Source organism: Sylvia atricapilla, chromosome 2, assembly GCF_009819655.1.
Source record: "Sylvia atricapilla isolate bSylAtr1 chromosome 2, bSylAtr1.pri, whole genome shotgun sequence".
Lineage (NCBI taxonomy): Eukaryota > Metazoa > Chordata > Aves > Passeriformes > Sylviidae > Sylvia > Sylvia atricapilla.
This window is the reverse complement of record NC_089141.1, coordinates 58,617,363-59,770,795: the sequence shown is the minus strand read 5'-3', so window position 1 is coordinate 59,770,795 and position 1,153,433 is coordinate 58,617,363. Positions and strand designations below refer to the sequence as shown.

The 1,153,433-nt window shown below is 36.6% G+C and overlaps 3 protein-coding genes and 1 long non-coding RNA gene across 7 annotated transcripts; 3 read left to right on the top strand and 1 right to left on the bottom strand.

The window, feature by feature from the left end:
- The first annotated feature begins 208,081 nt into the window (after positions 1-208,081).
- LOC136357797 (uncharacterized) lies at positions 208,082-626,311 on the top strand. Its single transcript, XR_010742956.1, has 2 exons — positions 208,082-208,369; positions 626,234-626,311. It is a non-coding gene; the product is annotated as an uncharacterized lncRNA (long non-coding RNA).
- On the top strand, positions 315,203-319,459 carry PCDH20 (protocadherin 20). The gene has a single exon (XM_066338241.1). The coding sequence runs from the start codon at positions 315,203-315,205 to the stop codon at positions 318,005-318,007; it is 2,805 nt and encodes a 934-aa protein (XP_066194338.1). The 3' UTR covers positions 318,008-319,459.
- TDRD3 (tudor domain containing 3) lies at positions 602,303-696,140 on the bottom strand. 4 transcript variants are annotated; one of them, XM_066313365.1, is made up of 14 exons: positions 695,938-696,138; positions 653,915-653,999; positions 650,115-650,180; positions 646,966-647,126; positions 644,717-644,858; positions 639,389-639,460; positions 638,767-638,916; positions 637,941-638,081; positions 636,844-637,000; positions 636,116-636,241; positions 627,208-628,046; positions 625,100-625,225; positions 605,904-606,040; positions 602,303-602,566 (listed from the first exon to the last, which is right to left on the bottom strand). In XM_066313365.1, exons 1-13 carry the CDS (start codon positions 695,976-695,978, stop codon positions 605,921-605,923), a joined length of 2,226 nt encoding a protein of 741 aa, XP_066169462.1. In that variant the 5' UTR covers positions 695,979-696,138; the 3' UTR covers positions 602,303-602,566; positions 605,904-605,920. The 4 variants fall into 4 exon arrangements, with proteins under 4 accessions (XP_066169462.1, XP_066169463.1, XP_066169465.1 ...); XM_066313366.1 differs by having other exon boundaries at positions 602,303-602,553; XM_066313368.1 differs by lacking the exon at positions 695,938-696,138 and having other exon boundaries at positions 650,115-650,176; positions 653,915-654,000.
- Positions 696,141-770,608: 74,468 nt separating this feature from the next.
- Positions 770,609-976,272, top strand: DIAPH3 (diaphanous related formin 3). The gene is made up of 28 exons (XM_066313364.1): positions 770,609-770,758; positions 782,567-782,599; positions 793,765-793,938; positions 797,463-797,567; positions 803,114-803,244; positions 805,303-805,377; positions 805,458-805,527; positions 805,913-806,049; positions 806,497-806,602; positions 815,921-816,031; positions 816,460-816,578; positions 817,300-817,416; positions 818,610-818,728; positions 818,847-818,911; positions 819,467-819,571; positions 821,826-822,161; positions 823,109-823,223; positions 859,078-859,173; positions 860,096-860,190; positions 866,322-866,423; positions 878,414-878,653; positions 881,203-881,332; positions 892,453-892,577; positions 901,189-901,353; positions 905,305-905,440; positions 918,811-918,906; positions 919,341-919,400; positions 974,773-976,272. Exons 1-28 carry the CDS (start codon positions 770,609-770,611, stop codon positions 975,027-975,029), a joined length of 3,570 nt encoding a protein of 1,189 aa, XP_066169461.1. The 3' UTR covers positions 975,030-976,272.
- The last annotated feature ends 177,161 nt before the right edge of the window (positions 976,273-1,153,433 follow it).

Below are 1,153,433 nucleotides of genomic sequence, written 5' to 3'. Positions count from 1 at the left end.
CAGAACAAAGCCTTAAGCTTAATTCAACTGTGGTGCTAGTATTTGTAATAAGTTTTTTTTTTTTTTTCCTATATTTATTTAAACTATTAAGCACATATGCACAGGAGTTGCTCTTATGAGTGGGATGCCTTAGCATTTTAGCATTTATATTTTTCAAATCCTGTACTGCACTGGTGTATAGACTCTATATAGATCGTTAGCTAACTGTCTTCACATTTTGGTCAGACAAAACAATCCCTCTAGGCCTGAGATCCAAGCCCACCCTACTGTCTCAGGCCCCAAAAAGTATAAACAAAAGCAAATTAGAGGGGGAAAAACTGAGGGCATATGACTTCATAACCTGAAGGTGTAATTGGAGGGTTAACTCCTGGTATATAAATGGACCAAACTTATATCTGTCTGAAAAACTTGTGACTCTCATTCATCTTGGGTGTAGTCCCTCTTTGGAGGCTTTTGACTGCCCAAGGTGTACCTTTTGAAGGCCTTTAATAAATATCTTCATTTATTCTCTTAATCTTGTCTAGCCTGTGTTCTAGGTAGCCACTCCAAGGCATCAAGTGAATATTATCAATGTTTCTTTTGCTTCCAGAAGATAGTGGACATTAGCAACAAGTGTGAAGACATTTCTTATCACAAAAACCCTTTTGTTTCGTATTTTGTTTTGTAAACATATTGCTTGGAGAGGTACAGGTGTAACAGGGTAAGATTACCTAGCAGGTAATACTTAGCTGACTGATACAAGTAGGTGCGCAGACAGGCTGAAGAACTTAGTCCCACTTTGTTCTTCCTTGAAAATATTATATAAGAAATATTTTAGAACTATTTTTGGGTTAGGACAGCATGCTTTTGAAGATGTTTTTTTCCAAAAAATACAAAAGCATCACACACTTGAAATACTTTTGCGTGAGAGTATCTACTGTGATAAGTGGACTGATGGCTTTTAGTGCAGAAAATCCTAAAACACTGCTATTTGTTAAAAATGTCTGTAATTCAACACAAACAGGATGGAATTTTTGAGCTGCGAACATCTCCTTTAGATAGATCATTTTCTGTATTTTAAACTTATTGTTGGATAGATAAATTCAAAATAGTTTCTTATTTATCACAAACCTGTCATTGTGAAATAAAAAAAGAAAAAAATTAAAAGGAATAATAGCATCATAGCATAGCATCCACATTTTTTCCTTAAACACTCTCTTGTAAAAAGCTAGTTCCTCTGGGTAATAATAATCATAATAATAACTACAAAATAGCCCCAGAAAACAACTTTTCCATGCTCAACTTCCATTGTGAAAGAGGAGCACACATGGTAAGAGCTTGCTTTGATGGAGTTGAGAACAAAAAGACAGCATATTACCAATAGTTCCCACAATACAATGTTTTTTTCACCATTAAGATACTTGCAACTCACAGAAATGGAAACAGGAATCTTTACATTCATATATATTGAACAATTCAGAATATTTCATCTTTATCTTAGTTACTTTCCTAAATAGACTAGTTATTATTATTACCAATCCATCACAAAAAATCATGCAGAATCTTAGTTTCATGTTGCAAAATGCATTTGCAGGTCACTGTCCTTGCAATCCAGAGAGGGAAGCAATTGACACTTTTTCCCATAATAATTTGATATACAAGGAATTATTTATACAGAGATAATGCCTTTAGAGTTGGCCTTAGTTCTCCATATCCAGATATTTGAGCTAAATCTCTTCCTTCAGAAGAGGACAAAGGAAGAAGATTATGTCTGGTATTGCTTCCTTTTGAACACCAATAATAACACTATTAATCTCTTTTTAATTGTAGCAAGAACAAAGTCAAAGGAGACACGTCTTTATATCCTTCTTTTTCCTTCTATTTCTTTGAATTGAGAGCATGTTCATAATTCACATTCCTGAATTTTAAAGAATAATAGCCTGTGTATGGTATACAAACTTACTTTTTATTTTTCTGCATTGTTTCGTAATGGTCAGTTTCAATATTACTTTATGTTTGTTTATATACAAAGGCTACAAAACAAAAACAGAAAAAGAAAGAAGCTTTTTCTCATGAGAATATTTTACAATAAACATAATAGTAAACATTGACTGCACCCTTGAACCATATGGGGCACTGACTTTAGACGTCCAATTGTAAATGCTATATGTAGAACTGACCAGTGTGTTACAGCACTACTGACTTCACTCTGAACCATCAGGTAGACATAATGTTCAAATATCCTGATGAAGATTTTCACTGCAAATGCAGGCTCTTTCTATTGTGACTTACTTGGCCTTAACAGCTTTCTTAAACAAAAAACCTCTCTATTATTATTAAAACAGAAACAGGCAAACAACACCTAGTAAGGTTCAAAGCTAAATGTGAATTAATAGTGACACCCAGTGGTCAGGCAAAATTGCTTTTAAATTGCTCTAATATTCCCCATGGAAGGCGCTGAGATTTGCTAGTTAGAGGATGAAGTTCTCAATGTATTTAGTCATCATTATCTCAAGGCCAGTCTGTTGCTAATTTTGACAACATGGCATTAATTAGACCTAAGGTCATTGAATGTTATGTTCACTGTTTGTTTCTTGATATTGTTTACTTTTGCTGACATTCCAGATAGTAATCATATCAGTAGACTATTACAGTCAGTATTAGAGATTACAAAACAGACTCAAACATTAATAAAGAGCATTTTTACACCAGAGAATAAATCAAATGCCTTACAATATAAAGAGTATGGGGAAAAATTTAATTTCTCTAAATTTTTTAGTGTGTTTTCTATAACACTCATTTCACTAGACTGCTGTCCAAAGCAAGATGTTTCCAGTATGTGAAAAATCAAAGTTTAGTCTTGAAATAGATAAAATTTAACAATGTATTGATAATTACAGTACAATGAAATTCTGAAGAAATCTCTACAAATGGTGTTTCTGAACTGATTAATATTCTGAGATGTGTTCTAAGATATGCACTGATTTCACTCTGCGGCTGAAGATCCCCCAGTGTCCTGTTGCAGCTAGAGTTAATGCTTCCAGACACTGCTGTCACAGCTCCAACTGCAGCAAGTGGCTCTTCCCTGGCCTGACTTGCTGTACAAACTGGGACCCTGAATATTAATTGCTCACTTTGGCAAAAGCTATAGTATGAACTTCTTATATATGAAGATGCCAGAGGTACTGGCAGCTCAACCAGCATCCAGAGAAGATATCAGACTTATTCCTTAAAGTCTAGAAAACTCGTCAAAACCATCACGTTTTGGAAAAAAACATTTGTGACTCAGTTATCCCTTTTGTGAACATGTGCATGTAAAATAGAAGTGTGTCTTTTCTGATCTGCAAAAGGACAATAAGGGCTTTACATAAAAACTAACTGCACTGAATAACTTGCCTTATCAAGGTGTGTTCTATTGAGTTATATGACAAGGCTTTGGTCGTGGTGGGGCTGCAGGGTTGACTTGTGTGAGAAGCTGCCAGAAGCCTCCCGTTTCTGACAGAGACAGTTTCAGCCAGCTCCAATACAGACCTTCAGCTGGCAAATCTGAGTCCATCAGTGATATTTGTTGGACATCTGTGAGAGCAAAAATCTATTTCAGCTTAAAAAAAAAATCTGCAAGTCAGCATTTGAGAAAGGAATGAGAATATGCAAGAAAAACAGCTCTGCAGACACCATGGTAAATAAATAAGGAGAGAGAGGACATGCTGTAGGAACTGGCATAGGCATTACCTTGCACCCTGTGATGAAGATTATGGTGAGGCAAGCTGTTCCCCTGCTGCCCATGGAGTACCCCACAGTGCTTTGATCTATAGAGAGCCCATGAAACAGAAGGCTCCTGGTGAGAGATGTGGCCCATGAAGAGGAGCCCATGCAAGATCAAGAATTTTGACAGGACTCGTTGAACCTGCAGAGAGCCCACACTAGGGCAGTCTGCTCCTGAAGGAGGGCAGTCCATGGGAATAACACATGCTGGAGCAGTCAGTTAAGGAGTGCCATGTGGATGGGACCCCCCACTGGAATAGGAAAAGAGCATGAAAAGGAATCAGCAGCAGAGGTAAAGCATTATCAGCTGAACATAACCCCCAATCTCCATCTGCCTGCACCACTCATGGGGAGAAGGTGAGTGATTCAGGGGCAAACTTTAGTCTCAGAAGAGGCAGGGTGAGAGGAAGGTGCCTTTTGTTTCTTTTTATTTCTCACTTTTCTACTCTGTGATTAATTAACAACAAATTAAATCAAATTTCCTCACAATTACTCTGTTTTTTTTGTGATGACAACTGATGAGTGCTCTTCTTATCTTGACCCATGAGCTTTTCATTGCTGTTTTCTTCCCTGTCTTGATGAGGAGAGGGAATGAGAGAGCACCTTGGTGGACACCTGGCAGCCAGTCAAGGTCAATCCACCCTAAGTATTCACATAAGTTTACCTCCTCAGCACTTCTATCAAAGGAGAGGAGCTGTTAATGCAGAATCCCTGCTCCAGTTGGGTTTAACACACAGCACTTAGCTTGCTTGAAAGACAGGTCAAGAACAGAGCAGCTTTCAGTCAAATATAGTAGCAGTCCTAAGAGCACTGAAAGTGATTTTTGAGAGGCTGCCATTGCAATTTGCAGTCATTATGCAGGTGAAGTGAATCTCACTCCCAGAAAATAATGGGTGTTTCACTCAGAAGCATTATCCTAACTGTGTGTGTGGTAGAAAAATGATTAAAGCAGATTTTGTATCCTGTTATTAGTACTATAACTAAGCATTATATTACCATACAAAAAGTAGTCCTCACAGCAACTATACTCCTGTGCAATTTCACGGAACTGAAACTACCATTTTGCTGAAGATCTATTGTTTATCATCCAGTACTATGAAGCTGAGCACTAGATCAGGATTTTCCATTGATTTTTAAAGTAGAATAACAGAATGAATGTTCAAAAGACAGCTCAAGTGAAAAGGCAACAGAGAGAAAAATTAAATTAAAAAATTAATTAAATAAAATATTCTTTGTCTAAGAGCCAAAGATCATGATATAAAACAAAAAGCATTGCAAAAAAGTATGTGAGATTGCAGCAGCTATTACTCAATAATGTAATTCTCTTTTGATTTTCTTCATTTTAATGTCTTAGCCACTTGGTTGTAGAGCTTACAATTAAAATACAAATCTCTCCTTACAATTAGTATCTTAGAATCATACAATTATTAGTGTTGAAAAGGACCTCTAATATCATCAAGTCTAGCCATCAACAAAGCACCAACACTACGTTCACTACTAAACCATGACGTCAAATGCCTTATCCACACATTCTTTTAACAGTTACAGGGATGGTGACTCAACCACTTAGCTGGGTAAATCCTAGACCATGCTTGATAAACCTTTATGTGAATACATTTGGGATTTTTTTAATATCTGATCTAAACCTTCCCTGGTGAACCCTGAGATCATCTCCTCTCCTTCTGTCACAGGTTACCTGTGAGAGGATATCAACCACCACCTGGCTACAAGCTCCTTTCAGGGAGTCATGGAGAGCAATATGGTCCCTCCTGAGTCTCCTTTTCTCCAGGCTAAACAACCCCAACTCCCTCAGCCATTCCTCATTAGACTTATGTTCCAGACCTTCTCCATCTATGTTTCCCTTCTCTAGACTTCCTCCTAGGTGTTTTGAGGTCCTTCTTGTAGTGGGTGTCCCAAAACTGAAGACAGGATTTGAGGTGCCAAGTATAGGGAGAATGAACAATATGCAGCAGAAGTCATAGAAATGCCTCTGTGACATCAAGTTCATGTAGTCTTCTTTCTGAAAAGATTGAACAGGTAACTGCGTATTGTTGGTCTTCCACAGTGTTTAGTGAGAAACGAGCACCTGAGCTTCATTCATTAGGAGATGCAGCTTCTGAATTTACACTTTTTATCAAAAATTCTTAGAGTCCCTAAGTCTTCAAAGAAAATGTTCCTAACTCAGGATATCAGGCATTTTTGAAGGGTCCCATGTTAGATAGCCAAAAATATTTGAGACCTCTCACCATTTGGGAAATGTCTGATTTTCCTTCTTGCAGTGGCACCCTGAAGGCCCTCTTGTGCATGGTTTACAAAAATAAGAGAACAAATATGAGAGGAGCATCACTTATAGAAAGCTGCAGACAGAAGTCAAATAAAGGAGTTCAGAAACACCTTTCCAGTTTGGTGCCAAGAAAGGTCAGGATAATAATTGTGCTTTTGAGGAAATGGCACTGCCCTACTTACTTCCCTGCCAATGAAACTGAGAAATTCAAAGGCAAAAGAATCACAGAGTATATTTATTGAAAGAGTATTGAACAGTCCTTTTCACTGGGAGCTCTCCCAGGGGACACAAAAAGAGCTGCTACTTTTCCAGTCATACTACTATGATTGTTACTTTTTTTGGGGTAGCTTGGGCAATTCCACAATTACACCTCCTAAAGTGAATCTGCAAAGCAAAGTTTCCAGTGCTGTCTGGCTGTCTATATGTGATTCCAACACTTTTTCCAACTTAATATCATGGCTGAACATAAGGATGATAGGTGGTGATATAACTTTTGATTTTCTTAATGATTAAGGCTTTAGCAATTTTTCACATCCAAGTCAGTTCTTGGTAAGAATTAAAACTTATTTCTCAAAGCAACATATAAATTAAAACCACTAACTGATAGAGAGATGGATAGATTGCTATAGCTGGTAGGAAACAGATCTTTTGATTGTAATGTACTTTTCTCAAGCTGTTCTGATAACTATACTGACAGTTCTGCTTTTATTTAATTCACAGTATCTGTGCAATATTGTAGATTGAAATCAAATTATTAAACAGTTGACCAAGCCTTTAAAAAGTGAAAAAATTCTAATACAAGAGTTGTAATTAAGATAATGGAGGAAAATGAAAGAATCATCTTTGATAATCAGAGTATAGCAGTTAAACCCAGCATCTGAAATCCTTAAAACAGAGGTGCACAATTCAATACCATTTGTTTGATAATCGTCAAATTGTGCCTTTGAAGAACAATAAAAGATTGCAGGCTAGTTATTCACTAAATCCCACATGAGTATAGTTCACAAGTCAGAAAGGTCAAGGTGTATTCTCCCTAACCTATCGATATGTTTCTCGGCTGTTTGAACTGGAAAAGTATAGATTTTTTGTTTCTTTCTTTTTAATCTTTTCTTCCCAGTAACCTACATTTTACAGTGTGGGCTAAGGCTTCTTGTAATTTGCTATTGCAGTGAAACTGTGAGCAAAATAATAACTGATGGGTTCTCAATTGGAAGTTAAGACAGTTACCTAAATATTCACTAGGAGCATTTTGCCTCTAGTCTTTGCACTACCCACCTATAGTCCAGTTCTGTAATGTTCTGTAGTTCAGAGTAATGCAAAATTTTTCATCTCCACTTGCTGGAAATGTATCTTGGGAAGCCAACCTGAAAGAGAAAAAAGGGACTAAAGAATCATACTATAGATATTGAAATGGACTTAAGATGGGGTTTGGTTTTGGTTCTTTTTTTTTCCCCTAGTATTTTTTAAGGCCTGAATTCTGGTACAGACTGCTGAAATAAGTGATTTGTTTGAATTCAATGACAATCTCAGAATAGTTCTTCTGAATAGGAATTGATGGCTTGGGCTCTTAATCTATCAGGCATTACCATGCCTTTATGCATATAAAATGGCCAAAGCCTATTTTACTCAAAAAGCACTTATATTTAAAATATACCATGTAATCTCTAGAAGCAGAATTAACTGAAAGTATTACAGACTGTTAAGGTGATTTATTTGCAAAGCCGACAATTATGCAGCCATTTAATTTTGCTCTTACCTATTAGCACTAATATCATGGAAATGCATGCTAAGTTTCATTCTAACAAAGAGCACAAAATCTATTGTAAAACATATTTATTCATGGTAATCAAACTTTGCCTTTGTCATAGTTTAACCCCAGCCAACAGACAAGCTCCATGTAGCCCTTCACTCACTCGCCCGGCAACAGGACTGGAGAGAGAATCAAAAGGGTAAAAGCTGGAAAACCTGTGGTCTGAGATAAAGACATTTTAATAGGGTAAGTAAAATTCCTGCATACAAGCAAAGCAAAACAGGGAATTAATACACTGCTTCCACGGGCAGGCAGGTGTTCAGTTATCTCCAGGAGAGCAGGGCCCCATCACATGTAATAGTTACTTGGGAAGACAAACATCATCACTCCAAACATTCCACGTTCCCTCTTTCATCCCTCCACTTTATATACTGAGCATGATGCCAAGTGGTCTGGAATATCCCTTTAGTCATTGTGAGTAATTTGTCCTGGCTGTGTCTCCTCCCAGCTTCCCATGTACCTTAAGCTCCCCTGTTGTTAGAGCAGTACAAGAAGTGGAAAAGGCCTTGGCTCTTTACAAGCCCTGCTCACCAATAAAAATACATCTATAAATTATCAACCCTGTGTTCAGCACAAATCTAAAACACAGCCCCATACCAGGATCTATGAAGAAGATTAACTCTAGCCCAGCCAGAATCAGCAGGACCTTTCAGAGAGCCTGGCACTGAGGTAATGGACCAAAACATATCCTTGCAATTGTTGCAAAGTTTATAAAATATAATACTAGCGGTCATTATTGATTCACCTTGTTTCTAACTGCTTATAAGTTTGAACAGCATCTCACTTTTATCTCATACTTATGTTCCAGAAGATGGAAATGTAAAGTAACAAACTCCATATCCAACAAACAAAAAAAGAAAAAAACAAAAAGACTTGTGATTTAAAAGCTGAGCTTAGTGAATTTTTTTTTTGTAAAAAATATTTAAGAGGCAAACATTTCCTATGTAGTTGAAAATTATAGACAAGGATTTGAAGATGATTAATTGAGAACTGAGACCAAGAACAGTAGCTCAGTTACCTTACCTCTTTCCTATAGTGTCATGACTGAACCACATGTTCAAGTTGAATAGAGGCTGTTGACTGGAAACTCAATCCCAAGAACTAAAAATTGTCCTTTAGCCCTGGTTTAGGACACCAATCTGGGACAAGACAGCTGTTGACTTATCTTTAAGAGTTTACTTAAGAGCTTTCCTGGATCTTGTCTAATGTCAAAGAAATTGCCTAAAGTAATACAATAGACATTTGAAAGAGGAATGGCAACAACTGGAAGAATGAAGGACCAATGAGGATATACCTGTAAGGTGCCATGAAAGTTGTTGGAACAACACACAATATTCAACTTACAGATCATTGCAAAATAGAAATAGTAAAGGGATTTATATTTATTAGCACTGTGTGCTGAAGGATAGTTTGATTCGCTGAAAAGAAGCTATTTGTGAAAAGTTTTGGGAGTTTCACATAATGGTCAAAAACTTTCTTAACTAAAGACATTGTAGTGGAGCCCAGAGTAAGGAATAATGGATACCGCTCAGAAGTCTTTACTTTCTCTAGCAGAAAAAGGCAATGGTGCCCCTTTTTGCCCTCCCTTTTTACCATAATTCTGGGACAAATCAGTCAAAGAATCCAACACAATAATAGAGTCGAAGGTATAAAGATATTGGACATCCTGGATAGAATTTCATTATATGCCGTTGTTGTCATTCTTTTCTTACCCAATCCGTATTAATCCCTTGGGGGCAGCAGCCAATGAATTAAAAAGTTTGAAGAAGTCTTACTATAAAATTTTAATCAAAGAAGTTGAAGATTCAGTGTATCAAACTTTCAATAACAATATATGAAACCATACTAAATATGGCTTCATTTGGACTAAACATTCAATTGGGTACTTTTGAGTGCAATTATCGCATTGTGCTGATGGTCATATGATCTCATTTCTGTTCAGCTATATAGGTCTATTGACCTTGAATAGTGTAACTATATAATGGATATAATAATAAAACTACCCTGCTTTTAGGAAGAACTTTTCACCCAAGAATGTCAAAGCATTTTAGAAAAGAGGTCAGGATCATTATATGCATTGGCTGGGGGAACAGGAGCCAAAGAAGAAAACTGACTTGACCAAAGTTGTCTAGAAGACCTGTAATATAGCCAAAAAGAAAAGGACTCTTTTGTGTTTAGGTGCCAGCAACAGGAGATGAGACAAAGTATAAGATTAAAGTTTTTCCCAATCTTGCTTTATTGCTCCATTATTGTGATATGTGAAAGTGTTCCAGATATGGATGTATATATTGAGCAAGAAAATGAAAGCATCTTAGCTTTCAAAGCTTTCCCCATCAAAACCAACTTCATTTCAATGAACTAATAATATCACATTCAAAACCATGTATATATGCAGAGAAAATCACTGCAGTTGCAAATATCAGCAAACCCCAAGATTTTAAGAGTTTAAAGTGTAGATGAAGGAATTATGAGAACAGATGTGCTGGTCAACATTAGTGTAGAGGTATGGGCTAGCCTAAGTAGGCTTAGGATAAGGCCTTGGCAGTAGGACCGGGTTCATCAGTGTTTGCACATGGAGTATAGATTTGAAGGGAAAAGTGAGACACCGTCTGACTCCAAAATCTTTTTATTGAAATGTTAATGGCATTAATCAGCTATATTTATACCTCCTGTAAAGTTAAACTGTAAATCAGCACTCTTTCTCCCCTAACAGTTTTGTAAAGTCCTTTGCAGAAGATATTATGGAAGAATTGGAAGAAATTACTATTATACACTGAAGACATCTTTGCTGATTACAAGCTCTGGTCTCAGAAAGAGCATCAGGAAAAAGATTTGTTGGAGGAAATCTAGGCAGGCAATTATTTGAGGTGGTTCTGCCTTATTGTATTTTCCTCAGTGAAGATCAATTTGCCTAAAACTAGAGAAGTCAAAGTTCATTAGATTGTAGACTATGGTATTCAACTTTTCGGACAGTGGAAACCTGAAGATTCTGGCCATGCCCACTATGTCTTTGCAATATAGTTTCTCTTTTCCATTCTGAAATCCAAACAGCTCATATGACATCTGAGTAGTCACAAACTCTGCAAGACTTCCCTGTATCCTAAAAAGCTTCTGTTTCTGCTGCCTCTGAAATAAGACTTTCTGTTTCTTGTTGCTCAGTGAAGATGTTTGTCCTCTATATAACTAGTCTTCTCCCTGGCTCAGTGCTGTGACTCACTTTTACCCCTATTTTGTTTCTGTCATATAAAATTTTTCACCTTGAAGAGGTACAGCTACTTCCCACATAAAGGGGAAGAATCCTCCTCAATTCAGAGGGTTTTGGCCTGGTAACTGCCCCTCAAAGAACTTTTTATACAAATGAAAAAAGATCAAATCAAAAGCTACTATCTGGTGTGAGAGTTCCAGTCTCTCAGTCTTCACCTAGATGCTCCTAAAAAAGGATTATCATTCTCCCAATATTTAAAATAGCTACTAAGACAATCAAGTTTTTCGATCTTAATTTAAAAGCCTATAATTTATTTGCCTCATCACTTTCATTTAAAGAATCGTCAATTTTTAATACAGTGAAGATGTGTAAGAGCTAAGTTGACTGACATCCAGTCATTGACCCACAGACATAAATAACTACCATAACGAGGAATAGAGTAAATATCGACTAAGGATTTGTTCAGTATTGCTCCCATAGAAGAAATAAATGTCAAGACATTATTTTTCAGTGAAAAATATGTATATACGTGTTTTTTTCTGTCTCCTTGTCACACAGTATCCAGTGTGATATTTACAAAACAATTTAGATAGCTCAATACATTAAAGCCAACTTTTGGAAATATGTTACAGACACAATTCCCAAAGGCAACACAAGAAAGTTAGATGTTTCATCTGCAGCTGCTTTAATAACAAAATGAAAAACTGCAATCCACTTTTATTAAAAAGTCTTAGAATGCCTCAGGGAAAAGTGGGATCAGAGTTTTAAATTTCTTTAGGTGACACAAAAAGTCATTATCTTTTACCCAAGACTGAATTGTGCATGGTTCTATAAAATGCAATGAAGGCACATCTGCAGCAACCTTTAAAAAATATACAAGAAGGCACATACGATGACATTTTTTACACTTGTAATGTTCCAAAGTAGCAGCAATTATGAATTTTCGCATGAAATCTTGAAGCAAGTGCAACTTGATCAGTTTTGGAAAAAAAAAAAACAACTCCAACAAAACAGAAAAAGAAAAAGGAAAACAAAGAAAACAAAGCACCAGGTTTTTAACAACTTTAGTGAGCCTTATGATATCCAGGCTATGCTATATAACCTGATTTTTATTTTATTCCACAGAACACTCAAATACCTTAATTTCTAAGTTTATTTGTGTTTGTGGATGTTTCCATACATGTCTTTCTGTGCCTTTGTATATGAAATGGAAGTTGTGATTTCCAGTTGTTCCTTATTTTCAGTTAAATTCAGAATTAAAATTTACATCACTCTTAAAATACAAAATGCACACACACACAAAGCTAAAATAAAAAAGTCTAATTTTTATCAGGCATATAAGCCATGCAAATAGGTGACTTATGTTGTAGAGCACATTTGTACTATGCAAAACAATCTTTCTATGTGTATGACTGGACTTTTAGTTTTAGTTTGTTGGGGGTTTTTTTTATAGATTTAATATACTGGACCAGTCCTCTACAGATGTTTACATTCTTACCAAACTTCAAACAGCAATTTCATTTCTTTGTTTGACAATTCTTGAAAAAAAAAGTATCAACTTATGTTTTGTTATTAAATTTTATAATTAGAATAACATTTTTGCTATCTAATCACAGAATGTCAGAATCATAGAATGGTTTAGGTTGGAAGAGACTTTGCAGATCATTTAGTCCAACACCCCGTCTAAGGGCAGGGACATTTTCCACTAGACCAGGTTTCTCAATGCCTCATTCAACCTGGCCTTGAACATTACCAGAGAGAGGGCATCCACAGCTTCTCTGGGGAACTTATATGCATAATTCACCACCCACCAAGTAGAGAATTTGTTCCTAATATCTGATCTAAATCTACCTTCTTCCAGGTTAAAATCATTACTCTTCATCTTATCTCTACGTTCCATGATAGAGACCATCTTTCCTGTGGGCCCACTTTAGACAATGGAAGGATGCTATAAATTTTCTCTGGAATCTTTTTTCCATGTTAAACAAGCCTGCCTCTCATAGCCTGATCTCCAACCTTCTGATTGTTATTATGGCCCTCCTCTGGACCAGGTCCAAAAGGTGCGCATCCTTCTTTTGTTGGGGGCCTCGGAGCTGGATACAGCACTCCAGGTGGGGTCTCACAGAAGCAGAGTAAAGGGGGAGAATCACCTCCTTGACCTTCTGGTTATGCTTCTTTTGATGCACCACATGATACTGTTGGCTGTCTGGGCTGTGTACAGAGATTGCTGGGTCATGTTGAGTTTCTCATCAACCAGTCTCCCTAAGTCCTTCTCCACAGGACCTCTCTCAATCCCCTCATCACCCAGTCTGAATTCATGTTTGGGATTACCCCAACCCAGCTATAGGACCATGCATTTGGCCTTATTGAACTTCATGATGTTCTCATGGGCCAATCCTTTAGCCATCAAAGCACCTCTATAGGACATTCCTTTTGTCTAGAGTGTCAGTCACACCACACAGGTTGGTGTCATCTGCAATCCTGGTGTGGCTGCACTCAGTCACACTGTCCACCTTTCCAATAGGTGTGTTAAACCGTGTCAGTCCTGACACCAGCTCTCTGAGGAACATCCCTCTTTACTGCTTGGACACCAAGCCAGTGACCACAACTCTTTGAATGCAAACACACAGCCCATTTCAGAGTCAAGTCTCTCCAGTTCAGACACAAGGATGTCTTGTTGAACGGTGTCAGATGTTTTGAAAAAATCCAGGTAGATTATATCAGTCACTCTTGTTATTCATTGGCACTAAAAGTCCACCATAAAAGGACAGAAAGTGTGTCAGGTAAATTTGCACTTAGTGCAGCCAGGTTGACTTAGCACCACTCACCACCTTGCTTTCCATTTGCCTCAGAATGGCTTCCAGGAGGATTTCCCTAATGAAGTTTTTGAGCACCTATATTAGACTGACCAGCCGCTAGCAACCCCTGTTCTTCCTTTTTCCTGTTTTAAAAATGAAGGCAGTATTTCCACTTTTCCAGTCAGTGGGTGTTACAGCAGCCTTCTTATCAGAGGGTAAAAATGAGACAAAGCACAGTTTTTTTTCAAACACAGCATAAAAAAGGGTCCTAGTTTATTCCTGTTTATAGCTTAGCCATCCTGACTCCAACCATTCACTGACTCTGGCTGCAGTAAGCTCCTGCTGTAGGTTTCCCTTGCAGCCTCTGACTGCTGGTTATTTCCTGCTCAACTATGACTGTATGCATTGGTTTGCAGACTCTGACCGCAGGCTTTTACTCAGCTAGATTGTGGCTGCAGGTTCTAACAACAAGCTCTGACTGCAGACCCAGACTGACCTCACAGCAGTGATTATCTCTCCCCAAGCTTCTACCTCATAACTCTCTTTTCCATACTCCTCAAGGTTCCTCCTCCATGATAATATTCCCTGTAACAGGTAACCCCCTCTTTTATCTCACTTATCTTTATTGGATACAGCTGTTACTCATGAGAGGTGAGGCTGTATTGGTTAATTAATACAGCTGTTATTTATCAAGGGTGAGATCACCTATAGTCCCTTCAATTGGTAATTTCCAAGTGGTAATTACACTGGGGTACCACAAATTTTTAATTACAATGGGTAGTATCTAGTGATAGATTTCAAAGGAAATAACAAAGCTGTTATAACCACTGAAATAACCACTTTATTTATAAAGGCTTCTTCTACATATTTAATGCATTTTATATATTCTTAAATCTGCTTTAGTTCTTTATAATACTTTGGAGAATTTATTTTAAACTGGGACCTGTGCCTTGTTTGAGACATTTAATAAGCATTGGCAATTACAAGTTCTGGCTGTTGCCAAAAGTGAAAGATTATAATGAGAGGAAGATCTTAGTCATAACCAAACAATCACAGATTTCTTCAAAGGGCAAGACCTTTTAAATAGTACACTTTTATTATATAGACATGATCTATAGTTCAGAATCCTTTCTTCAACAAATCTCTTTAAGATTTGATCAATGGCAAAGAGTGGAGACATTAAATGGATTTAAGGATGTCCTGTCTAAAAAATGAGGAATGTTAGAATGAACTGTCAGACCCATAAACTATGTCACAGTTCAAGTATCTGTTTGACCCTACTTAAATGAATTTTTCATTGAAAATTATTTCTTCTAGAGGTACTTATAGGCAAAAAATACTCTTGATGAGAGACTGTTCTGCAAAAAAACTCTGAAGTCCTTACTAAATTCCCCCACCTCACAGAGTGAAGAATACGAGTACATCTTAGATGCTTGGATAGCTCTTTAAAGTGGAATAGGATGTGCCCTTATGACACTCTATTATGTGATTAATTAAAAGTTTTGTGAATATTGTGACCCTGAAATAGCTATTTGGTATGACAAAAAACTCAATCAAGCAAAAAAAAAAAAAACAAACAAACAAACAAAAAAAAAAAAAACAAAACAAAAAAAAAAAAAAAACCAACATTATAAACACTGATCATAAGTGTTACTGAAAGTGTGATGTATGCTCTTAGAAATGGAAATAGAATGTCTAGACATGTACCCAGAAAACCTATAAGTACCTTAAAATGGTAAATATTTAAGGCATTGTAACTTTGGGAAAACTTGATCATTGTCTAATTTGAAACCTCTGAAAGACATTGAATCTGTAGGAAAATAAGCTATGTTATATAAAAGAAGTAAATAAGTCTGGAGGTCCAATTGTTAACTGAATGTTGTACCATCTGGATGAGACAAAGAGGAAACTGAAACGTGTATTAATACTAATATACCTGTAGAGAAAATATGAACCACACAAAGATTTTAATGAAAAGTTGAAATGCAAGCTATTGATAGAGTCTAGAGAACTTGAGACATGCACAGACAACAGATATTAATATCAAAGCATGTTGGAAAATGACCAGACGGATTTCTTCAGGCAATCAATCAATCCACAGGGATAAAAATATTATTGTAAGAAATACACAAACTGTGATTGATTTTTAAAAAAAAGATCTATGGAAAAATAAGGCATCATGTAATCCAAGGTAACCTGAAAACAAACTAGTGAGCAGGAAGAGGTTATTAATCAGTCATTAAAATTTACAAATTGGACTGAGAAAATTAGCTAATTGGTAAACTCTAGAAAGGAATAGAATTTATAATCATTGCTTGAAGAGTGGAGATAATTTATATTATGTGTTTTAAGTATATTTATCATCAAAAAAAGGTACAAATAATTATATATGCACAATTAGTTAAGCATTGGAACAGGGTCTCCAGGGAAATGGTGGAGCTTCCTGGTAAAAGTGCTCAGAAAAAAAACCAACAACCAAGTATCTCGCAGACACACCCTGCCTCTTCCCCCACTGGTGGGATCCAGAGAATTGGAATGGTAAAAGGTTGAAAAGTCATGGGTTGAGATCAAGACAGTTTAATAGGGTAAACAAAAACCACACACACAAGCAAAGCAAAACAAGGAATTAATTCTCTGCTTCCCATGGGCAGGAGGTGTTCAGCCATCTCTAGGAGGGCCCATAACATGTTACACTTGGGAAGACAAGCACTGTCACTCCAAACAATGCCTCCTCCCGCCTTTTCCCCCCATTTGATAAACTGAGCATGATATGAGCTGGAATATCCCTTTGGTCAGTTGAGGTCACCTGTCCTGTCTGTGTCCCCTCCCTACCTCCCAAGCAACCCCAGTTTCCTTGTCAGCCCAGCAGTATGAAAAGCAGAAAAGGCCTTGACTTTGTGTAAGCCCAGCTCAACAATGACAAAAATCTCTATTTTTTCAACCCTGTGAAGAACACAAACCCTAAACACAGGCCCATATCAGTACATATCTTTCATATGTAGATGTGATATTTTGTGATATGGTTAATGCATATGATGGTATTCTGCTGAAGGATGGACTTGGTGATCTTCAAGGTCTTTTCCAACTTTAATGGTTCTGTGAAAGCTGAAAGGCAGATTTTCATTCTTCAGGAAAAGGAAGTGTGAGTTCCTAAAACTGGACCCATGGATTTGCCTGTAGTCTGGTATATACTCTCTGAAATTATGTCAATTAAATGTATTAAACTAATTTTTGGCTTTCTCATGTGAAGAAATAATTTTACAGTTCTGGGAGGTCTACCTGATGACTGATACCTGCACTTAAATTTTCAGCATGTAAACTGACTTGGATATCAAAACTGACAACAATAAACCTGGGCAACATTCCTGGATTATGAATGTACTTAAATTTATAAAATGCCATCCACTGTTGGAAGAAATACTATTGAGTAGATTAGGAAGGTGCATGTTATGCTGTAACTACCAGCTTAAAAGTGTATCAAAAAGAATCAGACAGGATGGGATTTTTTTGAAAGGTTTTATGTCATCTTTGTTCTATCATTCTCTGCAATGCTAAGCTATTCAAAGAGAAAGGTATATAACCTAAAATAGCCATTTAGATTTTTTTTTGCAAATATGTTTCATATCCATGACATGAAATTATTAATTTTTCAAATGTGTGGATTTTCAGAAAGATATGAGAATGACATTCAAATAAAAGTTAGTGATTTTTGTTTGTGGTTGTGTGAATTTTTTATCTGGGTTTTGGTGTACATTTTCTTTGGCAGGGGGTGGGGGGGGGGAATGTGTTAATAAACCAAAAGTAACAGAGGAGAAGGATATTATTACATACAGTAAAATCTCATGGAAAAGTTTTTCTTTCCAGATCAGGTGGATATAAAAATATTAAGAGAATTTAAAAAAAAAAAAAAAAAAAAAAAAAAAAGAGTTTTTTATGTTTGCTTCTGTGAAAGATGAGGGTACACTTCACCAGACCAAATATAACTACTCAGCTTATAGATCAGTTTTAGCTCCCTTAGTCAAAAAATATGCATTTTGGAGGGAGTGACTCATTGCACACTAAAGAAGTACACATGTGTTCTGATTAATTCCCTAAATATTTTTTTCTCCCTTTGTCTATGAACAGGGGAAACTGGATGACTACTTCATCTGCAGATATTTCAGAATTTTAAATGAGAGCCTCTTATCCAGACCGATTAGATGTTGAAGCAAAATTAAATGAAAAATATAATTTTATTCAAAGTGAACCATCATACAAAGAGGACAAAGTATTGTATAGAGATTTAAAGAAGAAAAAGTTTATCTGGATTTTTTTTATTTTTAGATAAACAATCATTTAGGAAAGTGACAAATGCCTTACAAAATTATAACAAAAGAAAAGGAAAATAAGCTGATCATTTTATTGCTGAAAGCTGTATTATACTAAATATATTAATGAAAATATAAGTGATAGAAAATATATAAGCCTCAAATGAAGGATATCTAGCCAGATCTCAGAGAAGTTTAATTATGGGTATGTGCTAAATTGGCCTGGGATAAGTTTATACTCATTACTCAAAATATTATATCATGACAAAGGTGTTAAAATTATTTGGTACTAGCCATACAAAAAATAGAGACTACAGGTCAGAGAAAGGATCAATGTCACAGGCAAAGTTCCAGAAAGAATACAAAGATACAGTAGGATTTTAAAAAATATTATGAGAAGCATGAACTAGGAGGACTATGCCTTCAGGCGACAAGGAAGGTGGATCTTTCCCTGCAGACCCTTCCTGATATTAGGAGCTCAGGAAAATTGACATAAAAGGAAATTCAGTATGCATGTTTATTTATAACCAAACTGTAGCATGCTAACATTAAAAAAATTTACAACAACAGTAAAAATATAACAAGAATAATAGCTGATCATTGCAATGAAAAGACTCTTATTATTGAATAACAGAAAGACCATTTTTTTGTATTAGAATTAATTAAGGCAATAGAAAATTTAGAAAGAAACAGTAAACACCCTCCAAACAGTGAGGTGGAAAAATTCCAGCATTACTATAACTTCCATCTGAGGTAGGTTTGCCTTGGTGATTGCATCCCTTTTGCCTCTTTCTCTCTTTTTAAGTGTTTAGGAACCATCAAAATGAAAGTGTAATAATTGCAATTTTAATAGCAACTGTAATTACAAGAATTGTGGTTGTTATTGTTATTATATGCAAGCAAGGAACAGAATTTTAGTAAGGGTTGGATGCTGACCAGTCAGGCATAGGATTACTGAAACACCAAGCTGCATCAGCCTGCACAGTATTTCTTTCAAAATCTCTGCTAACATATAACAGTACTTTTGAAGTTATCGAGATAACTGATCAGTTTATCAGCTTTCTGCCAAAAAATTATCTTATAGATTCTATTATTGCTTGCCTTATAATGAATCACCTCTAAGGTTTAAATAATTAAACTGACTAATTTTAAGGTGAAATATGAACAGGAGCTGTCAGTCATTAACAGACATTCTCATAAATTATTTTACTCACTGGCCTTTTTTGTAAGCAGAACTTACATGTAAAAATAACATCTTCAATAAACCTTTGGTAGCTATATGTCTTCCATTCTCCACAAGTGCCTTCATAACTACAATTTTCTTGGCAGTGAAGTTCTAATGACAGCTGTCATCGATGGACTTTCATGAAATGTACCCTGACCATCTGATGGTATATGTTACAATTACTGTTGTAAAGCCTTTGGGGCCTTGAATTGGGATTTCATACTTCAGTGTAGTTGCATATTGTTAACACTTCTTAAATCCATCCAAGAAAATAGAAGGGCTTTTCTTGGTGGGTTTGTTTGGTTGGTTGGTTTTTGTTTGTTTGGGGTTTTTTGTTTGTTTGTTTGTTTTGTTTTGTTTTTTTAGATATGGGATCTCACACACAAAGATGATAATTTGCTGTTGAAATGCAAATATTGCCTGGGAGACAACAATTTCATGAAGTGGGTTCTGAAAATAAGACATTTCATCATAGAGGTCATGCACTTAGAAAATAAAAGTTAATCTCCTCTTAACTACAAGAAAAAAAAAATGAAACTGACAAGTTCTTAAAAGAGGTTGTCTGAAAACCACAGCCACATAGCTTTTTCTTCTATGCTACTGAAATGCATGAGTTTCTAGAACATTTAAAAGTAGCAAGAACCTTAGTAAGATAAAGAGGATAACAACAGAAAACTCATTAAAAGCCTAATACCTGATAAACAATTCTACCAAAAGAATCAAAGCTGACATACAAAACTGCTTTCTAAAAATGATGGTCTAGAATTTACTTTTCTGTGACGGTCATGTCATTTGCTTAAATGAATGAATAAAATTAATATTACACATTTTAGACAAGATCTTGCCTCTTATGTCAACACAAAAACACCCTGCATTCTTCTGTCTGAGGAATTCTGATACTAGCTGTGAATATAGAATGTTGATACTTGGTAAAATCTGTATTGATGGAGAAAAAAGATGTTTTTTTGCATATATCTAAAATAAAAATAAAGCAAAGATGATTATATGTAGATAAACAAGAAATCTACTTTGGATATTTAATTTTTTTACAATGTTTTGCTAAGTGTTTCATCTGTCAAAAAATAGAGGAATTGTAACATTCTGTAGTTATAAACTTCCAGTGGTAAGGACAGCTCTCAATAAACAGCCTATTGTAGACTTCAATGTTTCCTTAGCATAAAATCATGGTAATTTTCCTGTTTTGTCTTAGTAGAATATATCTTGTAAGAAACACAAACACGGGCTGATTTTTTTTGGCTAAGAATATAGATTTTAAACCCATTTATTTTACCATATATGTCTTTGATGAATGTATACATCAAATAGTTTTCCCATGTAACTTCCCAAACAACAGTGGCCTGTTGAAGCTAAAATCTATGAAGATCTCAATGGGAATGGCATGTTATTTCAAATTTATCAGATTAACTTCAAGTTGCTTAAGAAAGTTTCACCAGCTGTAAGCTTAGTCTTCATTATCCTCCTGTTCTATGGGATTAGTATAAAGTAGCTAAGAAAATCTTTATTCATGGCTTTTTGGGTTGTTTTTTTTGTTTTTATGGTTTTGTTTTGTTTCTTTTAATAGCTTACAAATGACAATAAAATCTTCCAGGAAAATGAAAAGTGTTTTGAGTTTGACTGTTTATGTCAGAAAAATCAAGGAGTGTATGGCATTCACAATAGCTCACAGATTTTCAAGATTTTACTAACTTTTTTAAGGGACTAGCATATTTTACCATACAAGTAATAGACATATTTTTCAATGTTTTTTTTTATTTTTTAGGTTAACATCTATAAAAAGATAACCACTAAGTTAAAGTGGCTATTAAGGAGACTGTAGTGAAAAGTGAGTTGGGTTCTTGATGTTAAAAAATTCGAGCACAGTTTCCCTATTTGTTCTGTACAACTTAAAGTCCCCTAACCTCTACAACATTGCCTACTAAGACTGTGAAACCACTGCTGAGATATTTTCAGTTGTGGGAAGGAGCAACATAGCTTTTAAGTTTTTTAAAATTTGAAATGCCACTCAGGGGTTAAACTCTCAATATCCTTGAAAAGTAGCATATGGTTGAAGGTACAAAAATACAAACGAAAACCAGAAAAAACTTAGATGTTGCTCTTCCTTTTTTTTTTTTTTTAATCCCCTGAATTATCATGACACTGAAATAAAAGATGAACTGTGTGTCTTCTCAGTGGGCTAAAAGTACAGAAGCTTCTGTTCAGGTAGAAAACGATCTGAAAGCTCCTTTCAGAATTATGATGACTACAAGACAGCGTTTCTGGGACCTGCATGTGAGTTTTAAGCACAACCCTATTAGAAACCCCAAGATCTTCCCCAGACTTCATCAAGGAATGCCCTAAAGTCTTCCAGACAGACTATGTAGAAAGGCATTCAGTGCAAGCACTAGTAATTTTTTAAGATTTACTTGGTATAGATAGTTAATAAGCATATCTTTGTTATGACGATATATTATGTGTGTCTTGTAGTTTGTCATAAATCAGGTATAGCTGTTCTGTCTCGCCGCAAGACTTGTCCAGTACAAAAGGGAACTGCCAGATTTTTATTCAAGATAATTAATGGTCATCTGAAATTTTTATTCAGAGTGATGAGTCTGGAGAGGCTTATTCCAGAAACAATGCAGCTGTTAGGTTTAAGAGAATATCATAAATTGAAGTAATTTGGATGTACCTGATTTGAAAACATTTATGTAATATTCAAAAGTAGTCCCTAAAGAATTTTGCATACCAAATGTTACACAGCTATAATTTTCCATTCATTCCCCATTAACACATTTAATCTGTGGTAATTAATTATCTACCTGTGAAAAATTATATCTAAATATTTACTTCAAAGTTTGGAAACTAAAATAACCATGATTTTCTTTGTAAAAGGAATACATAAAAAAGTTTTCTCTTTCTTTACACTGCAGCTTACAGAATGCTCTCAAAGATGAAGCAAAGATATAAAAGAAAATTTTTTTAGTGAAAGAATATCTTTAAACCTTGTCTGACTAGACATATTTTACAACTTTGCCCCAACAGCAGTGATTAACACATCAACAAAGCAATATTTTCCACAGAGAAGTCCTGGAAGTTCAAGGACATGTAGTTCATCTTCATAATCAGCAGAACACAAGTAATTGCATAAAATGCTTCAGAATTTTTCAGAATATAGTGTCTGTTGATACAGCTTTCAATAAAAGTTTTAACATATACGTAAATATTTAAGAATAAAATGCAAGCTAATATATTTATGTACAATATTTGCTTCATCAAAATATTATAATAGGGAGCATAATAGAGAAAATATTCTAAGCAGTTCTATCACATTTCTCTTGGCAAATTGGAATTTTTTGAGTGTTGCCCCTGTTTTTATAGGGACTACTATTGAAAAAAGAGATTGATGAATAAATCTCAGGCTCCTTGATAAGCCTACACATTACATGTACTGCAGCATGGTCAACAGTTTTGAAATTTGCTGAAATTTCACTGCAACAATTTTAGAGTTTTCAATTAAAAATCTCAATTCTTGACAGAAAAAATGGCATCCATTTTCCTGCTTTCACCAATTTTCCTCTTTTTCAATGTAAGGGAGAACCACATTCAGCCAGTAATGTTTTGTCTTTGCTTTCATTGAACTTTCTGTGGTTAGAAATTGTGTGAATTTTAAAATATATTTAATAATCAAGGGTTTCTTCCAAAAGATTCCATGCCTCTTTTTTGTAGCAATCAATAATGATTCAAAACAATAGTGTTACATGAACTTACTATTGCATTTGTCAGTAAGAACAGCATGAAGCAGGAGAAAAGGGTAATGGACAGGAAAAGGAAATTACTGTTTCTTCCATACCATACCTATGTAATCATTAAATATAAGGCCAAAAAAAAGAAAAAAATAATTGCTAACGTTGCTTTCTGTAGAAAGCAAGCTTTGCCTTAGATCTGTTTATTGAGAGAATTAAGTTGGTCATTTCACAAATCACTGTGGTATTCAGACAAATGCCACCAAATCTTTGGCCACGGGGGGCCTCCAGGCTATAAAACCCTACCTAGCATGTGTGAATCTTGTTATTTCCACTACATGGCTTTATGAATTCAGAGTATGAAAAACTCTGTACCCCTTGGGAACAAGAGTGTCTCACCTTCATTGTGCTATCACTAAGCACATAATAATTCTCCCTTTTCTCATTTTATAACAAAGTGTGTAAAAGCCTCTTTTAGCATAGTATATTTCTTTCATATATTTTGGACTCAATGCTATATAACGTGTAAGATTCAAGAGTGCAAAGTAAGTGAAAAATATCATATGACATCTGATTATTAAATCCACACCTGTATGCATGTTTCCCCTCAGAGCAGCTAATACTTGCAGAAGAAAAACCACTAACAGAAGTTACACACAGATCAACTGAGATTTCAATTCAGTGTTTCTTGCATCCCAAATTCAGCCACAATTATTTTTACAAAGAAAATGTATTATGATTCAATATCTCCCAGGAATTACAGGAAGTAAAAGGATTTTTGCAAGAGAAAAACATTTTTCTAAATCTCTCAAAAAGAGACAGGCAGCCATTTTGGTAAATTATACATGCGAAAGGTGTCGGTGAGCAATTGATCAGGTGCATACATTTAAGTATTTCCCCTTTTATTTATGAGAAGAAAAGTATTTACCTCATTTTCTGAATCAATATATTCTTCTTTGAATGTTTAAGTTCATCTGAAGAGAAAGTTTTCAACTGCTTACAAGATTGTCCTTTTGAGAATGAAGAAATACTTTTTATAATTTCAATGGCAGAAATTTATGTCATATATAGCTAATTTAGAAATACTATAAAAAGCCACCGATTTCTTTATTTTAATAATTTCTTCCTTTTAAGGTATGTTCTAAATAGTTGCAAGTTAATAGTGAATAGTTCTCTGTTGCAGCAAAATGGAAAAACTGGCTTTATATATGTCAAGGGATTGACAAAATTGCTGTTATTGCAGTTAATAGAGAAGCAAATATTTTTAATACCAGTGCTTGCACATTTGTATTCCACAAATTATTTTCAGTGAATGCAATAAAGTAGATTTTACTTTTTTTATTTATCAAATTATGTTTATAAATGTCACTATAAAGATATTTGCCATCCATTCCCACTGAAAAAAATAAAACATATTGCTGAAAGAATGAGGATAATAAAGATGTTGAATACTAATTCTCCTTTCTTTCAAGTACAGCATCTCAGCTCATATTACTACCCTAGCAAACAGTCTCTGGTCTCTCTCAAATAAACCTTTTTCTAATACTAAATATTTTTTTTTAATCTTACATGTATTTTATGTAAATACAAAGTGTATTTTTGTGTTAGTTCCTACTTTGAGATCAGCCTTAGAGAATCCTCGCCACCTGAGGATAAAAGCGCAGCAAAAATAAAATATATATAATATTGCATGCAGCTTATTCCCTGGCAGCAGCTAGCTACTCTTAATCCTATACCACTCTATAGACTTGTATTAGAATACCAAAGGTGAAAGCAATTTTATCATAGTTTTGTATCATAGTTTACAAAATCAGCCAAAATTACATGCCTAATTTAAATTAGTCCTAGGAGTGCCTTTACTTCTAGGCACTCCAGAAGATGATTTATCCCATCACAAAGTGCTGAACTATATCATTTCAGTTATCTTAGGAGAGAATGAGTTTCCATTTGGAAGTGGTTCTTCTCTTTTTGTAGAAAGAGGCCACATAAGTAGACCTTGGCATTTAGCTATCCAGCATTACGACATATTGCATATCAAATACATTTAATTTCAATGATTTATGCCTTTACAGTCATTTTAGGTACTACAAAATTTCTAACAAGCCTTTAGATGCTATTTAGTAAGGGTAAAGTTCTTTCTTTTCTCCATCAAGTGCAGAAATACAAAATGCAGACAAGGACCCAGGTGCAAGCCAGCAAATAACTCCTCTCTGGTCTAATTTAGATTCCAGCTTTTGTTGTGGGGACTCCTCGGAGGACTCAGATGGCTCTATGATGTGATATTTAGTGATTTTTAAGGAAACAATGTCCAGTTAAGATGAGACACTTCATAACTGTAATATTGAAGTTAAGATTTAACTATAATCACACCCCAATTTTATATATTTTAGGTACACAAAGTTATGTGAGGTAAATCTGAATCCTACAAAAATAAGCAGCAATAAATTCTTGTACCATTTTTTACAAATGGGACTGAGGTGGTTGTCCCAGAATTTCAGATTTGCCATGGTTTATTGTTTTACTGTGAAGATAGCAAATAGGAGATATTGTAGCATCGAAACATTTGTCTTATAAAACATTTTCTCAGCAATGTCACATCAGATTTTTCCCTCTTCTTCCTTCGTCTCTCAAACTTCTAACATATTTATCATATCTGAATTGCTTGCCCTGAATTTTCAATTGTAAAATTTATCACTGGAATGTAAAAATCATAGCAGCACTTAAAATAATAAAAACATTTTGATACTTATACAAAGGTGGAGATTTTTTTAAAGTTGTAGTTTTGGTGGGGTTTTTTTTGCTTTCTGATTTGCTTTAGGCTTTCCAAGCACATGGATATATTGCAACTTCTAGCAATTTTTTTTATATCTTTTCTTGGTTCATGTCCAGCATTTGGGGGTTTTGCTTTTTTTCTTTATTCTAGGTCAATCTTCCAACTGAAAAAAAAAAAAATCCCTACTATATGAGCAATTAGGAACAAATTTTCAGCAGAGCTTGAACAGCTATAATACATATCTCTTGTCTACGATCTTTAACTTGTTAAAAAAAAAAAAAAAAGCAGCTTCAAAAAAAATCTTTATCTGAAATAAAATTTAGGGAATGCCTTTGGCACAAAATAAGGTTTTTTCCTCTATTTATATTTTGTAATATTGTGGCTGTTAAATATGTCCTTAAAATACTTAGTATCTTATGAATACTGTTTTCCAGGAAAAAAATATTTCAAAGACGTAACACTCCAGGAAAAGAAAATCCAACAAAACACAGCAAAACCCCAAATTCTAATAAAATGTAAAGGCTATATGCTTATACAAACAGATTTTATTCCAGATGATTAAACAGATAATACTGATTGAAGGGTTAAAAATTTGTTTCTATCCTGTCACTTTAAAACTCCTGCTAAAATGACACAAAATATTGTCTAAAAAACAACAAAAAACACAGCAAAATGCAACTATAAAGTTTATGGCACTTGTGAGTGCCTTGCTTTAGTCTGCTCTGAAGGATGATGTCCTTGCAAAATGTTTATGTTTCTAGTCACTTTGGAAGAGCAAGACAGAACAGCCTAGCACAATTGAGGACTGTCAAACAGTGGAACAAAGGGATTTGCTGCAGGTAAACCTAATGCAACCCAAGTAAACATCAATTTAGCTAGCAGAGGAATTGGAGCTTGAGAGGAAGGATAAGAGAAGAATAACCTTTTTTTCATGGCTTGTTTGCTGTAAGTGTAGTTTGATCTCTAGTGGCTTGCCAAGTAGGTCAACAAAAGTATTTGCAGTAATTGGCAGTGAGTTTCTGGAATCCACTGTCAGAAAATATAGTGTAACTTCTGAAGAATACTTGTTCCTAAGGGAAAATAACTTCACGGAATGGATTAGAATAATTTTTGCACTGCTTGGTGAGCCAGTTGGTTAAATTGGTGTTTTGTTTTACTACGGTTGTTCCTGAGTACTTCCATACATTTCACTGAGAAGCCGGAGAGAAAAAATTACATTTGCATATTATAATAAGATGCTGCAAAGGACATAAAATGGGCACATTTTTTATATTGCATGTGGAAAACAAACTGTTATACCATTATGTATGTTTGCTCTTGATAGAGGGGTATTGCCAGTATCCTTTACAAAGTTATAGCCAGAACTGTGTGAGAACAGGGCTCATCCTGGTCATTCTTCTTCTATGCAGCTGCAAAAGGAGGGGGAAACCTTTTTGAGTCCTATAGGGCTATAGAGGGACTGTTGTCATATAAACTACGTCAAAGAAAAAAAAAAACAAGGGTGAAAGCTAAGGAGAAGGGGGAAATATTTATCTCCACTGCCATCCCCAATTGTGCTCTTCACTCTTCTATATTTAAATCAGGATTGATTCTATTGCAATTCCAAGAGAAAGAAGGGAAATGGATACATTATGGCTTAAAAGTTAGAGTCTTAATTAATCCCTGGGTTTTGGTTCACTTCAAATAAGTATTAGCTCATTAACAAAAATTTAAAAAAAAAAAAACAAACACCCTGTAGGATGACTTCTGGGGAAATTTTAGTCCAGCAGGTATTTTCAAAGGATGGGACAAGAGAGCCCCTTTAGAAGTCATTGGGATTCTTCCAAAACCATTCAGCAGGCATTGTGTTCTTAAAATTCTCACATATCCTTCCTGAAAACTCCAGGACTTCCAGTATTTCTCATCTGATTTCTCTTATAAGATAAGTGTTCTGGTAGCTTGCAGATCAATGCATTCTCCTCCATGTGACAGTGCTCATATCTGTTATCATCCATAGGTTTGCCACGAATGTTGTCATCTCGACTGCCATGTACTGACAACAATATCAGCTCAGGCCTTGATTTTGTGCTACTCTGCTTGTTATCAGTCACCAACTGGATATCCAACCATGGAGTTTTACCTCTCGGACTTGCCAGTCCAGATAATTTTCATTCCATCTGACAGTACACTGATATAACTTACAATTCCTTAGTTTTCAAGAGATAATGCTGTGGCAAAGTTTATGAAAATATTTCAGGATTTAAGATATATCACATCCATTTTCCTACTATCATCTGTATGGCCTTGATAGATCACTGTAAAAGGCAATCAGGCGTGGTGTCACCTCAGTAATACGAATTGATTGCTCGTGACTATCTTCTTGTCTTTCAAATGTCTGGAGAGGAATGCATTAGTTTGCATTCTCTGTTCCAAGGGCCTCCATCCCAGTTTTTCTGTTTGAATTCTCAGTAGTGACATCACCTACCAGCAGCAATTGCTGGGCTGTAGGCTGGTGACAGAGACCTTGCAAACACTCCACTGAGGTGAGTTTCGGCATCAAGATTTCAGTAGATTTCTACTGCAAATTCATTCACAGAGATTTCAGAAAACCTTATCATTTGATCAGTTTAAGACACTTTTTTTGCAGTTTATAGAACATGGGATTTACAATGGCAATAACATAGAAACAGTGTCATCATCTATTCCTCTCTATCACTGTGAAGTGAGAAAGTGTAACACTGTTCCAGAGCAAAATAAAGACAGTTTAAATAAAATATCAATCAAAGCGATTCATTAATGTATTAGTGACATGATATTGACTAGTACATATGCTGTCAAGGAATCATCCCTAAGGATGTATAATACCCCTGAGGTGCAGTTACCTCCATTCACCTTCATTGTCACCCCACTGCAGTGTGGCAGCTCACAGCTCCTGGCAGGGATCTGCTCCATCCTGTGTGTGCAAGGACACCTCTGGCAGCCTCAGAACAGCTCTGGTACTTCTGGGTTTTTAATCAGTCCTGGACCTTAATATTTTGATTTAAGTCATTGCCTGTATTATTTCATGTACCTCAGACATTAATTGATTTTGGATTCATATGCATTTCTGCTCTTTTCATTTATTTCTGCTAGTTAACTAGGTAAGTTTCTAATCAGAGCCTCTTACAAACTCAGAAACTGGATGAAGCTGCATATATTTGTTTGAAACTTGCCTAATTACAAAGAATATATAATTTTTTTTCCCTAAATGGAAGCAGGCATTTTGTAAATACTGATCTGCAGTGTCAAGTAACATACAGGAGAATTTGCTTCTTATTAAAAGTCCTGTGGCTCTGAAAACCATTACATATTATTTGTTTGATATCTGCTTTGCATAACTTCCACAAATTGAAATTGTTTAGAATAAAAGAACATCACAAGACAATAGTAGGAGGTAATTCATGTGCTGTCAGTATTTCAGTTTTTTGTCACTAATACTTAAGAAATTGATTATCTCTAGAATGCCAAGTTTAACAAGTTTTTGTTGTTAAAAGCTACACTTTCAATTGTAGAACTTGAATTTCTTGGCTTCTGATATCTGTCTTCTCTTGTGATGTACATCTGTAGACTATTTTAAATTGTTGATTATATAGGCAATCAAATAGATGCACTGTCTACATCTAGGAAAGGAGGAAATATTTCAAGTTGACAGTGGGAAAAATTCGATGGAAGAAATGGAAATGGTTACTTCTGTTCGTGAAGTGATAGCAAGTGGTTTAACTGGAGAATGAAACAAACTACAAGGTTCATGGTAATCAGGAATATGAATTCTTACTTTCTTATTGATCTTTAATGTTTGTGTGTGTCTGTGTGTGTGTGCCTATATATAAAACACAATTTAGTGTGGGGTCTGTTGTATGAATATCTTTAGGAATGCATGTGTCTTTGTCTTAAGGAAAAGCAGAAAGACTATGCTCCTGAAGATATTTCCTTCAATATTCATAAAGTCAAAAACAAATTTATGTTGCATTCAGCAGAAGTAGGATTTCCCCCACATATAGTCCCAAAATAAAAAACATTGCTTGATTAAAGGTATTATAAGGTATATTGACCTGCAATTTGCACAGTTCCATACATATCACTTAGCCAGCCGTAAATGCAATTTCCCAAATAACAAAATTACACCAAAAAGCTGCATGTAAAATTTGATCCACCTAAATTTTCTGCACTGGGCTTTTACTAACTATCGTTAGTTAGTAAAAGTAGTTAGTATCGTTAGAGTGGCACATTTAAACTCATTAAATTCTTTCCTTGTATCCTGAAAATTCTCTGCGCAGCAGTCCTGCAGACATGTACAAATATCTCACAGAAACAAGTATCTGAGGTTTAGATTTTCTTCCAGAACCTTCTGCCCAAGGTCTGGCTGATATTTCAGAGGTTTCCCTAGGTTCTGTATTAGCTCTGACAGTCACATGCAGATGGCCCATGTACTTTACAGCATCTAAGGGAGGATTTTACTACTTGTAACTTTAAATGGAATAAGAGATTGAAATATTGTATAAGCAAAATAAGCAGTTATATATATTACAATTTGAAGCACAAAACCCCACAAACATCAAGTGATTTACTCTGAGTGCTTAAGGTGCACTCCAGCTATGAATATATACTCAGTTCTCTTTGTGAGAGTCGCTATATAATACCATGGATTTTGTAGCAACATTGATGGAATTCATGTTATATAGAGAAGAAAAAAGCAAAGAAATCACAAAACAGCAAGAACCCTTTGTCTTAATTAATGTAAAAAAAGTTTAAACCAGTGTGAAACAAACCAGGTATTTTCATCTGACTATTTCAAATCATGTAGAAAATATTACAATGAGCTTTATGCATTCTGGAAATATGATGTTTTACTAGGACCTCGAGACTCAAAAAAGAAAAGAGGAGTTAGATATCTAAATGTACCTTCAGTTAAGTTTCAATATATGAGTGGAGAAATGGAAGAATGTGAATTATTATGTTGTGCTATTTTAGAATGGCAAATTTGAGCTTCAGATACTGAGGCAAAGTCTGAAGGACAAATCCTCAATGTCTATTCTCATCATCCTGTCCATCACGGGGAGGAATGACAATTTGCACCAGCTGCTGAATTGCCCTCTGAGTCTGGGCACAAAAAAAACAAACAAAAAAAAAAGCTGTAGAAACAGAGTCCTGCCATAGCACTGCAATGCAGAAAGTTTTAGAGAAAATCAATCATAACCAACTTGATAGATGGTTCAGATTTGAAAGAGAGGCATAGCTACACATGCCTGCTCTGCTTTTGCTGACTTAGTCACAGTATATATGTACTGAACATTCACATGATTTTGATAATTTTTAAGAGCCAAGGGAATTGTTAAAATGTCCATAAAAATAAATGTTTTGTAAGTCCCATTAGCCTGAGTAGTCACAGCAATCATTGTGGCTCAGAGATAAAAACTTTTAATTTCCTATACAAATAAGCTCTGTTTTCAGTAGATTTAGGTTTGTATTCAGATGAAAAGATTGAATTACATAGAACAGATTATATAATAGGGCAAATACTAAGGTCAGCAGATATTATTTCACTGATCATTTTATGAGCTAAAAATTAGTTGTTTTCTTCTTACAAATCTGAAACAAACAAAGAAACAAAAAAACCAACCAAACAAAAAAAAAATCCAACCCAAACCAATTTAAAAAAAAAAAACAAAAAAAAACAAAACAAAAAAAAAAAAAAAAAAAAACACTTGCATCTTAAAATATATATATAAAAAATGCTTGGTTTTGTTTCTTTCATTTATGCTGACCTTTTAAAATGTTTCTTATGCTATGGGAGGGGTTTCTGTTCTATATTAAAAATCTGTGAAAAGGCATTTCTATACATATGAAAAGCCAAAATAGAAAAACTAAAAAATTTTGTCAATACAATTAAACATTTTTTAAAGCAGCAACTGAAGGGAAGGAAGGAGAGCAGACAATTGAGAAGGAAGGAAGGAAGGAAGGAAGGAAGGAAGGAAGGAAGGAAGGAAGGAAGGAACGAACGAACGAACGAACGAACGAACGAACGAACGAACGAACGAACGAACGAACGAACGAACGAAAGAAGGATTCCAAATAAGATATCAATATAATTAATTAAAAAATAAGTTTCTATTTTAAAGTGGTAGCATTTACTGATAAAAAATACTTTTCTGTAAAATTCGACTACCTGCAGATGCAATCAAGTATATCAAGTATAATAATATAGTTGTATGTATGGATATACATATTATTTATATGATTATCTATATGATGAGGATAAACACATCTTAGATGGAGTGATCTTCCTGTACTTTAGACTGTAGATGTATAAGTCTGACTTTACAAACTATCATTTTACAAGCTGCAGAGAGGGCATGAGTCATTCAATGTGTCGGATGAATGCACTAGAGGGTGGTTGTCCCTTAACAGTGTATGTTCTGTCCTTTGCCAGAGAAAGGAGGCTGAGAGGACTAGGGAAAGTTACACTGAGGCTGTGTAGGGATGAACAAGCCCTCTTTGCCATAGTTGCATCTCCTATTTCTCTTCTGAGTATTAAAAAATTTAATATATTTAATATCGCCTTCGGAAGGTTACACTGAGGCTGTGTAGGGATGAACAAGTCCTCTTTGCCATAGTTGCATCTCCTATTTCTCTTCTGATTGTTAAAAAAAATTAATATATTTAATATCACCTTCTGATATACAAAACTTTTGTATTCATTAATTTATTTTCACTTATAAGTGGAACTTATAAATAATGAAAAATAAGCACATGTGTAAGCAATGTAGCAATGATGCCAAAAGTACTTAATGATTAACCTTAAGTTAGAGTGAGGCTTTCCTAAAAGTTAATGAGGTGGTTATTAGATTAATTAGGGCCCAAGAAGGAAATTATAACTTAGATTATATAAAAATACTACATGACAAATGGCACACCACATGGTCTTTTAACGCACTATTAAATTGGAACTGTCCTTGGTAAAAGAAATATATACAAAGACTCTCAGGCAAACTTCATGTAATATATCATTTTCTTCCTCATAATAGTTACCTGTCAGCATAGAAACATAGTCTGAGAAATAATCCAAATTCCATAGTAGTTTTTCAGTTTTAGAGCTACTACACAGCTCCTAAGACTTTCTAGAATTATATTTTATTACATTGCATGAAATAAACATACCCAGTGGTCAAATTCACAAAATACTTATGTCCTTGATAATTATTAAAAGTTCCATATAGGGTGAATGTCCATTGCAGAAAATTAAAATGATGAAAAGATCACAGTATTGTTATGATTTACCATGTTAAAATTCCAGCTGACCACCTCCTACATTCTGCAACTATTTATATCATATTATTTGGTCCATCAGCAAATAATTATAATTGGATAACCCAGCCATTCAAAGTCCCAATCACTATTTCTCATTAATGGAAGTGTTCTACCAATGTGTTTATGCATCCTTCAAGTTGTCTAGTAAACATGGGACAATCACTGTCCAATATCCAATTATTTTAAGAAGGAGGAGGACTACTGGGACCTTTTGAAGAATAAAGGACACAAAATGAACATAACTTGTTTTGTCTGGGAAAATTAAGGATGAGAGAGAATATAATTGCTGCCTACAAATAAACCAGTGGTAAACCCAAGGGACACGAAAGAGTTATTTAGCTAACAGACAATGTTGGCAGAAGAATAGATGGGTATAGAATAGCTGTACATAATCAATGGAGCCCTGAAGAGAACATATGTGTCTGAGATGGGGAATCAATCCTGGAGAAAGTGCTTAACAGAAGTAATAAAAACAAAACCAAACCAAGAAGGAAACACAAGCTCCTAAACAAAAGAAAAGAAACACCAAAAAAAGATTTAAAAAGCCTGGGTACTGCTACGAAAGAAATCGGTTAATTTATGAAGTGAATTTTGCTAAGTGAATAAATGCGAAGAGGAAGAAAGGACTGATGACCTACAAGTCCCCTTCAAGTTCAATATTCTATCATATTTTTTTTAATTTGATTTCTGAAAACAAAGCTGGACAAAGTAGAGTGTAATGCAGAAACAGCTAGACAATGCTTACTGTTGTAAAAGAAGGCTGAGGAGTACAACCATAATAAAAAAAAAAACTTGAAGTGATTTTTAAAAATGTGTTGAATGGCAGAAAACACAGCAGTTGATTAACATTGGGTCTCAGATAGTATCCAGATTTTGCATTGATAATATTCTCAGTTGAGTAAAAAATTATCAAGAAAGGTGATTTTTTTGGGGGGGTGGGGCACTTCGGGGATCAAAACCTACAAATCATATTGAACAATTTTTTGATAACACTGAAAAAATCATCAGAAAGTTTACCATATAGATCCATATAGGTCTGAGTTCTGGATTGTATTTTGAGGGTGTTAAAAATAAGATAATTCTAGTCTCAAAATGGCAACCATATCAGTGACATATTGTGGTGGAACTCATTAGATTCTTGCTTTTCAGAATTTATAAGCTTGGATGTAGAACACACTATTTTATTTATATGAGTTCAGGTACAGCAAAGCTTAAATCAGATTTTCCTGCTCTTGCTCAAGTAGATATGCCTAAAATACTATCCAAGATTTGAAAGAAAGTACAATGGAATAAAATTTGCTCTAATAATAAAAAATCAAAGTATATATTTTTGTCTTCATGTATTGGCCTGTTTTATACTATAAATTTGGAAAATATGAATTATGATTTATAATCATAATGGACCCATACCTATTATGCATGTGATCTGTGGATGACTATATCATATATTAAGAAATCTTTTTATAATAGAATACACCTTTTTTATTGTTTTACTCTTTCCATCATGTTGTCTTACTTTCCTTGGCTGCCAATAGTTCTTAACTCTCGCATGCAGATGCTTCTTTATCAGGGCATTTCAGTTTTAGGTCACTGGCTGAGTTCCAGAACACACTCAAGATGAAGATGTGCAGTAGGCATCAATTCAGCTCCAAGCAGGTGTCCCTACTGCTAGCATTCCAACAAGTACTCACTGACACCCGCCTTACAGATCTCATTGGACAGACCAGGGACCGCACAGAAATAGTTTCTTTCCATCTGAGTTGATGATGATTCTTCTGAGCCAAGATTGAGCCCTGCTGGTAGAACAGTGTGAAACAGATTGCATAGGCTGCTGATGCTCCATGCAGACAGAAGACTTTGCTCTAATGATGCCTGTTCTGATGTTGTTGCTTGTGAGTCTGTGTTTTTATATGATACCTGCTATTTTCTCTTAACCTGCATCATACCTTAATTCTTTTCATCTGTGTTTTCCCTTTGTTGCCAGAAGGAAAATAAATAGTTTAGGCCCTGATTTCGTTACCAGAAAACAGATCCTTTAACAAATTTTCATGCAGTGATTCTGGAGTGAGAGTGCTCTCGCTTGAAGTCTCAGTTACTAAAATTCTGGTAATCAAGTGTTCAAAGTTATGTCTCAAAACAGAAAATATTTGTCTGGAAGGATATACTAGCAAAATAGAAAAAAACATCTGTGAAGTTGTCAGATTTATTTCTTTTCATTCATGTATATTACTTCTAAAAAGACATTACAGTATGCCCATGAATTGAAATTATAACCAATCTGTAAAAAAAATGTTTTGTCTCAAATTGCATATTTCCAAAGACTATGTTACAAAAATATGTTCCAGGAAATAATACTGTTTTGGTAGAAGGCATTGCATTATAGTTGGTACTTTAGTGAGCCAGCAAACACACAGTCACTAGATAAATCACTGAGACAGAGATATAGAGATTCTTTCTAGAGTAAAAAAGCAATCTGCCAGCTGTGGAGGATCATTCCACGAGCCCATAAATGCAATTTTTTATTCATTTCTCTTGAGTGTCCCATCTAAAGATTACTTGCAAAAATGTATAAAATGGTGCTACCAGGAGTTCCACTTTTCTAATTCTTCCAAGTTTGGAAGGATTACAGGATACTGAAATATTATACCATAATTATTAATCCAAAATAATTTATTATGTCACATGTAATGCTTTGATTAATTATTTTTTTATACAGCTTGAAATGCTTTGGAAATTCTGTAATAATTTGAAATGCTCAATGGTGTTTAGAAGCCCTAATGCAATTTATCTTGTGGTATATCAACTGTTCCCATCTTTTATTCCTGTGCCTTACTGATGTAAAACCACTCAACAGTATTGAGGTTTCATCCCAAACACTGTATGACAGAGTCATGTTATTTGTTCTAGTTCTTCGGGTTTCTTGAGATTTTCTTTCCTGACTACAGAATGGTGCATCTGAATAGAAATAATAGAATCAGGTTCCTGCTTATTCCATAAGTAATTAAAAAACAGAGCTGATGTCCAGGATATAAGAATTGTAGATGCAATTTTCAATGCAGGTGTTAGTGCAGAACCTATTTCCTGAGTTAATGTCCCCGTAAACAAACAAACAAAAAATTCTAACTTTTGCAGTTTACAGATTCTGGAACCATTTGCATGCAAGTGCAGGATTTTGCACTAGGAAATTTAGTCATGGATAATAATATTGCTTTTCTTGATAATTTTGTTTTGGACTATTTAGGAAACATTTTGTGCCTGCAGCAGTTTATGGACCACAAATTATAATCCTTGAACTAAACTATTGTGCACTGTCACTCAAAAACTTCTTTACAGGAGTGATTTTCTTTCTGTAGAAAATCCATCTGAGGAACAGCAAACGCTAGATCCAATGAGCATAGAACAACCTTAAATCCATGAGCTTCAATGAGCTTTCCCAGAGTTCAAGCATATCTACTGTAAAGCAGAAGATTGTTTACATTCCAAAAGATTTCTTGACTTTTCTCAGAGGCACTTTCTTGGCGACTGTGGAGACTATATGGGAGACCTAAAGGCCTTGTTTTGGCAGTCTGATTTCCCCACTGCTGCAGGTGTTTCAGCACCTAGGGGGGATAACGTCATAGGTATATCGATTCAAAGCTTGAGACAGTCTCACATCAAAAGGCATTTAATATTGATAAAATTGAATAAATAGACTAATAAAGAGCCTACCAAAAAGGAAATGTTTTGTGGTTATTATTTTTTGGTGTGTCCCTCAAAGTTAGTCCCTGCAGGTACAACAGTAAAAGACTACCTACTCTGGCCAAAAACTGAGTTTACACACTGCAAGAAAATTAGTCCTGCAGCAACTACTACCAAATATAATTTATGAGCAATCAGTCTGAGAAAGATCGCTCCTACAGTCATACTGCTGACAGAGACAATGAGACAGTGGATAGGTTTGAGACAAAGGACTGGAATGAAGTGTATGATGGAGATTTGAATAATTAGTTCTGTAACTCTCCAGGGGAACTTTGCACTGGCCCAAAAGTTTCCACCTGTTTTCTTCAGAGCAGAGAGAATGAGTAATTTTATAATGACAGCAAACCACAGTGCAGTGATCTGCGGATTCACAGGTGTTGGTGAGTCAGAGGGCTGCTTAGTTCCACATGCTAGGAGATGTAGACAGGCATGCTCATGCTTGGAAAATCAGATGTTATGCGTGTATATTGGGCAGAGAGAGGGGGATGTAAGTAAAACATGTAATTAGAGAATTTCTTTGATGTGTTAGGTTGTTTTTGGTTTTTTTTTAAATGTGTGTTATATAAATGGTTATGTCTGGGGTCTTGATTTAGACTGGTACTAACCTAATAGTTTAACCGGCACTAGAGTACATTAGCTACCTCAGTAATCCTAGCTTGGTTCAGGCTCTGAAGTGTAAGACATTTCTCCTGACAGAGAGGGATATTAATGCAATTTTTGCAAAGTCACAATTTTAAAATTGATTTGGATGGACTTTTACAGAAAGAACAGTTTATTATTTGTGCATTCTGAGAATTACAGACAGTAAAGTGGTTCTGTAAATCGTTGAACTTAGTCCCATAGTTCCTGACATGACTTCTTTATAGATGTGTTCTTTGAGCCTTATTAAAAACATTTCATTATAAATTCTCTCTATTTGAATCATTGTTTCACAGACATATTTGAACAATTAATTTTGCTAATACTTAAGTTTGCAAGATAGTTATCTGGAGACTGGTGGCAAATCTTTCTCTCAGCTTCTGTTTTTTGTCACAACTTTTTCCACTTGGTTTTAGTTTTATTTGTTAACTTGCTTACAGTTTAGTACAACATTTTATTAATTAATGGTTAATTAAATTTACTATTATAATATTAATATTGGATTACTAATTAGCCTACTTAGCATCCTCAAAATTCATATTAATATAATGGTAAAATGTTTGGATCTCTCTATTCTTGAGATTTCAAGTATTTGAGTGTTTTAATACATCTTCTGCAGTTTTTACATCTTGATTTTAATGTGGAAATACTGTCTGGAGAAATTTAGTGGTGATTCTGAAGTTCAGAAATTCTATACCATGACACAAAATTTTATTCACAAATTGCAAGTAAATGCTAAGCAAAACACACATATATCTGAAATTATACAGCTATTCTGTTTTGTCTGTAATGGGGTTGTGGGGAAGAGTATGTATGACTGGCTGAAGGAAAATTAATGGAATGTCTTCCCTATTCTCATAGTTCTAATGAACCCCTTTGTAGTGTGTCCTAAAAGCAGCGACTTGCCAACACCTTGGAATCTAAAGCAGAGTGGAAATTATTGCTACACTTCCAAAGTGACAGAGAAATTGTTCAGCTCCAAATGGAAGTTGTAGAACACAGGACATGGGATACTAAATCATCCAGCAGCAGAGAGGAATTCAGCCACATGATTGATGCCAGATTTCTGCTGGGGGATCAAAATCCATCAAGCAAAGTAGCTATTGCCATTAATCATGTCTCTGAAGTGTTTGGTATTTCTGTGACTTAACGACATGCAGCAGCCCCTCTGGTGGCAGGAAGTGGGAAGGGAGAAAGAGGTTTGTGCCTCTAAATGGTGAGGAAGCAACAACTGCAGGGAGGTTAAAAAAGGAGAGGAGAGGAGAGGAGAGGAGAGGAGAGGAGAGGAGAGGAGAGGAGAGGAGAGGAGAGGAGAGGAGAGGAGAGGAGAGGAGAGGAGAGGAGAGGAGAGGAGAGGAGAGGAGAGGAGAGGAGAGGAGAGGAGAGGAGAGGAGAGGAGAGGAGAGGAGAGGAGAGGAGAGGAGAGGAGAGGAGAGGAGAGGAGAGGAGAGGAGAGGAGAGGAGAGGAGAGGAGAGGAGAGGAGAGGAGAGGAGAGGAGAGGAGAGGAGAGGAGAGGAGACTACAGGCAAGATTTTCTCTAAACATACAATGCAAGCTGGATGCAATGAGACAACCCTAGCTTTCTAAACTTACACGGGGGTTGGATACAGCATAATTCTAATAATGAAACGGCACAATTTTAAATTCAATATTATGAAAAGTATTATCATAGTACCTTTCATGATTAAAGGGAAAGGAATGCTGCCTAAATCTGGGTGAATATTTTTTATAAAAGAGCAAAATTATGATTGTCCTGACATTTTCTAATGTTTTCTGAGGCTATAATATAGGTTGACTGATATATTCAGAGCATGAACCATCACTGGGAAACCTGCGATTTTAGAATTTGGGATACTGTAATATACTTTTGAAAAAACCAACAACCGTCACTTTCTCAATATTCTCACATTTCAAATATTAGTTTCTCTCCTGTCAATGAGCCCCTGATAAGTATTATCTTAGCTTCATAGTAGGCAGCAAGTGCCCACTAATCACTTTGTTTCATCTACCAAATATACCTCTTTCTAAACAATTCATTTTCCCTTAATCCTTTATCACAGCTGTGAAAGAGAGATTAAAACCAAAAATTTTTTAGAAATCTGAGGATGCATTCAAATAAAACAATGTTATAGAGAGAAAGATATTAAATAAAATGGGGTATATCTGTGCCTCCACTTGCTTCTCCTCCAAATTTCTTAATGATTTTATTAAATAGTTTTTAGCAATTATTCAGCTGTAGACTGGGTCTGTAAATACATGCTATAAGTGTTCCTAGGTCTTCCTACCATATTACCTGCTCACAGCAGAACTGTGAAGGAAGATTGTTGTTCCTCTCAGACTCTTTATCCCAGCTGACTGACTCTCGGCAAGTAAGGGAAATTCAGTGCCCTCCAATGGCTGCTGCAATGCCACTGGTCATCAGGTTAGCACAAGACTTTTAGGCATAAATTTGAGTACAGTAGTGCACAAATATGAAGTTGATTTGAACAAAAAAACAAATTCACACTACAGATATGTGCCTGTGCCACATTTGCAAATGATACTGCCTTAGAAAGCACATGCAATGCAGTCAAACTATCATGGCAGTCACTGAGAAACTTATAAGGCAGCAGGAGTGGGTTAGCAGGAACTTTATGAACCTCATCAAGGACAAATAAGAAGCTCTCCACCTAGAAAGGAGGAATCCCTTATGGCAGTAAGCTGGAGAGTGAGTGGTCAGGGATGTCTGCAGAAAGGACAGGGAGACTTGCAACCTGACACTGGGGAAGCCCAAAAGCCTCCTGAGCTGTTTGAAGGGGAACACAGCCACTTGACAATTTTTTTTTTTTCTCCTTTACTTACACCTTTTAGGATTATGTGTAGAATATTTGTATCCTCAAAGTAAGGAAGATGTGTCAGCTGCATGAGTTCACCACAATAGTCTGTGGTGGAGCACGGGGCCTATGAGGAAAGGCTGAGGAAATGCAGTTTATGTAGCCTGGAAAAAAAAATGGAGAAAGCCCATTCATAATGTCTTTTGATGCAGAACTGAGGAAATGCCATTAACCAGATGCAGACCCAGTATCAGGTTTTGCTTTGAGGAAACATTAGTTCATTTGAGTTTGGATCCCAAAGGTGAGTTAAAATTTATGCATCAGACTGGGGATTTGAGTCTTACAAAGACCTAAGTTGTTGTGTAGTGCAGATATACCCATAATGGTGGGAAAGAGGCAGAATAGAAACAAAGCCTATGCATCTTGTGGCTGCCATTTCTGCAATTATACTAGTTATGTCACACATTGAGGTTTAAATTGAAGTACAATAGAAGAAATAAGAGTTTTGCTGTTCATTTCAGTGATGTTAGGTTTTAAAAATTCCAATAAGCAATAGAAAACATATTAAAGAAAGAGATATCTTTTAAACCTTTCCTTTTTGAGAGACTGCTGTGGGATGTACAGGTTGAGATATTGGTTTATAGTGACAGATTTGTTTGATTTATGATAGCTTCTTCAGACATCTGTGGTGCAGTCATTTGCCTCTGAACTAATCACCTCATTTGCATTAAACAGAAAACACAATTCTGTAGAGCCTTTGGTCTTTTGTACTGGTTTTGGCTGGGATAAACTTAATTTTCTTCATAATAGCTAGTATGAGGCCATGTTTTGCATTATGCTGGACACAATGGTGATAACATAGGGATGTTTCATTATTCCTGATAAGTGCTTGCACAATGTCAAGGGCTTTTCTGAAATATCTCAGCCCACCCCACCAGTGAGGAAGCTGGGAGTGCAGAAGAAGTTGTGGGGGGACACAGGTGGAATAGCTGACCCCAGCTGACCAAAGGGATAGCCCAGACCATGTGACATCATCCTCAGGGTGTCAAAGCAGGAGAAGAAAGAGGAAGGGAGGGACATTCAAAGTGATGGTGTTTTCTTCCCAAGTCACCACTACACGCAATGGAGCCCTGCTCTCCTGGAGATGGCTGAACACCTGCCTGCCCACGGGAGGTGGTGAAGGAATTCCTTGTTTTGCTTTGCTTGTGTGTACAGCTTTTGCTTACCCTATTAAACTGCCTTTATCTCAACACATGAGTTTTCTATCTTTTACTCTTCTAATTCTCTCTTGTCCCACCAGAGGAGAGTGAGTGAGCATCTGTGTGGTGTTTGGTTTAGGACAAGAAGAATGCTTTTCTTTATTGATGATATAAGGAAGCTGGAGTTATGAGACAATTCCTAGTCACTAAAACAAATTTAAGAATGTAAATATTTATTTTTCTGAGATTTATTTCCACATACTCTGAAAATGAGAGATGGGAATGCATATAAACAAATAAAATAATTAGTATACCTTACCCTAACAAGGTACATCTGAATGCTCCTTCTGTCCCCAGCACTGTAAAAATTTTAGAAATTGTTCCACCCAGATTATCTCACTTCTTCTTATGCATTTTCACGAATTAGGAAGTGTACACAAATAAAGCATTTTACCTTCACAATGGAGCTCAAAATTTTTCTTATTTTTTTTCCTTCATAAAATATCAACTAAATAAATAACTAGTTATAGTCACCCTAGGCTATGTTGTAATTTAATTTCAAATACTCCCTAACAAAGACAGAAGAACACAGGGAAAAAAAATAAAACCAAAAGACAAATGCAGACATAGAACAGCATATTTTCTTTTTTGGATGCTGTTTTAAAATCAATTATATGTGAGCAAGGGAGGCCTGAAGGTTACAAGTCAGTCAATGTTGTTTTATTAGCACTGGACTGTCTTTACAACTGAAATACATTTTAGCCACATGTCGATCATATTCTGACATCAGTCTTTTATTAGTTTTCCACGAATTATTGCTTTCTTCTCAGTTTAAATGAAATGGGAAATTGAAATGCTCTTTTACTTTTTTATATTCTCCATGAGAAAATTTAGAACTAATCTAAAATAAAGCAACCAGCAATCTATCTGCTTTGTCAGTCTGTATTGACATACTGTCCAATTCCATCTGTATGCTAATATAAAGATTCAGCTCTGAAAATGTATTCTTCAAATTAAACACAGGCCAAAAATGTAGTTCTGGTGTAATTCCAGTGGATAAATATGTATCATTCATAGCTTCATGAAGAGTCTTCATATTTCAGTAAGATTTTGAATTTAAAAAAACCCAAAAGCCAACAAAATCTCTGCAAAAGCTGAAGGCTGCATTTATATAGATTTTTATTCCAAGTTCAGATTTAATAATAAAGACACAGCTACTGCATTCAATATCTGACTGAGTTTCAACAGAATATTCAGAAGTCATATCCTATTTTTAAAAATTAATTTATAATAAATATCTATGTCTAGATCACAAAGCTCTTGGATTTCCTTTTAAAGCAGAATGAAAAAAAACCAAACAATAGGCATCTAATGTTGAAGCTGTTGCAATTATTTTTTTCTTGTTAACTAGAAAGCAACACTAAAAGGAATATTACTAAATCTCTTTCACCAACAGCAGTTTCCTTACAGGAAGCTAATTTTCCTGCAATGAACATAGAGGAGAAAAACACATTAAGTACACACTATCAGTTTACTTAGATATAGATCTTAGGGGGTTTTTACCAGCTACATTCCACACAAAACAGATTGATCACACTGAAGTTTTTAATGGACTTCATGGAATGTCTGGCTCTTCTGCCTTTCCAGATTTATAGGGGTGGCTGCTGGAAGTTGACTACATCCTGGGGAAGCCAGAGAGGAACAGCTGATGACATGAACGCTGTTCTTGTGAGGGTACTCTCCAGGAAATACACTCACATATTTTTCTCTTGTCTGTTTATGGCATCTCTTAGTGCAATATGACTTTCCCTTTTACAGAAAAAAAGTGTGGTTTTGTTTTTATAACCTATATGCCATTATACTAAATTGTTATGGAAAAAATGTTTAAATTCTCCTGGATGTTAGTCTTTTGAAATAAATATTCTGTGAGCAGGCCTAAAAACTCAATCAATACTGCTACTGTCTCCTTGTTAGCAATTCATAGGAAAACTGAACAAACAAAAAGTAAATAATTTTATCCCTATTCTTAAAAACAATGTTTAAAACACCTGCTGTGTTAAAAAAAAAAAAAAAAAAAAAAAAAAAGAAAAAAAAAAAAGATCTATTTTTCCATAAAATTAGCATTTAAAAGGTCTAATTAAGAGGTGGGTGTGGGGGGACAGGGTAGTTTTACTTTGTGTGTGTGTCTGGTTCTCTGTGTGTCTTCTAAGGTAGGGATACTCACCGCTCTTTAATAAAGTTGCTTCCAGAGGGAAAGCAAGGTGGGTTTATACCAATCTATAGTGCTGCTAAGTGCATAGTCAGAATGCAGAGACTGGCACCTTGAACACCAAAAGGGAAGATATTTCACACCTCAGTGGTTCTGAAAGGGTTTACACAGGCTTGAGGTGATTATAGAAGCATTAAATGAGCAAGGAACTGATGAACATGATCGAGATCATCAATAAGCAACCCAGATGTGCAGCACAAGTGTGTACAGAGATTGATGAATCCTTTGAATTGGGTAAGGGAAGCAGTAGGAATTTGACAGGTTATTTACTGACTGCCATAACCTTTATTACTGCTCCATGAATCAGCTAGCACAAAGTTACAGCAATGGCAGGCTTCATCTTAGGGCAGAGGCACTACTGCTCCTGCAATGCCCTCCTGAGCTCATCTCTACACCTGCACTCCACTCACAGATATAAATGCAACTGTTTGTTGACCTTGCTATAACAGAGTTTCTACCAGAGCAGCTGAAGAAGAAAAAAAAAAAAGGTTAAAGAATGCATTCAAGACAACATTGAAAAAATCAGGGAACATGGGGCCTTAACACTTCACTCCATGCTTAAAACAGGATTATGAAGTCAAAGCTCAGATATCTATTAAGTCATTTATTTCAAAGATATTGATAAGGGTAGTTTGTACAACATTCTAAACACTATCATTACCCAAGACAGTTTAGACTCACTCCTCTGAATCTAACTGATGAGTTTAAAGAAATTGCCTTCTTCAGTCAGATACTCACTGCCACCTCTCTACTGGAGGTTATAGCCCTCCCATGAGATCAAATGAGGTGAGCACATCTCGTGCTTCAATGCAAACTCAGCACAGGAATAGCAATAATATATGGTCTTCTGGCTGTGGTGCAGGATTATGAAGGTTGAGTATGGGGCTAGTACTCATTTACACAGACTCATGGTCTGTAGACATTGTAGACTATGCTACAATTTTTATTGTATCATACTTATCAAAGCAAAGTATGAAACCTTTTCTAAGAGAGGAAAATTGTTCATGTTAAAATGAACAAGGGACATAATTCAGGATGAGAAGGAAAAATGTCCCAAAGGAGTGAGAGGTCTGCAAGCAATGTGGTGTAGTAGACAACAGAAGGCCACTAAGACCAGCATGGTATGGACACACAGAGCTACACATCACAGTATCATAAAAAGGGGTTACTTTTCCTCTAGTCACTGAAAGTCTTCTCTATAGTCTATAACACCAAAAAATCCTTGAAATAATATCCCTTTATAAAGATTGTAAATGCTACATGGCAATATTCAGAACAGAATATTAAAAATGCACTTGCATATTGCTGTGCATCAAGGAGGGCATAGTTGCAAGGCTGCATGACTAATCACATCAGAACAGGCTTTTGTATTCCTAAGAATATCTGTGCCACATTCAGCACTACATCTGGGAGTGCCTTCCAAGTAGTTCTACATACATTTCAGTGGAGGGTTTGCATCCTTCTGCTGTCCTGCACTACGAGACATCTCTCATCTGTACTGAGAGATGGAATTTTTTTGAATACACAAGAGATAAAGATCAGCTCAATCTCATTGTGTGGTATTTTCCTCTTATTCTTTTTTTTCCATTCTGCTATACCATATGTATAAGGCTATCTGGTTTTCATTGAAGGATAAATTCTTCCATAAACATGTAGCATACTAAGCATATTCCAAGATAAAATAATGTCTGATATTAAGTGTAACCACTGAGAAATACAGCATTATAAAAATATAGATTACAAGGAGTTGCAGACTGTCTTACCTTAGGTACAATCAGCAAACCGTTTGCTATGGAGATTAAATGATCAATACTAAAATAGATTTTATGGTATGTAAAAAGGTTCAAAGAATTTCTTTGACATTCTCTTATGCAGAGAGAGTTGAAAAACAGTATGGGCGGGGAGAAAAAGAATTCGAAAAACTATGCTACAGTAGATATTTGGTAAAACCAATATATGAACAAAAAAAAATATTTTAAACTAAAAATTACTGTGATTCATCTAGTCATATGAAAAACAAATCCCATGTATAAAATGATAATAAGGAGACCATAATATTTATGCATGCTAAAAATCTTCTGAAATTTCTGCCAATGTTACTACAAAAAGTCTTTCTATATGAAACAGAATATAGCAAAACTAAGAACCAGTTCAAAATGTCTTCAGTAATAGCAAGAGTGATTAAACATGTTAATACAGGATAGAAAGGAGTCATGACTCAAACTTTGAGTTGGTGCTATCAGAGAACCTACTATCACATATTTGAATATTGGACTCAGGATGCAGTATTTCTCTTTTTTCTTCAAGTTCTCCAAGTATGAGAGGCTGTTCCCAGTTTGTATTGGAGAACTTACATCAGATTTTGTAGAATACAGTTAGGCTAATTCACCTTTCCATTTCTGCTGTGGAAAGAGTAGCTCTTGAATGTTACTTTTTGCTAATTAGTAAATTTAATTTCATATTTTAAGCTTTATTATGTAAGATAGTAGTGCTGGATCCCACATAATTCCTGGGCGACTTAAACTACTTCCTACTGCAACCACATATGCCTGGGTGGTTGCAGTTTTCACGTGTTCTGTGTCAAGTGTCAAAAAGAGAGTTAATCTATGCCAAAAGAGATTTAATCCCACACAGAGGACAAGAAGGAAATAAAAGGGAGAGAAAGTGATTTGCTGGGAAGGACAGGAGGGAAAGCTTTTTTTATCTCATTTGACTTGTCACGCAGGGCTGACTTGGCAAAGGGAAAACAGAGCAGTGGGAAGTCCTTAGACAAGGAACCCTTGGTTGATGTGTAAGCAGTTCTAAAATTCATCAGGAAAAGAAAGCAATTACAACTAGAAAGCAGAATGTCAGTGACCAAGCTGTGCATCCAATGCCTGGAGGTGGGTAGGAGATCAGGTGTTGTGTAACTGAGAGGGTAAAAGTGGGTAAGTAAGACTTTCCATAACCTTCTCTGGGCCGAATCCTTTCCCATCCATGGTGTGCTTACAGCCATGCCCTGACTGCATTCGAGTCTAGGGCCTACAGGGAGCCAGCTGGATCTTCCCCACCATCAAGCTTCAAGGCCAGTTGACTAGGAAGGCAGGCTGGTTTATGTTTCCCTCTTGTCTGCTACATTCTGGTTCCAGTAGTAGTACCACAGGTGCAGAGAAATGAAGGCTCAAAGTAGTCATTAGCCAGCCAGCCTGGATTTGTGTGTCTTAGACATTTTAAATTTCACATAATATTTTAAGAGCCAAGAATTCATTTGTACTTGACTAAAACAGTCTTTCAGAAGAAGAACCAAGCTGAAGAGATGGAGAAACCAAATTTATTGATCCTTATTCTAATAGAAACATTACTACTTTTCCTTAAAATGAAGTCCCTGAATTTTTCTAGATTTCAGTGAGTTTTTCATGTTGTTCCTTACAGAACAGAAGCCAGACAGTACTTAATTTAGGCTTTTCTTTCTTCTTTTGAAGTGATACACCTTAAGTAGGTCCCTTTCAGTCCTCTCTTCATTACCTAAACACATACCTCTCCTTAAGTATTTGTCTTTATGTCATGGACCCCATTTGAGAGACTTTACTTTGTCTGTACTTTATAAGTTCTAAATTCTGTATCTTGCTGCCTACTAAAACTCTTTCCTTAGTCTTTCTAAATTCTGATATATATTAATGATAGATATATCTCTCTCTACCGTAGGTCTAGAGGCCATTTATTTAATATGAACTTTGGTTTGGACAGGTAAAACCACTCTTTAAATATTGATAACTTTCTTTCTGTCTAGCCCTTTCACTGGACTGATTGCAGAGAGAAAGGTAAAAATAAAAAGCAGAATTCTCACCTTCCAAATAAAAGGAAACAGTCAATGTACAATTAAATCAAAGAAGAATGTAAATAAATCTAACATTAAACAAAGAAAAAAGAGCAGTATATTAAAGCACATCTATTGACTATGGACTGTAAATCTTCTCCCAGCAGGTTTGCATAGATTCCTTTCTTCCACAGAAAAGTTAATCATCTTATGAGATTTAAGTAAGGTTAAAATATGGAAAAAAATGAAAAATGTATAACAAAAACTGATTACAAAATGGTTATTATCAAAGAAAAGTAATTCTGATGGGGGAAAAAAGTAAAAGTTGATGTATTAAGTTTCATGGTACTCCAACATGTCATAATATTTTAACTTAATTTTCAAGTCATTTATAGAAGCCTCAGTCCCAGAGCACCCCACAATCTTTTCCTGATCCTATCTCAATTACCATCTAACAGTTCTCCCAGATATGGCAAATGATGTTTTGCCATCAGAGCAGAAGTGGTAGCTAAGGTGGAACCTCCATCAGAGGCAGGTGTGAGAAGGAGGCCCCAGAGATGCCAACAGCTGTCAGGGTTCAAAGGCAGGAGATGACTGTGAGCACAGGTCCAGCAGAAAATGGAAGATATCCCTAAACAGAAACATTTAGGCTCAAAAATTTTCAAGAGACAGAAATCATGAAGAAAGGGATGACCATATCCTGACATCATCAAAGAGGGTGCTATAGTCTTTCCAGCTGAAAAAGTGGGAAGAATAAGACACTAAATCAAAAATTAGACAGCTTAGACAGAGCACAGCTACAAGACACAGACTTTGAAAGAAATTATATGTCTTTAGAAACATGTTAGGTTTTGTTCCTTTAAAGAATTGAAAATAGAGGTGAAGAAAGGAAATTTATAATATCTCTGCGTTCTGAGAGTGTTTGACATACATCAGCATCAAAGATAAATCCACAGGGTCAGCAGTAAGGTGCAATCCCAGGGATTTCAACCAAAGACAAACGGCACTGTGATTTTGAGATGGAGAGAGAGGACAGCCAGAAACAAGCCTCAGTACAATGGCCAGTTTATTCACTGCAGTAGAGACATAAAGTAATATAAAGACAATGGCATGTTGCTGTAAAGCATGCATAAAAGCTTGAAATAAGATGGAAAAGGAAGTAGAAAATAAAATATGATAGTAAAATATCTGACTAAAGAGCTGAAATCTACTGAGTTCCCGATTGAAATTTCCAGATTGAAATTTTCAAGAAATATTTTTCTCATTACACAATTAAAAAGTACATTCTTGGAAGTGTTTCAATTACATTGCCCTCAGAGGCCAGAGACCACTGCACCTTGGCTTAAGCTAAGAAATTTTACTTCACTTCACCTGATCTGCATTTTCAGGTGATAACTGTGTAGTGACCTTCTCAAATGGAACTAAATTATCTTATAACATCCCATGTGACTGCTTGAATTTCTCTTAACGCTCTAAAACGGCAATTTGCTCAGAATAGCAAAAGCTAGGAAAAAAATTCAATGATGAAACATGGGATTTTTTTGTGGGTGGTTTTTGGGGGTTTTTTTGGTTGGTTGGTTTGGGGCATTGTTTTTTTGTGTGGGGTTTTTGCTTGTTTTTTATTTTGTTTGGTTGGTTTTTCTTTTGGTTTTTTGTTGGTTTTGGGTTTGTGGGGTTTTTTTGTAATGAGGGTGTTGTTGAAAGGTTTACTGGAAATTGAAGTGACTGTAAAACAAATTATGTTACCTATTGACACAACAAACAATTAAAAATCATCAGGATTATATGGAATCCTTACAGTAAAGGAACTGAGGGGTGAAATAGCATAGTTACTCTAAGCAGATTGTAACCTCTCATTTCAAAGTCTTTTTTGGTAACTTCAAATTGAAAGACAGTATGAAAGACACATACTAGAATTTTAGGACAGACCTGGAGACCTTCAAAACTTAAGGCATTAATAACCATGCCAAGCTAAAATGTAAAAATTGTCTTTCAAATAGCCTTTTGAGATGGTCTCTTGCCTGATGACTTATAAGAAATTAAGCAGCTATAGCATAAAAGGGAAGGATGTCATTTTTGTTCTAGTTCTGTTTTTATTTCTTTTTATCTATTTATAATTAGCTACTGCTGATGACATGATTTTGAGCTACATGTAGAAATGGCCGTACTCTTTTTTTCATGTGTTTCTCTGCCATTACTTGTTTTGTTAACTTTGTCAGGTCTCTTAACATCCCTGTACCTGCCCTGCTAAATTGTACAGCATGTATAAAGGAGTTACTTATTGTTTCTATTGATCTAAAGGAATAGAAAGTATCTAAGTGAGGTGAACATATACTATCTGGGCCATATTAAGATTTCCTCACACACTATCCCAACTTAAATTTACAAATCTGAAAATGGGTGCCTGAAGATTAACACTTGAAAAGACTATTTTCTCTTTCAGAAATCTAGATAATTTCCCAGTGAAACAGGAGATGTCATAGAGGGGCTTAAATATGTTGGACCATTCACAAGGAAATTCTTTTGAGAAGTTTTGCAATTATGTGATTTTAAGGTAGAGGTAAACTTCTAAATTCTCTTTATGACTTGTAGATGAGAGGTTCAGCAAAGGTGAGGTTTGCCCTTCAGTCACTCATTCATATTCATTCAATGTGCATAATACTGAATGGACTCCTGAAGACTAAGAAAAAGAAATCTCAGTTTCACATGTTAACTGAGAATAATTTTTTGGTTTAGTATGCGTAAATTAAATCACATGGGTTTTTTTCCTTAGGTAGATACTTCTATATGCATTAATGAATGTGTTTTTCCTGTTCACCATAACTCTTTACATACTTAGTAGGAGGATATCAAAGTTCAGCTATTAACTCTCAACATTGCTTCCTTTATCTTTGACCCTCACTCTCTTTCTCGTGTTCACTACAAGTTTACTGTCTCACATGGGCAAAAGTTCCCAACAGTTTTTCTCCTTTTTTTTTTTTTTGCTTTTGCCTCTCATGTTTTTGGCAGGGTTCACATTTCCAAAGTTCCCTTGTTCAGTCCAGTGACTCAAAATTTGCTACAGTGCTCTCTCCTATTATAAATGTAAACTTAATCTTTTCCATTAACAAAGCCAGGTGATTCATTAAGCTCATCATGATGGAACACACAAGTGTCTCTTCTTTCAAATGGCTTTTTAACACTTTGTTTCTCTTAAATTATACTTTTTTGCAATGCCCTAATTTTTTGTGTGTTATGGTTTAACCCCAGGCAGCCCCTCACTCAGTCCCTTGCCAGCAGGAGAGAGAATTGGAAGGGTAAAAGCCAGAAAAGTCATGGGTTGAGACAAAGACAAGCTAAAGTAAGGGAAAGCAAAAGTCAAACACAAAGCAAAACAAGAAATTCACTGCTTCCCATGGGCAGGCAGGAGTTCAGCCATGTCCATCAGAGCATGGCCTCATCAAACATAACCATGAGTTGGGAACACAAACTCCATTGTTCCAAACATTCACCCCTTTTCCTCCATCTTTGCCCCACTTTAGAAACTGAGCTTGATGCCATATGGGCTGGAATCCCTTTCAGCTGGGGTCAGCTGTCCTGGTTGTCCCATGCTTCTCCAGCCTCCTTAGCAGCGTGGAAGTATGTAAGGCAGAAAAAGCTTTGGGTCTGTGTAAATGCTGCTCAGTAATAACAAAAATATCTCTATATTACTATCACTGTGTTCAGCACAAATCCAAAACATAGCCTCATACTAGCCATCATGAAGAAAATTAACTCTGTCTCAGCCAAACAAAGCAAAAAATGTTTTAACATTTGCCTTTCTCTTATGCTTTTTCCATTCTCAAAACTTTGATTTAACCTCATTTTCATTGTCTAGTAAATTTTTATCTGTTTTTGGTTTTTTTTTTTTAAACCTGCAAATGTTCAAAATCAAGTGATTTGTGTTTCAGTAACTGAGCTTGGAAACCTCAGGACAAAGTCCAGGCTGCAGCCTTTGGAAAAGCAGAATTGTAAGATGCTATCACTGTATTGTTTCTTTGAATTAGTTAGGGCAGTACTTTGTTCATTATAAACATAATTCTGATGCCCTGAACCTCCTTAGATATTGCAGAACAGACTTATGATATTTAATCCTAGACTATAGTGACTGTTACAGCAAAAGAAAATCCTTTGTTTCATACTGCTGCACTGGAGCTTTTTCTCGAGGTGTTTTTTCAGAAAGTTGCAAAGTCATTGATGATGTTACACAACTAATCTTTGTTAGAGAAGCAGCCACCAAGGAGAGCATATGAAAAATGCGAAGAATCAGGGCAAATCCCACACCAGTCATCTCTTGGTTGTCAGCATCAATTGTAGAAATAGAAGGGAGGGAAGTATAAATTGTCCATGATTTCACAAACGAGTAATTGTGGACTTCCTGACAACACATTGGATGTCAAAGTCATACAGCATTCTGACAAAGTGGTGGGGATTATTACAACCACACAGCTGTAAATTGGCTGATAAAGGTAACCCAGAAAGGTAAATAATCCCCCTGCTCCAATGTAGAATTAAATCACAGCAGTATCAGGTTGTTTCCTGATAGAAAAACATGGGTTTTATTAGGTATAGAACTACGAGAGCACTTCAAAAATCCTTACTGGAAGTCACAAGCAAAATAAACGTATGTGCCTTATGGACTAAATTTGAAGACTGCAGTACTATTGCCCAAAATGTTTTTTGATTTATCTATTCATTGTCGTTCTTTTCTGTGTTTTTTTCTGCTCCTGAACATTTCTTAATATTCTTTGAACTGATAATAAAATAAATAATTATTAGGTGCAAGGAATCATGGGTTTTTCAAAGCAAGATGTTTCAAAAGAGAGGTGTGGATAAAAAAAGAAACAGGTTGGAGAATATTGAGAATATTTACAAATTTAGGGAGTCTTCAGCTTAGAAGGCCTAATGGATTCATAAGATATTACCAAGGAAACTAGTAGAAGTACATAAAATGGACTTTATAGACCAAAATTCTTACTGGGAAATGGATTATGAGGTTCAGATGTGATGCATTAATTAATTTGAATGAATTACTGGGCTGAGTCCAAGAAGAGAAGAGAAAGACTGAAGATACTGTATGTTAAAAATTAAATTCTGTTCTACATGGGAACTTTTTTCCACTTAAAAACAATGAATTTAACAGCTCAATGAGATTTTCCATCTCTCATGTTTATGATTCAGCACATGAAATATGACCTAATTTTGATGATATACAAGACATACAGGAGGCATATGAGATCCTCTAAATAAAAAAAAAAAAAAAAAAAATGGGTTGACAGGTGGGGATAGAATCCTTAAAGGGCAGTGAAATCTAACCAGAGAATCCTCAAGGTGTCATGGAGAGAAATGGGATTTCTTGAATTGAATTTTGAAAACCACCTTTGCCATATTACCACACATTGTCTTTCCCTGTTCATCAGTGCAAAAGAGTAAGTTCTCTCTGTGCATCACTGAAATGAAGTCTTCCACTTCAAGGAAATCTGGCCAAATGATGTGCATGGCTGCAAAGGTGCACAAGGGTCTGCAGAATGGATAACAAGTGCCCAAGACCCTCCTTTTTTCATTCGTTCATCCAAACAGCAGCAATTCTGAACAAGTTTACAAAAGGTACCAGAGGCAGCAGCCAGAGACCCTGAAGATAAAGCTCATCCATAAATAAACAGAGTAGAGAAACAAGAACACAGCCAGACTCCCACATTAGGAGAAGTTTTTTTTACTTATCTGTTGAAAACGCAGGAGTAATGGCCACCCTGGAAATAAAAACCTGCTGAAACACACAGGTGGGGAATATAAGAGAGGGGCAATTAAAGCTGACCAATGACATGAGAGAATACATCATCCAATTGTGAGAGATTCTACCCAGAAAGGTGGAGCCAAAACATTTCCATACACATAAAAAGGACCGGCAAGTAAGAGGAGACATCCAATACTCCCATAGAGATCATGTGGTTGTGGTTCTCTGCCTCCTCCAAACTTGACCGGCACAGCACAAATACATTTGTCCTCTCCAGTTGATACAGGCTGTAGCTCACTAGCAAGTGAGTACCTACACTTCCTGTCTTGATCCACAGTCACACGCATATCCTCAGGTCTCTTGAACTCTAGATCAGATCTGAACTACATCCAAAATCCTTGTCAACATCCCATTTCTCATGTATTATTATCATTTCAAGGTCTTCTGATCCATGGTTATATCTTATTATCTGCTGTTTATGTCTCATGTAACTGTGTGTTTAGTTATCTACTTTTTAGCCAATAAACTGGCAGAGACATATGTCCATATTTTCTAGGTACCTTCAAGTTATTTACCAAACATATATTTTTACAGTTTCTCGCTTGACTTCCAGTCTTTCAAGGCTTTTAGGCTTATACGTTTAGCAACTCTGTCATTCAGCTTCAGTCCTAGAACCAACAGAGCAAATTGCAGTGATTTACTTACTTAGTAAGTTTGAGGGTTTTTTTATAAAATACTGATAATATTTAAAGTTGGATGTAAATTTAGTTACTTACACTTTTAGACGTCAGTATCCTTCTCTTATACGTACTGTGACTTCAAAATCTTAACATAATTTTTGTCTTCAAGGTAGAGAGTTCACAGACAATGATGATTTAAGTTAGGAAAGTAGAAGAGTTGAAAGACATATTTAAATATTTATATTAACTAGCAGGTTGCAAATTAGGTATTTGCCCATGCAATTTATCAGATAATTACATGCTTAGTTTGCATAGGTGTAACACTGTTATTTGTGGATTCAGCTAATGATAATTTTTAGTTCCCTCTTGTGACCAGTGAATGTGGAAGAGTTGTTATGGCACATTTTGCTGGGTAGGTTCTGTTACATGCAGCCTTTCATGTTCAGTCTTCTGAATATGGTGAAAATTACTGATCTTGGGAAATCTGGTGTGGGAAATACTAAAGGTGCTAAAGGTGAGAAGGCTTTCAGAACACTGTGAAAGCAGGACCCAGAAACAGAAAGAGCAGAAGAACTTGGAATTAGCTGCAACTGCAAAGCTTGAAAGTAGGTAAAGTTACAGTAGTACAAGCCAGCAAGGACATGAAACAATAGTTTGAGTTTTAGGTTTGGCTAGGATAGATCTTAGGACAGCAGAAAAATATGCTTAGCAAGACAGTAGAAAGTTTTAAACTTAATAATGGAATATTATTTATTGTTAATAGAAAGCATACAAAGAAGCATTACTTGAACCAGGTGGACATGTGCTTTTAGTGATTGGCAAGAACAATTGTCTGTAAGGTTTAGCAATATGCTGTTGGCTGGAATGTGTTTTAAATGCCCTTAAGAAAGAAATCTTTGGCAGATGTTAGCTGTTGCCATCTTTCAATTGTCTCAAACCCTATTATGAGGCTGATACTGCAATAAAGGCTCGAGGAACATCTCCAAGGGCCTCCATCCCATTCATGCATATACCTCCAGCACAGTCCAGCATTGATGCTTCATTTTGCTTTTACATGAAAAGTGACAAAAGTAGTAAAGCATGCATGAAATTTAAGAGGGTTTTAGTATTAGCTTAGGTGTCTTATTGCAATTATTTCTTGTGTTCAGGTTGCTTCTTGGAAAACAGACATGCAAGCTGGACTGAAAACTGTGATAGCCTGAATTCTCTTTATCCATCTATATGACAACTGTGTATGCACAGGTTAATTTATGCTTATAACCTGATTCCTTGTCACAGATTAACCTTTGACTGCATTTTGCTGACTTGTTTGAGCTAATTACAGTTAAGCCATTAGCAGCTCCTAATGCTGTGATTTGGCTCCTGAAATGGAAAATAAAATCCAGTCCTGAGTTTAGAGATGGCTGTCTCTGAATGCATTTGGGACAGAAAATTCAACAAGACTGTTGTCTTGTGAGTCTAGATTTATTTACAAAAGCTGGATGGAATTAATCTGCATCCCACAGCTAGCTTTTCTCAGGTAAAATTCAATTCTGCAAAGGCCTTGGAAACCCTTGACTGTTTATGAACAACTTGGCAGTAGTATCAAAAACCTTTTAGTATAAATGTGTCTTTGGAATCGCTGTTCAAGGACAAAAAAGAACCAAACAAACCAGAGTTCATTGTGTAAACTTTTGCAGGTGACCTAATAAAACCTATAGAATTGTGGGGGTTCTTTGAGGAGGGAGGCTATTATTAGACTATGACATTCGCTGTCTGTTTGAAGCAGAGCTGTCAAAACAAATGTGTCAGGTCATGCAGCAAGTGGTTTATCTCTGTGGAAAACATTAGAATAGAGAGGACTGTGGTCTCAGAGATAGGCTCGTAATTAGGTATTGATTGCTTTCGCTAACACATTGTGTACAATTCCAAACAAATGCAAGATCATTTCTGACTTCTTTCTTTTAAACCTAGATATTTGTCAGTGCATTCGTTTGAAAGATTACAAAATATGAAGCAATTTTTACAGCTGATTCACTTGGGCTTCAATTGATTTTGCTTTTATAAAAATCCTCCATTTGAAGGGAATGTCAGCATTCCCTTCAATAAACATATCTCAGCTCCAGTCCATAACCAGGACTTTTACTTTAGATTACAGAAAAATAAAAACTGTCTTGCAAGAGAGTAGAGAAACTGCCCCTCCTTAAAGCTGCAACAAAATTTTTGGAGCTAAGGTGGTTGTATCCTGAGTTTGGCTTATTGTAATGTGAAGATCTAATCAACCCTAACTCCTATTCTCCCTGCTTTCTCCATATAGTTACAACTAATGGAGGCAGTCAAAGGGTGTTTTGTGGTGTAAGTGCTAACTGTATTCTCTGAATGCACAAATGGCCCAATAAATGACATCTATGAGTGCAACTGCTCCCTTTACCGAGAAGAATTTTTATTCTAGGTCTTCTGAGATGAGCCAAGTTACAGACAATTTATGAGAAACTCAGATCAGAAAGAGCAATAGTCTCCAACCAAAGTTTAAGCACAGTGAGGACAATTGCTCTCTAATCTTCTCCAATCATATGTACAGAGAGTATCTCAGAAGAGGAGGTTCAATACAGTTAAAATTCAAGTTTTGTTTTGTGTTTGCGGAGGGGGGTTGGGTTTGGTTTTCTTCATCTGTGTTTTTTTCACTTCAAAAGAGGCAAATATATGTGTTTCATAACTGTGCACCATGGCAAACAAGTCCCCTGAAACTCCTACTCCACCAGCTTTCTTAACTGATGGGCTGTCTTGAGGACCAGCATACACCTCACCTTTCAGCACTGACTCGTAAGACTGTAAGAGTGGTACAGACTGCACCATTTGCCGCCCATAACCCTACCTACATAAAGATAGTAGCAGAACAAAGGTTTCACTAGGAGCCCACAGGTAAGAATGTTGCTGGAATCTATTATTCCAACAGAATAATAGTGTGTATAATAATGTGTAGTCCACCAGAGAAAAAATATTATATTAAGGTGAAAGGTATGTGAGCATGCTAAAAACAGGATTATAGGAAAAGGTGGACAAGATATACAGATTATTTTAATTTCCCTCTAGTTACTTCTTCTGTGATCTTTACCTGTGGAAATTTGTAAACCTTTTTCAAGTATTGTTGTGGTTTAACCCCAGCTGATAACTAAGCACCACACAACATGTTCAATCACCCCTGGTGGGAGAGAGGAGAGAACAGAAAGCATAAAAGTGAGAAAACTGGTGGGTTGAGATAAAGGCAGCTTAATAGATAAAATAAAACCCATGGATGTAAAAAGCAAAACAAGGAATACATTCTTCAGTTTCCCTTGGGGAGGTGAGTGTTCAGCCATCTCCAGGAATGCAGGACTCCATCACATGTAACTGTGGCCCGAGAAGACAAATATTATCATTCTCAATGTATCTCTCTTCCTCCTTTTTCCCTAGCTTTATAGGCTGAGCATGATGTCATGTGGCCTCACATATCCCTGTGTGTGGGAGTGGGCAGAGCCCCAGCTGCTTTACCCTGGAGGGACCCAAGCTGAGGAGTTAAGAAAGAATTTCACTTCACCCTGAGCCCTTAAGACAAAAGACCTTCTAGTCACGGCGACCTGTCCGGAGACCCACAAGCCCCCTCGGGATTTTATGTAGATCTGTTACAATTGATTGGTTCTGTACCCTTTTCCTCCCACCCTGGTGTCCCATAAAAAACCCTGGGTTTCCTCTGGTCGGAAGAGGTTCCTCGTCCTTGGATCCCTTTCGCTGGTACCCTTACAATAAAGTACCACCTGCAGAAATTCCATACGAGACCTCTCTCTCTCTCACCACGGCCGGCTAAAAGAGGGGCTAACTCGCAAGGGCATGAGCTAAGAGCACTGAGCTGAAAAATCACTGCTCTGCCCGATGCTGAGAAGCCCCTCTGCCAGCTGAGGAGCGCCTTGACCCCCCAAGGAGCTGTTCCTAGCGAGACATCCTTTGGGGTGGCTGTGGCTCTCTGGGTCCCAAGCAGCGGACCCCATCTACCAGCTGGAATACTTGTGGTCAGTCAAGGTCAGCTGGCCTGGCTGTGTTGCCCCCCAGCTTTTTGTGTACTCTGAGTCTCCTCTCAGGTTGCATGCAGTGAGATGCCTTGACACTGAGTAAACCCTGCTCAGCAAAAATGGAAACATCTCTGTATTATCAACTCTTTTTTCAGCACAAATCTGAACGAGCCCCATATCAGCACAGGCATATTCCTCTTTATTTCTTTGCTCTTTTATGGAGACAAATGGATGCTGAAGGTTTTGGCTATCTTACTGTTTGCATTCAGAGAAGGTTGACACTCCAAAACAATGCACTGATTGGGGATCAATCAGGTTTAGGAGTCTTTAAAAACAAATGAAGCAGTTGTGAATTTGTTATCAACATGTGGTTTTCTATGACACCTTGAAGTACAAAGGACTCAGTTCAGCTTCCGACTAAGTCAATAGCAAAACTCTCATTGACTTAAAGGTCTGAAAGATCAGGCCCTAATTTACCAACATTTGTAATTCCCTGATTAAATTTTAAAAGTCCAGATGCTAAAATGTTTTGCAAGGCTTTGATATTCTGCTGAAGTCAGTGTACAGGTTGAAAAACTGGATTTTTTGCTCTTCATTAGGATCGTGAAAATTCTCTAGCTGATCATATCATCTTTTTGCCTTATGCAGCAGAGAATTCCAGTCTGTGGTTCCCAGATTGTCATGTAACCTTTTTTCATCTCACTTCCATCTCTTCTCCTTGCAGATAAAAGTAATTTCTGAATATCACAAAGTTCTAGTTAAAGAACAGAACTTCAAATATATATTCCTAGGTGTAAAACACTTAAATCACCACAAAGGAATGCAGAAAACAAATTAACTGCATGAAGTACCTATTAAAGAGAAACTGAGATCTCTGAACATCTTGATTATCCTTAATAAAAAAATTGGTGTTGTGCATTACGTGAAAACACAAGCAAATAATTTACAACTATATATATTAATAATACTAATATAATAATAATGGTGTTGCTGCCTGCTTTAATCAGCTTACTTATCTACTTTCACATGCACTTTCCCATCAGAACAAGTAATTAGGTACAAATTTGCAAGATTTCATTGCAAATGTTTAAGAAACTTGAGGCATCAGTACAAGAACTGATATTTTCTAGAAGTTGATATTAAGTGAGGAGGGGTTTTTGAAGTTCTAGTTCAAGAGAACAAAGTTTCTTTGCTCACAAACCCATTTCACTCTTATATAGAGATATTCACATTTCCATACCTGTATGTATTAATCTGGCCTGTGTCTGGAATAGAAAGTGACTCTGTGGCACAAAGAGTGGGCTCCATGATCACAGAACCACTGAATCAAAGATTCTCAAAATCACAGAATATTAAGAGTTGGAAGTGACCTCTGGAGATTATTTAGTCCAACCCCCCTGCTAAAGCAGGTTCACCCAGAGTATCTTCTACAGGATTGAATTCAGGTAGGTTTTGAATATCTCCTGGAAAGGAAATCCTACACTTCTCTGAATAGCCTACTCCAGTGCTCTGACACTCCCAAAGTAAAGAAGCTTTTCCTCATATTCAGATGAGACTTACTGCAGTTCTATTTCTGAATATTAAAGAGCAAATCTGGCCCACATTCAAAGAATTTCTGGCTATAAGAAACAAGGAAAAGAGTCTTATAGACAAAGTAAAAGAATAGCGTGAGGGAGTGGTCTTGTTCTACAAGCACCAACAAAGTGCCAATCTAAACATGCAGGAATCTCTGCAGACTGGAACACCTCTTTGAGGAAAGAAATCTCTTATTAGTCCACACAATGACAGGAGCCTCTGTTGCAAACATCTTCACAGGTTGCATTAGACAGAATGGATGACAGTCCAAAACCAATATCCTACCAATTCCTGATACCCATCTGCCCTGTGTACCCCACAGCAAGTATGAATCCATCACTGTTGAGCATCTTAAACAATATACAAAACATCTCCTAACTTTCTGTCTTACATGACTCTATCTGCATCTCCAGCAAAGCTTTTACTGAGTTGTTAAAAGTGTTCCAAGTTAGCTCTGTTTTACAGTAGAAACATCTTGGACATATCTCTCTGCTCCACCCAGCTCTTGGAAGAACATAAACAGTGTCTATTAATTGCTCTGGACAAAACAGGGGCTACCTGAGACTACCTCCAGGCCTGCCCAAGATTCTTACTTGAAGAATTTTTATGGCCACTAGTCAAATGCTTTGTTGTGACAGTGGCTATGAACTCAGTCTCACACTCATTGTCTGTGCACAGATTAACAGGGAGTTCCCAGACCACCCAGAGGATTGTGACTTTCCTGATCTACATATAAAGAAATCAGTCTCTTAGGTCTAGGTTACGTTTGTTCAAGAATTTAGATGACAGTATTCCTGAACTTCCCCCAATTTTCCTTTTACTTCTACCACTAAGACAAACTGTCTTACTGCTCAAGACCAAAGAAAAGCCAGCAAATTACTTTATAATTTCTAAATATTTGAAGGCCTGAATTCTTCATCCTCCTCTGAGGTTGCTTTGCCTGGAGCTGTCCATAGTCCCATGACCAAGGTTTCTCCTGTATCCATACACGGTTGCAGTCTGATAGAATGGTTAGCTTTTGATTGGTTTGGCAAGCCACCTGTTGTTATATGCGTCTCTGTATCAGCTTCCTATGAAACAGAACAGAAGTAAAGTTTGGGGTAAACAGAAACCCAGCAATGAAGCCCAAAAGGGTACAAACTCAGGAGAAAAAATTGCTGCAAGTCTCCTTGATAGTAACCTGTCATACTGTGTTTTAAAGTTAGAAGACTATCCACATGGTTGTCCTCTGCTCCATTCTGTTCCATGTGGTAAAATGAACCAAACAAAACGTTTAAAAATAAAATAAACAAACAAACAAACAAGATCTCACAAAAATCTCCAGTGCATTTTCCTTTATATACCTAGTAACTCTAGATCATATCTTTAGGGTGATAAGTTAAGAAAAAATAAAATTCTTTCCTGTATTTCTAATTAACCTGTTTTCTGTCAGAAAATGCTCATCCCAGGAAATTAAAATATTTTGCTGTAACATTTTATCTTAATTTCTAGGGAGATAATATCAAAGTTTTATTACAACAGTATTGTTCCAATATATATCAAATATAGTATAATTATTTGATTAATACAAACAAAAAATTTAAGAAAATCCAAACAAAATCCCCTGTCAAGATAAACTGAGTATTTCCATCACAGAAAAATAATAAATAAATAATTTTAACATTCTATCCCAGTTTAAAATGAAAAAGCATCTAAATACCTCATACTGTAGTGCTGAATGTAAATTTTGTATTCCAGTCAGGTCTACCATGGCATTTCTTTTAAAGGCCTATAGATTGTCTAACTAGGACTGCTCTATAGAGAATCTAAGCTTTTACATTTGGAAAAAGGAGAATAAATCAAACTGAGAGAGCACCTGACAATGCTTTTTTATCTCCTTTCAAGTTACAAGCGATAGCATTTTTTTAGAACAGCTGGAATAAACCAGTTTTAGTTTTTGGCATCAAGAGTCATACACTTTAAATAACTCTGTTTCAGTTTTCCACGACTTAAAGGTAATCTAACACACTTGCAGCTGTAGAATGTAGATGGAATCATTAAACAATCATGCATTTTTTCAAACTGTGACCTTGAAATCAGTGGGAATTTGATTATGCCCTTAATCAAGCCAAAAAAATTTACAAACATTTCAGAGGATGCTGCAGTGTAGTGTAGCATTTTGTAAAATAAGTGGAAACTCTAACTTCAAGATTTCAGTTTGGAAGTTGAAAGTTTGAATAAAATTAGGAACTTTCAGCTAAGTATTTTTTGCTGGGGTAATTCAGCAGTTAGCATCACTGTTGAAGAGCTCCATGAAACACTTTTGACTTTGTAATATCCTTTTATTTCATGTGATTAAAAGGGAGTCTATAATTTGTGACATCTCAGGAGTATAGTATTTACCTACTTAAGGTCGAATAGATAATTCCATGTATGAGAAGGGTGAAAAGGAAAGGATTTGTGGGTTTTTTCTTCCTTTCTTTTCTATAATCTTCCTACTGCAGGAACTCTGCTTGATTCAATAATGACATTTGGTGGTAATCTCAGAGGAGTAATAATTTTGCCTGAAGACTAAACCGAGTGACTGGTGTTCTCCCTTGCTGTCAATGACCTATAGATGACATTTTGTACCTAATTAAATAGATGTCTTTCTTTTGAAAGAAATGGCGAATCATGCATAATTAGAAAAGGCATCAAAGTTGGAGCTGTTGGCTCATTAATCTAATGGAGCTATCCTGTGGCACTTAAAGACCATTTGTATTGCTCTTGATGTTTGTGCTACTTTATGAGCAATTAGCACTCCATATAGGATGGATTCTCTTGATAGTTTTAATTTTTCTCACATTCAAAGAAAATATTTAGATTAGTTTAGGATATAGTACGAGCTATAACCTCTAACACTTGTAAACATTCGGATGTTAATGATTTACAACATGGGTAAAGTTACCTGGAATCTAACACTGACTTTTCATTTCTTTAGGCTAAACAAAGAATGGGGAAAAAAACCCTTCACAGAACTGTAGAACTCATAAACAATAAATTTTCAAAAATTCACACATTCAAGGAAATTACAAGGTCTGTGATGCATTTTTGGTGATTTTTTTTTCCAGGATGAGGACTAATGATATTAATATTGTGTACACAAGTCCTTCTGTGTAAGAGTAAAGAGTACTGTGTTTATTTATCTTTCTTCTAAGTTGTTTAATAATAATTACATTTTCTATTTTAACAATATTTTAAAATATATCTGAAGATTTAAGACATACTGAAATTTTATAAAGGAGATTCATTTGCAAGCTTTTTGGAGCCAGTCCATTCTCAATGCAAGTGTTCCAGAAGTTTAAATTTCACTTTCCAACTACAACTTGCCAGATTGGTCTATAATCCCTGTTAATTGTTTCTCTAGAGAGTCTGATTACTTCAGCTTTCCTAGAATTTGTTCCTGTAGAGTGCCTGGTTATTTTTTACTATGACCATGTCTCACAGAAAATAATCCATGAAAGCTGAAGTGTACACTATTGTGCTATTTAACATGCTTAAAAAACATCCATCAACAGTTTGAGAAAATTAGACACCACTGACAGTTTCTTGTTCTAATTTATACTAAACCATTTATCACATGCCTGGGCTGTTCAACATATATATATGGATATGAGCATGAACATGTTTTTGTGTGGACATCTTACATATGCTATAACCAAACAAGCATATGCTTTCATCAAAAAAGGGCTAGCCCTATTCATTTTAATTAAAACTTAAAATGCCTCTTTTGTCATTCATCTCTTTTGTACAATTTTCCTTCACCACAAATGCAAAGTCTACTAAGAGGCTTTACAAGTTCTCACTGAATCAGATCGTATTTTGGAAATCTTGTGGTTTATGAATTTGTTTTTAAATCTTAATGATGTCACCCAAAATTCCCCCAGGCTACATAACAACCATATAACTATATAGAATGGCAGAATTTTTAAGGTTGGAAAAGACCTTTAAGATTAACCAAGTCCAACTGTTAACTCTTAACACTGCCAAGTCCACCACTGGGTGATGTCCCTAAGTGCCACATCCACATGTCACCTGAGCAGTGGGGACTCAACTTCCCTGGACAGCCTATTCCAAAGCTAGGCAAACTTTAGAAATTTATCCTAATATTCAATCTAAACCTCCCTTGGAGCAACTTGAGGTAATTTCCTTGTCCTGGCACTTGTCACCTGAAAGAGGAGGCCAACTCACCCCCACCCCCCCACCCCCCCTCCCCCATCAGGCAGTTATAGAGAATTATAATGTCTCCCCTGAGCCTCCTTTCCTCCAGAGCTAACAAGCCCAGCCCCCTCAGCTGTTGCTCATGAGACTTGTGCTCCAGACCCTTCACTGGCTTTGCTGCCCTTCTCTGGACAAGTTCTATCCCCTCAATGTTCTTCTTGTAGTGATGGGCCCAAATCTGAGCACAGGATTCGAGGCACAGCCATGCCAGTGTGGATTACAAGAGAGGGAGTTATTACTGCCCTAGTCCTGCTGGCCACGCTATTTGTGTTATAATCTATTTTTGCATGATGATAATTTGTTCTGGGCTATACATGATAGTCATAAAAGAATTAGATGTTAACCTTTGTTTTCCACTAAGACTGTAGTTTATAAATCATAACCCAGACTCTTCCTGCTTGAGCTAGCAGAGATTCTAAGACCAATGTGGAATAGTCTTTCCTCCATGTTACCTTAGCCAGTCCTCATTGGTTCATTTATGCTAATTTACTGGCTCTCAATTCATCTACTTTCACCAAGGTCAATGAAGAAGAGGAGGAGCAGGAGGTTCTCCAGTCATGGGAGCAGGGGTTCCCTGTGGTGCAGACCATGGTGAGTCAGCTGTGCCCCTACAGCCCACGGAGGTTCACTGGGGTGTAGAGATCTACCTGCAGCACACAGGAGACCCACACCAGAACAGGTGGATGCACAAAAGAAGGCTGTGACACCATGGGAAGCTCGTGCTGGAGCAGGGTCCTGGGAGGGACCAGCTGACCCATGGAGAGAGTAGCCCATTCTAGAGCAGGCTCCCTGGTAGGACTTTTGACCCTGCGGGAGGCTCACACTGGGGAAACTTGCTCCTTTAGGACTGCATCCCATGGAAAACATCCATGTTGGAATAGTATATGCAGAACTGTAGCCTGTAGAAAGAACTCACAGTGAGGGATTTTTTGGAGAACTGCATCCTGTGGGAAAGATGCCGTGATGGATCAGGGGAAGGAACTCCTCTTCCTGCATAGTGAAAGAAATAACCTGTGATGAACTGACCATAACCCTCATTCCCTGTCTCCCTGCAAGGCTAAGAGAGAGAATGCAGAGCCCAGGAATGGAGGGGGTGGGCAGAAGGTGTTTACAAGATTTGTTTACTTCTCATTATCTTGCTCTGATTTTGATTGGTAGTAAATCCATTTAATACCCCCAAGGTGAGTCTGTTTTGTCCACAGTAACTGGTGAGTGATCTCTCCATGCTTGTATCTCAACTTATGAACATTTTGTTATATTTTCTCACCCATTTCCAGTTGTGGAGGGGATTGCTAGAGTGGCTTTGGTGGGTACTACAAGCCCATTCTTTGTTCCTTCATACTGTTCCTTCAGTTTCTTTCAAATGCTTTTATTCTATTAAATAATAGCTATTCATCAAGTTTCTCTCTATAAATAAATGACTAATCATCAAGTTTCTCTCTTGTTCTTGCTCAAAGGTTTTCTGAGAGCATTGGCAAAACTAGAAGAAAATTTAAAAACATGCACACCTTTGTCTTCTTGCACTTCAGTATTTAATATTTCCCATTCCCTCTTTCCTTTTCTTCTTTTTCCCCCATTCTTCCTTTTTTCTCCTCATCTTTTTTTTTTTCCCTTTTTTATTTTTCTTCTTCCTTTTCCCTTCCCTTTTTCCCTACCTTTCTCTGTTCACAAGCAAAAAAATCTGTTTTCTGTCTAAAAGTGGTTTCTCAGTCTGATTTGAATGCCTGGTAACATGAAATAGTGCTCAGTAGTTAGAGACTACTTATTTTAATGCAACGGTAAAATAAATTGGTATATAAAATGTATATGTAGTAAACTGGCAGCAGTATTTGTTTCCTTTAGGCTGCAATAACTCCTGTTGAAATTGTCTTTTGTCCCAAATCTCTCTTCAGTCTTTGAGCTGCTCTGGAGCATCAGTCTCTTGTGGATGTAAATAAATGATGACCCATTAACAGCCTGGTACAAACAACTGTATTTTACAAAGGAACAGAACTGAAAACTTCGCTCCTTCTTCCTGACATATACATATAGCAGTAATGATATTGAAATAGGCCAAGATATTTTTGGAGTGAACAGATCTTTATGCCGTAGTTCATTCTGTGTTCCTACTGCAAACTTCTTAAATGTACATTTTACCAGTGTTTTTGAGTGACATCTCCTGGAGAAAGTTAACATGGTTGTTCCCAGTAATTTGCTAGTGAACTTTGACAGGAGATTTGTAGATTCTATTCCTGTAGTTCTGCTTTTGGAAATGGGAGATTTATGCAGCAAATTTATTTCGTTTTCAAGTAAAACTGAATCAAGATACACAGATTGTTCCCCTCTCACAATAGTGCTGGCTGAGTTGACTCGAAGCTCTTGTCTGGTGACATAGTAACAACCATAAAATAGTGTAACAATTTGTCCTTACAATTACATCTTTGACTAGATGTCTCAGGAGAACTATGTAACCTTGCCATTCTTCAATGGCACTGGGCTAAATCAAAGCGACTACAGAAACGCACAGTGCAGAGCTTGACAAAACTTTCCAAGGAAAAATCAGGCCAACGCTCTATGAAGAATGAACAGATGATACTAATGTAATCTGGAAGAAAGGGGTGATTTATCCTCATGCTTTGATCTGCCGAACTCTCTGGCTGTGCCTTTCTGAATTCTGCAGTGCACAGTAAAACTATTGCAGCATGGTTTAGAGCTAGAAACTAGATTAAACAAACATTCTCCCAGGAATAATGTATATTCCATCAACCAGGCTGGCTAAACTAAAACAAACTTTGACATTTCACTACTGTGCACCAAGGACATGCACATAAGGTGAGAATAGGTAACAGGAGAGTTCTTCAATTTCATGTGCTCGCAGAAGGCAAAAGAAGGCCTAAAAAATGCATCATTAATCTCTCAACTCATCTCTTAGATTTCAATTTTATTTTATTGATCATGAACTTGAAGATAAATTATTTCAAGAAAAATATGATTGATTGTTTTATTTAACTGTTTCTATTTTTTTCAGAGAGCTGTTCTCTACTGCTACTGAAGGACTAGATGATCTCCAGATGTCCTTTCCAGTTTTAAGAATTCTGTGATTTTGGTGGGGGGCTGGTGGGGGGGGGCGGGAGGGGGGGTGGGGAAATCCTAGGCAAACCTGAGATATGAAGACAATATATATGGTTATATTAGAAAGTAGGTGGAACTGAAGGAGGAAGAAAATATTAGTGCAATAACCCTTAAATTATCGAGAGAATTCTGTAATAAAATCTTTCTTCCCCTCCCGTAAATGAAACCATAGTGATTATTCATAATCACTGGGCTATCACAAAGGAAAACTGGTTCCAGCCTATGTTTTGAACCCTTACTTCACTATACTCAGAGTAAATGCTCTCACGCAATAAACAGACCAAAGAGGAGTTAGAAATTAAATCTTCATTATGAGTCTCCATAACATGCATAGACACATCATTGAAATGAATCACACATATATAGGTAACTTTATATAGTTGACAATATTCCTAAAAAAATCTAATAATTTTACTGAATAATTTCTAAGACAAATTATTCCTTTGTTCCTTCCATAATTATCCAGACAGAATTACATATTTGAAATTAAAGAATTTTACATGCAGTGAAAAATTTCCACTGTGTTTCAAGTGATGTAAAAAAAGCCCAATTTTCTTTTATGCTGTGTCTGCTCCATTTATGTTACTGTGCAGCAACAGGATCAAGCCTGGGCATGGGGTTTGATGTAGAAATGGATCATCTTTCATTTAAATGTGGCTCATTTCTTGTAAAGTTTTTCAGATTATTGAGTAGAAGATGAACCAGTGAAATGAATTATTATTTAAAGCTATTCTATTAGTTAAGTTCAGCATTTTAAAACAAGTCTGTGTTACCACTGTCTTCTATAATTTTTACTTTTGTTGTTGTCATGCCACTCTGAGAGCACAATACAGACACGTTAAATTGTTTCAGACACAGACAGCATAAATTGCCTGCAAAAAACCTTGCTGGGCAAGTGTAGTGTCAAAGCATACTATATTACAGCTTACTGCAATACAGTATTTATTTCTGAAAGCATATCAGAAAAAAAATAGACATAAGTCTAAAATGCTAATTTATGTAGAGATAAAATATTAATAGAAAATTTAGAGGTAAAGTTGCAATTTCAATTATGATTAAATGAAGTGCATAACTTCAGGTTTTTAACTGAGCTTAACATCTTGAAAATGATGGTCCATCTACATCTCTCCATCTTCTACACTAAGAACAAAAGATAAAATTGTATCTCTCCATTCTAGGTCCTTTAAATCAATCCTATGTTGTTCAGATTTGGCTATAGAAGGAAAATATTAGATTGCGTGAGTATGTCTGTTCCCACACTGTTTCTCCCTGTTCCCAGTCAGTTATTTTTGAAAGTGTAATTTGAAGGATCGTTAGGGTGATTCAAGATTTTACTTAAATAACAGTTTGTTTAAGCCATAGCAGGTTGGCTGAAAATTATCAAAAGCCTTAGAAAGTCAGGTACACAAGTTTAAACAGAAAGCAAAAGATTTGGAGGCTAATAGCTATGACTGACTTAGAAATTTCCAAGCATGATACTGGCAATCCACTCAGCAATATACATGAAGGACTGTGCCAGTGTACTGGCCTTCCTGGGACAGGATTGGTTTCCCCATACATGTCATATGGTTCCATGTTTTGGATCTGAGACCAAAACAGTCCTCATAACATACCGATGTTCTAGTGTTTGCTGACCATGCACAGCATGAAGGCCTTTTCTCTGTCCCCCAGGGGATGCACAGTCTGTTGGGATGAGCCACAACCTGGCGGGTGACCTGAACTGACTAAAGAGATGTTCCATATTGTATTATGTCATGTTACGCAATAAAACGGAAAATAAAGGGCTTTGAGGGTTAATCATCTTTTGTTAGGGAACAGGATGGGCATCAATCTACTCGTGGGAGCTGGTGAATGATTGTTTTTGCACCAATTATGTTTATTTCTCTTTTCTTCCACTTACAATTCACTTATTAATTTTCTTCTTTCTTGACTTTTTAGTTCCTTGCTTTTACTCTTCTTTTACTATACCCTTGCTCCAGGGGGGGGCAGGAGGGGAAAGTGAGCAACAGGCTGTGTGGTGCTTAATTGGCCATTGGGATTAACCCAAACCAGCCAGCAAGTCTGAAGAACTACACTGGCTTAAAAATCAGAGATTTTTTAAAAAGATACAGTTTTGTGTAATTATTTTTCCTAATTTCAGAATTGATAAAATGTTAAGGTTGGTTGGGTTTTTTTGTGTTGTTTATTTGCTGCTGTTTTAGAGAATGGAATCAGATTTACAGGTGGAACAATAGTTTTTCAATTCACGGAAACCGAGCATCAGATAGTCATGTGAATCTTTATAAACTATACCATGTATCAACAGATGTGCAACAAAACTACACGATCTGACAAAGCTGCAGCACCAACTGCTGTCAGAATTATCAGTAAGAATAGAAATTCTCTTCTTATCTGAACAAATAGCTGGTCAGGAGTCTGAGAAATAACACAGTTTTAAATCATGCTGCCAAATGCACCTTCCCACTGGGCTGCAGGATCCTCTTGAAAGCCTCTCTCCACAGCAAATTGCTACTGAAGTACAGAGTAGGACTTTTCTTCCACCTATCTACTGTAAAGTATTCAAGACCCTTGCTGCCTTCAAAGAGCATTGCAGGCATTCAGCAAATGATCATCCCCAGCATGCTTTGTCCAATTTCTATTGCTAGCTCTCAAACAATAAAACAGATGTTGCAAGACAAGGAGTTCAGTGAAGGCTGAGAAGTAGGAGCTGCACTCATACTGGTTCTTTCAGCATGTCACAGTTTAATCCCAGCTACCAACTAAGCACCACACAGCCACACACAATCACCCCTAGTGGGATGCAGAAAGAAGCAGAAGAGTAAAAGTGAGAAAACTCATGAGCTGAAATAAAGACAATTCAATAAGTAAAGAAAGAGCTACTCATGTAAGCAAAACAAAACAAGGAACCAATTCGCCACTTCCCATGGGCAGGAAAGGGGTTCAGGCATCTCGAGGAAGGCAGAGCTTCATCACATGTAGGAGTCACCTGGGAAGACAAGCACCATCAATCCGAGCACCCCCTTCCTCCTTCCTTCTTCCCCTTGCTCTTTAAATGCTGAGCATGACACCACATGGTCTGGAGTATCCTTTTGGTGGCATCTTCCACTGCTTACAGAATACTTTAAAAATTCCCACTGTCACCTGAAAAATTTATTATGCAAACTTAGATGATGTCACACCCTGGATTGTGTGATAATGATAATAATGAATTCTCTAATAATGACATCCTATTCTTACAAGAAAATAATTGAATTTTGTTGCATCTATTTGTTATTCTCAAAATCCAAGATTTTTCTTAAGCATTTTGGAAACAGTATCTCCTTTTGGTTCTAAAAATAGAGGAAGTTCTTATGCCCAGTGATTCAAATATTTCTACAGATTTTGTGAGTGGATGTAGGAGCTCAGTTCAGTTGCTTAAATGACTATGTGAGAAATATCTCATCCAGGTTTAAGGAGCCAGCCAAGAGCAGTGTGAGTTTCTCATAGGTTTGGCACAATATTTATCTCTTTAAAGTGAAGTTTCCTGGATGTGAGATGTCTCAGATAATTTGAAATAAGGTGTTTAAGGTAATGGGTAGCCACCTGGCCTGCTACAAAACCATCTATATATGCTCTGTATCACTAGAGCAGACAGAAACAAATACAGGATTTAGAAAACAAGCATACATTTTTAAGCAAATATTTTCTTTTCAGAAATACCAATCATTCTCTAATAGTACTGGAAAACTCTCAGATTTAAAAAAAACACATTAATTCTAGACAGAACTGATCATTTGTATCTAGCAGATATGTTTTGCAGCTGAGTAATTTCAAGAGTTTTCCTTTTTTCTTCTTTTTCTTTGATTTTTTAGTAGACATGATTCATTTTAAACTTCAAAACATTGTAATCTCTATAAATAGTGCTAGAACCATAAATTTCAAAAATTCTCAAGATTATGGCTGCTGAATATTTCTCTTTTATTCCATCAGACTTTTATATAGGTGTCATATAATATACTGCACTATTTTAATATACTTATTTCACAATATGTTTATGAGGTAATAAAAGAACTTTTCTGATTGAGAAATCAGAGTACAGAGAGAAATTTACATAGAGATTAATTAGTGATACTAATAAAATTATAAAATCATAGTAATCATTAATTTTAGGTTTCCTTCATTATGTATATGAAGAATTGGATTTTTGAGGGAATAATCTTCAAAATAAGCTGTTTATACAGCCACCCCAAGTCTTGAAATGAAATATAAGAGACAAGGGAAAAGTTCTGCTTAAGACTGATTTGCAAAAGCTACTTGTACCAAAGGCTTATTCACTTTTTTCCTTCAGATTTGCTGATGAGGAAGAATTCACAATGTAAATTTTACAGGATTCAGGATACTCATGAAAATAAATTACTATAGGCAATCTTCTGCTGATTCATTACAGTGATTTGCTATGGTCTTTTCCTTTTTGAGCAATAGAACAACAATAGAGAACTTTGCAAAACTTTATCAAAGAAGTATCTCAATATTTTCAGGAAAGAAAAAATTAATCAGTTGTAAGACAATAATCTCTCTGAAATACAAATTTAGAATCATAGGATAAAATCATCACAAGCAGATAAAGTGCTGGAACTCTAATGTTTTTACAGCACTTATCCAAAATGTCATGATTTATTAAAGCCTTTTTTAATTTCTTTTACATTCTCTGTGAAATATTTAATTGGCTATTCACTGGAATGTCATGTGAGAATTTGAATCTATGCTTCTATATAATTGTACAGGCTTATATGTGATGGTGAAATGGTTGCTATATTTTTATTCTTGTTCTATGTCAAAGATTGTTCCAAAAGCAATTTATTTCAATGAATTATATATTCTTGAGACTTAACTTTTGACTAAGAAATTGACACCTATTGATTTGGTGGATTCTAAAAGACTGTGTTTTATTTATAAGATGATATTTTATTTGGAGTCACATCAGTTTATCTACTGAGCTATCAGTTCATCCTTACCTTCATTGGATTTTTTTTGTTTGTTTGTTTCTTTATGGAATAACTTTTAGATTTCCAGCTTTGTTTATTGTGACTGTAAAACATATTTATTTGAAATTATGTGGAATCACCAACAGGAATATAAAAAATGCAGATCTTTGATAATATCTATATATTTTCTCATTTTAGCCCATCAAGATAAAGTTGCGAACATAAAGGGAGCCTTTCCAGCTTGCATTTATCAGATCTCACTAAACATAAGGAGAACAACAACAAATATGTACAATTTACTGTGCAGGCAAAACTAAAACAATAAAAAAAAGCTAACAAAGACAATATTTCTTTTTTGGTTTTTTTGCTGTCAAGCTATAAACATAAAAGTTGGGGTTTTTTAAACATACATGCCATCTGTATGGAGTATGGAAATTCTGGCTCCTTTTTGCCTTTTTTATTATCATAAATACAAAAAAAATAAAAAAAAAAAATAAAAAAAAAGACAATCAACAAAGTAACACCCTCCTTCCAAACACATGAAGACTTACATCACACTGCTCAAGTTTTTAGTATTTAAGTTAATCAAACATTTAAAATTACAAGGAGGCATCTAAATATCAACATTAAAACATTAGTTTCTTAAGCTGTACTTGCATCTTATGTTTGAGATAGAAGAGAATAAATCTTATCTGTGAGGAATCTTTCTTATCTTATATTTCCAGGTTTCTTTTGTACAAACTCTACACAGTCCTAACTGCATTCTGAATATTTTCAGAGTTTTATTTTATTATATGGATAATTTATAATTATATAATTAAAAATTAATAAAAATAAGTATTTAATTAATATAATTCAACCGTTCAGGTGAAAACAATCAGAATGTGGCTTGTAGAAAATGGGTAAGCAATCTAGTTTTTCCAGTCCAGTATCTAAGTAGAACTCTCAGTTTTGTTCATGGGTTTGTCCTATGGAGAGGTAGGTATGATTTTGTTCTTGCTTTTGTTCTTTTGTTTCCCTGGAAAGCTGTTCCAGAAAACTGGTTGTTTCTGGAATCTTTTTAATATGATGAGAGCACTGAAAGTCAAACAATACAGCAAGCTGGAAGAGGAAGTGTACACAAAATGATATGCCAATGTATTTTCTGTCCAGTCAATGCCTTTGCACTGTCCTTTGCCAGTTCTATCACAGAGCTGTAGATTACAGCCCTGTTGATATTTTCTTTTCTTGGCCAAGGGCACAAGCTGGCAGATGAGGATGACCCCAGCACGCCCCGATGGGTCACAGTCCCACAGGGTCTGAGCACAGCAGGCAGTGCCAGGTTCTGGTAAAATCTTCAGCACACTACACAGAGCTCAGGCGGGGCTGGATGCCTGACTCAGGGCTGTCACAACTCCTGGTGCAGGGAGGGGAAGCCCTGGGGGAAGCTTGTCAGGGACACTAAGGTGTACTGATGTCTCCAGGGCTCTGATGTCTCTATATGAAACAGAAGGCATTATCTATCTGGAAACGCTGAGTAGCCTGCCCCTGATCCCCAAGGGGATGGTGGGCATTTTATGCTTCTCTAGTACTTACAAGAGATTGATGTACCCTCATTTTTTCTACAGCATTAGTTCCTCAGACCTAAGCTTGTTGGATCAATTGCTTTCTGGATGACTGGAATGGAAGGATTGTAAGTCACAGCTTTTATTTATGTCCTTTGGTATGGATTTGTCTCATATTTAACTGACATAGACTCTGCTTAGCTTGCAGGTTTCTGAAAAAATCCATTCCTTAGGCTCTTGGCTCTTCTTTATACCTTATTGGGAGCCAAAACATCTATTGGCTGCTGAATTTTCCAGGAAGTTAGCTGGCAGCAGATGAGGTGTTGCTTCTCTAGTTTAGTGGAACTGTGCCTAAGCATCTTTAAAAAACCCTGGCTTTATATACACTGCTTTTCATCCATAAATCAGAGAACAAAGAAGAAAAACCCTGAATTCATAAGCTGTAAATGTAAGCACATTCAAGTTTGTAAGGTCTTCAGATATTGTGATATAGAGACCACAAAGAGATGTTTGATAAGAAACTATAGACGAGTTAAAGATCAGAAATAGCTTTTTAATTGCCAGCCAAGCTGAAAACTGAACAACATACAGGTACTTTGAACTGTTCCCAGCCACTCATTCAATTCAACTAAGTGAAAAGCTTTTGAGCAAATCTGAATGCTGAATTAATATGAAGGTCATTGGTTTTGTTGTTAAAGTAGGTGCAGATTATGAAAAAAAAAATTGCATCAAATAGCTAGCCTAGGTTGCTGCTAGATACAAGAATGTAAAAGACTGGAATTTTTTAACAAGGCAAAAAAAGAATCTAAGCAAATTGATTAAAGGAAAATTAAAACATCTACATAGCTGATGTACATTTTCTATATGGAAGGGTCTGGTTTGTATCTGTTAGGATATTTTCTAAGGGCAAGTTTTAAGAAAACTGTGCTTTGAAATCCAGTGAGTTCCAAAAAGTTCCATGTGACTACAGCAAGGTGCAGTCATGCAAAAGGACACCTTTGGAGAATAGAAAAGGAGAAAAAATAATGAGACAGACTCACCAGGGCTGTGAACCTTGACAGGGGAACAAACGACCCAAGCTCAGCAGAAAGTCTTGGAGGACCAGTAGATTTATGGTAGGCTCCCTACTTAAATGACAGGAGGTTGTAGCCATCAGTGGCACGAGAGGGACACAAAGACAGGAACAAAGCATTATCATGGGGAGTGGCAGGAAAAAACATGCAAAAAGGGCTTGAAGGTGGCCATGTCATCATGGTGACAATGGTATTGTCCTAGGAAAAATAGTGCCTTGCCCTGACTAATTCAGGTACCTCCAGGGATAGCAACCTCCTCAGCCAAAATAGACTTCTCAGGGCTTTTTCTGCCTGAGGCTGCAGGGAATGTCAGAAAATGCCTTTAAGTGAAAGTTTATGTCAATGTCTTCTATGATACACTTAAAGGTGTGGAGTGAGAAGTAATTGTTATAAAAACCAAAATAAAGAAACCAAACTAACGAAAACTGAAGAATGTGTGGAGGTATAATGTGTTGCCACAATGTAATGTGCTACTGAACCACAAGCACAGATCCATGCAGAGCATTAGAAGTGGACTGAACCTGTCCAAGGTCTCCAGCACACACCATCATCAGCAGTGAAGGTTATGCCTTGGAGCAGCTCCAAGACAGCAGTGGCTTTTCTAGGCAGACAAAGATTAAAAGATTATTTGTCAACATTTGCTAACCCAAAGATCCCTTAAGGGATTACCAAACACCTGCCCAGAAGACACACTCGTGCCTCCATATGAGCCACTGTTCCTGATTAAACAACTGTGCTTTGTGTCCCAGCTATGCCCAGAGAAGCTGTGGAAAACCCTGGGAAAACTGCTCTAGCTCTAACAAAAGCTTTGAGCAGGAGTTGGACCACCTAAGGTCTAGTGGTTGATTCCAACAAAAATCTTTCAGCTGTGCTTTCAGCAATCTGAATTGAGCTTTTGCTGACAGATTAAGATTTTCCAAGTTTATAGTGGAAAATTCTTTATTTCTTAGCATTCATACAAACATTTAAGTGCTGGGATCCCAGTCATCTCCGATGTGACTTTCTTAAAATAACAACTGATTATTTTGGCTGTTTGAAGGTGAAACATGGATGAGGAAGCTAAACTCATTTTTCCTAGTCTGAAAGAACAGAGGCTGTTTCACACACATGCATCCTTTTATTCCTATTCCAGCATGTGTAGGCTAAGCTCTCCAGTTTCTTCATCTCTAAAGCCAGGACACAGATATTAGATGTTGTAAAGAGCTTTTATGCTGGGCTTTTGCACAAAAAAAATATTAAATTTTCACAACATGCAAGCGTACATGAGAACTGTAAAATATTGGTGACTTTATTCCCTAGTTAGAGAGAAATTATACCAATCTATTCACTGATGAAGTCAGTTGGAGACCTTTGCTAGCTAATGAAATGCCAGTGTTGATATTGTAATAAAAAATGCACTTACGGGTTTATGTTGTGGTTTTTTTCACTTACGAATGCTAATGAAAATTGAAGATGCTATAGGCCAGAATTTTTTTGTAACTAAATAAAAATAGCAAGTCAAGTGAACTGCAAAAGATTTAAGTAAGTTATGATTAGCTGTATATTAGAACACTATTTTATACCAATCAATAAGGTAATTTAATTAAACCATAAACTTTCTAATAATATACATAAGGAAGTAGAAATTTACTCAAAAAGTAAAAGCTTCATCAATGAATGCAAAACCTGATATTGAACTAAGAGAAAAAGTATATTTTTTAAACATATAGGGTTTAAAAAATATGGTAGAATTTCATTTCTATTATATGTGTTCTAACCACAACTTTTACATTTCTGGAGAAAAAAATCATGCTTATTGTGACTTTACATTCATACATTTTATCAAAAAAATTTAAATCTTTAATAGAAAGAGGTTTATGAATTAGTATCAGTATCATGGTTCGTATCAAATTATTTGATACCTTTTGCAGTGCTATATATTTTCTTTCCCACTTTTCTATCTCTACCTTAATTAAAATAAATTTTATAATTACCTATTTCGTAAAGCTGTGAGATGGAAGACTATAGATATAATCATATTTTATTCCATTTATTCCAAGAAAATGAAAACAAAATTGAAAATTTTTCTTTAAGGAAAATTTCCCATGTTTGTCTGATTTGTTCACAATACATGAGTTGATAAATTATGTTTCATTATAGGAGCTCAGCTGGAAGGATGCAAAATAAATCTAGTCTGCAACCATGTTACAGTTATGTCCTAGCCATGACTCAGAAAAAGCAGTATTTTAGTGGTGTGTGTTATCTTAGAAAACAACAAGCCAACTTTTTCATTGATAATTCATATAGTGTGGAACTGTATTCTTCAGGGTTTTCAAGTCAGATAGAAGCTTATCAAGAATAATAACATATTCCTGAGTATCAAGTATCACACATATTTGGGTTTAACTGTGTGTCATCTCCAATTTATTGCAAGTTGTTGTATATGTTTGAACAGTATTCAAAGGCAACTAATATGATTAGAAACAATCAGAACGGTTTGTCTTTCAGCTGAAGACCTTGAAATCTTCAAATCATGGATAATAACATCATAAAACCCCCTTCTCTATTCTCTTGCATCATTTCTTGCATTCTGTACATTTAGAGGAGCTGAGAAGGAGAAGAAAAGAGACTGAAGAAGGGAGGGAGCTTGTGAAGAATGGTCAGGTTGAAATTCCTCTGGAAAACTACTAAACACATAAGGTTTCAGCTCTGTTAAACTTGTTAAGAGATTAAACCGATTTTTTGAAATTAAAAGACATTTAAAGTTTCAGTGTCTCTATAAGATGAAATAAAGGGTCATTGTCACTAAAGATATATCCCTCATTACCTCTGTTACTCACCTCTAGCTCCTACCACTTTCTAAATGCCAAAAGCATGAAGCTCCTATAGGTAGCTGCATGATGAACTGGTCTGGTTAAAAATATTTTTGTCTCTGGGGATCACTTCTCTCAACAGCAGCTAAAATTCAGGAAATGAAAGGTGCATATCCATAATCATTTTAACAAATCTAAATTGAGACTGCTGTGATCTCAGCTGCTTTTTCCATCCCCAGCTGTGCACTCTCCTGCCTAGCACTGGCACTATGTCTTGTGTAATCATGTATTGAAACATCATGGGAGCTGAACGGATGAAAATTCACTAAGTAAAACAAACCAAAAGAAAAAAAATAAAAGGGGGAAAAAAAAGCACTAAGTCACTTATTCCTTAGCTGGATCAAATCCCTGAAACAGCTTATTATGTGGGTGCCTAACCCCTCTGACAGTAGAAGCTAGGGAAAAGGGATAAATAGGAAAAAATTAGGACCCTGACAGGCCAAGGAGTTCAGTGATAACCTTACTGAAGCAAGATACGGAGACATTATTTTTAGATTTGTTGCTAAAAGAAAGGCAAAGTTCAGATAAATATACTACAGCATAAATACAGAGGTATTTTTCTTTATGTTCTGTTACAGTTCTGCATAAAACGGAAAAATGGAGGTGAGATACTGGGCATCAGCTGATACAAGCATATTAGAGGGGATATGAACCATTTTGAGAGGGTGGCATAAGGCTCTGTGTTGAATCAGAGCATCATGATACTCCTTTGTCTTACACTAGCAGCAAAATTCTCCACTAACAAGGACTTGGATTATCAATTCAGTTTTGATGTTGCTATTTTTAAACTAGGACCCCTATAGAAACCTAAACACCTTCAGTCTTCATTTCAACAAAATGACAAAAAGGAAGTGATTTTGAACTCTCTTCTATTCCCTTGCAAGGTAAAATACTCCTGGAAAAATGATACACCGACCATTTGTGTTTTCTTAGAGTAAAGCCACTATTTCCCAGCTTCAGGCATGAGATAGAGAGAAAAATCTCTGCTCACTTTTAGTTTTGGATAACCACTGCACTGTAATGGACTTGCCAGGCTGTTTACAGCAGCTTTGGGGCTAGTTTGCACTTGGTGTGGGAACAGCATCACAAAAACCTGGCCCTCCATCTTCTAGAAAACTAAATCTCTGTGATGAAGCTTTTCAGTTGCAGTGGCTGCATCAAGACAACAGAGCAGAAAGAAAATGAAGTGTAGAAAAAAGACATGGAAGTATCACCCGTGTTCTTTAGTGAATTTCTACTACCCATTATCTGCTTAATTATCAATTCCTTTCTGCTCACTTCAGTAACGATATCAGCTGCCTAGCATGGTAGGAGACACGAGCATCCCAAAATGATGTTAAGAAAGCAAGCTAAACTGTAATACTGCATTAAATACTTCCTATTTAGGCAAGAATATGGCTGCATTTGATCTCACTGAAATCCCCAAACTCTCACTTCACAGAGGTTTACCCAGGCCCTAAATCAACAAAGCTGAGGACATGGTGCTTTCTAGCAATCTGTTCCTTCAAGTTAAAAACAGCTGAACATGATCTTGCTAGCTCCCAGTGTGATGCTGTGGCTGAGAGGGGTAATGTGGCTGCATAATCAGGGGAATACTCAGCTGGAGTGAGGAGGTTATTACTGACATAACAGCATAAATGTTTATGTTTACTCTGAGACTCGAGGTGCAAGCTGCAGTGTACACATTCCCTAGAGAGGCAGCTATTCTCCATGACTACAATGTTTAAGAGAATGGTAAGGAAACGAGACTGTTTACCACAGCAGGAAGAAAACAACCCACGCAGATTTAGACACCAAACAATAAGATGCTAGGAACTGAAAATACTGATGACTGCGATGTTTTTGTTAGTCTCATGTCACATGTAAAAGCTTTTCCTACAGCAGATTGAATAATGGATGAGGAACAAAAAATACGTGTACAGCGAGAAATGTATATTTCTGAATTGTATCTGGACTTACTGCTCTCTTTACCCTTCTCTGAAAAGGTTTTTATCCACAACAGTTAGCTTAGAAATACTTAGTAATACAAAAGAAGAACACAGAAAAGACACAGAAAGAAGAAAAAGACAAAATATTGCTATATTTAGGATACAAATGTGTGTAAAGAAATACAGAGTTTTCATGCTTATTTCAAGCTTCTCCTCATGTTCCTTTACCCTGACATAAAGAAGCACTACCTTCTTCTGAATGTGGTAACAATGCCAAACTTTGACATCAGCCTTTCATCAACCATTTCTATTTACAGACAGGAACAAACAAAAAAATAACCGAACAAACAAAAAAATAACCAAACAAACCACCAAAGCCACAGTGAGGGAAACACTTGCTGCAGGTAATTCAGCAAGGTAATGAATGATGATGGAAGTACCCAGAAATTCCAACCTTGTTTTCCCAGGTTAATACTTACCCAGCAGACCATGCTGGTTCTGTGAGATCACAAGTGCATTTTGTCTTTGAAGCATGTTATCCATTACCTTTGAAGGAGCTGCTTCTAGTAAAATACAAATCAAACACATCTAAAATAAATCAAACACAGCAAGGCTTTGAACCAGATCCCAAGCGGTCCTGATAACCTACTCTGCATTTAAAAATGTGCTGATAACATAATTTACATTTATAAATTCTGCTAGTCTCAATGGGAATTAAGGGTAGTCAGGATCTCACTCAGGGTTTCAATCAAAGTAAGATAAAAATTGAAACCCTCCCTCATAAAACTACACATCGGCATGAAGGTGAAAGGTGGAAATAAACTGTAAGATTACTCTGCCTCTCATATTGGAAAAAGCAGTTTGCCACAGGAATAGTCTGAGTACTTCATCTTTTAAGTACAGGGGTAAAATTTAGACCCTCAGACTTCCTATTCTTGTAAGTCAAAGATGTTAATGATGTGTCTGCCTACCAATGTCCCAAAGAATGCAACTGCTGAGACCCTTTCTTCAAAGCGAAGTATAATTAATAAACTTTCATTTTGCCATTGAAAATCCCTGGTAAAGCTCTGACATATTTTCTGACCTCACATAGAGTGCTATAATGTAATCCTACTGAGAGCACCAGAAGTGCAAAATCCACTAAACCTGATAAAAGAGTTAACGTAACAATAACTTCCATAATTAAAATGTAATTTCAGTACAATATCTCACACCCAAAATTTGTCACTACCTGCTGCTTTATCAATAGGAAAGATATAATTAATCTATTTAACAATTTTAAAATTGGATATCTCCACATTCTTCCAGAGATACTGAAAGATCCCATGGTGCTCTGCTGAAATTTTCCTTACCTTTAGCTTGAACCATGATAAGCACAGACGATTGTCAAATCGAAGACTTTGTTTACAGCTACTGCACTGAACGTATTTTTAGAATAAAGGACATTTTTGAAGAAAAATTGTAAATTAGATGATGCAAGGTTCTGAATGTGCAGTTCAATGTCAAGATGCTACATCAGCCAAAGCAATTTGAGCTAGTATTATTTTTTTTTCAAAATATGCCATTTATATCTAGTAAACAAGGTTATTGGCTTAGTGAAATACTTGTTGAATAGAAAATATATTGAATCATCCAATGATTTAGGCATTCACCTTATATTATAAAAGGTTTTAAAAGATGAAGAATAAAATCTGCACTGAAAAAATGTCAGTAAGAGATGTGAAACCACCAGTTTTATGTCCCACATTTGGCCAATTTAAAAATGAAAATAATAGCCTCATTAACTGTCAGTCTTCAGGGGTATGAAGTTCATGTTAAAGATCTGTATCTACTGTTCGAGTTATCAAAAGTACAAGCCAGAGGAATAAAGATTCTGCCTAATTTAAAATCTTTGTGTCAAAAGAAGAAATGAAAGATTTGACATGACAGAGGTGAATGAAGCTGTCGTTCTTTTAATTTTATTTAACCCACCATAAAAATCTTTGTTATTTCTCCAGATTTTTTCTTATCCAACAGCACCACCTTGTGACAGTACTGATTTTAGAATTTGGGTTTCCACACACGCACCCTCAACAAAACCTTTCTTTAGTAACTGAGGTAGATAAAATGCTGAAAATTTATTATTAAGGATGCAAATAAACACCACACCGGTGAATCAGTAGTCTCTAGATCTTCATTCCATAGTCTTTGGAAAAGTTTTCTGATATGAAAATATCTTTTTTAATATGAACATACGAGAATATACCTACCTACATTTAAATCAATATGCTTGTATATTTATATTTACATATTTAACTGGCATTTAGTGCTGTTAAAAATGCTTAATCTCTAGCTGATTCTTTAAATGAATTATTGCTTTGGAGATGAGACACAGGTGCCCTGTGGAAGGCAAGCTCTATGTAGCATTTCTCATTGGCAAGCTAATAGCGGCATCTCACCTAAGGAGCACCATTTTGGACCACCACTCTGAGGTACCATATTCTGTAAATCCCCTGTTCAGGGGCCCCAAGACTGTGTTTTCAGTCTATTAGCCAAGAGCCAAAATCTTTTACTGGGGCTTTTGCATGTTCTCTCTCTCCAGCCTAATGAACATTCTCCCAGACTAGGCACAGTGGAACTGATTGAGCAGGGTGGACTGAAATTACACCGTCGCAGAACGTGTCCTTAGTGCATTCCCATCGGAAATGGTGAGGCAAAGAATGAAATTGAGTCTTGGTTTCCCATATCCTAAATGGATTACTTAATCACTGAGAAGTCAAAGAGGAGCTGGGCTGAGGCCTGTGTTGGCTTCAATCCAGCAGATATTTTGTGAAAGTATCTATGAAATGAGACCAGGAAGCAGAGATTATTTGTGGATGTGTCGGGTACAAAAAAAGAACTAAAAGTCTCTGAGTGCTTCCAAGACAAAGGCATTTCTACACATGCTTGTTAGAACCTTTTTCAGCAAATACATATGAACAAGGGGTGTTAGGAGTAAAATAGCTATCCGCATAGAATTTTGGCCTCTAGTTGTAAAATCTAAAATGTCAGCAAAGAAAGCAAAAAGGCAACCAAATAACTTTATGATTTCTGTTGGGTTTTATACATATTAGAAGTATTAGTACAAAATAAATATCAGGGAAAGCATTCAATGCTGTAATGATAAATTTAGCTTCTTCTAATTCTGGGAATTTTATAAATATCTTGCTTTCGTGCTTTTTTTTTTTTTTTTTTTTTTTTTTTTTTTTTTTTTTTTTTTTTTCCCCATTTGTAAAAAAGATAGTTCAGGGCAATTTATTATGATTTTTATATTTTCAAAAGTTTAAGTGTTGGTATGCCATAGAATTTTATTATAAGAAATCATAATGGACAAAACAACACAAAATAAACTTCCTATGTTTAGTCATGTTTCATAAAAAGATCTTATAAACTGTGTGGCTCGAGATAACATACTTTTGGTCAGGACCTCTGGAGAACTTGCTAACTGTGTCACAACTGTCCTTATTTAACAGCTTCATCAGACCACTTAGGAGGGAACAACCATTATGTTAAGAGTATTTTTAGATTACAGTTATTCAAGGGACCTTTGAAACTCTACCAAGGACATAAATGTAACAAATGTCAAGCTAAAAAATTCAGTAAATGGATATACAAACTAAAATGATATTATGAAAGAAAAAATGTAAGCCACACATTAAAGAAAGATGAAGGTCTGGAACTCTTCCTTTGCAATCAACAGGAGGGCTAAAACATGAAAGTTAAAAAGATCAGGGAGTGCTGTTAGGCAAAAATTTGAAATCGACTTATAACACAAGATGACAAAAAGCAAATGTAGTGTGATTTATAACAGTATACAAAAGAAGCATTGAGTCACAGAAGACAGAAATGACAGTGTGTCTCTGACATTTCATTTGAGAGACCACCTCTGAGTCTGAGGCAAGAAATTCCATATGAAAAAATGCTAGAGTAAAAAAATTGAATAAGCAATAGATGTGCGATTCATTTTTCATGAAACCTTATGATGAAAAGAAATTTGTGTTGTATTAATAAACAGCCTTTCTTGAACTTCTTGGCTCTAGGCACTGTCTGCTCACATCCATTGCACTTGGACCAGCTGTGGTCTCCCAGATGATCTTTGACACTGCTCATGGAAAAGCAGTAGCCATAGGCTGCTCCCTCTAGACCCTGTGGATGTGATTTCTGGCTTAGTGATGTGGATACATTGTAGACATTGGCACTTGACTGCAGGGAATGCGAGCAGGCCCTGGCCTCCTGCAAAATAGACTTAGCACTATATGACCTAAGTCTTTTGCCTTTTCTCATTCACCATTAAAGACATAACTTTAGCTGAATGTGCATTGCTAAGTGCATTGGTCCCAGGGAGTGAAACTTAGTCTTAGGAGAAGTCATGAGGAGTAGCTTGCCGTGACACTCTTCAAGGCTTTCTGTAGCAAGGAAAGAGATTTTTTTTCTTCCATAGAAAATTATATTAGATATGTATGAACTCTATAGCACTGGGTCTTCTGCCTTCATCAACCATTTCTGTGACAGTAAGACATAATTTTTTTGTGTATTTTTTATCTTTTTATGATTTTTTCCCCTCCAGCTTAATGTCTACAAAACACTGCAAAAGCAGTGCTGCATGCACCAAAGTATTTTATTTTATATGTTTTGTACTCATGTTATATGATATGAGTCTTTTGCGTGTGCTGCATACCTGTGGTGTGATTGAGGGAGGAGTATGTGTGCCAAACCTGCTGGGACAGCTTTGGAGCACTCTGTCATGTGCGGGTCAAATCACATATTTGTGTTATCTAGTTTGCATTGCATTTTGTGGCTCTTCCCTTGACTTAGAGCTTGACCTATACATTATTTAGCAACACTAGTTTCATGAATCCTATAGAGACCCCAGGAGTGAAATAAAATGTTTATGGCTTAGGCAATCACAAGAGCAGATCCCAGTCTAGTAGAGGATATCTAAATTATTTCACATTATATCAATACCTACTTTGATATATAATCTTTAATAAGAATTAAGTCAAACCTACTAGTAAAATGCTATATAAAGAAAGTTTTTGAAGAAGCTAGTAGTGGTTCTACCTTGACAAACCCAGTAAGAATGCCTGAGCATATCTATAAATAGAGTCAGATGGCACAAAAGCTTTACCCTCGAATTTGGGGATATACAACATGTGCACAACCTAGGAGCACTGCAGACATTCTCCTCAGTCAGCTGTTAAAGAGAGATCACCTCTTCAAAGAGTCAAGGTGCAAAAACGCAGATGTGTTATCTGGAATGGTAAAAGAAGATGAGACTCAGAGTAATAGTCTTACACTTTTAAATGAAAATATAGATCAAATGTCTCTATTCTCTCAAAACAAATCAAACAACAAAATCAAAACTGAAAAGCCCCTTGCTGAAGGATTCCAATAGCAAATTGAATAGGAATTGAAATTTGATTTTTTTAAGCCCCTTAATATTACCACTGCAAGCTACAGTCATTCTACTTTTATTTAAAAAATATTAAAGTTTATTCTATTAAAAGTGAGCAGCCTGTTTACCAACATTTTTTTCGTAAAAACAGCTTACTCATTAAAAATATCAAGATATATCTGAAATTAAACCTATTGTTTTAATGAGAATCCTGCTTAAAAGACAGTGTAAGTATGCTTTTTATATTTCTCTATCCCTTTCAGGACATATACACACAAATATGTTTATGTATCTATATATAAATGTTATCTCTGAAAGTGAGACTTATTATTCGACTAATGCCAAGAGATGTTATTAAAATGTAGGTTTTCAAAACAATCCATAAAACTCTCTTTAGATTTTCAATCATCTCAACTCCATAAAAAGTTAATTAACAAACTGCCATTGGAAACAAACAAACCCCTCCTTCAAATTGTGAGTCATTTTTTTCTTTAAAGCTATTTAGGAAGGAAATTAACCTACAGTTAATAGGCCGTGATGTGCAGATTGTTTCCAGATCTTTAAGGCTAGAATTAAGTAAATTAATCAAACTCAAACTTCATTTTTTTCATTCTGTCATAGGTCAAATCAGAATAAGACATATTATTTTATAAATGTACTAACAATAAATAGGGTTGTGCCAGAAACATTATGCTTGTGAAAGCTGGGTTGTTGGTTTTTTGGTTTTTTTTTTTTTTTTCACAAACAGACAAATAATAAATGTGGGATAAAAGCTGAAAATTTTCTTTGATTGCAGCAATTTTTGTGTTTTAAGCTTTGAAAATTATTTTTTACAAATTTTTTTTTTAGAGCAACTAATGTTTTCTTTATCTCTACTGTAACTGAAATCCTAACTATTTTTTTTCTGCATTGTCATGAACTGTGTTAATTCACTTGCATCATATTGATATTTAATATATCAATATTTAAGCAGTTAGAGTCACAAGTCTTTCTATTTTAATATACAGATATGTAGGTATTATATTTTCTTCAATATTTGCATACATTATAACTATTTTAATTACTCATTATAAAGAAAAAGGTTATAAAAATTATCATCATCATAATAATTTGTTATTGCGACATAACAAAAAAAAATTGTTTTGAAAGGTGTTTAAAAGAACTATGTGTAGTGTCAGACAGATAGGAAGGTCCTGCTACATTCCTTTTTGCAAAGACATTCACCCTTTCAAGGAAGAAATTTTTCCTCATATCCAACCTAAACCTCACCTGGCACAACTTAAGGCCATTTCCCCTTGTCCCATCTCTTATTACCATGGAGAAGATACCGACCTCCACTTTGTTACAACCCCTTTTTAAGAAGATGTAGAAAGCAATAAGGTCCCAAATGAGCCCCTGTCCCTCTCTTAGTTAATTAATAGCTAATAGTTAATATCTGGCATATTCCATAGTTTGAGTTGGAATATATGGCATACTCCATAGTTAGTAACAAATTCCATAGGTAAGTTAGTAACAAATTCCATATCTAGTTGGTTAAAGGTCGTTGGGTGTTTGGATCTCTAGATAGAGGTGGGATAAATCACATTCTAAGGATGTTGTTTGCTTTGTTAAGGATGAGAAGCAGCCAGGTAAGATGCTCTGTCTTTGTCACACAGATTTTTCTCTTAGGCGAAAGCCTTTATCATCCTTTAACCTCCTATTCTTAGTCTTTACTGTCCTACAAGTCCTAGTGTGGGGCTGACTGCACTCTAGAAATGAACCAGGGAAGATTATGCAATATTTTAAACATAGGCTCCAAAACTGAGGCTATCTATTTTGAATGCTAAAAAGCATTCAACTTTATTCTGAGCTCCTCTGTGCCAGGATGTTCTCCATGGTAACAGGAAATTCTGGTCCGATTAAAGGATACCTTAATAGGGTAGTAGTAACAGTGTAATGCCTTAATAGTGTAGTATGTTGAGAGTTATCAATACAAAACTGAATAGGGTGCTTTTTGTCTTAGTTTGAACTGTCTCTGGACAACCACTGAATTTTAAGTGATTTGCAACAACAGACATGAAGCAGATCAGTTTTACTTAAGAATGAGTCAGGCTCACCCAGATTTTCTTGACTCTTCATTCAGGCATCATGGAATTGGTCAGATTTTATCATCAAGTTTGCCACTAAACCCAAATTGTAGCATTTGGCAGGCTGTTAAAGGTGCAAGCTGGAAGGCACCAAACTTTTATGAATTGCACAAGCCAGCTCAGTGGGAAAATATTCTAATTGCAGAAAATGCTGACTTCACACAGGATGTATTTAGAGGTTTGACACACTTATTAACAAAATGACTCCTCAATTAACATTGTCTCTACTAATCAACAAAAACACCAACAGACTAGTAATGAGACACCCACACTTACAACAAGCAGGCGAGAATTGTAAGAAAAAAAAATGTGAGTTGCTGCCAGGGTGAAGAGGAGTCATGGGAATGCAGCTGCAAATCCTCACAGAACAGCTATGAAGGCAATGAAAAATCACTGCTGAAGTAAAGGGATGAAAGAAAGAGAGATGTTTTTTCCCTGCTATAAAAGAGAAAGATAAAGATATAAAAGAAAAAAAAAATCAGAAGATAGAAGGAAACATTTAGAGAAGAGAAATGGAAGGCAGAAAATCAACACAGTCTTAGGACAAGTATATTATTTCTAATTGATTCAAATTATTCCATTCCTTATGTTTCAGATGGAAGAAAATTGAAAGGTGAGGAAGAGATGCTAGGCGGTTAGTGGAAGGGAGAAAAAATTAAACATTTTCATGATCTGAACAGAAGAAAAATAATTTCTTGGTAATATTAACTGTTGGCATTCATGGGGGATGAATACTGATTATGGCTTCAGATGTATCACCATTGCTTATTGCTATGAAAATGGGTAAGATGCTATCATTTCAAGATATTAACTTGGATGGACCAAATGTATGACAAATCGGGAATAGAAGAATATTTTCTTTAAGTTCAAATAATTTTACCCTTGTATTTTAACTGTAAAAATAAATAAACAAAACTATTTTGAAAGTCTATAAAGTTTAAGGAGTGGCCAATTAGAACTGAGCAATTTTCCTTCCTGTTTTACTTTAGCAAAATTTCACTGAATAAATTAAACATAAAAAATTACATTATACTGAGGCATACAATTCTGATGTCAGATCTAATTGTTTGCATCTCCTTCACTTTTGCCAAAGTTGTGCAAAAAGTATTTTTTCATTCAAAAAGCAGAAAACCACTGGAGAAGAAAGAAATAGGGGTAGATGCAAAATCAGACTGAGGAATCAGACCTCTGTCAGAATAAAATTCTTAATTACATATTCAACCACCCCATGTAAAGCACAGGGAAAAATACAAGTCTCAGATTTCAGTTTTCAAACCGGTGTACTGAGTGCCAATTTGTCTAAGCTGTCCATCAAAAAGTGCTGAGTATATGCTGCTTTCTAAGTTTTTCTTTACTTCAGTCCTTAAGGTCCCACTGCATTGAACAATTTGTAGTTTCAGATCATTATATGTAGTCATTTCGAAGTCAGAGGAGACGCTACAGCATGTTTCTTTCCAAGTTCAGAGACAATGGCAATCAAGCAGGTTTCTTGTCTTCCTTCCTGTTTATGATAGCCAAAGTTAGCCATTTCAACACTTATGTAGATAAAAAGAGACGTAGCACCAATTTTTTTCTTTAAAAGATTCAAACTTAGATCCAAGAGCTCTCAGATTGCACTGCTACAGAGGGAAGATAAAAACTGACATTCTCATTCCTTTTTGCAGAAGACCTCTGCATCTGTAATTAAAATTAATTAGCCCACAGAGATAACAAGGCCGAAAATCACTTCTCCCTAAGTGTTTATTTATAAACTAGGAGATATTCAAGATTACTCACCTAGTGTGTGTCATTTGAGATGACTCATATAACTCATCAAGACTGCAGCTGCTACTTCAAACAGAAGTGGATTTCTTGTAGGTCCTGTGCCATATTTCCAATTATGTATAGATGACTCAAATGTGCATTCCAAACAACACCTGACAACAGCAATTAACAGGCAGTAATTTCTAGCCGTAACTAAACCATTGTACCAAATACATCTCAAAAATTCTATTCATCTACTTGAGATCCACAGCCTGTAATTTTCCTTTTGGGAACAAGGGTGGGATTCATCATAGCTAAATGTAGATATCTAAAAATTAAGCCTAATCTAAGACAGCCTCCTGGATTCCCTCCACATCCAGTTGTGCTTCATGGTAGCCAGGAATCACTGCTTTCTGGAATGGCTTGTCTCCATGAAATGTAAGCAGAGTAAGACATCTTTGAGGTTAAAACAAGAAACTAAATTAAGTGAAACTCAACCATTCCTTTAAAGACCAGAATTAGATTTTCATTTCTACCATTTCAAATAGAACCAGGAGTTACAAGTTTTCATCCTGAAGCAGGAAAGCTTAATCCTCATGTCTTACACTCGTAATCAGGTATAGAACAAATGGAAGAGGGAAATCGCAGGTCTTGCAGAGCTAAGGCTCTGTGCAGGAAATAATAAAAAAATCACAAGACTAAATAGAAAACCAACAACAAATCTATATAAAGAATGTGGCTGCAGAGAAGTTGTTATGAGGGAAGGATGAGTTTACTATAAAACAGCTAACTGTTTTTAGACCCAGAGACTCTTGAATTTAATCTTTAAAGTAATATTTCTTTTCCCAATTATTCTCTGAGATATTGTGACTTTTCATGCTATTGCAAGATGAATCTTGTTTTATGCAAAGAACCCCAAAAATGTATACTGTTAGCTGAAAATTATCACTCTGTTCCAAAGTTAGACAGATTCTCTCTGGTTGCTTATGGCATATTATTGTCAAAGGCTTTATAGCTGTCTTCTAATGTTAAATGGTCTTCTCCAATAATAACAAAAAGAATTTGACATGAACAGCTGCAAGATTCATTTTGGGAATACCAGTAGATAGTTTCTGATATATATTTCTGCTGCTTTAACCTTTCACAAAACAAGTTTGCATCTGAGTGCACATCAAGGCAGTCCTTGGAGTACACAGATGGTTCTGTTAACCGTATGGCTCCAAAACCTCTTCACCGTACATAGTTGACGTGGAAAATTCCAGGCATTATTGAAAAAGTGAAAAGTATTGTGGGTAAAATGTCTGTTACTAATGTTCCATTGAGAAAATTTTATTTGTATCTGAGGACCATGATTAACAACAAATGGATAAAATTTTGCAGTGTCTCATTAGATCAGTTTGTTCGTGGTTAAAAGCGAATTAAAGTATTTCAGCTGGTGTTGCCTTGACTGAACAGGGGAAACTGACCTGGTGTTCTCAACTGAATAAGAAGTGTTCAGCATCTGGGAAGCAATGATTTTTGTGACACATTCAGCTTGATTTTCACTGTACACCATGGTTATGATGTGCCAGGGATTTGAGATCAAATTTCTAATTTGAGTTCATACTTTCAAATTCAAAGATGAAAACGTTAATGAAATATCAAAATCTGCTTTGGTTTGCTCATAGAAGAACAAAAATCAGTTTATTTGTATCCATGTCAGCAATTTCTGACAATGATGGCATATATTCAGATGCTAAATTCATCAGAATATAAACCACATACCAAATGATTGATAGAGGATCTTATTTTTAATTATGCTTTCTGCAAAACATTACTCCTACATTCTAACCTCAATGCATGAAAAAATTATCTTCAAGAGGAATGGCTATCTAAAATAGTGTAGTTTGCTGCTGTGCAATATGCTCTTAGGGTTTTTTTCATATAAATCAGAATTATTGAAGCTTACTCTTACTTATACTTCTTACTTACTCTTCTTATAATCAATTTAGAAAATTATTCTATGCTAATTTGCTTAGTAGTGGTATGCTCTATGTACCTTCTCTAGGAGTCAGTGATTAAGCTATACACAAGATGAATCTCAATGTAAATTCTTCTTTTGTTTTAGAAAGGATAAAGCAAAAATAATTTACTTCATATGCATGGTAGTTATATTTCAGGATTGCCAGTATTCATGTATTTTTAAAAATCCAGTTCTACTGCCTATGACTATTCCAAAATTTATCTATTTCGAGCTAACTGTTATGGAGTAGAACAAGGAAGCTCTTGGTGGGAGACACGTAGAAAATAATTACTTTTGCTTACATTAAAAAGAAAAAATCTAATGACTTTCAAGGAAAAAAATCTACTTACCCTAAGCTGACAAAGAACACCTTTGAAATATGATATAGTCATATAGTTAATTGCCCTAGATATGTATCAGTATAATCATCTATATATTAAAAATCATTAAGCTTTAAAAGAAGCAGGGTGCACACTTAATTAAGATCTTGTGAGTTATCACCTCAGTTTTCCACAGGTTTCATCTGTGCTAGACCTGCTCTATCATAGGACAGCAGAAGCTCAGTGAGACTCTCCCTGAAATTATTCTTATCTTCAATAATTCCCAGAACTCTTAAAAGATAATTTGCATCTGGGGCACATGCAATCCGTTTCTAGTATCTTCTTTTTTTTCCCTTCTCAATGTGTCGTGTGATTGCTCACTTCTTCTCCAAGTTAGCATCCCTGTCATAGAATTCCACCAAACCCTTATGGCTGCAAAAGCAGCATATGCTAAATCTTAGCCATAATTGCAGTTCCCCTTATACATGTCATGCCCTTGGAATTTGCTCGCTAGTATCTGCATGGTAGATTGAGGTAGGAATTACAAGACAAGCAGAGAAGACCAAAAAGCTGGACCTGAGAATGAGGGGAATGAGAAGAGTAAATGGTGCAAGGCAGAGACAGTAGAGGTGAAAAGCATGGGATGTATTAGAGAGGCAAGAGGGTCACTGTGATCCATCCAAAATCAGTGGGAATAGAAGCCAGAGTGGAGGAGGATGATGTGCTCTGGGGCAGATGAGTGTGAAATTAGGTAACTGATGAACACAGTGCTTCATGTAACACCTACACATCAAGAAAGTGGACTGCTCAAATTCTAATATTTGGGGAACATGCTTTAGAGGGAAAAACATAAAACATGAAATATACCATTTACTGAGAGTATTCAAAGAAAGAAGAAAAAAGACCGTACATTTGCCTGTAAGAGTCAACTTGTATGTGCATGCTTCCCTGATGGTACTAATCTCTTGGACTCCTTTCCACCCCTACATTTCCAGGCTATAGACCGATATAAAAACCTAGCTTGACTTTATTAAGGTCGGTGAAAACTGCATCAGTCTCTGTGTGTGAGTCCAGTGCCCAAGAACTTTACAAATCATGCTGAATTTTTAGCATTTCTGTGCATAAAACTGAAATGTATTGGAATTATCCAGTACTGCTGAACAAGTCATCATCAGATAATATTTCTTCATTTTCTTCCCATACTTTTATGGGTAGAAATTTTCAAGTTCAGGTGAAACTGCCTTCACTGAAAGATAACTATAAAATCTCGTTGAGCAGCAGTCATTTAAAAATGAGAGAGCAATAATATAAATGTAAACTTCTGGGAATGAGTTTAAATGTTATTTTTATTGGGTTTATAGGTTTGCTTTCCTTTCCTTTTAATTTTGTTTGTTTATTTTGTTTTGGTTTTTTTCTAGGTAAACTGTGTTCTCTGAGTGGCTCTTTTTGACAGATGCTTTGTTGCATATCTCTGCTGACTAGGGCTACATGAGAGGGATAAAATAAGCAGGAAGTGTTATTTAGAAAAGTGTTTTACAAAGACAGTCTTCATGCACAATACAGAGTACACCTCTTACAACATTGATTTCACTTAAATAAATGGGATATAGCAAAGAAAAAGTAATGGCAAATAGCAAATTGACTTTCTCAGAAGTTTAAATTAATGATGCAGAGAATCAGTGCTTCATGGTAAGACAAACTGCACAGCCTTAGCTAACACAAAACTCCCCACATTGTCTCCTCTATTCTCATCCTTCCTGGATAGGAGCTGACAGTAACTTAAATGCAGTAGACCTTCCACTCATGTAAAATTCATGTGTCTGGTTTAGGACAACATGCTTAAAGCTAAGAAAATGTCCAAACAGCATTCTTGGACCAGAGCACAGTGGTCAACAGCTTAAAGGATGTGTCATAGAAAGAGAAGTGACATTGTGTCCTTTTTTATGGTTTCTTGCTATGACATTTTATTACCCCAGTGTTCTACCCTCAGTAACGGTAAGCTATGGGTAAAGAAACCAGATGTAAATCTTCTAAAATCACAGTATTTGTTTTAATGCATATGTTCCATCCATCTTTATGACAGAGAATAAGGAGTATGTAATGATTCTCAACCTGACAAAATGCTAGATATTAACAAATTCTTACCATTTTCCATGCTTAGAATAAATCACTTTCATGCTTCTGTGGGTCTGTTCTACTTTGTTTGGACCCATTCCTCAGGACACCTGTGGTGTCTCAGACTCATTAATCTCCTTGAACTCATCTGGGAGGTTAATTTTAGTCTTTTGATGTAGTTTTATTAAAACATTTTTAAAGAAACTCTTAAATGTATGGATCCATCAATATGATCAAAAGAGATATTTTTCACATATCTTAATTTCTACATGTATGTATATATATATATTTAATAAAACACAATAGAAAATACCAATTAAATACAAAACAAATAATAGAATAAAATTAACTATCTTACTTGTTTTCTTTTTCCTGTTGAGCAGTAACCTGGCCAAACATCTACCACATATTATGTAGATTTTTGACATCAGAACATAATTTTTGTTATACAGACAGTAGGAAAGATATTTTACTAATCTGAAAAATTAACAGATATGCTTTCAGCCTTTTCTCTCCAAAACATTTGTCCTCATACCAATAAGGTGTAATACTAATTTCAAGCACTATATGTAGTGATAACTCCTGTCTTCCTAAAGTATATTCATTCCAACTCACAAGCCACACTCAAAATAGAAACAATATAAAATTTTAGTTCAAAATATAAGTAATTTATGTCATGTAGCAGGTAAAACATTGAAATGTATTTATCTCTTTAAATCTCCTTTCTGTTTTGATGCTTGGAGAAGGCTGCCATTTTAACATTTACCAGTTTACTGGTAGAAGTAGCCCAGTAGAGTTAAAAGGCTGTTAAAAGTAATTTATTTTTTTAACATAGTATCACAGATATATTTTCCATGGAGTGCAGATGATAGTACAAGGAGATTCTAGATTTTCCCAAAATATCAGTTAATTTATTTCATAGATCTCTATGCTCATATTGACTATCTCTCAGCCTCTCATGTTAATTAATTCTGTACACATCAGTCTCATATCAATTAATCTCACGCTCATGTACCTTTGGAGCATTTGTCCCAAACACCAATAGCAGGGACCAAAAGTCCTGTAGTCTGTGGAGAAATTCTGAGTATCCAGCTTTGCATTTTAACAAAATCTGATTGTGAGTGCTGAGCTGATTTTTTAATGATGAATTTTCCACATTGATATTCTTATCCCTAATAGCCCACTTGGGCTCTTATGAAAATTTTCTGTCTTCAATCTCATGTTGCAAAGGAAGCATACAATGCAGGTCCAGGGCATCTGATTGCACAGGATACTACCAAAATTAAAAAAAAAAAAAAATATGGAATTAGCATACCTGTTTCAAAACAAATGAAAACATTGCAACAACAGAAACAAATAAAATATTTCTAGTTTCTTTTGAATGCTAGGAGAGAATGAACAAAACCAAAAGATTTTACCTTCTGCAGTAGATTACAGAGTTCACACTATAATTTCCTAGCAAGCCAATGAGTTTTTGAAGACAAAAGGATTTTAAAAAACACCCAAAACAATAAAACCTTGTATTGTGCTACAAATATTGAACAGCCAAACAATAATGGAAGCTAATATGCAAGCAAAGGGAAGTAAAATAGTGCACATTAAATGTCTGATTTGTTTTTCAGTCTTAAAGAATGAGAGTAAAAGCAATGTTTTATATCAGGTATCTGAAGCTGAGGAAGGTACCTAGTTGTTAATTTCATGTGTACCTCTGCCTGTGCATCTCTTTGGCAGATGCAAAATTAAGCCCACAGACCAAAGACTTCATTAAATTACATCATTAGAAACAGAAGTTTTGTTTGGTCAAAGGACTTTAAAAAATAATTTAAAAAATAACATTTACATCCAAATTAATGATAACAGAAACATTATCTGGTAGTGAGACTTGGCTTTCAGCTTATCCTAAGGGATGAAGACAGAAAATTTAGCCAAGGATCGGTCAGAACAAGCAAATAAATTAAAAAATATACATAGCAAAATGCTTGACCCATTTCTAGCCTGGAAGATAATCATGGGGAAGTTTTTAATGCCTGAAGAGGGCCAGATTAGGCTGACAGGAGCCCTGTGGAGCAGAACAATACCATTCTGTCCTCCACCTGCACCTTTTATTAATTCAACTACTAATTTTACATAGTGCTTGTAACCTGTTTGCTTGCACTTAAACCAACAATCTCCTCCAGGAGAAGAGAGAAAATTAATCTACCTGTTTTGGTTTCTTTCACTGTACTGAAAAAAAAGTAATTGTCAGTTGTTTTTACAAGATGGAAGAAAACAAACCATTTTTCTGCCAAGCTTCCACTGATTTAATACAGTGAATAACATTCATCTTATAAATTATTTTTTGGGCCCCAGTGGCATTCCAAGCTCTCAATAGATTTATGTACAATTTTATTAGTTTGGTTTAATGAAAGATGTAAAATCAGATGGTATTCTTCACTTGTATTATGGGCTATACCTATATAAAGGGCTCTTTCTTTAAACAAAGATAAACCATGCAGAGAGATTGGGCTCTTTAACTACTTAACTATTGCCTCAGAACCTCTCATGCTTTTAGATTATTTCAGCAAGTTCTTCCCAAGGAAATTATGACATGAAGGGAGCTTATTCAAATCAGTGCTTGTGTGAGGTGGCCCATGTTGCTTGGTCATGAGCTCTTTCTTTGTTTGTCTGACAAGTTATCTCAAGTCTCTCCCTACCATGTCATTAAAATCTGACACCTCCTTAAAATGGGGTAGCTTCACCTATACTGTCACCTGGAAATATTTTGTACTCTCTATCCATACCAAGTTTTGCTAGACATGCAGCAGAACTGTTCCAGAAAATATTTCCAGAAAATAAATCTTATTGAAAGCCAGTTTTTAAGCCAGTTTAGTTTAAAAAGCTAATTTAGTCTCCTACTTCATCACAGTTTGTGCATTGAAAAATTAAATATTCTCTCTTGTATTTTGTGCAGCAAGTGACCAAAAGGTTTTGACCAAATGTAGTTGAACAGGGAAGTTGTCAAAATGCATATGTCATTATATTTGTGTGTATATGCACATATATATATATATATTCACTAGTTCCATAGATCTCTTACACTCAGGGGAACTTCTAAACTTCCTCTTTTAGTTCATGTGCATCTCTGCAGAGTAATTTTAAAAAAATATGTATCATAATGGCATATTAAATGCTTAGGGTTTGATATATAATTTCTGCTTTCATCTGTCCTTCATCTGACTTAATTCTAAAATAACTGCTCATTTTAGATCTATCTAAAGTAAAGAGCAGACGGCAAAATTTTCCATCTTGCTAGTAAGATGTAATCTGTTACAAGGAGGATAGAATGCAGAAGATTTAGAAAAATAAGTCAATTTTATCATTCAGGAATGTAAATCATAGAAGTGTAAAATTCTTTCTGAAACTTCTTAATGATCAGTTACTAAAATAGCCAAACTAAGAATGTCAGCCTTACAGCTGCAGCTTCTTAAAATTGATCAAAGCTCAACCGTGTGCTTTACGAAATTTTATTCTAATCCTCTGCATCCTGCCTGTCACCTGCTTCTCTTTGCACAGCAAAATTCGATCACAGAATAAGGAAGCTCTGTGTACACACTAGTAATTGATTCCTTCTGCCCAGTACTTTCAGTGAGCCACAGAAGCCAGAAGAGGTTTCTAAAAATTCATACTTAGAACAAAATGACAACAAACACTCAAAGAACATCTGATCACAGTAGCTCAAGCTTTTCTCTGAAAATATGGTAAGCTTAATCATGCCCACTGATCACCCAGTGATGAGCCAAATATGACTCTACACTGATATCCACTCTACTGTGGATAATACACTGACAAACAGTGTATTATCCACAACCTTACATAAAATGAAAATCCATATCCATATCCATACTTACATAAAATGAAAATATTAACCTCAAGTTACTGGGGTACTTAGCCCCCACTACATCCTTCACAAGTCATTGTCAGAGTCAGAAAATTTTTCTCCTTGAGATATCATGACTTAAATTTAAGGAATATAAAATATTGTTGTGCTTTATTAGTTATCATGTCTGAGGTGATGATAACCCAATAGCTGAAAGGAAGGCTCTCAACAATCTATCAACATTATTTCAGTTCTGCTTTATTTCAGAACCCATTGTCCCTACTGGTTTGTTTTACAGATCCTCCTCTGACAGATCATCTCATGAGATAGAATTTAGCACACTGTCTCTTCTCTTGAAAAGAGATTGTATTAGGAAAGATTGTGTAACTTTGGCACTGATGGTAATAAAACTTCTTTCAGCAATGCTTCTAAGTAAGCCTCCTCTACCTTACTCTGAGGATTGCATATGAAGCAGATTCATACTGACCACATGATCTGGTTCTTTTCTTACTACAGTTCCAAGTATAAATGTATCATATCTGCAGTGTTAAAATTCAGCAACTTTGAATTTATATAAAAAATGTTTTCTAACCAGCATGAAAATAAAATTTAGCTAATTTAATTGAGTTCCCCTGCAAACACCCTGAGAGGAGGCCTTTTTGTTAGAGTCCCTCGGGAAAGGACTCCATTACAGGTGCCAGAAGTGGGCACCCTACTCATTGAGAAGGGGAGCAATGTGCTTTGCAGCCCAATAAAATGGTTACCCCTTAGTTCATTTAAAAAATACGAACACAAAATAAAAATGAAATAAGAAATATTAATTTACTTACAGTGTAAGTATACCTGATAAGTACACATGTTCTGTTTCAATAAATCATACTTTAATATATTCATATGCATGCCTAATTCAATTCTAAAGTGTTTTGTATGTTTGTTTTCAATAATAGACCTTGAAAGTACTTACTCAAAGGCAAATCTTTGTAGTTCTTTTTGTTCATAAAAGTCACTTAAAGAGGGAACTTGAAAACATCATTAACTTCAATTCCTCCTTGATCCTTTCATCCCCTCAGAGCTTATTTAAACTTCAAAGTCTTGACCCATTCAAATGATTTAAACAAGTTCTCTGAAGTTGCTTAAGATACATGACAACCAATAAAACTTCTCATAATGCGATCTTTCTTTGTCAAATTTCTAGAGAGGAATAATGAAGAAAGTCTGCAATATTTGAATGAAGTCATGTTAAGATCAATGGTATGGAAGAGTATGAGGTACTTTAAACATGGAAACACTCTCATAACATTTTAATTTTAGTCTTATAAGCACATATTTATCAGGTTGACTGCATTTGGGCTACTGTGATTTTTTTTACAGCATCATCATATACAAACACTATCTTCAATGGCCAAATTCATAACATCAGCATGAAAGGTAAAACACTGACATGGTTTATCATGCCTGGATTAATTATTTTTGGCTTAATTCTAAGGAAACAAAAAGTATAAGCATCTAATTTTGTAGCCTCACTCTGCTGTGTCTTTTACAGTCCATTATTTACTTTAAAATTATTCCTTGCTTATCTACTGTTGTCACCTGCCATTTTCACTAGTAAAATATAAATGTGACATAAGGTATTTAAATAAAACCCCCTATATTTTATAATTAATTAAGAGGTTCTGAAATCACATTCTCATCTTAGAATTTAATTTTCATTACATTTAAATTATTTGATTTACTCTTCTTCATGACCAAGAAAAGCTTAGAAATTGAATCACAGGATACCTTAACAACTAAAATTGGCTCCAGTGTAAAAAAGGTTACAAAATGTCAATAGTAGGATACTCTTAGCTGAGATTAGTACTGCAATAGAAGTGAGATGATCCCTAATAACATCAATATCAACCGGCTTCACAGTGGTCCTGGAAGAGAATGGGAGCTTTCCCTTCTTGCACAGCCTGCTTAGGGGACAGCCACTGTAACCAGCTTGAGGAGCCAGGAGGCTGACTTTGAGGCACTACTAGTCCTATTTTTCTTCAAGTACTCTAGAAGAGTCTGGGAGGGGATGCAGCATACATCATGCCTGGCAAATTTTTTGTATTATTTTTTCTCTTGGGGAACTTATGGGAACTTGGCGTGCGGAACAAGTAAATGGGGTGAATATGTGACAGCCTTTGAAAGGACATTATAAGCTACTTTTTCCCCAGAGTAGAATTGAAGTTCAAATTAATATTTTTAATGTTATATTATACAATCTCTTAGTGTATGAGAATGTACTTCCATTGTATGTACATTTTCTATCATTTTATCCCTAAAAACATCAGTGCAACCACTCCCTCTTTACTTAAGGGAATTACAATTAGCTGTCATTAGAGTTGCTGATTGTGACAGACTGAGCTCCAATCATACTCTTGACTAAGAAGGAAAGAAAAGGGGCAAACTAGAATGGACCGGTTTTGTCAGTGTGCAAACCCTAACTGTGACAAACAGCTACCTTCCATCTTCTGTTTAGTCTCATTTTTTTCACAATGATGTAGATTAAAAGGCTCTCAAAAAACTTTCAAGGTCACCCTAAGACACTTGTATCTTTCTCTTGTTCTTATTTTTAAAGCAGTTGCTGCACTGGCTAGTGATAATTACATATTTCACTCCTGAATTGTTACAATTGTTGAACATTCTTGTTATCTGCTCTGTAATTTCATTTATTAAAATATGCGTATAGATATAGCATTGTGTCATGTGAGCTGCTTCATATCAGTGAACCCTTCAGAATTCTTTCACTGAGTTGAGGGGGAGCAGGACCAGGCTACCACTAACAGAGGAGTAGACACAGAGGAACATAAATCAAAAGCTCCCCATTTCTATACTCCTTTTGAAGCTGTGATATGGCCCTAGGATCAATAATAGACTTTGTCAGTGACATACAACTGTGCAAGAAGTTTCTCACGCTCTAGCCTAAACTTGTCAGGTTATTCCTTCAGCCCAGTGGAAGTGTTGTTGCCATCTTTGCAGAGGATATTGTTGCTTCCTTGTTTCAGATAAATACTAAGATCTGAGGCCTTTTTCTCAGCAGAATATATTTTAGTATCTTACATCTAACTCACTAGTTGCAAGTGCAGAAAAACAGGGCTTGCTTAAAATTACCATAAAAGAGTAGCATGTCAGTTACAGAGCACCTGGTTTTTTGTTCAAATCACCATGCAAAACAGCCGTTTCTCCCATTGTAATGTCTTAATACCATGGAGCTTAGACAGCATCCTCGTTTTTATTTTCTAATACTCTGCTGACACCTTCTGGAATACAACACTATTTTTGACTTTACAGCTGACTTGTGTAGTGGTAATAACATAGTCAATTAAAAAAAAAATCTGATGCTACCACATGTCCCAAACCACAAATATCAGCATACCTTTTACATTCACAGTGCCAGTTTTCACCGATTTTGAAGTATCAAAACCATACAGCAATCAGGAAAACATAACAAAGAGAACATGTCTAGATTGAGATAATCTGATTTCACAGGGAAAACTAGCCTGTATTGCTGCTGCTAATGTCTATGATATTTGTTGCTATTTATAAAAGTCTATCTACTGAAGGCCAGCAATTATGGCAAAATCTCTGATTCTGTTTTAGAAATGTGTAGAGGTTAAAATTAAGAGCAGGACATTCTTTCCAGCTCTATCTCGTATGCACATTTAATTCCTCAGTTCTCTTTATTCCCCATCAATGCAGCTGAAGGGGGAAATCTTGAAGCACATAAAGTTTCAGCACTTGAGTGTGAGAATGACCCAGTTATCCATGACCTCTATGTGAGACCAGCAGGTACAGCACGAGATTTATGAGATACATTCATCCTTCTGGAGGACATGCATCCAGTGTCTAAAATGACAACAAATGCTTAGATTTAGGCTACTGAATCCCCTAGTCGCCATATTCAAAGACAATTTCAAGGACAGCTAGTTGACTCTCATTCTTAATGACAGAAAAGATAAAAAAACTCCAATTGTTTCTTCTTTTCATAGAAATAATAAAAACTACATGTGATTCATAAAGGAAATATCACAGGTTCCTGTCTTTGATGTAGTCACTATAATAATGCAGTGCAACTATGCCAAGAAATCTTTTAGGGGTTTTGGGTTTGTTTTTTTTTTTTAAAAAAGGGTTGTTTGATTCAAAGAATTTTATTTTATGGAGTTTCCTATTTATTTTTTTTTTACGTATTGTTGTCTCTTTTTGTAGTGAAATTCTGACAGAACAGATTTTCATTAAAGACATTCAATAAAATGACAGTAACTTTTAAAAGTTATTGTGGGCTGATTCATGTGAATACACAGAAAATTCTCAGATTTTTATTTTTGACTTTGTAATAAAAATTCATTTTTGTTATAATTCACTGGATCCAGTTCTATATTGAACAAAAAAACCACCTACATAATTAAACAGGACTTCGAGAACATAGGGGATGAAGCAAAGAGGAAAGTTCCTCAGGCTATTTTCTACTATAAATAATAAATACAACCTTCCAGACAGAAGGAAGGACAAGCAGAAGCAGGTATATCACACATATCACATCTGGCTGCACAAATGTTGTTTCCAGCAAGATTTTGGCCTCCTTGACTATTCAGATGCTGCTCTAAGTCTGTGGGTTACTGCGAAGTGATAGCACCTATCAGAAAGGTGCATTGACATCTTTTTAATAGGTTAACCAAGTTACAGAAGTGGCTTTCAGCTGAGTTACTTAGGGAGTGGTGCTCAAAATTTGGAGAAAAGCAAAGACCCAGGGACAAGCTGAGAGTAGCTTGGGAGAAGGAGTAAAGGGTCAAATGGCAAGTCACTCAAGCACCTTTCTGCCAGCACTCATATTCTGGGAAATAAAAAAGAGGAAACTTGCAATCTCCATGTGCAGCCTCAGAATTACACTATCTTTGGAAGTACACAGATATTTGGTGGGATAACTCATGTGACTCAGTTACTGCAATGGAGAGTTGCAGGCTCAAGACAGACAGATAAAAGTAAAAGGGGAGGGCTTGTGCTCCACAAAAAAGATCAACCTGATACTCTGGAGATTAGCTGTAGACAAGACGACATCTGTAAATCTGATGGTCTAATTTTAGACGACTGGAGAAGTTGATTTCAGAGAAATCTAGATTCTCTAGAAACCCTGTCCAACCCACATTTCTGTATGACTCCATCATGACTTGATAAGAATGTCCCTCACTGCGGATAGCTTGGTCTCACGAGTGATGCAGGATTTTTCCCCAGAGTAACTTCTTTAACTAGATTCACACATCTTACTAACATAGATAATTTGAGAAATTATGCATAGCAGCCTATTGTATTTTAATAGTTGAAGGAAATAAAAAAAAATAGTTCAGAGAAAACTGAAGACTCGTTTTTTTCTGATTAATAATTTGTGTGAAATGAACTGGTGCTATATGAAGCCAAGAAATACTGTGCATTTTTTTTCTTAACACAAAATATCCATGAAGCTCACTTTGTTATTTAGCAATTTGACAAGATAATTTTACAGTACCTATGAAATTGCATGTTTGAATCCTTAAAACTGTTATACAAAAGGACTATATGGACTCAAATACTGCTCCATTCATTTATTTCTACTTTTCTGAGTTATTTAAAATATGAAATAGCCTAGAATGGATTAATCTTTTCCCTTTGCAGTGATTATATGTTCTGAAAAATATTTTATCGCTTTTACATTTGAGTGAAGTTTTATTAGTTACTAAAGTATATTCTTCACAGAATTTAGTGAAAAAAATTAGTATGTGACAGACTGTAGCCTTCATAATACCATGTAATTCCTAGAAAAAAGAACAGAACAAATCCCAAAGTTAAAACTAAATTTTACCATCAATCTTAGCATGATTAAGCAGGGACACAAACAGGTAATAAAGTCTGAAACTGCAGATGATTTCAAATTAAAATAATGCAAAATCTTTAATTTCTGACTTTCTCTATCATGTAGAATGGATAAGACATTAAAAGATTTTTTTTTTCCTTTCAACTAGACAGTCCTTTTAATTTTATTATAGTTTTGGTTTGGTTTGTTGTTTGACTGTTTTGGGGGACGGGAAGGTGGGAGGATGTGAGTTTTGGTTGGTTGGTTAGGTTGTTTTGTTTTCCTCGAAAGTATACCCTAAGCTTAGCAGATGTGTTGTACCCTAAGTATAATAACCTTGTTGGTGCAAGAGACAGTTCACGCCCCTCAGCATATCTGTCTGCAGAGATACTAGTGCTTTGAAGCTTTTTAATTTGAAGTCTACAAATCCTAGTTCTCCATTAGCTGCATTTGACTCTACCTCCCTATCAGATGCAGAAAAAATATTTTCTTGATGTGGTAGGCATTTAATTAATAAAGTTTTATGAAAACACTGGGCAAGGTAACCAAAAAAACATATCCAGTATATTCAGTTAAGTACAGTTTTATAGCTGCAGAAGAAAAAATCAGCAAAAGCCTTTGAGGCCAATTTCTAGGTAGCATAAAGGCATTTTTCCTCATAATGTCTCAAAATTCATTGTTTCCTTATTTTTCAGCCAAACGAGAACTTCTGAAGTTATTCCTCTGCATGAGGAAATAAATCCAATGTTAGCATAAAACTGAACTGATTCTCTGACTTCCAGAAAAAAAGTTACAAGAGACATGTAATGAACATCTATCTCTAGTACAACCTCTGGCACCCCCTGAGATGCATCTGAGATCCTCTCCCACTCTTCTAAATCCCTTGGATTCATACGATGAATGTTGGCCTTTTAGCGGTAATGAATCTTTTATCTCTGAACAACTGTCCTGTGAAAGCTATTGGCAGAGGCCATTGTCCACAGGACAAGCCAGATACATCTCTCAGCCAAAACTGAGAGGCCAGATTCCCTGGCTGGAGGTACCAAACGCCCGCAATGAAGCACTTGCACCACTCGATGGAGCCATTATCAAGTGGCCTGCTGACAGGCACAGCCTGAAAATTAATGAGTGCAGCTGTAGCTGCCAAGAGAAGATGGAATCCACTCAATTTTCTAGACATTCAATAAACAGTAAGACTGGCCCACTTAAAAGTGGGTTACATCAACCTGCCAAATTTGGGATAAATCCTTATACTACTACCATGATAAACAGCACTTCCTTTTCCTATGTGAGAGTGGTCTGGGAGCAGACTCTCCCCATAGATGGTTTTGTGGTAGGTTTTTTTTCCTGCTCAACAGCCATATTTTGCCCATAATTAGTGGTTTATTTCAAATTATAATGAAGTGGTGGGGTTTAAACTTCTTACCTCCTTTACTGAGTATATTGTTAGGGTGGGGTTTTTTTTTGTTTTTTTTTTTTTTCTTCCCAGGGAGAAAATTAAACAAGCTTCTCCATCCTAAAATAAATACAATGTGTGAACAGCTCTGGGAATAGTCTAGGGAAATGTTACCTCTGAATGCCCTTGTCAAGCTTCTTATCCTGTTTTCACAAGCCAGTTCTTTCCCTTAGGACTTGTGAATATCTTAGATAAAGTTGAATGCAAGCAGATATGCATGAGGTTCCACTCCTTTCTGAAAGAGACACTTAAAACACCAAAACACATTGTGAACATTTGATTAGTATTGCCTACATGCCAATAAATTACTGGTAATCATTTTCAGGATTTGTGGAGGGGGATCTAATGAATATAAACAGAATATGAGTAATTCAAAAATAATGAGAAAATTTTCCATCAGCTGCAGGCTCTTCACATACAGAGAAAACACCAAAAGACTCATTTCAATTTGTTGTGTGCTTATAAAACCAATTTTCCACATTCTCCACTCTAAGGCAGTCACTGATTGGAAGCACTTCTTATTTTAAGTTGAAAGTTAGTGCAAAATTCCATCCAAGGCTAATGTTAACTGACACTTGAGACCATGCGTGGTAGGTCAAAATAGAAACACAGCATATTCACATTTTTTCCTCATTCAGGGGTAAGAAACTGGGTGGGAACATGCTTTCTACTTCCAGACAGTAAGTGCTTTGGGAGGAGGGTGATGAAAGGAAAGAACTCGAGTAGAATAATTGCTTTTCACATAGGGATTGTAATTTCTCTGCCCAAAGGAAAACACAAGCATGAGCAGAGAGACTTTAAATATAAAGATCCACATAAATTAAGTACAAAACACTGATTCGAAGATTGGACTGCTTCCTCGTGTGGTATAAAGCTTTAGACTGAGTTGAGCTGCAGTCCTTTACACCAAAATAATCCAACAAGTTTGAAGATGAGAGACCAATAGATCAACTATATCTAGCTCTTTATAAAAAGATTTCTCATAGTTTTATTAATTTCTTTTTCCATTTACTCATGCTTTTGTAGCACTTTCTAAAGACATTTTTTAACAATTCAGGGGTTTAAAAGATTATGAGCAGCTATTTAAACTCCCATTCACCTTATAGGAATGGTGAACATTCAGTACTTCTGATAATCCAGGTTTCCTATTTCTGCTTCCAGATTGGCAACACTCAAAGCTCTGGCCAAAGAATTCATTGGCTTTTCTGGCTGCAGCATTTTGTTCCTTCATGCTGGACATGCATGATTAAAGATTTTTTAATACAGTAGACTGCAGTAGTGTCTCTTCCTTTGATACTTTGTTTTTGACAATTTTATGTTTTATTAAAAACAATAAATAATTCACATTCTCAAATGTCTAAACCAGTGGGTATTGTGATTTCCTCTGCAGAAAAAGATGCAAAACATAGATTTCATGACAACTTCCAAGATTTAAAAGAAACTCATACTGCTGTACAGCCTAATACACGTATCCAGCCAATAATAATACGACAGTCTCATATCTTGTCCTAGTCTTGTCTCCAGTCTTGAGTATTTCCTCTTCCTCCCTCCATCATTCTTCTTCCACAGTACATGAACTTTCTCATTCTCCTTAAAATTATGGATAAGAGAGTGGTTCTCCTACTCAGTTTGTAGATCACTTTGCTAGCTAAGTCTTGGTCAGACTCAGCATAGGACCAACATTCACAATGAGGTAGTTTGCTGACAACCTTCCTGGATGGGCTCTTTTCCTTGGTTTGATGACATCCTTTACCTGAAGCACTTATTTGCAAACAGAGGATTGGCGAAATTCACTCCTGCTGCCTTATGGATCACATGCGTGTCGCTTTTCTGGAACTGCACCTGAAGTAGAAAGTGGGGAAAAGAAAGAAAAACAAAAGCAAAGGAAGTAGTCAAGCCTCAGGCTCATGATAAAATTTTTACTTTCACATAATCCCCAGTATCAAATGGAATATGCTTGTGCACAGATTCTATTTGTCAGCACAGAATATATCTGAAACCTCTTGGGGAAAAGCTTCTTCTAAAGCACAAAGTGGGTAACAGACAAAGGGAGATAAAGCCTTGACCATCTGAAATTATTCTCTCATTAAAATGAATGAGAGCTGGAGGCATACGGTCCATCACAAAAGCAGATCAAATGACAAACTAGCCCAAAAGGCATCACTGCAGTGTAGAAATTATCATATTTTGATTTACTGTTTCCTAATTGGAGACAGGCTCCTGGAATAGGATTAGCTTGGATTTACATGATGAAAAGCAATCCAGTGTTAATTGTATCAGTTGACTCTCACCGTTACACATGATGACAAGTGACAAAATAAAGTTCTTGTTTCTTCATAACATAAATTATTTTTATGCTGCTCATTCCAGAACTATCAAGACAGGATGCTAATTACACAAAACATCTGTATATCAGCAAAGAACTGCCTTTCATCTCAGCAGTTGGAGCTTCATTAATAACAAGGAAGCAAGAGAGAAGCCCACTGCTTTGTAAGTGTGTGAATCAATAACAGGATTTTTAAGGATTTTAAGGGTTTTATCAAGGCATGGCTTTGATAACTGTAAGTAGACAACTGTCCAGCATGGCTGGCAGCAAATTCACAGGTTAATGGCAGCTCTTGATGCATCAGCTACTCAGCCTCTATTTCCAATAGACATACAGGAGTCATTGGCATGAAAAATATCTCATCCTATGAAAACTGTAACAGTTCTGCTAAGCATCTTGTTTTGTTTTGCATTTTCAATGCCAAAAACAAGCTGTTTCTTTCTTTCTGTGGTATCATACTGTTCATGATTTCCTTGGCAGGCAAACACAAGTTAATTTTGGGCACAGATGCTTTGTTTGTGCTCCAAGCTCATTCTTACCTTAGGCTCAGCTTTGTTCTACCCACAGCTATACAGCTTCCCCTTAAGTGTGAAGAGAGATCAAGTGAGTTTGCAAGAGGCCAAGCACACAGTTCATCAGTAATTTACAATCCTAATTTTTTAGCTATGGGGTCAGATTACTGAATGCATTTTGTACACAGAGGATGCAGCAGGAGCTATCCTGTGTTACAAAAAGAAGTGGCAGTAAGGGAACAGGGAAAGCTGGGCTGTGGGACGTGGTTTTGAGTCACTTAGAAAGAAAAGTCATTCATGTGTTTTCATCTACACTAGTTCTTCTTTCATGCTGCATGATGCCCCTTTTCTAGCTTTATCACACTGCTGGCTACCCTACATTTTATTACACAATCTTCTGTTTTGGATGCCTTTAGTCACAGCAAGGTAAGACCCAGTCAGGGTAAACTCTGCAACCTACCTGACTCAGAGCTTAAAACTGCAAATAAATGGAAATCATCACCTTTGTAAGAAAAAATATACTGTACAATGCCCAGGCTATACTGCAAATACACAAACTAAATTCTACATATTCCAGCCTCCAGTGGCAGATTTTGTCTAAAAGACAACAAGAATGTGTCAATCCTCCACTCTCATGGCGGGACCACAACAGGCCTCTGCAGACAGGAATCTAAACAAATCCTGGACCTGCAAAAGAGCAAAGACATCTCAGCACTGACTGACCAGAGATCAGCAAAGCAAAGTCTCAAATTCATATTCTCACCTGAAGTGCCAAGAAATCATTCTTGAAAGCATTTTCTGACCTGATTTTATTAAAAAGCTTTTGCCCCTGCTTCTGGCTGAGCAGCTGAGTCAACATGTGCAGTATTTAACTTTAGATATCCAAGTTTGCTGTAATAGTGTCCTCTGTATGGATAAGAGTTAATCTATGCTCTAGGATTCAACAGTTACAGATAACTTACTCACTGAAGATGCCATCTGTTTTTAACTACATTACACTCCATAATATATTTTTCCGGTTATTAACAGGTGGAAGAATATTAACTTTTACAGGCACAAGACAAATATTCAAGCATTTGGCTTGAATATTTTCCAGTGACCATTGTGACTATTCTCAGAAATTAATTTGATTCCAAAAAACGAATATATTTGACATTATGGAATGAGTGGCAAAACAGATGAACATCTTGCTGTCAGCCAAACACCAAGACAATGTAAAGAGATTATTTGTTTCTTTGGCGAAATTTTTAAGATTTGATTCCTGTTTTGTGATCATATCGACCTGAAGAAGTCCCAGGTACCATTCCTGTTTATGGAGATCTCAGAGCAGAGAGTCATCTCTGAAATCTCTTTATCAATATATCAAAGCAAGCATAACTACCACAAGAGAAATTTGAAGCTTCATTCATAACCAGTTAAAAAAACACACTGAAGTGTATTTTCACACAAAAAATTAATTATACACTTTCTGTATATTTGATTGCAATACTGTACTTGTTTTTCATTCCTTGTAAGAGCTTAAAATGTGAGGGGTTTTTGTAGAATTTGTGAGCCTTTAAAGTACTTAAATAATTTTGAAAGCCAACTGCAACTAATTTCTATTATTTAAAAAGAAAAAAAAAAAACAACCTTCAGTACATGAGTGTGCTTCTTAAAGTAATATTCCAAGAGCTAAAATCTTGTATTGATAAAATTTGGTTGCATCTTTCAGTCAAAATGGTTTTCATTACAAAATAAATATAATTTTTAAAAGATCAAAAACAAAACAACAACAAAAAAACAAACAAACAAACAAAAAACACCAACAGAATCACATCAACAGGTTTAATGCCTTTATTTTTTGTTTGCTTTTCTAATTTGCTGAGTCTCTTGCAATAAAGCAATATATTCACATAGGCTAAATTCAGAGCCCTTACTTAACAGTGATGTTTTGTTCATCCTTTGAAATTAGGCCAACCCTCTCTGAAAGTAAGTCAACAGTAATTTGTTACCCAAATATCCACTGTAAGTATCAAAATCTTCCCATACATGAATAGATTCTGTTTCCAAGCTGGCCATAGGATGACTGGGTCTGTCTTTATCTTCCTCTCCTTGCTTGCTATCCTCTGATAGGCATCACCCTTTGTACACCTCTGAGAAACAGTCAGCCCAGACTTAATGAAGGTTAAAAAGTAAATGGTGCATCCTTACTGCCCACTTAACTTGAATAATTGGCTGCCATTGCTTATTTTGCAGTTTTCTGAGGGAAATCTTAGGCTCCAAAAAGTTAAATGAGCTTGAACAAAAGATGGCTAAGCTTTTCTTGCCATTGACTGGCAAGTAACCTACATGATATTAACCTTCTGAAGATAACTATTCACTCAAAATGTGTCAGAGGTGAGGCATAATTATAATCAAAGTTGTGGGTCTGAAGAAGTACTTAAAAAAACACATCTTCCTCAGAAACTTAAATGTTTTACTTTTTTTTTATAGTCTCCTGTTGCTGTGACCTCCCCGAACTGGGAAAAATTAGAATTTATTCCTACCCCTTATTTTTTGTCTTCCCAAGAGTTTTCCCTTAATTTGATGACCTTTCCTTGTATCCCATTACTCACCAGTGTTTTTAAGAGCCTTTTAAAAGCCTTTTGGGGAAGAACCATAAAATATTTTGATCTTCGAAATATTTTCCCCTTTAAAACATCTATGAAGTACAGATTGGAACAGGCAGAACAATCAACAATATAGAGACATTTCAAATACTTCTGTACTCTGCGACACTTCTGCTGGAGGGGGACATGTCTATAGCATGCCATGACATCATTTTGCTCACTATGACTTTATTTCCTGAAGACCCTACCATGTAAGCCAGTTTGGTGTGCATCCAGGTCTTCACAGTGCTAGGATATTGTTGGAGATATGCCTGAACACAAGAGCTTATGAGGACTTTAGAGTTCAACAATTTGCAAGTGCTTGAGAAGATGGAGATCTGCCTGCAGGACTAGAAACCAAAGCTTAGATGTCTGCACTGAAGTTACTTCAACTACAAAAACCTCTGAAAGTGCCTGGGCTGGAAAGAAATACTTAAGAGAAGGGGACAACATGGTAGGCAAAAGGGATATTTACTTTAAAGGCTTGCATTTTGGGTATGTCATAGAGGAAATAAGCATTACTTTATTTAGAGATATAGTTCTCTACATTCTTTTGTGTATATATGTATTCTACTCTCCACTTTAGAGAGCAGAAGTATGCCAGCTGGTGGATGGGGTCTGCTGCTTGGGACCCAGAGAGCCACAGCCACCCCAAAGGATGTCTCGCTAGAAACAGCTCCTTGGGGGGTCAGGGCGCTCCTCAGCTGGACAGAGGGGCTTCTCAGCATCAGGCAGAGCAGTGATTTTTCAGCTCAGTGTTTTCATCTTTCAGTGATTTCAGCTCAGTGCTCTTAGCTCATGCCCTTGTGAGTTAGCCCCTCTTTTAGCCGGCCGTGGTGAGAGAGAGAGAAGTCTCGTATGGAATTTCCGCAGGTGGTAACTTTATTGAGAGGGTACCAGCGAAAGGGATCCAGGGACGAGGAACCTCTCCCGACCAGGAGGAAACCCAGGGGTTTTTATGGGACACCAGGGTGGGAGGAAAAGGGTACAGAACCAATCAATTGTAACAGATCTACATAAAATCCCGAGGGGGCTTGTGGGTCTCCAGACAGGTCGCTGTGGCTAGGATGTTTGCCTTTTTTGTCCTAGGGGCTCAGGGTGAAGTTGCGAAATTCTTCCTTGACTCCTCAGCTTGGCTCCCTCCAGGGCAGAGCAGCTGGGGCTCCACCCACCTCCACACAGAAGTTGCCATTGTCCTTCGGGAACATCAAGAAAAAGGTGGGAAATATTCTGCTTCCAGCCCCTGGGAGACTCAAGGATCAGTGACAGCCATACAGATACCTCTAATCACTTCAACAGCATCTCAAAAAATGATCAGCAGTGACAATCTCAAATAAAATATTTGCAATCATAATATTCATACACTTAGAAATCTCTTCCTTGAACCCTGCTTTTATTTCAAACTAGAAGAATATGAATATTACATTGTTAATTAATTGATAATTTTTCTATAGTTAGTTAAAAGAGACAGAAGTAGACCCTAATGATTTTCTTTAATTTTACCAGGAAAATATATGTATGGAAATTAACACTCTTTGATCATGATTCACCTTGATCCTTAACTGAGTATAAGCAAAATTTATTTGTTTTCCTAATTGAATAGGCTTAGTTCATAATAAAATTGTTTCAGTGAATTAAGCTGAGTATTCAAAGTGTTGTCTTTGAATATTGTGAACAACTTAAAATAGGATGTCTGGATGATGGGATGCCTGGAAAATAGGATGATGGAGTCCTATTCTGAATTGATTTGCTTTGTCCCTGGATGTTGAGACAGACTGGGGAATGAGATGCTGGTGAGCAACATCATAGAAAGGCATCTGGGACCCCTGGTCGATGGCAAGTTGAACAGGAGTCAGCAGTGTCCTGGCAGCCAGGAGAGCCAACCCTGTCCTGGGGTACATCAGTCACAGCATCACCAGCTGGGCAAGGGAGGGGATTGTCCTGCTCTGCTCTGAGCTGGGGCAGCCTCACCTCCAGTGCTGGGGGCAGGTTTGGAAGCTACAATGTGAGAAAGATATTAAGCTGTTAGAGAGCATCCAAATGAGAGAGAGAGAAAAAAAAAAAAAAAAAAAAAAAAAAAAAAAGGTGGTGAAGGGCCTTGAGAGGAAGCCATATGAGGAGTGGCTCAGTGGCTCAGAACACTTGGTCTGTTCAGCCTGGAGAAGACTGAGGGGAGAGCTCACTGCAGTTACAACTTCCTCCTGAGGAAAAGAGGAGGAATAGACATTGATCTCATCTCTATGGTGACCAGTGAGAGGATCCAAGGGAATGAATGGCCTGAAGTTGTATAAAGGGAGGTTTAGGTTGGATATTAGGAAAAGGTTCTTCAACCAGAGAGTGGCTGAGCACTGGAACAGGCTCCTCAGGGAAGTGGCAACAGCACCAAGCCTGACAGAATTTAAGTTTGAACAGATGGTGGGATTCTTGAGAATGCTCCTGTGCAGCACCAAGAGTTGGACTTGATGAACCTTGTGGGTCTATTCCAATTCAGCACATTCTGTAATTCTTTCATAATGTAGTCCTGCATTTTTGTGGGGTTTGCTTTGGTCTTTGCTTTATTTAGTTCTGACGTCTCCTGACTCCTTCCTGATTTGAATGACAGACCCAGGACTAGCTGCATTGAGTGTGATGTGTGTGTCTGTTTACTTCTAGGCAGGACGTGAAGAGTTTCTGTGTTATCAGTTTGCCCATGAGAGAGTGACACTATTACTAGCAAAGTCTCTTTGCTAAGGTACCTTTTTGTAATCATCTCTTAACAAAATCAAACTCAAAATGCCTCACCAGCTATGCTGTAACTTTCCTTCTTATGACTGAGAGCAATACTGAAGTTGCGTAGGCTAGAAAAGAAAAAGAACAGTGAAGCCAAATTCCATTTGCCTTAAACCAGCAATGTTGAACATTTGAGCCCCTGAAGGTTACTGAAAAACTGTACACCAGACTGATTTATTCTCATAGACATCTGTCTGTAGCTACCATGGCGATCAGCATTCAGTCTGTGGCTTGTATATCAGGAAATGACAGCTCTTTAACAGAAGCCAAAGAAAGCAGCAAAGTAAATAATAAGGTCCCATGTTTTGGACTGTGTAGCACTTTGCCTAGTCTTTCTTTTTCCTCTGCTTCAGAGAAGACAATAGCTGTTATGATCCAAAGGACAAGGGAGGAAGAGGTCTGGGGAAAGAAAAATGTGTAATTTGGAGGAAAACATGAGTACAGTTTTTATTCTTTCCTTTCTTGCCTTACGGACCACAAACGTATTTTTTTCTCTCTAGTTGAGCTTAATTTTGAAATGGTCACATAGGACTCCAGTCTGTGCAATTATTTTCTCTATGTCCTTTCTTGACAAGGGTGTAAATGGAAAAAAATCTTTGCATGAAAAATTACAGCATAGTTTGGTTGATAAGAGTTCAAGTGGGAAAATTCTTCTCTTCAGAGATGTAGACCAGTAACCATGCATTAAAATTCCAAATAAAATAAACAAAACAGCAAGAAAAAACAGGTGAATGATTGTACAAATTATGGAACAAAATCTGACATCTCAATTTTTTTTAGGAAGAAAAACTAATATAAATTGGCAGTAGCACCTCTTGCCCAAGAAAAATTTCCCAGAGAGGAACAGAGGGCAGAAAAAAACCAAATCAACCAACTAAAAAAAAACCTGCAAAAAAAAACCCAAAACAACAACCCAAACTTAATAATATCTTGGAACTAACTGAAGAACAAAAGTTGAGTAAATGGAAGTATCTGAACAAATGCAGCAAGGAACAAAATTAACAGAGAAAGCTGAAAAAACACAGAGATTACTTTGTTTTTTGCAAATACATTCGATTTTTTCCTAGTATGTAAGCTAAAATGGTTTTTCCCTATATGTTGGTTCTGTGTAATCTATTACACTTATAATATACTGGGTAAGTTAGAAGAACTGAGGTACTCCTGTCTCCTGAGGTCATTACTGGCTGCTTTGGGACACACATTTCATATAGTGAGGCTTCTGAAAAGTTCATGAGGGAAGTTTCCAAAAGACCAAACTCTGGTATCTCTGATAATCATTGGAGGGCTCTGGTGGATCTGATGTGCACCATAACACAAGGCACATAAATGAAACAGCAAAGTGCAACATTCGCTCCTAACAGGGTAAAACCCCCAACTGATTCCCAGTGTTAATGCCTAAAAGGGAAGAGGGAAACACTGATTGATTTTAGAAAGATAACTCTGTGAAATATTCCTGTTCATTACATACCAATTGCTGGTCTAGCAGTTATTGTTCTGCACATAATTTTCAGTATAACTTTAAAGAGAAAGACATAAAAAGTTAGGATACAGGAACTGAAATTCTATGTGTGACTTATCTGAAAAACATTTGCCTAATGTTAGGCCAGACACTTCTCCTTCATATGATCATTTTGTGGAGAAAGAACCTCTGTGCAGTAGAACATAAAAAATAGAGATGGGTTTTCATAAAACAGACTTCAGCCTAGCTGAATCTGAAAGGGTCATTTGCAAAATTGGGTTCTTTCAAAATTTAGGCAAAACCCTAAATAAGCAGAGCATATTGCCATTTGACATTTTATTTTTCCTACCTCTCTAGTCAAGCTCCACTTAAATTCCACAATTCACTTACATGAATAGAAGATTTTTTCCAGAAAATAATGACTTTACTGGTACACATAAAAAAACGTTTCTGAGTGTTTCATGAATCTCTCCATTTGAAATGTTGTTGTCTTTTAAATATTGTAATTGTTAAAAAATAGAAATACTTTCTGAGTTTCATCGCTCCTTAGTAGATAATGAGGTCAAATCCAACACGACACATGTCAATGTTAAAGCTTCCCTCTAAGTTTAAGCAAAAAGTTTAATCCATATTTTTATTTCAGCTTGACATACCAGGTTCTTTAGGAAAACACAAAGGACACAAGGTGGAGCCAAAGATCCTTGAAGAAAACTATTCATAAGGTTTTTTTAAACTGAGTGTTGTTTTGAAAAGGACAAGTGAGACAAAGCTTCAAATCCCACATTTGAAGTAAGTCGTTGAAATAACTAGAAGCAGAACCTAGCTATTACTGTCTAAAATTCAACCATAAGGAAGTCTATACACTATAATAAATAAATAAATAAATAAATAAATAAAAAAGTTTATTTTTCTGCCCATATTTTGCTTTTAAATAACACATCCAAATTTAATGAGCTTCAAAAGGCATATTAAAAAATCCCAACATATTTTGCATTTTTTCTAAAAAAATATGAAAAAAAATAAAAGCTTGTTCTTTACTCTTATTTCACTAGTTTTTTGATTGACTGACTGAATATTTTATTGTTTGGATTTTTATTTGTTTTTAGTTTTCTGGTAACTTTTTGATAGGTGTAAAAACCCAGAAATTATAGTCTAGATTACATGTACTATTCGGTTTTGTTTGTATAAGACACTTTGGAAACTCAAGAATAGCGTGAGTGGGAAATTAAAGCTACTCTTATTCTAATGTGAAACGATTAATCTTTAATCCTCTGAATTGGGTTGATAAGGATTTTCATTACTGCAATCAGTAAGTATATTTTATATCAAGTCATCTACAGTTTCAGTGGCAAGGCTCATCAGACTATTCCATGTCCCTTGAAACTTGAGAATATTTATTTTCTCTCTATTTTCTGACAGAACACTAGAAGGATGAGATGACTGATAATATTTCACAGCTGTCATCATCTTCTGGTTTCACCCACATACACATGCCGTCACAAAGCAAATGAAAGAAGCTGGAAATTAGGACCACAATCCTACTCGTTATGTCTAGAATTTAGTTAATTAAAAGGACTAGACATGAAAACTAAGCATGTTAGAACTGAAACTGATGAATTATATATCTGAATTCTCTGTTTCCCTCTTAGTTTAACAATACCATTCCTATGATTACACAAAAGACCTTTCCAAGGGTTGATGTCTTCCTTGAGCAGCAGCCTCAATTAACACCTTTGCTTTTGAACATTCATCATGCTGCTGTTAAAAGAGAGGCAGGAAGAATTTGTAGCACACAAAACTAGACTCAATCACAGAAACATTCCCGTGCAGGTATGTTTAGATGCTAATATTTAAATGGCCAGTATTAAAATGTTGATTTGAAAATTATATGCATATTTAAGTATATAGAAATATTGTCTTTCACATAGGTTCAGTGTAAAACCAGCTAGGAATGAAGTATTTGTTGTTCTCTGCTCAAGTAAAAAGGAAAAAAAAGAACCTCAGAGCTGACAGTGTGACAGAACAAAATAAGGAATGTTTTCATTCCCATAACTGCTGTCACATGCTTGCACAGTGATGGATGAAGGTGTCAATCTTATCTCCTAGCTGCTTAAGAAAAATCATGTACAAGCAACAAGCATATTCAAAATAATTTCAAAAACTGCTTGTTGCATGCTACTGCTTCTCTGCTTTTCCATTAACAGGCCAATTTTCCCATAATTCTCTCTCAGAAGTAAAAATAAATAAATTATTTCAGGGTTTGTGTGGTTTTTTATATCTTTAAGATCACTGTCTTCAAAAAAGAGACCTAGTACTCTTAAGTAATATGAAGCTAAGAGTAGAAGTGCCAGAGGAAACTGGAAATTTACATTTCATTCTTCCTGTTTCCTCTATTTTTAATTTTTATCTACTGAAAATAAAGCTCACTGACTGCTACAGCTTATGTCTAAAACTGGACAGTAGCTCTAAGCATAAAAGAGAATATTCTGATACATAATCAGCTTAAAAATCCAGAACTGAAACACTGAATAGCCAGGCTGCAAACTGCCAGTTGTTTTCAAAGCCGTTCCTTTCAGGGGGGAGGCAGGGGGAGAAACATGAAAGCTGTGTACTTGGCAAAAGAAAAACATACACAAAACGCTGTGACAGATTGTTTCAGTGAAAATAAATCTGACTTCTCAGCCACATTCAAAGTCAAGCTGCCACGAAATTCTGAAAGGAATCATACAAGTCAAGAGTTGTATTAAGCATGGGAGCATAAAGTAGTTCAAGCATTATAGTCAAGTGAAACCATTACATTCATTCTGTAGTGTAGCTTTTTAAGTGAAGGACAATATATTGCTATAAATTAACTTAATCTGACTGCACACTACAAAGGAAAAAGATAATGAACACAAATAAGGAAGCATTTATGGCTAAATCAATTGACAAAAGTACTAAACATCTAAAAACCAAATTTTACAGGGGCTATATTTAAAGGCAGGAAAGCTAGAAATGCATATATGGCATCCGGATTTCTTTTTCCCTATACTTAGGCCAACTGAGAACTCCTGGCCTCTCTGTCTCACCTCTTTGCCAGTTTAGATCACAGAACATTCATTAAAGCTTTCTAGAAGCTTTGATGTGATTCAGGATAGTCAGCACTGCTTTACTGAGGTCACAACCTGCTTGACCAACCCAGTGGCCTTCTATGATGGAATGACTGCATCAGTGGATGAGGGAAGGGCTGCGGATGTCATTTATCTGGACATCTGTAAAGCCTTTGATATGGGCCCCCACAACAGCCTTCTCTCAAACTGGAGAGACATGCATTTGATAGGTGGACTCTTAGGTGATAAGAAATTGGTTGGATGGTCACATGCAGAGGCTTTTGGTCACTGCCAATACAGTGACCAGTGGTGTCAAAATGTCAGTGCTGGGATCTGTTCTGTTTGTTACATTCATTGGCGTAATGCACAGTGGAGCACTCTCAGTAAGTTTTTAAATACCAAGCTGAGTAGTGCACCTGATGCACCTGAAGGATGGAATGCCATCCAGAGGGGTCTGGAAAAGCCTGGAAAATATACCCCATGGGAAATTCCTGAGGTTCAACAAGGCCAAATGCAAGGTCCTACACCTGGGTCAGAGCAACCCCTGTTATCAATCCAACAGATAAACACATTGAGAGAAGCCCTGATGAGAAGAATCTGGAGGTTTTGATGGATGAAAAACTGCACATAATTCATAAGCCAGAATTATGCACTTGCAGACCAGAAAACAAATTGCATCCTGGACTGCATCCAAAGAGGGGCCAACAGGTTATGGGATGTGGTTCTGCCCATCTATTCCGCTCTCATGGGACCCCACCTGGGGTACTGTGGCCAGCTCCGGGGCCCCCAGCACAGGAGGCACATGCACCTGTTGAAAATACAGCTTTCAGTAATTTTGCTTTAATATGAACCAAACACTATTGGGTAAGAATGCAAAAATTCTCTTCACTTGCAGAAATGCAAGACACATCAGCCTTCAAGACACTGCTAACACAACCTCCTTAAAGACATTGCTTGCAAAATTACGGCAACATTGTGAGGCTTTAAGGCTGATAAGCAAAATCATAACTAACCATGGGTATAATGTGTAATACCACAGAGATCAGAAATTAAACGCCTTATTAGAGTAAAGGAAATATTTTTTACGTAAGAATGTTGTCTTGTAACTTTGGCAATTATGCAGCTAGAAATTAGATAGCAAAAGTTCTTGTCTTTGTCTTTGAAGACAAATTTTTTCCAGTTTCTCAGAGTGATTTAATATTCAGGTTTTGTAACTAACAGTGTCAAAGATGCTGCCTAAACATCCTCATCAGTGCTTTCATTCCTTCTTGCCCTGTAAGTATTTAACTGTGTTGCACTTTGTTGCATTTATACAACTCCTTTTTCTGACTCTGAGCAAGAAGTGAAAAAAAGCCCAAAAAAATATACAAACAAACCAACAAACCAACCAAAACAGTAAGAAGAAGCAAAGAGGAGAAAAAAAAGGTTGACATAAAGACAAAAAAAGAAATGTATCTGTCTAAAGAACCCTAAAATCCCTCTTCTCTTTCAAATAATTTCTTATTGCAAAAAAAAACTTCCAGTAGAAAAAAAAAATCAGTTCTCATTATGCAAAATAATCCCTCTCTATGGAAATTTATAGACTATTAAGTGTCTAAGATCTGTATACACAAACATATCTGTATCCATAGCTGCACAAACAGATGTAGAAATCTCATTTGCTTGAATCTTGATCAAACAGCCTGTAAATTAAAATTTACAAAATACCTTTTTTTGAAACAATAATGGTGTTTGTAAAGCCTGTAGCTCAAGTGGACCCAAATATTTTTATTATTTATCTTTGTCTTGGGTTTTGTAACAAAAAACCCCAACGTTTATTCTATTCCATTTGTTGTGATGGGGACATTTTTTTTTTTTTTCTGCTGTAACTCCCGAAGGGAGGGAGTAACTGCCTTCTCTGATAACAAAGCAGCTCTTAAAACCAGGTGGGGCATTGTTTCTTATCTCTGTTCACTCTTCCACTACCCCCATGGGGATGTCTTCTGTTAATGGGCCATTAAAGCTCACCAATGAATGGCACATTACATCATCCCATTGTGAGATCCCCTATCCAGAGAGGAGGAGCCAAACCAACTTCACCTGGATAAAAGGAGCCACAAGTGTCACCAGACATCCAGGGTTCCCATGGGACTTGCAAAGGAAGACTGGACCCACCTCTGGACCCATTTGGTCTACAGGACTATCAGTACTTCCAACAGGACCACATCTGCCACTCCAGGAGGGCTTACTTTTGGGCTGTTTCCAACACCCTGACCAACAGGGCGTCAGGTTGTATTCTGATTCTGTCAGGGTTTTCCAGGATTTCTTGTTTGTTTGCTTATTCTTTTGTATTGCAACATTGGTATTTTTAATATTCCTAGTAAAGAACTGCTATACCTGTTGCCAAAATCTTTGTCTGACAACTTTTTAATTGCAAATTTATAATAATTCGGAAAGGCAAAGAGGGGGGCTTACATTCCAAGGGACACTCCGATCTTCCCTGGCAGATATCTGTCTATCTAAATCAAGACAATCTCTAATGGATTGAGGAAAATATGCCAGTCTTTCTCAGCTGAAATCTATTTAGCAAAAATGCTGCCTGATTCCATTCTAGTTGAGTAAAAGAGGGAACTATTAGTATTCCATCTTTCTGATCTCCTAATGTCTTGCAGTAAGGAATTAGAAAATCTCTTAATGTATTTCACTAAAATATCTTTCCCCTTCAAACATTTTAAAAATTATTTTTTTTTGTTTTCAGTTAAAATTCTGGATTTATTTTTGAAAACAGCAAATTTTAGCAAGATCTTATAACCACACACCATCTCTGTCCAATGCCTCAGCATTTTTTTGGTACAAAAACATTAAACAAACCCCCAAAAACCTAAAAAAAAAAACAACAAAGGAAAATAAAAAACCCAACCAACCAAACAAAAAAGCCAACCAACCAAACAAAAATACCCTAACCAAACAAGAAAAAAAAAAAAAAAAAACACAAAAAAACTTTTGAAAGCTTCTTATACATAAGGTTTTTTATTTGTCCAGAAGTTTCAGAATTCCAGAATATATTAAGACTCTTGCTGAATCACACACAACACTCTTAAGATTTGCTCTTTTAAATCATCTATTTTTGAAAATAAGGTGTGGGATTTGCCTGCCTTTATTGTAGATGTTTGAAAGCCAAAATTTTTCATCCTATTCTGCCCTTAAGTTAATGGATAGAAATCCCCTCTAGAGCATGGTCTGATTCTTCTGAAGGAGGGCAAGTATTCCAGTTAAATGGGTCTTTGTTAGACATGTCCATAACTTCTCATTTGATAACAGAGGGATCTTTCTGTCTCACTTCAGGTATTTAAGATTTAAACATATGCACATAAAAGAAAGGAATCTAATAATCTCATCCAGTATGGCATAGTCAATATTCACTACATATTCAATGGATAGAAAAAATACAAAAAACTTGCAGCTTTTCATAAAAAAAAAGGCAAAAATTAAAAGATATTCCAGAGTGTATTTTTGGTACAGTCTATTTTTTATATAACAAAAGTCTACTTTCTCAGAAAATGATGTGTCAAATACTTGTCTTATTTCTTCAGAAGTAGCAAACTGGTCATATTTCTAAGAAGTGTTAAACACTTACTCATGTGTTGCATCTTACTCCATGTATTTACTGCTGTCATTTATAACTGCCTAATCTGTGAGGCAGCAGATCACAATGTAGTCTGACAAAAACAGTCTTTGCAACATTCAGTTGTAAAATGTTCTTTCACCTAATGCAGCCTTCACATCATGACTTCAAGGATCTTTAAAACAGCAGATGCTGAACAGTGATGGAAGAGCACATTACGTTGTAAGCAGCAAATTGCATTAATTTTCTGCCAATGAGCTACACAGACAATCCAGTTCAGAAAGAGTATTTGTCTAAATGTTTCTAAGATTTATTAATAAGTCTATCCCTCAGCCCATGTGGTCTGCTGTCCCATGAATCTGCTCAAAAGTTATGACAAATTAGAAACAGCACCTTCAAGAAGCTGTTCTCACACAATAGGTTTGGTCATAAACAGCAAAAAGCATGCTCCCATCTGAGGTACACCTCTCCCCATTAATGTAACAGTAACTTCCAACCTGATATTTTAAATTGTGTCACAGGTATTATGTTTTATTTTTCAGAAGATGAACTTACATTTAAAGTAAATATGCGTGGATGTGTGTGTACGTGTGTAAATGTCTATAGAAGTACATAAATACCTACATGTGTGTACCTTTCCATACCCATGTGTTTGTAATACAGTGGGAATGGGATGAACAATAGGGAATATATTAGCAGATATCTCATTGACATCCTCAGCAGGAAAGAGTCACGAAGGTATCTCTTCTTTGCTGAGGGACATCTTCAAAATATATTCTAACACTGTTCTGCAACTTCCAGGTTTCTCTAATATTTCCAGTCATGACTAATAAATGGATGATCACCTCCCTCTGTTGTGCTATCACCCTGCAATATTTGTCAATGGCTCTAACCTTCCATTTGAATCTTTTTTATCATATTCAGTTTTTTCCTTAATACTTATTTATATTCTTCTCTGGCTGGTCCTTCTCCCAGTCTTAGAACTTCATGTTGCTTGGTTGACAATCTAAATGAATCTTCAGTGAAAACAACAGCTGATTTCACATATGTGTGTGAGTGAATCAAATTATTATTTGCTTTATGGTTGGATGCAGTTGGTGTTGGCATTTTGTGAGTCTTCAAAGAACCAAAATGACTTCTTAAACAGTCAGCCAACGTGCAGTAATCACAAATCCTACAGCTTTTGGCATCAGAACTCTACTTTTTGAACACTGATGGGAAGAACACTCTCCACTGTTACCATATACTTCATCACAGAATGTGAATGCAAATTTGTGTGAATTTCCAGTGAAACAATCTTCCACGAAAAAAGCACTGCAGCTGTTGTGGGGATATGAAGGTAGTGCAATGAGAAATTGAGTCAAATTTAGTTTTCTGTAAGGGACACATATGGTGACTGAATGATGAGTCAATAACTCAACATCTGTTATTTTTCTGTTAGTACACACCATTGTCTTTTATACCTGGTTGTGAACGCTGCCAGCCTCCAATACGCATAGGTAGGAAAAACATGCCAGACTTCTACTTCTTTCTAGAGTTATTAAAATCAGCTGATTCAATTGCAAGTGTCACCACTGATCCCATCTAGCAGTATTGACAAATATTTAAAAAAATTTTATGAGCTGTATAAAGCCCTAATAATCAAAATTTGAAGGAAATTTCACGAGACAGGACAGGCTAGATCTTGCAGCTCTCATACTATACAAGGAATCCCATTGGATTGCTTGCAGACCTGGCCAGTATGAACAAAAACCGTGTGAGAAAACATAAAAAGAAATTCTGTATTTCTGAGCTACATCCATATGCCAAGGATCAGATCAATATTTACACTCCTTTCTGAGTTGCAGTTTACACCCCTGACATTCTCAACTCATTCTTTTCACAAGGAATTAAGAGTATAAAAGGATGAAAGCAGTAAAGTTCTGCTCGGAGGAGCCAGACAGCCCAGGGGCAGAGACTTTTTAGATCCACTGCACTCTGCAACCAAGTAAGGAAGCCTGAATCAAATGCTGATACTGGCAGCATTGCACTTTCTCTTATGCACTTATCAATAAGGAGTAACGTCTTTATATTCAGTATGGTCCCTCCAGATTAACACTGGACTCACTGGAAAGAGAAAAGCACCAAAATTTACTGGTTGAAAAGGAGGAATTTTCCTGGTGTAAGGTTTTTTATTAAATTGCCTCTTGATAGGTCCATTCTATATTAGAATCAGATTTCAGCAAAACTTGTATTATCCACTCATCTCTAACAAATTCATCATTTTAGCCATTTTTTCCCAGAAAATATATTTTCTTGTGCTTAGATGGAATTTAAGTTGTGTCTACTGTTTCATACCCTTTTCTTGAGAACGAGTGAGAAGATTCCATCTCTCTCTTTTTTTTTTTTTTTTTTTTTTTTTTTTTTAATTCTTTCATCGGGTGTTTACATACATTGCTAAAATCATTCTGACTCAGCTATTCTTCAGGCTTAACAGTCAAAGGTTCTCTGACTCTCCCAACATAACAGGTGCTCCAATTCTTTAATAATCTTTGTTGCCTTTCACTGGGCTTGTTCCTCTTTATCTTTTGTAATGGGGAGCCCAGAACTGGGCACAACACTAGAGAGGTGGTTCCACCAATGTTGAGTAGAGATGAAGGATCATGTCCCCCGACCGACTGGCATTCTCCCTGATGTATTCCCAAAATTCTGTTGATGACTTCCTTGGCTGCAAGGGTGCTTTGACATGTTGTTCAGCTTGTTGGTCACCAAACCATAGAACGTCTTGAACAAGGTATTTCCAATGTAGTCTAGCCCTGATCTGAACTGGGACGTAGGGTTATTCCTTTCCAGGTGAAGGTCTTGGTATCTTGCTTTCCTCCAATCAGCATCAGTCCTCAAATAGATGGTTCCTTCCTCCCAAAAAAACCATGAAGGAGACCTGATCCCCAGTGTCTTCAATCACCCTCTCAGAAGCCATGTAGTCATGGTCCATGCTATCCAGTTTTCCCCTGGCAATTCTGTCAGTGCCCACACAAAAGAGCAGCAGGTCTGAGTGACAGAGAAACCTTGGCGGCACCTCCACAAATTTAAACATATGGCAGATATGGAAAGTAGTAAACTTTCCTATATGACAGATCAGGTCAGCAGATGGGGACCTCTGCTGTTCTCCCCAGGGAGTCTCCCACTGCTATAATTCACCTTTTTCTCTTGGTTCTGCTGCATGGCTCAGGGCCAGATAGCATGAATGTTTCCATTGGTCAACACTCGCTGCTACTCATCAGCTCAGAGAGCAGTCGATCTACTGTGTAACTGCAAATTTTAGTCTCTACCTTCCTCCTGGTTGAAGTCACCAGCTTTCAGTCTTTGCCATCAAAGGAATTTCCTCTTTCCAACCTGACAAGCACAGACTCTTCTGAAACAGTGGGCAGTTTGGCTTCTTGAAACAGCAGGGTCTCAGAGAAGAACTGTGTGTTTTCTTTCTCATCTTCTCTGATGAGACACAGACTGTTGGTCTCCACCTGGAGCTCCTTCACTAGGCAGAACAACTCTTCAACAACTGCAGACCTCCTGGAGGCAAATTAATCTTTCCGAGCCTCAGAGAGACTCCACGGCTTCCTGTAGCTTGAGCCTTGCACGACTGCACTCTCCTTCTGAAGCTTCAGCTAGGTCAAGGCTTGAACATCTCAGGAACTGATGCTCCACTGCCTGCTGGGGATCATGTTCTATGTCATCACCACAGCTGAGGATATATATGGGGCTATATATGGTCCATTTTCCCCACAGCAGCCCTGACAGTGCTGTGCTCTGCACTGGTAGCTGGAAAGGTGCTGATAACACACCAGGGTTTTGGCTCCTGCTGAGCAGGCTGGCACAGCCTCAGAGCTGTCTCACCAACCAGCAGGCTTCTACCCTCACCAGCAGTCTGGGGGTGAGCAAGATCTTGGGAGTGGATATAGACAGGGCAGCTAACCCCAACTGCAAAAAGGATATTCCATACACTATTACATCTGCTCAGATATAAAAGCTAAGAGAAAGGAAAAGGAACGAAGACATTCATTACTCGTGATGTTTGCCCTCTCAAGCAACTGCTATGTATGCCAAAGCCCTGATTCCCTGGAAGAGGCTGGACATCACCTGTTGATGAGAAGTGGGGAATAAAATATTAATTTTTTAGATTTTTTTTTCATCCTTTGCTTTCATGTGCACAACCTTCACTTCTTCTTTAGTAAAAATGCCTATATCTCAACGTAATGATTTTTTAGCTTACTTGTTTTATTTTGGTGTTTTTCTCTTATTTCCTTCCCCTGTACAGCTGTGAAGGGAAGTGATAACAATAATATTGTGGTTTGGCATGTACCTGGCATCCAGTCAAGGTCAACCCACCACAGGTGTTCTTAGAAGGTGTGTGGGGGTGTTGTCTTCATCTTTGTAGCCTTCATCTTCATCTTTAACTGCTGCTCTGCTGCTCTAAAGAGCATCATCTGTTGACTGCCTCAGCACATTCACACTTGCAGAAGTGACACCCTGTCTCCATGTCTGGGAGTGATCTATGATGATAGTCTCTTCCATGATTCTCGCCTTTATGCCCAAAAAATGGTCACTGTATCCTTAAGGCTCAGGACTGGGTGTGTGTGGGGCCAGGGAGTGGGAGAGCTTTGGGCTCTTTTGCGGGCCTTTCTCAAAGCCTCCCTGCCCAGGCGTTCCATGGAGCTGTGTGATTTGTCTTTGCTTGGCTTAGCTTAGTTTTATTGGCCCAAGGAGAAAAGCTTTTGCCTTCTCTGGCTTGAAGGAGCTGCAGTAGCAATCTTTGGGCTGCCTTGAGGTGAAACGAAGAGCTGTTGATCCAGGACCAGAGAAGTAGGACCAGCAGGAGGAAGGTCACCCCACTCCAGCCCCAAGCCTTGAGCAGCCAAGCAGGCGAGAGAAAGCACACAAGAGGCTCCAGCCCAGCTGCTTCATCTGCTGTGGAGAAGAGGTTGACATCAGACAGTCACCAGTTTTTGCCTCCTGCTGGAACTTCTTCATGGCAGCTCCACTTTTGTCAGCGTGAAAGCTGGCATCATCTCACACTGTCAGGAAGCGGAATTTCTTCAACATTTGCCCCATTTTTTAGTCTTTGTTCCTGTGTGTGTGTGTCTGTCTGGGGCAGGTGGTGAGCCTTGTGGGCATTCTGTTATTAATAAACTTGTTTTGGGATTTTTTCACTTTTCTCTATTAGCACCTAATTTTCTATTTTTCGAGGGGGATTACTGAAACCCTTCAGAAGAGACTACTCATTGCAGAGTGCTGTCTCTTAAATCTAATTCAAAACTGAGACATACCAACATGCTGAATAGTGCTTTGGCTAAAAATTTGATATCTAAAATGTACATATTTTCAATAGAGGGCTTGGAAAGAAACCTATCTTTTGAATCATTTTAATAGTATAAAATATTGATAGTTTTCCTACAATGAACACCAGGTCTTCCTCAGCCTTTTCTTCAAAGGGATGGTAAAATCAAATGAGATGTGATCTAACTACAGGTAAAAGTGAACGAGTCTTCAAATGGTAAATGAAACAAAAATCCTCTGTACTTTTCCTATTTTTTAAAAAATATTTCCATTGTCTGAAGATTAATTTAAACTAAATTGTGTTACTCATGCCCAGGAGGAAAGGGAAACACTCTCTTTTCCATGATTATGCATTTTCTAGAGCTTAACCTAGCAAAAATCTTCCTTTTCTTCAAGAAGCTACAACTATTTTATAGGCTGTTACTCGTATTTCTGAGCTACATTTAAGGATAGGCAGGCAGCAGACAGAGATTGTGGTAGGTTCTTCCTGTCGTTCTATTCACATCCTGTGAATCATATAGATTTATCTGTAAAGAGTGTAAATTTTTGCAGAAAAAAAGGAAGAAAACACTGGGTTTGGAAAACACTTTCTGTGAATGTGATGTAACTTAAAATTAGATCAAAGAATTATGTTTACAAAGGCAGTAGGTATACTAAAGCCATCCCTGATGTTCTCCCATCTGCTGCATTAAAGCAGGCTTTCATCCTCCCCAAAGCTGATTATTAAAGGAAGTAGAAATATTCCAAATAATAATGAAGAAATTAAAAGATGTCTGTGTGACTAATACATCGACTTTTAACACCTTCCTTATGAATATCTGACACCCAATACAACGTTAGTATGTTGCTGCAGATGATATTCGAGATCCTTGCCTCCATATACTCCCAAAGCATCTGACTGAAAAGGCTGAAGTAGCACTGTTTTTAATGCTGTGGGAAGTACAGAAGTACAGTTAAAGGCATGAGGAGCCTTTCACCAGATGTGACCTTACAAAAAAAGGAAAAAGATAAAATCTCTGCTCTATTCTACACAGAACTCTGTAAGGAGATTTTGTGAGTTTGCTGTTACAGAATTTATCTGTTATATTAGAATTTGCTTTTAGATATGCCTAAATTTGCCTCTTATCACAGAGTTCTGTTTCAAGATACTCACAATAAAATGATAGTTTGAAGCACATGAAAATTAATCTGAAATCCTGATGCAAGCAAGACACAGTAGACAGAATATGTGCATATCTGCCAGAGCATGCTGTTCCTGTGAAAAAAAAAGCTCATCAATGAAACACAGGCAATATAATGTCTGGAAAGGTATTACTGGATGTGAAAACTTGCTCTGAGAACTAAAGCTTTGGGAAGTTCACAACACTGAATGAACTTAGTATCCATCAAATTAATTTAACAAGGATACAGTGTTGATTTTTTCTCATGCAATTCAATAAAATATTTTTATTCCAAAATGTATCTGGATATGCTTCCCAATTCCAGGAGGTCTTGGAAGTAGACACCACAGCTTAAAAAAAAAATCACCTAGTCAGGTAAATCCAGCACAGAGCAACTTCAAAAATCAACACCAAAAGTAATAAGGGTGAGAAGAAGCTGCCTCAAATTGCACCAGGGGAAGTTAAGATTGAATATTACGGAAAAATTTTCTACACCAAAATGCTTGTCAAGTATTGGAACAGAGTGTCTAGGGATGTGATTGGGTCACCAGCCCTGGAGATATGTGAAAGATGTGTAGATGTGGCACTTTGGGACAAGTGGAAATGTTAGGTTTGAAGATGGAGTTGATACTGAAGGTCTATTCCAAATGAAATTATTCTATTTTTCTATGAACTACTCTTTTCCCTCCAAAGGGCATGGTATTAAACATGTCACATGTCCAGCTGTCCTATCAACTCTCAGTCACTACGGTATGTGCTCATCCTGTTAGGCATCCTGTGATGCTGTCAGCAAACTGGCTCAGCATAAGCCAGGAGAGCTGGCAAATCCTGGTTGTTTCAATGTGGGGCATGTATGTGCAGATAAGACATTTGTGGCACCAGCTGGTGCAGCCACATGGCCCTTTACTTTTCTACATGGATTTTTCAGCTCAGTGAAGATTAAGCCAAGGATCTCTGTGCTCCACAGGCATGTCAGTGTCAATGACTTTTTTCCATCCTTTACCCTCACGGTATTTCACTAGAGAAAAACCCCACATCTGCTCTGTGCCTTATGCAATTTCAAATGCTTACCATTGCTCTCTGTATTTGACACAGGATTCACATGCTCACGTTTGTACATCTTTGTAACCTGCTGTTTCAGTCATTGCACATATTATAGCCTACAAATATTTCAATCCTTTTAAGAAGTTCATAAGGATGTGTATTGGATTTATGTGGCAAGATTTTGCTGGGAGGCAGTGGAGACTGCAGGGATGGTTACTGCACAAAGAGGCCAAGGAATGCCCCAACATTAGACAGAGACAGTTCCAGCTGTCTCCAAGATGGGCCTACTGCTGCCCAAAGCTGAGTCAATCAGGGACAACCCTGCAGACACCAAGGTCAGTGAAGAAGAAGGGGGAGGAGGTGCTCCAAGCACTAGGGTAGATTCTCCTGCAACCCATGGAGGAGGAAAACAAAGCAGATATCCATCTAGAGCCTATAAAAAGCCCCACAGTAGGGCTGTGGACATGCCCTGAAAGAAGCTGCATGCCATGGAGAGCACTGAAGCAGGATCCTGACAACACCTGTGGACCTGTGGGAAGCAGATCCCATGCTGGAGTAGGTTTTCTGATAGAACCCATGACCCTGTGGGGAACCCACACCAGAGCAGTCTGTTCCTGAAGGACTGGATCCCATGGAAGGAAAGCATGCTGGACTAGTCCATGAAAAATGCAGCCTGTGGGAGGGGAAGCAGATGAAGAGTGTAAGTAGCAATGAGTTGTAGAGAGGAAGTATTATGAACTGACTGCAACTCCTATTCCTCATCTCCCTGCATTGCCTGGACGAAGGAGAAAAGAGAGGAGTCATGAATGGAAAATTAAAGCTATGCTTGGGAAGAAACAGGGCAGATTTAGTTTTAGTTCTGTCTTTGTTTCTATTCTATTCTATTTTTTCAGTTGGCAATAAATTAATCTTCCCCAAGACAAGGTTGTTTTGCCTCTGAAAGTGACTCGTGAGTGATCTCCCTGTCCTTGTCTTGATTCACCAATTATTTCTTATACTTTCCCCTGTTGTGCTGAGGAGGTGGAATGAGAGTGACCTATGGGTGTTTGACAGCCAGACAACATCAGTATACCACAGGATAACATGAGAGTGCCTCACAAAATGGCTAATTTAAAATTAAATACTGATAATACTGAAAAATCACTAATTAGTCTATAGATTTCAACATCGTTATTAGAGAATTCTGCATAGTGGAGGAATTTGTTGTGAAAATTATCTTTAGTTCACATAAGTAAGTTTATAAATCTTCTGACAAAAATAATTGTGTGTAGCAAATTGCCATGTGTGTAACATTACTTAACATTTTCCTAATTCTTAAAAAATCAAGGTTAAGAGAAAAATACCAAGAGCAATTTATGTAGTTCTCAGCTCACAGTACTATTAACAGGTTAACAAATTTTTATACAGCTGAGTAATTAAAGTTCCCACTGCATGGATTAATTTAAACTTACCACCTTTATTTGTATTAACACCATTAGGCCCTAGTACATATAATTGCACTCATAAACCAGAATTGCCAGAGATGATATAAGATTTGTTGTTTCTGCTGTGGAACAAGCAGGCTCAGGATGATATAGGCAATCACAGCAGACTGATTAGTGTGGGGTGTTTCAGCCCCACTAAGATTTGCTGTGAGATAATATTTTATTACAAGGATGAATTATATTCACAAAGTACAGGGATAATATGCTGAGGACCGTGTCTACTGATACTCATTAAGCAACATGCCTTTGCTGATGCTTATATCCTTGCCAGTTTACCCATTATAGGAAGGAATATAAAAGCAGGTCATTATAAAAATCTTGGAGGCTTTTCCAAGACTGTCAGAAAACGCTGTTCATAAACAATAAATACAAGTTGAAAAAATGCCTCATTTGCAGAACAACCGCAGTGTTCCATTCAGCATGGCACAGTGCAGCACTCTACTGACAATTTAGCAGTGGTTTTGTGTTGAGCTCCAGTCAGCTGCTGTGCCTCCAATCTTAAGCATCAGTTTCAGGCACTCAGGGAATAAGCACAGCTTGTATTTTCTGTATTAGAGGGGAGGTATGGGGCACTTTGAACGCCACCAAGTTTTGCCCACCTAAGTTTAAACAAGTATTGTGGAGATAAGATCCTGCTTCTGCAGGCATGCTGTACCTAGATTTTCCCTGGGAATTTCAGGTTTTTAATGGGGATTTCTCTAGTCTGTTCAATGAAAGTGTATAGCTCTCCTTGGGTTTTTATCCCCATGAATAAACACTGATTTCACAATGTCATGTATTTATTCCAGCTAGATTGGTTCTTGGGGAACTGTATGACAAGAAAATAGCTTATACTGATAGCTTTGGGTTCTTTCCACAACAATTACTTCAGTGTAGGAATTAATAATGTATGTAAAGACCTTCTTGTGATTTTGTTAAACAGAATGTTGATCAAGATAAATATTTAAAGTTAGCTGCTTATTTCTTGGATAGTATTTTAAGGTATATACTATGAGATTGATCTGACCTGGTAGATTTTAACAGTGTAGAATAAAGTAGTCTAGATATATATCTGAAAAATAGCACTGAATTTCATCAGAGGATTGGAAATTAAAAGGCATCAGCTTCATAGGAGACCCTTTCCTAGTATCAGATGGCTTGTTTCATTGTAAAGGCAGCAGAGGGAAATTTCTGTAGATATTCTTTGGTTTTAAATACCATTGGAAAGGCAATCTGATGTATTTGATGGTACCTCTAATTCATTTAAGTGATTTTTATCAGCATTTACTTCTGTTTACATAAAGTTACACTTTTATTCAAGGTTGTAACAGAGCCAGTGGATTTTGGTGAGATGACTCAATGACTCCTGAGATTTTTAACAGAACTCCCAAGTTAACTTGCCAAGATTTACTTTCCCACTAAGACAACAGACAATATACAGTGATAACCTAACTGCACTGGCAAACTAGAAGGAAACACATTTCAACAGAGATAGAAAAGGAGATGAAAAACACTCAAAGACAACAGAAAAAAAAATCACAAAAACAGACTGAGGGTTCAACAGACTTATTGTTGACTTTATTTGTACTGGATCAATGCCAAAAAACCCTCAGACTTACAGAAACAAAAACAAGAAGTGGCTTCAGCTAGGAATATCAGCAATCCGTAGTGCCAGGCTGCTTTCTGCAGTACAATTCTGAATATTTTTTCTCCTCCATTTGTCACTGACCTTCAGCTCTTGAATTTTTTGTAATATTCACCTGAGCCACTTTACGGATGTAATCAGCCTCATCTGCTTCTCCTTAACTCTGTCATCAAAGGCGCCACCATCACTCAATAATTCCCTATCTAGAAGAATTTATGTTGGCTTTTTGATTTTCTTATAAGCAATAGAAACTAAGCAACCACATCCACATACATTTAGTGGGGGTTGAGAAGGAAAATTAGAGTCCTTCCACAACTAACAAATATACTTGCTCTTGCATAATATGTCTCTTTCACTGACATAATATTTACTTTTTCTATTCAATTTGGCTTTAGGGTATCATCTTTATTTTTACATACCTTACATCCAAAAAGGGAAGGAGGAGGTGAAGGATAATGCTATATTATTCGTGACTATGGGTTGAATTGAAATATAAATATAAAGATAATGATGATGAAAAAAAAGACAGCAAATATTCTAAGATGACTAAAGGTAAATGTAAATGGATGTGACAAAAGTCCTAGTCTTGTGTAATGCAAAGATTCCAAAAGAATTTACTTCAGGCAGATAAGCAATATTGGTATTTTAGTCAAAATATATATATTAAAAAAGGCATTAATTAAAAAAAAAGAATCAATTTATTCAATTATTACCTTCCATGAAGTGTGTGTTTAAAATGCAAACATGGCTGATGAAAAAACGAAGTGGAAAAATACTCCAAAATAAGAGTATTCTTTCTTCCCACAGAAGAATTCTATGTTCAGAAATGCTGGAAAAGGATAACAAAAGCCGTTAGATGCAGCAGAGGTTTCAGAAATATGGGCCAAGAAAAATATATGCATAATGATGTTGATTTTTTAAACATTGCCTAGGATTTTCATGACAGAAATGTCATGAAAGAAATGTTTACCTCAAAAACTGACTGTCTAAACAACTGAAGTAAGTTTGAACATTGATACTGATGCTTATGTCTAAAATACTAAGAATGGCATCAACACCATGAAATCATTGATGACTCACTCTAGTATGATTCTGTCTAGTAACTATTTCTTCTTTTGACCTTAATCCAGAGCTCAGATAAAGGAAATAAACAAACAAATGCAAACTCAACTGCAGCCAACAGATAAGAGTATTTAAATTCTGATTGGTGGTTTCTTCAATGGATTTCTGGAAAGACAGGACAGATCTCCTTTACAGTCAGTGCTCTAAATTCAATGGGATGTGTCACCACATTTCACTTACCTCTGCTCTCCAAAATTATCATAACAAACTTCTTAAGTCAAAAGGTTGGAATGCTTTCAAGAATTCAGAAAGGTTCACTATCTTGAACAAACACAATTTTTTACCTGACAGAAATTACTACAACAGAGTCTTTGAAACGGGGGGGTGGAAACTCTGGGCATTTTTGATTCCAAGCCACCTGCTCAAAGGAAAGTTGGCTACAACAGGTTGATCAAGGCCGTGCACAGTTGAACTTTGAATGTTACCAAGTACAGGAACTTTGTAACATCTTTGGGTAAGCTGTTCCAGTATCTAACCACACTCACGGTAAAAACATGTTTTCTAATATTAAAGTGGAATTTCCCGTGTTTCAATTTGTTTCAACCTCTTCCTTCTTGATCTGTCACTGAACACTACTGAGAAGACAGGAGGTAGCTGCATGACTTATGAGTTGCTGACTTCTATAGACCCACACAGGCATTTATCTATGGCATTTACTGAATTTTAAACTTCTTAGGAGACAATAGTACTTGGTACTCAGTTTCCCCAGCAAGGAATGGGGTTTTCTGGTTTACAGTTACAGATGAGTTTTCTTACACAGAGGAGCTCCTTTGCAGGGATACTAAGCTTGTATCTTGATTCTGCAAGGTGGAAACCATCAGCCTATGCAGAGTTCAGAACTCTAACCTCCAATTTTATAAAAATCTTTCTTTCTCTTCTGGTAGCATCAAAATAGGGCTCCCTCAAGTACTTATTTGGTAAAAACAAAGATAATTCATCAGCCTGAATTAGCTTGACTAGAACAAGTTTAGAAATTAGTGCAGACAAACGAAGAGACAGTAGAATGCATGTCAGCATAGTTTTCACAGCTAATGAGAACCCACAGTCCAAGGCACAGCTTTACCACTTGCTCAGAGGCTGGTGTTACCCCACCTTCACACTGCTGCTACCCTGAACTGCCTGAGGAGTAACACAAGCCATTTGACAAAGCCAGGGAAGCAAGTCTTTGCAAAGTGGTTTGTTACTTCGCTGAGGTGGGCTTTTAAAAAGGCTGCTGGAAAAACTGAAAATACCTGAAGAGAAATGGAGGCCTGAGGGGAAATGGAGAGGCACATAGGAAAAAACATATAGATGGAGGCACTGTTGTTACTGCTATGGAACCTTGAGACTCATTGCAAGTGCCTGCACATTGCATGAGAAATAAGCTGGAAAAATTAGAGACTGCCTGTGAGCAATTCCAGAGCTGTGGTCTTATTAGGATCACAGATATATGATGGGGTATGACTTATGAATGGAGTCGTACAACAGATGGATACAGGCCCTTTAGCATGGACGGGACAGGAAGACCAGCAGGAGGGGCTGAATTTAGTGCAATGGAGCAGTAAACATGCATAGAACTTTACCTTGGCGCAAAGAGCAAGCTGGTCAAAGACAGACCAATATTGGGGATGTCAAAGTGAACATCTGCTACAGACCATCTGATGTACAAACCTTCTAAAGCCTCACAAAGGCTTCTTCAAAAAACTAAAAATCAGTTGAATAGAGGAAGTACAGATCCTGACTTCAAACATATCAGGTTTTAGCTTCTTCTGGAATCTGATTGGTGGGGGTACATGAAAAAAAAAAAAAAAAAAAAAAAAAAAAAAAGCTCTATTTAGCCTAGAAAACTAGCTAATCTTCAAGCAGTCCTTTCCAATGTGCAGAAAGACTAGTAATCATGGGAGATGGCCAATGTAGATGAAGAGGGAACACATGACTGAGCTTAAATGCAAAAATGAAATACGAAGAAGGTAGATGGGAAGCAGTGACTTAAGAGGGCCACAGAGAATATTGCTCAAGCATACTGGTTTGAAATGAAAGCCAGGAGTTGAACTGGAACTGGAATTAGAAAAGAATGCAAAAGGCAACAAGTGAGATTTCTGCAGGTACCCATGCAGCAAAAAGAAGACAGACAAAAATGTAATCTCACTTTTCAATAGGCAAGGGATCTAGTGATAAATAATGCAGAAAAGACTTAATGCCACTTCTGTCTCAGTTTTACTGACAAGGTCTGCCCTGAGGCTCACCAGGTCCCTAAACCTGGCAGCAGACTAGGAGTTAAGCCATTACCCCCAGCAGAGAGAAACAGATTTAGAAATCAAACACTCCAAATTTTGAAACACCAAAGTCAGTGTGAAGATATCAAAGCATCTAAATATACTGAGAGAGTTAAACAGGATCATTACGGGACTATTCTTTATATTCAAAGGCCCATGATTACTGAAAAATGTTTCTGATGATTAAAAAAGAACAAAAATAAAAAGCCATACACATCCTAAAAAAAAAATTCGGCAAGAAAGTACAGACAAAATTAATTCAGCTACAGAGAGTTCACAGTATTATGTATCACATGAAATGAGCTTCAGGACAGTATTCAGGATCTTATCTAAAACTTATTAATCTCAGTAAAGCTAAGAGTCTGGAAAACTAATGCCAAGATCTGAATATAAGGCATAGATTCACATCCATTCTGCCACACAAAACCCAGCTCCTCCCCTTGCCTCAGATCTGAGCTTCCCCAACTGGGAACCACATGCTTTGTTCAGCATCAGACCACAGAAGAAATGAACACATGAACAACAAAGAGGTTTGAACTCAAGTTTGGATTCAAATCCAAGCTGACATCACATATAGAGATAATCATATCTTTAGACATTTACTTGCTCTTCACTGAAAGAGTCTCCATCTCTTCTGATATATGCCATTAGTGGGATATGTGCCACAGATGTGCTTAACCTTCATTGGTTGAGTCCCACAGAGACAGAGTTAATGCTTGCCTAGATAAATTCCACATCAAATTGCCTTCCCTGACAGTTCTTTGTACTCCATAAAGTCATAATGAAATGTTAATCCTCTACATATTCTCTGTGCTGACAGATTTTGAACTGTAGCATGAAAATCATATGATGGACTTGGATTTCACCATGTACAAGACATTCTTCCTTTACATAGCTTTCGGTCTAGTTGGCAGCTTATTCCCCTCATGCCTAGAAGGTTTTGCATTGCTCCTTGGCTGCCTGAACTCCTGGGCTGATTTTACCCAGAAGGTTGGGTTGCTTATATGGGTAAATTATTTTTTTTAAAAAAACTATGTAAAATGCAAATCCCATTTTTTTTTCTTCTACCAGTAACAGAAAGAAAAGCTACACCCAATAACTGAATCTTACAAGACTGTTATTTCCTAAAAACAAAAGTGTTACTTATGTATGTAAGTAAAACTTCACATATTTGCTAACACTTCATTAAGATGGAAATATTAGATTTATTTAGTCATCCAAATCTTATTTTATAATTATTTTAATGAATCTGTTCTTTTATTTATGTTGCTTAACTTAAGGTTACCATCTGCTCTACTTTCTTGACTGAAACAAGGTTTATCTTGCCTTCCCAGGGGGAAAAATAATTTGCTGCATTGTATGCAGTTTACTAAAGCATCAGGATAACTTGATTCCTTGTGTTTGCATGTAAAGGTTTCCTGAGAAAATGTTTAGACTTCTCTCCAGTTCTAAGCACAGTACTACATATCCCTCAGATTCCCTTTGAGATCTAAACATGTTTATATAGTTTGTTCAAGTTTGTTCATACTCAATTTCTGAAATAAAATGGGGACAAGTCTTCTAGAAGTCATGAATCATCTGTCAAAATCCTTAGAAGTTCATATCTGTATCCTGAAGGGAATAATAATGTGCCTTATCTCAACTTCAGAACAAGTAACAACACCATCTCAATGGCTTGTTTTCTTTTTTTCATCTATTATGTTACACATTATGAAAATGAAGGCATGCAGGTAATTTGGTGGTGTAATACATAAAACAGGAGAATGAAATTTCAGTGACTTCTGAGTCCATCGATGGCTTAGTCAAGAAAAAGTGAATTCAGGAGCCTATTTTAGTTAGATAATTCCTTATGCCAGTCTACTGCAGAAACACTAAATCATGATTCTTGCATTATTTGTAGTATGAAGGGCTGTATTTTTTTTTAAGCAGTTCAATCAGGCTTCATGCTTGCCAAATCAAAGTTGCATTTCATAGTCAAACTCAGATTAGCTCATATGAGGAGAAAGCATTTTAAAAAATGATAAATAAATTAGTGTGACAGATTTAAAATATTGTTATCTTTTCCTTTCTTCCCTCAAGAAAGAGAAAATAATTCTCTCCAAGACTTAAGAAACAAAAGTATATTTTCTGTGTAATACAATCATAGCTAATAAGAATTTTTCAGTTATAGAACAACTCTTTACAAATATGTATTACCAAAAAATTAGTCCATGACATTGGCTTTGAACAGAAAACTTCTACATGCTTTGATCAGAAGAGGGCTGCCTTCCTCCAAGAGTGAAACCCTGACCCTGGGAGCACTGTATGTGACTGCTACTTCTACGTACTCCCCCTACCTTCATTATAACTTGTAGGCTATCTAGACATTATATAAAGGTACAAGGATTAAACTTTGTTTTCTCATGTCCCAGATCAAGCATTTGAAGAAAAATAAAAAAAACCCAAACATATCACATCCTGAAATGTACTGTTAATTCGACGTGTAATCCTTGCCGTCCTCTTGCATAGATTCTGTGGAGACAGAGCAGCATGGCACAAAAAATCATTGCAAGATCAGTGAGTTTAATGAAGCAATTGTTTGTTTTGAAACTTCACTCCTGTCATATGTTTCGGATAGAGGAGACAAAAGATTTCTGTTAGACATAGCTGTTTCTTTGAGTTGTGATGTGGTCTATCACGGCAATCAGTTTCTGTGTCAAAATACATGCTGCGTCTTCACCACTCTGTCAAGGTTTGAAGACAAGAGGTTTAGCCAAGTATTAGCTCTCTGGCTGCTTTCTGGAAGACATGCTGCCCCCAGGGAATTTTCATTTACACTATTACAAGGTTTCAGTCCAGGCTCTACTGAGGAGCATGGGGTGGAGCAGAAAGTTATGGAAATGAGAATTTGACCTTTAACATATAATCACAATTTTAATAGGTGGTTTCACCTCAGACATACATTGACAAGCATTTTCATTATAACAAACCTGCTTGTAGTCAATTCAGCAATCTTGAACTCTGTTCCTTAATTATGATGGGGAATTTTTTGTTTGTTTTGTGGTTTGTTTGTTGGTTTGTTGTTTTGGTTTGGTCTGTTTGGAATTCTTTTACATTTTATTATAGTTACTCAGCGGAAACACAGTTTTTTAGCTACACCTGAAATCTATTCAGATGGGAAACATGCATTCTGACAGGGAGTTCTGCAATTAGCCTTACTTCACTCTTGCAGTTTCCGCTGAAAATAAGCTAGAACTTCTACCTCTTGGTAATCTTTTTATGGTAAAGAACTGGAATGTGAGCAAGGACATTTTCTTTCATTAATTAATATATTTTGTCACTTGAAATTGTTGTACATTATTTCACACTTACCAACTTAAGAAATTTATACACTGCTATCATTATTCAGGCTCATATGACCCTCATCAGTTCACTTTTTATGGAGACCCTTGTTGAGATTTTTCTGTGGTCAGTTTTGGTAACTACGTTATTTATGGCAATGACACATGGGAAGGAATAAAATAAACCTGTGTAATAAAAAAACAAAATTTCACTCGTGCAGTAATGTATTCCTGGATGGAAAAAAAAAAAAAAAAAAAAAAAAAAAAAAAGAAGAAGCTGTAGTGTTTGTTCTAATTATAGAATTTATGGATAGAAGAATCAGAAAACATTTTCTATTAAGTCGTGGTTATAGTGAACAGAAGATATTAAAATTCCATAAACTAAATATTATTTGAACTGTAACAAAAACCCAAATTAAAAATTAAGATATAAAACATCAGTGTAGCATGTGAGTAGCAGAGGCTTACTATTTCAGCATGAGAGTTTACAAGGTACACATGGATCTTCTATGCATGCCAGAGCCAGTCTAACCAAAGGAACTCAGGATCTATTTCCAGAAACTAAAAATGTTACCTAGCTTCTCCAATGGACTCGATGCAGGAGATCTAGCCATACATACCCTTTGTAAACACTGAAGATAAAGACATTTGAATGAAGTGCATGAAAATGAAGTGTTCATTCATGAAGAAAGAAACCAGCTCCAGATCCAACATTTCAGCATTATCTCTCCAGATACATTTACCCTAAGACTATCAGCTAATTTAATTATGGAGTATTTCAACTTCTTCCATTGAAGTTGGTCCTACATACAGAAAGAAATAAAAAGATCAGGGGCACAAAAGAAAAGCATAAAAGCACATATCTGAATTACATGGTCAAATTTGTGCTGAGTTTTTTGTAAAAGGGAATTGAAACACTGTATTTAAAAAGAAAACTAGCATTTAATACACCTTTCCAAAAGTAGAAATTAAATTAACAAATATTAGATAATTTGCCTATTCACTTGTCTACAGGGGTGTAATGTATAACAACTACTGCAAAATTTATTGTTTAAATTCTCATTACAACAGTGTACAAAGCAAAATAATATATTTACTGTCTCTGATAGACATCTGAAGCTCAGTTATCAAATTTCTTAAATTAAAATACCTGGAAACATATAAAACTTAGTCTTGATGTCTTGGATGAGAAAAAACCTTCAAATAAAATCTATTGGATTTAAGCAGGTACGTTAAATATTATTGCCTTAAGTTAATATAACCTAAAAAAATACAATTCATATATTTGTATGAAGCTTAGGAACTGGAATATACGGAATATACTGAATGGATTATATGAAGTTTTTTGTCATGTTTTACTAATTTACCTCACACAACTGGCTTGACCCAATTTCTGACAAACTCATATTTGAAATGTAATTGCTTTACAAGGCAAATCATCAGGCAGTTACCTTTGAATCATTATTCAGTTACAATAACAAAACCTCTGCACTTCTAATTTGCCCAAGAGAAAGAGTACAGAGTTTCAAGCACTCAGGAAAGTACTTTAAATGTAGTGAAAAAGTAAAAGCAAAGGTAGGACGATAGGAAAAAACAAAAAAGCTTGATTAAAAAACTCGTTTAATATTGCTTACCGTTAAACCATATATATCTAGCCCACTAGCTACCTGAGAGTCTTATCACAAGCTGATTTGATCACATTTGAATAATTTTCAATAAAGAAATGGTTTAGCAGCAGCAAAGACTGTACAGGTCATAGTCATTGCCCCTTCTTTGTGAAGAGAATTAACATCAATAAAAATGCCACTGTCAAAATTATGCTTTACCTCATGTTAATCATCACATTTTCAACGGCTTTATACTTTTTACTTATAGTCTGGATCCTGAAGACTGAAACATTTTGCAAGAATTCATCTATTTTCAAGAGGAAATCATAAAAGTATGGAAGAGAGGTACTGTGCTTTTCATCCACCCTTCCTAGAGCTGCTGCCTTCTAAACCAGCCCGTTTTACCAGTCAATGTACCTTTCCCTGATCTCCTCTGACATCAAGCCTTGATGCCCTTGAGAATATAAAACATCATCATTATTTGAAGAGGTGCTATTTTCCTCTTTCCTTCTCTAGTCAGAGTGTCTGGAGTAATGTCAAGACTGTAAAGAAGTCCAGAATTACATATTATGTCTAATAACATAAAACTTATGGCACTTATTTTACACTCTAGGATTTGGTATTGGGGGTGTGCGGACCCTCTTTTCTAATGGATGCTGATCTATCACAGCAGGGATAGAGCACAGACAGTGCCAGAGCAGGGAAGTTTAACCTTTCTGTCTACAAAGAAACACAGGATTATTTAAAGGCCTGCAGAAGACAATTAGCCTTTCTTTGAGTTCTCTTTCTGTTTTAAAGGAACCTACTCACCTGATGCAGTCTTTTACATATGACATGACACAGACTCATGAAAACATATGTATTTTTCAGGTGGATACATATGCATTCCCAGGAACACTGTATACAATTTAAATATGTATTTTTTGTCACAAATTCTGCTAGGATTTGTCTGTGTTTAAGACACTGTTCCTACTAGGAATCCTTTAGGAACAGCTGCAATTATCAAATGTACCAATTTATAAGCAAATAGTAGAATGTTTGAAATATTTACCATATAGATTAAATATCTTTTCATGGACTAATATTCCATTCCTTTTACCACAAATCCTCACTATGGTTCTATTGTATTTTCCAGACACAGAACAGTGGAAAAGAATCAAGTTGTGTGTATACTTGTGACCTAGAAACACAACATTGCAAAACACTTTCCTTTAAAAGCATTCTCCACTTTTACATCCATTGAAATATAACAAAATGATGAGTGATTTGGTCAAGCTAACCCCTTTTCCTCCATGAAACATTTGTTATTCTAGTCTACTTATAGAATGTGAATATATTTAGTGAGTCTTTGTACCTACCAGCCCCTGGAATAAAAAGAATGATTTCTGCCTGTTTGGAAAGCAAATTTATATTGAACTAAAATATTCCAAATCTTCAGCACAATATCAAAAAGTGACGCAAGGAATTTCATAGTTATAACACCAACTTTTATGAGTCAACATGAAACACACTGAATCCAATTCAGGAAAAATACACCAAAGTAGTTTACATATTTACACTGTCCTCTTGATTTGGATAGTTATTATCAAAATACCATATTTTTTCTCTGTCATCAACTTCTTTCATGGCTCATCATAAGTTTAGTGAATTCTTTAGCCATATCAGAGTCTAAAATTTAAGCAGTGCGATGCTGATCAATATACCTTGTGTCTCATGATTCCCATTCCCAGTAGACAAATACACATTCTTTTTGATGGAACTGATTTCAAGTTTAACATTTCTAATCTATCTTCTGTTTTATATGTAATCTTTTTTTTCCCCTATTCTTTAGTTTTCCTTTATATAAATCATTGCCTTACCTTTACTCCATCTACAGCAGATCATTTTTTTTTTCTGGCATCCAAGCAAAGGAGATGAACCACTGCTATTTTCATTTTACAGATGGAAAAATAAAAGAACCTGCCTGAAACCACAAAGTAAGCTGGTAGCACTGTATGGATTGCCTCCTAGCTCTGTGATATAGCCTCCAGTCCCTCAGTGATACTAATTTTATTTGAATGGTCACTGCCAAGCAGCAGTCCTGAGAGCAGGAAATTATGACCTGCCAACTGTGACCACCAGACAGACCCAAATGTATCAGAACACAAGTATAAAACCATTCATATTGTTATAAATGGAGACCACCACAAAAAGAATGCTTGTTATGCATTGTAAATCACACAGCTGTATAGGCTGGGACAGACAAAATTAGAAATATGTGTGGACTTGGTAGTTTCTGGATAGCTTTAATTAAACTCATGAGTGCAGCTGACCCAGATTTTTCCAGCTGCATTCAACGATTTGTCACAGATTTATAATTTTGGTTTTACAGTTTAAGTCTTGCTCAAGAGTTGCAATGAAAAAATCCCAGCAAAGAATCTGTAATGCAGACAGTTCTAAAGACATTTTATTATTCTCATATATTAAATTATCTGAAAGACTGGGTGTTTGATTGATATCTTAGAGATTGAATTGCAAATTATCTTATTTTTCTGTGGTGCATATGTCTTACATACTTATGATGGCACTGAAAAATGGAAAAGTACAGGAACTTGAGAAATAATAGTTTTAAGATCTTTTGCACATTTTATCACCTTCATGTTCATTTTCAAAGTCTGCAGATGTTGGAGTCAAAGTGTAAATTTTCTTGTTTGTATATATAATGTAAATTGTAATAGTTCAACAGTTGCTTTCAAGTAATATACTAAGTGTGCTCAAGAAACAAAGTATTCATAATCATGAAGAATTACAATATTGGGCTTTTGGGGTTGGCTTTTCTTTTTCTGTTTTGTTGGTTGTAGATTTTTCTGAGAGGAACTGGACAAGTAATATTGTTAAATCACTGGTAAATATAGTTCTTAGTAAATAGTTTCTCTGCTAGCAACTCAAGGACTGAAGGCTGTGCTGCAGTAGAATTAGAGGGTATTTTCAATTGGTTTCAAATGTGCCTTGGTTTTATCCCAGGAATTTTAAATCTGATTAAAATACATTGAGATGAAATCTATTAAACTATATCAAACACTCATACAACTTCCTGTATAGCTGATGGAAGCATAGGGATTGCAGTTTTTTTTTTTCTTCATTCATTTTTAGAATGACCTTAGGCTGATTAGGTTCTTAGATATTTCAGCTAAGGGCCTGAAGACAAGTTTTCCATGAAAGTGACTCACTTTACCCTTAGGAACAGAAAAGATAAAGGAGACTTGTGGATTGTCAAAGAGAGGAAAGCATTTCAGTTGCTTGTTTGAAGCTTGTCTTAGAATCCTTGGAGTACTTTTGTTACTTCAAGAAACATCAACTTTAAAAAATAAAACTTTAATAAGTGCATATTTTGTAGTTAATGTTTTGTTCACATGCCAGCTGATGGCTGGGCATTTGAATATGGAACTGTAGAAGACTGTTGGAATGCCAGCTGATAAAAGTATGCTTTGAAGAAAAAGACCATGTTAACTATGATGTGATACTTGTGTAAATGGACTGAGTGGCCACTTAGAGAGGCATCCTGAATTGAAAGAATGTTTGCAGGGACATGTTTGGCTGGATATACAACATTTGCTTCTTTGTGTAACAGTAGGGAATTCATCTCACTTCACATAAGTCTCAAATAGAATATAGACCAAAGTGTATTACTGTTTATTCAATCTTGCTTTGCAAGAAGAAACATTCCTATTTTCAGTATTTTGACCAAATCTGTGTATGTGTGTGAGTAAGGGTATTATTTTTTGTTTTTCATAAATAAACTTCTGGAATTTCAGTTGGGTAGACAAGAATCTCTCTGGCAACCTGTATTCCAGAAGCTATGATGGTATGTCACAGGTTATGTCTACAGATGAAGTTAAACAGATCTTGAAGTGCTTTTTATTTTCTTGCTTAAACTCCAAAGGTAAATAGTGCCATAGAAATTTTCTTTAAATTGTCATAATTTCACTATGAAACCTCCACTAATGACACAGTTAGGATCTTGCAGTGACTTGAATCCTGCAGTGTCTGTAGTTCCTTATCTGTGGAGGAAAACTGAAAGAGAAAGAAGCAGCTAATCCAAAAGAATATTTTTCCCCATCCAGACAGACAATTGACTTATTTCTGTGCTCTTTTACTTTGCATGACAGAGAGAAACATAGACTTACATGGGTAAGTGGGAATAATTTAAATCTAAATATCTGAAAAATTAGATACATAAACTTTATTTTAATTTCTGAAAGAGAAATAAGTGTATCAAAATAGAAATTAATATGTCCTTGGGCACATATTTTATGATAAATTGCATTGTCGTTTAAGAATTCACTTTTCATTGAGTAAAGATGAACCAAAACCCAAGATCTTAAATATTAAAGACAAATTTCAAATTATTATGGTAGGAAAAATTAATCTTCCCCAAGAACTTCTCTATTCATTGTCACTGATTTCCTGCCCCCTAACAAATAGCTGATAGAGCCTTCAGCTGACTACTTGTACCATTTGCCTGTGGACCTATTATCTCTAAAGTTATCATTTTTCTAGAAGTGAAGAGGATGTGAGAGTCAGAGGAATCTGCAGCTACATTCCAAAGCCAATTACGAGCAGTGGCTGCAGGATTACTGGATAATCACGCCAGAAGAAAATCTGCTCATGTGTGTTATTAACAGACTACATATAAGGAAGTTAGATAAATTATACTTCCTTATTAAAACAAGCAAACAATATCCTCAAACAAGCAAAAAAATAACCCAATCTCTAAACAGGTTATAAACTTATTTGAAGAAGGGGAAAATTCCTATGAAAAATCTCACTATCTGTAGTAAGCCCTGAGAGCTCGCAATACATACAGTGCAACCCATTTCATATTCAGAAAGGTGAGTCCAGAAATAAAAGTTATTATAATAATATATTCCTATGTATGCTTTTCAGCTCCAGACAAGTTTAATCAGTCTTTTATTTGTATTCTCAGAAAAGACCACGAATAATCAAAAAGAGAAGGAGAAATCACAAGGAGAAACAAAACCTGAAGGTCCTAGGAGATATGCTGAAAATTACAGTTTTCTGAAAATACAGCTCAGATTTCAGTATAACGAGAATAGGAGTGAGAGATGCTCTCACTGGATAACACTACAGTCAGGACAAGATGCAACTGAGTAACTTTTGAAGATGAGCTATCTCAAGGCATTATAAATGATAAGCAGTAAAGTGATTAGAAACAAGTCTCAGTGTCGTTTTCTGATTTTACTGGGTTGAGATTGCATTTACTGATTTCTTTTTGATCTTATTTCAAAGGTTACAATCAAGAAGTGAACTTTGCATTCTATTGTACAGCTGAATGTCTTGGGTGTTTTTTTTTTTTTTTTTTTCTTTTAAAACCCCTCTGTATTTTAAAGTGAACTCATAGCTAACCGATAACCCAGAGTTTTTTTTGTATCCATTGAGCCTCTTGCAGTCAGGGATAGCATGGTTGGGGTTTGGATATTGCAGGTTCTCTCAGGGAAAGCTTTTCTACACATGTGAAAACTAGCTGAACTGTATTTCTTGCTAAGCCTTGTGTTGTTTCAGACTCTTGATAATATTTGTCCTAGATATAAAAGAGAAGTTCCTCCCAGTGAACCTGTTCTAACAAACATCTGGTAGTTGAGAGACAGCCTGTGATATCTAGAAATATCAATAGTTTTGCAAAGTCATCAGCTATATTAGAAACATTAAAAAAAAAAAAAAAGGTAAATTTAAAGCTAGCTAAAAGATCAGAAAGCTGATCAAGATAGAATTCTAGATGGTATGTTAAAAAAAGAGGTAGGGTATTAGAAAAAGAGGGTTGAAGCCAAAATAAAATGCTTAAGAAATGAAAAAAAAAACATAATTAAGTTAAAACCTGTAAAACAAACCCTAGGACAATAAATGTAATCTGATCAGATAAAAAGGGGGAATAACTGTAGTATATGATTGCTTAAAAATACTATGTGGAACAGGTTTATTACAAGTAGATTTACAAAAATAGCTTCCTGTTTCCTTAGACCTTGAGAATGCATTCTCTGGGGAATGTTTTGTATTTCACACTTGCCAACAATTATTAAGGTAAAGAAAAAATGGAAGCAAGAGATGATTCTACTCATGTTTAGGTTTAGAAAAAAGTTTCCATTCTTCATGAAATAAAATGATATCTGAAAAAAACTAGATTCTGGTACTGCACAGCATTAAGATGTAAAATATTGTATATCAAGCTTTCCAAAAAACCACCAAATTCTGTAGTCAGACAAGAGACTTTGATATAGATATTCCAGGCAGTAGCCCTAAATATAAGGCAGATAGTTCTACTGTAATTGATAAGCAACGCTAGTTTTGCCAGAAATTGCATCACTCTTACAACTGAAAAACTACAGAATAGTTTAGGTTAGGAAAAAAATGGAGGTACGTACCTCTCTCTCTGATCAAAATACACCTAATTAAATCAAGATACTCTGGTCTATGGTAGTTGAGTCTTGGATACCTTTAAGGATATCCATCCTGCAATTCCTCTGAGTAACCTGTTCCAATTTTTGAGCCTCCTTGGGGTGGCTTTTTTTCTTTAATATCTTTAATCTTTAATCAATATTTCCCATGTTCCAACTACTACCACAGTATTATACGAGGAGGAGTCCCAGAAGTTGGGTCCATCCCAGACTATGTTTAATCACTGTAAAATTGCATCATATAAGTATGAAGGATCTATTTTGTTGCTTTGTTATCTTATTTTATTTGTTTGTTAAAGAAAAATAATTTAACTTTACTGATATAGTGCTTAATTTTGACAAATCAATATTTCCTAGGGAAAAAAAAAGAAGATTCAAAAGATTATGACCAAATCTAATCAGCATTCAGTGTTGCCTCCTTTGATTAGCACTGGAATAAGAAATTATCTGAATAGTCATTTAACTGATGATTTGATGTTCTAAGAACTCTTAAGGTCTTTATATAGATTATTTCTTTCCTATTGCATTTTAAAACCCAAATAACTCCACAGGGATAATGGAAGAGCATAGATTTCAATGGAAAAACTACTGTTCTTTGTGGTTTTTTCACTAAGAAATAGGCAGAATTTCCTGTACATGGATATTGCTCAAGAATGGAAAGAAAGACCCATGAGGGATGATGGCAAAAATAAACAGTAGCATTTAAATAAACAAATTATTTTGAATTACCAGAATTTACTGTTACAATAAGCATTTTCTTATTGGTATTGTCTCTTAGGTACTGAATGTACTTGTGAGCTGAAAAATACTGATTCCTTTTTTGACATCTCATAGCCTAGGAAAGGTTCAGGAAATGTTCAGTAGCTTAGGAAAAAGAAACCAGTAGAAATTCTAATGTATAAATTTCTAAAGTAACTTTATTATGTTTTCTGCATTATGACCAAAATATATGTAGATTTTATAAAGTACAGACTACTTTACAACTGTATTTATTAGAAGTTAAAATAAATTAAGGTTAAATAAAGAGGAAAAATATTTAAAATATTTTTAAAATATTTACCAATATAAATAAGATACATTTACTTTCAAATCTGAGTACTTCAGGATGGAAGTAAACAGTCAATTTATTCTCTTTTTGTTTAAAAAGAGAACAACATGCCTAAAGTGCTTTTTAATATTTTCCTGATTCTTGCATTTCAGATATGTTAAGACTAAGAAAGAAGTGGTATTACATAGAAATTAGAAGAAATTTTTAATTCAGAAGTGCTATTTCTTACAAGCAATTTGCTTTGCTGTTTGAAGATACAGCTACATCCTTGCTTCAGTATTTCAGTATTAATTCTGAACATTCAGATAGATGTTAGTGCAAAAGTAATGCATATATCATCCAAAATCAATTTTTAGGAAGTAGAAAGGGTTAGGTACTCCTTAAGAGCACCAGGAGCTGAGGGTTCCAAGAGAGCTGGCAGAACAGATCCTCGTATCATGAATGTAGTAATGCACTTCAATCTTAATAGAGAAACAACAATAGACCTTATTGATACGAAAGAGTGAGCTATCAAAATTCAGTGGTAAATGTGACAGTGGTTGAGCAGGACTCCACTACAAGATAGACTCGATCGATATCTGCATAGAGGACAGGGTTGGATAAAGCAGGGAGAGCCTCCTGTTGAGTCATGATGGCTGGAAAGGACTCCCTTGTGCTCTTAACTCGATCTCAGAGGGGAGTTTTGGTGTAACTGGATGCAGTCCTAGTCCTACCTTTGGTCAACAGTTTACTTCTAAATTATTATATGCACACAATCAATCCTTATATCACTCAGCTAACATTTCAAAGTTTAATACACTATTAATCATTACCATTGACCTGTTTCAGCAAGGAACATGTCAACCTCGAGGAGTAATCTTCAAAGGTGCCCTTACTCAAGGGGAGATCCTGGCATGCAGCCCATTGCTGTGCAGGAGATCTCAAGGGCTCTGGGCTGTCTGCTATTTATGGAGTAGGATGATGGATTTATATTCATATTAGCACACTAGCAAGACATCTGGGTCACCATTCCTGACAGCCCTTGGCTACCCTGTTGCCATCTGTCCCCCAAAATCCAGAGTGAACTGAATAGAGCCATCGTAATCGCTGCTGTTGGTTCTGGTTTAAGCAGGCAGGGGGATGTAGGGGCCTGAGAGTCGCTCAGGGTGGGAACAGAATTCTGATTATGGGGCTCCATGCGCAGGCAAGGCAATGCCTGTTTCTGAGCAGAGTTCAATGCTCTTCCAGCATAGTTCAATGCTCTTCCACCTCCTCCATCAGGAGGTGCCTGATGAGCCCACTGAGGAACTGAGCTGGGGCCTTTGGACACATTGATGTGTCTGGGAGCTTCAGGTAAGGCAGATCAGGCCTGTTTAATCTTATTAATTCCCTAACATCAGCTTTAAAATGTTAATGCATCATGATGACAGTTTGCTATTTGTTTGAAACTACTTCAATTATGATAGACTTTGAAGGCAGAAGATCCCTGAACTAGCTGAGAAAGTCAAAAAGAATCATTGCTCTTCACTAGCCAAGCATAAAACTGATATTAATACCCACCCTTATTACATAGCAAAAAAATGTTAAAATATGTCTGATCATTTCCCTGCTTAATAAATTTGATAAAACCTATAGAAAATTATTTTATGTTGGTGAACAATTGCAATTTTACTCTATGATCTCCATAGAATAAACTGTGCAGGAAATTCTAAATAAAATATAGGGTAAATGCATAATTTAATCTTTTTTTCTCTCTGCTTGGTTGTAAGACAAATCTCCAAGGTCCTAGATAAGCATAATTTATTTCTTATGGCAAAAAGATAAAAAGTACTCTTAAAAGATTTGTTAAAATTCAAAGGATTGATCAGTTACATGATTCAGGTACATGATCAGTTTTAACTGATCAAGGGAGCCTTAAAAGTCATTAAGTAGGAGTTAAAAATGTAGGATTTTTTACCCAGGTGTGCACTTTTCCTTATCCATAATTTTCATAACTGTAACCATGATCTCAACTTTTTGCCCCTAAGCCTTCAGAAGTTTTTTGAATAAAATAAAATTTTTCCTCAGAATAAAAAGTATCTAGAGGCAACCTGATATGTTTGACAATATTTAAATGAAATAAAGTCAGGTGACTCTTTGCAGGCAAAAGTATGTTTGCAGACTTGTACAGTGAACTACTTCAACAAGAATAATTTTTTTTTCTGCAAATAGTGCATAAAAGTATCTTTTGTCCTATTATTTTTTTTGGGAAGGTTAGTTAGACTGGGGAGCTTATGAATGAGGGGAGTTTTTTCAGAGAAAAAGTATCTTTGTGGTCTGGGCTACCTTTACTGACAGTATGACTTGTAGGACAGAGACAAGGGTTCACTTCAGAAAAAGTTAATTTATGGGTACTGACATGGACTGTTAAAGCTGTTTAAAACAGTTGGGGCATGAAGTCAAAATTGGAACATGTTCAAAAGAAAAAAGAGAAAGGAAAGAATGGGAAGAAATCTGAAGTGTTTCCATTTGGGAAAATAGAGTGATATCTGATGGCGTAAGTTAATAGTGACAGCTTGTCAAACTGACCAAAAAGAATGTGGATGCTGTTTGATTCCAAAGTAGATGGCATTAATAAAATATATAATCTTGCTGAGTCAAGCACACAGAGGAGCACAGTAGCAGATCTCAGCTGTTATCCTCTAGATTTCTCTCTCTCCTGGTACTATTATATGCAACAGCTTTTTTTAATGTTTCTGTGTTACTATATAAAATATTTATATTTTTTAAATATTTCTGAAAGGTATATAATTCAAAAGCTAGAATTACTCATTTAATAGTAATAATGGGAACTAGTAGATGACAACTGCCATGGTAAAACTAGAATTCTAAAGAGATTTAAATTTTTTAGCAGGAACTTCTGAAGAAAAGAGCACAGTAAAAAAAAGGGGCATTGAGACATGGAGAAATTAAAATCGGGATTTATTTTAACTAAAGCCTAACTTTGTCAGTTATCATTATCCAAATGGTGATTTTTGTCCTCATGCTTTAGTTATCTGAAGAAGAGAATTAGCTTTGGAGATACATGTACCTTGTCATTGACTAAGCAGATACGAAAGATAAGGTACATAACATTAAATGACCCTAAATCTGATATTCAGTGGTTTTTCCTATTTACACAGGAAATCAGTGGAGTGACTGAAAAGGGGTGGGTACCTTTCTCATGTGTTTTGACACAGAATACATCATTAATTATACTTTTTATTTGCAATAATACCTGTGCATTGAAATCTTGACTGCTTCATAGAATGAGGTCATTCTTGAACTGTCACAGAAATGAAATTATGTATATGAAAGGACATTACTTCCTGACAATTCAGTCTGTCTGCCTGTCAATGAAAAAGTTTTCACAGACATCAGATTAACAAACTACTGGGTAATCCTATATGTTTTAAATAACGATAAATAGACCTAGAAGGGATGTACACCGTTCTGGCCGGATATATCAAGCACTGAAAGATAACAAAAGTTTTAGACACAAAAGAAACTTTTTTGCAAGTTCAATAAATTGTGTTTTGTTGTTACTATTATTATTCATCTGGCTTTCCTCTACGCTTTTTAATCTGACCAAGAGAGGAAGTGGTAAATTAAGATAAGGAAAGCTATTTTCACTGCTTCTAAAACCAGCTGACACCAGAAGAAAAGCCTGGATTCTCAAGTTTTTGAGTCTCAGGTTTTTTGGACCTCAGGGATTCAGACAGCTCCAATAGCCCAGTTTAGTCACAGAATCACAGAATATTGTGAGTTGCAATGGACCCACAAGGATCAAGTCCAACTCTCCAGTGAACGGTCCATCCAGGGCTCAAAGCCATGAACTTGGCATTACAAACACTATGTATGCATGTGAATTTAAGTCAAAGCCTTTAACCTCTTAAAATTTTGCCTATTACAAACTCCTATTAATATTTGTAAGTCCATTTTCTATGTACAATCAAGCATTGCTTTTTTTTTGTCTTAAAGATTTGTTAAAAAAATTTAAAGTAGTACAAGTTTTGCAAAAAAAACCCAATATATGTATCAACTTTAGTAATAAATAGAAAAAAATTAATTAAGAGGTTTTATTGTCCAGCTTATAGACAGAGGAAAAAAAAAATAAAAAACTGCTCGTATACAAAAGTAAGCAAAAACTAAGTAGTGAAGTATGATAAAATAGCACAGAGTAATCTTTCTCAAAACAGATGTAGTTTACAAACAAAACCTCAACACAATTGTTATCATCTTTTATTTTTTATTAGAATACATAAAAAACAGTTCATAAACCTTGAGTTGATGTTATATAAAGCAGTTTATAAATTGGTGGAAAATGCGTCCAAGTTAATGACAGGAAATCCATTATCAAACCATTCTCTAAAACTTTAATATTGCTAAAAAATTCCAGCAGTTCTTTAAAGTTAGATATAGAATGATTAAACTTGTAAAAAGACAGTCAGAAAGCCAGCAATTACAATCTGACTAAATTCTCAATCCAAGTATCCTCTTGTAGATAATGAGACATAATCATCTGTGATGCCAAGGTTGAACTTTCTGGTCATATCTGACAGCTACCTGTAGAAAGAATGCAATTAAAGACACTAGCAGCTGGGTAGATTAAGCTAGATCATAAAAGAAAATACAAATTATTCTTGAAAATGAGAATTAAAATAGACTTCTTTTTTTAGACTCTGTTTCGACATCAGAAAATCTTGAGATCCAAAGCTGTTGATCTTCTTTTACCTTGGAATACAAACATGAGTTCATGCCATAAGAGCAGTTCAGAAGGTAAGTTACATATAAAAATGTTGGGGTTTTTTGTTTGTTTTCTAAATCTTAGATTCATGTATTTTGATACACAAGTGCTATTACATATAAGTTGTAATTTTAATAACTCACAATTTCATCCTCACTTCTATTCGTCTTTGAAATACTCAGTGATAAACATTCTTTCAAAAAACACTTAAACTGATAATTGAATGCCGATGTATTTGGCTGGGTTTTTTTACAAGAAGCCCACGTTGATTAAAGAAATGCTGAAGAAACCTCTGGTTTCTCATAATAAGTAACAAGCCTGAAATCCTTCAGAAGTAATGCCTCACATCCGTAAATCTGTAATAAACACAACCACCTCTTAGTTCTTTAGAGCTGCTTCTGGTCAAGAATTTTATTTTAAACTCAGTTTAAAAACTACAACAGAATGTTAGTTCTTTTAATATTTGGGGTGCTTATAGTATTTAATTGTTCTTAAAGTTTTTAAAAGTGTATGAAACTCTGCAGCTTTTTTTCATAGCAGTTTTCATCACGAGTTGTATGTAGGTAGCATAAACTTCAAATCAGCTTGTTAGGAAAGTAATCAGCCTTTAAGAATATATTCCATGACAGTATGATGAATCATTATTCTTGAGCTTCATAGAGATATATTGTGTAGGCATAGGGAGTCTAAAAAGCTTATGGATTGAGTCACATCATTAACTTTAAATGTTTTATTGAGATATTTAGGTTGCTCTTGGCTTCTTAGCGAAAATGGATAGGTACTCTGGGAAATTATGAAGCACAGATAAAACATAAACCTCTTTCCAAATTAATTTATCTATCTCCATTGCTATCTTACAACTGGATACTCTTCTTTCTAATGACACAGGTATTTGTGGAGTCCTCTTATAAACTGGATGGGTTTAGGTATCAATATGGAATACAAACAATAATTGGTTAGCAAAACAAATGGCTATTTGGATATTTTTGAATGATGGAGAAATTAATTCTCAGAACACTAGATAAAGCCAGATGAAAAACACTTTTCCAAGGTGAATTGCAAAGAAAAAATTACTATTCATTGACCAAGAAAATTTTACACTAATTTTCATTGTCAAAGACAATTATGAATTATCTGAAATGGAAAAGTTTTCTAGATTTACATGATAAAATCTGTCATCTTTGCAAAGATTTCCTGAAGTAAAAAATTTACTTTGAAAATGTACTAAGGCATAACACAGTGTGATTATTCAGACTAAAAGTCAAAGACTAGGTGTTTGAGTTCCCATTTATAATTTTTCTTTACTCTGTTTTTCATTCTTTTGTAAGAATCTGGCTGCCATCCTGACACAAAACAAATTAAACTCACAGCCTCTGGGTGGCTAAACCCAGGGTCTGGACACAGAAATTCAGCCTGATACCTCTCACATGTACAGTCACAACAATCTATGCCTTTTCCTGTGGCATGATTCCTCTGACCCTTTCTAGACCATCAGCATGTGCCTTCATATGGTCATAGGCATCATTGACACACGAAGAAAACGCTTTACCATCTCTACACCCATCTGACTAAGCATTAAAAGGGATATTTGCTGTGATTTTTCTGTCTGCTTGATCAACCCAGCATATGGCATGACTCCAAACTAGCACCAGACTCTGTCCAAGACCTTGGAAAAGTTCCAACTCTGGAAATGAGCATAGTGCACCTTTTCCATTTCACCATATACCTTCAAGGTAATTTCATAGGAAGCACTAGGGGCAGATATAATGAAACAGTAAAATTGTACAGAAAAGCCTGGAGTTATGGAGGGCAAGTATGACCAAGCTGATTTTTGTCTTTCTTAAATGAAGTATTGCTCTGTAGTTAAGTGTAGAATTCTCAGTGATCTGACTGACAACTAAGCTGAATGTAAAGTTTGCATGTGTGTAAATGAAGGAATAAGGAATTCAGTCCAGTTGTCCAGACACAGCATAATAGTGTAACTTGAGATACAATAGGATGTCTTCACTGTATTTCAACTGATAATACAGAAGGGCACGCATCTTTCTGTCTGTCAGCCTTGTGAGGGTGATATCTTGAACAATAAGGGCATTTCAAATGGCATGAGATACCTATGTGTGGATGATTGGCCCAAATTAAAAATAACTGTTCTGGGGCAAGATCCTAAAATGGAAGAAATTACCATCTTTATAGATATGCTTTTGGCCAGTCTGCAATGACTTCACCAAAAATTGATGAAAATCTTCATGCAAGGCATTTGAGGTATCTAAATTACAGTATCAAAATTAAGCTTACATATACAACTGCTACTTGTTCTCCAGTTCAGTCACTTGAGTCATTCTTGGGTAATGTTGGAAAGCATCACTGGAGATCATCTGGTCCAACCTCCCTCTTCAAACAGGGTCATCCTAGAATACGTGGCATGAGATTATAGGTTTTGAACATCTCCAGTGAGGGGGACTCCACAGCCCCTCTGGGCAATCCCTTCCAGAATGCTTTCACCCACAGAGAAAACAAACTCTTTCTCAGATTCATGTGATAATTGTTGTGCATCAGTTTCTGTCTGTTGCTCCTTGTCCTGTTGTCTGGAACGACCAAGAAAACCCTCTTGACACCCTCCCTTTAGGTAGCTACAGACATGGATGAGGTGCCCTATCAGTTGTCTCTTCTTCTCATAAGAAAGATGTTCCAGTCCCCTAATCATCTATATGGCCCTCTTCTGGACCCACTCCAGGGTCTTCATGTCTCCCTTGACTGAGGAGGCCAGAATTTGACATAGGACTCTGAGGTCTCACCAGGGCTGAGTAGAGAGGGAGGTTCACCTCTCTCGACCTGCTAGCAATGCTCTTGCTATTACATCACAGAACACCACTGACCTTCTTGGGCACCAGAGCACACTTCTGGTTCATGGACAGCTTGTGGCCTGCCCTGATCCCCAGGTCCTTTTCTGCAGAGCTGCTTTCCAGCAGATAATCCCCCAGCCTGTGCTGGAGCATGGGGTTATTTTTCCTCAGTGCAGGACCCTGCATTTGTCCTTGTTGAATTTCAGACAGCTCTTCTCTGTCCATCTCTCCAGTCTGTTTTAGTCCTTCTGAAGAGCTGCACAGCCCTACGGGATATTGACCACTCTTTCCAGCTTTATGTTATCAGCAAAATTGATTGAGAGGCATCTGCCCCTTCACCCAAGCCATTGATGAGTTCAGCAATTCTGGGCCCAGTATTGAGCACTGGGGGACACCACTACTGACAGGCATCCAACTAAACCCCGTGCCATTGATTGCAACCCTCCGAGATCTGCTGTTCATCCAGTTCTCAATCCACTCACTTCCACTCACTCTTCACACATCCAGTCCTTCCTGAGTTTGCCTACAAGCATGCTGGGAGAAATAGTGACAAAAGATTTTCTGAGGTGGGGGTAGACAATACCCACTTCTCTCCCCTCGTCTGTTGAGGCAGTTTTTCCATTGTAGAGGACAACCAGGTTGGTCAAACGTGATTTACCTTTAGTGAATCCATGCTGGGTAAAAAAACAGTATGCCAAATCCATTGAAAAGATGCCCATCACATATGGAATCTGCCATCAGACTGCCCTTTTCAATTTCCTTGCAACTTTGATTGTCTCATTTCTTGCCCTTCTACTACATGTGGATTCTCAATACATCTGAAATATGAGGCACATTTCTCTCCAAACTGGCTATTCCAGCCTGCACAACCTGCATGGCATATCAGCTCTTCATTGCCTCTCTATGCTGCCTATAACTTGTGATATCAATTCTGTTATGTGAGAGCAGAGAAACAAGTGGTGCATCTCAAGATATAGGCCAATACACTCCATAGAGTTTTTTTCTGTCCAGGGAATTGGAAAAAATAGGATTAGCTGAAATGCCTCAGTGGATGCACTAACATGATTCCATTTGTTCCACTGATTTCTTGCCAAAGGACTGCACCCTGATAAATGAGAAGAGAACAGTGATAGAGACCTTGCTAAAGAGGCAGAGAGATGGGGCATGTGGATAGAGAGAAGATCATTATATTGAGGGTAATTAAAAAAAATATAAGAACAACTGCTCTACAAAAATCTACAGATAACTTTCTGTGGGACACTAGCTCACACAGCATTGAAATTATATTGAGACACCATTATTGCATTTAGCCTTTCATTTTTCATCTCTCTGGACTATGAATTTCAAGTAATATTGGGAATAAAAAATTTGATGCTCAACATTTAATACATCTGGTTCTTTTCCACAGGAAAATTTGTTCAAAGAACCTAAAAATATTCCCTTTTCTCAAATGAACTTTGTGAGGACAAATTTATTAATATATATGAAAAGCTCAGAATGTAGAGTTGGAAGCCATAAAAACAGTTTAGGAGAATCTGTTTGTTTTATTCTCTGCTTTGATGGTGTAGTTGTAAAGCCTATGACTCTAATTCTAGGCTTGCTCACATGCTCATAAATCATCCCACTTTCACCGCCATGAAGTGCAAATCAAGATTGGAATTCGGTGTTACCAGCTAAATAATCAGCTACTATAAACTGTTGCTGATCAATTCCACACTTCAGACACAAGTGAAACACTACAGTTCATAACAAACAAAAAAAATATTTTCTTTTAAATCACAGATAGCAAAACTTCCCAATGGGAGTAGGGGAACACTCCCCTTTCCCATATTTAAACTTGATTTTATGGTATGATACACAGTTTATGTCATGACCAGGAGTTGTGCCACCACACACTTTTTTTTACATGTTAAAATAGTGGTGACATAGATAAAGAACAGATTCCTTTTGCATCACAAATATCAGATAACCTGAGATGCATCACTACAGTGACAAGTCTTGATTTCAAGTTATTTTAAGTCAGTAGGAGTATTACATTGATTTCAGATTAATTTTGCACCATAGCATATCATGACAAATCCAGGAGTTCAATCTGATTGCACACACTTTGAATAGCCAATAAAGTGTAGAGCAATTTTTAATAATATTTACTATGTATGGGGTGCCTGTGAGGACTGACAGTAGCTTTGATGGAATCTTGGAATTGGTATCAACTTAACATGAAGCAAAGATTATTGCTGTCTGTAATCTCACCATAGAATAGCATCTCTCTACTGATAATTTTATTATTGCCTAATGGAAAATTCAACATTTAGACACGAAAAGTATACTCAAATGACTTAAGATAAATATAATTTAAACTTGAATTTTCTTATTTTAAAACAACATGGGCAATCACTTGTAAAATATATACTTTCCAGTGACTGTGATCTTCATAGATATTGCATTCTGTGACACATTTGTTTTTCTGCTTAGATCATGTCTGTAAAGAGCACTTTGGCTGTACTTTAGAAAACAACAACAACAACAAAATCAGTGACTTAGCAACAACTTGTCAATGAGAAATAATGATAGAATCAGAATGGTAGCAGTATTTATGCCCAGTTACAATAGGTAACTATGCTCCAGCCTTTATCTGTAGGAAATATATACAGATTTTTAGTTTGTGTTTTGTTCCTTTAGTTCTTTGGCAATATACCATGAGTAAGATATTTCACTACGTTATGCAGTACAAATAATAATAATGGTAAATTCTTTAAGGTGGAGCATCTTAAGTGTGAGAAACTTTGATTGTTCAGGATACCAAGGAAGCTGAAATTCATTATATTCACAATATTTTTTTAAAATATTGTTTTCCTTTTGATGTCTCCCTGGGCAAAGTGAAATTTCAAATTAATGAGCTTCAAGATTGTCCTTTCAGTAAAATTATTCTTTAAACTCCTCAGCATTTCAATGCATGAAAATGTAACTCCCTTTTCTCTCTCTGATGCCTTTACTTTTCTCTACTACATGCCAGAAGTTGAAGTAGAAATTGAAGTAATATATCTGAGTTCTTTCACACAAAGGAGGACATTGTATTCTCACCTTTGTAAAAATTGAAAATGAGAAGAGTGTGTAGTAATCACCAGACATCTTTACTGAAATAAAGCTTGTATTTTATATATACTTTTAAAAAGTAGAATTTTTCCAGTCTCTGAAAGAAATTATGAAACTAATAATGGTTCAAGTCCATACACATTCAAATTTAAATGTTTTCTCTAAGCCCTGTTGCATATCCAAGATGAGATTTTTGATCCCTGTCTGTATCTAGCCTTTCTGTATGGGCCAGTGTCTTATGACTTTTTTCATGTTGTAGTTTCAATATGCCAATTCTTTCTGTATCTTGCTGTGCTACTTACTTCCTTCTGTTTCTACTAATCCTAAACACCCAAGACATATTCTGGATTTCACATTGCATGTCAATTATAACAATCTTGTCACATTCTGTTGTTCAAAGCACTTATGTCGTGTGGTTTTCTCTCTTCAGCCAATTTTTCAAAATACTTAACCTTCAAATAATTTTCAGTCCTTCAATACAGAAATACCAATGTTAATAAATAATTTTCTTTATTTTTGAATGCTCCTGTCCTAGACCTTCTGCATTTCTAAACATCTATAATTTAAGCTACTAGAGACATTATAAAAAAGTTCCACTTATTTATAAATTCCATATATGAAACTTGAAATTTGTTGTGTATTGCCATTTTAGTCATTCTGTAACTTCCAACCCAGAAATACAGTCAGTACCACTGACTAGAGGGAGGATATAGATGTAAATATTGTGTGTAGACAACTAGGTATGTATATGTACAAAGTTGAACATGATTCCCACATCAACCACAAAGTATAAATCATTTACTCATGCAATTCTGTTTCTCAAAGCCAGTATTTATCAGGAATTATTCTAAAATAAGATAGTCAATAAAAACAGAGAATGAAAGTAAGATAACTGCAAAAATTAAACAAAAGAAATGCTGAGATTAGTACCTACCCAGGATAGATTAGGCTTCATTCTTTCCACACTGGCATCTTCTTTGGAATTAGGAATTGAAAATTCATAGCAAAAGAGGCTATTTTTTGTAGCAATAATCCATCATTCCTACGGGAGATTTTGTCCAAGGCAGCATACATCTTCACCAGTTAACAGAAACAACAGGCAGATTTAAAAAAATGTTGGTCTCTGTTCCCTGTTGAAAGAATCATCTTTCACAGGGACATTTTCAGTGAATAACAATCCAGAATAAACAGGTAAAAAAAAAAAGATGAAAAAAGAGATAAAGTATATGACAATATATATAAAATACATGAAAAAAATATAAAATATTATTAGAGAGATAACCTGATGTAACTGAGATAAGAAATACAAAAAAACCCAAAAACTTTAGGAAGTGAGAAAGTATAAAAAATAAGGGCTGAAAATAATAAAAAATAATAAGCACGTGTAAGAGCGAATTTTTTTGTCTTCAGGGTTTGTATATAAGCTGTCAGTTTCTGTAAAGATTGCTCAATTATATTTTCAAAAGATAAAGCATGAAAACAAATTTATTCATCTATATTAATAGAAATATGCATAGTCAACACTCTGGTACTTGATAATCTTTGCTTGACTCATCTGCCCACAGAAAAACAAAAAGATGAAAAGATTAAACTCAAAAATCTTCCCAGTTGGTAGAGAAGATGGCATATTTAGAAAACGTCTTATCTCAGAAATTTTAGACTTTATTACTAAATCTAGAACTTAGAGGAGCATGTTGATCAAACAAGAAAAGCAGTGATTGTTTAATGATGTTTTGAATTCATTAAAGGGCAAAAAAGCCCTTTCAAGTGGATTTGAAGAGCAGGATAGAATGAATGCTTTTGGGAAAGACAGACACTCCTAAGAAATGTGTGGCTGTTCCAAGTCTGTTTCTCACTGTTGGTTCCATTCACAAAGGAGTGAGCCTTCAGGCATTCAAATGCTTTGCAGTAATTATTCCCGAATGTTTGATATTTATGAAAAATGCAATTTACTCTAGGGGATGCTTCACTAGCTTCACTACAAAGGCAAGTCACAACAGTACATTCAAACATTGCTATAATTATCAGCCTATCACTGATTCTTGTTTGTCACAGGCTAGTCTTTTCTTAAAAAAAACTTGCTCAAGGCTGAAGTTTAGCATCAGGACCATAGTGGGAATTTTTCCCCACATTGAAGAAAGCTGATCTTATTTAAAAATTCAAGGAATAAGCTCAGAGCTGCCTCTTTGAAGATGAAGACTAGATCCAGCCCACACTATCTTTTAATGTCACCACCTCAATATACCAACTCTGATATAATGCCCAAGAGTTAAGAGGCAAAGTACTTAGTGTAGCTGCTTCAGAAAACGCCACAGAAAATGGATTTCATCATGAATAATACAACCCTAGACAGGAGGCAGCCTTCTCATGTAAAGCCTAAAGCCTTCTCAAGAATTGCATAAGCTGCTGTTGTTACAAAATGATGGAGGGAAGGAGACAGACCCATGCACAAGCAGCAAATGTGTTAGGTCTGGCAAGGGTCTGCATGCCTTTTGGTGGGTATTATCCTTTGATTTGTATGGAGGAGCTCCATGGAGACAATTCCACATCACACAAATCTAAAGGGAGTCAGCACTGTAGTTACATTGCAAAATCACAAATATTTTGTCTGATAGTTTTTAATTACAGAAACAAATTTTTATCTGAAGATTCACATAAGAAATTTGCTAAGCTATTAGTCCTCCTAAACAGTAAGTCTTACTCAACAGAGAATAAAGCAAGTTGATAAAATTTGCTTCTTCCATCATGTAATTAGCATTGAGCAATAGTGACTTCGAAGATTTTTTCCTTTCTTTTGTAACACTAGGGAAATAAAATATTGATTTGAGGGAACGGATGGCTATTAAGCATTGCAATTACTTCACACAGTAGTTCAGTTTAACAGATGGAAGAAGTTTAGTCCCATATGCTAAAATCTAAAACCTTAAGAATAATGGAGAAAAGTTCTTTCGTAGGAATATTTTGTTAATTCAAATGAAGTTAGTTCACAGATGTCTCCTTGTGAACACCTTTGATTTCAATGTCCTAGAACTTTAAATGATTAAATTTAACCGGTAGGCCTTAGATAAAGAATCACCTTTTGAAGATGATTCTGTCAGATCATCTAGATTGTAATTGAGAAGCCTGAGAGAGGATCTTACCACGGAAGGGGAGGGAGTGAGGAGTATGGAGTCATCATCTTGTTGATGGTGCCATGAAATAGGACAAACAGAAGCTGTGACCACCAAGGTCACCCCTCCCTCAATAAGCCTCCTGACTGGAACTTTACCTAAAGGAACCAGAGATAACATCAAGGTGACAGAGTTGTCCAATTATCACAGGTCTAGGAAGAAGTAAACAAATCTGAAAGAGAAGAATATGTCCTCATGAAAACCAAACCTGGGAACTGTCCTGAAAATCAGCTCTGGCAAGGCTAAAAGTGGGGGAGGCCACAGCCCACAGGCTCATCTGCTGAGCCCAGGTTTGCACACACTATAAAAAAGAAGGAGGAGAGTTTTTAGACTGTGGTGTAACCCCTGATCAGAGGGAGTGAACAGCCACCCTCCTTCACACAAACTGGTTCATTTGCAAACCCCCCTCCCCAGGAAGGCCACATCCACAGGACATTCACATGGGGGCAGCTCAGGGAGTGTCATCATCCATCAAAGACCCCGAGGTGCTCCCCAGGCTCATTGCTGAGGGCTTGCAGCAGAGAACTGCACCTGATGCAGTGACACAACAGTCTACTGCAAGAGACTGTGTCCAGCTACCCAGGGGAGGTGCCTGAGCATTCCCAGCTGGCCCAAACATATATTTACCCACGGAACTCTGTCTTTTGCAGGACCATTATCACCAAGAAACCAGGGGAAGAGGATCTTCCCATTCAATGGTATGCCACTGGGATTCACAGGGAGGTGATACTTTCTATTTAATCTGTCTCACTGTCATTCTCTTTCTCTCCCACCTTTCCATGTTCTATTCCTTTCTGTTTCTCTACCTCACATTTACTGTTACATAAAATCCATACTATTGACTTTGGAATATGGTCTTGTTTGCACCCTAATTTAGGCAGACCCGTCTTTCTTACAATTTTCATAACCAGATCATAACAACATCTCAGCAAACACATTTGAACAGAGGCAACAACAATGTAAAATATGAAGATTCAAAATTTGTTAAGCTCCAAATCAGTTTAAATTGAAAATGCTGTGTAGGGAATAAAACTGGCTACCGGTATGGCACCTAATTTTAGAGACAGGGTTTTGGGTTTTCAGTCCATTTATAAAGAATTAATATATATTTCAGTCATAGATATATATCTAGTCCTTACATTTAAGCAGCTAAAAAGCTCTTTTTTCCTTGAATAGAGACTCTTATGGAAATGTGGTTTTTTTCCGAGACTTCACAGTCAGCATCAACTTTGCTTTTAACCTGTTTTCTAGAGTGGGACTCCTTCCTCCTGAGTGCTGTTAGAGATGCAAGAGACTCTTCTGCAGTGTCAATAAGGTGACTTAAGAACAGACTGTGGACTTATTGTTTTGGCTGTAAATCTGGTTGTTTGCTTCCATTAGACTTCATCTAAACCATTCAAAACATTCTATTGTGAAAGCCAACTGAACACGTATCGTAGGTGTCTGAAAACTTTCAAATGCTTCAGTCATAAATTGTGTGTTTAAATGAACATTGCCCTCAGACTGTCTCCAGCTAAAATATTAAGCATGATACTTACAACAGTAGTAGATAGATGTGGGCAAGAAGTGATTTTCTGTTCTTAAAAGGATTTACTGTTACTCATCTGGAAGTTTGAAGGTGTCAAAACACCACATTTCAACAGTCTGATATTTTGTCTCTCAAAATAGATGAAGTTAGTCTTTTCCCTTCCACCCTTTTGCTCCTTGTCTTCAAATTCATTAATTTTTATTCTCAACAAAACAAAAATATTTCAAAAATGTGTGAAGTGTTCTATGCAGCATTCCTCTTGGCTCATCCTTCAAGTTCAGGTCTGAGTACTTAGCAGCTCTCAAGATGAATAGAGTATGTGTACTTACAATCCTACCATATGGTCCCTTTAGCTGAGGCTCATTCATCCAAAGCTGTCCTTTGGATGAAGGTACTAACTTTTTATCCACTCAATTAACTGAGAGTTTATTTATTTCCCTCTGCATCCATAATTTTCTGAACAGAACTATGATCTAGCATTTTAGACCAGTGTCACAAGAGCCTCAGAAATTCATTTAAAAAGTGTTTTTCTTTGATGTTATGAACCTAATTATAGGCAGAATTATTGTCCTGAAGCCACTGTTGTATTTTATATCAGTGCCATACAAAAGTGTTCTGCTTATTCCCAAATTAACAAAGCAAATGGGTGTCTCACAGGGTCAAATAATATCAGTTCTCTACAGATTTAGTGACCTCCAAACATGCAAAACATGTCCCTCCTATGCCAATTTGCAAATGAAAAATCAGCTTTTTTTGTTCTTTCTACAGGTGATTTTTCATAAGGCATTTTAAAATAATACAGCACAGGACCCATGGTAGATGCTAAAGATGATGCCAGCTAGCTCTAGACATCATGTTATTTGTCCCCATTTGAGACAGACACTTGATGCCTCTTTTATTGAGTGTAGAGAATCAGGCAAAATGAAGAGTAATTCTCATCAGGATTTTGAAGAAATAGATCACAACCTGAAAGCTGTTATTTTTCTCAGTTGACCACACAGGGAATTGGGCTGAATAGCTCAGATGCATACATTATTAACATCTACATCTGGTCAGAGGTAACTAAAATTCAGTAACTTTTGCATCATCTAGAAGCAGCTATCCATGCTGTAGCTAAATCATGCCAGAGGTATAAAAATTTCCCAGATGATCTAAGCAGGCCAGTGCAAATGCTGCACAGATTGCTGCCCAAGTATAGAGCCACATGAGTGCAATGGCATCTATCCTTGGCTCAGAAGATTTAACTGCTTCCATGCTGTGCTGAGCCCTTGCCAGTGACCAAGAGCTGTTCCAGCTGACTTCAAACCATGCTCTCTGTCATATCTGGAAGGCTTATTGTTTTAGATGCTGGACACAGCTTCAGACCCAGAGTGGCTCCATGCATTTGGACAGCATAGCATCTTTCATAAAACAAAAGGGGCAGTTGATGAAGCTGATCCTGACCAAGTTAGCTCAGTATGGAAACCATAGCACTAATTCTGTTTTCAAAACTCTGTGAGGCTCCAATTAGCATTGGTAACAGAGAGCTGACTTTATTGTGATGGCATGAGTGGAAGGAATAAGCTCATGCTGAACTCAGTGCTGTTGGGACACCACTGTATTTGGCATGTGTGCTGGTTCAGGTGTCTCTTCATTCCACTGCAGGCTGTGCTGTAAACACACGCAGTGGGTATATAGATGCTAGTAATTCACAAAGCACTGTGGCAAATAGCTCTCCAAAAATCCAGGCGAAAGCACATAAAATACAATATTTAATTCTCACTTGGATTTCATGTGCTATGAGCCATATTTCTAGTTTGAAGATTGCATAAAATTATTTTTATAAGTTGTTTAATCAAAACAATATATATTTATCTGCATATCATAAAGTTTTTACCAGCCTCTATGCCTAAGATTCTTAAACTGATGTGTCCCTTTAATAAATCTTTCTGCTTTTTTTCTCACTTTACAGCTGACTTTACAGCAGCCAAAGAAAAAGAGGTGTTTTTTTAATTTATCACAAAAAAATAGCAAGTACTCCTAAGTGCAATAAAGTGTTAATTAATATTGATAATTAATTGTAGTAAATTATAAGATTTAATTATTTTGGTGAGTTATTCATTCAAGAAACTGAGACGAAACATAATTCAAAATTCAGAAAGAAAACCCTAAATTTTCTCTGGATGGGTTAAGATTTTTCTGATCTTTTTAAATTTTATTTTCCTTTCTTGTAAATTTGTTTGTAAATTGAAGTAGATCTGAGAGATTTTATGAAAATATAAACAAGATTCTGATTTATTATACAAGATCCTATGATAGTTATTACCTTTAAAATACTATCAAAGTAGGAATAAAAAAAAAAATTACAGCAGTGGGTCCTTCTAAAGAAAAACAAATAAAGGAATTATCTTCAGGTTGCCTAAATATGATCTTAGAATAGGAAAGAAAGCTAGGAAAGTTATTTAATTATTTTCTGGCCTAAAATCAACACTAACTTCTAACACAATATTGGAAACATCTGAAGAATAAACTAAATTATACAGGAAAAAACTGGTTAACCTAAAAATGCAAAATTTTGCAGAGGGCAAGCAAACAGGAATGACTTTATAAAAAATACCCACAAATGGAGATAAGTATACAAAATTTTCTAAATATTGGAATATTTTAGAAATAATGTACATTATTACTGAATTCTAAGCATTGGAACCAGAAATTCTAGTGAAATTATAATGAATAGTTTTATTTTTCAATTTTTTTGGTAGTACACATAGTTATATTTTACCAATACTACGTAAGAACAGGGTAAGCACGGGTTAAATCATCATGTCTTAGGGGTGTCCATCCCAGGCTGATGGACATAGGTGCTGTTTTCCAATTTGCCTATTCAGGGCACTGCCCTCAACAGCTCCCAGATACAACACATAAGACAGGACTCTCATCAGGTATAGGCACAGATGGCCAAACCCTGTTCCTTCTCCCTGACTGTGGTTGATGTTCACTACTGAAATCATGCGTGCTCTCACTCTCCACATTCACAAGAGCACCCATATTCTTAGATCTCTTGAACATTCAGCCAACACTCCCATCTGAATGTCAGGCCCTTTCCTCTCCAAATCGGTCTTCTCTTGTTCACTGGCTTGTCCAGCTTGATGTTTACTATCAAACAGGTTCATGAAATCACCCACCTGTCTCACGGTCTCTCCCACTCCCACAGATCCCTTAAATATTAACATGGTTTTCTCAGCCTAGCTAATATCCATGATCAGACCTTGGGCTCCATGGCCACCATTGACTTCACATCTGGAGATTTCTCCTATTCACCAGATAGTCTGACTTGGTTTGTTACTGAATTTAGCATAAACAAACATGCACACAGGATTAAATTACCCAGGGAAACAATAAATACAGCTCTATCACCTTCTCAGGTCTGTATATATATGTGTCAATCTATAACTTCCCATGTTCCTTTTTATATTTTCTATAGCAAATAGTCCTTAGCAAGGTAGCTAAATGAATCAGGTTTGGCCATATTCCACATGATCTTAGTGAACTAACATTTCCAAAATGCTCCATCTGCAATGCCTCTATACATGGCCACAGCTTAGTGGAAATACAATTTCCTTGCTCATGCTCCTCTGGTTTAGAATGTTCCCAAAGTCTGAAGTGTAATTACAGCATTCAACAGACATACACTAAAATTTAAAGTCACTCTTTCTGCCCTAAACAGACATTCTCCTGAGGAAGTAAATCCTTAGGACTCTTCCCTCCATTGAGTAGCAGACGTTTAAGATTATACCTCAGAAGAAAACACAAAGATATGATTGAAGAGTGCACACACTGGGCAAAGAATCTATGTTTGCAAAAACAGACTGAACAAACAACAGGTTACAGCCTCAACTTCACATGACAGACTTTTCAGGGTCCTCGGACATTTTCTTTGCCATAATCCCACAGAGTAAAACCTGTTCTGAATGATAGTCTGTAGTGTGCATTTATGGACATTTGTAGATAAGTCCTCTACTGATGGTACTATATTGACACCTGCAGCTGGAATACCATGCATGATCTCCAAAATTCTTTCCCAAAAAAAATCTTGGTAATGAGAATTAGAAAATCAGTCCAGTTCATTGTACTTCTTCCCAACTTTTGTTTGAAAGAAAAATATAACTTATTTCAAGCAGATTCCACTACTGTTTTACAAACAGTTTTTTCAAATTAGTACCTCAGCATCATCTAGGACTGTTGCACATGCTACAAATAATAGCATTTAGAGTATTCATTAACAATTGTCTCTTTTATCAGAAAGCTTTCACCTAGAAATTCTGTCATTATGCAATACAGTGATACTTTGGTTTAGAAAGCTTATGATAAAGCCAACATCATTCTGCAGAATGCAGCAGTATATTAACCAGCCCAGCAGACTAAATTTGAATACTTTTTGTGTGTTCATGTGTATCTTGTACCCACAAGTCTCTTCCTGATGCATCTTTTAAACTCGGACTTGCAGTCAGAGATCTTGCTTGGCTGCCTGATGAAAAAATCCTCTTCTGCGATGGGACTTCATTCCATTTTACAACACCTTGTTATCTGAGATTGACAGGATGATCTGGAAAAGGCACCACTGGCAAACACATCTAGTACTGAATTAAAGAATATTGTCAAACCTCTTGTAATCCTGAAATACTGTTTTGAAGTCTATGCAGAGATACATGATCAATATGTTATCTCAGATGCTGGAATCACTCCATCCATGGTGCTGTGAAGAACCTCAATAAAGATAATTAACCTCTATATTGCTGAATATGTGCTACTAATACTACTGCACTACTTTAGATAAAATGGAAAAAAAGAATAAGCCACTTAAAAAAAAATCACTCCATATTTAAAGCCAAACCTGTTTCAAGGGATTTCTATAGCATTGGAAAATTACTTACGTGATTGATTTTCAAATATATTTTTCCATCTTATCATACATCTCTGCAGATTTGGGCTCTATTAAGACAAGGAACAGAATTTTTGAAATATCAAAACAAAATCTGTTCACACAAGATTTCCAGTGGACGTTGACAGTTAACAAACGAGCCTCAATATAGAAACTTTTAAAGTTTTTCCATCCTTATTGATGGTGTTATAGTGACTCTATTGTTCCTGGTGTTGTGTCTCCTCTTTCTAAATTCCATTTCCTTTTATTTTTTTTCCTCTGGGACATTTAATGGAAGCTACTGCTTGTTCTTCTGACTCATCCGCAGTCTTCTGGTTCTGAGAACTGAAAAGTGTCATTATATTCAGATTCAGAAACTGAAAAAAGTATTCTGTCAAACACTGTAATTATATAGTCTGTCAATGTCCTTTTTCAGACTCATCTTCAATATTAGAATTATAGACAATTTTGCCTGTTGTATATTAGATGAAATTTTACTGCTTAACTTTCTTTCTACTTTTGCAGTTCTTTGATATTTAATAGCTGAATAGAAATGCTAATAGAGATATGACTAGACAGGTCAACATTCATAATATTCATAACACCTCTGCATCTCTTTTCCAACTGCAGTGAAATAGTCTAAGCGAAATTTAACACATTGCATAAAATTCAAATGAGAAGGATTGTCTTACTCCCTGTAAAAGTTTTAAAAAATGCCTATTTTTTTCCTAGGTTTAGGAAAAAAGCATCAATTTAGAATAATTTACAATGAGACAGCCCCAAAGCAGTGTATCCTCTGTCTCAAGTAGAAAATGCTTTCCTATTCCATGGGTGACCTGATACAAATCTGCTTTGCTTAAGTGAAAGAACTTCTGCTGAGGTTTTCTTCTCCCACATAAACGTCACAACCTCTGTCACGTAGAGTTATTTTTGCACCCTCTGTTCCTATAAATATTTAATTAGTTATACAAAGTGAAGCTATTCCAGCAAAGATGATAAATTCACACATGCAGTAGCATGCCTATGAAAGTTTTTGTATACGCCATAAAAGAAAGATTCTGAGCTATTTTTTTTCTTTAATTCAAGTGAAAGCTGTGACACTTTACCTACTTAATTATTAAGGGAAGATCTGTGTTTTGTCTGGCAGATAAGGTGACTGCACTGCTAATGGTTTCCTTGAAGTTTGCATATTACTGCTTAGAAGTCATAACCTAACATTTGATATTTTATCAGAAAGTCCCAATAATGTTTAATGTTTAGTTGCCATTACCTGCTCATTCTATGCTCCTGATGTAGTCTCACCTGGCTGCCTGGAACATTATTTAGCAGGCAATGTGACTATGCAGGATCTCCCTAAGTAGTGTAAGAAAATATGATGAAGGTGTTTATTTTTGTCTGGTTTAGATTTGCAGAACATGGTATAAATGTAGGGATTGGTGACAAAAAAAAAACCCTAGGACAACACCACCTGAACTTAAAGTTATCTTAAAGAAATTCAATCATTTTTTACAGTCTGACTGCTTCTCTTAATGGCTAGGCCACTCTTGGGAAATAGATTTGCATATAAATCTTCATGCACAAAAAACAGCCACACACTTCTAACTTGAATGATTTTCTTCTCATAGAGCAGAAGGAAGTAGAGGAGATTCTGCAGAGTCTTGTGGCTTTTCCTTTCATTCTGCAGACACATGTAGCAACTTTAAAGGATGGTATTAAATAAATAAATTTATTGTAGCTATAAAAAGTTGCATAAGCTACTTCTCTGCATCTTATCATTTGAATGTAGGTTAAACCTCTCTAAAACTTGTCCTTTTAATGTGAAATATTTGTTTATCTGGTTTACTTCTGTGGCATGAAATCCCCCTTTTTAGATCATATACATAATTGCAGTGGACTTTGCTGAATTAATATGCCATGGGTTTGTGTATAGCCAAGATGAAGGGTTCTAAGCTAGTCAACACCATATGCTTAGAAACTTTTTATAGCATCATCTACCTTGCAGTGATCCTGGTAGATTTCTTAACACTTTAATACATATAAGGAGATTAATGGAGCATTTTGATGCAGTATTTTGACCTCTCAAATCTACCAGACACAGGATACATAGTGCAAGAGAAAATGTGATTCTTTCCTTGGTATAATTTTTTTATTTTTTATTAAAAAATAATTTTTTTTTATTAAAATGAATTCTATGCATTTCCTGTAGTGTTTGGGGTTGCTTTAATTTTTTCTTGATTCCAGGTACACGTAAATAGTGATGCCCACTATGGCACCTTGAAATGCATAACAGATATTTGAACTAAACATCTCTCCTGAACTATACTGGAAACTAATCAGACCATTTATTCTGTTAGACATGGAACAAAGGATGACAGCTGCAGGTTTTGGGGCAGTTGGTTTTTATTCTTCAATCTTTTCTGCTATGCAAATTAAAAAAAAAAAAATCTGACTGCCAGAGTAGACCACAATTCATGACTATAAATCTGAAAGCAAGGACTGTGTTTTTTTCACAGCCTGCTTTCATGTGTCTTAATATAACAAATTTTAAGCTCAAGTAATTTATAACACTGAATAAGTAAATATTTAGTGCTGTTAGATGTTGATCTTTACCTTTTTGTGCCTTCTGTCAGTAAAGCTACTAGGTTTTTTTTATTTTTTCACTTGTATCCAGTTGCATTGGTATTGAAATATGTCTTCACTGAAAGCAAATACGTCTATTGCATTGATTTCTCAACACCATGTAGCTGCATGGAAGCCTTTGAGGAATCAAAGGATAATGAAAAGTCATAAACTGTTCTTTGAGATGTAGAGCTTTATCCCAAATCAGGAAGTCTAGTCTTCCACTGGTACCTCCCTAACTCAGATGCACATACATTCAGATCACTTGTAGAAAGCAGGTACATTAAGGTAGCTATAAAATATCTGCCAATGTAATTAATGTTCAAACCAAAATTTTTGCTACAGCTACATTAGAACGAAAAACCATGGATACATCATATATATTGTCAAGCATCTACACTGGGACATTTATACTCTATATTTTAGAAAAAAAAAATTCATAAATGTAATAATCTGGATAAAAAGGCTTTTGAACATAGTATAAGAAAAGAAAACCAGCCAAGCCAACAAAAGCAAAGCCTGACATGCATTTCCTGTATTTTTTAAAGTTTTTATAGAGTATTATGACTGAACTTTTATTTCTGGTAATAGTATGCGCAACATATGCCTGCATTCAGCAACAGTTGCTATTAACATTAGTTATTTAAATCACCCAATTTGGATCTTAGTCCACATACACTGCACTGAAAATTTACTCCATATATATCCATCCAAATTTTTACAGCTCTGAAAAGACTTTCTAACTGTTACTAATGGGTTTTCAATAATATTTAAATCCTTCCCTGCACAACAAAAGCATAGGCTGTCTCCAAGGCTGCAAAAATCCAAATGGATTGGAAAATTGAATAGGTTAAAATTCATTGTATCTATCCCTCTCGACTTTCTCTGTCCAGTTATATTTTCTAAGTTTAGAAAAGAGGGTAATCTGAAATATCGAGGCAAAGTATTGAAATCTGCTGTAGAAGAGAAAAAAAAAATCGTTTCCTGTCAAGGTTTTCTGCTTCATGACTGAAAGTTTTAGTGTCACATTTTCCAGAACTGACATTTCTTCTATTTAAAGGAGAATTTCTATGGTGTTGAAATAGACAAAACAATAAATGGCCTTTTTGAGACTGAGACATTTAATCAACTGCACAGATTGTTTGCTGCAAGTATTGTCCTGCACCACATGCATTATTATTATCAAGAGGACAGTTTCTAATGTCAACATCCTACAGAAGATGCAATTTTGGCTTTGTGAAGGTTTGGATGGAATGTGGTGTGCTTCTTTCACTCATTTCCTGACACTTTGAAATGACAGTAACATCAGGAATGTGTCTCACCCTGAATAAACGAGAAACCACATGGTCCATAAACCAGTAAGGGTAAATTTCTGATATTAGGAGAGGAATAGTCATCTTCTAGAAGTGTTATTCCCAGTGAAATGGACACTGATATAGAAAAGGGAAAATTCACAATGGTTATTCAATGCTCCTTTTACAAAAAGCCACAAAATGAATAGCAAAATAAGCCACAAGTACGTCTTTCTGAAATGCTTGCTTTAATTTCTAAATATCTTGTAGTAGGAGTTCCAAATCAACATGTTTGCAACACATTTACTGTAGACATTCCTAAACTAGACATGATGGAAGTTGATTAAACCCCTACACTATACACAAACTTCAATTCTGAGAATCCTGTCTCTTTTGTTCAAGCTTTTCCTTAAACTAGCCAAATTTTCAGGGCACCTAGCCTTTGGTAATTATCAGGAAAGGAAGTCCTAAGACAAAGAATCTGTGAGCAATTTCCTTACAATTAGATTGAGCTAAAGCATCTCTCTGCAGCATTATTCTTTTGAACTGAAAGTTGTTTTATGACTCATTCTGTTAAAGGCAAATATCAAACATTTCAGAAATGTCTCACCCTAGACTTTTAACCAGTAAGTGTAAGTCAAAAGCCTATTTTGAGACATTCACAAGTTGATGCATGAACAGGTTATAGCAGAAGAAGTAAAGAGAGTAGAACTCTCAACTGATAGAACCAGAAATATAAATGACAATTGAGTAATTGCCTATGACCAAGGTCTTCAGGTCAAGATCACTCCTGACCCTCATTGGAGATGTAGCCCTGAGTTACCTGAGGGTAAAAGAGTAGACCAGTGGGGGTGACACAGTTGTGGATGTTTGCTACTGACTGCCTGATCAAGAGGAGGAAGGGGGTGAGACATTCTATAGACAGTTCAAAGCAGCCCCAAAGCCACAGGCACTGGCCCTTGTGGGTGAATTTAACTATCCTGACATCTACTAGAGAAGCAACATAGCAAAGCACAAAAAATTCAGGAGGTTCCTGGAAAGCATTGATGACAACTTCATGCCAGAGGAAGGAGGATCTCACGCACAGGGAGTGGTATGCTGCCTGATGTTATACTAAGAAAATAGGCAGGCCTTGTTGGAAACAAGGTGAAGACTGAGGACAGCTGTAGCAGGGTCATGGCAGTCTTGGCTGTAGAACCCATGAGACTCTGGAGTTCAGCATCTGGTAAGAAGGAAGTAGGCAACATGTCAGGTTACAGCCATGCATGGTGGTTTTATCCAGGCTGGGTGCCAGATATCCTCAAAAGCCACTCTCCCATTTCCTTCACAACTGGACAGGAGGAGAAAATATAATGAAAATCTCATGAATTAAGGGAAGGGAGAGATCACTCATTACTGTCATGGGCAAAACAGACATGACTTGGGGAAATTAATTGAATTTACTGCTATTTAAAATCAGAGCAGGATAATGAAAACTAAACAAAAAAATCTTAAAAATCTTAAAAACCTTCTGCCCACTCCTCCACCCTTCCTGGGCTCTACCTTCTCTCCTGCCAGGGGTACAGGGAGACAGGGAATAGGGGCTGTGGTCAGTTCATCACAGCAGATGATGTTGTTTCTGCCACTGCTTTCTCCTCAAGGAGAGGAGTCCTTCTCCCACTCCAGTGCGGGGTTCCTCCCATGGGAAAAACTCCTTCATGAGCTTCTCCAACATGAGCCTTTCCCACAGGCTACAGTCCTTCATTAACTTCTCCAGAGTGAGTGCCTCCCATGGGGTGCAGTCCTTCAGGAACAGTGTGCACCACTGTGGGTCCAGTATTGCCAGCAGTCAAGGGAGCTGATCCTGCCCCTCTACTCAGCCCTAAGGAGGCCACACGTGGAGCTCAGTGCTCAGTTCTGGGCTCCTCAGCACAAGAGAGACAAGGAGCTCCTGGAGCAGGCCCACCAGAGGGTAACAAAGATGATTAAGGGACAAGCATTTCTTGTATGAGAGCCTGTTCAGTCTTGAGAAGAGGTGGCTGAGAGGGGAGCTCACCAGTGTACAAAGGTGAGGTTGGTGGGTGTCTGGAGGATGGAGCCAGGCTGTGCTCAGGGGTGAGGAGCAATAGGGCAAGAAGCAATAGGTACGAACTGGAGCACAGAACCAGTGCATCTGAACATGAGGAAGAACGTCACCATGCAGTGACTGAGCACTGGAACAGATTGTCCAGAGAGGTAATGGAGTCTTCCTCACTGGAGAATTCAAGAATTGTCTGGACATAATCCTGTGCTGTGTGCTCTAGGATACCCTGCCTGAGCAGGGGGATTGGACCAGATGACCCCCTGTGATCTCTTCCAATCTAATCCACTCTGGGATTCTGTGAAAGTTGTATCCATGACAGCGCCCTCAGGCTGAATCCAGTAAACTTTGTTCATTAGAGTATGAGGGCAATGCATTTGCTTAATTCGCATTTTTGCCTACTTTTTTCAGTATTTTTAAAGCAAGCATTTCATTATTACAAGATGCATTTCTGCTTTTTAGGTTCATATTTCAGTTTAAAATAAAACATTTTACTATTCACAGTGAATGCTTCTACTTCAAAGGACATTTCTTTTAAATAGGAGATTTGGTTTTTTCTTTTTTTTTTAATCATTGTAATTATCAATACATGGATAAGGCAGTATGTTTTCATCATTATTAAAGTTAGCCAACACATCTATTTTCAGTTATTTTTATTTTTCCTAATCTTTCTTCTTTGTACTGAAATTTTCCATGCCATGTATTTGCATTACGCTGGAGTACTATTTTGAAACATTTATATCACGTGGAATCAGAGAAAAAGGGGAAAACATACTGTTCAAAAATCTCTTCTAACTGTTTCAAGGGAATGCTCATAGCCAAGAAACTAATGTAAAGAAGTCCAGGGGAGGAAACAATCAGTTCAGGAGTGGTTGGGATAGCAACATTAGTACTGGGTCAATATGTGTGGGCGACTGAGAACTTCCTAACTTTTTGAAATATGCTTTTGCATATATAAAATATCTTTAGGGTTTGTGTGCTTGCTTGCTTTGCTTGTTCTTTGTGTTTGATTGTTTCCTTTTTAATGAGTTTCCTGAAAATGCATTAAGACTGGCAGTCACAGGAGTATGAAATTGCTTGAGAGAATAGACTGGTTATTTTAAGTAATTAAAGTATTTTGTTTTGTCAGCAGGACACAAGTGAGAAAAAAAATATTATTTTGCATACTTAAATCGATAAATATCCTTAACCCAGAACAGCCAAACATGGGGCATCGATTGTCATAGACAGTGACTTGAAGTTGGTTTATATGGCAGATTGATATAACAAAACACATTAAATGTGACTATGATAATATTATCACAGTAAGTGTTAGCATGCTGGAATTTATTGTTCCTTAAAATATCTCTGAAGCTGCCCTGACAATATTTAAATTCAGTAAAAGTGAAAGCAAGAGTGAATTATTCTTATAATTTACCAAGATACTATTCCAAGATAATTTTCCATGGATCATGTACATATGCTATATTTCAGAAGAAGTGAAATGTATTCATAATAATTACTAGGGAACATCAACCTTAAAGAACATGGAAGAATTCTTATCTGATAAAATGAAGTGGTTAATGTGATTTCATTAAAAACATAATACCAATATCAAAGTTGGATAGTAGAGACTGGACTTTAGCTAACAGAGATATATTGTCTCCTCTGTTTAGTTTTCAGATTCAGAGATTTTTTCACTGCTTGTACAATGCCTTGATATAGAAAACTGACTGGATTATAGAATTAGGCTCCTCATATGAGAAACTGGAACTAACACAAAAAATCAAATCTCATTCTCATTCTTAACAGATTTATTACTAAAGTTGCAATCTTTCATATTTTTACTACAGTTAATTTGTACAGCTGAAAACATTCTCTATTCATTTGGTATCAGAACCACATCTGCCTTGAAATTAATGAACCAGAGTAAAACTCAGACTATACAAGGTTAATTTAAGCTTGTCCTACTCCATGTTTTCCTGTAGTTTTACATTATGCAAATTGCAGGTGGTGATCTGAAGCTGACAGAGAGCCCTAAAGTCATGAACCTGGGTCACAGCTATGAAACAGAAATTAGAATAGCTGATGATCAGAAGAAATGACCCTACCTTTTATTTCTCAGCAACTGAAGAAACTTTCCTTCCTTCTAATGCAGGCTTTTGGAGAGCTTCTGCTTTTATCTCCTCAATGAGATTATTTGACACATAAGCTCCTTTAGAGCTAAAAAGTTAAAAAAAAAAAAATCAAATCAGGGTTAAGAATTCCCCAGAAAGATAGGAAAAAAATGGGAAAACGAAAGAAAGAAAGAAAGAAAGAAAGAAAGAAAGAAAGAAAGAAAGAAAGAAAGAAAGAAAGAAAGAAAGAAAGAAAGAAAGAAGGAAAGAAGGAAAGAAGGAAAGAAGGAAAGAAGGAAAGAAGGAAAGAAGGAAAGAAGGAAAGAAAGAAAGAAAGAAAGAAAGAAAGAAAGAAAGAAAGAAAGAAAGAAAGAAAGAAAGAAAGAAAGAAAGAAAAGAGTAAACTTTATAGTGGTTTAAATTCTCAATTGGATTCTGTCTGACTGAAGTGAGGTGCTTTAATATACTTTATTCTCTGTACAGATGATTCATTACATAATCACATTCCATTTGGAAAAAGGTATTTTAACGGTAATTATTCTGTCATTTTGCATTACCACTAACTTCACAGACAAAAAACCCCTATGGAGAAAAAAACAGCACCAAAACCACAGGTCTCAAGGCTTAGCAGTTCAGGGAGAAGACCTTTCATTTCACTAGAAACGTTCCTACTTTTACCAGGAAAGAACAGACCAGTACACTTCTCTTAAATTTCACAACTCGTTGAAGATATGTCTACCTCATCATGTGCAGGTTGGATAGTTGCCAATAATATTTTTAATGTGATTTTGAAAGGCGGTCCAATTTTAACCATTCTATGTAATATACTGGCATTATGTATATATGTAAAATATATAGCTGTACCTATAAATCAGTGTAGTTGGTGACATAGTTAATAAATACTATTATAAATTAATATTATATGCTATATAATAATTCCAATATTAAAGTAAAATTAGGAATTATTCCTGAATTTTTTGTCATACCTGGAAATTCGATGTCTAAGCAGACTACTAAAACATGGAGGAAAACTGACATTCTTTACACTGTTCAGACCACAATGATACTGGTTTGGCTATATCTGTCGTATTTAAATATTACATTTAAATACTATCAATTTGTGTGAAAAATGCTATAGGGACTAAGATGTGTTGATGAACCTTTTTCACATTTTGTGCCAGTTTTTCTCCCTCCACTTTTTCTTTAATCTCTTTTATCTCCTTTTGCTCCTTACAACCTCTAAGTAATATCCTTATCTTTTAGCTGATGCTTTGAATGTTTCCTATAACCAGCCACTGCTTGCCAGAGAATGTGAGAGGCAAAAGTTCCAAGGCAGTCAGAAAACAGCAGATATCTCAAGCCCTACTTGCACCCCATTAGCAATCATGATCCCTGCCTAAATTCATCACACCTGTTGTATGATCAGTTCTAGAAAATTTCTGCCACTGCAAGCCTAAAACCTTTAAGGCCTTTCCTTCTGTTTTACAGATACATAATCCCTTTCCTTCATCAGCATGGAAGAAATGCTTACCCCTGATGGACTACTTCTCATCCCTGGGCCAGCTCAGGGGATGAGAGATGGTTTCAGTCTTCATGGTACGCTGCTGCTGGATGTTGAGATTAGTAGGTCGGGTGAAGCGGTGTGTGGGAAAGACAAATCTTCTGTAAGTCTGCCTTCTGAAAAGCATATTTAAACAACAGTTTCATGAGCAAGGCTCATGGACTTGAACCATGCATAAGCAGGAATGGCTTAGGTGAAAATGTAGTGTGCATATATTCTACATCGGCTATAGCTCTTATACGTGTATCCTGGAAGTGTCTCTTACTCTTGGGACTGCCTATTCCAAACTCAGAGTTTCTACCTCCATCACCTTTTTCCACAGGTGTTGGGGGAGTTTTGGTACTGCTATTATTCAGTTCTGTGCATGCCAGAGCTCTCTGACATCCCACAATAGGTCTCTGTAGCAGGAAAGACCAGCTTTCTCTTTCACATAGATAAAAATAACTTCTCAGTACAAGCCAGGGTGCTCTCATCAGACTTGCTCTAAAAGCAAAATCCCTTTCTTTCTCTCTGGCTTCTCCACTCATACTAGAAAGTGTCATCATCAGAATACAGCAAGGGACTGGAATCCTATTATTTGTTATTAATTATTGAAGCATAGGCTAGAGAAAATATTGTCTCACTATCTCTCCTTCTCCCACTGGAGTTTCCTGTCTGAGCTGTGTTACATGCCGTAGGCTTGACACAGTTTCTCTGGCTGCCGTGCCACAGGAGAGAGAGGAGAGAGACCTAGAGATTTGTAGAGATGGGGAAGCAGATCTGCCACACAGCCTACTTGTGCAGTCACTGTGCGTTTGCCATGAGTGGATCTGTGTGCCAAACTGTGCAGGAGGTCACCTGGAAGAACCAGGCAGTGCATATTTCAATAGCCATATGACAGAAGGCTCTGTGTTGTAGTCAGTACTTAAGCACTCTTTGAAGCTAATTTTATTTTCTATTCTATGAACCCACAAAATATTTGTTTATTTTTTTTTCCAGATGAGGTTGGAGGAACATTTGGAAATGATCTCCCAAATGTCTGGCAGCTCTGCAGATTTTTTCCATGAGCAAATGCATTGTTGGATGATCTTTTTATTTTAAAAACTGATTTGTTTTGTTGCTGTTAGTCCCAGAGGGATTGTACAGACATCCTCTTTCACAGGTGATCTTATTTCTTAATGAAAACACAGGGTTTCTATGTCCCTAAAGATTTCCTATAGTTGAGGCATGGCTTTTATTCAGTGTACCAGTTTGCGTTTTGACGCTGGGCTTGGTATTCCCTGTGCACACAAAGATTTTCTTACATAGCCCTCTGTACAAAATATTTAAGTGATTTTTTTTTGTTGCTCTTCTGGATTTCATGCATAGAAATGTTTCTCATTGAAAAGGACATCACTTCAAGACCTAACTGATACTTTTATGCCAGGAGATATTTCCTGTGAGCAATTATGGAAGCAATTAAATTTAAGAAAAGGAGCCATGAAAGTTTGGGGAAACTTACATGGCAGCAAGGAATTTTTAAAGCAGAAAAATAATTTGTTAAGTATTCCACAAGTAGTATTCCAATAATATATGATGATGGAGCTTAATTAAAGTCAAATGGGAAGAAAAGTACATAAAGTAAGGCATTTGGAGTCTATGGATCTGCAAAGAATAGATTCAGACATGAAATAAGAGTGATTGTATCATAAGCAGCACCACCTCATAGAAAAAAATAAGCCTTTAACTCAACATAGAAGTCTACCTAATTATAAGGAAACTTTTATATGTTAAAGAACTCATTTTCCATGTACAAGTGCTGACAAAAAAATTATTTGTTAGGAGACTATGCTAGAGAGTGGCTTAGACCTGTGTATGAAAGTCCTGCAGTAGTCTTCAAGTTGCAGAAATCAGTTGCTAAATGAATACTTGCCAAATTTTTGGCCTCACAGATAGCTTGTGTCTTTTAAGGAAAAGCAAAGGCCAAATTTACAGGAATTTTTCATAGGTTTAAATGAAAAATTAATCAATCTTATTAAGCTTTTTTACTTAATCTGATCTTAGATCTGTTTTTGTAACTGTTCTACACTTTACACAATTTCTTCTTGTTACTAACATACCCCACTTCTCATGGTTATAGATTATATGCATTCAAGGACATATTTTCACTTTCCTAAAAGCCCCCAAAGATACTGCATCCTCACATACTCATTTGGACTAAAATATAGTCTCTGTCTACTCCTTCTTTCTAGGCCCCAGAGACTTCCATCACTTTTATCACTGAATTTAGTTACAGACTGACTCTAAACCTGGGTTTGCTCACCTGTCTTCATGGTGTACTGATTTATTTCTGGATGTACCGAGAGAAACACTAGTAGTATACTAAAGTAGTATACCCTAGTAGTATACTATAATAGTGTTTCTACTATAGTATGCAGAATTCTTCAGCATGAGATATGATGGCAAACTGATAAGAAACTTATTTGTCTTCTTACTTTGTTTTCTTACTTAACAGTATTCATTTATTCCTTGAATTCTTGTTCTAACTGAGACCAGCGTGGAGAAAATGAAATAAAATTGCAACTTATAACCAGAGCATATTTTACTGTGCTTGTTTGGTTTGGTCATTCATTTCACTAGCACAGAATCACATTTCATTGAAATCTAGTTAATGGCATTATGATTTTTATGGTAGTGAAAAAAAATTATCTCCTTTGTAATACCCACCTCCAAATTTATCACAATAAATAACCATCACAGTCTGTTAACTTTAATTCTTCACTTTTTTACAGTACACTAATCAATATTGGACTGTATTCAATCAGCTTTATGAGGTTGTACTCTTCTCTGCATTCAGATTCCACTAATCATAGAAAACCATAACTTTATTTCATATATCTTATTTCATCTGAATTATTATTATCACAAGACCATATCTGGGAAAAATAAATACATTCATGCAAACATACGAAAAAGAAAGAAAGAAAGAAAGAAAGAAAGAAAGAAGGAAAGAAGGAAAGAAGGAAAGAAGGAAAGAAGGAAAGAAGGAAAGAAGGAAAGAAAGAAAGAAAGAAAGAAAGAAAGAGAAAGAAAGGAAGGAAGAAAGAAAGGAAGAGAAAGAAAGATTCAATAAATATGATTTAGCTTCACAACTAAACAGATGAATGACAACTACATTTAAATAAGAAGAAAAATATTGTTTATGTCTTCACCAGTAAGTATTAGGAGTAAAATCTCAGTATTTCTCCCAATTTATAAGTGTGCTGGCACTGGCCATATCAGGTTTTGGACAAAATAATTTGATATCTCTTATATGCAAATCTGGCTGGGAGTAAGTTGATCATTAGCTGACTGCAGCTTTGTATCTGCACTCCCATATGAAAGAGGGAAAGGAAAAGTATCAAAGAAAACACTGTACAATTTCCAATCATTATTTAGGAACATGTCAGGTTCAAACACCAAGAGGCATACTGTCTCTGGAGAACAAAGGCAGAACAAATAGCTTTCCTATAAACTCTCCCTTCTCCACATTGATTATGCAAAAAATTCTAGTTTTAAACATAATATTTCTGAGCTAATAACAATTTTCTCCTTACTAATGCAGGAGTAAATTATTATACTGGAGGTGTAATATGCAGGACTTCATTAAGAATAGATATGCATAGCTGCAAGTGAATATATATTTCTTTCCTTTTCTTTCCTGATTTCATCAACTAAAGCAGAATTGGCTTTAAACCGATAAACCCTCGTGCAACAATAGCTTCAGTGCAAGTGATGGAAATAAGCATCTACAAAAGAGAACAAATACACATCCCAGGATAAAAGCAGCAGATAACTTCTCTCTGTGCTGATAAAATCTGGCAAATAGGCTGCAAAAAGTCCTCAGAACTCATAAACTGATTGGATCTTGTCCCACAAAGTCACTTAGCATTACAAGTTTCATTGTGTTCACTAGGGCTTGTATAAAAACAAATTTGGAAACAGCACACTAGAAACTGGTAGAAAATTAAAACTTAGTGTTGCCATGGGAGCCTTAAGAACTGCTGAAATGAATGGAAATGTTAGCTTTAGAGCTCCATGTCTACACCTCTTCTTGAACCTGTTTGTACAGTGTGTGAGTGTCTTGTGAGGCGCTCAAGGACAGCTGGAAGGCCACATGAAGGGGTGAGATGTATGAAGGGTTGGGAGGGAGAAAAAATTGAAAACAGAACTGAGTACTATATAAAGTGGTCTGACACAACTTCTTTTAAAGTAAGTTGTAAAGTAAAATTTGAACAATCTTTTCTCCTTTTAACATGCTTTCATTTGAGCAGCACTACATAGAGTCACAAAAAGAAAGAATAAAATCAAGAAAAATCCTGAGTTCTTATTGATTGGAAGGTTCTGATTGAATAGAAGGTTTGTGTCTCTACAGAAAAAGAGAAACAGAAGAAACTTTTGCTCTTTTCCAAAGAACTTGGTCAGACTGAGCATACAGACACTCAGGTAAGCACAGCAAGATGAGTATTGGAATAAAAAAATCTCCCAACTTATGGCCTTCTGTAAGAAAAGCGTCTTTCTAAATCCAAAGAACTAAAACACCTTGTCAGAACAGGTTGGAAAGGGAAAAATTCCATTCTACTGGAGGAGAATTCTACTTCTTTCTGCCTTCTATTCCCTGGCAGTAGTATGGGTTTGACCCACACTTCTGAGCGCCAGCCTGGTAGAAACGTGGCTGTAATAATGAGACGGCTGATCGAGTGTCTTGAAAAATCAAAAAGGTTTTAATGAAGAAGGAAAATAATACAAAAAACAAAAACTAAGCCAAGCCTAGCACAGAGACAAATCTCTTGCTTGCTACAACACCTCAAAAAAGGTGGAGATTCTTTGTTCTCTCTCTTTAGTACTTAACAGCTTAGATGGGGTTTTTTGCCCTTGGCCAATGAGAGTAACAACAGTCTTTGAGTTACATTCTGAGTCCAATTCACACCCCTGTGTTGACACTGAGCCAATTACAATGAGAAACCCACAAAAGCTTCCAGCTAAACTTCCTAACATGTTTAAAGGTAAACTGAAACTCTCTCTATTTGGAAACACCTGCTGGGGGTGTAGGAGATGTTTTCCTACACAGTAGCATAACAGAAGATGCATATCTCATAAACCACAAACTGTGAAGTTCTGTGTGCTTATGTAAAAATTGGCAAAGAGGAGTGTACTGGGGTGCATCAGGCACAGCATCACCAGCCAGACAAGGGAAGGGATTGTCCTGCTCTGCTTTGCACTGGGGTGGCCTCTCTTCGAGTTCTGGGGGCATTTTTGGGAGACACAATGTAAGAAATACATTAAACCGTTGGAGAGCATCCAAAGGAGGGCCATGAGGATGATGAAGGTCCTTGAAGGGAAGCCATATGAGGAAAGGCTGGGATCGCTTGGTCTGTTCAGCCTGGAGAAGAGGAGATAGACAGGAGACCTCATTGCAGTCTGCAACTTCCTTGTGAGGGGAAGAGGAGGGGTAGACACTGATCTCTTCTCTGTGGAGATCCAGTGATGGAATCCCAGAGGATGGCCTGCAGTGGTGTCAGGTAGGTTGAGGTTGGATAATAGAAAAAAAATTCTTCATCCAGAGCAGGGTTGTGCAGTGGACCATGGAACTGATCACTGCAACAAGCCTGAGATAGTTTAGGAAATATTTGGACAATGCTCCAGACACAGGGTGTGACTCTTGGGAATGGTGCTGTGCAGGGCCAGGAGCTGAAGTCAACGATCCTTGCGGGTTCCTTCCAGTTCAGCTTATTGTGTGATTCTGTGATATCATGAAGTCTTGTGTAGAGCAGTCAGGTTTAAAGTTTAAGACCTTAGTATCAGAATTTATAGGACTTTCTAACTTTAATGGAATTGCTAGTTTTTCTTGGTTGGAGTTACTGTTGTTTGTTTGAAATTTTTGGTTTGCCACTGTGCTAAGTTTAAAATCTGGCAAGAAGTAGAAGTTCTTGTGATCTGACTAAATGGCTGAATTTTCATCCATGTAGAAGAAAGCTGTCATTAATAGACAGTTTTCATTGTTTATTCTTTTCCATGGTATTGATTTCTATTATCCTCTCTACTGTGAATTCAGCTCAGTGTCTGAGTAGTAACTACAGCACATGTAATGAAAAAGAACAAGTCATAAACCACTAGGCTGGGCAAAAAGCCACCAACCTCCCAAATGCCCTATCCCAGTTCTATTTCAATCCTCTTTGGTTATTTTGGTTCATGAAGCTAACCTTAGTTAAAGGACCATAAAAACCATTTCATATTAGTCTCTGCTCTAACTTCTGTTCTTATTATGGACGCTTTATTGCCAAGAAAAAGAGTTACATAAAACTTAGGGAAAGAAAACATGACAAGACTCAAGTTTTTTTCATATGATTTTGAGAGAGCGGTCAGCCCATAACAAGTTTAGACACCTGGAAAGCTATAAAACCTCTTAAGATCTTTTAGATTTTCAACTCTAAAAAAAAAAAAAAAAAAAAATCAGGCCCGTATTTTCTGCATTTTTCCATTTCTTTTCTTTTTATTTTATAAAGAATATTGTTTCTGAATAAAGCCAAACATTTTTAATTAAAAAACGAACTTAAAACTAAGGCTATTCCCAAATAAGTACACTTTCTTTGTACTTTTTTGTTACAGACAACACTCTAAAAAAAACTTCAGAGATTCATGGCCAAATATGCTTCCATCTTAATTGTAACAAATTAAAAAACCCTATGCCTTGCTAAAATTATCTATCCCTCATCAGGCTTACAAGCAATTTTAATTGAAAATTAAAATTGCTTCATTTGGCAGCTGAATCATGTCTGAGGACAACTGATTTTAACCCAGGACTAGCACCATCGAACTACTGCTATTGTATAACATAAAAAGTTTTGACATGAGATGATGACAATATCCTATCTTTTCTTTCTATATCCAAGAAATAAAACTTGCAAACTATTGTTGGTCTGCATTCAGTTTAATAGCCAGGACAGTGTTCTTGTACTCCAAAATGAAGGAAATGGCATTCATCATTGTGTACATATAATCAGTGTTTACTTCATAAACAAATAAGATTTTTTTTTATGTTTCTTATGAAAGATTGATAGTTGGGACAGTTTTAACACAGATGTTGATGTGTAACCACTACATTATTGGTTGTAATATAATTTTTTTTGAGTTTGCAACAGAGACAATATAAAAATGATTAAAGCTATAAATGTTTATATGAAGATAACATACTGCATGACAATTAAAAGGGATTTTTTAAAAATGCAAAATAAAGTCATGCATTAAAGTAGGAGAAAATTTGAAAATGAAATTCTATTTATAAGGTTAGCAGCTAATTAAATGACATTGTGTCTACATCCAATGCACTTTTTGAAAAGTGTCTACAAGTTTGAGTAAGACTGTAAACAAAAAAACCTGATTTTCAAATTTCATCTGAACTCCTCTGTTTGTTGCCACATGCACTTCATGTTTTTCTCTTTATAACCAAATGCATTTCATCATGAAGAAAAGCATAACAAATTTACATGAGCCACTGATGTAAAACAGAAAGTTCCAGCTCATCCAGGTATGTTGTACTGGTACATAGGAAACACAGACAAATATAAGAAAATAATATTTTAATGAAATAATTTAACTGATTTAAGATTATATCTATTCATTTGTTTCCAGAAAAATAATTAATATAAGAACAAGAAGATTAATGGTTTGTTTCTCCTTTTATTTGTGTATTCTTACATACAACTTTTGAATTTTACCTTTCACAGAATCACAGAATGATTTGGATTGAAAGGGACCACTGGAGATTATCTAGCCCAATGTCACTCTGAAAGGAGGGACATCCTAGAGTAGGATTAACTCCAGGTAGGTTTTGTATATCTCCAGAGCAGAAGATTTCACAACCTTTATGGGCAGCCTATCCCAGTGCTCTGTCATCCTCAAGTTCTTCCTCTGGTTCAGGTCAAACTTCCTCTGTTTTAGTTTGTTATTCACTGTCTTGTCACTGAAGACTGTCTGGCCCCACACTGTATATAATGCATAGGCATTGACAAGATCCTCTCATTCATCTCTTCTCGAGGCTGAACAAACACAACTCTCAGAGTTTCCTCATGAGATAGGTGCTCCACTCCCCGAATTATTTTCATAGCCCTTTAGTGAGCCCTTCCAGTAGTGCCTTGTCTTTGCTGTACTGGGGAGCCCAGAACTGTACACAGCACTCCAGATGTGGCCTCTCAAGGGCGAAACATAGGGGAAGAATCACTTCTTGACCTGCTGGCAGTGTTCTTCCTAATGCAGCCCAGCCTACCAGACCACAAGGCTACACTGATGGCCCATGGCTTACTTTTTGTACCACCATGATCCCCAGGTCCTTCTGTGCAGAGCTGATTTCCTGTGCTGGTGAAGGGGATTATTCCTCCCCAGGGGCAGGATTACACACTTGCCTCTGTCAAATTCATTAGGGTCTCCAGCCTGTCCAGGTCTCACTGAATAGCAGCAGAACAGGCTTCTGGCGTGTCAGCCACTCCAACAAGTCCTGAATCAACTGCAAACTTGTTGAGGGTGCACTCTGTCCCTCCATCTGGGTCTTTGACAAGCTGAATGGGACTAGACTTGGCCCCTGTAGTAACATCATCGGCTATAGGCCTCCAACATAAATTTTGTTTGTTTCAATTACTAAAACATAGTGGCATTTAAAAATCCACAGGAGAGCATTAAAGCCCCAAAACACTGAAACAGAAGAGCAAGTAGGTTGAAGCACTATTCTCTGAACAATGGAGGCTTCATAAGAAGTATTACATAAATAAGTAAGTGAATAAATAAAGTAGATATAAATAAATAGGACAGGAAAAACTAATAACTACCCCTTCATGTGCATAGATTTTTATAGATCATCCTTGGGGATATGCAGGATATTGTCAGATAATATAAAGGGTTATACTGTATGAAAAGTGTCAATTAAAACAGACAGAACAATTGTGTGAATGAGCAAGAGCAATATAGATTAAATATTTCCTGATTCCTGCATTGCAAGTTTACTAATGATCACTAGTGGCTATGGTAAAATACAGTTATAACTTGTCAAAATCTCCTGGGTTAATTAATTGGTTTCAATTAAGTGTCTTTAGGGTATATTTAGGGTTGGATTTTTTTTACTCTTAGTAATAAAAGTAATTTTTAAAAATTTTTTTTAAAAGTAACAATTCCCAAAAATGTCAAAGCTAATTATTCTATTTTTATTGTTGTTTTTTGTTGTACTTCCTACAACAATTCCCCTACAATTTCAATGGAGAACAATGAACTCTTCAATATCAACAAAACTAGGTGAATTGCTTTCTCATATGTGTGGTACATACCCACTGATGGTATAAAACGGCATCTCATGTTCTGTATTTGCTGCTTTTAAATGTATTCATATATTTTAAATCTTATTTTTATTGCTCTTTTTGCTAGCTTTACACATTAATAAAGTTGCCATTTGGCCTGCAAAGCTGCTCCTATCTTTGTCTTGATTACAGCAATTTGGGGATTTTATTGAAGTAATTTAGAAAAGTTGAGGCTATTATAACACAACTTAATATTTGTTTTAGACAGTTTGCCTTTATTGCTTTAAGAAACCAGTTATCTTTTTATTCCCTAAGGGAGACATAGGAAGATGGATAAAGTATCAAATATAATTAAGGAAAATGCTTTTGCCTCATGCAGTGCACAAAATACAGATTTTCCTATTAAAAACATCTACCAAGAATTTAAAAGAAGAGTTTGATCAGAAAATTAAATACCCAGGGATATTCCTCTCTCTGTCTTCCTCTCTGCCTCTGTTTCTCCTTCCATTTCTTGGAAAACTTAGGCAGAGCTGACAAGTATATCAAAATGTGATATTGTTTTTAAGTCCAGTTTGCCTAATTATTTTGCCTGAAGCTTTAGAAGGCTTGAAAGGTCATAAACCTTTTGCTAAGTCTATTCCCAGTAATGAGTTTCACCTTTTCACCTGGGAAATACATGTGAGAATTAAAACCTGAAGTTAGTAAATACAATTTGATAGATTTCAATGCATCCCTGAGATTCAGAATACAAGCAGCCTAGATAGTGTTGAGATTGTTTATACCACCAGTCAGTTTAGGACATGGAGTATTAATATATCTGGAACGTTTATTCTGGCAATTTAATTTGGTATTTGTGTTTAAAGAGACCCCTTAACCATTTGCAAATGTTTAAGCAGTGTCATGTAAAACCTCCAGATGGTAGTAGCAGTTGTGTGTCTGACAAAAAAATCATGACTGTCTTAACATAGGAAAAATCTGTAGCTGCAGTAGCTGCAGTACTTCTACTTCCAGTTTCCTTTGAAAACTCTTTGTAGATACAGAAACTTGCATTTTCTTTTGAAAAAAAGGAAAAAAACATACACTCTTTAAAAATTTCTATCCCTTTGACGATCTCCTTTGAAGCCAATATAGGAAAGGAAAAAGTTTTTTCTCATATTCTTTCCCAAAGTATGATTTTATGCTTTTCTTTTTTTCCTACCTGCTCCTTTCTAAACCTAAAAGATCTTAGATCATCCAGTCTGCTATGCCAGAGATCCTAAAAAAACACCAAAACTTGATGTCTTGACTGAAATCATCTGCCCTGTTCTGTGCAAAACAAGGTTATCCCAGTGAACTAATGAGATCCCATTCTTGTATTTCATTTCTGTCACAGACAAGGGGATGTGCATAAAATGCTAAGTTTGAGTACAGGAGTTCAGGCTGCCTTTTTTCTGAGGCATTGCTTTTAATGGTAGACTTTTCTCCATACTTGACAGAAGCCTAATTCTCTTTCCATTAAAGTTAATCAGAGACTTCCATTTCGATGAATGAGCTGTGGAGCAAACTGTCTGCTGGGCAAATTACATCTTCTATAAGGAGTTATCTTCTGTTACATAAATATTTTTTGTTTATTCCCCTCAACTTTTCATAACCTGATTAATGTCAGTCACCCTGCAGAACAACACAGCTACAGCCTGCAAACATGAACATATTGCTACAGTGATGCACATCCACAGTCTGGAGCTCTAGACTACAACTACTGGTGACAGGAGCAATACAAGTAATTATCACATACCCATCATTACCTAGACCATGGAAAAGGCCTGATAAGTTTTAACCACAATTCAACTACACAGAAATTTGATATAAACTGTACTTGCCCAAGACCTCCAAAGCAGAATCCTTACAAAGGATTGAAGTGTTTTACATATTTAGTATGTCTCACATGGGCAGTGTGGGAGACAGTTGCATTTTTTTCTTCAACTTTATGATTATACTAGTCAAGGAAGGTAAAAAATGTTCATTTTCCTGCTTGACCTCATCTCCAGCATCCTGGAATCTCCAGCATGCCTGGGGAAGGACCTAAAGAGATTATAGTTCATCTCTGTGGTGTTACCATCTTTACAAAGTGTCTATAGATCATAACTCTGTATTAGGCATCTCAGTCTGGGTTGATACAGGTAGTCCCCCACCCACGAAGCTTACCATGAATTTATAGTAATGTGCAATAGGGTAGGGATGGTGTCTATGAGTCTGAAATGGGGAAAAATGTATACATAGAGAAGGGCTTACTTTCAGAAATGCCATACATCTGTGTGAAGATCAGAATAATTTCTCATAATGTCCTGGTTTCATTTCAGCAAACCTTTAAACCAGGGTTCTGTGGAAATATTTGCAATTCTCACCATTTTTATGAGACTTTTTAGTACAAGCATAAATTCAAAAGTGTAAAATGAATGAAAAGGAATTGGAAATCATTTTGACAAACAAGAGACTGTGCCCACTGAAGAGGGACAGAAACTGTTAGGCTTTTTTTTCTCAAAGCTAATGTAGAGATTAATAATAATTTTAAATTTATTTATCTAGACTTTTCTTATTATAGGATATGAGTTCAGAACTCTTGAACAGATGTCACATTCTGCATGTTGTTCTAAAAGGAGAAAGAAGGGTGAATAGTCTTCCCAGATTTTTCTTACAGGTTCTAGGCTTAGGGGTCTTTTTGTGTAGAGAAGTGGCATGTATTCTATTTTCTTCAGAATAACACATCTCTGATATACATCATACTTAACAGCCAACTGTGGGTTCTAGATCTTTCTTTCAAGTTAATGAAACATCAATAAGTGCTTCAGTGAATGTGTTCTTTCTGTTGCCATCAAGCACAGAATTTAACAGTCCCATTTCCTGGAAACATTTTCCCTCTCTATCATTTCATGCTGCCTTGGAGGTTAAAAAGAAATTAAATTATATTATCAGGTAAAATTGAAAAATGAAAAGTCCTAACAGTTATGTAAATAGAATAAACCATTACACTGATCCTGGTTTATTTGCTTTAGCCCTCAGGAAGCCTGTATCAACAATGAAAGCTTATTCCTTAACACTATTTCGCAAAGGAAACTATGCATTCAGACTATGTCTAGCCATGCACTGTGCTTAATAGCTTCTAGATTAGGAAAGGAAACAATTTAACAATTCAGTTTGAAGAAAAAGAACTAAAGAATAAAATGCAGTTTATCATGTATGCCAGGAGTGCTGGGCAAAAACTGCATGAAGATAACAATTCTGTTTCAGATATTTGTTCATTTTATGCAACATCTGAATTAACAAGTAAATGTCCTCTTTGGAAAATAAACCTTTAAAATTGTATTTTACAACTCTGGCCACATTTTTCTACTGAACTATACTTGAAATAGAGAAGTCATTTTGAAAATTCCAGTTATACAGTATCAGAATATGGCAGCATATCAGGGATTATTTCAAAATTGCTATGCACTAGCTCACTCTATTTCATGTATTGACAGCAAGGCAGAATAGGATAAACCAAAGTTTCCTAGACTAGGACACTGAATATTTGCAATGGGGATGCAAACCTACGCACTGTAAATATATTTCATATTCAGTGCTTAAAATCTCCTACTGTCAATTTCATTCCTCTTCCTCACACAGAGCATCACCTGACATCATAAATAGATATTTCTAGAGTGAAGCATATGTGAATCTTAGCCTTTTACAGTGCTGCTCTCTAAGAAGCAATGAGCAATCTGCAGCTCCAGTTAATAAAAATAGAGATGCAGCTCAGAGAGCAAGCAAGATACATTGAAGCTCTGTGCAGGTTTACACATCTAAGGAGAATTATTTGTACCCTAGGAAACAGTGGTGGAGATTATATATATATATATATCCGAAAATAAAAACCAAACCAAAACAATAGAAATCTGTCAGTGCAACCAGATTCCTTACCCCTTCCAAAAAGCAGATAGCTCTTAATTAGATCTGCATCTAATGGATTTATTTTGAAAATAAAATGAGGACTGAAAAAAACCTGAGGCAATACTGTCAGAGTCCCCATCCTGGAAGGTTAGAAGTAACATTAGAGAAATTCAAAGTACAAATAAACTATATACTTAATGGTTCTACCTGGTAATACAGCTCATTCTGTTTCTATTGGCAACCTGTTGAGTAGTTCTACAATTCTGGAACCAGTAGTCAAATATTAAAACATATTTTTGAGCAGAACATCCTAAACTGAACTCTTGGTATCTATGTCACTAACTCTTCTGTTTGTATCAGGAAATTCTTGAAACTTTCAACTTAGTTATAATTTTTGGCATGAGAAGCTAGTTATCTCCTAAGAATAAGAATTACTTTGAAAATACTTCTTTTCATTTTAAGAAAAATTTTTAAAATTTCTCTGTGCACCTGTTTGCAGACACATCTATAAATGGAAACTAAATATATCTCAAAGAGTCATTCAAGAAAAAGAAAATAGAATAAATCCCTGGTAATCTAACTATGGCATATTACAGTTTTTAAACCAGTGAATGAGCTTATTTATTTATTTATTTAAAATAGGTAGAAATGTGAAGTGTTTTAAACTTATTTTGACATATCAGAACATAGGTTTATTTTCAAGACCAATGATTTTTCTTCAGCTCCTTTCTGTATTGCTGGGACTCGTAAATTTCCTGAACCATTGAGGCAACTTTCTTAAATCCCATAAATTTGCCAAATATCTTTCCAAACCTAAACTTAGTTTTTAAAGAACACACCATCAATCTAATCTGTTATTTTGTTAGCTTGTTCTGACACTGGTTTTCTGACTGGATCAGCACAGAGACTGTGATATTCTACATAATATAACAGGCCAAAGCAAATTTTTCATTAATTATTTAATTCTATTTAATTTAATAATAATTAAACCCCATATTTTCAAAACAAAATTACTTTCTTATTTTAATATGAATAGCCTAATATGTTAATTCAGTATTTAAGAAACTTTATATTAATTAAATATATTTTGAAATGGATAATTTATATTAAAACCCTCAACAAAACAAAGAAAAAAAGTCAAGTTAAAAATCTTTTGTATTTTGTTCAGCTGAAGTACTGTTGCTTAATCAAGAACTACATTGTTCTCTCTGAACTGGAAAATTTCAAAATCAATCAGATTCAGTTTTGGAGGAGATATTTTATTTTTCATTATAGTTTTCTAGTTTTATCTAAGATATAGAAGAAATGGAAGTTATCAAAAATTGTTTGAAATTATTTTTTTGGTTTAATTACTTTGTACCCCAAATGCTGGATTTACAGAAATGGGACTAGAAAAAAGAGAAGAGATCCGTTTATAATGTAATTTTGATACTGTAGATGCAAATTATATTTATAACCACAAGTGTATATAAGGTGTTAACGGATTAAAAACCATTCTAGGAAAAAAAAAACAGATATTCTTCAAGAAAAAAATAAATTCAAAAGTTGTAATATGAAAAATTGCTTATGACTTAGGCATAATATTATGTTTACCTTTAAAGCTCTCCAGAAAAGTTGAGAGAAGCAGTCAGAAAATCAACAGGTTCCTTCCCATATGACTTGAACAATAGTATATGATTCTAAAGGAATATAATGACATTTTATCATGGAATAAATCTTATATTTTAATAAATTTTAATCATATTATTATTAGCGAGATCTTGAACTTGAAGAAATCTAGGTAGGAATAATGCACTGTAAAGTGAGATAAACTATAAAATTATTCCTACGCTTAAAGGAAAAAAAAAAAAAAAAAAAAAAAAAAAACAAAAAAAAAAACAACCACACCCCATATATCCACCTCAGGGTGGCAAAGGTCTCAAATTTAATATGACATACATGCAATTTTAAATGACATCAGCCTCAGACAATAATTCACAGAGCATAGATAAGATATCAGATAGAAATTCAACAACTTAAAATGAATAAGGCCAAAGAAAGAGAAAGGTAGAAGGGAATTGTATCTTCCAGATAATTTTGCAGTCTGGAATTACCAGAATAGAAGAGCTGCCAATGAAACAAAATGACTGTAATATGTCATTGGAAAAAGAAGAGAAAAGAAGAACATAAAATGTTCAAATTGGTCTTTAAAATTGATTTGTCTCTTTTTTCCCACTGATCTTTTAGCTCTGAAAGCCAGTGTGTGCACTTGGCATGTAAGAAATTAAATCCAGGTGGCTTAATGAAGGGAACATCCATAATGATTTGAACCAAATTTTATACTTTTCAACAGGAGGACTTTTTAGCAGCTCTTCAGTACCTAAAGGGGCAAAATGGAAAATAACGTTTTCCTAGGATATGTAGAGATAAGGTGAGGGAGAATGGCTTTAACCTGAAAGAAGTTAGATTTAGATTAGATATTGGGAGAAAATTCTTTCTTGTGAGTGTGCTGAGGCACTTGAAAGGGTGGAAAAGTTATGGGTGCCCCGTCCCTGGAAGTGTTCAGTGCCAGGCTGGATGGGGCTTTAAGCCATCTGAACTAGTGGAAAGTGTCTTTGTGTATGGCAGTGGGATTGGAATTAGAAGAATTTTTTTTGATGTCTTTGAAATGCATGACAGTTTGTAATTAAGAGCTATGTTTATGTTCTGCTGTGATGGGAACCAAAAAATGCAACAGGTGCACAAGATATTAAGATCTAATTAGCGGAATTCTCTAGTTACCAAGGAGGAAGCTTCCTCCTCCAAACTGCATAACTTCAACTTTAAAAAGGCAAAGGACTCAAGAAGATAAATATCTACTTGAATGAGCTCTACTAAGAATCTATACAAAGGTCAAGATGAGGGAGCAAAAGAAAAACAGTATGTCCTAAATAAAAATTTGTATTTCACCTCAGAACAAAAGATATATTTTTATGTTTGTTTACAAAACAGCAGCAGAAAAAGTCTTTTTGAACTGAAGAAACAACCTAAGTTTATTCTCAGAATCATTCTAGTGTGTCACTTCATAGAATGACACACAGAATACAGTGCATCCAAAACGTTTTGTGTTCTGTGGCAGTGAAGGAATTGACAACTAAGGCCAACTGCCTGTGGCTGTGACTGTCAGAGGAGACTGTGCTCATTTAATGAGTTTCATATGAACATCTGAGTTCAGTATTTAGGCTTAAAGGAAGAGATGTTGCCACAGCTGCACCACTGGAGATTTTTGTAAATCTTAGTTTAATAAATATGAAAGGCAAAAAAGGAAAAGAGTATATCAAATTGAGAATAAAGAATTAAAAAGCAAGGTTAGGTACCAATTAGCTCTTATTTCTACTGCAAGGCAAAAATATTTTAAAAATTCAGTTAAAACATGCAGGGTAGTTGTGGGTTTTTTCCTTTGCCAGATGTAAGGAGCTATTTCTGACTTTGAGTAGCCACTGAATGCAGTATGTCATAGTTTCCATTACTCTGAGTAGAGACTAAGAAAAGGATCCAAAATCATGGGGAAAGAAAAAAACCTCAATAAGCTTCTTTGCTTTCATGTTTTTGCTTCTCCTTCTGTTTTCTTTAAGTTGCAAAAGAGTATTACATCCTGACTGCTCCAATTTTTCCCTGATGTTTGGATTAAAAAGGAGCCAAAAAAACAAAATACACAATTTTCACAAGTGAAAGGCAGCCAAAAACTCAGTTCCCTGATATTTCTCAAAACTAAAAACAATTCTATGAATTATTTTCATTATCTGTCATTTTTACATACATAAAGTATCCACAAATTTATTCTAAAGACCTTTGGAGCTCAAGAGATAAGGGCATAAAACTCACACTCATGTCCCTTACTCTTCTTAACATTACTTTAAAACCTGTAAACACTTCATGCAAAACTGCCACAGGTCAAAGCTGGAATTCTAATTTGATAAAATACTAGAATCTGGCCAGATCCCACACAGAATATATTTTACTCCCTAAAACACAGTCACAGCATAAACAGTGTTGCAAGGTCAGGTTTGCTGATGGAACTTGTCCCTTCTGCTCTGTTTAGTGTTGCACATGCATGATCAAACACACATCCTGCTCATTCATGAGGATGTCTTTACCGGAGCTCAGAAAGATAACAAATACAGCACGTCTGCATCATCACCAGATGAAATTTTCCATGACACACTTGACCGGGTGATTTATTCGTACCTGCTCTTTGGCAGTGATGAGACCCACTAAACACACTCTTCCTTATGACGACCGTTCCCTGAACTACTTCAGAAATGCTCCAGCTATCACAGCTACTCCAAGAACAAAGTGTGCAATTTCATAGGGCTTGATGGCTTTTCAAAAAGCACTGCCTACATATTAAAGTAAGGTTCCTAGAGCTTTTGAAACTATAAAGATTTTATTGTTCTCTTGGCATTATGTGAAAGCTGCTCCATGTTCTTTGGTTGATGCTGTGTTTCTCAAGGATACTACCAGACATAAATCTAACTTTTGCAAAAGGCAGACAATTCAGGGTTTTCTGAAAAACAATAGCTATGAGCACTACTTTGCTTTTTGTGTCAGAGGCAGGTTTGTTTGGGGTTTTGTTTGGTTTTTTGTGGTTTAGGTTTTCGGGATTTTTTTAAGGAAGCAATTACCTTCTGAGAAATGTTCACATTTTGTGTTGGTTAGTAACAAAAAATATAAATATTTCCTAATCCTTGAATTTTTAAGAAGTTTGTGTATGGTCTGCCATCTGAAAAATTCCTTTAGCAGACTTCTCTATCAAGCAGGGAGCCTGGCCACCATGACATAAATAGACTCATTATTCACTCTTAATTCATTGCAGTAAACACCAGAAAAACAATTTCTAAGTATCTCATTTGTGGCTATTTATAGCTCTGTGCAGCTTTTTCCTTCTTATTTATTTTTCTTCAAAGCAATCTTCTTTACCCTGTTCCAAATCTTTTTGAACTCACAGGCATGTCTGCTTTGTTGGCACTGCAATTTTATTGCAATACCCTTTAAAAATGCATGTAAAATGATACACTTTTCTAAGGTTATTGAATCATTAAACTTATATTGCCAGCCATCATCCTGTTTGCCTGTGAGATAAAAACACAATAATTATTTTTTCACTCAAAAATTGGAAAATATTTATTATATAATTGAATAGAGTTGCTAATTATCATCAGTATATTTACTTACTGAATCCCTTAGGAAATGCAAACGTTTTTAAATGAAATTATAAAAGTCCAAATAAATTTTAATGGACAAGAGATAGATGTGCTAGTCTTACTGAACAAAAAGGAAGGCATATTTCATCTTAATGATGGTGACTCATTTAAATGTTTCAATTATATGAATATTGTTCAGTCAGCTCTTAGACACTTGAATTAAATCCAATTGCATGTCATGTGTATGAGGATATGGGCATAGAGAGCCATAGAGAAAAAAAAAAAAAAAAAGATGAGGCAGAAAACAATATGAAACAGCTGCAAAGATAAGCACAGATATAAGGCAGATTGTTTTGCTGGTAACATTCAACAGCTCTATAAAGTAGAACTTAATTTTGCAAATAAAAAAAATTAATATCATATCATTACCAATCACTTGTGAGCAGTTTCTTTGGAGTGATTATCAAGCATTATATAAGGACTACATGGAAAAGGGCAAGAAAGAGTCCAGTTCATCAAAATAATAATCACATGCAGTAAGGATAAGACCACATTGTTTTTCTGCTATTTTATGTCTTGTTCACAACACATACATAAATAAATTCTGTGTTTCTCCCTGTGCAACACATAAATGAGATCCACAGAGCAGAGATCCTGCAGAACTGCTTAAAACAGAACACTGATTCATAATCAAAAGACGTTTATCATTTGAATATTTTTAGATGTCCTATAAGTGTGAGGATATATATCTCACCAGTGATTGAATACTGGACTGGGAATATCCACATGGCTGGCACTGATAGCAGCAGTACTGGCTCAGGCACTGCAAGCTAAAATACTCCTGAAAAAGAGGACCTATGGGAGATCAAGTTAGAAGTGTATCATCAAATATCCAAAATAGGTATTTAGAATAATATGGTTAGCCATAGGAAACGTCAAAACAGGTTGCCTAAGGGGGCTGCATTATCTCCACCCCTGAAGATACCCAGATCCAGATGTCCAAGCCCCAAACAAGGCCTCCAGGAGCCTGCATCGTACTCACTCCTTTGATCATGGAGATATATTAGGTTAGCTCCAGTGCTCTCTTCTGATATAAATCACTCTAAGATTTTCTAACTTAGATTATTTTTAACTGTGTGTAGGTGCCATCATGGGGTGTTTGTAGTTATACAAGAGAGTGTTCTATAGATCGAGCCTTTTTCTTTCTCCTGGTACCAAAAGAAGGTCTATGACAGCAGATACTGTGCTGAAGAAGAAGAAGGGTCATCACTCTCAACCGTAAAGAGAAACATCAACATGCACACCTACACAGGATCACTAGTCCTCATGAAGAATGTTCTAAGCAATACCTTTTGGCTAAAATAGATATAAAGAAAGGAAAAAAAACAGTTCTGAGTACAAGATATGGAAGAACTAAAGGCATTTTATGCCCAGAAACTTTTCATAGTATTCATCATTCAAAGAGCTGTCTCTTAACTATGGGTCATTTAAGCATATAGATAGATAATTTTCTCCAGAAAGAGAATATATTAAATTATTTCTTTTTCTTTCATCAAGAGATAATCATCCAAATTTTTGCCATACCTAAAAAAAAATTAATCAAACATCAATATATACAGAACCATGTGTAAGTATATTTAGTTTGAGAAGGATAATTCTTTTTTCATATTGTCCTTTCTCTATGATTAAAAATAAAAAAATAATATCAATCATAATTTCTCATGAATTTTTAATTGACTGAGTACAAGAAAATCTTTACATTTTAAGGAGAATTTTTAAGAGGCTTTAAGTTAGAAAAAAGACACTTGAATTAGATAATCATAAGAAAATCGAGCACTCAGAGTACAAAAAATTGGTAGAAGAATGGACAAAATGAACAAATGACTGTCAGATGAATGAACAAAACTTTCTTCATATACTGATTTTTGTTATAGCTTTGACTGAAGATTTTCAGCCAGCCCTGCTGTCAACTCACTGCTGATTACTGCTGGGTTTGTAATTTTTCAAAGAAAACAAATTAAATAGAAAGAGGATATCTGTGCTTATGGAAAAAAATATCACATATGTAATACAGATACTGCTTTTAATGTTGCTTTGTCTGTTACTGTGGGACATAGGAAATAATGAGGGTTGTATGTGTACGAGTGTGTGTTGCTGCAACACAGTGATTAAGTTTCCACGGTTTATGATTAATCACATTCATTAAAATTCTAAATCATGACCTGCAACTGGATGACAAAATGTTTCAGTAAGTGCACTCAGCAAAAGGCTTTATAAATTAAGAAACACAAAATCATTTGATCTGTATTGCAGTAAGATTCCAGAAAAGACATAATGACTTACTCTCACCCAGGGACAGGAAGATATAGAAAGAAAGAAAAAGGACAAAAATACTTAAACTGCTGACTGATAGGGTGATCATCTAGGTAACTGTGCCCAAATTGCTTGTGCATTTTGTTAAAAAAAAGCCCTGCTTTGGCAAAAAAACCCTGTCATTTGTTTGCAGCACCAAAACCCCTGCTTAGGTCCTTGAGTTCACTCCCTGGCATTCTCTCCACAAGTAAAACAAGAACAACCTTGAGATGTGATGTTCCATGCTCATTGTTTGTGACTGTATGTCACAAAGAAGAAGAAAATGCTTTGTTTACCAAGGCAGGGACAGAGAACAATGATGGTCACATGGAAATAATATCCCTGTTCTCCCAGAAGGATGTTAACAGTTATTATATTGCACCACAAGTATGTGTCATCTCTAACCCAGCAATTCATTTACTGTTCTCTCAAAAATGAATGTACTGTAGCAGGAAATTTATAATGAGAATTTGAGGGGAAAGTAAATCAATCTTATCTTCAGCCAGCAAGCAATAATACATACTAACAGGGGCAGACAGGACTTGTCCAACACTGTGGCTCCCTAAAGAGGAAGGTATTGATTTGTGTTTGCCTTTTTCTATTAACAGTAAAGTGTCTACAACACTTTCACACATCATAGGATAAGGCTTAAGGGTGTCAAAAAGCAATATACAAAGCTCAAAATGTTTTTAGCTTTGATTTGTGGAAGCTATGATCATTTTGAATGCTTATTTAAAGGGTTTTTTTTGCATCACCATCTTCCTTCAAACTAAAAGAACTTTTCTTCTGTCATTGACCTTCTAATAATCTGTTCTCAACAGATCAGTTTTCACTATGTAACTATTCCCATTCCTGCTATTCCTGCTGCTTTGTGATACCAGGATACACTGAAGTTATTACACATACCTTTTTCTTTATACAACCAATTTTATGTTTGATGTCCTTGGGCTTTCAGGTATTGGCTTCCGTTTGCAGAACAAAATATAAAAAATACCAGTAAGTTTGATTACAAAAGGGTTCCTAAAGCAACACATTTTAGTGTAAATTTTTAGAATATCATAAAATATCAGGTTTATTTAATGTGCTATATTTGTCAATTATAGAGTCTCACTTATAATAATAAGTCAAGATAAAGGAAACATTAGTCTTCTGAAATGTGATTGGCCATGGACATCTACTGTCTTGCTAAATAAAAAATCCTTTTATTATTCCTAATAAACTCTTACATGTCTTCATGAACATTTCTTATGTACACCTCAGGTCTCATATTAAGATGAAAACTATTTAGTAGGTATTGCATGCTGAATTACATGATATGGTCATGGAATAAGAAAATCATTAAGCAGATTTTCAAAATTCACCAATATACTTTACATTGTATACGACGAAAGAAGATGTCTCCAAATAAATACTGCAGCTCAAAGACTAATAGGCAAGGTGACATTTTGACTAATAAGTAAATAGAAAAATGCATCTTTTAGTAACCAGTTTTTAAACAAAAAGACAAATCTGTTAATTAACAGATTAGCTATGGGATAGTCATGTCTGTGTTGATATATTAACATCTCAAACTTTTTGAAAACTTTATATTCTAGTGGAATTGATATTCAAACATCTCTAATAGTAGGAACAAATGGAATAAAGAAATACAGAGGGTATTAGTTCATATCTTCAGACATAGAATCAACCAGAAGGAGCTGTTTATGTAGCTGAGAAATACTAAAATGCAAAACATTTAAATTACAATTTAATTCTTTGGCTTAATTGACGCAAAAATTTCGGTTTTATTTTCTTTATTTCCCTGTCACCTGATAGATAGTGATGGACATTTTAGACATTAGATTACTCTGTCTAGCTTTCTGGTGACCAGGCTGCCTCATTTTCCTAGAAATTCAGAAGCTTGACAAGAATATCAAGGGATTTAAGGGAAAACCACTTGTGCAGCAAATGAATGCTGAATGTCATACTGTAAGACACTGAAAATAACATTGAAAAATTATGTTTAAAACCTGAATCCTACCCTAGGTGAGTAATTTAATGTGAGATTTCTTCTTCTTTAAGCTGGGGCAAAATTCAAACTCCCCATGCTCTCCTAGTGTTATTTTAATATTGTGAAGTGTTTTACTCGGTCTCTAGCAGCCACTCCAGAGAGTTAATGTGTCTCTTGTCTTCTGTCACAATTGAAAGACTGTGCAGATGCCTGTCTTATAATATCACTCTGGCCTGTTTCACCTGAATCTAGTCACCCGCATTAAGATAAGTGAATCCTAACCTTGCTCTTCTGGGCTGGCAGCTAAGTCAGACATGTTCTTCCAGGTGTGCCAAATCATAACAGACTCCTACCTCTGGTCAAGGGAATTAAACTTCTGTATATCTTCTGCTCATTCTTTCTTTTTACTATCAGGAAACTGCAGCACTGTTCTCAAGGGTTTTGCAAGCTAATACCATACCTAACTACATCTCTGATACAGTAAATGAAAGCCAAGGCTCAGTCTGTTTGTAAATGCAAAACTAAGACATGGGGAGTGAGGGTGGGATTTTATGAACAGAAACAAAGCAGAAAATTGGAATTGTTGGTCATGTATCCCATTAGCACATGATTTACTCCAGCAAACGTTTATTCCACTGTCCCAAAGGGAATATTTTTGTTGATGTCTGTAGAAAACACAAGTGAGTTGCATATAGAGTATTTCGGGAATATTTTTCAGGCTCACATTGAAATCACACTCCAAATAATCAAAGTCAAGAAGACTTCATATAAATGAAATTTGAAATTTTCAGCTAATGAGACTAGCATAATTCAATTCAACTGATCTGATCTTTGCACCTGAATCTTGAAAATCCGACTAATGCACAAATGCTGTAGATCTCAGTGGTATAAAGCACAGGAGTAAGAACTTTAGACTCCTGTTTTGACTGACTCACATTTCTCCTAAGTGGGAAAGAAACTGAAAATATGTTATCACTCTTTATAATTGTAGCCTCTGACCCTGAGAACACCTAGGCAAATGTATGCATAGTCCTTTATGTTGTCTCATAGAAGACATAAAAATTAGGCTAAAAAGAAGTCTTTACTTGTTTATATAATTTCCAGCTATATATTCACCCTGTACAGACTTTACTAACTTTTTGTGAGTTGTGAGGCATCTAGTACACCTCACTATATCCTCCAAGCTCAGAATCTGTGTGTGCTTCAGATCAGGAATGCTTGCCTTTGATTTGTCTGCATTTCTGCAAAGGTGACTGGGAAGAGACATTTTGATCTTGAATTTTGATAAAGTGAGCTGGTCTACGTTTGACTTATACCTCATTTAGAAGCACTAGGGTAAGTCATAGTTCTTTCAGCCTGAGCTGGTATTGCTACAGCTGCTGGAACTTCTTTAGTGTTCCATTAAATCTATAAAAGACAGGCTTGCTCTAGAGTCACACCTACACACACACATAAAACTGAACTAAACAATAAAAGAACCCCCACCACTCTGACTGATTGTGATGATGCAATTACACTTTAACAGGGAAAATCCATTTTATATTATTAATTCTCATTTAAAATTTATGTGTTTGATGCTATTTTAGTATGTCTGTTTTAAACAATCCATCTTATAAGGTTGCGATGTTAGCTGTCTAAGCACTTTATAAGGCAGGGAACTATTATTCCCCCCATTTTACAGATTTGTAGACTGCAGTAAAGATTGGTGCACTGACTTGCCTTGTGGGGGGTCAGTTCTCTCAATATTGCTGCAGTAATCCATTCTGAAGCATTGGTGAATTTCTGTGTTGGACTTGCCTGCGGCCTTTAGATGTGAAAATGGTCCACTAATAGAGTTTTTATCAGCTTGAGACAGCCAAAGTGCTCCCTCTGCCAGTGTTCTCGAAGCAATTTAATAGGTAACTCTTCATGACTGTGACAGGAAAAGGTAAATCCCATGTGGGAGTTCTGTTTTCCTTACTTTCTGCGGCAGTACAAACACGAGTAATCAAAGAAAGGTTAGTAAAACTGGATGATGGTTCAGAAAGTGTCTTGCAGTAGCCCTCATGATTTGGTGTGTCAATAACAAGCCATATACCCATTAAATTCCTGTTGTAAAACTCTAAACGTGTCAGGGAAAATCTGTCATATTAAATCTAAAAAACATGGGGTTTCATGGCTTTTGGTACTTTTTCTGAATGCTGACTTGGTATTTTAATGCGATCCCATGTCATTACAGTGCCAGAATTGAATACTGAGCAATGCATCCCATCAAAAAATTATACCTATTCATAGAGGTCAGCAAAATCATACAATGACTAATATGCACCATATTCTCTTGTTCTCTAAGTCTAGGAATACATAGAGTGACTGTAGTGCTTTTGTAGCAATATTAAAATAAGAGAACTAGTAATGTTTACCATCATGAGCAAAGATAAAACTTGCGATCCAAATACCTTCAAAGAAATGGAAACATTTATCACCCAACCCAAAACTTAAGGCCTAAATCACATGGAACAACATTAGCTGAGAACTGGTTCCTTTTAAAGCTGAATAAAAATTGAGAGGCTAACTGTCCTCCTGGACTTTTGGCCAAAAATGGGGAAAGAGTTTCTGAAGACAATTGTTATATAACTAGTAATCTATTTTGGCATTTCAGTTCAGCAGAATTCAATTCTTCACTCTTTTTCAGCCCCTGGACTACATAATTGACCCCAAAAATACTGTGTTAGACTAATCTAAATAGGGATTCTTTCAGAGTGCTTGAACTATGAAATATTTAATTCATTAGGCATAAACCATGCTGTCTTAAATAATACACTAGATATCTCTAGAATATCACTGAGAAAATATATTATTTCTGATATACAGTGATTTGCATTTGTCTTCTGAACTTAGGATATCAATTTGTTTGCAGTTTCCACTGTTTCTGTACTTTGTCATTTAGAAATATAATAGAGAGTGCTAATTTCACTAATGAGAATATCAATGTCTGTCTGATTTGATCTAAAATGTAATGAAGATATCTGTAGCTCTGGTTATAATTTTAAATTAATTTGGCCTTGATGAAGAAATTGGTCCTAGTTGCAGTAGCTTAAGGCAGGGCAAAATTTGATCAAGAGAAATGAAAACCACCTCTTGCTTAAAAACAGCTGTTCATTGTTGATATCTTCTCCCTGGAATCCAGTCACAGGATCGATGGGAATGCCTCAAAATTCTGTCAGAGAAGGTTCAAACCAGACATTAGAAAGCAATTCTTTACCCTGAGGGTGATAAAACACTGCAACTGGCATCCAGAAGAGCTATTTGAGGATCCTTGTTGGCTTCTTAAAAAATTTAAAATATTCTACTCTACTCTACTCTACTCTACTCTACTCTACTTCACTCCACTTCACTCCACTCCACTCCATTCCATTCCATACTACTTGAGTCAACATTTTTTCCTTTGTTTATTAGTTGAATCCTATCAGTTTCTAGTCATTAAAAAAAAAAGGCATTAAAAAAAAAGTCATTAAAAAATATGACATAAATTTTCAAAGCAATAATAATTATAAGTCAAGTCACAGGGTCATATTTCAACGTAGAAAAATAAATTGGAACAAGAAAACTGGAGATAATTTTTCACAAAAAAAACTTTTGCACAAATATTTATTTGCTGTAGATATAACAATACTATAAAATGTTATGCTGCAGACTTTCAATAAGTTACTTTGATGTGCACAACTTTTTCTCTTTTTCTATGTTATTATTTCCTTTTTCATATTACCAAGTAATAAAAAGAAAGTAACAAAAACACTGGGTTTTGTTTTGTTTTGTTTTGTTTTTTTAGATCTGTACAAGATCTTCAACTGCTTTAACTCAATGGCATTTGCAACTGCAAGTGCTGAGTTGAATACAATGAGATTTTAAACTTTTTCCAGAAACCAGATTTAACAAATATGCTGTATGGAGTTAGATTAAAAGGTTGTGTTCTTATTTGCCTTGTTTAAATAATAGGAAAAATAAAATTTGTCCACATTCTATTTTCTTTTATACTCATTTAAACATAGAATAACTTTGGAATATCAAGAATAAAGCTTGCCAGAGCCAAAGCCACACAGTCCTCACCTCCAGACCTTATTATTTCAACTGATTATGTCTGGGAATGGATCCAAGCAGTGTTGAAAAAGAAGTTTTGAAATTCATCAACCCATCTTTTTAGTGACACATAGGTCTCTGAATACACCACCCCACATTATAGTTTATCTTAATATTCAGAGTCTTCCACAGCAAAGGGCCAAGCTTTTCTTTTCAGAAATCATGACCTCCCTTGACAGCTGTTATAATTGAAAGAAACCATAAAGTTTTCTGTCAAGAAGAAAAGACTTTCAAGCATAGGAGATAGAACTTTTGCAAGAGCTGCACAGAGATTGAGGAGCTCTCTTTCACGTGTGATATGAGCTTGTGAAATGAGCTCAGATTTAACAGCTTTCAGATTTAAATGCAAAATCCATTTCTTTCACTTATCCTCCTCTAAATAGTTTTCTCCCATAGTGTTTTTTGTTTGTGGGGTTTTTTTGTTTTTTTTGTTTTTTTTGTTTTCTGACCTAGCTTAGTTTTCTTGGCATCAAAGTGATGCCAAGAAAACAAGTACCCTGACAGACTCTTGGAACAGTTGCTCATCTTTTTCTCATCTCATCCACAGCCTTGAAGATTTTCTCAGCATAAGAACACAGAAAGTTTGTGACATTTTTCCCCTTCTCTCCTGTCTTTAGTGCAAAATTTCGTAGAGGTGTCCAAGATGACTTTCAAATTATCTGTCTCTGTCTGTGCTAGTCCCAGATCCATAAATCACATGGGTCTAGGAGGCTTAGGATGGCTGGACGCAAATCTACCCTGATATGGAGTCAGTATGACTCTGTTCACGTGCAGTGGCTGCTGAAGACTGTAGAGCAGGACCTATTAGTTTTGGTGCAGAGACACATAACTAACATCTCTGGATCTAACCTGGTTGTTGTATCTGCTGCTGTGATGAGCCAAGTAGATTAAGTGTTTGATAATTCATTCTTCTTTATTCCAAATTCAGTGTTGGAGACTAGTTATTGGTTACCATGAGCAACTTCTTTTTGATCTTGCTGAACAGTCAGTATATTTTACTGTTGTATCGTGTTATATCTTAATGGTATGTTCCTTTCTCCCTCTTTTTTTGGAACAATGTTACAGCCCAAGTTTATCCCTGTCTCTCTTTGTTGTCAATCCTCCTGTATCCTTCCCAGTCTTCTCCTCTGGGTCCTGTCTGTCATCCGATTGCTCCCCTTGTTTCTAGAAAGATCATGGGAGGGTGTCGAGTGATAGAATAGGAACAAAGGAAGTTCCTCCCCTTGTTCTTACTGGATGCCCTGACAGTCCCTCTAGCCCTAATCCGCTCTCACTTTGTTTTTTATTGATTGATGGTTTGATCCCACCTCATAATTTATAAGTTGCTGTTTCCCTGTCTCACTGCTCAGCCGGAGTAGCTCCCCTGAGGTTTGCAGCCGCATCTGGGACCAAATAAAGGTCTTGGACTTTGCCCTTTAGCTGAGTCAGACTCCTTCCTCTGCCATCGTCGTAGGCTCTCCTGCAGCAAAGGGAAGGTTCTGGAGATCCAGAGAAGTGTTCCCTGCATGTCTGCGGTGTCAGGCTAGCTTGGGTGGATGGAGACACTGCTCTGTGAGGGACACCATGACATTTAACCACTAGAGAAAAATAAAAAAAGGGGTAATTTCATTAATTAATTCACAGTGATTTCATTCCAACCCTATATTCCTTTCAGTCTTGCAGCCCTGTCCACTTGTGTTTGCATTCTTTTCCATATAGTTCAATTCCAGTTACATTCCTCTAACTTACGAAAAAATAAAATTAAATAATACAGCTAAGCTTTTTCTGCTTTTGTAAAAAATTATTATTATATAGGGTATTTACGTTTCATTTTTCAACTCTAGAATATTCATATATTGACCATAAGCTCTTGAAAACCTGGATCATCAAGTAGCCTGTGTTCATACAATGCTGATCTCAGAGTAGTTCTTTTCTTGTTTAGCCTTTGGGTAGTGCAACAACAAATACGATCAATAGTAATAATAATAATAATAAATACAGATCATCACAGCTCACTTTGAACATACATCAACACAAGATGAAATTTAATGGTCCCAAATATATGACAGGCTTGACAAAATGATCCTATTAATTCTTAAGTCTTAACCTCTATGAATCTTTGAAGATAATTATCTAGCTCTTCTCAATTTAGTTTCTTGAAATAGCTTCAAGACAACAGATAGGGAGATTAGATACAGATACAGAATAAAATTGATAACTGTGCATAAAGAACATGGGCTTAAGAACATGCTATAAAATATTGATAAAATTCTGAAGGAAAAAAAATCCAAAACAAACCCCAAAATATACTACCTCTGCTTGTATTTTGAAATAATGTACGTGCAAGAAGACATGTGTAGCACTGTCGCAGTGCCTGTGTGTCCCAGCTTGGCCAGCCCTGGCACCACGATGACATTGGGGGTTCTTGGCTGACCAAAAGCAGGGATGTGGTGAAGGCAGGAGATAAAAGGCAGGACTCTTCAGAGACAGGGCTACAGAGTTTATTGGACCAGGGAGATCCTCACCCCAGGGCTCTGTGTCAGACGAGACCCCGAGAATGTGAGGGGAGCAACTTTTAAAGTGGGGTGGGTCTCAGGGATGGGTACATCAACAAACCAATAACAGAAAAGTAAGGAGTGACTCTTAACATGACATACAAGTGCAACATCAAATCATAACCAAATGGGAGGGGATCCCCTTGATCCTGCCCAATCACTCGATGCCTCTCTTGGAACTTTCTGGATGCAGCGAGAGGTGACTGACAGGACCAGAGGGTTTTGTAACTAATGATTGACACTTAATGAATATCTGACAAACAACTTGGGGATGAACAAAGGGAAAGGAACAGGAGTGGGGGTAAAAAGAACAAACCATTTTACATTAAACGTTCTAGAAATAATTAATAGAACAAGCAAACTAAAATCCAAAACATGCACCAACACATAGCACTCACTACACTGCTGAATCCTTAACTCACCAATTATTTCAGAATTAATATTTAAAAGAGACCTCTATAACTCCTACTTATTGAAGTGGACAGAGACTCAAATTAGTTGCTAGCTTTATTCCAGTACTAACCTTAAAATAATAGAACTGGATGTATACCAGTCAATGCATGTAGCAGAAGGTGAAATTAAGGTTTACTTTACTGCTGCCTAAATAGCAGTTGCCTGCCTACCTTGTTGACTTTGTTCACAGTAAATGATGATGTCAATGGAATAATCCCAGCAGAATCAAACAAATGGAGAAGAGCAAACATAATATGTTTATTTAACAGGATGGGAGAGTGATCAGTGCTATCACACAATTTGTAATCTGCTGTCAGTGGTTTGAAAATATTCAGCAAATGCTTTAACAGTAAACTAAAGGCACAAACAGGATTAACAAATAGGTGTGAAATTTAGATTGTGATAGACTAATTTGATAACAGTTTTCAGAAGGAGTACTATTGATTTTCTAGGCAACAGGAATGTAAATTGGCTTAATCTATCTGTACTTAACAAAGTATTTAATATGGTTCCATTGGAAAATCTATTTTCCAAATGGGGCACAGAGGTATACAATAACTGACTTTTAAAGCAAGGAAGTGAACAGTGCTGAGAGAGAAAACATAATTGTAGAAGGAAGTTACTAGTATAATTTTTCAGGGACAGGTTTTAAGAGTAGTCTTATTTTGTAATATTATTCATTTTTTTATGTGAAAAATAGATTTTTAGAGTGAAATTTCATATTGAAAGACAAGAGGTTTCTGTTCATCTGGGGCAGGAATAACTGCAAAGGAAACAAGAACTTCTTTATCGTAAAATCCATTCCCCTAGATAAATTGAGAAAAAAATGTTGAGTCACAGAGTCTCAGATTTCTTTTTCTTTATATAGGTCACTTGAGTTGAATAGAGTTCCAGGACAGAGCCAGTGTAGAAAGCTATTCCTTTTGGAGGGAATGCACCAAGGAATGGTAGACATGAGCTCAGACTTGCTGGAGAGCTGGAATTCCAGCTGGAAGTCAGATGGAGTATTTTAAAAAAGAACTGATAACTACATATGGAGTAATGAAGTCTCATATTGCATTTCTTACTGCTACAAATCCATAGCTCACCTAATTATATGATAGATCCTTCCATTTAAACAAAATTGAGTTTGTGTGTCTGGAATATGAAAATGAATCCTTGTCTTTGGGCTTGTTTCAGCTGCCCACATACAGGCATCTGGAGTGATCAGAGAAACCTGTCTCAGAATGTCCCATGTGATGCCCGAGATAACCAATAGTATTTGACTCCATCTCTCTACTACATGATGTTCATATCCCAAGTAGCATTATAGGGATCTTCATATACTTTAGCTCTAGATTAATAAAGAGGTGGAAATAACAAATAAATTATGGTGATGGAATATATTCTGTCTCCTATTTACAAGCAGTATAAAAAAAATAAACTTACATGACGTTTCTTGTTTTTCCTGGTATTTGAGAATATTTCCTCCTGCAGCAACATAGCTTGTGCAAAAAAAACCAAAAAAAAAAAAAACGAAAAAAAAAAAAAAAAAAAACCACAAAAAAAAAAAAAAAAAAAGTAACAACAAACAAACAAACAAAACCCCCACAACTTTTTGGATCTTGCGACTTTCAGATGAAATTCTAGTTCAACAGATATAGATGATACTCATATAAAAATTTTATCTCCTTACATAATAACATCACTGCCAAAATTTCCTCCTTAGTCTTGTATAAAGAATTCATTTAAATGCTGTCCATACTAGACATATATAGAGTATATGTTCAGTTTTGGGTGTTTTATCTCACACTTATATTTCAAATTATTTTCTATTTAATTTCTTTTTAGTTTAATAGGATATCAATTATTGAAATGTCATCTCAGTAGTGGGCTTTTTTACAAAGTGGCACATTTCTCTTCCTTTCCCCTTTAATTTTGAGAAAAAAATCTCCACTCTGCACTTCCATCAGAAGAGTTATTATTCTTGCTGCTATTAATCTGTTGTTTTGAGCCTGAGTTTGAGTTCCTTCCTATTTTTCACTGGTTTGGTTTTTCCTGATGCATTATAAAGTATCACCATACTTTATTTCTTACATACATTATCTCTCTGGGGTTAATACACAAAATCTATTTATCTCTAATAATATGAGATAGAAATTGATTATTTTCTATCATAAACAGTATTTACTGAAAGCAGAAAATTATAAATTAACTCCACACACTTTAAACCGTGTCTGGCAGAGAGTAAATAAAGCTATATTTTGTGTTCTGGTTTGGCCAGGCTTAGTGTCAGGCTTGCTTTTGTTTGTCTTTTAGAGATCAGGAAAAGAAAATTAGAGAACTCAACTTATAAAAATATTCCTGGCTTGGCTGACACCACTGCATTTGATTAGTGTTGGCTTTGTCTACCTAAGGGAAATTCAACAATCATTTCACAGGTAGGTCTAGATTCAGGTTAATTGTTATTCTTGGATAATTCATAGCTTAGTTTACATTAATTGACATAATGGATGCTACCTAAAAACTCTTCATCATCACAACAAGCCCCTTCATAAAGCACAGTTTTTGCATAGAATGCAGAGATCTTTTCCCATTTTGTTGTCTATCCATCCCGGAATAGGATCCACCAAAGCACATGGGAGGAAGCATGCATCAACAAGAGTATAAAGCTCCTTATTTATCTTAACTGATGAAAATGCAATATTTAAAAATTTGTTTGAGCTCATATAATTAGTAAGGGAGATAGAAAGGAATGAAACCGGAATAAAATAGGATTTTTATGAGTAGTAAATTTACAAAGGTTTTGTGGATTTGAAATTGGCCTCACAGCTAGTAGGCTAGGAAAAAATTCAGAGCTGCTGCAAATCGTCTTTTCTTCAGATCAAAACCCATTGCTCATTCAGTGGAGGGAAATTATATTTTTATTTAGTTTTTTGCCACTTAAGAGTTCTCTGCAGAGCTCCAGGAAAGCTAGAGGGTGACATAGGAGTTTTTTGAAAATCTCTCTCCTAAATCCTTACTTCAGGAAACATTGGCACAGCTTGAGAAGAGCAGAGTAGATGGAGGCAACAGGGGCTGCCCCAGCCCCAGGCATCAGCTATGTCCATGGGATGGGTGCAGGCCAAGGCTGGGCTGGGATATGGTCCCCAGGTAATCAGACTTGCAGGGACTGTGGCTAGGCAGGAGAGATGTGGGGAGCTGCACAGGTCCTTCTGCAGTGTCATTGTTCCAGGGAGCTGAAATGGGGCCCTGGGCCATAAGCAGGGTTGGGGAAGCCATGGAAAAAAAAATCTGCATCTTCAACTGAGGAATTCTATCAAAATATAAATATGCGTGAGAGGCAGAACTAAATGACCCTTTGGATGTTGGTGATTGCCTTCCATCAGAACCAGTAGGAAACTAGTTGAATAGAGCTAGATTGATTAAGTTTCATTTTATCAATTTATAGGAGATATGGATGGACTAATTTCAAAGGCAAACCACCACTATTAATTTTAAATATTTATTGTGGATGTTTTAACTTCAAAGAAATGAGGTGTTTCATACTGATTGTAGGATGTAACATGGAATTTATTGCTGCCTTCACTATTGTTATGAGAAATGCTGCTGCTAATGGTTTCTATGCCACTTTTAAAAAATATAAAGAAACAAGCGCAAGTAAAAAAATATTTGCTTTGCAAGCTGAAGCAGCAGAGATCATTCTAGCTTCTTTGCTTTATGGAATCTTAATAGGATCCTATTCATCCTAAAATAAAATTTTAAAGGGTATTTTTAAAAGGGTACACTATTTTCACAAGGACTCTGTGCCTAGATGTGAAAATAATCCATGGCACCAGGGAAGCAAGGATTGAATATCCAGGCAGGCTACACAATTTTGGGAAAGGTTGGCAGCAAAAGTGCCCTCTTCTAATTGCTTTGACTTTTAAACTGTTTTAAACTATTTACCAAACTATAATCTCAGTGATTTCAGTATCTATCTGAAGATATTCCAGGAACTTTGATAGAGTTAATTTGTTTGAAAAATGTCTGAAGAAAATATGGCATCTAAAAAGTACAAGTTTGCTTCCTCTTTCTATACAAATAATTAGTAAAAGCAGTGTTGCATCTCCGTCTCCTCCTAATCAGATTAGCATTCTTTGCAATGAAAGCCTCTAGGCAAAATCCTGAATTCACATTTGAAAAGCATTAGAAATTTGCTGACTTCATGAAATGGTGAAAAGACTATAAAGTTTCATGAATTTTTCAGTTCAAGTTAATGCTTATTCCATTCCTATGACTGTGTATAAATTCCAAGGCCAAGTTGAAGTCTTCCAAATGGTCATAGAAGGTCACAAACTGAATCATTTTGTGTCCTTTCTTTTATCAGTAAGAAGTTTTCTTCTTTGCATGCGTGTATGTGAGTGTGGTTTAAGCATTCACACAGATAAAGGCAAGATGGGCAAACAGAAGCAACCACGGCTCAAACACTTCCTTGTTTCATTTTCTAAATTTTTTGCACAATGGAAAGCCAGTGGTTGAAAAGAACCTGGCAACAGATCCATGGGTGAAGATGAATTACAGAATCACATAATCACCTGGGTTGGAAAAGACCTTTGAGGCCATCAAGTCCTACCTATGACCTAGCACCATGCTGTCAATCAGACCATGGCACCAAGTGCCACATCCAGTCTTCCTTAAACACGTCCAGGGATAGTAACTTCACCAACTCCCTGGGCAGCTCATTCCAATGTCTAATTACTCTTTCTTAAAACACATTCTTCCTAATGTCCAGCCTCAACCTGCCCTGGCTCAGCTTAAGACTGCGTCCTCTTGATGTATCGCTGGTTGCCTGGGAGAAGAGATCGATCCCCAGCTGGCTGCAGCCTCCTTTCAGGCAGGTGCAGAGAGTGGAAAAGACTCTCCTGAGCCTCTGGAGGGAGCTGATACCTGATGTCCTCAAACAGTGAATACAGTGGAGGGCTCTGAGCCGATGCCCTGTGGACATTGGCAATTATGCCACATACAAACTCTTGCCTTTACATTAAAGTGAAGCAGAAGCTGTTTACATGGTAACATCCTTTTCCTCACCACTAGAACTGATGGACAGAATTGTTTTCTGCTAAGAAAACCTTATAAGAGGTGCAAAAAAACAATGTATCTGCAAACCTCTCCATGAGTGGTTTCTGCACAGCATGATCTACATTGCTAGGAGGTTCATCTAGTGCTGTAGAGCCTGGGGTTCCCTGAAAGCTGAAGAGGCATAAGGTTAAACTATCTAATCTATCATAAACTACTCACTTTTTATTTCTCCTCATAGCTGCAGTATATGGTGTTTTAAGCAATACCTTAAGAGGTCTGAGTGCCTTTCTCATCGGGATTATAATAAGCACTAATACTAATTCATTAATTTGCCTTTTCAGATCATGGAAACTAGTGGCACTCACAAATTCTAGAGTAGAATTAAGAGATTTTACTGCATGGCAATGGACTGACGGTGCAGATGGCAAGAAGACCTCTTTTCTTAGTGACAGCGAGCAGAGACAAGCAGAGAATCACCAAAAACAGTATCAAAAGCAGCTAGATAGAAAAACTGTTTAGAGCCAATGTGACTCCCTACAATTTCAAAGCTAGGAGGAGCAGATTTATTATAGTTTAAAGGGTAACCACTGCATAACTCCACTGATCTTTCTGCAGGGCTCACAGAGAACATGAGGGCAAAATGAAGCCCTTTTAGCTTTTGTTTGACAGATTTTGCCTTCCTCCATAAAGAAAAGAGATGTCATTAAGTGAGTTCAGTATTGACCTTCCCAATAGTTCATTCAAGTAAAATAAAGTCCAAAGTATTCAAATAAGTTTGAATATTTTTTATAATAATAGGAAGTTATTTTTTTTTCTTTAGCTTCATTTTCATGGAAAAACTGAACTATTATCTCAAATTTTGTTTAATTTTCTATGAATACTTGCTTACAAAATCTCTTCACCTTGTCACAGCAAGAATTTTCACAAACACAGCAAAACTTACTTATAATTTGGGTATTAAAATTTGTCAGAAATTTACAAAAAGAAATACAGAATAACAGATAGTGTGAATTGCCAGTATAGCAAGTGGTAAGTTGTATATTAGGTAAACATCATTTGATAATCCAAAATTTAAAGATAAGTTTGAGAAACATAAGTACACTATCTGACTGGGACAAAGTTAATCTATTCCATAGCAGCCCATATAGTCCTGTGTTTTGGATTTGTGCTTAAAGCCATTGGCAGCATATTGTTGAACAATGCTTGCAGCACAGCATCAAGTCTTTCTTTTTTCACCACTCCGTCCTCTGAAAAAATAGTCTGAGGGTTAGCAAGAAGTGGGGCAGCTGACCCAAACTGGTAAAAGGGATATTCTATACCCTACAGTATCATGCTCAGCAATTAAAATTAAGGGTAGATGAAGAAAATGTGGGTAAATGGGGGAGGGAGTGTTGTTTGTCTTCCAAGGTGGCTGTTGCTCAGAGATTGGGTGAGGACTTGTCAGCTTGGGGCAGAGAGTGTGTGATGGCACACTTAGCTGCTTGCCTGGTAAAACCGTTTTGGAAGGCTGAATTCTAGATTTTGAGAAAGCATATCTTGGTTTTAGTAAGGCTGATGAGCAGATTTTGGACAACTGAGAATGTGCCAATTGATGACCCTATAGGTTTATTTTGAAAAAGTATTTTTACCATTAACCTGTATTTTCTGAGGTACTTATGGCTATTAATATCCATGTCATTTACAAGACATTATTTTCTTCTAAAGTCCATGAATGCTGCATAGTAATATACCTGTGAAAGGCATAATTTGTGGGGCTTTGTTTTGTATTGATTTCAGAATCACAGAACATTCTGAATTGGAAGGAACCCACACAGACCATCAAGTCCAGCTCTTAAAGTGAATAGCCTTTACAGGGATCAAACCCATGACATTGGCATTATCAGCACCATGATTTAAACAACTGACACCTTGTTGTTGGATATCCCCAAAATAAAAAAGGAAAAAACAGCTGTAGAAAATGGACAAATAATCCTAGCCTTGAGAAGACTGGAAAATAGGAGGAAGAGCTCAGAACAATTGTAACTCATGAAAACAGTCAGAAGAACAATATGCAAAGAGGTTAAAGAAATTCAATGCTAGCAAATGCTCACCACTTAATAAAAGCAAAGGTTATGTACAGCACAGTACAGTTAACTCAAATTAATCAAATCAAGCAAGTGCTTCCTAAAGAAAATTAATAGTATCTGTAATCTCTTCAAAAATGTAATAGAGGTGCATGCACATATTGTGATAAGCTCTTAGCATCAAACCTTCCGTCCATGTAATGCCTTTATGGAGTTTGATGATTTTTGCTGCAAAGTAAATAGTAGAAAAAAGCTGAAAGTGTTTAATATTCCTTTCCAGACAATAAGTATTTGTATTTCCATTTTGCACAATGTTTCATCTTCCTTGTGCCCTGTGTTTATCTGAACTGCAGTACTCAGACATATGAGACTACAAAAACATTATAAAGGAAAGGTAACTACTGAGCTATTTTAGGGATAGACGACTATCTGAAAAAGATAGGAAGGCAGAAGAATACCAGATGCATTCAGAAGCAAAGGAATTGAGGAAAGGTAAGGAAAAATCACCCACAAAAGGTCAGATTTTATGAAGGAGGAAGTAAATTTAAAAAGGAATAAAGGATTTGGAGTTGACATTGAAAGGTAGTATAGGCAAAGCAATGTCTGCCCTTACAAAAGGTCTTATGTTTATTAAAATTAGTATATTTAGGCATGCCTTTCAACTGATGTACCTACAAGTCTGTAAAATATTGCTTTCTATATTTCTAGGTTTTTTTAAAACACACTTGATCATTTTCAGCAGAAGTTTACAGTTCTTTCTGAATTGAATTACATTATACTACTGATTATCCGACAAAACAGGCAGGAACGAATAAAATGTATCATGAAAGTGTTTTTGAGAATCCTTTATGTCTCTGTTATTGACATACTAGTGTTTACCCCAGTGATGGTAGGAAATCTGAGGTTAGTTTGGTTTCTGATGATGCAGTGATCACGTAATGATTTTTCTACTGGTGATGACACAGATTTTTCTTTGGGTACTAGCATTGATTTGTGGTGTTCTTTTTCTCTTTAATGAAACAAGAAAAAGTTAAAAAATTACTAAAAAAAAAAAAAAAAAAAAAGCCCAGCAACAACAGAAACAACCTCCAAAACCAGGAACTAAATAGTAGAAACTTGAATATTAATAGGCATGACAGATGGAGCAATTTCTCCTAGATAATCAGCTCTAATAAGCATGGACGTACTGAGAAAGTGCAGGAAGTATGACTACCTCATGGGCATGGTAGCAGAAAAATTGACAACAGCTCAACTATAGAATAAAGGATTCACAAGGTAGGAAAGGTGCCAGCCACGCTAGGGTGCAAAGTAATCTGCAACAGCGTGTCTGACAAGAGAGATGCTCCATGTGAGAAAGAAAAAAAGTGCATTCTATAATAAGATCTTGAAATAATTTCCTGTGATTTCTCCTGTGACTTATTATTCCTGCCCACGTATGCCTTTGAAGTCTAGTTTTATCTTTTTAATGAGTGAGGGGGCAATTAAAGAATTGCCTGGGTGTTTTGGTTCTGTAGGTATTGAGTACCTCACCTTAAAGCACCCATGCAAAGGGCAGGAGCACAATAGAGCAACCACATTTGTGTGTGTTTTTTTTCTCATATTTAGTAAACAATAAGTCCTAATGAAGAAGGGGAAGGAAATTAATGTCTTCATTACAAGTAGAGCAGAGAAATATTGGTGGTCTGTCGCCGACCACCCAGTTCCCTGGCTGGGATGGTCTGGGTGCCATGACCTTCCCAAGTGAGTTGCCCACGGAGAGACGGCCTCAGCTCAGGCGGCACAGGCACTCCTATAGAGTGATCAGCTCTTTTTGTGAGATCACCGCAGTGATCAAGCTTGCCAGCTCTATCCAGGCCGCAGCTGCTGATGCAGCTGTCTTCTAGGCAGGGGTGACCCAGGTGGCGCGGGAGAAATCACAGGAGCCGGGGGTCTTCTCCAGGAGCCTTCTTTATTCCTCGCCGACTCTCCGAAGAAGGACCCAAAGGTCCGGAGAGCCTGGTTTTTATTCATAATTTAGGGGGTGGGGTTTGCTAAACCAACCAATAGGGATGCGGATTGAAAAACTATCCAATAAGGACGCGGATTGAAAAGTTAACCAATAGGGGTGCAGATTGAAAAGTCAACCAATAGGGGAAAGGATCCAAAACGAACCAATCAGAGTACAGAATTGAGGAGAAGACACAACAACCAATCAGGGGTAAGGTAACCAACATATCAGGAAGTAAACTTCAAACAGTACAGGGTTAAATAACTTGGATAGAAAAACTCAAGGGTTAGGCTCCCTCCATGGGAGTGCCTGGAGCGTTGCTCCCTCCACATAGCCCTTAGGAGCCTCCACAGTGGTCGAATGCCTGAAGGTGTGAATAGGCTGAACATAGAGCCTCTAAAGATGGGATTTACTTACTTCAAATGTAGAGCCCTTATTGATATATGCATAAAGAGTAGGATCCAGGTATATGCAACAGTATCAATATTAACATAATTATATTCACCTTTCTAATATTTTTTTTTTACACTGTACTATAACAGAAGATTTGATTCATAGCCTTCCTTACCTCCCCATCTGATCCTCTCAGGCTCCAGCTGCCCTTTTCTGTTCTCCCTGCCATAGAAAGTGTGCCTTTATCCAGTGTGGGGGTAAGAATAGCTTGTGAATCTTTGCTTATTTACATTTAAACTCAGAAAGAAACAGCCAGGATGAATTCCCTTGGTTCTCTCTGGAGCTCCTGTTTTAAAAAAGTGTAAGCCTTATACAGGTTGCTAAATAAAGTGTGTGAAAACTCATTAGAGCTACTCCAAACAATGCAGGTGATAGTTGTGTAGCTCATTAGTCAACAGTTTGGAGTTTTCAGTCCTTTCACCTCTGAAGAAAAGGTAAATTAAGTGTGCACTTGTGTTTCCAGTTAGAAAAAGGATTGCATTAGCTGTATGCTATCAACACCCCAGGTACGGCAGAGAGAAACCTGACCACAAGGAACAAGAAAATTCTGAGTAAAAAAAAGCTTAAATACTTATATCTGTATCTACATTTTATTAGATCTAACTACTCTCAGTAAATAAAGACTACCAAAATTATAAAGAATAATAGTCAAAGCACTGAGCTGCAGGGCAATCTGAAGCAGCTGCATTCTTTTAGTATAACAAATCTTGCTCAGTATGGCTTTACTAGCACAGGTGGTACTGTACATTATTCTTCCTAGAAAAGAGTTATGATATTTCCTTGCACCCATCGTTCAGAGTTACAGCATTCTTCTTTCCAAAGGAGGCAGCTGAGATGAGGTCTGTAACGTGAACTGGAAGAGTGTTTGTTGGTACCTGGAAGATGATTAACAGTAATTCGATGCAACATGCAACATTTGCAAAAGTGAGAATAATAAAATCCGTGAGCCAAACAAATGAGCCATATGTTGAGTTATCTATCACCCAGGAGGTGTACTAGGAAAAGGGTGCTGATCATCTCACTGGGCATTTTCTGAATAGACACATTATCAATTTAAGGCTAGGAGCTTTATATGTGATGATAGCTGATGGTTAGCTTACACAATTATTTTGAGATTTTTTTAAATTATTATTTCTTATAACTTATATGATAGAACATGAGTATTTCTCACCAATCTATTAACTATTAGCAAAGTAAGGAAATTTGACTTGAAGGAAATAAGGTTTTACTTTAATGTTCAAGAGTTTATTTTGTACTAAGAGAAATACAGTCTTGTTTTAACAGTTATAAATAGATACTCTGAATCGGTTAGAAATCAGCAAAAAAACCTGTAAACTAAATGTGTGAAATTACTTTCTATTTGATTTCTCATTGCTGATCCTTGAAACAAGCAGCAGCTAAAGAAAAGTTTAACAATTTTTGAATGCTTATGTTATTCATAGCAAAGTTGCAGTACAATATATATTGTATATAGCATACATCTATATTATTTATATATATAAATGTTTCTCATTTTGTCAAATCTAAACAGTTTGAACTAGCTGTAACGATTCTGCTTTGATAAAGTGACAGCTTTTCTTTTCTATTTTTTCCTGTGTCCATCTGTGACATTATTTTCTCTGAAAAAAAGGGTTTTTTCCTTCTTTTATTACTGTACAAATGCAAAGGTTTTTTATGAATAAAAAAATTTCAAATAAACATTTTTCTGCAGACAGTCAACAGCTTCCCTGCTTATAATGATTTTGCATAATAATCTAACAGAAATTCATTCACATTAGATGAAAATATTATTCCTTGTGACATATCAAAGGTATTTGTCAGGATTTATGACTTTGAAGCTGGAAACACTAAAAATTGAAAACCCTCAAATTTCAAGCATCTTTGTTTCAATAGGTTCTTCTGGATTCACAAATTCCAGCAAAAGAAAGATTTGCTTTCACTTTATAAAATGCATAATTAAACTGCCTATATATTGATTGCCTGTTGATTTTTTTCACTTAGACAACAGTCACTTATAAAGATTATAAACCTCTTCCTTTGTAAATACTGCTCTAAATCCCTTTTCCATAGCGTTCCACAGCCAAGAGTTCAAGACCCAAATATGAACTGGCCCAGCAGCATAACCTGGTATTTGACTTCTGAAAAAGTTCTTGGTTTAGAGACATGGGAGAAAAGAGGACAGAAAAATAAGAGAGACAAAATGATAGCCAGAGACAGCTCTGTTGAGACTAGATAAATAGTGGCTCAAGCATCCAAGAAAAGCATTAACATGAAAAAATATAAAATAATAAAACATAAGTTGTACAGATAGTTAGGTAGTTAGGAATCACTGGGTCTTCAAATTGAGATTATCAGTGTCACCAGTGGTAACTGAGTGGGTGACATCTGGCAATTCAGAGCTGCCTCACTGAGAATATTTTCAAGGAGCGATTAGAGGTTACTCTGAGCCTTCTGACTGACAACTATGAGGGCAGCAGAAACTCTTACTGTGCCTTAAGAGTACTGGTGAGGAGACCAACGCTTAGCCTAATTGCTCATTAAATCATCAAATCTTAGCTATGTTCTGAGAATACCGAACTGGTAAATAATTGTTTCTTACTTTTCAAGATAAGAATATATCTTGTGGTGGTGCATTTTGTTTAGGTTCACCTTTATATTCATTTTGTAAAGCTATATGCAATGGTTTGTTCTATGTACCCTCCTATCTTCTTCCCCTTATGGTTTGCCCCCACTTACAGTTGTCTGTCAGTCATCTGTTATATAACTCCCTGGTCCTGTCAGTCACTCAGGGGCCTCTCCCTGCATCCAGAATATTCCAGGGAGAGCGTCGAGTGACTGGACAGGATCCAGGCTTCCCCCTCCCATTATTTTCTGTATGGTTATTGCACCTGTCTATTGTATGTTGAGCCACACCCTTACTGTATCCATTGGTGATCTGACTGAACCCATCCCTGTGTTACACCCCCCTTAAAAGTCGTTGCAAAGTCCTACTTGGGGTCATTCTGAGGTTGGTACCCTGAGGTGAGGACTCACGTCGGAGCCAAATAAACCGCTCTTGGATTTACCCCCTCGAGAGTCCCTCCTTTATTCTCTCTGTCACCTCCACGCTCCGCTCCTGACTAGCCAAGACCCAGATATTGCTGTGGTGCCAGGGCTGGCCGGACTCAGCGATATGGGCACCGCCACAATATCTCATACAGAGTTTCTTTACACTGTATAAATGATGACTCAATAAACTGAACCTAAAGAGAGGTAGCAGGATTCAGTGAAAAATAATCCCACACCATGTATTCCTCATTGAGAACTACATACGGAAATCAGTAATCCACTTATCAAAATAAGTCTAAATAGCCAAAGTATCAGAGGTTTGGCCTACTGTGGAAGAATTCTGTACTTTCTAAAACCTGCTTTCTACATACAGTTTTGAGTCTTCTTCCTTAGCTACTTTACAGAGGAAAGATAAAAATAGGAGAAGTTGATGCAAAAGAAAATTTAAATCTCTTGCATGTTTTCTCCCCATCTACACCATCCCCTGGGGTTTCTAAGAGCTACGGTTTTAGCAGAAATGCTGGCAGCTAAAAGCAACATGAACATTAGCTTTCTTACCACAACTAGCTGAATAGTAAAGAGAACAGAAATGGAACTTGAGAAATGAGTTTTGAGATTCTAGACCAAATTTCAGCTCAGCCACATTCGTTACCTTTTCATGTTTATTTTCCATGAATGTTTGAGTAGCTGAGATCGATTTTATCAGACAGGCAGAAAAGCAAAATTTCATAGGAAAGATTATCAATGAATTTTTATAGGATTGCAATATTTGTAATTCATGTCCAGTTCAGTAGTTACTGTTCTGAGAACACATGAAGTGACCCACAAAGTGAGGTTTTCTGCTGTACTCTGAGACTGCAATACAATACTCCTCTGTGTAAGGAGGAGACAGATATAACCTCAATTTAAGCTCAGTATGCTACACAGCCAAAAAACAAACAGTAATGAAGGAGCAAAAAGCACCAGCCCCCAGAAGTCAACATTTCTTCCTCCCTACACACTTATATTGGTTAAAATTTGTGTGGAAGGTAGGGGCACATTCTGGAGGCTTGCAGTTACCTCTCCACTCACAATTCTTATCTTTTGTCGATTATTTAATTCACAAGTATAAATTATAAAAGCTGCAAGGGCTATAGGCAGAGTTATTTGCAGGCCATCAAACACCTAAGAAGGGAGAGAGTCCACATGCAGCACTTGTAGTTGTTGCCTCTGTTTACAGAGAATTTCTTGTAAGACAAGGCTCATTTCTGAGTTTTCCATGTTGATCATGAAATAAACATACAGAATAGAAAAGGAAGGGCAGTGATAAGAGTCTTCTCCATACTAAATATTTTTGTGACCATTTATGTACATGATAATTTCATTTATGGAGCTAATTCCATTAATTTTTTGGCAATAAAATTCAAGACTATAACCACAATATGACCTTTGCAATCCAATGTCACGATCTTTCAGATTTAATTTGTAAGTGTGATATTACCTAAAATGTAGTTTCTGCCACCTAAATTTATTTTCAGAAGCTTTTGCTGTGTTCCAAATTTCCAAACTGTTCATGAAAAAATATTTGCCATGGAGGTATTCACATCTATCAGAGTATGGTTGCACCCCAACACCCCAATGACTTAGTCTGTGCTTCTTAGGAGGTACTTGCTGACATTAATCTCTCTTCTCTTCTGGAGAAGTGGCACAGCATTACAGAGAAGCACTGAAAGAGGATTTGGTTTTTTTGTTGTTTTGTTTGAGGTTCAGTTGTTTCTGTACTGGTGACCAACATAGATGTAATATTTGCAAGAGGCATTGTGGGGATTGACACCACAGAGGAAAAATTCAGTAACGTGATAGACTGCTAATCCACTGAGCACCAACAATTTTTTTCTTTTATTTAGATTCTAGATAAAGTTTGAAATTATTCTTCCAAATTTTCTCCCTTCAAACATATTCATAGCATTTTCTTAGAAGATGCAGTTTAGGATTGGGCAGAACAAGAATTTACCTTGGATCTCATCTCCCAAATGTATTATTCTCAGCAGTCAGCCATTCTGGTAAAGCTGACAGCAGCATCAAAGCCTCTATTTTAGTTCTTAGCAAAAAAAAGTAGTGATAACAACTAAGTTTGATGGCCTCAAGCTCTTATATATGGATATTACCTATCCATAAACCCCTGCCAAGGCTTTAGACCTTTATTCCCTGTTCCCACACAGATAAAAGTGCATAAAGAATCTTTTTTTTTGTCATTGTGCTTGGCTCAACTTATCTAAGTTTTTGTGTATATATATTTATCTGTATCTGTCCTTCAATTTCATCTCACAGGTTTCTCTGCTTTAGATCTAGTAGCTCCTTCCCAGTTGATATATGGTGCATAGAGAATATTTTTGAGAAGCTAAAAATGAATAAATTAATACATTCTTCTGCTTAGAATAGTCTCTTGGCTATTAGTTCCCTCACTGACATGTGGAAACCATGAAAGTGTCTGACACTATTAAACTTGTCAGCTAAGAAAAGAAAAGAATAAACATACTTTTAGATAACTGAATTATTCTTGCAAGCAACAGGGTTTGACTTTTTTTTTTCCTTACCTAGGCCATTGTTCTCCTCATATATTAGTAACCTAAGAAAACCATGTCAATTGAATGCCAGTCCCTCCTACGTTAGTCAACAAATACTCTCTTCATTTCAAATTTCTACTGAGACTAACAAGGGCATCTTTCAGCTTTCCAAGAAATTTAAAGCCATTCCATGTTCATCTACATCAGTTCAATAGAGGAAATCAACTTGTCAAAGAATAATTCCAGGTGACAAATTGTTACAAAATCCCTGGAACAGACAATATTTTCTGAGCCTTACCCCAGAAATAGCAAGAGGTATTGGCAGTGTCATTCTATGACAAGCTCTCTTCTGATTTCACAAGTCCGTCTTTTAGGCCATGCACTTTAGACCTTCAGCAAGCAACAGCCAACATGAATTATTCAAGAGCAAATCATACCAAACCAGTTAAATTCTTCCCAGGATAACATAATAGGCCTTACAGACAAAAAAGGAACCAATATTCTAGAATTTTATATTTAAAAAGCAGTAATGTTTTTTATAAGTTTTTAGTGCCAGCATCATATGGACGCAAAAGAAAATTGTTTAAATGCATTTATGATAAGTGGATTGCAAAACTATTTGGGAATATGCAGTCAGAGAACATTAATGGTTCACTGTCCAAGTAGAAGAATCCATTAAATTAAATCCTTATGGCACTGTTGTCCCAGGACAGCTGTTTTTCAGTATTCTACTTAATGACCTGAAGCCATAATTATGACTATTATTTTTTCAAGCTGATATCAAAGTAGGATAAGTTTCAAGTACATTAAAGGACAGAAATAGCATTCAGGGGTGTTGTAGTGTGTTTGAATTTTCATTACCTCCATGTTTTCCCCTCCTGGATTAATGGTTTGTCCCAGAGGTCGTTTCCTCCCTCTAAGTTATCAGTTTCACCTAACCCTGCCCACTTTTCTTGTATGTTCTACATCAATCTTTCCCTTGGGCCAACCCTTGCTTAAATTCCTCCTTGGAATTCCACTAAAACCTGGGTCCCCATTGGTCCATGTGACCTGTCCTCTTCCTACTGTTTTCCCATTGGTTCCTGAAGTATAAAACTCCTCCTTGTTCTCCTCCTCTATCCTCTTCCTATTGGTTAAGGATTGGTACCTGCCCCTTGCATCTCCCTAATTTATAAGCTGTTGCACCCTGCATTTGGTGTTTTTCTGCCCCTGAACCTTAAGAAGGTGCCTTTTGGGATTACAAACAGAAGACTTCCTTCTCATTCTTTATTCTCAACCTACACTGCCCTGAAGGTCCTATTGCTGTAGAGTAAGAGGCTCTAAGCCGTGTCTCTCATCATCTGTCTGGGAGAATTGTCCTGTTCTCAGCATAGTGTCGTGGTGGCTGAGCTAACTAAAGACTCAAGCACTGCATCACAGGGGGATGTTTAGGTACTGAAAGAATGAAGAAGAGGGTGAAATGTTGCATGACTCTATATGTTTCATAAGGTACACTAAGTTTAGGCAGAAATAATCGCTATCTATCAACAGCAAACAACCCACTAACTAGAAGTAGACGTGAGGATACAGTAAATCATAAATAGTCTTGAGTCTTCATTGTCACTGGTAAAATATGACAAGATAATAAAATGTGGTTTTAGTGTATCTGGGAAGGTTTGATTGCACTGTTGTGGAAGTGTTTAGGAATTGACTAATAGAGATGCAGGTATTACTTTGAAGCAGAAAGATGGGGTAAGCACCTATTTTAGGTCTTTCCCAGTTTAAAATCTCTATGAAAGCTAATTTTAATGCACTATGGTTTGTCTATGTAAGAGGGAGACAGAGACCCTGTTGCTGTGAACCTCTGTTCTGCTCTGTCTCTGTGATATGATTAATTTCATGGGTACGACTAAATTCCATCATTTCAGGATCTTGTCCCAAAGATGGAAAAATTGTTGACTGAAAAAAAAAATCTGTTTCTAAAAGTGAATCCCATTTCATACAGAGGCAAATGCCACAGAGCCAGAGGAAAGAAAACAAACCCAAAGCATCAACTAAACTGACATCTTTTGAAACACTACATAAATAACCCATCTTGTCCTTAATAATAACATAAAATTAACTTCATATGTTCTGAATATGCATAAATGTTGGAACACATTTCATTTAAGGAAAATAAATTTGTGAATTTATCAGCTCATTTTAACTTCATAGATTTTTATTAATATGTGGCTTTGCCAAATAATTATAAACTATGATTGATACTCAATCTTTGAGTAGCTAAAAATACAATCATTTTCTTTAGAACAAATTCCAAAGCTTTTAAAGTAGACCTTTCTTTCACCTTTCCAATCGCTTGTTTTTAATTTCAGACGATTTACAAATATCTTCCATAAAAATGAAAAAGCAAGTATTTTTAGTGAGGATAAATTTTAGTCCCATTAAGTTGTATTTGAATGTACTTTGCTCTAAGAAGTCACAGACCAAATCAGCTTTTAGTATCCTAATAGTATTGCATTGCAACACAATTTCCCAGCCTACTGATCCAGTTCCAGAAATGTTATGAACACATAGCCTTCAATTCACAAACAGCACCAAGCAAAACAAAAAAGTGTCAAGTGAAGTCATTGATATTTTATAACCAGAAACACTATTCTGTAAATATATACTGTATTCAATTAGTGGAGGATTTCCATGTTGGTATATTTGCCTAAATAATTTATTGTAATATTTTCTAGCATAGACTTTATAGTTTTTTATTTTCAACATCTTATCAACTTTTAAATTAAATTTCTCAAAGAAAATCTGCTTTAAAATGTATAAAAATTAGAATTTGCTACAAGATTGAGGTACTGCAATTCAGGCATCTACATGTGCAGTGCCTGCCTAGGAACTAGCCCAACAATGTCCCCTTTTTATGCTAAAACCAAGTCAGTCCCTTAGTTAAGTAAAAGTTTTCTATGCAATTATGGGACCAAGGAAGATATTGGGACTTGTTTTAATTGTCTTATGCTGACTGGTATGCACCCAACATCCATGGCTGGCAGGTATTACATAAAAGTGAAGCGTAAATGCTTTTCTTGGAATGGAACTTAGAGATGCAATGGACACTCATGTGTCCTACCCCCAGGCAAGTACACACTTCCACTCAAGTTAGTATCGTCTGCCTGCCGACAGAGGAAGCACTTGATCTCCAGGATAGGACAAGAGGCAATGGTCTAGCATAACCTCCCTGCAGTAACCATGAATATATTCCACCAGATGAGGTTTCTTAGAGACCCATCCAACCTGATCTTGAATATTTCCAGGAATGGAGCATCCATCACCTCTCCAAGCAACTGTTCTTCTGTTTCACCAGCACCACTGTAAAAACCTTCCTTATTTCTAGTCTAAATTTGCCATCCTGCAGTGTAAAACCACTACCTGTTGTATTTGCATGAGAGGACTGCTGCAGCAGCCCTCTTGTTAGAGGATAAAAATGAGCCAAGACACAGACTTCTCGTTTATCAAAGTATAAAAAGGGTCTTCGTTTATTGCTCTTTACAGCTCAGCCATCCTGGCTCCAGCTATTCACTGACTCTGGCTGCAGCAAGCTCCTGCTGTAGGTTTCCCTCGCAGCCTCTGACTGCTGGTTATTTCCTGCTAAACTGCAGGATTCTGTGACTGCAGATACCAGTTTGCAGACTCTGACTGCAGGCTTTTACCCAGCCAGACTGTGACTGCAGGTTCCAACAACAGGCTCTAACTGCAGACCCAGACTGACCTCACAACAGTGATATTCTCTCTCTCTCCAGGATCCTTCTTCTTCATGAGCCTCTTGTTCCCTCTTCCTCAAGGTTCCTCCTCCACGATTTCCTCCTCTACTACCTACCCCTCCATCAGTTAACTCACTCCCTTTTATCACACATACCTATTTTGGATATAGCTCCATCAGGGCAGAGGCTGTGTTGGGTAATTAACACAGCTGTTGCATGTCAGGGACCAGGTCACCTGTATTTCCTTCTCCTACAAGGACCTGCTAAAAAGTTTTCCACATCTTTCTTATAGGTCCTCTTCAAGTACTGCAAGGCCATGACAGTGTTGAGTACCTCAGTCTTCTCATCCACTGTTACCAGCTTGCCAGTCCTGCTTATGAGAGGGAAGCTTTGTTTGACCTTTGTAGAGGTAATGTTTGTAATAACATAAAGCCTTATTTCCTTTACATCACTTCATTGTGAACTTACAGTGCAGTGTTCTTAAAGAAATGGCTGAAATGAGGTTTCTCTCAAGAGGAGGAAAAACAATGTTGGGAAAAGATATTTGCAGGTAAATAAGTCTCTTTGGATACAGAGCATTCGAGATTCATGAAATGATTGCACTCTCTCTTGATTAAGCAGGAGAGAAAAGTGGGAGTCTCTGGGCACATTACAAGATGCACTTGTTCCGCTGGCTTCTCTTGGCAGCAGGAGGTTGATTTGAGAGTGTAAAAAATGCTGACCATGAATATTCATTTACCTTATAAATCAACTTGCTTGACTATACTTACATCTGAGTTCATGTCTCAGAAGCATTTTAATAAATAACTTTACTTAAAAAAAGTTTTTTGAAACAGTGAATTGTTACTGACCATTTCAGGAATGATCTAGAAGCTGAGCTGCAGATCTGTAATCTAAATCTTTGAGCAGAACACTAATCAAGAAATCTACCATGTATGTGATATACTGAAGGAGAACTTACTGAATGCTAAATACTTGTCAACAAAACAGGGTTAAGAAAGTGATTCATCAAAATAAATATTTTACAGTAAATAGATCAAGATGTTTTAAAATTTGCTCCTATATAGAGATATAGTGGAAAAATCAATGTGAGTTGCTAGAAAGCAAAGAAACAAATAATAAGACAAATACTAAGGTTCTGCTACTCTTTAAAGTTATCTTACTGCAAATGGGATTAGTTCAACGTAGAGATATTGTAAATAGTGAATTTGATATGAAGTTTTCAAATGAATACTTGAGATCTACAAAACACAATGGGGAGCACATTTAGATTTTGAGTAGTTCATTGAATGTAGTAAAATAGTTGTGCTCTTACTAAGTACAAAACCTTCTATAAGACCTGTACATTTTGTAAAATACTAATATGAACCAAAATTTTTTGGAAAACCTAGTATCTAAAGAGATTCTTTTCTTACTTTATAATTCCATAAGATCTAAGTCAATTGAATAAACATCTTCATGCAAATCTTCAGCTTGTGTATCAAGACTCAGCTTGTTTACTTTTACAAAGTATTGACAGCATAGACAGGGAGACACAATATTGCCTATACATCTGTGGTCCACAGTATTTTAATAACATTTCTGTACCTGTATTTTCATTATAACTAAAATTATTGAAGCAGAAAGGGGGAAAAAAGATGAAAAAAACAAGGAAACAAAGCTTCTCAAATACCAGAAATTACATGAAACTGGGGTTTATTACATTGCTAAATTAAGCTTGAAGAGCTATTGTTTTAATTATTGTACAGAAAAACAGATATTAGCACAGAAAATATGAGGGAGTAGAGACTTGCAGAGGTAATGTGTGTTACATCTTCTTTAGGCTCAAATGTTCAGGAAATGAAAGAGGTGAAGGTTTCTACCTCTTCATAAAGACAGCAAAAAACTGTATTAAATTAATAATTTATGTTGTTTGCAGGGTGTGATCACATTTGGGCTTTCCTAAGAAAACAGAGATATTCTCAAAAACAACGTTACCATGGAATCATAAAATCGAAGACAATTATTACTTTGAGAAGAACCCAGATTTGTATTTTTCACTGAAGTAAAATACATATAAGAATTTAATAGATGATTTTCCTTCAAAAATCTTTGTATTATCATTTTAAAGTATCAGCAAAGAAGCAGATATCTAACAAATTTAATGTTCTTCGTTTTTCTCATTAAGAAGAAATTTACTGGACATAATAAGAGCCATATAATTTATATCAGTCTCTCTACCAAGCGTCAGAAGTCCAGGGATGGGCTGTTCTACCAGGAAAAAAAAAAAAAAAAAAAAAAAAAAAAAAGAGCAGAGAACTGATTTAATTTATTTGGGATCCAGTTTTCCTAGACACAAATTTTGTGTTGACCTCCTGCAGAATTCCCTTGCCAGACCATATTATCCAGGTATTATAAACTGAAAAAGATACTGGCTCAGTTCTCGCTTCAGAAAATACTCAGTTTATGTGGAAACTAACCACCCACTTAGCAGAATTCAGAGAACTGCTGAGACTTGTAAAATCGTTTATCAATTTTTTGTAAATACAGTCTACTTTTGGTGCATTTGTCTTTGTATGATCCCCCAGAAAGAAATCTTCTCCTCTCTAATAGCTCATGCCTAAACCCAAGATCAATCCAAATCATGCATATAATGTTTTACACTATGAAAAACAATCCAATTATCACAAAAGTGAGATGGGGATGACAGTGTTAATTACTGATAAATTAACAGTAATTAATTAGCTTGCAAGCATGGTTTCAGTAAGCTAACAGTAACTGAAGATGTTTGTCTCTCCTCTGGAGAAACTGAACTGCTCCTTTATCAAAAAGATTAAATCTTTCTGTATATGCGTGCTTTTTCTGTAATTTTCAACTATTTGCAGAATCAATTACCTAAACTTTGTCAATCACATCACTGCTATGTAAGTTGCAAATGCATAAAATGATATTATGATATGTACATGTAAATTATACTTACTTTTTTTGGAAACTTTTCATCCATTTCCATAACTGTCACCAACAGGGTGCCAGCAGACCTGACAGAATTTCAATGAGCTTATATTTTACCTTTCTACCTCTTATAATCTGTACCAAACTGATGTGAGAATAAATTGCCTGTACTATCCAGAGGCAGAAGAAAGATAAATGAGTGATGCTAAAAACTGCATGTAGCGTAAAACTTTTTTTATAATATTTTCTACTGCTAAAATTCTTCTAATGATTATTAAGCTGCCTGAATGGAATTCCTCTCTCTGTTTGCACTCCTTTTTATTTTATTTTTTTTCTTCACATCCTGAGATCATCACTAACTGCCACCTTCAGGCATTCTTAGATCAAACCTCTTATTATAGTGTGTTGGGGGTTAGGTTTGTCCCTTTTTCACTCTAAAGAATTTTTTCCCCACAAGTTACCAAGCAGATCAAGTTGGATACTTAAGAGTACTTAATTAAAGCAAAGAGGTGGCCTAAACCCGGTTGGAGAGAGGTTAACTGCCTTCTTTGATAAGAAGCCAGCTGTTAAAAACCATATGGGTCAATGTTGCTCAGATGGATCAGTGTTGCTCAAATGGGTCAATGCTGCTTATCTTTCTGCTCAGATGAGTCAGTGTTTCTTATCTCTGTTCATTGTTCCACCACCCCCACGGGAATATCTTCTGTTAATGGACTATTAAAGCTCACCAATGACATGACACATTACATCATACTATTGTAAGATGCTCTACCCAGGGAGGAGTAGCCAAACCATCTTCACCCAGATAAAAGGACCCACCAGTGTCAGTAGTGATTCAATTTTCCATCGGATTCCTGGAGGAAGGCCAGACCCATCTCGCTATTACTGGACCCTTTTTCTACAGGACCGTCTGTGCTTCCAACAGAACCACATCTGCCACTCCAGGAGAGCTTGCTTTGGACAGCTTCCAACACCCTGACCACTTGGCATCTGGTTGTATTTCTGACTCTGTCAGGGTTTTTTAGAATTTCTTGTTTGTTTGTTTGCTTGCTTATTCTTCCATACTACAACATTTGTATTTTGTTTTATATCCCTAGTAAAGAGCTGCTATACCGATTCCCAGAAGTCTTTGCCTGACAGCCTTTTAATTGCAAATTTATAGTAATTTGGAAAGAGGAGGAGGAGCTTACATTCCAAGGGAGACTCCAATCTTCCCTGGCAGATATCTGTCTATCTAAACGCAGACATGGTGTCAAAGTTCAGATTACAGAATGGGAGCGGAACTGAATTTTACAGGTGATACCTATTTGTTTCAGACCAGAAACAGCCAAGGTTATCCTTAGTTAACCCAGTAACATTAAAACAGCACCTGTGAATATTTTGAAGACCATTATGAAACAAAATGCAGGGATACAAGAGGCCTCAGAGCACAGATTCCTACTGTTTCAACAAATTAGAACCTTGTTAGACTATAGTTTTCCCTGAAAGGCTGTTCATAGCATATCAACTTCATGGATGTCACAATGCTGGTTTGGCTTGTCTTTAGGTCACCTTAGCAGTAGTATGTGGATAACCACATGTAAGTGAATTAAAGGCTTTTTCATATCTTCAGTTGTGCATATTGCTTGCGTCTTACACAGTTTTGTTAATGTTCCACAGAAGACACATCACTGAGATTATGAACATTAGTTTTTCAAATTATTTATTCTATCTGATTTTCTTCTACTGCAATTCTTTTGAGAAGAGAAAATTGGAAATATTTTTCTATAATCTCATGTACTGATTGCAAGACGCATAAAAAAGAATGAAGTACAGATACAGGCATGACCTTTCCTACTCCTCTTCTACTTGCCAAAAACATTCTGAGGTCCTAAAGATCAAAAGCTTCTCTTTGAAAATATAGTTTTAGCTATTCATTCAGCCATTATCACCATTTGTATAAGTGTGGGATATTGTTTTTTGTCAAAGAATGACAGTCTCTTTTATTGTTATTATGCTAAACAGACTGAACTCTGAAACAGTTTCCTGTGAGTCAGCTTGCACTGGCTCCCTTCCTAATTCGTGCCATAAAGATCTCATTACGATTAACTGATTTTATGAAAAAAATTAAAAAGCTTCTTCTGTGGTATATCTTAATTCTACCAGCTATGTGTTACATCTGTAGACAAAATTATCTCAAAAATTTTTTATGAAGCACCAAAGTGATACTTAGTCTCACAAAATCAATGATCAAATTGTTGCAGCTGCAGGATTTGACCCTGCTCTGCCTGCCACACCAGACTGTTTTCAACTCAAATGAAGTTTACATTTCTGCAAAAGTCTTTTTGTACTAACCTATCTTTTAGTCTGATAGAAGTGGTTTCAAGCCATGCACGAAGTTTTGTTTCATGATAGCATCTATCAAGAAAAAAAAAAAAACAAAGCACAAATCCACCCAAAAAACCCCAAAACACCAACAGAAACAAAATCCTTGCATGAAAATCTGAGGATTTATTCAAACTCACTATGGAAATGAGTTTCTATATAAAATCTTAATATCTGAATTTTAACTTGACAGTTGCTTGCATGCAAATTAGCTCATTTTGATAATCTGTTCTACTCGTTGTGTGTTTAGGGGGGTATCTTGTATTTTAAACAAAAACAGACCTAAAGAAGGAAAAGTAGAAGGTGAATTCCCTTTTTCCCTTTGTTTTGTTTCTTTTCTAAGTACGATTACTAAAGTGTGCAACGTTGCTCCAAAGAGTGAATAGTTACAGAACTGTTACTGACCATGCCTTTTAAAGAAATACATGTCAACTGAGTGTAAGAGATTAATTTGATGTGAAAATCTTCATTACTCATCATTATTTTATGTAAATAAGGAAGGACATTTCAGTGATTAAGGCTCTGAGCAACTGAGGATAAGAGGCTTACATTTCTTCTTTATTAAAATCAATTTATTTTGTGATCTTTAGCTCCTCAGAGAAATGTGTGAGGGTTGATTTTAAAAACCATTCTCAGTAATTTATCTGAATTTTTTGTATGATTAAGTACATTTAAGACCCTGAGTGCAAGACTTTCAGGGTGTATATAGATTTTGCAGTAAGGCGTCTAGATCTATACCTGGGAAGATTACAGCCATATGAGCATAAAAGTCACTTGGATGGATGCAGTCAGCAACAAGGTACCACAGCTGGGTTACCAGCTGGTATTTTCACATAGTGACGTGTGATTCCGGTCATACATGTTTCCTTGGAGAGAGAATTGACATTTTGATTAAATAGAATGTAGTAATACTCCAAATATCTGTTTGCCACATGTGAAACAGTAACAGTAAAACTTGTGAATTCAAAAGGTTATTTTAGTAATGAGCAGCATAAAGAGTTTCAAGGATAAGTTATACTTAATGCAAAGGAAACCATATAAATATTTGAATATATGACTGTACAGGAAAAGAAGCTAGTTAAAGAAAGGTGAATATAACTGGTTTGTGTCATAACTAGCCTCATAGACATGATTCTGCTAGTGCCTGAACTTTGTCTACAGGAGAGACAGATTCTCATTAAACACACAGAATGTGATAGCACCTCCTGTGTGTTTTGTGTGAGCTGAAGAAATTCAGAATATAAGCACAATTAAGAATTTGTATCATTAAATTATATTTACACCAATCTGTTAGCATTATAATCAAGAAATTACTAATTTTCTAACTATACATTCTTATAACTGTAGAATTCTAACTAACATAATTCTTAGTATTCTAGTAATTACTAACATTAATAAACAAAATTACTACTGCAGCTAATTCTCATTAATAAAAAAACAAGAGTTATTTGGGCAAATCATTAGTCTAAATAGTTTTCCAGGAGGAATATAATGTGGTTTTGGGGAGCTGTGGGGTGTCTTCCTCTATACTCTTAGGTTTCTGGGATATTTTCATGTGTTTTCTAACAGCACCTCCTAAATTGGTCTTTGATTCCAGCTTTTGTGAGATCTACTCTATGTGGTACATTTCCATTCGTTGGGTACTTATTCTTTGTTTCCTATTTTCATCTGTAAAACCAATCTTACAGGTTACACTCCAGAGGTGGCCAGTAATTGGTCACTGCTGTAGCATTTTTAGCCCTGGGCCTCTGACATCATCCTATCCTGATCTCAAGCCCTCTGCCACCCTCTCATGCTCATACTTCTTCTATGCTGCATTTTTATTGCAGGTTCATAGACGCTTCACACTTCACAATATGGCACAGTCAATCCAGACAAAAATGTCTGAAGTTCTAATTCTGAGGTTTTGTGTTAGAATAGGCCTTTGTCACATAAATGCAACATAAAGACCACTCAACCTCACCAGAGTGAATTTAGATCAATGTACTCTAAAAGATGGCTAATTCAGCCACAAAATATTGATGTTCTAGGTATCGACATCATCCTAAAACTGTAGATAACTCATATTGCCATGTGTACAATTATTTCAAGTCTAAATTCTCTGCTGAGCTCAATGGCAAAATGATACTAAAATCAGTGGGATCTGTGCTGTCATACACTCCCCTTGGAATAAAATACCTCTTTGACATTCACAATGAGCACCAGTATGCTGCAGTCATGAAGTACCACTCCACAGCCTGAAAATTCTACTACAGCTTGCACCATAGAATGCAAGAAATTTTGTAGTCCATGTCTCCCACTGCCTCTGTAGATGGATAGATTTCAACAATAACAATGGCTTTAATTCTTGCAAAAATCCTTTGGGATTCTTTTTCAGGCTATTCATGTTTTTACAGCTGTCTCTGCTGATTTCAAATGGAAATAATTTACTTGAATCTTTTTACTAATATGTTAATTTTCAATTTGATTCAATTTCACTACACAGCATTAGCTTCTGTGGCCTCTACATGTATGAGTTTATGTAAACTCCACAGAACATTTTTCATTATTGTTTCTAATGCTGAATGTAGTATGCCATAGTACCCTTTATTTTTCATTCAAATTGAAGTAATGAAAATAAGCCTAGATACCATTAGCTGATGTGTTTTTAGAGTAGATGGCATAAATTACACCTCAAATCGATTTTACTAGCAATTTGTTACTCTACAGACAGAATTAGGATGTTCCCTCATTTTATGTCATAATATGCATTTCTGTTTGACCCATAGTGTGAAAATACCTTTTTGAAAACAGCAAAATGAAAAGATAGGCAGACATCTTTTATTAACACAGTTTTTTCTCTTACAAGTCTGCATAAATTTTCATAACCAAAACAATGTGCTTTTTTTCACAGCAATTATCTTCTGTCATTTTGTGAATAACTTGAGAGAGGTTAATTCATATGCAACAAAGCTAACATTTTTTAATGCAGAAAAATATTTTACCAAAGAATCCTGAGCTTAGTTCCTAGCACAGATACCTAATGAAATAGGTTTTATGTTTTAGGAAAAAAAAAATCAGTGTGGCAGCATGATTTTTTTTTTCTCAGCAGAAGAAGCTATGCTTACCTACATGCAGTTATTGAAATATTCACTCACTGTTATACTGGTGTTTTCCAAAAGGCTATTTTACTTTTTGTAGAATACCATAAAAAGATGATTTTTACATGTGTGCCTATACTGGGTTTCATTTTCTGAACCTTAGTTATATTATAGAAATTGTCAGCTACTGAAGTATGTTTTTCACATAGTGTTAACTGTTTTTGGAGTACTGAGTAATCTGCACAGCTATGATGCAAAACAGCAGAGGATTTGTATCTCCTTAATTATTAGTAGTCTTGTGTTTTCAATTAGTTCTTGAAAATTTCAGTCTAAGGTTGATATAGAAAATGCATTTCTGATAAACATTCAATTCTAGCAGGTCCCTAAAAAGAAAAATCTAAGAAATCTCCATGCAAAATCCAATTGCGTGACTAAGTAGTGACTTTAACTGTCACCTCTAGAAGTTGCTATACTTTTTGACAGTTTTTCCGCTGCATTTATAAGTTACTTTGAAATCAGATGCCAAACTGATTGGGGAAAAATAAGGAAGGAGGTGCATAAATCCTCAAAATAATTTCACAGGAGATAATTGTGTTATTCATATCTATAGGCATTTATGGCAATAATAGTCATCTTCCTGAAGGGCTGGAAGCTCCAGTAAGGGCCAGTTCTCTCCTTTTTTTTTTGTCCCCTTTAAGTTTAAATTACTTTTCCATTTGTATACCTAATTAATTTTGGCTGATATGTATCTTATCAACATGTAATATGTAATGCCACTTCTCATATTTAGTTTCCTATCTTGAATTATATTAGTCTCATTGCTTTTGTAATCTGTTCTAGTCAAAGGACTGGTCTAAGCAACAGAGAAATATCCATGAATAAGTATCTTTTTCCTGGGTTGAGGCATTTGAATCTTTTCCATCTGCAGTTGTAGATATGCTTCTGTCACCAGCCTAAATGCCTGAGGATAACAGTGGAGAAAAGATTTAGTTAAAGAAAGGTTTGTAAACTTTGTATGCTAAAGTCAGTCCTCATGATACTTTTATCGCTTCAGTGCTGACTCGGAAGTCAGGAGATAAGGGCCACGTGGGTAAGAAATACATACCAATAGAAAGGTGAGCATGCAGAGGTGCTAAATACTTTCAGAGCACTTCAGAAGCATCTCTAATGAAGACACAGTATGGATTAAAATCACTCACAGGGCAAATCTTCAGAGTGTACTAGAACTCCACCAAGTATGAAATTGTCTCCTTGCCCTGCCACTGCAAAATATTCTCTTGCACAGCAAATAGACTTATCAAATCTGTGTCAAATGCTCCAATTCTCTCAAGTGTTGCAGAGCCTTAATGAGACAAAAGCATTATTTTCTGTGTTTCTCTGTGTAAAAAATCCATATGGATGTTGACATTGGACCCATTGTTACTAATACTGGTATTATGGTATTTCTGGGAATGTTTTTATGAAGGGCAAAATAGATATCCAAATGTCTTCCTTCAGATTACAGGGGATTAGTATTATTTGTGTTAGAAAGTGACAAGCAATACATAAATATCTTTTACAAGAATTTAATAACCCATCTAAATTTGTAATGCTGAAACTAATGGCCCCATTTTATTAGCTTATTTTGTGGTTTTAATCCCATCTGGAGATGAAGCACCTCATAACTGCTCACTCAACTCCTTCTCTTCTCTGCCACCTAAGTGGACTGAGGAGAATTGAAGCAGAACTCGTACGCTGAGATAAGAAGTTTAACAATTGAAAATAAAATAAAATACAATAATAATGGTAAAGGATAATAATAAATCATAGTGAAAGAAAAAAAATAAGTGATGCACAATGCACTTGCTCACCAAAACACAGCACGGTAACAGCCACCGAGAAGGAATTAACTCTACCCTAGTTGAAACCAGGACAGCTTAGTACATGACCTTTCATATGTACTTTTCATATATCTAGCAAAGGATCATGCTGCTCTTTTCTTCAGTGCATTGACTAGACAAATAAAATAACTCAGAGGAAGCTATGTTCTCTGTTCAATTGAAATAAATATGCATGTTATGAGACTATAAAAAAGAACTTTTTTACCTTTCAGCTTTTGATATTATGAAGAATTGGCTTGGCACAAGCAAGATAGAGGTGAGGGCAAAAAAATAGTTACTGAAATCATTACAAAATGCCACCACCCCATTTACAAATTGTGCATTTGTGCTTTCCTGTAAGTGATGCAGGCTGGCCACTCAACTTGGTTTAAAATGACACGATAACTAATATGTAAAGTGACTAGTAACTAGGATTTACGGTTACTACTAGAGACCATCTGAGTACTAACAACTGAAAGATTGCAATCTTACCTAAATAATAGCAAATATTATCTTATAAAATATTCCTATTTGAAACACCTTAAAAATAATGAATATGACGGTTTCCATAAGGAATTTTAAATATCCTAAATTCTCCTAACTTCTAGAAATTTCATCTTGCTATAGACATGGTTTTAATTTTCCTGATCTTCCTGAAACCAGGTAAGGTTTGATACATTTTCCCAGTGACTTATGAAGATTAAACTATTAGCAATGATTCATCCTGATATTAAGGCATGAGAGAATATATTTTATTTTATCTATTTGGCTCATCATAATGATACAATTCAGTGTATCATAATCTTATTCAATACCCAACAAGAGAAAGATATTTTTTAATAACTCAATTTCTGATCTTTCTGAGTGAACCTGTAGATGTAATGTTGAATTGCAATTTGCCATTTAATAATATTTCTATTTACAGAAAAATGAATGTTGAAATTCCTTTTACATTCTTAATAATTTCTGGTCCATAGCAACTGAAGACCTACATTTTTTAAAATTAATTTCATAAGTTAAATGATTTAAGTACAGAATCTTTCGTGGTTGTTTTGTACAGAAACAATCAAAATAATTGGATAATTTCTATTTCAAATTGCTAATTAAACTGAAAAGAAGATGAAAATTTTCTGACTCTCAAGAACTAAATTTGTTCTGAGAGATAAAAACTTATTAATCACTTGTAAGATCAGGTCTTCTTTATCAAACTTGAAGAAGAAATGCCACAGGTATAGCTCTTCAGTATTTTAATAACCAAAACCAAACTCCCCTGTCTCAGTAATTAAAGAATATACAAATGGATTAGGCAAAGTGCGTTGCAAGCATTTTTTTTCAGCCACAGAGCCTAAGGGAATCCGCTGTCTGGTGTATGAGAATCATGCAAGATCAGCCACAGCTGAGACTGCTTAAACTTAGCTTTAAGATCCTTTCCAGTTAACAGATAGAAGAATTTCCATGACAACATCCTGCAAAATTTACCAGCACTTTACTCCCAGCCTTTTTTTCAAGAACAATGCTCTGGTTTCTCTAGCTATTTATACCAAAGCTTATTTAGAGGGCATTTTTAGGGTTATTCATGGAAAAAAAAAGAAAAACAGATGTGACAGTTGAAACTGAATTTGATATAAGGAAGTCTAAATGTTGTTTTCTGACAACTGCAGGTTATATTCCTGGTTATGGTTAGATCACAGGATCCAAGTATGTGCTTCTGTTCCTATTCAGAAACTAAATTTTGGAAGAAGTTTAATCTCACAAGGGGAATGTGAATGGAAAATAGATGATGTTCACAGAAAGAAATGTAATCTTCATATATTTCAGAAAATTACTATGTAAATTAGTTTCTTGTGGCCTTGTTTTATCAGGGACACTGTAATTATGTTTTCATTACTAAATATCTTTCTCCTTGCTACTCCCTTTCAAGACTTCAATTTTGTTGGTTTTGACATCTACTATCAGGAAAAGTTGCTGAATGTGTTCACTACTTTCTTTGAGGAGAGCAAATATTCTAGAAAATTTGCCCTAAGGATGGATATTGTATAAACATCCAAAATGTTTTGTGTTACCATGGCTTGAGAAGAATATGGGAAGTCCATCAGTTTCCATTTCAAGGCTAGAGCAGCTATATACAGCATTTGGCTCATAAAGGCAGTGCATCTCAAAAACACATTTGTATTCTTGTCCTTTCCAAGTTCATCCTCCTGCATCTCTTTGTCTGTCCTCTCCCTGTAAGTCTTGCCTAATTAATGAGGGAATTTGGGAAGCAGTGCAGCTTATCAAGCACTATATTTTGACTTCCTTAGATAGAAGGAGTTCTGGAGAGTATTAATGTGTCTTCTTATATCTTGTGCCTTCCAGAAACACAGCAAAATAGTAGTTCCCAGAGTACTGAAGGAACAGGATTTGAAAGCAATAAGATAGCTTAGTTCCACCTTTTCAGAACTATTTGACTGGATCATGCTCGCGGTAGATATAAGCCTAAGCTTATTACATCAGAGACTTAGCAAAGTGAAAGTTTAGCAAAATGGCTTTGAGGCAGCAAGGTTGGATATGACCAGTAAAAAGGAAAGTGAGTCCATTGAGAGAAGCTGAATAAAAATGGATTGATTGGAATAATTCACATATATTCTGATGGCCAGTATGGAAATGCATTGGGATTGATGGAGAAGAGGTTACTCATCTGCTAAGAGCTTGTGGCTTGTGTCACATAGACTCTCATCAGAGAGGTTGGCTATTCCTATATTACACTTCTTGTGGTTTCATTTTACACCATAAGTAAGCTATGGCTTCTAAATCAAATCTTCCAAATTTAACCTGTTTCCTGAAGAGTTGGTTCAGCTTTTACAGAAGATATATTTTTTCAATACATATTTTAAAATATTTACTTTTATTACTGCCTAAGTCTCACAGGATCCCTAACAAAAGTTTATGGCTGACACTTCAAAAACATGTAGTAAGAAACTAGCCTCAGTGCCACAATCATGTGTTATGTGCCCTATCAGTGACATGGGGAAATATGGTCTGAAGAAAATCTTATTTTTTGTTGGTTGATTGGCAAAGATTTCTATATAGACTGCTTATTCAGAAACAGACTTTTTTTAAATTCAGAAATAGAAATTCAGAAAAATAGACTGTTTATTTTATTCAGAAAAAAATAGAAAATTGGTACACAGAAATAGCCAGAAATGTTCTAAAATCCTCGTATTTCTGTGTATTTTGAGTATTAAAGCCACATAAAAGTTCAGTCATCTCCTCTAGCTCTACCTATTTGCTGTAAGATTTATAATGCATATATAAAATGAAGACCAGATTTACTAAAGTTTTTTTTGTCATCTTTATGAGACAATGTCATGTCAAATGTTATATGTGGTAACATTTTAATTTTTCAAAAAAATTTTTTTCCTATTTCAGATTTATGAATGGATTTAAATAGTTTCAATTTTTCCAGTTCTCACTTAATTTTGGTCTTCATATAAGTCATAAGTCGTGTTTGAATAGTTTACTAAGTAGGAGAGAGAGTTTGGGCATATACATACTTCCTAACAAAATAGCTATATTTAGAAGAATGAATTCCACATAAAAAAAGTGTAGTGGCCTGTGTACCTCTTTTTTTCAACACAAAAGAAAGAACACTCCAATGCTCAGTTCACTAATTTAAACTGCGATCAGCTCTTCAAATCAAAATTTGTTAGCAAAAACTTTTTGTCTAATTGTTTTTCCTTTTTGGTACATATAGAGGGATATGTATGGAGTAATTTCAGCTGTTGGTTGTATGATCTTCCCATGGGGATTTAAGAATTTGCATATAAGCTTCTTATTTAAGTGTCACAAAGGTATGGACCAAACAAGACAAGAAAATGAGTGAGTAGAGGGCTTAAGTGGAAAGGGAAATATGAATGAGTCAGTGAAAACTTCAAAAAACAAAAAAATGTCAATTTTTTTCTGGACAAGAAAAGAGCAGAAAAATAGAGAAAGGCACTTAAGTAACCATTTTGCTTTATAATCTGTGTTTATGTTAGGTTAGCAATCTCAGTTTGCCTTCATCTGTGAAAATCTCTGAATCCTGAAATTTCTACAGAATTTATGATTGTGAACAGCATTGATGCAGGACCTGAGGAAACAGTTTGCCACCATAGCACAGAAATTTCCCAGAGTCTCAACTGAACTATGGGACTATATTATCTTCAACCCTGATTAGAGGGAACTGTTAGTAGTGTTGTGGGCAAGTGACTCAGGGGAGTGAAAGTTGAAGAGATCACATTATAAACCTTATAGCTAGGTAATGACTTGTGATTTCCTCTATTAAAAGGAAGTGGAGTTACTTAAATTATTAACTTTCTATATTTGGGATAAAACAAAGGAAAGAAAAAGGTAATAAAAAGAACAACATATTTTCTTTCTTTGTGGAATTTGTACTCAGTTATTTCAGAGCAAAAGCATTGTGCACTTTTGATATTCTCATCCTTCCCAACAAGAACAATGATGAGAATGATGAGAATGCTCATGACAATGAACAAATATGAATTTAGAATGCCTTCTTTTATCTTATTATCCTGAGAAAAAAACTCCAAAGATTTCCTATAGTAGGCAGTATATTTGTATAAATATTTTTCTTTATGTTCTTTCGAATAGGAAAACACATGCAGAAGCTAAAACCACAGGATATTGAGTGTGTAGGGATCCAGACCTCAAAACCAGAAAGTGTAAAGAAATATCGGTGTTTGGGTTGAAGTGTCCACTAATCCAATCAGAAATTTCCAAAGCTTTATTCCTCTATTGGCTAGAAACTTATTTCTGTCTACAATTCTTTCCACAAACATTATATATTTTTACTATTTTCTTTTCTTACTCCCTGATCTTATTTTTTTCAATATACTTATAAAGAATATACATTTTTCTAAAATTATTGGGTTTTTTTCCTTCTGATCTTGCCTGTCTGAACAATGGTTTTTGCAGGTTTGAAGTCTGACTTAGTTTTTCTTAAACAAATAGGATCATATTTTAACTCTATATACATGTGTATAGTGGCTAACATGACATTAACAATTTCTTGCTTCTACTGGAAATATGTATTCTCATTGAAGATTGAAGAATATTTGCTTTTCCATTGTCATACCCTGCTAGTGAACCAAAATCACCCTGTGTTCAGACAATCCTTTTCGTCCTTTGATGTCTTCAAATGATGATTTCTGGGCCAATACCAGAAATTATACTAACTGCTCCTCAATTGTATGACCAGCTATTTTGCACTATTTTACTCCACTCTATTCCTAATATTTCAGTTCTTCTTTAGGTCATCTAAAAGGCCACATAGAATTCTTAGGATGTTCTCTTAATTTATTGTATTACCTATCTCCATTAGCAAATATTTAAAGGTCATTACTACAATTCTCCAGTAAAATTTAGGTCAGAATTTTTTTTTTTTTTTTTTTTTTTTTTTTTTTTTTTTTTTTTTTTTTTTTTTTTTTTTTTTTTTTTTTTGTAAAGTAGATCTATTGATTTCTCTTTCCTTTCTTGGTTTTACATAAAGCAGATCAATATTCCCCTAAAAAGAAAAATAGAAAAATGAAGTCCTAGTTAATACAGGTAGTGGAGCTTAAGGGCAGAGTTTATACACTTTAAGGCAGGCAAGAAAAATGAGATTTGGTTATTAAATGCCTAACAATACTTTGAGGCTTTATCGTATCCACCTCATCCCCAGATGTCACTCCAAGGAAGCGTATATCTCCCATAGGTTTGATGCTATTGCAACCAGTTCCAGATTAATGTCTTGGATGCCCTATGGATTCCAGAAGAGAATGAGGCACTTGAGCTCTGCCCCTTCACAAGTACACCTGGAATGGATTATTTGAACTTTAAAACAGCTGCCACCCTCTATGTGATGTTTCACTGACTACATTTCCAATATACAAATCAATGAGGTTTCCTTCATTTAATTAACCTAGGAAATCATCCAACTTGTTTGGTAAAAATATCAAATTGTACTGGAATTGTCAATTTTGCATGTCCATGCTATATTTTAATTCATTTTACTTAGGAATACATGTGTTCAAATATGACTAATATGAAAACTACTGCTTACATGTTGTTAAGGGAAGCTTGAGGAGACTTTAGTTGCTCAGAGTCTCTAAACCTGCAGTACAGCCTCCTACTTGCCTTCTGTAACCAGAAGTCCTGCTGCCAGAAAGTGTTTTCCAGATGGAAGATGTGATCTAGACCTAATTAGAGATCATAAAGTAGAGCGGCCAAAGAGGCTTAAAGGCCATCTGTCACAGCCTCATCATTAGAAGTTTATAGGAAAGAGAATGGAAAATCAAGGAATTTTTTTTATTATTTCTATGGTTTTCCTTTTTTTATTTAAATCAATTTTTGAAATAATGAAAAAGACCATTTGTTTCCATATTCAAAAGAATATCTGATTATTATGCTCTATCTCAATATATTTTTTTACAGGTATGGTTATATGTGATCCATCTATTATGCTTAGTGTAATTTGAAGTCAATTTAAACCCATTGCAAATCCTTTGAAGTCATCCAATGCACTTACAAATATCCCAAAAGGAGCAAAATTCTCTTTCTTCATTCTGAATTTCTACCATAAAATTTCTTCTGTTTCGTTCCTACTTCTGTGTCAAGTAATATTCTTGAAGATTAGAACACCCTGCTTGTGACATTGAAGGTAATAAATATCTCCTTCTGCATTTTCTTATGAAGGACATTTCATTCAAATCTCTAGATAAATTAATGAGAGCATTTGTTCCAGTACTTCATATGCTGTGTGCCTAGATCACAGATAGCAATTAAGATTTCAATTTGTTCCATTAATTTAAGGTAGTTTCTCATATAAAGGTTCTTAATAATCAGGCTTAACATTATAGCATAATGAAAACTTTTGCTGCATTTCATGACAGCAATGAATTAAGTGCTTTCAGTCAAGGATACTCTGCTGTGAAGCAGGTTAGAGAAGACAAAATATTAAGGCAAAGGTTGTCTTATCTTTGAAACATGTTGCAAAATCTTGTTCCATACCATTCTCATTTTCATTAAAGTAGATGGACGTTGCCCCAGTGAACAATAGTAACACAGGAATTTTTACACCAACGTGTACATAAGACTTTCTTGTTTGGTGTCCTATTTCTGATATGCGTGACATGAGGCATGCTACAGAAAAATAGAAATGATTCATAGCCTGAATAATTAAGTTACAGTAAACACTTCTTAGATTCTGCCAATAAAATTAACCAGAAAAATATAGCAATCAGTCAAAATGTAAACATTTATCCCTCTGAATATTATGTAGCATTTTACTGGAACTTTTCCTTAGAGGCTGGCTTCAAATTCTGACTGGTTTTCCATCCACTCATTCAAGTGAATGCTTGACAATGAAATTCAGTAATGTGTAACACGCTGAAATGTTGCAGAGACAGAAATTTCAATACTTCCTAGTGTTGTTACAGGAGACTGAGAAATTCTTGGACTTTACTCCTAACTAACTGGAAGGGGGGCAGGGGAGGAAAGCACTATAAAACTTCATTTCTTTATTGCAAACTACTCTGTACAAAAGTATGAGAGTTTATCTATTTACTTTCTAATATAACAGGGTAAGCTTTGTGATTATCTATATAAATGTTCAATTAGCCTTAATGATATTTTATGGTGATTAGATTCACAGGGTGAAAATTATTATTGTTAGTGATACTCAGGGGGAAAAATAATGGGAAAATCAATTTTAACTTTGTATGCACAGTGAAGGACTTTGCAGTATCTCGCACTACAGAGGAAAGATATTTCAGGCTTATAATACATTATTCTATGAAAATAGAGTAATCATCTTAATGTTCAGAAGCAGTCAAACAAGCAAATTTAGTATTACAATTTATTAGGTAAGGAATGGAGAACTAATCAGAAAGGAATATTGTGACACTGTAGAATACACAATGTTCCTGGAACAGGAATATTTGGTCAAAAAGAAACCAAATCACTTTGTAGAAACAAAAACTCCAAGAAAAACAGCAAAACAAAAACTTTGAAGAAATAAAGGGAAAGGTAACATGATGACCAAAAGAAGAAGAGTGATAACTAGTGATTGAAAGAATGCCATTTTCATCATCCTAAGAGAAACTTAAATATTTTTTAACACATTAAAGATTTATCAAACCACAGATGTTCAAGAAAGTTGAAACAGGTTAGGGTTTTTGTTTGGTTGATTATTTTTTGGGTTTTATTATTTGTTATTTTTCAGAGTCTCAGAAAGCATAAAACAGGAGGCAGCAGATGAAATAGTTAGATGTCAGAGTCTGAAAAACACTCTTCCACATAAAACATAGTTAAATGATGGAACTCACTTCAATGAGACATTGTGCATGAAAAATTGTATATAAAATCAAGAGCAATTACTAAAATTTGTGGAAAAGTTAATAAACACAGTTAAGCTACTCATATCAGTCTCAGATGAACCACTCAGTACAGTCTAGAAAAGTACAACAGCAGAACATTTCAGAACACTTGCTCTGATATTTTTTATAAAATGTTCTTTTATTAATTCTTGGTGGCAGTCGGATCAGCATATGTGAGGATGATATATTATTGCAGAGGAAAGAGGATGAGAAGGAAATAGTTCTACAAATATTATGTAATAATTGTATGCAATGCTATTTCTTTTACTTAATTATATAATAAATATGACAATACCATTGATGAATATACTAAACTGGGGTGTGCTGATGATTTTGTCATGGAATAAGAGGTTTTGCAGCATGTTCTGGTACATTGGAGCACTGGGAAACTATCAGCGATATGACATGACAATGACCAAAGGGTGGACTCTACACCTGGAGAAACACCAGGGGCAAATATAAAATGGGAGAGGAGTGGCTGGAGAACAGACCTACAGAAAGTGATATGGGGGTTGTCCTGGGGTGACCAAGATGCCTGTATCCCCAATCATCTATTCTGTGTGTGCTCTATGTGTTGTTCTGTGCCTTTAAGACTGGTTCTGAAAGTGAAGCAGGGAAAGAAGCACACCGTTTGTTTTGAAAATAGTGTTCACTCCTCCACATTCTTTTTTCTCTCTTCCTCAGGACTGTGTGTTCATGGGATACACAGAGAGTGGCCAGAGAGAGGGTTTTTTTTTTCCCCTTTTAGTTAGTTTAGCTAGCTGAGGTAAAGAAGCTTCCTGCACTGTTTTTCTTCTTTTTCTTGGGATTGTTTAAATCTGCTCTGGACTGAAAACCCAAAGAAGGACGAGGATCTGTTACCCGTGGCCCACCAGTGCCTGGATCTTGGCATTTTCCAGCACCAAAGGGACTGGGACTGATAAGAGACTGAGAGAGCTGAGCTAACTCCTGACAAGGACTTCCTCAGTTTTGCCATCTCTCTTCGGAGCGGTGAGAGGTTTTATTGGTTTGTTGTTGTTGGTTTTTTTGTGGGTTTTTTTTGTTTGTTTGTTTGTTTGTTTGTTTGTTTGTTGTTTTTTTTTTTTTTTTAATTCCTCATGCTTGTGGGCATTTTGTTTGTTAAATAAATAGTTTTTCCACTTTTCTCTGAGGAACTGCTTTTTCCCAGACCGGCTGGGGAGAGGGGCCATTTGGGTTTTGCTCTCCAGAGGAACCCCATTCAGAGGTTTCCTCCCAAATTTGCCCTAAACCAGGACAGGGGTGCTCCTCAATATAAGCCAGCAGTGTGCCCTGGCAGCCAAGAGGACAAATCCCATCCTTGGGTGCATCAAACACAGCATAACAAACTAGATAAATGAGTTGATGACCCCGCTGTATTCAGCCCTGATATGGTCTCACCTGGAGTACTGTGTGGACTGCACAGTTCAAGAAGCAGATGAAGGTCCACGCATCCAGAAGAAGAAACAAACCTAGTGAAAGAGCCTGAAAGAATGTCCTATGAAGAGCAGCTGAGGACTTCAGACTTGTATACTTCAAGGAAAAGGAGGCTGAGGGGTGACATCATTGCTCTTTACAACTTCTTGAGGAGGGCAAGTGGAGTGGGAGGTGCTGAGCTCTACCACCTGGGCTCCAGAGACAGGACACATGGATATGGTTCAAAGCACATCAGCGGATGTTTAGACTGGTCTTTTGGAAGCATTTCTTTACTGAGAGCATGGTAAAACACTGAAACAGGTTTCCTAGAGAGGTGGTCAATGCCCAAAGCCAGTCAAATGTTTAGGAGGAATTTGGACAATGCACTTAACATTCTCTAACCTTTGGTCAGCCCTGAAGTGGTCAGGGAGTTGGTTTAGATGATCATTGGAGGTTCCTTCTAACTGGAACTATTGTGCTCATCTTTGATCACACAGCTGTTAAAGCTGTGGTCATATTTAAACTATGCATTCTCCTACCTACACTTTCATAAAATATTATAGTTAAGAAAAAGCATATGCATCTTCCTAAATGCCATAGAGGAAACTTAATAATTTAAAGTTTTTTCAAGGCCTTATCTTCCTCAGATTAATGTGCATATCTTTAGAGACTTGTATTGAAAGTCTGGGAACTTATTTATTGATTTATAGAAAGCAATAATCAACTAACTTGCAAAAATTGTCTTCAAGACAAGTGGGAATATATAGTGTACAATTACAGCTTTTAAAAAGACTGTTTTCCCTCACTTCAGACTTTTTTCTTTTTAGCTTCTCAAAATTGTCAGTATATGCCAGCAGATGTTGTCCATACTTCATTTTACATATTCACATCTGTTAAATTTTGTCTAATTTTGAATTAAAAAACAGAGAAGTCAAATAATGGCAACCATACAAATCAAGTCAAAAGTCTCTGTTTCTAAATGAGTGAAATAAAAAGAGCCAGCCATGAGTAAGACAGGTGAATGATGATGTGTCCAGACAGGTGAATCATGGAGATATATGTTCAGTGTGGGAGGTTAGGGAGAAGGAGCAGGAAATGTGATTCATTACCAGCCAAAGCATTCACAAGCAGTGTCCAGGCATTGCAAGGAAACTTGTGTTCCCATCTTCTGCTTTCTGCTACTGACTAATATTACCAATCCCTCAGAGATGAGTAGCTGCAAAAATAAAATCCCAGTCCCAAAACAAGCCTATGCCATTTAATTCCACACAACAAACTTGAAGCTGACCTTGCCTACTCATGTCAGAGTTTGTCTCTTCAGCCTTGATACTCACTGTGTGCTTCAGTCAACATTTGCTTTCAGAGCTAACTCATTTCATGAGACAGATGGATTGAGGGTAAAACTGACTAAAAATTTTAGCCTCCAGGTATACTGTTTCAGGTCACTGAAAAAATACTTTTTAATCACTCTAAAACTGCAAAGCCAAAAACAGAATGTGAAATTTCTGGGATGAAAAGAAAGAAAAAATGGCAGATTGGACACTATGATTAAAAACTAGAAAAGAAACTGGAAATATCAATAATTGGAAGTAATTATTTATGGTACCTGCAACAATCTCTCTATGACTGATGCAATTCAAGGAGGATTCTCCAAAAATAAAAGCTGCTTTGCCTCTGATTTTTAAAAGACTTTCATGTCCATAACATAATTTACATGCAATAGCATGTGTTTTTTTCAAATGATTGCTTAAATGTATAAGCTTCATTTATCATAGATTTCCTCAAAAGTTTTAGTTATTTCATGCTATAGAGAAAATATGTGAAGAACAGAAAGTGCAAATATTACAGGACATAATCTAATGCAATTTTTAACAGTTGTAATAAATGAGCTTGCAAACCACTAGGCAATGTAAAACTTGCAGTGAATTGTTTATCATAAAACCTCTTTTCAATGCTTTGCAGTTTTTCCATGATAAATCAGCTAGGGTGAGTGAATTAAACAACACCAGAAGGAATTTCTATCAGAGCCAATGGTAGAACTCATGAACATAGAGCTGTGTACTGAGGCTGTTAGGCTATAAATTTTAATTATGCTCTATGCTGTCTCTTTAGACACTTTTCAAATGACATTTGAAAAAAATTCTATTTAATAATTTTACCTCAATTTTACTCTTTTGTATTCCAAATGTAAGTTACTGTTGCAATCAGAAAAGGGATTAGCAACCAACCTACCTCAAATCCTGACAGCAACAAAGCTGTCCTGATTCAAGGAAATGTGCACATATAATGTCCAGAGGTATACACATTTTTTCAATTCTTCAGCTGGCAGTAAAAGACAACTTTAATATTCTTACATGTGTCAAAACTACCTCCTCTGTGAGGAGATTAATATGGTCAGGAGCAGTTCATTAGGGAACAGTTTATTAAATAGGGAAAACCTACTAGAGTAACTTGTAAATTTGGCATAATGAAAGATCTCTCAACAAAATCATGGTGCGTCTACTGTCCACTTGGCAAACTGTCTTCTCTTCCAAAATAGCTAACTTGTTATTCCTGTGTCACCCCTCAGCTAGGCTCAGGCAATGTCTTGGAAGAATATTTCCTTTACAGGTCAAACCTGCATCAATGAACTCATGGAGAGCTGTGCTTGAGACAGTGCTATAATTCATTGGTATTGTTCATTTAATTTGAATAGACATTGTACAAGTGCTGGATGGCCAATAGTTTATCATCAGTTTGTTCCTCTGGTGGTATTCTCCCAGCACTAGTTAACCATGCCTTTTGGGTATACCTAGACCCACATCAGCACAGCCAGGAGAAAGCAAGACACTCAGAATCAGGACACTACAGAGCATATGAGATTTGCTAGCAGAGCAGTGAGGAGATGGGTGAACACACATGTGAGAACTTGGGCACTGTTGATGAAATAGAACTGAACTGCACTGAGACGTGCTACAAATCTGGTAAATCATTGTTATTTAGTGGAAAAGTGCTTAGAAGGGGATTTTCTGGCCAGCTTTGTCTCTGAACCAAATCTCACAACTCTCTCTCACCAGCCCTCCCCTTTTCTGCTTTTCTGCATCTCTGCAGCAGCAAAGAGACAGAGAGCTGCCACTACCCATTGGGCAGACTGTGACCTCAGTCCAGTACTTAATCCATACTAACTTTCCTGATGACAGTGAAGAAAGGAGAAAGCTACATTTGGTCCATGACTTACGGAGAACCATGGACACACAGTAGTTCCTGCTGCACTAGGTGGATGTTAAGGCAGCATAAAAGCATTGAGAGCTTTCTGAGCTGAGGAGAACTGAGCCCTCCTGCTGATGGTATAAGCTGCTTCTCACAAAACTCAGGGAGGGCTAAGGGTGGTGATATTATGTCCTCAAGTTCTGTTGAACATTCTTGAAAAACATGTTTCAAGATCTTCTAAATAGTAAATTCTAGAAACTCGCTATTTCATCATTATTATCAAACATTAATTTGTATTTTTACTCTTACTGCTCTTACGTGAGCTTTGCTTAAATAGGTCAATGCTGCTATACATAGGACCTGATAAACAAATGTGTGTGTACTTCTTATTCCTACATGATATATCCACTAATTATTTTCTGTTTTCTTTTGGAGAAAGTATTTCCTGTTTGCTTTCTTGCCTGCTTCCTTGTTATGTGTACATATATGCTGTGTTCTCATTATAAATTACTTGGAATTCTAAATTCTACAAAAGAAACTTTTTTAATATCTCAAATATAAATCCAGATATAATTGTAATTTAATGAAAAATAGGAAAAAAAACCCACCTGATTTTCGAGCTTATAAAGACCCCTGCAACACTAGCCTTCTCTATTTCAATTAACATGCAATCACAATAATTTTCTTAACATATCAGCAGCAGTGGAAAATTTTTGTGTTAGGGCATACATGGATTAAAGCTGATGTTTTGATGTGTAAACAAGTATTCTTTTACCAGAAATTTCAAATTAAGAAAGACAGAGTCCTTAGACATCAAATCCACTCCTGAAAAATACAAACTGAAATCCGTGGAAACACCTGGATATGCATGTATGCCTTTAGGGATCAACAGATTTCACCTGTTGGAATCATTTACAACAAATCTTTAGGAGATTAGAAGTGTCCTAAAATGGTAGAAATTGCATTAACATTTGAAGAAAGATAAACTTAACCCTTTATTTTTACATGCACACCAAGAAATGTGGCTACATAGTAGCCTACTACAAAGACTACTTGATATGGTGATAGAATATTGGCTTCCTGAAATTTAGGCCACCTTTATGTCTATGTTTTGGGAACATAAGAATTTTGTTACATATTACCTGTACGCACACATTGGCTCACATACAGCACATGATTAAACAGAGAAAAGTGAGTAACATATATTGTGATAACATAAACTTATGATTTCATTTTTAAATCACTAAAGAAAGTTCCTGCTTAACAAAACTGCAACAGCCTGTCATAAATGAACTTACATAATAAACCAGAAATTTAAATAATAAAACAAAGTATAACATTTTCCATACTTCAGAGGCAACAAACTGTAAAAGTCCAGGTAATGAAATAATTTTAAGATTATAAAAATAACAAAAAAACCCCAAAATAAAGTAAAACATTAAATGAAAAGTTGAAATATTCTTAGATTAAAACATTGAAGAGAAAATAATAGAAAATAAAATGTACATTAAAAATCAAGTACATTTCCAATATATCCATTTCAACAAAAGCAAAAAATTTATTTTGGAAAACCCTAGTTAGACAAAGCCTTCCTGGCATCTTCATTCTGCTTTGGAAAAAGAAAAAGGCCTAGTTCTTGAAGATAGCTGAATATCTTTTAATGAAGAAAGGAGATATTAACTTGTGGAAAATCCCTCCATGCACAGAGCTCTGGAACACACTCTAGCTTTCTCTTTCCATTAGTTCAAGACAAAACTGCCAGATCCTGCTAAGGCATTGATTTAGTGTGCACAAGGGAGGTTCCTCTTTCTCCTAGTGGAATTATTTTTTTCATCTGTGCTGTTTTTGGATTGCTCAATTCTTGCAGTAAATAGAATAATAGCTACTGGGACCTTACAAAATTCCTGGAAATTCAGACCATGCAGTTACAAATGTATACATTAAAATTTGTTCTTAATTCCCTAATTTCTTTAACTATTGTATGTTACTGAACTAGAATATATAAAGCAAGCTAGTTTGGGAAAAACCTAAATTAAGAAAACTTTTAATGCCTGTCTTTTTGTGTGTGATTTTTCTGTTAAAATAAATGATAATAATTAGAACAGTCTTTCAGAACTAAATAAACCCAAGAATTTGTACTACATTTATCCTACTGTAAGTGCTATTTTTTATTTTCTTCTCCCTTTGCAGTAAATGCAGATGTTACAGAAAAATAGATTCCTATTTAAAAAAAGATATCTGTGCAACAGATGAAGAACAGTATTTCATAATGTAATGTATCTTGTAGTTTACTTTTCTTTACATTATTCATATTTTTATTTCATTGCTTAAAATAATGACATTTCTGTTAGATATCAAAACACAGAGGTGATATAACCTGCAAACAATGGGATATGAAACAAATAAGATAATTTAGTAATAGTACTATATTCTTTAGAACTACTCTGCCACAAGATAGTAGATTAAATTATTCTAACTACAATACAAAATAGAGTGAAAGTAAAGAATGTAGATGAATAATAGTCTTCCATATCTTTTTATGACCTTCCTGGGAAAGAATGAATGTAATTTGGCTAGCAAAACTGCTTTGGCAATACAGAGAAAAATGAGGAGAAAATAAGACTTTATGTTCTGCTTCACAAATAGCAACTAACAAGTAGATGAATATTAAGCAATATTCTTATAAATACTGAAATTGTTGCATAACATTTTTGCTAACTCAGAGGAAGTGAATTACCCACAATGTAAGACACCTAGATTTAAACATTAGCACTAAGCTTCACCAAGGGCAAAACAAAATTACTGCAGATCACCAAGAGCAATTCAGATTCACTTCAATATCAATATTCAGAGTTAGACATAGGACACCCCAACTGTAAGCAAAAGAAAAAAGTATGTGGCACATGTTTTTCTGATCAATTAAGTAGGTCAGTGAAAAAAGAGACAGAACAGTTTCTAAGTTATAGATTTAAAAAATGAAAGCACAGATCAGAGAAATTGTAGTGAACAACTGCAATACTCATGTCAAGAAATACAGGTAAGAACCGGCCTCCTTTGGATCACTTCACTGAGCAGAAACCCTTTGTTCACGCTCTTGATGATTTCTAACTCTCTAATGGGCTGGTCAGAATTCTCAAAAGCCTTGCAGTAGGAAGATAGGGTGAAAGGTCTGTTGATAAGCTGACCTTGGAAGGAACTTCACGAGCAAGGAGCATGAGAGGACTCTTACTCAATGACCACAAAGTGTACATTTTGGTATCTGGCATGTTCAGGAAGTGCCACTAGTTGCGTTCCTGGGAATAGAAAATCTGTTCCAGAGCCCTCAATAACAGTTACCTCTTCATCAAGGGCTATGAATCTCATCAACTGCACAGAGTGCTTCCAAGACACCCAAACTGCTTCTTATCTCTGTCCCATCCTAAGACTGTGTTAAGGTTTAGGACTGGTACTCCTTGATTTAGTGGTGCCACTGAAAATCTTCCAACCATGTTCTGTTTGCTTGTGTCCCCCCTCCTCTTCGCCCTCCCCTGCAGCTTGAGAGGAGAATCGGAAGCACAAAAACATAAAGATAAAAGGCTGTGATGAGAACAATTCATTTGAAACAGTAACGAGACAACCCTACCATGCTGACCCAGAAGTGAGCCCCTCCCTCACGCCTGGAAAGCAACATGAGGTGGTATCAATTAATCTCTAGGTCTTGGCCCTCCCGGCTCCTTGCTACTGCAAAAATTAATTGCCCTGGACAGAACCAGGACAACTTGTTGCTTTTTTCGTCAGGAAGAAATCTCTTTGGGAACCATCCAAATGAAGGAAATAGGTATACAAGAGGGAATCAGGACTTTCTTCAACAGACCCATGAGAGGTCTGAAAGCAGCACAACTAAATGGAGCTAGTAATCCTTCCTCTCTTCCCATCTCCCCCGTGCCAGTAGAGCATCACACATACATAAGAAATTCTTTTAGTTTTAAAGATGCTGGTTCATATCAGGTTTTCTGCTATCAAGGATTTAAAGTTTAATAATTTAATTTTTTGTAACAAATGTGATAAGAGAAGCAGTTTTAAATAGAACGTTAAATTCTGTATATTATGTCTTTAAAAAAAAAAAAAAAAAAAGAGCCTTAGTTTATTATTTGCAATTCTATTACAGCACAGCTTCATTTCCTGGGTCTTTTCCTTTTGCATTTCTTCCTGACTCTTTTCAAGCAGTTCCTTAACTAACTGTACAAGTTCACAGATGTTTTCAAATCTATGCCCCTAGTTTTCATCAGCTCATGTTCTGTTTCTTAAGTTTGCTCTTTCCTTATTTTATGTCTCAACTTGCAATAAATTATGGAAAGCATATATGGCGTACCTTTTTTATTTTGATGTTCTCTCACAAGCAAAGTGCCAACATCATCTTAATTTTATAAAAAAAGACCATTTGTCTTAATCAATATCAGGGGCACAAAATGCACCCTTCAAATATCTTCATTTCAGATAACAGGTAGATGTTAATTTTCTTTTAAAAATTACATCAGCATTAAGCTTAGAGTAATAGCTCATTGCTTCCTAAGCACTAATCAGAATAACACTGGAGTATATGAAGCAAATAATGGCTGCTGAGCTCTTGTTAATGCCAAGGACTTCTCTCAGAATCTCTGATTTTGTTCAATAGTGAGTGACTTGACATTAATTGACACTGCAGGAACCAGAAGTAATAATTATTACTTTGCATTTATATTTTGATTTGTAGATTGCTGCAAAATCTTGAAAAGAAAAAAACTGGCATAAAATAGTCTAACTATATATAGAAACTTACATTAGCTGTGATTAAACTGTGCAGTATATGAGCTATATAATTTAATCTGAAAAGTTTGTTACCTCTGGGGAGAAAGTGTTCTGAATCATTCCAAAGCTGTAAAGTTTGCTTTCCAAAATATTTTCTGTAGGGTCCAAAGCTACAGAGTTATGCACTTACAGAAGTTTTTTATTATTTATTTGTACTCTAAAGATATACTGGTAATATATGTATCTTTATTGAATGAGTCTAAGAGCTTTGGCCACGAAATATGGCCATCTGAACTGAGAAATCCATCAAAATGCTGCTAGAACTCCAAAGCAAATGGAGCTGATGTTATGATGACTGCACCTCAGATCAGTCAGTTGAAATTAATGTTTTTGATTAGGTTTTAAATGCTACACTTTTTAGTCTGTGTATTTTATGAGAAATTATTTAAAGAAATGCCCTAAAACAAATTAGGTGTCTGTACAAATTATATTTTTGTATATGATACTACTGTGTAGAAGGGTAGACAACAGTTATATTAGAGACTATGTGAAGACATTTTGTAGGAAATTACATCTGTAATGGATAATCCTCCCAGCTGTCTGCACACAGCCATTCTGGAAAATACCAGTATATATAAAATATGTAACAAATCACATAACCAGCAGAGGACATGGGGGAGCCAGGAAATAAGATCTTACAGTGTCAGCAAACATAACTAGGCTAGAGTTTGGTAAAACTCAATGCTACATCACAGCTGCTTGAAATATCCTCCATATTCTGTAATGTCTATCAGAGAGCACTCAAAATATTTTCTCTAGTTAGCAGCAAGGATCAGTCTATAGGAAGGATCAATCTATAGGAGCCAATGCTGGTTTTTTTACTAAAATGAGGGGCCTGGAATGGTTTCACTATGCATATACACTCAAGAGCTCACAATGTTTCTTGTAGAAATTCATACAAGCCACTAGCTTCTGAAGCCTTTTTTTTCCTTTCCCAGAGACCAATATGCATCTTCTCTTCAGCCAGAGATTGAATGCAGCCTTACAGACACATTTCAAAATCTTTGTACATATCAAGCAGATTTTAATTTTAATTTTCTATTTTATAAGCTAAAAGAGACAAGAAGAAGAAGTAGAAATAGATAGAGTTTTCTGTAATAGGATGAAGTCATATCATATTCTTACATTTATTGAAGGAAATAATTCTCCAACAGCCTGACTATAAACTGCATGACTAGAATTTCATGACCTAATAGGACTGATATGGGCAAAGTGCCTTTTCCATATGCAAATATGTATAAACCATTACCATTTTCTTGTACAGAATGTAATAAGGGAAATAGCTAGTGATGGAGAGCTTCCATAACCAGAAACAGTTATGTAAACTTGTTCCTGGAAGTTCCCACTTCAAGAGAGCACAGAGGAAAATAATTAGAGGAATAGGCTGAGTTTATACTTTCTAGTGATTAGGGCACTATCTACAAGAAATCTGGCTTCCAAGCTCTGCTCCAAAAAGTACTAGTAAGTTAACTTTAAGTTCCAGTGCAAATACAGAAGCAGTCTTGGGATCAGTCTGGAAAGGTAGCACAGCTATATGAGAAGAAACATAGATAACACAAGGTATCTAGCAGCGAGACTACTAAAAGAATAAATAAAAATCGCAGACTCACAGAATGCACTGAGTTGGAAGAGACCCACAGGGATCATCAAGTACAATTCCTGGCCCTGCACCAGACACACCAAGAATTGCACCATATGTCAGAGAGTATTGTCCAAACATTTCTTGAACTTGTCAGGCTTGGTCTTGTGACCAATTCCCTGGGGAGCCTCTTCCAGTGCCCAACCACCTCCTCAGTGAAAATCCTTTTCTTGATATCCAACCTAAAACTCCCTAGACACAGCTTCAGGCCATATTCTTGGGTCACCTGTCACTACAGAGCAGAGATCAGTGCCTGCTCCTCCTCTTCCCCTCGCAAGAAAGTTCTAACTGCAATTAGGTGTCCCCTAGGTGCCTTCTCCAGTCTGAACAGACCCAGTGACTTCAGCTGCTCCTCATATGGCTTCCCCACAAGACCCTTCACCATCTCTCCATTGTCCTTCTTTGGACACTCTACCAGTTTAATGTCTTTGTTACATTGTGGTGCCCAAACCAGCCCCCAGCACTGGAGGTGAGGCTGCCCCAGCTCAGAGCAGAGCAGGATAATCCCCTCCCTTGCCTGGCTGGTGATGCTGTTCCCAGTGCCCCCAGGACAGGGTTGGCTCTTCTGTCTGCCAGGGCGCTGCTGGCTCCTCTTCAGTTTGCCACTGACCAGGACCCCCAGGTCTCTTTTGCAGCACTGCTCTCCAGCATCTCATTCCCCAGTCTGTGTGCCTGTGTTGGTTGTGAACACCTGATGGCTAATTCGAATCTAGCTTGTCTCTTCTTACATCAGCCCTACATACCTAATGCTTCCAGTTCACTTAAGTTGCATCTTCCAGTAAGATAATGGGGACTTACACAGAAGAGCTCCTGTAGACCAAATATTTTCGGAGCCTGAGCACTTCCCAAGGGAAAATTTTCAACAGTTTTCTTTTCCCCAAAACAACCTTGTGTAAACAATATTCCTTTCCCATAACAATAGGTGTTGTTTGCTATTTCTGTTACTTAGCCAATGGGAGAGGTGTCAGTCCTATGGACCAATAATGTGCCTTCTTAGCACAGCACATTATAAAAGGGGTGAATGAACTGAAAATAAAGTTTCTGGTTTCTACAGCCTTCTGACTGGAGTCAAGCATCTTCACTTTGTGTCCTATTGCAACAAGCTCCCATTTCCTCAGTGCAGGTCAGGCACAGCAGGGAGAGAGGTCGAGAGATACTTGCCTTGAGTACTGCCCTGTGCCTGCTTAAGAGCACAGTGTTCCTAGAGATTCTTAATGTCAAAGGGTTCTTTTATTATTTATTTATTTATCTTGGTTTGCAAGCTTTTTTGTCTTAGTTTTGCCTGAATTTGGATTTCTGATTCTTCTTGCCTCTTGTCTTATATGCTTTACTGGATCATGACATGGCTTTTACACAAATTAAATGGATTTATGCTGTTTGAATTAACAATAAAATGAGGCAATTTTCATTCACCATAACTGACTATTGAAATCTGATTTCTGTAACCATTTTAGAAAATTTCCTGAAACTGGACTAGTAGTGGGGAAAAAAAGGTGAAGAAGATTTTCAGTTCAGTCTGGATAATAATAAAAACGTTTGTGTCTTCTTTGACAGAATTAAAATAGAATAATAAAACAAATGCAGTAAAGTGGTAAGTTCCATCCTTGAGTATCTTAAAGACAAACCTCTACATTTCATATGTAGATGGAGTCTTAATTGGTGAATGTACTTCATCACACAAGAAGTTCCTGGCCATGAAAATTCTGGTTAGTGAGAGAGAGTCAAGAAAAAACCAAACCAAACCAAACCAAACCAAAAAAAAAAAAAAAAAAAAAAAAAAAAAAAAAAAAAAAAAAAAAAAAAAAAAAAAAACACCACACACACACACACACAAAAACAAACAAACAAACAAACAAACAAACAAACAAACAAAAACAAAAAAAAAAAGAGAAAGAGAGAGAGAAAGAAGAATTCTCAAACAATTTTTTGAGCCAAAATTTGTGCGGGTTCAATTTTCCAAAAAATGGTTGTGGATGTCCTCGATGAAGACTCTTCTACCCATTTGAAAATCTCTTGTAGCACAGAAATGTACTGTATTGCTGCATTTCTCTTCCTTAAACTTCACTAAAGGACAGTGCAGAATCACAAAAATTTCTGTGTAGGAAATGACCCCTGGAGAGCATTTTTTCCTACCCTTTACTGAAAGCAGACTTAGCTGAGGATTTCAGGGCCCTGTAACTACAAACTATTGCTCTTAATATGGATGCAATTACTAAGTGAGGTATGAGTTGTACTAAAGAGCAAGGAAAGCACTGCTTTGCAGATGTACCATTGCTAGCATATGTATCTTAGTGAGTTATTAAAGACCAACTGCTATTAGTAAGACCAAAAATTTCTTCACAGTTTGTCCTCTTCAGTTGTTTACAGTCACAGTTGGGCATAACCTGAATTTTAAGCTTTGATTTTCTGAAATAAGTATTATCCTAATGAGATATATTTGGGCAAAATGTAGGTATGTATGCAAATTGTATGCATTATCCCTGAGAGAAAATCCTTATATTTTTTCATGTGCATATAAAGTGGGATTAATTTTTTACATACTTTTTCAAAGCATATTTATAAGAATTCTTTTTTCACTTTAAAAGTAATATAGAAAAATAAAATAATAAAAAAAATCGGAAGACTGAAAAAAGTAATAATGCTTATAGTTTGGAGTTTACAATGACTGTTTAACAGGAAAGCGATAGGAAAAGTTTGAAAATATAGCTGTGCTTGCAAAACACAAATGTTCACTATTTGATTGTTGAGCAGAAAGTTAATGTATGTTGTATTGTAGTAAAATTCAAGCTGCTTGCTCCTGGAGGGCAGAAAACCAATGGAATAATCTTCATTTTAACGCAACCCTTATCAGAAGAGTAGTATGCGCCCTTCAAGTCACAAAACTTAAAGACTTACAAATATTACAGTAAGCCTTGTTGTTTTCATCTCAGTAGGTTAACAAAGTCTTTTAAATCTAGTATTAGTCAAAACAGACTACAATATATTAAAGACATAATTTTTTTTAGACCCAGGTCTCAGGTGAAATGATGTGACATCAAAATCCTGAAACATGGCATGGCCTCATTCTAAAATGTCTATCCATTATATTGGTAAAAACATTGAAATAGGACAAGCTGATGCATTACATGGAAAAAATTTCTTCTGAATTCAGTTGGAAAATAGTCATGGTAATGCAGAAGTGGAAATTATATTTTGTAATTAACGTAAAATTAAGAAAAAATTAACGTAAAGTTAAGAAATTGTTTTGGTATGCATACAGAAAATGTACAGAACAAATGTAGTCATCTAATTTTCAAAATAACTTTAACATTGCTTTCATTCACATACAAAAAAACCCAAAAAACCCTGGAGTGTATTCTGATGGATTTTTCAAATCCGATTTGTTAGTAATGGTGGAGTAATTCCTAAAAATAATCATAACATTTTTCTTTTCAGTCAAAAATGTAATATGCAATACTAGAAAATTAAATTTCAGAAAAGTGTCCATTTCAGCTCATAAAATATCTTCCACCCTCTCTAGAAAACTGTTAAAGCCATCCAGTAGTTGAGGATCTATAACCAAGTGTGGAAGCACTTTGTATAAGGTTTCACAGATTGGGGCAGGTGAAGTTATGAAAAAAGAAAAGGAACAAATATTAAGGAGTAATGCCTTTGAGTTTAGGCAGTCAAGACTGAAACTCTTTGGGACTGCAACCCACTTTTGAAACTTCCATCTTTTCTGTTATTCCCAAACTTTTCCCAGCAAATTAATTTGAGAGTCAGAAATGAATTTTAATAACTCTAACTCCTCAATGTGAGAGTGAAATTAGCTGAAATTCAAAACTCAGCTGGTTTTGAATTTTTGTAGTAAATCACCATAAACCCTTCTTAATTATCTGAGTTAGTTAGATTTGTGTTTTCCATCGTAGAAGCAGCACAAAATATCAAAAAGTATTTCTGAAGTCTAAAGTTTTTGAGCTTCTGAAAGCAAGAATCTATGTTTGAGCAAGTGGAAGTTTAAAAAACTAGAGGTAATTTAATAATATCCTTTATTATCAGACTCTCAACATGTGATGAGAAGCATGCTTTCCCTATTCATCCACTTCTGTAGAGCATATATAATCATATAGCTATAATTTATATTTCAACTCGTTTAAAGAATCCTTGAAAACAAAACAAACCCCAGAAAGCAGAAAAAAAAATTAAAAAAAAAAAAAAAAAAAACAAAACAAAAAAAAAAAAAAACCACAACAAACCTCTAAACAGATGTGATATTTTGTAAGATGGCAATGAAATACAAATAAAGAATGAGTCCTTGATGTGCTCCACAGACCAGTATTACAGTATTTGAATTAATGTCACAGAACAGCTGTCAAACAAATGACAGTTTATGGCAGCCAGGAAGCTCTGAAAGCTGCTGATATGAGCAGGACTGAAGAAAAGGGCACAGAGAACACATGGTGGGCTTCATGTTCAGTGTCCTTTAGTTTTATCCTGTCTGCCTAGCAAAATTCTTCTACTTAGAAGATCACTGTCCTAAATTGTGTCCTAACAAAACTGAACATTTCAGTTCAGGAGTTCCTTTTTTCCAGAGGATGCATTCTTAGAGGAAAACACACAATCACATCCACCTCAGTGCACTGGCCACAGTGGAGGGGCCTGTAACTCATGTCTATACAAAACTGGTATTGTAGGGTCACATTCAGGTTACCTTTCATAGGCACATGCCCTGGAGATTCCCTTCAGCTTCCTTTACAGTCATCAGTCCCAAACATAAAAAATTCCTTAGACCATTTCTCTACACTTCTAGTAGTAAACCTTCCTTGAACATGCTGAAATATTAAGAAATTTAGGGTTGATTTTTTTGATTGCTTTCTGTTTGGTTTTGTTTGCCTGTTTTTGTTAGTTGTAAGCTGTAATTTCAGAAGCACATTTCCTTCATTTTAGTCTCCAGACCACTCTTATTTTTATAAGTACGACTTCTGTAAAATGGTTGCTTAGTTTTCACAGCTTTTCACTCCGAAAATTATTTGAAATTCTTCTTATATACTCTCATACTCTTTATAAAACACCTCTTTTGAAAATTGCTAGAAAGTTACTTAAATGACTTTCTTGTTTCACTTCAGCCTTGTCTCTCCCTGCCTCCAGCTCTCTCCATGTGGTTCATCTACTTGTTCACCCTTGTCAAAGCCAGGCTATGAGTACTTCTGGGTACTTTTTATTTCATGTCTGTTTTCTAGCTACCACAATGAGGTGTTTTATCTTGATTTGATCTTCTGTTGCAGTAAAATGGTGAGGTGTAATGACAGAAGAATCCTGCAGCTGGTCTCCTATTCAAAAGAAGCCAAAATAATGTCTTCAGGGCTCTATGACAACTTGAAGAACAATGCCTATCATATCCAGAGATTAAAGCCTACAGATGTCCAACCTTAATAGATGGAATCCAGTAATGCAATATCTTGAAGCACAAATTTAGCATTAAAAAAAACCCCACAAAAACCAAAATCATTGGTATGGTGGCCTTTGTTAGTTGTTCCATCACATGTGTAGAGTTAAAACAGGTTGTAAAGAATAATCTTTAATTAAAAATATAACACATTCTATATATATGAAATAAAAGCACCAATAAGGAACTATTTGAAGTTTGGCACAAAGTGTGGCCAGGGTTCTGCACTTTTTGCTTGAGTAAATCCATTCTCCATCTAGAATCAATTTCCATCTTTCTTTCTGCATTTGCCTTCAGTAATTTTAACCCATTTAGGGGATACTATGGTAACTTTTCCTTCAATTTTTTTTACAAATACAAAATAAATCAACCACTGTAAAATCATAAGAACATTATTGGGTAGGTTAAGCAGTAACGTTTTTCAAGCTGAGCAAGCAGATGGCACTATTTTCATTCTTACTCATTTCTTTTAAAGTATTTTGTCTAATATTTATGAGGAAAAAATGTTTTCTGCATTACTGAGGGTAAAACTATAGCAGTCAAACATTTTAGGAAGAGATTTATAATTTTTCATCAGCATTTTAATACATATACAAAAAATCCAGTTTAAAGCCAACAGAAGCCCCTTATTATTTGAAAAATATCCTTATGTAAAAGACAAAATTTTAGTCTCAAATTAAAACTTTGCTGCTTAAACGAAGTAAAATTCAGAATTCCACTTTCATATAGGTGAAACTCAAACAAAATTCAGTGTGAAAATCAGAGCTTCTGTACTAGGAGGTAATATTGCATAGCATAAGAAGTTTTTGTTTATTCAGTCTCTCATACTCTTATTGACATTTACTGCTTACTATGTGTAAGAGAAGAATGCTCCCTACCTTTTGAGCACTGAGTATCCCTACTAAAATATGTGTTCCTTAAATTTTAACAAAATCTTTCCAGACAGAAGCATAAGAAGAAAAGGCAGGTGACACACAAAAAACTGTCTCATATGCAAGCCCAGGTCATATTATACTCAACAATCAAGGGCAGTCATCCAATCCCACTACTAAGTGACAGAAAAATTCCTAAATCCACTGCAATCCTCTAGTAACTTTTGTTCCTTTAGTCACACTTCTTCAAGGTTAATGGCTTTAGTAACAAACCTTTGAATAGGTAGAATAGGTGCAAATAAGTAGAATAGGTCTCAAAATCTTCATGTCTTGTATGTGACCCATCCCACAGACAGATTTCAATCATTTACCTGTTTTTCACATACCAATATGTTCAAGTTGAGATTTGTAGGTAACAGGTAACTTAGCAACATCCTTTTAAAACTATTGAATAGACTTGTTGTGACTCTAAAGGAGAGATCATCTGATCATGCTGGTGCATACCCAGAAATACCAACTTAGAGAGGTTCAATACTGCTTCCAAGAAAATAATAGATGCCAATTAATTGTACAGTAATTAAATAGCCACTGTAGATAATTATAAAGGTGGAAGAAAATGTATATTTCCACAATTAATTTCTGGGGCTGCTGAAGAGAATGGATGAGACTTAATTCTGTAGTTAGTGTGGAAGGGTTCTCCTGGAGATCAATATCACCTGCATATCTGGTCACACTTGGCTGAATCATGAAGATGATAAGGCTCTTCTGTTTTTTTTACTTTTATGAAATAAATTTTATACATTCATGTTAGTGCACAATGAGGGTTTTTTAGTTATTATTTTTAAATCTATAAGCAAAACAATTTTAATTGGTTTATAATTTAAGTAATCTCAAATTTTTATATATACGCATGCATATATATAAATCTCTTTATATAATCTTGATTTCTTATAGGTTTATTTTTAATTAAAATTAACGACATATTAATGCCTACTAATATTTGTTGTTTTCTACAGTGATAGTCTTTAATTGTTAAAAAAACTTCTGTATATTTTCTACTCAAACTTCAGAGATTTTGGTATGCAAAACTTCATTTGGGTGTCAATTCCACAGCAACTGGTGTCCTTATTTCCAAAGAACATCCATTTCCACTTTTTACTGTATTATGACAAAATAGCATTAGATACCATACTGATGTTAAAACTGAAACCAGATTTATTTTTTCTACTGCAGATTATTATGCATCAATACATTCCAGTTAAGAAACTTATTTTTCATTTCCTCCTTTGATGTTTTTTTTTCTCAGTGAAGCCTGTCTTTCAAGCAACTGAAAGAGATTCTGTATCTTGATAGGTGCTTTGACTAATCTTGTTAGCTATCAGAAGAGCCAGGGCCTGCTGCTCTTTGAAATTTTCTGCACAATTCCAATTATACAATTCTCTGAAATCACCATACGTCCAGCATATTCTCTGAGCTCCTAGAGGTCAAAATACTACAGCTTTGCAATATTATCCAGTATTTCCACATGATCTATATGCAAGAACAGTTTCCTTGTTATATTTGCACTTCATATTGTCTTCCTTCCATAATTCATTAGAAAATTCCCTACATAAATCATCTAGAAGTAACTTTTTCTACCTGGAAGCATTTACTTCCAGCACTCTGTTTATACAACAGGCTAAGAATTAATCTTTCCAACTTGTGGTTCATTAAGAAAACCACATCTGTGTGCACATATATAGGTGTGAATATGGGTATATGCAGTTTTTAAATATGTTTGCTCACAGGTTATGGAATAGTTCTGAATCAAAAACTTCCATTTCACTAGTACTGAAAAGGAAGCAGATAATTTTTGACTATCACATATAGCTAATACTGTCAACACATGTATAGAGTTATTTATAGGAAGCATACATTATCTATTTTTCTGTCTCATATGTCATTAATTTTCCTAGTGCTACAAAGCCAATAAAAATAATAATTTACTTCTATGTGTTGAAACATAATTATTTAGTGCAAAATATTAAACTCACTTTGATCTGCAGACACATGGGTAGAAGTATCACTCGGTATCTTTAATTACTCTGGAAAAAGGTTCAGTCATATGTTTTCTAACTCCCTTCCTAGTCAGCAAAAAGGAATAAGCAGCTTTAAAGGACTACTCACACTATCTCATAGTAGGTACATATGACCCAGTCAGTGGATGAGGGAAAGTCTGAGAAAGTTGTCTACCTGCATTTTAGTAAAGCCTTTGACACTCCTTCCACAGCATTCTCCTGGAATAACTGGCTGCTCATGGCTTGGATGGGTGCAGTGCTCACTGATGGCTGGGCACAGAGTGCTGAGGAAGGGAACTAAATCCAGCCAGCAGCCAGTTACAAGCATAGCAACCCAGCCCTCAGTACTGGGGCCATTTCTTTATCAATGGTCTGGGTGAGAGGACTGAGAGGACCCTCAGTAAGTTCACTGACAACACTAACTTGGGCTGGAGTTTTGACCTGCTGGAAGGGACAGAGACTCTGCAGAGGGATCTGGATGGGCTGCATCAACAAGTCGGGACCCTTTGAATAAGATCAGGTACTGGGTCCTGCACTTGGGTCACAGCAACCCCCTGCAGTGCTACAGACTTAATGAAGTGCCTAGGAAAAGATTAGTTCATTGGATATTTGGATTGTTATTAGATATTGGAGTATAGAATAAGTGGGTAAGGTATTATTGGGGTAGAAAAGGAGGGAAGGTAGAGGTTTGCAATTTTGCTGTGACACAACCTGTCTTAAAGAATCAAGACATTTTTCCTGCCCTGCTCCACAGGATATTGATGAAATAAAGTAATTTTCTACAGTCCTACATTCTGTTAGCACTTCTGTGAGGCAGGTCACCAGAGACCTTGCAATTGACAGAAGGAATATTTGCCAGTTTCTTTCATTTTTTGAATCACAAGGGAGGTAATTATTCTAAATAATACGAATAATTATTTTTGTTGGGTGTTTTAAATATTTTGGAAATCTGCATTTCCTGAGGTTCGGAGGGGGTAGTGTGACAGTTTATTGTGTTTTGGTTTTCAGAAGGGGGGGGGGGGGGTGTTTCCCTTTTGTTCTATATTTTTGTGACTCTTAATGTTCAAACAGAATGGCACAACAGGGTGTGCACTGTGGTGTTCTAGTGATATATTCTGGTGATTATTAGACAGAAAGAGGAGGACAAAATGCTGGCAACCTCACAGACATTTCATTGCTAGTTCATAATCAAAATTCATTACCTGGAGTATGTCATCATGTTCATGAGCTCTTTAAAAAAGACAAAGAATTAGAAGAAAAATACCTGCAAAATTGGCAGTATTCTTTTTTCAGTTGGTCAAAATACAGTTCTAGAAAAAATAATCACTGATACTTTCCAAGTTTTCATGATAAGATTCTATGATTTCAGCAAATTTTTGCATATTGTACATAATAGTTGAATGGAAATATCTGTCATTTTTTAAAATGTGCAAATGAGACAATATATATTCACAGGGGATACAAACCAACAGGACTCTCCACTTTTAGAAATAATTAATACTGAAATAAAGAGCTGTCTTATTGCAAAAAGGGAATACGATCTGTCTTCCTCAGGTTACTACAATTTCTTCCAGAAACTTCTGCCCAGAGCTGATGTTTGATATTGCAATATCACATATGCCAAACTGAACAGTGTGCTCATTCCCAGAAAAGAAAAACCTCTTTGTTCCAGGGCAACCAACACGACTGAACCCACACTGGCTGCCTCTACACTGTTGAATGTACTGCTCCAAGAAGCCATTCCTGGCTCTAGGCTTAATGAAGTAATGCCTCTCACTCTTTAGTGTAGGGTACCTGTTACACTGACTTTAGCTGGGCAGCCACTTCCAGATTTTATAGCACTTGGTCTTAGGCTTTCTTTGGTATCTGAATCCTCAGACATTTTCCCATAATTTTCATTGCTGTGGTTTTTTGAGTTCTCAGTGGTTGGAAAAATGTGGTGACTGAGCCACAGCTCAGTTCCTTCTTTTTTTAGAATGTGAAATGGCATTACATATTTCTTTCCAATCAACAAAAATTAGGCTAAAGCTGACCCAAACAGGCTCTTTTGAAAAGATTGCAAAAGCCATTATTATAAGATGTATTTTAATCAAGACAGTGCAATTATACCGTTCCTCATGCATATGTGTGTTACTGTGTCTGCCTGTGTACAGAAGTAAAAAGGGCCTCTTATTTTGCAATTATAGGAATATATAAAATAAAACAGAAAAAATACTTCTCCAAGATTTTCTTTTTCCTGTGAATTTCCTTCTTCCTTTTTCCTTTGGATGTTTACCCCAGTGTTTTGGAACTTCTGTTGACCATACATATAGTTTAGCTATTCTCAATATATGTATAACAGAGTTAAAATGTATTATTTGAGTCACAGTGTTTATTCTGTTCTCTACGGTCAGAAAAAGTTCTAGTAGCATGATAAATGTATGGATTTTGTGGTAACAAGAAATATTCCATTTCCAACCTATCACTTGTGGGTTTTGTCTACTCAGAGGTGAAGGATTGTGAAGACAGATGCCACCTAGGGATCTTAGTTTCCTATTTTCAAAGCATCACAGGTTGTTCATATAACCACAATGCTGGTTGTCTGTTTACAAAAGAATTTTTGACTGATTTTTGTTATAACTGCTATTTTCAACGGATTGTTCTGTTTTTCTCAAGCCCAAGGTTATTTCTCTCTAAATTTTCTATTGGGATGTTTCCAGCACTACTAGATATGTTTGTCTCACTTAAAGAGCAGCACATGTCTGATCCCTGGGATCATAACTTCAGCCTCCATGTCACTGAAACCTTGCAGCTTTTTTGCCCGTCTCCATCCACAATGTTTTCGTTTATGAATAAAGAAAATGAAGATATCGTAAGCAATATTTTTTACAGAATTGCAGAATCACAGAATATGCTGAGTTGGAAGGGACCCACAAGGATCCTCAAAGTCCAGCTCCTGGTACCTCACAGCACCATCCCCAAGAGTCATATCATGTGCCTGAGAGCATTGTCCAAGTACTTCCTGGACTCTGTCAGGCTGGTGCTGTGACCACTTCCCTGAGGAGGCTGTTCCAGAGCTCAACCATCCTCTGAGTGAAGAACCTTTTCCTGATATCAAACATAAACCTCCCCTGACACAGCTTCAGACTCTTCCCTCGAGTCCTGTCAGAGCCTTTTCTAGGTGTATCACTAGCTCTAATGAGTTTCCCACTGGTCACAAAGTGAAGAGATCAGTGCCTGCCCCTTTGCTTCCCCTCATGAGGAAGCTGTAACTGCAATGAGGGCTCTCCTCAGCCTCCTCTTTTGTTGGATGTAGTAGCAGCTTTTGGACACCTATATGCATAACTTGAGCATCTACAGAAACTGAGTTACTGAAAACTGAACCTAGCTTTTCAAATTTGAAAAAGCTAGATTGTTTATTACCCAAAGAGTTGAAATAATTTTGACCTTTAAGCACAAAAAGCCCTCATATCAATTATTTTCAATGCTGGAGTATTCCACAAACTTGTAACTAGGAATGTTGAAACATAAAGTTTTGGCAGTTATGATCAAAGAGAGCTTGGACTTACTGAAATGACTGTTTCCACTGTAAATTCCTCAGAATTCAGAACTCTTGATTTGAAAACTCAAACTGTGTTAGTTTGCTTTGATTTTTTTAGATCAAAATACCATTCAGATATATAGTTGTAAGAGAATTTTTATTTCCCATTTTCCCACTGGGTTTTTTTAGTGCAGAAAGCTTCAGCAAACCCTAGTTTTCACTGTAGAGGAAATCAAGGCTTCCATAAAGGTCAGTAAAATGTTCCTTATGAACATAGGAAATACAGTGATAATAAGTCATGAAGTTGTCGCAGCCTGTTTGCATTGGGAGAAATGAGCGACATAACTAGATTTAACACCTAACCCCACAACAATCCATCCTTTTTTTGCCTTTCCTCTGTCATCCCCTTTCTTTGCACAAACAAGTACAGGAACCCCCAGGGGCCTGGACTTGCAGGAGTACATTATCCCATGGGTAGTGGTGGTGTGGGGGGGCCCTTGCCCACTTCTCATTCTACAAACTAATGAAGCAGAGGATTGAGAATAAGAACACACCTATTTTTTTTCTCTTAAGTCAGCGACTTAAAAAAAAAATTTTTCTTCTCTTAAGTCAGCAGAGAAAGAAACAAACAGGAGTGTGGGGAAAGGAAGAAAAAGGACGATTTTCATTTCCACATGGAAATAATTTAGCAATATAAATATTGCAATACTTAAAGTTGTCCAGTATCTGTTGAACTGATGGACATGTATGTACAGACTTGTTTTCTCTGTTTGTGCATGTTTGTCTTTCTTTTTAAAGGAATGGAATGTTTCAATAAAGCTTTTTTTTTTAAGTATTTAGATTATAAAGTAGATTACCAGTTTAAAATATCTACCTGTGATTAAACAAATTGGTTTAGCTCATAATATTAGTTTTCCTCCTAAGCCTTGAAATCCAAACATCTTTTGAACTTCCAGTGTTTATAGCCTGTTGTTCTCCTGCGTAACATAAAACAAAAACCACCTGATTAAAAACACTGTTTCAATAGATCCCACATCAAATAATCCTTATGACAGTGATATGACATTAACTTGGGACACACATTCTATTATAAAACGTATATAGGAAAATATTTGGGTTTAAATGCGTCTCATATTTTCTGTCTCTTTTTGAAAGTCACTTTAAATCTCATTCTTTGATAGGACACTGGGAAATACAGATGATGTCAGAAAAAAAAATCCACACTGTCCAGACATGTCCTTCATTCTGAAACTGGTAGATACAGACAGTTCCAATAAACAAGAACTTTTACATATATTCATGTACATAGTCCTATTTCAGAGAAAGAATATTTAGCAACTAGATTCTCAAAAAGTTTGAGATAAAGGACAGACTGATTAAAGAGCCCGTGGGTAGCATCCCAGCTATAACTGTATGTTCAGCTGCTTCACTAGTTGCCATTGAACTTATCAGCCCTTTGATGAAGTCAAAAATGAGCTCTCTATGAGAGCTCTCTCATAGATTTCTGACTGTTCTCCTCTGACATCCTCTCACTGTCTACCCATCTCTTCATCGATTATATGGGGAATCTATGACAACTTACTTAATGCATCTCAATTTAGAGTGGCAAAGTAGGGATAGTTAATGAATATTCTAATGACAGCAGCTCATCTGGTATTTCCTTGGAAAGTTTTGCAGTTCTTTAGAAAAGCTTTTGTGCCATTGCTGTTGTTCTTTGATTTAGGACACTAACCAGTCAGCATATGAATATATAATTTCTGGTTTTCTTCATTTCTTCATTACATGAAGCTGCCTGCAAACTTTCAAAGGCTGTTAAAATGATAAAATATTAGACCAAGCTGTGGTTTAAAGAAAGTATTCAGCAGTGAAATGACATATGATTTTCTAAAATATCATTGCTAATGACTGGGATTGCAGATTGCAGGTGTAAAAGAGAAACTCCAATACAGCAATAGAAGCAATTAGATTATTCAGCTTTGAAAGCACTCCGAGCACAGAGATATAATGCAACAGAGTGCAGGTCAAAATCTGCAGAGTTATTTTGGCATCAAGTTTCCACAGCTTTAGTGAGCAGATAAACACCCAAATATCTGATAACAGTCAATTAATTGAATAGGTAATAGCACAGCTCTATCTCACAGTAATAATTATGAAGGTCCTGTGTAGCCTTTACTTTAAGAAATTCCAATGATAATAAATAAGAAATTTATTTCAATAAACTAAGTAGGGATCTTATCAATCTGTAGAGGATAAGAGAATTCAATCTTTAGTAAGACCAGCTAATCCACTTGAGGAAAAAGAAGCAAACCCACAAGACAATACAAAAAATTTCAAACAGCTGAACAGCTATTCAATAAAATGTGAAGGATTAAAAAAAAGCAGTAGTGTCTATAAATCTTTAAGAATATTGAAGAACTAGTGCAGCATCAATGCACTGAGACAGATCACTAGGACATGTGATCCATATGCCATTGGAGAAACTGCATGTATGTCATTCTGCAGATATCTAAGTACTCTTATCCCATGACTAATTTAGAAAAAGACCAGTGTTTTTTCTAGATTTTGATAAAATATTAGTAAGAATTATTAGGATCTGGAAAAGAAAAATGATATGAAAAGACTAAAATATGGAAAAGGTGTACCAGTAGCTCTTTTCTATATACATATTGGTGAGTTTTATCTTCATATGCATGTTTTATCATGGATTAAATCCTTTATATCAGACAAAAGACAGCTCTGCTTTGAGTATGACAAAGTTATATGGACTGAATGTATGTATGAAACACAACAGAAAAAAGTGAAAAGATTGCATAGGACAATCTGAGAAACTAAAACCAAATTATAAGAGATCAAACAAAGAATTTTTAATATGTTTATAGAAGAAATCATCAGCAGGTGTCATATGGCAATTCTCCATTAATTTTAATGATACTTTTAATGTCTATAAGTTTATACTGAATTTTCCCATGTAGCTAAAAAAAACATCTGCTGAGGCTGAACAGACTCTTAAGAAGAAACTCCAACTAATTTCATCAACAAAATAATATTCATCTGGTTTTATCTGGTCCTTTAAACATCCTCTACTGAAAAAAAAATCATAAATTAATTCAGCTGTTCTTCACTATGAATCTTAAGATGGGATTTCTGCATTGTTTATAAAAGATGTAAAGACAATTAATGCAGTAGTTTGCATTAATGGACTTGAAATGAAAAACAGTATCATAATGGCAGTCAGGAATATGAGCACCAGAAAAAATGTATCAGAACTTCTGCACAATTTATGAGTTTCCTAGCTATTATTTCAGGAAAGAGACCACATTTTCTCAATACTTCTTATCCACTTTCACTGTGAATATACTTTGCAAGCTTAGCATTGACTGTGGATTGTTTTCAATATTTGCAGTCATACAGCTTTATATAGTTTGTCATATACTTGTTTTATAATTTCTCTCTCAGGAACACAAAATAAAACACCGTTTTCTATATTATAGGTTGTGGAAGCTCTGAGTCACACAGAGAGAGAGAGCAATGACTGGAGAAAGAAATCATCTCTTTCCTTCATTTCACAAGACTGATGATTACACAGAAGTGAGAAAAGTACAATCCACACTATGAATAGAAAGGCTCAATCCATGGAAATAATACATCTCAATTATTTTATATACAATTTTTGCTTCTTACAACCACACATTAAATTGACTTGGCAATCATGAGAGCAATATGTGAAGGACATGATAATGTTTTTTATTTCATGAGATTATTTACATTTCTATTAAGAATGATAGTAATTTATTGTAATTATTTTCAGAAAATTAGAAGCTACTTAACATTTTGTTTAGGCTGAAGTTTGCCCAAACCTTGATTCTCAGTTCTTGAATAATTTTCTAATTGACACACTTTTTATAACCTTGATTTTTCCCCCTTTTATTCCTTTTGCAGTACTCTGAGAGTTAATAATGTTCTAACTAGTTTACATTCTCCTTTTTGAAGAGTCCGAATTTCTATGCAGAAAATGCTGTTCTCTGCAGATAACGAAACCATTAAAAAACATTCTGTTGTACCCAGTCCACTACTGCCTTATGTGCAAGATGAATACTAAAAGCACCATCAGCAGCAGAGACAGTTACCAATCACTTATTGACAATTACGTAATTAATTAAGTAGCTGCTTCACATTAACATTTTCAATCCGAGTGTATATTTTCTGTTATGTATCTAGAACAAATATTTGTTGAACTGGAGGACAGGACCAATCTTAGTTGCTTCCTAACCAGAGATCTGCAGAAAACAAGAAGCAAGCATTATGCAGCACATGGCTTTGGTCTGCATTCATGACTCACAATCATGCCACGCTTCTCATACAGCAAAGGAACAGCACGTACTTAGCCATGCACAAGAGACTACTGTCTTTGTCCTCGTGCTAATGCTTCTTGCTGCTTCTGTGGATAAAATGGCACTCAAATTATCTTAGGAGGAAAAGATGTAAGAACATCAATAAATATATATATCAATCAGCTACACTTCTCGCAAGGGAAGACCCAAAGTTTTTTATATGTGTGTTTGTTTCTGTTTCTTGAGACTCTACAAAATGAACTGCCTATTTAACTAAGCCTTCAATCTACAGTCTTTCTTCGGGAAAACATGGCTAGCAATGGCATCTGAAAAGTTTTCAAAGAAGAAATACCATGTATAAAATCTTGTGCCAGTAGGATAAGCACCATATACTTCCCTCAAACTTCCTTCCTATTGATCTTACAAGCAGATAACAGAAATGAACAGTTGACTCTTTTGTTTATAACAGTGTTGATACTTCACTGTTCTGCAGCTTAAGAAAAACAGTGATTTGGGAGATGGTGTGTGTGCTAAGATTACAGTGTAACAATATTTCATAGATTGGTACTTACAAAGTACTATGAATGTAATGAATATATTTTAACTTTTTTGTATAGAAAGGCTCTGTAATATTGATTAAAAGGGAAAAAAAGTTTCATTATAACACATTTTTACATAAGCAGCTCTAGAATACCACTCAACATAGGAATACAACCAGGTACATCAATGACTGCCTAATTCTTCACTTTCAGTGCTGACTTGACATCAAGAAAAAGCTCTCTCCGAAATAAACTGAAATGTTTCTCTGCTGCATTTACAAGCTCCTGGAAAAATTGCCTGAAGGCTCAAAGATTTAAAGTTTTATGTCTAATAAACATTTTAAATAATCCTATTAATTTAGTAAATCAAATACAAATTAATTTAGTAAATCAAATACAAAATAAACAATGAAGACTTCTTTACATAATTTCAGATGGAAAGCTACTCTTTAAGCTTATACTTTATTGTATTCTCACTGTCAGACAGTTATGAATATATCTGTTGCTAAAAATCCCTACTGGCAAATGGAAAGCTAAAAGAAGACAATGAATCTAATGATTTATGATGGAGAACCTATCAAGGTAACTACACAGACAGGAAAGGGGGGAAGCCGATGTATTTAAAATGTTTATACTACTGAAACTCATGGAAGAAGATCTTTTAATTGAAGAACAAGTTTTTAAATAAATGAAACCATTTGTGTTCAGATCAGTGGTCATGTTGTCAATAAGCATCACTCATGAAGGCTGACTTACCTCTAACTGCCCATCTCTCCTCCAGTCACCTCTCATTTCTCCCTCACATTTCCACACAATGCATTGCTGTGTCTGCAACATTCCCCTTCTTCATGCCTCTTGCTACACAACTGCTCTCCTTAAGCTAAATTATATTCTTGGGCACACGATGATATTAATAGGAGATAGACTGGATAGCTTTTATCTCTTTTATTTTCACCTCCTTCAGTCAATGAATAACAATTTTTTTTTCTTTTTTTTTTTCTTTTTTTTTTTTTTTTCTTTAACTTAGAGGTGTTCTCCAGCTCACAATGTCAGAAAATGAAAAGGATTAGATGGCAAACGTGTTACCTCCTCTATATTGCACACTCTCCTTCATAGTTCTCTATTCTCACATAGCCTTTAGAAGGTACTCAGCATGGCACAGGTCTCACAAGCAGCCTGTGTTCTGTGCACCATGCCATGTGCACCATGCCAGAGTGTGTGAAATGGAAATGGGAGCTTTTATTTAGCAAACTAAACTTATATTTTGAGATGCTTAGAGAAGTTTTCAGATGATCACCATAGGTGTCTCACTTGCATGGAAGTATAGGGACAAAGAGGCCTGGAAACTTTTGGCTGTATTGACTCACTTTTCAGTGACTGACCAAAATTCAATTTATGCTTCTAATGTAAAGCTGTAATTAGGACGAAGTTCTAACTTTCTCCTTTCCAAGATGGCTTGGGTTTGTGAAAAGAATATTCCCTGATACTCAGGCCTGTGCTGTGGCTTTGGAGAGGTATACAAGCTTAGTGCCTTTGATGATCTTCATTGGGTCCTCAGACTGGAATGCCATATGTAAGGGCTGTATAAAGCCATAACACAGATATCAATTATCTAAACAAAAACATGAGCAAAGCCTTTTGTAGCTTGTGTTTTCTTAAGAAAATCCTCTTTTTATGTTGGGCACTGGTAGCAGGGTGCAAGCATGTGCCACTAACATTTTTTACTATGTCTGTGGGCACTCATAATGCTATAAAATATTTAGATTCAATTCTTAACAGGTACCATAATGGAACTAATTGTGATACTCTGTTTTGATACAGATTTATCTTTGTTCTGAGAATCAGAAGAATGCTGCTCAGAATAATGTGGTGTGCAACAGCAGAAACAAAGAAAAGAGGAAAACTGAAGAGAGCTTTACCACAGAAAAAAATCTGAACAAGTCTTGGGAATCTAAAAATGCTACAGCAGTGTTGCATTGCTGCATGAACAACAATTCTGAATTAGTATTTTGCAAAAGAAAAGGCTTATAGGTAAAGGAACTGAAGACAAAAAATACTAATGTAAAGGACCAGGTTTATACTACTTACAATTATTTAGCTTATTCCCTTCAAGCCATTTCAGAGAAGATGTGAGAACATACTCCCTTTGTACAATTTAGTTATTCCATAAAGCTCAAGTCAAAACGTTTCACACCCTGCTGTTAAAACCATGACTGTTATGCCACTTTTATTTCTACCAGCTCATTTACTCTAAAAGCATTTCTAAAATATTAAAACATCAACATCACAAGATGCACTGATAATGAAGGAATTACAAGCTACTTTCATGACAAGACTTGAGGGGTCTGAGTTCCTTTTTTGTCACAACATCAGATGAAACACATCTGTTAATCACTACTTCTCAGCTGAACCCATCGTTGCCTGCATGAGTGCTTCTTTCCCATTTCCCTGGAAAGTAAAACTGCATTGCTAAATCTCAGGTGAGCCAAGCCACCCTCTGCCTTTGCAGCGAACCAGAAAGGAGTAATATTTTCTGAATCAAACAGCTGTTTCAGCAAGGCAACTTTCAGCTTACACCACCACCAAACAGTTGAGTTACTGAGTCAAGACTTAAAACACAACTGGGAGCAGAACAAGCAACCTCCCAGGCTGAGGACTGAGGTGCAAGGTGGGATTAAATCCTGCAAGTGAAAGATCTGTTCTGGCTGAGCAGATTCTGGGACTCTGGTCCCAGGTTAACACCTGGGTTAACACACTTTGTAAAGGAATATCTGAACACATTCCTGATGTGCTTCATATGGTAACAGATGAAAAAGCAAAGTGAAGCCTATGGAGAATCAACATCTTGAATCTGCTTTATTTAGGCAATAATCAAATTAAAATCAGACATTTTTGAAACTTCTTTTATTTTAATGCAATAAAATGCAATTAAGTGATTCAAAAGATGCTCTAGCCTTTAGTAGTTGAAAAGCCTCCAAGATGGCATGTTGCTACAGTTTAAAATATATCACCACCATTCATTATAAATTAGGTTTTCACAAGTTTGTGAAAAAACTTACTCAAGCTTGTACTATACATTCAGTACAAGAACATGTTTGGGGGAAAAACATAGTAGAAATCTTTATTCTACTTCTGGGCTATATATATGAAGGAAAAAAAATAAACCAAAATAACCAGACCAAACAGCAGTTTATCACTGAGAATAAAAGAAAACCACTACATCAATTAGAGTGTGTCATCTGTGAAGTCCATGATTTCCATATGCATATTTGCACATTCAGCCCAGGGAGGTGGCAGTGTCACCATCCCTGGATGTGCTTAAAAAAAAGTGGACGTGGCACTTGGTGCCATGGTTTAGTTGAGATGTTAGGGTTGGACTTGATGGTCTTGAAGGTCTCTTCCAACCTTGTGATTCTGTGATACACCTAAGCAAAGCCTTCTTCCTTTAGCTGAATTTTTCAAGCCTGTACAATAACAGATGACTTTGAGCAGTGCACTTTGGCCAGGGAAGGAAATTAATGAGACATAAGCTTTACTGTTTACAGATATGTTTTCTATGTAAATACAGCTTCCTCTTTCTTTCCCATAAAAATTTAACAGGGAACTTTAGTTTGTGGCCTAACAGTGACTGCATGGTACCTTCACCAGTAAGTATAAAACACAACAGCTCTTGAATATGAAAAAAAGTCTCCAAACAAACCTAATTCAAAGTGCTGATCCTTAAGTCTTAATTAATACAGTTTTCTTGGCAGGCTATAGGTTTTTAATGGCACTCATTCCATATGTTCTTTTGGTGATCATCTGAGGAAGGCAAGTGGTGGAAATATCAGGTGCAATTCTCTCATAATCTGTAGATAAAATGTTATTAAATATCACCTGAATCCAGTTATTCGCCATGTGCATTTGGGTCTATTATGATTACATTTCTTTTTCAGACTAAATTCTTGATCTAGTATTTGTTTTGATAGAGTCTACAGCGAAATTATTTTAATATCCAGATTTATATTAAACCAGAGGAGAAAACGTGTAAAAAAAAACGCCTTGTAAATGTAACAAAAAGTCCTCTACTTGTATTGTTAACTTTAATTAAAGCAAAATAAAATTTAAAAGCCGGCAAGCTAAGGCCTGCTCTTCTAGTCAGTTCCATGTAGATGGGTCTTCTAATCTTTTTGGGATCTGTATTGATTTTGAGGTTGCTCAAACAGATGATGAAACATGCAATGCACTGAATAATATAATAAGGCAAAACTGTAAAAAAATTCCATGGTAAGAATATTAGAAAAATAATCACTACCATTTAACATATAACTAGTTTATTTACCTTAAAAAATTGCTTATCTTTTATAAAGTAGTAGTTAAATGTAATTACTATGCACTGCTTAAATTGAAATTATTGTTACTCTTAAAGATCAGCAACTCCTGAAGAAATTACACTGCTTTATATTTATTATTCTTAGTTAATTTCCAGCTTTCTGTAGTTTCAAAAGTAATTTTACCTACCTGCTGATAAAATCCAGTTTTTACAAATTTTCCTTTAATTCTTTCCTACTAATTTTCCCTTACTTTGTTTGTGTTTGCCCACCTTCAAAGAGTCTGTACTAATAGAATCAGTCCTATTTGACAATGTTTAAAGCAAAATAACTAAGATGTTTATCCTATAGATTTTACTGAACATTAGAGAGAAAATGTAGTGTTCAGGAGACAATTTAAATAATGTCCATTACAACCTCTTACAGTCTCACACTTCACTGAATATGTCATAATTTCTTCTAATTTCTATAGGAACATAGCTGAGAAAGGTGCCATTCAGAAGTTAAGTCCAGGCAAAAGCTTCAGAGACACTCAATACGTGAAAAGCAAACTCAGATCTCTTTTATTCACTGTTTGTATTTTCTGTTTACATCCTTCAGTACTCCTTTGCTATTTTGAACAAAGTTGGCAAATTTTCATCATCCATTATTTTGATGGCATGACATTTAGTGTCTTTCCAGATCACCCATAAAAGCTTTAAATGCTAAATATACTAGGGTGATTAATGACTCTTCTTTTTGTACCGTTGTATCTATCTGAAAGCATTACCCTTCAGCACAGTCTTCATTTATAGTTCACAGCTTGTTCTCTATACACAGGAAATTCTAAGTTAACATTTTCTTTATATGCATGAAACTCTGAGTTAATGTTTTCAGAAATAGAGGTTGTCCTTATCTACTCCTCTCTCCTTTCATGAATATTTTTAATGTTCTTTAGTCTTGTAATTAATACATTGAGTGAATTTCTTAGTGGTTGGATGTTGTTCACACACCACAGTCATCACTTCTTGAAGTAACTTTGAAGACTTAAATCAGCAGAATGTATCAAGACTTTGTGTATTGTAACCAGCATTGTTAATAAAGTCAGGGTACCTTTTAGTTATTGCAATCTTGAAGGGCGTTTTAATTCTCTAGCAGAGTCTAGTTATCAACGTTTCTATGGGATAAATAAAAATCCAAACCAATCGCAATGTTCTGAATGCCATGATGAGCACTAAGTGCAATTTCAGGTGAAATCTGATCTAGACCATTTAGAGTTTATTTACCCTAAAAACTACTTATTTGCTTATAGAGTTGTAGTTAACCATAATTATCACGCACAGTTTAATTTTAATTTCTTTAAAGATCAGAAAGAAATTACTCATGAAGAAATTACACTGATTTATTATTTACATGTTTTATGTGATTTATTAATTATGTGCCTTTTGCAACATTTGAGTCAGGGCACAGATTTCAACTCCTGTAATAGAAAAAAATTTGACATATATTGGCAGATAATTTTCATGTTTTACCCTTAATTCTGAATTGTTCCATTTGGAGTTATAAAAGAATATGGGAATTGTAACTTTCCAGATATAAAGCATGTGTCTTTGCGCTGATATTTCCTTGACGGTGTGTTTGCTATCCATTCAAGTCCTGATATTTAGCTTTTGGGGAGAGTTAGCTGCAATCAGAGTCTTTATTATAATTCTTCGACATATATATTATGATCCTGCCATGGGAGGTATTTCATAGTAGCCACAACTGCATGGCATGTCATCTCAAAGCCAAATTACACTCTTTAATTATGGACAGGTAATAGAAATATTGGGTTCTGGAGATATGAACCCCAGGATAGACCCCCATCTGCCAACTAACCCACATCATAAATTATAAAATATTCCTAATTTATGTACTTCTGTGGATCTTATGTAAACATTTCCACCATAAGTCTGTGTTCTCATATAAAATAAGCCATACAACCAACACTGTATTGTTGATCCATTCAAGTGTAGGTTATGGAAAAACATGAAGTGTTTATAAATAAATAAAGGATTGCATTATCTGATTTTATTGCAGGGTTATGACATACTTAAATTCCACATGCTGAAGAAAAAAATCTAACCCTTCTTTCTCAATTAATTTGCAAGTCTTGATGGAAGAGTGCACGAATTCCAGCTCCTCAGATACTTTGTCAGTTTTTCACAGTGAAAAATCTAAAGTCAATCATTTTAGACACATTCTTGAATGTTACTATGAATATTTGGTAAACATTTCATGCAAAATTAAGACACATAGATATTTGTTATTGTTTGATATTTGTATTGATTTTTGTATTTGTATGGGTTATATACGTTGATATTTGTATTGATTTTTAAGGATGTTATAGTCCCTTCCTTCAGCTATAGAATAAATAACCATTTAAAAGACATAAAATGATGAATGTCATGGTCATTATCTTTGCTAGAATACCTGTAAATATGTATATTACGTTTAGAGTAAGTGCATTAATTTTATAGTTTATAGGTTAACTTTTACTGAAGTTATAAAATCACTGAATAAGAAAGCAAATATTTCCTATAAAATACTGCTTAAAGAAACTCATGCAAACCATGCAAAGTTTAATTACTAAAGAAAATGGTAGCTTTCTGTGAAAAATAACTAGAAGCATACTATATTATTATACTATAATATTTTCCCTGGGCATTACATTTAAGAAAATATTAGTTGTGATATAAGAAGTTGAAGTCTCCAAAAATGTATCAAAGTATGTGATCAATTGTCAACACAAGCTTATAACTTATTAGATAAATTTCAAGCCAAGAGAACCTCAGGGTGACAAGGTGGTTATGGTTACAGTGTTATTTCAGGGTTCAGGTATTGAACTGACAAAACCAAAAGGATAAATGCCTATTTATGGCTCCACCCCAAAATATACTTAACCAATCTCCAAGGAAAACATGCAAGAGATAGGTTTGCAGCCCTTCCCTGAGCCTTATTGCATTTAGTCCTTGAACTCCTTTCTGACACTTTTTTATTTAACTGCAGAAATATCCATATTACAAGAGAGGGAAGGCAAGTGTTTATTATGCACCTTAAACTCAGCTTGGAAGTGTAAGTTCAGCATTGCGCCAGAAAATAATTCTGATTTTGTGCTTGAGTTTGATAAAGCAATTGGCAAAAAATTCCCTCAAGGATATGAAGTACTGATACTGCACATCTTTGGAAGCACTGTCAGTTTATCTGAGCTGAGTGTTGAGCACATTCTTATCAAAGCTTATTTGGGATCCAGGGAAAATAAAAAGGGTATCCTTATGCCTAGACACCACAGAGGACTCAACTGGCTAGATGCACGCAGAGTGTCCCTACCAGCTTGCAGCATAGCTGGTGTATCCACCTTCTACAGAATAATGCTCTAATTAGGGTATTTGCTCTGAATTTTAGGCATGAGTGAACCTAAGGAGATTTGCCTCTACAGCATTGTCTTCCAAGAACTGTGTTCTAGATGCAAAAAAACCCAGAGCCCCAAAACACCAAAAATCTCTCCTGTGTCAGAGTGCTGTGTTGTCTTGAAATTATATTACACTTCTGTTAAGACTGAAAATGTGTAGATACAGAATAAGTGAACCTGCCTTGGTATCCTAGTGGATATGCAGTGATATGAAATACTCCTCTACTTTATTGTGTCATATTCTATTATTTTATTTCCATGAAAATATTTCCTGTAAGAAAAAAAAAAAATGAAATTTGAGAATACAGGTCATCCCAATGTTCTTCTGTTTTAAATAGTTTTCTGGGACTATGAACGAAAGCCGATGAAAAATCACATCTCAGTCTTGAAGATAGTTTATATTTTTGAGGTGAATGCAAATGGATACTTTCCCAGATTCCAGCCCGGGAAAGTGTAAGGAAAAGCAGTCTGTTTTCCAGTATTTAATATTTGAATGTTCCATGGGCCACTGAATAGATTACACAAAAAAAGTGCTCAAATAAACTCTGTTTACCAAGTTTCAAAAAGTGTTTGCAATTTGGAGAAAAAAGCTTTATCTTAGGAAAATTCCAAGGAAAAACTTCAAGAAAAAAAAATTAAGAAAGCTGCAAAAGTGCATCATAACACTGCTAATGCAGCTCTGCAGAGGTGGAAGTTTAAGTCACCCTTGCATTCTGATTATCTTTGAGTCTGGTTTGACTTCTGATGAAAAATGAGCTGTGTCAGAGTTATTTTAGTCAGTATTAACAATTAAGTCATATGCCTTCTAATTCTTCCCTTTTTATGGAACTTGTCAGATTATAGAAGTACACCTCCATGTGTATTTCCAGTGCCCCACATAAAATTCCTGACAAGAGGAAGCTAGGTGTTCCACAGGAAAAAAAAAAAATTGATTTCACATTTTCACAAAGGGAAACTCAGCAAAAAGTAGGTAAAGAACTACTGCAGTAATGCAAAGGCATAGAAGAACACAACAGGTCCTGGATGTGTAATATTCAGGGAAATCTTTTTGGACGTGTTTGAAGCATGCATGTTTATTAATTTCAAATAGCTTGGGGTTTTGCCCAAAGACAAGAATGAAATAAGGACTGTTATTTTTCTCTGTATCATAATCTGACTCAAATTAAAACATTTACAAGAGTATTAGAGAAAGATCAAGCAAAACTGACTACACTTTGCTTTTGAGCCAAGGAAAAAAGTGTTTTCTACTTTTAATCTCTGTCTTCTGTAAAATCTTTCATAGAGAACAACTACTAATGGTCTGAACTCTTCAGCCTCCCAGTGATGGGCACGTAGAGGTGAAAAGCAAATACCCAGCTCCAGTGTGAAAGTGTTTACTTCTCTTCTAGCAAAGGTACTTCAGAGGAAAAGAAGCCTGATCTCAGTAATGTCTGTTTGGGGGTTGTATAACAATATGGCTTGATAGCTACAAATGGGTTTTGCTTTAATTTAAGAAAACATTTTATTCTTGTTCAGACAAATGGAGACCTAGATGACAGATGACATGCAATGACATGAAATTCTGAAGAGACATCATTGAAAAGTTTGATCTAAATCAATCATCCATCTTTAGATGATCAGTGATTTTAATGAAGTCTTTTAATATGAACAAGAGAAATCTAAAATTGATTTGAGGAATGTTTTTATCAGACACACAAAGAACTCAAAAATTCAAAGACTGATTCTATAAATAAAGAAACACACACACACACACACAAAAAAAAAAAAAAAAAAAAAGGCTGACTAAAAAAATGAGCTATTGAACTGACCCACAGAAGAGACCTCTGAAAAAAACACAGCCTGCACTGAGAAGTAATGAAAACATATGCTAAACGAGATGATTGAACAATTGAGCATAAAAAAGATCAATCTTCTGGGTTTTTCCCTAGGGTTTAGGTACCTTAGATCCAATCTTTAATAAATATTCTTTCTGTATTAATTTTCATAAATGTCTACCAACTTAACCAATACTTGTGTTCAAAGATTTCAGGTCTTGTAACTACCATTGCTCTAGGGTTACCTTTGTTGTACTAATTAAAGGAGACCTAGAAATTCATACAAGAGCAATTAATGACACAGGCCAGCTAAGTGCTTGCTCCACCTATATATACATGATCTTTGTAGGAAATAGCCACTTGAAAGGATCCAAGGCAGCTGAGGATCAGGGGTCAGGACTACTCAAGCTCTCCATCCTATTTTCATTTGTCAGTGAATATTTATTCTCAAATATACCCAGAAACCTTTCCCAGTGCCTGGGAAGATACAATAGTTTTGGCATAAAATAATAAAGCCCTCATCAGACAGGGGTAAATAAAAATAGTGCACATCCAATACACATTTACTACACACTGGGCAGGGGAGCCTCCAGCCATCCCACTGATACCAGTCTGATGTAATGAACAGCAAGAGATGTCCAGAGCCTGGAGAGGGGTCACAGGTCAGCAGAACACCTGGACAGCTGCACAAAGGAATTACAGCTGCTCCAGCCAGTGAGTCAGCTTCATCAGGAGCCCAACATAAATGCCTCTATGCAGACACATGTAGTGTGGGAAATAAAAAAAGAGGAGTTACGAAGTATGCACTACCCTGGCTTTTGTGAGAGCAGACCTTGGCATCTTCAGGAACCTGCTTATTAGAATACCATGGGATAAAGCTCTGGAGGGAAGAGTGGCACCAGAAAGCTGGTTAATATTCAGGGATCACCTCCTCCAAGCTCAGCAGCAATGCATCCAGTGAAGAGAGTCAGGCAAAAACACCAAGAGGGCTGTGTGAATCAGCAAGGAGATCCTGGACAGACTCAAACACAAAAGGGAAAGAATGACAGTAGCCTTGGAGGAATATAGACTTTTACAAGGGCATGTAGTGGTAGAATAAGGAGGAAGGGCATTAAACTGAGTGGGTTTAGATGAGTTATTAGGAATAAATTCGTTATTCTGAGGGCAGAGAGGCACTTGGAACAACACTGGAGGTTGCCAAGGTAAGTGGTGGATGCCCCATCCCTGGAAGTGTTCAAGGCTGGAGGGTCTCTGAGCAACCTGGTCTAATTGAAGATGTCCCTGCCTGTGGCAGTGGGAATTGGAAAAATATGATCTTTAGGTTACATTCCAAACCAAACCATTATATGATTCAATGATCTTTGGAAGAATCCCAAGTACTGGGTCAAAACATACTTGAGTATATTTGAGTACTTAAGGTCGCTTAGTTTCAAACAAATATGGAATTCATTTAAGAAATACCTTGTCAGAAAGTTTGACCTTGATGAAGCACATTGAAAAGAATAAGCACTAGCTTTTTGATGGTAAAGGAATGAGCTGCAACCCAGAAAACCCAGTTCAATTTTTGGCCCTGGAGACTCATTTGAACTCAGAGAAAGTCTATTCCCCTTACAGTCTGATTGCACATGCTAACCAACAAATTTTAAATAAACCCTTTCTATTTCTTCCTGGCTCAATGGTTATTTAACTATATAAACAATGCTGATGAGCTTTCCTGGAAGAAATTAGCAGATTTCTATTCTGAATAGTGTATGCCCAAATGTTTCAGATTCCTTCTCTAGATTAGTCAGAATAAGAACCTGAAATCAGATTGTATCTGTCCATGGCAAGCATCTCACCATCTGGCCCAGCTGGCCACATCCAATTAATGAATACTGGTGGATCATTTTTTCACAGACATTTTTCAGACACATACCATTTGTGTAGCATTACGGAATCCTAGCTTGTTGCTTTTTCTTCTCCCACAAAATCGTAAGTTTGCTGTTAGGCCAGGACTAATTGTGGTAGCCATGATCTGTTTGTGACAGTTTCCTAGTGGACAATTATTTACCATCAGGTAAATACCATGAAGTTTATCTCATATTAACCTTTAACCTATATAGACAAATTAAGTAGGTTTTTCCTAACTTCAGCAGTAAGGATGCTCCTGATGATGAGCAGCTCGGAAGTAATATTTGTTCGGTTTTTAGAGTGAATCTGTTTCCTGTCCAAACACAGATAAATATTAGACTTAAAATCCTTCTTGAATTCATACAAAAAGTATACAGTGAGTAGTACATGCCTGTCTTTACCACTCAAGCAAGCAAACTACTTTTCCAGTGTACAAAAGGAAGTTAATTTCCTGAAACCTGACTAAAATAACCTCGACAATAGCAGTAGTATTTGCACTGAAAAAAAAAATTATCAGATGTGACTATCTGCATTGTGAAACTCTAATAGTTCTCATCTGGGGCTCTGCCTCTTGCTACTTCATTATGACAAAGCAGCCCAAAATTAGAGAAAATTTGGCTCTGCTCAAAAGTGCCCATTTCACAGCTTTCAGTGCCTAGGACAGAGTGCTCTTCCAGGGACAAACAACAGGACAGGATTTATCTGACAGACTTAAGGTTAATTTAATTCATGATAGGTCATAGCTGGCTGGGGTATTTACAAGCTCAGAAAAGCATGAAAAGATTTCTAAGTCTCATTAGTCCACACTGTTCTTTCCATGCTGCTCTGTAACTCAACATAGCTAGAACAGATGATCCCTTGATCATCTTAAGGTTGTCTTAATGTTCACAGTAGTGAATATATAAAAACCACAAAGAAACACCACAAAGCTGCTATGTTTTTTCTCATCTGACTGAAAAGCTATACATCTATTAGCTGTATTCAGATATTAAAAACCTGCTCATGAGAATGTCTTAAAAGGCTTATTAGTTTGGGTGGTTGACTCAGCTGAAAACATAGTGATTCACATCCTGGTAATTATCTTTTGCAGACAAAACTAAGCAAGCTGAACTGCATACTTCTGAGTGAAATGAAGACCAATATTAAATGAGGGATTATTTAAAATTAATTTGGAATGGCAGAGAATGAGTGAGATATATTGCAGCTAATATTTAGCATCAACAGTGTAAAAGATATGAATGTTACTTCTGATAAGAATTCCCAGTAAATAACTCTGTTCTATTCCTGAAGATCTGCAATTCACTTTTCTCTTTAAAAGGGATATACATTCAGAATTTATGAATGGGCCCTAGATCTTCAGAATGTTATAGTTAATTTCCCTCCTCACTCTCACACTTTTGATCATACATGCCTGTATAACTCAATCAGTTTGTCCCTGTATTAGCTTTAAGATTTTCTTAGCATAACCCTGCACTCTGCACTTGCAGCCAGGAAATCCAACCGTGTCTTGGGCTGTATTCAAAAGCAGTGGGGCCAAAAGGGCTTCTCTGCTCTGCTGAGACCCCACCTGAGTACTCCCTTCAGCTCTGGGGCTCCCAGCCTAACAAGAACATGGTCCTGTTGAAATGAGCCTAGAGGAGGGCCATGAAGACAATTCTCCAGAGAGCTGGAGGGAGCACCTCTTCTTACAAAGACAGACTGAGAGCTGGAGCTGCTCAGCCTGGGGAAGAGGAGGCTTCAGGGAGACCTTATAGACCCTTCCAGTGCCTAAAGGGGACTTATACTAGAGAGATGGAAAGGGACCTTTTACAAGTGTATATAGTGATAGAACAAGGGGAATGGTTTTAATCTCAGATAATAGGTTTAGATCAGTTATCAGGAAGAGATTTTTTTACTCTGAGGATGGTGAAAAACTGGCACAGGAGCCCCAGAGAAGCTGTGGATGCCTCATGCCTGGAAGTGTTCAATACCAGCTTGGATGGTGCTTTGAGCAGCCTGGTCTGGTGGAAGGTGTCCCTGCCCATGGCAGGGGGTTTGGAACTAGATTGTCTATAAGGTCCCTTCAATTCACAGCATTCTGCTATTCTATGATTTTTATAAATTATACTCAACTTTTTGCAAATAATAAGTGTAATAAGCATGAGTAATGTTACAATAGCAAAAGACATTTGGACACTGTCCATAAAAAGTTGCCAGTCTGATAGAAAAATTTTATAAAATAAATACATAAATAAATAAATAAATAAATAAATAAATGAAACCAGGAAAAATGTCTTGTTTAGATTTCTCCCATCCTAAATAAAAATGCTTCAATGCGAGCAAGATAAAGAGCTAATATCACCTACTCAGGAAATGAATTTTTACACGGAAAGAGGAAACAAGATAGGATTTAACTCAAGAAACCTAGGAAAACTGGATATGTATTAAGTGCATGCTTATAAGTCCTTACCAGACTTTTTCACATCTGGAAATGTGTCATGTCACTCTATGGTCCTGTATGGCCATACAGAAGAGAAAAGGGCAGAGTTTATACTGAACCCACTTACATGCAGTTAAACATCTGCTGTAGGATGAGATTAATTCCAATCTATGTCAATGTTTTTACTGTAGAATAAAAGTCTGGGCAGCAATCCTAAGTGACATCAAGCAATCCTTTGCTGGAGGCATACATAATGATGTATGTGTATATGGATATATATTATTTATTTGCACAAACATATATGCATGTTATTTGCACCTGTCTTCCCAACTGAATAATTTTGGTTGTTTAGGGAAATTAGAAAAAATGAATCCTATCTGTGTCCAAGTTATTAAGAAAAAAATACAATTTCTACCCAAGACAAGAGAATCTTTTTCACTCAGAATTTAATACCTGCATGCAGAGATGATATGAATATGCTGTGCATATATCAAATCTCTTAGAGGTTTATAAATATCATTAGCAAATATAAATTGTGATTTTGTGATTCAGAAAATGAGAAGTAGCGTGGAAAAGACCTCTGAAAAGCATCAATAACATAGTCAGTAAACCAGAGACCAAATGCTGGGAGTGCTTAAAACCGATGGCACATGAAAATAAGCATTGACGGAAAAGGTCTACAACTAAACCACTTTCTCCAACAGTAGTTTGTAGATTGTTGGTCTTTTCTATTGATTTTTCTGTTTCTTTGCTGTTAAACAAGGACTGAAAGTTTCATTTGTATGTCCCATTAAATACTATCTCCAGGTGTCTTTCAAATCAGAGTGCCTTCAGAAACACATTATTCCAAGTTTTCAAGAGTACTGGGGTTTTACAATCTGAATGAAACTTACTTGAAAGAGACATAAGAATACTAAGCTTGTAAATTTGTTATTCTGACAATTGCTGATTATAATTCAGGAGAACTATAATGTTCAGGTCTGTCCTATAAAGGAAGACTGTGGTCTCAACAGCTAGTCTTCATATTCAATACAGCATTGATTTGGAATGGTGATCAGAGAAAACACTTTTATACAGAAGTTTTTCTTATCTATCTATTTATCTGTCTGTCTGTCTGTCTGTCTCCTGGGTTTTTTACTTTGACTTTGGCTAATAGAAGCAATAAACTCTGACTTATCTGACAGCTTTACCCAGAAAATTCCATCTGAAAATGAATCATTCAGGTGCTCACATGATGTGAGTCTCATCATCAGGCTGGAAATTCCATTCCATGAGTCATGTTGACCTGTTCAAGGAAAAGGAATATAATGCATAACATTTCCAGGTATTCAAAGTAACAGTGCTTCTTCACATGAGACAGCTACAAATGATTGCTTATCGGCAAAAACCAAGCCAGCTGTTATCCATGTTAATTGCTAACATCATTCCAAACAATAAATACATTTGAGTAAATCATAATGATTTTCTGGAAAAATCATTTATGTAAGAACAGGTGAGGATTTCATGATATTTCTATCCAGTTTCTCAAGGCTGTACAGTGCACCAGAAGAGTACTAATATGTTGGGTATTTTGTCCTGATCTCTTGAATGTTAGTAGAAGACTACTCAAAAAAAAACAAAAACAAAAACAAACAAAAGAAACCCCAGCACATAACTCGTTTGCCAACATAGCTCAGATCATATACACTTTTGGCATATTGTTTTCATATATAAATGAAAAATAATGTTAAAACTAATTTTAAAAGCCACAAGACCCACTCTTTAAATACCAAAGAACTTCTACTATAACTTTGACCTAATTTTATCATTCATCTGCAAAAAATTTCCCTTTCCTACTATTTGTTTATTCAGAGTTTATCTTCAGGGACAGAGCATGGAATCAATGTGCTGTGCAATAACTAGATGACTGCATGATCTAATTAACACTAATTTGTTATTTCCTTCCTTCTATTTTTGTCATCGTCATTCCTAATATTTCCACTTTCTGCAGATGAACTCCTCAGAGCAGGATCTGTGGTATCTTCAGTGTTCATGATTCATCTATTAAATGCAGCTGTCAAACCTTGTAGGACATCTTTTTCTTTAACTATTTCATTTTTTAGAAAACACTATTTAATTAGCTGTCATTGATTTGAGTAGTAAAAAACTAAAAAAGTCCATCTAAGTATCAAATCAAAATAATCAGACATGAGAAAGAAGTAAAAAAGGGGGGAAAAAAGAGACATTCATTCATTTATGCCTTGAAGTCACAAAATCATCCTATAAACAGATGTAACTGATGCTATAGATACAGTATAAAGCCTTGTTGCTTTTTATCTTTTTCTGGAAAATGATGCATTTTTCCTACTATGTTTAGTCCATCAAATAACCTATATCAGAAGAAACCAAATATAAGTGCTTCAGTGCTGAAAGATCTTTGTTAATTCATTGATAACCAAATGTGGAAGACAGAAGACATTAAGGACTATAATTTAAAATGTTCTAATGTGTCTTTTTATAGAAAAAGTAATTGCATGGATGTTAAATATTCACACTACAAAGCAGTTTTGAAAAATTGTCCATCCTAAATTTGTCCCCCACCAAATTTCTATTTTCTAACATTACAACACAGTCCAAGAAATACTTTAGTTTGACTTTTTCTTTTGATATTAATGCAGGCTATAAAGAAAACCATCTCAAAGAATCATCAAGTTTATCTTTCAGTCTTGTGACAAGATGATCACTCTATTGAGACTGTGCTGACCTCACTGTGACTGTTCAATGAGTCTGTAATGCTTCACAGTGAAGCTTTTTACTTCATGCTAATCAGCATTCTTAATTTGGAATTAAAAACATGTGCTTTTATCATTTCACAAACATATGATTGTGACAGCTAATTCAATGCTGGCTTTGTCTTCAGTTTAAAAGAAGTGTAGATCAATTGAATCAGAGATATTGTGATAACATAAAATTACTGTTACAGCTATAGACAATTATCCTGTTGCAGTGTTAAGGGATCCATGTAGGTCACACTTTTAAGGGGGTTTAGATCTTGGCACAATAATGTCATATAACTCTGTTAATCTACAAACTCTGGTATCTTTTATCTAAGCTGTCTCTGTAGTGATCTGTCATGCCGATGTTAAGCTTCTTATAGTTTTTCAAAGAAAAGCACTTATTCATCTAATTACATCATTATGCTTTGAGAACATGAAAAAGCTGTATTAAATAATTTCTATATTTTATTTAAAGAAAACATTAGGAGTTAAAAATATTGGACATATTTAAAATATTTCTTTGCTGGAACAATTGGTTCATGGGATTCTATTTTCTTTGTAGACATTTATAATTTCTTTCCAGTATTTCTATTTCATTTATAAAACTAAATCTTAGGCATAAAATGTCATTTTTTGGTGTCCTTATGTTCTTTACTGCCAGTGGGTGATGCCAGAAAGTTTCTAAAATGTTCAATATTGACACAAGCTCTATGATATTCCTCTTTATCTCTTGGTATTCATGTGAATGTAATAATGCCTACAAGATATTTTAAATTTCAAGTTCGTCTGTCACCTAGTTGAAGTAACCAAATAGTTTTTCAAAGATTACCTTCTGCTTCATTGAATTTGAAGTCTACAATCTCCCTTTTTTCTAGTGTTTTGCAAAGATACTAGCATGGCTAAAAATCACTGAGATAAACAATATAGATTATTCCAATCACTTGAAGAGGCTTCAGGTAGGCATATTTTACAGACCAAGGCAATTTCCTATTTCTACATGCAGTGTTCATGCAGTCAATATCACATCAATCTGTACTTAGCTGAATAAAAATCAGCACAAATACATACATTTGCTTTTATTTATGGACAATTCTAATGTTGAAACTGGTATACACAATTTGAAATAAAATGCCTATCATTTTGAAAAGGAGGATGCTTATACACATCTTTGTTGTCAGACATGCCAGAAAAGAAAAGGCATGTCCTTTGCTAATGAGTCTTTCAGGCTTTTTTAAAGGCCAAGAGGGACCTTGTGGTACAATCCTCTGTGAGCTATAACAAGCTGTTGGGTGAATACCTGCTTGACACAAAATTCCAGGATCTTAGTAAAAATATTCTGCTGTGGCAGCACTGAAAGGCATATTCTCACTCAAAATAAAAATTCAGATTCTCCTTTGTTCTTTTTTACTTGAATGTAACAAACTGTTTATTGCCCTAAGGCAAATTAAAGTCACCTAGTGAGACTCTGCAAAGTGATTGTTTTGAGGTGGACATAAACTGCTACCCACAAGTGTTCCCTAAACTTCTGCCAATATTTGAGAATAAGTGCCATCTGGTAATCATCCCATTTCATCAGTCTAAATATTCTTTCAATTAATTTGTTAAATACTACTAATATTGGCTTCATGAAATCTAATATAGTTTCAATGATTCTCTGAAAATAGTGTGTCCTAAGAACAGTGGAAAAACTGACCATCTTTTTTCATTGACATATATGTGTTTCACAAGTGATCTTACAAGATCTTTAATAATATTTAATTTGTACATAGAACTTACACTAATAATTTTTCGTTATTTCTTTTTCTTAAGAAGAAAATACAGTGAAAGAATAATGTAAGAATAGAGAAAATCATTGAGAAGGGTTAATATATTGGCGTAGGAATATATGACTGCCTAGGCCAAATCATTAGATGAAAAAAAATTTGAGAAAAGCACAATTTAGGAAAAACATGGATTTATTTACTAAGTTCTATTGATTACAAAAAGCATTTTCTGACAAAAAGAGATCTCATAAATATTATTTAATTAATCAAAAAATATTTGCGTTTCTTCCATCTTTCCCAAATTTCTCTCAGCTAGTAGCTAATCAAATTCCAAAAATTACACCAGTGGTTTTCCAGAAGATTTTGTTCCATCATTTCAGTTGCTGATTCATGCTTTTATGACCCCCACACTGGATGAATGGGCTTCAGAGCTACCAGGGGTCTCTCTCATCATAGCAGAGTGAAATGATTTTCTTCATCATCAGAGTTGTCTATGGCAAATAATCACAAGAGTCTTCTACTCAGTCCTCTTCCACAGAACCCTGAGTCAAATTCAAAGTCTTACTGTCATTCTCTAAGGAAGTTCATGTAACTTATAAGGTATCTTTCATCATATTAATCTTTCTTTAGATTCTAAAAAAAAAAAAAAAAAAATCTAAATACTGCACTTAATTTAATTTTCTATAGTCACAACAGATACTATAGTCATGAGGAAAAAAGAAGAAGATAGAAAAAAGGAATCAAGTAATCCCCTCACTATTTCAGAGTAAAGAAAAATCAAACTACATCATAAGGAAAAATTTGAAACTTAGATGGTAATAAGGAGCTACTGTGAAAAAACTCTGAGGATCCTGTCAGAGGAAGAAATACATATTACTAGTAGCTTTTCCACAGAGACAGTACAATCATAGTGGCACTGCAGATGACTGCTGCTTGGAGACTTCTTCAAGCCTGAAAAATGTCACTGGCAGCAGATTTTCTAACTGCATTGTGTGAAGATGATTGTTTCTATTTTGTTTTCCTAATAGTTGATCTGGAAGGAAGGGGTTTGATTTTAAAAGGGTAAATTTTAATAAATTATGGATAACGATTAGGATATTGTGATGATATTTCTGGTGAGTTTCTCAGGCCTTGTACCCTCTATCTTGAGCTGTTTCTAAGCAGAGTGAAGAGTGGATATTGTAAGGATCTATATACATGAACTATACCCCACAATTAAGGGAGCTGGATTTTTTTAATCTTTTGTATATCACATGTCAGAAAGTATTATCAATTGCTGGGTATGCCTGCATACCTGTGACACTCTCAGAGCACAAAGTTCACAATTTAGTCTGACTACTGAGTCTCCAGGAGTCTGTGAAGCAAGAAGCAGCCTTCCTATGAAGCTATGATTAGTGGTTTGGAAGGCTCTTAACAAAAGGCGTCCTTTCTGGCCTGATTTTCCAGGAAAAAATTAGTGACTGCCAGATGCTCTCTTTGCAGTGCCTGATGTTGAACATATTACTTTTTGCCTTAAAATACATGTGGGAAAGGGGACTCTACTCAAGTACAAGCAGGAATGAACAGAACATAGTGCACAGAAAAGGTAAAGGAGATGGAAAGGAGTCAACAGCAGGAATGAAATGACAGCATTTTAGCAGCCCACAGCTAACCACCCAGCTTAGGCATGTTAAAAGGCAACACTCAGGCAGACCATCAACTCATCCAAACATAGTCCCTCAAGCGTAAAGAATGAGTTTACATTTGGCCTGTGGGAAGTGAGCTGCTGCAAAAAGGCAAGCAATTCTTTTGAAAATATACGTAAATGTACATTAGGTAATTCACTTAGGAAAGAGGAGTCTGGGTCTAAAAATTATCTGCTGGCCTCTATAGAAGGTGGTGTCTTCAAGGTATAAGAACTTACTTCTGGTGTTTTCCTGTGAACTTTAGTGCTGTTTTAAAAGAACAACAGACATATATTTTGCCACCTCTTTGTCACTAAAGAGGCAACAATGATTTGGAGGGTTTTTTAACTAAAGGATGGCAGAATGGAGAAAGTGTTATCAGCCCAATGTCATCTGTCCATTTCAACTGAATTTTATAGTGGAAAACATTTTTTGCTCCCAGTGAAACCCCTTCTGTACCACTTTCTCTTCATAGTTCATAAGCTGATAGTTGCAAAATGTATTAATCTTGAAATAATTTGGGGGAAAAAATGGAAAAGCCTAACATAAGGGGCATAGCTCCTTACAGTCTATAAAATATAGTTGCTTGCGCTGCCTGGGCAGTGGAGTCAAGAGTCCCATAGGTTTCTTCCAAAACTTTCCTCTTGAGGAATCACTTTGCTAGCACACAAAGATCCCAGACCTAAATAGGACCTGGGATGCTCTCATTCCCTAGCCATACCTTGGTTTCCCTTGTCATGTGCATTCTTTCCAGGTAAGCCAGAACTACGCCTGTTGCTCAAAATAGAGTTTTATATTATATACCTCTTAATAAATACATGTTGTTGTTGTAAATGCTTGCTGTTTTGCTGTTTTCACCTGTGGAGACAATGGCCCAGATAAAACTCAAAAGACTATCCTATATATCCTCTTCTCAAGGGGAAAAAATATTGGAGCTAATACAACCAACTTGGAAAAGAAGTATGTTTGAAATTAAAAAAATTCAGAAACAAACATTTCATTTTTCTTTTTTTCCCCTCTCACAAATAAACTCTAGATTTGGTTTACTGGATGAGTGAAAAACAGATGGGAGACTTATTGTCACCACTAAAAAATGTCTCTTCCACTGACTTTTGTTTTCATTATTGTTAGCAAGATCAGGCAATTTTGTAGGCTTTTTGGAATTGCCTTAATCACATCTGTGAAACCAATAGAAACATTTTAATTTGGGTCTCATTGTTAGTTATTCTTTCTTTATGTTCTGGGAGTCAAGTACTACATGCCTTTCTTCTTTCTATTTAACATATTTTTTTAAAAAATTATCTCTTAATCAATTATCTCTTTTTTAAGTCATAATCAAAGCTTCATGAATTCTCCTATCTGGAAGAATTAAATCTCAGGTTACAAAGAATAATTAGCTAAATTTTGTCACACATACGTGAAATCCCAAAGCATCAATTATCTTCTGTCTCCTGAAATATGCTGAAACATCACACGTACAAGCTGCCATTAACACCTCCTGCTGTTGCTGTGAATTGCTTCAGCCTCACCATATGCAGTATGTTAAAAGTTTTGAACTAAGATCTACATGAGCAGTACAAGCTTACTACTACAAAATTTCTTAATAAGAATACACACCATACATACAAGTCAGGATCCAAAATCCTGATTACATGAATATGAAAATATACATATGCATATACCTGCATGCTGTCTATCATTCCAGAGCTGCCACAGTACTGGCAGCTAGGTTCAGAATTTCCTGCAAAATACAAAGAAGATATTCACTGATACTACTTGTATCAGCCACACTGTGTACAGGAGTGGATTTTTTTTACTTCAACAACAATTACACAACATGTAACAGACATATTATATATATAAGATTGCATGTGTGAAAAGCATACGCCTGTTCCTGCTGTGGTATGTACCATGTGAAGTGATCTAAGTACAACTTCTCTGGTTGTACTTATTCCATTACTTATCTCTAAGTAATACATCTCGTTATTTAGAAAAAAAGAAAAATTTTCTTTCTTTGCACTGGTGCATGGAATTATGATGTTGAAAGTTGTGCAGAGTTAGCCATCTTTGCACAAAATATTGATGCTGAAAGTCATGCAGTTCTAAACTACCAAGACAAATCCCATATGTTTTCTGATCCTTTTCTTGTCATGTTTTCCCCTTCCTAGCATTGCTGCAACTGTATTAGCACTTGACTGTCTCAAAACATCTGATGTAAATACAAAAATAGGACTCTCTTCCTGTGTCTGATACTATATTAATAGTTGCTTCAGGAAAGTCAACGGGGAAAGAGAGATTCCTACTGGATGATTCACAAGAAGACTCAACTCTGTCCTGCAGAAACAGATGGTTCCAATTAACTCTTTGCATGTATGATTAAATACACAAGGGCTCACAATCTTACATTTCCCAAAATCTGAAACACATAGTACAGTTTTCCACACAATAAAGAAGCTTGAAGCAGGTCTAGATATTTTTAGAATGGAGAAAAAATTATGATGTAGGGTATATACCATTTACTTTTCTACTTGAAAATATTTCATGGATATATTTCGATGTGTAGTACATTTTCACACAATGCAGCCAATAAGGAATAAAATATCTCTGTAAGGCTCATGCATTACAAAACTCTCTCCAACTTAGACACAAGTATGTCCAAGGTGACATTGGCCAAAAATACTGAACATCAGAGTCTGAAAGGTATCTGGGCTCTTAGCTGACACTTCAGAGGGATTTAAAAGCCTTTATAATTGTAAGCATCTGGGCATTAATGAATTAGAGATTCAATTTTCAAAAGTAACTTAGGCAATTAGAAGCCCAGGCTGAACTGAATTGTAATTAGTCTGAGGTTCCAAAGGGCCATATTTTGAAGATATTAAAGTATTTTGAATTGCAGCTTATTGGTTAGTGAGATTTTTAAGTGAATAGAGGTGTAAGTGCATATGACTACTGTAATACCAATCCAATTTTCACTTCTGAAAGCGGACCTGTGTCCTATATTTATAAAACATTTTTGAAAGTATTATTACCAAGCTAGTCAAAGGTGTGTTGTTCAGCAATAGAAAAGTTGAAAAATAGAAAATGGTGTTGTTCTGCAGCTTTATAATACTGGTTCTTTAACCTTTATATTTAAATATTCTGTTTATGTTTTTCTTATGACACAAAATGGTTTAAAATTCCAAACATAAAGATATCAATTTAAAAGAAAAATGTGTGGGACTGGTAAAGCGCACACTGTTATACAGGGAGCCGGTGAAGTGTAATTGCAATTACTTGTAAAATTCTTTGTGATCTCAGTTAAAAGGAGATACAGAATTGCAGCACATCATGATGATGCTGTTGACAGTGATCATTATTGATTCTCAGAGCTACTTGTGTTTTCATATAAATTGCACAGTTTACAAGGTCTATGAAGTAGGCCTCCCAATAAATTTCTTCTCTTGTATTCAGGCAATTTTTTTAATGAAAGCTACATGTGACATAATGCTCCAAACCTATTCAGTTACTGTCTACAGTCCCTGGAGAAGTCAGAAACAAACCCAAATGTGCCGTTTTACTTAAGACATAGACCAGAAAACATTCTTTTTGTCGCCCACAGAATTTATGACATTTTCTTGACAAGACAACATCTGCTTTTTCATCCTATAAATGACTGAAACATTTAAATGTTCATTAGTTGGTAAACCATTGAGAGGTGTATTCCTATCACTTCATCAAGAATCACAGAATCAGAACAGGTAAGGTTGGAAGGGACCATCTGGTTTAACTTCCCTTGTCAAGCAGGGTCATCCCAGAGCACAAGGCACAGGATTGTGTCCAGACAGTTCTTGAATATCTCCAGTGAGGGAGACTCAGCACCCTCTCTGGACAATATGTTCCAGTCCATGGTTACATGCACAGTAAAGAAGTTCTTCCTGATATTCAGGTGGAACTTTCTGTACTTCAATTTGTGTCCACTGTCTCTTGTCCTATTGCTTGGCACCACGGAGCACAGCCTGGCTCCATCCTCTGGACACCCTCCCTACAGATACTGATAGACATTGATGAGATTCCCTCTCAGTTGCCTCTTCTCGAGGCTGAACAGGTCCAGCTTCCTCAGCCTTTCCTCATAGAAGAGAGATGCTCCTGTCCCTTAATCATTTTTGTACCCCTCCACTGTACCTAATCCAAGAGTTCCGTGTCTCTCCTGTATTGAGGAACCCAGAACTGGACACAGCACTCAAGATATGGCCTTCCCAGGCCTGAGTAGAGGGGCACCCTCAACCTGCTGGCAATGCTTTTCAAAATGCAGCCCAGGATACCACTGGTCTTGGATCAAAGACAAATAGTTGTAACATATTTTTACGCTGCTTTCCACGGGAATTATCTGTCATCTTACTCTAAGGTTTGAAAAACACTATGTTGCAACAGCAAAAGTAGCTGTGCATTAAAGAATCAAAGCTTCTTTATAGCTCACAAGTACTTTAGATTTTATCTTTATTTGCATTTATGTAATTATATACATTGCTTCAGGTATGATACAATTTTCTGGAAAACCAGAAGACAGGCTTGTATATCAACAAAAATACCCAAAAAATTTGCCTTTCAAATTTCATGGATAAATGCTAGGTGAAGATACAATCAGCTGACTGTGGTCCACAGCTTCAAGGAAAATGTGATGTCTACAGACAGCTGGACTAACTTCTAAAATAAAAAAAATTAGAGAAAGGGCCAATACAGCAGAGTTTTAGATTCCTTCCCCTTTACTTAATTTCCTGCAACATTTACTAATTTTTTGAAGCAGAGCAAGGCACATTTGTCACAACCACAAAATTTCCAAGGACCAGAAAAAGCAAAGCAAGGGCAATGACCCCCCTGACTGAAGTCTCCCATCTAAGCCTTGTAAGCTAGAGTGCCTCATTCTCTGTTGCTGGTCCACCTGGTCTGATACTCTGCAAAATTAGTACCTACAGATGAAAAACAGATAGAAGGAAAACCTCCTTATGTCAAAGAATCAATGGTTGACTGACTACTTGACTCAAAAAGAGGATATATACATTTATATACATTAAATTTCTCCTCCTGCTTCTAGGAATTTGTGAACTACTGTGACCAGAAGGCAATAGGTATTTAGCATAAGGCTGAACCTTTTATGATCAAATCAAAATGTCATCAAATTAGACAAAATCTTACGTACAGTCTCATGGCTTGGGCATTGAGCTGAGCAAACATGAAGTTTATAATCAATTATTCTATCCCATAGTTTCAGTTTCAGAATAATTTTCATCAATTTTTCCCCTGATTTTTCTTTCTCTCCTTCATTATGCTGTCCAGCATAAGCTTACAGAGGAGAAACAGAAAATACCTTGATATCAAGTAACATTTTAAGTCACTATCTCAATTGCATAAAGCAGGAAACAAATAAAAAGGCATAATGGGACCAATCTTTCTCAAATTTCTCTTCTGTCTCAATACTAGATTGCAAACTAGGTGGAAAGGTATAAAAACAGACTTAGAAATTAATATATTACTCCCTTGCAATGTTCTGAAAGAAAAAGGCTGAAAGGATGCCAAGGAAGAATGAAAAATTTTCTTATGAGTGTGCAAAAAGCTAGGTACTTTTTAAATAGACATTGAATAGCCCGATTATTCTGGGATAATGTAAGTATTTTCCTAGCGCTTCTCACCGGATAATGCAACTGGAACCCCTAAAAATCTTTTGTACCTTTTCAGTGCCTACACACCTCAAAGGTCAAGCTGTAGAGCCCACCTGGTCACAAAATGCATGAAACACATAATTTAAAGGGTACCATAAGACTCAGCACTGATCCAGTCCTACATTGCCAATGTCACATTTTTCTTTGACAAGGCAAGCAGACATGAAAATCACAGAATACAAATAATGTATTATGTATTTAAAGTAAATGGAAATAATGTAGATGACTGAAATTCAGCTTCTGTCTGAGAAAAGAGTCCTCAGCCTATAAATCATTGGCTCTCTGGGGCAAAATGCTGCCTTTGATTGCCTGTGATCAAGTGCTATTTAATGTGAACTGCAGGAAACAGTCTACGTTGCAGTACATTGGAATAGAAGAGATACATAAAGACACCTTTTCACTGAAAGACAAAAGAACCAAGGCAATTATTATTACATTACTGTGATACCAGATAAAGATTGATTTCTGCAAACAAGAAAGAGTCTGGAAAATGTAAAATACAGGACTACACAGAACTCTCAACAAACTACCTGATGTTGGACAATGAATCAAGTAAGAGGAAATTTTTTTAAAACCAAATGTATAAATACAATAAACTTTGTCCAAAAATATGCCCGGTATTCACTTGATTTTTTTTTTTTTCTCTAACTCATAGATAGTTATCAAACTGGATCATTAAGGCTCATATGATATTCATAGCTATTATTGTGATCTGTAATGGGAAATGAGAAAAAACCAAATTAGTCAATTTACTGGAATTTTCTATTCAGTGATCCAGTTAAAAGTACCTTGAGTCCTGAGTGATTCAGTAAATTATATACTATACTATTCACTACTGAACATAGCTTTGCCAATATAATCTACCATGGAAGGCATAATTTTCAGTATTATCTACATCTCTACAAATCTCTTCCACCTGAAGCATTGATGCTGCAAATGGATGGAGAAAATTCCCAAAGGATAAAAAAAGAGTCGTTCATGTAGGAAATGTTAATAACAACATAACTACTGCGTAAGTAAAAGTACTCTTAGAAAATAATGAAATCAAAGTAAACAAAAAATGTAGATAATTTTTTCATCTCCCAAAATATACATAAATATTAACATGTTTTAGCACTGTCTTAGTTAAACTGACTCTGACATGAAAAAGTAATAATTTTTAGGAAGAATTCATTAAAAAGCTTTTAGGGCAGGAGAATAATATGAAATAGAATGACTATCTATGCTAGCTTTGGCCAGGGTAGAGTTGACTTTCTTCACAGTGGCTGGCATGCGGATGTGTTTTGGATTTGTGCTGAACATAGAGCTGATAATACAGCATTTTTTTTTGTTATTGCCAAGCAGGGCTTACACAGGGCCAAGGCCTTTTCTGCCTTTCCTGCTGGCAGGGAAGATTGGGGTGCCTGGAAGGTTGAGAGGGGACAAAGCCAAGACAGGGGACCCAAACTGACCTAAAAACAAAGAGGAGAACATTTGGAGTGATAGCTGTTGTCTTTCCAAGTCACCGTTATGGGACATAGTGACTGGTCTCCTGGAGATGGCTGAACAACTGCCTGCCCATGGGAAGAACTGAATGAATTCCTGGCTTTATTTTGCTTGTGTGTGCTGCGTTTGCTTTTCCTATTAAACTGCCTTCACCTCAAACCATGATTTTTCTGGCTTTTGCACTTCTGATTTTTTTTCCAATTCTGCTGGTGGGGGAGTGATCGAGTGGTGGTGTTGGGTTTAATGGCTGGCTGTGGTTAAACCACAACACCAACTAAAACGATCTTGAAGTGGAGAATAAAAATAAAAGAACAAAAGTGTAAAATTTTCTGTAAGTAATCTAAAAAAGGATGAAATTCAAAAGGCACTATATTTAAGAGAAGAAAAAAACCCATAAATATATAGGTATCCAGTTGAAGTATCAAAGTATAATAATATAAAACATTATTCTTGTTAGAAACTGGTACAGTAAAAATAATGTCCTTAAATGAGAAGCAGAAAAAAAAAGAAAAAGAAAAGAAAAATTGATAGAGAGAAGAAAGAAGCAAAAGGAAAAAAAAAAAAAAAGGAAATAAAAGGAAAAAAAAAAAAAAACAAATAGACTAGATAGCAAAACAATCCCTGACAGCAAAAGTAACTGCTACTAATTAAAATTACATTGATGTCTGCATAATCATCAAATATCATCCATGCATCCTATAATGAAAAATAAGCATGGCATCAATTTGTCTCACTGAAGAGGAATATTTGCATCCCATAGGTACCTCTATGGCATAACTTGATATGTGCAGAATGTGGTCAGAAAAGAGCCTTAGCCTCACACTTCTACATGGGTTAGAGCAAACTTTCAATTGATATTTTGCCAGAAGAAGAGTTCAGTGAGAGCATTTATCACTTTAATAATCAAAATAGCCAATACTAAAGCAAGAAAAATCCGTAAATCCAAATTACTATGCCACAGCTGGGGTCATCCAGCAGTATAAACTGAGATATTATGCTGAAGATTTATGAGGAAAACATTATGCAATGCATTTCTGGACCTTTTAAAAAACATTATACAAAAATTAGAATGTAAAAGAGGAAGAGTGTGAATTTCAATCTCTGCATTGAAATATGACTGGACATTTGGGAAAAGAAAAAAGAAATAAAAAACTTTCAAAGTAAATCTATGCTACCATAACCAACCATTGTTAACAGTAGTAAATTGGAATGACATCATTATCTTTATTTTTTCTCTTCCTTTCTGAGAGCATTGGTAGAAGGAATTTCTGGAGCACTGAATTGTGATAGAAACCAAACTTCAATGTTCTGTTTCTGTATATTTAAACATGAAAACTATCACATATACATGGCTTCGTATTTGACATATTTATTCCTTAGCATGGCTCAAGCAAAAGCAATTCTGAGAAATTCTTTGTCTTTTTTAAAAGCTTACCTACACATTTGATTTTAGCATATGTTAAAATGAGCTATTTTACAGAGGTAGTGGAGGGAGTTATAAGTGTTTCCACCAAAGTAATTATGAAGTTTTCATGGTCTTGTCACAAACAACAGTCCCCAAAGTGCATGTAGAAGACTACTAATGACAATAGCAAACAAATAAATTTAATGAAAATGGCATCATGGGACAGCAGTTCATTAGTTGAACTCAGCTTTAATGCTGGGGAAGAAAATTAATTTGATGAATATATATGTTTTGATTTAATAGCCAGTGCATTGCTACTTAGGCCACTAAATCCTCAGTGTTCAAATGGGTAGCACTGGCATCAATTTTTTATCACTTATGGACTCATGAAGTTGACTAAACTCACAAGGACTTAATTGGAAATAATGTTCATATCTTGTAAACCTCCATGGTTTTTCATATGAAACATTTTGCAGAGTTTGAAAAAACTTGAGAGATAAGCCATAGGCAATACTGTTTAAAGGGCAAATGGAGATGTCAAGACTCTGTATCAGCCCAAATGCAAAGTGAAGGAGAGGAAGAGAGAACAGCTTTGGTTATATGTAAATTGTCACATCTTTCAGGAGTTTTCAAGCTTTAAGGGAGGTTATTACTTGGGTTTTGGTTGCTGCTGCAGCATCCTAAATAAATAATAACTTTTCATTCTGAACAAGCTGTTCTCTCCATTGAAATCTGCTGCTGTCATAATATGTCTAAAGGAAGACTAAACAGGTACAAAAATACCAAGCCAAAAGTGCAATGAATAATCATAAGTATGGTAACCTGATAAGCCAGAGTGAGGATAACTAATATGATCCCCTTATAACAGTGTACAGCCATGGATTCACCTCTTGGAATAAACACATACAAAGTCAAGGGAAGAAGCACAACTCACAGAATAATATATCACTGTTGGAATAATTAATGCGCTAAAGCTCTTCCAGCATGAAGATGCTGTAAAAAGTAGAATATTATTAATTGTCTTTATAAATATTAAAGAATATAAATCTTTCTTTAGCCTATCAAGCTCTTAGCCTTGTAGCTGCCTTATACCTACTGTACAAATACCATAAGAAAACGGTTGTGGAATGTAATCAAAAAACAATAGGATGCTAGGTGAGTCAAAATATCAGTACTTAGCCACTGACTCATCATTCAGTAATCTCATTAAGTACACTGTTAAACTCATGTTGCATGTCAGTAAAAACATCTAAAATTAACTAATTTTTTGGAGCTTCTGCTATGATTTGCAGTGATATTTGAGATATGAAATGTACTAACTTTGATGAATACGTGGAATAAAAAATGTAAGAAAAATATATAAGCATGTTCAGGTAAGGACTGACAAAAATATGGTGGACACTAAAAATTATCTTTTACTTTAAGAAACTGAATGAATTATAGAACAATCTTGTTATATAAATATAAAACATATTTGTTTGATTTTTTACAAGTGAAATCTGAGGTCAGGAATCACGAGAGCAATTTCTGTAACTTTTTAATGCAAAATAAGGTGAACCCTAGAGACACACACAAAAATGTAAAAGGCTATTACATTAAATTTATCATAGATATGATCACTTTAACTCAGAGATATTTTTTAAGATGGATTGATCCTCTGCTCCAAGTTGTCTGAGTAAAGTGGAAGCAGCAAACCATTTTTGAATCATAACCTCCAAAGCTATTTTTATCTTGGATGTCTATAAATAAACACACCAGTACTGTAAGAGTCACGATCTTTCTCTGAAAGTCACAATATTTTCCTACATATAACTCAAAAAAGTTTAATTTACTCGTGTATGCAGGTAGTATAAGTTTATCCACCACAGTCCTTCACCTCAGTGCAAAGAGGAATAGATTTCTCCTTCTGGTGTACAGCATGAGTGTAACAGATAAATATGTTGTTTATCTTCATATTTATTTTCAAGAAACATTGTATATGAGGCTTTACATTATCTGGAAAATGAATTATGCATGTGACAATATGGCACATTCCTCAGTCAGCCAGTTTCTAATATCTACTCTGCCTCTTCTGACATCCCATGCTGTGATCAAAAATAATCTTGTTTTTGTGGAGTTGCTTTGTTTTGGCCTTTTTCCTATTATCCCTGTGAAGGAATTACTTTAACTTTCTCCCTAAAAAATACTATTTGCAAACACAACGAAGTTATATTTAAATCACCAAAGATTAAATGAAGCAAGCAGGAGGCCAAGGAAGGTGCTATCTCTTCAGAAAGCAAAATAACAGCTTGAGAAAGATGAAGAATTTGCAGGGTTTGGATTTCTTTTTAAATTTTTGTTTAAGTGCACCAAAGGCCAGAAATTAGTAATGTAAAGATATTTTTTAGTGCCTATCTTTCTCTGCTTGACTCCTGTGTTAGTTATGGTGTTTATTTCATACTGCCAATTGTCTTTATGGATGAGGTAATATTGAAGTTGGTCAGCTTCAGCCAACTCATACTACAGCAAGATAGTAAGTTGGCTCTTTTCAGATCAGGCATTTTAACATTAGAGGAAATTCTTCAGCTCACCTGACACCAAACCCCATTCTTTCTCCTGAAGCTTTCTAGGTAGGGCCAGAGTACTTTGTAACACAGAATATCATACTGGCAAAGATGGCAGCCTTTTTAGTTGAAGATCATTGGCCTCCTCTTGCTTCTAATGAGGGAAGTTTCTCTGCCTGTTTCCCAACATATGAAGTTTCCATCTCTGTATATGGAGGTCTGTGGAATAGCAGATAAGCTGCTTTGAGTCAGCTTAGAACCACTCTTCCTCCCACATGCCCAGTCTTTTGAAGAGGAAGCGAACTGAGTGCCTCCATCTGTGCTGATAAATGAAGGCCAGGGAACAATCAATGTTCTATTCACCATCATGCAGCAGCAACTTTACATTAATTAGCCCCAGCAACATCAGAGCTATCTTTTCAGTTCCAGTAGTCCAAATCAGAGCCAAGATGTTGATTGCAGGGTGCAGTGCTAAATTCACCCACTGAACCTCCTGGGAACCCAGTAACACCCAGCTCTGATACTGAATGCACAGCCCTGTGAGGTGGTGTACTGGGTTTGCATAGAAAGATTTTGGGAGTGGGCATCTACAGAGGTAACTTCCATTAAAGCTGCCAGAAGTTTCCTCCGTGTGTAACAGGGACAATGCCAGTCAGCTTTAAGACAGACTCACTGCTGGCTGTCGGTGATGGTGGTCAGTACCTCTGGGATAATAGAGTTAACAAGAAGGGGAAAAACCTGCCCAACAGCAACTTCAGCCAGCAGGAAATAGAATGATCAGGAGAAACAGCCCTGCAGAAACCAAGGTTGTTGCAGAAGTGGGAGGAGGTGCCCCAGCCTCTGGAGCAGAGATTCTCCTGCAACCACTGGTGCAGACCATGGTGAGTCAGGCTGTGTCCTGCAGGCCAGGGAAGGGACCCACTCTGGAGCAGCTCATGAAGAACTGCAGCCTGTGGGAGGGACTCACACTGAGGTTCATGGAGGACTGTCTCCTGTGGGAGGGCCCCCCACAATGGAGCAGTGGAAATGTGTGATGAGTTCTCCCATAGAGAAGGAAGGAGTGGTAGAGACAACATGTAATGAACTGAGTGCAGCCCCCATTTCCCATGCCCTGGGCTGCTGGAGGGGAGAAGTTAGAAAATTCTGAAGTTGAACCCAAAGAAGAAGGAAGGGGTTGGGGAAAGATGTTTTAAGATTTAGCTTCTATTTTTCATTACCCTAGTCTGATTTGATTGGTAATATATTAAATTAATTTTCCCCAAGCTGAATCTCTTTTGCACATGATGGCAATTGGTAAGTGACCTCTCCCTGTCAATATCTTGACTCACAAACCTTTTGTTACATACGTTTTCCCCTGTCCAGCTGAGGAGGGGAGAGATAGTGCAGTTTTGGTAGGCACCTGGCATTGAGACAAGGTAAACTCACCATAGTTGCTTAGGTCTTGATCAAGAAAAGTAATAATTAGGTGTCTGCCCAGACCATGTGTGAAGAATACATGGGCTGCCAGTAGAAAGCCAGGAAACTCAGAAACTGTCTAATCTGACAAGTGCACTGAGAAGCAAATCACGTAAATTCTACATAAAATGTGGAACCAGCCAAATATAACTAAACAGTAATAGTTAAGACTTTGCTAACTCTTAGGCACTCAGCCTCATACATCCTCAATACACTCCTATGAATTTTCTCTTGGTTTTAATAGCTTTCTCAGAAGAAAGTCCTGAAAGTATATTCCTTAGTAAAGCTCTAACATCAACCAATTTTACAAAAATGGATTGACAACTCATTTGCTAACACCAGAATCTTAAAAATAAATAAATAAATAAAAATATTCCTATTCCTTGATCCCTCAGGTAAAGTTGAACCCTCTTTGCTGAGTCAAATGCTCTTTTGATATGTCAATGTCCAGTCATGGCAATCTGTGGCTTTAAGCAAATGAAGCCAGTTGCAAGACATATTTGGTAAATAAAATTATGTGATACTTCCTCTCAAGTAAACTCTGGATACTTTACAGAGACCCCATGAAAATTTCAACTGACTCCCTGATCAACCAACAAGCTGTTTTGAATCCTACCCCTTGGCATGAACTTCTCAAGTACAGTAAAGGAAGAAAAATCATCCATTTTAAGTTGGTGGGAGGTCTTGATGCTGGTAGGGCTCTCCCTGCAGCTTTCCCTTTAAAATTACAACAACCTTGATCCTTGCAATGGGTACAAGTTACTGAAGAAAATAGTCCATGAACTTGAGCTTCTTTCAGAAATTTTAAAAATAGTTCTGAGGAGTGCAAAGCCACTGATGTTATAAAGTTCAGTGACCTGTAATAGCTATTATTATTTCCATTGACTCATAATAATGATTGACCTGCACTAGAACTAGCAACACTCAATAGCACATTTTCAATTTTATTTTTCTTTTTTTATGTTCCATTTTCCAAGATACACACACAAATACCAGTTTACAACAGACAGGCCAGATTTTAATCTGTTTATGCTTTTGGTGACAATAAAGCTATAATCATAAAGCCAGAAAGTAATGGATGAATGCTTAATAACTAAATACAAATCAATAGTCCGTTGTGAAGAAAAAACAAAGATAATTTTATATCTTTAAAAAAACCCCAAAAGATCAATATTCATTACACTATGACATACAGAAACAACTGTGTTTATGTTTATAAAAGCCAGTATCAGGTTGTGCCAAAAGGTGAGAGATGGATGCTACCGTTGCAGGTCAAATATGGCAATCCAGGTCTGAGGACAAAAATTTCTCACTAAAATTAGTAACATATATGCTGGATATATATATAGCATACTTATCAGACATTTTAACACTTCAGGAACTTAATACATACACATAATGGTTTCAATATAAAAGAATTTATATTTAACTCAGTGATTACCATGTTTTTTTAGAAGCTGATCTTTCTACACCAACTCAGTAAAAAGTAGACATAATCCTCAAAATTTCAGACTGATCAGAATGAGACCTGAGTTAATATTGAATAGGGGGAAAATGTTTTTTTTCAATAGTTCACTTTCCAAGTATCTCCTCCTGCATTGACTGTTGCTTAATATTTTAAAAAGTTATACAAACCACTTATTATCAAATGAAGGATTAATTCAAGAAAAGCATTATATTTTCAATGACCCAATGTAGACAACTACCTTGAAAAACATGCAGACAATACAAGTGAAAAAATTTATTTTTTCGGTCTTTGCAGCACAATGCACACAATTCAAATCAGGATATTTTCAATTCCCGTTACTGTAGGGTTCCATGGATTTTTCCGTGCATTTTTGCTCTGTTTTAAGATCTTCTCAGTCAATTTACTTACAATACATATTCTATACATAGGTGTACTATTTATGCACATATCAATTTTTGAAGAGATGTACCAGACGAGCAATCTGCCATGTAAAAGTTATTCCAGGTAGCAGTTCTATGCTCTTGTTCATTAGGTAGACAATTGAAATTGAGCTTTTTATATCCCTGAGAACTAGAGAAAACACTAACATGTTGGTCATGTTTTTGGCACTGCCACATTAGACAGTACCTTACTACAATAAAATTGGAAATAGAAATTTGCATTAATTGGTATTTCCTTCACAATCCCACATTACCATAAATAAAGAGAAAAAGATTTTACCCATACACAGAGCTGCACATTTTCCCACAAACTATGCATTTTCATTTTTCAAAAAAAAACAAATAAATTGCTTACTTCCCTGAAGAAAGCCACTATGAAGTCAGTATGAAGAAGTAAAACACTAGATAATTTTATTCTATGTTGAAGGAATCGCCTTTTGACTTTTACTGAACTGCTTGCTGAGTTTTCGATTTCTTGAACCAAATGTTTATTACATGGAGTCGTAGACATGTGCAGAACTAGGAATAGAGAAATTGTCAAACATTTGATATTTCAGTGTTGCTTAAAGAAACATAATCTCAAATTTTTCAAATGAAAGTGCTATCTTATTGTGGATAAAAACTTCAAACATCAAATTTCTACAAATCGTTTTCTACACTATCTGAGCTACACTCTATAAATACGAAGAAAAAGTAATGTCTGGTAAATAAAGCTAGTACTTAAAAAATAATGCCTATAACAATTTTTACTTTCTGAAACTCTGTTTGGGATAGATCACCTTTTATTTCTCTGTCAGATGCAATTATTGTGTAAGATCTGTAGCATCTGTAAATGTATTGTGTAAGATTGTAGCATCTGTAAATACTTCTTGATTGATAATTTGTGAGAAGTGAGGTGCTAGTGTCGTACATTTAGGCTTTGTTGACTTAACAGTGGTCTCAAAGAATAGCGCTGATTATTTTAAGTGTATGGTTTAAAGTCACATCTCCAATATAACTACTGTGCCTGCACACTCAGCATTCTCTTTCTCCATAATCTACTTCTACACAGATAAAATTTAAATATCTGTATCTAAGCTTCTCACTCTAGGCTGAATTTTTAGTTGAAAGAGAAACACCAAAAAAATTGTCTCCCTTGTTTTAGACAACTCTGCTTTTCACTTATGTACCCTGGAAATAACTATATCTCAGGAATTAAAAAAAGGCCCAGACTGGATGATTTTGAGACAGCAAAGTTAGAGAAGGCAAATCCCACTTTTTTAATGAATAATATTCTCTTTGCACCACATACTGGAGTTGAACAAGACAGAAGTATGGTTTTGATCTGACCAAAGGCTTTTATGAACAAGAAAAGAAAAATGCAAGAAAATCCATATTTGGATGAACCTCAGAACAGGTTTAATTCCAACCATTTGTTCAGCTCTGCCAAGCGAAACCAGGGTCTCTGCAGAGAAAACACTATTGTCTCTTATCTCAGTATGGGACCTGAGTGATCAGAGTGACAACAGGAATAATAAAGCTTCTATCAGCTGCAAGATTTCTGAAACATACAGCCAGAATTTTTTCCTATTATCTAAAATGTAGCTTAGGAATTAAGTTGTTTGGTTTCACTATCTTAATTTCATCACAGACACAAAAAATTTGTTAAGTCCCACTGGGAGTTGGTCAATCTACTGGTCTAAATAAAAGATGCAATTCAGCCCAAATCCCAGAACATGTAGAAATTATCCTGTATTCGATAAAAAACTTTTTTGGGTTACTGAAGAATTTTGGTGAGCAAAGAATAAGCTAACATTAGGGAATCACAGCTAACAGATAATTAAGAATTTTTACCTGAATATAGACTGAGGGAATATGACAGAATCTCATCCTTGGAAAATTCATGTAATAATTTATTGTCAAGGAAGCAAATGTCCATCCTCCATGGACAAAGAGCTCAGGTTAAGCTACAATACATTGTATGTTTTCCAGAGCAGAGCTAAGCAGTCCTACTGACAAGGAAAAAATATATACAACTGTCTGTTCAGAGGAATAAAGAAAGGTTGAAATATCATTTGAGTTGCTGTAATCAGAGGAAAAATGCTCTGTATTGCTGTACTATATCCACTGCCTAACCATTTCCATCACAGAAAACTGAATGGGATTGCAGGTTGTTGGTAGCTGGCTTAGAAGAACTATCTGACACTCATGTCTTGACGTCTTGGCTACCTGGCATATCACAGGGCTGCTTCAGTGCATTGTCGTCCATTGCTTTGAGCAGTGTTCTCTCCTCAGAGGTGGCTTCTGGCACTAAAAGGTTGTCACTTCAGCTCAGAAGCCATAGCTTAATGTCAATGAGAAGTCAATTAAGAAGTACCTACATATTCATGACACTCCATAACTTAGAGACATTATGTACACAGAGAGTTGGCAAAAGATGAAATGCTGTCCCTGAACTAATGTGATAAGGACTGTAAGGAAACACTTATGGTATTAATAATTTTTAGGAGTGTCATATTAGTACTATAGTTCAGCTTGTGCTCTGGCTTTTACTAAACAAGAGTTGTTTCATTATTATTTCAAGCCTTACACAAGAAGTCAGTGAAAGCAAATGTTCATATGCTGTGTAACACAGTATAAAAAACTCTAGTAAAAAGATGTGCTGGGATATAACCTGAGTTAAAGCCCTCCTCCTTCTTATATTTTCAGAAAATTGTACTTAGTTAATAAATTTTAAATTGAGTTTTCTTTCAAAAATAAAGTTGTGATTAGACTAAAAACATATTGAAGGTAATCTTTCTCACTGCTGGACTATGCTGGCATTTTTCCAGATAAGAAGAAATACACAAAATGCATGGAGACATATAAAAAACATCATAACCAAAGAACACGTACTTCTATGAAACCTCAAAAGAACCTGAGAAAGAAGTTGGTCAAATGTGTCAAATACTTGGTTTAGAGACTGTAGGAGGCATTTTTTTTCCCAAGTCTCTTTTCTCTGCCAGTATTTATCAGCTCTGATTTGTGATACTTCAACACAGCAGTCCCCAACAGGCACTAAGCTAACCAGACGGGAAAATCTCATCCACCTTTGTCAGCCTTCCTATCAAACACCGCTTTGCCTCATGGGGCATTCCTTCATAAGCTTAGAAACCACTTTCACATGTTAGCTACTTTTTTGTAAGGTTGTCATGACTGCAGCAGAGTTTTGTTCACAAAAAGCTGCTGAGCAGAACCTTGCAGGCTCACCTTGCAAGAGCTTGCAAGAAACAGCCCTTTGAAAAAGTAGCTGGAGATTTGAGTGATATAAACCCCAAAGAGTCGTCCACTTTCCAGCTTGGCTGTTGCTTTAATCAAGCTGGACCCAGAGTTTCTGCTGTCTTGCAGTGACACAAGGGAAAGCAGTGCCAAGGCCCCTCTCCTGTTCTGTGCCGAGAACAGAATGATCATGCTAGGTCTGATCTACAGTGACACAGAATGATCACAGCTTTCAGTAAAGCGCGAGCACCAGATGCTCAGTACTTCTGCAAGAAAGGTCACTATCTAATATTCATAGAGTCTTTCACACTGTAACCCACCATCCTGCACAGGAAGTTCAGCATGTAAGGCATTTTCCTTACTAAGTAGTAAAACAATAAAAAAGTGGATATTGCTAAAAGTTAAAAGGATCTCTTTTACTTTCCCTGTATCTCCTGCAGTTTAAAATCTTCAGTGAAGTGGCAGTCTGTTAGTCATGTGCCTTTCTTAGTTTTCCTGTGACTAGAAATCAATACTCACACCAGGGCTTTCACTGCAAAATGTGACTATTTCCCCACTGAAAAGCACCTGTCTCAAAGTATCACACTGTCTGGAGTCTTACAAAGTTTGTCATCTGAATCAGTTGAATTTCACTGATGGGGAAATCTCACACCACAATCTTCAACCACAGGTTGTAACAGAGAGCTTTTTGATAGATTGAGAGGGAAACGTGTACCTTGTTTCCTATGTCTTGTAAAAAATGGCCACAGTTTCCAGCCATGCCAAAAGAGACTACTTGATCTTCTCTTTCAGAAGAGATGGTCCTGAATGAATCACCTGGGAAGGCTCCCATCTGCCACTGGAACTCTGCCCACAAAAGCATGGCACTTCAATTGAGTATCAATACCTATGTTCTTTATTCAGGAATAAAGTAAAATAAGTACTCTATTCTACCATATCAATAATGTAATTTTTCTGATCTATTTATCAATAATTATAACACTTCTTGGAGAGCTTGTCACCAGATCTCAGACTGGCAGTTTGTGGCATACTTGAGGAATCCCACAGAAATGCCCTTCTTGCTCCTTGTTCCTTCTCAATGACTAATGACAACATGAATCCTGAATGCAGTGATAATCAGATTTTATGTAGTAAAATGCAAGTTAAAAAGATATGTTTAACTACATGTGGTTGAATGTAATTAGGCTCATAAATTGCTAACATCTATGTCCCAGAAAACATAACTCAGTACAGAAATATAATTAAATCACTTCAATGCTTTCCTATAACTTTGGAAGGGGTTCTTCCAAAAAAAAAAATGAGTGAAGGAGCCAATTTGGTATCTTTTCCATACTGCTGCTTCTCTCGCACCCCTCATTCCATATCCCACACACAACTGGAGTACTTCTCCTTAAAGAGGCTGGAGTACTTCTTAACCAGGAGATTTATTAGACACATTAGTCTTTAAGGAGTCTTTAAGACTTACTAGATGTTTCTGATGTCTAACAAAATAAAATATTATACAGGTACCAGATGCTCCAAAAAACTTTTAATTTGGCTGTTACACCTGTGCTTTAATAAAACAAAAGTCATCAAGTGTAATGAAAACCTGAATACTATAACAGTTAAGTCATCAGTTACCCTATCAGCCACCCAAGGGAAATGCGGTGGCTGTGATGGTATGAAAAATGGTGTAGGAATAGGTCAGTAATTCCAAAAGCATAAGAGAAAGAAATAACATAAGAGGAAACTGTGACATCAGAGAAACGAAAAACAGAACTTAAAGGTACAATTTTCTAGGGACTTCAGACTCACTCATGAGAAGACTACTGATTAACTAAAACTAAAATTATAATGTCTATGAAACTCAATCTCCACATAAATCAGTGTCAAAATCTGACTGAAATCCAAATGAGTCAATATTTCTGTTGAAATGAATAAATTAGAGCAGATGTGAGTCAACTAAAGGCATCTGCTGTGCATGTCCAGTCAAACTAACTTAAACAGGATTGAGTTTATGGGCACCTTTAACACCAAGCAGTGTTCAGAACAGTGCACATGGATGAGAATTTAGTAAAGGACTTGGGTAGTTTGATTTCTTTCTTAAATTATACATGTTTGCTCTGAACTGTATACACCGCATTGTCTGTTCTATTTGTGCTAGAAATGAATGGCAAAGATATAAACAATTTATAAGGGCGGTACATACTGAGTGGTTTCAAAACCCTAGAGATTAATGAATAATAAATAAAGCCAGGCCTTTTGTTAGTACCGTAATGCTTCACTGTTTAGGTCACATATGATTATTGTGCTAATGCCATTTTTGCAATGAAATGGTTATTAAAATCACAGCATATTTCCAAGAGTTTCACTGACTAAAGCAGAGCCTGATTCCACTGCCACTGACTTTAGCAAGAATGGGGTAAAGCCATAATTCAGACAAATAGTATTGCACTATTTATATTTTAAGGATGGAGAACAAGGGACAAAGGAATTAATATGATTAGTTTACAGTCCCAGAGAAAGCCAGTCTTGGAAGATTTAGTTTCTATTCTGTTCTGTCTTACTCTATGCTATTCTATTCTACACAGCTTTGACACTGCTTTCATCCTCATAACACCCGAGAACATCCCAAGAGTTGCTAAACAATGCATTTTGCATGTTTCACTTATTATTTGCTTTTGAAAGACAAAGTTTCACAAAAGACTCGAGCATTAAGTTGGTTTTGGATAGGGATTCTAATTACAGGGATTTTTGCTTCTTTGCTTTGGATTGGACATGCAGTTTGTCTCACTGAATTGTAAAAGGAAAAGGGAGGAGTAATTTTTGTTTTAACTGAAGGAAAATGTTTTGCCGGCCTCTGTGTTTTAGTTCCTAGCTGAGATCAAATGCCTGCACACTGTGCTTGCCACAGAGCATGGAGACACTTAAGGTGGTCTTCAGGCCCTGTGATTTATTAAGTTCCAACTGCCACACAAACTTTACCTCTGTGAAGGGCAGCTCCACCGTGCTTGAGAGTCCCAACAGCTGAGCTTTCAGCAGTAGCCTAGATCTAGACCACTGAGCTTAAAGATGGACATCTAAAATTCTATTTGAGATGTTGCAGACAGACAGTGGAAGTAATCCTGGGGAGGTTAGCAATCCTTTTGATAGTCCAACATGTTAAATAAATGTTCAATTGGTCTTGGGCTGTCTAAAGTTTCCTGAGTTCTGATAATTTCACATCTAGTTCTATGGCAGGCTTATAGTCTATGGCTGGAGACTATAAAAAGAAAACACACAATTTTCCGCCGCAGAGGACCTTTGTGCTCTTAGCCAGCAGCAAATCGTAGTTGCTGCTCTAATTCAGCAGGACATTCTTCCCACCAATCAAATGCTCACAATCTCTTCAAAAACATGACTTCCATTTCGTGCAGACACAAGCTGCTCAATCCACCAAGGCTCCGCAATGCCAATGCAGCTGTTAATTCGTGTTTTGCCTGCTGACACTCATGCCACAATATAGAATCTCAGAATGGTTTGGGTTGGCAGCAAACTTGAAGATCATCTTACTTCCAACCCCCTGGTGGAGAGCAGGGATGCCACCCAGTAGATCAGGTTGCTAAGGTCCCATCCAATCTGGGCTTGAACATTTCCAGAGATGGGACACCCACAGTCTCTTTGGGGAGCTGGTTCCAGTGCCTCATCACCCTCGGAGTAAAGAATTTCTTCCTAAACACCTAATTTAAACCTGTCCTCTTTTAGTTTAAAACTGCTCCTCTTGTCCGATGACTAGCGACCCCTGCAAAAAGTCGTTTTCTGTCTTTCCACAGAGGAAGAACAAGACGAGTTTATTTTATTTTTTAGTATCTTCTTCCCGCCTTAGTTTCCAAACCTTCTTTCTCTGGTCCCAGCGCTGCCTGGGCGAGCACACTTACTCCCAATGTCCCCGCTCTCCGCGGTGGCCGCCCGCTGGGCTAAGCACCGCTTCCCTCCCCGCCTGCTGCCCGCTCCGCTCGCTGCCCGCGGCGCTGCCGCAGCCTCCGCGGACGCACCCGCGCGTCTCGCCCGCCCGCCCCCTCCCAGCCGAGCCCGTGGCCGCTCCCCCGCTCCGGCCCTTCCCGCGGCGGCGGAGGGGGAGTGTCCTGGGCGGCGCGCACGTCCCAGCCCAGCCCAGCGCGGCGGCGGCGGGGGAATGGGCAGCCGCCGGGAGGAGAAGCGCCGGGCGGGCGGCGGAGCGGGCGGGCTGCCGGGGCGCAGCCGGCGGCGGCAGCGGTGGCCGGGCATGGGGCCCCCGGGCGGTCGCGGCAGCTCCGGCGCCCGCGGCAGCCTGCAGGTGAGGGCCGGGCGGCGGGAGGGGGGGACGCGCCGCGTCCGGACACCTGAGCCCGACTTCGCACGCAGCAGCGAAATCGGCGACAAATTGGCAAAAGAAGCACAAAAAAAAAAAAAAAAAAAAAAAAAACGAAAAAACAACCAAACAAAACAGACCGTGTGTACGTGGATATGTTTGTTGGGTCTTTTTCTCTCCAAAGATCAGGGCAGCCGCGAAAAGTTTATATTTGTTGCTGCTGCCGACGCGGGTTGTGGCAGTGAGACGCGGAAAAGCGAATGGGTGATTAAAAAGAGGAAAAGGAGGAAAAATTTCCTACGTATAGACGATGCCTGAAGTTACTTTCGGGGAGCTCCTTTCTATCCGTGTGTAGAGAGCGACCGCACTGGCCGGCGCGGGCAACTTGCTCCGCGCAGCCCCTCCGCTCCGCGGCTCCTCGGCGCGGCTCGCGTTGTCCGCCGGCGGCAGAGGGACCCTGCGGGGTGCCGGGGGGTGGCCGGGCACCCCCGGAGGGGCTGGAGCCGGCCGCAGGAGGCAGGGACCCGCTCGGAGCGCGGCAGCTCCGCCGGGAGCCCCGCGGGCTGCACGGAGCGGGCCGCCTCCCGCTGCACCGCGGGACCCGTGAACATGCGAGAAAAACAGCTTTCGGGACGGGGCTGGGGTTCGGAGCAGCCAGGGATGCGTTTCGCATTGCTGCTGAGGAAGGGGAGGAGTACGAGCAAATGTTTGAGGATGTGCAAAAGGAGATGCCCCGGTTTGGGATGCGCTTGTGGTTGGGAGGAAAGATGCCGCTGGTGAGACCGAGGCGAGCTTGGGGAGGGGGCAAGAGAGAAAATGGCACGTCGGGGCGCAGGGTCTGCTGGGGGGAGGCAGGGTGCCCCCGGGCCATCCTGGCAGTGCGTATTTGCTGTGAGGGATGCAGCTGGTGTTGCCTGGAGGGTACAGATGGTGATGCCCTGGAAGTAGCTGCTCTAGTGGGAGGATGGTGGGGAGAGGGAGGATGGCTTTATGTTGCAGATGCAGCACTCGCTGCTCGAAGTGGCTGTGGGGGGAGGTGGTGGGGGGAGGCAGTGGGTGGGGGAGGTGCCAGCCCTTCCTCACACCCCTGTGTTTCTTTCTTCTCAGCACTTGCTCCTCTTCCTGCTCTTCGTTGGGCCTTTCAACTGCTTTGCCAGTTACAGCCGCGCCACTGAGCTCTTCTACAGCCTCAACGAGGGGCTGCCTGCTGGGGTGCTCATCGGCAGCCTGGCCCATGACCTGCGGCTCCCAACGGCTGGTGGCCAGAACCCTGAGTCTCTGCAGCCCCCACTCTCCTTCACCCTGGCCTCCCATGGCTTGGGGGGACAGTATGTGCAGCTGGACAACCGCTCTGGGGAGCTGCACACCTCAGCTGTGGAGATAGACCGGGAAGCTCTATGCGTGGAAAGCAGTGGAGCCACCATCTTCGGGGGATCAGCTGCTGTCTCCTCTTCCTCCGCCTCACCAGAGTCATGCCTACTGCTGCTGGATGTGCTGATACTGCCACAGGAGTACTTTCGCCTGGTGAAGGTAAAAATTGCTATCCGTGATGTCAATGACAATGCACCCCGCTTCCCTGTGCCCCACATCCGTCTCTTGGTGCCTGAGAATGCACCTGTGAACACCCGCTTGGCCATCGAGCACCCTGCCCTTGACCCTGACATGGGCACCAATGGCGTTCAGACCTACCGCCTGCGAGATAACTATGGTGTCTTCACCCTGGATGTGGAGGAGAATGAGAACGGTGAGAGGACTCCCTACCTGATTGTTATGGGGGCGCTGGACAGGGAGACACAGGACGAGTATGTCACAGTCATCATCGCTGAGGATGGGGGGACTCCTCCGCTCGTGGGCAGCGCCACCCTCACTGTTGGCATCAGTGACATCAATGACAACTGCCCCCAGTTCAACGACTCCCAGCTCAACGTCACCCTTTATGGGAATTCCAGCCTAGGGACACACGTGGCTACTGTCCATGCAGTGGACATGGACCTTGGATCCAATGCCCAGATCACCTACTCCTACAGCCAGAAGGTGCCCCAGCCATCCAGAGACTTGTTCCATCTGAATGAAAGCACAGGAGCCATCACACTCTCCAGTAAAGTTGATGGGGACACTCCAAGGCTACACAGGCTGATCATACTGGCCAATGGTCCTGGCTGTATTCCTGCCGTGATCACAGTGCTAGTGACCATCATCAAAGTCATGATGAGGCCACCTGAAGTTGTTCCTCGTTTCATAGCTAACGAAGTGGAAGGGGTGGTCTACTTAAAGGAGCTCGAGCCTATCAACACACCTGTAGCATTTTTTACCATCAAAGACCCGGACGAAAAATACAAAGTCAGTTGCTATTTGGATGGCGATGGGCCTTTCAGACTTTCACCATACAAGCCATACAACAATGAATATCTGTTGGAGACCACGAAGCCTTTGGACTTTGAGACACAGCAACTGTATGAAATCTCCGTAGTTGCATGGAACTCCGAAGGATTTCATGTCAAGAAAGTTGTCAAAATACAGATTCTGGATGACAATGACAATTCACCAGTTTTCTCTGAACAACTGATAGAATTGTCCATTGAGGAGAACAATGTTCCGAATGCTTTTTTGACCAAACTGCATGCTACTGATGCTGACAGCGGAGAAAGAGGGCAAGTGTCCTATTTTTTAGGTCCTGATGCCCCTTCCTATTTTGCTTTAGATAAAACCACAGGAGTTCTTACAGTTTCCACCCAACTGGACAGAGAAGAAAAAGAGAAATACAGATACACTGTCAAAGCAGTAGATTCTGGATTCCCTCCAAGAGAATCAATAGCAACTGTCACCATCACTGTATTGGATAAAAATGATAACAGTCCAAGATTTATCAATAAGGATTTCAGCTTTTTTGTGCCAGAAAACTTTCCAGGTTTTGGTGAAATTGGAGTTATAAGTGTCACAGATGCTGATGCAGGGCAAAATGGATGGGTTGCCCTTTCAGTTCTGAATGGAAGTGATATTTTTGTTATAGATACTGGGAAAGGAGTTTTGAGAGCTAAAGTCTCCCTGGACAGGGAGCAGCAAAGCTCCTACATTCTGTGGATTGAAGCAGTTGATGGCGGTGATCCTGCCCTGTCTTCTACAGCAAAAATAACTATCCTTCTTCTGGACATAAATGACAACCCTCCTTTAGTCTTGTTTCCTCAGTCTAATATGTCTTACTTGTTAGTCCTTCCTTCTACCCTTCCTGGCTCTCCCATCACCGAGGTCTATGCTGTCGATAAGGACACCGGCATGAATGCAGTCATAGCTTACAGTATCATAGGAAGAAGAGGCCCTCGACCCGAGTCATTTAGGATTGACCCCAAAACTGGAAATATCACCTTGGAAGAGTCACTGATGCAAAATGACTATGGCCTCTATCGGCTGCTTGTAAAAGTTAGTGACCACGGCTACCCAGAACCTCTCCATTCCACTGTCATGGTGAACCTCTTTGTCAATGATACCGTCAGCAATGAGAGCTACATTGAAAGTTTGTTGAGGAAGGAGCCTGATATCAGTGTAGAAGAAAAGCAGCCACAAATATCCATAGAGCCTACACATAAAAGAATGGAGTCAGCATCCTGCATGCCTACCTTGGTAGCTCTTTCAATAATAAGCTTGGGTTCAATTGCTTTAGTAACAGGGATGGGAATTTACATTTGTCTAAGAAAAGGGAAAAAGCATCACAGAGCAGATGAAAACTTGGAAGTACAAATCCCATTAAATGGAAGAATTAACCTGCACATGTTGGAGAAGAAACCGGTGGAGATTTCTAACATTTGATGTTTCTTTGTGTATAAGTCCGACATCTGAAAAACCCCGGATGACACTAAAACACCTAGCTGTAGGTTGTATTGACAGAGGTTGCAATGAAGGACTGCTAATTTATAACTTAATAATATTATAATTGTAAATAGCTGTTTACAGTTTTTTAAATTCAATTTCAGTGTACAGCTTTTTTATGAAACGTTAGTAACTAACAGCTAGCACCCTGACTATAAAACCATGGACATCATTTCCAGCTTTCATAAATCAATAAGATCAGTGAACATAAAAAGGGTGAAGGTAAGATGATTCTTTTAAACTCGTTTTAAAAGTCTTTTTAACCACGAGAGGGCATCAGATGCTCCTGAGCAGGGAACTGTTCGAGGTACTGTCCATGAGATAAACAGAATATATTTTAAATATATTGATTTTAATATAAAATACCTATTGGCATACAGACATTTAACCACTACCAAAAAAAAAAAAAAAAAAAAGAAAAAAAAAGTCCGTCCCAATGTATGTATAATAAAAAGAATAAATATGTTAAAATGCACTAGTAATGAAAACCAGAATGTTTATTACCTCACAAGTAAAGCTTATACAGTAGGATAGAAGAGGCATTAACAAGAAGTGCAATTCCTGTTGAGCAAGAATGCAAGATATTATAATAAGAATCTGAACTGCTGTGACATAATCATTTTTCTCCAGATTCCACTCTCATTATCATTCGCTCCAGCAATCTGCTGGTCATTTTTATGGAAAAATTATATTTAATATTTCCTAAAGCAAATAATGACAGAGCCCCATCCTCATCCTCATGAACATGCCAGATGCAAGGAAGCAAGGGAATGGCTAAATCCTTAGTTGTCACAAAAGTGGTGGTATTTTTTGTACTTTGAGCAATCTGTCAGTAGTACTCCATCAGTTTGGTTGTGCTGTAGATTTTTGTTCCGTGTTACTTCTGAATCTAATTTGCCAGATTAAAACAAAAATGACTTCACATTCTAAGGAATTGTAGGACGTTTTTTATTCTGCTCCTTTCTGGATTGGTATTACATGTGAAAGATCTTGTTTCTGACTTTTGGCAACCATTCCTGGCTCCTTTTCATTGGCTTTGATTTTGGATTAGATCCAAAATCTAACTTGTAAGACTGGTGGCATATTTTTCTTGATAATTTATTCTTTGCTGTATCCTCTGCAACAAAGCAGCAATTTTATCAGTGATGTATTACTTTCACTTCATTTTTAGAGCTGAGAACTATATTTTGTATGATGATTGCATCAAATTTCTCTGTGTGAACAAGATAAATTAGTGTTATGCTTAAAAATTATTATTTTGATTTCTCGCATCATATGTCTGTAATGTACCAAAAGTGTTTATATGTCTGCAAATTAAAGCTATATATTTTCATAATAACTTATTCTCTCTCTCCTAGAATTTTAATTATAAAGCTAAATATTATTTCAGTTATAAGAAATGCATTTTTCACAAGTTCTTAGGTGCTGGCTATCTTGTCTGACATGTCCTAATACTTTCACAAATTAGTACGTTTTAAAATCATTAATGACAGTTTGTGCTGTGCTTCTTGAAATTACCAGCAAAGACAACTGTATGTGGCTGATATAAGTGGTGAGGCAGCTTGTACCTGTTTTAAAAGAAGGGAATGCAATTTGAGGCAGTTTTAGATTTTTCTCTCTGTGACTGGCACGTTACTTTACCTTGAACCTGCTGAAATGTTAGGGTTTCTAATAGATACTGGTTGTACTTAGTCAAAGTAACAGTTATTAGCATAATACCCATAATTTTGCTATCGTGGCTATAATAAAAAGACTTTTATTTTCAGGTTAGAATATTTTCTGTTTGGACATGATTTGGTAGCTGTGTTTCATGAAATTTAATTCAGCCTGTCAGAGCTTTGTGGTCAATCATCTCTTTTCCTTTATTTCTGTCTTATCAAAATAGAAAAACGGTATGCATCCCTGAAATGCATTTGCTACAAAAAGGCATTGTTTCTTATCTCTGAAGAAAAATTACATTATATCTTCAGAAACAGCTTCAGTATCACAGTGCTGTGTAGTGCTGTGGTGATGAATCTAGATGCTCTGCATTTTTATTTTCAGTAAGGAGGCAAGGTAACTGAAAGACAGGATTCTTTTCATTGCTCTTCTCTTATTTCAATTAGCAGTCCAATATATTCTTAAGACAGTTTAAACAGGAGCAATCCCAAGACTTAAGAAACACAAGAAAAAATAATCCTGATGCTTCAGTGTGTGTTCATATAGCACTGGGCAGATACTTTTATTCAGGTTCAACAAAGACATAGTCTTGACGTTGTTTGATTAAGCTTTGGTTAAACATGCTGTTCTTGTTCCCATTTTGTTTGTTAGTTTAGACGAAGCATGTTCCTAATGCACAATAAAATGTAATGTTACGAGCCTGTTAAAGCCAAAGTACTGCTTATGAAGCATTTTACTCATGATTTTCTACACATTTAAAGAAAATGGTTTTAAAATCACACCTTCAGCTCTACCAACACTTGCTTGTGCAAAGGAATTTATACTGAATTAGTCCTTATAGAGCACATTTTTTGCCTTCAGTGAGTAGCCTTTCTGTGGGTAATGTCACTGAAAATACACAGTGAGCTGGGTTTTTTTTACTCCATATTTTGTGTTACTTAAAAAACATGCAGCTGTTCACACTAAGCATAATAGGTAAACCTGCAATGTTGAGCATAACAATGATTAAGAAACCAACAAAACAGGAGTCTTAAGTTCATAGAACCTGGGAATTTCTTCCTAAAAAAAAAATACTCTTTTCGGCCGTAAAATTGTTGATACTGTGTGTACAGCAAACATTTCTGTGATGTTTCTGTTTCCAAAGTATCCCTTACTGAAATTCCTTTCACATGAAAACACATTTTTAATGAGTACAACTGAAGTAAATTAGACTGATATAAAAGGCCTATTTTATTACCACCTTGTGCAGCGCACTTGCCAAAATATATGCAAATCTTGTTGACACTGGTCTTTGAGCTGGCACAAAAATAAATGTCTCATTCATTTACAGTATCCACTGATCAATCTTAGAATGGGTGCCCTTTGTTCGTTTTTATAAAAAATGAGATTGTCCTAAGTTTTGTATTGCCAAAGTCTCTTGAACTTGCTATGCAAACACTTTTTCATTAGAATTAACAAATTAAAAAATGAAAGACAAGAAATGGGCAGTGAGCCCAGTGGCAGTGGACAGAGAAAATCAGTCTTCTCTTTCTCCTTCATTTTATTTTATTTAAAAGAACTCTTTGAAGTTACTGTTTTGATGCAATACTAACCTAACACCTGGCTGAATATCAATAAAGGATGAGATGTAAAAGTGTGGAAAGGGAATTGGAGCTATTTGCGGGTTCTTGTCTCAAAACTCAGAAAACAATCTTATGGTCATTTATTTTCATTTTGCAGTTTCAGGGTTCAAACATGCAACTGTGCCACAGTCCACTAAAAAGAATGTTAAAAGCTGCCACTATCTTAGCCAGACATCCAAGGAGAGGTGCAGTATCAGCAAAATTTGGCCTCCCTGACAGGAGTGACAAACCTTTGATTACTGGCTGGGGTTTCATTGCAAGTTTTCTGCCCCTGACTGCTGCTTTGGGAAGATAGCATTAAAATACTCAAACACAGGAGTCCATGCTTAATATTTCATGTCCTGGTTCAAAGCAATGAACTTTCTGGGAGCAGTGGCCCACATCACAAAAATACCTTGCAGTTGGGTGTAAGTGGAGATACAAAGCACCTCTGCCACAAAGAAATCATCAGCTTAATATGTGGTGCTTCTTTTCATGATTCACGTGCATCATCAGAGCCATGCTGAAAGCTGACTGCCACCTTCCCTGTACTGTGCTTCTCTGCAACTTCTCAGCAGACATTAGTTTCTTTGTACATTCCTCTCACCTGTGTAATGGAGAAAAACAATGCAAAACAATTAGTTATTAAATATTAGCCAGCTGACACTAAACTTTGATAGTTTGAGGAGCTAAGCATGTTTATCTCCATTACCAAAATGAATCTGAGTTTTAAGGAGATATCTAGGGAAACTTAAACTGGAAATAAACATATTTGGCACCTTCATTTCCTATTGATTGGGTTCATATAGTTTTTATATGAGTAGTAGTTGATCAGTGAGATAAAAATTGAGGAAATTAGTTTTATGCTTTGTTTTAATAGTGTGGGAAATACTTTGAGGGAACTATTTGAAAGTTATTTGCATCGTGTCATAATTTATAGTTTTCATGCAAAAGTACTTGTGCAGGAAGCATTTCTATTTCCTTTTCTCTCTGTACCAGACTGAACCAGCAGATAGATAAAAACTGTCATCTGCATGCTGAAATGCTGGGATTCAAGGATTTCAGCTCACAAACAAAAATATATAGCTCTGTTTTTCACATTATGGATGAGAAAGATACTTTTATTCCTATACCACACATTTGCATAATCTTTCTGGTATGTTCTATCTGAATGTTTCAGTGATTTCTGCTATATTTGCATTTTAGTTTCATTACAGAATGAATTTTAAAGGCCAACTTTCAACTTTTTTTTTTTTTTTTTCTGATTAGAGTACTTCGAACAGGTGCTAAGAAAACATTGTTCTGAATGAAAAAATGTTGAATCATTTATAATGCATTCAGTCATTTATTCCACTGCTTGTAAAAACAAATATAGGCTTATGTGTTGAAGTTGCAGATCTTCACATTGCTAGCTAACACTGCTGGTAAGTAGCAAACACTTAAATGAAATACATTGTAAGGAATTATTTCAACTGTTCAAATCAAGAGGACTTGAATTTTAAGCATCAAGTTGGATGCTTGTCTATTCCCAGCAGCTTTGGGATAGACACAGACAGATCTGGCAGTATCAATTTAATGTAGTATACTATTTTGTTCTATTTTCCATCTTCAGAGTTTGGCTTAAGTAATCATCCTCAGATCAAGCCAGTGAGATGAGAACTGCTATCTCTTTGTGCATAACAGGAGGGACAGCTTGATTTCTCTATCTGTGTGTCAGCATCTGATGCTGCCTGCGATGCCTTACGGTATCCCCCCTGGCCTTGAGCTGCTCCCTGGGAGAAGTGCAGACTTTCTCTCAATGAGCCATCATATATGCCAGCTCAGTGCAGATGCTTTGGCTATTTTAGGTGGTGTTCAGTAAATGCAAATGTGTGTTGAATTGAGTCTTTGATTTGATTCATCTCCATATTTACTCCTCTGTGTTGGCATAGGTACAGACAGGTAGTGACCCCTGAGTTCAGAGTCTGAGCTTCCACTATAATCTCTGAGTTTCATCAGCGCAGGCAATGGAACTAGAGAGTGCTTCACTTTTCTCTTAAGTGGGAATTCAGGCAAGGTTTAGTATCTGAAAATTTGTATCAAGTGCTGTCTAGATTGCCCTTGAGTGTCACAAGATTCTGCACAGTGCTGTCAGGAAGTCTTGTGCCTTTCTAGAACAGTAGCTAGGTGCCAGGAGAGCAGAGCAGCTAAGATGACGTGAGAAATTGATGGATAGGAATGCATATCCCACATATGGTGGTGGCACGAGTGTATCAACCTTTCGACTCCACTGAGCAGAGCTTGACAGACCATAATGGGAACATAAAACATAGATCCGAGACATTTGATACTTAGAATTAGAGAAAAAAAAAAAAAAAAACCTGCAAGCCTAAAATATAGCCACTATCATAACTGAAAATAAGCTCTGAAATCTAAATTCATTCCATGTAGTATTGCATGCAAGTCACTCCTACAGGACACAGTAAGAGAAGGTGTACCTTTGATTTATATGATGGCAGAGCACTCACTGCTGAGGAGGTAAGAAAATTTTGTTATTTTTCAAGTGGTTTCAGTTGTGTATTTGGAGCTGATGCTAAAGACATCTCTTGGTAAGGACACTCTTTAGCCTTCTTTTGGAAACTGAACTATTGTTTTTAATTTAACGACTCAAATGTCAGAATTTTCCAAGGCTGAAGAGACACAATCATGTTTGTCTCTTGAGGTGCATTACATGGAAATGGAGATACTTGGCATTGAAACACTTTCAAATTTTTTCTTTAAACAATCAGTGACAGTTGAAGGGTCAACATTCTTCTGAAGAAGAAAATCAGGAAAAAAAAAAAAAAAAGAACAAACACAGTTCTGTGCTTTTTCGTCCTTCATGGGCAGATTCTGATATTCACATGCACATACACAAAATTGAGACAATTATCTGAGATATTTTTCTGACGAAATAGTCTCCTCAAAGTTCAGAATTATTTCAAACCTATTACTTTTATTTGTGCTGTAATCCTATTAAAATTATAGCCTCAAGACATTTATGGGATAAAGGTTGGTCATCCTTTGTAGAAGGCACTATTTTCTGAGGAATGTATTTATAAAGGGTCTGGCTAACGGTACAAAGCAGAACTGCTCAGGATGTGTCAGGACAGATGAAAATAAAAAAGAACAGAAGAGAGCAAGGATAAATAAATACAGTCAAAATGAAAGGGTGCTTTCCTAAGATTGCATATGGGAAACAAAACTAAGTGGTCAGAAAAAATAAAAAATTTTTCTGGATCTACTGGATTTTCTGTGTATCATCATCAGTGTTAAGTGCCTCCTTTCAGCAATCACTCATGCTTTTTCTTAACCTTTAAAGATGAGAGCTTGTTGCAGAGCTTTAGGACCTCCTGACACAATCTACAAACACAAAAACATTAAAAACTGATTTATATTGTCATCAGGTCACAATTTTATAGAGAAACCAAGGCTTTGAGTATAATATTTTTAAAGTGTCTGTTTTGTTATTATAACAGCATTCTCTTTTCGTGGTGCTTTTCTGTAGTGTTATTATATTGGGTGTATTAGTTTTTGTTAACCCAGGACTAAATCATATTATTACAACCATTTGCATCTTCTCTGCCAGAATAGAAGCTGATACTGTGACATATTTTTTCCTGTGAATGCTGTTAAAGTAATGAGAACTTTTTTTTTTTTTTTTTTTTTTTTTTTTATCAATGCACAAATAGCAGAGGTACTTCTGTCCTCACTTTGCTAAAGTGCATAATGATAGGTTAACCTTCCTCTTTATGAATAGAATAAACATCATTAGAGTAGGACAAGAGGGTTCTGATATAATAACCCTGTGGTAATATGGTGTACATCCTGCAGATGTTTTCTCACATGTCTCCTTTGCATATCTCTGTAGAAGTTCTATAAGTCATCTACTCATTTTGAGAGTGTCTTTTATTTTTTTGTTTTAATTCATAAGAGAAAAGCAAAGGCCACATAGTTTTACTGGTGTTCTCTTTTATTCATTTCTGTTTACCAAGGTAAGTTTAGCTGAATTGAAAATACAAGGATGCTTGTCTTTAACTGGCTCTTCTTTGAATTTGAATTTTGAAACATCATATATAAAGTTAGGCACCTAAAAAGTAGATGTGCAAATATCTGAAAAAGCGGTAAAGGAAGGAAGCATGCAAGAAAAAGAAATGTTTTGGAGTAACATTCAGTCTTGAATGTTCAACATAAGGTAAATAATGTATTAAGCTCCTCAAGGATGCTTTTCAGTTTGCTCATACACAGTGAAAACAATTCAGTCCCTTCAGCTGTATGTACATGAGGCACACCCTCAGGCTCCTTGCTGCAGTCCTTTCAGGAGGTGAGTAGCCTCATCTCTCACTAAGGTAAATCCAGTTTAAAAGTGTTCAAGTATTCATATTAAACTATAGTTTAATATGTAAAAAATCAAATAAACTGGTACTGTCTATTCTCATTACAACTATTTTGAAGGCATCAAAAATTAAATATTACAGGGTCAGAGTGTTTGTATTGGTTGTAAATTCCATTTGCTATTGTCTTTGATATTGACTATCAACATACACCCACTAGTAGTTTGCTGAATGCATTCAACAAATGTATTCAGCAAATAACTTAATCAGCAATATTTTTATTACTTATGAAATATTGTAACAAAATCCACAGGATTTTTTTGCCTATTTTATCTTCTGGAATAAAAATTGACATTATTAAAAAGCAATGCCTTTTTTTTTTTCTGTTATTGTCATCTATGACACAGAATTGTAAGACCATTATGGAACATTCAAAAATTTTTCTCTTAAATTTCTTTTTTAGAGCCTGGTAGTATTTTGTCATTTTCCAAATAAGCTTTTAGACTTTGACTTGTAATATAATGAAATTAAAAACTGCTAAAGGCTGGGATTTCACCATTACAGTATAACGACATCTGGAAATGCCAAGTCATGAGTGATTCCCAACACAGATTCATGTAATCCAAACTTCATAGATCTGTACAGGCAGTTTGGGAGTACACACATCTCATATTGCTTCTCTGATTGAGGTGACTCTACAAGTCTTTTATTCCAATGTGGGTGGCTTATGACAGACATATCCCTGCTCTCAGTTCACTGTAGAAAGACATTGCAGCAGAGCCCTCCAAAGGCACCTTGGTTAAATATCTGAAATTAAACAGAGTGAATCTAGATTGTGTAATAGAACAAGAGAGAACCAAGAATCATATTTCTGTTCCCCAGTTACAGGGGATGGGAAAAATTCCCAGAGTGGTGTCACACATAAAATCTCTATACATGCTGAGACAACTTCCTTTTCTAATTACAGAAGTTTTTGTGTTAACTGTTTGCTTGGTTTTTTATTTAATCTTTGTAAGTGTGGAAGTAAATTTCTTTGAATTTGAGGACAGCTGAATTTAATGCAACTGACAGGTTTTTTGCCATGTCACTTGCTGTTTGAAAAAATGAAAACCCACAAATCATAAAAAGAATGAAATATAGCAGGCATAGAGGCAAGGAGGAAAGGCGTCTCTTTCCTACTCTGTCTTCTCAAGTCTGCAGGTGATAGATGGCAGTGTGCTGAGTATGCAGTTCTTCAATGGAAGTTGTACGTGTGGTAAGAAATACTGTGTGGGAATTACAAAACCAATATGTATAAATCTGCTCAAGGGGAGTGAAAAAAATACTTTTAGCCTAATAAAGATGCACAGATTGCTGGTAAGATTTTGACATGTTGCATGAGTCAAATAGAGCACAACAGCTTATACATCATTGTCTCTTGTGTATCCAAAAGCAATTGTCAAAACTAGGTGAACCATTTTACTTTTATAGCAAAACAGTGTTCAGAAATAATTTACTTGAGTTCAGGCTACTTTTGAATTGAGTGTTCTACAAGGTGATCTTGGTGGAAAAACCCAATTTGATATGTGAAACCAGTCTTCAAAAGCCATGCAATTTTTACAGATTTTTTTTCAGATAATGGTTAACAATAAGCTACTGTAAAATTGAAAGCTTTTTCACGGTGTTATGGGGATTTAGTCACTTTCCATCAACTTTCATGAACTAAAAAATAAAAAAATAGGAATTGTAAACAATTCAAGCAGCCTGAAATTTATTAAAGACAATAACAAAAAGAGCAATAACAAGAAGTTCCACTGAAACTCAAACTAAAATTATTTATTAGAAATAGTAATATGCACCAGGCAAAACTTCATTAAAATTTGGATGCATGGGTACTTCACGGATGTTTTAAAGGAGCTGTTAATAATTTTTATTGAGCCAGATACACCTCCCTATCCTCCCCTCCTCCCCTCACCCCCCCCCCGCAAAAAAAAAAAAAAAAAAAAAAAAAAAAAAAAGGAAAATAAGGAAAATATTTAAAAGAATATAAAGAAATTAGATGTACCTGGGAGCAATAAAAAAAGTTGCTGTATTTGCCATAAAAAAATAGAGGAAAAATTATCAGCAGAAATTAATGTAGAGAAGGTACCTAAACCTCTCAGATGAAAAATTGTGGGTGAAATGAAACACCAAAGAAAAAAAACTTGAGGTTTTAAGAATTCACATGTAAATAAAAGTGAAAAAAGTCCAAAATTATACAACCAGATGCATGTGGATTTGTTCTTTTTTCTTTAGTGTATAGATCTGCTGCCTATGACTCTGCATGAATATCACCTCAGGTCCAAGTGTTGTACATATTAGTTAATTTATATGTTCAGCCTCCTTTGATTTCAAAGAAAGTTTTTTTCTTTGATTTATAGAGGTACGATCACTCATAATTTCTGAATGATTGTGACCTTTTGCCAGCAACAAACATAGAAGATAGAAAGGTAAGTATGTGTTTGAGTGAAGCTTCTGGCATATGCTTAAGAACTGAAGAAGAGAAGGCAATATATGAGAGAGTTAGCACAGGTAGAGATGAGACATGTAATAAGAACAGAATAAAGACTCTGCTGTAAGAAATCAATTAATTAATATTAATGTTAATAATTAATAAAATTGCAGTAGACTATGAAATGAAAACACAAAAATGGTGGTAGAAAATTGCTAAGTCCAGCAAGATGCATTTTCCTTTGAGAATACAACTACTAAGTGGTGAGTTTGGACACCCAACTATTTGTTCAAACTTGGTAACTTCAATTTAGCTCAAATTTGTACAACAAATTCATGTGAAAATAGTTTTTTAAGGCACAGATACAAAAAAAAAAACTTCTGGACGACCAACTGGTTCTCCTTTCCACCTTAGAGCACAGAGATACTCCAGGGTACTCTTGTAGCTTTTTTAATAACATGTCTCAATTTCATTTTTGTCTCTGAACATAGTCTCTATATCAGGGATTTAAACCTCTGCTTTTCCATAAAATAATACTTTATCTATTGAAGTGTACTGAAGTGGAGAGAGAAGTCCTCATTCATCTGGTAATGAGTGAGTGGGAAAGAAATTATATTCTTTATTTCATAAGAATTAGACTTTATTTCTCATATCAAACAGAATACTAAACATCAAAAACCAGAGTTGAACTTCTTTTCTAGATTCATTGGTGGTTAATTTGTTAAAATCACAGAGTAACTAGAATATAGATGTTATACCAATATTTAGAAAGGTTAGATGTGATGACCCAAGTATTTAAAAGTAAAATAATATATAAAGCTTAGGTAAAATAAAGAAAAAGCTGGTTTGCAACTAACATGGTAGCGAACTGGGGCCTCTAGTATAAGGACATGGACCTATTAGAGTGAGTCCAGAGGAGAGCCACTAAGTTGATCACAGGGCTTGAGCACCTCTCCTATGAATGCAGGCTGAGAGCTGTGGTTGGTAAGCCTGGAAGAGAGGAGGCTTTGGGGAGACCTAAGACAACCTTCCAGTACCTCTAATGGGGCCTACAAGAGGGTTGGAGAGTGATGTTTTACCATGAAATGAAGTGATAGTACAAGAAGGAATGGCTTCAACCCGAAATAGAGTAAGGCTAGATTTGAAATTAGGAAGAAATTCTTTACTGTGAGGCTGGTGAGGCACTGGAGCAGGCTGCCCAGTGCAGTTGTGGAATCTCCATGCCCAGAAGTATTCAAGGCCAGGTTGGATGGGGCTTTCAGCAGCGTGGTCTAGTGACAGGTGTCCCTGCCTGTGCCAGAGGGGGTCGGGGCTAGATGACCTTTAGGGTCCTTTTCAACCCAAACCATTCTAGGATTCTGTGAATTAAAAGATAAGAATACATAACAACTAGTTAAAGTGGAAATGATCCTATGCAAAGCTCATCTTTTCAATGTAGTGAACCTGAATTTACTCTTTGATTAAATTATAAATTTTGTGAAGTCAAGGTTGTAAGCATCAAACAAGTATAAGATATTTGACTTTTAAATTAATTGCATACGTCAAAAGTTAGCATCATATGGTTTCAAAAAAACAAGTTTAGCAGTTTCTAAAGTTAGTGCAGTTACTACCCCTTAATTACACATATCAGAGAAAAAGTCTTAAGTGGGAAATTGTCCTTTAATGATGGATTTTATGGACAGATTCTATGGATGTATGTTTTAATTATTTTATTCCTTAATAAAAACAGAATCAGTAAGTCTACTTTTACTCCAATGTAATGCTATAAAGATATGAAATAGAAAAAGAAAAATCAAGAAAAAACCCTAGATTTTAGGGTTTACAGAAAAATAAAAACAGAAATAGAGAAGTAATATTATTCTGTACAAGGTATTAGTCAGAACAGTGCTGAAACATTGCGTCCAATTTTTTGTTATATTTTAAAATGTCATTTAAAAATGGGGGATATGTACATAAGTCACAAATTTATTTTGAAATTGAGTGAAAATTAATTAATTTGAGAGACTGGAGAGTTGTCTATTTTATTTTTCTTAAAGGGAATAATAGACTGATTGCATTGAAAAGATGCACTTTCTATTGTAGGAAAAAGGAGTAAAAGTAGGCATTTGGTATCTCTAGATCAAAGGTGAATGACATTCTGAAATGTAACCTGAAACAGTCAGGCACAATTAATTGAGATGAAAAAAAAAAAACCTAGTGCATTAAATATTGTGTGTTTGTAACTTCTGATGGACAAGGAGCAGACAAGATGTAGTGATGTGGTGCTATACCTTTTGTAACTATAACATATATTGATTTTATATTACCTTGATTCACCCCTTTTCCTCTCTTCCTCTCCCCATGTTACTGGAATGGTTAGATGAACAAACTAAAGTTATCTGTTAATGTACCTGAAAATAAATACGAGTGATATTTTTAAAGAATTTCAAAGAAAACCACTTCATTACAAAGTGTCTGATATGAACTTTGAGCTGTAGCAATCACAATAAAGCCTATGGTTGTCTAGGCTATGGGGACAGATTTTAAAAAGTGAATAAATTTTCTTTATATATTCACTCATTGATATGACTACGAGCTAAACAATCCTCTATCACTGTAATTATTGAATACTTAGAATAAAAAGGTAGACAGTGTGGAAAAAAGAGATCAATGGCTGAGAATACTCCTTGAGATAAGATGGAAAAATTGAAGAACATGTTTTGTCATACATATGTAAAATCACTTTTCCCCATAATCAGTTTCCTTGTGTAGAACTACTTCTAGAGAAGTAGACTAAATACAAATGTGTCAATATAATTTTGCACATTATTGAAGTTTTCAATTTATTTAGTGTTTTAAGCCAAATAATCTCTTTCTATCCATTCTCATCCTGCAGAAATTAGCCAATGGAAAGTACAAACACAGGCGTCTAGTGGGCATTAATGTTCATGCATGATTAGTTGTGCAGACATACGTACTGTCCTGGGTTGTAGTATAGAATGTATTCTATCACCGTCTTCATGAACTGATGAATCCAATTGTTGGAGCAGTGCTCTTCCCAGGCCCCCTCCCTCTGGGGTGCCTTCTGTTAATGGCCCATCAATGCCTTGTGCATGACTCATAGATAACTCCCTCTGGGAGTTATCTCTCTTTAATGGGCCATCAAGGACCCCCTGTATGACTCATCATCCCATTGTGAAATGCTCCACCCAGGGGGAGGAGCCAAGCATTCTCACCTGGATATTAGCTGAGATTTGGGACAGTACAGGCAGCTCTTACCCACTGGATTCCCAGAGGACCAGAGCTACCAGACTTTTCTATGAAATCACTGCTTCAGGGAGACCACCTTGCCTGGACTGCTTCCATCACCCTGCTCAGGTTGTATTCTGACTCTGATAGTGGTCTTTTTGCATTATTGTATTTATTTTATTTTATCTTTTTTCCCTTTTCTTCTCATTAAATTGTGTTTCTGACTTGGAGCCTCTCACTCGTTTTGCTTTCAAACCACAACACATACATACATATGTGTGACATACTTTAAAACTATATGGCATGAATCTTAATTGTAAACATACATTTCAACTTTGCATCTAAGTTGTACAACTTTATTCTCATATATGTGGAAGCCTTGTCTCTTGCACAAACGACCCTCTTACTGCATAGTTTAATCACTTTTTCTGAACAGACTAGCCATCTGGTAGTTTCATCTACCTTGGTTAAGCAGAGGGGAACCAGTCTTTGAAATTCAAAGTGGAGGCCATCGAGGACCCCATACAGAGGAGGGAGGATCAGAGCAAGGATTCTTGCCCATTACTCATGCAGAAGCACCTTATAGAAGGCTTTTCTTTCTCACCTCTGTAGGTGAGGTAAACTGGTATATTACATGGGAAAACATGGCGGGTTGGATTGGAAATAAATTTCTACTCATCTGCATCTAATTGAACAGTCGATAGCATTGAAAAGTTCAGTGGAATCTTAACACTCAGTAAGTATTGGGCAGGTGATCACAATTAATGGGTATATTAGACAGGGGAACTTAAGCAGTGCTCTTTAACTGATCTGGTTGGCTTGAACTAACTCAGAAGTGATAGGTCCAATATTCAACTATTGCTCTTGCAGGACTGTCATTTCTCCCACAAGCGCTACTGTTACTGGTTATATACTGGCCTTATCATTGTCCCTTTAGCTTCTCTGAAATACTTGGACAATCTTTAAGTTTCAAATGAAATAAATGACTACAGTTATAAAATAAAATCTTGCTCTTACTCACCTATTATCCACTGCAGATAAATCATGGTTTTAAACTGACACCAAACATAGCCGGGTCTTCTTTTCATTGAGCTATTATATAACAATGATTTAAAATTTAATAAACTCATTGTAGAAGGCCGGCTTTTAATTATTTTCATTTCAGTCTGTGCCACCCTCATGGCTGATCTCTGTAATCGCAATTTGCTTCTCTTTGTGTTGTAGGTGAACAGTGGGGCTTCAATTTTCCTAGCAGACGTGGTGAGAACCTGAGGAAGTGAGGTGATAAGCACTTTCAAATGGATGTGCGTATCTTGGTTTATCTTGGGTCTGTGAAGGACATCAGGCAGTTCTGTGATTTACAATAATTGCTGTGCATTCTAGAAATTGTTCATATTATGGCAGGGCTTACTCACTGTATTATTACTTTGGTTTAATAAAAATGGGATGTTGCGGGGGGAAAAAAAAATTATATATATATATAAATCAGCAAACCAACAAGCCTTCTCCCACACACCCTGTCTGGAATAACTGTATATGTCCATTAAGAATGCCTGAAAAAAGTTGTCAGAAGAACATTGAAAGGAAGGGATGGGTATATCCCCATGTAAAGGCAAAGAATTTCCCAGTTCTTATAATAAAGCCTCTAAATATAGAGTTTCAATATATTTAATAATCTTTTTTTTCTTAGTTGAAACTGTCTTTCTCTGAAAATGAAACAACATAAATTTGTTTGAGGATATTGGTTTAGTTATCAGTAATCACATGCTTAATAAGGCAAGACTTAACATTGCTGAAAGCAGTCATACTGTTAAAGTTAGTGCACATATCCACAATATATCATAAACAAAGACCTGGTTTTCCAGAGGAAAAAATCATGTGCTCAAAGACTGCATTAGCTGGGAAAAAATGCTAAAAATCAGAAAGGATGCATTTAGAGAAAGAACATAAGGGACGTTCAGTTCCATGTCTGTGCTTGTAACAGCTTGTGAATCTGCCTGACTTGAAGTCTTAAAAGGCAAGCTGAGAAAAATATTCAAAGAATTATAAAATTTGTTTTGCATTGACCTAGAATTAAAAGGCAATTTTCCACACAAACATATACAAGAACAATTATTTCAGAGTTCATGAAAGATTGAAGTTTTGGGTTCTTTCAAAAAGAGTTAGGAAACAAGGGAAAACAAATGGAAGAGATGATGTTACAACATTCTTTTTTATTATTTATCTTATTTCCTTATTTTTTTGCCTCTCTGTGGAAGAGGCCTCTCTGTATTCACATTCTTTCTTTACATGCAGGCATTTAAATCCATATCTAAAGAAAATATCCTAACACCTGCTTTATTTAGTTTAGCTGGCTGTTCTTAATCTCTTCTACTTTGAATAAGCTATTAAATATTAAATAGAGTTCAGGTGTCTTATCTGCTGGGAAAGAATAGTAACAATGAGGCACGTTATTTCCCAGTCCATTCCTGTTCCTTTGTTTGATGACAGTGAAAGCTCCTAATTTGCTGTTGATTTTTGTATCAAATTAGGTTCTTCCTTTGTGGTCGGATAAATAAAGAAATATATTTATAATTGTTACATTACAGACTGGAATATTAAGTGATTTTTCTAAATGAAGGAGTAATGAAAACATTAATGAAAAGGTTAAGATAAGAGAGGAGGATAAAAGGAAATGAATAATTAAGGCCCAAACTGTAATAACTAGCTTTTGCATCAAATAAAAATACCTTGTGTAATCAGTAAACCCCACACGTGGTGTTGCATGGTGAAAGGTTACGAGGAAGCAATCCCACAATTTCACATATCTGTCTGCAGATACTGTGGAGTGCTTCATCTATTATTTTGTATGTAAGATCTCTTTATAAGACCCTGTATAATCATGTGTGTAGAGAAAAATAAGTGGAGAACTGCTTACTATAAGAGGATCTGCCATAGTTCCTGAGCCCCATCATCCTCTACAGTGTTGGGTGTGCTGTAGCTTGATTCTGCTTTTTTTTTTCCTTTAAGTAGTTGGCAAGAAGTGTACCTATTTTTCAGCTGATGGGTAGACTCATCAAAAGTTTTTACTCGCTTAGTCTCTGTTTAGCTACCAAAATCAAAAATGTATGCCTCAAATGTGATGCCCAAAACTTTGTGATGCCTTATATCCCTCCATCAGATTTGAAAAGAAATTGGTTTAGAATGTAGATCTTTAATGATCTTCAAGTGAGTGACTTGTCCAATAGACTTTAAGAAGCTTCACTCACATTTTCTTTCTTGCATAGAATCATAGAATATGCTGATTTGAGAAGGACCCACAAAAATCGTTGAGTCCAAATCCTGGCCCTGTGCAGGACATTGCAAGAATCACACTATGTGCTGCAGAGCATTGTCCAAATATTTCTTGAACTCTGTCAAGCTTGGTGCTTTGACCACTTCCCTGCGGAGCCCATGCCAGTGCTCAAACACCCTCTGGGTGAAAAACATTTTCCTGATATCCAGCCTAAACCTCCCCTGACAGAGCTTCAGGCCATTTTCTTGAGTCCTGTTACTGGTCATGAAAGTGAAGGTATTGGTATGTGCCCCTCCACTTCCTCTCATGAAGATGCTGAACATCACTATCCTTCAGTCTCCTCCAGGCTGAACTGGGCAAGTGACCTCAGCTGCTCCTCACAAGGCTTCCCCTCACAGCCCTTTGCCATTCTCATGGCCCTGCTTCCAGGGATGACTGAGAAGAGGGGAAGATTTTTTTTATTAAATCAATCATGGTGCAAACAATGTTACACTTTCTTTAGATTTTATTGTGTTCTACTACTGAGATCCTGGTTTTCCAGCACATTCTAGAAACATAGAGCAATGCTCAAGTTTCAAGGAATTGAGCAGAGTGGCTAGGGAATGGATTGCCCCACGTGAAAACAATGGTTTTCAATGTCCTTCTGTGGATTTAGTTCAAATTTCCTCACAAACAGATCTGTGGACTAGAGGACAGGTGAAGCAAACAGGAGAAATAGATGTTTTCCTGTTCTTCTGTAATTATCTAGTAATAAAGTCAGAGGTAATCTCTTTTTATGAGTTCTTCCTTCCTTTCCTGCCAGGAACTTGAATCAAAATAGTACGGCATTCTGGTTTATCAAAGCCAATAATTACAGGTGCTAATAATTTTTTTTCCATTACTTGTATGAGAACGAAAAAACAATTAAATTTCTTCTTTAAAGGAACTTTTTTCCTTTCTTGTATTTATAGTTTAGGCTCTGCCCTATGACATCACTGTCATCATCTACAAGCTGTGCACATCATCCAAGTTATATGACAGTGTTCTCATACATTCTCTCAGTTGATTAAAATGGACTATTTTGCTTAATGAACCACCATATTTCACCTAATTGTAATTCAAGTCAATATTTTCAGCATAACTCTTAGTTGCTAAAACATAAGGTAGTTATGTATTAACTATTTTATATGTTAAAAGTTATCAATTAATGATTAAAAAAAGAACAAAGGAAAATTTTACCAAGTATGCCCATTTTCAATCTTGAAAAGAGTGCAAAAATGCTTTGAAAAGCACATTTTCTTTGTAATTTTTTTGTTCGGTAATGAACTTTTATCAATCAATCTCAAATCTCAATTTGAGAGTAACGATATCAATGTATTTTTAATATAATAATAGAATCATAGAATATGCTGAGTTGGAAGGAACCCATTGAGATAATCAAGCCCAACGCCTTGTGCTACACAGGACACTCCAAGAACCACATCATGTGCCTGAGAGCATTTCCCAACACTCTTTAGACTCAGGTTTAGCCTGTTCCAATGTTCAACCACCCTCCAGATGAGTGGCCTAGACTGGAGGAGATTTAAAAATCACTTTCTTCCAAACCCTCTGGCATGGGATAATGACATTCTCCAATTACTGAATCAGCAGAGGAAGATATCCAATGGAGAAAAATGAAGGTGCAAGATAAGGCATTACAATGAGGAGGAAATACTATAAAAGCTTTGGAGGAAATTAAGTTTTGCATCTTAGCCTTAACAGTAGTTTTCTTCTGTAAGCCATTAACAGTCAGACGACTTACAGCCAGTCCATTTACTCTAACTGCTATTTAAGACTAATTAGAAGTGAATGAATCTAAAAGTTGGACAGGACTAAGGGTGATAGAAAAATCCATTCCTATCTAGCTATACTCAAATTCTAAATCATCTACTCAGAACCTCTCAGTTAGGCAAAATTCTAACAGGAGCTTCATTCAGCTGAAGGACATGGTGCTAACTAGATTTAAAGATTTACACCTCAATCCAAAACTGGCAAGCTAAAACATTGCTGTTCAATGACTATCTCCAAAAGCAACCAGGTAGCTCTCTTCTGATTGGAGAACTCCTAATTTTTTTTCACCATGGCAATATCTACAGCAGTCTAGATTCCAGTAGAGTTAAAATGAAGAGGATGAGGCATACACAGAGCACAGTTCATCTGATGGAGAAGATACCAAGAACAGGTCAGCCAAATCACTCATTCAAATTGTCTGTGTGTTTCTATTTGCTTTAGAGGAAACTCGGGGACTAACCCAGACTGAGATCTCTACAGTTAGAGAGTCTGAGTCCTATTCCCAAATCCCTTTGTTCAGAGCATTTTTTTGTTGTTATTGTTTTTGTTGTTGTTGAATGTTTTGCAACTGCAATGACAAAGAAGCCCAAACAAAGGAGATACCCTTTAACAATGAAATACATACTGACTTCAATGAAATCAGTATTGAACTGACATACTGAACTAGGATTCTCCAAAGCCTTCCATTTCCAATACACTAGCCCCATACAGAATGAAACCTTCTAGTCAGTGGATTAAAACTTCAGAAATTTAGGAAAATTCTTCATCTTTAAAGTTTTTATCTTGGGGTTATTATTCCAGGTGATTATTTTTATTTTAGGTGGGGTTTTTAGTAAATCTTGCTACTTGTCTGAGAATTAAAAATTAAATTGTTCCCTAAAGGATCAATTTACAACTGAACTTTATTGCTTAGCCTGTTTGGAAAGTTTGCATCTATCATCCTTCAATGCTATTTTTACTCACTAGTAGAACCAGATGTTTCAAAGGAAACAGTATATCCATGTAAAATTAATTAAGTTCAACTGCGACCTCATTACACTGATGGAGTGTAGTGCTGCTACCTGCAACCAAAACAAATTTATTTTGATTAAATATACTTCAGGTTATAAAAACAACATATCTTGCCCAAGTCACAGGATTTCAGGAACATACAGGTTTTATTCTAAAGTTATCTACCACTCACACCAAGATAAAATGAGATCTCTTCTCTCTCCTGTCTTTTAAGGCCTAGGCACAAATATGTGGTTTGCACAAAAAAATCACTGCATGATCAGTTCCTTCGCAGAGGTTTCATATAATCAGATTTAATTTAAAAATCCCCCTGTGTTTTAAAATACATATTAGAATCAGAATATGGTCTACTGTCACTTTTAATTTTCTATGAAAATTTACTTTCATTCCTCACAAGGAGGAATGAGTAGGAAATACTGTTTCAAATTCACCAGAGCATTTTGAATTTTAGAAAAATTCCTAGGTGGTAAAGATACACTGCACTGTGACTCTGGCCTCTGAACAACTAAACTAGTTAGGATAGGACACATAATGTATGAAAGCATTAAATCCCTTAGGGAAGGAATTTCATCCAGGTCTTCTACATCTCAGTTAAATAGCCTTACTACCTGGTCACTTAATATTCTGGGGTACCACTTGGCTCTTCCTCAACAGATATTCTATCCAATATTTGCAAAACCTTTCCTAGAGTGTTTCATTAAAACAAATTCATCACAGCAAAAGACCTGCTTTGGGGAAAATTATATTCTCTGAGAACAAAAATCTCATTACAAAAATTTTCCTAGTGGGTATTCATCACGGTCTCCTGAGACTTATTTTGATGAGTAAATTTCTTATTAGCTTTCCATACACACAAATGCAACCAAACCAAACCAAACCAAACCAAACCAAAAAAAAACCCAAAACCACAAACATCAGAGTGAAATAAAATCCACTGGGAAATCAGAAGTTTTAGCAAAATTTTGCTCATGAGCAGATCTTGCTGAAATAAATGTTGTTTCTGGTTTACAGTGCATGCCTCAGGTTATTTTTTATCATTTTTAAAACATTAAACTTGATATTGAATGATACACTTACCATGAAATGCACATAAATCCATTTTGTAATCTGGTTTCTGACTACATCTTCTGAAGAATGGAACAAAAAATTCATAGTCTGATGTTTTAGAAAGGATGAGGAAAGATATATTTGTAATCCTAATTCTGCTCATAATTTGCTACTGTGTTCTGAATAAATTACTGATAACTTACTTTATCATTTTGAGAGAAAAAGATGATAATACAAAACACAGAAAGACTGATATAGTTAATTCACTGCATATTTCACTGCCTAGCTCTGCATTTATGTAAAATTTTATTCTAAAATAATTGTATCAATTATCAAATAGTACTATTATGATGTTTTTCCTGTCTTTAAAATAATATTTTAATATCACAATTGCATTCACCTCAAAAATTTCTTGTTTTTTTAACTAGACCTTAGAATTAGATAAAAGGCAATGTAATTAGGGAAGGTATTCCATCACATACAAAATATGTCATCTTGTCTCTTATCACAAAGAGACACTAAAGTCGTAATTATTGCATTATATAAATAGTGCTGAAGAGCATGGTGAGAAAGGTGCTTCTCAAATAGAATAATTATTATGATCTGCATCAGTGTACTTCCAGCAATCATACTATATATTTATAGACAGCAATGAAAATGAATGGAGTGCTGTTGTTACTTGTCCCATCAAAAACTTTCACAATGGCAATGACAAGAACATTACATTCCTCTCACTAGCAGAAAATAAAATGTACACCTTGGAACAGATAAATGTTCCATATTGTATTTTACTGTGTAAATCTACCACTCACCATACTTCAGCTTTTCTGTTAACACCTGAAAATTACTCCAGGACCAACCACTATTCATGTCTAATTTACTACTTATTTGCAAGATGTCTAAAAAGACAGCTTTTATTACAAAATGCCACCATTAATATTAGAGCAAATATATCTGACAGCTGAACAGTGATTTGGGTTTTGGTTTGGTTTGGTTTGGGTTGGGGTTTTTTTTGTTTGGTTTTTTTGTTGTTGTTGTTGTTTTTGTTGTTGTTTTGTTTTGTTTTTTTGTTTTGTTTTGTTTTGGTTTTGTTTTTGTTTTTGTTTTTTTTTTTTTTATGTACAGCAAGTGTAAAAAAGAATTAAAGCAACTTTGTCTATAACTGCTCCAAAGTGGAAAATTTCCTTCTCTTCTGATTTTGCAGAGCAGTTAATACTGTCTTACCTCTGACCAAACCATTCTGGAAACTAGAGTATCTGAAATTACATTTAATTATTTAATTGTGTGGACAGCAAGTACTTAGCATTGCTTCTAGACTGCTCATATTTCTAGGTGGGCATTATTGTTCTCTCTGTGGCATGAACAGAAACAATTACCACATCAATAAAGTAAGAGGTAGCCTTACATGGGATTGAAATCATGATTAGAACAGTGACCTGGCTATGACACAAAGTAACTTACCCTCTTGCTTTTCTTCTTTTTAATAATTCAGGAATACTTTCTCTGTGTGTGCTTGTGTATGTTCTGACTTTGCAGTTTTTATTTGCTATTGTTAATATGTTCTTTCTGATATTTAAACAATTCTGTTAAAATAAGCTGGTAAATACTAAATTGGACCCTATAATGTAAAAGAAAATCTCTAAGCAATATGTTGTATAACTGAAAACATTTCTTCTTTCTTTTGCTTTATTTCTTTCTTTGCCTGATTACACTCAAGTCAAGAAAAAAATGCATTAACCTCTTTCTGCAAACTCTGTATGCTTCACAAAGCCTTTACTCTAGTCTTAGAGCTATACATTTCATTTTTGAAGAGAATGACTATATACAGATACCACTCCAAAAACACTGAGTCACTGAGAGACAGATTTGTCACGCAGGCAGTGTCAGATAGAATTGAGAAAACATATAAGAGCATGAAATATGGGGATGTATGCACTGATTAAACCAAATAGCCTTGTAATCTCCTTTGTCTCACAGTCAACATAGCAGATACCAGTGGAAAACCCCATGAGATTAGGATAAATATAGATTGTTTGGTTTATTTTTGGTCTGATATATCACCTCTGCTAACAGTGTCAGTTTCTGCAAGGAAAGGATTCCTAAGATTAATGTACTTCTGTCTCCTTGTGCAGAATAACTCTTTCTTGTATTAATTTGTCTGACACTCCTTTTGAACTTCTTTGAGGTTTTTGGCATCCATATCTTGTATCAATGACTTCCACAGTGTAATTAGTTATTGTATGGAAAGGTAATTCTTGATCTTTCTTCAAAATCTGTCAGTTAATTTCATTTGATAAAACAGCAATTGCACCGAATCCATGTGCTATTCACTGCTTTCATACCATTCATGATTTTACAAGTCTTCATCACAAAAGTCTGTTCAGTCTTCTGTTTTCTGGGCTACACACTCCCTGCCTGTTTAATTACTTGTCACAACAATGTCTTCTATATCTCCTATGATCCTTGCCAAACCACCTTTTCAATTTTCATATATTTTGAAGGTAAGAAAGCAGAAGCCTGAATAGACCTTCATAGAAAGTTGTAGATATGTACTCATCATGGGATCATCCACTGATATAATGCTGTTTCCTCTTCTGTTCTTTAATCTTTTCATAATAATTCTTAGCATGCCTTACTGAATGCCAGTGAGCACAGAGCTAACATTTACAAAGAACTATTCACCATGACAGCAAGAGCTCATTCCTGAATGGTAATAATTCAAGTCTCAGTTTTTTGTATATAATTTTTTCTTTATCCACCTATTCATTATTTTGTAGTTATTGACACTGAATTTCCTCTCCTATTTTATCTTCTGGCCATTCAATATCACTTTAATACTTACTCCCTTTTCCAGATAATTTGTGAATTGACTGAATAGGACCAGGAAAAAATTATCTGTGGTTTTGTGTGTGTTTTTTTTTCCTTGTGTCTCTTTCTTATTTTTTATCAAACTAGTTATCCATGAGAGGATATAACATTTTAATCCATGACAGTTTCATTTCTTTCAGCTTTTCAAATGAGCCACTGTCATTATAGAATCTTACAATCATAAAATACCAGATTGGAAAGGACTTCAAGGATCACCTGGTTTGAATTTCCTCGGCAAACGCACAATCTAGACAAGACAGCCCAGCACATGTCCAGCTGAACTGTAAAAGTATACAACATTTGGGAACCCACGACTTCCATGGGAGATTATTACAATGGCTGGGCATTCCAATGTGAAAACATTTACTCTCCTGTCCAACCAGAATCTCCCCATGAGTAGCTTGTTTCCATTATCCTTCGTCTCTTCTTTGTGACTGCTTGTGAGAAAGGGAGTCTCTGTCTTCTTTGGAGTCACCCGTGAAATACTGGAACATAGTGATAAGGTCTCCACTAAACCTTCTTTTGTCAAGACTGAGCAAACCCAGTTCTTTCAGCTTTTCCTCAGATTTATGAGTCCTTCCATCATCTTTGTGGCCCTATCTGGACCCCCTCCAGCCTGTCTGCAGATTTTTTAGCATAGCAGGGATCAAATCTGAAGGGAGAATTTCACATATTCCAGATGTAGTCTGAAAAATGCTGAGTAGGGTAGGATGATGACTTCTTTATCTCTGCTGATGATGCTCTTTTTGACACAATTTAGCATCCTACTGGTTTTGACACCTCTGGCCAATTTCAGTTGTAACTGAGCATCTACATTTATAATTGCATCTCTGGATATCCTGGTAATGTCCTTGTAGCTTTCAATAGGTACTTGTCTGCTTTTCCATCTCTGGAACACTTCTCTGATAAAACACTTCAATGCAATAAACTCTGAAACAGTCTAACAGTCTAAATATAAATTCTATCCACAGAACAGGAAGTAAAATGGGAAAAAAATGACATTTCACACTGTAAGAATATTTCTTGAGACAATCATCTCCATATATTTAGTAATGTTACAGAAAAATGCAGAATAAGAGAGAACATCCCTGCTTCCCCTTCACTCCCATGACTCATAAACTTGCAGACAGTATTCCAGCCAGGGTAGCCTGATTTGCTCTGCTACTTCCTTTCTGAGTAATGATTGCTCAAAAGATCAGGTTGGTCAATCCATCCTATGCAGAAACAGAAAATAGAAGATGGCCTCAGAGGGGAAAATGGTAACCAAGAAACTGTTACTACACTATACATCTTGCACTAGGCAAGAATTTACCACAGCATCCTCCATAAGATGGTGTTAGATCTAGATTCTCCATCCAGGTCATTAAGAAAAGAAGAGAAATAAAATAAAACCATCACTCCATAGAAGAGCAGGAGAATGAGGTGATCCAGGTCCTGGGAGAGTTTGATCCTGTGCTGCTATTGTTTCTACAGATGCAAATAAGATCCATGGCATAGATTTTCTGACAGTAGGAACCAAAGTTACAGCCACTAAGAAACAGGTGAGAAACTGAGCTGTTGTCACACAAAGGAAGGAGCAAATCAGGAAAATGCTAAACCACCCCAGCAAAGACTACTTCATGACTAGACAGCCTAAGGATACCCAAACCATTTGGGTCTTTGTTTTATTCTATCCAACACTTTTAACTGCTACAGTTCACTCTGCTCTTCACATAACCAGTGGCAGTTTCGAGACTAAAGGATGTTCAAGTTCTCACATTAGTAGAATATCTGCTAATATATTCCATGATCACAGACAACAATCTATTTGTTCAGAGGGATATGTTTAGATTTGCCCCCAGCCAGTCTCTCACATGGTACTGAGAGCAGGAGTCAGAGAGCAAGATCAAAGAATATTTAAATGTGGTTAATAAAAAATCCTAGTTTAGGTGGCTTGCATTATTTATCTCATTCTTTATTCAGGCTGATGAAGCTCCTGGGTCATGACAGAGTGGTTTTACTTTTCATCTTCATGTAAAGTGAGACTAAATTCTTACTTACCCACTGGCAACAAAGTACTGCTATTTAGCCTCGCTAATGAGGGGGAAAAGCCAAAGTGATAATTTGTTACTTGATGATAAGAAACACTAAGGGATTCCTTCTTGGCTTTGCTTTTCTGTGTCTGTTGTTTTGGGTTTGACTTAAATTCTTTATGTTCCTTTCTTTCTTTGTGTAGAGTATGAGCAGTGCAGATATATGACACTGGATATAGCAAAAGACAAAAATAAATACCAGGCACTTATATTAATAGTACCAGAAAGAATTTACAAGAAGACAGGATACATGAAAAATAGTGTCACCCTGGATAAAAATGTCTATAAATACACATGTTCAGATCTGACATTGTATTCCATTTTATGACTCAATATAACCCTCCAACAATGAATGCCTTTCCATTTAAAAAATGATCAAAACATTGAGCTGAATTCTGATACGCTTACTCTGACTTAGTAGAAGTCTACTTTGAAGAGAAATCCATTAACTTAGAACAACTTGAGGAGCTAGTAACTCTTCAGAATAACTGGAAGCATCATTCTACCTGTTAATTGCACAGAAACCTCTCTCTGATTTTTTGTTCTTTCTTTGGTTTAACACTGTTTCTACTTATTTCAGAATAAAAACATTAGCATATCAATGTCTCCACATATCAGCTAGAATGGCTACATCTTCTTTGAAAAACAACCTTTATTGGAAATATATGAAATAGAAAAATATGCTACTTTCATTTTTGACAAAAGAGCTTCTAGATCTTGCATAAAATGATTTTTACAGTTCTGTATTTATGTGAGGAAAGTACCTTCATTGTACAAACTTTGATTAGTATTTGGATGGTTTTAAAGCAACATTTCAAAGAGATGCTAAATGGGATTCAGTATGACAAAGCAGGTGGAGCATAAAATGAGTCAGAACAGAACAGATGACAGGTCTATCAAAACCAGGATACTTTCTCCAACTTCTTACACCAGATGTTTCAGAGGGCTAAAAAAATAAATAAATCACTAGCAAAATGTGTGAAATTCGAGAGGTGAAGAGAGTGTTCTTTTTATAGCTAGGATGTGTTCTATGTGTTATATGTGTTCTTACCAAAATAGATTGGTAACGTTTAGGACATAATCTGAAGCATGTTATTCCCAAATCCTATTCTTCAGATGGGTGCTTTTCTCTTTTCTATTTTTTTGCTTTGAAAGCCTTTGGAAACAAAAGATAAATATTTTCAACATTGTCTTACCTATCTTTCATATAAGATAGTTTCTTCCATTACTCGATTACTGGCTGTATTTTGTGCTCGAGGCACAGAGTCAAAATCTCTGGATTCCACAGTTCAGTTAGTATACTCATACACTTACCAAAAATTACAGCAGAAGAAAAAAATGCAATTACAGGAATTACACATGCTTACAAAAAAAATTTAACTCATAGTATAGAATTAGAAATAAATTTACATTTATTAATAATTTCATTTGCAAATGACTGAATAAAAATACTTATAGTTTTCTTAAATTGTGGACTAGAATGGCCTATATTTGCATTTACCATTTCAGTATTTTGTTTAGCATCCTGCAGTGTAGTATTTGGAATAAGAGATGACCACCATACCAAGGCTTCCCTTAAAGAACTCAGCAGATTTCATGAAGTAGATTTCATGAAGTAGAAGCCAGAAAGTTGAGTGGTTGCTGGAGTGCTTCAGCACTCAGAGGCTGAAGTATAACTGTGTATCTGGTGGGAGTCTCTATTGCTATTTATAATATATATAAAATTCTTGTTCACTTCTGTAAGTTTTTTTCCAAAGATAAACATTACTATATCCCATTACTATTAACATTACTATTGCTATTTCTATCTAGCAGAACAGTACCACATAGTCAAACAAGGGTACTGATGGCTTCTTCTACATAACTGCATTAAGGAAACAGAACATGGTATGGTAAGGGAGCATAATAGGTGTATAAGATGGTTTGCTTCCTCAGTACTGGATCCCTTTGCAGATACCAGGACATGTCTAGCCATGCTGGAAATTAAATTGACATTTTAACACCTTGAAAAACTATGAATGTTATTCACTTTTGGACTTTATTCTAAGGAGCTCCAATTAAATTCAAGCCTGATATATTTGTATAGTGTGGTCATACGATTCAAAATTTACATCACTGATGAACTACTGCCTGCAGCTGGGAAATAGCTGAAGGCAGAGTCTCCTGCAAAATATAGCTTCTATCACTGAAAACCATTTTCATTTCTCTTGGTTATGAAACATTCTCAGCCTTCTAGCTGTATTTTAATACTTTGTTGTTTTGCTCTTTTTCTACAGTGTTTCAACTTAGCAGTCCACATACAGCAGTCCAGCAATCCAGGCTTTTACTTACATAGCTGGAGTTAGACCAAGGTCCAAGACTTCTGTGATTTCTTTACCACATTCAAAAAAAAAAAAAAAACCCAAACAAACAAAACAAACAAACAAACAAAAAAACACCACCAAAAAAAAACCCCCACCATCTTCAAGTCAAGATAGAAAGGCTTGAAGTGCAAGCATTTAAGCATATGGGACAGCTATTCAACCTGGAAGGCAGAAAAGACATAATGTGGCCAAGCTTTTTGTAGAATCTGCAGGTTTCAATATGTGCAGAGCTGATCTGTCCCAGCTGTCTCCAAAATTAGAAAAACTGGACATGCTTCAGAAGATCCCTTTGAATTTTAGACTTAAGAGAAAACAAGTAAATGTACTATCTTACTTAATTTTGCACCAGTGCATCTCACACTGACTAATTGTCCAGTTTTTTTCTTGATTTTGAGGATGTTACTTGTACTGATGGAGCATCAAAAGAAGTAGATGGAGAGAAAGGAAAGATAATTCCTATCCCATAGCCCCTCAAGAATGGCAGAAGTCAATCCTATTTATAATGTTTCAGTGTGATCCTTAATACTCATAAAAGGACTAAGGTAGGTCCGTGTGGGAATAGTTTCCTCAGAACGGTTCTAGAGACATCCAAACTTTTGGAATTTCCTTTAAAAGAGCATCCAGACAGTGAAAATTTTTGGACTTCTGAAAATTGAAAGAATCATGGTTTTGTCTTTTCATTCATCTTTCTGTTAGTCTTTTTTTCTGCTACTATTTTCTACATACTATCTTAATTATATAAGGGTGTTGTTGAGTGTTTCTGAAGTTAAACACTCTTAATATCAACAAATTCTGTAAAATGTAGCAGTGTTTCTTCCCCTAGAAGTTTAGGATTACAGAATAATAATCCATTGCTCCACATTACAGAAAAAAAGTGGTCACTGTCTTATAATTTGGTCACTCTTTTATGCACAGTGTGTATGATATTGGATGACATATTCCGTAAGATGTAGAGGCAAGAAGGTTAAAGAAATTCTATATGCATGAAAAAGTATTAAATACTTATGCTGATTTTTAAAGGCTTTTTCAAAACAAATTAATGATGTTTACTCTTCATATTTCATATGAAATGGGCATTAATTACCCATGCATGCTTTGCTGATTTGCAGTTCACATGGCAATACTTATAAATAATCTTCTGAAAATGCTTGGGGAGATTCATTCATTTGACAGAATGCATCAAAACTCTGCTCTCAGCTGATAACTTAGGCAAGAAGTGCATATGGGAGAAAAATAAAAAATAGAAAAATGTCAAAGGCTGGAGAGAAGGAAGAAATGAGCATTAAAATGATTCACAAGCTAGAGAACTATTCTTTAAAGTGAAAAAGTTAAGGAAATTGGTTTTTTTAGGTGATCAAAGACCAGAGAAATGTCTTGATTATAATAAGTGGAGTATCTCTGGAGAGGAAAAATACTGAATACAGAAGCAGTCTTTATACTGGCATAAAAAAAGTCAAAAAATGACCCAAGAACTAGATATTGAAGTAACATAGATTGGGGTTTGGGTTTTTTGGGTGTTTTTTTTATTATTTTTGTGGGGTTTTGTTTGTTTGTTTGTTTGTTTTAGTTTGTTTGTTTTTTGTTTTTTTTACATGAAGAGTGATTAACAATTGGAAGAAATTGAAGTAGTGGCTTTTTCATCTCTTGATAGCATCAAGTCATGAAAAAAATTAATTTCTGGAGTGTATGCTTTAGTGAGAAACAGCTAGGAAAAAAGCTAATAATAAGGCAGTTGGTATATTAGGATCAAATTGGATAATTTAATGGTCAATTGTGATGTTAACATTAAGACATCTAAATCAATATGTTGATCAGTTTCGTATCTTGAGTGTGATGGGCAATTCATCAGAATAGTCATTCCTACTCTGGAGAAGGCTATGTTTGTGTAAAAGTCTACTTTGGAGTTGTCTTCCATAACCATAGCTATTGCATCTCAGGGCCTCCCTACTTTTCAAGGTATTACATTTGCAACCATGTCAAAAGAAATGTGACTTAATCACCAAAACCACTTGAGGGCAAATTAACATTGAATTGAATATTTCCAGTTGCATATCTGGGAGAGACTGGACTATTAATGATTAATAACTCCAAATATTTTCTCATTTGTTGAGGTTTCAGGGCACTTTGCTGAGCCAGTTTTGCATCCCTCCAGGGAGGAGGTGAGTTTTTGGGTGAGTAAGGACTAGCTTGGCCCCTTGGTAGAGGGGGTGAACCATCACTACCTGGAGGCCACAATGAAGAGGCAAATCCTGCAAGGCAAGATAGTGACACTTATCAGGCTCATTACACTTCCCTACACAACTCAGTTATAAGACTTCTGTCCACCTGCCTCCAGGGAAGGTCTGAAGGGGCATAAATGGCTTAACTACGTTGACTGAGGGGCAGCTGTCATGTCTTAGAAGGTGTCATAAATCTTTAAATAGCCCTGAAGTGTCCCCAGACTCATTTCTGAGGTCTTCCACCAAAGGACTGATAGCTCCTCCTCAGGGGAGGTACCTGGGCATTCCCACCACGGCTGAGTGCATTCTAACACATCAGACTCTGTGTTTCAGGCTTCTTCCCTCACACCTAGTGGATCACAACAGGTCAAGACCATCATTTGGACCAACAGACAAACTGCAAAAATCAAGCCTTGTCATAGATCCATTGGGGATTATATTTCCTTCCTTCCTTCCTTCCTTCCTTCCTTCCTTCCTTCCTTCCTTCCTTCCTTCCTTCCTTCCTTCCTTCCTTCCTTCCTTCCTTCCTTCCTTCCTTCCTTCCTTCCTTCCTTCCTTCCTTCCTTCCTTCCTTCTTTTCCCCTGTACATTTTCTTTATGTATATACATTTTTATTCTTTCATATTGCCATATCATTGTAGGTAATAGCAATGAAAACGGCTACATACCTGCTTTTCATTACAACCAGGTTGTTCTAAAATAAACTGTATACATATATTTTTACAAGCAAAGATTATCCAGTGTCATTTCACTCTAATCTGGCCCAAGGGATCTATTAACAAGAGGCTGGGTTACTCTCGCCTTCTGGGGCAGGTCACAACAGTATCATATCAGCTTTACAGTCAGGGTTAGATTTATTTCTCCAAAGCTGTCACCTGTATCAAGATTACAACATGGATATAAATTAGTAATGCAAGTTAAGTAGTTTTTTGAAAAATTAAGTTATTTGGTCTTTATACCTAATTACAAAGACAAGCAAATTAGAGAATCTGAGAGAATATTGGAAACAACATTAATCCCACTCAAATTTAACTAACTAGAAGCTAAGCATTTTGTGCATTCTCATTAAGTTCTTTATTTAGCTAGTGCAAGCATGCAGTTCCAGAGAACATTTTATTCCTGTGTTTTAATACCCTTGGATAGGACAAAAACCTCTGGAGTATAGACTTGTTTCCCTGTCAACTGTGAAAATTTTGTATTTTACTAGATACCTGATTTAAGCAGCTTAAGTTAGGCAAGATAAACAACATCCCAGCACTTTTTACTCACAATTTCCAATGTATTCCAAAGGGTTCTTCTGTGTCTCCTGGAAAAACAGATCCTGAGGCAGAAACTTTAAGCGCTGCCCAATTACTTTTTCTCACCAGGAGAGGAGAAACCTCAAGTTTACCACAGTTTTCTCAGGCCACCTATCTACTTACTTCTCTGCTGAGATGAACAAGACAGTGCATGGCATTGGGAGGGAAAGAAAAAAAAAACAAAAAAACAAAAAAACAATGGAATGCTTTTACCAGGAGTAAAGAAAAGAGCATGTAAGGAATTTCTTTTTCCCCTTCTATCTTCCCTGGGAAACCACAGTGGCCAGGAGGGTTGGTAGGACCAAGCTCAGACACACAAAGAATGACAATTGCTCTCTGTCCTTTAAGATCTAAAATCTGAATGGAAAGTGTCTCTAACAGTACACACTGGGTACTTTTAAATTTCTTCCCTCAGCAAAGACAAGTTATACTAAAATTTATTCAGCAGACTACTTCATTGTTTCTCTTAATACTGATACAAGTCTCACTAACAGGGGATACCTGAGTTTATATAAGGGAAGAGAGGGGTGAGGGATTGCATATGTCTAAATAAAATTATAGGAAAATGAAAAATAAATGTAAGTAAAAGAAAATACTTCCACCAGTACAATACAAAAGTGTATGCAAGAATTGCTTAATTTAATAAGTATATGAAAAGGAAAGTGAATTTATATGCCACTCCTTTATTGACATGAGGCAACCAGATCATCATGACAATCTTTATTCCCTTCTTCCCTGCTGAAGTGTACAGAGGCAGGGTCTTCCTAATATGCAGCAAAGCACCTCTTTCATTAGCACTTGGTGTCAGCCGGTCACCTACTGGCATGTAGTCTAATTTGTTTCTCATTTGCATCACAGATGTGTCTTCCCTTCTTTACATAACTTTGTTTTCTAAAGGGTACCATCTGACTGCTGGTGCAGTTCTGTACACTATCAATCAGAGAAGGAAGCAGGACTGAACAACCTCACTCATCATGTGATCCACAAGTCCTTGAAGGGACTAGCTCTCAGTGCTTAACACAAGATCAGTTTTTCCCTTCTTCACCAAAAGAAAGGCCAGCTTACCACATGGGTAGCCTATGACACATTATGACACTTGTGAGAGGATAACGGGGGTAACTGCAGTCAGGACTGACATACCTGCTTTGAAGGATTTCTTGATGGGACCCTAGGTAACTTGTCAGTCACTGTTAACACGTTGAGATTCAGCAGGATATCCAGGAATGCCTTTGCTCACAATAGAATTTTGGGAAATATAGTTTAACAGACAGGCTTGCATTTTATGCAGGGCTAATTCATACAGCTTGGGGGGATCATACTGATGGGGCTATATTCTTGTCAACTGTTACAAGCAACAACTTCTCCTGTTGACTAACATGAGCCATTAAAACAGCTTGCTAAAGCATTTATGACACTGACCTGTCCATATTGATCCTCTCCGACATCTCAAAGTCTACAGTTTATAATTTAGTCCAATGACTGAGAAGTAGCCAAATGTGTCTCCTTCTAATGTATCAATCTAAGGAACAGGGACTGGTCAGAAACCAGCATGTTAACAAAGCCATGTTTCTAGACAAACAAAATCAGGAAACAAGGGCAAGTGGTAGCCATTTCATTCATATGTAGCATAACCATTAGGAGCCAATGCAATAAGAGATTAATCTACCGTATATTAAATTCTTAAATTAAACAAACAAACAAACAAACAAACAAAAAAACAAACACGGGATTTTTAAGTCTGAGCAGTTCTTATTGTCATTTTCAGTAAGTGATTGAAACCACCCTTTGTTGCCAAGGTCAGCAATGGAAACATTTATTCAGCAATTCAGAGCATCCAATTAAATTAAACTCCCTCTCTCTCAGCTCTGTCACTGTTCCTTGGTGTATGAGATTATCTCACATCTGAGGAAAAGTAGGAAAACAAAGAGTTCTTTACGGTCTTCACAAACATCTTTTCCAAGCAATATTTAGGAACATTGTCCAGAAACTACCATGTGTTTTCTACAGAAATACACATGCATAATTAGTATGCAGGTTTGAAGAGAATAGTCTTATGTAACCCATTTTTAATTTTTATTTTGTTATGTTCTACAATGAACTTGAAAAAAACCCAAACCCTTTTGATGCTTCTGAGATCAGTTTATTTTTGTTCCAAGTGTTCCCCAGGTGCTTGCCATGTTTAATAGAAAATGCTTTAAAAGAAACTTTGCTGGTGTAGAACAACATTGAATTTTGGAAAGCATTGAGGTGCAAGTATAAATAATCAGCATTATTCATTAAAGTTATATTTAACTTTAAGTGTTTTTCATTAAAATAATATGTTTGGACTGACACATTCACAACACTTTAGTATTAATATTAGGCTTCTTAGGTCTTTCTGAGGGAACCTGATATTACAAAAATTAAATCTTTTTTGTTTTGACTTTGTTTTTTTTTCATTTTGTTTGATGTACTAGTGAAACCATTTACAAGACTTGGACCTTAAGTATTAATAATGAGTACAGTATGCCCTTGATTTATCCTTCTCTCAGTTACTGAATCATACTAGCATTCAGTTGCATTTAAATTGGCTTGCCACTTATTCCTTTTATCATTCTTTGTACTGTGATGTGAAATAACTTCATCTGTTTCTCACTTTCTTGTTTTTCCATTTGAAGTTAAGTGCCTAGCTTTTATTAAAAAAACCCAAGAAAAACAAAAAACTGTTTGTTCTGCATGCCACATGTTAAAAAAAAGTTGCAGATGACCACATTACACTTTTGAAAGAAAATTCCACAATTTTAGAAATAACCTTGATGGAACAGGAACATACAAATGCAGCTATGTTATAAAAAGCCATTCCTGAAACTAAAATGAGAAGGTTTTGAGTGTTTCATTGTGGGTTACTGTGGTTTCCAGCATAGGTGGTTAAACACAAAATTTCAGTATCAGATTACAACAGCACAAAAACATGTTAAGCAAATAACATTATTTCGGTTTTGTCTTTCATCATGAAGGTTGTCAACAAACAACTGTCTATTCTCCACACTGAAATATTTCCTTAAAATACAGGTCTCATCTGAGGTAAAACGTTACTACTGCTTTATGTATCACAACAGTAATACCGGATGAAAAAGCCTAAACTGTCTTACATGATGAAAAAAAGCATTTGAATAGGAGGTTAATAATTATTCTAATTAGATTTGCTCAGTACAATCTGCTGAGTAGTCCTTGATGATCACAAGTGCTCATGACCCTAATTCCATTTACATGTCTCACCATCGCCATTAAGACAGGGATCTAAGCAGATCTGTACTTCCTTCATTTTCTATATTTTTACAGCTGCTACTTTAGATGAAACATAGAATTTCACAAATTAAGTTAGATAGCTTCTGAGCTGGAGCTGATTCATGACTTGGCTGCTCGGTGTTGGAAGACTCAGCAGACAACTGCCTCTGTCTGGGTATACAGGCATGTTTAAGCAGATGAACACCCTTAGCCTGTGGCAAACATTCTCAGTCACACACAGTCAATCAATTCATGGTTTTATTGTGCAGTTTCTCTGCCAGAGATCTAGAAGACAAGGAAAATAGAGATATTGTGAGAAGTCCACATCATCCAACACGACAGAAACTTAAATTTCCTTAAGCACTCAGCTGCAAGCAAGGTGAAATAGTTTAAGTAAGTTATGCAGTGCTACCCCTGGACTTGCTTCCTCAGTTTCAGAAGTAGTGGTCCAGTTATCATTACAAAGAAAAAAATAAAGGCATCTGCATGACAGAATTCATTCATTTCACGGGATAGATTAAACATCCTCCTCTGACAGCCACCACTGTTGTGAGTGATCATGGGGCAATATGAAGGCTCAACAGAATGGTGGCCCTGATTGGTTGTAATATTCTCCAGCAGAGAATCACCATGGGTATCTTCAACTGCCATTCTCTTTTTTGGAAAAGTACCATATTGTGAAAGGAAGTATTTCAAGAATTGCTATGCCAGCATTTTCCAGTTTTAAGCAAAAATGTTCTATTCTTCAGTGATGACAGTGGACAGCTCTTCAGAGTACAAATGTCATGTCTTCTAAAAATAAAATAACCATATTAAATTGCATTTTTGAATTAGTCTTTGCTATAGGTTGATTTCACATGAAGTTTTGGGAATGTGGTGTAATGTATTCATCATTACATTATATTGGCCTTTTTTTTAATCATTTCAGAGAAGCAATTTTTAATGTGTTATTTCAGAATAATAAAAGTGAGGGAGGAGCCTTGTTACTAATATTGCTAGACATATGTGTCATGGCTACATTAGGCTTATTATTCCAATAATCCCCTGAAAAAATTATTACACAAAAAAAAAGTGAAAGATAAGTCAGAAGAGAATTAAAATAAAGAAACAAAACCAATTGCAATGGACAAATAGGATTGGCATGAGAGTACTCTAGAATACCTCAGGACAAGGAAGGCATCCCTTAAAAGCAGCGGGAAGCAAATTACACCATCTGTTCAAAAAAACTGAGCCTTTTCAAAGCACCTTTAGGGCTGCACATAAACACTGTCTCAAGTGCCTCTTGCAGTATGTCTATCACTGCCTAGAAATGCTTCAGAAGGAATACCCACAGAGACCTATAATCTCTAGTCAAAAGCAATTATTATAAATGCATCTGAAAACATAGCTGAGCTTTCAAAATCTTACCACATACATTCCACTGTATTGCAGAGGTCTCACTTTAGTGCCATGACCTACTAAGCTTTAGACAAGGGCATTCAAATACATTTAAGATATCTGACTATTGTTAATTACATACAAGGAACACAATAATGTCAAGATAAACTAAATCATATTTTTTCAGCGTTTTTGCAAAAATAAATTCTTCCAAGTTGCAAAACAGGAGTTGAATTATCTACACATGATTATCTTATCTGTGCACAGCATATATAATAAACCAGCCTTAAATTTGAGTATTTATGGTGTCTAAATAAAAGTAAACAAACAAATACAGTAGATAGTTTTTGTACCAGGTCCCACATGAAAATATCGAGGTGGGAGGTTTGAAGCTGTACAGGGAAAAAACAAATCTACATTTTTTTATTATTTATATTTTTTCCTTTAGAAGAAGTGTTTCTAAAAGAGCTTTCCACTCAGGCAAAAATACAACTCTTTTATCTTTGGCCTGAGTCCCAAGGTCGAAATCATCCAAATGTGCTTGGCAGATAGTTGATGGGGGAAAATTATATATGGAGATATATATTATGTACATACAAATTAAAATAATCAACGCAATGATATTAGGATATTTGAATGACTCCATCCTATCTCTGCTTGTGTGTTTGGCTTCATCCTTGAAATTACTAGCACCCTAAAGTTTAGGAGTAAAGAGATGTAACCGTGTAGCCCTGTGATACTGCATTGTCATGATTATTAGCAGGTCGTAAGCTTTATACTGCGTTTGCACAGCCTCAGAATTGAGGCTTGTCAGACTTATTCTGTCTGCAGTCACCTTGACCTGCCTACAGCTGTTTTACTCAGTTTAGCTGTGACAGAGGTTTTTTGACTGAGCTGGCAGATAATTTTTTTTTTTTGTTTATCTTTGGATAGTACAAGCATGGATTTTTAGAGATAGCAGTTAGAAGCAGTATTTCTATAGAGAATGATATATTTATTACTGCACCACAGTGAGGCGGGGTAGAGAAACTGGAATCCAGTATGGTAACAGAGGCTTTGAGAAGTGAGGACACAGGAAGCAAAGCTCAGAAGTGCAGGCACAGATGAGGGAGGTGGCACAGGCACAGACTGGCACTGGAGGCCTCACAGCCATACACATCTCACCCACAGTCAGCTATGGCAATGCAGGCCTGGAGCTGAGGCAAACCTAGGATAACACAGAGGACAAGAGTACCTAACATACCTAAAGGCACTATGGACAGTGCATTTGGAAATACTATGGGGCTGCATGCAGACTAATTGAGAAAATGGTTTAGCAATGTGTTAGAAAATACATTAAATTATCCCTACTGGATTCCACAGCAAAGAAGGAGAAAGCATTGATGTAGACACCCGTTCACAGAACTGCAGAAAAATAGAATTAGTTAAGCCGGAAGGAGCACTCATCATTCTCCTTGGGACAGAACTTTAGAGACATTCCAGATGTTCTCTGACATAAAGGGCAACTGCACTGCTTTGTTTTACTGACCTCTTTTTCCTAAAAAATACCATGTAGCTATTCATTAGAACATTTCAGTCATGCAAACCATTGGGATTTAAATAAAAATTTCCCTTGGTGGTACATATATTGTGATGCACTTACGTCATTGAAGCTAGTGAGCTTTACATCCTTAATTTCAATCCTTCATTTCATTCCTTACTAACAACCTCTTCTACAGGGAGGAAGGGTCAGGCTGCTTCAGTTGTTCAGATATTTCTTCCTATACCACATGAAACAACACCACCGAAAAAAACCCCAAAAAATTATGCACTGGACTCAAGAAAGAAATGTATTATAGGAATATGTGTGAGGTCTAGCAAAGATTCAATAACTTAAAGACTATAAAATATGAGTTATTATAAAGGATTCCTTTAATTATTTCAATTTCAAATAAAATGTGTAAGGCATCTGATGTTTTACCTTATCATTTTGACTAGATTCTTCCAAATATATTCTTCATTAGATGATATTACATTAGATTACCAGATTTCAAGTACTATTTTTCCCCTCAAAATAATTTGCATTGTCATGTTATTTAACCTCCCACTCCAAAGATGTCTTGGAATGATAACAAGATATCTCTGAACTTATCTCTGATTTTTACAATTAAAAATATCACAAATCTATTTTTCCTTATACTGCTTTATAGTAGCTACATGTAATTTCACAATTTTAGGCTGTGATATTTTATGGAAACTCTATCTGTTGTGCTTTGTGCTACAACATCTGTTTTTTAGTCACCTCCTGCTAAATATCCAATTTTCCAGCTGAGTCGATTGAAGTACTGAAATTCAAATTCATTCAGTGGTCATCTGCATTTAACAGTTCCATATTCAAGTTTTTTACCTTGTCTACCAGTCACAAAAAGAGAGCACAATATGCTTTTGGCTACTTCTCATAAAAAACGCCAAACCAGTATCCACATTTCACAAAAAAAAAAAAAAAATTAAAAAATCCTCCTCAAAATATGCTTTGCTAACTGAAATATATAAACCTCATAAAAATTTATAGGCTTACAAGGAAAACTAACTGCAAGATTTTGCTATGCTCTTGCACATAAACAGGCTGCTGGCAGCTAATCTCTCTGATTATGCAAAGATGGAATTATAGTATGAATTACTGATGGTCTTGTAGGCTTGGATTCCCTGCTTCAAAAGGACTAAATTCTTTTATGTTCTGTGACAAATGACCTACCTAGCTGTTTGGCCATGCAGTGGAACAAGCACAGGAACTTGATACCAATGAAACCTGATTGTAAAAAACCCTAATCCAGCCTGAGTGCCAGCAGATTGTCTCAATGTAATTAATGTGATTTCCTTAGTATCAGCTTTATACTTTGTTTTCATTCTTCACAGCCTCAGAACAGGAGAGGAATGGAGAAAAATAAGACCATACTTCAGTCAAGAGCCTGCCAAATCATCACAAAACACTTGCACAAAAAAATTTGTTGACACAGCCATCTTCAGTGAAATTTAATGAAGCTGACAATGTCCTTCATTAGCCTCATAAACTCATATGCTTTTAAACTATATGCAAGACTCTGTAAGAGCTACATTAAAAATATTTCACATAATTGATGTGTGTAGAGACCATGATTTCAAGGTCTAATAAGCCTCACAGATGTCTATGGATAACTAAATAACAAGTCAGATCCATTGAATATGTAAAGAAATGAGCAAGTACTCACAGGAACTTAAGCACCACTTCTACTAATGACATGGTTGTGTTGGTGTTGTTTTTTGGGTTTTTTTTTACAATAGCTTCCCATTTTCTTCTTTCAGAGTGGAATTAATTTCCCTCTTCTTATAAAGAATGAAAATTAAAATTTCCAAAGAACCCACGGCTGCCATATATTCACTAAAATTTTCTTCCACTTAAGCAACTATTGCAGTTGATCAGGGAGCAATTTTGAGATGGCCTCCAAGTAAAAATGCAGAATATTCAACCAAAAGTATTGATAATTAAAGACTAAATAAGTGGGCCATGGCAGATATAAATTTACTTCTGCAATCTGAATTCTATTTTTTATCATCCTTTTCAAGAGGAAGGATCTGGGAAGGGGAGGAAGATGCCCAGTAAGATACTAATCTTGTTAGATATATTAAATTTATCTACTTGCAAGGGGTGACAAAGCTGCAATTCATAGGATACATTTATTTCTTCAGAGCTGTTTCTGCATCCAGACTACCTTTCTTCTGATGTAGCATTTTTGTACAGAATCTTTTTGAGTGGAAATTAACCCTACACACAAGCTGACTTCTGCTCAGTTGTCATCCCCCATCACTCTGTTGTTGGCAGGAGCTATGAAATACCAGCTGTCAGCACATCTCTTGAGAAGTTGATTTCTATGAGTTTTGAAGAGTGTTGCCATAGAGAGAAGTGGACTTTTGTAAATTTGAAAATATGGGATTGCCATTGATTTAACAGTCTACAGGTATACTCATGACTGAATATCTTAATATATTCAGACTCATGACTGAATATCTTAATATTTGGTTTTTTCTGGGCTTATTTTGAGGCTTTGTTTGGTTTAGCTTGCTTAGCTGAACCAACCATTGTCCAGTAGTCAGGTGAATATTACCTTTTGTGTTTTAGTTTTGCCCAGCTTTGTACAATTTTATATAGCAGGTACAATTCCTAGCATTACAAAAACATTGATTAATTTCAGTTACACTGATAGAAGGTGTTTTGTGTAGATTACCCAATGGATACGTTACCCTAAAATACTGGTGGGATGCAGAGGAGTACAAGCACAGGATGGTAGCAGAAGCATTGTAAGCACATGCACATGACAGCATCAAAACCTCAGGGCTGAGAACAGACCAGTAGTTGTTGGTTACTGAATATTAAAGGGGTGCAGCCTTGTGAGATGGATAGAATTTGTTTCGGGGGTTAACAAAGAGAGCAAGAAAGAGGTACTTGGATCATGTAAACCACAGCATGCAGAGTGAATATGGATGTAGTGTGAAGTTACAGAGTAATGAAGACAGAATGAGTGTTCTCAATGTGTCAAAACAGCACTCAACAATGAGGAAGAAAGTCCCATTACAAATATCTGGATACCCACACCAGGATCTGTTCTCTGGAGAAGGATTTGGGATGCTTACAGTTCCAAATAACAGCCTCAGAACAGCAGTGTTTGTACAAGCAGAATCTCAGAGAAACAGAGTTACATAAAACTTCTTGTATAACAATGTTAAAGATATTAATAATGAGGGTTTTATTTTATATGGATTAATTGGATAATTTAAAGCAAAACTTCTAGTATCATTACACAAGGACTACTAATAATACCTATTGCATCTTGAATATTTTTACATTTAAAATACGTTAAGAATAACTTCTCAGCTTCATATAAAAGATGTGCTGTTCTTGGCCTGCAAAGACTATACAAGTAGTAAAATAAACCTTCTTTTTGAATGGCTAAAAAAAGTTCATGGTCTTATTGTTGCACTTCATGAACTAAGAAAAAATACTTTCTGCTCTTTCTAGCTGCAAGCTTTCAGCAGTCTATTTGTGACAGAAATCATTAAAATGTTGAGCAAAGCAGCAATATATCAGTCATTCCAATCCAAAAAGTTCTTTTCAATGGTTATTCTAAACCATCAATGAATTATTTTTCAAATCTTTAGGGCCATTTTCCTCTGCAAATCTCATTTAATGGTAGTGGAAATTCTGTCAATTTCCACCATGTATTAACTATCCAAAATACATATTTGGAGTACTAGCTTAACACAGTTTGTACCTCTTTCTTTGAATCTGTGGGACTTATGATATTCTTGAGGAAAGGATGACATAACCTCTTTAAGGTGACATCAGGAAAATTATCAGCCCAAGGAATCTTAGACAATTAAATTATTCCCTAAATAGAAAATACCCAGATTATTTTCTTACTGAAGAAATAGGAGAGTCATAAATAAACAGCTGGAAGAAAGCTTCTTGATTCTGTACCGCAAGTTTTCACTTTCCCCATCACTGTTACAGAAATAAATTGGGTTTGCATGTACACATAGATATATACACATACTTTTTTTTTTTTTTTTTTTTTTTTGAGTAGTGAAGTCATACATCTTTGACTGCTTCATTTGAATAATTGCTTCAGTTGCACGTTTTTGGCTAGCAAATTTTATGATCATTGTCCTATGCATTATTTGTGAGTAAAATGGATTCATATAATAATTTTTAAAAAAGGTACAGAAATGCGATATGAATGGGTGAGGTGGTGTGCTTGAGGTAATCAGGAAATGTGTTACACAGCCAGAAGTTGAATACTGATCTCTTAATCCAGTGTCTTAGTCTCAATCCCATCTAATCATATTTTTTCAGACACTCTTCTAAAAGCAGATTCTAATACAACAAATTCCTGTTATGTAAAGGGATATTTCTTTGCATATATATGCAGAGTTGCTTCTTTCTTATCTATTTATGTATTTATTCATTAACACTGTATCCCAGAAATTAAATTACTTGGTAGTCATTTAATTCGGTAACGGTATGGAAGACATACAGAAAATGTATTTAAAACAAATTCAAATCTGAAGTGAAAACTCAAATAATTCCTTGACCAAGCTTCACCTGATACTTGATCAAAACATGGAAATTAATTGCATGTGATTCATAAGCCTGCTGTAGTCAATTACATCAAATGCTGCCCAAGGCAGGGAGCTTGGAACTAGATAATCTTAAAGGTTCCTTCCAACCCAAGTCATTTTATGGTTCTTCGAACTACATTATTTATAATTTCTGCTGCTTCTTTTCTGTGAGTTTGTGGGTTTTATTTAATTGGGTTCAGGAGTTTGGGGTTTTTTTCAGCCGGTCAAGATATATCAGCAAGAACCAACATCTATCCCATGTTTTGTCAAAAGTTGTCTGAGGTCATAATTTCTGAAAAGGGAATCACAGAAGCAATATGTGGGAGACTATATTGCACAGATTTATTTTTTTTCCCTTGAAGAATATCAACACAGATGATAATCCCTTAAATAAACATAAAATAGACTCATATATTCTATATATTTTTTAGTCTGTAGTGTGAGTATTTCACTAAGGTACCATAAATGTTAGCCGTTATTCACTGACATTAAAAAAATGTGCAGTAGTCTCTGTGACTACCCAGTAAGTCTGTCAAGAGCCCAAGAATCCTGATATTTACTCTTCATTCAGAAATATGACAATATAAACTACACAAAGTTCCTCAAGTAATAGTTTTCCTTTTTTGGACATTTGTTAATAATTCATAGTATTGCATTATTTTACAATCTGAGATATTTTCTGCTTATTAATTCAAACAACAGGATAGGCAAAAATACAGATTCTAGTATGGTCACATATTACCACCACTAGAATTTCCCTGTGGAATCACATGCAAGACGGAATGGTGATGGCAAGATGAGTGATAACAGTGGATTTATTACGGAAAGTATATTAGAGTAAATTGTATTGATTATTTAGTACTAAGCAAGCATTATTACTTGTCAATCTCATGTAATTCAGTTCTGCAGAAGTTAAACCTGATATTTACTGTCTGCTTGACATCTTGTCTTTCTCAAAAAGAAGCTTAATTATAATCACACATTTAAATAATTAATGGCAAAGGAAAGGCTGCAAAAGCAAATAACATCTCTGATACTGATGATACTGTCTTAAAAGAATTCCCTCAGGAATTTTTTTACTTGGGGAAGAACATAAAGTTAGCTGAGGCATTTATTTGTTTACATAAGAAATTTGTCAAGAAAGGAAATTTCAGTGAGAAGATTAGGATCTAAAGAAAATGCTAATCAACAGCAAAATTAGAGATGAAGTTACTCAGGTTCTTCTTCAGCTCTTCATAATAAAATAATCTTTAGTTTCTCCTGGAATAATCTTGGCTTCTAGATTCAAAGAGTAGCAAACAGAAAAATTCCTTATTTTCAGCTATCTAATTCTTGCATTCTTTCCAGCAAGACACACGAGAAACTGCTTTGGTGCTTGATTCTCTGTGTTGTGACATCGCAAATTCTTTCGTCCAATTCTGAAAACCATAGGTGGAAAGGTTTATCCTGTCAAAAGCCTATTTAGAGTTACTTCTATTGTCGAACATTTGCAGCAAGAGAGCCTACATGCTCAGCAACAAATCCCATTTCATTCATATTAGCACCTATCTCCAGAAGCATGATAAAATTTTTCTTCATGGACTTTGAAGAGACCACAATTTCTAAGAGTCTGTAATGGGAAAGGACTATATTATATACAACTTTCCTAGAAAGCCTGCTCCATACTCATTAGAAAAAAAAAAAAAAAAAAAACAAAAAAAAAAACAAAAACAAAAACACCAGACTGACTGTCTCCTCCTGAACATTTGATGGATTTTCAGAGGAATTTCTCTGTGTTTATTATCTGGAGCAAGTGTTTGTCTATGTATTTTTATTTTCTGTGAGATCTGAGGTGGCAGTACAAAAGGAAGAAGATCTGCTCATGGCAGATGGCATATCTTGGATTCTTTAATTCCATAGGGCCCCTATAATTCCTTGGAAGTTCTAGACAGGTATGTGTAAGAATTATTTTCAGTTAGAATACAATAACATTCCCTTGAATAAAATTTTATATAGGCTTTTGGGGGGTTTTATTTGTTTTGTTTTCTTTTGTTTTTATTTCATTACTCTACCTGGATATCCTAATCCCTTATACTAGCTCACGTTAACACTACAACCAATAGAATTTTTGCCTGAAAAAGAAATTTAAATTTTGGAGAGAAGATAGCATTCATAAGTAAGAGAATAGTGTCTTTGTGCTGAACCGTGAATCATGCAACAGATTTGCTGAATAGAACACATATTGCCTGCAGCTGAAGAGCTGATTATAAAGCAGATAATATTCATCTGAGGATAACTGCAGATTTAAGAGATCAAAATGTCATTAGGGGTTAAATGTAGGGGTTAAAATACAATGAATTAAGTATCCAAGCCAGAGACTAAATTTTTATTCCAACTGCAATAATGTGACTGATTGGAAGCATTCAGCATTTACACATTCTTAACCTGGTCTGGAAACACAGTATATATTTGCTGTCCTCCACAAAAAAAGACAGGAAAAGTTTTGCTGTTAATGCTGCAAATCACATGCATACATAAATGGAAAAAAAAAATAAAATACCTATGTTCCAGTTTCTGTAGTTTAAAAACCAATAGATTTGCAAAACATTTGAGAGGAAAATTCTATTCACTATAAGTAAGAGAACTTGCCAAGAATATCTTTATTTTTTTGCTTTTAAATTCACTCTGCATTTCTTGGAGCAGAACAGACTGGAAATGTATAACAACCTCACAGTTACGTAAAGAGTTTAAACATTTTAAAAACTGGCTGCCTATCTACAAATTATCTTCTGCCTATTTCCTAGGTACTGATGTTAGTGTTCCTTTCTACTTTCCTGTTACTGAACTTTTCTTTTTCAAGGCTACCTGTGCTTTGGTTCAGTTGCTACCACTGTTCATGATGAGTGCAAGCCTTTAAAAGAAAGATAAAAATGAGAAAATTTGCTGTTCTAATAGGATGCTCCTATTCTCACTCCATCAAGGCATAACTTTTATTGCATTTGATCCCTTGTATTTATCACTTCTCAAGGCATAGCAGAGCATTTTGGCATAGAAAGATGGTTACAATTATTATTGAAATATGGATCTTGCAAGCCATAATATTTTCCTGACTAGTTTCCTACCATGATGTCTATGCTATACAACTATGTTGACTGAAGGCTTTGCAGCTGAGCATGTAAGCCAGCTCTTTCTCTATTTGCCTGTTTTAGGCACTAGGCAGCACAGTATGATTTGTGTACTTGTTTTTCAGAATCACATCACAGAACTGTGAAATAACCATATTTCTCAGTGATGCACTTCCTACTATCTCCCCCATTTTTGACTTTTGCTTTTATATTCAAGAATTAACACCTGCTCATATCACTTTCTGAAATGTTGCACTGACACATCTGACATTCATAAGGCTAATTTAGGCTGCTATTTTCTGTATATTATTCTGGATGGTGAAGCAAATATTATCTCCTAAAAACATAGAATAACAGGATAATATAATACCTATGACTACAGTGTTGACCCTTTCAATACCTGATTATTTTTTTATTTTATGGCATTATTTCTTTTTTCAGAGAGGAAGTCTAAGCAGTCCACAAAAAATCTGTCTACAAATGTGTGCTTAAGCTACTGTAAGCCCCCAGCTCAAACTACTATAGACTACAGATGATGCCAAGATGATCTGTGTGTGTCTTATGCCATATGCCAGCTTCTCTACTTAGTGTGTGCTAGGGCATGGGTCTGTGAGAGATTAAGTCTTCAGAAAACTTTTATCAGATTATGGTGTGCTGGCCATGCTAGCCTGCCTTCATTGATGAAAGAGGAAAAGATAAAACACAACCTTAAATTTACTTTGTTTCTCCACTGACTACAAAGAGAGCTCAGGATGCCTGAGCCAGATATAGTTATCTACATTCAATCAGATGAAATCTGTTCTGGGTGACTAAATTAGCAGCCCTGGCTTCATTTGCCACCTACAGAGAGAGCTATGGCAAGGTGTTGATTTCATACAGTACAATCAAAACCAAATTCAGACCAGGGTGTTCTGAACCATTTCATTCTCCATTCACTTTGCAGAAAGACTTGTAAACTTCAGTCTATATCTCACACATCTCAAATTGGGTCATAAAGGCAGACATTGCCTTCTTCACCCTCCCAGAAAATCAGAGTATAGCATCTAAATTAATCTGACATTGATTTAGAGCAACTTTTATAAGGACCATAAAAATTCATGGACTCTCCCCAATGCTAGATTAAACCTTCATTTGTTTATCCAAGTCCTAAAAACATGCAGAGATTGAGATACCTCAGCTTGGGTGGGAAATGTGGTCTCATGTCACACTGCAGTTGTAGTCAGTATGTTTGTTATTAGTGATCTCAATCTGATTTACAGTATGTAAATGTACAGTACAGTACATTTCCAAAAATGCATTATTCCATGTATTTCTATTCCATTTTCAAGCACTTGAACATTCGTTGTCATTCTTGAGGAACTAATTACTCAGTTTAATAAGTCTCAACAACAGGGTATTTTCTGACCTTCAAACTATTTTTTCTGTTATTTTTTTAGGCCATGCTTCTGAAGGTCTGTAGTTCACAGCCATTGTATCTTTTGTTTCTCTTTCACATATTTCTCATAATTTTGAATGTCACAAGTGCTCAAACTCCATGATGATAAGCCTGATTAAGTCTGTAATTGTACCAAAAGTAATTTTTTTATATAGTTTAACAAGAGGGGAATTTTTTTTTTCCTCAAAAAAAGAGCAATTGGTTTTTGGAGAACCCACAAGCAAATGGATAAATGCTTGGGCATTTTGGCTCTAACTTATACACTTAAACAATTTTGTCTTCGGTTTACTGAAACAAAAAACCATTTCCCACACATGCCATCCTAGGAAATATTATGTACTACAGTTTTATAGCTTTGTGAACTAAGTATGTATCATAAGTCAGAAGCAGCAGCTGCTCCCTTTGCTAGCCAAACCATTTAAACAGCATTTGCTCATCAGTTTAATTTTTCTTATCATGTTCCAAACACAGTGACAGAAAACAATGAGTGTCTTGGCTGACAAAATCCTGGGTTTAGATCTAATCACACTCTTCTGCCAAATTTAGATGTTTATACCAAGTTCTGTTTTTGGCTTTTCTACTCAAGAACAGTTCACAGAATACAGTTCAAAGCAAAGTGCTTACAAGGGTATTATTGAAACTGAGAAATTTATAGATTATATGGTCATCTTTAAAAAACTAAAGGGTTTGGTAGGTTTCTTTGACTTGCTAACTGCAAATACTAATTTTTATTAAATGGTCATTTTCATAGAGATCATTCTAATGGAAATAATAGAGTTTCATAACATCTTCTGTGTCCATTTCTGTTAATGAGCCAAAAACGTTCTTAGGTGTTAATGGCCCTCTCACTGGAGTCAACAACAAAAAAAATCATCATGGATGTTAATTGTAATAAAATGCACTGAGTAAAGCTTCTGGGACTAAAGACTTCTCTCAAAAAGGGAGAAAAAAGAACCAGGAAAACCTCAGATTTTGAGTGGAAATATTCCCTATAGGTGATGCAGCTCCCATCTCTAATCACAAACAAGCAGCAGTATATCAAGAAAGATATCAACAGCAGAAAAAAATGGAAGAGAACCACATGATAAATTGAAAATGGAACACAAGACATTAGAGTCAAACCCCAGGCAGGACAAATGCCCTGTTGTATAAAACAGCCTTAACGACCCTCGCTACAGGTGTTTTTTCCCCTCTTCCATCTCTTTATTGCATCAAAAAGTAACCTGAATGCAAAGAACAGTTTAAATTAATTTGGTTGTATTATCTCCTTAACTGGTTTTTTGAAAACATTGATTATGTAATGTTTATAATACTGAAAAATATTTTTATATTAAAATTAAAAAAAAAACAGCAGATAAGCCATATTTAATTATTATTTAAGACATTTTAGTCTCTGTAATTATAGCTGTGAACTGTCTTTTCATCCTGAATTCTTGGTCTTGGTATTTACAGCTTTATGAAATTTTATATTTGTTGAACAGAAGTTACATATAGTGCAACCTTGGGCAAAGACAATATGCCTATCTTTTTCATCAAGCTTCACAAATGTAATGATCAAGAAAGACCTGTGCATATCCCATCTGACCCCCAGTAAAATATATAATTTCAAAGAGTAATTCCTAGTTTCAGTAGAGTTGCAATTGAACTATGTCTTCTCTTTAGAAAATGTCATAACCCCTAAAATTATATTTAGTAGTGACCAATTACAGAAATATACTTTTCCACTTAAGAAAAAAAAGGCAGGGAGCAGATAATTTATTTTAATTTATCAGCTTTGTCACTGAAAGAATTAAAAACAGGACTATGAAATTTGGAAGCAATAGCTCTTTCATTAAATCTCTTAGGAAATTATAAGAAACTTACTCCAATTTCACAGGTGTATACAATTTTTTAAATGCTTGCAATACCCTCATTCTAGCTCTATTTCCCCTAGGTAAAACATAAAACAGGAAAGCGCTCCTTCAAATCACATCTGCAGAGTAAGAGTACATGTTGCTAGAGATCGTAACAGTTCAAGGGAAAACTATTTCCTAACAGTTTTCAAAATATAAAACCTAAATGAAATTTTTGTGTTGGCATCAAATCATAGAGATAATTCTCAACTAATGAACAGGAAGTAGAAAAACGCAGCTGAAAGTGCCCTGTGAATCATGCATCCCTCACCAGTACAATTGCCCAACATTAGAGGTCCTACCACAGATTCAGCTTATTAGACATAAACACTTATATATATGCATTAAAGGCATGTTGAGAGGAATTAAACTGCAGCTGAAGCTCATCATTATGTGTATTTATTGCTTCTAAGCAGCTTAGATATTACCATCAACTTCTACAGCTCAAAGAATTGGCACCATTTTCGCAGAGAATTTAAGGACCAGTCCTTAGAAACTATGGTGTTAAAAACCTGTCAGAAATTGTGACTAAATAATGCACTGCAGGCTAAGTATACTATGTATAGCAATAATGAACAGATAGATGCCAGTAACCATGGGCTAAATAAAGATCTGAATGTAGAAATTCCTGCATTTACTCTGGTGAGTTGTATGTCAGTGGGAACATGGAGAGAGTATTTTTTCTCTATAAATAAAATGCTTTCAGAATCGGGCTATTAGATTTGTAGTTAATGGACATCACTTCTAAAAGGCACCTAATAAAACTAGAACTGCTCAGACATATGCCACTAAATTAGCTTAGTTAACTGGCTCACCCTCTCAATTACATTGAAAGAAATCTATACTCCTAGAAAGAAAATATATCTTATAGTTGCTGATTAAAATCCCATTCCACAAAGCACTGCAGCAAGTGATTAGTCTGAAACACCTGCTTAGTTTCCACTGAAGTTAAGGAAACTTTTGTACGTGTATTAAGGCTTTCCTGAACAGCTGAGAGGTGATATAATCAAGATATGTACCATAGACAAAAAAGTACAGGTTATATAAAAAGTTCGATTTACAGGACACTTTTTCTTACGTGTGCTTCAGTTTAATAACAGAAGATTGAGGGGGGAAAAACTTAATTACAGGTATCCAGAATACCAGCACCAGAAAAATACAGACGTTATTCTATGATATAGTGTTGAATTATAATGTATACTTTAAGTTCACAAACACTTGTTATGCACTACAGCTATAAATAAAATTTTGATTTGTCACTCACTGCCTATACAGTGCTGAAACAGACAGATTAAACATTCTTCACAGTCATTCTTGTCATTTATTACCATTATTTTGTTGTGTGGTGACCATTTTCTAAGATTAACAAGCAATATCAAAGTATTTTAAAGGTGGCTAAACTGTGAATGGTGTTCTAGTCACTAGAAATCATTATCAAGAAATAATTATAAAGAATCATATTTATCATAGATAAATAGATATTTTAGGGCATAAATCTATGTTTCATGGATGGATAGATAAAACCATCAGAATACAATAAAGTAAGCTATCCAGTCTTGTTCTGATCCACATGCAAATCTATATGAACTAAACTTTAATGAAAGATTGGAAATGGTATCAATGTGACTTCAAAGAATGAAAGTCATCCTTTCCTCAGTAACTCTTGAGTACTTTTCTTCCCTATTTTTTTTTTAATTTTACTTGTTTTGTGGCATGATTTCTGGGTATGAGCAAGAATGGCAGTTGTATGTACATTTTCCCAGACCAGGCAAGATTAATTAGAAACCTTTTAAGAGTTGTTATCAGGAAAAGGAAAAAGGAACTGACCATCTTAATGTGCAGAGCATGAAGTCATTTAACATGAAACAGATGCGACATAGAGAGGATTTTTAAGTTATTTTTGCTCCAGGCTTCTCAGTGGGATGAGGATATAGAGCTAAAAAGATAGGTGGCTTTATTTCTAAATCTATTTAAATCACAAAAATAACTCTCCAAGTTTTTCATAAGTCATCTCATAAAAATATTACTCTGAAAAACTGGTTTAGTTTGCTTTCAGTGAAGAGATTTTCATCTCATTGAAATCAGTGTAGCATGATATAATGGAAACCCACATCTGAATAAAATGGCTATTTTTGATATTTGGGTAATGAGTTAAAATACAGAAATATAGAGTAAATAGAATATACATGTCCTATATATAGAATATAAAGATAAATTTTCTTTATAAAATAAGGGGTCTGATATAAGCCTTTATCAAACATATTTACGTTGAGTGTATGAAACAAATAAAATATACCCAGAGAAGTGGCAAACACTTTCCCATTAAATGAAAAATTATAGCATGGATTGTATAGAAAAACTGCAGAAGGTAAAGGGAAATAATGGAAGAGCAGATAAAATATGTTATTATGGAGATGACTGTCGGAGGGAATTAATAATTTCTTGAATGCAGAGACATCATTCAACAGAGTAATATAAACACACCTTAGAAAAGAGAAAAATCCATAAAAACCACGCTTATTCCATGATCAAGTCATCATCATATAAAAGTTGACTGTCTAGATTATAGTGGTTCTCCAGAAGCATTTGTGAGAACAGATTTAGGAAATTCAGTATTACACCAAATGGAGCACAACTCTTCATATGTAAGCTATCATTTTCCTAAGAGTAAGAAATAACATAGAATTGATGCAGCCTTGTAAAACAGAGACAAGAAAGTTAGTGTAAAAATAAAAGAAAATCAGTGAAACTAGGAAAAAATCTAGGTAAATGTAACTCCTGAAGGACTGAAGGAGTTGATTTTTACTGCTACTTTAGAAATTATTTTAACTCTGTCCTCAGATTTGAGAGAAAAAAAGTTCTTTATCTTACACTGTATTTTCTGACTTGTGAGTTCTGAGTCTACAATTTTAGCTACTCCCTTTTAGAAGGTAGCTACCCTCTTAGCTAGTCTTGATTAGAAACTAGACGACAGATGTCTCTGTCTTATTTCTATGTGCCCACATCAAAAAATCATTATCAAATTTATCTTCTTTAAAGTATCATCTTATATTTTTCTCTCATTATCTTTGTACTGTTAGGTCTAGACTTTATGTTCTTAAAGAAGATTTAAGTGTAGTATTGAATAGCTAAATACAGATGATAAATTACCTCCCTGCAATAATCTGAAATTCTGTGAGTATGTTGAAAATAAGAGAAATATGAGAAAAAGAAAGGAGGAACCAAGTTCACAAATTGAGCCCCTGGCGGTCCACTTGCTATATTTGTTTAGACTGCTGCAGTTTGCACTCTCTACAACAATGCCTGAACAGAGGTCTGAAAGATTATTTTGGGCACGACCCCAAAAACCAGAACTGATCTGCACAATTTGGCTACTTTCACTCCGAATAGTCCATAACCACCTGGGGCTTTTCACCCCCAAGGATTTCAGCTTTTCTCTCATTTAACTTCCAGTGGTTTTCATGCTGTAAAAACACTCCTCTGCCTGGCTGAAGTTCAGCCACCAAATTATTTCAGACACATTCAGCTGAAAAATCACAGAAAGTGGTAACCATTTGATAGGGCCAAGGAGTTACAGCGTAAGACCCAGAGGGTTGAGTGTGATGCAGTGTGTAGCCAGCTCCTGTGCTTAGGGTAGCCAGCCCTTGGCACAAGAGGTACCAAATGGTCTCAAACAGGTGCCCTCAGAGAGGAACAAACATAATTACCCCATAGTTTTCTTTAGTTACTGGTACAGTCATAGTCCATGTCTCCAGATAGAAGGGAATTTTTGGATTATGAAATCTATTGAATGAACTAGGAACAGATTTCTAAGAATTAATGGAAAAGTGAGCAGCAGTGCAGAATCTAAGGTTGAAGACAACTAACAATCCAGAAATACAAAAAGCACGAGATTCAGATGCCATTGCTATGCCAATTCCAGTAGGCTGAATGTGCCTGGGACAGTTCTGTGTCACAGAGGCCAAGCAGTATGAAATGACCTTCAACCTGCTCCAACATGTTTTACCTCACTGGACAGAATGGTGGCATGCAAGCTGCTTGTTCAGAAATCTCTGTGGCATGTGTCAACCCATCACAGATGTTGAGGCAATTAGCACAGGACCAGTCTGCTGGCTTCTAGAGGGGGTTATCAAGACCTGGGATCTAAAAAGATCAAGAATCACCTCCTCCAACGTCAAGAATGGTTAATCTCAGAGAACAGGACCTAAAACTAGAGCACACAAGGAGGTGCTGACAAAATTAGTGCAGGAATGAAACATAAAAGAGAGGGAAATAAGGTCCTAGGAGAAAGGCAATGGCACTTTGGGAACATGCCAGATTGTACATAGGAAAGACAAAACCCACCTGGACTTTATGAGCTAAGGCATATGAAGAGCAAGAAAAAAGGCCTCTACACATATACCAAAAGCAAAAGAAAAAAATAGTAGGCTAGGACGCAGGGTGGTGGAAGATATGGAAATAGATGAGGTAGTTAATGCTGTCTTTATACCAGTCTTTAGTAGTATTGACCAGCTTTCATGAATCTCTTTTTCAGACCTGTGTGACTGAAAAATTCTGTAATGGAGTAGGATCAGGTTAGGGCATGTTTGAGAAATTAGACATGAAAAAGTCCATTATAAAACATTACTACAAGGGAACATTTCTGCTCCTTTAAGGGTGTCTAATCAAGGACACTTACATTGTAAATAAAATGGGTGGGCTGTGGGCATCAGTTGAGTTGCACACATGCTGTGATGTGTTGGGAAAAAAGGATCAGAGAGGAACTAAAGGAAGGTAGACAAAAATTAGTATGAAAGGGGCTGGTTGTGTGTAAAATGAGCCTTATGCTCAGTCACCCCAGTCTATTTAATTTCACTAAACCTTTTCTTTAAAATCTCTCAGTGTAATCTGTGGTTTTCAAGGCTGTATCTCATGACACTCAGACTGAATTATGTAAGGATAGTGAGATACACTGACAACAGGCTCTTATGCCACAGCCAACAGATTATGGTCATCACTGTGAAGTCCTCTAGAGACAAGTACCATTTTCCAGTACCTACTGACTCCAGTAACACAATGCACTGTCACCAAATTTGCTGATGGTGTAAAACTGGCAGGGGTGTTTGGCAACCATAGGGTTGTTCTGGAGAACTGGGCAGAAGAGCTAATGCTGTTAAACAATGACAAAAGTGAAGTATGGAACCTGGGGGTGAATAACCATGCACCAGCATTTGATGCGGAATGACCAACTGCAAGTAGCTCTGCAGAAAAGGCCCTGAGAGTCAAGGCGGGCAAACTGTCAATGATACAGTGGTGTACTTTGTAGCAAAGAAGGCCAACAGCATTCCAGGCTACCTTAGGAGAAATGTTCCCAGCAGATTGAGACAGGTGATACTTCCTCTCTGCTTGGCATTGGTGAGACAAATCTGGAGTGCTACGTCCAGTTCTAAAGTCCTCAGTACAAGAAAGATTAATGGGACGAATTCAGCCAAGCAACACAAAAATGGGGCACAAGGATTCTCTAATGGGCTGGAGGATCAGGCATAGAAGACAGGCTGAGGGAGCTAAGGTTGTTCAGTTTCAAAAAAGGCTGATTCAAAAGGTTCTTGTCAAAGTGTCTCATCTCATCTGATGGGGGCAGAGAGTAAAGAAGACAGAAACTCCTCTTCAAGTATGAAGTGATAAGAGAAGAGGAAATGGATACAAATTAAAATACAAGCAATTCCATTTGAACATATCTTTTTTCTTTTTCTTTTTTTTTTTTTTTTTTTTTCTGACAGTGGTCAAACACTGGAACAGACTGCCCAGAGAAGCTGTGTAGTCTCTTTCCATAAGATGTTTAAAGTATGATTGGCCATGGCACTGACAAGTTTACTCTATCTGACCTTGCTCTGAGAAGGGGATAGGACTGGATGACCCCAAGAGGCACCTTTCAAGCTCAGCTATTCATGATTCTGTGACTGCTTGCAAACATTTCTTGAGTTCCTAGAATGGAAAAAGCCAATATGACTGACTATTCTTAGTAGCTGATGCCCTTACAGAAAAAGTCATTCCACTTTTCCAAACAGTTAAAAAATTAGATTTTTTTAAAATTATGAAATTACTCACTAATGAAGATTAATCACTCTGTTTTGATTTGTTATTAATTAAACTGATAATGGATGAAGAGAGTCATTACCAAAAATAATAAATTTCAGCAAATATAGTTCATGATTTCTTTTTTATTCTTAATCTAGCAGATAAGAAAGAAAACATGAAACCAAGACCAAATTATTCCATCCCAATAATCTTTACATTTTGCAGCTTTTCTTGCTTTTAAATTGATTTCAGATTTCTCATACGTATTTTTCAATATGTACTCTGAATCATTCTGGAAGTTATTCTTGTTCCACTTAGTTTATGCAAACAATACACAGCATGTTTTAGGAATAATAACTTCCAGCCTTCTGCTCAGGAAATAGAATACCAAGAAAAAAAGAAAGGGAAAGAAAAAGACATTTATATTTTGAAGGGTAGAATATAGATTTAAATTGTTTGTGGAATGTTCTAAAAATCAAATTAAAACTTTAGATTTCAATATGGGAAACAATATTGAATGTAGTATCAAAGAGAAGATGAGAGTAGAAAATTAAAAGATTCATATCTGAAATGACAGTAAAATCAAGCAACTTAATGCAGTCAGGGATAAAACATTGTCTCCTGAAGAAAACTGCAAATGAAATTGCAGTTGTAATGACGACATTTTTCAATAAATGCATTAAGTTACAGATATTTCTAGGTAATCAAGGAACAACAGACACAGCTAATAAAATGATGGACAGTTACTGGACATTAACAAAGCAGTTTTTAAAAGTATGCAAAGCTTTAGAAGGTATTTGGAAGAAAAGAATAATTAGAGACATGAAGGAAAATGCTAAATGGGGGAGATGGCACAAAGGATAGATTGTGAGCTATAAATCCTTCTTTGACACCTACTTTTCAGAGTAGTGAAATGTAGTAGATGAAACATGTCTGCATTTCAGTGAAGCAGATGACATGTTGCCACAGGAGAAATTACTCATTGAACTTGAGAAGACAGCAATTCATAGGTAGAATTTAAAGTTGGAAAATTAGTATTACTATAGCAAAAACCTCTTGGTAATCTCTGAAAAATAATTTTATTTAGTATTTTAATATTTCTTTAATCAAAAATTAATTTCATTGTTTATGAAAGGGGAGGGGAGGGGAGGGGGAAACCAAAACAGAAACTAAAATTTTAGTTAGACATTTTAAAGCAAGGAGAAACAATCAACTGATGGCGAAAAAAACACAAAATGTCAAATATGATCTAAAAAGTGTTAATGTGAGGGCAGCTATGAAATAAGACACTCATTAACCTTTGTGTAAAACACCCCACTCAGTTTTGGTCATCTGTGTTTAAGGAAGATTTGCTCAGATTTCACTCTGTAAAAGAATTTTCATCAAAAAAGCTTTGGGAATAGTAATACATCTTACTACCATATGATTAGAAGACAGAAGAGTATGACTTGCTTATTACAGAAAAAAGAAGAAAAAGGAGGCATGATTCCTCTGTAAATCCGTTGGGGAAAATATCAGCTAAGAGAAGGATTCACTTAGGATATTCAGAAAGCCAAGAATATATTTATTTCAGTGTTAGAAAAATTTAAAAAATCTTTCACATACTGGAATTGAAATTCTAAACTGGTTTTCAAATTAGAAGCAGACTTTCAGCTTCTTTTTAAGCAATTTATAAACCTAGTGAAAGGTTTGGATTAAATAGTTGCCTGTGAAGAACTCTGCTGGATTAAAAAATGCTGGAGGTAGCTTCCAGGTCTACATTCCTGTAAGAGATAAGAGACTGAAACTTTCAAGCTGAGCATCAGAAGGCATTATATACCTGATAATATCAGCAGCAGCCCATTCTTCAGCCCTTTCTAACACCATCAGATCTTCAGGCACCAGAAGCAAGATTAAAATTTTCTAAGCATCAGGGACAAAATAAAGAGTTTGCTGCACCAGTTGTACAGTAATGCACACTGACAGACTTTAAGGCCTTGTTGACATCTTATGTATCAAAGACAACTGTGCTAATTGTGTGGGTGGGAACAAACAGTCTAATACTGACTTTCTGAGATGACATTGGTTCAGCTGGAAAAGGCAAAAAAACCCCAAAGGCAACAAGCTGTTGTCCATCCATCCATTAGAGAGGTTTTTTCAGTTTTTTTTCTTTTTTTGTCTGTAATTCGGAGCATGAGAATCTCTTCATTGTTTTAGTGTGTCATGGTCCTTAGCCATTTCCAGTAACAGAAGCCACATAACTGAAATCTCCATTGTTGCTTGTGAAAGATTAATGTCAGTAAGCAAGTGCTATACTTAAAAGTAGCTTAGCATCTTAACTATTCACTAAGTGGAAAGCAACATGACTGCTATAAATTAAGCACTAATAAATTTGTAAGCTCGGGCTTGGCAGATATGCTAGGACATAGTCTTCTAGCAACTGTACAGATTGGGGCATCTCTTGGAATCCTTTGAAACTAGGGCATGGATTGGGAGAAGTCAGTGAACCCCCACCTCTTTCTATGATTGAAGGTAAAAAATTAACAGTACAACCCTGGAGTCACCAGTTCAGTGGGAGGGGTTTTATGCCTTTTAACCAGACACTCTTCATTTTTCAAAAAGGCTAGAAACTCCTGTGGCTGGCTGAGGTCATGAAGCAACTGCTTTCCATACTCACAATGACAATTATAATCACTAAATTGTTAAGCAAATTTTTTAGTCGAATTCGACTATTAAAAAAGGATCCCTGTTAGCATTTCGAAAGAAAAGCTGAAAAAAGAGTTTAAGAGATGCTCAAAGGATAGAGGGACATGTTTGAAGTCCATTACTTTCTTATTCTGTCATTTTACAATGATCATGCTAATTCTACAAACAGGATTAATGTGAATAGTTTTCAGAAGACTATATTCATAACAGCAACGTTTTATACCATTAAAGTACAGTTAATGTTTTGAGTGACTGATTCTTATCAGAGATGCCTGAAGCATATCAAATGAGTCATGACACACAATTGCCTTCTTTGTAAACTTAGAGGGCACACTTCAAGTGCACAAACATAACATCATAGAGTAATTTGGATTGGAAGTGGCCTGTGTGCGTCATCTGGCTGAACACATTTCAGGTTGCTCAGTTTGAGTGGAATTTGGAATATCTCCGCCTGTGGAGACTCCATAACTGCTCTGGACAACTATTTCCACTGTTTGATTGTCCTCATGCTGGACACTGTTTTCCTAATATAGAACCAGAACTTCCTTTGATAAATTGTACTTGGGTCCTTCATCTATAACCGGGCACAAAAGAATCTGGCTATATGTTCTTCACATCTTCCCATAACGTAGTTGAAGGCAGCAGTAAGATACCCTCTGTCTTCCAGAATAAACCCAGTCCTCCCAATCACTACCTCACACAATAAGCTCTGAGTCGCAGTCACCTTGGTGGTCCTCCATTGTATTTACTCCAGTACATCAATGTTTTTGCTTTGGGATGATGAAGTGTATGAGAACGGATAAATGGGAGAAGGTGCCTATAGGGGCAGGCCTGGGCCTAAGTGTGAAATCCTAAGTAGTAAAAAATTATACATGACATGATTAAGCAAGTGAATCGAACCACAGAAGTTAAAAGTAATTAATTTCTGTGCTGGAAACTTGTTCCTCACCAAGCTGGTTAATTTGATCATTTCCTGGGTTATTAATGGGATGCTTTTTCCAGGTTATATTCTGCACACCATTTCACCAAGTCAGGCAAATCTAACTTTTCAAAAGTGCAAGTTCCTTTTTTAAAAATGTAGTCAATGTTGTTGTCCAAAAATCTTCTATATGAATGCCAAGCACAAAATATTCAAAAGAACCACATTTCATTTATACACAGAATAAAGCGTTCCTCATTCAACATAGTTTAATTAACCTCTCATCCAAATATCCAAATTCTCTAATATGAAAAGTATGTCACTAAGAGAAAGGTCAAAGCTATTTTCCTAGATAGGTTATTAACTTTTTCTCAAAGATAAGATATCACCTGGGTAGTAAAGTCCACTATCTTATAACCTGAATTATTTCAGTGATGATAAACATTGCTTTCAGCTAAGGTAATAAAAAAAATCAAAATAAAAAAATTCAAAAGAAACAGAAGAAAATGGAATTGTGCAAGTGAAAAATATCTCAAAGTAACACTTCTGCTATTTTGCTCATATTTTAATAATCTTAAGGCTAACACCAAGGCTTTTCACTCAGATAATACTGCCATAGACTTCAAATTAAAATTATTACTTAGATCTCTCTTCAGTCCCTGTTGTTCATTCATAGTGTTGGCACAAGTAGCTCCACCAAATAACACCTCTGGATCGAAAACCTTGTAGTAAAGCAGCATGCCCTTCTTAAACAAATGGAGCTCTACAGAAGCAAAGTGGATTATAAAGAAAGTATTTTATAATAGATATATTCACAAACCAGATTATGCTTTGCTAATTACCTTTGCATTTTATAATCATTCTTATTGCAAAGTTTTTTTCCAAACCTACGGGTCTAGCTATATGTCTTTCTCTCTGGCAATTTAGAGAAATTCTGTAACTGTAATTACTTTCCTTAATAAATGTGTTTTAACGTATTTTTTCAGATTCTAGAAGTATCTAACAAGATGCCTTGAAAAACAGTGCTGAAGCAGCTATTATGGTATTAAATACTCTTGAGTCAATAGTGATGGAGTCCAAATTAGTCCAATATAATAAAACTGCATATGAAAAGAATCTTATCTGGTTCCTAAGGCATCTGCAAATGTATCAAATTGTAAGATATGGTTATTACAGTAATTTACAGTTTTCTGTGCAAAAATGTGCTGGGAATTGATGAGATAGTCCATCAATATTTCTTTCTTCTTATTTCATTTTAGAAGTGTCAATGATTTTTAAGGGGTTTTTTTCTCTTTTTATTTGATCTTCAGCAAAAGCTGAGCAAGGGCTAAAGGTAAAAAGTACTGAAATGAGGAAAGTAAATTAATTCGCTCTGTCTCTTAAATTTCTTTCCTTGTTCTCAATTATTTAATCAAAATGTACAGTAAACAAAATCATGTATCTGGGGATAGGATTATCTGGCATAAAGTAAAAGAATGACAGGATTTGCAGACTTTATAAATTAAATTGTGTGATTCATGGCTTTTCTAAGGGTCTGAATTACTTTGAAATGATACAACCACTTTATGCTTTCTAATCCTTCTTATGAAATAAACAAGAAAATTACTCTGATGCAACTTTTTCTAACACTATATATACACAAGAGCTTTTCAAAAACGTGTACCAATCACTTTATTTCTTAATTTTCTATTACAGACTTTTTAATAGATTTGGGGATTTTTGGTTTTGGGTTTTGTTTGGTTTTTTTTCCACTCAATCAGAAACTTCTGAAAGGATTTAAAATAACCTCTCTTATTCTGAGTAGTACTAGACCTTAAAGACTTGGAATAGTACTCAGCTATTCACATTAAGAGGTTTTCAGACACAAAAATAAATGTTATTAATTTAGTGTTTATTTGGTGAGCATGTTCTTACAGGAACTGGAAGGAGGCACTGAAGTTAATTCTTATGGGTTTATTAATTGAAATGTTATTTATTTATAGGAGATTAATGTATTTGGATTTCTTAGTTTTTGTTTTAATATATGAGAAATTAACCTTAACAGAGAGACAGTGCACAAATGGGCTTGAAGTATTTAATTGGAAATTTGGACATTGTTCAAGTTTGGCCATTTTTCAAGAAAAGAGGAGACAGGGAGGTAGTATGGTTGTGTGAGCAAAATACTGTCCTTTCCATTCAGTCTATACCTGTGAGTGCTGTGAGGCCAACAGCCAGGCTCTAAAACACTGGTGCTCGAGTCACACAATCACATCAGTCAGATCAGCTCAGAACTGAGTTATATTAACAAGGATACTTTGCTATGTTTTCTTTCACCTTTTGTCAAAATGTCCTTCCAGCAGAGTAAAGCATTGTCAGGCTGATCTGAGGTGAAGAAAAACAGAAATAGAATGTTTGCATTCTAACTCTGAGAAAAGTAAATTGTTAGTAGCTGCAGGGATTGAAGTATTTTCTTTCCAAACAGCATATATTTTCTATTATACAAACATACAATGGGAGTAGGGGGAGAAAAAACACTAAACCAGAAGCCAGTGTCTATTACAAGGAGAGAAAGAAAAAGATAACACATAAGTGCACGTGTTACATAAGATCAGTCACCCTACAAGGAGAACTCAGAATTTCTTTCTTTCCTGTTCCTTTTATTCCTAGTTTTTCCATCCCAAGTCATTTGTACAGATCAGGGTCAGGTTCTTTCGAAGTCTTTTATCAAACTCTACACAACTTGATCAGAGGCAGGGTTTAATGTAGGATTTATATGGACAGAAACACTGTGAATGAACATATGATGATAATCCAGACTGCTTCATTGTATTGACTATATAAACCAAGATATAATTGCTGAAATCCCAGAAAGAAATGAAGCATGAAAAATATTTTATGAAATATATAAAGCAAATTATTGAACAGAAGGGTTAGCCTTCACCAAATGCAAGGCAAATATTATTCTCCTTTAAAGAAACTAATGCATTATCTTTTATATAAATTAATGTCTGCAATATATTTCAGGCCTGAGTTTTTGTTTAGGATAAGTTTCAATACAGTTCAATATGCTACCTCACTTACAGACATGCTGGTTTTATTTTTCTTCCTTTGACCTTGCAATGAGATACTGACAAGGAGAAAATCATTTTTCCTATTTACTAGATTTTAGCTGAGAAATAGACCCATTTAAGAAGGCAACTTGCTGTGACTGTGCTGCACCATCAACTTACTGTAACCTTAGGCATGGTTCTTGTGTCCTTAAGCTCACCTTCCTTAAACTGACTGTATGGGGATAGAATAAAAGGTCCTTAGGAGACCAGAGCTGCAGAAAAATTACTGCAAAGGATTAAGACTTTCCATTTCTTTAGTTGCATATATCTGAAAATCCCACTGTTCTTTGTTCTGCATCTTTGAACAAAAGATAAAAGTATGAATTATTTTTTCTGGCTTCTTATTTCAGTTTAAAACCACACCGTTAACACATTTTTATTGTTTTTAAGTCATAAGATGTCAAACATTCCTGTTTTCCTGAGGATCAGCAGCCAAAGATTATTTTTCTCCAAAATTTGGAATATCATTTCATTAAGTTTATATATAGACTCTATAATGAAGCAAAGAAAGCAAATAGCTCTGATGATAAAATTATTTGTTTATTTTAGGAAAGCCATTTATTTAGTCTTTGAAGAAAGCAAAACCTTTGGTTTTTTAACAGGTTTATCAAGTTTCACAGAAGTATTTTCATATGATTTTTTTTTAAAATTTATTTAAAGAAATGGTTTTCCTCTCTCCTATTTCTATACAAGTAAATCTAAATGTAAAATTAAAAAAAAATTAACTACAATGAAGCCATTTTTAGAGTAAACCTTAAAGAAAGAGAATAGATATCCTATACATCTTCTTTGCTTCAGAGGATGGAGAAGAGGCAGAAGTAAAAGTGCTACCACTTCAGCTTCCGTTCAAACCAACACTGTTTACAGGACCTTCTATCTCTACCATTATAGCTTTCATAATTTTATCTGCTTGTTGGCAATTAATAGGTGGGTTTGTGCATTTGCCCTGAAGGTTAATTTCCCTGGAAATGGTGATAAAAAAAGACTCCAACAGTAATTGAAACAAAAATATTTACATGTCCTTTTTTCAATCAAGATTTCATATGCAGGAAAAGTGGAATCAATTACAGCTATGCAGAAATGTAAGAAAATTGACACTTAGTCCTAGGGACTTACAGAAAAGAATTCATGGAACACTTATTGCATCTTTCTCATGCTAGTAACTGTAGAAAGTTAGCTACAGAGCTTTAGAGAGTAACTGTGCACCCATATCTTCAACAAAAAATGCTACCATTAGACCTTAGCATAATAGTAAAACTAAAGTGTTTTAAGGAAGCAGGAGGGAACATGCAATCCAGACAGTTTTTTGGATATACTCATAAGATTTATTTTGTCTGACTCATCTAGAATTTCTATTAATCTGTGAGGGTGACCAGCATAAGGGTCCTTTATAGCAAAGGAAGGCAACTAAGGATCTTCAGATGATAAAACATAATACCCTACTTCCCTAATACCAATTCTTTCTCCTAGGCACCAAACCAGACCTAAAAACTTTAAATTCCTTTCTCAATTAGAAAAATAGAACTTTTCAGTTTTCAGTCACAGCCCAACTACATTTTCTTCTTGAACTAGTAACCATGATTAGTTTCTAATATAGAAAACTGAAAATTTTACTCAAGGTCTATTCTCAGCCATTGCATGGTAACCTACATTAACCATCTCTCAAGGTCTCCTCAGCTTGCATAGTCTGAAGAAAAAACACCTCAGATGCCTGTAAGAGTTAGCTCTGTACATAACTGAGAACATACTGTACATATTGGTGTTTCATTCACCCTTTCATGCAAAAACACAACTAACGTGGCATTTACTCAAATTGTATCTTCTGAGGAAAACAAAAATAGTGAACCATGAAGAGCTACACACAGCCTGTCTCTGAGGATCTCATCAGTGTCAACGCCCTTCCTGAAGACTAGCTAGACAATATCCACTGCTCTTTATGGATGTCCAGTTTGCTTATGTATTTCCTGACCTGGACAAAGGAATGTCCCTCTGGTCTGTGGGACTTCACATTCCTGAAAGCCGGTCTACTTAGTAAAGACTTTGGCAAAGACAGTGATCAAAAATTCAGCCTTTTCCATGCCCTGGAGCTGTGTAACCCCCATCTCACTGAGCAGTGGACCCACATTTTTCATCAACCTTACAGAAGTCCTCCTTGTTCCTTTGACATGCCTGGACGGAAGCTATTCCATTTGTGCTTCAGCTTTCCTAACTACAGTCCTGGACATTCATTCAATATTTCTGTATTTCACTCAGCTAAGTCATCTTTACTTCCACCCTCTGTATGCTTGTATTTTTGTTTGAGTTTGGCCAGGAACCATTTTTTTCTGATGTCTTATTCATTATGAAATAGCTCTCTTTACATTGTAGGAGGTAAAGAGAGGTGATCTTTGGATATTAACCAGCTTTCTTGAGACCCCAAGGGGGTCTTATCACATGGAATATTTATTCCAGGGCCTTATCACATGGAATCTTCCAATGTACAAAAGGTATGCTTTCAGAAAGATGAAGCCTTTTCATTGCTAGAGAAAGTAACATTTCTGTGTTCTCCTCATGTAGTAAACATGTGACCAATGGAAAATTATCACAGAAATGTTCTAGCTTCTGTGAAAGAAAAAATGCTCTCTCTTTGCTGTGTTCGTCTGAGAAATCATCTCTGACTGAGTTCAAACACCACAGGAACTGGAATCCATTAGACTCAAGAGCATTACCAAAACTGTATGTTGGACTACTGTAGCAGTCAACTGCAGACAGAGTTGAGAAGCTGTCGAAAAAGAGAGTTGCTCTTAAAAGGTAATCTTATGTCTGAGAGATAAATCTAGAAGCCTGAAAAAATCTGGGGAATTATCAAAACCAAAATTCTCCAACAAATGTGTGATGAAACACTTTTTCAAGCTCAGGTGAGAAACAGTGAAAATGTATTTAATCAGCGTAATTGACTACAGATTAAAGGAAATGTTGCTAAAGTGGAGCAAGCAGCTGCAGTGAATCCATGAAAAGGAAGTGAAATGATGCCTAAGGTTACTGCATGATTCATAAAAGATATATATAACACCCATCTTTCATTAAAGCAAAACATCAGAAAAAGATAGCCTGATCTAACCTGATAATAAATACAGGTAAAAATTGCTATGCCAAAAAACCGCACCAGGTTAATTGATCACATTGACCCCATTTTTAGAGGGTGTGGTGATATAGGATTTTAATCCTTGTGCTCTATGCTTCAATAACATCAGCAAATAAGATACATTTTTACAGTAGTAATTTCGGAAGTTAAAGGCTGTAAACCATACCTGAATATTAATATATATTTTAAATATATTTTTAATAGTGATATTATCAGTATTTATCTTTCAAAATTGGCTGGCAAGTAGTTTAGTGACATTTACCAACACTGATTACTTAATTTTTAGTCCCTTAAAATTTACTCTTACACAGAAGAGGCAGTATACCTTGCATCACAAATTGTAATTCATATTCCTTGAAACCATCAAAAAGCTGTTATCTAAAACACTTTATAGAACCCTAGGATTACTTTCATTATCCCAGTTACTTATTATTATTATTCATAAAACATAAGCAGTAAATACAAAAGGGAAAGGCAAGAGGAAAATTCTTACTTCATTACAACAATTATGTTCTTTTAAATTAAAATCAGTGAGGAAACTAGCAATTCCCTGTGATGCATATATTACTAGAACCTACGTGATCAAATACAATATGAGTCTCATTGTTTTGTATTAGGTTTGGGGTTGTTCAGTTCCATGTACACTTAAGATGGAAGGTTAAATTTAAAGGAGGATTTCTCTATGTAAAATTATACACAATTCCTTAGATGACTTTTGAGAGACTGTCTTCTTGAGACACAGGTGGGAGCCTAGGCTCTGTAACCAGTATCCAGAAAGAGCTGAGGTCTCACCAGAGGCCAGAATATACCAGGACATTGTCAGAAGGCTGACCCAAACTCAGTGAGCTCAGTGTGACTTTCACTGAGAGCTTCCCTGAATGGATCACTGAGGAGAAAGCCCTGCCTGAAATCTTGGTTCTTGCTTACCACAGCCAAAGAGTCTGAGTGACCTCTATTTGATCAGGGCTGAAAAAGCACTGTCATTTCTTCCACAGGACATTTTTTCATTTTGCCTTTTCCAGGTCTGCCCACATCATAGGGTTGAGGTGATGGATCCATGTGACTGTGTGCTCTCACAAGAGATAAAGAATATAATCTTAGTCTTTTCTGCTGCCTTTAAGGAGTTGTAGAATGGTTTAGGTTGGAAGAGACCTTAAAGATAATCCAGTTTAATTTTCAAGCTCAAATCATGTTTTCCAGTTTCCAGTAGAGAATTTAAATTGCCAAACTAAAACAAAATGTGTGCAAGGAGCCTCTCAAACTCTGATACCACAACTTTGGCAATGAACAGAAAGGAACTCAAGCCACAGTGGGCCATGAAGAGACCAGAAGAAAGAATTATCCCAGTCCCTACAGAGTGAGGAGACTTCCCTATCTAGAAAAGAAATTTTGAAGTGCATTCGGTCAAGAAATCTCAGTAACACACATCATATCATTCTGATACACAGAGATTACAGACACCAAGGCTCAGCTAACAGATGTTTCTGCCACACTTCCAGCATGTCATGAGCAAAAAGAGCAAGGGGTTTGCTGCAGACATTGGGCTGGCAGCTTTCACAGTACAGATAACGGATATGCTGGAGTGGAAATCTGCAAGCATTTTTTTCCTTCCCTGGGGTTGCCCTTTCCTGTGCAAAAGGCTACCCAGGCCTCTACTGTGAGGATAGCAAGAGCAGCAGTCTCAGTCTGTCAGCAACAGTTTTTGTCCATTGTCTAGGAGAGCCTTTAACTTTCGGTGTACTTGTTCCTTGAGAGGAAAAGAGGTGTTTCCCTTCAACCCTGAGCAACAGCACTGATTTTCTGAAAGATCTTTATGCTTGATGTTTCTTGGTTGTTTCTTAATTTTCACCTGGTCAAGCAAAAATACTTTTCTTTTTCTCATGTTAAAATAAGTCAGAATTCTCCCTGATTGTTTTTCATAGTAAAACGTATCCCAGTTAATGTGAATACTCTCAAACAGGGAGGGATAGTATATTTGGACGTCTCACAAAATACCAATTTAATCTAATGGTAATGATTATTGTTTAATTGGGATAAGATTAGTGTATTAGTGTAATGTAAATTCCACCTAACAGTAGGCTGGTGCCAAAGAATTGCATGGTGCTCAGTTAAGTGTTTAATCAAAACAGATTTCCTATATTATGTCAATTAATAAAAATTAAGTATAGCATATTAATCATAAATGAATAACCAGAAAAGAATAGCATTTATGGCACAAAGTATTCCAAATTACTGAATGAATACTGTATAATTTGTAAGGCAGAAGTTACCATCACAAATTATAGGAAGAGAAACACAGATCAAATAAGAATCTGCTAATATACACTGCAGTGATGCCAGTGTGAGGATGGAAATGCAGAAGACTTTTGTTTATCAGATACAAGTATCCTTTACGTAACATGGGATCTGCAGAGGAACAAGTAATAGAATGGTTTGGCTTGCAAAGGAGCCTTAAAGGCCATCTCCTTCAACCCCTCTGCAATGTACAGGGACACCTTCCATTATATCAAACTTCTCAGAGCCCTGTCCAACATGACTTTGAATGTTTCCAGGCATGAGGCATCTTCCACCTTTCTGGGAAACCCATTGCAGTGTTTCTCCACCTTCATAATAAAAAAATTTCTTCCTTATATCTAACCTGAATACACCCTCTTTTAGTTTTTACCTCTTATCCTATCACACATACCTCTCTATCTTATAAGCCCCCTTTAAGTACTGAAAGGTCACAGTAAGGTCTTCATGAGGTCTTCTCTTCTTCAGGCTTGTTCTGGGTTGACCTGCCTCCTATCCCATATATCCATCCCATATCTTGGATACATTGGTATGTCTCGCAGCTGAATCCCTCCCTCTTGGGCGGGTGCTTGCAGTTTCTTTTTTTTCTTTCTTTCTTTGCTGTTTCGGCTCTTTTCTTTTGCTAGCTCGGCTGCCTTTGCCTTCTTCGCTTCGCTTTGCTTTGCTTTGCTCTCCAGCTGCCCCTGCTGCCGTTTTATTCCCCCCGCTGCTTCTGTTTGGGTTTTTCCCTCCTTCCTTCTTTCCCCCCCCCCTCCAAGGTTTGAACCGGCTCCGGACCTGACCTGACCTGAGAAGTTGGAGAAGTCCCGGGGCTTGCAACAGATGCGTCAGCACCCTCCTCATCACAGTAACCCGTCTTTTCCCACTATTCGGTGTTGGGGTGTGTTTTTTTGTCAATAAACCGGTTTTTCCACTTTTCCTCCAAGGTATGTTCCTTCCCGAACCCAGGGCTGGGGGGGCAAGGGGTGGTGGAGGTTTGGTTTAGGGGACTCCTTTTGGAGGTTCTTCCCTAATTTATTCCAAACCAGGACAAGGCTGAAGAACTCTCACTCTTTCCCAGAGGAGAGGAACAGAGAGAGACTTCATAGCCTCACCATGCATCCCTAAGAGATCCATAAGAGGCCAGGAGGAAGAGGAGGGTATAGGGTAACTGTTCATTTAGATTTCACTGCTTTCAAAAACTGTCTTATACAGGAGCTTCCCAGATTTGGGTAGGTCTATCCATATTCAGGAGAATTAAGCCAAACCTATGTCCATTATTGCCTCTTTTCCTTGGCCACGGACCCTGACTGAAGTGGCATAGAACACATAAGAAGCAGTTTTGGTACTTCAGAAAGAATTTTTCAGTTCCCACCTACCATCAAAAATGGAGAGGTAGAGGTGAGGGCAAAGATGAATGAACATATCAATGTATTTAGGAAAATGGAACTTGTTGCCTCTGCTGCTTCAGTCATGACCAGCCTGACCTTACAGGATTTCAGTTATAAGAAAATTACCGTCAACACAAACACAGCTCTTACATTGCTCTGCTATTCAGCTTTTCCATACAGCAATATTATTTTTTGCAGTGCCTAAAGACAATTTAGTCTAGGCAGTTGGCAAAACTGGAGAAGTTGAAAAATGGGATTTATTCCTCTTCCACATCAGTGCAGGCTGGCTGGAGGCTGTCTTCAAAGGTATTATGCACATTTCCTCTGTGTGGTAATCTTGTTAGCTTTCAGATAATGAGAATCACACTATACACTGCACCTTTCTCTAACATAATACATTTGTATGACCGGACATAATCAGTGATTTCTGTGACGAGGACCTCTGATGCGAAACAATTGCCCAAGTGTCATGTAGTTTTAACGGTATGTTGTAACAAGTGACTGCAAGGTATTCAAAGACAACATTTCAGCTAAAGCATTTACCTTCATTTTTATCTCAGACCATTATCAATGCTACTGCGTTGATATAAATTCATCCTGCTCTACAAACATTTATTCTAGTTTCTTCATTGCAGTGACTGCTCCATCAAAAGTTTTGATAACACACTTCTAGATTTTTCCCTCATTTCTTTGTCTTTTTTTTTTTTCTTGAAGACATCTCTTGTTATTAAATTGATGTGAAAATACTTATCATCAATTTTTCCAAGGACATATATATTATCTAAAATTCAGCCTGACACAGAATCATCTTATACTTCTGGATTTGAGATGGAGGGAAGGAGGGGAGGGGGTGGGAAGAGAAGGAAAACAAAACAAACAAACAAATCCAAGTGAGCCACTAATTAGTGGGATGTATTGAGAAAAAATCAGATTTCTGAAGATTCACCAAAAATGAGTCCACATCTAATATTCTGTGTGCATTGATTTTTCTGGGTTTTGTTTTAGTTTTAGATTTAAACTGTGAACTCAACTGTAGCTAATACATAATGAATCAATGTCATTTATAATGTCATATGTAGGCTGGCAAACAGGAATACAGCCAAGCAAGCTCTTTTATTCTTACCCTTTCTAGTAAAGCACTCTATGTAATTCTTTTGCAACGATGAGGTGTATTTTTTATTTTCAGAGATTGCTAGCTCTTCAATTTGTGATTATTTTAACAAGATTGATTGATTGTAAGGAAATTTAAGCATTACTTTCTGAAGGAATCTTGTAAAACCCTTCTAGTGATAAAAAAATCAGCTCGTGTTAATGGTTTATTAGTCATTTCTGTCAAATCAAATACCTTCTGCTGTGGAACAAAAAGGCTTTTAAGACCCTTTAAAGACTTAGAAACATAATTTAATGCTTTCAGTTTTCATTATTCCAGTGAATTTTCCAGTAGAATTAATTCAAAACTTGATCTAAATGCATTTTACTAACTTGTTAGATTATGAACTTACTGATTTGCATAGCAATCTTAAAGCTTCTTCTTCAGCTTTTTCCAGGGAAGAGCAAAACAAAACAAAATAAACAAAAATAAACAAACAGCAAAACAAAACAAAACAAAAACAAGACAAAACAACAGGAAAAAAACCACACACACACATAAAAAATTTTGTTCTTTACAAAAGTCATATTTGGAACTATTGGGAGATTATGATCCTATGGCAAGAGTTACATATTTAATTCTGTTAAAAAAACCTTCAGTATAGACTGCGAGGAGTGCTCATCATCATAGTTTCTGAGAAATGTGTTTGTTAAATGTTTGTTAAATATCTCCAATATATTTGTTCTCTTACATTCTTTTTGTGCTGAAGAATTGTATGCAGTGAAACACTTGTTTCAGAGCTCTTAAATCTTGTAAACCATACCTTGCTAACATTACTTGTTATAGACAGTGAATCTAGAAAGGTGTTTTGAGTGGGAGATGTGAGGCATTGGCCCTCTTCACCATCAGATAAAATGTTGGGATTGGAAGGGACCCTAAAAATCATCTAGTTCCAAGCCCCCTGCCACAGGCAGGGACACCTTCCATTAGACCAGGTTTCTCAAAGCCCCATCTAATCTGGCCTTGACCACCTAGAGAGATGAGATGTTGAACACATCTACCAAATGCCAGGAATGAAACAGGAACCTTTTTATCTTCAGTCTAACACTCTTCCAACTGATCTCGTTCAGGTGAGACCTGAGGTGGACCCTGAGTGCAGTCTCTGGACAGACAAGAAAAGCTGCTTTCTTTTAGAAAGTCACTGCAATGAGTCTTTTGAATAGATTATTTCTTTATCCTTTAGTTATTCTTGTGCACGGCTTTGGGTTTCTAGTAAGCCTCCTATTAAGAAAGGAGATTTAGTCTGATGCTTGAGAGAGAAGGAGAGGATAGGAAGATTTTTCTGATATAATAGCCATTGTTGTGAAGGAGGTGTACTGTAGTCTTCCCTAAGTGCTAAGGGTTTCATGGCAATATATACTATACAGTTATATAGCTTGAAAAGTGACAGACCACCAATAACTGAGACTAACTACAATAGGACAGAGTCCTATAGCCAGCCAGAAATGACAGGAAGCATTACTCACAGATGCTGTCATGTCAGTGGAGTAACTTGTAACTTGTCTGTTAGAAAAGCAGACTGTTTGAGAATGTGCACCTTCCACTTAACAATGCTGTACAGAGGTAAAAAATTAAGTTTTTTCTTTGTCCTACCAATGGAGCTTTTGTGTTGCTCAGACTTGAATTCTGGAAATCTGTTTTGTGTCTTCAAGCTGCCTATTGTGTGTCTGCAGTGTAATAAATCAATGTAATGCAGGATAGGAAGAAACCGTCAAGTACTTGAGAGTCTACATATTAGTGACAGGCACTAGTAAACCAGGAAATTGACATGGTGGCTACTGCTGGGAGCAGTAGCTTTCTTTAGGATCTTTCCAGGTTCTCATGACTGCTTTGTCTTTGATAGAAAAAAAACCAGAAATCAGCTGAAGTAGTTGAGTTCAATACATAAATCTATCAGGTAACTTCACAGCCTGACTTTTGCTGCTTCTCTCTTCTAGGGAAAAAGTCAACATGTACAACAGTAACAGCTACTGTGGCCTGGGAAGGGTAGTGTAGATGCTAGATATGACTAGAAAGAGAACTGAGCTTGATGGGATATGAGGAAAAGGGTTCAAATGTCTAAGAGCAGATTTCTTGTCACTTTAGGGAAGGTTTGAATGATTTGGATGGTTATTTTTCTGGATTTCTGTCATCTTTCCCAAATACAATAGTATTAAATCATAAGCAACAGTATTAGGGGATCCATAAAAGCCTTCAATTGACTCTACTTATTTAGTGAATGTTACTTAGCATGCCACTAATGTGATCTCCATCCTCTGCTGTGCTGCATCTAATACATTTACCTCAGAACAGAAAATTAACTGCCCTTGTAGCTCATTTGGTATGTTCAGTGTCAGCTTATGTACAGTTCATCCCAAGAAAGATTTTTTTTTATTGCATGGTTTTGACAAGAGCCTTGCTCCTGGTGAGCTGCTAAAATTTAAAGAGGAATGCATAGTAGAATAAGGATACCTATGTGTCATCCATTGCAGCTGATGACCCAACTTCAAAATAAACTCACCTTTTCATCTCTGCACCTACTACCACTCTCTCAATTCTCATTCTTGTTTTTCTTTTAAAAAGAAACACAAAGCTTTTGCAACTCAGCTTCTTGATATTACCTCCATTTGTACCCAAGCAGCTGGATTTACAGAACAGCATTTACATTTGAACAAACGAAGACTGTGTACTTAAGCAGCCTCCAATGAATTTCTAGTTTACATATTGTGATGATAAATTAAGGGCCTATCTCTTGTCCTCCAATATCCAGGATAAAGTTAGTTAAATGTTTAAATTTTGCAGTGATTATCTCAAAGCATTTTTTTTGTTTACCTTTGAAGTATTTATGGAATGAAATAAACCTCACAAGCCTCACTTGTTTTATGGTTTGGTTTAATTCCAGCTTTTCTTTCCAGACTAAAGAGACTTGGGTTTGTGTTTTTTTTCTTGTGTGGGTGTTTTTTTGGAGTTTTTGGGTTTGTTTTTTTCGGTTGGGGGGGGGCGGGGCAGTGGGAAGGGGTTTGGGAGTTTTGGGTTGGGTGGAATTTTTTTCCTTTCTCTTGGTATCTGAACACATTGAACCATTTATGGGTCTAGGTTACCTCTATACTAGGGAAGGAATAGTTTTTTCGGGGGGTTCTTGCTGCCTAAAGTGCACTGCAGTAGAATGCTACCACAGCAAGTAACTATTTTTATTGAGTTTGCACTTGCCAAAACTGGCCATCAAGTCTGCATCCCATTCAGAATTTACCTGCTAACCTCTTCAAGAGAAGGAAAAGACAGCTGTACCTTCTCCCAAGCTCCACTTTTTATTTGTGAGCATAGCTAGGTTGCTTGCTTATGTCACTGCCCTCAGTTGACCAAGAAAAGTCCGTCAGCAAGGATCCTGTCCAGACTAATTCTTTTTGTTGCTGTTGTTGTTGTTGTTGCGTTTTGTTTTGCTTTTTGGGTTTTGGGGGGTTTTTGCCAGGAGAATACACATAGGCAGTAAGTCTGTTGTTAGGACTTGCCTTCCACAACACAGGGAATTCAAATTTTCTATGGAGATGTGATTCAGAGCAATGTTCACAATATATGGTATGCAAGACCCCTGACTGTCTGCTAATTCGTCAGCAAATTGTCTACAATTTCTCCATATCCCTCTTCAACTGGACATTGTGGGATCTAAAACCAGACACAATATTTCATCTGCAGCCTCACCAGTGCCAATTTCAGAGGAGTGATACCTTTGCTAGCTTCTCTTCATGGTGCACTCCTTTTGAAATGAGTGTGATGTTGGTTCACTTTTGACTTGCCACCCCCCATAGTCCCCAGTACTTTTCAGGCTACCATCTGAGAGCCCTTTCCTAGCCTCCACTAGTGTGTAAGGCTCTTACAAATGAAAGGCAGGTCTCTTCTCTTTTCCTCACTGGAATTTGTGAAGGTTCAAGATTATCTCACTCTGAACAGAAACTACCAATCCTTGTGTCAGTCACTCTCCCTGTGTTAGTCTGATCCACAAACTCACCAAGGATGCATATTGTGTGCTCATCCACAATTGTGGATGAAGATACTGAAAAGTACAGGTCCCAGTAAAATACTCTGTTGTCATCTGACATCTGGATCTTATGTTGTTTATAAATACCCTTTAAGCTCAGGAGTATATCCAAAGTCCACTCCATCTAACAGACTATACTTCCTTAGCTTCCAAATGAGAAAACTGAGGTTTAGTGTTGAAAAACCTTATTAATATTCCCAGAATATTGTGTATAACCTACTCTAGTCTACTTTTGGTTCAGCACAAATTATTGGACTATAGAGAGACCGGTGCATACTGTTACAAACTAATAGCTGGACAAAAAAATTAGTCATCACTCAATTCTTCTCAAGAGTCTGGGAATCATCTTCTGAAACCAATCACTAAACAATAATTTGCTAAAAAAGAGTTTCCACTCTGATGAGAGCATCTGTATGGGTACTACATTTTCATAGAATTGCAGAATAGTTGAGGCTGGAGGGCACCTCTACAGATCATGAAATTCAACCTTCCTGCTCGAAAAAAGGAGAGTTGTCAAGCATTAAAACAGACTGAACAGGGAAGTGGTGGAGTCACCATTCTTGGAAATGTTCAAGAAATGGCTGGATATGGCAGTTAAGTTAATGATTTTGTTTGGTGAACAGTTGAACTCTATGATTTTGGAGGTATTTTCCACCTTTAATGATTTTATGATTCTGTGAAATTGCTCATACCTTTGCCCAGCTGTGTTTTGAGTATCTGAAAGGATGGAGACTGTGCACTCTTCAGTATTCAAACACCTCCAGAGTTAAAAAATTAAAAAATGGAGCTTTGGAGTGTTTTTATGTTTAAATGTAATTTTCTGTTTTTCAATTTGTGCCAATTGCCTGCTGTGTTTTTACTGGGCACTAGTGAGAACAGCCTACCTCCACTTATTATAGTCCCCACCTCAGAAGATATATATACACACTGATATGACTCTCCTGATCCTTCTCTTCTCTTCTCTGGGATGAACAGTCCAGTTTCTCTGTCAGCCTCTCCTCCTGGGACAGATACTCCAAAACTTGGTTCTCCAATGAGGTTGTACTCCAGCAAGTCCATGTCTCTCCTGTACTGATGATCATGGATCTGGATCCAGCACTCCACATTTGTCTCATCAGTACTGTACAGAGGAAGGATTCAATCCCTAAACATGTTGTAACACTCTTCTTATGCAGCCAGGAAATTGTTGGACTTACTAATCACAAGATCACATTGCTGTGTCATGGTCAATTTTTTGTCCATAAAGGCCTTCAGTTCCTTTTCTGCCAGGAGAAGAAAAGTGAGTTAAAGCTCTAATTTTTCAAGGTAATTAGACAGCAGTATTTTCAGAAAGTGTTTTCTTTGGAATCTTCTGACTGGTAACATGTTGTATCAAACCCTTGATTACCTTCAGTAGGTCACACTGATTGAGTATATTGCCTCTGTTTACTCCTAAACTCTGTCCAAACCATCTGAAAACCTCTTTCAACAGCAGACTTCTCCTTCCACTCTTTAAAGAAAAAGCACTGATTTTCTTTCGCTTTGTCTGCAAAACATATCTGCCTGCTCCCATCTGCACTGTCCTACAGTTATAGTGATACATAAAGGAGCCTTGTTTTCTTCCCCTACTTTTAGTAAATAATCCTCTTTTTTCCGTGTGAAACTGTGTCCACTTCCCTCTAGCCTCACCTAAGCACTAGGTTGTGAAGTAGCTGCAGTCCAACAGAAGCAGTATGAAATCTTTACGCTGACACAAGGCATGCTTTGCTGAGCCTCCAAAGCCTCCAAAGCACAATTCCTTTTAAGTTAACACTGGTAGAGAACTCATTCAGGGAGCTTGACACCTCCTCAGAGGATAGGGAACTGTTGCCTACATGTGTTCATAGTTGCAGCCTCAGGGTAAATAAAGTACCAAGAGATCCCAGAACTTATGGAAAATTATGTCATTTTATATCATGCCCTGGAACTTGTAGAACATACCACACAGCCGATATACAGAACTCCAAGCCTCCTCATGAACAGCCTCGGTGTGCAGGTAAAATGAAATCAGTATCTGCTTGGAGATGGAGTGCTATGCACAGCTGGCCAAAATTGATTTCCTCTCCTCAGCTCAAAGATAATTTTTTAGTTTCTCATGGGATGCTTGCATTGGATTATTTTCCTTGCAAGCTCAAATCTTATCCCAGGATGACTGCATGGAAAGTAGCTCTGGGCAGAAAAGTATCTACTGGCACAAAAGTTACTCTCAGTCCAGAAAAGAAAACAAACAAGACTCTAAGGTCATCTTAAGTAGTGACAGTAAATTGTAAGCTATAATGAGCAGGGGAAAAAAAAAAAAAAAAAAAAAAAAAAAAAAAAAAAAAAAGAGAAGGGGAGAAGGGAAGGCTAGTAAGTTCTGTAAAAAATTGATGTAATCTTGTTGAAGATTGACTGCCTGCAACTGCACAGTTTCATGTTTAATGAAACTGTTAAGGAGTTAATCTTTAACTCCTTAGTGTACAGTTAAGAAACGTCTTGAAATCTAGGTGCAGTATTTAGTATTTTTCTACTGTTTTCTGATTTAGGAGGAAAAATTCACCCAGAATTTGCAGCTGCCGTCTTCAGCGCCACCAGTCCAGGACCCATGTGCTGGGTCAGACACAGGCACACAGGGACACGTCCCCTCCTCTAGGGCAGACAGAGGCAGAAAGTCACAAGGGCCACACCCACCCCACACTGCCTGGGTTCACAAGCACATGCACATTCACAGATTCCTGAAGGACCCAAACAGCCTCTCTGCCGACCTGACATCCCTGACAGGGTTATAGTCCCCTTAACTCACCCCATGGGTCCCTGAGACACCAGTTGGTCCATCTAGGTGCTTACTGCACACACACTGCATTCATGCATTCATCCTTATGGACACTCTTCAATCCCAGGTCCCCCTAAATACCAGCACAGGCTCTCCACCTGCCTGATAGCCCTGCCTGAACCTGGGACTGATGCAGCTTGGAGTTTTCCAACAGATCCACGTGCACACCCTGTGCACATCTGGCTAGGAAGATACAGATCCCATCAGCTGACATCCAGGCTGTGACCCACAGTGTTGCTTCAGCCAACAGTATTGAGCCCTTCACTCAGCTCTGCTCATGCCCTCTGCTCACCCTCCAGTAGCTGTCACTGAGCTCTTGCAGCACTGACACACACAGATTAGGGGGCAAGATCATGCAGAGAGATTGTTAAGAACTTGTTTATTAAGACAGGATAGACTGGGGAGATCAGGAGCAGGGCTCAGCCAGACAAATTTGGCAACTGTCTCCATTTCACATGTCAGCCCCTTTTCTATCCCTCTCTGCCTATCTCTTTTTTGTTCCTTCCTGCTCTCCTTCCATCTGCGCATGGTCTCATCAGTTGGCATAGTCCCACTGAACCCCTTCCAATGTCCTGGACACTCAGATATGCATCACTGGCCATTGCAAAGTCCTGGTTTGCCTTGCATGTTTTTTGATACTTCATCAGATAATGTGACAGACAAGTTTGCTTCTGGTTGTGGTCTTTGTTAGTGCTAATTAATCATGTTTTATAACCATGGTTTTTCCCCTTCTTTTCCTTATCTTCCCAAATGAGAAAACAAACATCCTCACATTCCACATATCCTTATTAGTCAGTGTATCTGACCAGGGTTGTTCTTATCAAGACCTCCCTAATCACATGTGGTCTCTGTATGGTCTTGTTCATGCCTTCTCTGATCAGACACCATTAAAGAAGCAGACATTCTCTTTTCACATACCTCTGCAGGCTTTTTTTCATTCTTGATGGATGAAAAAGACACCTGTAGAAGATGATTCTACTGTTCCTCAAGCGGAAGTCTCAGAAACTTGATTGCTGCCTTTTGGGGATATGTGTTCCATTACCTTTTAAAGGAGGAGGATGACTGGATCACATGCAACACCTAAAGGGATGCCCTCCCCCAGAAAAGGAAAGTTAATTGGGAAAAGCTACAGAAAATGGCAAATTATAAGAAAAGTGACTAATTTGAGCATAATTACAGTCTCCTATGTATTGGTGTAGTGGTTTCTTTATATATTATTATTAGGTATAAAAACAAGTAAAGAGTAAGTATTCATAAAATACTGAAAACCAAGTCATATTGAATCTTAGATACTTCTGATGTACTGGGAAAAAGGTTCAGTTTTCATGTTTCTGAAAATGTACTGCAAAATGCTGTTGTATTTTTATTGACTGACTTATTGTGTTGGAGGATTTTATTGGTATGCTTTCTGGCTCGTTACATCAAGACATATTTTTGTTTGCATAATTTCAGACTTCATGACTATTTCTTCGACTGCTTAGCTGGAAGGATTAAAACCATAAAATTCATCACTTGATGGATTTCTGTTTATGGAGATTCATGTACTGTAGAAATTAAAGGTGTTTAGGGATTTTCATTCTTGTGTTTATTCTACCGATCTGTGCACTTAGGGATAACTAATGAAAAACTACAAAAGTCCTTTAAATGTAGTATTTTGCAAACAATATTAAAGCATTTAAAAAAAAAAAAAACCACAGCACTGAAAAGCTCATATAGAATCAACCTGTAAATAAATATTATAACAAATAAAAGTGTCAGTCCCTCATAAAAGCACTTTCAGTACATGCACTTGAAATGTGAAAAATCCTCATATTAATGCCGGGTGAGCCATTATGGTTCAAATAATAGATACATCCAGAAATTGATATAGAGTCACTTGGAGAAGTTCTATGACCTGCTTTATATTCAGAAAGTTCAAGTAAACAATAAAAGTACCTTTTGGGCTTAATGACGAAATGGAGATGCCCAACATGTAGTGAGGTTAAAATCTCCTAACAGCTACTCTCCCGAGTCTTTATATATTTCCTGATTTATATCATCTTATTTCTAGACAGAAAATTTTACAAGTGTGCTCCGAGTCTTCACTCTGCAGCTTAGTTTTACTGTATTTGTATTGCTAAGCCAGAAAAGAAACTTGATACTTGCACAGAACTTTATTTTAGGTAAAGTGACATATCTCTATTGACTTCATTGAGTTTAATATCTACAGCTATAGCATGATTTGAATAAATTTCCACCCAACTTTACTGGATTTATTTTTAAGTCTCTTCTGTTAGTTAGCCTGCCTTTATTTCCCTTTTTCTTATCCAAGTCTTTGGTATAGGTACAACTGTGTCACAAATGATAACATGATCAGATTTCTTGCTCTTTGGAATACCATAAATAAATCCTGCAGCCAGTGCAGCTGCAGACTAAATATGACAAATTTTTCTATTGTCTAAAATGGTAAATTGTGGGTATTATACCTTTAGCTATTCAATGAGAAACTCCTAAATGATAAAATTTTACTCTGTCTTTTCCCTGCTCCATTTTATGGATATTGCATGGATGACATAAAATTTCAGTATGACTGTACAGTTCAGTGTGTTTCAGTGTTTTATCACACTTGCCTGTCACATTTTTTTTTGGTTTCTGCTTGAGAAAAGTTGCCATAGGACTTCCACTTGACTATCCATAAACTATAACATTAATTTTACCATGAGCTTTACTAATTTTTTTTTTTATAACATTGACACCAGATTGTACATGGGGCAAGTATGCAAACACCTGGGCTTGAATGTGGGCCCTTCAATATTAGAGCAAGATTCAAAGAAGAAAATCTCACCTTCTCCAATGAATCTGATCAGAAAGAAACCATGTTTAATCTCAGAGACTTTGTGTTACACTGCTAGAAGCATCTGCACTGAAGGTCTTTATTAATGATAAAATCTTCATGCATTTTGTGTAATGGACAACTGTAAAATGCTGAAATTTAGAAGGCAAATACAGGGGGGAAAAAAGGAAAGAAAGAAATAAACCCACTTCCTTTTTCTTCATATTTTTACTTTCAGTGATGCATGCCACTATTGAGGCCAACAACAACAACAGCAACAACAAAAACCACACAGAAAAAATATCCTTAGGATTTTAAATGAAACATTTAAGATTACTCTAGCATCCATCAGGAATGTATTCTGATGTCAAATAGCTTAATACATAATCAGTTGTCTGTATTATAGATTTCATCATGCCTCTCCAGAATATTACATTTTACAGAAGATATTCTGTTCTATCAGAGCTATTATTTTGCTCTGATGGTCTCATTATTCCTGCCAACAGGCAAAGCTTAGAAGTTAGTCCACACTGAAGTATATGAAAGCCTTCTTACATATGGCAATAAATGGAATCCATTTGTGCTCAAATCAATTTGCAGCAGTATAGAAAAAAAAATTAATTTCTAGATAAAATGAAGACCTGCCTCAGTCATTTACATTTAGATCAAGACTAGTAAACTTTTAAAGTGGCCAGGCATTTATTTTTATTAATTCCTGTAAAAAAATTCAATTTTTATCAATAAATATTGGGGTTTTATATGTACATGAAGATAGATACATTAAAGTACACACAAATACAAATGACGCAAGATGTCATGATGTATATGGGGGGATTTACATGAAGGTACTTTATTTCTATAAACTACATATATATGGGCACATTAGTTGATATATTACCAAAACAGATAGACTTCCAGCCACAGACAAAAGAAAAGGTTTTTTTTCAAAGTGCTAACATCAAGATGGGATATTTTAAGCCAGGAGCTGTAACCTTCTAAATTAACAATGATGGCACCTGCCATCTGCCTGACTATATGCAAATAGTGTACAGAATTTTGAATTTCTGGCAATGTACCAGTGTTTAAAGTTTGGAATCTCTGCTGAAAACAGGAGTGAATATCTGGGGATAAGAACTGTTCATGTATGTCCTCCAGCATGCACAAATGCAACTGAGAATAAGTGGGTTGCCAGTCCCATAAGATAGCTGTTACATCCAAATCAAAGCCAAAATATCAACCAGCCTGCTTTGCAAGACACCATGGAACAATTAGTATTCAGCTAGCCTTCTACCCAAGACATCAACTTTTCAAACATCAAAGGTTAAACACAAAAATTTATCTCAGTCTTCCAGGCCCATGTATCTTCTATAAACTGATTTACCTAGTGATAGTTGTAATTAAATAAATGAAATTCCCATATCCCATGGGAATATGCTCTACATAATGTGCTTAAATTATTGTTGAGCCTCTTCAGTCTTAACTCCTTAGAATAACTCCATTTCCAGTGCTCTGGTCATAATATTCTGCTCTTTTTGAGCACTGTAAAAGGAGGAATTATCCAGGATGGACATGTGACTGTTTCTGCAGATGAAAACTGTAATTCCTAAAGTTGAATGCATCCACAGCTTCCACATTTTCAAAATTAATTTAGTATATTGGAAAAGTTATGTACTTAATTCCATAACCAAACTAAAATAAAAAACAAACAAGCAAACAACTACTTCCAAATCATAGCATAACTTACCAGAAAACACATCACAAAAGCCTGATATATGTTTCCAAGTTGTACTTTTGTTTGACAAATATAACTTAAGTTCAGATCTAATGAGATTGTTTATAATTCTGCTTCTTTCTAGTCACTGGTCTAGGAATATGCTGTAAGGTTTTGTTCAATATGCTTATTAAATGAGCAGTTCTCAAGGAAGAAGGAAATACATATTCAACTTCAGCCCACTGGTTTTCTTTCCATCAGATTGCATTACTTTTGAGTAGAAGGCATATTGTTAACAATCACAAATTTCTCCTCATCATTTAATGGGTGGGAGGGATCACAGTCAGGAAAAGCTGAAATTAAAACTCTTCCTGAAATTAATTTAAATGAATGCATGTATTTCCATTGATGTGCTTTGGCTTAGGCTGGTTTTGTAGCTGCTTGTAAACATTCTGGACCTTTCAATAGCCAGGATGAGTGCAGGCGTTTCAGCAGACCTTGTCAGTCCTTCCCCACCTTTCAAGTGAAAATCTGGTCCTGTTGCCTTTGAAGTTAATAAGAGAGAACAGATACTTTTCCAATAATGTGATGAATCCAAAACCAAAAAGCCATGACTTTTCTTCTTAGTAGGCTAGAAATAAAGATCGCCATAGGAGTTTCTAAAAATACTTCTTCCCAACAGAGGAAGAGCAGAATACAGACAAAAAGGCAATGCTGGCATCTCTTTAAAAATATAGGCAACATATCTTTAATTTTGCCTGTACGGACTCCCTACAGATAGTGGATGCTTTTAGGGAAAATCAAATGCAATATTTTATGCTTAAAAGCTTGATGCAGTCTCTAAATTGTTATTTAATTTGCCTCTTAAGCACCATTAAAAACACACTTCAAGATATCCTTCGTTTGAGTTGATGGAATGAAACCTTTAAATAGCACTTCTTAACTGACATGTGTAGTTACTTGCCTCCATCACTTATTTATTTAAGTGGTTTTGGTAAATGTTTGCACGTGAGCTTTCAAGTCTATTTTAATTAACAATAAATTAAGTTATTTTTTCACAGATCAAGCCTATTTTGCCCATAATTATAGTCAGTGTGAGTGATGTCAATGTCTTTAGATTGACCCATGAGCTTTTCATCTTATTGTCTCCCCCCATCCTGTTGAGGAGGCAGAGAGAGAGAACAGCTGGGTTCTGGCAGCCAGCTAAGGTCACTACACCACTGAACTCAATAGCATTAAACATTTCAAGCTTGAAAACTACAAAATATACAAAATTCCACACAGGCAAAAGAAAAAAAAAAAAGAAATATCTTTCAAGCTACACTGAAGAAACTGTCAAAGTCTTCATCTTCATGGTATTTTATTATTTCCTTGTAGAGTGACAGCAATAAGGAAAATGACAACTGGTAGTCAAATTTGTTGGGAAAAAAGCACTAAAAATACATTCAGCCAAAAAAATCATAGAATCACTGCAAACTGTGTAAAATTGTATTTTTACACACTTCAGAAGAGAAAGGCGGAATTCTATAAGTGTTAATTAGAATTTGCTATATATAGATACATACCTGTGATTTAGGGAACTATCAACTCCAAACTAGCATACTCCTCAAGAAAGTTTCATACTTTATTTTTCAAGCTTTCATGGGGAACTGTCTTCTCTGCAGTATTTTCTCCATACGTCCCTTTTTCTTGTATCCCTTTACTCAGAGCTAGTATTTGGAAGAATCAAAACCCAAAGATGCTGTCTTTAGGAAACTATTTACTCCTTAGTACAAAAGAATGTATGAGTGTTTATAACAAAGCTGACGGCACACAGAAACAAAAGGCAATATTAGGTGTGTAGGTGGATCAGAAAGTAAATGAGCTGTTAGATCATTTACTGCTATATAGGCTATGTACATTCAAAACTTGAATGCCCTCAGAATGGTTTAGCAAATAATCTCCAACTAAGTGAAAATAAATCCCCGATTTAAAATTAATCCATTGTGTGTTAATGAAATACAACAGGGGAAAAAAAATATCCTCTGCTCAGTTGGGTGTCTTCTCAGAAGAATATTTCAAGAAATGCTATTCAGTCTTTTCCTGTCAAGTATTTCTTTATAAATATGAATAATATTCAGAAAACTATGTTACAAATTAAATAAAATTTCAGGTTTAAAATAAGCTTATGTGGTGATGGATGTATCTTTATTCCAGTCTTCTTTCTGAGATTTGAGCCTGCTGCTCACTGAACAGAAGACAACTGGCATTGTATGGGCAAGACACAAAAATTAAACTCTCCAAAATCTCTAATGTGGCTGTTTAAAATAAAAAATTAACAAGATTTTGATCCATACTACAAAAATTAATATTTTAATACCTTTGATGTGGCTGTTTTTTGTCTCATCTTAATCAATTCAAAATGTCTAGAGTATTTACTTCAACCTAACCAAGTTCACTTGCATCGGTAGTTTGATCCTTATTACATAGATATCTATAATACACAATTTTAAGAATGAGTGCTAACCAGCATTGTGACAGCTATCTTAAATGTGATGACCAAAATGAAAAGAAAAAAAAAGCATCAAAAGTTTCATGTCTGAACTGTTGTCTCTTTTCCCAAAGACAACCATCAGTGTTGCTTCAAGAATGTAAGTAGTAGAAATAACATCTCATGCGTGATTAGTGTCTAGCTTTAAAATTAAGTCATTAAAGACATATCTTTTTACATTCCCACCAAACAACACTGTATCAATATTTTCTTTTACCAACCATGTGCCAGGGACTAGCCAAAGCATGATTGAAAGCTACAGGCTGGTTTCTTAGACTGTACAAAGTTTGACTGAAGTATGAAAGCAAGAGAGAATAGAAAAGTCACTCACCCACCTTCCTTCCTACTTCAGAAAACACTAATATAATGGCCCAGAAATAAATCATACATCCCAGCAGACAATTGGCTTCAAGAATTAGTGACCATTCTTGAAAAAACACACCAAGAAAGGACAGCTGGATTGTAACAGCCTCATATGCATGCTTCTGATCACAAATATTCCTTCCTATCAGCAGAGGTGACAAAATAGGCACCTGCTCTCAGCATCTAGTAAATGTTTTTTTGATTACTAAAAAGTCTGTCTAAAATGTACAAAGCTTGTTTAATCACTTTCAACATTAATGGTCCACAAATAGTGAGAAAACTCCAAGACAGAAGGTTGGGATGCCGGTGATTCAACGTCTTTTAAACATTTAGTATTGAGCCAATTTTTATTTCTTATATTTCTCCTGGGATTAAAGGTTTTATTCATGCATTGCATTAAAGCTCAGAAAGTCCATGAGTTCTACTGGAAGCAGAACATCAGCACAGGTTGTATCTGCACACTTAACTGGGCTAGTGTGCTAGGTGTCCATTATACCTGTAATTTAGATAATAACATCTTGACAGGTAGTTATCTAAATTTAGCTGTCTTAAATAGTAAACTCAATCCAGCCCTATGGATTCATGATAGCTGCCTAAACATAGGTGCCCAGTGCCATTGGATACATCTCTGATGTATCAAACCATCAGAAATACTTTCATAGCAATGGTACATGGGATGCAGGAACTGCTGTTAACCCACATTCTTCCAGAATGGGGAATGGCAGGTGAGCAGAATGCCCTACATATAAGGGATCACTGCATGTTTCCATTTAGGGAACTTAGTTCTACCACTTCTCTATAGGAGATTCAGTGTCCCAGCTTTCAGATATTCCCTAACTTAAACTGCTCAGTCATTTTCTAAAGGATAGTGTAACACCTCTCTTTTTTTCAAGGCTTTCTTTTTTTTAGTTCTTCTTTTCAGAGGAGTATAAACATAATTTTGAGCAAACAAGTAGAACACACAGTCTTGAGCTACATTTACCCAGATGGAATTATCCTTTCTCCTTCCTTTCCCAGTGCCAATCCCATTGCTGAAACAAGTGCCAGCCTGTGTAATGAAGGGTAGGTGCTCCGTTTTTCTGCTACCCATCTGGGAAATCCAATTTGTAGACTGTGCTACACACCAATGTAAAATGATGTTATCAGGATTACACAGACAGCCCATTGATGTTCTCTATTTTGTGTGAAGTCGAGGCATGCACAGCTGAAACCCTCCTGGGGACTCTGGCTAAATCTCCCTGAAATCTCCACTGCAAGTGCATGACTTACAGCAGGGGTGGGCATGAAGGAAACCATAAAGCACACTACCACCCTGTCTGCCCCAAATATTCTGCCTTCTCTGCAAACCTGAGCGCTGCCAAAGGCAAATGTCCAAAGGTCTGTGAAAGCCAATCATAGTGTACATGATCCTCCCACAGTGAAATGTCTTGAATATATTAAATAACTACAAAGACACAAGGGCATTAAATTAATAACTTCACTTGAGCATATCGATGATTTTTTAATGAAATGCCATCTTAAGGCTTAACTTTGGCAAAAGGGTTAATAGAATATAAAATAGAGTACAAAACAGCATTATGTCCATGTATTAATCTGGTATGCTCTTGTTTCATGAATAAGATGTGCATTCCTGATGCTGACCCATCTCAAACAAGGTAGATTAGAATTGAAAAAGTGTCAAAATATGCAATAACTACAATCAAAGGACTTAAACAGTTTGTGTGCAAAGAAATGTTAGTGAGGTTTAAATACCTTATAGAGAAACACTTTCATCAGTGATACAGCAGAAGTGATGAAGAAGCTGCTATTTACTGAATTTTCATAGTATGAAGATCAAGGGACACTGCTGAAATTTCAGACAGAGGCTTCAAATCCAAAATGTCATATTTCTCATCTGACTGATATGATATAAATTTTAGTTTTGCTGCAAAATCTGTAGATTCTGAAAGTTATTGTGAGATTGAAAAGTATGAATAGACTAGAATATGTCTGAAGGAAAGTGATGGGCATAATCGCTAGCTGAGGAATTCTCCAAACAAAAGACAGCCAGAATCTTTAAAATTGCCTTATTCTTGTGCTTCCTCCTAAATATCAAAAAATTATTGTCAGATGCAGGATTTAAGGCTAGAGGAATCCAACACAACCATTCTTATCTACTTGTATAAATATAGTAAAAGTTAGTGAGAGGAAAAATGTGGCAAAACACTGATTAACAAATAAAATGCAATTTTTATGTATTTTTGTCTCGGTTATTTTTCTCGAAAGAAGGAAAATCAAAAGCTTTCTTCAATAAGCACTCAGGTGTGCCTCTTAGGTACAAAACCCTGAAACTTTTAAGTCTTAGTAAGAAAATAATAAAGATTTTTTGCTATTGAAAGAGAGTCTTTCATAGCAGTGCTTGAGGGTACCTCACTAAATATTAAATAATGAATTTTAGGCAAGATTATTTCCTAACACACTTATCTCCATAAAAGAAAACACTGGTTTACTTTACCCATTATCTGCAGAAAGGAGTGTAATTTCATCCCTGTAGTTTTAGCCCTCTCATGATTCAAGTGACATTTTTTTAGTTGGTTAGTTTTTTGTTGTTATTTTCGTTTGTGCTTTGACTATATCACCAAGTTCAGGCTATTATTCCATTGGCTGGATAAACCAGGGCAAATGATATGAGGTTGTTTACATTTTGGATATAGGCCAACCTCTTGTGATTTTTTTATACATAAATAATCTGATTGAAGAGGCATGAGGCAGACAAAAACAGATATTTCATCCTATAGGTCACGGTTCATAATTGTTTGCTTTACCCCTGGTGTCCCTTGCACAATACTTGCATAGCTTTTCAAGATATTGCTCAGGGCATTACAAAATTTGTATAGCAAGTCTAAACTTTTGGCATGAGTTAAAATTAATCTCTGTAGTTGTTATGAATGAAAGCAAATAAATGTACTAATGCAGGCAATGTGCTACCTAATTTGTTTTTGAAAAATCCTATCTGCCTATTAAGATGAATGAATCACTCTAATTGGGAAGAAAGGACAACATTGAGAATATCAAATAGGATTTTAAGGTTTGTGAGTAATTTGTACTTCCAAGGTGTTCTAAGATATTTCTAATTATAAAAAAAAAAAAGAGTTACTGAGGAAAAAAAAAAAAAAAAAAGCCAAACAAAAAATAGAGCCATAGCTTCAAACAGAAATAAAAATATGGGGAAAAAAATAAAGGGCAACAGTGAATAAAATGTGAAATCAGCAAAATAAAAATTAAGTGTACCACAGTGCTTTATCTGTGACCCATGTAGTTCAACTATCTCTTGAAGGTAGAAACTCTTACCTCAGACTGTAATAACTCAAGTTTTGGTCATGCCTCATATAAATAATGCAGGTGTCATGGCTGTATACAAAGAGCTGTGTGCCCTAGGTTCCCCTTAAAGTAAATTTGAAGTCATATCTGAAGCTTGTATCTTCAGATTGTGATGACTGAAATAAGTCAAATGATTCAAACCAGAAGGAATGTGGGATATTTATCTTGTGTCTTTCAAAATGAAGTCCAGTACTGTATTGCAGAATTTCTTACAATTTCTCTGGGCAACCAGTTTCAGGGTCTTATCATCTTCACAATAAAGAATTTCTTTCATTTTATGTCTTGATTGTTGGTTTTTATTTAAATCAGCTAAAGACATGCACACATGCCTAGTCCAAAAAGCATCAAAAATGTAGAACTCTAGTTTTCTCTTCTCCCAGACAGGATTTTAAGGTATTAGCTGGGGAAATCAGTATCAGTGTGGACAAAAATCAGTTGCTGTTGACTCAATGCCAGTCATTAATAGATCATATTGCTGAGTCATGTTTCAACCATGGGAAATTAGTTTGGATTTGCATAAAACCATTGTGAAACACAGCAGAAGGAAAGAAGAAGAGGCTTTTGTAGTTATTCAAGGCTTGGAAGCACCTGATTCAAATGATACAACATTTTTTGTATTATCATCTAATTCTTATGAATGGCAGATGAATGAGCCCATGATGTTAGAAAGAGGAAGAAAAATTACAGCTTTTCTTTTTTAGAGAAAATTAAAATGCCTCCACAGGGAAAAAAAAAAAAAAAAAAAAAAAAAAAAAAAAAAAAAAAAAAAAAAAAAAAAAAAGCCATACTTGGTATAGTTATTTATATTTTCTGGAGAAAAATATACAAAATCAGCACAATACAGATGGAAACCAAGGCGAAAAAAAATTCTTTGGAGCATAGGAAGAAAATTATAAATAATGCATTGTATTTTGTCCCTTTCTCATTGGCCTTTTCTTCTGCCATATCTGGGACACACTTAAAATTTGGGGGTTCTTACTTTAAAGATTGTTTACAAAGTCCAAGTCTATTTTTTGTTATGGTGTTCTATCATACCTTGAAAATCCTTCTTCTAATATTTTCCCCAAAAGTGAATACCTTTAATAGCACTTTGGAAGTCAATTCTCCTGAATGCCTGAGGTGGGAGTACCTTGCCAAAAAATATACATATATATGAGCAGCTGTCAAGGAAGAAGGAAATACATATTCAACTTCAGCCCACTGGTTTTCTTTCCACCAGATTGCATTACTTTTGAGTAGAAGGCATATTGTTAACAATCACAAATTTCTCCTCATCATTTAATGGGTGGGAGGGATCACAGTCAGGAAAAGCTGAAATTAAAACTCTTCCTGAAATTAATTTAAATGAATGCATGTATTTCCATTGATGTGCTTTGGCTTAGGCTGGTTTTGTAGCTGCTTGTAAACATTCTGGACCTTTCAATAGCCAGGATGAGTGCAGGCGTTTCAGCAGACCTTGTCAGTCCTTCCCCACCTTTCAAGTGAAAATCTGGTCCTGTTGCCTTTGAAGTTAGTAAGAGAGAACAGATACTTTTCCACTAATGTGATTAATCCAAAACCAAAAAGCCACACTTTTCTTCTTAGTAGGCTAGAAATAAAGATAGCCACAGGAGTTTCTAAAAATACTTCTCCAGAAGTATTGTTGGCAACAGAGGAATAGGAGAACACAGACGAAAAATTTTAAGCATACTATTGCTTTTAGTTAACAAATAAAGCAAAATTAATTATAAAGGAATTAAAGAATAATACAGTTTTTTACATTCTTTCAAAATATTAGTTATTTTATTCTGGCTCAGTCCTTCTCTGAGTCCTTCCCCGTTAGAATCCTCTGACCTTCTCTGCTTTATTTTGCTCCTGAGACAAATAGCTTTTCTTCATCCTTAGCGGCTGAAGAGGACTAAAGCAGATCAAACAACTTACTTGCTTTCTTTTTTTATAACTTTCTAGCTGCTCTGCCTGGTGAATCCCTGATCAGCCCTACAAGCTGTTCTCTGATCCTTTCCAATTGACTTTATTGCCAAGGTGACAAAACAATTCTCCTCCGTGGGATTTAACTTATTGTCAGAGCAATTACATTTAAGTGATACATTTTAAGCCAGTAATATTTCTGTTAGCCCTGGATCAGAACCCCTTATGAATTTTAGTTAAGGTTCAGGCTAAACTACTGCAGGAAAGAAATGATTGTCTTTGCAGTAAAAATAAAGTTTGCAATTTGTCAGGCAGTAGCAGAATACTTAGTCTCAAAAATGAAATCCCTACACTTTGCAGATAATGACTTCAAACTGTTGCACTAACTGAGTAAAAGCATACTATTAAGGCGAGAGATTTATTTTCAGTCATTGTTTCAGCACAAAGTCTAGGGCAAATACTATGTTGGAAAAGAAAATCAAGGGAAGATTCTGGCTACCAGCTGAGAAGGTAGCAATACAGGAAACACGGGATTGGTACTTTCTGATGGAAGGGTTCCTGTTTCACTAGACACTCATTCCTTTCCCTCATTCCAAGCAAGAATGATTGTATAGCAACTACAGAATGAAGAAACAGGGAAAAGTATAAAGTGCTGCTAATAAGCTCAGAGACATGATGTGATATAAGTATCATTAATATTCACTATTCATTTTGGTCTTGTAACAGGGGATAATGAATGAGATCCCAGGGCTCAGGGGGCCTCTACTTCTTCCACTAACGGATTGCACAGGGAGCACTTTGGGAAAGAATCCCAGAGAACTTCAGGGGCTGAGAAAGTTTCCATAATATATTTTAATAAGGAAGCATGGGCTACAGTCTCAGTCATATTTCAGTTTCAGTATAAAAATATCCTGGAGGGAATTCATTGAATTTGGGCCACATTTCTTGTGAAAAAGTTATACTCTCTGAATTATCTCCCATTTTTTTCCTTTTTTCTTTTTTTGTTTGTTTGTTTGTTTGTTTGTTTTTGGTTTTTTTGGGTTTTTTTTGGGTTTTTTGTTTCAATAGATCTTCTATTGGTCTAGAAAAAACAGCAGAATTCATTCCCATTGGTGAGAGGGTGCTTGGTTATCTCCAGGAAAACAGGGCTCAATCATGTAGAATGATGGTTTGGAAAGACAAATGTCATCACTCTGAATGCTCCCGAATTTCCTCCTTCATCTCAGCTTTATATGCTGAACATCATGCCATATGGAATATCTCTGTGGTCAGGTGGGGTCAGCTGTCCCAGCTGCATCCCCTCCAGCTTCCCTGCAATGGAGCAAGAGGGAGAAAAGGCCTTGACTCTTTCTAAGAACTGCTCAGCATGAGGGAAAAACATCCCTGTCCCAATGGCACTATTTTCAGCATAAATCCAAATCATAGTCCCAAACCAGGTACCATGAAGAAAATTAACACTATCTTAGCTGAAAACAACAAACCTTTGAACATTCAGTAGTTTTCTAGCCCTCCCAAAAAATCATTTTTGTTTTTTTCCTGAGGCAGTCATTTCACACTTAAGTGAAAATGTGCCTTCCATCTCTGATTTTTCACTGTTTATAAACAATGCTTCATTTCCCCTGTCTCATTTTAATTTTTTTCCCCACCATCTAGCTGTAGCATACATCGGTCTTCTTCTCAATCAGATTTTTGGAGGTAAAGTTCTCTTAAGTACTTATGTAGTATCTAAAAAAAGGTCTTACTCATGGCTGAGTCCATTGGCACTTCTGCAATTCAAATAATCATTACAATACATGTGAAGGGAGAAGACAAATTTAGATAATCTTTCTTGAACTCAAAAGGCAAGTAAAACCAAAAGTACTGCAATCATTCTTCCCCATATGTGCATGAGGAAGTTTCATTAGGTCATGTCCTAAAGGTATAAATTGGTATAAAAGGGAAATATTACATCTATGGGTTTATGTTACATTATCTGGCTAAATAACCATTCATTGCTTCTGAGAAGGCTAAAACAATTATAAAACTGTGTTAGTTACTATGCTGTCTGAGATCTTTCTTATGGCTGCTTTTCTATTCTATTTCCATTCTCTGTCTTAACAAAACCACAATTTTGATATGCAGAAAAAAGGAAGTAAAAAACTACATGTAAGATTAAATTTGTATCTTTGTAGGAACTAGAAATATCTTGTTCATTTAATTGGAGATTATTTCACAGATCATCTAATGAATACAAAGTCAATTCATTTTTCTGTGGTGAGTGATATGTATTAATTTTTGAAATGCAACCTAGGCCCTTTTCCCTTTTCATTTCAAGGGCATTTTAGACATCTGTAGGACTCAACCTTTTATCATTATTTCATGCTGAGAAGGTACAAAGGATTGTCTGAGTCAATAAAAGGCTATTCAGGATAATAGACAAAACCTTAATAACTGTGATGATAAATCTTATTTTAAAAGACAGAGATGATTTGACCTGAGTGTGCTAACTCTTTAGCATGATGTGTGATTTAGTTAATATGCTCCATAGGAGCCAGCGATCTCCTTCCCAAGCAAAAATTTTCTTTTATAAACCTTCAGTAAGATATACTTGAGAGGACTAAAAATTTATCAGCATTCTGTAAAGACTTCTGGAAAAAAATTGCACTGTCTCACTGTCCAGTTACTTCCCAGATGGAAGATATTTAAAATGGATGAGCAGTACCTTACAAATTAAACATGATATGACTGTAGTAGTGGCAGAACCCATAAAAGCTTACCAGCCTGATTTCCATCTCAAAAGTACATAGTGATACATTAAATCCCACAGATTAAATACTTACTAATAGTTCAAAGCACCTTTCATTCAGGAAAAAAATATTATACAGTTGTCAGAATGTATGATTTTACATCTCCATCTAAATCATCTCAGTGATGCCATACTCAGCTGTGGTAGTTTTCTAGAAGAATCACTGGTGTCCTCAGAAGAGCCTCTTCTTGTGGTATGGTGTTAAATGGTCACATGCATTTTTTAAATACTCAAGAATCTATTAATAATAAGTAAGGGTCTATTAATTTACTGAAATAGCAAATGACTCAGACATACAGCAGTACAAAATGAGAGAAAAAAATAAATGGATACCGTTGCCATGTATGTGCTAAGGTTGTCATTTTATAGTGCTGCAGAAAGGAGAATGAATTTACTACCATTCTGTATATTGACTGCTTTTGGCATCTACACAGAGATGCAATAGCTGGCATCAGTCTGAAAAACAGTAGCAAAGTTAATTCTGTGTGTATCCACACACTCAGGGGAAGGGCTGATTGTCTGTGTGATTTTCAAGAGACTACCAGTAAAATACCTACTTGTTCTGATTGCATAAACTACACTTTCCTCCTAAAATCCAGAGACAGTTGAGTTTAAATTTTCTCAGAGCTTTCAATATTTAGTGGGGCTGTGGAGTTTTATTTCCTCTGGAAGCAAAGAGTAATTTACTTCTAATCACAACAAAATATCCTTTATAAATGAGAGTGATTACAAACCCAAAAGGTTTTCCTCCATTCTATTGGATGATACAGAGAAAAAGACAAGATTTTAAAAATGTTTATATAAAAAAATCAATATGTTTACGATCTATTATTTTATTTAATGCAATCTAAGATTTGCATAGTATTCAGGAAGTAATCAAAAGAGATGAATGGGGATGCAATGGATAAGAAAATAAGATGACAAAGCCAACAGAGCTCTGCAGAAAAATGCAAGGCACTAGCCAATGCCTAGAAAAGCAATGAGTAGCAAAACAAATTTCATCAATGACTAATGAAGGTCAATCACCCAAGTCACCTTGCAATGCTTTCTCTTTGTGATTTTAAAGTTTAAGTAGCAAATCAAATGCTTTTGAGGGATACTGCTGTCATATTGAGAAAAAGTAATGGACTGAAATACTGACTGAGCACAGTAAAAAGTTGGATAACTTTTCCACTTCAAATTTAATTGCATTCCTTTACACTTTATGAATTATTGTGATGATTTATATATCAAAGAGTTAAGCACATTTAGTGTAGTCAGTTTCTCTGCTACCAAAATTCTGCTTTAGTTACATTTCTGTACATCTTTCATATATTCACCTTCATCTGGTCTATTTATATTTATAATGTGATGATAGTAACTTCTGAAAGACATAAAGAGTTAAAATTCACTGGCAGGAGTAATCTCAGTAAAACAAAGATCTAACTCATTTACAGCAGAACCCTGCAGAACTTCCACAGAGTCATGATAACATCTTCATAGGGTCTTCACAGGCTTCACAGGAGCCCTTGGTGTTTCTTACAGTGAAGACTTTTGTAGGGCACCTGAGCTTTCACTACATAGAAACACCTTCACTTGTCCTTCAAACATCTTACAGGGGAAAATACAATCAAAGAAATTTTAGTTGTGAAGGGCTCTGGGCTGAAGCACCCAAAAGCCCAGGAGCAATATGACCTCATGGGGTCATTGAACACCAATTTAACAATAATTTAAATAATATATTTAGGACAAGTTTTAGGGTCTTTTAGGGTGACTATGCATTCCTCTAACATAGCCAAGCAAACAGATGCATATATTTTCTTTATTAATTTCTCTCCATTCTACAAGAGTGTTACAACTTCAGCTAATTTTCAGGAGACTTCATATTATTAACTATAAAAAATGACTTTTTAAATTATTTTGTTAAACTGCAAAAAGTTATTTAATGTGTTTTTATTTTAAATAACCGAACATTTTCAATAGAGTTCATTAGAATTGCAGACATGATCAAAAATAATATTTCCTTGAATTTTATCTTCCATCCAGTAGTATTTCCTTGAAACTATATTTCAAGAGAAAAGAAATATGATCTGAATGCTATATGAAAAATAATTATTAACCAAATACTAACCTATAAATCAGATTCCTTAATACCCCTATACTGAATATCTATACTTTTGTCATTTTGCCACAGGTTGTACTATACTTAATTATCTCTCTAAAGAAGACAGATGGCCTGTGTTTTATGAGCTCTCAGCTTTCTTCCCCCTTGACTGACCATGCATGCCAATATTCACAAATTACAAAACTTATACTCTCATTTTCCTTAATTATCCTCAAGCAAAAATGTGTCATGGCTTTGGACCTTTTTTTTTTTTTTTTTTTTCTCTACTCACACAACATCAAATTGCTGTAAAAAATTTAGAAATCTCAAGCAGACTTCAATTTTTTATAAGAAGGTCCTGGAAAGTCTATCAGTCTGCTCTGCCTATAGTATCAAGTATTGTGAGAGGCAATATTTTAATATTTTTGTTGCCAATGTACTTCACATACTTCTCTATTACTGCCATAACTGTACTCAGGGAAATAATCAGTGCTTGAGGAACTTCTGTTAGTTCCCTTTAGAAAATCCTATTTTATACAGTCTTTTTTCTACTTCCATGACTATCAAAATAGATTTTCCATTGGATATGCTCCATCACATTGCACTGAATGTAGGGTTTTGCATCATGAAAACACAGATAAGTGTAAGCAACTCTAACTTCAGTGTGATTTAAATATCTGCCTGCAGTAATACAGAGATTAAAAGATTTCAGTGTAACATATTTTAAGATAAGTCACTGCTATGCAGTTGAGTCCTGTGTGAGTTGTCCCCTTAAATCTTAAAATTCTGTACCTTAACTTTTAGTATTGTGTGGCTTTTGTTTCCCGCATTTCTGTGAGAGGTGCAACTCTTTTGTATATGGGTCCCCAGGAGAAATTGTAAACAGACAGCAAGATCTGAGATATGAATACTGGGGAGTTTTTCACTACTTCATATATGGGAAAATAATAGCTGTCATTTTTCATTCTTTTGCTAAAAATAACAAGCAATAACTAAAATAACAAGCAATAATGTTATGGTTATTATGAATAAATGTAAGATGTACATCTGATTGTAAATGAAGGTTTTTATGTTTTAAAATTTCTCAATGTAACTTTCACATAAAATAAATTATTTACAAAAATAAACTCTCCACTTTTAGATAGTTTAACAAGGTACTCTATATTTCCAGTACACAACCCACAATTATCCTATTTGCCTTTGTACAATACTGTTTATTATTTTAGTACATGTAAATTGCTTTTCCTCCTTCACTGACTGTGGTCTACCCTCTTGACTATGTGTCCATTCTTCCTCATGTGCAGTGAAGGCTGTCCCTACCCATGACTCTTTCTCGGGCTTCTGCAACCCTCGGCCTCTGTTTGTGCTCTGTCTTCAAGCTGTGGCAGTGCCTGAGAAATTTGAGTTATAAAAATAAGAACTAAAGCCTTTCATAGGTACAGAGGATTCTTTCTCCTCATGCTAACTGAACAGCCTCTGGAAGTAATTTTTTCTCCCACTGGTCTGAATTACTTACTGCTATTGTAACATAGAGGAGTATCAATGCACCTGAAACCCCGTCTCGTTCTCTCCAGTCTTTTTATACTTGTAGCAACCACATTGAATTTTGACCTGGCTCAAATCTTACCTGTCCCCTCAATACCTTCATTCCAGCTGAGAGGGTCTTTACATTCGCTCTCAATCTATTCTGCTTTTTTTGGATAAACAGAAAATAAAAACTGTAACTGAGAATACTTTGTCAATAGGAAACCCATTATGTTTGCTTCACTGCAATCCTAACTAACTCAAGTGATCATTAATCTGCAGTTCTCTGCCATGATAGCCCAGTGTGATCCCATAGGAGTAATTTGCTTTATCTTATGAATATGAACTTGGGTAGTCTGTAATCCACACATCATTGACACAGTAACCTCTAATCCAGTTTCTACTTTGAGCTATTGCTATCTATTTGGTCAATAGTTGTTGTATTTTGAAAAAAAAAAAAAAAAAGACAAGACATAATCCCTTTAATTTATATATCAGGATATGCACAGAAGGCATGTATATTTAAATTTGCTTTAAAAAATAGCTAGTATATATCTGTAATTTTTTTATTTATTTTATTTTATTCAAACAATTCAATACTAATCTAAATTACAGACTACTTCTTCCTGCAGACTGCTTAGAGATTCAAAAAATCAAAAAATTTGCAATAAAAATCCAAAAAATTGCATAAAACAACCAAAGTAATATTTTAACTAGAGTAATTATAATTAGCAGCGATACATGCAAATGACTAAAATCATAAAGACATGTTTTGTGACATGCAAAGTGAAAGTAGCTTCTGCTCAAGTCTAACTTGATTTCAAAAATACCTAGTGACATGCACTTTTCTAGAACTAAAAGAGAATATAATGTTCACCTCAGCTAACTCTTCATGGTTTTCTCCAATTTTTTGACATAAATGTGTGTTCTGTGGCTGCCTGGAACTTATGTGCTCCCTTCTAAAAGCACATGATTTTATGACACCAGAAATCAATCTATTTAAGTAAAAAGAATCACCTTTTTTTTTTTTTCAAATTTCTTTTTTCTAACTGATCTACTCATTACATAGTTCTTTAGGTATACTTTTGCCCAGCGTTTTCAAGATTACCCTACAAAAAGGGAGTCCTAACACATGATGTCTTATTTTCCATGAATTAAAAACAAGCTAACACTATTAATTTCAGTTACTGTTTTAATGATTATATCATCTCCTTAATAAAGAATTACAGTCCCTTTCCATGACACAGTGAAACACATAGACAAAATGGTTATTGCTAAGCATTGTTAGAACCAGTCCTGTAGTTGTGAAGCTGCACTTAAGTAAATCCATGCTTGGCCATATCACAAGCACCAAGGAGAGCTCCAGGAGGAGCTTCACTGTGAAGAGGGTTCTGATATACCTCTCCTTCTGGTTAGCACAGGAGAAAATGAGGATTTTTACACTTTGAAAGGAGGAAGGCACAAAATGCCTAATGTCATATTAGTTTGCATGCTGGATAAGGGAGAAGAAATTGCATCCATTTGGTTTGGTAGAATAAGTTCTATTGAATAGGACAGAGGAGCTGAAAATAGTGGAAATCAATATCTGTAAGGAGCAGGTGTCGACCCTTTGAGCAAAGGTTCAAAAGTCCCCTGCCCTTCTGTCTTGAAGAAAGGACAAACCAATGCCAGCACCCTTGCAGTGAAGCAGACATAAGACGCATCTGGAGAAAAAGGTTATCGCCTTCAAAATGCATTCAACATAGTATAAGGGTTAACTATACTGGCAAGAACAGCACAGGTCTTTGGATGGCTTCAGCTTCATTAGACTGTCCAGGAGTTGTAGATAATCACTGAGGTGGCAGGAACTACTCACCCCTTTACATTTTCTAGCTTCTAGCTGAGTGTCAACAGTCATTGCTGCTTACACATTCCTACATCAGGCAGGAAGCAAGCAAATTAAAAAGTATTGACGATGTGCATACCTGCTCCACACCCTTACAAGGTCAATTTCCCACTCATATGTCCACCTTTCCTACAAGCCCTGGTTTCATGTACAGATGCCTGAACTCATAGACCAGATGAATGTCAGGTCCAACCCAAAATAATGATTTCTTCTGAGGAGATCCCAACACACACCAGATGCATTTGTCTGCAGGTCACCTCAGGCAGTTTGAGGGACAGGAAAAAAAGCACTAGGGGATTTTTCCCAAGAAAAAAAGAAAACTAGATTACGAAAGCCAGAAGTACCCTGCTTGCATGTTACAGATCTTCCTTTCCAGATATTTATTATTTGTATAATAGTTCTGCAGCATTACTGTACCCTTTTCCTTCTTAAGTAAGGAATTTAATAAGATGATATCAGGCAGATCATGTACACATTATATAAGAAAATAAAAGCTTCTTTCTAATGCACCTATTTTATTTTTAGTTATTAATCTGTTCCTGCCAAGAGTTTCTATTCTTGTGTTAGAGGTTCAGTGCTGCTAGATATTTCAGAATTAGTAGTGAACTTCCTTTAGAGGGAAAAAAGGTTATTTTAGTGTTTTCCTTGCACTTTCATTGTAAAGCATTTGTGATGAAATGGATTAGCATTCTTTTGTGTCTGCTTTTCCAGCTGAAATCTCTCAAGGTGTTTCCATGCCAAGTGTGATCTTTTGTAATGCATGACCTTTCCCAGCTTAACCTCATATCACTTTCCTTGTAGCTACTAAAAATGCAATTTGTTTTGGTATTTTTTTGCTTTGTTTTGTTTTTAAGAAATATGTAAATTTAAATTTTCACCCCAGAAGACAGGAGTGAAATCTGTTTTCTAAGGACAGTGTTTAATTTCTCATTAGACAAAGACTGATTAAGTTCCAGCATCTGCTGATTTAAAGCTTGAAAATGAAAACCTGAGTGGCTTTTTTCTCCTTAGACTAAACACAATTATTGTTGACTGGATAATTAGCTATGGCCATTGTGTCTGAAAGTGAAATATCTGCCTGCAGCTGCAGCTGAAAATGTTTTCTCTAAAATAGATTGATTCCAGGGTTAATTATCTTGGATTCCAAACAAAACTAAATTAAATCTGGGCCTGCAATATTTTTAAATGTATAAAATAGAGAGGTTTTAAATTTCTATAGTACATAGTCTCTGCATCAAATAATTCAAGAAAGGTGCAATCCTTTCATCAAGTGCCAGGGTGGCCATTTCAAGAGACACAATGACACAGAATTTTATGGTTGCTGTTCAGTGACTTAGACAAAATAGCAATTACAAGAGTTTCTTTAAGAGAGTTACTCAAACAGAAAGCAGTCTTCTTATCACTGTGCTGTGACTTTCCAGTCCTTGTCAGAGCTAGTACCTGTGAAACACATTCTGCTTCATGATGAGATAGACTGTAGCTCATGGGCTGGTCTCAACCTCATAAAAACATTCTACTTGGACAGCTGCATTGCAAAAAATGGAACTTTTGTTATGAATTGTAGTTTAGAAATAATGTCTTAGGGAAAACAGATTATTAAAAAAAAAGGATTAGAGTCACTGTGGTTGTATGCTGCACGGCTAAATGAAAGAGACACATGAAGTCCAACACTAACTGGCACATATCTACCCTGCTTAGGGCTAGTTTCCTTTAAGGCAAATTTCATGTGGAGTTGACTAGTGGAAGCAGACCAAAACTGATCTGTGGAGTGATCAACACCTAGGCAGACAGACCAAATCAGAGTCCTGTGTCAAAGCCTACCTTTGCGCATCAGTTGAATAGCACAGAGGTATGTCTACTACTGCCTGTGGATGTAAATTCAAAGAGGAGAACATCGTAAGGTATCACCAAATTGAACTAGAATAGAGTTGAAGAATTATCAAAATTATTATATTTGTGGACATGCAGTAAGAAAAAAATGCATACCATTTTACTCTTCCTTTAGTTTTGCTCCTTACACAGAGCACCACAAGGAGACCCACAATTCTCCTACATTGAACTAGACTAATTGAACTTACACGATAATGACTAGGCTGAAACGAGCCAGAGAAACTTAATATATATTAATTTAGAGTTAGCTTACAGATATAGCCAAATACATTTCTATGGAAGGGAGATCTTGGCTTTATTTTGCAGACAAAGAAATTACAAGTAATACTGTAGTAGGAACGAGTTAAATAAACACAAATCTATAAAAACACTGTGTATTGGATGGAAATAATTTTAAAAGAACCTAGCATACTATTTTATTAGCTAATTTTTAAAGCACTAATAACTACTCTCTTGGTTCCCACGGCCATTTTTATCACAGACATTTTTAGACTTCCTTTTTGATAGAATTCAGAACACAAAGACACCTGTGTTTAGGTATCTGTGTACAGGTTTTTACAAGCAGTGGATATCTGGAATTTTTATCAAGGATCTAAAGTAACACCTCCAGCACCAGTGAAATGCTGTCTCACATGGCCTCTGGCTGCTATTACCTAAGGGTAAGAGTCTCCTCTGCTTCTCTCGTCACATTCACCAGTTTAATACAAATGCTGTGATCTCTTAAATGACATTAAGGTCTCAAATTATCTAAATGTAGCATCAAGTGTGACTTGATGTGCCTTTGTGTGACTTGAATCATCCTGGTGACAACTGAAGCCATACCTGGTTGAGAAGTATCAAGGAGTCTGGACATGCACTTTAGGGCATCTCATAACAGAGGTCACCTATGTTTAGGCAAATAAGTCCCTCCTCTAAATCTTCTAGGTATAGGGAACTAAACCAAGCCTCTTGTCAGTACAGTTGATGGAGCCTGCATGGAATTGCCCACACATAGGCATTTAGTGCTATTTAACACATCCTGATGTATCCTCACTGTCAACATCATCACTTGTATGCCCCAAGGTATGTCTACAGCTGTGAAATGGTGCCTCAGAATCTCTATGACGTCCCAGATGACACCAGATCCCTATGTTTAGTCAAGTGAGGAGAGCCTCAAGGAGCTATTACTCTCACTCTAAAACAGATGACTAGTGACTGGACAGCTGAGTCATTACCTAGGATTCATTAATTGATCCGGACATGGTTGAGCTTAAATTGACAAGAAAAGAGTCACCTTGTGCTACCTGCAATACCCAGCAGTACCCAAGGCATATGAATGGGACTGGCCTGTTTGACCCAGCTAAGCATACAGATATTTGCATGTGGACAGCTGTATCTAGGTGTCTCAAGCTGCAAACTCTATCCTGCTCTGTACAATATTTAATATTGAACATTTTTTTAATATGTAAAGCATAAAATTGAAAAATTTCAATCACAATATTAATGATTTTGAATTAGAAGCAAATATTCATCTTGTCTTCCATGACCCAAACAGGAGGAGAAATCTTAATATAATTAAAATTGCTCCAGACCTGAGTTAAATCTTAAATCACTTCTTTTTGTAAGACATTTTTTCCCCTGTACACAGTTGCACTTTATGATTGCAATAAATTACAGTATTTCTAAAGTAATTTCTAAATCACTATAGGATGAGCATCAAAAATCAGCCTTGCAATGGCATATAGTGTGAATAAGCAGTATTTCAAGTAAAATTGTGCTTAGAAGGCTGACTTTTAAAATATGTGTACATAATAACAAAGTGGCAGTATTAATTCAGCTTTCGATTGTGGATTTGCAATATGTGGGTATCATGCATGCAGTATTGTGAAACAAATATGCTAGACAGTAAAATGAATCTTTATTTATTGTTTTGTCATTTCAAAAATTGTTTGTTTGTACAATTTACATCATGGTGATTCAAAGGTTTTTTTACATTTTATCATTCAATGGGTAGGATTAAAGTCACATTATAGAGCTGGAATTTGCTGTCTGAGCAAAAGATTTTTTTAAAAAAAAATCACATATTTTACACTCCAGTAGTTGCATAATACATGAATAAATTTTTAAAAAGAGGAATTAACTTCAGCAAGGAATTTTTTCCCATTGCTTTATAGATACCAACATAAATAAATTACTTTGCATGAGCTTTGTTAAAAAGCATTAACAATGTTGGTATATCTTCACTTCATTAAATCTCCAAAGAGACACCAGTGAGGGTGAGCATTCAGTACAAAGCTCTGTGTGTTTGAAATAATACTAAAGATCCTTAATAGGCATTAGATAATTTTACAGAAAAACAATGGGGTTTTAGTAGCAAACATCATTAGTATGAAGGTGGACGTGTATACTTGATTTCCATGAATCTATTCCTACCACTCTCACTTCAAAGTCTAGATAAACATAAAAAAATAAAATTAATATTTTCTCTGACATTTTGAAAACTGTGATAAAGCATTAAAGCATTTCTTCACCTCTTCTTGCTATCAAAGCTGCTAAAGAAATAAAAATCAAGAATTTTCAACAACAGACATGCAATAAAACATTCTTCAAAATATTTCAATATAAATTTCAAGGAAATGTCTTAGCTTTCTTTGCTGGGCATAGCAATCTACCTTCAGAATCAGAGTTACAGGGTAAATTTACTTCTTGCGTATTTTCAATGTGTTCTAACATGATTTACTCTTGCTTCTGTAAAGAGAACATTTACATAATTCCAAAACATGATTGTTAATAGGTTTGATTCAAACATACTACGGTAGGATCCAGGGGATTGTTGTGGTTTGAAAACAAACCAAGTGAGAGGCTCTAAGTCAGAAATACAATTTAATGAGAAGAAAAGGAAAATAAAATAAAATAAAATAAAATAAAATAAAATAAAATAAAATAAAATAAATACAACAATACAAAAAGAAAAAAACAAACAAAAAAACAAACAAACACTGACAGAGTCAGAATACAGCCTGATAAGGGTGATGGAAGCAGTCCAAGTGAGGTGGTCTTCCTTAAGCAGTGATCCTGTAAAAAGGTCTGGTAGCTCTGGTTCTCTGGGAATCCAGTGGGTGAGGGCTGCCTCTACTGTCCCAAATCCCAGCTTATATCCAGTTTGGCTCCTCCCCCTGGGTGGAGAATCTCACAATGGGATGATGAGTCATACAGGAGGGCCTTGATGGCCCATTAGAGAGAGATAGCTCCTGGAGGGAGTTATCTATGAGTCATGCACAAGGCATCGATGGGCCATTAACTGAAGATGGTGATAGAATACATCCTAAACTACAACCCAGGACAGGGATGTATATGATACAACCTGATTCTTCTGACAAGGTGAATCGACTGAAGCTTCAGATTACAATTCTCAGTGCTGACCCTAGTTCTGGTATTTAAGGGGTTTTCCTAAGAATCTTTTACAATCTTCACTTCTTCAAGGAGAACATCCAAGTTTTTCTATCAAATTTAGGAGTTTCATTTTTATAAACCCACATTTCTTAGATTTCTGCCAGATCTAGTAAGAATATGATTATTATTTTCTTAAACCTTCTTTCCCTGGCATCATTATATTATCAATATTTTCAACAGCAATAATGGAGTACAAAAGATTTTTTTTCATTTATAAGAAAATCCTAAGGCTACCTTACACCATTGCTTTAATATAAAGCAATGTAAAGAAGAATGTAAATTCATAGAACTCAGAATGTAAATGAGAAGCCAAAATAATGTGCTCAACATTTTTTGCGGTTTTGTCTGACCTTTTACTAATCATCATTCTCTATAATTTGTTAGATTTCATTAGACATCAGACACAAAATATTTTATTAATGACATATCCAGGTACTATTCTTGATTTGAGATATTCAAGAAATTTGTATAGGTTGTCTGAATATTCAACAAAGTATGCAGTGCACAAGAGCTTTGAATTCACAAGGCAGTTACTGAAATTCATATGAGAGAGCCACACACCTTGTTTCTAAACCAGTGGAAAAGCCATATCTTTTCCATTATATTTCTAGATAATTCTCAATATTTGATATTATGTTTGTCCTTTTATCCACCACTGAATTTCTAAGAAAGGCTCCCTCACCATCTGACATTCTTTCCCCGTATCTCTGAGCAGAAACGCAATGTTTGCAGTCTCTCATCTTCCGATTTTCCCTCCCTAACCAGTGATCATTTTTGGTATGAAATAATAGTGCTTCTGGGGAAGATGAAATGGAACAGGAACACCAGATGAGGAATGGCTAATGAATACGGCTCAGAAAACGTCTTAGAAACAAAATAAATGATCTGGGAGACAGAAAAATGAGGCTCCCATTTTTTTTTTTTTTTTTTTTTTATCTTCTACTGGGGAAGATCATTCTCTGCTTCTGATTTCTAACTCCCTGCTTTCATTGGAACATCTCTGTGGCAGAATTAGAATAGTGTGAAAGACCCTTGAAAATTAAAAACCTTGAGTTCAACATACTGATAAATACTGCAATAAAGTTAATGTTTGCTCCATTTCTGGTTCTACTGTAGAAAAGTATAATTATCTCTATTTACCTTAACATTTCTGGTTCTCCTCATTCAATTTATTTTGTTTACATCAAAAAACCAGAACTAGCATCATAACCAGAAAAGCAGCTTGAAAGTATTTGGATTTGCATAAATAATAGTTGGGTCTTTCAGTATCAAAAACTGAGGATTATAAAACAACCTATCACCAAAATGGTCCTGCTAAATTACTGACCCTTCCAATCATTAATCACCTTGATTTTAAAACAGGAAACTCTCTATAAAGAGAGACATTTCACACCTTTCAGGGTGATTGTTTCAAGATTATATTACTCTAATGCACCTCATACTTTTATGAGCATGAAAAATATGATAAAAAAGATGGGCATTTCATTTCCAAATGAGCCTTCCTAATGTACCACATTCCTCAAAAAGAAGAAAGAGTTCAAAGTGTTGTATGAAAGGCAAAAGAGTGTGACTGGAAAAATCAGTCAGGTAGGATTTAATGACCTGAGCAAAAAAGGAGAGAATGAAAGGCATAATATGGAGGATACATCTAGAATAAAACCTGATAAGAGCAAAAATGGCACTCAGTACCAGTTCCAGCAGCAGTAAGAAATCTTCAGCTTAACATCTAATTAGAGTAAATCTAAACAGTGCAATGAATGCTGTGCCATGAAGACATACCTGAGCTGACAAATTCGTTTGTTTAATGGAAGCAATACTGTTGAATTACCTTCAGTCAAGCTAATAAACCTCATTACTCTGTAGAAGTTGTTTGTCCCAAGGGAAAACTACAAAAACGCAGTTAGATATAAGGCAGTGCAAACGCTTCTGTCAAAACAGGTAGGGCAACAGGACAAGAGAATAGGAATGAATAAGAAAACCTAGAGGCACTGTTATTTCTTTTGATAGAATCAACAGTTTAAGATGGTTTTGGAAAATACAGTCCTAGTAATACCCAGTGCAGAGGATAAGAGGGGTTTTAGTACTACAGATGCACTAGTATGCCTCATTTTACCATGTAGTAGAAGTCATGTACAAAACTTTATTTCCTTAGCTGTTCTCTCACACTGAATTCACAGTTTAGTGGGGGTTTTCCAGCACTCCTAATTGACCTAATGTTATTTTTCTTATTAAAGGCAGCTTGGCATGGAATTTCTTTATCTCAGCCAGTTCAAAATCATTAGTAATTTAATTCTCCATCTCATTTATTAATGGACCTACTTTAGACTGGTACCACTTCTTTCCTGATACATTTACACAAGCATATCTCATTCTCCTGCCACAACCTCATTAAGGAGGAGATAGTGCAGTTTGATCACCGACAGTAATAAGGGGCATTTTTAAGCTTACAGCCACTTTGTAAGCTTATGCTGTCAGCCAAGCACAGGTCTGTCCAAATTCAGACATGTCACTCTATATGACTGAGACCTAATTCAGTCTCAGGTTTTGACTATATTCAAGAACACCCCAAAGGGAAAGTTTCAGACATCTCATGGTATAATCAACCATCTTACTTTTCCTACAGTTTTTTTGGGCATGGTGAGAATGGAGGAGCATAGTTCAGCAATCAGTATTTCCAAAGAATAATGTTACATAGAAATTTAATCTAGTTAGTGTCTATAATATTTCTGTACAAGTATCTTGTTTTTCATAGGCCAGTGAATTTCAGACAGCTGGTATTTGCAAAGAGGGAAGGAAATAACCCTCATTTCATTGAGATTCAAGGGCTGGGATCTTGCCAGAGTCTACAAAATTCCTATTCTCTCTGCTGCTGTTTAAATACATAAACGTCTATCTTAACACCTTTTCCTCTGTGACCATATTTATTACTACAGAAATAATCTGACCTCCACAGCTTTTAGCAGCTCCTCTACTGGTTGGCCTGAAGTTCAAAAACCCATTTAGGACAGAATCCAAACTACTTCTATTCCAGTTAGGCCTCTTCCAAAGCATTCCTTCTTCCTCTTCCTTAAACAAGACTCTGTTTTTGAGATTGTCCTTTTTTCCTTTTTTTTTTTTTTTCCCCTCACAGGTCTGGAACTGGATCATAACATAACATAACAGTTCTTGATACTTACTCTTCTAGAAATGGAGTTTTTGTAATCTTACTAATGCTTCAGGAAAAAAAAAAAAAAAAGTAAACCTATAGGGGCCTTGTAAAAAATATTGAATAGGAAAATGTTGAGTTGGAATATACTTCTGGCTGTCTTCTTGCCTAATCTCACATTCACAGCAGCACTGCTGCCAGCACAAGACAAGGCAGCCCTGGTTCTATCTTGTCTTTCGTCTTGTCTACGGCCCCTCTGGTATTTTCTCCCAGATCAGAAATACTTTTCTGTCTTGCCATTAAAATCAGACAGAAATAGGAGCCAACAACCATTTAAACCCTGATCCTCTGCTGGCATATAAAATTATGATGCACCTTTTATTGCACTAACACTTTATATTTTGACAACACTTCCAGGGTTACAATCCAAAACTTTCAGGAAAAACTCCTAACAAGGTCAATACAAAAAGTAGGCCAGTTCCCATAAAAGTTTAGTAATCCAAAAGTTATGTATCAAAGTACCATAAGTTATATATCTGTAACTTACAGGCAATTCACCCTTCCAGTGGAATTTGCTTAGTCTCTCTATACAAAAGAGGTAGACACCACAGAGAAAGATCTAAAGGAGTCAGTAGCCTCTGAAGTGAGCAAATGACAATCAGCATGCTCAGCATGCAGTACCCTGAAGTCAGAAATGACTCAAGGCTTAATCAGAGTAGAAACGTGCCTAAGGCACCTGTCTGCTTGAGAGGCAAGGGAAAAGGATTTGTAGGCACAGCTTTGCTGCCTTCATGTTTGGTCCCACTATATCTTCATACTTCTTTACTGCTGTCTTCCACTGGAGAAAGGGGATGGTGATTCTGGTCATCTCTGATCACATGACAGTCATGTGATGTGACAGATGCTTTTACACCTAAAAGCAGTAAGCAAGATGCTGACTTTCAAACACCTTGGCTGCTTTTGTTTTGTTTCTTAGTGGATAGTCTATATGACTTTCGGGCTGTTAGTTCTACAGACTTGTGAGATTTTAATCCCTCCTCATCAACGTTTTTTTTTCAAGAAATGTTTTTCCAAAAATCAATCTATAAAACATCACATCCGCATTTCTTCTATGCTTACGCATAGGTATGCTTCCATTATAATATTACTTAGATTTAGTTCAGCCAGCACTTCTTCTAACTGTCTTTTTTGCTTGATACAGGTAAATATGTGTATATTTACATATGAGAAAATATCACGTGTATGGAATTTTGGTCCGAAATGTAAAAATCTTTAAAGTGCTTTTTTAAAAAATATATGCATTGGACTTGCACAAGATGGGAAAACGTAATGTTTTTAGAAAACAATGCAAAACTAAATACACTCAGTGCTCAACAACAAGGCCATGTTAATTTCTAGTAAATCAGTATGGAGCTCTGGCTTTTCTTCATGAGGCGGTGATTACAGTGAAAGAATATAAGCTTCTTATCCTAATGAACAAAATTATGTCACACCACATGAATCCCTGCTAAGCCCCTTTCAATGAACACAAAATCTCACCTTACCTGTGGATCCTTAATTACACACAACTATTTCTGGCTCCAAATTAGCAACAACAGCAAAAGCCCACACCTACAAGTCTCCAATAAAAGTATGACCTTCATAGATCACTCAGTTGACAAAATTAAACCTGATTAAAAACAGAGTAAAAAAGCTGTCATGTTCCTCTGTGAACCCTGAATTGCAAGTCTCTGTGACTCATTCAGTTTTTTGTAATATAAATGTAATTTACACAATGGCAAAACCTGGAGTCAAATTTGTTGGATTTTTTGTTTGGTTGGTTTTTGCTGTTGGTTTGTTTTGTTTTAAATGAGATGCAATATTTATTATAAAGAACTTGGATTTTGCCTTTCTTTAGTTTCATAGGAATAGTCAAAAATCAGGGAATGAGGATGAGGTTTTTATCAAGGGAATTCATCAACTCTCCCTCAAACTACTTCAATTTTAATGAGTCTGAAAGAAGTCATGATACTTTTTAAGTCAAGTGTTAAAAGATCCAAACCTGAAAAAGACATAGATCTTTTACGGGTAGCTTTAAAAAGTGACTGTTGTCACAGCTTGTATGAAGAAAGGCACTGGCACTCAGATTCATTGGACAAGCCACTTATCCTCTGTCTTCATGATAGAAGAAGAAACAGTCCTGTAAAAGAACAATCTTGAAAGAGCCTGCTGAGAATCAGCAGGAGTTTCAGAACAATGATATGTGCCTTTTACAGAATCACAGAATTAACTAGGCTGGAAATGATCTTTAAGATCATCTAGCCCAACCTACAACCTAACCTAACACCACCTCATCAACTAAACCATGGCACTGAGTGCCATGTCCAGACTTCTTAAGCACCTCCAGGGACGACTCCAGCACTTCCCCTGTGGTCTCAGGAGTCTTGTCCTGCCTTGCCTGGCTAGCCCTGACACCAGCCACAGAGAGAGTACAGCTCAGTAGATGAATCTACCTCGCTGGTCCTGTGAGTCCTTTTTACCACAAGCGTGTTCCGCAACTGAGGAGGATGCTGTCAAAGTTTCTGTCACTAGAGTTTATTGGTGCCCCACAAGGAACAACCTCACCTCCAGGGAGTCTGCCTCGACAGAGCACAAACTGCCCTGGTGCAACAGCTTAAATACAGGGGAGGAGAAAGGGGAAGAGTCAAGCAAGGGACCAATCAGGTAAAGGTAAGGCGTGGCTCTATGAAAGACAGACAGGGGAACCAGTCAAGAAGGGGAGGGAGGGAACAGCTGGGATCCTGCCCAATCACTCAATGACCTCACTGGAACTTTCTAGTCCCAGGGTGGGGCCTCGATGTTGGACAGGCCCCGGGGGTTGCATAACGTAAGAGTGACAGTTAACTGCAACTGAGGTAAACCATATGGAACAAACTCACAGGGGTACATGGAACAAACCATTGAATGCATATAACAATATAAAGATAAACCATAAATATAAACATTAAACTGATCAAAATAAAACACACCACTGAACCTCCCTGGGCAGATGATTCCAGTGCCCAATCACTCTTTCAATGAAGAATTTTTCTTACTGTCTAGCCTAAGCTTCCGCTGGCACGCCTTAAGACTGTGTCCTCTTCTGTAGTCACCTCTTGGTCAAAGCTGAGACATAGTGCAGGTCATCGGGCAACCAGCAGAACCCTATTGTCAGCCAAGGATTCAGAAGCACAGAGATGACACTTTCCATGGAGAATACCTTAATATCTTCATGTAAAACTTAGCAAAACAAACTCTCTTCCTTTAAAATGTACCCAAAGAAGGTAAGACCACATGCCTACAATATCATACTCCAGTAGCAAGATTTTCTGATCAGTGAACAGAAGACCAGACTTATTTAGAGAGCTCAAACCTCACAAAGTGTTTTCCTTTTGCATCTGCTGGAGCCAGGCTGAGAACAGAGAGTTGGCAGGAGAGTCAGTTCCTCCCCTTATGTTTATTGCATGTGCCTTCACAAAGGGTTGTCTGGAATCACTGAATGTGAGCCTATGCAAGTGGGTGGGAAGAAAAGTGCCTCTGGAGAACTGTTCTCAAAACCACTCCGAGCTCGACATGATAAACAACCCTGAGGGTCAACATAGGTGTTGAAGCACCAAATCGAGGATCCAGTTGTAATATCATCACTGAACATAATCAGTCTCAGACTCTCCCCATATGGAAATCATAACTCAAATTTGTTATGAAACCAAGCTGTCAAGCATGAATTTATGCTACAGGCTCAAGTTCAGTGAAAGCAACAGACCCTGAGCCATCACCAGGTGTTTCAGAGAAAGAATCTGAGGCACAGCCACACCATAAAATCAGCCTTACTGTCTAGGAAAGTAATGCACAGTTTAGATGTATCTATATATATCAAGAGGACTACTTAACTACCTGCATAAAATTCCAGTTTAAGCCGGTTGCATAAATTACATTGTCACAATTACAATCAGAGTGTAAAACAGCAGTATTTTTAGATACAAAGTGGCTCTCAAGGATGAAAATTAAAGAACAGTTGATTTCATTTGGTACACAAAAAGATGATTTATAAATGAAGAGATTATATTTTCCAGAACAAAATTTCACTTTCTAACATTGGTGGAAGAAGCGAATCAAGATGCAGTTCAGGCTGTGGACTTCAGAGCTGCTGTTGAGACTGCAGTACTAAGCATTCAGATCATGTCACACAGAGATCAGTATGCACAAATTGATACCTGGGGACAACTAGGAAACAAAAAACTGTAAACATGTCTTGCAAGCAGGTCTTCCAACATACAGCCCAAATTGAATCTAACTTTACAAAAGTGGAAATCTTACAGTTGTTTTTAAGGTAATTATCTTCTAAGATGAGTTATTTTTTCACAGAGGACAGCTAATTACTGAGATTTGACCTCCTGCCCCTTTACTGACATGTACTGAATGTGAGTCTAGCCCAAGGGTAATGAATGGTGTTTGAATGAGAGATGTTTACACCAAATTGTGACAAGGGTAATAACATGTCACTGAGACTACAACAAATGTCAGGAAAAGGCTGAAATCATAATGGCTTTAGAGTAATCATTATTTGCTGGTGGAAAAACTGCAACAGATTAATTCACCACGTATATAGTGTGAATGTGGTACAGCTTGATGTAACGTGAGCACACGTAGTGTGTCATTTGTTCCCTAGTCTTAACATATAAAGTCCAAATTGATGTAGCAAGTTACCTGTCAACCAGTAGCATATTGCACCCTTTGAAGAACCACATTAAAATTCATTTTCTATTAGGTCTTTTCATCGTGTTATGAATAAAAAGAACATGATACAGGTCTCATGTAGAAATCTTTACAAAGTCCGACATACAGAGGTGAATGCTGAATCAAACTAAAGAACCCAGATTATTTGAATAGAAGTTGAACTCCTTTTACTTGTTTTTTATTCAAAAGGGAAGTGCTTCAGGAAAGAAAATTATTTATAATTAAGTGTGATTTTACTTCAATGAAACTAAATTAGATTATTTTCCTGATGGTTGTCCTGTTCTTTCCTCATGTCATTGTGACTCAATAGTATAATAAACAGGAACAATGCCTTTAAATTATGTTTTGTTTGTTTGTTTGTTTGTTTAATACCTAGCTATTGAGTTCAGCAAGAGACTAAGAAAGCTAATTCAAGACAGCAAATAAAATAGGTTATCAAACTGTGGAAAGAAACATAAACTGATACCTACTAGATCTGCAGTCCCAAATATTTTCCAATAGTATCCACATTGCATTTATGCATCTAATTGAAACAATTGTATGCACAAATTGTTATGATTTTGTTTTTCTACTGAAAATGTAACATAATTATAAGCATTTTAAGCTACATAAGATGCTTCTGGCAGACATTTTCACTAAAGCTGATATATCTCTGACAGTTGGCATGCCATTTTTCTGTCCTGGCACCCACATCTTAGTCCTAACTGGATTGGATCTTACCCTGGCATTTTTCCTTACTGTACAATACAGAATAATAAAGATAAGTGGTCCAGAATACAGAAAACTCATATTTATATGCTAATCCTGTATCAACTGCTTACCCTTAAAGGCCTTTAAACCCTGGAGTAACTTATTTGGGAGAGTTTGTAGGATCAAAGATTACAGCCTGCATTTTTTTTTCAAAAGATATGCTGGTCCATGGCATCAAAACCAGAGATGTTAAATGCTACACTTCCATTCTTTGCAGCAACAATTCCATAGGTTATTCCATACTAATCCAAGCAGCAGTTACAGAACAGAATGGCTAAAACTCCATTAAAACCTCACCTCTTACAAGAGACAGAAAGATTGGTAAACTGTGGAAAAATGCCTTTACTGAACTGGAGAAAATCTGCCATCAATATTTCATGGTTTTAAAGATCATTTTTCAACATCAGGCCAGCTAGCAGGTGAATAAAATTTGTCATGGTTTAACACCAGCTGCAATTCAGCACCATGCAGCCACTCACCTCAAAACACCCACCAGTGGATGAGAGAGAGAATCAAAACAGTAAACCAGAACAAAAATGTTTCTGCAGTGTTGCTGCTAGATGAATGGGAGAGTGCTCCGCAAAACTATACAAAAGAAGAACAAACTATGGTTAGCTGGCATTTAATTTTTCAACCATATGAAAACTTTCATAAACTCACTTTTGAAACAAAAGGAAACCCCCAGTCATAATTAGCCCTAGGTTTTTCAGTTAGATTGCAGAATTGTTTAAGATATGTTGTAAGAACTAACATCAGAATTAATAATGAGATGTGAAACAATCAGAAAAAATGTTATAGAGAATAAAAAAGAGGAAAACAGTGGATCACCAGCAATCAGGTTCTCAGTTTAAATTAACTAGCACATCATAAGATGCCCTTTTGTATAGTGCTCCTAGAGGTAAGAATTACAATAGTGCTGAGTAAAATAGGATAAAATAGCATTAGAATAGTGGACAACTCAAAATCTTGTCTAAGAAGACTTCATCTTAGCACAATCATTGCTTACCAGAAAATATTTTACACTCTGCTCTGTTCTAAATCTTATAATGCCCATAAAAAACAACTTCTAGAGCTACCATTTTGATTTACTGGTGGTTCTGGAGAAAATCAGAAAATCTGGAGGATTTTCTGGACTCAAAGATGATGATAGTTATTGCAAGCATTTAAAATAATACAGAATCTTGAAAGTGGGAAATGAACATAAAAACAAGTGTGTCTAGAATAACAGTGTCAGAATTTTTTAAAAAAAAATTAAAAAGCTTATTTTTTTGCTTCTTTTAAATGTCGTGCCCAGAATGACAGCTTAATATCAAAATATATTTTCTAGTTAAACATTAATATTCATTTCATAAAACTCAGAGCTTTCATCATCTAATTGCAAATTTCAGCCAGATAGCCAGAATAGATTGGACCAAATAAGCTCAAAATGAGCCTTTAATATCCAGGATGAGAAAGAAGATCTCTTCTCTCAATCATGCATCTGGATATTTGCTGTATAATATGGATCGAAACACATTTGATACTGCTACGTAGTTTGTTTAGACTGCTTACAACACAAAAACAAAGATACTAATTTGTTATTAATTGAGCCACTTAATCAGTTTATAACCATTGCATCTTGAACAAAATATCAAGAAATCTGACTCAAGTATCTGTCTTAAAATAGTAATGCACATAAAATAAAATACAGATACCAGATTTTGTTGTTTTTTGTAATCACACACACTCGGTCTGAAAGACAAAGAGAACAAAGGTTGAAGCTGCTAATTCTAGCAGCTCTTAGTTAACAGCAGAGCTCCACTGATCTCTCTTAGTATTCATGAATCGTGCTCACTTACACAAAGCCAAGATTCATCTTTTATTAAAGCATAATATGTGAAATGAATGTTCTTTAATTTTCTTTCAAATAACCATCTTTGTTTCTGTTAACTCTATTGAATTCCACATTGTATCATCCAGGGTCATATCTCACTCCGAGTTCCAAACATCCATCAAAGACTAAAAGGTTCTGGCCTATTTTACACATTTTTAATTATGTCATAAAAATTGACAAGACAAAATCAGTTTGTGAAAATGTAAACAGAAAGGATTTTAATGCACAGCAACATAAATGACATCACAAAACCATTAAAACAGATTAGCAACGATTTTTAAAGAAATGACTGACATTACATCCCAGCCACAAAGAAAATGTGAGGAAAAAAGCATACATAAGGAATAAGCTTGTACTTAAAGCACTCCACTTTAGTAGAACCTTTCTGGAGGAGCTGTAAAAGTTTTCTTCTGGCGCTGCCTTTTCCTTACTGTTTTAACTTTTACTTTTGCTATTTAACAATTTTGTTATGACAGTGGAAGACACAATTTAGATGAGAGAATTTACTCACTCCCAAAAATAGATTAATATGATTTAACAGTGAACTGAAATACACAAAAGTCACAAGTTTCTTTGAACTAAAGCAAAAAAAAAACCTTAAAATTGAAAGCAAAATGGCAAAGGACAAGTAAGTATATTGCCTAGGAACAAAATTTACACCAAGATCTGGAGTATATTAGTCAAATATATAACCTCAGTGCAACAAAATCTTTATCAAAAGATTGATGACAATAAGCAAGCAATGTGTTCTGAATTTATCAGCTTTCTCTGATATTGAGTAGTCAATAACTCTCAGCAAAAACTTTACAAAACAAATTTTAGGACAATAAAATATTTTTTCTCAGTGCTATAATTATAAAATTATGCAAACTTAACATTCAACTTAAAAAAGAAGTTATATTATCACATAAATCCTAATTAAATTTCACATATACCTATAAATTTATCACCTGAAAATGTTGTATGAATAATAGAGTGCTGGTTTAATGCTTCAATAGTAGTTGCTGATGATGAATCTTTTTATCCCTGTCGTGTCTGTATATCACAAGTCTTTAATACACCTTGACTCACAAGGATAAGAAACTTTAAGAATTTCCATTTCTTTACTACTTAGCAGTTTGAAACAACACAATGTGCTCTTGCATAAGTGTCCAGGGAAGGGCAACAAAGTCAAGGAAGAGTTTTTGAACAAGAATTCTGTGAAGAGGGGCTGAGGGAGCTGGGGTTGTTCAGCCTGTAGAAGAGGAGGGTGAGAAGGGCCTTATTGCTCTCTCAAACTGCCTGAAAGGAGTAATTTTATTTTATCAGATAAATGTTTTGTCTGAGTACTCTAATTTCCCTGTTTCTATGTACCATGTATCTTTTCCATACCCTTCCTCCAGTAACTTCTACTGTCTGCCTGGGTTCAAAGCCTCTACATATCATCTCAAGTAACGGGAAAAATATATTTTGTTTCCTGGTCCCCTGATGTTTGGGCCCATATTTAACACTCTCTTATTCCTGCTTATACTGCAAACTCCAACTCACCCAGAAGAAGTAGAGATGGCTCTTCTTCATCTGCTCTTGACACTTCTCTCCAGTAGACAGACCTCTCTTAGCTGACTTCTGGATAGGTAGAGTCCCCCATCCAAAAGGAAGTTCTATTGAATCAGAGTTGAACAATGAAAACAGGCAACAGGCAAGCTTTTTACCATGCATGTTGCAGAACAAAGATAAGTAAAAAGAATACCTGACACAAATCTGTCTACCACCTTAGTTTAGTCTCCAAAGTAACTTCCAGGAAACAGGGTAGAAGCTATCAGCCAAATGCTAAGATAAAGGACTAACTCCAAGTCTACCTCTATGGGAGGAAGGAATCTCAAATATTTGTGGTAGAAGCATGACATTGCCACAAAGCTACAGTGGCAGAGACCAGTGTCCGCTCCTCCTGTTGAAGTTGGTGTGCTGCACACTGAGTGTCTGGATGATATGAAATTGAAAGACAGCAAGAGGGATCTTGTCTGAGTAACCTGGTGATAAGGTGTCAACATTGGAAAGTGCTGAATTCGAGATTGTTTAGGATTTCCTACTTATCTCAGCAGGGTGTATTACCCTCTTCAGCTGCATCTTGTCATTGAGCATGGGTGAAACACGAAAATATGTGTTTAAATTTGAGGCCTAAATTTAAGTGGGATGAATTCAGACCTAAGTACCTGTACTAAATAGGCTCTTCCAAGGTAGAGGAAGTCCTCTGCTTAGTGACAGAGCTCTGGGGAGAGGTGAGTAGGTAGAACATATATCAAAGAAAGTGGGACGCTCTTGCTGACTACTGGAATTTTATCCTGCCTTCCCTAAGACAGGCCCAACAGACAGATAGGATACATGATACAGAGGATTCCTTATAATTTCTTCATTTGGCTGAACACAGTGACTTTAAGGGGTAAGGGACAATGCTGAAAAAATTCGGGCTGGATGCAAAGGGGAGTCTTCTTTTTTCCTTTTTGGGAACAGTTTTGACATAGGGCACAGACCAACTAAAGCTCGAAGAACATCACCATTGTCATTGTTCAGTTTCCTTTGCAGGGCCTTGCACCTACTATATACACCAGGGCACTGGCAAGGTGGGGCAGTCACAGTAGAGACCTACCTTGGAGGAAAATGAGAAGAGAAAGTTTCCTACCAGGATAAGGCACAGCACTGTTTGAGGGACAGTGTGCTGGCATGGTCCTTCAGTCTGCCATCTCAGTGGAAATAGGGAATGAGAACCATGCAGCAACCAAGATGCCAGGGATAGTGGTTTGTCAGAAACCATGGAAGTGCCTAAGGCTGATCACAGAGAAATTCAGACTTCTCCCCCAGAGATGTGGTGGCATCAATAGCCTAATAGAAATGCATCTACACCAATGCACATAGAATTGCAAAAAAAAACCTAGAGGAGCTGGAAGCTGTCGTGCAGCAGGAAATACAGTTGTCATCACAGAAACGTGGTGGTTGACTCACAAGTGGAGTGCTGCAGTGGCTACTAAGTGTTCAGAAGGGATAAGCAAGGACAAAGAGGCAGTGGGGTAACCTGTATGTTCGGGAGCACTTTGACTCTTCCAAGTTTAATGATGATTATGATAGGGTAAAGTGGTTTTGTGTAAGAATTAGGGTAAATGCCAACAAGACATACAATGGTGCATCCCATCAAGGATATAGCTGGGAGAACTGTCATCATCACAATCCCAAAGAGCTGTGGTGAATAGAGTTAAATCTAGTTGGCACCTTGACATTCAACTACATTTTAATCTCCAATATTTCTACGGCTTATACCAGTGGTCATATTCTTGCTTTATTCTTCTTGGGTCAGCAGTTTGTTTACCAGAAAAGAATAAGGATACCTTTGGGAAAGGTCTGTTATTAGATCAGTCTTTTTCCCCTTCTCAGAGAAAATAAATAACTATATTTATTACTACAGTGTGCAGCAAAGAACAGAGGGGAAAGTATATTAAAAATATCTTTTATTGAGGTCTGCTTTGAAACAACTGTGGTTTTTATTTTCTGCACCACATCATCTTTGTGATTATCAATGGATTTGAAAAGAGGACAAGCCATTAAAACAGAAATTAGTAGATGAAAGCATACAGAAAAACTTCTTGGTCTGCCTATAAAACTGAAAAGATTTAGGGGAGTGAGGAGAAAAGGAAACATGATTCTCCACTATTTCATGTACAGTACCTTGAGCACATATGAAAAGTATCTTGTTTCTTGTATCCAATATCAACCCAAGTTGTTGAGAGTGAGAATATATATTCTTTATTAAACAAAAAGAAAGTGAGAATGTAAAGGAACAGAGATTTAACATAAAATTTAAGTTGAATGCATTGAAATTTTAGTGTACATAGAGAATATTGAAGATGAATGGCAAATCAATTCACTACACCCATACCCTTAATCCAAGAGCCTGCAGTGAATAGCTTCTCAAAAGGAGTTTTCATGATGTAAGAAACAACTCCTGTTAAAGGACAGTCTTATTTTTTGTATTTTAAAGATGTTTTAGAACTTTCTGAAATAGAATTAAAAATACCCAAGCAATGATCTTGAAATTAAAAATGCAGTTGACACATGGGGGATGAAAACACCTTGTGGAGTAAGTAGAGTTTGGCTGTTTCTATTCAGATTATTTTCTTGGAACCAAAAATTTCCATTTTTCACAAATTTTGGCTTAAGCTTCAAGCCTGGGTTTCTCAAAAGACAGCTGGCTCAAAAAGCAGTGAATCTGAACTCATGTAAAACTGTGCCTATTTTCAGTTAAATATTTACCTGGTTTTATGGAATTAATGTTTATAATTTCATGTTCCAGTTCTTTTAACATTCTATGTCATTACTGAGAAAAAAATGTGAGATGTATCACTATAGACTAGCAAATCAAGAGCAATTTATACTCTCTGAAAGTCTAAAACAAATTTCTACATATCTATTTGAGATTTTAGGACAATTTTCCACATTTCAATTTTTCACATTTGTGAAACATTTCTCACAAAGAGAAAATTTACTGGGGGAAGGGGAAAATCATACATTTTGGCCAAATGTTTAAAGGCCAAATAGAAATTGACTTTCAGAATTACTGCTTTTAACTTTCTGTACTTGTATGTGCTAGTGATGGGTCTTTACCTGTTGCAGTTTATTTAAAGGAACTAATGATTTGGTTCAGAATCACAAATCTTTTTTTTCTTTTATGGTGTCAGCAACAAATGTACTAATGGAATTTCACTGCTCTGAGATTAAAATTTTAAAAAATACAGTATACTCCTCTTTTTTTAAACTTGCCACTTGGTTCACATTCCAGTATTTACAGTAATCCATAGCAACATCAGATATCACTGGAACTCTGTTCAGCAGAAAGTGTTCAACTACACACATTTCTGCATGAGAAGTAGCCTGAGAAAGTCCTAATCCTGTTATGTCATTGTCCTGATGTGCCACAGGATTCTGGCTCTGGAGTAAGAGCCAAGTGAATACATTTTCTGTACAATTACTTAGATAGCATCTGCATACTTCAAAGCACATATAAGTGTTATAGCTCCATGAACATTTATTCTGAAGTGTTACAAAAGTTGATTACAATGATTCTAATATATTTCTGTATCTACTTAAAACTCCATTGCTCCATGAAATCCCCATTAGTCCTTCAGACTTTCAAGTGCTCCATTCCCCTTAGAAGCCCTTCACTGAACTCACCAGTTTGTCATTGTCTCCCTCGGGCTGTGAACCCTAAGCTGGACACAGGACTCCAACAGGCCTCCTCCTATATACTGAAAAGAGATGATCACTTCCTGGAGTTTTTGCCTTCCTTGGATGCAACCCAGTATGCAGGCAGAATTCCTCTCCCTAGAGACTGAATATATTAGATTATTTCAAGGTATTGGAGTACTGCCCTGGACATCACAACTTCTGAAAGATGATAGTGGCCTTTTAATGACAGCAGGCCAGCTCACTTTTGAATTCATCATCTGTATATGTGCAGTTTACTGAATTAATCTCCAGCTCAACCCTCCCTGATGAAAAATCTCAATATAATGGATTAATGATATTAGCAGGACTTTGTGATCTTACAGCATCTACTCAGTGACTGGAGTGGTACACAAAATGCATTACTAGTTTGTCAGCTTTTCCAAAAGAGACACTCAGATGACCACAAAAAACTGTTGGGCAGCACTAAAGCACCTAAGAAATTCTTTCGACCATCATCACAGAAAGTAATTGTGTTTTATTGTACAAAAACTGAAAAATCTTCTTTTTTATCTGGTTCGTGGCAGCAAGAAATAAATTTAACATTTTTTCTTACTGGTATGCTCCAGAACAGGAAAAAATTGTTTTGCTTACTTGAGCTGGTAATGCTGTTGCCCTTTTATTTGACAGCCCTGCCTGTACTGCGTTCCTGTAGACATCAGTTTGTTTTATCCTCCTGTTTGCGAGACATGAATTTTTTTTTTTCTTACCTATAAACAGGATCTCTCAAGACATACTATTAAGAGCAAAGAAACCAAGCTTTTAAAGACAAAAATAGGCATTCCAGAAGTCCCTAGGTAATTTCAAGCTTGACTCTGGAGAGCCTCAAACACTAAATTAAAGAGACAAACCCAGGCAGGATTTTTTCAGATGTTCCTATTTATGTTGCTCTTTCTTAATTAGCTGAATATATATTTACAAATATGGAAGCGAACTGCTGGTCTGCTGGACCTTCACACCTCCTCTGGCAGATGGAACATGGAGTCTGATTCCAGTGAAAGTTTCATATTTTTGTAAAGGTAAATAAAGGAACAGGAAAGAATGAATTCATCACTACTGTATCTTGTTTGAGAGAGTTCCTTATGAAGCTGGGAACCAAATTCAGTCCTAAGTCAAGACAGGAAAATGAAGACAGTTTAGGTCTTGGTGTTAAGTCTGTTAAGGTGACAGTAGGGCCTCATTTTCCCATAAGATTCTAAAATCCCTTTCCTCCAATCTTCCCTCCCCCAAAGTTTAATGCCTGTGTGATGAATTTTGCTTTAGACTAATTTTGAATCACTACTATTATTATTATTATTATCACATCATAAAGAAAAGAGATAATAATAATAATCAATACTGCATCAATTTTCTTTGAAGATTTTAGATCTTCAGGGAAAAAATTATTTAAACTCTGCAGCTGTAGTTCCATATTCTATCTACAGATTTTTGAAGTTGCAGCCAATGAAGCATTTGCTTTATTCAGAGAGAGTGAATAAAAGACTGATAACTAAGCAGGGAAGTGTCATCTATGTCTGCACAGCTCCCCTTTCATGGTCCTTGAAAATGCAGAAGCAAATGTTGAAAAGGCCAATCTTGTTTCTTAACTTCTGTATAAGAAAGAGCATTGCAACCTCAGGCTGACCCTAGAATTTTCTATTTAAACTGCTGGAACAAATGAAAATATTAAAACTGTAACAGTAAGAAATTCACAATGAGAACACAACAAAGAAAGTAAGAATAAAAGGGAAAGGCCTCTTGAGAAGAGAATTTAAAGAAGGAGGCAAATGCCCCTAAGTGAGAATTGTAGAAGAGGCAATCTGTGTGTTTGACCTCTGCTGCAAAAGGATCTGTTGAGAAAAATAAAGATACCTACGGCTTGGGATTTGAGACAATTGTCCCTGAATATTTTACATGGCCTCTCTAGTCCTACAATTGTTGGAAACTTTATTTCTAAGTCTAAATAATATTAAAATGATGCCATGAAATTCAAGGAGTCTGACAGGTGAAAGGAGCGGAAAAGAGTAGAAACAGTTCTGCCAGTAACCTATCAGCTATTTTATGGAAGCATTTGGAACTAACAGGATGCAGAAAATCTGAAAAGTAAATAAAAAAGTTTTTCCAGAGCAACCATTAATTTACCTGTATTACAATGATACAATGAATTCTAGCTTAAGGCATTTACAGATGCTAAGACTGTACTTGTCTAAAAATAATGCATTATAAATCCACTGTCACTCCAAGTTTCTCTAGTATAGTCAGGCAAAAATTTTAGACAGTTGTAGAGCTTCCCAGTCCTTCTATCCTATAACTTGAGAAAGATAACCAAATAAACAAGTTAACCCATAAAATATACTTCTGACAGCTTTTAAAGCACAAGTTTTAAATAATTAACATTTCCAAGATAACTTAAGCTGTGATTACCATTTTTCTGATGGCAGATATAATGCAAATCCAGCACAGGAAAGTGAGACAATGTCATATTCAAAATTAAGATATTGATGTTCCTTCTAGTTTATTACACAATGTTGCCAATTTGTTCTATTTCTCTAATTCTTTGCTTTGACTGGCAAAGGTTGCAGTGTCTCAAAAAGTCTTGGAGGGTAAACAGGATGTTCTGATAAATGTCATTGTCACTTAATGGTGAAAGGGAAAATGTATAACCTGCATAGTACATGCACCACAAGGAAGCTTCTGGACTTCTTACATGATCATGTCTCAAATCCACACAGTAAATCTACCATAACAGGATTCACAATTTGTCATGTGTACAAGCATTGCTCAGGCAGTGCATAGCACAAATACTCTTTTTTCCCCCTCAGAAAATCCTGGATAGAAACAAGAGATCCCTATGAAAATGAAAATCCTAGCAAGCTGGGTACATCTAATGAGAAACGATGAATGCTTCATCAGTTTTTAAGAACTGCCTCTGTTAAGACATGAGTTCACTGATGGTACCTATCCTTGCAATAAAATTAGGTTAATGAGTGGAACTAAATCTGATAATAAGGTTATTTAAAAGTGTGCCATTTGTTTAAGGAGCAAAGTTAAATCAGTTTTTGTTTTTTGTTATGGACATATTACATTAACCATGTAAAAACATCCATTCTCCCTTTCTGTTCCACAGTTTGAAAGTAAATGTCTCATAGATGATGGAGAAATCCCGGAATACTTTTAATGTATATAACTCATTTGCCTTGAGGAATCATCTGAATATTGGACTATTTGAGGGAAGACTGAATATTGGGCTATGCTAGTGAATCTCAAAACTTGTGAAGATCAGTGAATTAATAACAAATAACAAATTAATAAACTCCTATCTACTCTGATGATGCAAAGACCTAGTAGCCCACACAGGTAAATATGATTTAAAGTAGATTTCAGTTTCAATGCTATTATAAAGAGGTTGAGACATAGATAGACAGACAGATAGATAGGTGGATAGACAGATAGATTCAGATAGCTATAGCTATAGATATGGATGTATAGAGAGAGATAGAAAACATAATGAGTTGATTTACAGCAGCAAAAGTCTATGACTACTTGCATGCATACACTATAGATATTGTTTATATAAAAACTGTTTCTTAATCATTATTCTTTCTGATCCCCCAGGATACCACTCATAACTAAACGGATAAAAACCACCAAAATCATAAACTGCCCCAAACAAAGAAAACAAAATCATACTTCTTGTCTAGTTAGCTAGATACTCATGATAATCTCAGTTGCCTAGCAGTAAGCACATTAATGAAAAAACAATAGCTGTTTTAGATTAAACAGCAGGCTATTAAAAATATAGAGATAGAAGGCAGTATTAAATAATAGTGCCATAGATCTTTTGCAGAGCTTTAAAGATATACTTATGACTCAGAGTTACTTTCAGATATAGCAATGGACAATCATAAGCAGGTGTCTGCAAACGATTGGCACCCAGAAGCAGCTCAACTCTCGCACATGATTAGATCTCTTTTTCATATACTTGGAAAATTGCTAAAATAAGCTATCAACTATTAACAGTCTCATGCTCTGAAAATAGCTTTCCTAAAATATTTCTACTTTCTAGTCCCAACAATTTTGACCCCATAATATTTCTAAGGACATATTAGACGTTGTTACTGACCCTTATATAAAGACTATCTTCACAACCCTGTAGAATAAACACAGAAGTAAAACAATCTGTTAGAAGAAAAAAATTATCAAGCTGTAGAGACATTCATCCTGTTCTGTAGAGACAGGCTGAGAGATCTGGGATTATTCAGCTTGGAGAACAGAAGGTTCTGGGGAGACTTTAGAGAAGCCTTCCAGTACTTAAAGGGGGATACAAGAGGACCAGAGAGGGAATTTTACAAGAGCATGTAGTGATAGGACAAGTGATAATGGCTTTAAACTGAATGAGGGCAAATTTATGTTAGATATTAGGAACAGATTCTTTACTGTGAGGGTGAAGGGGCACTGGAACAGGAATTGGAACAGGTCATTCAGACAAGCTGTGGGTGCCCCATCCCTGGAAGTGCTCAAGGTGTGGTTGCACAGGTCTTTGAATAACCTGGTGTAGTGGAAAGTGCCCCTGCCAATGTTAGGGAGGTTGCAACTGGATGATCTTTAAGATCTCCTCTAGTCCAAGCTGTTCTATGACTCCATGATTCTATGATTCATCTGCTAAGAAATTCCAATAGACTAAATTCCCACACCAATGTCAGTAACCGATGCTGGGATAGTTTGCTGTTTAAGAGTTAAAGATTTGTGTTAATGTGCTAGTGAAAAAAAGAGCTTAAATACCTCTTATTTTATCATTATCTCATATGGGAATTTAATTCATCAAAATATTGTACACAAAATAGTGGACCATTCTCTGTCAGTTTTTTAATTTCTCATAAGTGTAGAGGAACGCATGGAAATTCTTCATTTTTGGTGCACAGCAAGCTCTGTAAAGGATAAGAATTGATGTTGTTGTCATGCCAATCAAAGCTAAAAGCTTTTTTGAATGAGTACTCAAACCAAGCTGATACTAAATGTCACTTCTTTCCTACCTCATGGCTGAAAGTGCTATAAATTTTAAGTAGAGTTATCAGGAAAAAAGGCTGTGTGCATTTTGGGGGAACCACCTATGCTTAAACAATGAAAATTGAAGAAGCCTGGAAAGCAAATGCAGAAGTATTTAATAGTTGTTGGTTTTTTGTTGTTTTTTGTGTTTGGTTTTTTTTAATGAAAAACAAAATTATTACAGTCCAAAATGCAGTAGTTACAACACACAGAAATAAGAAATTACCTAATCACACAAAGTGTAATATGCACTAATTTGTTCCAGAGAATAAAAATGTTCTGTGACAAAATTCTGCTTTAATCTAAGGGTGTCTCAAGAAAAAAATAAGAAAATTGAAAACAAACAAACAAACAAACAAACCAACAACCAAAATGCCCACCACCAACAACAACAAAACAGGAGTTAAGGGAAATATCTGACAGGTACGTCACTTGATACTAGCAACATTTTTGGCTTTAAAACTTTTATTTCTCTGGGTAAAATGGAATAAAAATAGATCTTTATGTTTTACAGATATGCATGTCTACCAATATTACAAAAGCATATTTTACAGAGTAAAAATGTATTTAAAGATTTGTTCAAGATAAATGCCAACAGTAAAAGATCTCTAACCAGAACCAGAGTTCAGTAGCTCTGCAGATATCTTAATAATCTAGATTTAAATTTGAACTAGGAATAAGGACATAAACATTTTGGGTAAACAGCTTTAGAAAAACAAGATAGGGAGGTATTATGGCAATTCATTTTTCAATCAATCTTATCTTGAAAATCTTTCTGCAAATACCATTCCACCTGAGGCAGAAGGCATAATTACCTTGCAAAGAGGCAAGGACTGAGTTCTAGTGGCTCAAAACCACCCTGAGACTTAGTTCTATGACCCAGTTACCTGGAAAGGAATTCATTTATTCACACCAGAATCTTTGAAATTTAATAAAAATATGCACATCCACAAGCCAGTTAATTTAATATATTTCCTCTCTATAGGCTATAAAGGGGTAGACTCTAATTTGCACATAGACTTGTAACATTTAAGACTCTAACTTAGGCAGAGGGATCTCAGCAACCATTTCTATGACACACAGTCATAGAAAGCAGAGAAAACTTCTTTAAACTTAACCAGACAAAGAAGTGTGTGGCATTTACCAAGCTAGGATTCTACTAGATTTTTTTCAAGGAGCAACTAACTGTCATATCTATAAATATATATTTAATAGTCTCTGGTATAAAAGAGGGTATGTGCAATATATAATGCGTATATAATACACTAAACATGTACATACATGCAAATGTGGAAGTGCAGGCAAAAATTAAGCAATTTTCTGAGAAGGCCAAGCAAAAGGAAAATATTTTATTCTTATTAAATATTTTCCATCTAAATCTTCTCCGAACATTTACAGGTATTTGGCACAAAAGAAACAAGAGATACTAAATACAGAAATCCAGAATCTCTGATTTACGTGTCATGCTAGTGAAGTATTCATCCAGTGCACTGTTACATACACACTTGGAAATAAAGCACAGTTACTTGAGCCAAATAGAAAAATGTTGAAACCCTAGAACGTAAATCTAAGTTTTAAAGACTGTCAAGTTAAACCTATTAAGTCAATACTGGACAGTGAAAGAAACAACTCATTTTCCAAAGAAATTTTGCATATATAAGCACAAGAAGACAAATTTAAATTAGCATAGAAAATTTCTTCGTTTCATGCTTAAGTTCCCTTTACTATTACAATTAGTGAATTTAAATTTTTGTGCAATATACGGAACTTATATAACAGCTCGAGGGATTTGTATTTAAAGTTTCATTGCTTTGAACTCTTTTTAGTAATAAAGGATTTTTGCATGCTTTTTAATGCACATGGATAATGAAATTCTAAATACCTCTACTAAGCTGGAGATGCAGATTCAGGCAATGAACCCAGTTAATTGCAATTAAACTACACTGAAAAGTGTAAGGGACTCTGACATGCAAATGAGCTTAGTCACCACTCCTAGGTCTAAGTAGAGACTTGGAATTAATCAATATGTTTTGTTTTGAATATGTCTCTGTTTTCAAATCAAACCAGGGATACCTGAGTCATTTAAGTAGATGTGAGCCAGAAGGCATTCTCTCTCATGGATACTCCCCCAAAAATATGTTCAGCTTTATTTCACATGTGACATTATAACCAAGCTTATTGTGTTAGACTAGTTTAAGAAAGCTGAATGTAAAAGAAGCAAGAAAAGAAAAAGTCAAGTATGAAAACTGAGACTGTAAATTCAAATTATGACTGCAATAATAATGGAAACATAAATAATCCTTTCTGATTCAACTGGTTATAACTACTATATGTGATTTCCAAGAATCTCTCCCAGAAAAATGGAAATAACAAAGTAAATCTGGGTTCTCATATCCCCCACAAGTGCTTCTGAGAAGTATTGAAAATATCCTTTTGATCTTGATGCTTTGGTAGCTTACCTTAATTACTCTTTATTTGGCCAGGCTGAGCAACTGGCAAAGACAATTCACGTCACAAAGGACAGCGCTCAGTGCACAGCACTCTAATATCTGATTATGAACTTCATCTTATCTAACTCTAACTACTTAAAAAATCAGTGTCTGGGGTAAAGCAGATATTGAGTCCTCTTTGGAGACAATGCAGAGCAACTAGCACTTCTGGAACCTAATAGAGCCCTAAACAAGATAAGTTTAATACTCTTACCTCTCCTCATTGTTTAAAATAGAGCATAAAGAACTAATTTAGACACCTACCTTATGCATATCAAAGGTTAGATTAATCACCCTCTTCAGGAGAAATACCTTTCAGAGCACATCTGCCAGCACAGCTTCCTTCTCTTTTGCAATTACACGGAATATTTCTACCACAAACTGTCAGAGAATATGCCTGTGGCCAACTGAGTAAACTGATATTATAAAGGGCTGAGTATATATAGCCATTTTTGAGTGAAATTTAGTACTGTTTAGAAATAAGGAGAGAAAGCAGAAAATAAGAATTGATGGATAAGAAAAGTGAATGTCCTTAATTGTGATTCAAGGACAACAATATGAGACCCTCTTTTCTGGGCCGTTTCAGAGAAATGCATGGGTTTCACAGTGCTAAAAGACACATTTCCCTTTATGAATTATACCAGTTTGTTTCATCCCTTCAGCTCTTAAACTCTGCTGCAAAGTTCTCCATTTTGTCAATTCACATTTGTACAATGCAAACTTCACAAAATATATTGCAGACACTATAGGGTACACTAACACTAGTCCTCAGAATAATGGGAAGAACACTGATGCAGAAGGAAAGCATGCTGCATTAGCAATAACTCATGCCTGTGTAATGTATAAAAAATGCTACACTGGAGATGATTGCACTCTGCTGGACTGTATAATAGTTATGCAACATCCAAATCAAAAGGGAGCATAAGGACTTCAGATGCAATCACTCCCACATCAGACTTGTCTTACTGGAGTTGCCATTTAGAAAATTATAGTCATGATTTGGCTATGGGTAAATCTTCACTACGGAGGTACAAATTTTGTTCCACAGACTTATCAATTTTTATCCTTTTACTGTGAGTCTGATGACTCCAGAGCTGAAAAGTCAATAAAATGTATTTTGAAAAAATAAAAAATGAAAAAATATTTTTTCAGCTGTGTTTACATTGGTTTTGCATTTCAGCCATATTTATGGTTTTGAAAGAATTTAATTTTTTTTCTGATTATTTCAAATTTATAATTTTGATGTCAGTACCTGTTTCAATTTTATTTGTTTGTTTGTTTTAAAGGATCCTGAGCCATCCTGGACTGGCAAATCCTAGGATTCAGGATCCTAGCTACTGGATCATACAGCAAATATTAAAGTAATACATTATTTCCAACTCAAATAAATAAGCTGGCCACCAAAGAGCAGCTTGCTTTGTTTATTTAAAAAAAAAAAATCCTAGTAGACAAAAAATCTGACATCAAGGTAAAAAAACACTTGCTCACACTGGTTATTGCCTGTCTGAGACCAACAGCATACTGTGGGTAGACCAAAATAAAAGACAGGGTCATTTGTAGCTTAGCTCAATGTGTTTCCCGAAGGGAAACTGTAGTTTCTCTACACAGTAGGAAATGTCATCTGAGGAGAGCATGCTGTTCAAATGGTTAAGAATGGTACTGGATTTACATATCCATGCCCCTACATTTCCAAACAGAAAGATCACCGATACAAGACCTGTGCATGCAGCCACAGAACTGCTGCGCCTCCTTAAACTGTAATGAGTTGATTTTCAGGTAACCAGAAAGACAAAATGAACGTCTCATGTCTCTAAATCGTTGCATGAGTAAAGTGAACAGGCAGATGCAAACTAGGCATGTACTATTTTTTCCTGCTGTTTCAAACTCAGACTAATTATCCAGGCAAGGAGATAATTTTTTTGAAAGGATGTCTGCTCTACAAGGATGTAGTTCATATAAATATCGTCTTACTGCCCTCCCTGCTTCCCTGTCTTCTCCCTCCCATGTCCCAGCTTCCCATTTCAGGCATCTGAGAATGCTTCAGGGAGTTTTGCTGACAACTTGGGGACTCACAAAAAAGGAACTAGTGTAGCTCAGATATTATTTTTTATAATCTGCAAAAAACATTTTAGCTCATGACCTCCAAGAAACAGAAAGTACTGGAACCTCAGCTTCTTAAGATGAATTAAAAAGGATAAAAAACATTTAAAATCCAATGTTTCCCCATTAGAAATGGTGGTAAATAAGAAAAAAAAAATAGCCATTACACTTTAGATGTCTACCGTTTCCAATATGTGATAGTAAGAAGGCAAAAATTTTTCAACTCTTACTGAAACATGTAAACATGGTAATGTCCATATTGTAGTTAAAACCATCTCTTTTTTCGTTTCTCCTTAATATGGACTCACACCTTGGAAATAACACTGATCAGTTAGACATTGCAGTGTACTTTGAAGGCTCTGGTAAGTGTCCTTCTGAATTAAGTTCCTGTGGTTCTTTAAAGATAAACAGTACTCTAAAATTATATTTAAAAAAAGAGTAGCTAAATCTGAAAGCACAGTTTTCTGGCTTGAGATGAGAGTGCTCCCTTCTTACTTCAAGCAGTAAGCATGAACCCAGTGGGCAGAGATCTGAATTCTTGTTTTGCCATCTACTTCTTTGTAAATAAATTTGTTAATAGGGATGTATACCTGCTTACTTTGGAGATATTAGCTGAGCAAATTTCTATTAAAAATACTGTAATCAGCATAGGTATCATTAGAACAGACACTAGAGAAGAGGTACTCAGGATAGGGTGGTGGTAAGAAAGTTCCCTTTCTCCACAGTTTTACATTTTTCTTTATGCTACTATTTCTAAAAGCTGTTATGCAAATACCATGTCTCTGATGCCTGTCCTCAGTGATCACTGCATTAGTCCAAAACACCCCTTAAAATTCAACAGTAGCTATTCCAGGCTAAGCAGCAGGGTATCTTTCAAATGAATCCAGCAGAGTAGCAAAGCTGCAGTGCTTATGTTCAAGTCAGGCACCAAGCCTAAAAGCAATTTCACAGATGAAAGACAAGTTATCAACAGCATTACAGCCACACTGGCATGTTTTCTTTGGAAATTATCTACCATATTTTAAAGAATGGAAATGATAAAATGGAAATCTACAAGGCCCTCTGCCTCTGCAACTAACTTCACATGTGGCTACTGAAAGCCATCAGATCATGCCCTGTACCTGTGTGAAGAAACTGAATGACAACAACCCTTCACTGTGCTTTGTTGTGCTGAGCTGATTGACAAAGTGACTAACTCATGCTTCAAATGGTGTGAGAGATAAGTGTTACTCTCCAGAGAATCTGTAAGAAAGTTACTTTTGTTAAGTACATCTTCAAAATACATGACCTGCTTACTGAGTATGTGTGCAACTCAGGCAAACATTTTCATTAACTTTTCAGTTCTTCTTCCAAGCCCTGGAGAAAACATGCCTCAGCTTTTGTGGTTCAAGATGTGTATTTCCAGTAGCAACAGGAGACAAGCAATACAATATCTGACTCAGTAGCCGGTGTCATAAGACACTTGACTGGATTTCTCGTCCTTCTTTCTACTCAATCTAAAATTCAGATTGTGACACGAAGAACTAGCATTACTTTGTGTGTTGACTTCATTTTATCGACGTTAAAGTTTCATGCAAAATCTATGGAAAATACTGGTCTTTGTTCATACAAAGCAGCAGTTATTGCACTTAAAGTGCATTTAGTCCAGTGCAGCACAAGGTGTCTTGTACAAAATTTCATTTAGAAAAAATAGTTGCAAATTTAAGAACTCCTCCTTGATATTTAGTCATCAGTGCTACTTTTTCTACAGTAGGGAAAAAAATAAATATTGTGCACTTACATGCAAAGGGCGAAATTCTTCAATTTGCAAACACATTAGTGATGTTTCCAGGGAACAGCATTGATATGGGTTATTCTATGTTTGTAAGGTATGAAAAAACTGAATTAATAAAATAAGACATTAAGCAAACGACCAGTGCAGAAACCTTCATTGAATTCAGAAGAGCAAACAATAAGTGCAGAACACTACAGTCCAGCTTATGTATGTGACTGAGGACTTCTGAAAGAACACTGATGGTCTCGAGGTACTCATCAAAAATAGCTGATATTTCCTATTAAAGTTAATAATGTTCTCAGATTCCTGCCTCTGAGACAAGGAGAAAAGGTTATCTAGGTGCAATAAATTATATTGAAAAAGTGATTTTTATGCCACACAATCCCTTTTCCAGGAGGAAAAAAAACCCTTCCAAGTTCTTCCATAACTATAACATAAAAAATTTAAAAGTAAATACAAAATCAATTTGCTTGCTTGGTGTAGAAGCAATACTTATCTCAGCATTTCTATGTTATCAGCTCACATTGACCTACACATTATATTAGCAAATGGTAAAATGTTAATAATGCTCATTAAGTCAGCAGTTTCTCATGCAACTCTCATTCAACTTCAAATCTCTTCTCCCCACAAATAAAGGTTTACAAAATGCATCACTAGACTTGCAAAAATGGACTTCTGCTAGAAACTCTTTATGATGGCTGTTCTAAATGTGTCTCATTTCTTCTAGCATGTCCATTTTCCTCTGCTGTTTCTCATTTAGATTTTCCCTGACTTTTTGTCTTCTTTGTGTTTTCTTTATATTTTTTTTTTCCAAAAGATTCCATCAAAGTAGTTCAATCATTTTAAAGGCATTTACTACACTTTAACTTGTTATTGAAATGATATTAACTCATGTCACAGAGCATCAACATCATCTATTAAGAGAAAAATACAATGCAGAGATTGCTAATTTTGTGTTGAGATTTAGTAATGTTTGTAATGGAAATGAAAAAAGCAAAAAGAATCTTAAACACACACATGTAATCAAGTAGGAACAAAATGGAACTGAAAGGCCGTGAAAGCCCAAAGCTTCATGAATAAGTAAGTATTTTGACTCTAACCTTGGATTGTTTGCATTAAGTGTAAACACTGTTTTCTAAACTTTTTATGAAATTCACAAACTTTGTAAAACAAAGCTGTTTAATTAGTAATAGCTTCACACAGTGAACTGTCAAGTAATGTACCTAAGAACCAGAATTTTCAGCTTACACAGCAACATAAACCACTCTGCTTTGTCTTTGAAAGGCAGAGCTCTAATAGGTATTCAGGGGCACTCTGCCCAGGAGGAACTTTTACAGTCAGGCAGCCATTATACAGGAATGCACAACAGTAATTTGAAAGGATAAACTTGTTTTCCCAATGCTAGACTAGATTTTTCTAGTTGCTATGAGAAAGCCATAGTCTGTTAGATGTCTGGTGTTGGGATTTGTTATTCTGAGAATTCTAAAATAAGGAAGACCTTAATGCTAGAATAAAAAATTGAGTGTTCCTCACCACCTTTCTTTTGTTCAGTAATGAGCAAAATCCAGATCATTGTGGTCAAGTATTTTAAATGAATTGCTTAATTTGTAATGATTAAGTCTGCCTGAAACCCAGCTGACTCTTAAACAGCATAGAATGAAGAAAGATAACTATTAATTGCCTTTTATAATGTTCAGAAATCTGGGGGTGTGGAGTTTGGATTCAAATCCCATGTGATTTTCACTTCAGGCTTGCTTTGAAAACCAGAATACTTAATTTAACACTTTCTTCTTTATACACAATGTATTTTAAAATTAATTTTCTGTTTGTTTGGGAGGAGGGGTGTTGCCTTTTTTGCCCCGAAGGGAAACATTTCTGAATGGTGCCCAAACAGATCTGTAATAAACACCATAACAAAAACTGAACTTCATATTTCTTTGACAAATCTCATAACGCTACCTGAAGGAGTCATACATCAGTCTCACTCTGCAGATGATGAAAGGGGTCTGTGAAAACAGAAGACATCTATGTGAATAACTGGAAACTCTTATGTGACCTGCAGTAGCTTTACTCATGTCAATAATTAAATCAATGTGATTTCATGTGAAGGAAAAATTTAATATGCACTCTCCTGACTATCTGCTTCTAACTGTGGTTAACTGCTTGTGGAACCACTGTTTCTGAATTAATTCTACAGCACTATTGGATATTTAAGCTCCCAAAATGAAATTTGGAACCTCTATTTCACATTGAGACTTTTTTCATACACGATTCAAGGATTATTTTTTTCTGCTGCTTGGTCTCCATAAACCATTTAATTTAATATTTTTTCTTTCTTCTCTGTTCCCTGTTAATTCTGTTATTTTCATTTTAGTATGATTTTGTTCTCTATCAAAGTATTGCCACTGCAGCTTACATGATGTTTAAATGGACTGGATGATCTAATTCATCTTTATCATCTTTCCTTACTTTAAAGCATAAATCACATCCTCACTCATAAACATGTTCATATCTCCAGCTAGAGGTTATAGAATTAGCCTAGGAGATATGAAGCTCCTTCATGTATTTCTCAGATTTTTTTTTTTCTTTCTGAAAGGTTTCTGTCTGCTACCAGCAATTTAGTAATAACCTCATACCTTGTTTATTCAGGAGGAACACTGAGCAAAAACCCTAAGCAGACTCTACATGGCAAAAAAAGACTTTTTAGATGGGCTATTTCTGCAAGGAAGAAACTCTTAATGAAAGGTGTGATTATGTGCATTTTCTCACATTGCATACTGGAGTCTGAGATATATGGTTTTTTCTCACCATAAAACCCAAACTAGAAAATATAATTGGTCTAAAATGACAAGCTCCTGTCTAGAGATAAGAAGGATTGGTTCTGTTCTCAGTTCTGCCTCTGACTGTATCTTACTTTCTTCCCTGTATGAATTGATGAGAGTGTTTTAACTTTTTCACAGTTCTCTTTGAGATCTAAGAAAGGAGACATGTAAATGTCAAGTTTTATATTTAACTGCCTATATATCTTCCTGATAACACAGCTGTGTTGTCAAAATAGTATTCTGGAGGCAGCCACAGACAAAGGAAAAGAGTAAAAGTGAGGAGAGAGATTCACTTTATTCCATGAGTCTTTGTAATCCAGTTAGAGCAGAGATGGGGCAGAGAATTGTAGAGGGACTACTGTTTGTGTGAGGGATAAAGCCATAAATATTTTCCCAATATGCATTATGTTTTCAAAAGGGAAGCAATGTGGAACAAATTTATATACATTTTATTGATAGCTAAAACATATCAGGAGGTGTCTCCCAAGATACAATTTAAAACACATTTCTGATGCAGTTCTCACTGACCTAAAGGGTTTTCTTTTCTTTGTAAACAGAAATACCTTGAAACAGCAAGGAGATGTTTTTTTTCTTTCAAATGTAATTCCTCAGTGTATATACTTACTTTAGAAGATCTTGTATGCATGTGAATTTGATTTTTCCTATATGTTTTTTCACCTGATTGAATAAAACCACTTCCATTCACCTGCAAACTTTTTCTTTCCTCTATTATCAGACAACCACAGCTACAACAACCACAGCTGTTTCTTTCTGTGCCATTATCAGAGTGCAAGAAGGTTCTTAAAAGAACTGAGCTTTCCCTTCCTTTCATGGCTATTTATTTGCCACAAAGCCTGTGAGTTAATACGAGGTAGGATTTAATTTGGCTTGCTAGATTAGGGCTGCCCTGTTTGAACAACAGGTCTTAAGACATTATGCAGCAAGGCTAGATTCACCTTGCTGCCTTCTCCTTAAAGCTCACCTCAGAGAAACAAATGAAATGGTGGCATAAATACAGAGCTCTGCAGATGGTCAGGCAAGAGGCCAGGCAAATAATGGGAGAGAAGAAACAGAGTCAGGGCTTCATCTGACCCCTGGGGAGTCCTTGAAGACTGCAGAAGCATATTGTCCACCTCTTGCTGTAGGAAATACTGCAGTAAGTGAGGCTTTATAGACACAGCATCAGTTCCAGCACGTCAATATTAATGACATTTTGAGTCAGAAGTGAAACTCAACTGACACAGACCAACCCTCCTTGTTGACTAGGGAATATTTTCTACAACAAACTCTCATTTAGAATTCTTCAGTGCTGGCTTTTCTACTTTATAGCCATGAACTGAAAAAGCTACAAATGAGGCCTCCAGTAAAACCATTTTTAAAAAATGCAAGCAAAGGAAAAAACAAAACAAAACAAAACAAAAAAACCCCTCAATTTAAAAATCACAAACCATAATTCCTCATATTTTTTAAAAACAAACACAAGGAGCATCAGTAAAGAACATCACTTTTGCTACACTTCAGCTAAAATTCAGCTTTGTTTCTTATCTGTTCTTTATACTTTTTTACAACATTTAGTGGTGGGTAGTAATTTTTTAGCTGCAGAATTAAACTGTTCTTGCAGTTTCTTTTGCAGAACAATAATAATATAGATTCCCTGGCCTAGCTATGCACAGGGCTTAAACAATTTCTACACAGATCTTAGGATCATTAGGTATACTTTGTTATATATTCATTTTTTTCTTCTTAGGGTTCCATATTTACGTTCTTTTTATCATACTGGTTTTCTTGTGTTGAATCAACCAATTTTTATAAAGAAACAGGTCTGAATCACTTAGCAAGACCATTTGTATGTCAGGACAAGAAATGCAGATCACCTTTGAAAAGCTAGAAATGGTTAGATAAAAATGCATTAAAGTAAAAATACAATGATAAAAAAATAAAGTAGAAATTATGTTTTCTAATCCAAATCAGATGTCTAGTTATGGATTAGAAAAATGTAACATTCTTTCTCCTCTAACAAGCAATAGTAGATAGGCACTGGTAGAAGAAAACTCATCTCCCCCAGAGATGGTTATGAGAGTACAAATCTTAGAATGACTCACCTTTTGAAGATGTTTATTGTGTGACTGCCCTGGGCACAGGTGTTTCATTCTTGATATCTAAAGACAGACAAATCCCTTCATACACAGAAAGCTATGGAATAGTGGCTTGGGAGCTGGACTGCCAGGCATACAATGACAGGTATGTGTGAATTTGCAGCTCATCAACAAAAGGTATTATTGGCTTTTTAAATGTTATGAATTAATGTAACCTACAAAATTTCTCAGGCTCACTGTTCTGTGAAATTTAGAAGGTATAATTAACTACATGGTCTCTAATTATGAAAACAGATGTAACATTCTACCAGTGTTAATGGCACTATTCAGAGTGACTCTTCCTGGCACTGGCATAAAATAACATGTAAATTTCTGCATCATTTAATGCAGCCATATCCATGAAACAGATCCTCTTACCTCTCTTATCGGTTTGAACCCCACTCAGACGATTTCATTTGCCTTTAAGATCAGAATCATGTCTTTCAGCTTTCTCTTAAGCAGAGCAATTCCTCTGAGGATATATTTTAGCATGGCATCATGCAGTCCTGAGATCTACCTCAGCATGGGCTGAAAAGCTAACTCTACTACTTTTCCCTGAATCACAATTACTTTTCTTTTTTCCCTCATAGAGCTAACATTTACATGTTGAGTTAATGAAATTTAATTCAGCTTATTTTTATGGGCCCAATATTGAGATCCTGCTGCCAACCTAAAATGTCCATGCAACAGCTCCACTGACATGACTAAAATTCTTCATAGGAGCAAGAATTTACTGCAATGTGATCAAGGCCTCGTGAACTTCTTGTGCAAGTATTGATTTGCATCACTCACAGAAATCTCTTTGTTGCTTTATATGGTCATCTGTTTCTGAATGAAGCCATATGTCTTCTAATCAGAATAACCTGAAACTTGCTTCCACAAACTTAACAAGCGATATTCCTACCTTGCTTAGGAATAACCTCACAAAGACAATAAAGCCTTGAAAGATTTTGCCCAATGACACTCTGTGATCTCTCTCCTTGGATACTTTGAAGGCTAGATCAGCCCTGAGCAATATAGTCCAACCTTGATACTCACCACACTTTCAGCAAGAAGATGGATATTATCCTGGGGTCCCTTCCAGCTTGATTTACCTTGTGATCCCACAAGCATCTAGTCACAGTTGAAAACCAAAAGTGCCTAACATTTGTTTTTCTAATATGGCAAAACACCCTTCTGAGTAACTCTGGGCTCTGCTAGAAAAATATCCTCTGATACACGCTTCTTTTAATCCTGCTTTAGATCCCATTTTTTGTGACCATGAAGGGATTTTCTTGGACTAAGGATGTCCATCTCTTCCATTTCGCTTTGTGCTATGAAGTCATATCAACAACAGCACCTCCACAATGTAGAGAATTGGAATAGAAATTCAAAAATTATCATGTGTGAAGGATGGAATTTAGCAATGGTTGTGGAAAAAATGGAAGGAACAACAAGAGAGGATATATTAGAGTGAAATACACTGATATCCACTAGATTTACGAGTCACTGGAACCTCAGACACCCAAATCAAGAAACCAAGTACAGTGATTAAATCCTGGCAAGGCATACAGCTGGCACAGAATAGAGAAGCCAACTGCCAGATGAAGTCAGAACAGCCAGTAAGATTCCCAAGGTGCCAGTCAAGCTGTGGATTGTATCCTCAGTACATCACACAACACTTTAAGCACCATGACTCTGTATAGGGAAAAAACAATTAAAATATTTGTTTATTCTTTCTAGCCATTGTTCTCAGACACTTCTCAGAATTCTGTTGTGTTCAGTCACTTAAATTATGTTCTCTTTTCTTATTTTTAGTATGACATTTTCTCCAGCTACAGGAAAATTACTCAATAATTAACTGTATTTTTCAGTCCAGGCAATCAGTCTATCACAGTAATTTTGTACTGTACTTTTTCTGTCAATGGCTACTCTGGATTAAGTATCAGGAAATTTTATCTCTACTACATATCTACTCCTCTGGGTCATTGCTTTACAAAGGGAACAGAATTGTTTTAGTAGTCATTCCCGCCTCTGACCATTTATTTAAAACATTTTCTCTCTCTTGGAGTTCCAAACCAGTAGGTCAGTACTGTAATTATTCACCAAATTTGTAGGTATATTTCAAAAAGCATTTTTACCCCTACAATTTGAAACTAGGAAATAGGCTTTAATTTGCCTTCTCTAATAGAAATTGCTTAGCTAACAGCCTTCATAGTACTTAAAAATTCAGCTGTAAGTTAATGCAGGGCAGGGAAATATTATGTCTATGACTTTCTCTTATCAGCCTTCTGCTTCCTCTTTTTAGAAAAAACTCGTATTGGCTATAATCTGATTTTTTACATAAACATACTGATATACTTAATTAAATTACTGTTTACTAGATAATACCCTGGGCTGTCACTGATTGGTGCCTCTGATGTATTGATAACTGCAGGATTCTAGCTTAAATATAGATGAAATATAAGACTCTTTATTCCATCAGTTCCACAATCTGCTTCCAAATGTACATATATAAAAATGTACCTTTTTTTGAACAAATTCCAGCCTATACCATTGAAGCACCCCCTTTCAGTGATAAAGGGAAAATAAATATAAAGCAAAGAATGATTAAGACAAAACTCTCCATCCTAAAGCACCTGGTGAAGTTGACCTGAGTTTATGATGTCAAAGCTCCAGTAAAGACTTCCACGATTTCAAAGAGGTTTTCTGTATATGTACATATATACAGACCAAATGGCAAGTTTCTTTTGGCCTCTCACTAACTGAACCTTTTCATGATTTATCCTTCTGCATTTCTCATCAACTGAACTCATGTGTATTTCAAATGCATAAGTTGTGAAATAGATTTGGCAGGAGATTAATGTGACAAATGTCACCCACAGGCTTGCTTAAGGAGCTATCATCTCTACATGGGTAACAAACAGTATGAAGTAGTCCCTAGACATTAAATTTCCTTGCTGATTTACCCACTCAGGCACTGAATATATCAGTGAAACAAGTGGCTCAAGGGTAATAAGTGCCACTTGTATCCTCACCATACAAAGTGTGTTAATTGACTGCAAAGCAGCTTTTGTTTCTATTTTCCGTCAGAGTTAACATAAGTCTATTATTTCAAATATTTTTATTATTACTATTTTAAAAAAAAAAACCTGTAAAACAGTACAAGTAAAGAGTTATAATTTTTATGAGCTATCATATAGGTTCATACCTCATTTTACAGCTTCTGGTGGCCATGAACTTTCCTATACTCATCTTATCAAAATAGATGAAAAAAGGTACTTGAGGGTTTTGACTTCAGCCGACCATGACACCTGATTTTGACTCCATTACAACTGATTTTGAAAACTAATTTGTAACCTTTAAAAGCTAAAAAAACTTCTCACTTTTCTGGCATGAATGGGTTTTTTTGTTGTAATTGAGCCACAATACCATGTAAAAACAGCAGTTTCTTTAAACATAAGCACATTAGAGGGAGAACAAGAACTACAGTTTTACTTGCCTGAAGAATGATAAATAGCATTGTTTTAAACAAGCCATAAGACAAGTTGCTAGTAAAGTAGTACATAAAGCTAAACACAATCAGAAAAAATAAACCCCAAAGTGGTCTAAATATACATAATTCCTGTGGCTGTTACTTTTTTATTCCTTTTTTTCCCCTCCATCTTATTCTGAGTATTGTATGTTTGGTTTTAACTTGAGAAAGGGTAGATTTAAATGGTACATTAATAAGAAATTCTATACTGTGAGGTAAGGCCCTGGAACAGATTTGCCATAGAAGTTGTTGACATCCCTTCCCTGGAAGTGTCCAAGGGTAGGGTGGATGGAGGTCAGAGAAACCTGGTCTAGTGAAAGGTGTCCCTGTCAAAGGCAGGGGAGTTGAAGCTAGATCACCCCTTAAGTCCCTTCTTGACAAAATGGTTTTATGATGCAGTGATTCTATATGTTCTGTAGGGCTGAGTATAAAGTATAAACAGTACTCTTTTTCTCCAGCTCGGGGTCCAGGAGATAAGAGTAACTGATAAACCCAAAAACATTCTCATTTCTGGACAGAATTTCAATATTTGTGAAAAAAATCACCTTTTCTTTTAGTAGAAGAACAGAAGTTACATTATCTATTTACTTTGCAAATATTTCTTGCAGCCTGTGGAAAGCGGGAGACAAGAAAAATACATGAAGCGTTTGATACCTTTGTGAACCCAATTCTTTAACTTTCCAAAGCCATAATCTACTTAGGCATAGACCTATTCAGAAACAAGTGAAAGGCACAGCTGAATTAACTTTGCAATCAAATTTACCCTTGAACCCTGGCCTCCTTTTTTGTGTTAATTGCTGCATATAAAATACTGCTGAAGACAACTTTTACTGTCCTCTGACATGGTCTTGCAACAACATGCCAGCAAAGCTTTATGTCCTGAAATACCATCACATACCTTCATTTTCATTTAAAAAGTACACCACTCTAGAGAGCTGTGCTAACTCTGAATTTAAAAAAAAACACCAAATAACACACATATAAAAAGTGAGGTTTTAGTCCTAAATTCTGTTCTTCAGGCTCAGGGGGGATGTGAAAGCAAGTTTTATACAACGTAGACATGTCCAGCCATTCTGTGAGGAACACCCTTGGGCATGTGGACAGAAGAACTCTTCTCTACCAGCTTTGGCTCCAGAGCTCACTGTCCAAGGCAGAGTTACTTCATACTGTAGACCTTCTGAAAACTGGGCAGGAATCCCACTGTTCAACCTTCCCAGCAGGACTGGACACTCATCCAACAGGAGGGGTACTGGTAGCATGTGCAGGAGAATGATGAAGTTTCTTTTAATAGATTTCATTATTGTTTCTAATATTCACTTTGTAGATCCCTTCCTGCTTTCTCAGAGATTACCAACAGTCTGGAAAAGTTCAGGACCACTTTCTATCAGCAGAGATAAGAGGCAAAACAGCAGAATAGCCCTTGGCAGACATGAGGGCAAAGTGATGGGCTTCACATCATAACCCCACTTTATGAGAGCCCATATTTTGTCTTCCATATGAGAATTTTTCAGTGAATCACAGACTGGGGTAACCGGCTGGGACCATGACAGAGAGTCCCAAGTTGGGAAAATTCATGCAGCACAGAATGGCAAGTGGGAGATGTGTGGGTTTACATCAGTATGCTAAGATTCACATCTGTAATTCTCACTATTACTTGTGTAACCTTGGGCACGTTTAGAGATTATAAATTTAGAACATAAGATTAAAACTAACCAAGAAGAGGTTTTAAGTTACTTTGTTTTGACATAATTTATAAAGGGATCATAGACTGGCCTTGTTTTTTGTGGATTTGAGATTTAATGTTACTTACTCCTAAGGGAATATATTTAATGCATTGACACTATTCTGCAGGCACCTGTGAGTTACTGATTAGACAGAATATGTAAGAAACAAAAGGTATCTTTGGGAAAATACAGGAACAAAAAAATGTCACTGAAACACTATTGTGTATTCCCTTTGGAAAGCTTAATTTAAGGTAATAACACTTCAGGAGTGAGCAATGCTTTTCTAATTGCTTGTATTATCTCTTTACCAGTGTTTCACAACAGGTAGTAGATAGATTGTAACTGGCAAATCTCTAAAGACTTTAGACAGAAGCATAAACACACAAGAAAAAAAATATCATTTCAGTGATTACCTTCCAAGCCTTTAATAAAAGTAGTTAAGGCCTGATTTAAAAGCCTCCCCTCTGATGGTAATAGCCTATTTGTCAGATGTTATTATACAGTGATGATAGTCATTGTGCAGTAAAATGCTTAGCATTTAGCACTAAATGCCGATGGTTTTTTCAATATTTTTTTCTCCCTAGATGTTTATATCATGATAAGCAGTGAAGAGATTGGCCTCAAGATTGGCTCTCTAACCCCAAATGCATCAAGATTGAAAACAAGTTTTGGAACTGTGTACTTACTTGTATGTGGAAAGGAAAACTATTGCACGTCAACTAATAAGAAATATATCTAATTCATATACTGAAAGGAAAGCTATTGCTTTATTGCTTTAACAAATAAGAAATATGTCTAAGTGCAAAGGTGATATAATTTTTAAATTGAAAAATATTTATATTCACTCTAAATAAACACTAAACTAAGGTTTAACCCATTAGAGATGTCACTTTGAGGTGAAAGAGTCTCTTCCTTTTGACTGAAGTGGGATTTTCATTAATGGACACATTTCTCGGTAAATTCTAGTCCTCAGGTTCTGTCTTTTAGAATATAATATTCTTTCTGTCTTTCACAGAGTTTTATTACATGACTTTATGAATGAGTCAGATCTTGAACTCTCTTTATTTTACTTCTTTCATAGAATATACGTGGAAATCTGATCACTAGTGAATATGTGTATAGGAAAATTACTATTAGCCTGCTCTGAGGAGGCCATGCAATGGTCTTTAAAATCTCTGTGATTTTTTTTCCCCACAAATTTCCATTAAATTAGAGAGATTATGAACTAATAGTGAAGAAAGAAGAAATACTTAAAACATTGTTTAGTACGCAGAATCTGAAATCCTTCTTTATTTACTTTTATTTTATTTACAATGAATTCTTGTATATGGCCTTTATCTAAAGTTAATCAGTAAGCAAAGTTAAGAAATAAGTGTTATGGCAATAAGTGTTCTGGAAAAAACCTTCAGATTATATTTTTCATAATCAACTGCTACTGTATAAACAACACTGTATAAATAAGATACTTGATATTCAGTTCATGCAATGCAGTAGACACTTCACATCATTTACTTAGGGCAAGAAAAAGATTTCTTTCTCATCCAAAAAATAATCAGTCTGAAGTATGTCAAATTTCCTGTGAAAAGCACTAACATTTTCTGTAAAAATGACAAGATATGCACCTAATTGACAACAGATTCATGCAAAGAATATGGGGATGTGTTCATTGCATAGAAATAATAAACTGGGGGGAAAAATCAAGAAAAACACTGAACCATTGCTAAAATTCAGTAGAGATCCCCTGTTATACTGTTGAGTGGTTATGATCACCTGGATAATTTTTTTCATTTTATTAAAAAAAAAAAATTATAAGTATATTATATTTATTTAACTACCTCTCCCAAATTTTTCAAGAAATTGCTAGCTTGTATTTATTCAAAATGTAAAGCACTATTATTATGAGATAAAATGTTTCATTATTTTACTACTATAGAATATTCATTAACATGTTATCCTTAATGAGTTGTCTTCCATCATTATTTTGAATTTAGTCTTCAGTAATTTACAGTAACAGATTAGTTTGCTATCAAGGAATAGAAGTGCACCCAAAAGCCATGTTAGGACTGGCTGCTGAACAGAGGGAGTTAGTGTTTTGGTGACTTTTCTGGATAAGAAAGGACCTTCTGCTGTCGCACTAACAACAGAGAGAGTAGTATCTGATTGACTTCAGTTCCTATGTGAACAACTTCCCAATAAACTAAGTCTCCCAAAAAATACGTGTAGATAAATGAATAATAAAGAAAAGTATCATTATTGCAAAAATAGTTTGTCAGATCAAACCGAAAATTCCTCAAAATTTCACAATAAATTTCCTTAATTCCACAACAAATTCAGCATTACATACAATACTTAAATGTAATACATATCTGGTTTTGTCCTGAACCAGAAAGAAAGTGTGCTGTATCACCTTCCAAACAAAGATTTACTAAAGCTACAGATATGCTGCAGAATACGTCCCATATGGGGTCTCTGGTCAAGAGGGGTTGCACAGGCTTGTGTCCACTCTCCTCATGGTGTGTCCCATCTACATCAGATTGGCTGCATCAAGTCCTCATAGGTTCCAGTTTTGGGTCTCCTGGCTCCGTGGCACTTTGGTTGCCACAGGACAAAACTGGATGAGGAAGAGGGACAGTGGGTGTTATTCTCAGTTCAAGTATTTTAAACAGTTTGAGGACTGTGCTGAGGCCTACTAGATTTTTTTTGTGAAAACAGGAAGATGTGACTGTTGCATAAATTGCACGTTGTCAGTAGGACAGGTAATGTCATCAGTAGGTTCAAAGCATTCTGAGATAGTGCTGAAGGGCAGAGAATGCAAAACCCTGGGGCAATCTCATCACACTGCTTACTTGGAATGAGTCACTTACACTTCCTACGTTATCCAGGAGAAAAAGTCCTTAGTTTCTTCTAAACTGTCTTTTGCAAGCAAGAATTCTTGCTGAATATAAACCAACTTCCTTTCAGCACCAGAATCTGATGATCTGGGTCTGCTTCTTCAGTGGTGCCCTTTACTCTCACTGTATGAACAAGTGATCTCAAAAACATGAGATGTTTTGAAAAGCTAGTAATTTATGTCAAGCACCTAATAGGATTAGCGCAATTCAGAAATCTGGCTTTAATTCAAACGAAGTCTGCCACAGTTTCATTAACTATAACGTTCTGATCACTTACTTCTTATAAGAACTTAACATTCTTATCACTTACTGCATCAAAGTATTACAAGGATTGCCTAGAAATTCTTGCAAAATAGCTTTGTCTCAACTGAGGAAATACTCACTTTTCAGGAAATCCTTTAGGCAATTGCTTAAAACTTTTCTTGACAAAGCTTCACTAAAGTCTGGGAGATAGTCCTCAGGACACAACTCTGCTGCTTCCATGGATTTCAAGGTGAAAGATAGCATCTAATGATTGTGCTCTACACACAGCAGCATCTGGATTTTTTTTCTAAGCATGATGAAAATATAAACAGAATCTGTATATAATCTCTTCAGTAAATCAAATACTGTTATACTCTAAGAAAAAGACCCAAGTTCAAGCATGCTGACAAGCACACTGTTAATTACTTTTGATTATATAATGTCTTTTAGGAATATTCCCCTTTTATTTTTTCACGCTTGACACACTGATGTGTGAGTTGTTTATTGAAACAATAAAAGATACAACCTTTAATTTATTTTCTTCTGGGCAAAACCAATTAATGCATTACACCTCCTGAAGAAAAGAAAATGACAGTATTGTGTTGAATTTTCTGTTTCAAGAAGCCTGATAGCAAGTCAAATGTGTTACCCAACAGAGTTTTGGAAAGAGGATTTTGCACGTGTAAGTGATGTTTAAAGGAAAAAAAGAACTAATGACTGTTTAAAAGGCAGACTCATTCTGTTCTTGCTTATGCATTCATTATTGCGAACGTTACAGCCATAATACACTGCTCCATTGTTTTTTAATGTTTGATTTAATGTTAGTATATAAACCCCACTATCATCGTCATAGCATTACTTACTGAATTTGACAATGCTGCAGATTACAATGGAATGCTTGAAAAACACAATGCAGACTGCACCAAGATAAAATCACCCTAAATTCATCAGGAAGTATTTTTTTAATGTCTGAGAATGGAAGTTATACCACAGCCTACAGCTATTACTGAATTTCTCATGTTAGAGACTTTAATAGCACCCTCTCAAGATTCTGAAACGGCAGTCTGAGATGTACACATTTTTTCTCAGCTTGCTTTCATCCTCTAAGAACTTTTGATTACTTTTCTGTGAAGGCAAACATTACCACAGAGACTTTATAATTATAGACACTCTCATGTCTTTTTCCAGGCATTCTCAGGCCATTTGCCACTTATTCCTATGAATTACACAGAAATTTCTTCAGCAAATCCACATATAAAAACTGTAAAAGGTATTGATGAAGTAATAGTTCTTGCCAGTATTATACTACATTACACATTTTCCTAAATCCTTGGGTGAGAGCAACCCTCATCAAAGTTCTCAGCTACTCAAGATTGACTCCCCAATGCTCAGAGAGATCTCTTTTTAAAAACTTTGTTCAATTCCCTGAAACACTTTTAAACCATATTGTCCGTTGGGACATAGACTACATGAGTTTGTTACACATGTGGAAAAAAATTAATTTGTTTTCCAACACTGACTAAGAAAATAGCCGAAAAGACTGAAACTGCACTTCCTGCCACGAGATATTTGCTGTCTAAAAATGAAAAACCACAAATATATCAGCCCTTGTGATGCAATAGGTATCCATGTTGAGCAACATGCAAAATGAAAAAAGCTGCAGCCATATTTCCCCATCAGTCTGATAAATATTCTCTTGTACTGGGTAGAAATATGATTTCCAAGTTCTTTTAGGTCTTTTCAATTCCTTATCAAGCATATAAGTATTGTGGCCCCTTCAATGCAGAGGAACAGTATGATCTCAGGAGACAACAGATTTTAGTCTCTACTCTTGAGGCTTGAATTCTAAGTGAAAATCTAAAAATACATCATTGATTCACTATGGCCTGTCTCCATTATAAAATTGCTAGACAACCTGAGCATATTTTAGAAACATAACCTCATTTCAACTGTTTTATTAATTCTTTAATATAAATATAGAACTAGAGAGATATTTATATGGATATATAAATATCATCCCACTCCTTTTCAGCCTACAGACAGGTAATTACGGTTGGCTCTACACTGCAGGATTCCTTGCATTGCAAATTTGCATTTTGCCTATATCTCTTGCCATGTTGTGGGGGTTTTTTTGGTGGAAACTTGTACATGGCTAGGCAGAAAGTCACAATGCTCTCTAGCTGTTTTCCTGATCTGGATGAACAAGCATTTTGTGAAATACAAGTGCAGCACAGTCCAATTTCAACCACTGATACAAAGTAAAGTGCCAATTAAATGCAGAATACACACAGTGAAACTTAATCTTCACCACATCTCATTGTTATAATTGCAATATTAGAGTGCTGGGAAAAAGTTGCCTCTAGAATGGAGCAGTTGGATAAGTTTCAGCTATGTCTCAAGCTGAACCCAAACAGTCCAGATATATTTCTGCAGTCTATATTCAGATTGGTAATGTCTCTTCTGTTACATGATATAAGGCTTTGACCTATCTTGATGGAAAATTATCTGGACTCATTTATTTATCACTGCTCAGACAGACAGTGCAAGGACATTTCTGAAAAAAAATTACACCCTCAGTTCTTTGGTACTCTCAACAGACACAGATGCTTCAGTCCATCAGATCTGGCCTGAAGTAACCAGTGCATCCTCATAGCATCAATAAACAAGTTCAGTGCTTCTAAATGCTCTGTGTACACACCCTGGGAAATACAGCATGTAAAAAATTGTGGGGAAGAAATGATGGGTTTGTAATCAAAGCCAACAAAGCCATGAGTGGGGCAAACCGCTAAGTAGGGATTGACTATTCGTTATTCTTTGAATCAAAGCACCATAGGCTACCAAAAAAAATAGGTGTGACCCTCAAAAGAAGAAAAACATGGATGTTTACACATGGTGTAAGTAATCTGTGGAACTTCCTGACACAAGACACTGTAAATGTTAAACGGATTTTTAAGTTCAAGCAGGGACTGTGCAAGTTCACGGGAGAAATTTTCATCAGTTATTATCTTCAAACACATCAGCTTTTCTTGTTCAGAATTTTCTTCAGCTGCAAGTTTCTAGAGACTGTAAGACTATGATGAGAAAGTTTAACCACATTTTTTTCCATTCCTGTACTCTTTTTTAGATATCCACATTTGGTTAATATTAGATAGACAAGGCAGGATCTTTTGACATGGTTTTCGACAGTGATTCTATCTCCATCACGTCTTTATCATAAAAAGCACTCCATAACTGTGAGCACAAATATTTGAGTTCTGTCTTAATAAAAGGAGGCCAGTGGATGAATTTGAGCAGTAGATAGGCCCATTATCTATCATTTTCCAAAGTCATTCCCTGACTTTGTGCTTATTTCCTGTGTATTAAATTTCTGGGCAAGGGTAATTCAAAGAAGTCAGAGTTAGGGAATGAAACCTTCTAAATGTCTAAAAAGGCAAATATGCTGCATTGCTGGGAAGTGTAAACATAACCCAGCTGATGCCCCCTGATCTTATGATTGTGGATTTGTTTCTGGTCCTAATCATATCTTACGATAATTGGAGCTCTTTTAAATAATGACTCCAAGATCAGGTTTGCATCTATGGATTGAAATACTGTATTACACATATTTCTTCCTTATTGGGATAGGCAAGAATAAACACAAGACTATTTAATAAGAAAGGCAAGAATAAACACATCATTGTTTAACCTGGCACTGAGAGGCATTTGGATTTGAGTGCAGTACACGAAACTATATATTGTGGAGCAGAATTTCAGAAAAAAAAGGGATGAGGTGCAGACAGAATAAGTGGCCTCCAGAGGTCATAACAGAAGTTTCTGTAAAAACAAGAAACAAATCTTCGACTTTCCAGTCCAGTGCTTTTATCATAAAAGGATCATCACAAGAGGGAAGATCTCTGGTTTACACTGCATACTCTATTCCCAGCTGTGCCATATTCTCATGACAGCAGCAATCATCTGTTACAAAGCAACTTAAGACCCTTTTATGACGGCATTAAGCCAACCTTTCATAGACATAAAGCTGAATTGAGATCTTGATTGCCAGTCTGCTTCTGTTTAATAGCTCCACAGAGCAAATTTATGAACGCTGCTATCTTAACACTTGCTTTGTTTGCATGGTTTTGTTATAGCCCTGTCCCTAAGATTAAAAATGTTCTGTACCACTGAGGAGACCTGATGCTCCATTATTTAGTGCATTTACAGAACTGCAACCTCTCCAATTTTTTTTTCCAGGATATTTTGGCAAATACAAGAAGCACAACTGCAATCTAGTCATTCAAGACAAAACTTTAAACTTCTGAATTCTAGTCCTTAATTCTTAACTAAATTTCTTAATTCTGTCCTTAATCTCCTTTTTTGCAAGTAAGAGTAATTCTCTGTCTCTCACAAGAGTTACAAGGACAAATGTTGCTTTAAAGTAGATGAAAATCTGTGCAGGAAATTCACTGTATAGCCTGAAAATCTTACTAGGGCCTATCCTTTTGATTCACTCTACAATTTTTCAACACATGGAGAACATTTTGTGCCGAGTTGTGGTATGTAGTCATAATGGAACAAGCTTTCTGCAGTCACAGCTACAGCTAGATTGCTCAGTACAGGTTTAGGCTTGTATAGACCTCTCCAGAATATTCTACACAGGTGCTTTGGGGGCATTATACTGAGGTTTAGATATCAGTTATCTGGATGTCTACATCTAAGGTAGACATCCTACTCTTTTCTTCCTGATCAATGAAATGGAATGGGTGCTTTTAGGACACAATCCTTATGATACTTTTAATCATGTCTAAGTTAAAATAAGATGAATGAGCGGTTAAAAGGAGATGAATGAGTGTTAAAATGAGATCCTGAGTGGTTTCCTGTGAAAGGAACAAAAATAAACTATTTTGATATTGGCATTTACACTGGTAATGTCCATATATCTCATATTTCTCTCTACCCTTCACTATGTGTATTTAATGGACTACAGTCCTCCAGTGGCAACTTGAATGTTTATGTTTTCAATTTCTCACTATTCTTTGCTTTCTGTTCTGTTGTACATCATTTTCTGTACTTTCTGATATAGATCCTTATTTCTATCTTCCAGTAGGGAAATTGGGACTAGCGACAAAATATTTCCTCTCCTAAGGTGAGTTAGTGTATGCCAGTTTGGACAAGGAGTCGCCTGGTAGCAGCACACAAGAAAATGTGTCACTACATATAGATCAAGAGCTTGTGAAGTTTCATCTATGTATAAGGCTGTGATTCAACCACAGAAGTAAACAAAGTTTTAACACCCCTGGTGCTGAATATAATTTTCCATCCCAAAAAACACTGATGTGATATCAACCCTTTTTCTAATAATTTGAACACAGAACTATAGCCTCAGTTCAAAAATTTTTATGGGCTCATTTCTAAGAGGAAAAGATTGATCTGTAGTAATGAATGAGAATATCAAGGAAAAAAAATCATTTTTTCTGGAGCTCTGTGCAGTTGTAATTTCAAAACCTCAGGTGAGCATGAAATCTCCCCTATCTATTTATAAAACTGTGGTCATCACTCACCACTGTGAACATCACTTTAAACTTCAAATATGAATGGTCAAGTCTCCTCAGCAGTAATTAACACTTTCTGCAGTTCTGATTGCCTGTATAGATTTCAAAGTATAAAATTCTCAGAGGCTGTGATTTTTAAGTCCCACATTGAACAGGACAATAGGCAGAACCCATGTCCTGATTTCTGCCTATCCTCTTCATTCAAAAGTTGGTTGTCTGCATTGGCAATGTCACCACTGCTATTTAAAGTTTATTGTGAAAGAATTCAAGATGTCAATCGACACCAATTTAATTTTCAAGGTATATTTATTTGCAGACATTATTGATGTTAGTGCTGTTGAAGTGTCCTTGTAATTTTTGATAATCCACATCTTCTTGCTTGATCCGTAAAGTTTTTAATTAGTTAGTTAGTCATTGTTTATGATTCATTTATTCTGTCCTTACCTCTGTAGACCACTTATCCCCTATCTTCCCTCTATAAAGAATAACATCCCAGACTAAAATAGATACCAAGTGGGATGAACTGCCCTCTGCAGTGCTAATTCTAGTTAAATTTCATGGATTTACTCTTGGATTACAGAAACTATTTATCTCTTGCATTAACTAATATCTCATGACTGTAAAGGCTGCATTTGGGAGACTAAGGGGAAGCTGCCACTGCCTCTTGCTGAATTTTATTTGCTTTGTGCCATGACTGTACACCACATAATCCAAAATACCCAAGGCAAAAAGAGAGCTTCCCTATGAACACTGCTGGGATGCAGAGTAGGGGATGTTCTTAAATGGAAGTAAGCAGTCAAAAAAACTTCTATTCCTCCAAAAAACAGATGCCAAAGGCACTGACTCAAAGGTGCCCAGTGTTCCTATTCTGAATATTAGGATTATTTGACCAATTTTAAAATTACACTTTATTCACTGACTATGACTTTTCCTTGCATTATATTTGATAATATATTTCATATAAATTCCATTAGATACTCATGAACTATTTCCTAGATATTCGTAAGAAATGTCACAAATAGTTGTCAACAAACTGCTTTCATCTTTAAGATCTTCCCAGAGTGGAAGAATGTCTCCTTTGTGTATTTTCTTTTCCATATCTATTACTAGTTTTGTTATAAGTGCATGCCACATAAATCACTGGCTTGCATTACTAGAGTGCTGTAATGGAAGGATATGAGATCATTAGGAAGGATGGGCCAGGCAGATGAGGTAGAATTGCCTGGAGTTATTGATGGACAGTAATTTGGACATAGCCAGAAGCATGCCCTTGCAGCACAGCCTGTCTTTGGCTGCCTTAGGCAGGGTATTGACAGCACGTGGAGGGAGGTGATTCTTCCCCTTTATTCAGCACTGAAACAGTGTGTCCTCTTATGGGTTTCAAGAGGAACATGAACTGAAGACTGTCCAATGAAGGGCAACAAAAAAGATTAAGGGTCTGGAGTATTTCTCCTATGAGGAAAGACAGAGAGATGGCAATGTTTAGCCTACAGGAGGAAAGGCTCATTGGGAAGATCTCCATTCATGTAAATAACCACAAGGAGGGTGAGAGAAGGATGGAACAGACTCTTCTCAGCAGTGTCCTGTGACAGAGGCAATGGTCACAGGAACCTCTGAACATCAGGAAACACTTTTTTACTGTGAGGGTGAGGACCTCTGGCACAGACTGCTGGAATGTTGCTGAGTCTCCAGCCTAGGTAACATTCCAAAATCATATGAACTTGGTCTGGCCAACTGCTTGAGCAGAAGTCTTGATCTAGATTGCCTCCAAAGGTCCCATTCCAATCTCAGCTACTCTATGAGCTCATGAATGAATCTTCTGGAACATTCCATGAATGGATATTTTATTTCATGTGGTATTTCACTGTAGTTGTAGCTCAGAGTGTTTTTTCTTTATACATTGTTAAATATTTCATGAAAACCTTATAAATATTACATGACAGTTTCAGAGAGATTCCTCATGAGTGTTTTAGGAAATATCTTATGAGCATTGCTATGACATTTCATGAACATACTTATGCTTGTGGAAAAAATATATAATCAAATATTTCATGAGTCTTTCTAGAATAATATCCAAGTTTCTTACAAAAACTATGATATTTCATATATAGTTATGTTAAATACTTATTGACTACTTTTTAAGCAAGTGGTTTTTTTGAGGAGGCGGTTGGTGTTTTTTGGTTTGGTTTGTGTGGTTTTGGTTTGTTTTATTGGTTTGTTTTTTGGTTTGGGGTGGGGTTTTTGTGGTTTTTTGTGTTTGTTTTTTTTTTTTTAATATTTCTGAAAAAAAAAAAAAAGGCATCAATGGACAAACATTTTAATCTCCTCCGGTATTTTTAGATAGTAGTTTAAATACAAAAAAGTGACAGAGTAAGTTCATCAGTGCCATAACCATACACACTGCCAGAAGGAGTAAACATATGTCTAGAAATTCAACTTTCATCCAGGCATAGAGTTTCCCAGAGTGGAAGAATGTCTCCTTTGTGTATTTTCTTTTCCACACCTATACTAGTTTTGTTAAACTACATGGCACATAAATCACTGCTATGTGTATTTCATGTTTTCTTTACGGACACTTCATAGTAACTTGTGGTATAATGCACCGTAGAAAAATAGACTTCTTGATTGTGAAGTCATTTGTACACTGTCTGATTCAAGGTGAATATGGGATACAATATGTAATATTTACTCAGTGATAGGTGGCCTGAGTTACCTTTCAGTGGTAGACAGAAAGGAAGCAGTTACAACTGTTTTCATGTAAAGCAATCTTCAACACGTCATTTGTCCCTTATAATGTCTTGAGTTCTGCTGAATCAGCTCTTTATTCTTGCTCTACTAAGCCCACAGAAACTCTGTTCCAGAGATACCTTACTCATGTTTTTTGAATCTCCTAGAAGGGGGTAAAAAAACCCAATTGTTTTTGCATCTCCTAGCAACATAGTCACAGAAGCTGGAAAATTATTAACATACCTTTGAGTACAAGACCAGTTACAATTCAGACCTGTGGTGTTGAAAAAGTAACAGGAGGTTATTATGCCCTACACATTTTCTTTTACATCAAAGATGGTAAATACCATTTTAAGTTTTGGCATAACATATTCAGCTCTTCTTCCTTCCCAGTATTAGAATAGTGTAGAAACAGTAAGATATTTTCCACCTTACTTATATTACATTCTAGAACTATTCTGACATGAGCCTTTTATGTGCCATTTGAAATTGTTTGAAAAATGCATACAAGTTCTCTGCTCTGCTTTTAGGGAGTTCTTGGAAGTATACACTTGGCTGGTTCATGAGAAATGGTTAGTTGATTGACAGGAGTCACTCCCTTCCAGTCAACCTGAGTCACTTGAGGAACTCCCAAGCTAACAAAGAAATTTGACTGACACAACACTTTTGCAAACTGTGGTGGGGTTGTAGAGACCAGGTAAGAAGTCATATGTGTGTCTCTGCAGAAATTTCTTGTGCTAGAACACGTCACTGATACTAGTTGCCCCCATCAAAAAAAAAAAAAAAAAAATAAAAATTCAGACCAGAAATCATAGAATATCCAAGTCACAGAACATGCCTGAGAGCATTTTCCAAATGCTTCTTTTACTCTGGCAGGCTTTGTGTTGTGACCAATTCCCTGGGGAGCCTGTTCCAGTGTCCAGGCACTGTATGGGTGAAAAGTTGTTGCTAATACCCAAAATAAGCCTCCTCTGGCACAGTTTCCTGCCATTTCCTTGAGTCCCACTGATGGTCAGAAGAGTGAGAGAAGAAATCAGTGCCTGCCCCTCCTCTTCCCCTTCTGAAGAAGCTGCAGTCTTCTACAAAGGGTTCCCTCAGTCTTCTGTTATTCTGGATGAACAAGTCAAGTGACCTTAACCACTCCTTGCATGGTTTTCACTTAAGGCCTTTCACATTCTTCATTTCTCTGCCTTGGATTCTTTCTGGTATCTTGGTATCTTATATTGTTGCGCCCAAAACTGCACAAAGTACTGGAGGTGAGGCTGCACCAGCTCAGGGTAAAGCAGGACAATTTCCTCCACTGACCACTGCAAATTCTGTGCTTGGTGCACATTTCTCATTATACTCCATGCAAGTCTTTCTCCTTGCAATTTATGCCCAGTGTCTCTCATCTTTACACCCTTCAGAACTGTGAAGAGTCTAGATACATTCTCTTGGAATCTGTCTCATAGGTTTTGGGGGAAAGTTATTAGGTCACAGTGGAACTTTTTATTTTCCAGACTCAACAAGACCAATTTTTTCAGTCTCCCCTCACAGGGATCACACTGCAGAATATTAGGAACTATACCTGAATATTTAAGTTTAAAAAAATCTAGAAAAAAACCTGCAACCAAAACTGAGATCTATCTGTGCTTAGAGACCATTTTAAATCCTGTGCAATCCCCAAAGTAAAATTAATAGATTTTTTAATTAGTGCTCAGAACCATAGAGGTTTAAAACATTCTCTAGCAGTTACTCCCCAGTATCTCAGTATCTCTGTAAATCTTCATCTATGCCTTGGTATATCTTCATCTATATGCAATTATATGTTGTGAAATGCTCCCCCAAAAGAGTTGATCTACAGCACAATAGTAGTCCTTGTATCAGATAATTCCAGATACAATGCTGTGATTAAATGTCGTGGTAGAATATCGTATAAATATCTGTGAAATGTGTCTCAGAAATTCTGTCATTTTCTACAATTTTATCCAGAGCATCAACTATATGCTGAAGGAATTTTTTAAATTGTGTTTTCTTTTTACAGTAACAAATTTAAGTATGTTAATAGTAAGTTGCTACTTACATGTGGTAAGAGAGAAGGTTTCAAACAATAATAAGAAGCGGACAGTATACAAAATTATAAAGATAATTAAATGTTTTGGAAGAAGTTAAATCTGACTCCAGGCAGATAACATAAAATTCCCAAAGTTAATATGTTTTGGAAATAATCCCTTTGGTCCCATCCATGTTCCAAGTATAAAGTTTGAAGGAAAAAAGTTTGAGCCCGCTCCTGCTTCTGCATAAAATGATGGTACCCAACCATCTTATAGTATTTCAAAAATTTTCTGAATAATATTTCTGAATGTCTTTGAAATTCATCATAATATTTCCCAAAAAGATACCTGATACCCATATGACCATCTTCTGAGCAGCTTCAAACTTTTGCCAGATAATACACATCATTAGTATATTATCTTCCTTGTCAAAACTTGTCTTGGGGTAGGAGGGTGAACTAAATTGTTGTGACTTTATCAGCAAATAAAATAAATTAGACACTGATCTTAATGGCAGCTATCCCAGCATGTCATGTTCATACGGTTAAAACATTTTGCCTCACCAAACTACACATCTGCATCTCAAACCAAGTTCCTTGGCTACCGTTCCCTCCCAGAACCTTCTTGTCACCTTCTGCCAGGGCACTGCTTTGCCTTCATTGAAATTTTCCCTCAGAACATGTATAGTCACTGCACAGACCACCATAAGCCAGTACAAATATAGGTCCCCCACAACTGTTTTCTCCCCCACAACTTTTAGGAGAGTCCTAGGTAGATCTAAGGTGTTTGTTGTCTCACTGCTCTCCACAATAAAATAAAAGATCTTTTGATCTGCAACACAAGACTTCTCCTAAGGAAAGAAACTAATGTCAGTTTTCCTTTATATGGGCAGACAACATAAATAGATGAAGTTTGCGTATCATACTAGGTTTTGGTTTTTTTCCTGTTGCTATATCTTCCAGGTATCTCTTTTTTTCTGAACTGATATGATCTTCATTCCATTTCTGATAAATTTGTTTTTACTCTGATGAGCAAAGAAATCTAGTGGACTAAAAAACCCTCCCCTAGAAGGTTGGGCAGAGGCACAAGAAACAGTAGTATATTTTAACACCTTAAGGGTGTGGATCAATGCCATTGATGAAAGGAACATGCAAACATATGCTCCAAATCTGGCTGTCATATAGTACTGAAATATGACACTTGTACACAGTCCATATAAACCTGAAAAATAAAGAAGTCACACAGAAGTCTGCCATTGATTCATGCACAATACAAGCAAGTGATCGCTGGAGGACTGCCAATCCTTGGCATGGTAGCAGAGCATCTGTGCAAACATTAGTCAATTCTAACACTGCAAAGTAAATTTGGTATTGCAGAGTTAAGGTTACACATTATCTTGCTCTAACAATTGCATGATATGTACATTGATTGCTTAAAAAGGAATTAATTAGGCTCACAGAAAAGTAAACCACACCCAATTGAGATTATATGAGCCTTTGTGAAAGTGGGTGGAAATAGAACTCAATCAGATGCCCCTTCTAATCACCTATCAGAATAAATCACTAAAAAAACTACTTAAAAAAAAAAAAAAAGAAAAGCAAAAAGAAAAAACCTACACCATAAAAAGGAACATGACACATGCAGGAGAGCAAACTACAGTTTTGCATCTCTTCCGCTGATATCATCAAATGTCTTTTGGAGAAAGATGATAATAATGGAATTATTATAGCTGTGATGTGACTGAAGACAGTGGACTACTGCTATCACGTGTTAAGAATTTACATTAAAATTTGTTACCCTTTCTCATGGCTGTTGTTGTTGTTGTTGTTTTGAATAAAGTGATAAAAAATAGCAGCTTTCAGATTCTTTATTTTCCAAATTGGCATGAAGCTGTGTCAGGAGCAATTTAGGCTGGATATAAGAAAAAGATTCTTCACCCAGAGGTTGGCTGGGCACTGAAACAGGCTCCCCAAGGAAGTGGTCATGACACTAAGTCTGCCAGAGTTTAAGAAAAATTTGAACAATGCCTTTAGGCATATGGTGTGATTCTTGAGGGGGTCATTTGCAGGAGCAGGATTTGGACTTCAATTACCCTGATGAGCTCTTTCCAGCTCAGGATATTCTATGATTCTGTGATTTACATTAATAATTTTTCATTCTCAGCCTTTCTGCTGATTACTTTCTTCACTTTTTTTTTAAATCCTCACCTTGTCAAGTTCATTTTTCCTATCTCTATGCCCAATTCGTGACATACTCACTATAAAAAATGCTGATAAATACATTTTATGAGGAGTTAAACTTTTAACAATGAGTGAATTTCATGATTTATATTTTAATTGCCTTTTATATTGATATATTCAGGCAACTACAGCACCTACATATAATGACTACACTGTCTTGGCCAACATCTACTTTCTGAAATTGCACCTTGTATTAATTGTTCAAAGCATCAAGAATGTTCAAGATACGTGGTAGGAGCATAAAAATTCTAGGCAGTATGAAGGAGAGAGAAGGGAGAGAATACCATGCTGCCAGAATAACTCCAGCTTTACAGTATTGCCAATTCCTGTGAAGGTGAGCATTTCATTAAATTCACTAGTAGTACATGCTGCATGTTAACATGGGGGAGCAGGGAGGATGGTCATGCACAGAGAGACAACTGCTGAGACATGATAGATGACTGTTTAAATTTAGAAACTGGGAAGGAGTTTAATTAATATTTACAAGGACAGATATTGTGAGTTAAATATCAGATGATGGCTGGAAGCACTGTAAAACATGTCTATAACAACTCTAATTGCCATATAACTAAGCCTTGACATCATACAAAGCACAAAGAATTTTGCAGCTTTGATCACAGAAGACAAAGTAGCAAAAGTTCTTGCTCCCCTTAGCTAAGGATATTCACAAATTTCAGGCATCTGGATCTGAAGACCTGTAGGAGACTTCAAACAACCTTAGGCAGGCTTTTGATCCAGGACACAGAACAAAGTACTAATGCCCTGAGAAACAAATAACATTAGCACACTGTGATTTATGTGCCAAAAGATTTCAAATGCCACTTGTTCATGAATGACAGATACCTTAATCTGAAGCAAGGCTGAACAAAGCTCTTTGCTTCCTGTTCATGATATGAGCCTAAGAAAGGAAAGTTTTGCATTCCAATCACTAGTTTATCACCTGTTATACCTATTAAGATAGTAATCACAATTTAAAAATCACTTCGATTTTTGCAAAATTTTTGTGAAAATATTTTTGGCTTTCTAAAATGTATGGATTTATATAAGTAATTGAAGTAGCAGAAGACAGTCACTCCACCTCACATCTACAGCTGCAAACTGCAGCTTAATACTGTCAAGTACAGTGGAGAGCATCTGTGTACCTAGGAAACCCAGTCCACATTTTCTCCTGGAAAAAAACAGTTTTGAATTTAAAAGGTGTGTAGTTCTATACTTTTAACTCCATGGAAGCTCGACTTGAATGATAGCAAAAGGCCTGGAAGGGAAGCCATATGAGGAGCCGCTGAAGTGTCTCAGTCTGCTCAGCCTGGAGGAGACTGAGGGAAGACCTCATTGCAGTCTGCAAATTCCTCAGGAGGGGAAGAAGAGAGGCAGACGCTGCTCTCTTCGCTCTTGTAACCAGTGACAGGACCTGAGGGAGTGGCCTGAAGCTGAGTCAAGGGAGGATAGGTTGTATAAATAGATAGATTAGGCTGTATATTAGGAAAAGATCTTTCACACAAAGGATGGTTGGGCACTGGAACAGGCTCTGCAAAGAAGTGGTCACAGCACCAAGCCTGACAGAGCTTAAAAGGTGTTTGAACAATGCTCACTGATACAGGGTGTGACTCTTGGATGGTCTTGTGCAGAGTCAGGAGTTGGACTCTGATCATACTTATGGGTTCCTTCCAGCTCAGCACATTCTGTGATTCTATGACTGACATACATTCTCATAAAATGAGCAAAGCTGGCTGTCTTGATGTACCTTCTATTATCTTGGTCAAAATTATATGAGCTTATAAATAAAATCATTTGCCTTGTAAGGCACAAAAAAAAAAAAAAAAAACAAAAAAAAAAAAAAACACAAAAACAAAAAACCAGAAACTCCAATAATTGTTGTACACATATTTTGTATGAATTTTGATGGCCATTCATAATAACTAGGGGAAAAATTAGAAGCATCTTGATGCACCAAATTTTCTTTATTTACATTTTTTTCTAATTGGACTGAGTCTGCATCCACTTTAACCCAGTTTCTCCAACCTCACAGTCATTAATCATTTCCAGCATGTCAATATAATAACGCGCTAGCCCACAGACTTCTTGGGAAGAGGCAATTATGTTTATCCAGGCTGGAAAAGATGCAGTAGGTAAACAGGAATAAGGCAGATAAGTTACACGGTATCATATATTTCTTGCCTAATACAATGTCATAAATTCACTCAAGAGGTATTGAGTATAGCGTTTTTAAGCACACAGACACCCCAACCCGCTCCCACATTTTTAATCACATTGTTTATGTTACTATAGCCTTGAGTAAATAGGTCTGATTTCCTCCAGCAAAGAATCTATAGCGGAAAGTTTCTTGTTCCATCTGAGTTCTACTGCCCTGAAGTGTCCTTTCAACAAATGGCAGAGCTTGATCACTGCATGGTGCAGCACCACAGCTCCCTTCTAGAGTTATATTGAATTTCTTGTCATCATATGGGCTTTGTGACATATTAGCCAGAGATCATATTGTTGATAAATTCGGGTTATGCCTTTTTGCCATGTACTTTGGACTAGTGCCAAGACCATGCAGTGACCTGTGACATATTTGCTCCTCTGTAACTGAGTTTACAGAAATGAGAATATAAAGTGTTCTTGTTCTGTTGTTATTACTGACTTATATGCTACTGCCAAGACATGAAAGACCTGCTGGCAGAATTTCCTTGTTGCATGCCTTTTGCCATAGTATTTTAATTTAACTATTTAACATAAGATAGGAATTGCAATGCCTGTTTTTCAACACTAAAATATATATTAAAGAGCAAGAATTGAGTCTAATTTACTTATAAATATCAATATTTTAAAAAATAAAATGAAACATATGCTACTACATTTTTATTCTTGGTGTTTTCCACTGTGTGCAGTCACATCTACTCTGTCTAATACTAAAGCAAGTTTAATTTTTAAAAAAAAAAACTTGAAAATTTATCAATCATTAAACCAAGAAATCATACCATGTTTTCTATTTAATCAAAGCTTTCTGAAAATACCGATCAGAGTCTGAAAGTATTTCAAAGTATTTTTCACCTCATGACTTTGTGACTCCTGCAGTGAGCAAATTTGGCACAAACAGCAAGACACCACGAATCCAGATGATTATGTTTTCTGTTGCTATATAAATTTTACTGGATATTATGCAGTTTAGTAACATTCAAGGAATAATTATTTTGAAAAGTTGGAAAGAATAATCAGAAGCTCATGAACTGTGAAGCTCATGTATGTATTGAAATAAATCACCTTAATTTGGCACTGGATTTTAAAACTGTCAAATAAATCCTCAGAATGTGGTAACAACAAAATAGCAGAAACATGACAACTCATACTATGAATGAGCCTTTTAAACAGCAATAAATGAGTCAATCAAAAATAGTTGAAACTTGACATGCTTTCTGAAAGATTGAATTTTATGGAAGATTGAATTTCAACAGTTATTCTTTCATTGAAGGGAAGGAAATGAGTTAATATTAGTTTGGTCCAACCAGACGCCTATTCAATTCAAATTAGTTAAGAAACAGCTAAGCCTGTCAGTACCATCTGTAGAGTCAGAAGCTGGGATTTAGATGCTGAAAAAGAAGAGGCCAAGGCTAACAGGCACTTATTTCCTCTGCATCATTTAGAACTTAACCTTTTCTAAAGCTCTTTTCTCTTGAAGAAGGCTTTTTGGAGCAATCCAGAGACTGCAATAAGAATTAGGCAACACTGAATGATGGGTAATCTGTGAGGATGACTTAAATCTCCCTGAAGAATAGGGTAATAATGAACATTTAATTTAAAAAGAAGCAAGCATGTGCCAGAGATCAGTAAACAGAAGCGTGTAACTGTCAGCCAGTGATACACTCATGCCCATGGATTCACTGAAAGAAAAGAAGATATCACTGAAACTAAAGGAGTAATTTTTGAACAAGACTCATTTTAAATTAAATCAATTTAGTGTGCTCACATTTTAGGCTTTTTAAATTAGTTTTAGACAATTCTCTTGTTCATAAAAAAGCTACATTACACCCTGACTCTGTATGCACTTTTATTGGTTCCAGATGTTGAGCTGTTTGGCCCTGTTTTGTCTATGCATTGAGTAAATGAATTCTTTCCATTTTGCCCAGCTGCTCTTTGAGGATGAGAAATGTCTAATCAAATCCAACAAAGGTCATTTGGACACCATGACTGTAGTACCTACTTCCAAATTTCTGCCTACAGTTGGCACTTATTACAATTTAAATATCTTTCAGACCCTGGATTGTTAATTTACACGATCAAGATCAAGATCAAGAAACACACCTTCTGGATACCTGGAGTGGGATGTATCCTACCTATCAAAAAGACTCTGTCTAAATATCTTCATTCTCTTTCCAGGCAATGAAGAGAAACAGGCACTCTTAGGGGTAGTTCATCTAAGTTAAGGCATCTGTATTAGGAAAAGATTCTGTTTCATTAGGATTTTTGCTTGTATAATTGTGCACTGAAAGCTTTATGCATGTATTAGGAGCTCTCATCTTGGATAAGCTGACCACCACAGTAACTGTCTCACAAACGTGCAAATTTGAGGTTCAGACACCTCCTGAAGAGACTAATCCACTGTGTGCACTCACATCTACCAAAACACAAGTCACGGAATTCAGCAAAAAGTATATCCATTTGTTCCACTTTCATTCTAAGGTGTGAAGAAAGCTATGCCATTTCCTAGCTTTTTATGTGATTATAGCTGAGAACTAGATTCTGTTAGCTTTATCTAAAAAGCCTACAATACTATTACTTACCCAGGCCTCCAAAAAGTTTAAAATAAAGATCAAGGCCAAATTCTGTCAATGTTTTCTACTGAAATGCAGCCATTGAGACCAACCAACAACGAAGCTTTATAATACCAGATAGAGACTTAAGAAAGGCCATGTTTACATACTTTTCTCATGCTCCATGACAGCAAACTTTTGATCTCCATTTCTAAAGGTCATCAGTCCATTTTAAACAAGAGCCACATCATAAAGCATGCAAGGGCTGAGGCAGTGAAGATCTTCCATTCTTGTCCTTCCCAGACAAGTGTATTACTGTTTACTGTTTGAGTATTTTCAAATTAAAATTTCAAAGAAGGAGATTTAACTAATTTATTATGGTCAAAATGATGAACAATTACTTATAAGATAATAGGTATAAGGTTAACCCTAATATCAGCATTGCAGAAAATCCTTTAATTTTCAAAGGACATGGGGACAGCAGGCACATACATTCTGCCACCTTTCAGATTGTCCAGTCAGAGCTATGTCATCTCTTCCCTTGTGTTCAGGGCCAGGCAAAAATTACTTCTTTTCTACATCAGATTTAAAATAATCCACTTATAATAAGATTTAAATAATCCACTTATAACAATAAGAGGACAAGGGCTGAGAGACCTGTGGAGGGAGTCTGCATTTTCTTTCACTGTTCTCAAGTTGTCTTCAGCCATTAACAGTTGAACATGAAGCAGTTTCTCTGTGGGTTTGCAGAATGAAACAAATGGTGGCTATGTGGCAGAAATTTAGGCAAGGAAAGCAGCTGTCTAAGGCAGTAATTAGTTCCATACCTTTCCCTCTTACATGACATTTGTACAGTCTTGGAAATAATGCAGTGATTGGAGCAGGGCTAAATTTACTGCTTAACAAATCCTCTTTGAACCCTCTGTCTGGATGAATGCCAGACTACGAATTATTATTATAAAATGCACTGAGGTAAAAAAAATTATTTCTTATCAGGTCTGGTTGACCAGGCCAAAGAAATGGGAAGGGCTGGAAAATACATAGCAAAATTCATCTTTCTCTGTAGTGTTCTGCCGCCTCCTTGCATCAGTGTTCCTGAAACAGAGGCTCTTTAGTTTCAGAAATATGAATGCTCCTGAATTAGCCTTTGCATGGAGCATGTAAAATCCAAACCTAACTGTTTGTTTTGATCATTGGTTTTGTTAAAACAGACTCTTACAGGATTCCAGAGGTTAATAAATACATTAACATGCAAGTATCAGAAGCTAATGGTAAATAAAACCTTGGCAAAATGAGCTTAGGAAGTAAAAGCATTAAAAATCAATGATTCCTTCAAAAGAGACTAATGGAACCACTTAAATTACTCTGCCATTACAAGGTTTCTTATCTTAAACAATAAAGGACTGAATAAGTGAATTAGATTATTAACACAGAAGCCAACACATCTCTGGTACTATAATAAGAGTTTGTTCTGTAGATACATTGGTAGAGAATATAATCACTTAGACATAGAAGAATATAGTTGAATGACTTTTTAAAAACTTCATACTGAATCCTAAAATCACCATTTGTGTTCACGCAAGGTCAGAGGGAACTAAATATTAGATCTTGCTGATGTGAAAATTATGCAGATTTTGGATTTTCTCAGCACCATATTTAGTTTTTAAAAGATAAAATTATTTCATAAAGCAAAATTACAAAAAAAATTGACTGCTGTGTTTTTATCTTTGCCCGTATCCTTTTTTTTCTTTATAATATGTTAGAGCAGAAATACTTACTCTTCATTAAAAAAATAAACACGATTCTAAATCTTTTGGTGTGTAAATGAATTGTAAATCTTGGGCAGAAAAGACAGGATTTCAAAGATGTTGTAATATGGTCCACTTATACAACACACCCAACCACGGCCTGCAACAACAAATAGATCATTTTCTATGCATGTCTAGAGACACAATGAAGCTATAACTTCACTGTTGTTCACGAATGGTAATCATTTCCACATTTAAGCTATATTTATTAAAAACTCATTATATTTATATTTACTATATTTATTAAAGACTTAAAGGGATATTTTTCAAAGTTAATCAAACTAAACAACCTTTCAAGTCTTTACAGTATTCCTATTGTATTCCTCACTGTCTATGCTGAACTTTCATTTTGATTTTCCAAGAAAAACTAATCTCCTGTGCTGCAAAACAGAAGTAAAGTTGCTAAAGTGAATGACATGTCTTAATCTATGCAATGCCTCCCTTTCTTTCTTTCTTTGCACGTGCATTTTTTTAGCATGAGTGATGAAGGACAAACTGTCTGAAAACAAAAATACCTGATTTCCTGGGAGAAAAAAAAAAAAGCAGAACAGTGCAAAGTACCTGCATTATTTCTTTTCTCCCTGACTCTATCCTATCTTCTGCTTATTAGTAAAAATATAACTGTAGCACCTATGAAAGTCACAAGGATACTGTTGCTTCAGCAAGTGACTGAAAAATAGGTACTAAATAATTTACTGCCATCCTGATAAATGTGGAGGGTGGTGGGAGGCCCAGAACTCCCTTGCTGGTCAACAAGCAAAGTGTTGTAAATAGCTTGCAATCAGTCAAGCAGTAAAGTACTCCATGAAAGAGATGGTTTGTTACCTAGGAAAGGTCTTGGAGATGAAGGAGGCTGTAGCAGCCTAGAAGGTATGGAGGCTGTTGTGTATGCCTCAAACACCTGTAGTTGCTGAGCCAGCCAAGGATGGCTGATAATAATGTGCTGTAAGAAAGAATAAGATGTGACTGGAGAAGGCAGCCATACAGAGAGTAACATTTTCCTGGGACAGACAACCTTGTTCTGGCTCCATGTCCTGGGCTCCTGAACCATTTTTATAAAGTTCTAAAAGAACAGACTATGCAGACTAATTTATATAGAAAGTGAGAAACACATCTCCAGGGCACAGAAAACGTATATATAAAACGTACCCTCGCAGAGCCCAGGTGGCACCCACAAGACTCTTAACATCTCAGCTTGATTGATATTGGAGCCAAGATTGTTGATATCTTTTTCACTCTTCCTTTCTTTCTCTCTCCCCCTCTTTAATCCACCTCAATCTCTCTACCCTACCCTACCCCTCTGCTCAAAATCCACTGCCTCTTGCTTATATGGAGAGATCAAAAATACCAATTTCCACGCCAAGGGTCCAGTTTACTTATAAAATCTTGTGAGCTTTTGTGGACCCTATGACTTTTATCATACCTTTCCATCATGAGCATCTATAAATCTTGTGTGCTCTCTTCACCTTAAGGGTAGGAGGCCACACAGGTTCAAAACAATGGAACATTGAAAGAGACTGAAAATAAACACAGGAATATCTTTGGCCAGCATTTGTGCTACTTGGTCAAGCATATCAAACCAAAGTCCTAAAGAGACTCCCTTCAAAATCTATTGTGTGATAATATGCAAACTGCTTTCTGTTTTTGTCTCAGATTGCTAGAGTTTGGTCACCCTAGGATTAACACAATATAAGACTTAAAATGTTCCATCACCTAGTAGCAATTCAGGGTTCCACACATGTTCCATTTCTATGTTGGATTCAGAGACTTGGGATGCAATAGAAAACTCTCTAGACTGCAAGGGATCCTAACTTGAGTATCTGTCTCTGCCTTATGAAAAACAGAGTGCATTTTACAGATCTGATGTGGCATCATTAAACTGTAAAAACAGGAGAATCCAGCTCTGCAGACTATTCTTTGTTGTATAACTACTGACAACCCAGGCTAAATATATTTGCAATTGTGTGTATTCAGTGCCATGATGTTCAGAAAAAAAGAAAAGTGAAAAGGAAAGTATCTCATCTCTTTAGCATTGACTCATGATTATTTTTGTATAGAACAGAGGGAAAAACCACCCTTCTCAGCTTTCATTAAATGCAAAAGCTACAGCTCTTAACTATCAAGTAAGTGTAAAATTTTGTTATAAATGAATCAATTGTACTAGCTGTGAGTAATAAACTTTCTGGCCTCTCAAGAGCATTATTACGCACAACTTTCAAATCATATTTATTCAAAACAAAGTGTATGTGAGAGATATACACTGAAAAGACTGCATTTAAAAATACCATTTTTAGTAAAAGTGAAACATATTATATACTCTGAGTCTGGATTTTATAAATATATTTTGAGGAAACTAATTTTAATATAGTCTGCCTAAAGACAGAAATCTGCATTTAGGTATGATGATTTAGGTACTTAAATATAGACTTAGGCCCATTAGTTTGATAGCTGAGGGCTAGTTTATAGCAAACACAAACAAATCTTGGTACTTGGATCAGAACCACCAGAGAGTGATTCCTACTTTCAAAGTGACAGTGATAAAGTGCAGTGGAAGAATATAAAGGAATATAATGCAACTTTCTTTAAAAATGCACACCATTTCATCATATTTCATAATACAACATACATCCAGCAACTGTTACTGAAAATCATTTTTCCATTTGCCTTGTCTCTTTTGATTTCAGGGTGTTCTTCTGCAATTTTGTAGGTTATCCTGGTGGAAAATTTATTTAGGAAGAGAATTAAAAAAAGATTCAAGAGAATTCAGCTTAAGCCTCAGTTATATTTGTAGCATATGCACTATTCTTTTCTCGTATGCCTCAGACAAGAATGCACAGAATTACAATTTTTTTTTCCAAAGAAGCGAACAAAAAATAAATGGAAAGGGTACACTATAGAAAAACATATCCATTAGGAATGGATGCAAGAATGTCAGATGTATAATAAATCCATATGGAGGAAAGCAGTTTAAATACATGTATTTGAAACCAAAAAAAGTCTATTAGACAGATAGCTGCCTGGACACCCACAACTATCGGAAGAAAGAAAGCTGAAAATAGATGTTAAGGACTAAAATAAAATAGCTTCATATTTCTATAAGAAAGTTATAAGACACAGAAATTTTAAGTTTTAGATTAATCTTAATAAAATTAATGGTAGCACCCTTTGCCAGGATTCAATAGTTTTATGTCCCAAAGGAGACTATGGAACACATGGTGTGAAATCTTATAAATGCAAATTTTAAGATAGCTTTAGATTTCATTATCTGATAACAGATCATATCTCATCTTTCTACCAGCAAACCTAGTCCTTTATTTTATATACAGATTCTAGTAATGGAAGCTGAGCCTCACATACTGAACTTGGGATATAGCTCCAGAGGCACACATTGTTCTTGAAATAAGAGCTCAGGATCTATCCGTAACAGTGTTAAGACCCTGGGGTCATTCGCAGACTTCATCCTCCCCTCCTAGCCACCTCCAGTGCTGTGGCCACCTGCCCATGGCCCAGGACAGCATTTTGCTGCCTCTCAGAGCTGTAAGTCTGTGCTCCAGAAGCCCCACAGCAGCTCAGCTCTCCAGCACTGGAGGGTCTCTGGCCCTGGTCTATACCACAGCTTTGACCCTCCTTTAACTTCTTACTGGAGCATTCTAGAAATGGTACACTACTGGTCATCCCAGTGGCTGTCAAAGCATCCTTCTATCACCCCTTGTGCTCAGCCCACCACGCTCGATCCCTGAAGGATGTCATCCCTTCAGTGAAGCATCTCTCTTATGAGGAAAGGCTGAGAGAGTTGGTCTGTTCAGCTTCCAGAAGAGATGAACACCTCGTCAATGTCTACAATCCGAAGGGAGGTGTCAAAAGGATGGATCGGGCTCTTCTCAGTGATGCCCAGAAGTAGGACAAGAGGCAATGGGTAGAAACTGATGCACAGGAAGTTCCGCCCACAAATCAGGAAGAACTTCTTTACTGTGCAATTGCTGACCACTGGAAGAGGTTGTCTGGAGAGGTTGTGGAATCTTCCTCCCTGGAGAGATTCAAGAACCACCTGGACACAATCCTGTGCCATGTGCTCTAGGATAATCCTGCCTGAGGAGAGAGGTTGAACCAGATGTGGTCCCTTCCAACCTGATCCACTCTATGCTTCTGCGATTCTACAAACAAAACATGGTAGGCTTGTCCTGGCTAAAAGAAGCAAACATTCAATGTTTTGCATTTCTGTGAGAGGAATATGAGAGAAAGAGTGCAAAATGCAGTTTTGCAAGCAAAAGCATTCAAAGGTAAGAAATAAAAATTTTGTCGCTAATTGGGAAGGGTTTCCCATAATGACACAGCCATATCCAGGAAGAGTGCAAATACCACACTTTGTATCTTTCTTGGCTTAACCCCAGCCAGCAATTAAGTACTTAATGGGGAGGAGAACTGGGAAAAGCAAAGAAAAAACTCAGGGGTTGATATAAGAATAGTTTAATTATTGAAGTTAAGTAACTTATTGTAGTAATAATAATAATAATAGTTTTAATGAACTGACCAATGCTCTGCCTATTTCAAGTAGCAAGCAAGCATCCTCAAGCCAACTGCCCCCAGTTTGTATAATGGGCACAATAGTCTATAGTATGGAATATCCCCTTGATGAGTTTGGATCAGCTGTCCTGGCTATGCTTACTCCAAGCTTCTTCTTCATCTGCTCACTGGCAGAGCATGGGAAACTGAATATTCCTTTATTTAGAATAAGTATTATTTAGCAATAAACAAAACATCAGCATGTTATCAATAATATCTTCATGCTTAATCCAAAACATTGTACTGCATCAGCTACTAGGAATAAAATTAACTCCCTCCCAGCTGAAATCAGAACAGTCTCTCACAAGTACGAGATCTAGACAAAAGAAAATACATTTTGAAGAAATGCAAAAACATTTCAAAAGAAGATACTGAACCACTGATTTTTGTATCAAATTGTTATCCGATTTTTATTAATTTTATGATGCCTGATCTTCTGTTTATACTAAACTCTTACCTTATCAAAACAAAAATATATTGTCCCACTACCATAACAGAAGCCTTGTTGTTGAATCCTTGATGGCAAGAGAATAACATAAAGAAGTGACTGATATATATCTAATTTAACCCAAAACCAGATTATTGCCTACAGGTCATTGGCTGCAAAAAACAAACCATGAAAACGAACAAACACAAACACACAGATATAAGCCTATCAGAAGGCCAGAGTAGTGAGTATGCATAGACATACGTATATATATATATATATATATATATACACTTGTGCAAGTAGTCTGCCTTTACTGCAACTGTCTAGTACTAAAAGAAAGACAATTACTCAGGTACACTGACCATAAATAGGAAAAAAGCCAAGATTCCAAGGCACAAGTGTCATAAAAAAGATTCATATTCATTAAAATTATATATAGTGGTAATTCAGGCACAAGAATTCTGTGAGAGGAGAATTTCTTTAAATTATGAGAAGGAAAAAATCGAATATATTAAAAAAAGAAAGTATTTGTAAACTGTTGTGAAATTAAAAAAACAAAGGAGTCTTAGTAAGAAGTTCTTGAAAAACTCATTGAAAATTTCCATTTTTACTATCAAAAATAGGTATGAAAAAACATTTATCATATGATAAAAAAAACATTTATCATATGATACACTAGCCAAAATGAAATAAATAAAAAATATGTATCCCAAAACCAAACACTCAGTGTTAGCAAAATAAGAACAAACGGAAAAAATTTTTTGTTCAGTCTCTTCTTTTCTTGAAATGGACATGTTCCAACAAAGGTTTGTTTTCCAGTAAAAAGCGTGCTTCATTAAATATTTTCAATCATTTTTTCATGATACAACTCCAATACTGCCTGGCACCTACTCAAAGGTGGAAGAATTGCTTTTGTCTGGAGAAATAGCATATGGTCATCCAATCTGTCCTGCAAGACTTCTTTGGGAGGGCCCAGGGGATGCTGATGGACAGCCACTGAACATGATCCAGTGTGTGTGCCCAGGTGGCCAAGAAGGCCAATGGCATCCTGACCTGTATCAGCAATGGTGTGGCCAGCAGGAGTAGGACACTGATGGTGAATGAGACACGGGAACAAGTTTCACAGAGAAGTTGTGGATGCCCCATTATTACAAATGTTCAGGGTGAGGTTGAATGGGGTTCTGAGCAACCTGACCTAGCCAAAGAAATTCCTACTCATGGTAGGGGGGATTAAATTAGGCAACTTTTACTGGTTCCAAACAAAACCATCTAATCACTAGTTATAAACCATTAGATTTAAAACTCTTAATCAATAAAAAAAACATGTAAGACTTGATCTGCGTACATTGGGACAGAGCAATCGATGTGTCTATTATGACTTTGCTACAATAAAAACGTTAAAGCTACAGGGGCAATGGTGATCCCATATACTTGTTGTTCTCAGTCATCTAGGGGTACAATGTAATACTTCTGACAATTATATAGTGACAGTTCAAAATGTGCATTGAAAATGACATAAATATACTGTCTGTTGTTGCCACAGATGTAGATGCAGCCCCTCTGATAAAAAAACTAAAAAAAAAAAAATTTAAAAAAAAGATAGAAAAGTATTACTTCCTATTTTCTTATTAATTTTAAAAGAATCTTTATACATCCAGCCTAAATGGCTGCATAATGTGAAGTTAGCAAAAATAGATAAACTTAAGTGGAATTAGTCATATGTATCTATTTATAAATGAAACTTCTGTGAGAACTGCTTGCTTTTTTTACCTTGTGACTTCTATCTTTTTCCTCAGTGAACTGAATGCTTTCCAAACTCTACCATTGAACTTCATTAAAATAAAGCCCACAGTGCACAGCCTAGTTCTCAGCTTAGCACAATAAAGATGCAAAATTTATTATGTATGCATAGGACAGTCTAAATAAATCATGACTTAAATGTCTGCAATCTCCAAGTTAAATAACCTAATTTACTTGGAAACAATGTGTACAACTGAAACATAAATTACATAAATCCAGAATCAGGAGTATAGAAAATAATTTTTTTTTATTTGGTTAAATTTTCTTGACCTTAAATAAAAGGAAATTAGATAAAACTTCAACCTCTGGCCTTTTCATATTCAAAATTACTTCATATTTCTCTATTCCCTTTGTAAGTAAAACTTATTTTCCCTTTTTTTTTCTCAGTTGAAATTAATCACAAAACAAATGCACTTCCTAAAAATCTTCATATTTTCTTCTCATATCTCAAGTCTTTACCAAGTGTAAAGGGTACAATGAAATACTTACTTGTGTTGTGTGTTTTATCATTATAGACGCAGTTAAATTACGTTCATAAACTTCAAAATGTACTGCAGCAGATCCTCAGTGATACATGAGGTATACAGTTTCCCATTTTCACACATACCTTCTTTTTCTTAATCTTTTCCTTCAGCTAGCTTTCCATGCAACCCTCTCATGCTTTGCAACTGTTCTTGTTTGGGGCAGGACAGAGATAATTTTTTTCTCAGTAGCCATGAGGGGGTGGACTTTGCAGCCATGTGGGCATGTCTAGGTTGTTATTCTGTACCGCCTCACACCATCAGTACGGTGGGGAAGTAAAGGATTTCTCCTTTTGAGAAGGAGATGGGTTTGCAGTCAGGACATAGGCATGTAGGGTCCATTTGCCATTGTCCATTGTCTCAGCTTAGTTCTACACGTAAATCATCCTCTGTACAGTTTTCTATACTGTTGTCATCATAATTGTTGCTGCTATTGTTCAGCTTCTTATCTCTTTTTTTTTTTTTTTTCCCATTAAATCGTAATTTCTGTCTTTTGTGTCTCCCACCAGAGCAGGGAGGGGAGCAGTTTGTGGTTTTCTTTTTAGTGGAATTACTAAATTGAGTAAAACCGTTCCTAAACCATGACATCGCCCTTTTCTACAAATAATACAATTGGTATTTTCTCCCATTCATTGTCATCTGCATCATTTTGTTCACAGCACTTTCCTCCTGCTTGTATTTCAAACTGTTTAGACATGCCATACCTTGCAGCTAATCCCCCTGATGCTATCTATCACTGTCCTCATATCCCCTCTGAAATCTGCTGCCCTTCCTGGAACAGAATGAACAAAACATGCAGCATTCTGAAAGGACTGCAGACACAGCAGCCATGCACAAAAAATAGGAGCTGACAGCATCTGTGTAGTCATAACCAAGTTATGGAGTGAGTTACACCCATATTTGAAGAGATGTTGAGATTTCTACCCAGGAAAGACATGATCTGGGCTATAGCACTGGGCATGAAAAAACAAGAGCATGTTCACTCACAGATCAGAGATACTGGGTCTGAAAGTCAAAATTGGTACTTCATATTTGTGAGTAAAGCAAACCACAATAACACCTAATATGAATGCCAAGATTTTCTGCAAAGTTTTTTATTGTGAACACAATAAATAAAAAAAATTGAGAATCTTCCACAAATCAGGGACATATAGAATAAATTATGGGAAGTTGTATGGTATCGAAGCTTCATGCTAACACTACTAAGTGTGTTTCTTTCTCAGTAGGAAAATTAAAATATTATGCATATTAAATTCAGCATATGCTTCAGCAAGATTTCACAGTAATTTTACACATTTCAATTATACAGAAGGCGTGAAATCCCTGTTGTGAAAACACAAAGTTAAGAACATTATGTAAGCCCTGACAATGCATATTTAAGTAATAAAACAAAAATTAAATCAGAGCAAAGTATTGTGTTTCTGGATACAGACGTGAAAAAACAGGTTTATTATTGCATTGCATTGCTTTTCATTTGTGCCCTAAAAAGCTTTCTCTCCTATACTGTTTTCAGTTAATGGCACTGTTATATCTCAAGCCCACTAAAAGGGAGGGGAAAAAAGAGTAGGTGGCTTATAGTTAAAGCATGATGCCTACTGATCCTATAATGAGCTTGGTTCAATGCTACAGAAGGGAAAAAAAAAATCCTTTGGCTGCTGTGGAAATGGTGAACATTGAATTGAGTGCCAGCCCTGGTTTTGATCAGCAACACTACACTTCCTTCCTTGACAAGAGATTCTCACCGCAAAACTGACATAGAGGGACAACCCCAGAGTAGAACCATTCTTTGCATTCAGAGCACTTTGTTGGCATGGCAGAGGAGGCACTGCTGGATCATCTCTGAGGTATTCACCATATCTACTGACAGTGAGGTTATTTTGGTTTTGCCAAATGGTTGGGGTTTTTTCCCTAAAAATACTCAGTATAATCTGTACCCTGAGCACATTATATTAATATAAGTACCAATTTGTACTGTCTTGTCCCTTAATACATTTGGATAGCTCTACAAGGGCCACTTCCAGTACATAGACTCATTTAAAAAAATGACTGGTAACAGAGAGAAGAAAAAGAAAGTCATGAAATTGAAGTGTAATAGTTTGCAGATACCCTAATGTTTGTGGCACAGAAGATATTTAACTAGTTCTGGAGCTTCCACGTCTGAAATTAGCATTCTAAGGTTCCTATATAGTCAATGGAAAGTTGTGACATTGATTACACCTACGGAGACAGGGGAGTGCAGTTATTGGGACATAATGGGGCTCACTGCTGCACTTGCCTTATCTATATGCCTGGTTTTCTTCAATGAGTTGACTAAAAGGGAATATCACCAACTCTTGTCCCACAGCATAGTCAGGGCATGACTGTAACACACCTTGAAATGACTAGTGGGAACAACTATTTGGTCACATCATTTAGATACAGCCTTTGAAACCTGGGAAGGACAACTCAGACCAGATAAGTAGGTTATTTTGTGCAGGAAGATACCTGTCCTTCTACAGGTAAGCCAGATCTCTCTAGGTGGCTACTTCTGTTCTTCTGTGAGTAAAACATGTTGGGTATAAATAGGAACAAAATATAATATATAAGGAACAAAAATGATGGGCACATCTGTCTGTGCAGTCATATGAATATGTTATTCTGAGTACAGATATTGTTTGAAAAGATGGTAACATCAGCATCCTCTACATTTAACTCATTAGCTTAGATTACAAGCACAAGCCCTGTGAGACCAACTTTCTTGTGGAAGAGGATAGCCATAACCACTCAAGGGGAGAGATGGCACTGTGCCTTCAAAACTGGGCTGCTGTGCAGCTAATAAAGCAGGGAAGGAGTCAAGAGGGAGACACAGGTGGCTCTGACCTTGATGGATTAGAGCTAATACCACCTTCTGGTTCTTAATATACAATTTATACACAAGCTGTGACTTGTCACATGGTATTTACAGTTCAGAACTGCAATTTGTTATGTTCTGTTCATTCCTGAGAAAAGCCTTGGGTTTGTAATTATAGTTCAGTTTCTTAGTGGAAAACATGCTCCCTTTTTACTGTTAAACTGCTGAAAAAGTTTACATTTAACATATAAAGAACAAATTCCTCTTCTTAACCGTTTTTGGAGAAGTAACATTTCTTTTTTTTTCAGCTAAACTGTTTCATGTTGCTGTACAAATAGTTATACCACAATTTAAATAAACAGTCTCAGCCAAGATTTCTTATTTTAGAAACCAAAAATACTATCAGGTGACTTTATAAATCAACCACCCAACAGAAGTGGTCTGTTAAACTACACATGTTACAAATAAACATACCCTAGAAGCTCTTCTATAACTAAATATTTATGAAACAACTAAAATATTTTAAACAAACTATTTTCCAGAAAAACTAATTTCCATGGATTCTCCAAAACCACTCTAAATGATGTGAAAAAAAAATACTTTTTCAAAAGAATGTTCCTGAAACTTTCCACATCAGGTCAAAAGAGATGCTTACTTTGTGAACAAAGAATGGGCACACAAAAATGGAAAAGAAGGAAGAAGTTTCTCTTCCTAGTGTTCTACATTTAGAAAGCTCTGTGATATATGTTACTCATTTCTGAGATCCTGTTGAAATAATGTCATTGCCTGGCCATTGGATCTCCATTGCTCATGAAGATTTGCTTTTTAACTAAATAGTTTGAAAGGCAGCATTTAACAAATGTTTTACCATAACTCACATTGAAAAGTTCTCATCAAGTATTGCACACCAAATATTTTCAAATATTCAATTCTACTAGTTTGTAAAATAAATCACACAAACTTCTTCAACTAACCAGAGGTTTCCAAACTGCATTCTAGACACTGCAATTGGGCCTGCGAGGATATATTCAATAGCGTTGCTTTATGGACCAGGAATATATATTCCTCTTAAATCTCCATATGTCTTTATCTAAGATTGCATGGGAGTTTCATTTCAGTTAAAATGCTCCTTTCACTAAAACAAAATAACTATAAATATGCTGCTATTCATGTTCATCCTGTATATAAGCTTTTTTTTTTTTGCTTTTTTTTTTTTTAACAAAGGTTGCAAGCAACTTAGGTATAACAGGTTGTGTAGCATGATAAATTTTCTGTTGTGCATGTCTGTCCATGCATGGGAGAATACTCCCTACATTTCATTTAAATGCAGTTTTGATGGCAATTCTGTCGTTTAGGGCATGTAATCAGGGCACAGACAACATATATCTGACACCATCACTGAGGAGAAAGGATCCCAACAGTCATGAAACTTGCTAGTAATCTCTGTGTGAGTGTATCAGGAAATGGCTAGGTCACAGACAGGCTGAGCACACACTGAAGCCATGTGTATTGCTTTGCTTCTTGCTCCTCTGCTCTCAAGGGGCTGGGTCCTGGGCCGCAGCACCTGCCTCTTTGCCAGACAATGCCAGGCACAGCTCAAGGACAGCCAAAGATAAGGACTACTCCATTTTAGTTTGGTTTAGGTGTAGGCACCTTGCTTTGGTGTGACCTTTGCTATGTGGTTACAACAATGTGCAATGCCATTTTAAATGCATTTGGCCTCAGAACTAGAGACAGAGGCCCTGAACCCATTTATTTACTAGTACAGGAATAGCATTCCTCTCTCCCCTCAGCCTCCCAGCAAGTACAGGAATCAGAATTTGCTCATCTGTTGCAGACTACATTGCTTGTCAAAGAAGTCTTGCCTGGTCTGTTTCTGTACCACATCTTCCATGGATGAGTGGTTTTCAATCACTGTTAGGCATAAATTGTATCTCTGAACGCAGCTGTGCTATGTGCAGCCACCTGACAGCAAGTTTCAGCAACATTAAAGTATTACTAGCCTAGGATCCAGAGAAAATGTCTGTCTCCTGCTGCTGAGATGAAGTAATTGGCCCATCAGGGGTTGTCTGCCTTCAGGGAGATTCAGCTGATACAGCTTGATTGTTTCTATTCTCCCCTCTGCCTGCCTATTTACTCCTAGCACTTTATCCAAATTCTCCCTCTTTCTCATCTCTGTTCCCCATCCCAGCATCTGATACTGAAGTTGTTTCTACTTCAGAGTTGTTTCAGGCAAGCTCTCACCAGAAGAAATTGAAGAGTTAGATTTCTCTCATCTCTGCACCAGGAAGAATGGAGGCTGAAGGACTACATCTGGACATTTCAAAATTTCCAAACATGTGTTTTGAGCCTTGCAGAAGACTTCAAAAGGGAACAGAAAAGTTTTCCTTTTTTTCCATATCAGTTTCTTCATCCCCAAAAAATAATTTTAAGAAGGCATGATTTTATATTAATTGTGAACTCTTATTTTTTTTAAAAAAATCCCAGCTGATGTTAGCACTTGGAAATTCCCCAAAGCTTATTGGATTACTTATTTACAAAACTTAGACTAGTATGTATCTAAGGTGAAATACATTAAAGCAGAAATCAGCATTAAGTGTTTTAACAGCTGTCTGTAGAACAAATATATAAGTTGCAGAAAATGAATTATTTAAAAGTGTCTACAAACCATAAATATAATTCTTGATGAATCATGTTCAGAATTCTTCGGAATTCATTACCTGCAAGTGTTAATTTTAGCCATCTGTCCTATTTTTGTATACAAAGTACTGTGGGAAAAAAAAAAAAAAAAACAAACCAGAATTCTTATATACAAACATATAAATTTTAGTACTGAGAATCCTTTTCCTCTCCAAACTTGGTATCAAATATAGTGAGAATCTTACTGTGCTTTCATTTCTTTAACAGGCACTGATTTCATACTCACATGGGCTGCATTCTCACTCTGCTGTGGCAGCTTTGTACATACATGTCGAATAAAAATGTCTGGACAGTTCTCACAAATTCAGGAAGAGGTGCAGATCTTAAGAGGAATTCTGGCAGACAGCACTGGATGACCTGGTAGATGTACATGTTGATGGCTCTCCTTATATTTGAACCACATCCAGACATCATCGGGCTGGAAACAGCAGTGTATCTCTGAACAGATTTTAAGTGTGCTCCATGTTATGGAGACTTTATGATCAGTTTGATCTTATAGGCAGCACTAACAGCTCTTGAATTACCAAAAAAATACATTTAAATTTTGTAAGAAAGAATGGTTGAGCTTCATATCAGTATTATGATCATCCAGACAACTGGGATAGTTAGCTGAAAGGATAGTACAAGTATCCTACTCAATGAATGTTAGCACTGCTTGCTGTGAACACAGTATCATTTTGCCCTGGAGACAAAGGCTGAAGTTCCAAAACATTTAGCCATCATATAACACTGGTGTTCACAATTACTGCATAAATCAGCCATAGTCATCAGTGAGATTTTGAAACATGATACAATAAATCAGAATAAATCACAGACCTCTTTTAATGATGATGGCTAAGAATATAAGTCCTGCAACAGCACTGAGAGAAGTAGATACAGTGGTACTGCTCCTAAAAGGCTTTTTGCTGCAAGATGTTACAGGTTTCATGGCCCATGTCTTATGTGCAAGACTGCTCCATGCCTGTGGGCAATACTGGGACAGGCAGTATTGCAGGTGTGGTGGCTTGACCCTGGCTGGATGCCAGGTGCCCACCAAAGCCCCTCCATCACTGCTCTACCACTCCCCTCCACATGTGGTCAGGGGAGAGAAAACATAACAACAGGACAAGGAGAGATCACAAACCAATTACCATCAAAACAGATTTCGGGATATTAATGGAACTTATTACCAATCAAAATCACAGCAGGATAATGAGAAGTAAAACAATTATTAAAAACACCTTCCCTCCCCCCACCTCTCACTCCTTCCTGGTCTCTACCTCTTGGGCAATGAGATTTATGGTCAGTTTACACCTTGGTTTTGCAACTGCTCAAGGAAATAAGTCCTTCCCATAATTCAACATGGAGTCCCTCCCACAGGAGAAAATTCTCCATGAACCTCTCTAGTTTGAGTCCTTCCCAACAGGTTACAATCCTTCCCAGACTGCTCCAGCATGGGTGCCTTTCCATGGGGTGCAGTTCATCAAGAATAACCTGGTCCAGCATGGATCCCCCATGAGGTCAAAAGTCCTACTAGGAAACCTATTCTAGCATGGACTTCTCTCCATGGATCTGCAGGTCCCTGCAGATTGACTTCCATGAGCTCCAGGGGCAAGGTCTTCATTACAGGCTACAAGGGAATCTCAGCTCCAGTGCCTGGAGCACCTCCTCTCCTGATTCTCCACCAATCTGGGTGTCTACAGAGCTGTTCCTTTCACATTTTCTCATTCCACTCTTCTCTGAGTGCAATTGCCTCTTTTTTCCTTCTTAAATATGTTATCACAGAGGCATCACTATCATCTCTGATTGGCTTGGCCTTGACAAGTGGTGGGCTCATCTTGGACCCAGCTGGCATTGGCTCTGCCAGACGTGGCAGAAGTTTCTGGCAGTGTCACACAGAATCTTCCTCTGTAGCATCCTGGCCATCACTACCAAAACATGCCCACATGAACCCAGTACAGCAGGGTGGGCATGAAGAAAGCAAGTGAGTGTACCTACCCTCAAGAGCGCACTCAGCTTACAAGAGTGGCTGAACACAGCTGCACAGCCATGAGAAATGACCTTTTGCTTTTTTAGTAGACTCATTGCCATCTCAGTTTTACATTTTTAGGAGAGTTGCTATTAAATGCAATGAAATAGAGTCAGTTTCTGATACATGAATGCAAGTCACAGAACTACATTTTAGCAGCATATAGTAAGAAACCAAGAAGGAAGTTGTGTGGAATACGCAAAAACATTGTGACAAGTTTTGACCAAGTTAAAACGATGCAAGTGCATAAGCAGTGATTCTTAGTGGATTTCTGACCAGTCACCTCCAAGAGCACATGAGAAAAAAAAAATACTGGCCCATGTCTCCACCAATTTCTATTGAACTAGACAAATCTTCCATTCAGTAGCATTATACTCTACAGGAAAAGAAACAGGAGGTAAATGGTGACTAAATAGCAGTCTTTCTTGAGGGAGCATAAAACATTAGTCAGAGCAGACTATTATCACATACCTTGTGGCTATATAAAAAGCCCCTCTGCTTGATAAAATTCAATATAAATTCAAACACTAAATTTCTAAATTCTTCAGAATGTGTTTCCATTGTCATAATGATTGTATGATGACAAAAAGCTGTAAATACAAGAAATACTTCTCAAAAAATAATTATAATGCTTTTATATTTGAGATGATACAGCTGAGTATAACTGAAAAGACTGCTAAGACATTTGGTGGAAGTGATGTGAGGTCATCTCAAAGAGACACTGTCAGGGCTGTACTAAATATGGACCAGGTTCCTTACAACACTCTCTCCTGATCCTATCCAGTAACAAGCTATTTCTTACACTTCCCTTTTACTGTTTTATTTTGTTAATAAGCCCTCTCAAATTCCCAGGTAATAAAAATATCAAGATTTATATTTAACTGGGTTCTTCTTTGTATATTGAAAAATTCACTAAATAAAAACATGCTTACATGATATTAAAATTTTACTAATATAAAATGCTTTTGGAAAGCTTTAACTGTTTTTCCTAGAAGCCAGATGATAATTCAAACATATTTTCTTTTGAAAAACTAACCTATATATCACAGGCTCTCTGTAATTTTCTTTTTCTGACTTCTCTTGTTATTAAAAACATTTGCATGAAGAAAAAAAAAAAAGTAGCTTTGTTTTTGTGAGTTTATGTGTTTGTTCCTCATTTTAAACCATTGTCTTATATGTATAACATCATAATCCTATCTACTGAAAAGAAGAGTTATACCAAAGGTTGCTCTATTTTATGAAAGAATAAACTTCAAGCATAGATAACTTTGAAAAGTGGCAAGCAAGGCAGGGAGGGAGGTACTGCAGGTGTGGCTTCTCTGAGAAGCTGTCAGAAGAATTGCAGATGTCCAGCAGAGTCAATGCCAGCCCAGTTCAAGATAGACCAAGCCCATCAGCCACAGCAGTAGCATCACTGGAAAACAGAGTTAATAAACGGAGAATCCTAAGCAGGAGCAAATAACAGCCAGAGAAAGCATGAGAATATGTCATGAAAACAGCCCTGGTGTAGACACCCAGTTCACCTGAGAAAGTAGGGGAGGATGTGCTCCAGGCATCAGACTAGAGATTCCCCTGCATTCCATGGTGCAGAGCATGGTGATGCAGCTGTGCTCCTTCAGTCCATGGAGGTCAACAGGGGAGCAGAGATCCTCCTGCAGCCCATGGAGGAGACCCCACCAGAGCAGGTGCACAGTGTGGAGAGCCCACACTGGAGCGGGCTCCTGGCAGGACCTATGGATTTGTGGAGAGGGGAGCCCATGTTGGAGAAGATTTGCTGACAGGACCTGAGACCTTATTGGGGGACCATGCTGGAGCAGCCTGTTCCTGAAGGAATGTATCCCATGGAAGGAATCTGCACTGGGGCAGTTTGTGAAGAACTGTAGCCCATGGGAAGGATCCATACTAGAGAAGTATAATTTTTCCTAGATTATTCAGTCTTGCGTGTGAGATTTATTACTGAATAAACTCCCTTATTTCAATCCACAATTTTTTGCTGTATTTTCTCCTCTATTTTGTTGATGGAGGGTGTGTGGTAGAGTGGCTTGGTGGGCAGCTGGTGGCCAGCCATGGTCAGCTCACCACAGCTATTTTGGTATCAATAGAAATTGTAAACTCAAAAATTACAAACTTTACTATCAAAAATCCATTAGGAATTTTTCTTCTTTTTAAAAAATACATTGAATCTGAATGATGTAGTATGTACTTTGGATACAGAATTATTGGCAATAGTTTCTACTTCTTCAAGATTACATTTTTAGTTAATACTTTTCATCATACATACCTTGTTGATAATAACCATCTCCTACAACAAAAATGCAGACAAACATCAGACAAACATTTTTCCATATTTTCAAACCTGACTTATAATAAATCCTTGAACCCAGTTATGAAATATGTAGCTCAGACTATTTTCTTGCTTGTTACACTCACTGTAGCAAAATATACTTATTAAGCTTAACATGGTAGCTTGAGTTTCATAGAAGTTTAGATATTTCCTAGTTCAAAATGTTTCCAGAACAAAATTGTGGAGGATAGCATCATCCTTATAAATTAAAAAGAATATAGTAATTCCACACTCTGAAGCCTTTCAAAATTTGCCCAGATGAAGGATGGCTGGCAACAGAGGTTAACAAGGGAGAAGGAGGAGAGTCTTCAAATTTTCCTCCTTTCTCTGCAGGAAGTTTTGCAAAAGTTTTGGTCATCACGTCTTTACTGGCAGATGGCAGAATGTTTAACAGATGAGATGCTTAGACAAATCAGTAATGTTAAATGCACGATCAGTCATTTTTCTGCATTTAGAGAACTCAGGATCTTATGATTTTGCTTATGAAATTATTGTGTGGAATTTGTGCTAACATTTCTCTGAGGTATTAAAATCTACAGGATATGGTTAATAGCTGCTGATCTTCTCATCACCTCCTATGTTATGCACAGCACTATAGTATCTCAACATAAAGTGTTGCAAAGTCTCTGAAGACTAACAAATATTTTCCAATTCCTTGGATTTATTTGTTTACACTATTTTAAATAGCTAAAGATCATAGAAGATAACCCTTCATTCTCCATACCATCATGACATTTCTGAATGAGAACTGCCATAAAAGAAGATGCTGCAGCATTTCAAATCTTTATGACAGTGTCTGGCTGACTGTTCCTTTAACAGCTTGCTAGCTTCCTAATGATCCCTCTTTCTGTTTTATTTCTTCAAACACGTTTATTGCCAGGTTGGTATTATTTGCCAAGGACATACACTTTCTCTTTGTAGAATATGTCTCCTTTCAAAGACTGAATGAAATTATAAGATTTATTAAAATTACTTCTTACAATAAATGTATTTATATGTGTATAAAGACTTGGTAACAGTCAGAAAAACAATTTCATAATGTTAGTGTGAAATATTACTGCCCAAAAAATTTGGATGTTCAACAACTTAAATACAAGATATTTGATCCTTATAAAAAAGAAATTAAAAATTTATTATAATCCATATTCTTATGCAATAGTTGTAGGCAATAGTGGGACACTTCAGTCTTACTAAACTGAATCTACAGTTTGAAAACACTATGTCTCTCTGACTTGGAAGATCAGCACAACACCTAGCAAAACCTGGGATATTTGAAGGAATTTGTTATCATGCTAGAGAAACAATCTAGTAATCTTACAGTAACTGTCTTTAAGGATAAAGGTACAGCCAGATTTATAAGAAGGAAGAACTTTTTTAATTAGAATAGTTGACACAGTTAGAGAAAACAGACAAATAAGCTCTTCTTACATCTTGAAAATTTGCATGCTTGAAAGCCTGTCAGCCATTCAAGCTACATCAGCTAGTTTATTAAAGCTTATTACCTTTCCAAGACAAAATGAAGCATAGGTCACAGGCTGATAACATCTCAGAAGATAGTATTATATACTTATGGAAGTGTTGCCTGCATTTATAATCTTTCTCTATTTATACTTATTTTTCAACCAGCTTTCTGAACTACGCCATACTCCTACAACCACTTATGCCTCCATTCAACACGGAGGTAGTCTCAATGATGGCAAGGGCAGGGAAAATAAATTTGCGTTAGAAATGCTACAATTGCCTTAGAAAGAATCTACTTTCTAATTCTTTTCCTCTATTATCTCTGTGAAGAGAAAATATCATTCTGTGACTGCATTATTATTTTCTAATGCTTATGAAAATGACACCCTGATTTACTTCAGATTTTCATAAATTAATGAAAATAAACTCTAAATATATCAATATACATAGAGAGAAAATATTTTTAGATTGAAAAAAAAAAAGTGTTTAATGATTCCTCCACTAGGGAGGACATAAAATTGTACTGGGTGGAAGAAATAGGTATGCAAATTACACATGCATAACTGGATGCCATTTACTTTTAATGTCTGACCTCTAATTTTCAGAAACAGTCCATTTAATTAAGGGATGTTATTGTTTTACTCCTCATTAGACCCACACTCTTAAAATAACGACTGTTCAGAACCTGATCTGTTAGACTGAGTTTCCCATTTGACTTCTTTCTTTCCAGAACTATTTGGTCTATTAGCTACCCACAATAATCCTGATCCATTTTAGCATACTGTCCTAAGGAAAGATGAGGCTCTCTTACAGGCAAACAGGAAATAAAAGCAGCTAAATTCCTCTCTTTTAAAAATTGTTTTTCCTGATGAAATCCCCCAATAAACTGTACTAGCAACAGTTACAAGAGGATGTGTGAAAATATGAAATGAAGTCTTTATTTCAGAATAAAGTGGTCCACATATCGCATCACATTTATTTGGTCTCGCCACACTTATTTGATCTCAGTGTGTATTACATAAGATAATGAAGCAGGGAGATCCTAGGAGTATAAAGCATTCATAATGAAAGCATTTCATTTCAACCAAGTTACTTGTTATGTGACAAGCAACAGAGCCCAAAATAGTACTTCACTGATGTCTTTTTTTGTTGGTTTTTTATTTTCATTCTGTGTGATGAGCCAGACAATATATGGTCATCACTACTTATTCAGTACATAGACAGGACAAGACAGAACATCTGGAAATCTAAGAAATTAAAAGATAAAATATTCCATAAAAGGGAGGAAACCAATACTAAAATTACTCAATTTTTGCATTGATTTTCATATTACTTTCTTCATTTTCACTGTGGATTTAGCTGTTCTGCAAATTTATCTTTCCATCATCATAATCTCCAATTGCAGCTAAAATTAAACACTCTTAAAAATTATGTTCTTGTAGTAATTTCTGTCTGAGTTTCAGGTGCTTAATTGTAGAGGCTTATCTTGAATTCCCACGCTGACACTAGCTAAGATAGAAGAAAAGGTCCTAAGAAGTAGTCAGCATGGATTCACCAAGGGAAAATCCTGCTTGACCATCTGATAACCTTCTATGGTGACATGGCAGGATGGGACAATGCGGGGAGAGCAGTGGACCTCGTCTACCTCAACTTCAGCAAAGTTTTTGACAATGTTTCCCATAATATCCTCTTAGGTAAGCTCAGGAAATGTGGATTAAGTGAATGGACACAGAGTTGTATCCAGAACTGGCTGAATGGCAGAGCTCAGAGGGTCATGATCAGCAGAGCAGAATCCAGTTGGAGGCCTGTAGTCAGTGGCATTCCCCAGAGATAAATACTGGGTCCAGCCTTATTCAACTTCTTTATCTGTGACCTGGATGAAAGGATAGAACGTGCCCTCAGCAAGTTTGCTGATGATATGAAACACTGGGGGGAGCGACTGACACATCTGAAGGTTGTGCTGGCATTCAGTGGGACCTCAATAGGCTGGAGAGTTGGGCAGAGACCTAATGGGGTTCAGCAAGGGCAAGTGTTGGGTCCTGCACCTGGGGAGGAATAACCAGCACAGGCTGGGGCCTGACCTACTGGAGAGCAGCTCTGCTGGCAAGTGCTGGTGGATGACAAATTGACCATGAGCTGGCAGTGCCATTGTGTCCAGGAGGGCCTGTGGTGTCCTGAGGTGCCTTGAGGGCACTGTGGCCAGCAGGTGAAGAGAGCTAATAGCACCCTTCTGCTTGGACCTAATGAGGCCACACCTGGAGTGCTGTGTCCAGCTCTGGGCTGCTCAGTACATGAAAGACAAGGAGCTACTGCAGAGGGTCCAGCAGAGACCAAAAGGCTGAGGAGGGGCCTGGAGGATCTTTTATGAAAAGAGACTATGAGAGTTTGAGCCTGTTTAATCTAGAGAAGCCTGAGAAAGGATCTCATCAATACATTAATATCTCAAAGGCTGTTGTCAAAAGGAGGGCACCAGATTCTTTTCATCAGTGCCCAGCAACATAAGCAAGAGCAAATACCATAAATTAAACCATAAGTTCTACCTCAACAGGAGGAAGGACCTCTTTACACTGAGCGTAGCAGAGCACTGGAACAGGCTGCTGAAGGAGATCATGGAGTTTCCCTCTCTTTAGATATTCAAAAGACACCTGTATGTGCTCCTGTGTAACCTGCTCTGTGTGACCCTGTCTTGGCAGGAGGGTCGGGCTCAATGATCTCCAGAGGTCACACTTCCAAACCCATAAACTGTGTGATTCCATGATTCTGTGAAGATATAAATAAAATAAGTACTTCAAGATGAATTATCCATTTTGTTTTAGATATTAGAGATATCTTGCTATTTTTAAATTTTTTATGGAAGAAATATTGTTCTGAGTTGGAAGGGACCTAGAAGACCCATTGAAATCCAACTCCAGACACTTTACAGGACAGTCCCAAGAGTCATACCACATGCCTGAGAGCATTTTCCAAACATTTTTTGAACTCTGTTAGGTTTGGTGCTGTGACCACTTCACTGGGGAGCCTGTTCCAATGCTCAACCACCCTCTGGGTGAAGGATTCTTTTCCTGATATCTAATCTAAACCTCCCCTGTCAGTTTCATGCCATTACTTTATTCTCTAAGCTAATAAGGTAAATCTCTACTGTTCCATAAACCCATATAACCCAAATAGTGTCAGTGCCTTTAAACCCACTAGGCAAGTCTGTCAGTTGTTGGAAAATCTGTAGAGTGATTGATCTGTAGGTCTAAGATAGGTAGATCTTGAGTTCCCATTTCTATGAAGAAATTGCAGACAGAGAGAGACTACACTGCAGAAACACCCTGCAGAAGACAAAACCCAGTTGGGCTGGACCCTATGGAAAGCGTAGTGGGACGCACATATAGAGAATTCAACAGCCTAGTGAGTAGGTCAAGAGCTTATCCATTTAAAAAATGAATAGCAAATATTCAGCCCTCAAAAGTGTTTTTGACATATGACATACAGTCTGAAGAGTGCTATCCCATTCTCTTCAAAATTTATTATATTTTCAGGAGCTGAATCAAAATTTGTAGATTATGTTGGATTATTTTAGGGTATATACTCTTATTCTCTGATTACCAGTAGAGAAAATTTGCAGAAGTAATTTACCACTTACAGTGGGAAGCTTAACTATAGGATCACAAAGGTCTCCTACTCTTCTCTATGCACTTATCTATATATTTTGACATTTCATCCTACCACGGACATCATTGCAAGTGTTCTACATCTTGACAGCCTCCTTAGTAACAACTCACCCTCCTTTTGTACTGACAAAGGTATCCAATTAATGTAGTATGTTAGAGTATGGATTACCACCAGAAAAAATAACATTTTCCTTCTGAATGGAGATATTTATAGTCTCAATCTGCTAGTAGCTACCATTTTGTCACTATATCAGCTCTAGTTTCTGGTTTTGCAACTCCATCCAAAGAAAAAAAATTGAGAGAAATACATTCAAAGAAAAAATCATGTACTCTAAAATATGGCCTAGAGTGAGACATTATAAAATTTCTCAGATTCTTCAAGAGATGAAATGAATAGCAGTTTTAAGGAAAATTCCCCAAATCAAAGTTGTCTGTGAAATGTAACTCAGTATCCCCAAATCTTTTTTTACTCTTTGGTTCCAAAGGCCAGTGCCACCATGATACTCAAGAACAGACTGCACCACTTTCCAACAGGATTCGTCAATTGTATATGTAATTCAGTCTTGTTTAAATCTCATTGTTACAGTCGCAGCACATGCCTTAGATATTTCTTTCCTTAGAGGGAGAGAATAATGTCCTTTTACCTCATTTTCCAGACAATTTTTACATAACTTATCTCAGAATAAACTAAAAACAGAATCATTTTCCTTTCAAGGGCAGAAGAATAAGATATTCTTTTATGCTTCCTCCATATGAAAGATAATTTGTGCTCTACATCCACCTCTAAATGAATTATGAATCCCTGGAAAAATAACTAATGTGCATTTTTAAAAGTTATGTAATACCAGTGGCCATGTAATTTACCAGAGGCACTAAGAGATCCTGCTGTGCATAAGCTTTTGAAGAAAGCCTGTGAGGTCTTCAAGAGATCCTATTCTAAAAGAAACAAGGGAAGGCAGAGGCAATCTATCATGCCCCATAGCTTTGAAAAATTGATAATATTTGACACTGAAATTATGACACTACAAGGGCATATTATCAAACATTTTGAAAAGTGTGATTTACCACAGCCCTAACAGCATCCCTACCCAGTGCTCATTTGTACTGCCTAGCTGCATCCCATGACATTTCTGATCATGTCATCACCAAGTCAAATAAAGGCTCTGGAGACATTGAACATGCTGAGATTAGAGAGATTAGAAGCAGATGTGATGCACCAAATATTGAGTAATATCACGTATTTGACTGATTGTTGAACTTTGTTCATTTACAGCCAAGTTTCTGTTGCGTTTCCTTCTCCTCAAGATTTATGTCCTTATTTACATGTTAATGTGCTTTGAGTCAGAGCAGATACTCAGTAAGCAGATATGGAATAAAAGCTCCTTTAAAAATAGACCATGAAATGCACTCTATGCCTGTTTCTGCAATCTGTAAAGATAATGCTGCAGACTACACTCACAATAAGATTGATATTAAATATATTTTGAACATGACAATGTGATAATATAAATGGCAGTTCAAGCTCCTTCTAATCTCATTTTCCCTTTCTCAGTAAGAATCATGAAACTCAGACTTGGCCTTTTAATGGGTTAGATACACCTTATCACAGTATTTAAAGTGCTCTGCCAAAGACAAATTTAAGAGGCCAGGTGGTACTTCATTAAGAGAAACTGCATAAAATGTAACTGAATAAAAAAGGTCTTGACAAGGATATGTTTCTTGTGGAAGAATATTAGGTACAAGACTAGGACAAGAAAATGGGACATTAGGAAGGCTTTTATTTTTGTTGTTCTGCAATATAAATGCTGAAGGCGTATCAAGAGCATTTGGTTTCTGCTTTGAAAGGACAAAGCACGGAGGGGAGAAATGGTGGATTTTCTCTTGGCTAGATGTAAAAATGGGTTCCAAAACAAACTGATTTCTTCAAAAGTCAATCTGATAACTGAAATTACTTTTAGTTTAAACTTTTCAATGCTAATTTATTCCCCTTTCTCCTCTCACAGATCAATTGCATGTCTAGTTTTTGTCTGTTGTTTAATTAGATTTAGGCTTCTCAGAGTGCACAGAAGAAAAAAGCAAGATAGCTAAACTGGTCTGGCAGAACAGAAAAGGCATTCAGTACAGCTGTACCAGAGTCTGGAGTTTCATCCCTTGTCAGATTTTCTTTCTGTGTACTTGTACACACTGAGAAGTTGCCCTCTAAATGCTAAATTAACTCTAGTAGAAGACAAAGCTGACTGTAACTATAGAAGAACAAGAGTTCTCAAGTTTTTTTAAATGGAAGTTTCTATTTGCAGAGGAGAGAATATTTTATTGGAATTCTCTTGGTATTTTTACAAGACTGGAAATAACAATAAAATGTAATACAGCCTTTTGGGAGTAGGAAAATTTTTTAATGGAAAACCACTTCAAAATATGGTAAGAATATGGTAATGCATAAATCTTTCCAAACAGTAAAATGAATTCTACACGGAGATACATCTGCAGGATTAATTAATCTATACTCACCTACAACCAAAAATATTAACAGGTTAGTTTCTTTGGCTTTTGATGTAAAAGAGGCCTGATTCAGAAAAAGGAAATAAAAGAATTGCCATTTTATAAATAAACTTGGGTGGTTATTCAGCGAGAGGGAAGATTTCTGAACTTCTGGAAAATAGAAAAGTCACCCAGGAACCATAGTCTTAAGAGAAATGTACTATTCACTTTGAAATGACCCTGGAAAATATTGTAGCCAACAGCAGCTCAGGTAAATCACCAGATAATAAATTCTTTCTCATTCCATAAGGAAAAAAAATAAATCTGCTACTGAATATCATATCCATAGCATTCTCCAACCCTGTTTTTGGGTTTTGTCAATAAGATCTCGTACAAGATAATTATTTTTTCTGTATGCCTGGGAAATAACCCCCTTTAAGTTTTCTGATGAATGCTTTTATAAGGTTACATGTAAACAAAAGTTCCATTTCTGTCTCAGGAGAGAAAAGTTCTGCTCATTTAGGTGCTTGGAGCTGTCAAGAAGGTAGATTAGGTGTAGCACACAAAATGAATTTTTGAAAGGATCACTAGCTAAGGACAAATGGTAGTCATTAGAGAAGCCTACAGCCTAGTTCAAAGAATCACGTTAGGCCTCATCTGCAGACAGTCTCATCAGCTGATTGTGAAGAAAAGTTGCTCACAAAAGAAGAAATCACAGTCTAACCATGAAGAAAATGCAAGTCAAAAATCCTCTGATGGCACTGTGGAAGCCCACACCTTTCATCCATCTTTAATACTGGTTTCCAGGTATGAACTTAGAGGCAAGAATTTTGTGGACTGAAAGAGAGTGAAACCAAGAGTTAATAGGTTTGCTTTCCTTTACCTGTGTGGCCAAGATGCTTTTATCTTGCTTTAACACTGTTGAAACATATATATCTTATGGGTATATGGATCTTGGATTGCTTCTGGAGATGTTTCTATTAAGCTTTCCACTGAGTGTGCTGGAACAGATGCACAAAGGACCACTCTCATAAGTATGCTGGCATACTTAGTTGAGTAATTAATTCACTGCAGAAAACTGTTATTTGATAACAGTTGAGGTAGCTGATTCAGGCTGTACTACTTTCAAAACAACAGCTTTTTTACATTTACTGCCACTGTGTGTACATTGTGCTGCTCATGATTCATTTATTTGATTCATTTATCAAATACAATGCCTAAGTCTTTTCTGTTGACATTGCCAACTTGATTAATCGAGAATTGTTGATTTTTTCACTCTTTCAAGTTCTGCCTTAAAAGAAAAGAAATCAAGATTGAGCTTTCAGTTATGGATGCTAAATGACTAAATGTCACAGCAACGACTTCTTCATACTCTCAGCAAGCCAGCACATCAGAACACATTGGAAACTTCAGTTCAAGACTAGAGAAAAATCATGTACTTATAGTCCTTTCTCAACTTTTTTCACCCTTTATGACTTTCCCCAAGATCCAGAAACACCCCCTGGATCCTCTGAAGTGGAATCATATAGTATTGGTACTGCCAGCAGTACTAAAAAGACAGACTTTAAAGAGAGTTTACTACTCCTTAGGATTGAAGTTTGTCAGGCTCGTCTTGCTTGAAACAATTTAGACCAGTCTGTTGCTTTGCACTAGTTTGCTTAAACGTGGCAAATTTTTTTCCCCAATGAACAAGTGGATAAACCTAATTCATTTTCCTTTTATTAATCTCTGTATGCTGTAAGAATAATTTTATAAAGACAGTAATTAACAGGTAGTTCCTGCAAAGTGAGACATTTGTGTCACTGAGATAATGATGGAGTGCAGCAGAATATGAACCTGGTATGCAGCAAGGGCCTTGAGCTAGGAACACCCCTGTAAAGGGATTATAAGATGAGGATGACAAGCAAATGGGCACAGACAGGAAATCTAGAAACTGGATGGCTAAAATCAACTTGCAGACACAAAATTTGGTAAAAATGGGTTTAGAGGTAAAAAGTAAGAAAAAAACAACATAGATAAAAATATCACCTAAAATAAGTTCAGATATAACGAGACCTTGTAGAGGAGAGACAAAAAAGAAAAGTGTAGCACTTGTTAGCAAGTCAATAAACAAGATCCCAAATGGCTCCTAGAGTACAGAAGAAAAAGCAATCATTATGATCATACTTTTCCCAACAATGGTTTCAGAATTTTGACAGCAGACTTTACACTCCAAACACATACAGAATTGAATCATTCAGCTCAGAATGAAAAAAAAAAAAAAATAATTGGAAGAGTAACCACACTAGCATCATAAAATCAAATAAGCAAAGACCAACATAAAACTACCTACTGACATTATATTTGATCTGCTGGGTCCAGTTTTGCACTTCTGAGTACAAGAGACACATGGACCAGGAGACAGGACTGATTCTGTTAAGAGAGCATGAATATGACGGAGCTCCCGGAGCATCTGTCCTGCCAGGGAAGACAGAGATAGCTGGGACTGCTCAGCCTGGCAAAGACTCAGGAGGATCCTACCCATGTGTACAAATACTTCTTAAGAGGAATAAAGAAGACAGAGACAAAACCTTCTCCATGGTGCTCATGGACAGGGCAAGAGACCACAGGCATGAATTGAAACACAGAAAATTACAATTAAACACATGAAAAAATTATTCACCATAAGGGAGACACAAGTTGAATGGGGGGTTGTGGTCTTCATCCAAAGCCCAGTGGGACATGGCCCTGAGCCACATACCTCAGTCTGCTTTGAGCAGGCCAGTTGGACTAGGTGCTTTTCCGGGGTGCTTTACTAACTCAGCCACTCATATGACTGTGATTCTGCAGTCATATGTGAACCTATGATTCTATGAAAAGGGGAAGTGTGTGTACAATTTTTAACACTTTTCTTTCTATGTGACTCCTTTTTTTTATTTTTTAGTAGTTACATCTGTACCAACAATAATTCACTGATTAAACTGTTTAGATGTTAATGATAAATTAGTTTACATATAAGGTGTTTTCCTATAACAAAGTTTTGAGCATTTCCAATATGCAAATGTAGTTTACATGGAGTGTAGTCAGTGACCAAGCACGTACGCACTAAGAGCGTTCATTTTTTTTAGGGACTCTACTTATCATTTCTTCACTCTTATAGAGTGATTAAATCTTCTTTTCAAAGGGTTATGTTTTAGTTTGTTCAAGGTCAGTCCAGTCACATAGACTATTCCAGCTCTAATACAATGTGACTAGCTGACAAAGAGTTTTTATGAAGTTTGTTACCGTTATTCACAGCTAGGAACAATGATGCTAATTCTCAGGTTATGGAGAATAACTCAAGTATATTTATTAGGTTTATGTTGCACGCGCAGTAGCCACAGCTAGTTGGTATTTTTTTGTGGGAAGCATTTTGGGGTTTTTTTTGTTTGTTTGAGGGGTTTTGTCTTTTGGGGGGTTACCTGGGTTTTTTTTACCAGACTTGAAACAGGTTTCCACTTTATATTTTACAGGGTTCATGTCTTGCTGACTTACTCTATTAGCAGCAATAGTTCTCTAGTTTGGAAAACACAACTGTCGATTACCATGAAGCAGCTCTGAGTTGCTGATTGTTGCCTTTGGCTAGAAGGGTGGGTGACAGTGAAGGATCTCATAAGATCTTCAATGAAAAAATAAACACAGAAGAAAATGAGAACTTGTAAGTTCCACAGAAAGAACAGAGAACTCACTGGCCAGGAAAAATAAAACAAGCATTTCCAAAGCCTCAGAATGAGAGACAGTTTTAATTAAAACTATAATTTCCTATGGAATTGAAGTCAAAGTCCACCTAATTTTTTTTTATTTACACAGGAATCAGATGGATTTTGTAGCACAGAAGGTATCAGAACACTGCAATGAAAGATGGGAATCTCATAACAGAACTTAGATACGAAAAGCTCTCTATGAAAAGTTATGGCCAGCAGGTATTTTGTTGTGAACTAGCATTAGCCTCAATGTGAGCATCATATATAATTTCTGTGTCATACTGAATGCTGTAACTCCCTTGCCAGAAAAAAATAAGAGGTCAAAGAGGATAACAAAAAGAGATGAAAATATTTATGCATCTTGTAAACAAACAGTCTGAAATTGTTCCACTACTAAATACAACAGAACTGATCATAATTGATAATTTCTGATTCAAAAGATAATGTCATTATTTTGTCACTATCCTTCTGTTCATAATACCAAATTACACTTGCAAACAGGGAATTATTTTTCTACCACAGAGCTTTTTAATTTTTAATGTTTCATGCATGTATTTTATGTTACAATTCTTATTTTCTGGTTAGGAGCAGAATGGATATGTTTCTATGATATATAAGTATACAAGACATAAAGGGGTTTTTACAGGAAATGTGGTGCTGTGCAACAGCAATGATTCTAAACCCTGATGCTTCAATCAGCAGCCAAATACTAAAATCTGAAGAGAGAGGAATTGCAATGTTTGCCTGGGGTTAAGTGGGCCAACCATCTGGTTTAAAATATAGCAAGACAGGAAAATTTGTTGTTTATATTATCAGGAAAGCAAAAACCACTGCAGTGTTACCTACAGGTAGGATATTAGAGACAGAGAGACTAACCTGCTTGTACGGTGTTGGAGTATTGCTAATGAGTCTTCTGAGAATAAAATCAATGCCCGTGCAGAAGCAATTTCTGAATCTGTCAGTCACTTTCACCCTGGATAAAGCCAGGCAATGTTCAGAGTACTTGCTATCGCTTCTGTCAAAAACAAAAACATTGAAACTCGTAATTAATTATTGTGTTTAGTGAAATATTACATGAGCCCAGCCAGTCACAGCAATAGGCAAAGATACCAGTTTTGGCTTCTATGAGTATTAGCATTTTTGATGCATCTCATCATAGGGACCCAATGTTTTTGCCTCCCTCTGTCCTGTTACAGCTCTCATGCTTGGTGTCCATAATAGAGTCATGCTTTTATCAATCAATATCTGCTACTCCTGCTTCTAGCTGAAGAATAGAATCACATCACCTGTCTTCTGTAAATAGAGGGGATCCCACTTGTGACATTTATGCAACAGATTAAAAGATAATGTAAGAAGAAAAGGCTTTTGTTAAGCTGCAGTTTCAACTCAGCTCTTCACCATGGGAATTTTCTCTAATTCAACTGTTTAACATACAGTATAACAAGAAGAATTAAGCTGTAAGGGAACAAAGTCAACTGGCACGACAATTAGTGGATCCCTTAATGAACAGGGAGCCTCCCTAAGACATGGCCAGATGGAAAGAGATCCAGCGCAGTGCCTCTTCTCAAGGATTTCTCTGTTAAGCCCCTGAATATTAATCAACTTTGTCCACTGAGGCTATTGCCTACGGAAGTAAATGACCAGGACTGTTCTCTGACATCCAAGTAACTCATACAGAACTGTCCACATCGTATATTGAATTCCTAAGCCTTTGAAGCTAAAATGACCTCAGTAAACTATTTCAAATGCCCCTAGTCTTTTTGAATACTGAAAACTGTATAAGCAGTAGAAATTTAAGTGTATCAGAACATTCTTTCACTGACACAGTTAATTACAATAATAACTAGTGATTACTTTAGAAGATGGGATCCAACTGAACTGATTTGGTCTAAGAAATTCCCATGGAATAGAGCAGGAAAACTGGGTCCTAGACTGATTATGAATTCTATTTCATGAGGGATAACCTTGCCTCTTTCTATTGATGGTAGTTTGTAACATAAAGAATAAAAATTGTGAGGCTAGGAGAACTTAGCTTTAGCATGCACTCTTCACACTGCGAAATGCAATGAACTGATATTTGCCAAGATGTCTATTTTGTATACATAGCACAGAAACCCATAAGTTTGAATCTTTTCAAGAGTTTGCAAGAAACTGAATGATTTATAAGATATATTATCAGTTTTGCACTTAAATATGGAGAATCTCTGATTTCTTTAAAGACAGTGAAAATCAGTAATTGAGACTGAGAATTTCTTTTCTGATGTTGCGAGACTGCACTGTAATGTTCAGTACACCACAGCTCCTAGGTGTGCACATTGTGAACCACTTTCAGACATAAGGAATGAGTAAATCTGAGCAGAATATTTTTATGAGTTCTTCTTTCATGTGTTCTTCCCAAATGCTTTCTGAATATAAGGACTATCTCGAGATTAATTACTTTTTCCTCCCTTCCTAACCACTTTTATAGTCTTACTGAGCTCAACATGTAAGAAAAATAAATGGGCTAAAAGGAACAAACAACCCAAAAACCCCCCAGATTCATGAACTGTCTACACTTTCCATCTATAGAAATTTTTCTCTGGTGATTGTGCTGATATTCTTCCTGTTCTGGCACTGACATACTAACCCCTTCTCATGTCCCCAGAGGTGCTTGCATTCTCAAAGAGTTGGTAGATCTTCCGGGTCCACAGATAACAAGCTGTGCTGAAGGCTTTTGACATTGCAATTCATCAGATGATCAAAGTTTTCATTTTAAGCTACTCATAGAACTACTCATATAGTGATAGGTATTCAACAAATTCTTCCCATCTCAAGTGTGCACTGTGTGCACAGAACACATGAAAAGAAAAGGAGAGATATTCATCCCAGGGAAATGTTATGATTTTATGAGTTGGTACAAGTCTCTAGCCCCACTTTAAAAGAGATTGAGGTCCCAGTTGAAGATGGATATCTCTGGCAGTCTCAGAAAAGGTTTTTAGTTTCTTGGAAACGGTAAAAGTTTTTTCTATCACCGACATTTCTCCTCTGTTTTCCTGTGGTTAATTTGTAAGTGTCTGATTGGTAAAAAGTAAGGCTTCCATGCTTCTGTATCTAATTCCTGGGAACTTCTTAGCCAGGGATGCAATGTACCTAAAAGCTAGGTTCTGCTACCACAGATGCCTCTGGGAATCTTAACCTTAACACCTAGTGCTGCCCACTTCATGGCACGTCATTTTGGAGATTCTCTGGATGTCAGTGGAACTTGTCCCTACACAGCCTGGTAAACCACCAGACAGAAGCTCTATCCTGTGCCTCTTTTAAGTTTGCAGATCAAGTTCATGACAAGTCGTCCTAGAACTAAAAATAATTACCCTTATTGCATGATATTTATTACAGTGGGGAAACAAACATGTAAATGCCAAACAGTTTCTGGTAGAGCAAAGTAGAAGTCATGACCTGTTTCAGTTTGGGAGTACACTTGAGCTATCTACTTGCAGTGCATAAATTGCAAATCTCTGATGTGGTATTTATTGACTGATATAATCAAGCAGATTTGTAGCACTCTCTAATATTTCACACACAGCTGAGCTTTACTGAATTTTCTCAAGTATTCAAAAAATTACTGAAAGCCTGAATGAATGCAAAGTAGCACACAAGCATTCCCCATCAGATGGTTACCAACAGTGTGACAGATATATTAAGCAGAGATAATTACTGCTTATAATCCAAGAGACAGGATTTTTTTTGGTGCATATGTTTGTTCATGCAATGATTACCATGTATAAGGACGAGTATACAAGGCAATAACAGATTTCTTCCCTTTGGGAATGTTTGTGAGTCATATTATTATAAAAAATGAGTTCTTTTTGCACATGTACATAAAAATGCCACTTATTATGTAAATTCAGTCTGCCCGGCATTAACTTACCTCTGTTATTGAAAAACACTTCAGCACAAGTTTCCCAGGTCTACAGTGGGGGGAGCAGTTGAATGACTTTCTTATCACTTTCAGAAAAATAAATTAATTAAAATGGAAGTGATCATGAATCAAATCTATGAAAAAATTGTTATCCACATGAACTGTCTTAATCTAGCCTAATTTATGCATAAAGTCTATCTAATTACCATAGCACATTGAGATTTCTGGGATGGCACAAACATTCAAAATAAAGCAAAGTAATTATCTAATTAATGTTTAATTGTAACTACCAGTTACTGTCCATCATTGTCAAGTCTCTGGGTGCATACAACTCCTTTTCATCTTGCCCAAACATAAAAGTTCCAAAGACTTACAAAAAGGTTTGAGATTTTTTGAGGGGTTTTTGTTTGTTTGTTTTTTAAGAACACAAAGGAAGGCAAGCTCAGTGAAAAAGAAAAACCTTTTTTCCACAATTCAGGGACATCTTAGATATTTGGCTTTGACTTGTCTTTGCGGTGGAGCTGTCCTTTCAAATTTTTAAATCCCCCTCCCATAGGATTATTTAGTTCCTTCACTAAGAATTCCAAAATAAATTTAACCCTTTCTATATATTTTTAAAATGTGATGTACTTGTTTACTCTAATTAAAACAACTTTATACTGTAATATGCATGAAATATGAAGCTAGGGCTTCAAACCAAACCAAACATTATGAAACAGTAGCTTAAACATCTTGGTAGAATAATTTTTAAAAATATATAAATTTTCCCTTTTTTTTAATTGGTGGGGTTTATTTTAATTATTATCAAATATTTTATAAGGGAGAATGTGAAAGCAATTTTGGTTTAAAATGTTATAAAATACATCTAGGAAGGTTTTATTTAATTAATTAACTCGCTATAGTTAATAACATCAGTGTCTGAGCCATAATTCTTGAGACAAGTGGTGCAAAAGATATTCATTAGACAAAAGTAGAATTCAAAGTTCTATTCCTGGCAAGATCTTGGCTGGTTAACATTAATGTTTCCCAGGTGTGTGAAGTGTTATTTGTTGTAAATGTCTGGATACAGCTGAGCTGCTCTGAGCTGCTGAACACACTCTGAGGCCTGTACTTTAGGAGTATTCACAAACTGTATTTTCCTTCAACCTAGTCAGGCAGATAAGAAACGCCCTACACATATTTACAGTTAGCACCAAACTGAGGACATGGTGCTAAGAATGCACACTTCAGTGGATGAAGGCATAGGCTTAACTCCCTTCTCCTTGACAATGTTCATACCCATTGCTCCATTCCACCAGAAGAAAAGCCCAACACATAGGCCCATGAGCTATTCTGAATTAGGGTATCTTCCATACCCTTCTCATTATGTCCCACTCGGGTACAGCTGTTGGCTGATTTCTGGGATGTCTACCCAAAAGGAACACATGCTACCCGTGTTCATGCAAGTCGCTGCATAGTCAGATCGAAAGTCCATCTAGCACAGAATGCTTGCCATGCTAGCCATGAACTGATACTCTGAGAAAAGTAACACAAAAGGTGTGTAAGGCTTTTCTTTAATACTTTCCCCACTCTAACTCTTTTCAACTCTCTTGGGTTTCATAACCAAAGAAAAAATGTTTATTCTATTCCATCTATTGAAACCCGGTTGGGGAGATTTTTCTTTATCTGTTTTCTTTATCCAGAAGGGAGGGGGTCACTGCCTTCTCTGATAACAAGCCAGGTGTTAAAAACCGAGTGGGTCAGTGTTGCTTATCTCTGCTCAGTGGGGCAGTGTTGCTTATCTCTATTCATTGTTCCACCACCCTCATGGGAATATCTTCTGTTAATGGACCATTAAAGCTCACCAATGACGTGACACGTTACATCATACTATTGTACCCAGAGAGGAGTAGCCAAACCATCTTCACCTAGAGAAAAGGAGCCACAAGTATCACCAGTCATCCACTTTTCCACTGGATTCCTGGAGGAAGACTGGACCCATCTCACTGTTACTGGACTCCTTTTCTATGAGACCATCTCTGCTTCCAACAGAACCACATCTGCCTCTCCAGGAGGGCTTACTTTGGACAGCTTCCAACACCGTGAAAAACAGAGAGTCAGGTTGTATTTCTGACTCTGTCAGAGTTTTCTAGGATTTCTTGTTTGTTTGCTTCTTATTCTTCTGTACTACATTTGAGGGTTTTTTATATCCCTAGTAAAGAGCTGCTATGCCTATCCTCAAAATCTTTGCCTGATAGCCTTTTAATTACAAATTTATAACAATTTGGAAAAAAGGGGGGAGGGGTTTACATTCCAAGGGAGACTCTAACCTTCCCTGGCAGGTACCTGTCTATCTAAACCAAGACATGGACATAATAAAATTAATGTAGTCATTTACTGCCTTTTAGATCATAGTCAGGGCCATCACTTTCATGACTGCAGATTTCTTAAAGAAAAAATTGTATTTAAAATTGTTTTTAAAGAATATACCTTATAGAACTAAGCCATTAAAACAGTAGGAAAACAAATCCCAAGCGTTCAGTGAGCCCCTCTTGAATATGTCCATTCTGATATGATCATGTCCATGCTGCAGTGCAAATTGAGTGACAAATGGAAGCAAGCAGTAATTATTCCTCTCAATAAAGGAGTAGCTTGAAGTACCTTAATAATTGCTGAACCATCTAATATTTTACTTACATCAGGTAAATTATGAGCAAGGCAAATTACTAGGATGTCTCCTCTATAATCAAGAAGAATATTTGGTGACAGTTTTTATTATCATCAAAATCATCTTCATTGAACAACTGCACTAGTGAAAAATTATATTTTTATTGGTATTGATCACACTTACTATTAACCATGACAACAGTAATATTATTAGTATTAATCACCGCTATTGTTATGCATTTGCATGGTACTTGACAAACACATGCTTAAATACCTTGAACAAGTTTTTTTTTCCTTCAGTGAATTCAATAATATTCAACATAATCAGTCCAATATCTACCCTAAAGAACTCAAAAACAGATTAAGAAAGAGAAAAACCAAATACAGAGTGATAATTTAGGTAACAGATTGTCTGAGGAACTACTGGGGAGAATGGAAAATTACGAAGAGCATCTGAAAGAATTTTGTGATTTAATAGAGAACTGGAAGAAAAGAAGAAAGCTCAAAAAAATTTAAAAAAATAAATAAAAAGAAAAACTATAGGGGAAAGAGAATAGAGAATGGTAGGAGCAACAAAAACAAAACAGGAAGAAAAGGAAAAAAAAGAGACTAGGTAGGGATGTGAAGGTGATAATTTGCCATGACAGCTAGCCAGAAGCTAATTTACTGCCACTACCTGTGTAAACGCTTAGCCCCTGCTAGTGGTGGGCACTTTTAGTTCATTCATTCATTCCCTGGTGCACTCACTATAGGCTGAACACACAGACATACAATATGTTGACCTGCAGCAATCTGTAATTGCTGATTAGCTGCCCTGTATCTTGAATATAGTCTGACCTCTCAGATGCTTTGGATGACCCTTTGTGCTGCTGATAACCCTCCATGACACATCATGAACTGTGTGGCCATACCTGCTGGATAATCAATACTATAAGTTAACATATGCTAAGATAGCACCTACCAATTTCTCCACTCTGGACAGGTTAAATGGTTTATACAACCAAAGAACAAGCAGAGCATTTGTTCAAATAAAACATTTGTTTCCTCAGTTCTACACAAGTTTTAGAATATACTTTCTCTGCAATTTTACATTCCCACCCTATAGAAATACAAAACCATAAAGTAAGCTATATTGGAAGGGATTTCTTGCAGCCATCCCACTCCTGCTCAAAACAAGACAAATTAAGCAGGTGGCTAAGGGCCATATTCAGTGGGGATCTGAGGATCTCCATAGATGGAGAGTCCACAACCTCTCTGTGAACCTCATTCTCACAATAAGAAATTTTCCTTCTCTCTAATAATACTTTTCAGTATTCCAACTTGTGTCCTGTGCCTCTACTGTACATCTCAGAGAAGATCTTGACCCATACTCTCTGTTCTCTGCTATGAGGAAGTTATAGGCAACAGCAAGGTCTCTTCATGACTTGTTCTTCTCAAGGCTGAATATATTCAGCCCTCACAGTCCCGACTTATACACCAAGTGCTGAAGTCCCCTCACTGGCTTGGTGACCTCAGTATGTCAATGTCTTTCTTGTACTGGAAAGCTCAAAACTGGAATGAAAGGTAGTTTCAGAAAAACCAAAAGTATATTCCCTCACCTTGCACATGACCAAAACTCTCAGGCCTCTGAGTCATGTCTCATTTACTCTACTCACAAGACTCAAGATTCAGGTGTAATTTCTTGCAAATTCTTGAACTGGAAATGGCATCTGACTGGAAGTGACATTGGAAAGCAACCAGCTTTCCAATCTGGTTGTAGAAATACAGACCAGGATGTAGGAGTTTGAATCAGTAGACCTCCATGGCACAGATGAAGGCGTGATTATATCCACAGATATGGATATATCCATAGATATTGCTGACTTTGTGCTATGTACTCATTAGCATGACCTAGGCCATGGACTTTGGAAGAAAACAGTTAAGCAGCCAAACTTCATATAAGGAGATACTTGATTTTAAGAAGCATAGAGAGATATGGAAAATTCTTCAGGTGTAATGTGCAGCTATAGAAGCACAGAATAGTTTTGTTTGGGAGGGACATTTAAAGATCGTCTAGACTAACACCCCTGCAATAAGCAGAGACAACTTCAACAGGATCAGGTTGCTCAGAGCTCCATCCAACCTGACCTTGAATGCTTCCAGGGATGGGACATCTATCACATGTCTGAGAAACTTGTTCCTGTGTCTCACCACCCTCACCCTAAAAAAATTGATTCCTTATAGCTAGTCCAAATCTACTCTCTTTTCATTTAAAACCATTACCATTTGTCATATTACTGCAGATCCTGATAAAAGGCTTGTCCCCATCTTTCTCATAAGCACCCTCCAAGTACTGAAAGGCTACAAAAAGGTCTTCTCAAAGCCTTCTCTTCTCCAGGCTAAGCAACCCCAACAGTCTTAGCATAGTCTCATAGTAGAGGCGTTCCATCCTTCTAACCATTTTTGTGACCCTCCTTTGGACTCTCTCCAACAAGTTGATGTCCTTCCTGTCCTGAGGACCCCCAGAGCTGGATGCAGCACTCCAGGTCGGATTTCAACAGAGCACAGTAGAGGGCCAGAATTACCTCCCTTGATCTTCTGGCGATGCTTCTTTCCATGCAGCCTGGGGTTTGATTGGCTTTTTGGGTTGCAAATACACATTGCCAGCTCATGCCCAGTCTTTCATCCACCAGTATCACCAAGACCTCAGCAGGGCTTCTCTCAGTCCATTCATCACTCAGCCTGTACTGATTCCAATGTTTGACTCACCCAGGTGCAACACTTCTCAAGCTTTTCCAGGTCTCAATCAAGTCCCAGGCAGATATGTGAAAAAATACAAATTCAAGCTTAGAAATTTTAGAAGCCATATACTCATTTCAGAAGGTATTCTGAACTCCATTCTGAAGCTGTAAGCTTTTATATATTTCTAAGGCCACCCAGCCCTGAAACTATAAAGATCAATAGATCTTGACTGAGTTATAAATTCACAAAGGTTTTGCACTTATGAGCCATGTAGTTCTTCTATGAGGAGTTAGCATGAACTATTGCAACTCCTGAACCAACAGTATAATGGAAATAACCATAAATGTTCGCCCAGCACAAGGGGTTTTTCCCTTTCTCACTGATGTGCCTTTATTGTAAATACTTTTGAAGATCTCCATCTGGGAACTAATATCGCTCTCCTTATGCCCATCAATTCCCTATAGTATATATCTACACTATTCAACATTTTTAAGTATCACACAGCAATTTTGCCCAAACTGTCACAGTGCTATATCTGACAATTTCAAAGAGTCATAGAAAAGCTCATGAATGTCAAAGAATAACAGTTCCTAGAGTGGGATATATGTTACAAAAAGGGCAAAAGTATGGTGTAGTCCTTATACCTCCCAAGCATCCAAATGCCAAATTGGTTATAACAACTTTTGGCCCAGCATGAGTGAAATATTATTTACTAAGCCAACAACAGATAAAAGCACATGCTCATGTTCTCAGTTTCAAGCCTGACTGTGAGTAAAAATGTGAAAGGCACAGTCATTCATCCACCTACAAAGATTAAATCACTGGATGAAATATCACTGTTATTTATTTCTATGGTGCCCAAGCTTTCACTAAGGCCAGTGAAAAGAGAGGTCTCAGATCTCAGCCTAAAGAAAACCTGTTCATCTGCCCAGATGAAAAGCTGATTCAGTTGTACTACCTCTATTTAATTAGATCCCACTTAACTGTATAATACGTAGCTCACATGTAGATATCTGCTCTGCAGAGACCATATAGTCAGGAGCCTGAACCTGGAACTAAACCCTAAATTTTTACTTCTCTCATTATTTTTTTCTAACAAGCACCAAATTCCAATTTGTTGGCGCTCTCCTGCATAAAAATGTTACCATATGGAATCCAGTTGACATTTATGAAATAGATCAGAATTGGATTCACCTCAACTTAAAGTTTATGCATTTTAGATGTCAACAGGTGAGAGATTCACTGTAGGCTCTCTTATTGCTCTTATAGCCACATTCCCTTGATCTGTTTTAGAGAGACATTTTAGGATGAGAATAATTATATTTATTTCTTTACATTATTTATAAGTTTAGGTTAAATAGTGCAAATCTGGCTACCTATAGCCTGCCAATGACAAATATCAAATGGCACAGACACACTGTAAATATTTCCTCTGTTCCCTGAGAAGAAATGAAGGTTTGGGGGCAAGGCCACATACTGAAAGTATGCCTTTAATTTACAGCCCACAAAAGAGCTAATTTTGTGGGTTAACGTGCCCACAAAAGACACTAATTGTAGTGTCATTGTCTGGTTCGCAGCTGAAATAGCTAATATGCAGCTTCCTGAGGATATAACTTAGGAGAAAAAGTGGGATCAAGTCTGGATTTTCCTACTAGTGCTTAAGCATAAACCAAGGGGAGCAGTACTGTGAAATATTGAATAAGATATGGTTAGACATGTTTTGTGTCCTTGATAAGAGCTTTCATTCACAGTCCTTTAGTTCAGTAGCCAAGCAGTTTGAAGCTAAACCCCTTAATTTCCAAGTTTTGGAGTATAAATCCAGCTAGGAAAGAGCAATACTCTCCCACATAAGAAAAAAAGCTAGAAAGAGAGCACAGAAAAATCACAGTCAACAGATCTTAATGCAGGCAACTCAACACCTTGGAGTTGCTGAGGAGGCTGACAGAAGCTTTCTCCAAAGTGTCCTTCGTGAGAACTGTCACCTTGTCTGTTGTCAGCTCTGACCATGGTATAACTGCATGTAACTGCTACTCCTGGTGGGGGGGAAATGCGCCAACTGAAAACATCATTGCTTCCAAGTCTCACAGCTGCTTTATTTCAGAACATACAGAGGAAAAGGTCTCCTTGAAAGCTACAGTGTAGAGAGAAAGGCAAGTGTCAGGCAGGCATAGTTCCATCAGGGAGAGGCCAGAAAGATATAATCTGGAAAACTGATCAGCGACTTGCCTAGAAGTGCAAAAGCTGCTGGACCCTAGTTTTGGCTGTGCCTGCATTGCAGTGGGCACAGTCGATAACAGGCATCAAAGACAAACTTCACAGCATCCTGACTCTGTTCCTGGGCCAAGTCCCAAATGTGGATCACAGCAAAGCCTGGAGGCAATTTTGGCAACAACATGAAAATTATCCCAACAGGCTGCCACCAGCTGAGAGTTGCAAGCCTATACAGCATGCCTGCTACTTTTTCTCCATCTTTGATGTACACCTTATGCTGAGTACTCCAGGCTTATCCAGCAGTGTCTGGGTTGCAGACAGGCTTTTGGTAGGGAAGCAAAATGGAGGAAGCATGACAGAAAAGCCACCATAATTCACCATGCATGGTGGACAGTCATGGCACCAAATGCACATTTAATGCTTTTTACTTAAAAAAGTGGAGCAAGATAAGTGCATTCCCACAACGTATGTGATCAAATCGTATTTTGTCATGTTTAGGTCTTTGATGTCTCGGTCTTTTATGTCTTCGATTCTTGTTACAGGGTAAGCCTGCCCAATAAAATGTTTTTAAACACTTAATGCATGATGAGAGGCAGGAAAAAGATTTGGGCTAGGAATATATATTTGGGAAGAGAATATGGAGATCTGTAAATAAGTGGTGTTCTTCAACCCACTTCTTATGCCTCCCCTTCAGCTGTTGAGTTGCTTGTTGTTTAACAAAACAGCAACACTTCGGGGACTTGAAATGGTGTCAAGGGGCATAGATTAGTGAAAAATGCAACATTTAATAAAGAAAAAGAAAAATAACTCCCCCAGATATTCTACTCTAAAAACTTACTTTTGTCCTTTCCCAATGCACCTGCTTTGACCTTTTGCTTCTGAACAAAAGCAGGAAATTAGATCAGAAAGATTCCTAGGCCACTGTCTTACAAATACACAGTATCCTCAACAAATACCATTATATTTACTATCATACAGGCTTGGCTTTTGTTCACGAATGACTCAGTCTTTAACAACAACTTTAGGATTTATTCCCTTCTGGAAAAAGAATAAATAATTGCTTTTGCAAGAACAGCAAAGCAATCACAAGTGGTTGAGACAACTTTCTTTTAAATATATTTAAATTTAAATTTGAAATATTTTTACAAGAGTATCACATGTATTAGTAGCAGCAAATTTCTTAGGTCTGATATGTTAGATTAATAAGAGATTTCCCAACGTATTCAAAGAGAAATTAATCTCCTTTTTATTTTACCTGAGTAAATGATTCAGTCATTTGATTCCTTGTATATTTCCACTCTACTCTGTATTTAGTTATATCTTTGAACTCAGGTATTAGTGTGAAAAAAGTAGAGCTCAAAGTGACCATACCTCTCAAATGTAAGACATGTAATATTGCTCAATAATGTGAGAGGGCTATCTGCTCATTTTTAGATTAATGAAGTAGAAAAAGGATTGGATTTAATACCAACCTTGTTTTTTTAAATAACTTGAGATAATAGTCACATGATTTGAAGATAAAGTGGATCACTCTCTTTTGTTGGTATAAATCACTGTGACATGTAAGTTTTTTCCAAGAGAAAAATTATGCACAAAAAGATGCTTGCCATAGCTTTCTGGAAAATCTAGTTCAAATTCCTGGAGCCTTTTTTCTCTGTAGTGTTTATCACCTTCCATCAGGGAGAGGCCAGAAAGATATAATCTGGAAAACCGATCAGCGATTGAACAGTGATATCACCTTGATAGAACAATATGTCTCAAGAGTACCCTGTAGGTACTATTTGGCCCACTGACTCTTTACAGGGGATTTAAAAGGATACTGCAATTAGCAGATGAAATTCTGTCTTAAAAATGCAAAATTATGCCCATGGGGGAAAATCAATCTTAAACTACATGAAGCATGATGAGTTCTGAACTACTTAATTACCACTGAGGAAAAAAAAAAATCTATCTCTGCACTACAATGGATAATCTAAGAAAATTACTTGTAGCTATCACACAGGAAAGCAAAATGATGAAAATTATTAGGAAAGGAAGAGATTACACATCAGACAAAAATGTAATTTCACCATTCAATTCTGTGATGCCCTTGCATCTTGCAAATCTTGTGTAGTTCTAGTTCTCCCATCTCAGAAAGGCATAACTCTAGAAGATTCATGAAGAAAGATGAAAATTTTGTCAGACAATTGTGGTGGGTTATCCCAATCAGCAGTTAAGCATCCACTAGGTCACTGACTCACTCACCACCTCCAGCGGGATGAGGGAAAAAATCTGAGCAGCAACAGCTGAGATAGTATGGACCAAGAAAAAGACAGTGGACACACGAAATAAGAAATTTGAAGAAATTAAACACCTACAAACAGGTGTTCAACCATTTTCAGGAAAGCAGAACCTCTGCACGCTTTATGGCTACTTGGGATAACAAACTCCATAGACATGAACTCATTTTTCTAAAGTTTTATCACTGAGCATGATGCCATATGTATGAAATATCCATTTGGTCAGCTGGGAGCAGCTGTCCTGGCTGTGTCCCTTCACACTTTCTTGAGCACACTCAGTCTCCTCACTGCTGGGATGGGGTGAGAGGCAGAAAAGGCCTTTACTGTGCAAACACTGCTCAGCAGTAGATAAATCATGCCTGTGTTATCAACCCTCTTTAGATCACAAATGCACAGCACCATACATGCTGCCAGGGAGAAAAATAATCACTAGCTCAAACATATCCAATAAAAAAAGGAAAGGTCCAGTATAAGAAATTATTAAATAAACTAAATCATCAAGTTTAATGATCAAGAAGACGATTCAAAATAAATAAAAGAGGGATGTTTTCGTACAGTATGTATTTAACATACTGAATTAGTTGCCACAAGTTGCTGTGGGTCCCAAACCTTACATCTATTTACAAAACAATAAAAACTATTTCTAAAAAAATTAAAAAAAAAAATTACAAATGCAGTAGTAGTAAACGCAACTGCAACTTGTTCAACTACAGATTTCTCTATACTTACAGGTCTGTGCATGAAAATGGAACATACATGGGAAGAACTCCCACATAATCTTGATATTCCTGTATTGTCACAAAGGTATCCACTTTTGAATAATTTGGATAAAAGGCTCCTCCCACTTTTGCATACTGACAATCTGTTTCCTTTAAAAATGTGAAAGAAGAATAATTTGAAAAAAGCAATCCAGAGATTTTCATTGAAATGACCTTTTAAAAAAGATAAGGATGTTTTCTTTTTCACCTGCTTATCCCATTAGTCTGCAAACTGATCCAGAGACAAAAGAAAACACGTTTATGCCAGTACATGTCTATCTCATTCTTCTTTGTCTCCCTCCCTTTCTCTGTGAAATATCAGTTTGCTATCATTTTTATTTTCACATTGTTACATAGTTACCTGGAGCAAATAAGAATTATGCTCTTTCAAGAGCGCAGATGAGAAAGGGCATGAGTTCCCTGTATAGGAGCATATGACATTGATGCTGTGGACTGCAAATAGCATTGAAAAGTTTGAACCGAATGAACTGAAAAATATCTTAAATTTCTTTCTGATCTGGTGATTTCAGCAGTTACATGTAACAGGGAAAATATAAAGGTCTTAGTCTCATAGAAGTCAAAGCTAATTAATTCATCAAAGTCCTATGACCTATATTAACCAGGACATCAAACAGTGACTTCTGACCTTAAAATGTTTGAACTTCATTTTTTATTTTGATAAATTAAACCGATGTGATTGCTTTGTCTCACGCTCAGTTTTATCATGGATCTGACTATAGCTACAGTTCTTAAATATAGTTAATATATTCCTTTTTGAGTGAATTTTTAGCTTCATGAAGTCCATCTATACTGACCTTGTTACTGATGGCACAGATTGAACCCTGGTTACTAGGACAAGTCTGAGAACTGGCTCATATCAAGGCTCTTTGTATAATGCACTCCCACACAACCAACTATTCTTCCATACTCAGATTTCTACTGCTCAGTTTGCTGCTTGGAATCCATGACTGAATTAACATATGTGCTGTGGAGATTATTGGCAGAGCTGTCTCTGAAGGAAAACAAGTAAATCAATGTGGCAGTGTGATATGCACCTACTAAAATCCCATTCCTACCCAGGCTGAGAAGGTCTTACTGATTTTAGTAAAGAAAGTCAACCATCAGATTGGCAGTGATCATTTAAGAGATCTTAATAGTACTGACTTGTGGACAGAAGATCATTGGTTTAAGCACAGTCTTGAGTAATAATGATGAAAAACACTGCATATGTGTTATTTTTAAACCAATATACTAACTGTGGTTTCCAATCCTGTTCATGCAAAGGACTGCCCATATCCCATAAACAAACATTATAAAGCACATCTCTTCTATTAGACTCAGCATGCATGTCAAAAAATTAATTAACTTGATTCAGTTGTCTTCCCTCTCCAGATTAGGCATAAAAGATATTATCTGCTCTCAGGAGACCCCACCTTCAATGTTCATTCAGCTCTGGGGTTCTCAGAAAAGGAAAGACATCAACCTTTTGGAATGAGTCCAGAGGAAAGGCACCAAGATGATCAGAGGGATGGAGCAGGTCTCCTGTGAAGACAGGTTGAGAAAGTTGAGTTGACCAGTGTGGAGAAGAGAAAGCTCTGGTGAAAGGTTAGAGCAGACTTCCAGTACCTAAAAGGGGCTTACAAGAGAGCTGGAGAGGGAATTTGGACAAGGGAAAATAGTGACATGGTAAGGAGGAACTGAAAGAGTGTAGGTTTAGATTAGATATTAGATATTAGGAGGAAATTTTTTACAGTGTGCGTGATGAGGCACTGGAACAGGTTGCTCAGAGAAGTCATGGATGTTCCATCCCTGGAAGTGTTCAAGGCAAGGTTGGATAGGGCTTTGAGCAATCTGAACTAGTGGAAGATGTACCTTGACCATGGCAGCGGGGCTAGAACTAGATAAGTTTTAGGTCTCTTCCAACCCAAACCATTCTATGATTCTGTGGTATTCTAGAAAAACTCAGATGATTATAATTGTTACTTTATCCTCGGTACAGAAAATATCCTCTTTTTTTTGTAGTTTTCCTAAAACATTAAATATCTTTTAAAATAAGTTGAAACCAAATGGTTTGAGGAGAACACAGTAATAATGCAAATATTATATTGTTTACTTTATTTTTAGCTGTTCATATATTTAAATGTTTCACCTCTATTTAACTCTTATCTAGGCCAATGTAAAATAAATATTACCAAACTTATTCACTCTACCTGATAATTTCCAGTTAATATTAATGCTTTGGCATATAGAACCACAGAAATAAAGGCCAAAAGGGACCTGTTAGGTCATGTAAACTGATTGCCTGCATGTGAATGGTGATTATATTTCATCTGGCTCTTTTCAAAACTGAACAAAAAGTTTGCATATGACTACTGCATATCTTCTTGAATAGTCTTAAACTGAGGCAATGAAAATACAGCTCATGATGTTTCTCTTTCCCCTATAGCTGGCAATCCTGACAATCAGATTGTTACTATGTTCTTCAACATATTGTCATCATCTTTTGCACAGCTACAGTGCAACAGGTGGAAAGTATCTGTAGCCTTCCACATGACAGGTAGGAACAGCTGATTCGATCCCCTCAAGTACTACAGACAAATTAATCTCTTGTTCTCTTGATATTTGTTATCATAATATATGTTTGTTAGTGAATCAGAATGCTACTGTTTCTGCCACTTCGAAAAGGTGGAGTTTTAAATAAAGATCATGAATTTTGTATCATCCTCCTTTACCTGTGGCTGTTCAGCAGACAGTTATTTTCTTGCATTGTTATTGGAATATGCAGCAGGTGATATTTGGGAATTGTCCCTGTACTTGGTGTTTAGTGGCTCTCTCAGGACAGCTTTCTCATTAGAAAGCTGGCTTTAAGCTACAATTTGTTCAAGGTGCTGACAGTGAGGATTTTTTTCCAAAGTGCCTCAGAGACTCTGCACAGGGAGGCATATTAATATGGGATGTGGGATTCTGAAGGACCATGACCATAACACTTAGGCATTCCACAGGTAAACTTGAAGACCCACTTCGTAGTTCTACACTTTTGTAAAATAGGATGCACACATTTAAAGCTATTTTTGGACTAGGAAAAATTCAAATCTGAAGGTATTTGGTTCTTATCCTGATAAGTCAGTGCCTACACTAACATTTTCTGTTCCAGTCCTTTCAAGTAAAATTAGCTAATTCAGCGAAAGTTCAGTTTTGACAGTACAACTGTTTGTATAATGGAAGTTTCTGCTGTCAACCAAAGATCACATCCTTGATGATGATCGCTGGCAGATGCTGCTATAACAGACACAGAATAAATTGCATTCGCTGTGAAGTGCTTTGACAAGCGTAAATGGTCTGGGCCTAAATGTCTGTATTGCAATTGAAAGAGTACTTGAAAAGCATTTAAAATTTTTCAAAAATATTACCTGGTATCTCATGACAAAGTGTTTTGGTTTAACTCCAACTGGCAACCAAGCACCACACAACTGTTCACCTACTCCTCATGCATCAAAATGAAAGAGAAAATGAAAAAAGCAAAAGCCAGAAAACTCATGGGTTAAGATAAAGGCAGTTCAGTAGGTACAGCAAAGCTTTTGCTTTTTGCACAAGCAAAACAAGGAATTCATTCACCACTTTCCATGGGCAGACAGGTGTTCAGCCACCCCCAGGAAAGCAGGGCTCCATCATGTGTAACAGTGACTTGGGAGGACAAATGCCATCACTCCAAATGTTTCCCCCTTCCTTCTTCTACCCCCAACTCTATATGCTGAACATGATGCCATATGGTCTGGAATTTCCCTTTGGTCACTCGGGGTCAGCTGTCCTGGCTATGTCTTCTCCCAGCTTTTTGTGTGCACCCAGCCTCCTCACAGCTGAGATAGGGTGAAAAAGAGAAAAGGCCTTGAGGCTGTACAACAGTAAGTAAAACACTGCTGTGATATTAACACAGTTTTGGTCATAAATCCATAACATAAACCCATACCAGCTACTTTGAAAGCACTTAACTCTATGTCAGCCAAAACCTGCACACAGAGTAAACAATGAAAAACTTCTAACATTATACTTCCATTTTATTGACTTGCAAGAATATTTTGATTGATTTTTTTTTCAGCCTTATCTGAACAGATACTCCTACCTGGGTAAAACCCCAGGGTTTCAGTTTTCTACTACCCCACAGCACTAGCTGATTCTGCTGGTGATTTATGGCTGTCCAAACTGTAAGTACAAAGGTAGTCACAACACCTGCCATTTGCACTGTCTCAACTACCATAAATAACAGAGTCAAAAGTTAAGTAATAAAGAATCCCAAGTGTCATGCCCTTTCTTACTGAATGGCAGAATAAACATATTGTGCCTTGAATGTTCTCCTAAATTTGGGAACTCTTCTGTTCATTCTAATAACCCCAAAACTCCCTGGAGTTAAACATTATGAGTCTCATAGAATTTTGTGATTTCATGTCACACAGAAATTATTGACTGCTTTTCCCTCAAAGAGGTTCTTCTCTCCTCCAGTTTTATTACCATTTGATCCTAGCTATTTAATGGACCTGGCATTTGTTACACGTAGAGGAACAGACCTTTAAGGCAGCACTTGCTTTACTGATTCTACTAAAGGAAAGGAGGAAAGAATGTGACTTATCACATAGACCCAGCAGACAATATAAACACAAGATCTCATCCAGCCAACACATTCTCTTTACTTCTGGAAAAAGCTATAGACAAGCATCTGGGAGACATAAAAGGATAAACACTTTATTAGTGCATACTGCTATGTATACATTCCATGGCCTTACCACTTTATGATGTTATCAAACAAAATGTCACAAGCAAAGCTAGTTTGGTACTTGGCCAAAAGAACCCCAAGGAGACCACAGCTAATGTGGGAAGTGATGTTAGCAATTCCGAACATGGCATTTTTCTTTGAGCAAGCAACTGAATGTAATAAAAGGGGTGACTACTTGTAAATTCTCATCAGTATAAGAGGCAAAAATTAGTTTCTGAGAACTTATTCAAAGTAAGAGATTTAGCTTAACACCAACTCTGTTAATTATTTTCTGCCTACGCAAATTTTCACAAGTTTTCAAGCAGACATCATTCCACATCAGTTCTGACCGTGGTCTTCATGTGCAGTAGCATCAAATTAATAAAAATCATGCAAAAATTAATGGTAATGCATTTTGGTGAGCTGAATTCATTAAATATTTTGCTGATGCATAATGGAATATTTTTCAAAATTAATAAAATACAGAAGATTTGAGTGGCAGGTTACCTTCAGCAAAATTTTGATCACATGAAGAAGAAATGAGCCAATAGGGAGTCTGTTCTCATTTAGTACTGCAATATTTTTTACATATATAATATTTTTAATAATTAAATTTACTTCAATCAAAAACATTCTGCTTGATCATGTAGAAATTTTGGGGAAGAGAAGCTGGCTTCACTGAAAAATGTCAATAGTTCTTTTTTTCCCACAATTTATGTACTAAAAGGTACTTGTATGATGACCCCAGTATTTTACACAGTTACCCAAGAACAAAAGTAATCATCCAGTATATTCAAGATCAAAATTCAAAATCTTTCCCTGTTTCTTGATTTCTGGGGCCCCTGTTCAGATAAATGCACCCATACTTGCTTCTTGGAATATTCTGCAAGGGGTTGTGTTCACTTTCTCCCATGTATGACATGAAATTGTGTCAGTGGGAACTACATGTAGCCAGGATCTGATATCATCCTCACAGGGGAATTTCTAGTCTGAGAGCCACTTTTTAAGAGATCTCATTTAATATCTTGCTATAGAAGTTAATAGAGAAACCTCCACAGATCAATTCATTCCACCTGTAAATAGGAAAGGGATGCCGTTCATTCCAACAGATTTAACTGTGTATGATGGCAAGACAGGATACAGTTCACCTACATTTAATTGTCTGAACACATACATCAACATATAAGCTAGGAACTTGGGTTCCCATTTATGTCAAAGGAAATCATAGCCAATATAGAGAATGAACTTGTAGTTTGGTCATGAGCTAATTGAAGTAGACAAACACTTTTATTTTACCTTGTTTTAAAATATACATCCCAAATATAATGATATAATAATAATAATAATAAAAATCTACCTGAAATCTGTTAACCTTTTCATTTCATTAAAAAAAAAAAAAAGAAAAGAATCCTTGTTTGCTTCCAATCAGACAAATTCTTTGATTACAAAACTGAAAATCAATTACTTATCAACCACTGTTCTTGACAATCATTTGTTTCCCAAGACTTCCCATTAGCACATTATTTGCACCATTTCACTCAAAAGACTGATATGTTTCAGTTTCAAGATCTTCAGCTTTGAATCTATTTGCAAAGGTAATTTGGGTGAAATTCTTTCAATTCTTTAATGCTTCATTGCTAATTGCTATGGATTCATTTCTCACAATTGACGCAAAAGAAAGATGAAATCTTGCAATGAGGTTTTTTTAACTTTCATTTTCTTCTAGATATTGTGAGCACAGACTAATTTGATGCAGTGTTTTATATGCTTAGTGGAAGTAAATGACAGCTTGCTAAGGCATGTTATGATGGATTTGAGCTGCATTTGAATTTGGATTTTGTTATTAGTTTGTTCACTGACATGTTAGCAAAAAAAGTTGAAAATAGAACTGTGAGATGAAAGACTGACTTAATGTCATCTTTCTACCAACTACTTGAAGGATAAATCAGAGCATTCTCATTAGATGGCATTTCTTTATAGCTATTAAATGAAATAACCAGTCTGTTTAAAAGCAATATGACAGAACAAACCTCAGCCATGATGAGCAACATGTTGATCTTACTGAGCACATTTCACCTCATATTACTTGTGGTTCTATTAAAGACAGTAATACTTGAGTCTGATGATATCTTTTAATGCCGGTGTTATCAAAAAGAATACTTTAACACACTTTGATTATATGTTAGCTGAGCAGTCTGTGGGTAATAGGTTTAATGGTGCCTTTTGACAGTCTTATGTAACCTCTCATTTGATGAGGATATATTCCCAAAGTAAAGCAATTTATAGAAAGACCTTTCCTCCTTGTTCCAGCTTGTTTACTTTAATTTAATCATAGTTGCCTTATCAATTCGAATTTTTTCTGTCTTTTGGATTTTTGTTGATACTTAGTATCAACAAAATAGTAAGTATTTTGGCTCTTTTATTCAATTTCTTTCTACAGATCCTTCTTTTGACATCATGTCACTTCATACATTCAAAATTCCCTTTTCTTTGTCTTTTAATGGCTTACTTTCATTCTAATATTAAAGTCCTTATTGTTCGTATTCCACAGAATTTAGTTCTCCTCATGCATTGTTTTCTCTGTATTATCTCAGCATAAGTTGTTACTGTAGGACTTAACTTTTTTGTATTATGTGATGACAGAGTAATTTACTGTTGTTTTTATGACTTGTCGACAAATCCTATTTCCCCTTCATCATAGACAAATGCAAATAGCTTGGCCTTAATGCTTTGAAAACAAAATCATTACAGGTTGGTAATCCAATTGCCCTGAAAAATTATTATTTTTAAACTTTTCATTTTTAAAGAGACTAAAATAAAAAAAAAAAAAAAAAAAAAAAAAAAACAACCCAAAACAAAAAAAAACCCACCAAACAAAAAAACAACACACCGCAGATCAGAGCTTTTGAAGTTCAAATGCTTATATAAAACTGTGCCAGGTTTCATTTGTTTCTTAGCCACAGTTTATCTCAGTGGCTTGATTCTTTGCTACACTGGCTTGGACAATCCTTTCCTCTTGCACACCCGCTAGTAAGGGCTTCCTAATTTATCTTCCTCATTCTATTAAAGACAATAGTTTTTTTCAGAATGCAACCAAGTGAGTTGGCTAGGAAATTTCAATACTATGGTAAAAAACCCACCCTGTTACAAAAACACCTAATCGCCCATGTTTAAAACTCTTTAAATTACAGTCAAAATATGAGTTTTTGTATCAGTCATAGTCAGAGATCTTTGTGGCCTCAGTGAGAAGACTACTTGATGAGCATTCAGAGGATCTGAGACCTGCTTCATGTTCTTTGTGAACAGAGAAGGATGAATGGGTGATAGTTGCATTGGAGGCCACCTTGGACAAAATTATCATGAAATAGACAGAGTTTTCAATTCTTGGAGAAGTAAGGAGGGACCTTATCAAAACTATCACCTTGAACTTGCAGAGCAGACTTCAGTCTGTTTAGGAGCCTGATTGAGGCAGTCCTGAATAGCAAAGGGGCTCAGGAAGGCTGGATGTTTTTCAAGAGGGAAATCTTAAAGACACGGGAGCAGACTGTCCCCCCACGCTGAAAGATGAGCTGGAGGGGCAGACTGGCCTGACTGATCAGAGAGCTTTAGATGGGACTCAGAGAAAAAAAATAAGAGTGTATTACCTCTGTAAGAAAGAGCAGGCAGCCTGACCTGTATCAGGGACAGTGTGGCCAGCAGGACAAAGGCAGTGATTTTCCCTCTGTAATGGGCACTGGTGAGGTCACACCTTGAGTCCTGTGTCCAGTTCTGGGCCTGTCACTACAAGTAGGACATGGAGGTTTTGAGGCAAGTCCAAAAGGGTCTTGCTCCAAAAGCTTTGAAGGATCTAGATAGTGAGTGCTTTGAAGAGCAGCTGAGGGAGATGGGGTTGTTTACCCTGGAAGAAAGGAGGTTTGTGGGTGACAATATCACTCTCTACAGTGACCTGAACAGAGAGTGTAAGAAATGTGAGAGTCAGTCTCTTCTCCCAAGGAAATGGCCTCCAGTTGTATCAAGGGGGCTTTAGACTGGATATTGGGAAAATTTCTCCAGTAAAAGGGTTGTCAAGCATTGTAAAAGAGTGACAAGGGTAGTCATCATCTGTGGAGACATTGAAAAGATGTATATGTGTGACAGTTAGGATACAGCTTAGTGGAAGACTAAGATAAACAGTTGGACATGATGATCTTAAAGTTCCTTTCCAACCTAAATATTTCTGTGACAATATGATTTAGAATGCAATTTGCTGTCTATTACTGTTCTATTACTGTAACTGAACCAGGACCCCTATGCTTGGGTGGAAGCTTTGGAGATGACCTTGAATAACCAGTCTGCCATCTCCCATGGACAGAGAATTCCCAGCTACAAGAGACAGCAAGGCCATTTTGAAATATTGATGACAGGAATGTAGAATCTGCGGCCTTTTTTCAGTGAAAGAACTCATGGGGCAAAGATACATGCCATAATGTCACCTACTTCCTTTCCTAGCAAGACCAAACAACTTACTGTTAACTCATACCATGCTCCTGAAACTTACCTCACCCATGGAGCTTCTACATGAAAATCAGTACAGTCATAATGCCCTCTGGTCAACTAACAGCCGCTTGAAGAAGGCTTCTTTAACCCAGTGATGTTCAAGTTATTTGAAGTAGAGTGTATAGTAAATGGACAACAGTGCTTCAGCTGCCTAGACACTGAGAAAATATCCCTATAAAATGGGAGACTACATCCAAAAAAGTCCTTTTATCGATGTATTTCTAAGGACAGCACCCTATGGCAACAAAAGCTGGCCTTAAGCAACACAGGAACATCATTAATTTCCCTCATTAATTTCCCTTGGTATGAGTACAGCTTTAGTAAAATTTCCCTAGGTTGCCAACTAAAAAAAATCAAAACCAGTGTCATTGGTTTTTTATCATATTTTTTCATTTTTCCTTAAAAACCATAGACTTTACTTCTTTAATTTTACAAATGCTATGCTACAGAAGAGTTCATTATCTGCTGACTATTCCCTCCAACCATTTGCAGAAAGATTTATCTCATCTAACCTTTGCTGTCCAAACAGTATAATTTGTTATAAGAGATCGTTTAAGCAATAGGGAAGAGACAGGTATATTCATACTATGATTCATCTCAAAGATAAGCAGAACAGACATAACCTCTGCTCATGTGCTAGAGAAAAAGCCTTATGTGGATGAATTAATGATTTAAAAAGAAGTTTAAACCTCAGTGATCACATCATGGCTGTACCATTGTCACTGATGTCTCCAGAGCAGATACTCACCAAGTACATTTGTTTTACATTCCTTCAAAAGAACCATTTTTGAGGGCAAAGAACAAACAAATAACTAGCCCTCCAAATCCCCGATATTCCATTGCTGTAAAGAAAGTATTTACTTGCTGATGATCTTCTTAAACCTTTCATTTAATCAAATTCATTTAAAATTAAAAAGATTTGAAAAATGAGCCACTCATACAAAAATTTGTTGATGGTTGCTGTCTGATTTTAAAAGGAACTACTTTAAATTTTGTGTGGGAGAGAGAACTAACAATTTTTTCCACAGAATATGGTTGAATAAGAATCATAGGCACAAGTACACCTGCCTACAACAAAGTCTCAATACAAAAAGGAGACAGACGTGTTTAGGACTTAGTTTTAAAAGTTTTTCAAAAATTTGCCTTTAAATAATGAATTCAGTGTTACCTCTTTAAGGCCAAATTTGCAAACATATCTGTCTGGATCTTTATACAAACATGCTCTTCAGTGCATCTTAGTAGTTTACGTCTGACAGTGCTAGTTTCCACCTGGAATTTTGTCACCACACAAGTGAGAGGCTTCAGCAAGCAAGAGAAGCTTCTACGGCTTTCAGAGAGTAACACTGATTTTGCAGAACTGACCCTTGCAATTCCTCTGACTTTTAAAAGAATCTTTCTGAGAGTGTCACAGAATGACAGCCTTTCACCAGACATCCCTCTAGAGATCTCTGTGCCATGATAAATCACATCAATTTTTAGCAAGATGAAGCTACTTTGGATTCTTGTTTTTATGTTGGGACAACAGATTAAAACTACTGATAGACATAGGGTTAACACCAGAGGCAAAAAGACATGCAGAATAAAAGCAGGACTAACAGCTCCACGTCACCTGCTATAAATCACTTCCTACCTTTTTCTGTCACATCCTTTTTGACTTAAAAACAAAAGCTTCACCCTTGTTTCCACTTAGGATTTTTTTTCCAAACCCATCACATTCATGAATAAGTCAGCCAAGTCTTCCAGTTACAGAAGACAAGAATTGTAGCTGAAAACGTTGTGAAATGACAGATTAATGTTAAAAAACTTGTGTGCATTAAAAAAACCTCATAGTTGTTGTGCTTTCTAACTTTTTTTGTATTCATACCACAGAGACAAGTATCTCTCATTTTTGATCCTGATGCTTAGAGGATTTAAAATAACAAGGGGAAAAGCCTTTATCTTTCTTCCTCTGAACTCCATTACTTAAGATACTGGAACCATTTCTTCCACAATGGTTACTATCTATAGTTCAGTTCTTGCTAACTGTGCCTGCTGCAGTATCTTCCATGGGATTTTAAAGAAAATACTTAGCAACCCCTATCAAAGTACACCAGCCTCCAGCTCCAAATGCTACAGAAATATTCAAATTATCTAAATCCTAAAGCCAGCATTCTGCTTAACGTAGAGTCCTCCTGCAGCCAGGCAGGAGCACATAAATGTGCAATGTGTTTCCACAGAAATACAACAAATGAGAACAGAAGGGAAAGGTTTGCTCATTGCCCTGAAATGCTGTGTCATGGTATGTGGCATTCATGTACTCAGCGACAACTTTTCAAAAGTAGAACAGTCTTAACGAATAGTTCAAAAGTTTAGCCAGTTGAAAGCTGTTAACATAGTTTCTGGAGGACCAGAAACTTAACTTGGTAATAAAGTTAAATTCAGAGTAGCTTTAAAACAAGTAATTCTGTGAGAACTGAAATAATGAACTCTGGCTACTACTTATGACTGTAGAAGATATCGAGAGCATCAAATATTTCAGAATTGAAATCAATATATATATATATATATATTAAAACAAACCAATGAATCAGCGAGCAGATTTACACAAGTAGTATGCATGCCTACCCCAAGAGCAAACTTTATTTCTTAGAAAGTTTAATAAAAAATGGAAACTCAACATAGCACCTTCCAGTGAAAATATTTTAAGTTCTTCATGCAACACGTTGGTAATTAGATTGGTAGTATACAATACAGAGGGGAGAATGGTAGAGAAACATGAATTTATTTTGATGGTGAATTACAATTTTAAAGTTATGTGAAGACTCATCGGGGATAAGGGGAAAACCACACATTTCTATATAGGAATTACTAGAGAACTATTAAGTTACTCAGCACAGACAATGCATGCTTATTTATCCCAGCATGTTTGCACTTACCTTCATTGTATGTGTTCAGTTTTGGCAAAGTGCTCTACATAATTATTCTTTGAAGAGAATGATTTTGAAATATCATTCCTATTTAATAATAAAGCGGGAAATTCCAATAAAATTGTAGAAAACAAATCTTAAAACCCATCAGTTAAGCAAAAAGAAAAAATATGTATGACAGATTTTTATCTATATGAAAAAGAAGGTAGTAAAATTTTTATTTCCTTTCTTTTCCTAGAAATGTTGATTATATTTTGTATCAGCAGTTTTTAAAATATCAGCTGAAAACTCCTCAGGATACATGAACACTTCTCTAAGAGATGTGAAAGAAAAAAATCTTATAATACAGCATATTTTTTACTTCCTCATAATGCAGTGCAACTTGGCCATCAAAATACTAAAATTGAACTGAATTGAATTTAATTGAAATGTGCATGTTGTCAGCTCCTTACCTGCAATAGCTGATGTTTTTACCCACTGGATAGAATCTATAAGTTATTTTAATTTCAAAAGATAGGTGACACTCAAGAAACTATTACTGCCCACTAGATTAGATGAACCCCATATTACTCTGCCTCTTATTTTGGGGTTTTTTGGGTTTTTTTATTCTTTCACAAATATATCTTAGAAATACAACTTTTCTGCCAGGCACTTACAGACAGAATAGTTTTCAGGATTTTTAGAACTAGTGCCCTAATCTCCACAAGAAGCCAAGGACAGCAACTACATTTTCTGACCACCCATTAAACAGTATCTTGTACTTCACAAAAAATAATCTAAAACAAATGATTTAAATCTATTTAAATAAATGGGGGGGGGTGTTTTGGTTTAGTTGGTTTTTTTGATGGGTGTTTTTTGTTTGGGGTTTTTGTTTTGTTTTGTTTGGGGGGTTTGTGTGTGTGTGTGGTTTTTGTTGTTGTTGTTGTTGGGTTTTTTGTTGTTGTTTTTTTGTTTTTTGGTGGTTTTTTTGGAGAGGGAAAAGAGAAAGCATGATGATATTACCTTTGGGACAGTATTGATATTACCTGAAAATTACCTGAAAATTAAATTACCTTCCAGAATACAGGTGGAATACTCCAAAATGAGTCCTTCTCCTTTAGCTGTTACTGCTCTAGTAATGAACCACTAACCACCGCTGAATCCCCAGCTCTCATGAGCCAAAATGACGCTGTGTTAATGACATGAAAAACAATGTATTCTGGGCTCATGCTGTCAGGGCAAGGGGTCCTGCTCAGGTCTGCTGAGTTCAATCATGTGTTGTGCAGCCTGTCATTGCCCGCTGCCCAGGGTGTCGTTCATCACCGTATGTGTCATTAGCAAGGAAACCCCTCCCTGTCCAGGCTTGTCGCCAGCCCTGACACCAACTGCTTTCTGTGCCCCTCCTCCTCATGACCAGTTTCCCCACCAGCTGTGGGTATTGCTAATGAACCAAACTTGTTGCCCACCTTCATAATTTTTGTATCTTAACAGCTGGACAGGAGTGAAGGAAGGCCACAAGATTTTTTTTTTTTTCCTTTCCGAAAAAATTTGCCAAGCTTTCCTTGACTAAAATTTCTGATATATGGACCACAAAGCTGTGCCATCAACTTAAGGTATCTGTTTTCTATCATTATACATGAGTAGCAGTTGGCTTGCATAATTATAAATCTCACATTTTCTCCAACTTTTAAACTAATTGGCTTTAAGAGAAATACCCTCAGATGTTTCAAGGCCCATAAATCAACTTTTTTCAGTGTGCCAATAGGATCATTCTGGGCTGTCTTCCTAGCAGAACTGGAAAGCCCTTACAGGCTTGCAATTCAATGGAGATCAGAAAAAAATCAACAATTCCCCTCAGGCTTCAAGCTGCCAGGCTTACACAGGACTATCCTTTCACTCTCTGGGAAAAAAAAAAAAAAAAAAAAAAAAAAAAAAAAAAAAAAAAAAAAAAAAAAACCCACCCAAACAGATAATAGTTTCAAAAGTGGTACTTTCTATGAAGTGAAATTAATAGGTATAAGAAGGTTTTCAGTTGATTAATTGGCTGGAGATATGCGGGCACTGTCCAGATTCAGACCTCGGGATGCCTCTCACCAGGGGAAAGTTCATAGAAATATGGTTTTGATGAAAGTTAAATCGTGCTGTGAGACCAAGTTTGGTAAATTAACAACTCCCTGCTATCAGAACAGAATAAGCACATGAATTTAAAGGCAAGACAATTTAGTTTTAGAAAAGCAAACTGAAGGCTATATAAGGCAATATATAAAACATGCAGAAAATATGAAATCAATTTCTTGCATGAAAGAAGATTTGCCTCTCAAGCTGAGTAACCCACTGACTGAAGCAATGAAGCAATGCACTACTGATGAATGCTGGCAAGACTAGGAGAATGAACTTCATCATACAATGTCATGCTGCTCGCATGACCAGGCAGAAAATATTCTTCTCATCCTGCTCTGTATTTAGACACTCCATGAACATAGTTGATGTTGTTTTTCTTTTGGCTTATGTGCATTTTTCTCTTAGTTTATATTCGTTATGTGCACAAAAATATTGTGCATAATTTTTTTTCTTGTCTCCCTATACAAACAGCTCTAGAAAACATAGATTTTACTTCTTGAAGCTTCATGAGCAAGGATATCATTTGCTACTCTTTCTGCACAGGAACTTGTACTGAGTGAGTAAAAGCAACAGCAAGGGAAAAAATGGACTCATGGCGTGAAGTGTGTATTTAAATCACAGCAACACAAACTAAAGAGTACCCTGAAGCATTCACTCTGATTCTCAGAACAGATATTTTTGTCTGTTTCAGTTAAAATTATTAACAATAGGGTGAGACCTATAAACTGAAGAATTGCTTTTGTCCTTTGTGGTAAAACAGGCAAAGGATAGTGCTGCTGTGGTTTGAGGGTGGGAAATCATCCTCTGAATCCTCTACTGAGCTGCCACTTTTTAACACAGACAATGCCTCTGAACACCATCTGCCCTGAAAAATGCACTCCCTGTCTTCTCCCTGCACTTCCTACTTGATTTTGTTTTGGTTTGTGCTTTGTGCAGTATTTCTGGGTCAGGGAAGGGTAGGTTGCCTAAACAAGTTGAACTTATGTCCCGAAGTTTGGGGTTTTTTTCTTTTTTGTAAAACATACAAATGGATTTGAATGTTTAAGAAACAATAGTTTGAAGCCAGCTGCCCAAAGCAAACATGCTTGGCTACTTCTCAGCACTACAAGAAATCCTTACAGCAAAGACTATGCAGCTGAATGAAGACTCAAGCTGACATGATGAAGCATTTTAATCAACTTGCCACCACCTTGAAGAGCTCTATCTCAAAATGGTTAAAACAAACACTTGGCTGAATATTCAGCCTGGCTCTTTCCCTCTCCCTCATCTGTGGGCATGCAAGCATTCTTCTAAAGCAGGAAAACCTTTTAAAAGTCTCAGCTGACAGCTTAAATAAGTGCCTTTCCCAAGCCTTTGGCAATCTTTGAATGAATTGAACAGAGGAACACCTGCACGTTTTGTTGTCCTTTTCCACAGTTCACCACTGGAATATTGCTGCCTTTCTTCTTGAAAATAAACCCAAGTTCTATTCATGATTGCAGGTGGAAAAATATCAACAATCAAAACTCACCCCAACTTTTCCTGGTATCTCAGGTAAGCAAAAAATCTGAATAAATCCATGATCATACATAAAGAACCACAGAATAATTTATATAGAAAATACCCTCAAAATCATTGAGTTCAAATGTAAACCTAGCACTGTGAAGTTCATCACTAAATTATGTCCCTGAGTGCCATGTCTGCACAACTTCTTAATACCACCAGAGATGGTGACTCAACCACTTTTACTAGGCAGCCTGTTCAAATGTTTGATAACATTTTTGGTGAAGAAATTTTTTTTTCTGATATCTGATTTAAACATTCTCTGGCACAACCTGAGGACATTTCCTCTTGTCATATAATCATAGACACATAGAATGACTTGGGCTGGAATGCACATTAAAGATCATCTAGTTCTGACCCCACTGCCATGTGGTAGGGGACATCTTTCCCTTGTTTAAAGCCCCATCCAATCTGGCCTCAGACACTTCTAGGGATCCACAACTTCTCAGACAACCTGTTTCAGTGTCTCACAGTGAAGAATCATCCTGTCACTTCTTGGAAAAAGAGACCTAGTTCTTCGTATAGAGTGAGGCGATCTCACTTGAGCGTCCTTTCCTCTGGGCTAAACAACCCCAGCTCCCTTAGCAGCTCCTCATGGGATTTGTGCTGCAGAGCCTTTACCAGATTTGTCACCCTTCTCTGAACACACTCCAGCACCTCAGTGCATTTCTGGCAGTGAGGAGCCAAAAACTGAACACAGGACTTGAGCTGCAGGCTCACCAGCTCCACACCAGGCAGGGTAATATTTCACAGGACAGGGGCACGAGAATATCACTGCCCTGGTCCTGCTGGCCACAGTACTGCTGACCCAGGCCAGGATGTCACTGACCTTCTTGGCCACCTGGGCACACACTGGCTCATGTTCACCCAGCTGCCGATCAGCACCCCCAGGCCCTCCATGGATGGCTGGCTTTATTCATGACACTCTAAGCACTGAAGTGAGCCCTAAGCCAGCTGTCACACTGGCTAATACTGACAGAGCTGTGTTTCTTGGCAAGCTGTGATAGCCTATATGTAGCCATGTGACTGTTCATCATGTATTGAATCGATTTAAGTCTATTTAGTTCATAAGATACAGAAAAACAATAAGAAAAATTTCAAAAGTCTCAAACTATTTTAATTTTGTACTAAGCTATGGTTTCTCATCTGATACTGCTCAAAATATGTTTGGATCCCAGTTAATCCATCAGTGACACTTGTACATCACACAGCTCTGTCATTGCTTCTCAGTCTTTGAACGGCAAGCCTGATTTTAGAGAATCATCAAGAGTGTCTTACATTCCTGAAATAAAAGAAATATGAGATAAACTTCACCTATGACTTTTCAATTTCTTTTCCTCTGTTGTCTCAGGTCTTAAAGAAAGGAGAGGAGAGATTTTCTTTGATGGATTTTTGCTATAGCAGTTGAGAGTGTTTAAGAAAATCTAACTCCTGGGGAGATAAAAACATAATGTTCACAGACCTTGCAAGGACATAATTACAATTCCTTCCTGCTGCCTTTAAAATATGCACACCTTCCACTTCGTGGCTGCAGATCAGACAAAGAAATGAGCACATTTCAAAGTGAGAGTGGTGGAAAACGGTCTCATTCCATACACTTTTGCTTTTATCCTTAACAGTTGCTTGTCACTGCTTCTGGAAACACTAAAACCCAGAAGACTGCAGCTTTTTTGCCCTGAAGATTGAAGCTTAAGCTTATTTTTCTTTCTGAGTTTTACTTTCAATTAAACTTGAGATGTGTTTACTACTCTTTTGTCTCCCCCCACTTTTTTATATCAATTTAGATTCTCTAGATTTCCTAGTTATTCTAAGTTTTCTTAAACAACTATTTCCATAGAGCCCCACAAACAGAGAGTGGCACACCCTTAAGAGTTTATGCAAAGTTCTCTCCAAGAAGAGAGGGACTTTTATGTTATTTTAATTCATTGGCTCAGCAGTGCCTTCCTTGCTGAACAACAAAACAAGTTTCTTGAATCTCTTACCCTGAGGCAAGGACAAAAAAAAAAGCTAGTTAGACTATGGGATTCAGGTGTCGCTGTGCCAGCAGAGCTCAGCAGAGCAGACCGTGGCTGATGAAATGTTCCTTTATGCAAGGAGGATTTCAAGCCACATGAAACATTTCTTCTTTTGTTACAAAAGCTTATCAAGTTCCAGAGGCTTTAAAAAGTCCACATGGGAAATTCAATTTATAGAGGTGCTTTAATCAATTATGTTAAAAAAGATTCCAAAACAGTGAAAACCTACCCAAGTGAACAATATCCTGAAGAGAACAATGAAGGAAACTAAGTATCCGTGGAGCTGCTGGGGCAGAGCTGAAGGTCAGGACTCCTTTGCTGTCGTGGCTGTTCACACTATTTACATAATGCAGTTATGAACGCAGTGATCCAGGCACGATTTTCAAATAAATAGCAAAGAAAAATGGGACTAATTAAAGGTTAGGTGTTTAAAACAGTAAAAGAGATCTGATATCCACAGGAGTCACTGGGACATCATGGAAGATGAACCTAGATCATAGTCAATCCATCATAATTGATACTCCAGTCACAGAAAAGTAAATTTTATCAACAATTTATAGTGGTCTTTTCATTGGACTAACAGTACCAGAGAGACAGACAGAGTTCTACTGTTGGAAAGCCCAAAAGCTTTAGGCAAACTACACAAAACAAAAGGGAACTTGGACATTAACAATGAAGTTAATGCCACAAAAACAACCTAAACCCAGTGCAGTAATTTTCTATTGATTGATTAACTGTTAAAATAAATAGATATTTTTGAATTGTTGCTAAATAGAATGAAAATAATTGTGATAGGATTTCATGCCACAATAAGAATTGCAAATGGAGGGAAGATACAGCATTTTATCTTATATGGAGTCCAGAGGAGTATCGATAGGTGTTTAAATCATCTCCTGGAAGATCAATATATATTATGAGAGATGCATAGTTTATCATCCCTCTTGACCAACAGAAGCAATGAGATACATAACAGATAGATGTAGACACTGAAATACTACTCTTTGAAGGGACAAATATGCCTCCTGAAAAAAAGAAGTCCCCATTTAAAAAATAAAGCATCAGGAGTAAATCAATTCACTGAAGTGAGTCTATTTAAGAAAATTGTGTCTTTTAAACTGGGAGAGAAAGCCTCATCTAAACAGGTCTTTTGAGCTACCAAAAGAGAGTCCAGATCTGCCATGGAGGCTTCTATATATAGTATTTCACTTAATTCGTATAAAGTTGTACCAAACATCAATCTCTGGTATAAAATGGCCCTTCAGAGTGACACTAATGGAAGTATCCTAGAGCTATTCCCTTCCTAAGCTGTCGCCGACTGCCCAGTTCCCTGGCAGGGGTCTTCTGGGTTCCGCGACCTTCCCAAGTGAGTCGCCCAATGTGAGACGGCCTCAACCCAGGCGGCACAGGCACTCCTCTAGAGTGATCAGCTCTTTTGTGAGATCGCAGAAGCGATCAAGCCTGCCAGCTCTCGCCAGGCTGTGGCTGCCAAAGCAGCTTCCTTCCGAGCAGGGGTTTACACAGGTGGCGCAGGAGAAACCACAGGAGCCGGGGGTCTTCCTCAGGAGCCTTCTTGATTCTCTGACGACTCTCCAAGGATTGACCTCAAATGTCTCGGGAGCCGGATTTTTATTCTTAACTCAGGAGGTGGGGTTTACTAAAGCAACCAATAGTGGCATGGATTGAAAAGTTAGCCAAACGGAGAAGGGATCCAAAAAGAAACAATCAGGGGTAAGGTAATTAACATATCAGGAAGTAATTTTAACTGCCAATTTCAAATAACAAGGGGTTAGACAACTAGGTTAGGGAAATTCAAGGGCTAGACACCCTCCATGGGAGAGCCGGGAGCGTTGCTCCCTCTGCATAGTCTTTGGGGGCCTCCACACTAAGCCTCAGAAGAGTCATTTTCACTGCATCAGTTACAGCCTTATCTCTAAAGACTTATTTCTATTTGAGCATTTACAAGCATAAAGCAGGGATTTTTGCAAATCAGTTGCCCAGAATTTGTGCAGATTTTTGAAATTGTACTAACCATTCCGTCCTCTGCTTTTGACCACTACATAAAGATTTGAAGGAAAAAAAAAAAAAAAAAAACTAACCAAAAACAGTGAAAAAAATCCTTGTGGGTGAGTTTTTGCTAAGTACACCATGAGTGTTTTGAAGTTTTTTATGAAGGCTTAGTATCATGAGAGAGTATTAAGCCAAATGGATGTGGTCTTGGAGAGGTCAAGCTGCCACTGAGGCAGCAATATAAAGTATTGCTATGAAGTATTTGAATGTAGATGGATTTAGTCAAGGGGAAAAAGGAGTCACCTTTCATAGCTTACTTTCTGGTGGTGAGAGAGAAATCCTCTATAATGTCTATATGGCAGCATTGGCTATGTGCCAGTAGGAGTGCCAAGCTTGTAGGAAAGCTCTCAAAGAACTGTAAGATGGAAAAGCAGAGCAGTGCAGGGCTGTGGCTGAACTAGCAGCCCAGCTGGAAATCAGGTTGTACTAACCTGCACTCAGACTCAGAGCTGCCCTGGCCCATGCATGTGTCACACAGGATGACACAGTGCAGACAAGCTGTCACAACACCTGTGTCCTGAGCCTTTTGGTTCAGAAACAGCCTTTAGCCCCACTTCATTGCATGAAACACATATAATAGAAGCTGTAACCATTCCACCTCACTTGGACACAACCTCTTTGACCCACAGAGGACAGAAAGCATCTCCAGGAAACAACTCACTCACACCTAAGAGCTGAATGCCCTCTGAAGCTCTGTCTCTGATTCACTTCCTCTCTTTCTCCTCCTCAGCCTATCTAACAGAGATGCCTAGCTGTGCTGGAATAAATGTGTAGATTTTAATATCAAATCTGGGAGAAAAGCCTCCATACTCTTTACTTTCTATCATGGAGGAAGGAGGTGATTCTTCATAATTTTCAAAAAATTCTGGGCTGTTGGCTGAAAGTACACACTGAGCAATGCTTGTCTACCAGTGCAGCAAGCAAACTGCCCTTAAGTGATTGTCAGGCAGCAGGAGTTACTGCAAGCATCCATTAAAAAAAAACAAACCCTTACATGCTTGTTATTTAATCAGCAGTCATGCACCTTGTGCTGAGAGTATATCACTGATCAACAAATGGATGTTAGTTTTTCCCTGAAGAAAGCAATATTGTGCGACATAAAATTAATATTGAATGTCAGCGCATATGAGTAATAGATTTTAATGGTTTTAGCTCTTTAGAGGGGGAAAAAATCGATTTCAGAGTAACAGTTTGATACTTTTATACAAAGCCCATTCCTACCAAAAACACTCAAACATTTTAATCTAAAAACAAAAACCAGCAATAACTTTTTCCCCTAAATTGGCCTAAAATCTTATTTTAGATTTTTTTCCTGAATTCTTTCCTATAACTTTGATATAATAAAGGCCTAATAGCCTTCTGATCAGATGAGTTATAAATAAATTACTGAATAGTAGTGCTTAATATCTTATTTCTCCAATGTACCATCTAAACACAAAAGATGCAGGTATAGGTTTAAGATCGACTTGAATCAAAAAGCCTACAGATTTGTTGCCAATTTACAGATGGAAAAGGCTTGGCAGACGAGAGTGTGCCATTCTTCCACTGCAGTTTCTCTCCCTTCATCTTTTGTTTGCATTGCATCAATCCAGTTTAGATCTTTCCTGCTGTCTAGCTCGGGTATTCATAAAATACCTATCATCTTCATATCTAAAATCCTCACATCAGGAACTTTGTCCCACCGGGTGTCTAATCAAGCAGTCATACAGTCATACTTCTGAATCACTGTAATAAAGCAAAGGAGTCTGTTGACTGTGACCACTGGCATACAGGAGGTTGCAAAGAAATGTAAGGCAACAGAAACCGTCAAGAGGAACTGAAGAGGAATTATAAGGAGGCAAGTGAAATACACCTCCCAGAAAGAGAAGGCAGGAGACACCACACTCTTAAGGCTGAAGTGTTCAAGTTTGAAATAAGAAAGCCAGAGCCAAAGAGCTCTTCTCAGAGATGCTGCCTTGGAAATTCTCTATAAACTAGTTGTTGAATCTAGTCAACAAAGGGCTTTGATAATTAAAGAAAATATTTCACAATTCATATTATATTCCTCACTGAGCAGCTGGCAATAGTCATCAACAAAAGCCTTCCAGATCTCTTTGTGTCCAATTTCTGTTGGAGAACTAAGGGCCAAATGAACTATTCTTCCCCAAATTCTTTCCCTCTTCCTTTCTTTCCCAACTATTAGCAAGGATGAAATGTCACCAGGAAAACATATCTATAATTGGCATATTTGATTGATGTGTAACTCTGTGGTTCCTGATTATCTGTCTGAGAACACAAGTAGCTTATGATCCTGTTAAGTAGTTAAAAATGCACTGTGGGCTGAGACAAAGACCTTGTAGAGAAAAAATAGAGGGAACATGAGCACAGCTCTGAAAAACCAGCAGTCCTCAAACATGATGCAGAATTCAATCAACTGTGATGTCAAAATATGCATCGTTCAAAACAAATTTCTTTTGAGACCTATGGTTTCATAAAGTCTTTGCAGAATGTGACATGACTTAACAAGCAGGGCTGCTCCATCCCCAGCTTTTATGCAAACAGTGGGTTACAATACACTTTCAAGGAAGCATCTGATCAGATTTTTTCCCATTTGATTACAGAATTTAAATGTGCCATTTCCAATGCTTTTCTTTTCTCCTGTTCAATTTGCTCAGGAAAGAAGAGTGAATTTTTTGTTTCGAGGGTATTTTGGTAGTAACTTGTTTTATAGAACACTCACCTGTTTTTCCTGAAAAATCAGATTCCTTCCTCATCTCCTTTTCCTCTCTCAAAATCTTCTGTGTAAAAACAGATGAATAACAGTTCCATACATCTACAACATTGAGACACATTCAGTGAAACAGCCCCTACAACAGAAGGAATGGCTTGCAATGTTCAAGTTTAAAATAGCCAGCAAACTAACTGGTGGCAAAGGGGGCACTTTGTATTTATAGTAACAGAGCTGTCCATCATATATTAGATTGAAACTGATTATTACTCACCCATTAAAGTCAGTATATAATCTTTTCAGTCATTGCCCCTAGATATCTAAATGCATCAGAATTCTTTCCTAGTAAGACAGAAATGAGCACCATGATAGTAACAAACCCAGTGACTAACCTAAATTTAATCAAAACCTTCCCCTCAGTTATCAGGGTAGCAGAAAATAACAGAATGAGTCACATCCTTCACCAGTGAAGGATAGTGACCAGTACATGTTTTCCTGGAGGAAATGTCATCATAACATGAGAAAGACTCCACACACACAATTAGTAGCAAACCCAGCAAAAATTTGACAGCACTTCTTTTGTAGTGTTTTTTTGTTTTGTTTTGTTTTTTAAAGAAATGCTCAAAAACAGATAGATGGGCATGCAAACAATAAAATTTGTTTCAAATAGCAGATTCCCTGAACTTGTGAATACATTCAAAGATCTGGTGTAACTATTCTCAGAATGCATCTCTGGGAAGCAAAAAGGAAAGTCAACACTCATAAGTTGTATTGCTAACACAGCTCTTTATGGATATTTCCTTGGCTTAAAGCTGTTCCAGCTGTAATGAACTAGGTAAGATTCGTGCAGAGAGGCAACATGTTTTATTCAGAATGAAAATAGGTCACTGGGTGAAGAACTTCTGCACAAAAGCATCTCTATTTTGAGGTGCTCCAATTGATTTAAAAAAAAAAAACATTACTTGACTATGCAAACACTCACCTCCCTGCAAAATCATCTCAAAACAACCTTGCTTGTGTGGCCTGCATTTTAATAATATTTCTGCAAAGTTCTCTCTGCTTCAAAGTGCACATACCTTACTATTACATAATCCTTTGACAGCACATGTATTTAAATCTTACTTCTCCAAACTAAAGCCATAGAATCAGGTACATCCATTTATTTCTGGTAGCTATAATGAATCACTTGTAGAAATCTTTTTGACTCCTTCAATATTCATTTTTCTCAGACCTTGACTCAGTTACATTTGGAGAGATCAGGTCTGCAGCAGATACACCAGAAGATTAAATTACAATGGTGCAAGAAAGTGTCAAAATGTATTTCATTAACATCTTCAGTACTTACACTAACATCAGATTTACTCTTGGAAAACCCACTGCACTATGAATCTGCACTGCTGCAGATTTCTTCTCCAGTGTCTAGGGAAAGTCTGGGTTGAACAGGAAAAGTAATTTTTCTTCACTTTGAAAGGCATGGTTTATACAGATCTTTCACCTTGGTAAATTACCTAGGCTGTATCACGTGAATAAAAAAAAATGCTCTAAGCACTTGCAATATTATAAAAAATATGCTTTAAGCAGTTGCAATATTGTAAAAAATAGCAAAAGTTTCTGACAGTTTCCATTTTTAAGATAACTTTTTAAAAAAACTTTATGTAATCTATCTTATTATATATGAATTCATATATAAATTATATTAGCTTTAGGAAGTACTTATTTATTCTAAAATTTAGGCACTCAGCCAATAATTAGTTGGTGCATCTGCAACAAATTTAAATATATACTGATGCATCTCTGTAGATTTTAGGACCACATCTCCATATTGTCCTTCCTTTCCAACCTTTGATCTCTGCAGCAGCTGGCAGTTATACAAGCTACAGACAGCTGAAAAATTCTGAGAAATCTTCTGGGACATGGATAGTTGAGTACACAGCTAATCCTACTCAAAGCAGAAACTTCCATGTTAAATCTGCCAATTTGTTTTTCTGATGCAGTTCACATTTTCCATAGACTTTATCCAGTTTTAGCCAAATGCCCCTGAAAGAATATTCCTGCAGATACATCTGTATGGAAAGACAACTCTTAATTAGTAGGAAAGTGCTAGCCTTTTAGCATGAGATGGCCCTAATAGCTCATTCTACACCATCTCCCAAATATTTTCGTTATTATTATTGTTAGATACCAGTGTTTTAGTACTGTATTTGCCATACAGAGTATTTTTTTCTCTGTGAGTTGATGAGAAAGATCACAAAAAAGAAATGGTCATCCATGTATTTATTGAGGTCAGATAAATATCAGTAACTACCTTTTTTTTTAGTGTCCAAGAGAATATTATAAAGAATTTACCCATGTACTGAATGAAAATTTAAAAAAAAACCAATATGCTGAAAATCTCTACAGTGAAATGCAGGGCTGTTTGTTGCTCATCTGCACATTGGATTTTGAATGTATTCTGCAAATTTCTGTGCAAGTGGATCTTTGAATATTAGTCCATTGGCACTCCTGCATTCCGTGTTGATGCGTTTGATTGTTTTTACATGCTTTAGGCCAAAAACATAAATTTCTTTCCTACTAAGCTACACACTTCCTGCATAGCTTTAAGCAGATGTTACTTTATCCCTGTTTCCAACATAGAAACTAACCAAAATTTCATGGAATTCCTGTGTTTTTCCCTATGGCTAACTGAAGAGATTGAAATATATATCTTAATGTAAGCTTTTTCCTGAGCATAGTTCCTCCTTTTTCTTTTGACAGGAGCCCTCTTTCCTCTTTCATATCTTCATTTACTACTCCGTACCACTACAATTCCTTCCCCTGCTAATGCCCCTGACTACATATCAGACTGAGTCAGAAAGGAGATTTCTGCTTTTCTAGCATCTTGTTACAAATTCAGAGCCTACTACCTTACTATATAGTTCCTAAACTCATATTTCTTAGTCTTCAACTGTATGCATTGGACATCATTAAAATTTGGCACTACCAAGTACAATCACCATTCTTATAAGTACGTGGTATTTCCAGTGCTTAGAGATAGCTATATGAAAGGAAAGGAATACCAAATCTATGGACATCCTACCAAATAAAAATCTCTTCAGAGTCTTCATTTTCTTAACATTTTTCTTTGTCTTTTTTCTAGTTTGAAATACTAGCCCCGGGAATGAGCAATGGCAGCAACTTCCAGAGAGACATTTGATGAAAGAATAATAATAATAAAATTGGTGGCTCATTAGGAAAACATGCAGCTCAGAGTCATACAGTAATGTTATATTTATATTTTCAACAAGGTTTATAAGACAGTTAATCTCTTCTGGCAAAGCAAGTTTTCTGAAGAAAAAAGATTTTTTTTCTTAGTAATCGATCTAAATTTGTGTAGAAGAGGTTAACTCTATTGTTATGACAATATTAGTTATGACAGGTAGTCATAACTCTTGATAACACAACACAACACTGCTGACAATGGTGCTGGCAAAGTTCCTCTGATATGAAGAAGGCAGATAGAACCTGACTTCATTCATGAAGCATGTATTAAAACAAATTGATAAGTTTTTCTTTTCCTTACATATGCTTTGTAGGAGGAACTACTTTTTATTACTCAAAACATAAAAAGGAAAAGTCACTTCATGGATCTAGTTTGAGAACAGCATTTACAGAGTTCCTAAGACTGCTAATGGATCAACCCTGCACAAGAAAATTACAATATAGTCAAGGTTAGTATGACTTGTTCAAACTAGTTAGTATAATGGGTCAATATATCTTTAAAGACAGCTAACTTACCATATCAAAAAAAAAATGAGACACGGGATAATAGAAATTATTGACAGGGAAGTGGTTATGACCAGAAAAGGTACCATATTGGATATATGTAGTAACTTATCTGATGTTATGATTTAAACTGAGTTAAATCCACCTGTCATTTGCCTTCCCAGCCACAAAATCCAACATCTCATAAAGGGAAAAACAAGAAAAGTTTAATAATCTAGAACCTCTTAATGACTGACTCAACAAGCCACGATACAATTCACCTGTAAGAAAGGCAGAACAATTTGAAATGAGCTGTTAATTAAAAGCTAAGGACCTAAAGGTACGTGCATCGAATTTTACCACCACTTGGTATTAAGATAACTCTGAAGTGGTGTTACTTAATTGAAAATGTGGCAATAGAATTTACAAATAAACCTCTGATACTACCACAGTGGGAGAGATAACAGAACTTTCCTAAAAAACTGAAAACTGCAGAAGGCCATGATGAATAGAAGCAGAAAAAAAAAAAAAAAAAAAAAAAAAAAAGGGAGATCATTGAAAAGGGTATGTTCCTTAATAGCCAAAGAAATGAGCTAGTGGCTTGGAAACAGCCAAATAATAGTCAGATGTGAGATTTCTCAGAAGTACCACAAAAACTTAAACATTATGCATTCAACTTTTATCTGGCTGATGTCTCATCTCTCACTTCTGTAGTTTCCCGAATTCATTGCAAGTCACATACTCATAGATATGTCCCAACTACTGTCTGATTTTAAACAGTTTTTCAAAAGTCTCAGTACAAACAGCTTAACCAGAGTGCAGTGCAGCAAGCAGGGAAAAAAAAGAAAAAAGAAAAAAAAAAAAAAAAAAAATAAAAGAAAAAGAAAGAAAAAAAAAGGGCAGGTTTTGTTATTACAGATAGAGAAGGTAACAGACAGTCACTCCAACAGATCGCCCAGGGATGTCAAGGACTCTCCATCATTAGAGACCTTCAATATCTGCTTGGACATGGCCCTGGGATACTGGGGCTAGGTGGCCCTGCTTGAGCAGATGGGTTGAACCAGATGACCTACAGAGGTCCCTTCTGACCTCAGTCATTCTGTGACTCCATTAAATCAGGGGATACCCCCCAAATAAGTTGAAGAAAGTGTGTGAAGCTTACTAGTAGCAAAGTGATAAACACAAAATTTCCTGCAAGCCTGAATATGCTTGTTTCATCTTTACCCTACCAAATTTAGAAAGTGTCCTTATGTACATAAAGCCATGCTGTTGACATATTATTTCTAACTTTTTAACATATTGTATTTCTCAAGGCTACATGACCATGTTTATATAGGCTTGTTACCATTTTTCATGGCACTTGCAGAGCTCTCCCCACTGTCCCCCCCATGCCACGTACAGCACTGATTGTGCCTCAAGATTTCCCAAGTGATGAGATCATTTATGGAGTAAATGTGCTCATATGGTCAATCTGTCTGCTGAGGCAGACTTAGATAAATCAAAACGACCCAAGGCCAATATCAATAAATTTATGTAAACAAAAAAAATGTATTAGAGCCTGATAGGTACCTCTCAGGTTAGCTATACATTTATTTTCATTAAAACCTGAGCAACACTGGGTAGACACTCACCAAGGACAGCATGACAGATGATGGCTCATCACAGTTAGAAAACTAAGTGGAAACAACACAGTTCTAGTGTCACAGGAAGAAACTACCATGTTACATTTACAGCCATTTTTCCTGCAAGATATAACTTGATTCAATGCCCTAGTGAAATTCTGTACAGTATACATAAGTATTTATTTAATTGCTCAATCTCAGACTGATCTCCAGAATCAGGACACTACATCTGTTTTTGCAGTTAATTAGCTAGTAGGGAGAAATTAACTCATTCCCACAAAAACTTCACTGGACACTTCTCATCTTGAGGCCAGGGAAATGTCATAAATTATATCCAGAACCAGAGTTACCACAACCACCATCAGCTTACCCCTCCAAATACATTTTTCTTTTGTTGTGTATGTTATTAGTTGTTGAAGTTGTTTTCCTTCTGACTGAAGGGTGGAATTGAAATTCATTTAAAATAAGAGAGCATGGTCCATTTTTTAAAATCAATATTTTAACTCTGAACTAAATAGTAGTCAAAGAGAGTTCACAAATGTGATGCACGCTTTCACTGGTTGTAGTCATTAATCATGTATTTCAAAATCATCAACTGCTACAGCTTTTGGACATTGCTACGCAATTTTCATCTCAGTTTCTCATTCAGAAGATAATTCACCAAACTGAAAACTCACACTTTGGTAGTCAATATAACATCTTCGTTGGCAATGATTCATTTAACTGGGGAAGATTCATATCACAAAACCAATCAGTCCAGTGGGCTTAGTTTCAAAGCTGAACACAGCAAATGATATACCTACGCCACCAAGAACTGAAGACTTTTCATTGTTTAGTCAGTGTGTCTCAGAGAACAGTGTTTTGAACTACAATCTAGCAGGTCTTGCACAATGACCTTTATTATAAACCAGAGCATTAAGATGAAGTCCTGCAGGTCAGGGAAATCCTTTAGCAAGGACTAAAACAAAGGATGCTATTTTGCATAATTAGATCAATCAAGCAGAAAGTAGGGGAAAGTCCCCCTGCAACTGAGCATAAAACCTGCAGAAAGAAATTGTTCCAATGAGGAGGCTCTTTAGACAGCTACAGCAACAAAAACCAGCTCTCCCATTTCTGGGATGAGTGAGGTAATCACTAGACTGTAATAGAATTAATTGATTACTTCTTTTTCTTTCCAAAATAAGGATAGAATGTCCAAGTTTTGCAAGGAAAAGAAATGGTGTTAAAAGTGTCCTCGAGATAAAAGTAGGTCTGGTTGTCTGGGGGCATAAGAGCAACATCTGGTTTCTGGACCTAAGGTAGGAGATATACAACAAAATGATACAAATAGATCCTGATGATGCAAGAAATCTGGACTCTTGGGCCACCAACAGAAGAAGGACACCGACTGGTTGGGTCCAAAAGGAGGGCTGCAAAGATAACCAGAGGGCTGGAACATGTCTCCTATGAAGACAGGCTGAGAGAGCTGGGGTTATTCAGCTGGGAGGTGAGAAGGCCCTGATGAGACCTTACAGCCCCTTCCACTGCCTCAAGGAGCTACAAGAGAGTGGGGCTTTCTACAAATGCATGCAATGAAAGGAGGAGAGGCCTTTAACTGAAAGAGGATAGATTTATATTAAATAGTAGGAGGAAATCCTTCACTGTGAGGGTAGTGAAACCCTGAAATAGATTGCCCAGAGAAGTTGTGGATTCACCATCCCTGAAAGTGTTCAAAGTAAGGTTGGATGGGCTTCGAGCAACCTGGTCTAGTGGGAGGAGTCCTGGTCCATGGCTGGGGGCTTGGAACTAGATGATTGTTAAGGTCTATTTCAACCCCAAACTCCCCATGACTCTGTAATTCTGTGATTATTTGATGCTCAAAATAGCACCAGAGAAGAAATCCCTTATTAATAACAGCTGTCACCTGCCTAGAAATTATGAAGACTTAATGTAGACAATAAACTGCTACAAGTAAGACATGTTTTAGTCCACTAGAAAAACCTTACAGTGGGGTAAAATTCCATGGTGGAATGAAAAATAGACTAACAGATGTCAGAAAAAAAGGAATGACAGGAGGCTGGAAATTGAAAATTTGAAATTAGCCAAGCAGAACGGTGAAAATTTTAGAGTTAAAAGAAGGTATCAAAATTTGTGAGCACTGAGCAGAGAAGTCAAGCTTACACTCAGCTCTGCAGTGACCTAAAGTGCAGGCTGGAGAGAAAGGGAAGAAATCTCCAAAGCATTAGGCAGCTGCTGTTATATTTTCATCCTACTGGGCAGGTTGATGATCATATTTATAGGCACTAAGAAAAGTGAGGGATCTTAGAACCTCTGTGGAGCTTAGAACATGATACCCATGAAAAAAGCAGCTGCAGGCTCTGTAAAAGATTACAGAGGAATAGGAAAGGTGCATTTGGAGGATTGTCATTGAAGTGCCAGTGCCTCTTTGTTTTTAGCAAATACAGCTTGATTTCTGGTCACAGGGGTGTGTGCAACAGAGAGATCATAGGCCTTCTTGCTCAGGACTAGCCCAGCTCTCCACCACCACAAAAGCAGATTTGACCCTGACAAAAGTGGCCAAGGGAGTCCACTGAAAGGTGAGGGATTGAGAAGCATGGACGATGAGCATCCAAGCACTCAAGCACATTGTCAGTGTCTTCCTTTTCCTTATTAAAATAGATGTACTTTAAAGTGTGGATTGTCAGCTGCGGGGAAACAAAATGAATACCTACCTCTGAAGGGGATGAGATGAGTACAGAGGAATGGAGACTTTCTGCATTTTTCTTAAATGTGCTTGAAATCCACCTTGATGGGACCGCTTCTGGAAAGATGTTGAAGCCATTCCCTTTCAGAACTGCTCACAGACTAGCACTTTTCTACACTACATGCAAGAAGTTCATCAAACATGCCCAGTAACAACAGTTGAGGCAGTTTTATGATGCAGGTATCTGTCCCCCAGGAGCAGGTCTGAAGCCACTGACATAATTTGCATAAACTACCATGTAGTCTTCGGATGGTAACAAATTAAGGTGACAACCTCTTGGTAAAGGCTGGGTGTTCTTTTTACAAACCCCCTGAGCAACATGGAGTGTGTGTAGCTTTTGAGACCCTAAATCAAACCTCTAACATTTTGTGAAGATAGGTTGTGGCATCTTGTATTTTACAGTGTGTCAGAGAAAGAAAAGGCAGCAGCTTTTAGTAAGTTTTTTGAGGTGGAAGTGTCAACCACTGTGTTAAAAGTCAGCTGAGCATAACATATTATTCTTAATATGCATTCAACAACACACACTGTAACGACTGAGAATGCTGCAAATACTGAATGTAAACTATTGCTAATGTGTTTTACAGATCCACACCATGGAGCACATTCAGTCATGTTTGAAGTTTTGGCTGACAGATTGACAGATACCAATTGACAGAACACACTGTAGTGGAATTCTTGACATTGGTTGCAGCTATCTTAGAATGTAGATGCACCACCACAGCAGGGCACATTTCCATGTGAAAAATTAGTCATAGGAAGCAGTGCTTTACTGTGTTTCAGCAATGCTGATTGTGTGGAAAATTAAGGATGATGAAGGTACAGTTTTCACTGCAGATTCATTAAATGTTCTTTTAAATGCTACAAGAAGTAATTAAAAATACTGATATGAACCAACAAGCTGAAGTAGTTGTTTTACATAATCAATTTCTATCTGGAAAATCAATGTGATGAAAGCAGAAAAGTCAAAGGTATGATTATACCTCAGCTTTTAAAGGTATGTGATTCATTTTAAATTGCAAAGAAGTCACTCTAAGACCTTATGGCTCCTCCTGCTGAAACATAATGACAAAAAAAAAGTTCCATAGTGAATTTGAACAGGAATAAGGCAGACCTTTAAATTCTATCCTTTCACTAAAGATATACAGATATATATATGCACATACTTACATGTAGGTGTATATATATTTACATAATTTTGTATGCATACCTGAACCCCTAAGGGCAGGGGTTTAAAACATGAGCTTCTCCCTGGCTTAGGTCAGAAAAGTTCTGAAATGCTGATTAAAAGTCACAGTCAGCATATTGTAACAGCGTGAAGTGTTAAAATATGCCTGCAAGAATTGTTACTCAAAATTTTACATGCCATATGGATTCTTGTTCTTTTCTAGATGACTCATATTTATATTTGTTAACAAATTCTCAGAAACAACTGCCACAGGAATGAATCAAAAGACTAACTCAGGAAGAATGATTTTAGAAGCAGAATAAATAGACACAGGCATGCACAGGACATGCAGTTCTCAAGAAAGTTCACACAGAACTATCACAAATATTGTGAAATCAAAGGCTTTTTGGTTTGTACGAAAATGAATCTAAAAATAAAAATTCAGATAGAAATAAATATATCTACATTGCTTTAATAGGTATTTCAGCAGATTGAAAATATTAATTGCTAGGAAAATATTTTGAAATTTGAATTAAAGTGTCATTGCATTATCAAAAGAATAATACTACTTCCAAAAGAAATTTAGATTTCTTTTTATTTGCCACATTTAATTAAAAATCATTCTGTGACCCATACTTGTATAATTTTCTAGACTTCCTATGGCTGCCAGTGACAGTCTACAGCTACACAAGGGAATCAGTTCGTACAACAATGCATACTAATGAAGCAACTTATGCAGCATTCTCTGCCAGTACAGGAGAAAATGCATAAATGTTGTTGCCTTAATTGTGCAGAACACTGGGAATTAAAACAGGATTTTTTCTGTACTAATAATAAATTCTTTAGGATCCAGCTGTACAATGTGCCCCATCAATGATGTTAATTCTTTAATGCGAGTTTAATCTCTTCTCATTGACAGAAAGCCAAAGGCTTTTAAGTTGCTTGCTCTCTTATATTATTTTTTTTTTACTTTTCCTTTTTTTTTTTCCTTTTCTTCCTGTTTGTTTGTTTGTTTGTTTTTTCTTTTCACAGAACAATTTAACATACTATAAGTAGCTTTCAGTTAAGGGGCAAATATGAAGGTTGTTTTGAAGAACTTAGTTTCCTTGAATCATCCTGAAGGAAATAAAGACACCCAGCTATAAACCTTGAGCAGCCTATAAAAGATTTTAACTATTAATTTACTGTCTGACAAAAAAAAAGATTCATTTACTACAACTCTGTTTCTTATTTCTCTATGCACTTTCACTTCTGGCAGTTTCATATGATGAGGTGGCATCTTATTTGTTATATATTGAGTATTAAATACCACAAAAAAGTCCCCAAATACTTCTCAACAAATGTTTCAGCTAAATGACCTTTTTCAATTTTCTAGCTGCAGCATGTTCTCACTCAGGTGCTGGATATAAAGAAGTTTAAGGAGATGGTAATTAATTTTATGGGGAAAAAGCCCTTTTAAAAAAGGAAACGTGTTTTGATGCATTTTCTTGGAAAAATGTCTGGTGTTCCAAAGTGTGTGCGAGGCAAGAGACAATAGAGTTGTGTCTCTAGCAGCAGCTGGATATTCAAAGATGAAAAAGAGATTTAATTCTTAAAGATAATGTTTTGACAAATTCATTCCTCATGGTAGTCTTAGTTGAGACATAATAGTTCCTACTCCTAAGGTAGCAGAGCAGGGGTGACTGAAGTGTGGACAGCAGACCAAAACCAGCCCACAGAGCATTTTCCCAGAGGTTTTCTGTGAATGCTGATGGCCAGCAAATCAGATCACACTACCTGCTGACCACCCCAGAGATGAAGCTCAGAATAGCAATTTCAGAGAGTTTTTAACTCATCTATATTGGCAAATAGGAGCACTCTTCCTTCTGCTTCTGGGAGGTTGTCTGGAAGACCCTATATAAAGCAAAACAGCATAGTGATCAGACAGACACAAAGTTGGCCCAAAGCTCAGCTCCTGTCTTTGCTGCTGCTCAACCGAGAAGTGGAGACCTGGCTGAGAAAGATCCATCTTAGTTTTCCTCCTGTTCAAAACCTGAAGTAGGAGAGAGAAGGAAACGTGTGTGTCTCCATGCAGTCTCTGCCACTCTGTGCTCAATAGCCTGTACAAACACAAGGGCCAGCCTTGGAAAGGGAAGTTGAGTGGTCACCTCCTCCAGCCACTCTGGCTCAAGACCCCTCCTGTCTGGCTACTGGAGCCCAGCCCAGTATCCCAGAGACCTGGGGTCTTGCCAGGCTAAAGATTGTCTTCTGCTGCCCCTCTTTGAAGGTTCAGCCAAGAGTGAAGCTGAGCACATAATACAGACAGAAGACAACAGACACAGCTGGTGACACAAAGAGCCACAGACAAGGCACAGCCCCCAGAAGCCCCCCCATTCAGGGCTCACCCCAGACACAGGGACACAGGGACACGTCCCCTCCTCCTCTTGGGCTGGCAGAGGCAGACGGTCACAAGTGCAGCACACATGCCACACTGCCCGGGTTCACAAGCACAAACACCCTGGCAGATGCCCTGAGCACCAGCCTGGCCCCACTGCCTGCCAACAGCCCCATTGAGATCCTGGCCCTCCTTATTCATCCCATGAGTCCCTAAATCACAGGCTGGTCTTGCTGGGTGCTCAGCACACACACAGAACCCACACACTTGTCCCATGGGCACCTGAAAATGGCAGATGTCCCCAAATACCAGCAGAGAACCCTCCATCTACCTGATACTTATGCCCAGATCCAAGGCCCCTGTACTCTCCAGCTGGTCCATGGGATTTACGGACAAATACACACACCACCACCAGACACACTGTTTGGGGCAGGTGCAGACACCCCCAGGAGAAAATACGCAGCAAAAAGGCTGTGGTTTGCAGTCCTGATGCAGCCACTGGCACTGAGTCCCTCAGTCACATCTCTCATGCCTGTATTCCCGTATCTGGTTTTCAAGACACACACCATTCCCACCCCAGTGGGAAAAATTTGAAATCCCTGTTGGTTACAGTACTTAATTATGAGACCCCCCCCTCTGGTCCCAGTAGCTGACTTTCTCTTTTTCTTTCTATCCTTTTTTATCCATTGAAAAAATCCTTAACAAGATCTATAAAGGAATGGACACTCTCTGTATACCTTTGCACAAACCAAGTGTGGTGCTTTTTCTGCCCAAAACACATATGACCACCCCTGAGCCTCTTTTTCTCCAGGCTAACCACCCCCAGCTCCTTCAGTCACTCCTCATAAGATTTGTGCTCCAAACCCTTCCCCAACTTCACTGCCTTTCTCAGGACTCACTCCAGCACCTCACTGCAGTGAGCTGAATTGGACACAGGACTCCAGTGCAGCATCACCAGTGCCCAGCAGAGAGGGGCAATCCCTGCCCTGGTCCTGCTGGCCACACTATTCCTTATACAGGCCAAGATGCCATTGGCTTTCCAGTCCACCAAGGCACACACTGACTCATGTTCACCTGGCTGTCAACCAGCACCCCCAGCTCCTTTTCCATCAGGCAGCTTTTCAACTGACCGTAACAGTGACCAGAAACACCAAACAGCAGTAATATAGCAATAAGTAGAAGGTGCAGACATCTTATAAACACAAAAATAATGGTTTGCACAACTTTATAAAGAAACTGAAATAATGCATATCTTGCTGTTGATAGCTTTTGAGTCATATTGTTTATGACTACACTTTTTATTGTTATTGTTATTACTACATTTTCTTTTTCACAGAATTATTTCACAGAATAACAATTTCTTATTCACAGAATTGTTTCACAGAATTACAAAGCACTTCTTGTCTATTTTCCAACCCTTCTCTTGACAGGGGGAGCTTTTTCTGTGGGACACTCATAGATGAACAGTATCAAGATTTTAGCTATCTAGAGAAAAGGTATAATTAACAAAGAAATAAGTTCCATGTCTTCTCCTGCCAACACCACCAGGCAACTGCAGAATTAATGCCTTCTTGATTTGAGGTATGAGCTTCATTTCAAAGTTTTATTTCTCAGTGCCTTTGATCAGCTTGTCCTGGTAAAAATATATCCCATTAAAAATGTCTCTCTGTGGGTTTGAATGTTTTACTTTTTTCATACCAATTGCCCAGTGATTATAAAGGGCAATAGGAAAACTAAAGCTAAAGAGCAAAAAACTGTGACAATAAAAATAGCACATATACCATCTGCAGCATCACACAGTACAGCTAATTTATGCTATGATGTTGAAAGTCAGAACAAGGCTCAAATGTACTTGCTTAAAGTTTTTCTCCTACACAGATTAATCGAGAACAATCAATCCAGTATACTGCTCTTTCAGTAGACTTAATGTACGGTGAATGAACAGTAATTAAACTTTAACTTTCTAAATTGTCATTGTGCTATGATATCACTTTTTTGCTGCCACCTATAAATTACATTATAATAAATTATTAAAAGGATAAAGGAGGCAGAATTGAGATTGCAATATCAAAGTATGACAGCAGCAAACAAGGAGGGCTCTGCTTTCAAAGTTTTTATGTCTACAAGTGAAGTAATGAAGAGTACATGATGTTTTGCTGGGAGCAGAGAACAAAGTTATACAAGATTAAAATATTTCAAATGTATGCTAACAAGACAGATCCCCTTCTGGACTGCATAGCATAACCAGATGAAGGACTTCAGACATCATGTCATGAGCTACTACACAAAAATCTCAGAGCCAGCTTTAGTCATTACTGTGCTACTAGACTTAAATCCCATAACTAGCAACCTAGATCAGATAAATAACTCATTTGAAAGCTCCCCATACTCTGCTGTGCTCAACATCTCCTGTCCTCCTTTGCCTACACTTGTTTATGCCTAATTTTACTTTACAGATTTAAATGTACGAACCAGTTTTCCAGTTTCCTCACACTCTCCTTATAGTCAGTAGGAAAGGGCAAGCTTCTACAAAATAATTTAGAAGAGGAGCCTAAGTAGAAGAGGTCCTATCAGCAGATTAACTAACTCTGCTGACCAGGGAGAGGCCAGTGAAAACAGTCCTAGATTAAGTGTCTAAAACTGGGCACTCATGCATTGCTATTTTTGAAATAATAAAAAACAAATTCCACTTTCAGTCTGTCTGCTCACAGAGACAGTTTCACACCAGGAAGGAAGCAATTGGCTTTGAATTATAGTGACATAACCTGGTCTCTAACAGGACAGGGCCAGCAGCTGGCTCATTTTTCTTTCAGTTGCCCAGGAGAATTCATCCAGCAGCTGATAGACCAAGGCTTGCAATCTGATACAAAAAATTTGGACAGACAGAGCTGATTGAATTTGAATGCTGCCCACCAAAGCATGGCAAGTTCTGTGTGAATAGTCCTTGAGGAAGTGATGTGTGAGAGTGTGGGTGTGTTTATAGCAAAGACTGTAGCAGTAGAACTGAATGTTAATATTGTACCAAAAGATGAGCTGCTAACATCCTAGAGAGGAAATCAAGAGATTTGTTGAGAAAGAGAAGAGTTTTCGTAAACTGGAGGTGTCAGAAAAAATAAACCACCTTCCTTCATCTTTGTTTGACTCCATGGTGTAGAATTAGCTGCTACTGCGGGTCACCAATGCCAAAATTCTAGACAGGCTGAAAAGTAACAGGACAACATCATGGCGAAAAAAATCACCAGGAGCTATTAAATGCAATATCATTTAAATCAATCCATAAGTCCATCTGTCATGAACAAGTGGAAGTTGAAAGAATATTCTGAAAAACACCAAATGCTGTCTTTCTTCATGTGCTCTTCCTTAGGCTACTGTTGGTTAGCAGATACTCACACTGACACAATAGGGATACATTTTGTCTTTTTTGTCATAGTCATAAACACGCTTATAAGACTTGGGGGTAAGACCTAGTCTTACCTGGTGCCCTGACTTGCCAGAAAATCTATCACTGGCTCTCTCTGGAGTGAACCTAGATAAGCGTGGTGGAAAATCATGAATGTTTCAAAGAAAAGTCTCACTTGATTGAGATATTCCAAAGAGAATAGAAGATTAAAAAATTGTTTCCTTCCACAGACAGGGTTGGTAGAATGAAAAATCCAGCAAACAGGTCAACAGAAAGAGGTTTAATCTGTACTTTCTTACACTGACTTTTTATAATCTTAGCAGAGACAAAATCTCTGGATTCAGGACCAGCTACCCAACTTGTTCAACTTCCTGTTTTCACATTCTTCACCTGGTAATGCAAATTGCTTCAAGAAGTAAAAGCTGAGACATTCCAAAAAACAATCAAAATTCCGAAGGGATTCCCTTATTTGTTAACCTTCAGCTATTCTAGCCTTTCTTATAAAGCAGCACAGCAAAACATAAGCAAATCCTGTCATCCTTGTCTATTCAGCAAACATTCTGCCATACACACATTTTAGATATCTGCAAAGTGAGGATGAATGGTTGAATAAGGATTCAAGCAGACATACTTCCTTATAAATCAGAGTTTTACATGAACTCTGAGATTTAGAGAAGAGGGGGACTGCTGCTAGAACAAATTTGATTCTATTGTGTAACATGGGCCACAAATATGAAATCCTTCTTTGAATCTAATAACCGTGGATGAGCCAGGGCATATCAAAAGGTTTTAGCAAGAATAGAATTTAAAAAGAAATGGGGCCAAAATACTAAACTTTCCCAAGCTGCTGAGAAATGGCAGTTCTTAGAGACATGGAAGACAATATATCTCAACAAAGTAGTCTAGAACATTAGAGAAACTCAAACTGGAGAGTTGTAAAGATAATTCAGTCTAATGTGTTTAATCAGACAGAAAGCAATAAAGTACACTAACTACGAGAGACCTAGATATTTCAGTTTAAATTATAAACCTAAATTGGAAACGTTCGTTTCCTTCCAAAGGCAACCAGAATACCCAACGCATCTGGCTGCTTTAAATAATGCATGAAGAGGGAAAGAATTATTTTAACTTCCTCAAAAGAAAAAGCAGATTTTTTGTTAGAACTCTAAATTTACATTCTCATTTCAAAAAAATAAAAATACCTTGAGAGATATATAACATTCTTAGGCTAAAGAAATAGATATTAAATTAAACAATTTATTTTGGTGCTATTCAGAAATTATTGATGCAACACATTTAACTAAGACAAAATATTAACAACTGTTCCTCAAAGCATTAAGAGACTTAAAAGCTGATATTATGACAGAATTTTTACTTTTAATCAAGATTCATTTTAATAAAAGCCTGATAAAAGTCACAAGTATGTTCTTATGCACTCTGAGTAGTCCTATCTGCTCCAAAAAGAACACTCATGAAAAATAAAAACTAGCAGTTATGTAAGTCTCTCTGATGGATTAGATTTTAATACATGTGGGAAAAATAATTTAACTATTAGCCTCTGGGTGAGAAGAACCTGAAAAGCACTGATCCCAAAAGAGTCCTGAATCTTTTAACTGGAATAAATTAGATTACTATGTAATATGGCAGGGAAACAAAAAAAGGCAATGCAATTCTGATTGAGGCATCACATCACAGAAATAAGGAGAAAATAATCCTCTCTGGTTTAGCCAGATAAGAAAAATAGTAGCTATAATTAGAAAAAAATAAGCCATATAATTATGTTATTGTAAATGAAAGCATTGAATTATTATTAGAAAAAAATATCCTGATAGGGGGAAATATTACACTGTGGCATAATAGCTTGGAGGAAAATAAAAAAAAACAGAGCAGTGCATAGGAACTTTAAATACCATCAGACATAATGTTAGAAAAAGTACTCCCAGAGCAAAACTTCATTGGCTAGAAGGCAAGGTACATAGCTTCCTTTTCATATTTCAATCACTTGTCATTCCATGAGCTTCCTAGCTGTGTGAACAGCACTAGAGACTCTGTGGCAGATTTGGATGCAGTGGCTCACACAAGATGTAGACAACACTTTGTGTGAGTGTATTCCCTCCCTGCGGGCAAGACACCAAACATACCTCATGGCTGAGTCTAACTGTGCTGAGTTATGTTATAACTAAATAACTATAATTACTTGCAGTAACCACAATTTAATGTAATTATCTAAATGATCACAGTAAGCTTGTGTCTCAAATCAGCAACTTTTTCCCCCATTCAAAGACAGATGTCCTTTGTGGCAGCTGTTGGTGATTTGAATTGGGTTCGGTTTGGGGGTTTTTTCCTATTTGTTACAACCTGCCTTCCCTTGACAATTTAACTGAGTTACCTGCGCCTCAGAAAACCTACTTCATTCAAGAATTTTGAATCCAGCTGAGAATTAAACAAATATGGAATTATAGCTCCTGAAAGACTGTAACAGGTCAGAAGACTCACTTTTGCAACACTTTCCACTACAAAAATGTGGGATTTACCTTTTCATACTTCAACAAATAGAACAATTCCAGCTAAAATTTTCTATGAGCCATGATTTCGATTCTAATGTTTTAAACCATGAAATACTCTATAAGCACTGAGAAAGCTTTAACAGAATTTCTAAGACCAAATAGACTTTACATTACCCATCCACATGGAAACCTTGACCTTTTCCACTTAGAAGCTGCTGAAGGGATACTTTATGGAATTACCTGGGCAAGAAAAAAATATAAGACCAAAGAATCTGGTCCACCTCTAGTATCAGAAGCAATCAGTTTCCCCTCAACGCAGAAAAGTGTAATGGTCTAGGAAATCATCTGATTCAACTGAAAAGGTAAGAAAACTACAGGAGGCAGTGGAGGGAAAAGAATGACATTTCTGCTGAAAATTAAAAAAAAAAAATCTTGTGAGCCTGGTAGAAGACAAACTGGGAGACTGATGAAAACAAGATCATGTCTACTTAGTTGATAATTTTATGGGCAGCAAGATGTTAGGCAAGAAAGTTGTGACTAGACATATGCAATGCTCAAGGAAGAGGAAACACTCTCAGCAGAGGTGGTTCAGTACACAGACTGCGAAGTCCAGAGCACAGTATCACACTTGCTAGCCTAACCAACCTTCAGCAAGTGGTGGGCTGTGTTGGCCTGTCACGTTTAAACATTCCTGTTCTTTGAAGTGGTGGGAACCAGTGTGCTGCAGGAATGAGAAAGTAAGAAACTATGTTTTTGACTTCTCACACTAGGTAATTAGTCCTACAAAGAGAGATTTCATTTGGAAATCATGTTGCCTACAGAGCTATGATTGTGCGAAAGAGAAAAGCCATATTCCTCTGGATGCCAGAAAGAATCAGCCAAAATGAAAAACCAAGGCACACAACAGTGGCATTCTGGAGGGGACCAGGGCAAGGCATTTGAGAGGGCTGGGCAGAGCAATGCTGAAAGGAGAGCAGGATCAGGAGCTCCAGGCCATGCTAAGGCTGCTCTCCTGTGGCTCTGTACCATTTAGCAAAGCTTTCTTTAATGCCATATTTTTCCCGGTTCACTTTTTTTTCCCCTTAATAAACTAGATCAACTGGCTAGATCACCCAGAGAGCACCACATAGAGCAAGTACGCACGTACCATGAGTAGAAGCATTGCAGATAGGATTTAGAAGAGCTTTAAAATTATACAAGTTCCTATCGCCTGCAGTGAATTTCTATAGCACCACACTAAATAAAAAGACACAGCTGATAGAATCCTTTGCATTGTGAACACAGCAAGTTTCTTTTACCTCTCTACAAGAGCCAGATTAATCTGCCTACTAAGCTGAGAAGAGGCATTGTCTTCAGCAGTCCTTGGATCAGGTACCTCCTCTCTGTGCCAAATAATGTCAGGTGAAGGTAGAGCAAAAGAAGTACAACTGTACTTCAAAAGGAAAAGCAATTTAACTTTTTTTTTTTTTTTTTCGGTTTTATTGGAACATGAACTGTCTCTAGCCCCAGGAAACATGTAAAATAGATCCTACAGTTTAGCATGCAGCCTCCCATCCCACCCCCAAACCCTCCCAGGAAAATGAACCTACACTAGTCATTTCCCCAGCTGCAGTAATAATTTTTAATGGCAAAGTGATCATTGTTATAATATCAAACATGAAGAAGCAGAAGTGTTGCTTTTTCTACTGTTAAAAAAAAAAAGGGAGCTTAAAGTGAGTCCCCCTATTCTTTATGGTTTATGACTTGTGATTCTTCTGCTTGTCAGCTCTTTTCAAAGTCTGCTTATTCTATGAAAATAACTTGTGAGACAGGCTTAAGTAAAGTCTCTAAGGATTAGAGGGAAATGTTAGTGGATCCATGAACAAACCACCATCTACAAGCGGGAGGTTTAAACCTGTTTGGCAGTAATAGATCCTAGTACATAAGCTTTTTCTTTTTTTAATTAAAAAAGGGTTATGCTAGCTCAGACTGGAGTTCTGTCTTAGAAGCTGCCAGACCCCACAGCTGGAAAACTGCAAGCTTGCTGCACTCTATGCGCCCATCTCCAGCCAGCAGTGAGGTTCAGCAGTCATTCCCAGTAAGCATAAAAGTATCTTAAGCAGCAAACAGATACAGATTTATCCATCCTCTCACACACCACACAGAGCAACGCAGGCAGGGAACACATGACAGTCACACAAACAGGCAGCCTGAACCCTGTTTCTCCCTCTGCACCTGATCAAGGTTGAAGGCTGTCGGTAGAGCACCAAGGGTGACCATACATGCAGTTATAAATATGCACATCTGTTATATGGGCATGTGCAACATTGATCCCTCCAGCAGCTGGCCTAGAAACTCAACCTATCCAACAGCTGGTTCCTGACCCTCTGGTCTCCTCAGCTTGTGGTCACACAAACCTGTGAGCCCTTGGAGGTTCATGGTTTCTCTCCAGCCAGTGGCACTAAGATCTCTTTTCCTACTCACAGGCTAGTTCAGTTTTAAGTTCATTCATGTTCACACACATGCACATTCAGGACAGAGAGTTCATTCACACAGACAGTGAAAATAGGGCTTTATCAGAAGATATAGCAAACTGTGCTAATTAAGCACAAGGTTCTGTCACAACTCTACTGAGTAAATTGAATTCACTCAATGAGGTCCTTTAAACCCTTCTTCTATTTTCCTCACAGCAGTCTTCTCTAATCCATGTGTAAGCCTCACACACTGTAACAATTCCATTAAAATATCCATAATAACTTTTGCATAAATACCAAATGCTCTTCCACCTGCATTCCATGATGAGTCCTCTTAGCCCTGTGGACAGTTGCACAAAATTATAAAGTAAAGGACAGTATTTCCTAATCCTTAAATAAATTCCCTTTGTACAGGTGACATATATTCAATTACTTAAAAAAAAACCTCAAACTGATGCCTAACATAATACAGTAACCAGTATCATTAAATTAAAAAAATTTTGATTTGTCTACACGCAAATAGTTACATTAATGTTACCAGTCCTTCTAAGATGGATGAGACAGTGGCTCCAGTGTATGTATGAAAATATCTAATTCAAACAGACCTCCATGGGTAAATTGTTTGCCTAAGTACAGATGCTTTACCCCACAACCATGAAGTTTAAATATTTGCATTAGCCACAGAAAAATTGGCAGAGAGACTGTTTGTAGTCATCATAATCTTCCCACCTTTTTGTAGAATTTATCTTGAAAATCTGGAATAATCATGAAGTATTCTCTTATGAACATCATGTAAACTAATCTAAACTAAACTAAAAACTAAACTAAACTGAAGTAAACAGTTTAATGAAACTAAACTGAAGCAGATGAGTAATTGATTGTTTTACCTGTAGCTACTTCTTTACATCAAATTGATGGAATGGACAAGAACAGGATTTTCTCCCAGAAAGAGTATGCTGGGCTTCCCAAATAGAACTTGATTTGCCTTAAAACACAAGGCTAGTCTGAACCTGGCAAGCAATAAAGACTACTGCAGTCTGGTTTGAGTGAATTCACTGCCTAGGAGTTCTGCTTTCCAATGGATTTCTCAGTAAAGCTGCTGGATTTTGATGAAAGATTTTTACTTTAATCTTTGAGACTCTAAGTGATTACCTTCAAGTGATGATATGAAAGACAGCTGACAGCCACAGCAGAGGGTAACAAAAGGTCTTTATCTAGATCCCCTTTGCTGTAATCAGGACTTTTCTCTGGCAAATAGCCATGGTTTTTTGAACCCATTCACCTTTAATCTCAGCACACAGATTTGTTTCTGTTTTCAGACATGTAGCAGAGCCCACCGCTTCTCTGGTTATTTCTCTAGAGGAGATTGCAGTGATTAACTTCATAGCCCCTGTCTTTCTCTCTCCTTAACCCATGAGATTGAATACATTAGACAGATAATAACCCAACTTCATGCTGCAAAGCAACCAGGCAGAGTGGGATTTCATAGCCACAGCCTGCTGAACCGTTCATGCTGGATACTCAAGAAAATGAGGCCATTTAGCTTTGAATGGAAAGTGAGAGATGCACCATGAGCAGAAATTATTAGTGCTTAATCTCTAGTTTTCTTCTTCCTTTTTTTTTCTTTTCCTAAAAAATTACTTTTCTGAGCAAGTGTCATAATGCATAGTATTAAAGAGGAAAGAGAGATAAAGGTTCCTTATTCCATCTGAGCCCTCCTAGGCAACCATTCTTCAAGTCCATCACATGAAATTCATCAAATACATACTAGGCTCTTGATCCTGAATACCTTACAATTCCAAAAGATCTTTCACAATCTACTATAGGTAGAAAAATCAATAATAGAGAATAAGATTTTTTTAGTTATTAAAATCCAACATTAAGAAAAATCATTTAATAACACAATTTTAAGATTAAATCAAAACAATTCACATACAGTCCTCAAATATAACCTACCAAATGCTGGACTGCTAATATGTACAGTAAATGTTAAAATATCTCTTTATTTTGATGTGAAAAAGTCAAGTCTCTTGGGCATTATCACAGTAATGCCACTTCTCAGATGGTAAATAAGTTCTCATTTCTGTTTTAAATTTTTACATCTTCAATTACAACAAATTTAAATTTATCTCATTTAAATATTTGCAAAATATTTTTTTCAGCACAATTCTCACCATAATATGAAATGGGAAAGCACGTTAGTATATGTAAGTGTATGAGTATGAATATATGTATATATACAGACACATAGAGAGATATTTACAAAATACACACTTCTCTGTGTGTGTATAGTGGTATACACACACATATATGCCCACTTACATATTTATCTGTGTGTGTGTATATGCACACAAGGTTCTCTGTGCTTCATATAATTTGTAATTTCATCTTTCCTTATTGAAAGAATCTATCAAGAATTCTATGAAGTTCAACTTTGAGCAAACTCCTCAAAATTAAAAGTGAACCATTAACTATTGAAACAATAAAACCCTAATTGCTTCCAAGAAAAAAATGCTATATCACTTTCATTGCCACAAAGGAAGTGTTAATATACTGTAGTTTTCAATGAATTTGCAATACACCAGCACAGAGCACTGCCATTTCCATCGGCAGCTAACAAAACTTATCTGGAGCACTCATTCTTTTAATGTTCTTTTCCAGGTATTGTGGGTACATGATTACATCCATGGAGGAGTTGCATTCTTTGTCAGACCACAGATGATAACTTCTAGCTATGGGCGCCATGTCCCTGTAACTCCAGAAAAGAAGGCATAAGGGAACACAGTTTTTATTTCAGCCCAGCAAATTTGCCAAAATTTCCTTCTACAGACATCTTAATCAGAGAAAACCACAGAGTTCCTTCCTAGCATTGTCAGTCACTATTTTCTATTCCTTTCCAATTCTTAAGACATCTTGTTCACATAAGTTCAGAAAAGCCTTTAGAGACCTTTGATACTCCCAGAATTACAGCTTGAGAATCATTGCTTCCAACCACAGTTCTTTCCTTGGCACTCTGCTCACATAATGTTCTGAAGTTCGCGGTGTCATTTGGAGGGTAGAGCACAAAACCAAGTGACAAAAAGCATTAGAAGAAAAAAGAGAAGGCGTGATTTGAGGTGGGAGGTTGAAGTAAGAGGAACAGACAGACAAATCAGAAGAGCTCTGATGGTTTTTTCCTGCACATCAGCAAGCCTTCAACAGTAGCAGAGAAAATATTGTCTGTTCAGATGGACTATTGCCCAACAGCTAAGGCAATTTGTGGCAGAAGCAAATATGATTCCCATCCACTAGAGGAGGGATTTTCAGGTTAGCTGTGAATGCTCTCACATCATTAACATCTCCAGCTTCTGTTCTGCAACATTATAAAAAGGGAAACATAAACAGAAAGTTAAGTGCCTGGAATCTACTCCTCTTTGGCAAGTGGCAGGTATCATCATGAAAATCAAGAATTTCAGGGGATTATTGAAATTTAGGCTGGCCAAAAAAACACACCCTTTCATATCAGGCAGAAGATTAGCAGATTACAAGCTTGCACTTCAATGCTGAGATTTTACTGAATCTTTAGCATAAAGAATTGAGGTTTTCCATTGCTTCTCAACCTTTGGGACTCTCCCAACATGAGCAAATCATGACATTCATCAGAACTCTTCAATAAAATACACAGCTTCAAGACAGGGCACCAATACAGAGAAAAGCTAACCATACTGTCAACAAGTTAAAGTGGTGGTGAAGTTGTGACCTTTCAGGGATATCCAAAATAACTCAGCAACCACTGAAACTGCCTAAAGTTTCTCCACAGCACTGCAATATGTCGCATGGCAACCCACCTGCTCTGTGGCAGCTGACTGGTGTTTTGCCCTTCTGCTGCCATGACAGTGCTGGCATTAAAATCTAATCAATACAATTCTGTGTGTGATCCTGACCTAGCTTCAGAAAGGCATATAATTGGATTATCTATTGAATTGCAACCTCACAACAACTGCAGATGGGGCTTTTTTGTATCTTACTCAGTCAAGGACAGGTGAAGTATGAGAGCATGTTATTGAAAACAGGAAATTCTATTAATAAATCTACATTTAATATATTTCAGTAGGACCTGAATCTCCTCAAGTCTGGAATCTTAATCTTTCCAATTTATTAGCACAGTAGCTTTGAGAACATGAATAAAGGAAAGAATTAATGGAGATAATCCAGTCTAGGAATAGTGTTCTTTTCCTTCTCTCCCATTCCTATCTCCAGGGATCTGAAGTTTTCCCTCCATACATCACACAAAGGACTGAAGAGCTCATTAATTATCAGATAACAAAATGCAGTCATTTAGCCTATGACATATAAACAAAAATTAGGAATTATGTTAGCACTGTAAGTTTCAAACTGACTTCTGTGGCTGTGTTGCAATAGTAGCACAAAACACCAGAAGCATTTATCTGAAGTTTACCCTAAAAGCTTCTCAGTCAATTTCTGAATTATTCCTGGATCCTTGGCTGGGTACAATACCTAATGTGGGCCCCATGAGTAAAACCTTGTATCTTTATTCAGCATTGCTATCCTTACTGGGGGCTGGAGCAAAACAGAAATCTACTTTCTTTCGAATGCCAATAGGAAAATCCATGCTATTCCATAGGGACACTGATCTTAATAGCCATCAGCTAATGACATAGGACTGGGCTTTTCCTGAGTGCTTTAATTAACACATTTCCAACTAGGAGAAAGGCAGTAGACATGGAACTACTACAAATATTTAAAAAGAAAAGCCACAGTCAAATCACTGTCCTTCCCAACCTCAAAAAAGGAAAAGGTCCAGAGCCCTTGGTCTGGCAAGAAAAAAGTAGAAAAAGAGAGGCTTTTCATAGACCAGAAGTTTACAGCTAAACACAAAACAACTTCCCTCTCCTCTGCATCTTTGTTTCCTTCTGTAAAGCTTCTCTAGGGGTGCTGCCCAACACATTATACAGGTGTATTGGGTCTGGCTGAGACAAGTTCATTTCCCCACAGCAGCCCTGGCAATGCTGTGCTCTGCATTGGTAGCTGGAAAGGTGCTGATAACACACCGGGGTTTTGGCTCCTGCTGAGCAGGGCTGGCACAGCCTCAGAGCTGTCTCACCAACATTCCACACTCACCAGTAGGCCAAGAGTGGGCAAGATCTTGGGAGGAAACACAAGGCAGTTGACCCTGTTACTTATGATGTTGCCCTCTGGAGTAATTACTACACATGCCAAAGCCCTGCTTCCTGGGAAGTGGCCAAACATCACCTGCCAATGGAAAGTAGAGAATAAAATCTTTTTGGTTTTTGTTTGCTTGAATGGGCATGACCTTTGTTTTTACTCCAGTAAGCTGCCTTTATCTTAACCTGCAAGTTTGTTTCACTCTTATTTTCTGCTCCTGTCATGCTGAGGAGAGGAATGACAGAATCACTTGGTGGGTGCCTGGTGGCCAGTCAAGGTCAACCCACCACAACAGAGAAGCTCAGACACCTGTTTAGGGACTAAGACTGTCTTTGAGTTGTACCATGGATATCTTGCCCAGCACCTTTTCATTTCAAATAAGACATGATGTTGAAGAGGAGAAGGAAGGGGATTATGTTTTGCTTTAAGCTTCACACTGTGACTCATTAGCACAGAGTTAGGCATTGTCACAGCCCCCCATGCTGACAAGCCTCAATATCCCAGAACATCATGGAGAACTAGTTGTTTAGGCTTGATTTAACTACTACTTTATCCCATATCCAGCTTTGGGTTTTTTATATTTACCCTGTTTTAAGGGAAAGAGCAGTGAACATCCCAACGTACATTTTATTGCTGGGTTATGGCAGGAACCTGCCAATGAATAACCATAGCTTTTGGAATATGCCACGGAGTATTGCTGTGAAATAGTCATGCGGGCAATTGTACAAGAAGTGAAACAAAGGAGTGAAATTCCAGAATGACAATCAAATCCACTCTGTTATTATGTTGTTTATACCAAAGCCCATGACTCTGCTATTGTTCAGGGTCTTGTCAGCTTTTCCATTATATGTTCTTATTTTCAGGGATTTGTTTGTCACAGTGACTCACTGCAGGCAAAGTGAAAACATTAGGAGACTAAAATCTGGCCAAAGGCAAAGAGCATTGTTTACAGCTGATAGAGTCACAGTTGGACCAACTCTCTGCTTTAACAATGTCAAAAATAAATGGAGATGTAACCATGTCTTCCTATAAAATGAAACTCTGATAAGGAAAAAAAAATTACAGTATCAGAACCTATTAAGACTTAAAATGTTGGTGAACAAGACAAAATCTACTCAGAGAAACACGATCATTCATCCATAACAGTAATTTTCATTCATCCCCAGCTTAGAATTACTGGGTAGGAGCACAGCACGTCTGTGTCCACATGGTCAGATTCTGCCTGCACACATAAACTGAATTCAGTACACTTTGAACTCAACTAAGTATCTCTTTCTATGTCTTCTGAAGAAGCAACAACCTTCTTCAGGTAAAATCAACAGTCCTAAGATGTAAACAGAGATCCAAATACCCACAAGCTTTGGGCAGAGTCACACTTCGGTTCACATGTCACAATTCATATGAATGAAATCACAAGGATCCATGAATCAACTCCATACAAAAGAGGCATGATCCAAGCATTCCCTCTAGGTAGATATTAAGATAATAATTATCTAATTTTTTTTTCATTAACTCCCTCATTAAAAGTTGAGTAATAAATTATGAATAAACACAGATGTATGTTTTGCTTAATTTTTAATAACCATTAAAGAAAAACTTTAAAAAAAACCTGTATTTTCACTTTTGCAGAGAAACTCTTCCAATACTTTCATCATCCGATTCATAACCAGAAAATGCAGGAATGTTTCTTGACATAATCAACATTCGAATCAAGCTTATTCAAAAATAAAAAAGGAGAAATTTCAACATATAAAGAACAAACAGCTTTATAAAATAATGGACATTTCTGAATATCTTCTTAATTTCAGAGAAATATATGTAAGCTTAAAAGTCACAGATTACTGGATTTAAATAGCTTACCAGGATTTCTTTACTTATGTGTATACATGGTACTCTTGCCAGCAGGGAAAAGAATGTAATATACTGCTGGGAACAAGGAATGCCAGATTCAGTTTCCAGCTGCATGTTCACTGCCTTTGTGATCCCGAAGAAGATGCCCTACTGTCCCTCTAAAGAATGGTATCATGAGATGTTCAGAGACAATAAGCAACAAATTCAGCTTTTTAGAAAAAAACAAAAGATGATGCAAGGATAGCTTCTAACACTGAAAGTCTTATTCCCCACTTTGCTCTGTAAAGTAAGTGACACCATCAACTCTTGGGGGGATACACAGAACAATTTAAGCTCTGAAAAGAACATGTCTTTAGTCAGCGAGAACATTAAGAAGCATTCACCTGAATGTTTTGATTACAGTACATTCCCGAAGTACGCACAAAGATAAGCCATCCCAAAGCTTTGCTAGAGTGGCAAATGCTCCTGGACAAAAGCAGTAGTATCAGAGCACCACAGTCATCCTGCTAGATTTGAAACCTGTGCAGTTATTTACAACATCTTTCCCCCACACCTTCAAGTTCTAAACATTAAATCTCCAGTTACTGCAGAGATCTGCAAACACTGGGAGGTCCCATGTATGATGCTAATAATCTTGGCAGAGCAGCAGGAGACACTATAATTGCCTCAGCAAAATTCCTTCATTTATGTGTCTACATCGCCGAAAAATTTAGTTTTTAAATATTTGCTGGTGTGTCTTTTAAAATATATGTCTCTAGACCTAACATTTTGTGCAGCTTAGAAACTGTAAACTGCACAGTCTATTCATTATTGTTTTGTATGTTACACTTCACTGACACCACAATGTCTCTAATGGAAAAGAATCCTGGTACATTCGTTGCACTGTGAAGTTTAACAGAGTTCCCAGACAACTCAGGTACTTTTCTCCAACTGTAAAGAGTCAACATGAGCTGTTCTATTTCTAGTGGACTACCAGGATAAAATAGACATTACATAGCACACAGAATATATAAACCAAAAAAGTGTTCCAATATCCTTGGATGATACTCATCATTGTGCTAAAATTGCCTTCTATTTAATGCACAATCTTAATATCTCCATGCTCAGAATAATTAGGAATGGTTCTCTAGGCTGCTCCCTCTTTAAGTGAAGAACATTAAACATTTTGATAACTTTATTGTACTTTGCTGTGCAGATTTTCCTTCATCAGGACAAATTGAAAGTAAATAATATCAGTAGAGCATTAAGAAGGATGAAGAAAAATTCATTCACCATATCCCTTGGTTAAGAACTTTGCTGAATTGTGGAGTTTCACCAGTAATAATTTTCCTCACAGCTGAAGAATTCTTTGTGCAAGTGGAGATTTTTAAAATTATGATTTGAAGTCCCTCTCAAGTAATACACAAATACCTGAAAAAGCATAAATCTTTTTAAATCCCAGAATAAGCCTCAACATTTGCAGTGGGCTGGGGAAAGGAGAAGGCTACACAAAGTCACTTTATGGAGTAAGAAGGAAGATGTACCAGCAAGACAGATTAGAAAAAAATTGTCACTGTGATTAAAAAGATGCATTTGAAAGCTTATTTCTGGATACATACAGGCAAGCCACAGTAGTGAACTTCTACAGGAAAGAATCATGATTTAGAGTCAACTGCCCCAGAAGTCCTTGTCCATCATCTAACAGTCAGTAAAGACAGGCTCAGGTGATCTCTAAATACAAGACCAAAGATGAAAATGACTTAGGGATTTTCTTGAAGAAGTAAATATTTGCATCCAACTTAAAATTTGAGCCTTTTGAAACACTTTGCAACTGATTCAGAAAAAGAAAGCCATGAATTCAAAAGTAATTGGGCACATTAGCTAAATTTTAAGGTAAGCTAGTAAAAAACCCGGTCTGAAAATAATATATTTGTATAGAAATTAAATTGCCAACAATTAACACTTTTAAGAGCAGCTGTTACAATAGTCACGGAAGTGTATTTATAATTACTGATTTTTTCCCAACACATCCTGCCTCATCTAACTCATTTCAGATGAAATGGAAAAGCTATTGCATTGCTACACACAAAACAGACCACTAACTCACCTTCATACACTTTTCTGTGAAATCACTTAAGCTTTCTAGTTAGAGCATCCTTCTAAAGCACTTGACTCCTCAAGACTGAAGAACCACCTGAAATCTCAACAGAAAATTAAAAACTGTTCATGACTTAAATTGAGAAATTATTTTATCTTGACTTTAAATTAAATTTAAAGCAAAACGAGCAAGAAAGAGCAAAGCAGTCCACCTCAGAGTACTTCTAAGTAGTTGGATTGTACTGAAGGCTTCTATTGAAAACTGAAGTACAATAAAGGGAACAATTTCAGAATAATTGTCATTACCATTCTAAAGCTGTAATCAGTTAAGAAGCAGTGAAGATATTTAGCCAACCTCACTGAGGAATTCACACAAAATTCCAAATACGAGCAATACTAAATTCTGAGGTGATTTAGCACATCAGTTTTTTGATAGCAATACTGAGGGCAGTGATTAAAAATACACACAGAGGAGTGCAGGAGTGAGTCTTGCACTTCCCCCCACACACACTCCCATCTCTAAACCCATTTCTCCTGCTGCAGGAGAGCAGCTCTGCAATGCACTGCACTGCAGGGAAGAGACAGCCCTAGAACTGAGATAACCATTAAAGAAGAGGATTACTGCAAGTGCTGGGGAGCCCTCCAGTGGGACAGAGTTATCATAGCGATTTTTCAGTTTCTCCAGTGCCTCTGACTCCAACTTTAAGGAAAGTACATTGATATTTTTCATATAGATCACAGAATCACAGAATGCACTGAGTTGGAAGGGACCCACAAGGACCATCAAGTCCAACTCCTGGCCTTGCACAGCACCATCCTCAAATGTCACCATGTGCCTGAGAGAATTGTCCAAATGGTCCTTGTCTCTGTCAAGGCTTGGTGCTGTGACCATTTCATGGGGAGCCAGTTCCACTGCCCAACCACCGTCTCAGTGAAGAACTTTTTACTAATATCCAAACTAAACGTCACCTGACAGAACTTCAGACCTTGGGTCCAGTGACTAGTCACTCTTCTAACAGAGCAGAGATCAGTGCCTGCCCCTCCTCTTCCCCTCACGAGGAGGTTGCAGACTGCAATGAGGTCTCCTCTCAGTCTCCTCCAAGCTGGAGGGGCACAAGCTCAAGTTCAAGTCCTTGATCTACCATGGAGTGAAGCCAATCACCGGGTGATCTGCTGCAGAGTGAGGCCAGAACACCTGCTGTATGCTGAAGGACAGAGACGCAGCTGCACAAGAGTTTTTAAAAATAAATTCACTCAGAGCAGAAGAAGACAGGCTGCATATGTGCGTAACTACATAAATACTACAGAAGTTTCAAAGTGCAGCCAGCCCGCTCTCCTCTGGTTCATTTCTGAGTCCTCACCTCATTGCTTAATAACCACTGCTGCACTTCTCAGGAAAGGCCATTAACTGTAATGAGTCAGAACAGCATCAGAGAAAATAGAACTCTTTTTGTTGGAAGTGCCTGTGGATTAATGCCAACATTGATCAGCATTGATCAAAGCATGGATGAGCTCTTATCCTTCTTGTGCACTTAATGAAGCCGAAATTGAGATCCTAAGCCACAAGAGAGATCTCCAGCAAAAAGGGGAGCCTCCACAAGAAATACCAAGGGACTGTTTCAGTCAGCTGGCATTACCAGGTAAATTTACAGTGTCCATAGCCCAAGGGAGAAGCACTCCTGTGAGGATACTTTATCTCAGAGCAAATTTCATACTTCTGACTACTCTAATGTGTTCCCACTCAATGTAATTTTGCCTCATGCTGACTTCGGGAAGGGGGTTTGTATCTAAATATCCCAGGGCAAACTAGGTCAAAGAAACAGAATCTGAGATTGTTTGCTTTTTAGGGGTTTGGAGGCATGCAGTTTTTCCTAAAATTTTCTCCTGTAATTCCATAGATTTCAGTTTGATCTCCAGGCTCTTTAGTCACTTCAGAATATAAACCCTTCCACTAGCATACATAATAAAACTGTTAGTGCTCAGCCCTCATGCAGACTTCAGCATAAAGCACAAGTATGTTCAAGTGGCAACAGAAGAAAACCTCTGTTGTAGTTTAAATTGCATGGTTTACAAAGTAGAAAACTTGTTAAATTATTCCTTAATGCTATATTGCTAAAATGCAAAAACTATGAAGAAATTAGGCCCGTCTCAATTTGCAATTTTTTGTAAAGCACTGAAAATGTTGTTAAATTCTAAGAGCAAAGAGGCAGAACGTTGGTGTTTCAAAGAAAAGGCAAAGACTAATTACTAGAAAGTCAGAGGAAAAATATGGTTTTTTTCTGAACTTTCATTATTTTCCATTCAGCAAGAACTAGAACTGATTGTACTTAAATATTTCATTAAGGCTTGAATTTTCAAAGGCTGAAACAAGCTGTTCAGTGCTTAAATGCTCACAGTACAAGAAAAATAAAATAGTGTGATCACTATAATTACAGAGAAAGAATAAAGGCACTTTTCTTTCACTGATGTCAATAAAACTAACCTGTGCAAAATGAATGGTTAAATCAGCATTATATCAATTTATTAGTATTAAACTAAAATACATTAAAAACATATTAATACAATTATTTCTTATCAACTAAACCTCAAGGAAATTTAAAAAAAAATCAATTTATAGAGGGGAAAAAAGAGCCTTACTTCACTGTATAACATGAAGTTTCTATTTCTTATCATATTCTCCACACATGCCCACAACATTTCTGTCTATAGCTTTAGTTTACAGAATAATTAATAGCTATTATTGCATGGCTATGCTGCATAGCTTCCCACTTTAATAGAAAAGTACTTTAATAAAGAGAGTAAACACTCCTAATAAAATATTATATTCTAATGGAAAATACTTAAAACAGAAATTAAGGCAAATATTTTCATTTTCTTAAATGAAATCACACTGAATACTTAATTCTTACATCAATCTCACAATAAAAACTGTCTGATTCGTTTTACAGAGTAACCTCTCTGCTTGAGGGGGAAGGGAACTAAATCCTGTTCTGCTCTCAGAGCCAGCAGGAGACAAGCATGTACACACATGTAGACCCTGTGTCCCTGAGGCAAAACCAATCATTGAACTGTGGCTAAAAATTAAAAACATTTAACTTCATTACGCTACTGAACACACCTGTCACATGTGTGTGACCAAGGAAGGGAGATGGGGCATAGAGGGGTTTGGGCCTTTAAGGACCAACCTTGGAATTTCAACATCTTTCCTTCCAAAATTCAGCAAGACCTGGTGAAATCATGTTGAATGATATTTTGGCTTTGCCTGTTGTGGTGTCTGTACACAGAGCTGCCCTGCCCCTACAAAATGCAATTACCAGAAGGAAGTAGCTCACCACACACTTGAGGTTCAGAGTGCCCTGCTGCAAACAGAGAACTAAGCTCACTGAAACTTTTCTCACACTATGTGCAGAAACAGGGTACAAAGTCAGTTGTGTACTTAAGTTTTATAAACTATTTACATGAAAAAAACATAAAAGTATGAAATTATTACTAAAAAATGTTTCTAGAAGCCAATTTAATTTATCCAAAAGTCACCATTTTTTGGCAAATAGAACAGTTTTGCTAGAATTCATATAATTAAGACTTAAATTTGAATGGTTTGGAGCAGCATTTTTAAAATGTTTTCCAGCAAAGACAAAAATAATTTTGCTTGGTTTTGTTGGTTTCTCCTTTAATAAGAAAAATCCCCATCTTTATGATTCAAGCATAACAAAGTATGCCACAAACTGCATAATGTTGTGTTGAATAATGCGGAAGCAATCATCTGAAGGAAAGATAATGAAATCTTGAGATTTCAATAAGGATTAATTGGGCAAGCTTTGGTCCATTTCCCTCCACTTCTTGTTGTCCCATTCACTTTTATTGTTTTCCCTTGGTTTCAGAATTTCTCCTTTCTATTTTTTTACATTTCATTTCTTCAAATTCTTCTCCTGTCTCTTTATTTACATTTCTTTGCTGATTTCAAGATTTGAATTGGAGTAATTTTGGCAAGTTTTGGTCCTTTTCACTGCCCCTCATTTCATCTCAGTCCATCTGGTTGTAATCACTTAATTTCCAAATTTTCTCTTTTTTTTTTTTTTTTTCAATTGCACTGTTTTTGATCATATCTCCTTTCCGGAGCATTTGTTAGACTTTGTCCTCTGATTTCAGGATTTCATTCCCTTTCCTGAAAAGCCCAGCATTGCTTCATAATCAGGAAATCTGATCAAGATTCTTAGAAGCAGTTAACCCACTTGCAGACTGCACAGTTACAGCAAATGTTGCCTTAATACTTCACTGCTTTATTACTATTAAGATGTGGTCCTGTTTGTAGGAGCATTTGGGGGATGCTGGTGCTTTCACTGGATAAACTGCTCACTCTCAGAAAGTGCTCTATGCTAGATGAGATTATCCACAGTCTTCAATATGTCAAGTTCCCAACTTTTATTTTATATACACAGTAATACAAATATGCTACAGTGATTCTGATAACAATTTAATTCCAGATCAGGGCCAGGCAGAAGCAGGAGAAAGGCTTCAGGGAATCAAGTTCTGAGAGTGCATGAAGCCATGATTAGGGTATAACTCATGTGGAAAAAGCTTGGATTTGAGCTTTACTCTTACTTTATCTGTGACCTGCTGCAACCCCAACAGAATAATTTGGTCCAAAGGTTCGCTTGGAGTCCTCTCATTTCAAAATGAGCAGCAAAACAAGGAAGAAATGGACACCTGAGGGACTGTCACTTGGTTAAACTGCTTTTTCTACACCCACTTCAGTGGAGTGATAGGAATTTACACCAGCTGAGAGTCTGCCCTGGTGTGTTTCATTTACTCTTGTAGTCCTTTAAAAAACATACCAAGTTCACCTACTAATTTTATCCAAACTTTTCAGGTCACCCCAACCTACTTCTGAGCCAGATTCTCTCTGAATCAGAATGGGAATGATACAATTTCTCTGCACGGAAAGAGATCAATTCTTCCTAATTTACAAAGATTTCAGTGAACAAAGTGATGATTCCATGCACTGTGATGTCTCATAAATAAATTTAACAGCAGAATCAGTGCTGCTGCTGGCTATTCCACAGGAGGCTATCATCTCTACTAAAAATATGTCAATACACATAATTAAGGATTAGAAAGCAGAAGAAAGATCAAGTTCGTGGCAGGTTTTCAACACAAAGATTACAAATGCATATTTGCATCCCAGGAGATAAAGAAATTAATCAAAAGGCAGCAAGCTATAGTCCAGGAAAAGCTACTGCAAGAAGCAGTGATAGGACCATATTCAGCAATTCAAAACCAACTTAAAAGTCATTCTAATAGTACATCTGTATTTTCCTATTGAAAGGCCAAGAAGCAAGAAGGAAAAGAAAATAATAAAAATTACAAGCTCAGAAACTTACACAAGCTCAGTCTCAGTGACAAATAGAATTCTCTCTATATTGTTAAAATACTTTAAATGTGATTTGGAATTTTCAGGAAAAAATAGGAAATTACCTTAGGTTTAGAGATAATGACTGATTTAGTCAAAGGAACCTCCTGAAAAGCTTTCTGTCAAAACAAAATATAATCTTGCATTTTGTTTCTCCTGTGAATGGCATTTTACTGCTCAAATCACATTCCCTGCAGAACGAATATTCATCCATGTATCAAAGACAAGAAAAAATCTCTTGTAGTGACTGAAGCTTCTTTAAACTGCAAAAGATTCTGGAGAGAGGTAAGAAAAGTCACACACTGCTCTATATCCTTCTGTAATTCCCTTGGATACAGATTAGCAGGACCTCTTGAATAAAGATCCATGTCTTCTAATGGAGTCAACCAAGCTATACCACCTTCAACAATTTCATCCCAAGTCTATGCCCTTTCTGGAGGCTAGGAACCTTCTAGAGTCTAATCTAGCTTTACCCATGGGAAAAATGAATACACCTGACTCACCTTTTAACATTCTTTTCTAACTCTTGATTCCTAGCTTTCATCCTGGATATATTTCTATTATGCAATCAGACCTCCCCCTCCTGCCTGAACAAGCCTGTTTCTTTTAACTTGTTCTGAAAGAGTGATTCTCCATTCCCTGGTCATTCCAGCACCACTTTCTTGCAAGTTTTAGCATTTTGAAATAATTTGAACTCACTGAATTTATATGAGAGTAAATCTGTAGTAGAAATTAATTGCCTGTGGTCTAAGGGATAAACTTAATGGCACCTGTGTGCTCTACACTATACTGGTTGCTTAGAACGGTGAAATAACACTGGGTTAATAACTTGGCCTCCCCAGTCTCATTGCTTTCCCTTGTTTCCTATCAAAATGCTTTATTAATAATTGCAAAGAGCATATCACAACAATATTGGAATGCAGAAACTTGTCTGTGCCAAGGAAAAAAAAAAAAAAGAAAACTCTTCCTAACCTCAAGGACATTTTGCCATTAGTAAATGCTTCATATAAAACTAAAAATAAATGCATAGACTCAGATTACAAGATTATCTCTCTACAGCTTCTCCCCACTGCCAAACCACAAAACCCAGACAAGGGCAAGGAGGCCTTGGGTGCCCTATTTCTTTTCCCTGAAGGTTATGGTTACTTACACATTAGGGTATGCTTCAAGAATTTACTGAGTAGAGTGATAAACTCATTACTATGTTATTTCTGCCTAGTTTCATTTTTTCAATTATTCCTGCTTTTAAATGGAAGTGTATACCAATGCTTGAAATTTTCTATTTTGTCAGACTGATCCCTTAAGCCTTATAATTTTATAAGGCTGAAGCCTTATAATTTTATTTCTGCAAACATGTATGTGAAATGGCCTCGACTCCTGCAGTCAAAGTCTCCAGTCTCCTTATTTTTCCTGTCTTTTAGAAGACTGAACTAAACTTTGTAGAAAATGCCCAAAAGACATGAATCATCCCTGTTGCTAACCTGGCTTCCACTGCTATATCAAAATTTATCATGTGAAAAAGGCAATTACAAAAGCAGAAGCAAACTATGGCAAGGAGGCTTTACTGAATTCTTTGGTGTTTTTATAAGCTGAAGTGCTGAGATTTTCACTAGTCTCAGGCTGAATCTCCCCTATTTATTCTTACAAATGTGTGACAGTACAGCCTAGATTCATCCATCTGAAAAAAAATTACCATCCTTATCAGTTCTCTCCTCAGTGAGTTGCAAAAAACAGATGAGGTAGGATAAATACACAAATTTGCACGTTATTGGCAATGGCTAAGGAGATACAGACTACTGACATCAACTTTGACAGCCTTACTGTGCTACAAGTGACAGCTCAAGTGACTTAGAAAATGCCGCACATTTTATCAGGTAAAGTAATTTGCTGACTGAAATAGGGGCAGTACTTGCCTGATAAGGTCAGTCCTTAGCACAGGCATCTTGATTACTTCTTGGTGAGTATCATATACTAATTTAAGTTGAACAAGACCTAAGGAGGTCATCTGTCTGACCATGAACAGTGGAACCTTTGCCATTAGATAAAGTAGCTCAGGGCCTTATCCAATTGAGTTCAGAGTGTTTTCAAACATCTTCCACACTTTCTTGAGGCAGCGTCTTCCAATATCTATTGTCTATGATTTTTTTCTCTAACATCAATCAACATTTTCCTTGATGCAGGTAATGAAATCCTTCATTACCCCTCATCCCTTACTTCTGTACTACTTGGAGGACACTGGCTCCACCTTAACTATTGAAAGAACAAATCCTTCTGCCATTAGATAGCTGAAAACATCCACTTAAGACAGTGATTAAGGCAAACACCACTATTTCAACAGTTGTGATACTGAGACATTCTGTTACACAAGAACTGAAAAAAAGTTGTTCAACCCATGAAAAAAAGTGTGTTGGTGATTGGTAAATTATCAGTAAGACTGACCTTCTCAAGCAGGGGAAATGACCTGTTGATATAGGAAGCCCTGTAAAAAGTGTTTTATAAATGGGTTTTCTGGTTTAGTCCTGATACCTCGTTCTCCGTCAGGTCCAAAACGATGTTTCCATTGCATAAGAAGTGGAAAATAATGGAAAATATTTAAATGATTCATTAAACTTTGTCATGCACATTATTGAGATAAAGCTCATACTTTTCTTTCAGACAGGCCTTAATGAATTGCAAATTTTTCCCCTGAAGCAACAGTGATTGGATATTGATTTAGAAAAGGTAAAGGGATGTGATTAAAAAACAAACTACATCAGAATGAAACTATAACAATGTGGAATCTCATTGCATGATGAAATGTAATCATACTATATGCACTACACAGCATGGGAAGAAAAAAAAAATGCACAGTTCTTTATCTCAGAGGAAGCAAAGCAGAGGTAGAAAAGTCATTATTCATTGTAGAACAGGCAAAATCCATCCCTGGAGTGAGCTACCTGAGCTTTTTCTCAGTCTCCACATGGATTTTATTAAGCCTTCGATTTCATTCTTTTAAACATGTCTCTGTTTTTCTCTTGCATAAGGGATGCAGGAAAAACTCAAATTATGTTTTTTTCAAAACAAGCATTATTCCAAAAGTTTCTGCCACACCAAGAGTGGAGATATTCAGTGTGTTTTGTCTGGCTTGCGTATGACCTCTGTGTCCATTTACAGATGGGTGTTTAAGTGCGCAAGGACTGTTATTTGAAAAATACCCTTAATTTATGGTGGTAATTCAGTTTTAAGGAAATATGTAAATTGAGCTGAAGTGACACATGCAAATCTAAAAGAATTTAATTTCAATTTCCTATCTGATTTCAGCTCAGCTCTCTTTAATGCCCCCCTCTCCCTCAGGATACCTCAGCAGGATATTTCAGCAGACATGAACATGACATATTTTATGCCATGCTGTTCCCAACCCAAACATAACCCTCATCTTATAGCACCATCCCAGAGTTAATTCTGCCTTACCAGAACACAATTCCACCTTACTACTGTAAAATCCACCAACAAATCAATCACTTCAGATCCTGGTATCCCTTAACTTAATCCCAGCCCTAACTGTTAAACAATTACACTGGAGGATGTTGTCCATCCCAGGTATAGTGAGAGAGGTTGTATGCCCCCTATTCTAGCACTCTGAGTAGATCAAACTTCCAGTCCACAATGGTCCTAAGTAAGAGTGAGTTCCCCAGTTGGATAGGTCCTTTCCTACTCTTCATGCAATAGGTGTGTTTCCTCCTTCCTTCACCCTACAGAGAAGATTCACACCTTTCCTTGTTCACAAAAAAATAAAGGAAAAATATGCATACATCTATATTCTGAAGAAGATGGAAGTTGTGTCCACATCTAAACATATATGCAAAGATGAAGCCTACATTGCTGTGAAAAAAAGAAGGTCCGGGGACTGATCTGAAATCCTCAAGTCCAAACTCTCACATTTTCAGTGCAGCCAGAGGAGCCCATGTACATTTTCCTCCTCCCTGCCCCATTCTTGAAAGTTCAAGTCCAGGCTGGATCAGGCTTTGAGCAGCCTGGTCTAGTGGAAGATGTCTCCACTCATGGCAGAGGGTTGGATCTAGAGGATCTTTCCACCCCAAACCATTGTAGGATACTATATCTTCATGGTTACAACTACCTCATAATTCTAACTCTAGCCTTACGCAGAAACTCTAATGGCTTGGGATAGGAGGAACTGGAGATCTGTTATGGATTTGTAAGATACACACATCAGAGAGAATAGAGAATATCTGATTTTTGAAAATAGTGAGTTTTTATCCTCATGCTTGCCAAGAAAACATGTGATCGTTTGTCTGAGAGCTTAGGGTTTTATAAGGCTGAAATGAAAGAAATCCTTTTTCTAGTCATTCATCCACAGCACACAGAGCTAAGATGACTCACAGCACCAACAGGGACAAGTAACTCAGGGACAGATCAGTCTCTCTGGTCATAGTAACTGTACTCAAGGAACCAGGATATCTGGAACCTGATATCTGAACAGGAGCCTGATATCTGAACAAGATATTCAGATTATGGTCACAGTTGTGACTAGGATTTGTGTTTGGAACAAGTGGAAAGCTAAACTTGGGACACATTGTTAATCTGGGCCAAGGGGCAGTCAGGGCTCTGTGCAATAGGAGAGGTAATTTAGCCAGTAGTCTACCTAGAATTAAATAAAATTTGGGTTAGGAATTGGACACCTGGGGAGTAAAAAAACGTTAGGACCTCTATGACCAACAGAGATGAAAGGAGAGGGTGGGAGAAACAAAGCTATGGTTACTATGCCCTCATCTGACATCCAGGGGTTCAGCTGAATCAAGACAAGGGATGGAGACCGAATAGCTAGCAGGGCTTATACTGAATTGTGCAGACCTTGAAGCTGAAATCCACTGCCAGGAAGGGAGAGTGGCTATAAGACTCCTGTAATGAGAAAGGCACAATAGACTGTAGTGTTAAGTTGTAGAATCAAGACATCTGGTAATCTGTGGTAGTCCTTGGCAAATTTCTCAGGGTTTAGAATGAACTTGAGAAGAGTATTTTGCTCGGCTGTTTCAAAGATAATTTAGGTTACTCTTAATTTTCTGCCTACATGTATTCATAACCAATTGATATTAATTTTTTTTTTTTTTTTTGCATTCAGTTAATGATCCAATGACACAGGAATCACTATGTCCATGTTCAAATTACTATGCAATTAAAATCAGCTTCTCACACAAACCATGTTGAACTCTTCAAATCAGATGGAGGATCTACATGGGCCTTACTTACAGCCAGGGAGGGTTATTTTGCAGCTGAGCAAGAGAGCCCTGCACAAGAGAACAGCTAAGGTCACTGCCAACAGCTGCAGGCAGCAGCCCACAGCACAGCTTCTGCTTTGCCTTCTCTGGTTGTCTTCATTCCATTGGTATAAAAGACAGAAGATTAAAAGACCTGACCCTGTAGAGACAGGCAAAGATTAATGAATTGCCCTTCACTTTCAGATCAACAGCAAAGAGGAAAGACAGGTCAGATTCAGCAATTCTGTATTTCTCCTAGCACAGAACATTACTCCTTAGGCACCACGGAGCTAAGTGGATCTTTCTTTAAAATAAACAAACAAAACAAACCCACAAAAAGCAGTTCTTTAGTTCTTCTAAATTCTAACACAAGAAATAAAAAATGTAGGGGTGAGTACCCACAAGCAAGAACAGCTTCAGGGATAGTTCATGGAAAATAAAGTCCTCTCTGTGAAATGCAATACAGAATAAAGACCAGAACAACTGGAAGATAAATTAGGGTTTTGCCCAAACATGAGAGGCTGAATTTGACCCTATATATGAGACTGATTCCCCATTAAAAACTCTTCTTTTTTTTTTTTTCTTTTCTAAATGGACGGTATTTGTCAAATAAGTATTTAGACATCTATACTCTTGATCTATTGTCAATTAAGCTTATTTGTGTTATTCAGCAATTCCAGACATTTTCCTCGATCTTTAAAGGATTTCTATGATTCTGTCTCAAATGTGTAAACATTTCCCTTCCTACAAGTGAAATACCCTAGAATCTGGAAGCTTCTGGTGGTCTGTTGTGTAGATACGGTTTCAGCTAAATTTCTACCACTACTGCTGCCACCCTTAGGCCCAGCATCCAACTCTATCAATCTCATTTCCAGACTCCCTTTGGGAACATGCAGAGGGATTTTCTAAGGTCAGCTGTTCTAAAGTCACTTGTATCTCTATCAGCGAAAATTCGCCTCTATCTTCAGACACACAGTTCAGGAGCTCTTCTTAGTAACTCCTTAGTTGCTCCTGCAGGGCTAAAATCCAAGACATAGTTACCTTCATCATCTCCAGCTCACACAAAGGCTTCTTATCTTAATTCAAACCAAACTAGAATAGTTATATAGTCTTAGGAACTTCATGCTTCTCATTAGTTAATGATGTATCCCTTAATGGATAATCCATTTCAGGGCTAGTTATAGATATCACAGCAGGCAGATTTTAATTTATCCACTGCTGTGAACACTCTCCCGTATATTGCGGATTCCTATGTCCTTGCACCCACTTAAGGTCTCTCTTTCCCAGGAGCTGTTAGGCAGAACAAGAACTGCTGCTATAATTGTTACATAGGTCAAGAGCTGGTACTAGTTCTGTCATCACACACTCATTATTCATTACTCTGGCCATTTTGATTGCATTTTAGTCTGTATAAAATGGTTCCATTTCCTATTAACCAACAGAGTAAGAAAAGTTTCAGGATGGGTTTTTTTTTTTCCACTCTAACAAAGGGGGTGGGAACGAAGAAGGGAAAAAGGCATTTCTACCAATTGCATCTTCAAAGAAAATAACTCTCTTTTCACAAAATCACAGAGTAGTTGAGGTTGAAAGGGACCTCTGGAAGGCATCTAGCCCAACACCCCTACTCAGTCAGAGCCATCTAGAGATTGTTGCCCAAGACAGGAAGCTTTTGAATATCTCCAAGGATGGAGACTCCACAACTTCCCTGGACAATCTGTGGTAGTGATCAGTCACCCTCATATTTCCAGATGTTCAGAAGGAGCCTCCTGTGCTTCAGTTTGTGCCCATGGCCTTTGGTTCTGTCACTGGGCATCACTGAAAAGAGCCTGGCCACATCCTGTTTGCATCCTCCCTGCAGGGAATTTTGTACACAGCAGTCACAGCTCTCTCAATTACTTTCCTCACATGAATTATCCCAGTCCCTTCACCAGCTTCTTTGCCCTTGCCTTCCCTCTCCCCAGTACATCCATGTTGGCCTTGTACCTGGGAGCCCACAGGAGGATGAAGTGCTCCAGGTGTGGCCTTTTCTGTGCTGAGCACAGGGGCAGGATCACCTCCCTTGACCTGGTGGCAGCCCAAGATACCACCAACTGCCTCTGCAACAAGGGTACACTGCTCCACTTCAAATGATAAAACAAGGCCCTGCAGATCCCCTTTCTTAACTAACAATACCCTTTAACTAACTCAAGGATTATGTGATCCAAGCTTTCCTCACCTAATGTGCAGAACCCTGAAACCTCTAAACTGAACTTCTGGGCTAACTGCCTTCATTAATAACATGATCTTTGTGTGTGTCACATTAGAAATTGGATCTTAACCTGTATATTTGCCACCTTAAACCTCATAGATATCAATGTTTATGTACCATTCGAACTAAGTTCCACAATCAATGTCTTTTTTTCACTCTCTGTGTACACACAAAAGCCCTACAACAACATATGTCTGAAGCCACCAGCACAGGATGAAGCCGGGTAGTTTCCAACCATCATTGCTGCATGGAGGAAACACAATGGTACATCTGGCAGCAGGGTGATCCAAATGAAACTGTACATCTCAATTTTCTGTTCTAACCATAGAACTCTGTATACTGTATTCCCCAGACTGACAAGCATTGTCATGTGCAGATTTATATACCTGCTGGTTGCCCTGCTCCCCAAAGAGTCATGTTTCCAAAAAAGAAATCAAATTATCTGCAAAGGCAGAACCCTGGTGAGAAAGAGAGGAGCTGGAGTTGAGCTTCACCTCTGAAGCACTGAAGTCACTATGCATATTTCGAAGAGCAGAAAACTATACCTAAAGCTGAAAAGAGTATGCTGCCAGAGGTACTAATTAAATGTCTGGAAATTCATAGCAACTTGGATAGTCACATTAATAAAATCAACTTAGCAAATCTTCTCTTAGGATTACTCAATTCCATTTGCGTGACTTGATTCTAACTCTAAAATTTATTAAATTATCTCTCTTCAAATGCAGACAAGAAAAGGCATATTAAACAAAAGGCAAGGTTTTCCCTGCAATATAAAAGAAAATTGGAACAGAGAAACAATCTTTAGATGAAAACAAGAGAGACAATGAGAAAAGCAGTCTTTTGTAGTTGAATTTCACTCTATTTTATAAACCAATAAAAATACAGATTAATAGATTCCTTGTGCAATAAAAATGGAAATGGGACAAATATATTTCATCCTTGCAATCCATCTAACCAGAAACTTCTGCAATGTTCTGCAAGAAGTACCTTCTCTCTAAGAACAGAAAGAGAAGGAATATAGAGAAAGGCAAAATTCTGTGTAGCAGAAAACCTTCAAATTATCCAGAGTATATCTAGTTCCTGGAATTAATAACACCAAAGCAAAATAAACACACTCAGAGTGAGACTTACTGTTCTATTCCCAGAAAAGACAACAATCTTAAAGACAGGATTGAAAAAGCAACTAGCAATTACATTTGATTAAACTTTCTTTAAATCACTTTACAAATAGAATCAGTGTTCAAAAAAAATCAACAAGGAGAAAAAAATGTTCTGTGAAAATACTGACCACTCAAACTGACACCCCAACACAGTAGTATACATCTCAGCTGGCCATAAAAACATTCGATCATGTATTTATTCATGTAATGCCATTTTGTCCATTACTGCCTGCTGCTACAGTCCTGCCCTTCACAGTAAGGTATATCACTTCAGGAGGGTTAAACCACTCTGCAAAGCCAGTCAGCCTCCACTCTTAGCTTTCAGGCTAACAAGAGGTCCAGCGACACAAACATGGAGAGAGCAAAGCAGAAAATTCACATCAATCTCTTGTAAGAGCTGCCTTGTGGCCATCCACTGGGACATTCTGCCCCACAACAGGAACAGCCAGGGAATGTACAACCTCTAAACACAACCCACTATTGAGTTCCCATGGTAAAGGCTGTACTAACAGCAGGAGTCACAAACCACCATGCACTTACATGCCCTCGCTGGGCAGCCAATGCCAGCCACATTGCCAGAGTTGTTTCCACCTGGCAATACACAGAACTCTGCTTTAGAAGCTCAAGTGCTTCACTCTGTTGGTACAAACTTATGCTAAAACTTCCTTGTAAAAAGTCAAGGTCTTCTCCCCAGAATTGCACACCCTACAATAAATAAACAGCATGTGGATGTTTTGAGGATTGTTTCTTTGTTGTCAGAATATCCAAAATGCTGACTTACACTATTAATTTTCTATCCTCGGGATAGGAAGCAGGGAGGAAGAAGGAATGCCCCTCAAGGTACACTTGTTTTTATGCTCTGTAGATCAGTGATTCCAACTCATGTTTCCAAAAAAACTGTTAAATTTGCTACCTAAATCCAGGTCTGCTAATCAACAACAACCTGCTTATTATTGATGGGAAAGGACACAAAATGTGCTTGAAATATAAACCGATTTAAAGAGATAACTACTGTATTTTAACCGATGCAATGATGACAACGACTATTTTCAGATGAGCCATAAACCGTAGAATACATGAGGATTTGGGAGGAGCTTTCTAATACAGCAACAAACACAACCACACCAAGGCCACAGACTGAATCATAGGTTGAAACATAATGCAGTGCAATTTTAGCCAGTATGGACAAGGCATAACATATTGCATTTATTTTAAAATTGGAAATAAGTCCAATTGAATTCTTTTTCATATTTTTTTACCTTCTATTTCAAAGGAGTTTCCTCTAGCAGTGAGATGCCTTTACAAAGCCATTATAGAAACAAGTCATCTGAGGCAAAAAGGAAATTGCAGTTGCCAGACATATTCCTCTCGATCGCTGTAAGTAGCATCTGCTTGAAATTATCCCTAATGAACAAGCTGTATTCTTAACTTTCTGCACAATCTGAGTAACTTTGACTTAGACATTTTTCATTTAGAACTGGAGGGATTCTGTTTGAAAGATTGCCTGGATATTTCTCAAAGTAATTACCAGAGAATAACAAAACTGTGAAGAGGCGCTGAAAATCCAAGTAATCAACATAAGCACTTTGAAGAACATACATCAGAGACAGCAGCTTAGATATTCTTAACACAAATACCACTGAAGAATTAGGATCAATTTTTTACTGACTTTAGAAAGTCCATTAATTCCCCTTCCCTCAAAGATGGAAAAGTAAAGCGCACTGTGTTAAGAAGTTTGAGGCAAAGCCTATGTATTTGCCTGACTATAAGTTCTTTCTGTCCAAACTAACATGACTACCCCTTTCTTCTACCCCTCAAAACATGGACTAGAATGAGGAAGACTTTGTCAATTTTCCATGTATCTTGGGGGAAAAAGAAAGGAATTTTGTAGGTTTGGGATATGCACATCCTAATTAAACATTTAAAAAATAAATTCTCATACAATGGTTCTCATACGAGTAGTTGTGTAAGTAAAAGATCAGAGGTAAAATATTTCTGGTTTTATAAGCTTATATAGTGAATCTATCAACATTCATAATCACTGACATATTTTTACTGTGTTTTGAGTAACACAGTAACACAAACAGAAAGGTAATTTCAAATGTTTTATTAGAACATATATTTTAAAAGTCAAAAAAGCAAGGAGAAGCCACGAAAGGACATCACAGGAAATTGGTGTGGTTTCATTTTGGGGGGTTGATGTATTTATTTGCTTGCTTTAGGAAAATAGTTACCTGCCTTTTATCTATTTATCTATCTTGCACCATAGAAATGTGAGCTTTGCACTAATCAAGATCAACATATAAATTCCATGAGCTTCCTGTCATTCAAGTTGACCTCTCTTAAGTTGAGGACTACAAAAGTCATTCATATGTCCTTTCAGAATTTTTTACTAAAGAGATTAGAAACTTTCTAATCTGTATTTCTGTATATCCTGGACAAACCTAAATTTTAGCTACCTTTAACAGATCTAAGCCTGAAGTTTAGGGATATCTGCTGGAAGAGAAATTTTATACCCTAGGAAGAAGAAAATTATCCTATAAATCATAGTAAACATCAGAATTACCAAAACAGGGCATCAGAGAAGCCACAATTCAAAACCAATGGTACAAAACCAGAGCATAACCAGTGTTAAAACTGATGCCAGAACCCAACACCCCAAGCAAATGTTATTTCTGAAAGCAAAAATTTTATTGTCATGTAAGAGGTGATGATTTCAACAATGTATTTGCAGAGTTCATAAACCAATTTTGATATGTATGTTTATTTGCAATGTGTTTTTTGTTATATTTTTCTATCACACCATATAGCCTAATACAGTAGTTTTCCTGCACAATGAAAAGAAATCCTTAGGACTTAAAGGTATTCAAAAAGAATTCTCTGTGTTGCAGAGTAGCACAAAGCCCTGTTTTCCCACAGAGCAGAGGCACCCACCACCTGTGACTAGATATCTTCTAATGCACCCTGAAGCTGGTGAGACAGCTGTTTCAAACATCACCCAACACACTCTCAAGAGCAGAACCAGGTGCTCATATGACAGAGGACATGGACACATGTCACAAGGACACAAAAAAACCTCACTCTGCCTTGGCTACACTGATAAAGTCAAAAGTAGTGTTTACATTACTGTAATCTGTTTCCATAAGGGAAAGGGAATGACTCTTGAAATTATGATAAGACTTTGCAGTAGGAGAATTTCTACCAATATAGCTCCTCAGGCAGGGAAATGTTATTAGGCAGAGAACATATTTCAATGCAGTCCAGGCTCCTGTTTACCTGCACTAAGACATTCAATAAGGAACTATGCTCTGGAAATAGCTCTTCTTTGAATAGGTAAGCACCGCTAGGCTCCAAGCCGTGCATTTCTCCAACAATATAAGTATTAAATGACAGCTCTTAGGTGAATGAACAATGATCTTAATCAAATGCACCCAGTGAACCATAGCATTATAATTTGATCTTGTTCATTTCATATTATGTGGCATTAGAAAAACTGGAAGTAATTTTTGAATTTGCCAAGCACAGCTGAGGTCTCGCCTTCATAATTCCTTCAATTAAACACATATAGATGTTGACTTTCAGATAGTATTTTGGGTTATTTATCTTCACAGTATTTCATTGCTCACAATAAATAAACACATAGTATAAACCCCCATGCAAAGGAAAGTTTTAAATATGCTAACAACTTTCATATTTGGAACACTCAAATAAGAAGCGGGAGGAACTAGGCTAAAAAAGGTTCAATAAATGTAGGCTCTTAAAAATTTATTCTCACATAAATCCTCAGGTAATGCTTTAATTCTGCAGGCCACAGGCAAATACGGAGTAAGAGATGTACTTAAAATGATGTGGTAAACTCATAAAAAATTATATATTCCAATCTTTGAGATTACCCTGTGACCAGCACAGTCTATTCCAAGTTTTACAGGATAAACAGATCTATATCTTACAGTGCCTGCTAATAACTGCTGGCAATAAAACATACCCATTGAGAGCAAATCCTCGAGGAAGCAAGCATTTATTTTTCATTAAATGGGTACTTCAGGATATGCCTACCCTCATGATTTGTACAGTTTTAACTTTCTTTGGAGGCAGTTTGGAGCTCCCTGTTCCTCAGGTCCCACTGCTGGGAATAGACACATTAGCCCAACTTCTCTGCTGCCAAGTCGATGCTCATCAGACTTTGTTAAACTTGTGCCCAAGGCTACCCCTGGTCCTGACATTGTCCAAAACACTAATTTCTATTCCACATTGGAAACACAAGTAGCTAGTTGAGAGATTTTATTCTGACAGCAATAGAGTACTTTGCTTCTGGGTCCTACCGTATCACATTACATATCCCCATAAGTGGATGTCTTCCCTGCCCTACTTCAAACCAAAGAGTATATTAAGGATTTTAAAAGTTGCTTCATACTGACAACATCAACAACAGAATAAGTAACCTCTTCCACCCTAGGTTCAGTTGCTACTGTCCGAGTTTTTGTGTCAGGTGTACTCATTCTTTCAAGGTGGCGTTTAACCACCACTCAGGTCAACACCTCATCAAGAAACATCAGCAGATTGACACAGAACTCAAATATTTGCCAGCAGAGCACATGTTTGTTCTGCTGAGTGACAGTCACCTCGCATACATGCAGTATGAGTCAAAGTATTTTAGAAACATGTCAGAGCACAGTAGCAGCAAGATCAGCCAGGCTTAGAGATTGAAGAATCCCAGTAATTCTTTCCATCACAATACATCCTTATCTTCTCTTACATGGAATAATTTTTAAAATAGCCTGGGTTTGGATACTCCTAATATTTTACAAGAAGATGAGGTATTTCAATATAGGAAAAAAAGCTCATAGAAACTGTAATTAGAACAGAAAATAGCACATGGTATGTGTAGTAACAGGTAGTCCCTGCCATAGGGTCTTACTGCAGATCTGTCATATTGAGCAAAGGTTTCACTTGCCTCCTGTAGCACAGATTATTACAAACTGAGCTCCCAACTACTTAATTATCTTGTTAGTATATTAACTAAGCTTTGAACTACCAATGCTCCTTTATGATCTCTGGTCACTGAGTGCTGATATGCTATATGCCTGCAGAAGGACAACAAACCTATTGGCCTGGATGCCACTAAAAACAACAGTTCCACAGGGGACTGCCCTGGAATCTGTCCCATTCAACATCTTTATCAGTGACCAAAAGAGGCAGTGAAGTGGTTGCTGTTGAAGGTTCCAAAATACCAAACTGGAGGCAGGCTGAGAGGAGAACAGAATAATACACCCAAAGACACGGCTACCATTTGGATGGACCTAGACAGGCTGGAGGAATGGGCTGACAGGAATCTCACTAAACAGAGGACAAATAAAAGGTCCGGTATCTAGCAAGGAGGAACTCTTTTCAGTTGTACAGGCTGGGGGAGGACTCTGTGAAAAAAAAACCCTGTGGATATTGGTAGACACTAAGCTGGACATGAGCCAGTGGTATCTCTGGCAGCAAGGGAAGCCAACAGTATTCTGAGCTGTATCAAGAGGAGCACAGACAGTAGATCAAGGGAAATCATCCTCCTTTACTCAAGGCTCATTAGACCGCAATAGAATAGCACATACAATTTTAGGTTTGAAAATACGAGGAAGACATCAATAACTTGGAAAGAGATTAGTGGAGGGCTGCTGCAGTGGTCAGCCTAGAGAAAACAGCTGTTGGGGGAGATATTCCCACAGGGAGATTTATCAAGCTAGAGCCAGGCTCTCCACAGTGTTGCACAGCAGGACAACAGAAGACAACCACCACATTACTGAAGTCGGACAGACTCACGTACATAAAAGACTCTTTCCCCTAAGGACAGCAAGTCAAACATTGGAGCAGGTTGCACAGAAAGCAGTGCCTCCACATGCCTGAATGTTTCCAAGGCCTGACTGGATGAAGCCCTGAGCAATGAGCAGTGAGCCCTATTTATCTTATAGCTGACATGGTTTTGAGTAAGAGGTTGATGTAGATATGCACTTACTGAGGTCCCATCTAATCTGCTATAACACCAGAGTCTTCTTCCCTGCCCACTAGAAGAAGGGCATGCAAGACAATAAGTTTAAAGAATTAATCAATTCAGTGAAGATATATACATGTGAATAGAAATTGCTGCACATATCATAAGCATGAGGGACCATGTGAATCACAGAACCTCCTCCTGCGACAGCATGCTACCACACTGCAAATGGCTATTGAGCATGATTCACAGAATATTGTTCTTCCACACCATCATTCAGCAGAGTTCAGAAAACCACTTCAAGGGTCACATAAGAGCTCTCATCATGTGAAGGTCAACAGTGACACAAGCACAAGTGTGTATAATTGAACAGTTTTAGGCTCTAATTAGAAGATTTTTAGCCTTCTGGGGAATTAAATTCTAGCACAATCTGGTAATAGAAGTAATAGGGAATTAGAGCTAAGTGCTTTCAAGAGCTAAGGAACTTTATCAAAGGGATAAGTTAGTCAATGTCCACAAAAAAAAAAAAAAATTAACAAAGACCTCATATGCATAGGACTCAGGAGAGTGTTATTTGCTATGTTGAAAAACTATCTGGATAGAAGTCTACATCCTGTGTAATCAAAGTCAAAATTGCCTTAAAAATACAACATTAAAATACAAAGTAGCAGTGATAAGCAACCTTTGATGAAAGGATCTGAGACAAAAGTACACAGTAGTATTGCTCCTGCCCAGTCCATCCTAAACCAGAATATTTCCCCTGTGAAACAGTAGGTTTCTTGTCAAGGAAAAAAAAAATATACAAAATCTAAACCAAGTTTCATTAGTAGTCTGTACTACACTGGACTAAAGTTGTATGTGTTGTTACTTAGGGAAAAGTAAGAAAAAAATTACTAAATGCAGTGGTTAGCAGCTTACAGATTGTAGGGCAGAAATGGCCCAAGTGAACACTGTGGCCCAAACATTTCAGACACATATTTTGTTGAGAGATAAATGGACTCCATGGGAGCTTGTTGCCTAAACAGATCATAATTGCACATAACAAAAAAACCCCAGTGTGACTCATCATTCATTAATGTTTTTTCCACTGCAGGTGGTACAAAAATTACAGGAGGAGACGTCAAGGTTTTGGTGAGACAAGCACATAAATTCTGTTATACAGATTGGTTGGCCTCCAATTATATGAAGGTGTAAGAAATGGAAAGATAGAAACTTCTACACTTACTGAAGGGTTTGATTTGCAGCCTTGGGAGAAGCTCAGATTAATGTAAAAATAAAAGTACATGGACTTTAAGCAGAAAAAATTATAAACTTATCTATCTATAGTTGTAAGTAAGAATACGCCTTAAGTAAGTAAGAAGTAAGTAGTAATGTAATTTTATAGAGTAAGCTAAGAGTTTAGATGTTATAATAGAAGCATATGTGTGCACATGTAGTAGTAACTGATTGGATAAAAGTATACACAGTGCAACAAAATTAAGCAAAGATGATAGGTCAAAAAACAAAAACAAACTCTGTGGCAACATTATATTGGATTAGAATGTTATATATTGCCTTGTAACAAAGAAACTTGTGACTACTTTGAGCTACGGCCAACTTCTGGCTCCTTTAAAATCTCACAGCCTTTGAGGCTGATGTTTATCGGAGTAATAAATTGTTTCTGGCCTGACAGTGGTCCCATCCCTTCATTAAGGCATCGAAAATAATATATAGCTACTGCTACCTCTAACCATCAATGAAAGAAGAAAATAAATAATCTAGTTGCATACTGGTTTTATTGGCCTACTAGAAAGCAACAGCATCTCACCTACACCTCAGGCTGTGTTTAAGACCTTCTTAATACCTGCTTCAAAAGAATCACATTACTGCAAAACAGGGAAGTTGAAAAAATGGTGCTGATATAGATGATAAATTCAAAGAACCTTAAATCTGAGGTTCTTTCTATAAATACGGTACATTTTGCCAATTAGTATCTGAATTTCAAAATGCTAAGTAGGTTTCAGATGACAAACTCTATCTGGAAAAAATTGTTACTGTATCATCATTTGAAATTATTTTTCCACCTGTCTTGTCCTTGTTCCAGTATGCACAACTGCACTTTGCAATACATTAATGATGCATTAATGATACAACATTCACTTTCTACAGCTATTTATTTAACCCCAGTGTCACAGCTTCTTTTACATCTTCCAGAGTAAGTGTCTCACATTTGGTTTGGAGGAGCTCTTACACCAACATCAATATCTTAACTTCTCTGTCAATATTCACCTGATACTCCCAACCATTGCCTGTGTTCTTGCAAAGGGCTGTGAGAAAGCTAAAGTGCCAGAGGCAATGAAAGCCAGATTCCTAACAGGGTACAGAGATTGAATGAAATACAGGAATAAACTGTTTTCAAATACAATTATTTTATATAGGAATTGTTCAGATCTTCATTATTTTGGAAAAAATTGCCCAATTCCACATACACAGTGCATAAAGGTTCTTGGCAAATATGCATGGCAAGTTTTCACATTTCATAAGTCTTGCAATTTTCTGCTTCTTTTTAAAGACATAATAGGCATCAGTTTCTTGTTTTAAATTTAGTCTATTTTCAGTGGTTTATGTACAGCTGTAAGAATTTATTTTCTTTTTGAAAACGAAAGATCAAAGTTAAAGCAACTAAGCAAAATTGAGAAGCACAACTGAATTCTATTGTCATTTCTGCAGAAAACACTGAATCTGAGTTGTAGCTTCTATTTGTGATGAAAGCCAGTATAAAATGTCTCATCTTTGCCATGTACAAAGTTAACTCAAGTTTTGATAAACATTTTAATGCAATAAATTGGAATAAAAACCACACTTAGTTGCTGGCCACCAAGAGTATCTGTTATTGGGAGCATTTGATCACAAGACTAATATGGCAAGAGCAATGAAATGTCAGAGCAGATCACCTATCTTACCCCATGAATTACACGGGACTAAAATATTTTTTAATTAGCAGACAGGGGGAAAAAAAATCAATTTTGAAGAAAGTGATTTTGCATTCAAATAGCACAGAGAACATGGATTTTGTATATGCTATTCTAGTCCTGCAGTGGGAAAAAAACCCCATGGATGGATTCCTTCATGGTCTATCAAAATTATAAACATTCCTTCTTTTTTTCTGCTTTCCAACTTTTATTATTGTACACAAGTTCCTTTGCTAAATAGCTACAGAAAAATGCTCAGGAGAAATACAGTTAGATTGCGACTTAAATCTGTGCACAGTCGATTTAGAATATAGCTGTTTTAGCAGAGGAACAGCCATTCATCAAATGGCTAACAAAATATGCCAGGGATTATTTTAAATATAAAACAAATATAAAATATTATTTACTTTAACTTTTGCAGTTTAGAAACACATGGTAGAAATACAAAGCATTCAAGATCCCATGACAAACTAAACTGTTTGAAAATTACATTAATCTTCTGCACAAAACTTAGCTATGCACTCATTTTATTATAGAAATACTCAATTGCATGAAAAATTGCAAGGCACTCTGAAATGATTATAAACATTTTCCACAGAAGCAGCTGCCAATTTTTTAGACAATCTATAGGTCTCTATTGGCCTTATTCACCTAATCATTTGCCTCCCCACTGTTCCTGTTTATTTCCATACATGTAAGATTTTTTCAATAGATTTTGGGTTCACTCATAGCATCGTAATTTCCAGGATATAGTTATGTCCATCAACAGCCCATGTGCTTGGAAACTGACTTTCTATGGCCTCTTAGTGTTTTGGGGAAGTACCGATATAATTTCTATCCCTTTACATTATTTTGAATCATTCTCAGAACAAAATTGCAATTTAAATCCAGATCAGGCCAACATAAACCAGTGATATGAAGTAAATATTGAAAATAAGAGTAATTATGAATCTTTACTATTGTTTTTAAGGATAGCACCATAAAGCTTTTCATATTCATAGCATGCTATAAGAAGGTCAGTGCCTACAAGTTTGGAGTACCTTCCATGGTTTAGCTGCTCTCCTACAGTAAATTGCTCAAAAACATGCCTAAAAGAAAAAAAAAAAAAAAAAAAAAAAAAAAAACAACACCAAGAGAATATCCTAACAGTTGTGTAGCCAGCAGAAAGCTAAACTGAACTTAATTGTGCAATTGGTCATTCTTCAGGCTTAGACTCCTCAGAAGAAAGTGACAGCATTTTACTAGAGTTGGATCAAGTCATGTGATGAAAAGACAGCTGAAATAGAATTGTTCTGCACAAAAATATACATAGAGAATCACTCCAAATTATATATTCCTGTGTTTGCATAAAAGCACTGGAGATTTTTCTTTATGAAGCTCCTTCCAACCATAATGCTTAAAAGGGAGTGTACACTCTACACTACCAGATTATTTCAGCTACCAACGTTCATTAGCTACTTTGGCTGTTTGGGAGTTCTCTTACAAATATTGCTTCAGATATACTTCAAGCTAAATCTTCATGTATCTAAAGCCAAGGGATAAGATTAATGTTTCCTGTGATATTAACATTTTGCATTCCAATGAAAATATGTGTTGTTAATACTGCCTTGGAAAGCCATATTCCCAAAAAGTTTCATCTGCAAAAGGCTCAAGAGATTCTGCAGCAAAAATTCCTGCAGTGTTTCTTGGAAGAGTGACCTTGACAAGTAATCTTCAAAATTCTTTGCGCAGTTGTTGTCAAAGACTTAAAAAGAAAGTACCTGCTAGTGACAAAAAAGAAAAGCTATATTAAAATATACATGTGAATATCTATCAGAGGACGTTAGACGTTAATTCAAGGAAGAATTTTAAATGCAAACATGACAATTTCAATCAGATTTTAATACAAAATTCTGAAAATCTGTAAGATAAAACCATAACATTTCCACTTTTTGTTTCAAAATGATTTTATCTCTCAAGAATATAAAGGAGGAAAAAATCCTAGTCAATGATAGTAATACCAACTTGGCATATAACTTTGAGAATAATTTAAACAAGATATTCAGATTTTTTTTCATTTGGTAAAAATGTTATACACAAGTCCAAGGAAAAAAAAACACCTCATTCGAATTGCACTCCTAATTTCAACACAGAAATTCTCAAAAGCTCTATCTATAATCCTAGCAAAGGAAAGCCATGAACCTACTGGTTCACAGGTCAAGAAGCACAGGTTGGCTCATGTCCACCTTGAAAAGGGCAAACTTCCTCTGCAACACGTTTGTCTTAGCAAGTCCAATACAGAGCCATAAAGCAAGCTAGCAAATAAATAGTGTGCATGACCAGGATCCAGTGCTTCCTTTTTCCCTTTAACCACAGAGATGTGGCCACACCAATTCAGGAGTTTGCTTTTGCTGTTGCTTTTGATGATCTAGACGTTAACTTTCATATCAGTTCTGAAGACCTATCTAGACACAGTAATTCGTTCTAAACACAAAAGCTAAATAAATTAATGTTGTTCTTGTGCATGCAAACTTTACTACAGTATGACTAGCAAATAACTGTAATTTTGATTTTGATGGACTATGCAAATCAAGAATATAATTTATATACCTACCTAGTTTATCGTCATGTTATTTCCAGATACAGGAATCAACAAGCATGAATATATGAATCCTCGCTTTTCAAAACAGGTTGATGCAATACGTTTTTAACTATTCAAACAACAGTTCTTCAGAGAACAGAGGCAGAGCTTTCAGCACATATTATTTCAACTGAAGTCAAAGCACAAAATAATCATAAAACATACAAATATTTCATGACTTTTCAGGAAGACTCTGGAGCTGTTTGCTTAGTCTGGTTTTCTAGATCCACAGCCCCAGTGAAAAGACCAGGAAACGGTCTTTACTGTTTCACAAAGAAAAACAACATTCTCAAGGATATTTCATTTGCCTGCAGCTGCACATACATGTCGTAATCTCAGAATGCCACAGCCACTACAGAGAAATGTTGCTTTGTATGTTTAGAGTCTTAAAATTTCATAACTAGGCATTATCTTTTAAAGTTCAGACTAAATCAGACTGTAGTTTTCTTTATTTTATGATTTAGTTCACAGCAAGAATGAAAACTCAGAAGAACATAAAAGTTATTTTAATTTCAGAAGTTGCTTTGGTACACTGACTGTAGGGCTTGTTTAATGCACATGCTATTTGCAAAGAAAAATCAAAACTGCTTTTAAAACAATGATATAGCTGCAATTCTTAATGAAGCTGAATAGCAGCTGTCAGTGGTCTTAGCAATAATTCTGGAAGTAAAGCATCCAACATGCAATGTATTAAATCTACAGTTTATTTATTTGCTGGTACAATTTGGGAAGAACTGACCAGGATGTTTAATACTATCTGGAAAGTAGTTTCTAATGTAAATCTAACAAACTTCATAAAATTGGTTGTGTATTAGTTGATAGTGAAGAACTTCAACATTGTACAGCTCATGTTTAAAACTTCCAAAATTCTCTAGTATTATTGGTAAGTTTCACTGTAATTACCAAGAAGCTGCCTAGGATCCATTAAGACAGCAGAACATTTGGTTCCTTACTATTCTGCAAAAAATTTATGTGATTGGTAAGATTTGACTGCATTCAGATAATAATCCACATTCTGTACTGCAGATACATTCAATTACATCCTCAATATAAAACTTCTTATCATCCAAATAAACAAGGTTCTATTAAAACAGTTTTGTATGAGCACTCAGAGAGAAATTCAGCAGAATTAACTGTACAATTTATATCATCAATACATCTCTCCGGTATAATTCTATCTTTACAAAACTACCTCAAAACACATGTGCTATTTCACTCTTAAATGATCAGCATAAAGCTTAGAAGAGATTTGCATGTTACCTAGATTTTGAGTGCTTCTCAGCTAAAGAAATAGTGAAATTTCAACTATTTGTCATAAACACATAAGATTCAAAGATACAGCTTAGAATGAAAAGTAGTTCGACATTCTTTCAAACATCAATGACAATTGAAAAAATTCTAGTAATATGAAGCAATAAAAGCATAGTTCAAAACTACAAGAAAGTTAGTACCTACTATCCAACAGCTCACACATGTGCATGTATAACCATATTTATGCTTAAAATACCAATGTGCATCTTTCAGTATTTTTTGCTTAAACGACTTTCCTGTACCTTTTAGAAATGTTTCTATTTCTTAAATATAAATATTCCTATAAAGAAAATATTTACCTAAAATTATTTAGAAAATGACTATTGAAACTGATGATTTTTCATTCTCCCCTTTGACACTCTGGTCACAGATCACAAAAAAACATAATAAGTAAATCTGTAATTTGTCCTTCAACAACTTTGAAAAATAAACACAGAAAACATAGTCAAAAACCTATTCAGAAATTTACTGTACAATTAGCTGAATTTTTTTAACATGTTTTGCTGATGTTAACCAAAAATCTAAATTAAATGCCCAACCCTGTCAGCTTTTAAGAAAATATGTTTTAATTTTACTTTACTAGAAGCAATATTAGAAGGAAAATCAGTTCAAAATGAAGAAAAATCATGATACATTATTTTATGTTAACTAACAATGGGAGGCTCAGTAAAAAGAATACAAGGCAAAGAATAGAATAGTGCACTGTGGTTTTATTGATGGTAGCAATGACAATTTGCCTCTTTCATATGTAAAAAGTATTCAGCTTCATTTAACTAAGAACTTTAAAAAAGTCTTTTGTGGTGTCAGGTCCAAATTCCTTCTGCTCACATGAGCTTTCTTTGTTCCATCCTGCTGCCTGGAAAACCCCAGAATTTCTTCTAGAAGAAGCGTTCAGCAAGTTGGGAGCTGCCAGTGAATTCCCCCCGACTCCAAGAAGGTTTCTAAATGAAAAAACTAAAATACAACAGATAAGGACAAAAAATACTGGAACTCAAGAAACCATAAGTACCCCCCATCCCTGGGCTCTTTGTGCAACATAGACTTCACTGTCACTTCATTTTCTTCCTCTGAAAGAGTCGATATCTGCTTTTCAGTACTTACGGAGACACAAGTCTTTAAAAGAACCAGAAGGCTGCACTTCAGTGCAATAAATATGATCGGTCTAATACAAAGAACACTTTCTGGTAAAGATTTTTCTCTCACAAAACCACAATTTCTCCATTGTTAAGGACTTCAGTACAGATTTTATAGCAAATGTGACAAGGTGTAGATTAGTTCTGTCATGGAGCAAAGGAAGACCCAAAAAGCATATAATGACCAAGCACTTATAGGTTCCCACTCATAGATTCTTTCAATCTCCTCTAAAAGGTCTGACCCTTCAAAACACTCATTTCTGATTATTTCCTTCCCTTTGATCAGACTATTAAGACATTCTATACAGAAAATGTAACCTCAGGATGTATTTTTATTATTGTTAGATTCTAATTTCTGTATCTTGACTCTCTAGGAGGAGTATCTTATTTTACAGACCTGTTAAACCTAATATTTGACTCATACCCACATAAAATTCTCTCTGATAAAATGCTGACTTAGTGTTTTCCCCCTCACACTGCGGGATATTAATAAATGCTAATTCCTAGGTCAACTGCAACCACAATGAGGTACCGACTATCCCATACTTTCCACTTCATCTCTCTGTGTTCTGATAAAAATCACCAGGTCAACACTTCCTGCAAGTCCACAGTGTTTGTTCCTCTCCCTTTTTTTTTTTTTAGAAGTCCCTTTTTCAAATACTGAAATACTGCAATCAGATCCCTTTAGAGACTCCTCTTCCCCAGACTGAACAGCTCCATTGATCCAAATTCCATTTTTAAAAAACAACTCAGAACCTCCTCCTACTTAAGACCCCTTGCAGTACAAAGATTTTGAACTGATTATTTGGTAATAATAATTCCAGAGGTGCATGCCCAAATTCAATACCTGAATGAGTGTGCTGCACACTAATCCAGGAAGCAGTATAGTCTCATTTCTGCATTGCTGCACCACACCATTACTAAGTCCTCCTTGTTAAGTAATATAACATTATACAGGTAGATGCTTTGACTGTATGGAGCTTCATCTTTGATACATCCCTATCATACCCAATATGAATATGGCCAGCAAACTCCTGTTTTAGTATTAAGTTGCCTTGGAGAACAAGATACGTCATAATTTGAAATGTTACAAACTACAGCATTAAAATTCTATGGAATTTACCAATTTATAACATAAAATAATCATCATCAATGGTTTTTCATCTCTTCAGGAAGAAGATGTTAAGTTAGTTAACATAACAGATACTCCCTTTCAGTAAGTAAAGGTGTCACTAATAAATGATCTGTTGAAGAGGTAAAACATCCTGCAGTGGAAAGTTGTGGTAAAATTATGTCTCACTGGATCCCTTAAAGCTTCTCTGAAAACTCTTGTTTTCATTCAACAAGTTATTAAAAACTTGAAAAAAAAAATAGTATGAGAATAGTATGCTCTCAAAAGATCTAAGAAATGATAAGGAGGCAGAATCCATATAGAAATCCACTTCTAGGAACTGACATTTAATATTACTGAACTTTTACATGTCAAGACATTAAAGCTACATTGTTGTACACGACTTTGTAAGCTGAAAACAATTTAGAAAAGGATTGTGTTTGATTTTCTGCCTCCATTTAAAATCAGTGAAGAACTGATTATACCAACCACTTATTTTTGGGAATGCCCAATAGAAAGGAAAGGTTTGTTTTCTGTGTCAGGTAAGTTTTGAGACCACATCTGCTGTCCATTTAAATTAGGATCCCATGATAATCTTTAAAACAACGTATAGGAACACTGCAAGGAAAAATCACCTGTGCCTTAGAAAGGTTTTTCCTTATCCACCAACAAGTAACTTGCTCTTCAGATACAGGAGTTACTACCACTCTCCCTGGTGCCTCATAGCTGACTAAAGCTAAGAAGAGTTTTCCAGATTTATACTGTAAAATTATAGAAATACAAAAAATATTACCCAAGATACAAAACAATTCTCTGGCTTTCACTGCTGTGTACGCTTCACATCTCTCATTCACTGATCACCCTGACACTACTCAGGGCCAACTGCGCTGGTTAAAATTCTGCTCAGTGCATATTACAGAGTAGTTTCTGCATGAACTGTCTCAGGACATGTTTACTAATAATGATTAGTATATGTTCTTAAAAGAGAAATTCGAATTTTATTGGCAAAAATAGAACAATTATTACCTCTCTTACATTGCCAGTACTGCCATAAATTAAAAATATATTTTAACATATATTCGAAAAAGTAGAATCATATGTTACTGCACATCAGAAATATCAAAAGGTATAAAGATCAGCAGCACATGTTAAGCCAACAAAACATGGAGGACTAGAGTAATGAACAAAAAAGAGATTGGTAAAAACAAACTGGTTAGTAAAAAAAATCAGATTCAAGATAAAGACACACTGTGGCTGTGCATCAAATATTATGTGACTTACCAAAGCTTTCTTTAGTCAGGATAGACTTTGGACAGTCTTTTGCAAATTAATTATTTAGAAGATCAACTAGTGAAGTGAGAACAGCAAAGCTTATGAGATTTGTTCAGTGAAATTACTGTAACTGTTTTATCTGAATGGCCTTCTAAAATTTATGAATGTATGTAGCAGGTGTCTTTTCTAACAGTGATATATAATCCCTTAATTCCTGGTAATTAATAAAGTATAGGAGTAAGTATATCCTCAAGATTCAGAGTATCATGAATATTCTTTGTCTTTGCACCTCCCTATTAAACAGTGAACTTACTAATTTAATATTTCTCCTTCTCATGCAAGCAAAACAACAGAAATTATATTTATTCACATAAATGGCTTATAAAAAGTAGAATATGGGACCTTGGATAGAGCTAGACAGTCCTGAGTTCAGCAGGGACTGCAGTCACTTGTTTCAAATCAGCTGGTTTAATGTATGTGAATCAGAAAATCTTGCTGCTGCTCTCAGGTGAAAAAGCATAGGGAAAAAGCTTGCAGAGATGACATGAGCCTTGACATAAAGCAAAAGTCAAAAGCTATTTGTTGAAGTGTTTTTATTGCTTTCCCTCTTCCCACAGATATACTAAGTCCTCCTAAGCCACAAAATTCAGAGAAACAGAGATATCCAACTTCTATCATAAATATACCAGTATCCCCAAGAAAAGTATAGAAAAATTCACATTTGTTTATCTTGAAATCTAAACCAATACATAAAGCACCAATAGCTTATATTTACCTTTCTTTCCTTATTAATCAGTTTCTAGCTCGGGGGGGTTGATAAAATTGTTGAGTGGGTCGTGTGGACCGCCGTGGCTGACCATCACCTCCTCTGCGGAATTCTAGAGTTTGCTCATACGTTTCTTCTTCCTCCTCCTGTGGGTAAATAGCATTGTTTTAAATGAAAGAGGTGGAAAATGCCTTATACATGAGGTGGTAAATGCACACATACATACACACACCACATACAGACATATACACGGAAATGTGAATCCATGCACACATGGCAGCTGCTGCTTCAGTGCTGATGACCACTTAATAAAATAAGTGAGGTATGGGAGTGGGCTTTTCAAACCTAGAAAACTAACAAAATCAAGCTGGCAAATCTCAAAACTCAATCCCCAGGGCAACAGAAGTTATTAAATATTTGAAGGTAAGAAAAGAAATCATATGTATTAAATAAAAAATTATTTTCCAAGAGGCACAGAGGCAACAAACTGAAGAAGCAAGGTAACCTCAGGAGTATCAGCCTTCAGGAGTTCACAAATGTGTGTGGAATGAAATAAAATAATTAGGAAATAGAATTACAAGGAATGGCATCTGAAAATAGGCATGCTAAATACACACATCTGAAACTTCAGATAAAAATCTATGATGCAGTAATAATGAAAAAAGCCTACAAGTAAAGTGAACAATTTAGAGATGTATTTTCTATGTGCAGCAATAATAAATATATGCTCTGAATAATGAGAGGGGAAGTAAATATATTTGCAATATTCAGTCACTTCGAGGCATCTTCATACCAGAAAGATATTCACAAAGCATATAGAATTCAGAGGTGAAAAAAGAATAAATTTTAAAATAATCAAGATACTGGAGAGTGACTTACAAAGACTAAAATAACTACATATTTATTTTGGTCAAGAAATGTTGAATGGTAAAACATTCATCAAGTGGAATATTTGAAGGTGGTACACATTGAAGAGAGAGAAAACCTTTAAGAGTGTAAGAGTTTATATCAAAGAAAAAAAGTATAGGTTGAAAAAAAAAACTCCTGAGAACTGATTGTCAGATGCTGTCTCAGAAAAACAGGTTTGATTTCATTTCTTTAATATCTTTACACTGTAGCAGACACCAGGTCTAGTGGTAACTTGCTGGAAGAAGTGTGCTTTTGGGAAAATGTTCTGAATATGTAACTCTCAATCCCTTTTAGTCACAACATAGAAACATAAAGCAACATAAAGCAAGAGCACTGAATGATTCATTAGAAGTTCATTAATGATTTCAACATCCAGGAACTGTCAGAGTGCAACATGCACATAAGAGATTAAGCAAGTCAAAGCAGTAAAATATTTCACTTTAAGCAACAGAAAGGAAAACCTACAGCTTAAGTTTCTTTCTGTTGTGAAAAGTGAGATCTTACTCAAGAAACCTCTCTTTTTGAATTGGCATGAATATCAATGAACATGCATTTTTAAAGCAAAATTACAAACAACCACATTCTTCATGGTAAGGTCTCCTATTTACAGGGCACATCTGTGGTAACAGCTATATTTCCAGATTAAGCATTACTACAGAGAGCCTGAAACAACTGTAGAAGAAAACAGATTTTCAGCACTGAATACAGCATAATTGATTTATCTCTTAGTTTCACTGTAGCTGAAGGCCGAGAAACAGAGTTCTGCCATAAAACTTTTCTCAGTGTACTTCTTTTATCACCTGTAGTACTATAAATTCACTCATATAAAGAGGTTCAGAGACATTGATTATCAAAAAAAAAAAAAAAAAAAAACCAAAATCAATAGAGTATTAGATGTCTAACATGAAAGTCCACACAGTTTGCAATATTGCTAGCCCTAGACACTCTACTTAGTATGAGTCATCTCCCACCACTGACAATGCAAGCTGCATTAGCAGCAAATGTTAAAAAGTCAGCTAAATGCCTGAAGTGGTCTAAACACATTTAGCTCTTTCAGTATAGTCTTAGAAACATGAATAGCTGAAAACAGCATAGAAATTAAATAGTTTAGTGTATAGCATCTCAACTGCAATAGCCAACCTCTTTCTGAGGGCAAGCACATGCGACTAAATTTCTACAGCAGAAAATCTCCATCAAATCTCAAAGTTAGTGTTGCTGATCCTTCGAATTCAGTAAAGCCAAATGAAAAAGTGTATTTGTCTCACACATTTCTATTTTGGTGTAATTGTCCTTTCACAATGAATGAAAAGCTTCACATGCATGCATTCCAAATTAAGAAATTTTACTGCAATAGGCAAGAGTGAAATGTGAAATTACATTCACCTTCTTGAGTCTCTGAATAATGTGAATGTGAGCAACGCAGCATATGGTTCTATCAAATGAGTAACAGAACACCATTCAAGTGTTCCTTCGTTCCTTTCTATGCACAGTGGCTCCAACCACAGTTACTTGACTCTCCTGTTGAATTCTGCCATATTCTAGTTAGATGACACACTGTGATTTCTTGGGTCTTACCTATTCATATTTGATCCTAAATGGAACTAATGCTCTCCAAAATAACAATTTGTGAAGTCATGCCTTTATTACAAGTAACTGAATTTTTTTTCTGTCATCATTTCTTAGTCATTGACCCTCAATTCACTACTGCTGATCTTTCACCAGTTATTGACATTTTATTTCCACAGAATCACAGAACAGACGAAAGTTGGAAGGGACCACTGGGGGTCATGTGGTCCAGCCTCTTGCCCAGACAGGGTCATCCCAGAGCACATAGCACAGGATTGTGTCCAGACAGTTCTTGAATATCTCCAGTGAGGGAGAGTCCACATCCCTTCTGGACAATCTGTTCCAGTGTGTGGTCACCTGCACAATAACAAAATTCTTCCTCATATTCAAGTGGAACTTCCTATGCATCAGTTTCTGCCCAACGCTTCTTGTTCTATTGACTGAACCACCAAGAAGAGCCTGGCTGACTCATCCTCTGGACATCCTCCCTACGTTGTTAAGATTTCACTCTCAGTCTTGTTCAAGGAAAACAGGCATAGCCTACTTATCCTTGTTTCTATATTAAGGAAATGTCTCACCACCTTAAAAGAAACAATTAATTCCATTTTATGGACTTCTATCTCACTTTAAAATTTTTCCACCCTACATTAAAACTGCCATTTTCTGGAACAGCATGCACTCTTTGTAGGCAAAACTATGTGTATCTTATGTTCACTTCCTTGTTTTTTCTGTTCCTTAACCAAAAAACTTTATCTGTCTATACTTCTTCCATTATAACTGCAGTCAGTTAGGTCACACATCTTGCCATCAACTCTACTTTTTCAATCTTTCTCACTGCTTGCTTTCAATTTATCAGTTACTTGTGACTCATTCTAAATTATTCTTATCCATATAAAATCTAGATTGCATTTTATAAAGCAAAGGTGACCACAAATCTCTCTTAGAGCATCTTCATTCTCCTTCTATTACCAGTAGAGGCTTTATATTAGTACACTGCTCTGAAAATCTATGTATTTCATTATCTCCATAATTCAGCTTATTTTTCATTATTTATCTAAAATTCCAGGACTCTGTTAGTACTTACACAATGCTCACCTCAGACTATGAACACTGAAATTAAATGATAGCACTAAGCACAAGTGCAAAAGACAGAAAAAAATGGCGGATCCATAGGAAAAAGCAAGGAAAGATTCACAATGCAAACAATGAAATGCACAAAGAAATTTCTGCACTAACAGATTAGAATGAAGAGAGACAAGATGGAACATGCCAGCATCCTTTAGGTATTCAAAAAAACAGAACAAAGAGGGAAGGATAAGTATTTTGAAAATTAATGTACAATTCAAAGTTTTGCTGTAAACATCTGTTGTTACTTTCAATGATTTTTTTCTGTCTCATAAGAAAAGTGAGAACTAAAGGGCAAAATGGGAATGCATGCATATCCAGTGCTTATATTTTGGACCCATATACTCTGAAGAGCTTGTATCACCACCATATTTGACCTGCTGAGCTGACTGAATCAGCAAGTAACTTCAGTCTAGACAAGTGACCACCAGCCTGCTTTTACATAAAAAATTCAATGGATTTCATAGCTGCAAAACACAGTTATAAATCCAGCATTTCAAATCCTTCACCAACCAATTTACTGTTCAAATGAACACTATTAGAGCAGAGGAAATCTATTCTTCATTAAAAGCTTTCTCTCTGAATTTCAACTGCAAGACTTCTTTCATTGCGTTCAAAAAAACTGTTTAGAGACTTTTTCTCTAAAACAGAGTCATTTGAAGTGAATACTTACTGCATAACTCCTGAGAAAAATAGGTGAATTACAGTAAAGAACCAGACAGAACTTAAGCATTGACACAAAAGCTTTGCTGAATGCTGTGCTCACATTATATTTAGGATGCAGTTGTAAGTCACAGCTGATCAGCTGCTGCACTTTTGCCACTTACAAAGTAGTTACCTCTGCCTACTACTGCTTACGGAGAGAAAATTCTGCTCCATTCCCTGGCCCTTCTGCTGAAGCTTTTCAATTATAGCTCTCTGTGGGCTGTTAAGGGATGAACACCCAAGCCTGTGCAGGGAGGCATGAAGATGCAGCATGTATAAGCAGTGTGGGGCAAGGGACCATGTGACAAAGAGGAGACAGAAGGCAAAGAAAGCAGAAGATATTTTCCATTTAGATAGTGTCAAATCTCTGTTTCAGTTAAGCTGTAGTTTTAACTTCACCCACACACTGAATGCATGGGGAACTTGCTGGTTCAGTACAAAGAGAGTGTTGGCTTCCTTGCAAAATGACTTTTTCTTTCATGTGCATTTCAAATTTCATTTCTTGATCCAGATTTAATGCCTCTTTGCACTGCCCACTCTGCAGCAACAGCTGTCTCCTGCTGTTAAAACACCAAGTGATCTCTTTTTTCCTGGTTAAATTCCTTTCTCAGATTTTGCTTCTTTTGCTTAATCATCTGGTGTTGAGTTCGAGTACTTGTTTTGGTTTTTTTTGCATTTTCTACTTACCAGTGCTTGGATCAATCAAAAACAGACTGCAAGATTATCCAGATTAATCAAAAAAAGAAAGCAGAGAAAACTCACACTATAGCCACATTTAGAAATTCACAAGTATTCTAGAAATAGCTAAATGTAGTTATTTCTTAATTATTTTATACGTATTATATTATATATCCTATATTTCTAAGGAAAAAATAATTTGCTGAAGAGTCTACAGTATTCTCTGGAACTTCTATTTTATGAGAATACTTAAATGAATTTTTTTGACTGTATAATAATTAAGAATGAAGCAGGATTTTTGCAGGGGGTGGGGGGAATAGGTTTGTTATAAAACTTTAGAGTGGCTTTAGGCAATAATTTCAAAAATCGCTACCAAATGAGGTGTAAAAAATTTAAGTAAAAGAGGAAGTATGACTAATGTAGATTTTCCAATGATCTTAACCAAGTACTGACTTTTTTTTGAAGTGTTTATTACAGATTAATTCAATATATTTGCTCTTCATCAATTTTCTTCCCAAGATAGGCTTCTTACCTAAAATATCAGTTCCTTTCACAGAGTAATCTTCTCCCAGAGTAATCTCTGTAAGCCTGCAGATGCTCACTTTTTTTTCTCACAGTACACAACACATCTTTATTAGATTGGGCCTATGGGCATTCAAATTCCTGCGTTAAATTATGATGAGAGGAGCAAGTGGAGTTTGAGGTTATACTGCTAGATCTGCATACAGCTGACCCCTCACTGACATCAGATCATTAATATAAACTCTTAGCCCTATGAATGCCTTATCTTCTCTCTATAAAGAATACACAGGATAAGCAATTGTAAAGGATCTATAAGGGTATACAAGTTCTCCTCCTACTTGAACCTCATGACCCAATAAGCATCTCTCTGCATACAGAACCTTGCAAACATTAGGTAATTAGTACAGATACATGAGTATAAACCCATATATGCTGCATGTATAGTCCTCCACAGGTAACTCTGGTTTGACTTTTATGTCTCAACCATCAAGAGCTTTGCTGAAGTTTTTAGTCCTAGCTTCACCCCAGTAAAATAGTAAATTAGGTAAAACAGTGGTGACAGAACTGTAAATGTCAAATGCATTATGGCAACTATTAGAAAATTTAAGTGTCCTCAAAAGGATAAAATTGACTTGCTGGATGGTACTGTACGATTTACTAAGAAAACTGTCATTTTGAACTCCAACTACCCAATTACTGTTTGTTGCCATTCTATATGGAAGTAATTCCTACCCATTTACAAAATATTTTTATCTACTATACTAGTGATATCTTTCTCCTTCACTGTTTCTCAAATTCTGAGGTTTTGATGTACTATACAAATAAAACTCTACATTGTACTTTCGAGCTCTGTAAAAAGCCTTTTATCCAAGAGAGAAGATCAGTTAATATTTCCCTAATGTAAAAACAGTCAATTTTAAGAGCTACTGACCACATGGTTCAACAAACTTTTTCTTTTAATGCCATTATAAGTGCTGTAATAGCATTTTTAAAAAATAGAAAAATAATAAAACATATATCCATTGTTTCCCTTATTTACACTTAGAAAAAGGAAATTATCCTTATGAGGACATGTCTTTTTCTCCACTTAACACAGATGGGCCACACACAAATATGTTCCTAACTATGGCATGTAAAACTAAGTAGCATGGAACTAACCCATAATAACTGTTGCCTTCCCGTGTTCTAAATAATAACTTCAAGATGACCCTTCCCTGAGTAGTCCTCTCTTTAGCATCTGAAATAAATTAATGATAATTAATATTTTCTGTTGACTTTTATGAACCAAACCTCAGAAAATTTTATATGTTCTTGGCCAGTTTCTGTAAAATTCTATAAAGTACTCTCAGGACCAGCAATTTTTCAACTAATGCCTTATTTCACATCAATTAAAGATACTAGATTTATAATAAAATGATTTGGTTATCCTGAAATATTTAATATACACCATTAATATTTATTAGAATTATCTCATTTTTCCTCTGCTGAAAATGTAAAAAACCTGAGCTTCAAAACCAGCTGATTTTTAATTGATTTTACTAAAACCATACACATCCTGAGTTTCAAGTGAAGTTATAAACATTAGAAAGTAGCAGAAAATCAGTAAAATTTTCAGAAAAAAATCAAGAAATAGAAAATAAATGGATGTGCAAGGAAAAGAATTACATACTTAATCTGAGACAACTAAAATCAACATAACAGTTAACTTGGAATTAGATTTTTTTTTATATTTCATTGTTTCAACTGTGGAAACGAAACATCCATTTGTTTTCTCAATAGATAATTTTTTATTACATTTTAATAAAACTAGGATAATGTAAGCCTGGGGCATGATTATCCCACAGACATATTGCTGGGTACCTTACCTCTTAAGGGTATTGCACAGTTTATTCATATTTGCAGTCATTCACTCTGGCACACATGCAAATAAACATGCAACTCTTACTGTGCAGTTTGTGTTGAAATAAACAAACTTTCCTGAAAATTTGTTACTGTGTTCTCAATACAGGAAAAAGAAACAGATTTTAAAAAATTCCTTACAAGTACATATTTAAGCCATCCAGACCATATCCCTTTCACCAGTGAAAAGCTTCTTCAGTGAGCAGTATAAATATCAAACTATAAATATTTAAAGGTTTATTTTCGATTTCTAAAAGAAAAGTTGATACACTAAAGTGAGATATTCCATATAAATTTACACAGAACCAATGGACATATCAGGTTTTCTCCATTCATCCAGAAAAAAGCCACAAACTGGAAGTGTTTTTGTCAGGCTGGCAATATAGACAGTCGTAAACTATAGCAAAAAAGAATACTTGCATAGTCTGGGAAAAAAAATCAGCAGTTTTTCTGCATGAAGTGCATTTATGAGAACAAACACACAAGTCCATAGAAGGTGGGGGGGGGGGAGGGGGAAGTATTTGCTGTATTGCTGAACCTGTTTTAGCACATAAACAGAAAATCCTGCCAACATAAATTTCAAAAAGAAAACTGTCAGTGATATCATGAGAAATTATTTAATGCTTTCCTGTTAGGACACAACATCACTATCTAAAACATAAAGGGAAGTAAGAGAGTTTTGGTCAGATTTTATGCGAAAAAGGAGGCTGTATGCACAATCTCATCCATGACAGAATTTGTCATGTGAATCGCCCAAGTCCCACACAGAGGTGCATATTTAGTAAACAAACACATACATGAACTTATTTGTGAATGATTGACCGCACACAAAAAAATTAGAAAGTAAAACATGGCAAATTTTATTTCCATAAATATACAGAAAACTTCTAAAGAAGTATATATAAACCAACACCTAATCAAAAACCAAAACAAAATTGCATACAGGTAGTGCAGGAACACAGCAAAAGAATCTTGAAACAAAGTTTGCCCGTGAGACAACACAGAACAGTCCCATAAAAAAAAACAGTATCTTAATTTGAAAGTACTTATAATTTGTATGCTTTGTATTTTAAAATAAAATTTGCCAAACTGCACCTATATTTTAGCTAATAACCATGATTTTAAAAAAAATAGACCATGTCATCCTGCAAGTTCTACAACAGGTTCAAAAGAAGATGATGGGAAAAATATGCTTTAAAACATATTAGGAACTTTTTATGCTGCTACAGGATAGAACAGTTGGTGGGTGATCACAAATGGTGTTCCTCATGGCTCAGTACTGGGACCAGTTCTTTATATATTTATCAGTGATCTGGATGAGGGGATCAAGTGCACCCTCAGCCAGTCTGCAGATGATACAAAGTTGAGTGGGAGTGTTGATCTGCTGGAGGGCAGGAGGACTCTGCAAAGGATCTGGACAGTCTGGATCAATGGGCTGAGGCCAATTGTATGAGCTGTTCAACAAGGCCAAGTGCCAGGTCCTGCACTCAGGTCACAACAGCCCCACAGGCTGGGGGTAGAGTGGCTGGGAAGCTACCCAGTGGAAAAGGACCTGGGGTGCTGGTTGACAGTGGCTGAACATAATCCAGTGTGTGCTCAGGTGGACAAAAGGGCCAGTGGCATCCTGGCCTGTATCAGCAACAGTGAGGCCAGCAGGACCAGGGCAGGGATTGTCTCCCTATACTAGGCACTGGTGAGGCTGCACCTTGAGTTGTGCTTAGCCTGGAAAAAACAAGGCTTAGGGGAGACTTTATTACTCTCCACAGCTACTTTGAAGGAGGTTGTAGCAAGGTGGGGTTCAGGCTCCTCTGCCAAAAAATAAGTACAACAAGAGGAAATCACCTCAAGTTGTGCCAAGGGAGGTTTAGACTGGATACGAGGAAAAATGTCTTCAGAGAAACCTTGGTCTTGGTCAGGCCTTGGAGCAGGCTGTCCAGGGAAGTGGTTGAGCCACCATCTCTTTAAGTATTTAAAAGACCCTTAGATGTGGAATTTAGGGATATGGTTTAGTGGTGGACTTGACAGTGGCAGACTAATGATTTTACTCAATGAACTTCAAGGCCTTTTCCAACCTAAGCAATTCTATGATCCTAAAACTGTAATATCCAATCTTCAATAATTTTTACATCTACACAGTAAGTTAGGAAAAAAGTGAAAAAAAACCAACCCTACCAAATTTTCCATGGGAAAAAGTAAAATCACTGCATAATAACCCTGTATCACCCACCAATTTACTCATGTTCACAAGTATTTCCCTTCCCACTTTGATACAGAAAGAAGTCCATTTCCAGGTTGAGTGATGAACTTTTGTTGAGTAGCTTACTCCTTCAACTGGCCTGAACTTGTGAAAGATTCAGCTCTCTCAGTGGAGACTCAGCTTCACACCTCCCCCCAGATACTGATGAAATTCTGTGACCTACGATGTGATTTCCATCAGCTGGGCCTCAAAATGCCCATCTGTGAGGATTGGTGATGTAATCTAACATCTGGCTGACATCATCAAAGAGGCTGATTATCCATACAGGGGAAAGATGTGAGACTGGAATGGGCCAGGAAGGAATGCAAGGAGGAAGAGAACACCCATAAGTCCACATCCAATATCTTGTAAAATTTTACTGTCAGTTTTAGAACATTCAAGAACATTCAGGAACATTCATCAGCAGTGTCCAACACTGAAACGGGACACTGAGGGAGCTCTGTCAAGAAAGGAACAAAGAGTATGGCAATAACTAAACACCATTTTCATTTGCTCCTATTCACCTTGTGACCCACAGTGGATGTCCTGTATGACAACATATAGTCTAGAGGAAGAAAAAAAATGACCACACCAGAAAAGAGATGAAGAGAAGGAATAAATTAAAATAGGAAACTATTACATAACTATGCAAACCTTTTCTGCAAAAGATTTTATCAACTAGAGCCTGTATGAAATAAGCTCTCAAGATTTTCACTAGGAAGTCAGAAGCAACACTTCTAATTAGGTACCAAAGGGGAAACCACCCTCCCCCCCAAAAAAAAGCCCCATAAAAAAAAAAAAAAAAACCAAAAACAAACAAACAAAAAAAACCAATTATAAACGGGCTTCATAAGCACAGGAGAATATGAACTGAGCCATGAGATAGTCCCTGATATTCACCTGCATAACCAAATGTTTCAAGTTGGAAATCAGAAGATCTTATCATGCCTGATGCTCAATACATGTGACATACACATTAAATACACAAAACATGGATAAAAAGTCCCTCTGTATAGCCATCATGTATTTATTGCTTTCTTATTAACCAACTCTCATTAGAGAATGAGAGTGAGAGTTGGTTAATAAGAAAGCAATATATTTACAATCTCTCCCTTTTGGCAAAGGTCTCTTCAACTCAAAGATAGAACACACAAAAAAACATACAAACCAACTCCCTCGACCTCCTTCCTTCTCCCCTTATTCCCCCCAAAAAACAGCCCCAAAAAGTAATTTCCTATGTTCTAACATTTATGAAGAAAAACAAATCACCTTGCCAAAAAAACGTTTACTTCATGGTAAACTTCTTTTTTTGGTTCTTGTATTATAAAACATTTCTTTTTTAGATATTATTACTGATAACACCTGCAGGTTAATCAAACAAGGAAGAAAAACACTCAAGCATTCCAAATATTAACCAACCCTGTATAAGGAGACTTCAGTACATTAAGTAACTTATCTATTGAACATGTGCTATATACATAAGAATGAGTAAGATCTGGAATTACACACACATACCCCACATGCTCTACTCTCTGATGATTATATTCATCATCCCTTCTATTCTGCAATACCAAACCAACAGTATCATGTCTCCCTCCCTTAGAAAGCAACCAGTCAGGAATATTATATCAATTCCTCTAATTTCCTCTTTAATTAAAATCCTTTGAATTAATCTGTGAAATGTGGACAAACTCAGAACATGGGAAAGTGAAGAAGACATGGGAACCAGGAGAGAAACAGTGATGGCAAGAACAGTCCAGATATTTTTACACAACTAACTTCTTTTACTCAACATATTTAATCTCAACACAGAGAAAGCCAACCATAAAATCTTTCAGAATTCTCAAAATGAGATTCTGAAGAACTTTAATCGCACTAGAGCAGGATCAAAAACAATACTTTAACCAAGTAAAGTTATGCTATCTCAAAACAAAACTGCAACTCATTTTATAGGCCTATTTAGTGAGGAACAGCCTCAAAATAAACAACTCAAGGAAGAAGCCCATGCAGTCTCCAAATAATGAATTGTCATTACATGTAATTAATGCCATTACAACTAATAACAAGGGGAGAAGGGGAAGAACAGTGTAATGTTCTACGTGTTCTGCTTTAACTGTCACGACTATTTTCAATAATCATAAACCTCAAAAAGATTAAATCCTTAATCTGATTTGTACAGCTGGTCTGATGACTATGAAATGCTCAAGGTGAAGACACAAATATACTTTACAATGTCTAATGATACAAGCAGAAAATTGAAAGCCCCTGGTTTATGCCCATTTGGTAGAAATTACCTCCCCAATTGAAATTTGCCTCCTTTTAGTTTTCTAAAAAGCAAAATGCAGTTCTTTAACTTTTTGCATCCATGTTAGAATATAGACAGATGTTCACAATTTAGCTATTCCTCTGAAAGTTACTAGCCCTTAGCTGAAACATAGTAACTGACGTTGAAAAGTGATTAAAGTCTCAAAAAGTATGTAGCTTCCCAGAGGATAAAGGTGCTAAAGAAAAAAAATTACTAGTAGTTGATCAGAATAAGTGGTTTCCAAAAGTTAGTCTCTAAATAATTCCCCTTAAAAGAAGGTTAGGGAAATAAATAATTACATAAAATAATTATCCTGACAGAACTTGAAGGTTAACTGTGTGTAGGAGCATGTATGATGGTGTATTGTAAAAGATACAATACAATTTAAAGCAATATTTCCAGTGAGTACAAAAAGTCTCAAGTAAGAATAAAAAAATGTTTAAGACAGACTGAAAAGCAATTTTTCAGCCTAGGAGGACATGGGGAACTGGTACCACCACATCTTGACAAGATGGAAGGTAAGGCACACCCCAACAAAATTACTGCCTACAATCTCAAGTGCTCTCATAAAGCTAAAAGATAGCCTTTTGTAGAAACTAAATTCACAGTAGTTATGTTTTAGATTAATTTTAACAGATGTCCACCATCACTCAGGAAGAGGAGTAGTCCAAAACACTCAGCCTTCATTTAATGAATTAAGTCACTGAACTATTTTGAACTGTAAAATTATTCTGGAGATTTTCCTAACAGTACAGAAGCCAAAGAATTAAAGATATCAAAGTCTTCTCTGATGCAGTACTCAGGGACATTTTTTCTACAGGAATCTTAGAACTGGCTAATTAGACTGCAACATTCTCTTTTACAAGCCTTTGCTTTTTGTGTTGTCAATGAAGACAGAAGCTAGATAAGAGATCCAACCAGGACATGTTTTATCTACTGCGCCTACCTAATTATTCAGAGGGAAAGATTTCCTGCTTGACACACAACACAAAAAGATCACAGTGTGATGCCAAGGGCATCCAGGCCTATGAGCCATAAAGAAACAGCATCTAATCCTTCAAGTAGTTATTAGCTTGTCATAAAGACATTTGAATGGGTCTAACACCTCCATAAAACAGGTAGGCAAAAGACTTCTCCAGCTAAAAGAAGCAGCTGTAACCCTTCATCATTTAGTGGTTTTCAGCACTGCTCTTTACACTGCTGGGGAGAGGTTCAAACACCTTCAAAAAACTAACAGGAGTTTATCTCTTCACTTACCTGAAATGGGACTGGTATGATCAAGCCCTGAATTATAGTTTAAGGTAATTTGACACACACAGAAGTTCTTAAAGCCCTGTGACAAAGACACAGTGTTATCAAACTTGAACTCTGAACTGTCTGCCAGGAAGAATTAACTGCAATCCAAGATCTTGTTATTGGATCCTGAAGGGTTTCCTCTCTCAGCTCACTCCTTGCTGGAGGAATGAGTTGAGAAAACCTGCCAAGTGGATCTTCAGTCTGCACAGAACAAAACAAACTATAGAAAAACTAGGAATATGTATATTTATGCCTTAAAAATAATCTTTTGCTTTCTTAAATCCTTACACAAAAATACAGTGCAAGATACTGCAGGAAGAGGAAACTAAGCTAAAGTATAGGCTTCACTTCATAACCAGAATTCTTAAGGAATTAAAATAATTGCAAGGAAAGAATCTGCAAGAATTCCAGCTTGTTTAGAGAACAATCAGTTAGGCTATAACATATATAAGTGAAACTGCATACATACATAGGGAACATGCCGATATTTATTTCCTTCACACAGCAGTAGAAAACACAAAAAGGTAATTGTAGTGTAAATAGGGTGGAAAAAGGCCTATGACATTACTAAGGAAATAGAGAATGGAAACAAAGCAAAGACTTATTTAGCTTTGGGGGAAAATGTCACAAGATAAACACTTAGAATACACATTTTCATAATTTATTAAGGGGAAAATATCCTACATATTAGAGAATAAAATTAAGACTTAGAGTTTAAAGTATTATCTTGACTTTATTTTTTTTTCACAGAACAAATAATTACGTGATTTAGGAAGGTCCCTTCATCACTTTTCAGTTGTTAGTATAATTTTACATCGTTTACAAGAAAAAACAAGCAGTTCTTACTTCTACAATGGCGTTTCAGTGACTTCTTTTTATTCAGATTAAAATACTTTAATTGACCCCTGCTACATTGAGGGAACTAGTGGAATACAGTATTGTAGTGTTACATACAGGACACTTATAAGAACTCTAGAATAGTGGAATCCAAATGCAGTTTTATTATTAAAAATATTTATGAACTGAATATCTAGGACATATTTTTCAGGCACTAAGAAAAACAATAAACAGTTCTAGTGTTCTTAAATGTGTTTATATTAGCATTGTATGTGATTATTGAAAAAAAATCCCCACTACCTTTTTGGTTTACCTAATGCAAAACTCAGCTTTATCTTCTAGTCACCAGAAAGAAAAATAACTGCATGTAAGGTGTCAGACAGACCGAAAACTTATAAGAATTCTGGGCAAACTGGATAATGGACAGTACAAAATCAATTATACTTTTTCCATTAAGGTTGTAAGCACAATGTATTCTGAGAATATGAGGCAGAGTTGACCTACAGTTAAGAGAAAACAAAGCAAAAAACTCACCAAAAAACCAAACAAACCAAAAATCACTTATAAGGGTTGCCAAAAGCAGACCAGAAGCTGAGGTGCTTAAATATGTAATGTCATGAAAATAAGGTCACTGTGGTACTTTGGCTGTTCTTTCAAGTGACTAGCCAAGCAATGTTTTGCTTTGCTTTTTATTCTTCCTCCCAGTGGTATACTTTCATCTGTTTGTATTTGCTGGACAAAAAATTAAATTCAACATAAGTACCAAACAAACAATACTGAAACAAACAACAAAGAATAATTCTAAGACAATTCTAAGACATAGGCTAAATTTATACCTTAATAAAGTTTACTATGTTTTCTCTCAATATCAGCAACTCTCAAAAAGGAGTCTGAACTAGGACATCAGAACTCACATACAGCCTATTTCAGTACATAAAAGTTTTCAGTGGAGACAACGAAAAAAGAATAAGAATCATCTAATCTCAGAATATGCTGAATGAGGGAACAACAGTGATCATCAAGTCCAACTCCTGGCCCTGCACAGGACATCCCATTAATCACACCCTGTGTAGGAGAGCATTGTGCAAATGCTTCTTGATCTTTGTTAGGCTTGATGCTGCAACCACTTCCCTGGGGAGCCCTTTCTAGTGTTCAATTACCCTCTGGGTGTAAAACCTTTTCCTGATATCCTCCCCTGACTCATGCCATTTTAAGCCACTTCCTTGGGTCCTGTCACTGGTCACAAAAGTGGAGATAGGTACCTGCCCTTCCTCGTCCCCTTATGAAGGTGTCAAAGACCTCAAGGAGGTCTGCCCTGAGATTCCTCCAGGCTGAACAAACCAAATTATCTCAGCCATTTCCCACAAGGCTTCCCCTCAAGGCCTGTCACCATGCTTGTTGCCCTCCTCTGGATGCTAATAGGTTAATGACTTTCCTACATTGTGGTGTCCAAAACTGCACACAGAACTCGAGGTGAGGCTACACCCAGAGCAGAACGGGACAATCCCCTCCTTTGAGTGGTTGATAATGCTGCACCTGATGCCCCTCAAGATACAGTTGGCCCTCCTGGCTGCCAGGATACAGTGATGACTTAACTTGCCATTGACCAGAACTCCCAGGTCCCTTTCTGCAGAACTGCCTTCCAGCCTCTCATTACCTAGAGTACACACACAATCAGGGTTGCTCCACCCCAGATGGAAAATCTAGCACTTGTCCTTGCTAAGCCTCACACATCTGCTGAGTGCCCAGCCCTCTGATTTGTCCGGGTCTCTCTGAAGAGCATCTCTACCCTCGAGGGAGTCAACAGCTCCTCCCAATTTGGTGTCATTGGCAAACTTATTCCTTTGAGACCTACGTCTAAGTAGTTAATGAAGATGTTGAAGAGCACAGAGCTGAGTATGAAGCCTGCAGAACCCCACTAGTGACCAGTCACCAAAATTCTGATGCCACCCTATTCACTACAACCCTTTGCACCTGACCTAAGAGCAAGACCCACCACATGATGTGTTTATCTAGCTGTCGGCTGGACATTTTGTTCATAAGGATACTGTGAAAGCATCAACAGCTTTACTGAAATCCAAAAAAAATTACATCAACTGGCTTTCCTGGGTCAGCTATGTAGGTTACCCTGTCATAGAAGGAAACCAGGTTTGACAAGCAGGATTTCCCCTCACAAAGCTGTGCTGGCTGTGACTGATGAATATACTGTCTTCCAGGTCTTTTTCAATATCTCCCAGAATAATCTCTTCCATGATTTTACCAGGCACTGAAGTGAGACTGTAGTTTCCAGGGTCCTCCTTAACCTTCCTGAAAACTGGGACAGCGCTGGCCAGATTCCAGTCAGCTGGGACCTCTCCAGATTCCCAAGACCACTCAAAAATCATTGAGAGAGGTTTTGCAATTACATCAGCCAGTTGTTCGAGAATTCCTGGATGAATCCCATCGGGCTTCATAGATCTGTAGGGATCCAGCTGGACCAGCAGATCCCACACAATTGCAGAGTCAACTGCAAGTTGATGATTCTCGCAGTTATAGCTCAGGGCACTGAGACTCCCTTGGTCCATCATCCCGTGTTGAAAATGGAGGAAAAGAATGTGCTAAACCCCTGTGCCTTGTCCCTGTTTGAGAGGTGATCATCCTTGTCCTGTAATGAGCTGATGTTATTTTTACACCGCCTATTGCCATTACCATATTTGAAAAAAACTCTCCTTTTTATTCCCCCCCAGATTTCTGGCAGCTTCAACTCAATTTGAGCTTTGGCTTATGAATTTTTTCCCTACAGCAGCAAGCAGCATCTCTATATTCCTCCCATGACACCTGACGCTATTTCCACTGAGCATACATTATCGTTTTTTGCTATATTTTCAAGAGAAGATTGCTGTTCAGCCAAGCCAGCCTTCTGCCTTGCCTGCTTGACTTCCAACATTTGGGAACTGCTTGCTCTTGTGCCCTTAGGAGGTGATGTTTAAAAACTGACCAGCACTGATGGACCATCTGCAAAAGGGACTTTACTTAGCCATCTGAAAATTATCTGGAACAACTGAAATAAAAATCTGCATAATAGTTTCAGTAATACATGCTCCTTTGGGCCAATAGCATTGATCAGTGAAAGAAAATTAATTCTTAAAGTCAGTTTAAAATCTGTTTTGTTCTCTTATAAAGAGGAAATACAAGCAGGTTACTTGAATCTGAAGTCAAAGAACTAAGCAGCATGGTAACTTCATTTTGCATTCATGCATGTTATCTAGATTTATATATTAATATAAGAACACTGAGACAAAGAAAAATGACCAGCAGTGTTCAGCTTAAAAGACAAATCTGAGTATCAATGGGTGATTAAGAACTGCAAATGCATAATGAGGATTATGCTTAGCACCCAAACACAAAGAAGTGAAGAGGTAGAAGCTAATCAACTTTCTTCTGCAAAAAATCCTATAGCTGTAAAGATCTTCTAGCAACAAAAGAGTAATTGGTCAGAAAACAACCCATTAAAATGATGTTTACTATGAAGATGTTGATTGGCATTTATCTTGTGTAACTATAATGATCTGAAATTTCGTTGTTTGAATTTATATAATTCAACTAGGCTACCTTGAGAGAGAAAAGAACCTTGAGAGAGGCATTTTCCACTTCTGAATGGACTGAAAGTCCTTGGAAATTCCTCTTTTATCTCCAGTGACCACAGAGGAAGCCTCAATAACTCAATCAGGATGCAACATGATGTCAGGACTATGCTACTTATTGTCACAATCACCTCTCTATACATTGTCCCACCTTTGTGTCAGCTTTAACAAACTAACTCTGAAATAAAATAAGCCAGCCTGGGGGAACAAGATCGTGGTCCATTCATTCAACTCATCCTGTCGCTACATGATTTACAATCCAACATGGGAGTAGAGGGATGAGGAAGAACACACGGTCAGACATAGGCCAAAGAGGCAGGGAAAATGACCACTTCACTACTAGGATCAAGCATGAAATGGCCCCTCACTACCAGGATCAACTTAGTCTTAGTATTAGTCCAAGTTCTTAGACTGAGAGAGCTAACATTCAGTGGCTTAAAGTAAAATAAAAGCCACTCCTCAAAATCAAATAAGAAAAGTCTGATTATTAACCCAGAAAAAGGGTTAAAATAATACAGTCATACAGTAAGTAACTATCATCTTACTGGTCAGCTAGTAGAACAAAAAGAAGGGGGGGAAAAGGGTAAATTTTCATACAAACAGCAATGCATCAGCTGGAAGAGTTTTGGGTATCTTTTTAAGTACAAAATGGCCATCTCAGAGGCACCTGAGAGCTATAGGCAACAGTACCACTGGGAAGAAACAGTATTTGCTCAGCCTCTGCAGCAGAAGTAACATGGTTCTATGACCCAAAATGTAAGAACTTAAAATAAGCACAGTCAACGCATCATTAAGGAATCTATATGCAAACATGTATTTTTTGTGCAGCCTTTTATAGTAAGAGTAAACAGCAAAGAATTGTGCATTCCTGGTATTTTTTTTAATCGAAATGTATCTCTTGCTTCCATGATATTCACTAGTAAGGCCTTTTGAAATTTCCAACTTCCATAAGGCTAATACATTCTAAATTTCATGAAACAGATTTTGATGCATACATGACCACTACAATATTTGGCAAAGAAAAAATTATTGAAACAAGAATAAAATCATGATACAAAATAAAGGGATACAGACACCTATTTTTAGTCATACATACACATGTAGTGAAAAGCTTCAGAACATGTTTTAAATGACTGTTTCCTAATCCTTACAGAACAACATACAATGTACATGAAATAAAACAAAAAATTGGGTTGAATAGAGTAAGTAACAACTTTTAAGAGAGAAAACATGCATAAAACTGTTTGGCTGACAGATCAATTATTCATTTTCAAACAATACAATTGAAATTTATTATACAGGAACAATACCACATCATAATACATATCTATCAGGTTTCATATAGACAACTAAAATCTGAGATTTTGTTCATGTATTTGCGCAACTATTTTTCTACACATGTAGGTAGCATTCTTTGCATGAGTAGGCATTAAATGCTTAAGAGTTACATATTTTGTACAGACTATGTAATTTATATTTTTTGATACAATTTGTTGTCACATACCCATGTGTCTGCATGAACAGGCCTGATGTTGCTGAGAAGAACCTCTTCATAATTTCCATAATCACTGAATTTAACAACTGCAGTTGTCCCAGAAGAATGGAGAGCTTCAATTTCTGCCCGGTAGAACTTAAAAGAGAAATTTTCAAAGGTCACAAAATACAACCAGAAATGGCACTAATACTTAAGAATTTCCTTGTCACTTATGTCTCTGTGTGTGTGTGCATTTAGTCTTAGACAGTATTATATTTTGTTTTAAATTTGTACCAGATATGAAACCAGGTATCTTAAAATTCCACATGGCATATTTCAAGGACATGGCAGAATGTATTTAGAATACTCATTGAGAAAACACACAGCTTATTTAAGTAGACTAAGCTTTTTAAAGACCTGTTTTCATCGCTCTGAAAGTGGAACAAATTCATCACTAACACAAATCCTGCTGCATACAGAGAAATCCTATTGTAAGATGTTTACTTAAAATATACATCTGTAAGTGCTTATCAGCCATATACTGACATGGCTTGCATGTATGTACTTGTATACCCATCTTATCACATAATAAAACATGATAAAAATATGGTGAAAATATGATAAAACTGCCCTTTCAAAAAGTCATTTTTCTAAACACAAAACTTGCCTTTTTTACATTTATGCAAATACAGCTTTCTTGAAGGTATTTAATCACTTCTATGTGACTGAACACAAAGAAATCATTGCCTCCTAACATGGTAAAGCTCAGTACTGCATTTTATCATCACATTTCAAAACTGCCCTAGAAGTGAGTAGTGGCATTTACTTTAACTACCAAGAAACCAATTGCTGCCCAAAACACACCTTCTAATCTGCTGAATACATAACAATCTGGGATTATCTCAGAAGTATTTATCTGGCAAGGTTTGTGCTTTCCAAAATTTCAAGATCTCGTTTCACAGTTGCGCAAGTATGCTTCTCAAAATAGGAAACAATTCAGTAATATGCCATTGTACTTCAGACTAATCCATCCACTCAACTATATATTCCTATTTGAGAGAGTCAACTGACTGTATGTTGCCACTACCAAAAATCCTCCATGGTTCATCATTGGTTTTAGTCATACCAGCAAGAAAGAGAAAAAAATAAAGCTATGCTGCTGAGCTAATGCAGACAAAAAAAAAAAAAAAAAAAAAAAAAAAAAAAAAAAAAAAAAAAAAAAAAAAAAAAAAAAAAAAAGAAGGAACGCGCTTATAATAAATAACATAAAGTAAACATAACAAAAATTCTTAAAAGGCGTTAATAAAAGATACTTAAAGAACAATATTTAAGGTAGTTCTTAGATTATCAGAAAGGGTCAAAACCCAAAGAAACTACCCACGAAGAGTGGCAGAGAACTCTTGAATCGATGATGACCAATCTAAAACTTTCCTAGCAAAGGAGAAGAAAGCAAAATGCTCTGCAGCAAGAGAAATCTTATTAATGGGAAAAAGAGCTGAAAATAAAGTTTTTAAGCTTTTAAAAAATCAGTAATAGAAAACTATCATGCAGCATAATTAATTTGTCCACAAAATCTTTAGTTAATAGCATATAAGTGCTAATCAAAATTAAGCCTTTTGCTGTTTCCATTCTGTAATGATTTGAAGACAATGTTTTTTACAGGTTTTTTATAGTTCCATTCCTGCAGACTTTATTCCTCCTTTGTGCTGCTAAAGGTTGCATGCTGACTTGTTCCAGAAAAACGTTATTACACACATCTACCATTACAGACATTCTAGATAGCACAGCATCCTGGTTTTGTTCCTCAGCATAGAATATGGGCACCTAGATCCACATTCATCCTTTCAAACTTTCGGCACTTAAATCAAATGTTTCAGTGAGGAGTATAAGTCATCCTAAACTCCACCTACGTGAGGAAAACAAGGACTTGTTTAAGCACTTAAAAAGTTTCATGCAATGAATGTAAGTGACACATGTCATAAAGATAAAAAACAGAGCACAGAGCTAGGCAAGAGGCACACAACACACCTATGAACAAAGGTTATGTCTCTGTAGTAGTGTGCAAAATATCTCCCTCACGTGCATAAGAGAATATTAGAGGTACAATTTGAGATACTTCTCATTTGGCAAAGGCATACCTTGTTGTCTTCCCAATAAAGAGCGAAACATTCATCCCCTGGTCTCCAACTTTTTCCATACTCCATATGAATCGATGGTTCCAATATTTTCTCTGGTTTGATGGGCCCAGTTCTCCTTTTGGGACCGGTGTTGTAATACAACATTTTATCATCAAAAGACGGGATTGCAGTGGGTCCTGATGATTTGATAGGTCCTACTCGTCTTCCTTTCTGATGATGCTCAATATCTCCATTTGGTACAGGACTAAAATTATCAGTCCTACTGGGATTTTGGTAATCATTATTAACACTAAAATGTTGCTCACTTTTTACCATAAAGGCTTCACTACTTATTGTTCGTGCCTTCCTATCACAAAAATTTTCAGAATTGTGTGTTTGGTTTTCTCTTTTCCCACGTTTCTGGTGATTGTTGTCTGTTACATCTTGAGCAGCAGAATTTTCCTTGAATTCTGTGAAAGACACTCCTTTTCCTACTCTGTTTTGCATGTTGTTATCCCTTTTTTTGAAAGTAATATCACTCTGGTGAGTGGTTATGGGATAACCCAAATCCTTTGACCTATCATTTCTAGGATAATGTCTGTCACTTTTATTTTTTTCATCTGTCCAGTGTTCTAAAGAGCTGTGCCTTTCAGGACCTCTGTTTCTTGGTAACCCACCACTTTCCAAAGCCTGCCTTGAATTCTGAAAATCCTTTTGAAAACGAGGGGGTTTCTCATTCCTTGGTTGTCTCATGTCATTGCGAGAAACGTGTCTTGAATGATTCTCTTTGATGCCATTCTGTTCCGTATTCATAACTTTGTGCTGTACTTGATGTGTTGGCTGAAATTGCAACTTTGGTTCTAAAAAGAAAAGAATTATTTCAATTAACATATTTCACACAAATACATTTTAGAAATACTGTTTCAGACTAATAAAGCAACAGGACTCTTTAGAAATGTATGCACCTCTGTGACATGGAAATGGAATGCTACACACAGGGAATTAAGCAAACACATTTGAACTGCAATTCCTAGTTATTGGAAAATATACACTACTCTGGGCTGTACTTAGAAGCAAACCACCTATGAGCAAGAGAAAAACCAAGCATAAATTTCAAGATTACTTGTTCCTCCCTATGGACATCAACAACTCACTTGAGTAAGAGAAATTTAAGACAGAAAAAGAGAATTCTAAGATGGAGAAAGGAGGAGGGAGAAAAATTAGGAGGAAAAGGGAATACTTCTAATCTGAATTGAAACTTTCTGTAAAAATACCTTGTTAACAGCCATTCAGGACAAAAAAAAAAAAGGCAAGAAACAGAAGTGATAAAATGAACACAGATGGCAAAATGTAGATAACAAGAATAGTAGCAAAGACCAAAACTCTGCAGACTCTGATCAGTGAGCCATAACAGGACCTGCTCCAGTGTCGCCTTTAAGAGCTTCAACCAAAACTCTTAACTGATGAGAATAAAGACAAGATTACGATGAATATCATTAAAAAGAGGAAACATGTTATGGCCTGCTGGAGAGGAAGGGAGCTGCGGAGGAAGGAAGCTGTGGGTATCTGTGAAACTTTTTATGGAATTATGAGCTTTTTAGGCAAACATGGAATTTTTAATGGGTTATTTAGGTGAAGAGTAAAAGGAGGGGAGAAATGAAGATGAACCCAGGAAAAAAGAAAGAAGAAATAAGATTAAACAGGAAATCTGCAAGTAAATAGGCTCCTGGTCAATACAGTCCTCCATGTGATCACTGTAACCTGTCTCATCTCTTATTAAATTCTCTTTCTAAATTCTCTGTTGCGTATATGAGGGGACATGTTTTTAAACCTACTGGCAAATTTGAGGTAGGATAAGCTGGTAACTGGGACAAGGAAGACCTAGCAGCTGAGTATTGGAGAGATCATGGGTCTTGAAAGCCATCTAGCAGGGACACTCAAGGTCTGGGCTCACACTGTGGCCAGATCTATATAAAGTACATTCACCTACCAGCTCCAGGCTGTACCAGCCAACACATTGGACCAGAGGTGTCTGAGGCGGGTACCAGAGGTCGAGGTCTCCTGGCCAGGAGAGACTCACATGAGTGTGTGCATGTTGCTTTCTGGTTATGAGATCTGCTAGCAGACTTTAAACTTGATGGAAAAGGAAAACATAAATCCATTAAAGGGATTCATGTTTACATAAGCAATTTTGTACCATGTGGGCAGCTGCAAAGCTGTCATTCTCTTGCTTGTGTCCATGAGCTTGGGCCTGCACGGGCCTGGTGGGACTATGCACTCAGGCTCTTATATGCTCCCATGGAAAGGAATGTTATTACTAGAAACAATGAATGCTGATACCTGACAGCAAATGTATCAACTTTCACAATTAAATTTAAATATAAGTTTTACCTGGTTGGTTTTTTTTTGAGAAAAAAAACTTTCAAGCATCACATTTTTATTAGTAGCTCATAGATTTTTTTATCAGTTTAATCTACTATATTGCCCAGTAAGAATCTAGCTCAATTTTTACATTTATTTGACCCAGCGTAACTTTTAGAAGTCACATTTATGTTACTAAAATGACCTAGTGTTTTTCTTTTTAACACAACAGAAGCATACATAAGGCTTAGCTTGAACCTGATCTTGGTAAAAATATTTCTTACTCTATAATTTATTACTTTGAAATCCGTCACATTTTTAATGCATTAATAGGTAAATATATACTACTCAAAAAGACACAAGAATTTCATAAAAATGCATTTTCTTTTTAAAAATGCAAATTTGCATAATTTTTTTTTTAGATTAAAACTTTTTAAATTAGAAGTAACCTCTTCATTTCTTTTTTACAAATGAGACATGAAAACAGTTTTTCTTTACTTTATATAAGTAACTTTTTACTAAGTATCTTCATTACACTTCTTCACTTCTGTATAATACCAATCTTACAGACTTCCTATCATCTAGAAAGATTTAGACTGTTAATTAATTAATTAGGAAGTTTTGTTCACAACATTCATAATTTATACCTCTTCTCTTCTGGTAGTAAAACACTCAGGCTTCCACTCTTTGTAAGTCCAACCTAAGCTCTTAGGTCTATTCCTAATGTTAATTACACAAGAAATGACTGAACAGTTCAATGATCCCTGAATGTTTACTCCCTTGTACACACCATCACAGAACAATGCGTATAAAGCTCTAACCTAGCTCACTATAAATTATCTTATTTAATATCCTTTAACATTAAATTCATTAAATTAAAGTCACTGTTCTTAAAAAAACCAGGAGCGGGTTCATGACTAGATTGGGCATGGTAATACTTTCCTAGGTGGCAGGATTTTAGGTTTGACTTAGACTCGAAACATTTCCTCTTCAGGACTGTCCTTTGCCCTTTTTCGAAATGAATTAACATTTCCTGAGCTGAGATGGCTAGTGACAGTACTTAGTACATATAAGGTACAAGGACAAATGCATGCAGAGCAGTTACAGTTTAGTTAAAGCCTCAAGGAAAAAGCAAAACACAGACATATCCTTCTAGAATTCAAAAAAGTTTACTGAAATTTCTATTCAATTTCATAGCACGTAATGAGTAATTTTAGCCATTGTCTACGCAACATAATGTGACCATAATGTAAAACTAACAACCTGATTTGCAAGTGTGCTGCATCCTTTGATTACAGTTTATTTTTTTAAATAGTATTGCAAAGTTAAAATAATACTACATGTTAGACAGCAGGTAAAGTGACTAGAGAATTTCAAAACAGTGAACTCGGTTATTGTTTTCTAGGTCTCTTTACTGTGACTTACAAAGGCTGAGTGAAACATCTGACTTTTTTTAGTCTAACCCTAAAGTATGCAAAATCCAATAAACTTATGTTTTCTACAGAGGTGCAGTTCTTGTGCTAAAAACTTCCCTGGAGACCGCATCATACACAGCAGCCTTGAATGAGCAGGACACATTTACTGATTGACTGACATTCAAGCATTAATCACTCGCAAATGGAAATTGCCAAGTAACAGCAAATGTTACTCTGTCAAAAGTAGTAAACAAAAAAAGGCAGGAAATGAAAACAGCACTGGTTATTCGTGTATACATGTGATGTCTGGCCTGATCACCAAAAAACTGAAGGAATTCTAAAGTTTCTTTATGAGAAATAGGGATCGAAAAAAGCATCAACGGATCCTACTCACAAGTTGCCTACCACAACTGCTTCTACATCCTGCCCCAACTCCAACAAACCATTAGCAACTGTTCCCAGAAAAGCAATGCTTCCTACAGGGCTATAACAAATATTAATTTGGCATTTAACAAGAAAATTTAGTAAGCTACTCTCAAACAGTGAGATAGGTTAACCCAGTCACTATCATTGTAACCAGAGGTTTGGGAACATGGCCTGGAAAAAATACATTTAAAAATTAATGATAACGTTCTTGTCATCTACTTGGAAGTTTTGAGATGATAAGTAGTGTTTGTCAGTCTGGAACCCTCATTCACTTACGTTATTCATTTTGGCTTTTGTATGTGATGACGCAAGAGAACCATACAAGACAAATCCTCTGATAACAAGAAACCAGCAGGACCTGTTGCACTTGGAAATCCCAACCAACATAATTTATAAAGCACTGCTCAATGCACAATGGAATTTGAAGAGTACGGTTTCCCGTGGTCCTCTCCTGTGGATTTTATCATGTTTATCATGTGGGTAAATTCAACGACCATGGCCTTCCCACACTGGTGGCAATGTTTTGGGTTTTCTTCTCTCGAACTGAATAATAATTTTATGTAACTGTATGGAAGTATATCATTGAACCATTGAACAGCTACCTCCAGGGCATGTTCTACCTCGTATTGGCCGAAAGATTAAAAAATTAGAAGAGAATTAGTTATACATTTGACACACTTCGTGTCAAGAAGTAAAGTTTGCATTACTCAATTGCTTTGTCAAGTTAAATAAATATCAATATAATTCTTTCTAAAATGTAGCAACACTAAGGAATGGGGACCTGAGTGCATGTTTCTGTTGAAACAAAATAAATACAAGCTGAGAAGAATTATAATAATGAAGTGGACAAAAAATCCAAAACATTCTGCATTGTATTCACTACAAACTTCAACTAACTGGATTAAAAGGCTTAAACAAAAACTGATAATTTTTAAATTATTCTTTAAAATGTATGAAATTTACTATATCTGCCTCTTTTATATTTAAAGACAAAATAAAACTACGAGTCTTATAACATATATCATCAATGTCAACATACAACAAATATAAGTGATAGTCACAATTAGCTCTGACTGAATTTCAATTTTTAGAAGGCTGAATAAGAAATACGAGTATTATTCAGTTTGGATAGCATTCCGTGCTTGTTGAAAACATGGCTACTTCATGGCAGATTTCAAATGTAACAAATTTCTTCTAACTCCAAAAAGTCAGACTGTTTTTTTCCCCTCCAAGTGCCCTCGCTCCCAGATATTCAAACAAATTGTGTGACTACATAATGAAACAAATATTTTTAATTACACTGCATTGCATTACCAATTTATTTCAAACATTTAATTTATTTGGGACTAGATAAAGAATAATGTTCATTATTCCTTAATACTATAGCCAAAGTTCTTGGTATCATCTTATTCTCTCTGATAATCCTTGTGTTTACTTATTTAAGCTGGCAAAGATAGGTGAGTTGTTCCTCATAACAAAAGAAAACAATAAGGAGATTACTGGAAAAAAATCTTTTGTGTTCAGTAGCAGAAATTAACCAAATGCAAGCATAGGCAGCTAATTGAAAGCAATTTTATCTACTGTTTGTGTTATCTCTTGCAGTCAGGCAGTTTCTGTTGCCAAAATTTAAACTACTTAATTTCAACACAGAAATACTTTTGTAGGTGCCACCAACCATTCACAGTAACAAATAAATAAATAAATAAACATGTAGTTTAAAGCTAAGGATATGATTCTTTTAATTCTTTGTATTTCATTTAAATAAAGTATGTTTAAAGTGTGTTGTGTTTTAAAATTAAAGAGCTGGCAGACCATGGAGTCAAGTATTTAATACTTTTGATAATTGCAATTACTTAAACCAATATTTCCTTAACTGAAAAAAGGAGATAAAACATAAAAAAATTCATCACAAGATATCACTTATGGGGCAGAACACTAACATGCTTTCTTGCAACTAATATCTACTCCTTAAAAAAAAAAACCAAACAGCAAACAACAAAAATCTTTATGTGACATCTTAACTTTCAAAGGCAATACAAGTACCTCCTAAAAAATACAAAGGTATTTCAATTAATAAATATTTTTCTACTTGGTCTAAACACAAGTATAAAAAGGTACCAAATTAAAAAAAAAAAAAATCCAACAACAGTTCTGCAGTTCCTGCAATAGAACCACCCAGCCAGAATTTAATTTAGAAATTTTCCCCACTACTAAGGTTTCAGGTGCAATTAGGAACAGTAGATGAAAAAAAAAGGAGGGATGCATAAAGCAAATCAATCCTCTGCATACTTGAAAAGAGAAACAATTCTCTTTTTGAGATACTTTCTCTCCCCTGATCACATAAGATTTTGAAGAAAATTTGGTGCAGTACAGGATTAAAAAGTATTTAGCTCAGTTCAGCAACCCTGTCTTTTGTTGTTTGGATTTTACATCAACTCTCAGTTATTTAGAAGGAATTACATCCTGACTAAAGTGTACTGGACTTTAATGCTAGCCATAATGATAAATATGGCCATTCCAGGTAATTATCTGCTCCTGGTCATACACAAACATGTAACAGTAGGGGTGTGCTCATTTATTCAAAACCACTGTCCCTATACAAACCTTTCTTTCTGAATACCAAAAAAAAAAAAAAAAAAAAAATTTAGAGACCACACAGAACAGCAAGAAATACTTGTTCTGCCAGAAATACTGCAGAGCAATCTATCTATCTTCTTTTATATGTAATATAGCACAGTATTTGGTGAATATAAATGGAGAACAACTTGCCAGCCTGAGCACTCCTTAGCGTATTACAGTGCAAGAAAATCAATGAAGAGACATTCTTGGCTTTGTAACATTACATATTTGAGTTGTTTCAATCAGTTTGTCCAATGTGCCTTTCATTTCTGACCAACTTTTCTAATTCTAGGGGAAACTACATGTCTCTACTGCTCACAGATGAGAGGATTGAATTAAATTTAAGAGGTTCTAGTAATATATATACCCTGTTTTCTGCAGACATTTGGATACAGACTCCGTGACTGAAGAGTTAAGTATGGTCCCTGCAGATAGATCACTCAGCAAATAAACCCCTGTCATCTCAGTGTGAATGGAACTTAATAATAATTAAGAATTTAACTGAAATTATTTTCAAAGGCAGAGGCAATAAAATGGCAGAAAATTAACTTCCAATATATGACTTTAAGAATGTGTTTGAATTCATCAGACTGCAGAGTTTTTCTCAAATTTAGCAAGGAAAAAATCACTTTTGAAAGTAAAAAATACATATGCCTATGTATTTCTTGAAATATCCATTTAAAAGACTCTGAAGGCAAAGCAAAACCTGGCATAGAAATAGAGATGCAATCCTATGGGCTATACACACTCAGTAAGGAAAATAAAAGCTAAGAATAAGAAACTAAGCAATCACTTCAAAGTCTTACAAAATACAGCATCTACTTCTTTCTCAGAAAAAAAAAAAAAAGGCAGAAAGATTGAAAAGAGTATTCAAAATAATCAGAACACTTTCCAAACTCTTCAAAAATGCTTGAAGAGTTTGGGTTTTTTCAGGGAAGTATGGTTCAGTGATAGTACACTGGACTACATATTGATCAACCAGCTAAAGTGAGAAAAACCAACATAGTGATAAAAAACATAAAGCAAAACCCCTGTGTGTCATGCTAGGAAATATGCCAGAATCTTTGGTAACTGAAGGAGTATAAAACCTTTAAAAAGTCTCAACAGAATTATGTTTTTCTTCTTATGACATTTATGGAATCTTTTTATTTTTATTTAAGAGAAAAAAACAACTCATAAAAGTGATGTGCTTTTATCTTTAAATACAACATTGAAAATTATAAACTGAAGTAAATGTAATAAATAAATCTACTTTTTTACTCACACAACACTATGCTTTATTGTCTACACACATGTACCAAATCCAAAAGATCATATAAATCCCCTAAGCAATCAGTAGTATCATTTTTAAAAAGCAATTCACTCATTTCACAAATCTTGATAAACTACTATTACCTACTTACTGCAAATCACATACAATAAGAAATTTATATAACCCACAGGGATTATTTCTTTTGTTTTCCTTTAAATGTCTTTCAGTCAAACATAAAAGCCTTCTGTAATATATCAATATAAGCACAAAAAGTATCCAAAGAAAAATCAATGTTTGCAGTGTAAGCCAAAAACACTACCACTGTTTTCATTTCTGTTCACTGTAAAAAATCTAATGTATCTTTGGTAAGTAAAATGAGTTGCCAAGAAATATCTCAAACATCATTCCTTATATCTGCGTTTTGAAAATGTGGTTATATTCATTACCTGAGCAGTTTACAAAATTGCAGCAGCTAATGCAGAATGCTGGTGTATTCAAGTTATTTCCTTTGAATATTCTGATTTTTGATTAATCTAGATCTTGTGATTTAGAAGACTTATGATATCATAAATGAAGATTCATGATTCAGGAAGAATCCAAACAGATTAACAAACTGTGATTTATGTCATCTTATTCCAAATTACTGACTTTTAGACATCTAAGCACCATGGAGAAACTTATTTGACCTTTTTTGAGAGGAATAATTCTCCAAGAACTCTTTTTTTTTTTTTTTTTTTTTTTAATGACTGACTGTGGAGGAAGTTCTAGGAATCAACTTTTAGATGATAGAGTAAGGAAAAAGAATTCTACCTACACTATCCAACTTGTTCCAGATATATTAATTTCAGTAACTCACCCTCTACTGTTAGAGTACCCATTTTGGATTCCAAGAAATCAAACAGTGTGCTTGGTGCAGATGGTCTGGCATTTCCTAGCTCTTCTTCATCTTCAGGTCTTATTCGGCCTCGGCCCTTCCCCTTACCTGTAAGCATTAAAGGCTTTTTAGTGAAAGGGCAGTAAAAAAATAAAGCACAGATATGCTTTCATTTGATTGAAAAAATGTTTGTATCTCCTGCCTTTGAAAAATTCTGCCAAAGAAAGGCAGTGATAGGACAAGGGAGAACCATTTTAAACTAAAAACTGGAGAACTTCAGATTAGGTGAGAAGAAGAAATTCTTTACTATGAGGGTGATGAGGCACTAGAACAAGTTGTCCATAAAAGCTGTGGATGCTCCATCCTTGGAAGTGTTCAAGGCCAGGTTGGATGGGGCCCTGAGCAACCTGGTCTAGTGGGTGGCCTGTCTGGGAGATGGGTGTGGGGGAGGTGGAACAAGATGATCTTTAAGGCCCCTTCCAACCCATGTTCTTCTGTGATTCTAGGATACATACTTACCATTTAAAGCTAATTAAATATTTGACTTCCACAGAAGCCTTTATTAGGGATTTGCTTTCAGGCTTGCAATGCATTTAACTTGCAGGAGAAAAGAATATGCAAATATGCCCTTCTATAACTACATTAGTAATCCACCATACACAAATTCTTTGGCATGTAAACAGCTTAAAGCACCTCTTTGCAAGCTTTACCTCTAGGTGGTGGTCCCTGAATGGGTTTCTGTTTACTGTTGTTCAGAAGAAAATTTAATGCTGCCTCTAGGCTGTTACTGTTATCCATAAGTGCCTGTCTTGCTGCTTCTTTGCTGAAACCCATCTCTGTTATGTGTTTTAGAGCCTTTTCATCAACCTGTAATAAAGGTACACACAGAAGTAATAAATACAACACACTATAAACCCACAAGATTTTACATTAATTTTTATTTAATTTTAATTGAAACAATATTTCTTGTTTTATTTATTATAAATATTTAAGTTTTATATAAAATCTTTGCATACAATCTCAAAAGAGCCAGCTCATCAAGGGATTTTTTTACTAGTAGTATGGTTTTTATTCATTAGTTTTCAGTTCTACTACTACAGGCTTTCAAGCACAAATTCTCTTGGTCTATATGAAAACTAAAAGAAATATCTCAAAATAATATGAGCATCAAAACTAGCCATCTGTTCCAGTTTGAACTCTTTCACAACTTGCAGACAATGCAAAACCCAGTTACTTTTTAAAATACAGAGAAAATGTAATTGGCTAGAGGTTTTACACAAGAAAGCAAAGAAATGTAATTTACTTCTGCAGAAACGCAGGCTCCGTTATTCCAAACTGTATAGAGCATGATGACAGAACGTCAAAATAGGAATCACAAGTACAGAATTAAGTACAGAAAATAACATTGCACCTGCACCAAAATCATATCAGTTACCCATCGACTTCAACAGCTGCAATCAAAAACATTCTTAACTTGAACCCCATGAATATAATACTCTGTCTACAGATTCAAAAACAGCCACATCGAGACCCTACAAAAAAACCCACAAAACCCCAAAGTGAATGGAATCTACCATCTAAGACACATATTTAAATTTTGCTGAATAAATGTTTAGCCCAGAATCACAGTGAAACTCTTAACTATCTCAGTAAGGTACAAAAGCACCATAAGTATTCTAAGCAGACCTCAAATTAATTGAAAGGAAAGTCGTCATTCCTCAAGTTACTTTGATTTTAGTCTTGTTATATCTGGGGGTTTGTTTTTATTATTACCCATTTAAGACTCCATTAAAGTCTTCCATCTTACCAGTTCTCGGTAGACACCTTCATTCTTCCCCTCTGGTTTTGCTATCTTCTCTTTCTGGAACAGTTCCCTGTTTCGATTCCCTCCAGCACTCACGCTGAGATTGCTTCTGTTACTACCACCACCTCCTCCAAATGTCTTGGTCTTTAGATAAGCACAAAATACCATTTCAGCAAACAGAAATAATGAAAATAAGCCCCAACATTTAGCTAGTAGAAAAAGTGCAGTACTTTTGTTGCAGCAGTTTTTTGGGGTTTTTTTTGATTATGCTCTGAGTCAACAAATAAAGCACTAATTTACACACACACACAGACAAACATGAATTTATTCGTTAGCAATTTTTCCCCCTGTGCCCAAATGAGGCTGTAAAAAGGGTATATAATTCTAGCTGTTACAACTTGCTAATCAGTTTTAGAAATAAATTATAAAGAAGGCCAAAGGAGAATATAAAAACTTGACACATTAGAACTAAATTTCCTAGCTATTTTTTTCAGACTGAGTTCAGGGAATCATGGAGGTTTTAAGAATTAAAAATAGCAGATGAAAATTGATAGCCTTCATCTATTACTTAAATCTTATTAGCAAAATTATAAACCCCTCATTTTTTAGTAGTGGTAGCAAAATCATATCTACAATAAAACATTATGATACAATTAGCTTTATTAAAATAAGAACAGCACCATCAATTCAAAAGGACTCTGATTTATCTTTTTAAAGATACAGGAGTAGAATTATAAGCAGGCAAGTATCAGAAAACATTTGTCATTTAAGAAACACTTAACAAGAAATGATCAATCACAGTAAGTAAAATGCTGCAACACATGCTAACCTCTTTGCTCTTTGCTACTTCTGCAATAGCAGCTGTTCTCTGCTTTTCAAATTCATCGTTGTCCGCAACAGTTTTTACAGTATTTGTCATTTGCAGAGTCTTTCTGCGATCAAGGTCTCTGCTATCCACTTGCACGTAAGATGCACATTTCTGAAAATGTAAAAGAAATTTTTAATTAACTTTTCTGCCCAATCTCGTTTGAAAAAAGATGTGCCCAAGTTTTATTCCATTAGAGTAGCAGACCTCAGATAAAGAATATGATAATGTAGCTAAGACATTGTGAAGTAATCATGACAATTCTAGGAAATTTGCTGATCCTTGCCAAATTCTTTGGCATTTAAGAAGAGACTGCATTAGTACCTACATGATCTGACCAGCAAAATCAAAGGCTCCACACACTAAATATTAAGCTTGAACTTGAGAGGAAAAAACATTACTGGAAACTGGCACAACAAAGAGACAGTTTCAACACAGTTTTGGGGATTTCTTTAACACGCACATTTTTTATATCCAACTTACCAAGATCTAAGGTGTTTTGATTGCCTTTGCCTAACTGGAACAAGGTACCTAGATATCATAATAAAGGTACTTTTATGAAGTGGCAAAGAGAAGTACACTATACCTGCCCAAAAGGTACAAAAGGAGGAGGGCCACCTTCTGTTCCTATGTTACTCCTATTATGTTTTGCCAAACTCTGTAAAAGAAAATTGATAATTAATAAATTGCAAACAGAAACCAGATTCTATGATAAATGTCTCTATTTCAGAAAGTACATGAAACTTGAAGATGGATATTTTAAGTAGAAAATAAATTATTATTTTTAAATCTTGGGTCACCTAAGTTAAGAACAGGGTTGGAGGAGAGGCATAGAAACAAATAAAACTATGGAATTTTGCATAATCACTAATAATACATAGAGCAGATGTAGAAAATTCAGTTATATACCAAAATCTACACTAACAGAACAAAGCAGCACACAAATAGGCAGCAGATGTTTCTTCATACAATGTACAATCAACTTGCTGCAATAGATTGTAAAGGCACATAGCACCTTAAAAAGGGATTGGATCAATTCAGCCTAGAGAAGGGAAGATCTTATCAGGGGGATCTTATCAATCTGCACAATGGAGACAGGGTCTTTTCAATGGTGCCCAGTAAGATGACAAAGACAGTGGGCAGAAAACAGATGGAGATTCCCTCCATCTCAAACACTTTTTTGACTGGGAGGTGACTGACACAGGAAGTCTGGGGAATCCCCATCCTTTGAGATTCTCAAAAGCTGTCAGGACATTGGCCTGGACAACTGGCTCTAGGTAGCCTGGACTGAGCCAGATGACCTCCACCCTCAACCGTTCTGTGAAATTCATGATCCCATGCATAAGCAAACAGAGAAAGATTCAATCAGAATCGCATCCCCTGATATAATACAGCAATTCTGTATGCCAAGGCTATAAGTGCTCAGGCTGTGATCTCGCCCTAAAAACAATCTCCTTTTTGCCACTGCTGGAAACAAAATGCTGTGCTACTAAGGAAAAAAAAAAAAAAAAAAAAAAAAAAAAAAAAAAAAAAAAAAAAAAAAAAAAAGAACAGGTCCTTACTGCTGTTAAAATGCACCAAAATTGCATTTTCTATAACATATCTCTTTTATCATCTTCATTTCTTACTGTCCTTTTCGCCCAATGGACATTCATGCATGACTACATACACTCTCTGTTGTCAGAGACAGCCTAATTACTTAAGGCTATATCTGACATTTACCTATATATTTATTGCCCCGATGTAGAATTGGTTGGAATCCATCATGTGAGAAATGGAGTATAAACACGAATAAGCTGTAAGCCACTATGTTATCAGAAAATTTCTTAAACTAAGCAATAGATTAATTTGGCTAATACATATCCAAACGAAAACTTTTTGTCCGCTCCTTTCATGTTAACTACTTTTAATCAGGAGCCAAAGACTGTTTTTTAAATCATTTATAGTTATTAATTCCTTTCAAGGTTGAAAAAAGAAACCTATCTTTTTTCTCATGCCTTGGAGCAAAAAACACTGATAAAGTATTCAATAAATGATTCAAAAAAGCACTTAGAAGTGCAGAAATCATAAAATTTTTCTCCTTTAGTTTCAATCAGTTCACTTAAAATGCTGCCTTAGAAATATGAGCTAACCAAGGGCTGATCACTGCAGCATGCTCACACTTCCCTGTACCTATTAACTGAAGCACAGTATAACATGGCCAAGCCACTTCACTTCCCCAGAACAGGCACTCCAGGTGCAATAAACCCTGCGCTTATTCTAGCATTTCTATTTTTTGCTTATTTGTTTGTACATAGCGAAATGCAGGCAATTTTGGAATGAACTCCCACACTGAAACAAAGTATAATTAAAAAAATACTTATATGCTAGACAAGAACTCAAACATCAGATTAATTTCTCATGTCCTATAATAAGAAAGAGCATGGTGAATTCCCACTTTTTTTTTTTCTTTCCCAAAGCAGAATCAAGAAATCACATAGAAAAAAAAAAGATTGTTCCAATCTACTGCTCAAATGTGCAACTGGGCAAATGGCAAAAAAAAAAAAACCCTTAAAAACTGACTGCCACTTTTACCAACATTTAGCTACATGAATTTTGAATCATAAAAAATTATTGCATAAAACTGTTATCATAATGAAAGAATTCTAATGATCTAATGGTAAATAAGAGCCCTGATACCTTCTTCTCAAGGAGCACTCTGCTGAGAAGCAAGAGCAGCTGCTTTAGAAACCAAATTTCACACTGCACCGAATAAAAAGCAAACCAGCAACACAAGCAATCTTTTTTAACTTACAATTAAACCTCCTCATAGCCCAGCAGTAACTATCAGTTACAATAAACTGTACTATAAATACATTTAGTGTATTTCTTTTACCCTGTTGCTCTATTTGCACCACGACACTAAAAACATATTTCCTAGAGAATCTCTTAAGAAACTAAAGATTACAATATAAGATTGCTAGATAGTATGTACTATTGTACCCTCACCTTTCTTTGTAGATGTACTTTGAAGTATACATAAAACTATTCCCTTTTCCCATGAGGTAATCTCAATATTTAGTCTCACCTTCATCAAAACAGAAAAAACCTTTAAGTACACTAGAGAGCTTCACTTTTAGATGACCGGTAATTCTAAGCGTTAAAAATTTAAGAGCCTACCAAACAGTCTCATCAATCATTTCAGAAGATTTGCTTCGGACTTCAAATACATATTGTCTTGTGTTTTGTTTAATAGCAGTACAAAGAACTTCTCCCTCTTAAGAAGGGTACAAGCAGTACCTTGCAGATACTGATCCTTCATGTTTGGATCACCAGTGACCATCAGAATGTGAGGAACACCACAAAGTAATAATTATTTGGAACTGTATTTTTTCCTAAAAATGTCAATGACACTTTACCTTATATTTCCAAATAGTCTAGAAAAAAAAAATCTCACAGTAACAGTCTCATTTACTCCTTCCTTACTTATTTACTGCCACTTAAATAGAGACACATAAAAGACCTGAAATTTTCAGGCAAGAATTCACCTTATGATAAAATTGAATGCTACAAGGAAGAGCACATTTATTTCTCATGCAATGTGGTAATACTGCATTCACTCCACATATGCTACACTGCAGTATGAGTCTTTTATAACTAAAACTTGATTGCTCCTGAAAGCAATTCCAAACACTGTTCTGAATGGAACAAAACAATAATACAACGGCACAAGGAAAAGCTAACAAGTAGGTGCAAGGGCAATACCTTAAGACAGGATAACCAACTTTTATTCTGAAGTTTCATAATGCTACTTGCCTTAATAACACCGTTATACTAAGTATAAAACCCCCTTAACCCCCTTATTTCATCATCTACACAGGAAGCCAAATTAACACATCTCAGACTTTCTACTGGAGAGAAAATATAAAACTGCCTTCAAAAATAAAAAAAAACTAGCTTCAAAACAAGTAATTTGAAATAGCTACACAAATAAATTTATTTTTTATGCAAACACAATTCGGCATTTTATTTAAACTTAGGCAAGATTAGACAAGGAGTAGCAGTGTCCTTATCAGCTCTCAGATATTTTAGCAATTATGCTTATTTGTCAGCTGTACTCTTCTACAAACCTTTCTGAACAGGATAGAAGCATCAAGTTCATAGGGAAACTGCTATGAACTACCATGTAGCATCTGGCTTCTACAGATTTGTTTGAGCCCTATCTGTCTAGCTGTCAGTCTGGATATAGAACTGGAACTACAATTTCCAGTGGTCATGGTTCACCTGTCCAAAGTGATTCCTTGTCACCCACAGCTTTTCTGACATGGCCACAGTCATGTGTTGTGAGCTGGTCAACAAGAAAAAGAAAACAATACTCTGGCAAACTCCAAAAATTTGAGAACCAGAGCACTGAGAGGATAGCAGCAGGCAATAGTTAACTTTCTGTATCTTACCTGAGCAAATCAGCAACAGCTACCACTCTGTTGAACGTATTGTACGCAGCTAAGAGGGGTGGCTAACAACTGCTGCAAGTTGGAGTCAGCAGCACACCTTTCGTTATTAAATACTTGGCTTTTGTTATTTATGTAAATAGAGCCTGTTCCAAGTTTTTTCTTGATGCTGATTTCAAAAACTAATTATTAATTATAAAGCAAAAAATATCTGTTGAAGTCCAGGTCGAAAAAATACAAAAACAGACTGTCCAAAATATCACCAAGAAAGCAAACCAGTTCTATTCTTGTCTTGTGAATTGCACAGCATTCTTAAGAACGTGTTAGCTCTATGTTCTCTCTTCTGCTCCACCTAACTTAAAACGCAGTGTTTTTTAACTGAAGAAAGAACTCACAAGTTCTTTCTCACAATACTAAGTAAGAATAAAAATCATAATATGGGATGTTTCTGCTGTTGGCCCCAGAACCTTTTTTATTTTGAAAACTTTATTTTAAACCAGGAATGCTTTTGTGTTCTAAAAAAACCCTTATTTTTAGCTATAAAAACTGAAGGATGCCAACAGAATCTACTAGAATATGAAACTCTAAGATTCAAATCAATTTTAGCCAAAATTCACATTAAGTTTGCCAAAATCTATTAAGCACAACTAAACACCAAAGGAGGTTAGTTCTAACAAAAAATTACTGAGTCCAGCTTTGCAAGAGCAACAATATAATGAGTACTTCATACAGGACTAACCATCATGTTCATAAGCAGCTACTCTGTTTCAGAGATGTAGATGTAAAAATACAGAAATGTGTGTGATTGTAGTAGCCATAGTTAATCTGGCAAGTATTTGCAACTAATGGTAGTATGGTCACAACTCCTACCCTAGGAACTTCCACGTGTTTGTGAGAAAATGTATGAAAAATATTCCTGCAGCCACTTTTGTTCTACTGGGACAGAAACCAAAGTAAAGGAGCTTACACATATCTATGCTATGTTGGAAGAATTTTAAATCTCCAATTTGACTTTGTAACCACAATTTATCTAAAGTACTGATGAAATGTGGAAGGGATCATACCAAAGGTAACCAACTTCAGTGCTTTCTGTACATTTATTCTATTATTTTTGCCTCAAAAAAACCAGTCTGCAAACAGTAACTGTAAAAGGCAGAACTCCATTAGTGTTTTGGTACCAAACACACTGTTTAAGAAAGCAACCACCCATGACTGCTTACCAAAATAAATTTAATACATTTGATGAATGTTTTCAATCCATGCAGAAAGTCAGTCCCTATGCAAAGATCACTTGTAATTTTTTTAATTTGCAACATTATTCATAAGAACTACTTAAATACATTCAGCTGCAGCCCTAAAACTACTGGGACAGTACAATTCTAAAAGCTTATTATACAAAAGTTCACAGTCAACAGAATAAGCTTGGCATTTTTAAATGTAATATGCAACTCGTAAGATAAGCATTTCCAGTGGTGTTACCTCACCCTTTGTAATTCCCACTTTTCTATAAGATGCTCCACTTCACCTCCAAGAACTGCTGTGTTACTGTCATCCAACAGCAAGAATCCATTTCTCACTTCAACAATTCCTGAAAGCTTAATTTTTGTTCCAGGTGGAGTGTTCAGGCTAGAGGTAGAAACAAAGTCAAACAATTCAAATACACTTATTAATATTCTGCCACAAAGAAACATAAAAAACCTACTCTTATAATAATTCCAACATTTTCATATGCCATAATAAAAAATTAGCATTAAAAAGCACAGTACTTTTCAATAGCTTTATTGGAACACTTCCCACCCATCATTCAAAAATGCCATACTGCAAATTACATTCTAACAGAGATGGATATTGGCAACTTGTCTGTTTGGTTAATATCCAATTTCATAATACCAAACTAAGGATACGATTTGTTTTGACTATCAGATGATATTTTTAGACAACTGACTTTGAGGCAGGCCCCTCATATTTACAGTTAAGAGTGGATTTCCAAATAGTTAATCATCTCTTCTTTTGTTTTTTTAGACATTGAACTTAGTATACACATAGAGCGGTTATAAAGGAACTTTTCTACACATTGCTAAGTCTAGGACTAGACAGTACTTTATATAATAACTATATTTATATATAACTTTATATAATAAATATATAAAAAATGAAGCATCTCATAGTGCTTCTCTAACTACTCTATAATTTGAAAACATATGAATACTTTCTGTCATCAACTCCCACATGGAGCCACCTTATCTTCTTACATGAATCTATCCTAGGAAAAGAAACAGCAGAAACATAAAAGAATCATATATTTCCAACAGGTAATTGAACGATCTGACAAGCAGTGCAATCTGGAAACTGCTCCTCCTTGTGAGAAACAGGACACAGCCAGTTAAAACCTTTCAACTGAGAGACAATAATCTCTTTAAAATATGCTAAAGCTGTTGGTGCAATCACAAGCCTATACCACATGATGAGGAAAATTCATAGTGGAGTCAGCCAATAACAGTACTAGTGGATTTAACCTTAGCAATGTTAAGGGATTTTTGGACTGTTCTGATAAAGGCAAAGAAAACGAGATAAAATAGACATGAAAGAAATACAGAAAAAAAATAGGTAAGGAGAAAGGGGTAAATGGAAGCCATAGTCAGGAAAAACCTATAATTTAAAAGAAAATTGTGATTTTTAATTTAAAGTAACATTATGTACTGAAACAGCATATTATTGCGATTTAATAGCCCAACATCAAACCTGAAAGAATTACATATAACACATAAAATTAAATCTCTAAATGGTTTGTAAAAAGAAGAGCTCACAACATTACTAGAGTGATGAGTTCTCTAACATTTTTGAGATTTTGTCAAAAAGCTTTCAAATTATGTCTTGTACTGGGCGTTCATCTTTAAACATTTTGTGATCTAGAAACTACTAACATAGGAGTCTGCCTTCCTCTATTGCTCTCTTTATATTCACATTGTAATATGATATTCCAAGTTCTGCTGGCTCAAGCTAAAATTAAAATATCATTAAATGTTCTGACAGCATCACTCTAAACTGCAAGCTGGCTCCTGCTCAGAAGGAACAGTTTAACAGTAAAAGATTATATTTAAAAATTAAGTATATATCTATATCTGTTACAGCTAGCAGAGAAAGATAGAAAGATTTTTTTAAACCAAGGTTATCTGAACTAGAAGAGTGCAGAGCACACCATGACTCTGCAGACTAAACACGAGAGATTGTATTTAGCACCTCCATAATCAAACACACAAAACATCTCCATGTCCAGCAGTAATCAGCTCTCTTACCCTTCACTTTTAACTGAAGAAATATCCAAGTTAAAGGCCTGCCCATGGTGAAGCAGCATTAGTTGCACTGGCTTGGCAGTGTCAAGCCTGTGGCACTCCTACTACAGAGGTAAGGCAAAAGATCTGCTACTACTAAAAACTGGGAATTTGGCCCAAGTTTGCACACACCCCCAAAATCCTGTGTGTTGTGAAACTACAACACAGTAGATGGCTACAAAAATCCATTTTCTTCCATTATGTAGTGCAGCATAAACAGAACTGTGAAATACAGTTATATATACCCTTGCATTCTGAATTTAAATTTCTCCTTTATATACAAATCCAAGAAGGAATTGCCTCTTTTGTCAAGCAATTTTTTCATAAATTGCTAAGGACACTTCCATTATTTCAAGAACATTTAAGTATCAAAGGAAAGCATGGAAAAGAAAGTTGTTCACCTTATTTTTGACATGCTGCTGTATTCTATAGCTGTGCAGCTTGTGTGTCCATCAGTCATCTGTAAACGTAACATTCTGGGAGCAGCCTGAGATTCTTCATTATCCTTTGGTGCAGCAACATTGCGAATTTTCTGTATTTGCAGGACACATGGCCCTTCCAGCTAGATAAGTCAAACAGAAAAGACAAAATTGTTAGCACTGTTAAGCAAACACACTGCAATATCTAGACACACCGACAGATGCCCCCAGGCAAAGGAAAATGTAATTTGATCAGGCAGTCATGTTGAATTTCTATCACTCATGTGTTCTAAAGCATGATAAAAATGGCTTTTTCAAGGAAACAGTTGTGATGGTTCGCACATCTCTGAGATACCAATTTTAAAATAAAAGCGAATGAAAACAGTTGAAGAGACAAACAAACAAAAACACTGATACTGTCACTCCATAGTATGGAGTCCAGAAAGATTGCATTGTAGGGTGTCACTGACAAAGTCTTCTAAAGAACAAAAAAAAAAAGAAAAGAACAAAAAAAACCAAAAAAAAACCAAAAAAAAACCAAAAAAAAAACAAAAAACAAAACAAAAAAAGAAAAAAAAAAAACAGCTTAGAAGACTATTTGTTTAGATCAAGAGGAAATTTGGTTTTGCAATCACCAACTAGAAACATAGTTTTTATGAACAATGGCCCAATCTAAATGTAACAAACTGAAGGGACATCACTTCTCTATTGATTACATAAAAATGGATACTCTACTGCACATGCCACAATCCATGTTACCAAAAAATAAACTTAATAACTAAAAAAACCCAAACAAACATAAACCAACCAAACAAAAACAAAGTACCACAAACAAAAACATCAAAATAAAGCACCTGAAAAACCCAAGCCCAAACCAACCACCTAAACCATTTATCACATTTCAGCTATAGGTAAGTCATTTTCATTTCTCTGAAAAAAAATTGTCTGTGGCTGCTCAACTGATCTCTAGCTCCTAAATGACAGTGAAAAGATGAAAAAGTGCACAGTTCACCAGCTTCTAACTTTGAAGAAACAGAATAGATAGCCAGAAGAACACAAACTGAGAGCAGATAGCCAGTAGATAAGTATATATAAAAAGAAGAGAAATTAATAAATAAGAGAATAGGACCACAATAGCTTTACTATGTTGGCAGTAGAAGATCTGATGTAGCAATCACTGTCACTGAAAGAAGCTTTTTTAAATGCAGATCAGTTTTAATGTGAACAACAAATCTGACAATTTTGGAAAAAAATAAAAAGGCAGTAGAAAAAAAATTCACAATCAAAACAAACAATTAAACAGGAATTGGGAAGCATATGAGAAACATTTGCCAAGAATTAAATGCCAGGAGTTAAATTGCTGGCATCTTATGTTTTCAACTGCTTACCATCAATTTGCCAGTATTCATAAAGTAACTCTGAGATCACAACTTAAACCCTTTCTGAATGGTTCTCCTGCAGTTAATATTCCCATCATACCAACAGTTCTCAAAAAAACCCAGTAACACCTTAAATGTAACAGCTATTAAACTATACATTGTAACTTTATAGCCTTTGCACTTCAATTCCTTCAAAAATACTTAAGGTATCTTTATAGTATATACTCATCTAGATAGAAATGGGAATATTCAGTTTTCCCAAATCCTATGCAAATGTGGCCATCTTGTGGTTAATGCTGGTAATATTGATTTTATTTAAAACCCATACAAAACACAGATATAAAATGCGTGAATGAGACAGCTCTGAGTAGTACTGGTTAAACACCATGTCTCATACTAGGACTCTACCAGCTTTTATGCATAAAAAGTTATTTTTAAAATAAGGAGTCAGATTTGCTTTTTGTTACTCAAAAAAAAAGGATATTACAGTTAAGAAAGCAAGGATTCAGCATACTAGCTAATAGCTTGAGCTAAAATTATAAATAGGAGTCCTTCTCAAGCAGATATTTCTCTGTGTAATTCTTTCCAAAACCTGAAGGATTATCATCCTCCAGGAAGTGGTTTCCAAGTGTCTGGTTTAGGATTTTTTAGAATAATTTTCTAAAGATCAATGCACATAGATAAAGCTAATAAAACTCTTCCCATAAAGTTAGTTTACTAATATGCTGCCTAGCTAAAATCTATGATCCTGCAATGGACTCCCTCTCAAGTGTGCTTTTTCATAAATCGCAATAGTGTTTGTGCTTTTTTTCCTGTAGAAGTCTGAGCTTAAATGGAAATAATGTTTGTGCTTTTTTTCCTGTAGAAGTCTGAGCTTGCAACAGTGACCACTCCATTTGGACAACAGAATAAACAAATCCAAACAGCTCTTAACAGCCTCTCTCATCGATCAATCTCGCTTTCTTAAAACAAATTCACCTTAACCTACCACTATCTGAATTTCAACAGTAAAGAAATATGTTTTCCCAGAACGTTCACATCAGTGATAGACTGTCAATATTTAAAGTAAGTGAAAAAGAATTGAAGTGACAACCACTGCTAGGTTTAAAATAAAATTCCTTCACTTATCCACTTTCTGAATGGCATGTAAGGAACAAAACAGGAAGGGAATTCAGAAGGAGGCAAACTTCATTTTTACCTAAACGCTCAACATGCATTAAAATCTAGCACACCCAAGTTTCAAGTACAATACTCTCCTCTAGCACAGAGTGTGTGGATAAAACATCTAACATGTTTTATCCACATAACCTGTAGGATACACAGCCACAGGAAAATTACAAAAAGTGCATAGCTATAGCCATGGATGTCAGCAAGTAACACAGCGTTAACTTGCATCACTGTGTGTATCAGAATCAAACAGCTACTTGGATTTATTTCTGACCTGCTTTGTTGCCCTCTCAGGATAATGAGGGGAAAAATGAAATTCTGATACAATCGGTCAAGACCAAACAAATTAAATGACTTTTCAGCAACAACTGAAGTTGTCAGGATTGTTCGGCAATTTCAAAGTTGTTAAATAAAAACCAAAAAGTCCTCTTCTATGCAGCTTATGTTCATATATGTACACTGTAATATGTTCAAACATTAGGGGGCTTTGTATGCGAAGTAATGACAAAACCAAATTAATGTGCCATAGAAAGCTATCACAGAAACCACAAAATATAGAAAAGTGAAGTAAAAAATATTGTCTACCTTTTCCACCTTTCCACCATTGATGTCACTGGGGAGAAATTTCTTGCCAATCGTTCTTAAATCTGTCTGAAATGATTACAGAAGACAAGAAAATATTAACTTAAAATATGCATTTAAAAAAAAAAAAACAAAATAAAATCCCATAAAATAGGAAAAAGAATAACATTTTTTCCATAATGACAAAAATTTATTACAGAAATCCACTCCTGTGTGTGATAAAAAATTCAACAACCTCAGAGTTTACAAAATAAATCTTTTTGTTTTTAAATTATATTCTTGTTGTAAGTGCATTTTCAATGCCGATTAAAATGCTCTTAAAATAGACAAAACCAAATGACTATGCAATGTTTAATGGTTAAACATAACTGTGAGGTTTAATAGAGGTGAAACATCTTTTTTTGCTCTCCACTTGGCACTCAGAGAAAAGTATTTTTAGTTTGTGTCTTTTTATATGCATAAATCCTTACTTTATTATGATCATAAACAACTCCCAAAAGTAAATGCACTAAATGTAATTACTACAGGAACCTGAACAATATTTTGCCATTAATATATATCAATGACCTACTATTCTCACACTTGGATCTAGAATGGAGCAGGACTGTATTTTAGTATCTGAAATACTGTAAACGATTTATTCCGGTTTTCAGTGAGAAACACTGGTATGTTACAAATCAGAAAAAAAAAATCATAAGAATGCACTTTTAGTATATTTACTGAGTATCTCTAGAGGGAATAAATGTCCAATCCTCTCTCTGTTGCACAAGATAGCCAGGTAATGATAAGGAAGCACATTCAGTTTTTCCATCTGAGCACATCTGAGGAAACTCATCTGTCAGTTGTGTGTCTCTGAACAGCACACAGGCTCCCATAAACTGTTCTTGTCAGTTCCATATCCCTATCATGGAATCATCATAGAATGGTTTGGGTTGAAAGGGACCTCAAATAAGATGTAGTTCCAACTCACCTCCTATGGGCAGGGTACACTTTCCACTAAGACCATATTGTCAGAGCCCATCCAACCCACCCTTAAACACTTCCAGGGATGAGGCATCCATGACTTCTCTGAGTAATCCTTTCTAGTGCCTCACCACCCACACGGTATAGAATTTCCTCCTAATATCTAGCCTAAGTCTACTCTCAGACTGAAGCCATTTCCCCACATCTTTTCACTACTGTCCTTGTAAAAAGTCTTTTTCTCTATCTTTCTCATAAGCTTCCTTCAGACACTGGAAGGCCACAATCAGGTCACCCCTAAACCTTCCTCTTTTCCAGGCTGACCTATCCTAATTCTCCCAGCTTTTCCTCACAAGAGAGGTGCTCCATCTCACTGATCATCTTGATGTCCTCTCCTCTGGACTCACTCCCACAGGTCCATGTCCTTCCTGCTCTGGGGACCCTAGAGCTGGATGCAGCCCTGCAGGTGGGGTATCACCAGTGGGGAGCAGAGGAGCAGAATCCCCTCCCTGGCCCTGCTGCCCACGGGGCTGTGGATGCAGCCCAGGACACGTTTGGCTTTTTGGACTGTGAGTGCCCATGTCTGGGTCATGCCCAGCAGCACCCCCAAGTCCTTCTCAGCAGGGCTGCTCTGGATCTGGTCATTCCTCAGCCTGTGTTGATACTGGCGCTTGCCCCGACTCAGGCGTAGCACTTTGCACTTGGTCTTGCTAAACCTCATGAGATGCCCATGGGCCCACATCTTGAGCTTGTCCAGGTCCCTCTGGATGGCATCTTGTCCTTCAGGTGTGTCAACTTCACTGCTCAGCTTGGTGCCATCTGCAAATTTGCTGAGGGTGTTCTGGGTCCCTTCATCTGTATCATTAATGAAAATAGTGACACTGGTCCCAGTGCAGATCTCTGAGGGATACCACTCATCACTGATGTCCATTGGGACTCTCAGCCATTGACCACTACCTGGATGGGACTGTCCAACCACTTACTTATGCCTCTAACAGTCCATTCATTAAATCCATCTTTCTCCAGTTTAGAAGGATATTATCAGGGACTGTCTCAAAGGCTTTACAGAAATCCAGATAAATGACATCTATAGCCCTCCCTTGTCTACTGAGGCAGTCACCCAACCACAGAAAGTCACTGGGTTGCTCAGGCAGGACTTGCCCTTGTCTAAAGCTTTGCAATCAGAGCAGAGGGAAGGGGACACAACTTCTACAAATTCTTTTTAAGTTCTTAGACAAAATAAAAACATTTATTTTTTATGAAGGACTGAAGATACATTTATGTCTACTTCATACTTATTTAAGCGATTCACACACACACATTCAAAAAAGGTAAAAAAAAGGTCAGCTGACTTTTTGATTTCTTCTGCCTGAAACATGCCTCTAGCAATCAACAAAGAATTTTTAAGAAGTGGGATATAAATTCACTGTTATCCGGCCATTAAAGACACACTGCTACTCTCTACTTACTCAACAGACAAGTTAATCTTCTGAGCACACAAACAACTGACTTAATGATAAAAAGACAGGCTATTAATTCTTGCTTTCGAGTACTTGTGCAACATTTCTAGGTTTTTTTTTTGTTATCTATCAAACAAAACTGAAATAACAACACAGGCACAAATGACAGTCAGTACTTGTTCCAGCACATGACTACATGCAGGTAATACGCAGCAACCCACAAGTATTTTATCTGGGTTTTATAAAGCAGCAGTGCATTCTCAAATACATGGGGCGTGCTGTTCTGGCCCAGAAATCAAACATTTGCCTTCTACGTGTTCTGTATTACATTCTTTGGATCTTTGCATTATCATTTTACTTTAATTCTTTTCATAATCCTTACATGAATTGGTGCCTGCATATGAGTGACTGAACACCTGCTCTAAAGAATAAGTGAAAGAAGCAGAGGGGACACTTTCAGAGTACCATCTGAAAATGTCTGCAATCTGAAACGTCTGAAAAGTGGTTGAATCTTGAGGGTGGACAAAATAATCCCCAACGACTCTTACATAAATTCATTATTTTATTATTTCTAATTTCATCAAGGAAAAATACTTTTTCTCTTAAGCACTTGACTAAATTGTTTTCCTCTTGAAACTACATATAGTTATTACAAAGTTTATATTAAACCATATGAAATATCTGAGTATGGATTTGATAAAATACGTTAAAATAAAGTAACAAATACATGAATTAAGAAAGGCAGCAGACTTATTAATGTTTACTAACAATGTAATACCAGAATTCTAAAAATCAGGGATTCACATGCACACTTTTCTCATATCCTTAAAATCATTATGGTTGATTTCTTCAAAGATGTTGCTCTATCTTGTATATTCCTTGGGTTTTTTTGCCAAAATTACGACTACTAATCCAGATTTTTACAGTAAAGAAAGAAAAACCAGGTTTTAGTTACATGAATATGTAGACAACACTGGATATGTAGTCTGAATGTGCTTTAAGGAATATTATATTCAGAAGTCAAAGTGTTCTATTCATCCCAACAAACTTGCACTAAAATTTCATACTCATATCATTACATAGCACTTCTGGTTGTATTACTGCTTGTAGTTTGACTTTAGTTTTGCATTTCATAAACAAAAAAATATTTTCCTACTGCTATATCTATCCATTTTTTCTCCTACAGGTTTTGCAGTTTGGAATAGCTGCTCTTTCCAAATAAAACTCACAATTTATACAGGCAAGGAGAGGGGTAAGTACTCTGTCCTTTACATAAATGATACAGACAATAGTACACTTAATTAAACACACAAACTTGAGCCATTAGATCTATCATTTTTAGCATGATTTCTCAGAAAAAACAATTTCACTACCATAACTTACATTAAGGGCAACTAGGATAATATCATTCGTGTTAACTTTTTCAGATGAACTTAAGCAAGCTTCAATTCCTTCATCTGAAAGATACCTGTTAAAGAAAAACAAAATTAGAATATCACATTAAGTATCAATGAGACAAACATTTCTTCTATGAGATTGTCTTTAGTTCCTATCTTTTGTACTGATGAAGTATAGGTGCAAAAATAATTGAAAAATTACTTAATGTACTCAGTTTCCTTACACTGAAATGAGGTTAAGAAAAGTATTTCTTCTTTCATAATTTCAAAAGAGAAGAAAATTTTAAAAAATGAAAAAAAAATTGCATTTACAAAGTAATCAGAGCCATAATATACAGGGTAAACACTGTGCTCCTCATGCCCAGCCCCTGAATTACAGGAAGATTGGTCTCAAATCAACCCTTTGACCTTTATTTGATGGAAGAAGCATATTTTCACTCGTGCATTTGCAAGGAAAAAAAAAAAAAAAAAAACCACAACAAAAAAAACAAAAAAAAACAACAAATCAAAACAATCAAGTCCTATCCTGCTCAAAGAACAACCACTGCTATTTGGAAAGAGCAAGGCTGTACAGTTACTCCCTCAAGGGCTGGGGCACACATCATTGCCATCCTATAAAATATATTTTGGTTGCCTGTGCTACAAAGAAACTGGTAAAAATGAAAGTACATTACAGTGTAGGAACAGTCAAATATGTCAAAAAGTATTAAGTAAGAATAAAAATTCTCCTCCAAACCACATTTGGAAAAAGTGTTTGTGACACTGATGGTGATAAAGCAGGATCAGTATCTTTCTGCAAAAATTCTGTAAGTATACAATAAATTTGTTCTCACAATCTGAACACTGTTTTGAATTGATCACCCAAATCCATTTTCAAGGGCTGATCTATTCTAACCTTCAAAAAACACTTCAAAAAAGGATAATTTTAACTTGAGTGATCAGAAACTGTGACATTTGTTGTTCATTTTGCCTACTCTAACCCATTTGCAGTTCCAGTTTTCAATTTTATGTAGCTGGCAAACTGCTCTCTTCTGCACAGCTCTTCATTTTATTCAAATACATCACAGCAACCATTAAATAATTGATAGACACCCAGTCTGAACACAGTTCTTCCTTAACATTTAAATAACTACTCACCAAGATAGCACCATTTCCCAAATAATAAAAGAATGACTTAAGAAACAAAGAGTAATATACACTTAAAAATACTAAAAATAAATATTCCTGAGTGCTTCTAAAAATACTTTTTGAAGAAAATAACATCCACACAGTGTAATGTACAAACAAGGCAAAATACTTGAAGAGAAGTACACTTGACAGATCTTTTTTATTCCAGTCCTGGTAACTTTAACATTGCCCTTTCCAGTCCTGCCAGTGCTCCCAGACTAATTGCTGGTCCCAGCTGTGCTCTAACCTAGACACTTGCTCGGATTTATCTGTTCACATCTATATAATCCAGTCTCTAGCCCACCATCACCAAAAAGAAGAAAAGCCAGTAAAAACATTTCAGACAGAAAAAAAAAAGCACATATATATATATATATAAGCATAAAATGAAACAATCCTATTTTTTTAATAAAATACAGATGCTTGAAAAAAGTAAGGCAGCAAGATGTGTTGGCTTGCATGGGAATACAGGATTTCCCAGCTGAGTAACTCAAAGCTTCAGTACTATGATATGGGAAGATTTATGCAATTCCTGTGCGTTAGCACATCTCATTAGCTGGAGTCAGAAGGTAAAATGGAACAGAATTCCCACTCTGTGCCAGGGGAAACAGATACACCCAACAGACTATCTCGCTCTCGAGGCTTCAACTGTGGCTTAATTACACCAACAGACTTCCTAGAAAGAGAAGTATCTTAAACTCTACAAGTTTACCTTCTGCTGTCTTCAGCATAAAACTGAACATAAGTTGAACAGCAGGGGCTGAGGGAACTACAAAATCCATAAGATGAGTTTTAGACTGTTGGCTAAGTCACGGAAGAATTCCTCTTTTTCTGCTCCAAATGCAAATGAAGTCATTCTTCATACTACTAACGCTAAAGACACTGCAGTTCTCTTACAGAGTTATTTAAGCCTAGTACCTCAACATAAGCACTATCATTTTCCAGCAAGAAAAAAAAATGTTTTTAAAGAATGAGTAAACAAGAATTTGACCTACAATTAAACTTTCTCTATATAGGACAAGATGAATTCTGCTATTACAAAATTCACTGCTGAGTCATGTTTTTCTTTCGCACCTCAAAGCGAAGACTGAATCACAACTGTCAAAATAGCACTCTGGTTTAGTCAAAACTTTTAGTCTGTAACTTTTTATATATAAATTTATATATGAATTTCATTTAGTTTGTCTCGTTATTTAGGAAAGCTTTTGAGACAGAAGGATAAAGAGAAACTCACACTGGAGAAGACCACTACTTTTTGACTTGTGCTAATCTAAGCAACAGCACTAAGCAAAAATATTGCCTATCTCACCAAAATCTCTGCCAAATCTCTCAGGGAGACACCAATCATGAAATACCACTGGGGACATCTGTTAGGTTGATTTAAGCAAACATCAGAGCTTTTTAGCAAAAACCTGACTCACTTGGTTATTTTAGGAGTTTTCAAAAAATCAGAATCTCTGAATATCAATGTAGGGGGGTTATTTTCTAGTTTGGGGTTGGTTGGTTTGGTTTTATAGATGCTTATGACATGAAAACATAAATTAGGTAAATGCAAAAGATCCAGATCAAAATTACTTTCAAGAAAAAAAAAGATCAAATCAACAGTTCTGTCAGCTGAATTTTGCTAAAGAACTTCAGTAGAAAGAAAGAAAGAAAAAAGAGGCTTTCCAGTAATGTGTCAGGTGCTGTTTCTGTGCAATAGGATGCAAAACTATAGATTTAGTAAAAAATGGTCAGAAATTGGCCAGGAAGCAAACTGCAACCAAGAGATATTGTACACCAGACTCAGCCAAAGCACAGATTTCTCCTGCTTCAACAGAAGCTTGAAACCAGTGTATATCAAGTCACTCTTTTCCATTTTGCCTTAATAACATTCTTATACAGACTACTTCATATAGCAATGAGTACTCCAAACATGTTTATATGTTCTTAACAAACTTACAGAAACTTATTTTAAATAAATTTATTTTCTCCTGTTTGTACAGTCTCCTATAAGAACTAAGTTTTAGCTTTGAGTATTTCCTGCTACAGGCCCACAAATTATTTAAGAAAATAAAAAATAAGTACTTTTATGAAATTATTTTAAAATAATTGCATTTCTACAGAAAAAAAATATATCTACCTTGCTCAAGTATGAAAAGGGAGTTATAATAGAAAAAACTACCTCTTCAGATGGCATAATCCTTCCCCCCAACAAGATAAGAATTATTAAATCTGAGCTTTTTCCAGACTCTGAAGGAATCAGAGTCCCTTTCTCTATCTGCTCTTAATGAGAGCATGCAATATGCTGAAGGTAGGACCTTTACAGCGTAAGGCCACTCAATTCTTTGTTCTCTATATTAGATCAAGGAAGGAAAAAACCCAATCTGACCCTGAACAAAACCAAAGACAGTAACAACCTGCTCTGGAGTCAAAGAGAACAACCCTGTAGCACTGTGTCTCTAGTATAGTCACTCAAGTGCCTCACATCATCTATATTACCTGTTCTGGCCATTTTGCAAAATGCCATGACCTTAGATAACAAAAGGTGACCTACAGTGTGATCCTATTACATTAATCTAACACATTTCCTATTGCCAAGCTGTAGGAAGCAATCCCAAACCACCCATGAACCAGATCAGACTGCTGGAAGCGCACATGAGTCCTCCAGTTCTCAAGATCTACCTGGCTGTGCTGTACAAGCAGCGTCTGTCAATTCTTGCTCTCCACACCTCCATGCCAAGCTGTCTCCTCTAACTTTCCTTTATAAATCAAGGAGACACTGGGAACAATCTGGCACAGAAATGCTGCTGCCACAATCAACAAACTTCCTGTTTTTCTTTCTGTAAACAAACATTTCAGAATTCTGCTTAATGTGAAACTTCTGCTTAATGTGAAACAGAAAATAAATAAAAGATAATATAAATGGGCGAGAAGCATAGGTTGAACAGCAGCCAAGCTCCACAAAACTCTCCAAGTCCAAAGCAAGCCAGTGGCTTATCACTGACATCTTACAATGACACCAAAAAAACCCCAACAACACACACTCCACAACATAACCTCCCACTATGAGCACTGGTAACCAGACTAAGATGCACTAAAAGTACCTTTAGTTCCCAAGAAATAAAGTACTCACTACACTTCTTTCTTACACATTTTAAAACTATCTTAAAAGTTCCATATTGAAGTTATGAACACAACTACATTGATTGCAAGGGAACTTTAGTAAGTAGTGTTGCAGGAGTCACACAGGGATTCTATGGCCTTGGAACATCAATACAAATTAGAAGAAAAAAAAAATCACAGTTTATAATCAAATGGGCATAGAGCTTCCACAAATGGTTGAGATGGTTATTTGTGAAGCACTCTCAAGAGAAAGGAGATCAGAAGAGAAAGGAAAATAAATGTTTCTAGTGTAATTCTTCTGCATTATGCTTGCTGAAACCTGAGGGATCTTACCTGTTCCTCCCCCCACTCCAGCTCCATTCATCTGAGACATGAAGCAGCACAATCCTCTTAGCAACAGCTTTTTGTCAGAAAAAACATCTCCTATAAACTACCTGCATTCCCACCCTCAAATGAGACATTAAAACAAAACCATTAGTAATGAATCAGCATTTTCTACACAAACATTCACATATAAATCCAAATCTGCAATTTTCCTGTCAAAATGTTCTCAACAAGCTTCTATGAAAAACAGACTTCAGTAATTCTTCCCTTGTAATACACTAAAAAAAATTACATCAGTGACAGTCAGAGCTATTTTCCCACTGCCCCTTCATATCAAGTATAACATCAATTTAATAACCCATAACCCACTTTTGTACATCATAGGTGTGCATTCTCCTTTTCAGTGTTTCCCACTGCTATGGGATATAACCATAGTACAGATCTTGCCTATGCTTCTACTTATCTCGCTTTATGCTCTTCTTTACTTCATAAAGAACAAATTACACCTGATGTGGCCTGAATAGACAGATTTCTGTACTACTACTCTACTGCCTATGTCTGAAACACTGAAGAAATTTGAGGTATCAAAGAAAGAGACATTTTTTGTCTGCTCTATACTGCTGGATTAAACACTTTATCTGCAGACAAACACGCACGTGTATACACACACACACATATAGGTTTAAATGAGAGCCTTATTCTATAATTAAATCCACCAGGTAAATAACTCTCCTAATAATATTTATTTTTCATGAGTAGCTTTCTTGAAAAGCACGTTTTCTCTCTTTGTAATTAACAGCTCATGCACAAATACAAATCTTTAATCTTCCATCTTTTTTCTATCACATCCTTTTTCTATAAATCCTCTGTCATTTTCTTCTACCACCTCTAGAATTAACATCTTTTTAAGTAGAAGCTTTAAGAAAAGAAGAAAATAAGAAACATTATTATTAATAAATACATAGAATAAAATTTTTCCATTTCAGATTCCCAGCTCTTCCAGAATCACTGTGATATTATCATCAAACACAAACTGCACTACCACTTCTAATTCAGTGCCAGCCACACAAATCAACGTTTGGGTTTTATAGCAAATTTTATACAGCTATTTTCACTGTGTTTATGCAAAAAATCAGAATGTTCCTTACATATCTTTGCTACAGAAGCAGATTTATACAATTGTGCCATAAAACTATAAGGTTTTCAAAGGAAATTAAGAAATCACAGAAAGCTTTCAAATTTTTCTTACTTGATAACACCTCAGTAGAAGAGAGAACACTCGAAGCAATTAAGCAAAGAGCACCTTAAAAGACCATAGTAGCACAAGACCACCATTGGGTGTCAGTGTTGTTCCATAACAGAAAAACTCCATCAACCAGCTATTTTAAACACTCAGGAGTTCTCTTAATAGGGCTACAAAACGTTTTGCTGGCTTTCAGTTCTGTAAAGGAATTACACAAAATTTTAGAAATTTCACTGAGGGGCTGTCCACTACAGCTGTTCAAAAAACAAAACAAAACAAAACAAAAAAAAACCAAACCAAACCAAAAAAAAAAAAAAAAAAAAAAAAACCACGACATTTTAAGACATTATCCAAATATGAAAATCAGATTTTCAAGAAAATGTCTTTCTGTATCCTTTAAGCTGCGTTAACTATAACTGGGAAGCAACTGACACTGTTCTTCAGCTTCTGACTTTTTTTTAGTTTAAAGAACTGAATGGGCAAAATTAGGGTCAATTGTTCCTTTATTCACAAGGCAAACACCTGCCTGGAATGACAAACCTAGATTCAAGTGGCACTCTTGGCAATTTTACTATTAATATTCTCACACCGAGAAATGCCTTTTTGTCTTGCAATTGTATTTAAAGATTTACTTCCTACATCTTGTTCTTGTCACGTACATTTGGTATATCTTGCACATACACCAATGATTATTGTTATAAACTGTATTTTTGTTTTCCTATCACTTTTTCAATTTGTTAACAACACTGAACTCTGACCAGAGCACTCACAGCTTGGCAGTTTTAAGGAGCTTTATCTCATGTTTGAGCTTAGTGCTTCGCCCAGGTTTTTAATGATAGTATCAAATCAAAAGCATGACCTAGAAGATGTTTTCATGTAGCCTCAGGTTTTGACAGTGAACTATCTGTAGTCATTCTTCCTAGTGCAGACAAACTACTTTTATAATTGCCTTACAGGAACTTGATCTAAATCGTTCCCTTATTTCACTCCTTAAGGATGCAAATCCAAACTGTTAAAATAACAGAATGGACTGTATTGTATCACTACTAAAAAGTCACTAAATTTTAAGTGCACTTAGACTAGCAAAAGCCAATTTGAATAATCCTGAAAGCACACTAAGAAATACAGAATTTTGGCTATAACTTGGTAAGCATTTAGATGACGAGACACCAAGGTATTTAAGTCTATCTTTAAAATATTACTGACATTTCTAAAACTGGTGCACAGCCACTACATCATCTTGGTTCCCCAGGCAGTTAAACTTGCATCTCAGCTACCTAATTTTTCACTCCTGGGAATATACCACTTCTTTAAGTGCATTCTCCAACCCAAGCCAAGCTGAAATCCCAGAAAGCAACTCATAAAATATACATTCACAAGCTCATGTTCTCAGATGTTTAGCTGACAAAACTTAAGGCCTAAACCTCTCTCAGATGTCTGTGACACTTGACTTTCAATAAAAACATGAACTAAAAAAGTCAATCTATTTTTAGAACAAAAAAGGTTATCTTTTTTTTTTAATGTTACATAATAAAAGCAGGATGACTCATTACTGCCCCCATCTTCTTTTTTAATGTGAGAAAGCAAATCCAAGTTAATTAGCATTAAAATCTATTTTGATAGTAAAATCCTGACCTAAGGTAAGCACAGCAGATGCTCAGTGCCAAGGAAAAGGAGAAAAAAAACAAAATGAAAACAAAACCCAAAAGTGCAGTACTTAAACACCAATGCATTAGCTTCTTCCCGGCCTGCTTCTACCCGAATCTTTCAGTTGGAATGGGATAAAGACCAATAATTTAGGAGCACTACCATATCCTAAACGTATGCAATATCAAGCACTACAAATATTTCACTGCATAAGCAACAGTAGTCCAGCAGCTGACAGTGAGAGCCAACACAAGCATCCACTGTGCTTCCCCCCTTCAGGAACCTCCTGCTCCGAGGCCATCTTGATGTGGAGTCATTTCCTTCCCTCCTCCTACAACTCTAGAGAGGCAAAGAGCCCACATGGAATCGCACTCCCTAACAAGGAGCTTTTTCCATCTCTCCTACAGTAACACTGGAGAGCAGAGCTGCCTTATCCCTGGGTCAGTAAGCCCTGAGACAGGATCTGGTGCGAAGGAGGTATCTGCTGGGTGTCAGAGGCAGAGGGCACGCCAGCAACCCCTCAAGGGCTTCCAAGTTGTATTTCTATGATATTATGATTTTTAGTCACCTTTATCGAACCAGCTTCTTATCCATTTCCAGAGGACGAGGACTATTGTCATTCAAAACCTGGAGTAAAAAGTGATAGTTTCAGAATTAATCTTTAATATGTCTGACATGCAAGGAGAACTGTAAGTCTATTATTGGGTTAGCCTGACAGTCATTCTCACACCTCCCTAGTTCCACACACCAATCTTCTCTTTTTAATTACTAGAACTTGTATTATTTTGGGGTTCCTCCCTAGCCTCTCTGAAATTACTCTGTTCCAAACTTGAAGTATCAGAAGCAAGTTTTCAGCATAGTCCTCATCAAGTTCGTGCACACAGAACATGAATTTTAAGACATTTTAACAGCTGCATTAGTGAAGTCTTTACAGTCACACCTCCCATAGTGTGATACATAGTGTGATGTGTGCTCTTTTTAAGTCTATTTTCTTCTATAAAATTCCTACTATTGGGAATACTTAGAGTATGAGACTAGCAGCACATCTTTAACAAGTATTTCACAAGATAAAAAAGGAAAGTCTTGGTTCTTGAACAAAACATGAAGCTTGTTTACCTTTACAACCACATTACACATCCCCAATAACATCACCGTCAAAAACCTCACACTCTCCACTTGCTCTTTCCCAAATGCAATATACTTCATTTACCAAGTGCTTTACTATATACACAAAACTAAAAACTGGAATCAGCCTTCTTTAATAATTTCAGTTCCCAGCAGAATTCAAAATAGTCACTTGCAAAGCCCTGACCCAGAGCCAAAAATCCTAGAAACTGGAGAATGTCTCATCACACAGGTCAACAAGAAGCTCATTTCAGGACATATACAGTTCTCCTACAAGCAGACAACTGGGCCAGGGAGAAATGCATGTGGAAAAGCCAGTCTTGAACTGACAACAAACTATTAAGCAGGGCACTCTCTGAAAGGGCTGCAAAGACAATGGATTTCCTTCCCCATGCTTTCAAAAAGCTCAAATCAGATGGATGTCATCGGATGATGCAATGTTCATCTCTTCATCAACATCGCTAAACATAGTGAGAAATCACTGAAGGTCAGGAAAAAAGCTACAAATTAAGACCTCAAATCTACTTGCAATAGATTCTTAAAAACTGTGCTGCTGCAATTTTAGGTCCTATTTGTGATATAGTTTTAAATTGCAGTAGCAGCACTGTGAGTATATGCAAAGGTAACTACTACATAAGTAAAGAGCCATTAAATTTTCCACCTTAAAACAACTGCAAAAGCTACTGATAAATACTTTGATAGGTAATTTACATTCAAAATGTGTCTGACAAAGTATAAATTTTTCATATTAAAGATGGCAAAATCCAAAGCACTGGTTAGGAAGTGGGGAACAAAGGAGATTGAAAGAAAGAGAGCAAACAGAACTTCCCCCAAATAAAAGATGAAATTACCAGCTGCTTAGCATCAGTCTAGAAGGAACTTTTGCCCATCTCACTCATTACTTTATTTCCACTTTTTGAGCCCTGCATTAACACAGCAGACACAGAGCATAACTTTCTCTGCTGGAAGTAACCAACCAAGTTGCATAATGCAGCCATAATCATCAATCACATCGGAATGCAGGCACAGGAGTTACTTATTTCACCACCATGTGTGTAAGACAGGAAGCACCTGAGTCAAACTGAGATCTCTATTCTGCTTCAGTGGCTACACACTCTTTTTACAGTGATGATTAAAAAGGTTTATAGCTCTCACTTCACCATGTAGTTATATACAGAATCTGTGAGTGAGTTGGTTACACAAGTTCAAAAAACCATCAAAAGCCGAGGACAAGTCAGGAACTTTGATAATAGTAAAAAATATATATATATATTTAAACAGTAAGGAATTATTATTTCATGATGAAATAAACATGGTTTCAGGTTCTTGTGACTTCCCAGAGAATTTTATTCAAAGGCCATTATTACTGATGGCTCAGACAAAACAGTAAAGAGGTTGTGAATTTTATATTTAAAACCAAAATACTAAAGGACATTCTTCAATGGAAAAAAGGAGATTAATTATATCAACCAAACAAAAAAGAAGTCGAAAGACTGAACAAGATATTCTGGAGGATTAATTTGATAAAAGCTAATAATAAAGACATTTCAAAGCAGATAAAAGAATCCTGACAGGTGGCAAGGATGACAAATGAATGAGTGCCAAAAGGATTGATTTAAAAAGTTATACTTACGTAGCTACAATATCTAAGTTGGCTTTCTTCAGGTTTTTGGTTGTTTTGGGGTTGGTTTTTTTTTATTATTCTTTCTAAACTAAACCTCTACAGAGATCTTGAAGTTCTCCAGACTAAAGTTCTTGTTCAAATGCATATCTAAGAAAGTTTCTCAAATTGATATTACAATATAAAAGACCTTAGAATACATACAGCAGTGACAGCAAACCCCACTAGGAGCAGCAAGTATTTACCCAATAGGTCTACAGTAGCCAAAATCCAGAACTGCTGACATGTTCTAAATGAACTCCTCTACCAGAAGAATAAATGCCAGGAAAACAATAAAACATCAAACATGAAATCACATTAAATCCTAGGATTTACATAGATCCATATAAGCAAACTCATATAAGCTATAACAAAGACTAGAATTTGTAGCCTCATGAAAACCTTGTGAGCTTTAGGGGGAAGATAATATTTCTGGCAGATAGAAGATGAAGCTGTTCCTACACCTATTAGACTTCTCTTAAAAATGAAAAGAGTGAATGGAGAGCAGAAGGATGCAAGGAGAAGAGGGTAGAAAGACTTGTTGAAATAGCTCTGGCAAGACCCTTCACCAAAGGTTCTCAAAAATAATTAAGGCACAAGAAGAAAAGGAATCCTTTCTCACATACTAAAACATGGGAAAGGAAGGGTATGAACACAACGGTGTCTCTTCTAGCGGATTAGTTTACACTGGATATATTCCTCTGGTTTGCACACAATACCACAAATTTTAAGGCAAAGGATGGGATAGCAAGGTGGTAATTGGTGATGATTATACAGTTCTAGATGATGCCAAAATCTACAACTTACTGCATTCGGTGACCATAGGATAAGCCATCAGGTGAAGTTCAACATTAATAAACACAAAGCACTGCACAATGAGAAGAAAAAACCTCACACAATGTGCACAGTCCTGAGCTCTAATTTAGTTTTCATTAATGAAAAATATGTAGTCATTCTGGACAGCAAGTCATGGCTCAGTAGCAGTCCAAATCACAAAGAATACTAAGATCTGTCTTGAAAATAATACAAGACACATTATAAAACAAAGTAAATCAAATAATTATTAAATAACAGTGTTGCTGCATGCAACTTTGTATTATAAAATTTCAAGTTGCTTAACTTTTGACACAGACTTCCACCACAGGTCACACTGTGCAGCACAGATTCTCCTGACTAGTTGCAGAACCTCCATCCACAGACTTCTTCCAAGATATAGCTAAGCAAAGCTACAGCTGATCTAATCGGGAGTCCTTTTTGGAGTACAGGCTTTTATTAGGACAACTTTCAGAGATTTCTTAGAATAAAACTTTGCTATTTCAAGAACTCGATGCAATTTACAACTCTTGAACATATTACATATTAATATACTACATTTTAAGATGCAGAAACATGGGTTTAGTTTTAAAAATCCTTAAGTTATGCCACCCTTGGTTGACACGCTTTATTCTTACTTCCATGCTGGTTTTATAGATGTATGTTTATTTTTATTTCCACTGGTTTAAAATCAACTGGAATTATGGCACAATTCATAGATTATGTTGTCAGCCCTTCAGGTCAGTGTTTTGTTTGTATGCTTTTTCATACCTTACGTCAAAAGCTGTTGAGCTTCTATAAATTGATTTGGCAAGCCTTTAGCAAATCACCTAATTAACATACACATTCTACATTTAATTACAAGTGAAATGTGGTCTGTTGCTAATACTGGTAAAGAGAGACAAAGATACCAAATCCCAGTTCAGAATACATTTAACACTGCGTGGTAGGCTTTCCATCCTTCTGAGAGCATGAAGTGCTGCTGTTTGCACTGCTGCTTCAGCACAGGTTCAATGCATAGGCTTTCAAATGTTACAATTCTTTTCTAGTGTAATGTCCCAGCTCACTAACTTTATACAGCAAACAGCTGATACCTGTGTGGCCTCTGTGTAACCAGCCTGACTATAGGACAGATCAGAGTCCTCAGCTGCTTGAAAAAAAGCTAGATAACAATTAACTAAGACCAGCTCTCAGCACACACAACAGAAACAATGAAGTGGTGATTCAGTGTATAGCAACATAGCACGTATTTTATCAACTAATGAATGAATTGGGAAGGCGTTGAGAATCAGTAATGCCTCCAACACTAAACCACATCTGTAAGAAACTATCACACAGATAAATGTAGGAAATTGAGTCTTTCTGTTACCAATATTGATTTGTTCTCTTCTCCCCCAAGAGTCCCAATTAAAAGTTCTAAGTGTTATAAAAACCACTTTTAAGAATCTGAATGCAATCTTGTAATTGATATTTGGAGATTTCAGTTGGCTGGATCTTTTAAGGTGACGTTGGTCAGCCCCTGGCAGGAACACAGCAACTCATTGCAGTCTACCAACACCATCAGTCATCCCAAGATAAGTTCCCACAACCACTTAATTAACCAAATGATGGAAGACTGCAGTTGGATGACACACAGCACACCGAACATCACCATCTCTGATGTCTCTAATTGGATGTCAGCACTGAAAAACTTGACCACATCTTGTCCGTCATCCATAGAAACCAACCTCTTACCCAAGACAGGCACAAAAAAACAGGCAAGATTAGAATTAGGAAGCAGAGAAACATGATAGTAAGGCTACTGAGTAATTAAGTATTACCAGCAGTAGCCTGATGACATAAAAATTACCAAAAACCACTCTTGACTGGGCATAAAACCACACAATTAAGTCATTATCTTACTGTCAGATTCTGGATTGCATCTTTATAAGCACAAATTTGCCAATACATAGTTCCAGAACCACCTTGGTTATTTCATTTTCTAATGAATTTAGTACTGTTTCTCTTTTCCTCCTGCACTCAAGCTGATGTTATTGCCTTCTAAATTCATGTAATTTATAACTATGTTTTTCCAGCTTATAAAATGAAGGTAAATACAGCAATTATAGTGTTTATGCTAAATTATTATTACAAGGTACAAAGTGAGGCTGTGATGCTACTGGCATTCCACTGCACAGAAAAGCCAAGTCTACCATAAGACAACAATTAGTTCTCTGCCAAAACAAAAGGAAACATTTAAAAAATTGAAACATAAAAGCATGGCAGGAAAGAGTAAATTCCACTAACCAAATCAAAATTCAGACAAAGGAAGAGCAGCTCCAACATAAACACAACCATGAGTTAATCACTGTTTTTCATTTCTATTTATTTCCCTTTCCTATCTTCTTCTTCCCCATGGGTCTACACAGTTCTTATTCCTAAACTGCAACACTGCAGAAAAAAGAAGTAGCCGATCTTATATAAATATATGCAAGAAGGCACATAAGATACCAGAGCTTTATGATCAAGATATGACCTGACAGCTTTCAAATGGATAGTTTGCAATATTCTCAGAGAGAAGATCCACAACATAAATATATTTCCCCGAAAGCAGATTATGCTCTATGTCACTGCAGCATTATTACACTCTTAGATACAGAATTTATGTTCTAGCCTATAAGTCACTTAGCAATTGATCTACTCAATGTTGTTTTTATTTTCAGTATTGGACACACATTAATTATACAAGCAGAATAAATTTATCAAAGGTACTTTGTGGAAGATGGTGCAGAATTAGGTGCAGAAATCAGGTGTACATGCCTGGGCCACATCTTACTGCCCTTCGAGTATTACAGACATCTATAAGAAGAGATTATAGTTTTTAAATATTTGAAGACTTGAATTTCTTAGGCTTCTCTTTTTCACCTAAACTAGCCATATCTTTCAGCCTTTCCCTAGAAGGTCATGCTGTTTCCTAGTTCTCTACTTAGACTTCTTTTTCTTCCCTTCTCCCTGCCCACACAGCTTTCCTGCACTGCTGTACCAAAACTGGACACCAATTCACCAACTGGACCAGCTAATGCCTTGCAGCACTGACCAAAGTGAAAGACCCTTTTCAGGTATCTTACAAACACCATAATTAACAACCAGGACAGATGTCTTTTATACCCCATTCAACAGTATGACACTGCATCATACTTTCTAGTTTGTAACAAAATATTAAAAAAGAACCCTCAAAATATTTTCCTGCAGAACTGCTTCTCATGAATCCTTATGATAGGTAGGTGACTACTCCTACCTACACCCACAAAAAAAATCTGCATTAAGCCTACTGAAATACATTTGTTTCTCTTCTATTTCAGACCCTTTTCAAAGTTAATTTTAAATTCCAAAGACTTGCTGCTGAAGTGCTTGCAACCCTTCAGGTTAGACATTGTCTCATACTGTAAGTAATCCTCATCTCACAAGGAACTGTGTCTGCTGTATATAAACTACATTTTCTCTTAAGCACCTAAAAAAACACCCCAAAGCTTCATTAAATAAACAAGACAGCATTGGATTTTTTCTTGTCAAAACTTGTCATGCCTTGTTTCTTAAATTTCTGTTTGTGGTTACTTGTCATCCTATTATGTTTGTCTATAAAAACATTGAAAATTATTAAACTGTTTACAGAATACCATGTTAGTCTGAGTGTTTTAAGATTCTCATTTTTACAGGGAAAAAAACTAAAGGAGCAGTAACAATAGCTGAATCCCACTAATCTTTTCTCACAGTGTTCTTCTGCTGCCACATTTACAGAAGTGTGAAGCGTGAATCATTCAATTTTACATAAAGTAAAAAGCAGGCATTTTGGAAGTAATCTTGTTACCCAACTACAGGCATATAATTTTAACCTTATCCTGGATGGAGATAATGCAGATGAATAGATCAAAGACACAAAATGAGAAAGGAAGAGTACTTCATAGACTAAGACTCCTGTCTTAACCTGATCCCTGTGATGTTTCTGTAATAAAAGGGGACATAAAGAATTATCTTCTGAAAAGAAAAGCATATTACTCACCCCTAATTAATGTACATCTACAGAAAGGAAAAAACCAAAATCACTACACAAAATATTCACCAAGCTTCGCCTCAAAAGATTTGTCCTACTGTTCAAGATTTTGGAGAACCCCGGTCATTTAAACTTTCCCTCTGTGCTAATTGCTAACGGCTGGAGCTTTACTCTGTGTTAAGTGCTGACATTCAAGTAAGGCACCTGATGTCAGCTTACAGTGCCAGTGTTTACAGTCCCTCCTTGCATGACGTTCCAGATCACAGGTCACAACATCTTTCCCTTAGGCGTTACCAATCATGTCACATGCCAGATGAAAGTGAACAGACAGGAACAGCAACTTGTTCTGGCACATGACACTATTTCGACGACAGACACCTTACTGATACTTCCATATTCAATGACTCCATCATGCGGAATCTTAAGGTGAAAAAAGGATTTACTTTCTACAAAGGTAGTTTCTCACAGACATTGCCTCACAGTGGGGAAGCCTCTCAGCAACAACTGCTAGAGGCTTTAATTGCACAGTTTGCATGCAAGCTATCAAATACAGGCAGAGTATTCCTATAAATAGACCAGATTTATTCCCCAGAGACAGCACGTGTTGATTTGAGATGGGTTACAAAGGTTAACCTACACATGATTTGGCATCAGAACTTGGATGCAGTCTGTTCTTGTTGTGGGATGGCAGCCAAGAAGCTGCTGGCAGCATCTTACAGCAAAAATTTTGCTATGACTAATTCAGGTGACTGCACCAGTACAATAGAGAAGAATGAATATATCTTTCCCAGGGAAAAATAAAAGGAAACTGTCTATCTGTAGTAGTGAAATTCAGGGCAAAGATTATCTGGAACCTCTCAGTGGCAGTCACAATCCTTTCTATAGAGACGTGGTCTGCTTTTGCCATCAAAAGAGCAGCTTGCAGGTAGTTCAAGCAGCTACAACCACCCTTAGCTACAAAGGGTGAATCCATTCCTTTCCTTCATTGAATAAAGCAATATATTTCTGAAATAAACATACTTTAGCTTGAACAAACAATTTTACAAACAAAATTACCTAAGCTTGTTAGGCAATTCAGCACCATTTCCCCAATCCTAGTACCTGCAAACTTTGAGGAGGTGCCTGCTTTTAACTGGAAGCACAGAGGCTTCACAACCTTCTTAAAATACATTTGTTAAGCTTTTTAATCAAGATTTATGAAATATGCTGGTTCTAACCCGCCCCGGTTACAACCCATGAAGAATAATCTCACTTGTTAGTCCAAGCTGTGTTAGAGCAAAGGTCTGTTTTGAATCTCATCCTACTAGAGCAGCAAGGGTATATAAACTAAATGCAAATTCATTTTCAGCATACTTCAACAGCTTGGCATTGCTGGAGATATGCAGCTGTATACTAATATTCATCTCCTTCTGCTAAGCAGATGATAACATCATGCTATGGCAAAGCAAAGTATCCCAATTTTACCCACAGATGCAGCATTCATGAAGATTTATCAATCCATAAAGCCAAGACACACCAAGCATAGGAGTAGTCACATCTGAGATGCTCAACATATAGAGAAAAACTTCCTAGACAAAACAAAGCTAGTACACCACAGAGGGAACTCCTACAGTAAATAAGCAAAACTCCCAGATACCAAGAAAACCCTTTTTCATCGATCAAATAATACACTTTAAAAATCTCAGTCACGATCTTCAAGGAAAAAGTGTCCCTGCTTCAACCTCTTCCTCCCTTTGCCTGCCAGATGCTAAATTCCCTTTCCCAATACCTCTTACCTCCCCACCCAATTGATCTTAAGCTTAAAAGTTTAGCTGCTGATCGAGAATACCTGCATCTGTGTTGATGCGCATCTACCTTAGAGAGCTGTTTCTGTCACACATTTTCACTCCTCTCTCTGGCTGGTATTTGCTCTGGCACAGTAATTTCCCCCCCTATTTAACTCTGATAATGCTGGTGCTGCCACTGTCATTGATGGGTTGGCCTTGGCCAGCAGTGGGTGTAACCTGGAGCCAGTTGACATCAGCTCTATACACACGGGGGAAGCTTCTGGCAGCTTCTTGGAGAAGCCACCCCTGTAACCCTCTGCTACCAAACCCTTGCCACCTAACCCAATAAGCAAGCTGTCATGCTTTAGGTCTAAACACAAAAGAACACTAACAAACAAAAAGAGCCTATGTTTGTAAAAAAAATGTTGTTTTCTTTGTATAAATAGCTGTAGTTTTCAAAGTTTTCTACTTTAAAAAGAAATTTATTTACGAGCTCATAGTAATCAACAAGTCGTACAAAAAAATTGCAGTTTAGACTGAAGATTTTAGCTTCCCTAGGGAACAGGAGTATTCAGAAATTACAGAAATACACCAAAAATTAAGATACTCCAGGAACAAGGACCTTGAAATCTTCAGGTGCTCAAGTTAAAGAGCTGTCTATGGAGGTACCTAGTAGCATGTGAGACAGCAGCAGGTTCCAGCAGGCCAGGGTGCTGTGTGACCCCTGGCAGCCCTCAGCCTCCCCCAGCATTAGGCACCTGCCTGTCAGGTAGCCCGGCTGAGCCCTGGCGCCGGCAGGACCTGGCAGTCAGCTCACACGGGCACGCTGCCCACTCCGCTCACAATGGAGAGGCAAAGCCTCTGCCACAGCTGCCATCCATAAAAGAACGATAACAACATCTCTGCCTCACAAAAGTACTGCGGGGAAAATTCAGTTTGAGGTGGGAAGCATTCTGAGACAAAAAGAGGATATTTTTATGAGCAAATTTGGAGTACTTTTAATCAACAACTAAGAATTTGGAGCAACATAGTTATTATAACTTGCATTCAAAAATACTGCAAAGATCACATACACAAAACCACAGTCCTTCCTCTGTTATCTTCCCTCATGTTCTCCAGTGAAATGCCATACAGAAAACCACATTTGTTTTATATACAGTGATACATTGCATTTGATGCTATAATTAAAAACATAATTAAAAAGCAAAACCAATTAATATTGTCTACTACGGTAAAAAAAATTAAATCACTGGACTATATAATACATCCATCTTAACTATGGCTAGCCAACCTAGAAAACAAACACTGCTTTAAAAATGGCTCAGGTGAAAAGGAACATTTTATGAACTACCACTGCCCCTTCTGAACTGGGCCCCCAGAATCAAAAGGTGAAGCAAACAACAGGAACTCATCCAGAACTCCAGAACTTCAAACACACCAAGAGAAGCTTTACACTCCAAAAACAAATAAAAATTTATAGAATCATTTCATCTGGAAAAGACTTTTAAGATCATCAAGTCCAACTATTAATGAAACACTGCTAAGTCCACTGTTAAAACATGTCCCTGACTACCAAATCTACGTATCTTTTAAAAACCTCCAGAAATGGAGACTCAAACCCCATCCTGGGCTGCCTACTCCAAGTCTTAATCACTCTTTCTGTGAAGAAATTTTTCCTAACATCCTAAACCTTTCCTGGGAACAAACTCAGGTTTTTCCTCTTGTCCTACAACTCATTACTTGGGAGAAGAGACTGATCCCCCCTTCCTACAACCTCCTTTCAGATAGTTGTAGAGAGCAACGGGGCCTCCCCAGAGCCTCCTCCTCTCCAGGCTAAACAACCCCAGCTCTCTCAGCCACTCTTTGGACTTTTACCCCAGATCTTTCAGCAGAGTCAATTCCTACTCTTTGGACACCTCCAGCATGTATACATAAATATGTAAATATATAAAAAATACATCCAGAGAAAAATAAAATCTACACAGTTAAAACCAGGAAAAAGCAATCTGCAACTAACCAGTGCCATCTGAACAGTTCTGATGAGATTCAGTGACCCTCGCTGCAGAGGGTAGGCTGGATATTTGAATCGGAATGAGTCACTGCCCCATTCGCAATCACCACAGCAATTTATCTTTCTTATCTTGGACACCTAGCTTAGAAAGAGATGAATGGCCTTCTGGAGGTAATTATTTCTGTAAATTTAATGGAGATATAAGAGTAACCAGCTCAACACGGGCATCTAAATTTTAGGCAATTAAATTTGGACAGAGAATTAAACTTGTGTCTACTGTTGGACCATAACTCCAAGACTACACATTCCTGACAACAGGAATCAAGACAAGAGCACAAGATGTACACTTTGAAATGCACAGGCTAATATTTACCTACTGTTTGAATGCAACTGCAAGAAGAGCTTTCAGTATTGTCAGAAAAGATAAAGCTTCTGCAAAATAGGCAGAATCGAAACATCAGGGAAAACAAAATTCTGTCCTTACAAACAGCAATTAAAAATACATATAAACACATCCAAACTCTTCTGAGAATCCTAAGAAATCCCCTAGTTTCCTGAATTTCAAAGAAAATGTCCTTCTTAGGAGGAACTAAACTTGTGCTTCTTCCTCTTTCCTCTAACAAGACGACAGAAACAGCTACTGCAGTCAGTCTTGTAGACAACTTGCCCAAGAAGTTAACCCATAATTTTACCACCCTTCACCAATGTCTGAACTTCTTGACTCAAGAATACGACGCAAACTGATCAGAATGATTTCAGGGAAATGGGTACTTCCCACACTGAATTATTTTTATACCTAGAGCACCAGTGGCTGCCATAGATTGCAGAAATATGCAGAAGGGAGAAAGTGTATGGCAGGATGACTGAATGATGTCTTTCTGAGAGTCACTATCTCCGAGAATGTGCAGCACCACAAAAGCCAACAATACAGCTACAGCCATAAACTGCTTGCACAGTCCAGTGTAGAATATTTTTACATCAGAAAGTAAATTACTGGCTCAAAATTAAAGAAACTCCTGAAAAGCAAATAATGTACGTAACTGTAAAACTCTGAAAGTCTGCAAATTCAGGTGTCTGCTTTAAAAAAAATAACTTAATTTCTTCATTGAACAGACACCCCCATAAACTTATTTTGTGTGACTCAAACTTGCAACATATGGTACACAGACAGGTCACAGTAGCAATAATGCAAAATCTTACAATTTCTATTCTGTTTCATCCTATGTGCACCACAAAAATTCTTCCATCTTGCACTGCCTCTAGTAGTTTCTGAAGTTTATTTTATAACTGCAGTTTCCCATGTAGATAAAAATTCAGGAATAGAAAAATAAAGCTCTCAATAATTTATCTAACAAGTTAGACTGAAAAACTAAATGTTGTTTTCAAAACCTATGTACTACTACACAGAAGTTACATTAAAGACAGACAATACCAGAAGAGAGAGAGAAAATACAAACATGAAGTATCAGATAGGTATCATAAACAGTATTTTTATGTTTATTTACTCACACCACTTCAGGCATAGGCAATACTACAATATGCTGTAACCCTTATCTTCAATAGCTACTATTTGCAGTTCACACTTAATATGATATTATGCAACCCTTAAGACTCTTTTTTTTTCTTTTTTTTTTCTTTTTTTTTTTTTTTTTTTTTTTTTGTAAGGCTATTGTGATCACCAGATCCAAATGAACAATAAGAAATAATTAAACATGCCTTCAAGGGCTTCTGTAAGGCAAGATGACACTACTTTTCACAAAACAGAATTAAGCACAGTTAGATTTTAGTTAAAAGTACCAAAAAGACAAGCCTTAACTTTGAATACCCTGCTTGAAACACCTACAGGGTTGTTTTGGGGGTTTTTTTGCCTGAGTAGGTATCATTCTGATAAGAATTTAAGAGATGTGCACTGAATGTGCAACCCACTCTTCTGAAAATACTGACTCAACTTTCTCCATTGCTCTGCTTTAATTCCTAGTCATTCCCACCCTTTCACTTCTGAACTTCCCTATTTGACGGAAAACAGTCTGTTCTCAGACACTGTCCAAAAAGGAGGCAAGCATCAGTGAACTGTTACAGAGATACTCAGTAACACGCACAGGGAGGCAGACAAAGAGCACTCCACTGAGTGTGCTCAGGCAAAGCACCTTGGCAGCTGCTTTACCAGCCTTCTCCTCTGGCAACCCAAATGAGCAGTGCAGTCAGCACACCTGAGGGACAGGATGCCATCCAGAGGGACAAGCTCAAAACATGAGCCCGTGGGAACCTCATGAGGTTGAACAAAGCCAGTTGCATGGTCCTGCACCTGGGCTGGAGCCCCAGTATCAATACAGGCTGGGGGATGAAGGGATTGAGAGCAGCCCTGCTGAGAAGGACTTGGGGGTACTGCTGGATGAAAAGCTGGATGTGAGTTGACAACATGTGATCAGAGCCCAGAAAGCCAATGGCATCCCAGGCTGCATCAAATGAAGCAGGACCAGCAGGTTGAAGAAGGTGATTGTGTCCCTCTGCTCTGGTGAAACCCCACCTGGAGTGCTGCATCTAGCAACGGGATCCCAGGCACTGGAAGGATGAGAACCTGCTGGAGCAGTTCCAGAGGAGGGAGACAAAAATGATTACAGGTATGGAACCTCATCTGTGAGGAAACGCTGAGAGAGCAGTGGTTGTTCAGAATGGAGAAGAGAAGGCTCCAGGGTGACCTTATTGCAGCCTTTCAATATGTAAAAGGGCTTATAAAAAGGATGGGGAAAGGCTTTTAAGCAGGCCCTACTGTCACAGGACATGGGGTAATGGTTTTTAAACTGAAAGAGGGTGGGATTACAACTAGATATAAGGAAGCAATGTTTTTTTACAATGAGGGTGATGAAACACTGGAACAGGTTGCTCAGAGAGATTGGTAGATGCCCAATCCCTGGAAACATGCAGGGTCATGAATGAGGCTCTGAGCACCCTGATGTAGCTGAAGAGGTTCCTGCTCATGGCAGGGGGGCTGGATTGGATGTCCTTTAAATGTCCCTTCTGACCCAAACTATTCAATTATCTATTAATGGCATGAAGTTGGATATGCATGCCACAAAATTTGTTCATGACTTTAAAGCCTCAGAAATATTTTTCATATACCAAAGCTCTTTAATTCACATTGAACACAAGAAAACACTTTTCATATAACTCAGGAAAAGACTGAATAGAAGGCATCCCACTGCCTCCTTTCTATATTTCACTGACAAACTGTGAATGCCTAACTAAAAAACTCAGTAAGGACTTCTGTCTTGCTGTACACTCAGGCTGTGCTTACCCTTTATGGTCAACTATTTGTTTTGTCTTTACTGCTTTAAGGATCTGGACATTGTCTGCTCAAATATAAAATTTTAAAAAAATGCTTCTCATGAGACTGTTTTCACATCCCTCTCCACAAACATGATTTGCTCCCCTTTCTTTGATATTACTCATAACTCTTTGAAAGATCAAGTCACGGCCTACACTTTGTCAAAACTATTACTCTGTTTACTAGTGAGAAGTTAAGAGAAGTTTATGGTTTGACAATAGAAATTTTGGCTTTCATGCAGACTGGTCAAACAGCCATGAGTCACAGTGCTGATCTCATAAAGTTGCTTTGCCCATACAAATTTGATCAGAGAACTCCCTCTTTACTCACAGACTTCTTCCTCAACCAGGCACCACTTGGTTCTTCAGCAGCCTTTGCTATGCACTTTGCCTTTCTGCACATACACCTGTGTCTCCTCTGAAGTTTGCTTAACGGATAGACATAATTCCTGACCTCTGTGCTAACAACTGCAATCACAAAATTTACTGTCAAGCGTCCCACCTTGCAAAACTGCACAATAGCACGCATCCAAATATTCTTGGCATGAATTGAGTTCATACATTCTGCTCCTAATTCTGAAAATTTTCATGGATCTGAATTAACTCCAGCTCCATCTTATACAAGCAAATGACAATATATCATCAAAACTTACATAACTACCTACAAGTGTATTCATAGCTCCACCTGTTTTATCAGTGAGGTGAGATGAGGTAATTTGTGAGCAAGCCTTGGGATTTAGAGTGGTGTTCTACAGGCACTAAAGCTTGAGATGTTCACCTCCAGCCATGAGCAGCATTTACACACTCCAACTTTCCCTTGACCAAAACCATCTCTTTAAACTCCTCATACAACTGAAAACTGCAAGTTTTGGTACGCAGAAATGTAAAGGACACAATAAAAAATAGTGACAGAGGAGAAACAAGGGTGAAGAACAACGGTAGAAGAAAATGACAAAATAAGTAACCTTGTCTCTGCTTTTTTTTAACACTACTTCAACTAAGACCATTGATTTTTCTTCACTCTGATGTTCTTTCATTCATTTTTCTGCACTCTGATGTTCTTTCAGCAGAGTTCAGAAAGGATATGCAGAAAAAACGGAGCAATGTGAGGCATGTCTTTATTGTCATGAGCAGGTAACCAGTATGACAGCCATTTTGTCATATAACTAGGTGCTTTTTAAAAATGCTTTTCCTTTTTCTCTTTTTGCTTTTGGGCTATTTGACTGGATCTAACATGTGAAAACATTACAAGAGGAGACTCATGTTCATGTTATCTGTTCAGTGTACTGCTGATTAACTGAAAGTCCTAACTACCAGCGATTTTGCCATCCTTCATTAATACACACCCACCCTTGCTCAACTACTTCAGGTTCTGTTTTCCTTATAAGCTTAACAGAGAGTTAAATTCCAGTCTACATCCATCTGAAGAATTAAGAGCTAAACACACCTTAGTACACACTTGATCTCTGACAGCTGAGGGACATGTTAGAGAGCAAAAGTAATGCCTCAGAACAGAGAAGTTAAATTCACAACTGCTGCATTCTGCTTTCTACAGAGAATAGAATACAACTAACTTGGAGTTAGGAAAAGTCATGGTGCCTCATCATGAGAATTAGGAAGAAGTTAAATTTTAAAAATAATGCTCAGGACCATCACCTTCCTTATTTTGAAGAAATCAAGGTAAGTTCAGCTGAATCTATAAAGACAGTCCCCTTCAAAAATTATTCTCTTCTGCCAATAACCACATATGTTCTATAAAATAAATCATAAGGGAACATCATCCCTCTCAGACATTTTCACTTCAGACAAATTCTATGATTTGATAAAATCTTTCCTGTACCTGCTAAAATTTTATCACAATATTTCAAGAAATGGTCACTTGATACTTGTCTTGAATGAAGAGCTTAGCTTCTGAAAGCATGAAGGGATTAGATAACATTTTACCACAGCTGCATGTTGTCCTCGAAAAGAATAACTGCAGTGGATAATTGTAACACCAAGTAACATCGTGCACAAACATTAGAATTCAGCTTAGAGCACTGCATAAACACAGCATCGCCCCATAATTTCAGGGCTATGTACCTGACCCTTCATCACTTCCTTCTGTTGAACTTGCTCTAAATGCTTAAACACACACAAAAGAAAAACGGACTGACTCACTAAGCCTAAGGGGTAATTTGCATGAGATCCTGAGGCTACTCTGAAGAAAGTTTGATTATATATAAATTGGGAAATGGCATCAAAGAAGAATGACTACTCACTACAGTGTGTATTACATATTCAGAAAGCACAGGAGGCAGAATACATGTCTCAAATCCTCAGGGCCTGACCTGGTATCCATTTTACCCAGACTGAAACACTCCAGCTGCTATACTAAGGAGCATAAGGCAGAGACAGGCACTTTTGCCAAATAGCTCTGCCTTCTTTTTGTATTCAGTACTTGGAAAAAGCAAACACTTCAAAGATTAAATAGATAAACTATTTCACATGAAGTCTAGCTTATTAATTTTTGGTTTAGTGACCAAATTCAGAAGTTTTTAAAATGCAGTTCAATCAGTCTTAGAAATATTGTAATATTATGCAGTTTGTCCAGCAGCCATGAATTCTAATCATGCAAGCCAATTTTAGCCAAATTTGACAAAGAAACAGAGGTCTCAAAGACACCTAAGTTTCCCCTAAGTTTCCCAGAAATCAGCTGCCTGGTAGTAGCAAGACATACAAATTAGCAGTCGCATTGTGGAAAAAGGAAACAGAACTTGGCTGTCATCCATCTCCAGCAGGAGCAATCAACTGGTCAATTGAAGCACTCCCTTAGTTCCAAACCAGCCATAACACAGGCTGGTGCTTGCCAAATGCAGAGGGACGTGAGAGGAAGCCAAATGTGTTCTGGGGTAGGACAGGCCACATGAAGGAAATGAAGGCATGATAGTACACAGGTGCTGGGGAGTACCAAGGGCAGTGCAGCAGCCCCATCATGGGAATCAAAGGGGAAAGTTTGCAATAATTAGTTTAGCATTAGGAGCTTGAAGACAGCCACACTCAGATTTCCATAGCTCTGAAAAGCTTATTTTCAACTTGGTTTTCATTTTGTCAGTGGAGCCAAGCAACTGTATGATGCTATGACTCAAAATGGGACTATTTAGGCTTTTCCAATAGTTTTGAAGTTTATGCTCTAATATTCTGATTAAGAAATCATGAAATCAAGTCTGTGTCTCAACATTTAGGAAGCCGTATTAAACTAAAAATAACATAGTGAAATATACATCTGCATCCTATAGAAAAATAAATTTCCAGCATATGATGGGAGCAGGCAGGCAAAGAAGAACCAGCAGAGATAAGACATCTCAAGCAACAACCACCTGTCAGCTGAGAAACAGGAACTGGTGATACCCTCCACCTATCAAATAGTAAAATGGGTACATATATCATCTTCACAGAGATGGCATTGTAACGCTAAACCTTTTCATCCTGCATAGGAACATAGCCACATTGTCACCAACTCTCACAGAACTGGGCAAGCCAAGTCCTTCCTCTTCTAACTGCAAATGACTGCTGTCGTCACTCTTACACCCAACTCTTCTACCCAAAATCACAAGTACACAACAGGCTCAAAGGTACCATGCAATGGTCACACACTTGCAATTTTGAAACTTTCATGTAACTTACCATGCATCATATTTAGCTTAATAACCTGGTAATTAACTTTTTTTGAGGGGTAGGAGATTGAATAACACCATAACTGCATCACTTCACATTTTCTCAGTCATGTGGTACTCTCCTCTAAAATGACAGAGATCAAATATGCATCTCCCTTCATCTTTTTTCTCCTTTTCTGCATCTGCTTTTCCTAGACTCTCCCTCCTATCTGCTTTTCTCTACTTGACAGTAAGAAAGCAGATCAAAAATACCGAACACCTTCCTTTTGAACACTAACTAGGAAGGACCAGGTTTCTTCACCATGAAAAAGACCAAAGAGGGTATTTAACATATCCATATGGTCACAAGTGACATTAAGGAGATAAGGGATTGGCTACTCACCATCTCTAAGCTAGCAGGTGGGAAATTGAGCAAACTTAGGAAAAAGGTGCTTCATACAGCATATGAATGTGTTATTCACTATTCTGTGTCTGATAAAATTTAACATAGGTTCAAGAAAGAGCTTCACAGATCCATGCAAAACAGTTCATTGAAAGTTTACTAGAAAGACAACATCTAGCTGAGGAAATTGCTGAAAAAACCTCAGTAGTTAAAAACTGGGAAAACCTTCTGAGACATCTCTGCACATTTGTCACACTCTCAGGCTTCTCTACAAACATAAGTTATTGCACTTCATTAAAGATGGTTCTGAGACAGAAACTTTGATGGACACAGTAAAGGACAGCTGAAAATTATCCCCTGTAGAGACTACACAAGAAAAGATGTGCATGAACAGAATGATTTAAACTTCTTCAAAAAGTAGCAAAGTCAACTCAAAATACTACTTCCAATTAAAATGAATCTTTTGTGCTGGTCTCCACAGACTCCAGTTCAGAAATTAGAGAAATCAGAAATTTTGGTAGCAGCCAGACCAAAAAAAGTAATTCTAGTAATGGTTATTATGAAGTACTTACTTTCCATGTAATACATATTCTATAATGAAGAGGTACATGACATTTTTTTTCCTACACATCAGCATAGCTTGTGCTGGCATAAGCATGTCAAAGTTTTATTAACATGACCACATAAAAGTTTATACAGACAGAATTGTCTTTCCCTCTTTTTTTTTTTTTTGGGGGGGGGGGGGGGGGCGTTGAGAGAGTGTAGAGGATAACATGCTAGTAAAAACTGAACAATGCAAGATGTACCACCATAGCAATTTCTTGGCCAAAAGGAATATCACAGAGCTCAACAATAAGAGCCAAGCCATTCTCCTCCTTCCAACTGCTGTGACTAGGAAGTAAGTGAACAGAAAGCAGCTCTGTGGGTTCATGGTGTAGAACAATTTGAACACAAACCAGTGTCTCCATACAGCAGTAAAGCCTAAGGACATGCTGGGCTGCAACAGCAAGGCTCTAGTCAGCAGATCAAAAAATGTCATTATTTCTCTCCTCATAGCACAGAGCCATGTCTAATGTATTGTGTCCAGTTTCAGGGGTCCCCATTATGAGAGAACACCCCCAAACTGAAGACAGGCCACTGAGGTGCTCTGGGGGCTGCAGCCCATGTTCATAGGAGACACTGAGAGCACCACTGTTCATCCCAAAGAAGAGCAGACCAAAGAAGAAAGTTGTTGCCCTGCCCACTATCTGAACATGGCTTAAGGAGACAAAGCCAATTCTAAGTGTTGCGAAGGGAAATGAGAAAGTGCAAGAAACATGGGCTGAAACATGGCAAATCAAAAATGTACATAGAGAGAAAAATTTTCCCTAAGAGTGGCTAAGCACTAGAGCAGGCCACCTTGGGGATATTCAAAGCACAACTGGATAAGACCTTGAGCAAGGTGAGCTCGCTTGAGTTAGCCCTGCTCTGAGCAAGGGCTGGGACCAGGATGGCCTCTTCAGAGTCTGGCCAAGTAAACATTTTTTAAAATTATATATTGAGCAAAAAAAGCAGAATGTGGCATCTTTAAAAGAATTAATTCCCAAAAATACTTTCTCAGAGGAACCTTTTCTACATTTTTCCCCAGCGAGGATACTTAAAAGCTGGCTTATTGAGACTGGAATATATAACATAATATTAATACATATAAATAACAAAAGGCTCAATCTTTAGTAGACCAGGAATAAATTTGATCATTTTTAATCACCTTATTTAGCTTATCAACTGTACTCATGAAGGAGGCTATTAATATTTCTCAATTCAAGCTGTAAAATCTTACTTTATTACCACACAAAAGCAGCACTGAACCATAAAACTACAAAATGAAACTTGGAAACATTATTAATTGCTATTTTGTTATTAAAGCATGTCTTCCATACAAGTGTCAAAGACCTGGACTACTTCTGCTTCAAGACTTCATATTAATTTCAGAAATAATAAAAGCTTAACACACCCAGTGTTTGCTGACTCAAAAAACAAGATGCTAAGAAAATACCTTCAGTTTTATTTGAAACATTTAAAACAGAATTTTATGACCAACACAAAGATACCAAGAATAGCTGCTATAGTGGGTACTGCTCTTAGAGAATCAATTCAAGTGCTCTAATGAAAAAAAAAATTAGCTTTTCAAGGAACATTCCTCTGTCTTACATATCAAAACTGGCACAAACAAAAAAAAAAGAAGTTACAATCTGTTCAGAAGACAAGGATGAAAGATGAGGATCACTACTGAAACAATGAAGTACATCAAAACTGAAACGCCAGGCAGAAAATAATTTCTTTTATAGCTATGGTCATCAATGCTTAAAACACACACATCCCTATTACTGCATAATTTTAACTCAGCACAGAGAATTTTTCTGGATACAGAGCAGTTACTTTCAATCCTGCAAAGGTGTCCTGTTTACTTAGACCTTTAAAACTAGATTTATACCCTATTTACAAAATGACTCAAAAGTAACAGCATGAAGCATGCACTCTTGCAATGCAAAAGAATACACACAAAGACTTGTTTACAATTAATTTCAAAAGCTCTACAGCAACAGAGATTCATATATACCTAACATTAGAAAAATACTACTGCCACATATGTGGCATTCCCAAGGGCTTCCAATGATTATATCCAAGTTGCAGTTCATCAGTGCTGTGGTTTAATCCAGCAGGTAGATAAACACCACACTCACCAAAACACCAAACTCTCACTCCCTGCCCTTGTTTGGAGTGAAATTGCAATTTAGATGTGACTACTGTACCAGGCACTTGGCTGTACCATCCTGCACATCCTACTACCACTCATAGCTACCCAGACCTGGGGCAGATGTCTGTGTCATACCCTTAAATAGTTGTTTCACCCTGAACAAGACCTGAAATACATTCACGAGACACAGCAATAGGAACATGCTGGTTTGAACATGCCGAGGATACTAAAAGCTCTTCCAGAGCTATTGCAATTAGCTTGGAGGAGAGGGGGTGGGTGGAGAAGTGTCTCCCCCGCAGCCAAGACTGTGTGAGGAGGAAAGGGGCGCAGTGCAATTATTACCGGCTCCCGTAGATGGCTCCCGAAGCTCGGAGATGGCGCCAGCGCCAGCACAAGAGCCACAGCAGCCTCACAACCACAATGTCACCGGGAGCCAGCGCTACAAAATTCAACACAATGAAAACCTCAACCCAGCCCCCAGAGGTGATGAACAGCACAACATGGAACACATACAGCGAGTATTGTTACTCATGCAACATATATACACTTAGACATTTAAAGCAAGTATTGTCGATATACAACACAGCTCTGCACACACAGATCAATACTGTAAACTAAAAGAGGGAAGATTACATTAAGTAGAGTATTTTACTGTGGTGAGGCACTGTTAGAGATTGCCCAGAGAAACTGTGGATATTTTGTCCTTGAAAGTGTTCAAGGCCAGGCTGGATGCAGTTTTGAGTGATCCAGTCTAGTGGAATGTGTCCCTGCCTAGGGTAAGGGGGTTGGATGGAACCAGGAAATCATTAAGGCCTCTTCCAATCCAAGCCATTCTATAACTCTACAATTAGAACAAATTTGTTTCAACATGCTCCAGTCAGATCTTACACTTTTTCAAACTTTATGTCCCATACTGGGTGTCAAAACAGGACTGTCGTGATTTAACCAGCAGGCAGCTAAACACCACACTCGCTCATTCCTTCATCCACAGTGGAATGGGGAAAAGAGCTGGGGAAAAAAAAAGTAAAATTTGTGAGTTGAAATAAAGACAAGATTAATAGGACACAAAAGGAAGAGAAAATAATAAAAATAGTAATAGTAATGAATTAATATACACATAAGTGATGCACAATGCAGTTGCTTACCACTTACAGGCCAAGGCCCAGCCAGTTCCCAAGCAGCAGACCCTGATCAGCTTTCTCCCTAGTATATACATGGACCTACATGACATAGGGTATGGAATATCCCTTGGGACAACTGGGGTCAGCTGTTCTGCCTGTGTCCCATCCCAGCTCCTCATGACCACCAGCCTTCTTGCAGGTAGAGTGGAATGAGAAGCTGAAAAGTCCTTGACAAACACTGCTTGGCAACAACTAAAACATCAGGGTGTTATCAATAGTGTTCTCATCCTAAATCCAAGTACAGATCTGTAAAAAATGTGAAGGTGATCATCCAAACTACTGCAAAACCAACTTAAGCATCCATAAGTGCAGTTTAAACATGCTATCAGGAGCATACTTTTCCTAACTGGTAGTATTCTTTCATTAAAATGTTTATAGTTATATCCACAGAGTTGTATTCGGGAAAACATTTGTTCAAAGTTAGTAAAAATTTAAAGACCACTTTGCACAAGAGAAAATATGCATTGCCCTTCACTACTACTGCTATAAATAAAGTGTAAAAGAATCTGCTGTGGTAAGACACCAAATGATGTTCCTTTTCATACTGTTTACCTAAATGTTCTTTGAATTAACAGGTAAAAATCAGGTGCTAAAGCAGCTCACTATAAAAATTTATTTTCATATTCTTTGGTTTAACTAATACTTTCAATTTAATACTTTGGCATTGCAGATTCAAGAAGAGAAAGGATTTAAATTAAGGGCTCTAACACTTGAGATTCATCTAACCTCCCAGCCAAACGATGTGTAACCAGAGAACAACAAATGTTCTTTATTCTCCTGCTTTTTTTGAATGATCCTCTAATCAAAACTTTTACTTCCTCTCCTTCCCAAATCAGTCACAGAAACGTTTCATCTGACAGAATATTACCTTCTGTCCTGTCAGTAAGTTGGGGAGGAGGGAAAGGAGAGGGACAGTCAGTTATTACTGTTATTAAAAGATAAAAATTGTGTTATTATTTTAAGAATCAAACAACATAGACATGCAATACGTATTCTGAACAGAGGAAAAAAAATACTGGAAGGCATATAAGAGTAGAAAGCTCATCTCTAGTGCAGCAGCATGAGGAAAATATGACCACAGCTAAAGCGTAACAGCAATTACTCTTCTAGACTAAATTAAGCTTTTTCCATTTCATCATGTTTTTATCATATGGTGGCATGGTTTAGTTAGGAACTAAAACATAAATTAAGAAAACAGAATAGAGACTACTGTAGTGTTCAGAAAGACATTCTCTGTCCTTCTCTTCCCCATTCCCAAACCTAGACAAAATTATACACTGGTAAACCCTCAGCAGCATTCTCCAAGGAAATCTTTCCCATCTCAAAACCAGGAATAGAGATTTTTTTTTTTTTTGCCTAAGGGTCCAAAATCATAAATGAGCATCAACTGCAAATTTCTGCAATAGTTATTTGATCAAGGCTGAAAACTCAGTGGATTTACAAAACTTAATACCTCAAGCATAAAAACATCTTCAAGTTCTTGTTCCCTCATTTGCTTATTCCACAGTAATTCTCTCTGTTTTAGACAATTCTTCAAAATAAAATTCTTACACGTATGCCAGAAATTTTTCACACCGAAATCAGAGTGAGAGATTTCTTTGGCCATTAAGAAAGAGATTACCACAAACTGTTACTATTTAATGACACAAAAATTGATTGAAATAATTTTATGCTACATATTCGACGATGATTTGACTACTAAACAAACCTAAAAATGTTTATCTTAATATTTTAAGTATAAGCAATGATGCATCCACTTTCTTCACTTATTCCAATTTTCATAGTTACAAACAAATCTGATGTTATTTTGTATCAAAAATTGTAGATTGCACTCAAGTGAAAAGTTGCAGAGGTACTTGGGAAGTATTTGCCAAAAAGGCAGAATTCCAGACTGTTCTTACACTAGCTGAAGTGCAATTCTCTCATCTATCAAAACCTACCTGTGTACTACACACGACTGTGTACCTTACATCTGGATTTAAAAGCACAACTTTAAGCAAGTTTTTAAAACCAAGAACCATGACTGTGCTCAATATACATTCTGTTTTCAATGAAAAGCAGCTTGATGGAATCATATTTTTACATAAGGATCCTTTCAGCATCCCTTAGCAGCTCATTACTTCAACACAAAGTGTGCCTCATTCAGAAACCACTACTCTACACAGTCAGAACCAGACCCTTTAAAATCACCCACCTTCTCTTCAGCTCCTTCGCTGATGTTTTCTCCCCTCATGCTCTTCTCCTAATAACAGTTAAATGGAAAACTTCACACTCACTAGTACTTTCAACTGTATAACAGAAAGTGTGCAAAGATGGAAAATGTAATGTTCATTCGCATTATAATTCTAAAGATTAGTTTAAAGTTCATCTCTGCTTTGTATTTAAAACTGTCTTGGACACAGTATCACAGTTACAAAAGTAAAAAAGTATGTACTTGGTAACTGAGTAAACTCTACTGCCCTGATGCCTTTAAGGTCTCCCGCACTCCCACTGTACAATGAATCTATCAGAAATTACGGCAACATCAAGCAAAAGAAGTGGAAATGTGCTTCCATAATAAATGGTAATTTCCATTTCTATCATTCTAACAGGCAATACCATGAAACAAGATGATCCAGCTGCTGAAAGATGTATTGTACCTATTCAGTACACTGCCATCAATATCAGAGCTAAGTGATTTCATATCCTCATTAAATAGGAGAATAATATTATTAATGCCTTTCATAAGGGTACTGGATAATGCACACATCTAGCCTGTGATTTAATGCTGTATCCCAATTTACATCTGTAAGTATTTAAACACCGAGATCACACATACTGTATTTTACAACAGCAGAAGAATGTAGCACAGTGAAACTTCTGTGGACTGAAAAAAACAAGTGAACATGAGTCTCTAACAGCTTAATAGAAGAGATTTAGTGATAACACAGGCACACTGTTATCTAACAGTAATAGCTGTGATGCAAAAATGTCAAACTTTTCCAGGTAACACACAGAGATGTGCCCAAGATAACCTCACTAACTCTAAACTACGATAAGATAAGCTTCCAGCAAGCAGCACTGCTGTAAAACAGCAGACGCTAGAAACAGCCTCTGTAGTCAGAAACTTCTGGACAAGAGCTCTCGCAAGCTTTTTGCTCCTTGAGAAGCTTGCTGCTCCCTGATTCGTAACAGGCCAACAGGCCACAGCCATTTGACATACGAAAGTCACAACATTGTGGACGGTTTACTTTGCTCATGTAACAAAATTCTTAAAATTCTTTTTTTTTTTTTTCCCTCTTCTCAGATACAAGCTGTGAACACGCTTTCTCGCTCCTATTTTCCCAAGAAAATGCTGGCAGCCACCCCAAAGCATTAAATTGAACACAAATATACTAAGGCTGGGGCCATGCCAAAGACACAGCTGCCACGCCACTGAGAGTATCTTGAAGCTGTCTTAACACACATGGCTTTTTCTCCTCTGGCTTTCAACAGCTTTTTTTCGGATATGACACAGCACTAGAAGCTCGAGCTGCTCCTGGAGCACTAGGAGACAAACAAGAAGAAAGAAAAAGCCAGTCTTGACCACTGCCCCCAGACAGCACTCCCTGTCAGTTAATGCTATCACTCCCGTTTCCAAAACCGAGGCTGCGTTTCCCTAAGTGAAGGGTACAAAATGATGCCAAAACAAGAATGCTCCTCATGCTTCAATTCCTTACCAGTGGTACAATGATTATTTAAACCACTTTCTTTTTCCTTAAATGTGCAAAGAAGCTCAAAGGTTGTACATCAGTCCTAGAGCTGTCCACTCCTCCTAAAATCTGACACGTCACGACTATGCAATACATTAAGTACAGAAAAAGTGATTAGAAACATGCACATACTATTCATCCCCTAGAGAGCCTATCCTTCTTCCTGTCAGGTCTATTAGAATTACTCTTACTGGAATGAAATATGCTCCTTTTGCTCTAAAGTAGAAAATGTACTATTCCTGAAAGTATGAACAATATGCACAGCTTGGAGAATCAGTATTATATTTATTTTAATTTTATTGCTATGAAAATCACAGGAAAAAAGATAACTGATATATAGGATGTTTAATATCCAATGTTTCCAAGTATAATTCTCTCTAATAAAACTTCAGGACAGCTTCTTACTCCTATGTACTCCTACATGTATTATTTACATAAAGTCATATTTTAACAGCAATAACACACAAACACATAGAAAATCCTAATGAATATCACTGTTATCAGTATGAATGATAACAGTATCTTACTCCAAAATCACCAGCTATGCTCCCACCAGCTTACTGCTCAAGTACTCACTGTCTGGGGAGTGTGAGCACACAGAAATTGAAGGGATAAAAAAAAAAAATCTGTCTCAAGAGTCTTATAACATGATTTTAGAATGCAAAGTCTTTGCAAAGGTCTTTCTCCTGAGACCCGGTTCATCTATATGCAACATCTACTCCAAATGCCTCAAATTTCCACATTCCAGATGATACAGGCTTTCTGACTAATAATTTAAATTACCAGAAACATGTAACTTTAAAAGAACCTACTTTTGCTCAAATGGTAAGATACTGACCTTCAGAAAACTTTAGACTTCTTAAACACTGCTGCTTTTATTAACTCCCTCTTCCATTGAGTTCGTTTAGGTTTGCTGGAAAAGGCAAATAATAATCAAGCATGCTGCTATTCTATCCTTCCCTCAAATCCCTACCAAAATCCCATTTACACTACACTGAGAAACAAAATTTCTCTGAGGGAAGAGGTAAATCAAGCCAGAACAGTAAATCCCAATTGTGTAACAAGCCCTACCTCATCACCTTGCTTATGTGATGATACAAACTAATTTAACAACGGAAAAGTTGATAGAAAGTCTTACGAAACTCAGTAGACAGTAATTAATGTGCAGAGTTTAATAGGAGTTTTTGAAGAGCGCCAGCACAAGAAGAGGGAGAAAGAAAGAAACTAGTATGTCACCGAGCCAAACCGAGTAAGTAACAATTGTCCAAACAAAGCATTTGCATCCCATAAAGGAGGCTACGCCTAAGAATTATGACACTAAGTAAATAATTTCTGAAACAAGACTCAATACATTCATTCCAAAAAGGAGACTAGCTATGGGAAACCTACACATTTCTTGGAAACTCATTGATTGGAAAGAATCAATGTGAGACTCGCTATACCCAGAAAAGTCAGGACACTGAAAAGGTGGGTGTTAAAAGAGATATGCAGCAATTTATAGGTCTAACTTTAGATGTGTTGCAGGTAGAGTAAGCTTCTTTCTTTCCACATTTTTTTTCACAGTAGCAACAACTTCATTTTAAGTTGCAACAATTCTATAAATCAAGGGCATTTTATATTAGTGGTTCATTTAGCTTCCTAGCAGAGAAACCAGCAGGTGAAGTCTGTGTCTCCCAAGACAATCCATATATAAATTCGAGATCTCTCATAAAAAGATGCAGGGAGAGTCCCTCCCAGCCACAGATAAAAACCAGAAGGGTGAGTTGCAGCAAGGCAGTGGGAATCACAGTTGAGATGGAGTGCATAGGGGACTGTCACACTTGCTTTACCCTTTCTCTCTGTTTTCAACAGTGTGGTTCACTTCTCTCCAAATCCTCACTTCCCTCTTCCCTCATCTCCAATCAAGGGGAGAAAATAATTTCTTCAGAACTATGATGTGAGGACACTTACTTAACAATATAGAAACAAGAACATAAATGGTGTTTTAATTTATGCAGTCTAGGGCTATCTAACACAGTTCCATTTTTGTCAAGGGTGGCCAGAGGCCACCAGGTCAAGAATGCAAACCACAGCAAATATCCAGACATAAGTGTCCAGAGCAAGTTCTGGCTATCAGCCATTTTACAGCTGGTAGTCCAATTTCACTGTGGAGTTCAGTATTCAGTGCAATTATCCCTGCCTGGCTTGGCCTAATCACAATTTTAACTCACTCACACTTTTTCCCCCTCCACAATATCATGCGGCAAATAAGTTCCACAATTTAATTACATATTGCTTGACAAGCTGCTTTAATTTTCATCAGGTAGCAAGTTTAATTCACCATGTGGCCTAATTCTTGTCCTAAGAAAAACAACTACTTTTGTTTTCTGTTTATCATTTCTTTATGATCTATGGATTTTATAGATCTCTATCATCTCTCCCCCTATTGTTCTGTTTCTCAGAGTAAAGATCCTCATCTTCCCAGCACAGAGTATCTTCCACACCTCTCATCCACTTTTTCAGTGTCTATGAAACCCTTGCTGTGCTGGGATGGTTACATTAATGCATACTCTTAATGATTTTGACACACCACTGATGAACACAACAACCTAACAATGATTTAATTCTTTGTGAACAATTCCCAACAGCTGTCTGACGACTGCCCTTCTCACATATATGTGTGTAACGGAAGCAAATTTAGAGCTCATCCCTGTGTAGACAGGTTTGCATTATTTTCCCCTGTATAAGCACCAACTGACATTCAGCAGAACTGAACTACACTTGCGCATGAAAGAACTGGACAATAGCTTTGGAAGAGTTTGCTGCAAGTTCCCAGTTAGTTCAGATTTTACCAACCCCCAAAGATAACAAACTGCTAAGGTGTCACAGTACTGTCACTGCTTATGAATATTTTTTAATATAATGAACCCCTTAATGCTAGCAGAAACCTACTACTGACATTGTTCCAACATGAAGCAATCATTTATCTCTCTAGTTTCTCACCTTTTGTCTTTGGCAAATAAGGTTTAGTTGAGGTCCTTAGTCAAAAATTTTACCCACTTTTAAACCAATCTGCTACTGACTTCAGTAAGTGCTTTCCCATTCTAGAGTTGCAGCATTCAGTGAGCAATAACTGTGTAGGATTTGGTGAGTAAGAGATCTACTTTCATTTCATGTCTTGCCTGCAGATTATATAAACCTCAGCAAGTTCACCTCCTTCAGTTTTCTCTTTTGCAAACTGATGTGCTCCAAACATATTAGTCCCCCTACCTCCTTCCATCTTGTTATTTTACCCATTCTTTTTTTCACCTTTTAATTGTAGCCCTAAATTTGTTTATTGTAGTTGCAACAATTGCAGCTAGTAACAGTTATGTTTCAAGCACCTAACATCTTCTGCAAAAAGAAAAAAATTAGCATCTGAAATAGTTTCTTGGGGCTGCTTCCCTTAACAGAATACAAAATGCTGGACCTTTTGCACTCCTCCAGAGTGAAAATGACGTGAAGAATTCAGGTTCTAACTACCCATTACTTGTGACCCAACAGGAATGCAAACTCATCAGATCAGTCAGTAAGGGATATACCAGAACAGATAAAAAGTGCAACAATGTGGCATTTTGTTCTGTATTGGCATTTTGAGATTTCAAAGTATCAACCAAACTTCACAAGATTTTGCACAACACAAAAGAAGTCTCAAGAATCTCAAAACAGATGCATCTCTCCTGTGAAACACAAGATGTATGTTATGCTTGTGTCTAAGGAAAATCTTTGTCTCCTGCCTGAGCTTGCTCAATATGCAGGAACCAATTTCAGCTGTGATTCCAAAACCGTTTTATCGGAATAGCAAAAAAACATGAGAGAAAAGCAGATCATCTTGCAGAATTCTGGAACTGACTACTTTGCCAAATGCCTGCTGTGCTCTTAGAAAGTGGTGTTAGATCCATCCCTTTGAGAACTTCCTTGTGTTTCCAGGCATACACCTACTATTGCTTTAGAGCCTGGATCATATCAGATGACTAGTCCTACGAGATGACACGTGAACAAACCAATCTTAAACCCAGAGTTACCCACTATGCAGCACGTCAGTTGCTGAAATACAAAAAACTCAGCTTAAAAGTTTGTTGTACGTCATCTCCATATTTTTAATTTGCAAAGAATATGCAACCACCATGACACGAATATAAAGGGTTTTTTTCAGAGACTGTTAAGCAGTATTCTTTTGTTTCCAAACAACTAGTACAATTCCATTTCCTCTTCATCTCTAGGAGTAATTCTTCATAGTCATGACATTGCTCACAAAATCTACAAAATACATTGTTTTACAAGACTGTATTTTTTTGCCATAGAGCTACTAATTTTTATGGCATCACACACTGCAATAAAAAATCTGTACTAGTTGACAAAGAACTCACAAGTACACTTAGCTGTACTAAAAAAAATCTTTACTTATCCAGTTTGCACCTATTGCTTTCCCACTTGTTTTCTGGAGATCAATCACCAGACCCAAGATCAGTGACCACAGGCTAAACCTGCTGTAGGCCAGGGCATTTTGTTCGTTTATGACAATATGTTGGCATTTCTATGTAATAAATTCCCAAGTTCTGCAAAGATCTAGGAACACTGTAGAGGTCTTGGCTTGTCATATTGTCTTATGGAATGCCACTCAGGAAACTTAAAACAACAAACTAATAAACAAAAACTAAAAAAAACACACCACAAAAAATTCTGTTGCAAGCCAGTAAGAAGTGCCTTGCAACTTATTGTTTATGTAAGGGGATTATTCCACAGTTTTTTCTGGACTTGACTTCTAGCAATAGAACTGGATTCACTAATTTATGTTCCATTAAGGCCCATATTTTAATAAGAACGCTGGAAAACTGGTTCTGAAATTCATTGAATAACCATATGTAACTATTTATGTTATGTAACAATTTAACTATATAACTACAGTAATAAAAAAGGTAGCTCTGCCACTTGGCCTTCCTCCTCATGTTTGACAATTAAATAAAAAGTTAATAGAGAACAGAAGTTCCAAGACAGAATATCTTTTTCACTGACATGTAATACAAACACCTTATCTCTCTCCTAGCTGGAGCCAATATCTCATTCCAAGGAACAGTGTGATGCATAACAAAAAGAACTAGCATCAAAAAATGCAGGCTTTCAATGAGAGCTGCAGGGATCTCTCTTCAGAAAAACTACAATTCTGCACACAAACTACAGGGACCTTCTACTCATTTTCATAAAACACCACACACACAAAAAACAAAAAACAAAACAAAACAAAAAAAAAAAAAATACAGCCTCCCAGCTTTACCTACCACTGTTATGTTACTAGGTAGGGCTACTTCACCCTTCAGAAGCTGACAAAAATATAATTGATATACTGAAGGCAAACATTACAAATTCCCAGACAATTTTATAACAGATTACTCTGAAAATAACTGATTAGGGGAGGGAAATAGATATATAATTAATGCTCGGTATTAACTACACTTTATGACTGTTTTACTTGAAAAATAACTTTACTCTTAATTCAGAATCATAAAAGGTAAACACTAGTTGCAGAAACTGACATAAACAAGTGTCTACCTTAACTCTTCTAACCTTTTAGGATTTAAGAAACTTACTGTAAAATCTAATCAGTTTAGGCAGTATTTTACAAGCTAGCAGATTTTCAGCAAAACAAGAACAACTTTTTTTTTTTTTTTTTTTTTTTTTTTTCTTTTTTTTTTTTTTTTTTCCTTAATGTGCCACGCAGTGCTTCTGCAGTAGAGACAGATTTTAAACATATAAACTCGGTTTTGGCTTGGTACTACAAAACATTATTTAATCACCAGTGTAGTCAGACACATAATACCACATTAAACACCACTGAAGGCTCACTCATAGGTGTGCGAAATAAACCTAAGATCTAATAATATGAGAAAAACAATAAGGAAGAGCAACAGCAAAGCAGAAGCATGGATGTTCAGGTTACTATTCTTTTTGAAAGTGCATGAACACAACTAAGCAAGATTTCCAAAACTTTTTTTTTTTCCAGTCCACCTCACATTCCTCAAAAGTATATGCATTAATTCCTCCCTCTTTCATACTACCCTTCCCAATGCAACTAGGTCAAGGCATAATTCTGGTGGACCTGATAATTAGCCCATTACTTTCCTGATCAGCTTTCAGCCTCTGGCTCCCACCCTACAGGACTGTAAGAACAAGTGTTTATAGCCATTCATGAGTCTATAGCCCCAAGGAGGGCAGTAAACACTGCAGAGGGACAGATTGTTTCAGAGGCACCTCATACTTGTACTGCCAAAACCTGAAAGTCATTTACCAATGGCACTCATTCAGCTGAAAAAGCAGTAAAACAATTCAAGAGCTGAAAACTGTGAAAAAAAATTTGAATAAGAAATAGAAAGCAGGAAAAGCAAACTAAGAAAATAAAACTACTTTTATGGAAGATTTTTGAATTTTTGGAAAGGTCTAAGGAGCAAGTTTCAAGTCACAGTCCAAAATTCCCATTCAATAAGCTAATGTTATAAAAAATAGCAGAAACAGTTGTGATTATTTCAATTCAGCAACAGGCAGGAACCGCAGGACCTTGCACTCTAGAAGCACTTAGAACAGTGTATTTGGATCTTGATACACTTATCCAAGGAGCATACAGAAGGACACCTAATTACATTATTTGGTTACTATTACCACAAAGTAGCACTGCAAAAGCTGGCCTAACAAACACAGTATCACCAGGGGGTTAAATGAGGTGATTATCCCACTGTCTTCAGCACTGGTGCGGCCTTACCTGGACTACTGTGCACACAACTGGAAAACTATGTGAAGGTCCTCAAATACGTGGGAGGGCAACAAAGCTGATGGCATGTCCTGTGAGGAGAAGCTGAAGACTTTGGCCTGTCTCGACTGGAGGACAGCAGTCGGGCAGGCAAACCTCACTGCTCTCTTTCTACAGACTCCTGACTAGGGGAAGTGGAGAGGGCATGCTGGTCTTTTCTACCTGGGGATTCAGTGGTAGGATGAACAAGAGTGGTTCAAAGCCGTGTCAGGGAGCGTTCAAACTGGACATAAGGAAGCATTTCTTTACTGAAGGCATAGTCAAGCCTTGGAAGAGGTTTCCTAGGGCAGTGGTCAATGTCCCAAGCCAAATGAAGGTGGCTGAAGTCCTGAATCCTTTTTACACATCTTTAATAACATACCAAGATTTGGTCATCCCTGAAGTCATCAAACAACTTGACTAGATGATTGCCATAGGTCCCTTCCAAGTAAATTATCCTGTTTTACTCTAAATCACATGATACCCACTTTATCCTTTTCCATCTTAGACATACATGAAACCACAATCCAGGACAACCACTAATGTAAACAGTAGAACAAAAATATCCCCAAAACGCCATTGGAAATAACTTTATGCATGTTGCTTTGTGCTTTAGCAGTTAGCAATGAACTTTAGTTTTCATGAAAGACTTTCCAAGTAGTTATGGAAAAAAGTCAGTGTTGGCTAATAAGTGAATCACTTCAACAAAGCAATCAAACAAACAAACAAGTCCCAAACCAAAATATGAACTTCCTACAATGCAAACTCACGTCTAAACGCTTAGTAAATAAGCGTTTGCAGTAGGTATTTGAAAAACACAACTCGTTGAAACCCGTTGTTCCAAAATGAATATTGTGTGCCCAACAACTGGGAATAAGTAGAACACACAAGTATCCGAGTTCAAGCCTCATGTGTGCCTCATTTACCCTATCTCAACCCCACTTTTTTCATGGAGCATTCCTTACTGAAAGGCCGCACAGCGCAACTAACATCCCCGGCAGTCCGGGCAGGCGCCGGGCCTCCCGGCGAGGCCGGTCCCGGGGCAGGCGGGAGGCCGCCGCCGATCCCGAGGGGTGTCGGCCCCGGGATAGGGGTGCCGGCCCGGCAGCTCCTCTCCGGGGCGAGCCAGCGCCAGGCCCCGAGCGCACCGGGGGCGGCACAAGCCCCTGCCCGCCGGCGGCTCCGAGCGGAGCTGGGGCGGGGACGGCCCCGCACCGCACGCCTCGAACACGGCGCGCTGCCCACCCCGCCCCGCCGCTCGGAGCCAGCCCCGGAGGCGGCGGCGCGGCCGAGCTCGGCCACACTTACCAGCCCGACTCGGAGAGCGCCGCCCGCGCCCGGTCGGCCATGGCGCCTCCGCCGCCGCTCGCCGCAGCGCTCGGGGCCGGCGGCAGCCGCGGGGACCCCCGGCACTCGCCCGGAGCCGGAGCAGGGACGCGGGGCCCGCTCGTTCCCCCGCCCCGCGGGCCTCTCCGGGCGCTCGGGCCGGCCAGGGGGAGGGAGGGAAGGGGGAGGGAGGGAGCGGAGGGAAGGAAGGAGGAAGGAAGGGGCGGAGGCGGCGCAGGCAGAGACGAACAAAGCCCGCGACCGGCGGCTGCCTGGAAACTGCCGCCGCCATGGCGGGGAAGGGAAGGAGTGAGGGCAGCGCTCCTGCGGCTCGGGCCCGCGGCCGTGGAGTGGTGGGAAGGGTTTGCTTCAACGCGCTTCGTCTGTAAATAATGCTATTGACAGTAGCGTTGTTCTGCAAAAAGGCTCTCCTCCGTGCTCGCAGCAGCCGTGTTGCGGATGGGAAGGGATCCTTGGAAGGATCTGGAGCGCACGTCTCACGAGGAGCAGCTGTGGGAGCTAGGGCCTGGAGAGGAGGAGGCTCAGGAGCGACCTTCCGCTCTCCACAAATCCCTGTAAGGAGCTCGTAGCCAGATGGAGGTCGGCCTCTTCTCTAAGTGTCAAAGGGTAGGATGAGTACAAATGGCCAGGAAACGGCTTTAAGTTGTGCATTGGTTTAGATGGGATATCAGGAAAAATTTCTTCACAGGAAGGGTAGAGCATTGGAACATGCTGCCCAGGGAAGTGGTGGAATCACTTGTCCCTGCAGGCTGCCGAAGAGCTGTGATGTGGTGCTTAGGGGCATGGTTCAGTGGCAGACTTGGCAGTGCTCAGTTAATGACTGGGCTCGTTGTTAGTGGTCTTTCCCAATGTTAATGAATCTTTGGGAAAGACCTTTCCTGTCTTTCTTTTATGTTGGGCGGTTTGTTGTTTGGGTTTAGTTAGAGGGTTTTTTAATAATTTGCCCTGAAATGCTGGGTACTGATATGAACGTTTTGGTGTTTTTTAAATCTGCCTTTTTAAAGGGAATTACACTTTACAGAATAGCGCTGTTTCATTATTGATGTTACAAGTACCTCTCGGGTACCAGTGACGGGCGCGGTGGGAGCACTGTGCCCCCTGTTTACTCTGTGTTCCAGCATCCAGAGAAACGGCCAGAAGGGGAACTTGAGCAGATCAGGAAATTACCATATTTTCCATAAGCGTTAGGAAAATGCTTATCAAGGCCTTGATGCTCAGGGTTTCTGCCTGCAGGTGAGGTTAGCTGCTCTGCAAAAAAACACTGACCATTTGCATGAGTGTATCATGTCCAGTGACTTCTGTAACCCATCGATGCCAAATGTTTTTTATTCAGCACTGAGGTTTTGAAACTTGTCTGCCTGCTATGTTTGTCTATTAAAGATGGACTTTTCATAGGTTATTTTCATCCTTAAGATGTTTCAGGTTTTATGCAGCATCTTCAAGTCAAACCTTACAATTTTACTTTTGTTGAGAGTTTTTTTTAGGGTTGGGGTTTTGGGGGGTTTTTGGGGGGGTTTTTTGTGGGGTTTGTTTGTTTGTTTGTTTGTTTTTTGGTTTGGTTGTTTTGATCCACCTGAAAATCTCTCTTTGCTGTACTAAATACAAATCACTCGGGAATTTTGCAGCAACACCCTGTGCTGCTCATTCATGGTATTTTCTTTTGTGTCTATAGGTTATATAGTCTAGGACAAAGGTTTTGTTATGAGTAGGTATGGTGTCCTGTGTAGCTGCTGTTTTTAAGAAGGCACATATATGTTTAAGCTGATAATTATGAAAAGCTTGATGCCGATGAAGGAAACAAAACCTATATTATTCAGATTCAACTGAACACTGTTGAATGCTACATGTATCCTTGAAAGTTTCTTGGTCATGAGCCTTAACATAAATTTAAGCTGGCTTTTTTTTTTTTTTTTTTTTTTTTTAATGTAAGACTGACATGTGATTTCTGCCAGCAAAATCTGAAAATATTGAATATTGCCATAGGAAAGTGTTAATCCTTGGGGTGGTAATTAAACAACAACAACAAAAAAATAGCAGAGAGAATGTTATTAATTGAGAAAGGACTGCACAACCTCTGAAAATCCACTATGTCATGACAAGGCTCCAGGTGAATGTGAGCTGCCAAAGGAATAATGTCAAGAAGATATAACTAACCCAAAAGCCTAGAAACAGATCTTCTGTATTTCTGTACCAAAGAAACTTGGATTAGTGATGAGGAACAGCGTAAAGCAGAAGAGTCACACTGAAATGACAGTGGCCAAGTCACACCTATGTTACAACAGTAGCAGCTACTGACATGGAAAAGCACTAGCAGATAGGTGGAAGTGTGGTTCCAGTTCAGAACTTATTATGCAAAAGAAATGGGAATAAAAACACCTTGCATTTGGGGTCTGACCTGCCTGCACATTAGATTATCAAGAAAGGGTTGTAAACATTGTAACTCAAAATGGGATGCCCATAGAGCCAATTAGTAAGGGATGGAGTGTGACCTAGGAGAAGATAATGAGAATTACAGACTTTATGCATTGCCTTGTGTTAGTTTAAGACATGGAGGGTTTTGCTTACTTAAATCTTCATTGAAATCACCAGGCAATTATACCAGCAGTTTATGCCAGCATAGGGCTAGCTGTTGCACCTCATGACACTAAACACCATTTATAATAAAGAAAATGTAGGTGCTGTCCTTAAAGGTCTGCAGGCATCTGCTCTGACAAATTCATTATATGCAAGCTGAGATGTGTGTGTGTGTGTATATTTTCACATGTGCCTCCTTTTGTACAGAAGTCCCCATTAGTGGGTGTTTCTCTGCTCACAGAGGGCACCGCCTGAGCTTTACAGTTTGTGGCTGTTGTTGGCTGTGCTGCACTGAGGTGAACAATTAGTTCCACTGTAAAACAGAAGGTGATACAGTGCCTGCCAGGCAGTCAGAAACCTGCAGGTAAGACCGTCTGTACCAACTGTTTTGTGATAAAACATTCTTAGAACATATTCTCTATATCGATCACCTTTAGAATAAATGACATTGCTGTAAGTAATGAGCACCAGAATACCTGGGGCTGTACAGGGACTGACCTAAACCCCCACATGCCTGTAAGGGGCTCTGTGCCTCCAGAGCTTTCTCTGAAAAATACTTGTTGCTCCAGATGAATCAATGCATCACTGTCCACAAAATTCACATGGACTTCTTCTGTCCAAACTGCCTAAAATGCAGTTCTGTTTGACTGCTGCCCATGTGCCCTGGGACAACTTCATCTATGCCAAAGAGATTATTTCACAAAGTTCTGTAATTTTAAATACCTGAAACGGTTGGTCTCAAGCACCTCTGGTGAGAGGGAGCTCTAACAGACAGAACTAGCACAGAGCACAAGACAGCAAGAGCCAGTTTTTGAAGCAGCCCTGCAGGCTCCTTGATTCATTGGATTGATTCATCCTTACTCCCTTCATCTCCTGCCAGTTCCAGACCCAATCCTCTTGGTTAGCAGTAGGCTCACAAAACTGAGGAGCTGAAACTTTTGACCACACTTTCAAGAAACTTGTAACACTCGTCGTGAGTTATGGCATTGTTCACACCAACCTGATGTGCTGAAAGCAGCAACAATGGGATGAAGACCCTAAACACCAGGTCCAATAGGAAGTCCCCACAACAACAGAAATGCTCTTTTGGTCTTAATTTTTATTTTGTCTTCTGTAGAATGTGCTTTCTTCATTACATTATCTGAAGAGAACAAGTCTGCTTACTGAACATAAAAGCAGATGATCCTTATCCTGGATTCATAGCTGAAAGTAATTGTGCACTGAATGAAAAGGACTTTTCCTTCTGATCATTGTATTTCTAAGAATATGCTGGAGTTTCAACAAAAGTGGTTATCTTTCCACCTCTTGTGACAGACTGGGTCCTAAACTGATTTGACTGCAGTCAGAAGGATTAGCTTTTCTACATGTATTGTTGCATGTCAGCCAAAATATTGTGTATTTTTTTATCTGAAAGAGAAGGACATTACTCAGTACTCAGTCTTTCTTACATGGCACCTGGAGAAGGGATTGCCTTTTCACAGGCTAAAGAGAAGGGAAAATTACAGAAGTAAAGATTTTCTTCATGGGGGAGAAGAAGGGGATGGGCTTAGAAAGGAGCAGGATGAAGGAAAGACAAATAGCAAATATATATCCTACATGGGAATGGTAAAGGATTTTGAAGTCTTGGACACAATACCACCACCTGTAGTCACAGAGTGTAGTTAAGGTGATGTTGCAAGGATGGATAATTTCCACTAAAGGCCAAGGCTAACATTTTTGTCAGGCTGCTCTAATTGGTTTTGTCACCTGACTGTCCTCTCCTGGAACCCTTCAGTTTGACCACACTCCCCACTTTCTCCTGCAAATCACTAGGTGTATGTCAGGCCACAGGCATCTTAAAGGTGCAGTTCACATTGGCAGTATGTCAGTCAAAAAGACAGCATCACACTCAGCTAGGCACTGTGGCTGTCAGGAGGGGGTCATTTATATATGACGCAATGATGCTGTTGCTGCCTCTGTGCGTGGCTGCTTATCACAATCTCAGCAGATGAACCACTGCAATGATCACTAGGGTACAATGGATCACTAAGTATTGCAGAATGTAATTCCATATAATTATGATGCTTTCAGGGAGCCAGCAGAAGGGCTGGTGTTTTTCAGCCATTCTGGCACAGCTCAACCTATTGCCCCTCTGGATGCTGACTTGGTAAATAGCCAGGGAGCAGAGGATCAAACAGCATATGGCTTTGCAGACTTTACTGGGCTGCAGTAAACATCCCAGCCCTGAACAGCTGTGCCTTGTCTTTAACAAGATTACTTTTAAGAGACTGATACCTTCTGGACTGGATGAAAATCTGGAAATAAGCATGTTGTTGTCAGGGCTTTCAGTACACCAAGAGCCTCTTCCCCGCTCCTTGGGGCTTGGTTGCCCATCCTGCACTGCAGCTCTAATATGGTGCAGCTGTAGCCTTGGATCAGGGTGCTGGGGACAGCTGTGTGAGGAGGAGCTATGGGAAGCCTCTTGGGGGCCCTCCTGCTCTTTGCTTAGGAGCTGCATTGAAGCTCAGGCTTTCATCCTTGAGACTTGTCACAGGTCTGCCGGTAACTGTCCTGCTTGTGCCTTGCTGACCCTGAACCACTGGTTTGATTTGATGACTTGACCTCGCAGCTGCTTTGTCACTGCAGACATGTTTGGTAACCTTGAATAATGCCTCATCCTGCTCCCCAGTGTGGCACCTGCTCAGGTGCTGTGGGACTGTGCTCTTCTGGGTGATATCATTGCCCTGTCTGCCTTGCTATTGCCCTCAGCTCATGGCTTCTTACTCTTATGAGGCAGCCTATGCTTGCTGCTTCCTGAGAGCTCCTATCCCAGAGCCATGAGCGTGCTGTTTCATGGAGAAGTTCCATGATAGCCCATTGGCTATCAACTGGTGTCTGAAATCAGTACGCATGGTGCAACTGAACAAAGCTCAGTGACAGTGGAGACACTGCTGGAGGCCAGCTGCTGGCCATACAGTTCCTTAATGTACAGGACAGAACAGTGCCCTCAAATAGGAGGAGAGCAGGTAGGGAATGCCTGGTCCTCTCTGCAGGCTTCTGCTTTCCTTATGCTTCCCCAGCTTTCAAGTTGAAAGCTTGTCTTGGTAAAATTAAGGTTACTACTTATGAGCATTACTGGGTAGAGCTGCTCATGAAGGGCTGGCTGCATGCTGAGAAACTGTGGCACATAGATGAGCAGACAAGTTAGGGACAGCACTTTTACTGTGGAGGCTAAAGGCCTTGTGGAGTAAGTGCCATGCAAGGGGACACCTCACCCAGAATCAGGAAGCTTTCAGTGGAATGTAAAGAACCTGCAGGGTGGGGAGGGATTGAACATTGTAGGGTTGCCTGTCCAGCCACATGGACATACATCCCTGTTAAAACTAAGCCAAATTCTCTAGGTAGGACAGCAACACCCCAAACACCAAGGTAATGGAACCTGTAGATCAGCCTGTCAGAGCCCCACAGGCACAGACACCATCATCCTGCATAGTACACGAACAGGATATGTCCTTGACTATAAACACAGTTTAGATTGGAGAGCACAGCTGTGCAGCACAACAGTGACCACCTATTACATATACCACCTATTACCTATACACCACACATCTGTGGTTGTGTAGGAATTCTATATAATGGGTTTGCTAATATTACTATTAAAAGTCATAAAGGTTTCATTTTGTATATCCACAATACTAGAAGACATCATCTCTGTTAAACAGTTTGGGGCATAAATGACCCAGTAATCTGTGTCAGCACTTGACTTAATTGCAAGGTGAAAGAAAAAGACTGAATAAATAAGTGCTGTTTTCTCATGGAAATCTAAAAAGATTATTTTTGGATTATAAAAGATTCACTCTGTAGTTTTCCTCAAGTGCTGTCATACATTTGTGCTTGAGGAAAAACGAGTTATTGGAAAGCTATTCCAGGCTCCAGATAAGCAGTTGACTTTCTATCCATGATTTAATACCCACTAAACAGGTAAGAATGCTTCTTTGTTATTTCCTGGCAGTGAAAATATACTGTGTTAGGCATCTTTCCTATTCAGATGCGGCAGCTTTTGCCTGCCCCTGTTCTTCCCCTGTAGTCTGCAGGCCTAAAGCAGTAAACAGTTTGGAAAAATAACTAAATTTCTCAAGAATTTTCAAGAAGCAGCAAAATCAGTGCTTCTAACAATCAAGTGCAATAACTGGGCATGCTGTTTGCTGTCCTTCACTTATGAGTAATTCAGTTCCTTTCTTGTCTAATTCTGCTTTTATTTATGTATCTCTTCTCTCTCTGTTGATTTTAGTTGTTCTGTCCTTTGTTCTCCTTCTTTCCTGCCTATGAGCAAAATACAACAAACCAAAAGAATATGAATCATCTGATCTTCATGGCAGGTTTTTAATCCTCTTTCAAGAGAAAACTGAGCCCTATTTTCAGAGTAACTGCAGTATGATGAAGGGAATTACAAAATTACAGAATCATCCTTAAAGCAGCCTTACATATTTTAAATATTAAAAGCAACATATTCTTTTTCTAACTATGTTTCAGCTAACTTTTTGATTAAATCTTGCTGTTCTCAAAGATGAAGGATGAAAAGAAACAGAAATGCCAGAGCCCTGAACTGTTTCTCACTATTTGCAAAGATACACTTGGAACTTTCCTGGCTTGGATATTTATCCTGTCTGGCTGAGACATTTCAAATTGAGTCCATACAGCAACAGGGACATAAGAGCAAAGTGAAAAGCTTCAGGATCTAAAAAAGATTCATAGCCTCACATCCCCAAGTGGGCTTCTGTTTACCACAGTTGTTTTAAAAGTGTTCATTCCTTTATTTCAGTACAAAATTATAATCTCACTTTTTTCACAGCATACAAATATCGTGATTTAGCATAAAAAACAAATATATGTGTTAATGCAGCTACTGTCCTGTAAAAAGTCCAACAGTTGCCAGTCTGGGGGACACAGATACAGTCCAGAAAGCACAGTGCTGTTAGGCAAATTAGTGAACTGCTAAAAACTGGAACTCACCATGAAAAATTACTGAAAGGGGAAAAAATGGAGGAATGAGAAATTGGAAGAAAAAGTTGTGGAGGGAGACCATAATAATTGAGAGAATAAAGAAAAATTGGCAACAACTGGGCCACAACACAGAGCAACAATTTGGGCTAGCTCTGTCAACTGTGATTCAGACCAGTAAAATAAGATGCTGTGAATGAAAATAATTTATCATGAAAATAAAACATCAAGTAATGCTGCTAGTAAGCAAACCAAAGTAGACACAGCATAAAAATGTATAGAGAGGTCACTAAGGACTCTCTTTTTCTTCTCATGAAAATGAGGCTTTGGGCTTGGAGACTGAATACTTTTCAATGAGATTTTATGAATTTATCTTTTTCCCTCATCTGGACACAAAATCAGAAATAATCAGTACTCTGTTCCACCCTCTATAAAATTCACTGAGGCATTCCTTTAATTATGTTTACATGTGCTTGTACTTCTGGGGCTGCTGTGTGAACCAGGCACCTGGCTGAAAAAAAGGGAAATTGGAGAGAAGGGATCCTGAAGTTTTTACTTTGAAGTGGATCCCTTTGCTGGTCTGATTCACATTACAGTCCTGCACCTTGTTGACACAAGGGTAGATATTAATTAAGTCAGCACTGGTGCTGGAGACAGTATATCATCAAATCATTGCCTCTCTGGAAAAAACAAACCCATTACTTGTGGAGCAGTGTAGCTGCAAATTAAAGGTGTTAGGAAAACATGTAACTGAGAGGCAAATGAAAGGCAAATGTGAGAAGGACAGAAAATATGTGTGTGTGGGGGAAAAGCATTTGGAAAACAACCGAGGGATAGGAAGAAGAGGTATAGTATATGGTAGCAACACTTTGACCAACTTTCTGACCATCTTTATAGAACCTAATTAAAATTTTCAAATAATTTCCCTTATTTTTAGATTTTCTGCAATTACTGCTGTAATTTGCCAGTTCACCTCAGCAGAGCACAAGCATGGGCTAACACTTCCTGCTAAAAATGAAGCAGTTTTTCCCCATCAAAGCACAAAAAGCAAAGCAGCAGAGGAGAATCAACCAGCAGTTATTTACCAGCAGTTTGTTATCTATTTCAGTGCTCACAACCATGTTCTCTTAGCCTGATAAACAGGGTGGCCTGCTGTTAACAAATATTGCCTGAAGCAAAACACTAAACAATCTAAAAGAACCTTTTATTCCTATTTTACATATTTATTTCCAAACAGTTCCTAACAGCTCCAGTCAGTGCATTAAGGTGCCCAGTCCTTACTGGCTGCACAAATCAGTTCTTCATGCTGACGCCAGCAGTATTGCCATGGTTACATGATTAGAGTGGCTTAATCTGGCAGGTGCCTTAGCAAAACACCGAGTGCCAAAGCAATCCTAGCACATAGTCTATACTTTTCCATCAAACAAATTAGTATATCACATGCTCTGTTGTCCATATCATGGTAGGGTGGGTTGTTTCTTGTTTACCATTCGTTTCTTTTCCTGTATAGCAATGCTGTTCTCAAAATTTTACCACTTTTCAGCTATAACATTGCAAACAAACTATTTTCTAAAAGAAACGCCCTGTTTCCTCTACTCACAGTTTTGTATGTCCAACAATCTCAGTAAAGATAACAACCAAGGAATAAAAAAAGATTGCATAAAACACAAAAATTCAATGTGAAGTTTATATTTATAACTACATTTAGGGTTGGACTAACAATCTGGAAAGATCATATATCAGCTGAAGGCTGGGCAGTTATTACTTGTTTGAGGGGATTCTTTGGGAGATGCAAAGGTCTGTATTTTATTTTTTTTTAACTAATGATTTCAAAGCTCAGATCCAGAAGCTTTGGAGATAGATTCAGCTGTAAACAGTTGTTGTTGACACTACCAGAACTGCTCCATAGAGGTATGAGAATATTTGCCTACCAAGTATTCAGACCAAGTAATTCACATACAAATAGCAAAATTACTTAAAATGTGCCTTCTTGAGAGGAGGAAATATCAGAGAAATATAAAAAGTGAAAACATAATGCACAGATCAAACTTTGGCAAGCAAGGAACTGCTAGCATTTTCTTAGGTGGAAGCTACTAGGCTTTGTAAATCGCAAACTAATACAAAGCCTTAATTCTTCAGTTGGTATTATTTTAACTTTAATTATAAAGATATTATAATTGTTACATCTGCTACATGCAAAAATTTCCTTTTGTTTTCTTCTGTTGTGTGGGGTACAATGCTAAAAGTGCAGAGAGGGTGTTTTCATTCTTAACACTTTGACACTGCTTGCCAAGATCCATTTTCTGATCTAAATGTAGGACAATGTAGTAGCTTATATAATACTTAAGGTATAAAAACACCTTGGAGTGTGTATAAGTTTTATAGCTGTTTCATAGATTCATTCATACTATTGCCCAGTCTATTTTCTGTCTCACCTCCAAAAAACCTGATGTGTTGTTTTTCACAGCTTGTTTGCCATCTCCCCTTTCTCATGTTGATTTCACCGCTGTGTTGATGAAGCTCCGGTCCTCTGGTCTTTATACTGTAGCATTCAATTTTAGATATTCTGAAGCCTTCCTTAGAAGTGACTCAAGTAATTTTTTGCATTTGGAGGAGAAAGCTGAAAAGCCTTCAATATTTAAATAGAAGCACAAGTTTCAAGTGTAGTATAAAGGCTTCAGATCTCTTAACTTTATTCATCAATTAACATATCTGCAACAGCTGGGGTTTGATCCATATTTTCAGAGAACAGTAATGTTGCTGATACAGCATTTCCAGTTCAGTCACAGGAATACTGAAGTGGTTTTCAGAAGATAATTTAAAAAGCACTCAGTTGACAGGATGTTTCTTCAGGGAACCATTGATCGCATTTTCAAATTGCAACAGAGCCAGAGATTGTCTTCATTTTAATTTCAATATCAGGAATGCCTTAAGTGACGATCACAGCTAACCCATTTTAATGACAACCCTGAACATTTAGAAACTCTTATCTATTCAATGTACTTCTGTGCAGAGAAACAAGAACAGATGGATACTTCCTTAACACCTGCTGCTGTGGGAGTCTTCTAAAACACTTGCAAGTAAGAAATTATTACTGCCATAAAGTGTGTCTCAGTTTTATTTGTTTAGAGGATTTCTACAGAACATGCATACAATTTATTTTAGATTACTCAACTTAGTTGTTGCTTTTGGAAAGCTGAGGAAGGATCACTTACTGAAGGAAAGCTTATTTCTATGCTTCATTAAAAAAAAAGGTTTAGGATAATAGATTGGAGATTTACTGCAACCTGTTGTGTAAGGAGGTAGAAGAATGCATATGGTACAGTACTCCAGCAGTGAAGGAACAGATCCAGGAACAAAGAGCCCAGTCCTGCAAAGCAGGAGCAGTTCCATTGGAGAAGAGAGGGCTTTCTAGAGAAAACCATGGCAAACTGAAACCTGCTGCTTTTCTGACTAGGAACTGAAAGATGAAGTGCAGAAGTTTTAGCTCATAATTGCCCTTAGAGCTTTCTATGGTGATTTAAATGTTTCTCAGCTTCCACAAGTCTCCAAAAATAGAAAGACAAATTATTTCCTAGATTTGGAACATTGTTCTATTCTGAAGTTATATGCATGTGTTTTGTTTGTTTTGTAGATTTTCATATACAGCAGATTCAAGAAATAACATGTAAGTTCAAAGGATCTGAAAGTGAAATGTTTTTAAGGATTTTAATCCACCTAGATTATTTAATGGGTTTCATTTTCATTATGTTTAGTGGTCAGAAACAGCCCTAAAATAAATCTAGTTAATTGCAATAGGAGATACAACCCAAGTTGAAATACCAAAAGAAGACATCCATCTTTTGGAACAGATGTTGCAATAATGAATGCAGGTGATAAGAAATTTGTAAAATGGAGGGGATGACAGTATCTACCATAGAGGGAAAATGTTTCTTCCAGTCTAGGAAGCCATTGGGGATTCACCTTGTAGCACATCACTTTGATTCCCTTTTATAGGTCCTCAGACTTAAAACTTGAAATAACTATGCAGTTTACTCTAAGCTTTTACATAATAGAGGTCACAGTATTTCACCTGGTAATTCTTGACCCATAATTTCTGACTGGGCTGGAGAATACCCCTTAGAAAGATACACAGTCATAATTTAAAGGCTTCACATTGTGATAAATTCCTTAATTTTCAAGGTGAGTTGTTTTGATTGTAAATTGCCATCATGCTAAAATGATGTACATTATATTAGCTTGAATTGATATATTTGTCTTCCAAATACAGACCTTTTTTATGTTGTCTTACTGATTCCACAGTTCTCTGATCTGTCTCATCCCACTGTGCAAATGAAATAACCACTGACTTTTCCTGTTGCCTAAACTTATTAAATGAAACTTACCAACTTCTTCTGCCTTTAAGGTATGGATTTCCAAACCTTATGAAACTGAAAAAGATTCTGAAGAAACTAAAAGTATTTGGTGTATATTTTTAACAACTAGACAGAATAAAATAATGTTATTCCTTACTCATTTCAGAAGTAATGCCATATATAAGCATAGAAATGCACCTGTGTTAATTTATCTAAGGATCACAGCAATTAATTCAGACACTTTAGATGTTTGGTTATCCTGTCAATTTACATGCATCTAAGATAAATCTTGTAATTTGTTTTGGCTCCTCTGTCTCCTGAACACTAAGATAAATTTGCTTTATGTCCAGGACTTGAATTCCAAGGGCTGAGCTCTATACGATGTTCAACGCACAAGTTTAGATAAACCATTTATCTACTCTAAATGATTAACACCTGAAGTACATGACTTATGAGGAAAAGCTTAAAAGAACTGAGTTTGTTTAGCCTGGAACAGGCTTGGGGAGTTGCTGTCTACAAATGCCCATTGGGGGTTGTAGGGAGGATGTAGGGAAGAACTCTCCTTGAAGGTGAAGACTGAAAGCATGAGGCAGAGCTAGAGCTAACTGCTACAAAGGAATTTCTGGTAAAATATTAAGAGAGGAAAAAAAAATTACTCCTACTGAGGGTAGGCAGCCAAGGTATCTCCACTATTAGAAACTACCAGTCTTAGAAATACTTAAAGCTCAACTGAGTGGTCCAATCAACCTGCCAGACTTACTCTGAAGTGTGAATCAGAGCAAGCAGATCTGTTCCAGAGAAAGGTTCTTTCCAGTTTACATGACTCTGAGTCTGTAACTGATCAATTACTTCTGCTGGCCTAACTCAGTGGTGTAACTGAAGCTATGCTGTAATTTAGGATTGAAATGCAGACCTTTCCTTGTACAAGACCTCACATGATATTTTACAGGAACAGGGATTTTTGTCAGGATGGTGGTTCATACAAGCAAAAGGGTACTCAGCAGACAACAGATGAATGTCCACCTCATCCAGCCATCCACTGTGCTTGTCTTGACCATCTCTGTCTCTCCTGCATGAACTAAACCACTTAACACCACAACCTGATATGATAAACTAGCATAAATTCCAGTTCTACACAATAGACAAAGTTTAGTTCCTCATGGTACACCGTGCCACGATTTCCAGCAATGTAGTAGTAGCTCCTGCATAAAGCACTGACTTTCCCCAAGGCAGGTGGAGAGCAGACAGTTGAGAAGAAGCAGAACCATGGGCAAAAAAAAAAATTCTGAATCAGCAGCCTTCTTTTTTGCTTTCATTGCAACTAAAATTGGTTGAAAGTTATGTTCTTGATGAAGCTACATGCTGTGCCAAAGCTAAATGTTATTGAGCTTGCTTATCAGACATGATAAGCAATGCAAGGTATATAATATAGTTAACAACTTAATTTGTACCTGTTGTGTTCAAAAGAATCATCCTATTATCTTTACTTAACATTCTTCTACACCCAGTTAAACTAATCCAGTGAAATACACATACATAAGAATTAGGCCTTTGATATGATCAGTAAATTAAATTAACTTGACTCCAGGAAGAAAAAGATAAGAAAATGCCTGTCCTTATGAGAAAGGTCACAAAGAAAGAATAATAAGAATGCACACTTAAAACCTGAACTTAAGGAAATAATGGCCAGAGGGATCAGTGGCCTGCTTTTTTTGTCAGCTTCTGACTGAAAGAAATCTTTTTCCTTAACACTTTACTGCATTCCAGATTAAAGACACTTTCTGATTTTATGTTCTGATTTGATATGCCTTATGTGGAAAGATGACTGGGGGTAAAATTAGAGACAACAAAGAAGTTATATTCACACCCTAACAGAAGTTATAATGGTACAGAAATTAGATGGTAAAATGCATCTGCTACTGCTTAGATGGAATGTGATCAGTATGCTCAAAACCTATTCCATGAAGATTCCCCACACACGTAATCTGCCACCATAAGCACTGGCTGAGGGGATGGAATGGAGGGTGGAGCAGAGTGGAAACTGTGTGGCCAAGGCTCTGTTGAAACCCTGGCAGGGAAGTGAATTTGATGGTACTTTGCAGCTGATAAACTCCAAAGCAGCTCTTAGTCAGGGGAGGCAGGGGAAGTTGTCTTGCTCCCAAGCCTGCAGCTCTGGTGAGATTGCCTTCATTGGATGAACTTGGTTCCCTCAGCCCAATTATAGTGCAGGACACACCTCCATCCCCAAGTTACCCACCCCAAGATACAACCACCCCTCACTGTGGAAGTGTCTGAATTTTATTGACTATACCTTTAAGAGTGAAGCAAGGAAATTTTGCACCAATCAGCAATAAACATCTGTATGACTAGAATTATTTAAGCTCCACCTAAACCTAAAGAAATACTATAAAAATATGTTGAGAATGGGGAAAAGTTAGACATGTAGCTGTAATAACTTGATCCCATAGTAACTGCTGAGATCAATTGATGGGCTGAACCTGTCCTTTCATTCATAGAGACAGGTAAGAGCTACATTCTGTGTGTACTGAACACTTTCATTGAGGATTAGAGTTTGTCTGTGCATTGCTTTGAATATGTTTCTGCAGTCAAATACCATCACAAAGAATCCTTTAACCTTAACCTGACATAATTTTAAATTAACAAAGTGTTATTCTGGAAACTGTTGGTGTGAATCCTTCCTGGCTGCTGGCAGTCACTGGCAGAGCGAATACTGGAGTAGAGTGGAAGACTCACTGAGGAGTGAGTTATGGTGTCCATGTGTGTCCCCGAATAAGTCAGTCAAATCACCCTCCAATCCAGCAGGATTGCTCAGTGAAGGGTCCCCATAACAGGACTGGGTGGGCACAAGGGTCTTGGATTTCCTGGGGCACTGCCAGACAAATCAAGCACAAAGAGTCAAGGAAATCTCCCCTTTTCACGTGACTCCTAAAATGCTGCACTTTCATTGCAGAAACCAAACATACTGTATTGCAGCACAAATGAGAAATAAGCATGTTAATGGTTTAAACAACAGCTACATTGGCCAGTAGTGTAAATGTATAAATATACACATTTCCTTTGCTGTTTTCCTCTCCAGTTTGAGGGTCACATCAAAGCCATGTCCCTGTGTTGACAGAAGAAGTCAATATTTCGAACAATGGCGAAAACAGAAGATTTAACTGTGAATGTATGTGCAGTGTGGGTTGTGCAGCTAAAGCTGTGGATATGGAAGTAAGGTCTTGCACAGGGACAACCTGGGAAAAACTTGTTTTCTGAAATACACTTTTTGTCTTATAGAATGTGTCTCCTGCTAATTACTCCAAGATCAATTATAATTGAGGAGATGGATGTGTAAAACTAATCTCAGAACTTTGCACTGCTCTTTCCAAAAGCAACTGTTTTTACCTCAGCTGTCAAAAGGTCCAGTCTATAGAATCATCGGCTTACACAGCCAGAAATTTTAACTGGTGTGAATGTGTCCTGGAAAGGGCAACTAAGTCAAAGTTGGGCAACTTGACTAGAAAAACAAACATTTTCTGCAGCAAATGAAATATTCTAGTCTTAATGACTAGTAGTGGCTGCAGTGAGGTTTGTCCAGTTAATTTCTTTGAAATATATTGGCTTCAAAAATAAACAAAAAATCTTCCACTTTTTGAGTGGATGCATCAGTCACCTGCTGGTGAGCAAAGGAAGCAGGTCCAACAGGTCCAGCTTGAGCGAAGGAAGACATAAGCTCAAACTCTGTCTTTTCAAGTGTGTTTGTAGACTGTGTGAGGTGTCTCACATTGTAAGTTAGGTTTTCTTTAACTGTGTATAGCGGTGTGTTTTCATTCTTAGCAGGTGATAAAGTGATCACACCCAAGAAGCATTGCCAGGTACCTTCTTTTGCTAGGACAGCTCACCCACATCTTCCAACAGTCTTGTTCAGTGACTCACTTCCTCTGTTGCTACACAATTTCTCCCTTTCTCCTGAGTGCAGGAACAGCAGTAGTTTCATCTTGGGCTATTCATCTCAGAGCCCTTTGCAATTCTATTCCTACTCATCTGGTTCATCTCCATTTTCTTAATTGAAAAGTGAGATTTTTTTTCCATGCATTGCATGATAGTGTGTAGGCTTGCATTTCAAATCTATTGATATGATAAAAAATGCATTTTCAAGTAGTTTTATCAAAGATTCTGCAGCCATAACAAGACTTATAACTGCATTACAACTGAAGGTGTGAAATGTGTGTATGTGAGTAGGCATATACTTGTCCCTGTCTTCTCACACCATAACTTACTGTGAAACTTTGAGTATTATTTATGTATCTACTTAAAGCGCTGGAGTAATTAGAGTAGAGTAAATTTAAAAAAAAAAAAAAAAAAGCGACACAAAACTTATAAATCTTGCTTTATGTTTGGGGGCTGTACTAAACATAATTTGCCACAAAGCTGCATCTTGTGTTTGCAGAGTGTTTATCAGCTTTCTCTATTTATAACAGATGGAACTAGAGCATTCTGAATGTTTCTATTAAACAGAAAATGGCACTGCAACATAAACACAATATTGTGGAAGTTTGGTCTTGCAAATTAAATTCTACAACCTGGCAGATAGCTTACAAAATCGTCTTATCCTCTCTTGTAGAATTTAATATCAGCAGATATCCCTTGCCACATGCCCAGTGATGGCAACATTATGGTTGCATAGTCTGAAACAGGAAAGGGAGGATAACATTGATATTCCACAAGAGTCATTCCATGGATTTCATGAGGTGCTATCATGTATTAAAAGAAATGAATGGACAAGCAACAAAGACAATTTCTCCTTGTAGCTAAAGAAATCTCAGTCTGATTCTGATCCTTAGGCACTTATGTCCCACCATATTACTGGTTAAAATACATTTCCAAACTGACTTTTTCTGAATCAATAGACAAAATATCAGTATAATCACAACCATCCCACACTGAAGAAATGGCCATTGCTGGTCTTACAGAAACATCCTCTTCCAATGAGCAACATGTTCTTCCAGACCTATGACTTTGGCCATTTTCAGAGACCATGAATAATTGTTTACTCATGGGCATTGATGTAAGTCCTTTAGCTGGTAAGCATCTCCTTTTCCAATTTTCAATATATTTTCTTTTCTCAGAGGCTGAAGCGTCTTTCCTCCTGGGTTTCCATAATACCCTTCCTTGTTACAGGTCTACCCAAGACTAGAGATAGACAGTCATTCATTGCCCATAATTTCTGTCTTAATTTCTTTAAAACAAATAAACAAACTTCATGTGTGCAAATAAAACAATAGCGCCATAAGGAATGCCAACTATACCAGTGAGCCAATGTGTTAAAATTCTCCAACCCCCATTAATTTATAACCCTCTTGAAAACTAGACCCATAGAGATGGCCACAAAATGGCACCATCATCTGTAGCTTTGTCCACATAAAAAGTTATAACAGAGGTTTTTATCTTCAATCCCTTGCAGAAGTATTAACCTCAGATCCTATTCCCGTTAGAGTCTGCAGCCCCTGAAGAGTCCAGGCCGAGGCAGGTATACCCTAAAGGACTGCAGTCCATGGAACGGCACATGCAGGAGCAGAGGAAAATAAGTGGAGGAAGGAGTGAGAAAGAGGAGCTCTTATGGACTGGCTGCAATCCCCATTCTTTCCGCACCAGCCTGGGGGCAGGAGTGAGTTGGGAATTAAAGAATGATGTGGAGCCTGGGAAAAGGGGGGATGAGGGTGGTGGGAAAGTGCTTTAGTTTTTGGTTTTTTTTTTTCTTATCATCCTACTCTATTTTAATCATTAACATTAAGTAATTTTCTCCCAACCAAGTCTGTTTTGTCCACAGCAGTCACTGATGAGCAATCTCCTTGCCCTCATCTTAACACACGAGTTGTTTTCTTCTTATTTTTTCATCCTGTCCCACTGAGGAGGAGCAGGGAGAGAGCAGCTGGGTAGGAGATAGTTAGCCATGGCTAATCTACCGTACCAGTGTATCATCTTTGTAGCATCTCTAATTTGATCTGTCTCAAATGAGAGTATTCAAAAGGTCACAATTCTAGAAAAATATGTACATGTAACTTCATGTTCTCAAGCTAAGCCCATGAAAGATTTCGCTTGCCACTTTGTGGGTTAAACAGGACATTCTAGCAAAATACATGTATATATGCCTTATAATTTTCTAATTTCTCAAAAGTAATTCTTAATATTTTCCTCATTTCTCATTTTAAATTACAGTGAAGGGGTGGAAATGAATTCAAATTATCCCGAATAACTTTTGAAAACTAATTCCTGATCTTCCTACTTGTTCAATCTGTAAGATGTATGTGCAAAGTAGCTTTTGTCAAGATGTGAATACATAACCATAATGACATTAATGTCTTATCCAGGAGTCCCTGCTGGTTAAGGACTGCTAGGGCATCATATTGCCAAGCAGAGCCAAGGCAGTCTCCTGTACCTTCCTGTTGTTTTCTACAGCTCAGACTCCCTGCCATTACTTCCTCCAATCAAGCATGGTTACATACATGGCTTCAGCTGGCATTCTGACAATTCAAGACACCAGACAGTGACAAATATAAACAGTGCTCTTAAACTTGGAAATCAGTATGTAAGAGGTGGTATGGTTGAAGTTTGGAACCAATATAAGCTGTATATGTATAATACAAGGAATTCTGCAAGTGGTATTAGACGTTTCAACATGTGTATTATGTATCTTTAAACAGTCCAAAATATATTTGCAGTATCTGGAAATGTTTCTAATGGATCTTATGCACATGCAGTGTTCAGTCAAGTGGATTGCCCCCATAGAAGTTATGAACACATCTGATCCATAAAACTCAGCTTCCTCGCTGACCTGTGTTTTGCCTTGTGACACCTAATTACTTGAGCTAGCAGATCTAAAATGTGCTTAATAGATTTGTAATTTTATCCTGAGTAAAGAATCGACTCAATCAAACTTTTATCCAGTTTCAGAATGGCATTAAAAAATTGGCAATTGAAAATCTGCTAAGATGTTTTTTATCAAAACAGTTGGGAATTATACTTCTTGAATTGCCTGCAGCTATTTATAAGGTTTTTAAAAAAAACTCGTTCCTCTGTATTTATGACAGTGACTCATCTATTGCTACTAACCAAAACAAAAAAATTCAACAATGCTAAAAATCAAGTTAAAGTTTATTGCTGAGCTTCTTCAAAAAGGTTCTGAATTTGGGGTTAGGATACTCTCATGTCTTTTTATTTCATGTTAGTAACTCATTTTTACCTGTAAGAGTCTTTTCTTTCTGAAACTTGTCATGACATGACATTATTAATTGGCATTGTACACACTCAAGTCTTGATCTTGTCAGTTGCCTCAAGTGCCATAAAAACTTAAGGAAGGGAAATATCTCAACTGAAAAGCTTAAATTTAATATTTTGTCCAAATTCAGCTGTTATGCAGGAAGCTGAATGGCTTATATTTCTTAGGTCTTTAGCTGCTATAGGGCCACAAATTTTAGAAAGCTGATGTGGTTAGCAAGCTATTAATTTAAACCAAGCAAGGATGCAGTACTATTTCTGACTGTTTTACTAATGGCAGAGAGCAATGGAACCTTAGAATAGGATAGTTCAATTGGAAGGGACCTGAGACAATCATCCAATCCAACTGACTGACCAGTCCAGGACTGACCAAAAGTTAAAGTATGCTATTAAGGGCATTGTCCAAATGCCTCTTAAATGCTGACAGGCTTGGAGAATTGACCACTTCTCTAGGAAGCCTGTTCCTACTTTTGACCACCCTGTCATGAAGAAATGCTTCCTAATCCAGTCTGAACCTCCCGTGGTGCAGGTTGAAACTATTCCTTTCTGTCTTACCACTGGGTCAGAGGGAGAAGCAATCAGAACATCCCTCTCCACTTCCCCTCCTCAGGAAGCTGCTCCAGAGAGCAGTGAGGTCACCTCTCAGCTTCCTTTACTCCAAACTAGACAAACCCAAAGTCCTCAGCTGCTCCTCATAGGACTTCTGTTCTAAATTCAGATTAGGTATTACTAGATGACCAGAGCTGAAATTACTATGTGTGTGTACACCAGAAGGAAAACACAGGAAACAGCAAGAGATTTAAGTCAGAGAACAATCCAAATGAGAGAATTCTGAGTAAAATGTTATCAGATGAAAGATGTGTCTCCTGTTTCTTATTTTCCACCATATTGAGGCAAATAGGATTCTATGTATGTTTTTCAAAAATAAACAAGATTACAATAAAGACATTTCTGATTGCAAAATCAATTCCAGGGGAAAATAAAACAATCTGAAAGGTCTCAAACTGCTTAACTTCTCAAGCTATATCTCTGTGGAATTTTGTCTTGCTATTCTTCTTATTATAGATCTGTAAGAGAAAAGAGGGGTATAATTTCCAAAATGTTATAGTTTGTGAGTTACAAACTGAAGGAAAAACAAAAATATATTTGTGAGTCAATGAAGGATTATTGCACAATCCTTTAAAGGTAAAACATACAATTTGTAATTTAAAAGTAAATAATTCTATATTTAAATGTTATATTTTTCTTATGAAGTGACTTACCCAAGCAAAACAGTAATGCTGATTTGTCATAAGAAAACCATTTTGCCATACAGAAATGGAATATTTTTCAGTTAGAGTTATTTGATCATTCTCTATTATACATATTTCTTCTTACATGATTATTTTTAAGTGTTAAAAATAACCCTGTCAGTGGTAAAGGAATAGAACAACTTTTCAAAGTTTACATTTCTGTTCTTATGAAGACAACATATTAAAAAAAAAAAAAGAAAAAAAAATTCCTATTTGAGAAGCCTTGTCTGGAAATCAGTGCTCTCGTCCCTGTTGGGTGATTCCTTTATCCACAAGCCTTTACTTAGGCTTTGCTTCTTTGCTTTTCCACATGGTCCTTGTATGCTGAGCTACACATTGGTGCGTAAGTCATGATGTGATCATGTCTGAAAATCAGGGTATATTGAGGGGATTTGAGTTGAGTCTAAGGAATGCCCGCCTATGTGGGGATTGCAGTGAAGGATGAAGCAACAGGCGGGAATGCACCACCACCAAATTATAAGGGATTAGACCAAGTTGGAATGGATGGCTGTGGGCAACATAGCTGAATTTTAGCCTCATTTAAAAAGGGTTTAGCTAGACTGCATTCTATCTGATCATGTCAGCATCCTGCAAATATACCTATTGGTGTAGATAGTCACTGCCTCCTTCCCACAGATAAAATCTTTTTACTATTTGTTATACAGTAACAGCAGCCAAAAAACAGGAGTGCCCACGAAAGCCAGGTGATGAAGTGTGTGGCTTAGAGAAATTTCCGAGGCAGATTAACACTCCTAGAGTAAAACTGTCCCAGTTTTGATAAAGGTTTTTCCTATGGAGTGTGGCGATGCAGCAAACAGTTGCAATACAGGAAAACACTGAGAAATTATCATTCAAATGTCACCAAGGCAAAAATCCCCTGTTGTGGCAGCCAGAGACCACAGAGCTCTAGATATGGTGTAGCAATTCTTCAGGGCTTCTTACAGGGGTAGGAAAGAGCTCTCAACTTTCCCTTAGGAAAAAAAAATTACTGCTGCAACTCCCAAGGCAACAGCTCCCAAGCATGCCAAGAGTGAGAAAATCCCTGTCTCTTTACATCTGCTCTTTCAGTTTTGCTCATCAGAGGTTTCCTTTTGCATCAATGGTGAAAGGTAGGAATGACATTTAGATGTTCTGAGGCCTATTTGGAGCCCCTCACCCCCTCCAGCACAGACATCTTGCATGCCTCAAATCACTCTGCTGTATTTAAAGGCTGGGGCTCCACTTTTCAAACATCATGAAGAGGTGAAGGAAAGAGCCTGAGAGTGGACGTATGTTTCTCCATCAGTGGAACAGATCACAGCACTGCTTAGGAACGACAACACTCAGGCTGAAATTACTGTGCACTTTTGAAGAATCTTCTAATCAAAATCAACTGCATCCAACAAGCAAAAATTTGGTTTCTTTCCTATTGTACAGTAAACCACTACAAGCTTTTACTCAGTGTCTAAAACTGAAATAGAGTTTGGTTTCAAATGCAAGATAGTAATGAAAATAAAACTCAAAAATATTCTTTGTGAAGACTGACAAATTTCAAAGAATGCAAAGTACAAACATTCCAAATACACAATTACATAAACTATTCCATTTTTGCAATAAAACTCAGTAAAACATTAAATTTTTAATGCTCCTTTACCATAGAATATGCAAATCAGCTTTTACAAGTCTACATCTTCCAACAATAGATGGCACTACAAATTCCTACATTCACCACAACATTAAATAATGTTATAGCATTTTAACATTTGCAAAACTAATCATAACTGCCTAAGTAATATATGATGATCAACTTAGCTCTAAAACACTTACATTTTTTTTCTCTCACAGCAAAATGGAAAGTTACGACAGAAGGAGCAACATCTCAAAAATATTTTACTACTTACGGTGATTTATCTGAACTGAGAACTAGGAAAATATTCCACTATCAATTACAATCCTGTAAATCACAATGCTCAGTGTCAAAGAATAAGAAGTTTCTGTTTATTAGCTGCCATAAGAACAAAGCCTGTTGTCTATTTATAGGAGCAATAGGCTGAATTTTACGTTTCATTTAAAAATCAGCAAAGTAATTTTAGGCACAGGTCTTAGAAAAGTACAAAAGTCACTTTTAAATAGACAAAGCGTGTTGATGTATATTTATGCATCAGGAGCACACCTGCTACTTTAGGACAGGAACCACATGAGTTTGCTTCACAGAATTGAGCCTCAGGAGCTGCTTATCATGAGGAGTACTGCAAAGACAGCATGGTACCTGAGAATGCTGCTGGAGCAAAGGAAGGATCTGGGCTCTGGTGTGCACTCCTTAACACAGCCCCACGTTAGACAACCAGCCTATTATTTACCAACCACAGAAGGCTACTAATCTTTGTATAAGATGATATATACACTACATTCCCTGTGCTCTTCAGCAAGGTGAAGGTAGGATTAAAATCAGCTGATTAGCAGCTGGTGGGAGAAGAATAGCCACAGATTTAAAGGTCTGAAGTAGTGAACAGAACAAAGAGGACAATTGTGGCATATATGGATTCATGTATTAGCAAATCACAAATCAGTCTTTTTGTGCCTGTGATTTCCACAATAGAACAACTCCTTACTAGTATGTGGCTTATTGAAGTGTCTTCAGCAGACCAAAAAAAAAAAAAAAAAATTAGGAGAGAGACAGGAATGTTAATTTCACATCAAAGTGGATATGCTGATATGAATATGAAGGTGTAAGAGAGGGGTAAGACGTGTAAGGAGAACAAGGAGATGATTGACCTCTGTCTCAACTGGAATAGCCCACTCCACAGACTGTTTGCCGTCAAATATCGTCCTTCCTGTGGACCAGCATTGGCTCAGATCATCACCATCATTACAGAACACTATAAGGAAACCCATTTTCTAAAGCTTTTAGTCAATAAAAACCATGATTTCAGAAATGGGAAAAGCAGTGAGGTAGCAGTGTCTGATTTAGCATTTGTGGTAGCTAGTTTCAAGATACTTCTGCCATTATCCCCTCATTCAAGGGGATGCATTGCCAAAACACACTGTTGTGCATCAGTAGTTAACAACTGTTGAATCTCAGTGACAGACCCTCGGAGGAAAATACTATCAGGTAAGTCAGGGATACACCTCTGCATGCCCCTCTGTAATGTAGTCCCCCTTCTCTAAGTAATAAGAATAATCTGTTCCATGTACTGTGGCAAGTCTCCAAGCATCATGCAGGGCTGAGCTTTAGATGAAGCTGGCATATTTGAAACAGTCAGCCTAAGTCTGTCTCATTGTTTGCATCAATTGTCTCTAAACAGACCTTAGAAATAACCATTCAATTTCTCATTTAATATCTTCATTTTTAATTGGCTTGTTGCATTTTTTATATGCATTGAAATTCTAGTACACTAGCTCCTGTGGGAAAATAGTACTCAGCAATTTGAACTTGTTAGCTGCTCTGAACATAGGGGACCTGATTTTCATTTATGTTACAGCCGCTTTATATTGCTCAGGCAGTAAATTGCATTTACACCCAGTAAATGAGCAACTGGAGTAGTGTAAAGTAACTTTAGCATGAATGAGAATTAGACCCAAAGCCTTCCCAAGTTTTTATAGCAACTCTGTTATTCATCTCAATTGGTGAGACAGGGATTGATTGACAAACAAATAGCAACACGGTATTGCCTAGTTTGGAAGGAGAAATGAGCCAGGGATTAGAAAACCCCAATTCAGTGAAGGAAATCAGACTGGCTATTAAAAGGCTGAAGTCCAACAAACCACTAAGGCCAGATGGTTTCAGCATACATTTTTACAATCAGCTAAGTATAAAAGATGAAATAGCTCCCCTGCTGGTTAAAGTATTTCAAAATTATTTACAGATGGGAATTAATGTTAATGAGTCATGTAGCTAACTCCCTATGTACCATGCTGAAAATTTACCACCCTCAAGTTTAGTCCCAGCCAATACACCAGAAAGTTTCATCACTTGAAAATGAAAATAGATTTTCCTTCTTTTACCACATATAACTAACCATTTCAGTTTCACATCTAAGAGGCTTAAATAGAAGTAGGATAATGAGGGACAGGGCTAGTACCAGAAATGTCCTCAACATGAGTATTATTTTAATTGTAAATTCCCATGGCTGGAAGATTTACTCAAAAAATCTAACATGCAGTAGGAGTGTGCTATAGAGAGGACTGATATTAAAGATATGTGCAAGTGTGGTTGAGGGGAATGCAGAGCTCTCTCTCTGGGTGAGTGACTCAGAGCCATGTTAGGGTCAAAATGCAGATTTCACCATTTGAAGCCCCCATGGGGTAGCCACTCACGTGATAAAAGTGCTAATGGGCCACCTGACTGCACGTGTCCGTGAAACCCAGAATATTCTGCTTTTTTTGTCTGTTGTTGGTTGTTTGGTTGGTTGTTTGCACACACAGTTTATTAGATCTAACTCAATCAAAAATTTATAATAAAAAAGAAAACAGAAAAATCCCTCACTCTGAACTTCTAGTCAGCTTATATTAATGCAGATTTTCTCCTGTATACAAATTTAAAGTCAAGCTTTTGCCTCACAAAGTGGCATAGGTGGAGTAGACTAGAATCTGAATGAACAGTTTCAGATTTCTCTCCTCTCCACAGATAAAAATCTCCCTAATCATTGCATTCCCTTAACAGATTCATTTCTCTGAGGTACAGCTACCTTACAGTTTGATCTCTCTTCTCTCATTAAAAAGCAAACAATTTTAAAATTACTCCTTTCAAGGTCCTTTCAATTGCTCATTTTACAAATAGGCGTAATCCAAAATGAATGAGACCAAGAATAAATTTCTGCCATGAGTTAAATATAATTACAGCCAGGCAAATGAAACATTTTAATTTTAAAATTGCATTCAAGATCCAGGCTATCGTGGCAGGTTAACACAGCTCTCAAATTTCAGCTTTTCCTTTGTTTCACTTTGACTTTAATTACATTTATTTGGTCTGTAATAGCAACTGACTAACCACCTCTGTATACAAAAAATCTACTATCAGGTACATTATTTCAATAGTCTGGGTTTAGAAGAAGATGAAGACAGTAAAGCTTCTGCAGAGATCTTCAAATGATCAACCTTTAGCCCTACTGAGAGAAAACAAACAAAAACACTCACTGGCAGAGAAACAGGTTTTAGAAACACATCTTCAGAAAAGGTGAGAGGTTTCCTTGTGGTTATTCCTTGAACGACTTTGTCCTGACTTTGCCTTCACTTAGTTATTTTCCTTTTTAAATCATTCTTCAGCCTACTCAAATAGCCAATGCTGAAATAATTCTCCATAACTGGACAGCTGTGGATTTTATTATTTTTTAGCTCCAGCAATGCCAAAAGTGCAGAAATCTTCCCCACCTCATCCTCTCACAAAAAAACCCAAAAAACCCACAACCCACCTAAAACCCAACAAAAGACATGAACAAAACCCAAAACAAAAGCAAAGGGCCACTGCTGAAGGAACAGGAGTTAGTTTTGGCGGGAACCCCTCATCATGAGGGACTTGTGGCAGCTCTGCTCTGTAAGAGGTTTCCACTATTTCCATACCTTCTATATGGGCTGCTCTGTGACCGACAGAGGACCCATTGTGGTCCAAAGCTTGGCTAACAGCCGATTTGCTTGTGCTATGTTCGCTTGTTAGTACTAGGGACTGTCACTGAGGAGCCATGGGGCAATTCTCTAAAACCCAGTTTATTATCCAGATCATGAGAGGTAATTCCTAATGGCACCAGCATGCACAGAGCCATCAGTCAGCTGGTACTAACTGCAAGGAATCACACAAGTACCACACCCTGCCGACAATACATAAAGGCACATTTCTCAGAGATACCCACTGCTGCTCAGTAATATGTACCCTGTCATTAATACTTACTTGCCTAAGTTAATGATAACAAACTCATACTAGCTGCTGGGAAAAGTCCATTTCTACATCTATGTTTTCTGAGCAACTTAACTTAAACATCTGCTCTGCCCTTGCAAGAACCCCACCTGGAATACTGTGTTCAAATCTGGAGTCCTTTCAGTACATGAAAGATGTGGAGCTGTTAGAGAGTTCACAGGAAGGCCACAAAGGTTGTCAAAAGGCTGGAGTACCTGTACTATGAGTCCAGGCTGAGAGAGCTGAGGCTGTTCAGCCTGGAGAAGAGAATGCTCTGAGGAGACCTTCTAACACCTTCCAGTACCTGAAGGGTATTCTGAAAAAGGGGGACAGCAAGTTTTTACATGGGTAGATATTGATGGGACAAGGAGATGTGGTTTTAATAGCTATAAACTAAAAGAAGAGGGATTTCAATTAGATGAGAAGAAGAAATTCTCTACTGTGAGAATAATGAGGAAGTGGAACAGCTTGGCCAGGGAATCTGTGGATGCCGCATCCTTGGAAGTGTTCAAGGCCAGGTCGGACTGGTCTCTGAGAAACCTGATTTACTGGAAGGTGCCCCTGACCATGACATCCTTAACCTAATCCTTTCAACCTAAACTGCTCTATCATTCTGTGATTCTGGTTTTATGCATCCTGTTAAATCAAATACTATCATCTCAGCAACTGCAATATATTGTCTATTTTCTGTGAGAGGGGATTTCCCCCAAAGCCATTTGAGTTAACCCTTTGTTGAGTGACATCTTATTTTTCATTGAAAACTCTTTCTCTTCTCCCCAGACTGAGAATTCCTTTCTCTCAGTTTCTTTCTTTTTGAACATATTCATTATAAGGATGAGAAATAATGGGTATGCAAATACTATGGTGGATATATTTCAGTCTTGACATGCTGAAACAGATACAGTTTGAAAGTGTAAATTACTCTCTACAGTTTTCCTTATTGCATATTAGAAGAAATTTAGATTGCAATATAAAGATTTAATAAACACATTAAGATGTAAAGACCATTACTTATTAAATTAAAACTGAGATAATGCAACAAACAAATTAAAAATACTGTTGCAAATAAATCAGCAAGTTGATGGTTATTTGATTTAGATTATCAAATTATTCCAACTATGAGTCAAACCCTGCTGTGAGGTTGAGACTAGAAAAAAAGTGGGATTTTTTTTCTAGTCCTGTATCAAGAAAGAAATTAGGTTTGTGTCTCAGTTTAATACAAATATTTTGTTCCCATTTTTTTTCCATAGTTATAGGGATTTTCTGACAGCAATTCAACTGTCATGACTGTGTTCACAGAGTAATGCATAGACTGGATACTTTCTAGCAAGTACAGAGACCAAATAAGCTTCCTTAGCTACACTTTCACTGCTGTCTTCCCTTTTTCTTAAATGTCATAATTGTTCTAGTAGCTATTCTTTTGCTTTTCTTATTACCTTCCCTATTGCACATAACAACATAAAAACTAAGCAACAGAAATAAAAGAGTGTTTACTACGACAGGTTTCCACACAACAGTTGCTCCAGAAAGCACTTCTGTAACTTTGACAGCACTTACTCACATAAAAGACCAATTTGGGAGCTCATTTTAAGGTTTCAGAAAGCATTATCAGAAGGGTTTTTTCACAAGCACATAAATTCATTCTTTGTGCTTTCATGAGCTGGCAAGACACGAAAGGAGTATTCCCTTAACACAAGGCAGGAAAAAAAAAAGTAATAGGAGAATACACTTTTACTTCTTGGTCTACAGATCTTTGATGTATGCAGGGGCTGCATAGAACAGCTGATACAGTACCTTGCTTAATTTTTTAACATCTGAATCCACTTAATGGAAAGCAGGAGATTTGTCATCTGTCACACTCAGCTCAGACAGTTCTTTCCTCCCCTTGCAGCGTGTGCAGTTTCTAAAAGGAGGGTGGGACACTTCTTTTATCTGCTCTGTGTCCACCTTAGATGTGCCTTTGATCACTCCCGGAGGTGATTCTCATATGCAGTCCCTGATAATAGCACCAGCCTTCTTAAATATCAGATTAAATAGCACAACCTTAATACTGGGCTGTATGGCCTACATACAGTTAACATAATCCAGTAATATTTCCCACTTGATAGGCTTTAGGGCTGAGATCACTATGGGGTCACAAAGCCACCCAACAACCACCCTTGGAAAAATTCTCTCTTCCATCTGCCAACGAGGTAAGCTCCAAAAATATTACAGCTGAATTCTCTATTATCTGGGTTAAATCAAGACACGCTAATGTTGATCCCCCAAAATATGATTAGTAGGAAATACAGTGCTGGGATACTGAAGAAGCACCACTGAAGTCAGCCAGCATTCAGCAAGAGATGGAGCTGAGAACAGAAGAGACTCAGACTCCTTGCTGTGCCCTGTAGCACCTCCTGATCAATGGTTTCTGGCACACGGCCGCAGATCTGAGCTGGCTCTGTCGGCTCCCAAAGTGCTGCTGAGGGAGTTAATAAGCCTTCAGGAATTCACTGCCCTGGGAGGAATGATGCAGAGCCGTGAGGTTGGCTCGCTGGTGCTCAGCGGGGTGCTGGGACTGAGCCAGAGCAAATGAGCCCGGCTGATGCTGCTGAGGGACAGTTAATTGCCTCTGAAACAGGCACCCCAGGACTCTCGGTTCACTCTGAGGAGCAGGCTCCGGCTTGTAGGAGTCATGAATTGATCAATCAGCCATGGAGAAGTAGCTAAAACTGCTTTGGACTTACTAGGGCTGACCCTGGAAGCAGTGCAGTTGTGCTCAGGCAATACTCCGTTTGAAGCGACAGCCTCTGCCCAGAGCCAGCCCTTGTGCCCTGCTCTCCCTGCGGGAGTCACCCCAGCTGGACACTCACCCACTTAACCCCCTGAGCATTAAGTGTATCAGCTGCATGCAAACCACAGGCAGAAGAGGTGGCATAAGTGTTTCTACTCCTCTCATAACAAATAAAACATATTTGAATAATTCTTTAAAAATGACTAATGACCTCGTGAACACTCAACACTCACACTCATTCATCTTTTTATCAGGAGATGCCAAGTCATGCATATCCTTGCATGAATGGAAATTAGGGAAATGTGTTGCAAGATTTTATCAAGGAATATTGTCCTGATCTGCTCAGGAGAAACTGCTTCTACACCTTCTTACACTAATTTCTATTTAACATCACTAAAATGTAAGGTATCTCTTCAATAGACAGCCCCCCTCTTCCCCCCTCCCCCCCCCCCCCCCGGTCTCTCTAGCACTTGCATTTACTGCAACCACTGGTAGCAAATGTAATCGAGCTGCTGGCAGCAGTTTTTCAACAGAAAGACGCCTGCTGCAAGATTCCTCTCCCCCGTTTCCTTATCACGTTTTCTTCTGATTGAAGAGGATGGCAATTTAGTAGTTTCCCCCATGCCTTGCAGGTCCTTCTCTAGGCCACCTGCTGGACGTTATTACACCACCATTACATCTATGACATCGATTTCTAATCAATCTGCCTTAAAAACTGTGACTGTGGTTCTATTTAGATGGAAGTCATTCTGCACCTGTAGTCTCATTGATATGAAATTAAATTAATTTTGTATTATGATCAGAAACATGAAATAGATTTGATTTTGCAGAAAGCTGACATTTCAGCCAAGAGAGATGTATATCATACTGATTTATGTGGTTAGAGAAAAACACTGTGAGATGTTTTTCCATTATGGTACTCATCTGCGAGAGAGAGATTCCTTATTTATATGAGCAGAGGGAAAGTGCTTTGACGTAGTAATGAAGAAAGTTGATTGTCCCCTCTTGCCATTGCTATGCTGTATGTCTGTATATCTAGAAAGTTCATTGTGTAGCTAAAGCTCAGACTTTCCCTTAGAAAGCTGGTGACACCTCCCAGTTCATCATAAAGTGGCACGGCACACTATGAGCTAACATTTTGTCAGAGCTTGACAAGATCACTTTCTTTCAGGAGCCTCACTTGCTTGGGCAGAGTCCTCCTGGAATGAATGTGCAAACAGAATTGTGGACATTTGCTAGGAAGGCTAAAGAGCATTCAGTCTGCTGATGGCCTGAGAAAATGAGTCCTGTGGTCATATAATACAGATTTTCCACCTGCAGTTTTCTTTTAGAGAATAGGTTAAGTTATGCATCTCTTAGTTAACTATTAACTTAACAAGCACAATCGGTCAGTGATGGCATCACTACTAAGCACAGACATATTGCTGTCATTGGGGGATATTTTTGGATCTCCTTTATAAAATCTATCATTACTTTGTTAGCATTTTACACTTTATTGATACATCTTATCACATAGTGACAATATTGGAAGTTGAGGAATACATACAGAGCATTGGCATTTGAACAGCAAAGCAAATATCGTGAATATCTGTCTGCTTTTTATGCCACCTTCCATTCTAGACTGTTTTGTTTTGTTACAACACTTCCACAAGTTTTCATGGGATTATGCAGGCATCACAGAAAAATGTGGTCTCTCACTGTTTTCCGTTTTGATTTGGCCACTTTTTCCAGTTGAGTTGGCTCTTTCTGATCTGTGTCCCTTCCCAACTTCCTGCCCAGCCTCAGCCTGCTCACCTTTGGGGGACTGGGGAGGAGGTGAGAGACGAGAAATGAGAGAGTGCCTTGCTGCAGCAGGAGCACTTCTCCATAGCCTCAGCCAACACACTGCTGTGTGATCCACACTGGTTTAGCCACAGATGGACAGCACAGGGCCCTACAGGCTGCTGGAAGGACATTAACTCCATCCCAGTCAGACACACTACAGGGAGCTTCTTACTGACCTCTCTGGACATGAAATCTCTTACGGTGTGCCCCAAAGGATCTGGTGCTTCCTCCTCCTTACTAGGGCTGGCAAATATTAAATGTCTGCATCTGGATTTTCTTATTCACTATGCCATCAGATGTAAATTGCTTCACTTTAAAAAGAACAGTATATATTTTAAGCAATTTAATCCAAAGACAAAGATTTAAAAGTTTTCCCCATGCCAAAATTATTAAAAATTAATACTTTGAATCTAGAACTCTTCATTCATTTTAGGACTTCAGTTTGTGCAGTCACCTGTCAAAGATAGCTATTAAAAATTACAACATATTAAAAAAGAAAAGTTTGGAAGCAAATTCGTTTGATATGGCAAATAGTTATTGGCAGTGAAAGAAAGAAGCTGTGATGTGAGCTTATTTTCACTTGTTGTAATAAATGCCAACCTATAGATGGAATTCAAGCAGTAATTCAAAACTATTAAATTATCTACTTTTAAAAATGAATCAAGTAAGTCGTCCCTTTTAAAAAGCCATGAAAAAGAAATAATCTTTTTTTTAAACTTGCCAGTAGAAAAGGGGATAAACGGGAAGTACAATTGATCTCATCTAAAATCTTATAGTTGAGAACATTTATTATGGCATAAGGCAGAAAGGGAGAGAGGCTTATAAATGAGATTCAACTGTCTCTCCAGATGCATTTTGCTGAAAGAGTATTCAGAGTGAACCTTTAAAACTTGAATTTGGAAAGCATAAGCCATGCTAAAATAAATCTAAGCTGATATATTCATTTGTAACAAAATGAATGTGACATATCATGGCTACGACAATATGCAATTTCACCCTGAGAATTCAGTTTTCAGAGGTGATTTAATTTTCTTTAAAACATTATTGAAAACTACAAGACATGGATTAGAATAAATATCCTTGTCTCATATGGGTATTCATTTTGAAAATGCTCACCCTACAACTAAGATACAATAGGCAAACCCATTATTTGCTAAGTCATCTGTGATGGAAAGGGTTGGTACATAATTATCTAAATGTTCAGTAGGATTATCACTGTAATGTTTAAAGACTTTGAGCAGGAGATAGGATAAAGGTTAGAAAAATTAAATAATTTATAAATACTTAATTAATTTTTTTTTCAGGCATTAACATAACCCAGAAGAAGGAAACTAAGTCAACCTACCACTCTCTGTAAAGTTTGTACACACAGCGTAAGGCATAGCAGAGTCAGACTGCAGTAAGAGATACGTCCATGGTATGGAGCTGTTTGATAAATGCTGTTGCAGTGTTTGTCTTTGTCCCTAAACTGTGCTTGCTAAAGTCAGTGGGAGTTTTTTTACTGCATCTACAGGCAATGAATAAGGCCTAGATTCTTTACATTTGCTTTTACAATGTGCTTGATATTCTCAAACTCAGTGCTGTGCTCCCTGCAATAGTGTGTGTACACAAATGCACACAGATCCCACATATGTGGGATAGAATTCTCTGCCTCCACACCCATGTGCCCACCAGAAGGGGTAACTGTGCCCCTCTCACATGTCAGGACATACAGCCTTCATTATCCAAGCTGCATTAAAATCACAAGTCCATCATTTTGATTTGGCAAACAAACCTGTGCCAGCTCTAAGCATGTAAGTAGTCCTGGTGAGTTAATGCTGCTTCTCATTGCTGCTGTGATTGAACTTGAGCATGTGCTTAATTGCTTGATTTGGGGCCAGAGCACTGAGAATGCTGTGAGAGGGAGCTGCAGGCAGGGGATTGCCCCCTATTAAGGCAGGCACTGCTCAGGTAGTAATGGCTTGGTTCAAAATTCTTTCTTTCCAACAGGCAAAAACTTTGAAGCAGCCAAAAGTTTTTGTGGCTGTTTGAAAGGATCTTCATAGCTCAAAATTCGAGGCAACAGGGGGAGCAAGGTGGCAGTATGGACTGGATATAAACCAGAAAAAAAAACAGGATCAGAAGAAGCATATAAGATACAGAAAAATGTCAAAACTAATAAGAGGAGATTTCAGCTACCCAGACACACAGGAACAGGGACACAATGAGAGAAATAAATCAAGCAACAGTCATGTACTATATCCTCAATGTATTAAAAGGTGGCAAAATAGACAGAAGTTCTGACTTTCAACTGTGCAGCTGTTAGGAGACAGAGGTGGAGGACTCACTAATGACCATAATCCAGTTGGATTCATTACTGCAGACTGAACCCACAAGAGGAATAAAAAAAAACCCAAGGACTTTGAACGTAGAAGAATGGGGAAGTGCTGGAGGCAATCCAGTGGGTTAAGCGCCTAATGGAGGTGTGGGAGGAGGGAAGGACAGGGAGGAAATGGAAACTGTTCAGAAAGCAATTACAGCCTATCCAAGGGTGGTACGTATTATCCAACAATATGTGCACTAGGATGAGAAAAAGACCATAGCAAATAAAAACAGGATTGAAAAAGATACTGAGAGACAAATAAAAAAGATACATAAGCAGTGTAAAATTTCAGGTGCAGAGGGAGAACAGAAAATTTATATAAATAATTTAAGATAAGTGAACACAAGAATACAAAAAGTGCAAGCAGATAATGAAATTAAATTAGAAATAGGCTACTATCAGAATATATCCCTAGAAAATGTAACAAAAACTCTGTAGAGAAAGCAGAAGGTTTTCAGGGTGAAACCAAAGTAGCATAATACCATGCACTGGTTCAAGCTCTGTTCATCATGGCTGAGTTTGCCATTCCTGAAAGGTTTTAAACAATAAAACAATTTGAAACACTTGTCTTTAGACAAATTTTTTTCCATTTACTGCACTCTGGAAGAAATACAATCCTTCTATCCCCATCTCACAGCCACGTTTCCCAGTTCATCCCATGTGAGTGAAAGGCAACCACATACCCTTAGCAGACACTGCAAGGTGCTTGGGCAATTGCTTCTTTCACTGCCCTTCCACCTCCCTTTTTCACAAGCTGGAAATTAGAAATTATAGGAGGCAGTGGGTTTAAAGAGATATTTTCAGTTCTAGGACTCATTTGTACTTTCAGGCCAGTTTGAGCAGTAAGATGGGAAACATACCTTGAGTGTAATTTTGGGTGTAATTTTTGGATAGACAGTTTGCCTGAGCAAAAATCATCCCAAGAAGCATCCTGAAAAATGATAACTACCTGCAGATAAGCTACCACACCAGAGTGTGCTCCTCTCTATTATTTCAGATAGTTGACATGGGTCATTGTGAAGAACATCATTTTAAGGACACTTTTTCTGTCTTTTCACTAACAACAGAGGAAATCTTTGCAGATCTTCATCCCCAAGACAGTCCTTGCCCGCTTCTCCATCTCCCAGCTAACAATCTAATACTACCAGAATAAGACCAGGTAGTGTGGTTCAGGTCAGAGGACTTGTGTTATCTCGGTAGCATTATAGCTTACAGCATTAGCAGCTACCATCTTTCACATCTACTTGGTAGAGTCTTACAGGATTTGTTAACTCATTTCCCATGAATGGAGCAATTGGCTTTTGAGCTAAACTGGTGTTCTTAGAGCCAACCCTTCCTATGTTTTTTTTTTTTTTCTCCGTGGCAACATGTTTCTGTCAGAAAGCTCTGGTTGTAATTTAAAAACAATTTGAAGAAAAAACAAAACAATAGACAAATAGCCAGCAAAACACACTATCTCCAATATTAATCAGTGAAGTCCACAATAGAAAATCTTTTGCTAAAAGCAGACTACATCTCCTAATTTACTCCTGTATTTGAACCACAGTAATAAACTGCATAGGATGGTGTTGTTACTTTAATTACTTCTGTTTAGATGTCTCATTTTGTGAGCAAATTTTATCACTTTTTTTTCATTCAAGATTCCCTATTATTTTGGAAAGAAAAATACAACACAACAACAACCAGTAACAACAGTGTTAAATGACAGGTGGCCATTAGAGAAATGCTGTACAGTTTGAGGAACTGCTCCAGTCAATCAAATTTGGAAACAACAGATAGGAGGGCAGGTACTTCCCTATCACCATTTGTAGGGGACTACAGCTGCAGCTCCAGTTTTGTTTGAGTTGTGCACACAGCACACAGTGGGATACAGAAACATAATAGTCGGAGAAGCTTCTTTAAGCCACAAGAGAAAGTGTGGACTGGTTTGACAAAGATACAAAAAGCTCTTGATATTCATGAGATTCAGTAAGCACTGATATAAAACTTCTTCTGACACTTAACTCTTTATAACCTATGGTTGTTTTTATTCTTACAGTAGCATGTGCTCACACTCCTGTGAGCTACTGGGGAGAAAGCTGAGAACCATATACAGCAGATATCATAAGGTACTACTTCTCCCATATGGTATAGTGCAGTAAGTTCCTTCATGGCAGCTCCTAAAAGAAATACATAAAATATATATGTAAAATATTTGGATGTTTTTATTAGATTTGTTTAGTATTTTTCACAATATCAGTGTTGCAACAACAGATTTCCTGTGCTCAGACATCTCTGAGATCACTCTGTTCTTTCAGAAAAATAAGCATTTATATCAGATTTGAGTTTTCTTTAAGACAAAACAAAACCTCAAAACACCACAACCATCTCCATTTAAAATCCCAGAGTTAAGAAGAAAGACAAACTTTTTCCATTATTGATGTTTTTACTAAATTACTTTATTCTTTTGGTTACACATAAAATGCTCACTGCAGTTGAAGATATCAGTGTTATCTAATGCATAGAGGAGCTCTTGCTCTTTATACAATTTTCACATGAAAAATATACAGATTTAATGATATAACTTAACTCTATTAATCTCGCCTAATCAGCACAAAATACACTTCACTAGATATACTTCTGTCCTTTCTAATGTGAGTCTATAAACCAGTGTACGTATGGTTCATCCTTTATAATTCCAGTCAGTAGCACACATACTGTATATAAATGTGCCTTGATTTTATTTGCTTTCAAGTTCTGCATCAGTGAGAATCTTCAATAACAGAAGTGAAGCACTTAAAGCTCTCTGCTCCCCTCTGCACCTTTCAGCAATAAATAAACAAGACCCCAGTACTGAAGGTACAGCTAACCCTTTGCTCTAGCAGGAGACCTTATTTCAGTAGTTTCACACAGATCAAGTTAAAGGGTAAAGGTTTAAATTACTAACTGCAATAACTCGTCCTTTTTTTTCCCCTGCAAAATATTCTGAATTTCAGAACATGGAAAACCAGGATTTTCGACATAACTTTTCATTTGATGTTCTTTTAAAACAACTGGATATACACTTTATTTCTTCAGAACAACAATAAAGGCGTTTAAAAAAAAAAGGCAAAAAAAAAAACTTTGCTAAAACTGTAATTAAAAGGAATATCTTTCCTAAACACTTTTTAAGGTGAATTAAATTATACTGGACATATATAAATAAATAAAAAAAAAAAACAACCCAGAGAAGAACATGAACATACATTACTAGTGTAATTCATCAAAAACAGTTGACACTTCAATCTAATCCAGAAATGAAAACACAGAACTTTATAGAGTTATAGGAAGTAAGCAATTTAAACGCACAAGGTCATCTAACAATGAAGACGGGAAGATGGTCTCTTTTAATTCGCTCTCCTTCACTTCTTTAATCCTTCTGAATCTATCAAGTACAGATTAATATAAATCTTTTTAACTGCCAGAGGTGATCTTGAAATCAGATAATTAATAGTAGTGGTCCAAGTGTTCTATAGCAGGTCTGTCTTTCCATTTTAATATAAAATGAAAGGATACTTTATGTAACTAAGCTATTACTCTGGGAAAGGTTTCTTTTTCCATAATAAAGTGGTTTACGTCTTAACTAATTATTTCATCATTTTAAAATGTAAATTTTTTTTGTAAAATTCACCCAAATAGTTCATCTTTCTTAAAAGGGTGCTGATGTGGGAAAAAACAATTCTCAGAATACAGTCACTGCTGCTCATTCAAAACACTTACTTGCCGAGTCATTCCCCACATAGTTCAGAGCTAAAGGTATGAAGCCGAGGAAATGCACTCAATTTGCTTTGAAAGTAAACCTCCAAGGCAATTTCATAAGCAAAAATCATATTCATGTCATACAGATACTGTGGTTAAGTTTATGATTCCAATTTGGCCTGGAGAGCTTTCAATACTCTAGGAAAAAATACTTCACCAATGTATATGTAAATACTTCAGTAAAACCACTGAACAGTGATCAAGTTCGGTATTAATATCACAAATTAAAGAGAAAACGTACTGTCTAGAAGAATGATCAGAGCTCATGCTGAAGAATAATCTGTGTTTTCAGCAGCCTGTAAGCATGGCAAAAACTGTGGTGTTTCATTCATTAAGTCACAGTGTTATATATAAAGAAAACACTAAGTACTGAAATACAGCTAGTGGTTTGGTGGCAGCAGGGTGTGTAGCAGGCAATCACCTGGAAATGTCTGCTTAAAGAAACTCATGGTAGGACTAGCAGACCTATGCTGTACAGTTCAAATTGGAAATTAAATATAATTTTTGGGCTTGCATTTCTATTACATGTCGTTAAACAAGGAAAAAAAAAAAAAGCAACCAAGTAACCCAAATAACCTCTGAATTTCTAACTATTTGACTGTCTTAGTGAAAGAATGTTTATTTAAGCAGATGTGAAGGCACATTTGTTTGCCCCGGGGGGAGTGGGAAGAGTTAGCCAAATATCCTTTTGAAGTCCTATGGAGACACCAAGACAGTTGTACTAGAGGAATGCACAACCATTTCCAATGGTTTAGGGGTTTTGAAGCTCCAAGACACATATACTGTCTCTTGATTACACCACTGGCCACCTCCATGTATTGCCCAGGCATAGCCAGCATTGCCCTAGGACTCATCTCTCACACAGCTGCAGGGAGAGAAGCCAGCTGGAGTGGGCCAGTCCATGGTAAGATCTCTCAACTGTCCTTGCTCCTGCTTCTCTCCCTTGGCTTCACTGTCTTATATTGAGACTTCTGGACGTGAGGACACAGATTCAGACAGTATAATTTCTCAAAGCTGACATGTAAATTAGTTATAAGACATATGGGGCAAGATTCAGGTCCAGACCACAGATATCAAAATAGAGGTGACCACCTATGCATTAGATACACAAGGTCTCACTTCAGATAACAAATGTTAACTTGGTACCCATGCAAAGCTGCAAAGTTTCATTTTAGATGGATGCTCTAAGGTCTCAAAGACATCAGCCAAATGTTAGCAGATGGGATATAGAACTTACAGGAGATCCTCAGCTGCAACTGGGATTCGTAATAGCAACTGGCATTAGAGCAGTATCCTACAAGTCTCAAATGACACTGCAGACCCACAACAATCTCGCATTTCCCTGCCTTACCTTCATAAACCTTGTCACTGCAAAACCTATTAACTAAGCTCTATTACAGAAATAGCATAAATAGAAAGCAAATCACTCTTCCACCCACAATTCTTCATTGATGGACCTTGTTGGACCAACCCAGCATAAAGAGCAGGAACCACCTGAGTTCAGTATGTGTACTGTCTGACAAGGCAATTTGCACACAGAGATTCATAGGGGGAAGGAGGGTGCTCCACTTTTCAGTGCAAGGTAATTCTAAAGTGGTTTTAAATTGCAAGGTGTAAGAGTCAGAGACATTCTCCCTGAGAGATGAGCTGCCACATCTCTCACAGCTGTGCCAGCATGGAAGTGGGCACACAGGGAAGCGCTCTGGGCTGCTCTGCCATTTGGGAGCTCACAAGAGACTTCAGTGTGCAGTAGGCACCAAACAGAGGACAGGAAATCTTTGCAGCAACAACCAAGAACCAAAACTTAACAGACAAATGTAAATGATGAAAAAATATTTGCTGTTGCTTTTCTTAACATGCATTAATGATTTTGATATTTCTCTTAAAGCTGTTGTGTCTAGGCATTAGATATCTGCTGATTTTTGGTATGACCCATGAAAGAAGTGAACTAGAGGAAAAGAAGGTCATCAGAGCCTTCTGACCCATTTTTAAGAGTTATTCTGTAGGCTGTGAACAACATGGGATGTGGCACACAGGCTGAGAAGAAAGTAAGAAAATGGCTATGGCAAAGCCAGAGGGTTAAAAAGTAGCATAAAAGCCAATGAGTATATTCAAAGAAAGGTATGAAAGTCCCTGAATGTGTAGAAAGGAAATCTAAACTTGATGTGAAAGTCCAGTTTGATATCATAATAATTAAGCAAACCCTAAGAGACTGAAAATCTGTAGGAATCAAGTTGTCTTCCTTGAGTAAAGTCAGTGTAGAGATCTCTTTTGGCTTAGGATCTGTCAGCTGCAACCTTTTCTCTGCTTCCTCCCTATTTCCCATGTGGTAAAGGAAAGGTAACAAAACACAGCTCAGAAGGTAAAACAGTTTTCTCCCACAAATACAGAGAGACAGGAAGGCTCATGTAGTCACCCTGTGATGTGGGAGAAGAGGTCTCTGTTCTCTCAAAATTAGTATCTGATAAACAAAACCAGGAGACATGAAGCCAAGAAGCACACTAAAAGCACTTACCACAAAGTACAAATTCTGTTTACACTTATACTGTAACTGCTTTTAGCTGACTTCAGTCTTTCCCAACTGGAATTCACTCAAACAATACATTACAGTACAAAATATTTTAGAGACATTATTTAGAGTTACCTAGAATTGGAAATTGTGGCATCTACCCAGGGCTAGTGTGCAAGGTATGTGCAATAGGGATGACCATTTGTTCTCATGAAAATTATTTGACTTCAGTATGTTACAATAGTCTATGATACGGCAAGTTTGTAGTACTTTGAACAGCGGCCCAAATCTGCCTATGGTTCCAGATCTTCATTTTGAACTCACTATTTTATAACAGTACAAAGGGAGTTTAACTTGTCAAGCGTTTGGCAAAGCTGAAAATGAAATATCATAAGAAATTATGTCAGAGGTAGACCTTTCTGACCCAAACTTCTCTTCGGCCAGCAAAACAATTTGTCTCACCAGTCACTGTATGAGCTGCATCAATCGTACAGCTGATGTTTTTTCTGGACTTGCATCAAACAATCTCAGCACATTGATCAGGACATTCTTAAATCTCTGTCCTTTCATGATATATCCAAAAGCTTCCTTTTCATGTGCACTCAACAAATAGACATTCACAACCTCAGAACATAAAAATATGATGGATTTTATCTTGAAGGACCTAGAATAATTAAATGCAACCAACTTGTTTCTGAAAGGTTTCCCTTCAGCTCTGCCTCAAGGATGTGACAAATTTGCTGTTTTTCTCAGTTTTGATTTCTTTTGCTTTGTCAGGGAAAGCAATACTGTTATACATCACACGAAATAGTGATGCAGTAGGGAGAGATGAGTGACAAAATCCAGCAGAGAAAAAGAGTTCAAATAAAAGTTTTCCTATCTTAATCCCTACAGGATTTTGCCAATAACATAAAAAATGTTAAGACTTGGCAGATACTATTACCCAGGATTTGCTTTCCTTAAAAATAATAATAAAAAAACTTACTACAGAAAGAGTTGAGCAGTCAACAAAAAACCTCATCATTATTAGGAATGCAAATCCAGGGCACATTTATCCAATGACTTTACTGAAGAAAAACTGTGGAAGTCGAAGTCTGGAAGTGAAAGACCCAAAATCCATACTGCTATCCATTTTTCATTTTCCACATGCTTTTTCTTTTACCTTATGCACCTGTGTAATTCTGTGGTATCTGCCATCACTGTATCCAACAACATCCTAAACACTTTAAACGTGCCTTTTTAATAAAATTTCCCTCCTTGCAGAAATAGCTTGACTGTTTATGCTCCTACACATATGAAAAATTAGAACAATTAGGTGAGGGGGTTCTTTTAAAATTTTCTATTCTAAACACAATAATCTGCATGGTTCATCTCATGGGAAGAGTGGCAAGTAGAGGGTGCTATCAGGTAGCCCTGGCAGCACCGGGCCAGCATGGTTAGCAAGGGACTGGCAGCATGAGGCACAGCTAACACAATCACCACCAAGCTGGCTCATTCTGAATCAGTGCTTCCCAGTAATCCCAAATCATTTCAAACTGTGAGTGCAAATGATTGCAGAAGAAGGAGCAGTTTGCACACACATGCACACAGCACACAGGGGAAAAGACTATAAATTGTTATTGTTCTTTAGGAATTAATTATGGCTATTTTGTTTTTCTCATCTCCATCAAATAGCTATATTATTTATTGTGTCATTTGATTCATGATCGTGCTTGTCAAGTCCAGGCAGATGCCCAAGCTAATAAAAATTCCAAATAACAAGTAAAATATATGCAATATCAGTTTTTAAAAGCTAGACACTCTTCCTTCAGAATAATTGCTCTACTCGAGATCTCATTTTGATAGGCTATAATAGCTGAATAAACAAAACCAACTAGATTAAAATTTGATCATGCAGACACCACTAGATCATGATTACATTATTTAGTGAAAGAAGGATTGTTTTAAAGAAAAATGTGAAGACTTATCAGATACAAAACCCCATACTAAGTAAACACTATTTGTAAATACAAAGTAAATACTTTTATAAAACAGCAGAGAGATCCATTTAGTCATTGGCATATAGCTGCCTCTGTAAATCCTGGGTAAATTAAGGTGATAAAATAAATTAAATTATATTACTGTTAATATCCCAGTTCCCATTGTTATTTCCTGATATCCCAATTTCTAACTGTCAGCTGCATTGAAATTCAAGGCTATATACATGGCAGCCACACTTAGTTCTTATTGTTGAATACTGGCACTCGAAGCCAGGTCCTTTTGGTCACCAGAATGCGGAAAAGCCTATGGAGAACAAAGATAAAGAGATACTGCTGAGAAGATGGAGCCTCCGGATAACTGAATGAGGAGACAAAAGTAGTGTAAAGATTATGTTGATAATAGATCTCAGCCAGATGTTCACTGACTTTTTCCGCCTTTTAAAAGCAGTGAAGCTTGCCTAAGTGAGATATTTTCAATAGTACTACTGTACCTTGGGGATTCTGAATAAAATTGCTGCTTGCAAATGTTGTGTACTTGAATATTTTTCCCCCTAAGAATGACAAATTTAGTAGTTACTCATTTTTATTTCTAGCCTGTACTTCGTATTTTGTTAGGTTTCTCACAATATTTTCCATCTACTACAGCAGTCTACGTGTACAACCAATTGTACCTTGACAGGAGGAGAATGAAGCATCTTCATCCCCAGTTTTCTGCTTTGGTGGGTTTCAGAGACACCATCATGAATAAACATACTACCCTGATGGGAAGTATTGAGCTCAAAACTGTAAAGAGAATCTGAGTTTTATATTAATGTCATCATGGTTCATAAAAAAAAAACCAAAACAGTTGAGCATGTAGGGAACAGAGCAGAAATGGTGCTATTTAAAGATGAGATTGATTGTCTTCTACACTGAGCCAATGTTTACCTGTTGATACTTGCTGTGACACACCACGTCTTGTTTATATTGACCATCTAGACATATAAAATGGCTTTCCTTGTGTGGAAGACAGGGCTTCCTGAGAGCATGGAGGCCTCTCTAGGGGCTTTGTTTGCCACTCATTTCCTTCACTGTATGGGGCATGTTAATCTTACTTGTTTTACTAGATGCCTGGATGTGTCCTGCTTCCACCCATTCAAAGCATTCAGTCTCTTCTCTCAAAACAGCATTCAGATTTCCACTCAAATCAGAGATGCTGGTCCTCAGTTATCTGCAATATGTTGGAATTCATCAGATGAATCTGTCAGGGAATCTATTGTACCTGCAACTCATCCGTGCTGAGGCCACATCTAGAACATTGAGATCCTCAGCACAAGACAGGGATTTGCTGGAAGGAGTTTAGTGAAAGAAAACAAGTAAATTTAAGGGACTGGAGCATCTTTCATATCCCAAACTATTCTGTGACTCTCTGAATCAGTCAAGTTCCTTGTGTTACAGACTCACAGAAGAACTGACATTGAATTAAAATAAGAGTTTTACAAAAATATGGGAAAGGTTTCTCTGAAATTCTAAGTTTTCTATCTTTTTAAAAGTACAGTAAATTGTAACTGACATCAACAGAAATGACAGATAAAACCAGCCAAACTAGATGTGAGTCCTCTTTTCCTATATAGGCATTAGTACTTTTGACAGATATCCTAAATCCTTTTTTTTAAATTGGCTATTATCAAACAGAAGCAATTTATCTCTTTTGTAAGGTTAGGCAAATAATCCACTCAGAATTAACATGCAGCTTCTATCCCCAAGAATATTTTGTAAGAAATTATTTTAAAATAAGATTGAAATCTTTATAATTAAGAAGGGCAAATATATTAATAAGAATAAAAGATACATTTCTAATCTCCAAGTTATGCAATTACTCTGTGATTTTTGTCATTTACTTCAGAAACAGCAGAACAATGCAGTTTTTTCACATGCATGACAATCCTTCTCATTTATGTGCTTGACACATTGCAACTGGATATTTATTCTTACACAGTAAACTTTAATAGTATTGAGACTGTAAGAACATATCATTCATTTAAATACATTCACACTTTAAAAACCTCAGTGTTTATAAATATTTGTCTTTACAAATAGCCTTTATAGAACTCTCAAAACTAAGCCTATTATTGTTTGAAATATTCATTAGATACATAATTATAGGTTATTGAGGGGATGACTTTGCTCAGAAAAAAAATTCATATTTCCTTTTTGGCTTTGCTATTTCTTGTCCACATGCCAAATAGCAAATACGTTTGAACCCTGTAGTTAACAGACACATTAAATACATTTTTACATCTAGGAGAGAACTGTACAATTCAGACAGTAGTTTGCTATTGCCTCCCTTCACTCAGCTAGCATAAAGAAGAAGCACTTGCTAACACCAGAACTCTGCAATCATGGCTATTGCAACAGTATATATGCAGCACACTGAGACTCTCCCTGTGCTCAGCTGAGGGATTAGACAGGGCCATGCCCATATTATACAGTGCAGCAGCCAACAGAGAGTCCTAAGGTAGCTCAAAACACAACCCAGGGCAAGCGACTTGATAACACATCCTCATTGCTTTAAATAAGCAGTTCCTTTGTAGTAGATATGGGAGCTCTACAGGCTCCCAGTTTCCCTGTTTTTTCACTCAGAATGGATTCCAGCACCTCTCATACTACCTACCTGCTGATGAGAGGAGCATCCTGGAAAATGATTCATAGGTTAAGAGACAGGAAAGAGGAATTTCCTGGGGACCTGCAGGTAGCAGAGCAAGGAACTCTGTAGGGCTGTGGCAGGGGAATTGATAGCAGTAGGGGACGGCTAAAGCTGTGTCCCAAGCTGTGCAAACAGGTGATACAGAAGAAACACATGGCCATTAGGAATCCTTCAGATTTAGAACTGAATTGTGACTGTAATGAAACCTGGGCTGCTTTGGCATTTTTTTCCTGCACTATGTCCCTAATTTCAGGCACTGTCTTCTAAGCACCACCATATTCCCCATCTGTGTCACTTATTTTTTGTGTACCTTCACTGTGTTTTCTTTTACAGGCTCTCCAACAGCATGTCCTCCTCAAATCTACTATTTCAAAAAGGAAAAAAAAAAAAGGAAAAAAAAAAGAAAAGAAAAAGAAAAGAAAGGAAAAAAAAAAAAAGAAAAAAGAAAAAAAAGAAAAAAAGAAAAAAGAAAGAAAAGAAAAGGAAAAGAAAAAAGAAAAGAAAAGAAAAGAAAAGAAAAGAAAAGAAAAGAAAAGAAAAAAAAGAAAAGAGAAAAGAAGCACAGTTCCTATGCCACTGCTTCCTAAAACTTACCAAAACCTCATGTCAATAAGCTTACATCAATTTCCATATTTGATGTCCACAATTCCTTTGGCTTCAGTAACTCTCCATTTTACAGACCCAAGACCACACCTATGTACTGAAGCAGCAGACTAATTTGCACTATGATAAGGAAACATGATTTTAAACTTTTCACACGGAACTGATCTTGTGCAAAGATAGAAATATTGGAAAGCTTCCTCCTGTGAGGACTCTCAGCATCGGAGGGTACATTCTGTCAGCAATATCACTTTCCTGTAGTCCAGTGTCAGAAACCTTCATTACAGTCACAGCTAACAGGCAGTATTTCTTCACACTGAAGGGGTACAACAATTCTGCTTCTTAAAAGCAGGGGATGGTGGAAAGAAAAAGAATCCCAAACAAAGGAATATTTTCTATATTCTTTCACAGAATTCAGCACATGTGCCAGTGGCCAAGACTCACATCAGAACAGGATGCGCCATATACACTAGGTCCAGAAATCCATACTGGAACAGGAAATAGGTTGCCCTGGCATAGCAGCCATTGTCAGTGTAGGCTTTTTCCATCACATGAATATAAGGGGCTAGAACAGCTTCTGCCTCTGTTAAAAATCGGTTTTCAGCCTCTTTCAGTGTCAGTAGAACAAGTTGACCTGATAATAATCAAGCAATGTCTTTGAAGTAGGCTGAGCTCTGCCTGTTTTGTTGCACAGAGGCTTTTTAAAACAACAACGGCCAGTAACAGCTTTTGTCTCATTCTTGCTGCATAAACAAAGTAGCAAAGGTGGCAATATTTATGTCACTCAATATGTCAGTGTGTTGTGGGCTTACTTTATCATCTTCTCCAAATCCTCATTGATCTTATGTCATTGCTCAGAAAGTCAATAGGCCATTGCTAGTCAGAACAAACAGCAATTGCACCTAAAAACATTAATCTTGTGAGTGTCTTAAAATGCCTTGGGAATCATGGCTCAGTTGAACTTTAAAAAGGAAGAGGGGTCATCTAAATTGCAATGGCATAATTAATTACTATCAATAGCTTGTATTATTTCTTATTAATAAAATAACTGTAATGTTCTTAAGTGACTAATCATTTTGTCAATAGTTAATCAGACAAAACACATTGACCAAGGGGCATATCCTGGCATATTTTTACTTGAAATATTTTCTTCCTTAAGTCTGTGTTTGTGATATTGCTGATTGTTTAATGAAATACCCTTCAACTCACTACCTGTTATACCTCCCTACATTCTATATACTCACTGCATAATTACAAAGAGTAACAAGGAGAGGCCACTTAAAAGGCTAAAGAAACTTAGCGGCTGTGGTGCTACTGCAGCAGAAGTATCTTTGCATCTCATTTAGACAGAGGAAAAAGTCAGTGACAGATAGTCAGTGACCACGTCTAATTTTGTCTTGTAGGTGTGGTGGGTGAGCAGTGATTAACAGCCAAACTCCCACCCAACTGCTCACTCAGCCCTCTGCTAAGCTGGGCAGGGGAGAAAATATGATGAGAAGGCTCATGGGTTGAGATGAAGACAGGAAAATTGTCCCCCAGTTACTGTCACAGGCAAAACAGATTTGACTTGTGGAAAATTAATTTAATGTTTAACAATTGAAACAAAGACAAAAGTAAAAACAGTTTTAAAAAGTAAAAACCTCCCTCCCAAACCTGCCTTTTTCATAGGTTCCACATCACTCCTTCATTCCGAACTCCTTTCCCTCCTCCTCTTTCTTGAGTAATGCAGAGGATGGGGAGTGGGGGGTTGGAGTCAGTCCATAAAAGCCCCACTCTGTTGCCACTCCTTCCTCCTCACACTTTTCCCATGCCTCACCATGGTCTCTTCCAGGGGCTGCAACAGAACCAATGCTCCTTCCCTGGGGCAGCTTTATGTTTCTCTCCTCATCTCATTTTGGTGTCCTCAGGACGGTTTCTCTCATGTTTTCTCCTCAATCCTCACAGCATACGCAGCATTTGGTCCGTTTTAAAATACCTTTTCCTGAGATGCCACTCCCATGGCTGCAGGGCCCAGAACTGGCTGTGTCCAGGATGGGGCAGCCCTGCACACTCCTTGCAGTGGCTGCTCTGCAGCCCCTGCTGCCAGCACCCCACCGTGGACACCCAGTACAGAATGACACCAGTGTATGTGACAGGCATCTCTACTCAAGTGGTAAAGGAGAGAATCAGTCTCCCAGCTCCTGTTCCCTGTGGGATCCATGGTGTCTAACAGTACAGATATAAGAATAACAGAATAGAGATTGAAATGCAAAGCCTGCCTCATATAGATTCAGAGCCCACTCCTCAAAATACTCTTCTTGGAGGGTCATCCTAGCTCTACCTCTTTTTCTTGAGCATCAAAACTTTAAGGACAGTTGAATTTATCTTCTTGTTCAACACTTCTAGCTAAACTGAGGTAGAATCACGGCTTTGGTTTGCACAAATTGAAAAGTAGCAGATGCCTCCAGGTGACTTGGAGCCATATTTGGGCCAGACAAGTTCTATCCTGTGGAGAGCAGCACCCGCTCTAATGCTTTTCAGCCAGTGAGGATGGCTCTGCCTCTGCAGAGAGCTACGGTGTAGACCCAAACGTCTCTGCAAGTGTATGCTCTCTGCTAGTGTCATGCTTTGTCAGGGGCTGCTGCTAGCCTGTTTGCTACCACACTTACTGCAGAAGAAAATCAAGACTTAGAAAGTTTTCTTTGTTGTTGTAAACTTCTGGTGGAAATGAACCCTAGTAGACCAAAGGTAAGAGTTCCATCTTATGGAGACCACCCTGCCACAAAGGCAACCTTACTGTGTTCTCCTGCTGAACCTGAAATACTTTTATACCTGGGACTACAGGAAATAGCTTTTCAATCTCTGTGGCTCAGGTCCTTCTTCAGGTTCTTCCTCCTTCAATTAATTCCTCACATTTTGAATTTCACAGTTCTACCCCCTCACTTGATTCTTACTGGCTGCTCTACTACTGAACTTTTGTAATTAATTTTACAGTATGAAAAACTACAGAAAGCAGCTCAGAATCAGGAGAGATTTGCAGCAACTGACTATGCTTATTACCTACAGAAATATAAATGCCCAAGGAAGATAAAATTCTCATCATAATAATGAAGAAAATGCGAGAGAATGTAATTTTCAAATTCCAGCACTTATTAACTAAACAATTCAAGTGGGGCAATTGAAATTTACATGAAATAATTAGAAATACTAAGTATTCTTGAAACTCTCAAAATACATTTTTAGTGTGAAAAAGTTCATGCATCCCCATGCAATATTATTATGAAAAATTGATTTCAATATTAAAATCCTATCAGTCCAACACATATGTCATTTTTGCTGCTGTAATATAGATTTTTACAATGATCAATTCCCAATTATTAGCCTGAAAAGCATCTCAACAGACAGAAATAGAGATGAATACCTTATTGCTATAGAGCCAACATCAAGTACTTTAGTAATTTTTTTCCTTTTCTTTCAAAGGAGGAAATTAAACATCTGCTCTTAAGATTTAGTGATCCTTCAAAAAACAAAGTCATTAGAATGAATGACACATGATCAAAAAAGTTCATTCCGAGTGTCAGAGCAGTTAATAAGCTGTTGGACTTTGAGATATTAAAACAATAAATTTAAGATACAAATACAAGAACAAGAAAAGCTGTTGAAGTGGTAGGCAAGTTCTCTACAGCATTTCATTTATTTGTTTTACGACAGTGAACGTATATTACAGCTCAAATCAAAATCCATAATGCAGACAGAGAGAAAAAGGGTGGGAGAGTGGGACACTGTTTTAGGGGAGAGAGGCACCAGAGAGATGTTGTCAGAGGCACCAGATAAAGTGAGGAAGAAGTAAAAAACAGAATTAAGGTGTCAGAGTTCACCTTTTGTCATTTTACTTCTCTCTTCCTTCATCTTATTGCTTGTACTTAACTGCTGGGATAAGATCATCTTTGAACTTTGAATACATAAAATCCACCTTTTTTTTTTAACTTATTGCATGAAAAAATCATATAAAAATAACAAGATTATCCAGCTGTGTTGTTTACATTATAAAACCCAGACGCATGGCATTGTGTTTTCCCAATTCATTATTATTATACAGAGTCACAGATTACCACACTGGGAAAGGCAATGTCAAAAAATACGAAACAAACAAAAAAAATCCAGAGGAAAATGTCATGTAAAGCTTTAAGATACATGGGTTTCTGGTGGACAAAAAGCTGGACAGCAGTCAGCAACGTGCATTTGCAGCACAGAAAGCCAACCACACCCTGGGCCTCATTAAAGGAGTGTGACCAGCAGGTCGAAGGAGGTGATTTTACTCCTCTGCTTTATCCTCCTAAAGTATATGAGGATAACGCCTATATGAAGCCTCATCTGGAGGACCATGTTGCAACCTGGGGCAGAGGAAAGACATGGACCTGTTGAAGCAGAACCAGAGGAGGGACCTCTCCTATGAAGACAGGCTGAGTGAGTTCAGTTGAGGTTGCTTAGTCTGGAGAACACTCTGGAAAGACTTCATTGCAGATTTTCAGTACTTACAGGGGCTTATAAAATAGGTGGAGTGCAACTTTTCACGCAGACAGACAGTGTAGGACAAGGGGGAATGGTTTTAAACTAAAAGAGGAGAGATTTAGATTAAATGTTAGGAAGACATTCCTTACTGTGATGGTGGTGAGGCACAGGAACAGGCTGCCCAGAGAAGCTGTGCATGCCCCAGGTTGAAACTATGAACAACCTGGTCTAGGGGTTGGTATCCCTACCCATGGTTGAGGGGTTGAAACTAGATGATCTTTAAGGCCCCTTCCAACGCAAACCATTTTACGATATTATGATAGGGGCAGTTTGTTGCATGAAAACTTTGAAACTATTGAAACCATTTTCATCAACCAAACCAGCAAGGTTCTAAAATACAAACTGTCCAACAGTTTTCACAAATTTGTAGACTTCACAGTAAAAGAAACAAGTCTTTGGCAGACGTAGGGAGTGTTAGTGAGCTGAATTTGCAGATGTTACCTAGAATAATCCCTTCTAGAGGGGGTTGAGATAAGCAGAGAAAACATAGGGTGCTTTCTTGAAAACTTGTCAAGTAAATAATGAATCTATGTATCATTACAGATTAGAAGAAAACTCTGAGGGAGAATAACTAAGGTGATAGAAAAGAGATGCAGTACAAAGTTAAATATATTTGCTTAAAAAAAAGGTAGTCAATTCCACTCTTTCTTTTATGCCAACTACATCTTTAATGCCAGAGATCCTTCCAACAACATAGCAGGATGAAGAAAGCTCCAAGGTCTGTGTAGACCATGTGAAATTTGCATTGCTTTAAAACTTGGACTAGGAGAAGGATCAATTAGTGGGTGACAAACACATCTTAGAATGAAGATCATATAACTCAATTGCATAACACTGTCAGGGAAAAGGACTTCAAATTTTCTTCTTTCTCTTGGGATTACAAATGCAGGCTATCTTCAGTCTTTATTTATAAATAAAGCTTCAAAGAGAACACAATGAAAAATAAATGGGGTCAATTGCTGTGTAAGGTCAAAAACCAGCTTTACCCTTTGACTTGAATAGCATTGCACTGGGTGCAAATTAGGAATTAGTATTTGAATAATTCTGTACCAGACAGTCAATTTGTATGATGAAAATAGAACTTGCCTGCTCAATACTCTATTTACAATTGCAAATGAAGGATGAGATTGATAAATCATCCAATTTCTGCCAACTTCTACACAAATAAGTTACCTATAGGCCAGAATTAATTGTTGCAATGACATTGCAAGGTCAGGTGTTCTAAGGAAGCATTGTGTTAGCCCCTCCACAAAGGATGATGGCAGTCATCTATTTGTCCTCTTTGGGTTTAGGACTGATGTCTTTAGCAACTTTTTTTGACATGAAGAGGTGATGGCAGGTCAGATGAGGAGGTTCTGAACCAGCAATTTTATGGTGACCTGCATACTGAATGGAGAAGAGCAGTAGTTGCATTCCCAGTATTACTGCTGGTTCAAAGACTGTGAAAATGGAATTTAGAGAGCAAATTTGCATCCCTGCATAATCTACACGCCAGGCTGTAGTAGGGAATAGGCGAATATAAAATTCCTATCTGCATTTTTCATATGAAATTTAACACACCTTTTCACCTGGGAAGTCTGGCTCAATGAATCACTTGTCTTATCTAGACTCTTCTGCCTTAAAGGTTTGATAAAGGAGTATGGAAAACTATAAAATCTCTCTGTGGGAAGAGGAAAAGCAAAACAAAAAGTTAAAGAAGAAATAAGCTCTTCCTTAGCTACTGCCAAGTATCAAATTAGTTTCTGTTCATTTGAAGACTCACTTTGTATTAACTTTGCTTCTGACATTATAGGAAACAGAACTTGCCTGAGGCTTCATCCTTTAAAGACTGCTTCTGAGATGTTCTGCCTGTAATTGTTGGTTGTCATGAGGTCGCCTTGTTCTTGGATCACAGTTTGTGAAGAGAAAAAATCTGAACAAACATATTATTTTTAAAACCACGATGATACAGGATAGCAAAAAATGTCGTTCATGTCCCATTTTTGCGTAGTGATCTTTTCCCTGCATTCGTGAGATATATACATAATGGTATGCTTAAAGGGAAAAACATGTGTTTGAAAGAAAAAGACCCTGTTCAACAGTTTAAAATGCAAAACAAATCCTATTTACCAGAAAAAGGAATCCATATCAATGCCTATGATTCTCCTCGCCTCCAGATTGTAATGGAAAATATGAGACAATTAAAACAAAACCAGAAAGTTTTTTTTAAAGTTTGCTTGGAGCACTGAGATTGAAGGACACTAGAGTGATAAGACAACTAATCCTGATTCTGTTCCTTATTGGACACACTGGCAAGTCAGTGAAGATCTGTACGTACAGCTCTTAGCTGAATTTATGACTGGGCAATGAAACTGTTGACCCTGAATGTAGGTATTTCTAAACAATACAGAGGAGCAACTGTCAGTAACCATGAATAGTAATCTTAGAAAACTGTATTTCACACTGTTAAAATAAAAGCAAAGGGTAAGATTTACTCTGTACCTGCTACAAATGCAAAAGTTAGAATGAAGCAATATTAAACTAAGTGCTCAGGTTCTCTCTCCATTGAATGGAGAGAAGGGTGACCTTCAAAAACTTCTACAGGGAAATTTCTGGTACCTAATTCTGGTGTCTAAATACAGACACCCTTATCCTTCATTATCTTGGCACTTTTTTTTTTTTTTTTTTTTTTTTTTTTTTTTTTTTTTTTTTTTTTCTTTCCTGCTATTTGGGTGAGAAAGAAAGTCCTTTGTCATTAATCCCTGGGGATTCTGCTGGGAGTATAAGGGCCGAGGAGGAGGGGTTTGGGTTCCCATCCCTGAAAGTATTTAAAAGGTATGTACCTGCTTAGGGATGTGATTTAATGGTGGACCTGGCAGTGCTGAATTGGACTCGATCTTTAGGACCTTCTCCAGTATAAATGATTCTATTTTTACAACAGTATTGATGGTAGGAGCTTTTAACTCATTGCACAATTTGAGAGATGTAAGAAGAGAAGGCTGGCTTGCTTTCTTTCCTTTTTCTGTAGGAAGACAAACTAATTCTAAGACAAACTGACCTATATGCTTATTTACCATCTTTCTAGGAACAATTTTCCAGAAACATATTCTCTGGTGAGCACCTATGAAACTGTATGAAAGAATATTAATACAAACATAAAAAAATAGTTGCAGCTACAAATACAAAAACCATTGTACTCTTGAACAAAACTTTTATCTTCTTTGCACTGAAAAAATCAGCCAACTAACCAAACGTGCAGGTACCAGACAGGCCATGTCACCTTTTGGGCTCCAAACCACAGCCAACTCACAGCTGTGTTAATGACTCCTTTAGACAAATTAGGGAACAATATTTTTGTGAGTAGTGCCAGAGTTTTCTCACTTAGAAGACGTGTATGTTATGATGTATCAGGTATCTGACATAACTGATGGAATATTTAGCTATGGCTTTAATTATCTTGCAGAATTAAGACCAATAGCTGAAAGCTCTTCCTTAATGAGAGCTGTTAGCCCAGTTAATATTATGAAATATATGATTTGCTTTTATAAAAACAGACCTCTATGACTTGAAAAAAACCCAAAACAACCTCTTGTATTTTTAAAAAACCAAAACAATCTCTTGTATTTTTAAAATCTTAAATAACTTATCTGGAAAAGCATGTTTGAGAATGCAAGCACTTGTGCAATATCATGTCACTTTTCAAATTACAAGTTATGAATTTATGCTGCGCTGTTAAACACTTTTTGTAGCTTTTCAGCCTGACAGTACAAAGTGCTAGTTATACATGACATAATGAAGTCATACAAGACAGAAATGAATTATTCACGAACAAGTTATACTTATTCTGAAAAATTTTGCGTTATTATTTTTCACATTTTATTCTATATAGCTGGAAAGAAAACCTGGGAACAAAATGGGTGGGAGGTTGTCACAGAAAAAGAACCTCAGACACACCAACTCTTTAATTGTTACCATTCCTCAAACTATCGCAGCTCAATCTCACCCTGTAAAATCCAGGTCTAATAATCTGCTGCCATTTGGGGTAGATACAACGACAAAGTAGTCTCTTAGCACATTTGAGACAGATATAATAGCAAAATACATTCAAATCCTTCTGCAAGAACTTGAAAAAGGGAACACAATAGATTTTTTTCTCAGAGCTACTCTATGTAGGATAAAGAATACCTACTGAATCTAACCTTTATTCTTGAACTTATCATCACATTTTCTTCACCCTTAAAATGATACATTAATTACATTTGTCTCTATCTTTAAATTATTATAAAAGTGAAAGAACATAAATAAGTTACTCCTAAACTACTTTGCTTGGTGAAATGGTATTTTTAAGGGGAGCAAACAAAAAATTTACCTTTTTCATTATTGAAAGTAAGAGGTTTTTTTCAATACAGGTGACTTCAATGATTTCTGTATGCACATTCTTGGTCTCTTCCTGAAGAATGTTCACTTATAAAACAAACAAAAAGATAACTGTTTTATGAATTCAGTTATGACAATGGAGGAAAGAATGAGCAAAGCAGAACGTTAAAAGTAGAAAAAATTTCCTTGCAACTGGCAAGGCACTACAAGTACACCTAGTGCACTTGAAAGTATGGGATGTTTTCCCTGTGATGAACAAAAATGAAGAAAGCAATTCAGTCCTATCAGAGGCCTGGATTTTTCTTCTTGATACGAACACTGAGACAAGTGTTTAGAGTACGGTTCCTGATAAGAAATAAAAAGAAGTAGGAGAAGGCATTTGAACAGTACAGGGATAGTCACACTTGTAATGATTAAACACAGTTTCATACATAGTAATTTCAAAAGCAAAATCATTACAAAGGGAAGAAAATATACTTTTAAAAGAGCTTTATCTGACATGGCAGCACTATTCTAATGTTAGTAACGTATGCTAGTTTCATAGTCTCTGTTTTGATTGTTTATGCAATCTATTATGTGTGCCAGGGTCCTAATATTTGCAAAGCTAAGCATCCCATGTTTCTGCTTTGTCCTTTTCCTTTCTCATCTATATTCTCAACTTTTTGAGAATAAAAAGTTTTGCTGTTACTATGTTTACTCTTAACTTCCAAAGAGGAGGATCATGGATGTGTAGAAAGCAAGCATGGCAAGGTTAACCTTAGTAGATGAGAGCAATGTATGGAAAGACAACAAACTTCAGATTTTTGAGGACCTCAAAAGACTAGGACACCACCCTAGGAAACAGGAAATTCAATGGCGGCTTGTTTCAAAGTTTTACAAATCACTTTGCTATTTTCATCCAACATAATCACATGCTAGGGATCTGCAAAGTAAGAGAAAAAATGCAACAGGACAGAGAGGGCTGGAAAACAGCTCTGCAGAGAGGAACCAGCAGGGAAACTCTCTTGGTGGCCTGTAAGTTCAGTGTGAGACAGCCATGCACCCTGTTGTGACAAAGGTTAACCACATCCTGGGCTGCAATAGCAAAAACTTAGCCAGCAGGTCAAGAAAGTAGATTATTTCTCTTTAGTCAGCACTATGGAGGCTGCATTTGAAATGCAACAATTGGGTCAGGGCTCCCCCAGATGAGATATGTTGTCAAAATAAATTTCAACCAGACACAAGGAAAAATTATTTCCAAAGATGGGTTAAGAATTTGAAACAGCCTGTCCAAAGGGGTTGTATAATTTCCACCATGGAAACACTCAAAACCCCACTGGGGAAGGCTGTGAGCCACTTCAATGACCACTGAAGTGTTCTGCTATTATCAGGAGTTGGGACTAGGTAACGTTCAGAGGTGTTTCCTGAATTATGCTATGAACTATCCGGAAACCCAGTTTCCTATTTATCCACAAAACAATTAGTGTCATAATTCTGCAGTAATTTTTTGTAGCATAGGCCAGCTAAATAATGAGATCCATTATGTTTCCCTCGTTCAGCCATTCATTCCCATCCTTGTATTAACTCCTCACTTATACCAACATAAAAGTTCATGTTTTGCAGGCAGTAAACTAGGCAGAAAAACTTGCTCAAGTTAAAAAACTGAATATTTATTTTGCTTGTTCCTCTGCCATCACCTCTCTTTGTCCAGCACAGCTGTTTGTGTGGGCACATCAGCAGGAAATGTAATCCAGGGAAGGCCAAATGCATCTTTTGTCAGCATCAGAAGTTTAAAGTGATGACTAAACTACAGTATAAATTTCTCTAGCTTATTCACAGCCAGTGCCCTTCAGCTCTCTTGTAATAAACTGTTTCTGTGGGTATAATCTCTCCTTGTGGTTTCTGCTCAGTTAGCTCACCTCAGGCAGTAAGCTGTGACCTCTGTGGCATGTTACATCTGCTGTGTGATATTAACCACATCAGAAGCCAAATTTTTAAAAATGTCAAATAATTTTTCATCCCTCATTTATTAAATTCCTTATTAATAGGGCACTAAGGCCCTCATGTGCCTTAGGGGGTCTCCTGCTTTACTAACTACAAAATTATGACAAGATCCAAACCCACTGAAAGTAATTTATGACCAATGTTTTCTTCCTTTAAGTGGAGGAACCTAAAGAGTTAGTTTTGGGGAATATCCAGATAAAGCAGTGTTACATAGGCATAATGTTAAGCTGTTACAAGTGTTCAATAGCTCCAGGCCTGGGGATTCCTCCTGCCTGGCCACTGGAGCCCAGCCCAGGGAACCCAGGATCTCTCTCCAGGCTGAGGGACATGGCTGACACTTTCCCCTTTGCAGGTCCAACCAACAGCAAAGCTGACTACATATCCCAGAGACACACAGACACACATGGACACACACATTCACAGAGGTCACAGGCAGATCCAGTCACACAGAAAGCCACAAGGTACTGCCCCCAGCAGCCCCTACATTCAGGTCACAGCAGACACAGGGACACATCCCCTCCTCTTGGGCAGGCAGAGGCAGAATGTCACTAGTACAGGGGACACACCACACTGCTGTGGCTCTTGGAATCACAGAAGGATTAGGGTTAGAAGGGACATCTGGAGATCATCTAATCCAATCTATCTATCTATCTATCTATCTATCTATCTATCTATCTATCTATCTATCTAATCTAAACCTTACAGCAGGTTGCAGAGGATCATGTCCAGGGAGTTTTTTGAATACCTCTGGGGAAGAACTCCACTACCTCTTTGGGCACTATGTTCCAAGTCTGTCCACTCAGTTACCTCCACAGTAAACAAGTTTTTCTTCATATTCAGATGGAACTTCATGTGTTTCTGTTTCTTTCTGTTACTGGCAACCACTCAAAAGAGCTTGGCACTGTCCTCCTTAAAATATATACACACCCTTCCTTAAAAATATATACACACATTGGTAGGATCTGCCCCCAGTCATCTTTTCTCCAGGATAAACAGTGCCAGCTCCCTCAGCAAAAAGAGGTGTTCCAGTCCCTTAACCATGTTAATCATCCACCACTGCACCCTCTTCAGTCTCTCTTGTACTGAGGAACACAGAACTGGACACAGCACTCCAGATGTGCCTCACCAGGGCTGAGTAGAGGAGCAGGATCACCTCCCTTGATCTGCTGGCACTGCTCTTCCTAATGCACCCCAGGATACCATTGGCCTTCTTGACCACAAAGACACACTGCTGACCCATGGACAGATTATTGTCTATTGGACCCCTGGGTCATTTCTCCACAGAGCTGCCTTCCAGCAAATCAGCCCCCAGCCCATACTGGGGCATGGGGTAATTTCTCCCCAGGTGCAGGATCCTGAACTTGCCTTTACTGGACTTCATTGGATTCTTCTCTGCCCAACTCTCCACCCTGTCCAGGTTCCACTGAATGGCAGAACAGCTTTCTGGTGTGTCAGGCACTCCTCTCAGTTCTGTATCATCTGCAAACTTGCTGAGGGTAACCTTTGCCCCTTCATCCAAGTCTTTATTCATCAAAGACTGAACAAGACTGGACCCAGTACAGAGCACTGAGATTCACTGGTAAGCTACAGGCCTCCAGCTAGACTCCGTGTTGTGGACCAGAGCCCTCTGAGACCTACCATTCAGCCAGTTCTCAATCCCCCTCACTGTCCCTTCCTCAAATCCACAATGTCTTAGTTGTGCACAAGCACACACAGATGACAGATCCCCTGAGCACTTGCATGGCCCCTCTGCCCACCTTGCACCTCTTCCCACATCTCATCCCACAGGCCCCTGAATGACTGGCTGGTCCTGATGGATGCTTCCTGCACACATGCAGCATTCACACACTTGTTCCACAGGTGCCCCACACTCAGAGGTTCTCCCAAATACCAGCAGACCTCTTCCCAACCTGACAACCCTGCCTGGACCAGGGCCTCCTACTCCCTGGCTGGTTTAGCTTGGAGTTTTCTGGGCAGTGCACACCCTCTGCATATAGACGTGGTTTAGGGCAGGTATGAACGTGGTTTAGGGCACTTAGAACTGGAGTCTTTGCTCATTCACAGATTCAGTGTGCTGCTCCTGAGAAGTCATTTGAGCTACTTTAGTCCTCAGTTCTTTTTCTCCAAGGAGGTGGTGAGCTCTCCTACTTTGTTGTGCTGTTCTAAAGATCAGAGTACCCAAGTTTAGAGGTTGTCAGACATTTAAATAATAAGGCCTACCAAAAAAAAAAAAAAAAAAAAAAAAAAAAAGGGAATACCCTGATGAATATACTGAACAAAAGTTCCTTTCAAAGCAAAAGGAAGGAACAGGGAAGATTAAAAAGGCACCTCTCTGAAGAGGTTCAAAGCACAAAAGAGGAGGAGGAGGAATTCCTTTCACCCAGCCTCAGTCAGGCGCTCACATTAGCAGGACATCGTGGAAGTAAAAGAGAATCTACTTCCATGATGCTCAGAAGGCAATTTATGTAATGTGTCATTACTTGATGGGGAAATTTTATCAACTACATCTACAGGGAGAAGCCTTCCCTGGTCCAGGCATTCACTGACTATCATGGCTGGACTGCACACACAGATCAACCCTTCATCTACCTCTGGGTACTCACAGGAAAGAAATGCGCATTTGGAGAAGACAGACACAGCATATTTCAGTTGTTCCCTTGTCTAGAAAGCTAGGAATGACATTAAAATTACCACACTAGAGAGGTGCAAACACAGCCTTTTTGACTGGTTTTTACAGCCTCCACTTGCTTTCTTAAAGTCACCATGAATCTGTATCTGAGCAAAAACTGAATTTTGTCCTATATCCCATTACAGTAATGTATTCATATCCTTCATATTTAGAAAACTAAGAAAACAAAACACTGATAAGAACTTCTCTTCTTAGTCTATATTCTCAGCCACTTGACAGCACATTTAAGACATTTAAACTTTTTAGGATTGTTCTTAGACTTTTTAAACCGCATTGCTTGTCTTCACTTCCACTTTTTCTGCTTTCAGCTAATTTTCTGCTGCACACTAACAGTGAGCAGGTGTAATAAGAAGACACAGAAAAGGACTCACAAAACATATGGACTACATTTTACAAAATTTTTAATGATTTAGAGTGTTTGTCTAAATAATGCTTACAGAAAATAATACAAGGTATCAGACTGTGTGCAACACTAATATCTGACTTGTACTGCACAGCAGGCATTTGATTAATGAATTAACTGTGTATTTCAAGTTTTGAGTGTCTAGTTTTGACAATTTAGCCCATATATACATTTATTACAAGAAACAAGTAAACCACTTTTACTCTTCTTTTCTATTTAAATGGTACTTATCCAAATAAAATAGACAGACATTTGGACAACAGGAAAATGGCTGTTTTAGCTCCTTTTCTCTCTATCTAGAGACATGTATTCCATGAGCAAGAACAGAAACTATAAAAAAACAGTTAACATACTGGAGTATGAAGTGCTCTTTGCAAGGGAAAAAAATCCCCAAAAACCCAAACTCATAGACAGCTTGTTTATGACTAGAAGAGTGTAAACACACATCTATTTTATTTAACTTGCTAATCCACTGACACAACTTGTGATGTTGATCAGCAGGCTTCTTCTCATCTTCCACCGTAGAAGTATCTTGGCTTTCCTTAGGGGTATTGACAGCTGGTAGCAATCAAAGCCATCTAACTGCCAGCATCTCATTTAAAGGGAATGACATTCAGCTACAGAAATGAGAGTTACTTTAATTCACTGTATTGGACTGTGCATCTCAATGAAGAAAATGCAAACTCTCTTGGGAATGGAGACATTTAGACCCTTTTTTCTGGAAAGGGTTTTGTTCATTAATCAGTACTTCAGAGGCAAGCAGTGCAGAATATTACTTGTTCTTGAGCAGCCTCAGGCATAAGGCAGCTATGTCTATCATAATCCACTTCAGATATGTTGTCTTCAAGTTCAACATTAGAAAGCAATCTTCTTCAGAATCAGCCTAATTGGTTTATTTGTGGCCTTTCAAACAAAGGCAACACATTTTTCAGAAAATCACACTTCCAAAACAAATCACTCCACCTCTCTGGACTTTCAGCTCCTTCATGGCAAGCCAAGTATAAGTTACCCTGTAATGTGCTGGACTGCTGGAGTAGAGTCCCATGTGATTTCCTTCTATCTTGTCTTCTCTGATTCTCAAAGAAGGAAAGTTGTCATAGCCAAGACAGCCACTGCATTCAAAGTGCTTCAATAAAAACTTCAGATGGCCTCAAATATCAGCACCATATTATCTAGAAGTCTTCAAACCTTTTCTATGTAGCAAACCTATGGGCAGTTCCCCACAGCTCTGGCTCTTTCTCTCCTTCATTCTGCATTTCCAGCTCACTGCTTCCTGTCCCTAGCAGGACCACCTAACCCTGTCGGTACTCATACAGTGACTTACCTAACCTGTCCCTCACATGACCTCCTGTCCCTTCCTCCTCACAGCACAGCCAGCAGACTCCAACTGACTCTCCACTACCTAACTCACTTTTTTATCACACCCAGCTGTGAAGGCAAGGCTGTTCCCACTTTATGGTAATTAACACAGCTGCAATATATTGGAGGGAGGATAGCCTTTAGCACTATCTGTCTGTCTTCCCACAGCAAGTCAAGCCCAAAAGGTTTTTAATGACAGAGATGGAAGGTGAAAGAACCCTTCCTAAAAATTTCAAGTGGTATCAAGCTTTCTCAGCATCTTGTCCTGACTTTGAAAAATGTTAGGGGCTTAGTCTCTTAACACAGTGTGTATTAAATACCCTGGAATTACCAAGTGGCTTTCCAGCAATTCTCAGCTTCTCCCAGTGTCAGGTTTTGATAGAGCACAACTCCCTAGAAAAGTGAAAAAGACAAACTGAATGTCCCAGTACTCTAGAGAACTTTATTTATTGCTGTACTGATGGACTAACAGGAACCAGTGATGGGACTGGCACAATCTTTTTCTATGTCATCACCTGTAACTTCTGCAGAGTAGTGGGGTCAATTTTGCTTCTTATTCTGCATGTTAGTAATTGTCCTGGTTACCATCGTATGAGCAGGTCTGTACTGAAATTTCAATCTATAATATGCCTATCATCTTTCTTGTCCTTTAACTCTGCAGTTTCAGAGCACTGTGAACTCCTTAAGCATAAATTGGTCCTCCTGAAATCAGGAATTTCAGGAAATTATAGCTATGTCATGCTTTTATATATTAATTCTGAATCTTCATCTGTGTGTTCCAGTTTCCGATTTCAATCAGGATTTTTATCAGATGTCTTCTTTCCTGGCATTACACATTTGGCTTCTGCATAACAGATTCTTATATATTATCAGATTTTTTACAGTTATCCTTCATGCATCTCACACTTCTGTGGAAGGTCCCATCCTCAGTCCGGCTTCATAGTGCATTGACATGATGAAGTCACTTAACAATTAGCTTGAGTTAATTGAAGACTATGAAGCATAACAAATGACAGAACCAGATATAGTTAGAAGTAAATCATGATTGTCTTCCTCCACATTCATTGCTTAGATGGAAAATGCAAGCATTACTTAATTTTTTTGCTTGTCTTTCACAACCCATGTGAAAATTTTAGTGGTCTTTTACATGTCCTACTTTTCAACTCAGATTATTTACTCACAGTACTTGTGTTCAGCGGTCAAATCAGGGTAAAGCACTTAGAAGATATCTTATTTATTCAATGACAAGTGCCAAATGTTTCTGCATAATAGAACACACATACAGTTCATTTTCTGGCTCTCTAATTCAAGCCAAATTATTATAACAGCAGATCCTAATTCCTCATATTTCTTTCTCTCTTTAACTTGACATGTTTACTATAGTCAAAAACTATTTATTTAAAATAATATTTAAAAAGTTGACTATATCCCCTATTTCATATTAATTGCATTAACCTACAGATCAGGTTACTCAGATGAAGAACTGTGCTAAAATTCCACACTGAAAGAGATGAACAACACTACAAAATACCCAAAGCTATGAGTCGTCTTGTACCAAAATAGACAAAACTCCACTTATGGGGGCTGCAGTGAAGTGCTGCAGAATTCAAATTGACTCAAGTTGTTTCCATGGATTATTCTATGAAATAATGTATCCAGCAAAACCTCAGAATATGGAAGAGCTGGTATTTCTATCTACTCACTACCAGAATAAATAGCTCCATTGATCCAGAAAACTGACTACATTTCTGTCAGCTACAAAAATTAATCAAAATTTTATCTGTACTCCTTTACACTTTTCTCTGCCATTTTTCCTCATATCTGTATGCTTTTCCAAACTTATTTTGCAGCAACAAGTTAAATTTTGCACATATGACTGGAGGCATGCATAGAGCAGTTAAATAATGGGTACTAATTTTTTTCCATTTCTGGTCCATTTTCTTGGTATTGTAGAAAGTCTTTGTACAGTTTTCCTAAACTGACTATTGCATCAGTCAAAGCCTAGGTAAATCAAGACTAGAGAGATTAAAAAAAAATTCATTAGTGCAGCTGTTTATTATTTTTCCCTTGAGGTGACATCAGATACAGAACCCTTGCAGCTTAAAACCGAACCAAGATATATACTGCAGCGGATTGCCCATCTGGTGTGACTTCAGAGTATTAAAATCTTCTGCAGGCTATCAGCACAAGGACCAGTCAAAATCTTTGCAATTGCCCAGACATCTTATTTCACACTACACAGAGTTGTGTGATCTCCAATTAAGATGTTCAGAATCACCATTATTAGATTGTGATGAATGTTGATCGTATCACCCAACCACAACAGTTCTGCATTTCAGCTGCAACTGTCCAGCTAATATGCAGTTACTGAAACAAGGTTGTCTGTGATCCAAAATATTACAGAAAATCAAGAACTGCCATTTATAGAGTGTGAAATCAAACGACTTTCTAGACTCTGTTGAACACTGTCACTGTAGATTAATGCGATACAACCCCTAAGTCATTGCAAAGCCACGATTTACATAAGACTGAATCTGAATGAATATAGCATGTATAATTTCCCAGTTTAAAATAAATGGTTACACAATGACAACTTTGATTCTAGATACACAGATATTTTGTCTCTATTTTCACCTAAAACATAAATGGATAATTACATCCATCCCCACCTCCTCTCAGAAGCCATACTAATAGACAAGGGGCTAAAACCTACAATTATGAGATTGTGGACATGTGTAGTTAAAAGCTAGAAAATATGAGAAAAGTCTGAAAACTGTACTTAATAATGCAAATTATAAAGTATGGATTATTTACTAAATATGGTGAACATTTAAAAATTACAACAGGTACTTAGTTACTTGTGATTCTCTTTGAAGAGTGGAAGCATTGTTTATTCTGATACATCTGTTCTCATGAATTTTCTCATGTAGGCACAGGCAGAAACTAACAGAGAAAATCTAGAAGTCAAATAGAGTTTAGGTGTTCTAGTCTTCGCATGTAACACAAGTATCAAGCTCTGTGTATTAATGAAGATGTTTATTACTGTAAAATGCCAGACCTGTTTCAAATTGAAAAAAAAAGCAATGCCCCAAGATCTTGCTGTCTCTTTGTGGAAGACAGACAGGAGACACAGACTAAATCAGGAGTAACACATAACGAGGAGCGAGGCTGTATTTAATTCTTCACTTCTGTGAGCAGATTGGCAAAGCAGAATTCTAAAGAAAGATTTAAAAAATAATAATTAAGTTGTTTGCAGATGCTCACATATGACTTCTTCATAGACTGAATGCCATCTGGGGAGAAGGCACAAAGGTACCTGTTTAGAAAGCTAACAAATTAATGATGGGACTGCTGTCATGTATGGATTAGAGAGTTAATTTATTCGTATTGCAAAAGTTTCCAAGGTTGAATGTGAAGCTCTGCAAGTGAGAAAAAAACCCTCAATATATTGTAGCAGAAAAGAGGAAAAAAGAAGACAAAACAGAAAGATGGAATAGATTTCACCAAGAAAATGTTTTAGAACACTTAGGTTAGTAGCAGCATTAATTCTTTTAATCGCTATCCAAAAAATTCTGTACAACAGGAGAGTACATTTGCAATTTACCACTTCCCACAGTTTTTGAAGTAGTTTAATATCCATAATAATAACAGCCTGCAGAAAAAGGAGTAAGGGAACTAGTCATTAAATCTTTCAGGGGAAAAAAATCTATCTTCAGTTTTCACACAATCAAAAACTATTTTCAGAGATGTGTGGAATAATCACCTTGGAAGTGTGATTATTCAAGATTTTATTCTCTGAGGATCACAAAAGAATTTTATTGTTCATTCCAAGGGGTCATTAACATTGCTATTTAAATATATCTGTGATTCTGAATTAATATGAATATGTATAATAAAATCTACTGAAATGGAGTGAATTTATTGAAAGGGAGTGACTGAAAATTGCTGAAATCCCCAGAACAGTTTGAGAGAATGAGATTTACCTCACCTACCTTCAGCATTTAAATGTACTTTTCTGGTCTAAACCAAGTATCAAAGCATCTTCTACAGTCAGCGAAGACATAGAAGGATCTCCAGAGGTTCTTCTTTCCATTTGTTTTAAATTAATATTTTAAGAGTGGATGAACTGCTTTTGTAGATGTTAGTTTTTCTTCACTAGATAAAATTGAGAATTTCAGTTAAGTGCTAACTCCTTAATCATAGAAAGAGCCTAACTTAGCTCTCTACTGATTAGATTGTCCTTAGCCAGAGAATATGAACCTCCCCTAGACATAAATGCTACAAAACTCCCATATATTTTGTTTTACAGTACCATAGTACTTTGAAATACTTTCTCATTTCAGTTATACTGTTGCTTGTTCCCAGTACTGTTACTGATTTGTGACATGAAGGGCCACAGGGAAGTCACAGCCCCTAAGCAGAACCTGGAGTGATCACTCCAGGGACAAGGAGTCTTAGAATGAGTAACCATTGTTGGCTGTGTGGAGGGTAGATGAGTCAAGCTCATGATATGTCAAAGCAATGCAGTTTATTTGGGACTGGTACATTCCAGCGCTCAGTTCTCAGCAACATTCCATACCTAAGCCTGCCTGCTGCTTTTGCTGATGAGCTCTGCCCTGCTCTTGCTCCTGCTGCATGCTGTGCTTCCAAAAATACTCTTTCCTGGTACTCTATTCTTACTTCCCGCAAAAAAAGAAAAAGAGTTGACCGCTGTAGTGCTTTTAATCATGTATATTTTGAACCACTTTTGGGGCTACATTCTTCCTTTTTCCATGTTGTAGTTCATATAAATAAAGCTGCTTGAAAGTATGTATCATCCACCCAAATGCTGTATCTGGATTATCACATTTGGGCTGCCTTTATTAATCTTCCAGCATCCTGCAAACCTGTGCAGACAGATCTTCAGATTCTCTCTTTCAGTGGGACAAAAAGAGGTCTTTGTTGGTGCTTTTCTAGATGGAAAACCTGCATCTATCCACAATGTCCAGATTTGAAGCTCACAAAACATATGGTAAATAACAATTTCATGTGCACTTAGTGGGGTATAGTGATTGACTTCTTGATGACTTTCTGCTTTATTTTAAAGCTCGTCAAAGGCTTTCCTTACTTCTTTGAGGAGACTTTCTCTTCATTGTTACCAGCATGATTGTTCAATGCAAGGGGAAATGAACTCATGAATGAAAACAAATACAGTTTTGTAGACAGATTGGGATAAGGAACAACATTACTTTTCAGATACTAATAGGCACACTTATAATGATGGATTTTTATTCTCTTAGATTATGGGTGGCTGTAGAAGTAACAAATAAAGCTCTTGAGCCTCATTAGATTATTCATGGGATGCACACACATGATGGATCCCTGTGTGTATCACACCCTAGGAAAGAAGACAGACTTTCACTCGGCCAGATATGAACCGTGTCGTTCCCGCTCTGTAGGTAACTCCCAAGCTTCTCGTGTTTCATCGCTGTGGGTACACCCAATCATCAACAGGCCCTTGTTACAGTCACTGGAACTAGTCCTGACCCTGATATTTGGCCTGACTTTCTCAGACTTGCTTCATCACAAAGTCACCTGACAGTATGGACGATTGGCTAGACCTGGCTTTCATCTCTGGCCTGATCTTTCTTGCCTTGACTGGAGTCAGTGGGATGGGCCCTGGCTAGCAAGGCTCCTTGTCCTGCTTGCCATGGTATCTCCCTCAGCACCACATTCCTTAAGGAAAGCTGGGGCTCACCATGCCCTGACACTTAAGCAGAGGCTGATTCTGCTCTCTCTAAATTTTCCATTTATAAGGTAACATGTCAACTGGCCTCTACTTTACTTGGAAATACACCTCGGCTCCGTAAGTGTCCATTCTGGTTAGGCTGTCATACAGTGAACCAAGACCATCTTGAGACCCTACTGCCTATGGCCAGTTGAGGGGCATTCTTGTAATTGTTACAATACAATTTCTTTCACTTGCCTCCCTTCCCATAAACACATCTCCGAGAGCTAATTGCACCTCTAGTCCTACAGGATAATCTTTGTATCACAATCGAACATAACCATCTCTCCATTTCTCCAGATCTACTTTGTAAAAATAAGTGAAAGCATTCATTTTCCTTAACCAACAGCTTTCATTCACTATAACATAGGTGAAGGAAGATGGAAACTTATGAAGTTTGTTCTGATTAACACTATCATAAAACTGCCACTTAAGAAACTTCCCAGAAAAAAACCCTAAGCTTAGCTGTGCTGCACTGGAAAAGTACTTGTAATGCAAAGTACACCCTCCAATTACACTCTTCATCATCCTATGACAAGAGATGAAGCTACTATTTAACATAAGAAAAGCAGTGCATTGCACTCTGTAGAAATTTATGACTATGTGTGTTAAAAAGCCATTAAAAATCAGGTTGTCCATTGAAACTTGCCAGAGAACAGAACATCAAAAATAACATGCAGTTTGGATAGCAACAGAGTGACTTCTGTTACCCTCAACATGCTGATTATGTTTCATATAGAATGTATTTCAGGAATTTCCCAAAATGATATATACTGTTTTCTTAAAGCAAGAGGAAGCTTCTTTCTTAATCTACATGTACAATACTTACTATAACTGAATGTTAAATTGCAGTAACCGCAATATGATTATATCCACTACTCTTGCAAGAGGAAAAAGTAGATTGAGAAACTTAAAGATGGATTAGAATAAGAAAAATCAGTCAGAGAGAAATAAAAGCTATATAAACAAATTATAGTCAATTTTGAGACTTCTGCAATACATAACTAATGCATAAAAAGCATTACATATGCACATACATATATGTATTTATCTCTCTTTCCCTCCCTCTCTCCCTCTTAAAATGATACATCTGTCAAAAGAAAATAAGGGATTTCTGAAAGCAAACTGTATCATGGCCTAGTAGAAAGTAATATAAATTAACACAAGGCAAAATGAAAGACAGAATCTTAGAAGGAAATTTGGAAAATGAATGATAAAAAATACAGAAGTATATTAAAAAAGGAAAGCTATGAGGAATTTGGAGAATTATCAGGAAGTAATGGGAGATAATTACATCTCAGAACTCTGACAGAAGGCTTAAAATCTTTGCAGTGAATGCCCTGAAAAAAACACTAAGCTTGATGACACTTCTACGAGCTCTTATATTCACAAAAAAACTTCAGCATGATTTTATCCTCTGAAAACATATTTATTTTCTTTTGGACAAAATTGAATGTTTGCAATAATTTTACTAGGAACACTTAATAGCATAATGACAGAATAGAGAAGGTTGGAACAGCTAATTTAATTTTTTAGGTGGCTCTGAAAATCCCATATGAAGTATAAAATTATGTAACACAGCCTTTATTGCCGCCCATGACACTCAGACCATTTACAATTTATATCACCTGTCAGGCTTGGCCTAGTCACTTCAACTAAAGTTAGAACTGAAGATAATTTGGTCCATAATTAAATTACAAACCTGAACTTTATAATAATGTAGTATGCAATGTATCCTAAATAGTGCCACAAATCACATCTCAAGTATCCTCATAAAGATCCATTTGATGGACTGCATAATGGACTTCTTTACTGATTTTTCCCCCATCTATGCAGAATCTTGAAGGAGGTATATTAGATATCCTCAGCTGAATAAGAGACTAGCCTAAAATATTTTGTGAGAAATTATTAGCAACATGTAATCCACAATAAATTGATGAAGCAAACCGCTTTCCTACTTCTTATATCCTCATCTTTCATAGGGTGACTTTGAAAGCTTCAGCAAGGAGAATGATGCTATTCAGACCACAACTATTTCTAAAAGTCCTTAAATTATAACTAGAAAAGTGAGAAAATGAATCCATTGCATGTTAAATGTTGTTAGAAATTTCAAAAAGATATGACTGATATATCAATAATAGGACTGTGACATATACTGTCCTCAGGGATGCCTTTCTTGACTGTCCATTTTGGAGTAAAGACAGCTATACATGCAGGTTCTTCTAAAACCTGCAGGATCTTGCTTTGTTGTTTACTTCAGTAAAAACTCTCATGAAATAAGAAAAAAGGTATTGTAGTATTTTAGACACAACTCTCAGTGGAAACTTCATTTCAGCTTGAGTCATCTAATTAGATGGTTTTTAAGTGTCTGGAAATTACTGCCATGCAAACATGAAGAATAGCCCTGAGGTTCTTTGTGCTTCTCTAAAATCCAAGTATTTTTTATAACTGCTGCAAGATACATACTCCATTGACACTTAGCACTGATATCACTGTGTAAGTGTGACAGTCCAAGACTCCTAGCGATAAGGAGCTGGGATGGAAATCAAGGATACTCTGGTTTCCAAAAGCATTTCTGCTGGTAACAGAAATGAATTGCAAGAAATATGACCATAATACTTTCCTGAAATACAGCCATAATACTTTTTATATAAGAAAGGGAAGAAAAGAAGAGTTTTCTGAAGACTCTAGTTCAGTTATTTTAAAGATACAAGAAATATATGTGCCAAGAGGTCTGATGAGTTCAGCTTTACCAATGCTGTGATTGAAATGGCTCAAAACTGCTTGTCTTTACAGACAATTTGACATACTAGGCAAGACAGTATTTTCTTTAATGGTTTTTCCTAAGTCCCTCTCTACTTTTGCCAAAAATATTACACAAATATTATCTAGCACACACTACTTGTCTGCCAGGGTGCCAATGAATGATAGCAAACAATTGTTTTGAGTACTTCCATCTGTACACAGCATGCTGGGCAGTCAAGACAGATGAAAGCAAGAGCAGGGCTTTAAAAGAGACACACCATAAAACAAGTGGTATCATACATTCTTAAAGCATCACATGAGAAAACTGGCCTTGTTACCAAAAAGAGCCCAGGCAGCCTAAAAGAAATTTTTTTTTTTTTAGCACTGTCTTAGTTTAGGACAATTTAAAGAAGCAGACTCTCTAAAATGAGTTACCTCCTCTTTGTTTTAACCAACCCCTTTCCAATAATAAGGAACGAATATGAGTAGATGTAAGTGAAAAAATAACTATTTGCTAACAAGCAAAACAATAAAAGGCAAAAAATAATCTATCTAGTGAATAATCACTAGGTAAAAAATTATTGATTCTCACCAGCTCCAGGGGGACAAAAAACCCACCCAAAATGTTCTCAATCTCCTGCAAGATGGTCACCCTCACCGATGATGACCAGGTGTAAGGAGACAAAGGGAAAACGGTGTCAGACCTTTTCCAAAGGGTGTCACCCATGTGACATCCCAGCTACTTAATTCCAGGATTTAACCAAGGTTCTTTTGCCCTTGGTAGATGCAAAGGAGACAATCCCAACCAGATATTCTCAAGAGGTAAAAAAACCACACAAAAGTTTATTGGTAAACCAAACCACAGGAAATAAAGGAACATTGACATAAGAGTAAATGCAACACAACATCACTTAGAGCACAGCACAGACTTAGCCCCTGAACACAGAAAACCTTTACACTCACTCGTTGTTATGTTCTGTGAGAATAGAGATAGAGGAAGAAGAAAGGGAGAAAAACAGAAAGGCAGGAGAAATACAGAAAAACAGTCATAGCTCTCAGCTCCTGTCTTGCAGTGATGTAAAACCCCAAGACGACGGCAGGGCTGAAAAACAAGTTTGTCCTGTGGTCAGGCTTCTTAAAGCCTTGGCCCATCCAGGGCCCCTCTCCCAGGTGGGATTTATGGTCTCTCGGCGTCTCAGGGCAGGGGTCAGGCAAGTGACAGACTTGGGGCTCCCGTGAGTGACAGACTCTGCGGCGCTGGGGGGTATCGGGGCAGGGCACCCCTCCATCAGGGCAAGCTCTCACCCGCTCCCTACCACACATCCCAAGCTTCCCGAGATGTCCCGAAACAGATCGCTTTTTCCAGTTACGGGTGATCGTGTGGTGTGGGAAACAAAGGGACAAGAAGGCGGCAGAAAGAACTCTGCCAGGAAGGCAGGAGCTAAAGCAGGATCTCACGCTGGCGGGAGTGCGGTCGGCTCTGCCGGCTCCTCCTGCGGCGCTCCGGGCCCGGCCGGGACAGGGACAGGGACAGGGACAGGGACAGGGACAGGGGCAGGGACAGGGACAGGGACAGGGGCAGGGACAGGGACAGGGACAGGGACAGGGACAGGGCTGGGCGAGCCGGCCCCAGGAACCGGCCCAGTCAGCCAAGCTCGCTCCCGAACACTCCGTGATTGCGAAATGCAGTGTTCCTGAGTGGCTACTCTTGCAAGGCCAGAAAAGCAAAGAAAACGCCAAAGAAAAAAAAAGGCAGCTAGCTGCCCAGAGCAAGCGCCTCTCGGCAGAGCCTCCGCCTTCAGCAAACACTGCCATGCACAAGAGCAGGTTGGCTCAGGTGCCTCGAAAGGGACCGGGGGATGGCACCTCCCCACTGCCCTGCAATTCCAGGTCTTGCCCTGCAGGTCTTTAAAAGACAGTAACACGTGAGGGGCAGAGATAGATATGGAATATAATAACATTCTGTGTTACCCACGACAAGCATTTAGCCTGAACTCCGTTCTCAGAATCTCTTTAAACAAATCCGTAACAAACAGACGTTATCCTGATCATGAGCTTAGGCAAAGGAAAAAATTCAATCCTTTATGAAGATTATTGAAACCAAAACTCCTTTTTGTTATATTTTAGTAGAGTTATAGTTCTGTACCCTTTTACAACTAAGTTCATATACATAACTGTATATCAGAAAACACCTAATACATTTTTCTCATGTAAAGACTTAAGGTTAGTATTGTACTAGCCGGCAAATTTTTAGTTATTTCCTTTTACTAATTATCATGATCTTCCAGGATAGTTTTAGCTAAGGATTTTATTTTTTCCTAGTCTATGCTAGAAATAGAATGTAGATATGACATATACTACTACAGTGGCAGTGACACGGACTAAATGACAATCAAATTATGTCCAAAAAAGCCAAAGTAATTGTTTTACAGGAAAAAAAACCTGAAAGCAAATTTTTGTCAATAAAACTTTATTATTGGAACAGAGTATGAATTTTCTCATAACTGTAACATAAATTTGTTAATTTATTAGTATGATAAACTTACAGCTATGTTCCTTAGTAAACTTAATAGGCTAAACTGATGAACAATTTGAGATTTTATCCTCCCATTATCCTAATAAGGGAATAATATGTTTTTGCGAGCCACCCATGATGTGAAAATTAAGTAAGATCTTATCCACAGGTTACATTTAAGGATATTTCATTGCAATAAATTAAAAATATTAATGACTGTTGTTGCAACATAAAATTACAACTATTAAGGATTTTATTAGATAAAACAAGCAGCAATTGCCTCTATAAGACCCAAGGACAGGCCACATTTTCTAAGGTAATTTTTATTTGCATTATGAGTTAAGAATCATAAATCTTTTTGTAACTCCTGTACTAAGCTTTTTTTAAGATGGTAGGAAAGGTATAAGATACATATTTGATTGGTACAACTTACAAATAGCTATGGAAGTTTAAGGGTTTTCAGCTAGAATTGCCTGTTTGGGGCATTTCATGGGAGAAAGAAGACATTTTCATAAAAAGACATGTGTCATTTGCTTGCCCCTGCCAAGCCACAGGAACTGAGGCTAAGAAGGTTTTCCTTGTTAGCATACTTAAATAGAGTAGTATTAAACTTGTGCACTTGCTTTGTAAAGACAACAACATTGCTGACAAAATCCTTCATAACTTTTATGCAATAGTTCAAAGGGACGAACCTCTTGAAAGAACAGTTAATTAACTATTTTATCTTCTTATAGGAAAGAACAAGGTGTCCCCAAAAGAATTATGGACAACTGCTTAGACGCAAAGGCCAGCTCTGAAATACTTTGCACAGGATTGTATTTGAAAAACTGCTTCTCTGGAACAATGATTTTTTTTTTAATGTAATGAGTTGCAGTATATTAAAAAAAAAAAAAAAAAAAAAAAGAGAGAGATGGAACAGAATGCTAAAAGCTTAAATGAATCTATCAATCTAAGGGATTACTTCTGCAAATATCCATGGTTAACGTTATGCACTTATTTTGTCTCAGACTTTTATATTTGAAAAATTCTCATTCCAGAACAAAAAATAATGCGAAATGGCCAAGCTATGTGCATCTCCCAGATAATATGCATGCTGTGACTAAGTAGAATCTGCACAATTTTAGTATTAGTGATGCATTTCTTTCTCACAATTTTTCCTCAGTCATGATTAATCTTTGTAAACTGAGCTGTTGCAACAGTGTATTTTTTCTGTGAAACATCTAATGAGGACAAGAGTGGTAGTATAAAATGATAATAATAATAGATCAAAAGTACTAACATTTACTTTTGGCTTAGTAAAACTGTCTGATAAATTATTCCCTTCAGTGTTTTTCTGTTATTGCAACACAGTACCTTGAAAGTGATATATTGGCACAAGCCATTGTGTTCTACCACTGTGCAATTAGGAGGTCCATTTAAACAGCTTTATCATACGCACACATAGCCTGATTAATTTTCTAATCAAATGTTCCAGGAAATCATTAACCATGACATTAAACAGTGTTCTGCTAATTATACTCTCCACAAAGAATTCCAATATAAATTTACAAAACATCTATAGAAAGGTGCCAAAGGATGAACAGTACAATGCATACAAATAATTACAGCACCTACTCTGCGTGGCCCCACAGCTCCTCACCCTGCAAATGTCGAGTCTGGGGCTGAATTCTGCTATGCTTCACCAAAACTCTGTGTACTGGCAGTTGTTACATTTTGTAGGTCACTGCCTGTGTAAGTCATGGTGAAGGACTGAATGACAGAAGTTTTTTTGTTTTAGGAAATACTCTAGAGATATAAATGCTGAGTATCAGCCTTACTTTTCTTAACGATCCCTAACACTGAGATTTGGAAATAGATTTCCCCCTACATAAGTCTCCAGTTTACATCATTGTTCTAACTACTCTTAATTTAAAATAAAGACAAATGCAAGGTATTGATTGTAGTAATGAGAATTCAATTGCCTTGTAAACTATATGCAATTTGCTTGTTTACAACATAATGAAATCTCTATTTATGTATTTCCCCATAAACCACAGAGTCTTGCAGGTCTTTCAGTGATGGAAAACAACAGATTGCATTAAACAAATGCTGACTGTAGGTACACCTGTTCTTTTGGCCTTGGCAGCACAATTAGCAGCTCCTCCACACAGACTGTGTCCATCACAAAACAGAAACTCGGATGTAGGACTGCCACTGTTTTGGACAGGGACTATGTCTCTACTGTGTCATTGTGCCTTCTTAACCAAATACCACCAAGTTGGTATAAAAGTAATATGAGAAGTATTAATCATATATTACAAATATATATATATATATATATGCATGTATGTATATCTATGTATATATTGCTCTCTACAACTACCAGAAAAGAGGTTCTGATGGAGGTGGGGGCCAGTCTCTGCTGTTACTGCAGTGACAAGACCAGAAGAAATGGGTTTAAACTGAGACAGGGGTGATTCAGATTAGATATTAGAATTTTTTTTTCACTGTTCAGATGGGAAGGCATTGGAATAGGTTGCAGGGGAGGTGATGGTGTCAGCATCCCTGGAGGTGTTTAAGAGGTATCTGGATCGGGATGATTTGGATTTTTGAACTGGATGATTGTAGAGGTCTCTTCCTAAGTCGATGATTTTATGATTCTATATAATAATGTATATTTACATATAAAAGTCAGTGCTCTACATATAAAAAGATCATATATAAATAGATGAAGCACTTTTCATCTGTCAAACAGTGGCTTGAGGTATGGAATCGGAATTTTTAACAAAGCCATTTGTTGGAAATCGGCTGAGGGATTTCCAACAGCTGAGGGACCCTCCCCGTGTTCAGATCCCGGAGAGACAGGATGCAGAGAAGACAGGATTTGCACGATAAGGAAATAAACTCTCCCTCTGTGTGTGTCTGTGTGTGTGTACCTCGGAGGCGGCGTTACCTCTTTCCCGCGGCGGCGTCCCGTTACCGGCGGCCGCGGCCCCGCGGGGCGGGGCCCGGCGCGAGCCTCTGACGCACCGTAGATGGGCACGGCTCCCGCCAATCGAGAGGCGCCGCGCCCGCGCCGCGGGCTCGGATTGGCCGCGGCGGGCTCGGGGGGCGGTGCCGGCAGTGGCGGGACGGTTCGGACGGCGGGAGGCTGCGGCGCTCCGCCAGGCGCGGCCGTTGGGAGCGTTGGCCCCGCGCGGCTCGGGCGTGGCGGGATTAGGGGCTTCTCCTGGCTAAATCCTGCGCTGCGGTGAGGCCGCGGCTTTAGCGCTCAGCCCCGCTCCTCCCCCCGCGGCGCCCTGCCTGGCCGAGCCCAGCTAAGCCGCGCTAATCGCAGGCGCCCAGCTCGGCCGGGGCCGCCGGGCCTGGGCCCGATCGCGGGCAGCGCTCCCCCCTGCCCATCTCCCTTCCTCGCCCGTGCGCGGCCATGGAGCCGCCGCGGCCGCGTTACTGCGCCCCGTCCTCGCCGCCGGGTCGCGGCGGGCGGGAGAACAAGGGGCTCCGTCGGAAGGGCCCGCCGGGGACCGGGAGCGCCGGGGGCCCCGAGGAGGCGGCGGACAGCAGGAAGCCCAAATTCGTAAGTACGAGCCGGTGCCGCGGCGGGGGCGCCCGAGGAGTGGCGCCTGCCGGGCCTGTGCCGAGGGGGCCCGGCCGGACGGTGACACCCCCGGATCCCCCCTCGCCGTCTCCTCCGGGGCCAGTGACTCCCCCCGAGACCGGGGCACTGAGTGGGAACGCGTGGCACCGCCAAGTTCAGCTGGGCTTCGGAGGCTGATCCCGCCTCTTGCTTGCCCGGGTTCAGCAACTTTCCAGGTCTCTCCCGAGCGCTTCATCACAAGGCTTCATTGCCTTTACTTGCTGCGTGACAGCTGTGGGTGGAAGGACAGTATAGAACAGACTTCCAGTTCTTAAAGGTTGTTAGTTCTAATAGGACTGCGGTGTTAGTTTGTTTGTTGGTTCGTTTTTTTAAACTTGAGCGATATAAATTCCACAGTGAAAAAACGGTCTTTGAATTTAAAGGAAGTAGTAAAGTTCTCCTCCATATGCCTGCTTTTACAGGCTTTTGGCTAGCATTTCCCAAGAAATTGGGAAACTCAAGATGGCTTATAATTTTTCACAAGATAATGTGTCTGCAAGATGTGCTTTAACCAAAGAGTACCCAGAAATAACCAGTTTTTGCTTGGACATCATGAAAATTCCAAGCATTAGAGCTGGGACCAACATATATTCTACAGGCCTTGTATCCACAGAATCAGTTGGGTTGGAAAAGACCTGTGGAATTACTGAGTCTAGTCTATGACCAAACACCACCATGGCACCAAGTACCATGTTCAGTCTGTCTTTAAATGCTTCCAGGGATGGTGACTCCACCACTTCCCTGGGCAGCCCATTCCAATGTCTAATCACCCCTTCTGTGAAGGAATTCCTCATAATGTCCAACCTAAACGTCCCCTGGTGCAGTTTGAGACTGTATCCTCTTATCCTGACCCTGGCTGCCTGGGAGAAGAGGTTGACCCCTGTCTGGATACAGCCTCCTTTCAGGGAGTATTTGCCCCATGCAGAGGAGATGCACCCTATGCTCATATTTAGGTAGGTGATGGATGTTGGTCCTTGTTCAGCTGTCCCTGAGCCCACCTGCTCAAAAAGGTATTTATTACATAATTACAAAAGAGATACCATAACACTTCTACTAGACTCTTGATTCTAAGGTGTATTTGTGTAACATTCAGTACTTGAGTGTCTGGCACTTGTGCACAGTTTCAAAAAAGTTACCCAATAAACAGTATGAAACAGGCTGGCGAGAGCTGTTCTGGAAGGTCACAGCTTGCTCCTGGAATATTCCTGTTTGCTGCAATCTTTTTGTATCGTGGCTGCGGAGACTGCTGTTTGAACCATGTCCCTGTGCCTTTCTTTACATATTAGAATGGGCATATATGAAACTGACCAAGAGCTATTTGTTTGGCTTAGTAAGTGGCTGTGTATCCACTGGGGACACGTGCAGTTTAGTCATGCAGGTAACATGGCTGGACATGTGTAAGCCCCCTCACTTGATGAGGCTTTTAAAAGGGCTTATGGTTGTTCCTGTACTCTGAGTTAGATGCACAAGAGAAATAGCAACAAGATATTCTCAAGAGGTCAAAACGACAAAGAAGACTTTGTTGGCAATCTCGGGAAATCAAAGAACTTTGCCAAAAGGTTTAGTGCAGCATTCAATCAACATGAAATACATCTCAAAGCATTAACTTAGTCCATTCAACTTGGCAAACTTTAAGCCCATTTGATTTTAAGTTACTCAAAAATTCCAAGAAGAGGGAATTAGAAGATGAGGAAGACAGAAAAGAAGACATAGAAAAGGACACATATAGCTACCAGCTGCTGGGTTCCAGCAGTGCTCAGCTGATAGAAATTCCAAGAGAAGTAGGGTCAGGACGAGCTTGCCTTGTGTTTAAGTACCCCTTGGCCTTCTGGAGCCCTTCCCCTAGATGGGACTTCTGTTTGTTGGGCCACTCAGGAGCTGGGTTAGGGGCTCCAGAGGCCGAGTGTGGAGCATTGCCTCCTATGTGCCAGAGACTGGTAGGCACTGTGGGGCTGGGATACAGACCCCTGGAATGGGGGGTGTGTGCAGAGCAGGGCAAGGGCCAACCTGCCCCTTCTCCCACACACTGGTATCCCAAAATGTCTCATGACACCGGATCTTCCCAGTCTCCCAACACACTTTAGTATATGATCTCTGAGGACCCTGTGTGGTCTGGCCAGTGTAAATGATTGGGTAGTGTTTCTGTATGACTTAAGGGTTGGATTATTCCTTTTGTTAGTGATATAGATGGATTTTGTGATTGACTAAAGAGCTCTGGATCAAGAGGTATCTCAGTTGGTAGATGGGGTTCGCCGCTTGGGACTCAGAGAGCCACAGCCACCTCAAAAGATGTCTCGCTAGAAACAGCTCCTTGGGGGGTTATGGCGCTCTTTAGTTGGTAGAGGGGCTTCTCAGCTGGCGGGCAGAGAAGTGATTTTAGTTCTCGGTGATTTTAGCTCTCGGTGATTTCAGCTCTCAGTGATTTCAGTTCAGTGCTCTCAGCTCCTGCCTTTTTGAGTTGCCCCTCTTTTAGTCGGCCATGGTGAGAGAGAGAGAGGGTTCGTGTGGAATTTCCGCAGGTGGTACTTTATTGTAAGGGTACCAGCGAAAGGGTCTAGGGACGAAAAACTTCTGCCAACCAGAGGAAACCCAGAGGTTTTTATAGGACACTAGGGTGGGAGGAAAAGGGTACAGAACCAATCAATTGTAACAGATCTACATAAAATCCCGAAGGGGCTTATGAGTCTCCGGACAAGTTGCCGTAACTAAAAGGTCTTTTGTCTTAAGGGCTCTTAGTGAAGTTGCGAAATTCTTTCTTAACAAAGCAGCTGAGGCTCCGCCCACTCCCATAAAGAGGTTTTACTTATTATCGATACTTTAATTGCCAACTTCTTATGCAGATTTCACAATAGTTTTCATTTTTCACACTAATTATGTGCTAAAACAGAAGTAATGTGTTGCCATCATGTTCAGTTTTGTCAGCCATATGTTTAAATGGCAGTACAAAAGTTCATAGGGAGTAGAACACTGATAGATATGTGATAAAAGCCATTGAGGCTTTTTTTCTTAGATGAAATCTCATCTTTCAATGAAAGAGGGCCTTTTCTTTGGTGCAGGTGAGCTTGTTTGGCATATGTCTAGGCTTCCTAGATTATCAAGGGTGATTTAAATAATGTTTCAATATAGGCATCAGCTGACTTTTTTTTTGGTCACAGTGTTGAGGTCACAGCTACAGAAAATAAAGGGCATTGATTTGGACTTCTGATTCAATTTTATAGGGTATATAATAATCTTGTATGTAGATGTGGGTTTTGATTTTTTTTTTTTTGCCTCTTCCTGTTCCCCTGCCCAATGTCTCTTTAAGCAGGGATAGATGACAATGTCCTTAATTCGTGAGAATGCTTTGTCATACTGCAATTTTCAAAAGCATTTCACCCTAATGATAGTCCTATTTTTCATCTTTAAATAATGTCTTAAAGCAAAGATTTTATCCTTGGATGTTGATAGGGACTGAAGAATTATGGATTGAACATGGATTGTATTCTAGGTGTGCCATTAACTGACTGGCTGACCTTATTGCCCTCTACAGTTGCCTGGAAGGAGGCTGTGGTGAGACTGGGGGGGTCTGTCTCCTCTCCCAAGTAACAAGCGACAGAACAAGAGGAAATGGCCTCAAGTTGCACCAGGGGAGGTTTAGATTGGGTATTAAACAAACTTTCTTCACTGAAAGGGTGGTCAAATGCTGGAAGAGGGTGCCCAGAGAAGTGTTTGAGTCACCATCTCATAAGATGTTTAAAAGATGTGTAGATGAGGTACTTAAGGATGTGGTTTAGTGATGGACCTGGCGGTGTTTTGTTTATGGCTGGGACTTGATGATCTTAGAGGTTTTTTCCAACTTGACTTCTTTGCGTCTAACTCTTTCTGTAATACATCTTCAATGTAATTTTATTAGTTAAATTAGTTTTGTGTCAGAATGTGTAAAGCCTGGCTCTCACCCCTTTGGGCTCTCTGTAATCTGGTCTCAGATTCTGCCTGTGCGCTTTTCTCTGTTTGGGGTACTCAGAGTGCCACACCTCATGTTACCTCAGTTATATTTCTATCTGTGTAGTCTTGTCAAATTAAATTAGCTGTTAGATTTATTGACCTCAAGTAATAGAGATTAAGTGAATGTAATATTTCTCAGTGTTCAAGGCTTGAAAGTAAGTTCCAGGTTGGGCCCTTCCAGTCAATGCAACATATTGATCTGTCATAGCAGATATGCTAATCTGAAAAATAATTTGATTCCTTGACAAACCTTGAGGTGAAATTGGATTGCCTGTTGAAAAAGTTGACATCATTAACATGCACCTCCTTTTTTTCTCCCTTCTAAAGGAAATTATTTTTTAACTGAAGAAAATACCGTTTTTTAAAACCCACTGCATATGAGGGGTGGAGGAGGGATAAAGAGGTATTAGAATCAGCCACTATAACTGTTTAGCCCTGTCAGATGAGGCCTTGAAGGACTCTCTGTGAATAAACTAGCTTCTCAGAAAAAGTGAATGAGTTTTAAGCTTCAGTTTTCTTGGTTCTTTTGCAGAATAATTTTAAACATTTTTTTTCGAGGAGTGATGGTTTGTTATGAAGCACATACCAGATTAATTTTATTCAGCAAGTCCAAGTTTTAGAGGAGTGGAAGTTTTAAAAGGGTAAAATAATTTCTGTGGTACTTCAGCTTATTGAAAGCTCATACATCCACCCTTGTGCTTTAGGACCTTGTAAAAAGAGGAAATCTACTGAAGGATGGCAGATGCTATACCTGTTTTGTATGTACATGTTGACTGAGCAAGCTGACTTTGTATGTACATGTTGACTGACAAGAGACTTCTGAAATCTACTGGGGCAGAGTGGGGTAAAAAGCAATTGTTTGCCACTTCCTCTCCTTGATTCCCTACCTCTCCTTAGAGATGTTTGGAAATCATTACAGTGAGTGCTATATTAGGTGACTTCCAACTGCACTTCAGTGATACTACATCTTGTAGACACTAGTCCTCAAAAGATCAACTTCAATTTCTAACTCAAAATAGAGGTGTTTCTCTTAATTTCAGTATACCATTGACCTGACTTCAGTGACTTTCAGCTTATGTTTTTGATTAAGTTCTTTATGAAACTTACGAATCAAGAAAGGTTTCTTGTTTACACCAATCTGTTAAAAATAGACAAATTAACAGTTGCATTTAACAGTGTCTATAAATCAAAGAAGGATGTAGTTAAGAGGAAAAGCACTTCCATTTCTCTGGCATAGAGTAGAAAGGTAAGACCAATCTGTGTCAATATCTTTAATTACAAAGTGACTGAATTATTGCTGCAGTTATGCTGCAGTGTAAGACCTTGAATCTAAATTAGTCTTTTAAAGAAATGATTGCTAAACAGATGTTACCTAAAACACTTTATTGCAGCTTTGTAAAATTGTAAATTCCTCATGCTGTTATTTTTGTTGGCATGAATTAACGATGTGGGTTATGATATTAAATTTTAGTGCTGTGTTCTACCACTTTGTTATATGATCTTACCTGTAAGCACCAATTTTGGGTTTAACTCATCAATGCCTAAAGAACATCACTGTGTAGAACCTGTCGTGTTAAGGTAGTTTTGCACCTGATCACTTTCCAGACTACTTTACAAGCAGCAGAGACAGAGTGTGTGATAAAGCCATTATCTAAATGCTGAAGTAGCATATTGGAAATTAAAAGCAAGAAATGCTGTGCAGTGTCCAAATTGCATTTTTAGACTGAGGTAGCAAAATTACTGAGGGAATATTGTTACAAAGGAGATCCTACAGTGATAGTGTTTACTGTAATCATCCAATTAACTTTTCTCTGAGTCTACAGGTTTCCTTCAGTCCTTGATTTGGTCTTCTCCTTGTGTTTCTTCTAGAGAATATCCTTTGAGGGGAAAAACAGCTAGTGTTGAATCATTTTTTGGTGATAATATTAATGGCAATGCCTTCTTTCTCACTTCAGAATTTACAAAGGTGCAGAGGGGATTATGTGATTATATGAACATTCCTAGTCTTCGTTAGTCTTGTTTCAGTTTTCAAGCATAAGCTGTCTGGTTCTTCTAAAACTCGTCTTGCTTAAGCCCTCCTTTTTTCCATTTTTTTTTCTTTTCTCATAGCCACATGCAGGCTAGAGGGTCTTTATAATTTATCAAAGAACCTATGCGTGTGCATGCTGATTTGGAGAGGTGTTATAAGTGGATTTGTTTCTTTGTTTTAATCTGTAAAAAAGGAAAAAATGAATATCCCAAAAGATCTAGACTGTGATTTTTTTTAATTGGGGTACTTCAGGGTGGTGGAGAACATGGAGGACATGCATGTTGAAATTGTTGTTTAGTTGCCTGACATCCTGTTATGCAGCATGCCTAAAACTCCTCTCTCATTGGCAGGGGTGTATGACGCTATACTTTGTCTTCTGTTTCCATTTGTGATCAAAAAATCATATTTAGTTGGTCCTTCTGTCATGCTAACAATGCCCATCCCTGCCATTGTTATGATGGGTCTGAGTTCATGATCTGAGTTCAAGTACCAGAGAATCTGTATTTAAACGATCTACTTTCATTCAGAAAGTTAAATGAACAACATCACTTTGTGCATATGCTGTGGTGAAAAGACCACTTATAGAGAATGTAGATGGCTGCCCCTTTTGATGAAGTACCAAAACTCTTAGATGTTATAGACTATTCTCAATATTGTATTAGGCTAGTCTTCATTGGTTCCAGGCCACACTGACCTGTAGTGCTGGTGGAAATAATGCTGAAGACTTGAGATCAGAGTACCATGTGAGATGTCATTCTCCTGAATTCTGATCTTGTTTGCCTGAACTGCTTGTACCACACCTAGAGAGAATTTAGTCTGTAAATATGCATATGTAGAGATAGGGAAATAGATGTAATGACACAAAAGATCAGACTAGTACTGTTGATCCAATTAAGCGGGATTTGTCTTTGCTTTGTTTTGCTACCTGGTCTTGACTGGGGTAATTATATATGCAATCCCTTAGGTTATTAAATTCTACCTAGCAGATGAACTTCAAATATCTACTGCTGTTTGGGTCTGCAATATAAGATCATCTTGTGTTTTGATACCTGGCCAACAAGATAATGTTGCCCCATCACCCTCCCTGGTTTGCTCCCTCCTCCCTTCCTTTTGATGCCAAGGCAAGGAGATAATGCTTGAACTATGCAAAAAGCTGTATCTATGCAGAAAGAAGTAGTTACTTTGTAACTGGGCATGTGAATGAAGCGCTTTTTAGAAATCAGCAAATTTAGCAGACTGCACAAAGCTAGCTACTGGCTATTGGAGCAGACAAGCTTAGAGAGCCTGCGCAGAAACGGAGGTGAAAAGTTCAAGCCCGAGGAAGACTTCGGAGCCTTCATCCAAAACAACCACCAGGAGGCTCCTGCAGAAACCACGTGTGTGCTACAAGGCTTACATAATCATGTAATTAGAAAATACGTTACAGTATGAAGGTTAAGGAAGTATAATGTGCACATTAAGTAAAAAAGGTATAAAAGCTTGTTCTGTGTGAAGAATGGAAGAGTGAGTTTGTGGTGGAGCTATCCCCCTCATTCCTGACATCAAATAAACAAATACCTGCTCTATAGGCCTTATACTATGAAGTACTGTTTTCTTGCCTAGTTTTTGGGCATCAGAATGACAATAAGGTTCTTTACTGTGAATGTATATGAAGGCAAATAGTATTTGTCTTCCTTTAGCTAGGTGGTGTGAAAATTTCATCACACACATCTTCATCTTGTGTGACCTTTTCAAGAGACCCAATACTCTTTTTCTGTCTGGGGAGCAGCCATCTCATCGCTGTACTTGTGTTGTGAAACTCAGCCCTTGTATCCTGTTGTACCTTCCAGCTTCTATTTAAGGATCTCACTATCCTTGGAGTTTTGCCAGCTCATCACAAATACCACCACATGTGTGTGTGTATCCTCTGTCTTATGACATTGGTTATTTAACAGTATGCGTGGGGGAGATCATCTCCCATAAGGGGTAATTCTGCCAGATTGCTTGCTTGCTTCAAAAATGATACATACACCTGTGCATTTCTTTTTCATTACTTAGCTTTAAGTGAACTGCTTCTACTCAGTTGCAAGACAAAATGAACTCTTCCTCCGTGTCCTAGACTACAAACTAAGTTACCCTGAAGAGTGCAATTTTAAAATTTAGTTTATAAAAATGTTTGTATGGCTTAAGACTGAGCAATGGTATTACTTCTGCTTTTCTAACTGTAGGTACTACTGATAAATCTCTCCTTCTGAACTGTCCTAATTAATTCTTTAATTTCTTCATGCTTTCGTATATCTCTGACTAGAAAGCATGGCAACATACTTAAAATATTGATAATTTGTTTTTCAGTTTTGCATATCTACTTTCTACATGATAAACAGAGTAGAGGATCACTTGTACATAGTTCCTATGCTTTCAAATCAATAACTTCGTTATTGTGAAGTAGTTAATGGAAGGCTCAGAATAGTATATAAATATTTTCGTCCATTGCAAAGCAGTATTCTGTAAAATACTTAATGTTTCTAGCAGTGACTGAATATTACAGGAATATTACTTAAGTCATATTTATTTATTTGCGGGCCCGTGTTTAAGGCAACCTGCTTAATTGAGCAGAATGTGTCTTTTGTGAACTGATTTGTCTGAGCCTAAAAACAGAAATATGTCCCTTTGGTAGTAAAGCACTCCCGCCTCTATCTGGTCTTTACCTAACTCCTGGTCTAGTTATTTTTCCCCTTACTAAAAATGTGTTTGTTTTGTTTGGCCAGTCAAGAATGAAAATACGCTCTTGTTCTTGTGTGGTAAGTTTCTTTGTTGTGGTTGTTGTTGTTAAGACCACATGTAATGTTCCACATCTCTGTATCCTTGAATGCTATAGAAGACCAGTAAAACTGTCAATGGATTTTATTTTGTACAGCCTTGTCAGAAGAGAAGGACGTGGTGAGGGAGAGAGGGAAAAAGAGAACCCCAGTTCTGTTTTAACCAACTCCTCTGTCTGAGAAGCAGTTATAACATAAAGTTCACTAAATAAGTCTTTAGAGATATCTCACAGCAAGACATTCAGCCTTTTAATATGGGAGTACTGAAAGAGCTGAACATTAGGTTGTAGTTTGCATGGATTTTCTTCTCCTTTGTAAAGAAGTCTCTAAATACATCTATCATCACCAGTGTTGATATTTAGTGCTGGTTATATAGATTTTTACTTAAGAACCTGTTTTTAGCACTTGCTTTCCAACCAGATTCCACAACTTTTTATGAAAGAAATACTGGTATTTTTAGACTTCTGTACTCTAGGTATCCAGTAAGATGAAGATTTTGAGAGAAGACTCATATCGAGTTTCTTATACCATTATGGTGCCCTTATTTGGTTGTGTGGTAGTCTTTTTTCACTAATTAGTCAGATGACTTGAGTCAGTGAGGTGTTGTATATACAAAATGGCAAATTTTTCACTTGTTATCACAGTAAATTACACTGCTGAGTCTTACAACTGAAATGAAAAGTAAAATACTGGTTTGAACTATCCCACTGACTTCTGTCTTTTTCAAAGAACAAAACTTGAATCTGAAATTGCCTGGTTACCTGCATGATGATGATTTCTTGTATGGAGCAATTGCAAAACATTCAACATCTGTTCTTAAGTGGAAATGAACCTTATGTTGTTGCTTTCCTGCATTTTTTAGTGGAGTTTTCATGAGTTTGACATGAATCTTGAATTTCCACTCAAAGCATAGAATGCAGGTGGTTTTCATTCTAAGCAGATTATGTAATCTCCTGCCCTGTTAGAGGAGCTCCTTGATAGTATTTGTGCATTGCTTAAGGCTTAGTGGTTTAAGTCATCTATCTGTATGAAAAAGGAATAAATTTTCATGTTCCTTTCTGCCTAGTTGCAGTGTCAGACCATATATGTTAGTGTTTTCTACTGCAGTTTTGCTCACATAAGGATAGAAGTATTATACCAAACCTTGCCGAATGCAAAGTCATGAGCTTTTGCAAATGGCATTAGTTAACACTTTTACTGTCTTTGTAGGTATTTAGCAGAATGGGAAAAATAAGCAATAAACCCCAGTTCTATAGCAGCGTGTGGGACAAAAGTCTGCTCTATCCCTGTGGCAGGAGAACACCAGTGGGAAGTCTGGGATACAGATCTTCAGTCTCTTGGCTGGATTGCAATATTTTCACTTAGTTGTTGTTTTTATTTAATACAAATCTTCACCTATTAGAACATGGAATGGAATTATCATAAAGGTTCAGTAGTGATCTAGCACCTTTTCTAACCTTTTTTTTTGATAGTAAAACTTTGTGTGTCATTGGATATTGTGCTTTCTTACACTTCATTTGTCTTTTATTTTTAACTTCATAACCATTCATCAGACACTTCTTCCTCAGTTTCTTGACACTATTCAGACTAGAGCTATTGTGTGATAATATTTGACTTAACACAAATTGTTCTTTAGTTCTGAGGGATGAACTAGGGAAGATGTCAGAAGTAACGATCACAATCATAGAACCATTAAAGTTGGAAGCCTCTGAGATTTTCATCATTAACCTAGCACAACCACTTTCACTGGCAAACCCAGGTGTTAGTCTCTGCATGCCTTTCGAATGGTTCCAGGAATGTTGATTCCACCTTTTCCTTGGGCAGCCTGTTCCAATGCCTGCCTGCCCTTTCAGTGAATAAATTTTTCCTAATATCCAAGCTAACCTCAAATGGTGCAACTTGAGGCCATTTCCTCTTGTCCTATTGCTTGTTAAGTGAGCAAGAGACTACCCTCACCTTGCTATAACCTCCTTTCAGGTTGTTGTTGTTGAGAGTGATAGTCAATTATTGTTGACTTGGTGAAATTTCCAAATCTGGTTAATTAGTATGTAGTCATTGACGGTTGCTGTAGCTGTTGCCAAGCTGTGCACACTGGGCAGAGAGGGGAGTCTAAGAGAAGGGTAGTAGTCTATCTCACTAAGTATGTGACTTCCTATTCTTTACGTTTTCCTGTCAAGTTTGTTTTCAACGTCTTTATGAAAATGTTGCATGGGATCCCTGCAACACTGACTCATCAGTTGCCAGTGTTCTGGTGCTGCTCTTGGGTTTGTACATCCTAGCACTTGCTGTGTTTGTAAATGTGCAGTGGGGAGCAAATATTGGTTCAGAAGCTGCTGTTTTGAGTGATCTATCGATTTTTTTAGATGCTGCTATTGTTAAATGCTTAGTTCAGTCTCTGCTCACAAATTCATGTTCTGCTTGCCACAGAGGCATTACCTGAGACTATTCAACAATGTGAGTAGTTTGAGTGTTGCAGCTTGATGGATAGTTTTGAACTTTCGAGGAGCTCTGTGTTCTTCTATTGAGTTTGAAATTTCTGGATGATTTGTTGTTGGTGTCCCCACAGCCATCTTGAGAAGAAACATGCATAGTAGTTGAATTTAGAGCAGATCATCTGTATATTTAGCTATAAAATATAATTGAGTTTGAAATATAGTAAAACACAACTTGTTTCAATCTGTGCTTGGTTCATGTTCTTCTGGTATTCTATTGGAGGATTGGATGGAAGATTTTTTAAAATCTGAATAACTTGCTGTGCATTGTGAACCAGCAAGGTACAACTTGCCAAGAAACTTTGTTCATTTCAAGTGTCAGGATTCAAATTGTTTAACTTCCACGTGATTTTGAATAAAAGTAACTATAACTGAGCTTTTTTTTTTTCCTTTTTTTTTTTAATTGAACAATTTTGACATGACTGCTTTCCTGTTTGATTTACAGCACTTAAATATCAAGACACTGACAGATGATGTGGTAAGACAACTTCAGTTTTGCTTTGGCTGTGCTGAGCAAATAACCTTACTGCTAATGCAATAGAAATAACCTTACTAATACAAGAAACTATCTTAACTTTGAGGATAATTTAGTTAATTAGCAAAGTCTCACTGAACTGGCAATTATCTGTAACATAATCAGTATGAGTAGCTAAAATGTATGGATGGCTTTGAAGTATGCTCTAATCACAGCTAAATGAGCCTGACACAGGTAATTGTGCCAATCTACATGCAGTACAGTTAAGATCTGTGATTGCATGTTTAATATTAAAGTTACTTAGGCTGCATGGCTAGCTTAAAATAACATGTTTAACAAAGTAACATTTGCTTGTGAAAATCATTAGTGCTTGTTCAAACCGCCTTAAGTATATTCATGTCGTGTTTAACAGTGTTTCTCAAATTTGATCAGAGATGGGGTTCTAGATCTAACCACAAACCAGATTTTTTCTTGTTCTTGAAGTTACCTATTTCACTGCCTGTACTATTCTTTTGTAGGAAATAATATTTTTTCTTAAAATACATTATTTTACAAAGTCTTTTGCCTAGGAAGTAATGTTTTGTCATCACCGAAAGATCAGTCGTTATGACTTCTGTACTGTACAGAGTTCTTGCTGAACTACTTCTGTGTGTACCTGGGAGCTCAAATGCAGAGAGATTTATGCCTATCAATCCTATTTTGAGTTAAATTATCTGTTTCTATTTCTTTAGTAGAGTTTCATTGGATGGAAATTGTTATTAAGAAATTTGAGTCTGACGGGCTGATAATACAACTTTGATTGTATCAACTCTTGTTTAACTTGGAGAGCTAAGGAAATGCTATCAGCTCTCTGAAAGCAAAAGTATTTTTTGGTAACTAGGAAACAAGTTTTGATAATGTCATGTAAGGGTTATAGTTGGGATACACAAGATCTTGTTGGTTTTTTGTGGTGCTTTTTTTTTTTTTCTATTAAAGAGGCTAGACTGGTGCCTTATTGCACTTGTCCAGCTTGTAATTGTAGCCCCAAAAGGTCAGCAGGTTTATGGTGGATTTTTGGGATAAGGACAAAAAGCCTGTTAGCTCTGTAGTAAACAAACATTTCCCCAACTCCTTAAATTTCTCAGAGAATGCCAAAGACCCTTTCACAGAGTAATGAAACCTCATTTGCAGAGTAGTACCAAATTGTTCATATGAATGTATATTTTTAAAAAGGGAGATGACTGCTATTTAGCAAAGGGCTAACACTAAAAAATTACAGCACCACAATGTGTAAATGGGGATATTCTGTTTACTTACAACATCATCTTAGATTGAGGATATGCTTTCAAATGGACATTTTTTATCCCTCTATTTCAGTTTTCTGTTGGTTTACTCTTTCTGTGTGTGATTCTGGTACAAGGACAAAATTTGTAGTAAGAGAAGGTAAAGAAATTGAAGGTTTAAGAGTACTTAATTTTAAGATTACTTAATTTTAGCTTTCAAAGAGATCGTATATTTCTTTTCTTCTCATGGGCAATCACTTGCATGTTAACTTACTGCTGCATTATGCTTTATGAAATATTTGTATTTCCCACCCCATTTCTTACAAATACAGTTGTATTTTGGTGACCAGGAACTTTTTTTGTTTTTAAATTCAGGTATGTCAGCAGCATGTTGAGAATCTAAAATGCTGACTGCTTTTCAGTATTTAAATTGGGTTGTTTATGAGACGCTGATGAATTGTCTACTGATAGTGACAAATCCTCATTGAGTTCAGAAACACCTTGCTTTTTACACATGTGCTTTTAGCTTGTTTACTATCTGCAAAGATGGCAATTGCATTCTTGCTCCACAGAGGGTGAAAAGCAGGTAGCTGAGATATCAAATTATCTCTCTCAAGTGCTCCACATTCCAAGAATCACAGAATCATCAACACTGGAACATACCTTCAAGATCATGTAGTTCTACTCTCAGCATAGCACCACTGTAAATGCTCCTAAACCATACCGAGTGCCACATTCAGATGCCTTGTGAACGCTCCCAGAGTTGGTTACTCCATCATGCCCCTGGGCAACTCATTCCAATGCCTAATGCTCTGCCAGTTGTTTTTTTTTTTTTTTGTTTTTTTCTAATGTCTAATCTGAACCTCTCTGGGTGCAACTTAAGGCCATTTCATCTCATTCTTTCATTTGAGATGGAGAAAGAGGCCACCTCCCACCTTGCTAAAACCTTCTTTCATGTATTTTTGGAGAGCAATGGGATCCTCTCTTAGCCTCTTCTTCTCCAACATAAGCATCTCCAGGTCCCTTAGCTGCTCCTAATAGGACTTGCTTTCTAGACCCTTCCTTCACCAGCTGCATTGCCCTTCTCTGGACACACTCCTACACCTCAATGCCTTTCTTGTAGTGAGGGGCCCAGAACTGAACACAGGATTTGAGGTGAAGCCTCAACGGAGCATCACTAGGGAGATGGTCACTGCCCTGGTCCTGCTGGCCACACTATTTCTGATACAGGCTAGGATGCCATTGGCCTTCTTGGCCATGTGGCTCATACTGGCTTATGTTCAGCCTCGGTGTACCAGCACCCTCAGGTCTTTTTCTGCTGAGCCATGTTCCAGCCACTCTAACCCTGGCCTGTAGCTCTGCAAGGGGTTTTGTGACCCCGGTTCAGGATCTGGCACTTGACCTTATTGAACATCAGGCTGCTGAACCTCAGTTTGTTGATCCAGCCTGTCCAGGTTCCTCTGAAGGGCCTTCCTATCCTCCAACAGATCACCCAATGTTGTTTCATCACTGACTGAGAGAGCACTTAATCCCTTTGTCCAGATTGCTGATGAAGATATTAAACAGGACTGGCCCCAGTACTGAGCCTTGGAGAACCCCACTTGTGACTGGTTACCAGATTGAAGTAGCACCCTTCACTACCACTCCCTGGATTCAGCCATACAAACAGTTTTTCACCCAGCAAAGGATGCATCTGTCCAAGCCATGAGCAGCCAGTTTCTTCATGAGAATGCTGTGAGAAATGGTGCGAAATGCCTTAGTGAAGTCTAGGGAGGCACCATCCACAGCCTTTCCCTTATCCACTGAGTAGGTCAGATGGTTATAGAAGGAGATCAGGTCGGTCAAACAGGACCTGCCTTTCCCAAACCCATGTTGGCTGGGCCTGTTGTCCTGGTTGTACTGTACATTCTGTGTGATGACACTTGGGATGATCTGTTCCACGACTTCCCCTGGTACCTAGGTGTTGGGGGTTATGTTTGTTCCTTTTTTTTACTTTAAAGAATTTTTAACCTATGAGTTACCAAGGAAATTAAGTGTGGGATACTTAACAGTGCTCAACCAAAATAAAGGGGTGGCCAAAGCTTGGAGGGAGAGATAACAGAGTTTTGGGGCACACAAAGGGCAGAGCTTGAGGCAGCTTGGCACTGTTTTTCGGTGTTTGGGGAGAGAGAACAGCTGGGTTGCTGCTTGCTGCTGGAAGAGTTCACTGTCTATGGAGCGGTCCAGTCCTGGGAAATCTACCATCATCTGCTTGCCCTGGAATTCTGAGCTCCTCTGCTGCCCTGCGAGAGCTGGGCCAGCCCTGCTCCACCATCGTGGTTTTTGTCGGCACTGCTGCTCTTGTTACAGTGTGACCCTGCACTCCCTGCCCTGGCGGGACACTCTGCCATCCCAGCTACCAGCCCGGGACTTTTCCACTGTTTCCAGCTTGATGCTCTGAGGATCCTTGAAAGGCACTGAGACCAAACTGCCCTGGGTTTTGTGAAGCAAAGCCCTCGAGGTTTTTAGTACTGTTTTTGTTATTAATGCTGTAGTTCTTGTTTTTGTATGCTTTATTATGCATACTAGTAAAGAACTGCTATTTCTATTCCCAAATCTTTTGCCTAAAAGCTTTAACTGCAAATTAATAATTGGAAAAAAGGGGGGGGGGGGGGCGGGGGTGTGGTTTACATTCTCCATTCCAAGGGAAACTCCAGCTTTCCCTGGCAGATACCTGTCTTCCCAAATCAAGACACTAGGTTAGTTTGACAGGCCTGTGGTCTTTTGGATCATCTTTCCAATTCTTCTTTTAGATAGGGCTTATATTTACTAATTTCCAGTCAGCTGGATCTTCTCCAGATAATCGGGACTACTCGTAAATATGTGAAAGTGGATTGGTGAGCTCTTGCTAGCTCCCTCATTATTCTCTGGTATGTCCCATCCAGGCCCATAGACTTGTGGATGTTAAGATTGCATAGCAGATCACTAGGCATTTCCTCATGGATTACAGGGGCTTCACTTGGCTTCTCATCCCTAGCTTTCATCTCTGGGAGCTGTGTATCCTGAGCACAGCTGGTTGTGGTATTAAAGACTGAAGTAAAGAAGGCACTAAATACCTCGACCTTTTTGTCATCCTTGGACGCTACACTACCCTCTGCAAGCAGCAAAGGGCGGAGTCTCTCCATAGCTGTACTTTGCTGTCAATGTATTAATTGAAACTTTTGTTGTCTGTAACAACAAGTGACCAGGTTCCAGTTTGGCTTTGACTCTTCTACTTTTTCTCCTTGCATAACTTTACAACATCCTTATAGTCCCCCTGAGTTATCTGACCCTCCTTTCAGAGGTGGTACACGTTTTTTGGGATTTTTTTGTCTTTGAAGTGGGTTTTTTGGGGATTGGTTGGTTGTTTTTTTGGTTTTTTAGCCAGGCTGGTCTTTTTCTTCACTGGATTTTCTTATGGCTTATGGGGGCTGCCTGCTACTGTATGTTTTAAGTATGTCCAGCCTTCCTGGACTTCTTTACCCTTCAGAATTGACTCCCAAGGGACTTTGTCAGTCCATGTCCTGAAAAGGCCAAAGTCTGCCTCCCACATGCCTAAAGTGGCAGTTCTGCTGGTGCCCATTCTTACTTTTTTTCAGAACTGAGAACTTTATCAATTTTGGGCTCGTTGTGCCCAAAATGGCCACCATGCACACCACATCACCCACCCACTAGTGCTTCTCTGCTCACAAACAACAGATGTGTTGAGACAGTTCCCTTGGTAGGTTGGAAGGGGATTCACCTGGCATCCCAAGCAGTGAGCTACCTCCATTTTCCCTGTCTCTTAGGTCCCCTCCTGCATGTTGGGGTGACCATCTTTCACTTCCTGAGTTTGCTTGCATGCCTGCCTCAGCATTGGCAGAGAGAGAGAAAGACTCAGAAAGGTTCACTAAATGTGCATATTAACAGAATTTTATTAAAAGGTATCTTATGTAGGCAAAAAAGAAAAGCATACTAGAATTCCTTAGAGAATCAAATTAAACTGATTTCATAGTAACTGCTTTAAAGATTAGAAAAGCTGTATAATTCTGAGTATATATAGAGAAATAAGATTCAAAGTGAAATATTGTCTACACATTTAGGATGTGATTGTGCACAGGTCTAAATTCTATAAATTTTAGATTGGTAAAATAATCCTTGAGATTGAGCATATTAGGGGTAAGAAGTCATTTATCAAAGGGATTCTTCTGTGGATCTTGGTTTATGCAAGTCTTGCTCTTCCTAAAAGCTCTACTGCTAGCAGTGGAATTTCTCACATACTAAGAAGTTAATCTTGTGGAGCAATTTGACTGTCAAAGAAAGAATATACTTTTTTAATCTTCTGGAGCTTCAAGGAGGAAAAATATGTTAAGAGGTCTTTGACTCAGAGTCATTGGAAGAAACTTCTTTGATCTTCTGAGAAGTATTTCTGCTGGTAAGTGGGTTGCTTTAAGTTCCAAAGATACTGAAATAAACTGTTGCAACCCAGTTCATAGTGCCTGTTCCCTGTCCAGTAGGAATAATAATTATTTCAAGTGAAGATGCAGGATTTGTTCCACTTTGTATTCTCCTTTTGTCCATTCCTGTGTTTTTAATGTTCCCCTAAGTCTTTGTCATCTGTCAGCATCAGGGTTTTACAAGAGACTTTCATGACTGAGCTTTTCATTTCTGTGACTAAAATGACTGGCAAAATGTCTGGGAAGCTGAGCTATTCTGTAGTGTTTGAGCAGATTTTTCACATGTGAAAATGTGTTTACCAAGTATATAAATAGCAGGCAGTCAAAAACGTGAACTTGAAAATAAAGGGTGGTAATACTTTTTGTCCTACATACCTTTAAGGCAGAGTGAGAAGAACACCCAGCAAAAAAGCAAAAGCTATAAGCAATGCCTTCACTCAGGAAAGGAATATTTTGTACCTGTATATATTTCACATCAGAACTCTGCTAAAAGATTGTGCCTAGTGATCATCATCAGTCTTGATGGTCCATATATATATATTTATATATATGTGAATGGGTGTGTCTCTTCATGAGAATGGGAGTGGAAGAAAGAAGGCTATTCAGTACTTCTAGTAACATATTTTAGGTTAAAACATAATAATTCTGTAATGCTTTGTCTTCATAATGAGGTATCAGAAGTTGTGTACTCAGAAAGACAAGCTATGGGGAAGATACCTGTGTCAGGGACCAAAGATGGGTCTAAGGCCTCACATGTTTGGTCTGTGATCGTGCACTTCGACAAGATAATGTAGAAGAGCAACTTATTGTTAGTTGGTAGGACTAACCTTCAGAAATGAAACTATGTATCAGTGAAATTCATCCTGTGAAAGGGGAACAATAAAGCTGTTGTTGGCATGGAGGTGTGATCATGGGCTGTTGTGACCTCATCTCATGTGTTGTCTCCGTGTGAGATGATGTTGAAACTGGCCACTCCTGAGGGGATATAAGGTGTGGTTCTGGGGTGGAGGAGAGACTGCAACATGATGCACACTGTTTTCATTCAGGGGCTGCCCTGAAGGTGTGCTGCCTTCCTGCCCCTCCCACTCAGGAGCTGTGGTCTATCTCCTCCTGCCCAGCAGCATCTCCAACATTCAGGGGTTGGTATGTATTTATTGTTAACATGACCAATAAAATTGACTTGCTTTGCTATTTTGATGGTGTCTTTGAGTTTTATTGTGCACAGGCATCCTCCTGAACCCGTAACAATACCTTCCTACATATTTCTTCCCTCTGCCTTTTATTCTTTCTCCTCCCGGCTAATTACAGTAGCCTTTGAGAATTTTAAAGACTTTAAATAACCTCGGAGGACCCTTGAAATCAACCTGATCCTTTTTCTGGGGGCCAGCATGTTGTTGCATATTGTTCAGGCCTTGTTTAAGGTCAGACTCTTAATTAAGAACATCACCCATACATTTGCCCAAAAGCCTGGACAGTTTGGAGTAGAGGAGTGTGTGGGACTGTATGGGCCAGTATCTAGGGCAGTGGTCTGTGTCTGCACTTTACAACTAGCAAGTGTGTAATCCAGAGAAACTAGTAAAAGTTTTGACCTCGGAAAGGGTGTGCTGCCATCCTGGCAACCCAGGAGGACTCAAAACACTGCACTGTGATGGGGCCTGGCCCACACCTACTAAGCCATGCCCAGCACTACCCAGTGCCCTCAGGAGGGAAAGAAGGTCTCTGAATCTGACAGTGAGACACCAGGCCCTGCAGCTGCTCCAGCCACTGTGACAGACACTGTGGTTAGTTCAACTCTGATGACAGTGGCACTGAAGCAGAGAAACAACATGTGTTGGTGCCACTTGCCTCTGTACACAAGCAGAAGAAATGTATATGAAAGTCACCCTTCAGCAGTCAAAGGGAACAAGGAGGTTGGAGAGGATGAAGAAGCAGGGCCATCACAAGGGCTATTTTCATGGCTGTTAAAAGGCCATCACTTACAGTGATCATGAATGTGTTTTTATACATGCGTGTGCTGGATTTAATTTTTGAGGAATTTCTAATATAGATATAGGTGATTTAATGTGTTACTTAAGGGGGAAATGAGGGGAGCAGGGTGGCAGTGAAGGAGCACCTTTCATTCCTGCATGCATAGCAGCTCTGTTAGTAGGTGATATCTTGACAGGCTGTAGTGCCAACAGTTAGTCTAGCAGTAACTAATCCATTGATTGCTGCATTATCAAATGTGTAAGTTCAATCTTTGCTATTTTCTCATAGAGAACGGTACAAGAAGTAATCACTAAGATCAAGATGAGAGCACAAATAGGTTTACTTTCTAGGGGCCTGACTAGAAAGTGTGAAGAACCAGAAAGTTTGTATTGTGGATCTCTGTGTAACTTTGCTTTTTCAGGGCCATGATGTGGGCATAGAATCACTTTCTTATATCATGGTCTCTCAAAGAATAATAGTCAGCCTATGAAATAAGCCAATAAGACTTTGCCATTCATTCTTGATGTTTGCTTGATTTTGGCTCATACAGATATTATTCTTACTGTCCCAGAGCACTGTTCCTGTATGCATCTATATGTATCCAATGGTAAAATAAGTACCAAAAAATAATAATAAAAAAACAAGGTCAAACCTGCTTTAAACTGTAGAGAAACTTTGTATCAAAGCTAAGCTTAGCTATAGCCTGTTGGTTAGCCTGATCTAAAATGTTTCAGTGTAACATGGAAGATTACTGAACTTTTTTTTTTTTTTACCTTTTCCTCCTCTATGCACTTGGATCGCCAGCAGCATCAGTGGTAGATTTCATTACACCCAAGCAATGAAATTTCTATTCTTTCTGTATAGTGCTTTCTGTGGACCATGAAATTATTTGCCTGTATGGAATACTGAACGGTATTAACTTTTCTGAAGCACTATCAATGTATAATTCAAAAGGGAAGTATATGTAGAATATCCACACTGTACTGCTCTGCAAATCTTGTTGCGAATTCCCTTTTATTAATATATAGGAATCTTCTTTTTAGACTACATTGTTTTAAATTATTTAAAGTAATTAGTTTGACACATGTTTAAATGTGCTTATAATCCTATTATCTCAGTTTGTCTTACATGTTCTGCCTGATCAAATGTATTGCAACATGTGCTTTCCTCCTCTAGGATGAGTGGTATAGGATTTGGTGAATATGGGGAATATGAACATTACAGCATAATGTTAATGATGCAAAACATCTACTATACATCCAGGAGAAGCTTAAAACCAAAACAGAAACTAAAAATGGGAACAAGTTAAATATCTCTTTTCAAGGAGGAATAGGCTTGTCTCCCTGAATAAAGACTGTCTGTTTCTAGTGGATCTCTGGGGCTGCATGGGGTATTTCATAGTGGCTCTGCCTGGACAGAACCGCTGTTGCTGCTGCTGTGTGGAGCAGGAGAAGGAAGAGGAGACATTTGGGGAGCACAGACTGTAAAGAAGGGACTGAGATTTTTCAGGAGATACTGGAAAAAGATTTTAGGGGACATCTATCTTAAACCTAATTTGTTCTCTGTTCACTAATTCATGGCCTGAAAGCAGCCAAGTGTCTTCCCTCTACACCTGTTTCGAGTCTGTGTGTGAACCATCTGCAAACACAATGACCTGTGTCTTAGGTTATGCACTTCATGGTGAAGATGTGGGGGCATGGAGAAGCTGCTGGCTAACTCATTCTTTGGAGCAGGCATGCTGCCTTTCATTAGTGCTCTGTGAAAGACTTTGCTTGAAAACAAAAGTCTCATAATAGGATTTTTTTTTTTTTACATTTCCAGTCTAGTCACCTCAGTTTGAAGTCTATCTTCATCCTCCCATGCTTACCATAGACTTCTGATTTTAAAAGCAGGAAGAGAAATTGCTTTTTAGTCAAGATGTAAGATGGTTTTTGCCACTGATGACTACTACTTCACTTCCAGTGATGTTATCCTCCCTTTTGGTTTTGTTGCATTCTTTGTCTTCCTGGGTCTTCCTATGTAATTATTTCTGTAGAGTATGCTCTTCCTCATTGCCTGCTGTTTTGATGTGACACAGAAGGGCCCCATCATCCATGCTGAGCTCTTTTATATTTATGCTATAATAATTTTCTGCTTTTGCATGTTCTACAACCATCTGTGAGTAGCTTACAATCTTTTTCTATGTTCCAAAAACTGTTTCTTTTCAGTTTTGAACAGGAAGAATTAAAGTCTTTATATTTTCCTCTAAACCTCTCTTCATGAATGTCTCATAGTCAATTCTTGCTCTGACTAGAGTGGAACACTTGTACCCAATTTTTGTTACTGATTTTCTTTGCTCTCTCTGAACTTAATTCCACAGATGCTATAATAATTTTACTTGTCATTTAGTTTGGTAACTGATGTACTTGTCTCAAGATACTTATCTTAAAGATATATTGAAGACTCAGAATATTTTTGCATAGCATTCCAAGACAGAAGTCTTGATATGGCTGAAATCTTGTCCAAAATCTCTTATGCATCAAATGTTTCCGTAACTTTCTTTTGTGTTGACAAGTGTGATGTTGCTGTTCATATCTGTTCAAGAGGCTGCTACAAAGATGATGATAATCTAATGCATCTCATTACATGTCAGCTGCTTTTGGCTTCTGTTGGTCCTTGCCTATGTACCTTAAAACACACAGGCTCTAGCATTGAAAATGTGTAAAGTTTCACTAAGTAATTCTTGATCAAAAAGTCCATAAATATCTAATATCCAGTTAAAAATCCCACAACCAAAACCACTTTTCTAAAGAAGGTTTTTGGCTCTTGAAAGGGTTAATAAAGCCAGAGTGATTGGTGTGTGCTGGGGATTAGTCATAAGGATCAGTCATGGAATCATAAACGTACTCTATGTAACGTTAATAGAGGAGTCAATGGTTTCTCCAAAATTAATTTCTAAATAATTGGAACAAAGGCACAAAATTTTGTATTACATGATGCAAAAAAGAACAGAAATAGAAAGAAAATAAATAGAACTGTGTCTTAGTTATGCTTACTTGTCTTTTAATAAAAAGTAGTTTCTTTACATTTCTCTATATTCTGTAGCCATGTTAGGAGTACAGCTGTTTCTGAGTAAATAATACCACTTTAAAACTATGCTTTTGGTAAATAAGCCTTCTTTCTCATATTCCATCTACATGCAACGCTTGGAAAGAATTCTTCATAAATTGGTTTTGTAGATTTCTATTCCTCCAAACTTGCTGTAAAATTCTGATGTTCTGCATGATTTCTTTCTAATGTAATGGGATTCTGGTCGGTTAACTGCAGTGCTAGGCAACTGACCGTCATGGGTATCTTTAGGAAAAGCCTTTAGAATAAGGCAGTTAAATAACAGGTAAGCTACCATAGAAAAACAAAGATGTTTAACTTCCAAGAACACTCATCTTAATTAGAGTTACACAGAATGGAAGCAGTATGTGATATATTATACCTTTTGTGTTTTCAGTTGGATAGATTTGCCAGTATAAGAATTCCAAGAAGTAAAAAAGAAAGACCTCCTCTGCCACATATGAAGCAGTCACATTCTACAGATTGGTCATCCACACCCATGGACCCAGAGGAGTTTGCTCAAAAACCACTGTCTGAAAGAGAAATCATAGCACTGTTTGAAAAAATGATGGTAAGAGTCTTACACTTGCTTTTACTGAAAGAATGACAACATGGCTAAGTGGTAACTGGAACACATATTCTTCTATGCATGTATTCTAATCTTTACCTGAATTATTAATATTATAGTTGTTGTGAGTTGTAATTGTGTGTTTATTGGGGTGTTTCTCAGAAAAGAAAGTATTTGAATTATTTTTGCAAAGTTTTGGTCCAAGTACATTTAAAACAGAAATTAGAAGTGTGATTATACAACATGTTTTGTGGAGGAACAAGAAATAGGGGATCCTTCTTCCTTTCAGGATGATCTGAAACTTTTACAAAGAGATTTTATGCCTTCAAATGTCACAGCCACATTTAGTTCTGAATTTATATGCCTTGTCACTCTTGCACAAAAAGAGGGACTTCCTCCAAAGCAGCATTTGTCTGCAAATTTGCTTCTTTCCTTAGCTGTCATTGTTAGTGAACTACAAAAGATCAGTCACAAAGATCATGTGGCATTGGTAGCACCTCAATAGGTTGAGCTTTTTGTCGTGATGATGACATTTTGGACAATTGGAAACTAAACACAGAATGGCCGTGAGAAAAGAATGACTGAAATCTGAAAAGCACAAGAGAACATTAACAAGGAGAATGATGCCTAGATTATTATTGCTTTCTCTGCCTCACAGCAAGTGACAAGTAACTCTTGAAATACAAAGGGATTACCAGGGACTGGCATGTAGAGAAAATGAAATGTGCTGAGAGAAGTAGATTGGTGGAATTTGTACTTCCTAGTACTCGGTGATAATAGCTTAGTTTTGAAGAAGCTTTTGTAGAACTCTTGGAACTATGACTGAAGGATAACATTTAGGGTTTTCATGGTTAAGCTGGTGAAGGAAAGGAATAATTAACTGTGTTACAGACTTTTGTATTTTTACTTATTGGCAAATGGCTTGTTTTTCTTGGTATACTTTGATGTCTTGCTTCTCTTAAAAATTTCACTGTAACTGATAGCTGCTCAAATGTTAAGAAATAGGAGGGTTCTTTTGAATAAAACTTGAAGGTGTGCCTCCTTCCACACACCCCTTACATTTAGATTGTATTTCTCTACCATCCTACAGACATTCTGCTATAGGATAGTCTGTGGCGTTATACTGTGCCATAATTAAATGGAAAATATTTATTCCAGTAAATCCTCAGAAACCTACTACTGTGTGTCTAGATAAATATATATGCTTATATCCATGGATCCTTAAATAATTAAATCCGACTTTAAAACTACTTTGCAAAATATGTTAAAATACTGATGACATCTGGATAATTTGAATGCTTTCCTAATTTCATTGAATAACAAGGCACTTAAACTTGTATTAAGCTACTTTATCAGTGTTGTTTTATCTAAGACATGTACTACAGAGGATTTTTCAGATTATCCACATTTGAATGGGCTGGAATAAAGCTAGTTTAGTCACAGTAGATTACATAGCCAATTATATATTGTAGCCTCTGGTTTGCTGTTCTGATCAAGTTAAGTGATTTGGGGAGAGTTGAATTGGAGAACAATTTAAATGTTGTAGTCAGTCTTTTAGAACTAATTTTGCACAGAAAAAAACTGTGAATGCGTTAGTAGTGAATAGAGAAAGTTTTGAATTCTTAGGATTTACTGAATATCTTACATTTTACTTGGGGTTTTCCTGGATGCATATGGCTTCCTTCTCCCAATATTTTATGCAGTGGCATCTTGTGTGCTTTTCATGGCAAAAATTACGAAAGAGCTCATAAAACCAGACAGTTAAAGATAATAATTAACTGTCATTTAGCTCCTTTAATTTCTGCTAGTGCTATTAGGAAAATATCCATGTGAAATAATGTATTCTTATTTTCCAAAGAGATATTGCTTACCTGTAGAATATATTTCAATTATCTAAGAAATAAAGGATGGAAATGAAGTATTTTATTAACTAAGCAATATCTGTTGTGCTGCTTGTATCACTAGTCTGTATAAACTGTCTTAGTGATGTTTCATTTGTTAAAAGCAAGAGCAAATTATTTTTACTGCACACACAGACAGAATATTTCCCATAAATTAACCTGCTGTTGTATCTAGGCTTGTGGAATTCAGTTTATGTTGACAGGTTTCTTAATTCTTGAGGGTTTTTTTTTGTGTTTAGAAGTTAGATACTTTTATTTAAGTTAAAGCTACTTTTCAGAAAACATGAAAGAGCAAGTCTGAAAAAAACTACTTTCAATAGACCAATCATCTTTGCAACAGCTACATGATAGCATGAAAAGGTGATTTTTTTAGTTCAAGTTAAGTACAAAATTAACCTTATCCCAGCTGAAACCAGGACAAGGGTCAAGCATTTTCTGCAATAACTTCTCAGAGCTTGGATTTATACAAAAGTGTAAATGTTTCTAGGAATTGTGCTTCATTCTCTTCAGCATGCAAGCTGTTGAAAGACAAGGAAACTTAAGTTTTGGTGTAGTATAAATTCTAAGGATTGTCTATGCTGTTTGTCTTTGATTTCTGACTAGATGAAATAACTGTGATGTCAAGATGGTTACTCTCTGATTTTGTAGCATTACTCCTGCCAAAGCTGCTGGGGATTCACCTCATGAGTCTCGGCTGAAAATAACTGCAGTAATTCTTGCTAAGCCTGGGTTATGCACATAGTAATTTTGTATGTGCTTTATATGTGTTTGCCAAAATTGTTTATTGTTCCTGAAAACTTCCCCCCTCCCCTTTTTTTTTTTTTTTCTTTTTTATTCCTTAAGCTACACCATGATGAGAAATGCCATTTCTCACAGATGTGCAACTGATCACAATGATCAGAGCATTTCTAGGCTGGAACAGTAGAACTCCCTGTGTCAGAAATGCTGGTGACATTCAGAAGTGTCACTTGCGTGGTTTTGAGTGTAGGTCTCTCACTGCTCTTTTTGACCTCTGGATTTATGTTGGGGTGAATTAATTATGATGGGGTTTTGTTAACAGCTGAAGGTTTTGATGTAATATTTAAGAATTTGGGCCTAGCTAATTGCAAGAGTGATTATTAATTTGTGAACTAGTTTCAGCACAAACGACATACTGCTGCCTAAGATGAAGCATTTGGGAATAGAGGAAGAGAATTATGGAATTAAATTAAAATTAGACATTAAAATTGAAATTAAAAATATGAAAAATACTGGTTTGAGTACATTTATAAATGTTTTGGGGAGTATTAAATCATGCTTTTCTGTAGTTTGGTGCATGTGTGTGCGAAACTGTAGGTCTTTTCTAAGAAGAGAGTGTACAAAAAATGATGGGGATGCACTTGTTAATCCTAGCATAGCTGACTGTTTTTGGTTTCTTTCAGTCTGAGTTCAGAGGGAATAATAGACAAGGATTTTTATGGTTTTGATTAACGTCGTATGAAAAGTTGTTTGTGTAACAGCTTTCAGTTGTATGACTTCGTATTCTTGTGTCTTTATTTTGTTTCAGTCAGTCTTGTATATTTAAATCATTCTGTAGCTATATGGCATTTAAGACTGTTTTTTCTTTTTTTTCCTATCCCGTTCTAGGAAGATATGAATTTAAATGAAGACAAGAAGATGCCATTGAGAGAAAAAGATTTTAATACCAAAAAAGAAATGGTGATGCAATATATTAGCACTGCTTCCAAGTCTGTAAGTAAATTACTAAAAGATTACATTATTTCCTGTTGGACAGAAAAAGTGATGCATGAATGTTACATTCCCTTGACTAAGTTCTGTTTCTCATAGTACCCTTAAAAATGTTGGTGTCTATCTTACTATTTTACAAGATAGAGTGGCAGATAGTCACTTTTAATTGAAATGTGTCTTCTATATAGAAACCAGCATTTCTTTTTTGGTAAAAGTATGGCTAAGAATAGAGATGGACAGATTCTGCAAAAACTTCTTGCAAAAGTTTGATGTGAACCTTTTCTTTTCTATCACTGTTTAAAAAGAATTCCTCAACTGATGAGCCTTTTTCATACCTGACTTAAAATAGAATTTATGTTTGATGGTACATAATAGCTGATAATGAAAATGTTGTGCACAAAATCAATTATTGTCCATTTTTTACCTACAGAGATAATGACTGATTGTTCTAAAGCAATGCAAGGAGTTGTATGTAAGGGCCAAATTAAGGATGCAGTTTGTATAAGAAAAACTGCTTAGTTTTTGCAGAGTGGGAACTGACTCCTGTGCTAAATGCTGAATAGATAATCTTGTCCCCAATCCTTCTGATTGTTTTAGAATTCATATTTGAATCTTTGAATTTGAATCTTCGACTCTCACTGCTGCATGTAACTAGAGATATCAGTAAAAATTGCCTGTATGTGATTATAACTAAATACTGAGAAATTAAAACATTAAATATAGTAATTTAACTGTGATATTTATCTTACTGTCTAGTTCAAATGATGTATATTATTAGTGTAATGCTTTAGCACTTTTAGGAAGGTAGGTATGCCTAGTGCAGGACCAAACTACCTGGAGATTATTTTATATAAGATGAGTTTATCAAAGCTACTTATCTTTCTACAGTTTAACAGGTCTTTAAAACCAGAAGATTAGGTCTAGCTTGCTTTTCTTTTTTAGAGATATTGCATGGGAAATCAAGAAACTTCGTATCAGTAAATCTTAGAACATTCTTGAAATTTATCTACCCAAAATAGTATGTGAGGGTTTATATATCAATGGCATCCCTAGCCTCCATACGTATTTTAAGACCTCAGTTGTTTGATCTAAAAAGTAATGTGATCATAGGACACGACTGGCTGTGCAGAGTTGCTGCATTCACTTCTGTTGCTGGAATCATAACATACTAATGGTGGTGATGTTAAGGCTCTCTTTGTCAAGAGGAAGATTTTCATTTCTTTGCTTCTTGGCACCTAAAACTTGCAAAGAAAAACTGAAACTTATTTAACAGAGTAGGTCTGATTGATCCTTCTTTCTGAGTGCCATTTGCAATTTTCCTTCTTTCTTTGCATGTTGTCACACTTGTGTTTTGGCAATGGAGCTTCTTGCACTATTCCCAAAGCAGATGTATAAAGTACTTTGTTGAAGAGGACAGGTCTGTTTCCTCCCCCAGGGCAGTGATTTGTTCCCACACACTGTTGCCTTGTGCATTTTCCTAAAGTCCCCAACAGCATTTTCTCCTTTCTGTTCCCTTTCTCTGCTGCTGGCCCATGTGTTCCTCTTTCTGTGCTGGAGATGACTAAAGACCAATCCATGCAGGGAGACTTGTCATTCCTGAACTCGCTTCCTGCTGTTGTGTCTTTACTGGAAGTGATAGTCACCTGTTGTGTACTGGAAGAAGCTGTTTCTGTGAGGCACAAATTCAGTACTTTGATCTAGTAGTGCTGCAGATGATTCAGATTTGTGCTGGAACTATTGGGATGGGAAATTCCTTCCCTTGCCATTGAAAACTCTTTGTTCGTGTCATGCTCTTTAATTCCTTGAGTTTGTTGGACTGAGTGCCTTCTGAGTCTAGGGAGAATAGTGCACTCCACCCCAAGAGTACTTGTTTAACTTTTTGGTGTACCTTTACTTCGTGAAAGTGTCATACTGTTTTGGAACAGTTGAAATGCCACACAGCTCCTGACTATTGTGTGCAACTGCTCCCATCTTGGGCCTCTCCTTCTGTAAGTGATACTGCAGTAACTTCTTTTGATAGTTTGTACTTATTTTCATACTTCGTGAACTTCAAGGAGATGGGTACTAAGGCATTTTGCCTTGGGAAAGATATCCTCGTTCTCAACTGTTGTGGAGAGTACTGAGCGTGTTTTGTTTAAAGCAGTTATCATTTTAAGAACTATTAAAATGAAGAACGGAGATTGCATCTCTAATGAATCAATTAAGATTAAACAGCCTCTGGTGATCAAAGTGGGTTCTACTGTAACCAAAGTTTTATCATTGACCTCAGTGGCAGGGTTTCTCTTTCTTAGAAGCGCACAACTCCTTTCCAATAATCGCAAACCACACCTTTTTGCAAACTAATACTTACAGAAAAGAAAAGTTTTGCCAATAAATTTCCACGTTATGGGGTTAATAGTCAAGGAGTAATAAAACTAGCATGGCTATCATGGGTATCATATCAAACTCAACCATAGGTTTTGCTGTTTTATACGTTCAAAACACATAAACTGGGTTTTTAAAGTGAGTTTTCTTCTCAAGATTTTGCTTTTGTTGTTCACATTGCACCCTTGTAATGTTTTAACTGGATTAATTAATGCTGACTTCATGCTGCATCTGCTCACAGATCAGTTGTTCTTCAGTTGAGCAATTTTCTAGAGGCTCTGATGCCTCAAGATATTTCCTGTTTCTCAGTTAACTTGAACATTTTGAACTTAAGCAGTTTTTCTCATGCTGAAGTACAGCTAATATAATCTGTTTCACAATTGGTACCAAATGCAGCTCTCGTTTTATTTAAGCACTGGCAGATGTATCATATTCTTATTGTTTTGCAGAACCTTGGCATAACTATGAATAAGTGGTACTTATCACTGTGGTAGCTTGTTGTACAGACATTCACAGTTTACTGGTTCTTTTGCATAGGGTAATGTTCCAGCGGGGAGCTCAGTCTGCATTGGGATGGCTGGTTACTCTCTGGACGTTGATGTGAATCTCCACTGCATGTGATGCTGTTTTCATACAGGTCACATGAAACTTTCTGAAATGTCATTCTAGTGAATTCTTCCAGTCCCATGTGACCTTTGCACTGCACACATTGCTATTGATTATATTAAATTCCTTCCAAAATATCTTCTAACCATTTTAGCTGTATGTCCTGACCATAGATCTGTCCTGTATGACTGTATATCAAAAGAAAGCAGTTTTACTGACAACTTAAAAGTATTTTTGTTACATCAGTTTTGTCAATTTTACAGCAGGAACTGCTGGGAGAAGTGACTGGAAATGACAGGTTCTCTACACAGGATATTAATCCATATGCTTATGCATACAAGGAGTGCTTATCAAGTAGTGTATGCACATCAGGAGCCGCCAGCAGAATTTCTGAGACTTTTTGAAATTTCCAACTCTCTTGGAACAATTTAATACTTTGCTATGAAGGCTGCTGGGAGTTTGGTCATTTTGTCTCTACTCAGTCTGTTATCTCATCAATGAAGAATCCAGCTGCAAAGATCCATGAAAGAAAACTGAAAATACTGAGTTTCTTTTTGTTTCTGGGGACATTTATTGTTATTGATTTTTAAAATTTTCTCTGGGTTTCCTAGATCTGTCTTCCAGATTGTCACCTCAACCCTCATCCTCTGTTGTACATCTCATCTAATTTTTTTTCTGTGGAGCATAGTTGTCAGAAGTTACCCTCATACTTAAGCAAGTAGGGATATCCATCAATTCAGAACCATGTTCAGAATGACATTTCATGTGTTACACCTGGTGTTTCAAAATATAAGATGAGATGATATGTTTTCGGGATGGTTCATGGTAGTAGGTTTTGTGGTGGGTTGGTTTTTTTTCTTTTTTTTGGTGGTGGTGGGGACGGTTTGTTTGTCTGTTTCTGGTTGGTTTCTGGACCCTCTGTTAGCAGGTCTGAGGAAATATAGTTGGAGTGGAGACTATTATAGCCCCCAATGTTCTGTTGTTGCGGAGTCATGGAATAGAATTCGACTGGAAGAGACCTCTGGAGATAGTTGTATCCAATTTCTTATTTATTCCAATTTTAATATCTCTGATAGGGAAGACTACACAGTGTGCCTGAGCTGCCTGTTCCAGTGCTTGACAAGTCTCATGCTTAAGAAAACAGAGGGAGGAGGGGGGAAATTCATCTTATATTTAACCAATTTCCTGTATTTCAGTTTGTTCTTGTCCTTTCACTGATAAGGTTCCTCTGAGCCTTCTCTTCTTGGGTTTAAACAATCTCAGTTCTACCAGCCTCTCTATGTACCACAGATTCTCTTGTGATTGTGTCCACAATTGTAATTGTTCTCATTCCAATGTGTCCATGTCTCTATGTTGGGGAGTCAGGAACTGGATAGAATTCTCCAGATGTCTCAGCACTGCTGAGCTGAGGGAAGGGTCATTTCCCTCAGCCAGCTGGTGATACACTTACCTGTGGTCGACTTGCCATCCATCACAACCCCTATTTTCCCACAAGCCTACATTCCAGCTGGTAGCCCCAACGCACATTGGTGCATGGGATTATTCCTCCTCAGGTTCAAGATTTACGGTTTGCTGTTGTGGAACTTCCTGAAATTCCTCTGTCCATTTTTCCTGTCTGTTGATGTCCCTCTGGATGGCAGCTCAGCAGCCTGGTCTGTCAACCATGCTTCCCAGCTTTTAACTTAATTTCTTTGCTAGAAAGTATTTAATCATCTTCTACTTCATAGAAGAAAAGATTTCTTCTCAGTATTTCCTGAGGATCTAACAGAGGGAGAAAGCATAATCTGTATGAAGCTATCTATAATATAATGAGACTACCTCACCATTTACAGTGAATAATTTCAAGTTATAATTTCACTGCAAGTCTAATTTTCTTCAGTTACTGACTTAAGCCACTAGTTAATCAAGAACTATTTAGTAAGTCTCTGTGCAACATGACAGTTGTGCTTCTTATTTTCAAAAAAAGGAGTCTTGCAATGAACTAACTCAAATCTAAGTTTTATGCACCACTGTATGCCTGTTTTTTGTATTCAGATATTTTCTGTAGAAAATAAATCTATCGTTCATGTGAAATGGATATTAGGTGGACTGGGCTTCTCATTTTTCAATGTCTATAAGAATGTCAACTTCTGCAAGAGCAGAAGTTATTGTAGTAACACTCTGAGTGTTCTGGTCTGCTGGTTCTTTGCTCTGTGTGGTTATGTTACTGCAGTCACCCTTCTGGGCATGTGCCCTGTGATCCCTTCAGAGGACCTCATAATTGTTTTTTAATTCTGTTGAATATTGTATATTAAGATGTTTGCAATGCATAAACAGAATCCATTCAATACAAAAATTTTATTTCACTGAGCATAAATTTGTACGTTTGATGCCTATTGTTTTTATCTGCTGATAATAAATTTATTCATAAAATGGCCGAATTTAGTCAATATTTGGCAAATAGTAGATAGGCATCAGTCATGGGTTTGCAGGTCTACATTATATATTTTTCAAGGAACAGAAATGAAGCTTATCCATTAACAGTCTATTTAAGTTCTATATGCACCAAATAAAAACTAAGTGTATTTTCTGTGTTTCAGGGAAGTCTCAAGAACAGTAGAAAGATTTCTGCCCAAGAATTTATTCAGGATTTAAAATCTGGGTCAACGGATGAAAGACTTGTCACTTGCTTAGAATCTCTCCGTGTGTCCTTGACGAGTAATCCTGTCAGGTAACATCATTAGCACATATTGAAAAGATTAATCATACTCTAATTTCTTAATGGATTAAAATTAATGGGTATGTAGATGTAAATGTTTCAAGGTTTTCTAGTTAATGAGTATGTATGCATTAATGAAAGATTGTAACTTCTTTCTTTTTCATTGATTACATATCCTCTGTAGGTCTATTATCTTTAATGGAGTTGGCTGATCTGTACAGGGTAATACTAAGAGAAGGTAAATTAAATGTAGTGCAGAAGCAGTTCCCTTTGTTTTCTAGTGCAAAGTAGTCAATTGTTTTTCATTTTTATTTTTGAAATATTTTCTAAGTCTTTGATTTTCTAACTTTTTTTTATCGGGTTGATCAATAATGAGAGTTAGGCACATTGGTGTAAGTTTGTTCACCAGAAAATATATTTTTTTCTAAATGTGCTTCTACTTCTGTTCAGTGTACTTTAAGCTTTCTTCCTTCCTGCCTTCTGGTATTTTTTTCTCTACCTGTAGAGTTTTTTTCTCTATATAGAAGAGAGCACAACCTTTGTTTACCTGTGCCGTATTGTAGGAAGTTTAACTCTTCAGTAATCAGTGATCAGTTTTAATTTTGATTTGTTCCATACAGCTTGATTTGTGAATGCTGACTTTATTTTATTAAATTAAATAATAAAAAATTAGTATTTTTTCCTATTCTATTCCATTTACATCCTTTTGTTTAGAGTTACCATTTAAGACAATGATTGAACACGTGATTTGGGGAAACACTTTAGGATATAGTTTAAAATAATACAAATGAAATGTTGAGACATGACTAGAAAAAGATTGCACAACTTTCTGGTCCAGCTTTCTGCACAACTGTGTCTGGCTTGGCAGAGTTGCTGATGTGAGTCTTTTCTATGGGTATTTGCTTCTTTCCTTCTAATTATTTGTTTCTGAATTGAGTTGTCTTATTTAGAATATGTAATGGTTCATGTGGAAAGAAACATGCTTTACAGTATCCCGAGTCATTCTCATGAAGGGTTTTCAATTAGACTTTTTTGTAAATTGTATTTTTAGTTCACAAAGAAAATCTGAATCAAGTGATATTAAGTAGTTTGATCTCTGGTACTTAGAAACAGGTATTGAAATCTATGGTTTACTGCAAAAAGCTGTGTTTATTTCCCGTCACTATAAAAAGAAAGCTTCTAAAAGGACAATCTTGGTCACTAATCTTCAGGTAAATAATTCAGGTGTTTTGACCTCATGGTTCCCAGCACAGTTCATCAAAAGTGGTTCAAGTGATCTGGCTGTACATATTATTATAGATAACTGGTTATCTGCAACTATTTCTTCTCCTTTTGAGTAATAGTTGCAACAGATCAAATTTCAGTAAAAACACATTTTTAATAAATACATTGATAATAGAGGCACTGGTAACATAATATTTTGTCAGAATGACAAAAAGCTGAGTGTTTTCTTTGGGTAGTGTAAGTAGTTTTTGTTCTCTTGTGGAAGCAAAGGTAGAAAGGCAGTAAAAATGCATCCGTACTTTAGTCAATCATCTCAAACTGTTGGTTGTATACAGCAAAATGGCTGCTCATAATTCTGCTAATACAAAATGTTCAAAGAAATGTATCTTGTAGGATTATCTTTAGGATGAATATGACCAGATATGTCAGAAATAATTGCCAGTTATTTGCCTAATCTGTTTCAGAATAAAACAGCCATCCAAGAAAGAGAAAATATTTTCATAATTTATTTACTTTTAGAAAAAAAAATAATCTGGTTTTCTCTTCCTATAATTGTAAGTGCTGTTGTCAGTGTGCCCTTATTTGTATTTGATATCAAGGGCTTTTGAGCAAAAACAAGACCATGAAGTATCTGTCTCGTGTAGAAACAACTGGCCAAGGGTTTAACCTCATCAAAATTTGCCTTTGGTAGCTGAAATTTTAAACTTTAGTTGTGTTCTCTTGGAGATATTTTGTGTTTAAAACCATCCAGTTATACCTGCTTTTATTTATGGTGACAATTTTCTTCCACTGTGATTAGTCTTCGAAATGTCAATTTTTTAAAATATCTGTTTTCTTTCTCTCTAGCTGGGTTGAAAACTTTGGCCGAGAAGGTCTGGGACTGTTGTTGGATGTTTTGGAACGATTGGTTGAGACAAAAAAGTAAGGACTTAATATAAAATTGTTAGCTTTTCTTAATATTTAAAGAGCATTTATTTACACTAAATTATTGATTTATTCAGTCAGGATAGACTTGTGAAGAGGAGTCAGCATAAAGTTATACAGTGTTTGAGAGCCTTCATGAATAATAAGGTATGGGATTTTATTTAATCTAGAAACTAAATTACTGCAGTTCGATTAGATAAGGTACATGAGAGGTATAAGTCTGTGCAATTTGGTGAAGTGGTGGGTTGGTCAGTTGTGGTTTGAAGTTCTTTCTGTCTGCCAGAAGTCTGCCAGTTTCTCTCTGCAGAAATATTCCAAGACAATAATGTAAACTTTTGATGCTGATATATGCCCTTCCTGCAGAATAAGTGACCTATTTGGGACTTCTCTCCCATTTATTTTTTTTTTTTTATTGTTTCACGGACTTAAATGTTATTTGAAATACTTACTTGAGGGGAACCATTGCTGTCATTACTAGATATTCAGAAGTCATTTGGATTCCCTACCTTACAAATGTTCTTCTGTTGTTTAGTATGGGTTGGAAAGAATCTTGGGAGAAGAGAGGAGCCTTTTGTTGCTGACCAAAGCAATCGATCCCAAGCAAACTAACATGATGACGGATATAGTTAAACTCTTATCTGCAATGTGCATTGTTGGAGAGGAAAACATGTAAGTACTGTATTTAAGTGAGAAATAGTAATTTTAAAACATCCCAAATTATAGTTGTATCTGAATGAAATGATAAAATTTTCAATTTAGGTTTGAAAGTAGTATCTATTATATTGTCAGTTTTCAGAATATCTTTATGATTTTTTTATTGTGGTCATATCAGTGAGTTTTCTTTTTCACATTTGGATATACTGATTAGATGGAAATAGTTATGCAGCAGTTCTTCTGTTTAATATTTATTAGCATAATTTTCTTAATCCAGTAAGTAATCCAGTCATTCATTCTTTGTTTACAAAAGTCTCTGAAGGCAACAAGTGTTGCATAAACCTCCTAAATTTGTTTACAAGAAATTGAGGCAGGTGAATAGTTTGGCAACATGGCTTTTAAGATAGCAAATTTACAAGTTTAAATATCTCTCCTGAGTGAAATGATTCTTTTTTCTCACAGCCTTGAAAAAATTTTGGAAGCTGTAACAGCAGCAGCAGAGGAGAGGAATGTTGATAGATTCTCTCCTATTGTAGAAGGTCTTCAGGATAACTCAGTTCAGCTGCAAGTAAGTAATTTTTTTTAAAACCACTGCAGCAGGTTAAAAAAAAAACATTGCATATTTTTCTGGACTGAACAAGTCATTGCCATAAAAAGGAGTAGGGATACTGTTTCAAATCAGGGTCAAATTTTGGAATATTGTTTATAATTTTGAGATGTGGCACAGAAAGATTCAGCCTGGGAGATTTCAACAGGGGTGTTGCAGGTCTGTTTGTTGATTTCTATTCACTGAGATCTTACCTTTGTGAGTTAAAAGACAGTATATATTTAAAATAAAGTGTAAATCATATGTTTGGATGAAAAAAGATCATCGCTTCTGTCAATATTAGTTGAAATTTAAGATTAATAATAGTAAAAAAGTAAGTTTTTAGGCAATTGCATTTTATAATGAATGTTTAAAATCATTGGGAGGTCTGTTGCACATGCTCATTTTATGATATGAAATTACACTAAGAGGGTCTGAGGAAAGAAAACTTTCACCTTATTTGCAAATTGCTTCAGTTGGATGTAGAGTTTACTGCAGGAAGGCACAAAGTATTTCACTCTGAATGATCTTTATAAATCATTGGTTTGAAAGTGTAGATGTGAACTCATATAATCTGGTTGAACTGAGAGCTGTTCATAGTTGTAATTGTTTGTGATTACAAAAACAGTAAAAGATTAATCTAAAGTTGAAAAGAAATGTTTGCATTACTCAGCTTTTGTATTAAATAGTTCATGTCTGACAATAAAAGTTGCTGTTTGTTTGATTTGTCACACTGAAAAGCTAACCATAAAGGAATATTTGCAGGTGGAGAATCATTTGTAGCTCAATTTTGCCAGTACCACTGGAACTGTCTTTTGAAAAATTGTCCCTTCTTCCTTACCCCTTCTCTCTTTTAATCATAGACCAGTTGGGGTTGGAAGGATTTTTAAAGACCTTGTGCTTCCAACCTGGCTACCATGAGGGTACCTTTTCACCAGACCAGGTTGCTCAAGGCTTAGTCCAACTTCAGTTGAACACTTCCAGGGATGGGGCATCCCAGGGAAACTGTGGATGCATAAATTTTATGGAAATTCAAAAACTTCTGAGATACCAACTTTTCTCTGGGATATAAAACAAAAATTAAAAATATTTTGATTCAGTGGGGAGAAATGCTTTAGATCATGAAAATTCTTTTTCAATTCCAGGATGTCATATCTAAGTTAAGAGAAATCAAGAGTCTCTGTCGAGCATATAAGGATTTGAGGACTACCAGGTTGAAATTAGGAGGATGTTGTTTTGAGTGGTAGGCTTTAAGATGTGATGCTGAATTTTCAGGCCTTGTGTATAGTTACATCTGCATAGATTTTATGAGGAAAAAAACTACTGTAAATTTAATACAGAAAGAAGTTACTATCTGTGACTTCTTTTTCTTTATATTTGAAAATGTATGTGAAACTCCCATAAAAGCAACCCATTAGTCTATTTGAACCATCAGGCAAATTCAGTTAATCCTTTGTACCTCTTGTTTTACTCATGATGGGTGCCCACTTTTTGCAGGGTTGCTCAGCTCCATGAGCAAGATACCACAGGTGAGAGAACCAAATCAGTGCAGGAAACTTGAGCTGAGTTACCTATGCCGTAACAAATTTTATTTTTCTCGGACTACTCTTCAAATTAAAAATTTTGTTCATAGTAGTTATGCCTGCTATCAATTTGGCTATACCTACATCTGGTATTTTGTTATGCTCTGAAACAGAAGACAGAAGCATTGTAAAAAATGAGAATATGCTCTAAATATTACCATTGCTGTACTTCTGCTAAAATTCTTCTGCTAAATATGTTCATTTGGCTTTGCTGAGAGTGTTAACCTGAAGTTCCTGCAAATAGGTAGTGCTTTGCTGTTTCATTTGCTGTATCTTGTGTAGACAAAGAAACTCATTAAAAGTTCTTTCCTGTGGTGGTGTTTTTTTTTTTTTTTTTTTTTTTTAGTTAAACTTTCATTAGAGTATGTTCCTTCTGCTAAAAGGCTTTTTGATATTTACTTTTTCAGACTTCATAAATGGTTGCTAGTTTTCTTGTTTTTAATACCAGAAAAATCAAGGTTCCTCATGTGAATCAGCTGTAAACTTCTCTAACAATGACATTGAACCAGTGGTTAATTTGACAGTGTTTTAATGAGACAGAAGTTTACAGTTGTCAGTTACTTGGCATACTTGCCTTGATTGTCTGCTTGATATATGTATGCTTGCTTTGTGGCAGTTCAATTTGACACTAACAACTGACCTTTTCAATTTTGAATTGACTTAACATTTCTGTTGCTAGAAGACTGAATACATAAAAGGCCTCAATAGGGTGATTTTTGTATTTTTAGTGAAAGCTCTGTCTATCTATTTTTTGCATTTGTTGAAAGCAAAAGATGCTCTATCTTTTATAAAATCCAAAATTATGGAAAGCATACTTAATTGATCTTGGTTCAAGACAAAATTAGTAGTCTTATTCTGAGAATATAACTACAGCCAGGAGTAATATCAAATTTCTGGTTTTGTTAAAGTAAATGTAGTTTAACATCTTAAGCCTAAAACACATACAGGGCAATCTAGTACCTTGTATATTTATGATGACAACTGAAAAGTCCAATACTTTGCTTGTTCAAGTCATGGAGGCAGGAAATACAGTTTTTCTGGCACAATCCATTTTGATATGTGAGAAAGTTATGAAAACAACAGCAACAATGACTTGTTTGTTGTCTACTTCTCATTCTTCTACTAGAATCAAATGAGTGCTTATCCTTTCTGATCATCAACTTTCACCACTGCTTCTCAAGCAGGTGGTTTAACTAACAGAAGAGTATTACTCTTCCATGCAGATCTAGTTGCAGATGACAGCTCCTTCTAATTTTCCAGTAAAGACTGAGAAGAGGTACAGTGGTGAATCAAAGGTGCAATTTTTTCCTTTCCTGATTAAGTTACTGAAAAACGGACTTCACTCATCCCTGTGGAAACGTGCAGGTTCATACATATCCTAGGAGAACCAGTTTTGTGACAAAATAAAAGATCCTAAATATCCATCACTAGCCTTATCCTCCCAGTATTTTCAATTGTCAGGGAATACTTTTAATCTTTGTCATTTAATAATATGAGGATGTGAGATGGCTGTGACATTTTGGTTTGCTGAATAACTTGATGACTCTTGGTTGCTCTGTGCTAATGAGGTCTTTTCCATAACTGCTTATGTAATAGGGTCAATGAGAACAAAGCTTACCTTACCTACATGTCAAGACTGAAAAAACTAATTCCAAATTATTGGTATCTTATGTGATTTAAGTATTTTATGCTAACTGCTAGGTATTGAACTAGTTTCACTTGGAGCATGATTTAAATCATGCAGTTCCTGCTATGAGGTTCCTGCTGTTTCCTTTATCATTAGTCCTTTCAAAAGTTTTTAAAATTACAAAAAAGATTTTGTGATCTAATTTACTCAAATCTAGATGTGTAAACAATGTGTCTTGCTTAGACTTGTTTTTCCTTCCTCTTATATAACTTTTTCTCATTCTGCTTTTTGCAGACTTGTGTTTGGGACTTTCATTATTATTTTGTATTCCCACACAAATAAATAGTTTGCTGATATTATCCAATGCATCTTTTTCTTGTTTGTTCCAGGAAGGCTAAAATATGTTTTTGTTATGAACTGCAATTGAATTCCCACTTGTTCAAATTTGACTAAAAGTGCTAGAATAGCAGTACATCTTACATGAATTTCTTGCTTTTCATTGTTGTACCCTAGCTCTGAATAGCACATGTGCACATGTACTGTGTCAATTTGGCAAATTAATTTTTTTTTTAAATTACACCTGTAGACATCCTTTTGTTGAAATTGCCCTGCTATCTCAAAGATAAAACTATAGTTTGCTCTTGATCAGGATTTTAATAGTATTACTTTTTTAGTCTCTGATTGACTCTTCACTGATAGTTTAGATGATTTGTTATGAATACTGTTTCCTTGCTTCCTGTAGTGTTTTGCAGGAAAACATGCTGTGTTTTAAACTGCTGATAACAATGGCAAAGGTTCCAAATTGTATATAATCAAACAACATGGAGTTGAAATGTGAATGTAACCTTGTAGTAGTGTACTTTCCACTGACTGTATGGTACTGAAGTCTACAATCATTGAAATGCCTCACTGATGTTAACAGGAGAGCAGGTGTTGGTGGCAGCTGTCAATGCACTGAATTACTGGCTTTGAATAGCACAACTAATTGAATCCAGAAAATGCAATTGAATGAAAGATTTTGTACTCCAGAGAGATGAATTGGAGATGGTATAACTTGTTTCAATTAAATAAGATCAAAATTAGAGGAAGTAAAAATTTTCATCTTGGCTTCTGAAAGGGAAAACAAGTACTCATAAAGTGGATTCATACCAAAACAAACACAAAAAGCTTTAAGAATAAAGCCCATACTCAGATAATAAGACAAAATATTCTGTGAAATTTTATTGCAGTAAATTTCACTGGTTTGGTTGCTTGCATTTTAAACCATTTCTTCCGTCCAAATTCTTCTGTTGTGACGTTATAACTGTGCAGTTTGTGGGCCTAAAAAATACATCTGTTATTCAAAGCCAAGAATTTAACTTTTAGTCTAAGTGAAGTCTTAGTGGTCAAATAAAATTGCTCTCAGTAATGCCAACACCTCTCCACTCCCATCCCATGCCTATACCTTTCTATGCTACATTTCATTTATGGTCAAATTCTATTCACTAGTCTAGTTACAGAAATTTATGTAATGGTAAACTTTATGCCAGAGACTTTAGGTACAAGGCTAAGAAAGATGTATAGCCAGTAGGGTGATAGTGATTCTGTTACTGGACAAATCCTGTTGCAACTAAATGAGCCAAAACTGAGCTCCAGACAGGCAAGCCAAATCTCAATGAAGCCTGAGAGGTCTGGAAGCATGTGGTGTTAGCTTCATAAAAAATCTGTAGCCTGTTTCTAGCAAGAATAAATGGGCTACAGGTCCACGTGTCCTAAACAAGACTGTAGAGGAGGACAGTCAAATATTCAATATGAGGAGCTTTTTCTGTGCTCAAAAGTACTTGGTTGTGCAGCAGAACCTGTCTTCTCTGTTGGGTGCTGTTGAGACAATTCCTGGAAGATTTTTAGTCTACTTTTAAAGAGTGGACTGGACACCTTAGCTAGTTTCAAAATTTTTGTTATTCTAGTGTCAGCATTTGGATCTAAGAGAATGATATTATTTGTATTTACACTAGGTAGCAAAGAAGAGTGCTAACTCCAGCAAAGGAAACTACAACAACTAAATAGTAATAGAAGATAGGGTGATGCTTTGGCAGTAAGACATATATTACAGTAACTCTTAGGAAAAAGTACTTGCACAGAAACAGGCTGCAAGAGTAATGCAGAGGTTTTGTTTGATTTTGAAGAAAATAATTGATAAGTTAACAAAGTCTTATTTTCCTCTAAGTTTTTAAAATACTGTAGACATACGTACAGAAGCAAATTGTATAGAATGAGGGAAATTAAACATTTCAGGGAGGAGAAGTATCATAAGAATTGTTCTGACAGGCACTACAAAGATGAAAAATCCACTGTGACTGTTCAAGGCTCAAATTGTTATCAATTTAGCAGCTTTATAAGAAGGGAAGAATAACCAAGGGCTGTTTCTTGTTTATAACTTCAAAGAAGCCCCAAATTGGGAAGATCTTTCTCCAGGAAACATACGTCATTTAAGACAAAACAGTCAACGTTTTGGTATTGTTAGCTGTATTCCTATTTAACTGAGTTTTTTTAAAACTGAGTGCTACTAATGTACTGCCCATACCTTTCTGAAAGAAAACACACCATAGGTATATTCCTTTTTGATGTGTGAGGTTATTTATTTTTATTCATCAGGTGATGATCTAATTGCCCTCGCTGTAAAGAATATGGAGAAAGGACAGGAACAGGCTTTCATTGCCTTGCCAAGTCTGTTAAACTTTTGCTAACAAAACATACAAAGGCAGACTTGCATTGAGGCAGGCGGGAAAATATTAGGAAACATTACTTCAACAGAATTTATTAAAACAACATAATTTTTGAGCCATAGAAACATTTTATTAAAAAAAAAACACTTTTAAACATCAAATTCAATATTATTTAATACTGGTAGAATTTTTGATTTTGTCTATTTAGCATGCTGCTTTCTACATTTTTCGGAATTGTTTTGATATTTTGCAAACTTGTTTAAATTTTTGAAGTTCAGACTTAGGTTGGATCATTCTTGCCTGCTCTTTGAGCCTTTCAATCACCTTTTATTGATTAATTAAATAGGACTTTGCTTTGCAATATTTATTCATATTACATTTTTTGTATTACTTATTAAATTTGTTCTCAACTATGCAAAATATATTTTTACTGTAGAAAAAGTCAGTCTTGCCAATATGTAGTTGTCCAGATCTTACTGAAAATGGCCTCTTAAATGTCAGTGTAGTTTCTGCCATTTTTATTTTCTTCAGTGTCAAGATACATTTCAGTATAAACTTGGATGTAATAGCAAGTAAAGTTATTTTGTCCTCAGCTTTTTTTAAAGATTTGAATGTTTGGAGAGTGAATGCTCTTTTGTTAGTTCTCATCTTGGCTTGGTTCTCTGAGTTCTTCTGCCATCCTTGAACTGTTTGGTCTCTGTTCTACTTTGTGATCTCCTTTCACACAACAGTATGACAAAGTGTTGCTGTTTGTGTTCTTTTGTGTTCTTTGGGCACTCCTTTACACCATGGTCTTTTACTGACCTACAGATTCTGTTTTTGTCTTCCTTTCATTACCTCTGAGGAATTAGATGTGCTAATCATAGTTGCTTTTTGCAAATTGTCCTTCAAAATTCTCTTTCTCTGTCTCTGTTAATACATTTTCACATTTGATTGGTTAGTTATGATTCCTCTCCTCCTCTACTTGTGTTGTATTAAGTGTTGCAACTTGATTATTGTCTAACACCAGAGTAAGCCACAGAAGCCCATCTTAACACTTATGCTGTTAAGTGTTAGTCACTGAGTCCTGTATGCAGTTTTGAGTACCACAATATAAGGACATAAGACTGTTAGAGTGTGTCCAAAGGAGGGCAATGAGGAAGGTCCTTGAGGGGAAGCTGTATGAGGAGCAGCTGAGGTCACTTGATCTGTTCAGCCTGGAGAAGAGGGCACTGAGAGGAGACCTCATTGCAATGTGCAACGAGGGGAAGAGGAGGGGCAGACACTGATCTCTTCTCTGTGGTGATAGTGACAGGACCCAAGGGAATGGCCTGAAGCTATGTCAGGGGATACTTAAGTTAGATATTAGGATTTGGTATCAATTTTTCATCCAGAGGGTAGTTGGGCATGGAGCAGCTCCCCATGGAAATGATCACAGCCTGTCTGAGTTCAAGAAGCATTTGTACGATGTTCTCAGGCACAAGGTGTGATTCTTTGGCCTTCCTGGGAGTTGGACTTGATGATCCTTTTGAATCCCTTCCCAATCAGGACATTCTATGATTTTATGTATTTAATTTAGTGTGATTTTCCTTATTTATATCAACAAAATAAAAACAATAGTTTTCTTTTTTATTATTGTGCAAATCTAGAATTTCATAGAAGTTTTGAGAGAATAGAAATTAATTTTAGCTCTTCCTTCAAGTAAGAAGAAGGAGCAAAGCTTGTTCTTTTCTTCTATTACTGTTTTGAAGTTATTGCTGATGCAAGGTGTGTAGTATGACAGAGTAAAATAAGAATAGATGCTGTTGTGTCAGCTTTTATCCAGGAGAGGTGTTGGATGGGTTAGTACAGTGGTTCCAACCATGGCATCCTCCCTTGAGCATTCTTGTCCTGTCAGACATCTCCAGAACTTGAAAGGATGGTCTCAACCCCTAGTGCAGAGTTGTGGGGCCCTTTAGGTTCTCTTTTCAAGTGACTCCAAATACCATTCTTTATGGGATTGAGTGGAGAATGCCTCATGCTTAATTGGGTCATTCTAGCACTTAATCCCAAACAGCCTGCTGTAGGTAACAGTCTATTTGACTTGATTTTCTCAGCAGGTTCACAGCTGTCACACTAACAGATTGTTTACGTTTGTTACATCTCTGTTCTCCTAACTAAGCTGTTCTCTTCTAGAGTGTTAGCTAGCTAAGTTCATCTACCTAGACTAACACTGTCAAACAGGCCTAAATTATGTTAATTGCCATTCACCTTCCTAACAGTTCAGCTGAAATAATATGTAAAGCTACTCTCATGCTTATGTACTTTGTAGAAGGATAAAAGTGGGATAATGGTTGTGGTCTGTGCTATTATGTAAGCTTAGCATGTTCCTTCTAGAAACCTAATGGGTGCTATTGTTTCGCACAATCTGTATCAAAGTCGCTTGTGACCATATGTAAATTTAGAACTTAGAATTACGCGTACTTTGAAGATCACTGGAATAACATCTTTCCAGTATCACCTTTTGCCTATGGCATAATACATCATCTTTTTTTTTAGACTATAAAAGGCCTTACAATAGAATATTTGAACCAGATTGCTTTTATTGTTTACATGGTCTGTAAGGTCCAAATAGAATTCTAGTGGTCTGGTGCTTTTAAAAAGCCCTTAAAATGCTGGAATTACTTGAATAACATATTTTTTGTAAATTGAAACAAAACGTGCAAACAATAAAGAGGTTAAAAAAAGGAAATAATGGCTGCTTACATCCGTATTAGAGATAAACAGTAAGTGGCCATTTTCTAAAGTCTTGTGAATCTGGACAGTGAATTCCTGCTGCTCCTGGCTATGGGTTTTCAAGATTGGTCTCTTGTTTTTTAAAAGAGGGACTACTCTATCTACTGGCATGATTCTTTTGAGCTGAAGAAGTGATTCCCATGAAGTACTCTATAATGCTCAGTATGTTTAGAGAATGACTGTTGCAAAAAGAAGTGGGAAAGACTCCATTCTGTTCTTCAGACTCAGTTTAATTTAATCAGCATTAAAAAAAAAAAATATGTTTCACTGTACACAGACCATATTATGTCACTAACTTCTTATATAAATGTATATTTGCAATGATTTTTATATATTGATTATTATGCTTTATCTGCTAAAGTTCATTGGCTAAAGGAACTTGATGTTTGTATAAAATGACAAAATTCAATGGAGTGAATTTTTTTTCCATTAGTTTTTATGGAAATTTGTGAAGTAGAGTTTGATATTTATCTCTCAAGGCTGATCAGGAATTTAAGTAGCTTAGTTATAAGATTACAGTAGTTTTATAATTAAAAATTATATAATGCCAGTTATTAGTTTGTTGTATCTTTTTGATTGATGCATATTGAAATCTAAGAAATAAGATAGTTTATTATTTGCTGTGTTACAGGTAGCTTGCATGCAGCTCATCAATGCTCTTGTTACATCTCCTGATGACTTGGATTTTAGGCTTCACATCAGAAATGAATTTATGCGCAGTGGATTGAAAGAGATATTGCCAGTAAGCATCTCGTCATCTCCCTTTGCATTACTATTACTATTTAAATTTTTTAATTATTTGAGCCTAAGAGGGGGAATAAGAGAATAAGTTCTAATAAATTATTCTCAAAGGCATTTTATTAAGTTTGGGAAAGAGCAGTCAAATACAAGAATCAGCCTTAAAAATGAAAAGGTAAAATGTGCTCTCTGAGCTTTATTCTGATTCCTCAGCATTTTATGACTTGGCTTAAGAACATGTGACACACTGTTGTGCAAAAATTTTAAGCCAGTCTGAAGTTATGTTTACCTTTGGCATATTTAGTTTCACTCGTGTTCTTGCAATTTTAAACTTCTAACAAACATAGACTTATGAAATTTATTAAAAAGATACATTTATTTACATATGGAAATGCTGATTTTGCAAGCCTTTGTACTGTTTCTTCTTTGCAGCAACTACAGTGTATAAAGAATGAAGCACTAGATATTCAGCTGAAAGTGTTCAATGAGCATAAAGAAGAAGACATGATTGAATTCTCTCATCGTTTAGAAGATATTAGATCTGAACTAGAATATCCTTTTGAGGGTCGATATGATCTTTGCTTGTGTCAGAAATAGTGTGGCCAGCAGGAGCAGGACACTGGTTGTTCCCCTGTACAGGACACTTTTGAGACTACACCTTGAATTCTGTGCTCAGTTTTGGGCCCCTCACCCACTTGAAGAATGTGGAGGGGCTGAAACACATCCAGAGAAGGGTCTGGATCACAAGTCCTATGAGGAGCAGCTGAGAGAGCCGGGGTTGTTCTGGAGAAGGATGGGAGGGGGGCATTGTTGCTCTCAATGACTACCTGAAAGGAGGTTATAGTGAGATGAGGTCTGTCACTTCTCCCAAGTAACAAGTGACTGAATGAAAGGGCCTCAAAGTGTACTATGTCAAGTTTAGATTGGATAATAGAAAAAATTTCTCAGAGAAAGTGTTGTCAAGCACTGGAATAGGCTGCCCTGGGATGTGATGGAGTCCCCATCCCTGGAAATATTTAAAAGATTTGTAGATGAGTCATGTAGAGGCATGGCTGAATGGTGGACTTGGCAGTGCTTGGCTAGTAGTTGGACATGATCATCTTAGAGGTCTATTCCAACATAATGATTCCATTATATCAGCAGGACAAACATGAACAAAATAAAGCATATAAGGGATATTTTTCTACTATAATATCTGTTTAAAGATGTTATCGGTAAACATTTGACTGAAATTTTTTGATTCTTTGTTATTATACTCCTTAACACTTTCACTGAAGTAAATGATGTTTACAACATGGTGTGGAATACAGTTAAGGACACTAGTGCTGAAGGATATTTTCTTTCTATTCTCCAACATCTTTTGCTGATACGAAATGATTATTTTATCCGGTATGTTTAATGCTGTGTTAAATGTTAAAAATGTTTTTTTAAAATTATAATTCAGTCATTAAAGGAATATTTCTTCCATAAATTTAATGATAGGTTATAGTATTGTATAGGATTGTAATTTGTGAGCTCACATTTAAAAGAATCTACTTGGAATCAATAATGTTATCTATATGTTTTGTCTCTGCTGCTTAGTGTATAATTTTATTTATAAATATAGAAAACTATTTTGTTAAGAGCTGATCCTTATTGATTGCAAGTATAAGTGATCAGGAGAGATGTCTTAATCAGTTATAAATCATGGTAGTAGCATTATAATTTTGTGGTGTATTTGAGTGAAAGGACAAAAACGAAATATACAAAGAAATGCACTTTATACAGAAATCTGAATGTATTGCCTAATTTAGAGTAACTTTTGGTTTGGAATTGAGTATTTTCAGTATACGTTATAGGTCCATGTAGATATGTTTGTGTCTCCTGGAAAATTCATCAGATAAATTACAGGGAAACAGTTAATAAAATTTTAAGTGTTTCAAGCTGACAAATACTTTCCTTCCAAAACCGTCTGAGGAAACACTGAAGGAATGAGGTGTGAACTGAGCAGGGGCCCTCTGTTTTCTGCACAACATTCTGCATAACCTTGCATTTCAGGCAAGATCTAGCACAGATATACGTTTAAAGGTTAATGGTGTTTGCCAGCTATGGGTACATCTGTGCTAGACCTCTTCCACCTGAAAAGGTTTGAATTCACAGCTTGCATGTTCTGGGCAAGTGACCCAGCTGTCATACCCCCTGGCATTTTAGAACAAGGTGCTTTTCGTTCATTGAAATGAAGAAGGGCTGCAATGCACTTGTACTCACAAAAGTTACAAAACTAGTGCAATCAAGCTGAAGGAAGAGCCTTCTCTTTACTGAGAGGAAGCAGGAGGTGGTCTTTCCTTCCTATATTTCCATGTGGAGGGAGGTGTAGATTTAATAATACAACAGTTATTTATCTTTAGGGCCACTGTTTTTTCAGGCTTTTTGTAAGCTGTTTTTGTGTAATAAACTGCCAAATGTAATTTTCCTTTGAAACTTTTACTTTTCTATGGAAACAAATCAGCCCAAAGCTTTTGACCTTACTTTGTTCATAGACAAGAGTTTAAGTATAGATTGATAAATAAATATGCTGTAAAATAGCTCATCTCTGTCTTTAGTCCACAGTATTTCAAATTAATTGAAGAGTGTGTGTCACAGATAGTGTTACATCGAAGTGGAACAGACCCAGATTTCACGTATCGTAAGAGATTAGATATAAATTTCAGCCACTTACTAGGTAAGTATTATGTATGGAAATGATTACAGCATCATACTTCCCTTATATGAAAGTGAATAGGTGACTAAGAATCTTGTGTTCCCTGCATTTGTGTAAGTGGGCTTGTTTTTTTTTCAAGATGTTTGTGTAGATAAAGCAAGATTAGAAGAATGTGAAGAGAGGGCTTCCGAACTTTCCAGAAAAGTAAGTAATTTTTACATCATGTAATTGTAAGGTGGACATAGGATTAGTTAATAGATTATGAATGGAGTAACTGAAGCATGGCATAGTTTTTAAGTTCAAGTTACTATTCGTTCTGTGTTGAAGTGGGAATCTGGATGTTCCTTGTAGACTAGGAAGCCAAGTGGTGTAAAGTAGTTAACCTTATTTGAGATTCTTAAAAACCAACTGAATACTTTATTTCAACATTTTCAGTTTCCCTAAAAAAATAAACAATGTAAGAATTAAAATAGACTCCTTCATATCTACAGACTATATTACTGTACATAGCTTTTAAGCTACTCTGTGTCATACTAACTTAATATACATTAAGTCTTTATGCCATTTTGTATAATAAAGACCTGTAGTGGTGATACAGATGATTCTTCCACTCAGCAGGCACATGGAAGTTGGAATAGCAGACATGTGTCCTTGGTATTGTCAACATGTGAGTTTTAAGAAGCACAAAAGGAAAAGCTGGAATTTAAAGAAACTGTGCAGAACTCACTATTGCCAAGAATTTTTTTTCTCTTTTCTTAGTTTGAAAAAGATTTTGTAGCTCATCAGGAGACGCAGGCCCTGCTGCAAAAAAAAGAGGAGAGAATCAATGAACTTGAAAGAGAATTACAAGCTTTTAAATCACAGGTAAAAGACAGTATAAATGAATATATTAAATAATGTTCTTGAAAGGAACTTCCCTTTGCATCTTTTTCGAATTCTGATAGTACAGTTGAACGTTTTTTCAAAAAATCTTTGTTATTGATTATTATTGAATGTTAGTTTCTTTTATTTCTGTTTTATACAAATAATTGTAATGTGACAGTAATTAGCTGTGAGTTCCCAGATGATCCTTTTATGCCTGAGCTCAGTTAATTAAACTAGTTTCTTAGGTTTCATTTGGGTTTTCCTTTCAGAGTCATAGATTTCCAAAGTAATTAGCCACATAGGGTAATAAGTCTTATGCTTTTAGATTAGCATTCATCATTGTGATCTTTATCCCTCTACAGGAAATTGCTTATTGTGCAGTTTGCTATACTGATGCCTTACCATGGATATCCAGCAGTGAAAGAAATAACTTGTGGCTGCATAAGAACATTTCCTGATAATTTTTCAATTTTCAAGCATAAGTAGATATTTTAAAATGTGTTGGAGAGAAATAGTTAGAGGAATCTAGAGGAATAGATTTTTTGAGAGTGATACTTGAGTTAACTTGTAACTAATCAACTCTTAAATCTATGTAAGGAGACTGTGTGACCAAGTGATTTTTCTTGTGTTTTATTTCTGGGAATAAGAAGCACAGTCTAAAAATTTCTAAAGAAGAAAGCATCAGAAAGGCATGCTTCTAGGGGGTTATTTTAATACTTCTGAGGATTTTTTTTTTTAATATTTAGTGGCTTCTCTAATTTTCTTAGTGAGAAAAATTAACCCAGCTCTGCTTTGGTCTATTTAGAAATGTCATTCTAATTCATATTTCTGGTCAAAATTAATTGTTAATGTCAAAGTCAAACATTTAGCAAAAGCAATTACAGAAATTGTTGCATTCTAAAAAAAACCAAATATAGTAAGAGTGGCACATCATTCATTAGGAAAGTATTTTTCTGTATCTTGAAAACATAAATACTTTTTGTAAGTGCAATTGCTTTCCTCCCTGTTTTACTTTTTCTGTTATCCACTGCATTAAATATCACTTTTTTAGATGTATACAGGGAGCATAACATATGATTCTGCTTGCCAGTTTTCATACCATGAATTATACCACGGTTGTTAATGGACTACATGAAAAGTTTTGTAAATGTCAAGAAATTCATTACTGCAACTTAGTACTTCTAAATCTGTCTAAAGACAAAACTTTGGCTTCCATATGGCATCAGTTGCTACTTAGCATGTTGACTTCTACCTCTAATGACTATTTTTTCCCCTGGTCTCATTCCTTTACTCTCTTCTTGCATTTGGTATGTATTGATGTATTCTTTCATTTTTGGAGCCCAACTGTTCAGTGTCTATTTGTCAGCATAAACATACTTATGTTCAGAAATTTGAAACATTATCATGCTGTTGTGCATGCATTTATTTGTATTTATTGATATTCAGCTCTTACTTTTTAGAAATTTTAAATCTTTTGCCTATTGTATTTCCCTTTATTTTCTAAAATAATCAGTTTCAGCTCACAGTTAGTTGAAAAAGTAATTAGTGCTATCACCAGAAGATAAATACTTATTTTGTTTTTGTCAGATACTTTCTTATTTATGCTTGCTGGCCTATGATAGAATTTTTTCAAATTGTAGAAGTAATTTTATTAGACTTGCTGAAGTCGTAATCCTATTTTGGTACATTATAGATGTCATTTCTGTGTGGAATAAGAAGCTGGTGTGTAAGGAAACTATATTTTTTGGAAGGATATTTTTTCATTATTACTTCATGTTTTCAATTCTGTAGAATGAGAATACTCCTACACTGGAAGATACCCGTTTTTCAGATTTTGTGGTTACCTACTTGGAATGTTTCTCTGTGATCTGTAGGATAAAAACACCAGAGACTACAATGTTACTTTTTTTTTTTTTAATTTGAGCTAAACCATGGTAGTCTAGATAAGACCTCAGGAATATCTATCATTCTCTTCTTAGCTCATAGTCAGTGAAATATGAAAAGTGGGAAACACCATTTCAATTTGTCATTTTTGATGTGCACCCCCGAGGTCTGAATGTCCCCTGCAAATACTGACACTTTCAGTCATGAAATCAAAAGCACGTTTGGCTCGTTATCAGTCTTATTTGAATTCTATACAAGACAAATGGCATTGATTTTCAACTGGCTTTCTGGATTTAATCTATAAACTATGATTGTTATAGCATTTTGTTGGTAAAACTGTGAAACTGAGTAAGAATATTTTCCTTATCAGTATGGCTCTGTGTCACCTGTTTTTCTGCCATCAACTCGTGGAGATGCATCTGTTGTTCCCCTGGAAGGTGCAGGACCACATCAATTTCCACCCCCTCCTCCTCCACCGTTGCCTTTGAATGGAACAATTCCACCACCACCGCCTCCCCCTCCTCCTCCACCACTTCTGAACAGCTTGGGAACTCCTCGGGGTTTTGGTGGTGCTCCTCCACCACCACCGCTACCAGGCCTGCCGGGAATACAGTGGTCCCCACCTTCATGTGCTTTGCCATTTGGAATGAAGCCTAAAAAAGAATTTAAACCTGAGGTTACCATGAAAAGACTCAACTGGTCTAAGGTAGTGTTGATTAATGACAAATACTTATAAAATCTCACACTGAACTTGAGGAAAGTAGATTGTCAGAAGACTAGATAAGCAATTTATACATTAGATAAAATGATGTAAAATATGAATACTTTCTGTCTTTAGCTTTTCATTGTCTTCTGAAAACTGTTTCATTAACCCATGAATCATCTGGGCAAGTATCTGTTGACTTTATGAGATGCCTGGAAAAGTCAGTTCTGGTCTAGAAAAAAACACAACCTTGATAGCAGGATGCTTCTTATGCTGCCTGGGTTCTACTATGCCTTGCTTTTCAGCTGATTCCTTATGTTGGATCAGTCACTGCACTATACTGATAGCTATACAGTTTCCAAACAAGTGTCTCAAATTTATCTAGCCTGGACTGGAAAGGAATGCATGTCTCTCCGTTTGCCTATAGTATAAATGTACTTACATAAATCCAATGTCTGACAAAATATATTTGAGGTTTGGTTGGTTTTGGTTTTGTTTTTTTTCTCCTTCTCCATTGTGACAAGGTTAAGTATACCAGTCTACTGAGTTTGGAAACTATAATTACTTAGACCAAAATAAGTCAGTAAAGAGATTTTCACAATTAATGAGGTAATCAAAGCTACATTCTGAAAATTAAGGTACTTAGTATCTAGTTAAACCAGCTGTGTTCAGAGATTATTTGAAGTTTGCCCAAGTTTTAAATCTAGACCAAAGCTAATTTGCTCCCTTTAGATCTTGGATAGCAGAGTGTGTTGTCTGCATTGTTAGAATCAGTTTTTTCCAAACCCACTTATTTTAAGAGTTATTTTTAATGAGTAATATATTAACAACTCTGAAGATGAGTGGTGTACTAAAAAGTTCATGTCTTACGGAACTCTTTGCTTTGACTTTACAGTTTCTGCATAGTATCAAAGTAATTAAAAAAATTTTGTTTTGTTTCTTGCTTGTAGATCAGGCCTCAGGAGATGACAGAATCCTGTTTTTGGGTTAAGGCAGAAGAAGACAAGTATGAGAATGCTGACATGCTTTGCAAATTGGAACTTACGTTTTGTTGTCAAAAGAGGGGTAAGTAGCTGGTGGATTTAATTTTCAGATTTTGGAGATACCATCAACATTTTTGGGACTTAAATAAATACGTGAAAAAATCCTCAGAATATAACATTAATATTCTTGTTTCTAAGTGGGATGTGTGAAGAAAAATGTCTGAAAATCCTAGACTGCTTAAAGCAGTAATATTGAAGTATTTTACTTAAACATGACAAAAATTGTGTGACCTGCAGGAAAACCTCACAGAAAAAAACCAATACATTTTTCTAGATAATACAGATTTTATTTATCACATTTAAAAATATTTATAAAATTTTATCAGAATGCCTTCGTAAATTACTGAAATCTAATCTGGAGCCCACAAGGTGATGTGCGAAGGTGATGAGCCTCAGAATTGATATGATAATTGATGTGTGTTGGATCCATGATGGACTGTAGTCTTTCAGTGATTTTTTTTTTTTTCACTTCCTGATAAACCTGTAGGAACATAGATCTCCTTTGATATTTGTTTAGCTTCTTTAGCTTTTAAAGCACTGTGACGGAGCAAAATATTTGAAAGTATTTCTGGTTTTAAAAATTTTCTTCTTTCCATGGAAGTAAGTAATTTTAGTAATAGTTTAGGTTATTCTGTCCCATGTATAAAATGCCTGTTACTTCTTGACACTTTTTTTTTCTCCCATGGTTTTTGGTATCAGAGCTGTAGTACTTAAGAACAGCCAAAGGGCTGTAATGTTTAATTTCCTTGCAAATTGAAAAGGGGTTATTGTATTTTTACTTTACTTTAAAAATTCTATTTTGATATTTTTACTAATAGAATGACATTCTGTTCTCAAATTTGTCCCTTTTTTGGGTGTGCTTTTGTAGCAATGGGTCCCGACTATTAGGAGGTCGGACAGGACAAATGACATGTTTCAACCGATACAGCTTCCATGTCGAATTCCGGTTTATTATCAGCCCGCGGCGAGTTATATAGGTTTACCACATAATTTACAGTTACAGGCTATACAGAGAATGCAAACAACCCTTATTTATCTAAGTCTTAAGGTGGCTCACATGTCAGAATTACAATTCTACATTTAGAAACCCATTACTTCCCAGAACATCTTAATGTAAGCTGTGAGTTTTCTACTGCGCCACAACTATGAATTTCTAACTGCGTCACTGCGGCCTGCAGGTGCTGTGGGCTCGGGGGCCACAGGCCCTACAGGGCAAAGGGCCCAGTCTGGAATTGCTCAAGTTTCGCTCCAGATATAAATCATGTCCTTGATCTCTAAGAAATTCTGTCACATGCTTTGGTGTATATTATCCAATATTTTTTTAACGATAACCAAGAACTTTATTCCACTCTTGTCAAAGCATGATTTTTATGCCCTAGCAGTGATTCTAGTGATTTAAGTATTATAGCTTGTTGCTGCTGATACTTAAAAATGTTGTACAAAGATAAAAAGGCAAGAAAACCTCACCATAGACATGTTTGCTTGAATCTATTAAAATAAGTCTGGAAGCTAATTATGGTGCCTTTATAATGTTAGGAGAATTCCCAAGACTGTTCCCTGAATTAATAGGTTGGAAGTTTTAAAAGCCACTGGAGGAAATACTTTCCTCTGTGTAATTAAACAGTAAAATTCGGGAGACAAGATGATGTTCAGGCCAAACATGTTAATGGCTTAGAGGAGGATTGTGAGTCTCCACAGGCAGCAAGAACATTAGAGTTAACAAGATTAACATCCCTCAATACTTAACTGAATGGACTGAATACATTGTTTTGACAAAACCCAATAGAAGAGAGTTACTGGATCTACAGTTGAAATGTTGGTGAAGTACTCTTTTATACCAAACGTGTGTATGTGGAACAATTTAAAGACTGTGATCTCCATGGACAAATTTTTTTCTTTTTTACAGGTGAGACTTACTGCTGAATCTTTTTTTATTTTTAAGTTTTGAAATCGCTCTCATCCCACATGGGTGATATAAGTGTGCCATCATCTTAATTTTTCAAGGGAAGTGGAGACACTAAAGATTTTATTTAGAACAGCAAGTAGGTGTTTAAAGGGCAACATGGAACTATTTCATGTTTCATGAGAAGTTTTATCTTAGTTCAAGTGATTGGTTTACAGAACTTTAAATGAGTGTTAGTAGGCAGGACCAAATCTCAAGGTCTCTCGCTGACAGCATGAATTCCAGTACAGAGGACAGCAAAGCAACTGCTTTTGTTCTCATGACAGTGGAGAGAAGGGAAACTTCTTTGTAGCTTATACTTGATTTACTGATTATAACAAAATTTACCAAAGAAATTAGAGACATAAATGAGTCTCATATGAGGAGATTTAGCACCAGGCTCTCCTAAGTAGAATCAGCAAGCTATTCACTACACACAAATTTGGAACAGTCCTTGACTATTTCTAAAGCTTTGTATCTAACACTAGAAAGATGAGAAATTGAGAATGATTTTGTAGCCAAATGATGGCATGCAAAGAAGGAGCTGGTTTCCACTCTGATGAAGGGTCTGCTTATGCACTCTTTTCATTAAAATCTTTGCGTAAGAAGAGGTATCTGGTAGAGGAAGCGGGGATCAGTATGTTCAATGATGCTTTAAGTGAATTTTATTATCATTAAGTAAAATCAAATTGAGGTACTCAGATATTCAGTTGGTGCATTTTGCCAGCTAATATGCCAAAAACAGATCAGTGTTGATCTAGAAGAGGAAATCTTACGTCTATGTAAATAATCCACTGAGGAATTTTCGCTAGAAAAAAGATTACAAAACAGTATAGAATAGATTTGAAGATTCAGCAGTTGTTTGTATAGGAGTTATAAAATATGTTGATTCTGAAGGGGCATTGAAGAAGTTGAAAAACTGAAGATTACATGGAGGTATGAAAGAAATGCTATTGCAAGGATAAAGAAGTAAAAGAGGGTCTAGCTTCAGACTGTAGGAAACCGTAGTTGAGTATATCCAGAGATATTTGAGACATGAGCCACAGAAGAAACCCCTGAAGGTCATCTGAAAGTCCAACAGCTTTTTGTTAAGGGACCGGTCTAGTTCATGTTACTCAGAACTTTCTCTAGCTGAGTTTGAGGTATTTTTCAAGATGGAGGTGAGGGAATGACAACCTGTTTCCATGTTTGACATTGTGGTGATCTTTTTTTCATAATGTCTTTTGGGATATCTTTTGGTTGAAACTTGCGCCTATTTCCTCTTGTTTGTGCATCTCCAAGAATTCTGGTTCCTTCTTATTTCCAGTCTTCTATCAGGTCATTTGAGGCAACAGTAAGTTTTCCCTTTTCCTTTATTGTCCAAAAAACTGACAGCTTTTTCAATTTTTCTGTCTGCATCTGTATGTTTCAGCCCTCTAATCATATTGATGATTTTCTCCTGTACTCATTCCAAGGTACTTATGTTTTTGGGAGGTAGAGAAACCCACACAAAATACTCTAGATACTTCTCCCTGAGAGTGGGGAATTATCTCCCTGAGAAGGGGAGTAGCAGGAAATAACCACTTTGACTTGCTGCTGGCAGCAGTCTTTGTATTTTACTGGAGGAAATGTTTTCACTGTCCTACTTGCTGATGGTGATAATGGAAAGTCCACATAGACTATGGATGATATAGAGTATTTCCTTTGGTGTGTTATAGAGATGGTTTTGTCTCTTTTCAAAAGTTGAATAATTTTGTGAAACCAGCATGTTTTAAAACTCTGAAACCTTGAGATGAACACCGAGTGGTATCAAAGCATCAGTTGTTGATGGTATTCTGGTAGCAGCTTACTGAAGATGAAGTGTGATATTTTTTGTTGATTCAGAATTTAGTCAAGGGCATAATGGCAAACCAACTCCTTTGTCATAAAAGCCTCCATGTGTGTCAGTGCATGCGTGCATGCTTTAAGGTCATTGTTCCTATCCATGTCATGGTAATATCCCTGACTGATACACTGAGCCCATAACCTGTGAAATGGCACTGGATTGCCATCGTGGTTACCCTTGTGGTTTTGTTTTGGCCACTGGTTTTGGTTCTGAGTTCGTTACCTGAGCAGAGTTGGTTTTGTGTACCTCTGACAGCTCCATGGCTATTCACTGTCTGGCTGGAAAGAAAAGTCATTAAAAAGTTCTGAAAATAAGGTGATGAATGTGAATGGTTTGCTTGGGTGGTCTTTTGTTTTCTGATACATTTTAAAGGCAAAAAGAAGGGTTGGTATAAAGGGTGTTTAAAAGAGACATGAAAAAGAAACAAATGAAATATCAAGACTTTAAGAATTACCAACCAGGGTTATCCTCATGATCTCAGAGCAATGAAGACAATATGTGTAAAGCCTTTGCAACAACAATGGCTTTAAAGGAATATCTTACTATAATTTTGGGAAACTGATTAAATGAATATATGATCTAATTGATATGTGAAATACTGAATAGCGGAGCTGGAGCTTACATATGCTTTTATATTATTTAATCCTAAGATAAGATGAACAAACACAAATGCTCATTATAGAGTATCAGCTGCTTTGTAATGCACTGAGAGCCTGATGGAAGAGTAATCATAGGTCTGTAAAGCTAACATGCTGCTAACTTTGCTGGAATTATTACATGTACAGGCAGGGGAGTGACGCTTGGCATAAAAGATAGAATGAACTCTAGAATCATGAAAGTCTTGTGGGGAAAAAGGAACCTCCTGTGCAAAACCTCGTGAATAGAAATTCCTTCTAATAATATTATATTGTATTATTAGCTCTTGGATCACAACATCTATATGATTAGAAAATGTTAAGATTAGAGAAGCTGAATATTTTGTGCTAATAAAGTGGGAGATTTAACTATATCCAAGATTTGAGTAAACTCTGTCTTGTTGCCAGCAGCCAAAGCTACGGGGTAAAAAAACCTGCATGTGTCTTGATAGGGAAATTCAAGGTAGTATTACAAGGAAAAATATAAAAGTGTGAAGATAATGGGAAAACTCATAAAATGTATCTAGATAAATATAAGCAGGATGTTCTTCACATACTCATTTTGAATCTTGAATTTCTTGCAAAGGACCCTTCATCTACTTTTGGAAAAGAAGTAGGAAAGATTATATTTGTATGAAGAAACTTTCTCTTTTGCTAAGTGAGGAGAATGGATTATAAGACGTGGTAAGGCTGGCATAATGTCTTTTCTAGGAACCTCTGTTATTGCAGTTCTTGTTTTTTAATCATTGATATGAATGCCAGGTTTCTTGGAGTAGGTTCAAACTATTATGTTTAAGACTTACAATACTGAAATAAGGTAAATTTTAATATGCAAACACTGGGTTTCTGGAGTTACTTTGAAGAGTACTTGTGTGGAGAAGATTATAGCAGTAAGTTGCTGAAGTCTGTGAGTAAGTGTAATTAATCTAATGAGACTGTAGTGGTTAGGCACGATATATATGAGATATATGTTCAGGATAACAAGAGAGAACCAGCTATATATTGTTTATAGTAAGCCTTTGGGTGCTTGGAGTGGTTTGCCAAGGTGATTCCAGGACTTAGTAGGTTGTATAGAGTATACAGGAAGGCAACCTCTAAGAAAAAAAAGAAATCTTGAAGCATTTCAGTCCAAAATGACAATTTATACATATCATGTATGCAAAATATAAGAAAGCTAGTGGTTTCATTGAATCTGTACTTTATAATTAATGTGCTGTATTTATAAATATCCTGCCAATAAATTGATTTGACTTGATCCAAAGACTCCTATGTTTAAAGTGATGAAGTCCAAATGAGGATTAGAAATTGCACATCAAACATACAAAAAATCACTTGTAAATTCTTCATTATTTTTAGCAATGTGCAGATAACTGCAGCTAATGGGAGATGGCATGAAAAAATTAAAAGTGTTCTCTTCTTTCTTTTCTAGATATCAAAGAGAATTAATCTAGTACACTCAAGAGAAAGATTGCATGATCTCTCTCTCTTTTTTTTTATCAACTAGGACAGATTTTTATCCTAATCTTATTGGAAATGGCAGTGTCTGATCCCATCACACCAGAGCTCCTGCCAGACTTGATTATTCAGAAATAAAGCACTTCTGTGGGAGTACTATCTCTGTTGGCACTTGACTTGAAAAGGTCAATATAGTTCTAATTTTTTTTCTCCCCTGTATACTCTGTAAGAAAAATCAAGACCTAAGGTGCTATAATGCCAATTAAGTCTCGAATATTTTAAATCAGAAAAGAGAGTAAATGGTACCGAGAAGATCAAATTAGCAGTATAAATCAGTTTAGTGCTATGTTTAACGCGCCACAGCCTACCTTGCATATAAGCGAGAGAACATGCTGTCATCCATCTGAAAGATTAGGTGGAGCCCACTAACCTCATATTTTCCTCCTCCTCCAGAGGATTTATCAGAGGTAGTTCCTCTGTACTTCTTGTAGAATCTCACTATTACAAACCTGTAAGACTGCCAACAATATAGTTTAGTAACTTCTGCTATAATACAGGGCTGAGTAACCTGAGTTACCTTTAAATGTAACTGTACAGGTAGAAGTAAATAAAGCCTGCTATACATTTGTTTGGCTGCCTTTCAGTGTCATCCTAACTATCCTGAAAGCACAATAATTCAAAAAGATTTGTGCATATAAAATTAAATAAGGAAATCAATTTCTTTCTGAAGAGGGCAGGAGGAAGTTATGAGCGTTTTCAAGGAACAGCAACTAAAGCATTGAAATGTTAGTGGTTATGTTGCAACTTGAGTGTATCATCTTCACATAGAGAGAGTGGATGGTATATTCAGTGTTGTTTGGTAGTAACTATATTAGTTGATTATATTCTTAGCAAATAGAATGATATCTGCTCTTATCCTTTTTAAATATTTTTACTAAATCATATTTTTTATATAGAGATTGATGTATAAGGATCAGTGAGTGAATATACTTCTGTGGTGCATTGGCTTGGCTGGCTGCCAGATGCCCACCCAACTTCTCTCAGAGAAAATAGGAAAGCTTGTGTGTTCAATTAAAAGCAGGGAGATCACTTACCAATTACTGTCACAGCAAAACAGACCCAATTTAGGGAAAATTAATTCAACTTAATTTATTTTTTCTGATGTACTGTCATGGATAGGAGAAACATTTAGTTGTTCAGACTGTTAAATGTATTTAAAGAAGTGGGATGTGAATAACTCCTAGCACCTGACTTTGATATCCAGATAACTCCATGAATGTGTGGCAAACAAAAAATAGAAAACTCGAAAAAAAAAATTAGCATAGCAGTGGTTAAATGGTCTGACAATAGCTTGCAATAGCTTGGTGGTTTGTGTTTGGCTTTTTTTTTTTTTTTTTTTTTTTTTTTGGTGGTGGTTTGATATATTGGTAGCTAAAACTGTGACATGTTTTCTCCTTTATTTTCCTTACTTCACAATTTCTTAGGATGAATTCTCCCTTGAATTAATTAATTATTGAATGACTGTGTCATCAGTGCCCTAATCTATGTCAGAGAATCATGACTAACATCAGATCATTCTTCTGGTAGGACTGGAAAAGAGTGTGTCAGCAGATGTTGTAAATAGGATTAGAAAAAGTTTTATTTGCAAAGGTACTTGGATTTGTATTTTCAGTTAGGAACTACTTTGTCAGATAATGAAAACATATTATTAAAGAGTTTGTTACAGCATTTGTAAGCATCTACCTAAACACAGTATTAACTACACCTCAATTTAAATATTTTTTTACCCTTTTTTTTTTCTTTTTGACAGAGTTGTAGTATGTGCTGTTATTAAATGACTGTTTCTTACTTTCTATACACAGACTGTTATTTCCTGTCAGCTTCAAACCAGATTGAGTTCTTTTCTCCTCACTGAAGTGCCTGGAATGAGTAGCTCCTTTAGTTCACCTTTACCTTTTTCTTTCAAACAATTGATTCTTTTTTTTTTAATAGTTGATTTCCACACAAAATAAAATATCAGTCTGCAGTCACTTCATGTTCGATGAAAATATGATGGTATATTCAGGATAACAAAAATGCTCCACTCCCATTTCTCAACACTGGTAGGAAAAACGTTGGAAGACTTCTTAGAAGCAGAAAAAGCATTCCTTTATTGATTTCTACTAGAAAATGTTTCCATAGTGTGAACAAGTAAGATCTTAGAGGAGTTAGATATTATTTCCATGTTACAGAGGTAAAAAAAAGTCTACTCAATTTCATAGGGCCTAAACTATAAATACCAACAGAATAGAAAAAAAAAAGTTTGGAACCTAAAATGTGAGTTACGGAAAGTCATCCCTGAGCCCCTGCTCAGTCTAATAATTCTGTTTATTTAACGGGAAATACTCACTTTAAGTTCTTCATTATAATTGTCACTATTCTGGTGAGGATTCTGCATGAATTAATTTGCTAGTGTTTGTATCACACAGGAGGTATAATACTCTACACCTGGTACAAACGTATTTTCTTGGGTTTTTACCTCCTATTTAGTTTTGCTACATACTTATGCATTAAGTGCTTTTGATGAATTTCCAATCTAATGTTGCAAGCATTTATATCTGGCTAAAGATAACACTATATTTGAGTATAATAAAATCTTCATTACAGCACTGCTTTTATTACAGACTTTTTTTGTTGTGAACTGAGAAAAATAATTTACATGCAAAAAAAGGTATAAAAAAACCTTATTTGGCAAACCTTCAAAGTCACTGTTGATGAAAATTATTAGCATTTAAATTTACATGCACTAGGTTTTGTCCTTTAGAAAATCTATCATGGAATTTTTCAGTCAATGGCTTGTTTCAAAAGAAATTCATTTCAAGGACAATTCATTTTGAAAAACAACAACAAAAAAATCAAGGAGATTATGTGTTAATGGAGCAGTGATGTCCAATTAGGCAGCTGTTAGACAGTATTTGGGTACTGGTATGGCATGCAGACTTGAGCAGTATTATACTTGACAGAATCTTTGGTTCTGTTTGCATTCGATCAGTTTCAGCTGGAACAATATTTTAAGTTATTCCTATGTAAAAAGTGGCTATAGACAGTTTCTTTCTTTACCCACTAAGTTTATTTATGCGTAGCTTATTTTCTTAATTAAAGTGAGTTCTTAATTAAATAAAGCCAGTTATTTGAGTACTTCATATGAATTTTTGTGAAAGAGGCTTCTATTTTGGGCTGCTGTTCTTTGCATGATCTCAACATGGTAAATTTGTCATACAATTTCCTCATTCTAAATAGGCTTTTCTAGTCTCTATCTTGTCATGATAGTTTGCTGAGAGATATTTTCATAGGGCTCTTTCAATATTTTTTATGAAATAAACATCATTATGAAGCACTTTTGTAAAGTCCTGTCAATGACGTACTCCCCATTAAGAGCAATCAGGTTCTTGTGAAAAACAAGGTTCATTTTTCATGTAATTTTTAAGAAATAGGTTTAATAGCAAATAAGACAATTAGGAGATAGAAAAAAAGCAAAGTACGGCTGGCCAATTGATTTGGCATTCAGCCAAGTCCACACCTTGCTATTTCAGAGATTTCTATTGTATCAATCTGTTGAATATTCATATTTTTCTATAAACTAGTTTCCATATTTCAGGAACTGTTTTGCATGGCCCCTCCTTGGGTCTGCCTTTTTAGAGCATGTGTGTTTCTGGGCTGTGGCTTCATTATCACCTCCAGATTGGGCCTTGGTCCGTGCTTTCTTCAGATGGTAGATGCTGATTGTTTATATCAATAGCAGAGTCTTCTTTACATGTTCACTGGATGTTATCCCAGCCAAACAGACAGTTTAAGCATACTATATCACTACTACCACTATGCCTAATTTTCTTTACTAACAGCAGAAATAAAAACTTATATCCTTACCACAAAGTTATTAATCATATAGTACACATCTTGCAAAAAGCCAACTTTATAATAGGCATTTATAACATTCTGAAGGTTTTGTAGGAATTGAGAAAATTTATTTGATCTGAAATCCGAGGAATTTTTTGAGAGTTAAATAAGAGCTTTAACAGAATATTCATTTATGTAGGATTATATAATATATATATTATATAATTATATATAATATATAAAATATATAATTATAATATATAATATTATATATATATATATATATATATATATATATATATATATATATATATATATATATATATAAATATATAATATATATAATCTAGTTCCACATTCTGAAAACTTTTGTAATAGGGTTTCTGAAAACTTTTGTAATAGATGTTTGCACACATCACATTACAACACACTGTTGTAGTTGTTGGCTGGCACAATAGTTGAATATTTACAGTGAAATAGTTGTGTTTTCAGATAAATTCTTCTTCTGGATGAGTTGGGTGCATTCAATGTCATTTAAATTTAAGAGAATGAGGGCATGGACAGCATATCTTGTGGCTTTTAACAACTTCACATTTCTGTTTTACAGCTTTGCTACTCCATTCTTCCTATTTCACCTCTAACATCAGTTGAGTAATGGAACTTAGAAATTTCATGTGCTGTATTACTCAGCTTAACAGTTGTAAAGGCTAAATGTTTCCTGCTGTGCAATCTGACTTGTCCTTTGATATAGAAATGCCTTTTTCTAAAATTGTAAATGCACATGTATAGCTGGCAAGGATAAGAAGCTAGAAAGAGCCCTCTAAGGATGACTGCTTATCTTTGCTGTTCCTAGACTGTGCTGTGGTGTAATGTGGCACTTGAAATTTGGCTACAATGTACTTGATATATATGAAACAGAATGTTGGTTTTTTGTTGCTGGCATTTCAGTGTAAGATCTTGAGAAATACTGGGTCATCTATTTGAAACAGTTGGAAGGATTAAAAAATCAAATTGGTGTTCAGCAAGATTGTTTGAATAAAAGCTGCTACCAAAGTGGACGGAATGGAAGGTAGCTGTAGCTGGAATGCATGAAGAGAAACTGGGATTCAAGGCATGGTTGCACATTGCAGCAAAAGTCTTTGCATCTGTAATTCAGTAGATCTGTAATGTTGCTGTGAAAAGAAACAAACGTGGATAGATGTAGCTAAAACCAAACCAGGTTAAATCACCTCAACTGCAAAAAGCCAAAAGAGAAAGTTTGTTTTCAGTTCTAATCTAGTATTGTGAACTACTGTTCTGTGAACTGCTGTTTTAATGCTTGATAGAAGAGAATCAGTAGTGATAAATGGACTTGCTCAAACCTTAAAAAGGGGAAGATAGAATCCATTTGCTGTTAGTAGTTGACTCAGAATGTATCTGGCATTCTTCCTTACTCAGCAGAATAACGAAGAGGTAGTGATCGAGTGGGGACAAATGCTGACTTAAGCTGAACTGTGCAGACCCGTGCTTTATAATAAACAGAAAGAATCTCAACCACTTCAGCAGAAATATGTTTTTGAGAACAGGATAGTGATAGCACTGGAAATACTCCTTTATGATCTCCAGGTTTCTGTTGCTGACAGCATGGGAGTATAGACCAAAACTCAAAGTAGAAAGCATATTTGGAACTATATAAAGCCCTCCTGAAACTACAGTGGCAAAAATAAGTCAGTATGAAAAGAATAGGAGAAATTAAGGACAAAGCATTCCTTGTGAAGGAGCTAATGTGCCTCTGATTTGTCAAGAAAATAATGTGATTCATTTTGCTAGAACTCATGTTTGCCTTTAGGATGAAATGCAAATTGTGTTGTGCTTAACTTTTTTTAAAAAATAATAGCAAATTTTTAATTTGTATCATTCTTGATATTTGTTCTGGACTGTCTATATAACTCTTGGTACTTACGGCATTCCAGACTCTGAAGCTAAGGCATATTCTTTGATCACCAGCTGAAGTTTCTGGTTATGTAGAGTAATATTTGTATTCCAACTTTTGAGGGAGAGGGAAGTCATATAGATTTAATCAAATTATAACTCTGCTGCGGGACCACATATACATATAATGATATTCAGGTCAAATAGAATGAGTATGTCGTTACTAGTAGAACTAGTAAGTAATTTTTATGCATCTAAGATTAGACTAATTCCTCAAAAGTCTGCAAGGTCTTGTGACTAGGTAGTCAACTATTATGCATACATGAATCTAACAGGAAGAGAAGGATAAAATCCTATTCTACAGCATTAGGAGACACTAAACAATACGAAAAAGACCCCAACTGGTGCAAAATAGATTTATTTTTCCCTTTTTGTCTTTTTCCAGCATTTAAAAATTGTGGCTAATGCAAAGATGTGTGACGAGATAGTAAAAAAAAATACTACTATTATTGTTTATAATAGCATATGATAAATTATATTTTTCTTCATAAAAGATGTGTGCAATAACTGAATCTGCATACTAGACTAATTATGCAGAATCTCTGTAATAGAGACTATATCATCTTCAGTCTCATAGAACTCTAGCACAGACTTTGAGGAGCAGGAATTCAAGTAACTTTAATTACACAAATTTTATTTGCCTGAATTACTGGAGGAATAAGAAGCTTTCTGGACAGAGATTTAAATACATGCTAATTAGAATTAGCCTAAAACTATATTTACAATATATTTGTCTAATATTTCAGGTTAGATAGATACATTAGATTACCAAGTATCTATTTTTGTTGCAGAAATACATACTCTCTTTAAAACAAGATAATATGAAGTTACATTCAGTTTTATTGTGTGATGTGGTATTAATGTGTTCTCCAGCCAAGAAAGACAAGAAATCACTTGCAATTCCATCATTTCTGTTGTTTAGCTTCTGTCAAGTAGAGTGTCAGATGGAGCAGCATTTCAGTGAGAATTAAAGCTGCAGATCCCTCCTGCTTGCTTTTCAAGAAAATATTCTAAAATGGTGAATGTTCTTAGAGTTTGCTTGCAATGGATGCTTTCTGAGTTTGAATCTTTCTGGTTTTGACTGGCTCATCACTTCATTCCTTAATGTACCACAAGAGTGTCTCATAGTACAGTAAATGATCTGTATTACTGAATAGCTATTACAAGGTTGGTGAAAGAGGAGAGAAAAGCCTAAGAAATACAAATGTTGGAAGTAATGTGCATTGTACCTCTGTAATAATGCAGAAGAAATGTGATTCTGTAATTGGAAGATGCACAGCCATAGTTTTAACTAGAAAACTATTTTGCACTTCTTGGAAAAATAAGTCAGTGTTATTTCCTGCAAGATTTATTTTCAGTAAAATAGCACTTGTTGTCTTGTAACCCAGAATCCAATTGTGTCATTGATTCTTGTTTGTGTCATAATTTTCATATTTCTCTTTGATATTAGAAAACACTTTTAACAGAACATTTTAATTTCAAGAAAATGGTAGCATTTTCTTTGCTATTTATATGGAATAGTACACTGAATGTTAAATCTTTGAGTATATTTAAATATTGCTAAGCACTTAGGCTGTGAATTAATGGAAGAGGTTCTTTTGTGGATTCTAAATCACCCTAAATTACTAAATTTACTTCACTCTTTGTATTTTTATAGTAGTGATTAAAAGCTTTTAATGTACAAATTGTGAAAAACTGTTCTAAGATTAGAATATTTACGTGTTCTTGGAAAATCGTGCTGCAGATTACTATATAGTCTTCAGTTATACTCTTCACTTCTGAGGAAAAGGTTAAGGTGATTTACACATTTGATGTGTGTCCTGTTTACTTTCCTACAGAAGTTGGAATTTTTTTCCTCTCTGTCTAAATAGTGTATATGTTATAACTAAACAAATGGGTTATGTTTCTGATTTAAAATAAATCCTCATATCCTGTTTCAGAGTTGAGAACTACATAACTCTTTACATTTTATTTTACTGCACATCTCATGCCACTGACTACAAATAAATAACTTGTGCCTTATTGTAGAGTTTGTGTGGCTTTAACTGTTCAAAGCAATTACAAAAAATACACTTCAAATGATGAGGAAATTTATGCCAAGGGAAAGTACTGTATAAATGCAAAAATGGAAAACAATGAAGTTAAGTACTTTTACCTGGTTTTGTATTGCTGAATACAAGTGAAGATAAGCAGCAGCTGTGAAAACCGTATTAACTGGTATATTTTAATGTAGATTTCTGGAAAGTGATAGGAGAAAGTAAGGACTATTTACACAAAATCATCCTGTGGATATATGACAGCACTGCTAGGTTAAACTTCCTTTAAGAATGAAATACATGCTTTTGTTTCAGTATCTTAGTTCCAGCACTGCAGTATAGCAAACTTGAAGTAATCAAGCAAGTTTAACTGGTTTTAGGATATAACTGATATTTCAGACTTGTTTATTCAGAGAAAAAAAAAAATACAAGCTGCTTGCATCTTTCAAAAAGTTGGATGGGTGCATCACTATCAGAAGCAGCACTGAAAACCCTATATGTTACTTTCCCCTTTTAAATTTTACTATTTTTATAATCTGGAAAGAACAGATGCTGTTATTTACTGTAATTAACCAGATCAACCTAAAACCCTCTCTTTGTTTTATGTTCAGATATTCATTGATAAGTGTATTGATAGGAATCTATCATGATAGTTCCAATGGCTTGTTTTACTTATAGATTGCTATTGAAAAATATTGGTTAATGGTATTTATTAAGTCTTACAATAAGAAGCTATGTCATATTTATGAGCGTATATGTGAAAGTCCTTGTACCCCTAAGGAAAGAAAATAATCTGGTAGCTAAATAATTGGGTGTCTAGAGGTATGTCATGCAATTTCCTTGTGCCATAGATACCTTCATGAGTATGTTATGAATAGAGCAATTTTACTTGTTACAGTTTCTGATAAATTGGCTTGTGGCTACAGTTCCTAGATTTTCCTTTCCCTCTTGTTTGGCTTTGTTAGTGTTCTTGTCTTTCAAGACTTATTTCAAGAGAATCAGCACTTTAATCAACAGTGTATAAAGTCATAAAGTTAACTAAATTATCATTGTCACATTTTATATGTTTTTCTTACTTTTTTATTAGATTTTTTCTGTCAGATCTGCCCAAAATCAATAGTTAAATGGATGCTCTTCTGAACAGAGTTGAATAATTTGCTTATTACAAGGTATATTAAAGTATATAATCTAAATAAAAGTATGCTCCATTTACCTTTATTTGCAGTCTCATTATGGCTTGAGACTATGAGAGTTTAGTGTTTAGAATGATGAGCACACAGAGTACTCTTTTGCTTGACACACAATGCATTGAAACTTCTAAAGCCTCATTTACTCTTCCTAATGTGTTACTTTAGCTACTTTTAATGTACTGGGCAACTCTTAAATGTGTCTAAAGTGATCTTACAATTTGATGTAAATGGTAATGTGTTAGGTAGAAACTTCTAATCTAGAATATTTTGATAGAATCCAGTTGCATCTAACTTGAATCAATGATGTCAGTCAGATCTCTTGGCCTATAGAAGACTCAGAAATGACTATGGTTTCTTGGCTGTTGAACACCCCCCTCCAAGAAAAAGAAAATAACAAAACCCCCCACCTGCCTTTCCTCATGCTCTAGAACACTTAATCTCTTTCACTAGTTAACTTTCTAAATGCATTTCTAACACTATTTTTTAAAAGTGTGCGTAGGAAGTAAGTTGAGATTGTTTATTAGAGTGTTGTGGTTTGAAAACAACCCAAGTGAGAGGCTCTAAGTCAGAAAATACAATTTAATGAGAAGAAAAGGGAAAAAAAAATAAATGCAACAATACAAAAAGAAAAACCACTGACAGAGTCAGAATACAACCTGAGCAGGGTCATGGAAGCAGTCCAGATGAGGTGGTCTTCCTGAAGCAGTGAGCTCATAGAAAGGTCTGGTAGCTCCAGTCCTCAGGGAATCCAGTGGGTAAGGGCTGCCTCTACTGTCCCAAATCCCAGTTTATATCCAGGTGAGAATGCTTGGCTCCTCCCTGTGGGCAGAGCATCTCATAATGGGATGATGAGTCATCCAGGAGGTCCTTGATGGCCCATTAAAGACAGATAACTCTTTATAAAGAGTTATCTATGAGTCATGCACAAGGCATTGATGGGCCATTAATTGAAGATGGTGATAGAATATGTCCTAAACGACAACCCTGGACACAGAGTTTTTAACAAAATTTATTACAGAAATACTTAAGAGTAGTTTCTGTTATGAGTTGAAGCCAGCATTAATTGTATGATGTGGTATTTAATTTTAAAAGCATTTCTTTAAAAATTATTTTAGCAATGTTAACACACTTGAAAGAAGTGTAAAGGTCAAGGTGGAAAATAACGTTTGGGTGACTGAATTCCCTTTTTCGGCTGAGGTTCAGCATGCTTTTCAGTATGAGTGACCCCCTTGAGTTTAAAGAACACCTCATAAACGAATTGTTAGTGTTTGGTCTGAAGTCCTCAGGCTGTTGTCAGAAAGCTGCTTTTGATATGCATTATATGACTGAAAGCCTAGTATTTGTGAAAGTTAATAAATTCCTACTGCAAAATATGTAAGGCTATTAATTATCTATCTTATTGAGGAGTTGCGGTACAGACTTACATGCAGAAGTTCTTTATTCTTAATTAACTTTTTTTTCTACAGAATGTGGGCTATGTTGTTTGTATTAATCTATTAACAAGTTAATGCTGTTGATAATACCTGGATTTATTTATTAAATATGGCAACTTGAGCCTCATGGAGATTTTGTGTGACCTTGATTGACACTGGCTTTAGTTATAGAGCTCTGTAATTTGTTTATCATGCAAGTTTATTATTCCTTGGGCTCTGGAGATTTGGTGTTCAGTACAATTTGTTTATTACACTTAAAAATGGATTAATTTGTTACTTGCTGGTTTCTATAAATTTAAAAGATACATTAATGCTGGTTTAAGTAAGTAAATAATCTAGTTAATTCAGATTTTTCTCAGAAAGTATTTTGACATATTTTTATCAAATGGAATGTTCCCATCTGCAACTGAGAGCTCGCTCACCTGTAACGTCATTGCTACGTTCATATAAAGCTTAAGAATACCAGGTTGAGTTCCTTCACAGAGACTTTTCTCAGAAACCTGTACCTGCATGCAATGATAGTCTGTGTTTCAGAGAGAAAATATATTCTCCTACTTCTTGGACTTTCAAGACTAAATCTCCAAGATGCTCGTAGTACAGTAGCTGTGCACTTTGTGCATCTACACTGCAAACTGTCTGCACACTTCAGTTTATATGCTCTCTGTTTGCATAGTGCTAAGTAGTGTAGTTTAGTTGAGGTGGAAAGTAGCAATCTTGTAGGGAGACAGATATGTGAGATGTGGACATTCCCTTAGAGCAAACCAAACATACTTGTAACTTGTAACTGTAACTTCTATTGTTCATCTCCATTTCCTTAATTCTAGTTAATTTTAAACCTCAAGCTTTAATTTGAGTACTTTACATACACTTGTAAAAATAGTAGGTCAGAATTATAGCTGTTGTTATTGCTGTTGCTATTTGATGTGAAACTAATGTTTAAAGATGATAAGTTTCTTATGTATAAGATGATAAATTTTCTGAGTTTTAGCATGTTTAAATATGCCTGATGATTTAATGGATGAGATAATTTAAATTAACTAAACAGTTCCGTTACCTTAGATCTCAAATGGTTTAAACTAAATCACTCATTATTGAATAATGATTATGTCATATCAATATAGTATGATTTTTAGAAATTTTATGTAAGCAGTCTTTTTGTAATCAAGATTGCTTTTCTAACAAAAACTTAATAATGCTCAAGAATTATAGTTTGCACGGTTATTTTCTAATAAAAATGATTATGATCTGTTAAATGTCTGGCTCTGCATGGCTTTAGATTTCTCAGTAAGTTTTCAGTGTATGTTTCTGTCTTTGTACGTTTTTCTTTAATTTTGCATATAGTATGTGAAATCAGTGTAATGTCTTACGTTGCATTCTTGTACCACATCCTGTTATTATGCATCCAAATACTTTTTAAAAACTATTTATGCATGTCTTTTTGATTTCTGCTGCCTCCTATCTAGACCATAGCAACTATATTATTGAATCTTTTTTCAGCCTGTATCATGTCTTATATTACTTTGACCTTTCTACATGTAAAAAAGATTCCAAACTTTACTCATCATACATTCATAATAAAAGCAGATCTTAACATCATATTGGATAAGTTGCTAATTTGTGCTTTTCTGTAAACCTTGCAACCTCTACTTTTTTAATAAACAGATATGTTTGCTATGCTTTTAGAGATTAGGAAGGAAAGCATCTTTATTTCTTCTTTCATTTTTTGTTGCACTTTAGAACTGTGATTTTTAAAATATTTGGTTAAAAATATGATTTTTAGGATGTGTTGAAAATAATGGTTTGATGCAGCTTTGAGTATAGATTTTTTTTCTCCAGTCTGAAACAGTAGCAGATTTTTGAAATGTGTTTTCTATTATATTGAACTTGTGAATTTAAATATATCCATAGAGATTTATAACAGTGTAACCTTTGTAGTTTCTATTGAAGAAATGTCATCTTATACCAAAATATCAGTTTTTCTTGGAAAAGGCTTTTATCACGATAGATATAAAGATAAGGTTTCAAGATAAAATCATAAAGTATTATTTTTTAAAATTCTCTAATACATAAAAAAGTGGTTTTTTCCTAACAACTTTCAGAAAAAATGCAGGTCATAACGTATAAATAATTATACTTCTAGATACATACAGTATTTTACGGTAAATGTAAACAACAATAGCTTCGCATATTTCTGACAGAATTAAAATGATGTCTCTGAGTGCCATGGATGGTCAGTCTAGATCTATGGTGGATTTGAAGTTAAGTGGACAGGAAAAAGAATATTTATAAAGTTGAACAGCTCTGTTATTGTTTTTTAAATTATAGCTTGTGTAGTTTCATTTTTCTCAGAAACTACATGCAAGAAGACAACTCTGGATCATTTTTGTGGGGAAATAGCTTTAGAAGTAGAATTGTTGTGCAGTCTCAATGTCTGCTACTGAAAATCTGGGCAATAGTAAAGGAAACTGTAGCTGTCAAGTGCATGTCCCAATCACTTAATAATGAATCAGTTATGTTGGTGCTGCTGATCAACAACAATAAAAATATCAACATTATAGAGCTAGAGTAAGCTCATGTATTTTTAACCTCATTGTCGTATTTTTGCAAGTGGATAGCATAGAAAAACATATCTGTTTGGTTTTAGATGGTACTGAATAGAGTTCATTTTGAACATTGCATTGGTACAGACTTAGTATTTGGGGACCTAACTTTTGAAACATTAGACAATCTTGATTTATTTGGTTAACTGTTTCAAATATTTGAAGCAGTATGGAAAGAAGTTCAGCTAAAAGAGGCTATAAAGCTTTGGGAGAAGAATTTTGCATATTTTCATTGTCTAATAGAGTCCTGGTTATCTAAGGTGTTAGTGTGGACAGTTTTAAAGTAGTAAAGAAAAACTGAAGGCTCTGCTTGGAAGTGGGAAACTGCTGTATAACCTACCTTCTTCCTCTTATAAAGCAATGGGAATACAGCCACATTTTTCTTCAGGTTAACTAGGTAAAAGGCATTTTGGGTTCAATTGCTGAGTGATTTCAAGGAGACAACAGCTTCCTATTTTCTTTCTGAGGAACAAAGGGTTATTTTTTTTTAGAGTGGATGAAAAAGACAAAAGTTGGAATTACTGTCCTGATTTTGAATATTGATCAAACCAGTTCTTCTTAAACCTCCTCTTCTTAAACCACCTCAATTATAAAACATGACATTATGAGTATGTTGCTATGACTCAGTATTTCTTTTTCTTTTCTTAGCCTGAATTTAAAATCACTAAGCCAACTTTTGTAAAGAATATTATTAAAAAGGAATGAAAAGGAGAGTCTTTTCTTCAGAGGTTCATGAACTGAACTATGATCATCTCCATCCTGCATAATGAAGGCAGATCATTGTGTTTGACTAGGGACAGAGTTCAGACCACTTCCTTTCCTGGAGGTATTTGGTGTTCGTACCTCTGACAGGGGAAAAGAAGGAGAGAAGGGCAGGAGCATAACTGACAAAGAACCTTCAATGGTGATGGTATAATGTTTAGAAGTCTTGATTTCTGAAGACAGAAACCAAAAAATGTTCCCTATGACTATATGGCATTTTCACATTATCATGCATTATTTGGGGTAAAATTAGGTTGCTCTGGTGCCATGACACTTTGTGGTTTTTTTTACATGTGCAGAATTTTTTGTCTTTTTCTTTGCAGAAAGGTTTATCCATCCAGAATGCACAGATATTATTTATTTATTTACTTATTCATAGCAGTGGTGGTTTTTTTCTGCTGTAGGTTTTTGGATGAAATTTCCTTCCAAAATTTTATCCATCTAAAATTGGATGCACTCAAGGTCCCGTGGAACCCTAGGAGAGAAAATAACTCAAATTGGTAGACAGAATTGCATCTATCTTCTTGCTTTCCATAAAGTGCTGCCATAAAGCACTGTTGTTCTTAATTCCATTTTCCAGAGTAAGTATGGGAAGTCTAAGAGCTTTTTCAACTTACTCTTTCTAGTGTAAGTGTTGGAAGTGTGATAAATATAGACAGTAGTCTATATTTCTAATATTCTAATAGCTATAAACAATGCTTAAAGAGTTTGGGAAATCAAAACTACCACTGCCTTCCCACCAGCTCTCCATCTGACCCACTCCCTGCTCCGCCCATCCCCAAAAAAAAAAAAAAAAAAAAAAAAAAAAAAAAAAAAAAAAAAAAAAAAAAAAAAAAAAAAAAAAGGCAAGCCGTAGGAGAAACACAACCAGCAGCTCCAACAGCTTTCTCTCCATTCTTGACTTACATTAGTCTAGTTAAACCAAAACAAAAACATCATGCTTGCAGCCCATCTGTTGTAAGTGTGTCAAATTCTGTATTGTAGAAGCCCCAAAAGACTTCATTTGCAGATGCACCAGGCATTGTTACAAGGGGAATGGGTGGGATTTAGGATGAATAAGCATTGATTGCTATATAAACTCTGGGATGCTGTTCCAGGTAACGGATGGTGTATGAGCAGAGCCGAGAGATACACAACTGAGAGAGAGATTGCTTGTCAGTGATTGGAGTTCATTGAGGCATGTTTTATCCATGTGTACAGATGTAACTTTTTCTATTTTGAATATGAAGTTCCTGCACCATGTTTGTATGGGAATATCCCCAGCTTTGGGGAAAACTATGATGACTTAATGTATGCCTTAAGAAATGGCAGTGGCTCAAAGACAATGGTGTACTTGTGCCCTTATGCTAGAAACTATAACTGCATTTGTTCTCAGTGCTGCCTTTGGGAGGTACATGCCACAGAAAGCAATTAATTAATTAATTTACAACAGGTTTTAAACTGTACCTGAAATCTTTCCTGCTTCCTGAAGACTTGTTTGATGTAGAAAAGTAATTCTTGTACTAACTTTCTTTTGTTTGTTTGTTTGTAATGGTGCTTGTCCAGCATTCTGTTTGGAATAGATGCAGTGGTCTGTCTCCATGCTGTCATTATGTATGGTCTTTTCCTAAGGCAGTGGAAATTTTTAATTTAAGTCTGTTTTTTTTTTTTTAATTATTTTTTCCTTCCACAATTGCCTTCTATATACATTGACATCACTATCTGTTGCTGGAGGCCCATGTATTTATTTGTTTCAAATTGAAGGATTTGGTCAGGATGTAAGTTTCTAATGGATCTTCAGTGCAGTTTTTTTCTGCATTGAAAGTCAGACCTGTTGAGAATCTGCTTTCATTTTTATAGCTTTTCTTTCATCACCAGACTTTTCTTTTTATCCTACTGAAAAGAGTGAATAATTTCTGCAGATGTATGTCACTTAGTAATAGCAATACAAACAAAACCCATTTTTATTATGAAGGCAGCCTTCTAAATATGAATAATTTTAAAGAAATAACATTTCTCTAAATATAGAGATTTTTCTGTTGCTGAAATGGAACACTTTCATTTCAACAATTTTCTGGGAAACTACAGATAAATGTAGAGGAACTTATTCTCTGACTTGGAAAAAGATTGAGTTTTGGGGCAGCAAAAGCAAGAGAGAATGGAGCATTGAAGTGATTCTTCTAGAAGAGACAGGGAACATTATCAGCACATAGCAGTGTATTAAAACAGTTAAACATTTGAAGGATTTTTAACATTATTTTATGGGTAATCTCGTTGGATTTTGTGGTGTGGGTGGTGGGGTTTTTTTGGTTATTTTTGTTTGTTTGTTTTCTTTTCTTTTTATCAGTACATTATAACAGCCATAGATTAGGTAGATATATATAGTCTGTTTTCCTTTAGCTTGTTATGGAATACAATTATATGGCTCTATATATAGTTGTTTTCCTTAGTGATTTGTACTTGATCTGGATTGTTTTGTTATATTCCTAAATATGACACTGATCTTGCAGAGGAGTACAGTAAAGTTATCATCAGAGTTTTGTAAAGGTGGCTTGTGATTTGGGATTTGTGTGTAATTATTCTTGTTATTTTATTAACATTTAAATTAATGAATCACAAGCTAAGTTACAGTTTATGTTGTGATAATTTGATAAATACTAGGAAGCTGTGAGCTCACATATTTAAATAATTGTCATGTATTCTGTAGAAATTTTTATCTTAAAAATACAATTGAACTGGCTCATTAAAGCCTAAAATATGTTAGGATTTCTTTGGTTGCTAATGAAATATCTTGAAAGCTGCTGAACAGGACAGATGACTTTTAAAGCTAATTGTAATTCACTGAGGCACACTATAATCTATAGGAAAGTTCACCTCTGCACTGTTCCTGTCCAGTTGTTGTCTCAAACAATTATCAGCAAGTTATTGTTCTGGTATGAGCCATGTCATGCTTCTAAGTGAGATGAAAAAAATTAATGAGGGTGCATAAATGCTTGTTAAGTATATATAGTTATGCTCAGTTATGCTCTCAACATTCTTCACTATGACTGTTGAGATTGAGGCAATACACTCTAATGAGACCATGGAAACAAATGTGCTGATTGACAGCTCTTGCTTTAGCAATAAAGGATGTTGGCTAAATTCATATTTTGTTTCAGTGTAATTCTTGAAGTACTTGTGCACATAAGGACTTTGAATTTAACTCATACTGTGGACCATTATTGTGTTTTTCTTTATTCAATTATATAAAGCCATTTCACTGCTTTTATTAGAAACTGTATGATATTTAGTGATGATTACAAGGGAATCATGCATCATTTAGTAGTTATAGCAATGGAATATTGAGGGGGAGTTATATTTATTTTGAACAGAGAAGACAGCACCTTTTCTAGAAGTTATTTTCAAAAATGACAGAGGACTTATTTTCATAGATTCATTACTTCATTACCAATGATATGCAGAAACACTGAACAGTTTTTCTACAAAATTATAATCAAAGACATGGTGGTAGATTAAATAAAAGGAGAGTGAAGTATGTGTCAGATTCAGCATATGAAAAGTAAATTATGCTAGACAGTAGATAAAATTTTAGTTTTTTTGAGAAGATGGGTGTTTTTCTAAATTAAACAAATATTATCAGTTTAACCTCTAGATTGCAGTAGGACTGCCATTGTACCAGTATGAATGAAAAATGGGATTAGCTGCAGACTTGTAGAACAGATAACTTTAAGAGGATGTGGGGAATATTTAAAAAGGGTGCATTGGACTATGAGGCTATTAGTAGTTTTTCTGAAGGATCAGTTTTGGGAATAATTTTTTATTAAATAGTCTCAGTGATTTGTAGCAATATGTTAAGAAAAGGCTGAACTTGGTGATGACAGAGTTTGGAAGCATTTTCAAATTCAAGAAGGGCAGGATGTTACAGAAGCTGGATGAGAGAAGAAAGACAAATTTGAGAACAAATCCAAATACTTGAGTATGATTGGAAAATTTTATGTTACTTTTAAGTCCTGTTAATTATGAAAAGAGCTTGCACTATTCAAGTGCATTTCAAGTAATCTCAGGATATTTATACTACATATAGGGTCTACAAAATCAAAACTGCAGGACTTCTTTTATACAAAACTTTAACTTCACTTGTTTGTATTTGAACAGAACTTTTCTCACATAATAAATTTTAGCATGTTCAATCCCTTGTTCACATTGCTAAATGCTACTATATTTGCCTACCTGTTGTTTACCAGTATGCTGTTGAGGCCCCAGCTTGTACCTCATGGTTGCAGGAGGGCCAGTACAGAAAGCGGGACAAAAGACAGGTAGCAGTCACTGAAAAGTTTGTTACTGGCTTTCCGTGGCCTTGCTGGCATTCCTCTGCTAATAGTGGGTTATGGAGACCCATAGTAGCTGACTGACTACTTAATGGCGTCAGTGTACTGGTGGTGTTTGAGAATGGAGAGTGTGAGTGCAAGTGTAGCTATATCAGAAGAAAGCATGGAAGCCTGGTGATTAAACACTGGCGAAAGAATCAGTGTAAAGCAAGTCTCCAGTCTTGCAACTCTCACCCTTCTCCAGTCCATTCAGATGGATTTGATGTTGTGTAAGAGCATGGCATAGTTCCATTCCCTTCCCTTGTGGCCGGGGAATCAAAACTTAGTGGAGATGCTCATGCCTGAAATTTAAGTGTGAACACAAACTTTAGGTTAGCGCTAGAATCTGTGATTTTTTACTTCAGTTTATGTACATATGGGTATTTTTATATATATATATATGTATTGGTTATTTGCAAAAAATAAGTAAATAAAGGTAAGGGAAGAAGAGCAGAACAAATCCTGGATTTCACAGAAATGTTTCCAGTAAGGAAGCATTGTCATTAATATGTTTACAAGTCATGCTTTGTAATGTGACTTATAGTTCTACTGTCCCAGACTCAAGACAGATTAAATCACAGATGCGTAGAAGCTGCTGGTATCATCAGGTGAAGAGATTAAATGGATTTGAAATATTTAATTAAAAAAACCCCAAAGATCATGTTGTAGTGCTACCATATTTTCTTATTCTTTAAGAAGAGCATTGGAAAGAGAAAAGAACAGTTTCAACCACAAGAAATAAGTAAAAACTACTTATGAATAAATTTAAACTGCAGATTGGTTCCAGACAAGTAGTTCTGAGAGATTCAGGCACACTTACTTTGGGAATGCCTCTTTAAGAAAAAGACCTCAATAGTTTGAAGACAGACCTAACAAAATTATAAAAAATGTATCTGCTGTACTTTGTTTTAGGAGTGACCTGAACTTTGAACCATGAATTCCTATTTTACATTTATTAGATGACACAGTAGTTGCTATTATTGTTGCAAAAATTTACAAGTAAGGGATAGATCTGCATTCCTTTATATTCTCTCTTCTGCTCCTATATACACCACATAACGTAAACATTTATAAGCAGCAGGTTTATCAAGGGTGCCTGAGGCAGAGGGTGGGCTGCATGTTGCAGCATGAAATCCATCATGATTTGTCCTTTTTTTGGCTTGCCTCCCATATTTTCCAGTTCCCAGGGATTGGAAGGGGTAAGCAGTCTCACTCTGAACCCAGGCATCTGATCTGGAAGGCCACTGCTACTTTCAGGCTGCTATTGAGCTAATGCCATCATCCTGGAGATCTAGTTGCACTGTCTGGCTATATACCAATATTTCATGCCTTAGGTTGGTAGAAGTATCCCATTCTGATCTCCAGACATGCTTCAGGTGCTTTGAGGTATATTAGGGGCTAGTGTGAGAGTGCTCTTTATTATCTCTGATACTCTTGGTTTCTTGCTGCCTTTGTAGTTTGGCAGTCCACTGCTGACTGTGGCTCTTCATGCAGTTTCAGTCAGCATACACCAGCTCCTCCCTGGTAATCCCGGTTTGCTATTCTTGTCCATTTGCCCTTTCACTTTGGAGTCCCATGCACTGCTGTTTCTTGTCACAAGTTAATGATCAGTCCTTTGTCAGGCTGGTACTACCCATGCCTTTGTGGTTTGTGAGGCACTGACAATGCTGTGAGGTGACAGTGGTAGCTTAGTAAGTTTTTTGTCCCTCTTATGTCAGATCATTCGTTCCTGCCCTTGCAATACCCCATCTATTCTACTCCCATGTGTTGTGGGGTTTTTTGTAGTCACTCAAAGAATTAGGTTGAAAGCCTGATCCAATGTTTTCCTCCTGGAAATATCTTGAATTGTTTTAAGTTAAAATCAGAGGTCAATAAAAGAATTAAAAATAACATCAGAACTCATAAAGTAGCCTTTATAAAACTGTTCAGCAAAAGTAGTTACAGATGAATTACAGTGTAGTGCAATATGCATTCTGGAATGAAATTACTTCTACATAATAACTAATAAAAATTGTGTTTCTTGTGAATTGAGGTATTGTTCATCTGTAAGAATATTTAGTAAAACTGATTTTGAAAGCTGAGTGCTGGTAAAACTATACAACACTATTTCACACAAGTGGAATGAACTCCATAGTTTAAAGGAAGGAGATGAGATCTTGGTGGAATAATTGCTCTGTCAGAAATGTGTCTTCAACCCATGTGTATATTCAGATGATACTTGTTAACTTTAAATCTTACAATAACAAAGATCAAATTACTTAGGAAAATTTCTGTCCTATCAGTTACAGTGTACTGTTCTGAGAGAAATTACTCTTAAAAACAAATGGTTAATTGAAAATGTAATTTTTGTTTATAATTTACCTGATAGAAAATTTCATTAATTTGGTCTGTGCCATATTTCAGTGTCAGGGAAATCTGGTGCTGCTAGATGTGGGGAGTCCAAGTCTCTTTTTAGTTTGACAGTGTTTATATGGCTGTGCAGCGAAGAGGCGCAACTGAAAACTAGCTTCTGAAATTCATTTTACAGATATAAACAGGAAAATGGTGAACAGCTTCCTTCAGTTGCATTGCAAGCTTCTGCTCAGCAGGAATCACACGATGGTGCTCTTTGAGCAACAGAACATATGTCAGTTCACTGATGCTGAAGGGAAGAAGCCTGACTGATGTCTTCTGCCCTACTTCTGGTTACATGGTCTGCCCCACTTCAGTGCTCATTTGATTACTCCATAAGCTGATTAAACTTATTACCTTGATAGCAAACTTCCACCCCCTCCACCTCGCCTCATTAATTTTTTGGTCATTTTTGTCAGTTGAAGTTTTTAAAGTACATTGAGTATTATGCTGCCCTTTTCATAAATTCTAGGAATATGCAAGCAAGAGGAAAGCAGAGTGTGTAGGGGAAGGAATGGACTCCCATGTATTGCCAGAAGTGCTCAGCTGTGTCTTTATACTGTGACTTATGGAATCGTAGAATAGTTGGGGTGGGAAGGGACCTTTAAAGGCTATCTAGTCAAACTCATCTGCAATGGGCAAGGACATCTTCAATGACATCAAATTTCTCAGAGCCACGTGTGGCCTGACTTCGAATGTTTCCAGGTTTGAAGCCATCCACCACTTCTCCAGGCCACCTGTTCCAGTGTTTCCTCATCTTCACTGTAAAAAAGTTTAGCTATGTATCTAGTCTAAATCAAACCTTTTTTGGCTAAAGCCCTTGTCCTGTCACAATAGACACTAATTTCTATAATTCTTCTTTAAATGTTCAAAAGCTGCAAGGTCCCACTGGAGGCTTCTCTTCTCCAAGATAAACAATCCCATCTCTCTCAGCCTGTCTTTGTAGAAGTGCTGCAGCTCTCTGATTGGTTTTGTGGCCTTCCACTGGACCTGGTCCAGGAGGTTCATGTCCTTCCTGTGCTGGGGACCCCAGAGTTCAATGCACCACTCAAGGTGGGGTTTCACTAGAGTAGAGCAGAGTGGCAGAGTCACCTCCTTTGATCTCTTGGCCATGCTGCTTTTGATGCAGTCCAGGATGCAAATGGATTTCTGGGCCTCAAGTGCATGCTACCAGGTCATGTCCAGTCATTTATCATCCACCAGCACTCCGAAGTCCTTCTTCAAAGGTGGAAAAACTTGAATTACTAGACGTTCAAAGGCTTCTAGTCTTTAAAACTCAAGGGCTGGAAGCATCTGTAATAAATTGAAAGTTAAGATTATAATGAAGCAATTTTGCCAGTGTAGTAAGTGTTTGTCAGTGTTTTAAGATATAAAATCAAAAAGATACTTCTACTTATTTTTGTGAATAAATAATAACTACCAACCTTTTCAAAACTTGCACAATAAGAAGAACTAAAATTAGCTTGTTGTATGTACTTTGGTCTAGAAATAAGCCAAGTCCATCTTCTAGAAGCTGTTTAGTGAAGTTTAAAGAGTTTTGATATTAAACAAAGTAAAGAATTCTTCATTAAAAGTTAAAAAATCCCCCAAAAGTAACTAGTAGACTCACTTAAAAAACCCAGAGCATAGTTATGGAAATACAGAGACTGCAGCATATTAAACATATTTAACATATGCTACATAAAATCTATAGGCAGCAGAAGCCATGTCTGAGTGTCTCTTTTGCATGCAGGTTTCACTTAGGAGTATATGCTTGTATTTTAATTCTGAGGACTTCAGTAGGTTTCTGATTGTAACTGCTTTGTGATTTAGAAATAAGGTGTTAAAATTTTCATACTATTGAATTTTAAGCATGGATAAAGATGTAATAAAAATGTTATACAAAAGTATGATTTAGTGCATCATATCTGCCTTCCAAAGGAAAAAAAAAAAAAAAAAAAGAGTAACACACCTTTTTTCCTGGTTCCAAATGCTGAACCTCTGAATTATTTCTGTTCAAACAATAATGAACTTACCTCCAAGCTGGGCTTTGGGGTAGCACCACATTAGATTAAGAAACATAACTTCCGTGGTTAGTAGAGTGAGTTTTAGAATAGGTCAATAAAGTGGACAGTAACAGATTGCTAAGACCAGCTGGTATTCACCCTGGACTTCTAAGGGAACTGAGGGATGAAATGGCTGAGCTGTGAACTGTGCTGTGTAAACTATTACTTGAACTTATGCCAACATCAGAGGAAAGGGAAGCAAGGTGACAAATGTGATGACAATTTTAAAAAAGGCTTGAATATCTACAATTGCCAAAGTTGATACCAGTGGTGGACATATTGTAGATAATCAATGATAAATGGCAGAATTAGATAATGATTTAATAAATTTCTGATATACTGGCAAAATAGAATTTTGGGAACTGTTAGGAAAGGAAAACAAAATAATAAGTAAAACTCATTGTAAAAGTTCAAGCTGTGCCCATATCCTGCATACTTTTTGTGGTTTCCTTTCTTCTTACTAATAAAAAGTATAGTAGAGGTACAGCAAAACTGATCAAGATTATAAAAATAAAGTCTTTCTTTGTACAGTGCATAATTAAGAATTGGAATTCTTTGCTGAAGGAAATAGAGTTTAAAATTTATTATGTTTATAAGGCAGTTACACAAATGTGTAGACGTACAATCTGTCAAGGATTATTAAATGAAAAGATTTTGCTCTGAAATTCCACAATGTACGAAAGGCAACTGTTGGAAACCAAATGGTGGAGGGAAACAGTTGCTATTCCAATTTACAATCAATAATGTTATGGCTTTTCTTGAATCAACTGTGCTCCCTTTAAGTGCAAGTGCACTCTGTTATTCAGCTTTTGATGCTTTTGACAAGTGGTGGATCAGCTTTGTAAGGCCCAAACATCTAAGTCTTGATGGTAGGAATATATCTTAGAATGGGGAGATCTGAAAACTGTAGAATTACTTGTCTACTGGCACTAGACTCCATTCTGCTGGGAATAGCAGTATGTTTTGCTTTTCTCTGTCCAGCAAAATCCATTGTAGCAGAAAGCTCATTTCAGCCACCTCTTTTATCTTTCCTCTCAGACAAGAATTAATGAAGTTTCAGATCTTTCCAAGAGTTGAATCAGTTTTGGTTAAAACTTTCAGTTCTCGTGAGGAGCCCAGCAGGTGTTCAGATTGTAGCTAAGAGAATGGCTATTCTGATTTTGTATGCCATATTTCTATGAACACTTGAGTTACTTCTTAACAAATATGACTTCAGGGTTGTTTTTTTTTTTCTTAAGAATTTTGTCAGCTACTGTTAAAAAATGTGAACATTTAATGTTCTTGGTTTAGAATTTAGAAACTGTCATTTAAAACAGACATTTAAGTGATGAGCAGTCCCTGATGCTAACAGTTGTGTTGATACAACCTTAGGTTGCTTGGTTTGCAAAGCAAAATATCTATCAACTCCCTGGTCTTTCAGTGTTCAGGCATCCTTCCTACTTTTGTGGGCTTTGCCTGGTAGCCTTATTTTATCCTTGTTTTCATAAAAAAAGGAAGTTTAAAAACAATTGTAAAACAATTTACATCTAGTTCACAATTTCTTTTGTATTTTAAACTAGATTGTCACAAATAACTGTGCTGGTGAACAACTCAACATGAAACATGCAGGTGGAGCTGCTGGCACCTGTGTAGTGTCATGGTCTAGGTAATAGGCTCGTTGGTGGTGTTTTTATTTTTATTTTATTTTGAGACTAAAGGTTTGTTTTGTTATATATCATATTATAGAACAGTAGTCATACTGCTGTTAAGACAATCTTAAATCTTCAAAAGTTTCTGTCCTCTCAGTCAAAAGACACATATTCCTTGTCTGGCCTTTGATCTCAATGCTGGTGTGGCCACACCTGGAGTACTGTGTCCCACTCGAGGCTCCCCTGTGAAAGAGATGTGGATGGACTGGGAAGAGTCCGACTAAGGGTTAGGACAGTGAAGGGACTGAAACCTCCCTTCTCTGTGGAAAGGATGAGAGAGCCATGAATGTTTAACATGGAGAGTGGTCTTGCCAGTTTACATAAATACATGAAGGGAGAGTGCAAGGAGGCTTGAGGCAGACACTCCTCAGTAGTGCCCAGTGACAGGAGAGGAGGCAGTGGGCGTGAACTGAGACTCATGGTTCTTCCTGAACACCACAAGCCACTTTTTTATTACTTTGAGGGAGATTGAGCACTGGCACAGAGTGCCTATAGAGGTTTTGGACTCTCCCTCCAGCCTTGGGGATGTTCAAAAGCCGCCTGAATATAGTCCTGGGCATATATCCGGCTGTAGATAGCCTTGTGTGTGTAAGGGAACTGGGCCAAATGACCTCTAGAGGTCGCTTCCAACCTCAATAGTGGTTGATACCAAGGTACTCCACATTTTAGCTTCAAGTAACTAAGAAGCTCTGCAGGATTTGTTATTTAGCTAGAACCTCATTTTCTACTAAAGATCTGTTCCTTTGATTCCAGATAACTTTTAGGAGATGAAGAAGACTGCAGGTTTTCCAGTTGAATACCCTGCTATATGGGATACAAGATATCATTTACTTTTAAGAATTAGAGTTCTATACAGATGAAGTAGGCACCTTCTTTCATAATGACACTTGATATGGGTACATCGTTTTAGTCCATAAGCCCTGGCTTGTTCTTTCATTTTCCAGTGAAGAGAAAATGCAAGATGACTGTTGTCTTAGCTAAGAGGCTAGGAAAAGTGTAAGATCACATGTAATCTTCTGTAGGCTGTGTTACTTAGTGACAAAATAACTCTATATAGTGATGAAGTAACTCCACTGAGTGTTTGGTGTGATGTAGTTTTCAAGTTTCATCTGAAATAGGAATTCAGTCTTCTAAAAATAAATGTTCAGATATATTCCTTTGGAAGCTTGTATTTCAAAAGTATTTTGTTTTGTTTTTTTCCACTAGGATGATGTATTTTAGAAGATTTTTTCTTTAGCATACAGATGCACAGACATGATTTTTCTTACAAAGATTGTGGGTAGCAGATTATATCAAGACCTGTGGCAGAAATAGAAATGTGTATTTCAATTCATGAATGTAGATTATTTCAGTGGCACCTACCAAGAATGTAATTGTTTCAGAGTTTTACAGAGTAGCTCCATAGGATCCAGTCCACAATTTTGTGAAGTGCTGTTCTGCAAGCTTCCAACTGTACTATTTGTAAAACAGTCCTGTCACCACTCTTTTCAGGACCCTAATTTCAGTCAGGTCATTGCCACAGATGGAGGTAGACTACATTTGAATGTGTATATGGATCTGAATTTGAAGGAGACAGTAAAAGCAATCTGTCCAGTATCTAAAACTCCTTTGAGGTATTTGTGTGTATGTTGGCAACCACATCTGTTAATTTTAGAGTCTTGTTAATAAGGATGTGGGGTGTGAAGATAAGAGGAACTGCAAAGGGTGGGAGGTGCATTATGTGTGTTTCAAAGTGCTCTAGCACTTTGTTTCTCAGCCTGAGAGGGCAGAGCAGGAGCATCTGATGAGGTACTATTGACAAAGCATAGCTCAGATGATAGGGCCATGTGTGTGTCCTGCTGTGGTATAGATTTAGCGTGTACACAGAACTTTAAAGGGTGTGTGGCTTTTTTGTTGTATAATATCTGACAAAAAAAAAGGAATTTTGAAAAAGTTAATGCTTTAGTAAGATCAAACTTCTGGAGCCAGGAAAACTGTCTGTGTACTTTGTGATACCCTGGTTTCTTCTCTCATTAGCATGGTAACATCTCACATCTATTTCCTTCAAATTGTCACAACCTTTCTGCAGCAGCTGCCCACTCTCACTAGGCTGCTTTCTTTTTTTCTATTATAAGCAGATGTTCCCGTTTTCTTTCTTCTGTATACTTCCTCCCTCTATTCTAGTGCTCTCCACAAATGAAAATGTAACTGCTTATTTTCTTCGATTTTCTTTTAGTCTAGATTCTTACTTCACCTGTTCAGATATTTCCATTCATTTCCCTCTGTTGTGGGATTTTTTCCCCCTTTTTCTTGTTGGAAATAGAGAATAGTTATATTTCATGGGATTTTGGAGGCGCTTTTTTTGTCGCCTGTCATGAGTGGAACTCCCTCATTTAGTGCCCCTCTCTCACCTTCAGTGGGAGATAAAAAAGGCAGAGATCATGGGTTGAGATAAAAACAATTTGCTGGAAACAGCTATGAGATAAGAACAGTAACAGCAACAATATTAATTACAAAACTTTACAAAATGAGAGTGATTTGCTGGTAATTGCTCACTGACTGGGACAATGAACAAAATGGTGGACAGACCCTCTGGCCCCATGTTTTTCCTCCAAGCCCAGTGAAAAAAATGGCAGACAAATCATCTGGTCAGGAGCAGTGTTATCCCACCACTCCATTGGTCACTTGGTTCCCTGGAAAAGGAATGCTCCCTCCTTCCCCCTCTTTTCCAGGAAGTAAGAGAGACCCATCTTCCTCCTCCCTGGCCATGAGGTGAGATGGGATTAGCACAATATCTTGGCCATGTCCACATGGCTCTACATGATCCGTGTCCTTGTCCGAAACCATAAGCAAAGGAGGTAAAATTTTCTAGAGGCAGTAGAAGATATCAGAGTTTTCAGTGGAAATTGCAGTATTTCAAACCAGCAAGAAAAGTAATACATGTCCTCTGCTTCTTATTGCTGCCAATAAGGACGTGACCTGAATTCTGCTGAAGTATCATGTAAGTTTGCAGTAATTTAGTTTATTGCATAATTGTAGAACTCTGCATACAATTTCTGCATGAGTTTCCTAGAGTAGATATGTTCTATGCTTGTACGTTTTTCCTTAGTGTTGCGATGCCTTAAGTAGTGCTGTAACATTGTGCATAACCCCCATCCTGGGTGAAAATTCCTGAGGCTATTAGTCAGTTTATTTGCAGCATTGCTTCTTGATTTGGAAGTAAGGAATTAAATAGTGCATGTTTAACTGTTAATTGTTTTTGCATGTTTGTGTAGCTGTATCATCTCAGTTATAAGACTCCTAATGAATAACGTTTCTTTCTAGTGCTTGAAGTTGCTAATTTTTTTCTTTTATTATTTTATTTCTGTCCTATTAGCGTCCAGTTTGAGGCTGTCAGGGCACATTTAAGCAAATTAGTAAATTTAGGTAATTTAACTTCTTTATATTGTGACTACAAAGGAAGTTATTTTGTTTCTTGTAAAGTTCCAAGGTAGCCGTAAAACATTTTACTGTATTTTCATTAGGCATAAAAATTGCTTGGAATCTGTGGTACAGGGATGTACAGGTCTTCTAGAAGAATCTGCATTTCTAGAGTTGAGGCAACTCAAAAGTCATGTTTTTAAGAGTCACTGTTTTCAGTGTATAGTTGAAGAAGTTACAAAATTTGAGAGGTCTGTGTAACTGCAGGAGAAAACAATCATGTGATTCTGGGATCTTCAGCTCCTTGACATACCCTTCTGGATTCAGTAAGGGCTCCTCTTCAAGCATAATCAGAAAAAGTGAACCTTTATTGGTAACCTTCTTTTTATCCAGTAGCTTTAATGCCATTCTATGCCTTTGGAACCTGGGCTATAGAGTTCACACACTGATAGTGAAAACATACTTTTGCTTACATACATGTAGTAAGCAGGGCGTGCAGTTTTTCCTGGTACAGGAGAATGCTGCCCATTCTGTTAAATCTGTGCTAATAGAAATTCAAGGCCAAATGGATTTTGTGGGTAAACTGGGAACAAACAAAAGAGGAGGATTGTGGCTCTGTAACCCATAGCCAGGACTCTGGGTATCAGTCCTTCTTTTAAGGACTGCTTTATGTCTTAGCTTAATCATTTCATTTTTGCAGAATACATGTTCTTTTCTGCATGTTCTCAGGAGCGTTGTGCTGCCTAGCAGGTGTAGACTATCAAAAGTGATTTAGGAAATGATTGAAATTTGTCTCCACTTACTCGAAAGGGACTTGAATCTGGTTCCTTCAATCCCCATATGAGGTCTTGAGTTCCTTATCTCTTTGGTTGTATCCTAGGCAGCAAAGCTCAAAGACTTCCGTATCTCAATCCTTGCAAAATTTATCGTGCTTTGAAAAACATTTTTTAGGAATGATGTAGCTCTTAAATATGTCTCTTAGCATTTTTGGAATTAATTTCAGCTTAGGGAAATCCTCTTGATAATTCATGCTTATGTCTAGTTTTGTCAAGGATCATGACTGAGCTAGAAATTTTAATCCTATGTCTGCTTGACAGGACTTCTTGTCTATGCCTATCTCCTTCAGAAGTCAGTAGCTCATTATATTATTGTAGCATATTTTCTACTCTCAAATATTTGAAGCATGTATAGCTTAATTTGGAACAATCATACTGTAAAAGTTTGGAAACTAGTTTCATTTGTGAAATAGTATACAGAATTAGATAAACAGTACCAATATATTTGGTAAATAACATTTGACAGTGAAGATTTGTGCTGGGAGGAGGAATAAGGAAAAGTTAAAAAGAAAATTTTGTATTATGTATTATTGTAAAATAATACAATACCTGATCATATTTAAGGAAAGATTTGTGTGGTTTTCACTTTTTAGTTTGTTTGCATAATAATTCCTACTAATACTTTTTCAAGCCTATGTTGTTATTTTAAGTGAAATTCTTATGACAATGTGTGACTAATGAGAAATAAATTCAGCTTACACAATGTATTTGAGAGATCCTATTTGTATGAATTATTAAAAGAAAGAATGAGCCAGAATCTCCAGCAATGTTAATATATGCTTATACAATCACTTTGTCTTTGTGGTAATAATGTTATTACATTATATATTTAAAAACACGTCTTTTTGAGGGGGGAAGGAAAATAGATCTATGTATATACCTATACCCTATGTAGGTATATAACAACTCATCTGTATTCTAAGGTAATGTTAATTTTTTAATAAGCTGGTGATCTTCGATAATTTTGTTGCACATAGTTAGACCAAAGCCAACACAAAAAATAGATTGATGTCTTAGTGTTGAGACATATTGCCTTGTTTTTTAAGATTTGTTATTGTTAAAATCCGATTCATAATCCTAGCCTGGCCAGGGTAACTGGAGCATGTTGCATGATATTTTCAATATGAATGAATTTGTACAGTTAACATTAGCATGTTTATTCAGGTTCCTATATATTAAAAAAAAAAAAAATCTGGAAGGCTAACGAGCTGACAAATTTGACTGAAGAGCAAAAGTTTTGGAATATAAGTAATATATGCAAAACCTCTCTATTTTTTGTCTGTCTGTTTTACAATCTTTTCTCTGTGAATTGGCTATGCTTGATAGCAAATACGCTTTCTAAATTCATGAATGTTTCCTCTAAATATTAAGAATTAACCATGATTGTATTTGTGTTTACTTTGGTAGTAAAAAGAGAGGAGGAGGATTTTGAAGAAAAGAAATCCATTAAGAAACGAATCAAAGAATTAAAAGTTTTGGATTCTAAGATTGCGCAGAATTTATGTAAGTGGATTCTGTTAGGTTTTTGTTTTTTGCTAAGAGTAATGTATAAATGTTCCATAAGAGTGCCTTTCTCTCTTGTGTGATTGCCTGTTAACCACTTCTTGTTTAAAATGTGTTTAAATATGTGCATATTGTTTTTAAGCCAAAACATGTGAGTTGACACAACTGAAACACTTTAAAAGACCCCAAAAGCAGTTAAAGATTTTTCCTTATTCAAGACTGTATATATTGAAGTACAAGCATACAGCTATGTATCTAATCCAATCTGTGTTTTCATTGAATTCATCAAGGAATACTGGATGCCCCTGTTCCCCTGCTTGTCCCAACGCATTGTCAACAAAAGGATGAAAATGTCTGCAGCACGCCTGCCCATCTCATGAACTTTACAGAAACTAGGCGATACTCAGTATTAAGGAATAATATGCAAAGAAAATAAAGTTTTCATGGAGAGAAGCTCTAGGAAGAATAGGTTCCTAAATTCCAGCAGATATTATATAAGAAATAATTGTATTATGGTGACTAAATAAAGAGTGCTTATAAGAACATTTTGTTTTCTGTTTCTCTGGTTTTGTTTTGTCATGCTGCTTCTTTAAGAGAAGGCTCTGACAAGACTATTATAATTGTCACCTCAGCACAAAATACTGTAATAGCAGTGATTCTTCTGCAGAGTAGATTTGTCTCTGACTGCTTATGGAAGCTTTCTGTGATGCTGGATCTTGTATATAACAAATGGATATTGAGAAGGCTAGAATTGAAAGAGACAATAATTTTTAATGCCTTAAAAATTGTTATCTCTTACCTATATTACTTGGCATAGTATTTGTTAATCTGGAGATGCTATGACCTGTTTCAGCTGTTTTTTAAGTAAAAGCAAGATAGTTGTTGTCTTGCTTTCTTCATTATTGTGAAATCTTTGTTTCAGCAATTTTCCTTGGATCTTTCCGAGTGCCTTATGAAGAGATCAAAATGATGATATTGGAAGTAGATGAAACACAGCTCTCAGAGTCCATGATTCAGGTAACAAAAATAGCACTTAAAATCCTAGTATTTCAAGAGAAGCTTCTCAGTAAATAGAAACTCATGGCTAAAATACCTCTTGATGCAAACTTTTGGCAAATAATTAACAGTTCTTTTCCTGTAAACAGTAGATTTTTTTAAAAAAATTTGTAATGCTAATATTTTTATGAAAGCATCTTGTGTTGTTTCTGGCTGGGATTGAGTTAACGTTCTTCACAGTGGCTGGTATGGAGTTATGTTTGGATTTGTGCTGAACACAGGGTTGATAACACAGAGATGCTTTTGTCATTGCTGAGCAGGACTTGCACAGAGCAAAGGCCTTTTCAGCTGTTCATACTGCCGGGCTGGCAAGGGGGCTGGGTGTGTATGGGAGGTTGGGAGGGGACACAGCCAGGACAGGTGACCCCAAATGACCAAGGGGACATTCCAGACCACATGCCATTATGTTAACTATGTAAAGCAAGGGGAAGAATAAGGAAGGAAGGTGAAGTGGTGGTGTTTATCTTTTCAAATCATCATTACATGCGATGGGGCCCTGCTCTCCTGAAGACGGCAGAAAATACCTCCCAGCCCATGGAAAACAGTGAATGAATCCCTTGCTTTGCTTTGTTTGAGTGTATGGTTTTATCTCATCCTGTGAGTTTTCTGGCTTTTCCCCTTCCGATCTCTTCCTGATCACATTGTGGGGAGAGTGAGTGAGTGAGTGGCTGCCTGGGGATTGGATGGGATTAAACTATGACACAGCTGAATTTATATTTTCAATTTTTCACATTGTCGACACCTAAATAGAGACTTTTTCTTGGGTAAATATGATGCTTTGTTTCTTCCCTATTTACCATTTTTTTCTTTGCTTTGTTTTTAGCTCTATCTTATCCAGACAAATCTCTGTTTTGTTGGTTTGGTTTGGGTTTTTTTGTTTGTCAGAGCTGTAACAATCGAATATCTTGCTCTAGGGCATTTACAGCATTCACCACTTCTCTTCCATGGAGTTTATTTAGGTAGTGTCTTCCCTTTCAATATCTTTTTTTAAAAGTACCAAGTCTTTTGTGTCTTTATGTGGAGCCAAAAGAACCTGGAAGTTCTTCTATGTACAGTGATATTTAAGGGTTGAAAAGCTGAAGAATCTAATGAAGTAAACACAAATGAATAATTTTGGAGCCATGGGAAAAACAATTTGGAAGGGATGTCTTCCATGTCTTTTGGGCCAAGGCTCTGCTCAAAGCCAGGTCATCTAGAGCAGTTTGATCAGGACCTTTTTGGTATCTTCAACTCTGGAGACCCCATAGGCTTTCTGGATACCTTTTCCAGTGTTGAACACTTGTAGTAGAAAAAGATTCTAACTGGAATCTTTGTTGTGATAACTTGTGACCTTGGTGTTCTATTGCCCAACTTGAAGCTTAATTGCACCTTCTTTGTACTGTTTAGTTGGGTACCTGCACACATTAAGGGCTTGCAAGGCTTGCTTTCCTAGCAACAAAGTGACTTCTCTCAGTCTGTCCTTGCCTGTCATGTGCCATATTCTTGAGTCATCTTGATGGGCATCAATAAATTTGAAAATATTTCTCTTTAGAAAAATTATCTGTGTTTTGGACAGGAGTCTGGCATACTGTGATGAACTTCAAATTATTTCTATTATGGCCCATAGATGTCAAAACATCTTTATCACTAATTGATAATTACTGTCTATCTACCAGTAATGTGGTATAGGTTTTAGATAGCTTATCTCTTCAGCGTACTTAAAAGTGTGTTACAGACATGGGTACCAGTCTCTACTGAAACATGAAAGAAAATTGAGGGTAGATTGTATGTTTAGAAACACTCTTTTTACTGGAATGCTGATTAGTTAAAACAAATACAGGCATCAGGGTTGTAAAATCAGAGTTGTTACATTAAGGCTTACTGACTTTCAGATGTGGCTTGTACTGCAACACATTCACTTGTATTCAGATGTCAAAATAAGACAAATCTGTATTTGTATGGTTTTCCTGCAAAATAAATTTCCACCTAATCGGAATGTCAAAATAATTTCTTACTGAGGAGGCTGTACCGTGCTCAGCATGCCCTTTTCCTGCCTGCATGCAGTTTTGCCCTCATTTCTTGTGACTTGGATTTCAAAGACGTTTAATCTCTCTTCAGCTATTTGGACTTAACTTTTCCTTCTTCATTGAAGAATGAGATGATTCTGTTAAATATTTGAAGGAGCAAGCATGAACCGTCATCTCCAGTGACAGTATATATAGTCATTGTATAATTCTCATTCTTTTGTTCAATGGTGCAGTTAATATTGGCACTGAAACTATTACTTTACGGTTATTAAGATGAACATAGTTTACTCTTCTAATTTTTTTTAGTGTAATTTGTACTTAGATCACTTTTTCAAGGTTTTCTTCATGCTCAACAGCAGCATGATGTGTATCTTTATTTTATTTTATTCAGTATAACAGTAGAAATCCTCTATGGTAGCATGAAAATCTGAGAGCTTGCTCTGAGACTCTCTCATGCTATTTGATCTTAGCACTGTTTTTCAACAGTTAAAATTTAGCTTGTTAGAAAAATTAGGTCCTCAATAATTAAATGAAACAATGTGTATAAATAAATACTGTATATCAAAAATATGAAAAACTGTCATTTTGATAATTTATCTGTGTGTTATTTAAAGAAGGCAAAACTTATTTTTGCATTTAGAGTCTGGGGAAAAAATCATCAAACCATTAATGGGTAGTTAATTTGTGGCATACTTCTATGTGAAGATGCAGTAATCTGAAAAGATAAAATTTATTTTCATAGATTATTTTTTCCTTTTGTATCATTATTTTTAATTTATTCTGTGAACTATTCTTTACATTGTAATTGTAAATGCCTTGAGATAAAGAATGCCTAATTTTCATTATATTTAGAACATCTAACACACCCTAACCCCACTGGAGCTTTGCAGTAGGCATGACTAACAATGTAATAGGATGTAACTTTTTGACACTATACTGATAATGTTGTGGCTCTATTAATTGGTAGTAACAGTTAAGTATGTTGAAAGTCAGTGTATCCAGTAACCTCTCTATGTAGTTGGCATCAAAATTGAGTCCAAAATGTTTTCAACAGTCGTTGAGCCGTTTTGTGTTTGCTTTTGGAGGGGAGTGATCAATTTTATTTAAGAAAAGACAAGACGAAGAGTCAAAAGTGAGACATTATATCCTACAAGGGTACAGTGGTATTAGCAGCTGCTGTGATTGTGTAAAAGTCAGTGGAATGGAATGCAAGTGATCATGTGCACAGTATCCTGTATGAACACACTCAAGAATATAGACTGCATTTTTTTTCCCTAAATCAGGTGGAATATTCAGTAGAACTTAGGCTTCAAATTTAGTTTGCAAGTTTGGATGTAATAATATTTATCAATTAATAAATGCTTTCATCCAAGTTGCTTGATTCTGGGTAAAACAACCCTATAATAACTTTTAAAAAGGGACTGAGTTTGAACTTGAGAAAGAACTTTAGACATCCATCTTTCTTTGAGAGGGGTAGAACAGTGTGCCTCATTGCTTCAAGAGGTTGGTGTCTGCCTTCATATGTACTTAGCTTACTAAATAACTTTAAGTATCTATCTGCATGTCTCTATTTCAACCTTCAAAATCCTTTTCAAGTATGACCATGCTATAAAAATGTGTTCTGTATATTTTGTCATTCTGAGAAGAGAGAAAGTGTACATACATTTGCGGCCATATGGCTAATTTTCTTCATTCATATGGGTTACCTTAGACAGTATGGTACTTCTCCTTTTGCAATATCTCTTGCTTTCAGCAGGTTTTTTTGTTTAGCTGTAACTGTTGTGCTCAGTGGATTCTAATATCACTGTTTCTGAAGTCAGAAATTTGTTCTTAATCCAACTCTCATTATGCCTAAGAAATAAAATGATTTTTCTCTCTATCTGGCCCCACCCCCCTCCCTGCTCCACACTTCAATTAGAAATTAAATCTAGTGCTTAAAAATGTTAGAACTCCAAAAGTCATGTTGTAATCCAAAAACTCATTGACTAATTATTGAATGTTTCCAGTGACTTAGTCAAATTCTTTCTCCTGCTCATTCCTTGTTTGATATTAAAAATGTGTTTCATCTGTAGCTGTTCAAAAGCTTTATCTGAGCACCATAAAAGCCACTTTGATATCAGGTGCTCCTTCAGTTTTGGTTGCTTTTTTTTTTTTTTAATATTCTGATGCTCAATGTTGAAAATATTCCTCTAACAGTGGACTTTTTTGTTTTTTTGAAAGTTTTGTGGGCAGATTTTCTTTGTATGAAAATTATTTTTGCATCAAACAATAACATTTTAATTTCAGTAAAGATTAAGGAATTGTATTATATTTAGAGATGTTAATGGAAATGTTGGATATCAAAAAAAGGAAGAGGTGTATAATGAATTTTTAATTTAAAATGTATCTTTTTACATTTTGTACCCTTTCATTTTTGCTCAGTTTTACTGATTTAGTGCTAGAGATCTTTATCCATAATTAACAACCGTAGTATTTTTTACGAAAATATTTTCCAAATGTAAGAGTGGTAAGGATATATATGACTGCTGTTCCACTAAAAATCGGTTTAACCATATCCAAATCAAGCTCCTAAAATTTAAGTTTATGTTATTGTTTTAAGCATCATCATTCATGCATTTTTAATAGTTTTGTCTTTTCTTACCAAAATCTTTACTTGAGCATGGACATTCTGTTGAACCACTCTACTAATTTAGGGATATTTTTCGGCTTACTACTTAAAAGAGTAAAATTCATTCTTCTTAAACTAAAGAAGTATGTTAAGCAAAGCATAGGTATGACTTTTTGTCTGTCTGGCCCCAGAGAAGTAATTTTTATATCTTAACTGGCTGAATCTCCTATAAAAGAAGGAATTAGGATCTTTGATGGGTAAAATTAGGGTTTGTTTTTTTTTAAGACTTTCAGATGGAGATTCTGTTCACTAACTGAAACTAATTCTTTTTTTCTCATTATATGTCACCTATGCTATTTACTTGAAAGGTAATAAAACAAATGTTGACAACCAAAATACCTGCCTTTTCCATCAAGTAATGGGGAAGTGCTGGAATTGGTCTTTTTTTTTTTCCTGGAAATACGGTAATAAGTAGTGGGATGGCTGTATTTCCTAGACTAGCTTCAGTGTTAGAAGGATTGAGTCTTCAGTTCAGTGCAGAAGAGTGATCTTACCAGTAGACCAGGGAGTGTTTTAAGAAGGGAGAATCTCTAATATTTTCTCACTGTGACAGGAGCTTTACCAATGTGTAACCAGAAACACAAGTGTCATAGTCTGAGAAAGGCAGCCGGCCATAGAGACACTGACTATTGCCTAGTAGTTGCAGCAGTCATCTTGTGAAGGGACAGAACTGAGCTAGTGACTCAAACTGTATACCCTAATTAAGTGTTTGAGAACCTTTCTATTTCCAGAGCATCCAAAATGCCATTTTTAGCCAGCCTAGCAGAAGCTAATTACAGTGGGGTTCAGGTGCCCAAATGTGAATGTCTTTATGTAGATAATATGTTTCTAAGTGTTCAGGAAACTCCAGGGAGTCAGAGGATTTTTCAGATGAACAGATGAAGTTGAAATGTTTGATTCCCTTACCTGTGTTCACAAGACATTCACTTATATGCATCCAACCTCCCCATATGGACTTCTGAATTCAGCTGAAGCTGAATCTCGCCTCTGATTTACTACTTCCAGCAAGTTTTCAGGCTAAGTAGTAGTGTAATTAAGTAAGTAAGTATAGTGTAGTGGGTTTAAACTTTTGTTTTGAAGTGCTAGAAAATTGATTATTCTTTTTCAAAATACTTTTCAGTTAGCATTAGTAATTCTTGCCATCCTTTGGATGGTTGTTATACTTGAAGTTCTTGTTCTGTTTGCTTCAAAGTGTTCTGTTTGCATAGTGCCTATCAATCATATTCTTCCTTTAAAACCAATTAAAAAATTCTTTTACACTCTCAGTTACTTTAATTTGTTTGTGTTGCCATGTACATTCTGCTGTCTTCAAGGAGGAGTCTTGTCTTTGGAGTGTATGGTAATAATGCATATGTAAACTGGTTTTTTTACAATAATAGAAGAAACATAGAGTCTGATATTTTTATTTTTCTTTATAGAATTTAATAAAACACCTCCCTGAACAAGAACAATTGAATGCATTGTCCAAGTTCAAGAATGAGTATAACAATTTGTCTGAGCCAGAGCAGTTTGGAGTTGTGGTGAGTTCTGCTTTATTATCTCTGGGTGTTTTTTTTTTTTTTTTTTTTTTTTTCTTTTCTTTTCTTGAAATATAGTTTTAATATAATATTATAGAAAAAATAACAGTTGCTTCTTCCTTAAAGTGAAGAGATCCAGAACAGGAGAAGAGTACAAGTGCTGCCTTTCAATTGGACTTTTGTTGGATGTGGAAGGCTTTATTATTGAAATATTGCTGCTAGAATGATTTTGGGTTCTCCATGTTTAAAAAAAATAATTTTATTTTGCAAAAGAAACCAAACCAAAACTGTAAAAACTTTGATATTTTCTGTGTCAAAGTTTCACTGGGAGATACAGAGCTATTTTTGGATTTCCGTAGCTAAAATAGTTTTGCCTTATTTTTGTTTGCATTAATAAATCTTAACTTTTTCATTGAAGTTACACTTTTATTTTTCTTTCTATTCTCCACTTAAAGGAGAAGAAAATAATGTCATAGCAATCGTGTTAACCTATTCTGCCTTCTCCTGCATGTGTTTTCTACCATGTTCTATCAAGAGTACACCTAATCACTTTTTCCCTTCTCCCTGGAAAGATAAGTTTGTAATATCTTCCAGGCTGAATTCACAAAGGAAGACTGGAAGTGAAAAAAAGAAAATGCTAGTTCAGTGCTGGCAGTTGATGCTTTTTGTGGAAATATGGTTTGCATCTAATTTCTGTATAGCTCATAATTTATACTTGGTAATTACTTCATCCAGACAAACTCAGAATAATGCTATGTCATTTCCTGTTGAATATATCTACAGAAGTCTTTGATTTTTCTTGTCCATTCCTGGAGTTTCAACCTGAGGTGGTTATTGCTAAGATTATCTTATCTGAGAGAATTTCTCGTGTGGGAATAATACTTATTCAGTTAGATGGAACTGTCAGTAGATTACAAGAGCTAGACGAGTAACAGTAGTAGATAGAGTTTTGCTGTGTCTGGTCCAACTTTTTCTGATAATTTTTTTAATAAGTTGAGGCAATGTGATAACTCAGAAAAATAAAATAATGAACTAAATGATAGAGTTCTTACAGCTCAAAAATATGTGGAACTTCTTTTCTGAACGAACAACCAGTTTCCCATGGAAAAGTACAAGTCCATGCTTTTCCTGGTTTTCTATAAAATATAGAAAAACTAAGTCCACAAACAAGACCAAACCCCATCGTTAAGTACAATTTTTATCGTGTCACACCTTCTATGCATGTAGTAGAGCAGATTTCAGAGAACAAGCTCCAACGTTTATTACGTGAAACATTTTTTGTTTCTGTTCCAATGGGGGAAGATTTGAATAAGTCACTTTTTTTTACTCTTTGAATATGGAATCCTATCCATTTACTTTTCATCAAAATTCTTCAAGCTCCATCTGGCTCTCTTATATCTTTTCTTTTATTGTTGGCCAGGGAACAAGCTGAGAAATTCTACTCATTTCTTAGGAAGCTACTGTTGATGATAATGTGAATCTTCACATTATTGCTGTTTTTGTTGGTTTTCTTTATTTTTCCTTAAAAATGTTAGTTTTATGCCTCATATTTTGCTATCCGTTTTAAATGAGAAGAATAAAACTTCAAAAAAAAATGCAAGACTTGGTGTCTTCTGGATGAGTAGTGTTTTATAGTTATGTTTTTTCAGAGAATTAGGAGATTCCATGTTAATTTACTCTGAAGTTCTGATTAAAGGAACAATTAAATTATTTGACTCCTAAGGAAGAAGCTAAATAGTGAATAAATGGCTAATTACTACTTGTGTGATTTTTTTTTTTTATTATGGAAACCCATTAGCTTTCAGGTTTTGAATTGAAAGTAAAGATTTGATACTCTGAAAGAAACAGCAAGACACTTAGCGAAATACTGGCTTGCTGTGCTGTTACAGTATTATATGTTTCAAGGAAAGTTAATTAACTTTTGTTGTTGGCTTATAGACCTTGAGGGCATGACTTAACAGTTCAGGTTCCCTTCATGAGTGTGGCTTGTGGTTTTGGGGTTTTGATTGGTTTTTTTTGGCTAATGGTTGTGAGGATTTGTTTTCTTTGTATTGACCCTATGAAGTGCTTCTGTGGTTTATGCCTTCTCTTTTTGAAGTTATTTATAATTTTTATATTTTCTGTTTATTTTGCAGTAAGTATAAAATAAAACCTTCATGGCCTTTATCTTCTCTCCCAGACTTTGGGTTTTCTTTAGATAAACTGCTTTATTTTCTGCTAGGTTCTTTCTTTCACTTACTCCAGGCTGATGTCTCAGAGCACAGATATTATCACCTATTGCTGTGGAGCTTTGGTTTTTTTAGGGTTGTGGGGTTTTTTTGGGTGAGGGTGAGGAGGATAGGGAAGGGCTTGAACAGATTCATTAACTGTTTATTGAAAATTACATGAATTCTGCTCATCTTACTAAAAATTTAGTTTACTATTGTTACCTTGACTTAGTGTTATGTTGAATGTTTTATTTCCTTGCTCAAATTCATGATGAGGGATGCTTGTGCTTGATGAAAAATAAATACTCATTTGTATTTTATTTTTATCTTGTTTGTCCTTGGTTTTACTTACTGCAATAAACTTCCTCCAAAACTTTTTAAAAACTTTCTTAACTTTTATATTAATTTCTTGGTGGTTTCATTGATTACCACAGAATCACAGAATATTCTCAGTTGGAAGCGATCCACAAGGATCATCAAGTCAAACTCTTAAGGGAATAGCCCATATAGGGATTGAACCCACAACCTTGTCTTTATTAGCACCATGCTGAATCTTCTATAAAACTTGATAATGATAAAGATTACCTTTGTGCAATATGAAACCCACTGGAGATGAATGGGGTTTCATCTATATGTTCATCTTGAAAACTGTTGAGAGAAGGTTGTGTTTTTGTGTTTTTTACATTTTTTACTGGTTCTTTTTTCAATGGACAATATAAATATTATGTTGCTTTAGGACTTCTAGCAATATTGATTTGTTTTGCAGGTAATTCTTTCCTACTAAGAAAAAAGTATTGCTTTAGAGAATATTTTTCCTAATTTTTGGTATAATGTCTGTCCTCATATCAAAGAAATGTATAAGGAGTAGATCATTTAGTAATGTTAATCTTGTTTGTTTTCAGTCAAGTTGATATAATAACTATTAGTTAGATTTATTGATCATGACTGAGGGCAGTAGTCTGTTTAATGGATTTTTACTGAACTATTACCATACCACTGGTCAATGTATTATTCATAAGGAAGTTGGATACAAGCATCTTCCAGCTGTTGAGAACTTGAGTGTTCTGAATTCTTGCAGAATTCCATTCTATGATTTGATGCACACTTGTTTATTTACAGTGCCTGTAATTCTTGTGGTGTAAAATAGTCCTAGACCATATTAAATTTATTATATGGTTTGATATCCATAAATGCAATTCCACTTAAGAAATCACAATTTTGATGCTCTTTATCAAGCATCCATGCACCTTTAGGTCTGGCATTTCAAGGCATTTTTGGAGGCACAGAGGTGGCACCAAACACATGGCAATGTTTGGTCCTATATCAGATCGTTCCAGATCTTTGCTGCACCGCCCCTCCAGTGTCCTGTAACTGTAGTTCCCCAACTTTACAGCACCACATATTTGCCTCTCCTCCCTCTCTTGCTCACACACCAATGCTAAGGCTTCAAGCCTACTCATGCCAACATATTTTAACTGTCTGTTGCACTAGGAACCATTCCAAAAAAGCAGTTCTGAATTAACAATGCTGCATGCATAGAGCTGAATCCAGTAGTGAGTTTCAGCATGAGACAACTGGAACAGGTTTCCCAGAGAATGTGGATGCCCCATCCCTGGAAATTTGCAAAGCTAGCTTGGATGAGGCTCAGAGCAACCTGGTCTAGTGGAAAGTGTTCCTACCCATGGCAGCGGAGTTGGAACTAGATGATCTTTAAGATTCCATCCAACACAAAAGATTCTATGATTTTATGTAGTCTAATCAGTACGGCTAATCCTTAATGGTATAAAATGGTCCTGCTCCATATTAATTTTATTATATAATTTGAAATCCATAAATGCAATTCCATTTAAGAAATCAAAGTTTTTATGTTTTTTATAAACACTTCAAATGTAAAAAGTTTCTAATCTTTACAGGATGCCATTAGTAGACATTTGACTTCAGGTGTGCACTAGCATTTTTACATATGAGAATACTGTCTCAAGAGCCACATGTGATAGCTCCTGCTGTCTTTCTTTTCTTGTAATCTGAGACATTTGGAAAGATGTTCAATCTTGGTTTGGGAAGACAGGTATATGCCAGGGAAAGCTGGAGCTTCCCTTGGAATGGAGAATGTAATCCACTATCACCACCCTTTTTCCAATTATATTTTTTTCAGTTAAAAGCTTTTAGGCAAAAGATTTTGGAAACAGAAATAGCAGTTCTTTACTAGTATGTATAACGAAAGCAAACAAACAAACAAAACAACTACAGCATTGATAACAAAAGCAGTGCCAAGAACTTTGAGGACTTTGCTTCACAAAAACACAGGGCAGTTTGGTCCCGGTGTCTTTGTAGGATCCGCAATGGAAAAGTCTCGGGCTGGTAGCTGGAGTGGCAGGATATCCCAGCAGGCAGGGGCAGGGTCCCGGCAGGGCAGGGGGTGCAGGGTCACTGTAGCAGATGAGCAGCACTGATGGAACCACGATGGCAGGGCAGGGCTGGCCCAGCTCTCGCAGGGCGGCATAGGAGCTCAGAATTCCAGGGCGCGAGGTGATGGCAGATTTCCCTAGACTGGACTGCAGTGAAATTCTCCAGCAGGAGCACCAACCCAGCCGGCTTTTTCCCTGAACACTGAAAACCAGCCAGACAGGCTACCTGAAACTCTGCTCTTTACCTGCCTCAAAACCCCCATCCCCCTCCGTTTTGTTTTGTTAAATAGTCTTAAGTATGACATTTAGTCTCCTTGGTAACTTATGGGGAAGAAATTCTTTAGACTAAAAAGGAACAAAACCTAACCCCCAACATGTTCCCATATTGTCTGGTAGTAAAAAAATAGGAAACAGATTTTTCCTTGATCACTTATATTTGCTCAAAGATAAAATTGAGGGAATAACAAAATATTGTTTCAGAAATAATTAATGTTCAGACCTTGTGAAATTCACTGACAGCTAACCCAAATAGAATTTGGCAAGCGGTCCTCATGTGGCTTCACAGCTTGTTCACTGATGGATGTGTTTTTAATGAGTTCGTACTAAAGGAAAAGATTTCACTAGAGTAAATTGAAGATTAGAGGGAGGCCTGATGAAGGCTAGTTTGTCTTAAATAATTCAGCAGACACTTAAATTGATCAATTCCATATTCAGCTGATGGTTTCACCTGTATGTTCTCATTGAGGATAACTCAAAATTTATTAATTTTTTTTCAGCGTTGTCTGGAAAATATCATACTATCATTGTTTCTGCAGAGGTGTACTTTGCCTTTCATAATACTTGATGCTTGGACACAGCATACCTAGTGACATTTCAGTCTGTTTAAAATTCTGAAGTCCTGCAGTGCATCTGGCCTGTGAGATATTTTGATTGTGCTAATTTCTATCTGCAGACCTTATCTTCTGTGTCTTCTAGATGTCAGGTGTATCTGCTACTCTGCCTTGTCAGTGTTCTCTATCAGTATTTCCAGCCTTTCCAGGAGTGTTGCCAAAAATTAGCTTTCTATTATATGCCATCTGTGAGAGTTAAAAAATCTTCATGACAAATTGCAGTGAAGTTACCTATATTGTTGAGAAGGAGAACATCCTTAACTCCTGTGATGTTGGTGTATTTCAGACCTTGAACCTAGGTATAGCGTGGAGAGCAAAGCTCCAGAAATATATTTTCTGAAAATGGCCATCATGAATGATCTGCACTGATCTGACTATTTGCAATTGCCACTGGATTGGCTTATATTACTTCCTTTGCATCAGTGAAAGATTGTGATGCCATATTATAGATGAGTGCTCCTGTAAATGTTTCAGTACCAGCAGGTCTTACTCTTATCTCTGCTTAGTTCTAGTAAAACCATTTCGGGTAGGTAATCTAAAGAACAGTTTAAAAAACTTTGTCTTTCTGTTGTCTGATATTAATTCAGATGGCTGAGTGAGTGCTTGTTGTTTGTTCTAGCATACACATAGGCTATCTCAGTTTTCTTCTTGGCAGATATTGCTACAGCTTCAGAGCAGGGATGTTACTTTTCTGAAGGGTCCCCATCTTTTGCTTCCAGCCATTCACTTTGCACGTTCTGTCAAGAGCCTGTCCTGGATCTGGTTTGATGTTTTTCTTCATTAGTAATGTAAGCAACCTCCTAATGTTCATGTCATGCTTTACATATCATAAAGAAAACACTTCTGTATTGCGTTGGCATGATCCTGCAATTTTGATTCAGCAGTTTCAAGGATTTCTTGGAATTTGGCCACATGAATTGAGTTAGGTGTCCAAATGACTGGATAGTGCAGACCAGCTGTGCTGAAAGAACCTTGAGGCTGATTAGTACTTCTTAAATCCCTAGAGCCTGAAAATAATATGCAGATATTTCACCTGTTCCAGCTTCAGACTATAGAGCTCAATGGAGCTCCAAGTGCTGTAGAATTTGCTTTCCCTGGGATCATTTTGTAGAACTGAGGAACTTTCTCCAAGACATGTAAACTGTCTTCTGCAACATTCATTTACATGACCTCAGACTGTTTTTGCCACAGATTAACTGTGGTACCAAATAACCATATGGATAAAAGTTCCCCAGTCATTACTAAATTTGCTATTGATGGGGCTATAGAAGCTCTACAGTGGAATGTTTATTCCTTACCAGTACTGTTATGATCATAGACACTTTCTTCTTCTTAGGAAATAACTGGGACACACCTTGTTGGGTCAGGAGAGAAGATGATACCAGATATGAATTGTTGGAGGCCTGAACTTTTTGAAATGGGTCATGTCTGTCACATCAATGACACCAGAATCAGCTGCTAGCTATGTAACATCAAATTCCACTTTTATGTGAGAGTTGTTATGATGGTTCAACCTGATAGGAAGTATTAAAAGCTTGCTGTCATGATTTTGAGACATTCTCATCCAGACCTTGATCATATGTCTTTATGACCTCTCTTTTGGGATATTCTTATAGCAGACTTTTCATTAGGAGGTGGATTCCTAGTAATAGCCAGTCAGAAAATGAGGCACTTATTTTAAAGTCAGGCTTATCAGACTTTTCAATCTGGAATACAGTTACATCTGTATTTACTTTTAGAAACTTTTCTCCATTTGGTTTGATACTATAATATTTGATTTTAAATTCCTCAATGACATCTGCCCTTGACTTCTGGTGTTAATTTATTTATTCTTGCTACCTGCATGGATTGGAGGTTTTACAGAGGATTTTTACCTGTGTTAAACTCTTGACTTGGTTTCCCACAAGGAAAGCTTTTCAGTCTTGTAGCATCTGCTCCATATGTGTCTTTTAATGAAAACAGCCTTTCAGACATCTGTTAGGCCTGCTAAAAATAGAAGAATTTGGGAAATTCATACCCTCCCCTTCTTGAAAGATTCCTTTTTAGAAAAATATTGTCTGGTTTCAACTTGGAGAAACAAAAGCTGTCTGCATTCCATACTGATCGTCAGTACATCTAATTGTATTTTTTGGATAAGTGGAAAAAAAAAAGAGACTACTTTCTTTTCTTAGGACTTACCTTCCTGTGGATTTCAGCATGAAGACTGTAAGCTCAGCTTATTTTGACAGCTGTGTTGTAGCCCCCATTGGCAATTTTGAGATCTGCTCGCTGACCTTGCTGGGCCACCTTTGTTGAACATAATGCAATCCAAAAGAGTACCAGGGATTTTTTGGACTGTGAATCAGTGCACTGTCATCCACAAGAAAAGAGAAGGCTGCCTGTGTGCAGCTAGGAGGTAATTGATAGGTGTTGTCCTTGTGTCACTTACAATATACTGCCTTCTATTGTGACCTGAATACCATTTAGGAAAACATTGGATTTGCAAGAAACTTAGTCAGTAGTTCAAATTCAAGCTGTTTATAATTCAGACTGGAGAAGCAGAGTAACAGGACATGCTCTCTATTGCTGCTAATAAGGCTGAAAAGTCATTAGTTCAATTGTTTTCATGTATACATACATATATATACACTTGATTTCTCAAGTAATTTAAAATTTGTGTTGGTAGTTTTTGACTTTATTATTTTCTTGAGGAAAAAGAGTGTGTCAAAGATGATGAAATGTGTACTATTTCCACATATCCATAAAAACATTTCAACAGAAATACTGATTTTTATTATGAATTGACTTCCCATACTGTGAAATAATCTTTGCTCTTTCCAGGATGCCGCTGTTTTTCACTAAGATTTAGGCATGTTGGTTGTCCTTTTCAAATTGAGCAAGAAGTTCTTTTATCTTCTTTAAACATGATAAAATATCTGTTAGGGTGTCAGTCCTTTCCTATTTGACTTTTTTTCCTGCTTTTTAGGTGCCTGGGTCTAAAGATAAGCGTCAGGAATTCCCACTTTTTACCTCTGCACTCTTAGGAGTTCACTGATGCTGCAGTGATGAAAGCCATATGTTATCCACAGGGAATGGTGTTCCAGTTTGCTCTCTTTGGTCAGCTTAGCTGTAACTGTTGTTTTACTTTTTGGATAAGGACATTTTCAGGTGGTCTGACAGCCTCAGCACTGTTGCTCCTTTTAAAGAAGATATGAAACTGAAGCACTTGCAGTGTTTTTTCTCTATGAGCTTCTGACAGAAATGAAATTCCTTTGGTGATCAAAATGTAGTGTCAGTGGAACTTCTGAGATGCTTTTCTTTCTTGACATCAACAGAAAAAGATAGTGAGAGTACCCATACATCAGATTGCACATTCTTGTAGTTGCCTTGTGATTTATGCTGTATTTGAGGGAAAAAGCTGTCTTGCTCTTGGATGTGAAATCTGTGAGAGCTGCTTCTGGGTAGCTCAACTCATAAGCCACTTCTCATTTGGACTTGTTTGTATGGGACTCTTCTTGTGGACCATTAAGTTAAAAAGGAGAGCAATTCCTTATGTGTACACTGAGTTCTCTGACATTTATAAGTTTCTACTTCAACTTCCCATTTTAGTTATTTGGATTGTTTGTTTTCAGAATTCCACTACCAAGACTGAAGTAAACTTATGTCCTTATCTGCTGATTATAAAAAATATAGGGTGTTAACATAAGATGATCAGCACTGCAGCAATTAAATTCTTAGCAATCTTTTGTGGTAGGGTGTATGGATTTTACCTTTGAATATATTTGTGAATTTGAATATAACTGTGAACTACATGTCACAAAAAAAGGCCATACATTACTAAGGGAACTCTATGTCTTCCCTTCTCGATTATTGACTTAGCAAACAGGTAAAGAAATAATGCCAACAACATGGGTTTTGCGTGGATTTCAGAGCATTTTCAACAACAGCAACAATAATAACAATCCCAGTGGCATTTCTGCTGTGTTTCTGGCATGTGTTCCTGTTTCTAATTTTTTAGATTACATATTTCCACATTCAGCCTTAAGAATTACATACTTACATACGAGATATCTGAATCTCTTGTAGTTCTAGTGATTCTGATGAAAACTTTGCACCTTTTATGCAGATGTGCATGCTCATGTTTGTGGAACACATCTTTGTGGTGTAAAGTCTGTGATTATTTCAGTTTCAAGGATCTGCTGGTCTGAAAAGCCCAGTGTCAATAAATTATACATCTTCTGGTGATTCTGTAGTATCTTGAGTTCAATACCATTTAAAATCAATGCAACTCAGACTGCATTTTTTTAGTTTCTATGGTTTAATATTAATGATAATCTATTGCACTCTGAGTAGGATATTAAATAGTAAAAAATATAGCAATAATAATAGTAAAAAATAGTATGGAATGTTCTGGTCTGGTTTTTTTCTAGTCTAGTCTCAATGTTTTTCTGGCTAACTTTAGGACTAAAAATTAAAAACACTGTTCTCAAGGTGCTGAGAAGTGTATGTAGTACATATACAAATTTAGTAAGATAATTAAGGAAAAGGTGTTAATAGTGATTCTTCCTGACACAGCTAGGAAAATGAATTTTTGACACTTGCCTCTGTCTACTACCTTAACATTCTTTTATGTAGTTCTTCTTCAAATGAATTTGATATGAAGTTGTTCTAGTACTGTGTTAATTTTATGTGGAATTTAGGTATTTCTCTTACTATTTTGTTGTGAAATGCCCTGTTCAGATTCATGTCCCATTATTCTTATTTATCCATCCTTAAGTAAGAATTTTACCACATCTGTTGGATGCGGTAATCTATGCGGGTATCTATTTCATGCAGTATGAGAACAGAAGATCTGCCTACAGTTGGTACTGAGCTAATAATGTTCAAAGTGTACATTTGAAGTGTTTTACTTGATGGCCAGGCTGGAAGCAGTCAGTGAACTAAGGTGCAACAGTTGATTTCCAACCTAGTTTAATCTGAAAGACATCCTGATTATGTGCTCTGCTCTGTGATGAAAACCAGTTAGTGGAAATGATTTCTTATTTTACATCAAGATTTTTTACCTGAACAAAATGCAAATGGTGTGTTTACTTCGATGAGACATCATCATGTGGCTGCACAGCTACACAGGCATTTCTGAAATGGTCTAGTGATATAAGATATTAACTCTACCTGATCTTATTTTCTTCTGTTGTCAGTAAACCAAATAAAATAGATTGTAAATTCCATCCTCTTTTGCTTCTATATGAAACCCTTTGGATAAGACACCCTTCAGTTTCACTTTACACTGAAAATGGATGGAGCATCACCATTATCCTATTATGCTGAGTCTCTTGGGATAATCAGTGCCATATGACTTATGAATGTTGCACTGTCAGAGGAACTTTCACATTGGTAGACTAGATCTGTGTTGAGAAATACTCTGTAAAACCTTAGATATCACTGTGGTTTGGAGGGGGATGATTTAAAGGCAAAAGTTTAAGGCCATTATATGGAGCCTGCTACTTTGTAGAAGTGCCAATGTTGCTTCTTTGTTGCATCAAGTACTGATAGCTGGAAACAATGTGTTCCTTATTAAGAAAAAAAAAGAGTGAAGACTTAGTCTAAGATTCGGGGAATTGTAAAGAAATTATTGTCTTGAGTCTTGCCTTGAGAAGGAAGAAGACACGTATGAGGAAGGAGATCTTACGGAATTCATAAAACTGATGAGAAAACTGAGATAGAGAAAAATAAGATAACCAGCTCATTGAATAATTTTTTAGTGTTTCTAGTGTGGATGTAGTAAACCATGTGCAGTGCATGTCTGGAGTGAAAATTCAGTGACCTAGTGTATAAGAAGATCAAAATTTCTGTTGCAAATACATGATCCATGAATCAGAAAAAGCCAAGACTTTTGCATATGATCTGCAGAAGCTGTTTTCCTGGGAGTATTCAGCTGCACCTAATGAACTGTATTAGGTTAGTAAACAGGAGTGTAGGGGGTATGGATATTGGTGTATATTAGTGTATACTATTTAAGTGTTTCATAGCTGAGTTTTTTTCAGTACTGTTATTTTCCTGCAAGTTTATAATAGGCTCTTATTGACGCAGCTTTCAAATATTTGCACTAGAAAATGAGATTTGTCTTGTTTTGGTACATCTAGAGTTACACAAAATTTGTGAACTACTTTCATTCATTTGCAACTACTGGGTCATAAACTTGGATTAGTTTTATAGGATTTGGTATATGAGTTGACAGATGTGATATATGATGACACTTTATCTTTTATTGCTTACACATACTAGTTATTTGGAAAGGATGGGGGCAGTTCCTATTAACCACAAGATGGGATTTCAGTTGCTTACCCAAGTGTCTCTCATTCATTCATTTATTTGCTATCAGTTATAGCAGATATATTGCTTCTTCAAGCCTGTCACACCAATAAATCATTTCAGAGTGTATGCATTTGTACAGTGCCAAAGAGTACCATGAATTTTAAAGGAAATCTTCTATTTTTCTTTTCAATCAGATGAGCAACGTGAAGAGACTACGGCCACGGCTCAGTGCTATTCTTTTTAAGCTTCAGTTTGAGGAGCAGGTGAACAACATCAAACCTGACATCATGGCTGTCAGCGCTGCCTGTGAAGAGATAAAGAAGAGTAAAAGCTTTAGCAAGCTGCTGGAACTAGTATTGTTAATGGGAAACTACATGAATGCAGGTTCTCGGAATGCACAGACCTTTGGATATAATCTCAGCTCGCTATGTAAAGTGAGTTTTGAAATGTCCATGTTGAGTGTTACATTCACTTTCTTTTTGTTTTTATTATGCTACCTAAATACTCTGGTTTTGATGCTTTTCCTGTAGTTAATTATGTGCTTACTATTTTTTGCCTTATTATTGGCATTCAATCACTTTTAAGTGATTCTATTTTGAGGGAATAATAAAAAACCCAAACTAAGTAAGGTTATGTAAGGACCTGATCACTGTGATCACAGTAATTTTGTAATTTTTACATGTCTGTACTTCTAAGACATCTATCATGTTTTAGTGTGTTTTAATACAGTTATGTCTTCTTTTGGACATGAATTTATCCCTTATGTGATTCTCTTCTTATGTTGCTCAGTTTCATCAGTTTCTTGCTTCTTCCAATTTTCACTCTTTCAACTTTTGTATAAGGTGTATACAAGAGGGTGTCTATACTTTTCTGGATGTTAATTTATAATCTGTTCTAATGCTAATAACCTTTCCCATATTTAGTGTTGTTATTTTTTTCCTGTGCTCTCTGGGAGCATACTGAACAATCTTCAGAGTGCACATATAGTTCTTACAAGGAAGGAATTACTTGAAACTTTGTATGTATTCTTTCTGTTTCTTTATCTTTTGGTATGAGAGAAAACACAATATGTTAACTTCTGTTCATGAAACTAATCACCCTTATTCTGCCATATTTCAGAAGAATTCTTTCACTGAGTGTTGAATGTGATACCTATGACATAAATATTCATAAAGAATAAGTTATGTTCTTTCCCTCATTTAAAGTAAGCATTAAGCATGAGTCATCCACCTAGAGTTAATAGATTACAGATGAAGTGATTGAGTTAAAAATACAACTTGTTGAGAAGCATATTCAGAAGAAAGATATTAAAGGTTCTTTCTCCAGTTAGGTGCATTTACTTAAGTAAGATTTTACAAGAATCTATCCTAGATCTGGTTATATTCTCTGTATTTTTAATGCACAGGACAAAAATATATTTATGAAAACAATGTGACGGTAATTGATATAAACATTTTGCAGAGCAGGATCAAAAGTCAGAATTTATCTTGGAGAAATAATTTAAGATCTAGAATATGAAGATTTTGAAGATAGTGGAGTACTAGTTATAGGAGAGAGAATTGATATATATAGCTAATGAAAGTATGGAATGAATGACTGTATTAGTTCTACATCAGAGAACAGCCACGAGTAATCTCAGAAGAGAGATACGATATTGATATGCTAATAATCATTCATTAAATAGTGATGTATTAAAATTATATGCATGTTTATTACACAGGTTCATATTTATAGCTAACTTCTGTTTTGTATCACAGTATATTACATGTATCACAGTGTCACATTGTAGAAATTTTTTGTGGTGCTATTACGACATCTTTGTGGTGCTATTGAGACTGAGATTCCCAATACAATAGAAGTAACATATTTTAAAACATTGCAAACAGTAAAAATCCTAGAATATATTTTTGGGGTTTGGTATATAGGTGTTCCATTTCCTGTTTATTTGGAAAACTGTGTTTCACACTGTTGTTAATTCACTTTCCTGAAGGAAAACATGTGTGCTTTAGAAGAGTGTATTTCAGCATAGTAGCATTTTGATCTATGAAAATAAACAGACCTTTTAGAGTTAATCATGAGATATTAATACTGTGTTAAGGACTTTGTGCCTTGATATTCAGATGGACAAGTTTTTGTGCAGTTTTCCCCTTTTTATACTCATGTTTACTTTGTGCCTACAAGTGTGTATATTTTTCTGGCTAAATATTTTGTGTAGAAATAGTTGTTAAGTAGTGAAGAAACACTTTCATATGTGATGCCATTTTCTATTTATAAAAATGTCTTTAATTTAAAAGAATGTCTCAGTTGAAAAACTACAACAGAATTGTTTGTCAGTTATTAGTGCTTTTACACAAGTAGCTTTAAGTTTTAAAGTGGTCAGTCTTGAAAATAATTTCATATATGTAAAGATTCCAGAGAGAAAGGTTCATGCTTAAGAACTCTCGAAGTCAACATTTTTAAACAGTGAGACCTATAAACTCTTATTTACTGTATTGAGCATTGATAACAATAACATGTGCACATTAAGGTTGTGTAGCTTCCACTACATAAATATTTTTATGCTAGAATTAATTTCATACATAAAGAAGGAATCACGTAATGCAGTGGATACGTGCATTATGTATAGTTAGATTGTGCTGATTTAACTTCGATTTTTCTTTTTTATACTTTCATGTGCTTATTCACAGTTTTCTAAATATTCCTGTATTGTTAAAATACATTTTTAAAAGAAATGTGTGTACTGTTTTTGAATACTGAACACAAATATTGCATAAAATGAAAAAGTACTTATTGTGACCTTTCTAGGAATTTTTAGCAAGGGGAAAAATGAAACAATCTACTGCTGTCTTTAAAAAAAATGCACTATAACAGTTTGTTATTTCCTTTTTTTTTATGAATAATTGCTAATGTATATCAATTATTAATATGGCCATAAATAAATTTTTCTCAGTATTTTTACATTTCTTTTTTTTTCCATGTCCAGCTGAAGGACACAAAGTCAGCAGACCAGAAAACAACATTGCTCCATTTTCTTGTAGAAGTGTGTGAAGAAAGTTATCAGGATGTCCTGAATTTTGTTGAGGATTTTCAGCATTTGGATAAAGCTAGTAAAGGTTTGTGTAACTAACTAAAAGTTTTGATTTTGACACATTACAGTGTCTTGTGCATAAGATGAATATAATTTTTTACTAATGATATTAAAAAAATAGATATTAATAATCAATATCACATATCCGTAGTTTGAGTGGCTGTGAATGGTCTTGAAGATACTTATTGTTTGGTCTTCTAACATTTTCTACAGAACTTCCCATTAAATTTCTTCTAACATATCTTCTAGAATCATTTTCTATATGGATTTCTTTTAAAAGTTCTTTTCTGTTACCAGATCTTAATTCCAATCTTTGATCTTTTATACAATAAGTGTATCACTCACCATCTTCTAATTCAAACATGTAGAAAGGCTGTCATGGCATCACTTTATTTTTTTCAAACATGGAACAGTTTTGTCTTACCTGCATGTATCTTTTTCATGCAATGGTAACACTGGAAGTCTGGAAAAAATTTTAGTTTTGTCAGGCAACAGAGAATATAAGAAATCTCTGTATAAGCACCAGTGGAATTTTTTTAAAATTAATTTCTTAATTAAAAATGCCTTTTCACCTTTTATCAGTTTTAGTAATTTAAGCAGACAAAGCATAGAGGTAGAAATTGATGCTACCTTAGCACTGTCCTACACTGGCAGGAAAAAAAGATTGTATGGGCTCAGTTAAAAATTATTTAGTTTATGTCAGTCTGGAAAATATCAGTTTATCTATAATGCTTTGTAGACTGTCACTCTCATGCCTCAGTCAGTCTCCCTTCCACAAATTACAGGTTTGCAAAACATGCCTCTGATAGAGGACTTGAGATAGCGGTCACTTACACAGAGTTCACTTTCTGGTTCTTAAAATTTCCAGTTTTACTTGGTGTATTATTACCCCAGAAAAGTTTAATTATTTTTAGATTGCTGTCAAATGCTTCAAGCCCTTCACCTAACTGTTTTTACTTGTTATAGAAACAGTTTCTTCTGTACATTAATTTGGTGTGCTTGGCATTACTTTCGGTGTTAACTGGTCACTGGTTTTTTTTATTTTATTACTAATATGTTATTGTCTGTATTGTGGTTGAGGTTTTTTTATTCTTATTAGAAGGCAGTGTTTTCAGTGTAGACAAACATCTTACATGACACTGCTGACTGTTTTCTGGAAGAATTCTGAGATCTAAATCACTGACCATTCAAAGAGTAGCCAGTAAAATTAACAGTTTGCCCAAGCTTTCTCTTCTGTTCTAGGCATCTAGTTCAGACTCAATGACTAGTTGAGTCTTTGATCTCACTCAGTATGAGGTAGGATGGAAATCAATGATCATGTTTTCAAGTTTATATATTGCATTTACTGCCATGTATTATGAGATGTATTTTGCATTTCGGTTTTACTGTTGGGATGCAAATCCCTCTGGGCCCCATTCATACAGGCTCAGAAATATTCAGAAATGTGAGGGCTGAATTAAAACCTTCAGAGGAATTAAAATATATAAATCCACGCAGACATGAGGTAGAAATGTAAGTTTAATTTTAAATGAGTAGAGAATATTTTAAGTGCCTTAAGCAAATAAGAGATTGTATTAGTTAGTAAGAAAACTAACTAACCTAAAGCCTAGTTTAAAGTTCAGTAGCATTACCTTTTATAAAGTTAACTAGATCCTGGACATAATGAAAACATAATGTAGCATTGCCAGCATTCCTAGATAGAACAGCTAGAATTATGTACGTAGAATTTGTGTAAGAAATTATGACCACTTTTGCACATCCATGTTAGGCGCATATAGGTCCAAGAAGACAGTAGTAGAGTTGTGGTTTTAGCTGATTGGGTAAAAATAGAATAAAAATGCAGTGCTTTGAGAGTGGGGAGATCTCAGATGGAGATCACAGGTGGATGCTGCTGCTGCTGAGAAGACTGCTTCTGTTTGCTACGTGGGGGATTTATGCCACATAACTTTGCATAATAGCATTTGAACTGTTTGCACTGAACTGTTATCCTTTGAACTCTGTCTTCATGAGACTGATTTAGCCATGCAATAAACTACTTTTACAAAAACCCTGCTTCTTTAGTGTTCAGTGAAGACCTCCCTAAACTCGGCATTTTACTGTATGAAAAAGAGGCTTAGGATATCTTTAACAGATCAGTATCAGTGTGTTTGTTTATACTTGTTTCCCTACCTGCAAAACTCCATTCTGTTTTTGAAAGACTCCTGCTACACTGGAATTTTGGAAAACCCAGCAGATTGTAAAAACTCATGGAGTTTTTTAAAACCTTTTAGTACTTCTGCAAAAGTACATTTTTATGAAGGAAGTTGATTTAATATGCACCGACTTTTGTACGGTAAATTTTTAATGAAGTGGCTATTTTTGCTTGAGCTTAGCAGAAGGTCAGTTTAAAAGAATGTCTTCAGTCTCATCCACTGTAATGGTCTCATGTATTACTGATGTGCTGATGAAGTCTAACAAGTTGACCAAGAGAGCTGAGAAATCATAGCAGATATTACAAGCTGTCATTATGGCTATTAGGAAGAGTGATAGAGGGAAAATAATCAAAAATCTTTTATGTAGTCAAATATGCATATTCCAGAAAAAAGTACTTGTTGTGGTAGAACAGAACTTTTGTACTGAGGGCTTAGAGGACTTCCTCCATTCTAAGATATTGTAATTTAGAGTTTAGTAGAAATAATCCATCCTGATTTGCATTTCTGGGAGGCAATTTACACTTCCAGTAAATCTGGAAAACCACTGGATCCAAATGGTACGTCTAAGGGTTACAGGCTGCTGGTAGCACAGAAGGGAGGAAGTCAGCCTTGGTTTTTGCTGTCATCCAATAGAAAGGTTCTATTCACACATGTGCTGTTTTGTTCCTCAGAGTTGTTGGGTGAAGAGACAACATCACTCTTTTCTGCTTTTGTGTCATATTAATATATTGTTCAATTTTCCCCTGAACTATAGAGGTAGTGTTTTGTTCCAGTGCTTGTTTTTAAATGCTCTTCTCTAGCTTTTGTCCTGGCAAAAGTTAGGACCTTGTACAGGTGGTGGAATTAGATTCTTTTCGTGGTTTTACTAAACTTTGTTTTCTGAAGTAATTTTTAAAAGTACTTTCCAAGAAGAAATCAATGAAGTAGGATAAGAATATTCTATTCTCCTATACCTTTGTTGCAAGCTGGTTTTTACTGAGCTTGTTTTATTAGCTGTCTGCATTTTCATGTCTTCAGATAAAATAATTTGACATTTTTTATCTAGCATAAAGTGTTATTAGCAGGTATCCTTTAATTTATAAATCAAAATCATGTGGTAGAAAGATGTGTAAATGCCGTTTGAACAGTATTAACAGAAAACTTGAAGTTGAACATATGTATTTATACATAAAAATGGAACTATACTGTGCACTTGTTAGTTTTGGCTTGATCATCTTCAAGAATTGTTGAGTCTTCTACAGATTTCTCAAAACAAGTTACTTAAAGGATGCTCTTTTTTTAAATCCTTCCTTGACATGACTGTCTTTGTATCAGCCAGCCTATTTGTAGCATGCCTTGTATCTTTTTTGTTTTATACTTTCTCATTCTTAAAACTTCTCTTTCAAATTATTTCTTATTCAGAATGGTGAACATTAGAACATTACCATGTTCAGCTACTCATTTTCTTTTTATACTTTGCAAAAGAAACATTCATGCTTCTTTAATTTCATTAAACATTGCCCAGTGATTGTACAGTAAGCTATTGAAATAGCTGGTAAGACTTCAAGATCAGTGACAAGTAACTGCCCCAAGTTAATGGTGAAGCTAACATATTTTATAAATGAATAAATATTCACACTATGTAAATTAATTGTTGCAGGAAGCATATTTTTTCAAATCTATCTTTGTGAGGCAAACAGTAAGTGTCAGTAAGTAAACCTGTGCAATTGGAGTTTGCTTCAGGGTATTTAAGGTATTTAATTTGTGGTTTTCAATTTTTTCCATTGTATGCTAAAGTTTTAGTTTTTACTTTTGTAATACTAGAAGTATTTTTAATTCACTGTTACAGTACATGAATTAAAGATACCTTTATACTTTGAAGTATAACAAATCCTGTTTTCTAAGTGCTCTTAGATCAGCAGGAGGAACTTTCATTGCAGTTAATGAGCTTACAGATATGACAGTTCCTGAAGATTTATGTAATGAAAGCTGTCTTTTCTTTTAAACATAATGACTTTCCTGCTTTTCTGTTACTATTCCAGACAAGAAATATTTTGGTAATTTGGTACAATTTATTAATTTCTTATGTTATGGTATTATAAAATTTATATTTCATTTATGCAGGCTGCTGTTTTACTTGATTGACTCTAATTTACACAGACCTTGCAGGTAACAGTGTATCTAGTCTTTCATATTGTAATAACATGATAAAGCTGTAGATTTTTCTTTCTCTAAAAGACATTAACTCATCACAGCTTTTCAAGTAATGTATCCATTTTCTCTTTTTTGAAACTTAATTTGTTTTTTTTTAACAGATAATTAATTTGACTTCAAAACAAAAAAGATAGGAGCTAAATTGAAAATGTGAAGTTTAAACTATATTAATGAAAAAAAGGACACCCCCACTTATAAAACTTTAAAATGATAGGGCAGCATGAGAGAAAAATAGTAATATATATGCCAGAAGAATTCTGTATGTCATGAGGAAAGGTATTTTTCTTATTAAGAGAATTTCTAAGTTAGTGACAAATTTCTTGATACTATTATATATATATTTATGCTATGAATTACTTGGGTTTTGATTTGGGTCACAAATTCACAGGCTCTTTTTTTCAAGTCATCCAGATTGTATACTCTATAGGGAAAAAAATGTAGATATCTGCTGAAATACAAAAACTATCAAATGAGTCACACAGAAATCAATTGCAAGAGGAACCTTAAAATGATGGAAAAGGCAATTAAAAAAAAAAAAAAGCTGAATGCATTGTGCAAATGTATAGACCCTTGAAGATGAAAAAAGCTTAATTTCAATGAGTGAGAAGGTGCTGAAAGTGCATTTAGATGTACATGTAGATTTGTGTATCTTGCTACCTGTATACCTCAGGGAGTTAGAGCTCAGAACGATAGCATTGGGTAAAAGACTGGTAAACGTGGTCACTTTTAAACTTGTATTTTTAACTCTGATAGACTGATATTCATTGCCATTCCATGCTAATAGTTCATTTTAAATAATTTTAACCACTCTCACTCCATATTCAAAATAGTTATTAACAATCATACCCTAAATTATCTGCAAGTATACAGCATGCTTCAGTCAGCTCAGCACTTTGTGTTCTCCAAGGAAGCAGGTGGTGAGGCTCAAGAACTCTTTAGCAAGAGAAGCTGCAACTGATGGTTGAGTCTTAGTTCTGCTCCCTCCTCTGAAATTAATTTCTTCTTTTCTATGGTTTTGTGTCTTGACAGATCTTGGTCCTCCACTGTACCATATCACTGTGTGCTGTACTACACTGGGGGAGCTTGATCCCTATGCTCGGGGCTTGTGCCATATCCTGTTACTTGGCCATTTTTTCCTGCTTGCCTTAGGAGCTTTCTTTCAGTAGCAGCTCATTCATGAGTAACTGACAGTCACTGAATTGTCATTCAGATGTTTCTGTTTTCAGCTGTTTCCCATATTAACAGTTTCTGAGCTTAAACTACACATTATAAAAAGAGATGTGTCAGACTGCATTTCTCTCAGGAGGTTCTTGAAGTTTAGAACAAGTCCACAAGGGTTCTTGTGGAGGTAGTATAGGCATAGTTGCTGTAAGATCTGAGGCCTAATACTACTGATGATAGTAATATTATTACTGGTGAATTGGGTACAAAAATGCTTCCACATTGCTTACCAATTCCACTACATTAGTGTGCTCATATTTGAATTCAAAATAGGAGACAAAAATCCTACCTAACTGCTTTTTTTTTATGTGTGCAACTGAAGTCTGCTCTGGTAACAGGAGGGAAAATCTGAGTGCTAAAGAGCCAGTGGCATTGTCAGAGCTTTGGGGAAAAAAAATCTCAAAAAGAGTGCTGTTGTATGCATGCACCTTGGGCACACATACACAAAGAAGAAAGGGGAGAAAAAAGGCAAGACAGAAAATGGCTGTAGAGACGAGAAATCATTCTTTTGGGAGAAAAAAAAAGCCTAAGTATTGTATTTTCAGTGCCATGTGACACTGAGTATATCCAAGTAGATCTTATACTACTGTTAATGGATGTTTTAGACCTTTGCTGGTGTTTACGGAAACTCTCAATACTTTTCCTCTGCAATATTTCTTTGTTAGTGCTCTAAATCCACCTGAAAATATGTGTGATTTTTTTCCTTTTGGTTATCGGGCTTTTCTGGCTATGTTTTGTCATTTAACTTTACTTTTAAATGTGGCATTTATAATATGATGGCAATTTTAGAGAATTATTCAGTAACCTTAGTCAGTCCAGTGTGATTTTCACTTGGCAAAACCAATAGCATATTTTCAGACTTTTTTTTTAACAATATGGTATAATTTTTTGTATCAGCCCAGTTTGTCACTGTCATTCTCTCTGAATAAGGGGACCATAACAGCACAAGGGAAGCAAAATACCTGAAGACAAGCGGAGGAGCATCATAATTAGGAAATGGCAACATCCAAGAAAATTGTCATAGAGAGTGGGCATGTAAGATGTCTGAAATATCAACTGATGCAAAAAGTAGCAAAATGTTTGCAGCAATAAAAATGAGAGCGCATGCAAGTGTTGCTTCACTTTGGAGAATTATTTCTAATATTTAAGATAAAGCAAATACAGTTTCAAAGCTAGATTAAATATTGTTTTATTTTTAAGAAGAATGATGATTTGGGGATGGGAGAGAGAGAGAAGTGAAAACTCTCCGCAGAAATTTTTTGAAAGAAAAAAATCAAAGTACTGTATTCTCATACTGTAAATACCAGTTTCATATTCTGCATCTTGAGATAACTGAGATAAAAATAGAAGTTTAGTTAGTACATTTCTTACCAAGTTTTGCTGTGGCTATTGTAATATTGTGCTACTAGTGAATGTTTAAGAAACAGAAAAAAGAATGTGTTGAGCAATTTCATGTGTCATTATCTGACTTTATTGATAGGAAGGTTTATAGAAGAAAGAATAATCCAACACAGAGAGAGGTTAATGAGAGTGGCATAAAATAAAAATTAATTTATTGGTAGCTTTGGTTATTAATTTTTTTTCTTTTTTTTCAATCCCATAAAAATCAATGTTGACTTCAGTAAAGCACTTGATATTATGTACAATGGGAGAATATCCATTAGAATAAAAAGTAGAAGAAACAAAGTACTGTCTTAAAAGGAACATGCCCCCCCCCCCCCCCGAAAAATAATTGTGGTACTGCACCAATGAGCATGTCTGACGCAAGGTTAGATAGCTTGCCAGATGAGAGGGGTATCAGATTGTCATCACTGAGTGATCCTGAGGAAGCAGAATAAAAGAAATGAAAATCAATAGTACTAAGTACAAGATCATGCATCTTGATACTGTATAAAGGGCTTTGGTCAAAAAAAGAAGGATATTTTATTGTAGGTTTATCAGATAAGGTATTCCCAGCATAACTGGAGAACTTGTAATGCAAAAATTAAAGGGCTGTGAGTCATCACCTAAAACACTATGCAGAATCATTTGAAAGCAGGAGCAGGTGAAGAGGCTTCTGGAATAATTGTGGTATTGGAAAACCAAATTCAGAAGAAGAAGCCCTAAGAATGAAGTTGTTTTAGCCATGAAAAGCAGATGGTAGGAAATCTAATTATCGCTTATAAAAATAGCGGGAGTCATTTTGGAAGAGGACTGTGAGAGCTTAGGGGGTATGAGCGGGTATGAGTAGGAGATTGTTCGGGCACACATGCTTTGTATTCAGCAAACAACTTGGCTTTGTGGGCTCACTAACATTCAAATCCCCAGGGTTTAACTTTGTTTTTTAACTAGCATATGAGTTGTGTGCTTCAGTTTGGCTTGGGTTTCTCTTTGAATCCTTCCAGGATTAGGGGTTAAAGTTAAAGAGATTTTTTTTTTCATTTTCTGCTGTTCTTCTATGTCCCTTCAGATTTTATACTGTGTCTTTCAGAGGCACACAAGAAAAGATTGGCAATTATTTTATATGATCTTTTTTTTGGAAGAGCTGGTTATATTTAGAGGTTTGATTTTTGCTTTTAATTTGTTTTCACTAAATTGAAAGCTGCAAAGGCAATAGTACCAAACTTAATAGCAGCATATTGTAAACTAGGCTTTATTTGAGGCTATCATCAGAAATACAGTCTTAAAGGAAAATGTATCTAATAGTTATACACTGCTGAAATCAAAGGCATGCTGAAATCTTAAGTTCAAGAGCAACCTAAGATCATGACAGAGGAAAAAAAACCCTCTTCAGGCCAAACAGAGATATAAAGATTCTTGATCAAATATGTTAATGTTCAATGTCAAAAAACCTGAAGTACTAGAATGAAAATCTGGCTTTGCTGGAAACAAGAGCTTGAAAATCTCTTATATAGCACCTGTTAATCAGTTCTAGGCACTGAGTTATTTTGCTACGTTTCTCATCTGGATAAAAGAGTATAGCTGTTACTCAGCTGCTACTTGCAATTGGTGTAGAGGATTTTTTGGTGGGTTGGGCTTTTGTATTGTTTTTAAATCAGTGTTCCTCACCGGCTCTCATAATTTTGACATTACATACTATATATACTACATGTATATCTCAGATTATTTTGTACTATGAATTCTTTATGCAAGACAAATGGTCCTGTGAAGAGTCCAATCAAAAGTTAGGTTAGGCACAAGTTGTTGTAGTCTGTGTTTCTTAGCATCTTTCTAAGTAAATCAGTGATGTAAAATGGTGTATGCCCAACCTCAGATGCTTCTCATGACAGCAGTATGACTTTCTACTAAAATCAAGTTTGTGTCTGGGGCCTGTGAAGACTGAAATATATCTTAGTCAATGTTGTCAGCTTCTAATTTTAGCTATGCTCCCCAGGTAAAGCAGTTTTTAAACTACTGGAGCCAAATGCTCTAACTGTCAATGATTTCAGCTTACCAATGGCCAAGTCAAAAAGTGAAAGTCTAACATACAATTTAGAAACTGTTTGTCTTGGTTGGGAACACAGGTATCTGGGAGGGAAAGCTGTAGTTTCCCTTAGATTGGAGAATTTAAACTGTCCTCCACCCCTTCCAATTTATTATGATTTTGCAATTAAAGGCTTTCAAGCAAAGATTTGGGAATAGGATTAACCGTTCTTTACTAGGAACATTAAGAATACGAACGCAGTAGTACAAAAAACCAAGCAAACAAATAAACCAAAAATCCTAGAAACCCTGACAGAGTCAGAAATACAACCTGACAGCCTGTTGGTCATAGTGTTGGAAGCAGTCCAAAGTAAGCCCTCCTGGAGTGGCAGATGTGGTTCTGTTGGAGTAGAGATGGTCCTTTAGAAAAGGTCCAGTGATGGTGAGATGGGTCAAGTCTTCCTTCCAGAATACAGTGAAAAACCAGAATGCCTGATGTTCCAGTGTCTCAGTTTTTATCTAGGTAAGAATTGGTTGGCTGCCTGCGCTGGGTGGAGCATCTCAAACTGGGATGATGTAATGTGTCATGTAATTGGTGAGCATTAATGGCCCGTTCACAGAAGATATTCCCTGGATAGAGGATGGGTGGTGGAAGAGATAAGGAACACTGCTCCACCCAGTTTTAACAGCTGGCCCATTATCAAAAGGCAGCCACCCCTTCCCTCTGGAGTTACAAGAGATAAAGAAAACACCTCCCCAGCTGTTTTCAACAGATGGAATAGAATAAACATTTTTGGTTACATAAACCAAGACACTGTTTTTAGAGTAACCAGAGGCTTTTAGAAATGGTGATTATAAAGCAATTTATCACATTGCCATGGATAATTTTATAGTTGTCTTCACCTTTCTGCTATGAATGGGATTGTAGTTGCTATGCAGCATTTTACTCTGGTCATTCGGGGACTCTGTCAGGCTTTTATGAGAGAAGGATGTCTTTATTCTATGTATTTTATGTTTTCTCTCACGTAACTATTTGGTGGATGAAATTATGCATCCACTGCAGATCCTAGTAACATCATAGGAACACAGACTTTCTCTGAGGAGTTTTTTTCTTTAAGTTGAAGATAAAGTTAACTATACCTTTACAGGTATTTACAGCATTATGAATGAAATAAATAATTGAAAAGAAAAAAAAAAAGTCGTTAGACTAGAATTCACAGTACGTTCTTACATCTTTATCTATTTCTTTTATCGAACTTAAATAAATATTAAGTTGACTTAATAAGTAGTCAAAAAATAAGTTTTAACCGATGACAATAATGTAGATCTAAGATAGAATATATGTTAATTGTCCTCAGATTACTTTGGTGATCTTGATATTTTAATCAAATATTTACAGATCAAGCATTCAACTTTACGTGAATTGCTTTAAATGGATGAAAGTTTTATCTCTCTTTTCCTGGCAAAGAAAACTTACATTTTTCTTTATCCTTCTATAAATCCCTCATGTTTCAGCTCCACTCCTTTCTTTTTCCTAAGTCCCTGTGTTACTTTGTTGTACCTCTCAAATGCTTGGCAAGCACTTTTGCTCCAACAAATTCTGCTTTGTTTTTTACCATACACAGTGCTTTTAAACTAGAGAATTGAGGTTTAGGTTTCATGCTTAGATTTTTAATAGCCCAATTTTCTGTGTTTGGGAATCTTGTTTTCTTCATAATCTTTCAGAATAATGTTTTTATTTTATGTTTTAACAGAATGAGATGGAAAAAAATTTTATGGTTCTTAGAATAACTTGAAAACTTTTCCTTTGCTTAATCAGAAGAGACAGACTGGCATATGTATATCTCAGGTTACTTAAAACAGAGAGTTAATTGCAATGCAAAACCTTGGGCATAAAAACAAAACAAAATACAACATTCAAACAGCATACATCTAGTGAGAATAAGGAATATGCAGAATTGAGGAGAACTGAACATTATGGAGTGACCTCTTCATCTTGCATTGTAATTTGTTAAGTGTGCTTTTATTTCAGAATTAACAATGTAGTATGCTGAGTTGGTTAAGGTTTTAACTCTTGCATTTTGAAAGGAATGGTTTTTGTTTAGTGTGTTAACAGAATGAATGTTCTGTATTTTAGTCTCAGCAGAAAACCTGGAGAAGAGCCTCAAGCATATGGAGAGGCAACTTCAACAGCTTGAGAAGGATTTGCAGACTTTCCCAATTCCTGAAGATAACCACGATAAGTTTGTAACAAAAATGTCAATATCCTTTGGAGCATTCTTAAAAAAAACCAAAACAACTGAAAAATCTCTAAGTAATTTAACTGCATTGCTTTAAATTTTAAATTTGCATAATTTCTGTCTAGTTCGTAACATGTATTTTTGAAAAATATAACTTGTTTTTCCTCTCAAAAACGAAATACATGAGCAATCCAGTTAAAGGATTCCTCTGAAGTGGAATGAATGAGAAAAAAAATGCCTACTGCTGGTTTTTACAACTGTGTGTAAGTTTCTTAACTTAGTGGAAAGAAACTATAATAGGAATGTTAAACACTCTAGTGTTACATGGTATTTTTATGTCAGAATCTCTTCAGAAAATATGTCTGTCACCCTGTGTCTCTTTTTTTTAGTGTATGCATTACCATTTTGAATGTTTTTTGTATATGCAGCCACAGAACCAGAAAATTTCTGAAACGAGATTCATAGCCCATGAAAACTGTTTTCTGGCATTATTTTTGCCAAAATTCTTTTTCTCACTATTTATTCCAAATCATGCAGCCAACTTCACTGCCTGATTTTCATAAGAAAACCTTGTGACATGAAGAGAATTAATTAAATTGGAGAAAAAACTCGTTCTTTCACTTAAACTTCACTAGCAAATGTTGGCCATATATGCTTGGCACCAAGACAAATCTGGAAGCAGAAATATGAGCAGACAGGTTGAAATTTGCTCTGCAGGCATGGTTAGGCTGTTACCTAGCTGGAAGACTGCTCTGTTACAAAGTCTGGGGGACTCAGGACACAGTCCTCTTGATTGATCTCATCCTGTTGCATGAGCCATGGCAAGTGATCCCGAGGCCAAGTGGATCTACTTGTTTTTCCTGTGTGAGGGCCAGTTCTGTCTTCATTAGATGCACATAAGTGTTTGCAACTTAGCTTCAGACCTCCTCTCGCCACTGTGAAGTATCTTAGCCTTCCAGCAAGAGAAAAGTGGATAAATAAAGATGCAATTTATATACATTATGTGCTAATACCAAGCATCTAAAATCCAAAAATTATTATGTAGGATACCTCATTTCCCTTTGTGTTACTGACATTTTGGGCATCTATGAAAATTCCTGGCAGAAGTGAGTGGAATACTGTGATAGAAAGTTATAAATTGTATTTAAGACAGAGTAAGTACCTTGTCAAGAAGTAGCATAAACTTTTTCAGGGGATTGAAATTCCATTGTCATATATGAGGACCATTAGAGCACTTTACTGATCACATAAAAAGGATAGTGATCATCTTAGGAAATGCAAAGGAAGATCTACACTTCATCTTTTTCAGGCATCTCAAAAGCTCTAGTCCTGCCGGAGAAGACATGGATTATCAGTATCTGTCAAGAAGATAAGTCATTGCCATAAAGTGAAATTTGTTCTTTGTGTGGGTTTTCTCTAGGGAAAACTTCAGTTGATCCTACTGTGTAATATTTTAAATGAAAGGATGATGTTAAATTAAGGAATCAGTAGAATTCTTTTTCTTAATGTAAAATAAAAAGCAATAAATCCCCAGCAGTAAAGAGTGGTCACAAAACACTTGAAAAAATTTGAAAATTAGCTCAAATATAAACTACAGATTCTTACATAAACTAAGCTAGCCGAAGGCACAAAGGCATCAAACAATGGAGGAAACGTAGAATAATTTGGATTGTAAGGAGTCTCAAGGATCATCTGGTTTCAACCCCTTTGTTATAGGCAGGAACACCTTTCACTAGACCAGGTCAAAGCTGAAAAGAAACGCACAAGTATTTTAGAAGGGCTACAAGGAGGATCTGCAAGTTTCTCTACCAAGAAAACTGATGAAGACTAAATACAAAATGAACATGCATTAATTGGAGATAAAATGTGATGGAGGAGAGTCATTGTGTGTTTTGAGAAGAGAAACCATCCTTTGCTGGTCTATTTTTTTGCAGCATGCAGATAAAGGTCAGAAGTAGGTAGAACATAACTGAATTTCCATCCATGTTTCAACAAGGTGTTTTAGCAAAGGCTTACAAGGAAAGAAATTTCTTAGGTTAAAAAATGGTTTGATTCCCTTTTTTTTTATAGATTAATATATTTGAAAAAGATCCTCATGTCAAAGGGAGATGCTGGCAGATGCTGACAAAGCAGCAAGTGAACTTCAGTGATTATAGACTAATAGACCTGAAAGCGAAAGACTGTATTAGAACAATTGGCAACAAATCCAGTTGAGAACAAGCAGACAATATAAACAAGATACTATAAAAATCAGTAATATTATTACATCGTCAGTTCTTGCATAACCCCATCTCAAAAAGTGTAGTATATAATGTGGCAGAGAATGGTGGCAATGAGCAGCAACTGCCAATAGGTTATGCAGAAGGAATGTTTTAATAGTGTAATATTCTGATGGCTGAAAATCAAAAATTTAAGAAAACATAATCAGTAAAAATACTTGTAATTTTGTGTCCCATACAGAAGGAAACAGTGGAATATATTATTTGTGTCTTTAAATAACTATGGGTTCATCCCATGTGAAATACTGCCCAGAAGCTTAAAACATACTAACAGAAATGTTTTTATGGATAACAGACAAACTGAAAATGTGAATGAATTTCATATAAGGCTTAGATAGGTGACTAAAGTTTGTATGTCAGGAACTATTAAACAATAGTGACTCAGAAGCAGCTTTAGCTCAGAAGAAAGAATAACATACAGACTTTTAGAAACTGAAAAACATCATCACTTGAATTTTCATGCTATATTTGCCAAGTTTCCTTTCTTGGTTGTTTTCCCTAATTGTTGGGTACTGAGTGCTGTCAGAAACAAGCAGAATAAATATTTGGTCTTACTTAGAATAAATCAGTACAGGTAAACCCAACTGTTAAGATCTCATAATGACCTGGATATGCTGAAGTCAATCATACACATTTTATTTAACAGTAAATGGGGGTGGGTAGGGGGAAAGGAAGGGAGATGTAAAGCAGGAGATAGTCCCCACACGTGCATCTGCTGGCATGGTGTTAGTCTTTCTTCACCTTGGGCTTCTTGGTGGTGGTGTGTCCTGAGATGGTTCAAAACTTTTCACTATTTATACATTTTAGCAAACAAATGAATTGATGCTCATTGGCTACACACATTCTCTTACTGTTAGTCCTGTGCTCAGTCCTTCTCTTCATTTGATCAGTGCATTTCTTGGTTCAGTGCATTGTGATCTTCCCCTGCCAGAATTACCCTCTACCCAACTGGAGCTGATTTCAGCACAATTGCTGAGTTGGCTTTCCTTGTGGACCAGAAATTCTGCATTCTTTGTGTCCATTATCAGTGATCTATTCTTCTCCCTCATCTTTGTTTCCTTCCCCTAGGTCTAAGATAACACCTGAACAGTGGTGTTTATAGTCCCTAGGAGGCATATTTGAGGAGAGGCATCTTCAGTTGCCCATTTATCCCATAAATTGGGGTGATCTTTGTTTTATCAGTGATATGTGTATTTACACGGATTTCCACGGTGAGAGTTTTCTGGATGCATTATTCAAGATGTGCTACCCAGATCTCACATCTGCCATTCAAAACATCCTGTCTCTCCCTTCCGTGCTCATGGCAATGTCCTTCTGTGGCCTAAAGAGTGTTTGAAGCAGGCAGCTGTGCTCTTTAAGTCCTTACACCAACCATACTACATATTTCATTGTATTAGAATATTCAAGTACAATATTTTGAATAGTGAATATTATGAACAGAAGTAGTTTACCCTCACCTACTACCTGACCCAGCAGACAGACAGCAATTTCTAAACAGCATAGTTGAATATGGTTTCTAGTCATGTCTGTGAACAAACTAATTAAAGCAGCTCACTTTTAGAAAAACAGGAACTTCAATAAATTACGAAGCAGAAAAGGTTTGATGTAAAGGTTAGATAATCCTGCACAGCGTGATGAAACTGGGACCTGTCTTTACTTTTATTCCTATGACAAGGAAATCCTAATGGTGATGATGTCTTGAAAAGCATGCAGGTCATAAAAAGAAACCAGCAGGAAGTTTTAAAAAGGAAGGATAGTGCTTTGTAGAAAATAATATTTCATCCTGAGTACAATTAAGCTCCATGGACAGGCAGGCCATTACATCCTGTCGCTAAATATCACAACCCAAAGTCCCCTAATGAACTGATTAGCATTCTTGTTTCTTTAAGAAGTCAGAGACATGCACAGTTGGTTCACTCTTTTATTGACAAAATCTGTAATTATGAATATTTCTCCTATATATTAGATTGTGTAATTTGTGAGCCGTGTGTATGCTAGCTGAAAAGAAATAGTTATTATCGCAATTCTTCTGTTTCCTTTAATTAGGGAAGTCAAAGAATATTGAATTGATATTGATCTAACGTATTAAATCCATCGAGTGAAATGTTCCATAAAAAGCACAGTGAACAAAACACACTTGTACGTTCAAAATAAAAATTTAGTGGGTTTATGGAGAGTATTTAAATTGCATATGAAAAGTTTAATTAAGTGATTTAGTCAACATGCTCTTTATCATTAAGCTCCCATCTTCTGATTTTCCAAGCAGCAGCTGAGAAAGTTTGAGCTTACTGATAAAAGTAGTGTTGATGGTGTTCTTTCACAGAAACTTATGGAACTAATACTTGAGAGACAATCCTAATACTTGAGAGACAATCAGTTGATTGCTGCCTTTCAGCTAGGAAAAAAGTATTTTCTTTTGATCAATTAGCTGTTCCCTTGCCATTTAATTTGATTTGTTGACATTGCAGAAATGGGGAGGAAGAAACAGCTCTTAAATGAGTCAGAACCTTCATTACCAAAGGAGGTAGAAGCAACCCATTTCAACTGCTGGGAAGGGACTACTTGCTGCCTCTAAACTGTTGGTTACTTAGTTGACCTCATAGTTTGACGTTTTCCCCATGCAACATAAACTGAATCTGTAAGATGTCCTTGCATCCTGAGGAGTTTGCAAATTACAGGACCTGAGCTCTTCAGGTAAAATAAGGTTGTGTGTTGCTCTTTGGTAGAGGGTCAAGATGTTAACTGTGTGGACAGGTAATGAGATAGGGTTTTAGCAACCAACATAGATTTAATTTAAGTCTATAATTCTTTTAATATCTGGTCCAGACTTAAGGCATGTATTATAGCTAGCACTGATTTTACTTGTAATATATGATACCTACACAGTGGATGCAGCAGCTTTGTGTGATACAAATACCTGCCAATTTGTTTTAGTTTTATAACATAGAGATAAGTAGGAGAGAATCAAAGAAAAGGCATTATTTGACAAGTACTCTTCAGAAGTTACTAATTTAAAAATCTAAACATTTCTATGTATTTCTTGAACTGTTATATTCAGATGCAGAATTTTTTTCTGTTGAACCTTGGTATATGTATATAAAAAGAAGTCTCTGACACGTATTTTTCAGACAATGGCAATTACTTTCCCAAAATGTATGAAATCCTTGACAGAGTCCTACAGCATTCACACCACTAGCTCTTAGTAAAAAATGATTTGTTGAAATGGTTTGAAGTAACCTCAAAGTCTTTGTGCATCTCTCTTCAAAAGGTTTGCCATATTTTGTGGAGACTGTTGTCATTTAATATAATCGTGGTTTCAGTTCCCTTTTGAAGATTCTGCTAAAATACAAGTGGTGAATACTGGGGTCTTTTAAGGAAGTGTTTGGTAGAGATTAATGTTATTCATTATCTTTTCTAGGGTAACAGCTGCTTTTACTTGGCTTGATATGCTGCACTATATTAGTATTTTATATACCACAATGTCAAAATCAGTATAAACTTCAGACAAGAAATTTACTGTGAAACAAGCTGCCAGAATATGCAAACCCAAACATACAGCAGTTACATATTTTGCCACAGATCTTGTCTAAGCCATGCAATACTGTCCTGTTACATTAATTAGCAGAATGATCTGTAGTCCAGTGATTCCAAAAAGGCAGTCCATGAAGTAAAGCCACTTCAGAAAAAGTTAATAGATACCAATCTTCTTGATTTTATTTTCTTCCCACCTGTGTTGCACCTCAGCTGTACTTCTGTCTTCATTCATCCAAAACCAATGAATTGTGTAGTTGATAATGCGTATGTATCAACCTGTTCATAATAATTACAGTTGGGATTGCTGTACTCAGTGGTATTCCCTGTTGTTTCCAGTTTAGCTAGAGTTGGCTACCAAAAGCCATATTTAAGGAGAAAGGGAAGAGGAGTTATTAAAAATACCTAAATTGAAGCACAGTCTCAGTAGAATGCCAAGAGCTTAGAGGTATCCCATAATGCACCAGATGGAAAATAAAAATCTCAACATTCATCGTGTCTGGCATTGAAATACTAGATAGCAAAACATCTTGCCAGAATACTGTATTTTGTGTTTAAAATTACACGTCAGATATTCAAGGGCAGTCAGTTTTCAGCGGTATAGAATTAACCAGCTTATATGGACTCTATTAACATAGCTGTGATTTTAGCTGTGTCTTGAAGAATATCACAGAATTTTTCTCTCACCTCCCCCACTCCTCAGGTTTTCTTTTAAGGATATTTTATGCAATTTACAAGATGAAATTACATTTTACTGATAATTTCAACCCTTTTTTTTTTTGCTTTGTTTTCGCTTCATAGAAAACTTAAAATACTGGAATGTTTAATATCTGGCATTTATATAGAGAGACAGCACAACTATTTTATCTAATTTTCCTCTACCCTTCAGTCTGTGGAAATAAGTGCCCTCATAATTGCAAAAAACCTGTATTTTTTCATAAGATCTATTAATAGTCCAAGAATCACAAATGCTAAGTATCCTAAATTTTAGGATCAAAATTAAAACTGATGTAGGAAATCTTTTTTTATAATTTCACTCTGTTTTGTTCTTTTAGTTTGTGTTTTTGTGAACTGGTGACATTTCTTTTGATAGTCTTAGCTTGTGTTTTGTCATGTCTTGTTTCTCATAATCCTTTTTTATATAGTCCTTGGGCAGCATTTATAGACAAACCTCTCATCAACTTTCTTTGCTTTCCTACCAATAGCTTTTTAAGAATCTCAAGTCTAAAGATCAGTTTCCTGTGTGCTATGCTCATCTTGGGAGCTGAGTAAAGGAGATTCAAATTGATGTAGAAGAAAAGAGGGCTGGCAGCATTAGTTCTCTTTGAGCTGTTGCCAGCCAGTCAGCACAGGCAGTTTGAAGCTGCTTACGAGGTGCATCTTGTGAAGTTAGTAAGAGCATGAAAAGAAGCTTGCACTGGCAAAAGAGCCATGTTGAGAAAGGCTGAAAATAGGTGGTTGAGGGGTGATGAAAGATGTGTCTTTTTAAATTGTTAAAACCTTGACTTTAGTTAGTCCTTTTTCACAAGACTCTCATAGGGTAGGTTGTTGTACGCTCACAGAATCAGCTAGTAGCCATTAGTGACTAAGTAGAATATTGTGAAAGTGCATTGTTTCTCCTTTCCTGCACATATCTGAGATCATTATTGTGTGAATTTCTGGCCTGGATTCTAAATCACAAAAAATCCCCCATGAACTTCTTACTTTATATTTTTAAAGCAACCTTAACAAACCAGAAGGACAACTGAACAGAACAACTGAAATGGAATTCAGCTTCTAAACAAAACTAAAAAAAGCGAGTGCATTGCAAAAAAACCTGAAGAGTAAAAAACAGTCATCCAGCTGTAAAATGTTAGTATGTACCGATCACTAGTGGAGTTCCTCGGGGTTCAGTTTTGGGGTCAGTCCTGTTCAACATCTTTATTGAGGATCTGGACAATGGGATTGAGTTCACCCTCAAGTAAGTTCGCTAACAACACCAAGTCATGTGGGAGTGTTGATCTGCTGGAGGTCAAAAGGCTCTGCAGAGGGATCTGTGCAGCCTGGGAAAATGGACTGAGGCCAGTGGTATGAGATTCGTTACGAAAAAATGCCTGGTCTTGTGCTATTCTGTTGGACTAGATTTTGATGCACTTGATTAAAAATTCTGTCCTTCATAAAGTGACCATAGTGTATTTAATCTGTAGTAGAAAGTGTACAAACACAGTAAATTCTCTTTTGCAGCAGCTGAGGTGGGCAATTGAGGGTAAAGATAAAAAGGCTATTTCTTGTCTTTTGTAGCATTTACTACAGCAGGTAAATAATGGAACATAAATATTTGTTTAACCATTCCGTTAAAGTAGTACACAGTTCCTGAAGTTGCCCAACATAAGGAAATGACTATGCAGTGTATTTTGTCTTTGAGCTTCTTTGACAAACTATGTTATTGGAAGTCCTGAATAAACATAGGGCTTTTTATTTTATATGCAATATTTTGATGCTATTTATGAATTGCTCATCTTTTATATAAGTAGTTTTATTGTTTTCACCTCTAATTTAATTAAATTGTATTGACATTGTAAATAGCTTTAGAAAAAACATAAATACCTGATAGATTATTATTAGATTATACACAGTGATACTAAATAAACTACATGGGTACTTGAAGTTAGATTAGTTACATTTAATTTCATTTCATAAGCAATTTATGTAGTAATTCTTTTGGTCCTTATTTGAGGAAATAAAAAAAAAAAAAAAGTGTGTGACATACAAATCAATGTTAAGTGAAAGCAGTGTATTTGATTGGATTCACTGAGTATTGTTGCAGCCTTAACAGCAGTGTACAGCTTCCTAGTTCATGCCAAAGAAGATTTTCAGAAACTTGCAAGGATGCATGAGAACATGGAAAAGCTCTATCAGAACGTGATGGGATATTATGCCATTGACCTGAAGAAAGTTTCAGTGGAGGAGTTTTTAACAGACTTAAACAACTTCAGGATGATGTTCATGGTACGATATGTTTATTTTATGCCTAATGTTTCTTAGAAGTTTTATTTTGTAATCTTATCTATATGTATGAATTTGGATAATAAGCTGATTTATGGCACATCTGACTTCTTATGATTGCATAGCTTAACTTACTGACTACACTCCTGCAGGAGTATTGTATGAGCATGGGTTTTGTGGCAAAATCTGGAGGAGTGATCCAACTAATACCTATAGATCTGCAGAAAGATTCACTTAGTCATTTTGCCACCTATTCCTCATTGTAGCCTGATCATTACAACACACCTATTTGGGTTGCTTGCATGTTTCCCAGTCTTGTTTGGTTTTACTTAGTTGATTGGACTTTTTAATGATTTCAGACAGGTCTGAAGATATAGGTGGATAAAATTACTTCTTTTACAGGTACTGAGAAACAATTTGAAATTCATATGTCCATCAGTTCTGAGGAAAGGGCTTAAACTAGAATCCATATCTAGCAACTATTTGGAATGTGTAATGGTTGCTAAGCCTCTGCTGCTTCAGAGTTTAACTAAAACCCTAGATATTATTCAACTGCAATAATTTTGATTGGCAAGTTACATATGCCAAACTTTTGGGAACAGGGGCATTGATTGTGTTTTCCTGACTTGATCAGTGCCCAATACGAAGCTCAGTAATCTGATTTCAGAATTAATAAATATTACAAAATAGTTGTATTACTTTATTTTCTGATGTTTAAACCATACCTCTTATATAAATGTTGTAGAATTCTAACTGCTTATGTTCATGTTGAGTTGGAGGCTCTAAGGAAGTGGTTGTGCTTTGCATTAATTTTCCCATTTTTCTTCTCTGTGTCTGTAAAATTAGCACTGATGCTAGCCTCTACTTCACAGCAGTGTCATAAAGATAGATTAATTAACACTTCAAAACAGTTAGGTATTATTGATGTACATGATAGAAGAAACCTTGAGGAAAATTAATAATTCTGTCTTGCAGAGTACAGTCTGAAGGCTACGTGAAAAAGATACATAGATAAAGCATGAAACCCCCTATCATTCAATGACACTAAGCAAAATTTTGAGTAGCTGCTAAGTGTTGAGACTTTTCAGAAAAGATTTTTGAGTTGCCTAGCATGAGACAAATGTGCTGATTTTCAGAATTGTTTAGTATTGGTCTTTACTATTGACAGAAATTGAAGATGATTATTATCTTAGAAAATTTAGTTCAGAAGACTTGTAAATTTAGTGCTGAAAAATCACGGGATTATTAAGAAGCCCTAACTAAAAGACCACTTGCCACCAGTAGGTATGGGAGAGTGAAGTTCAGTCATCTTGTTGTCATGCAAAGTTGACTTCACATGAAGTATTTTCCTACTTATAATCATTTTTTTCATTCTTAATTAATGAAAATATATTAAAAAGTTTTTAAAATACCTGTTTTTAAATATGGAGCCCTAGACTTCAGTTTTATAGCTAACTTTGATCTGCACTTTGTATTTCAGTGTTATTCGGTAGCTGTAACAACTTTTATTCACACTTTGTGAGCACCAAATCTAGAGTACAGTTACTTGGCCAGATACAAAAAAAGGGGTGAAGCATCTTGCCTTCAGAGCTTTAGCTTCCACAGCTAAATTCCTGGTGCACTCAGTGGAGCATCTTAGGTATCAGATATCACTGCTAACCTCCCTCTGAACTTTCACAGCATCACAGGTATTGCTAACAGGCTCATTCCTTTCCTTGGAAGGATAACTTTCATGATGAAGAAATTGTCTAATGGTTAGAATTTTCCTCCAATTGTAGGAAAGGGAGCAAACACACCTTGAGGTAATAGCTCTTCTGTCCAAGAGTAAGCTAATTGGGCTAATCATAGGGTGTAGAAACCCCTTGCTCCTATTTACACTTGGCTACTCTCTAGCAGAGATCTAACCTCAAGAACCAGAAGAGCAACCAAATAAATTTTCCCTAGACTCTATTTTTATTTTTATATGAAGCAAATACTTAAATAAAAATTAGAAACAGCCCTGGAAATTACAAGGGAGAACCCAAGAATGCCCTGTTTAGAAAATCTAGGTCTTGGCATTCCACTTACATTTTGTGTTGAAAACACATGGGACATGTAGGATAGAATTTGGCCTTAGGCCATATCTGTATGAGAGTTTGAATGTCTAATCTTGTATTTTAGTCAAGGGAGATGCATACTTAATTCATTTAGTGGAATTTGGAGAGCTGTCTACCTGATGTCTCGAAGGAGACATAACTACAGAAGTACCTGGTATCCTGGAGAAGTGTGTTAAATAGTACCCAAGACATCATCAGCCTGAAATTTTCAGCTTTGACATAAAGTTTGTGGCAAATTAATTTTCTGTTAGAGAAAGGCAAGGTGTGATACTCAAAGCATCCAATTTGCACTGCATATGAAGGTATAAGCTATTAAGTGAGTTTGAACAAGCCCTCTTGTTCAATGGGATTAGAAAGAATAGACATCCACATTTGAATGACTGCAGTCTGAGGCTGAGTCCTACTGATATTATTTTTGCGGAAAAGTAGGTACAAAGTAGAAATTTCCTTGGTCACTCTATTAGGAAAGTGTGTAATTTCGACCAATATTGTACTTGTCAAGTACCAGGTCCCATTTGAATTTTTTCCAGTAGTTTACCCAATAAATTATTCTACAGAATGCCCAGTGTGAAAATCAGCAAATCATTTGTCAAAATTAATTCAATCAAAAACTTCAGCGTTTTGTGGGAAGCATCCACTCTCCTCCCTCTGTATCAAGAAATTTGACAGAGGTGATTTTGGTGGAGTCACTGTAAAAGTACAGTTTTGGTCTGTTTAAAAAATCAATTTCATTGTTGTTTTTTCATGATAAAAAGCTTAGTCTCCTTCAATTATCCAAGACAAGTATTTCTTCACAAGCTTTATGTAGCATTATTCATTCCTCTTCTTCAGGCCACTCTGTATGACAGTGATGCTACAAACAATGCCTGTGCAAGTATTGCCATAATCCACATTCATCTGTGCTATGGAATACTTGTCAGTCCATTATTTTCTTTTCCATAGTGCAGTCTGGATGTTTTCCTGCTAAAAAGAAATGAGACATTAATTATCTCTGCAAAGTTGCAGCTTTTGCCACAGACCTTGTGAAGATGTTAGCTGTTTTGTAAGAGGGGACACTGTAATATATTGTGAAAGACAGGGTTCTATGTAACTGCTTTGAATAAAACCCGACTTTCTGCAATGAATAGGTGCACTTTACCTTTAATGCAAATTCTCAGAGCACTGGGAGTTTACCAGCATACATGGCTAACACTAAAATAATAAAAAGATAATTCCAAAATACTTCTATTAAAACTGAATTGAATGTAATAGTATTCTTTTGCTTAATGTCTGAATATGCAAAATTTTTATTTCAAAACTCTGAAACTCATTGTTCTGTTTTAGCTTCAGTGGAAGTTTTGGAGTACATATTTATAATTCAAAATAAACCGAATTGTACAGATATTAACCAGAATTTATAAACCCAGTGAATTAATGCAAATGTTGATAAGAATAATGAAAATGCAGCATAGTTACCCAGGCAGCCATGTTTTGCTTGGTATAGTGGTATCATGAGAAAGAAGAAAGTGTTGAGATTGTTGAAACTACGAATGGTAACATACATTTTTGTAGAACAAGGTGGTTTAAACATTTTGAATTATTCCTACATTAACATGTGTATTCTTAAGATGTATTTCTTGCTGAGTTTATAATCCTCATTTTGGGGGCAATTAGTATGCTTTTAATATATTTATTCTGAATTTGCTTACTCTTCTGAATAAAATGTACTAAATATGGAATGTAAAATATTTCCTTGATTTGATGAATTAAGGTTAGTTAGGGGATACCATTTGAAAGCTTTTTTTTTTAATATTTAAGATTCAGCTTTGTTTTTGCTAAGACTTCCATTTTAATGGAACTCTATTACTTTTCTTCATAGCAAGCAGTAAAAGAAAATATGAGAAGAAGGGAAGCAGAAGAAAAGCAGAGACGTGCTAAAATAGCTAAGGAGAAGGCAGAAAAAGAAAAACTAGAGAGACAACAAAAGAAAAAACGCTTGTTAGAAATGAAAACAGGTAAGTGATGTAGAAAACACATTTTACCAAGCATTTTACTGGCAATAAAACTTCTATTTTTTTCATTATCCGAGTGTTCTACAAGAAAAAAAAAACATAGATGAATGCTTTTTCACTGATTAGTTTTCAGCAAAGAAGTGTTTAAATTTTGGGTTTTTTTAATAAGCTTTCCTAATCGCCTGGGGTTTTGAGTTATAAAAAAACTCAAATTGCTGCTTTTTATTTTTCCATTGGACCATATTGAACCTTGTGTAACCAAGACTAAGTTCAGTTATGTTCAGAACCCTTTATGTTACTTGAGAATAGACATTTTCCAAATCACAAACCATTTTATTTAACTAAGATTGCATACTCATTTTTGTTCTTTTATAAGACTAAGCCCTTTCTGAATTACTTTATTATTTTTCTTTGAGTATGTCAAGTGTTATTTTAACAGGTCCCTGTTGAAACACCTCAAAAACCCCCTCAGCCATTCATTTTAAAAGTTACTGGTTCTATATTGTCTTTTGTACCAAAAGAGATGGCAGATGCTGTGAGTTTTCTGTTACTAAAAGAGGTGTCTGATGATCCTCTATATGCCTGTATTTTATCCTAGACTGAGCTTCTGTAGTCCTTCATAATGATATATGACAAATTGTAAATTGCCATGAGCTATTGTGGTTGGTTTTTTTTTGTTTGTTTGTGGGTTTTTTTGGTGTTTTTTTTTTTTTTTTTTTTTGTGAGCAGGTCTTGTTAAACAATTCCCTACCTAAACCCTGGATGGCACCTTTGGCATAAATGATTATGTGTCTCTTCCAGTTTTCACTAATAGCCAAAGTAGGTGTGTTTAATTTTGGAGGTGGTTCAGACCAAAAGTCTTTGATTTATTTTTATAAGGTTATCCATTTTTTGAGGTGTGAGTCTAAAGCTTTCTTGGGGAAAATCAGGCAGCTGCTCTCTGAACACAAAAATTCTGATTTTTTAGAAGTACAGTTCAAGATCCAATCAGAAAACCACCAATGACAATCTTTTCAAGGCTCACAGAAGATAGAGGAGGCTGCAGAGGACTAGGAAGGGTTAAAAGTAGGGTTTGTATTTATGCATGGTTGGAAATGTTTCAAATGAGATTTCCCTCAGACATGTTGTACGTATGACTGATAGCATTTTGGATGGAAAATTGTTAATCTTTTAGTCAAAGTTAAAGCTGTTCTCAAGTCCTGTTCTTCAGAATGTCATGTTCAGTGTTCCCAGAATACAGGTGCCAATGTTGGAGACTTATGTGTTATATACACATGTGAATGTAGGCCTCTGATAGTGAAACCTTCCACTTTGGCTGATGTGGTGGGCAACTAAACACTTGTCCTCTCCTTGTCTTTAAGTAGCCTGGGATTTTCATACCATGCAAGCATACAGAAACATGTTTCTTGTCCTGTGAGTCAACTAAGATTCAGTTTGGAATGACTGATCTAAACAGCAGATAGTAAAAGATGGTGTTGGGATCACCTCAAGCTCTAAATGTCTTGAGCCTGACATTGAGTAAATTGGTCGCTGTTGAGTTGTAAGTCTTATTGTGCCTTTTTGCAACATATTTTGAAGTCTAGTAGAAAACTTGAATTTTGGAAGGAAAGCACATGTGCTAGATTTTTTTTTTGTCAGGGAGGACAACAAATATATGAAAAATGGGGTTGTTTGTTTTGTTTCTCTAATGATAATTATTGTTATTGTCATTTTGACAGTCTTACCATAATTGTATTTCTAGTATTTGATTGGAGGCATAATGATTTTTTGGAATTACATAGCAAATCAAAAAATGCCTTTTTTTCCCTTTATTTCCATTTTTTTCCTAGCTATAACGTGTTCATCAAAAGGCTGTCTTCTTATTAAGAATCTATAAATCAGTCATGTCTGATCTGCTAAGAAATTCATAACCAGGTCCTCTCTCTTTCAAAATACAAAAACACACTTACCTGAAGTGTGACTGTGGAGTAACTGATTTTTGCTGCCTGATACTTCTTTATATAGTGACTAGATCAGATGTTAGATTTGTAGGAACATTATTTCAAATATTGTTTGAATAAAACTCACTGATGTCACCAACCCAAAGTTATTTTTGGGATTTCAGAGAGGTGCATTCTTGGTATAAGAGAAAAGATGAGAGTACATATACTAAATAGTTCTTCAATATCTTTTTTTCTCAGTGGATAGATCATAGTGTACTGTACATCTCAACTTTTTTTTTTAAAGTAACATGGCTTTTTAACTGAAAATAATTTGAAGATTAGGAATGGCTGTGTATCCCTGTGCTGAGTACTGTGGCTGTATACTATGTGCTACTTCGTGGTTTCTCAACTCTTTCTCTTAAAACTTCTTTTAAAAACTCTAAGAATCAGCAACAGCAGTAAAAAAAAATCAAAACAAACAACAAAAACAGTGAAAAAATAATCCAATCCCACTTTACTGGGCTGACAGTCATTAGTAGCACTGGTTGTACTATATCTTACCCTTGTGTGTTATTTGTCATTATCACTATAATTAGTTCTTAGTACCTATCAATCTCTACCTTTGCATAGTCTGTCTTAACATGTGTGTCCTAAATTTAATGTCAGTATAAAATCCCATGGAGTTGATACTGTAGTGTTGGTGATGATGGCTACCACTAATGTTCCTAGTTGACAGGATGACATACTGAAATTTGACAGGTTTTCTACAAGGGAAACTAGAACAGAAATAGATTTATTTTTTTCTACTCTACCATCTCTCTTTCCTTCCCCATGCACAGTTTTGGATCTTATTCTTTTATAAAATGGTTTGGTTTCTCAATAGTTCAAATCCTCTTGTCTATCTTTAGGCTGGAGGATTTAAAATGCTGCAGGGTGTGTTAATTCCCCAGGCCACATCAATGCCTTTGATTTTCTCTTGCTTAGCTGCTGCTCCTTTTCTTAAGGTAAAAGCAATCTTTTCACAGTGCTTGAGGTTGTGCTTTTTTTAAGTGACTGTTAATTAGCCATTAGTGACTATTTTATGATTCTAGAGCTTCTCTTTCAGCCTATACTTTATACCTTTCAAGACCTGAGGTGCTATCCAGTGTTAAAACAGGATTTGTATCATCATCCTAAGCTTGTATTGTTAACCACTGGTCTCATTTACAACACAGACATTTAACCTGCCCCAGATTCTGCTTTGCTCTTGATGTCCTTTTATTTGGGTTTCTTCATCTTTCATCTGCTTTTGGAAGCTCTTTGAAGAGCAGGCCTATCATCGTTTGGCAGCACAAGATGGAAGAAACTACTAACCTGTGTAATACTGCAAACCTACATAATACTGCAAAAGTTCTTAGTTACTTTGGGGGTATTTACTGGCTTTTTTTGCATTGACAAATCTTAATATAGAATCATAGCATAGTAGAATGCTAAGGGATTGGAATGGACAATAAACCCCCAACCCCTCTGCCATGTGCAGGGACACTTACATCATAAAGTAATGTGTAATAAAATTTAAATTTTATTAAAGATAACCAGCATGTGACTTGCATCAATAAGTTACATACAGCATGTTAGGACTGTATTTATACCATTTTGAATGTACTACAACAAAAAAACCCACCCAAAACAAACAAACAAACAAGACTACAAGGGTCATATTACCCAAAAAAGAAATAAATCTGGATTAAAGGCAACTCGAGTTATAGTTTCAACTAATTTCTTCAGGATGAAAACAATAATTTCATTAGTAGTAACTGACATTTATGGTAAATATGAGTTCCAATGTAGTTCTGTAATATAAGCTTTCTCACAAACTATAATAATCTGTCTTAGCCTATGTTTGTGCCTTTGATACACAGGTGACAACTGAGTCATCTGGATCACAGGTATACTCTGTCAGCCATGTTATAAACACATTAGCCAATTTATTAATTAAAGAAAATTTTTTAAATAGTCGAAGTATAAGTTTTGGAAAAGCCACAAGCAGCATAGTGCTGAGCCAGGTGATCGGCACTGGGTGAATGAGATTTGAATTCTAGCACTTCAAACCTCCGGGGTTCACCGATGCTGCTTTTGCAGGGTCCTGTTTTATACTTTCTTCTTCTGAGGGGGCTCTTCTCACTCCTTTGTTGCTCTTATCCTTTTAGCACATTCATGTATTCTCTTTTCTTGTTGCTGGTCTGACAAAAAGTTTTCCTGGAATGGGTGAATAATAATTAATTTTCTTACTGGAATTCTGTTCGGGAATAAACATCTTTGGCAATGAATATTATCTTATTATTAGTGCATATCAAATGCATATCACTGTGGCCTTGTCAGACAAAGAAATCCCGTGGAATTAACATTTTTTGAGACAACTTATCCTTGTTTGGTATCCGCATTTCTCCTTCCTTATCACCTGATGCAAACCACTTTTTCTGTCACTGGCTTTGGTTATATGAGTGCTGTAGTTTTAATTCTTTTGCACAAATTATTTTGTAACATATATCACAATCCATACCTCTTATCAGGCTTCTTTTGTTATACTGTTGCACCAAATTCAGTGTTGGTATGGTCATTTTCTTAAATTAGATAAATATGTGTACTTCATAAGTCTTTGTAAAGTTTTTAATTCACTTTTTTTATATCTCAGATATAAATATATCAATAGTTTATAGTTTATAGTGAAGTGTTTTCTGTTTTGTGGATATGCAGTACAGCATGTTTTAGAAAAACCTGAACATTTTAGGTAGGCTTTGCAATATAAATTTTAGCCTGTGCTAATAAGACCATAGATTTCTGTTAATATATGGAATCATTTCATTTGCCCTCTTGCAAATTGTTTTTGAGAATTGGACCTGCAACCAGTGTCAGATTTACACACCTCTAAAATGTAGTTTGCTAAAAGTCTCTACTTTATATCTTAGCAACACCTACATGTCCTAGTGGTCACAGCTCAAACAGTTAACTGATAAAGAAGGCTGTGAGTCTTCAGTTTACATAGTAAAAGTATCAGCTTCATAGTTTCCTTTCAGCTCCATCCTAACTTGAAAATTAAGTGGAATTCAGTAAGCATTTTGACTAAGTAGTGAGCGGTACTTAGCATTTTGAAATTTATGTTAATAAAATCTGTCCTCTAAATATTCTCTGGAGTACAAAATTATATTCATCATGAGATGCTTTACTTACTTTTGTGAAGCCAGATCAAGCTATCGCACACTATCCTTCCAAAGGTAAATAGCCACTGAAAGGAGATCTTTATGTAAATGCCACTTGTCTGCATGCTATTGACATTCAGATACATACTTTCTCATGCTGTTCAGATGCTTAGTAGAACCATACCAATCAATTATTTTGATCTTATCAGAATGTAAAGAATTCTGTAGCTGAGATAATAGCTAAATTTATTGCAATATAATTGAGAACTCCATCATTGTGGCATCTTCATTGTGTCTTACTTTGAATACTGTTTAAGTAACAAGCCGCTTTTATCAGTGGTTATTTACAAAGATTGCCCTTTTCTTGCATAAAAGCAGTGAAGTAATGCCAAATTGGAACATCTGATTTCCAATATAGCATATTAGTTTGTTTTCAGTTGTGTTATTCAGTTTCATTTTTATCATAATAGTCTGGTTTAAAATAAGTTTTAGTTCATTTAAACAGTTATGACCTTATTTGCAGTCAGTTTTGCAGCATTTATTTTTATAGAGGTTTTATGTTGTTTATCTCTTTTTGGAAAAAAAATCAGCACATTCCTGTCTGACAAACTTGCTATCAGCATTTTAGGCTTTCGTTCTTCAAATATTAACTGTTTTATTATTGTCTGTTAAGTTGAGCAATATGAATATTTTCATTAGTTCTGTAGTGTTCTGCAAAACAAAAGCACACCATGGATCCCAGTACTGATAGTTTAAAAAATGAAAGTAGTGAATGTAGTAAGGTAAATAAAGTTCAGATTCCAACAGATTAAATGCTTCCCTTTGAAATAAATTTAAAAATCCCCAAAGATATTTATAATATCAGGTACCCTCAAAGACCCTACTTTACTGCTCAGCTCAAGTTTTTAAGGACTCCATCTTATTAGTTTGTTCTCACTGAAGTAAGAGATTCAATACTTCTCAAGACTATTCCTTTCCTCTGAAGCGAGTGAAGGACTGTAAAAGTCACTGAAATTATATCATTAGTTTCTAACATGTTGGTAATTTGTTTTAAAATGTCTGCTGGGTTAATATCCTGAAAAAATACAGATTTTTGGACAATTGTATGTATATTACTAGTTTTTTGGAATTTAGGAATATGTTTCATTTAACTAAATTTACTGTGAAGGGGACAAAAGATCTGACAATCATATATATGACCTCGTAAGGATATATTATTAATATCCAACAAGCATTTTGTGTAAGTTATTTTCTTCAGGTAGTTTCCCCTTTTGGAATTTCAAGTGCTCCACTCAAGTCGGTTCTTCCCTGGTGCTGATAACTTTTTCCACTTGTTCCCTGATTGCCTCCACTTATCCTCAAATTGGACCCTCTTCACCAAGAGGATTTCTGAGGTCACTTGCTGTTATTTGAATTCATTCTTAAGAATCACTTTTATTAGGAGGACAGTGGGAAATAACTCTTTTCCATAAATGTGAGGAGTGTAACCTCTTCCTCTTATGTTAAATTACAATGGTGGAAAGAACTCTGAGACCTTTTAGAGTTGATTACTCAGTATTTACTTGTGTTAATATTTACTGGGCAGTTGGTAGTAAGCTCATGATGATTTTGGAGAGTAGATTTAATTTTTGCATAACTTTCAAAAAAAAAAAGTCATACATATGAGAGAGGAGATTTGACAGACATTGGCTACAAATCCACCAGAAAGGAGATATCACTTGATACTTCCCTAAGTAAGGAGGTTATTTTTCAGCTACAATTGTATTGTTTTGACAGTAAAGTTTAAATCTGGGTAAATTACCAAGAACATCCAGATGTTCCCTCAAGAATAATTGGCACATTCATGCTTGAAAAAGGCTCCAGAGAATGATAAAATACAGGTATGTTTAATCAAAAAAAATCTAAAAGATTCAATGTGATACATCTGATGTAAAACATCTGCAGAAGCCACAGAAAAGATGAGATACAGCAAACCTTATCTGTTCACAGACTTTGGTGTTCTTAGTGCAAAAAAGTAGAACTGATCTGAATGTATATTAATTTAGTCAACAACTAGTAGTCACAGGTCATGCTCTAACTAAATGTTGAAGGTGCTAAGTCTTCTGGAACATGGAGGTTCATGTACTTATTTGCAGCCCATTGGCTCAGAATGCAGCAACCGCTCTTAGTTTGTGCTATGTTGTAGCTCCGAAAGTGCAAATTGTTTAGAAGAAACAATTATTTTCTGTCTGAAAATTTTACTTAGAAGTAGAATCTTTGGAGATAGCAGTTGAAAAGCATTTGTGAAATGGAGGCTTACACAAAGCCCAAGGAAAAATAAATAGCAGCTGTATTTGGAAGAGAGAAAAACAATAACAAATAGAACTGTTGAAAAAACTAAGGGTCAGTAAAGTAATGTCTGTAGATTAATATTCTCATAAGGCTTGCTGTTTATGTTACAGCGGTAAAATTTCCCAACAAATGTGAAAACAGTGCTGCTGACTTAAAATGGCATTACCACGAAAAACAATTACAATCTCTAGGGACATCTTTGGGACTCTAAGAGCTCTAGCGTTTGTACAGATAGTAGGTTTTGATTTGAGTAGGCATTTCCTACTCCAAATACTACCTCACATCTCCTCTATAAGGAGGTAGACATCAGAGTCCTCTAAACTCACTCCTGCTGTGTGATGCTTTTCTTCTCTCAGGTTTTTTCTGTATCATCAAAAGTTTCTTCTCTCAAGTTGCAGAGGAAGGGAGGAATAAAGACCCTTACCAAAGCATTGGTGGATATGCTTTATTTTTACTTTCCTGAGTCCAAGGTTGTAAAAGAGCCAAGAACCTCTTCTGTAATTGTTGGAAAGCTAGCTGATGGGAAGGTCATGTCTCTGACTCTTCCTTCAAACTGAGTCTGCTGCTGCTTCTATTACTGTGCTATTTGCTAGGACGCTTATCTTCACTCAGCAATACCTCAGTGGTTGTACAGAAGTACAGTCTTGTTACTGCATACCAAAATATTCTTCCTCTGAAGCTTGCTGACAAAAGTTACTTGATTTCTCTGGCAGTTTCTCTCTATTGAAGGCTACTAAATTCAAATACAAACTCTTTGAATCATGGACAGCTGGAGACCAAGAGACCATTCTAGAAATGTGATTATATATTTATCTTGTCTTTCATATAGATGTTTGCTATCAGCTACTAGTGCACAAAGGATGCAGGGGTACGTAGGCTGTTGGTCTGATTTTCCTGATTCCCACATCACAAAGTTCTTTGTAAAATTGTATCTGAATTTCATTGGAACTAAGGCTCAGAGTTTGGGTGGTCATTGCTAAACATGTTACATTAAAACATTTAAGGTTGCTTTATATTTTTATGTTTACAATGTAAAAGACTTCAAAAAGTCTATTGCCTTGATCATATGTGTGGCTGAAAGATCTAGAGACGGTTCACGTCAGTGCTGTGAATACTGCACAGAATCTGGCTGCCTTGTACTCTGAGACTGAAAAGATGGAACCCACATCCAAAACATTGGAGCTCACTGCTGCCTTAAATTACCTTCCTCTCTGTGATCTGCTCTTCTCCTTCCTGAGCCTAAGTCATTCAAAACTTGGCATGGCTAAAGCTTTCCTTTTGTGATTTTATTCAGAGAATGTTACTTCAAATTTTACTCAGATGGAGGCCTTTAATCAGCTGAGCAGTGCTTTGTAGTCTGCACTAGTCAAAATCAGTCCTTATACAAACAAATGTAAAGGACTTTTCATGATGACTTTGATGTAAAGGTACAACATTATTAAATTTAATAGATAAAACTTTCTTTTTTCCTTTCTTGTGCAAGTAGTTTGGAAACATCACAGCTATCACTGTCCCAAGCCTGGTAATCATTTGCCTCTGAAATTTTTGTATGTAAATGTACAAGACATCATGGAGCTAAACCTGGAAGAAGGCTGTGAGGAGCTTACATTTTAGTCAGTCAAAAACTGGGTGCAGTATATCTAACTTGATTTATGTCCTGAGCTGAAGAGGAAGAAAAAAACCCAGTTTGTATTATAGCAAACAAGAGTAAAAGAGTATCAATTCTGGTACTTGCTGAATTGAGAGAATTTGATTCTTAAGATGGGGAAAACAAATCCAATAGCTTCAGCACTCCAAGTTTGTTGTTAAATTATATAAAGGCTCAAGTACTGCCATGGAGTTACATCAAAGATGAAACAAAGATAATTAAACTCAGCTATCCAGATAACTTCAGAGGCAGCCCTTGAGGTTTGTACCCTTTTCCTGCTGTAACACCGGTAGAATCTGTAAGGTCTCTTTAATGTGTGCATTTGCCCAAGTTGTGTTGCTTTAGTTTCACCTGAAACTTAGTGTTTGGCTTTAGGAGCTGGTTCTTTTCATTACCTACAGTGTAACAAAAAGCTGCTTGTAGTTGCATTGCTATAAATAAAGGCAGGTGAAAGATGATAGCCAAAATTGTTGTAGCTAAATCTCTGAAGTGTACAGATTGAGTAAGCAAAATCAACAGAAACCATGCTAAAGAATCCCTGGTTTGCTTTTCTGAAACTTCTTAGTATTTTCTTTTGTGAGAAGAGTAGCTGAATAAAGCTTTGATTCTGTGAAAAAGGAAACAGGCATATTACTATGTTTTCTCCTGGTAAAGTGAACTTTTGAAGTCCTAGTGTTCTGTGGTTTATTTTACACACAGGTTCAGGGGAAGTTTAAAAATAAAACCTTTTTTAACCAAAATAATCTTGTTACAACTCTCTTTTTATAAAATCATATTGTTAATGATATTTGTGATTCTATCATGTCAGTGGACTGCAGCTCCTGGAATTATGGTACATATAATTTGTTCTTCATAAGTACATGAAACACAGGTGTCACTACTAACTGCAGTATCTGTTGCTATCATTATAAGATATTATAGGTGTACATGTAAAGCTAATGATACTCAGTGCACTAGAAGAGAAGGGTCTTTAATATTCTTAACATTTTTAAAGATGTAATTATGAAATTAGGTAGTTTATATCTGACTTGGCACTGAAATGTCAAGGGCAGGACTCACTGGCTACTTTGGGAAGTTTACTTCTCCTTTAGATGGTATTTAAAAGACAGTTGTATGAGTTCTAATTAGGTATGATATTAAAAAATGTTTAAATCTTCTATTCTGCAATTGTGGGGAAAGAGATCATTTAAATCATACAATGATATCTTTCTCAAAGGAATTACTGGGGGCTATGTGGCTATCTGCAAGCCAACTAGAATTCCGAGTTCTATGAGGTCAAAGGTCATAGATACATTTGATTGATACACTTGACTAATTAGGAAGCTGGTTGGGACTGGTGCCAGTCATCAGCAGCAGCTTGTGAAAGCTGATTTAAAGGTCTCTTAGGAAGTGTTAATATTGAACTGTACTTGTGACTCTTGTACTGTCGTGGTAGCAATGTTGTATACAGCTCTCCCAAGGTAATTTAAAAGATTTCTCGAATACTGCATCTTAGTCTTCCCATCACAGACACTTGGACATCATTATTAATAGTGTGGGTACTGATAGTTACTTGGTAACTTGACAGAAGTTGTCACAGTCAACTGCTGATGTAGGCATCAGAAACCAGAATTTGGAGCCTACTGAAGTTGTATGAGTTTGAAAACCAGGCTTTCTACATGTTTTCAGTGCAAAGATTGTTAAGTATGAATGCTTTTATTTGCAGTGATTAGTTTGTTTCAATACATCAATGTCCACAGGACAACTATTGGAGGAGTTTTTAAATTCATGTTTCAATCTTCTACAATTTATTCTTCTAATACTGTTTTGCATGTCAATGGAAGCATAATCTATAATCCACTTTGTGACTACTAGAATATTTCAGATAAGTGTGAAAAACAGACTTACTACAAGAAATTGTGGGTTTGCAATATTTCTGTTGCATTATTTTAATTTTTTATTTATTTATTTGATGAGCCTTTATATAGTAACCAGGGTTTTTTTATACTGAAAATAGTTAAGTTTTTGAAATTACCCTTAAATCTGTGGTAGTCTTGGACAGGCTTAAGAGGAACAGACGACATGCTGAAATAGTATTGAAATTTTTCTTCTGTTATTCCTCCTAAAACAAAACTTATGAACTCTTCTCTATAGACATTAATGTTATAATTTTAAAAAGTATCACTGTGATACTTCCAATTTTTTTTTAATTGCTATTACCCAAAGTGCTTATAAACTTTCTTTTGGCATTCATGTTCATTATTGTAACTGATGGCTTGGCTAAAAATTTCTTCAGGCGTCATGTTGGTTTGAAACTATTCACTGACTACATTCATTCCAGACATTAGTATTTTAGAGAATTGTATGACATCAGATGGAGAAAGTTAAACAACTAACATAAAAACCGCTACCAAACCAACAAGAAAAAAAGCCCACAAAGAAGCCCCCCCCCTCCCAAGAAAACCAACCAACCAAAACCAAAAAGCTCAAACCAAAACAAAAAAAAGCAAAACAAAAACCAAACCTGAACAAACAAATAGGAAACTGAAGACATAGTGATTTTTTTAAAAGTACATTCCAAGCCATAATAATAGGTGTGATAGTTCGTTAGTTGTAAGAGAGCAAACTTCAGTGAAATAAAGCATGTTATAGCATACACAAAGTAAAATGAAAAAACATTCTGTATTTCAGTCTTCATGTTTATTCTATACCTGCCATAAATATAAATGTTAGGCAAAATTATGATTTTTTTGCTAATTTTCAATTTTTTGTGTTCAACCTTTGTCTAAGGTTGAAAACTAGTCTGATAGTACAGAGTATAGAGAAAAGAGAATAACTAAGGATTACTGTTTCCTGGATAAAAAGCTGACTTGATGGCTGAGCCCAAAGAGCGGTGGTGAGTAGAGTTACATCCAGCTTGATGGCTGGCCATGAGTAGCCCTCCACAGGGCTCAGTGTTGGGCCCTGTCCTGTTTAGTATCTTTATCAATAAGGGATTTGAGTGCCTCCTCAGTTTGCAGGTGACACTGAGCTCAGTGAAAAATATTGACTTGCTGGAGGACAGAAAGGCTCTGCAGAGGGATCTGAACAAGCTGAATCAGTGGGCAGAGGCCAGTTGTATGAGGTTCAACAAGGCCAACTGATGGGTCCTGGATGTGTGTCACAATAATCCCCTGCAGCACTACAGGCTGGGGGTAGAGTGGCTGTAAAGCTGCCCCATGGAAAAAGACATGGGGATGTTGATTTACAGCAGCTGAAAGTGAGCCAGTGTTTGCTCAGGTGGCCAAGAAAGCCACAGGCATCCTGGTTTGTGTCATCAATAGTGTGGCCAGCAGGACCAGAGCAGTGACTGTCTCCCTGTACTCGGCATCTTGTTGTATGCACCAGGTAGTTTAGATCCTGATTTGCATATTCACTGTTAACAATAACTGCTAACGTTATCCAAGATGTGTGTTGACCTAGGGAGTTTTGCCTAGTGGGGTATAATGAGATTCCTATAATGGAATTCTTTATTCCTCCATGAAGATTTTTTGTTGTATAGTTAATCCCTGGAGGTCTGTTCTTTGTTCTCCCATGCATACATACAATGGAGTAACAAGGTTCAATAATATAACACTTTCTGATGTGTTTATTTAAGGAAGTAAAAGAAGAGTGTTTAATACTTGCATTTGGTTACCATCTCAGAGTAACATTCATCATTCTTTTGGGGGTTATTATACACCTGTGTATATTATAAGCATGTAATTCGATGAGTAGAGTTTTCCTGAACTACATCAATTATTTAGTATTGGCCAGAGGTTATTAAATGCGAACAGAAAATGGCTTTTGATTAAAGCTACCTATGGATATCACTGTATCCTATCCAGTCTAATACCGTTCACTCCACTCCCTGCTGAGAAACAATTTCAACTTTTTATCACAATAACTGAATGATCTTTTGTCAAATGTAACAAATCATGTTACAGCTCTTGAAAGCTGACATGAGACTGATTATTTGCAGTTGTAGAAGGGTACTGAAATGAAAATATGAATGAAATGACATTTTACTTAAAACTATGCTTGACTCTATATAGAGAAAGAGGAATGTGAAATGAGTGGAATAGAATTGGGTCTAGTTCAATCTCTAGAAGACCAAATCTGTTGTGGTTAATTGCAAGAGAATAATTTGTAAATATTGAAGCACTGGTCAAAGTTTGAAATTAATAGTTTTAATAATACTATTGGTATCCATTATTATTGGTTTTTGTTGGTGTTATTCTTTATGCTTTGATATTGCTATAGTAACCCAGAGGGTTTGTTCTCTTTCCTCTGCAGAAGGTGAAGAGACTGGAGTGATGGATAGCCTGTTGGAGGCCTTGCAGTCAGGTGCGGCTTTTCGAGACCGAAGGAAAAGGACACCAAGGTCCAAAGGTGAATATTTTATTTTAGATTTTATTTTCCAGAGAAAGCGAAAAGCATTATTAGTCCAGTGCTCTAGAATTTAGATAGTCGGGTTTAATTTGTTTGTGCAATGACAGTTTTCAGTGATGTTCAGACTGCTGCTTATGTCAGTAAGACTGGAAATTATTGTACTGAACTTATTATAGCCAAATCATTAAGCCTATTCAATACAGCCAAATGTACTTTTACTTTTTAGGGTTTATAGTTGTATAGGGGAAGTGAAAGTTATCTTACTCTATAAGTGAGTCTGAGTCAAATTGTTTCTCTGGTATATAACTGTCATTTATTCCAAGAATTATTTGACTTCCAATTCCTAAATTCCTAAACTTCTACTTTGTAATGTTGTGATACTCTGGTAGCTTTCAAACAGGTATTTTATTTCCATTGTTTCTTTGCTTTTGCAGACATACCACAAAATCTCAGTCCAACCATACAACGGCCTGTGCTGAAAGCTTGTAACCATGGTAATGAACCATATTCATGAATTGCATGCACTTCTTAGGTTAGCTTATGTAGTTGATCTGTGCTTTCAAGACAGCTGTGATTATTTTTTCAGGTTTTTACATTAGTGGAGTACTAACCCATATTGGAACTTGCTTTTTAAAAATCACATGAATATTACATCCTGAAACCATACTTACTGCTTACTCTGCGAAGCTCTTCTATATTCTGTGGGATTTTTATTTATTTAAATTTTGATTATGTTTTTCAATTCTAGTACTTTTATAATCCTTAAGAATTATTATGCACGTTTTTTAGGGTTTACGGAACTAATAGAAAACAGAGATTGCATAATGTTTTAAGTGTTACTTAGTGCCTATATACCAGATCTGAGAACTTCTGGCATTCATTCTGTGTTTCTTTGTCTTGGTTTTCTTGGTCCTATAGCTGGAATGGTTTAAGATATTACTTATCAATATAATTCAAAAGGAGTGTTGTCTCAACAAATTCATAGTAAATATTTATTTGTAAACTGCTGAGCTATCTCACTGTAACCAGTAGAACTTGCTCTTATAAGAAAAGTTACCATGCAGGTGTGGGTACCTGTTAACTTTGTTAGGTAGTCAGTCTACAGAATATTACTGTATTGATTGTATTTTAATTAAACTTGAGGAGTCTGGAGTGACTCAGTTGCTCATGACTTGTGGTCTCAGGAAGAGGTTTATCTTTGGTCCTACCATTAAAGAAAAATTTTAATAATGGGGGGGGGGAAAATCTTCTTTCTTAGTTTTTAAAGCACATTGCACTATTTTTTGGTATTTAAATACACTGCGGGTTTTATAAAGCAGATGTCATAAAAATGATTATATTAATTATACCTCATGTTTAAGTGTTTATTTTTCTAAGTGGGTGTAGCAAAAAACCCCTCAAACCTGTTGAATTTGGCATATAAACACAAATTGAAGAAAATAGAGCTGAAAGGACAGTTTGTAGATAATTGCAGAAATTGGATCAAAGAGAAATCAAGTATATTTGACAGCTGCTTGTCTAACACATAACATGAGTAATGACTATAGAGCACATCTGAATTTATCCTGTAAAAGTGTGTCTGCTTGCAAGAGCAGTCATATTGAATACTGCTTCTCACCAGCACATTCCATCTAGGTAGCTGTCTGTGGACACACTGTAGCTTCCAGTTTTCAAACTTAACTGCCTTTAGTCAAACATTATGGCCATATTTCAGATTAAAAAACAAAACATCAAAAAAACCACACTCATCAAAATTTTAATGCTGAAAAATCTTAGTCTAAACCACGGATGGATTTGTACACCAGATGTACAAATAAAGAATTTGGATATAATTTGGATCTAAAGTTTGAAGTTCAGATATCTGATTTGAAGAGAAGAGTAAAGCAAATGCTTGGATTTTTTGTTGTTTTTATCAAAGTCAGATTTCCATAGAGCATTTTGAGACAGTCTAATTCTAAGACATTTTAAAATTAATTCAACGTTTCTTTCACTTGTCTTGTTAGCTGAGAAACAGGCTAGTACAGATCTGAGCTTGCTTTTAAGGAATTCATTAGCGTGTTTTTCACTTGTCACAATGTCTATGTGCATCTTCCTATTTTGAGCCAAATAGACCACCAAACCTGGTATAGATTATGGTGAGTTCAAAGCCTTTTTTCCTTTTTAGGAGAAGTATTTGGTCATTTAGGTTATATACTGTATAGAATGTGCTAGACCCTGAGTGTCAAAGTCAATTTTGGATAATAATGATAATAACCTTAATGAAGTTAATGTGGTCCGTCAAGATAGGAATTATAATGATAAAGTTTCTTTAATTTTCTTTTTCTGAGTCCAACAGTGTTTAATGTCAGTATTGTTCTCTGTATCATTTTTTCATGCACTTTATATCTGCTATATAGATATATGCTCAATAGCCTGTTCTTTCTATCTATATGCGTATAATAAGCAATGAATGCTATTACATGTCTATTACATGTACACCATACAAGCAAAAAGACTGTGACTTTAGCCCACTTCAGAAAAACTGGGATATGTTATTAAACAGGAGTATTGGCTTGGTCATTCCTAATTAGCTATTTTTTTTTCCAACCTAAAACTTCAAATGGATGCAAATTTTATATCATGGGGAAAAAAACCCCACTGTCTTACTGTAAGGCTAAAATATGTGGAGATTGCTGAAAGTCTTTAAGTAGCAAATCAAGCACTTTCCATATTTGCTTCTGTACTGGTTTTGGTTGTTTGGGTTAACTGGTAACTGATTTGGTTACTGTTTATTCTGTTGAGATTGACAGATTCACTTATAGTAGATATATTCTATTAATGCACACTGCAGAGTCATTCCTAGGATTCATCATGCAGTCAAAAAGAATTGCAAGCCATGACTTGAAATGTCTGTCTTGCATCCTTTAGAGTGTAGCAATCTCTGTTGGGCAGATGCCATCAAGTTCTAACTAATCTCTTCTGTTTCAAAACATAACCATCCAAATTAATAAAATCTAGTTTAGTCTTTATGATTAAAAATATTTCTCTTGAAAAAAGAGGAAACAAATCAGATCCAAGCATAAGTAGTGTTATAACCCCAGGCTGGCAATTAAGTACCTCACAGCCACATGCTCTCTTCCCTGGTGGGATGGAAAAACAACATGTGGCTGTGAGGTACTTAATTGAAGGTTGAGAAAAGAACAGTGTAATAATTGAAATAGAATAATAAAAAGGATAAGAATAAGAATAAGAAGGAAAAGAAGGAGGGTGAGTAAAAAATAGAGGGTGGGAGAGGAATGAAACACAAGAGAAAAGTGATACACAAATATAATTTCTCATCGCTGTGGACCAATGCTGGGCCAGTCTCTTCCTAGCAATCAACATCTCCTGACCAAATTCCTCAGTTTACATGCTGAGCCTGATGCCATGTTATGGAGCATCCCTCTGGCCAGTTCTGGTCAGCTGTCCCAGCTATGCTGCTCCCCAGTTAATTGTGCCCCTGCCCACTGAATAGGGCACATGCAGAGCATGTGAGCATCCCAGAGCATGGGAACCTGAAAGTTCCTTGACTTAGGGTAAGCACTGCTGAGCAACAACCAAAACATCAGTGTGTTATCAACATCCTTCCTAGACTCAATTCAAAAACAGAGCACTGTACCAGCTGCTAGAAAGGAAATTAACTCTATCCCACACAAACACAGGACAGGAAACTGGTTCTGTGTTTTACAGGGCATACAAGAGAGAGAAATATAGACTGAATGCACACTTTCTCTGTAGCTGTAATCTAAATGGAAGCAGGAAGAAATTTTTTCTAACCATTACCAAGGTTACCCTCAGTACAATGCTGTACAAGATACCAAGCTAGCATTTGCTTTTCAGGCTTAGCCAAACCTTGTAAAACAAAGTAATACAGAGAAGCAAGCCAGTGCTGGTCAGGTCTAGAACTGAGAACAGAAATTGTTTGCTTTAAATAAATAGACTCCTTAAGGAAAAAAAAAAATAAAAAAGAGCAATAATAAATTCAGTGAAATGCTAGCTATTGTGTAGGCCATTTTTCTCTTTGTGATCTGTTGAGCTCCCCTGGAAGCTCTTGTTGTATTCAGCTGGTACTTCTAATTAAAAAGGAATACTCATTCTCATACCACATTCCATGGTAGCTGAATGTATGTTATTTTCAATCCTACTCCATTCTTCTGTTATTGAACAGATTGCTTCTTTCAAACATGATATGTGTTTTTAAAAACCATATATTTAAGAAAAAACTGGATGTGGCACTTGATGCCATGATCTAGTTGAGGTGTTAAGGCATGGGTTGGACTCGATGATCTTGAAGGTCTCTTCCAACCTTGATGTAGGTTTGGTCAAGTTTGAATCTGCTCTATTTTTGTGATCAGAATTACCAGTTGTATTTTTAATGCTTGTGACAAGGCCCATCAAGTCACAATATTTATTGTGGAGAAAAATTCCTGCTGCATAACTAATAGAAATTATATACATTTAGAATTGCTAAATCTTGGAAGTGTTTTAATGCCTTAAGAATGCAAGTAATATGCACTAGATTTTAGTGGATATACATACGTTTGGTATATTTTGTTCCCAATCATAGTGTTTTTTATTTTTAGATTACCTACTGAATTACATCTGTGTGCAAAACTACCTATTAATGTTACAGTTTGCTTTAAGTGCAAAGGACCATGTTCTGCAGTAAATATTGTGGTATATGCTTTTGCTGTAATTCCAATTCAGAGTACTCTGACACAAGCAAAGTATTAGTGTAGTTTTACTGGTGTGCTTAGGATTCAATAGCATCTAACAGAGGAGCTCTTTGATTCAGGAAGCAGAAGAAAGCACGTAATTTTCAGTGATCAGGATTTGCACATTAGATGATAATTTCAAACAGCTAATAGCTATGGCTGATCTGAGTTTATCATATATTTACAGCAAGAGTCAAGCCATATTTGCAGCTTATTTCAAGCTACTGAAGTCCAGATACATGGAGCAGCATATCTGAGGCAGGGCAAAGCCCACTGCAGCACAGAAAGCTGCATTATTCACTAAGTTTTTGGTCAGGTTTTGCAGCCTGCATCAAGTTCTCTGCTGCTATGGCTACGCATTTATTTGCAGTAGCATTAGCCAAGCTAATTCTACCTGAATTGCATTAATACAAATTTGCGATGCAGCTTTGATTGTATATAAACACATAGCTCAAATGCAGCAAAAAGAGTTTATCTTTACAAGCAGATCATATTAAAAATGCTGTGAGTAAAGAAAAGCTATAATAAAATGCAAACAAAAAATACAGATTGCTTTTTGAGACTGCAGAGGTTTAAAGAAATCTTTCTGTTGCAATCAGTAATTGCATTGTGGACTACATTTCTAAAGGTGACAAAGAGGTCTTGTTTCTATATTGAGATCAAACTTCCATGGTAAGAAATGTAATTGTTATAGCTGTTTGTTCAGTAAATCTATACACTATAGAATACTTTTCATGTCACATGTACTCTGAAGCATTTTAAAGACTTCTGTTAAATAAAACCCTTATGTAGTCATATAATTCTGTCCCAATTAAGCATAAGAAAACCTTTTTTTCATGTTTGTTGGGTTCTTATTATCTCCTATTTATGATAGAACTGTCATCTAATACTCATATTAATGTCTCTGCTACCTTATTTCTGACAAGCGAAGCTGACAGTGAGCTCAAGCTCATCTTAATTCTTGAAAAAGTGTGACCACATAGAGGTCATTTTTATTTCCGCATTGTATGTGACAGCAAGCAATGATTGGCATTTCAACCTAATTTTTCCTTAACTCTGTGTATGTTGCCGTCTTTTCCTCAACTATATCTAGTGAACATTTGGAAGTACCTAACAGGGAAGGAGCTACCCATGAAGATAACTTTTTCCCCAGAACATGTTAGCAGTAAAGGCAGCTTCCTGAGCATTAGAAGTCCTTCATGGTAGATACTGCTTTCAAAGCACTGTACATTTTTAGCCATGTGATCACAAAACATTGGTATCTCTGGTGGAGAAAATTTTTGTTAAGCTTTGTGTTTTACTCAATAGACAAGTTTTCTCAGTAGAAGACATGGAATAACTGTAGGTACTGCTAGGAAAGGAAAACATTTAATAGGATTTCTATTATAAAATGGTTCTCAGTTGTTGCCATTTTAAGACCAAATCTTCGCTTCAATATTGACTTCATAGGTCAAGTAAAATTGCTTCTTATTCTAACAGAAATAATTCCCCTGGACCATCTACACTGTTTATAATAGGTTTTTTTTCCTTAGAGCATACAGCAGAGTTCAAAGAAACTGACCATAGAAGTCAATTTTGCACATGTGGAAAGAAAAAATAATATCCAGACAAGGAAAGTGAATTTACAGATTTTTATTTCTTTCTTTAGAACTACTTCTGCATTGCCACAGTTGCAAACACATACGATCACAAAAACATCCATGAAGAATTTTCATTTCAAAATATCTAGGAAAAAGATTAATTTTGATGAAAAAAAGTTTCCAGCTCAGAAGGGATGGTAGCCAGCAAGAATTTAGAATGGAAAATGAGAAAAAAAAAATTGAGGGCCTTTTCTAACAAAATGTTCCTTAAAGACTGGCATAGAGAAGTATAAGCCACTCATTTATTTAATCATGTATTTATTTTAAAATGCCAAGTGCTGAAAAATGATTGGAGACTCTGTCAAGAGAGGAAAAGGATATTTCAAATCAATAGTAATTGTGTATTATTACTGTAAAAATACTGATTTAGACAAAAAAAAGAGCTGTCTTGCCCTTAGTATAAGCTAAATACACACTAGCAACCTGTGTTTAGAAAGGCGAGGAGGAATTTTAATCCAACAAAAAATGTCCCCATCTATTTTATTAAAGTCTCATGGGATTTCCCTTATCAACTCTCACGAGTGAGGTTGCACACATATCCTTCACCCTGTGTCTTTTTATATAGCATTTTAGCTGAACATAATGTAGACAAAAAGGAGAACCTAAGCTTTTTCACAGTAAAAATTTTAAGTACTACTCTGAGACAAGGTGCACCTTTTAATGGGGCTTTTTCTCCAGAGGTTTGACAACTTCATTTCTAAAATGTGACCCTTTGAAGATGTCAAATTAGACACTCAGAAGAGCTAATTGCTTTTGTAAATATTTTGCCAGTGTTCATTGGTATTAGTTGAATAAGATCACAGCTCTCAAGGGAGGCAAGGACACTTTCTGCAAGATAAGAACGGTAGCAAAGAGGTGACATTTGAAAGCAGTCACACTGTATATTCCATAATTGCACATACAGTAAATGTCAGCTTCATAATCACCTAGGTAGGTAACCAAATTTCCAAAGGCTTCAGCAGGCAAGTTATATATTCAAAACAGTCAGCTGAAAATTTATCAGTGGAAAATCTTAAATCTGCAAAAGGAGCTTTAAATTACCAGCAATGTACCCATATTTGTCTTTCTGATTTTTAGTCACATATAACTTCCCATTTGAAGGCAATTACCAAGTTTATATGTATAACAAAGAGATTCTGTCACTTCTCAGAGCACTTTTCAAGTCTCTTCCATATTTGTTAAACAAGATTTCAGGTATAAATTTACCAGTCTGTTTCACTTCTGTTTTCTGAATGTCAAGGACAAGTAGTATCTAAACTTCTGCCTCATTCTTCATAGGCTTTTAGAAATTTGATCTGAATAGCAGATTCGTTGAACAACAGCCATAAAGCTCTTTATATTGTGGGGTTTTAAAAACTGCTAGATAGATACACACACATAAGTATTTTCTTAAAGAAGTTATCTTTCATAAAGAAACCACAAATAAACCACAAGTGAAATATTAGGTAGGAAATTTTTGTTAGCTAGACCTCGAAAATGAGTTTTCACTGGTTGAAGACTTCACTGGGACAAAATCTGAGATAACAGAGTATGATTCCTGAGTCTGTTCTGTGACTCCAGTGATGTCTGGTTAATGCAACATTGTTTAGTCAGTCAGAATTCAAAAGATTTAAAGAAAGTGCAAAACATTATTTATTCGATTCTTCAAGCAGTTTTCTTAAATCATCCTTTTATGCCTGGTAAGTGAATGTGTTCCATTAATGTTCTGGAATTTTTTTTCTTCCTTTGGGAGAGTTTAGTTTCTTCTTTTATTTTTATTTTTTTTCCCCCCTACATTGTTGCTGTAATAGAAATGTTGTGTAGAAGAAATACTGGAGTTATGTTTCTGCCTCACTTTTTTCATTATGGCAAATCCTCTGCAAAGGTGCAATCATGCAGAGAAAACAAGAGTATTATCAACTTCTTCCTTTTGTTGGGGTGGGAGCACTTGGAAGATATACTTTTAAGTTTCTGAATACTCTAAAGGGAAATTGGTAGTTCAGTTGTATCAGAATTAGTGCTTGAGCCTGGAAGTTGCTTGGTAAATCTAGCAACTTCTTTGTTCCGTTCAAAGAATAGATGAGTCTTGTGTATTTTCACCATGCACACCTAGGACAATATCTGCGCCAATCACCCAGCAAAATAATCTGAAGCCTCAGAAAGCCTTTTGGTGGCTCAAACCTGGAGCTCATGAGTGATAAAGGAAGGAAATGCAGGGGTCAAATGCAGCTCTTCTTGCCTGAATGGCAGGAGGAAAGATGATAGCCAGGCTTCCGCTGAATGGTCTGGAATAGTGTGAGCAGGTAGGTCTGCAAATCCTCTTTTCTTATGGTGAGGCAGGTTACAAATCCAAGATGGGAAGCTGCAGTTTAAGTAATTTTGGGAAAGAATATTTGGATTTTCAATCTATTCCCTTTCAGCATACACTGTGAAGTAGTTTGGCTCTTATTCTTGGCACGGTAATCTTTTGCTTTAAAAAAAAAAGGCAACAACTTTTTAAAGCAAAATTGTTTTAATCAAACAGAAAAACTATGTGAAGTCTATGCAATGTCCTAGATGATTTTATGTCCTGGAGAATAACTAATATATACTTCTTTCCTTGAGAGACTGCAACTGTCCAGTAAGTAGCATAGTCTTTCTGTAACAATAGTTTGTCATGATGTCTTCAAAAGAAGACTTTTTGTAATGGTGAAGTTTTTTATTTTCATGGGGAAAAGAGTTTCAAAATGCTTTTTTTTGTCCCCTGACAATATTATCTAACTCCATATACCAGAGAAATAAAAGAAAAACTGTTACCTGACTCTATAAGTTTGACCGTATTTGCCATAGGTTTTAAAAAATCCAAAGACTGGGATTTGGAAAAATAAGAGTGAATTTATTCTACACTATTCAAACTTGCAGTTCTTGATTTTCTCCCTCCTTGTAGCATAGCAAAATGATAAAATAAGAAATTGAAAAGATAACATCAAGACTACTTAGTGTCATAAACAGGGAAATGGAATGAAATCTCAGCAGATTTTCAGCAGAGGCAAATAATTATTCCAGAGGTTTTTCTTTTTATCTGTTTTCTTAGGCTTTAAGCCTGTTTCCTTGTATTTGAAAAGAGATGAGTGTACATGGTGTATTATAATACAGTGCACATAAAAATACTTGAATTAGCTCTAGACAGTCTACTTTTTGTACTTGAGGCAGGATAGCTTTTAGGTCAGGAACGAATTTGGATATCACAGCCCCGTTTGGGGGTTTCAGAAGATATTTGGGTATCTGTGTACTACACCTAATTGAACTATGCAATTTCAGAAGCACGTCCAAGATTGTGGCAGGAATCACTACCATCCATCCATTATGAGTATTTGAATCAGTAGACTCACTAACATTTGTTATTTATAGAGGCATTCTGTGAGCAGAGGGGCTAATGAACAGAAGGGAACTTTGCAGGGATACAGAAAATATGGTTTAAATCCTCTCCTTGAGGGAACAATAAATCTTGATGAACCAGGGTTAAACACAACTGAGTGAGAGCTTTCATTACCCAGCTTAACTTTAGCACTGAAGTTTTACTGATCTTTTAGCTTGGTAACTAGATTTATTAACAACAGAAGAAAATCCTATCAGAGTTGTGTATCTTAGCTGAAAGGCAGCCGTTTGAGTTACTACAGATAGATGTTAGTCAGAGAAATAAGTCTTAAAGGTGCTGATCTTCCCATTGTTTTCTCTAGGCTCTGGAGAAGGGATCAGAATATAAAACTTATTACCACATAAAGGTTTCTGCTGCTTTTAAAGCTTTGTATAAGGTTGGCATTTTCTGATTTTGGTTGTTTTTTACTGTATTCATAATTACATTTGGTGATTTTTTTAACGTTGCCTTAATTTCAAAAGCAGAGATTAATCCCCAAATTCTCAGTTCCTTGCCAAAATCACTTTCTTTTCAGTGCATAAGCGCAGAAAAATTTATCTGAGGACATATTCGTATTTCAGTGAATGCATTTTATTGTTGTCACTACCAGAGAAGAGAGACTAAATATATTTTTTTCTTCATATGCTCTAAAATGTAAATATCTCCTCTGATCCATCTTTTCCAAAAGAAAGTGAATTTCATGATATATAATCTTTCACTCTGTCATCAGTAGCTCAAGAGCTGTTTGAGTCAATCTAATGCATCCAGATCTGCTGATTAAGTCATATGAACACAATGCCAAATCAGGCAATTAGGCTGAGGGAGGAGCTTGTGGAGGACATTGTTACAATTTGGTCAATATTTATAAAGTAAGATAATATTAAATGACAGCTATGGCAAAATAAATGCTGCAAACTAATAGAGTGCCCCATCCTTTCTTCTGATCCTAAATCTTGTGTCTTGTGTTGGTTTTTTTGTTGTTTGGTTTTTATTTTTTGGTTTTTTGTTTTTGTTTGTTTGTTTGTTTTTTGTGTAGTGATGGTGGTGGTGATGCCTGGAAAGTGACCTTGCTTTTGGGTTGCTTGGGTTTTTATAGCGTCGTTAAGGTTGAAAAAGACTTCCAACATCATTGAGTTCAACCTTTGATCAAACACCACCATGTCAACTAAACAGCAGTAAGTGCCACATCCAGTTATTTCTTGAACACTACCAAACATTGTGGCCCTACCACCTTCCTGGGTAGCCCATGTCCAAGCCTTGCCACCCATTCAGTGAAGGACTGTTCCTGGTGTCCAACCTGAAGCTACCCTTATGCAGCTTAAGGCTCTGTCCTCTTGTACTATTGCTGATTGCCTGGGAAAAGAGGCCAACTTCCACCTTGCTACAACTTCCTTTCAAGTAGTTGTAGAGAGTGATATGGTCTACCTTGAGCCTTCTTTTTCCCAGGGTAAACAATCCCAGCTCCATTATCCTTTTCTGGACACACTCCAGCACCTCAATGTCTTTCTTGTAGTGAGGGGTCCATAAAAAGAGGGCTTGAGTGTCTCACCAGTGCTGAGTACAGTGGGACAATCCCTGCCCTGGTCCTGCTGGCCTCACCATTGCTGATGCAGGCCAGGATGCCATTGGCCTTCTTGGCCAACTGGGCACAGCTGGATCATGGTCAGCTGCTGTCAACCAGCACTCCCAGGTCCTTTTCCACTGGGCAGCTTTCCAGCCACTCTGCCTCCAGCCTGTGGTGCTACAAAGGATTGTTGTAACCTAAGTACAGGACTCACCAATTGGCCTTGTTGAACCTCATACAATTGGCCTCAGTCCATTGATCCAGCCTGTCCAGATCCTTCTGCAGAAACTTCCAGTTGACTTCCAGCAGATCAACACTCCTGCTCATCTCAGTGTCATCTGCAAACTGAGATGTACTTGAGGCACTTGATACCCTCATCCAGATCATCAGTAAGGATGTTAAATAGGACTGGTTCCAGTGCTGAGACCTGGGGAACACTGCTGGCCACCAATTGGGTTTAGTTCCTTTCTCCACCATTCTCTGGGCCTGGCCATCCAGGCAGTGTTTCACCTAGCAAGACTGCACCCTCTCTAAGCCATGGCCTGTCAGCTTCTCCAGGAGAATGGTGTAGGCGACAATGTTGAAGGTTTTACTGAAGTGTGTATAGACTACATCCACAGCCTTTTGTCAGTCACCTGGGTCATGAAAGGAAATCAAGTTGGTCAAGCAGGGCCTGCCTTTCTTAAACCCATGTTGGCTGGGCCTGATGCCCTGGTTGTCCTGCACATGCCATGTGATGCACTCAAGCTAGTCTGTTCTGTAACCTTCCCCACCACTGAGATCAGGCTGCCAGGCCTGTAGTTTACAGGATCTTCCTTCCCACCCTTCTGGTAGATGGGTGAAATTTACAATTTACATTGTTTGGTTTTTAAACTGAGATCTCCACACTGTCTTTACAGACATCTACAATTGCACTGAAAGGTAGAATCAAAGTACTAAACACATAAAATGCTTTAAAATGCTAATTACTCTGGGAAATCAGGAATTAAGCATTTTTAACTGACCTCCAAAATTAATCTATGTATTTAGTCTTTTGAAGATAACCTCATAAACAGATGCACAATTTACAGTGTTTAGGCTCCTCGTAGTGACTAGAGAGAGGCACATACCCATCCTACGCAGGAGTTAGCTTATATAAATTCTTAATAGTCAGTGAGTTCACGCCTCCAATTTAAAGTGCTTGAGGCTGAGAGACCTGATTAGTGTTGTTCATGTTTTAGTTCTCTGTCTCTGTGTTTAATAAAGTTAATAAAACAGACACAGCACACTCAATAGCAGATGAAACAATAGCTTGAATAGCTGCTCTTTAAGTTCATATTATGTCTTAGGCTATGAACGATACAAGTGCTTCTGAGTGGCAAAAAAATGTAGATCTCTTACATACATACATACAAAATTTACATTAAATTTGGATAACTAACTTTGTTATGCTTACAAATTCTAGTATTTTGATAATTGTCTCTTTTCCTTTACTATAGAGTATGCTTGTGTTATTTGTGTTACACTGATTGTGCAATAATAACATTTTTTAATTTACTCATGCCTTATTTAACTAGCTGGATTAAAAGTAAATAGATCAATAGTGTATCTTTAAGTTATGCAGCCTTCCTGGAATGCAAGGTGAGTTCTTCATTTCAGCATAAAGAGTAAACCAGGATTGATGTGTGAGTAGCTGCAAACTCCGTTTTGGCCATTCAGCGCAGGAAAAAAAGTACTTTGCTATCAGGGAGTCCCTAGTTTTATAATTGTACTGTAGATGGTAGTCTTCCCCTTTCTCTAAGAAATATAAAATCATTTTAATTCTGTGTGATCCATCATCAGGCAACTACTCAAAAAAGTAACATTCTTAAATGCTCTCAAATGTCCAGTAGCAAAAATAAATGAAGGGCAGAGTGCATTAAGGAATTTCCAGTTGTGTCTCACAGGGCAGAGAAAACTGCTGTGAGAGAGCTCCTGGGATAGCTCCTGCTCTTGCTGCCTTTAGCAATAGCTTCCTGACTAATCAGTCTCTGAGCTTACCCCAGTGCTTTAAGTCTGTTCTTTCTCTGTTGCCAGCTGCTGACTGAAAGCAGGACACAGCCAATTACTCTCCGCTGAGCTTACCCAGTCTCTGTTTATCCACCTAACAGCAGTTGCTCTGAGATCATTTTATTGAAAACTTGTTATGCAGTGAGATCTACTGTTATAAAATCTTGTATTTATTTCAGTGGGGTCAAAATACAGGAATCTTACAATCCATAATTGGATTATATTATTTGGAATAGTTGCTTCCTATGGGACAGAAAACAAAGCATGCTGAAGTGGAATTAATTTCTTCCTTTTCCACATTCCAATGCCCGTCAATTAAAAAAAGGGTTATCTTTAATATTAGAAGTTAAAAAATAGACTGTAAATGACTTTTTAATTGCAGATACTACTGACTATATCCTAATTTCTTGGGTTGGGTTCTGATCTTCCTTTGTGGATCTTTTTCTGTCCTTTGTATTCACATCAAAAACCATATGAATGATACCTTATGATAGCTTTTCTTGTCCGCAACCACATCTTGTGTCATCCTTGTTCTAACCCATCTTTCTTAATCATTTATCAGTGCTATAGCACATTAGCATGTTCAACAGAACCACTTAACTCTAGTGTATAAAACATTTTACTCCTATTTCAATCTGTAACTGCAGATTTAGCCTAATAAAAAGGGCATTTTTGACCTGTGCCGATAATCTATAAAATTTACTGCAGTCCGAAAATGAGAATATTGCTTATTATCGAAGTCTTTTACATTCACGTTAGTAATAAAGCTTTGGTGAAATTGTGCATGTTGAAGGAACTAAGCAGCCAGAAAGGCTGCAAAGGATCTCCAGCTGATGTTTTGTGGGAAAGCTATAGTAACACAAAATATACTTTTATTACTTTTCTAGTAACTGGAAATCTGAAGAGATGCATTAAAAAAAATTACGTCCCAACTACTTAAAGCTAAATGAGAGCCAGGTCAGCAATAACTTAAAGTAATGTGCTGTCCAAAAGTCATTAAATATTTTTAAATTAAATAGCTATGCAGTTTACATCCTTTTAAAGATCTGAGGAAAAGGTGGTGGGATGGGATTCAAATATTGTATGCTTAGACCTCCCATCCAAAACTGTGTGTCACTCAGAATCTGGTTTTACTCAGATATTGCTGCAAGATGCACTTTAAGATCTTCTAGCTCTGGGGTTGCACCATATAGTCAAACAAGATTTTCTTCATCTGTACTTCTACAGTGCCAGCACATGGAGTAGTTGCAGGGTATTTCTTCTTATACTTAGTACCTCTTTGTTTTAATTTAGCCCATTTGAAAAAAGTTACCAAACAAATGGACATTGTTTCTTTTTTTAGTTTAAAAATCTTTATACCCTTAGCCTGCATTGACATAGTGAAAGTTATTTCAATGCTTGCTTACAGTAATACATTTCTACAAGTGATAAGAAAACTTACTTGCTCAAGAACATTTTTTAACAAAAATACTAACTTTATTTCGTATGGAAGTAAAGTTTGACTAAAATTAATCTACCAGGGCGTGGCTTTTTCAAAGCTGAACTAAACAAGTTAGGGAGAATAATAGGAAAATATGGGAAATGGGAAAGCTTCTCTTAAGCTGCCAGTTTGTATGCTAGTTAAGAGTGCACTCCAGTGCCTTATATTCTTGGCTTCAATTGCAGATTTCAGCCTTATTTTTTTTTTTTTTTAGTTATTAATCTAGAATTCTCTTTACATCAAATTGTCCAATTTCAAAAACTAAGTTGAGTGCAATGAAATTTTATAATCTGTTAGTTTTCTTATGGTGAGCAAGCTAGTGGAGAAGTCATACTTCAAGGTTCTTTGTATTTGGAAAACAGTGCTGCAGCATTGCTGTCCTAAACTAGACTGTCATATTTTGGAGCTAATGATACTTTCTACATTTACATGAGGTATACTGATGGGAAAAATATTTTGCCCTTGAATTGTTTTCTTCTGATGACATACAGTGCTTCTCTGCAGTATTAAGTTCTGCTGCATATCTTTAGGATAAAAAGAGCTTTTTAGTTTTCACACTACATAATATTAAAAGTATCATAATTGGTATTTCAATGTCTTTTAACATGTTCATATTTGGTGTTTCACAGACATTAAATTTGAGCTTTGAGCTTATGCCATTTTCAGCACATATTGAAATCCTTCCTCTGATGAAAGTAACATACTTTAATAGATGTTTTACCTGTTGTCTCTGAGGAGTTACTTAACTTTGAAGTATATAAGCAGTGATGGATTCGATGTTAACTCTTAAATTTGTATAGAAGTAGGTATGTGGAAATGAACAAATTCACCCAAGAAAGCCAAAATATCTTTCAGTTTACTCAGTAAATCAGTCCAGGATTATTAAGTCAGCCTAAGAATAGAACTTCTATCAGCTAAACTTTCCACTGGGATTTATGATTGGAGTGCATATAATAACTCATTACTGATCAATGCACAAGAGATGCTCTCTTGTAATATGTATTCATGGGAAGTATCTGTACTAGTTTTTCATTTTACATTTTTGTAAATAAAATCTCATTAATTATTAACAAAAAATTGAGTCAACTTTGAAACTCCCTGGATCACTGTGCATCAATCAAACAGAAGCAGTGATTTTTCTGGGATTTTTTTTTTCAAAGTAGGTTTCCAATTAATATTACTTATTTCTTCATTATTGGCAAATTACATTTTCAGCAGTTTAAGGAAACAAGAAATACTGCGGTCTAACCGATATCATTTGTTGAACTAAATTAATCCTTAAAGTAAGTTAATAAGACTATCATCCAAAGCAACAACAAGATAATATAAAAATTACCCAAGTGCCACTACAGATACTTTTGATAAAAAGTTTTCATGTTTCTTCATCACAATTGGAGTTTACCTAGAAGTTTAATTTCTAATATAATAGAAATAATTGCACACAGAACTTGGGGCAGAGGTTTATTAGTTTAAAGAAAAAGTGTTTATAGGTTTTTCTTGTTAATTTTTAGAAATTGTTTCATTTGTGCTCATTCCTTTGGCACTTCTGCATTTGAGGAGAAATATAGAAATAAATTATTTCACACAGTGGTGCTAGAAATGAGATTGTATTTTTTCTTCTGAGTCACTTTTTAAAACCTACTCTGATAATAGTCATTCTTCTCATGTTAAAAAGGAGAGAAAATAAAGTACATACTTTGCAGAAAGAAATCAGTGAAATATCTACATTTTTTACTTTTTTCCCTACATACAGCATGCTATCAAAAAATGTGGCAGCTGACATCATAGTCAAACTGATTATTGGAGTCTTGAAGTATGCTAATTTCTTGGGATGGGTATTTGATTACTAGACAGAACAGTGGCCCAGCTGTGTTAGCCTGAGTCACCTGAAGGACTGTTTATAGCCATTATTCTGGGTGGGGTTTGCATTTGATACACTCATAAGCATTACCAAAAAAAGAAGTAGCAAGTCTATGATGTTTACAAAGGTTTAACAACTCACAGCAGCTTTCTGACTTAATCTGTGGCCCAACAGGAAAAAGCAGCTTGAAGTTCACTGTTTCGTTTGGGTTAAAAGTTTTGAAGAGTGCTTCTGAAACAGTTTATTTACATGTTCTATTTTCTGATACAGTATTTTCAGTTAATTCAGATTCAGCTCAAATTAACAACTCTGTGTGCTTTGGGATAATTAAATTACTGTTTCCTCTTATCTTGGCTCACCATGCAGACTATTGCCCACCCCTATAGCTGCTTTTACTCCATTGCTATAGCAGCTCCGTTATTTAGGGATAAATCTTTTCTTCTCCCCATCAGTTGTTGTGAAAGAAATGTAAGCCACCTGTGAAAAAAATTAGCATATTTGGACTGACTTCTTGTGTTTGCTTGTCTGGCTGTATTCCAGGTATTTTTATGTCTGTTTAAATGAAGGAGCAAATAAAGGTATTTCAGCTGTTCCTAGTTATTAAAATTGACCTGGATGTACCAGGGCTGGGAGGAAGGGGAAGGGAAGGATGAAGAAAACCAGGTTCTTATGAATCAAAGTGAAAAATGAAGGGGGAGGGATGTGAGGGGCGGCCGAACGGGTGCATGAGCCCCAGCCTGCTGTGTTGGGAGCATCAGCCGCCACATCGTCTGGGCAACCCAGGTTACCATGGCAATGGCGGCAGCGACCGAGGGATGAGCACAGCTCCCGCTGCCCTGGACTGCAGGTGCCAGAGGAGTGTTAGAGACTCCCCACACCTTATTCTGGCAAAATGCATTTGTTCCTGGCCAAAGGGAGAACCAAATGAAGCTGCTGCTGGGTCTATAAAGTTGCACATTCAGGAAAACTTTAGTCATGGGTGTTTCTTTCTGGCAGTTGATGAAGAAAACTAGGGCTTAGAAGGTAGATATGGAAAACAAACATTGGTTCTACTCCAGATACTATTTGTTTGTTTGTTTGTTTGTTTATTTAGGAATACAGGTGACTGACTACTAATAGTGCAGGCACTCTAATTGCGTCCCAGGAAAACAACATAAAACTGATATTGTCCCTCTTATTTCTTATCAAGACATCATTGTGTAACAGTGCACTTCGGTAGTGGTAGTACACTTCATTTTTCCTACACAAGTGATCATTGAATGTAGTTTCAAATGTGAGTTGAACTTACCTCTGAATGAGGATTTTAAGCGTCGTGTCTTTACATACGAGAAAAGAATCCTTAGAAATTTTCAACATTCAACCTTAAAAATTTCATCAAAGAAGGACATCAGGTGTGTTTGTTTCTGGAAGGTTAAAATTGCTCACAGTTAAAACTGGTTACAGTTTTACAGTTTTACAGTTTTACAGTTTTACTGGTTACAGTTTACAGTTTTTAGATGACCAAGATTTGTATTACCACTGTACCATGTCAACTAGCTTAAAAGTCAGAATGTTTGTTTTTTCTGCCTTTTTTTTTTTCCCTGTCTCTGCACATATACCTATTTATAACATCTAATCCTTTCACTTGATTATTTCCTTCAACTCCAGGAAAACATTTGATACTGTCTGTTAAATATGGGTTTTGTTGGGCTTAGGTTTGGAAATTTGGGAGGTGGCAGGGGTGGGGGGTGATGTTTCCTTGGTTGGTTGCGATTTTTCAGGGTTTTTTATGTGGTGTGGAGGAAAAGGGTGTTATTGTTGTTAAAACTGTAATGTGATGCCCAGAAAGATTTAGTAGAAATCCTAGGCTGAAAATAAATGTGGTAACTCTTCCATAAGTGAGTCTGTCACTGAACAGCAGGCTGACTGCCATCAAGAAACACTTCTGACACAGTAGATGTATTTTGGGAAAGGGGGAGTAATGGAATGGGTTATTTGATGGGGAGTCTGAAAACGTATTTCCTGAGAGAAATGTCTGGGGCAGAGCTGTGATACCTATTATTTTTTTTTTCTGTTGCTAAGACAAAGAGAAAAAATAAATTTTACCCAAATGTACATTTTTCTGCATTGTATTGAAAACTGAAATTTCTTTCCATTTGGCATGAAATATTTGCTTTTCTGAGAGAAAGAAAGAAAAGCAATTGAGAAAGAAGGAGATGGATGTTACTGCCTTTCCTCAATGCCCAGATTACTTCATCATTTAGCCAGGAGATGAGAACACAGATTCAGTTTTGTTCCTTTGTGTGAGAATGTTTGTGAATTTTCTAGAAATAAACAAGTCACCTACTCACCAAGCTTAGCTGCTCTTTCCCAATTGCTGCATGCTCTGAATATCTATGAGTAGTGGAACAGTCCCAATGGATTCAGTCTAACTTATGTCTCAGTGAGAAATGGGTTTGACAGAGTTAATCAAGACATCCAGACCCTACACTGGATCATCAACTTACTTTTTAGGTGATATTGCAAGGTTTACGGCCTCAGTTACTGCAGTTGAGATAACCCGTAGGTCAGGGTATAAAATCTAAGAAGATACAGATTGATCTATGCACCTTTTGTGTGAGGTACGGGATTTTCTCTGTGGATGATGTGCTAGTAGAATCAAAAGAAAACATGCCTGCAGCCTTTCTTTTTACGTCTTTTATACAACCCTTCTTTTTGTAATAACCTATGAAAACATGCCACAGTAAGTGGCAGGTTTTTTTATCTGCCTTTAGAGAAACAGAATCCCAAGGCACCTTCTCTGAATACCTTGGGAATAAAAGCTATGGCGTTTGGCACAGTTCTCAAGATCATAGGACCAATACTATTTCTTCATGCTTTTTTTTCTCCTTTTTTCTTTTCTTTTGGAGGTTCACATTTTGCAACAGGATTAAAATTACCACAGTGATTTCTGAAAAAAGTTGCTGTTCTAATTTCACTTCATATTTTTCCAGATCATCTCCCTCACTGCCCTTTTCTGGGGGCCTTCACGGGAGAAATTGTTTTAAAAGGATGATGAATCAATTTAGGCAGAAGCAAGATAAATTCTCCTACACTTTCAGGGAAATGTCTCTTGTATTTTTTTGTCAAATGATCATCAATATGTATTAAGGTCTGGTGTGCAGGTACTAACCAGTCATTTCCTGGATATTTTACCTATTTCTGGTATGGTGTTTTTGTTGGGGATTTTTTTTGTTTGGTTTTTTTTGTTGTTGTTGTTGTTGTTGTTTAGGTTTTATTGGTGTTTGTTTTTTGTTGTTGTTGTTGGTTTGGTTTGGTTTGGTTTGGTTTGGTTTTTTTTCCCTCATTAATTATGGCTAAGATAAGCATTGAAGAGCACAGTATATGTTTGTCATGTCCCTACCATATTTTCCTACACTAACAGAAGGATATAAAATAGCATTTAAGTTAGCATTTCATTCCAAATGAATATGTCCTTCCTGGTCTGTGCATTTTATGAGAGCATGAATTCATTCTTTCTTGGGTTTTACAGTAAAATGTTATGTTACCATCTTCCATCATCTCAACAACCCACCTATTTCTCTAAATGCCTTCCTAGGGTTTGGTACATCTATCATAGTGATGCACTGAAAAACAAACAAACAAAAAACCAATGGTAAGATAACATGGTAGGCATAAGTGTGCCTAGGACAGCAGGTGAAATTTTTTGACTTTTTATAATGTAAGGGAGAAACCTCTTGTTTAATTCACCTGTGGCTTTCTAGATTTGAGTGTCATTTCTTCCTTTAAAACCAGCAGGTTCTTTGATACCTTGGTCATCTTGTTGAATACCAAGTATCCAAGAAGGCTGCTGGTAGATATAATTTGACCTAAGTATCCATAGAAGCAAAACCTAGAAAGACTAGTCCTGTGGGAACTGGTTATAATCTCATAACCCTCCAATAAATACAAATGGAAGATCTCAAAAGATATTCCGTTAAAACAAAATTTTTTAAAAAGTGGCAGAGTGCTCAGAGAAACATCAGAAAGTGAGTTTCAGCAGCTGATTTGTGTGGCTTTGGTTGGTGTTGTTGGTTTGCTTTTTTAGAAGAACTGGGTGTCCCAAGAACTGCTAGGAATCAGTCTGAGGGGTTTTTCATGTTCTGTCATGAATCCTTTACACTTTAGCTTAGAGAATCCTGGGAATGTCTTCTGATAGTGTGAGGTTGTTTTACAGAAGGAAAAGTGGAATTATAGGTTGATCAATTAATATTCTCTCCAAGAAAAGTACATACTTCAGTGTTCTGTTCTTTAAGACTTAGGTGCTAATGGAACTATTTTCTCTGATTTAATACTATGGATCAGAAATAAATTTTTAAAGTGATTAAAATAAGGATTTTAGTCAATGCAAGTATTACCAATTCAAATATTAACACTGCTATAAAGTTCCACTAGAAAAGTATCATTGTTATCTGAAGTGGAAATTTAACATGTTTTTCATCCCAAAGCACAGATATAAACCATTAAAACAGTGTTCCCCTGCAGAAACATGTGAACAGTGGTTTGCTAGAAAACTGAGTGTGACAGAACTTTATTTCTTAAGCATGCCCTGTAACCTGATACATACCATGGTTTAGAACTTCATACACCACAGAGCTGAAACATTCACCAACTGCTTTAGGCAAAGAAAGATTAGAGTTCATTTAGTGATTCAGTTCTTTTCAGATTAGCCTTGGAAACTTAGATGTGAAGCAGATCCATGTGTTAAGATACGTAGGATCTTTGTTGCCACACAGTTCATTGTACCACTTAGTATACCAGTGAATTCTGTAATGTAATACAGACTTGCATTTGTAACAACTGATGATGTTTTAAAATATTATAATAGTTTTAAAATGTTGTAATTATTCTTTTGCATCTTTGTATAACATGGAAAATTTTCTTCTTTTTCAATATTAACATCCTAGCTGAGCATGGTAGGAAGAATGCAGAGTTTATCTGTTATCTCATGCTTGGAAACTCTGAGGTTTTTTTAAATGGTTTGTTGTTCAACTTTCAGGTGTAATTACTGTAAGGCCATAATAATGGGTCAAAAGAGCAATTTCTTTTTGGATTAGATGACAGTATTACCTAGTAAAGAAAAAATTCCCAGCAAAGCTAGGTGTCAATAAATTGTTAAGATTACAGGGCATGATTCTCTTGGTTCCTCCTCCCATTTTTTAAAATGATTGACACTTTATATTTTCTGAGTGTTGCTCTGGTGCCAGTGTATAGGAGATTCTAAACGAAACCAGTTTTATACATTAACCTTCCTGAATAGTTTATGCGTTAAAAATTATAACAGTGAAGTGAAACCAGATGGACTGAGTAGAGTTGACAGCACCTTTCTGAGTGATGAAATTGCTATTGATTTATGACAAATGCCAGTAAAAGCAGGCACGGACTGTTTTGTTGCTGTCAGATGAGAACTGAAAGTAGGCAGGTTTTGTTATCAATCATTTGTTGTCGGTGTAAGACAGTGGCAGGCTGCTATAATTGATTTGATAGCTCTGTCTGACTTGAGCTCCAGTGGCTACCACAGATCGTGGCAATGCAGCGGTGCAGAGAATTGACATGAAAAAGAAGTGACATGACTCCTCAGAGGCCAAGTTGTATGATTTAAAGGTGTATGTTTATCAAAATATTTTATAAATCAGAATTTTCAGACTTAGAGGCAATTTATTGATAGCATGCAGTTTTGAGGTTAGTCTGGAAATGGGCTTATTTTATATTGTGGCATTAAATTTAATAGATGTTTTATGACTTAAAAGGATTTGCATGGGTAAAGAGACTTCTTTTTTCTCTTTTCTTTGCCTTGAAGAACAGCTTACATGATTTCATTCAGTTTGGTCTTTTGATGAAACTTTTCCCCAGATATAGTATCTGTCCCAGTTATGCCTAGTGTGATTGTAGAGTATCACTATGACACTTTGATCCTCTGTAATAGGCTCAGTTTTGAGTTCTAAAGAAATAAAATAATGATGGCTACTGAAGACCTAATAAGACTATTGGATAAAGCTTTGGGGAATTAATTCTGAGGTAACCCCAAATTAATCTGTAATGTAATGTCCAGAAAACTTTACTTATTTCTCTGAGAATTTTTGATTTCTAAACAGTTTCAAGTTTGGTTCCAGCTGAGTTAATTAGCAAACACAGATTGTCTACTTTGCTATTTCCTGCAAGGGTAAGGATTATAGAATTAAAAAACACACAGTAGAGAATTATCTTAAGAAATATGAAGTCATGGATACATTCTGCCTCTTCCTTATTTTAAGCATTAATTATACCAATTAGGTACAAACTTTATTCCCAAACAAAACTCCGTAGTGATTCTTATGTATATTAACCTTGAGAGATTAGAAAGCATCATATGCTTTATATAAACAAATGATTCATGAGCTAGGAAGGTCTTGGACAGTGAAGTAAGTGTAAAGATCAGGCTTATTTTTGATTCTACTGCTGTGCATCTGTACATAAAGCCAGTAGTTCTCTGTCTAGATCAAGGAAAGTTTTTTTTGCAAATAAAAAGTGAGATATTCATGCCCTCCACCAGTGTTCAAAAATAATTATTTCAACTAGAGTTATTGTAGACCTAATGTCATATAGTTAATACAGAAAAATAGACTATTTAAAATTAAATGGTTGAAACAGTGTGCCTTGTTAACAGCATAAACACAAGAACAAATGGAGATAAGTAACAAGTGCAGTTTTGAAAATAGCATTCTAGTAGGATGAGTAGTTGGTCCCATTTACACTGGGACATTTTAAAAGTTCATCTATCAGCAAGTGAAAGTATATTAGCATCATCATTGAAAATAATTAAGGAACTGGAATCTCTTAAGTCTTATATCCTATATTTTAACTGTGACTTTCTTTACACTAATTTGTTTTTTTTTCCCAGTCAATTCCTGTTTGCTTAAAAGGCTTATCTTTTTAGATAAAATGCTCTCTCAAAAAGAGGTGTTCATAGGTTATGTTTGTATTACAGAAAAAATGGTAAGATTTTTACACTCCAAATGTCAAATATAGCTAGATTTTTTTTAAATAGATATAGCCTTCTTTTTTTCTTTTCAATTTTGTAAACATCCCCAAAGTCAAAGAAAAGAAAAAAATGTTTAATTCATTTATACTGATGAATATTAATCTCAGAGAAATATTATAGATAGGATGAAGAAAGCAAAGACAACTGATGGATATAAAGGAAGATCATATTTCGTACTGTTTCTATAAAGATTCCAGTTTAAAGAGAGTATCAGGTGGATAAGACATGGAAAGCTTCTTCAACTGCATAGGTGTTTTGATAAAACACTTCAAGGTAAGATTTAAAGACAACACAAAAGGAGTATTGAATTCTGCAAGGAACCTGAAGATACTAAGAAAATTGAAACAACTAGGATTAAAGATGTCGGTAAAGGCAGAGATATGGGAACAATCTTGAAACCCATGAGTTTCTACTGGAAAAAGCTGTAGTGAGTTCACTGTTCCAACTCCTAAGTGTTACTCTAAGAAGAGATACCCAAAAGCTCTGTGAAAAGAAATTTGCTGAATAACTTGGATCTGAATTCACTGCACTTCATAAGTATGTTTATCATCTTAAATTTTACATAGACACATTCACCACAAGGCATCAGAACAAAGGTGTAATACACTCCTGCAGATTACTGAGCAAATGCATTAGATGTAGAAATACTGACTAAAAATCCTACACAAGTATGACATAGAAAATTATGCATTTGATTGCTCTACTTTTATGCCGTATTTATATTCAAGAGTAACACTGTAAATCCAGTCAATTTAAGCTGTAAAGTACCCTGAAAGATCTGTTCCACAACAGGTCTGAAAATTGCAGAAGATAATCTGGGTTAATTAGCTGCAACCTTTAAGACACCATTCCAACATGCTGAAGTTCAGGGGTTTTGACATAAGTGGAATACTGAAATATCAAAACTGCTTCTGTCAAAGGTGATTGTGCTTAATGATGTATCTCAACCAGTGGTGTCTCTGTATCCTTGTCTCACTATTTATCTGCCTCACTTCATCATTAATATTGATCTCTACACTTGTTTCCACAATGCAGTGCGTTTCCGTATCCCGTGATTTGTTTAATGCACTAAGTTCCCCAGTTGTGTGGACTGCTTGCTCATTACAGAGTTGACACTGCACTGAGGAGGCTAACTGAGACTCTGAGTTAAAAGTGGCTGCTCTGCACTCTTGGTATGCTCATTACGCTATTGGTTTCTAACCTTTACCTCTTGCCTCCCCCTAGAAAAGTATCTGAAAAAATCATTTCAGTTATTAAACTTGTATTTCTCTCCACCAGTACTCTGCAATTTTTGTTTTCTATGTGCTGCTTTGGTCTCCTGTGTCCTCTTAACAAAATTTGAAACAATTCACTAGATTGTGCCATCAGTACTCTTAGCCTCTGATGTTAAGGGTAAAAAATTCTGGAAATTTCTTATCTTTCCTTAGATACTGTGAGCCCTTTCTTTTTTATGTACTACTATTTGACATGACCCACATAATAATAGTCTTATCCAAAGCCTTTATTTGTATTAAATAGATATGAAACCATTATAAGGTAAAATTTACTTTTATGTATCCTGTAAACTATATTTAAACTTAGTTACAGATGGACAGAATGAGTAGCTTGTTTCCATAAGTAAAATTTCACTACTTGGAAAACTTGTTATGAAGTTAATATATAGCTACTGGGTTTTTTTGAGTGTACTAATTCAAAAACTCTCCTTCTGGTCACCTGGATTAGACCATTAACATTTCAGAGAGCATTTCATTAACATTTACATAGTATCTCATCAGACTGTTCTTTGACTTGATACAGAATGAGACCAAATCACCTCTGAGATTTCCCAAGGTACTTCTTGCCTCTGAAGCTTGTGTGTCAAAAGCCCTTAGGAACTTGCTTGTTTTTCAGCTAGAATATAATGATGGGACTGCGATTCAGAGAGAGCTTTGAAGGACGTGTACCAAAAGACACGAAAGGCTCCCTATTTATCTTCCCATTGTAGAAGAGTATAAAAAGAATAAAGTAATTATGTATGTGGCAAAAATTCAAAACTGGTGGGTGAGCTGGATGACCTGAAAAACTTAAGAACCCATTTGTATCCTTTCCTTAGTGTCCTCTGAAAAAAAGTTCATCTACTTCATCTCCTTCTATTCTGCATTAATAAATTTGGCTGAAGTTGAGCCTGATTACTTCCTCAAGCAAGAAACAAATTGCCCCATCTCCAGAAACTTCAAATTCAGCTGCCCTGCATTCATCAGGGGATAGTGAACAGCCAACATTTCCCCCACTACTGTGATCTTTTCACAAAATGACTGTTACTGCACCTATGCAGTGAACTGTGAACAAACAAACTTTACAGCTATTTTCTATATAATCCTCTTACCTAGAAATAAATAAAGACAAATTCTTTTCTGAATTTCAAGGTATCCAAATCTTAACTGATGCTTTGGTGGAGAGGGGAGCAAACAAAGCTTTCAGTGTTTGCCTCTGCAATGTTGTCCATGAATCTGTAGGTTAAATTTTCTTTCTTTCTTATAAAACATTTCAGTGTTTCTTTATTTTCTTAATTTTGCTCCTGCTTTTCCTAACTTGAAGGGTAATGCCAGATTATACTGCAGTAGATTATATATTTATAGCTTAATATTTTGTATCTGGAGTTTTCAGGAGATACATTTAAACTTGAAATTTTAATTGCATGCATTTATACTTAATTATGTATGCCATTTCTACTTTTTGTGGCTCCATTATTATAATTTTCATGGTTTTCTGTCCATTATTGCTTTGCAAAAGTCCAATGCAAAAGAGGAAATGGGAAAGTTAGGCGAAGTAAATAATGCAAAATGTTCCCTTATAGAAGAGAATTATTCCTTTATTTTATTTCTTTGAATTGCAGTTGGGCAAATGTGATTTTTAAGTTGGCTGTGTCCTTTTTCTAAAGCTCTTGAAAAAATTTAATCAGATACTGATGGCTAGCTAAATCTTACTGAAATATGAAACAATCTCCATCATTCTTTATCTTCCTAAAATCTTACAGTTTTCCCTTCCACTATTTTTTTCTGTTTTCCTGAAAGAACAGGAGAATATAAACAATGACTCTCCATTCTTACACTGTTATTTAAGATTCTGTGTTCTGAAACTTTGCAAGCCTAAAAGTGCCAACATGGTGATCACCTATCACAAGAGTTTTACACTAAGACATTTCACCAGGCCAGTGGACTTTTCTCATCTGCCTGTCTGCATATGTACGCACTTAAAATATATGTTTTTTGCGCTATAAATATATCTATATCTTAAAATCTGCCCTTGCCATGCCAAATTGTCTCTAATTTGAGATACTTGTGAGTTAATGCTTCAAGTATTTGACTGTACAATACATTATCTGCTTCCGCATCAGTTTCAGTGAGTTAATGTAAAGCATGTCTGTGTGAGGATATATTTCAAATGAAAAGAAATAGCTTTAGAAAAGTATTGTAGATTGTGGTACCAAACACTCCTATGAAATAATATACTATGTATTTTTGTGTTGCTAGAAAAGGGTCTGAATGTACTGTACGGAGAGTAAAAAAAGAGGGAAGGGCTGTTTCTTAGTGATCTAGTGCTGAGGCACCTGATCGACGGAGAATTTACTTTTAAGAATCTCATTCAGGGGATAAAGCTGAGGGGAAACCTACCAGAAAGGGATAATAATTATTCCCAATAATCCTGTTGGAAATTCTAAGGACTTAAAAAAATGATCTGTCATTTTTGATTGAGACTGGTAATTTTAATCTAGGATGGGTAATCCTAAACTATGGATTAATCATAGACGTAGAAAAAACAACTGTTTGAGAAACTATACATTAATGTATTGTAGTTGGAAATGGAAGTGGATACATCGTCTGGTCTGTAGGTTTAAATGCCTGGGTGTTTAATTAATGAAACAAGTGGTTAAATATAGTACTTAGAAGGAAATTCAGGAGCCAGGAAGCAAGCTGCAGGGATAAAAGGGAGTGGTGTTATCGCTTCTGATAGGCATGACTGGCACAGTAGTACATTTTGTACTTCGTTTTTGCATATAAATACATTTTAAGCTTGTTGTGATAGACATTCTCATAGTTTTAATTAGTCTCCATGTTTTTTTTAAATTCATTTAAATTCATTTAGACTTCTAATATAGCAACCATTTCCAAATGAAATCAGTTTGTTTATTTTTTTATATGTAACTCAAGTTGTAGTATTTATAAAGACTTAGAATATCACTGCCCTACAATTGAAAATGTAGACTGCATTGACTGTAAGGCTTAAGGAAAGTTTTCACTGGGATGCTGCAGTCCAAGTCTGTTCTTATCTGTTGTTTGATATCTGTTCAATATACCAGAAAATGAGTTTTAGCTGAGTTATTTGATTATTTTGGAGAAACAAGTACATTTAGAATGATATCTCTTACCTCTATTTATTACCACTGTGAAATTTCTGTTAAAGAATGTCAGAAATATGTTTACTTTAAAAAGCTGGTTCACAGATGTAATTTAACTGTTAGCACATGATCTAGCACATCTTCTCATTGATACTACAACAAGAATTACATGAAGTTTCATCTTCTGTGTGACAGATGAGCTGCAGGGGGCTTTTTCAACAAATCCATATTGTCTATGTTTGGGAAGACAGGTATCTGCCAGGCAAAGTTGGAGCTTCTCTTGGGATGGAGAATGTAAACCCACCACCTGCCCCCCGCCCCCCCCCCCCCCCCCTTCCCTTTTTCCAATTATAAATTTGCAGTTAAAAGCTTTTGGGCAAAAGATTTTGGAAATAGAAATAGCAGTTCTTTGCTAGTATGTATAACAAAGAAAAAAAAAAAAAAAAAACACCACAAAACAAAACAACTACAGCATTGATAACAAAAACAGTACCAAGAACCTCGAGGGCTTTGCTTCACAAAAACCCAGGGCAGTTTGGTCTTGGTGCCCTTGTAGGACCCTCAGAGCACCAAGCTGGGAAACAGTGGAAAAGTCCCGGGCTGGTAGCTGGGATGGCAGGATGTCCCAGCAGGGCAGGGGCAGGGTGTCCCGGCAGGGCAGGGCAATGCAGAGTCACACTGTAGCAAGAGCAGCAGTGCCAGCGAAACTGGGACGACCGGGCAGGGCTGGCCCAGCTCCCGCAGGGTGACAGAGAAGCTCAGAATTCCAGGGTGAGCAGATGATGGTAGATTTCCCAGGACTGGACTCCTCTAGAGAGAGTGAACTCTTCTAGCAGTGAGCAATCCAGCCATTCTCTCTCCCCAAACACCAAAAAAAAAAAGAAAGCCGAGCTGCCTCAAGCTCTGTCCTTTACCTGCCTCAAAACTCGCATTATCCTCCCTCTCTGAACTTTGACCACCCCTTTGTTTTTCGTTAAATAGTCTTAAGTATGACACTTAGTCTCCTTGGTAACTTATGGGGAAAAAATTCTTTAGAGTAAAAAGGAGCAAACCTAACCCCCAACACATATATACCTTATTAGTGCTCTTGCTGTACTCCTTGTTTTTGTTACCTGATTTTGACTAAAATAGCATATGGTTATATTACTCAGGAGAAATAATAAAATATTTTTTTCACATAGCAGATAGCTCTTCGTCCTTTCACTACATTTAAGAATCATAAACTTAATGGATAGCTAAGTTTCTCTAAGGTATTTCCCTTTCAAGGATAGGGAGTTCAAGAATACAGATGCCATTCTTGATGGAGCTTTCTCCAAAAAAATTTAGACAAATGCACCAATGCTGGACAAAAAGAACAGCATCTTTTTTTCTTTTTTGCATATTTGTTTCATTTTTGTTTCTTTATATATATTTGAGAAAAAGTATTACTGAATGGAGTGTCTTACTGCAGAGGAAGACAGACAACACTGATCAAGGCAATAAGAGGGTTATGGGGACTTCTGAAGTACCTTTCTCACCCCATGTTTTCTGTGGTATTTTGTTGTCTTCAGACAAAAGCATGATGCTTTTTTTCAGACCATTCTTCTAGATTAGGATTTGCAGATATCTAAAAGGAAAAAGGCAACTTATTTCTTGTAGTTCAGTATGTAAAACTGGACAGAAACCTGAAGCTGATGAACAGGAGAGCTAAGGCACAGTTCATGTGTTTCAAAAGATGATGTTCCTGTTCATATGTCCTAGAAACAGCCTGATAGTTTGACTTGTGTTGAGCATTTCTGTGACATTTATCTCCTTTGTTATTATTAAAATTGTGCATTCTTTCAGTTTCCTTAAATCAAATCTCTTCTAAAAAATATATCAAGTGTTGCTGCAATTTGCTTTGAGGCTACTTTAGCTAATGCCCTGGGTCTGATTTCATCTGAATTGGGGTTTTGGGGGAGTTTCTTATAAAAAAATCAGAGTCGGCTGTGCATTAGTGCTCTGTCACATGCATTAATTATCTTCAAAATGCAAATTTGGTGAATACTGAAGTAAAAGAAGTCATTAAACAATTTGGCTTTGGTGGTCTCATCTGCTCAAAGCTTTTCTTCCCTTTTGAGTAATGAACCAAGCCTTTATTTGGTCTTATCCTTATCAGTATACTTAAAGAATGATTTTTTTTTCTTTGCCAGTTGTATCTCATTCTGAGTACTGATGTTATTATTTTGTCCTTAAGCAATTGTCTATATTCATCCTTACTAATTCTCTCCAAACACTGTGGTTTCTGCTTTTCTTTTCTGAATTTCAAGTTATAGAAGTCTTTGTGAATAAATCAAGTTGATTTCTTACTACTTTTTCTGTACTTTCTCTGTGTTGAGATAATGGAATTCCATTACTTTTATACTGCATTGTTAAAACATGCCAATATTTTTGAGTCCACTCTTTCCTACTATTTCTTGCTGTGTGAACTTTCTTCTGTGCAAAAATAATGTGAGAAGTGTTTACAATAAAGCTAATAAACCCTCTATTTATTTCTTTTGTTTCAAAGCATTTCTTTCAAGGATATAAACTATTTCTAGCATTAATCTAAATTGGAATGTTGATGTTCCAACCTATTCATATTAATAAGCATCAATAAGTAGTCATTTCCCTCTTGAAAACTGAGCAAAGTGCTATATCCACTGACTTGAAAATTTCTTTTTTCAAAAGAAAAATATGTTCTTCTGGAGAAAACCAGTTTTTATTTAATTTCTTAGTCGCAATCTAAAAAATAGAATAGATAGGTTGTCTGACACCAGATTTTTGGAGTATTCCAAAATCCATTTTCTGGTAAGATTTCTACGTGATAAATTTTCTCATTTCCCATGTCAAGTGGCTAAAGTAGTTATCTCTTCACACCAATCTGGCCTTCAGCTAGACCAGAATTGAAGGTAGATAGTACAATTAAATCTTTTTCTTTAATACATCAAATGGCAAAAGTGGCAAAAAGTTGCATTTTTGGTGGCATTTGGGAAATGCAGAACAATTCAGATGATTTGAGTCTGAGGCCATTTTAGTTAATGGTTAATGTGAATACCAAAAATACTAAGATCTCCTTGATTTTGACATAATATAAGGCTATCTTTGTCATATAAAATTTAATTTCTTTCTTGAATATAGTGAAGAATTTCCTTCTCTGTGTATTTTCTACCTTTCTATACTTATTGTTCTGTGTATTTTAGAATATGTGCAGTCCATTGACAGAAGGAGATTGTTTGCCAGGGTTTTTTTTTTCCTGAGCTGTGTGTAATCCTCTAGTGCTAGAGAGTAAATATAGTGATGTCAAATTGGTCTCACTGTTAGTACAAAATCCTGTTAAATAACTACACAATATTTTCATTAGAGACGAAGATGTAATATTCTTCATTCAAGTTGCCTCTATGAGGGTTTGATAAATGAGCAGTTTGGGTTGGGAGATATTGAATACAACCTGAATTTGAGAATATTAATATAAAGTTAACTAGACAGAGAAGAATGTGTTAAATACAATAAAACACGTTTGTTCATTGAAAAGATTTTTGTATTTGAACAAAAGAAGTTTGTTTTCTTATTTTAGGAAGGTTAAAAATGAATTTTCAAGAAACTCTGTTATGTTTTATTTTCTTTTTTGTTGATTCAGCATCATTTCTAGACATTTTTCATGTCTTTGCAACTTTTCCTATTATAATATGTAAATATTATTTTTGAATCCTTGTAATGCACTTGATAAATATTTTTTTTCTTAGAATAAATGAGTTAAAAGTTGAACTGCCTTTTTGCAGCTGAGTTTGGACTGACAGCTGGGATTTTGCAAAGCCACTGTTTCAAAGTATTGGTGTAGATTATTAACAGAACTTGTATTGGCATTAATAGTTTTACTATTAAACTGTTTTACTATTTACTGTTTTAGTTTTACTATTTACTGTTGAGTCAAGAAATCTGGATGTAATGTATATTCATGCATAATATCTGCATGTGTATAAAGTGTCTCTAAGTATCATCATTTTTATATGTATTTAATAATACTAAGTTTGTTAGAATGGGTTCTGTTTCTTATATTTTTTAAACTTAAGGGAAACAGTTTGGTTTCCAAAAACAGTACTTTAAAAATTTGTAATGTTTTTCACTTTTTTACCTAAATCACTCACTAGAATTCATAGGAGGTCAGTTATGTCTGAAATTCATTGACTTTAAATTGACATAGGTAAAATAATGTGTTTACTAAAAAACTGTTTTATAAAGAATCTCTACCATCAAACAGTATTTCAGATAACAGTTGTTGTCCCCTTTTTTTTACATGCTGAAGTGTTAAAGAAGAAAATGAAGCTTTTAAATGAAATGTTACCAAAATATCTAGAAAGTAGTTGTGTATTATGAAAACAATCCTATTACTGATTAATATTTAGCATTCATATTTGTGATTCAGATTATTCTTAAGCTCATTTTTATGCATATTTATAGTGCTAGTTCATTTTCAAGCAATAATCACATTTTAAATTTTGAGTTTCAATTTCTTCTTGTGACAGTTCTACCAAAAGAGAAGCCCAGTTTACAAAGTCTAATTACAGTGAAATTATGATTCCCTTAGCCTTGTTACTGTCAAGAATTTTGACCATAGTGGAATTATGGTGGTGGTAAAATTGTATCCAAAAACCTACAAACCCAAAAACTTTCAGATTTGGGTTTCAGGTTTTTTTTAAGGTAAAATCATATATTAGGCATTGCTCGATTATTTTTTAGCCAGTGCAGAAGCAGTCTGAATTATTACAGTGTGAAGTTCTAGCTGTTTACTCTAAGAATGTAAATAACGTGGCACAAAGCCCTATTTATAATGACTAATGAAAGCTGTTACACTGCAATCAGAGTGATGCAGAGCAACAGGGCAATTCATTAGGAGAAAAGCAGTTAACAAACAGCTAAAGCATGCCAGTTTGGACCTTTTCCTTTCAACTTCAAAACATATACTCTGCTCTTGGTTTGGTATGCTAAACAATGATTTCCAAAGTCAAGTAGATAAGGAAAAGTCAGGTTATTCCTGCCTGCTGATTCTTGCTAACTTACAAAAATGCAAAGAGAAGGTGTCATTTTTGGCTTTGTTATGAACAAATAAATATGCTTGCTGTGTTATGCTTGTTAAACATACTGTACTTGTGATTTGTTGCAATGGGATGTTGATTCAGCACAGCATATAAGCACATACATAAGTCCCTCCTGACTTCAAGCACCTCTATTTAAATTCAGTGTTCAACTAAACTAGATCAGGGAGTCAGTAAAGTAAATCAGGCAATCTGGACTTAAACTGTATGCTTCTAAATTACAGCTTCTGTACTATTAACAAGTATATCTCAAAAGACACTGCTGACATTTGTGATTGATTTTTCTTTCCATTTTCTGTCTTTAAGACATAATTACAAGAAATAGAAATTATAAAAGCTGTATTTAACTTCAATTTCTATTTTATATAAGCAAGATATATAAGGAATAAGGCAATTGTCACAGGTGCAAAATGTCACAGGTGCAAAACTTAATAGTTTTTAAGACAGGCTTCATCTGATATTTTATTTTTGAAATAGCATGAACCCAAAATTTAGACAGATACGAGTACTTTAAGACCACCTTGCTATATTTATTTTAGAAATAGCATTTTGTGCAATGTAATTTTACCGAATGCTATTGACAAAAGTATGTGTCCTTGTCTTTAAACATTAGCAATATTACATGTTGAAATCTTATTGAGGTTTTAATTGTATTTCCACACAAATCACCATTTCTTGTATGTTTTCATTGAATAGCATTTCAGGAAATTAATTTATTAAAAAGTGAAACGTTCAGGCAGTAAAACTATAGTTTGCAGGTAAAGGAGAAGGAATTTTTTAAAAAGCATCAAATGACCTGTTGCTGTTTCTTTTCAGCAACTGTGGAGGCTTGGTCTTCAGAACAGACAGCACGGCGTGTACATTCTGCTGGTACCGCCGGGCCTAGTAACAAACGCATTCACCAACGTGGCAGACAGTTACAAAGGCTTTTATTATCTCAAAAATGTAGTTTATATACTCTGGGGTCTTTACTACGTCAGTGGGGTATTGCTACATTTCCTGGGTTAGAAGGAGGAATGGAAAAGTACTAGCACGTGTTAGTAGGGGCCTACATTCCTATGGTGATGGCTTATCTTAGGGGGGTTGGAGTGTTTCTTTCCTTCCCGTTACAGCCCGAGTGTCTTCCGCTCGCCTATCCCTATCCAACCACAATGACCTGACTGCCATATTTCCATCTCTTCTTCTCCAGACAAAGCAGGATCTTACACTTAAATGACAAAGTTCAAGGAAAGACCCATTTCATGTGGACAGGTTAGGCGAAAATTCAAAATTCATTTGCAACTACAGTAATTTATCATCTTGTTCTATTTCTGTGATATACAAGTAGGTATATTTATGAAATATGTGTCAAACTTCTCTCTAATTATCAAGGCTGTTTTTTAAAATATGCTCAAATTCTTCTCCAGGTGAATTTTATGTATAACATAAAGGATACAAACTTTATGTTCAACATAAAGTTACTCAAAATAACTTTAATTTCGACAGCTTGCAAGTACCTCAGGTTTGTTGCAGTTAAGACAATTTGCCAGCAAGAAGTTCCCTGCTAGTGTATGGTAAAGTAGTGTCTGTAAATCTGGTTCTACAGATTTGTGGTCTGTCACATGCATGTCAGCCTGCTAAGAGCAGAGGTGTTTATGCTTTCACAGAAGCAACGTTTTCTATTAAGTTGTTCTCATATTTGTACTTAAATAAGAAATCCAGACTTCCAGAATCAGGCTGAAAGTTGTGAAGCATTAAATGAGCAGCTAATCAATCATAGGATGGTTTGGGTTTGAGGGGACCTTGAAGATCATCAAGTCCCAATGCCTTTGCTATGGGCAAGGATGCCACTCACTAGGATGAAGTTGGTCAGGGCCCCATTCAACCTGGCCTTCAACATTTCAGAGATGTACATGCCCAGTCTTTCTGGACAAACCTGTTCATTCTTTACCACCCTCTGAGTAAAGAATTTCTTCCTAACATTTAATCTAAATCTGCTGTCTTTCAGTTTAAAGCCACTGCCCCTTGTCCTGTCACTGTCTGCTTGGATAAAAAGTCCCTCTCCTCCTCTTTATAAGCCCCCTTTAGGTACTGGAATGCTGCTTAAGATGTCCCCTAAGCTTTCTCTTCTCCAGAGTGAACAACCCCAGCTCTCTCAACCTGTTCTTATAGGTGAGATGGTCTTGCCCTCTCTTTGTAATCTTTACTGATTTTCTGTAAATTTTCCAAAATACAAAACTAGCCTTTATAATAAGTTGTGGGGGGTTTTGTTCCAGTATAGTTTTAAAGTAAAATTTTAAATGTTTGGAAATTTGAAACATTTTACAAAGCAGTGTTGCAGAGCAGAACTGAAACTGTAGATTTGAACATGAGTAAATTCTGTGAAGAGTGACAGTATTTGAAGTAAGCTGGGGTGCTAAATTAGCTTGCTTGTTTGGTTGCATTTGAGAAACAAGTTGGGATGAAATAATTCTTAGCAGCATTTGGAAGATGACCACTAATTATTTGAAGAAACATTTTTGTTCCTAAGGGGTTGCATTAGCTATTAAGAAAATAATTCTAGAAAATGGCAGGTATGCAGCAGATTTGCCTTTTTCTAGCCCTAGTCAAGCAAAATTATCAATTTTCTGTAGAAACCCTTTGTATAATATTTTCTTAAATTTGGTAGGGGAGTAAATAACATTTGGACCTTCAATCAACATGGTTCTTCTAAACAATCAGTGATAGATTGCTTATAAATTATGACCATACCTAGCACATTTTCAAGCAACTCCAGAACTAACTTCCTATGACTCTTATATTTTAAAACTGTCATCTTTACATCCCAAGCTTTTATATATGTTGCAGAATCTATTCAATATATTCAGTAGCACCTAAATTTAGTAGATTTTCTTCAACTGAGTCAGTAAGAATTCTAGAATTTAATTCCTAAGCCTTTTTTTTCTTTTAAAAATGGCAATTCAAATTCAAAATATAAACCAGCTCATTCAAAAGAAGAAATAAATCATATAGGGGAAAAAAACTCTGAAAGATTTTGCTCTGTGAGCTTTATTGTTCATGAAGCTTGGTTACTATGCATTTGTGTTCATTAGTTGATGGCCTGTTTAGGTGAACTTTGCTTACTGCTCTGCATAGACTAATCATGCTGTCCTACATGGAATGGATGGACATTTTTGGTGTTATCTTTGACTACTTAATTCAGCTGATGTGATTAAACGTCGCCAAGGTTAAATTATTAAGTTTGAATCTTTAACAGTCTATCCTTTGACAAATTTTATGATCTGACTTAACAACTGTATCCCACTTTGAAGCTGGATTTGAACCAGATGACCTCTATAGAGGTCTTTGCCAGCCTAAGCTTTTTTATTATCTGAGAGAGCTATATCTCTCTATTAAATTTTGTGAATTAAACACATAAGTAAATTTTGAAGTTACTACATATGCAAATGTCCTGAATATAAATGACTTATTTCTGTCAGGAGCCATGTAGAAGTTCTGATCATTAATTTTTAGTAATATTTTCACATCCATATAAAAAATTAGAAGCTCCTTGATGAACATAGAAAGGCATTTGTCTCGCATTCCTCAGATTCAGGTTTTAGTGAGGCACCAGACATTTCAGATAAGTGTCAGGAATTTTTAGGACACCTATTCTACAGTTTCTAAGTCTTCTGTACTTGTGCTTCATGTCAGCAACAGCCTTGGTATTTTTGCACCCTCTTTATCAGGGAAACCTGAGGCTTAAAAGGCTTTATTATTTTACTTCTGGCTTTGTTTTTAGGTTCATAAACTGAAGTATACATTCTTTGGACTTTATAACTGTGATTTCATTGTTCATGCAACTATCTTTGCATGTCTCCCTAAAATCACACTGGAAAGTTACTTATTAGGAAATCACCTAATCCTAAATTTTTTAATTTGGTGATGTTTAAGGAGAATCTGTTTACCTTCATGGCAGGCTGGTCAGTTCTGGGAGCAGTACTACTATTTTACCTCCTGAGGATTCACTTGCACTGTTTCAACAGGTCACAAGTTTGATGGGAAAATTTAGTGGCTCTGCCTCATGCTTTGGCCACTAAGAGATTTTCTCTCAAGTACATATTGCAGTAGTTAAAAGTTTTATCTATAACTTTTTTTCTTCATAACAATAATAGGCATCTCAATAAAGATGGGAAAATGGTTTGCATGGTGGAATTAGGATTACTGTAAATGCAGGAGCCTACCTTGTCACATTCAAATGGGAAAAACGAAAAAAACACTGTCAAAAATTCAATTTAGCATTACAGAGATTACTGCAGTATAACAACCCTTTATCTGTAGTAGTGTATAAAAGCACTTCTAACAGTGCATCAATTTTCACAGCCATTTAGTAGATTAGAAAGCAATTGTAAACAGAGTAAAACCCACATTAACTCCTGTCAGCAGCCTGCCTTTTTCTCAGTTATGGATTTGTTTGAAATAACGGTGAAGTCTAAAGTGATTGCATCAACATCACAGATTGTATCATAAATATGAATGAACCCATTGTAATGGACTGCATAGTAATAGATGGCAAGAATTTGTGTGTGTGTGTGTGTCCCCCCCTCAAAGTAACAGCTTTTGTAAGGAAAGAATAGCTGTGGCATAAGGAAACATGTCACTCTACAAGAAATTACTACTCCTGTTGTGAAACAGTAACTGCACCAAGTGACAGATTTTTAAACTGCCCCTATTTTAATATTTTAGCAATGCACCATTAATAGGTGTCTGGTATTTCTTTTAACTGAATCAACTGAAAGTTATTTATATTTTAAACACTCTAAATCAGGTATTTTTAAATGAACAGTTATTTAAACAACATTACTGGGGTGTTTTTTTGGGTCTGGAGGAAGAAAATAGGCATGTATGGGTTTGTTTATTTTGGAAAATTTCCTTTCTTTTAACTGCTTAAAAGCCATAAATGCAGCAAAAATGAGAAGGATACTATTTTTCCCTCATCATCAAGTAGCACAGTGGTAGTTACAATAAACTGATTCATGGCCAGTGTGGTGAAAGCTAATCTTGAAAGATATGAAGATTGTTCATACACAGTGCATCGTGCAGAGTGGGGTGTTGTGTTTTGTATTTTTTTCATTTCTCCAGAAGACGTCTAATGTCTCTAACAAACACTGGTTGCTAGATATTTCCTAACACCTGTTTCTAAAAGATGTTCTACTGCCTATCTTACTAATTGCTGCTGTCCATTTAGCTATTCCTTATAGACTTAAATAAGGTCTACTATTAAATTGCTTTTGTTAGAAAACTCTGGCTAACAGTGTGTTGTGATCAATGTACCACAGTCATAACGCTAGGCATTTTGCCATAAAATAGTGCTTCTCTGAAGTAAAAGGGACAACACTGTATATTTGAGTTCTGATTTATCACACACAGGATATTAAACATTGAGGATCAAATTGAAGACAAGTGAAGACAAATGTAATGTTTTGTATTTATGGGAGTACAACCTGTTAGTAAAATAGCTACAAAGATAAAATTTCCTCCAAATTGTACAAATGAAACGTGGCAATATTTATCTTCTCTTAGCTGTTGCATTTCATTGTTATTTTGTGAAATACTATGGCAATTACTCAGTGGAACATTTTGCACAGAGACTTCATTTAAAAAGTCTTTAAATTTTGGCTGAGAAAGTGAGTGATTTTCTCCATGGAGACTGTATATCTCTTTCATAACCCGTGTATAATTGTAGCTTTTAACCTTCAACTTTTTACATTTAAGCAAAAACAATTTCAGGAATGGTGATTTCACATTAGTGAATTTTCTGCTTTACTGTATAATAGCTATTTTTTATATTTTATTCATATTTTTGTAAATACAACAAAAAATGTAATGGATATTTTTGAGATAAAATGCTTAACCAATACTATATCTAAATTTATATTATTTCATCCAATTCAAAAATCTCATGCTTTAGTAACAATAAAGGACATTTAATGAAACTTAAAGAGAAATTATCATCAATAAAAAAGTACAAAATATCAAAGAGTTTATTTTATAGTTGTGCGATTTCTTAATTTATATTTAAAAAAAAAAAGTCAAATGTTTTTTCAGTATTTATTTCTTTTTCTTAAAAAGGCAAAATAGTGATTTCTTAAATTGGACCCAGCCTTCTAATCTAATTTCCTGTTGTTAAATGTTCCTATTTAGTGGATTTCATTATTCCAAGTCACATAAATGACATACTTAGACATAAACAATCATAAATTTGATTATCTTGCTTTTCCCTATCCTTCATTTACCTACACACTCTTTGTTGGGTGCAGCTGAAAATGTTTTTTCCAAAACTGTCTCATCCATCATAAGTGCTCATTTTTTTCTAAGAGGCTTTCTCATCTAATGGAGATTCACATGTAGTCAATGTTTTATATAAATAGATAAAATTAACTATATCTTGCAGTGATTTTATTACCATTAGCTTACTAATCTGTCTTCTTAAAAAAGACTTAAATGCCATTTAAAAGCAAGTGAAACTACAAAGGAAAGCAGTTGGTAGAAACTGGAACTGGTGAAGGTCCCTGGTCTAGAGAGCTAGCTATCTAGCATTAGGACCTTCTTTAGAATGAAATCTCAAGAAAGAATTGCACTTGAAGCTACTGCATTATTACTGAACTCAGACAAGAAGCACAGTCTCCTACTGATGGTCATGTCTCCCCTAGAGAGATGTCAAGGGTCACTGTTCTCTGAACAGCAGAATTGTCTTTCCAAGGCAGATGAGGACTCCCAGTCCAAGTTACACCAGTCTTTCTGGCCAGGAAGTCATGTCAGTGCACCCTCTGCAGCCAGCCAGCTGCCCACAGTGCTGCTCTTACAGATGTCTCTCTCTCATATACTCTATTTAGCTACTTCAGTCCACTCCTCTTTCCAAATTACATCAATTTTGTTTGAAAAATAATGTCTTTTAAAAATTGTTGGTGAGAAATTACTGTTCAAAGCAGGTGGTTCTCAGACAGGTATAGACACATGTAAAACAGGTAAATAAACTTTATGTTCAGGTGTAGATGTATTCCACTTAATTACATGAGATCTCTTTTGCTTTCCTTCACTATCTATTTAAAACTAATCTAAGCTAGGCTCCGTCTCTAATCGAAAGAAGCCAATAGATACCTAAAGTATGTGCTTTTAATTGTGCTCTGAAGATTGCCTTTTTCCCTTGACTAGTCCCTTGACAGTGCAATCTCTTTGCCATTATTGTTCTGCAGAGTCAGGCATAATGATTCTGCACCAGGACTACCATGCTTTACAATGATTTCATTATAGTGAAATACAGCACTAGTGGGTGCATAGGATCCATAGATAACATTCCACACTTCGTATTGCTTTCAGAAATTCTGTATTTTGTGTAATTAGTACGGTACAAAACAACCTCAGCCACCCACAAATAGATTTTCCTATAAATGAGTTGTCTTCTAAATTTGAAATACCTTTCAGCTGAGTCTTTGTGTATCACAGTCCTTCCTATATGCACCAGTAACTATGGAGTTGTGTATAATCTGATGAGGAAAATGGCATTTCTGTTTTAATTCTGATGGCCATAGGTCATTTGGTTTAATTTGTTGAATGAATGATGGAATAAATATTAAAGTCTATTTAACAATGAAAAGAGTATTTTCAAATGATTGAGTCTCAAGTAACAGCATGTTTTTGTTTCATACCAAAAATAGCTTTTTGTGTTGGCATTTTATTATTATCATAATAATAAAATAACTTTTTTTTTTTTTTACTATGTTGAAACCTTAATGCTTTTCTTTTTTATTTTTTTAGCATTATGCTTTATGGGATAATTCAAATTTAACATAATATTTAGTATTTTATACAGGTAAGAGACAGATATTCTGTAATATATGCATAAAATATGACAGTAAGGGCAATGAAAGTATTTAGTTTACTGCTTATTTTGAATGGCAATGAAACTGTATTAATCAAGTAGGTGCTGTAATAGTTTTTGTCACTGCATACTATTTTTATCCTTGTTTTTAACTTGGTCTGCAAAAGCAGTGTATGGTGTTTCGGTTTTTTTGGGTTTTCTTTGTTTTTTAGAGAGGGTTTATAGAACTTTTTCATGGAACTCTAATCACTGTTACTTTAATTCTTTCACCTACTAATCTATCTTACTTAACAAAAATGCGTACACCCAGAACTAATTTCTAATAATCACAGGGTTGCCTTCCCATTCAAAATATCATCTCTAAAGACTAGACTGAAACACTTAGTCCTCTACGGATGTGAAATTCTAAAGTCTAGATGTACACAACTAGAGTTTTGTAAGTTTTGCATGGCCAAGACTAAATCTGAGCCAATTTCAGTTTAAAGCAGTGATGATTTTCACCCAAATTGTAGGATTCCATGTACCAATGCAGAAGTAGAAATCATTTATTTATAGACTGATTTTTAAATCCAGAATATGTTTTAAGCTTGTCAGAAACTTGGAAAGCTATACAAAAGCATGGGTATCACAAATCTGTCAGAGAGAACAGCCTAAACAACCATAAGAACTATGTCTACTGGAGGTAAAGGTTAGTGAACATGGGTGATATTTAAAAAGGTAAAAATGGTGATAGGTAATGGCTGAGCAGTATGCTTAGTAATGGTCTTTCACATCTACAGTTCTTGTCGGTATATTTCATACTAAATAGAGTTGCCCTGCTTATATCTAAACTGTTCACTGTAACAACTGTAGTTTGTTTTAATTATATTGTTCATGTAGCCAGAAAAAGCTTTGCAAAATTTTGCAGCTTCTTTTAAGTAAGTGGTGATAGACTTACTATTTAGTACATCTAAATAGTGTACTAAATAGTCTATCAGGTCTTAAAATCACCAAATCTGCACCCGGTCCTCCCTCATAGGGGAGGTGTTATCTCAACGATCCCTTGTCTCTGTCCGGACTAGGAAATCCACCTTTTATGTAGACTTTGCTGCTGTCAAAAGCTTCCAGATACAGGAGTTACTTTTAGATATCTGCACTGTGGGCTCTCTTAACCTGTTTAAAGTATCTACATTAGGGTGAAATGAAGCACAGTTTATAAGTGCTTGTTTCTCCTCTCTGAATGTGAAGCAAGCCTGAGGCAACCAGCACAAATTTATTCAGTCCAGTTAATCTGACACTGAGATCAAGGGCCTTTGGTCAGGCATAAGGACACACAGGACTTTGCATGCTCCTGTTACAAACAATTTTATATAACACTGAAGAAAAGAGGTTTGTTTCTGTACCTGCAATACATATATATGTATCAATAGTCAATGAGTTATATCTATTTTATAGTTTTATTTATAAGGCCAGTTAAATTTGTAGTTTATTGTTTTAAATGTAACTGAAAATATTTCAAAGTATTCATTACCACAGACAAAAGGAAATGCATCTACACAAATGTAATTGAACGTTTTGCTTTAAGCTGTATTCTGTTAGATAACCAAAGAGTTATAAATTTATACCTCTGCTTCAGCTTACTGAAACCGTCCTGATTTTAAGCTGAATTTCTGGAAAAATCTCTTTAGCTAGTAAGCTCAGACAAAGCAAAGATTTTTAAGAGATATAAGATAAATTATCGAGTACCATAACTGAATTCTTAGACACAGAGGATCTTCTCCCTTCATACTCCATTCCCCAAAGTTTTCCTCAGTTATGTTACTGAAATAAAAATACATAAATATTTAGCCTACTCTTTTTGCTGCAAAATTTTTACAAATCTCCTTGGAGTCAGCTGAATTGTTATGCTTAACATTGCTGGCTAACATTGAGAATCCAGATAATAATAACAATTGTATGTGGTCTCATTTTTTACACAAAACTGAAAATTATATTTCTTCTATAGGATGCTGCTTTGAAATTAATATTAACATGCATCACATTTGCATTTTAGTAAATTTTCCTTAGATCACAGTGAAGTGCTGAATATTGTGAGATTTTTCAATAGCATTTGTTTTTTCCTTAGCATTTAAAGCTACTGAGGTGTAGCATTTCTCTGGAAATGAGCACTAATGAAGGTGCTAGAAAAGATTTGAGACTATGTCTCTAATGTCTTTGTATGAATGATTTACTTAATTGGTGAGTTAGCAAATAGTTTACACAATATAGTTGTTCTAGAAGGAGGTGTCATTTTAATAGTTATTATGTATATTGTGTTTCCTTTAAGATGTTTTTATTGTCTCTTTAGAACACGGTGGGAGAAAAAGAATTTTCTTTATGAGAACCACGTGGCGATTGAGCCAGTGTGTGACTGGGAGTAACCTGTAGACATTCTAGCCTGAATGAATTTATGTGCATGGAAAACTGTGTGTGTACCTTGTGTCCTAAAAATATCTTTTCAAGTTTTTGAGTGGTCTTAAGTTTTTGAAGAGTATCCACTTCTCTAGGCTGTCTTCTATTTTCTTCAGTAACATATGGAATAATGCAGGGGAAATTTGAGAAGATTTCTGAGCAGTCGAGTGATTTCCATCACAGAATAACTTAGATCTGTAAATAAGTTGTTTTATGGGTTGGGGCTTTTCTGTCTACACCAAGTTGGCATCTGTAGTGAGTACAGTTGCAAAGTAGTAAACACCAGTGATTTCACATAACTGGCAAAGCTTACCCCAAAACAAGACTGGCAGTGGCTGGTTTACAGGCAATGAAACATCTGCACATCCACATTTGAGAAGGAATCGTCATTGCTTAGATGTGATCACTCATGGGCTTGGAACTAAAGTCTAGGCTTGTAGTGGGGTGCATGCCAGCATAAACTGATACAGTAAACAACTGAACAAAAGCCTAAACAGGAAAAGATGGAATTGTGTAAAAGTTTGCCTTTAAACTCCAAAATCTGTAATGTGAACAGATTCCATCAAATTCATATATGCAATGGCCTGGAGTTCTTGCACTATCTCCGGTATTACTGGAGGTGCCAAGGTTAGCCTTTATGTTCTCCATTGCAGCCCATAAGCTGATGTGCTTTGTCTTAGTGACTGGTGATGCAACCAGACTGGTGTTTTGTCTGTTGCTAAGCTGAGCTTGCACAGTGTCCTGGCTTTCTGTCTGTCTACCCACAAAACACATGGAGCCAGGAGACTCAGGGTGGGGAAGAGGTTGGGAGAGGATAACTGGCACAGCTGGCCCAGACTGATGTTCTACCATACGATGTCATGCTCAGCAATAAAATCTCAGAGAAAGGAGGAAAAGTTCTTTTTGAACATGTTCCCTTACAACCTTAAGCATATTTTAAAAGGACTACATTTTCCCCAACTTCCTTCAGAAAACTCCTTCACAGATTTTATGCTTTTATATGTCATAGTATGAATACTATGTAGTTGAATGCCCAGAGTAATTGGAGAAAGAAAAGCATTCATGCTAATTCAGATAAACTTCAGGGGTCTTTGCTGTAATGTGTTGTTCTCTGAATTCTTGTACTGTTCAAGCATTTACATTTAACATGAGAATGTATTTGACCATGCATGCTACAGAGAAATAAGTTAAGCATATGGTTTTTTTCTTTGTGAGTGACTGAACTTGTGTATTATTATTTTAATTACCCCTCAGGCAATTTTCTGATGTGTGATCAAGTGCAGGTCAATGTTCTGAGAGTCCTTCAACATGACAGTTCACAGAATAATTATCCTGTCATCACACCTTGATTCATTGCTACATCGTTTCTTGGACTTTTTCCTCTTTCTCACATTTGCTAGGCAACCAGATCACAAGTCTCATACTTATTATTCAAGTAATCACCCTCTGCAGCACATAGATGCATCAATTAAAGCTTTACAATGAAGTATATTGTTCTGTGTGGAATCCTCAGGTGTCAGGAATTAAAAATTGATTTTAAATGTTGCAGGCTGTGTTCAAATGGCTCATCTGTGTTTATGTTAAACAAACAAGCATGCTAACAATTCCAAACAAAAGAGATAGGTCAAAATCATTAGGAAATGAATGATAAAATTATATTCTCTTCTTAAAGCACTGAGTCTTTTAGAGATTTACCAATTAAATGCAGCTCTAAAATGTCTGAATGCCAAACATTTGTTTTAGCTCTGTTTTTTCAGATGCAAATCAATTTGATATCTGCTTTATATGTTCTTACCTATAGCCCTTGTAAACATTTTCTGGCTAATTTTCCGATTTCTGTAAATTTCACAGCAATTTATTATTAGAATGAAATTCTAGTACCCAGAAGCTGTCAAGATGGTTCAGTGATTTAATGTTGGCGTCCTGCAGCTTTGACTGTAATCAGCAGATGCTCTGGCATTACCATAAATGTTTTCTTAACCGTCTCTATCATAAAAAAAAAGAGAGAGAGAGAGAGAGAATTTTTCCTGTTTGCAGTCTCCTGTTTCTGATTAAATTCGGTTTGGGTTCTTTTGCATAATTAATATACCATGATGATCTCTAACCATTTGTTTTTAATATCACCTTTTGAGCTAAACACATTTGCAAGACTGCTTCATAAGTCAAAACAGACAAAGGAAAAACAAGTCTATGTTTAAGAATCCTCTGTTTCGTGGCTTGGGAGGTCTTGCTGCCTTCTGCCTTATTTTTTCGATGACTATAAAGGGTTCAGGTTTTCAATCACTCAGTTTTTCATATTCTATGTAATATTTTAAGTTCCTCCATGAGAGAGAGGGGTTTTTTTCTTTACATGCAAAGGTGTGTTGCATTTTAGATTTTTGGAAATTTTAAAAAAGAACTCCTACACAATAAGATTAATTTTTGTTAGCTGGTGGTTACTAAATAGTATTTCAGAGCAATTGATTAAGAATAGAAGGAGAAAGTGCTGCAGTTAGCTTTTATTGTTTTTAACGTACCAAAGTAGCTGCTAAGAGTTTAACTGGTTGCATATAGGCCAGTAAATACGTTCATTGCATGAAAAGTACATACAATTAGTGATGCTAAACACAGCATTTTAAATTCACAATGACTGGATTAATTACCCATGATAATATTGCTTGAATTTGTCTTGTGATAATTCAGTGGTTTTTGGAGGAGTCAGTAAAAGCCATTTTTAAATAATAATTCTTCTTTCAGAGACTTGAAATCAACAATTTCAGAGCAGTTTGTCACACTTGCAGAGTACAGTTGTTGGTGTCAAATACACATATAGTTGGATGACATGCAGAGCAGAAACATTTTTTAACATCCCATCTCTCTCCACACATGGACAAGGCCAAATTACAGTCCACCCCAAAGAGAGGGAGTAATTAAATGAAAGCACATAGCATTAATTAGAGCATCATATAAAGAGAGAGAGAATTGTCAAAGGAATAGATTTATACAATCTTGTAGAGTGAGGGAGGGATGAATCACTTTTCCTCTGCCTTTATTTCCCAATATTTACTTTTGCATGAGGATCTTCTTGAATATGTACTATTTCCTGCTCCATGTTTTCAGTCAGCTTGTTAGCATGCTGTCAGTTAATTTCTGCAGAGCTTTGTCAGAGGAAAGTAAGGACCATAATAATAATATGAAAGTTACATGAACTAGATGATTCAGCTTAATTCCATTTCCATCCAGTGTATTCATGAAGGCAGTCTTGGATGTTAATTTACACAAGTTAAACTTCACAGTTAGGTTTGCTTCTGTCCTCTTAAAAAGTACCCATGCTATAAAGAAGCACTCTGATTAGAATTCAGAGTTCTCGTAAATGCTTGTCCAGGTTAGTAAATCACTACACTCTTCCCTGTTATAGCATTGACAGCATGTAGTGCTCTCTGTTGCTCTTCTTCCCGAGACCTCTTTAAAGACACCTAAAATTAGAGGAGCCTGAGAGCCATATGCTATTCTTGCAATCTTTTGAATAATAGTGAATGACAGCCCACTGTGACTGTGACCTGTGTGGGCAAGAGCTGCCCCAGGACATTGGTCCTGTGCCTCTTACAGCAATGGGAGAAGATTGTGTTTCTATTCAACTGTTAAAACTAATACCCACCTTATTTACTTTCAGCTCTAGCGTCTCCTATTTATGCCATTCCCAAAAGTATTTCCAGGACTCTGTAGATCTCCCTTTAGCTTAGAAGTAGTTTGATTCCATAGGGGAGAAGAACAACGGATGATGAGACAAAGATAGTTTTTCCTATTGGTTTGATCTTATGTCACAAAATATTTGTATTCAAACTTAAAGCAGTTCAACCTACCAGTACTCTGATTGCTGATATAAGCCTTGCAATAGAAGTTTGGGATAAAAATAAGAAATAAAAATTGTATGGATTTGTAGCAGCAACTGGAATAGCTAGCGAATATCTTGTAAACGTTTGATATCAAGAGATGTGGATAAGACATAATAATAGTGTTAAAATTTTAAGGCAATTACTAGACATAAATAAATGTTCTGGTTTAGGGCAAATTTGAGAGGAAACTTCCGAAGGGCTCCCTCTAGAAAGCAAAGTCAAGCAGCCCCTCCCCCTACCACTTTGGGAGACATAAATCTTCAAGTGGACCAAACTGTTTCTTTAACAAGCAGAATACTCAAACATGGAAAAATGTTAAGCAATAAACCCTCTCGCTATTCTGAAGAGATGACAAATTCAGAAAGTCCTTGTCGTGGAGTGTGGCTCAGCTCATTCTCTTATCAGTCCCTCCAGTGCTGGAATACAGCATCCCGAGCCCTGGTGGACCACAGGTGTGAGCTCCCGGTGTTCTTCTGGGTTTTCAGTCCTGAGCAAGGATGAACAGCTCTAAGAAAAAGAAAAGCCACAGTCTAGGGAACTTCTCTGACTCAGCTAGCTAAAAACTAACTAAAAGCAAAGGAGATGTCTGTCCCACTGTCTGTCCGTGCTGCAGACAACACAGTCCATGAGAAGGAATGCAGGGGAGCAAGTGCAGATTCTGAAAATAACTGTGCGCTTCTACTAACTCCCCTTTGCTTTCACAACCAGTCTTAAAAGTGCAGAATTTAATATCAAGCACCAACAGAACAGATAACTGGGGATACAAGCATCATAAAGTCACTCCAGGACAATACATAAAATCATAGAATGGTTTGGGTCAGAATTGGCCTAAAGGTCATCTAGTTCCAGCACCCACACCATAGGCATGGACACCACCCACTAGATCAGGTTGCTCAGAGACCTATCCAGCCTGGCCTTGAACTTTTCCAGGGGTGAGGCGTTGTTTTTGTGAGGGTTAATGGGTTTTGCTCATTTGTCTGGGTTTATTTTTTTTCAATGTGTATGCTATATAGTAAATACTGAGCAGAAGCAACAACAACATTTAGAACTGCAGTGAGTACAATCTCATAAATATAAGGTCAGTCTTTAAGATTTGCTTTGTTGTTTGGATTTGTTGTGAGTTTTATTTTCCAGAGGTAGGAGGCTTCCTACTGTGTTTTTCCTCAATGGTAGGTAAAAGAAGACAAAATTGTGTGTTTCTTTTCCATTTCAGTTATTTTCATCAGCATGTTGCTTATCATTCCCCATTGCATCTGCTAGTGGCTTTCCTTTGATGACAGCAGTCTTTATGCATATTCCTGAATTTTTTTAATCGAAGTACACCTTGAAAGCAGTATTCATCTGTAGGTAGCTGGTTTGCAGACAGGTTTGGAGACTAATGTGTCTATTGCCTGAAGGCAGTTTAATATGTGTGATCTACATTAATTACCATCAGCTGGAGAGGGTACCTTTGGACTATGGACCTCTGTGTATCTTGCCACAGGTCACTGTCTTAGATAGTTGTCACTTTTGACTGTTAACTCTAAAGACAATTTGGAATGCAAGCTGTGATATACCTGTGAACAAAATAAACAAGCAATAAACCACATTCCAGGAATTTAAAATACTCTAAAATACATTAACTTCCAGTGTTATTATTGGCATTTCTCACTTATTTCTTCACTTAAAAAAGAGAAAAAGTTGATGTTTGTCCTATTTGTACCTTGAGAGAAATCCTATAAGCACCTAGGCTGAGGATTGTTTCTGCCTACTGGAGCCTGAACACCCCATGCCGCTGGTATTCATGTAGATCAATATTACCCTTTAACCCCCTTTGCCTAACATAAATAAGAAGATTAATGTATTAGTTATTGATATTAAGGTTATGGCTTATGGTTTATCCATTTTGAAATTAAGAGACTTAGAATTTAGCTTTTCAAGAATGTTTCAAACCACGTGCTCTAAAAATCATTAATGACCACAAAGCAGATTTCTGTTTTGAGAATTTCTAACCTGCAGTTTCCCTAGAAACTGCCAAATATACCTTCTTTTGTAAAAAGACACAGGAAATGAACTGTAATTCAGGGTGTAATAGGAAGTATGCCAAAGTTCTAAGTCTGAAATAGTTGTCTTAGAAGATACCTGCGGAGGTTTCCTCTCTTACTGACCTTGGGTGATTTCTGTCAGCAGCTTGATCCACATTCTTGTTCTCTTATCATCTTGACAGGTACTCAAAACTTTTATTAAAATCCCAGTAAGTGAAAGTTGCATTTCTTGTAGAAAGAAGTAATTGTCTTATCACAGGTGAGAATATATTAGTTTAAACAGAGAAATTGGTTCCAACTCATTGCAATTGCAAAGTGTCTTTGGAAAAGATAGGTAAAAGTTTGAATGGAGTGATCAGCAGGAACTTAAAGTAGTCTTTGAGAAAATATAGGTAGGAAAGGGATTAAAAGAATTTTTAAAGGCTTTACTTTAGGGCCAAGTAAAAGGGAGCTGATCCAGCACAGTTCCTCTTGTCAAAAATAAGTATGCTCACAGTTTGTATTCTACTGTCTTTGAAATTTAGTTTCTATAATTTCTCTGTATTAGTCACAGTGTGTGCTGATATACTCACTTTTTGCCTTTGAAATGCACATAAACCCCTTATATTCACTATTTCTGTAGACTGTCTCATCTGAATTGAGCTTGCTGATAGTGTTTCTTCCTTGTGTTTCACACTTTTTTAGTGCAACACTCAAGAACAGCAACAACTGTTAAATGAAATGTGTATAGTTCAAAAAAGAAATATTCCAAATATCAGTAACACTTTTTCATGTCTCATGAGTTACTGTCTGTTTAAGATTAGTAAAGTTGTGAGCATTTAGTATGAAATACAAAGGTGTAAGAAATTACTTATCAAGCAAAAGTCTTTCGAGTACAGCTCACACTCCTTTATATGTTAGGGCTGGAGCTGCAGGTTCAAACTAAGTCGTAGCAATGTACAGTGTTCCTTTTACCAGGGACATTCTTCAAGTTTACCCTTGTCAGTCAGCGATATTGTTGAAAAAACATGAAATCAATGAAAATGTTTTAAATATTTTCTATTAAACCATCCAGAAAGGAGCTATCCCATTTTTTAATGAATGATCCTGCGTAATACCAGATAGACCTTCTAGCTGTAGCAGTCTTACATAATATGTCTAAATTCTGGTTGTGAGGGATAAGGCAGGCTTTGAGAAGGATAATGAAGTCTTAGTATGTTCTCACACCAGGGCTAAGGTCTGGGGATGGATTTCAGAAAGCCAACTTTGGGCTGTAAAAATTAAAGGAAATTGGGGCTGAAAAATCTTGGGGCTTGCAACTGTCCAGTGTCTGGGGCTCTAATAGGGGTTGGTACAAGGAAGGTACAAGGAAACAAGACTGTAATTTCAAAATTGAGAGGAAAACATCAATTAATTATTTTCTTCTTGGCATTTCCAATAGTAAAGCCGAGAGTTTGGAACCTATTGATTTAGATGGAACATATGAGGATATACCTTGATATCCTTACAATGTTCATGGCATGGGACCATTGTCTAAGTACAACTTCACTTGTTAAGGTTGCACTGAGACATGCATGATGATGTAGTAAATTAATTTTGTGATTAATGGACAGGACTTCCAGATAGAAACTGAGTTGCATCAAGCATTTCAGCTTGTGGGAATGCTAAACAGCTGCATCCAGAATTAGCACGTGGCACTGCTGTCAAAAATACATGTTCTGGGAAACTACATGAGCACAGTATTAGCATGGTGTAGGTTTTTGAGAATTTCAGTTCCATGCGTCAAGGATGAGGAAACAGAGACAAACTATGGCATCAAACTGGGGAGCCAGTGTTAAGAATTATGGCTAGGGCTATTACTTTTTCCAAGCTAAAGCCCTTTGGCATGAGGACGTTCCTTCAGAGTATTGCCTAGGACATGTCTTAAATGACAAGTCATGACTTAAAATGTAAAAATCATTTACATTGCCAGTAATGTCAGTATGGGTGGGCTTGAGAAAATGTTGGCATAGACATAGCTTCAGGAATATGATGTAGCATGTGGAGCACAAATCAGCAAGATCAGAAATATTCCACTGGGATTTTGAGCGTTTTTCCCTGTTAACTGGGTAAGAGATGTAATGAGGTTGTAACTGCAATTGTTCTTTTTGTGTTACAGTTTTGTCATGCCCTACATTGAGATGTATGACTGTAATATGAGCATATAATGCCATGCAATGCTGTTCTCCCTATTGTATTTGCAACTTTATTTTTCAATCAGTCTACAAGTATTTACATAAAACCAAAATGTGTCCTTAGTATCAAGACTCTTACTGAGAAACTGTGATGAAATAAAGCTTTTCTACATCCTTCTAAATATTAAATATTAAATATTTATTAGTTGTTTTAAAAAATCTATCTTGACTTTAGTGAGCCTCTTGGTATCTAGATGATAGTTGCTATTTGGCTCTAGGTTTTGCAAATATGGCTTTGGACTGCTTTTGATTAACAGCAGTGTTCAAGCAGTTAATATAATATCTGCAAAAACTGCATTTGAATAGGCCTGGAAGACCTACAAAAGTTAGATATTGAACAAGAAAAAGAAAATATTTAAATATATAATCTGGACACTGAGACTTTTGTAGTGTACAATGTGATCTCTGCCTAACACATGCCTGGAAGTATTCACTAGCAGTGAAGTTAAAACTATAATGGATTATCACCTGAGCATTTAGAAAACTTAAAAATTTAATTAAAAATTATTGCTTTTTTTTTTTTTTTTCCCAATCTGCATTGTGATTGATATGATAAGGGTGAGTGACAAGTTTCAATTATTGAACACGACCAAATAGTAGAAACTTGTCTCTACTACTTCCAGTATATACAGGAAATTAATAAGTTCTGTCTTTATCCAGTGGTTTCTAATGTCTGATTTCTTTTTTCTTGCTACTGCTGGAAGGTGCGCCTTGCTACAGTAGGTGGACAAATAGTTCATCTCCAGAAATGTAAGCTTTCTTCTTAACAAGAATTCATGCAGAGGTGCCTTTCCATTAGTAGTTTTTACTTAACCTTCTGTATGTTTAATTATATTCAGCTCCTTAGAAGTGTATTTGAACCAGTGCATGTGTGTAAATACATAATTTGTTTCAAACATAGTTTATTGTCAAAAGCACGAAACAGATTTATGTATGTCTGTGATGTAATGGTTCAAAGCATTTTAGGAAAAGTCTGCTAACACCTGTATTGTTTGTGGATTTTCTGTCTGTTCCTTTTTTCTGGAAACATAGGTGGCCAATGTCACTAAGCCATGTCCTAGCTGTTTGGGCAAATGCTGTCTTCAGAAACATCAAATTCCTGCTTATCACTGGTTATGGTTTCTTGCTCTCACATATATATATATGTGAATTCCAGAACTTCATTACTCTGGTGGTTCAAGATTTTAATGTCTAATAGCAGTGAATTAGCGGCTGTTTGTTCTTGTACTTACTTTGTCAGTTAATCTTGACTTCTGGCTTTTCTTGCAAGTAAATAACTTTATAACCTTTATCATACAGAAGTAAGGAAGTTCGGTTTTTCGACAGCTGTAGTCAAAGCTGCATGCTAACCTGGAGTAGTTTGCAGTCATGCAGTTCTGAATTCACAAGCAAGATGCACTGGTTTTTTTAAACCACTCACCTCAACACTGACAGGCTGAAACTTAACTTCTTTGGTTTCACCTCTATGGCACAGGATTCAAGGGAGGTGAGGTTACAATCCTGAGTCAAGGCAGTGGGATGGATGTGGTACCAAATAACCAATGCATGTGACTTTTGAATCAGTGTGTAAAATAGTATATGCTTAAGAGTTTGGATTTAACACAAATTAATTTCTGTTGTCTTAAAATAAAAAACTGAAGAATTAGTGAGACTTTTTACCTTGATAGTGCTTAACTAATTTTACACTTTGGTTTAAAGTGAAGGCATCTTTTGCTCTGATAGGAATGTCACGAGCAGCACATATACCTCAAGTAATACAGCTGTTAATTCTTTACTTGCACATTTACTACAGTGAAAACTAGGGCTGTAAGTAAATTTGTATGCTTTCTGAGCAAGGCCTAGCAAAGTTCACTGTTTCTGAATGAAATTCACAACGGCCAATTTGCTAAGCAGGGAACTATCAACGTCCACATCTGCTAATGCTGAACTTGCACTTAGGCATGGCTATGCCCTGTGGAGAAGTTCCTCCTTGACTGAAGAACATAAGCAGTAAAGATGCCACCTGATTTAGAAAGCGTCTGAAATGACTTTGAGATTATAATTCTGGATTTAGATAAAATATGTGTCCAAGTACTATTTTTTTAAATTTACTCTAGCTGCTCAATATTATTTATAACGTCTGTGTTTTCATTATTAAGGAATGCTGCTAATCACTAGCATGAGACTTAGTAATTTTTCTCATGAATCCTGACATTATCATTGCAAAGGAGACGAAACAAGAACTACTCACATAAACTAAACACTATTTAAGGCACTTTCCTAATGCCATTTTTCGTTGTTGCAGGACCCTTCAGAGTGAAGGGAAAGGCTGTTCATTCGAGTTAAATATTGCACTTATTCTCACAATTTCTGTTGTTTTAAGGGGAAAAAAAGGCTGTCTTCAGCTTTACTCTGTCCTATCCCTACACAACAATTCCAGATTGTAGGCAGCAATTTATGAGACACACTGAAGTGAAAGCCTCAATTCGTTAATAAGTTTCAAAGTGGTAGAAGAGTTTGGATAGATCCCATGAGCTACTACTTATTAATAGCTAGCTTGCAGCAGTTCCCTGCTTAGGCTGCAGTTGTGAATCTCACTCTAAGGCTCCTCTACTCTGCCTCATGTACACTGTGAGAAACTGGGGTGTTTTACTGCTGGATTTTACTTTTAGGCCTCAGTTCATGAGAGTTCCCCATGTCTGTTACAGAGTGTAGTTCACCACACCTAATTGATCCTCACATTTTGGGATGAAGACTGCCGAAGTGAAAAGTAGTTAAAATTTGTTGGTACATTTGAGTAGCTTAATTTCAGTGTCTAATTTCTTTTAAACTTTTTTAAAATCCAACAGCTGTGCTTCATTTCTGATGATATGACAATGTGTTTTCTTATACTTAAAGTGTTGACTATTTTTCCTGCTGCCCCTAAATTGAATGTAGACAAAAGGGTCTGTGGTGCAGCTGGTAGTTTGTATATTGACACAGGTAGCATACTTTTATCAGCTTGCAAATATGTGTTCAGAATCAATAAGCATAAACATTTAAGTAGAATGGAATATTTAAGACTGCACATATAAGGGATACTTTAATTATATATGACGGGTTTATTACATGTAATTATAAAGATATGTTCATAACCACTCATTGGCCTCCTGTGATTCAGGAAGACTGTGCTGCTGCATATTCAAGGTCAAATTATTTTCCGTAGTGTAAAAAAAATTGCATTTTTAACTAAGTGTCAAATTTGTCTTGAGAAATTTTACTTAACAATTGTTTATCTGATTTAGAAGATGATGGAAAGGAGGTATTTCTTTTCCTCCACTTCCCAAAAGGTGATTGTACTTACAAAATTTGCTGAGGTTGTCCAAGAAAGTGTGTAAAATCCTCATCCATCACTGAGAGCCCCTGGTCAGGGAATGACAGTGCAGTAAATATCTTCAGCAGCTGCCTTTTAATGTACAAGCTGTTTTCAGTAGGAATTTTCAACACTCACATAAAACACACTGTCATGAGTGACTGCCTGTGCTCCAAAGTCATTACTATTGGGATGATGGAACATCTTTCAACGAATAACCAAAAAACTTTAAATGTCATGTCAAGTGTGTTGAAGGCATTTTCAAGCCTTGCTCAAGGTTACATGAATATTGAGTAGGCCTGTTTTTAAAAAGTTTGAGATCTATGAGAGAAACCACTCATACGCTGGTTTGGAAAACAGTCATTTGATCTGGAAGGGGTGTAGGGAATGACAGAAAACGAAAATTGTCTATTAATACATGCCAAACCTGCAAAACTCCTGCATGGATATTAACTGAGTGCAACTTTGTGTGACAGGTAATGCCAGTTATGTTTCTTGAAATTGCTTAGCTGCCTAAAAGTTCACAAAGGAAAGGAAAGGCATTACCATGGATAATTCAATTAAAATAGATTTTTAATACATTTTAAAATTTGAACAATTAAAAAATATGTATGAATATGTAATGAATGAGGTAAAACCTTGGAAAACACTGAGGGGTTCTAGGTACCTGTTTGACTCCAGTAGGAAAGGAGGATCCTGTCAGGCTATAACCGTGATTTTGTAAGGAATAAGGATGTTAATCTAATGAAGACATGTAAAGTCTGTATCACTTCCAAGGGACCGAGTCCACTGCTTTTGAAGTGATAATATATTTTGTCTTGCCTCCTTGGCAATCATTACTACTTGTAGTACATCATCTGCATGTAAAATTTGTCTGATCAAGAGGTCTTTTTATATTACAGAATATTGAAACTGAATGTTTTAATACTGAAACAAGGTTTGTTTGATTTGTCTTCTGCAGAGAACCAGAAAGGACAGCCAGAGAAGCCATGTTCACACCACAGTATCAGTTTAAACTCAACAAGAAGCCCAGTCACCAAAGAAGTTACATATGATGTGGAAACAAGTTCTAAGGTGTTGAATAAAGCTGTTGGGAGAAAGGAAGCCTGTCATGGAGAAGGTGGCAAAGAAAGGAAAATGGATCGTATTGGGTCCCCTACTAAGGGAGAAGCCATTCCAGAAGTAGAAGCTCTCTTGGCAAGATTGCGTGCACTATAGAATAATCATATAACAGGTTAAATAAAAGTTTAAAATGATAGCCCACACTACATCTTTAAAGAAAATGTAATTTTCTATTTTTGACGTTACATGCTTCTGAGTTCCTCAGTTCTCTGTGGATGAATGATCTGCTTCTAAACTTTGCTTGCAAGACTATGTAAAACAATGCAATAGTTTTGCATAACTGCAAGATGATTTTTTCTTCTATGTTTTTCCTTAATAAGCATATGAAAAGTATCAGAAGAAAATAAACACTAAATTGTTCCAAAGCACAATCCTTTTAGTAGGCAGGCTGCTAACCATCCGTTTTGATTGCTCATGAAAAAAGGAATATTTTAAGAATTGGTAAATCATCATGCCTGGGAATAGGGTCAATAAATAACAGAAAAGGTATTCTTATATTTTCTACTGTAATTTCTATATTTAGGAGGCTAAAGCACCAAAAATGTGTCATTATAGTGTCCTTTACAATTGCAGTAATATACAGTATCAGCCATTTTCCAGTTTGAGCTCATCAAAGAGCACCAAAGCTTGCCGAATAACAGATAAATTTACCAAATGGTAATCCATGGGCAGTAAACAGAAAATCTATGCAAATAATGTACTTTATGTATAATTAATGTATCACTTCTTTTAAGGTTATTATGATTATTATATCAAAATAATATATACAATTGCTTTGATTGCAAGGTTTTGCAATTGTGTCTTTAGTGGGGGAAAATGTCTTCACAGTTATTTACCAGTGTAATATTTAATCTTTTCACATGCGAACGAATATGTTTCTATAAAAGGAACATGTAATAGGGAAAATTTTTTCAATTGGTTTTTCACAAACTCATTTTCCAGTAGCCCATAAAATCTTACTTGCTGGCACAACAGGAGTCTTGCAAGTGATTGCATCTCTTTTATCCCACTGCCACTGTGCAGTGTTGCTTGTTCGCTATCATATTTATTAATTGCACATCAGAAAGAGTTGCTACCAATGTAACCAAGTAGGGAGCTATTGTTAGTCTCTTTGCTCAGTTATTTAAAGCTTCCATATTATAAGAGTGTATTAAGAATTGAATATCTTTCTTCTAAATTACTTTATTTTTCTTTACAAAATGCTGAAAAATATGTCTTTCAATAAGAGTCAGTTACATGAAACCAGTGTTTCAATGCTCCAGTGCTTTTTATATCCTTGTTTAAGTTGCCTTTGTACTTCCTGCACTAAACATTAATAAAGTTAATTAGAACTCGAAAACTGGGCCTGATTATACACACAGCATAGTGGAGTTTTCAGCCATCATGGGAATCAATCTCCTGTTTCTGGGACTGTTGTAGCTGTCATTTTACACTAATTACTTTTCCCGCCTTTGCTGAAAAAAGAGAGCTATAAACACAAGTCAGGGAAAGATTCAGAGCAGGCCTGTCAGACAGACATTTCTTCAGCTCCCCTTGCAAACAATGGGCACAGCTGTTATACAGAAACATCTTCAGTAACTTGAAATACATCTTGAATCTATAATTCAAAATACAGCGACTGACAGTTGTTCTGCTAAGGTCTTCTGCACCTCTAGTATTAAGACTTACTACCCCTATTTACAGGGTGCAGTAAAAATTACTGTCTAAAAGGTCCAATATGATTGACTACATAAAATTACATTTCAAACACAAAGAAAATGCCTGTTCAAGGGGAATAAAAGTTAGCAGTTCACTGGATCTCTTCAGTTGTTGGGGATGTGCTAAAATAAAAGGGCTAAAAGTAGAGAGCCATCTCTTAAATATTAGGAGGATAACCTACCAAGTGTATGTAGGAGTACAAATTATTTTCATGAACACTGTAAACTTGTTCATTTGAATTAGTGGGTGATACTCCACCTCAGAAAACTGACAGTTCAGGATGCTGCTGCATAGCTGATCAAGCAAAGAAAAGTTACAAAACTATCTACTGAATTTTGCAATGAACAAAATGCTGCCAGAAGCCTGGCATCTTCTGGTTTTAAAATAAATATTTATTTTTAAATTACAGAATTTAAGCTACTTTTTTTACAGTTTGGGAAGCTTTTAGAAATGTATTCCAGGTCTTTTAGTCCTTCTAAGGTATTGTGTTTCTGAATTAACCCCTTCAAGCAGACATCAGGTTAATTTGCAGAGGGTTTTTTTTCTGTAACAAGGCAAATGAAAAGCTGTGCAGTTTCTTAGGGTCCATGTAAATACAGTATCCGTTTTTTTCCTCCTTCTGTGCTTCTTTGTACCATCATAACTTAATCTACTCAGAGTTAAAGGACATTGTTCACTTGAAGTATACAGTAAGTTTTCTTTCTTCATTTTATCTTTCTTTAATTTCCATTAGATGCAAATCATACACAGGATATTTTTCCTATGAAAAATGCTACTATTGCCTAATGAGTTCAGGGAAAAAATAGCTTTGAAAGTATTACAACTGTATTTATTTCTATGATTTTATTATTTGATTAAAGTATGAAACTCAGCTTGTAAATGATATAAATTGCTTTAATTAATTTTTTTAATTAATTAATTAATTCAGTTAAGAATTGAAAGTTAATTCAATCTCAGAATTCTTAGGATAGACCTTTATTGGTATGTGCTAGTCATTTTTAGTAGGTATTGAGTCTACTCCTACATTTGAGGGATTGAGCCATGAACCACTTCTCTTAGATATGGACAAAGGTTTCACATGCTGTGCCCCACCCTCTCTATAATTCACACCTGAAAATTAAGTCCTTATGAAAAGAGCTTCCTGATTTAGTCAAATACAGATGTATTTTTATCTTTTGTAAATAAAAGATAAAAATAAAAGATAAAAGCATTTGAAGTAATCTTGCAAGGCTCCTTCCCTACCTGAGCAGCAGACAGAAGGCACAAACATCCATGGCTTTTCTTACCAGTACAGTTGTAAAGGTCTGACACATCTTTTTGATTCTTCACAGACATTTTGGATGACTTTTCATTTCATTCAGTCAAAGAATTTTGATTACTACATCCATTTTTACTTCCTGTAAACACCATATTGTTTGTGGTGGTGGTCTAAATTTGTATGAAATATTCTAATGTTTTGACCTTAGCAAAAGATCAGGAATGTTTGGAGCAGTCTCTTCAAGCTGCACACAGCCAAGCTTGATGCCTGACTCACAGGCTGTAGGTAATAACCCCACATGTGTAAGCCCAGAAAGAAAAGTGGAAGAATTGCCTTTGTTAGCAAAAAGTCCAACAGTGCCAGCACCTGGTGGCTGCCATGAGTGTGATACTGCTCTGGACCGCATACTTTGTTAAAGAAGCGTGGACCAGCAGCCTGAAAAAACTTATTTTTAGTTCCCAATTATTATGACAACACTACTACTTAGGAGACTGAAAAGATCACACATAGGCAAAAAATGTTTCAGATGCAGTTGTTGCAGTTTTTCTCCAATGCACAGTTTTCCTTGTTTTCCCTCATACAACCATTCCTCAGACTGGCCTACACAAAGTCACACTCTCAAGAACTGCATGAGTTAATGCTGACCAGCTGGAGGAGTTGCAGCCCTTGAGGCTTTTATAATAAAAGCTGAGAAAGATGACATTTACTGCTAATACTTTTTCCACTTCCATTTCTAATGAGCAGGGGCAAATTATAATTTTCACACTAATCTTTCCAAGCCTTACAATATTCAGTAACTATAAAACAAATGGGCAACAAACAGGGGTCAATGAACCCCAAGCTATGGCACCTAGAACGTTGTAATAAGCAAGCAGGGTCAAGTGAAAGAGCTCAGCAAAAAAGCAATTACATGACAACATTGCTTTGTCCAGAACAAAATAAAGTATTACTATACCATTTTCTAATTTTTTTAATGCAATGTATGGGTTTTACACAACTGAACTGCAGCAGAAAAATAACTTCTCTTGAGTATGAGGAACTGTTTGTCTAGTTTATGAAATAAAAATAATTAGACAAATTGCACTTTATCAGTTTTTCAATCTAATTTTATGCCAAGATTCTTATGTCTAAAAAATTCTAAAATTACCATCTGCTATTAAATTAACTATGGCTCCAACTAATGAACTTGGTTTACATTTTTTTAATACATGAAGCAAGCACATTTTCTTCCTTTCCAAAAACACTTTCTCCCTTGCACTATTGTGTGTTTTATCTGAAGTATAGTATTTAGAACAAGGCTCTACATCTCACTGTAAAAACATGTTTGATAAAGCATTCTGGTCACTGACAGCAGTGAAAAATAAACAAGAGGTGTTCAGATACTATTTTTCTCTCCCTCCCAGCTGCAGAGATAGCCTTTAAGTTTCATACATTAGCTGAGTACATTTAAACTCCTCTGTGCTTCTTCTTCCATAATGCAGCTTTTTCTTTTTGTGATCCATGCAATGGAATTGCTAAGGGAAATATTTTCTAGCAGCATACCAAAAGGACACTAAGCAGATGACTTGCATGCAACATCAGCCCTATATACTGTAGGAGGCATAACACTTGAAATGTAACCCAAACAGGCAGATAGGGTATTTCGTTCCACAGAAAGAAAATGGTTCCTTTCATCTAAATGAGCTTATTCCACTGCTGATACCAGAATTCTATGTATTTTGTGAGGAAAATGTACCCCTATTTTTAAATCTGTGTTACATTAGCCAGAAAAAATAAACTATGGAAAGACAGAAGTGCAGAGACTGGGAAGCAGAGTTGATTAATGTGCTGCCTGATTCTTTTGGGACCTGAAATTGCATCTGGTGCAGAATGAAGGAACTAGTGGGGAAAAAAACCCCAGTCTCATCTGACATCTATAAAGGTCATGAAGGGAACGATGGGGGGTAATCTAGAGTTGGTATGACCACAGGTGTCTTGTCTTTTCAAAGACATATATCAGAATATCCTCAGAATAAGCAATGCTGTTGGGCTGTTAGTTCTTGAAACTCTCAAATGAATCAAAGGAAGGAAACGTCTGGCAGAGATAAATATGAGCTACCATAAAACCTGAGAATATTTTTATCTTAAATCCAAGCACCAGCCCCGCTCTTCTTCACTTTGATAGCTAAAAGATGAGCATGGGGGGAGAGAGAGGAGTCCACATGGTGGCCATACCTTCCCTATGGCTGTGTCAGACAATGCTGCTCTTGGCAGCTGCCCTGGTTGGCACAGTGAAGGCAGCACAGATGCCACTCTGCCCTCCCAGTGTTTCAGACTGTGGAAAGACACAGGAACCATGGCCAGCAAATGATGGGATCACTGTAAAAAGACCCCATGGTTCTAAAGCCACACATTAAGTACAATTAAAAAAAGTCTTCTAAATTATTCAGGTGTCTAAACAGAATGTGCACATATTCCTTACACCTCCTAAAGACAGCTATTACATCCGCTCTCCAAGTCTGATGACTCCATGCAAGCTGCACAGAAGGAGCTTCAATTCTCAATTATTTAGTCTCAAATATATAGCCCTGCCCTTAATTGAAAATTTCAGTCCAAGGCAAGCCATTTTAAACTTCACAGTCTATAACTGTTTATTAAAAAAGAAGCATTTGTAAAAGCTCTGTTTAATTTGTTGCATTTTAATGTGAGAGTTGTTGCACATAGTTGAAAACATGGAGTTCAACACGACTCTTTCCATTAACTAAGACAGAAACGGCAATTATGCAGTCTGTTGATTGAATTCCTTACTAACGAAGGGTACTTTCTGCTAATGGATAGAAAAGCAGAGCAGTCCAGTGAAACAAGTCACCTTCATAGTGAAGACCCATCAATTTTACTCACAACTTCTTCAGTAATGAATCTTGGAGCCCAACCCATCAGCACTGCTCCTGAAAGACAACCACTGAGGTGGAGAAAACACAAAAAGCGGTTTGAAACGAAAACTGGAGTAAGAGATTTCCACCTCTTTAGAAGGGGAATTGGTTAGGATGAATTTATTTCTGAGGTGCCTGGGCACTGCATTATATATGATTGGACAGAAAAAAATACAATCCTGTCACGTAGTTGGTGGCACCTTGCCTTTTTTTGCTGCAGCACCATGACAAGATAACCAGACCACTGTCTTCATTGCTATCCTGGAATCCATTGCCATTCTGGAGAATCAGAAGGAACAGTAGCCATAGCAGTATGAGAATGTTTTTTCACTTGGGATGTAGTGGATTCCAGCCTGTAACCCCACACCACAGATTAATTGCTCAAGCCTCTGGATGATGGTTGGGAAGAGCCAGCTTTCTCTCTATCCCCTCTGCAGGGAACATGGGGCACTCTTGTTCAGAAGGAACTGAAGGAGCTCTCATTAACTTTGGCTCCAGAATACAATTTTCCATTCTTTGATTATCAAATCTCCAAGGAGAGACTAGGTGTTTTTGTTTTTCTCAGAAGGACTGCACCACAGTAAATCTTTCCATTGTGTAATAAACAGTTAAAATTCAATAGCACCTAGGTAGAGCATCAAAATCAGCAGGCAAGAATAAATTAAGTCCTTCATGAAAGAGGCTGTGCAGGATCATTTCTTCCATTTCCACCTCCAATATCTTTAATACTAAATACACAAACCTATATTAAAGTTAGAATTGCTTTTAATTAGATAAAATCAAGAGGACTCAGTATTCATCTTATACCTTTTGCACCGGTGCTTTGATTAGCACAGTTTCAGCACCTTGCCTCAAATTATTAACCTGCCCTGTTTTCAACTCGGAAGTCCAATAGATGAACGTAGATGCCCAAAAGCTAATCCTGTGAGGCCCCTGACATGTCCTCACAAGTACTCATCATCCCCAGACTGCATGAAATTACTCTGATCAAAGGGTGACTGCAGCCTTTCAGGATCATGCCCTAATGAATAAAATATACAAAGGTGACTTGAGTGAAATCCTTTCCAATGTGCTGACAAAGGTAAAATAAAATAATCCCCTTAGGACATTTTCCTGGCAGAACAACTTGACCCCTTTGTGTCTGGCCTTCAGAAAGAAATGGATAATGCTCTAACTAGCTAATTCATTCATTGAACTTTTGGGCAATTTTTTTGCCAAATGATTGGCGTCTTCCACCATATATACAGCAGATACATCTAAAAGCACCATAAAGTTTTAGATGAGTATATGATACATTTTTAACTTCAAGCTCCTTTCTTGCAAACCACACTTTAATTGCTGTGTTTTATGTTTCTAAATGCTGCCTATTTTCCAACCATGGATTTCATTTTTTACAAACGTCTCCCATGCTGCACACCAAGCATTACCCCAGAAATTCAGCTTTGTCCTTGCTCGCTGATGAAATTTTACTATTATGTAGTGATTGCAGTGCCCTGAACTCTCATCCTCCTGCAAATTTTATGTTTCTCCAAGGAGAATGTTTCTTCTTAAAGTGATATTATTTCACCAGTACAATGTGGCTCACTAAGCTTGCCTTTTGCCCCCACGTTCTTAGACTTTAAAAGGAGACTGCAACAGTCTAATCCAGCACCTACTGAGAAGAAATCAAAGGCTCCTGTTGACTTCAGTGAGTGCTGGAGACAGCTCCTAAATAGGATGACTCAAAGTGCAGCTCTAGCCTGGAGGCAGCTATACAGCTGATACTGTGGGGCTTTATTGTCTCATTGCTTCCAGCGCCAATCTGTTCAGTTTTTTAGTATAATTATTATTTTCTTGTTGCCAGCCCAATAAATATCATGCTGCATAGGAAAGTTGAATTGCTGCCTGAAATTTTAACCAGTAAAAATGATCCTGTAATCAGATTTCTGATGTCATGCAGGACTCAGGATTGAATACAATTCTAATTTTCCTTAAATGAGCCACAACCATAAAGACCACTCCACAGAAAACACATGGTCTACAGGGCAGCATTCCAGCCGGTGGCTGGACCAACTGGGGAACAAAGCAATGAGCAAGCAATTTTGAAGGCCATGTCCCAGGACACACTGTCTCTGTGTTGTCTGTTGTGTCACCCCATAAACTGTGTGTGGGCATATTGGCATAGGTCACACTTGTTTCAGGGACAGATTAACAATTATATAACCGGGACAGAGGGCCAATGCCTCAGCCCATGCTATGACTGCTTGTAGAGTACTGTTATACTCAGAGACGTTATGAACTTAAAATCCACAATCTATTATTCTTATACATGTCAGCACACTTCTGTCCATCCACAGCTAACTCAGGCATATGTTACTGACCAGTAACAGAAAACTTCCCTGCACCACTGAGATCAGTCAGGCTGGACAGCAACAACTCTTACCTTTAAGGTAGGTCAGGTTGTTAGTGCTCAGCACCGTGCACCTCACTGAGAGCCCTGCCAGGTCTGTGTGCAAGCAACAGCCACCAACAGTAGTTTCTGCCTTTGGGCACCACTAACAAGTGCAAGAGAGTTAATCGTGGTAAAGTTAAATTAACATGAAATGCCTGACTTGTCTCATTCACATTTTTTTGACAGTAGCATATGTTCCTGATTTACACATGAAAGCTTAATTACAGCATTTTAGGTGGCAAACCAGTTAATTATATAAAAATAGGGCCCAGAAGTCTGTGATATGACACCTTTCCATGCTTCCCTGGGAGATGTCATGAGCAAAAGAAGATGTTTATTGTTAGCAGGATCAGACTGAGGGCTGCGGGGTAGCATTGCCACTGAAGCCTGGGTTCCTGTGCACAATCTGGGTATAATGGAGAGCAAAATGCATTTTATACAAATTGGTCTTGTTAATAACAGAAGTGAAAGGAGAGCTCTTTTTTTTTTTTTTTTTCTTTCCTTTTTTTTTTTTGCCTGGAACAATACAAAATCTCTTGTGCAGGCTTCATATCGCCTCACTTCAGATGTTGCTGATGTGCTGATGTAAAAATCCCCAACAGAGATTATCATTCATCTCAGATTTTCTTTATCACTCATCACAGCTTTCCTCCTACACAGAACAGGCCAATTAGAACTCTTTCAACTGCATATGTCCAGAAGAGAGGAGGCAGTCTGCAGCCAGGCCTCTTCCCTCCTTCGACTAGAAAGAGAGCCTAAGGGGACCAGCTCGGGTGAGGGCAGATGAAACTGAACATTTGCAAATGATTAGAGAAACCAGTGTGCTACCTAAATCTAGAATAAAGGGAAGATGGAGCCTCTGCTCAGCGTCATGTCATGAACTTTGTGCTTTGTTTTTTTCTTGCCAGGCTTGAAACAGCAGATGTCTCACATGCTCACAAAAGAAGGAGGTGAATTGAGTCCTCTTGGTGGAAAATTCTCTGCTTGAATGGTATTAGCACAATTTTTTTTCCTTTCAGAACCTAGTACAAGTACCTGGACAATTTTTTTCCCTGGAGGCCTTCTGTCTGCCTTTCAGCTGATGGTATGCTGGAGGCTACCATACCTAAAGTGTGATCCCACAGACTGTATGTTTTAGCCTGGACCTTAGCCCTGTGGTGTTGCCTGTTGTCCCAGGAATTTTCTGCTCAATTTGAACCTTGAAATTAAATTCCCACTTTTGACCCATCACTAACAGCCACTCACTAAGCCAATGGCAAAACAATCATTCACTTAAAACCAACCCACTGCCAAAGCACTGATATTGTAGGTCAAAAAAACCCCAGCAGCATAAATTTAGTAGAAATCACCTGACAAGAAGGTGTCTTGTTTTGCTCTCCCTCCTGTGTGTTTTTGTGCTTTGCATCAGACTTTAGAACACTGACTGGTACAACAGCTATTCATAGCGTATGGTATATTTGGAATAATCAACTTCCACAAATGTATTGGCATTGCACTTGCATGCAGTCACCTCTTTTCCATCTCATATTCTGCAGCTATGAAAATTCTCTCTTAAAAAATAATAAATATAAAATGTACAATGGAAAATTTTATTTTCACCTCAAGCTCTTGATAACAAGAATAACTGCTTGAACTTCATCTTGCAGGTTTGTAGTATGACTCTAGGGCTTTTATAAAAAGCAAAAAAGAAGGTACAACTTACACATTACATAGTAAAGGACTTGCAATCTGTGTTTTTAGAGACTTTATCTCAGAAAGCCCTGTGAACATAATAGGATAAATTACTTAAGCTTGCAAAAACAAGGGCATCTCAGAATGCTGACCTCCCAGTTTCACCTTTATCTCACCTAATTATATCGACATGCAGAACTGGATAATGCCCTGCTACAGCGTTTCGAGATGCTTTGTAGATCATAGGTGCAGCAGCACACTGAAAGCCTCTGGCTTTATGGCAGATTTGCACTGTTTCAGGGAAGGCAGAGGGGGATTGTCTAGTGTCATGTTCCAAAAGGGTGAAGAGAGCAACGTTTGCAGAGGGCTTCTGAAAGGCACAGCTGCCGTCAGATGGCAAAATACCTAGTGTTGATATGTTTGCCTTTTTTTTTTTTTTTTTTTCCTAAAGTAATGGGCAAAGTAAAATGCACAATCCTCCAAGACTGCTGCAGATATGGTGTCGAGACAAAAAGCAATGAGATTTTATTCCTAACCAAAGATTGCCGTGTTACTGAAGGCAGAGAAACCTTTATGCCAGCAACTCACAAAAGAAACCATGAGATTTTCTAAAGGTAATTGAATACTAGTAAAGAAACACACCAACAAAAATAAACCATTTCTGATCCCTGAAGGGGAACGCAGGGACTTACCTGTGTCTAGCAGTTGGAAACTATGTGCTATGGAAACGATTCAGCCTTGTAAACATGTCTAGTACCCAGCTGATCTCTCTTTCTGCTGTTTTTCCAGTCATGTAAACATCTCTAGTACACAGTGTCCTTTGGCAAGGAACTCAACTCTCTTACTCCCCCCTCAGCATCTCCTTTTGTTTATTTTGAACCTGACTCCTACTGACACCATGTGCTGGCGCTAATCCTCATGTTGCAGGTATAACGCCAATCTCACTGGCAGTTCAGGAAAAGCCACACGCTCCAAAGGCTCGGCAATTCATCATAATTTCCAGGAAGAAGCAAAAGAGCAGTGGTGGTGATTTCTGCCTCTTTCCTAAGGGCAACAGAGGAATGTATCTGTCAACCAGACATGGCATCCAGTGAAAGCTAACACCAAGTACTCCTGTGCTGCTCAACCCTGTGGTATTAATAATACTGACAGGAATGACCATGGCAGAACAAAAGTGACTACAAGGAGTTGGAGCGTGGGTGAAACCCTTGCATGTGCCAATTGTTCCTAACAAGAATCATGTTTTGGGTAACAGCAGAAAAGGGCTTCTGGGGGTGGCACTGGAGAACTGGCTTCTCATCTGGGGGCTGTTGCTTAATGAGCAGCTGGGTAAGGATTAAGGTAATTTAATGAGTGTGTTTGTATTTAATAGAGGATAGTGAAAAGAGGGAAACCCACCCTGGAGGATGACATTCAACCCTGGATTCCTCAGTACAGTGACCTGTTGGAGCAGGCCTAGAGTAGGGCCATGAAGGCAAGCACAGGGGAGGAACACTTCTCCTGAGAGGACAGGCTGAGAATTGTGTCTGTTCAGCCTGGACAAGAGAAGACTATGGGGACGCCTTATTGCAGCCTTTCATCACTTAAGGGTGGCTTATAAAATGGAGAGAACCATTTAGCAGGGCCCATTGCACCAGGACAAAGGGTAATAATTTTACACATAAAGAGGGTAGATTCAGACTAGATACAAGGAAGATTTTTTTTTTAATGAAAAGAGTAATGAAACAATGGAACTGATTTACCAGAGATGTGATAGACGACCCATCCCAGGAAACATTCAAGGTAAGGTGAGTTGGGGCTCTGAGTGATCTGATGTAGTGGAAAGTGTCCCTGCTCATGGCTGGGGTGTTGGAACTGGATGAAATTTAAAGGTCCTTTCCAACCCAAACCATTCTATGATTCTATAAACAGACTGCCCTAAAAAGGTGGGGAAATCAGGATATGCCGTAGGGTTCATAGAGGAGGATGCTAAACTGGTCAGAACAGTTCGGTTCCTGTATTCTACTGCAAGTACCTGAACAGGAGATAATGGAAAGGTAGAGATATAATCAATTCTGTAACTGAATCAGTGTAACACATTCAGATGGATAATGCTTCCCAGAAGAAGGAGAATACCAAAACCATCTTTAGGGTTCCGGAAGGTGGCTTTCCTGAATTCAGAGGTTTGCATGATAAAAGTCATCTTAAAATCATTTACCAAAGTAAATAAGTGTTAAAGATGGTATTTCCTAAGACAATATCCCACCAAAATGGAACAAACAAAACATGGGAAGAAGCACCTCTACCTATCATAGAGGAAAATGTTAGCAGATACAGATATGAGTAAGTTGGATTTGAGAGTCAGAGAGGTTTCACAATACATAACTCAGGTCTCGAATGACAAAAAAAAAAAAAAAAAAGGGGAAAAATATTCAAAGACACTGAAAAAAAAAAAAAAGCAGCAATGTAACATGATATTCAGTTAATTGAGAACATGGAAGATAGCAAGAAATTGGTTTGTAAAAATACTGACATTACCACCAAGATTAAGAAAAGTTATTGGTCTGATACTCAATGGAGAAGGAAAGCAATCAAGAGACAGCTTGAAGAAAGCTCTTTAATTTTCTTTCACACCTTTGCTGAAAAGGGAAATCGATCATGCAGCTGCCATTTCATAGGTGTGAGTAAGGGACAGTGCCACATTTTTTTAGCAGGGAAATATCGGCTAGGAAGTATTTAAGGTATAAAGTAGTTAAAACCTTTCACATTTCTTTGGTCTCAGGAGTTTTATTCCAGTTTATACAATGACCATCCTTGAGAACTCCTACGGGTTCAGGAGGGATCAGAGATCAGGATAGGAAGAAGTAATTATGATGCCTAACAGAAAAGAGGGTTACAGCCTCACCTTAGCATGTCATATACCCTGGATTCCATGTGGTGTTTCACACCATACTCTGGAGCTTTCTTGCAGGAAATCATAACTGTGCAAAACTAGTTCCAAATAGTTACAAAGCTGCTTAGAAAAACGTATTTTGTTGTAGGCAGAAGTAATCTGTTGTGCAAGCAGAGAAAAAAGAAACCACTCTAGGTAGTTACATGAAGTCAGCATTGAAAGATTTAGGGTTGTTTAACTTAAAAATATTAGGAGGGATGCAAAATAATGTAGGGAAAATGTTCACGAGGAGGACTATTCTGTTCTACAAACCTTAATGGTTAGGACAAAAGTCACAGACAAACCAAAGTGACAGTGCTTCAGACAGATGATAAATGAGAATTCCTAGCCATATGGAGAAGGGCAGTGATTTCATCCTGCTACCATCACACCCACCCCTCACTGCAGAGGATATGCAGTCCCCACATTGGATGCCTTTTAACTGCTTAGTCAATCATCTTTCAGGATTTCCATAATTGGAGTTGAAGTTGACATATGGCAGAGTGATGGATTAAGTAAACAATCTCTCCTGCCCTCTCTTTTTTTTGTCCATCTAAGAAAACAGGGCTTTCATCCTCTCCTCATTCATACTGTGGTAGTCAAAATAATCCTCTGACACCCAAGCTGATCTGCTGGTGCAGATCACCCCCAGATGTGTATCCCACATTACTCTGGAAGCAAACCACTATATTTGACTGCCCTGTGTACAGCAGATGTGATGCTAATGCAGAACCCTGTCCTTGGTGTGTGGGAGGGACATGGGAACAGAGGTCTGTTTGTGTCACAAGAGGCAGCATGTGGAGCAGCACCCAAGTATGGCAAAGGCTTTTATTGAATTCAGTTCAAATAAGTGAGGGTAAGGGTGGAGATTTCAATTTCTGTACCTAAGTTTTACCACCTAGAATTCCTTTTCTTTCCAAAGATTAGTATGAACAGAAGGCTGCATGAAAAAGTGTTTGTGTGAGACAAAAGAGACAAAGGGTAAGACAGCAATAGAGCTCTGAACACCACCTAATCCTCCTCAAACAAATCTGTTATTTTGGATATTTAAAGAAAGAAGCCTGTCTACTTGACAAACCAGAGCAGTTCCAAAGAAACGATTACAACATGTCGCATCAGGTCACACTGAAAAGAGTTTCTATGCAGCCCATGATTCTATAAATTACATTTACTGTCACTTCACTTCCCAGCCTGAAGCAGTGTAGACCAGGTCAAACAGTGACAAAGTTGTGCAGGTTTTATACAGTGGGATTGTTAAGAATAATATGGAGATGGGAATGAACTTGATCGAAGCGCAATGAAAGATTAATTGTGTGATGTGTGAGTAATTGGTTAATGGGACTGGGTCAGCACCTGGTGTCTGATGGTTTGAAAGGAGGGTAAGAATGCAGTTTCAGCTATTTGGAAAAGGTTTTGCAGGCCAAGATGTTCCCAGCTTTGTAACTTGCAGAGTCTGGGAAATTAAATAAATCTAAATGTAAATTACAGAGTTGTCTGAGGCAGAAAAATCTGCTTTGAGACTGATATTCATATTGTCAGGGTCTGAGGCACAAAGAGGCCAGAATGGGCATCCAGAAGGGAAAAAACATGGCCTGGGCAAATGAACCTGAATGAAATGTGATGCATTAACCTGGAAGTAATTATAAAGAAAGGGCAGGAGGTAGCCTTGTTAGCGACTCCTCAGTGTGTAACAGAGAGCCATTATGGTAATATGAGACTGTAAAAAATGAGGCCTTGTCTGCTCTGCAAGGATATTAAAGAATGAATGACACTTCTCTCATGAAAAGAAGGATTGCCCCATTGTCCTTCACCAACATTTTCTCTGTCTTGTCAACAGCCTGCCTGGTTATTGCCCTTCCCTGCAGGTTAGCTACATCTCAGCTGTGCTTTACTTGTGTATTTTGGAAAGGTAACAAACTCACAGCACCTCTAAGAAAATTATAATGTAAAGATTATTTCGGTTGGTATTTAAATAGGCAACTTTTCAAGATTATTCATGAAAGTTTTTTTCCCCTCTCTACTACAATAAGTTCACATTGTGCTTGTAGGAAATTTAAAAAAATAATCCAGGTGATCCAAACTAACTTTCTTTAAGCATTAAAGGCCACACTCATTGTGATGTTCAGAGAAAATGTCAGTGTTGAAGATTCCATTTCAACATCTTACAGAGATGGGGCTTTAGATCTGCACTTCCATGTTTGCCTACAGAAATAAGTAACACTCTAGTTCTAGAAGTACTGGCAAGAACCTACCACTTTATTTGATCGTACCAGTATTAAGGAAGGAGAAAGGCATGCAGGGATAAAATTAGAAAAAAGTAATTTTACAAGGAGCAAAGGACATAAAAGTAAACTAGAAATAGATTTAGAAATAAAATAGAAGTGTGGATAAGACAACAGAATACACAGGCTGATTATTCAAATCAGTGGAGAGCAATAATTAATGGTACAAAGTTGTATGAAAAATCTCTTGCACCAGTCTTCATAAAACCTATAACTTGTGATCAGCTGCATAGAGCAATGGTTTTCGAAGGAAGCAGAAACATAAACTAGGAGAGAAATAGGAAAAAGAAATAACACTTAAATAGTCTAGATGAATTCTTGCCAGTATTCCTCAAAGAAATGCCTGCTAAGGTACTGAAGAATTGAGAGAAAACAGACTCTGTAATCCTCCTGGTCTTCAAAAACTCGCAGATTCAAGGCAGGCTGAGTGATCAAGGAGAAGGTAAATATATCCTGTGTCTGATTAAACAAAAAGAGGCTGAGCAACCAAGAAAAAAAAAGTTTAAGTTTGCTTAAAGTTTTATCCATGATGACACACAGGAATAAGTGACTACATGGCAACTGGCAAGCACTGGAATAGCACTCCTGACCCTTTTTATCTCCTTAGACATGTTCACAGAGCACAACAGGTAAGTCTGAGGTGAGATCTGGAATGCTGGAAGCTGGGAAGAGGACAACAAAAAATGTGGCCCCTTAAGGACCAGATGCCAATCATGGACCAGTTCCATCACACTTTAAATGGTATCCTGGGCCATGAGCAGTTTGACAGACACTGGCCTAATGGGTGAGGTTGGGGTGGACAACCAACAGAGAGCTGTGAAGGATAAACTGTGACAGACTCATGTAATTTCTCTGACAGGATGTGGTGGATCAGAAGGGGTATGTCTTTCAGATACTCTGACTTTACTAGGGGTTTTGATTTTAATCTAGATTACTTTTCTATAACCAAACTCCATGTAATTTTATCTAAGTGAAATTGCCATGTTGTACCTTCATAGTTGCTCAAAAAAGGCCTCATGAGTGAGTTGATCCAAGTAATACACTGATAAAATGAGGAGAACATTTTTCAGGGGAACCAGATCCTGAGAGATTGACCATGGATCCACTTCTATGCCAAATTTAGTTTTAATTGGTTGCATTGCAGCAGTGGTTACATTTGGAAAATGTACAGATGGTACCTGACCATGAGGCCTTGTAAGTCCAAATAATAGGATTAAAGTCTTAAGTTCTTCTGTAAATTGGGGACATAGTATGAAATAAGCATGATACTATTCAGTAAGAAACAAAGAGTAATACTTAAAAGGATTAATATAACAATAAAAATGTGTAAAGCTTGATTTATCCAGTACTGTACTGTTAAGAAGTACTATTTTGAGACAACAAATTATCATTGTATTTGCCTTTTTTTTTTTTGCATTTTGGGATGTATCTATTTATATATTCACTCAGACAAATACTTACTGTGCATGTAAATACTTTATGATTTTCTTATGCCTGCATTCATCCACTCACATGAGGGGACTAAAGCTAGTCGTTGTCCAAGCTCACTAAAAGAAAAGATGGGGTCAGATTTACGCAGGTCACAACATTGCAAAAGTGCATTTGAATATCACCAAATTACTAGGCACAACAGTCTCACTGTGCTCCCATGGCAGAGTAGCTGAGGGAACAGCCTGACCTTAGAGTCAATCCATGAGTTTCTTCCTGTGGTACCTTTTTAATAATAATAAAAAAAAATAGAATATGCTGCTGAGCACTGACAGAATTGAACATATGTACAACCAACACTTTTGCAATGCACCATGCATGGAGTGCTGTAAATCTAAGCGATTTTAAAGACAGGTATGACTCTTCTGTGGGGAGAAGCAGCCAATCCTGAAGCCTAGAGATCTTCTGCTAAAAAGCAAGGAAACAGAAGGCGGTCTGAATTTCAGGCCAGTAGTGAAACAATGGATGTATCCCATTGTTAAGATGAATTTTACTGCACTTATAATCTTGTTTCTTTCAGCCTGTGTATCTATTCCTTTGACATATGACAACTGGATAATTACACTTGTAATTTGTTTCATTACAAAGACAGCCTAGTTTCATGGGATGAGCCAAATGTCATGGGATGAACCAGGGTGGAGATGATAAACTAGGAAGCACTGCCTCTGTGGAAATGATCACGCTAAGGCAGAGTGCAGAGATCTGAGCCTTCAAAGAGGTTCAGTGGCTGCTGAATGCACTTTGCAGGGACCCAGCGCAGGATGATTGTGCTGCAAGTTGCTATCCTTGGAGATGAAAAATATCAGAAAATATATAGTCAGCAGCTCCCCCTTCACCCCCAGGCATGACACCCATCATCAGTGATTTTCAAGGAAAATGTTAGACAAACTCCAGTGCAAGGTACTCTAGGGAGGGTGGGCCCCTCCTCAGAGCAGGAGGATGAATACACTTCCTAACTTGTATTCATCTCATTAATTTACCATGTTACAGTGCACAGGACAGACAAAAACACCTCCAGCCCAATCCTTCCAACATTCCCCCAGCTTCCTCTGTGGTCCTGCCTGGCCAATTTATTACATTTTGTAGCTTGAGAGGGTTCTTGTTAGATGAAGGAACTCACTGCCGATTAACAACAAACACGTTTTGATTCTTAAGTGCCATCCACTCAACCACACTAGGGGAGTGATATCCTGTTTCCCAGCGAGTCTAAATTAGTCTTTAGGTCATTTTTACTCTGAGGGCAAAAATAATTGGCCTTGTGGTTAAATCTCCTTTTGGATATACACTCTACATTTTACACCCAGTGAGATCCATAGCTCTGCTTGAACAAGTGATTGATCTGGCACTGGCTTTTCACACTGCAAGTGCAAATGGATGCCAGTTCAATTCTCATTCTGGCAACCAATTTCTGCCTTGTAAAATGCTTTTATTTTGCCTTTTTTATTACACAGTGGAAAGTATGTATCACCAGGTTTTCTAACATATATGCAAAGAATGGAGTTTTCAGTTCTGCTCTGCACTGTTACAGTGCATCTGCACAGATTATATCAGTTCACATCTGCTGTGGAGGTTGTTCAGCTCCACTGGCACATGGTAATTCCTCACTTCCATCCTTTCTGAGCAATGCCACATGTGCTCTTCATTTTCCTCAGATCCATCTGATTTGTTCCTCTTCCAACCTCCCTCCAAAAACTGTTTGACAGGGGCTTTTTGCCTTTTTTTCCCACTTTCATACTCCTCCCTCTGCCCTCAAAGTGTTCAATTTTTACTCATTTCAACCATTAATTTTGTTTTAAAAATCTACAGTTGATGATCTCTTCAGAAGCATGAATTCTTGTCAGACAGTCTTCCCATTTAGTCTATTTGCATCAGTTTGACATGCTGAGAACAGGCATCGTAAAACTTGTCTTCCAGTTCTGTCTCCCTTCTAGTGTTGCTACAAAAGCAGAACTGCTCAGATCACATTCCTTCCCAGCAGCTACTGTGCAAGAATGCTCTTATTTCTGAATAACCTGGATGAGTCTATTTTACAGTATTTCCTTTATGCCAGTGATTTTCATGCAGCTTTTCCCTGCTGACCACCATGTCACTGGTGAGGTCTGTTCAGCACAGCACAATACTCCTCCAAGCAAAGCTGGTGCTTTTGCAGCAAAAACTTACATGCTGTAGGAGGATCCTGCATATCGTTTTACAGAAGAAAAGATCTCACTGAAATTCTCTGAATGCTGCAGCCAAGCATAATATAGAAGCTATCACAATCTAGGCTATTTCCATTTCTGCATTTTCCAAGTCTTGCTGGAGGTTCCCCTGCTGCCAGTGGTAGCGGATCCCCACCTTGTCTTTTCATTAGTCATAGCATCATAGGATAATTTGGGTCAAAAAACGCCTCTAAGGTCATTGAGTCCAGTTGTTACCCTGACACTGGTGAAGTCCTCCACCCAGCAGCTCTGATGCCGGCTGCAGTGTGTCAGCCAACAAAAGTGAAGCACAGGGACATAAAAAGAGAGAGGCAGAGTCCTGTCACCCACTGTTTAGCCCACAGCAACTACAGGAAAAGATAGCAGGATGGGAGAGGGAAGAGGAGATGATGGTGAGAAACTGGCTTTCAGACCAGTACAAACTGATTGCTCCTCCCTTCTTTGGTCAGGATTTGGTGTCAGGAGCTCTCTCTTCAGGAAAGGGAGGAGAGAATTGTGACAGAAGTACGAAGGTACTGCACAATGGTCTCACTTCAAGAAGTTGGGGAGGTCCTCAGAAGCAACAGAAAGAAATGCAAACCTCTAGAGATTCAGTCACTAGAAGTGTGTTCCCAGCATGTCTCATAGCTGGCATTCTGCACAACCAGCACAGCAAAAGGCACTAGATCTGCTCATGGGTGTGAAAAGGCAGTCCAGAGTGAACTCAGGACATGACAAGAAAAGGGAGATTTAGGGGTCTGCCCCTCGTTTCATAGTATAAGTGTCATACATAAACCCATAAGCTGATTTTTTATCACTTTGCTTAGCTGTCTTAGGCACAAACCTAAAGAAAGGTTTCCTATTTTTTAACTTGGATAGGTCTTTGCCTTTTTTTTTTTTTTTTTTTTCCCCTCTCCTTTAGTGTTGTTGTAGTGGTTATTGGTGTTGGTGCTTTTGGGTTTCATTGCTTCTATTTGGTGGTGGTTTTTTTGCCAGCTATGAAAAGAGCTCTCTTGCATGCCTGGCTATACATTTAACAGAGAGCTTTTGAGTCTTTTTATGCCATATGTTCCAATGAACTAAGAGCATTCTCATCTCATCATCTCATTTATCAGAGATTGGTGTTCAGCCTAAAAATAGGTTAGAATGAGGTTTACCTATTTCTTGTGTATGTTCTAGTCATTGATTTCTGAAAGCATAAACTGTGCACCACCTCTTCAGATGAAGTTAGCTGTAATATCAGCCATGCTAGATTTTGGAGTTGTTTTTATTTTTCAGGTGCCTTGGATGAGGTGTTTATTCATTTCCCCCTGAACTCATGATGATAAATGACAATTGCATACTTGTATTCCCAGAAAAGTTAATGCTGAGAATTTACACACATAGGGTGACATTTTATTACTCTTCTTTGTACAGGGCTACACAGTCCTGAAACACTTACGATGATTTTTCATTACTTGAGCCCTAACTTGAGTAGAGAGTAGGTTCATAGTTGCTGTGTATGAAGGCAAGTTTGAGTCAAGTCACACTCCAAAAGCTGTAAGAAATAGAAATACACCAAAACACAATTTTATTTCTAAAAACTTTTAAAGTTTTATTCTGTGTATTACTTATATGAATACAGCCACATAGTACTGCTTCAGTTCTGTAGCCATGCTAACACTTTTGTAAATCAGATTAGCTCCAACACAGTGTGAATCTTTCCTTCATCTTCTTCATTCAGACTGCTTATCTAGCTAGTGAACTACAGCTGTCTTGTAGTAGAACATCTGGTCTCCATGACCTTTGTTGTTTATTTCATTATTCATAACATTGAGCTTCCTCTTTTTATTTTTGTTTTTTATTGTGTGTGTGTGCAATTTACCCTTCAGGTGTTGCCCACCTCCAAACAGTGGCCATGATCCACCTGCCCTAAAACAGCTACTCACATGCGTGCTACAAGGCAGCATGAAAGACTTTCTACCAATCAACATTTAAGAACCTTTCAAACCACAGAAGAGCCATTCATGCCTATTCCCTGGAGCACCTATAGTGTTTGGAAGCAGACAGGAGTCTTGCAAGTAATACCAAACCTACCAATTTAAGCAGGTCATCAAAGCCTTGGGCAAATGCAGCCTGGTATCAGGCCTCTGTAAACAGCTGCAGTGTTGTTATGACCATGAATTCTTTAACGAGAAGGAAGATACCTGATTTTCCATAGTAAAAAATACCCAGCAGCTTGCAGAACTCCTAGTGTAATTCCAACGTTTTTCTCCAAATCTACATTTGATAGTTTTCACAGGGACAGTTTGATGTACAATAGCTTTTTTCTCTCGTGTTTAAACTCTTGTGTGCTGTTACAAAGCCAAACTTGGGAGCTTTTTTAAAAGCAGATTCTGTTCAAAACCATTGCAGTTTGGAAAGTTCAGATAAGAATTGGGGAAGTTCCAATTTACATTACAGAAATGCCAATCTCTCAAGGAGTTCCACAGACAGAACTGAACTCTACAATATAACTATTTCTTAAAAGAAAATGTGGATCAAGTGCAAAATGAAGGTCTAAATACTGTAGAATCAACCATTTATTTCAATACTGCTTCAACAACTGTTCACACGAGTACAAATATTTTCCCCTGTGTGAGTCTCATAAGATGCTCAAATTGAAAACTACTATTTAACTCAAAATGAGTCAAGAGAATATTTCAGCAAGATTTCAAAAGGTTTGTCATTTAAGGTCAATGAATCCCCACCTTCCTTGCAAACAAGAAATGTGAGCTCAATGAAGTACCTTGCCACCACTATGAAGCAGAGAATCCTTGCTACCATCATCTGCAGGGGTGTGCTCAAAGATGTATTCTTAAAATTTCTCAAAGAGTGTGGGATACCGTGATCAAACTGCTGGCACAGAAAGTTCTGGAGAGAGCAAGCACAAAGGAGGTAATTGTTGACAATTGTGGAAAGAAAGCGAGGGGAGCAATGACTGCTAGCTGTGCTGGGGAAGCAAAATAGCTGTCTGGACTGAGAGCAAATTTGAGATTTCATCCTTCAAGAGGATCCAGCACACAATGCCATGCTCTGTACAGGGAAGCACACAGACTGCAGATCCAAATTTGGCAGTAAAGACTAGGTTGCAAATGATCTAATTTATCTCAATTCGTATCAGCTTAGCAAATTTGGAAGAGTTTATATGAAAATAGGTAACAAGGGAGTCACAAAAGCATGGATTTAAAAGTCTTTAAGCAATAATGACTTTTTATAATGCCTGATCTTTTTAATTGATGTCCCTCTGGTAAACAATAAGGAAATAATGAAGAATAGAATGGAATTTTTGCTTAGGAAAAGTAAGAAATACCACAAAGCAGGCAAATGTGTTTTGTAATGCTTTAACAAAGGAAAATAGCCTACAATTTCACTGTCAAGGTGAAATCCAAAGAATACCTCTGTGCATGTTTACACAGAAAACAGTAATCAGTCAATCATCAGACATAACTGATTATATACTTGGATATACAAGCATTAAGCATAAAGCTAAAATGCCATAAAATTACTCTGCTGACATCATTTGCAAAAAGCAAAGCCCTTATGACAACAAGAATGATTAATATATGGAAAAAAATCTCAAAAAGAAAATAGTATTTTTAATGCAAAAGCATTTAAATCACAAGGAGACAAGAAATAATAAGGAATGTAAATAATAAATAATGAAGAGGAAAATAATTGCTTTCTTCGTTCTTTTCTCTACAGGACTGAAAACAGATACACTGAAAGACAGCAACTCCAAATTTGAATAAAAATCAGTTTGATTGAGTAGGCAAACTAGAAAAGTGTGACCATCCTGTTAAACAGACTGTCACAGAGCACTCTTGAGATTAATAAACCAGCAAAATTAAAGGAAGTCTACACATAATCCTATTAATAAAATTGCCCAGCTATAACATCAAGCAGCAATGCCAAACAAAAATAAAGAGGTGGAATTTAGAGTGTCAGGACTGATCTGTAATGAGGAAACATATTAGGAACCATATGATACCCTATGATGACATCCTACCAACATCTGGTATCTTACAATTCTTTGGTAGTAGCTGCTGTGTGGTGCAGATTATTCTTAAATTTTACACACAGCCAAAATAAATGAGTATCAATACCCCCAATATGACAATTCCTAAATCTGTATGCTGTGCCTTCATTCCATTGCTGTTTACGAATTATTGTTCCTCATAGTAGCAGACAGTGTAATGATTCTTAAAGACCTGTCAAAAAAAAGGGTAGAAGTTTTGGTCATTTGTTTGTGTGTGTGTGTGTTTTGGTTGGTTTTGATTTTGGTTTTCAGTTAGAAGGAAACCAAGAAAGGTCCCTGCAGCAAGAAGAGCATTGGCAGGAACAGAGGGAGGTGATCCTTCCCCTCTGCCCAGTCCCCGTGGGACAGATCTGGAATGCTGGGTCCAGTTTTGGGCTCCGCAGTGCAATACTGACACAGATACGCTGGAGTGAGTCCAGCAAAATGCCACTGATGTGATAACACACTAGACAGACCTGAGGATGCTTTGCATGGAGAAGACCAATGGCAAAACTTTAAGTAAAAAAAAAAAGTCACTAAAATTCTTGATATAGACTGTTGAAATATGAATAAGTATTTTTATAAACTAGTGTTGGTAAGGCTACACAACTGCCATAAGAAAACTTAGCACATACCAATAGTTACAAATCCCTGTCTGGGATACTGAAAATATTATTATTATCTCAACAGTCTATATGAATAATTTGTGAGAGGTTAGTTTTTCTTATAGTGCCCATTCATTTTCTAATTGAGACAAGAACACTGTATGGACTTTAATTAATCTGCTGGAAAAACAGAGTTTAGAAATGACAAACTGCTCACAGACAGATGCCTGATCGAACCATGTGTTTGAGTTATTCCCAAATCAAAGCATCCCAGGGACCTCATTCATTATGTTTTTTCTCATTCCACCAATGTTTCTACTGCAGCCTCACTATTTCTAAAGTATCAACCTTTGAGAGGAACATGAAGATATTTTAAAATTAGTATCTTGTCCAGAACACAGAAAAAAAAGGTTATGTTATTATTTATGCACTCAAAATTCATTGAGTCTGTAGCAAAATGAGGCCGAATAAGAAAAGGCCCAGGCCCACAGGACTAACTACCTTAAGCCTGAAACAAAGATCAGAGGGTTGCTTAGGGTCTTATTTCTCTGTGGGCTGGTTTGGTTTTTTTTGGCACATATGAAAAAATGCAGTGTGTGGCCTTGGACTGCCACTCACTTCTTTCTATTATCTTCAGATTTACTGCTTGTTTTGCACTTAGACACTTGTCTCATTTTTCTGTCTGAGTACGTTTGTAACATGGCTAAAGTTGTATGAAGAAATTCTCATTTAGTCCTTATTTTTCTGAACACCTTCCCTCTAAATAGCAACTCATATCCTGGCTTTCACCATTCATTACTGTTACATCGTAGATAACTGGCCTATGTAAACTGACTTACTGATCTCAGCCCCAGCCTGGCATGTGCAGAAATGCTGTCACAACTGCTGCTGGTTGGCACCTTATTTATAGACTCAATAGCATATTAATCAATGTCTTATGGAAAACTGCACCACAACTTTCCCTTTAAAAAATGTCAGTAGTTTTTCTAGTAATGTGCCGGCACCACATAATATGTTGTCAAAGAGCCATCTGATATTGCTTCAGTGGTTTTATGTTGTACTCCATAAAATATAAAAGGGATGTCCCAGGTTATTGCCCTGCTCATGGATAAAAATAGTATTTTAATTACCTCCAAGATAATAAGATCTCTTACTCTTAGCTTTTCTGTAAATGAATGCTGATTTATAAAATGCAAGCAAAAAATCAGGAGTATTATATGCTTTCAGAAAAAAAGAATTCTACATTCTCCTGACAAAGCTAAACTATGTCTCCATTGACCTCAAGGTCATTTGACCATATCTTTCCCAAATCTATGGCAAACCATCAACCAATACATACTGCAACTTAGGAACACATGCAGCAGTTTGCAATACATGGCCAGACCTGGTGCCTACTGTGAGCAATGCGGGCATCACAGGAGTGTAAACCACAATGGCTGAGTGGGCTGACAATGTGCCAACCCCTTTTGCCAGCTGTAGCTGTTCCCTCAGACCTTAACACTGCTGTCTGTTTCCCTCTTTGTAATGTTGAGCATGTCTGAGTGGCCATGCTGACACGGAGGTCAGGAGAAAGACCAGCTGCAATTTAAAGATGTTCCCAGTCCACGCTGGGTGGTTTCTTTTCAGCCTGATGTGCTCGAAGATTTGGGTTACAGTGCATCGCCAGTAAAAGTAACATTTGCCAAACTGATGGGCTAGTGAGATGTAGAACAAGTGCCTGGGGATAGAGATTCCTTCAGCTGCCTTTGATACCAGCTAAAAATTGTCACTGGACAACACTGAGCATTATTGTCTTTGGGAAATCTTCCCCTTGGACTGTTTCCCTCTTTCTTCCATGTACTCAGTGACCAGGCCACTCTCTCAAAAGATGAAATCTGAAATGGATCACTGGCCAGACATTCCCATTTCTCCAGCTCTGGTAGCATGACAAGTGCATCTGGCATCTGTGAGCCCTTCTTCCTTCAGGGATTTGTGACTGCTGAGCTGACTGCAGTTTTTTCAGAATGTTGTTTTCAGAACAAAGAACTCTCTTTTTCAAAGGTACACACATGCAGAGCAGAGAGCTAAAAATAAAATAACCTTTTCTGGATATTTCCTTCCTCCTTCAAAAAAATTTTGCTGAAGCTTTGATATGCTCCAGTCAGCTCAACAGAATTCCTTCAGTTTATGCACCTCTTCCTTTGTCAGAGACTTTTACCCACCTGTTGGTAACTACTTTGTTCATCTTCATTCCCATTATAACCTGCCATCATTAGGACTTCATTATCTCCTTAAAATTTAGGTCTAGTAAAGCAGTCTAAAATTTCTCAGCCTAGTTAAACTACTCTCAAAAACTTACTTGACCAGAAAAAACCCCCTATAGTACAATACTGCTTATTTTTTCTATCTCCAATAGCTTTCCCTGTTCTTCTGGTTCTACCGCTTAAAGTCTTTAACTCTGTCTGGGCAGGCAGGATGGTATCTACACGTAAATGGAGGTACATGGAGAACTGAATACCAACTACATTGGTATAGTTTCATCCTCTGCCAAGTAACGTTGATATAAAATGCTTTTCAGATACATTTTTGAAGTAATTGGGAACAGTGCTCCAATTTACTAACAGGACCCCAGTTGTTACAAATTAAGCACCTGTGATATGTGAAAAGAAGTCACAGGGAGGTATCCAGAAGAATGCAATTTCCTATGTTCTCAGGAGAGCTAAATTATAGTAAATATGAGCATATATCCCTTTCTGCTCATATCTCAGTGGGGAATGCACTTATTGACGTCATGGTTAGTCTCTGGTTAAATTCCTTATATTTCTTGAAAGGGTTTGAAGTGCTGGTAACTAAACAAAAAATTTTCCATTGAGGAAAAGCACAAGATTATGATAACAGAGAGTAGGGCATCTCAGCATGTGACTCCTTGCATCTAAGTCTTTGTTCTTGTTTATGCTCAAACAAACAAACAAACAAACAAAAAATAGACCTGTTTGGGAAATAGGAGCTTGAGTCCGTCCGAGCCAAGGAAGACACTGAGCCAAGTTTTCTGCCTTTTGAGAATATGTCTTTAACTTCTGCTTTACTGTAGAAAAGGCTGCTGGTTACTTTCAACTTTATGAATATCAGCTGCTGGAAAATCCATTACCGGTACAATCTTAATTGTTATATAGGGATCGTGTTGGACCACAGTGCTGAATTCTGGATTTTATTTTGCCAAAGTTCTTCATGCATGAAGAAGGTAATTTCCCCATAAGAGAAATACAAAATTCAGTTTTTGCTTGATAATAATGGATGTAGTCCTATTCCAGGACTCTGAGACTTGGTTTATACACAATGATGAGTTTTGTTTTGAGATGCTGATAGTAAATCTGCTGTTGATGGACATTTACTGATTTCATGTGATTTTCATTTTTTTTAATTCTTCTAATCTAAATCTTTACCAATGAGAATATTTACCAATCTCACTGATAATTTTTCATTCAGAATCTTCATGTGAATCCCATTACATAAACAATGGCCTTTTGTAGGTAATATATTAATATATGGGAATTACATTTAGCAAGTGCCTATCTTTTAACATGATCAAACACAGAGCTTAGCCACATTAATATAAATGAAAACCTGATTGTATTACTGTTTGCAGTCACAGAGTGCACTGCACTGATAACAGACGTGCCAGTGCACGCACTGCAGGTTATGCAGGACAAAGAAGGATTTTGCTTTGCCAGTCTTTGTTGCTGAATATGTTATGAAGAACAGAGATTTTGGTTGCTAATACTATTTTTTCAGTAGAAAGTCTGAAAAAATTTTGGAAACTGTTGGCAAGTATACAGAGAAGATGAAGAGACACATCTCTTCCCTGTATTTATACAAAGCCTTTGAGTTAAGAGAAATGAATCAAAATAATCACTTTTTGCCTCCCTTAAAATAGTCTTCTTTGTAACAGATGTATAATGTTATTTCCTTAGGCTCTGGGTGTGCATGATTTTGATACTTATGGTAAAAACACACATGCATACAACAGGAAAAGACTAATTGCTGATAAATATTTTCAGTATCGGATTACTTTCCCTTACCGCATTTAAGGGTCCTAAGCATTAGTTATGATTTAATTGATGAACACTCACTTTATGTTCTTTTTCAAGAAATGAAAACATTTCTACAGACACCTGTAAGAAAAACTTAAATGCCCTTTGATATTTACCATATGTATTTATCAAAACATGCATATTGTAGTCTTTATAAGTTGTTCTTTCACAAAAAATGTCTCGTATTCTGCCCAGTTTAGACTTCCAAACAGTAGCAGATTTTGAAGCTAAAGCTCATTTTCGGAAGGGGGGAGACATTTTGAATCATAAGTCTCCTTGACAGTTAATGTCATTTTGCTCCTAAATTATTTCTGGGAACAAGATTTAGAAGTGCAAATCAATGAGATTTTTATAAGGATTTTTTTCCTGTGGCCTGCAGTAGAAATCTGAAAATCTTGAAAAGAAATATAAGTACTAAATTACTTACTCTAGTTGCTGTCAAGAATCTATGGATTTTATCAGTCAGCCTGCCTGGTTCAAGACTTCTCACCTTTGTAGGCAAAGCTGAATTTTGCCACCTTCGTGTTCTCAAAGAAATATTTTAAAAAGTATTTCATGGAAAGGTCACTAAGATGCTATGATCTGTACCTTTCTTTTCTTCTCCTCAGAAGCACACACAAAAATTCCAGCTAGTGGAGTGAAATAAAAATAGAGGAATAAAAAAGGTCCAAGGGGCAGGGCACATCAGTGGGCTCCTCAGCATTCTACTCTTGGTTCATGGCATACTTCTTCCTTTCACTTCTTCAGCTAGGTCTCACCAAGGCAATCCTGTGATGGAAAGGACTAGGAACCCCATGAGTATAATTAACCTCAGAGTCAGCACTGTGTCCTCCACTGAGAGAGAGAGAGCAGGAGAGTGAGAGCCAGTTTCTGCACATCCCAGCTTGCTTTGTCACACTGCCCCAGTTGCACCTCATGCCTTGGGGCTGGCAGGCTTCAGTGGGGCAGGTGGACACAGGGCTGGACTCGGTACCATAAAGCTCATGTTGCCCAACCATGGGGAAGGTGTGCTGATGGGAGAGGGATATGGTGACTCCCAGGTCCATTAGGGTAATCCACACAGTCCCTGGAAAACCACTGGTTAAGCCAAAATACCTGGCCTAATAACTCAGCAAGTAGAGCTCACAAATTTGGGTGGAGCCTGAACACTCTATCTGTCATGCTGAACTGTCGGGCAGTGCTTGAAAACAGAAGTTCAGTACTCAAGCAGAAAATTAAATATTATTACCTGAAAAATACCTCCTGTGCTTGATAATGCACCTTGATATCAACTCATGTGCTGGAAGGCAGCCAGCTTTGCCAGACACTGACAGCAAAAAAAGGAGCATCTTCCTTTAATTAGTGTGTCCAGATTAATCCAAAATTGCAGCCTTCAGTCAAGCAATGCTCTAAAGAGTCAAGCAACACTCTAAGCATGACAGAACATGTCAAACTTCAATTCATAATAACAAATACAAGTCCTTGGATATCAATCTCCACTTTTATTTCTAGATAATTTTTTATCTTAGAGTCACCTAAATCAGGGGATATTAATACTTGAAAAATGAAAGGTTACAGGCAAGCTTGAAAATAAAGCAGCTATACTGACTGTATAACTTTGCCCAGGGAAGTAGTGGAATTGCCATCCCTGGAAGTGTTCAACAGTGGGATGTGGCACTTAGGAACATGATTTAGTGAACATGTTGGTGCTGGGTTAACAGTTGGACTCAATGACCTTAGAGGTTTTCTCCAACTTAATGAGTCCATGATTCTATAGCAGGCAATTTTACTTGCCAAAGCAGTGCCAGAATGAAATAGTGTTCACTATAGAAAAAATAAAAATTACCAAATGATGTGAGTATTAGAGTAAATCAAATCTGTTGTTTAAAAAGGGACTTGTCTAAGAAAAAAATCCAAAATACATATCTTGATGGATTCTCACATTGATGAGAATATGAGCTACACTGCTCAGCATTTGTCAATATATGAGAAGTAATGAGTGCCCCCACAATTCCCCTTAAGGACTGGGCTTGGATGTTTAACCAACACGAAAATCTTTCCCGGTTTTACTTGCAGAAAGACTGAAATTTGGTGTACTGTGTATTTTATATAAGTACTGGGATCTGTCTGGAAGAAATTTCTAACAGAAAAAGACACTATTAGGGAATAATATACATTATGAGGCTGATTTTGTGTCCATTATCTAGAAATTAAATTTTAAATTACCCTTGGCAGGCAGGATGCTTGCTATGACTTTGAGAATATTTGATGCTGTTTGGTACCTGTCACTGAGAGATTTTGTTCTACCATTGTGTTTTGGACTGGCAGAAGTAGTCTTGTTCTCAGTTTATCCCAGGGACATACTGGACTGTGAATAGATTTATTGAATTCAATATCCTGTAAGGATACACTCATATCATATGGAGTTGGCAGGCAAAAAGTTGAAATAGTACTCAACTAAAGTTTTATAAGTGCAAACAGTTTCTTGTTACATCATTTCCCTGTTCAGAAGCACATGGTACTTTTGCTAGTGAGTATAACAGCAAAATCAAAATGTCCCTAGCAAACTGAGTTAAATTTCATTTGAATTCCAGCATCCTTGTAACCTTTTTCTTTCGTGCTGGAGGGAAATGTGGTCACGTAAGAGCTTGATAACGTTAAAAAACAGGTAGAATTCTTTCTTAACACTTTCAGAGGCTGGTAAGGAACCACTGGAGGACTGTGTTTGTTGCCTGAAGATAGAAATCCTTAAGGAAATCCTTGTAACTGAATAGTATACCTAAACACAAAATCCTGTAAATCCCGGGAAGATACTGAAATACACTGCTGAAAAATATTTTCTGACTCAAAATAAAAAATCCATCTACTCACTAGGGCTGCAAGAATAGTTGAGACGATTTTAAAGAATGACATTAAAAACTCTATAAAAATGTATGAAAATCATGAGTGAGTTAAATTTAGTATCTGTAATCAAGTAATTTATATGGTGTGTAATTCTGTGCTGCTCTACTGGACAGACTGAAACTCCAGTGTGAACTCAGGATGAAGGGACTGGGATGTGTGAATGAGGAGGCAGAGATCCACCTGCAGCCTGTGGAGGATCCAATGCTGGAGCAGGCAGATGCTTGAAGGAGAATGTGACATGTGACCTGTGAGATGCCTCTAATGGAGCAGGTTTGCTGGTAGGACTTGTGACCTCACAGGCCATCCATGCTGGAGCAGTTTGTGAGGAACTGCAGCCTGTGGAAAGGATCCATGTTGGAGGAGTTCAAAGAGTGTCTCCTTTGTGTAGGACTCCACAAGGGAACAGGGGAAGAAAAGATTCCCTTGCAGCTTGCAGTGCAAACCATAGTGCAGCAGGCTGTACCCCTGCAGCCCATGAAGGACTGTGGTATGGACTGTATTAATGGTAGACTCCAACACGAATCCCTTGTTAACCAGGCTGGGAACAAGGGGAAGAGTTTCTTGCAATGTTAAACCAGATAACGGGGCCCGAAACTGCCAGGAGATTGTAATGGGTGTGTCTTTCAGTTGTTGTGAACCATGATTTGAGTTGTGTGTTACAGGAGTTAGCATATCAGGAACCTCCTGAACCATGGGAAGCAGTGAATTAATTCCTTGTTTTGCTCTGCTTGTGTGTGCTGCTTTTGCTTTCCCTATTAAATTTTCTTTATCTCAACCCAAGAGCCCAAGAATTTTCTATCTTTTATCCTTCTGATTATCTCCGTGATCCTGCTGGTGGGGGAGTGGGTGAGTGGCTCCTTGGGACTTGGTTGATGGCTGGGGTTAAACAACAACACATGGAAAGAAGAAATATGTTTTAGTAATCCTGAGACAGCTGGAGATACTTTTAAAGCTAGACTGAAATTTACTAATTTATTTAAATATAATTTTTATTTTCTGTACTTTATCAGGTATAAGACAGATTTGTGTTTTTGTTTGTTTGTTTGTTTTGGTTTTTGTGGGTTTTTTTTTTTTTTTTTTTTTTTTTTTATTATGCCAAAGATAAATACTGATGTGATTTACAGGCAAATGAACGATGGGAACCCCGCTCTAAAAAAGTTGCATCTGTTTTATTTATATATAGTTAGGAAAAATGAAAACTCAAGAGAGCATATCATTGCATTGAAGTTATTCAGAGTGTTGGGTGGGGGAGAAAAATATTGCTAATCTTTTAAGCTCAAGAGAGCTGTCAGCTCTTGAGATTCTGGGGTATGCATTTGCTTTCAGTGTGCAGAAAACAGGGAAAGAATCCAGACAAGGGACAATCTAAATAGTTAGAACAAATGAAACAACTGAAATAAACACTCCCTAGAGGATTCAACAATTCCTGCAACTACTCCAACACACTGGCACTTGTGATTGTAATGGATTTCATAATGATGCTGACTTTTCCTACCAGAGCTGGTAAAAGCAAAGTAGAGTAATTACATACTCTTACACTTATTACCTCTGAAAAATACCTGGTAAATCAGATTAGGAATAGGGTTTAATGTGCAAGAAAGCTTACAGGTTCAGGGAAACTGGGGCTGAAAATGTCATTCCAAGTGGATCACAGCAAGGCACTAAAATTGCTGCTTCCATGCCTTTCTAATCTGGGCTGCCCATTGTGATGGGATGAAGGGAGGCCATATGAGAAGTGACTTGGTCTGTTCAGTCTGGAGGAGACTGAGGGGACAACTCACTGCAGTTACAACTTCCTTGTGAGGAACAGCAGGAACTGATCTCTTCACTCTTGTCGCCAGTGACAGGTCTCGAGGAAATGGCCTGAAGCTGAGTTGGGGGCGGCTTAGGGTGGATGTCAGGAACAGGTTCTTCACACAGAAGGTAGTTGGTAGGGCACTGGAGTGGCTCTCCAGGGAAGTAGTCACAGTACTAACCTACCAGGGGTCAAGAAGTACCTGGGCAATGCTCTCAGGCATGTGCAATTGTTGGTGTAGCACTGCAGAGGGCTGGAACGTGGACTTTGATGATTCTTGTGCATGCCTTCCAATTTAGGATATGTTAGGATTCAATGATTCTAGAATTCTAGGAAATATTCTTTTCTGTGGTGTTGTTTTTTTCTCTCAAGGCAAGGAAGCACAAAGGAAGGTGGAAGCACTTCCGATCTTCACACCAACTTAAAGGTTATCAGCAGAGATTGAAAAAGATATTTAAGGCTTAATGTCATCAAAATGACCTTATTGTTGTTTTAGAACACTTCTTGCTAATGTTGCAAGGGTTGTTTTCTTTTGTTTTCTTGTTTGTTTAATTTTATTTATTTTTGTTTAATTTTCAGCCTCGATTCCTTTGGCCTCCCCTGTTTAGGTTCAAAATACTGAATACTTGCCAAATACAAAATACTTGCAAAATACATGCAAGTGCAAATATACATGCACATCTTTCTGTCCTTTCCCTTACAATTTTTGAAAATGTAGACGTATTTTAGAAATATCTTGCTTACATAAATGGGCAACTAAGTAGAAAAGGTTTTCCATTTCCACCCTCTCTTCTCCAAGGGAAAAGCTGCAGATATTACTCAACAATAACTTTCTGTGGTCAAAATGCATGTTAGGAACTTTTCAACTAGCAGAAAACTTCAGCTGAATTAGATCAAAGAATTCTACAAGATTACCAAATCCCTTTGGATACCAGGCTTCCTTATCTTTGCTTCTGATAGAGCTACCTTTTGTCCTTGTTTGCTTTGAAATACACTGATCTTGAAGTGTTCTTGACTTGTAGCACACCTCATTTTTAGAGATTAGGACAGATTCCTGGGAACTGTATACCTCTCTGATAAATTCTAGAGGTACAAATGTAGGAGAGTGCAAGATTTTATGATAATTAATAGGAAATCACCAGTTGCATTCCATGAGACATTGTTGAGAGTACTTATTATAGACATTAATATTCAATGAAGGGTTTAAAGTTAACACTGTAAATATTACTTATGAAGTTTCAAATAAGACAGTAATAAGTCAACATGATCTGTGAACTTCGTGGATGACCTACTTACTTATTTCTTCAAGATGCTGACCTCATCAGTTAGAAGACACACCAAGTCCACAAAGTCAAACACATTTCTGCAGGAGTTATAGTTAGAAGACCATATGGGTGCACACAAACATGTACCCTTATATCACTGTGGATGGTTGGAAAAGGTTTTGGTTAATAAATTATAATTATTTCTTCAAAGTACTGCACTTAAATCAAAAGTAATTTTTCAAAAATAGACATGGCGCAGTGAAAACAATGCAAGATTAATAGCTTCCCCTAGTTCCCAGCCTCTCTCAACATCATGCAGATATGATGAAAAAGCCTCTGATAAAACAGACCAAGGCTAATTTACATATCCTCTGCCCTGACGTGAAATCCCTTTTGGTTGATAAGGTCTAATTTTCCCTCTAATGCTGTGGAAACTTTAAAAAATGAAGAGTTCACTCACAGAGCCTGATGAAGACCTTCCCCCTAAAATATCTGCCTTTTTTATTTTTCCCAGAATTCCTGTAGGTCTCTTTGTTTTCATTTGTGTTGATGTAGCACCAAGGGAATGTACCCAGACACAGAAGCTGGTAGGAAAGCAGAGGACAATGTGAAGTCTCTAACAGACCTACTGCTGTTATTCCTGCAAGCTAAACTCATGATGGCAAAGTCGAAGAGATGGAATCACTGAACAACCTCCTACTTAAACCTTACTCACAAATGGAGAAAGAAGATCCCACCCAACGAAGGTGATACCTGATGACTTGAGAGAGGAGATGTATCAAGAGGAACAAAGACATCTGCACTGCACATCCTGAGGTCATGCTTCCAAACCAGGGATTTTGTCTGAAGTATGGCAGATATGGACTTAACATACTTCAAGCTTTAAATACCCAGGCTTAAACATTAACAAATTGACCCTTACAATCTGACATTTTACCTTCAGGCTGAAAAGTTAGTACAATAAATATCAGTACTTTTTCCAGGCCTCTGATATACAATATTTACTATACATACAACTTACAGAGATCCTTAAACACTCCACAAAAATATCTTTTCTCTACGGAAGACAAATCAATGGCTTCCTAGCAAAACAAGGCTCTCTCTCCATAAAAAAATAATGAAACAGAACATTAGACAGTGCTACCAGACAGGCTTTCACAAAAAATTCGTTAAGACTGGCAGATGCTGACACCAAAATAGGGATAGGGCACTTGCACGCAGCCACACTTACCTCTATAACTTGCACTTCAAGAGACCCTTTTATCTAAACATGTCAAAGTACCTAAAAACATTAAATTTGTCAATCAGAAGTTTCCAATATATTAGCTTCCTTGTACCTGAAAGGAAACTGAGGCCCAGTATGATTCATCAGTCTACACAAAACCTAAAAAAAAACCCCAAAAAACAACTTATAATCTCCCCCAAACGCTACAGAGATAGAAACATGTTTTTAGGTAACTGACTTTCAATCCTGTACTTTAATCATCAGTCCAAAAGTTCTTTTGTAAATGAGATATATTTGCCTTCCTAATGAGCTGATGAAAGACAACAATCCTGATTATCACAGCACAATTACTTTTGTGTTATGCTGGCATTTCTGCAGAGCTGCTAAGACAAAAAGACACACAGGAAGCCAGGGTAACACTGTAACAACTTCTCTTGCACCCTGCTATCACACATTAGAGAATAAGCAAGTTGTTGAGCTAATGGGGCCTATGGAGATTAGCATCAGTTTCTCCTTCTCTTACTTTAGTTTTGAAGCCCAAAATTCCAGCTGAGAGAGAAATATATGTCTGTGAAGGAACAATAGAGGAGGCTGATGCTGTCAAACTACAGACCTTTAAAGTTGCTGGGGGAAGGGAACTTCAATCTGCGCCACTCCTATCAGTTTGATGCCAGGGCCAGTGAGAAATGCCCAGAGGCTGGAGAGGGATTGTAAGTCAGGAGAGCACCTGAAGTCAGCATAAAAGAATCACAGCCACTTCAGCCAGAAAATCAGCTTCACTGTCAGCCAGTTAAATGCTCTTATGCAAATGCATATAGGAGGAGGAATAAACAAAGGGAGTCAGAGATTGAGTCAGCCCTCCATGCCTGGAGAGCTGTGATCATGTTGGCATCATGGAAATGTGTTGGGATGGTGAGTGTTGGAATGGGAGAATACAGGCTCTTTAGGAAAGACAAGCAAGGGAAAACCAGGAGGGAGTGTCATGCTCTATGTCAGTGGCCTGCTGTAGTGCATGGAATTCCACCTGGGGATGGATGAGAAGCTGTCAAAAGCAAGGGCAACATAACATTATAGTGGGGGTCCAAGAAAGCTGGTTTATATAAAGGAACACCTTCTCCAAGCTCAGGAGTCACACATCCTAAGTAGTTCAGACAAAATTATCAGTAGGCCTGTATGGATGAACGTGGACCTGTTGGAAAGAATCCAGAGGAAAGTCACAAAGATGATCAGATGAATCGAGCACCTCTCCTAAAAAGATCTGTCCTCGAAAGAGTTTGGGTTTTTCATCCTGAACAAGAAAGGCTTCAAAGAGACCTTGGAGCACCTTCCAGTAGCTGAAGGGGGCTACAAGAGTACTGGAGAGTGACTTTTGACAAAAGCACGAAGTGGTAGGAGAGGAGGAGAGGCTTCAAACTGAAAGATGGTAGATTTAGATTAGAAATTATAAAAAAATTCTTTGCTGTGAGGGTAGTGAAACACTGAAACATATTGCCCAGAGATGATACAGATGTCCCATCCCTAGAAGCATTCAAGGTCAAGCTGGATGGGGCTTTGAGCAATCTGATCTAGTGGAAGGTGTGGCATGGGAATTGGAACTAGATGATCTTTAATGTTTCTTCCAACCCAAACCTTTCTATGTTTCTATGAAAAATTTCCCTACCCACTTTCCTCAGGAAACATTCTTAGAAAATATCTTCACGAGGATCTTGAAGCTGTGGTCCAGTCTGGCCAGAATAGGCATACTAGAGGCATAAGAGCCACATGAGTTCTACACTATGTGCAAAACTGCTCTGCGACAAAATACTGCTGGGGGGGACCCCAACAACTTAGCATGTTCATGTGAGCACTTACATATCCTTGAAGCAAGCAAAGTGTCTCTGATTGGGTCCCACAAAAGCTCTCTTCCAGGGTGCAATCCTTTATCATTAGGCTGAGGTCAGAAAGACTGGAATAATATTTAATTACTTGGGCAAAAATGAAGCCTCTTGCCATCATTCTGCCATGATCAGACAGTAAAAAAGATTTATATGAAGCTTTAAAGTCACTGATGTTTTCTTTACTCATTTCAGAAAACAATTTTAGAATGCAGACATTTTGTGGTTTCTGAAAAATCCTAAAGTGTCTGAAAAGAAGTGACGGCTGTGAAGTTGCATCACTGAGATAGTATAATCCTTTATTACATTCTATCATTTTTAGATTAATTTAATCTGTGCTGGATCCTGAAATACGTCAGAAAGTATATTCTTGAAGAAAAGCAGAGAAATCAACTTTGTTATTAGGAAACGATAAATTCTTGTCTCTCTGACTTCAAGGAGGTGTACTCAGGATCTGTCCCCATTCCAGGAAAGATCATGGCAAACATCTTGTATAGGAATATACTGTAAAGAGGCCTGTGATATATACCTGTATGTGAAAACTGAGATAGGAATCATCATCTAAAGAGTTTTGATCTGTGTGTTTGACTCACTAGTTTTAACACATACAGGGATGGGTAAGGGAGAAAATACAACATTGGCATAATGTGAGTCAATGTACAGCTATATAACAGATAATGTGCTCTGTGGCCAGGTTTTTCAAGCCTGCCCTTTATCTCTTTCGTCATAAACCCGCTCAGATTTCCAGCAAAATCTTTCAAATATAGAACACCTGAAGCAAGTATTCCTGTCCAGCTCCCCCCTCACCTCCCTTTCCTCACCGGTGTGTTTCCTTGCAGGGAGGTGGAGAAGGTCAGGGCTAGTCACTCCCACACCAGGGGCCATGTCAGGGAGGCATCACATTTTCGTGCCGTGCTCCCCAGCTGCAGCAGTCTAAAGGGCAGTCTGGCTCTCAGTCGCTGTCGTGGCAAAAGAGAACAACTCGTACTCACTGGCTGTGAGAGGCGGGAGCTCTGTTTAGCTCTGGCTTCAAGTCTGATGATCTCAGGCTGCAAAAAAGTAAGAGCAGATCTGGCAGGTTTCCAAGCAAACAGTCTCAGGATTATTGTCCCTCACTCGACGTCTGTCATTCCCTATTTCTTTGCTTGCCTTGAAGTCAGGTGTGGAACAAAATAGCTCTTCACTGGATTAGAATAGTTCAAGAGAGAAAAGAATTACTATCTACATGTTGTAGACTTCCACTACGCAGAAACATTCATACTGTGTCTCTCAGTACTTCAGAGAGAGAGACATTTCCAGTAACTGTAGGGGGTAGTTTTGCCAATAATCCTAATAATATAAGAAAGCCCCATTTCCACCTAATCAATAGAGCCATATTTGTGAAAACAGAACACTGACAGAAGGAGACACTAAAGGTTTAGCTGTACCCAAATGTGAATGACATTTTTAATCTAAATAATATCAGAATACATTAAGAGAGATTTCAGAAGGGAACACAGAGAGACGCAGTGTTAAAAAGTCAGGCGAAAATCTGAACTGAACCTTTCTTTTCCTTCATGCTGAAATTCAGAGCTGACCTGTCTGTCACTACACAGTCTTCATTTGTCCACCACCATCCAGGAAAGAACAATTCTAATGTCTGTTGATTATATCAGCTCTGTTAAATCTTGCCCATTTTTGCCCTCATTAGGCTAATGAGATGGTTTCAGATTGACAATGAGGGTATGACATAGAGCTTTCCTTGGTCAGAGCCAGTGTTTATACAAGCAACAGTAAAAAGACAGAGTGGCATTCTCACAAAGAGAATATTTTCAGTTCATTTTTCAGGCAGTATGTTGAAGTCAGACCAATATTCTCTATTTCTGTCACAGCTGTATGGATGCAGGCACTTGCATAATACTATTTCCATCCAAGAAAATAGGGCAGAAAAAGAAGTGTTCTGAAGTAGTATTTATCAGAAAAAAAGGTGCTGTTATACAGGTTGTGAAATATTAGATTGTAATAGTGGGAGAGCTGTCTGAGGAGATGTAAATAACAGAGTGCATATAAATACAAGAGTGCTAAATCAACGGGCCAAGCAGCAGACTGATGACGGCCCAGACTAACTTCATTTGTGTTTCTTTTAAGTTTGAGCAACTGGGATGAGAAACTCACCTTCTGTACATGTAATATAGGTATATGTTCTGTCATGGTTGAAGGAAAATAATAATACTTCAGAAATATAATAGCTCTTTAATAATTTTCAATTACCTAATGGCATTTTGCTTTCATTATAGCAGTTGTCTCAGCTGTTTTTTCTTCATTCCTTTTGTCTTTCATCTCAGGCCCTTTATTACACAGTCACACTCTATATTGTACTGCATTATGAACAAAAAATGGCCTATAAAATGTTATTTGAGTCACCAGAAAGGCAGAGTAGGATAAAATGACCTGTTTAAAAAGCAACCATTTTACTTCACAGAACAGCTACAATTGATATTGTGGCAGCACTCTCGTGTTGAAAAATGCTCTACTCCCAGGTATTGTGCACAATGAACACAGCACTGCTTCTGCCCAAAAATCTTACGTGAAAGCTTAAACAACATGTTTCAGAAATTAAATGGCAAAAACTTCATTCTATTTTCTATAGAAAAAAAAAATCCTATTTGCTTCTAATTCTACAGTTAAGCTTCCAAAGCCAACAGTATTTTGTGACTGTATGAATACATGAAATTAGAGTTTCAAGAAATTCAGACTTTGAAAGACCTTGAACATTGTCTGGTTTATACCAAGTCAAGCAATACAACACAATACCATGAAAAAGTAAAACCCAAATCTTCTCTAAATATCTGAGACACTTTTTCATCAAGCCTATTTTAATATACTTAAGGCAGATGAATCTTGCAGAGATAAATCCAGCTTTCCGTTAGCAGGCATGAAATGCAAAAGATACCAGCTTTGCAGAATTGCTCTATGGAAACTGAAAATAATCAGAAATTAGGTTTAAGAAAAAAAGCCCCATTTTTGACAAAAGTGCATTACAATTAGCATTAACTGTATTGTTGGGTCTATAACACCATACCATTTACCGATGCAATCTAAAACATCTGCTGTTCTCTTATTTAGGTGGAAGTTTATGAGTTTTCTATGCTAAGTGCCTCTCTTTAAATCACTTTTTCTTGCAAGATATTGAATGAAAGAAGAATACCTCAATCTTCTAATTAGTACCATGGCTAGAAAGCATCAACAACACAGCTATAACAAGACTATAAAGGAAAGTATGTTGTGATAAAAGGATGTCTCACCCCAAGACAAACGAGAAGGGAGTGCTATTATAATTGCTAATGGTAACCAAATAATATAACTATTTTAAGGCATTTCAAAAATGTCTGAAGTTGTTAACTGAATTATATTAGTTGTAATGGTGAGGCCTGACTGGAAAATATCATACTGTATGTATTGCTCTGTATCACTGAGCTTCATAAGTTGGATGTCTACAGTTATAGGTAGATCCATTTTCTCTACTTGAAGGTCTGTGCTTGAACAAAAGAAAGATTAGAGGTAAAAAAATCGTTGTCTAAACAGAAGACAACCTCTTTTTTTCCTGAAGAGAACAAACCACAAATAGTATGTGTGAGGAAATGGTGGAATCTGCATTTTGCACAGCCATATTTGTCAACACGTATTTTCAAAATAATCACTTGATTTCAGTTCTTGTAAAAGCATAAATTGGGAAATGACCCCCAAAGAAATCAAGGAATCCATTGTAAAAATCAAATGGACTACAACATCCTTACATTCATCTAATTTCTGTTCTTGCCCCTTGCTCTGGAGCAAGCCATTTTTACTTCTTATCTTTAAAGAAATTGACCTGAGCTGAGTGCACAGATCATGGCCAAGGAAAGAGGGCTATCCATACATACACAAAAGCCTGTGCAAGCTCAGAGTGGGAAAGAAATGGACAGGATATTCCTTTATTCAATGTGGAACCAAACAAATTGCATTTTAAAGCATTTGATTTACATCTAGTCTTTAAAGCAACAGTGATTAGTGTCCATCCCTGTCCAAGATAATGGAAAATAACTGCCTGAAGGACTCATGGTAAAAGTAAGAAGAAATACATTTTTATCCAGAAATATCATAAAGAAATATTCATGAAGACAGAGCGGAATGTCAACCTTTTTTTCAATTTTTAAGTATACATTATCCAGGAAAACCAGCTGCTACCTAAAGGGTTGTGACCACCTAAATATGAACAATCAGAAATGAATGAAAAATAAGAAAATGAAACAACTTCTGAGTAAATATGCTTACAAGTATAAAGAATAATGAAAAGAGCCAAACCAGTCTCAATGCAATTTTTAACAACTAAAAAAATATATGAGATTGGAGAGGTAATTTTAAAACATGGATGTCAAATGTAGTACACATCTGACTATAACTGAGCAGGGTTACCAAACAACTAGGTTTGAAATAAATTCACTAAATTCAGTTTGAATACCAGAGTGATACTTTGGACACCAGGAAAGCTTGATTAATACCTATGTTTTCAAAATCATTTGGACTGATACCATCTTGTAAATTGTGTTTCTTCACACCTCACACTTCTGATGATGGTACTATAACAAAACCTGAATACTTTTCCACATTTTCTATATTTTTACTTTTAAATTTGATTTTTAATTGCTGCATCTTTGGAATTTCCTTTGTACTGATTTAACATCAAACAATGAGGACTGTATCTTTTAAATACTTTTGCAGTCAGATCAGAGTATGTATCCCAATGTATCCAAAAAGAGATAAAACCCTAATCTTTCTCTTCCTGTAAGTGAGAAGAAGAAAATAATTACAGCTGTATTTTCATGTCTGTTCTGTTCACAGCTCCTCCTATGACATTTTACATTTGGACTTGACTGAAAAAGTAATGCCCACTTCATCAAAACTTGTACTTTTTCTCTCCCTAGTATGAATTCCTGCCAAACACTCAATTTGCCTAATCAAAATGCACGAGCAATGTTTGCTGGACAGTAATCTCAGAGAGTACGTGTGTTACCTAAGGTGAGTTCACAGAAAGCTGCACAGAGCAGGTCCCCACTGGAACCACTCAGGTTGTGTATGGGTGAAGAACAGGGATGCAACAAGAGCAGTGTTACTCCCATTTCTGGTAAACTGTTTTGCTAAGTGAAAGGGTGTTGTTGTCATTAGCAATTGCTGTTGAAGCCTCAGTAAGAGCCATGGAAGCTGGGAGCGATCCTGTAATTCCTGTACAGGCAAACAGGGAGATGTCTGTTAGGGGAGAACTCCACTTTAATAACTATGGGAACAGAACCTGGGTGGACATCTGTGACTAAGCAATTTGGAAAGACTCCACGCTAGCAAAGCCTCTTCTTCTGGGACTGGACACCTAAAAAAAGTGCACAACACTGAAATTTGCCACTGGGATGTGCTTCCGATCTTTTTTTAAAAATGAAATTAGAAGTCAAAGTTGGCATCTATTTACTTCTAAACTCGGCCCAGCACAAGTACCCTCGTTTATGATCATATGCTAAATGTGAAATAAAATTTTGGGTTTTAGGCTTTTTTTCTTTGGAATCTGAAGAAGAGTATGCAAAGGACCACAGTAGCAATCATCTCAGAAAAAGAACCTGAATGATTTGTATTTTTGTTTGCATAATCTCAGAAACAGAGTTTGGAAGTGTGAAAGTAAATGAAATAGGAGAGAGGGGGAAAAATACTCAAAGAAAGAAAAGAGGACATAGAGAAGAGTCAATGCAACTGAACATGTACCTGCAAAGAAGAATGCTGAAAAAAAGAAAGGAGTTGAAAGGACAGAAATTAATTTGCTCAACAATCCCTCATGAGGCAAGACTGGAGGGAAGGCCCAGAGACTAAAAGTTGCCTCAAAATTTTGTCTGAATTCTGAATTCAGTCTCTGCTTTGTTTGCATGTGGAAGCAATTCTAGTTCCATTATTCTTAGCTTCAGGAGACTGACTGTTACTTAACCCAATCTTTATTTAGGCGGGAGTGTTAAAGATCTCAAAGAGTGCTTAGCCTCAGCAAAAATCTGAACAAGGAGATAACGATGTGATCTTCTGTTTGTTTGCATCCTACGATTAGTTAGGAGCTGGTAGTACCTAGCTGGCAGAAGGAAGGCTATAGAACACAATAACCAGGCATTAATGGAGACATTTGGCATTGACTCTGGCAGACACGGGTGAAGCTTCTGGCAGTCCCTCAGAGAAACCACCCATGTAAAACCCCCCTGCAGCCCCCTGCTGCCAAACCCTTGCTGTGCAAATTCTATAACTATCAGGTTATAAAGTGGGGAAAGCAAGTCGAACCCCCTAAAGTTTAAAAAAATCTTATGACATTTTGAATTACTCTATTTTAAAAACAAACAAGAAAATCAGTTTTCAAATAAAAAATCCAAGCATAAAATAAAAGTTTTTCACTGTGGCATCTTTAGATGAAAAAACAACTAAAAAGCATCATATAAAATATGAATTGAATGTAACCTGCTGGGCCACTGATCCATGTGGTGCTGCTGGCAATTACATCATATAGCTCCCTCTGTGAAATGATTGTATCATCTCTGCTGGGTGCTTATGAAATATGACATCATCCTCAGAAATTAGATCATGCATAACCCTAGTTATCCAACCATTACAATGACATTACATGCAAAAGCGATTCTGCAAAAAATTACCTTCTTTGCTGCACCTATTAATCTTCACCCAAAATATACTTAGACCAGATTCTTGAAGTGACTGAAGGAAGGCAAATCTGGGTCATGGCCAGTGTCTATGCAAATTGTTCTAAATCACCCTAAAATACTCATCAAACTCGTATTTTCCCTTTCCAATCTGTTTTATTAAATGTACCACATTTAAAGCCCTTGAATCATCATCTCTACAATATTTTTTTCTATATGTTAGAGAGGCATTTTTGCTTCTCCTGTATAAAATGTAGCAGACAGCACCTATGCTCTTCTTACCTTGTCTCTAATTTGTTTAGAAGTTCTGTTTGATGAAGTAAAAAACCCAGTTACAGCACTTTAGATTCAATGACTCTGTTGTGCTGTGTATGTTAGCAGGGTGTTCTGTGATATTAATGGAGGCTTGATTAAGATTATGCTTGGATCAGAATTGGTCTGTGTAATGTTTTTAGATAATTATTTTCATTGTGGTACAGCCATTACCTATTTATTTAGATTTCTTTGTTTCTTCAGCATAGATAAATCCCAGCACAAATCAAATTCACTTAAAATTTATCAAGGGCTGAATTTTTTGCTGTTAGAGGTGCCATTGAAACATCCAGTCCAAATAAAGCTCAGTTTGGAACTACTGAAGAGATGATATCCAGGATTTTGACCTATTAAGAGTAAACTGGACTGTAGCCTTTTGTGCCAGATTGTTCTAACCCATCACATTCTGATTATATAACAACACTCCTTCTGACTCAAGCAATTAATTTGGTTCTGGAAACATCAACTTCCCAAACTCTGTGGAATGAGGGACTGAAAAAATGAGTTAGAAAAAGCAAAAACTGAAAGACAGATAAAATAATCAAATAGGAAAATGTCAATAAATATATTAAAATATGTTATAAATACAGAGAAGAGGGGAAATAAGAGCTAATAATTTAAAAAATATTAATACTTAAATGGTAAGAGAAAAATAAGCAAACGAAAGAATTCACAGTAGGTTGAAGGATGGAAGCATTTTGGATATCCCAGTTCATCCTCCCAAAGCAGAGGTTGAAAGAGGGTTGATAACAACTGATTAAACTCATGAATAGTTATGTCGCAAATTCCACATTCTGTGCAGGCTCATAAGAGCACAGAGTGAACTAGTCAGGGGACACACAGAGAATTAGGTAGGAGAAGCTGGAGGGCTATCACTCACAAGGCTTTTGTTAAGCAATGGAAATCCTTTTCAAACATCAACAGTTCACTCTTAGCATATGTCACATATCTAATGTATGTGTCTCAAGACTCCGAGACAGCAAGAGTGACATGCAGCAACCAACATATGCCTGGCACTTTTCAAGTACTGACATACTGAGAGAAACAGCAAGTACAAGGTGAAGAACAGCATGAGGGTATTAGCATCTTCCATTTTCCTGGAAGCTGGGAATGAGAGATATTCTGTAGTTGCCAAAGGCAATATCAGCTTTACACAGAGGCTCTAAGGCACACAGGATGTGCGCTGTGTGTGTTACTGGAGGAACCACGGTATCTGCAAAAGCTGGATGTCTAGCCAAGTACCAAAATACTTAATTGACCATCTTCACCATGACATATTTTACTTGTTACAATGTGAAATTTTAGAGGTGTTGCCTGAGTCATGAAGCCTCTTTTTACAAGCAGCAGTCATTGTGCCAACATACAGGAGGATGAACTCCACCTACAGAAATGGTACTAGAGGAGATTCTGAGAGCTACTGACTTGACTGGGAATTCTGGCTCCCACTGTCGTTAAGGATGGTACTGTTTATAACAGAGAATAACATCACTGAGAGCCCAAATGGACAGGGATCACTTCAGAAAGAGTCAGCACAGCTTCTGTAAAGGGAAATCTTGCAACATTAATCTGCTTTTGCTTGAACAGGAGGTACCTGGACAAAGACAATACCTGTGTGAATAATATACTTGGTTTTTTTGATACTTTGATAAGTCTTTGATAAGATTCTATGTCAAAGATTATGAAAGAAATTAAGCTGCCACTGGATGTGGTGAAAATGCTCTTTTGTAGACTGGAAGCTGGTTAAAGATCAGGTGCTACACAGAGAGGTTACTGGTCTCTTTTCTAAATTAAAAAGAATCTTCAGTGGTCTCCCAGAGATTATCAGTGTCTTACAGAAGGAAATAAACAATAACATTTCCTAGTCCACAGACACGAGGCCACCTAAGGCAAAAAGGTTGGCAGGTGAACTTCAGTGTAGACAGACATGAAGTAATGCACTTAGGAACAAAGAATCTGAACCCTGTCTACATGGTGCTGACATCAGAACTGATATTGAATCTAGTGAAAGAGATTTTAAAGCAGCAGAGTTGACAGTTCTCTGAGTCATTGAGTCAGTGTGCAGGGGCTGCCAAAAAAGCCTGCAAAATCTTGGTCACCACCAGGATGGATGCTGTGGACAAGAAAGGACATCACTTTGCTTCTGTACAAAAGCTCTGCTGTGCACACACTGAGTCCTGTGTGTCTCTGTTCTCTGCATCTCGAAGAAGGGTGTAGTGGAGCTGGAAAAGGTGCAGAAAAGGACAGTTAAAATAGCCTATGATGCTTTACAAAGAGTAGAGGCTGAGAATCTTCATATTGAAGAGGCTAAGCAGGAGAGAGGGTATGAACAAGGTTTGCAAAATAATGAAGGCAATAGATTAGCTGAATACAGAGCTGTTACTTGCTAAATATTGCATAGTAAACTGGATTGAACTGTACGAATTAAGTTTAAACAGAATAAAAGAAGGTGTGGGTTTTTTAAATTTTTTTTTTTCTTTTGTGTGTAGCAGATAGTGTTCTGAGCACAGAGACTGTGGAAGCAGACAGTATCAGCAGGATTTAAAAGAGGTTAGATAAATTCACAGACAGCACATCTGTTAAGGGGTACTAAAAGGACTAGACAGGAATGCAACAACTTTAACTACTCTAATATAGCACTTCTAGATGCCATGGGAGTATAAGGAGAAAGATCATAGAAAGAAATCAAGCCCATGTGTTCTCCCTAGCAAACATTCTTTTTTGCCACTATCAGAGACAGAATACTGGTCTTAGCATTTTCTTGGCACCTAGAAGTTAGATACAGCTCAGCAGTACCATGCCTTGGGAGACAGATACCCAGCCCTTGCCAAAGTCCCAAAGCCCCAGGCAGAGATGGTTAGGTTTCACACAGACTCATAGCTGCCCAAGCTGAAAAATATTTAAGAGATGCTGACAGAATTAATTAAAACAAATACAGCAAATGTTGATTATACCAGTAAAGAACTGAGTTAAAGCACAGCATGGCTTTTATACTGACACTGTTCCACATTTGTCTGCCTCAGACCACAAATTAAACTGTACTGTGTCTGTCTACAAATGATCACGTAAAGTTCATCTTGGACTTAAAGGAAGCAGACCAATGCACAGAAAAGTAAAAATCTAATAATCATACAGTGACAGTCAAGGTCCCGTGCTCAAGCTGCTTGGCCCACTTTTGTCTGGCAACACACTTGTGTTCACTGGTGCTGAATTGTTCCACCATACACACTGAAATGGGGCCAGGGCCAAGAATGACTTCTCCCTGGTCACTCTACTCTAAACTACAAACTGAAGAATAATGCTAATTTTGATGTAGCACAGCCTGCTTTAACATTAGTGAAGCTGGATCCTACAGCAGTGTCATGAGGGCAGATGGAAGCCAGCAGGGTTATGTCTCCTGGTTACTTGCCTGAGGTGTGCACAAATTTCTTCTGCAAGCTTTAAACAACTTTGTGTTGTTTTTACTACATTTTGTTGTAACAGAGCTGGCAGCCTACAGGAGCTGCTCTGCATTTTTGGCTTCAGTGTAGGCAAATTTGAAGGAGAAAAGGAAGTAAAATCTACTATGATCACTCACTATCCAGTAATTTATTTTGTAGAAGTCTGCTTTTCTGTGCACACACCCAAAAAATATAAATAAGAAAGGGAAAATATCACTTTTTCATTTCAGCCAGGAGAGAAACTTTCCCCTGAAATTCTTTAATGGTGTTTTTCTTTGCACAGTTTTTTGCCATGTTTGCTGGCATCTGATTTGCTAAGAACTCAGAGCTGTCACATGAAGAAGGAATGGACTCCATCTCATGACCAGCAGACATTGATTCTGGGGTTCATTAAAAGTCATTCTAATCTTTCAAAACTGTAGCAGTGAGCACTAACTGGAATCAATTAATGTGTGTGCCTAAATATGCAGAAGGACCTGTTGCACTATGTTTCTACATATTTTAATTTCTTTCACCTGGCATGGCAACAGCATCAACTTACAAACTGCAGTTTCACGAGGTTTTCAAAGAAAATCTTTTATTTGAGAGCAAAACAAAGAAAACCTAACAAGCTGTTGTATAAGAAAGACAGAGCATATTTTGGCAAGGAAAATCTCATTGTACACGGGGAAATGAAATAAGTTTACAAAACATCCTCAAAATTAGTCAAGTTGCACAGAACAAGCCCATAGATAGGGGGCTCTGCAGGACAGGAAATAGAAGAGATACATTCACAAGCAAACTCATAAATCTAACCAGACTTATTCGTGCTCATATCCCAAGTACAGTAGACCTTGTCCCTCTGTTCAGATGATAAATTACAATAGATGTCCTTCTAATGCATTTATATATCTTTTTGCCTCCTAAACAGAGAATATTTACCTGTAGAGAGTTTAAATAAGACAGCAATTCAACTGATTAACAGAGCAACTATGCCAAATTAGCAACAATCCTGATGTTGCCATAGTTTATAGCAGACGAACGCCTCAATCTGTTTATGGTACTTTTTTCATCACAAACTTTGCAGGTCTGTACCCTGCAGTTCTGTATTTTACTGTTCTGTATTTTACAGTGTGTAGTCAGGAATCTTACCAATGCTCTGTGATGCACCAGTGCAGAGGATGACTGCAAATCTACAGTTTATGACACTAAATGTTTAAAATCTTTTTCCCTCTCAGACTCTAGCAAACACTCTTTAAACTTGTTTAGCTAGTGGTGGTATGGCTTGTTTGGCTCTTTTAATAAATCTTTTTCTTTAACACTCAGAGGGCTAAGTGCGCTGGCAGCAAGCCTCTCAGTGGCCACAAGGCACAGCAGTATAACTCCTACCTCAGCTAAGCACACTCACTCCATGGACACTGCTCAGTTCCACCTTTTGGCCCTGCAAGTCACCAGATACCTGAATGAAAATAAACTTCCATAAATCTTCCATCATTTGCATTCCAGATACCACCTCTGATACCAGCCCACTTTTCTGATTTGTAACTGTCCCGTGCCATTTCTGACCCTACAAAGCATCCCTCCATCATCCTTCACAAACATCACCTGCTTCCTGCCTCTCCCCCTTTCCTCCTTGTACTCAACATTATGGCACCTTTTATCCTACAGCCATTCAAACAGCCTGGTTTATTACTCAACAAATGACTTCTTTGATTATTCACACACACGCACACGCACTCCTCTTTTGCACAAATATTTGGTATTGTGCTCACCCAACCCTCTCTTTAGCCTTTCTAACAAACTCAAAGCATTCTCATCTGCCATCCCCTCAGTGCCAGCTATCCACATGCTACTTTTCCTTTATGGCGCCTATCATGTCACATCAAATTCCTAAGATCATGCTGCCTTTGTCTCCTTTCACTAGTATTTCCTTTCCAGCATTTCTTCCAGGTAAAGTTTAAGTGCCCTGTTACTCTGCCTGATGGGCATCCCATTCTATGTCTCTCAAAACAAAATATGTTTATCAGCTCTGCAGAAACCAGGAAGATTTGAGTGGTTCATCAGGTGGGACTGTGCCACAGAGGCACCTGAGCTGCAACCTGATGTTCTCTGTGGCTGTCAAACTCTCACTCATGTCATGCACAAGCAGGGTTTCTGGGCAACAGACCAAGCTTCCCCATCTGGACATCCTTCCCACAAGTAACTGACTTCTGATGAAGTAGCAAGAGACTCTTTCATTTCTTAATCCAAGCACTTGACTCTGCCCCACTCCTGCAGAAGAAATAGCACCAGAAATGCACAGAAGGATCTGAGCAGAAATAAACATGAGTCAGCTTGGATGGTCAAAAATCACTTAATGATACATGACTTTTACCTGTAATCAGTCTGAAAATAGTCTATTGGTGTGCTGCTCCCTTGTAATGTGTATTTCACAAGGAATAGATTTCTTGTGTAGCAAATTTATTTAAATATATATATTTTGGTGTGCTATTCTTTCCTCCCTCCAGGTAGCATGTGTGCAATTCTCGTAACATTCTATGGTAATTCTTCTGTATTTATCTTGAAATCTGAGTACTCTATCACATAGAGATTAATCCTTTTTATTTGCCTCCTGGTAATAGCTTTCATATCCCTTTTTCTTCTAGGAAAAATGTACTTCAAATAACAAAAGTAAAACATGAAATAGATAAGACAGCCAACACAACCCATTGGAAGGAGGAAAAAGACCCTACCCCAAAACCTGAGACAAGTAATTGAGCTGTCCCACAGTAAATAAAAATTTAATACCTGGAATACTGAGGAGAAATCGGTCCACTTCACTTCACTTCCTCTTCGCTGAGGAGAAATCGGTCCATCTGCAGTTTGAAGATGAGTACTTATATATTACTCTATCAAACAACTTATTTTCCTTTGACATAGGGTGGAGAGATACCTTAGTAAGAACTTAATTAAGTAGAAAGATTGCTTATATTCAAATAAATATTTATTAAAAGGAAAAAGACAAGAACAAATCCATTTCTTGCCTAAGACATTGTTGGCTACTTAGAGAGAGGAAAAGGTTTAGGAGGGGACGTATTTTGCTAGTACTTTTTTCCCTAACATGGACAAAAATTGCAATGTAATGTTTTGATGGCCTGCTGTTTGTAGAAACTTTTGACTGCAACATTGCCTTTATAGACATAATTGTCCAACCACTGACTGGTTACCAGTTATTTGTCAATCTATCAAGCATTACCTTGAAAAACACTCTTTTTTGTTTGATGAAAAATCTGATTTCCAACCAGTACAAAAAAGTGTTTCTTTAAAAGCACTTTACACTTAAACCCATCATTTGAAAGAATGGCAGCCACTGGTTTTTAAGGCATACAATGAGAACATCCATTCATTTATTCAACAGACTTCTGAAAACTGTTGCTGATGACATTACAAAGCCTTCAACCTAAAATGAGCACTATTATCAAATTTGCTGTCAGATGTTTTTGTTACAATTGGTTTCGCATCCAATGTAACAAGGTGCTTTCTGTTCCAAAAAAGTATTATCTCAGTGCACTGCTGCATTTCTGTTATTGTCACAAACAGGTAGTGCAGAGGGAATTCTGGATAGGATTACATCTGCTAGTAAGACCTGCACTGTTCCCTGTACAAATGTGCCTTGTCTCAAAATGAAGAGACAGAAAGGAGCTTTTCAGATGCACATTAATTAAGCCTTGTTATCAGTCAGGCAGGCTATACTACCTGGAAAATAGAAGCTGATTTGCAACTCATGATACAGTTCAACAGAAATCAAATACCCATTTGGATGAGTTGATACACACACCCACTGTAGTGGAAAGACCTCTCTCCTCTGGCTTACTATGGATGTGACTTACATATGTTCAAGAATCAGCTTTTTATATCTGCTTGCTGTACAACACAGGCAAGCACAGCTATGAAAGGCACTGTGAAATTTTATTTCTTATTACATTGTCTCCCTTCCCTATAGTCTTAGGTAGTACAGAATTGATCTGAAGGGCAGATCAGACAGAGGTGACTGGATAAGCAGTAGGAAGAGGAAGTGCATGCAACTTCTGCTATGGTTCTGATCTCTATTATGCCTTTTTGACCCCATTTAAGAAGACTCAGATTAGTTAATGATGGAAAAATTTCCTAAGAAACATTAATGTTGAAAAGAGTAGGAATTACTACTGTCTTATTTCTGGCTGCTCCAAACTGGTACATGAGAGCAGTTATCACTGGTGTGTGTCAAAGGTTACTCCACTGCCGTCTTTCAACCTTCACCTTGATTATGCAGGAGGCAAATAAAATCAACTTCCAGCCTGCCAGAAAAGATGACATATATGATGAAATCGGAACAATTGGATTACGAGGTAAAACTGCGCACAGATTTGAGACTTGTGTGTTCTTTGGGAGACTTGTGCAGTCAAGTCAGTAATCTGTGTTAACATCTCATCTCTGAAATGTTGACCCTGGTTTGAATCAATGTTTCTAGAAAAAGTATTCACTCTTCCTTAGTTTCAATCTGGTTATTTGGCTTAGAAAATAACTGCTTTAAACAGGAGGCTCTATACTTGTCTGGGTAAATTTTGTTCCAATTTTTATTTTGGCCACAAGTCAAAGATAACAGCTGTACACTTGTGGGTTCACTGAACTTTACGTGCTTGTTGGCTGCATCATCAACTAGAGGGAATAACCAATAATTAGAACATTTCAGGTCATCTTGAGAAGAACAGAGTTTTCTCATGTTTGGAAAGGTCATGTGACCTCTTTTTCAGATGTTCCCAAATGTGGAGCTGTCATCCATAGAGCACAGAGCTGCATAAACAAATAAAACAACCATCACTGTTCAGAGACCAAAAGAAAACACCACACGGACCTACATCTAATGATGAATATTGGGCACAGACTTTTAACTACATATAACAATTTCAACTCTGTAAATTCATAGCAGACTTAAGGAATATCAAAAGAGCTCAGTCAGATATTCTTTGCACATAAGCAGCCATGGTCATAATGATTTTCAGAACAGCATTAAAAGCCTTGGTTTCTTTGTCTTTTTCTGGTTTTTGTTTGTTGTTTTTTTTTTAAAGTTGAATCAATACTGGTTTACATAAATATATGTTCCTGTTTTCCAATTGTTCCTGCAACAGTGTTTATGTCTATCCTTTGGCAAGAAAAACAACAATAAATGTAGTAGGATAAAAGCAGAAAGAAGAAGAAAATAGACATGACTCAGATTAAATGGCTTTAAGCATGTGCAAATTTTTATTTCTGTTAGAAGTGTAAATATTTTTTGGCACTTCAAGATTATCTTAAAGAAAAATAATAAACACACATCTTCTGAAAATCTAGCTGATAAAACTGCTTTTCTTGTTACTAACAGCATAGATCCCCCCTAATACGGAAAGGGACGAAAACAGTTTTTGTATCACATCTTTTAGTCCCCAGTTATCCTTAATATGTCTGTAAAACTTCTACCTAGTAGTTCATGAATTTGAGCTGTAGATGGGTAATTTATTTGAGAATATTTGAGATCTTACGCATATTTGAAGGATTGAATATGAAGCACATATTTGAAGGACTGAATGAGAGGAGAATTCTTGCATGGCTACTACAGCTATCTTTTTTATCACTACAGACTGTGCCCTGGTAGCTCTTGGTTACAGTTGGTGTACCACTGGAGAAAGGAAATTGCTTGAAGATCACTTGATACAACCAAAGGACGGTACCACTGAGAAGGTGGTACCTTCTACTCTGCTATGGGTATGTACTGTGGGGTCAAACGCCAGAGTGAGGCTTTCAAAATGCAGAGTGCTGTGGGTTCCTTATGCTTTGTGATATTTCCCAGTACACATGAAGTTGATGCAAAGACCATGAAATATGGGGTTTCTCATGGATTCATATTTGTGTGTTCTCCTAAGATAGGAGAGCTCTTATTCCATGCAATTAAGCCCAGCAACTGAAGCTTCAGCACTGAGATTCCAGATGAATGTCTAGCCCACCAGGTTACTAAACATTTGAGGAAATTGAAGGGGTCTCTAGTATCTCTTTTTGGAGCTGCTACTTGCTATATGTATAAATAAATATCCTTCAGAACAAGTATCTGATCCTTCACCTCCTGTACCCAAAAGCAGTGCTGAAACTAATCTCTTTTATTCTCCCTCAATTCATTTTTTAGTACAAAGTGGAACCCTCCAAAAGGAAAGATACATCCAGAGTAGTTGAAATGTGTGATGATCAGGCCACTCATCTAACAATGAAAAGTCTGCAGATTAAATTCTTCTGAATTTAGAAGAGCATCTTCATACTGATCTCTCACCTCCTTCTTAAAACTTCAGTCTACCAGCTGTTCTTGAGGCTAAAGAGCTTTCCTGTTTTGATCATAAATCCCACCACTTTGGAAACTAAACTGTGAATACCTGTAATTTAAAGAATTATTACCTACAAAATCTTTCTCCATCAAATGAAATTTCCCACTGGAAAAATGCTGGGCAGTTCAATTTATGCAACTATAACCTCACTTCTTCATATTTTAAACAGACTACCACCATGCTGGCAAATCATACACATTACACATAAGTGCAGAGTAAAGTCCATTGTTTACAAGATGCTACTAAAATGCACTGCTGAGGCTATTAGATATGCATTCCGTGTTATTCCACAAATGCCTTCTGTATTTCTTTGTGAAACTGCTATTGAGTGTATCCTTGTGGATAACTGGACAATTACATTAGTCTCAAAAATTGAGTGCATGAAGTGCCCAAAAATGCTGTTAAATACATTGAATTGTGATAACAATTGCCCCAAAGTCACATCCCCAATCTGTGTCTGTGAAAGTTAACTCAGATTAACACTGGCAAGACACTGCCCATCTCTTGATGAGTTTTTGAGTGCTGAGTCTTGAACAGTGAGGAACTGACTTGGTAGTCTACTGAAAACTTGAGCGATACAATTCCTCTTAATACCTCTCAGGTGAGCTTTCATCTTCTCTGATGGTTTCTTTTTCAACCAATTGAAAGTGAATAACTGTTCACTAAGACTCTGGGGGAAGAGAGGCAGGAGAATGAACCTGGCAAAAGAAATAGGCAAAATAACAAATAAATATACCTAAGGCAGCCAATTCCATTTAGAAGCATTAGCCTGTACAGTTCAGGTTTTAAACAGCAGTTTCTAGGTGCCTGCTTGTCTACAAATCCTTGATAAGAGGATGGGTAAATTAGTTTTTCAGAAGTCTGTCAGTCTTTCAATAATATTTATGCCTAAGACTACAGCCCTTTTGAAAGCCCTCTTGAACAGCAAGGCAAGGGGACAGTTGTTCACTAACCCCTGCACAGACCAGAATGCGGAAAGCATGAGATTTATGGGAATTAATTTTATATCCTGAGACAAGTCTAAAAAGCTCAACCTACATAATTAAATTTGATATTGAGGTTACTGAAGAAAAGACATGAAACAGGATGCCATCAGGATATATCACCAATTTTTATCAGATCCTGGACTCAATGTCTCAGGAAAATTCTTTATTACTCATGCCAGCAGCCACTTAGTAAAACAGGAGAAAGGTTCTTGCTGTATTGTATGTGTAACAGTTCTGCTGAGATGCTACTGACCGGTATTCAAAATGTGACAGCTGGAAATACTGAGTTGGATGCAAGATGAACTTGAACTTGTTATACAGCAAATGAAAGTCATTTTTGATTCGTTCTAGATCAATGCTGTAAATCACTAATTATTACGTGAGTCACGTGTGTGGCTCACATACATTACTTTTATTTGTCCAAATTGCATCCTTAGAAGATGCATATGCTGATCAAAGAAAGAACCATCATTAGAAACAGATAGTTCTTCCAGTTTCGGGAGACAGTGGCAAGGAAGGACTGTAAATGTAACTCCACATTTATCAAGGGAACAGCATTATTCCCTTGTTCATCTCTTCTTCAGTTTAAATATTTGGTTGAATTTTTTTAAAGTATTGCCTCATTTCCCAGTAGTGTAATATCCATAGAACATTTGTGGAGTTTTAACATTTTGTTATAATTAAAGGGATTTATTTTGCTCACAAAATGTCGAGATGCGTCCATTATTCCTAAATCTGCTGAAAAGTAGAGCTAAAATATTGGTCTCACTGAAGTCAGCATTCAAACTACCATAAAGAGAAACACGTATCTACCTAATGAGAGGGGAGCCATGCATCTTCTAAAAGGGCAGAGTACAGCATTACCAAAACAGAATATCATTCATCAGTGATTTATACTTTTTTATGATGCGCAAGTTATTACCTAGAACACAGTAAATTATTCTGGCCGTTTGCAATAAAAATAACCTGCAACTGGTTCAGACATAAGGTGTTAGGATAAAAACCGAAAAGGCAAACCCTCCCAAAGAGGTCTGGTTTTTTTTAGCCCAGCAAAATGAAAGCTGTGAGGCAATGTCACCTGTTTCTGAAAGTGCATTGCCAAAATGGGAAGGCAAGACTAGTTAAATTAAAGGATGAGCCTGGAACAGAAACTAACTGTGTAAACACAATTAAGCTGTGAATTAGGGAAGGGTTTCTAACCTTTATAGAAACTACATTTTGAACAGCCATTCAGTAGTAGTAATGAGATTAATATCCCAGTTTCTAACATGGAACTTGAGAATTTTATAGAGTCGTGTGTGGTTGCTTGAAAAAGTAGAAGCCTTGGTTTATGATGTAGGAGATTCCTTTCAGAGCTATGTAAAATATGCATCTCATGTTTTTATGTTCTCAACACAAAAATACATTCCTGATGGACAAGTTTTCTAGGGTTTGGATATTCTAGTGCATTTGTGCATATGTTTAATAATTCAGGAACTAGCACAGTCCTTAATAGTCTTGTAAGTATCAAAATAGGTAGAGCAGTTCTAAAGCTAATATGTTTTATGACAAAATATTAATAAAAAAAAGAAGCAGGAGACAAATGCAGGACGCACAATTTTTTTGTGCGTACTGAAAATCCTTCATGCTTAGCCATGGTGTAAATGTTCTGTACATCACTAGTAGCACTCAGGTTCAAATCTAAGTGTGTCCCATCTTATCATGCTTGGGCATATGCAAGGAATTTTTAATGTGTTTTTTGCTTTTGAAAAATAAAGTTTAGTGTAAGGTTTTTCTCAGTCAAATGCAAACCTCTATAAACCAAGAAAACCTCCTTTCACTGATCTTACTAGTGAAGGCTCATAAAGACTGTGGAAAATCTCCCCATACAATGCTCTGCCATGGTATTGTTTGATCCTGGGGACTGAAATAGGGTCCTGAGTCATGGGCAGAGTCGGAGGAGCCAACTGGGGTGGCCAGGGACAGACAGGTCCCCAGGGCTCTGGCATTGTGTAGTTTCCCACTTTTTTCCTGCCCATGAACATTTGAATGCAAGTGAATGAGCAGGAGAACAGAAAATTATGCCTCAAATTCTTTTTGTGCACTGGTGTGAATAATCAACACCAAGGAATTACTGGGAAAAGCCTTGTTTTCCTCTTGTTTGCATAGAGCAGCAGAGAATGCCAGTCTGATGTTGTGTTTGTCCCCTGTGGTCTCCTATCTTCTAGTTCCACATCTGCCCCTGGAGATAATTTTTTCCACAACTTTCATGGTCTGGGCTTCTAGGACCTTCGTAACTACAGAAAATCCTTATATTCTTCTGATCAGCAGAACAGCAGTGCTTGTTTAGCTTGAATGAGGCAGGTATTTCCTCTTTGTTTCTTGGAGAAAAAAAAAGAATCTCATCAGTGTCTCTTCTCCAGTTATGAATCACTCTTTCTCCAAAATTTTGCACTGTTTTTAATTTTTAAATGATTTTCAGAAAGTGGTAATGAAAATGTACTTCTCTGCACTTCAGTGGAAGTCTTTTCATAAGCACTCTTTTGTTTACCTGCTTCTCTTGCATTGTCAGGTTCCCTGTCCTGTAGTCAGATCAGGGCATTAAGCAGCAGATCACATTTAATGGATTTTGACAGGCCTCAGTAGCTGGCACCTCCTACAGTGACAGCCCCAGAGACAAACACAAGGCTATGACAAGGTTTAACATCTCTGTGTTTAATCACTAGAGCTCACATAATTCCTCTGCCTACTTGACATGAAACCACTTGTGCGATAAATAATATGCTTAGTTAGAGATTGAAAAGAAAAATATAAACTCCTTCCAGAGTAATTTTGGGAAATGCTTCCCATATTATATCCTATAAATTTAATTTGGTCATCATGTAGGAATCCATTCACCCCAAATTTGCTTGAACTTTGGCATTCTACATCACTGCATTCAGAGAAGCTAACCAAGGATTTCTGCATTTTTAAAGTCAAGTTTCGATAGTCCCACCCCACCTTGGACCTGTGCAGCGGTGTAACAGGAGAAAAAATAAACTTTTGTGAGATGCTTTCTGCAGAAGATTTTGAAATCAACTGTACAGCTGAAACTTTAGAATTCATTTCCATGTTTTGAGCAGCATCTTTGGGGTAGAGCCACTTTGTTATCCATTGTCAAGTGCCTGTCCCAACCAGTGGCTTTGCTCAGCAGGTCAGAGGTACATTCCATTAACCTTTACACAAGAAACCACACAGGTCAGGTAATACAGAGCAGAGCAAGAAAACATGTGAAGCACTGTGCGTGTCAACAAAGAAAAAAAGTCTATGGACATTTAATTTCTTTAATGAAAAAACAGTATTTCCCACTCATTCAGGATATCACCTCAAAGTATGACATTTATTTTTACAAGACTAAGTGTCCTTTGCTTGGAACACTGAACATCTTCCCACTATTATATTTTAGTCAGAAGTAAAATACTGTCTTTTGAAAGAGATTAAAACCCTGCTATTAGAATTTCTGGTTTCCAGTTGTTTAAAATGCATTATTTAACACTAATGCTCTCCTGGAAGTGCACTGTAGTAGTAAGAAAAACCCCCATATATCTAGATATATATGATAGCTGGAAAAAGCTATTTATAAATTTGACACTTTTATGAAGCCATAGCCACCTATTTTGGCAATTATAATGTCCACTGAAAAGAAATGCACTTCTTTTCGTATAAAAGGGAACAGAATTGAAGTCCCTCAGATTGGGGACTGCACAGTAAAAGAGATTATTGCAGCTGTTCAAGTAACATCATGATTTTTCAAAGATTATATTAATATATTTGTCACTGGCATAATGATTTTTCTCCTGCTCAAGTGAAAATTAAATTCCCGAGCAAGTTCCAGCAGTATTTAAGAGAGACAGGGAGATATGCAAAGTTTCAGGGGTAAAACGGGTAAAACATCCACCCGAGCTGGCTGCAAATACAAGCCTTCTGCAGATCATTAATAAAAGCAATAGTTGTTCATACATGATTGCCTCATTATAATAGTGACATTCCAATTAATTGTTTCAGCACCTTTCAAATTGAACAAATTTTCTTTTGACATTCTTTTTTGTGCCCTTTATATTTTCTTATAGAAGAGAAAAACCTTGATCTGCTTGAAAAGAAAACAAGTAGGAGTTTGCAGGTTCTATTTTTTCATGTAAGGTAGTCGGTTTTCTCTTTCATAAGAAATCATACGGAATATAAATCATATTTTTACTCAACTAAGAGCAATCATGTATTTTTCAGCATCTGAATACATCTCAGATTTGTGTATTTCCCTTATGAAGTGCAGTTTTTTAATAACTGTTTGGTATCTGACTTCTGTAGGAAAATTGTAAGCTACGCAACATGCATTAGAGATGTATCATTACAAGGCTGTACCTTTACACCTATGCAAACAACATACAACTTGGCGTTCCTTTTCAGCTAGGATTTGAAAATAATTTAGAAAGCAAAATAATAATTAGGTGTAACAATATTGCAAGAGCTTATTTGGCTTTCAGTTTCAGCCTGGTGCTTGCATGCACACATTTGTGTGTGCAGGACATTAACACACAGATTGTTTTAAAGGGAATTATTTAAAGTGTCTTAAACATGGCTTCCTTCACACAGTTTCCTTTGGAAGACAGTACAAATAAATGTTTGAATTGTCAATGTGAAATATCAGCAGACCATTTCAATATCCAGATATTTATACAGTGACCAAAGGTACATTTAGTATTGGTTACAGTAAAGGCCATGATTAAAGACGGATGCAGATTTGAAATTTGGTCCAAATCCCTAGACAGAAAATATGCAAAATGGAGAATATGCTGATGGTAGCAGTAGTATACAAATCTTGGAAAAGATGACTATATATTAATAACCCCTGTAGCTTAATAAATTATAGTTCACTCAATTTCTCCACAAAATGTGAAAATGATGGTAGTTAGTTGTCTTCTGCCATATTGCTCTTTCTCTTATTCCTCAGAGTATCTGAATCTCCTCCTCTCATGTTGTAGAAGTGATCAACTACGGTGAAGACTGTTCAGAGCAGTAGTTTCATAGAATCATAGTAGTAAGACTGTGCTTCAAGATACAGCCTTTTCATCCGTTCCAATTGCCTGCATGCATTGCAGATTACAATGAAAAGCATTTATAAAATAAGAAACACTGGATTCAGTTCCCTTGCCCAGATCAGTAAATGACCAGTGATTATTTTTTCTTGATTACATGATCACTGAGATTTTTCACTGAACCCCTGCTGCTTTCAGCACAAAAGCTAGATAATGCTCAAAGTTTGATCAGATGCTAGTTTTTCCCCTTATCTGTAGAATTTGATGTGTGGTCCCAGGCCCTATTTGCTGCAGACTATTCAAATGTCATTCTGAAGACTGAATTATCACTTTCCGTATGGGTATTCCCTATGGCATCTATTATTACTCTATCCGAATACCTCAGAAAGGGGCAGTTAACCATCCTCCACTTTACCTCTGTGAGCTTTCTATACAGCTGAGCCACTAGTGATCTCAGCAGTGTTTAATGTCTTCATCAGTGCCTTGGGCAGCTGGGCAGAAAAGTGTGTCAGCTTTTCACTTGACACCAGACCAGCCAAAGCAGTTGATACTCTGGAGGGCAGTACTGCAATACCTCCACTGCCTGGAGAAATAAGCAAGCAGGAACCTTGGCACACTTGGGAAAAGTGAATTAAAGAATGGAATAAGCCCGTGTATGCTGGGACTCAGTGGACAGGCAGCAGCCCTGTGGAAAAGCACTGGTGGAGGAGGTGCGGTCTTTGTGAACAAATAGAACAAAAAGCAGCAGCAAGGCGTCCTGGAGATGGAGGATAGCTACATACAACATACTAGGAGGCATTAGCAGGAGGATAGCCAGCAAATCAAGGGAAGGAATTGTGTCCTCGTGCTCTAGACTTCTGGGGTTTGGAGCATTTTGTCCAAGCTTTGAGTTTCTTGGTAAAATTTTTCTTCATAAAACTGGAAAGGTTCCATTCCTGAGTTACTGAGATGCCTGCCTAGATCACCTAGTGATTAGGGGTGCAGAACACTTCATATACAGAAAGAACCACAGGAAGATTTGTTTGCTTAGCCTGGAGAAGTGAATGTTAAGTATGAATCCAATTGCTGCCTTTAGTTTCTAAAAGGGCAGTTATAGAGAAGCAGAAGAGCACAGTAAAGGACAAGAGGCAGTAGTCACAGTCTTCAGCAAAGGGATTTCAGGCTGGATAAGCTGGATAATATTCTGCTTGAGGTCTGTTGAGCACTGCAAATGTGACTAGAAAAGCTGTTGGAAACTGTCTCTTGGAAGATTTTCAAATCTGAATTGTTTTATAATCCTGTGATTGCCAAATAATTTTCCATCACTACTGCATAGAAAGGAATGCCATACAAAGGAATGTGCTTTAGGGAGACAAAAAGGAAGAAACTTGTCTTTGCAGCCTTGCAATAAGACCAGTTCTCTGGAGGGGAAAACATTTGATTTTACTTCACAGGAAGATTGCTCTACTATGATATTACTGGAAATTACATAAACCTCAATATCCTTGGGTAGAATTTGTAGAAAATGAACGTGGAGGGTATACAAAATAAAATGTAGGTAAATTTCTGTATTAAAATATCCTTCTTTAAAGCAGTTTTTATTTGTATAAGACCTGCTACCTCTTGCAAGGCAAACAAGTTTTTGACAAGTCTCCCCCAAAGTAATTTGCTTCTTTTTGTGTTACAGATATATTTTCACTAGTTGAATTTTATGCACATCAGTCTCAAAGTCACTGGTTCTGTGAAGTTCACAAGTTGATAAAACATTTATTAGGATTACACAAGAGATATTTTTATTAAGGTTAGAAGCATTTAAAGAGCAATCAGTGCAGAACTCTGAACAGTAATAAATTATTTTTCAAAGGTATGAAATAGATGCTTTCTTTAGAGCAAACACAGTAAATCTCTCAATTTTTGCCAATCTAATATGATATTTTAAACTCATACAACAGCGAAATAAGATTCATTTTCTAAGGTAATTTTGAAATGACCAACACAAATATATAAAGGTTATATAGGAATATATGATATGCCATGGGGCCAGCTGTAGTCAAATATCACATTGCAGGCCTGCACAGAGGATGCTGCTGGAGGAATTCCATTACCAGGTTATCCATACTCTGTCCCATAAGATGCTCAACAGAGGAAAGAGTAACCTCGTGCACCTGGGGAGGAACAACCCTAGCACCAATATATGCTGGTGGCTGCTTATCTGGAAAGTTTCTCTGCAGAACAAGACCTATGGGTCCAGGGGAAAACCATGTTGAACACGACCCAGCAGCATGATCCTGCAGTAATGAGGGGTGCCAGTATTCTGGGTCACATAAAAGGAGCACTGCCAGAAGGGGAAGGGAGGTGATCCTTCTCCCCTGTTCAGCCCTAGTTAGGACACAGCTGGGAGTTTGAATGAAGGTTATAAAGACAAACAATGGCTGACCTCACTCAGTCTGTTCAGCCTGGAGAAGAGGAAACTGAGGACTAAAGGGGAGATCTTGTTGCAGTTACAACTACCTTGTGAGGGGAAGAGGAGGGGCAGGCACTGATCTCTGCTCTGTGGTGACCAGTGACAGGAGCCCAGGGAATGGCCTGAAGCTGTGTCAAGGGAGGTTTAGGTTGGATATTAGAAAAAGGTTCTACACCCAGAGGGCAGCTGGGCTCTGGAAAGGGTTTCCAGGCAAGTAGTCACAGCACCAAGGTAGACAGAGTTCAAGAAGCATTTGGGCAATGCTCTCAGGCACATGGCATGATTTTTGGGGTTATCCTGTGTAAGAGCATGAGCTGGACTTGATACTTGTAGGTCCCTTCCAACACGGGATATTCCATGAGTCTATGATTCTCTGTGATACTGTGTCTCATCCTAGGCTTCCCACTACAAGAAAGACATGGACATACTGGAGAGAATCCAGCAGAGAGTGACAAGGATGATTAAAGGACTGGAGTATCACTCTTATGACGAAAGGTTGAGGAAGGTGAGAGCTTAGCTTAAAGAAGGCTCAGGGGAATCTTATCAATGTATACAGATCCATGAGGGCAGTCTATAAGGAGAATAGAACCAGACTCTTTTCTGATGACAGAACCAGAGGCAAGAGGCACAAAACTAAAACACTGGAAGTTCTGTCAAAACACCAGAAAACATTCTGTTTTTACTGTGACGTTGATTGATCACTATCACAGTTAGTCCAGGGAGGTTGTGGAGTCTCCTTGGAGACAGTCAAAAGCCACCTTGAGATAGTCCTAGGGAGTTTCCTCTAAATGGCCCTGCTTGAGTATAGCGGCTGGACCAGCTGGTCTCCAAAGGTCCCTTCCAGCCTCAGCTATTCTGTGTTATTCTGTAATTCTTCTATAATATTGCTGCCCTATAAACAAAGTTAGAACTGGTCTGACCATTAGCGTGTTGTGGAAGTATTTAAACATTACACTAGTAACTTTCCAATCCTATTAAGATAGTTCTGCTACATATCTGAAATGCAGGATCAATCATGGCATGTGTAAGATCTGAGTGTGTATGCATGTCTGGGTGTGAGCAATCATATCTAACTGCTGAGACTCATTGACAGTCAGGAGTTGGATCTAGATCCATATACCATGATCACAGAAAGCTAATCCAGAATATGGAAAATCCAAAATCCCTGACAAGACCCCAATGTAGTCAAAAAGTCTGTTGAAGATAAGCAGCAAGATGTTAAGGCAGAATTCAGGAGGCAGGAAAAAAGAGCAAGATAAGAAAACAACTTCCATCAAATGGCTCTGTCAGACATCAAAGAGCCCATAGGTGGGTGCCCACCATGCAAGCTCATACCTCTTCATTCTGGAGTCTGCTTGAATTTTACTGCTAAGGCAAAGCCTTTCTCTGTGGGAACTTTATTGGCACAGTTTTGGTGCTTCTTTGAGTTCAAGATCAACATAATGTAGTTCTTTATGAAGCAAAGTACCACGATATTCAAAAGCAATAAATTCAGTTCCTTATTTATTTCAGTCAGTAATTTCTGTCTCTCCAAATAAAACAATTAAACTTGCCTTTAAACTGAACTTAGCCTTGCATTATCCAGTTTCCTTTCTACTCTCATTCTTTTAATTCACCACTTTTATCTAATTCACTCCATTTACCAAATTTGAAACACATCTCAACAAACATCTATGCAGAAACTCAATTTATATTTCTTGCATCTGTAGTAATGGGAAATACTCTGCTAGACAAACAGAAAAGTGGATCTATATCTACATTTTATAATGCGCTTATGAATTATAGGAATGTGTAAAATTTGCCTCCATCACAATGGAAAGGCAGATTTGTCCTCCAAGGTATCTGTGTTACCAAGTATTTCATGAAAACGTAAAAAGAAAAGTCACAAGGGAATTGGAACAGTCCTGAAGTTTTTCCTGCTGGCATATTTTTTAATCACTTGAATTTCCTTAGCTTCGAAAGGACAGTCCAATCTGGCCTTTTATTCTGCTGAGTAACCAGACATATTAGCCTTCACAATCTGACCTTTTATCTCCAGAGACCTGTTTCTTGCAAGTATAAAGGTGTTAAAAGAAACCTTCAAGGAACTCACAAATTTCTTTTGGTTCATATTTCATAGCTCCAATACAGCTCTTAATTGGTAAAATAGATCTTTTTTATTATTTCTTTCCCTGTCTCAGGTTGTAAGCTAGCAGCATATGAGTTTTATTGTTTCCTTAGAGAAAATGCTGTTTTAGCTGTTCAAAGTCTGCCAGGTTCTGCCCGCAGCCCTCCGAGTTTAGTATTTAACAGGATTTTTCTAATTTTAGATCTTTCTCAAGTCTGTTACCAGCAGGTCCTTTGGCACCTCCCTTCCCTCAATCCAACCCAAAGCTGTATTAATAACTTCCATTTATGCAGTTTCAGATGTTTTACAGGCTGAAATATCTGTTGTTCCACCACGCAGAGCTTTTGCATTTTCCCTCTGTCTCCTCTCTCAAAAAATATCCAGTCTCATTAAGGTGCTGTTTATTCTGTAGACAGAAAGATTTCAGTGACATCCTGCCAGGTTATCTAGACAGTGAGTGAGTTCAAGGGAAGACTTCAAGTAGAGGAGAACTCCACCGAGAGCCATGAAGGCTTCAGCCACTGCAGGGGACTACACAGACCTTTGGTTTGCTCTAGCATGATTCTTATTAAGATCACACCAAATTCAAGTCCCAGATATTCAAAGTGTTTTATGTGGAGTACCATCAAAGGATGCAAAATTGCATTGAATTTGGAGGGCTTGGGGGGACTTTAGGTTTCACCTTTGAAGATCACATAAGGAACTGAACCACAGCAGTATAAAAACAAGTGTTTAATCATGGTGTATGTGAAAAGCAGAATCTCCTTATGATAGAATAGTATATGCAGCTTTCATTGTTACTCTTCCCTCTGGAAAAATAGAAGTTTTGTTTCAGTTTTCTAAGTTTTAAGCCCCAGATAGAGATAACTGGGCAGAGGCATGGATGGTGAAGGAACTCTTGGGGGAGGGCTGGGTTTGCCAGCAGCTGTCACCTGTCCCACAGTGTCTGGAGGACAGCCCATTGGGGATCTGCAGCTGTCTTTTTCCTCTCCTCCACAGCCAACCTGGGCCAGTAAAGAGGGGACAGGAATATAAAAGGCGACTACTGTCTTTCCACTTCTCACTGGCCACCTCCATGTCTGAGGAAAGGGACTGGAGGATGAGGGAATGGAACTTTACAGGCCAGGGGCTGTTGAGGTGTAGTGCTAAGAGGACAAACATGCCCTGTGCAAGTGGCTTGCAGAAAGTGCTGGTAGAGGCCAAGAGGACTGACTCTGTCATTGTTAGGGCTACCCAGGCAGCTCCCTAGGCCTGGTTGTGGGTCTAGGTGGGCTCAACCTTCAGCTGCCCTACCCTGTGCCCTGTCTCCAAGGAGAGTCTCAGTGGGAGGTGTTGAGCCTTGACTGGCCACCAGTTTGTCCTGGAGAGAAAGCAAGGTGCCGAGTCCAAGGGCAATCTGACGAAACAGCAAAAATTCTATCCTTAAGGCTGAATTTAGGGTTTTATTATGAGGGAGTGTTTTTTCAGGGTTTTGACAATCCACTGAACTGTTTTTGGTTGCTGATGAAGCCTTTCCTTCCTTTCACATGAGGCAGTACTCTTTCCCATGTCCCAGACTGCTGAGAGCACTAGACTGATGACACCAGCGAGTAACATTCATCGATATTACCTTAGGAGGGATTAATTTAAGCTTCCTTATATCACTAAATCTCCTTCTATCACATCTCAGTTTAGCTATAATTGATCTCTTCTGTCTCTAAAGAGCATGCTCTAGAATAACCTATATTATATCAGTGTTAAAACACACACCTCTTTTAGTCCTAAACCCTCCTCCCTAGTTCTCAAAATGTCTTCGTTTACTTCTCTAGAGCAGATGTTGAAAAACCTGCATTTCAGTCCAGCTGTGGCACTGCTCTTTTTGCTACAAGGGCCTTAGTCCAAGCGTAAAACAAAAGAATGATTTGTACCATAATCAGTAACAGAGGATATATAACCCCCTCTTATCATCCTGCTATGTTACTTTCATGACTGCCATGGGTCAAGGTCTCCAAAGAGTATTTTCTTGTGCAACTGCATTAAAATAGAGGAATTTCTACTTATATCGAGCTACATTTTACATCTCTCAAGTTCTCTCTTGGCATGTACACATGGCAAAATTTATATAACAACATGACTAAGAGAGCCAGCATTTTATCCTACAGAGTTATCTTCAACACTAGTCCCTAATCAAGCGTACTGTGTCAGCAGCACTGCAAATTAAAAAGATACATACTATGTAGGAGGAGACATGAGACCTGGAGCTCCAGCAATAAGCTCCATTTCACTGTGCAGTTCTACACGGAACAGTAGTTGTAAATTGTCTGAACTACTGGCATAAAATAGAACCAGAAAGGTAAAGAATATTTCATAAATGTCTTCAGTATTATCCGGTGCTGGCCCACATGACCACCAACAATAAATATAATAGTGGTAAATCATACTTCCAGAAGACTTATTATAAAGCTGCTTCCAGCCTTCGGTTCTAAGCAAAATAAAATCCTGCACATTGTGTTAGTGCATTGTTTGGTATATATGAGCCACTTTCAGGATGTGTCACTTGGCCAGCACTTTTGCCTCATTGTGAAGAACAACAACCATGCAAAATCATTTTTTGAAACTTGCATTTCTGTCATTAGAACTTTCATGTGAAAATACCACATCTTCAGTGACAGTGGTTTGGGGTTTTTATGTATCTGGTATATACCCCCTGCAAATTTAGGTAATACAACACTCACATCGAAAGCTCTAAGGATGTTTACTTTTTAAAAAGTGAAGTGGGGCAGCAGGACAGACTTCAAAATTTAAAAAGGCCCAGGAGTGAATATGTTGAACCCAGGGGCTTTAACTTGTGTCTGAATGAAGAACAAATTAATTGATTTGAAAGATTCAATGGAATTTGACTTTCTGCACATTACATTATGAAAAAATTTGAGTATTTCAAGTAGTTCAACCATTTCTAGCACAAATAGAGCTATTACTGCTGTTTAACTCTGTATCTGTAAATACTAAACTCTTGTCCTCTAAGAAAGACTTTGCATTTTCTCCTTATTTACTGGGATTGACAGTAATCCCAGACAGAATATTACTGTTTAAACATGACTGATTAAAAGCCTGATAAACTTTGGGGTATTTTAAAACACTCACTATGCACATTTTTTTTTATGTCAGTTTTTAAAAACTTGTTTCTGTAGTGCTATTGTGAGTTACCGTTTTTAATCTTTTTCATACTAGTGCTGGCTGCCACGTATAAATAGACATGTTTTGGATTCAGTCAATCTGTGGCACTGCCTTAGAAAGCAAATTTAATGATAGAATGTTTCCGTTAATTTCTTTTATCTTGAAACTTTTATTGCCTTTCTTGCTTACTTTTTACTATTATTTTTCTTTCAGGAAGAAATATGATCAAAACTACATTAGGCTTAGTCCTAAAAGATTTTGAACACCTATAATTTTAATTTGCTTTAGCAGAATCTGACAGTGCTCGGCATCATTTATCATGTCCATCAAAGAAGAGACAGAGAGGTTTGGCAGAGCAGTTGATCGAGTTTCCTTTTGTTAATGAAAACAATACTGCTGACAGTCCATTAAAAACATTCCATTTGTTTTTAATATTCCTGGAGGAGCAAGAATAAAGCCAGAGGGAAAGCTGAAATTGGAAGAATTGTTATAGGCTTCACTTCTCTCATTTGGATTTACACTTATAAGGCACTGGGTCCTCTTGTTATTTTTTTTTTTTTTTTTCATTCTGATATCTGTGACGGAAGATAAAAAGAGGAATGGAAATGCCCCAGAAACCTGCTTTGGACATTCAAAAGCAACTACATCCAATTTGTTTTGTACAAAATTCTAACCCAGATTAAAAAGGTACTTTTTAGGCTTTGTTCCTACTGAAAAACAAATCTGAGTGTCCAGACTAACCTACCACACAAGTGTTCAAAAATATGTTTTAATACTTAAAAATGTTTATGAAATGTGAATTTTAAAAGTAAATACCTAAACATAAAATATTCTTAGACTTTAATTATATGATGCACTGCGTTTTGAGTCATCATGATAACTAATTTTTATTTTTTGGGGGGGTTCTGCTGTTGCAAGGAATGGCAATATTTTTTTCCTTTTGGAAAATGATTATGAATGTAGCCTGCACATGCAACTTGAGATCAGGTCTTTGCAGATAAAATATGTACCTAAAAATTAGCTTGTTTCACATGCCCTCCACTCTCTTCACACCATTTTAGTAAAAATAGGAGAAGCATCCATACCTTGCTGCTCCTTGTGCCAATGATATATATAATGAAATTTAATCCAAAAAGAAATTAGGTATTAATTTTGATTTGCTTCACTGTTTTGCTTTTAAAACAAATAAATACAATTAAAGGTCTAATATATACACTATAGAATAGTCTAAATTATGTCAGTCCATTTCAAAAGAAAATTGTATGTACAGATGTAACTCTGCCCATTTCCTCTCAATCCTCCCACCATATGAATCCTAGAAAACACAAGGATGATGCTCTGCCCTGTTCTCTCTGATACTGTTTCTCGCAATCCTAACGCAGTCTTTCCATCTGTGATGGGTACCCAAAACTAATTCACAGCTGAGTGGTAACGCTTGCTGAAAAGATAACCTTGAACTCTGCTTACCTGCCAAACAGTATTCAATAAATCTGTTCCACGTCTTCTCCTTTAGTTTTTATTATTGTCTCTGAATCTTTGCATTTGTGTAATTGGACAAAATAGAGAAAAAGGAGATGTTTAATGATTATAAACAAAACCTATGTAAGTTATTAATGGAGATTCACCATTTTCAGTTGCCAAAGCCTCGCTCTTGGTTTATTTAAACTTTTTTTAATAGCAGTAATAAGATTTCAATGCAAATGAAGCTATTCTAAATTAAGGCTCACTTCTCAAATACTTACTGCAAATAAGAAACACATACCTTATCCTCTTACTGGACTGAATAACAATTTGAAAACAAAGGTAGAACAGATAAACCAACTCAGATTTAATTTATTCATTAAATATCACATATGTCCACATATTATTCTTATTCATGTTAAAAACTTAAACAAAGACACCATAAAATAAACACAATAACAGCACATTACAATGAAAATCAAAGATAATTGAAATTACTGAACCAATTATTTTTATTTTTTTCTCTAGAAAGCAATTAAAAATATTCTAATTTCTCCCAAGTTTCAGAAAATCAAATAGTGGTTCTTATTTGAGTTACATTGTTTGGAGGCTTTACAAATTTTTTTTTCACCCAGTGAGAAATTGTGTCAAAATCAGAGAATAGAGAGTGACTATCTAGTGACACAGTAGGACTGTTTATTCCCCTTTATTTCTGTGGCTGGTATTATTTTCCTCAAAAATCTTTTTCCTTTTTTCCTTGAATTAATAACCTAACATGAAGACTGTGTATCTCTTGGGTTTTCTTTAAAATTTATTTGCAGGCCTAGAATCCCTCCTTTTGGGAGTTTCAGTGATACTACTCATGGGCACAAAGAACCATACCAGAAGTCAGGGTGGTTTAATACTAGAGGAGAATAAAATTTGAAACACCACAGAGTACAGTATTAACGTAAAGAAGCAGAATATGTGGAACAAAACTTCATCCAGAGACTGCAGATGAAAAAGCTGTGGAAGAAAAATCCCTATAATTATATGATGGACTTGGTTTAAAAGCTCTAACCGACTGATAATAGAGAATATTGTTACAGAAGAAAAGAAAAAAAAAAAAAAAAAAAAAAAAAAAAAAAGCTTTGTACTGAAATAGGGAAATCTATTCATGAAAAATATTCATACTGAGATTTTGCCATCTTGATTTTGAGTGGTGCAGGACATGAGGATGCATTCAAAATGCAATGTCTGCGGGAAAAATAATATACCTTATTAAAATGCTGACACAAACTGTATCCTTTAAGGCTGTTCTTAAAATAATTCCTCAGGTTTATTGAATGGAAGCAAAATGAAATGTTTTTTATTTATATGAAATTTTGTTTCACCCGAGTGTGAACCTAAAGACAAAATCCCGACTTTATGAAGGCACTGGCTTCCCAGGACTTATTTAAAATTCTTGCCAATGTGAATTTCTCTGAAGTAAATATTTTAAGTAAAAAATGTATCATCTCTCCATGAGCACTAGCATTACTCTCTTCATGTCTGTCTAAGTAAAGTGAAACTCTAGCACTTACCAGCAGAAGTAGCTTCTGCTTTTCCTGACATGTTTAATCTTTCAGATATAAAAAGATACTGCTTTTCTTCATACAGGAAGCCTTTTCTCTTTTTATTTTTCTTTCTCTTTCTGTCTTTCTTTTTTGTAGAAGTGTACACATGCACATGCACACACTTATAGTTACAGACAATTATTGCTTGAAGAAAAGTGTCACATATAGACAGGCTAGGCAACAGTCAATCTTAATCATCTCCTATTCCAAATTTCTCTTACAAAAATTTTAACTGCAGCTGGCATGACCAGGTTACTTTTTTGTCCCCTATATTTCCTTATTTCTTTTTCTTCTGACAATATTCTATCAGCTATGTTGAAAGCATGGAATTTTTCCAGCATTTCTCTGACATTTATGTTAAGGCAAAGGTGAATTAATGAGTATTTCTTTTCCTTTCCTTTTTAAAAAGAATTTTCATTATCTAGTTTTGCTTTGTTTTGCTTGTATAGTACAGGAGAATTCCGTACTGCTCTATTTTAAACTTTAACTTTAGTACTATTTTTAATAATTCCTCTGATTTCTCTCTTTGTTTTCACTCATTACCATCTACAGCAAACACTGTTTTGGAGGTTGCAGTATTAGCAGTACTCTCTTTTGATCAATTATTGTGAATCTCTTGCAGTATATAAATTTTTGGGCATAGGAAATTTTTAATTCACAGATTGAAATGATGCAATATGAAAACTTTTAGGGCTGTGTTTTTTAAACCATAATGTATCTTGGAAATACCAAAATCTGTACTCAGACTTTAGATTACAAGTAGCACCTTAAAATTTAACTTGGCACAAGTTTGGTGAAGTTTTAAGATTCAGTGACTCTATTACAATCTTAACAAAACTTTAACTGAAATTTTTGCTTACAAGTATCTACACAGGATGAATCCCCAAGGACAATTGTATAGTTACCTTGGATTCACCTTACATGAAAAATTTGAAACCTAAAGAAAAAAGAAAGGAACAGAGCACTGGAAGGATGTGTGCATCACATATGCCCCGAGAAAGGAGTGAAATCTAGAATTAAATGCACTGTAGTTTCACAGAAACTTTTCTATATAAGTATAACAACAAATCTGTTTAAATTACTGGACACCAATTTGTGAAAAAATCAACAATCTCAAGAAGAAGTGAGTATTATTAAAATTGGGGCAAACTTTACAGAAAGCTATTATTAATTGCTATCCAAATTGAATTTGATATGGCAGGGTCTGAAATATTAGCTCAAGAAACTACAGAGCATGTCCGTCTATTAATTCATTAGGAATGCAATTTCCTAAACACTGGCAGAAAAATCGTGGTTAACAGCACACAGCTCATTGGAGCTGCTCAGCACCAGCTTCAGAGCATCTCCTTTGCATTAAAACAAAGCAATGCTTCATGATGCAGATCATCAGATCTTCTGGATTCCTTATAAAATATTTTTAGGGATATAAGTGTAAAAAATAGATATTCGGTAATGCCTGTTTTGTTTCTTTTTACTACAATCAACACTACTACAACACAGAAAAACCACAGAGTGTTATTAATCTGCCTGAGGCTGATCTCTACAGTATTGGTGAACCAGTTGCCAAAGACCTTTATAATCAGTAGAGAGACATAGGTGTACATAGGACATGCACTCCTGCTCTAATCAGGTCAAATGCCCAATGTAAACCTTAGCATGTACATTTGTTTCTCCTCAATAAGAAAATCTAAGGTCATTAGATCAGGGGTGGATTTCCTAAGCAGAAACACTTAATATTAAATGCCACAATTGCATTTTACTGTCTGTATACATTTGTTTGCATAAATTTTGTCTTGTTTGACAGACATTTTCACCCCTGTTTTACAATTATTGTCTAATCCGGTCAAACAGTGTAGAAATCCAGAAAAAATAGTTCATTTTTTGAAAGTTTTTTCAATATAAAGTTTCTTCAGTTTCTTTCTGTAGAAAGCAGAATATATTTAGTGACTTATACTGGGATAGCCTGATTTTGAAATACACAGAAGATACATATGAATATTTTTGCTATAAGCAAGAATTGCATAATGCTAGTAAGAAATATTAACAATTGTATAAATGTAATTTCCTTGCCCCTTTGTAGTGCATTTCACTTACCGAAATATATAGGTCTTAAAAAAAGTCACTGTGTATAGAAAAAAAACACAGAGGGAATTGTTGCCTATTGCTTATGTGTTTTTATATCCATGGCATTTAGGGTGGGCTGACCTTGGCTGGACACTGGGTGCCCACCAGAACCTCTCTGCTAAGCTGGACAGGGGAAAGGAAATACAATTAAAGGCTTGTGGGATAAAAACAGGGGAATATCACTCACCAGTCACCATAATGGGCAAAACAGACTTCACTTGGGGAAATTAGTTCAGATCAATTAGATCAATTCAAAACTGGAGTAGGTTAATGAGAATAAATCCTTTTCCCCCCACCCCTCCCTTCTTCTCTGTCTCAAATTCACTTCTGAATTCTCTCCCTCCTCACCTTCAGAGTCTCAGGGGGATGGGGAATGGGGCTGAAGTCAGTTCATTGCATGTTGTCCCTGCTGCTCCTTCATCCTCAGGGGGAGGACTCCTCACACTCATCCCCTGTTCCAGTGTGGGACCCCTTTCATGGGAGACAGTCCTCCATGAACCTCTCCAAAACAGCTCATTCCTACAGGCTGTAGTTCACAAACTGCTCCATTGGGTTCACAAATTTCTCCATAGGGTGCAGCCTGGAGGAACAGGCTCCTCCAGGATGAGCCTCTCACAAGAGTCACAGGTTCTGCCAGATCTCACTTCAGGGTGGACTTCCCACAGGGTCACAGCCTCCTTCTGGCACCCATGTGCTCTAGTGTGAGGTGCTCCACAGGCTGTAGGTGGATATCTGCTCTAGCCCAGACTTCTATGGGCTTCAGGGGCACAGTCTGTTTCACTGTGGTCTTTCCCACAGGCTGTGGGGGAATTGCTGCTCTGGCACCTGGACCACATCCTCTCTGTTGTTCTTCAATGACCTGGGTGTCTACAGGGCTGTGTCTCTCATGCATTTTCTGGCAGCTGCTTTTCTGCAATTTCCTGCTCTTAACTCCATTATCTCAGGTTAACTTCATTATCTTACCACCATTACTGATAGCCTTGGTCTTGGCTGAGGGGGTTCATCTTGGAGTCAGCTGGCATTGACTCAGATGTAAGGGGAAGATTTTAGCAAGTTCTCACAGAAGCCACCCTGGGGAAGCCTGCTAGCAAAAACCTGCCATGTAAACCCAGCACAGCATTTCACCATAGCATAAGGAGGGAGGATTTCTGTACTAATGATCTTGTAATCCATATGCATTTATACATTCAATACGATTTTCCCTCTGTGCTGGTTTTGGATGGGATAGAGTTGGTTTTCTCTGTAGTAGTTAGCAAATGCTTTGGATTTGGATTTGGAAAACAGGGTTGGTAGAGATAGAGATGTTTCAGCTGAGCAGCCCTTACTCAGAGCCAAGGCCTTTTCTGCCTCTCACCATCAAGAAGGCTGGGGTTGAAAAAGGTCTTGAGAGGGGACACAGCCAGGACACCTGATCTCAACTGACCAAAGGGTTATTCCAGACCATATCACATCATGCTCAGCATATAAAGCTGGGGGAAGAAGAGGGGGACATTTGGGGTGATTGTCTTTCCACACCTCCATTATATGTTATGGAGAGTTGCTTTCTTGAAAATGGCTGAACATCTGCCTGCATATGGGGTATGGTGAATGAACTCCTTGTTTTGTTTGTGCATGCAGCTTTGCTTTACCTATCAAACTCTTTAGCTGAACCTATGAGATTTCTTGCTTTTCTGATACTCTTCTAGAGGCAGAGGAGTGAATGAGTGATAATTAGTTGGCAGCTGGAGTTAAACCACAACAACCTGCAAGAGAAAAATAATTCAAATATTTAACTTACAGTGTAAGAGATTACATGCCTGATGTATTATGGAAGGCTAAGTTGTGGCTAAAATGGACTGTTCCTTGGCTGAATAAAGTAAGATACTGGCATAGCAGTACTGCAAACTGAAATACTGGAGCTTCGGCATTATTTTTTCCAAACCATTTTAGCCCTTTCTCTAAATATAACTTAAAAATTACAGTCTTAATCCAACAGAAGATACTACATATGAATTATCAAGTGGAAAGATTTGACACAGTAAAGTATTGCACATTTATATTCAGAAGGGAAATTTCATGTTTCTGGTTCTATTGATGGAACCATGCCAAATTCATGAAAGTGTGATAACTTCCAAGGTGGCAGAAGAAGCATAACAGTTGAATGAATCTGAAATTACCCTTGTAGAAGAAGATCTGTAGAATTAAATAGAGAATAATCACCTTTTTGCAGGAACTGTAAGTCTCTCTATAGCAAGGATGTAATTCTCTATTAAATTCTATAGACTGGATTAAACCTTGAACAGAAAGAATCTAATTTCTTTTTAAATTTCTTAACTTTGTAGAGGAATTTTTTATAACTGTATTTCATTCTACAGAACCTATAGAAATGGATTTTCCACTTCACTAGGCCTTCTGCAAGCTGCATTTCCTGACTTTAAAAGATAGCAAAGAAAGATGATCCTTTGTGAAAAGGAGCATTTGTGCTTACACTGACCAAGCTAGTCTCTATTCCTAGTGTCAAAGGGTGAAACGAGTAGATGTCAGTGTGCTGAGATCTTCAGCAGAGGGAGGAAAGAGTACTTCTCACACAATGTAACCAAAGCACTTTATCCATAATCTCCATAAGTGAAGGCATGTAGGTCACAAAGAGGACTAAAACTGCTGTTCTTAGGACCATGGTTTCCACTAATAATATATATCTAGCTGTGCTTGACTCTAACAGGTTTTTCTGGTGAAAGACTTCAGTCTGCAGCTATCTTTTGACACACAAGTTTAACCTACAGCAGTTTGTGCATTTTGTCATCTGGGTGGTTCTCCAGACTCTGACTGTACTGATGAGAACAGGACAAATACCTCCCTCTCTGAGGTCGCCTAGGGTGACCAATATGATGTAAGACCTATGGTTGACATGTGTCCTTCCAAAAGGCCAGGAAAAAAATCATAGAGAAGCTTAAATGACACCGATCCTTTTCTACATATTGTTGAATGAAGCCATAGATTTCCACTGAGTATAGTTCAGCTAATTCACACATTCATGTCTCTGGTGATAGACAGCTAGCTCTGGTCTTCTCAACCTGTAAGCTAAATTCCACTACTTTGTCTCATTAGGGACTCTTCAGTTGCCTAAACTTAACTGTTGAGTGCCTTTCAAAATTTTCTAGGATATCTGGTAGATAACTGAGGCTGGGAGATTTGGATCAAAAGAAACAGAAGATGTACTCTCTTCTGGTCCAGCATCTAGAAACACAAGGGAATACCCCAGAGTCTATGTTTAGCTCATTGCCAATGTTAGGCAGATGTGTTGAAACTATATAATAAAGTTTATATAATAGAATCCAAGTATATTTCAAGTTTTTATTTCCAGATGTATGGAAGAATTTTAAAGTACATGGCAAAAGAATGTGGAAAAGAGACCTTTATTAAAGTCTCCTGGAGAAACCATCATTTGTCTGAGAATAAATTCAAAGGTTCAAGTAGACCTTCTTTGTTCCTAGCTAAAGAAATTATTTATTACTAATTTAAAGGTTTGTGTTTTTTAATATGAGAAATATTGATCAGCCTCTCCTATCAGTCCTTTGGCTAGCACGTATACATAGCTAAGTTAACTGTTTTTTTACTTTCCAACAATCTAAAACAGCCATGTTCATATAGCTTTCCCAATATTTTTCTTATCTGATCAATTTTGAAATGTCAATTCTTCATGCCAAAATTTCTATACTAAGAAATATACTAAGAAATTATTCCTATCTCAAATTTCTGTGTGTGTATGTTTGTAACCACTTTGAGGCCTCAGGCTAGTCCTGCAAAACAGCTTCAGAAAGCCCTGAGGAGCCATTAGAGTAGTGGTGCACAGTGTCAGTCTAAAAGTATTCTGCCCATGTTGCTTCAAAAAGCCTGAGAAGATCGACAATGCAAGCAGGAAAATTTCTGAACAACATGTTTAGCCAGCTGGTTTGAGGCTTGGTGATGCATTTTATTTTGGCAACAAGCATTATATAGACTTTATTAAAAATAATGACAGCAAACAGATGGTCACTCTTCATGGAATTATACTGAAGACATTTGTGTTTTTTTTCTTTGAATGAATTGCTACTAACTAACATTTTTAAAAATCATACAATGTCTTAAAAAGTGAAGAAATCTTAATTATGTTCTTGTCAGTTGGTTTAGTAAGAATTTTTCACCTAAAAAAAAAGAAAGAAACTGAAGCACAAGCATGCTTCCAAATATTTTGGACATTATGTGCAACTAATGTTTGTTTAAACTGCATGTAAAAAAACATTGTAATAAAACATATTAATAGTGTTTGGAAGATTATCTTTTTTTTCAGGAATAAAACCACATTGATCAGTAAGGAAATATGCAGACATATTTAAAAGCTTTAATCTCATGAAAAGCTTTATCTGGAGAGAGTACATTAGTCTTAAGTTGTTTTTAGAATAAATAACCACTATAAATACAAATATTTTCTAATCATGATTAAGGGCGAGCTCTTAACAAAGGGTTATTGAGAAAGAGCAGTGAAAAATCCTATTTTATGCATCCATCTTGAGCATGCCATGAGCAGGTCTCTTCATATATTTCCCTACATTGTGCCATTAATGCTTCATCATAAATTTCCCTGTCAGGTTGTATCCTGTTGACTTCAGTTTTGCCTGATTGAAGAGTGTATATGTGTTTTTACTTGTGTGAACAGTAAATAAGTTTTAAAAGTGACTTTCCTCTCTAAGTTATTTATGATGTTGTACTGTCAGCCAATTTCTGTGAAACCCCACTGAAGTTGTGTGAAAGCCCACCAAATGTGTTCTTCCTTCCCTTCAGAAAAGTGTGCCAAACAAATAATGGCTGTGTGGGGCAGTATCTGTGGTTAGTCTATTAGCTCAAGGGGCAAAGAATTACCCTGTGGAGCTAAAGATTCCTTCTCTCCTGATGGCTTTTCTGAGTGGTCTATACATTTCTCTGTAGTGGAAAAGAGATTTTACTTTCAATCTTATTCTGCTAGAAAATGGAGATTGTCGATTTGAAATTCAGCTCATACAGTGCTGTTTTTGCATTTTTTATGTTATTAAACTACCAGAATATTAGCACTGAAAAGTCGAGCACTTAAATTATCAAATGCATTATTTAAAGTCCCTAAGTAATATTAAATCTGCCTCTCTTTCTGTGTACCCTTTTGATGTGAGATCACGTTCTATTTTTCAGGGTTTTCCCCTGCTTCATTTGTTACACAGCTAGATATTGTTGAAACTATCTAAAAGAATCATAGAACTGTAGAATGCTTGAATTGGAAGAGACCTTAAATATCATCTAGTTCTGACCGTGCTGCAATGGGCAGGGATGTCATTCACTAGACCAAGTTGCTCAGGGCAAGACTGACCTGGCCTTGAACAGTTCCAGGGATGGAGCATCCACTTCTTTGGGCAGTTTCTCAGACTGGTAAAATTCATGGGGTTTTCCCTATAAGAACTTCTACCTTGTTTTCGTGTTTGTAGTGAATTTGTCAGGGAACGGAGGAGATTCCTCAAAAAATTGAGAGAAATTTTTTCTTGTGGTTAATGCAGTAAAATGTCACCCTGGACATATGTCTGTCACAAATGGCCATAACTGAAAAATGATGCAATAAATGTTTATCATTCACTGTCTATTCCATTAGAAGAATTAAATACTTCTAATTTGCTTTGAATGACTGAAATAATCTTCCTTTACTGACAATGGAAATGAACAGATATTACTAGATTTCCATCACCCTGACCTCTGTGTTCTCCATCTTGAAAATTACGGAAGAAATCCTAATAGCTGCAGATTTCAAGTGAAATTAAAAGCTGCCTTTTGATCAAAGACAACCAGCTTCCAGATATTTCACATGTAGCACAAATATTAAGACTGCGTTGTGTTGTGCCATGTGAATCTATCATCCCAGTCCTGGAAACTGGCAGGCAAAAAGAGAAGTCTTTCCAATTTCAAGGCTCCATACACTCTTCATTAACATGGGCACTCATTGGCTTGGACTGGCATCAGCTCAAGAGTCTCTGCATAAGGTGATACTCCCAGTAGTGCAGTGTACGGTATGTGCTGGCAAGTTGAAAATCTCATTTGCAATCAGTGGTGAAGTTGGAGAGTAGCAAAATTTTTATTTTGGAGAATGTTATTTCACATTTCTGGAACACAAGAACAATGTTCAAAAGAAGATTGAAGGGACAACGCATGAGCATGATAAATTTGATTTGGGGATCCGTACATAAGGACTCAAATAAAAATGGCATTCAATAGTTATAAGTTTAATGCTAAATTCCATGTCCAGAAGAAGTCACATTGTGGATCTCTGTAAGTATATATTCAGCCAGTTTTTGTGTCCTTCGGGTTAATTGAGTTTAATAATAATAAAACAAAAATCTATAGGTACAAGCGTATAAATAACTGATATTCACCTATGTTTATCACAGGTTTAGCATATAGTAACATGACTTTGATAGCTTGAATATCTGGGGTAAGAGAAAAAGGGAGAAAGTTCCTAAGCTGTTACATATAGCTTGGCTCTAATGGTTTCAACTATTTTTATCAGCTGAGGATTTATTTGCTCTTATTACTCTATTATCATATGCCATAAATCCTACAGACCAAACGATATGGTTTTACATGTTGCTTATGCTGTGTATTTGAAAGAATTGAAAAAAAAAAAGGAAGAAACTTTTAGAAATATTTTAGCTTATTTCTTTTTTTATTATTACTATTTTTCATGCCCTTCTATTTTAAGTCAGGTTGGCTTCTTTACCATGCCCTCCAGACCACGGGATACACAAGGAGGGGAAAATGGTAGCTAATAAATTTTTGAAACCTCTAAAAATTACCTTCTGTAAAATAGCTTTTCTATATATTATAATGTCACTATTTTATGGCCTGATGTTGCCTGACCTTCCATTATGAAAAGCTGAGGCCTCTCCTCAATGGCATGAAGCTCACATTTATAGCCTTGTGTGGCTGTAAGATACTGGCCCTTAAACATGTTACTTATGGCTAAGACAGAATTGCTTGTTCTGGGGCTCAGTACTGTTTGGATGCATAGAGAGGAAAATAGAGGAAGCATGATTTTGGTATTTGTGTCTCACAATATATACTTCAGAAATAGATTTAAAACTAAATATAAAATCCTGACACTAAAAGCTCCAATAAATCATTGACTTCAAAGATTTTATTCCATCGTGTGGTCGTGTGGATACTTTGCCATGGCGCTGTGTGGAAATGCAGCACACTAGAGTACAAGTCACTATGAAACAATCTTAAAGATTTTATTCCAACATCTATAATGACTTAATAAAGATTTAAATGAAATAGAATGACAGAAATAGCAGACCTTAACTAGGTAATTTTGCAAAGTGATGTGTACTTAAGGTTGTTAACAAATTAGGTTTACTTTAGGAAAAAAATCACTAGTTTTCCAAAATCCACAAAGCTATAGTATCAATGTTCATCAGAAAAGTGTCCAGTTCACTGTGTTTTTGTTGCATGCCTAAAATTATTTATTTATGATATTTGAAAGATGCATTTCTTCAAAATATTTCAGTGACAGAACTGGAAATCTTGAATTTTGAATGACTGTAATTTTTTCAAAGGATTTGTTACCTTGGTTATTAACTCTCAGTGTTAACAAACTCAGGAGAGCAAACACCTGCTACTGTTTCCAGTTTAGTCCTTTGCCAGTCTCCAACTTTGGCACTGAAAGTTTAAATTCCTCTTCCAACAGTGTAAAGTTATGCACTTTTTTTTTGATTAAAAAAAAGGGAATCCCCTAGCTTTATTGGAACTCTTCTTGCAGTTTGAAAACCTGATTTTTATGTTCACAGTTCAGAGAAGATGATGAATAAATATAATGTGGGTGGGATTAAAGAAAGGGTTAGAGACTAAAAATTTCTTTTGTTTGGTACTTTATTTGCAACCATAAAATTTGTACTGTGCTCTTGAACCGTACTATGATGCAAGTTCATATTTAGCACATCTGCATGGGAAAGAGCTGATACTGTGAACACTCTCTGCACATTGGATTCTTAGACCACAGGTTTCTAAACTCAGTGACATTAGGTAATCTTTTCAAGTGCTTACTTTAGCTGGAAAATCTTTTTCTACGTAGTAAATTCATATGTTTTAAAGTGCTGATAGAGCTGCACAGGAGTTTTATCTGCAGTAAATCATGAAAGAGCACAATATTGAGGCTCAGAGGTTTTAGATATATTAACATTTCAATAGAATGCTAAAGATCATGTTTTACTAGCAAGAACTTGATGTAACTTGACCTTACAATAGGAAAATAGGATTTTTCTATTCAGGATTTCTAAAAGCAGTATCAGGGCAAATCTGGGAAAAAACCCCATCATAATGTTTTATACGCCCCTTACAGTAACTGCATTTGCAGTGTTAGAAAAGAGATTGTATTTAAGTATTTCTTTTAGGAAATCCAAATTAAGTACTCCTATTTCTGTTTCCTCATCATATCTCTCACAGCTACATTGTATTAGGCTGTTCCTTTAGAAATATTTCAGAGGAACATTTTGTGAAATAATTCCTGTGCTTCAGTGCAGTTAATTTAAGGAAAGATTAATAGAAATTTCAGCTGAACACAAAGGCAGCCCAGAAACTTTGAGACAATTGTTTAAAAATTGCTTTTTCATGATTGCTGAAGACTGCATTGTTATTTTTTGGAAAAAAAAAATCCATTATGTTGCTCCAGTATGATAAATCCTCTTGTACAGTCTAAGTATTTTAATATTGCCAAGATATCTTCCAGTTTAAATTCTGGGTTGTTATTTGCATTCAGATTTTGATGAACATAAAAAAGGAATCTTAGTAAACAATAACAGATTAGATGGATTGATCCTAAACACAAGGAGGTGGAGAAACTGCAAAGCAGTAGTGGTTGTCAGGTTACAGACTACCTAAAAAACAATCTTCATGTACAAAAAAGAAGAAATAAATGACTAATACACCAGAAAGCTAAAGCAATGTAGAAATTATGAGATGGTATTTCTAAAAATTTGAAAGCTTTCTTTAAGCATCCTTCTACCTCAAACACACTCCAAAGTTTTGGGAAGCAAAAGGCTTTTATGTACTGCTTTAATTTGTTGCTTTTTCTTCCTCTCCTGTCACATGGGCAAGTACAGCTGACTCTCAGAGTCATGGCAAATTGATTTTGTGTTGTTTACTTAAAAGGAGATTTCTAAAATTTTGCTTTACTACTACTTGTTCTCAAACATTTCCATTTTTATTATTGATTCTATTTTTTTTCTTTGCTGTGAAATGCTGTAGGAACAAAGTACAGTATTTTCATGGAGCAAAAGTATACGCCTGCATGGAATACCTGTGAGCATTTTGATGTTGTACACTGAATTCAAAATAAATGAGACTAAAAGCTCAAATGCATTAGAAAATAACTACAATGAGTATTGTGTGTGTATTTTTGTTAACTGTAACAGATTTTGTGTTTTAAAGGGCATGACCCTTGATATAGGAGGTGGAGACTAGAGGACAGAGAGCTAATCGTGGGATTAATGTAGATTTTGTTTATAATCCCTCCTGTGTTTATATGCTTTTATCCACTGTTAGTGTGGAAACAAGACAAATCCCCTTTTAATTCTTGTTATTAATGAAGATTTGTCCAAAAGCTTTATTGTATCTTCAGTGAAAGCCTCATGCTTGGGAAATGTGTAAGTTTACCATTGTAGCTGGAGGACTTAGAGGTATTATTCCTCAGGGACTTGCAGTACCATCTCAAGTTCAAGAGAGGCGTTGTGGGAGCATATCAGCTGGTGCATCACATCACGTTTCATTCTGTTCTGACACAGAAGGACCATTGCTGTGTACATGGATGTGGAGGGCAGTGCTTGCCACCAGCTCCATCCTGCCATTCCCTCCTGGATCCTGACCATTGTAACAATTATGCTGAGCAGCACCAGCCTGCTCTAAAGAGTGCAGAGATCCTGAGAAGGCATATGTAGGCTCAGGGCAATTTACACAGGACACTGAGCATTAGTCCCACTATCTTTTGGCTCACCTAAGGTTTTCATTCATGATAATTACCATGATAATGTCAATGATAATCAAGTTAACATGATAATGTCCAAACTCAGGAGAGAAGAATATTGTGAATGGCATCAGGAAAGGGATGGAGAGTGAATGCAATAATTTCATGCCCTTAACAAAAGTTAACCATTCCAATTTTGAACCTTTTTGGCCAGAGCTGATTTGCTGAAATATCCTTTTTCAAATACTAAAAAACCCCCTCTCATGCTGAGTTGAATGGTGCACAAAATCCATTGCCATACTTTATGGTTGGATATATTTGTTTCAAGGGCTCACAAGATTTGGTTCAAGATTTGACTCAACATTCACACCATCTTTACTTTTGGAATTCCTTAGAAGGTACTTCTGAGCATTTTTTTGGTTATCCATGGTTTTGGAACAAGTTTTTTTTTTTCTTTGCTGGGTATACAGGTGCTGTATACTCAACTTAGTGAGACTATTTTGTTAAGATGAAGGTTTGGTATAAGCTGTCCAAATTTTAGTGTCTTATAAGAGACATAGCTAATATAAACTAAATGGCTTTTGGTGTTTATTCTTTATTGACAACCTCAGTACAGGATATTTTTGTCAGAAATGTCTGTCTCTGAGTCCCAACCAATCCGTTTTGAAGGCTAAGTTATAATCAAATGTTTTATTACCTTTGTGCCTGTTGATGTTCTATCAGATAAATATGCTGTTGGGAGCTTGTGCCTGGCCAAAGTACAGCATTAATAAATAGACTATCTGTGCTTTCCTGTGGTTTGAGCCAGCATTGTGGAGTGTGCAGGCTGAACTACAAAAGGAATGTGAGAAAGAAAAATAACCCCAAATGCTCACAAGATTATAACAACAATGGCTCAAATTATGAGGGAGAGAAATCTTACGAAGATTTTCTTGATGAAATTACTTTCTTCACTGCATGAAAATTAGAGAATCCCTAGATCCAAGCCCCTTTAATACCCCAAAAAAGACTCTTGCCACCACAGGAAGTCAATTATCTCCATGGTAACCAAAACAAACAGTGAATATTGCTTTAGCAGCCACAAAGAATAAAAATTGCATCTAAAATTCATTTATGTCTTGGGATCAGACACTTGAGATGAGAGAACTGGTCCATAAAGTACCCCAGAGGAGCTAGTAAAAGGAAAAGAAAGTCACTCCCTTTGAAGAGCACAGGGAGCTGTGCTTAGAGTGCATAAATTTACTTCTTGCATAAAAGAATATTGTCAAGGTGTCCATATTTGCATGGATACTGCCTTAACTTCCCTCTATAAATCTTGTTTTTGGCAAAGGTTTGGAAACAGTTGCCTGAAAAGACAACTTATAATTACCTTGTAATCTCCCTCACTGTCCAGAAGGATGTCTTTCTTTATTGTATTAATTATTTTGGGATGAATTAATTTATTCTTATTTCCTTTCTTGTCTAAAAAAGGCATAGATTTTGTTTTATAAATATTTCAGTGGAATAAAGAAAAAGATAATTAAAATTTGGAACTGTATAAAACTTTCTTCACATTTATAAAGTGTGAAGACAAGCTCAGTATAATAACAAGTAAGGTGAATCAAAATAGCAAAAAAGCCACAATAATCATGTGATTTGTGTGCAGCAGTGCAGCTAATCTAGATATTTGTGCATTTGCAGCCAACACTAATACTGTATTTCTCTTTGGAATCCTCCTTTTCTACTGCTGCAGAACAAACTGTTTTGGCTTTAAAAACAATTGCATCAATATATCTGAGATATTGTCTGTATAAACGGGCTTTGGTTCATGCTACAGAGCCTAGGGAATAGCATCCTTATCAGAAGTGCCTTCGGTTGTTGACATTTAGGAAGATCTAGCTAAGATGAGGATCATTCATCACATAGACCCTGTTTCTGTCATTAGTCACTAAGCAGCTCTGTAAGCCACAACCAGAGAGAGTACAAGTCATCCTCTGGTCTGCTAGGGCATGCCTCGTGTTCTTACAGTAAGCATAAATAATGTCCAGAGTCTCAAAATGCTTCACATCTGCCATGTCCTACTCCAACACCTCAATAAGTGAATTTTCAGAAAGATTTTTCTCAGGTCAACCTGCTAAGTATTGAATGCCTTGAAAGCCTGGCCTTTTGCCTGAATTTTTGTGTCAATTTTCTTATCTGTGTATTATGAGAAGTATAATTTAATTTTGTCTTAAAAGTGTGCTTTCCCCAACACCCTACCCCTTCTCCCTCTCCTTGTTACATTTGTGTTGGTAAAAAGTCACCATGAAAATCTTTGTTAGCAAGACATAGCAAAAAGAGCCTGGAAAAGTAGAGTCAGGTGACAATTGCTGTTATTTAAGTTAAATAGGTCTTGCCACATATTTCAGGTTTTGCCATGAATTATCATCTTCCTATAGTACAATGCAAAGAAAAAAACTAGCAAAGAATTTTGATCCATATGCTTTCCACAGCAGATGACATTTTCTCCAATTTAACAAAACAAGAAAGTGGAAGAGGATTTCTTGCCATTTGAATATTATTGCCAATTATTAAATGATGAAACTACATTACAGCCAGCTCTAAAATGTCCCCAAAGGGAAGAGGTTGTGCTTGGTCCAATTTTTTTCTTTTGTTAATCTATTAAAAATTGGAAAGAAAACTGCCATATTAGAAATATTTTGAAATTATGGTCTGTGGGCTGAAATTGATTGCAGTCACTAAAAATAACTAAGAACACCTTTTCCTGTTAGCTGTAGAGATTCATCTTCTAGCCTGGCTGGCCAGTTAATAAGTGCAGCCAGACGTGACAAATCTGAGCTTTGACTCCTGTTTTCATTCATTAAATTCCATTAAAGAAAATGCAGACATTTAAAATAAAGTCCTGCTGTCACTTTAGCAATTTCTTTCATGGAAAACGGATTCTGTGTGACTGCAAAATGTGCCCATGAGATAATACTTTTACCCATGAGATAATCACTTTTAGTAATTTGAAGTTTAGATATCCAGTCTGTATTTGTCAGAACACTCATTGGGACTGACCAAGAAGGGCAGGCTGGTGACCACTGTTTTTGGGACCAAAATCACATGGCTATATGTGATATACCTGTTGTGAATAGTTCTTAGTACATTCTAGTTCCCAGATTGTGTCCAGGAGCTCTTTCAAAAAGTAGGAATTAGCAGTGCTTAAAATTGTGCCAGGCAAAGTCTGAGTAAGTGCCACCAATGGTCTTTCCTGAAAGGGATCCTGTGCATCACTTACCTCGTTAGCACACATCAATCCCCAGGGTGGACACCTATCCCTGTGTGAAAATTCATGCCTTTTTCTACTCTAATTAAAGGAGTGAAAATGACCAGTCAGGATTACTTGCCTATATTTTAGAGGGTTGAACGCAGAGGAGGTAAATATAGTTCCTATAGATACTTACTGTGTTCAAAACATTTTCTTCAGATATTATTTTATACTCATCACAAAATATCCACACAGGACCTCGAAAAGAAGAAGAAAAATCTTTTATACAAATTGATGTGAAAACCTCCTGCAATATACTCTGTCTTGGGTCAGCCAGTAAACCTAGAATAGAATCAAATAATACGTAGTAGAAGAAAACAAATGAAGGAAAGCTCTTATATAATAATTTCATTTATTGAATAAGGACAGCATTTTAAAAAAAAAATCTAGAATATCGATTATGTTAGAAACTGTACTGTAAATATTATTTCAGTGATTTAAAGGGGAGATGTACACTGAAGTAATCAGACCTTGATTCTGTTGTAGAACCTTCAGTGTTTTAAAAATTATTGGTAAGAAATCTGCTTAAATAATCTCTTACATGCTCGGTGTAACTTGACTTTTTTGTAACCCTGTAGGACACTTGTTTGGTGTTATTTAATAAGCTTTGGAAAATTCTTAAACATAAAATGCAAAACAGTGAAAAGGAAATACAGCATTGTAAATAGGAAAAATAGAAGAAAAAATTAGAACATGGACACATGTTATACTAGGAAGGGGTTAAAATCTAGATTATATGACAAGACATAGTAAACAAACCAGGAAAATTAGGAAACTTGGACAGAATTGATGTATTTCAAAAAAGATAAATGAACAAGTGGAATAAATTACCAGTAAAGGCAATTGAAACAAAGATTATAAATAAAATATGAAATATAAAGTATAAATGAGGTTGGAAGACTTAGATTTATTTCTGAAGAAAGAGGAAAATGAATGATCACAGAGGGAAAAGAGGGAAAAGTAGGAAGGTGAGACTAATATGTTAGAAATGAAAGGTTGCAATTTCATTCAATAATTTACTTTTCATACTTCATTGAAGTAATTGTTAAAGATAATTTATAATATTTAATTAAGAAACAGTACTCAAGATGAATTTTTTTCTCACCATTTGGAAAGAGCCCTTGACAAAACCGAAGATCGTCAAGGAAAGCAGCAGCACACATAAAGACCATTATGTACAAGATAAGCATGTGGTGCTTTACTCAGAGAAGTTACAATGTAAATATTTAAAGAGAACAGATGAATATGAGGACTCCCAACATAAAATAAAAGAGGAATAATAAATATCCTGCAAGTTTAAAAGGTCAAAAGTCTCTCAGACACAGATTAAATTTTCATGGTGTTTTTGCTAGAAATATGACTGTGTTTCCCTAACAGAACCATGACCTCAATTAATTTGTATTCTAAATAGAGGAAAAGCAATACAGAACAGGCTTTTATTGTTGCAAAATAAAAATAAGTATGCTAAAAATCTCCCATACACAAAAATTTATATAACTTTATGAATATAAAGTTTTCCCTCAATTCCTTTTGCACATTCAATGTCTTAATCTTTAGGTGTAAAAAGGTTTCTGTGAAGCATCTGCAAATGTCCAATAGAAAACTACATTAATCTTTTAAAAATGATTTTGTAGTTAAAGAGAACAATAGCACTGTGCAAGGATATGGAGCATGATTTAAAAAAATGAGAAAACAGGGATCTAACACTTAAACAACCTGACTTTAGTGGGATGGTGCCTATGCATAAGATACTTTTGTTCCTAATCCTAGTAGTGTTAGTGCCTTGGGCAATATGTTGCAGAATACAAAGAATTTCACTATTGCAGTCAGTGCCACAATACCAAGACATCAAGAACACTAACCTCAGCCAAATCTTTTAAAGTTGATGTTTTTTAGCTCAGTATTTTGGCTTTCTCAAGGGCATATCCCTTTTAATGTTAATTTATTTGCAGTCTTTTATCTCCATAGGAGGAATCAATGCCATTTAATACTTAAACCTCCTGGAGGGGAAACAGCAGTAGCTGGGCTAGGTAAAGTCCAGAATGAACTTTCAATCAGCATAGCACAAAAATATACAAAGACTCTGAATTAATTTCTGCCTCCTCAAAGCTGGTAGTCCACAATCTGAAGATTACTCTTCTCTGGCAACATTTTCCTCAAAAAAATGTGTAAGAGTCCAGTGTCTCCCCTGCTCCTGCACAGTCATGTGTTTACCAGCCATTTCACTCTGACAGAGAGAAGTAATAGGGTAGCTGTCTTGTAAATGGGAGTGACCCAGTAGAGATCACTGAGCTAAGTTACCAAGGCACAACTGAGATTCCTTTACTGCAGCTGTACCATATTTCTAGCCCTGTGGTTTGAATGGAAGCCTATCACACAGCAGGGACTACAGCAGAAAAAGGTGAAACTAGAGTTTGCAGGTGAAACTCCAGAACTGAAATGGTCTGATCTAGCAGCATTGAGTTACTCATGTTTTGCCATAGGTGTTCTTAATTAGGTATATATAATGATTCAAATAATTGGAAGCAAGTTAAATGAAAACATTTCCAAATGTTAGATTCAACTTAGTAAGACTGTTTTGTCAAAGCTGCCTTTGCAGACAATGGAGGGGGAGCCCATTTGATAAGGCTGATTATAAGCATCTAAAATTAGATTTTTATTCTGAATTAACTACACTAAACTAAATTAACTAAAGAGAAATCACTCTTTAAAATGGCTGTAAACAAACCCTACACAGGCCACTTTTGGTAATGCTAAAGATAGACTTTGTGAATACTTTACACAGTCTCTTCCTTGAGTCTCATAATTCGAATATCTTGGCTATAGCTTTGGGTTTTATTTATTATGTTGTGGCATATTATTTATTGAAGGAGAGCAATCATTGTGCAGTTGAATTAGTCAGAAAAAATTTTCAATTTTAAACACTTGACCTATAAAGGCTTTTCAGGCCAGCAGGGTTTTGGTAGTGGAGGGCTACAAGGGTGGCTTCTATGAGAAGTTGCTAGAAGCTTCCTCCTACATCCAATAAAGCCAGTGCCATCCAGCTCCAGGATGGACCCACTATCTGCCAAGGCTGAGCCCATCAGCCATGCTGGTAGCACCTCTGGGATAACAGACTATGGGGGCGAAAAACTACAGGAATATAGCCAAATATGTGAGAGGAGCAGCTCCCCAGGCACCAGGTCCAGTGAATAAGGAGAGATAGGATGTGGTCCAGGGGCTGGGGCTGAGGTTCCTCTGCAGCCCATGTGTTGCCTCAAGTTTGCCTGCTTTTCACTGTTTGCATTTGTTCTCAGACAGCTTCAAGTAAACTATGTATACAAGCATGAAAAGTAAATTTTTAGAAATTTTTAGAAATGATCTATTGTTTTACATATTTCTTCTCTAGGAGGAGAAATATGATGGATGGTGATGTTCACCAACGAGGTCGAAGAGGTGGCTACCTGTGTAGCCATCTTGGCCTGCTGGTAAAACTATATATGGAGTCAGAAAAAATAAAGAAGAGAGCTTGACTTCCTGCTGCCTGCTTTGTGCTTTCATGTCCCTAACAGTGGCACCCATGGAGCAGACCATGGTGAGTCAAGATTTGCCCCTGCAAATCCTGGGTTCCGTGGAGGACCCCATACAGAAGGAGGCTGTACCGCTATGGAAGCCTGTGCTGGTGCAGGTTCCTGTCAGGACCTGCGAGCTCACAGAGAGGGAGCCCACAGCGAGGTACACTCACTGTCAGGACTTGTAACCACCCAGGGGACCCACTGGAGCAGCCTGCTCCTGAAGGGCTGCACCCTGGGAGGGACCAATGGTAGGGCAGTTTGTGAAGAACTGCAGCCCACGGGAAAGACTCACTCCGGAGAAGTTCATGGAGGACTGTCTCCTGTGGGGGGTCCCCACACTGGAGCAGGGGAAGGGAGTGTGGACACCTCCCTGCAATGAAGCAAGAAGCAACAGAGAAACTGTGATGAACTGTCTTAGAATGAAGTGCTGAAAAGTGTCCAGTGACTGTGTCAAAGGGTTTTGCATTGTCTGTAATAAGAGCTTTGGTAACTCTATAGTTAACTCTATAGTTATATAGAGTTAAGAACTCTCTATAGTTGTTTTCTAGTTCTGAAAAAGGAAAGGAAAAGAAAAAAGAAAAAACTAAGAAAAGAAAAGCTATTGTAGTATGAAGAAATTCTGATTACTGTAGAGGTGTGCCTTAGGATAAGATGTAACATACCATTCTATTTCTATATGCTGTCAATAAAGGGAAATCTAGCTGATTAGCTCAGATGTAAATGTTTACAACTTACCTCTGGAAGCAAACCCAAGAGTCCACCTGAGTGTGATGTAAGGAAGGCCTGTTTGCAGATCCCTGTCTGACTCTGCTTACCGGCTCACCCAGCGTTTATAACTTTAGTCCTACTGCTTTTGAAACAAGACCTTTGTTTCATTCCTGCCTGGGAAACCCACCAAGATCTACCTACTTTTGATGAATGTATTTACACTGGTTGAAAGGTGTGTTGAAGGAGAGTCTGTACTCTCTATACTAATAGCACTCTTGTAATGCTCACGAATCCTTTGTTTCATTGTGCCAGAAGCCTTTCCTATGCAAATCAAGTCACAGGGGCACTTTAACATGTAAATCACAATCTGCCTCACATGTGAGGAATTGACAGATTTTAAATTCCTTGTCTGTAGGGAAATAATGAATGGTACTCACTTAACATAGACTACTACACTAGGTGCATCTCCAGTACTATGTAGTACTTTGTACCAAGTCTAAAATAGTGCTTATAGTTTTGAGAATACAAACGAGAAGGACGAAAAATCGATGATAAATTTATTTCTTTTCCAAGGGAAAAAACACCTTATACTAAAACTGGTATCGAAAGATAAAATGCTGAGGACTATACTTATCAGGGAAAGGTCACAGATCCTATCATCTACGTGACCATATCAATATGAATGTATTATGCTGAAAAAGATAGATTTTTTTCTTTACCATAAAAATAGAAAGTTTGTTTCAAATTGATTTAAGTAAAAACCCGAGATTTAACTTAACCTAAAGATTTAACACATGACAAAGTGTGTGCATGCTTTGTTCTAGCCATTTTCTCTATCTGCTGTGTGGTCTACTCTCTTTTTAATAGTTAATAATTCATTTCCACCTAAATTTGTAAGTCATTCTGTTTGCACCAGAGAATGACACATGTGAATGGGGTTAGTTTTAGAAAGATGAGTGATCTAGATGGTTTTGGATGGTAAAAAACACAGTTAGGCCTAGTGGCTTTATCATTACAGAGAATATAAATATCTAGGTACATTTTATGGTGCATAATTGGAAGTTGACTTTTTCAGCACTTAAAATGGAAAGATTTCCTTTTTAAAAATGCACATCAAAATCAACAACGTGACTTTTCTGAAGTCTTCCTTTTATCTAAGAACAAAAATGTGGTGCAGCGCTATTTAGGATATCAGAAAACCCTTTACAAGTGGAAATAATCTGACATACTGTGCTTGGAAGGTTAGAAGAATTAGAAGTATTTAACAGTTTCTGCGAAGCATTATGCTCAAACCATTTGAGAAGGAAATGAGGTCCATGTAAAATTAAAATCCAAATCATCTTTGGAATTGCATATATATATATACAAGTAATTTTACCATTTTCCCCCTTGACACCTTCCCCCACCCAAAATATGGAAATAATCCCTCTCATCTGTACGTGATATGTAACCAAACTCAAAAAACTTAATTTTTAGATCTTTAATTCTCCAGATGGAGAAAACATCATTAAAATTTTCAAAAACACTTTCAGGAAAGAGAACAAGCTCACAGAATGTAAGAGTAGAATATGAACAACTACATCCCTTTATGAAGAGAAATTGGAATTTGCAGAGTATGAATCATATGTGTCTAAAATAGGTCAAAAGATTTGTGCCTTCAAATGCCCATTTTTCTTTTTTGACTAAAAATGGAATTTCAGTTGAATGATTCAAGTGATTCAGACACCATAGGTGTCTAAAATGAGATGAAAAGTATATTGCCCATAACTATTTTAATGAAATTATTCATTTGAAAAACAATTTTATAAAGATGAAGTTGCATTATCATCTCTCACTTGTCATACAAGTATGTCCAAGTATATCAAACATTTTTCTGTTGGGCTACAGCTACAGTATATTTTCACATTACAATTTTAAACAATAAAATTTCACATTATTAGGTTGGATAAAATACTGTATTAATCATTCTCTAAAGTCTTCTCTGGTACAAAGGCTTTTTCCCACATTTGGCTAAAACCCAAATGTAGAACTTGTGAATCTCTCTTTCACATAGTACATTTTCTGGAACTGTTTGAACTGGCACAGCCAGTTGACAGGTTACTCCTGTTTCTTTGCTTTTATAGGAAACCTGCTTGAGATTTTTGTCTCCTCCCACTTTTCTCCATGTAGCAGCTTTACATAGATGAATGTGGGCAAACAGAATCCTCAAAGACCACCTTTTCTTCTGTGGCTTGGTGGCCACAGAGGTCAGATTTATCTCAGCTGACTTAGGTCACCACTGCAATTTTCTCTATCTCAATTAGTTGCTATAGCCTTCTTTTGTAATCAGTAGTGGGAAATGTGTGCTTTAAGGCATTATTAAATTAAATATTAAATTCATGTAGACAAATCAGTCCTGAGAAATACCTTTTTCTCATTCATTAGAAAGAAAATTATGCTAATCTCAGTTATAAGGCAACTATACATTTCTCACCAAAAATGATCCAAGGAGCAAACTTTTGAACAAGAATTAGTGCTATCTAGATTCTTGGCTCTGTGTATTCCACTCAGGTCTGTCTTGCCAGAGAGACAGAACAAGTACATGACTGAATAGCAGCTGGGCAATGTCAATTAGGCTTGGGGGCAGGGACTTGTTTCCTTACTGTGACCTACACATAAATGTTTACTTAGCAGATTGTCTGCATTTAATCAGATGAATTCCACCTAAGGTCTTTCCTTGTATTTATAGTATTCTGGTCAACACAATGATGTCAAAATTGCTTAGTTTCCCAGAGCCAAAAAAAACCCCAAAAAACCAATTCAATCTGTCCAGCCTCTAGGGAATTTTTTTTTGTGTGTGTGATATCCTTAATTCATACAGCACAACAGGCTACTACTACCGTAGATGAAGCCTATCTAAAAATATGGCACCTATAAGAAACAGACCTTTCTTTGCCTCAGTTATTGCAAGCATGGGGAAAACCAGAAAGAAATGCAAGACTGAATAAAACAGAAGATATTTAGTGGCATGGAATGTTTGTATGTGTGATGTGGGATTAGAAAATAACTTGGAAAAATGACTGGTAGGGTACAAATAACTTCAGAGTTGCCAAGTTTTGGCTGCTTCTGGCATGACATTTTCCCATCTATTTAACATGTCAGTTCATACAGAACTGTGATTAAGTAATAAAATACATAACATCTTCAAATAAACAGCTCAAGGACAAGTGTGGCATCCAGTGGAAATTTAAGCTTTGGTAGTGATGCAGTAGTTAGAAATGTTAGAGAATCATACCTTAGCACATTACATTACTGTAGATAATAATCTTAAATTTGTTTTTCCTTTTAATATGCCATCCAACTCTTGTGATGTATGCCAATTTCTTAATTTAGCATTTTTACAGTATTTCTCTAGTGCTGAATGATTCTGTTTAGTTAGATGCTTCTTAAAAGCACAATAAGATGATATTTTGTGCCCTTTTCCCTAACATTTATGGCAAAGTTATAAAGTTAGTAATTCACTGTTTTTGCATAGTTATTTAGTGGTTTTTCCCTTTTGCTGTGAGACAGAGCTGCAAAAGGTTTGATAATCCCTCTGAGAAAGGTATTTTTGCCTTCCATTAGAATTCTTCAGAGTTTGACTTTATTAGGATACCTGTTTTGTGTGGAATCCATTATGCTTTTTTAAAGTAATTTGAAAAAATGCCTATGTACATTTTCAATTTTCTTGCAGAAATGTTCACACTCTTATGTATCCAAAATGAGAGAGAAAAATACAGTGGTGAATTATCATTCCTTTCTCTTCTAGGCAAAACCTAACTGCTTGCAAAGGAACCTGAAAGAAATGCTGTGGCTTTGGAAACCATTTAAAGGATCTTTTGTAGGTCAGTTGTGGTGTATGAAAAGGTGGTGACAGTACAAAGAAGTGACCTTTATTTATGATCTTTAAATGCTCTTGATATTTTCAAAATAAGTTTCACAGTTTCAGTGATCTGGTGAAAGGGTTTTGTTTTGTTTTATTTTGTTTTGTTTTGCTTTGTTTGCTAGTGTTTGAAGGTTTGGACAATATAAGGTCAATAAGGGACTTGTTCTGACTCTGCACCCCTTCATTTCTGCTGATAAGAGCAGTATTGAGACTTCTGCCCTTTAGAATAAATAGTGTTGGGCTTTTAATATCACAGTATAGCATACACAAAATATTTGAGGCTGCGTTTTTCATGTTTACATCTTTAAAAAAGAATATGCTGCATACTGTCCAAAAGACATAAAGAGGTCAAAGAAAATGCCAAGTAAATGCATGCTGAAGTATATCTACAAGATCCTTGAAAAACATACTCTAGGTGTTTTAATCTCTTCTTTAGAATAATTCTCTTTGTGTCTGCTAATATACATGTGTGAGTTGTTAAGGGAAAAAAGTGTTTAAAAATAAGAGACGGTTTCTTTTGTCATAGTTTGATGTCTATTCATCAGTCCATAAAGCTTTGTTTAGCTTTGATTTTTGGGTTTCGAAAAATCATTGTACAATGAGAATATTTGTGTTCGAACATATTTACTTATCTGTTTATATTTTTGTAAGGGGATTATTTTGCCTGAGCAGGCTGGAGGACACCTGCTTGTAGACATGAAAATGTCTCTGCACCTCTTTGCTGCCAGCATAGGGTAAGAGTGTATTTCTGTGAAAATAAGCTCCTTACTATATTTGTATTTGCCAGGTCTCAAATGATTCAATAATAGTATCACCTTATGTAGCTTGGAACAACTATGCCATTTTGGGTGAACAAAGTGCTATTCCATAAATAAAAACAGCAAAAGTGCTGTTCATTATATTTTAACAAATGTGGAATTTAAAATCCATCAGATTGTCATGTATGAGACAATAATGTGATTTACATATTAAAATGCCCCTGTAGGTGGATTGCCATAGAAAAGATCATTATGTAGTAGGGCTGTTTTTCCCCCTTCATCAAAATCTCTTTTAAAATGTCTCTTAGAGAAACAAGTGAAGTGAAAACTGTCTTGATTATATATCTCATTTCATTTTTCTTGTCTTTAAAAATCAGAGAAATTGAAAGCACAATGAAAAAGAAAAAAAACACAAAAAACCAAACCTTAAGAAATAGGTGTAAAAATCCTTGACAGACTGAAAACAGTTATGGAAAGAGGAGGGAAAAGGTGGAACAGAGGAAGAGAAGAATGTATTCTGAGTTTATCAATACATGACTTGAGTTTGCACAAGCAGAATAGGCCTAAAATATTTATGTCAAAACCCAAAGTGGAATGATTGTTCCACGATCAGCTACTGTCATGTGTAAAAGGTCAACAAACAAGAACCTATTTATTCTACCAAAAAATTAATTCTATGAATACATTTTTCTTCTCCAGTTATCTATTAACAGTACAAGAACAATAAAATTGTGTGGGTAGACAAAAGAGGACTAAAATATGTAGACTGTAGTCCTACTATATAGCGTATATAAGACTTTGGTTGAAAGAAATTTTTGGTGTAGCAGTCAGTCATGCATCTCAGATATTGTACTCTCATAATTCCAGAATGACTGCTTTTGTCTGACAGATAAATGCTTACACTGACATTTCTTGGAGTTAGAATTTCCATCTCTAAAGCATATCCACACATATGGATGTCTGCATGCAAATTTAGTCCTTGTACCTCCGCGGAACTGATGCTATAAAAGCATCTAGACAAGTGTCCATACATGTCTTTTAGGCAAAAGAAGAGAATAATTTTAAAATTAGGCTATGAAGACCTAAATTTCCTCACAGACTTATTTTGTGGCAAAACTGTACACACTGCTGATTTTTGATTGTCAATATGGCTGCAATGTTTTGTTTGGTATAGGCATTGTGGTTTTTTTTTTTTTTTTTTTTTTTTTTTTCCTTGTTATTGTTGTTTTTTGGGTTTTTTCCTTTCACAGAACAGACTGCAGTGTCTTTTCTGTGATTTACATCCACTTCCTCTGATGAAGCAATGCAATGATGCTTTGTGGAATGAAGCTTGAATAGTTTCCTAAACTGTAGCCTGTGGATTGCCTATGACTTGCAGGAAAGTCTTGCTTTTTCTATATATATTGCTGCTGATGACATAATCCAGCCCTCTTGCTTTTCCTTTTTCCTTAGAAATTATAGTAAAAAAAAAAAAATCATCAGATTTGAGATATCAATTTCCTAGCATTATGATCTGATAAAAATTATGGCTGCTGTGTCTAATCATTAATTCGTTGTTAATGGTCAGTGTGAACAGAGGGTGGTCCCTGAGGCAGATTCAAAGTTTAAACACATTCTAAAAAGAAGTTTCTGGAAACCTTATCTTTTAAAAATTAAATTGAAGCTGACAAAATGTCTCTGCTCTTGCTGCCACAAATTCTTAAAGCCTCTAGCTGCTGATATAGAGATTTTTTTGAGATTGTGTATTCTTGAGGCAAGTTTAATAAAAACATTCTGGTTTTGTATAATCAATCTTTTTGTCTGTGTGTTTGCTCTGATCCAAAACCTATTAAAGTCAATTAGAGTGACTGTGTAAATGAAACGATGCAATGATAATGTAGGAGTCATTGTGCTGTGACTTGCATTAAGCTCTAAGCCAACTTCTTGTAACTGGGTTATTTCCATAAACCTCAGCAGATTTGGACTGACCGAGTGATCATTCAGTTAATGAAAATGTCATACTCTATCTGTTGATAAACCTCTCTGTGAAATAGTTTCTAATAGTACAGAGGATTTTCCATGTCTTTGCCTCTAAAATTCCTTTTGTTTGTTGATTGTTAGTGGTTTATATCAAGTAGCATTGGTATTACTTGACTTGTTATCAAATGAAAATTATACTTAATATTAAAAAAAATTATTAATATCATACTGATGACATGAGAAACAAATAAGTCTTCATCATACTGCTTTGGCTTAGTGCATACAAACTCTGGCTAGTACATACTTAGGAAAAAAAGGGGGGTTTTGACTCCCATTTTAAAGAAAACAAAAAATACTTAATTTAAATTGGCTGTTCCTGTGCCTTTTTTTTTTTTTCTTTCTTTTTGTTTTTGTTTTTAAATATGACATTTCCTCTTAGGAGAAAACATGATATATACATGGATGGAGAAAGAAAAAATAGCAAAAGATAAGAAGAAAGTGGATTATGATGATGGATGTCAATTAATTTGCTAAAAGACTGCAAGGATATGTGACAAGATCACTGCTACTATTACAGGGTCTCTAAGCTTTTAAAAATATTTTGGTTTTGTTTGCTTGTTTTTATTTTTTCCAATGTGGTACAATGAAATGTTTTTCTGTTGGTTCAGGATTGATTTTAACATGAAATCAAAGTGTTAAGAAGGTAGAAGAGTAAATGGCAAAACTGGAACACAGAAGATTGATAGAGCAATAGAAAAAAAGATAGGGAGTACTAGAAAGAAAGATGTTTCCATTTGTTTTTAGGGAACATACTGAAAGAAATTGTGTTGTTTGCTTTCCCCTCTTTATTCTTTAGTGACCAAGAAAGGAGCAAAACCCAAAAAGCAGAAAAACAATATTGCTATCTTGAGTTGCTAATGAGAACTGAAGTTCCCTAAGAGGTAAGAATGAGAAATAAGATGTCAAATGAATTAAGAAATGTTTTTTTAAAATAGACACAAAACTTTTCTCTCAGAACTGTCCATGAGATCAGTAATGCAATTATGTAAGGGTTATGTAAATACACACACCTATCACACTGTAACAGCACTGTGGTCTTGGTGCTCCAGCTGTCCTGTAAACTTGCCTGGACACGTGTCCATGTAGTTAACAGTCTTAATCCAATCACCATCCTTTTTATTTGTTTCATGCAATTTTTCTGGGTTTTCTTTCAATACCAGTTTTACTCCTGTCAAGCAATTTTCTAAAATGGGTATTATTGTCACAATTGTGATTTGTTTTTCAGTTTTTGAAAACAAAGGGGCTTAATTTAGTTAATTGACTCCCATGAAAGTAGAGTTAGCCCCAAGCTTCCTATACTCAGGAATTGAAAATCATTATATTTTCAAATCTTTCTGTGATCTTCAGCCTCATTACAGCTCATTTCAACCTGCTTAGGACTCCTAACTCAACGTTCTTCAGACACAAAGATCAAAAGTCTTGCAAGCAGCTGTTACTCATGTCACATACTTCAGATAAAGAAAAGTTAAATATTTGGTCCGAGCTAGATGCTACCTTGTTGAGCCAACATACCTGGTCTTCAAAGTGCCTTCTCCCATTCCAAAAGATTTAGGCCAGTTGTTCTGAGTGTCATTTTTAATGGGGAGTTTCATCTCTTTAATAAGGATTATTTCTCTTCTTTAACTCTGAAATCAAACTTCAGTTAGATATGTTTCTTACGTAGTTATATCTAAGTGAGAAATCCCATTGCTCAGGAAGATTTTGACTCTGAGCATGTCTCTACCATAAAGCATCAATATTGCCCAGAATAAGATTCCTCATAATTTCCCAGTCAGGAGCTTTTCTCTCAGTGTTACAACTGCCGCAAGAAAAATGTCCTCAATTTATCAACCAGAGGCAGAATGCTAAGGAGCACCTTGCAGCACCTTGGAGTCCTATTTCTTGTCAATGGAAAGTGCAAGCTTAAGTCTCTTTAGAATATTTTTATAAATTACATTTAAAAGATTCTAAGGTACCATTGAAAGTACTGCAAAAAATATTAGAACAAGACAGTAAGCTGTATATTTTTTCCAGTAATAATCTTGATATTATATTGGGTAAGAGAGAGTGCTGCTAGCAGAACTTTTGCCTTTATTATGACAGACCATCTTCTGCTTGTCTAGTACTGTTGGTGTGCAAATACTGAGGAGGTCACTCATTCATTCCTTTAATAAACATCTTGTCTGAGCATGAAAGACTAGGGCCACAGAACATATTCCATATTATTTAAATTTATCTTTATAATCTTACTTATATTTGCCTGTTATCAAGAAAATAGCATGAAAATGAAGACACAAGCAAAATACGCCAAAGCTTCAAGATTTGAGTCAGGACATTTTTTGGCAATGTAGCAATTTAGACTAATTATTGTACAGTGCCAAAGGCATTCTCGTCAAAGAATGATGAAATTCTTTCCTCCCACGTTCCCATTAATTTACTTTTACCTCTGCGTAGTTTCTGCTAATGTCGCTGTGACTCTTTTAACAGGATCTGAAAAAAAACACCTGACCCACACCACCTCGGGAGAAATTCTTGAAGTTTTTCTGCAGAACCCTTCAAAATTTTCAGTGTATGCATAGAATATGTGGTCGCAACTGCAACATCTTTGAAAGTGACTATTGCCTTTGCTGAAATGAAAGATTCATTTCTGTGGGGGGACTTAAGTGTACCCCCATCTTCTTCATACCTCTTCCTCTAGGAGCACTGGGGGTCCTGGGAGGGTAAAGAAGGGACACTCCATACATCTAACAATTCTGATTGATTTTTATTTATGCAGGATACTCAGAGCACTCTAGAATATCAGGTTGAAAGTCACACCAAGGATCATCTGGTCCAAGTCTGCTGGGTAAAAGCATCGTCTAAACAAGATGACCCAGTACCATGTCCAGCTGAATCTTAAAAGTGTCCAGTGTTGGGGAATCCAACGTTTCCAGAGTTAATTCCAATAGCTGATTGATTGTATTGAGAAAAAAATTCGTCTTATGTTCAATTGGAATTTCCCCAGGAGGAACTTTTATCCATTACACCTCACCTTTTCCACATGACTCCTTGTAAGAAGAGACCCATCATCTGAGGATGTTTTTTCTGTCTGTTCTCATCTTGAGAGGCAGCTAAGGAATGTTTGTTACTACTTTGATTGTCCTGGTTTGTTCCCCAGTTGCTTGCAATGGGGTTGCTAGTTTGGACCCCTCCCTGGCATTTGTTTAAAGCCCACCTCACCAAGACAGCCCTGCTACTACAGGCTCTCTTGCCATTCATAATAAGACAGGTAAAACTACAACACTATTGTTTCTGCTTTTTGGCATGGAAACCAAGCTTAATTTGCCCCTATATAATATTTGTCATGTATAGAAGAAAACATAGCGATTAAGTTAGCATACTCAGATAGAGAAGAGAGAAACGGGAAATAAAAGTACCTAAAAAATAACATCCCTGAGTTAATATGATTTTAAGCATCACACTTAGTAATAAAATAAGGATTTTCATTTTACTTGCTTCCTAATCAGCTATCAGAAGGAACTCCCAGAAGCTTTTGTGTTGACATTCAAAGGCTTTGTGGGCTGCTAAAGCTGCACATCTATAGAAGACAGAAATTATATGCCTTACAAGCCAAGATTTTGCTGGTGCCAACTGGGGCAAGCTGTACAGTTGCTGTGTGAGATATCTGTAATAAAATTTTACTCACCTAGGGGGACAGCTGAACCACAGGTTTCCATCCTTCTTCTCTTGCTGTTGCTGTGTGTGTGATCTCTAGTGCATCATTTTTTCTGTTGACATAAACATAGCTTACCAAAGAAGTATCTTCAGTAAATATTTTAGAGCAGGCTAATACAGTTTCTATCTCAGTGTTTCTTTAGAATTGAATTCCAGGCTCCTGAGTGACATCAAAGAAAACAAAACCATTTTGTTTCAGTGAATGAAATAAATGAAATACACTAATTCATATGAAACTCAAATAGTGGCAACTGAGGTTTCCTCACACCTCACACCCTCCTTAATTTTCTTTTGAGGGAAGACTTCACAGCAGCAATTTTAGACATGCAGTTGAAGCACAAGGGTAATTTCATTTGACTGTTGAAATAAAACAGCACTGACACATACTTGGGTGGAAAAGCATAGAGGGAGATTGTAACCATACTGAGGCTATCTCACTTAAATCTAGAATTCCTCTGCCAACAAACAAGCAAACAAAAGTTTTTGATTTGCTGCACTGTAGTTAAAATTAAAGCCTTTTTTGGATTTTAATGGATTGAACTGCTTACATCATTGAAAGCCAGTTTTAATTTACCAAAATGGCCTCTGAACTGTAAAGACATGGAGGACAGGATGCAATTTGTGACAGCTAAATAACTTGCACAATTTCTCAGCTTTTCAAGAAAATCTATACAGACACATATCTCAAACTGTTTTTTACTTTTAGGCATTCTAAAGATAGATGGGATGATAATGACTTTCATGTATCACCACACTTTTCATACAGAAAGATTAAAAATATTTGTCGTAAAATAAACATATAAAATAGCCTGACAAAGGGCAGACACAAAGTCACGTCTCTATTATAAATTCAGTAAATGCTAAACACTGAGTACCACTACAAAAATGCATAATGGAGAGTAGAGAAGATTATTGTATCTAATTGAAGAACTGAAGCAGGGAATTCGGTTTGTGTTTAATTACTCAGGCTGAAATTTTTTTGCTCTATTCTACCCAGGTTCTGATACAGCCCTCACCCAGGCAATATGTGAGTATATCCCAGAAGATCATTAATTGATGTGACTAGATTTTGTCACATCTTATTCTCACTCCTTTCTTTCAAGTGCAAAATTATCTGAAATTTTTTGACCTAGGAAGATGCATGAATTGTATAATTCATACCTGAGATGCCATGGATATTTTTGATTGAAAATAAGATCAAGCAAACTCTTACTGGATTTGAAATGGCAGCCACTGAAATTCCTGTAATAGTCACAGTATCTCGAAATTTCTTCTGTGCTTTGAGACGGAACCACAGACAGCTTTATACAAACATACTGTGTTCCAGACTAGAGCTGCTGTTTTGCTTGCTGGTTGCTTTGTCCTTCTGTTTGTTTTCTGTGTGTGTGTCGTTCTCAAATTCTGTTTCCTTATTTACAGTAGCATAGGAGTTTCACTGTGCAATAATGGACTAAGATTCATTGGTATTTACCTCAGAGGAATATATGATCTATGGATAATCACAGTGGTTAGCAGAATTCAGCAATGCCATCAATTGTCAGTATAACAATAATAATAAAAAAGAGAATAGAATGAGTGTATATTACTATTCTTTTTTTATTGTTATTTTTAGGTTCATGTTGCGATGTCCTTTATAGATCTAAGAGTTTTTGAAGAGACTTTAATATTTAGCTATATTGACTTACACTGTTTTCATTAGTAACTAAAAACCCCCAGTTTGCTGGCATAGAATGGTTAATTATAAGAATTTCCTTATTGCCAAGAGAGTATTTTTTTTACTTTGTCTTTAGTTGGTAGTTGGATATTTGTCACTGTGAGGAATCTATCCAGAGAAGTGAAACTAATTATTACCTTTTCTCCCATAACATGGTAATTTGAGAAGCTGGTGATGAAGCACTGGAAAAGAAAATGAGAAATTGAAGAGGGCTGCTGGAGGATACAAAGAGATATCAGGCAGATCTGGAAAGAAAGCCCTGAAAAATAGATTTTATGAGATAAGCGGAGTAACATGAGAAGAAAAAGATCTCATTAATCTCTCATGTTTTTCTCTCTTTACAGACTGAACACTAAAACAGAAATAATGCTGCTGGTTTGAGATCAGCAGTTTTGTTCCAAATAGAAGTCTGAGGAAACAGTTCAGTGAGCACCAGAGTGTTATAGGGATAAGGATGCAGATTCTCCCTTAGCTCAGCCTTTCAAACCATTCCAGCCTACTGTGATTGTTCTTGAAAGGATAAGAGAGGCAGGACTCCCAGACCCATAAATCATTTAGGAAAGTCTGTTATATTAAATTTAAAAAGGAGGTAAAAAACCCCAGTCCCACTGTTGCGGTAATTCTGCTCTATTGTTGATTTACTGTATTCTAGTTTTAAGATGAGTCCTGCATGCTGTTTTGAATTTGACCATTTGATGGAATGTACTGTAGGACAGATTTTCATTTGCATTAAAAAATACTACAAAATTTTTCAATACTTTTTAATCTAATAAATATTAAGTTAGTAGTGGTAATCCTAAAAGACACAATTCCTTTAAGATCACATTTGAAATTTCCAAACTGTTTTAGAGTTTTGCCTTTAATAGCAGTTTCAAAGGTCAAGGAGAAACTAAGGGTGGATATATACATTCTGATGGTATTAGCTAAGTTGTGGATATTTATTCGATTGTTATCTTGTAAAGTGGATTGAGATGTCCTTCAGAACAGGTCCTTCCTCTTTTCTACCCTTGCTCTGCAGTTACCCTGGGAGTCATCCAGACTTTAAGATTCTCAAGGTCAAATCTAATCAAAACCACCTGATCCCTCTCCACTAAGTCAGTATCTGCACTGTCTGTTCCTTACCTCGAAGACACGTGATACTTCTGCAATAGAAATAATCCCAGCCTGCTCTGCTCTGAGCCGTGGTACCATGATGCTGTTGACAGCCAAAGGTGCATGTTTTTAACATGTTTAGAGGGTGTCTGGTTACTATGGCACAATCTGAACTCTCTCTAGCAGGCCAGACAAGAGATGTGATGTGCTCCTTGAGTTAGCTCTTCTGTCTCTCTATTGCTACTGTTGGAACATCTGCAGCGGCAGTACACTTGGCATAATGATTTTGAACTGTAAGGCTTCGATGATCCTTCCTACTTGCATTTTAGTAGACTGCGTCCATGGTTCTCAAATGAAGACTCTGAATTTTGCAGTGGAGCAATTTCAAGAGTCTTGGTCCTTTTATTACGCAAGTAAGCTCACTCTTTGTGTTAGTGAGAGACAGAAGTCAGTATATTTTCTCTTTAATGCTCCCCAAAGTCTAGTTTTTAAGTGAGGAGGCACATTTACAGATTGTAACTGTGAACTGGCTTTGGCTTGATCTGTGAAATGGACCTAGATAAGACAAAGAGTAAGATCCCTCCTGAATATGAATTGTAAAGCCTATGTTGTCTCATGAAAGGAGAGCAAGAAAAAGGATAATGATGTACAGAAAATGAATGAAGAAAAAGTCTAAAAGGCAAGGAAATATTCAAATTGTGTGAGACATAAATAAAGGAAATGAATTCTAAGAATTCTCAGATGTAGATTTTCACCAAGAAATGTAAGAGTTCAACAACAACCAAAACATGCAAATCCTTAAAATTAGTTATTTCACTGAAAAATGGGCACAGTCCATTGCTTCCTAGAGAAACACTAAAAAACTCAACCCTGTATCAACTAAAAAAACACTGACCTGGTTCAGGCTTTGAGACTGAGCAGAGAACGGCAGCCTGTGGCAGCACTGCTGTATCAAATTTAATTCACAGCATTTAATGTTTAATTTTCTTTCTTGTCCACTAGTTTCTGGTATTTTCTCTATAGACATTTAAATGGATAAAAAGTATGTAATTCATTTCGAACAGAGAGACACAAGAGACAGCTGCTTCAATGCGCCTCTCTTTTAAAAAGAACAACTCTGATGCAAATTCTCATCTGGCAAGTATATCGTCCTTCTTAGAGGGTGTTATCACACTCATCCTCTCCTTTCCCCTTATATTGATCTTTAGAATAGACAGAATGTTTTAACCTTTTGAATTTATCACAGTGGCTTTTCTTGCCTTCAATTCTAGTGGGTTGAGCTCTCTGTATCTGCATTGAGATCTTTCCTATCTTCTTGCATTTTTCACATTTCAAGAAGTCTGTCCTGTCACAAAACTCTTGTTACAAGGCATACATAAATGTTTTTGGGTTTCTAATCTGAAAAAGAAGTGGCAACACTCTTTGGGAATTAAGATTAGGTCTCTAAAGGAAATAACTCTCCTTCAGACAATCCAGATGTCTAAAGAAAGATTATTATCTCTGACATGATTCCATCCCTACCATGCCATTTACTGTTTTTCTTCTCTCTTTGGATTTGATCATATTTCTGCCAGAACATTTAGTTTTATTTAAACGCAATGACACAAACATTGCTAATCTGGTTTTCCTTCATTCATTTGTATACTTGCTGTCAACAATGGTTTTATCAGCCATCAAAATCTAATTGAAATGGCAGTGCTGCATGTAGTCATCCAATAATTACGAAATAAATAAACTGAACTTTCAAATGCATTTGAAAAAAAAAGCCCCTAAAGTGACATAAACAGAATAAGGTAATTAAAGAGCTCCCTCTAAGATTTTTAATTCTTTTAAAATGCTTATTTATCTGAAAGCATCCCTTCTAAGCTCCAGAGGTAGGTTCTTTCTGCCTTATTTCTCATATTTCAAAAAGAAAACTGACTGGATGGAGTTAATTTGGAAAATTGTTCTAGTAAATATTCCAAAAAAAGCACTTCATCATCGTACCAAACCATGCTTTGCTTTCTCTTCAGAGAACTCCTGCAGTAATACAGTCATGACAGTTAATAATAGATTATAAAAGCAATGCCCTTTATCATCTGAACACCAAATCTTTAGAGGCTTGCAAACAGAACAGTCTGTTCAGTGATTGTAGAAATGTGACGTCAAAGGCCTGTTCTGCTTCTTATTTGAAATGTTTTCATGTTACTCTAGATACTCCACGCCCTATCTTAGAAAAAATCAGCGTTGTGCACTGTAGTACACAGACAACAGAGTTTTGCCTTAATGGGAACCATATAGCAGTAGCATATTTAAACTTTTGGAAGAAAGGGTAATAGAGCTCTCAAAATGAGCCCTGGTCATGAATGTATATATATATATAGTCTTATGATGGGTTGGCATAGCAACTATTTCTTAGAACTCTGTTGCTGCCTAAGTAAACAGCTAAAGCACCAAGGATGTCTCAGCTTAGCCGTGCCCATCTGTAGTACCAGCATGTACTGTACATGAACACTTTTTTTCAGACATAGGGATATTCTACTGCTGCTCATTTATGCTGCCATTGTTGTCAGTGTTTTTATCAAAACCCCTAATTTTTCTTACTGATTTCATGATGTAATTTATCTAAAGATTCTATTTTTTTTTTCAATTCAGAACATAGCTTGGCATAGTCTCAGCACAGACACTTTTTTATGCCTTTAATTTGTATCATTTTAATGGCATATTCTTCTGAATGCCAACAAAAGCTAAAATTATTCATGGCAATCACTTAGATGAGGAGCATACCAGATTGTACATATCATGAAAGGCTATCCCATAATTCAGAGCTTTTATTTGTGACAATTTTTATTAATTTTCTCATCTTAACATTTTTTAAATGCTAATCACTTAAGCTGATAGCCTTTCTTAACTGCAAAGCATGCATTTAAGTATATAGCATCATCCTGAAAAACAACTGAAGCTTGTGATCCTTTAAATAAAGATTTATTTATGAATAATTTGTAATGAGTTTACAAAATTATTCTTTTATAATTTATAATGAAATCTAACTGAATCATATGAGTCTTACAATCAGTTCGAACACCTATCAACATGGTTATAATTATCTGCAGCAGATGGTACTAATGTCCATAATATACTGGTAAACTATTAATAAATCCTGTATAGATGGCAATAATCTGCTCATTAGAAGTTACTATTGATAGATACAAGGTTTCTACTATTCTTTAGTTTGAATCTTTAAAAAATGACTAATCATTGTAGTTAATAAACCTTTGCAAACCATTTATCCATTTCTAATGAATGAAAGAATGCTTCAATTAGTGAATTCTAAGTGTCTGATTCCCAGCATGGAATGTTAGATTCTCTTTGATGTGGTTTCCCCTGAACGTTTTTCTCTGACTCTCTGTCTCCTTAGTGAGCTTGACAATTCATGCCATCCAGGCTCAATAACACACTCTCCTCTCCTTGTGCTTTAATTTTCCTTTCCTAAGAACCTCTTAGGGTACTCTTCTTTCTGCTGCTTAAAAAGGTGCAATTCATGGAGGAAAGCCCTCATATCCCAGCTGAGAGCATTTGGGTGCAGACGATGGTAGGGAACTAAAATTGTTTTGCTCCTTTTCTCATGTATTTAGATATTATGCAAGATACAATGCCTGCTGAAATACATCACTACTGCATTGAGAGTGACTATAGTATTGTTCTGGCGTGGGATTTGTCTCACTTCACATTACTCCTGCCTAGTCTCTTTCAGTAAACTGCTTCTGAAGTCAGTGGGGAGAATTAAACATCTTTGAATAGGCATATGAGATTCTAAGAGAGGTGTCCTAGTAGGGTTGATGAGTCAGCCTCTGGAATGGTTTAGTTCTCAAGCTTCTGATGACTATGGAAAGAAGCTGGCAACACACTTTGGCTGTACACCAAATTCTAAATAATTGAAATTAAGTGACATGAATATGCCACTAGTGTATGTTTCAGCTAAAGGTTAAAAATCCTAAATCAAGTTCTCTGTAAAGTATGCACCATATGTGTACCAGGTATCTAAACTTCCACTGTAGTTGGTAGTGGCCTGTCAACACACCTCTCTGGAGACTGAAGAAAAGCTATCCTCTGTAAAACAGGCAGATCTATTCCTTCAGATACACAGCCTTAAGGGCTTCTTTGGCTGCGTCAGTTATATTTCCAGTGATTGTAATAGGATTTTGTGCTTCTACATGACATGTAGTTGCCTACATTTTCAAACAACAGAACTGAAAGGATTTGAATTTTGTCACTCATGTCCAAATAGCTTGCTTCAATGAAGAAATAATCTGTGTTGACTTGAAAACAAAATGCCAAGTTATAGTTATGGCTGTGGTCTGTTCCAGAGCTTGTTAGGATGCTGTGTGACTTCATTGTCTTTTAGAATAAAAACCTTTAGCAAGCATGGTGTCCTGCAGGCTAGCTTCTGTTTCATCATAAGCATGAAAAAGCTATTTCTGAGATCTCAGATGTCTTGGCTCAGTGCAGCACTGCTGCAGAGCATGCAGTGTCACTGCATTATGGAGAAGAGGGATGCTATTCCTGTAGGACTTCAGTGTGTGTCTGAGGGAATTTATTTTTATTGACCTTGGGTTTATGATTCAGTTGACTTTATATTTGATGCTGTGTTGAATTTTCAGCTCATCTGGGCAGTTCCCAGAAGCAGACAAGGCTTCTCCCATAGTGTCTCGCTGGCCTGACACAGTGTGACAGAATGATAGATGCAAGCACTTGTAAATCTATGTCTTGTATCATTTGTTCTTAGATATGTTGTAGCCCCTACCTTGAAACTGCACATAGCAGACTTAGCTGATGCTTCTGTCTCTCTGCATTTTCTGCATTATTATCAGACTAGAGATTTCACATTCCTGTTAAGTTACTGTAATTGTGCACTGCAAGGCTGCCCTGGATAAGAAATCAGCAATGTATTTGTCAGTCTCTTTTATGCTTACATTTTGCAGTTTCAGTAGCATACTCTTAAGGTTTTCTGTGACTGACAGTGTGTTTTAAAAAGTGATTTATGGGCACTTCCTACCAGAATATTTTATCTATCTTTGACTATATTGCTTAAATTTTTTGCATGCAAACACTGCTACAAGAAATACCTTTTCTATTTTGACTTTTTTGGATTTGGGTGATGCTAGTAATCCTGGGCTTGACAACTCTCTTCTGTAAGAGTACTGCCCTGTGTCCCATCTCACTAGCATCACAATGTGATGAAACAGTTCCTTTGCTCACATCCACGTCTTGGTACATTTAATGAGTATGCTTTATTGAACTGTTCGTGATATGCCATCTTCTTTCAACAGCAGCTCAAAGATTTGCACACACAGGTTGTTTCCCTCCCCCCATAAATGCATTTTGTAAATACTAGGAGTCTTTGTGTAATTAGTGTCTCAGGGATAGACATTTCTCACTTTGTATTTACTTTTTAAGATTTGAGGTGTTGGGGAAAAACCACTGTTCTCCGTGACCTATACTGCAGTGAGTACTGTTCATCATGAAGTCATCTTGTACAACTTATACAGTTCTTTGATTGATTTCCCTGATTCTTGTATCATACAAAATAATTCAAAATTGTGGTCTGCTATACCCTCTACAATACCGTGTCTGTCCAACATCAGCTATGATGTAGCTGGATTAATTTTCATTCCAGGGAAGATCAGTCGAATGTGGTGAGGTAGGCACTTTTGCTACTCAGGAATACTTGCCAATATCTGTCTTCGGAATTTTGGAATTTGGCACCAGTTTTTTCCTGTAATTTTTAACTTTTGCTTTTGCCTAGGTAATATTTCATGACTCTAGACATTTGGCACTGAGCACATTTTGCATTTTATTCAAATAGCTCGAGTCTATTCAAACGGGGGTTTTGCCTGACATTTCAGTATCTCCCCCACTACATAAGTAACATACATTCTCTGACTTTCACAAGGATGTCTTTATCTACCCCATCCTTATTTGTCCCTCTTTGTATACTCTTTTTCTTCTAACACACTTAATATTTAGAAAGAAAGATGCTGTTTCAGCAACACTGCTTCAGCTATCTTCATATGTAACATAGAAGAAGCCATTCCAGGTTTTCTAACCCTTGGCAAACAAGTACCTGTGGTTTTGCCTGCTCTGTGTGTTTGGGGTTTCTATGTTTTTAAATTTTGGTTACACTGAATTACTGCTCTCAGCCTGAACTCTACTCAATTTTTAAATTAAGTCCTTTAATCTGAAAGCATTGTTCCTGTGTTAAATAAGAAGCTTGAAGTTTCTTTGGTTTTGTGCTTGCAGTTGTTATTGAAAGTATCACCATATGATTTTAAAACAGGTTAGCCTGACAGCAGGCTCTGTTGTTCATGTAATGCTGAGGAATCTTCATTTAGTGAACTTGCTATCTGCCCTTATATTGCCCATATTCTCTATGATCTTGTCTTTACAGCTGATGATAGTCTACACCACGTAAATAATTTATTTTTGCTAATTTCCACTGCATTACTGTGATATATATGCAAAAACAAACAAACAAAAAATCCTTACTTTTTTGATTTAGCAGACTAATTTCTCTTTATTGTAACAGTTCTATGTCATCATATATGAAGCTTTTCCACCACTGAGCTCTCAAGTCTTCCCTGTAGCCTTTGCTCTGCACATTTTTGTGCTTAGCTTTTTGGATGATGTGTACCTATTGCCTTCTCTAGAGCTTCTTTGGGATGCTTGAGCATTTACATTTCAGCTGTGCTATCTTCCCTCTCTGTTAGTGGTTTATTACAGTTTTTCTTGTGTTGAGCTGGTCCCAGCTGACATCTACCCAATCGTTCACTCACTCCCACCCTCAGTGGAATAGGGGCAAGAAACAGATGGCAAATGTGAGAAAAACTTGTGGGTCAAGGTAGACAATTTAATAAGTGAAGGGAAAAACACCAAGAGAAACATGAGGTGATGCAAAAGCAATCACTCACTGCCTCCCACCAGGAATTTGATGCCAGTTATTCCCTCAGCAATGGCTCCACTGTAAAAACTCCCTCCCTCAGTTTTATTGCTGAACATGACTTTTTAAGGTTTGTGATATGTTCTTGGTCAGATTGGGTCAGCTCTGTGCCCTTCCAGCTTCTTGCTCACACCTCAACTCACCTGCTGTGCAGGTCAGAGTGAGAAGCACTGAAGATCTTGACATTATACAAGCACTTTTCAGCAACGGATAGAACATTGCTGCTCTATTATCATATTTTGTCACAAATCAGAAACACAGAACTCTATGGGCTGCCTTGAAGAAAATTAACTGCATTCCAACAAGACCCAGGATATTCCTAAAATTTCTTAATCGCACACCAGCCACCCTATGAAATTTAACAATATTTTTTTTATCAGTCTTCATTTTATATTTTTGAGAAAACTCATGCAACATTTTTGTGTATACGTAAATCTTTCCAGAGGATTTGTTTTATATTTATGATTTTCTCTGAGATACACAAATTCCATTAGAGCTTGGACCATGCATTGCAACTTATGGAACATAATTTTGGGCTTTTCTACATTGAGGAATATAATAGCGCTTCTCACACTCACGCCCTGATGAATCTGTCTAGAGATCACTTACTTAGGAACATTCTCATGCTTATCTCCGTATGGGCCTGAATTGTGACTTTTTTTTTCCTAGTTCCTTTTTTTTTTTTCTTCCCTTTTATTTTTTTCCTGGTTCTCTTTGTTTCTGATTTTATATTTGTGTTGGAATTCATTTCTCATACAAAGTGATCAAAGAAGAGGGAGAGAGACAAATGAGGGGTGGGGTGAAGAGAGGAGAGAAGCAGAGTAGAAAGTCAGCAGTGTCTCCAAGTCTTATTTATTTCTTTATTCCAGCTGTTGTTTACTACCAATAACCTCCCGGAGCAAGACTGCTGTAAAGTCCTACTGATCACAGTATGGAGCCACCCTGTCAGGACACTATTTGTCTTGGCAAAAAGAAATATGAATCCAAGATCTGAATTCAGCAATAATATAAATATCTGGATCAACTGGGATCTGTATTTAGTGATGATGGTGATGATGATGATGATGGTAACAGCAATAATATTAATAATAATAATAATAATAATAAACACTAAAAATTTAAGATCTACAATTAGTTTCTGGTCTTGCAGCTCAGAGTCCCTGCCTATGCATTAACAGTAATTTATCTTACTGTCTTACAGAAGTGCTGAAAGTTTTCATTAGTGCTTGCAAATAGGATTAATATGCTTGTCTGAAATGTGTAGAGAAGCTGTAATGAAGTAAATTGTTTCTTTTAATATAGTTTTACAACTCTGATTCTTGTGTTAAGACACAGTGTTCTCTGTACTAGATCATATGATGGATGTTTGAATATTTTTATCCGAAAAGTAAATGCACTGGATACTGAGATCTATTGTCAGCTGTCTCGCGTACAATGTGACTACATTATAAAAGCTTTAGTATTCAAATTTCTTACCTGTGCATGGTGTATGATGCTGATTGTAGATTTTTTTTGTGGTGATAGAATGCAACTGCTTTGAAGGAAGCATTTTGATGTGTAATATTGATACACTGTAGATTAAAACTCCTGTCGTTCCTCCTCAATAACAACAGATTAGAATTATTATGGTCTGTTGTTCTCAACAATCTGAAGATTCCCTTTTTCTGTTAAATAACATACAGAAAGGGGAATAACAAGCAAAAGAATATCTGAAACCTGTGACAAAACATAAACTGAAAAATTCACATTTTGAGTTTCCAAACTATTGTTTCAGAAGGTATGTATTGATTTCACAGTCCTGGGAAACAACAGTGAGGCAGGACTTTGGTAATGACATACCAACACATAATTCTTCTAGTGAAAGCAACATCAATTTCACAAGTGCAAGGTAAAATTTTGTCCCATTCCTGATGGAATCTTAGACTGAGGAAAAAATGCCTCCCAGATTTTCTTTTTTTACAGCTTTACTACTAATCATCCGCTATCTTGTATCTTACAAAAGCATAAGAAATAAGTCAAGAGGGTGTTTCAGAGCACAGTGAGAAAATGTTCTGTTGAATTCTTGGTGACTGAGGTCAGACAATACTCTGTAAGGTTATGTGATGTGGTTACAGAATAGGAAAACTGTGGGCAAGAAATAAAAGTTGTGGTGGGGAAATGCTCTAAGGGTCTTGTGTGAGATGCTGCAATGGCTTAAATGTTAGGTGTCGATGCAGCCTGAACATGCCTGGGGCTAGAAAGCTCAACCCCCCACCCCCCCCACCCCCCCACACCCCCCCCAAAAAAAAAGACATAATGTTGAGTTTTACAATGCCTAACTTTAATGCCTCAGACCCTGGACTGCAGTCCAGGATTCTCTAAGGCATCTGTACTCAGTGCAATGTTCAGGAAGAGAGAAACACCTGCAGAATGTATTCACAGTAAATAGCATAGAGTACAGGTGCTGTCTAGAGACAATCCATGAAGAAACATGGAAGAAAGGGAAGTTTCTGAATGCCTTCCTCTTTCAAAACTCCAGGCATGTAGATATTGTGTTTTTCACAGCTAAATTCATAAAGCAAGGAAGAAAAAAATCTAAGTGTATATTTTTATCTTTGTTCTATATGCATCATACTTTTCCGAGAACTCAGCAATTGTGTTTTGTATGGAGGCTACCTGTTAAAGATATAGTCTGCCAAGAGTTGTACACTGCAAAAAATGTGGTTTGGGGTCATGTGTGTGGTTGTCTGGAGGAAAAAGCACAAGGAAACTATTGCATGATGAGGCACATGCTAATGACTGGAGAGCACACTCAAGATTTCTCAGGGGTCAATTATCAAAACATGAAACATTTACAGATGTTGGCTTTGGAGATACCCCTGAATGGAGCTCATATGGCTGATGTGTCATCCTGCAGAGAGGAGTTGTGGCAAGAGACGAACTCTTAGATACCTAAAGCAGTGTTGGAAGTGACAGCTGTGACTGAGCCAGCAATCCCAGCTTCTCAGCAGAGCTAGATAGTTTTGAAACGTGCTCTGTTGATAGTTCTGTGCCCCTTCTTGCTCAGGAGATAGAGTCAGTGATGAGGCTATTCCAGGGTTTTCATACCACACTCCATTGCTTGTTGGAAATGTCCTGATTTTCGATTGACTGCTTCAAACACTGATCTGTGTTTTCATACTGACTAAAGTAACTTGTTTGATGCTTCCAGACAAACTACTACCCATGCTTTTTTTTTTTTTTTTTTTTTTTTTTTTTTTTTCTATTTGTTGGGATAACCGGTACCTTGAGTGTGCCACAAACATAGGTAAAGATTGTTTCTATTTAGACAGATGTGTGCCCTGCTGTCCTAAATATATGACAACATGTGTAACCTGTGTGAGGTATAGGCTTGCAGGCATGAAAGTACGCAGACAAATGCTCATTACAGTAATGTTACCCTCCCCCCAATCCATTAATTCATTGCTTAAAGTTTGACACAATTGGAAATTAAACTTTGTTGGGTAAATGAAAACAGGTTTTCTTTGAGGCCTCAATTGTACCCATTGTTTGGTGATAGAATAGGTAAGGTTTTTCTGTGTTAACCCTACAGAATCCATTATAAAAGCATTATCTACAATCTTTAATAATAGTTGAAATAGCACCAACAATAGCAATAATACGTTGAGGTTTATTTTTGTAGAGAGGAACCCATTCAATTTTTTTTTTTTTTTATCATTGTGTTATTGATCTGCCTTTCTTTTTGTTTAAAACCTGACAGAGCCTTGGGGAGTAGTGTCTGCAACACTGATGGAGAGCTCCAAATACTGTTTCTGTGTATGAGGGTCTTTTCTTTCCTAGTATTTTTGAAAGATAGGCTCTTGATCACACTAGCAAGGATCTATTGATTAATACCTTTAGGCTCAGCTCCTGAGGACACATCATGCTATATTCTGTAAGTTGTATTAAAAAATGCTATTGTATTCCCATGTGTTGATAAATTCTGCAAAGAAAAATACATATTATTAAAAGAAGTTCAGTGAAAATACTTGTAAAATCTTAGCAGGTGGGTGAGGCATGACTTTTGTGCCACATACAGTCCCACTAATGATCCTGCAGTTTTCCAATGCATATTGCTGTCCACACACTCAAAGGCTGTACCAGTCTGTCAGTTTCTCCTCTTTTCTTTTAAAGCTCTGAAAGTCAGGGTGAAAGATTCCACACAGAAGCAGCCTCCTTCTTTTTGGGGGGTACTTTAAAACCCAAAAATAAGGGGGGTACTTTCATTAGCTCAGTCATACTCATGCTGTTGACAATGGCTTCTAAATTTTCCTTCCACGATGAAACAGTTAATATTCTGCTAATTTTTTTTTAGAATATTGGAATACCTTGAAATATTATCTGCTGAGCGTTAATGCTGAGATGTTCACCAAGTACATGCTTATCCTCTTAAAACAGGATGGTCAGCAGAGAGCTTCTTCATTCATGTTGTAGCAAAAATTATATCTGTATTGCTTCATCTTGGGTAACATAACTTTCATTACATGTTGTGGGCACCTGAAAAGTGTAATGCCTACAAAAGCATTTCCTACTTAAATAAAAAAAAAGAGTGAGCATGAAAACTTCACACTGTTTATTTTCTTCTAGTTTTGTGGCTAAATCACAACATTGCAAAAATTGCATTCTGTTTCATTTTAAGGAGAATGTTTTAGTTTTGGTCTGAGTAAAATGAAAGGTTCTGTAAATTTCTTTTCAGAAAAAAAAAAAGTGCTGGAAATGAAGGCATTTCCCTTTTCCAGATATTTGCATTTTGAAGTTCAACTTAACATTTTCATTGTAATTTTCATTTCAAAATGGAAAAATATATTAAAGTATCTTAGTTTTTCTAAATTCAACATATTCACTTGAGCAACACTTGTGTGGTTTAAATTTGCTTATAACTTCATTTTTCATCTTAATTTTTTTGCCTTACAGGGTTTGCTCAGTCATAATTTGTACTTGCAAGTTTCTCTGGAGATATGAAAGTGCTATTGGCAAAACCCCGTTATCCTGTTCATATAGATAGTATGATTTCTTATTTGACTTATTCTGATGAAGTCATTCCCTTGCTGAAAGCATCTAAGACAAGATGGCAGACAGCATTCCTTATTTCCTTCTTCTCAGAAAAGTTGAGTAAGTTTCACCCATTCTATCACCCTGTCTGATGAACAACAATGAATTGGAAAACTATTTAGGTGCAAGAGATGTTATGTGCTAGATTCATTTAACTTTTACATTAATTGTTGGCAGCTTGCCATTTTTATCACTTCTTTATTTGAATTTGCCCTTGCATCCTTATGCAAATTTTAGGTTTTTTTTAACTATAAGTTTCTTACATGAAAGACAGTTTTGTTTTCATTTTTTTTTATAATTAATTCCCTTTAAAAAAATTGTCAAGATGTAATGCTTCACTGATGTTATCCTTCAACTTAATTATAAGATGATCAGAGACTGATTTGACAAGCTTTTTGAATTTGAGCTATACTGTAAGATATTTTCCAACTATCACTGAAAAAAATTTTGTCTAACCTTTTAAAAAGAAAGATAATCAAGAAAGGGGAAGTAACACCTTTAGATCTAGATGCAACAAATTGCTTGCCCTCATGTGTATGGGTGCATCTAACTCCTCTGCAAGATTTTTTGTTATCTGTAACCAAAATGCTCCTGTCCATATTTAGATGTTATTGTGTTAAGTATGGTACATTTGGCAGGAATGGGTATAATACACATAACCATGGAGTCAGCTGTAATATCCATTTGCAAAGCTGGCTCAGGGAAGTGAGACTATAAGTGTAGGAGCAATGAATTTCTTCAGTTAACATAAACAAATCTGTGGCTGATTTGTGTTCCACGTGCAGTTTATCTTATCACAAATGTAAGTTCTTTTTCTAGCAGGGCTTTTGTTCTTGTTGCATGAGGTGAACACTAATATTTACCTTACAGATATTGTTTCCAAAAGTTGTCTTTTGTTTTGGTAGGCCTAAATGGTCTTACCATATCTTTTTCAGAATTTTTTCCTATGTTACCCCTGAGTTCACCATGTGTGGTATCTTTAAAGAATTTTACATAAATCTGAGAGCTCTGGCTTCAGATGGGACTAGTGACAGGTGATAACCATTCCAATCTTAAGAGTTAGGACCACTTTCTGCAGCTCCCCTCCTGAGCAATTATTCTGAGAATCACGATCTCCATACTTTTTAGAGTACTTGTTAAAAATTCAATTTGATGTACCAGTATCTCCCACTTTAATCCTTACTCCTGTCAAACGTTCTGGAGAGAGAGTCCACAACCCTCAAATCTTTCTTACACTTGTGTTTGATTTGCAGATCTGATCACCATAATAAAAGATATATATATATTCTTTTTTTAAGGAATAGGATCCATTTGTTACAGCTTAGTCACATTACTGGCAACTGCATTTTAGCAGCTAGTGAACAAATTTTCTAAAAATGCATGCTTCACTTCCCTAAAGTGACTAAAGAGCAGTATATCCTTGTGAACACCTCCAGGGTGAGATCCTGTCTGCTGGAGTTTCACATACCTAAGTTTTAACAATACGTGTCAAAACAAATAATTTGTTTTCAAATGCTGTTGGTGTCTGCAATTAAAGATGTGAGCCATGCCATATCCAGTCACTAAGGCTACACAGAGTCTCCTTCTGTGTTGGACCGTTCTGACACACAGGTTTCATTAACGGCTATGGCGAACTAGATGATTGAGACTAGATTGCTCTTCCAAGACTCGATGTGAATCTGGAGACCACTTAGTTTCCTTTTCACTGCCAAAGTGCCTTTGGACTAGGGACTCTTTTCTTAAGATCTTTGAAAATGTTTCTGAAGGTTTGCAAATATCTATCTTTTACTTTCTTTCCACAGAAGCTCTCCTGTTCTTATTACAAATTTTCTTTAATACTTTACGATTTCAAGGACTCCTTGTATTTCTTCCATGTAATTTTGGGCTGGCATGATGATCACAGTCTTAATCATGTCGAAAACAAACTCATAACCTTTTATGACTTGCAGTGTTTTCCACATTCATTAGTCCCAGGAATCTGCATGCTTGATTGTTTAATTTGAAATCTGTTGCTCTGTTTTTCTTCAAAGCTTTTGAGAGATATAGATGGTATTCTTCTGCCTTTTTTTTCTCTAGATCAAAACATGAGTTTTCTGACTCTTAGAACATTCTGTGCCACTAGAATCAAGACAGAAAAGGAATTAAGTTAGGCTTTTCACTTAAAACATCTACCAGAAATATTTTGATATCTATAATAAAAAATAATTATTGGATTGTCGAAATACTTCAGTATTGTTTTATTTTTACTTTTCTAAAAGAGTCACATTGTTCTTTTTACCTATATTTCAGTAAAAAACTTGTGACCTCTTTTTGTCTTTAATGACTGCTGAGTGCACTCAATGACAATTCTAGTGACTGTATGATCTTAGAAAAATGAGTTGGATTCATTCTTGATCAGTCTTTATTAAATTTGAGCTTTTCTTTTCTCCTTGAAAGAGAATGTTAAACTTCTAGAATTGTTTTGGCCTCTCATACCTCCAATAAATGAAGCATTGCCATAATGTTAAAGCTCTACATGACTCTTTTAAAAGTATACTTTTACATCTGCATCTTTTATTCATTAGCCAAAATCCACTTTCAGTTCATTTAAGATAATTATGATTGATAGCTATGTCTGTTTATGGAACCAGATAGTCGAAACAGTAGCACTCCTCTCCCCAAATTCAGCCACCTGTCACTATTCAAAGCAATGAAAGCAGGTGCGTGTGCCTGTATGGATGAGGGAACTTTGCTAGTTACTTTTGAAGATGTACATCTCTGTGAGAGAGATGCAACTCCAGAGAAGCAGATAAGCAAGGCCGTAAGCAAGGATCAGACGTATTTTGAACAAATCCTGAGAGTTCAGCTTGAAGAAAGATGGGAGTAAAACCTTTTGAGAAAAGTTCTGACTGAAAATAGCACCAACAGCTGTGTCCCAAAGCAATATTTATTACACTTGTAATTTCTTTATTTCTTGCTAATTTCTTACTTTCAGGATTTTTATGAAAATGTTCAGGATTCTGAACATTTTCATAAAAAAACAAGATTATCAAAGAAAGATCTGACTCTATTACTAGTTTCTCTTTGAGATAGAAGCCATAGTTCCATCTTCTTGTTTAGGAAGAAGGCAGACACAAATATGCACACATGTGCATCTCTCTAGTCTTCTAGTGCTCATTTTATAAATGTAAATATAAACATAAATAAATGAACATCAGAAAAAACTTAGTCTGAATGGAATGATCTGTATTCCCGAAGTCTCTGTGCTTTTTATTTACCGATTACACATTACTTATTCACTCTCTGTTTCTCACTCCATTACAAAATCAGTGTGTCAAAACACTGGTTATTGGTCTGTGCTGTTGCAGAAGAATGTGCCGGCTACAAAACTTAGACAAGAGCCTGGGAATTACGACAACTTATTTTTCCTATATAATCTTTTTCCGTAGTAAACATAAGTAAGCATAGCATTTGGTCTTCATTTGGATTTTTATTTATTGCTTATTATTAAGGAGTTGTGGCCTTTGAATTGGTTTTCAAATTCATTTTTTATAAGCTTGTGTGTATATTATTTTTGTTTTTTTAAAGGAGATTGAAATTGGATTGCTGTTTCGATAAATATCTGCATTTACATTTACCTTCTGAAACGTTAATTGTCTATTTGTTTAAATATGTATTAGGCCTTTTATGAAATATATATTACTTACTGGACTGCTAGTTCTTAACACAGCTCTTGACAAACATGTAATTCTACAATTCTAAATTTTTTTTGTAATATCAGTTGTCTTTGTCATTTAACACTGCTGTTTGTAAATTTCTGTACTAAAATAAAGTCCAGCATACATTAATATCAAGAAACACCTACTTATGACTAAAATGAGGCAGTTTTTATTGATGAAGAAAGACAAAATTTTGCCATCTAGGTTTCTCTGTTGGTATCTTAGTATTGCAAAACTCAGTTTTATATCCTTCCTGTTCTTTCCAAGGGGTTGCTATACTCCATTAAAACCTCATAGTAAAAATACACCTGCTGAGTAGGTTTTTTTTTTCATCTTTCTTAGTTCTGGAGATCTCAGTCTGTTCAGCTGGGATCCTTCCCTTAGGAAGGAACAGTAAAATGGTTCTTCCTCCCTGTTTTTTTATTTCCCAGCAGACAGTCCTAGTAAAGCTGCAGAGATTTATAGTTAGTGCTTGCTGATAGAGGACTTGAGATTTACTATGGTATGTTTGAACAGTCACTCTCTGACTCGCATCCACCCTCTACACCTTGCCTTTTGAATGCTGAGGGTATGTGGTTTACTTCTTGCTTTCTTTCCAGATCTTTGGGATGCTGAAACTTAACCTAAGACTTTGAAAAGTGACAACTTGGCCTTGTGTTAATAAGGGGTTTCCTTGCTTAGCTCTAAAAATATAAACATTTTACAGTTAAGTTGAAGGTTTGCACCCCCACTTTAGGCCTGGAGATTCTTAATGATGTATTGCTGAAGCGCAGTGTAAAAAAGAGAACATGAAATGACAAGACCTTCAAGCTGGAATGTGACTTTGGCAGAGCCATTACTAAAGTTTGTGTGGATACTGCCAGCACCCTCCTCTGCACTCTTCTGCTCACGCATGAAAGATAGTGCCATCCTCCCATGGCTGCTGTACGTTCTATGCAAGAACATGGCAGGAGCTTCCTTTAGCTGGCTTTATGTGTTTGCAAAAATGAATGTGAGTCATGATTCTGCACAGACCCAGCACCGTGACAGTCTTTTGGTATGGTGTCTTACATCCAGGGAAAATTGGATTAATTGAATTTAGATGGATACAATTTCTGCAGAGATACTAATATAGGATATTGTTGGCAAAAAAAAAAATACTTTTCATTGACTTTCCACTGGGAATTTTTTTTTTTTTTCATGAATGAAAACTGAAACTTAAAGGATAGCAGTCTTCATAGATCTTTGCATTCAGGCTTCAAAAATGATATTAAGCATTTTCAAAGATAAGCAGCACTGACTGGTGTTCACATGGATACCATTGCTTCTGATGGGAGAATATCATCAAGAGTTGTATGAAGTTGATTTGAAAAAGCTGTCATTAGTAATAGCATCTTATTTTTCTGTCCAAAATTTATTAACAAACATCCTGCTTATGGAATTTAAGATATGAATAGTGCTGGCTTGTGAGGAAGGAGCTGGCTTTTGCTGTACACTCATATACACTTTTCTACTTGTCTCTGCCAATACACCACAATCTTGATTAGTGATATACCCTAATATTCCAATCCTTCACATCTCCTGAGTCCAGATTTCCAGCCGTGCAGAACTGTGCCATATTTGGAGGTTCAGTGGGGTGTGATAAACAACTCATTTGAGACTAAAAGCAGTTTTTGAATTTAGATCTCCTGAGGTAAAAGGCTAGTTCACTTATAATTTATGTTATCTAGCTCATTGATGACAAAGATTTTCTGCACCAGAAACACCTTGACAGGTGCTAGTACAAGACACTGTAGTTACAGTTAATGCAACAACTTTATTAAATTTGACATTGACATGTGTATTAATAATCCTTGGACTGGCATAAGAAAACCGTTCAGCTATAATTTGAAAGTTTGCTTATACATGTGCATATTTGTGCTTGGTATATCACCCCTAATGCCCTTTTTCCTCGTCTAATGCCTTCTGTCACATCAGTATTATAAAGCAGATGTAGATGTAGATTATACCTCTAACATATGAGTATGTAAGGATGCAAAGTGAGCTTATGACTTTTCAAGATTGTCCCTAACAAATTAAACTACATATTAACATCAATCCTACAGATTCATTTACAAATAAGATTACCTGAAGTGCAATATTGCATAACTGAATAGTAAAACTCTTAGAGAAAGAATTTACTAACAGTTGAAGTACCGAAACAAATCAAGTCTGAAAGAGACAAAAGACTGCTAAAAACTCCCCATCATTATCTGTTCTTCCCATTAATATTCTTGCTATCAACCTTTGCTGCTGTTAAAGAACTATACAAACTTTAAAAACAGTTCTCAAAACCTATGATCTTTCAAGCCTTGGTGTTTTACAAAATGCTCCACACTTCTTTTTGTTTGGAAAATAAGAAACAGTGTAATGTATAAATCGGAAAAAGATAGGTTTTTATATGTGCCTTTTTTCCTAATTGCAAGGAAAAATGCATTCCCCCTCACTTACAGAATGAAATATTTCTGCATTGTATCTTTTCTTAATATTATTTTCCTCTCTCTGTTGTTTGAATTTCTTCCTTTCTGAAAAAAAACCAAAGCATTTTTTTTCAAATTGTTGAATTTGTATGAACAGTAATTTGAAAAATAAAAAAAAAACCCTGAAGTAACTGTAATTCATTGTCATTATATGATTTCCTGTGTAAGTCTGTTAATTGCACTTTAATAATTTCTGGGTTTGAGTCCAGCTATAACAGTAGTGTATAAAATTTTAACCCCTTTTCTTTTGTCCAGAATTAGTGTTTATGAGTACCTTTACATGTGTGAAGACAAATAAAATTATTTAGAATGACTCAGAAGGAAATGGAACCAAGCTAGGAAAAATAATGTTTACAGTAATTTCAAAAATGAAGATTCCTCTGAAGATGCATTTTAAAAATTATTTAAGTTTTTCTTTTAGGAAAAAACAACATTCCTCAAGTTCATATATTTTGAAATTTTTATTTATGGGGAGACTAACAGACATACCACACAAACCAGACTTGCAGTGGTGGTGTGTAGACCTTTCAGTCTAAAATTAGGGAAAAAAAAATAACGTGCTTCTTCTGACCTACTTCATGTAGATTAATTGAGGTATTTGAGTTATTTTTGAGATGCTGTTTGTTTTTTATATATTTTATCTTTTTTTTTCCTTAACTTTAAATTTGTTACTGAGCTTTTGAATTTTAGGTTACATCACATACTGGGGACTTGGGCATTATTTGTTCTCTTACTCTTTTTCTGTCTTTTTCTCTCTTGGTCTTATTTTCTTTCTTTTGTCTGGAAATTGGATGACAAATGACAGATGTCTGCAGTGAGGGTGTGCAATGTAGATGACCACGTCTGAACTCCTATGGCTCACCTTAAAGAAAGGAAGACAGTACTGAAGTACAGTTTGTCTCACTCTAATGCAAACATTTAAAATGGGTGAGAAGAAATACCTGAAAATGCCTGTTCTCTCTATTGACTGCAAAAGGTGACAGAGGGGAAAAACAGAAATAACAGAAATTATCTGTGTAATAGGAGGAGTCCAAAAGTAATACAGGAATCCAAAAAGAAGTTATATGAAACACATTTTGTTGTCTACTCTCTAATATAGTATTAATTTTCGTGAGCGTTGCTGATGCAAGCTCAATCTCTGCCACAGGGAAGGCTGCTCCTTGCAAGCCTCACTCTGCTTTTCAGTGGATGGGTTTTTTAGAGGAGCTGCTGCATCTCCATTTTATCGAGTGCAGGAAGGAATTTCAGTATTGCCCTGTGATGAAGGAAGAGAACAAATGCAGCTCATTACATATTTTTCATCCAGTTTCTGATAGAACAAATGCATTTCAACCAAACAAATTTTGATGAGAATTGTTTCTTTTTGGCTTTGGCTCTCCACTTAGAAATAATTTTTACATTCTAATCACTTTTGTACTAAAACTCAAGTAAGTTTGGAGCAATAAATGAGAGTAAAGCTGAGCTAGTATTTATTTTAATTTTTAAATCTGTTCTCCATACACTAATTTTGTATTTTTCTTATTTAAAAATATTACAAGCCAACATTTAAGCATATTTTCTTACCTTTTAAAGACAATGCTACAGTTAGAAGGTTGGAGATCTAGGCAGTTATTCCTGGCAGTACCTTTCCATGTCTTCATATGCTAGATTTCTTTTCCATTCCTAGCAAAAGTGATCTTCTGATTTATTATTTAAGACTCTATTTCTAACCAGTTCTCTTCTTGTAGCTTAGCTTGTGGCCGTGTTTCTTCCATCAGGATTCCTAGTGCACAGCAACTGTTCATGAAATGTTCAAAGTTAGTTATGCCTTCTGTTTCCATTCGGGAATGCAAACAGCATTGTATTATTTGGGATAAAGGCAGAGACCTGTGAAAATACCCCAGTGGAACCAGACAATTGAAACAATATCAGTCACCAACAGGACATTCGAAATACATACCAGTGTGAAGGTATTTCTTGGGTTTTGTGTTTTTAAGGGTATGAGAACTTGTGGCAGAGAAGAAAAAGCTAAGAGAAAGGAGGAAAGAAACAGGCTAGCAAGGAAGGAAAAGGACATGTTTTTAATAGCTGGATAACAAAATAGAGTAAAGTGTGAATGGGTTATTTTTGAAGCTTCTGTTGGGAGGAGAGGGTTAAAACTGGAAGATTTGTCAAAGTGGCAGGAATAGTTTCACTCAAAGTGATTTGCAGCTGCAAATGCTAAAAATGTCACTGTGGGAAAACCCCATTTTTTTATGACTAATGTTGTCCAACCTCTCCCTATTTTGAGAAGTAGAATTCTTATGGAGCGAATATACTCTCACAGACATGACTGAAACTTTTGTTATAGTGGGTTACGGAGTGCTCCTCATCCACCTCTGCTGCCCTCCAGGATGAGCTGAGCCTAACAGAGCCTGTGTGTCCCTGTGTGTCTCTGCTGCCTGCAGTTGTTAGAGAGGTAATTAAATAAATCTACTCCTTGCATTTCAGCTGTGGTTTGATGGTTGCCTTTGGTCACCCGTGTCTGTTGATTCACACACCTACCAAGAGCTGGAGGCACTTAGCAAGGGGTATGCCTTGTCTGATTCCAGCTGAGCTCAAGAAAACTGGTATGTGGAATTTGTTGTAGATAGAGAATGTTGAATCTGCAACATCAATATGTTCCTTGAGTTGACTTTATCTTCCCCAAGGAAGATTAGATTAATTGATCAAGTAAAATAATCTAATAGTACACAGGGGAGTAGGATGGTTGATATTGGCCTAAATGCACAGATGAAAACAGTAGTTTCCAAGAAATACTGATTTTTTGCCTCTTCTGTCATTTGAGCACTTGTGAGGCCTGTGGGCTCTATTGTCATTCTGTTGTCTAACCATTCACTAGTTGCACTGGTGTCAATATATTTTTTGTAGGTCAAAATGATCCTCCACGTGTGTTCTACTACACTAAACCTGAGGGGTTACATTTGTTCTTTTTGTTGTTGTTGTTGTTTTCCTAGCTGCTGCTCTCTTTCTCAGATTATCCCTGTGCTTCTTATCAGCATGAAAATTGGGCATTCTTCTTCATGGTATACCCTGATGAGGGCAATAGATGTAAACATTTTGAATGTCAAACTCTTCATTATTGTAACACTTGAAAAGCCTCATTAGTAAGAAACAAATAGAAACACCTAAATCTGTTTTACTTATCTCTATCATCACTGACAGTTCAGAAGGACAAACATATTTCCCCTCTATCACTGGCATCATTCAAATCATAAAGCTTGAAGGAAAACAAATGCAAATAAATACATGAAACATATTGAAATATTTAATTATGGCTTTAGCTTAATATGCCAACTGAATATGAGCCAGCAGTGTACCCAGGAGGCCAAGAATGCCAGTGGCATCCTAGATTGTATCAGCAATAGTGTGGCCAGCAGGACCAGGGCAGTGATTTTCCCCCTGTACTCGGCAGTGGTGAGGCCACACCTCGAGTCCCATGTTCTGGTTTTGGCTCCTCACTACAAGAAAGGCACTGAGGAGCTGGAGCGAGTCCAGAGAAGGGCAATGCAGCTGGGGAAGGGTCTGGAACACAAGTCCTTTGGGGAGCAGCTGAGTGAGCCTGGAGAAAAGGAGAGGCCGTATTGCTCTCTACAAATACCTGAAAAGAGGTTGTAGCAAGGTGGGAGTAGGTCTCTTCTCCCAGGTAAAAAGAGAGAGGACAAGAGGAAATGGCCTCAAGTTGCTCCAGAAGAGGTTTAGATTGGATAATAAAAAAACATTTCTTCACTGAAAGGGATATCAAGCACTGTAAGAAACTTCCCAGGAAATCAGTTACATCAAGAATCCCTGAAGATATTTAAAAGATATGTAGATGTGTCACTTAAGGATTTGGTTTCATGGTGGACTTGGCAGTGTTAGGTTTATGGTTGAAACTAAAGGTCTTAAAGGTCTTTTCAAACCCAAAAATTCTATGATTCTGTGATTTTATATATTGCAGTATGCTTTTATATTCTGCAGTATGCAGAATTAAATAATGCCAGCAAATACTTGGCAACACCCTATTCTTTTCAATGACATCCAGTGCTCCTTGAAGTCTGGAGCAGAATATCTGTGTTATTTCCATAGGTGCTAAGATAAATAACCTTTCAAGAGCATCTCAAAAGGAGAAGAAAGGATTTAATTACTTCCTTTTTGATCTAAACCTAGAAAATAATTTGTCTAAAACTGAGTCACTGAGGAGTACACATATGAAACCCTCACAGATCATCCTCTGAATAGTGCATGTACAAAAACTGCTTCTACATTATTAAAACCTTTAATTACTTTGGTTGTCAGGTTGGGGTTTTTTTTTTTTTGATTGTTTTCTTGTTTTGTTGTGTTTTTTTTTTTTTTTTTTTTTTTTTTTAATAGATGCACTATCTGCAAGTTATTGGGCAAACTTGTCTGCAACATGAAAAAATATAACTAGTAAATGTATCAACTGCACAAATGTATGTACTATGAGATGATAAAAAGTACTGTGAGTGCAGAACTGCTACCACACTCCCCACAGTCTCATTCTCACTTGTTTCTCTGGAATACATGTGTGGTTGGCTGGCAAGTCACTTGATTACAATGTGGGAAGTGTCTAAGTTCAAAGTCAGTATTGCATCTCTATTTTCCCTTTGGAGACTTTTTCTTCCTTACCAGTCTTTTTCTTGTTTCTACTTTTTATTTTTTGAAATGAAACATTATAGCTCTTTATTTCAAACAAACTTTTTCATTTCACATTTTGCTGTACATTTCCCCTCCAGAGGATTAGAAGACAGCTGAAATAACTTGAAAATAAAACCAAATATTAAACTGAATTTTTGTTGTTGGTTTCTCAACTGAATTAAAAAAATCCACGATTCACACAGTTCTGCTTAAAAGGCTTTTGTAGTGACTGTAGAGATGCATATGAACAAGTTATAGGAAATAACTCATGAAGTAAACATTTAACTTCCCAGATGAAATGCCTATAGCATTTGGGTTAATGTAGCTTGTTGTGCCTGTGTGCTGTCAAGGTCTTCTGAGATCTTGTGTCATGCTTTTCATTTGCTCCACCTGGGCTCATGACTTACTTTCCAGTTATTCAGTTATTCTTTCATCTACATCACTTTTTTTTTTTTTTTCTGCATAGCTGCTAGTCACTTGTGCCCATGAGGAGACACATTTATTCTTTTCTTGAAATGTGTCCCATTTTACGTTTCAGCACTAGAAATATTACATAGTTTCTGTTTATTTTTATATAAATATTTTAGGTGGTTTATTATTTATTTTGTTTGAACTCTACATGCTATTAGCAAATCAGTTTTTTTTCATGGCTTTCTTTTTCAGATGTTTATTCAGGTGTTTCTATTGCAATGGAGGAGTTAGAGGATGCTTGATTTTTTTACACTGCATAGTTTAAGTACAAATTCTTCAAAGTGAACATTTCTACTACAGTAGTAAAGCCAGGATTGTGATATATGTTTGGAAAAGTAATTCTTGCGCCTGCAATTACTATAGGTAACCCCAGTATGATGTGTCAACTGAGCTAATGGGGAGCAGGCTGGGGAATGTGAAATAGGCTGAAGAGGGTATGGACAAAATAGCTTGGAAAATGCAGCATTTTGTTATTGTGACTCTCACTGTACTGAGAGCCAGGGAGATGTGTGTTCTGTCCATCTGTAAAGCTAAACAATTAAGATGAAAGTGAATTAGTTCTATACAGGAATATTATAATTACAATAGCATCAACAGCAACAACAACAACAGCATTAATAATAATGATAATAATAACAACATTATTATTAATAATAGTAATAATAAAGGATGTAATTAAATTCTTTGCAAAGCCTATGCTGGGTTAAAAATATCACAGATTTAAACTGACTACAGTTATTTACAATATTTTCTTTCAATTTCTCTTCTACTTTTAGTATCACAAAACCTGAATTCTTTTAGTGGGATGTTGCTGTTGCATTACTTTGAGCTTTTCAAAGGCCTTATTATTGATTATTAATTATAGATAGGAAATGTAGCTTCTTTCTAGCCATCAAAACTACCCTTATGAAATTAAGAATAAACTTTTGACTAAATATATAACGAAAAAAAAAGTTTGTTTCTCTTATATTCACATCTTACATTTTTACTTTTAATATTGTCTGCCTTTCTAACTTGGTTTTAATCTGCTTTTCAGGATTGATCTCAGCAACCTCACTGTGGTAGAACTAGTGCAACAACTCTGACAGAAACCTGATAACTGGGCTCTTTTCATACTTGATGACTGCTATTGAGTCATGATGCATCTTCTATTAAGACAGTAGAGTCCACTGACTTTAGCTCAGCTTAGGCTGAGCTGTTAGGTGGCCTGTCATATCAAGCACTGATCTATTGTTACTCTGTACTTTTTCTCAGATGCAGCTTAGATTGGATCATCTAAATGCATCAGAGACATGTGTTAGCACATAGGATGTGTTAGCTAAAGCACATTGCAGCACTCACAGAAGCCCTCTGGATGGGAAGGCACAGGTATATCAGCGGGTTGGTGCCTTTGCACTGTGGAAGGTTTCAATGTTTAATTTGTATAGTTGCTTAGTTGGCTCACAGCAAGTCTGAGAATCCTTAACTATTTATCCTTACAGCATCTCTGAGAGCTAGGGAATTGCTTTTCTCACTGTTTTACAGCTAGAGAGCTGAAATGTGCTGCTAACCAGCTTGCCCAAGGTCACATCAGAAATCTGCAGTGCAGAAGGAAGCTGGCTTGAGCCCTAACCTCTACCAGTGTGATCCTCCCTCTACCAGATACAAAGCAAGAACAAACTAAAACGTAAGCCTCAGAGGGAGTTTTTCAGGCTGCTTTGGCAGCATGTTGTATTTCTAACTATTTCTATTAGTTAAAGTTTTTCCTTTACACTTAACCTAGATGTTCTCTGCTGCAGCATAAGCCCATTAGTTCTGTCCTCATTGACTAAGGAGAATAATTTGTCCCTATCCTCTTTATAGCAGCTCAATGTATTTGTAGACATGTCATGCCTCCCTTCAGTGTTCTTTTCTCTAGTCTGAACATGCCCAGTTCACTTAACCTTTTCCCACAGATCTTATTTTATCATTTTTGTTGCTCTCCTCTGAACTCTTTCCAATTTGTCTGCCTTTTTGAAAATGTTGTGCCCGAAACTAGACTCAGTAATCCAACAGAGGCTTAATCAGTGTCAAGAAAACTGCAATCCCCAGCAATCCCCAGGAGCAATAAATCAGGTAAGGAAGGCAAGAGACTGGCATGGCTGGGTAGGGAACTGCAGGTCAAAGGAAACAAAAAGAACAAATGCACAGGCAGTGGAAACATGGATAGTAACCTGGAAACAAAGAAGAGTATAGAGATGAAATTTGGTTGTGTAGGAATGGGGCGAGGAATGCCAAGGTGAAGCCGGAACTGAGCCTGGCAAGGGAACGAAGAATAACAAGAAGGGCTTTCACCAGTATGTGAGCCAGAAAGGAAAGGTCAAAGAAAGTGTACTGCCCATGATAAACAGCGTTGGTGAACAGGTAATAACAGATGAGGAGAAGGCTAAAGAATTCCACTTGGGGAGCGCAGTCCCTCCTGATGTAAGTAAAGATCATGTTCATGGCCGGGGGAACCTGAATAAGTCTGTGGAACCCAATGAAATGCGTTCCAGAGTCCTGAGGGAATTGGCTGATACAGTTGCCAACCTGCACCCTGTGATATTTGAAAAGTCATGGTAGTCAGGTGAAGTCCTAAGTGACTGGAAAAAGGGTAACATTGTTCCTATCTTTAAAAAGGATTGAAAGGAGGACTCTGGGAACTACTGATCAGTTGCTTCCCAGCTGTCGCTGGGAAGGCCATGGGACAGATCCTCCTAGAAGTTTTGCTGAGGCACATGGAGGACAGGGAGGTGATTCAGGACAGCCAGCCAGCAGGTCAAGTCCTGCCTGACCAACCCAGTGACCTTCTGTGATGGGGTGACTGCACCAGCGGACAAGGGAAGGGCTACAGTTGTCATTTATCTGGATGTCTGTAAAGCCTTTGATAGAGTCCCAGAGAACATCTTCTCTCTAAACTGGAGAGAGATGGATTTGATGGGTGAACTGTTAGAGGCATAAGAAAGCTGTAACCCAGAGTGGTTAACCAGAACTGTGTCATCTACTATGGTTACATGCAGGAGGTAGAAGTCAACAACTCAGAGGCTCAAAGGACATCAGTGATGAATGGTGTCTCTCAGGGACTAGTGTTATTTAATATCTTGATTAATGATACAGAAGAAGGGACCAAGTACACTCTCAGCAAATTTGCAGATGGCACCAAGCTGAGCAGTGAAGTTGACACACCTGAAGGACAGGATGCCATCCAGAGGGACCTGGACAAGCTCAAGATGTGGGCCCATGGGCATCTCATGAGGTTTAGCAAGACCAAGTGCAAAGTGCTGCACCTGAGTCAGGGCAAGCGCCAGTATCAACACAGGCTGAGGAATGACCAGATCCAGAGCAGCCCTGCTGAGAAGGACTTGGGGGTGCTGCTGGACATGACCCAGACATGGGCACTCACAGCCCAAAAAGCCAAACGTGTCCTGGGCTGCATCCAAAGCCCCGTGGGCAGCAGGGCCAGGGAGGGGATTCTGCTCCTCTACTCCCTGCTGGTGATACCCTACCTGCATGGCTGCATCCAGCTATGGGGTCCCCAGAGCAGGAAGGACATGGACCTGTGGGAGTGAGTCCAAAGGAGGGCCACTAAGTTGATCAGAGGGATGGAGCACCTCTCTCATAAGGAAAGGCTGAAGGAATTGACATTGTCAAACCTGGAGAAGACTTTGGGGTGACATAATTGCAGTCTTCTGGTATCTGAAGGGAGCTTACAAAAAAGATGGAGATTATTTACAGGAGCATGTAGTGACAGGATAATGGGAAATGGCTTCAAACTTAAACAGAGTAGGTTTAGATTAGATATGAGGAAGAAATTCTTTATTGTGAGGTTGTAAGGCACAGGAACAGGTTGCTCAGAGATGTTGTGGATGCACCATTCCTGGCAGCATCCAAAGCCAGGGTGGATGGTGCTATGATCAACCTGATCTAGTGAAAAGTGTCCCCGCCCACGGAAGAGCAGGTTGGAACTAGAAGATCTTTGAGGTTCCTTTCAACCAAAGCCATTCTATGTTTCTATAACTCTATAAAAAACAAAATAATTACCATGCTTGTTTTGCATGTGATTATGTCTATTATCACAATTCAGTATAATATTTGTCTTTGTTAAAGTGTGCTATTGTGATTCTATTTAATTTTTAGTTTACAACAAAGCCAATGCTCTTCATGTAGCATTATTCTTCTTAACATCCTATCATTTTCCATACCCACTGACTTGGCAAATATACTTCACTTATCCTTATTACTGTTACTGCTTGCTGTCTCTGACTAATCTGAATCAGAGTAAGTCTTGTAAATTAAGGGGGTAAGGGCCATTCAGATTCGAGTGGACTAGAAGACACAGGACAGTGGATGGAAAAGAGAAGTTTGGTGGAATTTGTTGAATTACTACTGTTTTACTAGCATATCACTGAGTTGTGATCTCTGCTTTTAAATCCCTTATGTTCTTCTTTCAAATGTGCCTGCTAGAAAGCTAACAATTCCTTGATTTTTCTTTAAAAAACCATGAGTATAAGAAGCTTTGACAAAAATGTCTTTGTCTTCTTTTTCTTCATGACCAGTAGCAACCTTTCTGCCAAGAAATGTAGGAATAAGAAAGAAACATCAAAACAATGTTGTTTTAGATTGGGAGATTTTTGGTGGGAATCTCTCAAGAATCCCTGATACTATCCTACAGTGGACTTGTCTTTATTGAATCACGTTTTATTTACTTTCAACAAAAGTAATCTCTTAAATACATCAGAGTTATATATTGTAAATATGCCATTCAATTTCTATTTATATATATATATAAATATATATAAAATACATTAATATATATAAAATATCTATAACATTTTTCCTAGTTTTAATTACTGTGGTAGTTGAAATTTTGTCATATGTTTCAGTCGTTTAACCTGTGGTTAGTCATTACACAGCTGCCAGTTCTCTATCTTCTAAACATTTGTGTATTTCTATGGTGTGCCAGTCCGTAATAGTTCAGCCTTTAAAGTTGCTGCATGAATTAATAGTTCCCCCTGGTGACAGCTGGTATACAGTGATTTACATTTGTCAGCATGTAGCCAGATTTTATTTACTCAAAATATTGAAGATTAATATTTCAGTTGTTAACCTAAATATGAAAGGACAGTCTGCTCAGTGCCGAATGTAAATATCTTGAGTCCTGTATCAGCTATTATGAAAAAAACCCTAGTTAGATATTAGAAAACTAAGCTCAAAGACAGCTGCTGAGTCAATGTAAACCAAACATTTTTGAGTGACATATTTGCCTCCATTGTTCACAAAAGGCCACAGCCTCAGCCACTTTCTAATCACACTCCACTTCAACACGGGGTGCTGTAACTCAGAGTAGAGAGAGAAAGCTTTTTGTTAAGAACTATAAATCAAAACACTCTGTTTCACACTACAGTTGAATTAGCATTCTTTTGTTTGAGACTGCTACCTGACCTGCATCTAGCTGGGCAGTCATCAAAAGGGAATGTGTAACTATGTTAATTATATTCTGGTTATTGCCTACTGACCTTTAACATCATAGAGAAAACAGAGTAGTAATATTTCCTTAGTCTTCAGTTAAAGTTTGCTTTCCCATCACAATGCCTCCAGTAATTACTTTGTGTTTTAGTGTTTTGGAAACTGAGCAGACTGAGCAGAAACTGAGTGCAGCATATTTGTAAAGTTGGATCTGGTGCTAAGGAAGAGCAGCTAGAGCATTTGCAGAGATCTAGGTGATAAGGATTACACCAGGCTGATTTAGATAGCATTTTAAATAATTTATGATGTGAGAAAACAAGGCCCATAACAGGGTGTTGGCTTGGGCCCCCTTTGTTGGCAGTCCAGCAGCTTTGCTCCTAGTCCAGTTTATTCATTTTTGTCCTTATCACCAAATTCAGTAAAAAACGCAGTAGCCTTTAGCATCCTGGACTGACCAAGGCGATGGAAAGTAGTGCATTGCTGTATACACTGTAGCCCAACAACAGTGTGTAGTGTTGGAATCTCTCAAAGCTGCAACACACTCCAGGATTTAATGGGAGAAAATTCCATGTGAGAGGCTGTGTCTGTTTCTCCTGTGCATAGTTTACTGGGCAACTTAAGCTATGGACCTGGTTCACTGTCCTAACAACAGAGTTTCTAGGCCAACAACTAAATCAGCTGCAGTGGTTGCAGTGCTCTGCATTTGCAAGCAGGCCTTATTATTTACAATATGTAAAATGTTTTTTCCAAAGACATAGCTTTATAATGTTTGTCAAGAAGGTTGTCAAAGCTACAAATACCCCTTGGTATAAATAAAACTTTTTTTTTTTTTTTTTTTTTTTTAATGAAGGACAGAAGGACATATAAACCTTTCCAAATATTGATAATTCATTAACAGTGAAAATTCTAGAGAGCTCCTCTGGTTGGCCATGGTAATACACTAGTGACTTTTCCAGCACTACTCTGTGGCAATGATATTTCTTGAGTAGAAGTGTGGTAAGCCACTGGCAGGTGGAGAGCAGGAACAGGGAGGGAGGACTTAACACTGTCTCATTTGTAGCCTACTTTTTTTAAAATGAGTTTTGCATGAAGCAAAGTTCCCTGTTTCGCCCAGATGATGATTTTCAATGCTAAGTTCCCATTATATTTTTAAGCAAATTATATTTTTATCCTAGTTTCTATTCTCTTCTAAAGTATCACAACAAATTCCAAGTTCTTTAATTAAAAAGACAGATATACATCAAACACTCAAGGTGACTTTTAAAGATTATAGATTTTGTTTATGTAGGCCAGCTAACCATTCTAGCCTATTGAATATTGCTGTTAGGATGAAGGAATAAAATACAAAATTTAATTTCTTGATTTCTGAAATTTGGACTGTGAAAAGATAATAAAAGAAAATTCTTCAATAACTGTAACATTTTATACCATGAAATTTTATTAGATATAATGAAACCTGTCATGTTTAAAGACTCAGTGCCTAACTTTGGAGATCTTTGCTCTCTCATTTCTCCTCCATTTATGTTTCTTCCTCTCATTTCCTGTTTAATATCTAGGGGAAAATTTTGCAAAATTTGCTACTCGGTGCTTATATTGGGAGCACACTCCTTCTCAGTTTAATACTTACTGACCTCCGTATCAAATATTTGCTACAAGACAAATGGAGTAAAACTATTTTGATGCAATTATTCTACCCTGTTTGGTTGTAATACAATTAGATTATTTAAGGGCCCTTCAGAGGAAATTACTTTCCAGCTGCTTAAATCCAAGAAGTTATTCTCTCCTAATAAAGGTGTGAATATTGGCAAAATAATGAGGCTATTTGTTCCTTGAAATTTAGATTTAAAAAAAAAAAAAGAAACAGAAAATATTTTCCAGTGGTAATTATTTGTATTTTGAAAAACTCCACAGACCCTGTAGTCCTACTTTTCCTGAGCTCACTACTGCTTATTTATGTTAGTGTTACTCAGTGTAGTTGTCATCCAAGCCTGTGTTGCCTGTTTACTATGTATTACAGAAATGTGAAAAAAAGTAAAATCTCTGATTTTCTCCTAAAATGTAGAAAAGTCCCACTGTCCACTTGAACTTGACAAACAACAGAAAAATACTGTTTGCTTCTCCAGCAACTCCAAGATATGAAACTCCCCATGGCCATAACCCAGAGGCACTAGTCTTGCATTGCAGAGTACTACTTTTATTGTTCAGGCTACTTGTATTTTTTTGTCAGTGACTGTATAAAACTTAATCTCTCTTCCGCTTTAAGTTACACAAGTGCAAAAACCCCCAGTCATTCCATGTCTTTAAATCAGTTTGTTTCCTGTGCTATGTTTCATATCTTCCATTATTCCATCCCTTCTCTTCCCCATACACACCTCCTCCAGCTTTGCCCATTACATGAATCACTTTCATGTAAATTATCACTACTGTTTGTCACTCAGCCTAACCCTGAGAGAATATTACACCTATTAGAAATGTATGCATTTCACAGAGCTATTTGGGATGAATGTGATAAATAAAAAAAATATAAAAGAAATATTTTTACCACAACCTGCCTGCAGAATTCTCTTTCCATTGCAGATATATGGCAAAATACATTGCAATCAATGAATTTTTTTAGCCTAGTTTTTCATTGCAAGTGATAAGTATTTATTATTATTATTGTTGTCGTTGTTGTTGTCATTGCTATTAATATTATTAGGAAAAACAGTTTTAATATTTTTTCTATGTAATTTAAGTAACAAAGCAGAAATATCTTGTTTCTATCACAGAAGAACTCCACTTTTTGTTGTACTGTTTTGCATTATAAATATACCATAAAGAGCTTTTAAGGTCAAACAGAAAGGAAGATTTTCTTTTCCAAACATCTGTCAGCAACCACATGGAAGAAAAGACAGTACTAGCATAATTTAGCGAGCTTTCACTCCATGAAAAATGTTCCTTGGACACTATGTCAGGACATGTACTTTAAGTAAAGCTTTTCCCAAGTGCTTTATCTTAAGACTGTATGGCTTTGCTTCTCTTACACTAATATTTTTCACTTTCCTTATTGTTTGAGACTACAAATATGTCAGAATAAGATCATAAATGTTATTTATTCTTCTGGCATCCAGGCCTCATTGTGATAAGAGTGAGCAGTTGCTGCTCTGCAGATGGCAAGGAAACTGGCTTCAGGTTTTAGTGTACCTGGATGTCATTGATGGCTATGCTGGAACACAACAAGCTCATGAGGACGCATTTGGTTTGGCAGGCAGAGTGTGGTTTTACATGTGTCCTTTTCCATCAGGGCTGCCACAGGGCAGTAATAACTACATGTACCCAAGGGACTTGAAAATTATTTTCAGTTCCCTCCTCTCATTCTCTACCATTTGCATTTAGCGTAAATGTACAATGAAGCGGTTGGTTCTGTTGAGTCAGAAAAAGAAAAGCCACTGAAGAATATTAAATCTAAACTGATTTGGTATAAGCACTCTTGGATCCTTCGGTAAAAGATGCCTAAACTGTGCTGGAATTATCTCCTTGGATAGGAAAAACATGCAAATATAAGATATAAAATGTAAGATCTTAGTCATTGAAAAACAACGTATATGAAAGGAAGCAAATTTCTGCAAAGAGGGTAGGCTTTAAGCTTAATAGGAAAACTCTGACACTAACTATAATCTGCATGGGTTCAAAGCCATAACCCTGTCACCTGGCCAACACAATGAGGTACCCAGGAATCCAGTGAAAACTGAAATTATTTGGAAACTGAAATGCTGTCAGATAACATCAAGGCCTGTAAAGACGTAACATATATAAAGGGGACCTCTTTTCAGTCCAGTTTATGTGGCGAAAAACAACATAGGTAGACTTCAAGGCACAAATTCCACTTACTGGGTTAGAAAAAATGCTTTTTCCTACTTCATTGGAAGATATGAGATATATGGCTTCTTCCAATTAGCCTTGTTAAAGAATTCTTTCTTCTCTGATAAGGATTTTATGGTTAGATTACTATACCTGCATTAGCCTCCATAAATTGCATTTGTAAAACTAAACAACTCTAGAGGGGAATTTGAGAGACATTTAAGATAGGTCAGAGGAATTACCTCTGGAGGCCTTTTTTATCTTTAACTGAGAAGAAACCTGTGTAAAGACTTCAATGCTTACATTCTGTATGTTACAGTGTATGAATCCCAACCCTTGTGTCTTACATGCTGAAACCCTCATAGCTGCAATACTGTTGCTTATAATTTTATTGTAAATAAGGCATATGAAAGGATTTTGTGGGATCTACAGAAGCCACTTCTGCTGTCTGCTTACACAGCAGGCTGCGTATATAGCAGTGTGGTTACATTGCCAATGTTTTGCTCATTGAAAAAAAAAATCATATGATTACATTGGTCCATTTTTCTACTTGTTTTCTGAAAGAAAATAGTGGACTTGGGTGTCAAAGAAACCTTCTACTGATACAGAAAATTGTGAGATATCACCACCACACAAATAGCAGTACAGGACAAACTCAATTTAATAAATAAAAAAATGGCTTGTGTGGTAAAGAAGCCTTGTATTTTTCTGTAGAGACATATTGGTGTACTATCTCTCCATAAGAAATAGGACTTTTCTAGAATTGACCACAATAAATATACTTGTTCTATAATAAAAGAAAACTAATGAGAAAATGACATTTTCAGAGCTGAATGAGAACTCTATGCAGACAAACTTGCAAGTGATAGAAACGCACAATATGCACTACAATTGATGCACATGGTTCTGATATTTAACTGACTTTACTCTTCCTAGAGAGTGTCAGCTTTATCCCCTTTTTATCAATCATGGGGCTGCTGGCTATAGCTTTGCAGCAAGGTCTGATTATCTAGAGTTGCTGCATATCTAATGAAGAAAAGATGTGGCAGGATTTTCTTAACAATACATCTTCAATCTGAAGTGATTTCAGAATCTTATTTAGCTGGAAATAAAAACTTGTGTGAAAATAGGAATTTTTAAATTATTTTACATTTAAAACTTAGAGATTATAGGGGGAAGTTTATACCACGGGAAAGAATTTCCTGAATGGTCTGTAGCTCAGTGCCTGTAGATTTCACTTGGTCAGTGGAAGAGTCAGCTGCAGACTAAGTCTCTTGCCAGACTTGGCTTCTCCTGCAAATATTGTTTGTGTGAAAAAAAAAAAAAAGTGTTCAGAGAACCAGACTGGCCTAGATAATTATTTTTCTTGATTTTAGGCCCTTAACCAAAATGTCTACAGCACCAGTTTCTTATTTAGTGGTTATTTAGTGGTCTTTTATTCCCATAATTTTTCTATTTTGATGTAAAAATCTACAACAGAATATTCAGTTCTCTAAAAATTTCAAATTTCTTTCTGGAAATTGAATCACAGAATCAATCAGGTTGGAAAAGAAGTCTGAGGTCATCAAGTTCAATCTATGATCAAACACCACCTTGTAAACTAGATCATGGCACTAAGTGCCATATCTAGTCTTTCCTTTAACATCCAAGGACAGTGATTCTACCACAATCTTGGTTTGGAAAGACAAGTATCTTCCAGGGAAAGCTGTAGCTCTCTTTGGAATGGAGAATGTAACCCCCCTCCCTCCAAATTAGTATAATTTTGCAATTAGGAGCTCTCAGGCAAAGATATGGGAATAGGACTAACAGCTCTTTACTAGGAATATTAAAAATACAAATGTAGTACAAAACAACAACAACAAAAAAGCAAACAAACAAGCAAAAAAATCCTAGAAACCCTGACGGAGTCAGAAATACCACCTGACACCCTGTTGCTCAGGGTGTTGGAAGCAGTCTAAATGAATCCTCCTGGAGTAACAGATGGGGCTCTGTTGGAGTAGAGATGATCTTGAAGTGGCGGTGAGATGGGTCCAGTGTTCCTCTGGAATCCAGTGGAAAACCGGCTGCCTTTGTCTTCTGAATTGCAGGTTTTACCTAGGTAGGAATGCTTGGCTCCTCCCACTGGGTGGAGCAGCTCACAGTGAGATGATGTCATGTGGTGAGCTTTAATGACCCACTAACAGAAGATATCCCCCAGAGGGAGGATGCGTCATGGAAGAGATAAAGAACATTGTTCCACCTGGTTTAACAGCTGGCCCATTGACAGAAGGCACCTGCCCTGTCCCCATCATTATGAGGAATGGGGTATTTGAGAGATAAAGGAAAAAACCTCCCCAGCCAGAAAACAGACGGAAAACAGAATACACATTTTTGGTTACATATTGCAACCCAAGACAACCCCCTCCCAGGGCAGCCCATTCTAATATCTATTCACATTTCCTGTGAAAAAATTCTTCCTAATGTCCAGCTTAGACCATCCCTGGTGCAGCTTGAGGCTACATTCTCTCCTCTTGCCACTACTTGACTGGGAGAACAGACTGACCCCCATGTGGCTACAATCTCCTTTCAGGCAGTTTCAGAGAGAGATAAGGTCTTCCCTGAGCCTCATTTTCCCCAGGCTAAACAACTCCAGCTTCCTCAGCTGCTCCTCACAGGACTCACTCTCTAGACCCTTTACCAGCATTGTGTCCCTTCTCTGGACTTGCTCCAGCAGCTCAATGTCCTAATTGAATTAAGGGTCCAGAACTGAACACAGGACCTGAAGTGTGGCCTCACCAGTGCCAAGTACAGGATACAACGGCTGTCCTGCTCCTGCTTGCCATGCTATTGCTGACACACGCCAAGATGCTGTTGGCCTTCTTGGCCACCTGAGAACACTGCTGGTTCATGTCCAACTGAGTGCTGACCAGCACCCCCAGGTGTTTTTCTGCTGGGCAGCATTCCAGCCACTTTTCTGTATATTTTGTGGCTTTTTCTTTTTTTTTTTTTTTTTTTTAAGTTCCTGTTCCTTTCTAAAACACAGCAAAAAGTAAGTCAGAACATCAGCATTTTTCATAAAAACTCATTTTTTTTAGGCTTGCCAACTGTTTATGTTGAGCTCTGTAGTGTTATTTAGTTTCCTACACTAGATCAGAAACAATGAAAAGAAAAAGTTCTGATACTTGTTTTTATTATGGTATGAAAGAAGTGCTTTTTAAAGAGAACTCATCTTTTATTTATCTCACCAAAAAATAGCCAGAATTCTGAAGAGTTCAGCAGTGAATATGCTGAGCTTTGGGGAAAAAAATGTACATCTTGCAGCTCTGGACAAAAAGTTACAATGAGAGTCACCCACTCACTCCAAAATACGGCTTGTAATATGTTGTGGTAGACATTTAATCAGTTTGGTTAGATCAGTTGTAATGTGTTAGTCTTGCCACTGAATTCACGTGGTTGAGGATTACACCTTGATTGATACTGTTTTACTATACTTGAATAAAAAAAAAAAAAATTCTCATTTAATACTTGATGACACAGAAATATTCAGTCAATGGTATATAGAAATCTTTCTACCAGCATACTGATTATAAACCTTTAGTAGAAGTGGTAGGTAAATGCCGTATAGTCTTTCATGCACTAGACACACATGCTCTTAACTGGTTCTGATGTCATCTTCCTTGGAAGAGGTTGTGGAAAAAACATCGATGCACAAGATATGTTAAAAAAATCAATGACAAAATGTCACTGAGAATTGAACTCCTGTAAAGTTCCTTAAAGTGGTGGAATATAAAGTGAAAGAAATGCTGTCACTCTGCTTTTATCTCTTTGATCCCTTGTTCAAGACTGGTATAGGCCTGCAGCAGTGCTTACACTGTAGCACAAGAGCAGCTATTGACCTCTCTCACTATTGAGAATGATATTGTAATACCATTTATTTGAGTTAGGTTTTATTGATTTTGAACACTAACCAGGTTTCTATAAAGGCAGATCTAGGAAAGTCTTATTTCTATCTCTCATTAAATTCCCCTAATTCTCAAAAGAACAATGACAAAACCAACAACAATCAACCCACCAACCAACCATACAAATTAAAATAAAAATCTCACCCATAAGTTTTGAAGAGTATATACAGGAGTTTGTAATAGACATGACAGAAAAGGGGAAAATACATTTTCTAATTTATTTCCATAACATGACTCTAAATAGCACAGATGAATAATAATAATTCCCTTTCTGATGCATGGGGATATTACTAATATCACTTTCTGCAAATATGCCTTTTAAAAGAAAATATTCTGTTTTAAAAATGTATGGATTTTATTTTCCCCAAAACTCATTAAAAAGAAAACAGACTGATTGCAGACTATGTAGGTTGGTCATTCCAAAGAGCTACTTTGGTCTCTGCTCTGTGATTATAAATTACGTCTATGGTTTAGTTTCTAGGTCAGCTGGTAATACTTGAGTATTAACATGATTCTGTATCTTCAGTTCAGGAGAAACAAGCCGTCAACTTTTCATTTGCAGGTTTTAGCCCTTAAGTGAAATTAACTTGAAGTGAATACGTCATGGTGAAGTGGTCTTGCCAAGGCATAATGAAGCATCACACATGCTGAAGCCAAGTTTTGCCTTTTACAGTACTGGAATCCCAAGCCATGGGGGGAACCTCGAAGAATTCTGGACTTCTTTTCCTGATCTTGGCCTAGTTTGTAATGAAGTTTCCAACTAAGAATTTGAAATGAGTGAAGAAGCATGAATTCTTTCCTGCCATATTTTGCTGTTACTTGTACATGATCAGCTTGTGATTTTATGTACCTCAAGTTACACTGAATAAGCAGTGGCAAGGAATGTCTCATCCCATTCATAGGTACAGTTTTACAAATTGTGGTTATATTTCTGCTTGTAGTGCATTGGAGGGGAAGGGTAGTGACTTGCTTTTTTTAATGTATAAAATATTTTTTATGTATAAAGTATAAACATAAAACTTGTGTGTGTTAGCTATGAGACATGGATGATGCTTTAAAAATATATGTTTGACTAATTTTCTGCTCTGTACTGGGTTCACATTTCCTACTTTCTGTGCTTTATATTGTTAGATTATAAAATTCAGTGATACTGATAAAGACTAGAACAGTGTGGGCTTGACTGAGGCAATGAAAACTTTTGAAGGTTTGTAAGGTTTGTCTTATATCTCAAGTATTTCCTCCTTTTGATCTGATTTAGCATGGGAAAGCACACATATTCTGAGCATACTTCACTTTTAAAAATAGATATTTTTCTATGTATTAGGAAAAGAAAAAGTAGTATGAACTGTATTCTACACAGAGATGTGTATGTATTCCAGTCTGGAGTTCATACATGTGTGCTGTAAAAAGCACAACTGAAAATCACCAGTCACTTAAAATGTCATAGTCTGGAGTATGCCTGAGTTGTGCTGTCAGTATGGGAAGTGAATTCAAATAATAGGTGCCATTACTGTAGCATGAAACTATTAGTTAAAGTTCACAGTACTTGACTAGATCACTTAAACCTTTATTAGGAAAAAAAATGAAATTTTGAATGTTCTTATTTTCTTCCTTAATTTGAGCAGGGGCTCAAAGTTTAACCAAAAGCATCTGGAAATATGTTCCAGTGCTGTGCTCCTGGTTCAAGTTTGAAAGAACAGAAGGCAGAACTCCCTGAGCATGGTGCTAACTAGTATCACGGGGGTGTCAAACTTGATTTGAGGTAGATTGACGTGTCATTATTCCTCACATTCCTGCTTCCTTTTTAATGATCTGCGCCTGAGCTCTGGTGTGTATTTTGTGACACTTATTAGCAATCTACAGGTCCGAGAGAACTGTTGTTTATCCATCTCTCACCTGCTAAAATGTTAACAAGACGAGACGTGCCACAGTGTCTGGTGCCAACTGAAGGTCATGAATGGAGTGAAGAAGCCCCTGACATCTGTCTCTCGCAGTGGGCTTTGCACTGTGCTTCACTGAGAACAGCAGGCTGAGCGATTTCTCACCATTAGTATCAATGGGACCTGAAAGCCTACTACTGCCACGCATTCCTCGGCTCCAGGAGTGGAAGTGTGGAGCCATTAACACACCTCCTTCACATCTGAATGACGAATGTTGAAACAGTTCCACATGGCAGATAAACCAAAGAAGTCATTAGGCTTATTCTTGTCCACATGCACTCTAGTGCCTGATGGCAACTGCCCCCTACAGTTTTAAATTAATACTGCTGAGTATCAATCAACCTGGATTAATCTTTTCTTGCGCTTATTTTTCTTTTGTGAGGGTCTGCTTCAGAACAACTAGGTCTCATTGACTAAAATATTTATTTTAATTTCCATACTGCAATATATTAATAATACTCTAGTATTAATAGCACTTGCATTTTGGAAAATTCTCATACCATTTCAATTAGAAGTTTTTTGGGATGGAATAGTTGCCTCTCACGTAAAATAGTTTTAAGTCATAGAATCATAGAATGGCTTGTGTAGAAAGGAACCTTAAAGGTCATCTAGTCCCAAATCCACTGCCACAGGCAGGCATGCCACTCAATACACCAGACTGCTCAGGGTCCCATCCAACCTGGCCTTGAACTCTTCCATGGATAGAGCATCCACAACTTCTCTGGATAACCTGTTCCAGTGCCTCGTGACCTTCTGAGTAAAGAACTTCTCACTATAATTTAATAGAAACCCACTCTTTTGCAGTTTAAAATCAATGACCCTTGCCCTCTCACTATCTGCCTGCAGAAAAGGTCCTTCTTCCTCCTGTTCCTAAGCCTGTTAAGTGGGCTGGAAGGCTGTGGTGAGGTCTCTCTGAAGCCTTCTCTTTACCAGGCTTAACAACCCCAGCCCTCTCAGCCTATTCTCATATGGGAGGTGCTCCAACCCTTGGATCTTCTCTGTGGCCCAGCAGTAACTTTTCCTTTCCCTCTTTGAGTCTGTGAGTGAAGGAGGATGACTGAAAACATGCGGTTATTTGTGAATATATGCAAATATTATATATGTCTATAATATAGATATCTATAGTGAATAGAAAATGCTCTCTTACAGACATACATGTAAAACAGCTTTGCAGAGGTACATACAAAAGTGATATCTCCTTTTTCTTTTGTTTTTCCCCATCCTCTCCTCTCCTCTCCTCTCCTCTCCTCTCCTCTCCTCTCCTCTCCTCTCCTCTCCTCTCCTCTCCTCTCCTCTCCTCTCCTCTCCTCTCTCTCCTCTCCTCTCCTCTCCTCTCCTCTCCTCTCCTCTCCTCTCCTCTCCTCTCCTCTCCTCTCCTCTCCTCTCCTCTCCTCTCCTCTCCTCTCCTCTCCTCTCCTCTCCTCTCCTCTCCTCTCCTCTCCTCTCCTCTCCTCTCCTCTCCTCTCCTCTCCTCTCCTCTCCATCTGAACCTGTCTGCTCCCCTTCTCCTTTTCTTCCCTCTTTTTTCTCTTCTTTTTCCTTTATTTTTATATTTTCTGTGTAGTGGCTTCCTTTTTTGTGCTTTTATTTTGTGCTTTTTTTTTTTTTTTTGTTTGTTTAGTTTGGTTTTTTTGGTGTTGTTGTTTTTTCCTTACTTTTATTTTTTTTCCTAGTTACTTAGAAAGGAACATTTTCCTTCTTTTGAAAATCATTCAGACATTTTAGCCCATGCTGGGCTGTCACAGACACTAACAGCTTGTTGAAAAACCCTTCCATTTCTGGTGCAGCACATGAAACGATGCCATTCAGCAGAAACAGTGGAAACAAGGTGCTCAGTCCTTTCACTTTTTATTTATGGCAATGGGGAGCATATTGCTGGAGGTACTAAGAATAGGTGTACTATCTGAAAGAGTCAAATTTGTCTGAATTGTCTCTGGATGGAAACCCATCTATCCAAATAGCCACAGAAACAGCTCTTCTGATCCCCTGCTATTTTGTGTTCTGAAATATATGTATATTTCATGAATGGTTAAACAACTTCACCCTTAATGACATTAGTATAAGGCTCTCATGCAAGACCCACTGGAAACAGCTGAATGATATTCCCGAATTTGAGTAGATTTTAGTTCTGACACTAACAAATGTCCCATTGGCTTAGCCTTTCAAAAGGCAGACAAATGAAAAATAACTTTAAGCATTTCTATCAAAAATAAATACCATTTGTTTTCGGAGGTCTGTTTCCCACTGGTTCCCATTGATGTAGGCTATAGCTGACATACTTTTATTGGCTTGTTTCTTTTAAAGCAAACTCCAAAACATTGTTTTGTTTTGGGGGCTCATGGCTATTTAGAACAAACTCCCAACATCTTGCAAGTTACAGTTGTATCCCTAAGTACAGTAGTGGGAAAAAAATAGGAAAGATTAAGTATTCTGTAGCTGGCTTAGAGTAGAACAACAGCAAGAGACTGCTGCATTCTTTCAGAACAAACAAAAAAACATAATTGGAAAAATTCATTTATATATTCTCTTACATTAGATGGGGCCACTGAGTGAAACATTCACTGATGAATTACTCCTCTAATCTGTGGAGGAAAACCAGCTACTGGTGAATTAGAGTCCTGGAACAGAGCCATGAGACCTAAATGGCTAAAAATGAAAACAGGCAAACATTTGAAGAGTATTCTACAGAACACAGATCTTTCAACACCTCCCCCTTTCCATGGCTGATTCATTGTCATGGAAACTGAATTTATCAAAATGTTCTTGTTCACTCCTAGTGACCCAGTGAGTCGACTTACAGAGCTGGTGAAAGGTAACTCAGGCTGAAGCAATTTTTACAAATTATATGCAGCAGTTCATAAGTCAGTAAATTTTGAATGGCATCATTGTACTTCCCAAGTAGTTTTCCCTAGTCTCAAAAGACTCTTTCTGTCTGCAAGCTCGAGGTGTTTGAAACACTTACTAATAAGTTTGCATGGGTGGTATGTGTGACTATAGCTCACTTCTTACCCCTCTGCTCTCCTTTAATTTGTTTTTTTTCTTACCCTGTGAATTTATGCTAAAATTTTGTTGTTTCTGTCATTTCTTTGCTTGATATATATTCCACAGAATTTTCCTGTGTTGATATGTAGCCCAAGGACGCAAAAATCCTTCATCACCTCATCACAAACATCTCTTCTTATATGTTACTGAAGATAGGTGTTGACTACCAAGTGTAATGCACAATGACTACTGTATGCAGCCAGCTCTGCCAAATCCAAAATAACCCTGGAACTCTGAGTTATTTCACCGTATCTCAGAAGGTGAGATTGCTTGTATTTCTTCATCATACATAAAAATTGTCATATAATTATTTGGAAGGTTTTACATCTTCCATGCCATTGCCAAATAACATCAAGGTTGATTTTTATTTTATTTTCTGTTGGCAATTAGTGACTTGTTGTCATGGAAACCATACTTCACATGATTCTTGAACTTAAATGGCTGAATGTGATCAGCACCCTTCATTCTTTAGCCTTAGCAGTTAGGCTTCTTTTTGTGTGTGATCTTGATTACAGAATCACATAAAATATCTATAAACACACAAAATAATAGCAGAAGGCTACATCAATTAAAATGGAGTATTCAATAATTCATTCTTTAATTAAAGCTCTTCCTTTTCCTATCGCTGTAACCTTTCAAGTGTTAAAGCAGATATAAGAGCTAATCATTTGTATGCAGTATCTTTTCTAATTAGCAGCTTGCAAAACAATAATGAAGGAAAACAAAAAATGGATATTTAAGTCCTTCTGCTTTTACTCTTAATGCAATGAATGGAAACAAAAATAATTTAGAGAAAATATTTCCTAGGGGATAAGTCTGTATCTGTGTTTGTGGACAGTACGCATGTATGTGCACAGAAAGGTATACACTGGTTTCAGCTTTTAGTTCATAGATGAAATTACTTTGTTAAAAGGAAAGGATATGTCACAATACAAGCTCAATAAAAGATACATTTTGATTTGTTCATCCACTAAATATTTTATATCTGCAAATCAAGGTCTTAAAATTTATTTCAGAGTCTATATTTTTCAATAGAAACTACACTAAAGGATTAATATATTGCATTTTTTTGTTTCATGTGAGTGACATCACCACTATTTAGAAAAATTCCAGAAATATTGCTGCATCATAAAAAGCTTTTTTCACTGATGAATTTTGAGATATATTGCTCTAAAAATAGTGGCAGAGTAAGTTAAGCAGGTCAGTATAAAGACCTGTGTGAAGTCTCCTATTTCAAATCCTAATCCCATGCCAAACTATCTGGACATTCAGAGTTTTCACTGTTCAATTTCTTTGTCTAGATAAATGGTTCATGTGGTTGCATGTTCTTGTCCCTGTCTGACTCTTGAAAAATGCTGAATGGTTTGTAAACAATAAGAGTTTGAGTTATTTGAACCTTTTAGGAAATTATGAGAATCAGGCCTGGGCATGTGAAATTGTAAACGTCACTAATGAATGCTAACTGGTAGACAGTGATTTTTGAAGACTTTCCTGGTGCTTGATGCATGAGAAGACCCAGTCTTGAAAGGACACCATACTTATTAAGCTTTTCAAATGCCTATTTGGAAAACTAGGACTAAACTAAACTATTGGTAATGTAGCTGTCAGAGAAAAATGTAGTCCAAAGGCATGATAAGACAATTTATTCCCTGTGGTAATATATGAATTCAATGTTATTTTCCCCTATATCTTCTCCCATGTACTTCATTAACTTTACACAGTAACAATACCTGTTTGCTTTCAGTGATACAAAAACAAATATAAATTATTTTAACATGTGTTTGGTGTTCAGAGGTTACTTACAAAGAGGCAATTGTAAAGTTTTTAGTGGAAAAATGAGCAAGTATTTATACAGCATGTTATAATAAGCTCAAGCATTTAACTGAACATGTTTTTGTGGAAAAAAGGGAAGAAAAAATAGGCTAAACTGTCTATTTCTTATACTTGGGATAGTAAATATATCTGCCATAAGTGAATATAGTTATGAAATTTAACCTGTTTGCTGAATATTTCTGTTAAACTTCAAGAGAACAGGCACATATTTCACTATTTGCTGTCTGTCTCTGTGCTCACTCAGGTCCTAGGAAATCAAATCAATTATTCCAAAAACAATGTAGAAAGCAGTGTGATGCCACAATTTATCTCATATTAAGATACACTGAATTCCATGTTATCTAAAAGTATGGCACTTCCTAGTAAATTGTGAATGTGGGCTTTAAGCTCTTTCTTAACTGTTCTCCGGTGTTAATACGTCAGATTACTCTTAATTCTTATTTCCCTAGAATTACTCCTAATATATCTTTCAATTACCAACTTCTCCTAAAATTTGTTAGAAGTACAGTCTATACTTTAAACTTTTAAAATCACAAAACTAGTACCAATAATTTTATAAGCCCTGTGGTAGGTACAACACATACACATTCCTTCTTGAACTCCAGTACATAATGCTTTTCTAATGATTTGAGCTTAACTGACAATTATTACTAGATGCATAATGTACTTGTTTTCAAAAATGTGTTAAATTCTATCTTTTTTTTTCATTAAAAATGCACAGAACAAAAAGTTTCAAATTACTGTTTCAAGTTTGTACTGGTGTGAAACATTTAACCTTTCATTTGTACAGGGGTAAAATAGTTCCACAGAACTCTCGCTATTATTACAGCAATTTAAAAGAGGGTATTATGACAATAAAAATACAGAGCATGTTTCTTCAATGTGTACAATCAGGAAAAAAGTTACTCCTTAAAATCAATGCAAATGTGATTTAAAATTACAAAGCTAAAAAAAAAACCAGATGATTTGTTGCCCAGGATTCCTTTGGGGTATTATTTCAGTCTTGTAATCTTTTAAACTTTTTTATACTTGGAAAGACAATGGAATATGACAAGTTCTTTGACAGTTTGCTAACACGAATTAACCTCATTTATGGGAAAACTGGTTGTGCGTGAACATCTACTCTTGCAGTGCTTTTTAAGACAATCTCTAAATTGCTGAATTTCTGGGAGGTTTGCTTCCTAAATGTTAAGCATTCTGCTGAGTAGTAACATTTATAATGTAACATGTATATTCTGATAGGCTTGCATATTGATGACTCTATAATATTTGTAGAAGAAAATGAAGAAATAAAGCATGCTTCATATGTTCTTTCAAACTAATGAAAATTCACTGCTGCTTTGCATATGATTTCATCAGGTAACAGAGTGGGGTATTTGACCATGGTTTATTCTTTAATTCATAAAAAAAAAAACTGTTCAAACCAATCTTAGGAGATTCGTGGTGAGAATTTGTAACATAGAAATAATATTAGTCTAAGGGAAATATGTAAGATTGTATTTTTTTCTTTCTAGCCTGAAAAATGAATAAATTAGTATTCCGAGGAACAAGGAGAAGAATACAGGAGAATCTGACCTATATGTAATCCCCTTACAAAATATTGGTAACCAAAATAACTTTTAGGCTTTTCTTATTTTGCTAAATTTCATTCTTTGTGGATGGAATCTATTTTAGGTGAGAGTTACTGTGTAAGTTGGGTTATGATGATGAAGAATATCTACCAAATAAAATCCAACACTACTAGACTTCAAAAATAAATTTGTAAAATAAATGGCCCAAGGGATCCTGTCTATCCACCTTCTAAAAGCATGTGTATTTTTCAATACATTTTAAGACATACTGTTGCATAAATACACAGTGCGCTGGTTTTTCACAGAAGGGATTTCTCTAAGAAAAGCTTAGTGACTAGCTTAGTGACTTAGTGACTAAACCAGTGACTAGCTTTAAATGTTGACAACATAATTAACCTATTAGAGAGCAGGATACACCTCTGGACTACTGTTGGAAGTTAGATTTGTTTCTTTTTTTACTTATAGAATTTTTTCCCCATAAGTTGCTAGAAAACTAACAACAGGTCACTTACAGGGTACTTAAGCAGAACAAAGAGGCCAGAAGAGAGTTGTAGCACCTGGGTGCACTTCTTTTGTCTCTGGGAGTTTCTCTCGGAGAGGAAACATAGGAGAGTTTTGGAGAGCAGAAAAGGAAGAGGGTTGGGTCAGCTGTGCTCTCTTGCTCTCAGCATCGGAGAGAGGACAGCCAGGCTACTGCTTGCTGCAGGAGGAGTTCACTGTCACCACCAAGTCTGGCCCTGGGTTAAATCTACCGTCATCTGCCCATGTGCCCAGGAATTCTGAGCTCCTCCACCCGCCCAGCTGGAGTTGGGCTGGCTCTGTCGCACTGCTGCTACTTCTTCAGCACTGCTCTTTTCACTACTCTGTAGCCTGCACTCCCTGCCTGCCAGGGCCTTCTGCGTCTTCAGCCATAGCTCCAGAGTTCCTGATATATCCCTTCCACCCCTTCCCCTCTGGAGCAAAGCCACCATTACCACGTGCACCCTGAGCCGCAGCGCCCTCTGCAGCCGCGGGGGGATCACACACCTGCCCTGCCCACCGGGAGCCACCAGCGCCCCTGCTGGCTGTGACCGGCACTGCACCAAGGGGAAAAGGGCGGGCGGTCACGGGAGGTGTTACTGGGGTCCTGGTTCTGTTTATTATCATTGCTGTAGTCACTGTTGTTTGTTTGCCTTGTTAGACAGACTAGTAAAGAGCTGTTATTCCTATACTCATACTTTTGCCTGAGAGCCCCTTACTTTCTAAATTATAATAATTTGGAGGGAGGGCGCTTACATTCTCCATTCCAAGGGAGGCTCCAGCTTTTCCCTGGCAGACACCTGTCTTTCAGACTGAGACAACTACCCAGGTTAAAAATCAGGAAAAATTGCAGGAAGCTCTCTTTTCTTCCAGCCTGGACAGAGGTAACAAGCGGGCCCAGCTCCCTCCTTGCTGCGGGGGCCAGGCCCCTTCCCGAGAAGCCTGCTGGGCCCCAGGTCGGGCCTGGTGACTGCCAGGCATAGGGAGGGGAGGACAGAATGCCCTGTCCCAGCCGGGTCAGGCCTCCAGCCGCTGTTAACATTTTACTGCTAAAGCCTCCTCCCCATGGTGGCCCCATGAGGCCTGGCAGGGCTGAGCCAGGCCCCCCTCAGTGGCAGCTGGGCAGACGAAGGGGGAGAAGCCCCAGCTGTGGACATGCTGCTGTGAGATCCCAGCCACTCCCCCCCAACCCAGTGAACTCCAGCCACTGCCACCAAGACCCTTTGCCGAGGGAGGGGTACAGACCACGAGAGATCATGCAGCTGAGACAAAGAGCAGCTCTGTGGCTGTGCAGAGTGGCCTGCAGCTGGACCACCTTCAGTTGCTACCCAGGAAAGACTATCATGACCTTCTAGATATCTGGGAGAGATTTTAACTCTTTCCTTACACAGATGAAACCTGCAAAACATTAAATCCTCTCTGAGTGAGAGAAAAGGATAGCAGAAAGACATGTAGAGAGACAATATGAAGATATCAGAGTCAGTGAAGGAGGAGCTGGATCTTAGGTGGAAAACAAATGAGAAGATGCTTATTCTTAGGCTGAAATTCTTTGGTAAAGCCATGGTAATGGACTGATAGCATACTAGAATATCCCTGTAAATTGTGGTAAATACATGCAAATATAAGCAAAGGTATTTGTGGTGGACTAAGCAAATACTGAAGCAGCTATGATCTTATGAGAAGTTTGAACAGAGAGAGATAAGATGAAGATGAAGCTCTCCCTTCAGGAAGAAGATCTCTGTTCCTAGAGATAAAGATGATCTCAGAGAGAGATGAAGACAACTTTTTCTTTTGAACCACTCATCTTTAAAATGGTACCCCATGAGTTTAAATGCCCCATAATGCAGCTGTGGGAAGGCTGTGTGATATGGGAGGGACTTCAAAATTGCAGATTCCCAGGTGGCTGCTTTTGTGAGAATTAAAAAGCAACAAGAGAACTGTTCTGTCTTGTGGGAAGTTTCCATTGCACACCAAAAGAGACTTCTCTCTCTAAATAAACTGATGAAAGACTTCTTTATAAGTGGTAAACTGACCTAGAGTTCCAAGTTTTGGCTCTATACATTGTCTGTGAGAAAGAAAAGAAGTTGTTGGGGGAGAGGGGAAGTATTTTGAAGGTATTATTCTGAACCTTACTAATATTTTTCTCTCTTGTAGTTTTGTTAACAAACCTGTCTTTATAGTCTTTTAAGTTTTGAGCCTGCTTTGCTTCTCTCCTAATCCTATCTCACAGCAGAAAAAAGTAAATAATTCTAGTACACACTCAAACCACTACACACAGGAAATTCAGGAAACAGAAATTGGAGAACCTGAAACCACTACACACAGCTATACAGCAGAAGACATTACAAAGTGTTATGCAAACTCCTGTGTTTCCTCATCCATAGTTTTTTTTTTGTTTGTTTTGGGTTTTTTTTTTTTTTTTTTTTTTTTTTGTGTAGAGCCTCTGGCGCTGAAGTAAGGACCATGGAAGTTTCATGGAGAGTGGGGACAAATGCCATATTGTAGTCTCTACAGTTTTTCTGCTATGAAAAATGTGCAGCTTTAAAGAAAAGTATTAGCTTCATAGTAAATAAATAAATTAATTAAAAAAGCTGACTTATTCTTTAGTACTCTAAGCTTGGACTGAAAATTTTCACTTTAGGCTACCTTTTTTGAAAGGTTTTGCTGTCAGTTTTGTTTGTTCTGCATGACCTACATTTCTGGTGGCAAAACCTTAAATGTATAATCGTATCATCATGTTTTCTATACATGATACATATGTTGGAAATAAGCTATTTTGGTTGCATATCAAAGCAATAAAGTATGTTTATGGATTATCTCATACTGTTGAGGTAAGCTTAGATTCTCTGTTTACTGTGGGTCCACTTGTGTGAAGGTTACAGAGGAAGACTTTGAAATCTCTAAATACAGGTTAAAATAGTTTCTCTATATCTAAAATGTCATGACATTAACATCCAGTATCTTGGGATGCTCCAAAGTTAGAAACTGGGAAACTGATCCTTTCCAGTGGCATAGTCCTCTAATTTCTAGCCTTACGACTATTCAAAGAAATGGACCTACCTTCTACCTTTCAGGTATAAAAAAGGTTTTGTGAGTCCAGCTCATCCTGTATATTAGGAAGTCTTATTTTCTGAGGAAGAATTACTGACTTAAAAAAAAGTTAGAATGAATGACTTTGTGTTGTATTTCATTAAAAATAATAATAAGAAGAATCCCTACTGGCTCTTTACAGGTATTCTATAGTTATGGCTTTTATAAGAGGGTTTCTAGGTCATGAAAATATTAATTACTCAAAAATATATACAAATTTTATTATAATCAGCTTCATATTTATGAAAAATGGACCTACTTATGTAGTCCTAAGTGAAACTCAGGGTTTGAAGATGCAGACATAAATGCTTTATATGAGCAGAGGAAGGAGATATTTTTGTTGCTATTAAGAAGTAAGTTTGGTTATAAAGAACAGTACAGATGTTGTGTTTGCTCAGTTTTTCTTTGACCTAGTGCTCATCAGTAGTGATTATCTGTTCCGTGTTTTATTTAGTTGTTTTTTTGTTTTGCTTTTTTTTGAGTGGTGAGACTCAATCTGTAATTAATTGCAGATATGAATATAAAAAGAAATTTACTTTCTTAGTGCTCTTCAGTAAAGCATTTCATTGAACTGAATGACAAATCAGTGTCTGAAGTTGTGTGTCACAGCCCAACTGCTTTCCATTTAGGGCCTATTTCACACTGACTGAAAAATGGTAGAGTGGTTCAGCTCAATTTGCTGAATAACCTGGAGGTCCTTAGGGGAAAAGAGGAAAAATCTGCTGTGTTTCAGAGAGTGTTGAATCTAACTTGAATTCTTGGCGTGCAAGTAGCCAATTTCTCTTGCTTGCAATGACTTGGATTAAGCCTGGCTTTGACTAGTGTGATGGGAATATCAGACATCTCCCCAGAGTAACATTTTGCAGTACGGCAGGAAAAAAAAAGCAGTTATCTGTATGTTTGCACAGAAAATTATATATACATTTCTGAGCTGGATCAAAAATACTTCTTGATGTTGTACATGCCAGTTTATGGAATAGAATTCAAATCAAAAAATTCAGAATTGCCAAATGTACTACCATTTTCCTGCCTAGATACCTTGGAAAGGCCTTGTTTTTAAAATGTGAATTTTCACAGCATTGTGACTGTCACATCATGAATATTATGGAAAAAAAATGGAGAAAACCAAGTTCTTTAGTTTATGTTAATGCAGTCCAACATAACTTCAGAAACTTATCTACCAAAGTTCATTTTCATTTACGCCAACTTTACCATTTCCTACATAATGTCTGCAAAAAACAGCATAGTATATGTGAATATATAGGCAAGTTAAAAAATTACTCATAAAAGGTGTATAACTAGACACATATATCAACTACTTTAATGTACAACAGTGTTAAGAAATTCTATGCTATAGCTATAGTTGATTATGTAGCAAAATAGGCCTCAATATTTTGTTTATATGAAATCTAATTTAATAATGATCTATTAAAATGATCATCACTAACAGCAATGATTCAGGAAAGGCCAACACTTGCACTGCAGAAAAACTGGAATATTTAGACCCTGAAAAATCAAGAAACGTTTGAATTTAAGTGAGTAGGAAATGTTTGTTAGGTGGTGAAAGCCTGCCTGATCCAATATAAATCAGATACCAGTTGAGCTGTTTTATTTTCCTTTTACATTTTCTCTTCCTTCCTAATTTCTTTTTTCGTATTGTCTTCTTTCTAAATGTGAGGGTCTAAATCAGTTATTCTTAGTCTTCTAGCAGTTCCACAAGACTCCTAGAGAGGGAAGAATGGATAAAATTGGGTAGATTTTTTTTCTCCAGCTTTTGCTTCATGCTGACAGATGTTGAACATGATCTGAAGTGAATTTTAACCCTACAGAAGCTTTGTAGAGAAATTCTGAAATAACCTTCTTATAATGAGTTCATTGTTAACAATTCTAAGCTGTACTTTCACATTATCTATCATGGCTTATAGACAAAGAATCCCTATAATTTTCTCCAGACAATTCAGCAGATCTGACAATGTTCTAGCTGTGGTGACGTGCTTTCCCATGTAATTGGAGCATGGAAGCATCCTTCACTGATATTTTCTACTCCTGGGAGGCCTTGCATAAAAAGAGGATTGATCAAACGGTGTCCTACAGGGCTGCCATTGCTGCAGGCTGGTCATTTAGGGTGGCCAACCAAAATATAAGGAAAATATGAGGAAGATAAAAATAAAAAAGAAGAAATAAAGGTAGCTAGAGGCAGAAAAAGACTGTCAGTCCATTCTTTTGTTATAGCTGTGCTTCAAGCATCAGTGCTTGTAAAACTCTCCAAAGTGGCCCTAGGACGAAGCTCTGTAATTGGAGGCAAGCAAGGCACAGATGTTAGCTTTTATTAAATATCAACAGAATTTAACAGTGCCAACAGACCATTGCTGCAGGAGAAAGAAGGATGGGAAGAAAATTCGTTCTTTGAGATAATTTCATGCTTACTGTCCTTCAGATCTGCTCATCCGACCTGTCATTATGCTCTGTGTGCCTGACAGTCAGGCTAGATATAAATACCTTGATAGCTTTATGCACTTGAGTTCTGTATAAATAAAATTTTGGTCATGAGATACTGTGGGCTGTCCTGCCTGGCTCCCAGCTATTGTTACTGAAAAGTACAATTCCCTCATATGTCCAGTACGGTATCTGTCATCCTTACATATACATTTTTACTTCCTTGGAATGCCTCAAAAGTCATTAGATGCTAATGTTTAGGCAGCTGAATCCCTCCCAAAATCTTAAATGGATTCCTTGAGTGGATGAAGGCATATATTAGAGATGCTGATAACTCCAGCAAAATGTTCCTTTCTCCTGTGTCCTCACACTGAAATGAAGAAAGTTTACAGAAGGAGGCAAAAACATTGATCCAGATCTTTCTGCTCATTAGCGCTTTGTAGGTTTATTTTGGGGTTTTTTAAAAGCAACTTGTTAATTTAATTTAGAGAGAGACATTATTGGGTTCTGTTAGTTTGCCATGAAATGGTTTCATCCAGCTGCAGAATGGATTTATTAAGGCAGATTTACTTATGCTCTTGGATTTATCTGTATTTTACTCAGTGGGTACAAGTGAGGTTTAAGAATATCTTTGTTACCTCAGATCTCATGCTCGTTCACTACATTCACTAGACCAAACTAGACATTTAGAAATACCAGTCTTGTTCATTTAGGTTATCCTTCTCTTCAAAGTATTTGAATAGCACTGTGTTGTTCAGAGCTTTGCCTAAGGTCATGCAAAAAGGAATTTTATGTGAAGTTATTTTACTTTGCCTAATTCAAACACTGCAATATTGAATTGCAAAGCATTGATGACAATTTAATTGATTTTAAGTTGTCAATGCACCCACACAGTTCTTTGTTTTTTCAGATTGACCATATGCAAGCTGCCTTTATGATGAAGGATCCCACACTGAAACAGCTACTCAACAGCCATTACTCAAAAATAGAGCTGAAAGGTATTCAGTGCTAACAACACAATCCCTCCCACCTTTGCCTCCCCTCCAACACTCCAAGATGCTACAGAAATGCGAGCAATAGAGATTGTCCCAGGAGACATTGCTTTGCTTTGCTGCCAAAAGACAGCATTATTTTTTGCCTGAAGTTCTCTTTTATGACATGTACAGATCAGCATAAAGTACTCTGCAAAATTAATTGAATTCTCCAATAATTGTTCTAAAGCCAAATACCATACAGAGCCTTAAGATATATATGCATTTTCAAATGTTTTTGTAGCCTGATTTGGGCCATTTACCTCATGAAATCTCAGCTAAAGGCTGAGTGCATTAATGAAAGTGCGATTCAATGTATATTTTTTTCTTTTTTTGCTTTCCTTTTTTTGATGTGGATGCTTTTGTTTTCTGCTAGAATGAACATGTTTCTGAGGTTTACTTGATTTGTCCACCTGTTGGTGACAATATGAGCAAGGACGGGGTAATAACAGTGAATAGATACGAAGAGAAAGAGAATTGTGTCAAAGAAGATTAGGGATAAGTATACAGACACAGCAAATCCAGCTTGATAGTTGTAGGAGATTTAATAGAGTAAGAAAATCAAAGTTTAGTCTTATAAAGCTGTCTAAACTGTGGACAGCATTCCTCCGCCATGTACTGGCTCCTACTGCACAGGTTCTCTGATTCCACCCCGCACTGAGGGGGTCTGCTCTCAAGGATGCTGCATCAAAATTAAGGGATGAATTCATTTTCATTTAGCATGAAAGATGGATATATCTCCTAAAACATACTAAGAGATAAGACTGGTCAAAACCGGTTTGGACTAATGAAGATACATTGAATTGAACGTTGTACCATTCGTGTCAGCTCCCGCTGACACAAAAAGATTGAGAGATGTGTTTCTTCAGAGATAAGTTCTAGACTGGATCTGAGACGTTGAACAGTTGATTTGAGGGCAAAAAAATAAGTGTCATTTGTGCATAGTAAGAATTTTAATTGGAACAGTCCTTGTTATATGAAACTCAGAAATGGCAGGAATGTGAATGTAAAGTACCAGAAATTATGGAGTAAATTTACATTAGTAAAAAATTCAATCCAGTTGGGAATGATCAGCAGATCAAAGCAGGTCATGTTGGCATTTATATCTGCCATACATGAAGTCTGGCGTTTTAGTCTAATTTAGCATGATTTCCTTGACTGAATATCTCTGCTCTGTGTATGGCTCAAAGCAGTCAAAAGGACCAGTCAGTGTATCACATCCTTTTGTGGGTCATGACATGAGGGTACATTCGATGCATACATCAAGTCACCATTTTTATTTAGATTTCTGTTAAAAAAATCAACTTTGCAGTGACTGAAACTACTCTGAGCTGAACTGCATGTTTTGCTCTAGAGCAAGTGGCAATAGAATAATTGTTTAATAAATTCGTACAAATATATCTGATCTTTATATATCACAAGGTGTGTCTAATTACAATTCCAACTTCAATGAATTTATTCCTAATTATACTTGAACAAATGAAAAGACAGTCAGGCTCCATTTGAAGAAATTGATCACCAAGGCTGATTTACACTATGTATTCAATTTTCCCCATGTGTCTGTCTATTCTACCTCAAATAAAATATTGATATGTAATAGGTATTACATAAATGTAAACATTTATGGACTCAAAGAATGATTTGGGCTGGGAAAGACCTAAAAATCATCTATTTACGAGTCCCCTGCTGAGGGCAGATATGCTACCCTAGTACAGAAGCATTTTATAAATGCAAACTTTAACTGGGATTATGTTAAACAAATTTTTTTTTTTAATTTCCTATCTTCATCTCCGTTTATGTATGCATATAATGATTTGACACACTTTTTAAAATTAGTAATTAATTAGTTTCTTCATTTGAAAGAAAGGCTGCACTATGCGTTGCTAGTACTGTTAAGTCACAGATGTGGCAGAAGAATAAGTGGTAATATTATAGGTTCATGCTTTTCATTTATTAATTTAGCAATTTTATTTTTCAATGTTGTATGTTTCTCATTTTTTGAATTCTAGATCTTTTATTATGCTGTTTTCCTCTTCTTTTTAAAGCACCACTAATTCACCTCAGTGGAGCAATAATCAGTAACTGAGAAGGAGTTTGGAAGGAGAGGGAGGGAAAAAGAGAGCTATTGAAGTAAATGAAGCATTACCCATGACTGCTGCACATGCCAGTGTCTGTTTCTCTACTACTGTCACATCCCCTCTTCTGAGCATTTGAATGATAACTCGTTTCCCAGATCATTCCATGCTCAAGGGCAATAGCTACCTTCACCACAGAGAGAATTAGCACTGTCTGCTATAATTTTGGAAATACATAGCAATTACTTGCAGCAGAAACTTGGATCTCAGAATCCCTTAATGAAGAGTGACAGAGCTGAGCTAAGAGATGGTGGCCCAGAGCTGCTAGATTTGCTGTTCTGCACAATTGGTTCATGGAATCCCCATGCAGATCATCTCTTTTCTTTTTCTGTCTTTATTCCTCCTTTCCACTAGTCTTTATGATTTGATCCACTTAACATTTCTATTATATTACCATTCTTGTTCATTGCATTGCATTTCCATACCATTGTGTTTGGGTCATACCATTTATTTGGCTCATGGTATCTTAAAAAAAGAAAACGTTTAAATGTATTATGTTTTACAGTTGCTTTGCATCAGCATGAACTCTTATTTTCTTTTCTTAGATGTTGCCTTTGGTTTGTTTTATTTCATAGAATCATATTCATAGAATAACCTGGGTTAGAAGATCATCCAGTTCCAGAAGATCATCCAGTTCCTAAAGATCATCCAGTTCCAACCTCCCTGCTGTGGACAGGGCAATTTTTCAATGGAACAGATTACTCAGAGCCCTATAGTTGACACTCTGTATTTCAAAATTAAACTTTATTTTACTTCAAAGGTCTTAAGGATGTATTACAGCCACGTGTAGGTGTAACTAACCATGTATTTACACTGTTGGGGAAGCATAATATTCCTAAAATCTCTTTTGGGATTAGGCAATTTGTGATAAAGAAAAAAAAAATAACGCTAGAGCTCAATTCTAAGTACAGATATTCTCTAATGACATTTATTTTCAAACTGAATTACAGAAAATCTAAAGTCTGAGCCTGATGTCTGTCTCTCTGGGTAAGTTTCATTTTCACTATTAGCAAGATAGTTCTAAAAAAAAAAAAAAGGGCTCGAATGAATGTCTGATAAATACCATAGCTAAAGATCTACATTGTTTTGAACAGATGTTTGCTTGACACTAGTACTTGTCTTTCTGGAGGAATCTTGGAGACACTTGTGTTTAAAGCTCTTATGATTAGAAATTATTTAATCATAAATGTGCCAGTCTCATGCATACAAATTTCATTGAGCTAGGGACACACTGCAGAATGGTTTACAACTGGACTTCATGGCACTGACCACAGCCCTTGGAGCCTAGATAAATCAGTACTTATGTTGGGATCTCCATCTCCCTGTTGAAATGTGGGAGATGTCTGACCTTCACTAGTCAGGAGTCAGCTGGAAGAAGAGGTCAACACCCTTTGATCAAGTTTCTGAAGAAAGTGAAATCTACTTTCTAAGGAAGGGTGTGAAATTACTAAAACTGACTGAATAAGAAGAAAAGTGACATGTTTTATCATTGACTTCATTTATCATTGACTTTATCTTGGTACAAGACGACTTGTTGTCTACCTACAACAGACTAATAGAGAAAAGAAAGAGAGAAAAAAATACAGGGCTGATCCACAGAAACTGTAATTACTTTAAAAGGCTGATCTAATTACTAATGAAAAATAATCCCATGGTGCAGAAACACTAATATTTACAAATGTTGCCACTTAGGTTTGAATTTTGAAAACTTCCTGTCCTTCATATAATTAGTAATCTTGCATGATAATAATCTTCAAGAAATAATTTTTAAAAATTAGTCTGATTTTGAATGCAGTTAAATAATGTTTATTTGGTGTTCCTTCTTTACACTTGTGCTCTTCCAGCTCCTTAATATTTGTGGAGCAAATGAAGAATTTCTAAACAGTGCCAGAGGGACATTGTGCTAATTCTTTGAGAGAGAAAATCCTTACAATTTTAGTATGCCTTAAGCACTGCTGGTTTATGATAAGGTCTTTCTAGAGGTGCAATAAAGATAATGGCTTAGTTAAAATACTATCAATATACTTGGTTAGGAAATAAAAACCCCAGTTCTTCATGCATTGTATTTAAACGAGTGAATCTTCTTATTCTTTCTTTAAGGAATTGCAATGTATGCATGGGTACTCTGTTATGATGGTTTTATTTTTTGAATAACTGTGTTTGAATATAGAAATATGGCTTGGATTAAATGCCATCCCTCTCTGAAAGGGTCCTTTTTTGAGAGGAGGGTGAATATACATTGGGATGAACAAATACCACTGCAGATATATTTTTTAAATTCAAATAAATACAAATGCCTATGATATAGAAAATGTAAATTATGTTCTCATAAATATATTATTTTTGAATGGAGTTAATAATATCCAGAGCTGTATAGATTATTAAAAAAAATCAGGAAAAATAATTTAAGATTTTTGTTCCAGATTTTGTGTTCAATTGCATGTTCTTTGCCTATCTGTTTCAGAAACAGGTGTTAATGGCACATGGCACCAATATAGAGAAGGGACTATGCAATTTACTTTTGGCTGCTTTTGGCTCCAGTAGGCCATTTGAAATGTATTCAGGTAGTAAACTGAAAAGGGAGTGCAAGGATTTATTTGACTGTCCAGGGAAGAGGAGTTAAATTATCTTCCTATGGATCTCTCATCACATGTATAAAGTATGGATGTAAAGTAATTTGATCAAAGCTGAGCAACAACATGCCAGCAGCACTGTGACAAGAGCTTTAGATATAGCAATATGCTATGTATCATCATTTTTTCTTCCCACTAAAACCTAATGGGATGGTATAGCTTTTGATCTCTGCTGATAAGGCCTTGTACGCATCCTGTATGACAATGTGCATTTTGAGTGTGTTGTCCTTTTGGGCTATATAAATAAATATTTTGAAGGCAGATATGAGTGCCCTCATTTTAAAAGTTTCCATTTTTCAACCAGAACATTTTTTCATATGGTAAGGTCTGAGGTTTCTGGAAGAGATTATATGGTGAATTGGGATATTTTCCTTACCTCTGATAATTTCAGTATAGGAAATTGTAGCTATATTTGAGTGCTTTAAAAAAAAAAACTACTCTTGATATGTCTAATATATTACTGTAGGTTGTTATAAATTCTGCCATGCATCCCTACAATATTTTATTAAAGTCACTTAAGTAGGCAGTTACAGTATGGGTTGCCTGTATCCTGATGTTTTCCACAAAGGATGGCTCAGAGGAATCCATTTATATGTCTATCAAGCCTTCAGCCAGATGTTATATTGCTAACAGTTCCACTGCCTCCTCCAAATGCTCTTATCATTTTCCCAACCTTTCTGGTGCCACACCTTTGACCTCCTATTGATTTGGTATATTATAATGATTCTACCCTCATGAGGCAGCAGTTACTGCTGTTCTCCGGATGTTTTCAGGTGAGTGTTTTTCCAGATGATTGTGTGGACAGTATTTTCCTGTGGTGAGAGAATTTTTTTCTCCTCTTATTCAAGGGTTTTTTGTGAGCTAGAATGACAAAATTATCATCTGAAAGGCTGGTATTTTTCAACATCTCATTAATCTTGTAGGAAAAATGCTTGGCAAGTTCCAAAGACAGAATATGTTAAAACAGAGACAGTTGTAATATGACATTAATATAAAATGTAGTAAGAATTTAATTTTTTAAACATATAGACAAATGCCATATTGAAGAAAGCAGGTAGTATTAGGCTCACAGAATCAGTGCAGAGAAACAGATTGGATAAGTAGTGGAACTGCCCAATTTTTTGCATGAGATTTTAAGGAGCCCAATTCACTTTCCTAATTTTCCATGAAAAAAGATGGTTTGATACTTAACTAGCTCTGTCACACAATCACTGAGTTTTTGAGGTGGACAGGATCTCTGGAGTTCAAATGTTCCATTCCCATGCTCAGTCTGGGTCAGCTGCAGCAGTTTGCCCAGGAAGTTTAAACTTCCCAGCCATTCTTTGAGGTAAATTAGATCTTCCTATCTGCAATTCAATACTTCAAAAGATTAGACTCCTCTGTTAGCAATAGTTTGTATAATGCCACCTCTTCCTATTGTAGCTAGATATGGCTAGTTTTAATATTTCTTCTGTGTTTGTTATCTAGGAAAACTCAATGAGCACAGAGTAGCAATCAATTAAAAGTAAATAGGTATCTCTGACAGTTTAAAAGAGTCCCAAAGAGGATGACAAGAGATTGGTACAAGACAATAAATAATTTATAGCTAGAGAAAATTAATCAAGAACCCCCAATTCCCTCTGTCCCCACACACAGGTGCTCAATTATATACCTCGAAGAAGAAACAGGAGACCAATAACCAAACATCTGTGACATAAATGAATTTAACAATCAGGGAAGAAAATCTTGAAGCATATAAACACACTAAAGTAACCAAACCAAATTACAATACAATGTACGTTTGCTTTGTACAATGCCTTTCATTATACTATTTCCCAGAACCCTTCACATAATTAAATAATATAAATGTTATGGAGTGTAAGTGAAATATAGCAGCAATAGAGAGATTTTATAATGGAGGCAGAGAACACAATTATAAGCTATTGCAAATAGTAAAAAAAAAGTTAAAAAAAAAAAAAGTAAAAAAAGAGAGGAATTCAGACAAAGATGACCATGAGACTCAGTTTCAGAAATCTAGTGTAGTGGGGACAAATGGGTTCCATTTGTCACCAAACAGCATCTTCAGTCATATATTTGTCAAGGTGTTGAAGATGACTTTAAACTAAAGTTGCTGGGGGATGGGAATGTCAATCTATCCCACTCATACCAGTTTGTTGCCAGGGCCAGCAAGAAATGCCCAGAGCCTGGAGCAGGATCACAGGTCAGCAGGAGAGCACATGAAAGGTCGCTCATGAAAAGTAGTAATTCCAGCCACTCCAGGCAGTGAGTTGTCTTCATCAGAATCCAATTTAAAAGTCTTTAAAAGATTACACAGAGCATGTGAAATAAACAAAAGGAGTCAGGGACATGCACACACCTGCAGGGCACAGTGGGATGGCTCCTATGACATCTCCTACGGACTGGAAGGATAGAGTCTCTTTAGGAAGGAAGGCAGGAGACACAACAAGGTAACCATGTTGTCCTCTGTATCAGCAGCTAGCTGGAGTGCATGGAGCTCCACCTGGGGATGAGGAGCTGACTAAAAGCTTGTGGATCAGGATTAAAGGGAAGGCAGGGACAGGTGACATTATTGTGGGGATCTGCTACAAGTTGCCCTATAAGGAAGACTGAGCAGGTGAGACCGTTAATGGACAAATAGGACCAGCCTCATGTTCACAATTCCTGGTCCTCATGGGGGAACTTCAGCCAGCCCAATACTTGTTGAATGAACAACACAGTCAGGTGCAAGAAGTCCATGAGTGTTGGCACCCTGCAGGCTGAAAATTTCAGGCTTTCTGCGTTAAAAGGTGCTGACCCTCAAGCAAGAACCACATTAGACTTGAGGCCTTGGAACAGGCTCCCAAGATTGAGTGATAGCACGGGGGTTGGGTGTGGGTAGTTTGAATAGTATTGTGTGATCTCACAGGGTGAAAAACTTTTAAGATTTTTGTATATAGTAATACATGTGAGTCAAGATGGAAAATTTTGGGCATTGTCCAAGTCCTTCTTCTTGACCTTCTTCTTCCTTCTTTTTCATGGGTTTGGGTGGTTTTCTGTAATTGAGTGAAAAAGACCTGCATTGTGGACCTTGGGTGGTCATTATTGGGTCAAAAGTATAATATAAATGTCACCTCGTTATTGGGTGATTATCGCTTAAATAACCTTGGAAAGAGTTAGAAGCACTCCATTTTGCCTCATTTTCTCTACCTTGCTAGTTAGAGCTCACGGCTCATGAGTCTGTAAATAAATAAGAAATAATAAACATCCAAGTCCAAACAGGAAACCTAGGTTTCCCATATATTAATCCCGACCTTGGCAAGGAAAAAAGAAGCAAAAACCTTCCCCCATGAGGTTAGTGGAATGCATCGATGGTAACTTCCTTCTCCAAGTGATGGAGAAGCCAGTGAGGAGGTTGTTCTCTCGAAAAAGTAGGGCTGGTGGGGAATGTGAAGGTCGAGGGCAGCCTGCGCTGCAATGATCATGAAGTAGTGGAGTTAAAGATCCCTTGGCTAGTGAAAAGGGTGTGCAGCAAGTTCGCTGCCCTGGACTTCAGGAGAGCAAACTTTGGCCTCTTCAGCTAACTGCTTGATCTACCACGGGACAGAACCCTACAGGAAAGAGAAACCCAAGAGAGCTGGTTAATATTGACAAGTCACCTCCTCAAAAGCTCATGAGAGATGCATCCCAACAATAAGTAAGTTGGGCTAAACTACCAGGAGGCCAGCATGAGCTGAACTGCTCTGGAACTGCGTCTGTTAGAGCAGGTCCAGAGGAGACCCACTAAGCTGATCACAGGGCTGGAGCTTTGAACCCATCTACCTCTCCTACGTGGATAGGTTTAAAAAGTTGGAGTTCAGGGATACCTTATAGCAGCCTTCCAAGTAACTAGAGGGATCCTACAAGAAATCTAAGAGCGACTTTCTACAAAGATATGTAGCAAAAGGATGATGTGTAATGGTTTTAAACTGACAGATGGTAGGTTTACATGAGGTATTAGGAAGAAAATTTTTGCTGTGAGCGCAGTGAGGCACTGGAACTGTTGAAGGTGTCACATCCCTGGAATTTTTCAAGGCCAGGCTGGATGGGCGTCTGGACAACCTGCTCTAGAGGAAGGTGTACCTGCCCATAGTGGGGGGCTGGAACAAGATGATATTTAAGATCCCCTCCAAACCAAACCATTCTATGATTCTATGAAGTGTTAGAACCTTAGACCATGGCACTGGACCATTAAAATTAGTGGAAATCATTCCATTCTCCTCAATGGAAGCAGTATAACTACAGCAACAAGGAGTTTTCCAAAATCTTTGAAGTATCAATTGGAGAAAAGTAAAGGCAAAGACAATGACAGTGACAGTCAGTAGAGAGAACAGGAAGAGGAGTAAATAGATATGTCACATCCCTGAGGAATTTTGGAAATAGTTGCCTGCCTCATTACTAGTTTTCTTCATTTTGATGTCTACACAATGCAGATGAAATAAGTGAATTGAATTAACAAAACTACCCCAGCTTAAAGCACAGGAGGGACTAAACAGTGCAGTTTGAAATGGTTCCTAAAATGATTGTTGATCCCTATACATGTAGGAATAGTCCCTTCTATTCCATATTTACCTCTTCTGTTTTATAAAGCAGTAGTGCATGAATCCTTCTGGAACAATTTTTGTGAGTTTTGAGACTCCCAGGGCTAATTCAGTGGGTTGCTCATCTGATTGCTTCAACATTAAATACACAGTTTGGCTGCTGCTACTGCTGTAGAAGACCATTTCTGATTACCTCCTGACAAATGAGATAGGTAATAGCTTATGTAATGTAGTTGGATTTACTCACCTATTGTGATTATTTTTTCAATTGGCTAAGGAATAAGCTAGTCACAGCTATGTTCTTTGATGTATCTTGACTTTTTATAGACATACATACATATAATTAAAGTCAAAGCTTATTTCCTAATTTCTATAAGAGATGCTGTTTATGATTCTGTTTTGCCAAATAATACTTTGGCAGGTCCTTCAGGAGCATTCGGCAAGACTCAGTGATCTATGATTTTTCTTTGCATGGGTATTTCTCTGTCCAAAATACTTTTTCCTACTTTTCCCTTTTATATCTGGTTACTATGTGGAGGTGGGCAACTCCCTTGTCTGGTGAGATATATTTTTTTTTCATTTCTTTCTAAGGATGCCAGAATGAATCATCCTTCTTCCTTCTCATTATAGGTTATAAAACTATTATTTTATTTTTAGGAAAAATTGGGCTTTAGCTGTCATCAAACCTTGTTATTGTACTGATGTAGTAAAAAATTTGTGTTTTTATATTATTCAGTTCCTGAATCTAACTAATAGATTCATTTGAATGAAAACATGATTATAAATTGTAGCTGAAGGCACAAGACCCAATTCCTTATCTTTGACATAAATGATAGTCATATAAAAACATACAGGAAAGGTATAAACTTCTATCAGAACAGATTATTTCTGAGGAGTGAAAGTGACCACCAGGGATGAGATTCAGCAGTCACAGGTCTCTTATATTAATAGATTTCATGTCCACAGGCAGAATCCAGAGGCTTATTAACAATGTTTCATTAAATTCACTTTCACTATGTTTCTGATTATTTTGTAATGGTAATTTAAAATATATTTTATTTATAATAGAAATTCCAGAATGTAACTTAACAGCCTCGATGTCTCCTTTACTTTTTCAGGCTTATTTTTTTTACCTGTTTTAGTAATGCCAATAATGTTTATTTTTCTGAATTATGCACACCTCTTATCATTCAGAATGTGGACCTGCTTATACTGCATTTGTTTAATTTAAATTATATTTTATATTTTTTAGTCCTTTCTGTTGCTCTGTGTAAATTTGCTTCATGTTGAAAAGCATGTAATTTCACAATTTAACCTTTTAAATTCAGTTACCAATAGATCAATTTTGCTGATTTCACTTAAATATAAGAAAATTTGCATTTTAATTTTATTTGGCTTTTTTCAAGCAATGTTTCAATGCCATTTCTGTATGAACTTAAGAATCTATTATTAACTATATATTATTATTAAATATTATATATAATCTATTATTGACCTTATAGTTGGAGATTAACTGGAGATTTTAAATGGCTGTTTAGCTACAGATTTTTTTACATGTGAGAACTTTTCAAAGTTAATCCTCAAAATTTAGTTTCAAGGGGTACTAGTCACCAGAAAAAAAGACTCAGGAAGTGTAAGAAAAAAAATGTATATAATTTTAAGTGTGGGTCCAGGGACTTTTCCAAATGGCATGGTGCCATTTTTGAGTGATTTTGAAAAGCTCTAGAAGGTAATGTCATGGTCCTGAATTTGTCAGTTTCAAGTCTATCCTACACATATATTCCAAAAGGTCCTTGGGGTGATGCCATATGGAATATGAAGAAGATAAGTTGGACTATTTTGTGGACCTGGATACCAGATGCTGAATGTGTCTCTGATACATATGGAACTGATCAATAGGTATTTCAGGACTCGTTTAAAGTAATATAGAGTGTAATAGATTTAAACTGTATGGAGTACTTGCCAAGGAACATGCATTTTCCTTCCTGGGAACCTTCTCTCTGCCGAACTGTGCAAATGTACACTACAGCAAATATTACTATGTAATGAAATAATTGCTTAATGTTCACTATATGTAAAAATGTTTAAAATTCAATCTTCATGTCGAGGCTTCAAAATCTTTATTGCTGTAGTTTCTTCTTTTTATGCACACCGAGATCTGTTTAGGCTAAGATCACCCACCTACACCTTCTTGGGATCTAGGACAACAACTGAACAAAGTTGAAGGCATGTTATAAAATGCTAACGTTAGGGATGTAATAAAATGCTGCTGAATCTCTTTCTTTTTAAAATTTGACTAGAATAATTTTTTTTCTTCCCTCCTCACTTTTCTTTCTTCTGGTAGGAAGTGTAATCACTCACAGAAACAGAAGATCTTACTCTTTCTTCTTTTTTTTTAGTGCAAAGGAGATGAATCGTAGCATTGCCATTTGCCAGTAGTGTCACTTAAAACCTCAATTTATAGAATGTGCAACAAAGAGTGAATTAGGTGGAGTTGTGTGGAGACATGGATCCATGTTCCTGTTGATACCGTACTGCTGTAACAATGCAGAACTGCAGGTAATGTGCAGGATCAAGAAGAGCATTCTAAGAAAGATTACTTCCATAATACAGTTGTTGAAGTCCTCCCGTATCAGGGCATCATAATATATCACTTTCTGAGAGTTTTTGTTGATGTGAGGAAGTGGTATGACCCCAGTCAGCAGCCAAGCCCCATGCAGCCTCTTGCTCACTCTTCCACCAATGGGATAGGGGAGGGAATATGAAGAACAAAAGCCAGAAAACTCATGGGTTAAGATAAGGACAATATGACAGGGAAAGCAAGAGCAGCACACACAGGCAAAGTGGACTGAGGAAATAAGTCACCTCTTCCCATGGGCAGGCAGGTCCAGAAGAGCAGGGACCATCACATATAACTGTGACATGGGAAGACAAACACGATAACTCCAAATGTCCTCTATTTCCTTCTTTTACTTCCTTCAGCTTTATGTAATGAACATGTTGTTGTATGATCTGGAATATCCTTCTGGTCAGCTGGGGTCAGCTGTCACTTCCCAACCTCCCTCGTACCCTCAGCTTCCTCACCAGAGTGGCAGAAAAGGCCTTGGCTCTGTGTAAGCCCTGCTTAGAACCTCTATCCTGGTCAAAAGCTGCACTGTGGAATAATCATTGGAAAAACATAAAAATTACAAATGAAAAAAAGATAATTCCTTAGGGTAGAAGGGTTTAACGTTTTAGGTTTTTTTCAAAGCAAGCACTGTACCTTCTTCCAAAGTGTAAATGCACCCTAATAGGATATCTCATTTTTGAAAAAAAGTATTAATTGCAGTCTAGATTCAGGAATTAATTCAGACATGAGTCCAAAATGAAGAAGGTTTTTGAGTCTCAAGTTCCAGACACAGTATTTAATTCCAGTCAGGTTTAGTGATCAGCACTTCCTTGGTCTTATTTTTGGCTTCTTGTTTACCATGTGAGTTTATTTTCATTATCCTTCTGAGATGATCTTCATTCCTCCTATATAGGTTATGTATGCTTACCTAGCTCTAAGATTAAAATTTCATTCTGAGAACCAGGCCTAAATTTACATGTTACAGTGTATCTAGGTTAGTTAAGCACTGTTATTGCATCTAGTCCTCAATGTCATAGCTTATGAGACGAAAGAAGCAATATAGAAAAGTTTGACCTTACAATGTTTTGTGGACGTGGAAAACGCCCCCCTATGTTGTAAGGGTGATTCATAATATCTACCTTGTGTTCTTGAAGTTACTGAACTGCAGTTTGACTCATCTGCTTGATGGAGTATGTGTTTCTGATCTGATTAGGACACAGGTTCTATTCTGAGAGATATTCTACCACCTCTTAAACATTTCTCATCAGCTAATAAATTTAATTTCTTGATTAAATTGCATGATTCAAGAAGACATATACATATTTATGATCACCCCATCAAATTTCTAGAATTAGTACTAGCTATAGTTTCTTCCATTTACTTTGTATCTTTGAGTTGTCCCATATTACTAACTTAGTCTTTACATCCTTCTGAGACAGTACACATTTTCTTTCTTTGGTAGATAATTTCTGTGTTTTTTAATAATACTTTTTAGTCTACAATCAAATTGCCTAGATTATGCCAAAATTTCTTTTGTACTTGCTTTAAGTACCTGGACAAAGAGTTTACAAGAATGACAGTGCTACCCCTAGCAGCCAAGGCCATGAAGTGCAAGTGGTCCATTCTTTATTTAGAGGATACTAAACATAACATAATCAATCCTTATATCTTTCAATTTTTAAAGCTGTGTTTTGTCAGAAATATAACAAACTAAAACCACCAAAAAGAAATCACACTAGATGAAAAGGTCTTGCTTTTCAGCCAGCAAAATTTAAATTGAGCAGTTTCTGTACATTCTGGATCCTTATTTACCTCCACTGTAATTTCATTCCTTGTTTTTCTTGTAAATTTCTTGGATCTATTTATATTTAAAATCACCAAATTTCTGTTTTTCTCTGTCTCTTTCACTGTTGTATTGATCTGGTGTGGCCAGGTTTTGATTGTAAGGGGAGCTATGGGTGTGTCTTCTGTGAGAAGCTGCCAGAAGCTTCTGACAGAAGACACAGAGCCAATGCCAGCCGTGTCTAGGATGGACCCACCAAGGTCAAACCAATCAGGAATGATGGTAATGTCTCTGTGAAAACATGTTTAGGAAGAGAAATGAAGTTATTGTGCAGATGTAATTGCAGCCAGAGAAGAGTGGCCTGAGAACCTGTGAGAGGAACAACTCTGCAGACACCAAGGTCAGTGGAGAAAGGAGGGAGAGGAGATGTTCCACGTGCTGGAGCTGAGATTCACCTGCAGGCCATGGTGAAGATCGTGGTTAGTCAGGCTGTGCTCCTGGTGCTCATGGAGGTCAACGAGACAGTAGAGATTCATCCTAGAAGGCATGAGGGAAAATTTCCTCTCCTAACCTCCTCTAGCCTCCAGCTACCTGAGTTTTCAAAATGAGTGGCTATTTGAATGTCGTCTGCTTTCCTGCTTAAGAAAATGAAAACTGAATGTTTTAAACAGCTTGACTCCAGTGTTCTCAGAAATGGTATCTCTTTAAAATGCATAATTTAAAAAACAATGTCACTTATCAGAAATTCCTATCTTTGAAAGTCTTAACCATGCTGACCAAACTGTGGAGTAAGAGACAAATTTAAAACTCTTTTTTTTTTTTTTTGTCTGTACTAGTTACAGAAGCAATTTTCTGCTTTCCCTCCTCTGTGCTTATATTTGCAAATATACCAGCCCAAGTGTAACACTAAGATAGTGTTCTGGGTATAGTCTGGCCACCCAGCCATTACACAATGTTGATATTAAACCAGTAGGCATTATCACCTTATTTTGAAGAAAAATGGCTGCGTTATAGATTTGTAGTGAAAAGGACTGAGTAGTGTGTTCTACTCTGTGATCTATCCGGGGAAAGCAGGGTATCAGCTAATCTGAGCATTGTAGCACAGTTTCTGATCTATACTTATTTAGAGACTCTTCCAGCATCAACAAGAAGAGCTGAATAGCATTTATAGACTTCTCATCCTGTTACTTCTCCTGGTGTTCATTTCTTCTTATCAGCAACTTCTATGTGTCCTGGTCACTCTATAACGCAGATAAATAAATTATCATTACCTATGGCAGATTGCAGCTGTTCAAGGAGATACATTGTCTGCCGTCAAGACAGCATCTCCTTTAGATGTAACATACAAACAGTAATCTTGCAGCATAAAACTACAGCTGGAAACTATTTACAGAAACTATGGAGCTGGATTAATTTTTCCTCCCTCTAAATCAGATAGACCTCACCATGGAGGTTATTATCTTTGACAGACTTCTCTAAAAGCAAGTTTTATTACCTTACCTTGCAGATTCTCTCCATCTCTGCCATAAATATGGTGGATCAGTGATGTTTTGTCCAGATATTTTTGACTTCTGATGGTACTGAATCTCTCACAGTTTGTTTTGAGGTAAGGAAAAGCAAAGGACAATTTTACTGAGTTTTGGGTAAGGCTAGATTCCAAAATGTTGCAGTTAAAACATATGGATAGGCAAGATGTCAAAATGTGCTTCTGAGCATCCTACATTTATGCAGATAAAAATATGAGGATCTTTACATGAATTACGAAGCAGGGATTTTAGAATCGGAATACACTTCCAGCTTCGCAGATGGACTCCAAACTATGATGGGGCTAGCTCAAATCCCCAGAATATCCTGTATGAGCTTTGTAAGGGGAACTACGGCCATATCTGGATTTTATTTTAGCAGGTGGAGCACATCTGCATTTTGAAATCACATTAGCATGAGTGTACAGGGTGTGTGTGAGAGTGGAATGCTTGATGAGGGTTGCCCTCACCCTGAAACTAAATGCATTCTATAAACTTGAGTGCTCAAAGAAAAATTTGACAGGTGGCACCCTAATAGGAGTCTGAACCTGCACAATTTGCCACCTCTAACTTTCACACTGTTTGCAAAAACAAACTGACAGACATGGCTGACTTTTCTTGACATAGCTTTAAACCAGGGTGTTGTTTCAGTGTGGATTAGCATACAGATACAATGGTAAGATACACTTGATTTAAGTCTTTTTTATTCCTAGATTTTTGGGTTTTGTTTTCGTGATATTTTTTCTCTTTTTATTTTGTCACCGATGGAGCAGAACCTGCTCCTGCTCATCATTCTTTTTTAATCTAGCCCAGAGATGAAGCACACAACTGGGGCAAGCTTGGCAGTTGAAGGATCCAGATGCTAAATTCCAGGATTAATTTCTCTAGCAGAGGCAACTGGGAGTCAGATCCTCTCTCTGGCTTTCCTAGCAGCTTGGTTTAACCCCCAGAAATCCAAAAAGCTCATTTTTGTGTTATACTGGGAGTTCAGTTTTCCTGGAAGGTAAAGAACTGCCAGATTGGCTTTGTCAAATGAAGGATTTTGTATTTAAATATCAGTGCCTTGATTTTCCCAGCAATGGGAACTCAGTCATTGAAGACTTGTGTATGTGCTAATGATGCTTTCATTTGGCATCTTCCTCAGAATGTGACAAAAGAAGAAGTAAGTGAGAACAATGAAGAGGAGGTAAAAACAAATAGTGATACAGTGACATTAAAAACAGGGAATGCAATAGTGATAGACAAAGAGAAAAAATCAAAGTAGCTTAATTCATGCAGAAATATAAAATCAGTTAAAATGCCATCAGATTATTATAATTTAGCCTGCTTTTTTATTGGTTGCCTCTTCCTTTTTTTCTTTCATTCTGTTTTGTTTTGTTTGCCTAGTTAGTTAGTTAGTTTTGTTTTAAAGTGACCTTCTTTTATAATTGATGTCAGGGAAATGAATTGTGACAGATCTGTAGAATGAAGAAATCTTGCATTCTTCCATTAAATGTTTTACCCTTGATGCAGTAGTACTTAATGAAAAGTAAACTCTAAATATTAAACTTAATTCAACCTCTAAATTGTGTATACTATGGTTGCAGGGACTATTAGCTATCAGAAGATATAAATCAATATAAACACAGTTTGGATTTTCAGTAATGAGTTATGTATTATGTGTGTTTTTTAAATAACTTAATTCTCTATTTATCAAGCAATACATGTTGAAGATGCACTACATACTAGGTGACAAGCATGTCATTTCACAAAAATATTACCAGGGGAAAAAATTAAGATGAAAAAGAATTAAAGTGTAGCTACTACAGAAAAATACTTAATAGTACAGTGAATGGTCACTTCCATGTTTGAAAATAGATCTTTTTATATGACCATATGTAAATTAATAACAGACACTTTTTTAATATCACACCAACTACTGGTTGAAAAAAGGCCTCAAATAAAGCATCTCAAGACCAGATAGATTTATGATTAAATAAATTTTCTTCTTTCAAATTCACTTTACAATAGGTGTGGATGACTTTAAAAGAGGAAATTTAGCAGGCTCCACAGAACAGTGGGAAAAACTGGAAGTGAAAAATGAAAATAAAACTCCACAATCAGCATTTTCAGCATCAAGCCAGAAGATGATCTTAAAGGTTACATTTATTTTAAAGATTTATTCTTATTAGATTTATTCCTGCACCTAATAGCATTCTTGACCAAAAAAGCACCAGAAGTGCTCTGTAAGAGAGGACCTGGAAGGCAGCTCTGCAGAGCAGGGAAAAGGCTACCTTTTGGGATTTCTCCTTTGCTTTCCTGGATGAACACATTCTACCCAGAGAACTGAAATAAATCTACTGTCCTGAAGGCAATGAATGAGTTTATGCTCATTGTTTCCATGTTTGTGCTATGTACAGCCTTCTGGTAGCACACAATCAAGGTCAGATGGATTTTATTTAACAGATAAAAAATAAGTGTATGCAGTGTAAATAGTGTGTTTGCTTATGTGTTGATCTGAAAAGTAATCTGAGAATTTTTGGCTGCAATCAAGCTCTAATATGATGCCAAGATTCATGACCTATGGTTCATAGGTGGGGGCACAGGTCTTAGAGTTGTTTGTGAGCAATAAATTACAAGCTCCTGATTAGAGAATTTTGGAGTATGGCTTTGGTCAAGGCCTTGTCAAGTGAAATAGACCCAAGAAATGATGGATCAGCAGAGAGATTAAATTCTGGTCTAAGGAAATACATTGGGATATCTCTGGGGATAAGCAGACCTTTACTCCAATAAAGCAAAAGTCAGCAGTATTATATATGTGAAAAAAGCATGCATAGTCTCTATAACCTGTGTTCATGTCACCTTGTAAAATTAGAGTTTTCTTACCTGGAGGAGGATACTTTACAGCAAGTAGGCTGCAAAGTGCTATTAGGTCACCTGGCAGAATTTCTTATGCTTCCCCTACCAGCACTATCTATCATGGGTGAGATCCTGACGCCACTGAAAACAAAGATAAAATTCCCACTGAGTCTCTTGGGGCCATGATTACAGGAGGTTACTTTATAAAGAAATTGTATTTGTTTTACAGTAGATGATGTGAAACTTTTCAGATTGGGATGAGTAGAGGGGCAGGATGACCTCACTCATCCTGCTGGCAATGCTCTTCCTAATGCAGCCTGGGCTACAATTGGCCTTCTTGGCCAGAGACCACTGGTGGCTAATGGACAGCTTGCTGTCCACCAGGAGCCCCAGGTCCTTTTCTGCAGAACTGCTTTCAAACAGGTCAGTCTGTACTGGTGGGTTAGTCTTACCCAGGGGCAGGACTCTGCACTTTCGCTGTTGAATTTGGGATGGTTCTTCTCTGTCTATCTCTTCAGCCTGTCGAGGTCCTTCTGAAGAGCTGCACAGCCCTATGGGATATTGACCACTCTTCCCAGCTTTATGTTATCAGCAAAATTGCTGAGGAGGCATCTGCCCCTTCACCCAAGCCATTGATGAGTTCAGCAATTCTGGGCCCAGTATTGAGCACTGGGGGACACCACTACTGACAGGCATCAACTAAACCCCGTGCCATTGATTGCAACCCTCTGAGATCTGCTGTTCATCCAGTTCTCAATCCACTCACTCCACCCATCCAGTCCTTCCTGAATTTGCCCACAAGGATATTGTGAGAGACAATATTGAAAGCCCTGCTGAAGCTCAACTAGACAGTATCTGCTGCTCTCTCTCCTCATCCATCCAGGTAGTTGTTTCATCATACAAGGTTATTTGGTTAGTCAAGCATGATTTGCTTTTAGTTAATCTATGCTGACTACTCCTGATCACCTTCTTGCCATCCATATGAATAGAGATGACCTCCAGAATGAGGTGCTCCATCACTTTTCTGGGAATTGAGATGAGGCTGGCAGACTGGTAGTTCCCTGGGTCCTCTTCCTTCTTGCCCTTTTAGAAAGACTGGGGTGATATTTGCTTTCTTCCAGTCCTCAAGCACCAGAACTGCTCACCATGACCTTTCAGAGATAATTGTGGGTTGCCTGGCCATGGTTTCTTCCAGGTCTCTCAGCACTCCTGGATGCAAACCATCAAAGCCCATGGACTTGAGGATGTCAAGATTACCTAGGTGTTCTCTGACCCAGTCCATCGCTTAGCTTTGCATAAACTGTAGTTTTAGTAATTCACACCCAGACTTAGGTACAGGAAAAGCAGACGTAACCAGTTACAATGTTTTGGTAAGAAAGGAGAAATGTGGTTTCAATTTTTAGGATATTTTTGACTGGTCTTTCAAAACTGTTGCAAGTCACATTCATTTTAACTTTAGAGCACCCTGTCAATAGTCTCCGAGAACTTGCAGAGAAGATAACAAGTAAGAAAACATACTATACTCAAGGAGTTCACTTCTGCCAAATAAAACAAGAAAAATCCTTACCACTTAAAGTACCAGTTTTGGACCTTGTGGAACAAAGGAACTTTGGAGCAACTGGAGGCATGAATTTACTGTGAATACTTCATCATGTCAGAATAGTGCTTTATTCCAGGAATTTGTTCCATTTGAATCACCAAAATAACTATTTAACAGCAAAATTCATAAAAAAAAAAACCAAAACAAAAAACCATAGGTTAAGATAACACAAGAGAATTATTCCATTTACTCAGATATTTTTAATATAAGAATTTGAAGTTATGTTAATTTATCATGTCATTAAGACACATAATATCATTGTTCAGTTTAGAGATGGAAATAGCAGGTTGTCTCTAAACAATGTTGATATTATGCTTTTATTCATTTATATGGGTATGACTGATATCCTTGTTTGTCAAATTATAGCTGTGAGAGACTCTGTAGATCAGTTTAATTTTCAGTAAACCTTGCTACAAAAAAGAGCTAGAATGTGATTAATCCATGGAAGCCTATAAAAGCTGTAGGACCTCTTCTTGAGAGACATAAATTACTTCTGTAATTCAAATACATAAACATATTGTTTTGAATAAAGGAACATGCAGAACAGCAGAAAACATACCAGTCATTTTTCATTGAAATACTGTAAAATTCTGTATCCGACTGATATTATCATATCATACTCATGTCTGTTCTTAAAATATTTGGGGATGTAAAGCTTTTTAACTGGATTGTTGCAAATATGAAGCTGTGTCTTGGTGGTTGGAAAACAACTGCTCATCTGACAAAGCGATTATCCTAGCTTGTTTTTAGGAAAGAATTGGAAGGTATGGTGGCAAAAACCAGTATGTAGGCCTGATTTTCCTGGAAGGAAACTTCACACATTTCAGTGTTTTTTTTCAATTGGTTTTTCTAAGGTTTTACAGTAATCTGTGCAGAATACCAAATAACCTTTTCTTTTAAAAGTTTTACTAAAGTAAGTTATTTCTAGCCAATAAAATGATACATTCAAGTGTGCTCTTGGCATCAAGAAACTAGAGGCAACAGCCTAAGAGATGAAAAAATTGGAAGCTTTATAACTTTTTTTTTTCAGCTTTATATTCAGAAATTGAAAGGGCTTTTGGGTAGAAGTTTTAACAGAATGCTCCTTATTGAATTGCACCTAAGAGGAATAGTCAGTGAAAAATGTTAACTTATGAATTATTTCTCAGCAGATAGTTACACTAAACTCCCTCTGGAAAAATGGTTTTATTTGCATTTTGGTAGACTGTTTCCCTTTTGGTCAGTCAAGTGCTGTTGAATCCTGTTTGAATTCTATAAGCTCTAAAAACGAATTTCTTCCCTAGTCCTCTTGAAATATGGAATCAGATGTAGAATGTGAAAGTAGAAGGACATAAGATATGTATGGCATATTTTGTCTTAGGGAAGAAACTTAAGGCCAACAGATGTGACAGTAGTCAATGTGTTTTCTTTGCGTGTTCTGTCTTGACACCATCTCTCTGCATACCACACTTTTGTAAACTTTTTAATTGAATCTTGAGTTGCAAACTTTGCTGCAGAGGTTGTGTCTTTATGGCTGGATTTTGTTTTTTCTTTTCCAAAGATCAAATCTGAATAATAAAATTATTATTTCTAATTGTGTTGCTATGTTTCATATTCTATATAAATAATAATTTATGTGAAATAGTGAATAAAATCTACTCAGAAGGGAAACTGACATCAATCCTAGACACATGTATGTTCAAACATTGCCAAAATATTATTTTGATTTCTGTGCATATGTTTATGTCATTATATCCTTTTGTTTCTCTGTCATTATTATGGTATCTGTACTGCAATTTTGGAACAATAAATATGTACTTGAAAAATCTATACTGTTATTCCTCTTTTTAACAAAGTGTACCTATTATTCTACTTTTGGTTTTTCATTTGATAAAAAATACATAATTTTATTATATGCTAGGAGTATCTGACCTGAAAATCTAAAGGTAAACCTTTAAATTGACAGAGGCAGCTTTGTCCCAGTGAAAGAATTCACATATGAATCTGTAAAAAAAGGTGTCTTCCCCTTACCCCTGCATTTTTCTATTGCTATCCCTGCTATGCAACCATTTCGCTTCCATGGCATATAGTTATCTTGCTGTCAAATGAATTGGGTTCTTTCTGGTTTTGTCCTTGAAGAATGATAGATTCCTAGTTGATAGCTAAAAGTATGGTTATTACTCCCAAACTGCAAGACCTTCTACTTCATACAATTATTCTTTTTAGTATGAATTATGGTAAGAAATTCTTCATTGAGGTCTGCATTGGTCACTTCACCCTCATTTAATTTACCTGTGATTAATTTAAAATCATATGTGAAGGACATCTAGGCAGTCTATTATCCTGGCCAACACAATTTTCATGGGCTCATAGGGGTTTTTTTAACTTCTTATCTGTTTACTTTTAAGTCTTCAATAATTCTTGCCTTCAAATTACTTTTAAATCATTAGGTAACAATAGCTGCCCTAATAATATTTTTATTTTCAAAACTGTAGTGGTACTGTATGGACTAAACCCAGGACTTACACTCATCTGAAAGACAGAATTACCCAAGAGATCATATAATCTTTCTGACAGGGATTATAATGTCCTCAGACCTGAGTACATTGAATATCTACTGAGATTTTTTTGTATCTTACTTATGGTAATTTACATTTGTAGACCCTGGTTTCTATAAGGCAGCTTGCCTCTTCTAATATGCTTAATGCCATCAACTTTACTTAAAACTAAGGCAAAATACTAATTCAAGTTTTGGGGCCATAGCTAGATTTAAATATAATCTTTTCCTTGATCTATTTTTAATTATGTGCATAAGAAACTTTTCAGTATTTGTTTAATATCCTTTGCAAGATCTAATTTATCTTGACTTTTGCAGTTCTCACTTCTTCTCTAAAGAGAAGAAGTACATATTGACCTGTAATACATAACTTTCACTACTGATTAAACCCTTTTTTACTTTCTTGCAGGTCTTCTGTTTTTCTCACTTTGGAAGATGCTATCTTAATCCATTTAGATTTGAGACCCTTTTCTCCAAGTTTCCTCCACTTCAAATTGAAAATTGAAGAAAAATCTTGTGCTTATGGCTTAGGGAGATTCTAAATATGTGGTACATTCGATTCAATTCCCACAATTTTCTCTTCTGAATTTAAAACCTTCATTATGGAATTGCTTTTATTTGTTTCCCTCTCATTTTAGCTGAGTCACTCACAGCCACTTGATTCAGCATTAGACCACTAAAAACCCCCCGATAAAGAGTTTTTAATAGTAGTGACTCACATGAGGCTCTAGTCTCATAGAATTCATATTAGGAAATAAAATTCTTTCAAATTCACATTAATTTATCTGAAATAGTCTGTCAGTACTTTTCTACACAGCAATAACTTTGACCAGGATGCATTCCTACCCATAAAGCAAAACTTATCTATTTCCTATTTTCAGAATTTACTGGGGAAAAAACCCCAAAGAACAACCAAGAAAACCCCAAAAGAAACCCAAATGAACCCCCAGAGGAAACAAAATTGGGCAAAATACAGTAACTGAAGGGAAACAGACATGTAATAGTGAAGAGGATGGATTACTGCTTCTACATTACCTCAGTTGTCCAGGCAGACTGACACAAAAAAACCTCGTGTATTTTATTATGGCCCAATGTAATATTTAGAAGAAAATGACATGATTATGAAAACGAAGAAAATGTCCATGAAAGAAGAGACTGAATTACTTAATATCTAGGATCATATATTCAATCTCTTTTTC

Coding starts and splice junctions, on each gene's coding strand:
- PCDH20 (XM_066338241.1), top strand. CDS start 315,203: ATGCAGCACTCGCTGCTCGAAGTGGCTGTGGGGGGAGGTGGTGGGGGG.
- TDRD3 (XM_066313365.1), bottom strand. CDS start 695,978: ATGGCCGACCGGGCGCGGGCGGCGCTCTCCGAGTCGGGCTG. Junction 637,001..637,940: donor AAGGTGTCTACCGAGAACTG/GTAAGATGGAAG, acceptor CCTTTATTACAG/GTTGATGAAAAGGCTCTAAA. Junction 628,047..636,115: donor GGGTACTCTAACAGTAGAGG/GTGAGTTACTGA, acceptor TTTTCTTTTTAG/AACCAAAGTTGCAATTTCAG.
- DIAPH3 (XM_066313364.1), top strand. CDS start 770,609: ATGGAGCCGCCGCGGCCGCGTTACTGCGCCCCGTCCTCGCCGCCGGGT. Junction 797,568..803,113: donor TTAGCACTGCTTCCAAGTCT/GTAAGTAAATTA, acceptor TCTGTGTTTCAG/GGAAGTCTCAAGAACAGTAG. Junction 822,162..823,108: donor AAAGACTCAACTGGTCTAAG/GTAGTGTTGATT, acceptor TCTTGCTTGTAG/ATCAGGCCTCAGGAGATGAC.